Source organism: Vicugna pacos, chromosome 7 (assembly GCF_048564905.1).
Source record: "Vicugna pacos chromosome 7, VicPac4, whole genome shotgun sequence".
In the NCBI taxonomy this organism is placed as follows: Eukaryota; Metazoa; Chordata; class Mammalia; order Artiodactyla; family Camelidae; genus Vicugna; species Vicugna pacos.
Window position 1 is genome coordinate 12,286,116 of NC_132993.1, and position 976,936 is coordinate 13,263,051.

Sequence of the window (976,936 nt, forward strand, 5' to 3'; positions counted from 1 at the left end):
TAACAAATCACAAAAGGATCACAAATTTAAATGTAATGAATCAAACCATAAAATTACTAGGAAAAAAATCACAAATACCTTGGGGTGGGGAAGAGTTTTATAACTATGATAGAAAATCCAGAAACCATAGAAATAGATGGCATTAAAAAAAAAGAGAGAGAGACCCCACTGGCAAAAATCACAAGGGAAAACAGAACAACAAACTGAGAAACATATTTGCAGTTAAACAAAATGCTAAGTTCCCTGGTTCCCTTTACAAAGTGCTAATGCAAACTGATAAGAAGACCAATGTTCTAAAAGAAAAGTGAGCAAAGGATGTGAATAGATAGAAAAAGAAACAAAGTATCTCTTAAACTTATGCGTGAAACAAAGCAGGACCTTGAGGGGTCTTCAAATAAGAATTTGTCGAAAATAAACTTCATCCAGCCTCCTTGACCTTCCCTAAATTCCAGAAAGGCAGATTCAAACAGTGGCTTATCAGGGAAGGGAGGGAACAGAGAAACAAAGGAGGAGCCATCAACAATAGTGCAGCCTTGGGGCAGGGCCCTGGTTCCTCCTTAAGGAATATACATAATAATATCTTCGAGTTCTTCTGCAGGAACTAACCCCCACCCCACCCCGCCCCCGCCCAGGTGGAAGACAATAACTTCCTGCTGAGCGCAAGATTCCCGCACCACCACCCTGTTACCTCACCACCAGCCAATCAGAAGAAAGTCACACACCCTGCAGCCCTCACCCCGAGTTTTGCCTATTAAAAACTTCCTCCTGGAAACCATCTGAGTTCAGGGTTTTAGAGCACGAGCCACCCATTCTCCTTGCTTGGCCCTGCAGTAAACCTTTCTCTGCTCCAAACTGATGTTTTGGTTGACTTGGCCTCACTGTGTGCAATATGAGGGTTAAGAGAAGTGGCAATTGATGGTAAACTATACTTCAATTTAAAAAGGGAGAGAGAGAGAGAAATCACAATTAAAACTACACTGAAATGCTATTTCCCCACCCAGTTGGCAATACCCAAATGTTTGGCGGCTTATTGGACTGGTGAAGCTGTTTGCAAACGGGTCCTTATACACTGCTGGTGGGACTGCAGATTGGAGGATGTATTCATCAAATCCGTGCACACGACTAAAGCTCATACTTACTGGCCCAGCAATGCCAGTTCTAGGAGTTTATCCTGCAGACAAAATCTCACATGTGCAAAATATTATACGTAAATGTTATTAATTGAAGCACTATTTATTATGATAAAAGATCGAAAACAAACCAGTTGTCCATAAGAGGGGACTGGTCATATAAACCGTGGTGCATCCACACAGCAGAGAACTACGCAACTATAGAAAAGAATGAGGATTTCCTTTAGGTTCTGATAGAGAAAGAGCTCCAAAATACAGTGGTTGTTAGGTGGGGGTGGAGGCCAGGTGTATAGTCTGCCGCTAGTTTTATTTAAAAGAGGAAAAAATACATAGACATGTTTGTTTGAATTTGCATAAGAAAGAATACATAAAGTAACAGTAATTAGCTATGGGGAAAGGAGCTGGGTGGCGGGGGTGGGGGGGAAGGAACAGGAGGAAGAATCTTTACTCTATACCCATTAAAGAAAAAATAATATTCTGTTAGAGAAAAAAATATGCAAAGCACAGCAAGACAGACTTTATTTAAGGGGAACCATCGTGGTGGGTGTAGGGGCCACTGAAGTGAGGTCTTGCAGTAAAGGAGAGAGATTGGACCCTACTCTGAATACAGCTTAAGCAAGTAGGAATTTCTGGCCAAGGAGCAGGATTGGGGGTGGGGGTCAGTGGATGGAAAATTCTAAGAGGAAACATAAGGTATGAGGGGGATTCTGGCTAAACTGACCTAACAGGATTCTTGCTGAAGGCAGGCCAGGGTGATCAGACGTCATCTGAGAGATAGTGGATCACCCAATCAGATATGGAGGGTGATCAGATACAGGGGATGGAGAATTCTAGCTAAACCGATTTAACAGGATTCTTGCTAAAATTGGACAATGCAGGGTGAACATGGAAGTCCAAAAATTGAGGCCTTGATGAAAAGTTCAGAGAAGCCTGAGTAGAATTTGGTCAAGGAGAGAAAACTTATCACGCTCTTTTCTACTTGTAAAAAATTTTGGTCTCATGACTGCATTATTATAAAAATGTTTTTATACAAACCAAAAATTAACACAGCATTTAATACAAAATAATTAATAAATTGTGAGAAAGGATACTTAAGGCAGGGAACCACTGACCTATGTGAAGTGGTTTTTTTTCTCTTCTTTTACAAAATTTTTATTGAAGTATAGTTGATTTACAATGTTGTGTTAGTTGCAGATGTGCAACAAGGTGATTCAGTTATACATATACTATATATATGCACATCATTTTCTGGATACTTTTCCATTATAGGTTATTACAAGATATTGAATATAGTTCCCTGTGCTATACAGTAGGTCCTTGTTGTTTATCTATTTTATATATAATAATGTGTATATGCTAACCCCAAACTCCTAATTTATCCCTTCTCCCCAACCTCTTGCCCCTTTGGTAACCATAGTTTGTTTTTTATGTCTGTGAGTCTGTTTCTGGTCTGTAAATAAGTTCATTTGTATCTTTTTTTTTTTTTAGATTCCACAACAAGTTACATTACATGATACTTGTCTTTCTCTGACTTACTTAACTTAATATGATCATCTCTAAGTCTATCCATGTTGCTACAAATGGCATTATTCTTTTTTATGGCTGAGTACTATTCCATTGTCTGTCTATATGTGTATATATATATAAATATCCCACATCCTCTTTAGCCATTCATCTGTCAGTGGACTTTTAGGTTGCTTCTATATCTTGACTATTGTAAATAGTGTTCCTGTGAACACTGAAGTGCATATATCTTTTTGAGTTAGAACTTTCTTTGGATATATGGGCATCCTGTATTTCATTTGCTAAATCTGGCAACCCGGTTTTAATATCATATAACAACATCAACAGAAATAATAGCAAATACTTACCTAGCAGTTACTAAATACAGTGACTGTTCCTTGAGCCTTATATATATTAATTCACATAATAGTTACAAGGAAGGCATACTATTTCACCAGTGAGGAAACTGAGGCAGTAACTTCCCCAATGTCACATGTGCTACTATGTTCAGGCAATAAATTTCCATCCTGACTCCCATTTAACCCAGATTTTCTGCTGAGTCCTAATCTTAGGATTCCTGTTCTCCTGACCAAGTTCACTGAACCCTCCTGTCAAGACACACATTTTTGTTTTAATAAATATGATCATTATTCTTGGGAAAAGACTAGAGCTTTGTGTGAAACTGTGAAGGAGATACCCACTATCCTTTCTTTTTAATCCTTCTCTCCCCTTCCCTTGTCTCTTCCAAGTCTTCCTGAGCTGGCCTTGACCCCGAGTCAGTGGGGGTGAATAAAGCAAGTGCTCCCGAGGGGTCCTCCTCAGCACAGGGGAGTCCCCTCTGGATTTTGGCATCTTAGAAGACATCAGTCATCTGAGAAGGTTCCTGGTGGCCACGCAGGCAGCTGTTATTCCACCTACAATCAAGAACCTGGCTGTTTGGGTAGCACTGGTCCAGCAGAATCACTAATAAATATTTCATGGGTGAAGAAATGCATGGATTTCCCTTGTGCTGAACTTCTCTCCCAGAGAAACAGAGATGGCTCTTACTGATGCAGGAAAACAGATGTGGGCATGAGGAGGGCTGTGTCCCAGGTCTCAGTTGAGCCCCTGGGATGTGCCCTGCCAAGGTGGGTCCTTGGTTTCATGCAGGAAAGAATTCAAGTGTGAGCCCCAGTTGAGTAAGGGTAGACTTAATTAGAGAGATACGTATTGCACAGAGTATAATGCAAGAGAAAGGCAAGAGATGTGGGAATTGGGTGCTCAGGTTAAAGTAAAAGTAGGTACACACTCCATAGACAGAGTGTGGGCCATTTCCAAAGAGGAGGGAGTGAAAAAGGGTGCTAAGTGTGGTGTTGACAGTGTTTATGGGCTCAGTAGCTTCACATGCCTTCAAGTAGGACCATTCCAACTACCCTGGGAAAGGGGCTGGAACTCCCAGGAACTGGGCCACTGCCCATTCTTTGGCCTTTTGCAGTTAGCCTTGGGGCTGTCATGGCACCCATGGGCATGTTATTTATCACGCTGTTACAATGTGTATATAATGAAGCTCAAGGTCTACTAGAAGTCAGCCAACTTAATCCTCAAGGCCAACTGGGAGTTGAATCTTCTACCATTTTGGTGTTAAATTGCTGTCATTCCTTTGGCGGCTGTGCCCTGCCCCCTTCCATCCTGTCTCATTAGTTTATTTTGTTTCTGTATAATACAAAACATCATTATTCTTATTGGTACAGATGATGAGACAAGGCACTGTAACGTTTCTAACATCAGAGAATTCTTTCCTCTGTGGCCCAATTATTGAGCACCTACTATATGCCAGACATTGTTCTAGGGACTTAGGGTACATCTGAACAAAACAGGCAAAAATCTCTGCCCTCAGAGCTTAGATTCTAGCTAGGAGAGACAGACAATTTGAAAAATAATAAAGAAGCAAATTCTATAGTAAGTTAGAAGGTAAGTACTATGCAATAAAGAAAAAATAGAGCAGAGTAAGGGGCTTAGGGGTAGAGGAGTGTGAGGTTGGGGGTAAGGAAACATGTTGCAATATTTTAAAAGGCAGTCAGAGGAGAATTTTTCGTTGAATTTTGGCAAAAGCTTAGAGGAGTTAGCCAAGGAAATGCCTGGGTGATGAGGTTGTAAGAGTGTGACTTGTGTATTTGCATCAGCATGATTCAAAGCAGGACCCTATGCGACCCTCCCAGGTTCAAACCCTTTCTGTGTTCCCTGTTTCTTGTTTGTAGGAAATAGGCTTCATTCAGCCTCCTTGACCTTCCCTGAGTTCCAAAGGGCAGATTCAAACAGTTGCTAATCAGGGAAGGGAGGGAATACAGAAACAAAGGAGGAACAAGTCAAGAAACAATAGTGCAGCCTTGGGGCAGGGTCTTGGTTCCTCCTCAAGGAACATACATAACAATATCTTTGAGTTCTCCTGCAGGAACTAAGGCCCCCACCCAAGTGGAAGATGGTAACTTATGGCTGAGCACAAGATTTCTGGAACATGGCCCTGTTACCTCACCACCAACCAATCAGAAGAAAGTCATACACTCTGCAGCCCTAACCCTAAATTTTGCTTATAAAACTTCTCCCCCCAAACCATCTGAGAGTTCAGGGTTTTAGAGCACAAGCCACTCATTCTCCTTGCTTGGCCTTGCAATAAACCTTTCTCTGCTCAAAAAACTCTGATATTTTGGTTTGTTTGTCCTCACTGTGAGTTGTGGACACGAACTTACATTGGGTAACAAGCATGAGGCCAGAGTCCTGAGAAGGAGCAGGAGAGATGAGGTCTGAGAAGAGGAAGTCACATCAGATGGGGGCCTAGCTTTACCCTGATTGAAACCCTCCTCAGAGGACTTTGAGCAGAGAAAGTCACTCTGGCTACAGGGTTAACAGGAAGATCTGAAAATCAGAGCTCAGGTTGGCTAGATACATGGGGCCTCGGGGACAGCCCTGGGTCCTATCCCCCACTCCATCTTCAAGTTCAGGCTCAGGGCCTTTTCAGGTGTGTCTCTGTGACTCAGTTTTTACCATCTCATGACTGCACGGAAGGCTCTGAGCCAGACACCACTGGTTTCAGGCAAGGGCAGCAGTGGGGAGACAAAAAGAATCCATAATTTACAAGAGGATTTTTCTAAAATAGAAGAATTGTTTTAAAGGACCCTTTTCTTAACATAAAAAAAGTTAAAGAACTTCTTTTCCCACTTTCACGTTTAAAAAACACAATTTATTACTTGACTGTGTTAATAAGGAGACAGAAGGCCCCAAATGGAGTCATTCTTGCTAGACCCCAGGTCACCAAACCAATACTTAATGCCTAACCTAATTGTAGTCTCAACCTGCCCCCCCAGGAATGTAAGCTTAAACTAGTCAACCTGGAGTTACCTAGTCAGCACTGAGTAAGGTAATCTGCCCAATAAGCCCCTTCCATTCCCCTTGAGAGAACAACTCTGCCTGAAACAATGCATTCTTTGCTAATAATTTCCTTTTTCTGCCCCGCTTTTAGCTTTTAAAAACCTTTCCCTTTCTACAGCTCAGTGGAACTCTTTTCTATTTGCTAGATGGGATGCTGCCCAATTCATGAGTCATTCAATAAAGCCTGTTAGATCTTAGATCTTAAAACTTACTTGGCTGAAATTTTGTTATTTAACAACAATAGATAAATACTACTAAGAGCACACCTGTAGTCCAACAAAGATGTATGAACTTGCCGAAGTTGGGGGGCCACACAGGAGAGAATGTGGGCATCCTGGGAAGGGGAGTAGGGGCTTCGTACAGGGTTGAAGCTCTTTTTGGGTAATAACACAAGCAGAAGAGAAGAGCAGTTCTGGGCTGGAGCTGTCATGAAGTGGGGCAGTTTAGGAACTGGGTGTCTCATAAATCTTCGGGAGGTCAGAGGGAGAAATGAAGTGGGGCTGAGGAGTTCATTAGTTAAAAAAAAAAAGCTGCAATTACTCAAAAGTGGATTGTTAGTCATTTTGCAGCCATGGCGTGACCTTGGGAGAAACGTTTTCTGTTGGCTTTGCTACTGTCCTTCTTTGTGTCTGTTGGGTACATTGTGGTCTGATTATCAGTAGGGTGGATCTTCACTTTCTCAACTCAGAGAAACTATAGAAAAGCAAATTTAAGGTCTTATGAAAAACTGCCTATGGAAGCTCAGGACTTAATATGCAGCATCTGAGTGGACAGTGGGCATTAGTGGGGAAACAGGATTATATGCTTTTTAGGTTTCCTAGTGTTAGAAATAACTCTTAGAAGCTAGGATATTTCAGACACTTTTTGTTATTCATTGTCTATTAAGTTAAACCTGTAGCGTAAAGCACAGTGCTAAGGGTTTTACATAGACTAATTTACTTTTTACAGCCACCTCTAGGGTATTGTTATCATTTTAAAATTATTTTACAGATGAGAAAGCAGAAGCATTAAGAGGTAAGTTAACTTACGCAAAAACACATTGCTAGGAATGGGAGAACCTGGAGGTAACAGATACAAGCTAACGCCTGAACCTTTGCTTAGCCACTATATTGTTCTCTTGGGCTAAGGGATCACACCTCTGATTGGAAAAATAAAAGAGACCATTTCTTAAGTGTTTACTCTGTGAATAAGCACTAAGCTCAGTGACTGCCACACATCATATAGCACTCACCGCAACCCTGTGAGGTAGGGCCTACTATCATCCCCACTTGACAGATGAGGAAACTGAAGCTCAGAGAAAACAGCCATATAGCCCAAGTTGGTACAGTTAGTAATTGGTATATTCAGGAAATGGGAAAGTCTGGATTCAAAACTAGGACCGTAACTCCACTTGCCCTCTCCACTGGATCAGCCTCTGCTGGGAAATACTCCTCTGGGTCAATGCCCCTGACATTTGGACTTTGGAGCCTGGGGGCAGTAGGTGGGCGGGGCGGGGCGGGGTGGGGCTCACCTGGGGAAGCCCGCCCCCGCCCCGCCCCCTCAGGCGGAGCTGTCTCGCCCACCAATCAGAGGGTGCTGGAGGCGGGCCGGGGCCGCTCGGGCTCCGGCCCGCAGTTCGAGCCGCGAGAGCGCTCGGAGACGCGGAGCGGGGCCGAGGGGAGAGAGCGGGCGCCTCAGTGTCCTTCCCCTCCCCACCCTTCACCTCACCGCCTTCTCCCCGCAGCCGGGCCGGAACTATGTGATCCCGGAAGTTCCGGTGCCATTGCTGTGTGGGATAAACAGTAATGGCGGAGGCTGCAGCTCCCGGAACAACAGCCACAACATCAGGAGCAGGAGCGGCAGCGGCGGCGGTGGCAGCGGCCTCCCCCACCCCTATCCCCACAGTCACCTCCCCGTCCCCGGGGGCGGGGGGCGGGGGAGGCGGCAGCGACAGTAGCTGCGGCGGCTGGACCAAACAGGTCACCTGCAGGTGAGACGCAGCGCGGCCGGGCGCCGAGCGCGGGGAGGGAGGGGGCCGAGACTGCGGAGGAAGGGGGCGGGCGGAGGTGGGAGGGGAGCCGGCGTTTCGCCGCCGCCGCCGCCGCCGCCGGCGTGGCTGTCCCTGCTGCCGCCGCGGCCTCCCCGCCCGCGCTGCGTCAACCCCCACTGGCCGCTGAGGCCCGGCCGCGCGCAGCCTCGCTGCGGGGCCGCTCGCTGCTCGCCGCGTCCCCGCGCCCGGCTGAGCGGCGCGGCGCGCGCAGGGAGAAGTAGGATGACTCCTCCTTCCTTATTGTCGCCGGATCCCCCACCCCCTGCCTCCAGCTCCGCAGGTTCGGGAAGAGGGTGGGCCGTGTCGCTCGGAGTCCGGTTCCCCAAGACCCTCCAGGTTGGGGAACGCCGTGCGGGCTCCAGGGAGGTGGCCTGTCTGCCGGGGGCCCCCGCCGCCGTGTCATCCATTTGTAACGTCTCCCCGTGGTCTCTCGGCCCCGGTCCCCGCCCCACTCCGAGCAGTAGCTTTTGTTATTTCTTCTTTGTATGTATATCGAGGTTGGCGGTTCTGAGCTTTGTCTTGGAACCGAGTACCGGGCAGAGGTCGTCTCCGCCTTAAATTTTGCGAGCTGCCATTCCCGTCCCCCCGCGAAAGGTATCTCTTTTGAAATCCACGCATCTTAGTTCAGGGTTTCAAGAGCTCGTCTCTCCCCAAGGAGAGAGATTTTTATTTAGGTTTGGCATGTCAGATGAAAATACTTGAAAAAATAAAGTGATTAGTAGAAGACGGTTATACGTATGTGTGTACGCATGTAAAGAAATTATTCAGCTATATGTTTACAAAATTAGGGCGTTTGATTGAATGTCGTATTGGATTTTTTAAAAATGATCAGTGGCGGCTAGAAGCTTTTGTTTTTCTGTCGGTTGAAAAAAATCCATTGAAATGCCGGTTTTCACCAAGGTGGGGTAATTTATATGCAAATACTTAAAATATTCGTAATATACAGAATTCACTGTCCTGGTATTAACAGCGAGAGTGAAGCGTTCCCAGTGCTTAATATACTGTTAAGACATGAATGATAAGCTTAATTAAGTTTACTTTCAATAAGGAGATGGAAAAAGCATAAAAGCTGTTTTAGGTAACTCATCTGTAGATCCTAAGAATACTTGTGCAGTATCCCAATGAATGATAATTTAAAAATTCCTATTTATGGAACTAATTTGAGTCTCTTCTTTTTTCTCTGCAATGCTGCAGTTGATTCACAGGTACTAGTTTTATGAGTTCTTTAAGAAACTCCTACAATGCCTTGCCTATATCCGCCTTCCCAATCTCAGTATAGTCTAATCTTGAATAGCCATCACCGTCTTGACATTACTGTATTTTACTTGTCTCATTATTATCCTGGTGTGCCTGTATTTGAGCTCAGCTTTACATCTCTGCACAGAATTCATTGTCACTTCTACACTTTACTTTCCCCTGTGAGGTACTTTTTTCCCTGGTCTGCTTCCCCTTTTCTAGTTCCTCACCAGTGTCATCAGAATTCGAAACAGCTCACAAGACTAGTTTTTCCTCTTTGCCTACCTTTAGGATCTTTGGCTAATGAAATAGCCTAGATCATTTCTGGACAGTGGGAATTCCTTGCCCATGAACCAGTAGACTTATGTACTTAAAGAGTTTACATAGCGGAGTAATCTAATATTTCAAAGAAACATTAAGAATCAGATACAGGCTTAGATATGCTTCTGTTTTTGTATAGACAGCTTTACAATAAGTACAGATTAGTTAAATCTTGGGTTGAATATTTGACAGTGTTTTCAGTTGTTCTAGGTACTAACATGATATCCTATTTTTAAAAAATCTTCCTCCCTTGAGTATCAAATATATCTTCATTTATTTACTGTAAACTCTGAGCTCTCTGAGAGCAGGAATGCTGTTTTATTTATCATTGTGTCTATAGGGCTTTATTCAGTGCCTAGTATACTCAGTAAATGCTTGAATTGATGTTGGTAGGCCCATACCTAAAATCACCCAGTTTGATATGTGCTTGTTAAGATTTCATTTTTTAAAAAAAGAAGGAAAACCCTTTGTAAATTAACAAAGACAAAAGACTTAACAGAACATGTGTTTATCTTTCTGGGACTAATCAGTTATTCAGTAAATAAGCATTAGTGCCTACACAGAGAGATATAGAGCTAAATGTTAAAGGAAATTCAGAGATGCACTGTATTATAAATTAATGTTTTCATGTGTTTAATAGCAAAATCTCCTTTGAAGAGAACTCAAGATAGTGATGTGTTCTAGTTGCTACCTCTTTCCCCCTCAAATCTAGGCTTTTTTCTTCACTTAGGGTGTAATCCTCTTAGAAGTTTGGATGATGGAAATTTGTGACTGCTCAGAACCATCTGTATTTTCTTGCTGGTTACTATTTCTTAAATATTTCTCTTGAAATTCTCTCTCATTGTGTTTTGTTTTCACAGCTTGAAAACTTAGGTATACCTTTCCCAAGGAACTGTGTTATGCTGCCCCCATCAGGCCATTTTTGATATCTTTTATTAGAGGAATACTGTGAAATAGAAATGCTCTTCCTTTTCTAGTTTCCTTAAGTGTGGGGTTAAAACAAAGTTGTAACTTGCAGGTTGTGATTTGGAATTTGCTTTATTAGAGTGCTTCTACAGTGGGAGACAAATGTATGGACAGTTGAAATAATGCACAAAAACCAAGTGGTTTTTCGTTTTTGATTTTTTAAAAACTTTAAAGTGTAGTTAACATAGCTTAAAATTAAAGGGAATTTTCCCAGAAAGTCTTTATCCAAGTGCTGTAATATCCATAGTAAAATTTATTACTTGCAAACTTTAGTGTTTTTTGAAGGGATGATATTGAAAAAGTTATCCAGCCCAGAGAAAGATTAATTTGCTACTGGCACTGTTTCCCTAAAAAACAAATAGGGAAGTATTTTGTATACAGATACTATAGGAGATAAAAAGCAGTATAAACTGGTTCTTAAACACCAGGAATTTACAATCTAGTTTGAAAAAGGGTACACGCACTCATCAAGAATTAAAGTAACAAAGTAAGAAATGTCGCAGCAGATTAAGTGATTAATAACCACATTAATTAATATTATGTAATTTCTATAAATCCCCAGACAGGCTGTTATGATGCCTAGAAGTATTATGAGGGTATCGTGTGGTTCTCTTGTGCCCTCACAAGCTACTGTTGAGGTTTCTTGTGTGTATCTTGGCCACCATGCTTAGGTTTCCAGGAGGTACAGCAGTAGAGGATTCTAGTCAATTGTATCTGTATTTAGTACTGGACAGTGTCTGCTCGGAATCATAGAATCTTCAAGGTGGAAGGAACCTTAGAAATCATATGGCCCAGCCTTTAACTGAAGGTAGGCTCAGCCTGGGCAGTGGCATCAAGGTGAATTTGAATGGTGGTTTTTGGTGGTGGCATTAAAAAACAAACAAACAAAACCCAACACTTCTCTTGATTGGTTTTGTAGTAGGGAGAAATTTGGGGGAGAGTTGCTTTTTTCCCCCTCTTTCTATTATAAATTGTATTATGTCATAATTTCAGATTTAGAGATGAGTTGGCAAGAAGGGGTTTCACTATGAGGATTGTTTATAATTCTGGAAATACCAATAGTGTTAGTATCACTGAGAGATAAAAGGCAAGTAATACAAACCAGAAACCCAGACCATACATAGCAAACAACCATGTAAAATAATGCTCAGTATTTGGCAGTAGCTACTTAGAGCTTGTATTCTAGTGTTTCTGTTGATTACACAGTATCCGGTGATTTTGTGTCTGCTTGAATTCCTTTAGTGATGCTAGTTCTGGACCTCAGGGACTTACTTCATTGCTGGGTAGTTCTGTTTCTCAGTCCTTATGTTGAGCCAGATTTATGATGTAGCATTCTGCATATATTCACTGTATCAGGAATAGTGCTGGAACAGGTCAAGTTCTTTGTCTTCTGGCTAAACTACTCCAGTTACTTAAAATCTTCTATGTCAGGGTATCTAGATCTCTTGCCTGTTGGTTGCCTTCCTTAACTGATTTGTTCCTGTGTACTTTCTTAAGTACATGTGTGGTCAGAAACAAATGTGGTCAAGGAATGGTCTGACAGGGCAGAGGAAGGATGTGGAAGGAGAGATGTGTGAATGAACGTGAGTACCAGCACAGATGCTGCTACTGCACACATGCTGTTTTTTTTTTTTAAGGTCTCAAGTTCTTTAAATCTAAAGTTCTAAACTTAAATCTTTAGTTCTTAAATCTGAAAGAGTGATGAAAATAAAATGAAATAGCTTACTGAGGATCATACAGCTAGTAAGCAACAAAGCTACAATTTAAACAATCTTCCTAATTCTGAACCTGTGTGCTTTTTATTACTACTTAGAGCCAAACAATCTACTACAGATGCAGCCTGGTGGTGGTGTTAGCTGTTCTGGTAGCTGCATTCACCGCTGGCTTTTGAAACTTGGGATCAACTGAAGTCCCTAGATGTAAATGTAATCAGTTGGCCAACACAGATCACCTGGAAGAAGGCAGTTTTAGTGTTTTTAAATTTTAAATCTAATTCTGACATTTTCTTGTTTCAGATCCTTCAGTGGTTTCTTACTGCTTTAAGATAACTTGGCTTAAAAGGCCCTGCAGGATCAGTTCCCTAGCTCCTAGCCCTTTCTCCCCACAGGTTTGCCCTGTTTCTCTTCACTCTTGGTCATATGCTGTATTATGTTTTGGCCATAATGTGCTAATAGGCCATGCTACACTGTCCTAGGCCAACTAGACTGTTGGTTGACTCTGATTTTCACTCTTGGTTTTTGGATTCTCATGAATAATTTTTACCATCGTGGATGTCAAAAAGGAATAGTGGTGGAGGGGTTGCAGCAGTGCTGAGGAAGAGCACCATGCTGAACCAAAGTGCAGGTGTTAAGGGAGCTAAATCCTTGGAGCAACTGATTGAAGGGAAAGTGTTAAGGTCAGCAGCTGTCAGGTGGTGACATAATGAAGATGTGACACAATGAAGAGCATCATAAAGCTGAGGGCGACAACTGATTGAATGAGAGCATGGCAAAATGAGATTTAAGAACAATCTTAAAATTCCAAGTATTGTGCCTGAGATTAAGGAATTACCTACCGAGCTTGAGATTTCTAGGTAGACAGTTTATCAAGCCTTAAAACTATATCAATATATGCATCTCTATTGAAGGTATTAGACACCTTTGTCTTGTGTTGAGAATTGTGAGAGTGAAAGTTCCCACTGGGGATGGGGTAGGAAGCAACTGTATTCAAATAGTGAAATTGTTTCAAATTAATAACCTATTACCAACTGTGGATACTTTGGAGATACTTTGAAACATGATTATACTAGTTGTGGTTACAGTGAAATGATCATTGGTTTGCTAAGTTGTTGGGTTTTTTTTTTCAGTGTTCTCTTCAATTATGCAGTCAAAAATTTTCTATTGGCACAAGTGGTTTAACTCAAATTTGTGTTATGTGGCACTCAGCTTCAAAGCTTACAGAAAGTTGTCCTGTATTTGAGCAAAAGTTAAAGCCTGAGTTAGATTAAGTTAAACCCTGTAACAGTTGAAAATAGGTTAATTATAGTTAGAATTTGATTTCTGTTTTCTTATTTTTTTATGGACTGAACCCTAGGGCACTTTTAGGATTTTGATAATTATCCACTGTCTTGTAGAAGGCATACTTGCCAGTAATCTCTGAATAGAACCTTTCACATTTCAATTTGAGGCACCCTTCTTCAAGGCTCCTTAGGTAAATGTGAATTTGTTTTCTATATGTCATTCAATTCCTTAGGCCATTGGAGTGTATTTACTGCTACTCTACCTACCATCTGTAGGTAACTGTGACATTCTTGGATACAGTGATGTCCTCTACAAGGCCAGCCTCATTTACACCCAGGAAACAGGCATTTTTTCCTTACTCTGTACCAGCTGTACATAGATGCGTATCTGACAGAGTTATGGCCTGCAAAAATTAAATCTGCATAACTCTGTTCAAGAGAAAGAGACCAATAAGCAACCAATGGGGGGAAAAAAAGGCTGACGGAAGTCAGTGATAGGAGGGAGGATGGGGGTGGTGGTGTTTCTACCCACTGTACAAGATCAGGGTTGTCTACAAAACATAAGACCAGACCCTTGATTATAAATCAATAAAAGATGTTAAAGAAGAACATAAGACCCTTTTCATCATTTCCCTCATCCACCCTAGTTACTTAAAGAATTACAGATTGCTGTGTGGCCCACCCCTGCCCTATTTCCAATTTAGTTGGTCTGAGATAAGGTCTCAAAAGTTGTGTTTCTGGCAAATTCCCAGATGATGCTGATGCTGCCTGCTGGTCCAGGTCCTCTTAGAAACTGAGTCATACTCTGATGCTTGGTTTTTGGAAACTGCTAGTTAGATGCACATGTATGTAATCCCTTAAGGCAGAAGAACAAGAGTCTGCTAAACGAAGGACATAAAATTTCCCTTTGCCACAAGTTTTACTTGTATTTTCGCATGTGGCTTTTAAAGAATTAAAGTGGTTTCTTGAAGAAGTGAAATGTATACGGTAGTCTGACCTGTTCGGGATTACGTTGTTCCTTGCTTCTTTATCTGTGATTTTTTTTTTTTTTTTAGATCTGCCATGATGGCTAAAGTTAGTGGAAAACAAGAAGCTGCCTCTAGGACTATAAAATGAGAGCAGTGGTCAGACTTAACCTGCAGAGACAAGTTCATGACCACCTCAGAGTTTAAATCTAAATTGGTGCCTGAATCTACAGGCAGCCTGTCTTTGGTACCGTAATGGATACTTTTCTGGCCGTGCAGTCTAGTTCTACTTTCTTTGTGTGCACTTCTCATGTTTGTGTAGATAAAATAGAATAGTAGAATATATTACTGATATTTAGGGCTTGTATGTTACTGGTAGCATATGCTGGTCATGAGTTCTTCGAGTACTTACTGGCTTTAGTCATTTGTAACCCAACTTGTGGTTCTTTGTCTCACAGGTATTTCCTGCATGGGGTTTGTAAAGAAGGAGATAACTGTCGCTACTCCCACGACCTCTCTGACAGTCCATATGGTGTAGTGTGCAAGTATTTTCAGCGAGGGTACTGTATTTACGGAGACCATTGCAGGTAAGAATTTGTTTACAAATCAGTTTTGTTCAAGGGTGGATTGGGAGAGGTTGGGAGAAAAAAAATGAGAGTAAAATATATAATTCCAACAGCTTTGTAGATAGTAGATTTAAAATAGTACTTTGAAAATGCTCCTCGGGGATGTTAGCACACTGACAAATCTCTTGCTTGGAGCCAATTACTGAGTTTATAATACAGTCCTGTATTTAATTAGGGGCTGAGGTAAACCTAGGGGGAGGGTGTGGTGAAGGTGTGTCTGCAGACTGAGTTGCATATTTGACCTGGGCTGTTTGCAGCTCTTCGCCGTTAGTATGAATTATGGAGGGAAAATGGGATCGTCAGCGTTTGGAACAGTGTATTAGATTACTAGTTGAGAGGGCTTGTCATTCCAGCTAAACTTCCCTAAACCACCTGAGCTCACAGGGCTAATTCCGAGCTAAGATTTAGGGAAGATGCTTCAGAAGTGTTTCTGGTACGTCTCTCAGAATGTTGGAGAACTGAGAGGGATTAGTAATTAAGTAAGCTCCATCATTGTTCATTGAATTGGTACCGTTACCCAGTTAAAATTGCAGTTCAGCACTAGTGGGTTCTGCTAGAAAGTGAATAGAGCTTTTTCCTCCCAGTTTAGAAAATATCTAGGTGTATTAATTATCTACTGATGTTAAACAGATTACTCGGAAATTTTTAACAGCTTAGAAACAGTAAACATTTATTATGTCAGAATTTTGGGGGGGGTCTGGAATCTGGAAGTGGCTTTGCTCAGAGACTCTCAAGAAGAGATTGCTGCCAGGATTTCAGCCAGGGCTGCCATGGGCTGATATCTGGATGGGAGCTGGAGGATTAGTCCTAGAAGGGTCTGTTGGCGGGAGGCCTTAGTTCCTTGCCTTGTGGACCTTTCCCTGCGGCTGCTTTAGTGTCCTCACACTTGGCAGCTAGCTCTCCCCAGAGTAAGTGATTTAAGAGAGACAGCAAGGATGAAGCCACAATGCCTTTTTGTGATCTAATCTCAGAAGTCACACACTGTCACTTCCACTGTTTTCTGTTTATTACAAGCAAGTCACTAAGACCAGCTCACATTTAAGGGGAAAGAGATTGGGCTCCACCTTTTGGAGGGAGGAGTGTTAGAATTTTGGACATATTTTAAACCATCATACTAGGTAAGATATTTTGGCAGTGTCAGAGCCAATTTTGGCATTCTATTATGAGAAAAGAATTGTGTCAGCTGTTGGGTTCAATGCTTAGAGTTCAAAAGACTAAAATTATTGATGGGGGTGATATTGATGTTTAGTTAGTTATCACATGTCTATTTTACTAGGAAATTAGTCAGGACTGAAAAAGGAAAAGATTCTCTTCACGTGACTGTAGGAAGGAGCCCAGAAATGTAACCTCTTGATACCTGAGTTTAGTGGTCAGTCATTTTGCCCTCTGCTAATTTTTTCACCGCAATATTGCTAGAAAGGAAAAAAAGGACACAATGACATTATCCTCAAAAACAAAAACTAAAAAACTCAGACATGTCTTTTGTAGTCACAATATTAAAGGGAACAAAAGACGTTTGACATCCATCCTACTGTGAGTGAGCAATTCTTTGTAGTAGGTTGGTCTGTGCAGGTTTTTTAGATGCACTTCACTGTAGAGCAGCTGAGTTGCTTGACTAGGCAGTCCTCTGAGAATCCTTGTAAACTATTGGGAGAGAGAAATTGAATGTGGGCGAGAATGGAGATGAGGGTCTAGGTGCCCGGCAGGGAGGAGTGGAGAATACGCTGTGTGACAGACTGTGGGAAAGTGTGGTTGGTTAACAGATGAGCCTCTCATTCGGAAGAGATACTTCGCTGATTGGATCCTGTAGGTGAAATGAATGGGAAATTAGGATAAGTTGAAGAAATCCCAGCTAAGGCCTAGGATCCACGTGTTAATCAGCTTATTTTTCAGGTAGCTTTGCCAGCCCCAAATGGTATTCCGTGTTCTCCTTGGGAGTAAGTATAGAGCCCATCATCAGCATGACCCTGTATTCAGTGGGCTTCCTTGTGGGAGACGGAAGTGGAAGGCCAGGGAGTAAGGTAGGTGCCTTGTTCTGGTGAGGCTCCGATACTTGGGCAGATGTAGGTCACCTAAAGAACTGCTTTTTTCTTTACATTTCCTTTTTAGTTAAGGATATACAGCTCCCTCTTTGGGGGAAAGACCCTGATTTGAGCTGGGTTCAGAGTTCTTACATAAAATGAAAAGAGGTAGGGAAACCTATATCCTGGTAGTCTGCCTGAAAGGAAAGTTTGGTGCTCATTGTTTGGGACAGGCTGGTGTATCAGGTGATGGTTAAGAGCTTGATTATAGACTAGCTAGAGGAGGAATCTTATGGAGGGGCTTGTTCCAAGACTGCTTGTTTCCTTGTTAAAATTGTGCTTGGGGGCTTAAACCTACCTTCGGTCTTACTAAATAGGGATCTTTTTTTATATAACTTGGCCAATGACCAGGGATTTCAAATAATTTAACTCCTAATGAAGGGAATAGTTTATAATGAAAGACGATATCCTAGTTCCAGCAGTTCTGAGAAGCGTAACTGTGTCAGTGTTGCGCAATGGGGGCACTCATATTTAGTGAAGCTGAATCTTTGTTGCTCAGGGCATGCTGCAGGAGATCTAGAATCCCTTATCCCCACTGATAAATGCCGCTGAAAATCCCAGTCACTGTTTCGGAGCACCACTTGGGAAAGGAGCAGTGTTGCCTTGGTGACAACTATTGCTGTGGTAGAACTTGTTTCCTTTGGAGGGGTTTTGCTCTGTAGACTTACTGAATCCCGTAAGTTAAAACCTTTAAGGACAGATACCAGACCTTGAAATGATTAGAGGTGGGGAGTTGTAAGCCAGCCAGAAGGAAAAGGGTCTTTTTTTGCATAGAGGTAGAAGAAAAATTGATTAAACTTCCTTAGATGGAAACTGATACTATATCAAAATATTCTTTACAAGTTATGAAAGAAAAGCACAATATTGGTTTAACTCAGCATTAACTCACCACTTAGCACTTTGACTAAAAGCATCAGTGAGTCTGTGATAATCCGTTAAAGAATTAATTTAGTAACTATAACAAAAGCGCTGTCATAGACTTTGAATCTAGCAGATGTAAGAATCCTCTTTAGCAGGGTTTGGCACACTTTCAGCATGAGGCCAAGACTAAGTATTTTTGCAGCCATAGGTAATATATAAGCTGACAGATGTAGCTGTGATCCAGTGAAACTTTGTTTTGGGACACTGAAATTTTAATTTCATTTAATTTTTGTATCATAAAGTTATCTTTTTTTAACCATGTAAACATGTCAAAATCAACTATACTTCAATAAAAAATAAATAATGCCCCAAACTATTCCTGGCTCTGGTTGGATGTGGTCTGAGGGCCATACCTGGCCAATCCCCACTCTTAAGGATCTCTGTGCTTCACTGAACCATTATGTTTTAGTAAACACCTTTCAAAAAGGGAGTCTTGCTTTTTCTTTAGTCTTTTTCTTGCCTCATTAATTCTTTCTTATTTGTACTCTGGCTTTCCTTGTACTTCCTCACAGATTTTTACCTCGGAAGCATATTTTATGTTGATCTACTCTACACTAAGGGAATAGGCAGATTTGAGAATATAATCCCTTGGAATAAAATTATTTCTTTTTACTTGACATACATTCCTTTTCTAGAGGAACTCTTAATTTAAAAGTTTAATTTTTAAAAATAGATTCTCGTTTGATAGCAGGGACCTTGTTTTTCATATTTGACTCCTCAGGAAGAGGTACAGGTCTTAATGCATGGTAGGTGTTCATTACTGGGTGTTGATTAAAAAAAAAATTAACTGTGAGTATGTTTACCTCGAATTTTAGTCTGTTCTTAAAACAGATTCTTTTATGACCATAGAAAACTGTAGACTATTTGGAAGCAAGAAAATTTCATTTATTTATAGATGTGGAATTTTTTTGCTAATATTCTGTACTTTCAAAATTTTTATTATACCTTGTTGGTTCCTTAATAAATTTACCTTCAAACCAAAATGCACTCCTCTCAAAAACTTCATAGTATTTGCAATTTGATAGATGGTGGTCAGCATTCTAGTCCTGTCTGTTAAGTAGTTTGAGTCATTTACCTTGAAATCCTTAAAATGAATATTGCACAGGAGAAAAAACTGAAACATGAGTGTCATATCTCTTTCTTAGATTCTTTATGCGTCTTGACATTTGGTTTTTATTTACTCCTTTAAAACGTTCCCAAATCCCTGAAGGCCTTCTATATTGGTAAAACTGGCATTTTAAAGTCAAGCCCAGGTTCTTTTCTAACTTAGACTGTGAAAATAATTAAAATATTTTTTCTGAAATTTTCTTCAAATCAGAGAATTACTAAATCTGAAAATTGAGGATCTGGGGCTAGATTTCTAAGGTTCCCCAAGACTCTAAAACAAACTTGAGAGCAATGTTGTTTAATAGAACTTTGTGTGATATAATATATATATATATATTATATTCTCTATCTGCTACCCAAAAAGTAACCGCTAGCTACATGTGGTGCTGAACACGTGGAAGTGTAGCTAGTGCAAGGACCACGGAGGTGAGTTTTAAAGTCTAAGCATACATGGCCCGATACGGCCAGTGGCCGCCCTGTCGTAGGGCGGCTCTAGAGTCAACGGCAGACTTAAGAGCACTTACACATCATCTCTAAAAGGAAAGAATACTTTCTCACAGTTTTTTGACGATGAAATGAGGTGGTACAAGAGCATATTCATGATCTTCAGCAGCTTGAGGGATTCCGGTCTGTGGAATAAAATGCACTGGGTTTTTGTAGCTGATTGCAGGACCCTCCAATTACTTGCACTGCATAGCAAAGTAGGTTACCAAATGCTTGAGTAGGAATATGAAGGTTTAAGATAATATGACATAATGTTAAAGATCAGCTTGGCAAATATTTTAGCCATAAGCTAAAGGACAGCCTTTAGTTAGCTTTTACTTCTTTTTTAGATGTAAACACAGACACCTATCATACAGATGACCCATGGCTAGTATTGCCCAATTAATTGATTAATTGCAAGAACTGCTAGTTACATACTGTACCTTATAATGCAGTTTATGTACTAACATACATCATTAATTTTTTGTTTCTGAATAAATCTCAGCATAAAAAGCTCAAAGAATTGAGGGTTTTCTCAGGCAACAAATTAATTCTTGAAGAGAATTAGCTTTTTTATATGGAGGTATGGATTCAGTGATAGTTTTACATATGAAAAGGAATCAGGAAATGCATAGGGTAAGTAAGCATTTAGAAAAGAAGTAATTGGGTGAATGAATGGATATAGGAAAAGAAGATAGATATTGTATATTTAGCAGATACTTTCCCTCCCTTTTAATATTGGGGACATTTTAATTTATGTGTTGGTAAAATGTTCCACGTTTTCACTCGTTGAGTTGGAGTATCAACCTTGCTTTGGTTTATCAGTTGGTCAGTTTTGGCAGCAGTCTCTAGCAGAGTTGCTCTGGAAACAGTAGATGGTCTGCTATCTGAAACTCCTGATTAGAGTGGAATTTGAAGGATAATAGGTGGTCTGCGCCAGGGCTGGGCAAACCATGGCCTGTAGGGCAAGGCTGACCAAAGGCTGTTTTCGTAAAGTTTTATTGGAACACAGCCAAGCATAGTAACTTAGATAATGCCCGCAGCTGCTTTGGAACTGCCTCTGCAGAGCTGAATAGTTGTGGCATGGCAGTATGGCCTGCGAAGCTGTATGTATTTTACCCTTTAAAGTGAACTGCCCCTGGTCTATGGCCTTGCTACTCATAGTGTGGTCCCTAGACCAGCAGTATTAGCATCGTGCAGGGGCTTGTTAGCCATTTAAAATTAGGGGCTGCATTCCAGGCTTAGAAATTAGGTACCTACCTTTTAGCAATTTCCCACATGATTCATATGCACAGTAGTTTGGAAAGAACCCAAGGACAGGATCGAGGAATGTATATTCCATCTAGGGGCTTCTGATTAGACAGTGACTGCTGACTTTTTTTTTTAACTGTTTTTTTGTTTAAGATATGAACATAGCAAGCCATTGAAACAGGAAGAAGCAACTGCTACAGATCTAACTGCAAAATCATCTCTTGCTGCTTCTTCAAGTCTCTCATCAGTAGTTGGACCGATTGTTGAAATGAATATAGGCGAATCTGAGTCAAGAAATTCAAACTTTGCAACCGTAGGAGCAGGTTCAGAAGACTGGGTGAACGCCATTGAGTTTGTTCCTGGGCAGCCCTACTGTGGCCGTAGTGAGTATTTTGAAGAATAAAAACAAGTTAGAAGGCTAGACGGTAGTCCATCAACTAGCTGAGTTTTTACAACCTTCCTGCTTCTAATCTTCGTATTTATGGCCTAATTTTAATATTCTTACATTGAATTCCCTAAGACTTACAGAGGGAATTAAAGAAACTTTTTGAATCCCAATAGTAATGAGTTTAGAATATTCTGAAGAACTGAAGCCTTTCTCCTTTAATCAGTGCAATTCCTCCGAGAAGTACATAAAAATTCTTTTTTAAAAAACAAAACGAAAACAAGCCTAATCTCGGGAAATGTCAGCATTAGAAAAGATTAATTTCTTTCAAGAGTAAGGGAATTAGTTCAATAGACTATTTTAGACTGTTTTGGAGTTTAATTGAAGGTCTTTTTTTTAAATTTTATTTTATTGAGTTATAGTCAGTGTACAATGTTGTGTCAGTTTCCAGTGTAGAGCACAATTTTTCAGTCATACATGAATGTACATATATTCATTGTCACATTCTTTTTCACCGCGAGCTACCACAAGTTCTTTTTAATTTTTTTCTTTTCAGTTAGGTTCTAAGTTACCCTACAGTACGTATATCTGCCTTAGCCACTTTGGACCTTTACCACCCTCTTAAACATTTTCAGCTGCCCCTTCCTGCACTGAAGCACCCCTGCAGGGCTCAGTGACCAAGGAAGAGTCAGAGAAAGAGCAGACTGCAGTGGAAACGAAGAAACAGCTCTGCCCCTATGCTGCGGTGGGAGAGTGCCGGTACGGGGAGAACTGTGTGTATCTGCACGGAGACTCGTGTGATATGTGTGGGCTGCAGGTCCTCCATCCAGTGGATGCTGCCCAGAGATCACAACATATAAAAGTAAGTCTTAAGGACGTTATTATGTTAAGAAGTGTGAGAACTGTGTTTTCCCTTTCACAACAGTGTCGCTTCATTTCAGAGAAACATTTGATGAATTGAGTGGTTGTCAGTAAGTAGGAGTATGTTCCTCCCTGGGCTTCTTGAATGCTTTACCAAGAAATCCTGCTTGTAGAACCTCAGGCTATAGGCGTTCCTCCCACAGCTTAAAAAATAACAGCTTTTCTGAGATTCACATTCCATACAATTTACTTTTCTAAAACGCATGTTTCATTGTTTTTAATATATTTACAGTGTCGTGCAACCATTACCGCCATTCTAATTTTAGGGCATTTTCATTCCCCCAAAAAAGAAACCTCATACTCATTAGCTCCATTTCTCTCCATACTACCCTTCCTCCGGCTCCTGGCAGTAACTAATTTTCTTTCTGTTTCTATGGACTTGCCTGTTCTGGACATTTCATATGAATAGAATCATATGTGGCCTTTTGTGACTGGCTAAAATATTAGCATATTGTTTTCAGGGTTCATTCATGTTAGTGTATGTCAGTACTTCATTCCTTTTTGTGGCTGAATAATCCACTGTAGCACTTTATCACGTTTTGTTTTTCCATTTAAATCTCACCTTTTGGCTATTGTGAGTAATGCCATGAACATTCATGTATACATTTTTGTAGATTTTTAATTACCTTGGTAGAGTTGGTGGGTCATATGGTAACTCTATGCTTAATATTTTGAATAACTGTCAAACTTTTTCCACAGTGACTGCACCATTTTACATTTTCAACAGCAATGGATGAGGGTTTCAAGCTAAGTTTTTTTTTTGGTGAGAAGGGAGGTAATTAGGTTTGTTTTATTTTTTACTTTGTAAAAATTGAAGTATAGTCAGTTAACAATGTTGTGTCATGTTTATTTTTAATGGGGATACTGGGGATTGAACTCAGGACCTTGTGCATATTAAGCACACACTGTTAACCACTGAGCTCCACCACCCCCCCTCCAGGCTATGATTTTTAAGCTCATTTGCAGCATGAATTTTTTTGTTGAGAAGGCATTGTATTACAAACCTTAATATTTATTGGAGCAAATTTTTCTTCTAATCATCATCTCTGTTTAATAAAAATTAATTTGATCATTGGAGGAGTGAAGCATGGTGTAAGGTGGTTTGAATCCTACCTTCACAGCTAATTGGCTCTGTGAATTTAAGTAGATTAAATCAAGTTTAGGAAGAAGATAGAAATATGTAATATTGTGGTTATGTGAAACCGGGGTGACTTTTCTGTTGCTGTTTTTTTTTTTTACATGTCCTACAATTGGCATTTTCTTATAGATTAAAATACGTGTAATATAATGTTATGTCAACTATACCTCATTTAAAATAAAAAATATGTGATGTCTGCACAAAATCTTGTATATGAATGTTTATGGTATTATTCATAATAGCCGTAAAGTGGAAACAACGGAAATGTCCATCACCTGATGAACGGATAAATAAACTGATCTGTCCATCAGTAGAATATTCCTCAACAATAAAAGGAAATGAAATGCTCGTATCTTCTACAACATAGAGACTTTGAAAATGTCTAAGTGAACAAAACCAGTCACAAAGGACCACGTATTTATATGAAATGTCGGAAATAAGCGTTATCTACAGGCTCGGTGTTGCTTAGGACTTGGGGGCGTCTAGGGGAAAGTGAGTGTCCCCTATGGCTTTGGGGTAATGAAACTGTCCTAACACTGATTGTGGTGATGGTCGCACAGCTCTGCACATTCCAAAAAACATTCACTTGTATACTTTAAATGAATGCATTATATGGTGTGTAAATTATATCTCAATAAAGCTGCTTGGTTTTGAATGTGAAACTTACATGCCTGCCACATAATTGTCACGTAATAAATGTTAGTTTCTTCCACCCTTATTTTCTGACAGGCTGTAAGGATTAGAGCCTTAATCCTAATTACATTTTCCATCTAGAAACCACTAAATCAGCAAACTTAGTATAAGAAACTGTTGTAATGTGGATAACAGCAGGGGATGAGTTGCAGGATAGAGAAAATTGGGTAATTTTTTAGTCCTTGTAGTTTGACTTTGTAGTAACATGAAGTCCCAAAATATCGGTGTACCTGTAATCACCTATGAACAAAGCAAATTTTAATGTCACCTTGGGAACATTGTTTTTTTCAATAGACTTTATTTGATTCTCTGAATGGGAGTCCTTGACTGTCTCGTTGCGGTCTGTCATCATTCCACGACTTGATCGCACTTTTCTCCCCACTTTTTCTAGTCGTGCATTGAGGCCCATGAGAAGGACATGGAGCTCTCATTCGCTGTCCAGCGCAGTAAGGACATGGTGTGCGGGATCTGCATGGAGGTGGTCTACGAGAAAGCCAACCCCAGTGAGCGCCGCTTTGGGATTCTCTCCAACTGCAGTCACACCTACTGTCTCAAGTGTATTCGCAAGTGGAGGAGTGCTAAGCAATTTGAGAGCAAGATCATAAAGTGAGACTCCTCCCCAATCTCCGTTTGTGCTTTCTGTTTTGGGGAAGAATTTAGTATCTTGTGCCAACTTTCAACCAGATGGACCGCATTTAAATGCATGCATTTTATCTTGAAACTGGGGTATTCTTCTAGTTGGGGTTTCTTTGTATTTCAGCCAGCTTCTAGATTAGGTGGTACATCTTTTATTTGAATGAGGAAACCCTATGTATCAGTAGAATCTTCGTGCTTTTTTCTGAGGAGATTGTGTTTAATGGATTAGCCGGTTTAGGCTCAGAGAACAAACTTACCTAGCTCTGAATGTATGTTTCCTGACGTTTTACATTTTCCACTTTCCTATTCCATCCATTAAGCTAGCCAATAATCCACCATCCTTTAAAGATTGTTCTCATTACTGAACAAAAACTACATAATCTAAACAGAGCAAAGTTACAAGAAATAAATTTATTTCAACGAAAGAAAAAGGAGTCTGTGTGAAATGTCTTCTTTTGTTGTTTCTGTTAACGAAGTTACTTTTTTTTAACGACTGGCTAGCCATTGAATTGAACTGATAAAGGAGTTTGCCTTGCCTCAAAAGGAATGGTCAGTTGTGTGACAGTGTGTGGAACCGTTTCAGGAAGTGCCCATTTGCCTTTCAGTTAAGTCTTTAAGTCTGGAGGTGACACACCAGGGTGTGTCCTTGAAGGAGAGTGGGCCTGTAAAGGGAAATTTGCATTGCAGCCTGTTCATTGTTTCCCAGGTCCTGCCCAGAATGCCGGATCACATCTAACTTTGTCATTCCAAGTGAGTACTGGGTGGAGGAGAAAGAAGAGAAGCAGAAACTCATTCAGAAATACAAGGAGGCAATGAGGTATGAGCACTGCAGCCTTTTCTCAAGCTAAGCGCCTACCTAGCTTGGGTTCACTTTGAACAGAACAGTGCTGCGTTACATACTCCTACCTCCTTCCTACCCTTTCTTTGACTTCCTGGTACAGTTTATTCTGTCACCCCTGGTAACACTTACCCAGTGTGTGTCTTGCTAGAACACAGTCCCTGGGGCGCATGCCGAGGGGCTGTGTTATGATGGAGTCTGTGCTCTGCTAGCTGAAGCCCCAGCAGTGGGCTTCTCCCTCACTCCGAGTCCGTGGTACAGTCGTCCTACATTCTTTCTCGAAGGGTGTCTCTGCTGGACCTGCGATGCCAGAGCTGTTAAACAGCTAGGCTCAAACAGCTTGTTTCTGGTCAGAGTTTCACACAGTAGCGCACACACGTGTCAGAACACACCGTGGGGAGGGGCTGTAAACATGCTGGTTTTCTCCCTTCCTGTTAGAAGAAACCCTGGGTGATAGTCAGATTCAGACCTGAAATCCACCGTGAATAAGGGTTGCGATATTTTCCTTTCCAGCAACAAGGCGTGCAGGTATTTTGATGAAGGCCGTGGGAGCTGCCCATTTGGAGGGAACTGTTTTTACAAGCATGCGTACCCTGATGGCCGTAGAGAGGAGCCACAGAGACAGAAAGTGGGAACATCAAGCAGATACCGGGTAACTCTCACTGTTTTTTTAAAGGAGGGGAAATACACGCTCTCAGCCGAGTCCCACACAGACTGGGGTAGGGGCAGGAGAAGACCAACAGTCAGGTCTGGGAGCGAGCAGGACGAGAGTGTTGGAGGAAACCAGCCTCAGCAAACTGGGAGGGAAGTGAGAGGAGAACAGTAGAATGCTTAAAGCCCTAGACTAAGCTGTGCCTCCAGTAACCGGAGGGGAGGAGCTGGTAAAGTCGGAACCCTAAATGAGAAGTCTGGTTCGTCATGCCCTCTGGTGTGCTGGACGTTTTGCCTTAGAAACCACAGAATAGAAGATGCTACTCGGCAGTGCCATCCCTATCATGGCCTTGTTTTTTACAGGCCCAACGAAGGAACCACTTCTGGGAGCTCATTGAGGAAAGAGAGAACGGCAACCCCTTTGACAACGACGAAGAGGAGGTTGTCACCTTTGAGCTGGGCGAGATGTTGCTTATGCTCTTGGCTGCAGGTGGGGACGACGACCTGACAGACTCTGAAGACGAGTGGGACTTGTTTCATGATGAGCTGGAAGATTTTTATGACTTGGACCTATAGCAGCTTAGCGTGGCGTGTGAACTGGCCTGCTGAGCCTCAGACAGCAGCTGTCCCCTGTGGTGGTGTGGCAGTGCCCGGGGTCCTCTCCCAGGCAGGCCTGTCAACTCCAGGTGCTGTCCTAATCATTTTCACCCAGGGCCTGTCTTCTCAACCCCTCACCTTTCCCCAAGGCGTGTGTTTTCTCTGTTTAAAGAAGTTACAAAAATAAATCTTAAAGTTAGTTTTTTTGTAACATGAATTTAACTGTCAGACAGTTAGTGTAGGTTTGTTGCGTCATCTGTTTGCAGCCAGATTCACACGGTTCTAGGGTAGTGTTTCTGGACTTCCCACCCCATTTTGAGGACCCCAGGTTCAAAAGTAACAGCACTGGCCCTGCTTTGGGTCCAGGAATAGGGGTGGTGGGTGAAGGACCTGAACTGTGGCAAGTCACCTTCTGCTGTAGACTTAGGAGGTGGGTCCTTGAGGTTTCTGGTGAAATCTGCACATCTCTGTTTTTATGACTGTTCTCCGCCCTGTAGTCCCCACCCTGTGCACTTGTTCCATGGTTTTGGTCTCTTGTTTAATTGCACACAATACTACTGGGTAACCAGAACCAGGTGCGAATGTGTTGAGATTTTTACCATGTTTAGCATGTTAGGAAAATTGTGAAAGAACGCATATGAAAGATAGAGTGACATAAAATAAATCCAGAATTGGAAGTTGACTCCCAAGGGCTGATAGACTTGAAACGTGTGAGTGTGTAACAAGCTTCTCATCCCTGCATAGATGCAGTGTTTGTAGCCTTAGTGGAAAAACCTGGTTTAGTGACTTCAGCCTTTTGTGACAAGTAGATCTTAAAAGGACAAAGCAGTATGTTGGTAGCTGTTAACAGAGCAGTACTAGCTCTGTCTGTCTGTATAAATATAGAGAAACGGGCTTGGCCGTAGTCATTAAACTACCTGGTTATCCCATATATTAACACAAACTGGGTCTTGGAAACACAGTTGTATTTAACATTTTATGATCTCCTGGCCTTTCCAATCCAGGCACCTTTTGATAAACCTTTGTCCTCATTTGAGGGTTTTGTTGTTGGGTGTTTGTGTTGTCTTTGTGGGTATTTGCCTCATTCCATCCCTGAGCCCTGCAGCTGGACAGATTCAGAACTATGTCCTACGGCGTTTCTTAGAGTCATTGGTTTGTGTAATAAGTCACAGTTTTCCATTTTAGGGGAAGGTGTGGTAATCCACGAGCCAAGCTAAAGTTAAATTATTAGAAGAAATCCCTGATCGGAAATTTTAGCTTTGTGTTTTGTTGCTCTTATTTCCTGAAAATAACCTTGGGGTGCTCCTGGTTGGTCCACCTGCTGCTTTGATTCCTTGGGTCCCACCCATTCTTTCACTTTAAGAAAAAACAAATAATTGTTGCAGAAGTCTCTGTATTTTGCAGCTGCCCTTTTGTAAGAAGCACTTTTCCCAAATAAAACAATTTTTAAAACCCATAAATCGGCTTTCTGTTTTGTGCAATGAACTATTTTGAAATGTGCTGATGTCGAAGCATAGTATTTCTTTCATTGCCTCCTGAATCAGTTCATCAGCTAGTCAAATTTCTGTGCATATAGGTTCACTGAGAAAAGCCAACACCTTCCCAAAGACATCTAGCCTGCTGAGAGATGTTTGAGAGATGAGGGGAAACTTACCAACTGGGATCAGCAAATTATTGTGTATTTTAAAATTTACAAGACTAACCCTTAGGCCTCCTTCACTGGCCCAAGGCACTGCCGGTTTCTGCTGCCACGCGCTTGTATTTGAACCAGATTCCTACCAGCAAATAACAGGTAGGTCACAACATGCTGTGTTTTGAAAGGGTATTTTTCTTCCTAATTATTCTATTACATAAGTTCTTCACTAATAAAATAAAAACCCTTCCATCACCCCTGTGGAACACCTTCAGTAACCTTTTTGCAGTGGTTATTTGTAAAATAATGTCTAAAATTAAGAATTTATAGTTTTAATACCTGAATTAAGAATTGATGCTATTGAAAATGTTTCCTCACCTAGGATTGTGTGTGTTGTGACTGGTTATTGTCATGGCTGAAGGTCCACTGAGGAGTCTGGGAGTTTCTATAAACTCCCCACCAGTGGGTCTTCAGTTGAAGCTGCTCCCTTCCATCAGCACCCAAAGTTCACCTTCAGCTGCTCCAGATCAGGCCATGCTGGGGACCACACGTACCCCCGAAGGATGCTGGGGAGCCTCAGAGGTGAGGAAGAAGTTTTGGGGATCTGAGTGGGGGAGAGAGACTAAAGTCTCTGCTTTTTGGTGTCCAGAGAGCAGGAGGAGGCTCATAGTTGCTGCCAGATTGGCATGTCTGAGTCTGGCGGGGAGAGCGGTCTAGGCATGGCTCCGCTGGTGTAACAGCTTACTTCTGGAGTTTAGGTAGTTTGGTGTTTGGAACAGTTTTCTTTGTGTCCTGGACAAGGCAGTGGAAGCTCATGTATCAGTCCTCGCTTTGTGCAGCTGCCCTGGAACTGCCTGTGTCGAGAGGGAGCTCATTCAGTGTGATTGGGGAACCACCGCGGCAGGTGAACTGCTTTCTGATTTGTGCAAAAACTACAATCTCAACATCTTTCCTGCCACCACACAATATAGTTGATGTTTCCCTCTGTGACTAACTCCTGTGGGCATACACAGATTCTTATTTTCAAAAAAGGTTGGTGGGGAAGGGTAAAGCAAACACTGTGGAAGATTTTGGGGAGGGAGAGGGTATGAGACTGATAAAGGTATCTGTAGCAGCGTTTGAATTTCCAGGTTTGCTTTCTGGGTGTATGGGGGGGGGGGGGGACAGGTGCAAAGCCCATCTAACTTTCGCGGGCCGCTGGAACATGAGCGGAAGTGACATGTATGATTCCCAGGTGAAAGTTTTAAGAGCCAGTCTGTGGTTTTCCTCATTCTCCCTTTTTCTATGGCAATGGATAATTTCTGAGAAGGTGGCTATTCACCAACATGGGTCACAGTGTGAGGAGGGGGTGGGAGCAGAGCCCTCACCCAACCTCCGAGGGGGACACAGTGCGAGTTCTGGGGGGAAAGCCACTGAAATTTTGGTTATTTGTGTTGTTGCAGTGTAGCATCCTGTCCTATGTTGAAATCATCTGTTTAACTGTTATTTTACCTGCCCCCCCCCAAACTCTAAGTTAGACTAAGGAATGGACATTTTAAGTTGCATGCATGATGGTCTGTTGGTCACTAATTTGCCTGACTGCTGGTTATTAAACCTCTGCGATTAACTCCTGTGGACGTACACAGATTCTTATTTTCAAAAAAGGTTGGTGGGGAAGGCTAAAGCAAACACTGCGGAAGATTTCAGGGAGGGTGGGGGTATGACTGATAAAGGTATCTGTAGCAGCATTTGGATTTCCAAGTTTGCTTTCCGGGTGTGAGGTAAAGATGCTTTCTTGTGGTCTTGAAATAAGTTCCAACTGCAAATGAGCATATGAAAGTGTGGACTCTGCATTAAGAAGTAAGGGGATACATCAAGGATACTGTTTAAAGGACCACAAATAAAGCATCTTTACCTCACTAGTGTTTAGTAACCAGCAGTCCGGCAAATTAGTGACCAATAGACCATCATGCGTGCAACTTAAAATGTCCATTCCTTAGTCTAACCTAGACTTTGTGGGGTGGGGGGTGTGCGGTAATTAAGTTTTTTTTTTTTAAGGTAGGTACTAGGGATTGAACCCAGGACCTCATGCATACTAAGCATGTACCATTGAGCTGTACCTTCTCCCCAGGCGAGTCCTTTCAAAGGAGAGTCTTCACTGGCTGGATGGTTGCAGAAGAGGCCCCAGATGCATACCACAGCCCTGCCTGACACCCAGATTTCAGCCCAGTGAGACTCCGAGCAGATACTCCCCTTGAGCTGGACCTGCACTTCTGTCCTACAGAAACGGAGGTCATAAACATGCATTGTTTGAAAGCCACTAAGTTTGTAGTAATTTGTTATGCAGTAATAGAAAACTCATATGTCCAGGAATAGCACTTGGGTTTTTATCTTTTTAGTTACAGCATTTAGTTTCCTTCCTGTGTACACAGATACTTCTGTGTGTGTCATGGAATTGTACTTTTTCTTTAATCTTACTGTGTTGGTGAACATTTTTCACCCTGTTAATTTTACCACACCTTTAAAAGCTGTGCAGAATTTATTTAACAGTCTCCTAATGTTGAAGATTATTCTCAGGTCATTGTTATTAGCAGTACCATCACACAGTCCAAGAATTCCTGAGCCTAAGTACCTAGAAGTAGTCTTCTGGTATTTAAAAAAATCTATGCATATAGTTCCCCTACTGTATAGTACAGGGAACTATGTTCAATATCCTGTAATAACCTATAATGGAAAAGAATCTGAAAGAGAATACATATGTGTATATGTGTATAACTGTGTATAACTGAATCACTTTGCTGTACACCGGAAACTAACACAACCATATAAATCAACTATACTTCAATAAAAAAAGAATTTAAGTTTATGCTCTTAGCTGTGATGCAAAAATACCATAAAGAAGCCACTTCAACCAAAACAACAACAAAAAAACCTTTGCTTGTTTCCAGCTACCAACTAATTCTCCCCTACTTTCTCATCGTGAGAGTTCCTGAACAAGGGATCTCTATGAATGGTTTTAAGATAATCACCATTTATTGAGTGCATGCCCGGCACATTCATTTCTCATTTCATCCTTAGAGCAATCTGCGGTGTCTCTGTTTTACAATGAAAGAAACTGAAACTTAGGTTAAGCCATTTGCCTGTGGTTTCACAGTTGATAAGCTGGGGAGCAGGCTTCAAACTCAAGACCTTCCGATTATGTTCCTGAGTCTCCTGACACCCGGCTGTGGTGAAGGAAAGTGCAGCGTTTATTGCAGGGCGCCGAGCAAGGAGTCCAGGAGCTGGCGCTCGGAAGGCCCGAACTCGCTCTCTGGGCTCAGACCTAGTCTGCGCCGACAGGGCTGAGCGTCCCAAGAAGGTCAGAATTGCCAGTCAGGACGGGCCGTTATGGTGCCTCCCTGAGGAAAGTGGTGAAGAAAATTGAAACCAGCCAGCAGCCAAGTACACTTGCTCCTTCTGGGGCAAAACCAAGATGAAGAGATGAGCCGTGGGCATCTGGCACCTTGGCTTCTGCATGAAAACGGTAGCTGGTGGTTCTGGGACCACTTCTGCAGCCGCAGTGAAGTCTGCCATCAGAGGACGGGAGGTACTGAAGGACCCGTAGAAGTGCCACCATTTGAAACGTTGCTAGCCTCTAATAAATGGGTTGATTTATGTCACAACAACAAAAGGCCTGAGCTCCCCAAGGCTTCTCCCCAAGGCTTTCAGGGAAATATTTTTAAAGACAGGGTGAGGGAGGGGGCCGTGGGGTGCATGATCAGCTTGTGGACATTCTTCTGATTGGTCGGTGGTGAGGTCATCAGGAGTCAACAGCCACCTTCTGGCTGGAACCAGTCTGGGGTCTCCGCGCTTGTGGGCAGCGTTCAGTTAACTTCTTCCACCTGGTGGGGGTTTCACTTCCTGCAAAACAGCTCAAAGGATGTGGCTTAGAATTAAATGTCCATGACTTTGTTTAATGGCTAAACTATTATTTTGCCTTGTTTGATTGTTTTCCTTTCTGTGTTTTCTCACTTAGATTAAAATTACTCTTTGGAACTTTTGGGAAGGCCTAGGAACCTAAGGTTCTTCTCCATACAAGAGGCAGGGGGAGGACGTGGTGGGAGTGTATTCCGGGAAGGCCCCATAGGGTCCTGCTCGGTTATGAGGAGAGGCCAGACTCAAGTGGGTTCTGCCACTCTCAGTGGACTTGCCTCATGATTTTGCTGAAAGTACATTGACGAATGTCACCAGGGACACTCCCGCCGAATTCAGGACTTGCAGGGACCTTTTCTCTGTGCCCTTGGCTTCTCGCGGCGATTGGTGGGGTTGTTCACCATTTCTCCCCATCCTTAATACTTTATGCCAGTGTTTCTCAAATCATTTCTGGTAAAGGACTAGTTGTCTTTTTAAAAAAATTCCAATTCACCATGGACCAGAACTTTTGTGAAAGACAATAAAAATGAATTGTTAGAAAAAATGGGATGAAAAACATCCTTCAAAGTACAGTCTTAAAGCTGTTGTGATTGGTTTCAATAGACATAAAATTGGATGTTACGGCAATGCCAAATTGATAGAAGCGTTTCTGAAGGCTCTGGTTTCTGTACTTCCTTGGCCTCGGACCAGAGATAGTGTGCGGACCACTCCTCAGCGGCCTTGGTTGACGCTGTCTTAGTTCCGATTTTTCCTGACTTGGCACCTTCTTTCTCCTGCCCCTAATTATGGGCATTCCTTAAGGCTGTCCTTTTTCCATCCTCATCCACCCCTACTTAAAACTTGAAGCTGCTTCCATGTATATGTCACAGGGCTTGGCATACAGAGTTCATTATGACACAGCACTTGCCCTGAAGGAAGTTACAGTTGGCGGAGGAGCTCCAGGCAGAAACCCAAATAGCTGCAATGGTGAAAGAAATGGCTTCCACCTTTCTCAGTCCTGGCCTTTCACCATGTACTAGTCCAGTATTTCTGACTATTTGCTGTGTATCTACTCTGGTGCATTTCTCCCCCTTTAACGAAGGCACTGGGGATTGAACCCAGGAACACATGCACACCCAGCACACGCTCTACCACTGAGCTATGCCCTCGACCCTTAAATGGTACATTAAAAATTAAAAAATTTTTTTTGTGTGTGTGTCTACTCTGGGACACCCCATGCTGACCTCCCCTCAGCTTCTAAAATTGAGAACCATTCTTTCCTCAGATCTGACCCACCCCCTTGGCTTCCTGTATTTCAACAGCATCATGTGATTTCCCTTTCTCAGAATCCATGGGGGCTTTCCTGTCTGTAGGAGTAGCATCAACTCCACCAGCCTCTTTATTCTGGGCTCTTCACAATGACTCCCTTGTCCCCATGACGTTCCCTTCTTTCTCATCCCTGAAGCCTCGGCTTGCTTCTGCCTCCTCGCTGTCTCCTACAGCCCCTCTGCCACCCTGTCCAGCCCTTGCCATCACAGGGCTCATTGTGGTCCTGAATCCTCCAAGCTCTCCCCAGTCACTCAGCCAGCCTTGGCACCTTTCCCTCCCCTGAACGGCTGTGTTACTCTCTCACCTGTTCTGGCGACTAATCTTGCAACGTTACCTCACTCTGAATGGGTAAACTTGGTCCCTGCGAAGCATGGGGATCTTTTAGGTCAGGAAAACGAACTCTTCTTGATACTTAACTCCTTTACCTCCTAGGGCAAAGTAGATAGTAATGCTTAAATTGAGCTCATGGTAAACATCCTATATTTGCAAAAACTTCAAGAAAGCAGGGGGCTGCTTTGGCATTTCCACTTCTGCTTTAAATCTCTGTGGTCACTGGCCTTTCAGGCGTTGGGTGCTGGAGCTTGGAGAGCTGCGATACCCAGGTGTCGGTCTGTGGATTGGTTGATGAGAATCTCCTTGTGCTTTGAAGAGATTTCTCACAAGTACAAGCATGGATCCTGGTCCAGACCTACGGAAGCAGAGGTCCAGGGTGGGGACCTGGGAAGCTGTACATCACAGCCAGGATGCAGACACATTCTCTAGTCCAGCCTTCTTCCAGTTGAGAATACTGAAGCCCCTCAAGTGGAAATGACATGCCGGGTTCACACTGAGAATGGCCAGGGCAGGATTTAAGCCCCCTTGAGGGGCTCCCTGAGTAATCACTACATCCTGAGCGTGTCAAAATGTCATGGAAAGGAAATGTAGAGAAAAAAGGCAGAACGTGTACAAGATCGTGTTGGGAGAGTCATTCTGCAGGGGATCCCAAGTGATTTTATTAGTTTCACATTTTCCTGTAATTTAAATTTTTTTTTCAGTGTGCAACACAAGACAACATCTATTAAAAATGCTACAGCAGGGGAGGGTATAGCTCAGTGGTGGAGTGTGGCTTAGCATGCACAAGGTCCTGGGTTCAATCCCCAGAACCGCCATTAAAATCAATAAATAAACCTAATTACCTTCCCTCCCCCCAAAAAAGACAAAAAATATTTTAAAATTTGCATTCTTTTTTATTGAAGTATAGTCAGTTTACAATGTTGTGTCAATTTCTGGTGTTCAGCATAATGTTTCAGGCATACATATATATATTCATTTTCATAGTCTTGTTTATTATAGGTTACTACAAGATATTGAATATAGTTCTCTGCTATACAGTAGAAACTTGTTGAAAAACAAACAAAAATTTTAAATGCTACAGTGGCAAAATACCAGCTTTTCAGAAGTCAGTATTCCTTTTTTTTTTTTTTCCAAATGACAAATTCCTTTCTCAGTTGTTTCTGAGTAATATGTAACCTTAGTAATTCATTTAGGGACTTAAAAAAATTGCTTCAGTGTTTTTGTATGGTATATAATGGATAAAGTTAAAAAGAAATACTATGGCAGATAAATTATTAAAGATTGTATTATAAAATTTATTTAAAAGGCAATTTTTTTCCTCCTTCAGCCCTTTTGAGCCCATTTAAAACCACTTTTTAACAGCTTTAGTGAGATATAATTTACACACCACAGTTTAAAGATACAGTTCAATGGGTTTGGTATAATTACTAATTTTTTTAAAATTGTGGTTATATATAGCATAAAAATTACCATCGCAACCATTTTTAAGTTTAGAATTCAGTGGCGTTAATAGTGATGTTTTTGAAAATGAAAAAGATTAAGCAGGCACTGTTACTGCCCTGGATGATATGAATCTCCAGAACCGCTTCTCAGTCACTTGAAGGTTTGCAAACTACCTGTCGGGAGCAGAGATGTGTGCTGCTTGCTGAGTTCTTCCCCGTGTCTTCTCAATCTTAGCCTTGGGCTGCGATGGTTCAACTTCAGGCTGGTAGAAGCCAGACTGGTCTGCACTGAGCCACCCATGGCTCCCCGTGTAATCTTACATCTGAGGGAACTGCAGTTTCTCCACACCCCTGCTCAAAAGACAATGCATTCAGCCTGGACTGGGCGTATTTCAGGAAGCACAGCTCCATAATTCCCCTGCAGTTAGATCGGACTGGCCCATACGCCCAGCCTGCTACCCTTTCCCCACCCTACCCTTCCCCACTGCCGTCTCTCCCCTTCAGCTACTTTTATAAAGACAACTGCACAACTTTACCTTGAAAGATGTTGAAATCTACGCAGGAAAGTTTATCTTGCAATGATCGTATCTGTGTGAGTGTGTGTAGAGGATGATGGGGGGTTAATATGATGGAGCCCAAATCCTATACATTATCTGAGAGAGTGTAGCATAATTGTTAAGAGTGGGCTCTGGAACTGGATTGTTTGGGTTTAAATGCTAGCTCTGCCACTTCCTGGTTGCGTGACCTTAATCTCTCCATGTCTCATATCCTGATTTTTTTTAAAAGAAATTACAGATAGTACCTATTTCAAAGGATAGCTGATAGGATGCGCTGAGTTAGTTTAAATACAATGCTTGGTACAGAGCCAGGCACATAGTAATCACTATATGTATTCACCATTATTATTGCCATAGTAGTAGAAGTACTGTAGATCTTTTCAGTAATAGAGTGAGGAAGAGATTCAGGAATAATCTCTGAACAATGGAATAGTAACTGAAAGGATTTTCTCATACATGGAAATGTACTTGACACTGGCAGGCGAAACAGAGACAATCATAATCTTTTTATTCTTCCAAAATGTCCCTTTTGGAACTTAATCTCCTACAACTCACTTGTTCACAACTATGCAATTTGGGGGATGGAAGAAAAGTGCCAAAGTCAGTTACCACACAGCCTTCCTGGACCACAGCTGTAAAGCGGAGCCTGCCTGAGCCGGCTGCTCAAGACCTGGTAGGAGCCTGCACTAAGCTTCAGAAAAGCCCGCCTCTTCCCCAAGCCGACCTTTGTGTGCCTGCATCCAGGGAAGCACTCCAGACGCCCTGGCGAGCGTGCTTGAGCGCTTCTGTCCCGGCACAGTCATTTCATTTCAACAGAAGCCCACGCTGGGTAATTACAGGTTCTCACACGTGTAACCTGTTGGTAGGAATCCTTTAGTTCCAGATGATCTCCAGAGGGCCTGAACCTAGAAGCTGATGAGTTATTCGAGTATTGATTGAGATCATGTGCAGATAAAGGAAAATTGCTGTGAACCATTAATCTTACTTACATCATGCTCAGCCTCTTCACACACTCTCCCCTGATCCACTCAGTTTTCCGTCCCCTTCTTCGTGGCTGCCTGCTCACTGCCTCCTCTGAAATTTGCCCAGTGGCTTGGTACCGGTGTATTCTTCATCTGCCTTGTGAACTCCTGCTTCTGGTAACCCTTCCTTTAGAACAATGATATGCATGTGGAAAGGGTTAATCTGCTTTGATGCATTTATTCTTTCTGGCTTAGATTTCCCTCATGTTTCCGAAAGGTAGGTTGTTCATTTCAACAATAAATATGTATTGATGTGAATTAAAATGTCATGAATTCTCTGTGGTCTCACTCCCACCCTCACCTAACCTCTGTATAGCAGTAATTCTCAAGGTTTAGTATGGGGAGGGGCATCTGGCAAGCTCAGATGAAGTGTGGGTTTCTGAAAAGATTCTGATTCAGTCAGCCAGCCGCTGGTGTCGGGACTGTAACAAGCATCCACTGGCCGCTCTCATAGGTGCAGCTGGGGAACTCTACTTTGAGAAGCACTGCTCTATTGTACTGTTCAACGGATATACGGTGTGAGTCACTTACGTCATTTAAAATTTTCTATTTTTCATTTTTTCATGTTAAAAAAGTAAAAAAAACACTTGAAATGCTTAGATATATTTTATTTAACCTAGAATATCTAAAATATCATTTTAACACATAGTCAATATAAAATTATTAGGAAGATATTTTACATTCTTTTTTTTGTAGTAAGTCTTCAAAATCTGGTGTAGTTTACACTTAGAGCTCATCTCAAATTCAAATTAGCCACATTTCAAGTACTCAGTAGTCACATGTGGCTAGTGGCTATTTGGTTTGTGCTGGTCTCAGCCTATGGATAGTGGTGCTAAGGCTAGAAATGCTGAGGGGACACTCACCTGCACCCCAGGTGAGCCTCCACAGACATTTCCCCTTTCAGAACTAATGTTGTGGCTGGACTAGCCCTTGTAGTTCTTTTCTTTACTTTTTATTGAAGCATAGTCAGTTTACAATGTTGTGTAAATTTCTGATGTATATTCATTTTCATAACAGGTTAGTTACTAAAAGATACTGAATATAGTTTCCTGTGCTATACATTATAAACTTGTTGTCCATCTATTTTAATATGTTTAAAAATTTATTTATTTATTTTGGGGGGAGGGAGGTAATTAAATTTATTTACTTGTTTATTTATTTTTAGAGGAGGTACTGGGAATTGAGACCATGACCTCGTTCATGCTAAGCATGTGCTCTATCACTTGAGCCATACCCTCCCCCGGTTGTTTATCTATTTTATATATAGTAGTTAGTATCTGCAAAGTTTATCCCTTCCTACCTCCTTCCCCACCCTGGTAACCATAAGTTTGTTTTCTATGTCTATGAATCTGTTTCTATTTTGTAAATAAGTTCATTTATCTTTCAGATTCCACATATAAGTGATATCATATGGTATTTTTCTTTCTCTTTCTGGCTTACTTTACTTAGAATGACAATCCCCAGATCCATCCATGTTGCTGCAAATGGCATTAATTTATTATTTTTTATGGCTGAGTTGTATTCCATTGTATAAATATACCACAACTTCTTTACCCAGTCATCTGTTGGTGGACATTTAGGTTGTTTCCATGTGTTGGTTATTGTAAACAGAGCTGCTATGAACACTGAAATGCATCTTTTTGAATTATATCTATATCCCCAGGAGTGGGATTGCTGGATCATATGCTAAGGTTATGTTTAGTATTTTGAAGAATCTTCACCTTGTGGTCCTTAATAGGATTGCAAGGCACCCTCAGCAAGAACCATCAGGGAGCTTTGAAAAAACAAGGTTTATTATTCACAGGTTTCACAGGGTACACAGCACGCCCTGGCCACACAGCGAGGTCACTATTGGTTTGCTATTCATCTAGGAGCCAATTTAATTTCAATTCAGAAATGGTGATCCAGCAGATAACTGTTTTAGAAAAAATTGTAGGCATCTCCCACATCCTAGGAGGGTGATCAAAACAGCCCAACTAGGATAAAGTGAAATCCAACTCTCTATTACATGGCTCCTGACCATTTGGCAAGACAGTATTTATGGTCTTTGGGTCAAAAGGCTTTGCTTCCCAAACTAAGAGCTGAGGTGTGAATGTCAGGAAGAAAAAATTAACAGCATCTGGTTCATCACTGCAGGCTTTCTCCCCATCCTCCCGTGCCCACGCTGTCTTAAACTGCTCCGGAATGTTCCAAACATCCTCTCCATCTCTTGATAATCCTCTTTTCTTCTTTCCTTTGCTACCCTCTTTTTCCAGCGAGAAGCAAGGTTCAGCAGAAAACAGCCGAAGGGGTGGGAAGACAGAAAATGGAACGATGAAAAACAGCAAATCTTGCCCTCCTACCCTCGTGCCGCCAAGCCTTAAGAATAGTCAAGGAAAACGGTGGTGTTCCCTGTCCTGAGTCAGCATTAGGACCTCTGGTGTGAATTGAGGCAAAAGTGCGCCCTCTGCAGCCGAGAAGGGGTAGGACTAGCAGCGGGTCTCCAAGGGGGTCTGAGGTCTACTCTGCAGATGGGAGGCCAGCCGCTGCCCGTGGTTTCAGAGGTGGCCTCTGGAGGGTGCGACCAGCCTGGGGAACACATTTAGCAGGTGCACTGGGTCTTCTCCTTCAGAACCTGGGCTGTGAGGACGGGCCTGGAATCCAGGCAGAGGCTACTCCGGGCGCCCTCCCCGTACAAGTGCAGGCTGTTGCGCGCGATTAGCTCCCTGGCCATCAGCACGAAAACTTCATCAATGTTCTTGGACTCCTTGGCAGATGTCTCCACAACAGCCAGGAGGCCGTACTTTTCAGCCAGTGTGCAGGCGTCCTCGAACAGAACGTGCCGTTCTTCCCACATGTCACATTTGTTCCCTGGGAGCGAGAGAGAGAAGCAAATATTCTGGGAAGTTAATCTGTTTGTTTTTATTAAGGTGAACTTTTAATTTATTTATGTTTTTTTTTTTCCGGGAAGGATTAGGTTTATTTATTTATTTAGTGGAGGTACTGGGGATTGAACCCAGGACTTTTTGCATGCTAAGCACATGCTCTACCACTGAGATACACCCTCCCTGCAAAAGGTGAACTTTAAAAAGAACATTTTAGTTCTTTATCCGCACATGCATGCATTCACAAATAGTGATTGAGGGCAGATTTACTGAAAAGGAACCCACAGATGAATGGAGTCACTGTCTTATTCACTTTAAGTGCCAGGAAGAATGGGCTGGAGGGGTATGTTTTAGCAGCCAGGACAGGTGGCGCCCCTGTATTTTGGGTCCCATCATTCCTGTCAAGTGTGACAAGATAAAGACTGCCAAAGTGAGTCTCCATCTTCTCCTTCCTCCACATCTTGTTTCTCTTTTGACTCTTTTTCCCCAAGTGTTGGAGACTGTGAGATGGGGCCTGGCCTAGCTGAGGAGACTGTGATGAGGATTTGCTGGAATGAATAGAGAAGGACCAAGCTATAACTTACATACAATAAAATGCACAGACTTTAAATGGACAGGCCAATGAGTTTTGACAGACGTCTCTGCCCCATAACCACCATCTCCCTTAAGACATAGAACATCTGTGATTCCCCCAGAAAGGTCAATGGGGGACTTCACGAGGCGCGGGATTGGCTGTAAGAGGAAAAGTAGCTCATTTTTTTTTGCTCTTCCTCCTCAGTCCCTACATCCATCCAATCACTGGACTTTGATCTCTCTAGGGCGGGAATCTAAAGGTGAAATTACTTTCTCACCGGGTTGGTTTTACCAGACATCAAGATTTATTACAAAGCTATTGTAATTAAGATAGACCAGACCAGTGTTTCCTTATGGTCCCTAAAAAGAGAGTTTTTAGACCCTTTTTTCCCTCATTCCCCCTTCCCCCAAGAAAAGCATTAAAACTTCTTATTTGGAAACAAATGTAGATTCATAGGACATTGCAAAAAAAAAAAATATATATATATATTCAGGGAGGTCCAGTGTACTTTTCACCCAATTCCCCTCAATGGTAACCTCTTGCATAACTACAAAAGAGTATCAAAACCAGGCAACTGACACTGGTACAACCCACAGAGCTTATCAGATTTCACCAGCTATGTACACACTCCTTTGTGTGTGTGTGGTGTGTGTGTGCAGTCTGATCACATGTGTAGGTTCCTACTACCACCACTGCAGTCAAGATACAGAACAGTTCCATCACCCCAGAGTGCTCCCCTGTGCTACCCTTTCCAACCTCCCACCTGCCCTATTCCCTAACCCTTGGTAAGCACTACTGTGTTCTCCATCTGTCTAATTTTGTCATTTCAAGAATGATATGTAAATGGACTCATCCAGTAGGTAACCTTTTGAGTTGGCTTTTCCCAGTCAGCATAATTCCCTTGAGATCCATCAGAGTGATGTATGTATCCGTAGTTCCTTCTTTTTTATTGCTGAGTAGCTCCATGGTATGGGTGTGCCATAGTTTGTTTAACTATCCACCCATTCGAAGTGAATTGAGTTGGTTCTAGTTTTTGATTATTATGAATAGACCTGCAGTGAACATTTGTATACAGTTCCTACAAAATTTTAATACCACAAATACCCTGCATATCTGGCCCATGGGAGGCCACAAGCCACTGCAATAGCTAAGATATTTCTGCCCCCCCCAAGAGAGCGCATAGAATAGACCAATGACATCGAATAAAAGAACTCAGAAACAAACCCACGAATATGTGTATCCTTCACAGAAAGATGGTACCACTGAGCAGTGGAAAGATTTCCTTTTTAGCAGATGGAACTGCTGCAACTGCATCTTCATGTGAAAAGTTACAAATTTTTGGCCCAAACCTGTCACCATAAAACAAAATCAGTGCTAGGAAGGTTACAGATCTAAATGTAAAAGGCATAATAAATTATAAATACATATATACATACATAAAGCAAGCAAGCTTCGGAAGATAATGTAAGACTATCTTGATGTGTTTCAACTAGGGGAAATTTTCCTAAATAGGACATAGGAAGCAATAATTATTAAGGAAAAGATTGATGGATTGACATATATTAAAATTAGGTGTCTGTTTATCAAATTACACCATCAGGTGAGTAAAAAAGGTAACCTCCAGGGTAAAAGATGTATTTGCACACATACAACTGACAAAGGGCTCACAGCTCCTTCAAGAGAACCAGCTTCAGGGAACACAGGTGACCACAGCCCAGCTGTTACCCCTCCATCTTCCACCAGCTGGTGCAGAGGCCCCAGCACAGCGGGGCACTAATGGAGGCCCCCGCCGCAGAGATCAGGATTCCATTCCTCGGCTGGCAACTTTGGCTCAGGGCTGATTAAGCCTTTCTTAGAACTGTGCTCAGTCTGAGACTCTTCCTACCCCATCCTTTTTCCTCCCCTCTCTCCTTCCCAGGGGCAAGTCTGCATCACACAGGAGACTCTCCCTGCCTCCTTCTGTTCTCTCCTCTTTACCCTCACAGCCTTTTCTCCCCATAAATCTCTTACATGTCTATCCAGTCCTGTCCTGACATCTTCCTGGAGGACCTGAACTGACATAGACTCATTTCCAGAAAAGATCAGGTACTCATAGGAATCAGTAAGAAGAAGATAAACAACAGGTCGAAAAATGGGCACAAGAAAGGAGACCACCCAGATGGCTAACAAGCATGTGAAAAGGTGCTCAACCTCATCAATGAACAGGGAAATGCAAATTAAAACCACCAGCCGTATCATGACTCACTTACCAGGACAGATGAAATGAAAAGGTCTGAAAAGAGCGAGTGCTGGCGGGGGTGTAGAACAACTAGAACTCACAGACCCTGCTGGCAGGAGGATGGAATCCAACAGCCACCTCGGCAAGTGGTCTGAGATGATCTACTAGAGTTGCAAGACCATGCACGTCTGCTCCCAGGTACGTACCCAAGAGAACCGTGTGCCCGCGTGCATCAGTAAACACATACGTGTTATAGACAAACAACAGATAAGGACGCTCAGAACAGCAATTTGCCTCATTGTCCCAAACTGAAAATAACTCAAATGTCCATCACCAGCAGAAAGGAGAAAGACTAGGCTCTGTATTCTTGTGAAGAAAAGTTATACAAATTATGCAAAAGAATAAATTGCAGTTATAGGCGACAATGTGGATGAAACTCATAAACTTGGTGTTGAGGCAAACAAGCTTAGACAGAAAAAAGATATTTGTGTGATTCCTTTTATAGAAAGTTCAAAGACAAGAGCAAAACCAAACTGCAGCATTCAGAGCTGTGGGGTCAGGTGGTCAGATGATAAGGAGAAGGAAGGGAGAGGTCACCATAAAAGGCAAGTTGTATTTGCCTTTGCAGAGGAGAGGGAGTCACTGGAAGGGGTGTGAAGGAGCAGCCTGAAGGGAAGGTGCTGGCAATATTCTCTTTTTCCACCCGAGGAGGGTGGTGTTTACACAGGTGTTTCCTTTGTGACAAATCAATGTTAATGTCTTTCCTCTATATGCGTCCAATAAAAAAGGTGGGGGAAAAATACTTGCTCATAATGACAGTCACCAGCCTGCTCATGGACAACGCGAGACGTAGATCATAATTATCTCCAATGAAGGTTAAATCCAAGGACTTTTTTCAGGGGACATTACCCCTTCTGGGACTGTGGTAGGCTGAAAAATGGTTCCAAAGACACCAGGTTCTAATACCTGGAAACTGTAGCTGTTACCTTATTTGGAAAAATGATCTTTGCAGATGTGATTAAGGATTTTGGATTAGCTGGGTGGGCCCTAAACGTAACCACAGGTATCCTTATGAGAGCAGGGTCGAGGAAGACTTGACTCCGCACACAGAGGATGTGAAGAGGGCCATCGCTGGAGTGGTGTGGCCACAAGCCAAAGAATGCTGGCAGCCACCAGAAGCTGGCAAGGCAAGGGGCAGTCTCTTTCCTAGAGCCTCCAGAGGGAGTGGGGTCCTGCTAACACCTTGATTTTGGCCTGGTGATACTGATTCAGATCTCTGGCATCCAGAACTGAGAGAGACCACATTTCTGTTTTGTTTTGTTTTGTTTTGTTTTGTTTTTTTGAGTCGGGTGATTAGGTTTATTTATTTATTTTTTAGTGGAGGTACTGGGCACTGAACCCAGACTTTGTGCATGCTAAGCACTGCACTCTACCACTGAACTATACCCTTTTCCCCAAACACAGTATATTTAGCTCTTTCTCAGTCCCATAGCAGCAACCTGTGCTCTAGGATCCTGTTAAAATGAAGATTCTGATTCAGTGACTCTGGCATGGGGCCTGAGTTCAGGCACTTTTAACAAACCCCAAAGTGATGCTGATGCCACTGGTCTGCAGACCACACTTTGAGTAGCAAGAGCCTAAACCCACTTGTCGAAATTAAGCAGCCGCCTGGTAGACAGTAGTGTCCTTAGGAGGGAGGCAAAGGCAGCTCTGCTCACAGAACCAACGTTACAGGGAAGTGATGGAAAAGTACACTTTTCTGAATGTACAACAGGACTGCACATATTTCAAGCTGTGAGTTCACTTCGTGTATTTGAAGTTGCTGTTAATTTTGACGTTTGCTTGTTGTTAAGATTTGATTAGGATCTTACCAGGTGGGAGAAGTCATTCGAGAGTGTAGTCTTATTCGTCTGCGTGGCTCCCCCGGGGATTAAGAGCCATCTGGTGCTGTGAACTTCAGACTACAGAGAACTTCCTGTGTGGTCTGCACAGATGTGTGTGTCGAATCAGCCAGGGTGCGCCTTCATCTAGATGTCCGGGCCCCATCCCACGTCTTCCCAGTGAGAAACTCGAGGGTGGGGCCTTGGAATCTGTGTTCTTAACAAGTTCACACCACCCTACTCTCATTCACAAGTGAATCTGATGGGAATTTCTGGCCCAGATGTTTTCTGAGGTCTTGTCCACCACCTGCACTTCTATGATTTCATGTTCCACTGCCATTGGAAACACAGCAAAAGCTGAGCAGCTGTGGGGGTTGGTGGAGGAGGGTAGCGGGCAGAGTTAAGAAAAGTTAAATGCTTTGAAAACTACATACCGATCAGCATGATGACCAAGTTTGCCGCTCCATATTTCTCTATCTCGTGAATCCAGTGGGGAACAGACTCGAACGTGGACCGCCGGGTGAGGTCGTAGGCGATGATGGCCGCGTGGGCGCTGCGGTAGTAGCTCTGGGTGATGGTCCGGAAGCGCTCCTGGCCAGCGGTGTCCCACACCTGCATCTGGAGAAGGGCAGGGGAGGGGGTTGCATCAGGAGCTCCCACGCCCCATGAGGACCTGCTCACCTGAGTTGTTTCCTGGGTCTCACTTCTAGGGCCCAGGAGTCTGCTCCTCCCAAGGTAACCTGGATGTGCTCTCAGGTTGGGAGCCACCACCTAAGGGATGCTTAAGTTGGAGAGGTGGATCCAATGTCCTGGGGTCTGGTGTTCTTTTGTCTTTCCACCACACTCATCCCTTCATCCAGATTTTGGGGTTTATCTTTTGAGCCTGACCACTGATATGAACACTGGCAAAGGTGACAGCATTTGGCTGAACTCTTGATTTTAAAAGATCACTCAGCTGTTCATGGATAGAAGCGTCCTTATAATACTCCCTTCCAAATTACCATCCCAGGCAGTGGCACCAATTTATATTCCTCCACCAACAGTGTGTAAAGGTACTCGTTTCTTCACACTCTCACATTATTTATAAATTATATAGTTATTTTTTGAAGAAAGTTTGCAGACATACACAAAAATAGAATAAAACAGTGACCCCCTCATATATCCATAGTATTATCAAGATTTTGCCCCCCTTGATTCACATAGCCCTTTCCGTTGATTTCGTTGAGGTGTTCTTTTAAAGAGAATCCTAGACTTCATGTCATTTCATCCCTACTCACATCAGTATACATTCTTATAGGGGGCAGGGTATAGCTCAAGTGGTAGAGAGGATGCTTAGTATGCACGAGGTCCCAGTACCTCCACTGAAAAATTAAACCTAATTACCTCACCACTGCAAAAAAAAAACCCCCAAAAACGGACATTTTCTTACATAACCATGACACCATGATCACTACTAATAAACTTTTCAATAGTGCCCCAGTGTCATTTAATACTCAGACCGTATTATTTGACACAGTATTGTAAAATGACTGTAACTCAATTAAAAAATGTCAAAAAATATACTCAGACCATATTAAAATTTTCCTGATTGGCTCCAAAATGTCTTTTTACTATTGTTTCTATTTAGGAAGGATCCCAAACAAGATCCACTTATTACATTATCACCAACACTTTGTGATCTTTTCTAATCAAATGGGTAAAAGATATTATTTCACTGTTATTTTAGTTTCACTTATTTAATTATGAGTGACAATGGGCACCTTTACACCTTTACATTAATGTATGAGCCAGTTCTGATGGAATCTGTGAAGTAGAGGTTTTGACCAATCTGTGAATTGCCCCCTTTTTGTATTGGGTTGGTCTTTTTCTTAGATATTTATCAGAGCTCTTTTCCCACTAAAGAAATTAATCCTCTGTCAGTTTCATATCTGCAAGTGTTTCTTTCCAGTTTGTCATTCAGCTTTTGACTTTGTTTATGGTATTTCTGAGTACATAGAAATTTGACCTTTATACAGCTATATAGAAATGTATAATTTGACCTTTAGATAATTAGATTGAGTAATATTTTCCTTTATGGCTCCTCATCTCTTGTCTTATTTTAAAGCCTGATTTCCCCATTCCATAATTATAAAAATAAATACTTCCATTTTTTCCTGCTACTTTTATGATTTCACATTTTATATTCAGATCTTTTATTCCTCAGACACGTGTTTCAGGTTGGGAACCCTGGCTAAAAAGAGACAGAGCCACCCCTGTGCCCCTCTGACCTTCACTTTCTTGCCGTCGATATCAAGGGCACGCACGGTGAAATCCACCCCAATCGTGTTCTGCTGCCCCTCTGTGTAGACCCCGGATTTGAAATGCTGCACCACACACGTCTTCCCCACATTGGAATCCCCGATGAGGATAATCTTGAACAAATAGTCAAAGTTCTCGTCTGCTGCCCTGGCTGAGCTGGAGAATTGCATGGCTCTTGCCACCTGGAATGGACCAAGGAGGAAAAGGGATTCAGCTTCTCTTTAGTGAACAGCTACCAGGGGCCCGGAAAAATTCTCAGCACTCGGGATTGAAGACAGGACAAGACAGAGGGAGGTCACTGCGTCCATAGCTGTAACATTCCTGTGGGAGAAGGACACTAATGACTGGTCAGGTAAGAGGGAGCTGCCCCTGCAAACCCACACCTGCCCTAGGTGGGCTGACGTTACTTTCGGGGTGTCCTGAGAAGGAGGAGGTTCTACTGCCTTTCTCTACTGGGCACAGTACACAGTCATCAGATGACAGCAGTGCCCGAAATTCTAGCCACAGAGACCATGTGCCCCCTGCTCCAGCAAGTGCGCAGTGAGCAGAGGATGGCCAAGAAGATGCCTGCAGCAGTGTTTCACCTGCCATTCATCAGGCCCAAGACGCGCCTATCTCCGTTTTACGTGGGAGCATGTCTCCCAACTACTGGAAGACTGAGTGGCCGGGCAACCAACAACGAGGACCAACACGACCTGACAGAGAAGTCAGTTTCAGAGAGAGTCGCATAGCCTTTTCCTTCTGGTTGGCACCTATTTTTTTCTTGACCAGGAAATTAGGATTTTGAGAGTATTCAAAAGGAAAACTGTGGTTTGAATGTTTGTGGCACCCTCTACTGTAGGCTGGAAAAGAAAGTTTCTCATGACAGTGTTTCCCAAACTAACTGGTTATCAGAATTATCTAGGGAGACAATTAAAAATATATATTCCTGGGGCCCATCTCAGATCTGCTAAATAGACTTAAAAATATGTACATATGCACACGCTCCCAGGTGATTCTCATGACCAGCCAGGTTTGGGAAGCGTCAACCAACACACTCACCCACCTGAAAATTTATTCCCACCTTCAGCATCTCTGCTTAAATGTCCATCTATGTTTTAGATCTCAGATCACAAGGAGCTCACTACCTCCTGAAAAAATCTATTTTGTGTGCACAGTTTTTTTTTTAACATTTTTATTGATTTATAATCATTTTACACTGTTGTGTCAAATTCCAGTGTTCAGCACAATTTTTCAGTCATTCATGGACATGTACACACTCATTGTCACGTTTTTTGTGTGCACAGTTCTAACTTCCATGGGGTTGAAATCTATCTCCCTGAGGTTTCCATCCGTTGACCCTCATGCTACACCAGGACTCCTACTTTACATGACAGCCCAGCAGAAATTTGGAGCAGGAAACATATCCCCTCAAGGTGAACATCCCTGGCCCTTCAGCTGTTCTTCATCTGATGTTGTGTTGGGTCTCCTGATCAAATGTCTCCTAAAAATACGTGAAACCTTATCCCATTTGATGATTGAATTTGATGTGCTGCAAATTGTTCCTATGACTTCCTTCATTTCCTCTAGTTTTATTCTTTGATTTTCTCAAAGTCATAGAAAAGGACAAGTCTGTATCATCAGACAAATTTAAATCTATATGTAAAAATCGAGAGCTTTAAACAACTGAACAAGGATCCCATACCTCTCCTGGATGCCTCTGAAATCACATGGCTAAAAGATCCGGCAGACAAGAGACACAATCCAAATCACTTTTGTCCCCCTCTGGCTTTTCGAATGGAAGGAAAGCCATTCCACTTCCGGTGTCTTGTCACTGTACTTTGAGCTGAGATCTGACTTCCAGGCTCCCCTACCCCATCTCCCCAAGTAAGTCCTCAGGGTTTCCACAAAAGCCCCCTTGACCTCAGCCTACCCACCCTGCAAGGAGAGCCAAACACTGTCCACCCTCCAGCGTCCTCCATCCCGCATCCTGTACCCTGCACCTTCCTGGATCACCTGTTGCTTACCTGTCTGGCTCTCTCCCCTCTGCCAGCAGGTAATGTTTGCTCTTTCTCCTGGTTTTCCTTTTGGCTCTCTGTGCCCCTTCTTCCTCCTGCCTCGAGGTGTGGTGGGAACTGTAGTTCTGTCCCCCGGTGTCAGGTTTGGTGGAGAAAGTGAAAGGAAAGTGCAAACCCTCCCCGCTCCCGCCCCGGATCCGGAGCAGCTGCCGTTGGGGATGAAGCGTGAGGTGAGGCGCTGGCCAGCACCGGCACACTAAGTCAGCTTTCCCTCCCAGCAGAGTCTCGGTATCCAGCAAAGCCCAAATGAAAAGGACTAGCCAGCTACCTCAGCCAACTTCTTTTGAGCCACCCTGTTCCTTCTTTCTACTCTTCTCTTAGGCAGCCCTCACCCCCAGTTTTTCCTGGTGTCCCCTGTTTGGCGCTGGGGTCGGGACGGCTACTTGAAAGACATCAACTTAAAGGAGGGTACAGCTCTGGATTTTTAGTCCTTTAATTGTTTTGTGGACTTGAATAATTCTGACGAGCCACTGAGAGAAAAGAGGTGAGCCAAAGAGAAGATTAAAAAAAAAGTAAAACAACTTTGAATTTGCAGGGGAAGAAAAAGCTGAAAAAAAATTTGTTTCCTTCTGGCAAAAAAAATCTGCCACAGAACCAAGGTTAACTGGGAAGACCTGGGTTTCATCAGTTCCCCAGTGCTGGCAGATGCTGACAGAAAGCTGAGCTGAATTTTCCTTTAATTTTTTCCCTGTAGAATCTGGAAGAGTCACTGCTTCTGATGGCCTTGGAGACTAGATCTTCCCCACTACACGGAATGTACCTGGTAGGCAGTTAAGCTACAGGCACCCGGTGCAAAGGAGAAACATCCGGATTGATAAAATATTTAAACTGGTGTAGTGTTTTCAAACTGTGGTCTGAGACCCATTACTGAGTCATGAAATCAGTTTTGGTGGGTTGTAACCAATGTTTTTACAGAAGAAATTAGGAAAAAAATTCAGAATGTATTTCACATTGTAAGGTCAAGTATTGAGGTGTTTGGGTCAGTTGTGTGCCTGTATGAATGTTCTGGGGGTGATGTAAGATGTATTTCCTGCCGTGTATTTCCGCTTGAGATCTAGCACGGAAATAACAACAATTTATTCACATTATGGAAGGAAGATTTCTTTCCATGATGCCTCCAGAAAACCTGTAAGTGATGATTTATCTTACCCCAAATTCCATTTACACATCACTTTCAGGAACCTCTCTTTTGGGGAGGATAAACCCAGCTTTGGCAAGACACTGCCAAATACTGCTGCTGTAGACTGCACTTTGAGAGCCACGGTCATGTGTATGCAGCTTGAAAACGAAATGTAGGTCAAGATCCATCACAAACATATGGGAAGGGACAGAAAATAAAACCCGTGAGATGTCAGTGTCAGTGCAGGTAGATATCAAAATGTTTTCTTCTTCTGGTAATGATAACTGTTAAAGAGAAAAAACCAAAACCCCTGCACTTGGAGAGCATCTGGAAGGAGAAATCAAATGGTAAAATGCCCGGAGGGCTATGGAAGTCAAGGAGAGATGCTGCCCCTCCCTACCCCGACCCTCTCCACCAACATGACTCTAAGTGTAAAGAGCATATAGCTTGGGCTCTGGGGAGAAGGCATCCTTGACCTGGGTGGTGGTGATGACACAGGTTATATACTTATTTTATACACACACACACACACACACACGTACATATGCACACATCTGTTTCACAATGTATGTTTAATCATTTTAACCATTTTTAAATGTGTCATCCAATGGTATTAAATTTATTCACACTGTTGTGGAGCCATCACCACCATCTATTTCTAGAACTTCTTCATTATCCCTAACTGAAACTCTATATTCATTAAACAGTAACTGCCATGTCGCCCTCCCCCCAGCCCTGGGTAACCACTATTCTACTTTCTGTCTCAATGAATTTGATTACCCTGGGTACCTCAAACCAATGGAATCATACAGTATCTGTCCTTTTGTGTCTGGCTTGGTTCACTTAACATAATGTTTTCAAGGTTCATCCATGTTGGGAGCATGTGTCAGAATATCATTCCTTTTTAAAGCTGAATAATAGTCTACAATATGTTTTTTGCAGTACATGTGAAACATTTGGCTGGTTTATTGTTGCTCACCATACTATCGCATTTCCTCAGCCACGCCCTCAGATGACTGGAAACAAAACTACCTTTGTGCTGTGTAAAGGCAAATACAAATTAAAAATAAGAGGCTTAATCCTCCCTGTTGAAAATAAGGGAGGATTTTCCTTTCAAAATTTCTGTGTCCTTTTCAAATACATATCTATCTTTATAATGGCTGACTAATCTCTGCCCTTCTCACAACTCTGGAATGTTTCCTCCAGGACCTGGGAGCCATCTTTTAAAATGCAAGCACCAGGAAGATTTTGCCTCTAACTCCCAGTTCCTGTGGGAGGGTGAGAGCCTAACTTTTGGGGGGCCTTGCTCCCAATTTGCAAAACAAAACCAAACAAACAAACAAACAAAACCGATCTCCCGTCCTAAAGATGTGAGAAGTTTGTTTCTTCTCTGGGTAAGCCAACACAGGTGGTCTCCCCAGTGATTGTGATAAAATTAGAAGACCTTGTGTGACAAAAGGTCCTGTCAAGTCCTCTCCCTTGAGGACTAGTGGTTATCTTGAGAACATGCATGGAGTGGATTGTGTCTGCTTGGCTGCATAAATGAGAGGTTCCTTTCTGCCTCTGCATCCTCTCAGGGCATTCATTGCCTGTGAGGTGCATCACATTCTGGCTTAAGGCTTAATCAATAACAAAACTGTTCTCTAATCTGCTAGTTTGTGGACAGGCTTTCTGGCTTGGGAGACTTTTTTTTTATTATTATATTTCCTTAGCAGTTGAAAGAGAGCCCAGGAGGGCAGAGGACGCTCCTTCAGAGTCCTGTGTTGTATGTAAAGCCTTTAATTATAAGGAACTTAGTACTTATTTGTTTGGGTGGGTGGCGTGGTATATAGAACAGTGAATGACACTGCCAGACTAATCCTGTCGGTGTCATTCACTGTCCTTATGGGCAACTGTTTTTATTTCAACAAAAATCTAAAGCTTATGCTCTCATGGCAGGTCAGTAGCACACTTAGCAGCAGGCTTCTTTTTGCAGAACAAAGGTTATTTGAAAAAAAAGATGACCTATACATCATTTCTTCCCAGATTATGTATCTTCTCTCTCTTCCTCACTGCCTTTTCTTAACAGTCCTTGCCGGAGTCTGTCTCCCCTACCCCGCGACCAACCCCGCGTAGCCGCGGGGTCCACCCAGAGATTCGGCGGAGGCGCCTGGAAGCCGTCCCTCCCTCCCCATCCTTTCCCTTCACACTGCCTCCCACCCCTCCCACCTCTGCGGTCCGCCGGGTCGGACTACAACTCCCAGCATGCCGCGGGGACGCCGCGGGTCACGTGAGCTCCCGGAAACCCTGGCCGCGGCGGCGCCGGTGAGGTGGCGGCGGGAGTGGCGGGGTTGCGGGCGAGACGGAGCGAGCGGAGCGGCCGGCCGGAGCGCGGCGACTACTGCGGGTCTCAGGTGTGCGAGCGGCGGCGCGCGGGGCCCTGGCCGAGAAGGGGCTGAGCCCGCTTGGGGCTGGGGGGGGGGGGCGCCGCCGGCGAGGGCAGGTCCGAGGGGCTTCCAGGCGACGCGAGGACGAAGTGGTGATGCAGATGGTGGCGGCTGGTGGGTGTGGCGCCGCGGGCGGAGCCGGCCGGCCACTCGTTCCCTCCACTCTGGGCCGGACTCTTCGGCCACACGGTGCTGCGAAACCTGGCGGGGCCGGCGAGGACCGCAGCGGGAGGAGAGCGGGAGGATCGAGGGCCTCCGGGGAGAGCCGGCGGCCTGGGCCCCCGCCAGCGCGGCGGCGGGGACACTTGTGCCAGAAAAGGGTTCGTAGTCGAGACCAGGTGAACGGATACTTTACAGGTAGGGCGGGGAGGTTTTTGGAAGGGACGTACAGCAAAGGGAGAAGGGTCTCAGTAGAATAACTGAGTTTTGCTGTTTGGTTAAGTACCAAGGTCTCAGGAATTTGATTAGATTGCTTTTTCGTCGGTAACTCAGCCTTCTTATTTGCAGAATGTGGTCTGTTTATTTTCACTTATGACGAGATAATGGGAATGTGTCCACAGGGTTTTTGGTGTTTCTGGAAATTAGGCGATCTCCTGGTAACTTACTGAAATGATTATAGGGAGTTCCTGGGATGAGCAAAATCTGATTCTTAATGGCCAAATTTCCCCTTCAGCGTCTTGATGCTTGAATTCTTTCTTTCCCATGTGTTGAGTGTTTTGCTGTATGCCAAGCTCCATACTTAGAACTCTTTATAATCTTACTTAATCCTTAAGTGAGGAAATTGAGGATCAAAGACGTTAATTAAGGGGAGGGTCTTGGATTCCAACTGGAATATTCATACCTTGGTGTGGGCCACGCATGACTTCAAATGACAGTCTCCTGTTAATCTTTGGCTCTACATCAGAAAATGAGCCCGGAACGATACTTTGATAAGCTGAAAGTCAGTGCAATGTCTTGTTGCTCACTAGCTGTCAGGATCCAGTGTATTAGTCATTGTCTTAGGTTCTGATTTGTCTTGTTCATCAGTGATAAGGAAATGTTCCAGCAGTGACCCCTGAGTATAAGTCATTTGTCTAGGAGAGGGAAAGATTTTTATCTTGAAAATTATTGTCTTTGGAATATGTTCAAAATAGGTAGGAAGAATGTGGTTTGGGGAACCCTGGAACAAGACGAGAAGATTTTACAGAGAAGTATTCTGCATCTGTGGTAATGAAAAAGTTTAAGAAGAGAGAAAAATTAGGAAAAAAAGAAAGACTTGAGTTTTAAATAAAAGGATTTATCTGGTGCAGGGAAATGATTTCAAGTGAGATCACATGGGATAAAAAAGTTACTTGTGTAAGTGTGGAGCTTTGGGACACTAAATCACAACACACACAGTTGTCAAAGTAGGTGGGCTCAGTTATCCATTTAATAGTTTTCCCCCCACCTCTTTATACTGAGTACGCATTATCTTTTTACTTTGTGAACATAAAAACTGCAAGTCTAGGGGGTGAAGTAATTGCCCATATAATGCCCTTCTCATTTATGTGTGCGAGAAGCACTGTAACTAGTATGGTGCTTTTTTCCTGTCTTGGATTTATACCTCTAAGTTTAAGATGTGATGTTTCTAATTACCGTGTTTTACCCAACTTGTGATATTTAAAATTTTAACCTTTCCTCTTACCCAGTGTAACAGGATCTAGGGTCAGGGTTTGAATGCTTATTTCATCTCCTGAGAGATACTATTTTCTAAAATCCGTTTTCTCATCTGTAAGATGTAGAGAGAACTAAATGCAGTGAAGCATGGCAAGTACCTAGCACAGGGCCTGGCACTTTGAAAGCATTCAGTGTTGGCCAGCAGTTAGAGCATTCATTCATTTAGAAAAAATTCACTGATAATTCTAAATGCTCTTCTGGGCGCTGGGGACGTAGCTGTGGATTTAAGACAGATAAAGCCACTGCTTTTATGGAACTTACAGATGAACAATAAACATGTAAACAATTAAAACTTATAATTAGATGGGGAGAAATGCTATGAAGAGAAGAAACAGATGGAGATGGGAGAGGTAGTAACGGAGGAAGACAGTTTTAGACAGGGTGATCAGGGCAGCCACTCTGGAGGATGACATTTGAGGGTGAGCCAAGAAAAGGAAAGAGCGAGCCATTTGCAAAAAAAACAAACAAACCAGGATAAAAGCATTTTAGGCAACAGAACTGCAAACTCAAAGGCCCAAAGCAAGAAGGGGCTAGGTGGGTTCAGGGCCAAGAAAAGGATTAGGGGCTGGGGAGACTAGTGAGTGTGGGCAGTGGTGCTGGTGAAGGGGGAGCAAGGCAGGTGGAGAGTAGAAAGAAAATGTGCCAGCTCCACACTGTGTACACTAGCAACGGATTGGGAACCACGCAGATGTCCAGTAGGAGACTGGACAGTGGCAGCTTGTAGGTGCACCTTCTGCCTCTGGGTGGACCTCCAGCCTCTGACGAGTGAGGGAGAAAAACGGCGTTTTCTGCTCCTGTTTGAGCGTGTGTAAGTTGAGGGGGCTCCGCCTAGAAGCACGCACAGGTACAGATTCTGCAAGGATGCAGAAGAAATGCTGGGAGCCCAAGGTGACTTGAGAGCAGTAAGGGAGATGTTGCTGTGTACCCTTTGAATTTTCTACCATATGTGTATGGTACCTGTTGAAAATTAATAAAATAACAACAGAATCTCCCAACCTCTCCAGCCATTCATCCTTATTCTCCTTCGGCCAGCGCCTGCTGTCAGCTGTACTGCTCACACGCCTTAGCCTCCCTGCCAGGCCACAGAGGTCTGGGCATACGGCTTTTAGAGGCCATGGCATACTCTTATTTTGTGTTTTTATCTGAGTCTTGGGAAACCATCAAGAAAGCATTTTAAGCAGAAGCACAACAGCTGCTTTATGTTTTAAGATATATTTCTAGCTGGTGTGTGAAGAGTGTTGCTGGAGGGGCTGGTTGTGCTTGGCTTGGCGGGAGACATGGATCGTTTACCTTGGTGGTGGCGGTCAGGCTGGGGAGAAGCTGATGGATTTGGGGTGGGTTTTGGAGGTAAAAAGGACTGGATTTCATGCTGGGTTGGATGCGAAAGCTGAGAGAAGAGGAGAAATGAAGCCTGAGTGCCAGCTGCCCTGGTGGTACCGTCTACTGAGGGGAGTCCTGGGGTGGGGGTTGGTTTGGAGGTGGACGTGAAGAATTGTGTTTTAGGTGCAAGGGATCAGGTGGGCCGTACTGCTGGGACACTGGGAAGGTCTGAGTTAGAGCTGTGGATCAGAGAGTCACGGGCAGAAAGCCGCGGTACTAGACAAAGGGGAGAAAGATGTTGGAAGTTTAAAGAGAGAAGTGTGAAGTGGTTAGAGGTTGAGAAAGCACAGCCATTCGGGAAGTGTAGACTTGCTGGCCAGTGTCTCATGGCCTTTGAGGTTTGTGGTTTTGAATCTAACAAGTGACACCAGCCTGCTTGTGTGATTTTACTGTGGCAAAACTGAACTGCTAGGGCACAGGGAAGGAGGCCAGAGGCAAGTGAGAGAAAAATTCCCCTAAGAGCGAGAGTCCAGATTCTCAGATGGTCAAGAAGGAACTGAGGACAAGAGGAGGGCAATGGGTGATGGGAAAAAATGGGAAGGTGATGGAATTGGGAGCTTGCTGAGGTCAAATGACTGCTGGAGTGGGGAATATGAAGTCAGTGGTTTTCTGGAAGAAAAGTGTATTTGAAATTCAGTTCGGGAGGTGATGCAGTTACTGGTAATGACAGGGGCTAGGTTTTGACCATGGAGTGAGTTTTTATCGTGGGATGGAGGAAAAAATTGGTGGGAAAGAGGGCATGGAACTGCTGGGTTCCCCACCTGGGTGTTGACAGGGGACAGAAGTGGGGCTGGGGGTGGTGGAGGAAGAGTGAGACAGGAGCTGACTCTGAGAGGGGCCCCGGAGGGAGCAGGAGGTGGCAGCATGAGGGGCAACGGGCAGGGAGGCCCATGAGTTTCCAGGTCTCATGAAGAGGAAGAGTGGTCGTGAGAGGAAGGATTGCTTCTCTTTGAGAGACCTCAGAGGAAACAACATTATCTGGGTGCAGGCAGAGTCCGCTAAGGCAAGAAAGGCAAGGGCCTCTCGTGATACAGAGAAGTTTATTCACTGCTTCTCTCCATTTCCAGAGAGCATCTCCATCAGCTGGGGGTCAGGTGAGATGTAGGTGGCAGAGTGGGCACGGGATCCTGAGGCTTCACGCCTGTCATCTCCCCTTCTGCCAGTCTCTCCCCTTTCCGCTCTGCAGTCTGTTTCCCTGAGGTGTTCCTAATACAAGACAGCTTTATATCTTACTATATTTGGGTTGGAATGGACTCTAAATATGCATGGAATGTGAAATTTGGTGGTGGTTTCTCATTCCAAGGTGGTGTTTATAAGGGGAAGATAGCCTTCTGCCTGGGCATGTTACATGTGAAGCCATCTCTTATTCAGCATTGATCACACATTCTGGAGTGTTCATTTGGGAAAGCACCTTGTGTGGATGATCCTGTAGGAGCCCAAAAAGCTTCGCTGCAAATCAAATGAGTTAAAAATTACGAACTTGCCTTGAAAAGTAGAACCTGGCTCAGTGCCTTGTTCTGTATTCTTCTTGATGGCAAAAATCTTATTTTTCTTAAGTTTTTTTAAGATCATTTTGTTCTCATATGATAGTTGTATATGTAGTATCCATGGATTAAGAAGATGCTAAATGACAAGCTTCTGTTAATTCAGAAACACTTAAAATGAATTTTGGTTTTATTATAACAGCATGTACACACACTGGGAAAATGTTAGGTATTTGTTTAGTCTGTAATTGGAGCTGGAGAGGAAATGGTCTTCAGGAAGTAGGGTGTGCTGGATGGACTCAGACTTGGCAAAGACTCCATGCTTCTGCAGGCGCCCAGGGCTCACAGGTGATTAGAAGTCACTTCTGTGATGTAGGGGATATAAGTGTGAGGTATTATTATTATTAATGATTGTAATTATATACCACCAGATGTTATCATAGTATTCATTTAAAATGGCATTCTGCCAACAGCAGGTGAATGTTTAAAACTATTTTCTCATTGTATTTATTAAGCATTTTCTTCCCTGCCACTGTAGCTGAGGAAAAGGTGGTTTTTCCAAAACAAAATCCAGATGGTCTCACAAACAGCTTCATAGTCATTTAAAGCCATTAATGTAACTATATAGCCCTGAAACCCACAACCACTGTTGCCAAAGCAGCATAATCCCAACTTTTGGAGCATAGATTTTTGGAATTATTATTTTACTTGATTGATTATAGAATTTCATAACCCACACCCTTTTCTGAAGTATTCGGTGCAGTGTTTTTGAGTTGTGAGTACGTTCAGTTCGAAGAGCTACAGTTTATAAGGAATATTTAAAACGTTGAGTTGTCTCACTTGGGCATGTTTAATCTTGTAAATGGAAGTAAATTTAGCAGTAACAGTAGCTCTCTCTGGTTTGTAACTTCCTGGAATTACAGATAGAAAGTTTATTTACTTTTTGTGAGTGGAATTTTAGTCTTAAATTGGCTCATAATTTTGTTAATGTTTTTCGGGGAGAATGATTATATGAAATTAGTTACATTCTACTGATGTGGGATTAATCCTGGGCAGATCAGTGGCTAAAATAATTACTTTAATATCTTACATACACTGTTTATTTTAGTCTCATAACTCTCAGAAGAGATAGGCCATTTTATGAAGGACCATCTGTGATAGAGAGACTGACTTGCCCAAGGGCTCACAGCCAGTAAGTGAATCAGCTGTAGTGTTTATACAATTTTAATCATCTCAACTTTGTACCTTTTATCCAAAAGTTTTAAGAATGGCCTTTCACCTGGGTCTCTCAGTATTTAAGGTTTGAGTCCATCTATCAAGCTGTAGTATAAACTGTACTATAAACAGCAGTTACAGGGATCGTGGCCTTGTGCAAAGCCCTGTGAGTCACTAGTTTTAGTGTTGAAAGCTCTTGAGTACATCTCCTACCTTTGACTATTGTAGTATGTTTATCATACAAGGTATTTTGTTAATTTATTTTTTCTAATATTCAGATAAATTGTAGGACTTTTCCAGTGCTGTAGATGTTCTCCCTCCTGATTATAAAATAGATACACGTTCAGTGTAGAAGTTTTAGGAAAGTATATAGAAAACTAAAATTACCCATGATCCCACTACCAGAGAGAACTATATATTCTCTGTTTATTTGTAAGTATTATGTAAATGTAGAGTCAAGTTGATTATATTTATAGGTCATATCCTACTTTTTTCACTTGACATTTTTTCATGTTACTAAAAAGCCTTAATTCATCATGTCAAATGAAAAATATTCAACCATATGGCTATACCATAATTTGTTTAAACATTCTCCTCTCATTGCATATTTAGGTTGTTTCTGCAGACTCATAGCTGGTGACATGATGCTTAATTATTCTTGGGTGTCTGTCAGCATGGATGCAGAGAGGTGAGAGGAATTAGGGAGAGAGATGGCATAGGAGTGGCCTGACCTCTGCCTGATTCCCTCATGACCGACACAAAGCTCATCTTTTTTAATGAAAGAAAGCTCTTCTGACTCTTGTGAAAACTACCTTTGTTTAGAGAACTGAATGCATAATTGAATCTTTGTGTCAAAGGCTCTTGATGAACATGACCAGATTGTCTTCCTGTAACATTGTACTAATTTTCACTTCCATCAGCAGCGTATGAGAGTTCAGGGAACATTAGACTTCAAGCTGCATTGAGCACAGTCTTTTTTAACTATGCAAACTTTTTTTTTTTTGGGCCATAATTGGCATTTCTTATGTTGCTAGTGAGATGGGAACTTTTATTTGGTAAGTTTAATAGCCGTTTCATTTCTTTTGAGTTGTCTATTCATTTCCTTTGCTCATTCTCCATTCAATTAGTGATTTTCTTATCAGTTTGTATGAGAGTTCTTTCTATTAGGATGTAATCTTTTGTCATGGATTTCTTTTTAAAGGCCTACCTAGTAGCTGTAAAACATAATTATCAAATCTAGTTTTCTTGTGTCAACTAGTCCATATAATTTTTTTTCAAGGCCTAATTATACGCTGACTGGTTGTAAGTCTAAATAATTCCGTTTTTGGATAATCTGCCTGTTTTGAGTAATGTTAATAATCTGTTTCGTCTTTCTAGGAAGAAGAAATGACGTAAACCGTTCACTCTCCAGACTTTAAAGTCAAGGTGGGAAGGAAGGTCAGGAAGAACATGGCCTGGCCGCATATTTTTCAGAGAGGAACTCTGCTCTCCCGGTTCAGCCATCATCATGTAGTCGTGTTCCTGCTCACCTTCTTCAGGTAAGAGGACTGATGAAGCTCTTCTCTTGTTGTCATTGTTTCCCTTTTGAAGGAGCCGTTTACCGCAAGGCGAGTGTTTAATGCAGAGGTTGGCATGAGCGTAACATGAAACAGACTAGCTAGTCCTTCTGCTGTTCTTTCCGATGGCTCCAGTACAGTGGATCTCAAGGGCTGTCCTGCCCCTGTCTGGCTATGGCTGGAGACATTTTTAGTTGTCATGCCGAGGGAAGGGGTGCTACCTGCATCTAGTAGGTAGAGACCAGGGATGCTGCTAACATCCTGCAGTGCACAGAATAGCCCCCCACAACAGAGAACTTAGGAGTCCCGATATGTCAATACTGCCAGACTGAAAAACCTTAATCCAATATAAAACCCTTTAATTGTTAAAACCAGGAGCTTGAGAACAAAGGATGTGTATATTCAGGGAATGCCTTGTGCCTCTTTGAGCAGTAAAGATGGTATGAGATGGTGAGGAGCTGCCGTAACTCATGTGAGAGCCCTGAGCAGTCAGCATGACTGAAGAATCATCCACGTCTGACTGCGTGGCCCTCTGTGGCTCTCTGTAGATGATGTAAACCAGGCCTGTAGGTGTTACGGGCACGCTGTTCATAACCCTGGGACTCAGCTATTTTGATTATTTACTCTGAATAGATTTTATTATTAATCTTTATTGAAGGCACCAAAATGATGGTTTATTTATTTATTGTTTAAGGCAGAAATGAGGGAAATGGTTTTCTAATTATGTAAGAGTTGATTGGTAATTTTGGATCCTTGTTTAGGGGAAATGCATTTGAGAGGATTTGAGGGAGGCATCAATATGAGGAAAAGACAGGACCAGGAAAAAGCTACTGGATGGCCAGTGTAGTGAGTGGCCAGTGGTTGCTTAAGACTTAAAATCCTTTACGGAACTGCAACCATGATTTCAAGTGCATTGAGATCAGTCCCATCTCCATCTTCTAGGTCCGGGGACACGTGATGAGTGAACATGGGGGCTCATATGGAAGAAGACAAGTTAATCATTTCTTTTGCTTAGCAGAGACTGTTTCAATGGACAGTTCTTACAAAGCAGTACTCACCCTTCCTTCCTTCTCTCTTCTGTAGTTACTCATTGCTCCACGCGTCAAGAAAAACATTTAGCAATGTCAAAGTCAGTATCTCCAAGCAGTGGACCCCAAGCGCTTTCAACAAGTCAATTGAACTGCCTGTAGAGGTAAGCACAACCAACTAATGGGGTGGATTCCAAAGGGAACCATGCCCACGTGTAAATTCTCCTTAAGTTCTCTTTTGTTTCATTCATCCTTAGGATGACTTACTGTTTCCTATGGCGTAAAATCCAAGCTACTCTGCATGATTTCTTAGCTTGCCCTGATTCAGGCCTGCTTTACCATTGCAGCCAACTTATTTCTTGTTGTTTTGAAATCACACCATTCTGGCTAGACTGTTTTTTCATTGAGTTTCACAAGTACCATGCTCATTTCTGCCTTTGAGATTTTGCTTGTATTCTTTTATATGACCTTTCACCTTCTGCACACCCATCTACATTTTGATTTTCCCTTTGTGTTGAGATAAAGTGCCGCTTTTCCTATCAAGTTTTTTTTCCCAGCTTCTGGTTTTTTTCCCTTTCACACTGTGTACACCGTGTATTATGTAGTTTAATGTCTCAGTATTTATGTACTTTCTTCTTGTTTCATTTGTTTGTATCTTGTTTAAGTGGCTTGAAGTCAGGGAGTGTGTATCCATCCAGTTCTTTTATTCATTGTGGACCAAGTAAATTCTTTGATGATCGTTTGGAGTGGAAGTGCTGTTCTTTATAATAACCTGTCTCAGTGCACAAATCCTTACCTCTCAATCTTTACTACATTATTTGAGTTTTATTTATGTGGAATTACAGGTATATATTAATATGCCTAGCATTTTTATTTCTTAAAAATTATTTTCTTTATTTAGACCAATTCACAGTTGATAGGTTTGAAGGTTATATGACTATCCCCTGAAGTGTAAATAAATTATTCAGTCAGTTGCTTATTGAGAGTCTGTCCTACACTGAGGGTACCGCCCCCCCCCCCCTCCAAAAGCCTAGAGGATTAAAAAAAAAAGGGCCTTTCCTTATGGAGCTGACATTCTAGTGGAGATGCTCTCGAACAATTTTTCTCAAATTTAAGTTATCAGGAACTTTTAAAAGGCAAGCTGTTAAGACTAGATGGCTAGATTTCTTGACTGAGTTTTGACAATTGACAAGTACATTTTTATTTAACTCTCATTAATAGGAAGTTCTTTCTTCTGTTGACGTAAGAGTGTTCCATCATGTAATTTTGATCTTGGGTTTTGTCATGAGCCATGCATCCTTAGTTGATTCCTGCTGCAGGACTCCCTGTTGAATATCTGAGGAAAACCTGTTTCCCTAAGTTTCTTCTGTTCAGGCAAAACATCCCTGGCTCCTTTGACTGCAGCTTAGACCAAGCACTAAGTATCGTATTCCAGGTACAGGCTGACCAATGTGTAGAACAATAGGATTTGACTTAGACACTGAATTTCTGGTTACACTGCCCAAGGCTGCCTTTGTTTTTTAGGTAACTGGGTTGGGGATCTCAAAGACTACTCCCCGGTTTGAGGATTCAGTAGGTGGACTCATAGGACTCAGCATATGACTCAAAACTCTGGTTTATTATAGTGAAAAGTTACAGAGAAAGATGAGCAAAGGGAAAAGCATGTAGGGTGAGGTCTAGAGGAAACCAGGCAAAAGTTTCCAAGAGTCCTTTTCCAGTACAGTCATATAGATGTGCTTAATTCTTCTGGCAACAAGTCGTGACAGCTCCGGTGAGATGCTGTCTGCTGGGGAGGCCAATTAGAGACATGGTGCCAGGGTTCTTATTGGGGTTGCTCACGTAGGCACTCTCTACCTGGCACGTATGAAAATTCTGCTTTCCCATTAGGAAGGCAAATATTCAGCATAAACCACATTGTTTGGACAGACAGTTTAGGCACAGGGAGCCACTCTTAGCAGGGAATGGTGGGGACCCCCTCAAGATCCAGCCTTGCAAGCAGGTCTTTTTTAGGATAGCATCTCAGGTCTGCGGTGTTAACTCTTTCCTGCCAGTAGCCACGTCACATTATAAGCTTGTGTTGAACTTGCATTAACTTTTCTGCCAAAATATTTATTTATTTACTTACTTATTCTAATTGGCGCTAAAATAGGTTTCATCAGTCTGTGTTTTCAGAACTATAGATTCACTAGTTTGGATGGATTGGTTATGTAGAAGTCAGGTTCTACTGTATCCTGGAAGCCTTTGTATTTTTGTACCTACCCTCGTGGAGAGCAGTGCCAACTTCCCATTCCTTTCTTTAGACTTGAAGTCCAGGTTTTGCCTTTCCTGAAGCCTGTGGCTGGAGCGGAGTGGCTGGGACGATATGTCCCTTTCACTTCTCCTGTGCTTCAGGGTCTGTAACTGTCTTAACTCTAGCTTTCCTTTGAGACTTTCTGTCTTTTTCAGAGTGGGAAGATTCTTTGAACCAGAAGTGTATATAAACTTAGTCTGAACTCTAAAAAATACTGTGTTTATATGTATTGTTAAACATTTCTTAAGTGCCCTAAGTAGCTTCCTAGGAAAGTACTTATTATAGCTTTCATTTTTATGCATCTCAATTTTAGATGCTTTACAAAAAAAAAAATGAAGCCGACACAGTCTCTGTACCTTGAGACTTCACAGTGGATCCCATGGACGTGGACAGACATTGAAAATAGTAGGAGAACATAACATAAAATCTGTGTTTACAGATAATAAAGAGGAAATGGTTAAATCTGATATTTGAGGACAACTTGACTGAAAATCATACACAAACATTTCTTCTATCAAATTAAAAAAAAAAGCTTTATCTCTCCTGACAGTATAGGCCTTCCAGAGTGTAGAGAACAGTGTGAGAGAATCTAAACTTCTCAGCAGGAGAGGGAGGCAGAGTTCACGGCGCCCTCAGTGGTCCAGTTCGGCCTCAGCGGCAGCTGCTCTGACTCAGCTTCTCACGTCAGCCGGCACCACTCGGGTACCACCCCCGCTAGACCGAGAGCAGACCCCTGAGCGCAGACCAGCTTCAGCTCACCCTCGGCACGCCAGGGCAGGAAGCTCTTGCGTGTTGGAAGTCCCCCACCCCCACGCATAGCTGTAACTCTGTGATAAACGTCCTCACTTAGGAAACCCACACCGTGACCTTTCTTGCTTCCAGGAAATGCCTCAACGTGTAGCAACCCTGGTAGTGTAACACGGTCCCGGCCCCAGCACGCAGCCACATCCTCCAGGCGTGCAGGCCAGCATGTGGGGCTTTAGCATCCTAAAGTCATTTTGTCAATACCTTGGAGGCTCATTTCATCCTCTTTTGAGGAAATACCTGCCAGATACCCAAAGCTGAATAGCTAGAGTTCCTCTGTCTGTCACTCTCTCAAGTGAAGGTGACATCGCAGCTCGCAGCTCGCAGCTCTCCCCTCTCCCCTCTCCCTCAGGACGGCCGCCTCCTGCTAGCGGAGCCGCGGTGATCGGAGCTGTACCACTGATGTAAACTTTCTTCACTAGGCTTTTTTTTCTTTTTTCCTGTTTTCTGAATCTTTCTGTTAGTCCTGCTTTGCTCTCTTAGTTTTTGGTTTTGTTTACACTTACTAAGTAGGCAGTCAAACGTGTATTTCCTCTGAATGCTGGCAGTGGAGCAGAAAAAAGCTGTTTAAAATCGCCCTTCTTGTGACAGCCGCACCTGTGGGGAGTTTTGATGACTGAAACTTTGAGCAGCTGCTGGGAGGCCCCACCTCTGGCTCACGTTGGTGTGTGCCCAGCAGGACTTACTCCTGGGTCCTACTGAGCCTGGACAGCATTGGGGATCAAAGAGTGTGGTTAGAGGGAAAGGAGGCAAAGTAACTGACTGGAGGTACTGAGGGCCCCACGTTGGCTCGCTGACGTGCTGATGCGTCTCCGCCGTGTGAGCTGCTTTCTTACAGCCCGTGAGAGCAGTGTGAGTGTTACAGTAACAAGACCGAGGCCATAAGCCACACAGAAATGAGTCAGTACTTCAGAGTCACACTTAAAATTTGGGGATTTTTACCTTCTGTTAAAGATATGTATTTTTAAAATTACCGATTGTGATTTTTCTGTTTAATATTCTAAAGTCAGATTTTCTTTTCTGTAGTAGCCCACCTCAGAAATCATTGTGTCCAGCTGTTCTCAAAGCTTTAGCCTGCGGACCTCAAAGAGCATCTGGTTATATGAATTTATATTTATAGATACTTACTGTTTTAGAAATTCAAACTGAGAAACTGAAAAAAGACATTGGTTTTAAGTTGTTTTTAAATGAACTAAATAAACCCATCACATGTTAACAGAAATAACATTTTATGGAAAATGCCTTTTTTTAAACAAAAAATAATGAAGGAGAGAGGCATTGATTTACATTTTTCAACTCTCTTAATGTCTGGCTTAATAGAAGACAATGGATTTTCATGTCTCTTCTGAATTCAGTTTCTTGCAACATGATACTTTGCAGAGAGTATATGGAGAGAATTTGGCTTTCACAGATACATAGTGGAAGAGGGAGAAGTCCTTTAATAGCCTTTTCAGTTAATTGTGGAGATTCGTCTTTGACACTACACCCGAATTTGACAAGTGGCAATTTCCTAAAGGTTTTAGTTGCAGTGTGGAATCTGAAACTGTATTCATTAACTTTTTTATGTGCTTACATTAAGATCCATTTGTCTGTCTTGTGCTTTGAATGGATCTTGAAGTGACAGGCTCATTTCCTTCTTTTTTGAGGAAATATCTGCCAGATACCCAAATCTGAATAACTAGAGTTTGCCTGTCAGTCAATCTTTCAAGTAAAAATGACACTTCAGCTCGCCACTCAGTTTTCCTCAAGACAGCCATCTTACTTTGGTGTGCATGGTGCTGTATGTGTGTTTTCTACTTCATCACAGAGGATATTAACAAACGTACTCAGGGGCCAGATTTAATAAAATTATTTTTACTGCTCAACAATTATTTATGGAACATATAGCATATGCCATGGACATTCTGATGTGAAATTGCCTTTTTTTTTTTTTTTAAACTGTGAATGTGGCAATGAAGAATACAGGGTTAACAGTACGTTTGGTGTCACTGCCTTGATTCATGCTAAGGCACAGGAGTTTTACCCACCACTGCCTTTTCACCATCAGTGGAAAAATCAAAGGGAAAAAAACCAAATAGCATTTTAGTATTATGCAAATAGTTTTGGCCTTGTGGACCTTTTTGCATGTTGTTTCCTTATGTACAAAGTGCTGATTTGCTCTCGTCAACATCACTGGGGTTCTGAGTGTGGGTGGAGGTTGTCCCAAGGTGCCCTGTTCCGGCAGGGCTGACTTACTCTTGCTGTGTGACTGCAGATCTGGAGCAGCAACCACTTGTTCCCCAGTGCAGAGGAAGCCACTCTTTTCCTTGGAACACTGGATACCATTTTCCTCTTCTCCTACGCTGTGGTAAGTTTTTGAACTCTAGGGTTTTACGTTGAGGAAAGATGTAAAATGACTCCAAACCTTATGAAGTTGGTAAAGGATTTTGAATATGCCGATTGAAGAGAGTTCAGTATTGCTGTAGTTTATATCCATCCATCCATCCATGTATTCATTCATCCATATGACAAATATTTTTTGGGCACCTAGCATGTGCTGGGTACTTTTCTAGTCAGTGGGAATTGATCAGTGAGCAACACAGGAAAAATCCCTAGCTTTATAAAGTTTCTATTCCTGCATGGGAGCTGAGGGAGACAAACAGCGACAAGATGCTCTAAATAAGTAAATTACCGAGTGTGTTCAAAGGTGGTGTGTGCTGTGAAGAGTCAAGCAGGGAAAGGGGATCGATCATCCTGGGTGGGGTTGTTGTTTAAGTAGGATGGCTGGGAAGGACCTCACAGAGAGCAGAGACTGGAAGTGGGTTAAGTGAGGTCACTGTGTAGCGGTTCAGGCTAGAGGTACAGATTTCAGAGCCCTTCGCAAACAGATGATTTTTTAATCAGCCTTTTTTTGTGGGGGTTGGTAATTAGGTACGTATGTATGTATGTACGTATGTATTTAACGGAGGTACTGAGGATTGAACCCGGGACCTTATGCATGCTAAGCATGCGCTCTGCCACTGAGCTATACCTGCCCCCCTCTGATGATATGTTAACTTATGAGACTAGATGAACGCATCAAGAGAGTTGGTGAGGACAGACAAGAGGTGGGAAGACTGAGCCAGGGGACCTTCTGGTATTTAGAGGTGGGAAGATAAGGGATGGGCCAGGGAGGCTGAGAGGGAGCAGGAGAACCAAGAGACGGTGGCGCCTGGGAGCCAAGCCAGGATGGCTGGGGCTGGCTCCGGCTGAGGTGGTGTCCTGGGGTTGGGCAGTCAGATCCTCTGTCTGGTGGTCTGGTGGTGGGGAACGCCTGTGCTGACTTCTGAAGGGGAGCAGTGGGACCTGTGGAGGTGACAGCGGACCTGTGTGCTGTGGGAGCAGCCTGACCTTTCTCCCCTGCATCTTACTGTCTTTAAAATGTGGCCAGTTATAGAGAAGCCCTTTAGGTACAGATGTGCAGTACTGGGTGAAAGTCCTGAAGCCGTCTCCGAGTGCTTATGTGGGTAATTACTAGAATATTTTTTCTTTGAAGAGGAAACTTACAGACACAGTTGGAACAGATCTTGGGTCGTTTAGCCTAGCTTTGCACCCCAGCATTTTCTGTACAAAATCCCAATGTAGGATCATTCTGCTTTGGCTGGGGCATCCCAGTGATGCTTCTCATCAGGCCTTTCACGAAGTATTTGAAGAAGCCCCGTGGTCTAGTGGAGCGACTAGCTCTACCACCATCCTCGAGCTGGGTTAAACTTGGTATCAAAATGGAATTTAACCTTATTTTTTGATATTTAGTTTCCTTATCTATGGAGTTATGATGAGAACGCATATCTCTAAAATTAAGTAGGTCTGGGAGATAAAAGATAAGAGCCATGAAAAAATCAGTGATCACAGTTCTTCATATTGAGCTGCATTTCCTTCTGTAACTTCCAGACACCTTACATGCCTTTGGAGCAACACAGAATAATGCATTGGTTCCCTAAGCTGAAAGATAATTGACAGCTTTCCTTCAGCCCCGTTATTATATGTAGCATAAGACCATGTGAATTGGAGCTTTAGAACATAGAATCTCCTCTAGTGCTTGCAGGTGCTTCTTTTGAGGTTGTGAAAGCTTGATGATAATGAGGGAGAAACATTTATTATGACATTTATCCCTTAAATTTCTCTAATGTAGATGTATTTATCCATCTATATTATATCCATTATGTAGTCAGTTTATTAGAAACACTCATTTCTGGATTTAGGTATTTAGTCAAGACATTTATCTATTTTACATATTTGTGGAAGAAACTTAAAAGTGTGTTGCCCTTGCTCTTTGGTCTGCCTTGCTGCCGTGACCTCGGCATTTTAGTTCCTGCCACTCAGTGGGAGGAGAGCAGAAGGCAGAACACTTGTACCTGTCTTCAACTAAATACTGTCTCTGCCTCCCTACTCCTTGCCTCATGATGTCATGAAACCCAAGGGTCAGATTAAACAGGCAGCATGTGTGCCCCCAAAGCTTCTGTTCTGACGGACGTGTTAATAACACATCTTTAGGCAGAATGCAAATGCCCGAGCAGAATCCCTTTGGGAAAGCAGGTAACTGATGTTTAAGAGTAAATCTGTTCTAGAAGGTGAAATATATTTATGGGCTTGTTTTATTAGAATGATTCTTGGATTTTCCTTCGTCTCCTTTTAGGCAGTTGGGGATCAAAGAGAACAAAAGTTTGCACTGAATTACATGTCCTGGTGCATGAGGGGTTTACAGGATAGTGTGCAGAAGCCACTGCTATTTCATGAAACATTGGTGAAACTGATACAGACGGCGAGTCTAGGCATGAGAATGAGGTTTAATTTTTGTGTTTTGTTTGCCTCATTTGCTTTGTAGTGCATCTTGCTTTTTCCAGGCTGTGGTGTTATCCAGAGCTGTAAAATAAAATGCTTTGTTTTTAGGGCCTTTTCATCAGCGGTATTGTTGGGGATCGGCTCAATTTGCGATGGGTTCTGTCCTTCGGCATGTGCTCTTCTGCACTGGTGGTAAGTTAGAAGCTGTGATTATTCTTACTACTGTTGCTCTTATCTCGGTCAGGTACTTGAGAATCTGAGCAGTCCCCCTGCTTCTATATGTAGAATGGAATAGTAAAATTAGTCTTCAGTTTTCTGATCCCTTGTGTGCCTTTTCAGTTAGGAAGGTCCTTAAAGTACAATTTCGATCACGCGCCTTCCTTGATTCTTAGTCACCAAGAAAGTCAAAGCGTGACTAGCGTGGCATCCGATGCTGGAGAGGACCTGGTCGCAGCCCGCCATCTCTGCAGTCGGGTCTTTCCCTGTGCCTCACCTCCGTGCTCTCACCCAGCCACACTACCTTCTGGGCCCCAGCACCTCCTGCTCCTTCCTGCAGCTCTGCTGTTGTTCCTGCTGTCGTCCTGCCTTGAATGGCCCTCTGTTCAGCTCTTCACAGTCTCACTCAACATCTCCTTCAGATCATTGGCCAAATGACACTTTCATAATGCCTCCTGTTACCGACCCCACTTCTGCAAGTAATCATTCCCTGTCCTGAGCTCCTGTGCCTGAATTTCCTTGAAGGCGCTCGGCCTGCTTATTTCTGTATCAGTCTTGCTTTCCTGCGGAGTCTGCAGCATAGTCATTAAGATCACAGACTTCTTGAGACCTGCACTGCCTGTGTTTCAGGCCCTCTGCTGCAGTTTCCAGCTCCCGTCTCTCTGTGCTTCAGCCTCCCCATTTGCACACCTCCGCCCAGGGTTGCAGTGAGGCTTCTGTGAGCTACTGTGTGTAGGGCATTTGGTGTGGTGCCTGGTACATTAAGTGCTCTAGATGGCAAGACCCACATTTTATTCATCTTTATTTGCTTACAGGCATCTGGTGATAAATTTTTGTTGATTGAATGAAAGCATGGAGTTTAGTCAGACCCTATTCTTGTTTTTCAGTGTCTGTCATTTGTGTAAGTTTTGTCTTTATATTTTAGAGACTGAAGCACTTTATTCACAAACTGTTCATCCACACATATGTACACAATATTTTTAAACCTATATACATACTTTCTTGGGTTTTTTCACATTTCTTTGAAAAATTGAAGTATGTACGTAAACGCTTCCTTATTAGTGTATAGTTCTGAATTGGTGACAGACAAGTGTAGTTGTGTAACTACACCCCTCCTACCCCCAGCCTCTGGCAATCACTTACCATTTTTCCGTCCTTACAGTTTTGCTTGTTCCAGAATGTCATGTAACTGGGGTCATACGGTATTACACATACCATTTGTAAACCCATGCCAAATATTCCCAAAGGACACTGACTACAGATAAAAGGCCCACTCGAGCACAGTGCCTGGGAAGAAGCAGCCGCTGATGAATGCCACTGAACTGTTGAGCCGATCACAAGTTTCACCGATGCTCTTAGTAGCTGCAGTGATAGCAGCGGGTGCTTCCCTGTCCCCACAACGTGCCTGGCGCTGTTCTGAGTGCATTTACGCACGTGAACTCGGGTAGTCCCCGGAGTGGTCCTCCATCACCAAGAGGAAGTAGGCGAACAGTGCGGTGAACAGTGGGGACTCACCCGTTCAGAGTTGAAAACCAGGTTGGAGGGAAGACCCTCACTGCGTTTTATGCTGTTTGCCGTCTCTACCTCTGTGGTCGGGGCGGTTTGGTGTGCATCTCACTCAGTGCTGCTCTGAGCAGGAGCATCTGAAGACTCAGCTACACGTCCCTTGGGCTCAGATGCTGACTGTGTCCCTCACGTGGGGCTTCGCGCGGGGCGTCGGTGCGGATGTTACATGTGTCTTTTTCTCCCTCCTTCTCTAAGGTGTTTGTCTTTGGCACCCTCACAGAATGGCTGCGTTTCTACAACAAGGGGCTATACTGCTGTCTGTGGATTGTGAACGGCCTGCTGCAGTCCACCGGTTGGCCCTGTGTGGTTGCCGTCATGGGCAACTGGTTTGGGAAAGCTGGGTATGCCACTTCCTCTTTCATTTCCCTATTTAAGTAGTTTTAATATCGGATTGTTCAGACTTGTCAGAGTCAATTAACTCGATCCCTTCGATACCACCCACATCTTCTCTCTGTTTTAGAAAGTTAGAGTTGCAGGGAGAGAGGGCTTCACGTCGAAGTATGTTGGAAATGGTGTGGACCTCAGAGATGGTCTAGCCTGGTGAGACACGTTCACAGCCCTCCCCTGGTCATGGTCAGATTGGAGTGTGGCTGAGGTGTATGTCTCAAAATTTTTAAAAAACCATCCCTTTACAGAACGTAAATAACACAACATAGTAACATAAATCTCATGTGCCATCTCATCAGTGTGTCTTCCTGTAGGTTTGCATTCCCTTTTTTGGAGACTCAGTGATCTAGTTTAACTTTCACTTAAAGATAAGGAAACTGAGGCCAGAAGTTATCTGTGGAACTTGCCTAAGGTCACATCGCGAAGGCTCCAAGGAGATGCAGATGAAGAATGCCAAACGTTGGGGCTTAGTTAGATTGGACATTTTCCTCCTAAAGCTTTGAGTAGTTGTCAGTTGTATGTGAGTTTTTGTGTGTTTTGTGTGCCGTGGCGTGGGCACCTGCTGAAGTGTCTTCTGGGGCACCCAAGAAGGACCATACTTACTTTACGGGATGGAGAGTAAGTTGAGATACTCCAAGACTGGGCTCGATTGTTTATCATTGCATGCATGCCAGAACTCATCGAATTGTACATTTTGAACACGTACAGCTTATTATATACCATTGAGTTTTGGCATGCAGACACCTGTAAAAGTATCTTCCCCATTAAGGTAATGACATAACCATCAGCCCCCAAAGTTTCTTCTTGTCCCGTGATAATACTTCCCCCCTCCCGATTGCCATCTCAGGCAACCATTGATCTGCTTTCTGTCAACTTCAGATTAACCTAAATTTTTCAAAAACTTTATTTGAGATGACTGTAGATTTATTTATACTCTTTACCATTTTCTTGCATTGTCTGTTTTTCACATTGTTGAGTTTTGAGATTTCTTTATATTCCGGCTACAAGTCTTTTATCAGATAAGTGATATGCAGATATTTTCTCCCAATCTGTGGCTTGTCTTCTAAAATTCTCTTAATAATGTCTTTCAGTGAGTCCCAGGTTGAACTTCAGTGTAATAAAATCTTCGAGTTAGAAGAGACCTGATGTTTTGCTATTTGGGTGTACTTAAAAAAAAAATCTTAAAATAGAATGTTGATTCTTTGTAATGTGAGCCTGCACAGTTTTGGCCATTTTGTATTTGAACTGCACACGAAATCCCTTCTGATTCCGTCTTCTCTTTCCCGCTGTTCCCATCTCAGACGAGGAGTTGTTTTTGGTCTCTGGAGTGCCTGTGCTTCAGTGGGCAATATTTTGGGAGCCTGTCTGGCATCTTCTGTTCTGCAGTATGGTTATGAGGTAGGTATTTCTTTCTAGCTTTTTCTTGAATATATAAATAGATTTCTAATGTTTTTGAAATAATCTTGTGACCATTTAAAACTACTTAGAGCTACATCTGGGGCAATTTTTGTATTAAGAGTTGACAAACTTTTGGTAAATTCAAACACATTGAAAAAATTAGTCATGGAAAAACACCCGAGTCTCAAGACATATAATCAATTGGGGAAAAGTATTTGCAACTCATGTTACAGATAAAGAGCTAATATCCCTAATATATAAAGAGTACACACAAATTGATAAGAAAAAGACCAACAACACACTGAAAGAAAGGCAAAGGATTTGAATGTGTAGTTTATGAAAAAGAACTAGAAATGGCTTGTAAATGCACAAGATATTCCACTTCACTCAGAACTTATTCATTCATTCAATATATATTTTTAAGCTCCTCTAAGTGCCCTGAGGCAGTAGAGAATAGAGTCCTGGCCAGAAGAGACAACAGTCTCTGCCTTTATGGAATTTAGGTGTTAGTCGGCAGAGAAATGCAAGTGAAAACTGCACTATTTAAAAAAGAAGAAGAAATCAAAATTGTAGAATGGATAAACAAGATTACACTGTATAGCACAGGGAAATACAGACAAAATGTTATGATAAATCACAGAGAAAAAAATGTGACAATGAGTGTGTATAGGTCCATGAATGACTGAAAAATTGTGCTGAACACTGGAATTTGACACAACATTGTAAAATGATTATAAATCAATAAAAAATGTTAAAAAAATTAAAAAAAATAAAAATAAAAAAATAAAAAAGAAGAAGAAAAACCTATACTGTATTACTTACTAGATGGGTAAAAACCCCAAAGTTTGATAACATGTTGTGCTTGTGAGGATGTGACAAAGCAGGCATTGCGGATGGGAGAGTAAATAACCTGTCTTGGGGTCAATATGGGACTGTTGATCTAAATTCCAGCCACTCTGGCCAAGCAGTCCAACCTCCACAAATTAATCCCACAGGTGAATATATTTCAACATCTACGAAGAGAGATATCTACAAGGTTATTTATTTCTACTTTGTTATAGCAAAGGATTGATAACAAATGTCAATCAAAAGGGAAATAGTTAAACGATGGTACACCTATTCAGTGGAATTCTGTGCAGGTATGACAGAAGTAGGCAGCTCTCCGTGTACTGATGGGGCGAGGGTTCACTGGTGTGTTAAGTGAAGGAAGCAGGGGTGCATGACCTTGTGTATTGAATGCTGCCATTTGTGTGAAATGGAGGAAGAATTAAAGAGCATGTGTATGTATTGACTTGTATGTTTCTAAAACTACCTCTGGAAAGTAAAAATTAATTATTAAATATATGGTTATATGTTGGGAAAATGAGAACCGAATAGATGGGAGAAGGGGTGAGAGGGAAGGGTTTTCCTAACACCTACTGTTGGTCACTTGAATTGTCAATGTATGGCCTGTTAAAAAACCTAGTAATTAAGAGAGTTGCTCTTTTAAAAAGTAGGTAAATTTGTAAACAGCTCACCACCAAGTGTTTGGTGCCTGAAGAATTTCGGTCTGGTTAGGGTCAGTGGGAAGTCCTTCCTGGGCTCCTGTTTCTAGGCTTCTTACCTTCACACCTGGATTGTACTAACAGGGCTCAGATGGGAATTTCGGTTCACCCTACATGCCGTTCCCAAATTTGACTGTTGGAAACACTAATTTCATCACTGACTTGTTAAAAAATGTAGACTGTCTACCCACATCAGGCTCTGTTCTCTCCTAAATAAAATCCAGCGATGCAGCCTGGCTTTTGAGTCTTTCATCTTGATAGCACCTTTCCAAATCAGTTTTCTTCCTTGTTACCCCAGCAGAAGCCCTCAGCTTCCACCATGCAGGAGCCCTTCGTCTCCCACCCACCATTACCTTTTCTTCAGCTGTGCCAGGAGAGATGGTCAATTGCAGTGACTTCCAGCTCTTCCTTAAAGCATTGTGTCCCTGCTTCATCCTCTGTATCTGCTTCCTTCTGTTCCTGTATGTGTTTCCTGTTAGGTCTGGGCCTTCTCATCTGTGGAGCCACATGCTGCCTTATGTTATTGTTTTGTGTATTGTTTAATCCCCTCAACTGGAAAATATCTTTGAGGGCAGATACTATCTCTTATGGGAGGCTGTGATGTAAACAGTGATTTTTTTAGAGCTGGTTCTGATTTCACAATTGTAATGGTACCACTTGGTGTCCGGGGGGTGTTCATTATCCGCTCTGAGCCCCGCAGAGTCATTGGGAAAAACCTGGGAGAAAACACAAAACACCAGCTCAGTGCCTGGCACAGGCCGAGCACTCAGCGCTCATTTCCTTCCCAGTCTCCCTGCCCTCCCTGCTGCACCCCCACCTCCGCACATGTGCCTCTAATGAGTATCCCAGATGTGTAAGGAGCCCTTTCCCTCCCCCTCCAGTATGCCTTCCTGGTGACGGCGGCTGTGCAGTTTGCTGGTGGGATCATCATCTTCTTTGGACTCCTGGTGTCACCGGAAGAAATTGGTGAGAAGAAGCTGTCTCTTCTCTTCTGATCGTCTTACTATTTTGGGCAAAGAGAAACCTGTGGCCAGAACAGCCAGTCTCTTTCTTCCTGGGAGAACTGTGAGCTGCTTTCAGTGAATTAAAGGAGCAGTGTTCCTGTTTGTGTCCGCAGACTCTGTGGCCTCGCCTGGCACAGCTGCAGGTGTTTGAGGGAGTGAGCCTCACTGTTTTATAGACTCAGGGAAAACTCATCATTTGCAAATGGTCTTTATAATTGAGACACTGGCTGGAAATTAGCATGGATGTATTTCCAATTTCACTCCTGGAGACAGATTTCTTTTCCTACATAAAAATGATTTAGGTGATACTTCTCTGTGGTTAAATAGCGAACGTGTGCAAGTGAAAACCACAGAAACAAATAGATGGAGGGCTCTTCTATCCTTTGAGTTTATGAACGAGACACATCATTAACCTTTTTTTGGTACATAAGAGTGTTTGATGTAGTTGAGAAAGCATAGCTTTGAAGCCAGATAAAGTAGAATTGGAGACCTGGGTTTGTTGTTCATTAGCTAGGTAACCTTAATTGACCTTAGTTGACCTTGGACTCTAAACCTTAGTGGCCGCTTCTGTAAAATGGATATAAAAATAACATTGACCCCATAAGTAATCATACATACAAAGCACTTACATGCAGTACCAGGCACCTGGAGGGCACTCTCTAACTGGTGGCTGTCACTGTTGTTCTAGGTCTCCCAGGTATTGAGGCAGAAGAAAATTTTGAAGAAGACTCACACAGGCCATTAATTAATGGTGCTGACAATGAAGATGAATCTGAGCCTAATTATTCAATCCAAGAAGACGACACTGCTTCCCAAGTCAAGGCAATAAGCTTTTATCAAGCGTGCTGCCTTCCCGGAGTTATACCGGTAAGGACTGTTCAGATCTCCTCACCGTAGCCAGTGAGACACAGTGGCCTGGGTGTTAACTCTGCCTGGGATGAAGCATCTTGAAGTATTAGCTTCTCTTTGAGACTTTGTTTTAGGGATATGTGTTCAGAGGAGTAGCGCAGGGTGGCTCTCAGCTTGTTTCTGTGTTGGTACCACTTGAGATTTTATCTGATGTCTAATGCAGGGGTTGGCAAACCTTTTCTTTGAAGAGCCCCCAATGTTGTCAGCTTTAGGGGCACCGTACAGTCTCTTCCACACCAGACAACCCTGTAGAGCGAAAGAATCCGTGGACAGTGTGGGGCAAATGGGCCTGGCCAGGTTTGGCCCGCGAGCCTGAGTTTTCTGACCCTGATCTAGTGTTCGAGTGAGAAGGCAAAATTGATATTTTTAAATATGCCTTTTGGCCTGCTGCAGTATTATGGAATTACAAGTAGACCGAGAGGGATTTGGAATGGTTGGTTAAGTCTGCCTTGTTTGCCTATATTCTTACCATTCTAGTGGGAGAAAAACGTTTGCCCCTCTGCTAAGAGTGCTAGAGCAGAATGCTCCACAGCATTTCTTGGTAATGCATTCCAGTGTTTCCACAACCTTTGCAGTCAGGTTTTTTTTTCTAACGTCTAAACTGAATCCCTTCTGCTGCAGTTTATCTGTCTTGATGTTTCGGGCGCCCTAGCACGGGAGTGGAAGTTAAGAGGCCTAGGTTATGTTTCCAGCTTACCCACTAACTCTCTGTGAGGCCTGGGGTAAGTCACTCAGCCCGTCCTTGTGTCTCAGTCCCCCTTCCTCTGGAACAGAAAGTCTGCCAGCCCGCCCTGGGGTCTGTAACGTTGGGTTATTGTGTTATGAAAAAGCACCTTTTAAATTTTGTGTTTAATGGTGCTTTATAAATGTAATCCCTCCGTTAGATTCAGAGTCTGTGGGTTGTCCTGTTCCCTTCACCTGTGTCCCTAAGCTAAGAGAACTGACATTTGCAAACAGATGGTTTAAGTATGAGTTAAAATTTAACTGTTAAGTCCCCATGGTTCTTTAACCAAAAGATGATGTATAATACAACAGGCTTTGGGCCTGTTCTTATGCTAATCTAATGATTAGCATTTTTTAAACTAGTTATTCAAATTTTCTGCTGGTAATAGTGTAATTTCGGAGACAGAACTTAGATTTGTTGTGACAAACAGGGACCTCTTTTGCTATTCCTTTGTGTTTCACAAGCTATTGTTCCCTGACACGGGCAGGGTGTAAAGGAAACCTAGTTAACTTAATTCCTTTGTCTTTGTGGCAGGCTGTCTGGACAAAATGCAGTCATGACGAGGAGTCGGCTCTCTGGGGGGTGGCTGCTGCCCTGCCAGGGAAGCTGTTTTAAAACAAGTGATACCTAGGGAATAACTGGCAGTTCCAGGGAAAAGAATATACTAGCCAGACACCCTTTGAAGTCAGGCTGTCTGTTCCTCCCCCTTTTTCCTTTGATGCTAAATGTCAGGATTTCCTGGTAATAATGTGTTGAATATAGGAGCCTCAGCCCCAGCCCCACTGCCATCTTAAGGCGGCGGCAACTTTCATTCCTCAACGTAGAGCCACAGGGCCATGACAGTCGTGTTCTTTCATTTTTGATGCCCAAAGATGCTCTCTGCTTTCCCCCCCGATGTGGGACTATAAAGCTTTTGGAAACCATAATGTGAAAATAGTTTTCATGTCGATGCTTTTCTCAGACCTTGAAACGTAGTCCAGTCACATTAACTTCGCAGGAAGCAGAGGAACCAAAACAAAAGCTCGGCTGCTTGCAGTCAAAGCTGTGGTGTTTACTGGAGTCCTTTGCTTGTGGGCAGTGCTGGTTAGTGGCATGAATGCCTTTTATCTCTACCTAAATAAAGAAATATGAGTATGTGTCCTGCCTTACAGGTTCAAAACACTGGTTTGCTTCTACCAGAGAACTGAAAGGGGAAGAAAGTGGGGACAATTACGAAATAGTCCTATGTGATGTGTTTTCTGTCCCAAAGGCCTGCTGTACTGCCTGTCTAGACGCTAATGGGGATGAAGAGACGGGGGAGACTAGGTAAAGTCAGGCCAGTGGGAATCTGTAGGAATGTTTAATTTTAAAATCAGGTGCTGTTCATCCCAAACTCCTCCGATTTGTTTTGCTTTTTAGTTACATTAAATATTGTGGTCTTGCTGTGCTGTTTGTTCTTGCTGAGAGTTAGATGCTTTTCTTGCAGTATTCACTGGCCTACGCCTGCCTGAAGCTAGTGAATTACTCCTTCTTCTTCTGGCTGCCCTTTTATCTGAGTAACAACTTCGGGTGGAAGGAGGCCGAAGCCGACAAGCTGTCCATTTGGTACGATGTCGGAGGGATTATAGGTAATGCCAGAGATGCATCTTTTAATTTCATAGGAGTTAGTCACTAGTCATATTTTACTGGTTATGAAATCAGGCACCATTTAAAGTTTTATTACTTTTTCCACAACCATTTTTCCTAAACTGTCCTACCGGTAAATAGCCAAACCCTTAAAAAAAAAAAAGAAAGGAAAGTTCATAGAAAAGAAGACCCAGCTCACGGCAGCCCTGTGGTTTATAGGGCGCTTTTTTCTCAGTCCTGTGTTGACGGATCAGTTCTTTTGTCTCGGGAAGCACAGGGATGTTTCTCTCTGATCTCTTCAAGTGTAACCCTTTTGTACACTTTCAGTGATACCTTAGCTCTAAAGCTAATTGTACGTCAGAGGTCCAAGTTAGAATGTGAATGTGTTCATTTTATCTACCGCTCACATTTCCTACCATCTACAGCCAAAGAAGAGAAAATATGAGCTCAGTGCATTGTATGTCAGATCATGAAGGTAGGAATAACAGCAAGGGTTAATTTTTTAATTTTGCAGTTGCTTCATTGTACACAGCAGATTTTATTAGTGACTTTTTTGCTATATCTAGAAGTGTAAACAAGGAAGTAGGAGACGATTACATCAGGCAGATGTACAGAGTGCATTTTAGTGGCTGTTACTTATATGGCTGTGGCAAAACCTTAATATCCTTTCTGTGATGTTTACCTTTAGGAGTCAGGTAAGACTAGAGTGCCCCGAACACCTGAAAGCACAGTGTCTCCTTAGGTGATCCACTGTTAGCATTTGAACATGTGCCTTTGTTCTTAGATCCAGAGCCAAAGGTGAGGTTAGACCTGAACATCCTTCTGTGTCCTGCTGTCTGATGAGGACGTGCCAGGTGTCCCACTGCTCCTAGACTACTCCAAACAGGACTGTGTCTAAGTGTGACCTTGTTGCTTGAAGGATCCACATCACCTCTTTTTAAACATCCTGACCTGTTAGTTATTACCAAGCCATAACTGCTGCATTTAATTTTAGTGAATATTTATGTTCACTGTTACTATCAGCCTATGAGGCACAGTCCTCAATTCGTTATCGTTTAAAATAGGAAGCAGAAAAATCAGGAAAAGCCTTCATAGCTGGTTTGAGAAGGGAAAGCAAACAGCAGGGAACAATGGGGTGGCTCGAATGATTTTTCCTTGTTTCGGTGTCTGGTTGGTGGCGTCCTGTCCCCATCAGTCATCATGGCGGTTAACAGGTAATCTTTCTAAAAGGAAATTACGGAGGAAACTTTTTAGAAGAGTCTGCTATCTTTTTGGCTAGACCAGTGTTAGGATCCTGATAGCCGGTAGTGGGTCTGTGGGAAGCAAGGGCCAGGTGGCTGAGCGAAATTTTAAGCGATTTTAATTGGGTTGTGCTCTTTGTGCTTGAAGGTGGAACTTTGCAAGGCTTCATCTCTGACGTGCTACAGAAGAGGGCCCCGGTTTTAGCTCTCAGTCTGCTCCTGGCAGTCGGGTCCCTCGTTGGATATAGTCGTGAGTATTCCCTTGCAGTTTCATCGTTTTCCTGATCCCTTAGGACTAAGGCATTTATTTGCCGTAAGTCAGTGCCAGCCCTGGGGAGATCGTTGAGACCGGCCACCAAGGCATCAGGTGCGACCTCTGTGTTGTCCTGTAGGTGCCTGGTAAGAGTATCGTCACATAGTTTTATTCGTGTTGGGGAGGAAGCTGGCGTCGCCCCTGCTTTGTTGGTTTGTTTAAAGCTTGCCTGGGAGTGTGTACGCTTTGTTCGAGGGTAGGCTCCAGAGGGGCAGCCTTAGAGCCAATAAAACAATAAAAGGGACAAGGTTTCAAAAGAGGAAGGATGGTAATTAGTAGGTTTGGTATATGTTCCTTAAGATGCTGCTGAGATGGAAGTAGCGCTTTTCTGTAGCTTTTAGGAGTCCCGTTAGCTTGAGCACCAGCGAGAGGCGGACATTCCAGATAAACGCCGGAGGAGGCGGTGATGGAGCTGTGTCTTTTGTTGTCTCCGGGAGTGACCTGTGTGTGCTGTTTGGTGGAGGCACGTGTGATGCGCTCTTCACATCATTGTTCTGTGTCTGTCTGACCTCGCAGGTTCTCCAGACGACAAGTCCATCAATGCACTTCTGATGGCTGTTACAGGTATGGTGATGGCTCCTCTATAAACAGAAAGGAAACCAGGAACCTGATTTCTCCCTCAATTTGAGTAATACTAAAACCTTAGTTAGAGAGCACGCAGGTGGTAACAGGAAAGACGCCTCATCCAGACTCTCATTTCTCTGCTGTTACATGACCTCCTCAGTCCTGTTGTTACAGAATCAGTCCCTTTTGACAGAGTTTGTCTAAGGTTTTTGGTTGCTGCCCCACCCTCTTACTATTACTTCTGGAAGTGGCTTAGGAAGACACCACACTGGAAGCCAGGTCACTAGCTTTCAAAAAGTCCAGTATAGCTCCTGTGTGGGAATTGGCCAGTATTTCATTGCTTGAGCCTCAGATGAAGCAATTGAGTTAAGGACCATGTTTTAGAAAAATTCTTATTTTTAAACTTGAGATTGTAAGACAGTGGGAGCTGCTCCTGCTGAATGAGACACATGGACCTGATCCAGCCCCATGAACAGATTCACCTGGGCCACCTCTGCTCAGTTTGGACAGCCGCACTGAGAGCAGTGGCAGGTGGAACCCTCTGCACCGTTTAAATCACTTTTTCTCTTCTCCCTCTTTTTTGCAATGTTTGTTGAATTTGGGTAGTCACATGCTCTACAAGGCACCTCTGCTGTAATGGAATTTGACAAGCTAGTGCAATTAGTTGTTAGTGAATGCACACTTCACAGGATTAGAAAGGTGTGGTCACTGTATTTTCTGTATCTTTACTTTCCATGAAATATACTGGAGGGTCACATAATTCACAGAGGGATTTCAGAAAAGTAGCTGCTAACTAGTTTGAAGATGATACTGTCTGGGGAAGTTTTCCATTTTTTGCTGGTTATTTTTTCCCCTTCTCTTCGTTTTTCTCCAACAAACTGATTAAAATATTGGGACAAGATTGCCTTATTCAGTAGATTCCTGGTGGTGTTACGAATAGTATCTTAACTAAGAACATGTTCTGTTTATGACTTCAGGATTTTTTATTGGTGGACCCTCTAATATGATTAGCTCTGCTATTTCTGCGGACCTGGGCCGTCAGGAGCTGATCCAAGGGAGCAGTGAGGCTTTGGCGACCGTCACAGGGATTGTTGATGGGACGGGGAGCATCGGAGCTGCGGTGGGCCAGGTGAGAGAGCAGGAGAGGGGTTGACGTTGAGTGTTCAGTAGCTGTTCGGCGGTGGAAGGGTTTGTACCAGCCCGCTGGGCCGCGGTAGGTGGCACTCTTGCGCTGTAGTGTGCTGTACAGGAAGCCTTGGGCTGTAGTCTCCTCTGAGGCCCAGCTGATGTGACCTAATATGGAAGGTCCCTCTACATTTTTCAATTCCTTCTTTCCACTTTTACTTCCAGATTCTTCCTGTCTAGAAGTAAGCTAGCACCTCATAAGACAGGTCCTTCAGTCCCTGCCCTTTACCCCCCCTTCCAACCTGAGCTTGGCACTCCAAGGAGGCCATGAGACACATCCTTCTTATTATCCCCCACCTGACACGCAGGCCCTACCTCCTCTCCCCGACCAAACACACACCTGTGCACATGGTCCTCAAATGGATTCCCACCAGAAATTGCCATGGACTCTGCAGCTGCCCTGAGTCACCTTCTCTGCTTCCTACAACTGTGTCTCAAAAGGCAGTTCATAAGGGGAGGGTATAGTTCAAGTGGTAGAGTGCATTCTTAGCATGCACAAGGTCCTGGGTTCAATCCCCAGTACCTCCTCTAAAGATAAAATGAATAAATAGGCCTAATTACCACCCCCTCCAAAAAAATTAAATAAAAGGCAATTCATAAATGTCTAACGGCAGAATCATCTGGGATGCTCATTAAAGTACAGAACACTAAGCTTACTGTAGACTTACTGCATCAGAACCTGGGGAATCTGTATTTCAGCAAGCCTTCCTGGTGGTTCTTATGCACACTGAGGTTTGAGATCTTCCAGGCTAAGCTTGGTCTCCTGTAGGTAGTCAGAACTGTTCAAATCGATCTTTTTTGCTTAAATCCAGCTTCAGAAAGATATCTCTCCTCTGGGATGATCATGAGCCCTGCCTCTCCTGCGGTGCACTACTCCAGGTCATTGAGTGCTAATTTTGCAAAATATCGATTTGAGAATCATCTGCAATGGATAAAATAGTTGAAACTGTGGGAGTGATATGATGTTTAATGGGGAAAGAAAATACGGGCAGAACCTTAGGGGATGCCCTGTGGTCAAAGAAGCAGAAAGCCAGAATTTGAGGAGCTGTGTTGTTACTGAGATAGGTCATAGATGTGGAGAGGTCAGGAGAAAGAATGGAGAAAAAAGGCTTGCAGTTTTGACAGTTAGGTCATTAATGGCCTTAAAGATTGGTACTCGGCCTAAATGGGGTAGATCAGCGGCGTTCGATTGCTGGTGGTTAGCGAGAGAGCAAGTACTGAGGATGATAAACCACTTAATACTGATCTCCACCTAGCCATAGAGTATATATTTATTTGTTAATGTCTGTCTCTCCCACTATAATGTGAGCTTCCTGAGGGCAGCATTCTATTTATTTTGTGTTCTACTGTAGCCCCAATATCGGGAACAGTGCCTGGCACATAGTAGGCCTTCAGATATGTGTTGCATGGTTGTAGAATGAGTGATTGATAGGATCAGTGAGTTCGCATATTTGATCACAACACCGTGGTTTCTTCACCAAACGGTGCTGGGAAAACTATATATACACATTGCAAAATAGTGAATTTGGACCCTTACCGTACACTGTGTACAAAAATTAACTCAAAATGGATCAAATACCTAACTTTAAGAGTTAAAGAAAACATAGGGATAAATCTTCATGACAGATATATACCAGTGGTCAGTAAGCACCTGAAAAGATTCTGTGTCCTTAGTCATTAGGGAAATGCAAATCAAAAAGATGAGCTACCATTTCATACCTAATTAAGATGGCTATAATTAAAACCAAATAACAAGTATTGGTGAGGATGTGGAGAAATTCCCATACATTGCTGGTGGGAATGTAAAATCGCATGGCTGTTGTAGAAAACACTGTGGTGGTTCTTCAACAAGTTAAGCATAAAATTACCATATGACCCAACAGTTCCACTCCAAGGTATGCTGTACCCCCAAATAATTGAAAACAAGGATTCAGATATTTGTATACCAGTGTTTTTTGCAGCATTATTTGTAATAGCTAAAAAGTAGAAACAAATCAAGTGTCCATTGATAGGTGAATGGATAAACAGAATGTGGTATGCCTATGCTATGGCATATTATTCAGCCATAAAAAGGAATGGAGTTCTGATTCCTACAGAATCAGAGTTCTGATTTGCTACAGCATGGTTGAACCTTAACAACATTATGCTAAGTGAAATAAGCCAGATGCAAAAGGACAAATATTGTGTGATTCCACTTAACATGAAATATCTAGAATAGGTAAGTTCATAGAGACAGAAAGCAGATGAGAGGTTATCAGGGGCTGAGGAGAGGGGGATCATGGGCAGTTACTGCAGAGTTAATGATAGTACAGTTTCTGTTTGGGGTGAGGGAAATTTTTGAGAATAGGTAGTGGTGATGATTGTGTAACATCATGAATGTATTTGATGCTGCTGAGTTGTGCACTGAAAGATGGTTATAAATGGCAAGTTTTATGTTAAATGTACTTTACCATAATTTTTAAAAAGAAAATGGGTTAATTGCTATTGGATAGATTTCAGTAATTGAAAATAAAGGAAAAGACTATGCTGTAGAGTGTCAAAGTCATACAGTAATCCTGTGAGCAAAGAGCATTATTGAAAAATGAGTGGTATACTTAAACGACGAACTATTTTTGAAAGCATCAATTGTAGGACCTTTCATTGGAAGAAGGAATGATTAAACGGAAGTGGCTTCAGGCTGTTCATCTTTTTCTCTTAATAGCAAAGTGAGTAAAAATAAACCTCCTGGACTTGAGCCTTTTGTTATGCAATTTTTGTATTTGGACTCTGCCCACTTACCAGACAAAGTTGTCAGTAAAGCTTAAATAGGCACATATATATGAAAGAGTTCCTTAAACTGTGAAACATTGTACGAATCCTAACTCTTCTTATTTTCTAGAAGACCCATGTGTGATCTGCTGTTTAGCTACTTCATTTTGCTGGTTTATAGAGGGTTATATTGTGATTCCTTTTCTCTCTTTTAGTATTTAGTGTCTCTGATCCAGGACAACCTAGGATGGATGTGGGTTTTCTACTTTTTCATTCTTATGGTAAGTGTGTGCTTTTCTTTTTTTCTTTTAACTATCATTTTTAAAAATTAGTTCAAAACATTTACTTAAATCATTTCTTAAACCAGAAAAACTGCTGATTGCTTTTAAAGATTCTTTTGTGAAAAGTAACATGTTGTTATTCTAAAAGACACATTCTTTTTTCAAGGAGGGAAAGGGCTGTTAGTTTGCCCTTGACCTGAGTCTAGTGAGTATTGTCATTTATAATTCTAGAAAAAATGATGAGAGACTTACATATGCCCAGGCATTAGTCAGGGTACTCTTCTGGGGTACTCTTGATCTGCTAAATATAATTTGGAAATTCTGAAGGAAATTACAGTGTACACCAAGCCACAAAGGGTTAAACAAGAAACACTGCTATAATTAACACTGTTGTGAAAGTTCTGAAATGAACCTTGAGTCTCTTGAGAAAATATCTGTTGTGCCTTACACATTCTTGGCTGAAACTCTACTTTCCAGGAAACAGCCAATACAGAATAAAGCCTTTTGCTTTTAAAACATTGCTCTCTGTTGAAAAAACATGTGACGTGCTCTTATCACAGTATAGAGACAGTGCTCGAGACAAGTCCACTACTAGAGAGTCTGGTGATGGCTTCGTTCACCGGGGGATGCATTTAGTATCCTGTTCCTAAATCTAGGGCATCCTAATTGGATGCAGCTTCCATCACCCCACGTCCAGATACTCTCCTCCAGCCTTGTTCAAGGAGCCTTGGGGATAGCTCAGCGCTGGAATTCCCTGGAGCTGCCTTAAGGCTTACATACTCTGCTGTCACAAAGGATGCTTTCTTCTGCCTAGCTGCTGCCTTCTGACTGTTAAAGACTGGTCCATATAATTCTATTTTACTTCTGATATCCATGCTAAGTAGAGGGAAATATTTCCTGATGAACCTGCTGGTATGATCATACTAGAAGTTGTAATAGAAAGAAAACTGAACTATCAGAAGAAATACTGTTTTAAATATGAGCTCCAGTATCAATTTTCTGCTCTACCTATAGCGAATTACGTAATTTGTGTACTTCAGTTCTTTATTTGGAGACTGTAATGTAACATGAAGTATTTTGTAATATTAATTATAACTTTCAAAATCATTTTCTAATTCATTAAAGATTGAGTTATCTTTGTACGAAGTCAAAAATGAATGTAATTGCCCAGATTCATTATTACGTTCAAAACGTGATGTTCTATCAGAATTGATTAAATTGTGGCTGCATATTTAATGCTTTTTTCTCTTCACAGACAAGTTGTACAATTCTATTTATTTCACCACTAATAGTGAGGGAAATAGGCTCTCTTTTGCAAAGACGACAAGCTCGCATATTGAGTGAGTGACGGATGCCCACAAAAGAACAACAGGAGACCCGCCAGGACGGTAATTTCTAATCTGCCCTATTGTGGGGTGGTCTTAGGAGCTCCAGCGTAGCCTCGGATTGTCAAGCCTCTTTCAGCAGTGTCAGCCACCTGAGATGCTGACCGGACTGAAGGCTGGGAGGTTTTTCTACACTACAGCAATTACTGTTAATGATTTTTATCGTTGTTTCACAAACGTACTGAATGGCCTAGGACTCTTCCAGGGTCTTTGCTGGCCTGTGGCGGTGTATCCCTTCAGCGCTGAATGCTGCATTGGGCTTGGACCCTTGTTCTCCAGCCTGGAAAGCTGAGTGACCGCGAGGCAGTCATGCGCGGCTTCTGTCGACGACATATGTGCTCCATGAATAGAAAGGATGGCTGCGTTTTGCTTTGGGAATGAGTTTGCAGAGAGTGGTTCATCTTTGAAGCACCAAATCCTGATCAAGTGCTCCAGCTGGATCCAGCATAAGCCTGCCTGGGACAGAGGATCCCTTAGTTAACTGCGGTGGGAAAAAGCACACTACATGTTGATGGGCTCAGTCACTCTGGATCTCCTCTGAGGTCGTTCAGCTGCAGAAGCAGACGTATCTTCAAATTATTGTCAGCTTCTCCTCTGCCTTCATTCAGAACTATCCCTGACTCCTGGAAGCTCTTAGTCTTCCTTTTAAGGACCATAAGGTACATCAGTTGTGAACATTCCAGTGTGTAACTTATGACCGAAGTACTCGGCCCCAGACTTGTTCTCTGGGACTTCAGGATCCACTAAGAAGCTGCTTGGCTTCCGGTTTTCAGAGGATTGATCTCTGCCACAACCGGGTTCCTTGAATCACCTCAGCAGGAGACTAGAATTAGAATAGAAGGATAGACCTTCAGGCCCTGTAAACGTTAAGCGTGTGACACTGAATCACATTAATGGATAACTGGGCCTGAGGGGTGTCTAGGTGTCCATTCTTTAGAAGTTTGTAGCGTACTTGTCCTCAAGACTGTGAATTCTGTACTAATTATCAATATTTTAAGGTTATTCTGTATATATATATTTTAAATTATATAAATGAACAGGCAAAAAATGTGCAATTTTGAGGGCTGCCTAATTTGCATTAGGTTAGGAAATATTTTTCAACCTCTTGCTTTATACTCTGAAATGTGATGTGTTTATGAACTTGTTAATGTTATTTAATCAAGCAGACTGCCAATCAGTTAATTGCTCATTACTGACAAAAAGGGAAAATGAAACACAAAAAGGGAAAATAAACTGACTTTTATAATAAATATCTGTCCATCTGGTTACTTTGTGTGTGCTCTGAGCGCCGCGATGTAGCACGTGATTCATGCCTCACGATTTCCTGCTGTTGAGCGTTCCCTAGTGACCACTCACTGACGCTGTGGTGTTGCCAGACCACAGGTTCTCCCCTTCTCAGTGCTGGGACGGCCCCGTTTCTGTTGCATTCTGTGGAAGCCTTGCCTTCCCCTTTGTGTAAGATTGTGCTCGGGTTGGATGAGTTGCCTGGTTCTAATTTAAGAATCTTCTGTAGATAAACCCCATTTTGATATTTAGCCTCTTTCTGACATTTGACTGAGAGAGGTTCCTCTCCCGCATCTTTGTATCCCATGGTCACATCTTCGTATCCTGACCCCAACCATTCTTTTCTTGCCCACTTTAAACTTAGCTGGGTGAGTGTCCCCTTGACCTCTCTGTAGACTGTAAGCTATACCTGAAATGAAATTATAAGTAAAATAACTGCTCAGCACTGAATGAAATTATACCTTGCACTGTATCTTGCAGAATAATAGGAAGTATATCTCCTGTTGTGGTCCTAGCAGTCCATGTACAAATTAGCCTTAAAGAACTCCTAAGAGTTAACTTCACTTTTTCCTTTTTTCCCCTGGAAGAAAAGGCCACAGTGAAGGCTAATTTGGAAAAGGATTCTTCTCTGACAGCTCAACCTCTGATACTTTCTGGGTTGAAATACAGTGCTCTGGCCTACCTTTCCTTGTCATACGGTGAGTTTTTTTCCCCTTCCTTCCATATAGTTTCAAAGGAAAAAGGCTTCTCTCCACTTCTACTTATTCTATTCCTCGCTGCTTCCTGGAGGACCAGTGTCCCACAGTCAACACAGACACACGAAAAGGGCCCTCTGTGTGTGTCTTGACGTTCAGCGGGATGGAGGATACAAGAGGCTCCCATCCCCTCCTTCCCTCCCCCTTTAAAACCCCAGAAGTCCTCCCTCCTCCCACACAGATAACTGATAAAGACTTTTCTTGTCCCTGTTAGTTCTTCTGACTTAGGTCCTGTTTTCCTCTTCACATCCAAACCCTCTGAGTTAACAGATGGTGTCTGCTCCCTTCCTGGCAGCGCTACTGACTTCCTCCTCGACTGGGTAACTGTGTCTGTTCGCCCAGGACAGTTCTGGTTTATGCCTGATGTTCTGACATAATTATCATATCATAATTATAGCATATCCCTTTGCTCTCCAGGTGTCCTAGTTTGGATATCTTATCCTTAACCTTTTACATTTTTTGCATCACCTTACAGAAACCGTGCAGCTGAAGGTCCTCGAATTCAGAGATTTTTTTTTTCATCCCTTATCTTTCTTAAACCTTCTCTTACACTTGACACCAGTAACCACTTCATCCTTCCCAGGACTTTTTCTCTTTGGCTTCTGTGGCATTTTAATGGATTGAATCTTCCTAACCACCTGTCTTTTACTGGGGTCTCCTCTCTGTTCACCCTCTGCTAGTTGCCTTCCTACAGTAGGTGTCACCAGCTTTCCCAGACAAGCTGTTCTCATCATCTAATAATAGCTCCGTTAAGTACTTAGTGAATAAGAAGCCACTAAAGAGAGATATGGCATCGATTTATATAATGCTGTCCGGTGTTTAGTTAACAGCAAGTCTCAAGGGAAACAGGCTCAACTTACATAACCTCAGCCCTCCTCCCATCCCCACACAGCCCACTCTGCCAATTACCGACCTGAATGGTTTTCATGTTTTCTAAGTCACAAACCCTTTTGAGTCTTTGAAAGCCATTTACCCTTTCCCTGGATCAAAATGCACATATCTTTTTGTCTTTTTTTTTTCAGGAAGCACCTGTTCTATTTTTAATTAAAAAATGTTTAATTGTGATACAATACACATGATATAAAATGTACCATCTTAGCCATTTTAAGTGTACCATTCAGCAGTGTTGTCAGTGTTTTTTTTCCTACTTACTTACCTTCTTGTCTGTAATACCCCTTTTTTTAGCTCTTTGCTTTTGAATCTTAAGTTTTCTTTCAAGGTTTGGCCCAGCACCGTCTAGTCCAAGGGTCCTTTTCCCAGCCAGCCTTGCTAGCCCTCCACCGTCTCGCCTTTTTTGTTACTTACATCAGTATTACTTATTTGGTGCCTAGCTGTTTCTGTCTTACTTGTTTTTATATATAAGTCCCCAAGGAGATAATTGGTCTTTTTCTCCAATGCATAGTTCCTTGCATGGTTGGTACCGAGTACATGTTGATCGTGTTGGAAAAGGTGGAAGGAAAATGGGAGAGTGGAGGGTGGGCAGGGTGGGGTGTGGCTCCCCGACGCCGCAGGTGGCCCTTCCTCTTCTTTAAGTGCGACACTGCCTCCTGCAGCAAATGGCCAGCTTATGGGGCCAGGCCGCTTGGCAGAGAGCACATTCTCCTCTCCCTGGGCTCTCAGACCTGTCAGCTCTCCGGGTGAGCTCAGCCGGCCACAGGGAACAGTGAACTTACTGCTGCAGAACAAACCCCGTGCTTTTCAGGTTGCTGTCCTTATTCCTGCCACGTGTTTTCGCCTGGACTGCCCTCTTCCTTCCAGTTCTGTCCGTCCCTCTCAGCTCCTGCTGCCTCACTCCACGGAGCTTTTCCTCATCACCCCACAACTAACGCTCTTTCCTTCCTTTGAACTTCAGAGCTGTTAACAGGTAGACCACGCAGTCTGCCCGGGCTGAGTGATTTTACTGCCTTATTTCGTTCTCTGGTTGTTCCTGGTTAAGTTAGCACTTCCTCCATTAAATTGTGAGCGTGAAAGAGTTGGCTCCATGTCCAAGGTCGCAGCAGCCACCGAGTCAAGGCAGCCGGTCTACCTTCCCGCATGACCTCTGTACTTCCAGGCTCAGGCTCATCTTCCTTTCACTTTTCCTTAAATGCCCCAGTCATTTCTGATTACCAGGTTTGTTTCAGCATACATCCAGAATAAATCAGATTTGATATGAGATTTCTGTGTGCAAACATAGATAATACAAATCACTTAAATGGTTATACATGTGTTACAGGTAATTATAGGGGACTGTAAGTATATGTAACTGTTACATTTAACTGTACACACATGTACATACAGAGATATGTACACGTACGTCAACACTAATACTGGAAAGAGAATTCTGTGCTTGAGCCCCCAGTGGTGTCTTCCCATAATCACTAGACTACACTTAATGTGTGCACACGACTTTAAAAAGTGCCCTCCCACCCACTACCCTCTTTTGTCGCCACCGCATCTATGGAGGTAGGAGGGCCCGTGGTTCTATTCCTTAGATTAGAGAACGGAGGCTCAGGGATTTGCCCAGGGTCGCACATCTAATAAATGAGAGCAGGACTAAATCAGGACCCAGGTCTTCTGACTTCACGTCAGTGTTTTTTCTGTGTTGCCACACGGCCTCTTCTCATTTGACTTTAATCTTATCCTAGGCTGACTTCCAAGGTGTACGTTGTGCAAATGCTCCCGTCGTCAGCACCAGCGTCCTGCAGGTGAGCAGGCCCGTCAGGTGCTGTGAAGCTTTGTCGTATGACTGCCTCCAGCCTTGCCCCTGCTGCTGGACCAAGCGCTCCCAGGGCCCCTCTCTGCAGTGCCTTCTGCTCCAGGTTTGCCTTTTTAAAGAACACCTCTTCCCTCTTTCCTGGTCCTTCTGTCTGAGGCTCAGGAGGACCTGACAGACTGTTGTATTGTGAGTCTTCCCTCCTCCAGGGCCCCTGGGAGTCGGTGGAGGTGATCATGTCATGTACCGACCTGAGCCACGTCTCCTCTTCCCTCTTGACCAAGGTCCCTGCTCTTCCCCTTCTGTCTAATGCACGTTTAATTAACTTTGAATGAGAGTCTTGCTTCCCAAATGCCATTAGTCAGCTTTTTACTGCCTGCTGTTGTCCTCTGATGAAAGAAATAACTTATTTTTCCTTTTTGCCCTTTCAGAAATGAGATAAAAAGTAGCAAAATCACTTGAAACCATTTTAAATCCTCTGATACAAAGAAGTTGTCAGCTTATAACTTCATCATAAGGGAAATGCTGATAAAAAGGCTACCTGTTTGATGGGAACATTCTGGGTTTTAATGGGATAATTGTATTTAGGTAAAACCTTTCATCTGAGGACTTCAAAGGTCTTCACCTTGCTTAATAGTTATCATGTCCTAAAGAGTGACACCAGGATACCACAGGCCTAAATGTGTACACAGGCATTTGCTTATTTATTTAGCATTTTGTTTGTTTTCCTAGGCTCACCATAGAAAGTTTCAGGAACCTAACCATTGCTGTGGATTTCCATTAAAAAACAGTGCCTAAGAAACAGTATAGATAACTTGTCTCTGTTGCATGGAATGAAGATGTTAATGGGGTTATAAAATCGAGACCACTCTGGAGCCAAGAGAGTGAGCCTGGGAGGTGAAGGAGCAGTGACTAAAGCAGAGGCAGCAGAGAGACCCTTCCCCAAACAGCCCCATTGTCCTGAGACAGGTTTCATCCTCATTTGTGCTACTAGGTGGGCTCCTGTAAAGATGATTCTGTGAACAAGCTCTTGGGGGGAATATAAGTCATTTAACAGAGCTTTTGAAATTCAAAACAAGCCTGTGTCCTGGCAGAAGGAAAGGCCCCTAATTAAGAGCAGAGCCCCCAGTCTCCACCCCCCTACTCCTGGTCGCTGCAATCACTTCGAGGCTGTTGAAACAGCCTCTGGATAAAGAGATGGGTTACTTAAGAGAAGAGCCTTTTAGAGACAAAGCCAGCAAGAGTGGCCCACGGGGATGCCCCTTGCTGCCCCCTCCAACGTCCGTCTGCTAGCGGGCTTCGGCACAAGCAGCTTGCTTGATTGCTGCAGGATCTAATTTATAAGGCGATTTTTGTATCAACATTTATATTTTCTTCCCTCCACCCTCCCCAAAGAAACAGTTCTTTCCCGTTGGGCTCCTTTCCGCATCTCAGGCCGCTCATACCTCTTGACTCAGCAGGGGGAGACAAAGTTCCAGGGACCCCGCCAGCTGCACTTGTCTGCCCAGAGTGCCACCTGTGCTTTACCTCATTGTTACTTCAGATCAATTTGTTTTGAAACCCTCCCGGCTCTTGGAAGTCCTTGGTGTCCCCCCCGCCCACCCCCCAGCCTCCTGTCACCACTGGTGATGGCCCCACCTGCTTTACTGAAGGATCAGGCCCATCTGGAGTTTCTCCACTTGGGCAATTCAGTCTCGCACAGGAATGGGTGCCTAAGCCTCACTCTAAATCCCACGCCCTTTGATTAGCTTCTCTTCACCTTTCCCCCCTAGTCCTTCAACCCTCAGTTGAGACCCCTAGTCTTCCCTTCCACACCTTGCTGCTCCCATCCCTTCTCTTATGAGTAGTAACCAATTCTCCAGATGTATAGTGTACCCCTGTGAACCCGGGGGACCTACCCATGTGAACTCAGATGGTCTACCCACGCTCTCCCATAAGGCCATTCCATTGTTGGATTGCTCTCATTGTTAGAAAATTTGTTTTACTGGGTAAAAATCTTAGTTTCTCCCATCAGTCTTAATTCTTCCTTCCAAAGCAACACAGATATAGATACATATGTATTTTTTCTCTTGATATATTTGAAGACAACTTCCATCTTCCCCTTTCAGCTTTTTAAGCTTCTAATCTTAAATTTTTATTGAGGCTACCCCCCCACCATTGCTTTCTGATCAAAGCTGGCAGTCTCTGTTCTTTACTTTAGATGTTGTTAACTACCTTCTCATTCTTTGAATTCTGTTTCTCTCCGTTTTGATTTTCCCTTTTCCTCCTAATCCTCAATCCCAGGAAAGCTCTCTAGACAAAACTATTTCATCTGTGTTCCAGACATTTTTGTTCATATTGTTTTTAGTCTTCACCCATCTGGAAAATTCTGGAAAGTCAGGACTACCTTCTAATCATTTTGGAAAATCCTCTCATGTAGTACCTGATAAGTGGGAGGTAGAACTTAGTTAATGTTTAATTTTCTCTGTTCAAGTTCCCAGTAATTTTTTTTACAAAGTTCTATTTTTCATATTTTAAAAAAATCTCCTGATGACTACAAAATTGTTCTCTCTAGCCCCAATTTATTACTCATTTTCCAATCTTAAATTGCCTGGCAATCACTAGGATGTCCTGCCAGCAGCCCAGTGTAATATAGTTCATTTTCTCACCCACCATCCCTGCAATCCCACTTCCCACATAACTTTCCTAGTGGTCTTTGTTTAATAAGCTCCTTGAAACATTTCTGAGTGACCTTGGGCATCAAGGAACACTTTGATTCTTATTCATTAGGCAGCTCTCTCTTACTACTGGGCTGTGAGTCTCCTCTGTGCCCTAATTCTCACATTTTCTGGTTTGTCTTTCACTGTCAATGGCAACACCATCTTCCCCAGGCTCACAGCCTTAAGGATCATTTTGACACATCTTTTCCTCTCTCCATGTCACCAATCTCCAGGCGTTGCTGACTCTGGCTTGCTTTTCTAATCATCTTTTATGGTGATTTCTAAGCCACCTTCCTCTGTCTGAATCATTCTCAGTGGCCTTCCTTTTGGTGTTCCTCCTTCTAGCCTTCCCTGCTCCAGTCGGCACCGTGCTCAACTCTTAGAGTAATCTTGTGAAACAGTATTTTTGTGGTGTTATTCTCCTGCTCAGATATCACAGGGAGCCTCTTGTTTACTGGGTTAATGTTGAGGTCTTGCATGAATCCTCATCTCTAGCTAGAAAATCTGGGAGACTGGAGAGCTGAGAGTAAATGGTAGCAACACTCCTCTTCTACCGATGTCTTGTTTGCGAACATATTAAACACCTCTCTGCCTTTGTATTTTTTTTTTAAATAACAACTTTATTGAGATATAGTTTACACATATACATGTCACCCCTTGAAATGTACGCCGGTTTTAGGGATAGTCATAGCGTTGTACATTTATCACTGTCTAATTTTAGAACATTTTTCATCACCCCTAAATAACCCCATACCTATTGGTGGTTACGCCACATTCTCCTCTCTCCCCAGCTCCTGGCAACTACTGATTTATATTCTGTACCTGTGGATGTCCCTATCCTGGACGTTTCATATAAATGGAATACGTGGTCATTTGTGACCGGCTTCTTTCACTTAGCACGATGTTTTCAAGGCTGCTCTGACTGGGTTTTCTAAGATTCTACATTTGTGTCTTTGGCATCCGTTCATCAGAAGGCCAACTGTATTATCTTATTTTCTGTATTCCTTTTTTTTTTTTTGTGGGGGGAGGTAGTTAGGTTTATTTGTTTATTTGCTTTTTTTAGGGGAGGTACTGGGGAATGAACCCAGGACCTCATGCATGGTAAGCGTGTGCTCTACCACTTTGAGCTGTACCCTCTCCCTGCCTTATTTTCTGTATTCTTGATGCTCTGGCACACGTGGCGTCACTCACTGGGCAGAGGCTGCCCGTCCCAGGACTAGCCAGCTCTTGGAGATAGTGAAGGGCTCGCCCTGCAGCACACTTTTCATATGCAAACGATCTGGTCCAGAGCCCATACTGCAGACCAGCCCCATTCTTTATCAGACTCTCACACATCAAGCCAATATTTTCCCTGCCCTGCGTCACCGGAGGGCCAGGTATCAGACAACTAAGAGACAGCCCTTAGCAAAGCCTGCCGGCATTTTCCAGACTAGTCGGTCCTAAGCTGCTTACTTGTCCTGCCTTGTCTTGCCCGCAGAAAACACGGTCCAGGCCCTGGTGCAGGCTCTCCTGGCTCCTCCTGCCTCCCTCCTGACCCAACCCGGAACTTCCCCGTGTGGCCCTGTGGGTGTGGTGTGCCCTCCTTTCAGGAACTGTGAGTAATAAAAAACTTCTTTCTATGGCATTGACCTCTCCTCGGCGTCACTCAGTCAGCTCCACAAATTAAAATCCCGCAGGTACAACTGAGACCAAGGATCACTTAGGCTACAGCATGTATCAGTACTTCATTCCTTTCTATGACTGAATTGTATGCATACAGCACATTTTGTTTATTTGCAGTTAGTGAGCATTTGGGTTATTCCCACTTTTTGGCTGTTATGAGTAATGCTGCTCAGAGCATTTGTGTATACGTTTTTGTGTGGATGTATGTTTTCAGATCTTTTGGGTGTGTACCTGGGTGTGGGATTGCTGGGTCATATGGTCACTATATTTCACATGTTGAACTGCCAAACTGTTTTTTAAAGTGGCTGCACCATTTTACAATCCCACTGGCAACCTGTGAAAGTTCTAATTTCTCCACATCATCACCAGCCCTTGTTACTGTGTGTCTTTTTAAAGTTCTAGTCATCCCTAACAGATTTGAAGTGGTACCTTACGGTTTTAATTTGCAGTTCTCTAATGACTAATCAGGTCGAGAACCTTTTTGTGTGCATGTTGGCTAGTTGTTTATCTTCTTGGACATGTATCTCCTTTGCCCTTTAAAAAATTGGGTTATTTGTCTTTTTGTCATTGAGTTGTAAGAGTTCTTCGTGTATTCTAGATACACTTACCAGGTATATGATTTAGAACACTTTTCTCCTATTCTGTGCAATGTCTTTTTGCTTTCTTGCTGATATCCTTAGAAGCACAAACTTAAAAAAATTTCTGATAATGTCCAGCGCACCTGTTTTTCCTTCTGTTGCTTTTGATTTTGATGTCATATATATGCTATTTTTGCCTAGTCCAAGGTCATGAAGATCTACTCCCAAGCTTTTTTCTAAGAGTTTTATTATTTTAGCTTTTACAGTTAGGTGTGTAATCCATACTGAGTTAATTTTTGTATGTGGGATTAGATAGAGTCCAGGTTCATTCTTTGCATGTGGATATCTAGTTGTCCCACCATTGTTTGTTGAAAAGATCATTCTTTCCCCATTGAATGGTCTTGGCACCCTTGTCAAAGGTTAGTTGACCATAAATGTAAAAATTTATTTCTGAACTCTCAATTCTGTTCCTTTGATCTGTGTGGCTGTATGATCTATGTAGAGCTGTATGTCTCTCCTTGCACCAGTACCACAATCCTTGGTTACTGCAGCTCTGTAGTAAGTTTTGAAATCAGGAAGTGTGAGCCCTCCAACTTTGTTCCTTTTTTTCAAAACTCATTTGGTGATTCTGGGTCCCTTGCATTTCCACATGATTTTTAGAATTAATTTGTCAGTTTCTGGAAAAAAAAAAAGGCAACTGGAATTTTGAAAGGGACTGTGTTGACTCTATAGATCAATTTAGAGAGTACTGCCTTCTTAATTATATGGCAACATTTATAATATCTTCCAGCCCATGAATGTGGAATGTCTTTCCATTTATTTAGGTCTTCTTTAATTTCTTTCAATAATGTTTTATAGTTTTCACTATACAAGTATTGTACTTCTTTTGTTACATTTAATCCTAAAGTTTTCTTGGATGCTATTGTAAACGGAATTGTTTGCTTCATTTCGTATTTTTCGTTGCTAGTATATAGAGATACAATTGATTACTGCATATATATATTTAAAATTTTTTATTTTTGTTTTTGTTTTGAGGGGACATAATTAGGTTTATTTACTTTTTTATTTTAATGGTGGTACTGGGGATGAACTCAGGACCTCACACATGCTAAGCATGTGCTCTACCACTGAGCTATACCCACTCCCCTCCCCCCGATTTTTGTATATTGATCTTATATCCTGAACTTAGCTGCATTTGTTTTTTGTTCTAATAATTTCTTAGAATTTTTCATAGACAAGATCACATCATCTGGGATTAGAGACAGTCTTACTTCTTCCTCTCCAATCTGGATGTGTTTTCTTTCTTTTTGTTGCCTAATTTCCCTGGTTAGAACATCCAGTACAGTGGTGAACAGAAGCGGTGACAGTGGCCGTCCTTGTCTTGCTTCTCCTCTTAGGAGGAAAGCGTCCAGTAAGTATGATGCTAGCTGTGGGTTTTCCATAGGGAGCTGCTTCCCTTTTTGTCATCCTACACGATCCTGTTTCTCTTTCTATTCTCTGACTTTATAGCATAGTAGAAGGAATGTGAACCTCAGAATCAGACTTGGGTTTGAGTTGATTGTTTTATTAATTTTACCAAAAAATGCTGAGTGTTAGACACCAGTGTATAAAAGCAAAATCCCTGTCCCTGAACTACTGCTAATACAGTGAGGGAGGCTGTCATGTGTGATGAGCGCCGTGATGGGGGTATGGCCAGGGCAGGGGGGAGACAGAAAATGGTTGGGACTCAGTAAACACTTATCCTTTTTGCTTTGCCCCATTTTGTTTTTGTTTCTTCCATTCTCCAAATAGAGGGCTTCCTTTGGTTAGTTCTACCTTCAGAATGCTTTTCTGTGCTGTGTCACGGTTCCTGCTGTCACCCCGTGTGGATGATCCCCCATCTCTCTCTCCACCGTGATCTCCCTCGTAAGGATTTGTGACTGTGTTCTGGGCATCTACATGGCCTCTCAGCCTTCACGAGGGAGAACCAGCCCCCAAATCTCTGCCTTCTCCTCGATCCATAGGCCTTTTCATGGCACTGTCATTTCCATGGTCATTCTGGCTTGAAACCATCTTCTTGAGTTGAAAAAACATGTCTCTCTGGTGGTTCCTCATTCTCCAGAGTCATTTTAATATCCCTCTCTCCGTCTCACTTCCTCACATCCAGTGAAAATTCAGGCTCTGTGTAATTGCATGTTTCCTTTCTCCTCCCCATTGTCACTGCTTCCTCCAGGCCTTCACTACGCCCGCCTGAACTAAAACACTTCTCTGATGTCTCTCCCTTTTGATCCATCCTGCCGACAACTTACAAACTAAGCTTCTGGAGACTGATTTGATCCTGACTCTCACCCTGTTGAGGGTCTGTATGCAGTGAGGTCTGCATACCCACTGGATCAAGTCCAAGCTTGCAAGCATGTCATTAAGCACGTCCAAGCCCAATTTACCTCTCCAGCTTTGTCTCCCTGCATCCTTGTTGAAAAATGGGACAGGTTTCTGCACCTTTGATGTCACCTCTGTGTCCTCCCTTGTGAGAACTCTACGTGTTCTTCAAGACACAGTTCATGAATCCTGCCTGATTTTCATCAAACCAGAGAATTCTCCTTTCTCCTATCCTATAGGACCTTGTGCTTGTTTAAAATGGTTTATGTACATGTCTTATCTCTCCTACCAGATTTAATCTTTCTTAGGATGTCTCCTTCATCTCTGTAACCCCTGCCCCGTGCCCTTCCTCAAACCCAATAAATATTTGTTGATGGAGAGTACTACATTCCTCATCTTCCTGAGGCGTGAACTTTGCTTTCCAAGCGCCCATCCCCAGCGGTCTGTGACACAGTGCGAGGACGAAGGACAGCTGACTTCCCCCGTGGGCCTTCTTATAATTTAATAGAGGAGTATGAGGACAGTACAAAGACTCATTCTTATTGAAATTCCTGGTAACTGAGTCCAGTAGCATTTGGTGAGTCTCTGTAGCACTCAGCTCTTTATATGGCTTGCGTGGATGTGAGTCATCATGGGCTGCGTGGGAGCCGGAAAGATGGAGAAATTAATCCAAGTGCTGTTCAGTTATGCAGAGCTCTAGGTACCAGTCTGATGCTTCCTGGTAGAATTTAGAACTTAAACTTGCATTCTTCTGGGGTACTTTCAATCAAAATAAATAGCCAGATGATTCATTGGGGAAATCCACAAGGTAGGCCTTGCTCTGCCCTCCCCTGCTTCTTAGTAAGGCCACCTCAGCTATGCTTGGATCGAGGCGGCTCTCGGCCCTCGTCTCCTATTAGTGATTTCCAGGAACTGAGAGGGATTGCAGGAAGAATAGAAAGAGTTAGTTTTTGTCTTGGGCTATAAAAATCCAAAAATACTCAGTTCCTACAGCACCCGTCTCCTGGCAGCCAGACAAGGAAGGAGAGAGATTGTGAAGGGTGCCAGGACGCCAGCAAGAGCATCCGTGTCCTTGGCGGCGCTCAGAATAGCACTCGGGCTCCAGTGATTCACCCTGCGCGGGCCTGCCCACCCGAGAACTGAGTGCAGGCTGAGTCAGGCCCCCTGCCGCTGCCTCCCGGGCTGCAGGGCGGGGGCGGCGCCAGCGAGGAGAGGGTCCCCTCCTGGTCTGTTCCTTCCTAAAGGGTTTCCTGCTCCCGTCTGTGCTGAGCCCTCAGGACACTGGGAGAAGAGGAGGAATCCTGACATTTGGAAGACAGGGTGGTTTTGGGGACCTGTCTAAAACCGGGGCCCGCTTAGCCCCGGCCAGCTGGACGGCGCTCCCACGGCGAACCGGCAGCAGCGCTGGTGCTTACATGCTGCCCCTCTCCAAGCCCATGGGCGTTCTTTCAGTTCTCTGGCTTTGTGTCACCCTTTCCTCTTCCATCTTTTCTCTCTCCCCTTGCTCAACAAGAATTATATGTATTTATGAAATCACAGCTGTTGGATTTTTCCTTTTTCAGGAGAGTTTTTCAACTAGGCGAGTCCACATCTCTTGGCAGCGCCTCCCCTATCCTAGCCCTAATGGAGAGGACATCCCCGTGTTCTCAACACCCCCCCCCGCCCCGTGTTCGCAACACTGACCACCCCGCTCCATGTTCTCAACACCACCTCCTGGTGTGGACCCAGGCCTAGAGTTCACCACATTTGTTCCCCTTTGACCTACAGCAGGGTCCCAAGTTGAAAAGTCATCCTGAGGCCATATTATGCTTAAAACTGGATCCTTCTTCATCTTCATCTGGCCGTCCCGAGAAGGCGGGGGTCTCATTGTCTCCTCCAGCCCAGCTCCAGTCCTCCCCTCAGTGCACAGCTCTTGCCCTGTGTCCCACTTCACTTTTGCATCCAGTCATTTTCCTCTTTGCTGCTTTCCCAACACTGATTTTCTTGGATCCACTCAAGTTAAAACTGAAGTGTCCCTGTTCCTCCTTCACAGCGGGAGCCCCTCGCTTCCAGCTCTGCGGGTGTCTCCCACCAGCATTGTTCTGGGACGCTTTGTAGAAACCCAGGCACAGCTGGGTTCGGTGACTTGTCTAGAATGACATAGCCCGGTCTGGGCGAGAATGATCATTTACTGTTTTAGAGGTTTTCTATTTTCCCTTCCTCGTGGCTGCACAGCACACACACTCTGAGGAGAAGGCAGCTTTAGTAACAAAACATCCATGTGTCTATTTCCAGAAAGAGCCAGACAAGGTGAAGCACTGGGGGCCATGTAGATGGTTCCCTGCGTGAGGACAGGAGGCAGCAGGCGGCGGGTATGAACAACACTTCAGTTTTGTGCGGGGACCAACACTTGTAATGCATGTGACCAGGTTTCTGGATCACAGCTAATTCTAAGCCCCAGCAGATGACCCATTTATTTCAAACACATTACACAATATTTTAAAGCACAAGGGATACTGATCTAAAATTCATTGCAATGAGGTGACTTGGGGTGCTTAAATATGAAATGTTTTGAAGTGGCTTTCATTTTTATCATCAGAGCATTACCATGAAATGGGCAGAACAGAGATTTAGGCCCATTGTAAAATGAGGACACTGAGGCACAGCAAGCGAATAAATGAATGAATGAGGTCACTTGGCATTTATTCGGAAGGGCACAGACTTGGTTGGCACAGCTGGGATTAGACCCCTGACTTGCGTTTGATTTCTCTCGTACTGCTCTCTTTTCACGAAACCTCTTTCACAGAACAGATGAGACGGATCTACCCCTAGGAGGACCTGTGCTCTGAGTTGTTTCATTAAAGCGGGGATGGGTTTCCCTGTGTTACCCACATGCTCTTCCCTAGAGCGGTGCGTGTATCAACTGGAATTTATACTAAGTGCTGGGAGCAGCTGTCCCTCTGCGGTCCCTCAGGACCCAGCTCCTCTGGGTCTGCCCGCACCTCCCCAGACCCATTTCTGCTCGCATCCACCCGCCAGTCTCCCGATTGTGCCATTTCCCAGCAGTTGGCTCTGTTTCTTGTCAGCTCCCTGACTTGGGGGCAGGAGGATGGAATGGTGTGCTACTTGCTCCCTAGAGATGCTTCTTTTCATTCCACAAACAATTCTTGAGCACCTGTGTTGGGTTCTCTTACTGTATCACCTGTGGTCGCCAGGTCCATCTACTGACTTCAAGGAAGTACTCCCAGTAGTGTCCCACCCTCTTGACTGCCATCACTGCCAAGGAATTGAACATCCATGATACTGACCATCTGAACATTCCACCCTTCTCGTTTTCCAGACCTCCTTAACTATGGTGTCTCATTTTGCAAGACGCTGCTCTCACCTATGGGGGCTTTAGGCTTACAAGATTTACTAAACATGCAGGACTGTTCCTCCTCCCACCTGTTCAGCTCAGGATCCCCCTGACCACATTTCATAGGATTAACAGGCTGTGATCCTGGCTCTCCTCTCCTTTCCCTTGTCTTTGACAGACATCACCAAACTGATGGCCGGGGCACTGAATCCACCTGAGCCCGCACACAGCTTGAAAGTCCTTCTCCACATGAACCACTAGTGCCACTGCATCTTTGGCCTAAGGGGTTCTGACTTTTCCAGATATTTTGGGACCGCAACCTCTTCCTGTCCTTCCCACTGCCACTCATCATGACCTTCAGTCCCTGGATCTCTTAGTCTCCCCATCACTCTAGGCTGCTTGCAAAGCTCAGAAAACCCCATAGTGGATCATTTCAAAGATATGCCTTCTATGATCCAAGAATGCCTCCCTCTTAAGATTTTTAAAAGTTTTTATTGAAGTGTAGTTGATTTACAATGTGAGTTTCAGGTGTACAGCAAAGGGATTCAGTTATACCTATACAAAGTCCTTGGATTTTTATTACATGAATCCAAAGCATATTTAGAATCCATTCCAGCACCCGCCCCCCAACCCAACACCATCGTTTTCTCCAGTCTCCTCCAGACGCTGATGGCTGGGCCCCAGGGTGGGTTTGCTATACATGTGTGCTCTCCGGCATCACCTGGGCCCCAGTGACACTTGGCAGTCATTTAATTCCTCCTCTGTGGGCTCCTTGTGTCATATTCTGCAGTAGACGTACCATTGTTGAGCCATCAGAGTCACTCCTGGCCCTGTCTCTTGAAGCAGGTGGCTTCATTTCTTAATTTACTGACAAATATGAAACCATCTTCCTTCTTCTCCACTGAAAAATTGTCTCTCTTTACTTTCTTCCTCCCTTTCCCCCTTCACTTCTGCCTGCATCATCCTCACCCTTGGTCCCTCCACTCTGCTCCTTCTTGTATCTTCTTCTGCCCCATCCATCACTCCACTCTTCTTTCTCTCTCCAAACTCCAGTCCCCTCCAGGACACCAATTCTTTCTACTCCTTCAGTCTCTCCTAACCTAAAAAACAGCCAAAACCAGAATGAAAATAATATCAGAAAACCTTTCCCTTCAACACGCACCCCTCTCTCATCTTCACGTTAAATAAGTTGAAAATCAGCTATACCTTATGTAACGTGGCCACCACCCTCTGCCCCATTCTGACCCTCCCTCTCCTTTGCAGCTGTCGGCTTCTCTCTGTTACCCTCCCCAAGGAGCCCTTCCCTGTCCCCACTTGCCCCATCACCCCCATCCCAAGACCACTAATCAAGTCCAGGCCTTCCTTACCTCTCCCCTGGCCGTTCGGGACCCTCTGTCTCCTCTTTTCAATATTTTTTCATACTCTGATGCCTAGCTAATCAGTCTCAGGGACGGCTTTGAGAACTTCTTTCTTCTGCTCAAAATTAAGTGGAAGATTCTTGATTTGGCAGTCGTGGCATCCTAGTCCTGGTCTCCTCCAGCCTCGTCAGCTCCCTCTCTACGTGGACTCTTCTCCAGCCAGACTGGGCTCTGTACTGAGAATTCCCTCTGTCGTTCTTCCTCGAAACCTTGACTCATGCTACAGCTTCTGGGGCAGCCTTGCCTCCTGAACCTGTCCTTCAAAGCTCAGCTCAGTTCCCTCATCTTCATGAAGCCTTTGGAGAGTCCCTCGACCAGGTGTGATCTCCTTTCTGAATCTTCTGAAGCACTTTTTTGGAACCTCCTGAAGCACTGCTGTATTCCTACTCTTAAGTCTATCTCTAGCCTTTAATCTCCTGGAGGATAAGGAATATAGATTTTTAACTTTATCCACCCCCTCAGCCCCCACCCCAGTGTCTAGGGTAGAGGTTTGCATTATTGCTGAGTCCTTGCTTGGTGCACATGATGGGCCCAGCATTAATCATTCTGAGCTTAAAAGCCCAAAGTGGTGCCCACACCTCACACAGTAATCCCAGACGCATTCTCTGTAGCTGTTCTAGAGTTGAGTCTGTGTGTGTGTGTGTGTGTGTTAAAATATATAAAACGTAAAATTTGCCATCTTAGCCATTTTTTATTGATTTATAATCATTTTACAATGTTGTGTCAAATTCCAGTGTTCAGCACAATTTTTCAGTCATTCATGGACCTATGCACACTCATTGTCACATTTTTTCTCTGTGATTTATCATAACATTTTGTGTATATTTCCCTGTGCTATACAGTGTAATCTTGTTTATCTATTCTACAATTTTGAAATCCCAGTCTATCCCTTCCCACCCTCTACCCCCCTGGTAACCACAAGTCTGTATTCTCTGTCCATGAGTCTATTTCTGTCCTGTATTTATGCTTTGTTTTTGTTTGTTTGTTTTTGTTTTTTAGATTCCACATATGAGCGATCTCGTATGGTATTTTTCTTTCTCTTTCTGGCTTACTTCACTTAGAATGACATTCTCCAGGAGCATCCATGTTGCTGCAAATGGCATTATGTTGTCGGTTTTTATGGCTGAGTAGTATTCCATTGTATAAATATACCACCTCTTCTTTATCCAGTCACCTGTTGATGGACATTTAGGCTGTTTCCATGTTTTGGCTATTGTAAATAGTGCTGCTATGAACATTGGAGTGCAGGTGTCATCCTGAAGTAGATTTCCTTCTGGGTACAAGCCCAGATCTTAGCCATTTTTTAAGTGTACAATTCAGCAGCATTAATTATATTCACAATGTTATACAGCTATCGCCACCATCTATTTCTAAAACATTTTCATCACCCAAAACAGAAGCTCTATAGCCATTAAGCAATAGTTCCCCAGCCCCTGGTAACTTCTTATCTGCTTTCTGTTTATGACTTTGCTTCTTCTAGATATTTCATAGAAGTGAGATCACGCAATGTTTGTGCTTTTGTGTCTGGATTAGTTCACTTAGTGTAACGTTTTCAACGTTCATCCATGTGATCATGGATGTATCAACATTTCACTTCTTTTTATGGCTGAATCATAGTCCACGGTGTAGCTATACCACAGTTTATTTATCCATCTATCTGCTGATGGACACTTGAGTTGTTTCCACTTTTTAGCTATTGTGAATAATGCTGCAATAGACATTGGCATAAAAATACCTGTTTGAGTCCCTGTTCTCAGTTTTTCTGGGCATATACCTAGGAGTAGAATTGCTGAGTCATATGGTAATTCCATGTTAAGCTTTTTGAGGAAAGCTGTAAAGTTTTTAAAATACAAATTACTTAACATCTTTTTAAAAAATGAGGGATTACACATAAAATCAGATTTTTCCCCCCCAGCTTCTCTTGAAAAAAATTTGAAAGTCTGGCTCTCCTGGGTCAACCTCTGTAGGGATATGACCTGCTGGGGATGAGTGGGGAACACTCCCTGTAGATGAGATGCCTGGTCTTCAGCTCCACCAGGTCCTTACCCAGTTGACACCAGACATTGGCCCTCCCTGCCTGAGCCCAGTTCTAAGACGTTGCTCTGGTCCCCTCCCTTCACTGTGTCTTCCCAACCCTCCCATATGGATGGACACTGTTTCCATCCTGTGTTCATACTCAGTCCATGTTATTATTTGTGTATGTGCCCTTCCTCTCCCCACCTAGGCTGTAATTGTCTGAGGAAAGAGTACTCATCTTTTTATCTCTGATTTACCAGAAAGGCTGGAACATGGTTTATACCCAAAGTCTTAATTATACTGAATTTTTAAGGTGAATAACTGAGGTTTAGGGCAGAACTTATTTGTACAGTTAGGACTAACAGAGTCAACCAAGTGCTGGACTACATTGTGGAATGTTACAAGAAAAGGGGAAAAGTCTAAAATTGGGGAAATGAATTTATAGATTACAGGCAACGAGGGAAGGGCTAACCACTTCCTCATTTAAAATATTTCTTCATTAGGGTTTTCTTTTTTATCAGTTTAGTCTGATGAAAATCATCTAAAAGATAACTTATGGAAAACTGAGGTACCATTGTCATAGAACAAGCTAATAAGAAATAGGATTAAAATGTAATTCTGTACCCACATGCAAGAGAATAAACTTGTACCCCTACCTCATATCACATACAAAAAATAACTCAAAATAGATTATACCATAAAGTGGCACAGCCACTATGGAAAACAGTATGGAGTTTCCTTAAAAAACTAAAAATAGAGCTACCATATGATCCAGCAATCCCATTCCTGGGCATATATCCAGAAAAGATGAAAGCTGTAACTTGAAAAGATACATGCACCCCAGTGTTCATAGCAGCACTATTTACAGTAGCCAAGACATGGAAACAACCTAAGTGCCTGTGGACAGATGATTAGTTTAAGAAGATGTGGTATACATATGTAAATATAAATATAAAAATGGAATACTACCCAGCCATTAAAAAGGATGAAATATTTTCCATTTGCAGCAACATGGATGGACCTAGAGAATATAATACTAAATGAAGTAAGTTGGAGAAAGACAAATATTATATGCCATCACATGTATGTAGAATCTAAAAAATAATACAAATGAATCTATATACAAGACAGAGACAGACTCACAGACGTAGAAAATAAACTTATGGTTAACAAGAGGAAAGAGAAATGGTGAAGAATACATTAGGAGTATGGGATTAACAGATACAAACTACTACATGTAAAACATAAACAATAAGGATTTACTATGTAGCACAGAGAACTATATTCAATATCTTGTAATAACCCATAATGTAAAATACTCTGACAAAAATATCTATGTAACTGAATCACTTTGCTGTACACCTGAAACTAATACAATATTGTAAGCCAACTGTATTTCAATTTAAAAAAAAAGAAAGATCATCACCTAAATGTAAGAGCTTAAAATTGTAAAAATCTTAGGAGGAAACATAGCAGTAAATCTTTGTGACATTGAGTCAGCAGTGGTTTCTTAGATAAAGCAGACAACAAAAGAAAAAAAATAAATAAATTGGACTTCTTCAAGCTGAAAACTTTTTTGTTTCATAGGACATCATCGATAAAATGAAAAAACCCACAGAACAGGAGAATGTATTTGTGTATCTTATTTCTGATAAGGAAATGGTATCCAGAATATATAAAGAGCTCTTACAACTCAATAGTTAAAAAGACAAATAGCCCAATTAAAAAACAGGCAAAGAATCTGAAGAGATATTTCTTTAAAGAAGCTATACCAAGTACCTGAAAAAGCTTAACACCATTAGTTATTAGGGAAATGCCAATCAAAACCACAATGAGATGCCACTTCATACCTAATAGAATGGCTATAATACATATTTTTTAATGACGGTAATGAGTAACTCTCTTCCATTGCTGGTAGGTTTGTAAATGGTGTAGCCACGTTGGAAAACAGTTAGATGGTTCCTCAAAATGTTAAACATAGAGTTACCCTATGATCCAGCAATTCTACTCTTAGGTAAATCAGCAAGAGAGATGGAAACATATGTCCACACAAAAACGTGTACACAAGTGTTCACTGCAGCATTATTCCTACTAGCCAAAAGCTGGAAGCAACCCAGTTTTCCATCAACTAATGAATGGATAAACAAAATGAAGTCTATCCATGCGATGGACTGCTATTCAGCCAGAGAAAGGGATGGAGTATTTGTACATGTGATAACATAGATGCATCTCATAAATGTTGTGCTGAGTGAAAGAAGTCAGACACAAGGGACTACGTATTGTACGATGGTTCCATTTACATGAAATGTTTACAATCGGCAAATCTATAGAGATAGAAAGTAGGTTAGTAGTTGTCTGGGGCTGGAGGGGAAGGGGGAGTGAGGAGTGACTGCTCATTGGTACAGGATTTCTTTTCTGGGGTGATGAAAAATGTCCTAAAACTAGATGGTAGTGGTGGTTGTACAACTCCGAATTTATTAAAAACCACTGAGCTGTAAAAAAGAAAAGAAAAGCAGATGAGCCAGACATAAAATGTTATTCATTTCTTTTACATAACTAATAAAATGCACAATACTCAAAGATGACCAAAAAAAAAGTGTCTAAAGTAGTTTAGACTAAAGCATTTACACATGACCTGGAATGATGTGCGGAGTTTGCTTTAAAGTGCTCCAGGCATCCTTCTGTACAAAATAAACTTGGGTGGGAGACAGACGAAATAAAATGGGCAAAATGTGGATAATTGTTGAAGTTGGAGGATGGGCACATGGAATTGATTAGACTCCTCTATTTTTGTGAATGTGAAAATTTTTTTCCATAATAAAAGTTAGAAAACAAAAAAGCTAAAACATCTGCAGTTCAGTAGTTATCCACAAAATATGTCTGCGTTTGTCTGGGGAGCTCTGCATGGAGAGCTGTGACTGGGGACTCCATGGGGTTATCCCCAGGCGTGTGCACCTACGTGGCCCGGGAGGAATAAGGGTTTACCTCCAGGAGAGGCCAGAGCACTTTGAGGATGTAGTAGGTTCCTAGGGCTGCTGTACAAAGTTCCGCAAATCAGGGGGCTTAAGACGACAGAAATGAATTCCCTCATGACTCTGAAGGCTTAGAAATGTGAAATTAAGGTGTCAGCAGGGCCAGGCTCTCCCTGAGGCTCTAGGAGAGCCTCCCGTCTCAATCCTTGGAGGTCCTGCCTTGTAGATGCACCACCCCAGTCTCTGCCCGTGGTCGCATGGCCTTCTCCCTGCCTCTCTTTTCGTTGTCTTCCCTCTGTGTGTCTGTCTCCAGCTCCATTTTCTCTACTCGCAAGGACACCCCCTTAAATGAGCACAACCTCATCTTAACCTGATTATTTCTGCAAAGACCCTGTTTCCAAATAAGGTCCCATTCACAGGTAGTTGGGGTTAGGACTTCAGCTTGTTTTGTGGGGGTGGGTTATGTGGACTCTGATGAACCCATGCAAGGGCACCAGGCAGCATAAGAAAGAAGACAGCGCTTCGCAGCACACGTGTCTACGGCTGAGTCTTCAGGCAGGCCATGGTGGGCACAGTGTTTGACATGACTAGACCTGAGCAAAATGCATCCTGGCCAACTTCGTCCCTCCCGATCTGAGACAAGCCTTTTCTGGGACCCACTTCCCACTTGGCAGCCTTGACTGATGAGTGACAGATCTAGACTTCCCGTCCATCAACTCTTTTCCCCGAAATGTTCTTGGGAATAATGCTAACCAGTATTCACTCGAGATATATCTCACAGAAGGTCCGTTTCCTCTTCTTTGACATAGACATGCACATTACTTTTAGAGTTTATCTTTTGAGCCGGCTGCTGAAGTTATTTTAGACGCTACAGTTAGATTGACCCAGAAATCATTCCTCCTTTGAAACTTTCCCTGAAATGTTCTTCACTCTGACTCTCTAGCTCAGGATTACATGGTGCTGTTCCTTGCTCTGTAATCTTACTCTGGCCTTTGACCAAAAGCAATAAAATCAGACTTCCATGTTAAATGTTTCTTAAAATGTATATAATTTTATTCTGGTAGGCCAGATATCTGATAATTGCCGTGTAGTTTCAGATACTTGCGTGGAGAGTTTTGTGGAGGCAGGGCAGGATCCTCCATGCTCATGAGCTGTGTGGGCCATGGACTGTTGGGTACTTTGCAGAGGATGTTGCAGGGAGGAGAGGTCAGAGGACCAAGAGCTGGACTGTGGGCTCATTCACTTCCTCCATAGCCATCTTCAACCCAGATTTCGGCCCCAATCAATAACAAATGATTTTTGACCCATCTGTTTTCATCACGTTGCTCTCAGGAGAGTGAGAAAGGCCTGAGCAGGAAGGAGCTAAAGTTTTGTGGAGGAGAGGGAGGGAGGGATGAGGCTGGCCTGACCCAGGTGCTGGCAGACGATGGCCATGGTGAACTTGGGCACTGGTCTGGGGAACTGAGATGTGAACCACCCTGGGCTCCTGGGCAGAGAAGAGACTGGTGAGCACTAGGTGAGACATTGACCCTTGGTGTCCCCGGCCCCTGTGTACAAGTGGAGGTTAAGCCAACAGCAAGATCCAAATAAGGCCAATAGTGGTGTTCTAAGAGCTGCGGTGTATTGCCCGCGTCCTCACGGCGAGGCCCTGTGCTCACGGCCTTACGTGCATTTGGCACCTGCCAACCGCCCTGCATTTCTGTCCTGTGCATGAGACTAATTCTTTCTTTTACCCTGGGTGGGCTCTTCTATCTTGCATTTTCTAAAATCTGAATTTACAAAAGAGTCTCAATTTTACAGTAAAGCTTGTTTCTCCCTCCTCCTACGATGCAATTAATATAATGTGTACAATTTGTGGAAAGTCTGTTTACAAAGGGCTCTGTAAGAAGATCCTTTTTCTTGAAAGCTTGGAAACATGAATCACAGAAAGGCTGAGTCCATTGATGGTTCACTTATCACAGGCAATATTCAATGTGATAGAATTAATTGTACCACTAGAAAGGCCTGGAACTGAGGTCCTAGAAGCTTTTTATAACTGGATTGAAAGGATCCACGGCCTCACCCCTGACATCCAGTCAGAAGCGCACTAACCCACAATAGAATCAGGGTGGGGGGTGGGGGGCAGAATTTTTTTTTAAACTGCCCATTAAAAAAGATTTTCTGAAGTGAGCCCATTATTTCCTTTGTTAGTTTGGATCAGAGTCTAAAAGCCCCAACAAGTCAAAGTTGCTTTGCGCTCTTGCTATGATTTGAATCTATTCCTTTTATGTCATGTTCTCAGGGGAGATGGAAACGACAGACGCCTTCCAATCGGTGTTAAATTCCTGAGAACCGCTGCTGACTCACACAGTGAAATAATTGCTAACTTCCTTTCTAGAACGTGTTTCTGACCTCTCAGTTATTTATTGTTTTCTATTGGTATTTTTGGTTTCTATTTCTTTTAAAAGGTCGCACCTTGGTGTGTTCACATCGTAATATCTTTGGCTTGTTTTTGCATCTCCCTTATTCTCAAAATACATTCGGAAGAGCGAGTTCTGTAAATTGCTGAACGCTCTGTGGAGACAGAGTAAAGGATGGGTGTGGCGATAACTTACAGGAGATCAGAAATCCCCAGCCCCCTTTAGGCCACACTCCACAGCCTGATGAGGGCTTCTGGTTTATTTCGTGCCCATGCTCTGAGCCCACCTGTGAGGGTCTAGTAAACCTAATGGACCTCGAGTTACCTGGAGTACTGAGTGAATATTTGCTTGTTACTCTATGATCTTTATTCCAAGTTCTTGCCAGTACCCTTAAGAATTTAGCAGGTTCTGGGCGAGAGTATAGCTCAGTGATAGGGTGCATGTCTAGCATGCACAGGGTCCTAGGTTCGATCCCCAGTACCTCCATTAAAATTAAATAAATAAACCTAATTACCTCCCCACCAACAAAAATAAATAAGAAGACAAAATTAATAAAAAAAAAAAAGAAGGGAGTGAGGGGTGGAAAGGGATAGACTGGGATTTCAAAATGTAGAATAGATAAACAAGATTATACTGTACAGCACAGGGAAATATATACAAGATCTTATGGTAGGTCACAGAGAAAAAAATGTGACAATGAATATATATATGTTCATGTGTAACTGAAAAATTGTGCTCTGCACTGGAATTTGACACAATATTGTAAAATGATTATAAAGCAATAAAAAATGTTTAAAAATAAATAAATAAAAAAAAGGAAAAAAAAAGAATTTAGCAGGTTCTAGATAAGTGGCCCTGCAAGTCTGATTGGCTGCATTAGCCTGAAAAAGAGCTATTATTCCATACCTCATGTCCCACAGTACAGTTTACAAACGTGAGAATGTGGACCCAACCCCTTCCATATTGTGTCAGCTCTCAGGGTCCTCCTGTACCACTGGGACAGTCATTCCCCTGGGGCAGGTGTCCCAGGGGTAGCCCCCACATCACCAGAGATCATCTGGTGGGCTTACAAATAACATTTAACAAGATGTTAGTAGCCATGAACCTATTTTAATGTGTATTAGAAAAAAATATAATCAGCACAAAAAATCTTCTCAAAAGTAATCAGAGTTGAAAAGTGAGCCAATTTTTTAAACTATTAAATAGGTACACCTAGGAGGCAGCACGTGACTGGAGAGAAGTGTGAAGGTGGGATCCATAGGCTGCAGGTGCAGAGCCCCCGTGCAGGGAGTGCCGAGAGAGAGAGAGAGAGAGAGAGAGAGACAGACAGACAGACAGACAGACAGACAGAGACACATAGGCCTCACTCTGCCTGCCGTCCCCCACCTCGCCCCTTCCCTCTTTGCTTTTCCTCTTTTTCTTTCTTCTCTCTCCCAGTTTCTTCTCTTCTGGGCTGCTTCTTCCTCCTCTCCCTTCCTTAATGCACCCTGGTGGTCCTCTGGCTTTTCAGGGGGAGAAGGAAGAAGGCTCACGTTTACTGATCATTAATTATTTGCGGTAAGGTCATAGGCATCGTGTAAGTGAGGTGTCGGCTGCTAGTGAGGTTTGGGGTGATTCCTCCGGAGTGCTTCTCAGGTTTTTATATGCCTGTGATTAGGAATCATCTAGAGAGCTGGTTAAAATGCAAGTCTGGTCCAGGAGGCCTGGGGTGGGGTGGAGAAGTCTGCATTTCCCACAAGCTCCCAGGTGAGGCTGACGCTGCCCTTCCGTCTGAGGCCCACACTTCGGGAGCAAGGGTTGAAGGTGGGGCTCTACTTCTTTAGATAACCAAGAGCAGAGAAGGACTTTTGCAGAGGGCAGAAGAGTCCTGAAATCGCCTCTTTCATCCAGTGAAATGCGTACAATTATGAGGAACACTGTTTACAAGGCTAGCATGTCTTGTTCCCTGTAAGGAATACAAGACGGTTCCAGATCCTGACCAAGGCAGTTTGTAATGAAAACTCTGGGCTCAAATTGTTGCCAGGGCACTGCCAGGGGAACCAGCCACACAGAGGGAATGTGTCATCTTATATTATTGTGTGTGGAATTGCGAGCTCTGGCCGGAGAGAGGTGGGAAGGGTTCTGTTTCACCCCCGTGCTCAGGTGACAGGCTCGCCCGGGTCTGGTTAGGCAAACCTGGGTGCGTTTCTCCACGCGGGGCCGCCGCAGAGCCCTTTCACCAGGGGGAGAAAATGGGGTTGTTGAACTGTTCAGAATGGATGGGCATGTTCACATCTATTTGGTGATGAGAGCCAGGCCCGCCAATGATGAGGGTTACAACAGATACAGTGTTTAGGAAACAAGCCAGCTCCACACGAAAGAACCCAGATTGAGGTCATATTAAAAAAAGGGACTCGATTTAAGGCCAGGCTATTTTAAAAGAACTGATCCTTGATGTTATCGCACCCGTAGAGATCAGAGAGAGACGCTATTGTGTGGCCCTGCAATTTTACAGTATCCTTTCTATTAAGGCAGAAAAATCTACAGAAGAGAAAAAGCAAGGCCATCTTTTCTTTTCAAGATACAGCAGGAGCCAGACACGAAGCAAAACTCAAGCCCTTCTGTTGACACAAGGAGCCCCATGATTGCAGGATATTAAGTGCTAAAGTGGTTCTTGGGGGTCACCTGATGTGATGGTGTTTCACTTTTTTGGGGGTGGCGTTTGTTGAACTCTGGGCTCTCTTCCAAAAAACGGACATCCACAACCACGCATGTACTTTCCAGGGATGAAGGGATTCCCTAGCGATTCTGTGGGGTTCAGGTTAAACCCTCTGATGTCATGCACTTCCTTCTTTTTGTAAATGAGGAAACTGAGGACCAGATAGAAGTGACTGGCCGTAGATCCCATAGTGATGCTTACGGTGAACCAAGTCGACAAGAGGATGTAAGTACCGCAGATGTCCTCGGGGAAGCCCGGGGTGAGTATCTACGCATAATTTCCTTCTGAAGGCCTCGAGAAACACAAGCACCAAGACATTTTTGAAAGAGTTAGAGCTTTTAGCTGGGAGAATCCCAATATTTAGCCAAATCACATTCTGACAAAAAGTAGAAATAATCGAGCCAGAAATGAGTGGGACCTCGGTTTTATGATGCGTTCAAAAGACGTGAGAAGCCCCGCTGCTGCTCGGTAGCTGTGTGCTAAACTGAAGCTGAGGATGTTTTTTAGGGCCGGTAATAAATTCCTTTCAAAGTCTGAATTCACATACCAGTGTGAATCTGCCACATCCCCGAAAACTACTTAGGCAAGATGCCTCCTGGAAACAGGTTTCAGTTTGCAACACGCCTCTGGATTCAGCCTCTAACACAATTTCTGGCACAGTCTAGATGCTCAATAAATATTTATTTGAATAAAGGGCTTTATTTAACAATATGACAGTTTTCTGGAGATGAGAGATGGAGGAAACTGGAGAGAGATCAGGACCCAGTGTGTAAGTACACAGCGGAAAGTTGGGGTTCCTAGTGAAGGATTTAGAATCTCACAACGTAATGAACAAAAGAAGCCAGACACCAAAGAACACATACAAGATGATTCCACTTGAATGAACACATATGGACCAAATTAACCTGTGCTGCTAGAAGCTGGAGTTTGGGTGCCCTTTAGTGAGCAGGGGTTCACTATGGAGGGCACGTGGGGGAGGGGGCTTTGAGGGTGCCGGTGATGGTTCTTAACTGGGTGCTGGGTACACCTGTGGATTGACTTTGTGATAATTCATCAAACGATACCGCTGTGACTTAGCACTTTTCTCTATCAGTGTTGCACTTCAGTAAAAATATTAATTTAAAAACCGCACACACAGTGAAGGATCTAGGCCAGTACTTCTCAAAGCTGAACATGCATATCAGTCACCTGGGAATCTTGCTAAGATGCAAAATTCTGATTCTTTTGGTCTTGGGTGGGGCGTGAGGTACTGTATTACTAGAGACAGGTATCTTGGGATCTTAGAGAGATTCAGGGGTCTAAGGGACGTTTCCTGGGCCTAGCCTTACCTGTGGTGAAGGAAACGGTGTGCAGGGTGTTAAACTAGTAGGTTATGAACAGCCAGCATGTGGTTCCCAAGACCTGCTCATGCTTTTGTCTGGGTCTGTGAAATCTGCCTGCTCCCAGAAACTTTGCAGATGATTTTCTGACTGCTGGGTGGTGATCAGAGCCTAAAGTTGTGCCTCTCCAGTGAAGTGACCAGCTGGTGACCTGCCCCTGAAGCCCACATCAGGGCCCCTGGCCTGTCTGCCCCATAGAAGCCACTGCAGCCCCAGAGTCTGTTACCCCAAAGAACACAGTGAGGACGCTGGGAGCCTCACTCTCTCTCTGTCCGCGTGCACAGGCGTAAGTGGACTGTCAGCCGTGACTGTTGCAGGAGTGAACCAGACAGCCCAGCTCCTCTGTGGATCCCTGCATGATAGAGACCCCCAGACACCAAATTTGTAGCAAGAGAAACCACTGTTTTGCATGGAAAAAAGCAAGTCACACGCTGTATGATTCCTTCCACAGAAGTGGTAAAACCAGGCAAAACTTATCAATGCCTTGTTCAGGGGTAGAGACATGGGTCTCTAGGTAAAATATAAAGAAAAGACAGGAAATGATCACTAAATACTACAGGAGATGGCATTTCTCTGGGAGCAGAAGAGGAAGAAGGGGCCTTTTGAGTACTAGGAATATGTTCTGTTTTATACTAGGTGGTAGGAACACGGCTGTGTATTTTATTATCGTTCTTTAAACTGTATCATATATGCATATTTTACGCACTCTTTTCCTTTCATGCAGTGTTTACAATCTAAAAAATGAAAATGCTGTGTAATATCTTAAGGTAACATTTTACGTTGGGATTTCTTTGTTCTTAACTCTTTTTAGGATATTCTGTTATTTAAAAATTTCTGACACAGCAGAGTAAGCTGGCAGCTCTGACTTTCTGGGAAGCCTCTTTATTTTGAGACTCTGCCCCTCTTATTTTTTTTTGGTGTTAAGCTGCCCTTTCCTTTGAAGGCACTTTAATGAAATGTTGTTGAAAGTAATAGGGATTTAAAAAACGAAAACCTCCCTTACAAGTTAAATAACGAATTGACAACTGTAAATTACCCCCAGCCTCTTCTTTTTTAAAAAAGTTAATTTGATCTTGACATTGAAAAGACTGGGAACTGCTGGTTTAGACAACTTTTTTGGGGGAAAAGAAGACATTGCCATCCAGCTCTAAAGAGTTTGAAAATGAAAGAAAGGGAAGGAGGGAGGGAGGAAGAAAGGAAGAAAAAGAAAAGAAAAAGAAAAGGGGGGTGGGGTAGAGGAATAATGCCTGAAAAAGACGAAGAAGTTGGGTAGAATCTTCTCAAGTTTTTTTCAAAGAGCTTTTCACATTCTCAGATAACTTGTGTGTTGTTGGGCAATCTTTCTTGTGGTCTGAAAAATAAGGAAATAGAGTTGGGGAAACAGAACTGCTCTATGTCATATTTAGTAGGAAGCCAGCAAGTGAAACTGTGTTGCAACTTTATTTCCCCAAAAACTGAAGCTGTAAGTATGTTCACCGCCACCAAGTAGCAGTCTTCACAGAATCCAGAGATGGAAGAGAATCTGAAGGGAAAGTAACAATTATTGTAATAACTTGCATTTATTGCCCTTTTAGCTGTGTGCCCTGTGTGAATGCTTCACTGACACCAGCTCACTTAATCCTCTCATCAACCCTAAGGGTAAGTGCTTATCCCATTTTATTTTATGTTAGATGATGAGTTATTAGTTTATATAAATATATACATATTTTGAGAGGGGGTAATTTTAGATATACAGAAAATTTGCAAAGATAGGACAGAGTTCTTCTGTACCGTTCACCCAGCTTCTCCTAATGTTAACGTCTATGTAACCACGGTGGGTTTGTCAAGACTGAAAGGTTAACATTGATCCAATACTGTTAACTCAGCTACAGATTTTATTAGGATTTCACCAGCTTTTTTTCACTAATGTCTTCTTCCTCTTCAAGAAACCAGTCAGGATAGAACTTTGTATTTAGTTTTATGTCTCCTCAGTCCCCTTTGATCTGAGATAGTTCCTTAGTCTTCCCTTGAGATGATATATTCAATTATAAAAAGTTCAAGTCCAAAGGAAATAATCAACAGAGTGAAAAGGCAGCCCATAGAATGGGAGGAAATATTTGCAAACCATATATCTGATTAGGGATTAATTAATATCCAGAATATATAGAGAGCTCCTATAACTCACCACCAAAAAACCCACATAACCTGATTAACAGATAGGCAAAGGGCTTGAATAGGCATTTCTCCAAAGAAGATATGCAAATTGCCAACAAGCACATGAAAAGATGCTCAACATCATTAATCATCAGGGGAATTCGAACCACAATGGGATGTCACCTCACAACCATTAGGATGGCCACAATCGAAACAAAGAAGCTGACCAACCAAACAAAAAACCCTCAAGGGCTGGTGAGGATGCAGAGAAATTGGAAACCTGGTGCACTGTTAGTAGGAATGTAAAATGGTGGAGCTACCATGGAAAACAGTATAGAGTTGACTCAAAAACATTGAAAATAGGATTACCATATGATCCAGAAATACCACTATTGGGCAGATATCCAAAATAATTGAAAACACAGTCTCAAAGAGGCATTTGCACACCCAAGTTTACTGCAGCATTGTTCATGATAGCCAAGAGGTGGAAGCAACCTAAATGTCCATTGATGCATGAATGGATAAAGAAATGTGATTCTCAGTCACACATACACACAGGAATAGTTTCAGCCTTGAAAAGGAAGGAAATCCTGTCATTTGCTACAACATGGATGAACCTTAAGGACATGGTGCTAAACTAAGCGAAGTAAGTCAGCCACAAAAAGACAAATGCCACGTCATTCCACTTAGATGAGGCATCCAAAGTAGTCAAACTGTCAGAAGCAGAAAGCAGAAAGGTGGTTGCCAGCGGAGCGGGGAGAAGGGAGTTGCTGTACAACAATGTGCATAGACACTACTGAACTGTACAGTTGCTAAGGTGGTAATTTTATGTTATGTGTTTTTTTTTTAACCATAATAAAACAAAAGTGCCAAACCTTATAGACAATTATAAAGAAAAACAACAACAAACCAGCCAGAAAGAACAGGGGCTAACATTTGCTGAACTCATTTCTGGACCAGACACTGTTCGCGGTTCATATCCATTCACGGCCCTCCTACCTTCTTTCTTTCCGAGGCCCAGTTATGTTTTTGAATTTGCTCTCCAAGTGGTACGTGCTCAGGGAAGGGGCTCTGCCTCGGGGAAGGTTTTACTTATTCTTCAAAAGAGTTTTACAACAGTGCATTTTATGCCAATGTGCCCCTTATTGGATAAGCCACTCTGAGTCGGATGCTGTGTTCCTTGCAGGCAAGAGCATCCTGACTGATGACCCTACCCACGCGGGATGGCCGGATGCAGCATTACGTCCCACTGTGGGAAGATCCTGGAGGACAGTGACGGAGGGAAATCATTCCAGCAGGCAGAACTTGAGCAGTTCACCAGGTCATCTGTCCTGCCTGGAAGGAGAGATGGCTAGAAGTGTGGGTTTACGTCCGTTCATGGGCTGTGGCTAATGGTTGTTTGGCTGGATGGTCAGGGACTTAGAAGAACCGTGACTGGGAAATTCGTGGCAAGGCGATCTGGGGAACATGTGGACAAATAGATTTCTCTGAATGGAAATAGGGTGTGATCTCAGCACAGGAAGACTTTAATAATCAGGTAGATAGAATGAGTCATTCCATGGTTGTCAGTCAGCCTGCTTCCCCAGCCACTCCAGCCATTGTCCAGTGTCAGTGGCGAAGGCTATGCATAGGTCAGCAACATGGACTTCCACTCACCAAGGCTGATCTGGCTGTAGCCATGGCCGAGTGCCCAGTCTGCCAGCACCAGAGGCCGACACCCTGATACAGCACTATTCCCCAGTGTGGTCAGTTACCCGGTGACAGATCCATAACACTGGGCCCCTTCCACCAAGGAGGGGGCAGAGTATTGTTCTTATGAGAACACTTATTCTCATTATGACTCCGCCCTTCCTGCCCACACTACTTTTGCCAAAACTACCATCTGTGGACTTCCAGAGTGCCTTAGCCGCCGTCAAGGTATTCCACACAGCATCAGGTCTGACCAGAAACTCATTTCACTGCAAATGAAGTGAGACAATTGGCTTGTACTCATGGAACTCACTGGCCTTAGCATAGTCCGCATTACCCAGAAAGAGCTGGCTTGATAGAATTGTGGACTGGCTACTTCACAGTGTGGGTGAGGAGAGTGTGTCTGCAATGGAGGAGATCCCAGGGGCGCCTCTTAGAACTACCATATCCTGTGATAAAAGTTAGTGGAAAATTATAGTGCAATTCAGGCAGGATTAGTAATGTCACAAATACTTCAGAAATGAAGGTTTGGGTCACCCCGTCGGGCAAGAACCAGCTGAGATGCTTGCTGAGGGAAAAGGGGATGTGGAATTTAAGAAAACAGTTATATAAGTACCAGCTACATCGTGTGACAGGTTACACAAATGAGGACCGTGGTAGTTATAAGTATTTCTTCTTACTTTAGTGTGAATGTATTTGTATATACAATTTTTTTTCTTTCTTTTTTCCCCCTTTTTCATTCCCTTACCATCTAAGTGAGATGTGCTAATAAGGCAACTTTATATTTTATATCTGAGTTAAGAGATGTTAATTTCTAAAATAGTCTTCCAAGTTTAAAAAAAGAAAAATTGTAAATGATGATAACCATTAGAGGTTGAATTTACTATAGTTTTTGAAATCAGATTTCAGTTTCAGATAGAATTGATTTACTCCAAACTGTAAGAGATGACGTGAGTACTACTGTTTCACGCCTTCCTTCTCCCCTCTCCTCACTCCCAGTGTTTGTTTATCCTATCTTCCCTTTAGTCCTGTTTCTCTCCTTAAGTGGATTGAATGCCTACCATCTATCACTCTATGTGATGTCCGCATTCTAGAACTCTTTATTTTGGCTTGTTTCCTGGCTAGGTTTCATTGCCAATATTTTTTTTCTCTTTAAAAGACAGGCTCATGGTGACCATAGTCTCAGAATTATTTCGTATTTGAGAGTGTCTGCCTGTTGCTTCTATGTTGGTTTGACTGGATGTAATATTCTTAGGTCATACCTTTTCCCCTCAGATCTTTTTAGATCAACTCTGTCCTCTGGCATTGAATTAGCTGTTAAGGGGTCTGATACCAGCTTGATTTCTTCCCTCCTTTAAAAGTGATCTGTTTTTATCTTTTCCTTCTACCAGAATGTCTGAGCAACTTTTTTCCCTTTAAATCTTGAAGCTCCAAATCTTAAATGGGATATGTCAATGTTGGTTATACTAAAACAACATTTTCCTGGCATATACACAATCTTTTCAATCTTCAGATTGAATTTTTCATTTGAGTCAGGGAAATTTTCCTGTATTCTATCTCTGAATAATCTGAAGTTCCTTTTGTTGAGATCTGTACACCAGGGACATCAATTGTCCTTAAGTTAGAACATCTTTGACTTCTCTGTCTTTCTGTGACCTTCTGTCTAGTTGCCTCAATCTCTGTGTCTTTTCTCTCTACATCTTACCTTAAGTCTCTCCTCTGTGAGGCTAATTTGATTTTTAGCCATGATTATTTTGTTATTTTCTTTTCTCATTTATTTCTCATATCTGTAATCATAGTATTTTGGTTTTAAGTTTATTTCATTAGCTCTGCAACCTCCCTTTTCATCTCATTCTATTACTTTACCATCTCGTTTTGAGCTTTTGTTTTATTAAATTAAAACCATATTACATTGTTCTAAAATCCATAACACTTGCAGAGAGTCTCTCTCTCTTATTTGAGTTCGAGCCTCCAGGACTGTGAGACAATATATTTCTGTTGTCCAAGCCACCCAGAGTGTGGGCTTTGCTGCAGCAGCCCTAGCAAACCCGCGCACCTGGCCGCCTTACTTAACCTTCCCACCAGACCCCAGCTCTCTCTCTTCTGTGCTTTATTTTTCTCCTTTGCCACTTACCCGCTTCTAACACACAGTATCCTTTTCTTATTTGTTTTATTGCCTGTCTCCCCGGCCTAGAATGGGGGCAGGGATTTTTGCTTTAGCTCATGGGTTTCTCTCTAGGGCCCAGCACTCAGCGCGTGGCTGCTGAGTGACTAGACGTAAGTGCATCCGCTGCCCAGCCTCTGCTCAGAACGACCCAGCGTTAGGCTTGTTGAGAACTAATGAAATCACATCGACTGTTGCTGTGTGATTTTTCTGGGAAATATCTTTGGATTCATTCATCTAGAGAATATTTATTGAGAGCCTACTATGTGCCACGCACAGCTCTCAAGTGGTAAGAGCACAGTAGTAAACAAAACCAAGAGGGAGAAAAAGACAAGAAGCAAGTAGCTTATATAATGCCAGGTGGTGCCACGGGGCTGTGAAAACTAACTAAGCAGGGTCAATGCTCCAGATGAGAACTGCTGCAGAAAAAACCACCTCAAAACTCGGTGGCCTGAAACAATCTCACATTATCTCTCATGGTTCTTTAGTGGACTGGGACCATCTGGGTGGTTCTTGCTGGGGTCTCACGTGTGGTGCAGGCAGGTGCTGGCCAGGCCTCGAGCCGTCTGGAAGATCGGCTGGGTTGGATGGACACCTGAGGTGGCTCACTCCTTTGGCTGCCGTGCATGCTGACCACCAGCCGGGAGCTGAGCGGGGCCACTCACCAGCCACCTACTTGTGGCCTCACCACGTGGCCTGGGCTCCTCAGTATGGCAGCTTGGCTCTGGAAGGCTCTCTCCAAGAGTAAGTGTTCCAAGAAGCGGGAAGCAGAGGCTGCCAGGGCAGTTGGGCTGTGCCTGGGGCTGGATCAGCATTACTTCCACCATATTCTGTTGGGTAAAGCAGTGACAGGGACCGCAGATCCAAGGGGCTGGAGAAAGAACACATGGCATAGGAGAGACTGCTGCAGCACCTTTGGAAAACACAGTCCACGTGCTAAGAGGCTAGTGAGTGGTGGGCAAGCGAGAAAGAGAGGTGCTCTTTGTAGGAAAGTCCCCTCTGATAAGGTCCTTTGAGCACAGGCCTGAGGAGAGTGAGGAAAGAGGCCACGTGGCCATCTGGGGAAGAGTGTTCTAGGCCGAGGATGGCAAATACAAGGGTCCTGAGGCAGGAACATGCCTGGTGTGGTGAGGACCAGCTGAGACTAGGTGTGAAGGGAGCCGTGGGACCAGCACTTCTAAGACTCAAGTGATGTCTTACCCTTAGGGTCCAATAGTTCACAGATGCTTAAAGGCTTTTAAATGGGTGGGGCCTTTGCTGCAGCCTTTGCTGGTGACTCCACCCACACCCGCTCTGGGATGCTTGCCCTCTCGCCCTGAATCCACCACTGCTCTTACCAGCAGGTTTGCCTTTTTCCCTTGATCTCCACCAACCCCTGAGTTCTTGTCATCAAGTCACCCTCCTCCACAGAAGCCAGGGGCCAACTAGGTTCCTATGTTGCTGTGTTGGCTGCTATGAGACAGGATCGGGAGCCCCGGGGCAGGTTCTGGGTGTCCACATCACAGCACTGGTGTCACAGGACTTGTGATTTTCCGTCAGCCCATCGGCGCCCCAGCTCAGAAACAAGGCAAGGGCTCAGAGCCAAGGAGGTCCAGGTGCCCTTTGCTGGGACTGCAGCCTGCCCTGTTCCCCACCCAGCTCTAGCCAGGCCCCTTTTGGGGTCGGAACTCTCTCCCAGTGGCCGGCTGAACCCTGCTCTACATTGTCAGATTCTCTGGAGCCATGACTGACCCTAGCCAGACTCTTCTGTCTTCCCCACCAAGGGGCCAGCTAACTGATTTGCCACCCAAAGGCCAGCAGCCGGGAGAGAGGTTGCAGGGTCGATAAGGCTGCCAGTTTGGGAGTCTGCCTGCTGGGGGTAGATCTGGCCCTGCCATGCCCTCACTGCTTATCCTTACCTAGGACAAGTAGTTTAACCTCCCTGTCCTTTTTATCCTTCCGTAGAGGGCCTTTATTTCATCTTTAAAAGAATAGAAATAGGTCTTAAGAATGATCTGCCACCTAGTTATTTCTGTAGCCAGATGACTTAGATCTCCATCAGTCTGCTGAGCTGTTCTTTTTTCAGAGACTTAGAGACCATCCAAAAGTGGCCCGGTACCCTTTTAACTGGTGTGGCTTGCAGAATCAAAGTAACAACCTAAATTTGATACAAGTTCAATGTCTTTTCCTTTAAGAATTAATTCATCTTTCTGGGCTTGAGACACCGAACAAGCAATGCCTGGTTCGAATACATTCAAATGCTGCTGATATATTTCTCACCCAAGAAATTTCAGATTTCAGCAAGAGACCCGTCATCCTGCATGCCAGTGGTGATGGGGGAAGTGAGCACACAGACCTTATCTTGTAACAGAAGCCAGGGTAACATCCTCTGTTATATCCTATATGTGACAACAGACAGTGCAAACCATAGCCAGCTTCTTCCTATTTCCCTACCATTTGTCCACCCAGAGCCTCTTCTTTATCTTTCCAAGGAGACTGAGTCTACACTGATGTGGTTGAAGTCCCTCTGCAGGGTCCTCAGGGGCCCTTCATGACACCTGTGTGTCCCTTCACAGTGATGCCCATATTTTCTGGAATGTTGACTAATTGCTGAGAATGGTTTTCATTTTCACATAGTTGCAGCAAAGAGACACCCCCACTGTGATTTTGTTTCTGCATCTGTACAGTGGGGTGCAGAGCAGCCTTGACCTCACTGGGTCACTTTGAGAATTCCCTGAGTTCATGCACATAGATTAACAGTTTGGAAGGATGCCTGGCACATGGTTGGTGCTGAGTGTTAGCTCTAATTATTTTACCATCTTAGAGTCTGTGACTTCTTGGACAAAGCTCTGCACCTTTCCATGCTGCTCCCCAGAGCCAGGCCCTGTACCTGGACCCCAGCTCGAGGCTCCGTGTCCACTGGCCTTTCAGCTTACTTTCTCCTCCCACTACCCTGATAACCCATCATGGGTTACTCCTCCCACTGCCCTGGTAACCCACTTGGCCTACACAGAGCACCAAGGAGGCAGAGTGTAAAGTCCGTCTTGTGATAAAATTTAGCCAGAGTCCATTTGAATTTCCAGAAGCTGGACCAGGGGACCCAAGTGGGCACTGGCGCCTTTGAAGACAAAGCAGAAGCTCTTGGTGATTGGCAAGCTTCAGTAACGACCACACAAGATGGGGCTTTGGCTGGTTAGCTGGGGAGGCGCTGGGCGGAAGTGGGCAACGTGGTTGGAGGAGGATGCTGTGAGACTTGTCTTCTGGGCTTGAATTTTGACTTCGATGGCTATGTCCCAGCACGCAGCATTGGAAGTGTTCTGGATAAGTGCAGGGAGACAAAGTCATGCTCCAGTGGCGATGAGCAGACACTGGGGCTTTGTCCCCACGTGAGGGATGCTGGTCCGCTGAGTCAGCCTCATCACAAAAGGGTGAAGAATCAAGGAGTGTTTGAAGATTAGAAACCGGCTCTGATTTCTGTGTTACTTTTTTTTTCTTTTAAAATTAGTTTTTGTTGCTGTTAAAAAAAAGTATAACGTAAAATTCGCCATCTCTACCATATCTAAGTGTTCAGTAGTGTTAAGTACATTCACATTGTTGTGCAGCCAATCTCCAGAACTTTTTGCAAAACAGAAAGTCTATACTCATTAAACTCCACTTTCCCCGTCCCCTGGCCCCTGGTAACCAGCATTCGGCTTTCTGTTTCTATGAATTTGACCACTCTAGGTACCTTGTGTAAGTGATCATGCAGGATTGGTTTCTGTGTTACCTTGGAAAATGTGGACGTTTTGAAACATTTATGACGCCTGTTGATACAGCCACCATCCTCCCACCTCTTCTCAGTCTCCCTTGAAGGTCTCTTTCTCGGCCCACAGGTACTCTTCTCCTCCCTACTCGGTACTTGGCCAGTGGGTGGCCCCTTACACTTTTTCTGGGTGGGCTCCTCCAGCCTTGGCTCCAATCAGCCTGACGGCTCCTCCCTCACCTGGAGGCTTTATCCAGGGTTTGCCGTGTGTGCTAAGGTCGTGGCAGGTGTGTGGGGCATGTGTGGGAGGGGACTCTCTGGGGCTTGAACATCGCAGATGATGGGATATGGCAAATGGCAGTGGGCTGTTGGAAGATGCTTGTCTTACATGTGAACAATTCATGTGATCACGGACCAGACACCATCCATGCAGGTGTCATGTCAACAAGAAGATGAGATGTCCCTCCTTCCTAGATGCAGAAGGCTGTGTCCCCTCTGAGGAAGGTCCTGGCCTGGGTAGCTGAAGTGGGGAGGCGTCCCTCAGGAAGCTCTGCAGGGACCTGCTGGCCTGCAGTGCCTGTGTGCGAGGCAGCCCGAGGTCTCCTTCCACTGATGGGGGATTTTTTGGGACTAGCTAAGTGGGAGCCCCAGCCACCTCAACGTGGGCAAGGTCTGAGCAGCCCCACCATCTCTGAGATGCTAATGACGGGCCAGGGCACACTTGGCTTGCTGTTGATGCTCCTGTGAGCTTCCAGGAGGAAGGCCTCATCATGGACCAGAAGGATCAATCGCCTTCAAGAAACTGAAATAGAGAGCCAGCGGTGGGAGAGAGCAGTCCCAGAGTCACGGGACTTCCTCCAATGGGCCTCCTGCAGACCGCTGTTGGCTTCATGACAACTGCCCTCCAGAGTGTCCCTTTTGCCTTTGCTCTGCTCGAGGTATCAGGGCCATGGGAGTTTCTGGTGATTTTTTTTCTTTGCTTGGTTCCCTGTCTTGTAGTTAGAGGGAACTCCAGCCATCCCAGGAATTCTCAGTAAATATATATTATTTTATTATTTTATCCAAGAAAAAAATTATTAAAGGATGAGGAAGTGAATAGTGAACACCTTATAGAGCTGTCCTAAACAAATAGATGCTGGTTCTGAGTGTAAAAGTGCACTTTGAAAAGTGGGTAGAGAAAGTCACTTTATACCTCTCTTAAAACTGTTACGTTCTGTTTAATGGGTATTCTGGGAAAAGGATGTAATTCCTTTCAAAGCTGGGCTCCTCTGCAGCTGAAGCCAAGTTGTAAAGCTGTTTGGGATGTAGAAAGGTTAGTAAAGAGAACAATCCTACGGTCATTTCAAACGGTCGATGGGAGGCGTGTTTGGAATGGTTTAAGTGCTGGCTGCAGAGGAAACCAGTGATGGGAAAAATAACATCACAGGGCCTTTTACATGGCCCACTGGTATCGTGATGCAATGTGATTATTTTCCTGACTTTCTGTTTTTGTCACAGGAAAAGGAAGAAGCCAGGGAATTAGAGGAGTGATCAGATGCCTAATTACCAGTGCTTCTCTCAGATAAATTATAAACAGTCAGTTAAGAAATTCTCCTACCACAGCAAAGAAACAAAGCAGCCTTTAAACACTTTGGATGTCAACATGCCCTAATTTCAAAAACACTAGAGCTATGTATAACCCCAAAGATAATCTCTTTCTCCAAGGAATGATTAAGCAGCATTTAAAAAAAAAACAAAACAAAAACCCAACTCCCCATTCCTGGGCCTGTGACAGACATCATTAATCAATCAAGGCAGATTTTTTTCTTTCTCCCATGGAACCTAAATGCTTCCCTAGAATTCTTTTCAATGTGTGCCTGACAGCTACTATAAATAGATCAGAATTGGCTTGTGCGCTGAGCCAACTGAAGAGGTACCTAATCTGATGGTTAAAAGTATAATCTTTGGAGCCAAATCTCAGCTCCATCACTTAAGCTTTCAGATACATTTCTTTACCTTGGAAACGCAGATAATAATAGTACCTATCTCACTGGATTGTTTTAAGGATTAAATTAATTACCACACCTAAAGAGTTTAGAATAAGACAAATTGTAAATAGTTGAAAAATATTATTTTTATTTTTCCAGAATAAAAAGTTAAAGAAGATTATTTACTATTTAACTCTGGAGGAAGAACTAGATTAAGATTAAGTAGGAATCTATAAATTGAAGGTTTATTCAACAAAGATATATTTAGCAATTATTATATGCCAGACTGTATAAAAAATGTTGAGAATCCTGTGACTAGAAAGACAAGTAAGGCACCAGTTTTACCTAGGTGATATAAAGAAATCTTGCTCAAAGTTGTTGTCTTGGAAATGTAATGATATACTGAGAAGGTATTGGTTTATGTTCAGGTGTTTTACATCAAAATTCTATTTAATAGAAAGAGAATATTTGAGAAACTCAGTGACCAATTAAATATGGAAGCTACTCAACTTCGTTAATAAATAGGGAGACAAATTACTACAATAATGAGAATGGGAGTGAGAAGTATGAGAGATAGACGATCCACTTAGGCATTCAATATCCAAATATAAGGAATTCCAGGAAGAGAGAAAAGAAGCAAGTAAGAGGAGAAAGACCTGGAGGGCAGGTGTCTCTAGATGTAAAGATCACTGAAGTACATGGCAAAATGAATGAAAAAGACGCTCACCACGGCATGTTATTATGACATTTCTGAATCCCACGGATAAAGAAACAAACACCAAAAACAAACAAAATAACAACAACAAAAAGCCCAGAACCGCCCCCAAAAAAACCCAGGATGGAGGGAGAGTGTTGGAAACTAGTACTATGCAAAGAAACAGGAGTCAAAATGGCATTAGATTTCTTACCTATAATTTTATACCCAGCCAATCTATCAAGTGTGAGGATAAAACAAAGATATTTCATACTTCAGTGACTTGAAAAATAGACTCCTAATAAAGGATAATTTTTTTACAAAGGTAAAATCATGGCTCTCACAAATATAAAATGACTGTGAGTTAAATATCTTAGCTCATTATTAATGAGGGAACTAGTTTAGATGGTATAACCAGTTTAAAGAAGTCAAAGAAGCACAAATGTATAGGGAATAAAGGAATTTTGAAATGAATTTATAAACATATGAAATTGCCCTTTGTAGGGAGTCTTGTGTGGGCTGGTGAGAGGGACATGGAGTGTTTATTTGCAGAGCTATAGATAGGAATTATTTTACACTTTTATCAATTATCTACAACCTACAGAGTCGTAAAATAGCTCAAAGGCCATGAAAGGCACAGCACCCCCATAGAATCAAAATCGGAAAACTCAGAAAGGATGTGCTGTAAACAATGCATAGTTTTCACCCAGTCACAAGTTTCCAAGTACACTCTCGAGTGACTTTTATTAGGACAATACTAGAGAAAATATACTTCATCAAAAGGAGGGAGTAAACGTTTTTAAAAAGAGAAGGAGATGGGATCCTCAAAATTGGGACGAGGTCAGCTATCCAGCACTGGAGGCAGGACGGAAGTCCTAAAGCTAACAGCCGAGCCTGACGCAGGACCCCAGCCAGCCCGGAGTAAGGAGGAAGGGGGCCTCCTGAGGGGCTCCCGGAAAGAAGACATGGAATCGATGGCTTGAACATGTGGAAAATATCATGGAAAGGCTTTTGGCAGAGATGTTAAAGCTTTCAGAGAACACTAATGATAAGTAACAGAAAATAAAGTGAATAAAAAAATGAGGCCGTCATTAACTTTAGGAGTAGTGAAATGTTGCACAAGGATGGAGCTAAGTATTGCTCTCTTGGCTCAGCAGCGAATGATACTTGCACAGTCATTAAAATGTAAACACCAACTATTTATTTATCCAAGGGGGTAATAAAGCAATGTTGGGAGGATGGGGGAGTGGAAGTGATGGATGTACATGCGGGAGAGTTAGGTACTCACCTACCAGAGTCAGTGGATAATGCCTACAAGTGATAAATTAAGAAACAGCAGTAGAAGCAGAGTTTTCTTAAGTATGGAGATAAAGACCAGAGGAAAAAGCCAGAAGAGTTGCCAGGGCCTGCCTCAACTAGGTCCCAGTGGTGAGAAAGCTTAGGGCAGGGAACTGCTGATTTTCATTAAAAACTTATGTACATACATACAAATGCACATGCATATATAACTTCACAGTTATTAAAAATAAGTTGAAAAATGATGATACCTAAAAAAGGCATATATTATCACGTGCTGGTCAAGTGTGGGCAAACTCAAGCACCACTAGTGAAGTATAAATTGGCACAGCCTTCTAGAAAGGCCACTTGGAAGAATCTAATGAAATTTTATGTGCATACCCTTCAGTCTCACAGCCATACCTCTCGGCCTTTATCCTCAGAGAAACACTTGCACAGGTGCTCAAGGTAGCATGCCTATGGACGTTCCAGGAGCACTGCTTGTAAGGGAAATGGACGACAATGCTTTATGTGTCCAATAAGAGGGGGGTGAAACATAACAAAAGTCATAGCCTTTAAACATGTAAAAAGATGCTCAATCTAACTTATAAGCCTCAAATGGCAAGGTAAAGTACAGTGAAGTTCTATTTTGTTTGTTTGTTTTGTTGTGCCTCTCAGTTTGGCAAAGCCTGGTCATATTTTATTGGTGTGTTGCTAAAGCTGTGGCAAAACAGATGGTCTCAAACCTCGCTGATGGGAGGGCAAATGGATTCCGTCTCTACAGAGAGCAGTAGCCGTCAGAATGACAAAAGCACATGTTCTTTGACACAGAAATCCCACCTCTAGTCATTGATCTGACAGATAAGTGCATGGACTAAATTACACACACTTACACACACACACACACACACACACACACAAAGATGCTTGTTGCAGCATTGTACATAATAGCGAAAGTTGGGAAACAACCAATAGGGGACTGGCTAAAAAAATTTCTGTTTATTTAACACAACGGTCTGTGTTGCGGAGCTAAAGTGCGGTAGGGGTGGGGGAGGACAGGAGTGGAAGAAATATTTATCTTTATTGCACTGTATGGCGTTTCGTCCTGTGTTCTGATTTAGGACAAGATGCCATACAGTGCAATAACTGTGCTCTGTGCCTCGGTTTCCTTATCTCTGAAAAGGAGATGGTGAGTCTAACCTCCCAGGGTTACTGTGAGGATTATGTGAGCCCATCCACGTAAGATGCGTAGGTCAGAGCCTGGTACAGAGTGAGCAATACGTAAGCTTATTGTGGGGGCCACGTGTAACAGAGTGGGGCTTGCACTTCCCCTCGAGGGATGGGCTCATCAGGCATGGGAGAGGGGCTCTAGCGGTCAAAGTTCAAGCTGCTTGAAGACAGACATTAGGTAATGTCGGAGAAGCCAGATCCAAGGGGAGAATATCAGAGATGGATCTGCGGCCAGGACAACACAGGACCATGGGCAGGGCTGGCAGCCTGCTCCACTCGTGGCCCTCCAAGGAGCCACACGTGCTGGTCTTCACCCCCTTGTGTGGACCTGGGCTACGCCTGTGACTTGCTTTCATCAGTGTGGCAGCAGGAACTCCTTCTTAAGACCTCTACTGACCCTGGCAAGGGTGAACCCTCCCCAACTAGACCAGCTCCTCCACCAAACCCAGAGATGAACAGCCGATGTTTAAGGTGGGCAAAGGAAGAAACGGGAAAGGACAGAAGGGTGTCACATCCATTTAAGGAGCTTTTCTGGGAGTCCCTCACACTTCTGCTCAAGTTCATTTGGCTACGTCCTAGTCAGAAAAAGCCACACCTCGCTGAAAGGGAAGTTGAGGAAGGAAGTCTTGGAGCTGACAGCACTGGCACCTGAATAGAATAAAAAGTCTCTGGGTGATGAAAATGTTCTGGAACTAGATGGTGGTGATGGTTGCACAGCCTTGTGACTGTACTAAATACTGAGCTTGAAAAGTGTGAATCTTGCTATCCTAATTTTACCATGATTTTTAAAAACTGGACTTCTGTGACTAAAGATTACAATGAAAATGAATATCGGGGTAGGCACCCAGCAGGCTTACCATACCTGCTTTTTAACTGCAATTACACTAGGTCTCTCTGGGCAGCGGGGCACCAGGGGCAGGGGAACAGGGTGCTGTGATGGGACAGCCTGGGTCACGTGCTCGCTCTGTGGTTGGGGCTGGGGGGTGTGTCCAGGGGAACCTGGGGCGGGTGCTGGGTGGACATACAACAACCGTTCTGCCATTTGCCATTAGGATTTAACTATATTGAAGTGGGGAGATTGAGCTCTATTGTTCACCTTTCCCATTTCATGACCACTCCCCCATTGTTTTCCCCAACAGTTCAGGCCAAGCCAGGTGTTTGCTTTTGAACTTGACCTGTTCCCTCTTTGTAAGCCACACCCCACACGGCAGGTTGCTGTCTCTGAGAACATCAAGGGAAGTTTTGTCCAGATGGGTAGGCATTTCCTCTGTGTCCCGAAAATGAAGGGGGTGGTTTCCCAACTTTCATGAACCATTACCCAGGAAAGAAAGGGGCCAGCATAATGTGCAGGCCAAAGGGGGTGGCATTAGAAAGTGGCTTAGCCACCTCTCCTGCCTTGTGGGTCCCCTCGGCCTGAGTCCTGCCCGTGTGCCTGTATCAGAAGGAGCCGGGAGGGAGCAGAGGAGAAGGAGGGGGAAAGAGAGGGTTAAGTCTGCCCATCTTTCAGTGTGATGAAACCAGGGCGGAGGGTCTGCCAAGAACAGGTCATGTTCAAAACAGGAAACCCCAGGGTAGTGATAAATGGACACTTCTCTGTAGATTTTACATGGATCTCAAGGGAAAGTGCTGGAACTGATCTCATTCAACTTTTTCTCCCCCCAACAAATCCTGTTGAAGAGGAAGTACACAATGAGCTCTCCAGGTTTGCCAGGGACGCTAATCTCTTCCAGGTGCCGCAGGGCTAAGGTAATGGGGAAAGCAGCGGGAAGCTCCCGCCGCCCTCACCGGGAGGGGCAGGACCCAGGGGCAGGAGCGAAGTGGAGTCTGGAGAGAGAGCAGAGCCAGGCCCTCTGCCCTGGGTTCTCACAAGCTCCACAAATGCTCTTTCAGGGCTCCTGCAGCTCCTAGTGTTGGTGTGAGTGGTGGGGGCGAGGTCAGACAGACGTGCTGGGCTCCCCGAGCCACCTGGGAGCCCCCGTGACAGCGCAGTCCTTCCCGCCCTGCACCGGATGCCTGCCTTCACCGGATTCCTTCCAGAGCTGCTGCCTGTCCCTCTTCACGCACCGCCTGGCTCTGCGGTCACCTCCTCCGGTTCTCTCCTGTTCCTGCCAAGCCCCTCCTACCTGGTGCATGAAGTGTTGACCTTTCTTGGCTTCTGACCTTAGCCCGGCTCTCTGCTTGGATAGAGTGTGGTGTGAGCTCAGCCCGTCCCACACCTGACGCTGCACCCCGTTCCCCACCCCGCATCATTTGGTCTGCCCACTCCGTTCAGCAGACCTGGCTCACCGTACACCTCCTTCGCCCCCAGCCCGCTCTCCTCCAACAAGGACGTGCTGGCAGAACACAGAAGCCCACCTCGAAATAAATTTTCTCTGGAATGAAGGCAGGCGCTCACCATTCCGTGAGTTCTCCGATGGAGGCTCCTGCACCTCGCCTTCCCGGAATCCCTCGTATCTGCCGGGATCTTCAGCTCGGCATCAGGTACCGTCTTCAGCTTATCCTGCTTGTAACTTCAGATGCATTTATTTGGTTTCTTATTTCCCCTTGGCACTTCCCCCGCTACCTCCCACCCCCACAAATGGTTCTGGTTCTTGTTCTCAGGGAACATAACTAAAGATAACAAAATGTTCTCCTGGTGTTTAATTTCCGGGGACCAGGGAACCAACCAGCAGATCTGGTCTCCACAGTCTGAGGAGTCATAGGAAAGAGGAAGGCTTCCTACTACATACGTTAATTACGGGATGTTAAGCTGTAGCTTTTGACGGATAAACTCTCTTAAGTTTAAATTGTTGGGAGAGCAATCCATGAAATAACAGATTGATCAAGGATCATCGCTGAGTACCAAAAGCATTAGGTAAAAGTAGTTGAGAAACAGGATATTTGCATAGTGTTAAAATATCACTTTATAGAAATACTTGCTAATTTTAAGGGGAAAATAGCTTTATAAAAATCTGTGATCAAGCAACCAAATTTAGCACCATTAATAGAGGGACTACAGCACATTATGGGGTTCCTGATGTCACATGATATGAAATGTTCCCTCCCCAAATGGTTAACCTTAATCTATTCACCTTAGTTTCTCAGCCAGGATTCTGGGAAAGAAATAAGCCCCAATGACCTAAGGCATCCGTATTAGAATTCTCCAGGGAAACAGAACCATGGGGGAGAAATTTATTGTCAAGAATGGACTCATGCAGTTATGGAAGATGGCATGTCCCAAGATCTGTAGTTAGCCAACTGAAGAACAGGAGAGCCAGTGGTGTAAGCTCCGGTCGGAAAGCTGGGAGGCCCCAGACCCAAGAACAGCCAGTGTTTCCAGTCTGAAGGCAGGAGAAAAATGATGTCCCAGCTCCAAGACAGTCAGGTAGGAGTGCCCTCGGACTTGCTGAAAGGTCAGGTTTTTGTTCCATTCAGGCCTTCAGTTGATCGGATGAGGCTCCCCAGCATGAGGGAGGACAACCTGCTTTACTCAGTCTGCTGACTCAAATGTTACTCTCATCCAGAAACTCTCTCACAGACACACCTAGAATAATGTTTGGCCCAATATCTGGGCGCTCTGTGACCCGGTCAAGTTGACACATAAAATTAACCATCACAGCATCCTTTGTATGCAATGAATTAATGTCTCCCCTATGAACGTAGAGTGGTTTTAGTATTCAGGATTCAGGATTTCCAGGTTCTGTGGTTCAGTTGAGGGACCCCAGTTGAAAAACCCAGTTTAGAAGAAATAAAGGGCTAGAGAAACAATTTAAATGGCACAACAAGGAAACAATCAGAAAAATCCAGGATAGGAGTTATTCTACAAAACATCTAACCTGGTTTCTTAAAAAAAAAAAATCAATGTTAAAAAAAAAAAGGTGAAGGAGAGAGTCATTTTATTCTGGAATAAAAGAGACATAACAACCAAATAGGTGAACCTTGTTTGGATTCTGGTTTTCTTAAAAAAAAAAAAAACTATAAAATAAATTTTGGAGACAATTGGAGAAATCGAAATCTGAACTAGATATTAGATGACACTAGAAAATCACTGTAAATGGTCTGAGGTGTGATAATGGCACTATATTGATTTTTAGGAGGTGCATACTGAAGTATTTAGGAGGGAGATATAATTTCCAAAACTTATTTTCAAACATTTTAACAAAAAACAAACAAACAAACAAAACACCAAATCAGAGGCAAAGATAAAGAAAACCAGCAAAATGTCAACAGTTTTAAAATCTAGGTGGAGGGTATATGAGTGATCATTGTGCTATTCTTTCAACTTTTCTATATATTTGAACACTTTGGTAATACTGCATTGCTAGGTATGAGGGTAGGGGTAGTAGACACCTGGTGAATCTGGGAACCCTTGAGGATATCACAGTCCCGAGAGGACTTAGTAATGCTAGACTTGGAAAAATCTCTTCTTTCTGTGAGGCTCAAATCGTAATGTTTTGGGGCTGAATTTTGTCCCTCCCAAAATTCATATGTTGAAAGTCTAACTCCCAGGACATCAGAATGTGACTGTCTTTGGAGATGGGGCCTTTACAGAGGTAAACAAGGTTAAATGAGGTCATTAGAGCAGTATCTTTGTAAGGAGAGGAGATTTGGACATAGACTAGCAGAGAGAAAAGATGATGTGCTGTGAACTAAATGTTTGTCCCACTTCCCCCATATTCATATGTTGAAGCCTTAACTCTCCAAGGTCGTGGTATTTGGAGTTGGAGAATTTGGGAGATAATTAGGTTTGGATGAGGTTATGAGGGTGGAGCCCTGTTGGGGACTGAAAGTTCGTGTGCTCCAAAATGCATATGTTGAAACTACATATGCTCAGTGAGATGGTGTTAGGAGGTGGGGCTTCTGTGAGGTAACTAGCATTAGATGAGATCATCAGGGTGGAGTCCTCATGAATGGGATTGGCGCCCTGATAAACGTCACCAGAGAGCCTGCTTCCTCTGCTCTGCTCTGCTCTCTGCTGCATGAGGATGCAAGAAGTCAGCAGTCTGCAGTCTGGAGGAAGGCCCTCACCAGAATGTGACCTCAGATGTCTAGTCTCCAGAAGTGTAACACTCTTGACATTTAAGCCACATCATTAGGGCGTCTCTAGCAGACATGCAAGTATCATTCACCATTGTTTCCACTCCCCTTGAATGAAGCACAGCTCTCATACGGGGAAAAAGAGTTGAAATGGGACAAAGTTCAAACTCCTCTGTGCTTTCCTGCAGTTAGGACAAGACCAGGTGGCAGGTGGGGGCTACCCGCCTGAGAGAGAGCAGAAAGTGGAGTAGGGACCAGACCCAGGGAGTCCCTGGGGGCCACAGTCATCTTAGACTCTGGAATCTTGACCATCAGGATAGAATTTGCTTTTTAATAACTATTTCTTTTTGTTCTCTGATGATATTAATAGAGCTCTATTTTGTAACTAGGGTACAAGGTAAAAAAGTTATATTCAGTCATTGAAAATAAGTTTTCCCTGTGAGGGTCAAGCTAGGAATAATCAACATTTGAGAGACCAGATCAGCCGTCTGTAGTCTGAGGGCATATACATGAGACTTCTAAATGGTTTTGTGGCAGGAGCCCTGGCTTTGGCTTGGACAGACATGAGCACAGCTCCTCCCTCTCCCAATTAAGAACTGTATGAGACTTTAACTGGGGCAATTTGTATAACTTCTCTGGACCACACTTTCCTCATCTGTAAGGTGGGCAGAATATCACCTACCTTGTAGAGGTACTGGGGAGATAGAGGTATTGTACTTAAGCCCTGGGTACTTCCCTGGACACAGCAAATGGTAGCTACTATTACTGCTGCTATTTTGGGGAGGAAATCCAACAAAGGTGATGACAGTGCAGTGAAGGGAAACATAGTAAAGATAAAAGAAAGCTAGGGGGAAGGGTATAGTTCAAGTGATAGAGTACATGCTTAGCATGCACAGGGTCCTGGCTTCAATCTGCAGTACCTCCTCTAAAACCAACAAACAGACAAACAAACCTAATTACCTCCTCCCACCAAAAAAACCCAAAAAAACAAAAAAACAAAAGAAAGCTACCTTATACTTGGTCAAAATCATAGAGACAAAAAGTAGAATGATAGTTGCCAGGGGCTGGAGGAAGGGAGCAATGGGGAGTTATTGTTCAATGGGTTTAATTTCAGCTTTGCAAGATGAAAAGAGTTCTGGTGATGGATGGTGGGTAATGGTTGCATAACAATATGAATGTACTTAATACCACTGAACTATACATTTAAAAATGATTAAGATAGTAAATTGTATGTTCCGTGTATTTTACCACAAGAAAAAAAAAATCGGAAAAAAAGGATTTTACTCCATACTGCAGCACACTTGCTGAAAACACAGGGAAATTGGAAAAACTAATCAGCCATAAAGAAATTAATAAATTTGACTATGTAAAAAATGAAAACTCTGCAGGGCCAAAATCACTCTAAACAAAGTCAAAGGTAAAGAACAAACTAGAAGAAATATTTTCAATTATATCAAACAGAGCTTGTTTCCTTGCTGAAGAAAGAAGTCCATATGTTAGGAGAATGTCCTGCCAGAAGTCCAGAAAAGGGGAGTCCAGAGAACATGGATTCTATGGTTTCTCCAGGGCCTTTCAGAGGCGCCCATGGTGGGGCAGGTTGGTGGGGCAGACAGTTCTTCAGGCTTCATAATGTCCCAGCTCAGATAGTTCTCCACATTCTCCATGTCCTTTTTTTCTGAATTTTACGTTAAAACCCCATGGGATGCATATGAGGTACCAATAAACATTCATTGAATTATTTCACGTATTTTGAGTGTTTTAGTCTCCTGGGGCTGTCACAGCAAAATACACAAACTGGCTTAAAACAGTGGAAAATTTGCAGTTCTAGAGGCTAGAAGTTGGAAATCACTGTGTCAGAAAGGCTGCACTCCCTCTGAAGGCTGTATTGGAGGATACTTCCTTGCCCCTTCTTAGGTCTGGTGGCCCCGGCCATTCCTAGGTCTTCAGCAGCACAACTCCCATCTCTGCCTCCCTCTTCACATGGCTTTCTTCTTTGTGTGTGTCTGTCTTTCTTTGTCCTCTTCTCATCTTATAGATGAGAAGATGGTCATTAGATCTGGAATGTACCCTACAACCAGGATGATTTCACCTTAACATCGTGAATTAATTACTTCTTCAAAGACCCTGTTTTCAAATAAGGTCACATCCTGAAGTTCTGGGTGGATGTGAATTCTGGGAGGGACACTATCCAACCTACTACGCAGAGCTTTTTTGGTTCTGAAAACAGAAAATCCCATCTAACTAGCTTAAATAAATAGAAATAACTATGGAGGCAATTAGCAGAGAAGACTAGGAATGTATGGAACATCAAGAATGGCTTGACCGAGGAGCTCAGTTTTCCTCTTTCATTCTGATCTGTCTTTTGTGGTGTTGGCCTCATTCTTGGGCTCCACGTGTGGCTTTTGGCAACTCCAGGTTCACATCATCCTCACTGGTAGTAATCCTAGCAAAGAAGCATCTAGCCTCTCCTTGAACAGTGTCAGCAAACATCTCACGCATGTCACTGGCTTTGATTAGGTTTCATGCTCATCTCTAAACCGGTCACTGTGGCCAGGCCTGAGCCTGTGCCTCAGCTCTAGAGCCAGGCATTGAAAGCACCCAGACTAAGGATGCAGGAGGGGCTCTCCCCAGAGTGAACTTGGGGTACTATTACCAGGAAAAGCACGAACGGGTGCTAGGTAGTAAAAGATGTGGCCATCCATTAGAATGTTGGTCTTCCTTCATAGTTAAAGAGTTCCTGGAAGACAGCTACTCTGGTTTCTTTTTTCCTTATTCCTGAGCCCCGGAGAACATCAGGCTTTCGTACAAATACTTGATGAGTTGTGTTGAGTTTTTAACATGATTTAGTCTCTGAAGACTTTCTCCTCTAAAAATCTGAGACCCAGTTCCTTAACCTGGGTGGCCACCCCCACCTCATTGAGATACTGCTCTTTGTAAAGCCTTATCTAGGTAGACCAGTTGGCCATCTGTTGTGAAATCATTCTTAAAAAAATCCATGAAAGGAAACTGAGAAAAAAGGCCCATGTTTGGGTCAACATGGCAGGAAAGAAACACAATAGGTGAAACTGAGGGAGAAAGAAATACATCTCTCCTTCCCCACTATGTCCCAGTGCTTGAACATGCATGTCAGTATCTGCAGGGGTGGAGTGTTGTTTCTCTCGCGTACCCTGGAGCCCTGGAGGGGAAGAGAAGATTCTGAGTGTAGGCATGTGTCATACAGGCCTAAAGTGCTGTACCTCACACACCAGCAGAGGGGCCTTGTATCCCAAGCACCCGAAGAGCCAATGCCCAGAGGGTGAAATCAGGCAGCCCTTTAACTAGATGAAGCTGGACTTGCTAACCACACTGTGGAGTTTAATTTGCTGACCTAGATGTAGTTTGCAGCCCACAAAACCTCATACCACAGCAAAGCTTTTCTTGTGCTGAGACAGCTGGCTGAGCAGGGTGTTGCAATGACTCAGTTCTTCATAAAGGGTCTGAAGAAATTAGGGTTAGAGCTATAGTCCTGAGACCACAGTCCCAAGAGACCTTCCTGTTTATTCCCGGGTAAAAGAAGAGGAAGCCTCTGTCTGTGGGCACTGATGTTTCATCAGAAGGGACAAAGTTGGGGCAATGGGTCTGAATTATGTATACACGGTCCACACATGATGGTCAGACAGTTGTCCTCAGACTGATCACTCAGACTTGACCACACAGGCCAAAAGCATTTCTGGAAAGTGGTCTTCAAACTGTGTGAATCAAGTCACATTTCTCCTTGACTTCCATTGTAAAATTAGGACAAGGAAGCCTTCTTCAATAAAACTGGAGTTGAAAACTGTGGGTTCTGAGGACTCCGATTATAACTTGCAGATTGAACACGTGCCTGAGCTTCAGCCTCCTCCCCAAACAAATATGAGTAAAGAGACCTTTGAAAAATGTACATCCATAAGAGACATAAGACCAGAGAGACATCAGAAACCCTAGCTGAAGCCCACTGACGTTCAAGAGAAATAAATTTACTTTGGATATATTTCCCAACTGTGAAATATAAATCTAATAATAAACTGTTAGACATTGTTATATTGATCAGTGTTCACTGAAACAATCACCATCTTTGTGTAAATATATGTGCATGCTGTGTTGGTTGATTTAATTTTATGTAAATTTATGTTCTCAAAAGAATATGCCTTACAACTTTGTGTTAGTTTCAGGTGTACAGCAAAAAGATTAAGTTGTATATACATATATTTATTTTTTAGATTATTGCATAATATTGTAAATCAGCTATACTACAATAAAAAAAAAATACATCTTAGAGTATATTGGCAGAAAGAAGGTGGCAGGTGATTTAAATATGTCCACATGAGTTTATAACATCCAGGAGTGTTTTTCAACCCCGAGCAGTGTATTAAAATCTCCTTTAAGTGCTTATTAAAAATGGGAATCCTTGTTAAAAATACATATTCCTGGACCCTGCCCCAGATATATGAAACAGAACATGATTGTGGATGGGGGAATTGCTAGGAATCTATTTTTCCTTCAACTGTTTAGTTTGAAAATTCAGAAAAGTTGAAAGAATAGAATGCTCACCCCTTTACCGTCGACCTCGATTCTACATTTATTAACACTTCACTCCATTTGTTTTTCCTTGTCTCTCTCTCTCTAGCTATAAATTTTTTGCTGAGACATCTGAAAGTAAATTTCAGCCATCCTGACATTTTATCCTTATTGTGGGTTGAATTATGTTGCCCAAAAATATAGGCTGAAGTCCTAACCCCTGGTACCAGTGAATGTTACCCTATTGTAAGTAGGGTCTTTGCAGATATACTCAAGTTAGGAAGAGAGAATACTGGATTAGGATGGGCCCTAAACCCAATAACTGGTGTCCTTACAAGGAGAGAGAGATTTGAAGTCACGAAGAGACACACAGGAATGGACAAGTGACCATGGAGGCAGAGATGGAGTTAATGCTGTCATAAGCCAGGGGACACCAGGGACTGCCAGCTGCCACCAGAAGCTAGGAAGCAACATGGAAGGATCTTCTCCTAGAGGATCAAGACAGATCACGACCCTGCTGATACCTTGACTTGAGATTTCTCGCCTCCAGAACTGAGAGGAGATACATTTCTGTTGTTGTAAACCACTCAGTTTGGGATAATTTATTACAGCAGTTCTAGAAAACTAACACACCCACTAAATACAGGAGTTACCAAAATACAGGCATCTCACAGGAGTAAGGACATTCTCCTCATGATCAGTATTATTATCACACTTAAGAAAATTAAGCACAATTCTATAGTTTCCAATGCATAATCAAAAGGACCCAATTGCCTTAAAATATTTTTGCAGATTTTTTTTTTTCTTTTATGGTCAGGTCAGGATCCAGCCAAGGTAACTTATATTCATTCGATTGTTATGTCTCTGTAATTTCTTTTATTCTGAAGTAATTCACCTTTTAAGAAATGACATTAGCTTTTTATTTTTAACATTTTTTATTGAGTTATAGTCATTTTACAATGTGTCAAATTCCAGTGTACAGCACAATTTTTCAGTTATACATGAACATACATATATTCATTGTCACATTTTTTTCACTGTGAGCTACTACAAGATCTTGTATATATTTCCCTGTGCTATACAATATAGTCTTGTTTATCTATTCTATATATGCTTGTCAGTATCTACAAATTTTGAAAACCCAATCTGTCCCTCCCCACCCAGTTTTTTGAAGTATCCAGGTGTTAAAGAAAACAGTTTCCCAAACCATAAGGAAGACTTTTTGCAAGATTATTGCAACAAGGGAGAGAGGGAGCTCAGCTCTGAATACAACAAGGACAAATGGGCATTTACAGCCAAAGAGCAGGTGAGGGAGTCAGTGGATGGAGAGGCACTAACAGGAGACGTCAGGCGCAGGGAGAATCTTGCTAAACTGGCCTAACAGGATTCTCACTAAAGAAGGGTCAAGGGTTTAGAAGATGAGGAACTTGATCAGGTATCAAGGGCCATCTGATAGCAAGGGTGGAGACATGAGTTAGCAGGACTCTTTGCAAAGATTGTGCTGGGCAAGCCCAAGACAGGGTCGGGGCTGGGGACCAAGATCAAGGCCTAGTTGAAAGAGGGTTCAAAAGAACCTACTGAAACCTGGTCAAGGAGAGAGCCTTTGTCATAGGACAGTTGTCTTACAGTATGTTCCACGTTGTGAATTTGTCTTTTTGATTTCTCTTGGTGTAATTTAACCATTCCTCTATCCCCATATTTCCTGTAAACTGTCTTGAAGCTTGGTTAGATGCATGTTAATCACTTTTAGCAGGGATGATTCATAGGTGGTATTGTATATTTTGGATTATATCACATCAGAAGGTGCATAGCTGTTGCACTATCACTAAGTCTCAGTTTGATTGCTTCGTTTAGATGGTGGCCAGATCTCTCTACTGTAGAGAGAAAATTTCCCCTTGGTAATTTGTAAGTCTTCTGTGGGTGGTATTTTAACCCAATTTAAATATCTTACTCTCCAATAACGTTTCATCCAGTGGCTCCATTGATAATCTTTGCCTATATCACTTATTTTATTGTGGGCTGCAAAACAGTGATTTCCAATTGTATCATTCCTTCCATTTCTATTAGTTGGTGTTTCCCTTCCTTCCTCTCTTGTTTTGAATAGCACTGTGAACACGTGGATTTTGCTTTATTCATTGTGTTACCAGTTGTAGTCATTATTCATTTTGATGCTCAAATGGTCTCAAATTTGACCAGTAGGAATCCTTTCCAGCTAGCTCCCGTGTCTTTGAATACTTCCTTGTCTTTTGGCACAATTTCATGCCCCAGGCTCACTTCTCTTACCCTAGACTTGGGATCAGCAGTACGTTCAAGGAACAGAAAACATGGCCATCCTTCTCAATTACCCATTAGTAAGGTGTTGCTTTCCTTACCATTTAAAATAAGCTTAATGGCAGCTACTGTTCATCAGGTACTGTGTCAGGCACTCTGCGAGTGTTTTCCATTCATCACCTCATTTAATTCATATACTAATTCTTTGTGGTAAATACTCTTACATGTCCCCATTTTACAGATGAGGAAATCAGAGTGTGAAAGAGTTAAGCAAATTGTGCGGGGCCATTCAGCTAGCAAGTGGAGGAGTGAAAATCAGAGCTCAGGTCATTCCGATTCCAAAATCAAGCTGGGAACCACCATACTATATTGCCAATTTGGCTACAAAAAGAGAAACTACTTTAAAAGAACTGAACTTCATAATATCTGCAATTAAACAACAAAACAAAACAAAAACCTCATGCTTTAAGACAATAGGCATTTAGCAAAATTTAAAGAAAGAAATAGTTGAGAAATCTGGTAACTTTCAAGTTCATTCTAAATTGCCAATAATCACAGTTCACGATAACCTGAGTCAGGCCTGGAATGTGCTTAGCAACTCAACCAGAAGCCATATCATGGAATGAATTGGAGTGGGACTTTGGACCAAGTTAGTGTAAAAGCCTCCTCATGGCTACAGCATTTTTATGGGTTTTTTTGGGGGTGGGGAGGTGTCTATTTAGAGCTTGAGCTGTCCAGGGAGGGATAATGGAAGGGAGAGCCAGGCGCAGGAGGGAGATGCTATGAGTATCTAACTGTGTCCTGGTTCTCGTCCCAGTGTGCCAGGAAAGGTGGGGGGACTTGCAACTCCTAGAGGAAGGGGCCTCTGTTTCTAATGGCACAAAGGTGCCCTGTGGGCTAGTAGAGGCCCCTCCTGAGTAAAGTCCTTCTGACATGAAACTGACTGTTCTGGGTTCAAGGGTGAGTGACTCTATTATCTCTTAAGGAGAAAAAACGTTCTGCTGCCAACAGGAATTTCCAGTTGTAGTTATTAGCTTAGGTGTAACCCGAAATTTAAATGTAATTACATTTCTCTTAGAGCTAGGGTTGCCGCTAGCAACTTGCCAGTTTCCTTCTGAGAAAGAAGGTCTTCGGCCTTTTATTCTTCTCCACCTTGACCTTAGGGTCCAGGTAAGCCTAGGGTGGTGTTTAGTGAGGAGCCTTAACCTGGACACCCAGTCTCTGGTCTTTGCCCGGGGTGGGGAGAGGTACCTGTGTATCCGAGTGGTGGTGTATCCGACGGGGAGGGATAGGTGGGGGGCCCATTAAGATAAAGAGGAAGAATAAACAGAAGCAGATGTGCCTTCAGCCGAGGTCCCCAGCCGACTGATAAGAGCTTGTCTCCAGGGCTGGGTCTGGCCTCCCTGGAGCCAGGAGCTGGGCTGGGCTCCTCCATCCTCATCTCTCCACTGGATCTTGTTTCCCTTCCCTGGGGACAAGCCAGAGAAGCTTGCCTTCCATTGGAATACAAATCAAATACATTCATAGTCTATTACCAATGCCAATGACTCCTCTAGATTTAAAAGCCATTCCCAGACCACCATTCTCCTGTGAACTACAAAGGTGGAGACTGGGCACACGCACCTCACACATCACCCATCATCCATCTAGGCTGAGACTGAAAAGCTCCAAAGTGTCTCCAATCCCCAGAATGGTCCCCCAAAGCTATGAGGGAGGCCATCTGCATAGACTGGATTATCCTAGCTTCACAAAACAGCCCTGGGAATGAGAATAAACAAGAAAGTCTCTGGGAATCCTTCTACCTCTAAAAGCCTCTGGCTCTCAGGGCTGTTTATGGCTGATCACCGCCAGTCTAAAAGGGATCAGAGCAATAGAAACTCTAGCCCTTTAAGGGTGTGGAGGGCTGGCACTGGGGCTGGGCTGAGGATCCTCCAGCCAACCCCCCAACCCCCATATTATACAGCTGTGTTTCCCTTTGAAAAGAAAACTTTACCATGGACCCTGAATATTTTAAAATTTTAATATTACCCAAATATGTGCAAAATTTAACTCTGTGTGCCCATAAGTGGTCTATAATCACAAAATTCAAGCAGGACGGGAGAAGCCAGGGTCCTATCTACACACTCCCACCTTCTGGAGTGTCTCCTGTAGGGGCTTCCATTTCTCCCAGACAGACCTGCTGTGACCCTCCGGCAATCCTGGGCTCAGGTGACACTGCCCCACATCGTGTCCCTCCAGCCTAGAAGGTAGTGGTGACTTCCGGCCCGGCCCGTGTTCCTGCTGGTTGCCTCACCTTCCCCTGTTTGGATTCCTGGTTTTTCCATCCTAGCAAGCTCGAGGTGGGGAGGTCGCCTCTCACAGAGGTGGGGGTGCGGGTGACTTAGGTGGGATGCCCCCAAAGCCAGCTCTAAGAGGGAGACTTGCAGGCACAGCGTTTCCTGGGGAGTGTGCTGTGAACGAGGAGGGAGGTGACGAAATGCAACGCAGCTGCAACAGAAGCCCAGGAAGGCTCTTCAGAGGCATCCCAGACAGACCCGGGCAGTCCCCTCACGGTGACTTGGTCCAGGCTGCCCAGGGGAAGGCGCCCCTTCAGGGAGGGCCAGAGCTGTTAACCGTCCCAAAGGGGAACCTGGGCAGAGGCCACAGCGTCTACTTCAGGTGCAAAGCCCGTCTCTGCAACTTACTAGTTCTGTGACCTTGACCAAATTCCTCATCCTTATTTAGCAAGCAGTTCAGTTTCCTCATCTGTGAAGGGGGAAATTGTGAGAACTAAAGAGACCTTGTTCCTGAGCCTGAGAGAGCCTCCGCCCCTGCTGGCTTCCCTCCAGGGAGCTGCTGTAATCTGTTTGGTCGGGATCCAGGGCACTGGCTCTGCCACACTTAGGAGGGGGTGGGGCTTCCGTGCCATTAAGGGTCGTGTGCCCTGTTTCTCCCACTTCCTGCTCCCAGGGGCTGGTTGACCTTGCTCTCCTCTCTGGCTTTCCCAGCTTGGGGCCAATGAGGAAACTGAAGCACAGTCCTCTGGCAGCCTGGCCTCCTGGCGCTCGCCTGTCTTCCTCCCAGGAGCACTGGCAGTTGGGACTTGTGTGCATGGGGAGCAGAGAGGGAGGGCAGGGGAGTGAGAGCTCGGGATGCTGATGTCCCTGCCCCGAGGTGGTCTCTGTGCTCTTTGCCGTTCTCCCGTGTGTGTGTGTGTGTGTGTGTGTGTGTGTGTGTGTGTGTGTGTGTGTGTGTGTGTGTGTTTGTGTGTGTGTGTGTACCAACCCCCAGGAGCCCCACAGGAAGGGAGGGGTGGATGAACCAGGGCAGAATTCCGGCATTCCTGGGCCCCGCCCAATCCCACCTGTACTCTCACTAGAGGAAGAGATGGAGAGAAAGAAATGGAATAAACTGGGGATGTGTGGACGAGTGCAGCAGCACTCCAAACCTTTTCAGGGTCTTCTTCCTATATATGAGGACTTGATGTGAGTTAGAAAAGGTCTCTCCTCCAGGGGGACACAGCCCCCAGAATGCTCAGTTTAGCTAATAGTGCCTTTGTGCAAATTAGAAAAAGGCCCAGTCCTCCCTGCAAGCTTGAGGTACAGGGGTGACCCTGTAAGAAGTCTCCACTCGATGCCACGGGCTCCTTGCCCTGCCTCTGCCCTGCCAGTTTTCTCAGCCTACACGGTGTAGTCTTGGGTTCTGCGCATTCTGTGTGGTTAATGGGTTTAGGATGGACAATTAGATTATATGCTACAGAGCCTACATCCCCACATATCAAACATCTTTCTCCACCTTAGAGCCTTAGATGTTGCTTTCTGTGATGATATGCTTAGATTCATTGAGTCCTGGATCACTGCTGAATGACAGAGTCACCAAGCCTGCATCCTTGGGGACAGACCCTGGACGGACACAGAAGCACCCAGCCTGGTAGCCTTTGCCCCCTGGGTGTCTTCTATATGCATGTCCTGCCAGTCTCCCCTGATCTGCTCAGAGCCCATGTTCAGTGACTTGTGTCCATGGACATGGACCACAGCATCCTGTTCGTAAGACATGTTTCTGGAGACATGGCATGGGTTGAGCAGAAGTCAGGAGCCGGCTGGCTTCAGGGGGATTTAGCTGGATTTGTTTGATCTAGAACCCAGTGTGGACCCTTGTGACTTTTCTTGAAAAAGTGGATATGGCCACAGTGGGTCTGCATTCCTTCATGGCAGTACCTGACTTGGGCTGAGAGGTGACTCCCCAGCAAAAGTGTAGGAGTGACTTTAACCCCAGTTTAGTGAGCAATTAGTGTTTATGTACTCCAGAGTCAGTCAGCCTGTTTGAATCCTGGATCACTTATTAGCTGTGAGACCTTGGTAAAGTTATTTCCCTGTGCCTCAGTTTTGCCATCTGTCAAATAGGGTGATGACATAATGGTACCCATCTCACCCGGTTCTTATAAGGATTAGGTGATTACGTGCTTATAATGGCACATAGTACATAATATTTGTTAGGTATTGTAATGACAACAGGTGAGTTCCCATTGGGTAGACATTAATGAAGTTCCCACAAACATCATTTTATTGTCTCAGTGACTCTTGAATTCCCAGCAATAGATTGTAGCTGGCCTAAGGAAACCCAAGTGGGGTAAGTCACTCTTTTATCTATGAACCCCCCCTCAGCAAGGCAATCTTCCAGACTGCCCAGGGCATCCAGGGGCAGCCTCAGCTCCTGGTCTTGCCCTGCTCGGATCTCTGCCTCTGCCCAGGGGACGACAGGAAGCACTGTGAAGAGCCAGCCGTGCTCCCTGTCTGCGACCTCCAAGAGCGCATCCCAGGATCCCAAGGCATCCTCATTCCCCTGCCTAAGTCATTATAGTCTGTCAACAGCAGAGTCTTCCGCAGCACACTGGGCATTTTAATTTCCAGCCTGACTCCTGCTTGGGTTAATAAGTTCCATGAGCTTACCACCCACCAAGTGAAGTAGGAGTCTCTTTTATTATTCCTAAACATAATTCTCTTAAGCATTAAGCAGAGCCCGCAGCCCTCCAACCCTCTTCTTGGTTGTAGCTCAGGATCAGGCAGCCGAGTTCATGACCACCCCAACCATAACATTCGTGAGCAAACAGACGGCTTTCCTTCTGAGCCTTTATCTTCCCCAATGGAAGAGCACTCAGCGTCTGACTCCGTGTTTTTATGGCCACTTTCCCATTTCCTTGGCAACTTTGGCTGGTCCCTTTTCTCGTTTCCCACTGTCTTTCATGAGGTGTAGTAAACACAGGACAGAAATCCCTCCCTAACCTCAATTCCCCCTATGCTGCATCCTATTACACTTGGTTGCACTTCCAAGTACCACATGAGAATTTCAGTTCAGTGCATGGAAACTGTAGTCATTTTGTTGAAGAAAAGTGGGAAAAGAGGGAATTGGGAGCTGGTGAAAGACAAGAGAGTAAAAGTAGGCAGAACACAATCAGAGGATTTTTCCATCGAGGTGTGGGAACAATAAAAGCTGAGGTCTTAGAATGCCAACTCAGAACTCCATCCCAGAGTCCTTTTCACAATCATGCAAAATGTGTCTTATCCAAGGATGATCTCCAAGGCAGCAGGTGGGGGCTGGAATCCAGTCCTCACCCACTCATGATGGTCCTGGGTGCTGGGCTGCAGCAGCTAAAAGGGGTTACCTTTTCCTGATTTGTGGGCCAGTAGCAGCCCCGCCCATCCCTGAGTCGATCAGTATTGGGGCAGCTTTGTCCCCTAGATAAGGAGAGCGAAAAAACCCATGTCAGAGCCAGGCACTGGGTCCTGATGTGCTCTGCAATGAAGTTTCCTTTGTCATTCATCCAGTGGGCACTTCCGGAGCATCCACTGTGTGCCCAGCACTATTTTAGGTGTTGAGAAGACTGATGAATAAGACAGACACAGTTCCTGCTCTCACAGAGCTTGTATTATAGTTAGGGAAACAAATTAACAAGATAAATTTAGACACCACAAGCATCATAATCGTCTAGTTCAGGGGTTGGCAAACTATGACCCTTGGGCAAAATCCAGCCCCTAGCCCATTTTTGTAAGGCCCATGAGCTAAGAATGATTTTTATATTTTTCAAAGATTATAAAACAAAACAACCACTTAGGAGGCACACAAAGCCGAATTACCTACTATTTGGCCCTTTACAAAGTTTACCAAGCCCTGGGGTGGTAGGGTGGCTTAGTGGATGTTGCTGGCTTTCTCTCCAGCACCCACCGGCATCTCCCAAATACGCGGCAGCCTTGAGATTTGGCTGGGATGGGGCCTTAACTGCCTAAGCCTAATCAGACTCCTGTCAGCAGTGATTGGTTCAGGGATACGCCAATCAGCACGTGGAATTCTCCTCGGCTAAGTGATGGGTTAAGTGAAGTCCAGTAGTACTTTGAGTTTTGCAGAGCAACTCTTTCTGGGTGAGGACTGCTGCAGCCTCTTTGTAGAGGACACAGGGGACCCATGGAAGAGGGGAGCACCCAGAGGGTCACAGAGACAAGGATCCAGGGCCCTGACTGGAGCCTGATTGGCTTCTGAACTTTTTAGTTCCACAAGTCAATACTCTTCAATGTTTAAGCCAACTTGGGTTTCTTGTTTCTTCTGACCAAAGACATTCTAACAGATATAGATGCTCAAGGAAAAAGGGGTGGTGGTGTTTGAGCTCAGATATGAACGATTATAAAGATCTTCAGGGAAAACCTTTGAAGCAGAGGAAAAGGCAACTGCCAGTGCCCAGAAGTGGGCACGAGCCAGGCACAGGTGAGAAGCAGCATGGCCACTGAGCCCTGGGGAGAGTGATATCCGATGAGTAGAGAAGTGGGCTGGGTCTTGATGGCCAAGGAGAGGGCTTAGATATTGCTCTAAATGCAATAGGAAACCATTGTTCGTTTTTTTTTTTAACTTTTAAAACTGACTTTGATTTATATACAGCAGAACAGTGCACAAAGTTTAGGGCACAGTCTGATGAATTTCAACACCCACCCACATACACATATATCTCCTTCACCCAGATCAAGAATGTTTTCAGCCCCTGTAATCCATACATGTAATTTAAAACTTTCTAGTAGTCACATTAAAACAAGTTAAAAAAAAAAAACCAGGTGAAACTAATTTTAATAATATATTTGATTTAATTCAACAGATCCAAAAAATTGTTTTATTAGGTAATCCACATTAAGGGTGTTATGAGCTATTGCACTTTTTTCCTTACTAAGTCTTTGAAATCTAGTGTACGTTTTGGACTGACAGCACTTCTCAACTTGGACTACCCACATTTCACGTGCCCCACAGCCACATGTGACTGTATTGGACAGCGTCAGTCTAGAGAGTCAGGTATGATGAATGGAAATAACAAGCAGTGTCCACTGATGAGGACAGAAGTTGTGTAAGATGTGTAAGATGTCAGACTGACCTTATCTCTATTTAGAGTAAGTACTGACCTTAAATTTTTATTTTAGTGAAAGTAAGGTACCACTCATTCTTGGTTCCCTAGCCCTATGTTCCTCTAAGGTCTTAGATTACTCAATACAGAATTTTCCTACTATGAGGGGTTTTAGTTCCCTTTTGGGTTCTCTTCTGAATGGAGTTATCCTTCTGCACATTCTTAGGCAGTATGAACATCTGAATGACAGGTTTCTCATTTGACAAATAATCGCCAATTTCACCCTTGAGTTATCTCCTATTTTCAGATGGAAGTCTTTCTACATCTGTGAGTTCCCAACCTGGCTGGACATCTGAATCACTTTGGAGTATTTAAAACAAAACAAAAGAACTAACACACATCCAGGACCTCCTGAATCCCAGTCCAGAGATGTGCTCAGTGATGTGCATTTTAAAAGCTCTCAGCAGATGACTGTGTGGGACATGCACCATCAAGGGTTAGCCACTTTGCTGAACAGGCTTCATCTGGCACTAGGGCAGAGACACAGCCAGTCCCAGAGTGACAAATCCTCTGGGAGCAAAATTCCTTTCAACAATGTCATTGTGGCCAGGGGAAGGGTGGGACTTTTTGTTTCCTCAGGGCTGGGGTGATGGCTGTGGCTGAGGTGGAGGCCTCAGAGGTCCCCTTGGGTGTAGCCTATTTTAGGCAGGCAGAGCCCAGCCCATGGGACAGGAAGCAGTGTCTCTGGCTAGGGACCAATATGAAAGAAGACAGAGAGAGCCCCGGGTCTCCAGCTGGCCTGAGGGGTGTGAGTGAGGAGGAAATCCACAGTTGGTAACCCATCCTCAGTCTACTCATTCTGTTTTTACCTATGGCACTGACTTTCCTAGCAGAAGGTCAATGGAATCCCTTCTACACACATTGGTGTATAATCGCACAGCTAACCCGTGTTTCAAGGGGCAATTTAAGTTAAACAAAATGACTAAGTTAAACAAAAAATTTTAATCCAGTCCTTCTGGATTTCATTTTAATTGCTGGGTGTACCCCTGGCACCAGGATCTGTAAAGCAGGCCTGCTCTCCTTCCTTTAATCAATTTAAAGAGCCCTGGATTTGTAGTCAGGACACCTGAGTTCTAGTCCCAGTTCTATCACCCGGGGAATGTTAACTGTCACTTTGGGTACATGATTTCATTTTTCTGAGCCTCACTTTTCTCATTGGCAAAGTATGAGTAATAATAGGCTTCTTTGAGGTTGTAATGATTACCAAATAAAATCACGCATGTGAAAGCAATTTAGAAACTGTAAAGCACGACACAAATGCAAGATGCTAACGTTTATAGTGGGAGAGTAACGCGGAACACAGAACAGCCGAAGAAACCCTTCTTCAGCTTCCCAGATGCTCGGGACCGGAAGCGCGTTCCCGCCCCTCTGCCGTCCTCCCTTTCTTCCTTTGCCCGGTCACGGGCCACGGCGTGTGCCTTCCAAACAGCAGGCGCTCTAATCCAAAGGAATGAATAGATGAACTCGCTCCCGGTATTTTGGTCCTTGAAATTCTCCTGTCCTGGGCTTCTGGAAAAGCAGCCCCCAAGAGAAAGCGCTTGGCCAGGTCTCCATAAATATTTCCAGTGGCAAGTCCTCCGCAGGAGGCAGGTTTCCATTGGTTCCGGACCCCTCTGCGCCTCTCTCTCATTGGCTGCCTGCTGCTGAGCTGAGGGGAGACAGCTCCGCTGCGTTTCGCCCCGGAGAACCACTTAGAGCTGCTTGCGTCTTTGCCGCCCCCGACCCCTGTCAGTCGCTGGGCGCACCCTTCTCCGCGCGCTCAGTCTGGGCTGCAGTTCTAGTCCTAGGCTCGGAATCCTAGCCTCCGCTCAAATCGCCTCTTTGGGTAAACGTTCCACAGCTAAACCCAGCCATCACCTGTCCCTTAAAGGACGTCTTTATGGTCCTCCACTCAGAGGCGGAGCATCACTCTCAGGGCCACGCGAGCTGTGCCTCCGTCACTTTCTTAGGCCCGCACTCGCTGCGTTAAAATGCGCAAGCTCCTTCTTAACACTTCCAGCCCTCAGTGGCCTGAAGACCGCTGGGATTTAAATGCACTGGGCCCCCGTCAACACCTGAATAAAGTGGAACTTTTATTTTCAACTCTTACATAAAGTATTTCCTTCAGCAGGAACAGCATCTACAGCTCCTGAGAGCTAGCTTATTTTAGCACCACCAAGCTAAAGAATGCAGGTGCTGTTAGGGGCGCTTTCTAGCTTCTTCCCCCTACCCGACTCCTCACTTCCCTCAGGCTGTCATTGTCCCTCGGCCTCCCAGGCGGCGAACCCTGCGGCCCGGCCTGTGCGCCCTAGCAGTCCCCCTCGCTCCAGACCAGCTGCAGCCGCGGGAACTCGGGACGCCCCTGTGCAATCCGGATGGAGAGCTCAGCTGGGGCGCGGGCGCGCGGGCGGGGCCGGCGCTGCCAATCGCCGCGCGGCGCACGTGCGGCACGTCTCCGCATCCAGCCCCCGCCCGGCGCCGGATCGGCCGGAGGTGCGAGGAGGCTGGGGGGTGCGAGGGGAGGAGGGGAGGAGGTGTGACCCTACGGGAATCTGGGATGTGTTCAGGTTCTGGGATGCGAGCTCGCGGGGAGTCGGGGCTGTGGGCCGGGGGTGAGGAGGGTGTGAACGCGTTGGGGTTGGAGAGGTGCGCAGGACCCGGGGAATGTTAACTCGCGAGGTGGGGAGGAGGCAGGAGGATGTGAATGCGCGGGGTTGAGGGGCTGTGAAGGGGTCTGAGGGACGCGAGTCTGCGAGGACGGAAGGTTCTTCAAGGGTCTGGAAGGTGCCAGCAGGCTGGGGGTTGAACAGGGTGTGAAGAGGGTATGAACACGCGAGGATCAAAGGGGATGCTTCAGGGTCTTGCGTTGGATCGCGGGAGTACGAGCGCGCCAAGCGAGTCCACCAGGGGTACCCCGGGCCCACAAGAGGGTCCTCCGCCTCGCTGGCTATCAAAGGGAGCGCTGGGAAACTTTAGCCTGCCTCTCGCTAAAAACTGGCCCACAGACAGGTGGGGATCGGCGTGATGACCCGTGTGTTCACCACCGGTTTAGCCAAGGGCCCACTGCAGGAGGGCAGGGAGGAGGGGCTTCAAATGCTGGGCCCAGGGCACCTGTTCAGGATCGTTCTAGGTGCCTCCTTCACCACCATACCCCTTACACTCTCCCCCACCCCCCATCCCCGGTGAAACAGTGTTTTACTTCTGATTTTTAAACACAGAGGTATCCGATATGCAAGCCAAAGGACGGAAAGCCCGGGAACCAGAGCCGTGGGTATGGACTTGACAGCGGCAGAAAGGAAAACGGGGCAACGCCGCGCGTGGCCAAACGTTACTGATGGTCCGCTCTGTGGTGGGGCTTCCTGGCTGCTCGCTAATGTGCGGGCAAGTTAGGAAGGCGTGGGGCCAGCAGCCTCTACACCGAGCGGCGTCTTCCTTCTCGGGTGTACTGTTTGGGTCCCGGAAAGGTCCGCGTCCCCGCGGGGAAGCCAGTTGGATGCGGCTGCGAGTCCCCTGAGGTGTATTGCTGTTTACCCTCCTTGAAAGGCTCTAACAACTTCCGGAAGAGGAGCTCCCTTTGAAGTGTGGGCAGCATTTCGGCTCCTCTGACTTCACGTTGTCTCCTTTGATGTGGGGTGACGCCAGGCTTAGCAGAGACTGGCTCCCGGGATCAGGAGATCAAACAGCCCTCCAAGTTCACCTCCACCAGGACAGGCTTGTTGAAGGGCCGATGGAAATACTCCAGAAAGGGATCTCAAAATTTTCCATTTCCTGTTGTTGTTTTTTAATTAATACAGCACATATTTTTCAAACGTGTCATTCAGTTCTCTGTATCTGTGAAATTGCCATGGAAAATCTTGGGCTAAAGAGCTCTACCTGCGAGACTTCATTTAATCCTCACAACAGAGCTATTAGATGGGTATTATCCTCACTTTATAGAGAGAACGCAGAGGCCTAGGGTTACTCAGCTTCGGGACTGAGCCCTCCTACCTGAGCACCTCCTTCACTAAAAATTAATTGGGCAAATCACATGAATCAAACCAGGCAAAACACAACAGTGCCTGGATCACAGTCGGCACATGATGAAAGGTTAGCTGTTCTTCTCATCATTGTTGTTACTACAAATAAGAAACGTAAACCTTCCTCCTATTGTGGTGGCAGGTTCCACAAGAATCATACGTAACACACTTTGATGCATTTTTTTAGAAATGTTTAAGGTTTTGCTGTTTTCTGGTTCGTGCCACGTCCAGAGAGTATTGGGAGTGGAATTCCTGACCAAGATGCTCCAAGACAAACTACACAATCTGTCTTCCCACAGAGATTTGCTCCCAGACTTTTCTGTCCTTCCTTCTTAGCTGAAAGAGTTTCTCACAAACACTCTGTCCAGCCCTCAGCTGGATGCTTTGATGCCCGAGTTTAGAGGGGAATGCAATGTGTGTGTGTTTAATGACATGGATAATGTAACTTGACTTTGTCCTACAATTTCACAGAGCACATCAACATTATTGACTGAGTCATTCACTTTTGAAGAAGTATTTTAGAAGTGCTGCTTTTGGGGTGGGGAGTGTTCTCCTGAAGGCCCTAAGTTAAGAGAGGTCCTAGGAATAGGCTGAGGCAGAGAGTGCTGGGGGCTGTCCTACAGAGAGCTTTGCCCCGGGCAGCCCAGGAGCTGAGCTGCGCCCGCCCGTGGGTGATAGCAGGGCAGGCCAGGGAGGAGGCAGGAGTCACAGAGGCAATGCTAAGTAAGGCGCACAGCGGAGCCCCCGTGAGGGCCTCGCATTAATCTAGAGGCTGGTGGGAGGTCGAGCACAGCCGGGCTTCGCTCCTAACTGGATAAGATGGGAGAATGTATAAAGGAGTAACACGTGGAATATTAAAAATATTAACAGATGGCGTTTATTGAATAGGTGCTCTGTTTTAGACCCTCTGCTAAGGGTTCCACATGCTTTATATCATTTAACTCTAGGAAGTAGGTTACTATTATTGTTCCCAATTTGCTGGCAGGGGCGCAGCTGCAGGAAGGTCAAGTCCCTCAGTGTTACCCGACTAGTGAGTGGCCGGGCAGGACTCTTGCTCGTGGCAGGGTAACTCAGCCATGTGGATGGAAGCGTTTTGTTCTTTTGTGCTGATGATTCAGTTTATGAGTTCTTGTCATGGGGTAGTTAGGGACTTCCTGGTCTGAGTCCATGTGAGGACAAAAGAGGGAGAGGGGACTAGGGCAGGATCCGCTGGCTGAGCAGGGATGGGGGAGGGAAATTGGGACAAATGACAGAGTGGGACAACATGGTGATTAGTATCACTGTTGGCAGGAAGCAAGAGTACCCTTTAGAGCCGTGTGTTCAGGGAGAAATGAAGAAGGATGCCTTTGCTGGGTTGAATCGGGAGCAGTGGGTGGGAACATGGAGGTTCCAGAGAAAGGTGTCCATGCTAAGATGTAGCTTGCCTGCCCAGTGGCCAACTTGTGTCAAAGGATAGCAGTTACGCCTCCCAGTTGTAACACACTGTTATGGGCTAAATTGTGCCCCCACCCTCATATGTCAAGGTCCTAACCTCCACTACCTCAGAATGTGACCTTATTTGGAAATAGGTTCATAGCAAGTGTACTTCGCTAAATTAGAATGAGGTCACACTTGAGTAAGGTGGGCCCTAATCCAGTATGACCGGTGTCCTTATGGAAAGGGGAGAGCTGGACACAGATGTGCACACAGGAGTGAACGTGTGCACGTGTGCCTTGTGAACGTGATGGCAGAGATTGTGGTGACATGTCTACAAGCCAAGGGAGGCCACAGATGGCCGGCAAAGCCCCAGAGCGAGGGGAGAGGCCTGGGATGGATTCTCCCTCACAGCCTCGGAAGGAACCAACCCTGCCAACACCTGGATCTCGGCCCCAGGCCTCCAGAATCGTGAGACGACAAACGTCTGCAGGTTAAGCCGCTCAGGTCACAGTACTTTGTTGCAGGAGCCTGGTCAGGAACACACACGGCCACCCATTTGGTGGCTTCCTGGCTGCAGTGGAGCCCCGAGATATTTGAAACCTTGCCGTATAGGAGTTGAGAGGATCGTTTTATATAAAATTAGCTCCTCTCTCTCTTTCTCTAGCAGAATGATACATGTACCTCATTTAAAAAGTGAAATAGGGGTGGGGTGGGTATAGCTCAGTGTCAGAGCGTGTACTTAGCATGCACGAGGTCCTGGGTTCAGTACCTCCATTAGGAAAAGAAAAAAGTGAAATGGAATAAATATATTGAAATGGTGACAAAAAATAGCAATTCACCCTCATCCTCCCCCCAACCCCGCCCCAGGGGGGCTCTCTCCAGGCAGCCACTCTTAACTTTGTAGCCTTTTCTCTGGTGTTTACCTCTACTAAATAACATGCTTATATTACTGTCCCTTGGTTTTTTAGCTTTGGACATGTCAGCTTCCAACCGTGGTAGCTGAGGAGTTACCCACCCCCCGCATGTCCCTAAATCACAACATTTGATGGAATGACTAGTGTTCAGGTTATTAGGACTGGACAAATGCTGTTCACCTCCTAGCCAGGTAGCGCTCTAGGACGGCAGCCCCTTCTACGACTCTTGTCTTCCTCCAGAGTTAATAACGAGTTTGCTTTTTTCGTGGCCTGATTTTCTCTGACCCTGTATGTGCCCCACGCACTCTACTGTCTCTGCCACCTAACTCTCAGCATTACTTCCCAGGCCCTCACCCTTCAGCCCTTCACGTTTTCCTTGGTGGTGCCCCCGGCCTCCTGCTCCAGTGCTGACAGGTGATTTAGGCTGCAGGGCAGCCCAGGTGCTGGGAGGGCGGAAGTGTTGCCTTGTAAAAGTGATTGGCAGTCTCCTGGTTTTTTGAGGTGGATGTTTCAATTCACCTTTGGGGCAAAGTCTCTTTTTATTTCACGAAAGCCACTGGGATGGGCAGGTGTGTCTCGTTGTCCTAGGGGAAGCTGGCAAGCCACTGTTCATGTCACCTGAGTGCAGAAGTTCCCAGTTCTGGTTTGAGCCAGTTCACCATTTGTCAGGCTGAGCCAGGTCTGAATACAGGGGGTGCAGGTGACTGGAGATCCCTAAACTCACTCCTGTGGAAATTGGTGTTTTTGTTTGTTGGGTTTTTTGGAGGGGGGTGGTAGGGTACTTGCAGAAAGCTGCTTGCAGGCGATGCAGCGTGGATGAGCCAAGGGTGCATTTTCTCCACCTGTGCGTAGAACCAACACTGTTGGGTCACTAGGGGGTGAGGCTCCAGGGCATGACACCCACCACCCCCAGCATGCAGCCTGGCAGCCTCCCCATGGGCACTGTGCCATTAGCACTGGGGGCCCCAAGGCTCCCACTGCGGTTTGGGGGCCTGTGGACCTCAGCTGGAGACACCAGGGTCGAAGAAGGACATTCTAATGACATGGGCTAATTGGAGGACCCTTTTGACGACTCCCTGAAAGACCCAGGGAAGATTTTGCAGAGATAGGGCTGAGGGCATGCATTCACCCGAGGCCTCAGAATCACTGTGATTTGGAGTAGCAATCTCAAAGCGATCTGATTTCTACTCCAGGCTACTGAAAACCGGGTGTGTGTGCGTGTTTTCTTGTGAATGATGCAAGGAGATAGGTAGGATATTTTTAATCCCTATTTTGTGGATGGAAAATCAAAGTTTCGAAGAGTCTTATATCCTTAAGTGACAGAATTGGAATTATACCCCAGGTCCGGTGCTTTCCTATTTCCATTAAATATGAAATTCAAGTTACAGGAAGGTTACAGGGGACATAACGGCCCTGTACATGTTACTGGTCCTAGGTGCAGAGTATTTATTACATCACATTTTAAGAGAAACGGGAATAAACTCAAGCACTCCCTAGACTGAAATAAACATCATGCAGACAGATCAAGTCTGTCCTTTTCCATGTTATTTCCCACCACCCAATGAGACCTGGTACATAGTAGGTCTGAGGCTTATTTATTGGATAAATGACTGAATTTGGAGGTGATGAAAGACCTGGAAACGAAGTCATTTAGGACGTAGCTGGAGGAGCTGAAAGTGTTTTGGCAGAAGAGCACTGAAGAAATGTCCTCCAAGTATGCAAAGCGACAGTATGAAATAGGGATCAGGTTGACTTGTGTAACTCCAGAGCGAAGAAGAGACAGTCAGGGGCAGGGCAAGAGCCAGAGGATGAAAGTTAGACTAAGAGCAATTTTGGCTCAAAATAACAAAAAACTTTGCAACAATGAAATGGAGTGCTTTGAACAAAAAGTTTGCAAAAATGACAATGGAGTGCTTTGGGGTGACCATCGGCCCTGGCATTTTGTGAAAGCAAAGGCTCTGCTGTGGGAGGGAGTTTGAGCTGTGGCACTTAGGCCAAAACTACGGAGAAATCAATGCAGCCCCTTGTGCTGGAGAACACAGGCCAGTCTCCCCACTCGCTCCTGGGAGACCAGGTTGCTGTGGGCCCTTCTGTCCGCCCCCAGGCAGAGGGGAGGATCTTTGACCCCCATGACCCTGTCCTTCCTGCAGAGGCGTGAGTGATGAAATATCAGTGTGTAAGTGGTGCCCGATCACAGTACTCAGGGCAGATTAGCTGAAGATTGCGGACCGGTGAACCTGCTGTGCCAGGAATTGAGGGGGAAGTCGCCACAGCCTGGGGCCAGGGAGTGGGAGAAGGAGTGAAGGCATTCAGGATGTCTCTACGGGAACCAGAGGACTTGTTGGCTGACTGTGAGGGAAGGACTGGAGGATGCAAAGAATTCCGAATGTGAAATTCAAGCCTGGTAATTGTACATTCAGAGAAGAAATTGGGAAGGAGAGACATTTCTGGTACAGGCAAGCTGTCAGCGAGATACTGAGGGTGAGATGCCTTGAAATGAGCCCTCCATCCATGGGAGAGGGTGGAGCTGTGAGCCAATGCAGTTTTGGGAACTCCTCAGTATAAACTGGGACAGTGAAGTCTTGTAGACAGAAGAGCTCCAAGGGAAAGAGTTGGAGAAAGAGGATGAAGCCCAAAGAACATGCATGGAAACCACACTAAGAGCCCAGGGTCCCTGGCTTTGAGCTTCAGGACATATTCCCAGTTACTGAATTTCCTCTCAGTATTTTCTCACACACAAGTTATTCCGTTCCAACCTCACAAGGCTGGTCATTTCCAAAGGTGCTGCATCTGTGCTATTTCACGTTATCCTGGCCTGATTCTCCCTGAAAACAGAGCCTAAGAAGAGGACTTGCACGCAGATTTCAGGCAAACCTGGGCGATATTGCGAGTTCAGTTCCAGACCACTGCAGTAAAGCAAATATTGCAATAAGTCACATGAATGTGCTGGTTTCCCAGTGCATATAAAAGTTACACTATACTGTGTTAAGTGTGCAATAGAATTATGTCAAAAAAACCAATGTGCGTACCTTAATTTTAAAATATTTCATTGCTAAAAACTGCTAACCATTATCTGAACCTTCAGTGAGTTGTAATCTTCTTGGAATAGTAACATCAGAGATCACTGATCACAGATCACCACAACAAATATAATAATGAAAAAGTCTGAAATATTGAAAGAATTACCAAAATGTTACACAGAGACACAAAGTGAGCAAATGCTGTTGGAAAAATGGTACGAGTAGACTTGCTGGACGCCAGGTTGCTACAAACCTTCAATCCGTAAATAACACAATATCTGGGAAGCGCAATAAAGCGAAGCACAATAAAACGAGGCATGCCTGTCATTTGTTTTGAAAGGAGATCCCAAGGAACAGGAGAGAGGACTGGGAAAAGGAAAACAGGAAAGGGACAGGACCATCCAGTTGGCTTTGGGTAACTGGGGCTCAATCCCGCTGGGGACTGTGTAGACTGCGCCTAAGAATTGTTCACCCAAGGGAAGAATATTGACTGGTCTTGTTTCCTGATGGTCAGCCTTTGTTCCACAGCGAGTGGGTTCCTGTGTGCTGCCAATTCCACACACAATAGCAGAGAAAACCTGGGCCAGAAAGCAAGAGATGCTGGGCACAGCTGAGGCAAGGTGTGGATGACACCTCTGTGCAGCTGGTTGCTGCACCAGGTGCTGGAGCAGAAAGAGGCTGTGACAGATAGATGGATGTCCCATCCCCGTATTCAACATCACTGGGGGGCTTCCCCCATCAGCACTAACAGTACCAGGAGGCAGAGTTCTCTCTAGATCCTCCACCAGAGGATCCCACCTGCAGGAGCCTCTCACCTGCTTCCGGACCACTTCCAGTGTGGCTCATCTTCCCCACGGGCAGGAACTTCCCTTCTGTTGCAGCTTTTATAATTGAGATGGTTGCAAATGTTATGATTAATTCACCCTTGGTCAGGAAGTTGTCTTCCTTTTGCCTCAGTTTCGTGAATCTGGGGACCGATACAGTCCTCCCTCTCACCCCGTCAGCTTCCCTGACAGCTGCGATAAGACACTAGCCAGCATCTGTGTGTCTTCTTGCTGAGAAGTGCAGTTTCCCCACTTCACTCCCAGCACTAGGGCTAGAGCGTGAATGGTGGTGTAGCGCTCGAACAACTGGGGGACCGCTAAGCTCCCATGGGGGCTGCGTTTCCCAGGATGCTTCTTGTCAGTGGGAAGTAGGTGGAAATTTCCTGCAATCTGGTCTCTCCCGGCAAGGCTGAATTTGTTGCTTTAATGGGAAACTTGACTGAAGTCTCGAGGATCCCATTCTAGCTATTTCTATCACTATTGGATTCTAATCTCTTTATATTTACAGATTTATTTTGCCTCACTTGTGGCTACTAAGTATATTTTTACTGCATGTCTATGGACAAGGTTAAGTAGTTTCTTTTCCAGACATCCTGTGATTTTCCTTGACCCCTGTTTGGATTTCCTAATCCCACAACCTCAGGGGTTTTCTGAGGCTAAGGGAAGACGTCAGCTCCAAGGCTCAGGAAGTGGTTGAGCTTTGGGAGTTCTGGAAATAAAGACCAGACGTAGACTGAGAACAAATTCTTGATGAGCATGTATTGGTGGCTCAGATGACCTGGTCCTCCAAGCACTGAGTAATGCAGCTAGGCTGGCCTCCTGCCTCAGGAAATACAGCACACAGGGGCTTTGAGAGTGAATGGAAAGTTGCTGGTCATACCTTCTCAGGCCCCAGATATGTGCTTGGGCCATGCAGTTGGGAATCGTCCTTAGGGCTTAGGGAAAACGGTTGAACCTGTTCCTGATTTGTATCAGTTTAGAGTCAGCTGCAACAACAGCAATTTAGCCAAGATATATTAAATTGCTTTTCTTCTCATGTACATAGTCCAGTTCTATTTTGTTAGCTTTACCATCTTCAGGGACTTAGGTTCTTTCCAGTGCTGTCTGCCCTCCCTAAACTGTGTTTTTCTTCCTCATGATCCAAATTGACTGCTGGAGCTCTAGCCATCACATCTGACTTCCAAGCAGCGGACAAAGAGACTTCCTGGAAGAACCATACTATAACTTTGCATACAGCTCATTGGCTAGAACTGAATAGCCAAACCAAGGTGAAGGGAGCTTGGGAAATTTAGTCCTTTAGCAGGGTACAGCACAACTCAGAATAAATTTGGGGTTCCATTACCCCAAGGAGGAGAAAGAACATTGCTGTTGGGTTGGGTAGGCAGCTAGCAGTCTCTATCAGAGAAAGGTGGATTTAGAACCTGTGAAATAAATAGCTTATTAGGATTTATAATTTGCTTAACTCTCTGTTTAACCCTAGGCAGATCACTGTATTTCTCTGAGCTTCAGTATCTTCATTAAAAAAAAGTTAGACCTCATGACCAATGGTTGTGTTTGTTCAACTGTGTTCCTGGGGTTTGTTGGAGGTGCCTCAAGTGTGAACGGCAGCTCCCAGAGTTGAGGCAGGAGAGGCACCCATGCCAAGTGAAGTGCTCTCTTATCTGCTTTGTTACGTTTCCACGGGTCTCAGCAGCTCTAAAGCTCCATGGCCAGGGGAGAAACTTAGGAGCAATGGTGCAAGGTTTCTGGGTTTCAAGAGGAGTAAACTGGAAAGGTTATGTAGGCTCAGGTTTCTGGGGTTCAGGAGATGAAGGGATGCTTTTCCATAACTCTGAAAATCCAGGGAGGCCTCAGAAAAAAAGCCTGGTCATACTTTTGTGATTCTGTATGTAATCGGACATAATTTTCCTGATTTAGAGGCTTAGAGTGTATTTCCTAAGGGCTAGAGTGAAAAGAAAGTGAACTTCATAATAAGATCCAGGCTTGTTTCTCTCCTCTGCCTCTTGCTGCTTGTTCTCAAACTCTCCAAACCTCAGGGGAGGGTATAGCTCAGTGGTAATGTGTGTGCTTAGCATGCATGAGGTCCTGGGTTCAATCCCCAGTACCTACAGTAAAAAAAGAAAGAAAGAAACCTAATTACCTTCTCCTCTCTCTCAAAAAAAAAAAAAAAGAAAAAAAGAAAGAAAACAAACTCTACATACCTCAGTTTGCTCATCTATAAAATGGGGTTCCTAATGCCTGCTGTGAAAATTAAACGTAATCAACTATGTAACACTTAGGAGGCTGTGAGATGTCCGTCTGCTGCAATGTCACCCATTCATCAGAGGGTCCCACTACCACCTAAGGGGTTATGGTACAGCAAAAAGATTCTGCCAATTAGTTCCCAAGGCTCAAGGATTATGTTGGAATGCTGGACCATCACCCTGAGCAGTGTCTGGGCTGAGCCCCCATCCCATCAGTTATGGGGTTCCTTCCGAAGCACAGCGTCCTAGATCCAACCAATTCCCACTGCTGGTGTTTATTTTCTCCCCTAAATCTTCCATTTTTCCTTCTCTACTGGTTTTCCCCCTCACCATCAATTAAATATTCTGAAGTCATTCCCATCTAAAAACAAACCAAAATCCTTACCACCTCTGTGCAGACGACTTCCACTACTTATGTCTTTCCTCCTTTTTCAGCCAAGAACCTTGAAAAGCTGTCTACACCGGCTGCCTCCCCCTTCTCCCCACCTATGCTCTCCCGGCTCCCTGTGAGCTAGTTTGTGCCACATCTCCAGACTGAATCTGCTCTTGTCAAGGTCACAGACAACCCCAATAACCAATTTCAGTTCTTCAGTGGCCTGAGTGTCCCTAGTTCCTTTGGCTCCCTGAGTTTACCCTTTAATAAAGAAAGTTCTGCATGTAGGTATAAGTAACACGTATGAGTACAGTGTGATCCCCAGTGTTTCTGAGGATCACCCCACCTCCGAGGGGCTATGGTACATGTCTGTTTTTAAACTCTTGCAATTTTATCTCTAAATTATCCCATCCCGAGGGCAGCCTGAGCTCTCTTAGATTTGCATCATTCCCAGAAATGAACATATACCCTTGTCTTCACTCCCAAGGACACCACTCAGCCAGCGCCACTGGGTGAGAGACATTGATTCAAGTCTACAGATGCTTCCAGGGAGCACAGAAGTGGAAGAGGAGAACACGGGCATCTGCCCTCATGCTCCTGAGACCCTCCCCACTAGCCCCATGGAATCTCTTTCCAGCAGCCTCTGTCCTTGGCCACTCTCTCCCGCTTTGTTGCTGGAGCCTCCTTGCTCCCTGCCTGAATTTCCTCCCATAGTTTAGCTTCTTTTAGTTGCAAGGCCCATCCCAAAGTTCTACCTCTGAAGTCACCAAAGGCCCATGAAAATAACTTATTCTCAACACCGGGCAATTTTTACTCAATGTTCTCTTTCCAGTGATGGGGAGATGGGTGCCTGGGGGTGAGCCCCTCTGTACTTACCCACCGGGCCCTCGAGACACCTTCCAGACCCAAACACAGTCTACCCCTGGGTCTCCCCCATCAGTCACACAAAACACTGGCAGAAATCCCAAAGCCATCTTTTCTTTCATGGAGCCACTGGTTTCAGAGACTATTCTAGGCTTCCCATCGCAGCAGCAGCATCTGTGGAAGGAGGGTGGAGATCTTTTCTAGAGCACACTCATGGGGTGTGGTGTGTCTGCCTTGTCTCCCCCTTACATTTATGTGACCTTTCTGCAGAGGTGACGCCTCAGGCCACAGACTCTTGCTGGACCATCTCCTCCCAGGCTGTCCTCACTTCAGTCTCCTATTTTCCTCCAACCTCCGTGCCTGGTCTTCCTGCCTCCTCCTAGGGCTCCTCTTCTTCTGACTTTTTCTTTCCTTTCCTTCCTTTCTTTTTAAAAAGCTTTTATTTAAAAATAATTTCAGACTTACAGAAAGCTGTTGTATAACAATGTAAATATACTTAACACTGCTGAACTGTGCACTTTAAAAATGGCAAAGCTGGTATATTTAACGTTATATATTTCTCTACCACAATTTTTAAAAAAGGAATGCTATTTGAAGGCAGAGTTATATTGCAAAAGAGGGAAGGGGCAGAGATGGGAACTGAAATTTTTAGAGGAACAACTCACAAGTCAGTTTTAACTCTAGCATTTAACACACATCTCAAAATAATTTCAGACTTACAGAAAAGTTGAAAACAATGCCACAAAGAATTGCAGGATACCTGTGCCCAGACTCCCCAAATGTTAACAATTAACATTTTATCACATTTACTTTATCTTTATCTGCCTGTCTGGCTATCTATCTATCTATATTATTTTTTTCCTGAACCATAGAGAGTAAGTTGTAGACATAATTCTCCTTTACCTCTAAATACTTCTCTTGTTATATCCTAAAAAGAGCATTCTCTTACACAGTTCAGTGATAAGTCAGATCAACATTACAGAAACACTGATATAGTACAGCCTATGGTAATGTCTATGTTGACTATAAGCTTTATTTCAAGTTTTGCTAATTGTCACAAAGCAATTGTAGCAAAAGGAAAGAAAAACTTTTTTTTTTTCCTGCTGTAGGGTCTAATCTAGGATCATACATTGAATCTTTTAGTCATTATGTTCGTTCCTCAGTCTCCTTTAACCCAGAACAGTTCCTTAGCCATTCTTTGTCCTTTATGACCTTGACATTTTTGAAGAGCACAGGACAGTTATTTTGTAGAATGACCTTCAGTATGGATTTGGCTGATGTTCCCTCAGGATTAGACTCAGATTATGCATTTTGGGCAGGAATATTGCAGAAGTGATGTTGTGTCTTTCTCAGTGCATCCTGTCAGGAGGGACATGATGTCTGTTTGCCTCATTCCTGGTGATGTTAATTTCGATCATTGGTTCAAAGTGCTGTCTGGTAGGTTTCTCCATTATCAAGTTACTTTTCTGTCATGATAAAAAGTATCATGTCTGGAAGACACTTTGAAACTATGTAAATTCCTGCCTGTTAATTCTCCATCGTCAGCCTTCTGCTCTTCTCACTCAGCCATGTGCATGTCTTCCACTAAGCAGCGTGCTGATCTCTGAGACCTCTGTCCTTGGCCAAGATGGCTCTTGGAGACACAGCTCCCTCACAGCATGTCCTATGGCCACTTTAAACTCAGCACTACTCTTCCCGTTCAGGACTTGGTCCCCCATTCCTCCTTTATCCTCTGGTGACAGCTCGTGGCCCTGCCGCACTCTCATAGTCCATCATCCTGGCCTCCTGGGCATCGTTCTAGGCTCTCCCTCCCCCTCACACTTGATGCACAGTCAACCACTCGGTCCCACTGATCTCACATTCCCAATACTTCTTGCTGCCCTCTTGGTGCCGGCTGTTATCACATGCTTGGAATCCTGCCGCAGTCGCCTATTTTGCCCAGTACCTTGCCTTCCCACTGACTTATTCTCCATCAGATGGCAGAGCAAGCATCCCAAAGTGTAGCTCTGGTCATGAAGAGTAGAGCAGATGGGGTAGGTACCACTTACAATCCCTCAGTGGTTTCCAATTGCCTTAAGGATACCAACTAACTCCTTCTTTATGGTCAGGCCTGGTATCCCTCTCCAGCTGCCTCAGTCATGCTGACATTTTCCGTTTCCCATTTTGTGTTGCTCTCTCCGTGGGTTTTTACACGTGAGATCTGGAATGCTGTCGCCACTCAAGCCCCTTCACTAGCTCTTACTGCCATTCACGATTCAGCTTAGACTCCATGTCACTCATGGAGGAAGACAGTCCCTGCACCCATGGATGTGAGTTAGACACCATTCCCAGGTGCTCCCCTGGTACCTTGAACTTGCCTCAACCTACTGTGACATTGTTCACATTGTTGAAATGGTTTAGATCTATTTTGATGCTTTCTGCTGGTCTGTGAGCTCCTCTGGTCCAGGAATCATGTCTTGCCTCTCCTTGTTGGGCAACTAGCACGTTACCTGGCTCCAAAGCACATGCTCTGTAAACACTGGTTGACTGGATAAGTGGATGAATGTGTGGCAGGGCAAGAGGAAGAGGACTCTGACACAACTGCAGGGTTCTGTTGATGGAGGAGAGAAACCAAGACTCTGGCGACTCAGAGACTTGGTTTCTAGGGACAGGGTGGCCGGTTCTTGGAGTCCGGTTCTCACAGGCCTAGGACGCCGGGGAGCAACACCAGGAATAGGGTGAACTCTTTCAGAGTCCAAAAGACTTAATTAAGGCAAGGCGCTCAGCAGATAACCAAGGTGCCTGTGATCCAGAGGGACGAGGTTTCCAAATTGTAAATGACTCCAAAGGAACAGGTTTCCCAGGCCCAAGTGACTCAGATAGGGTTGGGCTCCAGAGCTCAGGAAGGGGAAGTGCCAGGTAAGAAAGCAATCAGCAAGGCCTCTGCCCAGGTGGCCAACCACATGGCTGAAACCCTCCATTGACTTGGCAGCCAGTTCACCCTGCAGTTTCCTAGGGAACCCAGGGCCAGTCTGCAGGGCAGCTTGGCACAGAGCTGGGGACAGTTTCTGAGGGCCAGATGGCTGGACTCCGGGCGTTGTCAGCACTTTGAGGTGGGTGGCCACGGATCTTTGGAGTAGAACTCAGCACTAGGCTGGGAGGGTCTGAGAAAGGCTGGAAACTCACAAGGGCCATGCAGGTGAGGAGCATGGGAACAGGTGAGATCTGGAGATGCCCTTCGCAGTTGACAGTTAGGAGCGGGCAGAACCAGAGCCTGGTGGGCAGTCTGGAGACAGGGGGCCACTGGTCCTGAAAGTCCAGATAATAAGAGAGTGAGTTCAGTAGAGACTGGGAGTGACCACATGGTTGGAATCTGGGTCAAAAATATTGTTTACCCCATGAAAGAGGGAATCTTGTCTCTCTTTTTCTCTGTTGTAATTTACACCGCCTGAAACACGACTAGGAACAAAAGAGTCACACAGATCAGACTGAGAGCCAGTCAGGACTGCTGAAGGACAGGGCTGACTGTGGCTCTTTCAGTCCTGGGAGACAGAGTGTTCCAGTGAGAGAACTGACCGGACCTTTCCTTAGTTTATTTACTAGAATTCATAACTACATGACGCACTGATGATGAACATCATAAGGAGTAAACATGTAAACAGTCACAGTCCAAGGCAGAAGGTCCTCTTTGCTGAGGGCTGTGTCCCCAGCACCCCAGACACCTAGCCCAGGTGTGGAAAGGTGAGACTGCCCATCAGGGATGCCCGATTGCTAAGCAGACCTGGAGGAGGGAGGCGGCTTCAGTGGGAGGCTGAGGGGCCAGGAGCAAAACTCTAGACCTGACTTGTCCTGAGAAGGCAGGAAATGACTAAAACCGAACCTAATCATCAGATAGTTTCTGTCTGGATCTTACTCAGTAGATGCGTAGATTAAAGGAGTGCAGGGCATGCGCACTGGCCGGCTGAGTTAGGCAGAGTTACATAACAGAGAAGGGAAACCATTTGTCATGTGTAGTTGGTGATGGGTCCAAAATGCTCCGTCTGTTGGATTTTTTCCCTGATGGCAGCAAGAACTGGGATGTAGGCACATCTGGACAGAGAATCGAGGGGCCAATAGACAAGGGGAAAGGCCCGCCCTGCTTGCAATCGGGAACATGAGCTAGAAGGGTAGGCACTGAACCCCTGCCCCCAGCAGAGCCTGCCCGTGGTTTTTCATCAATGACTCCTCTTTTTGGGTTTCAAGGCTCATCACCACCACCGCCATCATTATCTTCATCCTCCTCCTCCTCATTGAAACATCATTTTTTGAGCACTTCTCTTTCCTTCAATTAATTACCTCACTTCATTCTCGCAAAACGCTGTGAGGCAGGAACTGTTTGAGGAAATTGAGGCTCAGAGAGGCTAAATGACTTGCTAGAGATCATCGTTACTAGTTGTTACCCAGTAAGTGGCAGAGCCAGGCTTTGAATCAAGGTCTGATGAACTCCAAACTCTGTAAAGTAGCCTAGAAGTTAGGAAAACAGATGGTGGAAACAGACTTGCTAGTTGTGTGGCCGAGGGCAGCTCTGTGACTCAGTCTTCTTGTCTGTAAAATGAAAATGATGGACCACCTCATAAGGTCCTCCTGAGGAGCAAGCAAAGAACTATAAAATAAAATGTAAACAAGGAAGAATATTTTCAAATGAAAAGTCTTGCAATATTTTGGACATACTTATGCTAAAAATTATTCTTTGTTTATTTGAAATTCAGATAGAACCGAACATCCTGTACTTTATCTGGCAACCCTGGGGAGGAGGCTCCCCGGGCTGGCTTGACCTCTCGCCCAGCTCATTTTGCAGGACTCTCTGTTCTTGTGGGGCTGGCTTCCTCCCTGGCCTCCCTGTGGTCCTGCACTTTCATGCCCCCAACCTTTTCCTCTCCTCTCCTCCTGGCCTCCAGGCCTTCCTTCCTTCCAGCCTCCTCTGTGGCATCTCCCGTGCGTCCCTCCTACTAATGCAGGCCAGTCCCTCTGCTGCTGTCTCTTAACTGGGTTCCATGAACCTGTCAGACAGAGCTCTATCTTCTGCATCCAGAACATGGACAGGTTTCAGCAAATTCTCGCTTGGTGGGCAGCTACAGAAATGGAACCAGCTTCCTGAGGGAGCCACTTCTGTTTTCCTAGAATGGCCGGGGTGGTGCTGTCAGAGTAAACCAGAAAGTCTCGGTGTCTCCAGAGTCCCCCCCCACCAGCCTCCTTCCTCCGGGCTGCAGCCCTGTTTTCACTTCTCCTTCCCACAGAGGGGAGTGGCTTGGGCAGAGGTTTGTTTTTTCTCAGCCAAGGAAGTAAGCACCCAGGGGACCTCCCTTCAGCAGCCGGCCCTGAGACCCCAGCACACAGCAGGAGGTGGGACGCGCGCAAAGACGCTCGCCCACCTTTGTCACCTCAACTCAGGCGGCATCAGGGCTGCCTGGCTTCCTCCCCTGTTCCCTGGGCCAGGGGGAGCCCTTGGACGGACACCCTGACCTTGATCCTCTGTGCTCCCTGTGCTTGTCCTTGTCTTCCCCGGCCAGCTGTGGGCCCTTGTGGAGGCTTGATTTACAGACCACGTAGGTCAAGCCATGCTTTCAGATATGGGCCTGAGTCCCTGGAGGGCTTGTCAGGACACTTGTTGCCAGCCCCACCCCTGGAATTTCAGATCTAAAAGTCTGGGGTGGGCCGAGATTGTGCATTTCTATCAAGTCTGCAGGTGGTGCCGAACACCTCACGACCCGCTGTACTGAGGAGCAGGAGGCTGAGCTGCTGAGAGGCACGCTTGATCCCCCAGCTTCCTGATAGGAAGACGAGGGATTCTGAGCAGAGTGACAGTCCTCTGCATGCCTGGGTATTGTGGCTGGCATCCCTGTAGCATGGAGGATTGAGGTAGGGTCATTGCAGGCCCGCTCGGTAATCCTGTCTGGGGAGACCTTCAGGAGGCCTGGCGTGGTGAGGGCTACAGAGCTGGAAGGACAAGTCTTCCCCATCATGTGTTTATTTATCATCTAGTGTAGACACAAAACGAGAAGTACAGGTGAAGATGGGTCACTTATTTTGTAATTCTGCCCCTCAGTAGTGGATTCTGCGGGTCTGATGGGAGCAGATGGCTGATGGCTCTTGAGTTGAGTCTCTTTCCAGGAATTGCCCTCTTTGTTCAAGGTCACTTCCTTCCCCTGGGGCAGCCCACATCCACTGACTGGTCAGTGCTGAGGGACGGCCCTCTTGCCCCAGTTCTGGACACTCTGAAAGGCCATCCCAGCTCCAGAGCTCCCTGTGGGGGAGCTGAGGCCTTTCTCATGACCCCATCACCGCTCAGCTCCTCCCTCTGCCCAAGCCGGCTTCCTTCACTCCCCGCCCACCACTGAACCTGACGGCCTTCCCGGTAAACCTCCTGGGTGCCAGGGTTGGTCCCAGAGTTTACATGCCTGGGAATCTGAGACATCTACTTGTCCCCAGATCTGGGGAAGGTCGTCCAGAGGATAAATGCTTCTGGAAGTCAGAGGAAGGTGCTATCATCAAGACCTGGTGTTCACATGGAGTGAGAAGCAGATGGCTAGTGAAGGGGTCTGGTGGCCTTTCCCCACCCTCTCTGCACTGGCTTCTCACTCCTGAGACTCTAGGAGCCGCCCTGAGGTTTGGAGCTTGCTGCCACCTGGGACTGTGACCCACCCCGTCTGCTCACCCCACTTCCACCAGGACTAATGTTCCCTTCACACCCTTCCTGATACTAACTCCTAAGATACTACTGCTGAGAAGATAGTCATCTCTCAGCCACAACCGTTTGTCATCCTCGTAAAAGCCTCTAGGGTAGATACCATCTTCAAGAAGAGATAAAAAGAATTTCTGGAAGAAAAACATCACGAACTCTGCAGGGAATCTTGGAAGGGGTCCCCTGTTAAGATGCTGTAAGCATTTATAAAAACAAAGAAGCTCTTTTAAGCCAAATGTGAGGTGCCCAAAGGACTTCTAGATATCAGGGTCACTGTCCTTGATAAGAACGGTGTCTGGGTTCAATGGGGGAGCTCCCCGGAGGGAATCGGGAGAGCGAGCCTCCGGGTGCACAGTAGGCTTTTAACAAACACTGACTGAGGGAGGAAACCACAGGCTAGGCTGAGCTCGCTAGCGAGTAACCCTGGTGATGTCAGCTAATTTTGGAACTCTTAATAACATTCCCACCACGCTTTCAGGAGGCCTTTGCGAATAGTGGGCCCTGACGACACCAGAGACCCCAAGTCCTACAGAATATGAAAGAGGAAGTCCATTTGGAAAGAGTGTCTGAAAAGGGGTCCTCAAGTGTATCCTCCCAAAGCTTTCCTAACCCTCCCTGCAATGGGCAGACTCAGCCCCTCTCCCTCTGGACGAGCACAATCCCCCAGGGCCCCCTCTGAATGTCAGGGGGTGCTCCGGGATCTCTGCAGGGCACTGACTTCTGGACAAGCCTCTCTCCTGCCCAGCCTGTGAGCTCCTGCGGGCAGGGCCATGTGCATCTTTACACCCATTACCACAGTGCCTGGCACACTGGGGAGGGGGTGTCTAGATCTGTATTTATGGAGTGAACAAACGCATTTCATCCATTTGTTTCAGAAATAATCTAGTGTGGGAAAGATAGGACAATTAATTTTACTTTGGATGAGACTTTATTCTTCTGAAATCCTTGAAAGTGATAGAAAGGAAACAAAGAAAAAGCAGAAATGTTTGTTAGTGGCAGCACACAAAACAAGACTGATTAGAGAACACTGGGGAGGGAAAATACGTTCTCTGCGAATCTCGGTTCTTTTTATTCTCATCTCCTTTTCTAGAAACCAGAGCTTTCTGTATCTTTTTGACACAGTGGAGGACACTGAGTGCTGAGAACATAATGACTTTCTTTGTTTTACTGTAAGGATGACCCCGCCCCCCGAGTTCTTAGATTTTGTCTGATTCTCATAAATAGGCAAAAACTGACAAGTCAGTTTCCTTTGACATCTTACCGCTTCATTCACAACAAGAATTAAAAACCTATAACATTTAAAGTCAACTGATAAATGTACAGTTACTGCTTAGGTAAGTTATGCTCTTACAGTTTTTTTATATAAAGCATTCTGTAAGAAAGTTATACATAGCATATTTTAATGTTCCCGAATAGCAAAGTGATTTCTATCTTTAAGAGGGCATTTGTGTATGTTATCCATTTAGTATATTCACTATCCCCACGTTTCCCTATTCCCTCCCCCCGCCCCACCAGAATATTTGTTTCATCATGTCTTCGACTTTTTGTAACAATCTACCCTCTAATTTCTCTAACTCTACCCCCATAATTTCTTTAAATAAAACCAAATAATTAAAGGAACATGAAGGAGAAAGTTCTGGAACAGAAAATAATAATAGTTCAGATTTACTGAGATTTGCTAAGTCCCAGGGACATTCTAACACCTGACTCCTACCTCATGGTATCTCATGAGGCAGGTGCTGTTACACTCAGCCCCACCGTGCACATGGGGGTCTTGCCCAAGGTCACACTGGTGCAGGTTGGTGGTGTTGGGGTGCAAAATCTGGTGCCAGTGATGTCAGTTACCATAACATCCTGCCTGCCCTTCGTAACCGAGATAAGAAAGAGGGGAAATGGGCGCTCTTGTCAAACCCTGTGAGAGCTGGGAGATGATTACCATGTAAGATGTTTTCTGGGTGTGACTGAGCTTATTTGGTTTGAGGCTGCTTGATGTCTCGAGCCTCAGGGTCATCTGTGTTTCACATAGAAAAAGGGATCGGATTCTCTCACTCTTTCCCTGTATTCTGTTGCTATATATTTCAAGGCTTTCTACTGGATTCTCATCAAAACAGAATTTCTTCTAGTTATGCTTGGTAGTCACTTGAACTTCCTCCCATCCTCCCCCACTGCTCCCAGACTGAGAGCCACCAAAAGCAATCGAAAGGTCAGAGGTCAATGGCAAGTCTAAGGATGCCTGCCTATCCCCTTTACAATGGTTGAGGGTCAGACAGTTGAAAACTGAAGGGTGATTAAAAAAAAAAAATTCTGTGTCTGTGAGCCAATTAATTGGACCCCCTGTCCCTGTGGAATGGGTCAGGACACCTCAGATCGGGTGTAGGCGGAGTTAATGTCATACTCTGCTAAGGTAAAGCCATCATGGAGAGATTGAGCTTTCCAGGGAAAGGCTTGGCTTCTTAGAGTCCTTCTCTTATCTCATTCATAAATTCCATTCAGGACTGTAACAAATATTGGTGGTCTGCCTGCCGTGAGCAGGACACAAAGAGGAGGGAATGAGGGCATTTTATCTGTGAAGTCAGGGAACTTGGGGTGACTCTTTCTCTACCGGGGTGTAGCAGACGTTGCCTCAGCAGCGCTGAGCACCTGAGATCTCTCAGATTTATTGTGCCCTCCTTCTGTCCGCCGTCCTCTGCCGTTTCAGACTAGACTCCTTGGCACACCACAAGGCACCCTCTGCACTTTCCTTTCCTGAATGGAAAGTGTTGTTCTGGGGGCCTGCCGACTTAGGGCAACTCAAAAAGCTGGTGGGGTTTGGGCTCTATATTCAGACTATTGTCCAAACTCTGTAAGTAACCCCTGGAAGGAGGGACTTCCTCGTTCAGCAGCTCCATCCACCTGCTTGCAGAGAATTGTTTCCCACCGAGGAGTCAGGGGGATTCTCTAAGAATTCGTGTGTGTGTTTGTGTGTGTGTGTTTGTGGTCCCTAATCCTTTAGCACCAATTCACTGGTTTCATTCACAAGTGTTTACCAAGTTAGTAATAATGAGAACAGTAATATTCATAAATGTATTCATAAAGAGAGGAGGATCCTACAGCAAAAGGTGGGAGGTTATGTGTGAACTGTGTTTTTCTTTGTATTCTTCTGTAGTTAAAAAGTCTTCTGTGAGAAACAGACTAATTTTGAAATCAGAAAACAAAAATGCTATTTTAGATTAGTACTGATCATTTAGTTGAACAAAGTACTCTTCATAGTATGATGTGGAGATAGACTTCTGCTTCTAGACATAATGGAGCAACAGGGACCAGATTTACCCGCCCACTTAAAGCAATTTACAAACCAGCTGACATATATGAAAGAATAGTTTTCAGATATCATACAACAGGCAATGCAAGACACTGATATCCAAAATAATAGAAACAAACGAAGAGCACCACAAAATCCCCCAGATCTATCTGGAGAGTCTCCATCTGTTGTAGAGGGAGACAGACCCTAATGGAGCCCAGTGTGTCTTGAGTTGAGAGGAAGCCAACCTCAGAGTTTGGAGAAGTTATGATGGTTCATTTTCTGTGTCCACTTGGCGAGGCCACAATACTCAGATATTTCTAGATGTTTCTGTGAAGCATTTCCTATGCACTGAATGTTTGTGTCCCCCTAAATTCATATGTGGAAGCTCCAATCCCCAGTGTGATGGCATCTGGAGGTGGGGCCTTTGGGAGGTAATTAAGTCATGAAGGTGGAGCCCTCATGATGGGATTAGTGTCCTTATAAGAAGAGACATGAGAGAGAGAATTTCTCTCTCTCTCTCTACCATGTGAGGATATAGCAATAAGGGCATCCATCTGCAAACCAGAAAGTGGACTTTCACCAGGAACTGAAATGGCCAGAACCCGATCTTGGACTTTCTAGTCTCCAGAACTGTGAGAAGTGAATATCTGCAGTTTAAGCTGCCCCCTCCCCCAGCTTATGGTATTTGATATATAGCTGCACAAGCTGACCAATGGAGCATTTTTTGGGTGGTATGAATGTTTAATTGGGTGGAATTCAAGAAAGCAGATTGCCTTCCATAATGTGGGTGGGCCTGACACAATTAGTTGAAGGCCTTAAGAAAAAGACAAATATCTCCTAAGGAAGAGGGAACTCTGCCAGCCGACTGCTTTTGGGCCCGAGCTCAAACATCAACTCTTCCCTGGGTCACCAGCCTGCCAGCCTACCTTGCAGATTTTTGGCTTTATCGAAACAAAAAATATATATTTATTCAGGGGGTGATAGAGATCTATTAACGTTTCATGAGCTGGCCAGTGTGGGTCAGTGAGATGCTTTAGGAAGATGTCTTGAGCTGAACTGGAGGAGTGAGAGGCTAAAGCTTTGGAGAAATTCTGGGGCTGGGGACTGCAAGAATCCATGCGTGTGGTAGGAAGGAAGGAGGAGATGGGAGAGAGGGGGGTCAATGAGAAAAACAATTGTAAAGAAAGAATTCATAGGGCTTGGTAAAGACTCTTTCTTATTCATCTGACTTGGGGGGAAGGAGGCATTTCAGTAAAGTCCTAGTGGTGAAAACCAAATTCCAGCAATTGGAGAGTGATGGATAATGAGGAAATGGAGGTACCCAGGTTCCTGGTGGGAGAAGGAGACAGATAGATCAGTTCCTAGGGCAGTGACAGGCTCGGGGGCAGCTTGTTTAGAATTCCTTCTGGCTTTGTTATTTTCTCCAAGTCAGACACTTCTTGAACAGTTACTGCCATCAGACCCTCTGCTAGTCAGTGTGCAGGGAAACCCGGACTTGTGGGAAGAGAGAGAAAAGGGTTCATGGGAGCAGGAGAGGAAAGATGCATAAGCAAGGAAGGGGATAAGGCACAGAAAAGGCTCAGCAAGAGGGAGGGCAGGGGTTCTATAATCATGGGTGGAGGGCTAGGCTGCTGCTTCTGAGTCTAGGAAAAGATAAAGAGGGTCTGGGAGGTGAAGGGAGCTCAGAGGGTGGACGAGGTGTGGCCTCCATCTGCTGTGTGGCTCCTGAGGGTCTCTGGCAAGCCTTTCACACCCTTCATCTAGGACGCGTGACCTTCTCCCCTGGGGACTGTTTCTGAGTCCTAATCACCGATCGCTCGCTGCACTCTCTGCCATGCTCTGCCTGGATCAGCAGGTCCTCTTTGTTATTCTCTTGGCAGAGGGCAATCTGTGGCCCTCAGGTATCCCAGGGTGCCAGGAAAAGGTGTGTTTGGGGTTGGAAAGAATTCCTCACTGCCAAGTTTTCCTTGGGACACGGAATTTAAACTTTTGTCCCTGATGGGACTTCGCTCCTCATTTTCCTGAATGACTCAAATGTTTGCTTCAGACAATGACAGAGTGTATCTTGCTTGAATCATTGGATTTCTGTTATTTTTATAAGCTGTGGGTGGGCAGTATGACTCAGTAGTTTTCCAAGAGATGTGAAAATTATATTGCCTATTTTGGGTCATTTCATGCTGAGATCTGGAACATTTTTCTTGAATTTCGAATCTTGGAGCTTGGGAAGTTTTTGTTTTTTGTTTTGCTTTTCAGTCATTTCAGATCTTTTCCAGATAAAATGTTAACAGAAAATGACTTAAAATTACTTAGCAATAGCTCTAAATCATGAGGTATATTTTGAATTATAACCCATTCTACATATTTTAAAATAAAAGTGTTTCTAAATCTAGTAGTGTGTTTGCCCTTTTGGTTGTGAAAAAATTGGGTAATGTGGGGTTAGTAGAAGGTTGAAGGGCATCCAGTTTGAAGACTTATCTGGTGTGTGAATGCCCTCAGACTTGTTTTCCAGCATCTGCTTGGGCATGTCTCTCTGACAACTGAGTTCTCTTTGAATGCGTCAGGTGATGGAGGGCTCTTTGGGTACCAGACAGTACCACTTTCATGCAACAATTTCACACAAAACTGAAACCTGCCTCCCTGTAGCTTCCAAACGTGGGTCTTACTTCTAATCTCTATTCTCTGCAGATCTCTACTGAATAATTCTATAACAGAGTGATAGTTTTTGAAATACTGCTATGTTATCCTTTTTATAAACCAGGTCCTTTCTCAGCACTTTTTACGATTAATGCTGGAGTGAGAATCTGACGCTTAATGTCCCCAGGGAGGATCATGTCATGGGATGAATTGTGTCCCCCTCAAATTTAGGTGTTGAAGTCCTAACCCCAGTACCTCAGATGGGACTGTATTTGAAAATAAGGTCTTCAAAGAGATGATTAAGTTAAAAGGAGGTGGTTTTTTTTTTTTTTAGGGTGGGCTGTAATCCAATCTTACTGGCGTCCTTTTAAGAAGAGGAAGTTTTGGACACACAGAGAGACGCCAGGAGCATGAGAGCATGGGGGGACCCGCGTGCGCAGGGGCGGCAAGGGGACAGTTATCTATTCAAGTCAAGGAAAGAGTCCTCAGAAGAAAGCAATCCTGCCAACACCTTGATCTTGGACTTCTAGACTCCAGAACCATGATGAATGGGTTTCTTTTGTTTAAAATTCCCAGTCTATGGCATTCTGTTGTAGCAAATTAGGATAGATTTAGCAACAAAGGCTAAGAAAGATATGCCACAAGGGCAGCTGCTATCAGGTAGGAAGATTGAAGGAGACACGCCAAGTCCTTCCAGTGCGTGTGCATGAGAGCCATCAGGCAGCACTGGAGAAGAGCACAGACAGTGTGTCTGGTGCCAGGGTCCTCGCTGTCCCTGCACCCCACTTGCCCCCAGCCCTGGAGTCAACCCTGGGTAGGAGCCACTAAGGAGCAGTAGAAACACCTAGAAAGTTCTGGAACAGAGGCAGATTTACCACGACGCTAATGAAGCTTGTGTTTCAGGGCCCCAAACTTGCTGAAGCTTCTTCAACATCTGAGGAGGTGCACAAGCAAAGTGTTTACATAATCTTGTTTTTTGAAAATTTGCAAAAGATATTTTAACTGCAACTGGTTAAAACTCCTGCCTCTTTCTACTCCGACTTCCTCTCCTTCACACTTAGCCTTCTGTTGAATGATGGGAGCGTGGCCACAGATAAGGGGAATGTGAGTCAGGGGTTCATTTTGTTCGTTTTTGTGGAACATATTTACGTAGGTCGTAGTCAGATCTGTGTACAGCCATGCTATGGCTAGCTGTCCTGGGATAGAAATGGCTACTGGGTGGTGGCATTCCAGTAAATGTTTAGCAACTGGATTTGTAGTGTTTGCCAATATCTATGGTGTAAATACTCCCACTGTGGCCCATTTCAAGCTGTCAGTATGACATCACCGTTAGCTGAGTTGGGAAGCATATACACCGTTACATAGTAATCAGCATAAGGACTCAGTAGATGTAAATAACCTCAAGAGCATAGCAATGGTAAAATGTAGTGAAATTTTTGGGAAATGATGAGTTTTGAGTATTTATTATCTTTGTTTTTAGTATTATTTATGTAATCATAAGTTTATTTAATTTTTAATAATGTCTATGTTTAACAAGTGACTCCTCAAATGCATGAAAACTTAACAGTGGACTCCTATGAGCCAGAGTGAGCCAGCCTCGTCGCACGGCCATCACCAGGAACACTCCTTCTGCCCACTGTGTTGATTCACCCTGGTTTATGTCATGAAGGTATAGGGCTAGAATTAGTAATTTGATATGAAGCATGTGAAAAAGGGAGGAGAAACTAGGTTTTTAAATGTATGGAGCCAGAAGCTAGTCTGGAAAATTCTTTCAATCATCAGGTATATAGATTTGTACACAGATGATTTGGTTCTCATCAATGCCTATTTGAAATGGAAGTTCTTGACCGTCAAGGTTTGCTCAAAAGTGCAGAATTATAAATGCTTATAGTTGAAAGGACATTTCATATACTTGAAAGGAAATTTTGGTCCCCATCCCCTTACCTCTCTCATATTCTCCCCAATGACATTCCCTGTTGCTTTCTTCACTCCAGGTGTTCTTGGACCTTACAGGGTACATTCCTGTCCCAGGGCCTTTGCACTGGCTATTCTGGCTGGAATACTTTCCCTAGGTAGCCAGATAACCAGTCCCTCCTCACTTTCATGTCTTAGTCACTTCTCATGAGTCTTTGCCTCAATCTAAAACTACCACACATCATCTCTCATGCCCAGTTATCCCCTGGACCATTCCTTAACTGAAGTTTTTTTAGATCTTATCACTTAGGATGTCAACTTCCTACACTAGGATGCAAGTTCACGAGGACAGTTATTTGTCTTATTTTACTTTTTAAAGTTCTTGCTGCACCTCTGGCTCCTAGAAGAGGGTCTGGGACATAGTTGTACTCTGATTGTTTCCTTTCTCTTACAACTTTTGTTTGTCCTAAAGTTTAAAGTCAACTTATTTTTTATTTGCTTATTTTTCCAACTGCTTATTTATTAATTTTTCCCCTATACGCCAATACAACTGTCATTAGTTTTTTTTTTTTCTCTAATGTTAAAAAGATCCTTTTGAGCAAAGATCAGTTCCTTATCTTTCAGTCCCTGGAGACCTGCCTCTTTCTTCTGCCCTCCTGTCCTCTCTCATCTGACAGATAACCCTCCAGCCTTCTCTTTTAGGCTGTTGATTTTCCTCATATGCCTTTTTGTCCCTTCATATTTATAATATACATTTCTGTTTATTAGTGTGCAGATAGTTTGGGCTTTTTCTGCAGTTTATCTACATGGTTCTTCCCTGAATGGGAGCCCTGACTGTAGGTTTAAGGTAGGTGGGCGAGGAGTGTTTATAGGCATTCTCCTGGTCAGGTATGTGAGCAGCAGCCCGGCAGGTTGGGGAACTTCTCAGTTATCAAAGGAAGAAGGGCTTTATTCTGGGAAAATAGCAGCTGAGTATATTTCTATCCTGATCTTTTACTCCTCCTCCTTCTCTTCCTTCTTCTTTCTGGCCTCTGTTGTAAGACCGTGTGACCTTCCGCCCTGCTGCTTTTCTAACTCCTCACCCTCAGTTCCCTTATCAGGAGCCCTCCTTTGGCATGCTGCCCACTTTCTATGGAGGGCAGTTCTAGCTTCTGTCTAGATCAGTGGTTCTCCGTGCGGTTCCAGGCCTGCGGCAGCCTTAGCATCACCTGGGACCTTGTGAGATACACAGATTCTTTGCCCCACCCTAGACCTACTGGAACTCCGAGGGTGGGGCTAAGCAATCTGAGTTTTAACAAGCCCAGTAGTCTGACAACTGTTGGCCTAGGGCAAAGCCACTGCTGCCAGCTACTCTGTTTCTGAGGCAAAGAAGGGAGTGTACACCTGTTCCAGGTGGTTCAAAGTTTCTTTAATGAGTTACCCTGGTGACTGTCCCGTGGCTCACTCCTTTTCTTTAAATGTATCGACAGGAGCTTGATGCTTCTCTGAAGCTTTCTTGGGAAGATCCACAATTACTTTTGGTGTGGTTTCCCCTTTTTCTTTTACAATCAATCCAATCCCATCCGCTTTTAAAAAGTTAGCAATTTATCATCATAATACAAGGATGTAAGTCATAAGCCAAACAGTACAAATTACTTACAATGAGAAAAGCAGTCCTCTGGCTGTCATCACTACGCCTTTGCTCCCTCACCCCATGCCACCCAGACCCATTCTCCACACTTTCAGCTGCTTTTCTGTTATTTAACTCTCTATTTCCAAATGAAAATACTTATATGGCTATTTCTCTATTATGGACATTACCTACTGACTTTCTGTTATTGCTATTGAGGATTTTTCTCTTTCTCACCATCCATCCCCTCTTCTACTCTTTCCATCATCTAAATACAGTTATATTACAATTTAAAAAAAACTCAGTAGCCAGAGTTTAAATGGGATTCACTATAGAAAATCATAGTGTACATCAACTAATTTTTTTGCTTACTTTAAACTGCTGATTTATTAATTCCCGCCCCCTCCATACTTCAGGATAACTGTCATCAGTTTTTTTTCCTAATGTTAAAAAGATCATTTCAAGCAATCTATACATTTCCTTATTTTTTAACTCCTGGAGACCTTCCTCCTGTCCTCCCACCCTCCTGTCCTCCTCTCTCATCTGACAGATTGCTCTCCAGGCCTTCTTTTCAGTTACAGTCCTGGGATTTCCCTTCACCATTCTCACCTGGCATGAATCTTAGCAGGAAGTACTTAAACAGCTCAGCATCAAGTCACCCTTCCTTGAATTGTGCTTCTAATTCCTGGCCTCTGTCCTAGTCCCTGCGACAAGTCATTCTTTTGCTATATCCACGACAGGGTAGGCCTAGTACCTAACTTTGTTCTTGCCAGTCTGTTTGCCGTGGGAACGTCACCCAGTCCCTAAACTCCTGTCTCAAGACGGGAGCCCGCCGTTACTCACAGACTTCCTTGATGCCGATAGGTGACTCTGATTCTTGAGTTTATTATCCTTTGGGTTCCATATTACTGGGCCATCTTCAGCATATAGAGGAAAGAGACTGTGAAGTCATATGCAGCTGGGGTCACATCTTACCTGCTCCTCTTGCTAGGTGCATAACCTTAGCAAGTTAAATCTTATTTTCCACATTGGATAAGTCCAAGGATCAAAATGCTACTTTCATTAAGGTTGTTACAGGGATTAAATGAGATAAAGTATACTAAGCATCTAGGGTAGTTCCTGCACGTAGATACTATCTCTATTTTCCGTTCGCTACTCCCCTGTCTCTGGTCCTAACACCAATAGCTTCCTTAGCATTGTCACCTGGTCTCACTTTTCCTTTGTATAAGCTGATCCTTCATGCATCTGCACCTGGATCTGTCTCTGTAGTACCACCTGCCTCTGCCTCTCCCATACCTTGAAACTTCCCTTTGGCCCCCTCAGAAAGCTAAGTCTAGTTTCAAGTAAAGAACCTTTCCAGGCTTCCCAATGCTGCTACAAATAAGTGGATCAAATCCACACTTAGTCTCATGTACCATTTTTTTTTTTTGGCAGAGAGTGTTTTCTAGTTCAAAAGATATCTTCTGATACAAGATGAAAATTAAATAGAAGTTGAGAATTTTGCTTTATCATCTGTCAGTATTACAACATCTGCCCCAGCCATCATGCCTACACCTTCCTTGTTCTTTTTCTCACTCTAAATATAGATTAAAGAGTCCTTTTAGTTCTCCCTAATTTATTTTGGCAAGACCTAGCTCATCCTAGGCTTTGGTCTTCCTCATACCTTTTATACAAATCTACGCTGCAATTCTGTATTTGTTCTTAATTGAGTGTTCTCTGCTCCAAGTCCTTTGAAAATCAGGATTTTCAGGGCTCCCTGTGTACCACATGACTAACTCTTTGCTCACTATTTTTTCACTCCTGTAAATTATAAGCTTCTTAAAAGCAGGAACCAGTCATATATTTCTTTCATTAATCCCGTGGCATTGAACATAGTGCCTTACATGAAACAGACCTCAGTAAAATCTTATTAACCCAACTTATTTTTGTTACTACATGCTAACGTAATTCTTCTTGGTGTATTTGTTAAAATCACATTTAAAGCTATTTTTCTCTCAGACATATTAGAATACAAACTTCTTTCCCATAACTGGACCTGAATACTAAGGTTAGCTATACATTAATTCCTATTTTAAAGTATTTAAGCAAAAGATAGCTGGCAATTCTAAACCCTATTTCCAATACTATGAAGAAAGATATTCACTGGTATTTTATAGTTTTTGTGCAACCAGAAAACAAAACTAAAACTTCGAACCCCTTTTGGTTTTAATGTTAATTTCTTAATTAAGACCTATAAAGGAATAAATCTGTGAGGCAATACAATTAAGAAGTAGGACTCACGATTTAATGAAATCTATAGACTTAATAGGTTGTAAATTAGTTATCTATAGGCAAAAGGCTTATAAGTCATATATGAGGAATTTAAAGACAATGAACAATATCCAAACTTATAACATACATATTAAATGCTGCAATTTTCAGGTCACAAAAGAATTCCTTGTCATTTGTGTTGAATGTGAAAGAGATTCTTTGAGTTTTAAAAACATTTGTTTATTGATCATTAGGAGTGACTGCTGATTGCCATCAATCAGAAACAGGGAAGTATCACCCCTGATATAAAAATGGAAACAAAATTTATTAAGAACTTGTCCATAATTTTCTATTACAGTGTTTATCAATTTTTTCTTTATATCAGCAGTATTGCTAAACACACCTTGAGTGCTTGATAGATGTGTGTTGTTGTTGATACACAAGAGATTTGGCACAGCCTCTCATTTGGTCCCCTTTAAAGATACACACCTCAGCCCCATTACTAGGAAGTACTACCTTGGTTATTGGGTTTGCTTCTTATAACCAGAAAAATCAAAAACCAATATATATATATCCCCACCTCTACCTAAGGTGGGAGCAAAACTTCCTTTTACTGCCTGAAAAGTAGAATTTTTAGTATTTTACAAATAGGGATGGTGAAGGACATAGGATTTCTTTCAATGTTGTCTGTCCTTTAGGACTACACATTCTCTGATCCACCCCAGTCTGGATTAGATGTCCTTCCCATGTGCTGCCAAAGCTCTTTGTGTTTCTCCCCATCACAACACTTAGAATATTGTGTTAAAATCTTATATTTACTTGCTTATCTCTTTTATGGTGAGAGTTCAGTGAGGAAAGCGAATGCGTCTCACCCTTGTGTTCTTAGCAACTACCAGATATATGGAGCAGATGCTGAATAATGATGAATGGATGAATAGATGGATGGATGAATAAGTACTTTACTTTTCAATTTTGCCAATCCTCTCAGGCTAATAACATGGACACATACATACAGACAGATATGCACACTTTTCCAGACTTAATCTTTATCAGTAACATTGTGTCACCCCACCAGTTGTACCTTCTCCAATTGTACCAAAGTACCATAGAACTCAGAAGCGGAAGCTATAATCTAGTGTCCTGCATGGCGGTTTTTTAATAAATGGGTTGGTATTTGAAACATGGAGAATTTGTAGGTAATGTACACAAGAGGTTTTTGATAGACCAAAGTAATATACAAATTCAAAGCATTTGTGATGATGGGATAGCTCTAAGATCTAGGCCCCTGAAAGAACAGTTTCAAATTTACGGAAAATTTGAGAAGACAGTATGGAGTTCCCATATGCCGGTACCAAGTTTCCCCTGTTATTAATATCCTCCATTTGTCTGATACATTTGCTATAATTAACAAACTGATACTGATGCATTATAATTAACTAAAGCTTATGGTTTATTCATATTTCCTTAGTTTTAACCTAAGGTCCTTTTTCTTTTCCAGGATCCTGTCTAGGACACCACATTACAATTAATTGCCATGTTTCCTTAGGCTCCTCTTGGTTCTGATAGTTTCTCAGGCTTTCCTTGTTTTTCATGACCTTGACAGTTTTGGGGAGTACTGGTACTTGGTAGAATGCCCCTCTACTGGAATTTGTCTGAAGTTTTTCTCATGGTTAGACTAGGGCACATGTGGAGTTATTTGTAAGGAGACATAGACTAACACAGTGGTTATCAACTGTTTTCTGCTTCCACATTGTCCACATGTGTGGCCCACACCCATAAGTAACATCTCTCATTAATTAGATAAGGGATGGAGGGGTGGCGGCACAGCACTAAGAGCATTTAGAACACTTTCTCTTTTCTGAAAAAGTGCCCCTCCCTATTTCTGTTTAGAAGGCTCAAATTTTACCTCCTTCTTCCATAACCCTTTGGGTTATGAAGCTTAAACAAAATAACAGTCCCATAGCACTTTGATCTCTGAAAGAGAGGTGTTGTCCACTACATAAATATCATTTACTTAACTTCTGAACAAACTCAGGAAAGGCTCTATTTTTAAATTTTATTTATTTATTTATTTATTTGTTTGTTTCTTTGTTTGTTTGTCTGTTTAATGGAGGTACTGGGGATTGAACCCAGGACCTTGTGCACGCTAAGTGTGCGCTCTACTACTGAGCTATACCCTCATCCCCTTTTAAAATTTTTAAAAATTTACTTTTAAACTTATGAAAAATGACAAAAATACAGAAAAGTTGGAAGACTAGTACAAAGAACACAAGATCAGATGACTTTGGGAGATGTTGAGTCAAAATTGCACGGACTCCAGATTTGTTTTTGTTTTTGAACAGCAGAAGGCACAGTATGTAACGTTGCCTAAACTTACTTGACTATGGAAACCCTTCAGTCCCCAGAATATTTCTTAGTGTAAGTTGTTCCACAGAAAAAAGTGTACCACCAGTGGGCTACCTCTCATGCTTGGTGTATCCGTATCTGCTCAGGAGCCTTCGGAGGACAGAGGACCCTACCTACGCAGTCTTGAAGGGATGACTTTATAAATGGGAATGTTATGCACCCTGGTAGGCTGATGAAGAGAAGCACTTGGCATGGGTGGTTTTTTTCAGCACCCCCAAATCACTTTGCGTAGGACAAATAGTCTATGGTCTTCTTCACCAGAAAGTGTCCAGAGCTCCTGGTAAATATTCCTCCATTTTCCCTTCTTTTGTTAAAATTTTTTCTAACCATTGTGTTTTTTCCTCAAGTATGGATAGTCTTTCGGAAACAAGCTCCTTCGGTTTCTGAATCTGTAGGAAGAAAAATAAATATCTTCTAAAGAAAGAATGTACGGGCACTGACTGAAAACTTGAGGAGCACACAATAATAAGCAAATTAAATTTTATGTATAGAAAGAACACAGTAGAGTCAGAGGACTGGGAAGGTAGGTTTTGAACAGCGTTTTGAAGAAAAGGGAAGGAGAAGGGATACTAAAGAAGGGACCAGCAGACATGGTCATGGAGACAGACCAGTCTTGGTGGTAGTAGGAAGCAGAGTCGTTAGGTTGGAGCAAACAATTCTTTTTAGAGAAATGAAGGTTTATGGACAAGTGGAGTGTTTAAAACAATCCACAGAGTAACTGAGATTTGATATGAAAATTAGGTAAGACGCATAGTAGGTACAAGAGTACCGGCAAAGGGGAAAGGCACAGGGATCCTCACGGTCATTGCCAACCAATGCTGGTGTGGAGCTGGGCGCTTTTCCTCAAAATATTTTCTTTCTGAAATTCTCTTTCCCCCCTTGTTTTTGGGATGATACACTCCTAGTCTTCCCTCGTAACCTTCCAGGTGCTCTTCTGTCCTATTATTATTAAGAAGTAAAATAATTTTTCATAATTATAGCTAACAGCTATACGGGTTATTACATACAGAGAATTGTGGCCTGTATTTTGTTCTCTCATTTAATGCAACTAACTGTGTGAGGTAGATATTCTTATCATCCCTTAAAATGAGAAAACTAAAACCCAATAGTTAGTAAGCTGTCACAGATAGTAGGTTGTGGAATTCAAGCGCATGCTCTTAATTACTATGTATGGAGCTTGTCACTAAAATTTTGACATTACCTAGAGTTCCGGCCTTCATCCCTTTCTTCTCAAGGTCAAATCTTTGTGTTTACAGTTTCTTTAACCTTTCCTCACAGGTTTGTGTGCCTTATAGTGTTTTTATTCTTATTGATTTTTTTTGACATACCTTTGGAATTAGTTTCATTTCCAAACTGGAGATTCAACTAAGTAGACCAGGCGAAAATACACAGAAGTGATGCTGATATTCTCATTTGATCCTATTAGCTGGTGGAGGATTTTGATTTGTCCCATTACTGATGGCACTTGACCGCTTGATTGACTTCTCCACTGTAATGCTACTTTAATTTCCTTTAATTGTGGGCATATACTTTGAAACTATGTATATTTTTCAAACCTTTTCAAACTTTGTTTATGTTTATTTATATCTGTGTGGTTTCCTATGGTATTCTACAGGTTTTAATACATTATTATCATTTTTTATTTTGTCCCAGGTTTGGCCAGAGGGACACAGGTTGGCTTGTGTCCTTTTGATATGAACATGTCCTTTTTTTTCTGGCACAACTAGCAGCTTCATTCTCATACTGTATTTCTCTTCTCCAGGTCTGGAATCTGCCATTTTACCAAGAAGTAAAATGAAGAGGAGAATGGTATTGAGAAGCCAAGACCTGGGCTAGATGTACTAATTATTTTGTTGTGTTGCAGAACCTCTCAGTGGACAGAGTATGTACGGGCTTATACACCCATGTCTATTTCTATAAATAGAAAGAGGTTGACACCACCATTACCAGCTCACTACTAAAAGGTTCATTCAAGTTTCTTTCCATATTTGTGACTCTCTTCCTCAACAGTGAAAAATTGGCTCCCATTTTCCTTAATATATTCACTTATTGGATCAATCCTCTTATACATAACCAACTTCCCATCACCGCTGCTGTCCCCTCCTCTGCTTGGCTACCCTCTTCTCTTCACCTACGCTGACATCCAAAGGCCAGGTGGCCCCTCCAGCACCGGGAACACCCATACCAGGTCCCTTCCTCGTGTGGATGCCCTCCTCACCCTGACTCCAACATGATAGCTTAGGCTGCCTTTCTGTCCCTGACAACACACATCCTTTACGATGTACTTTTAAAAATACGTGATCTCTTTTGCTTGTTACAAAACCTCTGTGAGGTAGTTAAGGAAGATATTATTCATAATTTTTCTTTGAACAGATCTTTAAGGTGTTAATTCAAGAGAGATGCCTCTAAACATATGCTAAAGTTACAGTAACTCTTCTCTTTTCTTCAAGATACATGTTTAGAACTCATTCACTTTGTGGTCAACTCTGATTTCCAGGTGTTTCTTTTCCTGCAAGTCTTTTTGTGACAAGCCATGGTGTGGTAGAGAAAGGACTGGATGCAGAGTGGAGAAACTAGCTCAAGCTCAGATCTGAGACTTTAGGCAAGTTAATTACTTTTCTCAAAGATAAAAAGATTAGAACAGATCAGTGATTCTCTGCCTGGGGCTGGGTGAGATGGGAACTCTAGGGAGTTTACCAGAGATAGAAATGCCTGCGAAATTCAGCTACAACTATCTGATCCCGTAATTCTTAATATCCCTTCCAATTAACGTCGTTATGAGTCCAAGGCAATCTTTCTCTATTGGATATATTAGCTGCTTTTACTCCTATCAATCTCATCCTTCCTTTAAAAATATTTATTAGTGGCCTATTATGTGCCAAGTACCTTATTATCTGGCTTTATCTGGATATCTGTAGTATCCCCTTTCCGAGGTGTCACAGTCATTTAGAATTTTATCTCGTATCTTCCAAACTCGGAAGTCGAACGCATTCGCATCTAAGTCGTGTTTTTTATAAACTCGCAGGGTTCCTCTCCGGTCCTTTCTCCAAGCACCGCATTTCAAGTTTCTCTTGACTTACAGACATTAAACGAATTCCTCTTGGGAACAGCCTCCCTTCACCTATCGGTGGCTCCATCAATACATTTCCTAGCTGGTCGGTGGGAATTCGGGTGGGACGTTTTGGAAGTTTGAATGACTCGCTAGCACACTCTTGCCCCTCAGCAGGGCACAACTGTTTCGCCGTGCTGTTAACACTCGGCTCGGACCCATGGAGGTCGCGAGGAGGCTGCTAATCGATTTAAGATTGTCCCCCGGTCCAGAGGTGGCCCTGACGGGGCTCTAATTTCCTCGTTCCCTGACTCAGAGCACAGACGCAGCGTGCACCGCCTTTCACTGCGCAGGAACTTCCCCAGCCTCTGCGATCACTCAGAAATGCCGGAGCCGGCTCTTCGCACGCGCCCGCCGTGCTCCTCCTGGGGCCGCGCTCGCCGCGCCACCGCGCGTGTCCTCAGGGGGCCTCTGCCTCCCTCCGCCTCCCCCGCCCCGCGTGCCCTTCAGCCCGTCCCTCCGCCCGGCCGACGCGATGGGGAGCGAGGCGCGCGCGCGCGGGCGCGCGGGCGGCAGGACGACGTGCGCGAGACGCACGACCCCGCGCGGAGCGCCGGAAGGAGCCCGGCCGGGACCTCGCTCGTCGAGCGCGCGCCGCCGCCCGCCGCCCGCCTCCCCCGCCCGGCCGCGACCTGGCGCGCGCGCACTGAGGCGCCTCCGCCGCCGCCGCCGCCGCCGCCGCCGCGGCTGCTGCTCCGGCTGCTGCAGGAGGCGGCGCTGGCTGGCGGCTGCGCTCGCTCCAGTCGGCGAGCGGAGCAGCGAGCGAGCGTGTGTGTGTTTTTTAAAGATGGCCGGAGCGGCGGCGGCGGTGGCCGCGGGAGCAGCAGCTGGAGCCGCCGCGGCAGCCGTGTCGGTGGCGGCTCCGGGTCGGGCCTCGGCGCCCCCGCCGCCTCCGCCGGTGTACTGTGTGTGCCGGCAGCCGTACGACGTGAACCGCTTCATGATCGAGTGCGATATCTGCAAGGACTGGTTCCACGGCAGGTAAATAAACCCCTTCCAGCCCCGCCGCTGCCGCCGGCCACCGGCCAACCGCCACCGTCGCCGCGCCGGCCGCCCTTGCCGGCCTTCGCCCGGTCGCCGCGCCGCGCCCGCCGAGCGCGGAGGAGCTCCGGCGCCGAGTCCCCAGCCCGGGCAGCGGGGCGCGCGGGGCCCCGGGCTCGCCGGGCGCCGGGCGGGCTGAGGGGGGCTGGTGGGATCGCCCAGCCGGGCGAAGAGTCACCACAACAAACGGGAACAAAGGGGACCGGCCGAGAAGTTGGCAGGGGGAGACCGGGGCTAGGGGACGCGGCCGGGGCAGGCGCCGGCTGAGGCTGCGGGCGGAGTGCCGGCCCGGCCCGCCGCCCCTCGCCGCGCCCGCAGCCCGGCCGCCGCCCCGCCCGCCCGGGGCTCCCGGCCCGGAGTCGCCGCCCCGCCGGCCGCTCGCCCTGCCCGGCTGGCCGCCGCGCCTTCCTTCCGGGCTGCCATCGGCTAGCCGGCACGGGGTCTCTAGAAATTGCCCTCCTTACCCCCGCCTCCGCCCGCGGGTCTCGGTCGCGCCCCCTTCCCCGGTCTTTATCAAACTTCCTCGGCTGCCGGGCGCTGAGACGGGGGCGTCGGTAGCGCCAGCCCGGCGGGGCTCCGCGGAGTAAACAGAGCAACAGATGAGGCACTCTCGGGGACTTGAAAGATGCCAGCCTGAAGTTTGGGCCGGGGGTCCCGGGCGGGGTAGCAGGTCGGCTCAGGTTGTATCCGCTACCCCGGCACAGGCCGTCCTGGCGGGGGTGGAGCGGATGGTGTGGGCAGCGGGGCCCGAAGGGACAGCCTGTCTTCCCCAACCCCCCGCGTCGCCCCCGCGCCGTGGCTCAAACTTTACAAAGAGTGAAATTTCCCATCGCCCGAGGGGCCGGCGACACCCGGGCGGCCCGGGGCAGCGCCCGGGGGCCCGGTGCGGGCGAACTTTCGCCGGCCGGTGGGGACTTGGGGTCGGGTGGCGGGGGCGGCGAGCGTCGCCGTCTGCCTCGGCCGCCGCCTGTGTTTCGGGTTTGACGTTTGTGAGAGCTCGGGCCGTCTCCGCCGCCGAGCCGCCAACTCGTGTGTTTTGTAATCAAAGTGTGAGGCTAATAAAGGGCGGCGCCACAGCCTCTTGACTCCGGCGTGGGAGGGATTCGCAGGCATTTAAACAAAGAAACTAGTTGAGGTTGGGCTCCCAAAGTCCTTATTTGGGCGTTGTGGCAAAGCCTGCGGTCACCTTTAGGTGAAGCAGGTTTCCCGAGCACCGTTTGGTGTTTATCTCGGCGAGAGTACGCTCCCGGGTAATAGCAGATATGGTGACTGTGATTGTAGGAAGTGTCCTTTGATTGACAGCAGGACATTTAAATACAGCCTCCGCTCCCCCCCCTCCCCAATTTTGCAGAAACACTACACGACCAGGCCAGATGTCTTAGTCTCCCTCTACTGGCCCTGGGAGAGAAAACCATTTAAATTAGACCGTTCCTGTCAGTGTACAGTTAGTTTTACTTAATTTTCAGGTATAGTTAGTTTCCTTAATGAATTTTCAGGTGGCGCAATTTCGACAGCAAAACAACAGAGGGGAAAACCCCAACAAACTGTCACTGTAAAAGGACAGGGGTCCTTATTTTGTATATCAGATAATCTTTTAATAGTCTGGTATATGCTGGCAATATTGTTAAAACCATGCCGCTTGTAACTAAGAATAACTTATCCAAAGTTCTTTCTTATTACTCCAGACCAATGTTTTCCCTATATTTTGATTGTATACAAAACTGAAATACGAAGATACCAAATCTTACCAATTCTATTTCTGCACCCTCTTTTCCCGTCATAGGCGACCAGAATAGAGATTATCCAAAAATCTAGGTTAAATATAGAATAAAACCCAATCCCTTGTGATTATGTAAATACTTAGGTTTTCAAGGAACTATTTTAGCTGCTTAAGAAATTTGTCCCATTGTCCAGTGTAGAGATTTGATAGGTGAATAAATTTGAGATTAGAATTTTATGTATCTTAAAGTAACACTGTAACCATGAAAAGCTACAGGTAGTTTATGGAGCATTTTGTAATTCATTTAAGTATAAATTGGTTAACAGGAGAAATCTAAGGGGAAAATAAGAGGGCATGTGTGAAGGAGGGAGAGCAAGGCTAAAACAAGTATGCTCTGTTCTGTCACATAAATTTGTGTGACTTTGTATCTGTGGGCATGATTCTGAAAAAGATTTTTTGAACCCAGGGGTTTTTTGACCATCAATCCTTGAGAAGTCAATGTAATTCAGATGTCAAAAGTTAGTTAGAAAATTTAATGATAATGCCCTGCCATGCAAAAGCAATTATCTTATTAGCAAGTTTAATTTTTAATGAAGTATTGGTAATTTGGGGTCCGTATGTTTTCCTTGTAATCAATATTTACTCATGTTTATTGTACCATGAAATGAGTGATTGGTTTTTTGAACACAGCAAAATGTTCCCTATGTATTAATTATTAAACAAGTATCATTGGCTTCTGTGAGAATTGGCCCCCAAAGTACCAAGGTATATTTTTAGTCTCTGTGCACAGCTTTCCTTTGGTTTCCAGGCCTGGTCCATCTACAGTAGTGAAAGAGATGGTAGGAGGGCGGATACAGACAATTGTCTTTACCTGGATAACTCCTTTGTACTTTTGTTTTTTCAAGTAGAAGAATTAAACTCAAGGAGTCAGTGAATTTTGGTATAAATTTGGGTTTACTCTGCCTGGAGTTTCTGACATCTGGAAATCTGAAAAGTTTTTGTCCTAATTTATGCTGATTGGGAAGGCAGACTCTTCCTTGATGCTTTTCAGCCAGGCATGAGGGCACATAGAACCAACTTTCTCCAGATTTGAAGCTTTTGGATTTTGACTGCATCCTTGATGTTCAGGAATTCCAGTCCCTCTGTCTGCCTACGCCTTTTCCGTAAGTGAGAAGGGAAAAGATCACTTGCCAGGGTACAATGTATAATTGATACCCTAAGGGCAGTGAGCTGAGGAATTAAGAGGATTTTCCTGGGAAGGTTTCTTCCAGCCTAAAGATGGTGTTTCTCCTCTGTGAGTTCTTGGTGGAAGTAAGACAATAGGGATCTTTCTTGATGATGCCCTTCCCCATAATCTCTAGGCTAGACATCTTTCCAAAGAGCTCTTACAGCATTCTGTGCAAAACTACATTATTGCCCTAATTCAGCTGTGTTATAATGTCTTTTATCTCCCCATTATAATGCAAACACTTTTATTCGTTAGTCTTTTTAGTTACATACTCATTTTAATTGGCAGAAGTAATGTAGAAAAATTGGGACATACAGAAGAGTATTAAGAATATGAAAGTACTCATGTCTTCCAGAGATTACCACTATTTTATAACATTTAAGGTATATGTATGTGTTTTTAAAAATAAAACAAAACTGGAATTCATTTTATGCATTCTGCTGTTACCTGTCATATCTACCTATTCGTTAATGTATACTTTTTCCTGTATCTTTAATGTTCTTTGAAAAACATTTTCAGTGGCTGCATAGACTTTAATTTCATGGAAGTATAATATATTTCAAAAATCATTCCCCTCTTGTTAGTTTTTTACTTTGTTTACTACTTTTTATTGTATTTCCTAATGATGGATGGTTGACATCTTTCTAAACAAACCATTGTGAACATCTCTAATCATTTCCTTAGAATAAATCAAATGAGTTAATACATGTAAAATACGTTGAAGATCTGCCACATGTAAATACTCAATAAGAAATTTCCTTGAAGTTAAATTATTAGTCCTACAATACAGATATTTTTAGACTTCTTGTGCCTATTGCCAGATTGTCCTTCAAAAAGATTGTTTCAATTTTATACTCTCACCCACTGCCCACTTCTCTTTCCCTAGATTCTCACGAAGGTATTATTAACCACACCCCCTCCCAAACAAACAAACAAAAATGTTGTCAATCTGCAGATAAATGAGTATTTTCACCAAAAGACGTACCCAAGACCGTTCATGGCAGCACTATTCATGTTATTCCCAAACTGAAACAACCTAGATTGTATAAATTGTGGTATAGTCATAAAATGGAATGCTGCTTAGTCATCAGGAGGGACTGCATTACTGATATATGCAACGACGTGGGTGAATCTCACAGAAAGTTGAACAAAAGACGACAGACTTGAAAGCTGTTTAATTCTTCTTATACGAAGTTCAAGTATAGGCATAGCTGGGTGATAGAAGTCAGGCTAGTGCTTACCTCTGTGAGAGTATTTACTGAGAGGAGGCCCAGGGGAGCTTCTGAGGTGCAGGAAATGTTCTGCAGCTTGGTCTTGGGTTGTTGTTACATGAGTGCATGCAGATGTAAGAATTCACTGAGCTGCGTGTACACTGAAGATTTTTTTAAACTCTTTAGTGTACTTCAATCATTAAAATAAAAAAGTTTGAAAGTTAAAAATTTGCCGCTTTGGTAGCTGACACATAGTATTTTGTAATTATATTTTGTTTCTTGTTCCTGACACGGGAAATTGCCTCTTGTGTTTTATTAAGTATGATGTTGGCTTTGGCCGGTTTGCAGTGTGCCTGGCGCTGTTCTTGGTGCTAGGAATATAGTAATGAACAAAGCAAGGTCCTTGCTTTCTTATAACTTATACTCTATGGTGGTGAGGCAGGGAGACGGACGGACAAATATTCATGACAAAAGAATGCTACGGGCTGTGAAGAAAAATTGAGTTAGAAGAAAAGAGAGGATTGAGGGGGTGGTGTAAGGCTACTTTTGTATAGTGTGATTATGGAAGGCTTTGAGAAGGAGACATTTGAACACAAGAATGTTTTAGATTTTACTCAGAGCAAATAGTCAAATATTTTGAGTGGAGGAATAAACGATTTGACTTAACCTTTAAAAGGTTCCATCTGGCTGCTCCATGGAGAAAAGACTAGAGGGGGAGGCAAAGGTGACGGGCAGACCAGCAAGAAGTCTGTTGTAACAATCTAGGTGAGAGATGATTTTAAATGATTGAGTCAGTTTAGGTAAGTAACAAATGTTGTGTATTAATTTTTATTCCTGAAGCTTGAGTGAATGAAGGGCTTGGTTTAGGGAGATAGAAGTATTTATCTAGAATAATGCTTTTGGGTAGGAGTTTCTCTGCTACTGTTCCAGGAACTGACTCAAACACCTGTTGAATGCTTTACCAAGTCCTATGCACTATTCTCATTGCGTTAGCTATATTAATTAGCTCATCTAATTCTCACAGTAACCTTGCTGGATAAGTATTATTATCTCCATTTTACAGATGAGGAATCTGAGAGTTGAGAGGTCAGTAACTTTCCCAGGGTTACAAAGCTGGAAGGTCGTAGAACTAGCGTCTGAACTCTTGTCTCTTTCTTGAGGGGAGAGAGGGGAATAGATGACATAGATGTGACAGGGTTCCAGAAAAATACATCTTTAAACATCTTACTTTTTTTCCCCTTAATTAAAATTATTTTCTCTAGTGTAAACATGTTTAAAATGATCATAACTGCCTTAGGAACAGAGTATAAAATAGTTATTTGAAAAGTTTTATAATTAACTCTGCCTCATCCTTAGGCAGAAATCCCAGTAAATTTCTTATTGGATTATAGTTTGATTCTTTTTTAATTTTAAGGATGGGAATTTAAAAAAAATTTATATTATATACATTTCCACTTAACGATCAAGTCTTAAAAGTATTATACTAAAGTGTTACTAGAGTATTATAAACTTACTAGGTGAACATGTATCTCCCTGTAAGAGAACAAAAAGCCCATTTATTGAGTTTCTCAATATCTTTTTTTGATGTGACAGTTTGTCATAGGAGAATATATGAGTATTTTCTTCATATATTTCACTTGTAATAGTATTATACATATATACTCAGTTTTGCTATTTGAACAAAGTATGTCGTGAAATGGAGTCTTATCTCAGACTGCCCAGCAGTGCTAACATCTAGTTCTCTCACCAAGACTTTTAAATTTTTAAACCATCCAGTTTGGGGCAAATTTCTGCTTGGAAGGCTTTCATATCCTGTGCCCTTAGGTATGAAATTGAGCTTGCTGATCACCCAAGGGAAAGAATGCCTTTCTATTTGATAATCTGACGTGGAGGGCTCAAGAAGACTAGTAGAACAGGTGTACGGGAATTTGATTATAAAGCAAGCTTTGGTTGGTTTGAGCAGTTGAAACTTCACGATAATTTGGATAGCTTTTGAACAGTTGGCCAGTGTTGATCTTGCAGCTGCTTCCAAGTTTTCTAATTCTTTTTGAAAGTTACATTTTATTATTGTAATTGTCATTTACTTACTTTTCTATAAACATTAATATTATGCTTTTCCCATTAATTTTAGTGTGAATTAATGGTAACTTGTATGATTTTTCTATGTATTTGTGTGAGTCCTCGTTCCTTTTATTGGAGAATGGTTGTTAGAAACCAAGGTCTGTCAGCAGGTGGGCTCTTTGCTTCTAGGCCTTCTGAGTGGACAGAGCTAGGAAATACACTAATCACATATGCTCACATATCTGTGTTTGTGTTTGTGTCTGTCTGTATTAAAAACTGTAAGTTTTTGTAACGGTACCTTTGATTCTTCTCTAACACCACAGGGTTCTTTTTAACCTTCCCGCTTTCCTTATTTATAACTTTTTTGCCTAACAGTTAGAAACCCAGCTCTCATTATCTACAATATGTATATTTATTTGTTCAATCCTCATGTATACATAAAGTTGTTCTCAAATTGCTAACCTATATATACCCTTCTGAGAAACTCAGTTTGTTAAGTAGATTGCACTATTTGTGTGTAGTTCTTTTTGTCTTTAACCTTATAATATCTAGGCAGAACACTTTCTGAAGCTAACTTAGTTCTTTTCCACTTTAGTATGTTATGTCATTTATTTGTAATATTGGTAGGTTTATTTGTTACTGTTTATAATGCATTTCGGATTCCTCTTCTGTCCTGGCTGGTTTTAATTGTTGGTTTGTATTTTGAGTATGTGAAACATGACTGTGGTTCTAAGAAGCCAGAAATTACTTGAAAAGGTATACCCAGAAGTGTCCTGCCTTCTTGGTTCCTCCTCCCCTCCCCTCCCCCACCCCCCATGAATAATCTCTTTAGTTTCTGATTTATCCTTTCTCTGTGGAGTTTTTTGTTTTCCCACAGTGAGCAGATACATATGTATTTTCTTACATCTACTTTTTTTATACGAAGTGTAGCATCTCTTCACTTTGCTTTTTTTTTTTTAAACTTGATGTGTACTGGAAATAGTTCATAGAGCTCTTTATTCTTTTTAACAGCTGTATAGTATGCCTTTGTGTGCATGTACCCTTTTTTATTTATCCATCCTCTTTTGTGTGGGCATTTAGGTTGTTTACAGTATTTTATAATTATAGATAACACTGTAATGAATAACCTTGTGCATATGTATTTTCATGTTGATGGAGGTGTATCTTCTGTTTCTAGAAATCAGATTGGATTTCTAGAAGTGGGATTACTTGGTCAGGAAATAAATGCATTGCTTTGTCGGGATTACCAGATTTCCCTCCAGAATGGTTGGACTAGTTGTCATTCCCACCAGCAGTATAGGAGAGTGCCTCTTTCTCCTCATTCTTCCATCAGGATGTTGCCATATTTTTAATCTTTGCCAGTCTGATAGGTGAAAAATGGTGTCCATATTTTATTCTACACATCTCTCAAGTGTGTTTGAACAATTTTTTATGGGGCTGAAGACCATTTTCTTTCTTCTTCTCTCTTTTTTTTTTTGAGAATTATCTATCAGGTTTTTGGGCTTTTGTCTCTCAATTTTTAAGACCTATTTTCATATTAGGGAGATTAGCCTTTTGTGGCATATATAAGTACACTTTCCCAGTTTATAGTTCGTTTTTTGGTTTTGTCTATGGTGACTTTTTTTTTTTTGCCTCACAAAAATTTTAAAAATATTTGTGTAATCATATTTATCAATCTTTTATTAGCTCTGGATTTTGAGTCATAATTAGCAAGCCTTTCTCTACCTGAAGGCTAAAGAGGATTTTACCTGTATTTTCTTTTAGTAGTTATATGGTTTTATTTTTTCCATGTAGATCCTTAATCCATTTGGGGTTTATTCTTGTATATGGTATGAAATAGGAATATAATTGTATTTATTTTTCCTAAATGGCTACCCAGTTGTCCTAGCACTATTTATTAAAAAACCTATATTTGCCTCAGTGATTTCAGATGCCACCTTTATAAATATTCTGAAATTATTCATGTACTTGGGTCTGTTGCTGCACTTTTTCTTCTCTTCCACTCATCTGCTTGTCCTTTCATACACCAGCACCATACTGTATTAATAATGGAGGTTTTTATAGTACGTTTTTACATCTGGTAAGGCTAGTCTTAACCTTGCAGTTACTTGTTTTAAGTGTTTTTCTGGCTGTTCTTGTAGGTTAAATTTACCATATGAAATTTACCATCAGCTTGGCTAATTTCACTAAAAAGCTTGTTGATGTTACATTAAATTTATAAATTAACTTAGAACTGATATTTTTATAATATTTAGTCATTCTCTCCAACAAGGGTGTCTATTTAAGTCTACTTTTGCGTTTCAGATGATTAAAATTTTTCTTTATATTGATTTTGCACATTATTTGTTAAGTTTATTCCTAAATAATTTTCTTTGTTACTATTATAAATGAGATTTTCTATACTATTTGCTTGCTAATTGTTTATTGGTTCTATATATGACTTGATTTTTGAATGTTATTTTATGTCTTACTGAAATAATATTTTGAGTTAGTTATGTCATCAGTTCACTAGAAGTTCATGTCATTTGCGCATAGAGATAGTTTTACTAATTCTTTACCTATTCATATGCCTCTAAATGATTTCTCTTAATGGTTTCTTTTATCTAATTGCACAGGCTTATACCACTAGTACAGTGTTGAATAGTGATAGAGATAGTGGATGTCCTTGCTTTGTTCCTGATTTTAGTGGAAATGCTTCTAGTGTTTCCTCATTAAATATACTAGCTTTTGGCCTAATTTATAATATTAAGAAAGTATCCCTCAATTCCTTTTTTTTTTTTTTAGTGTTTTTATCATGAATCTATGTTGAATTTTATCAGACTTCTTCAGCATCTGTGGAGAATCAGACACCTTTCTCCTAGATCTGTTAATAGGCATATAACCTTTTTTGTTTGTTTTTCCTTCATATATATATATTTTTTTAATTGAAGTACAGTCATCTACAGTATATAAATTTCTAATGTAGCGCATAATGTCCCAGTCATGCATATACGTACATATATTCATTTTCATGTTCTTTTTCATTAAAGGTATTACAAGATACTGAATATAGTTCTCTGTGCTATACAGAAGAAACTTTTTTTTAAATCAGTTTTTATATATAGTAGCTAACATTTGCAAATCTCAGACTTCCAAATTTGTTCTTTCCCACCAACTTTCTGCTGGTAACCATAAGATTGTTTACTATGCCTGCAAGTCTGTTTCTGTTTTGTAGATGAATAGGCCTCTAACATACTTTTAAGTATACCTAATCATTAGCTGCTGAAGAGCAGCCTCATGGAAGAGTATTCTTCACTATGTGATTCACTGTTAGATACTTAAGTTGCTTTCTGGTGATGCTTTGTACCTAAATTTTAAAACAATATTCTGTACCTGAATTTAAAAATACCACTGCCTTTGGTAGTTTTTAGTAAAAACAAAGTTGACAAATACAAGTGACATAGAGGGAAAATAAACACTGAGCAAGTAAGTAAATACAATAGGAATCTCTAAAGCATTAATGACCCAGGAATTTCTCTAAAGCAGCATTTTCTAACCTGTGTTTTGTGAACTCCAGAGGTTTAAGGTATCTTGGGAGTTTACTTCTTTTAAGTTGTCCTTTAAACTGATCATTTTCCTTTTAAAATGGATTAGTTTGAGAGCCTCTGAGTGTGTTTGAGCAAGCTGGTTACATGGGGAACCAGTGAATGTTCTTAGGATTCACTTACTGCATTTGCTTATCATTCACCTGAGTGTTGCTAACCACCATGATGGTCTTGACTTTAATTTTATTTTTTGTCTTTTTTTTTTTTTGAGAAAATTTCAAACATACACAGAAGTAAACAGAATAGTATAAGAGGCTCCCAGAAAACCATCACTCCACTTCCAGTGATTATCAGTCATTTCATGACCAGTTTTGCTTCATTTAACCCTGCCCCCATTTCCCTTGCACTTGGTATTACTCTGAAGCAAATTTGTGATGTGTCATTATATCTATGAATATTTTAGCATGTATGTCTATTAAGATAAGGCCTCTTTTAAGGAAAACTACAACACCTCTTAAATAACTGAAAATAATTAAAAATTCTTTAATATCAATAGTCAGTCTTCAAATTTTCAATTATCTCATAAATGTCCTAACATTTTTTATTATTTTAGTACTATAGTAAATGGTAAACACAGTAAATTTTGGTACTGTAGTTTCAATCAAGGTCCAAGTATGGTCCACACATGGTGTTTAGTTGACGTATGTCTTAATCTGTAGCAGTGGTTCTTAACTGGATGAGGGTTTGTCCCCCAGGAAACTCTTGGCAGTGTCTAGAGACATTTTTTATTTTGGCAGGAGGCTGAGGGTGGTGTTGCTCCTGGCATGTAGAAGGTAGAGGGCAGGGATGCTGCTCAACATCCTGCACCAAGTAGCCCCTAAAGGAAAGAATTATCCAATCCTAAATGTCAGTAGTCCTGCTGTTGGAAAACCCTGATCCGTAGGTTTTCCTTATGTCTCTCTTTTTAACTTTGCAATTTATTTGTTGCAGAAAGTGGTGGTTTATCCTATAAAGTTTTCCACTTCCTGGATTTTGCTTATTACATCCCTCCAGTATCTTTCAACATGTTCTTCTCTTTCCTGTATATTAGTAGTTAGAGCTAGGCAAGATTGGTCAGATTCAGGATTTCCCCCCCAGGAATTTTTTTTTTTAATTAAAAAAATCTTGGGGGATGAGTGGAAAGAGGTAATTCGGTTTATCTGTCTATCTATTTTTAATGGAGGTACTGAGGATTGAACCTAGGACCTCATGTGTGCTAAGCACATAATTTACCACTGAGCTATACCCTCCCCCTTCCCCAGGAATATTTTATAAGTGGGTGGTATAGTCTTCTACAGGGAGGCATAAAATGTCTGGTGGTTTTTCTTTTTTTCATGTTTCCTGACATTTTCAATGCCAGTATCCATTCATTAGCAGTTGCAAAATGATATTTTAGTTATAAAGTTTCTTCTTCATTTATTAGCTGGAATACTTCTATAAGGAGAAAAGTTCCCTTCATCTACTCCTTTGGTTATGTATGGTACAGTTTGTATAGGAGAGGCAGAGTTAAATGCTTGATTCTTTCTCTTAGTCACTAGTTTTGAAGTTAATTGGCTCATTAACATCCTCTGTTGGTTATTAGTTAAAGGTAAATTTTAATGTATAATATTTGTTAGCTGTAAGCAATATAAAGTAAAATGATGAAGTTTTAAAAAGATCCATGTCTCCTTTGACCACATAATTTGTAACTGAAAAACAAAAACAAAACCCCAAAATCTGGTGAGAAATTCAAGCAATATAGAAAGATTAAAAAAATGAAAAGTGAAAGGCTCTCATCTCCTTCCTACATTTCCCTTTCCCCAGTGGTAAACACCATTAACAGTTTTGAATTTCCATCCAGATGGAAGGGGTCATACGGTGTACGTGGTTTTGTACCTTGCTCTTTTTCATTTATTAAAATATTCTGGAGGTTGAGGAGAGCTTTTCACATCAGCATATACAGATATCTCATTCATTTTAATGTCTGTGTAGAATTCCACTCTGTGTATTTACCATAATTTACCTGGTTCTCTGTAGTTGAATTCTTCAGTTGGTTTCTCTCTCTCTCTTTCTCTCTCAGTACTTAATAGCGCTGCACTGTACATATATTCGTGTGTTTATCTTTTTTCTTCATGAGCATTTAGGTATTTGTCAGGTAAGTTTCTAGCGTTATACATTTTGAAATTGTTTTTTAGCCGTAGTCCTATTTAAAATTTATATTCTAAAGGGATTGTTGATCAAAGAAAGGAAGTGTGCAGAACACTAATACAGAAATACAAATTTGATGAGCTTAAACATACTAACTATGCGAATTTAAGATACTTCTTTACAGAGCTGTAAGTTCCATTCATCTGATAATTCTAATACATCAGGAGATCAATGTTAGAGAAAATACAATGACATATCCAATTAGTATTTTATTATGGGGAGGTGGGGATAAAACTCTTTCAAAATGCTTTCTGGAGAAGTGCTAAACATCCTTTGTAATTTGGAAGTGTTTTCCTTGAGCACAAAACACAGAATTTCAAACATAATATTGACTCCTATTTATCAGTTAGTAATCATAACAGTCTGACATCATGTGTAGTAAATTATGAAACTGCAGAAGTGGAGGGAATTATAGCATTGTAGATAATTTGGTGTTTCTTATGCACAAAAGCTATTGTCAGATGAGTGGTTCTATTTGACAAAGATATTGGAATGTGGTCCACTGTAGTCCTTTTGATTTATATAGTGTTCTATCGATACTTTAATATTAATATATATAAAAGAAGATGTAATGGTCCTGGATGTCTGTCTGGAAGTCCTGGAGAAATTCACACTGCCCAGGAACCCCATAGACTATTGAAAAAACAAACAAGCACATGAACACAAGTCAGAACAGTGAAGCAGTCTGGATAGCATCCTGACTGATCCAGTAAGTGACAAAGTATGGGGCAAAAGGCACCCTATAAGCAGAGGCTTTCTGGCCACTTCCCATCAATGACTAAAGAAAGTTTCCATGGTGACCCCAAGTGTGGGGGCGTTCTCCCCCAGGCCCTGGGTTTGTGGGTTCCTGGGGGTTTCCTCTTCTCTGTGACCTACTGCAGTGCCTCACTTGTCACACACGCTACACTGTAGACATGTGGTCAGTCTTTTTTTTTTTTTTTTTTACTTCACTACTCTATGAAGGAACCTTGGAATATACACTGTCTGCAGATTAGAGGAATTATAGTCTTTTTACTTAATTTGTCACAGGTGTGACTCGTATTCCTCTCTTACATTCTTCCTATTTTAAGGCTGTCTTTCTGTGTGCCTGGTTCTTGAAGTCACTTTCCTTTTTTTGCTGGCTTGTTTTTATTTTCCATGTATTAGAGCATCAACATTTCCTCAGATGCCATGGTTACTGGGAGAGCGGAGGCCCTTCTGTTTAATTCAGAGACTTCTTTCCTCAGGCCTGCTCTTCCAACCATCTAAATGCCAAGTAGTCAGCGCTGGACTCAGCCTCCCTTATTTTCCTGTTCTTGCCCCTCTCTTTGTGGGAAGGGAGATCACATACACTGATGTGAACTTTTTTTCTCTTTCCTTGAACCCCTTGTTGGAAATGATTATCCTCTGAAAGATCCAAGGGCTTTCACACGCCTCTTTCCCTCAGGACCACCTCCTTGGGACTGCCTCTCCTTTTAGGCGTGTTACCCAGGAATCTGTCCACCTACCCCCTGCCAATTGCAGGGTTGTTTTTAGCCTTGTTCTGGCCCCAGGCCTGCTGCGTGATTCATTGACCAGTTCTGACACTCTTGAGAGGTTCTTTCATTTCTTTGGACAGGACAGAGGAAGATGGTGGTGCAGACTTCTTAGGACTTTAAGATCAAGAGATGTTAAGATATGCGTGACTTCTCTTCCCTCTTCACCACGTCTGTGATTTTTAGTTTCATTACCACTCACATTTCGAGGTTTCACTGACCACCATCATGGTTTCTGCCATATCTGTGTAACACTTGTATTTATTTAATATTTTTCTTTAAAACAACTTTAAATGGATTTTGGTATTTTAAATTTAATTTTGTCCCAAACAGTGGTATCTGTTAAATCATATGTTTGTGATACTCACTACATATTTTAATATTTGTGAGGAGAGATATATTTTTTGAGATAAATACTCTCTATCATCTGAAACATATATGTGTAAGACTGTTAGAAGGGTGATGGCAATTAATGACAGGACAAAAACAGGTACAGGGAAAGGATACAGGTTTCTTTAAAGGAGGGAAAGGATTGAAGAACTTAACCAAATGAGAATGGCTCCATAAAACAGGAGGCCCCAAAGAATTTGTCCCATTGGCAGGACAAGCTTCCCCTGGCCTTCAGTTCTCATATAGATGCCCCGTTGCCAGTGATGTGCCATCTGGGAACTGGATCCCATCAGGTTCAGCCATTCTCACAGTGTTGATGGTGTTGGGGTCCTCTGGGTTCCTCCCTCTTTTAATGGTGACCTTGCCTGGCCACCAGGTGTGAGTAACTACTCTCAACCTCAGCACATTCCTCAATATTGGTGGCAAGGTTGGGTGACTTGAGATCAGCTTCCAGATGTGCCATCTTCCTAGCAAGTCTATTCCTCCAGGTATGCATAACTCTCCGCTTCGGTAGACCTTGAGCTAGATCAGTAAAAAGTAACTAGAAGGTTTCTACACCCCCACAGGAAGAAGGGATCCTTGAGTGATGAAGTGTAGCTTATCTATTATGTCAAAATAGCATATATTCTTCAAATAAATGACATTTTTTCCCCTTAGACATCATTTATTCTGGTCATTGTTTTTGAAATGTCAGTGTTACACTCTTGTATTCAACCATTTGTTTGTGAGCCAAAGTTTGCTTTAGTATGGAGAGATCTATTTTCAGAAGTAGGAAATTTCTGGAAATGTAATTTCAGAAAGAAAAGGAAACTGCTAAGTCACTGGAAATTATCTTTAAATATATTAGATATATCAGATCCCATCCTCTTTTCCCTCTCCAAGGACATAACTTTAACAGTTAACCCTTCCCCCACAATACCATTTTTTCTCATTAGTGTGAAGATAGTGTATAACCTTCATTTAAAAAAACAAAACAAAACAAAACAAAACAGCTTCCTTGACCTGGCATTCCTCCTTCAGCTGCAACCCCCCTTTTTTTTCTCCCTTTCTAGCAAAATTCATCAGAAGAATTGTCCATATTTGCTGCCTTCAGTTGTTGTTTTTCTTCCCTTCTATCAAACTGAGGTTCCATTTTGTCTAAATCCAGTCCAGGGGGGCTTTCGTCTCTACACGCCATTGGAATAGTTCTTATCAGTTACCAGTTTCACTTTACCTGGCTTCTAGGAAATGCCTGTTGCTGATATTCCTCCTGCTTCACTCTTCCTTCCCCCTCCTCTGTCCTTCTTGCAGTTCCCTCTTATCTCCCTGATCTTTTATCACTGGAGTACCCCGGGGTTCGTTCCTCAGTAGTTCTCTTTTTCTAGCATTTATCTGGTCTCACTACTTCAGCCTTCATCTGTATGTGGATGACCCCTACATTTTTATCTCCTTTGAGTTGTAGTCATAAGTATGTAATTGCCAACTTAATGTCTCCACTTGGAGGAAGAGCAGGCATCCCATCCCTTCCCCGGGCAGCCACTCCTCCGTACTCTCTCTATCTCGGTCAATGGCTACTCCTTCAGGCCAGAATCATTGGAGTCATCCTTCCTTGCTGCTTCTCTCATAATCTGCATTAAATTCTTCAGCAAATCCTGTTGGCTTATCTTCAGAATCTCACCACTTCTCATCACTTTCACCATCCCTCTCCTGTATAAACTGAGGTTATTAACTTCCCAACTAGACCTCCTCCTTCTGCTGGGACAGAAACCAGAGTGGTGCTTTTAAGATGCAGATCACATCATGTGACCCTTCTGCTTGAAACCCTGTAAAAAATCTCACTTGGAGCAGAAGCCTTCCTTGTGGCCTCTAAGACCCTGCAGATAGTCCCCACACTGTCTGGCATCATCCCCTGCCACTGCTCCTTTGGGCTGCACTAGCCTCCTTTCCGTCTCCCTCAAATAAAATGTAAGCCTCAAGAGTGTAGACATTTAAACAACGAGTTTCTTTTATAAAGCACAGGGAACTATATTCAGTATCTTATAGGAATCTATAATGAAAAGGAATATGAAAAGGAGTATATGTATACGTATGACTGAAACATTATGCTGTGGACCAGAAATTGACACCTTGTAAACTGACTATACTTCAGTAAAAAAAATAAAATAAAAGACCTTTAAGTTAATTTTTAAAAATGTGTAGACACTTGATTTGTTGATTTTGTCATTGCTGTGCCTCCAGTGTCCTGATAGTGCTTTGAATGAGTGAATGGTTGAGCCTTGGAAGGCATTTTGGGTTCATTTTACAGTGTGATGTTCATCTCTTGTTGAAGGAAAGCAGGTAATGTCAAGTACGTATTTTACCCGTGTACAGTATTGTGGTATACTAAACTAAAAAACAAGTTTATGGCCTGCACCTTCCACCTGCTAATATTCCTTTCCCCCGCTTTTAACTCCCATGTTTTACGTTGGCTTCTAGCTGTCTCTTTGTTACCTAATCTCTTCTGTCTAATCCTAGCCGCTCTTGTTTTCCTCCCTCATTCTTGGTCACCCTCCTTTCTCAGAGTTTACTCTCCCACTAATCCCTCCACGATCCCCTCCCCATCACAGATACATAAATATAATTTAGCGTAACACTTTCCTCTTGAGCAAAAAAAAAATTTCTCTGGAAATTCCCTGGTCATCACCATGATTTCTTTCTTCATTAAAAATAGTTCCTGAAAAAAAAAGTTCCTGAAGTGCTACTTTCACAGTGAAACTTCTCTTACAACGGCTAGAATGTTTTAATCTTTTTTGTCTAAAAGACTGTTGCCCTCTATCTGCTCCACGTTTCATTCTTCTACACGATGGTCCAGCCTCACAAGAGATTCATGATAGCTGAGCCCAGAACTGAGGCTGCTCTCAGAGGTGGGGCAAAATTTATTTTTAAAACCCATCAGTTTTACGTCTGTCTCTGGAACTGATACATAGTAAGTTGCTAGGAATGATTATTTCTCCCACCAAAGAGTTGCTGAGTTCCAGTGATCGTTTCCCACATACATAAATCAATTGCGGACTTCCTCATCAGGTTGGACAATTTTGTCTTTAATCTTTGTTTAGGAATTAAAGTATTAAATATTACTTATTAGTTAGGAATATTATTAGCATTTGCTTAACCTATACCTATTTACCTGTAATAACTTTAGGTATTTATGTATTTTATGTGTATTTATTATTCATCACAGAGAGGATGGAGGAATAGTGGGAAGAACACACTGAGTGTTAAGATGAGCATATGTGTACAAAGAATGAACTAGTTGAGTATGTATGCATATTAGTTTGGCTGGACTTGAATTTTACATACGCAGCAGGCTCTGAGAAGCCCCACCATCTCCCCTGGCTTTCTGTGTTTCCATTTCTGTCTCTATCTCTGCAGTACTTCACGATGAACGCACTTGAGACTCGGCCTGAGGGCTTTTTCCAGCTACAGGCCCTCAGCAGCTTATACCTGAAACTGGCAGGAAATACTGGGGAGTGAATACTCTGGGTAGCCCTCAACCATTACTGATTGGGAGACCTTGAATAAACACCTACGTCCTCTTCCATTGGGTGGGACCACACTGAGGCTCCTGTGTCATCTTCCAGATATCCCCAAAGGGGTAAATGTTCATTAAGTTACCCTCTATGCCTTCTCCCCTTCCCTTTCCCCCCTTTCCTCTCTCCTACCAGTGCTTCCAGGGGTCTTGTGCCATACAAACACTCCCCTCAGCTCATGGTCAGGATCTGTCTCTGGGACACTCCAGCCTAAACCAGTAGAAAGCTGTTAATGTGAAGACTGGTCCTAAGTGAATGGTCATGAGAGATAACTGGATTTGAAAGTAGAATTTGGATTTCAGTTATTAAATAGCAGAGGGCTTTTACATGATGGTCATGTTCATGTATTAATGCCTGTATGATAAGTGTTTTCATTTACTCATATTTGTGTGCAGGTACCTTGGGACCATGACTATCAAAGTTGAATATGAAAGCTGCTAACTTATTTCTTTGAATAGTTTTCTGGTCCTGCTTCCTTGAAAAGATGCCTTGATTTGGAGGTTTTGTGTGATATAATTTTACTTTGAAGCTATTTGATTTCTCCCCTCCTTTATTCCTTTCTCTTTTTTTTCTAGAGTTTTATTATTATTATTATTTTTAATAGGGGTCCTGGGGAATCGAACACAGGACCTCGTGGGTACTAGACATGTACTCTACCACTGAGCTACACTCGCCCCACCCCTTTATTCCTTCTGAATCTTCTCTTTTCAAAATGCTAGAAACAACCCATAGTAGTAAGTAACCTTTAGCCTGGGAATAATTGCAATGAAGTGTCAACATTTTACAGATTAATTAACATGTAAAAACCTAGCAACCACATTGCTGTCTTTGGGGAATAATATAGTCTATATAAAAGAGATTTTCCTATAACTGAAAGGTTCTACACGTGAAATGTGGCTGAATATCCTCAGGAAGTTAATCAGGAGATAAAAAATTCTTTATATGTCAACTATTTTTAGAAGGATTTTTAACAATATGCTATGCTCTTCTTGATAGAATACTGCACTACTTAATTTTAATGACGAAACATCATGGACCTTAATTACTCTGTATGCTGTGTGAGCTGTTGGCATGTGTTGGACTGTTTGTGCACTGAATTGCCTCAGACCAGTGGGTACTTACTGATAGGGTTTCATCTCCTTCCTTTCTGTATCTTTCTCCTGCTGGCTCTTACTTACTTTGACCAGCCCCCACTGCTGCTTCTATTTTTCTGTGTTTTCTTAACTAGAGGAAAACAAGATTTTGATGGGTAATCAGATAAGAGGGCTTCTTAAATTGCCCACTCTGTCATTCTGATACATTGGTGACAGAAGGATGGGCCTAGGCAAGAGTGGAGTCGAGCTATGCAGAAGGGATTTGGCAAGTATCGTTTAAGTGGGTTTGACAGGCAAGTTATAGTTTTTGAAGTCAGCTCATAATGCTAGATAATACGTTTGAATTCTCACCCTAGGACAGAAGCTCTGCAGGTAAGGGTAGTCCTGGCTCATAGGTAGTTTTGCCCAGAAGAAAATCAGATGGCTGGCGTAGAGATATGATGTATCTTGCTTCTTCTGGAGATTTTGTATTTTTGACAAAATTGTCAGCTCTTTAAGGAAAGGGTACTCTGTCTTTAGGCTTGAGCCTAGAAAGTTTATTTATGATAAAAGAAATTATATTGTGATAAGGGAAATCTGAGACAAACATCTTGATAAATTTCTCTTAAGGTTAAAAAGGTAGTTTTATAAAGTTTTAATGTATTATCACTTACTCAGTTTTATGTGTGTGCTCATTTGCTCTCCAGTAATGTGTGCTGTAAATGCTTAGTAATGCTACCACTAATTTGGTATCTTCTGTTGTTAAGGGAGTGGTTTCACAAAATGCTTAATATACTGGTGCTTTGTACTAATTGTAAAATTGTAAATTAAAAAAATTTGTAGATTAAATCGTAAAATTGTAACACTTGTAATTATAAAAACATTAAATTTGTAGTTAATTCTTCACAGCTGGTGAGTCTGAAAATTAACTTCTAAAATACATTCCTAAGGTAGAAAATAGTAACCCCATCTAGATCCCCATCTGGGAAATGCAAAGTGCACATCAACTTGAATTCTCCAGGAAGTCTTGCTGGTAACTAAAGTGATTTGATCCTAGCAAGGGCTCATTCCAACAAATCTGCCCCACTGTTTGCAAACAGTGGATTCCTGGGTTACACCAATTGCAGATAGTGGCCTGGGTTACATAAATTTCTGTCCGACTGGGCTACAAATTGGGGGTATCCATGACCCCCTCTTTAGGTTTGATCATTTGTTCTAACGGCTCACAGAACCCAAGGAAGCACTTTACTTGCTATTACCAGTTTATTATAAAGGGTGCTATAAAGGTTACAAATGAAGAGATACATAGGGCAAGGTCCTGAAGGGTCCCACTTGCTTCTATCCCTTTGGAATTTGGAATGTGCCACCCTCTGGCAAGTGAATGCATTCACCAACCCCAAAGCCTTCCAAACCCCTTTGGTTAGGGTTTTACGGAGGCCCCACTATGCAGTCATGATTGATTAAATCATTGACCATTGGTGATTAACTCGATTCCCAGCTTTTCTCCCCTCCTTGGAACTTGGGGGGATGGAGCTGAAAGTTGTAATCCTCTAATCACATGGTTGGTTCCTCTGGCAACCTGACCCCATCCTGAAGCTTATCCAGGGGCCCACCCAGAGTCACCTCATTAGCATAAACTCAGGTGTGGTTGAAAGGAACTTGTTACGAATAACAAAAGACATTCTTTTTGCCTGTACTACTTGGGAACTTAGAAGGGTGCTCTTGAACCAGCAATCAGGGATGAAGACCAAATATATGTATTTCTGACTCTATCACAGTATCACCAAGGTTTAGTTAAATAATACTAGTCCCCCAATAACATGATTCAAATTTTAGTCACCATAATATATTAAATATGCAAATAAAGTACAGATTTTGCTGCCAGCTCTTCAATATGCAGGTCACGAGTCAGTGTGTGAATGACAGGTTCACATCAGTTCTTCAGTTCACACAGACAGGAGAGGGTGTTGTGCTGCTTCCCTGTTTCCCAGTCATAGTCATGACATATTACGAAGCTGGTAATCGAAAGAGGGAAGTGGTAATAAAGATAAAAGTCCAGCAAAGAAACAAATAGTAAATTTCTGGAAGTGAAATTTAAGTTGAGCATAAATGAAATAATAAAATTAATAACTGATGGTAGGATTGTTGACACTGCTGCCATTTGAGAGACTCTTGTTAGCACTCAGAAGGATTTAGTGAAGGCAAATTTAACAGCATAATGTTTTAAATTACAGCACACTAAATAAATGTTTTACTAATTTTTTGTTTCTTCGTACATTATAATTAATAGTAAGAGATTTTTTTAATGTTTTAACAAACACTTCTGAAGGTTAGGGAACAATTGTAACTTCTCCCCTTGATTCCAAGATAGTTTTGCATGATTTCAACCTGGATGATTATTTTTATGGTCCCACACTAACCATGGAAAGTGTGGACTGCCTGTATTTTTCTTGTATTTGCCAACAGTCTATCATCTGACCTCTAGTGGAAATAGAGAAGAATTACAAAATAAACTTCGAAGAACTTTTAATGATAAATTATCTTTTGAATGACTCTAACATATAAATAGGTTAAAAAGTCCTACATATTACACACTTTACATATTGCCCTTACTGTATGTTTTGAAATGGGGTGGTCCAATGTTTGCTGTTGACCCTTTCTGGACAGCTCAGCACTAACCATTTTGCTTTTGTGGGTTCTTCTGGTTTGTATTTTTATTGAAGTTCTTTGAAATTTTCATGTAGAGAGATTTGTTATTATGTCAAGAGTTTCCTGATCTAAAACCTCTACTCTAACTCATCCTTCATGGAGAGTGAAGAAGCCTGCAAAGAATGTTAAGTAGTCCCCATTAGAAACCTTAGTTTCTGTCCCAACAGAAAGGTCTCTAAGATGAATTCTTTCTCTTGACTTTGCTTGGAATGTGGTCTCTTCTTTAGAGTCGGGCACTGAAGAGTGTTCACAGGAGGAGAAAGGTTATTAGGGAACTAGATCTGCCTGAGTTGACGCCTATCCTTTATAGCTGACTCATCACTAAGTGTCCTCAATGTAAAAGTTTATGACTTGCTGTTATTTTTTATCCCAGGGTGTGATCTCTTAGCTCTGCATATATTAAATCTTCTGTAGGTGTCATTAGACCTAGAAAATACAGCTTTCCTCCCCATGCTCACAATGAGAAATAAAACTGTCAGCTCGGTTGAAATGAAAATACATGATGGCTATTGGTTCATCTTTAAAAAATCTGTTTCTATTTATAATCTATTTAATCTATGTATTCTTTTAATAGATACCCTACTTGGAAAATCAAGTTAAGATAGGGGCACTTAGAAGCTATAAGAAAGGAGAACAAAATAAATGGGCATTATATATAAATCTATAATGAGTAGAGATTCTTTCTGTACAATAAAATTATTTTTCATTGACAAAAATACGGACATTTCAAAAATAAGATCATGAAAGAAAAATTCATCAGTTATTTATTTTTCCCCCCTTGCATCCATTTTCTACCCCTTTATATGTGCAAAATTCATATTTAAACTGGTTCCAGGATGGAAGCCCAAACTAATGCCTCCCCAGTGTGCTTGGAATTTCTGCTTTGTGTCAGTCTGTAGATGTTTTGTGAGCATCTGCTATGTAGTCAGCGTTAGGTAGATCTGTGGGGAAGAGGAAATTCTGAATTATTAAATTTTACTCATGTCTTTAAGAAGCTTAAAGTCTAATTGGAGTAGCAGGTTTCCATAGGAGGCAGTGGTGAATGAAGTATGGCGCTTGCCCAAATGCTGCTTGTCTGCTAGGCTGTCTGCAAAAGAGTTACCTGGGGAACCTCTTAAAAATGAAGATTATTGAGCCCCACCCATTAACTTTTCCCTGTAGATCTAACATGAAGCTCAAGAACATGTATTTTTTTCTTTTAAAAAATAAACAATGCATGGTAAAAAGATGTAGAAAGTTATATGGTGAAAGAAATTCTCTCTCCTCCATTCTGCATCCATTCAGTTTTCCTTTCCAGAGGCAACCACTCTTACAAATTTTTTGCGTATTGTTCCGGACATATACTCTGTATTTACAAACACGTATGTATGGGGAGGTGGGGCATGCTGTTCTGCACCTGGCTTTTGTTGCTTTACAGCATCTCTTGAATATCTTTTGATATCCCTTCTTGAAGAGCTGCCTCATTCTTATGAAAGGCTGCCTTGCACAGCTTGTAAAAGCACTACAGGAGATTCTAATGCATGGCCAGGTTTGGAGCCACAGATAGACTGAGTGTTAAATGGGTTTAGAAAAGCTTTTCTTGGAATGTTAATTCCTTGTCTTGTGTTTCTCAGCAAGGAACTGGACCCGGCAAACATTTCATGTACTTCTCGATTCAAGTTGCTTTAGGACAAATTTTTGCATGCTTCTTTTTTGCTATAGTTATTAGGTAGAATTTGTCAGTTGAAATATATGAAGGCAGTGGTGTACATAGTCATAGCATAGTTTTTAATTACTTCCTTTATTAATTTAAGGACATTGCCAAGCAAATCTTTATGTAATTCTTACTGTTTATCCTTTATCATCATGGCAAGTTTTTTCTCCCCAATTTACAGAGTTCTTATTAAATGCCATCCCCAAGTGAATATTACTTGAGAATGTATTTGCTTTTTCACTGGTTGTAAATAGAAGTATAGTCTGTCTCCCTGAAATGGCAGATCCATTGGGTACCATTTGCAATATAGCTTTCCTTTGTTTCTGTAGGTGTACCCCGTACAACGCCGGACAGGCAGAAAGTAAATTGCTAAAGAGAAGTAAGAAAGTATTAGCTTGAGAGACTGAATGGCTAGTGAAATGACCACAGGATGGTGAAAGCAAATATATTTAGCTTTTTGAATATTTCAGAAGTTTAAAATGCCTTTTATTTCTTCAAGGCATTCTAATAGAAATTATTGCCTTCCTGAGATAACATTTTATTTATGCTTATGTGTAAAGATTTTTTAATCCGTTTACCGTTTACATTGCTTACTCTGTATGCAGGTGTCACATAGACAGTGACAAGCAGAACAAGCATGTTTTCTGTGCTCTAGAAGTAATGTATCAGCATGTAAATTATATTTGATGTGTATATTTCACAATTAATCTTGGAACAGATTTTATTAGAAGCTAGTCAACAGAATTCAGCTTTTTAAGGCATGCATTTTGTATCAGTGAGCTCACCTATTGGTTCTTCAGTCCCTCTTATTTTTCCTTTTATGTTCTTTGTTCAGTTCCTTTTTGTATTGTCTACCTCCCTCATCCTTATTAACATAGATGTTCTTAGGCAGCTGGTTAGAAATAACTCAGGAAGCCCTAGGGCAGTTGGAAACATGAGCTAGCTCTTAGAAGTAGGAAAATTGTCTAATTTTCTGAGATTATTATGAACTGAAGGAATTTAGTCCAGAGTATACCCTTCATTCAAAATTCTTGTTAAATATAGTTAAGCACATAATATGCCAGTAAATAGCTTTAATGTGTCAAAAATAAAATCTTGAAATATGCCATACTCAACTTGTAAAGAAAAGCACTTAATTTTATGAAAGTAATGCTGTATGTCAGCAAGAAAATAACAGAAGTTGGGTTATTCTGAACCACAAATCTAATTATAAATTACTAGTTTGAGTTCCACTGAAAATATTTCATATGTGCAAATTATAAATTTTTACTTTAGCTAATATCTGATAATAAAGTATCTTAGGGTTAAAACTGCTTACAACGTAATTTAACGATGAAAATGCCTATTGACATTCTAGTACTTTTAGTAAGAATGTCAACCTGTTAAGCCAATACTGGTTAGGAGAGTAAGATTTTTGGACCAGCAAAACCATTGTTCTACAGTTTCATTTTAAGCATTGTATGTTTATTAACAAGTAATTTTCTTAACTCTTTTGAGGGAAATACTGTCTTTATCTCTATTTTTACAGATGAGACAAAAAAATACAGACAGACAATGAAAGTTACGCAAAGTTACACAGCTACTAAGTGGAGTAGCCCACTGACATAGGCAGACTGACTCCAGAGAACTCAACCATCAAAAAGTAATTAAAAATTGAAAACGAATTATCCTCTTCTTCTCTTAAAGAATGGCCATGTGAGTGTCTAATGTGTGGTCTGAGGAGACATCACTGAAGAAAAAAATAGTAAGCCTAATTGTAAAGCCAAGTTTCCTGCTTAGACTCAGACCTTACAGGTAATAAGCCCAGAGCCGTATGAGCTGTGACTGGTACCTAAGAGAAACACAGTAGGATTAATGGCTACTATTTAGTGCTGAGTATGTTCACTGTCCCGTTGCTTACTGTATGCTAAGCCATGTGCTTTGCATGCTTACATACAGTGTCCTATTTAATCCTAGGGGAATTCCTGCTCAGAGGGATTAAGGAATTTGCTCAAAGTCAAAACTAGTGGAGCTAGAAATCAAACCAGGCTTTTCTAATTCCAAAATCTATGCATACCACTGAAGCCGGTAGACATCTGTTTTTTTCTGGTGGCATGGAACTAGACTGGATAGGCCTTGCTGGCTTATAGCTGTCCCAAGGCCTCAGCTGACCTCAGGGTTATGATATGAAAGGACATATGAAGAGCTGGTTATAAATTATCCTCTATATTCCAGGTGTTAATTCACCTCAAAGGCCACTGCCCCTCCCCCTTGCTGATATTTGTGTGGGGCGTTGAGGGTTGCACAATGGGTAACTCAGTCCTCTACAAAGAAGCCGTAAAAATCACCTTTGGATAAGAAGGTGAACTTTTGCAACACAGGTGAAAACTTGCACTGAAGCAAAATTTAGAATGAATGAATTTCATTACTACATTTTTCTACCATCTAAGGAAAGGTAAAAAATCTACTAATTCATACATTCAAAGATCTTTCCCTTTTTTACCAACTCTCTTGTCTTTAGTTCTTACACTAAATTCTTAAAAAATTCAAGCACAACAGACTTAAAAAAAAAAAAAAGCTGCTTGTAACTTTACCATAACGTATCAGTTTTCAAATAAGCTTTCAGCACAGTTAATAAGGGAAATTTACTGGGATCATCCTGTTGAGAGGGCCCTATATTTGGTATTGAGAGAAGTCCTGAGCTCAACTCAGGAAATAGGGTGTATAAAATAGCCCAGTATTAGACAGAAATGAGGGAAAATGTGTGTCCGTAAAATGTTGAGGGACTTTCTGTGAGGTGAGCTGGTGAAGTTTCACTAAGGAGGAGGAATTTGAGTTGGGCTTTGAAGACTAGATAATGTAATAGGATTGCTTGGTGAGGAATGGAGAGAGCATTTGAAGCAAGAGGAATATCTAATGAAGTCCACTGACAGGAAGATCTTAAGGAATGTGGCCACCCACTCCTCTAACACCGAGAGTAGAGAATATAAATGGGAGCATTATCCAAGAGGAAAAAAGAGAATGTTTGGCAGATTCTAGGGAATTCTGGTTAGTCATTAATTCAATTCTGTTCTCGTCAAGTGTCAAAAAAAAAATGCCAGCTAAGCAACAATTTCAGAAGATTAAGACAATAGAAAGTGCTAAAGTTGTCACTGTCCCACTCACCAAATGGCAATGAGGCTGTTCTTCTATAGATGGAAGCTATTCAGCAAAGGGCAGATTGTCACCCCTATAAGAAAACAACCCCCCCCCCCACTCACAGTGGTCTAATAAACGTTGAATACTTTGCCATTAGGAAAACACGGAGCGATTTGTATATGAAGGCAAGTTTTATAAGAGAAATAAATAGAGTGAGAGACTAAAGGAGGGTTGAAAGTGACTCTTAGAAAATTTGCTTTCAGAGTTCTGCGTTTTATGTGTCCTACTGTGTTTGCTCTTAATATATCTGTTAATGCTATACTGGGTTAGAATTCTTTTAATGGAGGTGAGGGGTGGAGGAAATTATCCCTCCCTCTGAGAGAGAAACTGAAGTAACCTTCTAGGTTTAGGGACATTTAATTTTTATGTTTAATTTGATTTTTAAATTACATTTTATGTGATTAATATAAAAGATTATTGTTCAGATCCACTGATTTATCAGTTACTGTTTTTACTAATTTACCATATTTATTATTAAGTTCTGAAATTTTTTAAATAAAAGCTATAAATGTTTTGCCAGTTGGCTAGAATTGGTCACAGCCTGAAGATATCACTGACATTTTAGTAAAAGAGAATATATAGGGTGAGTGTGGCAGTGAAGAGTAGACGCTGGAGAGAGGAACCGTGGATCTTTGAGGATCATTAGTCAAGTTTTGCCCAAAGTGTCCTTAATTACTTGGAATGTCCCTACCATCTCTTTTCTTCCCTAAGCTTTATGGGAATCACCCTTACATAAGTATTGTAAATATAAATAGACATGTTTATGATACATGCTGGTTTAGGTTTTCCAGGACATATCTAACAGCTTTTTCTCACTTACTTCTTTTGGTGTAAGCATCACTTTTTTAAGAAGAAAGAATATGGCCACAGTCAAGGTACAACAAGACAAACTAAGTTTCTGGAAGTGTCAAGTCGGCTCCTGGGGTCTGAGTTTCTTGTCGCAGTGCAACACCTGTTACTGACGACAAATGAGCCTCACTTTCAGCATCCGGGAAGTCTGGTTTTGAATTCTGTTTCATTGCGTGTGGAGGTACCTCGCACTCGTCTTCTCACGTAGGTGCCGTGACTGTTTTCCTTGCTTCATTTCAGCCGCCTGCTGTTAGTACACTCTTTTCCTTGTCACTATAATGGACGGTCCTACTTCAGAAACCTCAGATCCTGAACATTCCACTCTTAGAGCATAATCTCTGCCCATTACAGGTCACTTGTTCAAGGCCCTCCACTGAGTCAGTGCTGAGAGCACACTGAGACCCCTCAGACCATCTCACCGTCTCTCACTACCTTCTTCTGTCTTCACATCCCTTTTGTCCAGCTTAGATTTCACTATTCATTATTATATTATCTCCCTTGAAAATATCCTCACTCCCTTTCTTAGTCTTTGCTTACAAAACCCCAACTCTGGATAGACCCAGCTTCTTCCTCTGGGCCTGCACCACATGGACGAGCATTGCTGAAGAAGCAGTCACACAACTGTGCCGAGATGGTTTCACTCGGAATTCGTTGCCACGGACCTCAAGTGGAGTCTCAGCACTGCCTAGCTGTGTTACTGTTTTCTGGTCTTTCATTTTTCGGATCAGCTGTTTTGTACTTTCCTTCCTCACACCACTCTGCTGCTTCCCAGACTCACTGATTATCTCACACCAACCTAAGCTGAGAAAACAGAAGCCTTCAGACTATAGTGTGATGTCCAGTTTATCTATTTTTTTGGGGTCCCTCATGCTTTTGGTGCTGGGTCTAAGAGATCACTTTCTGATTCAAGGCTATGAAGATTTATTCCTATACTTTATTCGAGGAGTTTTATCATTTTAGTTCTTACTATGGTATATGGTATATGTTCTTACTATGGTGTATGTGCTAGGTATATGACCCATTTGAGTCATATATTGTGTGTGGTGGATATCCAACTGCATTCTTTTGCATGTATTTGTCTCAGTACCATTTGGTGAAAAGACTGTTCTTTCCCCATTGGATGGTCATGGCACTCTTGTGGAAAATCAGTTGTTCCTAAATGGTAGGGTTTATTTCTGGACTCTCAATTCTGTTCCACTGGTCTGTATGTCAGTACCACACTGTCTTGATTATTGTCACTTTGTAAGAAAGTTTTGAAATTAGGAAGTCTGACTTCTCTATCCATTGATTCTTAACTTTCTTTAGGTTACAGAAGCCCTGCTGGATATCTTATAGAAAACTGTGGACCCAGTATGTTGTACATAAATATGTAGAAAGTTTTGCATAAGGTTTATTTTGTTGGATTGGAAATTGATAGTTTTTCAGATAAAATGTACTTTTTGAACAATTAGTGTATTCACCTTTGCTTTCTGTGGAAGTAAATGAAGTATATCTAAGTTGGAGAAATAAAACCAAAGAAATTTCAGTTCTACTAAAACTAAATTGCAAGTACTTGATTCAGTTACATACATGATTGAATATTCAAATGGTAATATATTATTTTTGACAACTGGTTTTGACTTTTTTTGGGTCTTTGATTGCATCAAACTCTATTCAGACTCAAAGACCTTATGGAAGCAGTTGTACTGGAGTCCTCAGATGAGAGTAGGTTTTTTTGGGGGTATCCACAATCTCTGAGATTCATTGCTTTCGGTATTTTGTTGTAGTTGCTGGATGAATACATTACAAGGTTTTTGTTTGCTTAATCTTTTTATATAATGGTAGATAGAATTCTATCCTTTAAAGTATTTTAATTGTGAAATAACATGGGAAAGTGTCTAAAACATAAACGTATAATTTCACGAGTGATTACAAAACGAACACCCTTGTAATAACAACCCAGGTTGCCTCCCCTCAGTCCTCTCCAGATCACAACTCCCTAGAGGAAACCACGTTCCTACTGTTATGAGCCATCTCTTCCCTGCTTTTCTTTATAGTTTAATCCCTACACACTGTACTTCAGCTTTGTCTGGTTTTGAACTTTATGAATGAATTGAACACACTGTGTATATTCTTGTCTTTTTTTTTTTAACATAATGTTGACATGCATAGAATTCATTCAGTTATCGCATGAGTCTATAGTTCTTTCATTTTTGTTGTATAGAATTCCATTGTGAGCGATACTGCAGTTTATGCATTTTACTGTGATGGGCTATTAGAAATAACGATTCTAGTCTTTCCTGTAGTGTCCTTGTGCTCATGTGCATGAGTTTCTCTGAGACATATGGATGTACCTAAAATATGTCTTGATACCTGGTAGAGCATTTGCTTCCTTCCCCAGGAATGCCTTGCATATTCTTGGCCCTTTACATTTTCATATCAGTTTTTAGAATCAGCTTGTCAGGTTCCACAGATTTTGGTTAAATTTAATCTATAAACCACTTTGAGGAAAATTAATATCTTTACATATTGAACTTCAAATCGATGAGCATGATTTATATCTCCATTTATTTAATAAGATCTTTAAAGTCTCTTAATAATATGTTATGCTTTTCCTTAATGTGGTCTTGTGTAGTTTTTGTTAAATTTCAGCATACTTGACGTTTTTTTTTCTGCAGTTGTGCATGGTGTTTTATTTCACTTTTTAGGTTTATGTTGGTATATGGAAATATGATTACTTTTTATGTGCTGATATTGTATCTAGCAACTTTTCTTTTGATTGATTCTTGTAATTTATCTATAGATTGTTTTGCATTTTTTGCCTGTATAACCATAATATTTGCAATGACATCTTTGTTTTTTCTTTCCCAATCTGTATACCTTTTAATTCTTTTTCTTATTTTACTGCACCAGCTTGACTTTCCAGGATAACATTTTCTAGAAGTGGTAACATCGGGCATTCTTGTCTTGCTCTTATCTCAAAGAGACCACTTTCATGTTATTTGCATAGAAGTTTTTAGAAGCACTCTTTATCAGATTTTGAAGGTATCCGTGTACTTTTAATTTTCTAAGGGGTTTTGTTTGCTTTTTTAATCATAAGCAAATTTTGAATTTTATCAGATACTTGTCTTGCTTCTTTTTAAATGATCATGTGGTTTTTCTTCTTTTAATCTATTAATGTGGCAAATTTCACAAATTAAATTTTTTACTGTTAAAACAAATACCTTGCATTCCTGAGATAGACCAAACTTGGTGTTTGCGTCTTTGTTCATAAATGAATGTCTTGTAATTTTCTTCCCTTGTATCATCCTTTCCAAGTTTTAATAGCAAGTTTATGCTATCGTAAAGTGAGTTAGGAAGGAAATGTTTTCTTTTTTTTCTTACTCTCTGGTGCAAATTTTATATAATATTGGAATTATCTCTTTCTTGAATATTTTATAGAAGTTTCCTGTGAGGTCATTTTGGGCCTGGGATTTTTTTTGTGGGGGGACAATTTTTAAAATTATAAGTAACAGTTATAGGATTATTCAAATATCCTGTTGTCTTTGATTTAGGTTTGCCTGTTTTGTCTATGATTTCAAATTGTTTAGCATAAAATTGTCCATAATACCCTCTTTTATATTTAATGTCTACAGAACTTAAAATTTTCTCCCTCTTTTCATTCCTAATATTGGTTATTTAAGTTTTATCTCATTTTACTAAAGCTTCCTGGAGGTGTGCCAATTTTATAAGTCTTTTCAAAGAATCAATTTTTGGCTTCAGTGTTCTGTTGTATCTTCATTTTCTGTGTCATCAGTTCTGCTCTTTTAGTTTGCCTTCTGCCTGTATTTTTAAGGTTTATTTTGCTATTCTTTTTGTAACTTCTTGAGGTAGAGCTTATTGGCTTATTAATTTTAACCTCTTTTTTTCCCCAGTACATACATTTCAAGCTATACATTTCTGTTTATAAGTTCTACATCTGGCAGGTTGGGTTATGTAGTATTTTCATTATTGTCCAGCTCCAAATAATTTTTAGAGTTTTATTATGATTTATCTTTTGACTCGGGTTATTTAGAAGTTTATTTCTTAATTTCTGAACAGTGAAGATTTTCTAGTTAACTTTTTGTCATTGGTTTCTATCTTAATTGAACTGTGGCCAGAGAATTTCTAATTTCAGATCTTCAGATTTGGCTGTGGCCCAGTGTATGGTCACTTGCTGTGAATGGTTCGTGTGTGCTTGAAAGGAAATTTGTGTTCTGTGGATGCTGGGTGTAGGATTTAAGTGTTCATTAGGCCATGTTTTTTAATACTACAATTCGAATCTTGTGTATTTCACAGATCTTTGTTTTGCCTGCTTATCCTATCAGATACTGAATTGTCAAAATCTCACTAGTGTTATGTCCTCCTAGTGAATTTAAATTTTTATTATTACAAGGTGAACATGTTTTTCTCGTTACATTTTTTGCTTTAGATTCTATGTTGCTCAATATAGCTGTCCTTTCTTTTGATTACTGTTGTTGTGGTGTTTGTTTGCTCATCCTGTTACTTTCAGTCTTTCTGTGTCCTTGTTTTATATGTCTCCTATAACCAGCAAATTGTTTCAGTCCAGCCATATACTCTGCCTCTTAACTTGAACATTTAGTGCATTTGCATTGCATTGCAATTACTGATATATTTGAATTTATACTCCCATCTTATTTTGGTCATTCTGTCTCTTTTCCTCTGTTTTCTCCCTTTTTTTTAAAACTCACACTAGTGGCAGGGGAATCTGCCTGGAATTTTGGAGCTATGCTCTGTGTTTCTGTTCTTGTAGTTGTCTTGTACTTTCAAGATGTCACTATATAGTTTTTTCAGTCCTTAGTTGGTTCCCTTAAGCTTTATTTTTATTTAAGTTCCACTGCTGCATACTCCATGAAATGGAGTACTATTTCAGATACAGTGCCTCGAACTAATTTAAGTGGTTAATTAGGAATATGAGACCTAAAGCAGAACTGTTAGGACTCAGTGCTCTCACCATGTCTGTGACATTACCCAAACTTACTAATCACCTCTAGCTGATGGCAGGCATATTTTACAGTTAGGTGGTGTTTTATTCTGCTCAGGGAGGGAAGAAAGAGTGGAGGAGAGAAGAGACAGGAGAGAGAGAGAGTGTCTGTGAGCTAGCTCTCTGGTGTCTCCTCTTAAAGGGACACTAATCCTATTGGATTAAGGCCCCCGCCCTTGTGACCTCATTTAACCTTAATTATTTCCGTAGAGGCCCTGTCTCCAAATACATTCACACTGGAGGTTACAGCTTCAGCATATGAATTTTGGAGGGACACAAACATTGAGCCCATAACAGGTGGCATTTACTTAATGGTTGAGGGTCCTGCTTCCAATGTCTCTACTGCTGCTAATAGTGAATTACTTTCCATGTATTTGGGTGTATTCTCCTCTGCAGTTATTCAGCAAGTATGTAGGGAAGAGAGTAAAATTTGTTCTTGCGTATGCTTCTGTACTCTACAAAATGTGTTGGTGAGGTGGTTGTACATTTCTCAGCAGTTAGTTAATTAAAGATTTTCACCTTATTTACATATTGGCTTAATTTTTTTTTTATTTTAGCTGTGTTGGGGTAGAAGAACATCATGCTGTTGACATTGACCTGTATCACTGTCCCAACTGTGCAGTTCTTCATGGCTCCTCCTTGAGTAAGTACTAGAAGCATAAATAAAAATTGATGTTTCAAACTTAGTATGTATATGACAATACTTTAATGATATTCTGACTAGTTATATTACACCTACCAAGAACTATAAGGAAGAGTTTTTCTGAAGATATTGAGAAAACAATTATTGTTTGAATTTTTAAATAACTTTAAGTGAAAAAAAATGCTATCATTCTTAATTGCCAGTGCAAAGCCTGCAAACTCAAATATGTATTTTCAAAGCTTTCAATTTAAGTGCAATAAAGTAAAATTTTTCTGATTTTGAAAACTGATTTCGTCTGTTTTTATCTCTTTATACATAAAAAAAAGAATGATAGCTAGACTTATCATGGTGATTGTTTTGAAATGTAGAGAAATATCGCATCACTGTGTTGTGTACTAGGGACTAACATAGTGTTGTTGGTCAATTATGCTTCAAAGACAAATGGACAAATTCATAGAAAAAGAGAAGAGATATGTGGTTACCAGAGGCAGGGGGTGAAGTGAGAGGAAATTTGATGAAGATAGTCAAAAGGTACAGACTTCCAGTTATAAGATAAATAGGTACTAAGGATGTACAACATGATAAATACAATTAACACTGCTGTATGTTATATATGAAAGTTGTTAAGAAAGTGGATCCTAAGAGTTCTAATCACAGGAAAAAATTTTTTTTCTATTTTATTTTGTATCTGCATGAGAAGATGGAAATTCTCTAAACTTATTGTGGTAATCATCATGATGTAAATAAGTCAGATTTATGCTCTGCGACTTAAACTTATACAGTGCTGTATGTTAATTTTATTGATAAAACTGGAAGAAGAAGAAAAAAATTTTCAGTAACATGTAGAACATTGTATAGGCTAAGGCTATGGCACCCACATGCATTATATTTTTAGTAGAAAATTAGGGCATTGATATGCTAAAAGTGCTACTTCAGTTCTCCAAATTTGGTCATAATGTTGAGTATGGTCCAGAGTCCTGCCCAGCAATCCTCTGTGATTGAAACAACCTCCCTACAGTCTTCTTCCCAAGAAGACAGAGGCCAGACGGAGTCTCTGTCCGCACTCTTCTTGAGGGGCAAGGGCACAAGCAGGGGAGCTCTCGCGTCCTCTGCACCAGCAACACATATGAATGATTTTTATTGTTAGCCTTTTACAAAGGCTTCAGAAGAATAGATTGGAATATTAATTGTTGTTGCATAAATATGAGAGTATAGAAAAAATTTTAAGGGCTTTGGATTATTTCTTTTCTTAAAAATTTAGACTGTATGCTATTGTTTTTGTGTTCATAAAACTAGAGAAAAACTGTAGACTTAGTCACTTTAGAACTGAAAGGAACCTTTTTCTTTTTTTTAATTTTATTTTTTATTGAAGTATAGTTGATTTATAGTGTTAGTTTCAGGTGTACAGCAAAGTGATTCAGTTACACATATACATACATATTTTTTCAGATTCTTTTTCATTGTAGCTTATTACAAGAAATTGAATATAGTTCCTTGTACTTTACAGTAGGTTGAAAGGAACCTTTTTCTGACGAATATACCTTGATACACACTTGGGTCAGATGAGGGTAACCTATTAACCTTTTTATTTTGAATGCAGCTTTTTTCTTAGTAGTTTTTTAAAGTGGAAATTTTGTTCTGAGGTTATGGGCAAGTAATTTTTCAAAAGACACAGCAGCAACTGACTGCTTATCTGTTTTACTAGAAATATTAATAATTTACCTCATTTCTTTGTAAGAGATTTAACAATTTAAGCTATATGAATACATTAAAATACTTCCTTATAAAATAGAGATTATCCTTTTTGTTAGTTCTGCAGTATAAAATTTGAGGTTAGCAAATTGGTAGAATTGTTACATGTGTAGTAGACTATTTACTGTCATAATTGTCTTAAATGTTCTTATTTTGTGTGGTACTGAAGTATATAAAATATAACTTGAAGTAATTACTGACCAAGTGTAATTCTTGGAGGAAATAAATAATACTGGGTTTTATGTCAAGAAGGGAAATGGAACTAAAATGTAAGTTTCAATTTAGAATTTAAGTAAATAACCCCAAAATGAAGTAATTGGACTATAATTTCTGTGAAATGTTAAATGGGTTGCTGTGAGGCAGAATAATGTAGTGTTTAAAACACTGCTACATGTAATGCACTCTGTTTCCTTTTTTTCTATATGATTTAATTTTTTTAAAAGCTTGTTGTGCTCACTAAATTGATATCACAATCCATAATGGATCTTGACCTGCACTTTGAATAACAATGCTTCAGAGAGAAGCTTGACTATTACCTGCCCCTTCATGTGCTTCTCATCCTTAAATAACAGCAAATCAGGCATGGCTGTCTTCTGGGCAAAAGTCCAACTTTCTAAGTACCCATAAGGAAAATGCCCAGGATCCAGTAATCCGTTTTATCTTTTTTTTTCTTTTAATATATTTTTATTGAAGTATAGTCAGTTTATTTAAGGCTCAACTGCCCCACCCCTCACCCCTAATTGAGTAATCCCTTTTGGTCCCTTTCTCTCTGCTCTTAAGCCTCTCTTGCTTGCCACCAAGGGTTTCCCATTTTGTTGAGTTCCCCAGGAATCCTTTACTACAGATCACATTGAGCTAGTATAATGTCCATTAATATGGTGAATTTAGACTTCAGCCTTTTATTGGGAATTAAGAACTCTAATAGAGGGCCAGTATCAGAACTTGCCCAATACTTAAACACGTGTTCTCAGTGGCCCTCAGGCACATGCAGTCCAAACTCAGTTTCCTCTCCTTTCCCTCTGACCACTACTAACATATTCTTTCACTGACCTCCTTCCTTTAAGAAATTCGGTCAGCTCTTGCAGTAGCTGATTTTACGTGTTAAGCATGTTGGCCCAACAGGACAATTTTTCTGTTAACATCCTGCAAGTCAGCACATTTAAAAGGAAAGAAAAGTGACTGACAGCTTATTGGTTGCCCCAGGCACTGTGCTAAGAGGTACTAGACTTGTGTTATCTCCTTTGATATCTGTAACACCTTGATGTGAGAAAAATTACCTTACTAGCCCTTTCATGCAGCTGTTCGGCAGAGCTGAAATTTGAACTTGTAGCTGTCCAATCCCAAATCTGTTTTAATTCTAATCTTTTCTGCCAAAATGAAAATTAAAACAATGTAACATAGTTTACTTATCAAATGGGCAGTTTGTTTTTTTCTCTTTGTCTTTTTCTCTCTCTCTGTCCCCATCTCCTCCCTGCTTCTCTCCCTCCCCCCTTCCCCCCTTCCCCCCACTTCCTTCCATGATGATGCTTACTGTAGGCCTCGGGCTTTCATATAGGCTACTAATATATAAGAGTATGAGTTACCTACCACTTTCCTGGAGACGGTTTTGCAATATGTAGCAAGTATTGTAAAAATTACCCTGAGGAATTAACGGGGGAAACAGATTTATGTATATAAATATTAATCTCAACTTTGTTTGACGAAAGATTCAGAATGAACTAAGTGCTTAAGAATCAAAAAAGGATTATAACATAATGCATCTACATTTACGTCTTAAAATTCTAGGCTGCCTTTAAATTGTTTTTTAATATTTAATAAGGAGAAAATGCCAATGATAAGAAAGGCAAGTAAGATAAACATTATGATTCCAGTTGAAAATAAAATGGAGTTATGTATCTGTATATATGTAGAGTAAAAGCCTGGTCATACCCTTGAATTTTTATTTTTCTAATTTTTTTAGTGGAGGTACCAGGGATTCAAACCAGGACCTCATGCATGCTAAGCACGTGCTCTACCACTGAGCCATATCCTCCCTGCTAACACTTGAATTTTAAAAGTGATTTTAAGTGAGAAATAATGCACGAAGGATAACTTAGTGGTATTTTCTAGGAAGGTTGCTTAATGATTGTCAGTTTTTTCCATGAGTTTTTTTTTTTTTAAATGAGATTTATTCTCTTCCATATTGAGGGTCTGACTGCCATAATTTACTTGGGAATCTTGTTGTAGGCTCTTAGATATGAATAAGCCTGATTTCCGCTCCAATTGATTATTTAGTGTAACTTCTTCTTATCCTTATGAGGATTGTTGACTGAAAAAAAAATGCACAACCTGAAAGTTGAGACTTACGTTTTATTGGCAGACATTTCTGAGGACCTAAGCTGGGGATGCAGCCTCTTAGGTAGCTCTGAGAGACCGCTCCAAAGACTCAGGGGGGTGGCCAGAATATACAGGAGTTTTCTTTACAACAAAGACCAGGTAGTTTGAACATCAAAAGATTACTATTAATTAAGGAAAATGAGTTATCACAAGTTAAGGAATTTAGTGCTTTTCTATGTATGAGAAGGTGCAAAAGTCTGGGCTCATTGAAATCAATCCTTTGGTATGTATCTGCTCTCTAGGGCCAGTATCCTGTTCTTTCTCATCCTGAGTCTCCTTAGGGTACAGCTTTGGGGATGGTGGTAGAGGCCAGGCTTCCTGCATCCTGAGTTCACTCCGCTCACCATGGGGGCAGTGGCTGATGGCTGCAGTGCCCTTTTGTTTACTGATATGACGGATAATAATTTTCATTGACAGGATCCGGCATTATTTTATTATTACTATCTTTGTAAGATGAAGGATTGAAATAACTTAGACTCATATAGACATCAATACATTTCCCAGAATCATAGAGGTTTTAGGCTTAAAAGTAATTTTTCAAACTTAAAAAAGATTTAAAACTGAAATCTTTCACTGATAAAGGTATGTAGGTGGTGCCACTCTAGTGGAAAGAGGAACGAGACCCAGAGGCCCTACTTCGGCCTTTTCTCCATCTTCCCTTTTATTGAAGGTTCCTCAACACAGTCTGAAAAACAGCACTCATCCCCTTCATTTCCACATTGAGGAAACTGGACCCTGACACGTTAAGTGATTTGCCCAAGGGTGCAGAGTAAGTTACAGCTAAACTAAGAGTCAAAACCAAGTCTCCTGACTTTGGTTGCTGTGCCTGTTCAAGATTGTAGCCTCCTAGAGCTGCAGCATCACAGGACCCTTGCTTTAGAATCAGCCGTAAGTTACTTATTTTGTCGTCTCCCTTGCCTTCCTTTCATTATGCTGCAGACACCTGCTATTCCTTGTGTCAGTGTAACCATGCTCATTTGGGAATAAATCTTGACATAAACAAGAAGGGAACTGTGTTGTTAAAATAGATTTTCGATGTGGGATCAAAGGCCTTATCCTGAGAGGATGATTTGGATGGTCCATGAAAATCATATTATGACCTAATATTCTAGGAAAAACCATGGTTTTAAATAATTGTGAGATTTTATAGTATGTGTAAATGTGGATATTATATCAGGTTCAGCCTGCTAATTTGAATTCCTTGATTTAATTTTAAAATCATTTTGAAATACAAAGATTTAAAGAAACCCACAGTTAATTGCCTTTAATTGCAGCATTACGTAAGGTAAATTTTACTTCTTCAGCCTTAGAAATGCGTTTAAAAATGTATTATTCTTGACAGTTGTTATTTCTGATTATATAGACAACAATGATTAGAAAGTGCATAGTACCACTAATTATAAAAATGTTTTCTTTTTTTAATCTTCCAAAAATCTAGTGAAAAAGAGGAGGAACTGGCACAGGCATGACTACACAGAAATTGATGATGGTTCCAAACCAGTACAGGCTGGAACTAGAACTTTTGTGAAGGAATTACGTTCTCGAGTCTTCCCAAGGTATGGAAACCTGTTCTGACCAAAGAAAATTTAAGAATGTTACCTAATAAAGCAACGGTATCTAAAGCAGCGTTTTCAGTCTTCAGGATGCAAGCCATTGTTGTCTCAGCCAGCTGTTTACTTTTTTGAAAATGAAATAGAAAATATTGGTACATTGCAAGTAACAGGAGTAAGCAAGCATAGTTTAATGGAACTTTTGTTATATGTGTGTGTACTGGATCACTGTGTAAATACGTATTTCTGAACTGTGGGTCTCAGTCCAAAAAGTCTGAAACACACTAATCTGAGGCAGTGTCTCCCAGCACTTGGTTCCTTACGTTGCGCGGCTGCTGCTTCTCTTTCTTTGTCACCTCACCTACTCCTACTTTCATGCTGTATTTCTTCCTTATGTTGTTTTGCTGTCTTCACCCTCAGTCTACCAGAAGTACCCTCGACCATTGCTCACCCTCTGGTGGCAGCAAGACTGGGCTTTTTGATTTTTTTTTTTAAATAAGGGAAAGTATTTGAGTTATCTGTGACTCAAAGAGTGTCAGAAGCATTACACAGCATTTAATCATGCTAACTTAGATCATTTCCTACTCACTGCCTGACATCTATTTAAAGTGATAATGCTTAATAGGCTTCTTACACACGATCATATCCAGGCTTATTAAAAAGAGGAAGCACAATTTAAATTTCAATCACAATATCACAGTCTAGGGGGAGGTGCCAAGATGGCGTAGACAGACTCACAGCTAACCCTCTCCCACAAATACCAAGAATTACATCTACAAGCCCCTGAATCGCACAGAACACCTACTGAACTGGCAGAGTGTCTCTTGCTTCGAAATACAGGATTCTCACAAAATCCGGTAAGAAAAAAAAGAAAAAAGAAAAAAAAATCAGTGCAGGACCTGTCCTGAAGGGAGGGAGCGGCGTAGGAAGAAAGGCACCCTCGTGCTGGGATGCCCCCTCTCTAGCTGGGAGGTCAGCAGGGACGGAAGCAGAGTTTCTGAGGCTCAGAGAAGAAAGTGGCAGCAGCCTGGCAAACAGAACTAAGAGAAGCTGGCATGGAGGGTCTCTGTGATCCCCAGCGCTAGACACAAGCCAGCAGAGACAAGCTGGGACTGGCCACTGGAGATCGGTGATGAGCCCGGGGAGAGGGCTGGGGCCCATTGCACAGAGGCAGACTCAGGGGACAGGAGGAGGATGTAAGCCCTGGCCGGGGGTGTGTGCAGAACAGAACAGCCTGGGATCTCCCCATAAAAGAGCACCACAGCTGGTGTGTGTTGGCGGGGAGGGGCGCAGTGCAGCCAGGCCATAACCGCTGCCTCCATTTGGCTCCATTGCTGGTGCGTTCTCATGAGAAGAGAGGTGGGGCTGGGTCATAGCCATCGCCACCTCCCAGAGGCAGGGCTGAAAGCTGAGTCCATACCCAGAGGCCCTGCAGTCTCATAGACGGGACTGAGATTTGTTTACAGCCCCAAGCAGAGAGAGTGGATTTGCTCTGCTGGTGCCTTTGTGAACCCGTACCTCTGGGACAAGCAGGCGGTGATTGGGAGTTGTGGCGCACAGCAGGGGCGAGTACAGGTATTTATAACAGGCCAATATTCACCTGCGAAGGCGGGGCCGGGGTCTGCAGTGACCCTATGGTGCCCCACAGGTTCAGCCATGTGACTGCACGCTCGCCATGGCGGGTCCTGGTGCCTGACATTGACTGATCTGCGCTGGTGGTTCCGGGGGCCCAGAACCTGGGAGACACCAGAGCGGGTGGCTGCATTCCTGCAGCTAAGGTGGGGACAAAGCAGCTTCAACAAACAGTCCTTTGTAAGCCTGTATAACAAATGACAGACACGGAGAGCACATCCCAGTGGACATCTCCTGCGACCCTTCTTCCCAACTGAAGTGCTCCAGCCGTGCCTGCCACACACCACGGCTCAGAAATGGGTCTAGAAGCCTCTATCCTCGCAACAGGAGAACAGACCCGGACCCTGTCAAGACTGTGACAACCGCAGAATAAGAATGGAGGCCCGAACAACAACAACAATCAGGGCAGGCTCTGATCACAACACCAACCACACCTGCAAGGAGGTAACAGCCAACACACACAGAAGAAACGTCGCAACCGTCCACAGTGAGAACAGCCCTCACAACGCAACTGCTAGACGCGCGTGCCTACGGAGGAACGCTCCGCCTTTAAATAACAACAAACCAAAAACAGCCCTTCAACCACAGTAGATAATGGTTACTCCCAAATCCACAGAGCCAGAGAAATACAAGTAAAATGAAGAACCACTCCCAATTAAGAGAACGAGAGAAGTCCCCTGCAAGAACGATCAATGAGACCTTGAAGTCTACTAGATCATGACTTCAAAAAGGGGGTGATAAAAGCACTGAAGGAAATGAGAGAGACTATGAACAGAGACAGAGGATACTATACGAAGGAGACAAACTATAAAGAGGAGCCAATTAAAAACAACCTCACAGCCTGTTACGGAATTATTTCAGGTCCTGTAACTGTAAAATCCTTGCTGCTTCTTCAGTCTTTAGGATTCCTGGCTATTCCCCTCCCTTAAACAGAAGCATGAATTATAAGCAGCTTCTGTGGGCTCCCTCATGTACTGAGGGGAAAAAACGTATATGAAACACAGTGGTTTCCGCGTGAGTTTTGTGATACTAAAGGCCCTAATCTCAGATATTCTCCTTTATCAGTTTCAAAGTTGTAGGAGATACATCTCCATGTGTTTTCACTGATTGACTTGGAGCCTAGGGCCAGAGTTCTCAGCTCGGGTCTATGGGCTGGCCTCAGAGAGGCTTGTGAGTTTCCCAAAACTGTATAAACAATTTAGTGTTGACGTGGGAATGTGAATTTTTCAGTGAGAGGAGTCATAGCTTTCATTTTTTTCAAATAAGTTTGTAACCCAGAAGAGAAGTATTAAAAATCCTGGCCCAGTGATTCCTGTGGATCCTCTGCCAAAAGTATAAAACACAAATGAGAGCAGGTTACAGAGATGGTCACAGATGTCCACACTCTGAGTACCGTTAATTATAGGTCTTTGGTTTTAACTCCATAAACCTCCACGTTATTTAAAAACATGGTAGAGTGACAATAATGAACTAAGTTACATGTGCTTAATGGGATTAACATAGAAGTGTATAAAATAAAATGAATTTTAAAACTTAAAGTCTTTTGAGACCCTTTTTTACATAAATGATGACTTTTAAAAAAACATTTATGTATATAAGTGTATGAATGTATATATGCATCTAATTTTTAAAAAGTAAAATGGGGTTTTATGCATTTGTTCTACTTTTTTTTTACAGTTATATTTAATAGATATCCTTCCATATGTTACACAAATTTACCTCACTCCTTAACTGCTGTGCAGTGTGCACTAGTGTATATATATATACACCATAACCATCTCACTATGGTGTGTTTAGTTTGTGTCCAGTTTTTTTCTCTTATAAGTAATGATGTACCTGTATTTTTAGCACTTGTACGTATATATTTTTGATCAACAGGGGAAGTAAAACACCAAGCATTTTAGATGATGGAGTGCAAGTGATCTAGGATTCTCCCTTAGAAAGGAGTTTAAGGAATTGTTAAATGTTCAGAGGTTGGGGAAGGAACGCTTGTGGATGCTTATGAGGAAATTAAAAGGCAGTACAGAACTCAGTCACACACAGGAGATTCTAAGCCCTCCACTTACAAGACTATCCAAGAAAAGTCTGTCTTGATTTTTTTAGGCCTCAAACTGACCTTCCCTTATTTAGAAGATGGGAAGATCAGAGCTCAGTAATTCAGAGGCCCAGTTTCTCCTGTCTTCTCCTTGATACCTAGGCTACAGATGGCATCGAGACAGTTAACATGATTGTATAAATGGAAACGGTTGTGTTTAACCTGTGACACAAGTGTTGCACTTAACTTTGAATGTACAAAGAGAAAGAAAAATACCATATGAGATCGCTCCCATGAGGAATCTAAAAAAAAACAAAACAGAAATATAAAACAGAAACAGACTCATAGACATAGAATACAAACTTGTGGTTGCCAAGGGGGTGGGGGGTAGGAAGGGACAGACTGGGATTTTAAAATGCAGAATAGATAAACTAGATTATACTGTATAGCACAGGGAAATATATACAAGATCTTGTGATATAACAAAAAAAGTGACAACGAATATATATATGTTCATGTATAACTGAAAAATTGTTCTCTACACTAGAATTTGACACAACATTGTAAAATGACTATTACTCAATAAAAAATGTAAAAAAAAACTTTGAATGTACAGAGCTGCGTTCTGTGAGCAATTGGGGGATAAAATCTAGAACATCCACATTTAAAGAGATCTTTGATTTACAGTTAGATACAGGACAGCGAAAAGGGACAAACCACACTTAAGTGTAATGCCTGTAATGTGTTAATCATCAGAGGGCAGCTGGAGGTTCAGCAACCCTTTTTAGTGGCTTAAGGTGTCAACTTATTAATACTTATTAAAAATGCTGGCTATAAAAGATCGTTTAAATCAGGAGTTCTCATTCTCAGGGACCACGAATGCTAGTCATCCTCCAGTGTGCAGGACAACATGAATTGTTCCGTGTCCCGTGAGACTTTGTAATGTCTAACAAACATTTGTGTAGAATTTTATACCCTACACAGCTTGTGTTGAGTGGCTTCTGATCTTGTTAACTTCTTTTAAATCCAGTCATTCACTACAACTAATTGTAAGCACCTTGTTATTCTATTGTCTTTTCAAGTATAGTTTACCTGAACATTTATGTATTAAAATACATATTTTGCTATAAACTAATCTGTTTTTTCCTCTTGTTATAGTTAAGGCATTTTATGTAATACATATATATTTTTTCCAAGTATATACATTGAAGTAATTTTTCGGATATTAAAGGGGTTTTATAAGACATTTGTTATAAAAAGGAGAATTAGGTATGATAGGTTGAGAACCACTGATATAGATATAATATAGTATGTGAATTAACCCATTACCAGAGTGTTTGTTATTTTTTTTGACTGAACTTATCGGCAAAGATGACATTTTACTCTTATGCTCTCCTTAGTGCCGACGAAGTCATTGTAAAGATGCATGGCAGCCAGCTGACACAGAGATACCTGGAGAAACATGGATTTGAAGTCCCTATTATGGTCCCCAAATTAGATGATCTAGGACTCAGGCTCCCTCCACCCACTTTTTCTGTTATGGATGTGGAACGTTATGTAGGTACGAACTTGATTCCTTTAAGTACTTGGGAAAACATGGTAAAAGTAAAATTGGTATTATCCTAAAAAATATTAAAAGTTGAATGAAGAGATTTTAATTTAGTCCAGTTTCTAGGTCAGAAAAAGTGAAATTCAATATCACCTACATCAAAAACTATTTTTTCTCAGCAGACCGACATTCAGAAAACCGGAAAGAAGCATTTTGTGTGTTTTTATTTACTCGGCCTCATCCTGTTGCTTTTTTTGTTGTCATCAAAATTTCTGACACTTGCTTAGGAAAACTATTACTGAGGGGTAGCTAGAAATATGAGGAAGAAAATGTTGGGAAACTGGATTGGTTCTAGGCCTCTGCAACAGCGTTCAGGTGCAGGATTTCTAGATCCTGCTTTAGTGACCTCCTGCTTCCTAGAGAAAAGCCAGGAAAAAGAGAAGTTCATTTTCAAACCTGTTTTTATATTAATGAGTTGGTGATATTGCCATTTAATGATGTCTGGACTTAATTTGATATATCGAAGTCCAGAAAGGCATGAGAAACAAGGTGGAAAACGCTTTGTGGCAATATTGTTGACATTTTCAGTCACTTCTGTGATTCTCATCAGGATATTTAGAGATAAAGCTGACTCTATGTAGGTCTCATTCCTTGTTAGCAATAGGTAGAGACTGTTTGAGGATTAGATCTCAAATCTATCTTGACTCAAATTGTATGTCCTTTACAATATGTTATCTCCTGACCATGGAATTTCTGAGAACATGTCCCTTCACTGATCCTTTGGTTGACATTGATAATCCTTTCACTGAGGAAGTCCAATTAAATGTTGTGACTTCACATTCAGCTGGTTTTGAATTATTTGATAAATTAGAGGATGAGGCTGAGGTTTACCCTAAACCTGTTTGCATAGATAGCACTGTAAAATAAATAGCTAGTGTAATCTAAGTGTAGGAAAAATGTTCAAACTACTTGATAGCTAACTTTTTAGTACTGCAAAGCACTTCAGTTAACAGAATTATTTTGCCTCCAAAGTGTAAAAGTCTATTTGGCAATTCTTTCTTAACTTACATAAAATTACATTAAAGTAAGAAAATGGCATGTATTTGTTTTCTGTTGCAGATTGATTAAGTATTGCCATATTTTGAATTTCACCTTATCCTATAGGACTTTGTAAAACTGCTTATGCTTTTTAGAGTGACGCACTGTAGTGTAAGCAATACCTCATGGTTTTATGGGAAGGTTGTAGATCAATCCCATTTCAGAACTCCTTTCACAGACACTGATATGAACTGAAGTTTGCTTCCTAACCACTCGTTTTTTCTTGAAGCAGAATGTTAGAGGAGAAGACATTACTAGGCAAGAAGAAATTGTTTGCTCTGGTTAATTTGTTCACTGATTCCCCAGTGACAGATTGGTCCTTCAAAATGATGGGCTTAGAATCTTAAGTGTTAAAGAAGTGAAAGGGAATTCAGTCTCTTATTTTATGCACGAGGACCTAAGACCGAGAGCTTATGGTGCAGTTTCCACCTACCAATATAATGCATTTTTGTCACGCTCTGCACGAGAAATCATTAGTATATAGAAAGCTTTGTAAACATACAAGGTTTTACACTTAGTGCTAATTATTCAGCTCTGTCTTAATTGCATTAACTCTTTCCTTCAAAAATTGTCCCTTTGTTCAAAAGTTCCAGTTTGACTTAAAAAGTAAGGATATAGGAAGACTCTTTGTCTGAGCTATGTAGGTTTCATGGATGGCTTAATTATCATATGAAGTAAATACGGTCTTTAAAATAGTTTTGTTCAGGGCGTCTATTGATGAAACGCTTCAGCCCAATAATAAGACTATAATTTTTCTCTGCAGGTGGTGACAAAGTGATAGATGTCATTGATGTGGCAAGGCAGGCAGACAGCAAAATGACACTTCACAATTATGTTAACTACTTCATGAACCCTAACAGACCAAAAGTGCTAAATGTGATCAGCCTTGAATTTTCAGATACAAAGTGAGTAGTTCTGGGTGTTTTGGTTTAGTCTTCTCAGTTAGCTATATGTAGTTAAAGGATGAATTTATGTTAGTACGAAACACAGTTGTAACTTTCAAAGTGGTCCAGTGATATAGCTACATTGTAAATTTTGCTTTGGCACACTCAAACTTTAAGTATTGCTGTTAGCCTTGAGTTCCACTTAATTTCTTGGTTTGGGTTGAGATGGGAGATGCAATTTTAAGAAGTTTTAATTTGCATGATCTGGGTGTGTGTGTATACGTGTGTTTGTTTTTTTGAAGGATGTCTGAACTGGTGGAGGTTCCTGATATAGCCAGAAAACTTTCCTGGGTGGAAAATTATTGGCCAGATGATTCAGTCTTTCCCAAGCCATTTGTTCAGAAATACTGCTTAATGGGAGTGCAAGACAGCTACACAGATTTCCACATTGACTTTGGTGGAACTTCAGTTTGGTACCATGTTCTCTGGGTAAGCTTGGGGTATTTCTTTGTTCTCTTATTGACAGAAACATAGAGTCTTATTTTTCCATGAGTGCATTCATTTGCTATAATTACATTTGTAAAGAGGAAAGCTTTTGTACTTTTCCAGGAGGATCTATCATTTTAAATGCTTAAAGAAGCATTATGATTTTTAAAAAAATTCCAAGTGATGGAAGAGCCATGAGTTCTTAATTTATATTTAAATTCTCTTTTTTTGCCCCCATCTTACAAATTAATCTCTTTTAGCTCTTTGTCTCTTTTTGTTTCATCTTCCCCCCAGTCACATTAATTAATCCCTGATTCAAATACCTGAGAAGGAGCAAAATTACAGTAATAATTATTTCTGACCTAAAGGTCAGGCTAAGACAGCTAGTTGAATAAGTCAGGAATGCCCATAAAAATACTAATTCTCCTAGGCAGCTTATAGTCACCTTGCTTCATCTGGGACTGCAATTCTGTACAGTAGCCACTAAGCACCTGTGGCTAAATTTAAATAATTAAATGTAATTTAAAATTCATTTGCAATACCCACATTTGAAGTGCTTAGTAACCATACAGGGCTTATAACTACTATATTGGATAGCACAGACATAAAACTTTTCCATCATCACAGAAAGTTCTTTCGGACAGTGCTGATCTAGAATCATATCTTCGTCTGTATCAAACGCCTGTGCATCAGCGATGCTCTGGACTGTATTTGATGCTGTGCCCTTGAGCTCCTCTTCTTTTTCTCCTTGAGAAAGCAAAGGGTTAGTTCATTGAAGTTTACTTACAGGCCTTTAAAAATAATCATAATCTTATAAGTCTTAGGAGAAAGGGCAAAGTTTGCAGAGATGCCTCTCTGAAACCTGGGGCCTATGAACATATATTTACTTCTATACGTTGAAAATGAGATCAATAGGATGTTTGTGATTCTTTACCCTCCTCTCTTGTAACTATCTCTCCATCACTGCTTTATTGACTCCTTGCCATATTTCAGAGGGGGCGCTTTAGCTGCTGCATAGATGCTTATTAAGGGCAATAGCTATTGATCAGGTATGTGAAATATGTCTTTTTGAGCCTAAAAAAACTGATCGTTATCTAATTTAATTTAGATCACTGTATTGGGAAATTGCACCAATATAGGCCATCCTAAGAATGGCATTTCTTTTTTCAAAAATAGCGTGATTACTTCCTTCTAGGGCGAGAAGATTTTTTATTTGATAAAGCCAACAGATGACAATTTGGCACTCTATGAATCTTGGAGTTCATCTGTGACCCAGAGTGAGGTGTTCTTTGGAGATAAGGTGGATAAATGCTACAAATGTGTGGTAAAGCAGGGACATACCTTATTTGTTCCTACAGGTAAGGTTTTAATCCCATCCCCGCTCCGCATAGTGGATACTCATCATATGGAGTCAACTTTTAATTAGAACCCTGACTTTAACATGTTTGGAAAGTAGCTTTATATAGCCTGAGAGATTATTCTGATCTTGGACTTTCCATTTCTGTGCTCCTTAGAGGAACTTCTCTTGTAGTTAGGACTTGTTTCAGTATTGTGTTTGATATCATTTGCCTTCATTTTAATTTTTATTCACAAAAATTCACATACCATAATGCTTACCCTTTCAAAGTAGTACAATTCAGTGATTTTTTAGTAGATTAACAGGGCTGTACAACCATACCCCTCTCTAATTCCAGAACATTTCATCACCTCAAAGAGAAACCCCATACCAATTAGCAGTCACACCCCACATCCCCTCCTCTGAGCCCCTAAGCAACCACTAGCGTACTTTCGGTGTCTGTGGATTTGCCTCTTTCAGGCATTTCATATGTAACACGTGGAATATGTGGCTTTTCATACCTCGCTTCTTTTAGTTTGCATCATGTTTACTAGGCTCATTCGTGTGTAGCACTTATCAGTACTTCATTACTTTTCATGACCAAGTAATCTGTTTTACAGATATACCACATTTCATTCGTCCCTTCATTGGTTGATGGACATTTGGGTTGTTTCCAATTTTGGGTTTTTATAAATAGTGCTGCTTTGAATATTTGTGTAAAAGTTTTTGGGTGGAGGTTTGTTTTAATTTCTCTTGGTTATATACCTAGTAGTGGAATTGCTGGGTCATATGGTATATCTTCTTTGGAGAAATGTCTGTTTAAATCCTTTGCCCATTTTTAAGTTGGGTTGTCTTTTTATTGCTGAGTTGTAAACATTCTTTGTATATTCTGTATACTAGACCTTTATCCAGATATATGATTTGCAAATATTTTCTCACATTCTGTGGGTTGTCTTTTCACTTTCTTGATAATATCCTTTGCACAAAATGTTTAAATTTTGATGAAATTCTCTTCAGTTTTGACTGGTCAGCTCTACATTGATGTCACAGGCAAAGCCTGCTATAAGAATCTAGGCTGCTGTCCTGGGACAGTTAGGAGGCAACAGTATGTTTTGAGGGACCTTAGGAAGGAACTGCCTACCAGCGTTAGCTATAGCCTCAGGTATAGGTATCAGTTGTGTCATTTTGAGACGTGACTGAATGCAGGGTATGGACTCCCCTGGCCAGTGGTTTTGAGAACTGCATTTTTCTGATTTGGGTGACCTTAGTGGCTGCAGAGTTCACAGGGTTCTGTCACAGGCCTTGCTTTCTTACCTTGCCTCTGGAGTATACAATAATAAGTATGCATTGAATAATGAATGAATAAATGCATAGAACTACCAAAATTTATAAATCTAGGTACATATCAATATTTTCATTGTGAATGGGCCAACCTCCTCCCTTAAAAACCTTTCCCCGATGCTCCCATTCATAACAGATATTTTGTTATGCCCGCTTCACATTCATCAATAATATAATTTCTTACACCAATTATTCCCCCCCAAATTGATGTAATGACCTAATTAGATTATAAAGAAGCAATTAAAAGTAATTTGTAATACAATTTTATTTTAAAATGTGCCTGCTTGGGCATAGCAGCATTAAAAGACAAAATGAAGTCTATAGCATTGGTGCAGATTAATGGTTCTCAAACTTCATTGACCATCAGAATCACATGGAGGACTTATTAAAACACCCCAGTGGTTCTGATTTAGTAGATCTGGGGTGGGCCTGAGAATTTACATTTCTTTTTTTAAACACCTTTATTGTGATGTAATTCCTGTACAATAAACTACACATATTTCAGATGTACAATTTGATGAATTTTGATAGATGTACACACCTGTGAAACCACCACCACAATAAAGATAGCTAACATTTCCATCACTCCACAAGAGAGAATGGGCATTTCTGATAAGTTCCCAGCTGAGGCTGTAGCTGCTGGTCTGGGGACTATTTGTGAGTAACCACTGCTAGAGATACTGTGATTTTTTCCCCCCCAGGTAGTTGGTAACTGACAAATTTCCTTCAGTTTACAGGCTACCCAGTTGTATTCCTCGAAAATTGTGCCAAAATCATGTGAAAGTACTTTGTTTATGTATTAATGGAGTTATAGCTTGTAGGCTCAGACAGTAAATGACAGATTTTGTACTTAAATGAATGCAGAAATTGAAAGTCCTGACTAATGCAGGGCAATTTCTTACTATAAGGAACTGTCCTGCATGGTGTGTCCCTGGCTCCTGCTCACAAAATGCCTCCTGATCATTGTACAAAAAAGGCCCCCAAACATTCCAAATCACACTCTACAGGCAGTACTGCCTCTTTTGAGAACCACTGATCTACAGAATTTGCAGCCGACATAGACTTCAAATTTGTGATTTCAGAGTCAAGCTCAAGACTTTATGCCTTTGAGCACAGAAATGGGCCCCACTAGAAAACCAGTCTTGTGGGGAGTTTTCTGATACTGTGTCAGAGCACAATGAGGGATCAAAGTATGAAAAAAATTAAAAATAAAATATGAAAATGGGATCTATTTTAAAGCTAATTTTTACATGCAAAAGTATACATATATATTTATTTATATTAATATAAAGTCTTTCTGCTCAGTCTATAAACCTTTCTTTCAAAAATTAGGCATCCTCTCTTAGAAACGAGCCTCACTTTGAAAACATTTTTATGGGAGAATATGATTTTTACTGCCAACATTTATGTTTATAGGGCCATAACCTTGCATAATGAAATTTGAGTGACCTACCTTTTCGTTTTTAGAGGCAAGTCCCCACTTGAGTTCCACTGATCCTCCTCTGCTTGGTCCATAAGGGCACTTGATTCAGGATGACACTAGGGAGGCCAAGTGCTCAGCCAATCCCAATATTCATTGAATGAAAATACTCTTACCTCATTCTAACCAGATTTGACTTGTCTCAGAGTAAAATCTTTAATAAAAAGTTAGATTGTGTTTTTAAACTAAAAAACTAAAGCAGCAACAGCCGCAGAAACGTTCACCTATCTGGTACCATGATTTTGTCTGATTGGGTCAGTGCATTTGTTTCCTTAAACTCAGCACAGAGCCTGGCATATAATACTCATTTAATAAATTTTTCAGTCAGTGAATCTCAAGATCATAATAGACATTAACTTCTCCAGCACTGAAGTATGACATAAACTGATTTTGATATCTTGTGTTCCTTAAAACAGGTAGATGTCACATTTGTGTGGTTTAAATATTGGAAAATCACTGATTTATATACTTTGGACCATTTCAGGGTGGATTCATGCTGTGCTCACTTCTCAGGACTGTATGGCTTTTGGGGGGAACTTCCTGCACAACCTTAACATTGGCATGCAGCTCAGGTTTGTGTCATCAGTATGTAAAGGATCTTTTGTCCTTTTTTATATAGGACTTTATCTAAAAGTTAAAAAAAAATCAACAACATATTTAATTGAGATCTCATGGAGACAGGCCCTGAGAAATTATTAAGAACTTTTAACAAAAGTATTGTCTTAAAATTTTGACAGGAGAACACCTTGATGCTTTTCTGATCTAAAAGAAAAAGAATAATTTACTCAATTTGAGATTCGATACCACCTCACAGCTCAGCATTTTGTAAAAGTGGATAGGCTCCCCTATGGCCGTTTTTACAGTGGGTCTCGCGTGGTGGGGAAGAGTACCCCTGAGTAAGACTGCTGTCAAAGCACCTGCTTTAATTTAGCTGTGGGTAAAGGATTAACAGTTCTTTCCCCTTCTGCATGAGAATTTGACTTTTGAGTCATAACTGTTTCCCTGGTAGCTTAATTGAGAGAAGAATGTAACGAGGCAACATTGCTTATGGTAGAGTGTTTCCTGATTGATAAACTGCCTTGGGGCTGGGAGAACTGGAAATACCTAGTAGGAAGCCATATCTTTGGGCTTTCCTGAATGTGACTCTTGTCACTTGGCATGCCCACGAGCAGCCCCGGAAGCCACGTGCCTATGAAGAGCTGGTTTCCAGACATGTCGTCATGTTGATTGTAGTGGAACCCTTGTAAAATTCCTTCTGGGATACAGATCCCAAGGTGCGATCTTTTTGAAGGCCAGTGTAAGTTCTTCAGTTTCCTGTCCACTTTGTTAAGATCAGACCCGAATGAGTTCACAGTTCAGCCTTATCCAAATGTGGTGTTGTTAGGCAATATGTAGACTTGACGGGTCTTATCTGTCGTGGCTGATTTTATTTGCCTTAAGTTGGTTGCCTCCATTTAAGTTTGAAATGCTAATATTAATATTACATTTCTTTAAATTTTATTTATTTAGGTGTTACGAGATGGAAAAAAGGCTAAAAACACCAGATCTTTTCAAATTCCCTTTCTTTGAAGCCATATGTTGGTTTGTAGCCAAAAACTTGCTGGAAACCCTGAAAGGTAATTAATAATCCGTACATTTTATTGTTTCGTACGGTGCATATTTGTAAATTCACTCAAAGCCACTGATACAAAGAGAGGCTGTTTTTTTAATATGGTGCAGCTGTTGTCCCTATTTTATTTTTTTAAGTGTGTAATTTCTCTCCTGTCAAGAACCTGTTTAGCAAATTAGCAGATCTCTAGTTCATAGTCTTAAAAATCAGATATATGAGGAGCTGTGTCGGAACAACACAGGTAATAGTGAAAAATGTTCATTTCCCCCGGGCCTCTGGTAGCCTGCACTGTCAGTCACGTCAAAGCGCCTCACTGGCAAGAATGCAGTTGAAGCCAAGGGACTGTTACCTAAAATGTGTTCCTAAACATTTGCTTTCAGAAGTAGAGGGAGTAATTTTCACGTCCTGAGAGAATCAGGTAGTGCCTGTGCCGTTACCATATCCTAGATCTCTGACTTGTTCGGTGTTTTCAGGTATTTTTCTTGGCCTTGGGAATGTCACAGTCGACCCACAGAGTCGCCATATATGGTTTTCAGTAGAATACTGAACAGTAAAGTTCATCATTTCCTATTCAGATAAAAGCCTAGGAAAACAGGAACACTTATAAAAACACATAAATGTCCTTGTTTTCTGGAAATAAAACCCAATTACTGAATCCACCAGATAAGAGATTGGCAATTCAGTCCTCAAAGTTCAGAGCACCTTTTCCATCTTTCTCTTCTCTTTCTCACGCGCGCACACACACACACACATGCATACACACACCTAGGGTAATGCTTCTTCCCTAATGTCTAAGAGGGGCTCATCAGTCAACTTTTTAGAACAAATTAAGAATTTATCTGAAAGACGAAATCTTGGTGTTCCTTTTGCAGCCACAAGCAGCAAATTGTTTAGTCTTACCTTCACGATTTAGCCTTTGTTTTGGGCCATTGAGAGTTCAGAAATATTGAGGTCTGATTGAAAACATGACCTGTACATTAAAAACCTAAAAAAAAAGATTGCTGTAAAAGGATATTTGTAGATCAGATTTTAAAATGTTCTCATCAGCCAGGTCAGTACAGGATACCTGGCAGTACTGGTAAGTTAATCCAGTCTGTTTGGCTAGAGCCACATGACCGTTATACCAGTTCCTATCATCCTAGGATTCATCCTGGAGCAGGAATGGTGGTCTTGTTACCCCGTATTGTATTATTCTTTTATCCCTGACCTTTTAATTTTCTACTGTGGCCTGTTATTTGCCATGTCAGACTGTTGCAAGGCTTATGTGATGGGTTAAATGAGTGTGGATTATATAAAACTTAACTGTGTTAAGTGTCAGTATTATTAAAACAGTGAATCAATTCTGGATTTATGTAAGTAAATTAACCACTCGGCAGAAATTAAATTTCTTGCTTTTGCTTCAACTTACCTGAATTTTAGGCCGCATCTAATATATTTTGTGTGTTTTAGACAATCAGTTTGATTTTAAAACCCAGGAAAGACATTTGTGTGTGTATGTGTATTTGCCTTTATAATAATGTAATATGTCATGCCTGTAGCCAGTTGTATGGATCACACACTGCATACACACACACTCTCATACAGTTTAAAGAATTACAAGGCTGTCAGTCAGGTCAGCTCTACCGAAGGTAAAGCAAAACTGGCAAGGTCCCTTAGAGACAGAGAGGCTCAGTTATTTTCCCCATTGCATCCTTCTGCTTCCCTGCTAGAGAGAGAACCATCCTGACTTCCGTGAACATCCTCTTCTTCAGTTTTATCACCATGTCACTAACTAAAATAGTTCAGTTTGTCCATTTTTAGACTTCATATGGGTAGGTTCCTGTTGACACTTTTATGACCTATCTTTTACTCGGAGTCAAGTTTGTGAGCTTTCCTTCAACTGGAGCATTTGGTACCACTACATTTAATATAATTCTGTTTCTTTCTGGCCTTTTCAACTGATTGGGGTTTTTTTCCCTTTTTTTTTCCCCCTTTCTGTTACCCTGGCAGTTCCACGATTTGATGTTTGGTGGTTACTCAGTACCTAAAGTTAGTCCCTTCACTGCAGAACGCTGACCCCTTTCTTTCCACTTCACTCCCACAGAACTGAGAGAAGACGGTTTCCAGCCTCAAACTTACTTAGTACAGGGAGTGAAAGCGCTGCATACTGCTTTGAAGTTATGGATGAAAAAAGAAGTAAGTGGTTTTCTTTGGTGAAATAATTGTTAATTTTTACATGGCAAGGTTAGGAAAACAGAGTCCATATGCTGTTGTGGCAGCACTTGTGAGTGGGAGTAGTAGAAGGAAGGGAAATCATACTTCAAGCACAGCCTGCATTTTATTAGACACTGTGCACAGATGTGCTGGCGTGTGTTTATGAGAATGAAGTACCTAGGCATTTCATCTCAGAAAGAAAGTAAATTCGAGTATATCTAGGATACTGACTAAGAAATGAACATGTAGGTATAGAATAATAGTAACTAACTGTGAGCTCTCAGAGCGTGCTAACCACTGTGCATAATCCTTAAACCACATAATCTTCAAAGCAACTATACGAGGTGGGTGTGCTGTTGTTATTCTCATTTAACCTACAAAGAAGCTGAGGTTCAAGAGTTTCAAGTACTTGCCCAAGATAACTGGTGGAGCTAGGCCTTAAAGCTAGGTCTCTGTGTTTGTAAAACCTATGCCCTTTTCCCTCTGCTAGACTTAGGTAAGAATGAAAAGAGAGGCCACGGTTCAAGAAGGAGCTTTCCATTTTCACTAAATGTGATCTGGTTTGTATTTGAATCCCGCTGCCTCTAACAGGTCATCCCAGATCTCCGTTTGGAATTAGTGTGTCCTTTGCTCGTGCTTCTATAGCGTGTTTCTTATGCCAGTGGACACAAAGTAAAGTGTCCATGTCCTCTTCCCTAGGTTTATCCGCTCTTGAAGAACAGGGACTCTCTCTTCTTTATTTCCTTCCTGGACCTTTACACACAATGCTTTAATAAGGGATAAATACTTGAGCCGTTGGAAATACATTTCCATACTAATTTCTTGAATGTCCACTTGAAATAAAAATCCTTCTCTTAAGAGACATTGAAAGACAGTAATTAATAGGTTACGTACCCAATAATTTTATGCTCCCTTTCACTTACTCATCATTGCTGCATACCACTGTGTAAGCATTCAGGAAAAGCAAAATCATGTCTTTCAGTGTTGAAGATGTCATCATCTAAATGACGAGTAAAGGCAGAAACAGATTACCAAAGTATATAGTATGTAACAAGGTGAAAACAGAATAAAGACTGTTGCAAAAATTGTGTAATTCCTTTCCTACTGAAGGCTTTAGGCAAGTTGTTTTCAAGTTTGTGTGTTTATCAGAATTGTATTTAGAGCTTTTTAAAGATAAACTTCTTGCATCTTTCCCGAGAGATTCTGATTTAATAGAGTTGGGGTAGGATCTGAACTTCTGTCTTTAACTTTGTTGGTGATTTTGATGCACAGTAAAATTCACCAACAATAGATGCTGTTAATTCATTACATTTGAAGTGCGCTTTTAAAAGCATGACGTTTGCATTTTAACTGTTGCGTTTAACCTTGCTCTGAGATGAGAGGCAGCTCAGCATTGTGGTTAAGGGCATGGACTCTGGAGTCAGATGCTTCGATTCAAGTCTTAGCTACACTCCCAATAAACCGCTGACATCTGTGCTTATATTCCCTCGATTATAACATGAGAATAATAGTTGTATCTCGGTCATAGTGCTGTTGAAAGGATTTGTGAGTTAACACTGGTAAAGTACTCAGCTGTATCTTGCCTAGCACAGAGTTACCACTTAATGTTCTTAGTTGGTTTTAAAAAATTATGCTAGAACCAAGGAGAAGGATGTAAAGCAAAAATAACAACTAGTATATTAAGTGTGTCTAAAAAATCAAAATGTTCTTAGGTATAGAGATTAATATTTGGAAATAGACATAATAAATAATGACAGCAATTGGCAGTTCAATAAATATGATAACTCACCAATTTCTCTTTCCTATTGATGGAAGCTTTTCCCTATTTTGCTTTTGATATTAAAACAAAAAAAAAAACTTCACAAATTAGACTTCTGTTGAGAAACTAGTGTTATTTTAGTGCCTATATTCCCCTTACAAATCCTTACATATTAGGAATTAATTGTGAGGCTTAGTTAGATACCTTACTAATTACAGTAGTATTTAGAGTTACAGTAAGCTTTGAGGTGTAGAGTACAAGGTTACCACTCCGTATAGAGCAAAATTCATAGTCAGACAAATTCATCTTTAACTCTGTGTAAGAGGATTATATAAATTAATAAGGATCTCCTTAGAAGATATTAAACCAACCACATGAGCTGTTAAGACCTGGCTTGTTGGTATTTATCTTTGTCTATGAAATCTAGAGAATCCAAAATTGATTTAGTAAATTAGTTTTTACATATTAAAAATAAAATGTAAATAACTTTTGTTGTCTTCTCTTTGTTAATCCAAATACAGCTTGTATCTGAACATGCCTTTGAAATTCCAGACAACGTTAGACCTGGACATCTTATTAAAGAACTTTCTAAAGTAATTCGGGCAATAGAGGTAAGAGTAGAAACTATCATCTAGATGCTTGGTTACTGTCTGCTTGAGAAGCCGTTGGACTTCCCACCATACTACAAGCATTTAAAAGCCCTTATACTCTTAGAAGAAATAGAATGAGCTGTGTCTTGGAAGGAGTCTCAGGTTTTCAGGCTTCCAGAGTCCTACAGAGATATCCAGAGTATTGTGTCATTATGAGGTAAAAAGGAAGCAGCTACCAGGCTCCTTCAGATTCTTCAGGTTACCTTGGTCATAAACACAGAATAAACAAAGGTTTCAGATCCCATTCATTTCTGCAATGCAGAGATGAATACATTTTAGAAATTAGAGAAAGAGAAAATGGAAGGTGAGTAAGAGCTGGGGGAAGCTGGATTGAAAAGAGGGATGACGTAAGTGAGGTGCAGCGAGGAGGTCCTCTTGGCTGAAAGTATTACAGCAACTCGGTTACGTAAATGCCCTTTGATAAAAGCCCGTAAAATCTGAGATTAGGTGTTTTAATGTATGTGATAGGTCTGTTCTAGGTACTAACGAAAGGGGGTTTTTAAAGGAGTTCTTTAGGGAGGTAATTCTGTTAGTATCTATCTTGAACGGAAAAGAAATTAAGTGTAAGAATGGAGGCTAACTGATAATTTAGCAACTTAATCTAATCTAGATTACGGCTGTGTTTGGGGAACAGAAAGAGGTATACATCTAAAAGAGAGTAAATTGTTGAGTTTAATATCCTTTGATAGAATATTTCATATAATTTTCAGTATGTTCAGTTATGGTAGGAAGTTATTTTCTGTTTTTCAAGAATTGTGTATAAATGGATTTTTAAAATCAAAAGTCACATATTTAATCTTAAATATATATGTAAATGTATGAATATATAAATATCATACACAGTAACAACCAAAGCAAAGAATAAACTCAGCAAGAAAGGTGTAGGTCTGTATGAAAAAAACTGTAAGTCTTTACTAAGAGGAATAAAACTATAGTTGAATAAATGAGAGTGTCATTTCTGAAATGTGTCAATTCCAAATTAGTATTACAAATTGAAAATGGTAAAATATATGTGGAAAAGTAATTGGACAAAAATAGCCAATAACCTTTTTTTTTTTTTCTATCTGGGGGATAGAGAGTACAGAAGGCAGGAGAAATGGCAGTAGAAAAATGTACAAAGAAAATAGAAACAAGTATTTCACTAAACAAGAGATAGAAATGGCCAATCCAGTAAAAATACGAAAAATATTCTCAGTATGTGAAAAAATATTCAGCCACATTTTGCTAAATAATTTATGATTTTAAATGATCATTTATGAAATTGGCAAAAATGAAATTCCATATTTTTGCTGTTTTGATAGGAAGTATAGAATAGTTTATGCTTTCTAACTGGCATATCCCATGATCTAGCATTACTTTAATAAAGTAAATAAGAGGATTCCAGTTAAACTTTAGATTGACCATACCTATTACCACTGTCACCTCTTGGAACCAAAATGAGAGTAAAAGAATAGAGATGACACCCCCAGAGACAAAGAGAATAACAGAGATGAAGACGCCAACAAAATTTTGGAAGCTGAAAACAAACGTACAGGTGGTAACTGATTCTGCAGACCAGAGGAAGCTGAAACCTGTGTGGGCAATGGGAGAAGACCAGAAGCAGATCGTCCCAGTATAGTAGAACCTTCAAAAAGTCAGCAGTCAGGGACACTAGGACCCTCTGTATATGAGAGTGGAGGTGGGATTGAAAACAGAATTAGTTAAAGGTCTATTTAAGAAATAAATTGATTTCCAAAGCCTTGCCTTGACCCATGTCGAAACCTAGAGGTTTAATTTTTTTGAGAGTTTGAACTCGAAACTGGACTTTGGGACACTGAACCCAGCTGAGAAAGAGGGATACTATACTGAAAACAGGAGGATTAAGTGACAGTCTGTATAGTGAATGATTCTTCTTCCACTTAGCTCCCCAGACACAGGCAGTCTGGCTTATACTTCCCAGGCCAAGAGCAAGATCCACTGACAATTTGAAACTTTTAATTACAACAACCCAGATTCCTGTAGTGAAGCCTATCAGCTGACAAAGCCCCACTCGCTCAGAGCTCCCAATTAGCTTTTTCGTCTTTACCTGCAGTGAGATGTACAGATCATAAAAGATCCTCCAGAGAGAAAAAAAGTAAATAATGCCTCCATGAAAAAAGAACAGGAGCCTATGCCAGAGGAACATTCAAAGAAGAAAAGGGGCTCTTGGAAGTAAGAAATATAATATTAAAAAAATGTAGTGGAATGGTTGGAAGATAAAGTTGGAAATATCTTCCCTGAAGTTAAAAACAAAAGACAGAAATAGAACAGAAAAATTAGATTTTTACACAGTCACTATCAAAATAAGAGCTCCAGAAAGAGATAACAGAGGAAACAAGGTTATCAGAAGAATAATCAAAGAAAGTGTTTTAGAATTCAAGGACACATCTTCCCAAATTGAGAGCTCTACAGAATGCCTAGTACAGTGGGTGAAAGAGACCTATTCCAAGGCACATTTGGTCACATTTAGAAGCCATGTAACAAAGTTTATCCTTAAAAAGCATTAAAGAAGGAAGTATGGGTCAAAAACAAAGAATTGGGACTCAGAATAATACCAGATTTCTCAGCAATAGCATTGCGAACTAGAAGGTGATGAAGCAAACTCTTTAACATTCTGAGTGGCAGGAGGATGCCAGCCTACAAGTCTGTGTTCAGCCAAGCTCTGAATCAAATATGTAGTAAAGTAAAAATTGGTCAGAGAGGCAAGATCTCAAAAAATTTACCTCCCGTGTTGTCTTTATCAGGAAACTCCTATTAGAGGGTGTACCGAGAGGGAATTAACTAACTGAGAAGCCCTGCAATTCATTCTTCTAACAGTTACTGAATACTACTGTGTGCCGTCAGGAATGGGCTTAGAGCACTGAACAAAACAAAGGCCCTGCCCTTCGGGCTTAGTAGGAAGAGGCTGGCCATAAAAATCTTATCTCAAGAATCGACAAGTGCCATGAATAAAAATAAAGAAGGGGAAAAGGATAGGGAGTGACAGCCAGAGATGGTGGTGGGCATTGCAGTTCCATGTGGTGGACTGGGGACAGGTCGGGAAAGGTCTTTGATGACATGCACGGCCCGGAGAGCAGCTAGTCCAGGTCGGATCAGGAGAGTGAAAGGCTCCACATTGGTTGCTCATCTGAAATTCAGATTTAACTAGACATCTAGTATTTTATCTGGCATTTCTGTCTAGGATGTCTGTCTCCAAAGAAAGATACAAAAATTGATAGATTATTTAATGTGTTTGAATATTTGCTTTCTTCTAGTGGGGAATTTTGGGATCAATTAAGATAAATACACAGAAAACAAAGCAGATGGAGATGAGGCAACTCAAAACTCAAGGGAAAGTCAAAGGATGGAAGAGAAAGGCGTAATAGTAGTATGTTATGTGGCAGCGGGTTAGAAATAATTTTCATTGAGTCCAGTATAAGTATTGAATATTGAAGGGAGAGAGTGTGTGTGCTTTTAGGTGAGGTATGCAAGGATTGAGACTTCATCCCACAGAGGAGGAGTTGAGTAATACCTGAACTGAAAAGCCAGGAAATAACAGTTTAAACATGTTGTTTAGAAATTTAGAGGCAAATAACTGAAACAACAACAAAAAACCCGAGCTACTAGAGTTGGCAGTGCTGGGTGGTATATACACAAAAGAACTGAAGACAAGAACTTGAACGGATAGATACACACACACATTCACAGCAGCTGTATTCACGGCAGCCAAATGGTAGAAGCAACCCAAGTGTCCATCACAGAGGAGTGGATAAACAAAGTGTGGTCCATACATCAATAGAATATTATTTCAGCAATAAAATGGAATAAAATTTTGATACACACTACAAAATGAGTGAGCCTAGAAAATATTATGCTAAGTGAAATATGCTAGAAACAAGGGGACAAATGTATGATTCCACTTACGTATAGTTCCTGGAATGGTCAGATCCCTAGAGAAGATAGAATGGTGGTTGCCTGGGGCTGGGGCTGAGAAGGGATGGGAGTTACTGTTTAACAGTTTACATTTGAGAAGATTCAGAAGTGGAGATGGATTGTGGTGATGGTTAGACAACAATGTGAAATGTACTTAATGCCACTGAACTGTATGCTTTAAAATGGTAAATTACATAATTGTTACCACATATTATGTGGTACAAAATTATGTATATGTTACTACAATTTCTAAAAACTTGCAAGTTGTTATCTCTGAGGAAAGAGAATCAGATGGGGAAGAGTAGACTGCACTTTTCATAATATGCTTATAGAATTTTAACTTTTAAAACTACACAGATGTGTGACTTTGGTTTAAAAAGTACTTATTGATTTATGCAAATCTGTATATGAAAGAAGGTTCATCATAGGTAAGAACTGAAGGCAGCCTAAATAACTACCACTGAGTATTAGATCAATAAATTATGCTGTATCTGTATAGTGCAATACTACACAGCCTTTAAAATAAGAAAATCAAGGAAATATGTTCACAGTGTATTACGTGGGGGAGTGGAGGGGAAAAGGTCTCGGCAAAGCTCTTCAAGTTTTAAGATTTGGTCTTTTTTGCTTATACAATTAAACTGAATGTTTTCTGTTTTCTAAAATATTTTTATGACTGATTAGTTAGTCACGTATGTATGTGGCCTGGTCATAAAAATACTCTGAATTTAATTCTTAAAGGAGGAAAACGGCAAACCAGTTAAATCTCAGGGAATTCCTACTGTATGTCCAGTTTCACGATCCTCAAATGAAGCGACTTCCCCATACCACTCCCGGCGAAGGATGAGGAAACTTCGGGATCATCATGTCCGAACTCCTTCCAACCTAGACATCCTGGAACTCCACACGAGGGAGGTCCTCCGGAGACTGGAGATGTGTCCGTGGGAAGAGGCAAGCTTACATCTCATGGTTACACAATAGACTTGGTCGTTTCTGAAAGATCTTTAGAAGGATGATAAAAAGAGAACCGTCTGGCCATTCTTGTCATCTCATATCTGCTTAGCGTTGTGGGGTCAGCAGTGCTTCTGCTCTGCCGGGGACGTGCTTCAGCCTGCTGGGCATCAATGTAGAAGCGGACAGGTCGTGTCTATTTGCTGACATGTTTATTGAGTGTTTACCAAGTGCCATGTGCCCTTCTAGGCTCTGGAGAAGATACCAGAGTGAGCAAAACTTGAGTCCCCGCCCTTGTGTAGCTTCCATCCTAGCTCAAGTTGGAGGGCTGGAAGTCAGAGACATATATTGCTGTAATATGGTTTGATAACAAATGTTATGAAGGAAGCCAGAACAATAGAGCAAGAGAAGAAAGGGGCTGGGGTGGCTGCTGCTTTAGCTGAGGCGGTCGGAGAGCCTCTCAGGTGGGGGCGTTTGGACTACACTTAACTAGTCAGATGGATCCACAGATGGGAGGACAAGCGCTGCGGGCGGAGGGAGGAGCAAGTGCAGAAAGCCTTTCTCGGACCCAGCAGCATCCGCTTGGGTGGCTGTTAGACTGGGAGGCTATTAGAATAAACCCACTGAAGTTGTGAGAAACGCTGGCCTGATGGGCAGAGGGGAGAAGGGTGGGGCGGTGATGAGCTGGTTGTGGGGCCTTTGTGAAGCATGCTGATGAGCATGTGGGGAGATCAGTATCATCCGAAGTTTCACATCTAAGTAGAAGATAATTTAAAATGAATAAGGTACTGGTTTCTCTGAATTAACATAATTAGAGAAGTTACATAGAAATTAAAACTTCCTTAAATGTTTGAAATTTTGTGTAATTATTTTTTTACTGTTTTAACAAGCTCTTGTTCTAAACCTCCTTAAACTCATAGCCATCTGGGAGAAGATTTACCTAATTATGAAAGGCTCTGTTTATTGTTAAAGAAAAATACTACCACTAAAAGGAAAGATTCTTTTTGTATTAAAAACCAGCAACTGTTGGGCCTTTATGTCACACAGTGGCCTTTGTTCCTGGTAATAGCAGGGTGGTGACCTGTAAGTTGCTGACAGTGCCTGGTGCAGAGATTAGAGATTGGGTCAAGGGTAGGGTGACTGGAAAGGACCCAGTGACTAGGACTTCAGCCAGAGGAAATGAGGGAAAGAGAATTAAAATCCATGAAGGCAGTCCTTCTCCAGCTTTGCAGTTTTTCAGCTTTCTGCAAGAGTGAAATAAATGTCTTTGAAGTCACTTTATACAAACATTGTATTTGGCTTTATAGAATGTGTTTTATTGTTACTGGCTGTACAGGAAGATGAGCCATATTTGTGCTTTGGTTTTAGGAGCCGTTCAGTTTTAGTGCCACGCCGCGGCGGATGCCCTCGCCGGGTGCCGCCCGGTGCTCTTCAGGGTGCAGGGCTGCGGGGGGAGCTGGTGGCACACTGTGTCCTTTACTCGTCAGGCAGGTGTATTTTGAGGGCAGAGGTTAAGTAAGTTCTGTTTTTATTCTTCAAGGACATCTTGAGCTCTAAACTGAATGGAAAATTCAACAAACATCTCCAGCCATCTTCCACAGTACCTGAATGGAGAGCGAAAGATAACGATTTACGATTACTGCTGACAAATGGAAGGATAATTAAGTAGGTGAAGTAGATGAGAGTATCGCACCCATTTGTTTCAGTGGATTCCCTCTGTTCATTTAACCCCTAGTCCAGACCATTGCACACCTGCCTGAAATGTGGGGAAAGGGTCTCAGTTCTCTCTGTAAATTAAGGGGGCTTAATACTGTTTGGCTATATAGTTGCTGTTTTCTGACTTGATTACTTTTCCCTCTATACACAGAGATGAGAGACAGCCCTTTGCAGATCAAAGTCTTTATACAGTAGACAGTGAAAATGAAGAGGATAAAAGAAGAACAAAAAAGGCAAAAGTGAAGATAGAAGAGAGTTCAGGAATAGAAGGTGTGGAGAGTGAAGAGTCTCAAAAACCACTGAACAGTATGTTTGTTTTAATGGTCATTTTAAATGTCTGTTCATGACTAGTGTACTAATAATACGTAAAGTAGCTTGCTCATGTTAAAGTTCTTAAACTTGTAGTAGGATTAAAATTTGTGTGTCACTAATAGTCTTTTGAGAAGTCTGAAGTATTTTTGAGCAGTATCTTCATCAGGGAAATGCTGAATGTGACTGCCAGGTGACGTGTGGCATCCAGGGCAGGTGTCACTAATGACAGGGATGTCACCAGTCAGTGACACCCTCGTCCAGTGACAGTTTTTACAAGAGTCACATGAAAGCTCATGCATTTTATGGACCTCTACTCCAAATAATAAAGCATTTGCAAGTTTAATGCAGTTTCAGAGATAATTTTAGCTGACATGCATATGGTTTTCAGAATTAGGAGACATATATAACTGGTAGGTCTGAAGCTGTTAGTAATCCAAGTACTGTAGTATTTGACTGCCTAATTGCCTGACAAGAAGGCTTCTACTTGGTTATTAACTGGTTCTCATCAGTGTGACGAATAGTAACACCCCCTCTTCCTTGAGATTTTTCTTCTTTGAATGAAGTCTTAATTTTCTCAACATTTTGCAGGGTCTCCATATACCTTTCTGTCTTAAAAGTAGTTAAATATTTTAGTACTTGATAAATAATGTTCATTATCTGCAACATTTGCTTAATGCATGTTGACTACTTCAATTCCTGCAAATTCCCGATAAGTTTAGTATTGCTGTGGTTGGTGATTCTGCATTTGTTCACATGCCAGAGGAGAGGCAGCAAATCAATGGGACTGATCAGGCTGCGGGGAAGAGAGAGGCGTGCTGAAGCCTGGTTTACAAGCTTGTTGAATTCACAGTCCACTTGAATGTGTCTTAGGTTTAGGAGAGTTTATTTTGTTTTACTTTCTGTTGACAAATAATTCACTAGGGAAAGAACAAAGCATCTTATAGCTAATTTTAGTGTTAGAGGTTTTTTTCTGGAAGGAAATGTAAAATAGTCAACCCACCCAAATAAGGAATATATAACCATATTCAGTAAATACCACAGATGTTTTAAGAATACACTTCAGTCTGTATCTTGATCAGTTAGGGAGAAATTCCTTGTGGGAAGAAAGGAATGAAGATGATGAAAGCAGGCAGAAAGGATAGAGCATGTGTGATTGAGATGCCTCACGATGTTGGACAGGCTTCGGATGCATAAAGTTCTGATGATTTTTTTTTCCCTCTCATCATTTCCTTCTCAGGGTTTTTAACAAGTGTGAAATCAGAACTCAGGAATCGATCATCAGAATATTCTGATATTTCTGATTCAGAAGACTCTGGACCTGATTGCACTGCACTGGTATGCCTGAAACTCTGTGACTTACACATTATTTGATGATGTACAGTTTGATTATTTGATGATGATGATGTGGTGAAAGGTGAACACCCGCTACAAGGAAAGTGAGTGACAGCTTTCCCAAAGCCTGTCTCTCTGCCCTTCGTGGCACAGGGCCTTCTCTGCGGTGGTAATTATACACACACACCCCATCATGTGACTGTTTACATCTGATAAACATAGCTTTTGTCTGATTTTGGAAAGGGTGGAGGGAGATACTGGTCTCATGTTTCTCGTGTTTCTCGTTGGTTATATTTCATTTTGCCTTAAAGAAAACGTGTACTGTGTGTTTTTTACTAAGGAATTATGTTACTGTAGTTACTAGAGTTTTTCACTTTGTCATATGAAAAACAGAAATAGTTCCATGATAATTAAGATTCTCACTTTCCCTAGATGGATAAAGTGTTTTTGATTAGTTTTTACAGACTTGTGCAGATTTCTTATATAGATTTACTTCCATTTAATTACCTCAGAAAAATAATTTTACCACTGAAGAATCTGAAAGTTCAGGTGACGAAAAGAAACAAGAAATAACATCAAACTTTAAGGAGGACTCTAATGTGATGAGGAACTTCCTTCAAAAGAGCCAGAAGCCATCTAGAAGTGAAATTCCAATTAAAAGGTAGGCACACTGGTGGTAGGGGTCTTATTACGTTGTGGTGTAAATGGTAGGAAAATGTTTGGGTTTTGGTTTTGGTTTTAAATTTTACCAAAACTTTCACTAGAATAAAAAGGCTCTTGTCTTTTTTGCTGATCTGCCCTTTAGGGAATGTCCTACCTCGACGAGCACAGAGGAAGAAGCTATTCAGGGCATGCTGTCTATGGCAGGGTTGCACTATTCCACATGTTTACAAAGGCAGATACAAAGCACAGACTGCGATGGTGAAAGATACTCTCTCCAGGATCCCAGCAGCTGCCACAGTAGTAACCATGAGGTCAGGCAGTTGTATCGCTATGACAAGCCAGTGGAATGTGGTAAGAAACGTAAATTATCAGTCTCCGAAAAATAATATAAAACCCCCAAGTTAATAGCTCTGTAATCGTAGTTGAGGTTAGAGATTATTAATAAGAACTGTTTATTGCACATCTTTAGTTGGAAATGGGATTTGCGTATTTGCAAACAAAATACGTAATGTTGACAAATAAGATGCAAATATAAGAACTTAAAGTGCAAATGAACAGATTGAGAGTTGTATGCACTGGCACAGTTCTACCATTGCTTTTGCAGGGCAGTATTATTTCCCTTTTAGAAGTTGATCAGAGTGTGCTAAGGCTTGAACAATATATTCTTACTCTTATGGGAAGGAAGCCAAGTTTTGAACTATTTCTGCCTGAGGATGTTCTCTCTCTCTCTCTCTTGAAAGGAAGTCTTAGGAGAGAGAGAAGACTCTGGCAAAATCAGTGATGCCACATAGTGTTTTCTTCTCACTGCCTTTAGGGGAAATTTTTGTTTCCCTAAAAGTCAGCGGGACTGGGGAGAAGATGGTAATCCATTAAAACTGAAGCCTGTTGTGGAAGCTGTGTTCATTCCCACCTGGCTGTGTCAGCTAAGTACCAGGGGCTTGACATTCATTTCCCTTAATTCTTGAAACGTTTTGGTATATATAATATAACTTTAACAAGTAAAGGAAGAAAGACTTAGTGGAATTATTTTAACTTGCTGATACTTACATAGCTATTCAGTGGTGTTGGAATTTGAACCCAGGACCAGACCATCTGATCTCAAAATCTTTGCTTATTGTAGAACAAGAAAGTGAGGTTTAAAGAGGTTAAGTAGCTTGCCTGAAGATGCATTGGTAATAGAAGAACTTAAATTCAAATCTGAGTTTGTCTTTCCACTCTACTGTTCTGTCTCCCTTTAATCTCTTTGGTCCCATGAGAAGAAAGCTTTCTATGGAAATACTGCAAAATTCAGGCAAATATATGCCTTCATTCTGTGTGGGAAAATATACCATTTTTAGGGAAAGTGTGTTGCACTTGATTTTTACATCTACAGCAGATGGCCATAGAATTTGACTCTAGGTCTTCCAGCATCTGGTGCAAAAACCTGTTGTATAAGGAGAGTCTTTGGGAGAATTGAAAGAATTAACATGTTCGACTGTGAGCTGGTGACTGTTTTGTTTTTGAGAGGGAAAAGGATGGTGAAAGTAATATGAATAAATATTTAAACAGTTACATATTCATTTTTTAATAAAATGTAAACATAAATTTGCTTTGAATTTTAAGCATTTGGCTACCTTTGTTCCTTATGCGGAGATAATTTTATTAAAACTTCTCTTTAGGCTATCATGTCAAGACTGAAGATCAAGACTTGAGGAGTTCTTTCTGGAGTAAACAACTTGATACAACTTCCAGATTTAATCTTCAGGTATATTCAAGGTTTGAAACATTAAAATAAGAGTGTCATTAACTCTTTTTTCTTTCTTTTTAAAAACTCCAACCACTAGTCAACCACCAGATCTGGAAAGCTAAAAAATTACAATTAAATGCACATTTGAACAGCTGTCTGTTTTTAGGGATTCTGATATAATGACTTATATGAGGTTTATGGATAGAACGTGATCTGGAAAAGAACAATTTATTTAAGTAAGCAGTTAAAAACTCCTGGCTGCTAACACCTTTAGGTTATGTCTAGCTAGACTGAAACGTGAAAGGGGAAAAATAGTACCATGAAGATCCCTTTTAATCTCTGACATTGTTTGTTGAACATTTTTAGATACTAAATTTCTTTGAGAATTTGATGACAGTTACGGAGTCTCTTTCCAGAAAAATGTTCATCATAAATATGACTTTTGCTGGCGTTTTCTCATGGTTTGTGCCCACCCTTACCCCAGACCATTCACTGACTCCAGATTAAGAGCCCTGCTCTAAGACAAAACACTTGATGTCTTGGGAGCCCAGTGTATGAATGCTTCTACCATACAAAATGAACCCAAAATACCTTTTCACAAAACCGAAACTTTTACCAGTTTCACCACATAGGGAAGGCAGTATGACGTTTTGCTGCAAACCTTGCAAAATGACAGCCAAAGAAAGAACCTAAATTCTCATGTGGCAGAGTGGAGTCTCGAAGCCTCCCCAACCTCAAACATACTCTTGAGTAGCAGAGTTATGGGTGGTTTTTATTTTCTTCACTTGGCTTATTTAAATACTTACGTCAATTAATTTTACAATAAGAAAAAGAGCCAAGTAATTTTTTTAAGGTAAAGTTTTATGAATACATGTTCTTCTAGTGGAAGGATTTGCTCCCAAATCAAAGGCCAGGTAGGAATCCCTTGACTGAAGAATTCACTAATTCATTATATGATTCCATAGTGCCTCACTGATCATAAAATTTATGACTCATTAGCATTATTGGATTTAGTATTAAAAGTCAGCAATTATGAAATCTGCTGTTTTTTTATAATTCAGATATTCTCTTTAGTACACACACACCCAAACACACACTTAAAACCAGTTTTATGAAACATCACAGCTGCAGTATGCTCCTTTCAAGTTTATCCCTTCTTTTCTCTTTTTAATTCTGGTCATGACTGTCTCTGTTTTGATTTCAAGACCCACAATCACTAGCATTGTTTGTTTGTTTCCTGACGGTTTGCTCAATTGTCTTGAGACTGAAGGAAGAATTTTCAGAGAAAAACCAGACTTGGAGATCAGGATCTGGGGGTTTTTAGCAAACAACTTAAATACAGTGGAGATGAACTTTACAGAAGTTAGGTTATGAGAAAAATAGTACATTACCCCATGAGAGATAAGGGAACTGTGATGTGCTGAGCAAATGTCTCCCACCACAGTCCACGAGTTCCTCACCGCCCCGCACAGGCTGAGTTCCGGATGGCTGAAGTGGGTCATTCCCTCTATCCATCTATGATGTTTTCTTCTCGACCTAAGTTATGCGGCATCTTCAAGACTTGAGTCCTTCAGAGTTGTTAGGTTTGGAATGAGATGACCATCAGGAAGGGCTGGTCTTCTGTGGCTGCTACATGCTCAGTCATCTGTTTCTTCTCTCTCTTGACTTGTTAATGCATAGAGAGCTTAAAATACCTTACTTACCTTAAAGGAACCCTAAAATTCAACCCTATTCCCTTCCTTCTTTTTTTAGGATCTAGTTAGAGGTCAGAAATGCACCAAAAAGGAAGTTTCATCGGAAATCAGTCAGAAGGTACAAAGTAAGAATTCTGTGGACAGCAGTGGCTCAGGCCCGCAGAATGGAAAGTGTGTGCAGAGTTCAAGCTTGATGTCGGGGGTGTGCCAGATAAGTAATGGCAGTGTGAGCCCAGAAAGGCCTGTTGGTGAAACTTCCTTTTCAGTGCCCCTTCACCCGACCAAGAGACCTGCATCAAATCCACCACCGATCAGCAACCAGGCAACAAAAGGTAACTTCTGCACGTGTGCTGGTTGAGTATGTTTCTCACTGTATATGTTGGTGAGTGTGGCAGTTTAGCTAGACATCATCTCCGCACCCATGTTGCTCACAGCTGCTGCATTATGGACACACAGTGACAGCACTGTGCACAGGTTACTATGGGGACAGAGAAGAAGGACACCTAAGTCAACCCTGAGGACAGGAGGGGCTTTCTGGAGGAAGGGTGGATGCTGGAAAGGGTGCTAATAGGTTAGTCAAGCTGAGCTGGTAGAAGGGACTGGGAGACAGCACTGACGGCAAAGGAGACAGTGTGACCCACAGGACAGAGGTGAGAAACAGCACTGGGTTATATCTGAACTGGCAGTCAGTTTTGTTGGTGAAACCAGTTTGAGGCCAGATAGGGTAAGAGCTCGTGCTGAAGAGCTAGGCCGGGGTTAGACTGTGGGGGGCCTTTAAGTCTTGTAAGGAGGTTGGCTGCCTCCACGCAAATGAGATGGAAGAGCTTTAAACAGCGCAATTCCAGCAGCGTGACTGTGCCTACTCGGAACGCCTGAAAGCCTCGGCCTCCCGTTCAGCTTTCTTTTACGTCTTCCAGGTGCTGTCAAGTGTGTTTCATTGTCATTTACACTGTTGTTGGTGTTCTGTGTTTTGTAGGTAAACGTCCAAAAAAAGGAATGGCAACAGCCAAACAACGCCTTGGGAAGATCCTTAAGTTGAACAGAAATGGCCACGCACGTTTCTTTGTGTGACGGAGCCGCGGTTGTGGCCGCCCTTCCCTTTGGAGACCAGTCTCGGGGCGCGGGAGCCTGGTGCTTCCACCGCGCCCCTGCTGAAGCAGTTTGCATGTACAGTAGAGAACACTGCCCGGAGAACAAAATGAACCAGATGCTGCATTTTCACTGTGCCACACCCACTCAGCAATAACCATTTTGGACCTGGTGGGGAGAGGAAGAAAGAGGGTAGAACCTTAAAAAGAGACCTTGAACTGGAAAGGGTCTCTTGTCAGGGCTTGAATTTCATTTTGTTGTTGGTAGTGTCTTGATTTATTTTCAGTGGTAGGGTAAAGAATTATCAATAATTTATTTAACAGATTTTTTTTAAAGTTAACAGCTTTTAAATTTTCTTTTTTAAAGCTATTTATTTGGAAGATTTCTGGAGAAATATCTCACTAATTTAGATTTAAGAATGTGAAGGTTTTTAAATTATTTTTGATAGTGCGTGTGTTACATGTGGGGAAAAGCCACAGTAACAGTAACTGGTCTGGACTCTTAGATATTCAGGTTAAAGTCTTAAACAGGGATTTGATGCATTAATTATTTTAAATTAAGATGTATATGAAAATCGTTTTATTTTATATATTTCATGTGTTTTTTATAAGCTATTAGCTTCGCTTTTGCTAACATCCAAGGTGCATACTGTTATCCAGGTCGATTACCTATATCCCACCTTCCCTCTGCACTCCCCATCATTTTGTGTCGACAAAACAAGACTCTTCTCTTTGCAGGGAAACACCTTCATAGCCAATGGGTAAGAACTACATAAAAGATCCCACATTTTCTCTTATCATTTGACATTGCGATTTTCTTCTAAATAGAAAAATAGGCTTCTTGCATTTTCATTTTTTTGCTGATAATATCTGGGTCCCAAAGAGTACAGCTTTAATATCTTTTTCCTACTTGTGGAAAAAGTAGTATAAGTTTGGTTAAATTGTCATATTTGTAGCTTTTCAAATACATTTGTAACTACAGAGGGCCTTCTTCATACTGCTGATGTTGGAGGGCAGGACCAGCACCTGCCACAGAGGTTATATTTTATGACGCTTTTATTCTGTATACCTAATTTGTTGGAAAATATGAAATATGGTTTGACTTAGTATATTCAAATCTGCATAATAAGCCGTAATATAATAGGACTATGCTATATTAAGTTGTACAGAAGCAAGCATGTTGGAGTAGATGATTTGTGTGTGTGAGTGTGTGTGTGTGTGTGTGTGTGTGTAGTTTTTTTATTTCTTAACCTTCTAAAGAATTATTTAAGATACAGATTTGGAGTAAAATGGGTGCTTTTTGCAGTTTCTTCCATCTGTCCTAACTTAACCAGTGCGTAGTGAGGTTAAGTATCTGGTTGGGCTTTAAGGAATCATTTATTTCCTTTGTGCACAATTTTTACTAAATGCCAGTTTTCAGTTGCTCATAATAGCTTGTATTCCCTGCCCCTCCAACCCCAAGGCATATAAACAAGTGATTTCTTGGATTGGAGATACTCTCAATTCTGACAGTAGAGCATTTTACAGGTTCCTACAAAGAAAATACAGGCAAAGTGGATAAAATTTATTTTTATGGAGAAGAAGTATGACCATATTATGGATTTGTCTTTTTTTCACTCAGCAAAGTAGCAGGACTTTCCCTTCTGTATTATATATCACTTGAAGAGTTAAGGAAAAAAAAAGTCTATATACCATTATCTTTCATGGTTGCATTCAAATGCATTATTTTCAAAGAAATATTTCTTACTGTCTCCATTTTAATATTTCATTGAATATATATGAAATGTCTGGTGAATTAGCCTTTTTTGGTCCAGGTGACTGGACCACTGTCTGGATCTTTTCTGGGTGTCAGGAAGAAGAATTTTTATGGAAGTACTAAATATCTTTAATAGACCTACTTAAATTCTAGCTACACCATGCCGAAACTAGGTAAGAGATAGGTACGGTTAGTCATTTGATTGGTCACCAGATCTCCAGATATCAAAGATGTGTGTTTGCCCAATTCTCCCACCTTCCCCACACAATATACTACTGTGATATTTTGGTTTTCTGTAGTCACCATTTTAGTGTTACAGTACACGTGTTTTTGCTTTGCTTTAAGAAGTAAGAATTAATAATTTCTTTTTCCAGCTCTATTATGATCTGGGTCCTTTTGTTGTCTTTACATTTTTCACAGCTCTAAATATTTTTAATTACCTGACTTTTTTTTTCTTTAGCTATAAAAGTGAAAATAAAATAATTTACTTTTATGAATTAAAATTGTGGCCAGTATCCACCCTATATACTTAGGCTGGTAAATAGCCAGTATGTGGAATTTTTAAGTGAAGGTACTGTGGATTCATTTTTGGCAAATGTTAGACCATTAACTGGCTAAGTTCAAAAGACTTTCAGTAAGGTAATATAACCACTAAAACAAAATATGCGTAATTTTCTGTGAATTGGTAAAAATTCAGCCACTGATTCAGTGACTTTCCCAGTCAAACCTCTGGTAAAATCACTGGTTGTGACGCATCCCTTTATCTCATGGAAATGGCTGAGCTTTGAGGTAACTGCAGCCAGTATCTGGACTCAACTGTAATAGACAACCCTTCACCTTTCCCTCAGTCTCCTTTATAAACAATACGACCATACAGACACTGCAGCTGAGGTAGGAAGGCGGCAGTGGTGGCAGTTAGCTAGTTATAAGCAAATACAAATATGTAAAACAATTATGATTTAACATACGCAGTTTTCATTGTAGTAGTAAGTAATGATTTTCCTGTATTGATTCAGATAAGAGACTTCTGTTAACCTGAGATCCACTGTACTGAAATTCATAATGTCATATAATATTATGCTTTTTAGTATTGATTGATGATACAAACTGTAAAAAGCTGTTTATAATAGCTCAGTATCTTAGAAATACTTTGAGCTTCATAAGCATCAGTTAATTTTTACAGCATACAAAATTGAAAATTCTGACCAAAACCATCTTATAAACTCAGAAGATAAGCCCATCTTTATCACTACTTAAATACTTAGCATTGAATACTGCTCTATTTTTTAATAATCCTAATTATTGCCTTTTTAATGAACTCTACTGTATTTATTCATATGAGATCAACAGGTGTTTATCAAACATTTACTATGTGCCCAGCACTACTTAGTACTTTGTGGGGATGTAAAGTTGAAGCTGTGGTCTCTGCTCTTGAAGGTATCTTCTCTAGGAAATAAGCAGTATTATTTTCATTTCTAAGCAGACTTAAGCAAAAGAGGGCCCATTCATAAAAAAACAAAACAAAGCAGAACTTTTATCAGTTGCAGTGGAGATATACTATATAACTGTTGAAGTGGAAGTTGAATTTTTTTTTTAATTTTCAAAATTTTAAAAAGATTTCAAAAGTTAATAATTTAATGTCGGAAATCATAGATAGGGGCATGGTATAGCATGAAAGGCAGCAGGCGACTTGGGTGTTTATCCCAGTTCTGCCCTTTATGTTTCAGCTGTGTGACCCTGAGTAAGTCACTTACTCTTCCTTAGTTTTCTCATGTGTAAATTTGGATCAAAATGCAGTTAAGAAAAACATAGAAGAGCATTTCTTAATCTATTAGAAATAGATTCATACTTGCAGGGAACTTGTCATTATTTAAGTTACAACTGACAATGAATGCATATTTATATGCATTTTTAAATGAAAATTGCTACAACTCCTAAATTTTGCTTCATGTATCAAAATATATGCCCAGAGCATGCTACATAAAAAATCTGAACAATCTCTAACAAGGTGCTGAATTAAACTCAGAATCAGTGTGTGAAGTGAAAGAAAAAGGAATGAGATAGTTTGAGTAAGAATGAGAATGTATCCTCAAGTAATCATTAAGATGATATAAAGTAATTAAAAGATAGGTTTTTCTCAAAGAGTACCACTCTACAGATTCTGCGTACTCTTCAGGCACTAGAATAAGGTAAAATAGATCATGGAATTAAAATGATTTAGCAACTACCCACGGTACTAGGGCAGAAAAATGAGGTGGTTAAAGGCTGGGGCTCAGCAAAGACAGCTCTGAGTTGGTCAGCAGCAGCTCGTTGGGTGGAGAGAGAAAGCACTGTAGTGGTGGAGGAAGGGAGACTCGACTGGATGGCTTCAACTTTAGGAAAGAGACTTCCTGCTGTTTTCAAGAGATGCTCTCTGCAGTGATAATACTACTCTCCAAAGAGCTGATGAATGCTTACATGGCCCAGTAAACTACTGCCAGAAGTAACTGTTGCAGTATATAAGCATTTTATGATTTCATATGAAGAGACGAGGGTTTAATGTAAATTTGAAATTTTCCCCAAAACTTCATTTTTCTCATTAGATATTAGCCCAATTTCTCCCTCCAAAAAAGGGAAGCTCAAGATCACCAGTCATTTTCTGATGCCCTAGACCTTCATCGAAAGCAGTTTTGAGAAGGTTGAGCATCAGGTCTTTAGCTTAGGAAAAGAGACCAATGAAATCCAGCGAGGGCAGTGACTTGCCGGGGGTCACGGTGGCTCCTTGACCTCTGGTAAACAGTCCCCGCTCTGTGACACTGTGCAGCCTCCATTCATCCTGTGGTGGCTGGTGTTGACATGCTTGCTAGAAGCCAGGTGGAAAGAAAAGGGAAGAGGTAGTACACTCACTGCATTGCTGTTGAACATAATGTAATTTTAATACTGTAGCCTTACTAAAAACCCGTCCCTTAAAATTTTTGATTTGTTTTTCAGTGAACGTCATGCTGTAAGTCAAATACTTGATATCCCTTACATAAGATTTTTTCAGTTCAGGACATTAAGAAGTAAATGCCTATTTCCAAAGCAATTAGCTTATTGTGACTGACTGTGGTTTTATTCTGTTATAGTCATTTTTCCCTCTTAAATGAGGAGGGGAAAATAATACTTTTACCTGCATTCTACCCCTAGTTTCCTTCTCACCCTTCGTGTCCTTTCTAGTGTCCTAAAGCTTTGTCTTAACAAGTGCAACATTAAATTTTTTTGTTAAAGCCTTTTTGAAACTGTATTCAGTGATTCTTCCAACACATTTATCTGCTCTGCACTATTTCGCTACTAAACCCTGGCTACCACGTAGCCCATGACCTCCAAGTAGTTTACCTATGCAAGACCTGTGACAGTCTGAACTCACTTTTCTTTATTTCACAAAGCAGTCCTTAATGGAACTCAATCATAAAGATAAACCTTTCCTCCACCCAGTTTTATTTTGGCCATTTCCTTTTCATAATGTCAACAATCTTCCCCCAAGATTTTTCACCAAAACAATGATCATAAGTGCTGGAATATATAATATTTTGCAGGAATACTCATATTTCTTTGGTGGATTTTGGTTGGTAACAGTTACCAGCATTAAATGTAATATATAATGAAGAGTTGATTCCTTGCCTAGAATCATTTCTTCCCTCTAAGATTCAGAGGATTCATCGTTTATTTTTACAAAGCCTACATATAACTTCTACATTATAGTCAGGGACCTGAGGTGTAACTTGCTAAGTGAACCCCAAGGTTGTTTTCTCTTACAAAATAAACCTAAACCAAACTAAGGGCCTTACATTTATGGTTAGACTGAATCAAAAGCTATAACCTCAGTTTTTCCAAAAACAGCTTCTGACTGCAAAGCAAGTCACGCAGTTGTTAGGTATGAAATAGCACTGATCAGGAAATGCGTGTGCATCTTGGCAGACTGCATTTCCTTCCGAGAAGACTTTTCTACTTTTAATATAAATTAAGCCATAACAGTTTCATGCTGTGGAAAGAGGGTGAAAAGGTTCATTTTAAGAGATTATATAATATGAATTTTCACATTTACTGTGAAATGTCTAACTTTGCCAGTGCTTCAGCAGGTTTGTTTGGGTTTTTTTTTTTTCCTGTGGGGGAGGGAGGGTAGAGGGTGGTGTCAGGGATGGATAGTACTGGTTTTAGGGGTTTTAAATCTGTGAAATTTGAAAAGGGACAGTTGTTGGCTATGGTATTTACTAGTTTTGTAGTAACGTTTTGCTAGCCTGACTGACTTTTCCTGAGCTGATTTTCATGCCCGTGGTCCCAGGTGACTGTTAGCCTTTCCTGTTCAGGGTGTCTGCGGAGTAGTGTCTTGTCTGTGTGTATAGGCAGTCGCCGTGTGTGCACATGTGTGTCCTTTGAATACAGAAGCACACTGTGACAACGGAGTGGGGTGTGGCTGGGAAATGGGATGCTGAAGCTTTAAGAGCATTTTTTTTTCCGATTCATAACAGTATTTCCCATCTTTTGCCTGCAGGCAGGGAAAGTGTACAGTATTTATTTTGTTTCTGTTTTAAATTTGTAAGTTTTTAAGTAGCTTACATTGGTTATTATAGGGGAGGACAAGTGACTTGTTTAAAGTTGTATTTGGTATTCCTACTTTCCAAGTTCTGTATTTTAAAATATTGAAATTAAAGTTGTATTACTTCTGTTTTGATTTTTTTTTTTAGCACTCGGTGTATTTTTTGCTCATTTTGTTTGAAAGTATAAATGTTGAAAGTTGTATAAAATGTGTCTTTGAAAGAAAAAAATCTGAATTCTATATCCCATTCTGACTTTCTGCTCCCTTTTTCTGCTTTTTGAGGCTGGGGAGAATTATTTGAGAATGTGAAAGACTGTGTCAAACCTGTGCTTCTCACTATTCTGAAGATTTCCATGTGAAAAGTAACGGGTCTTAGCGCTTTATTGGACGTATTGCTGGGGAAGCAGTTGCTTAAAGAGAGGGAGGAACACAAAGGGATGATGGGCAAGAAGAGGCCGTGCTGTGGCCCTGGACACGGGTGCCTCCTGTACCAGGTGCAGGGCAGTGAACGGCACCTGTCCGGTTGCCTAGTTAAGGTGGGCGTGGAAGTGCAAGTTCCCTGAGGAGGACGAGTTCCGTCCTGGACACCGTGCTCTTGGTGTCTGAGTGTGGTGAGGCCTTGCGTGGGCGAGTGAGAGAAGACTCAGGAAGGAGTGTTTCTGGGTAGAAGAGGGGCCTGGGAAGGGGACAGGAAGTGGGCAGAGTCACTGTGGAGGAGGAACCCAAGTGCAGGTTCATGAAACTAAGGCAACAGACGGGCCAGAGGCCTCTGCTCTTCCCCTGCCCAACATCTGCAAGAGGGTAGGTCATCCAGAGGGCAGAGAGCTCTGCGCACCTCCGCAGCCGCTCCAGGAGTGTCACCCAAGGCACGTTCACACTTCCTCTTTCTACTTACTGCCTGCTTTCATCCAACGGATTGAAACCTAGAGCTCAACAAATCTGCTGTTTTGTAAAAATCCACCTCCTCTGTAAGCCTGTGGGCTGCTTACCCTTCCATCAAGCTCATCTGTTTGAAAATTGACTGTGAGGACCTACTCTCCTGAGACTGAATCTGATTTCTGTGTTTGCATCAAGCAGTGAGACTGCGATATACCACTGTGGGCACTGGGGTGTTACCCGCCCCTTGGTGGTGGAGTGGGGAGGAACAGGAAATAAGTCCTACATGGCAGGTGGGTTTGTTTTTTAGGCTTTGTTTTTGGAGGGGGGGGTAATTACATTTTTTAATTTATTTTTATTTTAATAGAGGTACTGGGGATTGAACCCAGGACCTTCTGCATGCTGAGCTTGTGCTCTACCACTGAGCTATACCCTTTTTTTTTTTTGAAATATTTTTTGCAGAGAGAGTTAATTAGGTTCACTTATTTATCTGTTTTATTGATGAAGGTACTGGGGATTGAAACCCGGACCTTGTACATGCTAAGCATGAGCTCTACCACTGAGCTATGCCCTCCCTCCAGGGTTTTGAGTAGAAGCCCTCATTATCTTCATTCCATTTGAGTACTTCCTGTGTACAAAGCATATTTTCATTTCTTCCTCAGAATAACCCAATAAGCAAGGGTCTATACTCCCCATCCTACAAGTGGAACCTGGGCCAGAGAGGGTAAATAACGTGTCCCCGTTCACACTGCTGACGAGCCGACCTGGGATTGTAATCAAAGTCCAACTCTAACGGCCATGTTATTTAATTGTTATATACTTTCCACTATTAAAAAGGAATAGATGCTCTCTAGGGATAGTTTTGTTCTAAAAATTTCTTTGTAGGCACCCATTTTGGATCAAAAATACATTTTCTTACAGAAGCTTTCTGTCACGCAACTGAAGTGTGAAGTCTACTTTCCCAGAGGCTGGGCGCACATGACAGAACGCTGTTATCTTCTAGGACCCCACCTTCTGATGAAGAACAGGCTGTACACAAGGGACAGTGATAGTGTCACAGTACGTGAACCGAGCACGACTTCCCACAGCGGCAGACCCTGGGGTCTGAGTCGGGGAGGCGCCTGTGCACTGTCCACTGGCCTTGAGGGTCCCCGCAGCCGCCAGGCTGCTTCTGCCACTGCCCGCCCCACGCACGCGCCCCTCCCGCCAGCCCTTCCTGGCCCTCAGCTCGGGGAGTGGGTCCTCCAGGTGAGGGAGGTGGCCCAGAAGACCCGCCTCTGCTGCGCCCGCTCTGGCTGCGGAGGGGGGGGGGGCGCTCCTCCCCCAACCTGCGCCCCTCCGCGCCTTCACCCTCCCTCTTCCTTGCCTGGGCGCTTCCCACCCTCCATCCCAGCAGTACCCTTTAAACGTTTTGAAGTGCCAGTTCGGAATTCTGTAAATTCACATTCCTTCTATGCTAGAGTCGTGGGGAAAAAAAAAAAATGAAGGCCCTAAAAGTAGAAAGTAATACGTGTATATTTCTTAAGTTCTCTTTAAAGGCAAATATAACCTGGGACAAAAGATTCTCAACAGCAGTAGAGAAATAGTATTTGACCTTCTTCTAAGCATTTACTCTACAAGCTGCCCTACCGAGGGAACTTGATATATTTGTTTCTGGATTAATGCAGACCAAGTTAGCAGCAGCCTCTGGAGAAGGGGAGTAGGGACAGGAGATCACTGAGGCTGGGAACTTGCACGCACTCTGGTTTTATGATTTTTTTTTTCTTTTTTTCCCCCTAACTCAAATAACATGCCGATTTTGTAATTTACAAAGATGGATGTGTTCTACCAGGGGGTATGGGTTAGCTGCCCCAGGACACTAATTACATGGTCCTTCCTATTCACACCCATCAAAACCAGGCCCTTCTGCTCCCGCAGTGCTGAGCTGGCAGCCTCGCAGGGCTGGGGTGGGTCAGGGACCCTGAATGGGACACAGAGCAGGCCACCCGGGGTTCTTGCTATGAAACCCTCTCTTCTTCCCTGCTCTCTGCTCATCTGTGCTTCCCGTTGCTACACCTCTCACTCTGCTGTGTGCTTGTCCCTTATCTGTCTGAACTACTAGCCTGCATTCCCCTGTCATCCGCACCTTCCAGAATTTGGCACAAATCTCACTAAAAGTACAGTGAGTAAACACATGAACAAACATGGATAGTCCTCATTAGCATGCTTCCCTCCCTCCCTTAGAACCTAAACCTTAAAATTTTACTCTAATGCTTTGCTGACTTTACTATACATACATAGATGTGATTTGCTTTGAAAATACAGAATATAGTCATTGTTAATGTGGATAACTGTTACAGAATCAAACTTGGGTCTGCTTGCCCATGCTCAGTAAAGCCAATCTGCTGACACCAAGTTGTGGTGGAGGAACGTGCAGTGTCTCTTGCAGGGCGCTGAGCAGAGTCCAGGTAGCTGGTGCTTAAAAGACCTGAACTCCTTGATGACTTTCAGGGTAAGGTTTTTTAAAGACAGGGTGAGGGAGAGAGCTGTGGGGTGCATGATCAGCTCGTGGACATTCTTCTGATTGGTTGGTGGTGAGGTAATTAAGAGTCAACTTCATCCTCCTTCTGGTTGGAATCAGCCTGGGATCTCCCTGCTTGTGGGCAGCGTTCAGTTAACTTCTTCCACCTGGTGGGGGTTTCAGTTTCTGCAAATAGCTCAAAGGATATGGCTCAGAATATTATCGATAGCCCTTGGGGAGGAACTAAAGGTACTTCAGTTTGATTAATGGCTTAACAGTTATTATTTTGTCTTGCTTGACTGTTTTCCTTTGCGTTTGCATTTTCTCACTTCTCTGATTAAATGTATTCTTTGGAACTGAGGGAAAGCCTAGGAGGCTAAAGTTTTTCTACAAACAAGAGGCAGGCGAAGGACATGGGTGGGTCTGTCCTGCAAAGGCCCCATAATCCTGCTCGGTTACAGAACTACAAAATAGACTAATTAGGATATGAAATGGTTTTTTTTTTTTTTTCCTCCTGAAAGGAAAGGAAAGGGTGCTTCCTGAAGGAGTTACTGGAGTCCCCAGAGCAGTATTTTCAGAGATTTGAGGCAGGATCCTCCTTGGGCACTGCTTGCTCTGCCTTAATTCCTGGCAGGGTGATGCTTAGGGAGGGAGTTGCCCAGGGCTTCAGCCGGGCTCACCATGGAAGACAACCCTTAGCTGGCCGGTCGTGGATAAGGATGTAAGTATGCTGAGCAGGTAGAGTCTCTGGCCTGTAAGATTCCAGGTCAGGGAGCAGAGCCTGGCCGCGAGCAGGGTGAGCAGAACACGAGTTTCAGGCTTGGTTCCTCAACTCCACATCAACTCCACCTGGTGGAGACACCTTACACTTCCGTATCCCAAACCCAAAGCCCCACATTCTGTCCCAAATGTGCTCTTTGGTGAACAGCCTCAATAATCTTCCATTACCCAACTCAGATTCCTGGGTGCTTTTCGCGAATTGTCCCTGCCCCCACCCAAACAATGGTTCACCACGGCCTGTCAATTCATCCTAATGGGCCTTTAGTCCACCTGCTCACGATTGCCACCACCAACCTCCTCCTCAGCTCTCACTGGAGCTCTTAGGGTCAAGACCAAAATCCTTAACGTGGTATACCAGTCAGAGGTACATTCAGCTGTAAGGGAGAGAAAACCCAAACCACAAATGGCTTACACAAGATAGAAGGCTGGAGAGAGGCATTTGGGACAGGGGTCTACTTCACAAAGTTGTCAGGGGCTCAGCTCCGTTCTATCCTGCCGTTTTTAGTGTATGGCTCCCACTTCACGATCCAAGGTGGCTGCTTAGATCTTCCAGCCAGCAGAGGGGAGGAAGGGTGAACCTATAATCACCTTATTGTATAATTTCTTTATTCTTGAGTGGTCTAAAACCTGGGCTTTGGAGGCCACAAGAACTAAGCCACCTAATGTCTGGGTGACCTTGGACAAGTTACTTAATCCCTCTCAACTGAGTCTCAATTTTTTCAGCTCTGAAATGGGTTTAGTAGTAGCTTCTACTTCATTTGCTTATTATGAACAGTAGATGAGATAATCCATGTGAACCACTGGGCACTGTCCCTGGCACAGAGGTGCTGAGTAAATGGTGGTAGTAGTAATGGTTGTTATTCTTTTGTTCCCCAAGTCTGTTAATCTCTTATTATATCAGAATAACCTTGAGGACAGGAACCAAACATGACTTTTGGACCTTCCACATCTGCGCACCGTGCCAATCACTGACTAAGGTTGTGCTACTTTTAATATTTGTCACTGCAGATTCCATCTTCTCCCCTGGGCTGTGTCTGAGCTGAAGTAAAAACGTCTGCCTCACGTCTGCTACTTGGTTTGCCCCTCGGCTGCTGCTTCCTGTTTCTCCCGTGGGTCACCGCACGCTTTACATCCGCTCTCTACCTGGATCTCCAGGACACCGCTCTGCTCTGTAAATAGTCCCACCAGTCGGTGCTGCTCAGCAGACGGGGAAGTGAGATGGGAGGGACCGCTCTGTCCTTTACAGTCCTTCCCTTGGCTTCCCACAGGACCCCCCCTGGAGACAAGCACACTAACACACACCAAAGGGTGTGGGTAGTTGAAAGGAACTGGGAGAAAACTTCTCATTTGTCCATTAAATATGGTTATCCCTTACAGCCTGAGGGAAAATGAACCATTTTCTGGGACACCCCACTCCCTGGCCTTGTATCTATTTTAAGACCCTGTTTTTCCACTTTTCCTAAAAGGGAGATCTCTTTAATTAGTTCTCTGTTGGGGTTCCCTGGAAGTTGCTGATAGTACCCTCAAACTGTGTCACTGGAAAGTTTAATAAGAGGACCGTTTACAAATGAGCATGCAGGGACGAGGGAAAGCATGGACAGACAGTGAGGTCTACAGGGGCTACTTCAGAAGGCAGGAGCCATCACTAGTCCTGAAGGGTGGAGCGGGGGGAGTTACTGGAACACAGAGGAAGAACCCGGTGGAGAGGGCCTCCCATGGGAGCTGTGGCCTCTGGCACAAGAATACAGCTGACCACTCAGGAGGAGAGCTGGGGGTGTAGGCAAGTACCCTAGACTCTCTCCCACCTCCTGCCAGGGCCTCCCTCATGGGTAGGACCTGCCGGAAGCTGGACAGTCAGGAAGCCCCCTGACCATGTCTGTAGAGGTCAGTATCCAGGAGCACAGAGCAGGGTGGAGGAGACCTGTAGGGATAAACAGAAACTCTCCAACATACATCCTCTACTCTTGGAAATTTCCATACCACCTCTTAAGAAAACCAACTCTTTCTAAAAAAAAAAAAAAGACTGATTTCACCCCAGGATACAGCCTTCAGCAGTCTGCAATAACCACCAGCAGGGATTTCCCCAAGGTCTGTTTTATTCAGTCAAGAATCATAATGTCGAGGGAGGGGGCGGAGGGCATGAAGGTGAACTTGGGAGGCTGGGGAGGACTGCAACACTCCAAAGATTGGCTGCCTCAGAGATTTTCTTGCCAATAGGGGGTGAAGGAGTGCCTATTCTCATTGGTTTGGGGCCTAAACTACTTGTATGAATTTGCTAGGGCTGCTGTAACCAGGTACTGCAGACTGGCTCACACAAAAGAGCTGTATTTTCTGAGTTCTTGAGGCTCGTAGTCCGAGATTAAGGTATTGGCGGATTGGTTCCTTCTGAGGGCCAGGAAGGAAGGATCTCTTCCAGGCCGCTCTCTTTGACTTGTAGATGGCTGTCTTGTCCCCACGTCTCGTCGCATCATCTTCCCTCTGTATGTGTCTGTCCAAATCTCCTCTTCTTATAAACTCACCAGACATACTGGATTTAGGTCTAGCCTAATGAACTCATTTCAATTTACTTAAAGACCCTATCTCCAAAATATGATTATATTCTGATGTATGGGGGAGTTAGGATTTCAACATGTACATTTAGGGGGGACACGACTCAACCCACAACAGTACTGGATCCAGTTACACATAAACAATAACCCTCAGAGAGTAAAGTTTGTAATCCCTGTTTAAAAAAAGAAGAAACATTTTTCTTCCTACCATATTGTCTGCTGAGAGTCCCCTGACCACAGTAGTGGTGGCCAGTGCATTAGAAATGGGGCTGTTTACAGGGTCATTGGCCTGCTTATCATCCTTGAGATGGCCCCTTTACCTGGGCCAGAGGAAGTGCGGGGGCAGGGCTTCTCGCCCCACAGGTATCCAGAGCAAATCCCCAGGGATGAATGCAGTTCCACCTGGGTGGTGTGATTATGGGGGATGTTTGCTATCTTTATCCCTTCCTCTAATATTTAATGAATATTGGGTACTGGCTGGGCCCTGAGGCCCTTGTTCAATGGGAATAAGACAGGGCTGCTTCTGTCAGAACAGGGGTCATAGCCAAGGAAACAAACAACGTGCTAGTCATGGGGACAGTAATGCCGCCTGGTCAGGGGTCACTTGCTGTCCTGGGCCTGGTGTTAAGCCTGGTCAGCGGTGCAGATTTCCTCTTCCTCCGTGGGGAATCTCTCTGCTTGTCAGTGATGTTCTCATGATCCAAACTGTAGAGCGCACCGTGGACACTGTCTGCTCCACCCAGATGCCTTGGTTCCTTGACTCTATCTGTGTGTCCATCTGCAAGCTTTGTCCATGTGCAGATGCAGAGAGTCAGAAGGGCCTGGGGCTCCACTTCCACCCCGCCCCCACTCCCCTGCAGGCCTTAGCCAGTGAGGGATGGATGCTGGTGCGGGAGTGTGATGGCCCAGAGGAAGGCAAACTCACAGTTGATCCTGTTATGCACAGATTCTGTGTCTGCAAATGTGCCTACACACCAAAATTTATTTGTAACCACCAAATCGTGTGTGTGGTGCTTTCACGTCTTCGTGGACACACACAGAATGAGATACTCTGCCTCTTGTTTCAACTCTCATACTGGAAACAAGTGTCCATTTTGTGGTCTATTTAGTGCCATGTTTTTTGCACTTCACTGCTTTTTGTTGGTGATTTGGCTGCTTAAAATGACCCCGAGACCTAGTGCTGAAGGTCTGTCCAGTATTCCTAAGTGCAAGAAGGCTGTGATGAGAAAATGTGTTACAGAAGCTTTGTTCAGGCATGAGTTACAGTGCTGTTGGCTATGAGTTCAGTGTTAATGAATCAACAGTATGTATTAAAATGAGGTGTCTTTAAACAGAGACATAAAAAACAAAGTTGTGCATTGATTGGTTGCCAAAAATGTGACCAGAGGCTCTTAGGAACCTAACCCTGTATTTCCCCTAGGAGCAATGATTTGGTATCCATTAATTCAGTGTTCCTGGTGACTTTATAGAACATAACCACCATGAGTAATGAGAATCCACTATACTTTCCAGACTCCCTTGTGTGTTCAGGCTGAAGCTGGCTTCTGCTTATGAACTCTAGCATCTCCCATTTTTTTTAAAAAAACAGTTTCTCCTGGGAGCACTTCCTTAATAAATTACTTGCACAAGAATCAAGGTCTCTACTTCAATAAATAAATTTTGTAAAAACTTAAAAACCAAACCAAACCAAAACAAAACAAAAAAACAAAACAAAACAAAAACAAGGGTCTCAAGTTCTGCTTCTGTCCTGAAAGAGAAGGGCAGCACTCTCATCTCTTTGCTCCCAGGCAGTTCCTTAGCCCCTGGGGAAAGTTCATTATATAGGTACTCAGACAATGAGACGTCCACATTTCCCATAATACACGCTAAAGAGGGGCCATGCAGTGACTGTTCCCAGAGCAAATGAGGTCTGCCCAAGGTGACTGCTACTTCCTATGAACAGCAGAGGGACATTTTAAAATAGGTTCACTCCCTGTATCAGGATTTAATTCCCTCATAAGCAAGTCTTAAGTACGTTTCAAGTCATCAATTTCTGATCACCATCTTCTGTCCTCTGGACTTATTTTCTATGTCTTCATTGTTACTTATATAATTTGTCTATTGTCTTTATTTATTTATAGTCTTTATTTATCTATTATATGTCATGTTTTCATCCCTGCAATGGTTTTCTTGTCTAACCTGGATGGCCAATTCCTGACTTTTCATACTATCTCTTATACTCTCTTCGCCTCCGCTTTCCTTCCAACCCAGATAGGTTTTCATGATCTATTAAGACAATTTCTCCTTTGTGAAGGCCCCCCAAACCTGTCCTGAACGCCCTCCCTCGTACTCAAAAGGCAGAACCCCAGACCAGGTTGAAATGAACTTCCCTGCAACTCAGAAGCAACTGATCTCTGCTGGAAAAAAAAAGCAATCACATAGTCAGGCTGACTGGTTTAAGTTTAGATTTATGATCCTCATACTTACATGGGACTTAATATTGTCTGGCACCCCCGTGTTTTTGTGGTAAACTCGCTCTTCCATTCTCTGAAACAAGATATGAACCCTGGGTCCTGTTGTCTCCCTCCCTAGCCCCAACTCTAGCCCCCCTCACAGCTGATAATCCTTTTTCACATCTCACCAGAAAAATGGAAGCTTGAAGTAGTTTCCTGGGCTGTAATAACAAATTACCACAAACTGAGTTTAACATGACAGCAATCTATTCTCTTACAGTTCTGGGGGCTAGAAATCTGAAATCAAGATGTCAGCAGGGCTGTGCTTCCTCTGAAGGCTTCTCAGACTCCTTCCTGGGCCCGTCCTAGCTTCTGGTGATTGATAGCAATCCTTAGCATTCCTGGATTCGTCAGCATCATTACCATCTCTGCTTCCATTGTCATATTGTAAGCAGATAAGGTAGGGGGTCCCCAGAGCAAGAAAACCAGGCATGGCTTTCTTGACATAAGAGAAGTCATTTTAGACCCAAGATACTTTGGGATCTAGGCCTGGCCACAATGCATGCCCTTAAACAGGTTTCAGCAATAATGATCTTAAGGGAACAAGAGAACAAACTGATCGGGCAAGAGAAGTTAACAATAGCAAACATAACAGATCAGTTGTAACGACTCTCAGTTCTGTTTCAATGGTAAAGACTAGCCTTCTTGAGCTGTTTTGAAGAATTCAAACCCCGGTCAGGTGCTCAACCACCAGATCAACCAGAACTTAAGGGATGTTGACCTTTCCTGACCCTCATGACTTCAATCAGCTAAAGCTTGGACTCTGTCAATCTTTGCCCGGATTCTATGCTGACTCTCCTGCTTCAGCCCCTTCATGAATATGCATATACCCTTAGCTTAAAACTTCCCCAATTTTGCTCTTCCGGGAGAAGCTGCTTTGAGAAAGATCTCTGGTGTTCTTATCTGCTGCAGGTAATAAATCCTTCCTTCTCCCTGTCTTTGACTTGGTTGTGGCTTTTGGCTCCACACCCACCAAAAGGGGAACCCAATTTTGGGATAACAACATCACCCTTCCTTCTAAAACAATGTTACTTTACTGCTAAAACAATACTAGAGCCACAATTAAAATTAAAACACTTAAATTAAAATATTGTTAAAAAATTAAATTTTTACACAATTAAACATTTTTTTAGAAACAATTAAAATCCAAGAAAAAAATTGCCCCATCTGAATTCTTAATTCATTTTCATTTATCCATGTTACTATCTACTCTTTATCTACACTTAATAGATTTTTTGTATTCATATTATTAGTAGAATTTCATGTTCACTTTAAGTTAATATACCGTATTTTTCCCCACAACCTTTCCTCCCCTCATCCCTCCCTTAAGGCTTTCCCAGTACTTCCGGCTTTGTACTCCCTCCAACCAGTGTTAGTGCGGATGGCAACGTGTGTCCTTAACTTTCTCTGCCCATTCAGAAATATCCCGCCACCTTCACAAATGGGATTCTCTTCTTGCTATTGATTTAGACATTTGTATACAGCTTTCTTTTTTCACTTAACAGCACATCATGGATGTCCTTCTAGGTCAACAGGCAGAGATTTAATGCATGCTTGTTAGAGCTGTTAATAGTCTGGGTAACCGTCCACCCCGTAGCTCCCGGTACCCTACATCCTCCACACAAATACTTTTTTTTTCCCAGGTTTAACTTTTCCATCTTTTATTACTACACAAAATAAGTAAAAACAAAAACAAAAACCAACAGCAACAAAAACTCCCTAACTGAATTAAATCTTGACCTTTATAAGAAAATCTCCTATACATATTCTACTAGCTTTCTTGCCTGCTTGCTTTCTTTCTTTGAGTTATAGTCAGTTTACAATGTTGTGTCAATTTCTGGTGTACAGCAGTTTTTCAGTCACACACACTTTTGTACATAACTTATTATTTACTGTTCCTTTTACTTCTAGAAGATTCCCAGAAGATGGCTGGGTCAAAGGTCACCCACATTAAAATTTTTAATAGCCATTCCCAGATTACTGCCCCAAGCTCTAACACTTCACATTTCTCTCAGTAACGGTTGTGAGCGTCCCTCTGCCCCCAGTGGTCTTTAATAGTCAATCTTTAGCTGGGCTGCGGAGAAAACGGATTTTCTCTTTCACGTGTAAAATAAGGGATTCACTGCCGGCACTGGAAATAAAGTAACAGTGAAGCCCGTTTTGCAATTCGGAATGACTGCTTTCACCTGGGATGGGACCCAGGCTCCTCGCCCCCGATTTCCGTGAGCATCCAGGAAGCGGAGTCCGGCCTCTGGGCCGTTTCCCCGCCGTTCGCAGGTGGGCGTCCCAGGCTGCTCCGCCCCAGCGCCGGGCGCAAAAGGTGCCGGTCCGCCGGCCGCGCTATTTCCAAACGCCCGGGACTCGGCGGAGGGGGCGGCGCCCCTCCCCCACCGCCCGTCGCGCGTGGTCCGGGCGAACGCGCTTCGAGAATCGCAAAGCGCGACCTGAAGGAAGCGGTGACTCTTACTCTTTCATCGCTTTGAGGAACCCGGCGACGAATCCCTGAGAGGCCGAAGAAGGCCCTCCGAACTTCCGACGGGACGGCGTGGCGCGTACAGCCGAGGGCCGTGAGGCCGGAAGGCGCCGAGCTGGGCTCAGCAGCGGGCCCGGGGGCGTGGCAAGGCCTCCCGGGTTCTGTTTTCCCTGGGCCCGGGGGAGCTTTCAGTTTCGTTTCCAGCTGGCGTCTCTACCCGGCGGGAGCCGCCCGCACCCCTCCAGTCCCCGGCCCGACGGCCATGGCGCCCGCCGCCCTCCTCCGCGAGGTGACCCAGGTGCTGTGCGCGGCCGGGGGCTCCATGGAGCTGGAGGAGCTGCGGCGCCGCTTGCGGAGGGAGGTCGTCGCCGAGGTGCTGGATCGGCTGCTGAGGGAGCGCGGGCGCTTTGTGGTGGCGCGGCGGGCGGCCGAGGCCGGCGCGGCGGCCGTCGAGCGCGTGGTGCTGGCCGTCTCGCCGCTGCGCCTTTGCAGCTCCCATCAGGGCCCGAAGCCGGGCTGCGTGGGGCTCTGCGCGCAGCTGCATCTCTGCAAGTTCTTCTTCTACGGCAAGTGCAAGTTCCTGAGGGACGGGTAAGGCGCCGCGCCCGGAGCCCGACGGCGGGGGTGGGGTGGGGGGGGAGGGGCGGGGCGGGCGAGGGAGAGGGCCCTTCACTCCCAGCCCGTTCTTGGCCGTCTCAAATTCGGGGAGAGAGTGAGTTGGCTGTTACCTGGCTTCTCCTTCTTAATTCCCCTCAGCGAACATTTATTGAGCACCTACTGAATACCTGGCACTGTGCGCGAGACTCCTGCGGTCTCAGAGTGACTTAGAGCCCAGTACCGGGTGGGACACCCTGGGGGTGGTAGTGCTAGGGTGGGGTGGGGGAACCCTGGCCAGGGGAGCGGGGAGGGATCTTTAGAAGAAAAGGGGCTGCGACTGGCTTCCGCTCAGAGCCCGACAACGCCGCGGTCTCCAGAGCTTGCTTTGAGCGCCCCACACAGGAGCGCTTTCTCTGCCCGGCAGACAAGGAATCTTTTAAAACTTCTGTCAGTTCTTGTTCCGCTGTTTACAAGCCGTCTTTGGCTTCAGTTGGATTTGGAATAAAGTGAAAGCTCCCTACTGTGGCCCACAGTGTCTCTGGGGAACTGGTCCCTGCCGGCGCTCCATCCTGGGCCCCTCCCGGATGCCCTTCGGTTCCTGCAACACCCCCAGCCTTTGCTTATCTGGTGGCCTCTGTTTAATTCTCTCATCATGGCCCCCAACTGCCCCTAGTAAAATACAAACTATGGCGGCAGAGGCCCCTCTGTCTTGGCCCTGGCTGGCCTCTTCTGGTCCTCAGTTCTGTGCTCTGCACCTAGCAGGTGCTCAGTGAGATTTGTGGAATAGATTAATGAGGTTGATGGTAAAGAATTTAGATCTCACCCTGAAGGTGATGGGGTGTCAGTCAAATGGCAGGAGAGACCAGCTATCAGATGTGTATTTTAGGAAGATACCTTAGATAGTGGTGTGAGTACTGATTTAGAGGAGGATGTGATGGGGACCTGTTGGGAAGCTAGTCCAATTATCTGGAAGAATGAGTTTCTTCCTTTTCTGTTTTTCCTGCCTTAACACAGTAGACATTATTTCTTACTCACATCAGGTCTTAGAGTGAGGCTTAATAGTCAGCATAGGGTAGGGGCCTTGATCCATGCAGTCATTTAGGAACCCCGACTGGCAGACCTAAACTCTGTCTTCCTCAACCCATGGCTCTTAAGGCCGTCTGGGCATCAGGTTCCAAGGAGCAAGCAGGTGGAGAAGACAGACAGTAGAGGGCTGGTGGGAGGTTTTTAATGGGCTAGAACTGGGGGTGGTAGATATCTTTCTGTCCACATCTCCTGCACCACAAGATGTCTCATGACTGCCTAGATGCAAGGAGGGCTGGGAAATGTGGTCCCCGGGAAGCAGCTGCCCAGAAATACTTAGATTAGAATATTCCAAGGCCCAGACAAGACCTTAAGAGGAAGGGCTGTATGTGTGAGAAATGTGGGAGAGATGGGGAGTAGGTGAAAGTTCAGTGACAGGATACGAGAGAGGTAATGACTCATTTTTCTTTGTTATTGTTGACTCAAAGATGGCTTCTTTCTTACTGTTGACAGAGAGCAGCAGAGGTTTTTGTTTTGAAGCATGCCCGGAGGGTAGCTCTCCAGGTCTGACGCTTGGGAGGACAGCTGGGGCCCCAGATGCTGGTTCCTGGGAGTTGTTGGGCTATCTGTGCCATGGCTGCAGCACCAGGAGTGACTGATCCGAGGTGGAGGCTAAGGGTGGAACCCTGGGGCAGCTGGGCCTTCAGGGACTGGTGGAGAAGTGGCACCTGAGAGAGGAAGGAGGGGCAGCACCTGGAGAGGAGGGTGGACACAATAAATGGCGGGTGGAGAGATCTAACGATGGGGACAACTGGCAGATCTTGTTAATGTCCATTTTTGGTAAAATAAAGATGACAGTCCTATTAGGCTAATTCTCAAATTTTGGGGTCAGCTTTTACTGGTCTTGAAAATCTGGACATCTTGTATTTGTTGGCCTGGATGATTTGAGTTGTCTTGTTTTTTCCACCTTCCTTGTGGTTTACACAGGGTAGCTTCTTGAACCTTCCTTCCATGTTTCTGGGCTGCATAAGGAAGAGTGGGTGTGGTTATGCTTTCCCTTTGAAGCTACTTGTCTTCTCAACCACACAGTCAGCTGTCTCAGAAATAGATCATCATTGCTGCTTTTATTCATTGGTGACAGCTGGAAAGGGTCCCAGGTCCCTGGTTCCATCCTGTGCTTAGGGGGCAGTAAGCAAGGTGGTCAAGAGTATGACCCTTAGGCAAGCCTGCCTTGTTTCAGCCTTGGCTCTCCTTCTTGCTAGCTAAATTATCTTGGGCTAGTTATTTCTTATCTGAGCCTCAGGTCTCTTATCTGCAAAATGGGACAATATTACCCCATAGGCTTGTTGAGGACAGTATGAATTAACTTACAAGACATCTAGGCAATCCCTAGTGTGCAGTAAGTACCCAACGAGTTTTAGTTGCCACCATCATCATCATTATAATTACCAGGCCCCTCTGCGTAGAATATTCTGCCCTGCTCTTCTTGCCTGGTTCCTCAACCCTAAGTATTTAGCTCAGGCTTTATATCTTCCAGGCACCCTCCCTTGATAGCTTCCCCACTTCTGTCAGGCTCAGGTGCCCCTCTCTGTGCTGATGTATCCTGAGCACAGATGATCTTGCACTTCCCACAACGTTTTAGAATCATCTATGTCTACATCTCCACTAGAGAGGAGGAGAGAGATTGGATGACTCCAAGGTCTTTGGCCTGTGCAATGGAAGAGGGAAGTTGCCCTTTACTGAGACAGGGGAGCCTATGGGATGTGCAGGTTTGGGGAAACAGATCAGTGGTTCTGTTTTCTTTTGAGATGGTTATCGTAAGCATGGCAGTGTCTGCTATTTACCTGACTTTTGTGGGTCCTTTTGACCTAGGTGATCGTTTGAAGGCTTGTCTTTGGATTACTGGGGCATAGTGCCAGTGCTCGACTCACAATGAGTGTTTGAGAGGGACTTGGTGATCAAAAGAATTGGGGAGGGAAGCAGAAGAAAGGGCTGGGCCTCAGTGGTGCGTGTGTGTGTGTGTGTGTGTTTGTGTGTGTACACACCTGTAACCATATGCTGTCCACATTCATTCATGCAGCCAATGTTAAATGGCAGTAAGTGCCCAGTGACTGGCGTGCTATGACTGTGGGGAATGGCCCTGTCCTCATCAAATACCTGCTGAGAGGTGCCTCCTAGACCTCGCAAGGCACCATCTCTTCCTTTATAAATAAGCTTTTTCCTTTGTAAATAAGCACTACATTTTTCCCTTCAAATGACTTTTTTTTTTTTAATGGAGGTACTGGGGATTGAACCCAGGACCTTGTGCATGATAAGCACTCACTCTGCCACTGTGCTATACCTGCTAACCCCAGCAGTATATTTTTTCATCACATAGACATGCTGATTTTCTCTGGTGCTTCAAAACAATGTCAAGGACTATTCCTGAAAAGTTACCTTAAAGACTGATGTTACCAGCTGTGTTAGTTTGCTTGGGCTGCCGTAACAGGGTACCATGGACTAGGTGGCTTAAACAACAGAAACCTACTTTCTCACAATCCTGGAGGCTAGAAGTCTGAGGGCAGGGTGTCAGCAGGGTTGGTTTCTCCTAAGGCCTCTCTCCTTGGCTTGCAGATGGCCGTCTTCGCCCTGTGTCCTCACATAGTCTTCCCTCTGTGTCCTGATCCTCGTTTCTTCTAAGGACACCAGTCAGCTTGGATTAGTTTCCCCAGTGATCTCGTTTAACCTAATCATCTTTTGAAAGACTCCAAATACAGTCACTTCTGAGGAACTGGAGGGTAGGACATCAACATGAGGATTTGGGGGAGACATTTCAGCTGTGACACCAGTTCTGCTTCTTTGCAGGAAGGACTGTAGGAATGGTCACAACTTGATGTCCAGTCACAACATGAGCGTGCTGAAAACTCACGGTGTGGACCACCTCAGCTTCAGAGAGCTCTCTGTGCTCTTATTTCAGAACGACCCCTTGCTCTTGCCAGAGGTGAGTGCCAGGAGGAGGGTGGGTCTGTGTTTAAGTGATCGGGGAGAGGCCAAAAGGTTGAAAGACAGGAAAATATGGCAGAAGACAGGCCAAGGATCCCATTTTGACCTGTGGGATCTGGCTGGAAGGAGACCTGGACTGAGTTCCTGGCTCTGCTGACTTTTAGATCTGCAACCTTGGGTCAGCCTTGCCCCTTCTTGAAGCCTCCTTTCCTTCTATGTCAGTTGGGCTGGTACCTTCTTTGCAGGGCTACTGTGAGTGTGGGGGAGCCTGTTTGGCCAGTGGCTGCAGCAAATTGTTACCCAGAGCTGAGGGGATGGAGAGATTCTAGCCGCCCCTCCCCGTCTAGCAGGACTTGGAAACATGCAGGTATCGCCGGACCCAGGAGGTCTGCGGGGACATTTTCTAATTTGGGTTGATGTGACTTCTCATACTGCATTTCAGGCATTAACCACTTGTTTTGAAGCTTGCTGCAGAGGTCATGTAGGAGTTGGAGTCCTCTGAGGAGCAGACACCAAGATGGGTTAGGAGTGTGAGAGAGTTACTGAGGGGAGGAGAAAAGCTGGGTGAGCCTCCAGGTGTTGATGGTTTCTGACGTCTGTGGCAGGAGAGGGGGAAGGAAAGGGACTGGGTTGAAAGAGACTCTGACTGAAGCTTCTGCCCAGCCTATGAGAGTTCTGAGCTAGAGTCACAGTTGGAGGTGTCCTAGGTCTGGATTCTTTAGCCTTCTGGTGCATTTTTACCTCTCGTTCAATGTAATGCCTGTGAATTGAGTGGGTTGGCCCTTGGTGGTCTCTGGCTTGGTTCCCATCTGTAGCAATGTGGAATGTAGAAGACCAGGAGTAGTTGATTCAAGTTCAAGTCCCAGGTTTACCAGCAGCCCAGTTCAGCAGACAGTGTATATGCCAGGTGAGGTAGATAGCTGTGTGACCTAGGGCAAGCCCCTTAAGCTCTCTGAGTCTCAGTCTGTGCTTGAGAAATGGCTGTATTTGGCCTTTTTGAAGATGCTTTAAACCCTCAGAACAACCTCTTTGGCCCTGAATTGGAGGAAAAAGAGTTGGGAGAGACTGGGACAGGGACAGTCGGCGAGTCAGTGGGGGAAGGGTGTGGGCAAAGTGTGAGGGTTGTTTGGTTGCTACTCGGTGAGTCACGTTAAAATGTCTTACGTGAAGGGAGCTTCTCTGATCAGTTGGAAGTTCTTTGGATTTTCTTGGTGGAGGGGCTTGTCCTGAGAAGTCTGCTGCCCACCCACATCCCATTTAGCCAAGGGCATGTGCTAGCGTCTGTCCATCTACTGCTGTGAGGGATGGTCTCATAGCTGTGTGGTCCATGTGAAGGACGGAATCACAGCCTTGGCTAGGTCTCCAGAGGAACCTCTTCTAACCAGTAGCCTCATCAGTAAGGGGGTGGTGTTGTGTGAGGTCTGTAAGCTACTGTCTTTTTTCCTTCTGTGTTAACAGATCTGCCTTCATTACAACAAAGGAGATGGACCCTACGGCTCTTGTTCCTTTAGAAAGCAATGTATCAAACTCCACGTCTGCCAGTATTTTTCACAGGGTGATTGCAAGTTTGGCACTGGCTGTAAGAGATGCCATGATTTCTCTCATTCTGAGAATCTGGAAAAACTGGAGAAACTGGGCATGAGGTCAGAGCTGGTGAGCTGGCTGCCTTCCATTTACAGAAATGCTCATGACATCAAGAATAAGGGCTCTGCCTCCATCAGAGTACCACCTCCTCCCTCTAGACCACAGGGGACTGCCGGTAAGGCTCTGAGCTGGGGCTCCTGGATGCCAGCTGGCCACTGAATGGAATGTGTATGACTTCGGGCAGCAAGTCTGTGCTGCTTTTAAAATGTAGTCGGTGATCCCTTCCTAGCTAGTGGGGTTTGTGAGCATGAGTTGAGTTGAAATCACAGTTGTGAACAAGCAAGACGTTCTGAATAAATTCCAAGACATTGATGTTGACAGTGGGTGAATTCCCTCTGGGCCTGATCTGCACAGAGACGGAAGATGCTGCTTCTGCCGTCTTTGTTTTCTGGTGAGGAACCCCAAAGTTAAGAGTGCTGTGCTGTACAGCTCTAGGGCCATCCTTTGCACGGCATTCTGGGTTTTTTTTGTTTTTTTTTTAATGAGTGAATGAAGCATATTTTAATTTCAGCTGGCTTCTTGACATGAATAAATGGAATTTTTTTCATCACTGTAATTTTATTTGTTCACTGCTTCTGTCTAGATGACACTTGGGCTGTAGGCACTCAGACGTTTGTTGAATGAATGAACCTGCCAGGATACTTTTTTTTTTTTCCTTGAGTGATATCAGGCTTAGGGACAGGCAAATGGGAGAAATTTGAGCAGAGATTGTTTATTTAATAAGCATTTCTTGAGTCTCTGATGTGTGGGAAATGAATACCGTGGTCCCTCAGGGAGGATACAATACCTTGATGACCTTTGGATTTCACAGTATCTGCTGTTACCCGGCCATTCTGATGATCCATTTTTTTTTAAAAAGCTTAACGTAATTTTTTTTGTAATAATGCTTTTTTTTTTTTTGCAGAGGGGGGGAATTAGGTTTGTTTGTTTTTTTGTTTGTTTGTTTACTTTAACGGAGGTACTGGGGATTGAAGCCAGACCTCATGCATGCTAAGCATGCGCTCTACCACTGAGCTATACCCACCCCCTTGATCCATGTTTTCATTCAACAAATTGGAGTCCTTGCCACTTGCTGGCCACTGCCCAGGCCCTCAGGTGACTGAGACATGGCTCCCCCGACTTGTTAGCTGTAGTGATAATCCAGAATTTTTAAGAGCCCACTTTCTAAAACATCAGATGACCAGCAAACAAACTTATCATTCTAATTTATTTATTTTATTTTTTGGTGGGGAAGGAGGTAATTAGGTTTATTTATTTAGTTAGTTATTTTTAGAGGAGCTACTGGGGATCGAACCCAGGACCTCCTACATGCTAAGCATGCACTCTACCATTTGAGCTATACCTTCCCCCAAACTTATCATTCTAATCTTACCTGATTTTCATATTTGAAAATTGTCCTTGCCATATGTTTTTTCTTTATGTTAGTTTTTGGTTAATTTCTTTCAACAGTAGGAAGCCTAGAAGTCAACAGGTTTTGCTTTCAGTAGATCTTCTAAGAGTGTTAGTTGGATTATGGCCTTGTTAGAAAGATAGGGGGAGGATCCCTGCTCCTGCGGAGAAAGGGAGGGGACCTCTAAGGCCCCTCGGGTGTGGGTTTTGAGGACTAGCATGTAGATGTCTAAGGGGCCTATAAAATGGAAAGGGAAGGTTAATAACAAAATGACAGGTGACCAAATAGGGAGGTTTGCTAATAAGTTTTATATGCTTTTACAGTGAAGGTTGAGGCTGGCCTAAATGTAACTATTAGGTAAGAGTGCATTGGAGTACTTCTAGTAAAGATAAACTGAAAGCACTTTGATGCCCTTATTATATTAAAATTCTTATTGTTTACCAAAGTTAGGTTTCATTTTGTGTAGTAGGCTTTCCATTTATTGTTATTTTTTTCTTGGTATTAGTACCCAATTCTAACAGTTCATTGACAAGTGTTTGCTGTTGGAATCAAATCTAGTTTAAAAATGCAGCTTTCACTTGCTCTCTGGGGTCATCACAGCCATAGATACAGAAGGAATCTTAAGCTGCCTCAGTGTGTGCGTTAGTATTAAAAAAGGGTCCTGGGTTCCACTGCTGGAGGGTCCTGATTAAGTCAGTCTGAGGTAGAGCCGGGGACTTCTGTTTTTAAACAGGTCTCTTAGTGAATGGGCTGCACAGCCAGAGCTGAGAAAACACTCCCCTCAGGACCCCAACCATGATGTCCTGGTTTTGGCAGGCAGCTGTGTGGCCTTGGGCTCCCTGGTTCCTCCCTAAAAAGCAGAGAGCCCACCTGTATGTCTGAGGGTGCTTTCATCCAGAACGTTGTAAGATCTTGCGAGGTTGCCTTGCCCACTTTTGCCTCGAGCAGAGGGATGAATGAATTCTTTTCTCTCCTTTGTGCCTTCAACTACTACAGCCCCATATCAGAAGCTTTGATGGAACCTGATACATATTTGTGGTGTTTCTTTGTAGAAAGAAGAGACACAGGTTCTGTGTCCCCAAACACTACTAATCAAGAGGAGAGTGATCAGATCTGCTTGTACCATATCTGGAAAAGCTGTAGCTTTCAAGGTAAGTCGGGGGAAACCCTTCATCCACTTGCAGGTGGGATAACTGCTTCTGGTTTCCAGAGCTCTGCTCTGAGGCCACCCCTCGAGGTCCTCTGTTCCATCCAGAGAGGCTGGGGCTTCTTGTGAACTGGCGAACTGGGTGATTTTGTTGGGGAACGGAGGGTGGTAGGAATTGCTTGAGTTTCTAAAAATCAGACTGTAGATGAGTTTTGGGGAACATGAGCTGTTTGGTTCATGCAGCACATGAGAGTCAAGTGTTACTCCTTGGTCAGCTTAGCATGAGGTCACAGACCTACAGGGACACACAGATGTCCAGTATAGTGTGAGCAAAGATAAGTGTCCCTCCTAGAGGGTGGTTGTAGTGTTAGATGTCTTAGAACCTAGGAACGCCCTCCCCACGGAGAAGACACCTGAATTTGCTCTTGGAGAATGAATGTTTAAGTTGGGAGTTTCCCTCCACACTCCCTCTTTTATCAGAAGAAGCAAATCTTGCATGTAAATGTGTGACTGTATTTTCACTAAACCTTTGTTTTCTTCTTACTGCTGTCTTTGACTGAAGGAAGCCCTTATTGGGCTTTGACTGAAGAAAGTCAGAGTTGGTGACAACTCTTAAAATCAACCACCAAAACTTCTTGTTTCGTTTTCAGTTTTTAAAAACTCTCCAAGCAGATCATGAATACTTTCACTTTGTGAAAGAGTCAAAACAGAGTCAAATAATACAGAGTAAAGTCTGAAGTCCTCCTTCAGCCTTTCCAAAGGTAAACAACGTGATGTGTGGTTGTATTTGTTTTACATATTTTTCAACAGATGGGAACATGTGATACTCGTTCTTTGACCTGCTTCTTTTACTTTATGGTGTGTTGCGGAGATTTTTTCCACATTAGTACCTACTAACGGATTTTAAAAACAACTGTGTAGTATTTGCTTAGAGTGATATTTCCATTGAGCATTTGAGTACACATTTGCATTTCCCTAGATAGATTCCTGGAAATTGAATACTAGGTCAAAAAATATGTGCTCTATATACATATTTATGTGTATGTTTGTAAAATCAGCATTATTAGATATAATTTATACACAATAAAATGCACCCATTTTAAGTGTACCCTTTGAGTTTTGGTAAATACGTATGTCCATGTAACTATCACTGTAATCGAGATACAGAACAGTTCTCTCATTCCAAAAATCTCCCTTATGCACCTATACAGTTGATTCTCACCCCCTCCAGTTTCTTGACCCAAGACAATCCCTGATCTACCTTTTGTTGATGTAGACTAGTTCCTTTTTCTAGAATTTTCTACAGCATGTGGTCTCCTTACTGCCCTTTCTGACTTGGTCATGCCATAATTTGTTCCTTTTAATTGCTGGGTAGTGTTCCGTTGCATTGATTAACTACAATTTGTTTATCCATTTATATGTTGATGAACATTTGTGTTGTTTCCCGTTTTTGGCTTTTACAAACAAAGCCTCTCTAATAAACATTCAGGTACAAGTTTTCGTGTGGATTTATGTTTTCACTTCTCTTGGGTAAAGACCTAGAAGTGGAATGTCTGATCATATGGTAAATGTTTGTTAAACATTATAAGAGACTGCCAAACTGTCTTCCAAAGTGGACATATTTCACCTTCCCACCAGCAGCATGTGAGTTCTGGTTGCTCTGCATCCTTGGTGACACTTGGTATTATCAGTCTTTTCAATTTTAGCCATCCTAGTAAATGAGTAGTGATATCTCATTGTGGCTTTCACTTGCATTTCCCTTTTTAACTGTTATTTTCCTGTGCTTTTTAGCCATTTGTATATCTTCTATGAAATATCTGTTTAAATCTTGCCTATTTTACAGGCAAATAACAGCTTTAAGATATTAAGTATATTTCACATAGTATACAATTCATTTAATCGTTTTAATAGAGTCACGGGGTTGTGCAGCCATCATCACAGTCAATATTAGAACATTTTCATCACCCCAAAGAAACCCCATACACATTAGCAGTCACTAACCATTCTCCCCTCCCCCCAGCTCCTGGCAACAACCGATTTACATTATGTCTCTTTGGGTTTGCCTGGATATTTCATATAAATGGAATCCTACAACGTGTGGTCTTTGGTGACTCTTTTGCCCATTTTTTTCTTGGGTTGTTTGATTGCTCATCATTGAGTTGTAATAGTTCTGAGTATTCTTTATTCACGCTTTTGTCAGATACAGGCATTGAAAGTATTTTCTCCCAGTCTGTGTCTTTCATGTTTGTTTTCTTTACAATATCTTTGGAAGAATAGAGTAGAAGTTTAGTACTGATGTCCATTTTAATATATTTTTTAATGGTTTGTGGTTTTTTTGTGTCCTAAAATTCTTTGCCTATTCCAGGCCCACGAAAATGTTTCTCCCATGGTTTTTTCCCTAGAAGTTTTAGAGGTTTAGCCTTTATGTTCAGGTCTAGTTGTTACACTTGCTCTGTTTTCTCTAATAATTATTTTCTTAGGGGTTGATTCTTCTGTGTGAGTTAGCAGCCTGTGTTACTTTTCCTCGTGTGTTGGGTGACTCTTGCTTGTCTACTCATGTTAACACTCAAATCCCTGTGCCTGCTGGTGACGGTGATTCTGATTCCAGTCTTAATGGGGAAGAGGCGGTACGTCTTGCGTAGGTATGTATGTGTGTGTGTGTCTGGGGGTGGGGGCCGCTAGTGTTTGTTCTAGGATCGGGGTGGGGTCTTCAATGGCTCTTCTCTCCAGCCCTTGTAGCCACACTCACGTGTCCCGTGGGACAAAGAGCGAGCAAGGCCCTGAGGGGACACCTCGTGGTTCTCGGTGCTATTGTCTGGGTGTCTTTCTTACTCCTCTTACATCTGACTCTGAGTTGTGAAGCCCAGATCTTTCCCACTTCTGGGGTGGCTTTCTTCTGCGTATTTCGTATGAGTTTTTCTCTCTGTCTCTGTTGGTTTGATTCTCACTGCTTCATCTTTTTGGGAATCCTTCAGTTATTCTGGCCTTTTGATGGTACTTCTGTGTTCCAGTGCTTTTGGACTTACACTTCTCTGTGGTCTGTCATTTCAAGGGAAGTAGGGAGAAAAGGGGATGTGGGTACTTGGCCAAATTGATTTGGTTTCTGTGAGTCACCTTCTAGAGAGCCTAGACTCTGGAATTCCACAGTGAGGTGGCGAGCATTGGAAGGAGGGAAGGAAACTGAGGAAGGGGACAGGAGGACCAGGAAAGATGTGGCAGAGAAGGGGCCTCAAGCCTCTGTTGCTGAGCTGGGACTCCGCTTTCACCAGCCCCGTGGCTGCGGGGGCCTGTGTGGCATCCTCCTCCTCCGGGCACCTTCTGACTTGTGAGCAGCGTGGGCTCCATGCTCAGGTCGGAGTCAGAGCCGGAAGCCCCAGGCCTGCCGCCTGATGACAGTGCCTTCCCTTGGCCCTTATGCCCTTCCCGAGGAGATGTCGGCTTGGGAAGGGCTGGATGTCCACCTTCCCTGACAGGTGCCTTCCTGAGGGGAGAGCCTCTGTTCAGGTTGTCCAGGACTCACCTGTGCTGGACTGTATAGACGAGTGACTGAACACTCCTCCCTGACCATTTTCCTTTGGTGGGAAACAGGAAATCTTACTTGGTTGTGACCTCTGGGCCACAGCTGTGGCCTTTTTTATCCATCCAGGTGGAGCCCTTGGTCATCACTTTATTGTCCACACCCATGATCAGGGGTCTAAGAGGTCCCTTTGCCTGGTGTGAGCTGTCTGTGCCGTAACTCTGGACAAGGCAGGACATCCTAAGTCCCCAGTGTGGCTGTTGCCAGCCTTGTTGAACTCAGAGGAGCTTCCCTTGGTCGGGGTCTCTCCTCTTGTTCCCTGAGTCCTCTGTTTTGTGCTCTCCTGCCCCGTCAGCCTGGCCCCAGCCCTGGTCTTTGACAAATCCAGGCGGCCTCTCCACTTACTCTCTGATCCTCCCCACTACCCTGTACCCTGGCAGAGTCTCTGGGAAAGAAGTGACATCAAGACTTGGCCTGAAAGAGTGCAGAAGATCTTAGAAACTTTAAATTTTTTTCAGGTGTCAAATTAGCCAAGCTTCATTGTTACTATTTTGAAAAATGAATTAAAAGTGTACAAAAGACAATAGGAAATGTCTCCCTCACACCCCTTTTTCCCAGCACCCAGGTTCCCTCCAGAAGCAATCATTACTACTAGTTCCCTGAATATCCTTCCATAAAGATTTTATGCAAGCACAGGTGTATATGTCTAGTCTCTTTCTTTTCACACAGGTGCACTATGCACACTGTTTTTTCTTTTTTTCTCTTAACTAGATGTTTAGTTTTTTGGACTATGTAATATAGTTTTGTGATTGAAAATTCAAAACAGAAATCTTTCCGTATAACTTTATGCCCAGACACCCGGTTCCCCCTGCAAGGAATAATAGTGTGCATGTGTGTGTATTTAGTCAGAGTATCTCTAATCTTTTTCTGTTTTTTTTTTTTACCCAAATAGGGACATTGTACACCTTGTGCACAACACCTGATAGTATATATCTTGCAGGTGTCAGTGTGAAGAGCTTTCCATCACTCTTCTTTCCTGTTTCTCTTTCGTCTCACAGCATCCCTCTGTAGGGATGTTCCAGAACCTCATAGGCTATTGAAAGGTGGAGGATGTGGGCAGCGTTCCAGGCTGGTTTGGGCCAAGGCAAGTCAGGCCAAAAGTGCTAGGAGTGACAGAGGCCCGGGGAGCGCTGGGAAGGTGCAGGGGAGCAGTTGGCTGGAAATTGTAGATCTGGGCCATTGTGTGTATATGGATGGGGAAAGAGCAGTGAGTGTAATTCCTTCAGGGAGTGGGGTGTGTTGAGGGGTGAGTTAGTAGCCAGAAAGATCAAGGTGGGCTGGAACCACGCTGCTGACCCACATGTGGTAGGACCTACTGGGGTTGGGATGGTTCTAGTAGAGATGAATGGGGCCCTGTCTTTGGTGTGACTGCTGCCCTTCCACGTGCCACATAAACAGCACCAATGCACAGGCAGACTGCCCCTGCAGGGGTGGAGCTTCTGACAGTCTGGTGATCAGCTTCTTTGCTATCATGAGGTGAAGGTCATGCATAATGTAACCTACCAACATACATATTTAAAAAAATCAGTTTAATGTCCTGAAAAACGAGAGACATAAAAGGAAAATCTATATAATAAAATACATAGTGTTTCAATACCTAAATGCTCAGGTATGACTGCACTAAAAAAAGTCTCCTTCCCAGATTTCCAAAATGTTTCCAGGTCAGCAGGTAGCACCACACCCACTGAGAACTACAGGGCCAGGCCATGCTAATTATTGCCAGCGTGCTTACTTCTTTATGTCTTTATTTCAGATAAGTGCAGTAGAGTCCATTTCCATTTGCCATATCGATGGCAAGTCTTGGATGGAGGCAAATGGAAGGATTTGCACAAAATGGAGCTCATTGAAGAGGCATATAGTGATCCCAGAAGAGACGGGTATGAAATCCATCACTTGTGTCTGCTTTGTGCGGTGTGTGTGGTGTGGAAATTGACACAGCAGGGTTCAGTTTTGATGGGCCTTGTTCACGTGCACACACACATACACACGTGCACACACATACACACACACACAGAGTAAGCGGCCTAGTCTGGAGGTGTGAACTCTGGGCTTGGAAGTTAGAAGTTGACGTTCATGCTGGTGGTTGGTGCCTCTGTTTGCCCATCTTCCTCTCCTTTCAGGGAGGAGCAGTAGGGAGTGGAGAGGGTGGTACCAAGTGAGTTCTGAGTTATTTACAGCTGGGATGGATCATGTAAACATCTCCTCACTGATTAGTCCAGAGAAGCCAGAGGCAATCATTTGTGAAGTTTTAGCCTCTGCCTGTGAAGTTGTACAGCTGAACTGCTGTTGATGATTGTTCAGCCTTATTTATTTTTCTAAGTATGGCCTAGTATTTTCACTTAGTCAGTTCTGAGTAAATGGGAAAGTCCTGGGTAGCCTTATTTTCGAATACTTGTATCTTGGATTGAACTTGCTAAAATATGTTGCCAAGACAACAATTTGAGCCTGTTTTTTGAGAAGATAAAATAAATTTGCGTTTGGAATACAATTATGCGTAAATTGCTGCTGGTAAAGTATGTGAAACAAATTATCCCCCTTCGGAAGATTAAATGGCTCACATAGCCACCCCTTACCGGTCTCCCCCCTTCTCTTTCTCTTCCTTTTTCTGAGGCCTTAGAAGTTAAAATTGATATTCAGTGACTGTGCACAGATACTAAGTGTAGAGTTCAGTGGGTTTTAAGAAAGGCCTGCACTCACATAGCCAACACTCTGATCCAGATGTGGATCATTTTCATCCCCCTCCCGCCCCCTTTCCGGTCAGATACGCCTTGTAAACCACCACGGTTCCCACGTATGTCCACACAGGTGGTCTTGCTTGTCCTTGAACCTTGTCTGAATGGAACTACACGGAGGCTTCTCTGAGGGCTGACAGCCCCCTAGTGCAGGTGTGCACGGGCTTCTATTGGTTAGATGCTCAGGGGTGAACCTGCTGGGAGGTAGCTGGTCCCTCCTCAACTCCGCTCCACCAGGTGATGTCACATTGTTTTCCAAAGTGACACTGCTTTCCACCCTGTTAGTGGCCTGCAGTGACAGCTCCCTCACCTTGGTGTTGTCTGACGTCTGCGCTTTTCCAGCCTGCAGTGTCAAATGGGGTCTCCGTTTGCACGTCCCTGCATCCAAGTGAGGGAGAGGGTCTCTTCACATGGTCAGTGGCTGTTTGTGCTTCCTCTGCTGTGAAACGTCTGTCCTTGTAAGTTGCCCATTTTGTTGAGCAGGAAGGCTGTGTTTTTAGTTATTTAGTTTTAGGAATTCTTCTGGTTTCTGGATATTAAATGTGTGTTGAAAATAAATACATTCTTCCTGTCAGCTTATGGTACCCGTTAATGAAGAGAAATATTTATCCATATTTTCTTTTATAGTTTTATACTATGTGTCCTAAGGAATCTTTTTTATTCCAAGACCATAAGGAAATCTCCCTGAATTTTCTTTGAAAGTCTTAAATGTTTTAAAGACCATTTTAATCTCTCTTGGTGTGTGGTGAAGTATCCCATCAGTTTCATTCTTACCTAGCTGAATTACCAGTTTTTCCAAAGACCACTTTTAAAAAATTGATTTAATAAAAAATTAAAAAATTTTGTGTAGAGATCTCCACTGTTCATTTCCAGAAGTTAATTTATTTTTAAATCCACCAAAACTGAGCCAAATTTGGCAAAATGTTAACACACTTTATAACTTAATTTTGGACTCAGGTACCAGATACTCCTTTTGTAAGCAGGCCGTCTTTTCTGCACCTGTTTTCGGTGCTGCCTGTGTCGGGTGTTGAGTTAGCAAATACACACTTGTCTGTTTCCGGCCTCTTCTGTTTCTGTGCTCTGTGTTTCTCTGTGTCGTTACCACACTGTATCATCTGTAAGAGCTGTAAAGTAAGTTTGGTATCTGGTGAGGCAAATCCCCACCTTATTTTTCTTCATATTTTCTTGGCTCTTGGTCACTTGTTCCTCTTTAGAAATTTTAAAATCTGCTCACTGATTTTCACAAAAAACCCTGCTATTATTTTTTAAAAAATCTAAATTGGGGAGACTTGACATCATAATGATGCCGAAATTTTCTATTCATACATGTAATAGCATCTCATTTAAATCTTTAATATCTTTCACTAGTTCTGGAATTTTCTCCATTAAGATCTTGGATGTCTTTTGTTAGATTTTTTTTCTTTAGGGATCTATTAGCTTGTTCACTTCCTTTTTCAAAATAATTTTTTTCCGGTTTTATTGAGATATAATTGACACTGTAGAAGTTTACGGTGTATAGATGATGACTTGACATATGTGTATATTGCAAAGTGATTACCACAATAATATTTAACATCCATCACCTCACATAGTTCCCAAAAAATTACTTATCTTGTGATGGAGGTGGTGATAGCTGGAAGATTATTCTTTCTTCTTTTTTCCCTAGTTTCAAAAGGAGTAAGTTTTGAATGTTTCTCCTTAAGCACAAGTGAATGTTCAGAACCATTGGTGTTACTAATAAATCCTAATTTTATTCCTAGTATGCCAGTTTTTCAGAAATTGTGTATAGAAATTGAATTTTATTGAATGCTATTTCTGTGTTAATTAAGAGCCCATGTTTTTTTCTCCTTTATGTGTTAATGTAGTAAATTATATTAATTTTCTAATGTTAAGTCTGCTGTGTTCCCAAGCCTGTCATAAATGTGTACATACACCAAACATACACATACACACACAGTGCTGAATTTGGATTGCCAACATTTGATTTAAAATTCTTGCGTTTATGTTTAAATAAGATTGGTCTACAATTACTTTATTTTACCTTTGCCTGGTTTTTATCTTACAAAGTTCCTAACCTCATAAAAATAAGATTGGGATGGCTTCTTTTTCTATTCTCAAAAAGTTTATGTAAAATTAGAATTATTTTTTCCTGAATGATCATGTGTCTATAAAAAAATTCTAGGCCTGATGTTTGATTCCTGGAAAGATTTTGAACTACTGACCCAATTTCTTGTAATTATTAAAGGGCCCATCAAGTTTTCTGTTTTCCCTTGAGTCAGTTTTAGTAAGTTGCTATTTTTTCTAAAAGTTTGTTTATTTTATTTTTTTCAAACTCACTGTCATAAAGTTGCTTATAATACCACTTTTAGTGTCTATGCCATCTTTAATTTTGTCCCTTTTTGCCATTCTATTTTTTCTCCCTCTTTTTTTCTTAATCAGTCTTTCAGAGATGCACTAATTTTACTAATATTTTTTCTTTTTTAGAAGAACAAAGTTTTATCCTTTGATCCATAGATTATATAACCCATGGTTTATTTCTAAGTGTATTTTTAAATTAATTAAAAAATTTAATTTCAAGTGAATTGCATTGTGGTCAGACTATATAATAATAGAGCCTTTGAATTTTGTTGAGACTTGCTTTATGGGTGTGGTACATGGCTGGTTTTGGTAAAGGTTCTATGTACATAAGACTTTTGGCGTGGTTTTAGATGAAGTATGTTGATTGTGTGGTTCTAATCTGCTACATCCTTAATGATTTCTTTGTCTGTTTCTAGTATTAGTTACCCAGAAAGGTATGTTAAACTTCACTATGAATTTGTCAGTTTCTCCTTGTAATTCGGTCAATTTTTATTTTACATATTTTAAAACTGTTAAGAAGTATACACAAGTATAACATTTTTACATTTCTAGTAAATTGAACCGGTTAGTAATATAAAGTGAATGCTTTTTATTTCTAGTAGTGCTTTTTGGCCATAAGTCTACTTCATTTGATATTAATAAACCTATGTCAGCATTCTTTTAGCTACTGTTCACTACTCTTTTACTTTCAAGCAATTTTGTTTCTATTTTAGGTGTATTTCCTGTAAACATCATAGAACTGGATATTTTTTCAGCTTGACAATTTTTGTCTTTTAATTGAAAATTATTTATTACGATTTATTCATTTATTGTGATTACCTGTACATTTTGAATTTGTTTCTACTGTTTAACTTGGTTTTTGCTATTTGACTTGCTTTTTCTGTATTTCTTTCTCTTTGGGATCTTTTCTTTGGTGTTTTTTCCCTTATTTGATTTTCTCCCCCTCATCTACTAATTTGAAAGTTGTGTTGGTGAATTTCTGGTCTTTTTAGTGGTTACCTTGAAAAACAGACCCTTTAACTTAATAAACTTTAGGTTAACAACTTAAGCTAATCACAATTTTTATCATTCTCTCAAACAATAGAAGAATCTTTAATAATTAAATTTTGACTAGGTCCATTTAAACTTGTTTACTCCATGTGTGGATTTGGATAAATTACTTAGCCTTCCTGTGCCTCAGTTTCCTTATATATCAAGTAGATAAAATAATGGTTTCTACATCAAAGGGTTATTGTGAGAATTAAAAGAATTAATATGTATAGAACACTCAGAACAATGCCAGGCATGTAAGATGTACTATATAAATATTGCTTCTATTATTTTCTTAATCCCAGAAGTTAGAAATTAGCATTGTTCTATACAGTCAATAATTGTTTAAATTTAGACATTTACCATTTTGTTTTTTGCACACAGTTCCTTTGTTCTTATGTTTCCTGGGGTCGTTTTCCTTTAAGTTCATCTCCTAGAAGTTAGTTCAGTGAGAGTCTAGTGACAGATATGTTTTCTGTTTGTCTGAAAGTTTCTTTATTTCATCCTCATTCTTGAAAGATAGCTTTATTGGGTATTTCTCTCAGTTCTTCAAAGATTACTCCACTGTTTTTTCTGGCTTCCATTGCTCCTGTTTAGAAGTTAGCTGTTAATATAAATGTAGGTGTATTAGTTTTTTGGGCTGCCATAACAGAGTGCCACTTGGTGACTTGGTGACTTAAGAAAACAAGAATTTATCCCCCTCACAGTTCTGGAGGCTAGAAGTCCAAAGTCAAGGTTCAGCAGGGCCACCTTCTGTCTGAAGACTCAACGGGAAGATACTTCCTTGCTTCTTCCTAGTTTCTGGTGCTGTTGGCAATCCTTAGTGTTCCTTGGCATTCCTTGGTTTATAGCTGCATTACTCTGATCTCTACCTTTGTTGTCTCATGGCTTTCTCCTTGTGTGTCTCTGTCTGTGTCCAGAATTGCCTTTTCTTATAAGGACACCAGTCATTGGATTAGGACCCACCCTGACTGAGTATGACCTCATCTTAACTTGATTACACCTGCAAAGACCTTATTTCCAAATGAGGTCACATGTTACAGGTACCAAGGGTTAGGACTTGAATATATATTTTTTGCGAGGACACAGTTCAACCCATTATGGTAGGTAATCTCTTCTTTTTCTCTGACTGCTTTAAATATCTTTTTTTTAAACTTTATTTTATTATTTTTAAAATTTATTATTATTTTTTACAACCAAGGATGCTTTAAATATCTTGGCATTTTTGGTGCTACAGTTTCAGTAAGATCTGTTCATGTGTAGATTTATTTTTATTTAATCTACTTATAATTGGCTGTGCTTTCTGAGTGGGAGGCTGTATGTTTAATCAATTCTGGAAGCTCCTCAGCCATGATCTCTTCAATCTCTTCTAATTAGACATATGTTAAGATCTTATTTATCTTTTCTGCTTTTTAGCTTCTCTCTCACTCTCTGCTGTATGTAGGGAAATTTCTTCACTTGGTCACCCAGTTCACCAGGTCAGCCTTGTCTGAGATGCAGTGTGTCCTATCTACTATGATTGAAAATTTTCAATTATTGTATTATTTACTTCTAAAGTTTCTGTTGGTTTTTTTCTTCAAATTTACCTGGTTAATTCTTATAGTTTCTTAATCCTTACTCATACTTTGATACTCAGTTTAACTTTAAAAAACACTTTATACATATTATATATCTGTATCCGAGAACACTGATGTTTGTTGTCTTTGGTGGACTGATTAGTTTTTGCTGATTTTTGCCTATGTGTCTTATTTCCACCTCTGTTTTCTGATTTATTTGTGACCTCATGTTTGCTGAAACTTGATCTGTGGAAGTTCTTTTGAGGTCTAGGTTGAAGGTGAATTCCTCCAGAGAGGATCTGTTTGCTTTTCTGGGAACTGAACCGTGGGTCTTTAAAGTTAATTCTCACACAGGAAGTGTGAATCAGCTTAACTTGTGATGCCTGAGTGGTTTTTGAGTTCTCAGTGGAGGTTCTCGTCCGTTCCACCCAGAGCCAGTGCTGTCACAGGCAGATTTCCTAGCTGACTCCCTTTGAAAGGCAGATTCCTTTCCCAGCCTCCCTTCACTAAGGGTGTGTAGTCTTTCGGATCATAGTTTTATGCAGACTTGTCTCTTTGGGGGTTTTACCCCTGACCCTGTTCAGACCCCGCATTTGTTTCCTGTTTCCTCCTTACTGCTGAAAACAGGGCTCTTTGTCATTACTCATTGACATTGCCCTGGGACAGCCCACTGGCTTTGGTACTCACTCACCTCTCTGGCTCCAGACCTTCCTTCCCTTTGCTCTTGGCGGTGCAGTATTTAGAAAGGGAGAGATCCTGGTGGCTCAGAGTGCAGCCTGTTCTGCCAGACTGCTTGACTTTAAACCCCCACTCTACCAACTTTAGCTTTTTGACCTTGGACAGGTTTCTTAACCTTCCTGGGCTTCTGTTTTCCCATCTGTGAAATGGAGATAAGTCTCAGCCTTGGCGTCAGGAAGACTTAATCCCTTAATATGTATAAAACACTTAGTACAAGGGCTGGCTTGCCCCACATACATTCAATATATGTTAACTATTTTTGGCTTCTTGGGATTTCTGTTTCTTGCCAGCTCAGCAGTGCATTGTAAAAAAATTTTTTGGGTGGTGGTAATTAGGTTCTTATTCATTCATTTATGTATTTACTTAAATGGAGGTACTGGGGATTGAACCCCGGACGTCGTGCATACTAAGCATGCTCTCTACCACTGAGCTATATCCTCCCCACCAAGCAATGCATTTTAAAAAAGAATATTTTAACCAACATTTTCTGTGTAGTGAAATGAGTGTCATGATAACGAATTTCCCATATTATCATGATTATATTATTTTTGCACAGCAAAACTAATCTTAAAAAGCAGGTGTCCCCTCCTCCCACCACATTTTTTTTTAATGTGCAGGTCACACGCATGTTCACATCTTCCAGCCAGGTGTCTAGAAGAGCATGGTGGAAGCTGAGGGGCCTGAGTTCATTTGGCTGGTGGAATTTTCAGTTGACATCTCATGTTCTTTTGCAGGGTCACATGCACTGAGTCAGCCAGCAGCTTTCTCATTGGTTTTCTGAACTTTGACTCCATGACATTCGGTGCCTCCCGGGCTCGCCGCCTTTCCACAGCCTCCTCGGTCACCAAACCTCCACATTTTATCCTCACCACTGACTGGGTTTGGTACTGGACCGATGAGTTTGGTTCTTGGCAGGAATATGGAAGACAAGTAAGTGTCATGGAAAGAGGGTGAGTGTTTCCTCCTCTGTGGTCTGTGATGGAGGAGCCTTTCCAAACACGGGCACAAGGATTGCTCTGGGGAGTCCCTGACAGAGTGAAAGTTCTCCAGATCCCCTTGTGACTTGCTTGCTTTGGGGGAATTACAACAAAACTGGATAGTTTGGAGTATATTTGTTTGAGGTTCCATCTTTGAAAAAACAACAATCTGTTGGTTCATGAAAACTGAATGGCCTAAGTTGTAGTGAGGTCATGTTTGGTTAAATAGGGTAGAAAGATGCTTCTCTAACTGTTGAACAGATAATCCAGGGCAGGTGCCTGTGTGTGAAGCAATGTTGGTGTAGCTGTGGAATCAAGTTTAAGGCTTTTTGGAGCTGGCTTTCTGCAGCTTTACAGAAGGTAGGTAGGTAGGTGTATGAAAATTGACTTAATTCAGGTATTAATTTGTTATCTGGACTGAATAACTGCTGCTGTCAATTATTTGAAGATGTTCTTGGATGAGTCAGATTAAGGGGAGCCGCCTGGTCACTTGCAGAGGTACAAGTATAAGGAGGTCACCATTTCTATACTGGCAACTTCTCCAGAATGTGGTCTAGTAGACATGTGTATTCTTCTGGGTTGTAAGAGGCTCTGTTAAAGCTTCAGTTTCTTGTTCTTAACTGCACTTAGAATATCTTTCTCTCTGGGAACTCAGTAATGTGAGCTTCATGAGGGCAAGGATCTTTGTCTCTCTTTTGTCACCAGTGTACCCCTATGCTGAGGACAGTGCTTGCACCTAGCAGGTCCTCAGGACACAGACCTTGGCCAGTTGAAGGACAGAGTATTGTTGTACCCTGCCAGCTGGTCAGTTGGACATGGTCACTCTCAGCAGGTGACTTGAGCCTTCATTCTTCATCTCTGTTTCTTCCAGTGGTAGCCTTTCTGTGTTGACTGCTTCATCTGCCCTATTTCCTGCCCGTCTCCCTCTTTAGAGCATCCTGGGATTCCTTCCGTCTTTCCTTGATGTGTTCAGAGAGGCTCTCTAGCATCGCTCTCGGTTTGTCAGGAGCCGAGGGCGGGGCAGGGGGAGATCAAGCCTGGCGTTGAGGGGGGAGATGAGGATGAGCTTGTCACACTCCATGGTTGGAGCTTACCTGGGGTCATCATGGGGAAACATGGAGCAGGCAAGAAGCCCCTAGCAGGTGTGATGCCACTCACATTTTGTTTGGTGATTTGCCCTCCTTTTAGGGGCCGAGCAGGATGACACAGGACCCTGGGGACAACCCATGTGAAAGTAACATTTTCCTAGGTGACTTCAAAAGCTATGATGTCACAGCTTTGGGGACAGGGGCCCTTCTTCAACAACTCAACGTAGATTTTTCCCTTTTTCTTTTCTAGGCTACCACTCCTTTATTGCAGTGTAGTCGGAGTGCATCATTTAGAACACTGAGACTTCAGAACAGTGAGAATGTCTGGGAATGACCTGTATGTGGGTATTACCAACATACCACATGCTGGTGCATTCAGATGTGCGTGTGTGGACTCGGTGACTTCCGGCTGCGTGGTCTCATTTAGTACCAATGACTGGGCCCCCTCATAGGGTGACCTGCCCATCCCTTCCTTCCCCACACACTTCTGGTGTCACCCCATATTTGGATTTCTGTCTTAGTTTTCTGCTAATTGTCAGTTCAAGGCAGTTTTCCCTTGATTATCAGAAAAGCTAGGTTCTTCTCTGCCCGAGCTCAGGATGGACACCCGAATTTCAGATCCAAATTGCCTCCACCCTGTGTTAATTGCATGGATGGCCATAACAAAGTGTCACAAGCTAGGCGGCTCAGGACAGGACTAGTATGTTGTCTCACAGCTCTGCAGGCTGGAAACTGAAATCCATGCATCAGCAGGGCCGTGTTGTCTCTGAAACCTGTAGTGACCCCTTCCTTGTGTTTTCCTCGATTCTGGTAGTCCGCTGGTGACCTTTGGTGTTCCTTGGTTGCATTTGCATCCCTCCAGTCTCTGCCTCCTCATCACACAGCATTCTTCACTTGGCTGTCCTCTTATAAGGATACTGGTCATATTGGTGAAAGGCCCACCCTACTCCTATATTTAGCTCATGGTAACTCATTGCACCTGCAGTGACCCTGTTTCTAAATAAGGTCATGTTCTGAGGTACTGGGGGTTAAGACTTCAACATAGGTTTGAGGGGGTCACAGTTTAACCCATAACCTAATCTTGTGTGTGAATATGTTACTTTTCTTGGCCCACTGAATTTTCCTACATTGAACCTGACATCCCTGAGATGGTGGGCTCCAGGATATATTGCCCCGATCTGTATCCTTTCTGGATTATTCTTAACAGGCTTCTAGTATCGGCAGACCTTTTGCCTTGCCCTCTTTCCTGTGATGTCTTTTGTGTTGATCTAAAAGCTCTGCCATTACCCCTACCCTGCTTTTGTACCGGAACAACCCAACCATCTCTGCTTTAAATGGGAAACCTCCACTGATTCCTTCACTTGCCAGAATCCAACTTCTGTTCCCATTGCTTGTTCATCTGGTCCCTGTTCCCAGAACGCCTGCAGGAGTGGGGACCTGGCCAGGCACAACCCTTGTCCTGCTGGAGATGCTGGCCAAGGGCGCAGGTGCCAAATCACATGGTGTTCCCATCCTCCACCCAGGTGTGCCCACTCCCTCCTTCCTTTCTTTTCTTTCTTCAATTATTCATTTATTGGTTTTATAACATGCAAGTTTCATGTGTGCAACATTATATTTTGACTTCTGTCTGTATCACAGCATGCTCACCACCAAAGGCTTAGTTTCTATCTGTCATGACTTACCCATTTCATCCCCCCTCCACCTCCTTTCCCCTTTGGTAACCACCACTCTGTTCTCTGTATCTCTGTGTTTTTGTTTTGTTTGATTGCTTGACTTTATTTTTTTTAAGTTTTTGTTTATTTTATTTAAAAATTTTTTATTATGTCCCATGGGAGCCTCAGTCTCCTTTCTTGCTCCTCCTCTATCTCCTTCATGATCTTTTTTCTACTTCCCCTGTGAAGGTTTGGGTTTCCCAGGATCTAGTCTATACCCCCTTTCTTCTGACATTGGTGGCCACCTTGAGTGATGTCAGTACCTCTGTCTCCACCAGATTCCTGTCTGAACTTCAGATGTGTGTGTCCGGGGATCCGCCCTGTATTTCTGTGGCACCTTGGCTTTTTGTTCCAGGCACTGTGCTATGTGCTCTCCTTGCCTTATTTTAATGATTTTTCCAGCTCTTTGAGGACAGTGACTGTACAACAACATGGATATGATTTAAGCTCTGTGATTATTCCTTTTAGAGAGTGGAGGTCATAGAGGCTCAGAGAGGTTCATTCCCTTGCCAAGGTTGCAGAAGTAACAGGTTTAGGAGCCAGGATTCAAACTGAGTCCATTCCAAAATTTTTGATATCGTGTAGATAATTGGAGAGAGGACAGGGGATCAAAATGGATAACTGAAAAAAATAGCAGAGCTCTCCAAAAAGACAGCAGCAGGGAGGACTGAACTCTGATGAAAGGGTGGTGGGAACATAGGCTGGAAGAGGCAGCACTGCTTAGGCCTTCAATGAAGCCACATTTGCGAACTCCCTGTTGACATTTCACCTTCATCCGAAGGGTGATGCCCACCATTACAAGTAATTTGCACATCCCCCCTTCACTGCTCCCATGGCGGTTATCTGGGTAGCAGGGCCCATGTTTACTGCCCTCTGTTTTCCCTGCAACTTTTAGGAGGCAGTCGTGTCAGCTCTTACCCTGTGCCTCCCTCTCCTGCCACAGCCCGGGTCCTTGGTCCTCTCCCCTCTGCCTCCCCCAGGGCACAAATATCCACCAGGGCATGTCTGCAGGGTGACATGGATGGTCCCCAGCATCTGTCTTCTTCTCGCCATCACCAAGTGTCTGGCTGTCCCTCCGCAGGACATGGAGCACCCCACGACCAGCGTCAGCAGCAGCGATTTGGAGAAGGCCTACCTGGCGTACTGTACCCCGGGGGCTGCCTCCCAGGCAGCCACTATGATATTCCAGGCCGGGAAGCACACATACGAGATAGACTTCAAAGGTACTTCCTTACCTGCAGCCCCTACCCAGCAGGGCCTGGTCATCCGCGGGCTCTGCCTTTTCCACTTTAACGCTGGAGGAGCTCCATGCACATTGAGGGCCAGGAAAGAGAGGGACAGGGTGGTCCCTGCTCCTGAAGTGCTGAGTCTGGAAGGGGAGGTAGAAGACCTGTCAACAGATGAGGCCGGCCAGTGAGATGCAGGAAAGGCGGCCTGAGGGAGTGAGGTGGGGACAGGAGCCCAGGTGTAGGGACAAGCAGCATTAGCAGGGGTGGTTGTCCCGTAGGCCATGGATGAGTCCCTCTGTGTCTGAGGGTTAACCTCAGTCCCTGTTCCCTGTATGGCAAAGTCATTATCATCTTTTCTGTAGGTGCCTCACCATAGCCTGGTGGCCAGCTAAACACGTGGGAGACACACTTCAATTAAAAATTGCTGGGAAGCAGACTTTCATGTGCTCTGCTTGTGGTGTCCTGAATCTGGGCCTTAAATGGCTTATTCTGGTTGCCTTGACAGACAGACAGAGGCAGACCAAACACCCTTTGGTTAGGTTCTTCCAATGGCTGATTTATGAGGAATTTTTTTTTTTTAAGTTTCAGATTTTTGTGGCTTCTCTCATGCCATTTCCACATGGATTTATCAGTTCATCCCTGTTCAGTTCAGTTTTGCATTTAAATTCATATTTTACACACTGAATCCTTCCGAATTTTCAGCACTTTTTAAGGAAATTTAGTGGACCTTCCTTTAAGCAGTTTAATGTTGACTCTCTTTTTGTGGACCTTCTTCTATGTGGAAGGCAGCTAAGTGCCTTTGATGAGTTACCTTAAATTCATTTCATCTGCCTGCTGTTAGCCAGTTGGTTTTGGTTGTGGTTTTGTAGCACTTGTGGTTTTGCTCTGAGTAGAATCGCTGCCCCCTCCATGTGCCTGTACAGAGAGCCTAAAATTTCCTCTGCTCTACAGCAAGGACTGCTCACCTGTCTTCAGTGTCTGCTGGGAGCGCCAGTCATCTGTGAGGTGGTTTGCAATCCACAGTCTGATAAACACAAGTGCACCAGAGGAGACAGTGAGAAATGCATGAAACAATAAGTCAGGACTGGCCTGAAGGGCAGCTCTATCTAGCTAGCGCACGTCTGACTGCTCCCGACCACAGAGATATTTCTTTAAAGTATCTGGACGATATCAAAACAAATAAATCAGAAATGTCAGATACGTCCTTTATCATTCTCAGCCTAGGCAGCCACTGCCAGAGGGCAGAACCCCAAGGAGCTGGTGGGGAAGAGCACACGCAGCAGGTGACTGCAGCCTGGCTCCAGCTCACTCGGGCGGGCACGATTCTTTTGGATGTTTGTTCGTAGTTAACAGTAGCCACAGGAGAAGTTCTGAGGTGGGTTAACTTCCCCCTTCATCACTACCCTGCTAGATACAGTGAAAGCAAATCTTACACGCCAATCTGCCACTCACATTTATCAACTAAATACTTGTTGGGAAGCAAGTACGTTCTTAGAAACACACACAACAGGCCAAATGACTTGTTCTGTAGCATGAGGGAAGACTTGGCTCTGTCCTTTTAGGGACTCCTGTCACAAAACAGCCACTCAAGACAAACGCCAAGATTCCAGAGGAAGAATTCCGAGACCTGCTAGCTGGTGTCAGTTGGGCGGAGTCCGCAAGGCTAGGGTGTGTTTAGGGACTTAGCCTAGTATATCCCTGTAAGGGTAAGTTAGGAGGGAGGCCTCATGTTTACCCCACCCGTGGGGTGGTTGGGAATGGGTCTCAGACATATTTCGCCAGTCAACATATGTTGAATAACTTAATTTCACCACTAAAAAGCTCATTTGAAATTCATCACAGTGTTAATCCCCAGACCAATAAGAAAAACCTTGTTTAAGTAAGCTAATTAGCAGGGTATTGATGGGAGATTGAGTGATGGGTAACTGAAGGGGTTATGGTAGCCGTGTCTGGATTTTGGGCTCCCAGTTAGAATGTGGGGACCTCTCCTCAGGTGTGCCCATTTTTGATGACTACCTGGGCTGTGGTGTGAGGTACACCTAGGTGATCACAGGGTGTGTGCTCAAATACAGTAAGGTAAGTTCAGACATCTACAAATTAATACTAAAATATTTTTCAAGTGAAAGAAAATTGTTTATACTGTAAGTGCAGAAACTGATGCTTGACAGAGTTTTCCTGGTGAGCTGGGACATGTAATCTAACATGTAAGTATTGTGATTTGTCAACCCCCCACCCTCAGAATGAATCTGAGAATCTTTCAGGTGGACGTGGGGCAAGAATTTCATTTATTAAAGATAGAACAGGTTTTAAAAGGTTGAGAAATACTGCTACAGGGTAAGTTTAGTCAAATTTTAAAAAGTCTTATAAAAGTAAAATTATTATATTAGCTATAAATCCCACTGGCTCAAGATGTGGTAATTCGATCTCAGGCTGGGCTGAAGCTTTTTATATCCAAGCTGGGAAAAACTGCTAAGCAAAATAATAATTTAAACAAGATTGGAAGGAACAGTTTAAAAGCAGTCATGTATAATTGATATGTCAATTACTAATCATTCATCCATTCATTAAACCCAGTCTCCTACAGATACCTGTTTTCTTTATGAATATTTGAAATGTGTAAAGCTGCCTTATTTTAACAGACTGATTGTGGGTTCTGACATTTGGATTAGCTTTCCAACCCATTTAATTTGTGTTTATAAAACATTGCCGTCCTATACGTGTCTGTGGGTATTTTTGTTCGTTTTTCAGCCTTCATTCAGAAAAACCTGGTCTATGGCACAGTCCGAAAAGTTTGCCGGAGACCCAAATACGTGTCTCCCCAGGATGTGAAGATAAAGCAAACGTGGTAGGTAGCTTTGGGGAACTTGTTACATAGTGTGTATGTCCGTTGGCTTGTGCTCTGCTGCAGGAACAGGAAACCTTCTCAGATTGGCTACAGCGTTAAGAGGGTGAGTTAATTTGCAAACTGATGCCCTGGTACTCTCTGCTTCTGTTTCCTGTGCCCTGTCCCCCTCTGTGTGTACTTGTGCTTTCCTTCACTTACTACCAAAGTGCTGCTGTTTATATGAGTGATCTGTAAAAGGCTTGAGGATTCATGAAATGGGAAAGTCAGTGTCTACTACCCCATTTCAAATAGAAAAGTATTAGCATGTATTATAAAGCTATAAAATGTAACGTAAATTTATAAAAAGGTAAATGTTAATCGTTCTAATGATGATGCAGATGCAATCAGTAAAGCATTAAATGATAAGCCAAACACAACATAGAGGAAAAAGATACCAAAAAAATCACTTCATTAGATGTTTTGTCTTTAAGTTGGCAAGTGGTGTTATTGAGACATGAAGGTATTCTTGTGCAAATTTTTCCGGAAGCTAAAAAGTTCTTTCTGAGTTTAGACTAATTTAGAGAATGATGAGGCAAAAGTAATAACTTAACTCCTAATATTTTTCTTTGTTTCCTTCTTCAAGTGATTACATCTTTTGTTTTATAACTTGGAGGAGATCTTCTTGAACAGCTCTTTGGGTTTTTCTATTTTTTTTTTTTGTATATTTGTTTTTAGAGTCAGGTTTTTTCCAGTGGTAGCAAACTGTGGTTTTTGTTTCTAACAAAGTATTTTAGGTTCCCCTCTGTCCTCTGGTTGTGTCACGTATGAGTGACAGTTTCAGCGCAGGGTCAGCTGTAGCCATTTGACTGCTGTCATGCATACTCCACTAGTTGGAAAGGTCTTGAACCAGAGAGAGAATTATCCTTGTGGGTAGAGACTTTATGATATGTAACTATAGGGTTGCTTGTTGTGATCTACAAGCCAGTCTAAACTTGAAGCCAGTTCAACAGCTTATCTTTTCAAGTGAATAATTGAGTCACAGACCTGAATTTTTGTAAATGGTGAAATAATGGAATACACCAAAAGTTATACAAATAAAGCCCCACTATTTTAGTACTTGAATATCATGGAATACCCAAAACACCAAACACAGGTGCTGCAGGTGCTCATGGGACAGCTTCATCCCCAGAGTGGGGTCCTTTATGTCACAAACTACCAGAAGCCACTAGGGTAATTCCTGGCCTCGTAAGCATTTAGGAGCAGGGAGGCCCTCCTGTAGCTAATGGGGGCAAATGTGTGAACTTTTCACTGATCAGACCCCTCTGGGGCAGTAATTTTAAGCTTGAGGCAAGTGTGCTGGATTGGAGCTGGGGGAGGGGTCAGTTCTCTCCAAACCACACGGCCACTTACTGGGGGAGGGTGGCCTGGATGGTGGATGAGAGGTACCATAGTGCCCATTAGTTTGGGTGTGGCACAGCCCAAGCTGGGACTGTAACCGGCGTGCTGTTAGTGGGCTGCCCCTTCCATTAGCTGGAGACGTTTGGCTCATTTCTGTTTCACGGAGAACCGAGAGTGTTTCTGTTGGTCCTTTTAAGATTCACAGATAGACTTCAGTGGTTGTGTTTGTGGGGCATGGCAAGGTCATTTAAAGGAGCTAGAGGGAAAAGGTGTTATCAGTCCAAGAAAAGAGAGCGCCTGTGAGTCTAAAAAAGTAACCTCCTGGGGTTCCCCTCCCTGTACCCTTGTAGCCAGTGTGCCTCCCTTTCTCCCTATTAAAATTCATTTTTGACCATGTATAAAACATGACTTAAAAATCAAAACTATATGAAAAGGTATAGTCGGTAGTCAGTATCCTCCTCACTGTTACATCCACAGTGATTCCATGATGGGTAACCATTTTCATCAATTTCTGGTTTACCTTTGCTATGTTTCTTTTTCTAAAAATGAGCAAATGCGTATACATAAAAAAGTATTTTCTTTTTTTCCTCTTCTTGCATAAAATATAACCTTCAATATATTCTTTTCTGTACCTTTTGTTGTTCACTTAAAAGTAGATCATTACTAGATTTAGCATGGTGATCATTTCACAGTATATACAAATTGGAAAAAAATAGATAATTACTCTCTTTCAGTTCATTGAAGTCTTCTGAATTCTGTTTCTGTCTTCATGGTTCTCTGTCATGTGTATGTACCATAGTTTATTTAATCTGTCCCCTTTCAAGGGATTTGTTTGCATTTTTTTCAATCTTTTGCTATTATAACACCATTAAGGATGTCTGGTGTCTGTGCTATTTCATATTTGTGGGGGTGAGTCATCAGGTTAGAGTCCTACGAAGTAAATGCAGGTTCCTCTTAATGAGGTTGAACTGCTATGCACTCACCCCACAATGTGTGGGGTGCTTGTTTCCCTCAGCCTTGCCAACATAGCAAGTCATCGAGCTCTTGGATTTTTGCTATTCTCATGAGTGAGGTTTAATATTTTTTCCTAACATGAAGGGCCAGTTTCCTTTATTTTTCTGTGGACTGTTTGTCTTTTCATCTGTTCTTCATTAACCTTTTGGTAGTTTTCTTACATATTAAGAGTCTTAACTATTGGGGAGATAAGCCCTCGGTTTGTTAAATAAATTGCAGTTTTTTTCTTTGTTTGTGTTTTGACTTTGTGAAGTATCTTGCCATGCAGAATTATTTCTTGTTTATTTAGTTAAATGTATCAGCCTCTTCTACGGATTGCTTGTGGATTTAGAGTTTTGGTTAAATGTGAATAACCGCACTCCTGGACAACATTTTTGATTCTTTCCCTATCCAGAGCCTGCCTGAGGCATGGTTTGGAAAAATCCGTCTCCTTTCTGAGACTGGACTTCTTTTGTTGTCACTCTACTTACTTTTCTGGGGGCCACAGCAGACACCACATATCAGAAATAAGAGTGGTTATTTTGGTTAAATTCAGACTAAGATATGAGTGATTCAGGATCTCCCCTCTCTGTTGCCCAGCAAAGTGCATGGTACTTCCTCCTAACCCGTGTGACGGTTGCTGGGGTTTGTAACTCGAGCAAGCAAGTCTGCTTGGGCGTCCGTGGCCACTGGCACTCTTAGGGTGGGTCGCTTCCAGAAACAAATCCTATGTTGACACAATTAGTAGGGTCACAGATCTCCATATTCAGAATTTTAGTGTAAGGTTTGGAACAGCATTTACACATCAGGTATCTGGTTTAGTTGCTTACTGTCCTTCCATCCTCCATGAAGCTTTTTTTCATATGATTGTGTCTTATTTTTTTCTTACCTTTTTGATATATTTTGTCATTTAATTATTTCCCCCCTCTGCTGGTTTGGAAGTTACACACTGTATTACTTTTTTTTTTTAAAGGCCACTCTAGAAATTACAACATGTAATACACTTAGGTGTAAGTCAGTATCGTTGCCCTCCTATCACCTAATGTAAGAGCCTTCATATACTTTATTCCACTTACCTTTCTCTGGGCTTGCTATTTTTTAACTTCACGAGATGCTGCTTTTTTATACTATGTTTGTTGCGTTAAATTTACTCCCCTTTTTACCATTTCCTTTGGCTTTCCAAATTTCCTTAGATGACCATCTGGTGGAAAAAAAGTCTGTGCTTTTGCTTGCCTGAATATGTCTTTATTTTGCCCTCAGTCTTAAAGATATTTTCACTAGGTGTAGACTTAGTGCTTGTAGTTATTTCTCTTAAAACATTGAAGATACCACTCCACTGTCCTTTGGTTTCCACTGCTGCTTTTGAGAAATCAGCTGTTGGTCTAACGGATGCTTCTTTTCCAGAATCACTTCTCCCCCGTCTCTGGATGCTTTTAAGATTTCCTGCTTGTCTTGTATTATGCACTCTCATGGTGGTGTGTCTGGGTATGTGCTTCTGTTTGTCCTGTTTGAAATCCTTTGTGCTTCTTAAACCTGTGGCTGGTGTGTCTCATTTATTCTTTGACGATGGGCTCCACCCTGTTCTCGCTACCCTCTTTTTGGAGCTTCAGTCGGGCTCTGACCAGACTCCAGCCTTCCCACTCTGTTCTGTACATCTCCACCTCTTCCCCACCTTGGTCACCTCCTTCCTGCTCTGTGCCACACTCTGGATAACGTCATTGCCAGTACCTTTCAGCTCGCTCACCCACACTTCAGATCATCTAGTCTGCTAACAAGCCTGTCCTCTGAATTTCTACTTTCAGGATTATATTTTTCATTTCTGCAAGTTTTGTTTGGTGGTTTTTCAGCTCCTCAGGTCTTTTTATAGTTTTCTGTTCCTCACTCATGTTTCTAAAGTTTGTCTTTTAATTTCTTTAAACATAGGAAGAATAGTTGTTGTTTTACAATCTGCCTGGTAATTTCAGCATCCTCAGTCTTTCTGGGTCTGTTTCTGGCTGATTCTTGTTTGTGAGAACTTGTTTAGTTATTTTTAAACTGTGCCATTTTCCTAGGAAAGTTATTTGTAGGAGTTCTTTGAGGCTTAGGATGAAGGTACATGTCTCATGCCAGCAGAAACAGAAGGTAGATCTATTGTAGGAAGAACACAGCATTCTGAAACTGAGCAGGAGTGAATTGGAGTTAGTTTCACAGCCCTTGTTTCTAAACCCTTTGGGCCACAGGTGTTTTAGAACTCAGCTTTTATTATTTTATTTTTCGAAAGATTGTGAGCTGCTTGTATTATGTGGCACCCTGTAATTAAACATGCTAATATTTCTGCAGTAAAAATATGCATAGTCACAACACGGGCCTACTCTATAGCACAGGGAACTATATTCAGTTTTTCGTAATGACATATAATGGAAAATAATCTGAAGAAAACATGTATGTATGTGTATGTATAACTGAGTCGCTTTGCTGTATACCTGAAACTTAACACTGTGGATCAACTACGCCTCAATTAAAAAAAAAATGCAGTCACTTTAAGAAGAAAATATAAATAGACCACAAGTAGCCTCTTAGCAGTTCATCAAATTGCTACTGCCAGATGACTTTCAACACCAATTTTATGTTTTTAAAACATATGTGCTACCTATACATCATTGAGGCTGTTTTTAATAAAAGTGTCAAGGCTCTTTGAATTTCGGAATCATGGATGAGGGTTTATGTTGCTGCTTCAGTCAGGGAGGCGTTGGGGTGCAGGTGAGAAATGGATCCCTCGTGCCTGATGGTTTTGGTTTTGGGCGCATAGGCAAGGATGGAAGTGCTCTCATGGGTGGAGGGTGGGATATGTGCTTCCCCGCCTCCTCCCTGCTCTCACAAGATGATGTCCTGAGACTCAAGACTGGTGGCCTCGGCTGGCGGAGGCACCACCAAGAGATCCACTTATGTCTAAGAACAAACTGAGTGCTTTTCTTTCCATTTTTTGTAGCGGTGTCAATTTTCAAGGCCCAAAGAACATTCCTGACCATTGGGACCGCTCAGCCCTGCTGGACACTGGCTTTAAGGTATGGGACTCTTGCTGCCTCCAGCTGGGGATGGGGGTGTCCTCAGACACGGGAGAGTGTGAGCAGACTGGGCCGTGTCCTCCACCACTGACGAGGTGTGTCAGGGTTTTGGTTTCTTTCAGATCATGGGCATTTTAAGGCTAGACGACTGCAGGAGATGGTTTGGCCTGAGGGGAGAGGATGTGTTGTGGAGGGAGGATGATGAACTGGAAATTTTCTAGAAAGGGCATAAATTAGAAGCCTAAGAGCGGCTTTGCAAGTATTTTGTTTTACTAAGCACGAAAAGGGAAAGAAGCCAGCAGAGGATTTGACTGTGATGAGGGACATCTAGCAGAGGGTTGTGGTCGGTAGGTGCTCAGTACTTACTGGAAGACAAGAGAAGGCACGGGCGATTCAGCAGCTCCTTTGGGGCCTGCCAGCCGGCGGGGGTCATGCTAACTTGGTTAGAGAACTTAGGCTGGCGCCTGACGCCCTGCGTACGTGGAGCGATTGGCCTGGCCTCTGCCACTGCCTTCCTGGCAAGCACTGTGCATACTGGCTTTTCCAGTATACCAGCTTCTGCCCTAGGGGGACTCACTTTGTGTGTGTGGAGCTGCACAAAGCACACTCGGACACCAGCAGCCTAGGCGGGACTTGAGGAGGGCTGGGCATCAGAGGACGAGGCAGCTGTATTTCAGGGATCACGGAAGGCGTCACTGGGTCCACTGGGCTGGCACTTATGCTGGCTGAGGGCGGGGAGAACTAACAACTTGCTGAAAACTGGGCGGGGAAGGATCCCAAGTCAGGACCCGCAGTGTCTCGGTGGGAGGGCACGCGTAGATGGGGCAGCGAGCAGGAGAGAGGGGTCAGGGTGGTGCTGTGGAGCACCTTGGTCAGGGGGCCGAACTGCAGGCCATGTCAGGGGCAGGCGTCCCTGAGGGTCTCTGGTCTGAGAGGGGCAGGACTTGAGGGAGAGGGGTTGGGTGGCCTCCAGTGAGATGGGAGTGGGGAGACCAAAGTCAGAATTTGGATTGCAGAGACCCATGGATGCACGCAGAGCCCTGATCATTTAGGATCTTTGGGAGGTGAGGTGGTTATTAGAAGGCTGCATTCAGGGTGGGGGGAAAGGAAGGTGTAGAGGGGCCCCCAGAGATCCCCAAATGGGCTGTCATTGGACCAAGCCTCGTGGCGCTGGGAACAGGGAAGCTGGTTGGAGTCCAGGCTACAGGTGCAGGGATTTGTGGGTTGTCACTCTGTGCAATGCACCCTCCCCCAGCCAGCTCATCAGAAGGGCTTTTTCCCAGAGCCAGATGCCGAGGGAGAGGCAGGCTTAGCCAGGAGGACGGGGTGCCCATGGGTCTGTGAGCCTTGTGAGCTCCTGAGCTGCTGTGTGCTGTCGACAGCTTGGCCTCTCCCTCGGTGCTCACCGTGGCTGGGGCTCACACAGCATTGCTGCCAGACAGGGCTTGTCCCTTCTCTGCCAAATGTGTGTGTTCCACACCCAGCTGTGGGGCCTTGTAAACTCTAATTGGCCCTGTGTGGGGTCAGAAGAAGAGCAGGGGCGTGCTGGGGACACCCAGGATGTCCTTCAGGCTGGATTCACAGTGGAGAAAAAGGAGGTGACCATAACTGCATACACCCTGAGCCTGGGTGACCGCCCCATGGGGTAAAGGGGAGCGTGGTAAATGCTGTCTGGGCATTTGTGTAGTTCGAGTATTTTAGGAGCAGCCTTGGGAAGAGATTGATGCATATTCTGCATTTTGACAATAACAGAGCAAAAATATTCGTCCCTTACAGAGGATCACCCTCCATTCTTCCTCGGAAGAGTTTAAGAAGGTCTGGGGCCTCTTTACCCGAACAATGTCTTTCTGCTGTGTTCAGAGGATTGAGCGGGTCCAGAACGTGGCCCTCTGGGAAGTCTACCAGTGGTGCGTTGGGGCTCACTCTTGGTGGGCTAGTGACGATCCCCCTAGACAGTCCATTACCAAACGTGCCCCGGGCTGCTGGGACAGTCCGGGATAGCAGCTGCCATCAGGAGCTGGGTCCTTCTTCTGTGCACCTCATCTCCGATGCAACTTAGTGCTGGCTGTTCCTTTAGAGAGATGGGGGCTGAGGCTCCCCTAGTGACAGAGCCAGCTCTTGCACTTGTATGTCGTGCCTCCCTGAAGATCAACAGGGGATGGGTCAGTATAAGCCAGCCACACCCTGGGGAACATAAAGCTACTGTCTCGGCAGCCAGAGAGCAGGGGCCTCATTTTTGTGCCTGAGGACTGGCGTGTTCTTGGACACTTGTCCATGTGGCGGGGGCAGGGCGGTCCACAGCAGGTCACCATGGTGGGCCTGAGGTCCTGCTGACCTTTTCCAACGAGAGGTTGGAGCAGTGTCATCTGTACTCTGGGCCTGGTGATGAAATTAAAGTAACTTAGGGGAGGGGGGAGGTGGCCCCCCACCAGCCAGCATCCTCCAGCCCCCCGGCTCAGCCCCTGCGGAAGCATGAGAGTGAGAAGAAGCACACTTGCTTTCCAGGGGCTGGTCTGTCTGCTTGGGGAGTTCAGGGAGTCACTGGGGGCCTGCAGCCATGGAGGGAAGGATTCCCTCAGCTTTTGCCCAGGTCCTGCTCTCTACCTTTCCTGGTCCCTGGCCGGTGGCTGCAGTCTCGGGGACTTGAGTCTCCTGTTCTCATGACACTTGTGATAAAATGTGTTTTCTTGGGTTGGGCGGCCCATGTTGGGTGGCAAGCGCCCCCTGCCTCCAGCACATATTCATGTCCGTGATTCTAGGCAAAAGGGGCAGATGCAGAAGAGAAACGGAGGGAAGGCGGTGGATGAGAGGCAGCTCTTCCATGGCACCAGCACCAGTTACGTTGATGCCATCTGCCAGCAGAACTTTGACTGGAGGGTCAGCGGTCTGCACGGTACTTCCTACGGCAAGGGTAAGGGCGAGCAGCCTCCACTGGCATGACCCTCCCTGCTTTGCTGTCCAGGGCCTGGGAACTGTTGGGAAGCCAATTGTTGGAGGGCATGAGGGAAGCCGACGTGAGCTGAACCAGCACTTGAGGCTGGCTGGGGACTGGCCTCCCGGCCGACTGTGGGCAGCACCTCACTCTCACGCTCCCAGATGCAGCCAGGAGCCCCACCAAGGTTGGAGCAGAGGCAGCACTGCTTAGGCTGGGGGTTTGCTTCCCTGAGAGCCTGCGTCCCTGTGGGAGTGCGGAGAGGAAAGGGGCTGCCTTCCCAGCCCTGAGGCAGGTCCTCGACTCTGCCTATGCTGTTTCCTGAGAATAGAAACCTGACCGCTCGGATATGCTTGTATAAATAGGTCATTCTCGCAGTAATGGGAGTTACCTGTTTCTCTGTCTCTTAGTTATTTTTAAATTTTATTTGAAATAATTTCAAGCTGACATGAAAGGTGCAAAAATAAGAACTCGCATGTAAATTTTACCTGGCTCACCCGCTGTAACACTTTCACACTGGCTTATCACCCCTTCTCTATTTTTTGGAACCATGTGGAAGGAGGTGGCATCTATCATCCCCCTCTCTCCTTGAACACCTCCTGAGAACAAGGACCTTGTCTTCTATGACCACGACGTGGCTACTAAATTGAAAGACTCTGGTAATGATGTGACTTGTAACCAGCGGTCCCTATGCCACATCTATCAGTTAGTGTCAGTCCCACATGCTGGTGGCTGTGGGGTCAAGGTGGGCGAGAGCCAGTGGTAGGCTATAAATATGAATGTATACGTGGCAGCTTCCAACTCAGGTTCCCATTTGACAAGGTTCATAAATCTATACAGTGGGCGGCCAGTGTCTGCTGAGTGTCCTGTGTGTGGGGTCTCAGCCACTCTTCACACTAGCCTGTGAGGCTGGGCATGACAGCCCCCTTTTTACAGCTGAGGAGACTGAGGTTTGGGGGTGTGCTTTGGAGGGATTCACTAGAGAGATGGCCAGACACCTTGAGGAGTTGAGTGACTGATCCTAACTTGAAAGGAGTTTTCCCTCTGCGTTTGTGTCCTCTCTGATGCCCTCTACGAGGGAAAGGCTGGAAAAATGGGAGGTGGGGGCAGAGGCCACTGGCCTTGCCCAGTTTGCAGGGTGCCAGTGCCGCCTCTTGGGGCTGCGGGTGGTCCCCTGGTGCCCAGCTGAGCCCGTGTGTCCTTGCAGGAAGCTACTTTGCCCGGGACGCCGCGTATTCCCACCACTACAGCAAATCCAACACGACTTCCCACACCATGTTCCTGGCCCGGGTGCTGGTGGGCGAGTTCGTCCGAGGCAACCCCTCCTTTGTCCGCCCCCCGGCCAAGGAGGGCCAGGGCAACATCTTGTACGACAGCTGCGTGAACAGTATGTCCGACCCCTCCATCTTCGTGGTCTTTGAGAAGCACCAGGTCTACCCGGAGTACGTCATCCAGTACACCACCTCCACCAAGCCCGTGGCCTCGGCCTCCAGCCTCCTCTCCTTCGCGTCTTTCTTCGGCGGCCGGCAGTGAGCACCCCGCTGTTTTATGCCTGTCAGGCTTATCTTACTTGAAATGACCATTTGGGAGAGTTGGGGTTTTTGTTCTTTTAATTTTTTTGTTTTTTTTAAGGAAAAAACTTTTAATGAACTGTTCCTTTAATATTGACTTCTTGATGAAGTTACATTCTTAATCTCTGGTTGATAATGTTTGCACTTTTAAGTCACTTTTGGGCTCGCTGGTGGGTTCACTGGTAGTGACTGTAGGCGAACCCATTACTGCTTTTTACTGGGGTGTTAAAATTTTAGTTTTTACTCTCTGTTGACTTTGCTGCAGAGTGGCATCAGCCACAGAGTTTCCAGATGCTGTTTGATGGATTGGTTTTAAATTTCAAGACTTTGTCTCTTCAGTGATTTGGCTTTTCAGGGTCTTGTTTTAGTTTTGTCAGGATGACACAGCAGCCACTGGTGCAGGAAGTCCTGTGTTGTGGGCCGGGGGTGGGGGGCACAGCCGTCATGTCTGTTGCTGTTTCTCCAGCCTAGGCAGCTCTCCCACTTCTCCTGGGCTTCTGGCCTTGGAGTTGCCCATATGTCATGTCGTTAAAACAAATGGCTACTGTGTGGTGTCACTGAGTCCCTGTCGGTTTCCCTCAGTCCTGGCAGGGGTCAGCCTCACTCAGGAAGCACATTCCCCCAACAGGTGACATGGATGAGTGGCTTCCTTCCCCCGTGCACCCGGGCTAAGCCCTTGAATGCCTGTCCCTTCATCTGCACTGAACACCCCCTGAGTTAGGGCTTTATGTCCCATGAGATCTCAGTACCTGTGCTGCAAATGTCACAACAGAGTATGGGAATAAAAGAGTATTTATCTGACGTGGGTGTCCTTGGAATTCTTCAGGGTCTGTTTACGGAGCACCTGCTGGGTACAGGCATTTTCCTGGGTGTCGAGATATAACAGAGCTCCCATTACTGGCCTCGAGGAGGCTGTGTGTGGATTTATGGTGAAGCCCACTAGTTGCTGGGGCCCCTTGCCTGGTCCTCAGGGGGACCCCTGCTGTATGGCTAAGTAATCATACACATTGATTAAATTGGCAAAAGTTATATATTTGTATTTTTTTCTTTCCTTTAACTCAGATTTCAAGCCCTGCAAAACTCAGATCCATTATTGAGCAGAGTGTGTTGTGGACACAGAGGGGGTGGATGTGTTCTGTGTGTCCTCCACACACAGTGGTCGGTGGGGGTCTCTGTGTGGCATTGGCTGCCTCTGGCCTCAAGGGTAAAGGGGCTGGCAGGGTAGCTCCCCCTTATGAGGCTGTCTGTCCCCTGCTGGGTGCCTGAACCTGTTGGCCCCTGGGTTCAGCCCTCAGCACCGTGTTCTCTCCTCCCCTGCACCCTTTGTGTCTGCCTCCCAGCCTCTTGATCCTGGGTGTCCACCCTCCATGAGCTGCCTCTGCTTCAGGTTTGTCCTGTAGTTCTTAGATCCAAAGCTGTTTAGTTTTTTCATCTTTGGAACAGTGGGAGGGGGTGATCTGAAATCTTGCAGAGCCTAGCTCATCAAGATGGGGAACTGAGTTTAGTGACCAGAAAAATGAAGCATCAGCAATGCTACTTTACCCCCAGCGGGGCTCTTCATCCAGTTGTATGCATGCTCTGTGTATGCATGGTTTTCAGAGCCCCCACATATTTCCCCCACACCCTAAAGTTTCATTTATTGCTTTAAGTTGTTAGACCTACACCTACATGTAGGCGGGGGGCAGAGGGGTGTCAGAGAACCACTGTCAGGTGCTTGCCTGCTAAGTCTTAACTGTAAATGAGCTGAGCCCTTGCTTTTTAACCATCTAGCTGCTCGGAGCTGAGTAGTGAGAAGCAGCAGGAATGATCCACTGGGGAATGTGGGTGGGGAGAATGGCAAGAGGAACTCGGGATGGGAGGTGACCAGATGCTCCAGAAAAGTCAAGTGAGCTGTGAAGACTGTAGAGGCCTCTGGACTTGCTGACCTTTGAGAAAGCACGTTGGGAAGAGCAACTCCCTGGGCTGGAAATTTGAGAAAGGAACGGGGTCCATGTGGCTAGGTCGTGGGTGGGAGTGGAGCGTAGCTGTTCCTATGGGCACAGGAGTAGGGGGTGGGCATGGTGACAGGAAGACGTCAAGATGACCTCAGAATTTTCATGCAAAGAGGTAGTGGGATCCAGAGTGTGTGTGTGTGTGTGTGTGTGTGTGTGTGTGTGTGTGTGACTGAAAAGAAATAGCCTTGAGGACCCCTTTGGGATACAGCTCAAGGATTTCGTGGAGGCCCAGTCAGTGCCATTTCCTGCCCCATGTTAGTTGGCGTTGGGCGTGAATGGTGGGACTTCAGCAGAGCTAGAGATTGTAGGTTAGGACGGGGCAAGGACTGGGGTCCAGCAGCTCTGGTACATCAGGAAGCTTCAGCTCTGTGTCTGAAGATGGTGACCACCTGGATGGAGAAGGTGAGGGAAGCCAGTGGAGCTGATGGGCTTGGGGTGCAGGAGAGCAGAGCTGCTCTCTGAGCAGGGAGCCAGGTGCTCAGCTGGGCCCTTCTGCAGGGTGAGGTTCTGTGATGGCCATGGGGGAGAGGCAGGGGTTAGGGATGATGGATGGGGCAGTCAGGAGTGGGAATGCGTGGTTGCCTCCTGTGAGTCTGAGCCTAGGGCTGAGCATCTCGAGCAGCTGGGCCACGAAAATGAGCAGGTGGTGACACCAAGGGTGTGGAGGGGGCTGTGATGGGCTGGTGGGACCTGTCAGAGGATGGGCAGCTCCTAGCGCTGGGGCACTGCTGGGGAACAAGGGTGCCTTCTTACTTTACAAGAGGCCAGAGAGAGATGGGGGCTCTCCATGGAAACAAACATGGAGTGCTCTGGGCTGGAGGCAGGGAAGACAAACAGCAGAAGCAGCATTCACAGCACTGGATATGGGGACACCGGTTTCGCCAGCTCTCCTGGAACAGCCTCCACTTTCTAAAGGTGGGTCAGCCTCTGGGCATCGCATCCATGGTCACAGATTCCTGCTCTGTTATTTATTTGTACAACATTCAGCTCCTTAGCGCTGCTCAGTCGTTAAAAGAGGAAGGGGCTAGACCTTGATCAGCCTCCTTGTTTTACAGGTGAGGAAACTGAGGCACAGAGGCGGAAAGACCAGCAACCAGGACCCCACAGCTGCTGGCAGCAGATCTGGGATTCAGTTTGCAGGTTCTTTGTTGAATTTTGAACTTCTCAGCAACACAATAATTACCTTTACTAAAAGTCACCTTTCTATTTTGATTCTTTGTTCAAAATTAAGAAAAGATACAATGCTTTTTCCAAGAAAAAGCGCATCTCATTGATCACTTTTCTGTGCACTGAAATGTATAAAGTTGGTAATACCCTAGCTAGGAAAGTCAAAGCACAATGAAGCGTTTAAACCACTTTTGAGGTTGAGCTTCTGATGAACGTCAGTCTCTAAGTCAAACACCACAACGCACCAAGGGCTGAAAAGCCCCCCGAGCTGGGGACACCAGGACCACTTGCCCAACTGTCCCTGTGTGCCCTGCCCTATAGATTCATTCCATCCTGAAGCCAGAACTTCTTCCAAATCCCCAAGTTCTCAGTTGTTTTGTTGAAACTACGTTTTCACTTACTTATCAGCAATACTTTATTGAGAGTGGTGGTCTGGTTCAGCCACAATTGGCAAAGTCAAAACTAAGTGCAACAAACAAACGTTTATTAAGCATTTAGGAAATGTCACATAAATGGACTCTTTTTTACTCACATACCAGGCACCCTTTCAATTGCTGTTTTGTTTTTCCAGAAATCCGAATTTCCACATGAGGGTTGGGTCATCTTTGTATTAGGGGTGGTGATGCTAACACCTGACTGTGTCAGCGGGAGATGATCTTGACGTAGACGCCGTTTTTGGGACCGAGGGCAGATTTGGATTCTAGCTGCAGTGGTATCTAAAATAGAGGAAGTTAAAACATTTGTTACAGGTAACGTTATCTACAGGAAAACTTCCCTCTGAACAGGGCGTGAAGCAGGGTTGTGGGAATTCAGCTGAGGGAGAGCAGGGCTGGGAGCGAGCAAAGGGCCTGGGGAGCAACCTCGCCAGCAGGGCCTGGAGAAGCAGCGGAGCCTCGTCTCGGGGCGGGAGTTGGACTGGGGCTCCCCCTGCCCTGTGTTAATAAGACACTGCAGGGGAGGAGTCCCACAGTCATCCTTCTAACAAGCCTTTGTAGGAGGTGGGAGCAGCGCACTTTGCAAATGAAGAAATGGAGGTCCAGAGAGGCCAGGCGACTTGCCCAAGGGCACGTGACTGTACAGTGGTGAGCAAAGCCTCAGGCCTTCCTCTTCTCCCCCATCGCCCACCCTGGTGCCCAGCCAGTAACTGGCAGCCCCTCTTTCTGAGTGGCTTGGCGAGAGGGCTTCTTGTGGCCATTCAGGGAGAGCTTTCCTTCCGTCCAGCTTAGAGGCAGGTCAATGGTGGACTGAAGGCTTGGACAAAAAGCTACAGAATTACACAAGAAGCAGGGTGTCCTCGTGAGCTGCATGTGAAAGGACTGTTCGGTGGCTACCATGAGCCCTTTAGAAGGAAGAAGAGTCACCGGGCCTTAGTGCTGGGGCTGGTGGCCTGTCAGATGTCGTCAGAGTTCAGACACCCAGGAAACGGTGTGGTCTAGACCTGCCCCATCCTGCACAGGGGGCTGCAGGGAAGTGGGGTGGGCGTGCCCGGTGCCTGGAGCAGTGGGCTTACCTGAGTCTCGGGACAGGCTTCAAACCGGAACTTGCGCAGGACATGGAACAGCGTCAACTTGACCTCTAGGAGCCCCAGCCGCACCCCCAGGCAGCTCCGGGGACCCGCCCCAAACGGCAGGTATGTGAAGGGCCGCCGGCTCCGCTGGGCCTCGGCCGTGAACCTGCAGGGCAGGGCTGTCAGGGTGGGCCCAGGACATCGCCTCCCTTCCCGGGGCTTCAGCCACTTGTTTGGACTGAGAGACCCTGTCATCTGAGGCCACGTTCCTACATGTAAGGCTGAAATCCCACCGAGGTCTGCAGGATCCTGTTTCCTCGGCCCTGTTAGCCCCTACCAGCTGGTGACCGCTAATCCACGTGCTTCAGCCCGCTCCCCTCCTCCTGTCCTGGAGGACCCTAAAGGCACTGCTGAATTAAAAGAATCACTGGAATGTGAACATCAACGCTGCCCTCTCTACCTCTCCTTGGAATTCACTGTGTTGTCAGTGAGGCTGCAGGCTCACTACAACCCAGGATGAAAGTCTCAAAGAAACCACAGCCCTCGCTTCACCCATGGCTCCAACTTCATCGCGGCCAGAGGGTGACCCATCCAGCCAGCCATCATCCACTTCGCAAGCAGAGTCCCTAAGCCCCAGCCCTCTCTGGAGGCCACGTCCTGCCAGTTTGCCTCTTGATGCTGTGCTGGGCAGCTGCCTCCCTGCCCAAACTCGCTTTTCTGGTTCAAGCAGTGAAACTTGAACCCCTAGGGGTGGCATTATTTGACTCACCGGAAGCCCTTCAGATTCAATTGCTGTTATCTGCTGCCAAAATGACAGCATTTGCCACATGTGTTCTGGGACAGTAACGCTAAGTGACAACCCCTATTTTGTGATAGGCAGCTCACTTATTGCTCCCTCTGGACTTTAATGGGTCCAAGAAGCCCTCAACCCACCTTTCAACATCACATTAATGCACTTTTTGTTTTCAAAGGTGATGCTGTAAGCCCTGTAGGTGCTACTTATGTCCCTTGATCTTTACCATAATTCAGGAGCTGTGTGCAGTAAGAGTTATTTATCTAGGTCCCACCGCCCACGGTTTCCCATTGACTGGGTTGTAGAGATGGAGCCGCATTAACAGGAAGTTGGAGCCACTAACACAGCTGGAAACACAGCTGCTGCCTGGCCAGCCCCCACCTGCCAGATCACACCAGGAAGGGATGTCCACCAGCTCTGGAAAGGAGGAGCTGTAGATGCTCAGACATTTTAAATTGAGTCTAGAAATGAAATTTAGACAATGAATCAGATCCATGCAGGGGACAGGAAGGGGATCCGGGTCTACCATGATAGCATCACTGGATCTCACGAATTCCTGGAGGAACTTGGTACTCTTGTTTTGGGACAGGCATCTATTTTTTAAAAAGGAAATGATGTTCTGCTACTTCTCAGTGCGTTCCTGAAATGTGTCCTGTTTCTTGGCTTGAACGAATAGTGGACACCCATTTGAAATTGCCTTGTTACTTGCATGCAGTGCTGGGGAAATGCTAAATCTCTGGATTATGTTTGGGGTTTTTAAAAATGGTACAATTATTTCCTTTGGAAATTATGTCTTGAAAATATCTCTCATTGCCATGATTTTTGACTGTTTGGGGACAACAGTCTAAACAGTCTACTAAATCTGTGTCTCCTGGCAGCTGCCTCCAATCCACCCTCATGTCTCTTCAGGGCCTGTTTGAAGGAGCAGTACTCACCTCTCAGGGTCGAAGGTCTCAGGGCTCGGCCAGTACTTGGGGTCATGGTGCAGGGCGCCCACAGCCGTCTCCACCACGGTGCCGGCGGGGATGTGCTGCCCCAGCACTTCGCAGTCCTGCAGCGCCTCCCGTGTGAACCTGTGGGGACACATGGGTCACCCCCACTGCGAGGCAGAGCAGAGACAAGTTGGAGAGCTCGAGGGTGTGGGCAAAGGGGGTCTGAGTCTGCAGTGTGGAATGAGGCTGGGGACCAGGAGGTCCAGTCTTCTTCTCAGGGTGACCCGGAAGGCAACCGACACCCCACCCCACCTGCCCCCACCATCAACCCTCCGCTGCCCAGGACGCTGCAGTCTCTGGGTTCATCCATCCCTTCCTTTTGCTGCCCATCAGGTCTGAAGAGCCTGCCCTATGCCAGGTGTTGGGGTGCACAGGTGCCTCGGAAGGGCTTACTTCCAGTGAGGGCATTGCAGGTCACTCCCCCAGCCACACTTTCCTTCACCTTCATTCCCACTGGAGCCTCTCCAGATTGCCCTCGGCCATCCCTTCCCTTTCCCTACAGGAAATTTGGGTTTGAAAATCTGTTCCCCTTCATTGTCTGTGTCAGATTGTTTATTTTACCAAATGGCAATGACATAATCCCACTTCTGTTTTATTTTAAAAGGCTAGACTATATATGTTTGTATATAAACATAAAGTTTATGGGAGAATGCCTAAACTTCTATTAGCTCCTCTAAGGGATGGGGCCGGGGTGAAGAGCGGTAGGGGACCAGGGTGCCAAATTTTTCTTTGAAAACTGCTTTTCTTAGGTTTTTTTTTTTTAAGTAAAAGTATATTATTCTGGTAATATAAATAATTATTTAAAAGTTAAAAATAATCTGTGCTGGCTTTACTTCAGGTTACACAGCTGGGTTTTCCTAAATATCTCAGAGGAGATAGTTATTACACTAATTACTGTTACACCCTGGTTCTACTTATAAAAGAAATTAAGAGTAAACCGTGGCTCCTTGCAGCATTCATCACTCTGTTATGAGCCTTTAATACATCAGGAACGTGAAAGGCCAGACCCGTGGGACCCCCATTCAGATCCTAAGCTTCTAATGCAATTATTATGTGCTTGGAACTGGTCGCAAAACAGCCTCGCTCAAATCAGTGCAGGTGGGGTCTCCAATGTGGGCAACTTCAGTTTTGTGGGATCAAATAAGGCGATAACCTGACTTCCTCCTTTTTCGTCTTTATCAAAAATAGCTGGACCTGGATGCAAACCCTGCTGAAAGCCAGAAAACAGGGCTTTCCCTTCTATACGTGGTTGGGCCTCCTGTCTGACCAGACTAGGTTGCATGCAGGGTCAGAATTATATTGCATAGATTCCTGGATTCACATTAACAACACCTTAACAAGAATTGTTATGTTTTCCACAAAGTCCATTTCAAGTTTTTTTATCGATAAGAGTCAAGTGTGTCCATGCTTGGAAAAAGCCAACACACTTTTCTGAGATTAAAATAATAAAATAAAGTCAAATAAAAAAGATAAAGTTCTCACCCTCCCTGCATTCAACCCCAAATCCTAAGCCTGGGCCAAAGCAAATCAGGCTCTTATCTGGGTGAGAATGATGACGACTTGCCTCTCCCACTTCTGTCGTTTGTTAACAGAAGCCAGCGGAGTAATACGATTAAAAACATCAGTGGAGCAGGTGTGGTGGAAGGCCAGGCCAGAGAGCATGGCTGGAGCCAGATGGGAGCAGGCAGTGCACCTCCAAGCCCAGCGTTTCTGGCTCTTCACTTCAGACCTTACACAGCATGCCGCCTGCAGGAACACTGAGTGTCCACATCAGCTCTCCCACTGACCCTCCCAGCACGTCCAGGGTAGACGGAGCAGGTGTTGCGTGCCCACTGAACACGTAGGAAACAGAAGCCCAGAGCAGTACATAACTTACCCAACATCACACAGTAAACTAAGGGCAGGACTGAAATTGTCCTGACTTTCTGTCTAGACTCGTTCTGTCATCACGAGGCACAGGCTCTATATATCTCTATAGTGGGAATTTTAACAAATTCATCCAGATGTTCTGGTTTCTGTCCTGCCCTCAGGTGAGATCACCAGCATCCTGGCCCCCACCAGAGCAAAGCCTTCCCTGACTTCCTTTTACACTTTGCTGTTTATAGAGGGTCAGGAGAACTGGCCGCAGAAGTTTGGTGTTGAAGACTGTCCACTTGGTCGACTCAACACGTCATTTATACAAGGTCTCATGTGATGAAGTCTTGATTGAGTTTACTTCTAGGAAATGATGTGTCTTTGATCAGTTTATATACTTTCCTCCCACTAGAGAACGTGCCTGTTCAGCTCAGCTGGCTTCCCTCTCTGCCAGGAGCCTCAGCATCCAAGCCTGACCCCAGCTATCGCCACCTCCGGGGTCCCGTAAAGGCTTCTTTCCTTTACACAGCCTTTGTTCTGTTTTATCGCTGAATGTCTTACTTTGAACTTCACGTGTAGAGCAGCTGCCCACAGTTCCCTAGGAAGGAAGCTGGATATAAATCATTAAAAAACAAAGATTGGATGACAGTTTGCTCTGAGGCTCTCAAGGAAGTCAGCGCGGGCCTGTGGAATCAGGTCTTAACGCTGGCATCAGGAGAGCAATGAGGCGAGCCCTGGCGTTTCTGTCTGCTCCCGGACCAGGAGACTGAAACCATGTGTGCGTGAGGATGATGTGATTTGACTCGCACCCCTGGAATGTTCTATATTTGCTCTGAGCCTGGACGTTTTGGACAATATCTACAATTGCACTCTCTATATTTTTGGTTTGGAATATAATTTTGAGATACCTTCAAATCATCCACGTTTTCTCTTTTTAAAATGGCAAAAGGCACCTCCATATGGTTTATGTGGTACATTAATCCATAGAGATGCAGGGTGGAATTTATGAGATACAGTTTAATGCTTTGTGTTGCTTTTGTGTCTAGAACCTGAAAACTGGCAACTCTCTCAGGGATTGGGGACCCAAGTTAAGACCCTGTGCTCATGGGATGCCTCTGAAACCGAGGGTAACCACCAGTCAGATCCATGAAACTTGCCTTCACCGATCAAGCGCGCTTTAATTGTTGCCACGAAAACCCCTGCGTGTCCCCCAAGCGTCAGGTAGCCTAATCAATGAGGTGTTTGCCCGAGTCGTTTTCCAGGAGTCAGCTGGGTCCAGTTGTACCAGTTAAGACCACCGAGCCTCCAACGGGGCATGCGCGAGTGTCCGCTCGGTGACCTTCTGACGTCAGAGGGCCCCGAACTCCACCCTGAGAGCGCGCTGACCCCGCCATTCCCGCGGCCTGCAGCCTGGGGAGGCGCCCGCGGCCCAGCTGCGCCTGCGCAGAGCTACGGTTGCCTCACTTTTCTGCTGTCTCCGGTCACTACCTTTCCCCACGCCCCCCACACCTCGGCACAGACCCCACAGGACCCCGAACCCCTTGCCGCAGGGAAGGCAGGTTTGAGATTTGTCCTCTCGTCTCCTCGCCCGTGAATAAATCTTTTCTCCGCTGCAAACCTCAGCGTCTCAGCGCTTGGCCTGCCGTGCGTGGGGCAAACGAGCCTGGCTCGGTAACACCTCGTTTAGGGGCGGAGTTCAAAAGAAGCAGAAGACCTGATGCCTGTTATCTGCAGGTTGGTGTGACTGGATGCACATTGGTGAAACGTTGCAGGGCGCTTGAGAAGTGTCCAAAAATATGATATGAAGTCTAGTTAGCGTGAAAAGTGCCGGGGAGGAGAGGCAGGGAGGAACAGGCGAGGCCTGGCTGAGTCAGACTTCGTAGCGTGGTGAGTCTTGGGTTGGAGCTCCGAGGACGGGACAGGTGTGGATCGTTGGAGAGTCAGAAGGTGCATCCCAGGCCTCGGATGGGCCCCCCACCCCCGGAATGTCAACTCCAAGGGCAGGCATTTTAAGTGTCTTGGCTGATTTCCCAGTACTTGGCACAGCGTAGATCCTCAATAAATAGTTACTGAATGAATGAATGAACAAGGCAGGGGGTAGCAAAAGCTATCTAAGGCTAGGAGGCCAAAAAGATTGGCTTGGGCTGGGAAGGAAGGTCACATTAAGACCAGTGATGCTTTAAAAGGATAGCTAACATAGGAATATGGGCTGGACATTTATCGCTGTGGTTACCACATGGAAGGCATGAGGTCTGGTGTCCCAGGGGATATAAAAACCCAAGACTCAGACCTTGCTCTCCAGGAACTTGAGCCCAGCATTCTTCATAACGCAGGTGGCAACAGACTGAGGGCTAACAAGGACCCCAAACAGTGAAGCTGAAGGGGCCCTGGGGCGCGAGGCAGTGGGAGGGGGGGGCGTGGGGCACTGCAGGCTTACCTGAAGGCTGGTGGGTACATCCTCAAGGTCTCTGCAATCACCATGTCCAGGTAGGGCAGGCCTTCCTGGAGGCTGCGGTACTCAGGGGTCGGCTGATGGAGGGGTGGTGACCAAAGAAGGATGATGTGTTAGATCAAGTCACACAGCATTCTGCCTTTTCCAACTTTTGCAAACGCTTAAGTGGAAACCCCCCACAGAATGAAAAGTGGTATCACCCAAATTGCACTGGACCAGCACTCGCATGCTCTGCTGTGCAGAATATTCTGTATATTCTGTTGTGCTTGTTTCATGGTGCTGTCCATTATCAGACAAGTAGGCTGGGCCCGGGACTTGGGGTCTTTGAGTGTTGGAGAGAGAAGTCTGTCATAAAACAGTGGGAGCTGCTGCATCGCTAACATTTATTGAGAGTTGATGGTGCTGCAGGCTGTGTATCGTACACACTCCCTTATTTAACCCTCCAGCAAACCAAGGGGAAAGTTATTCTCCCATCTCTTAGATGACAAAACTGAGGCTCAAGAAGGTTGTCACATGGCAGTCATTGGCACATCATAAAGTTAAAAGACAAAGAAATAGCAACAACAACAACAAAGCCACGTCTATAAAGGATCAATAGTAACAAAAAACCAGAGCTATGATAAATTAGTAAGGAAAGAAACTCACCAGAAAAAAGGTCAAAGGATATGAAGAGGCACAAGACAGAAGAACAAATACGAGTTACTGTGATGGAAAAATACAAATTAAAACCATGAGTTTTCCATTGTCACCCATTAGATTAGAGAAAGCTGGAAAAAGGCAATGAGATGGTAGGGGTGAAGGTGTGCAGAAGCACATCTCCATGACCCGGTGTTGGGGACCCCGGCCCCGCCTAGACAACTCCCACTGGGGCGACACTGCCCTTCTCTGGCCCTCGCCCCACGGCCTGAGGAGGAGACGGTGAGTGGGGAAGCTGGATGCGGGCCCACCTGTAGTTCGGGGAGGGTTATGGACGCTTATTAGCTGCTCTGCTGGTTTCTGAGGAAGGATTTTCCCCCAAATCCTCCAGTCCTCTCTCCCTACTCTCTGGAGAGCTGGAGGGAGTTCCCTGCTTGATAGGTGACAGCCTCGCTGGTTTTTTCAGATAGTTAACGCTAATCAAAGAGGAGGCGTCAAACTGGGAGGCTTGCTTTTTCCTGTCCTCCCCCTCCCAGGACAGCAGGGGGCAGCACCTGTGGCAAGTCCATTCTGCAGGCCCCGTCCACCCAGAGAGAGCCATTCACAAGCCTGCAGCAGCTGAACATAAGGCTGCCCCTTGTGGGAGCTAAACCAGTGGTTGTAAGAGAGAGCCCTCTGGATGGGAGCATCAAGGTCACCCGAGAAATGCACATCCTTGGGCCACATCACACGCCAGAACAGAACAGAAACTCTGGAGTGGGGCCAAAAAGCCGTCCCCATGAGAGAGGGCTGGCAGGAGCAAGGGCACAGGGCCTGGGGGCACGAGGTCTGTGCTCTAGGGGAAGACAAGGAGGCCGGCTGGCTGGAGCAGAGCGGGGACAGAAAGGGCAGAGGGGAGAGTGATGGGACAGGACATGTGGAGTCTTGACGTCCATGGTAAATGTCTTAGCTCATCTATCAGAGTAGAGCCATTCAGTATGATGCAGCCTAAGTCAGGCTGCAGAAAACGTGCAGTCTAATGTTCATTAATTTGAAGTACAAGGGAAGTATTTCTACTCTGTAATAAAAAAATGAAGACGGTGGGGAGGGTATAGCTCAGTGATAGAGCATGTGCTAAGCATGCACAGGGTCCTGGGTTTGATCCCCAGTACCTCCATTAGAAAATAATTAAATCAATCTAATTACCACCCAACCCCCCCCCCCCCACTAAAAAGAAAATGACTGGTTTTTCCAGAGCTCTCTGTCTTCATTTCTGGGAACTGTCCCTTCAGAAGGTTATCTCTTGACCCCACACTTCCACCTCCATCCCAGGCCACCAGGACCGGCTTGGTAAACATGCAACTAATGAGAGGGACCCTGTGCTTGGGGTTCAGTGCTCTGTGGTTGCCATCTGGAGATTCTTAATCGTCGTATCTTTGAATCTGTGTTTGGGGAATGGAATCTGATGGGGCAGTGGAGCGTGCACTGGGAGCTTGGAGCCTTGCCCACGAGTGGTCCCACCTTGGCTGCCTCCCGAGGCCGTGTTCTCGGCTGCCTGCTCTTCTGCCTCTGGTGCCCTGGGCGCAGCGCGGCCGTCCCTCTCTGCCTTGTCCTTTGACAACTGTTGTCCTCCTCCCCTGGCCGGGGTCTGGGCTCAGGCACAGGGAGGGGAGGGATGGGATGCTTTCACCCTGAGGCATCTCGGGGCAGGCACGGTGTCGTCGGTTCCTGCCCCAGGCTGGCAGCACTGTGGCTGTGTGTTGGCCCAGGCAAGCCTCTGCCCACCCCTGGCCCAGGTACCACATGTGTCCTGGCAAAGGTTTAAATAACTTTGGGGGTCGCAGCCTACTGTGGGTTTGGGGGATGGGCCTGTGGGAAGGGGAGATGCCTGGCGCAACTTCCCTAGACCCTGCTGCAGCTGCGCCGTGTGCACGGGCCTGGTGGCTGGCAGGAGGGGGACAGAGCCCCTGGGTACCAGCGAGGGCCTGGCTCAGCCCACCCAGTGCTCCCACGCCCCAGGGGAGCCTGGTGCACTCTCTCTTCCCGCTTGTCTTCAAGTTTGGTTTGCGTTTGTCTCTTCTGGCTCATGAGTCTCAAAATACAAATTACATAATTTCAGTGATTCTGCATGTGAGTTAAATGCTCTGATATTAACATTTAAAACTGGCATTTCATGATACAGAGACGAGTGTTAAAATTCATGCTAAATTAATTAAAAAGTTCAGTTTTCTTTACTTATAGTAACATTAAATAGAAGATTTAAAACACCATAATAATTTACGAGATGGCAGAAGAAAGGAAGAACCTTTACATGTACCGTTAATGGCACCTTCCCCTGCTTTTTTCATTTTGCATCAGGTCCAGCAGATTATATAGTCAGCCCTGCAGGCCACATTTGATTGGTCCGAGAAGGGGCCCCTGATGCGAGGGCATCGGTCTGGAAATTTGGATCAGAGGCAGAGGAAAATGGCATTTTTCTCCAGCAGGTGGAAGCTGAGCACAGGTGAGTCATGATCTGTTGGTGACCACATTCTGCCTTGTGGATTAATGAGCAGAAAACACCCATTGGCCATGAGAAAGAAGCCATGAATGAGATGTGCAGAGAGCAGAGGCAGAGGGCAGAGACCGTTTCCTGGTGTCCTGTTAGCTGTCTGCTCCTGGCAAGTAGCCCTGTAGGTGGTGGCATCTCAGTCCCCTTCCAGCAAGTTCTCATCTTTGGCTTAAGTTAGTGACAGCTGAATTCTGTTATTTGCAACCGGAGGGGTCTTAACAAATGCAGAAATGTAAAAAAAAAAAAAAATCTAAAAAAGGAAACTACCAAAATTTAGAACTATGTCTCAAAAAGAGAAAGAAACCAGATCTGGAAGTACTGTCCCTAACGAGTCAATGCTGTTGGTTCCTCAGACAAAATGGTCTGGCTGGGAAGCTGTCAACATCTGAAAGAGAACTTTTAAAGACAGGCCAAGGGAAATCTGTATTACAAAGTCGAGTTGTCCTCTATGTTTCCCCTCATGAGTTTTTCATGGTGCTTCTAAGCTTTGGGCTCAAGATACACATGGATGAGGTTGGGGGAGGCTCAGGCCTCCACGTTTGAACCAGACCCAGGCAAGGCAATGCAATTAAAGCCCCTACCCACTTGTACTCCAGTCCACCCCTCTGGACCTTGTTTTGCTGGCCTGCAGGAAAACTGGGGACAGAGGAATCCTGAGCCAGTCCTGCCAGCAGAGGGCAGCAAGTGTATGGCAAATGGGGACACCCCACAAGGCCGGGCTCCTACTCAGCATCACAAACTAAGCCCCTGGAATCATGAATCCAAACACTTCATTAGAGAGACAAGAGAAGTGAGACCCAGAGAGGAAAGACTGTGAACCCAGAGTCATACAGATAGAACTTGGAGTAGAAAATCCAACCCCTCCCGGTGTCAGGTGCTGGGCTAGCCGTCCGGGATCCCCAGATGAAGTCTCTACTCTCTGGGGAAACAGACTTCCGAGCAAGTCACTGTACTGAACGTGGAGCATGTTACAGAATGGGCCTGGGGGGACCAGGAGAACCAGTCCTGCTTGGGAGCTCACTCGTTAATATTCGTTCAACACAGAGTTGGCGCCTACTGTTCCCCGGGCGCTGCGCGAGGCACCGGACGTGTTCTTGGGTAATTTACAGTCTGTCTCAGGATGCAAACCAGGGATGCAGGTTACCGAGTGGTGGCACAAGTGCCACGGGTGAGCAGATGAGGGGCACAAACCCAGCATTTGGGATTGGGGAAGCTGTCAAGAGGAAATGGTATCTAAACTGAGATTAGGATGAATAAGAAAAGGCTGGTGGGTGGGCTGGTTTGGGTGCTGGTTCAAACAGACTGATCTAAAAGCAAAATTATGACTCAATCATGGGACCTTGGACCCTGAGTGGATATTTGATGTGCTTAGGAAATAATGGTTCATTTGGCTTTTAATGTGATGATGGTATGGCAGTCATGCTTTAGGAAAGAGCTCTTTTCTTTTAGAGATATACACGGACATGCCTACAGATGACATGACAGGATGTCTGGGACTTTTTTAAAAAATTGGCAGTGGGGGAGGGCAGGGAAACAAGAGTGGCCATAAGCTGGTGCTTGTTGAAGCTGAGTGATGGGTGCATGGGGTTCACTCAGGTGCTCTTTCCGTTTGGGCAGGTTAAAGTTTTCCTCCATAAGAAGTTAAAGGACTAAGTAGAAATTTAAATAACAATAGTGTGTCTAGAATCTCAGATGTGTTAAACAATTAAAAACAGCTGAGTGGAGAGGAGCTGTTCTGATGGGCGTCTTGGAAGACGGAGGGCAATATTCCAGGCACAGAAGACCGAGGGCTCCACTCAGGGCAACCTGGACCACGACGGGAGTGAGAGGCGGGGTGGGCCTGGCACGTGCGGGTGGGGTGCTGTGAGGATAGGAAAGGGAAGAGGGAGTTACGCTCCGTGGGTGCTGTGTACTCTTCTTTGCCAGCTAGAAAAAAACTAACCAAAAAATGTTGCAGAGGGAGAATTGAAAGGAAAGGAGGCTTCATCAAGAAAGTGCTTTTCCTTGGAAGAAAAGGCTGGCGAGCTCACCACGGATGCTTGGAGAGAAGCAGTGTCCTTGCAGGCCAGGTGGCTGGAAGCCCTGGCTGAGCTTTGTGGTCCAGCCCCCACTGCGCTGTCACCCTTGGCATCCTCAGGCCTCTGTCTGCGCTGGGAAGGGCCGGAGAGGGGCTGCTTAGCCTTGGGGAACCTGGGGGGCCTGAGACTTTCAGCTTCTAGGTTTCCAAAAGATGATGTTAAAAATGGATCCCCAGGGGTCTTCCCTGACTTCTGTTGCTCAGACCAAGTTACCCAGAATTAGAACTGGCAGGACCTTAAAACCAACATGTCCTGCGTCTCACCCAACGAGGCTGCCTCCCTCAGCTGCCCCTCTCCCTGACCTGGGCCCTGCCTCGGGGTGGTCACCAGGTCCTGCCAGGGATTCCGTCCTGAATCTGTTGCCCAGCAGCCCTGGCCTTGGGCCAGTGGCTGAGACAACGTCCACAGGTCACCTGGTCTGTAAACTGGGGTCATGATGTTTCTCCACCCATCTCTCAGGGCTGGGCCATTGAGACGGTAAAGGTGAAAAGTCTCGAGAAACTCAGGTACCAGACAAGCAGACAGTGCGTCTGTTTGAGCGTTTGGTGGCAGGGAGCGTGTTCCATCGCGAGGCACTGTGATGTTCGTAGTAAACTGCCCTGTAAGGCTGTGTCAGGGAGGAAGGCCATTCCACAGTCCTGCAGAGTTCACTGCGGCTGGGACTGATTCCTTAAAACACGTCTTTGTGTTCTTAGACGGTTGAAAATAAATATTCAATGTGTAATAGTATCTAAAATTGGGAACTATCAAACCTTAAATACTGGGGAAAAATGGAAATAAAAAAGTAAACGGCGTTTTTGCCTCGTGGTTTACGTTCTCAATCCAGAGTTCTTTAATTTTCAGGGAGACATTTTCATCTGTATTTGATTTTCTCTGGACAGTATCTGCTAATTTGACTTCTAAGTTCCTTCGTCTCTTTGTCTCTCATTTAGTTTGGGATCTGTAAACCAACATTTACATGCAGCGGATAAACCTGACAGTTGAGGGAACTCTATGGAAAATCTATTGCTAAACCCGTTCAAGTAGGAAATACTGCCGCCTTCTCATCTTGCTGCGTTCAGTTTCGTGTCCCATTCTCTCTGAAAGCTGCTCCACCCACACCCCGAGTCACTCCCACCTACACATACTGGGTGTGTGCTGATGTGATGTGGGGTATAAATGAGGAGAAGAAAATAAAAATGTCAATGCTTTCAAAAAAACTTCCTGGAGGTTCAGGGGCCTAATAGAAAAATGACTGTTTTCCTATTTTCCTAAAGGGAATAGAAGTGGGGGTGGCCTCAGTTTTGTTTTCCTCAAGAAGCAGCAGCAGCAGCAGCAGCAGACAGTACTGCTCAGTGCTCACCGCCATGGCACTGGCCCCCGAGTGTGTAAGTGGACGGGAGCTCGCCAGCCCTCGCCCTGTGGAAGCTGGAACGTGCAGGCCCGTGAAGCACGTGCTCTAGCCTCGGGACCCCAGGGGCAGACAGCCCTCATTCTCCAGGGCACAGAGACTGTAAGATGAAACCCAGTCATGGAAAATGTGGCTTTGCCCTTCTGCCCACCAACCCGGAAGAAAAGTCCACTGTCCCCTGGCGGCTGGTCTCCAGGCTGAGCACTGAGTCCTGGGGTGAGGCTGAGCCCGGCCTGGCTTCTCTGAGAACCACTTCTTAAGGAGCTGGGGTCCTTTCCAGCTCTGACTCTTCAGCTTTGACATCCATAGATGATCTAAGTGAGCTATTTCAGGCCTGGAGTGAGAAGCGATAGGGACGGGGGTTGGGGGGGGTTCTTCCTTTCTACCTCACTGGCTTGCGTAGCCAGTTCCCAGAAGGTCCAGCGTGCTAGTCTAAGGAACTTGGCAGATTTAGATGTAGACTTGCATCCCTACCTTAGGAAAGGTAATTAGGAGAGTGTGTACAGCATCTATTTATACTCGCCTTAAAAGGAAGGAGACAGAACCCATCTCACATTAACACAGGGATTATTCCAGGTGCGCTTGTACTCTGAGGCCCAGGCCATTAAGGGATTAGGTGAGGACATGTAATAAAAGGACATTCACCAGCTGGCCTGGGCCCTCACACACACACACACACACACACCTCGCAGTGTCGGCCCTTCCGTCCGATGGCCGAGTTGGGCTTTATCGACCATGCCGCCCCCTCCAGGGATTCCTGTCTTCAGACATCTGTGATTGTAACAGTGCTTCCCCTCCTGCAGTACTTGACTGCCTTCTAAGGACTTTTACATCCCTTGTATCATTTGGGCCTCCCGACTGCACAGTGAAGTAGGCAGGGCAGTTTTTGTTGCCTGTTTTATAGATGGAAAGAGCACAGATTCAGAGAGGTTGGTGGCTTGTCCAAGGTCGCACAGCTAGTACGTGGCAGAGTCAGAACTCAGTCCGGCTCTTCAAAGTCCAAGGAGTCCCCATCGTGCACTGCTGCCTCCACTGTCCTCCTCCTCTCCCCCTCTCCTCCCTCAGCCCTCCCTCCCTTCCTTCCCCCCTTCTTCTCCTTTTGTACATTTTCTGGAAGAATACCATGCATGCCAGAAAATGGAACACACACAGAAGTGTAGCGCTCCGTGAATTCTCACAAAGTAAGCCTATATGTGTAACCAGCACCGGGACGAAGACACAGACCGTTCCCAGCACTCTCAAGGGCCCCCCAACCCCTCCCCATCACAGCCCCCGGCAGAGTAAGCGTTATCCTGACTTCCAGCACGAGGGGTGACTTCTGCCTTCTGAAAGACTTTGTATAATTGGCACATCCAGAGTGTAGGCTTTTGCACCTGCCTTCTCGTGCTCACTGTTGTGTCTCTGAGACCTGGCCGTGGTGTGGTGTGGAGTTGTAGTGTGTCCATTCCCACCGTTGTGGGGCGCTCCACCTCTCTTCATCCTTAGTGGTGGGTGGACACTTGAGTTGTCCCTACTTTGGGGGCCATGATGAGTAAAGCCGGACATTCTTATAAGTGGCTTTTGGTGAACAGAAGTCCTGTTTCTGGTGGGTATATACCTAGGAGTGGGATTGCTGGGTCGGAAGGGATGTGTGTGGTCAGCTTTAGTAGATACTGCAAATAGTTTTACCAACTGGTTGTATGTCCTGCCTAAAATTTAACGGTGAATCAGTTGAAAGGCAGCTCATTGACCCCCGTACCCTCTATTTACTCTCACCGTGGGTTCCACCCATCTCTCTACCTGCCCTGTCCAGTGTGCTGAGCCTAACCACTGTCTCTATTTCAGGAAAGGGTTGAGAGAAAAAATAGTGCATTATTTTGGGAGCTGAGCTATTTAGTCCTATAGTGTGGATGGGGGAAGGAGGGAGTAGGAACAAACACGGCATCTAATTACCTGATTTTAAAGAACTGTCTCAATTATCAGACACAAGCACTCATAAGCATAGAACAGATTTGAGTTGTTGATTTACCTACTGCTTTGCAATATTTAGGATTTGGTTGTCTCTATTGGCATGGGTCATTCATATTTGATTGTATGTGATGTTTAAAGAAATAAGCCCTTAAGTAAACAATAGTTAAGTCACCCTCCCAGCTACTTTCTCTGCACTGGGGAGACAGCGTATAGAGTTATTTGCCAAGAAATTTTTTGTTGTTGTTCATTCTCTCCCCAGATAGATATTGAGTCCCTAACATGAGCTTAGCAGAGTATTGGGTTGGGGGGAAGGGGGGAAGAGGAGATATGATGCAGTCCCATACCATACAATTTAGTATGTATTTGGGAAACCATCTACTTGTTCCTTCAAAGATTTGTTATTTTGGTAATAGGGAGCTACTGAAGGTTTTTGATGAGTAGAGGTAACATACTAAAAATGGTCTTTTGTGATCCGATAATGACACGTCGGATGGATAGTTGGAAAAATTGGGAGAAATAGGGCAATAAAACAGGAGACTGTTGAAACAGTCCAGGCAAAAGTGACGAGCTCTGATGACCGTGTCAGCTGTCAGAATGGGAAAAGGGAAGCAGTACAAGCCGTGATTCTCCCCCTCGACACTGGGCCCCACCCTGAAATAATCCATTTTAATCGCTCTGGACTGGGCACAGGAATTAGTACGGTTTTAAAAGCTCCCAAGGGGATTCTCCTGTGCAGCTGGTACAGTCATTGGCATAAAGGAAGACTTGCCGGGGAGGCCAGTCTCCAGATATAAGGGGTCGGGGAGTGAAGAGAGAAAGGCATTCCCAGGTTGCATTCCTGGGTGGCTGGAAGGAAGATGGAAACAGGACCGACCTGGGCGGGGCTGCCTCCTGCAGGAGGAGCGTGGCTTTGGCAGGGCTGTGTTGGGGGTCCCAGCAGGGGACAGTGTTCAGTTTAGCTCACAGAGGAGGATGGATCCTCTGGGATGGAGGTGGGAGAGAAAAGCTCAGTGCTGAGGACTGAACCGCAAGGCCTGCCCAGGGGAAGGTGGCAGAGGGACTGGAAAGGCCATTGCATCGGTCAGCTGGGGGAGGGAGGTGAGGATACAGCCGGCATCCAGTGGTGTTAAAAGGACAGGCAGGGAGCAAGGGATGGAGCCAGAGGGAGTGAGGTGGGAATGACACACTTTTGTGCGGCTCACTGAGAGAACAGGAGAACAGAGCAAGCCGAGGGGAGAAATGAGGGCATTGTCACCTGTCTGAGTGGCAGGTGTGTGACAAAGGAGAAGGTTGTGCTGCTCCTGAAGTTGCCGAGGGCGGAATCAGGCCCAACGGTCAGTCCAGAGAGAGGGGTTTTGACTCAGTGTAGGGAAGGATTTTCAAATGACTGGAACTGGACAGCAAAGCAGGCAAGCCCCCTGCCCACTGGAGACTTTCAGTCTGTTAAGAAGCATCTGAAAAGGTCACTGTGGGATATTCATGGATCCCTCACAGGTAGGAGGTGGACGACCCCAGGGTGCCTGTCACCTCTGCGATGGTCTAATGCATCATGACCACGCCTCCATCCACCCAGGGATGGCCTGTGACATCAGATCCTGGGTCACTCTGCTAGGCAGAGGAAGTGTCATGGGAAGGTGGGGAGTGGTCAGCTTGCTCCGTTTATGCCCCTGACCCAGCCCCCAGCATCTCCATTCTTCATTCCTGTGTGCATCTTGGTTGATAATTCAGTCTAAAAGCCAGAGCCCAGGTCACTGACTGTTTGGGGAAATGGTAAACAAAGATAAGAGCTTTAAGCACTGGAATTTATTTTTCATCCACTTGGCCTAAAAGCAACTGTGTGTTAAATTTAGAAAGCTGCTTCCAGACCCCTCCCTGCCCTCTTGTTTCCTGCCTCTTCTTTACTGCCCGTGCTCAGAACACAGTCTCACTGACCATGGAATCTGAAATGTGTTTGTAAAGCCCAGGAGTCTTTGGAGGCTGCCTGCCTGGATGTTTATAAAATGTATCATCGGAGAGGGCCTGGGAGAGAGGGGCCATTTCCTCGGGTAGCAGGCTCCGCTCACCAGCGTCAGCAGCCAACTCAACCCAGATGTTTACCCGAACGCCCTCCCCGGGCAGGGCCTGGTGCCTCTGCCTCACAGTCGGGAGGTGAGATGCTCCCCAGGGGCAAGCCCCATTTTCAGCAGACCACCTTACCATTTATTTGCAAAGGTCTCCCTCACGCCTGGGAATCCATAATTGAACAGCTCTCTTTTCTATGTAGGTTAAATCCCTTTGCAACCAACTCCAAGGACCTGTAGAAATCCTTTTGTTGGCCTGGAATTCTATGGTATTGAATATTGTCGGAAATAAATGAGCCATTGTCTGGGCTGAGAATTTTCTGGTTAGATAGAGATCGCCACTGTGATGCGATTTATTGTTGCAGGATTTTTTTTTTTCCTCCAGCTCATTTAAAATTCTCTGTTGCCTGCTCCGTCCATTTTCACAGCTCAGGATGTAAGCGGGGAGGGCTAGGCCTGAGCTAAAAGGAAAAAAAAAAAGAAAGAAAAAGAAAAAAAAAAATCTCCTTTTACAAGAATGATGTCCAGAGGCTTCAGTGGAGTCTGGTACCAGATAGTAACCAATGCCAGGAAGGCAGGAAAATCTGTTGGCCAGTTTAGGGGAAAGGAGAGTCGCCCAGTGCTCTCAGTGGGCACATGACTGGGAGACCCGTCACAAGGCGATACAGAGAAAAGAGCAGAGGCCCAGAAGTTACACGAGTTCCCTGTTGTTTGGATGAGTGACTACAGCCCAGAAAAAATCCCACTTACTCCTCTTTAAAAAAAAAAAAAGAAGGAAAAGAAAAATTTATAAAACCAGCTAAGCTTTAAAATAAACCCAACCCTAGTTAAGAGTAAGCTTTGAAGTTATACAGAGGTCTAAAGAGCAATTCACCTGTTTGTTTTAAAACAATTAACTCCTGAGATTTTGGATTTCATGACCAGCAGGCAGAATGGTAAACAGGAAGAGTGGAGATGTGGAGTTACTCAGATCCAGCTGGAAGACAGAGGCAGGTTACTAAGCCACTCTGACCTTGTTTGCTCATCTGTAAAATGGGGAGGAACCATACCTTGAAAGGTTGTAGGGAGGATTCCTCGTCAGTGCCATCTAGCAGTTTTCTTGGGAAGCTCGGTTTATAACTCTTCTACTTTGACATATGTGTGACCCGCTGAGTGGTAGCTGCAAGCATGGGGTCATCTCAGGAGAGATGGAAATGGCCGTGTCAGTGAGAATTAAGACTTCAGTTGGGGCCGCCTTGGGGGAGATGCCGGTGAGAAGCCCCTATCCCTGTCTTCAGAGGAGGGTGGGAGAAACTAGAAGATGAACCCTGGAGGATGCAGCGGGGGCTGACGCCGAGCCGCGGCTGGTCCTTGGAGACCTGCCTCAACTCTTCCGTCCGCCAAGAACCAGGCAGAGCGCCTCCCCATCGTCTTCTCTGATCCTCACAAGATCCCACTTTGCATGGGAGGAGACAGGTTTCTGGAGCTCGGGTAGCTTGCCCAAGGCCACACAGCCAGACACTGGGAGAGCTGGGGTTGGTCTGGGGGCCGCCTCCTACTCTCCACCGCGACCTCTTCCTCACCTCTTCCACCTGGTGCGATTGTAGCCCTGCCCCCTTTTCTGCAGCTGGTGGCTTTTAGTGACCAGGCTTCCTTGCCAAGAATGGCCTCCACAGTGGCAAAGCTAAGAAAAATGGGCCCTTGAGAAATAGCTAATATATGTTTCCCCACTGTTGTGGGCCTGGGTACACAAAACAGCGTCCCTCCCTTTTTCTGGGAGCCGGGGGAGTGTTTTAGACAAATAAGAAAGATAGATAAATAAGAAAGAGGTTTGTGAGAAGGAAAGGTGTTTTTTTTTGTTTTTAATTAAATTGAGGGTGGGAGGGGACTTAGTAAATCACAGATGGCACATGCCTCAGAGCCTGGATAGCCGGTTGCTGTTCAAAGTGGCTGAGACGCTGCACTGATGCCACAGCCTCTGATCTGCTGTGTGCAGGCTGGGGCCACCAAGGCCGGACAGTCAGGCTCCAGACGGCCTGCAGGTGGTCCCCACCAGGCCTCCCAGGAGGGGCTTGGCAGATCCTTCCCCTCTTACCGTATTACAGAATGGGGGGGCTCACCTCTCTGGGGCGGGCGTGGGGGAGATAACTAGCTACTCCATGCCATCCTCTTTCCCTCACGTGCCTGGCAGGGAGGGGAGAGGAGGTCACAGGGAGGCTTTCCTGAAACAAGACTCACACGCTCCACCTCTCATGGAATGGGGAGGGTCTCATGGACTGGGAGGCTGAAAGGCTCCCCTCCCCTCCTTTTCCCCCATCTACTGGGCCAGCTGATGTGGACCCCAGGCATCCAGCAAAGGCTTCCGCTGGGAGTGCCCCCTGTGGCCCGCCGCTGCTCACCAGGACCGAGCTGCCAACACCTCAGGGGTTTCAATCCCGTCCCACCTGGGCCCAACTTTTGGTTTTCTTACCTCTGCTATTGGGCTGTTCTTTTCGTGTGGAAGAAACCCCAAAGGGGTGACTGTGACCACAGGAGGGCAAGTCACCCCTCCCTCCCCTCCCTCCATGAAAAAAAGATCCTGTTCAATGTGTTCCTATCTTTATGCTTTTTTTTTACGGATGTTATTTATGTTCAGCATCTTCCTGACAAGATCCTTTCTAATAAGAATTTCTTCTGTCCTACAAGGGTCCCCTTGATGTTACAACCCACCCCTTCCATGCCCTGTCAATCATTCTACTGGGCCATGCGTCCCCTCGTGCCTGCTGTGAACCTGGTGTGGTCCTAGGGGTGGTGGAGATGGTCAGTGCTCGGTCCCTGGAGGCAGAGTTGCCCCGGGGACACCCTGGTGCCGAGGCTTTGATGGAGGGAAGCATGGGCGTGGGAACACGGAGGAGCCATCCTGGGGGCCATGGGACCTGCCTGGGGTGGAGGTTTGGGGGATCGGAAAGACTTTCCAGGGAAAGTGAGGCTTATGCTGAAGCAATTTTCAAAAAGCATTTGTGTTCTTTCACATAGAAACAATAAAAGCACTTAAACAAGGTTTTGGAACAAAATTGAAACAAGTTCCATCACAGCCGCACCATTTATTGCCGTTTTATTGGAGTGCGTGCTCTCTGCAGCTTGTGCCTCTGCCTCACGCCAGCCGCGTCTCAGCCCATAGATCGCTGCAGTGGCACGTGTTAATTACGGCAATTTGTTTTGGCCGTGGATCTTAAGGAATCGTTTGTTTCTTTTGTCTTCCGTGTCTGCTGCTTCGTGTCAGACGGCCTTCATCAGCCTCACCGCCTGGTTGCATTTCCCCCTGCTCAGTAGTAAGGCTTCTCCAAGGGACTTAACCTTAGGTGGGGACAGACTGGCGTCCTTCCAGGTGCCAGAGGGTATAGTGTCACACCAGGAGACCCTGAGTGGGACCAGCTGGCTGGAGGGGTTTCTGCAGGATCATAGGTGCAGAGAGTCTGGGGCCAAGTCTATTGCCACAGAGCAGGTGGGGGCACTTGGGGGGGGCAGGGAGGGAATCTCAGGCACCTGGGGCAGAGAAGCAGCCCTGAGGGGGTGGGCGTGGCTGAGCTTAGCAGGACCTGTTTGCGGGCCCTGTTTCCTGCTTGTGATGGGGTGATGGCAGCTGGGCCCGCAGGAGCTCATGGGCTGGGAGCCTCGTAGCCCTGCAGAGTCCAGGACCAGAAGTGGTGGGATGAACTCCCAGCAGACAAGGGAGGCTGGGCTCCCTGAAGCTGCCACGCAGGAAATAGGTCTGGGAGGCCAGCTGCCACCTCCAGCTCCAGCTCTCAAGGCTTCCACTGCCACTAGGAGGCACAGGCTGCTGGCGGCTTTCATGCTGGAGCTGGTGTATCTGCCCATAAATGCCGGACCCACGTGTGCATTTATGACAGAGGAGACTCGTGCTGGGACAAAGCGCCCCCCCTCCGCATCCCCCGGATGCCAGCTGATGCTCATGCAGCTGGTCTCTGTCTCCCCCAGAGCCAAGGCCCTGAGTGAGGGGTGGGAAGCGGGGATGGGGAGATGTGCGTACAAGGTCGGAGGGGGAAAGCGAGCCCAGCCTGGTGGCGGGAGCAGAGAAAACCAGCACTGTCCTTGTGGGAAGGGAAAGTTCTGTAGCTCCACTGTGTATTACTGACCCAGCCCTGTAGGGGCAGGCGCAGGGTGGGCTTCAGTGCCTCATCTCACTGAGTTTTTATTTCAAAGGTGAGAAAACTGAGGCCCAGAGGGGTTTGTGGGCAAGGTCAGTAGGCAGAGAGAGGAAGGAGCCTGGCAGAAACAGAGGCTCACAGGGTCAGAAGGAAAACCCATCTGCCCCATTCCAGAGGCTGTGACAAGGCCAAGCAAAGATGAGCAGGAAAGGAAGGTTTTTCTCTTCCTCAGTGTTCTAGATGCGGAGACTCTCCGCCTTCTCATCTTCCTTGGCCTTGACCTTCAACCCTTCTGAGCATCTGGGGAGGCTCGGGCCCACAGGCAGCCACTGCTCTGCACTGTGGTCTTTGCGGTTGAGTTTAGGATGGTGGCTCCCTGGCCCAGGCTGCCTATCCCCCTACCCACCTTCTCTCGCTGACCCCAGCCGCCTCTGGATTCTTCTCAAAGAACGATTGCTCTGAGACCGTCCCTGGGCCAATGGGTGCTACCTCTGAGGTCCTGGTGAGACCAATGAGTGTATCTGCAAAGTTTGCTGAAAATGTCATGGTGCCCAAGTGTTCTTAATTTCTGCTGAGGACTGGGCAGGAGGAAATGGACTTAAACTCCAGCAAAAACAGGGGCACCATTGGGGTCTTTTCAAGTCTCCTAACCCCATGACGAGTCGTCACCTTTCACAGAAATGGTACTGATGCCGTCTCACTTTGGCTCAGCCCACAGAGTGCACTGAGCGTTTCCCCAGTGATCTAAGAACAGAGAGTCCTTTCCAAAAACTTATGCTAATGGTAGGTAGGGTTGGATTTCTAGTTTGGGAGTTGAATTTTTGTAAAACTGAGATAATCTGCCTGATGAAAAAACACCAATCCTCTATGGCAGTGCCACTGCCCTGTAAGTTCCCACAGGACCTTTCAGGTCAAGGCAAGGGTGGCCTGGTCAACCTGCTCCAGTCTTTAGACCCCTAGATTTCTTATTTTCCTAGTGGCTTTTTTTAAAAAGATACATTAAAAATTGGGCAACAATAATATGGATTTAAAGCAAAAAACGTCTGGAACTCATTTCAGAAAGCTCTTAATACCCCTGTGCATTTCCTTTCTGATGAGTAGTCTTAGTGGAAGGATCGTGTTATAATCAAGCATATGTTTTATAATTAGGTGACTGTTCTAGGCTCAGAGGCCCTAAAACTTATTTATGGCCAGGGAAGCCAGGAAACAGGGTGAGGCTTTCTGTGTGTGTAGCCAAGGAAGGAGCCTTCGGTCCTGAGGGTTCTTGTAAGAGCAATGGCCTGACAAGTTGAAAAGAGTGAAACAGAGTCAAAGAAAACGCCACATCCAGTCCCTGGCCTGTGTCATCAGAACTGTTGGTCAGCCTCCTGGACTGGTCCACCCTGGCCTCTCGCTCAGTGTGTGTGGATTTGAAACTCTAGTCTCTGATGGCGGGTGGAAGTGAGACCGTAGTTCTGGGCTCCCCCAGCCTGTGGGCTCTGCTGAGGAGAGCGCGTTGGGGTGGGGTGGCGGGGAGCAGCTTCCTCTTGCCTCTTGTTTTCCTGTGGTTCACCCTGGGATCACTGGGGACCCTGCGATGTCCCTGAGGGAGGCCCTGCGAGACGCAGGCTGAATGTCAGCTCGTGGCTGTATGTTTAACCTTCCAGGACCCAGCCTAAGGCCATGGCTTCTGGAACGTTGTCTAAAGTCTAGCTCTGTACAGAAAGCCTGGGGAATTTTTCCTGGGATCTTCCCCCTGCTTGCCACTTCAAACTTCCACCTTGGGAGCACACTGGAGTCGCACTGCCCAGTCTGAATTTGTCTGTTACCACTGACCAGCTATGCAACCAAGGCCGACTTAACCGTCAGCCTCAGTTTCTCACCCAGCAATCAGTGGGGATGGTACTAATCCTCCTCCATAGGGTTGCAGTGGGCACAGAGTCTGGTTCAGGGACACGCTTAGCAACGCCTGGACTGCCCAGACCTCGGAGAGTGCTTGTCGCTGCTGCGGCCGTAGCCTCGGATGGCTTCTCAGGTCCATCCTATTGGCTGGTGCACCAGGGTCCTCCCCTCTGGCCAGCCTGTTTGGACTGACCACTTCTCTGGTGGGCCTGACCAACTCTTTGACTTGGTTTCTCCCTGAAGATGCTCCTAGAATGCCCGCTCGGCCTCTCATGCTGTACCTGGAGACCGGGCCCTGCCGTGAGACCTCGCTGGGAACAGGGTTGGCCCCTGGGTGCTGCCCCAGCCTGGGACTTCAGGTCTAGGATTCCTAATTGTCAGACACACAGCAGGGAAGGAGATGGAGTCGGACCAGAGGAGGGGGATCAGTCTGTAGGAGTGGTCCCTTCATTCATTCCTCAGGGTCCCTAGGAGCCCCCAGGCCCGGTGTGGGGCATCGGGGCTGCTCTCGTGGGTCTCTCTCTACACAGAGCTTCCAGCCCAGTGGGGGAGACCTCAGTCCCATCAATAAAGGTAAGCACACAACAGAGCGGGGGGTTTTGAAGAAGAGGTTTGAGGAGGGTAAAATCTGAAATTGTTTGCCATGCTCCAGAGTACTTGGAGGAGTTAATTTTTTGGATCAAATAAAAGGAATTCCCTTTTTCATCCAGTATATTTTAAACTTATGAGACTTACTACTCTATAGGGTTATAAGAATTGAGACAGATTTTGGTAAATTCAAGGGGAATAATTGGATAATGGGTTATTAATGGCACCACTTGCCCTGGGAAGCAACTCTCATGGAAGCAGATGCATGCAGGAGTGGGCTCAGCCTGCCACTCCAGGTGTGTTACCCCAGAGAGGGACCCAGTTAGTCTGACTGAAAGGGGCCTCGGATGGGCCAGGGACTTGAAACCCTGCTACATGGGAAATGTTGCAGAAGCTGGAGGGTTGTAGCCTCCAGCTTTTTAAAAAAGTTACTCTATGTGGCTCCAGAGCCTGAAGTCCTGGGTGGAAGCTATAGGAAAATGGATCAATGGATTGGCAGTCTGGCCCAGCCAAGTGAAACGGAAGAGGTGAGCTGGCGTTCCTGGAGCGATGGGCTGGATGATGGATCTCCAGCAGGGCCTGGGAGCGGGCGGGCGGGCCGGCCTTGGGTGCTAGGGTTCAACTACCCATCTCTGAAAGCCTTCCAGATCCTCAGATTTGGCAATTCCATCATTTTTGTTGGTCCCTAGCAGAAAATAGTGTCTTGGCAACTGGGATGTCAAAAGAGGGAGCTTTGTTGGAAGGGAAAGAAGGCAGGAAAGTTCTGAGCTGAAAGGGAGGGGTCTCGGAGGAACCACATGGCAAGGAACTCAGGAGTGACAGGGCAGGGGCCCTGTTTGCTGAGGGGAGCAGGGGCTGACACCCTGGCTGGAGTAGAGGCCTGGAGGCAGGGTGAGGAGGAACACTTGGAGGGGCCATGTGTCTGTTGAGGGTTTCTGAAATGATCTGTAAGATGAGGAAAATAGGAAAATTTGAGACAACAGCAAAATAAAAATGAATGTTCCTGGAGAGCCCCTATGTGCAGGGCTCTGGGCTGAGCACCTCCATGTTATCTCACTTAAGCAGCCCCAACCTAACAGAGCAAATATGATTATTATCCCCTTTTAACAGTTGAGGAAACTGAGGCTTTGGGTCACGTGGCTGGTTCAGGGGCTCAGCCTGGCTTTGGGGTGGGGATTCTGACCCTGAGCCTGTGCTCTTAGCTGTCAGCCTGGCTCCACCCAGGGTGGGTGAAGATAAATTGGTGAAAGGACCACAGGACCTGCAAAATGCTGTCTGTGCATCTTGCTACAGACATCGCTGCTTCGAGCCTCCTGGAAGGCTTGGCCACAGCTTCCCTGTGCCCAGCCCTATGGAGCTGCCCGGAACCACTGCCTCACGGGCAGCCCAAGCAGTGGCCGCTGGGACAGGAGGAACCAGACGGCAAGCTCAGTCCGTGGGATGGAGGGAGAGCACCAAACCAACTTCCCTGTGTAAATTGACTGAACAGTGAGCGAATAAAAATGTTGGAAGGAGCCCCTGAATTTGGATTCCACAGGCCAAGATGTCTTCCTGCAGAACCACAAGAGGAGGTTGTGGGGAAGGTGCTTCAGAGATCATGCATTTCTCTGAAATTTGTCTGTCACGACTAGGGGAAAAAAAATATGTGTGAGTGGGTGGCCATGGAGAGGATCTAGAGGATAATAAACTGAATGATAAGATTCTAGAAACTTCGATATGTGCTTTGAAAATCTAGACTGCATATGTGAGAAAAATATCCAATGTGCATGGATAGCTCTTGGATTGATGTCTTTTTCCTGCCAGTTTGCAGGTATCTCAGTTTAGCAGACCTCCATGTCTGGTGATAGAGCATAAGAGTTAGAACAAGGAGACTTTGAGTTCTGTATTTGCTGTGTGACTCTGAGAAAGACACTTAACCTCTCTGAGCCAACGTTGTCTCCACTCTGTAAAAGGGAATATTCATAATAGATACTCTATCAACTTCATAGATTAGGGAGAACAAATGGCAAGTAATAGTTACTGTTCTTGTGTTTTTATTGCATCTCTGACAGTGTCAATCCCAGAGGTGGGCACAGGGAATGCACTGGAAAGATCTCCTGAGGCACTTGTCTCACAAGAGAAGGTTGGGGGGGGCAGTAAGACGCTAAAGGGCAAGTGCCAAGATGAGGTTGTTTAAATGTTGATATAAGTCAAATAGATGTCATAAGCAATGAGATAGTCAGTTTAGATCAGAAACAATATAGATCTTGGAAATTTTAGAAGAATACGAGGTGATAACAAAATGGTATAGAAGTATTATCATTAGATAAGATAAAACACGAAAAAACGTGGCTCTCCAAATGCGTATTATAACTTGGAGATGAAGACAATGGATGCTAGGAAGTGTGGAAGATTGAAACCAAAACACGGGCTTGGGAGGTTGGGAGAGATAAGTTTCATTCCTAACTTGGTCACAGATTAGTGAAATGGACTTGGAAAGTCTCTTAACTGATCTGACATGTTTCCTCATTTGCAAAGTGCATTTTTAAAAATCTCCTCATTCACTTTCCTGAGCTGTCACCATCTAACACAGCTTTTTTCAAAATGTGGGCTATGATCCTTTGGAGAATTGTGAATTCGATTTAGGGGATTAAGACCAGCATTTCAAAAATTGAAATAGAATAGAAGACAGAGTATGTCACACGTAGAAGACTACATATTGTTTCAGAGAACTTTTGTTTCAGTGGTGTAGGTATGTGTGCACTGGGTTGCAGTATCAGTTACATTTCTTATGATGGGTTGTGGTCAAAAAAGTTTGAAAAACAAAGCTCTAATACTCCCAGTGCTGTCAGGAAAGTGCCGGTATCTGTCTGCCTCAGTTTCTCCTTTGCACTGGCTCTTCTATAATCTGATCCCTTTGACTCAGCATAAAGACATCAAGGTCCCAGAGGTCAGTCCCCTTTCCTGCACAACAGCCCCTCTCGCCCTGCCAGCAAAGAGCTCTTAGAGGTTAAGGTGTTCATGAAGTGAGAATAGAGTTGCCAGATTTATCAAATAAAAATAAAAACATCCAATTAAATGTGAATTTCAGATCTACAGTGAATCATATTTTAATATAAGTATGTCCCCAGTACTGCATGAGACATACTAATACTAAAGAAAATGATTCATTGTTTATTAGAAATTTAAATTTAACCAGACACCTGTATTTTATCCAGCAACCCTAAGGAAGTAATAAATAAACAGCAAACAGGAGGGAAAGTTTCAAAAGAGTAAGGCTTTTAAGTGCCCCAAACTAGAAAACTTTGTGCTTTAATATGATCATAAATTAACAGCTGTATTGTATTATGCAAATTTATGTTAAGTTATTCACTATCTGTCATCACGCTCCAATAAAAATTGTATATATGACATTTAGAGAAAAATGACATCTTCTGATAAGAGTTTTGCACTGCATTTCGGGTGGCGCTGATTACCTTTGGCTCGCCCAAATGCCGCAGCCACAAACACGCAGAGCCGGGGTCTTTGTGGGTGACTCACTGAATTACTTACGGTCTATCTAGAGTCCTTAAGAACAATCCCAGTGAGTGGCTAGTGGTTGTTTTCCTTCCTGTTTAATGCCTTTCAGAAGAAACACAGCTTGGTGGTAAAATAACAGCAGAGAACACCCCTGCCTTTCATCTAGAAGTTGGCAGGTTCCCACCGATAAACACTGTGCATTATGAAGGTGAGCTTGACCAGACAGGCAAGAAAGGAAAAAATTTGATTTTTAATCTCTGCCTTCATGTTTCTTGGTGATTATACACAAAAGGGAAGAAAGGAATGTCTGTGGTTTCCTTTCTATAGCACCATTGTGGAAATGGCCACCAGTTGGCTAATTTAATATTCAGAGCATAATAGATCTGCCTTATCTTTAGGCTGATTTGCTTAAGTTTTCAGCTGATCACCATCATTCTCTTGGAGGCTTTTGGTACACCACCAGTTTGTTTTTTGTCTTTTGTTTTTAAGCATTCATAATTAAAAAAAAATGTGGACTGCTGTTTGTGGAAGAAATGCCCATGTCTGTTCTAGAAAGGGGGGGCAAAGTCTTGCTAAGGGTACATTACATCCCCAAAGGGGTCCGGCAGAAGCTTAGCAGAGGACAGGGGCCAGATGCCTTAAGGAATCTTTGAAGATTGCCAGGCCAGGCTCGGAAGGCGGGCTGTTTGCAGCAGAAATTACAGGAGGAAGGCAGGTGAGGCCTATACAATTTAAAAAGGACTCTCTGCTCATCCAGAAGAGAAAATACAGACACTGAGGAAGGACTCAGAGAGGTGTGCTGGGGTTGTACAGTGCTTGCTGCAAATGCAAATCCACTGCAGATGTAAACCCTCCCTGCCCCGGTGGTTGGTGGGGAGCAGCGGCGAGGGCACGCTGTCCACCCTCCATCTGAGGAGAGAGGACAGGCTGTTAGAAAACACGGAATAGAGCTTGGGCCTGGGAGTCAGGAGGCCACAGCCAAAGGGCATGGTCTTGGGTGGTCTCCTAACATACATCCTTTGCCTCAGTTTCCTCATCTGCAAAATATGGGGATTAGGTTGAATGATCTCTAAGTTTGTTTCGATGTTCGCTCTCATTCATTGATTCATTCAAGTGACATTCAGCACCTACTGTGCATCTGGATGTAATGACCAAGAGGACCCTGCACTCTGGGGTCAAAAGCTGAGCTTGTCTAGATGCCAGCAAGCAGAAGCGTGTCATCCAGCGCAAGAGAAGGAGGAGGAGGAGGAAGGAGAAGGGGGGGGGAGAGGAGGAGGGGGGAGGAGAGCATATGATATGAAATTCCCTCTGAGGCTGCTGACTCCTGCCTTTCTGCAAATGACCAAGGAAGACAAATTCTAAGGGGGAAATCTGTTGTTGTTTGGGTCACCGGCTTTCCCAGCTGAGGAGGGAGAGCCCTCTCATGACCTAGCATGAACGCTGAGGAGGTGATGATTCCTGGAAATGTCTGTGCAAGATGGAGCACCGGCAGGGATGGATTCAACCCCTGGGCCACTTGTTACTTCAGCTGACTCACGTGGACATGAATGAGCTCATCAGAAGAAGCCCACGTTGCATCTCCAAGGCTTTCAGGTTCATTGTAGGAAATAAGGTTCGGAAGCGTGGGCGATTTTTCCATCCTTATTCCAGTTGTAGAAAAGGAAAGCAAGTATGGACATTTGACAGGATGCTGTTTCGATGCCAGCCAGGGACAGGGTTTTTTTTGCTGTTGTTTGTTTGTTTATTTTACTAGATTATGACCTATCTCACCAGAAATCTCATGGAGCCCAAGAAGAATGTTTGTCAGGAGAGTCACAGACCTTATTAAGTGGGCTTTAAGCTAAAATTTCAGGGACAGGGAGAAAAATTCTACTAGACACAGTGTAAATGACAGGTTTGACATATGAATTATTCCCAAAGGAGGAAACTGTCTCTCTGAAACCCAAGGGACAGAATGAATAGAGGAATTCCTGCTATGGTAGATTTTACATGGAAAAAAATTTTTTTACATGGAAATATCAATAGAATTTTATTTTAAGACACCCAAGGGCAGATGAGGAGAATGTAAATTTGTCAAATGTTAAGTAAAAAGAAACTGTATTTCTTGGCTTAGGGTTTTTTCCTTTCTACTGCTGTGGATTTTTATGTTGTTTGATCAGTTTATTGGTTGTTGAAGGCAATTAATTAATTTGTTGTTTTTATGGTAAAGACTGACACATCTTGACTCACTAGGATTTCTTAGTTTCTCAAAGTCTAAGATCCAAGTGAAAAATGCTGTTTATTCTGATAATGTCCTTAGGTACTTGTTGGCAGAGGACAGAGAGGGGACACCCAGGAGAGGAGGACTTTGGGGACTTCATGACACCCTGACAGAAACCTGGCTGTCACAGCGCTAACAAAATGGTCATAAATGCACCCCGAGTGTGCGCTGAACCACTCTGGCCAACCATCTGCTGTCCCAGAACCATCTACTGCAGACCTGGTGGTCATTCCCAGGACAGCACCCGGGAACTCTGAGCCAGCAGATCTGAGTTCACATCTAGGCTCTGCTCCGCCTCGAGCTAGTCACTTACTCTGAGTTTCAATTTCCTGATCTTTAAAATGGGAAAGATTTTCTCTATGTCGCTGTTTGTTAGAATTGCTTGGCCTGGTGTTTAATGAATAGTAATTCTTCTTTGTCCTTCAGTCATAATTATTATCACTATTAGTTGACAGTGAATACTTCAGCCCTAAGGATCACTCCTTGATAAAGACAAGCTGTTCCTACAGCAGACCTTTACGTAGTTCACGTGAGCAGCAGAGGGTTACAACTGGCCACAGGCCACAGACTGAGACCCGGAGGACGGATGACACCCCGATACTGTCCAAGGGACTCACAGTGAGTCAAGCCCAGAAACAAAACCGCTGAATGGCAGGACGTGTGCCCGGAACCTGAGACACTTCCATTAGACGCTTCTGGGCGAGTTCTAATTTACGTGATGTTCTTGGTCAGCAAGGGCCTATTTCTTTATAGAGTTCAGATTTATTTAACACATAACATTTATTATGAATAATTACGGCACTCCATAAATGTTTACTGTCACGGTGATGGTGGTGGTGGCCACCATCATTAGCATCTTTCAGGTCTACAAATCACTAATTCGCAGGCCGGCTGGGGAATCATTAAACAAGCGTTTCAGGGAAAGGTGAGAGGATGGAGGAGGGGGAAGGCTCAGGGTGGCCAGAAACACACTTCCTTAATTCAGAGGTAACATGGGGCTCAGTTGTCTGCTATGTAAGATGGAGAGACAGCCCGTCCCACTCCTGGAGGTGAGGCGCAGACCAGACGACCTCTTGGCTTTGGTATTCTTCCAGGTCTAAGGACCATAATTCTAAGAGGTGCTTTCAAACAGGCTGCCTGCTGCATGTTCCAGAGCAACCACCTCGTGGGTCTTGCCAGGCAGGGCCCCTTTGTTTCTTAGCTCTCTGGATGGGCTGGTTCTGAACCACAACACAGTCACAGAAAAGCTCACTGCCTCCTGGTGACCCACTGAGTGACCTGACTAAAAAGCAGCTCGAGTAATTATGCAACGTATTTATAGTTAGTTTTATCTTTAATAATGCAACCCAAGGTCACTATTAAAGTTAAGTTTGCATATATACCTCATGGAAACATGGTATGAACTGTTCCCTTGGCTGCATCTAAAGTCACCTGGGGATGTTTAAAGAAGGGCAATGCCTGGGCCTCACTGCTGGCCAGCGACATCAGAACCTCGGGTGGATCCCAGCGACTGTATTTTAGTACATTTTCGGGCACATGGGAATCACCCTGGCTGCTCCTGCGCTTTGATTTGCATGTGGGCCCTTGGTCTGAGCTGTCATGTGGATAAGGGAAGGAACTGTGAGGATGTGTCTAGTAGCCTGGAGTCAGATTCTGCCGAGAGGTGGGCTGGGGTCTGCTCTGTAACCCCAGGTCTCGGCCCACTTGAGTCAGAGGCTGGGAATTTGGGGAGGGTGGGTGGTTCTGCTCACATGGCCTCAGAGAGGAGCGGCACAGGCGGCAGTGTTATCAGGGAGGGGTCATGGAGGAAGAGCCTCCTTCTGCAGGGAGAGCGGGCAGCACTTCCTCAGTCTCAGGACGCAGGATTGTTCCCTGGCTCCCAGCCATTTCCCAGGGACTTTTCTAAACTGAGATGAAAATGGCCTCAGCAGCAGTTGAGGGCTGGCTCCGGACTGGAGAGCATCATGTCTGGTGTCCAGTAGGGACCCAGGGAGAGGGAGGGCGGTGCTCGCTCACCACCCCCGTACCAGTGATGGATGGACGGGGTTGGGTAGGCAGTGGGGGAGCAGGCTGGCAATGAGGCTGCAAGACGAATGTCTCAGATGCACATTTCATGCTCTTTACCATGAAAATGAACTACAAGGAAATGCAACCAGTGAAAAACTCCAGGGGCACAGAACCCAAAGAGAAAGCCTGGGATGGCTGGAGAATTTTCTACAATGAACGAGACAAGATCAGCTTCACAGAAAAGTGAGAAAAACACCAAGAAGGGTGTCTGCAGAGGTGGAAGGCAGGCCAGGGGTTCGATGTCCCCGTTTCAGGAACGTTCCTGCCTCATGGGGTAAGCGTTCAGGGATGCGGGGGAAGAAGCTGTGCCTGTGCTCTTCATCTTGACTCTGTGGGCCACGAAGAAAGAGAACTCATAAACTCAGAGAACGGACCCTGAGAAAGACACAACAAACCCAAGACCTTCCAGGAAAACTCACTCTCTTGAAGGCCAAGAGCTGGATGACAGGTCAAAGATGGTGCCGGCCAAGGTGGGTGACGAGGTTCTGTGCCCTCATCCGCCTGGGCAGTTGGCACGTTCTCAATGCCACGAAAGTGTGGTGCAGACACAGCTGCAAACCCCCGACCTCAGAAGGCAGCCCGGAAGCCCCTCTTTAGAGAAATGCTGCAGCTGCCATGGACCCACCCGACCAGGCGGGGCGCACAGCCCTGAGGAGGAGCTGCGGTCTCCCGAACACTGGAGGCGATGCTGGGAAGAAGAGGGACTAAGTGGCTGGAGATGTGAGTTCCATTCCAAGCTAGGCCGCTTCCTAGTGGATGACCTTTGACAAGTTACTTGTCTTCTTGATGCTTCTGTGATGGTTAGTCTTTTGTGCCAACCTGGTTAGGCCCTAGTCCCCAGTTATTTAACCAGACGCCAATCTCCGTGTTGCTGTGAAGGCATTCTGCAGATGAGGTTGACATCTGCGATCAATTGCCTTTAAGCCAAGAGGATTACCTTTGATAATGTAAATGAGCCTCATCCAATCGGCTGAAGACCTTGAGAGCAAAAACAGGTTTCCTGGAGAAGAAATTCTGCCTCAAAATAGTAGCACTGAATTCTGAGAATTCTAGCCTGCTGGCCTGCCCTACAGATGTTGGACTTGTCAGCCCCCGCAACAGAATGATTCAGTTCCTTAAACTCTCTCTCTCCCCCTCTTTCTCTCCTACTGGTTCTGGTCCTCTGGAGAGCCCTGACTGGTACAGCCTCTCTTTCCCCATCCATTAAGTGGGGATGGTGGTAGTGCGTACTTCGTAGAGTTATTGTGAGGATCAAGTTAACCTTTGTATGTCAAGTACTCAGGGCTAGGCATATACACAGATACACAGTCATCACCATCATCATCATCACTACCAGCAGAGGAGGTCCAGCCCTTTCACAGTCAGGGAAACTGAGGCTCAGAGAGGGGATGCCAGTAGAGGGGACATACGTGTGCAGGCACTGTGCCCAGAATTGTACAGGGATTCACTCACTTGAGCCTCATGACAGCCTTTGAGTTACAGACAATTGCTATCCTCATTTTACAGACAGGAAAGTGGAGGAACAATTGCCAGTCATCCGTGTCACACTGCCAGGGAGGGGCAGCTCTGTGTCCCTGTGTGTGCCCTTGGCAGGGCTGGGCCTCGCTCTCTGGGCAGCCGTGCTCCTCGGTCAGAGAAAATTCCGGGTTTGGTCTGAGTGTGATTGGGAGCCCCTCCCTCAGTTACCTGCCAGGTGTCACAGCAAGAGGCAAAGATGATACCCGGGGTACCCAGCTAGGCTGTTTCCATGAAAAAGTCTGTCCTTTGTCAAGAACCACCCTCCCCTCCCCAGGCCTCCCTCCTTCTCAGCCCCTTGACCATGTTTCTTATGGAGCTGAAATCCTTGCCTATTGCTAAGTAGGTGAGAACTTTATCCTCTTCCTTCCAATCTGTTCTTTTTTGGGGCAGTGGTAATTAAGTTTATTTATTTATTTTAATGGAGGTACTGGGGATTGAACCCAGGACCTTGTGCATGCTAAGCATGTGCTCTACCACTGAGCTATACACCCTCCCCCATCTTCCTTCCAGTCTTAAATTACGAATGAAAATGTCTCAGAGATGAAGCCCATTGCAAAAAGAGCCTGGGTGGCTTTCTAAAGCTTCTTGTTCATAACCAGAGGGAAGTTGAGGCTCTTCTCATCTTTATAATGAGGATTCTTTTCGCAGGGTATCTGTTTGTGCTTCCACAGCTCTGGCCCCAGTTTGATCCCAGCAGGGGGAGGCCAGTGGAGTTTAATTACATCCTCCTATAGGGAACACTCAAGGAATGAGGCTTTGAAAAACAACTTGTGCTACCAAAAGGAAGAAAAAAATATCAAATTAAATGAGCGAACAAGAGGCATTGCCTTTTGTATCCCAGAGACCCAATCTAAATATTTAAATTTTAAAGACAGAATTCTAAGTGCTTAACTTTATAAACCATAGACATTGCAATTCATAGGGGAGTCAAACATCCCTTCTAATCTGGAATATTCATACGCCTGGACTAACAGTCTCATGTGGTTGATACTCTCACATATACCTTATTCAGCTATAAAACATAATGCTGAAAAAACAAACAAACAAACAGGACACACAGCAAAATGAAACATAATGCTGCCCACAGCCCTGGGGCAAAACAGACTTAGCAGAAAACTTAGAGTAAATTGAATGTCTGGGCCACAAGCAAACATTCTAGAAAGGTCTCTTTATTCTCCACTGATTTCCCAATTTTCCTTCCTCTGTCTCTGAGATGCCCAATGCCTGGCTATTAGTGAGTGTGGACGTGACCCCCCAGACAGAGGCTATTAACTTGCTGACTGCTAGTGGGCAAATGCCAGGAACTGAGAGAGAAATAGAACAGGGGCAGGTAGGTGGGCAATTAGTAGAGGCTGATTTCAACCCTGTGGAAGGAAGAACTTTATCAAGGCCAATGTGGGGCTGATAGGTAGTGAGTTCCCTGTTCCTGGGAGCATTCAAGCAGAGCAGCATGATCTTCACTCAAATATTGGTTCTAGGTGGGAGGCTACCCTCGGTGGTCCCTAAGATCCCCTTGGAGCCTGGGGGCCCCGGTTCCCTCCCTTCCTTGGCATGACAGGTTCTGGGCCCCATGGGGCCCTGTGGGAGCATAACTGTAGGTCCTGCGTGTGCTGCTCTGGCCTGCCCTCCTCTCCCTTGGCAGTGCCTTCTCTCTGACTGCACTTGGCTTCCTTCCTTCCAGGCTGCAGTAACCTCACTATGCTTCCCTACCTCAAATTTGCTTTCAGTTAGTCTCCAGTTAGAAAAGAAGTGAATAGTCATTCATTCAGCACCTATTTATCACAAGCCCCCTGTGTGCCAGGCCCTGGGATACACTGGAGTGCCAGGCAGAGTCCCTGCTCTCACTGGGCTGACGTCCTAGTGGGGACTAGATTATATCACCCCGACCCTCACCCCCAGAGCAGTGGCATTTAATAAGGAATGTGTGTTGAAAGAAAGACAGCACGTCCTAATAGCGAAATTGTATGCCTAGTGGTGGGGAAATCGAAAAAGTCTTTATGTTTGTCACGATGTTACCATTACTGTGGTTCTGGCTCCACCATGGGTCAACAGAGTCCAGTGAAGTTTGAAAAAATAAGTGCATGTGGTTATTTTTTTTATTCCAAAAGCTAATTGTTGGGAATAAAACCCACACTTTTGATGTCTTAAGAGCCTGTAATGTGAGCAATAGTTAAATGAGCCATTCAGTTGAGAATGTAGCTCCACGCCAAGTGGACCCACGGAACGCCGAGCTTCACCTGTAGAGTTCACTTCCCCACGTTTATTTTTAATCCTTGCTTTTCTGGAATAAGCTGGAACCAACCCCACCAGCTTATTTGCTTAGCAAAGCTTGGCGCCTCTAGAGGCCCAGATATTGAATATAAAATACTCTGAGTCGCCACATGAAAGACATCAAATCTGTGCTGATTGGTGTGGCCCGTCCCCGGGGGAACGTCTCTTTGCAGGTCACCTCTCTGCCGAGACAGAACTGCTCTGCAGGGACTCACGGGGGTGGCGGGAGCTGGTGCATTAATTGCTAAAAACTCAAAGCGCTGAAGTGCTACACTTGGTTAAGCCAGGCGGCCCAGAAAACACACTGGCAAGTCCTTCCTGCTCTTCAACAGCTTCCCACTTGGCCACCCCTAGTGCATGCGTGTAGGACATCACTGTGTGAAGCTGCTGGCTCTGGGATGGCCAGGGTCTCCCACACAGGCCGTGGTTCAGGGGGTGGAGCTGGGAAGTGTCTGTGTCTCTCTGGATCTGGGGAATAGAGCCAGAATAAGAATAAGGGAAAGAGAGCGCGCCAGGAGGCTGAATGGTACTTGCGAACACTGAAGAGAGAAAGAAGGAAAATGGAGAAATGAGGCAGGATGAGAAGGGAGAGGGAAGGAAGCGGCCAGGGAGCCGCCCGGATCTCTGAATTCTGGACACACAAGGCCTGGGGATGTGGCTGCCTCTCCTGAAGCCCCTGGGAGCAGTTCAGAGTCAGGGCGGGCCCGTCTTCCCAGGGGTCACTGTGGGCGTGGGCTTTGGACGCCCCCGGCCGATATGGAGGAGTTTGAGCCCTGGTTGGTACGTGTGTCTAGGAAGTCAAAAACTGGGGCCTCTGTCACCCCATCTGGGTTGGCTATTCACCTGGCTCTGGGGACTCTAGAGTTGTCTGATGATGGGGCACAGAGGTGCCTCCCATCCTGTCTTCCTCCTTTCTTCCCAGAACTGGGGCTTTGGAAGCAGTAGCCACAAATCCTAACTTTCAAGATGGAGTTTCAGGTGCACACCAGAGAGGCCCCTCTTGTAGGCTGTCAGGACTTCTCTGCTCTGACACTGGTTGCTGGGATGCCAGGGAGGGGTCAGAAAGAGTCTGCTTCTCTGGGTTAGACACTTCCAGAAAGGACAGGAAGTGAGCAAGTTGGACACATTCCAAGGTTCTCTCACTGCAGCTCCTGCTCCTGCAGTGAGAATAATACAGATTTTGCTCTGGCCCCCAGGGAAATGGCATCAGGGAAGTCCCCTCTGACCACGGTACTCTGACACTGCCTCTTAATTGATGCACAGAGCTACTGTACACGCCAAGGGGTGCTTATGATCTAGACAGAGCTCCCTGCCTGAAAGTCCAGCCTGGGGGGTGCTGTTGGATGTGATAGGTCCCCAGTCTTCACCACGTGCATCCTGAGCGAAGGTTCTGGCTGCCACCCCCATCTACCTCGAAAACAACTTTGAATCAACCCAAAAGTTCCCCTGAACTTCTTTCCCCTCTGGAGAAAATGACAATTAACCCTTGAACAACACGAGTTGGTACTGCACAGGTCCACTTATAGGCAGATTCTTCTTTCAAGAAATATTTTGGAAAACTTTTTGAAGATTTGTGACAATTTGAAAAAACTCACAGGCAAACTGCATAGCCTAAAAATACTGAAAATTAAGAAAAACTTAGTTATGTCACAAATGCAGAAAATATCTGTAGGTACTTGCCTATTCTTACATAGGCATAAAGTAATATTTAATATAAAATTAATAATGTGTTAGTTTTCTTACTGTTTTATAACTTGGCTTCTAAAGAATTACAGTCATTGACGATGCTTCTCTTGTAATTGAAGATACTGCCTATCAGCCTGTCATCTCAGGTCAGCGGTTTTTTAAAAGCTGTAACAACGTTTCCAGTATTGCATTATGAATGTGACTGTAACACTGTATGCCATAAGATGTTTATAATGATTAGCACATAGGCTAGGCTGCTGTGAAGCCATCATACCAATTACACTGGGCGACCATAAAGCGAGCACATCGCTGCTGCTTCGTTGTCAGAGCACGAATCATTGTACTTGTCAATAAACGTGAATTTCCTTTTCACACTATCTTTTCATTTTTGATGTCTCGTAGTAACACTTGTAACACCTACAGTGTTTTGTATCATGTAAGACAACATTGACATAGTTATGGACAGACGACTCATCTTGTAAACAGGTGAAGTACACTTATGGTGTTGATAAATACAGTACCATAAATACATCTCTTCCTTATGATTTTCTTAATATTGGCTTCTTTCTGGCTTACTTGATTATGAGAATACAATATATAATATAGTATAGAAAATACGTTTGACTGTTTATGTTACCAGTAAGGCTCCTGGTTAACGGCGGGCTATTTTGGGGTGTCATAATTTATATGCAGATTTTTGACTGTGGGAGGTCAGTGCCTCTAACCTCCATGTTGTTCAAGGGTCAACTGTGTTTAAGGAGGCAAGGTGATTTCAGGATTATGGGTAATACTCTTCTAAGGACACATCCAGGATTGGGTCATTCCTGTGTCACTTTCTATTTCACTTAGTCAGGTGAGAGTGGCACCATTATTCTTGGAATAGTTTTGAAACTGTTTTACTTTATTAACAAAAGGTGAATCGCTGGCAAAGCGTCAGTACTTGAACTAGCATCAGGAGTAGGTACTTGCTCCGTGCATCGTAACAGGGGAGAGGCAATATTTAGGGTTTAGAACCTGGCTGCTCACAGGACCATGGAATGGCAGCGTCACCATCACCCGGGAACTTGTTGGAAATGCAGAGGGTCAGGCCCTACCCAGACCTACTGTGTCAGACCTGCATCTAGCAAGATCCCCAGGGAGTTTGTAGGCACATTCAGCTTTGAGACGCTGCACTCTGAGGCTGGTACGGCCATGGACCTCACCCTGCTGGAGTCCCAGCTCTCGTCTTTGTTTTGCAGCTTGACTTTAGGGCCGTGTGTTGTTCTTTGTTCCTGTCTCTTTCCTTGTACCTTGTTGCTTTGTGTCCTTTTGTACTGTTATGGGATCTACAGGGAAGGGTCACTTTCAGGGGAACAACTTTAAGATTGCCCTGCTCCCTATGTAATTGACCCAGGATGGGATCCAAACTGGGAGGATATTTTTTTTCCATAGTGAGGATGATTTGCATTAAGATATTCACATTTTTTTCACTCAACCCTCCCCCTGTGACAAAGGATGTGTATTTATGAAACAGCTGGTTGGGGCAAAATGGCTTTGTGTGTGTGTGTGCGTGTGTGTGTGTGTGTAGCCACAGAATATGCTTTTTTCTTTTGAGATCCTCTGTTTAAGGAACAAATCTTCAACCTTGCTCACATTAGCAGTGTGAGCTAATCAGTGGAAACACCCAGCATGGGACGCTCTTTTATCCTTAAGAGAGAAAGAGTAAGTTGTATTTTAATTAGGTATTTATAATGGTTACAAAGCAGCTCTTCAAGAGAAGTTTTAAGAATCTGGCCTTCCTTCCAAGGCATAACTGTGTTCAAATTATCCTAAAGAGAGGCTGTATATCAATCTAGTCCAATTTGTGATAAATTTACAACTGAGATCTGCACAGCAGATTTATAACAACAATTAAGCAGAAGGAAAATGGGTCATAAATTTTGGCTGGCACAGTCCGGCACCAAAGAGAAGAAAAGAGAATGGTTGGTTTTAGCCAGATCAAAAGTCAATAATCTCAACATAAAGTGATAAAGCTATAGCAAAAACAATTTATATGGAAAGAAGTCCCCCCCCATCCTTTTCAAAATTAGATATTAGAGAACACAGTGAAGCATCCGTATTACAGAGGTCTTATTAAACAATTGCTGTACTTTCTCAATTTTACAAGGGGTCCAAATGGTATAAGGTTTTCCCTGTTCCTCCACAATGGACTGTAATGAAAGTCTTTCCCCTTTAAGAGGGTTAAGGACACATGTAGAAAAGGGTTCTCCAAGAGATTGGTGACTGGAGAAAGAAGGTTTTGAGCTGAATTTTGATGGTGGGATGAAAGGAGGGGAGGCCAGACACAATTCCAGAGCCAGATGATTTGGAAGAAAACATGTATGTCCTGGAAAGAAGCAGCCCGGAGGCATGCACCGTAGGGTAGGTTATAGTTGTGTTAGACACTGGGACAGAGGTCTCTGCCCCAGAAGGAGAAAGGCAATCAAGGCCACTTGGGTCAAAAAGGGTGATAAGAGATGGGCTATTACCAGACAGAACGTGTGGCTTGTAAAACGTGTATCAAGATAATCCCCGATAGTGAAGGATGGCATTCAAGTATCCCCGTGTGCGCCAGAAGTTTAGTTCTGTTCAAGGAGAGCCCCTGAGTTACCGACCTCACCACGGACAATGTCCCGTCTTCACTGTGAAAGGATGCAATAAGGCCGACCGCCAACCCCCGCATCATTCTAACCAATAAAGCAGCACTGGCTGGCCCTGTAGACATCACCAGACACTTGGGAGGAAGTGGCCGCGTCATTTACGAGGAGTACGCATCATTTGGAAGTACAAAAGAGCAGGCGGCACTAAGCACTTTTGGACTCATACCTTTGACTTTGGAAAGCTGGTTTTTAAAATTTCAGAGGAAAGGTGAGTGTGACTGCAGAATACAGAATTTCAAAGTAGGAGCTTCTAATCTGGAGACCATGGATTCTATGCACATGGTGGATACACTATTTTCTGGCCACCAGCAGCCATTCACCCAACTTCTAGTAACAAGGGCTTGGGGATCCACTTCTCCATTTGAGTTCTGACTGGCTCAGGTGAGGCCCCATCTAGATACCAGCTCCAGGGATTGTGTGAGTGACCCAGGTCTAAGCCAATCAGAACGTCATATTCCCCTCAGCCCCGGTGATTGGCTGGGAGGCGCGCGTAGGACCCAGTCTCTATCAGTGAGATGCCGTTTGACTGTCACTGAGACTCCCTGGAAAGAGACTCTTGCTTCTTCAAGCTGGACCTGAACCAGCTCTCTTCTCCACTCCCCCTATCCCCAGCCTAGGAAAAGATTAGAGGGGTTTAAGGAAAACGTGTCAGAGCAGGGAGTCATCAGCCTAGAGAAGCGTTCTCCTGTCCAGAGCCAAGGAAGGAGGGTGCCCATAGAGCCCTTCCTGGAAAGTGGGGGCAGCTGCCTGAGCTGGCATTTCATTCTCCACGTGGCCACCTGCTGATGCAGCACAACTGTCCCCTTGCCCTCTCTGCCTATTTGAGCAGAAGAACAGTAGCTGGAGACAGATACCAGGGCAGAACAGAGAAGGGACAGGAGAGGGAGCAATCACTGTTGGTGTGTGAGATGTGTGATTCCTGTGGGCCGCTCAGATACTGCACAAAGCGTTGCTGGTCAGCATGAGCCTTCTTGCCAGTGCCCTGCTCACGAGGGCTGACTGGCAGCAGGAGACCCCGGCACCCAGAAGCTGTGAGGCAGGAGTCCCTTCCCTGCCAGGGAACTATCTGTGACAGGTGGAGGGTCCCAAGAGCCAGTCCTCTGAATAATTCCTACTCCTACTCCATGCCAGAGGCCACCGCAGGGGAGGGGCTGAGAGACGCCCCGTTAGGCAGGATCTGGGGATCTGTTAGTAGCCCCGCCCCTGGGAGGAGAAGGGGTGCAGGAGTCACAGGAGGAGGAGAGGAAGGAGAGTGAAAGAACAGATCCCCTCACCCCTGACAGTTTCCTCAGGTCACAGGTCAGCCTGAACTAAGGGGATGGAAGGGCATGAAATTGGACTGGAGACAGACTTTTAATTGAACCAGACTGTTCTGAACTTTTTAATGCCTAAAGAGGACCAGAAACCTTTGAGATCTGTCTGAGGTATCATCAAGGAAAGGGAGAAGAGATTTGTCAGAGCATATTTAAAAGAAATAAATGGAAAAAATGGAAAAGGAGTCCATGCTCATACTTCACTTAGTTCAGACTGTTCAACATGCTGGTTACACAGCTGTCTTGAGACCACTAGGGGAGATCCTGTCCAAGAACAGAGTGTGCCCAGTGTGACTGTTGCTGAGAGAGGGGAGAGATGACAACCTGGGTCTTAGTGACAGAGTTTGAGCCCCTGCATCAAGCCATACCTGAAGGCAGCCCTACTCTCTAGAGTTTTCAGTTATGTGGGTCAGTAAACTCCCTAAGCCAACCTGGACTGACTTTTCTATCACTGTCAGGAGAAGGACTCCTGATACAGCAAACACATATGCTCTTTCTCTTGGGGAGAAGACGTAGCTTTCACCAGATTCTCAGAGGGCATCACTGAAAAAGGATACAGCTCAGGGAAAGGAAACTCCAGAGCTCAGATCCAGTGACCTCACTGACAAATGCAAGGGAAGGCCATCTAATGAGATGCGTGGGGCTCTATAGGGATATCATGGCAGGACTAGGTCAGAACATCCTTGGGTGTAGGGTCTGGAGCCCAACTCTGGCAGTAACTGGCACTCAAAACATATCTGTTGAATGGAAACCAGCAGGAAAATTATCACAAGTCATACTTTACATGCAAATTTTTAGGAATATTTTCAGGAAAATATCTAATGTGTGAACGTCTCATCTGCATTTCCATGTTCTGACAGATGGCCCGTATTAACAGAACTCTGATTGTAGTAAAAGAAAAAAGGGGGGGAAAAGGAAATAGAAGAAAAAAAGAGAACCTGTAAGTATTTACTGAGCGTGTACCATGTGCAAGGCTATACAAATGTTAACACTATTGTAACTACCAGACTTATTTTTTAAAAAGACAAGTTCTATGAATCTCCATTTCTCAGAGACAGTCCCAACTGTTACTTTGAGAAAGGAAGCGACTGAGGGGCTGGCAGGGCGGACTCTGAGAGTCCAAGGCTATATTCTCAAAGTGGAACCGGGGACCACCTGCAATATGTATTTAAAATGCAGACCCTGGCCCAGACAGAATGAGAACCTCTGTGGGGAGGGCCCTGGAATCTGTGTCTTTAAAATCTTCCTAGGTGATTTTATGCACACTAAAGTTTGGAAAACTTTACTTCCTAAAATCTGTTTATTTGCTCAGGAGGTCTCAGTGCCTGACAACATTCTGCACAGCCCCATGGAAGGCGGTTCTCTGGGGAAAGAAGCCCCCATCCTAGGCTAGGGGGATTTGAAGGAGGCCAGGGTTTGGTGAGACAGTGCCGCCCTCCTCGAGGCCGTGTCTGTTTAGGCCACGTCAGAGGTAAGGGGCTGTGTGAGCGAGGGCCTCCGGATGGAGGTCTATGGGAGCCCTCCCTGTGTCCTGGTAGATGGACACGACCACATATCACTGCAGTGTAGCTGGTGGGACAGACTCCCAGGGCCCCGCAGCTCTCTGAATGATACCACTCGTTCTAGACTTGATTACTTACTGCTGTCTCTTGCCCTGGAGAATTTCATTTGGAAGGGAAGTATTGTTTTAATAGACATAACTTACTGTTTTCAATTGGCAATTATATTCCCTGAAGATAAGGACCATGACTTCTATCTCTCAGAGCTGCTTCCCCATCTCCAACCCACTGCCATGTCCACCACACTGCTGACCACTCTCTAAGTGCTTAAAAGTCTTAGGTTGACATACCTCCTGGTTTATTTGAGAGCAGGGGGCTGGACCCCCTCTCCCGCCTTGCCAGCCTTCCTGGGGTAGCTGCCGGGCTTCCGTGGGAGCTCACTCTCCCGAGTGGTCAGTCTTGTGATGTGGGTATGGCTGACTCCAGGAGCAGGACTGACTGACTTAAGCCCACCCATGCCCCCATGCCCCCAGCTACAACTGCCAGTTCAAGAATGGGCAGTGACCTAAGCATTCGACCAGAGTGAACCTGATGACTCTTGCTGAGAATCTGGGGTCACTGACTCTTTCCTCCATTGGTTATGAGCAAGAAAGCCTATAGTCCCAGATGCTCTGGGCAGGCTGCTTGGGGCTTGAAAGGAGGGCACAGCCAAGAGTGGGACCAGTAGGAAGAAAGCACAGCCAAGAAGTGGGGAGAAACGAGGACCTGAGCACATCTCTGAGCCTACATAAAGATTTGCTTGAAGCCACATCTATTCCTAAGATGCTCAATAATCTGTATTAATAAGTACCTCTCTCCATTTTTGCGGGGATGCTTAAATCAATTTGGGCTGGGGTTTTGTTACCTGCCCCTAACTGCACCCTAATAGATATACCCTTCAGCTCCCCTTATAGTAATGTACCCCAATCGTCTTTGGTTCCCCCTCCTTCCCCTCCTCAACTAAAAAATAATCCACGGGTATGTATGAAACAGGAGGAGATGGGTGGTGGGAGTGGGTAGTAGGGTTATTTGGATTCACAGCTTGTTGAGACTCCATGCCCAAAGAATATTGATTAATGGATCAATGTCAACCTGGAGGGAAGCCCTGTCCTGTTCAACATTTTAATCGATGACTTGGATGAAATAGAAGACATGCTTAGCAAGCTTCAGATGACACAAAGCTGGAGGAATTGCTAATATGACAGATGGCAGAATCAAGATTCAAAATTATTTTGACTGACTGGAGCAATAATAAGGATAAATATAAACTCTTGCATCTAGGCTCAAAAAAATCAATGGTACAAACAGCGGACTGGGGAGACTCGGCTTGGCAGATGCCAGAACGTCACAGAACTTTAAGTTGATCATAAAGCTTGTGATGAGCCAAAAGTTAAGACAATTAGTAACACGGTTAATGCAGTTCCTAAAAGAATGGCTAACCCTGCATCTACTTTCCCCAGGGGGATAAAGAAGTGAAATTTTCTGGGAAGCAGTTTTCAGCTCAGTATATGAAAGAAATTTCTAATGGTTCCAATAACAGAACAGACCTCTTCCCCAAATCGTGAATTACATCAGAATGTAATAGAAAGGAATCCATGATGGTGGTCTTCCTTTTAAAGTACAGATTTTTAACAACTCATAAGTCAAAGCAGTACACACATCAGCGTCCAGAAAAAATGATGTGAAAAAGTAGCCAAGTTCAGCACCCTTGAAAGTTTGTTTCCAGTCCAGCCAAGAGGGGTCCCACCAAGAAGGAATATCCAGAATTTGGACCTGGAGTTGACTGGCCCCCTCTCACGTTGCTCCATTTACAGACCTCATCCTCCGTGCTCGACCAGTATTCATTCCTGCTTTGCCGGGGCCCATCCTTCTGCCTGCCTCTGCCTTCCACTTTGGCTCCATTTTCTGGCTCACACTCACCTCCCTGGGCTTGGAGACTCCACAGTCAGAGCACTGGGAACCACGCCTCCTTCCCCATCCATGAAGACCCCGGCTTCTCCGAGCCAAGCCTGGTTTCATGGACTGCCCCAGATAGTGAAGGCGTGTGACAGTTTTTTTTTTTTTATCTTTTTTTTTTTTCTGAGTATTCTACTTTACTTGCTAACCCAGAGAGATGGAAAAGGTGGACCACAGTACCCAGGCGGAGCTTAGAATGTGATATTAGCTAAGTGGTTATCAAAAATAAATTTTACTTCTATGAGCACAAAATCACCCGGACAACTGTACTCACGTGTTTCGTGTTGAAACCGTCCACCTCTCTCAGAAGCTTCTCTTGGCAGTTGGGGTGGGTGGCCAGGAGGTAGGTGGCAAAAGAGAGAGTGTTGGTGATGATCTCGTAGCCGGCGATGAGGAAGATGAAGGCCTGGCCCACGACCTCATCCACAGTCAGAGGCTTGGACAGGGTTCTGGGCTGGTGTGGCTGGGAAGGACTTGTGGTGCATCTGGTGGAGGATAAGGCTTTCCTGACGATGTCAAAGTCCTCCACGCCCACAGAGGTGGCAGAATGTGAGGCATTCAGGACCATTTGGAGGAAATCTTTCCGCCTCTAAAGGAACAAAGAAAAATGTACATTGTGGCCTTAGAGTCACATAAGAGAGCCTTCTTGGGGCACAAAAGACGATGTGCACGTGCAGCTTTTAAATAGCTCGATGGGAGTGAGGACTTCCGTTGTGGGGTTGTCTGAGATGGCAAGAACCTGGAAGCCCCGTCTGTCGCTCAGTGGGGCGCTGGTTCGGAGGCTAGCGCAGCAGGCAGCACACTGTGCCCCTGCCGTTCAAGAGGCTGAGCCCGTTTGTTAAGCCAGATCGGTAAATAACAAGAACCAGCTGCAGCAGAGAATGCACGATAGAATCTCATTTCTGTAAAAACAGTACCTGGACAAGATATGTAATTATGTACATCCATGCATAGAAAGTGTTCAGCAACATTCAGGCCCAGTGGGTCACAGGGAGCTGGAGGAGGTGGGACAGCCAGGCGGGCTTTCCCTTTTCACTTTGTCCCTGTTGGTGGTGTTGGTTGGTTGGTTTCCCAACAATAAAGCAGAGGAAGCGTCATACAGATTTAAACGGAAGCTTCTGCTCCATTGTACACTTCCGCACAACCCAGGGCCTACTTTGCGCCCGTTTTTCTCGCAGCAGGAAGTTATCGGAGCCTGGGGGCGGGGGGGGGGGGGGGTGTGGGGCGGGGCGGGGACCGAGCCTTGGTGCAGCTTGCCTGCCACGGCTCTGCTTTGCATTTTGCATCCCTTGGCCTAGCCTCCTCGTGTCGGGCCCCCTTTTTCCCTCAGGAGTCCCGTACCCCACTTAAGTGGTTTGAGCTCTCTGACCACTTCCCCTGCCTCCCCTTATCGGCCATTTGCACGGTCTTTCTTACTACCACTAACTGTCACCGTGGGAGCGTTTACATGTTGCTTTAGCCTTGACAGAGTGTATCCCTGGTGCACCCCATCTTTGAAAGCTCTTTAATGTGATGAGTGACAACCAATACGTCACTCTTTGCTGAAGTTTAAGGGACTCAACAGCAAAAGGGAGAGTATTAGAACCACCAACAGAAAAAATTGTAATTACAAAGTTGCATTATTTTCTCAGTCCGCTGGCTTCTGAACTTCTATTGCGTTCACAGTCTTTGTGGCACACATTTAGCATTTCGTTCCATCTTTTAAGGTGGCTGTTACTTCACATGGGGTTGCTTGCATCTCCAGGGCAGGACCCTGCACCCAACCCCATGCCTGTACTGAGCTGAACACACATTAGGTGTGCAGTAAATAGCTCCACAAATGCAATGAGATAAGTACATTTTGAGGAAGCCTGTGTTGGACTTGCTTGCAACTGCTTGCGACTTCGAGCGAGAAACTTGCATCACAAGACCTTTGCAGCTCTAGTGCCTCCCAGCTCTGTGACCTTGGAAGGTGTCTGCTGAGATTCCAGCAAGGCTCTCAGCTAAGCCTGTGGGTGGCAAGAACCTTGAGACTAAGGGTGCGAGACCTCCGTGTCCTGCCAGCCTGCTCAGGTTGGAACAGCTGAGAGCACGACACAGGTCAGCCGTAGTTGGCTGCCTCTTTCCACCCTGGCCCTGCTCATTCTGTTTTCCAAATGGCGTCTGCCAGGACTGGCTTTCCCCCGGCTTCCTTCCTGTTGCCTGGTCAACTCCTAGGACTGCCAGCCCTGGTCCCAGGGCAGGGCATGATGGCATGTGTGGGAGGTGAGCATTCTCAGCTACCTCGACTCCTGGATGCCAGCTGAGGACCCCGGAGTATCCCCAGTGAGACCCCAGGCTCTCTCTTGACTTGAAACTCCTCAGGTGTGATACAATTGTGGTCCTTGAGGCGGGCTTGTGGCTTTGCTGGAGGTGGGGGGAGGGGGAGGATGGGAGGGAGGGCACAGTCACATCCACACAGTTGGATTTTTCCCATGGCAGAGCTGCAGCTGGCATCCTTTCTTCTCAGCCTGGCTCGGACAGGCTGCTACAGGGCCATCGAGCCTTACAGAAATCTATCTTAACCTCTGGCTCAGAGGCCAGAGGAGAGGGCTGCTCTCTGGGGCCCGTGCGCTGGAGAGAAGCATTAGTGTAGATGGGTTTCTTTTATTTGCACTGCATCACCGAGGCTATTTGAACACTGCCCATTTAGGGCTGAAACAGTGCTGGTTTATGATTATACCCAAGAAAAATACGCACCCTGATAGATGTAGGTGTCTAATCCACCCATCGGCTAGAGCTTAGAAAAATATTTACCTTTTAACATCTGTGCTGCATTTTCCACTGCGCACACACACATCTGTTTGATGGAATGTCTACAGAGTTTAGATGGGTTTAAAGCAAGTTTTCTTAGTAACCATATAGCTCTGTCTTGACACGGGCAGTCCTGGATTTGTGGTTGGGAGGTTTTTCTCAGATCAACTCATTGTTTGAAACAAATAGCTTTTGAGTTTATAAAAGGAAAAAGCTCGAGGCAATCCCAGTAATTGGATCTATAATAACCCCTCACCTCTGAGTAAGCTATTTGGTGCAACACTTTTAGAATTGTCAGCCTGATTCCACAACCAGTGGGTTTCAGGCTGGGGGTGGGATGGGGTGGGGTTGTGTGATGAACCGTCGGAGGGAAGACCTTCTTAGGAATATTAAGGTTTGAAAATGGGACTTTGCTCCTCTCTTCTCCCTGAGCCTCCATCCCCGCTCCGGAGAAGCATAAACCTGGATAAAAATGTTCTGTCCTTTCAGATGGTGGAGCTGGGCCAGGGATACCACTGAGCTGATTGTTCTCACACCTCCAAAGACATGAGGTTGAGTTCTTGGTGGTCTGGGCCAAAGGGCTGTGAGCTGCTCTCCACCTTCCCCAACTTCTGGACCAGGACACCTTTGCTGCACATTCTCCAGAGGGTGAGGCTGGGCAGTATGAGGCTCTGCCTGAGGCTGGCCCGTGCCTCTGGTCACTACCTGACCCCTGGTCTCATCCTCGGCCAACGCCAGACCTCGCGTCCTTTCTTTGGTAATCCCCCTGAGCTGCCCAGTCTTTGAGAAAACTCTCTGAAAGCCACGTCTTACACAAGTCAATTCAGGAAGAGACATTTCAGCCCTGTGTTTTTCCTTGGAAGCTATTTTCTTGACTGCAATGAGGCTGGTAAAGAACAGCATTATACATGCACAAGTATATCCAGTATTGACATTGTTTTCCTCAACACTGAAAATTCCTATTTCTATTCTCAGCCAAGCTCAATCAGGGAAAATTTACTCGATTCCTACTGTGTGCCGAGCACAGGGCAAGTGTGTAAGGAGGCAAGAATCTCTAGGTCTCAGATGAGAGGGCCCTTGACCAGGACTTTCCTAGCCACGCCCTCCACCCTCCGCGCTGAGAGGGAGTGTGTGAGGTGGGTGACAGCTGCCTGAACTCCCCTCTGCTGCTGCTGCTGCTGCTGCTGCTGCTCGTGCTGTAAAGCTCCATCTTGCCGTTGTTCCATATAAAGAATACACTGATGAAAAGCACATGTGGGCCAATTTACCTAGAAAATTTTCTGAGGCTGTGGTATACTGTGCTGGGGGTGATGCTGGAAACAGGGAGGCCCGTGAGCTTGGAGGCGGGGGCAGCTTTTAATTCTGCTCCCCCACGTCAGAGTGTGGACAGAGTGTGGCTTTTCCCCACCACCCTTCCCTCCTGCCTTCACCACTCGCTCACTGTTTGCCCCTCTGCATGGCTGGGTGTGCAGGGCTGGGAGGGGAGGGAGAGGAAAGAGACAGCAATGCCAAATTAGCTTCCATTCCATTTCCACGCTGTGTCCTATTAAAATACGTTACCTTTTCTGCAGCTTGCTGGTCCCGCAAGGCAATCTCATTCCTAATGAGTTTGTTAAAAAAGCCATTCAGTTCATCTCGGTTCTTATTGGGCAAAATCCGGGCCAGTGGGACCATTATGGATGGAAATGATACTTGAAAGAGAAAAACAAAAGTGGCATTGAAAAGGGGGTGAGAATAAACCAGGGCTATTAGGTGCCTGTTGCCAGGAAGCAAACCCTGGCTTTGAATTAGTCATTTGAAGGCCTGTCTTCCCTTCTGAATTGCTGCTGCTCAGAGCTGGGATGATGTCCTTTTCCACCTCTGGGCTCCTCACCGTTCCTTGCATGTAGTAAGCACTCGATTAATGGTTGTACAATTGAATCCCTACTTCCATCTGGCCCTCAAGAAGTCGATCTCATGCTTGTAAGTTAATTTCCCAGGTCCTAGACAGGAGGGCCCAAGGTCTCTGTATTTCATCAGGGAAGAACAGATTGCAAGCCATGTTTCAAGTCTTAGCAAGTGATGTAAGTTGATCCACTTTCTTAATTTTCTGGTCATTTGCATTTTTTTTCCTTTAACTTTCTGGTCATTTGCATTTTTTTCCTTTGGATCGTTTTCCCCAGAGCTAACACCTGAATTGTTCCTAAGAGCTGCCACTGCAGCTGCTGACAAGGATGCTGGCCTCGTCCCCTGCGGGCACCTCCCTTGCTGTGCTGTGGGCAGCTTGCATCCCTGTTGCCATGCCCTTGGGACAAGGCCTCCTGGGTCTGGGACACTTATCCCCTCCTGGACCGTGGCCTGTGCCAAGGGGCCAAGCCTGTCGCTGGGGAACTTGGCTCAGTTCAGCTTCTCAGAATTCCTGCTTGCACAGGCACCATGCGGGAGCCGGGGGACAGGGTCATTCTCAATCCATGGAGGCCTCAGGAGGCTCTGCCCATTTTCAAGAGTGGGAGCCAGAACCAAAATGACACAGCAGGGAGGCGGGCTCAGTGTGGCCGAGAGAGGAGTGGCAGCAGCCATGGGACAAAGGACCCGTCTGCTTGGCAGGACACTCCATGGTTGATGACAAGGGTAGCCAACCCCCCTGGGGTGCAGGGGGTGAGGGGCAAAGGAGGACACTGCTTTGACCCTCATAGTGACTCTTCCTGCAGTTTCAGTGCAGAGCAGATGAAGGTGCCCGGGGCTTCCACGGAAATTGGCTCAGAAATAGGAATGAAACTGACCAAGGAATGAACAGAATTTACCAGCCCAGCAGAATGGTTAGGAATTATGGCGATAATCAGTAACAATAATAACACTTCAGTGCTTCCATAAAAGCAAGAAGATACCAGAATTGGCCAGAGGGTAAGACTCACTTCTAAAATAGAAATAAGATAAATGGACTGGTCTCCACAGCGTTCGGTAATCTGCTCGTCACCCATGTGTGGTGGAGCAGCAGTGGCACCTACACTGCCGTCGGGAGCTGGGCCGCATGCTCGGGGCTGAGTGCCCGCCTGCACTGCCGCAGTTACTGCTTGTCTGCATCCCATGGGAAAGGCATTCTCCCCCCACCCCACTTTACAGATGAGAAAACTGAGGCTTAAAAAGGCGGAGCCAAGGCAGGAACCCAAAGCCTTTTATTTTCATGGGCACATTTATCCCCTCCAGCAAAATCCTCTTCAGAAGACATCTCTGCTTGAAGCCCGATGCACAGTGAACTAGAGCTCATAGGTGATGGGTTCCCGGCCCTGCGGCCATTTTCCTGACGGCAGTGGGGAGCCAGGCCGGGGTGACCTGTGATGGTAATAAGTGGCCCCAGGCTGGTGGCCAGAGGAGCCTGGACGGTCCCAGGAAGATGAAGCCTCCTCAGGGAGGAGGGCTTCACAGGGCAATGTCAGAGACCCCCCAATGGACCTTTCCTGGCGGTAAGGGCTGAGCCCTGAAGCTGCCCGCCCCCACCCCCAACTGGCTGTAGCCCACTGACCACCCTGGGCAGGCACCGTACTTACAGATTAAAACCAGGATAGGTCTGGGGATGGAGAACTCAAAGAAGCGCCTGCAGTGCGTCACAAAGGGGTGCTCGGGAGCCTTCCGGGAGTCCACCGGGGTGCCGAAGGCCACGCTGGCAACCACGTCTGTGGTGTAGCAGCAGTAGCACCTGCAGGAGGGGGACCATTTGTGTCTGGGAAGGACCAGGCCATTGGCCTCCCCATCACATGCACTCCTAGAGAGGCACGACTCCATCGTCTGCCTCTTCCGAAGCAGAGCTTCCAGCAGATCTGAAGAGAGGTGGAGGGAGAGGAGCTGCTGGGATTCCATCCTGGCAGCGTGACTGCAGGACTGAAGAGGAGACGTAAACACAACAGAGAGGTGATCTAGACAGAGGTGGGGGAGGGGAGGAGAACCTCACGTACTCAACTTTGAGACTTCCGGCAGCTTCAAACCAGATGCCATGAAATACCAAGAAGTACACTTTACATTTTCCTCCCCATGAAGGAGGGAGAACACTTGACCCAAAGCCTATGTGCTTTACCCCAAAGCTGTGCAGAGCACATCCGAGGTCCGGGTCTGACGACTGACTGACCCACAGCAAATTGTGATGGATGAGGTAACCACCTGATTATCTGGCTTTATTCGCTCTGTCCCCCTCTTCCTCCTGATGATTTTACAGCTTTCATAAGAGCAACAAACAAAAAACCAGGGCCCTTCACACTCAGATAAATAAAAGACAAGCTTTGGGACCAGCTTCGTGAACATATGTATATTATTACAGAAAACGCACATTGCACTTGAGAAACAAACAGAAGGGAAAGTGTGTGGCAGTAGCTCCAGTAAAATTCACCTCTTAGGCTCTAGGAAATCTGCCCCTCAAATGGCCATTTTAAGCTAGGATAATCCTTTTTTGTTGTCTTATAGCGGTAGCCTGTTTACTTCTAAAAAGGCTAGCAACTGGGTATTCATATCCTTTTATAATTAAAAGTTCTATCTTTGTGGCTTGATGTAGACACACACTTAGTTCCTCTTCTTCATAAATTCTATAACCAACGACTTATCCTTGAGGAATACGTGACATCTCTAGATGACTTCTTTTATTTTGACTGCTTTTATTGAAAACATTTCTACAATTGATGACACATTTCCCCGTGACAGCAGAAACCACAATTTGATTTCACTGAGTGTGATTTCATCTGATCCTAATGGCTGAAGATGTCAAGGTTTTAAGAGTTGGTTACTTTGCTTTTATGGCTGCTGGGCCCATCTTATCTTAATTCATGCACCTTAGGACCAGCGAGAATGTATGGGAGAGAATTTTGTAAACAATACGGTAGAATGTAAATGCTGGTGATGATTATGTTATTATTTCATTAACAATGATAATAAGGGTGCATTGGCTTCAGGCTGATCTGCTGTGCGACTCCTAATCTGCAGTAATCCGTAATTTAACACAGGACAACTAGGCAAAAAGCCAATCAGTTGTTTAAATTCAGTGTCCACCAGTAAGTCATGGCTTCTAGGTGAAGGTGTGCCACAGCGTTTCTTGAGTTAAAAATGCACAGACTTTCTCCCAGGACCCTGTCCTCTCTGTCCTGGCATATCCTGCCCACTCCTGGGTCTACAGAAGTTGGAGGGCAAGTCTACAAAATACAGCCCTCTTCGGGCTCCCTGAACATGCCACACCCTCTTGTGTTTGTTTGCATTTGGGTGACATTTTCTGTGAGTTTCATGTCTTCTTTGTCCACCCATGCTCTTATGAGCTTTTCTAACATTTCCATAGTTTGCTGGTACCAAGGTGATTGTCCAGCAATTATGTAGAGTTATAAGAAGGAGCAATTCAAAAATGCGATCTCTCATCTGTAACGTAGCCAGGCAGCAGCCTTACCTCTGGATGTCGAAAGCGTCCCCAGATTCTGCATAGTGCTTTAAGTCGGCCAAGAGCAGGTCACAGGCTTGGCTGATGAGAGGAATCATCTGAGAGCGAATCAGAAAGGTGTGATTAGGACCCCATGCAGGGAGCACACCTAAATTAGCTGCAGATGAAGAGGGGATGGGTGGTGCTTCCTGGGAAAATGGCCATTGTTATGAATGTAACTTCGGTGCACCCAAGATTGAAGAGGAAGATCTAAAATTCACCAGTATTGTAAAACACAATAGCTGTAAACATCTGTTTTAGCTTAAGCAATCTGGTTATTTTGGAAGTAAAAATAAGAGAAGATTTAGAGTAAATACCATGAAATAATTATGAAAATGATCATTAAATGCTTAGAAATGAGAATCAGTACTCATTTTGTGACATTTGGTTAGCATTAGAGTGTAAATAGACCACAGTCCATATGTACTAATGCTGGAATTAGCCCAAATCCGTGTTTGCTTGGTTCCAATTGTATTCTAGATCTTCCGCTAGAATATAGAGTCTCAGTATCAAAAGCAACCCAAGGTCATCCATTTCAACTTCTTATTCAGTACGAAAACCATTGGATGGATGGTTATTCCTTTCTGCTTAAGTTGCTTTAATCTTCCAATATAGGGAACCCTTGACTTTCAGAGGCCTTCAATGCCCATGCAGAACAACTGTGGAATTTCCTTTTTTAATATTAAGATATCTTTATTATGGAAAATTTCTAACATGGACACAGAAAGAGACAATGGTGTCATGATCATTCACGTAGTTATGACCCAGCTTCAACAAATTTGGGTCTCATTTTGGCTGCCCACCATGCTGACCCCAAGAGTCTGGCTTACGTGGGTGGAGTTCTCCTTGGAGCCGGATGGGCACCCACGTGACCTTTTATCCTCTCCTGGGTGTTTGAAAAGCCAGGTTGGAAACGCTGAGGGGAATCCTTCCAAATGCTGCACTTTCTGGACTAACCCCATAGCTAAAGCAACATGCCATGATACATCGTTCTGTGTTTCTTATGGAAAACATATTTTGAAATGTTACTTATGTTTAGATTTTACTTTTTTGACAGTAAAGTATAAGTTCCTAGGATAGGAGGAGATTCTGGTCTGTCCATTTCTGTATCCTCAGCACTTAGAACAGCGCCTGGTATGTGGTAATTTATTGAAAGAATAAATTAGTGAATGAATGAATTTTAACAATTACATAAAACTCACTCTTTGCTCGTAAAGTCCTAAGGCATTAGGAAAAGTTATAAAATGTGAGTCTTCTTGTTAGAAGATATGTTGTTTTATTGAGGCATCTGACTCCCTCTGATAACCCTTGGCTGGTTTCATTTCTTTCTTTTTCCACGTGAAGGTGTTCCAAACGCTCGGACAGCAAGTGCTGCCCCAGATCCGCCGTCATCAACTAGACGGTCGTTCCCTATCCCTTCAACTACTCCGGGCACCACGTGGTTTGCCTACACTGTCCCTTCTTATTTGTCTCTCTCTCCCTCCCTCCCCGCCCCACCCCATCAGCCTCTCTCCTATAAGGCAGCTCCATAAATGGAAAAGCATTTCAGGTGCAATCCCATAATCATAAATGGATCATTTCCCTGCACATCAGTCGCAAAGCAAGGTACATGTTGACTTTTCGAGAAGACACGTAACACAGGCAAATATTGAGGTTCAGGTCAATGGAAACCACACGGTTCTTTTCCCCGTGAATCATCACTGTGTACAGCTGATTCTTGGACCATTTAGGACCCATTCTTGGAAGGGCTTTCCATTTACCTAACATGTATTGCTGTAAAAAGCTGCCCTGCCTTCTATTCTGAGTGGAACAATCTCTTAACTGCCCTGAAACATTCAGGCGCTTGGAGAAGCCCAGCAGGGTGGGCAGGCTGGGTTGCTGTTGGCCAGTATTGGAGCGGTGCATGGCTTTGTTGGACTTCCCCGCATGAGCTCCATTCAAGCCAACCCCGTATGCTCTGGGGGATAAGGGAAGTGCAGTGTCCCCAGCGGCCCCAGTGTGGGAGTTGGTCTTGAGAAGCAGTAGGGCAGTTCTGTGAGTGAAAGAGAGTGAGCTCTGGGCTGAGCTCAGGGCTATGGGAGCATCTGAGAGCCTCCCCTTGTTCCTTGTTGCCAAGACTCTTGGAGGGAGGATCAGGAGAGGGAAATCCAGGGAAAAAGAACTTTCTACTCAACAACACGTAAGGGCTTAGAGCACCGGGGTGATTGTTCTCAGTGTGGATGGGCCGAGGATATACCCATGCACTCAAATCTCATTTCCTGTCACCTTGGCCATTCCTTCTTTGTTTCACTTGAAATTTGGTCAGTGTGTCTTCTAAGCCTTCAGCTGGTTAGCACCATGTGCCAGGACCGGACACAGAGCTGTGGTCCTCCGCTGGACTGCTGCTCAGGCAGCCACAGGATTCGTCAGTATCACTGTTCCCAGCTCTTTGGCCAGTTGGGCGTGAACTTAGGTAAATATTCCACCAGGAAGCACACTTTGCCACATGATTTGCGAAAACAGAAATGTAACTTACCTATCTACCTATCCTGAAGGCCACTTGAAAAAAGAAAAAAAAAAAGGCAAAGAAATGAGGATGACTACCCTGAATTATTAGCGTGATAATTCTGGGTGGACTTTTCATGACTACTGCATTCTATCCTAAATTCTCACAAACCATCAGTTTAATAATCCATCAGTACGAAAGTGCATGTAAATGGGTCACTTCTAACAGCCTCTAGGCTGTTACTTTCAATAAAGCTCAAATTACCTTAATGTTTGGAGAACTCGGGACTATCCAAGCTGCATTTCTATGCCTGGCTTCATGGGCTACATTCCTTCCCTTATTTTAATAAACTTAGTGGTGTAAGTGAACTATATACTTTAATAAAATCTCATATACCAAAATAGCTTTTAGATTTATTTCAGAGGAATCGTAACATGGTAAAAAGAAACATACTGCTTGAAAGGAAGTCTCTTTAGATATCAAGCTTGAAGCTTCCTTAATGTAACAAACACAGGACGCAACACAAAACTTGATTTGCACACAACTCTTCAGAAGCGGGCGCTGTATATGAAGAGGGGGCTCCCTATACTGAATCCGATCGCGTGCCTGGACAGTGCAAAATGGGGTGGACCAGCTGCCCACCGTCGGCTCTTCTACCGGCTTGTGATTAGGATGCTTTGTTGTCAGCTGGCGTGATTGCAATTTCTACCACACTCTGCCGGCTGTCTGTCGAACTGAATGGATAATGACGTTTTTATTTAGGTTAATGTGATATGAGATGGGGCATGTAATATGAAAAATGTTTTAAAAAGCAATGCAGAGAAAATATTATAAGACAGTGGAGCATGATCTGTATGCTGGCCAGTAGCCGTCATTTCAGTTTTTCTTCCTTGCATTATGCTCAAGTGGTTATGGAGTATTTACTCTTACATGAGTTGCATGCAAACAAAAGCCCTCTTTGATGGGCTTGCAAGCATCTTTATACAATCCACAAACCCCACAGTTATTCCACTATATTCGCAGACGAGCGGGCATAGGTGGCTTGTACAAACACACATGCACAGATGAACACACGATGCTCTCATCAAGCAGCTCTTAATAAAAAGACTCTCATTCGGTGGTTCTGTTTCATTTTCTTTGTAGGATAACGAATGATTTGTTTTTGGGTTTTTTCCCACGTTTTTCATAATGCACATATGTTACACTTATAATCAGATAAAATATTAATGTTATTAGGTTTTTAAAGAATTACTTTTTTGGAGAGGGAGATTTACAGTCCACAGCCAAGCTTGGGGGAAACGTTTCCCATTTTGTTTCTCTCACTGCTCACTTTGGTTATAGATGATGCTGCATGTACGGCTGGTCAGCTTTTTGGTAATTAGCGGTAACCATCAAGGGTAAAGCACCATCCTCTGCCTGGGAAGGAAATTTCCAAAGGAAGGAAGTCTTTACTTGTCTGGAGTTTACTGTGTAATTAAATTGCCCAGTGGGAAAAAAGGAGAATCTTTACCAACTATGTCTGAGGAATTATGAGTCAAGATGTAGAAAGAGGGCAAAAGAATTAATTCCAGGAAGAAGAGAGAGGTCTTTTAGAGACCAAGATTCTGGCGTTGTTAAATGTACTTTGCCTGGGGAGAGCAAACACTCAAAGCCAATGATTAGCTTTTTTCTCCTTGGCACTTTCTAGTCTGCTTGACCTTAGGCAAATTGCTTAACTTCAACAGGTCTATTTCTTCATCTGCAAAATGGGAATAGTAGTACTTCCCTTGAAGAGTTGTGACAAAGATTAGGAACAAAATGTGTGAAATGTTTAGAAGGCAGTGACTAATCCAAGCCTGGTGGCCATTCTCTGGAAGAGTCCCATGCTCCCAAACTAGTGTGGGTGCCTGCCATCCTTCTCTGCTCCCTCTTCCTCACAGACCTGTTCTTGTCTCATCATGTTAACATCTCTTCCTCTCTTGCATCTGTCCCTTCATTCTTCTCTCCCCAGAGACCACTCTAAATCAGGCTTTGCCACCTGTCACCTGGTACATGGCTGTCATCTGTTTCTTGAAAGCAAAGACCATATCTTAAGCATCTTTGTCATCTTAGTAACTTGTATAGTGCCTGGCATATAGGTACTGTAAAAAAAGCAGCTTTTGAAAGTACCTCCTGGCCTCCTGTCTTTTCATTTTCCAGTCCATCCCCTACTCAGTCACCAGACTGGTCTTCTGACAACACTTGTTATCTGAGCAATGTTTTGCTAAAATTCTTTGGAGATCCCTACTGGGTGAAGGACATAGGGCAAGCTTCTTTTCCTGTCTTCAAAAGCCCGTTAGGAGCTGAATCCTACCAATAACCATGTGAGTAAGCTCAGAAGCAGATCTCCCCGCACCACTCCCCCCAACCCCCATCAAGACTTCAGATGAGATCACTGCCAAAGTCAACAGTCTGACTAGTTGACCTTGAGACAGAGGCACCCAGCTAAGCCATGCACAGACTAATTCCTGACCCACAGAAGCAATGAGCTAATAAAGGGGTTGTTGTTTTAAGCTGCTAAGTTTTTTGGGGGGGGTAATTTGTTACACAGCAATAGATAACTAATACACTTTCAGTGTCACTCTTGTGGCAACTCTTGTATGCTGTCATGTATTATTGAAGTTTTCAGTATTTGTCCTGTCAGGAATGAGCACAGTGCCACACATTCAGTTGATTCTCTAGCAATATCTATGGGATGGTTGAATGTTCCTTGAAGGCCTTGACATAGAAGGTATGCAAAAAACATTAATAGATTGAGATGCTCTTCCTATCGTAACATGAATGCAGTGCAGTTTGCTGGGAGCTGGGTCTGAATGAAAGACCTGAGATCCATGATGACCTACCTCTTACTTTGGACAAGTCCTTCGAATCTCTCTGAACTTGAGTCTTCACCCCCAGATGAAGGGCTGACTGCAAAGAGCATTAAAGTCCCTTTCCATGGACATCCTACGATTCCAAGATCACTAAGCACCAGTTGAGACAGTTGCCTGCAGACCATGGAAAGAATGGGCAACTTCCTAGTTGGGGGCAGCAAAGCCTGTAATTACGCCATCCCCAAGATACCTTTTGGCATCTCTCTGATGCATTGGCTGCAGAATTACATAAAGATCTAAATGGCAGAATCTGGTTATATTTACGTTCACATGATCTCATAAAAGTAAGAGTCAGAACTCCAGATCCGCTGACTTCTGGCTTGTTTTTTTCCTCCAAAATCAGCATCCACATTCCTTTTACTCTTCAATTAATTAACGTCTAGGTTATAATTTCACTCGGTGTAGCTCTGATGTCATAAACTTGAAAAACAAACAAACACCATTAAGCCTCTAGCACTCCAGCAGTTTGGAGAATGGAGTTGGCCTGAGTGGTGGGGAAGACAGATTTCCTGAGCAGGAGGAGGGAAGGAGAGCATCTCTCCTGTGTTAACTTAGACCTCTAAGCTGAGATGCCCCCCACACATGGATGGGGTGTAGACTGGGTGACACATCTGCCCACACATGAAGAGGGATTCAGAGAAGAGCCCTAGGAGAGGCCGCTGCTCTGAGATCAAACACGGCCCCAGGGAGCTGCCCACCTTGGGGCCACGGCGGAGCGGAGACTCCAGAGAGACAACTTGCAGTTCCCCTCATCCCCTCCAGAAGTGTTTGCCCCATGGGGCAGGGAAACGTCTAGCATCTTGGAGGCTAAATAGCTGAAATGGAACCCCTCTTCCTCACTCCCCCACTTTCAAGTATTTAATAGCTCCTCGGTCTCCAGTGAAGTTTGCACCAAGCATCCCCCTGGCACAGAACAGCGGGCTCCATGCCTCTACCGAGTCTTCCAGTTTTCTCTCACTAATCCCTTACATGTACTCCGTGTTCCAGCCAATTTGTACTCCTTGAGTCCCTGAACGCAGCCTGTACTTTCTGTCCAGATGCCTTTGTTCCTGCAGCTCATTCCACCCACAACGCACCTTCTCCCTCTGTCAGAACTCAGCAAGATCATCAGGGCTCAGTTCCAGTGCTGCTCACTCCCTGCCCCCGAAAGTGGTTTCTGATGCTCAAGAGAAGATGTGAACTCTGTCACCGTCCTGGTGATAATGTAGGAATTTAGGCACTTTGTTGCCCTTCTACAATATAAACCCCTTAAAGACAGGAGCTAATAAATACTGGCTGAATTTTATGAATTTAACATTTCATTCTGTCTGGCATTCTTCGACTTGTGGGCAACACTGTTTGGGAACTGATATCAAAGGGGATTTTCTGAATAAATAAGGGTCAGCTAGTGGGGACGGGAGACGGTATTTAAACATGCTGTTCGATTAAAAAAATAGAAAAAGTAATTCCTGAGAGTGCTCTAAACTGGTGACAAACGGAAAATCAGCACCAGTGAATGGAACTCGTAACCTCCTTCGGCCATCCAGATATTAAAAACATCCATGACTTATTTTATGCAAAATGTCCTGCTGATAAGTATCAGCTCTAGCCATCTAGGTGAGTAATCAAGTATCATTTCTAGTAAGTCAGGGGCTCCTGTCAGGAGCTGTGACCAATTAGAACTCAGCCCGAGGAGGCGGTGTCTGCCCGTGTTGCTAAGCAACAGCCAAGCCGGGAGGCACATTGAGATGCTCTTTCAGGTTTAACCAGCAGCAAGTCGGAGTGACAGGATGATGCTGGCAAAGGAAGACCAAATTATAACCCAGGATGGGGTGCCTGTGATGAGGAGTGTGTTTTCTTTCGAATGGGAACGGAGAAGGAGCATTTTAACCAGAATTTAAACAGTTCATCATTTCACCAATTTTAATTGGGAGATTAGGTGTCAGTGGAATACAACTACATCGCAGGATAATGGTCTCTTGCTGCTAGCTAAGTACCTAGACATTCTGGAAAATGGGCAGCTGAGCAGGAAGGGACAGTGTATTTTTGGACTCTGAAGTATTTATTACCTCAGTCACACTTGGTTATAATGACTCTCATTTTTATTGTCTGGAAGGATTAAGAAACAAAAGCAAATATTAAAAATAGGTGTCTGGAGGCCGATGCAGCCCAGAGAAAGCTCCTTGCTCCAACATTACAGAAAGACTGCGTTCTGTTTTAGAAGCCCTTTTGTGTGATTGTCTGAGGAGTTTACAGTGAAATTTTAAAGGCCAAACTAAGCTATGGTGATGACTGTAATTCTGCAAAGACTTTTGCTCTGAAATGGTCGTAGCTATGCATTTACTCATAAGTCTGCTGTATCAACTTAAATTTTTTTAAAAAAAATTGTAGTCATTCTCGAGTAATATGTCTTCTCCACGGCAAGAAAGGCCTAGAGGGGATAATAACCACATCTGTCTCCGCCTTTAAGATTCATACATTATTGACTGTGCCTTCCTGACAGGAAACATCTGGATGAAAGTGAAAAATTAGGCATTGGGCTGGATGCACAGCAACCGTGAGGGATACCAGCTTTCCCTGTGGGTCTGACTTTTCGTTAACTGAATCCCCATGCCCAGAGCTGATTGGCTCTTACTGTTGAGTGACACACACACCCAGCTCCAGGCTCTCATGTAGGAAGCTATCAGGTCTCTTCCATCTACTCAGTGGGTCACCATCAGCTTAGTCATCTGGGTGAAATGTCTATCACTTCTCTTGGGCTTTGAGGACTGAGAAGATTCAAGCTGCCATATTGGGTTGGATCTGTTGTCCATCCAATTAGGAGCCTGGTCTCTGTCAGAGGTACCTAATAACAGAATTCCCCGTGAAATCTACCTCCAAAGGCATAGTGCCCAATAGCCCCATTTCCCTCAGCAGGTGAATGTGATGTTAACTCCCCATGTTTTCACTTAATGAAAACTTATTTGAATCCAGAATAAACAAAATTAAACAGATTTCTTTCCTGGACTTTCCCCCTACCTCCAAGCCTTTAAGATGCATAGTGAATAGAAGAAGCTGGTCTGCAATATTTCACTGAATTAGATGACCATGGGGCCTCTTCAGTCCTCAATGATTTCAAATCTGTTTTCTTGGTAGTAATGCAGAGCTTGAAGTTCATTATCATATAAGTACAGTTTAAATGCTTTTCTCCTAAATGCATTATTTTATTCTTGCTTACACTGAAGGGTACCTGCCACTTTTGTGCAGACTTATACAATCTTAGAAGAGTCTTAGAAACTTATTCCAATTGATTTAATATTTTTCAGATCAGATGAGCTTAGAGAAATATACAAATGCATAAATTTCATGGTGTTCTCCTTCTTTCAGATAAGTTATAAAATTTAAAAATAAAATGAGTGCTAGCCTGGGTCCCTAGAGAATCCTGTTTTTTATAATCCTGTTTCTGAGGGAAACCCAGAGAAGGATTAATTTTGTTTTGTTTCTTGAAATTAAATTGATTTACTCCCTGACCATTCATAAAGTTTTACACAATCCCAGGGTTACATATTAATAGTCTTTGGTAAAGAACATAGCAAAAAAGTTGGTAAAAAAAAAAAAAAGAAAAATCTAAATAAATCTACCAGTTGCCCCTTTTGAAAAATTAATCTTTTAGGAGATGGGGTGAAAATTCTGGCAGATTAATCAGACAAAATTTTCCCTAATAAATCTGTCAGTTGTTTTCCTAGCAATGCTCAGCCATCCTTTAATATAAATCCCAATAACTTGTCTGTCACTAGACTATGATTTTGATGGTCTCTTCCAGAATCAGGGATGTGTCAATCAAATGTTCACTAGTTCTTTCTCTGTATATATTATTTCCTGGTAAGGTGTAAACCAAAAACCAATTTTATTTTAAACAACAGTATGGATTCATGATCAAATGCTGATTTTTAAACTAACTTTCACGCATTGGTGGCCAGAGTAGCCTAATATCCACACAAATAAAGACAGTGCCGTCCAGAGCTTTTGAGTGTTAATGACACAGACGCAGAGAGTAAAGGACTTAGGCTGCCAGGGGCTGAAGGGAAAACTCTCAGAATTCCAAAAGAAAACAAATCTTTATTTCAAGAATAAACTCTGAAGTTTGATAATAAATGTCCAGGAGCTACTTACGAATTCAGAAAGGCTAGGGTGTTGGTATTTCAAAGCTATACCCTCGGGAAAACTGACTCAGGTACCGCGTCCCAGTGAAGTGTGAGCTCCTGTGGGTTCCCTGGGCTTCTCTTGTGTCTGTCTCCTCCGCCCCAGGCCCTCTGTGAGCCTCATTCTCCTCTTTGTCTTTGTGACCTGCTTTCCCTGTTTCTTCACGCATATACTTGTGACCCTCTAAAGAGGAAGTCAACAATTTTTCTTTGATGAAATTATTTCCCGTTTATTCCTCTTTATCTCAGTCCTTAGAAAGCTTCCTGGTTCTTTGATTCCTCATCCATCTATCCATCCATCCATCCATCCATCCAGCAAATCATTATTGAGTACCCATTCTGTGCTTTGTGCTACAGACAACAACAAAGAAAAAACAAGTAAAATAAACGGAATGTCAGCCAGTGAGCTAGTCCTACAGAGAAAAATAAAGCAGGAAAGGGAGTTGGGGGTTCTGGGCCCAGTTCGTGCAAGCCTGGGGAGGCTGTGGGTCTGAGATGGTCAGACGAGGGATCAAGAAGACTCATCACAAGTGCTTTCACCTCAGGCTCTAATCGGAATCATGCAGGGAACTTGTGAAATGTACAGATTCTCAGCCACCCTAGAAATTCTCCTTCTGCAGGTCCTGGGGTGGCTGGAATTACATATTTTAGTTTAAGGGTTGTAGGTGTTGTTGGTGCAACCCTTGGTTACACAGAGTTTGAGAACCAGTGACCTGAAAATCAAAGGCCACTGTGAGGTTAAATTCCAAGGAACCATCCAGAAACCTGGAGGGTCACAAACGCTAGGGAAGGAGACAGTCAGGAGGACCCTGATGTCTGGCAGCCAGCCCTCCCTCCCTCCTCCCCTCCATCCCTCTTCCGTAGGCTAGGAACCCTTCCCTTGTCAGATCCTCCATCATGGCAACACCTCCATGTAGAGGAGGCTCCATGCTCAGAGCCCAAAACCATGCTCTTCATATGCAAAGGGACCTGTTTGGGAATTAGGAAAGACTTTTCACTCCCAACACAGCATGGCTTCAGTAGGGCTCAAGAAAACCTAACGTGCAAAATTGAGCTGCCATCTCCTTGTTCTGGATGGCACTTGCTGCCTCCTTCTGAAGCAAGGATTCAGTGGAGGACAGAAAATCACAGGAGACACAATTCATGGAGCATGAAACACATAGACATTGGCTCAACGTTAGAAAACTATTATCTTTGTCACGTACTTTTTAGTCCTCGTGCTCCTTTCTGTTTAACCAGCACTTAACACCTTTGGCTGCCCCTCCTTTCTTGGCTCCTCCTTCCACATTCTCCTGTGCTTCAAGCTGTTCTTTCTGAGTGGTCTGTCGGTCTCCCCTCTGCCCCTCACCCTCTTACTCTAAACACATTCCTATAGTGACCTCAACCATACGTTTTTTTCTTTTTTTAAAAACATTTCTTCTTCTTTTAATTAGAATATAGTTGATGTACAATATTATGTTAGTTTCAGGTGTACTATGTAGTGATTTGATATTTGCATGCATTATGAAATGATCACCACGTGAGTCTAGTAACCATCTGTCCCCATACAAAGTTATTGATCATGTTCCTTATGCTGTATATCACATGCCTGTGTTTTTGATGACCATCTTTCCTACCCTTCTCTCCCAAGTGCCAGATCTGCAGCCAGCTTTCTGCCTGATGCATCTACTTAGATGCCTCCCAGAAACTTTAAACTCACCAGGTCTAACCTCTCCAGAGGGAGGGAGAAAGCTGATTCACTACCTCTGCTCCTTTCAAATGAAACCCGAGAACCTAAATTGAACTACATTGAGTAGAAAGATGATTTCCAATGGAGCTTTAAGTTTCCTGGTAGAATATGTTATACAATGAGCTAGAACTGAAGCAAAATCCAAGGAGTCTATGAAATTTCTTTCCCTCCCTCTTCCCTCTAATTTATGACCACCCTCTTTCTCCAAGGCATATTAGTATTATGAACAACTTAAAGGAACTCTATTTTCTGCAACTAATTCAGGCACTAGGAATTTAATTCCTGAGCCAGAAGGAGAAAATGCTTTGGATCCCAGGAGCACTGAATTTGTTTGGGCAATGACACTATCTGTTTCTGGCATATACCCTGTAATATGCTAAAGAAATCTAGACCCTGATAATATCCTTTCCCCCCTCCGAAAGAAACAGGGTTCAAGACAGTCAAAAAAAAACCCCCTTTCCTCCCTCCCTCCCTTCCTTCCTTCCTTCCTTCCTTCCTTCCTTCCTTCCTTCCTTTCTTTCTTTCTCTCTTTCTTTCTCTTTCTTTCTTTTTCTTTCTCTCTCTCTCTCTTTCTGTCTCTCTGTCTCTCTCTTAAAAAATCAGTTACCCTTCATCAATTTCTTTTTTAACAAACAACGAAATTCTTTCTGCATCTATTGGGCTGTCAAGCCATTGTTTACTCACGAATCCGGAAGTATGATGCAACATGTTTGAGCTAGTAATGTCAACCCATGGTTTATCTACCTCTCCTGCCCACCCTCTCTTTTGGGTAACTCAACATTTTTAGCGACTAGATGTAATAAAGGCGACCAAAATATGCTTAACACCTTTTTAAAGGAGCAGCCCTTCCTTTGAACAAATTCTCCCGTGAAACCTCAGTATATTAACACAGCTAAATGTGGAACAGGGCTTCTGGCTCCGGCTGAAGCAGGATGCCCCCCTCCTTCAGTTTCTTTGTGGGGAACTTTGACTTGTGGTGGTTGCCGGCTCTGGCTTCACGGTGGAATCGCCTGGGGAGCTGTAACACCCCCTCAGACCCAGGCTGCATTCCAAACCAAACCAATTTAATCTCAACTTCTAGATGTGCAACCCAGACAGGAGTGGTCTTCAAGGCTCCCCAGGTGACTCCAGCGTGCACCTGCAGCCGAGGAGGGCTGAGCCCTGCGCAGCACCCCCACCCTTAGCAGGCTGGGGCATGGGAAGAAGGAACTGAGCACGCATGGGCAAGCTGGGTGGGATCTGGGGTCCACACTGGCGTGTGCTCTCTGCCGCACTGCTGTCGGGGAGGCTGTAGTTGTCCCATTCCGGGAAAAGTGTTAGCAAGCCCCCCACCACCAGAGCGCAGGGCTCCATTTCTCAAACAGTTTTGCCAGTGAGAAAGGAGGTTTCTGTCTGAAACCTGTTTCCACACCTCAGCTGGTTCCAAACTTAGGCAGAAAATAGAGGGGTGTTGCTTCTGATCCTGCTAAGTTTCCACAGAGGTACCATTTGCTCCACCCTTCTAACAACCCCTGGGACAGTCCTAGGGAGCTTCAGGACATGGCAAATCACAGGGAGATAAGAGAAGCAATCAAGCAGAGAGGTTAAGAGACTTCTGGAGCTGGGGTCTAACCTTGGCTTTGCCACACTTACTAGCTGTGTGACATGACGCATGTTACTTAATCTCTTTGTGCCTCAGCTGCCTCATCTGTAAAATGGGTGTGATAATAGTATTTGCCTCACCAGGATGTGCTGAGGATTAAGTGTGCTGATACACACTTAATAATGCTGTGTGTATTAGCTGGTGCTATAAACTGAGACTCATGTATTCAACCAAGCCCAGGCATTCTGGAACAGCTAGATGTGGTGGATGGCTGTGGAAGGGCAGTTGCTTTGGAGTTACCAGTGCACCTGGGACTCAGACTGAGGCAGCCCCTTAGCCACTTCACATCAGAGGGTGCTCAAGGACTCAGTCCTGAACTGTTGCTGTTGCAGAATTCAGAGGAGATATCAAAGCCAGACCAGCAATTGAGGGGCCATCAGTGAGGATCAAGTGTGAGAGAACTTGGCCAGGAAGCAGGACACACAGTATGTTCTGTTTGTGCACCAGGTAGGGAAGGTGGGCCCCTGGGTGGGGAAGGAGGGAACCCCGGGTTTAAGAGCATCTTGTAAATGAGGCTCTTCTCTCTGACTTGGCCGCGAAGGTTATCCTGGGCACACCTGCCATCCAGAGTCCTGCAAAGGACAGCCTCATACTCCTCCCCGATAATCCGTGGCTGTCTCTTTCCTATTTCAGACTTGACTCAAAGCTCAGCTTTGTTTCACGATGTTCTCGAGTGCCTTGCTGTATAAAGTGTGGTTCACTGTTCAGAAGGATCCGCATCACCTGGGGGCTTGTTAGACATGCAGAATCTCAGGTCCCACCCCAGACCTGCTGAATCTGAATCTGCATTTTGACAAGATCCCCAGGTGATCCATTACACATGAAAGGATGAGGAGACCCCTCCAGCTTGCTCCTGGCTGCCCCCCAGGTGCCGGGTAGGGGCAGAGCCTTGGGACTTAGCAGGCACACAGCAAATGCTTGCTGATTCATAATAGATTCGTGGCAGCTGGGGATGTGGAAGGCTGGAGAAGTGAAAGATACTCCAGGATCCTGGCTTTTTGGATCATAGGGAGGTTTGAAGGCTGCAACAACAACAGGCAGGGCATTTTGATATGCCACCCGGGCAGGTGACACAACGTGAAGCAGCTGCCTGTCACAATTTGAAGAGAAGAAACCTGTTCCTACGGAAGAGCCTGTGTTTCCCGTGTCTTACCTCATTCAGCTTTTCAGGAGTGAAAGCAGTCGTCAGGACACTTCTGACCTCTTTCCATCTTTTGTCGCGTAAAAACAGGACACTGTTGGCTACTTGTTTGGACTCCAAACCCGACGCCTGATGGAAAGGAACAAGCAGAGTTAGGACACAAGGGAGCCACAGTCACCTCAGTGGCAATACAGTCCATGATAAACCTTCTGGTGAGACTCACCCGTGACCAACAACTAGGAGATTTCTCCTGCAAGGACATAAAGAAGAATATAAATTTGACACAACACTGTAAAATGATTATGAATCAATAAAAATGTAAAAAAAAAAAAAAAAAAAAAAAAAAAGAAGAATATAAAGGCTCATGGACAAAAGAGCCGTGGCTGAGGGCCCACCGGGAGCAGATGGGGATGCTCTGCTGGCCCAGATCTACCTTGCTCCTCTGTGGGCATCACTGTAAATAACTCAGCGGCTTCTGTGTGTTCTGAGGTCCCCCTGCTGAGCGAGGGTTCCCTGGGGACCCAACAGCAGGCTTCGTGGAGATGGGCTAGTCTTTCCTGGGACAGAGTCTCCTGTCTGAGCGATGTGGGAGGGGTTTTCTGGCTGGATTGGTTAGGTTGGGCCAGGCGTTGGCAGACTCACGTTTGGGTCCTTGGTATGTGTGTGTGTGTGGTGGGAGGGGAGCGGTGGGGAGTGCTGGGGAAAACAGAGCCCTTCAGAAGCATGTCCTGACAGAGCTGCTTCCAGAACTGCTGTCGGGATGCTTCTGTGTTCTCTGATTCATTCATTCATTTTTCTAATTCAACAAACTTATATCGAATGTCTAACACATGTTAAGAAGTTGGCTATATGGTGCTGAATAAAGAAGACGTTACATTGGCCCATTGGTCCTCTTGGAGTTGATGGTCTAGTGGGGAAGCCGACAGCTTCTCAACTAACAAATGGATGTCATTACAGTTCATGAGACAGTGAGTGTTATAAAGGGGGAGGGAGGGCAAGGTGAGAAAATGATAGGGGGTTAAAGGGCCAGGAAGCTTCTCTGAGGAAGAGACAGTCCAACTGAGTCTGGACATACGCAAAGAATGAGGCGTCCTCATCCCTTCCTCCCAGGCCGTTCTTGTCCTTTCTAAAACCAGCTGCTCCTACCAAGTGGTCAAACTGGGGGTCACCACTGCTGTTCAGAGCACCTGGGGTCACAGGGCGTGGCAAAGTTGGGGGGATTAGAGGACCAAGCATTCTTTAGAACCACATGTGATATGCGGTTTTGCTATTTCTTTTCACTGTTTTCCTTGTAGTTGAAACATGAAGCCAGCCATCATAACTCAAAAGCCTTGTAAAAACTCATGTTTAGAGGAAAATTATAATTTTCTGATAAAATGTGAACACTCAAAATAAGCTATAAAACATAACTGCAAAGTATCTGGGTGGATTTAATTATATAGTAGAACCAAGTTGCTGGGATATTCTTCTGCAGAGAAATACCTCTCTATATTTAGAATGAAATTCTTTAGGACTGCCGTGGTCACTGTACAGGATTGTGGATTTTGGGGAACATAACCCATCTGTTTAGATTCCAGAGTCAAAGGAGGAAATTGTACATTATGGATATTTGTACATTAGTAAAATCCAGTCTCATCCCATGCTTCGTGTAATGAAGTGTTTCAACCTAAGGAAAGATGGGTGGTGGTTTATGGGGTTCTGAGAAAGGGAGAGAGACAGAGACAGAGACAGAGAGAGTATATATTTTTGTCCTGATGTGAAATATATTTATTACTGGAGGCCACAGTCAAAAATGTTTGAAAACCCTATCCTAACCCAAACTCCAAGCCTGGAGTCTTCCTCTCCCTCAGCTGGAATCTTGTCAGTCGTAGGACCATCAAGCTCTGAACACTTATTGAGCACCTACTGTGTGCCCGGGTGCTATGGTGGCTCTGAAACTATCCAGTCCAAGAGTGGAATCCTTGCCCTCAAGGAGCTCACAGTTGACTCGGAGATGGGAATGGGGTGGTTTATAACAAATACTTGTTGCTCTTGTAAGTAACAAAGTGCTTTTCACATGATTTCATTAGTTTGGGGTTAATTCTCCAATAATTAGGAAACACTGGCCTGCTAAGCAGCGATGGTTCAGTTGAGGACTCTTGGCTCCCCTGCTAAGTTTCCCTTGGACAGTTGAATGTGCTTGTCTTTTCAATTAAGATCTCTTAAAATAGGGTCTAACTTGTTAGACCAACTAACCATAAACTTTAAACATTGAAGAATCACATAACCCTGAGAAGCAAGTTACTAAAACCAACACCGCCGCATCCTGTGCTCACGTGGAGAGAACAACCATGCTTATCATGGGCCAGCCCAGTGATTCTCCAGTGGCCCAGCAGAGTCACATAAGAACCACCAGCCTGTTCCCAGAGTGTTGCAAAATGCATGCAGGGCATTTTCACCATAACTGGGTGTGCATGTTACTATGAAGAAGGCTTAATAGGATATGAAGCCATCGCCAAATTAGTTGTCCTGTGTCCTGGAACATGCTAGAACATTGGCTCAAGGCCCATATAATCTCCGTGATGCCTTGGTGGGGCAGTCAACAGGTAAACAGAGCGAGGTGCTTTTAAAGACTCCAAGAGACACTGTTTTACCTCAGTGGTGATGGAGTGAGCATTGCTAATTTGTTTGGTGTTCTGTATGTCAAGGAGGATGCAAAAATATTACTGTCAGAAAGCATGCCATGATCACAAAAAGGCCAGGTCCGCTGTTATGAGCTTCCTCACACAACCGTGCACAGACGAGGAAGTTCCATGGCACCACCCGTGTCCCTCCTCGCCGGGTGTGAGAAACACCTTGCACTGCCCCTCCCTGTGTTACAGTCCATGAGAACTCTAGGCTTCTATCATTTGCCACTTGGATAACCTCAAATTCTATACCTGAGACCATGTGCTATTTTCAACCTATGACTACTGCTCTCTGGCTGTACAAAGATTTCAGCCAAGCAGGGCTTATATTTTGGTGGTTTGAAATATTTAAAGTGTCCATCTTCACTGGACAATTTTTGTCCATTCAGTCTTTGCTGGTAGAAGATGGTCATAAATATCACACCATCTTCCCTGTCTCTGCTTTAGACGGTGACTAGACTGAGAGCGCGGCCTCCAGTTACACTATGCGGCGTGTCCAGGGCTCAAGGGGACACAGTAAATTTTATTTAAGGCCCTGGGGGCATGTGGGGCTGAACCAAACTTGGGGTCTGTCTGCCAACTTAGCATCAGCAGGTGGAAAAAGGGGGCCTCTTCATGTTTGTTCAAAAACAAGAAACGGGCTATGGCAGCCCTGCCTGAGACAGTTCAGAAACACAGCCATCGAGAGACCAGAACTGCTCCTATGCTTATTTATTGTCCTCTCCCCAGAATTCTAGATGTTACTCTCCTGGTTTACACATTTATTTTCACTTCTGCCCCCACAAAAGTCAAGAAAGAAGGTAGAAATATAAGAATGAGATTTTTAACTTATTTCTCTCTGAAAAATATAAAGAAGGCCTTCTGCTGCAACAAGGGTCTGGTAAGACACACAAAAAATATGAAACCATTTTCAACAAGATTTTGAAGTTCTGCCAGGCACTGATGGAACATTTGGGCATTCAAATCAGTACCTCTCAGTACTGTTACTACACTGCTGGGGATCCACGAAACCCTCCGTGCCTTCCAAGATGTCAGAGTTCATACGAATGCAGTTTCCTGGACCTGGTTTTTTTCAGGACCAGCCATGTCCAGACGTGGTGAAAGGAGAGGACTGCAGCGGGCAGGCATCCCATGTGGCTGTCACCCGGGACTTCCCTTGTCTCATCCCGGGATCAGAAACAGCCTGCAGGGCTTCCCGTGCACAGCACAATGTTGCATGTAAACCAAGAGACCTGCCTCAAAATAGACAGGGGTTCAGGCAAATGAGGTTGCACACCTGTGTTTTCCGGTTCCCTGGGTCTGTCTGAGCTCTAGGTAAGAACTACTGCCTCTCTCGGAGCTGTGAACCTGTCATGTGAGCAGACCCTTCTCAAGAAATGCAAAGCTGAAAAAAGTAATCAAGATTTGACCGGAATGATGAGTGCTTCCCTAAGTCATGGACCAAAACCATTTTCACAGTTCAAACCTTGCTACTCCCATTGGAAAACTAGAATGTTTTAATTTATTCAACGTTTTATTTAAGAGAAAAGGGATCAGAAACTCTCAATAAGTAAGTTTTCCAAAGCTGTCAGTGGAGAGGTACTAGTTGCAGGTGGAGGGGGGCAAGTTTACGGCTAACTGGCCAAGGACCCCTCTCTCCTCAGTGGGTGCTGGCAGGCAGGCCCCTGTGGCCCCAGCACAGGTGGCCTGATCCCCTGGAGCACTGAATGGAGTTGGCCTTGTTGGTGAGCTGTGTGACGGGTCAGCGTGCTCCTGACCCCATGATGGGGTCCTGCTGCAGATGCAGAGGGCAACGAGGTTACCAGTGACTTATTTGCCTCAGAACTTGAGTAATCTTTATCAGTGCCAAGGGCTCTGTGGTTTCACAGGAACTCGTCCCATGATCCCCATATTGCTGTGGTGAGAAGGGGAAAGCAGTCCTGGAGAGGCTGCACCTGGGGCAGCCAGGCCCCAGGTTTTTAATGTCTCTTAATAAACCACTCACCAAATCCATCACTTGGCTTTAGATGTGACTCTTGCGAGTGGATGGTGTGGCTGGACATGTGCCTGGAGAGGTGACCCCTGTGTTGCCAGTGAGGACCTGAGGACTGGCACCCCTACCGTCTTATGGCCACACCACCTTCCACCTCTGCTCCATAAACAATCATGGAATCTGGGAACAAGCATGCCTGCAGCCTGATCTGCTCTCTCTGCTATCATTTTGGACCAGAACTCGGAGCTCCTGGCAGCAGGTTTAGTGATGAAATACATCCTCTCCGTGCCCTCACTCCACTCGGCCAACCTAACATGGGCCAAAGACCCCTATCTCTTCCCACCCTCCCCACAGCTTCCCCAGCTCACAGTCTTGATAACAGGCCAGGAATAAAACCTTCTACCGCTAGTGATGACCATTTCTGCTGAGTCCTGTGGCCCAGCTCCAGTTTCCACAGATATTAAAAGAGCTTCCTTGAGTACCTGATAGCAAAGAGGAGCTAATTAAAGGTATCTAAACAAAAATAACCAAGTCCAGAGGTGCTGGGACAACTGAGGTTCTATAAATGCTAAGAAGATTGATTGAGGTTTAACGATAAACTGTGGTTGCAGCACCGGAAGCAAATTCTGGAAGTGCTGGGGGAAGTGGTAAGGCCCCCAGGAGTCCATTTGGAAAATGGGCAGGACCGAGCAAGACGTTCCACAGAACGGAGTGGCCTCAAAAATGTAAATGGGAAAGCGAGATAGAGGAACTGCCACCCTGGTCTGACCCATAGACTGGTCAGCCCAGTGTTCTTGAGTTGGAAAAAAATACATCATTCAACAGTTTTTGAATTCAAATATTTGCTCAGTACTGACTCACGTCGGGGAGTTCCCCGTGGTGTCACCCCACCGTCTGCCAAGGTGCTCTCTCAGTCCCTCATGGGATGCCTGCAACTCACATCAATTTCGGAGCTAAACCAGCCTCTCACATCACAGTCACTCTCCACCAGGGGCACATGGAAGTCACACCTGGATTTATGAGCAGGGGTGGGTTCTCACAGTTGGAGAATGAAGCCATGCGTTATTTAAGTTCCTTTTCACTTAATGTATCAAACTAATATGCTAAGATATTTTCTGTATCACAAGAGACCATTTGGTAGAAGCTTGCATGAAGTAAGCATTTAATGTTTACTGAATGAACGTATAATAAAGCTGAGTGGCTGAATACTTAAGTAAACATGGCTTATTAGAGGGAAGGCAGCATGGTGTCAGTAAGAGGAAATCATGCCTCACTAATCTCCTTGAGTTCTTTGAGCAGATAAATAAGCATATGGATAAGAGGGAACCACAGTGCCCAATTTAATTTGACTTTCAAAACCTGTGAGAAAATCCCACTCTAAAGACAGTTTTTAAAAAAATTGAGTCACTAAGGGTTGTTTTATCATGAATGTGGAATTGGCTTAAAGGCCATAAACAACGCGGAAGATAAGTGGCTACGTTCCCAGATGGAAAATTATAAACATTGGGGTTTCCTAGAGATCTCATCTTTGATGGATCTTTTTACATGTTTGTGAATGGCCCACAAAAGGAAGTGTATATTGAATCTCCAGGTAACACCTAGTTAATCTGGGGAGAATGTCAAGTTGACGGAGATTTGATTCAGTTGGAACAAGAATATATTGGATACTGAGTAGTCGTTATGTGTTTGGGCCCTGGGGTGTAAAAATGAGGGACAAGCCTTAAAGTTAATCAAGTTAGGGTGAAAGCCATACCTTCATTTACTGTAAATAGTCGAAGGCACAGTGGGAGCAGTTGTGAAAATGAGTGATGCAGATATAAATACTGTCCAAGTTCAGAGAAAGAAAAAAGTGAATGTGGATTGAGAAAGGGACAGCTTCGTGGGAGAGGCAGGATTTGAGGACAGCCTGAAACAACACTTAGGGTTTGATGGGTGTGGAAGAGTTGGAGGATCTTCATGTTAATAGCAGCTGATGCACAGTGAGAAATTGTCTTGCATGCATGTAAAAGAGGACTTATATGCATGACTTTATTTAGCCTTCTAACAGCTCAGTAGGATAGAGCACATCCCCATTTTCCAAAGGAGGAGTGAGAGCCTTAAAGAAGTTAAGTAATTTGCTCAGGCTTACATTGCTAGTAAATGCATGACCCACTGTTGTGCCGCCTCCAGTTCTAGAGGGAGTGTCAGCATGAGCAAAGGCACTGAGGCAGGGATTTCCAGAGCAGGTTATAGACAGAATGGAGAGACCAGTCCAGCAGGAGTGACAGCTTACACTGGGGAGCAGTGAGAGGGGAGGTTGGAGCATATGCAATGGCTCTAAATTATGGGTGCCCTTAAATCTCATCTGGAGAACTTGACTTTGTCTTGAGGGCACTGTGTTGAGTGAAGAAGGAAACTGGCACTATATTCTGGAGGTTGAAGCCTGGAAATCTGAATCAGGGGGTGGGAAAAAAATAGGAAGGAAAGACAAATAGTTTGGAAGAGAAATGGACTGAAGTTAGGTAACTTGATGTTGTCCCCTCTGCCTGAACGTGTATTTTGACTGTACGTCTGCCCCGAATGCCTTGATCGGAGAGCAGCCTCTTCCAGGTCAGCTTGCGGTGTTCTGTGCCTTGGTCACCTCTTGGATGTCACATGAAGCAATGTGCAGACACATGGCTGACACGTCCCATCTCACTGCTCAGGGGCTCACCCTTGCTCAAGACAGTGGCAGGCTCTTGGAGTGCCTTTGCTGCACTCACTGGCTTCCCCTGTTTCTTTCATCAACGTTCCTTACTGAGTCCGGAGGCACAACAATCCCTGAGTGCACTTGACCATCCGATCAGTCTCTAAGATGCCAAGGCCACAAAAACTCTTCAGGGGACTTTGGACAGGGAAATAACAACACAGTGTTTGGGGAGAGAATCAAGTGGAGGCAGAGAAGTAGTTAAGCTTCTGCAATTCCTCCTCTCATTCCGAGGTGATGGAGTTAGCAGGCCAGGCAGTCACCTCCTAACCTCCAGTGGCCATGAGGTGTCTGGAATTGGGCACGATGCTCTGGGGCTGTAAGATGTGTATGTTTTGGTGAATAACCAATTACTCGGTGAAAACTGGACAATGCAGAAATGTCCTCCGAGGCAGCTGTTACTGTAGTGGCAGTAAAAAGAGCCCCGGGCTTGAGTTGGGAGATGCACGTGAATCCCTGCTGTTCCTCCTGTGAGTCGTATGGTCAGGGGTGTCACTTAACCTCTCTGAGCCTCAGTTTCTTTGTCCATAAAATACAGATGATAATTGTACCAGTTTCATATGTTCCTGTGAAATTTGATGAGAAAAAAACACTCGAGCTGTTCAACTAGGACAGAACACAGGAGGGGTGGGGTACTGCTAATTTCTTCAAGACTTAGTCCCAGGCACCTCACATCTAATAAGCCTTTTCCTGTCCCCATCCTGGGGGAGGGCAGCGGTGCTCACCACACTGTAGTGAACTGGTCTCTTAACCTCTCTGCCTCTGTCACTAGACTATGAGCTCCTTGAGGACAAGACTGTTTTCTGTCCCTTTCTAACCAGTATCTAGACAGTGCCTGGCATGTATGGCAGGTTTGTAAAAGTTTGTCAAATATCCAACAAGAGTGAATACATTGCTTACTATTCCTATAAGAATGGAAGATGAGTTTAACAAAAGAAAAAAGAAAAAAAAAGGTAGGCACACAGAGCGATTCTCTGAATTCTCACAAACAACTATTTGTTAATTCACTTTAGACTTTTTCCAAGAATCAACATGGTTATTGGTCATCTCTGCTAGAATTCTTATCTCCTCATTTTTGGAAAATGTGGACAACACTGACCTTTGCTATTTTCTGTCCCCTCTTCCATCCTTTGGAATTTCTCATCAAAAATTAAAAAGTAGGGTATGTACTTTCCAGAAAAGATGGAGTATGTACATCCTTTCGTGGGTTGGAGACTTGCTACTTGGAGACAAATTCCCCTTGAAACATTGCTTGTCTTCCTTTTCCAGCCTTAAGACGTTTATTCTCTCTGGGAAAGATGTGAGCATAAGAGGCTTGAAATTTTGCTTTCCCTCTGATATTTATTAACCTTGGTGGTCTTCCTCAGTCATTTGAGCTGTGCCCCCTGGATTCCTCTACCTTTGAACACAGCTTTAAAAACTCTCCTGGTTTTAGCGTTTTTATCAGCCACAACTTCTCCTGAGCTTTAGCTTTCTTGAGGCATTTCTTAAGTGTAAATGTCATTCTTTAGTAGCAGTCCTGTACATCTCTTTTGAAAACCTGAATTCACTGGGGAGCTCGGTTTTGAGTTGAACTGATCTAAACCCTATAAGAGGCCCAGTCACATCCCTATTAGATGCGCCGTGCAGTCCTTGCATCTTAGAACGATTCCCCATCCATCCATGTGCGGAGAGACAATTACATACCATTCTGTTGGTAAAGTTGCTGAACTTCTCAACCAACACCTGCTTGATCATGCCTGGCTCTGAGATAACAATAAACATCCGACGACCGAGATAGTACCTGGGAGGAATAAGAAAATTACTTTAAAATGTGTTGTATTTCTGGTGATGAAGAAAAAAAATGTGTTGTATTTATCTGCCCACTTCTCCTTTCTAAAAAGAATACAGAGTGGCTTAGAATGAAGATTAAAAGATAAAGGTGCGGAGAAGGAAAGGAAATGCATGTGCTAATCATGAGGAACAGTAGAGCTTCATTCCACCTTGTACTAGTCCCTGGAGACTCTGGGATGAATGAGATACAACCTTAACCCCTAAGGAGCTCATACTTTGATAGGAAAGACAGATCTGCAAATTTAAACATGATAATAAGGAATTTATAAGATCCAGTAGTAACACCAAGAAGGAAAATGGCAGAGATCAGTGTTCTCCATATTTTCCAAAACTGGGGAGATAGGCATTCTAGCAAGAAAAGACCAATAATTTTTCTGTTGATTCTTGGAAAAAGTCTAAAATGAATTAATAAATGCTTGTGAGAATTCAGGAGAGATTAAACCTACTGGGGAAGGGCTGAACATCTGGTTGCCATACCTACATCTAAAGGAGCTCAGCAGATACTTAGGACACTAACAAAGGAATGGAAGAAAAGCTCAGCCAGTCGGCGATGGTGGTGAGCTCTAACAGGAGGTGGTGCCCAAGGACATGTCTTGTTATATTTATTAAAGTGCTGGAGGCACAAAAGCAACCAAAACCCAGTCACAGCCTTTAAGGGCCTCACAGTCTGGTGGAATTTACAAGCGGGTAATGAGCATGCACTGTGACATCTGGCAGGGGTGTCACTGGAGGCACACCCAACTCAACACTTGGAGAAGAGAACAAAGTCTTCCTGAGGTGGTGCTTCCCAAAGTGAGTTCTAAAAGATGAGCAGGAGTTACTCCAGGGAGGTGGGTGGCATAGGGGGATGAGGAGGTACCAGCGAGAGGAATCAGTTGTGCAACTGTCCGGGGACAAGCCTGCCTGGAGGAACTGTAAGTGCTTGGGCACCAACTGTGTCAAGCAAATCAGAGTGATGACAAGTGGGCCCACTGCAGATGCCATGTGTTTAGTATACGGAATTATATTTTCAGGATACCATTTGACTGCTGGTATATCCAGCTCAGAGCAGTAAGAGACAAAGTCACAAGACATGAAAGCAGCAAAGTTTACTCTGATTTCTGAGTTACTAAGAACTTTTTATAAGCTAAAATCGTCTTTAATGTTTTAATGCTTCCCCTTCTTACTAATGAGGGGAAAAAGATTGTCTGGCACTTGTTAGGCACTCAGAAATATTCATCTGAGTGATCACATTTCCCCAAACTGTTGGGGAAATCTTTGAGACACAGGGCTTCAACAGATGTGGTAGAGGAAAGAATCCTAACTAGTTTTTAATTGGTTTTAGCTGGGAAGATGAAAAATAACACAGTAAGACCATAAACCAAGGCTTTTATAAACTTTATGGGGCATGTCATGGAATTTTTTGAGAATCTAGTGAAAGCTGTGAACATTCTCCTAAGAAAAATGGACAGTCACAGCACTTAAAAGTAAAATTTGAGGGGTTCTTGGACCTCTGGAGCCCAAGGAAAATGATAACAGAAGGAATTTTGGAACTTCAGAAAGGAAAGAAGAGCAATGGAGCAGGTGAACAATTATGAATTTCTTTAGTCATATTTGATGATTGAAGCAAAATTCTAACATCATCTGACATGGTGTTCAATATATTTGGAGAAAATACTTAAGATAATTATATTTTAAAAGTAAGGAGGATAAAGGGATCAAAATTGAAGTAAGTTTTCCTCGCTTTACTCAGAATAGTGAAGCATTGATACCAGTAGATGGTGATAAATTAAGTATGTATATTTATGCAACTGCTCAGAAAATTATACTATAAAAGGTAATATAAAAACATTTTTTGGAAAACCTCACAATAGAATTTAAAGAAACATTCAAGTAATCCACAAGAAGGCAAGAAAAATGAAATAAAAGAGCTATAAAGAAAACAGACACATTGCTATATTATAATTATATATAATTTAATAATTAGATAACAACACATCAAAATTTGTGGTTGCCGCTAAAGCAGTGCTGAGAGAGAAATTTAAACTGCTACCTTAAAAAAGAGAAAAGATCTTAAATAGAAAACCCAAGTTCCTACTTCAAGAAACTAGAAAATGAACAAAAAACTTAAACAGAAGGAAGGAAATAACAAAAGAGAAGAAATAAATGAAACTGAAAACAGAAAAACAGTAGAAAAATTAGTAAAACAAAAACCTGGTTCTTTGGGAAAATCAATAAAATGAATACACATCTAGTAGGACTGATAAAGATAAAAGAGAGACTACACAAATCACCAACATCAGGAGTGAAACCATCTATCGGCACAGGTCCTGCAGCTGTTAAAAGGATAAGGGACTAAGACAAATAACAGTACACTAAGAAATTTGGCAACTTGGAAGAAACGGACCAATTCCTTCCTACAACCACAACCTACTAAAATTCGGTTAAGAGGAAATAAACAATTTGAATAATCCTATAGCCATCAAAGGTATTGAATCTATACTTCAAAATTTCCTGGAAAAGACATCTCCCAGCTCAGATGGTTTCAGTGGAGAATTCTAACAAACATTTGAAGAATTTACAATAATTTTACACAGAGAATAAAAAAGAAAGGAATAACTGAACTTCCCAATTCAATTTATGTAGCCAGTATTACCCTAATACCAAAACCAGAAAAAGATAGTACAAAAAGAACTATAAACCAATTTTCTTCACGAACTTAGACACAAAAATCTTCAACAAAATATCAAATCAAATCCTGCAATGTATAAAAAGAATTACAGACCACAGCCAAGTGGTGTTTATTCTAAGTATACATGGCTGGCTCAATATTTTTAAGCCATCATATAAACTCTGTAAAAAAGAAAAAATATGTGATTATATCAAGTGATATAGAAAAAGCATTTGACAAAATCTAGCACTCATTTATGATACAGCTTCTCAGGAATAGAGGAACTTCCTCAACTTTATAAAGAGTATCTAGAAGAAACCTACAAAAAACAGCTAACATCACACTCAGTGGTGAAAGATTGAGTGCTTTCTCCTAAGATTTGGAACAAGGCAAGGTTATCCAGTCTCACTACTTTTATTCAACATACTATTGGAAGTTCTAGCCAGTGTCATAAGGCAAGAAAAATAAATAAAAACCATATAGATTGGAAAGGAATAAAAACAATTGTCCTGACTTTCAGATGACCTGATTGTCCACATATGAAATCCTAAGGACTATTCCTGAACTAATAAGTCAGTTCAGCAAGGCTGTACAATTCAAAATCAATACACACACACACACAAATCAGTAGCATAATATATACCAACAATGAACATGTGGAAACCAAAATTAAGGCCCAGTGCCATTTATAATGCTGATGAAATAAAGAAGACCTAAATAAATGGAGAGAGAGACCACATCCATGGATTAGAATACTCCACAGTATAAAGTGTCAGTTCTCTCAAAACCATCCTAGAAAAGTCACATATTATATGATTCCACTTAGATAACATTTTTGCAACAAAATTATAGAGATGCAGAAGAAGTGGTTGCCAGAGGTTAGGGATGGGAGTGGTGATGGAGTGGTGTTGACTATACAGGGTAGCACTAAAGAGCTTTGAAGTGATGGTACAGTTTTGTATCTTGGCTGTGTGGTAGTGGTAACACAATCCTATACATGTGATAAAACTGCAAAGAATTCTACACACACACACACACACACACACAAGTGTGTGTAAACCTGATAAAATCTGAATAAGTACTACAGATTGTATTAGTGTCAATTTCTCTGTTTTGTAATGTAATATAGTTATGCAAAGGGTTACTATTGGGGGAAACTGAGTAAAGGGTACACAAGATCCCTTTGTACATTTTTTGCAACTTCCTTAAATCCATAATTATCTCAAAAATTTTAAATGTTTAACTCTAATTCAAAAATATACATGCCTCTGACTGTCCATAGCAGCACTATTTACAACAGCCATGATGTGGAAGCAACCTAAATGTCCATCAACAAATGATAAAGAAGGTGTGGTTTATATATACAATGGAATATTACTCAGCCACGAAAAAGAATGAAATAATTCCATTTGCAGCAACATGGATGGACCTGGAGATTGTCGTTCTAAGCCAGAAAGAGAAGGAAAAATACCGTATGATATCACTTATATGTGGAATCCAAAAAAAAATATGACACAAATGAACTTACTTACAGAAAAGAAACAGACTCACAGACATAGAAAATAAACTTACAGTTACCGGGGGGGAAAGAAAGGGTAGAGGGATAAATTGACAGTTCAGGATTTGCGGATACTAGCTACTACATTTATAAAATAGATGAACAACAAGGTTCTACTGTATAGCACAGGAAACTATATTTAGTATCTTATAATAGCCTATAATGAAAAAGAATACGAAAAGGAATATATATATATGTGTGTGTGTGTGTGTAACTGAAACAATATGCTGTACACCAGAAATTAACATTATAAACCGACTATACTTCAATAAAAAATTAAAAATAAAAGAAAATCCTAAAAAGAAAACTCACCTGGGGTCTTAGTAAACTAGAGTCCTAGCTCTGCTCCTCACTGGAGCAGATCTAGTAGGCCTGGGTGGGGCCCAGGAACCTGCATTTTAACAGACCCTCCTGATTCTGATGCCAGATGCTACTCCTACACTTCAAGAAATGCTATCGTTGGGCAGTGGCTTTCACCCTCAACGGCTGGTCTAAAACACCTGCCAAGTATTCAGAAAACAATGATACCTGACCCAAACCTACCTGACCAGGGTCTCTTGAGGGGGACCCAGTCTCCTCTAATTTTAATAAGCTCTCCAGAGGATCCTGACTGATTGACAATAACCAGGTTGGTGACCCACAGACCCCAAATTAAAAACCCTGCTCTATATCTAACTAAAGTTCACGCCCATTCTCACTTCTCTAAATTCTTAGATCTAAAAGGAAAGCATTTACACTGGGGTGCAGACATATTTTGGTAATATATTTGTATTGATTTAGTTGTTACCAAAATTACACATAATCTGGATTTAAAAAAAAAAACCAAAATAATACTTCTACACTCAAATCAAAGTTGTCCTTCCAAGTGGGCACCTTGGGAGTCTTTGTGCTTTTTTCTAGTAATATTGCTAATGCTAAAAGCAATTTTGTCACAATTCCTTTAGAATTGCTTCAGAGCTGGTTTATGAACCTCACGAGAAAACTGGCCCCATTTTACATGTAAATTGTATAATCTTGTGAATTTATATTTACACAGACACTCATCTGTAGTTTGAGAAGCTCCTGGAAAGATTTTGAACAGAGAAACGTGTAAATGAAGCTTGTTTTTCCTTTTGGGCGCCTGGGATGGCTCCAGTCTTTGTCTGCCCAGCCCTTCTTGAGGAAGCATTTTCCCCCTTCCATGCAGTTCTGGATGAGCTGTCGATGATAGCACCCTGCCCCTCTGGTCATGGGGATGGACTCACCATCCAGGCATGGCTGATCATAGTATCTCATCTCCTGGGCAACAGTGACTGGTCCACAGGATGGACACATGACTGAGTCAGGGCCAGTCAGAATTCTTCATTGGACATGTATACAGGCATAAACATCGAAGCTGCGTGGGGAAAGCTCTGTTTTTCTTCTGGAGATGTTAAACTGGAAATATGTGAAACCAGAGCTTTTGGTAGCCATCTTTCTACCACATGGTGAGAACTGTCTGCAGAGGGATCTAGCAGAGATTTAAGACAAGCAAGGAGAATGTCGAGGACGTACACATTCCTTGCATCCTCTAAGCTTCAGTTAGTTTTGCTTTCAAGTTCATTTGAGTTGGGTTTCTATCATTTGTAATTCCAAAGTCTTAATTAATAGGGTACCCCTTTTCCTTCTCAACCCTGTGAATATCTCATGCCATTCTACCTCTCAAAATGTACTTCTCCAAAAGGGTCTGATCTCAGTTTTGCACGTTGGTGTCAGTGTGTGGTGATGTCTTACTGCCTCCTGACTTGGGGTGGGTGGTGCACTGCAAAGCAGCGTGCACTAGGGCCCAGGAGTCAGGGTCCAGGATCAGCCGCTCAGCTACTCACCCTGACAACCATCACAAGCTCCCTAGATGCCCTGCATTTCTGCTTCCTCGCCTCTGAAAGGTGGGAATAAAACTAGGCAATCTCTGCAGTTTGCTCTAGCTTTAAATCCTACCATTCTCACGAGTTAAAAAGGAAACTGAATTATGGTCTTTGAATTTTCAGTCTCCTTTCTCTACAGGGCATGAAAGAACATCTTGTACCAGTGCAGTCAGTCAGTGAAGCATCTGAATGACCTGGGTGTCGTGGGACACAACTGGCTGATCAGTGATGGGCTGGTGACGCATGTTGGTAAAAGAATTGACCTGAGATAAAGGAGGAGAATGGTAAAGGAGATTATTAGGGGTATGTTGCTACAGACAACAGTGGGCCACATAGGCGAGGGGTGTCTGCGTGAGCACCGAGGCCCGGAAGTTGGGGTCTTTTATAAGGTCGGGTCACCAGGTGCCCGATGGGCTTGTGCACAAGTCTCTAGCTGGTTGTAGGTGAGGTAAGAAGTTTAGGGTCTGTGAAATTATGACTCTGATAAGGTGGTCTGAAACAAGCCAGCCTGCGTTATTGTGAGATTAGGCACTGACTAGGGCTATTAGTCCATTAGGGCAAACATGCCCAGTAAAGAATGTACTTTATCTGTTGAGGGACCACAGGCCGACATCTGAGAGCCCAGGAATGGGGGCTGTTGGACTTGGAAGGACATCAGTTACCCCCACACTGAGGACCATTCTCAGAACTTTGAAGGTAACCACAATCGTTACTGTTTATTGAGAGCTTCCTACCTGCCAGGCTTTGTTCTAAGTGCACTGCCTTTGTGATCTCCTTCAATCCTCAGAAAACGGATGGGGTAGTGATTACATCCACTTATCAGACTAGGAGACTGAGACTTAGAGAGGTGAAGAAGTTGCCCAAGATAAGGACCTGATCCCAGTCTGACAGCTGCCAAAGCCTGCGCTCCTGGCCACCGACTGTGCACCCGTCTACCCCAGTGGATACGTTCTTGTCTGAGTGGCCGGCCTCGCCTGGGGAACAGGTCCAGGGCCGAGCAGGTGTGTGAGGGCAAACAGCCAGGCTTCCAGCTGTGCAGACTGTGTCCTTTAAAGGTGGAAACTCAGAGCAGCTTCGTGTTTAACGGACCAAAAACACACCCTACTCCCACCCCCAGCCCAATCATGAAGGTAACCTCTTGCTTCCCTCTAATTTAAATGTATGTATCGTCACTTTGAGGGGTCAAAATTTCTTAGTCAGTTATTCATTTATACTTAGACACAGAAGAGTGTTCTTACTCAGCTTCAAAGCACCTGGTTGAAGAGAAAATTTAGGCAAATCAGTGAGGTATTGTGCAGACAAAAATAACACTTGTTTAACTTGTATAACTAGCTCTTTTTTTTTTTCTTTTCTTTTCTTTTTTAACTGACCAGTCAGTTCAACCAAAATAGCTCACTGTTGCCTTCTGGGAATTGAGGCAGGGTAGACTGCTGCTAGTGGCCTGTGGGCTGCCTGGCCCTGTTCCGGAAGGCCTGCCCCCATCAGAGGTGACCAAGCTGTAAAGGCCTCTGATGGGGAGGGACCTACAGACACCAGCCTGAAAGGATGTCCACGGTACACAGCTGACAGGAAAAGCACAGTGTGAAATAGTACATACAGTTGTGTAAATAAACAATAGCCGATTTGACTATTTATTAGTTCATTCAACAAGCATTTATTGAGCACGTACTCTGTGTCAGGCACTACGCTCAGGCGTGTTCGTGATAGCCCTGGAAAGACTCTGGAGGAAGATATATTAGCAAACAGTGCATTTATCTGGAGCAGGAAATTCTGCAGGGCTTTTATTTTTCACATTGCGTATCTCTGTAATGTTCCAGTGGTTTACAATGAGCGCATGTGCTTTTGTAATAAGAGAAAAAAAAAAAAAGGTTTGTCATTGGATTGGCCTCGCCGCATCTTTCAAGAGTCAAGGTGGGGGTTGGCAGGGGTGTCGCTGCTGGGACTTGGGTTCAAGGCCCTGCCCTGTGATTTAACAGCTGTGTCGCCTTGAGCAAACCACAACTTTCCAGAGTCAATTTCTTTGATAAAAGAGGCTGTTAGGAGGGTCAGATGAGAAACATGAGAATGCTTTGTCCACAGTAAGGTTTTAGGCAAATGCTGGTCACAGTAACCTCCCATCAGAAGTGAAGGCCCCTGCTCACCCGGGGGTGGGGGGTGCACCCTCCTGGCACCGCTCTGTAGGGAATGAAGAGGCTGGGTGAGCAGCGCCCCCCGGGAGATCACGTGACACGCCACTCCCTTTCCCACCTTTAGCAGAAGGAATCTGAATGTGCTTCCAGAGACTTCTGGTTTCCAGACTGAAGAATTGATGAGGCCCTCCAGCAACCCTGAGAGCGGCTGAGCAGCGAGCACCTGACAAATCCTTGCCTGGGTGGCAGGGCTTTGTCCCAGCGTCTGAGGATGCTAACAGGGTGACTGCTGTCCTGGCCTGAAGTCTGACCTCTGGCCTGGCCTGTGGACGTGGAAGTCGGGGAGAGTGGGCACTGACTGCTGGAGATCCCACGGTGATTGTTGGTGACTCGCTGCCTCCAAAACGTTCAGAGGGAGCTAAGCAGGCGTCCCGTGCTGCAAGCGAGGGGACATTCGGCTATCACAGGAGCTGGCTCTCGTTGGGCGGCAGGCAGAGAAAGATGCCCCCAGCAGTCCTGGGGTCTGTTCCCGCTGGGCTCAGGTGAGCATCCTGCCCTCTCTTGTTAGCCATCCAATCTGTCGTTAGAGCAAGGCAGGCTTGCGTTAGCTGGGAGGCGGAGCCCACTCAAGCTGCCAGGGACACTCTTCTTGAGGAGCCAGTGATGGTCATAGTCCTTGGAGCCCAAAGCTACTTCCTTCCAACTCCCATCTGTCACTCAGATCGGGGTGTGCATTACCTGCACAGGGGAGCCTCAGGGCACTCATGCGTAGGGGCTGACCCTGAACTCACAGACCCCTCCAGAGCCTCGTGGCCTGAGTGAGCCTTCTATCAGCTTTCCTTCTCTGCCATGCCTCGTCAGCTCCTTTCTCCTGCCCTCAGATACTGGTGGAGTCTCTGATCCTTCACTCCCTGGCTAGCCTTTGGACCTTCCACTCAGATTTATGCCTTCCTCACTCTGGCCTGTCCTCCTGACCTGCTGCTTGTCTATACGTGGGCCCTGGCTCAGTGTATCCACGCAGGACTTTGTAGAATGTGAATCTGATCGCACCACTCCTCACTTAACACCCCTCATTGGTTTGTCTCCATCAAGGCCTTTGGGAGTCTTTAGCACGTCCTACAATGTCCTTCATAGCTGGGCCCCTGCCTTGCTTTTTGGCCACATCCCTCCCTTTTCCCCACCACCCAAGAGCCAGTATTGATGATCAAGCTGCTTTACTGAAACTCTCCATCACCTCCCATCTTCACGTGGGCCTTTGCACGTGCTGTTCCCCCTGCTTTCCTGGAACAGCCTTTCTTTTTTTCTTGCCTGGTTAACTCCTGGCAGTTCTCCACTAATTCTAATTGTTTCCTTGGCTGCCTTTTTATTTGATTGTGAGTGCTTTAAACAGAGGGATCTCGTCTTTTTTTAACTTTGATGTCTAACAGGTGCCACAGCGTTGGGCACACAGCAGGAGCTCTATAATGTTAATGGAGCATGCTGTATTCCAGGCCCAACCTCTGACACCCCGGGCCCCGACCCCACCTCTCTCAGCAGAACTACTGCGCTAGCTCCCAGTAGAGCTCTCTGCTTCCAAACCAACACCCCCATCAAGGCCGAATCTACTTTCATAAAACAAAAGCTGACCACGTTGTCCCACTACCAGTCAACCTCTAATGGCTTTCCACTGTTTGCAGCAAAAAGCCCTGTAACAAGGAGCCTGCAGGACCTCTCTCCCCGTCCCGCTCTTCTTCCACCCAGGTTCCCAGACTTTCTCAATTCATGGCACTTAGTGACTCAGGAATCTTTCATGGCCCCCTAAGGCCAAAAGAAGTACCCGGCAGTGTCATTTTTAAGCAGGTATGTCCAAACAACTTAGTAAGTATTCACGTTCTAACAACTGAGTAGACATTTGAGAAAATACACACAAATTGAAAGTAGTTCTCTCTGTGACCAACAGATGTCGCTGTGTTCCCCGTGAATAGTTAAAATATCCCAGGAACCCCTGTGAATTCACCGTGGCACCTTCGGGTGCCTTAGCACACAGTTTGGGAACTACAGCCGTACACTGTTGCTATAAAAAAAGTTATTTGTGGTTTCCCAAGTTTGCATGATTTCTCTGTGGTTCCATTCCTTTGCACATGGTTTTCCCTCTGACGTCCTAGTCTCCATCTTATCAGTCTGGAAAAGCTTTTTGACAGTTGGGTCACCTGTCCCTTCCTCTGTGGGGTCTTCTTGGACCCTTCACTTTACGCAGTTTCCATAGCACTATGTCCATTGCTCTCTTGATTTGCAGCTCACTGTTTTATTTCTTGACAGGCTCCTTACTACTCTGAATTCTCTGAGGACAAAGCCGCGTCTTATGTTTCCTTTCACCCCCAAGAAGCTAGCAGAGCACCTCATACATAAGAGTAAATGGAAAGATGGTTTTGAGTCTGTCTTTCTAGTTCTGAGAAATCACTGCTCATCCTCTCCCTTCCCAGTTCCTGCTACCGGCAGACCAGAAACCCCAGACTCGAAGCTTGAATCTCTTTGCTCACCTTTGTCTTGCATTCCAAAAGTCCCTTGGTCCCCGTCCCTCCTAAACCCGTGGCCCACCATTCCCACTCCAGTGTCTTCTTTCTCTCCTGTTCCTGCTGGGCAGACGGTTCTCTCTTCCTCCTCATCTCCTCATTATTTAAGACTGTGTCAACTCCTGCCTCTTCCTAGAAGCCTCCTCTGCCTTCACGGGCCCATGATTCTGCCCAACTCGTGGCTTCAGGTTGTCTGGTCAACGTGTAATATTCAGCCACTCATTCCCTGGCATTCTTGTGCAACTTGACCCGCATTTGTGTTTTTCTTCTAAACTAGACACCAAATTTCTTTAGGAAAAGAGACATGAGTGATACTTTTGAGGGGAGGGAGAGGCGGTGTCTCCCGCTGCCATCAGCTCAGTGCTGTACTGACGGCGAAGCCTGAAAGGTCTGTTGAGTGGACAGTGTCTGGAGTGGGGCCAGCAGTGAGTCCTTCCAGACGTGGGGGAAACCGTCTCGTCCGTCTCTGGGCGACGGGACGACATAGACACAGGCTCCGCAGTGAGTGTGGGAAAGGTCACAGAGAGGGGAGGGGCAGACAGTCCTTCCAGAATGAGCCAGGAACTGATGGTAGACAGAGGACTGTATTTGGAGTTAGAACTTGGTGACAGTGGGCCGGTCCCTTGAGTCCTGGGGTCACGGTCTCTACACCTTGCAGACTTCTGAAGTATTGGGTGGAGAAGCAGGTCTCTTCTTTAGGGGCCTTCTTGGCTACTGCTGGGAATATGCATTATTGCTCCCTGGGTGGGTTTCTCAGTGGTGAGAACAGGGGGTTAATGAGGATGTGGGTCTGAGTTCACATTAGCCAACCTAAGAGCTGCTTCATCTGTAAGACAAAGTGGTCCTTCCAGTCCAGGTGAATTATGGTTATGCCAAGCTACAGTCAAGCTTTCTCCAGAACAGAGCTATAGCTGAAGGAGGGAATTGGGCAGCAAGGGGGAAAATTATCTTTTCAAACAAACCTATAACGATAAACCTCTCTACTCTATTGGATATACCCGCCCATTTAATTTATTCAGTTAATAAAACTTATTCCCCAGAGGGGAACAGCAGAGGTAAGCTACAAACCAATCTGCCTGTGTGAGCATGGATATATATGTATATCTCATAACAATAAAAAAAAAAGAGTAATTAAGAGATGTATTGAAGTGTATAGAAATCCTGAAGGACACCGAAGATTCCAATTCAAGTTACTGTCCTTGGCACAAATTTAATTCAATAGGGACTAGATAAATAAAAAGAAAGGAAAAACAAATTCAGAACAGATGTTAGGCAAGCAATTTTTTTTCACAGTAAAAATCATAAACATGAAGAACAGCCTATAAGGCAAAGTTGTTGATGCAAACAGCATCGAGCTACTAAATAAATAGTTAGATGGCACCGCAGGGACAAAGAAACATTAAAATAGGCATTTGGATGTCCCAGAATATTTGCACCTACACAGTTATGCCCAGGCATGTAGATTCTTAAGCACTGGAGGGAGCTGTGTGTGTCTGTGTGTGTGTGCATGTGTGTTCTATGATGCAGAACATATATTTGTGTGAGAGTATACAGCAAAATCTCCCTCCTCCCAATGATATGTGGACCCAGAATATGAATTGAGGGGCTTGGCAAAAGCTAGAATCAGTTCTGAAAAGACACTGTGGCTGGGGGACACACCCCGTGCAGTCGGGGGAGTGTGTGGTCCTCGGCCAGGGATGATTAGAAAGCCCAGGTGTTTGACTCTCAAGAAAGGAGAATTTAATGGCAAAAGGATTTTAGATGCAGTTGGGGAGAAACAAGAGGCAAGGGAAAAAAAATTAAAGCACAGATCGTAGTATTTCAGAGATAGAAGGAAGCTTCGAGGTGATCATTCTAGCCCAACGCCCTCATTTCATAGACAGGAAAACAGAGGTCCAGAGAGATGAGATGACTGGATGGGGAGTGCCCAGACACAGGTCATTGCCCTGGAGCAGCCCCTTAGCCAGGAGGAGGCATTAAAGGCCAGAGAGATTCCTCCCCAGCTTTTCTGAGGACCCACGTGCAGGAACCGTGGAAGTTCACCCCAGCGCTGGCTTAGAACGGGCTCCCAAGGTGGGAGCTCCCCTGGGATGGTGGGTGGTTGCAAGAAGCCCTTTCAAAGCCCACCCTGGGGGGTGGAGGAGGCACAGTTATCATCCCTACTTGTTGGGTGGGCTCTGCTGACAGAGAGCACTGATCATTCCTTTGAGTCTCACATTAGACGTGGGAGGCAGGCAGGTGCTCCGGTATTTTTTTGAAGGCGAGGATGATGGTTAAGTCACTAATTCTAGTCCCATGGCTGAGAGCAGCTGAGCTCAGTCCAGACCCAGATCTGGCTGCCAACCCTGTGCTCTTCCTGGCACCCTCGGTGGACCCCTAGGAGTTAGGCTACAGGAGAGAGCAGCCCCTGGGGAGGGAGACCAATGTGGGGAGTGAGCCGAGCCCAGCCAGTGGGCCATGAGAGTGTGCCCATCCTGCAGGTCCTGAGATGGCCTGACATGGTAATAAATCAGTTTTGTACATTAGGGGCTATCTGCTGAATTGATGGAACATAGGTCACTGATTTGGGAAAGATTACAGACCTGTCCACCCAAAGCCTTGATTTTAGGGTGAGAGATTTCCCCCAAGTCCTTTCATTATGTCCCAGGAAAATAATACTAATGACCCAAACCATCAATATAATCAGACTTTCCTGTTTGAAGTTTCCTTGGGGACAAATTTGTCCTAAAAGGCACGTGCTCAGAGTCAACTCCTTTGGCCATTCAGCAAACATTCCTGGGCACTTTTTGTGTGTCAGACTCTGTTCTAGGCACTGGGAACATCCAAGCAAATTAGAGACAGAGCTCCTGTCCTCCTGGAGTTTGTGCTCTAGCAGGACAGCAGGACAACAGGACAGCGGGACACGAGACAAACAATGACACAACCTAGTAGGGCTGATGTGCCTAGTAAGGGAGGAGTGCTGGGCGTGTCCAAGAAACAATAAGGGACAGTAGAACAAAAGAGGCTTTCTATTTATAAGGAGAATCCGCGCAGACAAGTCCTCACCTCTTACTAACCATGGGTCTTAAAGTCACTTATGTTTCTGTATAAACTGAGGACAATGCAGTGAGCGGGGCAAAACTCACAAACCATCGTTGGGACGATCACATGAGATACTATATTGAAAGGACAAGACCCAGACAGGGGGCTGGAAAACTGTTAGGGATTAATAACATTTACTATCTAAGTGGCCCCAGGGAACAAAGATGTCTCTCTCTTACAGTCTTAAAAGCAAGATCCTATCCCCTAGGATGCATGCACAGGTGCAGAAAGGGCCTGTAAAAGGGTGTCCACTGCAGCACTGTTTGCTGGAGGCCACTGGGTGTGCCCCTCTGGGGGAGTGGACGGTAGGATGGGTGGAGGCGCGTTGCAGAGTGAGAGGCAGTAGTCAGAGTCAGTGGGAGCACAGAGCCGAGACGGATCTTCAAAACAGAGTGCTATGAGAAAAAACCTAAAGACTGGAATGAGATATAGGGCACTACGATTGGCATAAGTTAAAGGGAATATGCACAAAATGATAATACACAGTTTGCAAGAACTTGCACCAAATACACACACACACGCACGCACACACACACACACACACTCCTTAAGCACAATGGAATGGTTGTCGGTTGGGGATAGGAAGGATAAAGAGAGAAAGGCACCAGGAAAAGAGGGAATAGATAACCATGCAAAACATGGGGCAGTGTGTCCCCAGTTCTCCGTGACTCTGCAGAATAAACACCACCCCCGCCCCCGCACACACACTTACAACCTTGAAATAGAGGTAATGAATAGTTACTGGTGACAGTGTTGATAATTCACAGTGGTGAAGTCAACTATTTTTTTATCAATGGCTGTGTTTTTATGTGTAAAATGCTGCTGCTTATTAGATCAGTGTCTTCTCTCAAAGCCTGTTCTCCATATTCTAGTCCCAAGAGATGTTCCAGACAGCAAAAAAATAAATAACTAAATAAAAAGTTCTGAGGTCAAATAAATACTGCATTCTAAATCTCTCACTTGGAGATTTTCTAAGCGCATTGGTACCTGAATGGTTCTGAGAAGCCGTATAATAAGGAGGCGTGTGTGCCTTTGACTAACCCAGCATTTCCAGCATTTGACCAAGGGGAGCTCCTCGCTTTCCCTCCAGGTAACACTTATTGTTGTCAGTGGAAGTGGTCCAAAGGACGCACTGTGGGAAATGCCACTGCAGGATGAGAAGCAGGAGATTCCGGATTCCGAGCGTGGCCTGGGACTCACACCCTTCCCGCGCCTCCCCAGTGCAGCCGGTTAACCTCAGGGGGCCTTGTTCCCAAGTCACCCGGGACCCAGGGTCTCAGTCGTAGCTACAACTGATGGTGCTGAGGATGCAGCTATCTTTCCCTTTGCCGTGTCCCATCTCCTTATTATGGTGAAACTGACCATTTTGCCTCTGGGATTCAAAGCCAAGTGAGTGATTAACGCTGACTAGTCCTTATTCCTTATAATCGGTGAATTGTTCAGTTCTGCTGCTACAGCACATTTCCTTTATAAAAGTCTCCCTCTCCTTATGCTTCTGATGAGCCAAATCACTGTGATCACTCACCTGGGCTGTTAGAATGGTTGTTTGTTGGTTGGTTGGTTGGTTGGTTTGTCTTTTATAAATTCCATCCTCCTCTTCATCCCTTGCCTTGCCTTTCTCTATTCTGAGCATCTGCACAGCTGCCTTCGAAAAACCCACTTCCTTAGCACCATTCCATAGGTTTATCTCCTCTCCTGCCACTGCTGACGTTGTCCCCTGTATCGATGTTGCAGATCATCCCATTTTCCTAGCACGGCCTCAGCCTCTACTCTCCCTTCCAATATCTCAGCCCAAACCTGTAAACTTTCTCTCCAGCCTCTGTGCCCTGGCCCGCTGGCCATCTGCCACCTCTCTTGTATTTGGAGAGTGATGGAGCTATTCACCTCTCAGTGAGTGCACACTCTGTGTGCTGTGGGAACAGGCGGGGATGCAGTCTGTCTCCTCCAGCAAATGGCCACAAAGTTGGAATGCATGCCTACAAACTAGCAAAAAAAACTGTGTGAGAAGAACACAGAAGGAAAACTCATAAGCCACAAATTTGCAAGGACATGATCTTGACAAATTGCTTCAGGTAGGAAGGCCAGAGACTGAAGGGCTGGTGCCAGGGAGAGAAGCCACGTAGGCCCTGTGAACAAGAAAAAGTCCCAGACAGAGAAGACTAAATTTATATGAGACACAAAGGCCGCTGTGACCTGGTGGGAAAGAGGAAACTTGGAATGGGGCTGAAAGCAGAATCGAAAAGCAAACACATAAATTGCAAAGGGCTTGGCAGAGAGGCGTGAGATAAGGGGGCCAGGGGCTCTGGGGGAGGACAACTGGGAATTTATTAAGACGAACTGGATTTATGGGACAGGACAAGCATTTGCTGATAACGAGGGTCATCCAGTAGAGAATGTGCTCACGGGCTTGCAGTCAACAGGAAGTTGGGGCAAGATCACCAGGGGCCAAGTATTCTGATCAGAAACGTGTCATTCACACTGACCAGCTAGGTTCCAGAGCACAAGGAGAAGTTTAAATTTCTTCTGGAGTTTCCCTGTAAGGTTGGAAGCTAAGAAATAACAACCATCCTACTCAGTCGTGGTCAAAAGGAACAGTAAAGCATTGCAGGAAGATGTTCTCCAAATGCAGTTGCTACAGAAAACAGTATTTTTGAGACGGTTCCTCAAAAAATTAAAAATAGGATTAACATATGATCTAGCAATTTCACTTCTGGATATATACCTAAAAAAATTGGAAGTGAGGTATTGAAGAGCGTTTTGTATACTGGTGTTCATAGCAGCATTGTTTGCAACAACCAAAGATGGAAGCAACCCAAGTGTCCATCAGCAGATGAACGGATAAACAAAATGTGGTAAGTGCATGCAATAGAATATTAATCAAACCTAAAAAGGAAGAAAATTCTGATACATTCTACATGGATGAGCCCTGAAGGTATTATAACCAGTGAAATAAGCCAGTCACAAAAGGACAAATACTGTATGATTCCACTCACATGAGGTACCTGCAGTCAGATTCACAGAGACAGAAAGCAGAATGGAGGTTGCCTGGGGCGAGGGGGAGTTACTGTTTAATGGGCATAGAGTTTCCATTTTTCAAGATGAAAGGGGTTCTGGAGATGAATGGTAGTAATGTTTGCACAACAATGTGAATGAATGTACTTAATGCCACTGAGCTGCACGTTTAAATACGGTTCGGATGATAAATGTGATCTTATTTGTCCTGAACCACAATTTTAAAATTGTCCTCCAGCCAAAAGTTCTCCATGCCAGCCTCAACATCTGGATCTGGCTGGGAAGCAGGGGACCCGTCAGTCCCACCGCCAGGGCTCAGAGTTCCTCTTGCTGACCGTGTTGGGGAAGCATGTAGACGCGTTCCAGTGACTCTGATGGAATCTTTATCCTGTGGGTTCTCAGGCCCCGAGCCTGGTACTCATTCACAAGTATGGGTTGGAGGAGGGAGAATGTTAAGTGTCCATTCGGGGTGGGAGGTAAAGCAAAAATGGGCCCCCCACGCTAAAGAGGATGAACAAGTTCCTCTTTTGGAAGGACCCGGGGCCAGGTCAGCCGTAAGGCACAACCCGGGGTCTGGCAGTGAGACACAGAGGAGAACCTCAAGAGTTACCGACAACTTTCGAAGGAAAATGGAGCCTACATTCAACAGTGACCTCTCTGGTGGTTGATGTGCCCCGGGCACTGTGTTAGCAGTGGAGACGGAGGAGGATAAACCAGGGAGGACTTGGGTTTCCTTCCCCTGGGGTCCTGTTGTGAAGGGCGACAGTCTCAGGGTGATACCTGGATGCCCGCTCCCGCTGTGGTCTGAGTAGTATCAAGAGGTGCTTGTAACACAAAAGACCACACTTACCATGTCCACCTAACCTGCGGTGACAGACCAGCCACCAGCCGTGCGCTCAGGGCAAAAGCTGGCGAGTTCTTTAAGGAGAGGCCGAAACAGCGTTGTGTGCTAACCGCGCCTGCTTAATGGTTCCTGCAGGGAGCCTGGGGAGTGCGTCAGAGAGCCAGGCCTTTTAAAACAGGCCAGTAAACCGAGAACCTCACCCAGAGTGGAAAAGCTGATTCAGGGGGTTGCAAAATTCTTGCAGTTTTGGGGGCGAGATGGGGGAGGAGCTGTTAGGAGCGTGGCCTTGAGAGGCAAAAAATAATCAAGGAACTTATTTGGGTAGTTAAGTTTCTATGATCTGCCCCAGGCAGGTAGGCATCATAAAACCTGGCAGTGCCTGGCTGGGAACGGCTTCGTGTGCACAGCTGCAGAAATGTTACACATAAGACTGACCTGGAATAGTTGGAATGCAGAGTAAACAACCCCAAACTCTAAAAGATTTAAGGGTCCTGAGGAAGAAAGGAGACTGTGTTCCATTTGAAAGATAAACTTTGATGATTTGAACTTTACTAGAATTTAGTAGAACAGGTGTGTGGGGGGGTTGTGTTGGGGGGGTGTGTGTGTGGTGGTGTATGACTTTTTTGTGTTGCTTGAAAATTTACACGGTATTCCTAGAGTTAATCTGGTTTAGACATGCATATGCCTTCGCCTCTTGCCCTATGTCAGTAGCACAATTTAAAACTTTTTTAATCATTCAAGGGTTCTGAGAACTTGGAGAAAATTTCTCTGCTCACAAAACAGTGATCAAAGAGGAACTTTAAGCTCTATGTGAATTGGGAATTAGTTACTTCTTTGAATATAGCAATGATTTTTTAAAAATTATGAAATAAAAAATGGTTGTCATTCTTCTTTTTGCACACAATAGGAAAGCTGTTTACATTCTCAGTTAATGGGGGTTAGGCGCCCTAAGAATTGGGTAAATGTGTGCAGTTTTTGAGATTATCTGGGCAAAAGGGTTCTTGACAGAAGATATATGCGTAGGGCTGTGTGTTCCCTGGACCTGCTTCCAGATGGGAGAATACCTTGGCAGAAGCCACAGTGATTCATGACTCTGTTACATAACTCTATTTTGCATTTTGGGTTGAATGGCTTGGATTTGTTGCAGGTACAATACAATTAAATATGGAATATTTCAATTGAAAGTATTCGCTAGAAACAGTTTTTATGCAATTTTAATTTGAGATGTTCTATTGTTTGGGAACACATCTGTGCAAGACTGTTGTTTGTGGGGGTAAAGAGGTTATTGATGCCATGTTTGATTGTCACTGATAGTGAATGAGCTCCCTTCCACCTGATACGCTGGTGGATTTTGGAAACACAGATCAAGGAATGCAAGTCTGAAAATCCTATGGCTGACTTTCCAGCCTTTGCGGCCTTGCACTCTTCCCAGCAGGGTGCTTATCCCCCCACTCCGCCAAAGTCCCGACTGCCACCCTCCCCCAACACCCACCACACCCCCCGGAGGTGGAGAAACCCCCAGCATCCTCAGCCTCACTCTGTTCCGGCCAGGATGGACCTTTTGTCCCCAGTTGATAATGGGGATTGGGTCTGGTTTCTGAGTCGTGGGCTCTCAGTCTTAGGACAGAGTGCCAGCGTGTGGTTTGTTCCCCAGGCCCCACCCCGACCCCTGCTTGTGCTCCTGCTGACACCCTTCTCAGGGCCTGGAACACCCCCGCATTGGGCAGTAATGTCCACGGAGAGGCCTTCTTGCTTCCTGCTTTACTGGGCTCCTGACTGTCGTCCAGCCGACACTTTCTCAGCGGGTGGTTTTCTCCTGGACTCTCCATGATGGCTGGTGTTCACCAGAATGGGGAGTTGTCCATTTCTTCCCCTTTAAATGCTCTGCTTCCGCCAGAGCTTGCTTCTGTCAACACCCACGGCCTGGTGGGGTTTCCACACCCAGACACCCCAATGAGTGGGGCTACTCCCAGTTTCTAAGCCACTCCTTCCTGCTGCCCCATCTCCTGAAAGTGAGCAATCCACTGGCCGCACCTAGCTAAGAGAGGATGTCCACATGAATTCCTTGCTTAGGTATTTACAATGAGTGCAAAAATCTTACAGAGAGACATTTTAAATTGTCAGCTAATACGTCTTGGTCAGCTTTTTAGCTTGAACAATTCTGAGTTAAGTCTAGGAAATAATATGAATAATGCTTGAACTGATGACCTTAAAGAAAAAGGAAGAAGCTATTAGTCAGCAAGGGCCAGTCCCCAGTCCACTGCCATGAAGAAGCCCCTCCCTGGAGGAACAGTGTTTCATCTCAGGTGCCACTTCAACTGACAAAATCGCTCCTGTCAGAAATTTCTCAGAATCTTAAATGACCATGGGGTAAAACCAGGGGCTTATAAAATTTTCCTAATGTAGACTGTTAGAGTTGAGTCATCTGTTGGTAGTCACCTAGTTTAAAACTGGAAAGGACTTCAGATATCGTCTGGCCCTTTGCTTTCAAATTGCTCATCTTGACTTACTAGCGGTTATGAAACCAATTTGGCGGGTCGTGACCAGCTTGTATTTGTTCTGTTTTGTTTTATTTTTCATAAAATAGAATAAAACAGAACACTAGACTAGATCAAAGTGGATCTTCTACAGCGAAAGACATTTAGTAAAACATCTATTTCAGGTGTGTGGATGTCTGTAGGTGTACTGGGTGATCAGGTAGAATATATTATTTACTGAGACTTCTGTTTACTTTTAATTAAACAAAGTGTGAAAGTGACCAAGTAAGTCCAAATCCCCTCATTTTACATCTGAGGAAACTGAGGCTCCAAGAGGGGAAGTGATTGGCTAACAAGCTGACAGGTGGTAAGTAGAAAGTGGAGGAGGGTGGGTACAGCTCAAGTGGTAGAGCGCAAGCTCAGCATGCACGAGGTCCTGGGATCGACCCCCAGTACCTCCTCCAAATATAAATAAGTAAATAAACCCAATTACCTCCCCCTCATAAAACAAGAGGGAAAAAAAAGTAAATAGAAAGGGTGTTGGTGCTGAAATTTGATCCCCAATTTTCTATTGCAAGTTGGCACGTTCTAGTTGATGTGTTTCTACCCAGACAAGAGGAATTCACATAGGCTCTCGGTCTTTAGGAGCGTGGGTCACAAACACTTGGACAGCAGTAGTCACTAAAATTTGCTGCAAGCGTCACCTCTAGCTTTGTCGCAGAATGAAGATGGAGGGCAAAAAAGTGGTGTGAACTAAGAAGTAAAAGAAGAGGTCAGAAGTCCAGGAAAATGGGGAAACTTCAGGAGGGTCTTTGGATGAAGACTAGGAAGAAAGGAAGTCTTAAACCATAAGGAAGAATGGAAGCTTTGTCGTAATTCACCATTTGGGAAAACAAGAGACCACGATAGAGACGGGTGGGATGCCGAGGAAACTATTAAAGCATCCTTCAAGAAAAGTGGGGCGCTAATACAATTCGTCTGTCTCTTTCTGGTCGAAATCTCCTATTTATCTGAGCACAGTTGTTCTTTCCATAATTCTGCCTGTTGGGCTAGGCATTTGAATTGGTGATAGCTGTCAGATATGTTCCTGCTGACAACTTTCTTCCCATTCTCAATGGCCTTCTAAAAAAAAAAAATCAGCCCGTTACATCAGGGTATTCACTTTTATAAAATAATACTGTAACACTTCAATGAACACTCATTTACAAAATGTGTCCTGAAAGGCTGAGTGTTAGGAATTGATCTGTTTTGACCCGCGAGAATGTTGATATTTAATGCATTGAATGGTTCTCAATAATTATTGCATATATACTATCAGGTCTTACATTAGTTTTGGTTTCAGACTCAAATCACTTGAAACTAGTGATTCTCAGCTTTGCTTTCAACACTTTCATGAAAGACTCAACTTTTACCAAGCTTGGGGACCAAATTTTGCCCCTAGTCTGGCCTCGTGGATTTCTGTACTTAACTTCATAATTTCAAGGATACTATGTTTTCTCAATGATCAGAGTGTGTTTTCATTTTCATCAACTCCTCTTAAAATTGAATCGCATTTTTAGCTCACTTAGTAAGTGAGTCTCATTCTGCAGAATGCATTTCATAGCAGCAGCAGAAACTTAGACAGTTTGACTCCCGGGCATTGTCTGTTAGGCTCTTCTGCAGCTGTGGCTCATTTCTACCTAAGAATTCTGCCATTCTTCACCATCTATTATGATTTTATTGCACTCAGTCCAGTTTAAAAATGAGAGCAATCTCCCCATATCAGCTGCCCAGTGTGAGTCTGAATACCTGGATTTTCTCGAAGAAATTGGCAAGAGTTTCCGCCCCAACCCACCCTCTCCCTTATTTTCAAGTGCAAGGGATTCACATGTCTCAGTGTCCTCTAAAGCGAGCATGATCACGTGACACAGGGGTGTAACAGGCTGAGTCCTCAGGAGCCTTTTAATTCCCAGAGTCCTTGATCGAGGGAAGTGGGCCAGCAAACCTCCCACACGTGGATGACACAGCCATCTGCCTGCATTCAAGTAAACCATCTCAACGCTGCTCTTCAACCTCATGTAAATAGGACATAAGCAGACGGTGAAGCGCACTTACATGAGACGTTTCCTCACCCTAGTCTCTTCCGGAGCGCACCCTCTCCTGATGGATGGCGCAATGGAATCTAAACTTAAACAAAAATGTTGGGACGACCCTGTTGTTTTCATGGCTGATGCCACATGCTTTCCCACATGTATCCCAAAGTTCTCAGCTTCCTCACTGCCTGGTGACAAGGTGCTGTTAGTTCATGCCTGCTGGCTAATAGAATGTTAAAAAAACGGTCGTAAAAAACCTCCAAGTTGGAGACATCTTAGGCACCTCTAGCTTCTGTGGGCGTGAACTGTGGGTCTAAGTGCCAGGTCACTGAAGTCTTATTTATTTGATAAATTGATTTTTTTTCAGTTCAGGGATCCAAGGTTCCCCGGGAGCTAGATTATCTCAGATTCCAATATTTACAAAAATGTTCTTAGAACACTGTACTGCTGCTAGGTACAGGAAGGTGCCACACGTACCAAACGTGGGTATTCAGTGTGGCAGCAGCATGTGATCAGACGGAGGAATGGAACAGAGAAGTTAGAAATACATATAAAAATAAATGATAAAAGTGACATTTCAAATCAGTTGGAAAAGGATGAATTTCCAGATGGAATACCACCATCTGGAAACAATAAGGGTGTATTCCTACTTCCATCCTTACCCTCAAATTCCTGATGGATCAAATACCTAAATTTTTAAATAAAATTAAAAAACACTTGAAAAAGTGGAAATTTAAAAAAATATATCCTTGGTGGAGAAAGCCTTACTGAGGAAGATACACAAAACGTAGACACCATTAAAAGAGATTAACTTCAACAACACAAAAACAAATGTGTTCTGATGGGAACAAATACACAATAAACAAAGCCAAAGAGAAATGATTAAAAGGAGAAAATATTTGAAGCATATATTAAATACAAAGAGCTATTTTCTTTAATAAATAGTTCCTACAAATAAACTGGGGAAAGATCAATAACCCAATCAAATAAGTAGCAAAGGATTCTTCAGAAAACAAAATGCAATAGATTTTATACCTATGAAAAGATGCTCGGCTTTGCTCATAACTAGAGAATTCGAGAAATGCAAGGTAAAACTACCATCAAATAGTAAAGATTTAAAATTGCGACCACACATTTTTAGTGTGTGAGGGAACACGCGAAGGAACCAGGTGCGCTCATTTGCTTATTTGTGAGAGTGTAAATTGATGTAACCCCAAGAGAGGGCAACTTAGTTTTATTTGTCAAAATAAACATGTAGGTAATCTTTGACCTAATAATTCAATTTCTAGGACTTTACCTGACAGACATACTTACACACGACAGCAATGACGTGTATACAAGAATATTCACTGCGGTATTGTTTATAAAAGCAAAAGGTGTTCATCAACTGAGAACTTATTTGTAAAATTAGGATACAACCATGCAATGAATCTTTAAAAAACAGAATAGCATTTAAGAATAATGAATGTATTGAAATGGGACAGTTCCCCAAATATCATTACTGAAAGCGAGGTAAAGAACTGCATCTGTTGTCTGTTACCTATCTGAGTATTCAGAAATTGATAGCAGTCTTCTGAGGAAGACTGGCTACGGGTCCAAGGTGGAGTCAGCTTCACTTTTTTCTGTGTACTTATTTGTACTTTATGAATTATGTACTGTGCGTATGTTTACCTACTTACACCCTAATGTTCTAATGAGAGCACAGAAGGTCATTCAACAAATCTGGCTTGTTGAAGGGATACAGGAATCAAATGGGGGTAGGGCATAGGTGCTGGATGCCCAGAAGCATGGGAGTTAAATTCAACAAGAGTGAGCTGAGAGTATCCTAGAAATCAAGACGAAAAGTGATGGGGGAGCAAGAAGAAATGGGGATGAGGCTGAATAAAAGAATAGCTGCAGAGCTGTCACTTACAAGAGAGATGAGAGAAGGGGAAGAGAAGCTTTGGGGGCTTCATCAGTTGCACACAAGGCGAACTTGGGCTGCTGTGTATGTATTTATAAGTAATTAGTAGCAATAGTATAATAAATGCTTGTCATCCACTGGATTACAAAGTCAGTTACAAATTGGAGGGGCCGTCATCTCTATCCTGTTTATAGTCAATCACAAAGGTATGATGATCATGTTGATGCTGTGATTTTAGGGTTCGGGAAGGAACATAAATCCAACCTGGGGCTCATTCTCAGACTGAAGGAGATAACCAGTAATGATTAACTGAAGGTTATTTAAAACAATAAAGCGTTGCTTTCTTCATTTTATGTTGCCAAGGGTACATTAGCCCCCATTTTCCTGCAGTTTTGCTTTCCTTGGTTTCAGTTTCCTGCAGTCAACCGTTATTGGAAAATATTAAACGGAAAATTCCAGAAATAAACAATTCATAAGTGTTAAATTGTTAAGTGTTCTCAGTAGTGTGATGAAATCTCATGCCCTCTAACTCCATCCTGCCCCGGACATGAATCATCCCTTTCTCCAGCTTATCCCGGTCACCGTTGGTCACTTAGTAGCCAAATCAGTTTTCAGATTGCGTGTCACAGTATCTCAGTGTTTGGGTTCGAGTAGTTCTTATTTTACTTAATAATGGCCTCAAAGTGCAAGAGTCATGATGCTGGCAATGCAGCTATAAAGTGTCTCCTGCAAGTAGAAAGTTGGAAGTTCTCCACTTAATAAGGAAAGAAAAAAATCATATGGGGAGATTGCTAAGATCTACAGTAAGAGAGATCTTCTATCCATGAAATTGTGAAGAAGGGAAAAGAAATTTCTGCGAATTTTGCTGTCCCACCTCAAACTATAAAAGTTATAATAGCCACAGTGCATGATGAGTGCTTAGCTGAGATGGAAAAGGCATTGAATTTGTACAGTAAGATATTTTGAGAGCTAGAGACCACATTCATAGAAATTTTATTACAGTATATTTTTACAATTGTTTATTTTATTGTTGTTGTTAATCTCTTCCTTGCCTAATTTATAAATTAAACTTTCTCATTGCTATATATGTATAGGAAAAACCATGATTTCTATAGGGTTCAGTACATTCTGTGGTTTCAGGCATTCACTGTGGGTCTTGGGACATATCGCTCAAAGATAAGGGGGGCTACTATACTAATACGCAATCAAAAGAGTTCTAGTCAAGTATTGGGAATAAAAGTTGTATAGGTGTTCATACCAGCCCACCTTCTTTACATTCAAGTTCAAAGAAGCCGGGTTCAAAGTGCCTAGTTTCATCTGCACGTGGCCTAGCAGAGACGGCTATGTAATTAGACACTTGGGAAGACATTTTCTTCTCAATGGTGGTGGTGGTGGTAATAAACATCGATACTGTCAACCCCTCTTGGCAGAAGGCTTCTGCAGCAATAGCTGCCTCATAGCAAGAAAGGGAAAAGGGTAAGAAGCCAATTTCCAGTTTGGGGACCCACACTCTGACTGAGTTGCTGTGATGACAACAGATAATACGCATAAATGACCATCGTATTTGGCTTTTAGGTACAAAGTAGAGAGAAGATCCTCTCTGCTCACGTTTCTCCCATCATACAGTACTGCCCTGTCATCTAAGGACACGTGCATCTCTGAATGGCATCAACAGTGTGGGGCTTAACTTGTTTAATAGTGGATCAGTCTATTATTTCAATTTTAAGAGAACCTATCTGGGATCGATAATATTTCCTAATGACAGAAGGAGTCTAAAAGTTAAGACAATTTAAAACAAATCATTTCTTCAAAGAAGGGTCTTTCATTGAACATAGTCTACCTTTGCCATTCTCAATCAGTGAAACCATTTTTAAAAAAATTTAAGCAGTAACAAAATAATTTTTAGGGCTGGAAAGGACCCTCTATATAGACTAGTTTAACCCTTTCATCTGAAAAGGTGAGCATACTGAGTCTCACCCAGTTTCCAGAGCTCAAACAGGACATTAATCCATCACCACATTGCCTCTAAATCCAGGCGTGGACACAGTTAAAAAGAAGTCAGCATATTACAGCTCATCATTTTCCAAGCAGAAAAAAGCCGGTAGATTTGTTTGAAGAAATTATGCTATCACCTTACTTTTTTCCCCTGTTTACCAGAAAGATGAGAACAAAGAGTGGAGATGATACTGCAATTTCTATCTCTATAACCTCATTTGAAATCATTCTCTATGATTAAGTTTTCTTGAAATGGAAAGGATAAATTGTGTTAACTTAGTTAAAGTTGGGGAGAAAATTTAATTGGACATCCTGTTGTCAAGGAAATCAATTGTTTTTCTCTCTCTCTCCACCTCCCCACCGCCAACACATGTGCACGCACAAGCATACCACACCACCCACCAGTTAATACAGTGCCCTTTAAACTCTTCATCTGATATTTTAAAGTTATTTTGAAATACCCAAGGGCTCTACTCTGAATATCTGTACAGACGTATTCCAGGGAACTGATTCCTAGAATTCAACTCAGGGAGGCCTTTTTCTAACCACCAGCAATCTGAGTCAGTGCTGTCTCAGAAATGCATGGAACAGTCTCCAAGGTCAATGTCAAGTCAAGTGCAAAATGAGACTGTTGGAAAGATAAGTTCTTGAGTACCTATTATGCTTCAAGCAAGAAGCTACGCGCGCGCGCACACACACACACACACAAAGGAGAAGTAAGTGAGGATGAGATCCAGCTAAAAGTGATCTTAGAGAGTGAGATGGAGTTGCCTCTTATTGAAAGATACACACCATTTCTCCACTCTTCTTTCAGAGTAATTCCAGCTCAGCTCCCTGCTCCACCAGTGTTGAGCTTGGCCAAGTAACTTGCTTTGGCCTCACTGCATGCAGAGTGTGCTCTCTGCCCTGACTTTGAGTTCAGCCATATAACTTGGTTTGGCCAATAGGACGTTAGCAGACATGCTGTAGCAGAAACTTAGAATGTTCTTGTACAATTGGGCTTGCTCTCTTGATCCTTTGCCTTCACCATGAGAAGAGCCTGCCCTGGCCTGCCTGCCATTCCGAGGAGGAACAGAGCTGCGCCCACTGAGCTGGCCAAGATGAGCCACCTGCCCCGCTGAACCTGCACACACACCATGTTCCCAGCCGGGCTAGCTTAGATCAGTCAGTTCCAGCCAATCCTTAGGCACATGACACACAGTAACTTCTTGTTTAAGTCACTACAGTAGTTTGCTATTGCTGGATAACTAATTAGAGAGCATTTAGTAGAAAATCTTAATGCACTACCTTTGCAGGGTTACATAGCAAACTAAAAGAGTGGTTAGAAGATCTTTGCCAAAACTGTGGGTCTCCCAGCATTTCCACAAAGGGTACAAGTCAATGCCTTTTGAAAATCATCACTGGGAAAGCAAGCATCCCATATCTTATGGGTAGAAGGGCTCACGAACCACTGGACCTCATTAGGCTGTACAGTAGGAACACCACAGAACTTCACTGCACCTAAAAAATGTTATCATGGACTTGGAAGTCTAGGAAAGAGCTACTAACAGTCACCCAGTGGCTGAGGCGAAGCTGTGTGAGAACAGGCTGAAATGACTAGCACTCTAGTGTGGCAAGACACATCCTGAGAATCAAGAGGATCCAAATCTGTTACATCTTGACTAGGGTACATGGTCTGCTCATGGGTCTGTGTGTCAGATCCTGGAATTTCTGGAATTCTAGGATGTTAGATTCTGGATTTTTTTTTAAAGGAACACACTCCGAAGCATAAAAAAGGGAAAATACGGGGAAGGCATATAGTTTTTCACTTGGCTGAGAATTAGGGTAACTGTGTGTGTGTGTGTGTGTGTGTGTGTGTGTGTGAGACTGCTGGGTACTGTATGTCCCAGGACATCCTGGTCAGTCTTAGTTACTGCCGTTGTCCTGGGGTAATTGTTCACAGCACCCCCTCTAACTTTCAGACGTGTACTGGATTCGTGGTAGATTATATGGCCACACAGAGGACAGCATATTTTACTCATAGGGTTGAGCAAAACAGATCCGAATAAGGTTTAGACACGTTCACGGGGAAAGCCCTGGCATGGGTTGTCAAGGCAGATTGGACTGGGGCATGGGGGGGCCGCTGCATCCATTGCAGCACACCTTTGGCACTGTGGTGAGAGGTGGTCAAGGTACCCAGGGCTGGGAAGGCTGGGAAGTGGTGCTCTTCAGGCTAACGCTGTGCACCCTTGGGCAGCCCTGGGGTTTGCTCTGGGAGCCTCGCCTGTACTGCCAGGCACTCTCTTTGTGGCTCCTCAAAAGTCATAAAGACCTGCGACATTCTCATTCTTGTCATTACTTCCGCATCAATTCAGCACACACAAGCAAAATACATGAAAGGAGAATGGAGCTTCCCGCTCACCCACTCAGAGGTCCATACTGCTTTCTGAGCTCCATGTGGCTTTCCCAGAAACCCTGCAGAAAACACAGCACTATGGTAAGAATCAGATGAAACAAAATTTCAAATAGTCAGACAAATTCAGAAAAAAATACTGGAGTGGTGAGAACACAATCACATAAACAATAAAAAATAATTGAAGTTATAGTGCTTTCATACACTTTGGACTATTAGAATAAACTAGTAGCTTGGGGGAAAAATATTGCTAAGAAAAATGTCTCAGTCAGCTCTGCTTTAAGGGACAGAAGAGCTCATCTGTACTTATACTATTTGTGTGTAATTGCTGCTAAAATATTTGGAAACTGTTTGCTTTCTTGACTAAGTTAACATTCCCCTCTGCAGTTTGGTTTATATTATTATTATTTTTGGCAAAGCCTCTTTTCACAGCCACTGTAAATGTAAATGTGTATATGTCTGCTGAGTGCACCCAAATTATCACAAATTCTGAGTTATGATCCAAGTTAAATTTTAACTAAAATCAACATATTCAAAACGTAAGAACCTTAGAGTGACTTTATATATTAGATGCGCATTGCAGTGGGAAAGGAGTATTCCTGGTGGAGTCCGAGTCGGGGTAGAGGGTCAAGAAGTGCTAGATCCGTTGCATTGTAGGGATGGAGTTGTGTAGAGGGGATGGCGTGTGTGCAGATATACACAGGGGGTTGCCCGGGGTGAAGGGTTGGCAATGGCTGGGTCCATTGTATTGTGGGAGAGAAACATACATGAGAATGCACAGGGTTGGGATGGAGGTGGAGGAGAGGAAAATGCGAGACTTGTGCTATGGGAACGGAGTATATGGGCAGGGATATAAGGGGTGGGTGAGAGTGGAGGGTTGGGGGTAGAAGAGCTGGACGTTCTCGATGGGAATATATCCCAGGTCATCAAATCTGGCGTCACCATCTAAGTTTGCCGTATATCAATGAAAGCTTATATGAATATAAAAACAGTCAATGAAATGACTATGTTCTAGTAAGAACTTAGCGGGTTTGCACACATGAGGTTGGTGAGCAGAAAAGGAGCACCTGTGGAAATTATCCAGAGGAGCACCATGTTTTCGTCACATTGGCAGTGATACAGTTTTCCTCAACGTGTTAATACTAACTTAATTACTCAACCGCGTGCAACTGATCATTTCCCCCAAGAAAAATGTGAAATTTATTCACTTTAATTTCCTATCTAGTTTGTTGTTCTGTTTTGACATGAGAAACGTCTTCGCACTGGCTTCAAGGAGCTAGTGGGAAGCCTTGATGAGATGCAGTTTATAGGCTGAGAGTTGTGGCCTGGGCACCCCTGAACTAGAGATGAGAGAAGAAAGTGTTGTTTAAAAATAAACAGCGGAGTGAGAGAAACAACAATAAAGGGTGGGAAAGGGTGTTGGACAGAGCAAGGGCCAGAAAAGAAAAGAACAGAAACTGAGATGAGAAGGAAAAAGGACAAAAATAGCCGATATGATTTTCCATCTAATGCCGAGGGCCAGACTTTCCGGGGGCAGGGGTGGGGAAATCCTAAAAAGAGCTTAAAGGGATATTATCAGGACTGGCCCAAGTTTAGTCCTTCCTGCCTTTGTTTGGCTTTGTGGCTCTTCGCATGCGGGGTCTGCAGGCTCCTGATGGTGGGTCTGGTGGCAGCACCCCATGAGTCAGCAGAATAAATCACCTGACTTCTGAGAAAACCCAGCGTGAGAAGCAAAGGAAAAAAAACCTTAGAAGATAGAGTCCTGGGCCTAGATCTCCAAGAGCCCATGGGACATTTCTACTTTCTTGTCACTCTGGCAAATCAAAGGCACCTCCCTAAACCAGCTGACCGCCCAACCTTTTATTTCTGCCAGCTTGCAGCCATTCTCCCTGTTACGCTGGCTGAACACTTAAAGACATGTTTGACTCATTTTGCCTTGAATTCTTCACACCGAATTAGCCACAAGAGTTACTAATTTTGCCCCTCCCGTTCTTCTCTTTCACAGTTATCTCTTCCCCTCTTGCTCACAAATAGTTCTTCACTTGCCTTTCCAGACTGTCTGTGATCTGGCCTGCCTCTCTGTCTCTCTGTCTCACAGCAGCATTCCCTGGAGCTACCCAATCTCCACTTTCTGGTCCAGAGTGCTCCTCAAGCAATGTAATCACACATATCATTGCCCCCCACCTGGTGTGTGTGTCCTTGTCTTTGTGTCTACCACTCCTGCAGGATCCCCTTCTCCAGGAAGTCCTCCAGGATGACTCTAGCCCTGACGGATCTCCCTCTCCTCTGAAGGGCAACCCCAGCTAGCGTCTATACCATCCACTCTAGCACTAGGGTATGGATGGCTTTTACTTCTTCCATATTCCAGGGCCTGGCACACTTAGACCCGCAATAAATGGGTTTTTGGGTGAATGACTGGATGACAGGACTCAATACGTATTAATGAGTGATCAGTGAGGGATCATTCTCATCACATAAGAATTCATGCAAGTATAGCACAGGGAACTATATTCAATATCTTATAATGGCCTATAATGAAAAAGAGTATGAAAATGAATATATATGTAGATGTGTAACTGAATCACTATTCTGTAAACCAGAAATTAACACCACATTGTAAACCAACCATACTTTAATAATAATATAAAAAATTCACACAAGTAGGGAAAGGTTCATCATAGCACCTTCACACAGAGACCTCCCCAGGTGCAGCCACAGAGAAGGCGACTGTGCTTCGTGGATAAAGCCACACGGGGCTCAGCACACCTGATGCCGAAGACAGTGGAGGACAGCCCTTACCTGGTGGAGAAATGGCAAGTTTCCAATAAAAGGAGAAGGCTTGGGATGTCTGATGCCCAACTTCTCTAGTCTTGAAAACGCTGACATGGAATACCTGAGGGGAAAAAGCACATTTTAAAAACCAAGACACAGGTTTGCATCGTAGCCTACTAGGAGTTAGAATTCTTGAGTTCTCTGGAGGTAAGGGTAGAAGCAGTTTCCACGACAACATCTAGGGACTGGAAGAGGGGGAGCCCTAGAGGTGAGTGGGTTGAGTGGCTAGAACTCAGTAAATTCTTCCTGAGTGAGTAACAGAGATCAAAGCATCCAAAAATCTCTTGGTTGGACGTCCCCTTAGAGAGGATGTAGTTCAAATCCTCCTTCACAGTCTACAGTTTCCATCAACAAATTGTTTTTAAAACTACACCTCTCCCCAGTTCAGCTCTTCTGCCTTTAAATCTACCACGAAGAATTGCCTCAGAGGCAAGGCCAAAACAGTAACAATGGCAAAAGTAAGTTCCCTCTGCACATTTGTGGCTTTCCTTGGTTCAAACTGACCCCAGCACCTAATTTGTCCTTCATCACATACCATGGCCTAATAGAGAAAAGTGAAAAAAATAGGGATGGAGGGGACACACCATGGAGATAAGACCTCTTACAACTTCTTTAGGTCTTTGTTTTCACGGCCTGAAACCATATGGGGAACATATTTTCCTAACCCAAAATCAGGAAACATGGCCCGACACATTTCTGTGCCACTTTCCAGGAGAAAGCAGCAGGCTGAGAAGTGCAGTGTGGCTGTCAAAACATTGGAGTTACTAGGATATTTCAACAGTTTACGGGAATAGAGGGATAACAGAGTTAAAGTCAGAACTAGCTTAGAAAAACCTGGACATATGGCTGTAATCCCTAATCAGCCAGCCAATTAGGTCAAAAGTTCAGTTAGTTCAGAAAAATTAATGAGTCAAACTGGGTATTTAGCATCGTGCAGAGATCAGCCAAATCTCAATTTAGGAGTAAGGAAAAATATGGAGAATCTCACTGCAGCCAGACTTCACAGGAGTGCTGGAACTTCAAAAAAAATACCCACTGCTCTAAGATTTACTTGACTCATCGTCAGAAAGATGGAATGTTTGCTGTAGTCTCTGACCTTCCCCTGTTCTGCCTGCAGTCCAATAAGGAGCACTTAAAATAAGAACATTTCAATGAATACTCAAATATGCAGAGAAAGGACAACAGGTCAATGGTTGATTTGTGTTATTCTAAGCAATACATCTACTTTTAAAGTGGCCACAGGGAGAACTGAGCCAGGGCAGAAGGGGAAAGTGTGTTCTCCTCCCAATTCTCCTGACCAAGGTTTCCACTGTATGGCTGCATTATGGGTTTAAATGAATCCCCAGGATCTCACACTTAAATCCACGTTCAAGGGTAATTACAAACCACACTCAGGAGCCACGTGTGAATTACATGGATTAGTCATGCCAACATTCCTCTTCATTAGTGACTATGCCAAAGGTTGACAGCAGAGTGTGTAAAAGTTATTCCTTCAAGTAGACTATGATGTTTTAAATAAGTCCCTTCACACCTAAGAGGAAAAACCAAAGGAGACTTACCAGTCCACTTAACACTTCCCTCAACATCCTCAGCTCTGGTTTCTAGTTCATTTTTTCATCAGTCTTTGTGAATTATTTTCTACATGTAATCTCTAATGGGTAGAAAGAAATATGCCGATCTTGGGCCACGTAATTACATCTTAATTTTGTAATTAGATGTCTTGATTGTCTAATTAAAGGACAAGAAGTCTGTGCCTAATTACACATGCTAATTATCATGCAAGTCCATGCCCTAATTATGTAACTCCACTTAACAAAAATACCGCTTGTGTGTCTCTGCACAAAATTCAGACATTTTTCAAACATATGGCATCAGCAGAGAGTGTTCTGGACACAACCATAAACTTCACTTTGCAAGCTGGACTCAAGTATAGAACTTAAGCATCTCAGCTAGGAATTGGCCAAATGTTGCCACGAGTAACCAGAGTCCTTGAGCTAAAATCAGCAGGGAGAGATCACTGCCTCCAGACTTCCAGGCAAAATTGCATAGTGGGTTCCATTTGCCTTGCTCCCACTTCTTTCTCTGAATCCAGAAGGTCCCCTCTGTCTGTCTCAATAGGCTTTTGACCCAGAATCCATGGACCGCGGGAGTTAGGGGTTGAATTGTGTCACCCCCCAAAATAAGTTGAAGTCCTAACCCTCAGTATCTCGGATTGTTACCTTATTTGGAGATAGGGTGATTGCAAAAATGCAGTTAAAGATGAGGGCAGGCAGAAGCAGAGTGGACCCCTAATCCATTAGAACTGATGCCCTTCTAAGAGGATGGCCACGCGAAGACATGGAGACATGGGGAGAATGCCATGTGATGTCAAAGAAGTCCTGCAGTGGAGTTCTGCAGCTGCAAGTCAGGGACACCAAAGATTGGCAGCAAACTGCTAGAAGCAAGGAGGAGGCAAGGAAGGATTTTCCCCTACAGGTTTCAGAGAGCGCATGGCCTGGCACAGACCTTGGTTTCAGACTTCGGGCTTCCAGAACTGTGAGACAACAAATTCTGGTGTTTGAAGCCCAGTTTGTGTTACTTTGTTAGAGCAGCACTAGGAAAAGTGTACACCAGGAATACCCGTGAAAGGGTTTTAGAGAGTCAATGAAAAAAGATTTTTTAAAAAATGTCTCCTGTTCCTTAAAAAATTGTCATGGTGAAAGAAATCCCTTTTTTATGTTAAATTGTGCCATTAATTACTAAGCCATGAAAAAAGTGCTGATGGCCTGGGGTGCTAGTGTAAATCAGGTAATATGTAGCCATCATGTGGCCACTATCTTGCAATATTTAGAACAGCTTCTCTTTGATGGGGATTAACACAAGCATATTCCACAATTATGATTATGAACATCTATCATTGTGTACATAATAGAATCTTAAGTTGGAAAATGACAATGGAAAGCTTATGTAGTCGCTTTAGAGAGCATCCTTTGGTTTTACTTTCACAGCTAAAGTAGTTGTTTATTGCTATAGGACACAAACATTGCAGTGCCAGTGGTGGACCTTCCACTGTCTGGTCTCAAAATTAAAGGAGCCACATGGGATCATGTTCAAAACAAGATTTGAAATTTCAAGCCTAGAAATTCCCCAGTATTTCATTTTCCCCAAGACACAGCCCTTCCTTGATGCATTCAACAGGAGTATGGTCAGCCCATCATTTAGCCAAAGAAGCCACTCACTATGAGTTGGAGAAACTGGCTTCAATCCAATGTACTTCTGGCAACAGTCAGCTCCTCCACCCCTTCAGGATGTCTTCACCCTCCCTATCAAAGAATTTCTACTAGGTGAGCTGCTTTTGGAAATTTCAGAGGCTACTGCTGTTTTTGAGATGGCGAAAGATTCCTGCAGCAAATAGCAGTTTTCCTGGGATTAAAAACTGTGGTCCTTCAGGAAGAGGTGAAGCCCAGGGGTGCCAGATAACCCACCTGTCCCGCTGCTGGAGGAGAGAAGAGCTTTATCATGTCATTCACCACCGTTCAAGGCTTTGCCAGCAATTTCATAGAAGGCTGTGGTCACATTGGAAGTTTTGTTAGAGACAAGCTCTTAGATTTTTTGCCTTTTCAAAAGGTTTTAAGACATGGAAGCAGAAGATGAGGTTTGCTAGCTAGCATTCCAGAAAACAAATCTTGAGATGCTTGACAGAAATTTTTGTTGAAAAACTAGGACTATTGAGGAGAAAGCCTGCTCTCATTTTATTGTAATTGTAGCTTTTTCTGAATATATTTTTTATATAATTGGGATCCTATGCTCTATAATTTTTTCTATTTCTCTATAATTCTACTTTTCCCATTTAACATAAAAAGTCTCCATGTTATTAATACTTTATGAATATTATTTTTATGGCTGTATATTCCCCTTGTGAACATACAATGTACTAAACTATTATTGTTATTAAATATTTAGGGTGTTTTCAATTTTTTAGCTAAAGTAAGTCATGCTGCTACAATGAACATCTTTATGCACCGAGCTTTTCCAAATTTATGCATGAAGCTTTTCCAGACCAGAAACCCACGAGTCACTGATTTTAAACATTTGGCACGCAACCCCAAATTGCTTTCCAGAAAGTTTGTCCCAGTTAGTCTCACTGTCAGTGTATCCATTTCACCAAACACTCTCATAACATTTTTCCAAATTTTGTTGACACATCAATGTATTTCGATGTCTGTATTTTTTTTTTATTTCTAGAGAAAGAGAACATTTTTTTGCCATCCCTTTTCCTCCAATTTCAAAAATATTTCCCAACTTTGAAATTACTTTTTCCTCCCCACCTTCTCAACCGTTCCCACCACAGCTCATCTAGGTGGCAGGCAAAATTGTGCTACACCAATTGGTTAAAGAATCAGTTGGGAAATGAGCAGTTATTGACAGGTGACTGCAGGCTGATTCCAAGCACACATCTGGGCGGGGAGAGGAGAATAAGCAGACGAAATCTGAAGTTTTCTTTTTTGTATACACGATATATATTTTTTAATTGAAGTATAGTCAGTTCACAGTGTTGTGTCAATTTCTGGTGTACAGCACAATCATTCAGTCACACATGAACATACACATATTCATTTTCATATTGAACAGTTTTTATTTAGAAAATAACAAGCCACTGCCTTGTTAGTTGACTTTCAATTCTATTTCCTTCTCCTTCCTCGCCCCATTCCTCCCTTATGACCACAATTGAGAAACTGTAAGTATACAAATGACTTCAATCATGCCTCAAGGCAAGAGTTCCCTGGAAACAGAGTTTTTATATGAGGTCTTCTCTGTTCCCCTTTTAGCACCTCATCTCTGTTTTCACATCCTCATCTTCACGTTCAGTGCCTTTTCTTGTGACTTGTCCCCTCAAGACCTCGCTCTCAGGGCTGGAAACCATCCAGTGTACATTCACTCCTGTCAGTTAGTAGCAGTTAGGTTATCTCCTAAGGTGTAACCTTAAGCAAAGTTAGACCTAAGTTAGACCTAAAGTATAATTCCTACGGTATAACCTCAGGCAAACCAGAAAGTTCCTTAACTAATTTATAAGGGTAGGTGCCCTTTTCCAGGAACAAGAACCTGACATATCTGCTCAGAGCACCTCCTTTTGGGATACTTGAGAAGGCAAGTCAATCATCAGAGGGTGGTGTGTTAAGCTAGGAGCTATAATAAGAGGTGGTTCATCAGAACAGATATGTCACCAGGACCCTGGTAAAAATAACCCTGCCCAGCTGAGTGCCCCTCTGTAAAGGGCTGGCAGAGAGACAGTGTGTTTGCTGCCTCACCCCTCTTTCCCCGCTGGTTTATATTGCTGCCCCTGCCCTACACCTTAGCAATACAGGTGCTTGGATCTGTTCTGATCCATTTGTCTGACTTATGCCCATGCCTGACCATTTTAACTAGTATAACTCTATAACACCTTTTAATATTTTACTTTCTCATTTTAATTTTAGAGTTAATTAGTCTAGCCTGGTGAAAAATCCTGTTGGAGTTTTTATCTGAATTGCATTAAATTTATAAATTAGAGAGTAGCAATATTATTACAACACTGAGTCTTCTCATCTGTGTGTGTGTTATGTCTCCCCATTGATTCCATTCTCTGTCCTTGGTAACATTTTGTAATTTTATGCACAGAAAGTATCTTTTTGCTGTTTACATGTATCAGTTAGTCATTGCTCATGTGTAGGAATACAATTTGTTGGGTGTTTTTTGTTTTGGTTTGGTTTGGGTTGTTTTGCCAATCCTGTAACCATGATCCTTCTAAATTTTCTTACTAGTTCTAGTGGTTTGCATGTGAGCTCTCTTTGATTTTTAACACTGAAATTTAACACTGAAAAATATTTTATGCAAATAATATCAATTCTCTTTTTTCTAATCTTTTTGTCTCACTTTTCATTTTCTTTTCTTATCACATCACATTGGCTGAGACCTTTAGTACAATGTTTAAAGGATGCAGTGAGAGAGACCTTATTCCTGACTCTATGAGAATGCATCTAATGTTTCAAAATTACGTGTAAGATTTTGTTGTAGGTTTTTAATAGATATTCTTTATTGGGTAAAGGACATTCCTTCTATTCCTAGTTCACTTGGAAAGTTTTTCCTTGATTAGTCTTGCTATAAGTTTGTCTGTTTAATCTTTTCAAAGCCCTGACGTTTACTTTTGTTGATCATTGCAATTTTTTTTTTTTTGCTGTTTTCCATTTCATTATTTTATGCTCATTTTTTATTATGGTCTTCCTATTATTTTCTTTGGGTTTACTCTTTGTTCTGTTTCCTTTTTCTTTTCTTTTCTTTTTTTTTTCTTTTAGCGTCTTACATTAACAATGTGGCTCACTTATTTTCAATATTATTTTATTTATGAGCAATGCACTTAAGGATATAAATCTCCCTCTTAGTACTTCTTTAGCTGCATCCCACACATTTTGAACTGTAGAGCTTTCATTCATGGTTGCATTCTAACAGGAAATTTCTGAACATAAAATGTGCTGCAAGATGCATATGAGCAAAATTCAGAGGGCCGGATATTTTGGAGTTCAAAGACCTTCCCATTGTTTTTTAACTCTGTCCAGCTCTATCCATGAAATTTAGTAAGTAACAGTCATTTAGTTTTGTTCCCAAAGACCGAGAAAAGGAGACTGCTTATAATTTTCACTGCTCTGGGAAAAAAATTGAGGACTACTGAACAAATACATAAATATTTGACTGATGTGCAGTTCTTTCCCCAATAATGTAAGAACCACAGAAACATAGTCATTGTAGTTATTAGTCTGACAACAACTTTGTCATAGCACAAGAAAAATACATTTATATAGACATACAAAGAGAAGTATACAATTACTATTATTGTAATTTATAATAATTTTGACTGTTTCCTATGTACCAGGCACTGTGCCAAGAACGTTTAATACACCTCCTTGCATGAGTCTCCCAATGATTATATAAAGATAAAAATAAATACTATTCTCGTATTACTGATTAGGAAATTAAAGCTTGCAGAGATTGATTAGTGTACCCAAGGTGGTGGCGCTGATAAGTGATTGAGTCAGAGTTGAAACCAGGTCTGCCACTTTTCAAACAGATGTTGTTTGCGCTCCACTAACCTGCTTCTTCCTGTCCTCTAAGCCAGGATGTCGTGGATAAACCATTGCATGAGAACAGGCAGAGAATATACTGAGAACAAAGACAGGTTTCTTAGATACCAAAGGTATAATAATGACAGATCCTAATTAACTGATGACCATGATATGGTGAGAGAGTCTTTGCCCACCTAAAGCTAATGTTTTCACTTCTGCTCTTACTCAGAATACTCCACTATTTCTTCTTTCTGTTGCCTTGATTTCTCCCTTTCTAATCACTGTTATCACATACTAACATAATCTAGGGTCTTCTATCTTAAAGGAAAAAAGCAAATTTCTTTGATTCCTGTCATTGCCTTATTTTTCTTCTCTCCCTTTCAGTAAAATCACTTAAAAGCATTATCTAGACATGTTCCCTTCCCTTCAACACCCGTAGTGTCTTCTCCATCTTTCCAACTACACTTCTGCACCCACTGTGTCACTGGAACTGCCCTTCTCAAGATTCTGATCTTGTCAATCCAGTAATTTCTTGTCAGTTTTTTTTTTTAACTTGCCTCTCAGCAGCATTTTGCCCCAGATGAACACTTCCTTCTTCCCGAAACATTTTCTTCTCTTGGTTTCTATGACATAATTCTCACGTCAGGGGCTGGTCCTCGGTGTCTTTGCTGGCTCCTTTTCTTCTGTTGGTCCCATCACTTTAACCACCATCTGTATGTCAATAACTTCTGTATTTCTATCTAGCTCCATTCTCTCCACTGAGCTCATCTTTATCCAGACACCAACTTGGCTGCACCCTTTTAACATCTATTAGGCATTTTAAACTTAACATACCTACATCTAAATTCAGTTTTCCCCCTAAATCTCTTACTCCCAAGTCATCTTTGTATCACTGTTACAACCACAATCCACCAGTTGCTCAAGCCAGAAACATTGGAGGCATAGTAGAGTGTGTAATTGTCTAAAATAATGACATTCCCTCTCAATTAGAGGATCGTACATCTCCACCCCATTTACACAAGGCTTGATCACATGACTTTCTTTGGCCCACTGAGCATGAGAGATGCACGGTGTGCCACCCCCAAGCAAAAGCCTTGAGGGCAGCATGTAATGAACCATTCGTCCTTTTCCCTCTGCCATGAGACCTGTAGTCTCCCAGCTGCAAGCTGTTCCTAAAGCCTAGGTCCTACAATGAAGGGGATGAGGAATAGAGCTGAAGGTGGTCCTTTTAGCATGACCTTTAGCATGACCACGAAATAAATATCTGTCAATGTAAATCACTGAGACTTGTTGAGGGTGTGTGGGGGGGGTCAGTTATTACCCAGGCAGAACTTATCTGAAGCTGACTAATATTAGACATGCTTAATTCTTCTCTTTTATTTATCATACTTTACGTGTGATCTATCAGCAGACACTTTTAGCTCCGTCTTCAGATTGGCTCCATCTCCCTATCTGCCCATTTCTCTCCATCTCTTCTACTTCTACACTGGTCCAAGCCCACAAGGCGGGGTTATTTGCTAGTATCTAGCAAGTGCATTTAGCTACTGACCCTTCTATTCACTTCTAGCAATTTATTCTACACATATACTTGAACATAAATATATACAGGAGTATTGATTGCAGCATTTTTACAAGAGCAAAAGATTGGAATGCCCATTGGTTTGGGACTGTTTAAATAAATTATGATGCATCCATTCAATAATAGACTATGTAACAAAGATGAAAAGTCATCAAGATGCAGTGTTACATGAAAATAGTAAGAGGCAGAAAATTGAGTTCAGTGTGCTTCCATTTGTGTTAAAAATGGGGAGAGAAAATAACAATATTTGCATTAGCTTGTACATTTATTAGAAATATCTCTGTAAGACTAAATATGAAGTTAATTCCAGAGGTTACCTATTGCACCGATGAAACTGTGGGGATAAGGATGGGGCAGGAAGGACATGTTTAGTTTGATGTTTTAGTATGGAAAATGCAAAAGTAGACAAAATAGTTAATTGAATTCCCAATATACCTGCCACTCATGGGGGAGGTAACTAGGTTCATTTATTTATAGAGGAGGTGTGGGGGATTGAACCCAGGGCCTCATACATGCTAAGCATGTACTCTACCCCTTGAGCTATACCCACCCCTACCCTTACCACTCATCTTTAACAATTATCAACTTGTGACCAAGCTTGTCTCAGTTTTATACCCCCACCCACCTCACACCGATTATTTTGAAGCAAATCCATGACATCATATCATTCCAACTGTAACAATTTCTGTACCCTTTTCTAAAATACAAGGACTCTTTCAAAAAATAACCACAGTATCACTATCACAATTAAAAATAACAATAGTTCCTTAGTATCCTCAAATATTTAATCATTGTTTAAAGTTCCCCAATTATCTCACGATTTTTCTTTTACAGTGTGTTTGTTGAGGATCTAAATAAGGTCATCCATGTGTTGTAATTGGGTCAGATGCCTCTTAAGTATCTTTGAGTCTCTAAGCTCTTCTTCCAACTTCACCCCCTCCGCATTTTTCCCCTTTCATTTTTAAACAACAAAGCCAGGGGGCATATTATAGGGTTTCCCACAGTCTGAATTCTGCTGGTTGCCTCCCGTGGTGTAGTTAAGCTGATCTTCAGCTTATTTTATTCACCAAATTGTCCCATCTCTGGATAGTGGGAGTTCATATAAGCCTGTTCCTCAGCACTTTTCACAGAACAGCTTCCTCACTTTCTGAAATGACAAGATGTTCCAGGTGCATCATGTACATTTCTTGCCCCAGATCTGAATCAGTCGTTTTACCAAAAAGCCCTAGGTTTTTTGGTTTTTTTGTTTGTTTGCTTTTTGGGTTTTTTTAAGTGGAAAATGGTATCTAGGAACTGTAACAGGAAGAAGAGTTTTCACTGTGTTTCTTGGTAATAGTTCATGATACCATGTTTGAGAGTTCAACCGTGTGGACACCTATCCAAAAATTTATATAGATTTTGAAACTTGCCAATGGAATCCTTTGTAATCAGAATGATTTTAAATGTATAATGGTGACTTCCGTAAAAGATCAATATGGTGAATTCTATCAGAAACTTAAGGAATTTTTTTTAAGTAAATGAATCATTCCCAGCTCCCTTAGTTTCCTATTGTGGATCTAACAGATAACCCCAAACTTAGTGGTTTAAGATAACATAATTTACTATCTGACAGTACTGGAGGCCAAAAGTCCAAAGTTACTCTCACTAGTCTAAAGTCGAGGTGTCAGCAGGGCTGGTTCTTTCTGGAGCCTCCAGCAGATTGTTCGGTCTTTGCCTTCTTGGCTTATGGCCACGTCTCTTCCATCTCTGCTTCTAGTCATCACATCCGCTCCTCTGACTCCTCCTGTATCCCCCTTACAAGGACCCTTATGACAGCATGTAAGGTCCACCCAGATGATTCAGGATAGTCTCCCGAATCTCAAGACCCTTAACTTAATCACTCCCTCAGAGTCCCTTTCGCCATATAAAGTGGCATTCACAGAGTCCAAAGACTAGTATGTGGGCATCTTTAGGGGTCATGATTCAGCTACCACACCAACGTATATCACGTATAGATGCTGATTGTATTTTGGAGTGCGTTTGAAAAGAAGTGTCTGGGGTGGAGATTGAGATTACCAGGGCTTCCTGTTAAGAGAGAACTGGGGGCATAGCTGCTGAGGGGTCGGGAGGAGGCCAGCCCGGAGCTTGCAAGACACCCAGCCTCTGCCTTGGGCACCACTAAACCAGGCTTCAGTGGCCCAACCACATAAACAGCCACCAGATAAATATTTCAAAGAAAAGACTACAATTTAATAACAGTAATGTCATCCTGCTGATGGTTATTATAATGCATAGAGTTAACCAACTTTTCCATTTTTATCCTAACTTTTCAGGGCAGAAGAGTCAGTTGAGTTAATAAATCTCAATTGGTAGTAAGGGGTTTCTTCTAAGTTCAGTCACTTGTACAACATCTTTATAATTTTTGCCATGTCTGCAAATCCCCGAGGTTACCACTTGCTTCCCAACTTCCTTTGAATAAATTTAAATAAGAGGAAACTTTATGTCATGACCATAAATGAAAACTATTACCACTTCCAAAAATTAAAAACTAATGGTAAAAATAAACACTTTACAATGGAAAATTTTAAAGCCCTAAAATGGTCTCACTTGCCACGGATGGTCCACATGGCACTGTCAGGAGCACGTGGCTCGCAAGGCTGGTCCGAGTGCGTCACATTTTAAAATGTGTTCTGTCTAGGTTGCCCCGGTTCAGCGGATATTTTACCACCACAGGCAGAGAATGATGAAGGAATCTCAGTCCTTTCTCAGAGTACATGTCGGGAATTAGATCAAATGAATCTTGTTGTCTTGTGTTTCTTTTCTCAGGACTGGAGAGTACTGGTCTGTGTTTGACGCTGCATTTGTACCAAACTGTGATAGCAGTTTACCCCCATGTAGGGGAGTAGTCCAGTCAGTGACATCCTCCATCACTGTTGGGGCTAATGTTAATCAACACGTTACAAGTGAAGGGACTCATCAGATGGAAACACATGTCTCCTACGAGCCAGGCATGCGCTGGGCACCAGGGAAGCTGCAGGAACTTGGCACTTACAGCCTAGTGGACCCAACAGACATTTGATGACTAATGGCAAGCAGTCAATGTAGTATTTATATCATAATCCTTGCAGCAAAGAAGCATCACATGTTGAAATGTGTTTTGATCACTGAAGAGCACTTCTTCTGTCCAACTATTGGATGGTACATCTTTGTTGAACCAAAAAAAGAAATGGCAAATGGTTTTTATGCTTATTATTTTCCCCCAAGGCTAGTTTTCAAAAAAACAGGGCTCTCCAAAGCAGACCAATTTCCAAAAAGCATTAAACTGAGGACAGAGGTGTTACAGCTGGCGCGAGAAACAAGAGCTGTGTCACCCTTGGCAGATGAAGGCGCTTGAAGAGGGTGCTGCTTTGTCCAGGAGGCCCCAGGGAAGAGTGAGAGCTGGGGGTTCATGTGGAGGGAGCGCTGGGTACCTGCCCTAACACTAGGTGTGTTCTGCTTTCTCAGGTGTGCCTTCCAACGCCTGGCCCGACTCCAGAAAACCAGCTGGCACCTTCCAGGACTGAAGGCAGCAAGTGGCACAGCATTGGAGCTGGTGGTGAAGAATGGAGGGAGACCTCAGCCCGGCTCTGCCTTTGTACCCCAGTTGTCTGTCACATGTTGGTCATGGAAGAATTCTGGGAGCTGCCTCGCCCTTCTGTGTCAGAGGGGATTAAAGGAGAAGAATAATGAAGGCCCCGCAAAGAACACTTTCACAGCATGAATACACATGTGGCTTATCTTCCTATTTTAAAAACAGAACAGAACCATTAACTGAAATATGTCATAAATCAGGTAAGTGGCTGGATTTTATGAAACACTTCTGGATTTTTTTCTATACTTATTTTTTTAATTGACGTATATTCAGTTTACAATGTTGTGTCAATTTATGGTGCACAGCATAGTGATTCAGTCATACACGAGCATACATATATTGGTTTTCATATTCTTTTTCGCCAAAAGTTACTATAAGATATTGTGCTATACAGTATGTACTTGTTGTTTATCTGTTTTATGTATATCAGTATCTGCAAGTCTCAGACTCCCAATTTATCACATCTCACTCCTTCCCTCACTGGTAACCACCAGTTTTTTTCTATGTCTGTGAGTCTTTCTGTTTTGTAAATAAGTTCATTTGTCTTTTTTTTTTAGATTCCACGTATAAGTGATATCATATGGCATTTTTCTTTCTCTTTCTGGCTTACTTTACTTAGAATGACAATCTCCAGGTCCATCCATGTTGCTGCAAATGGCATTATTGTATTCTTTTTTATGGCTGAGTAGTATTGCATTGTATTAATATACCACAACTTCTTTATCCAGTCATCTGTCAATGAACATGTATGTGGTTTCCATGTCTTGGCTTTGTAAATAGTGCTGCTATGAACATTGGGATGCATCTTTTTGAATTAAGGTTCCCTCTAGATATATGCCCAGGAGTGGGATTGCTGGGTCGTATGGTAAGTCTATTTTAGTCTTTTGAGGAATCTCCATGCTGTTTTCCATAATGGTTGCACCAAACTACATTCCCCCCAACCGTGTAGGAGGGTTCCCTTTTCTTCATACCCTCTCCAGCATTTATTTTTTGTGGACTTTTGAATGATGGCCATTTTCTGACAGGTATGAAATGATACCTCATTGTAGTTTTGATTTGCATTTCTCTGATAATTAGCAATATTGAGCATTTTTTCATGTGCCTATTGGCCATTTGTATGTCTTCATTGGAGAATTGCTTGTTTAGGTCTTCTGCCCATTTTTGGATTGGGCTGTTTGTTTTTTTCTTATTAAGTTGTATAAGCTATTTATATATTCTGGAAATTAAGCCCTTGTCAGTCTCATCTTCAAATATTTTCTCTCATTCTATAAGTTGTCTTTTTGTTTTGCTATGGTTTCCTTTGCTGTGCAAAAGCTAATAAGTTTAATTAGGTCCCATTTGTTTATTTTTGCTTTAATTTCTATTGCCTAGGTAGACTGCCCTAAGAGAACATTGTTAAGATTTATGTTAGAAAATGTTTTGCCTATGTTTTCTTCTAAGAGGTTTATAGTGTCTCGTCTTATGTTTAAGTCTTTAAGCCATTTTGAGTTTATTTTTGTGTATGATGTGAGGGAGTGTTCTAACTTCACTGATTTAAATACAGCTACCCAGTTATCCCAACACCATTTGCTGAAGAGACTGTCTTTACTCCATTGTATGTTCCTGGATTTTTTTAAGTGTTGGTTATTTGACTGAATTTAACTAGACTGAGCTTCCTCCTCCTCACCAGAAAAACCAATGACATATAAATGCAGCATAAAACTGTCCTCCCAAACCTGTCTTCTAGTGGGGAGAGGGGGGAAAAATAATGGCTTAGGGCATTGGAAAATACATTTATAATAAATGTTTTTAAAATAAAATAAAATTGAATTTATTATAATATATTTATGTTTATAAATTTCAAGTTAATTTTTTAGGTTCCTATATTTTAAAACAAAAAGCTGCCTCTTCATTTAGGCCTTGAATTCCTTTTGCATCAGGGAACTATAAGCCCAGACGTAGCATCCTACAAAAGTCCCCGCCTCATCCTGCTAGTCCCAGGAGCTGGAGAATATAGCTCTTGAGTGGGAAAAAGCAAGCCAAAGACTTTCTTACCAACTTCCGTTAAGAATTTTGCTTCTGTGACCTCTTCTGTGCTTCCCCAATGCTGAGTTCTACATCCTTGCCCAGGGGAGGAAGTTTCTCATCAGAGAGCCATATGCAGCTTCTGGGTTCTAGAGAAACGAGTCGCCCAAGATGCATTTTTGCAGGGGTGGGAAAATAACTAGGTCGTTCCAGATCAGCAATAGCAGCGCCACAAGACAACTGAGAGGACTCTCACTGTTCCTGGACAGGTAAGGGTCTAGGCCAGAGCCAAGAGTTCATTTCTATCTCTTCATTTGCCAATTAGTAGACTGGCCTCACTGATAATTGTGCTCTTACGGTATTGGCTTGTTTAAGTAATTGATGATGTTTGCCCTCACTGGAGAATCTTAGCACATCAAAAGATGTTGAGAAAGCCAAAATTCACCTGGCGTCTGAATTAATCACTTTGTCAAGCACAACAAAGGCTGTCTTGCTTTGCTAATAATCCCAAATGAGGTAGCAACCCTCAGTTAAATAAGGAAACTACGGTGTCTTTAATTAATGTTTCAAAGAGCTCAAACTTGCTTTTTTACTCCCTTTATTTTTCTGAGAATGTCGGGAAATGCAAGCAGAGCTGCTATTTTCTGAACTTGTCAAGTGCAGGAAGTGTGAGACCCGGCTTCCCTGAGGTTCATAGAAAAGGATCTGAGGGCTTTCGCTGACCACCAGCTCAGTGTGTGCAGCTGTGCCTGGGTCAGAGGAAGCTCCTCCCAGTACCTGCCTCCACTTGCAGCCTGCAGCCTTCACAATTCCCCCTGCCCCAGACTGGGCTACTGGGAGGCCACTGGACACCACCCTCCTCCAGCTCTGCTGCCTCAGCCTTTCTGGGCCGTAGCTCAGAACCCAGTGCCCTCCAGCTGCCTTTCTGGTCCAAATTGTCTCTCATAAGGCTCTTCACAGGCAGCTGAAGTGTCCCCAGCCTCCGGACAGGCCCTCACAACCGCTCTACCTCCTCCTCCCCCTACCTCCCAGAGCCCCAGGCCAGGTCACATGCGCAGATCAGAGCCCTGGGGTTCTGCATCCAGAACGGGAGGTTGGCCATGTTGGTGTGTTAGTCTGATCCCAGCTCACAGTTGTCTTTCAAAGGACTTTGACAACCTTAAGGTCACTTGGAGGCCAATGAGCAGGTTGAAGGAATAGAGTCTGGATGTCACTCAACTCAGGTTGGTGATACTTATATAGAGTATGGGTACCATACTAAGGGTAAGACACATCCCAACCCCCAGAGGATGTATCCTATGGAAATCAAATTGGAGGTTGGTTCCCTTGGACTTGGGGAAGCCCTGATAAGTGCCTATGGTGTACTTCTTATCTTACCTAGTAACTCCCCATGGCTTCTGAACTATGCCATCTTTGGCTCCTCCTCTCAACCCTCATCTCCAATCAATCACCAGGTCCTCTCAATTCTCCCTTCAAAGCATCTCTCCAGTGAGTTCTTCTTACTTCTAACTGGCACTGCCCTGTTTCAGGCCATCACTGTCTCTCCCTAGTGCATAGACTCTTCAACAGAGCCCTAAATTGGCCTCCCAACCTCGTTTCTTCCCTCATCCAACAATTTGCCATCCATACTAGTACCGGAAGAATCTTTCCAACATGCAGATATGATCATGCTGTAGCCCAGATCAGAATTCTTCATTGGCTAACTGTTACTTTAGACCAACACTGAGCTCCTTTATTTGTTCTTTGATGATCCGACCCCAGCCTGATTCCTCAGCCTCACTCCCAGTGATCTCTGTCCCCCGACCTTTAGACTCAGGCAAGCTTTCATGACTTGGACATTTCTAGTTATACCAGCTTGTACCCTTCCAGGCTCTTACCTGTGCTCTTTTCCAGGGCGAAGGCTACAGTGAGGCAAGTGAGGCAGCTGGGCACTCACTCCTAGGGATGTGCAGGTGCTGACTCTGCTCTTCTAGCTCCTTAAATCTTGCACCCCAGGTGCCTGCTAAATCTCACTCTGGTTCTAGCACACTCCTCTCTGCCTGATGTACCTGCCCTCTTTCTCCACCTGACAAGTCCTGATTATTCGTCAAGTTTCTGCTTTGGGCTACCTCCTCCAGGAGCCCACCCAGACTATCCTGGATACATGGAGACATTTTCCTTGGCCACTGGCTCCGTACTGATGGAAGGATTGCAAACAAAGAGCAGGAGAACTCAGTGTATTGTTTGTAAGAATATAATCCTGCCTAAGTTCATTATTTACTGTACCTGGTTCTGTTTCCATCATGTGGGCTTAGTCATCTGTAGTTAATCCTTTTGTTTTTATGAAGTCCTTAAAGAACCCTTTAGTTGTTGTGAAAGAGAGACATCTGCCCTGGGTGAACCTCCTACAGACAATTAAATTTGAGCCCAGAGAGGGCAGAGGAGGCTGCTCTTGCCTCTGTATCCTGCAGAATAATAGTGAACAGTTTCAGAATGTTTCAGAACATTTGGGTGGCCAGGAGCTGTTGTCAGAGCTTCACACACTACTCAGTAATTCCTCTTCACACTCTGGGAGGTGCTCTTATGATCATCTTCATTTTGCAGATGGGAAAACCGAGGATCAGAGAGATTAAGCCTGCACAGCTAGTAAGTAGTGGAGCTGACATTTGAACCCAAGCTGTGTGGGTTCTAAGAGTCTGTGCTCTTAGCAAGCAGCCTCCATGTCTCTCACTTTAAATTTGTAGAGAAGCAAATTGTCCAGAACGCAACCTGTTTATGAGGCATGAGGTGTGGGAGGCCCTCTCTGCTCACTTCTGTGGAGTAAGGGCTCTGAAGCTCCTATGAAAAGGCAGACACCGTTCACAGGACTCTATTATCCCCTGGGATTGAATAATTGAGCAGATTAGCCACTGAGTCAGCAGAACCCCAAGACCTGAAACAAGGACAGGTCAATCTAACGAAGACCGGGCCTGTACAAAGAGTAGAGGGGCTGTTTCTTTGGCCAGTTGAGTTTCAGTATCTCTGAGTAGCCATAGGTAGTATCCGGGCGTTGGGTGCTTATACTATGTGTACAGAATGACTCTGAGTACATCTAGCCTAGTAGGCATTCAGAAAATATTTGCCGGTTGAATTTGAGATATGTCTTCATAATTCCAGCCAGTATTTCCACCATTCTATTGCACTATGACCTGCCTAATAGCCTGGATCAGGCCTAGGAAACCCAATTCTGCCTTCCAGCTTGTTGGATGACTTAAAGAGCTTAGGCAATCCAAATAACAAAAGCATACTGTGAGTGTTTCAGAAATGTTTATAATCCCCTTGCATTTTGTTTGTTACTGTAACCCCCAAATCTTTGAACTTACTTCTTGGCAAGTACACTCATGGGCCTTTGATCACCTCGTAGCTGCAGTGATCAACTGAAGGTCCAACTGAAAATTTCATAAAATAATGTCAAAAGGCAAGACTCTGGTCTAAGAAGATTGCCAAGGTCTCAGTGCTCTTTGCTCAATGACATGGTTGTTTCTGGCTCTCACCCTCTTGGGCTCTGGACCAGATGCACAGACCCACAGAACCTGTCTGCCCTTCCCCATAGCTGACCTATCTGGGTTTGGCCTCTTGCCTGCCTCCTGTGTTTTCTAATGCCTGCCAGTACAGTCCTCTCTCAGTCCCAGTCCTGGCCATTCCTGTCTCATCACCTGGACTGGTTATCTGCTGCTGAGGAACACCTTACCCCCAGCGCCTAAGTGGCTTAAAACAACAAGCATTTATCATCCCACACAGTTTCCAAGGATCAGGAATCTGGGAGAAGTCTTCCTGGGTGTTTTGGGGTCAGAGTGTTTTTGTGAAGTTACAGTCCCGCTGTCAGCTGGGCTAAGGCTTGCCTGGGCCCGGAGAGTCCCTCTCCTGCCCACTTAGGGTAGCTGTTGGCAGGCTTCACCCTGTGGGCCTCTCCAGAGGGCTGCTCGACATGGCAGCTGGCTTCCCCCAGACAAGCAATCCTAGGGAGAGAGTGAGGGCCCTGGATGGAAGCCTTAGACGTTATCACCTAGTCTTTAAAGAGATGTACTGTCATCTCTGCTACATGCTGTTGGTCACCCGACTGACCCTCGCACAGTCTGTGCAGCGGTGTGAGTGCTAGGGGGCAGGGATCATGAGGGACCATCTTGGAGGCTGGCTACCACGTCACCTATACCCCCGTGTGAACAAATTTAATCAAAGTAATCCTCCCAAAGTTTCTCTGTGGGTTTTTCAAGCTGGGTACTAAAGCTTACCAAGTCTGTAAGCTGCTTCCTCCTATGATGAGATACTGAAACAAGAGGTCAGTTTTTTCATTCTTCACTCCATAAAGATGTTTTTAGTGCCTACTCTGTGCCAGGTGCCATGACACATCCCCAAGAGAATCGATATCTACTTGACTTTTACTGGAAAAGTAAAATCGGAGAAATTTCAGAGTGAGGTGGAAACCATACAGCTAACAATAGCTAACATTTACCAAGCACTTGCTCTGTACCAAACACTTTACAAACACTGTGGCCTTTAATCTCCTCCAGCATCCCTGTTATGTCTGTTATACAGATGGGGAAACAGAGGCTTAGAGACCCGACCCAGGTCAGTGATCAGACTGCAGGCCAGGCCTGGTCAGTCTGACTAATGGGCCCAAGCCTCCGGCCAGGCCCCTGACTGCTCTGTTTGGGCTCAGCAAGGCCAGTGAGGGAAAGAGACTGGAGTCAGTTCCCGGGGCGGCTGTAACAAAGTACCGCAAACTGTGGGCCTCCAACAACAGAAATTTATTCTCTCACAATTCTGGAGGCCGGAAGTCTGAAATCAAGATGTCGGTGGGCCCAGGCTCACTCTGCGGCTCCGAGGGAAGAGCCTCCCGTGGTCCAGCCAGCTTCTCATGGTTGCCAGTGATTCTTGGAGCTCCTGTGCAGATGCATCACCCCAGTCTCTGCCTCCATCCGCACATAGTGTTCTTGAGTATCTTTGTCTTCATATCATCCTTACTCTCCATGTCTCTGGGTCCAAAATTCCCTCTTAGAAGGATATCAGTCATGGGTTAGGGCTCACTTTAATTCAGCATGAACTCATCTTGGTTGCCTCTGCAAAGACCCTGTGTTCACATTCTGAGGTGCCAAGTGGACATGAAGTGGCGGGGTGCACTACTCAACCCAGTGCAGAGACCATCAGAGCTGTCAGCAGCCATGGAGAAAGCCAACAACAGCACAGGTCTTCCTGTCCACCCTAGGGCCAGAAGAGGCAACATGGAAAGAAGCAGACTCTAATGAAAGAAAATACGAATTCAGAAACATTGTTTCCCTGGCTCACTTTGAATGTTGTGCTGTGGGGTGTGTTCATTTGGTGTTGTTTGGTGTTTTTTTTCCCTTTGGTCTATTAGGGTGTGGATTTTTTGGTATTTGTTATTAGTATGTGAACGAACCTATGTTTAGATTGTTTGAGTCAGCATATCAGCATATCCTTTTTATAGGGAAAAAGGAAGTGAAACTTTGTGCCTGGTTTTGGATTGCAAGAGCATCTCCCTGTTGAAATTCACCAGCAACTTCCTAGAGAATGAACGAAAGCATAGGGCAGGGAGGAGCATAGGAGTGAGATACAAATCTCTTTTTATCTTTAAGCGCCCAAGTTGAGTTCGCCTTGTCTAACAGGCCTTGTGATGCTGGGATACACCCTTGCTTTTTTCAGCCACTAGCCAGCACCAGTGGTTAGTTTCTGGAATGTCAAGGGATAAGCCTAAAACATATTTTTTCTTTAATAACCCAGTAGGGCCCTAACATCCATGAGAATATTTAAAATAATTCTGGAGCTATTTATGTTTTCAGCCATAGCCATTCCTTCACATAACAGCATATATAAATTTATTGCCAAGTGTAGAACAATGAATTTGTCTCAAACAAAACAGCTCACAGTCTACAAGGGTGTCCCCTGGTTGTTGTATTTCAGGAAGTGGTGCACACACTAGGCTGTCTGCATTCAGGCTTCCTCTGCTTTTCTGGATTTCAGAAATGCCTCCCCTCAATCCTGCTTTTCCAGACTGGACTTGGGTCCTTTATGTGGCAGCTGCTCTCTTCCCCTCTCCATCTCCTGAATCAATATTTGCTCCTCTCAGGGTTGTTCTGAGAAGGATGCTGTAGTTCAGTTGTCAGTCAGTTCCTGACCTCTGGCACTTACTCAGCTCGAAGTTCTTGGGTACATCCCCAGGCTCAGCCCGGATCCAAGCTAAGCCCCTACACTGAGCTCACCACCCTACTCTAGCCCTCTTGGTGCAAGATCATGACTCCACAGCAAAGACCCACCCGTGACTCATTGTCTCAGTGTCTCAGCTGGCAAATTTCCCATCAATGTCTGTTCTTTTCTCAGAAATCACTGTTGTTATTTACAATAAAAATCCAAACTTCCATTAGCTTTAGGTTTTTGTTTTATTTCTTCCTTGTTTTTATTTTTGTTTCGTCTAGTTGCTCATGGCCTCTTTCTGCTTTGTCAGAGCTCAGAACCCAGATGAGTGATCTTCAAGCATGTGGTAGATTGAATCATCACTCCCAATTCTTCATGTATTAGAATTCTACATCATCACCCTTGGTCCTATGGCTTTAAAGTAACTCCCACTACAGTGGAGTCTTCTGATTAATGTTAGGCTTGGGCATGTGACTTGCTGTAACCAAAGGAATATGGGCTGAAGTGATATTAAGCCAGTTTAGGCTGAGCCACTTAAGATATATGGCTTATTTCCTCTTGCATTTCTTGCATTTCTATGATCTATCTGGAGTAAAACTTTCCTGAAGTATCCTCTTCAGCCTGCACTCCATTACAAATCCATGTGGAGTAGATCTGAACCCCACCCACATCCTGGAACAGAACTACTCCAGCAAACCCACAGACCATGAGAAAAAATAAATTAGCAAAAAATAAATGGTTTGCTAATGTGTTTGGGGTGGTTTGTTACACGGCATCAGCATGGCAATAGCTGACCAATACAGGTCAATTCACTGAACATCTCCAGACCTTCATTTCCTCATCTATAAAATGAGGCCAGTGAATTATATTCAAGGTATTCAGCCTTTTCTCTACTCCTACACAACTGAGGGCTCTGCCATACACCCAACAGTAAGAGGCTAAACATACCACAGTCAAATATTGCAAAGCACTAAAGAAAAGGAAGGATTGGAAACTGTGAATTCTGTCTAGGAGCCAGGAATTATTGGTGGCCTTGGAGAGAGTTGTTTCAGTAAATAGTGAAGCAGAGGCCCCATTGCAGGGCTGAAAGGTAAATGAGAACTGAGAAAATGAGGAAGCATGGGGACTTGGCTGGGAAGGGAAGGGTGGGAGGGAGTGGTGGCTGGGGTGGACACACAGTCAAAGACAAGGTGGTTGGTTGCTTGGTTGGCTGGCTCACTTGTATGTTTTAAGATGAGTGAGAATTGAACCTGCAAATAAACACTTCCAATGTCATAATGAAGAAATAATGAAGGCAGCAGCTTGGACAAGAGTGTGCAGGAAACCAGAGGTCTGGTCTATAAGAGAGAGTGGAGTAAGAACTTACCAGGACTTATTCACTGATTTGCTATGCATCATTTACGCTTCAAGTTCTCAAAGCCTAGGGCGAGGCAAGTGTCAATCCATGAAACAAAGACCAAACGAAAAATGCCCCAGAGATTACATGTGAGAATTCCAAATGGTGTTAAAAAGTAAGTAGAATAAAATAAAATAAAAACTACCATCTACCTACCTAGCGCCTATCTGATTATTGTTGAGCAGAAGCCTGACGTTACCAGTGGGGTAACAATAGCTAACACTCATCGCCAGCCATGCCCAGCCCTGCTCCAAGTCTACCCATTTAATCCTCCCAACATGCTGTGAAGTAAGCACTATTATTATCCCTATTTTACAGATGAGGGGACTGAGGCACAGAGACCTTACAAACTTGCTGAAGTTCACAAAGTGAGCCAGGATTTGAACCTAGGCAGTCCAGTTCCAAAGTCCAAGCTCTGGACCATTATACAAGTGGGAAAATGCAGCCAAGAATGAAGTGTTTTTAGTATGTTTTTGAAGGTGGTGTTGATGAACCGACGTTGGCTAAAGTGCTGGAGACTAGTTTATCTTCCCAAATGGGTTCAACAGTCACCTTTGCACTAAGATTTTGTTTAGCAATCCTTCCCTCATAAATCTTGCAGAAACAAACTTCAGCCCACAACCAGTTCAGTCTTGCTTGAATGATAAAGACAAAATCTTTTATTAAGATCCAGAGTTCAAGTCAGTGAAATTTTGTTGCGTAATAGGTGGGGGTGGTAGCTGGTTGCAGTGGAATGTAGCCAGGAATGAATGGAAATTCTCTATGATGATATTTATAGCAGCAAAGAACAACTAACAAGTATTTGTGTCTGTATATGCCAAAGCATGTGCCACACGAAATCCTATATACTGTCTGTCTCTTTTTTTTAAATTGAAGTCTACTCAGTTTACAATGTTGCGTCAATTTCTGGCGTACAGCATAACGTTTCAGTCATACAGGCACATACATTTATTTGTTTTCATATTCTTTTTCATTATAGATTACTACAAGATATTGAATATAGTTCCCTCTACTATACAGAAGAAATTTGCTGTACATCTATTTTATATGTAACAGTTTGTATCTGCAAATCCCAAACTCCCAATTTATCCCTTCCCATCCCCTTTCCCACTAGTAACCATAAGTTTGTCACTGTGTCTGTGTTTCTGTTTTGTAAATAAGTTCACTTGTGTCTTGTTTTAAAGATTCCATATATAAGTGGTATCATATAGTATTTTTCTTTCTCTTTCTGGCTTACTTCACTTAGAATGGTAATCTCCATCCATGTTGCTGCAAATGGCATTATGCTATTCTTTTGTATGGCTGAGTATGTACTGTCTCTATTAATTCAGCCTTGTTCAACAAATAATTAAGTGCCTATTACCCAAGAGAAATGTACTGAGTGCCCTGGCCACAGTGCTGGGCACATAAGGGGAAAGCTGAGTGAGACCCAGTCCTGCTCATCTTCTGATGGAGGAGCTGGGGAAGTGGGAAGAGAGAGAAGGTACCAGGTGTGGTGGGGATGGGAGAACAGGGGATGCAGAAGCTCTCACCTGAATGAAAGGGCCAAGAGCATCCCCATAGAGAGAAGGAAATTGATGGCAAACAGCGTGGTGTGTGGAAGGAACTGAGAACACCCAAGAGCAGAGTGCGAGGTGGGGGGGTGAACATGCAGAAGTGAATGGGACCAGGACAGAGAGGGCCTGCTGTGCCAGCCGGGGAGACTTCATTCTCTAGGCGGGTAAAGCGGCAGAAGCGCTTTATGCAGCAATGGTAAGATTCTGGTATATTACTCTGGCTGCAGAGTTGAAGAACAAATTTGAGGTGCACAAGACAGGAGGCAAGGAAACCAGTGGGTGTCTATTTCCAGCCAAGGGATGCTCTTGAAGTCCTGAACTACAGTACAAGAAGGACAGATAGAAAGAATGATTCAAGGAGCATTCAGGAAATGAAACTTGGTTGACTGTCGGGGGTGAGGGAGAGCTGGCCTGGGGGACTAGGCGGAAAGATGCCATTTGCTGAAAGACAGGGACTGTCAGCCATCTCTTATCAGTGAAAACACTAGCAAGAATGGAGTGACTTGCCCAAGGTCATCCAGTGGAAAAAGTGTATCAGCCCTCAACTATAAAGGCTCTTCTGATGTCCACGATGCCACATTTCTCCTGAGAACTTCCTAGTTGCCTCCCTTTCTCACCCCTTGCATCATGAGATGATGCTACCAGTTTTGGTCGCTCTCTGTGGACAGGTAGAGTTCAAACCATTAAATGTGTAACTGACTATACTTTCCAGTGCTTGCAGCCTTGGGTTCCCAGATGCCTATCGATTTGCAAAGATAGAAAGGGGGTACATGAGATATTTTCAAAGAGCCTAAATGTAAATTGTGCCTTTATTGACAGTAAGATAGCGCAGGTTAACTAAAGTGTCAAGTTTCTTTGCTTTGGAGTAGAATTATAACTTGGTACCCTAGTGCTGGTTCTCTCATTGATCACTCTTCTCATTGGCAGAGCTTCCATCAGCTTGTCTTTGAATAATTAAAATGGGAAAATCAATCCATCAATCCTTAAATATACATTGTTGTTTGGACAATAGAACGTGGGACCTATGGGGAAATAATATAAACAATAGTTGTTGGTAAAGAGTTTAGATAGCGTTGCTTTAAACTCTGGGGATTAGCATGTAATAAAACAGTGAGGGAGGAAGTCTTTGTCCTTTGATGACACCTCTCTGCTGGGGCTGGACGCCTCCCATCCCCCACCCCGTGGTCAGAAGACCCGCACACACACTGGGTGCTCTGTGCTCCGCACACACCACATCTTCTAAATGGCTGTGTCCTGCATTCTCTCCCGCCCTCTGGTTTTGCATCCAAGCCTTGCTTTTCAATTCCAAATGTAACAATTACATTATCTATGAATTCATGGGACTGTGAGCCACAGCACATCAGTAAGGTAGAACCAGTCAGAAAGCCTTCAGCATTCGATGAGGCAGTATGAACTGAGAAGAATGATTTACTCTTTCAAAGGAGCCACGTGCAAGGCATTCTGCCAGGTGTTGAGAACCCGGTGTCACTAGTGTGCAAGTCAGAGGGAGATTGCTCCTCCCACCCCACCCCAGTGCTTGCACACACAGGTAGCAGCGGTTGTCTGGAAGCACCGCCCTCTCGGTTACCTGGGGTGGGACTGTGACCATTCACCTGTCCTGAGCAGCTGCAATGCACAAGGCACTCACTGGCTTAAGATTGAGCCCCCTTCCTCAGAGCCCAATCATCAGGCTAGGAAGATAGGACGCAGGCAGAAACCATAAAAGAACGTAGGGACTGCCAAGACAGCGGGAGAGACAGCAAGCCCTGCGGGCAGTCCAGGGAGGCCGGGCTCGCTGAGGGCTGGCCGGGTTGAGCAGACCTTAGGAAGAGCAACGTTTGGACAAGGTTTTGAGGGATGGGTAGGGTTCAGTTGGAACAGAGAGGGTAGGGAGGGCGTTCAGGCAGCAGGGACTGTGATGTGCGAAGTGTCAGGAAAAGGGGCGTTTATGCCAGGTAGGAAGAGAACTCAGGGAAGGATTTGGGGGCACCTTTTAGCTGAGAAGGCGGGGACAGCTGCTGGTTTTGGTGCATGGCGCTGGCTCTCCCCAGAGTCTGGGCGGTGCTTGGGAAACAGGGTTTGGGGTGAAGCTACAACTGGTAGGGGCTGGCCTTCTTTCTTGCCATCTCTGACACCACTTCCCAGGAAACCTTTGAGCCAGAAAAGGGCTGTCCTCTTTCTGGGACCATGTTCAGGAATTGCTGTCTGCTGAGGCGAAACCCAAGAAGCACACCTTTGTAAGGTCACCTGGAGGTTTAGGATGGCCCTGCAGGGTGGCCCAGTGCCAGGGGGCCAAGGACACCTGAGAGAGCAGGGCCTCTGGGGGGGGTCTCCCCATTCAGCTGATGCTCCCCCACCCCCAGCCCCCAGGATGTTGTGCAGCATCACGAATTTCTGGTAAAACAAGAAAAAGGTGGCTCTTAATCATTGAAGCACCAATCCGCTGCAGAGTGAGCCCCTGCCCCCGTCCTTCTCTCCCCAAAGTCTCACCCTCTTGCCCAGATGTACATTATTTTTGGAAGCAGAAACAAGCCCTTGCCACACTACCCAGGTTCCCTTAATGGCAAATGACAGCCTATTTAGTATGGTGTTCAGGGGTGGAAGGGAGGGTGCATTCAGTAGCTTTATTTCTGGGAGAGCCCCTGTCCTCCCAGGGAAGGCAGCACCAAGCATTTACTCAAACAGCTCAGTAAGGCACCAACATAAAGCTGATGGTTTGCTTTGTTTATGGAATGAATGAGATTCTTCTTTCATCTCTACCCAAAGAGTAGACGCCACCAACTCCAGAAGCCTGAATTCCTTACAAGATAAGAGACAGTAGGGCCATAAGCATTAAGATTATTGCTGTTGCTCCCTTTAAAACTAGACTAAACTAAGAGCAGCTCATCTCCCCAATGAGTCTGACCCAGTGGAATCCCCAGGCTTCTAGAACCAGCTCATAAACTTCTCAATAAAGAACAACAAACCTTATTGTTTTATAATCACATTTGGTTTTGGATTAAAAATAATATTATCCAGTCTGATCACCCATTTGCCAAAATTTGGGCTGTCTTTAAAAAAATCAATCCATTCTCAACGAAGATGATTTGTTGCCTTGAGGGCAGTCGGAAGACTGCATCCACACACCAAGGACCGTTCCCAGAGCAAAGTGCTAAGAATGTGTTTTCTGATAAGGCATATCTGCAGTAAAGACTTAGCCTATCAGGGAAATGCTTTTGAAGGTCATAAAATTCATTTGGCTGTATAAGTTCTGGTGTGTATGCTAAAATAATCAGTCACGTTACTTTATAGTCACACCTCGTACTCTCATTCTGGAAAATCAATACAGCGAGAAGAAGGCTAGGGATATTGTGCATAACTATTTAAAAGAGAGGAAACAAAAAATAATATTCTCTGAAAATGGTCCTCAAGGAAACACAGACCTAGTTTTCATAAGTGAGCTCAATTTTATCTCCAAGCTCATCACTGAATTATTAAACCAAAGTATCCATCGCATCCTACACAAAAGTACAAAAAATAAAAAAGGGAAACAGTGTGCATCCTTCTCTAGATGCTCTGGGGCACTGGAAATTATCCACAGCCTTTCAAATGTGTTTCTAAAATGTGTCCATTATTCATTCACACTCTTAATGGCTTGTTCCACCAAATGTTACAAACACGGATGTTGCCTTCACCTGTGATGCTTCCCCATCGGACATTTCTACCCTCTGCTAGTTCTTCCCTGCATTTCAAGACCCAGCCCAAGAACTTCCTGCTTTCCAAAGCCACCTCTGACTGGCTGGCCACCCAGAAAGGCTGAGGGACTGGGGCTGGGAGGTGAGAAGCAAGGATCATGCACGAAGCTACCGTGAAGCCCCCAAAAGCTGCTTCCTGAGAGTGTATCCTGGCTCCTGGGACAATCAGCACCACAGGAACTGAGGCTGAGGAAGAGTAGGGTGTCCAGGTAAGAGAAGGCGCAGTCACCAGCAGATCCTTTGTGTTTCACTTGACTTGTTTCCTACCAGCAGCAGCTGGGGTCAGCCCAGACCTCCCTGAGCAAGATCGTCAACAGATGAAGCAGTCACGGAGTTTAGATCTAGAAGGCACTCGGTGGCCTTTCAATCCATTCATTGTTACTTCCTTTGCTGTGCACAGGATTTTAGTTTGCTGTACTCCCACTTATCGATTTTTGCTTTTGTTGCTTTTTTTTTTTTTGGTGTCACATCCAAAAAATCATTGCCAAGACTGATGTCAAAGTACTTTTTCCTATGTTTTCTTCTAGGAGTTTTATTGTTTCAGGTCTTATATTTAAGTTGTTAATCCAATTTGAGTTTGTTTTTGTTTTTAGTATTAGGGTCCAGTTTCATTCTTTGGCATATGATTATCCAGTTTTCCCAACATCACCTAGTGAAGAGACTATCCCTTCCCCTTGTGTATTTTTGGCTCCATTGTCAAAAATTGATTGACCATATATGCCTGGGTTTGTTTCTGAAATTTTTATTCTGTTCCATTAGTCTGTGTGTCTGTTTTTATTCCAGAACCATCCTGTTTTGACTCCTAAAGCTTTGTAATGTAGTTTGAAATCAAGAAGTGTGATGCCTCCAAATTTGTTCTTTCTCAAGATTGCTTTGACTATTAAGAGTCTTTTGTGAATCCATACAGATTTTAGGATTTTTTTCCCTACTTCTGTGGAAAATGCCATTGGAATTTTGATAGGGATTGCATCAAATCTGGAGGTCACTTTGGGTAGTATGGACATTTTAACAATATTAATTCTTCCTGTGAAAACACAGGATATCTTTCCATGTATTTTGTGTCTTCTCCCATTTCTTTCATCAATGTCTTATAAATTTCAGTGTAGAGATTTTTTACCTCCTTGGTTAAATTTAGCCCTAAGTGTTTTACTCTTTTTGATGCTATTGTGAATGGGATTGATTTCTTTATTTCTTTTTCAGATAGTTTGTTGTTAGCATGTAGAAATGCTACTGAGCTGTGTGTGTTGATTTTATATTGTGCAATTTTAATGAATTCACTAATTAGTTCAGTTTTTTGTGGAGGGTTTAGGATTTTGCTCACGTGATCTGCAGAGAGTTTCACTTCTTCCTTTCCAATTTGGATAAACATTATTTCCTTTTCTTGCCTCATTTCTCTGGCTAGAACTGCCAGCATTTTATTGAATAAAAGTGGCAAGAGTGGGCATCCTTGTCTTGTTCGTGATCTTAGAGCAAAACCTGTCAGCTTTTCACTGTTGAATATGAGATTAGCTGTGAGTTTTTCATCTACCATGGCCTTTATTATGTTGAAGTACATTCCTTCCATACTCCATTTGTTGAGAGTTTCTATCATGCAAGAAAGTTGAATTTTGTCGAATGCTTTTTCTGCATCTATTGAGATAATCACAGGATTTTCATTCTTCATTCTGTTAATGTGGTGTATCACGTTTATTGATTAACATATGTTGAACCATCTTGCATCCCAGGGTGCAATGGTTTCTTTTAAATATGGTCTGGGATTAGATGTAGGTCTAGAAGTAGGATCCAGTTTTTCCACATGTAAAGAAAACTCTCTGAGAAAGAAAATTCCAGGTACAGGGATGGACTTTTTCATTGTAGTCTTGAATCTTAATAATCACTAATCACAATTTAATTTAACCTGATCTTAGAATGAGACTTGATCAGAACATTAACTCATCCTGATTCCTATTTTTTTAATTTTGTTTATTGAAATACAGTCAGTTTACAATATTGTGTTAGTTTCTGATATATAGCATAGTGTTTCAGTTATATATATATATACACACATATATATATATATTCCTTTTTATATTCTTTTTCATTATAGGCTATTACAAAGCATTGAATATAGTTCCCTGTGCTATACAGTAAGACCTTGTTTATCTATTTTATATATAGTAGTGTGTATCTGCAAATCCTGAACTCTCACTTTATGCTTCCATTTCCCTTTTGCCCCCCTGGAAACCATAAGTTTGTTTTCTATGTCTATGAGTCTGTTTCTGTTTTGTAAATAAGTTCAATTCTGTCATATTTTTAGATTCCATATGTAAGTGATATCATACAGTATTTTTGTTTCTCTTTCTGGCTTACTTCACTTAGTATGACAATCTTCAGGTCGATCTACGTTGCTACAAATGGCATTATTTCAGTCTTTTATGGCTACATAATATTCCATTGTATATATGCCACAACTTCTTTAACCAGTCATCTGTTGATGGACATTTATGTTGTTTCCATGTCTTGGTTATTGTAAATAGTGCTGCTATGAACATTGGGTGCACGTATCTTTTTGAATTAGAGTTTCCTCTGGATATATGCCCAGGAGTGGGATTGCTGGACTGATTCCTACTTTAATGTCCATTTGATTCATACCTCTGGGTCTAGGGCTTCTGAGACTTAAATGCAGCTTGGCATTAAAAGCCCATCTACCTTCCCAGGACAGCCCTTCTCGGTTTCCACCATATTATATGTTTAACTGCTTTAACTGATTAGCTACTTACTGCAACAAACACGGTTTGCCTTTCTCACTGCTTAATCAGCCAAGAAGCTCCCCCATTGGTCCAAATCCCCCTGTATGTTCTACTGTGCCGTGGGAATAGTGAGACCCCAGTCCCCATACCTCCAAACCCAAAGTATAAAACTGCTTTCCTCTTCACCACTGAAGAGGACCAATTCTCTACTCTTCTTAGTAAAATTTCTCTTCTTTTGCTTAGTAATTCATATTCATTAAATATGGAAATATGGAAGATGCAGAAAGACTAAAGGAAGAAAAAGAAATCACCCATAATCCTACCATTGAAAGAAAACCACTACTAATATTTGGGCTATGTCTTTACACTTTTTCTTTTTCTTTTTCCTTTCTTTTCTTTCTTTTTTCTGCTGGGTAGATGGATTTTTTAAAAATTGAGATACAATTCATGTGTCGTAAAATTCATCCTTTTAAAGTGTGTGATTCAGTGGTTTTAGTACATTCAGTGTTGTGCAATCATTAACATTATCTAATTTCAGAATATTTTCATCATCCGTAAAAGAAAGACCATACCTTTCAGCAGTCATTCCCTTCGCCCCTCCTCCAGCCCCTGGTGACCACGAATCATCTTTCTGTCTATATGAATTGGGCAGATGGATTTGTACATAATTAAATAGGTAGTCCTTACACTCTTTCTTAAAGAATAAAGAAATCCTCATCTTACCAAGAGCTGCCAGTTCACAGGTGTGCTTGAAAGTTTAAATACACTGGTGCTTAAGGTTGCCTCTAGCAATATTCAACTTGTACAACTTACTTCATCAAAGCTTTTCCAGAAGTAAGAATTTCAAACAACTTTATACAGAAAAATGAGTTTTAAAAATGTTTTATCACGTGTTTTGAGCACTTTCACACGTGTTCCATGTCCTAGGTAACATACCCAGCTGTATACCCAGCTCCAGCTCCAACCCTGGTGGAGCAGACCTGGTCTCCTGTTTCATGCTGCTCAGCCCCATAGCTGTCAATTTCAATGACTGTCATCGAAAAATTGTATCAAGTGTGGTTTTGGGAAAACTATCAGAATATACTATGCCTTTTTTTTTTTTTACAACAGTCTCTTTTTAAATGAAATTGACTCTTTTGTCTTCTTCTTTCCCAATTCATACATACACTTTATAATTAAGAAGTGTTTATTGGGTATACACCATGGTCTTGCTCTACAAAGTGAGTGGAGATCCAAAAACAGTACACCGGCAACAGCTAGAAAAGTGGACACCACATTGGTCCAAACTGAAAACACAGTAGGCTTTCCGGAAAAGGGTTATTCACGTGGGCGAAAGAATTGAGATTCGTGCTGCGCTGTGAAGCCTAAGAGAAGAACCAGCAAGAAAGATGCCAGCAGAGATTAGAGCCAGCATTTATCAGGAACCAACTGCATGCATGCACTGTGAGCGAGAGAGGGGCGGAAATGAGAGATGTGATGCAAACAGCAGTGAGCAGGGGCTCGGAAGTGCCTTGGGCAAACCGGAAAAGCTGCTTTGAGGAGGTGCCCTGAGCTCCTGGAGAGCACTGAAGGAAAGAGAGGAGGAAGGGAATTCCAAGCACGGAGATTATCAAGGGCAAATGCACAGATGTGTGCAGCGCCGTGACCATTCATGGAACTGCCAGCCCCACAGGGTGGGGGTGGGATGGAGCTGCTGAAGCCGAGTCCTGGGTGCTGGGCTGATGCCTGTGTACTTCTTCACTTTACCCGCATTAAACCATATGCTAGGAGAACATCTGTGCCTTGGGCAGAAGTTTCCCAAATTGCAGTGAGATATGGAACCTCCCCCCTGCCTTGAAAGAACTCACAGGCTGGTTGAGTAGACAAGAGGCAGTCCTCCTCGTGTTACCTTCCCAGCGTCTAGGCTCTCACTGCAATCTTACCTGGCCCAATGGCAGCTGTAACTCTTACAGGAAGGACTAAGGAGTTTGAATATTTGGGACACACCACCCTTCTGAAGTTCTCCTTAGGGGCACGATAGCTGTGAGGGTGTCTCCACCTCCAGCTCTCCCTGAGCACCCCTCTCTCACTATGTCAAGAAAATGAAGCAGGAGGGAGACCCTGACTGATTCAAGCTGATACCTATTGCTCACAGGCTACCTGGAGTCCTGCCTGGAAGAGGAGGACTGAGAGCCCAAGGATGGTGACCTTGAGCTGATCAAGGGATAGACCCAGGAGCACCACAGCCACTGCCAGTCCCTCCTGCTGCCCCCTTCTCTTCAGCAATATCCTCTCCATACATCGAGCTCACCCCTGAACCTCCATGTCTCCCCCGCCTTGGGCATCTGATCCAGACCTCCTGTTTCCTGACCTTGTACCAGAGCCTCACTCCACGCCTGGCACACATTAACAGATCAATAAATATTTTCGCTGGAACAAATAGAAGGCAGCTCTCGCTTCCTATTCACCACCTCTGCTTCATGCCTGTCTCTAATCTCTGTGTCTTTGACCCAGGTTATTAGCATGGCCCCAGAACAGATTACAAATGCACAACTGCCTTGCTGAACGGTACGGCGCTATTGTCCTTGACTCTCTGATCTACACTGATTATAAACACCCAGCTTATCAGTCAGGACACCTGCCCCTTTCCATGACCAGAGCAACATTAACGTATGCAATTCACTCATTCATTCGTCAAACGTTTATCGAGGCCGTCCTATACACCAGGCAGTGAGCTGGAAGTTAAGAATATGGAAATTAAAAACACTCAGTAAGAGAGAAACAAAAGTGTAATAAAGTCTACAATAGAAACATTAATGCTATGAGACCACCTGGAGGCCTCAGGTGGGACCAGCTTTGAGAATCACAGTCAGAGCATAATCGTTGATGAGAAATTAATAAGCATATTAATGAGAAATTTAAAATACACCTGAAGCACTAAAGACTTATTTTCCTCTGCGTTTAGGTTATGAAAACGGTGGTTAGTGACAGTGGCTGCCAACTACTAAGCACCCACTATGTGTCCAGCACCGTGCTGAGCACACCACTGAGCAGAAACACATTGAGATGGATGGAGTGGGGTGGGGGAGGGGCTCGCATTTGCTCCTGGGTTTGCATGTGGCCGGTTTCAAGGCAAGATAAGCTCTACTGAGATAGAAAAGTTCAAAAGATAATTAAACCAGTTAGAAAGCAAGACAGCACTGGGACTGACGCTGGGTTTCAGAGCCAATTTCCAAGAAGTAATTTCATCATCATAGAACATCAAACGTGAATTCCATTTTCAGCTATGCAAATTCCAAAAGAATAATACCTCACATTTGCATAATGCTTGATGCTTTTCAAAGTGCTTTCCCAGTTATTAATCTAGAGGAGGCTTTATTACCACCGGAAACACAAATGGAAATTCTGTTCAAACTCAAGTTCTCCATTATTTTTCCCACTTTCCCCTCAAAAATCAGAGCCACCTAAATTCAGGTGCTTTGGATGGCGTGGATAACTTTAATAAGTTTAACCGACAGGGTGAATATGCATAAATGTACCATATTGTGGGGCCTTCCATCTATAGACACGGGGCTTCGATTGATCCAGACTTTGGAACCTTCTGTTGAATTAACAAAATCACAGGGAGCTACTCTCAGTTTAAATTTGAGATCCTTCCAAGATCTCAGAATTTGTGGCACTGCACATATGACATTCGTCAGAATCCATTCCCTTCTATCAAATATGAGAAAACTAGGAAATTAGTTCCACCACTTCGTCCTTAAACCAGCAGAAATCCTTGCCAATGACTTTCTGCAAAGTCACCCACATTGCCAGACAGCTCCTATGCCTTTTTGTTTGTTTGTTTTTAATATAATCAGAACCAAGAGGCCGAATCGATTGTAAATCCAAACTGGAGAGAGGATCTTAGAAAAATGAGGTGAGAAGATATGACGGGGAGCAAGGAAATACATCTCCCCAAACCTTTCCAATTTGTTTCTTTTTCCATCTCCTTCAAACTTAATTATGTGTAGCGTTCTCAGCCACTGAATCACCAGCCTTTCCTGACACCTCAATCTCATGCATTTGAGCGAAAGATTAACCTGGCTGTTTGCTTTTAATTCTGAAGCTGTGTTAATACTCAACTCCCTCTAGATTAGAGGGGAAGGAAAACACACTCCCACATACCCCACCCTGGCTCCGGCAAGCCTCCTATTTCTGACAATGTCACAGACATTGGAACAATCGGGCTTCACTTACCACTTCAGGAGGGCCAAGAGGACCACTAACAGGGCCACCGTCACCATGGAGCCATTCACTTCCAGTCTGAGGAACCCCCAGACTTCCATTGCTTCTCAGAGACCCTCCAGGGGTGGTCCTCCAGAGGAAAGAGAGAGGCTGATCCCCCTGCCGTTACAGGAAGCACGGTCCACAGCTAGAAGAAATAGGCAACCAAGAAAACATCCCATCAAGTGGGTCCCCGAAATGTGCTCTTTCTCAGAAGTGTCTCCTTATAAAGAGGAAGGAAGAGGAGGGAAAAACACAGGGTTTCGGTATAAGGCAATGAATCAGCAACTTTATTTTCCTGATGACTGTACTCCCGATAAACATTTGTGTGAACTTCCCTGGGAAGCAGGAGCAGAACTGGCCCCATGTTGAGAAAAAATTGTTGCAACCATAGATTTCTAGTGTGGGAAAGTTGTCCTAAAAGGAAGACTCCTCTTAAAAAAATTAATTTATAATCAAATGATTATACAGGTCAGGAGACTGAATGTCCCAGCAAACTCTGAGGCCTGACATCAGCCTGACGAAAATGCTGGCTGCATGGCAGACATCCATCCCACTAAGTTCATCGGTTCCTGGGGTTTAACGACCCCTGTGAGGGGTCCTTAGTGACTGCCTGTCGGAACAGACTGCAGGTCTCACCTCGGATCAGCCCTCTCATGATGAGCTGGAGGATTTTCTACATGTCTAACAGTACATCCATAGGCTCATGTGTGGGTCCTTTGTTCTGGCTCTGAGCTTATCTGAGTAAAGCAGACTGCATTATTTTTTGCTTATGAGTCAACATGTTCTGCCTTTAGAAACGGGAAAGGTGTATCATACAGGGACTCTCACTCACTATGACATTCGTCTGTTCATTTAGCACCTATGGGGGCCAGGCTCTGTGCTGAGTTTACAAACAGCAGTTGACACACAGAAGAAGTACCAGACTCTGGAGAATTTTCTCTGGGGAGACACAGACAATAAACAGGTAGACAAATACACAAGTAATTGCAAGTTGAGACCAGTGCTGTGAAGGTGACGACCACGGGGCTGGGCTGGGAGCAACTGGTTAGAGAGTGGCAGGGGACACCTGTCGGAGGGGGAAAGTTTGAGCTGAGAGTTCAGGTGAGGAGGAGACGAGAGAGCCGTGGGTGAAGACTTCAGGCCGAAAAGGGTGACAGGATAAAAGGCTGTAAGGTGGGGAAGAACTTCCCGTGATGTGGGAACTGGAAAGAGGCCAGAGCGGCTGGGGACCAGCTGGAGGAGCGGCTGGGAGGAGGTGGTGACATACACAGAAGCCAGACAGCGCAGAGGCACGGTGAGAAGCTTGGGCCTCATTTTATGTGCCACTTAGTGGTTGACTACTTCCGTATTCTGTTTGCTTGTTCTGGCTGCTCGTGAACGGGAGGGAAAGCAGGGAGGCCACTTAGAAGACTAGTGCGTTCATCCTGGGAGGAGGCTTCTCAGACTACAGTAGCGATGGGAGGCAGAAAGAAGTGGATGGTTTGAAATCTATTCTGGGGTAGGCTCGGCAGAATTTCTTGGTGGCTTGGATGTGAAAGGGAGGAGAAGGAGGAGGGACATCTGACTCCCAGGTTCCTGACTTGACAGAGTGCTGTTCATTGAGATGAGGAAGGCTGGAGGAAGATAGGGTATTGCTGGGAAAATCAAAAGTTGGGTTTTAATCCTGTTAATTTGGAGATGCCTGGGAGACATCTGAGTGGAGCCATCGAGTCAGAGTGGAATCTCGGCTGAAACTATAAATAATAATGATGATAATGGCAGTACCATTTATGGAGCTCTTACTCTGTGCTAGTTATCACTCTACGAGCATCCGCACACGTTAGCTCATTCAATCCTCATAAACCAGTCTTTGAGTTAAAGCTAATTATTAACCCCATTTTATAGAAGTAGAATCTGAGGCTTGGGATGTATGACTTCAAAGCCCATACTGTTACTCAAAAGGTTATATTCAAACATGAAAGGCACCAATACGCAAATGGTAGTTAAATCCAAAGGCAGAGATGAGCTATAGCCCCAAAGAAGAGGAAACCACCCAAGCACCAAGTACCTTCTAAGCACCTTCCCCTTTCTCTAGCCGTTTGCCCTGCCACCCTGTTTGGCTTTCCTACTTAGGTGTCCCCCAGCAGCTGCATCCCATCTGGACCTGGTGCCCTGTGCCCCAGCCCAGCCCTTCAGGATTTCCTAGCCTCTCTCATAGTCCATGTCTCCTTTGTCCCAACTGATCAGTACCATACTGACATGTCAACAGATCCGTGTCTCCTCCTCACGAACCAGAGCTATGCTTCGACAAGTTTCCTCTGAAATAAACAGTGCTTTCAGGCACAGGAGCCACTGTGGGGGGTGTGAGAGGGTAGCAAGCAAGTTCACCATGGCCAGGGATTCAGAGTTGGAAGAACCTCAGATATTACTTAGACCAATGTATGTATCAGGAAGATGCTCAAGGAAAAAAAATAAGATTCTAAGATGAGATGAATGTGAAAAATGCTGGTATGAGCATCAGTACTTAAGTATATTTACTCAAGACCCCTCAGAGGCTTGAACCTACTGATGTTCGTGGTGAATCTCCAAGAGGAGGGTTCAGAGAGCAGCATTTTCCAAGTGCATTTGACCCTAGACCCTTCTTTTTTTTTTTCTATCTTATTTATTTCTGTTCTCTTTTTTTTTTAATTGAAATATAGTCAGTTTACAATGTAGAGTTAGTTTCTGGTATATAGCACAGTGATTCAGGTATATATATATATTCATTTTCACATTATTTTCATTACAGGCTATTGTAAGGTGTTGAATATACCCTGTGTTATATAGTAGGAATTTGCTGTTTATCTATTTTATATATAGTAGTTAGTATATGCAAGTCCCAAACTCCCAAAATATCCCTCTACCCTACCCCCTTCCCCGCTGGTAACCACAAGTTTGTTTTCTATGTCTGTGAATCTGTTTCTGTTTTGTAAGTAAATTAATTTATCTTATTTTTTTAGATTCCACATATAAGTGATATCATATGGTATTTTTCTTTCTCTTTCTGGCTTACTTTACTTAGTATGACAATCTCCAGGTCCACCCATGTAGCTGTGAATAGCATTATTTTACCCTTTTTGTGGCTGAGTAGTATTCCATTAAATATACACCACAACTTCTTTATCCAATCATCTGTTGATGGACATTTATATTGCGTCCATGTCTTGGCTATTGTAAATAGTGCTGCTATGAACATTGGGGTACATGTATCTTTCCTAATAAGGGTTTCATTTGGATATATGCCCAGGAGTGGGATTGCTGGATCATAGGGTAAGCCTATTTTAACTTTTTAAGGAATCTCCGTACTGTTTTCCATAATGACTACCAATTTACATTCCTACCAACAGTGTAGGAGGGTTCTCTTTTCTCCCCACCCTCTCCGGTATTTATTGTTTGTGGACTTTTGAATGATGGCCATTCTGACTGGTGTGTGGTGACGTTCTACTGTAGTTTTGACTGCATTTGTCTGATAGTTAGCGATACTGAGCATTTTTCACGTGCCTATTGGCCATTTGCATGTCTTCATTGGAGAAATGTTTGTTTAGGTCTTTTGCCCATTTTTTGATTGGGTTACCTTTATTTGTTGTTGTCATTGAGTTATATGAGTTGTTTGTATACTCTGGAAGTTAAGCCCTTTTCAGTCACATCATTTGCAAATATTTTCTCCCATTCCGTAGGTTGTCTTTTCGTTTTGTTTATAGTTTCCCTTGCTGTGCAAAAGTGTATACGTTTAATTAGGCCCAATTTGTTGATTTTTGCTTTTATTTCTATTGCCCGGGCAGACTGCCCTTGGAGAACTTGCTAAGATTTATGCTGGAGAATGTTTTGCCTATGTTTTCTTCTAAGAGGTTTATAGTGTCTTGTCTTACGTTTAAGTCTTTAAGCCATTTTGAGTTTATTTTTGTGAATGGTCTGAGGAAGTGTTCTAACTTCATTGGTTTACATGTACCTGTCCGGCTTTCCCAGCACCATTTGCTGAAGAGGCTGTCTTTTCTCCGTTGTAATGGCAAGATGAATTGACCATAGTCATGTGATTTTATTTCTGGGCTCTCTATTCTGATCCATTGATCCATATGCCTGTCTTTGTGCCAATACCATGCTGTTTTGATTACTGAAGCTCTGTAGTATTGTCTGAAATCTGGGAGAGTTATTCCTCCAGCTTCATCCTTTTTCTTCAGCACTGCTTTGGTGATTCAGAGTCTTTTGTTATTCCATATAAATTTTAGGATTATTTGTTCTAGTTCTGTGAAAAATAGTCCTGGGAAATTTGATAGGGATTGCATTAAATCTGTAGATTGCTTTGCATAGTATGGCCATTTTAACAATATTAATTCTTCCAATCCAAGAGCATGGGAACCACAGAATCCTTCTTAAGGGACATTTATTAATACATCCTGGACGTAGTGTTCTTAGGAACGCGCTTGAAGAAATGTTGACCAAGCCCAGCTCTTATTGACAGAGGAATAAACAGAAACCCAGAAAGAGAAAGCGACTGGTACAAAGTCCCTTAGCTGCCTGGTAATAGAACCCAGGTCCTTTATCTCTCTTTTCAGGCTTTGCATCTAGAATATTGTCCTCCTGTCCCACCGTGGACATATGGGCCTGCCACAGGCCCTGCCTGGTTCACGGAGATGGCTTTGAATGTTGGTAACCAGCTCAGAGATGTCCTGAGGGGTTGCCACCTCCCCTGGTGACATCGAGTTCACTCATTTATTCCTCTGAATAATCTTTCTGGAGCCCTTCCTATGTGACTTGTGATTTGTGGAAGCTGTAAATGCCATGGAGAGATTCTAACCCCACCCCCTTTCTACACTCGCCTCACAGCAGAGATAATACTCAGTGAATTGTAGACAGTAAATTAACCAGGTTGGAGCAGAAGGGTCAAATATGAGCAATATTAAGGCTTTTCATCGGGAGAGTAACGTGATTAAGGATGCATTACAATTTCTATGTCTCGGACGCAGTGCAGGGACCTGCTGGTGGGGATTTTTCCAGGATGAGGAGCAGACTGCTGCCATGATAGTTACCATAATTAAGTATTAGGCCTTTAAGTATTCTCTAGTTATTTTCTTTTTAATAGATATCTAATAAAAACAACCAACTCTACAGAACTGTATAGAAGATAGCCCATAATTCCAACTCCCAGAGACAAACTCTGTTAACCAATTAGCATAAATCCTCCCCTATCTTTTTCTGCACACATGCAAACACAGGTATAGTTTTAGTTTTTATGAAAACAAGATCATGGTATCCATGCCATTCTGCAGCCGGCCTTTTTCATTCACTGGATCATGAATGTCTCTCCACATTCAGACCCAGAGATACACATCATCCGCTTCTTGGGATCCCCTTGGATGGATGTGTCATTGATTCCGCCCATCCTCCTTTGAATGGCATTCAAGCTGTTTTCAACTTTTCCCAGCTACAAACGAGGCTGCAGTGAACATCCTTACACGTATCAGTACGGCCTCTCATGAGAAGATCCCAGGCAGCATTCTGAGAAGCAGAATTTCAGAAATGCTAGTAGGTGCTGCCTGCTGTAAAGGCCATCAGTTTCCCTCCCCCGAGCTGTGTATGGAGGTGCCTGTTCGCCCCGGTTGGGTGGGACACCCCGCAGAGCTTTCCCCTTCTGTCCCAGCCCACTCCAAGTCTCTCTTTTTTTTTTCTTTACATCCAGGCAGATGCCTCCTCCAGAGCTGAGTCAACTGTTTTGACTTAAGTCGTGTGTTTCTTTTTAAATCTTTCACTCCATAAATTCCGTGGTATTTCCTCCATGTTCCCTGTGTTTAAAAACTGCCTGTGCAGAAGCCTTCCTCCTCCGCCGAAGCTTCCCAGCTGGCCTGCACTAAGCCCGATGTCTCTGACGGGGTTTGAGGCATCAGAGCGGTTCCCTCCACCCCGCAGGACCCCAAGTGAAAGGATAGAGGGGATTTCTCAGCACCACAGACATTCAATGACCGTTGACCTGTAACCTCATCTCAGCTTCATAGCAATCCTGGGAGAGAGGCGAGCAGGACTTTTCATTCCTGGGTTCCAAGTGCGAAAAACTGGAGCTCAGAGGTGTTATAAGCTTGTCTGAAATCATACATTTCATCCATTCTAGAGGCCAGGCTCAAACCTCAGTCTTCTGGCTTTAAACCTAGTGTTTCATCCACTGAATCTAAAGCCACATCTTGGTTTAAGTATTCGTAGTTCACACAGCCAGCGCACGGCTGTGAAGTAGTTTATTCCACGTTTCCCCCCCCGGGGTGCAGAGTTGCTGCATTAAGAAGATAGAGGGTCGGAGTGTGCCTGTGGGCAGCTTTATCTCCTTGCAGAAGATTCTACGGCCCCTTTGGGAAGGCTGGAAACCTCAGCTAGCCCCAATTCAGCCCAGCCTCCTCTGCATCACCAAGGGCCCAAGGGACGCCCTGTCCAGGCTCCGAGGACATGGGGTCAGGCTAGGAGGCTTGTCCACTCTTCATTCCTTCAGTCAACACACACATATTGGGCCATTGCTAGGCACCATGTACCAGGAATGGAATCTCAGTGTCTAAGACCCTGGTCTTGCCACCAAGGAGCTCAGGGTAGGGAAGCAGACACATAAACACCTATGTGTCATCAGCGTTATAGGCACTGTGATGTGAATACGTACAGGGCACAGAGAGGGCAGAAATAGGAGGAAGGAGATTGGTAAAGGGCTTGAACAAACGACACTTGAGCTTGGACTGGACAGACGACCTCCCCAAGCAGACCGGAGCAGGACAGGTGTGCTTGGCAGAGCGAGCACAACTGAGGCTTGCCCGAAGGCAGCGGAAGCTGGGGTGAGTGGCGGGGACAGATGCTCGGAGGCCAGGTCATGCAAGGCAGCGTGGACCGTGCCAAGGGGTTTGCACTTTATCCCAGGGTCAGTGGGAAGCCAGAGGAGGACCGAAAATTAAGCAGCAGCATGATCAGATTTCTTAGAAATACCCCTCAGAAGTACAATTGGATGGGTTGTACCTGACATGGGGGGACCAGGGACGAGGCTACTGGTCATCTAGGTAAGAGAGCATGGCCTGAATATCTCCAACTGGAAATGGGGAAGAGAGGACTGGGTTTTTAGATTACTGGGAGGGCGGAATTAACAGTATTTGGTCACTGATTGAGTGTGGTGCTGACGAGAGGGGGTTGTTGAAGATAATGCCCCAGTTTCTGGCTCCGTTGATCGAGCCCTCAGTGGTGTCGTACAACGCAGTGAGGACTTGGGGGAAGGAATAAGTGGAGGGAAGTCACCATGGCTGCAGCTGTGAGCAAGCTGGTGGCCACCTGTGTAAGGATGCTCAGGAGGCCGCCACTCCTGGAGAGGTCAGGCGAAGAATCTGAAATCGAGAAGGAGTTTTATTTTTGAGAGCCGTCTATCTGCATAGAAAAGGGGCAAAGCCGTAAGGATAAAATTGCCTACAGAGAACAGGTGGATTGCTGAGAAGAGGGCCACGGACAAAACACTAAGGAGACCAGCCCTGCACCCAAAGAGGAGAGAGGATCCAGAAAAGAGGAGGAAGGATGATCGGAGAGAGCGCGGCAAAGCTGAGCAGCAACGCCAGCCAAGAGACCCAATGTTAGGGCTGAAGGACGTAGCTTTTTGTTTCCAAAACTCCTGGGTTCAAATCCAAGCTCTCCAGCTTGGAAGCTGTTGGGAAGCTATTTAACCTCTTGGAGCCTCAGTTTCTCATCTGTAAAGTGGGGATAACTGTACACACTTCCCAGGACTGTTATGAGAAAAGTGAGGTGCCCGTGTAGCGTGCTCGGCAGAGCCCAGGCACATGGGAGCCCTTGGACACGTAGTCTGCGATCGTTTCCACCAGAGCCACAGGGGGCAGTTGCAAGAAGCAGGAAGTGACAAAGGATGTGAATGGTACAGAAAGGCCAAGTGAGGTGGTTACCGAAGCGTCTTTGGATTTGGCAATTTCGTCCTTACTGCCATCCTAGAATGGCTTTGATGGGGTGCTGGGTGTAGGGAAACTGAACTAGAGAAAAGGAAATTCTGAAAGGACAGATTCAAACTTCTCTGTCCATCTCTCTGGCCCCGTGGCTGACACATGGGGGAAGACATAGGTGTGGACCGGCTAGCGTAGACTTTCCAGGTGCCACTCCTTGAAGGGCCTACGTGAAATGAGAGCATCTCCTACTTCAGGAGACCTGTGGGACACGGTAGCCATCTGTGTGTGTTTCCCTCCTGAGATAAGGACAGAACGGTCTCTTCGCTTCAAGGTTGCTATGGAGACATGGATGGGTTTGTAAACAGTTTAAAGGTCTGGGTCACATCTTGATTTTTGTATTGGTTATGGGGGTGGGGACCAGATTTTATACATCATTGTATAGCCACGCTGCCTGTCACGCTACAGTCTTACACACTGGCTTGGTTTTAATTAACTTCCACAGGCTGATCGCTCTTAAATCTATTCTCTCCAGTTCTTATTCCTGAGTTTCGGACTAATATAGCCAGCTGCCCACTGGACCTCTTCTCGCAGATATCCTACAGATGCTACAGACTCGAAATGTCTAGAACTAGACTCATTGTTGCAGCCTCCTTCCCCCGTTAACCTCGTCCTCACCCCGTGTTCCTCATCTCAATGAATCAGTCATGCCTCCCTCCACTCTGCTCCCAAATCAGGAATTTGGGCTCATCCTTGACTCCTCCTTCTCTCCCAGCCCCCACCTCCCACGTCTGATTAATTACCAAGCCCTAATGGTTCTGCCTACTAAGTCTTCCCCATTCTGGCCACTGCTCCCTTCATCCGTTCATTCTTTCATTCATTCCACTTCATCTCATTTGCTGGGTAAAGACATCGGCGCCTACCTGGCGTTAGGTACTGTTCCAGGCAATGGGAAATACACTGGGGCAGCAAACAAGCCAGGCTTCTGAGCTCAGAGAGCTTGTATCTGGAGGGATCCACTCAAGTCACGGCACTGTGACCTCTCACTAGATTGTCGCTGTCTCCTAACCACCTCCCCGACTCTTGTTCATTCGTCAGCTTTTACTTGTTGACTTTGTGCTCGTGCCTGGCACTGGGCTGGGCGTGCCTGATGAATACAGAGAAGATCAGCATGCCTGGAGACCTTGAGCAAGGGAGCCGTGAGCCTGGATGGTGTAGAAAGCCAGGTAGGGGTTGGAACACCTGAGACCTGGTGGGCCATGTGGAAAGGATACTACTTCCTTCCAAAAGGCGGGGAGTCATTGGAGGAGGGGCTTTACGCAGGGGAGTGACGTGATGCTGAGTAGGCCACTGGGTCTCATCTGGCTTCATTATTAAAATGAGCGTGGCGCTCATCCCATAATAGCCTAAGCTCCCCCTGTCAACACCGTCCAGGTCCCCGGTCCCACGCGGGGGCGCCGAAGCAGCGCTACCATCCAGACCTTGGCTGTCAGCGTCATTCGAAGTCAGGTTACAGGCTTGTCGACTACAGGCTGCCCTTGATATTGCTAATCAGACCTGGCCCGTCCCGTTTCCTTCACATTTCAGCCTCTCTGTCAATTTGTGTCACCCATGATCGCAGCTTGTCAGATGTTAGCGCTGTCTAAATTGTCATCGAATCTCTCCTGGCACTCCTCACGGCTGAGTGTGGCTACGTGTTGATGATCAGGATAGTTCTGCTCGTGCAGTGGAGCGTCGGCAGATGGCTTGGCTGCCTTAAGGCAAGTCTTGGAGCTTTCAGGCAAGCTAGTGTCTGGAACAGCCATTTTTCACCTCTTAGACACTGGGGGGTGGGGAGGGCATTGTGGTGACAGACTACAGGCCCAGAAAGCAGATTCTGGAATCTGCAGTTTGACGGCATACTGCAGTTCTATTCTTGGCTAGTGGCGGCGCCACGAAGTCCCAGCACAGAGGGGAAAGGGCGCTGTGGCATACCTACCAGACCCCAAAGAGAGGAATCCCCGAACAGAAGATAATCAGAAGTTTTGGCAGGAGCTGCCTTCAAGGATGTCCATCCTTGGGTAGCAGGACCCCCAGTCCCCAAAACAGCAATATAGAAATAAGAATTGGTTCCTGGGGGAGAGAATGGATAGAATAAGTGTCGTAGTAAGGAGCCCCCAGATCCCAGAGGCTTGACACTGTAACAGTCTGTTGCTCCCTCAACTAACAGTCCAGAAGTGGGCACTCACTCCGCGGGCAGCCTTCCGTACAGGGATTCCGGGATGCAGGCCCCTTTGATCTTGTGACCCTACTCCACCCCCCATATCCTAACCCGCAGATGCTGGATCACCTTCTGGCAAATGAGAGAAAGAAGAAAGGACAAAGATGGGAGGAAGATTTTCACAAGTCAGGCCCGGAAGGGGTGTCAACACTCCCACATTTATTTCCTCAGACAGGATTCAGACACGGGCCACACCTGCCTGCAGAGGAGGCTGGAAAATGCAGTGGGCTCAGGGGGAGAAAGAAATAAGGTTGGCGAACACATGGCATTCCTGCCACGGATAGGTCCCGTCCTGGGTGTGCGCTCAACCTGACGACTCCCACGTAGGTAACAAGCTGCTAGAACAGGATGAAGGGAGGCAACTGAAGCCCCCAAAAGCCAGAGTCTTATAGTCAGTTCAGGGATCAGGGAGAAAGAAGAACTAGACTTCACCATGATGGAGTGCTGACATCTGACCAACCTTTCCTAACTCTCCAGGAGGTTGCCTATTTCCCGTAGCCTCTAGCTGGGGTTCTGCTCTAAGTTCACTTCCAGGAGCCTCCTGAAGCTCCATGAAGCCACTGGTGCCATGCACCCACGTGCGATGCTCGTCTAGACCCAACTGCACGAGACTAGTCCACACAACTAGACCTGCTTAGACTGCAGTGCTATGTGAATCAAGCCTCAATTCTCCACACCCCAGTGAACCATGTGAATCAAAAATATTTGCTCTGCCTGAAGAAGTCACCTTACACCCGAAACATTTTGTCAAGCCCCTGTCTTTACTGGTCTAGCTCCCTCCCTGGCTGCGCTGGTCTGTGTATGGAGGTCCCAGCCCACCTTTTACCTGTGCCCACCTGAGTTGTGACAAGCCCTGTGTCATCCTATATCCTCCCTCTCCTTTAACAGGCCACACTCCTTCCTGTGCATTTTCAGGACTCAGATTAAATGCCACCCCCTCAAGGAAGTCCTCCGGGATCACCCATGGTGATAAGTCGTACTTCTCTTTCCTGCCATAGCACCCCAAGCTTTCTCCATTGAAGTTGCCTGACTAATTGTATGTCTACCCTCTAGATGTAAAAGTTTTGGGAACAGAGACCTTTTCTGATTCAAAAATGTATCCTAAGCGGTGAGGAGAAAGCCTGTCTGTCACTCAGTAGGTGTTCATGGAATGTTTGTTGAATGAATAAAGACACTTCTGCCTGTGTTTCAGGTAGCAGCCACCAGATGGCAATAGTGTTCTTTGGGTCATAAAGGTAGGTGGTAATGCTCTTTCTGCAAGGACCCCCGAAATCGACTGAGATTTGTTCCCATAATCCAAGCGCTTGGTTAATTTTCTATAAAATGCATCAGTTTATTGAAACAACCACAAAATAATTTCTCAAGCTAGACTTTCTAATAAAGAGATAACAAAAAGAAAAAAAAAGGAAGAGGTAAAGAGAAAGCACCACTGAGCCCTGGGGTCCTTGGTACTGTTCCCCACTTGATCTAAGCGTGGGGCTCTTTAACTCAAAGACCCAAGAGTATCCTTGTGGACTCCTAAGCATTTGAAGTTTCTGCAGCTGCCCCAGCCTGACACCCTTGTGTCTGCCTGTACCTGTTCCGGGTTCACTGGCTCTAATTTTATTTTCTTATCTTATCAGGGCTTTACCAGTAGACCAGTTTGGCTGGAGCAGAGAGTTCATGAAGAAGGCTATGAGAGATAAGGTTGGAGCAGTCAGGAGGGGCTGGCGGGAGGAGGCCTCTGGGTACCAGGATGAGGGTGAACTTTACCCCACACGTAACAGAATAACTGGCAGGGATTCTTGTGGCAGGTGTGTGTGCATGTGTGGACGGCATGAGTGCACGTGTGTGCAGGAGTGAAAGGGCAGTGGACTAGGGAGGGAGGGACATGTACCAGATGGTGTTGAGAAGGACAAACGGGGGCCTAGGAGAAGCCAGAAGCAAGGGAGACCTGCTGGGAGATGACTGTGGTCCCTAGGAAGTAGGGCTGAGGCACAAGACACGTGGAGAACAGGGCTGGTGGATGTCTGTGTGGATTCGGGAGATGCTCTGTAGGTAGAAGAACTGGAGGATTTGACTGGGAAGGGGAGCTAGAGAAGAGAGCCTAGGAAGGAGCCCCACTGCCGGGCTACACCCTGACTTTGTGCAAATTAGAAAAAGGCACACCTTCTCCAGGACACTTTGCTTCTGCCTGCTGGAAAATTGTCTTGTCTACCAAGCTCCCAGGTGACTGGCGCCCCAGGATTGTTGGTCCATACCCACCCAGCTCCACAAAGGCCTGCGAGGCAGACTCCAAGGCCCCAACAGGGAAACAGGGCAGGTGTTTCTGGGAGAAATGGGGATGTTGGGGCAGAGCTGTTTTTAAGGGAAGGAGCATCTCGAGTTTCATGCCTTTCGAGGAGCAGTTTTCAAACCTGAGCGGACATCAGACCCTACTCAAACCCCTTGAATCTTATCCGGTTGAAAGAACTCTCCCAGAGGGATTCTCTCCACCTACAGGGTAGATTCAAAGGCAGCACCTCTGGGGACACCACAGGCCTGAAGATGCTGCTGTATTTGGGCGGCAGTGTATTAGCAAATTCTTTGGTTTCTGGTTATGAGTTTACCCCATTTTGTCTCTAATGCACTCCTCCTTTCCCCAGGAAAGGCCTCAGCTTCCTCTCTTTCCCTCACAGGGGTACCATACTGGCCAGAATCATCCAATTCTCCAGTAGGATCAATGTGAACTCTTTCAAACTTGGTTCTTTCACAACAAGTGCTTGTCACTTGGCTTTTTCTGACTCTTACTCCAGAAACCTCTGTTCTGCATTTCCTTGCGGGTGGGAGATGCCTGCTCAGCAGGTGCCCCCTCTTCCCCTGCCTCCCTGCTCCAACGTGACCTCCTCCTCGCAGCCCTGGTTTCACCCCACTCTTTGGATGATGTCTGTCTTACGTCCCAATAGTATTGGAGGTTCTGCAGAAGCCGAGAGGAGATGTGTGTCCCTTCTCTCAATACGGTAGTGGGAAGATGAAGTAACAGAAGGCATGTGTGGGATCGAAGTAAATATGGGTCTGAAATTCCACATAATTACATAATAGAGAGGTGTTGCCAAGGTAAATTAATATGAAAACAGTTGGGTGATGTTTACCAACAAAATCCGCTTGGGGTGTGTCATTCTCTGCTTTTGCTTTGTCGAATGAGCCACGAATTAGAGTATTACACCTCAGGAGAGGCACCCTCTTCAGAGAAGTGACCGACTCATTCTGCCTGCTTGGTCAGCCTACCTAGAAACTGGGAAAGCTGCCAAAGTAAGCCTGGGAGCGGCCTGCGAACCCTCTGCCCACGGGCTGGTTTGCTGACCATCTTCCCATCTGTCTGTCTGTCTCTTTTTCATGTCTGTCCTATCTTTTCATCTGTCCTGCTCCCTGTGCTACTTTTACAGCCTGGGAACAGCAAGGCCAGGTTCTCATCTCAAACTCACAATCCTCATGTCGGCCTTAAATTCACCCTCCCTTACATCAAAACACCTGGATGGCAACATTGAGATTCAAATCACATTCACTGTCAGTATCCCACAGATGCCTCTCCTCTCAACAAATTCTCTCAACTGGCCAAGCCAGCCTGAAGCTGAGACAGGACACAGGCTCCTAGCTGAGGTCAGGGGAGCCACGTATACCACTGTCCATTAGGAAACACTCCGGAACACCTACGAGGTGAGCGGCTCAGGGACAGGGGCTGAGAGAGGAGGATGGATGAGAAAAGTGCCCAGGCAGCTCTCTGCTCAGGGACCCAGGACACCAGGCCCCAGTCAAGACCACAGGATGCAGAGTCTGTGTGAGGACTCCAGGTCAGTCGTCTTTTGATCAAGGATCACCATCTTTGGAAAAGTCTGGAAAATCACAATCTTTGGAAAACCCAGCAGAGACTCCAGGCACCTAGTCTAGCCTTCTCCCTTCATAGCGTCCCTGGAGCCTAGTCCATTGGTTTCGGCTTGAATTCCTCCAGTTCTGGGGTGCTCACCTCCGGTTAAGTGGCCCTTCTCTTGTTCACAGCCCCGGAACCAGCATCTCATTCTCCCCTGCACCAGGACTCCCACATCCGTTCTTTTATCTGATAGTGACCACCACCCTGGGATTTACACAGGGCCAGCATGCTTGCCTGACCAAGCAGTTACCCTCCGGCTCCGTCAGGTCCGGTGAACCACGGCAAAGACAAGACCAGGACTCGAACCCCTCGACTCCTGGCCCACTAGTGTTTCCACCATGCAGCTCTGCCGTTGTGTTGAGAGCAGCCCGGAGTCCAGCCTTCTGAATCTGAAATGGACCCACTGCTGACCTTCCAAGCAAACCTGAGTGAGAGTGTGAGGGCTGGAACCCAGTGCTACGGACTTTTCATCTTTGTGGAGAACAGGCTGACTGCCTGGGCTGCAGCCTGAGTCCCTTCGTTGGGAGGTGAGCTGAGGGTCGACGAGCAGCCTGCTCTTCACAAGGCCAGCTAGAGAGATGGACTCTTAGACAGTTTTTCTGCAGTGAAGGACGGCACCATCCTGACGTAATGCTTCATCCAGGGCAGAGAGGGAGCAAGGGTGGTGCTGGGGGAGCGTGGCATTCAAGCCCCATGAATAGTCCAACACCAGCACCTACCCAGAGGGCCTGGGCAGAGAGGTGAAACCCTGACCCACACCTGTGACAGCCCGGCAGTAAAGACTTTGCTCGTGTAGAGTCCAGAGGGGGTAGGACCCTGAGGCCCCCATTTTTCCCTTGCCTCATTGGCTAATTTGGAGACTGAGTCCTAAATGTCAGAACTCCAATTTACACCTGCTTTGGGCAGAAGAAGGTATACACATTATATCTGTCATCATTGAACCTAGTGTTTGCTACCATTTAACACGGTTATAAAGAAGATCTGTAAAATCCAGAGTACTTGTGTTCTAGAATTCCTGACCCAGATTGGATGGGTTCAATTACATACTTAGAGAAAAGCAGTCATGGCATTTGGGGACCCAATCCACGGTCGGGGGACTGTTGGGGTGGCTATAGTTCATAAGTCCATAATGTGTGTGATTATTCAAAAGAAGAAAGGTATGAAATAACTGAACATTTGGACAAACCTAGGGAACCCTGACTTATTCTTCCATCTCAAACATTTTTCTGGAAGCTATAAGCAGTCCACTGGGCAGTAAGTTTTTCTCGGCCCCTTCACCAAGAAGTTTTTTTCTCGGCCAGTGTGCAGCCAGTCCCTCTGTGGTGGTGTGGAATGACCTACACAAGAGGGGAATGAGGAGGTGCCTCCAAGGTGGGTGGTCAAAAATACCCCAAAAGGACATCGTTGGCCCCCAGCTGGGAGGTGTCTGGAAGACCACATATTGGAAGGACTGGCAATGAAAAGCACAAGATGTTCTTTCCCATTCGTCCTCCAGCAAAATGGCACCTCCTCAGAAGGTCAACCAAGTGACCCATCAGGTTCTTTGCAGGCATTCAGATCACTTTGGCTGAAGTAGAAAGGACTTTTTTTCTTTTTTTTTTTTTCAAATGAATTCTTTTTGTTGCCAGCTAATGTCTGAATTTCTCCACCCACTTTCTTCAGAAATCAGCAGGCTAAGGAAGTACCCATTCAAGAACTGATATGATTAAAAATTAAGATACAAATAGGTGACTCACAATTTCACTAGCTTACAAAGATGGGGGAGTTAACTGCTACAAACATACTAGTTATATGGTCCTTTGTGGGAGAAGGGCATACAGATGTCGCCGACTTCATATAGATCCCAACAGACAACTGGAAAGTTGCCACATTAATCATGTAGGAACCCTGGGGATCTCCATCCTTTTCCCCCAAAAAGGGAATGTACAGAAATGTTATATTCTACCTCCACTGCTCCTTTCATGTCCCTCCTACTCATTTTGAAACCCATCTCTAAGAAAAGTACTGTCTTTATTGAGCCCCAATTCACAAAACACAATACAGGGCAGAAGGCATGTTTTTGCCTGTACTCATGGAGAAAGCAGAAGAAATGTTCTTCCTTATGTTTGTCTGAAGCTCTTAAAAATTGAGATTGAATATGTATTACTTTTGTAATGGAAAAAAATTTGGGAGAAACTTTTGATTTGGGCTGCAAGCATCTGAGAGGGGGAGAACTTCATGGAAAGTGTTTGTTCTCTCCATCTGAGTCTCTCTGAGAAGCTCACCCCAATGTTGTGGGGTCAAACTCATTTCCCCGGTGAGCATGCGTATTTGCTCAGTAAGAATTCAGCCTTGGTCACAAAATGTAGAACATTTCAACCTAATTATCTTTGCTTTGGAAAGAGCTTCCATTCAGCCTTTTATGGTGTGATGGTAAAAAGGAGTTCATGTAACAGTCTGATATACTGTTGCTTTTTCAAGGATGGCAATTAGAAATAAACATAAGATACAAAATTTCCACCTGTGGAAGACTAGTCTATTGCAGGAATTCCAGTTTTGCCAAGGCCAGACCTTGAGAGCCTTGACTTTGGGGGCTAGAAGCCACTGAGCCCCAGATTTATGACTGTTCCCTTGTCTCAACCACCTGCTCTAGGCACGTTCCTGTAATTTATGAAATGCAACTGCTCTAAAGGGTACAGGCCAGGAAGTGCAGGATTGAAATATTCCACCTGGCCAGACACGGTCGTGAGGACTAATTTAAGGCTTTGCTCATTTTAAAGGGGATATTTCTCATTCATGATAGAGAAATTTCCATGCTGCCAGAAGTATTATAAAGCAGTCAGTCCTGCCTGAAATGCTCAGAAAATACCCCTCACCAAAGGTCATCCCATCTTTAGGGTTAGCTACTCTCGTGGTTCTTTTCAGAGTGAAAAAGTCTCTTTCATTTTTTCTTCTTTCCTTTATATTTTTCTTCTAACAACTAGTTGTTAAGCCTGTAGACCATGTCTAGACATTTCCTTAGACATAAATCGCACGGTGCCCCTTTCCACGAGCCTCAGTCATGCCATGGCATCATTTCTAGTCCAGCATCATCAAGAACAGATTCAGTCCTCCTAAGACGTAGATCTTTTCAAAGACAGGCAGAAAGATCCTGCTCACGCCATTCTGTCCTCCTCCAATGGCGATCATTTGGCTGTCAGACTAACTGTGGGGCACAGCTGTCTTTTGAAACATCCGCTGAGGACAAGCACCACTGTCACCCACAACACACCTTTGCTCGTGACTCTTAGGCTCTTAGGAAACTATTCACCACAGACGTGACCCATTATCTGAGGTGACAAAGAGTGACTGTATGTGTAGAGTAATATATATAAATTTGTGCCTCTCATAGGCAAGAAATAAGGTTTCCCTGTAAAAGATGTTAAGAAATCTCAATATTCTTTAGGTGGGGTCCAGTCAAAAAGGAAGTTCTTTCAAATTCTACTAACTTGAATTAGAATTAAGTCTGAGTGAACTCAGATCTTTTGTTTTTGCTTTTCAGACTGATGTGTGTGTGTGTGTGTGTGTGTGTGTAGGTAAAATCTTAAAGACACCAAACTTTTCACTGGGGAGACAGTGAAATTGACATAGGTTTCAGAAACACATAATTCCCATCAGAAGTGGACCCAGACTAACCGGCGTGGTGTGGGTAGATGTGACCGTGTTGGTTTTTCTCTCTGTTATGATTTGCTTTTAAATATTTATTTGCAAAATATAAATCTCACAAAGATTGAACTCTGTGAGGGAGAAATGGCTACTGCTTTTGCTGCTGCTTAATGGAACTGTTGAAACTTCTTGGAAAACAAAAAGATTCCTTTATATAAACAAGGCATCTGAGTGAAGCATGAAATAACAACTCTAGAAAATGCCCTGCCAGCCCTTCTCAGTTGGGCTGGAACTAACTTCTACGGGTGTGCGGTGCATTAGACAGTCTAAAATTACAGTCTGTGTGGATAATTGGCTACCAAAAATATGAGTGACTCTAAAAATGCAGAGAAATTAGAGTTTATGTCATTAAAATGACAAGCATTCAGTTGAAACACTGAAAAAAATATCATCAGTACATTTACAGATTCCTTTTCCATTGATCCATCCCCATGGCTAATATAGTACCTGTTACATAAAAATGCTCAATCACTGTTCTGTTCAGTCTTCCCGGTGGACTCTTCTGATTTTCTGTCAGTCAGAATGACATTTTAGGATGTTAATTTTCATTCAGTAAAGAAGGACTAGGTCTGAGCATTGAAGGCTGCAGGACATCAAATGTGTACACTTGCTTTGAATGACCTCTTCCCTACGAGTGACGAATCTGCATCCTATAGACTTGAGCTGTGATGGTCACGGACTTGGGGGCCCCACGTCTGGGGACTTGTTGGGAGAGCATCCCCCTTCCTGCATCAAATGTCTGTGGGCAAACTATTCTTACCTGCAGATGCTCTAGTCTACTGGACCAGTTAATCCAATCAGCAGGCACGGTTTCATTGAGATGTGCAGCATTGTTCCATCATGCAGCCAAAGGTCCTTCCCGCAGTGAATGGGAAGGGATGTGGATGAGGAGAGGATGGTACCAATAGGAAAGGCATCGCCAGTTCCTTAAGCAACAGTTTACTGAGTGTCTATTATGTACTAGGCGCTCTGCTGGGGTTACAGCCTCTGCCTTCAAGAAGCTCATGGAATAGGAGGGGAGACAGATCTATAAATAGACCCAGTGTGGTAAGAACAATGATGGAGACCAAAGAGAGGCACATTCTTGGCATGAGCAGAACTGACTCTTAAAGGAAAAATAAGCATTGACCAGATGTCAGTGGGGAGGAGGGATCTCAGGGAAAGGGGTCAGTGGTGCCCCAGAGCTGGCCTGAACCAGCTCACGAAGACCAGTAGTTGAATGTCCAGGAATCTTGCAAGCTGACTGTGAAACATAGCCATCATTAACAATTAAATTATAGCCATTTACAATTAAATAAATCATATTAAAAACAAAGATAACAAATACTAAAAATATATTACTCCTTAGTTATTTACATGCTACAGATCAGGGATTATTTCCTCCCCAGAAGGCCACTCACCAGGAGGCAGGGACAAGGCCACGCAAGATAAAGGCAGGGGCCTCCCGGCTGGGAGCAGAATGCAGCAGGGAACAGGGGGAGAGAGGAGGCCAAATCTCACATGACCTTTCTGGCCACGTTGAGGAGCTGGGGCTGGAGGGTCAGAGGACTTTAAGGGCAGGCGATTATCCTCACAGAAGTGGGGAGCGTCATCTGGCTGGAGAGTGGCTGAACTAGAGACAGGAGTCAAGGATGCCTTCCGGGTTAGATGGAATCACTCACCGTGCAGGAGGCGCATTCTGTGAGGGGAGGTGACAAGTGCGGCATCTGATGAGTTGAGTTTGCGGTCTCTGGTCTATGAGAACCTGGGAGAGATCCAGCAGACAACTGGCTGTTCAAAGGAAGCTTCCGAGGCATCCGGGCTGGGGCCCTGGACTGGACACAGTCAGCGTGGGGATGGTAGTGAGACCTTTGGGGCATGTGAAGTCACCAAGGAGAGTGTCCAGAGTGGAAAGAACAGTGAACTGAGGATGGAGCTAAGGGGAAAAGCAAGCGCAGATGGAAAAGGAATGTAGGAAGAGGCTCATTCAGAGAATCTCTTAGGAAAATGAAATATAATGGGAGGCAAAGGAGAAGAGTGTTTCAAGAAGCAGGAGAGAGAGAGAGAAAAGGGAGAAGGCAGGGGGAGAGACCTGGCAAGAGGGGAGCAGAGCACAGGTTTCCAGCCCCCAACCCCTAGAAACCACTGAAAGGACCCTCAAATTAAATAAAAATAGGGGAAATCCTGCTCATGGCAGAGAAGTACTAAAATCTTTCATGTAATTGTCCAAAAAATCTTGATATAGAGGCAAGGAGGGAAGCAAAATACAAAGACGTAAAACTAGACTCACCAGAAAGTGATGTGTGTCAGTAGATGGCAGGGGACAGACCCTCCTGGTTCTGGAGCTGAGTGACAGTGTCAGGGAGAAGCTGCTGGACAAGGAAGCATCTTTCCACCCCCGTGACCAGCGGTGTTGGAGTCCCAGGCCCAGAAGAGAGGTGTGGCCACCCCAAAAGGGAAGCCCTTAGGCAGCTGGGCTCCTCCCAGACATGGCAGGGATCTTCCCTAAATCCATCTAAGAAAGTGGACCTGGTGATTTCAACCAACACTGCTGGAGGATGTGACCACAGGTTGACCCAGGAGCCGGACTGGGGCAATGGAAGACTCCTCACCTAGTCCTCTGTCCTTGGGATGCACGTTCTGCCTACTGTTTCCACACTAGGAGCTGTTTCAAGGATGCAGCCTTGAGAGAGTAAGGTGCTGTTGAGACCATCTGGACTGAAAATGTGGATGAACACTCTTAAGGGCGCTATATAAACTTTTGAGATTCTGGCATTGGGTGCAAAGATCTACTCATCTTGCAGAGCCCAAAACAAGCCTTGCAGGTAAGTTCCCTTGTTTATTCAGCCTGCCACCTGCCAATCTGCTTCTTTCTTCAGTCTCTCCTTGCCCAGGAACAACAGACACAGAAAAGACACAGGCATCAGTGAAGAAGATACACAGAAGTGAGGCGATAGGAACATGGATTCCCAAAACAAACTCTTTGGGTTTGAGTCCTGGTTCTACTGATTATTTGCTTGGATACTTTACTTAACTGAGCCTCAGTTTCCTCATCTATAAAATGGGGATGATGATAAAATATACCTCATAGAGTTATTGTGAGGATTAAGTAAAGAAATACAGGTGAGTGTTCAGAATAAGGCCTGGTATACAGTTGGAGCTGCTAGTTATGATTGTGTTAGGACATCCCACAGCCCTAGCTGCTCCACACTCATCAGGCTAGTAGATCATTGGCCTGGTCTCAATCCATCCACCAGTTTAAGATCTTAAAAGATGATTCTGCTAGAGCTCAGGGAAACAGTGAAAAATCTATCCACATTCATTTCTGATGAATTAATTTTTGTGAATTTTGGCAAATAATCTATCCACATAAATTTTGGTGAATTTTGGCTTAGTCAACATAGCTCTTTCCTCTTTCCAAAGTAAATTAAGAGGCAAATAAAAAACACATGGCCTACAAAATAATTCTGTAACATGAGTGACAGACGTTTTAGCAATCAAGAAACATTAAAATTATATATTTCAAAGAAAAAAATTGCTATAGAAAACAGAAGTAAATTGAAACTACATTTGATGGAGGAAAAGACAAAAATCATAGACTCCATGAAATAAAAGGTAAAAATGAGATAAGAAAATACATGATATGAGAGAGTTGTCAGAGTTGAGAAAATAATGGGGGAGGGTATAGCTAAAGTGATACAGTGCGTGCTTAGCATGCATGAGGTCCTGGGTTCAACCCCCAGTCTTCCTCTAAAATAAATAAATAAATAACCTCCCCCCCCCCCTAAAAAAAAGAAAAGAATGGAAGAAAACATCTAATGACCTGGTGGAATTTTGAATGAATTTAGCGTAAACTATGGTTAGAACTGACACAAAGAAGATTCAATCAGTGAAAAAAAAAGACAAGCTTGGGATTTTATTTCATGATACAGAAAAGGACAAACAGATTAGAATGATCAGAAACAAGGTCCAGATGTAGAAGATGAACAATGGTGGGGAGGAGGGAGCAGAAGAAATACTCTTCTCCTAATAATCATCATGTAAGAATAGTATATGATAATATAAAAATATTAGAAAAGAAAACCTTTTTAAGTTGAGGCTAGACCTGCATCCATAGGTCAAAGCTCCTCAGGTGTCAGGGAAAGTCACTAAAGACTCCAGGACTTAGACATATTCTATTGAAACTGTTGAATATTGAGGGGAGATTGAACAATAATGGCAAAGGACCAATGCAAGGAAAACATTTTATTTAAAAATGCATGAATGGAAAAATGCGTTGCAACCTTAAGAGGAATTCCATATTGCAAAGATATAGATCCCCCTCAAACTAATGGAACTAAGTAGCTGAAGCTGATGTAATCCTGGGTAAAATACCAGTGGGATTATTTTGGAAACTTACTAAAAACTGCTTCTGAAATTAATTTGGAGTAACAAAAAGCACTTGATAGGAAGAAGTTGAATACAGGGAAGAAATGAATGAGAGTGAGGAAATACAGTTAGGTATAGACCATTCCTGTGTCAGGTTTGTATTAAAAAAAAGAAGAAAGATGGTATTGAGTCATATGGGAGTTTTTTAAAGTAAAAGAAAAAATTAAACAGTTGATGGGAAAAGACGGAAAATTTAGGATAGGCAGGATCCCACTGGAGAGAGTACCAGAAGACACAAGGGGAGGTGAGAAAAGACAGACATCTTTAGCTGGAAGTGAGGATATTCTATCCACAAAGTCTGGAGTCATCAAGAAACATAAATAATAGTTTAACAATAATATATACTAATATAATAATAATTCATAATAACATAATAAGTCATAAGATAGTCATTATAACAGCTAACATATATTGAGCATTATTTTGAAGCTGGGGAAGTGATCGTCCATAAGATAGACATGGAACTTAGAGCCCAGAGGGCAGACAGACCAAACACAAGTAAACAAAATAACTGCAAATTACAATGAAAAGTTTGTAAGAAATACACATGGTCATAAGAATGATGGTGGGAAGTGGGATGATGGTACTTAGGAAGGTCCAGAAGGTCTTCCCTGAAGATGTGATAGACGTGATATTGAAGCCAAGAGCTGAGAGCTGAAAAGGAGCCTGCCATTCCAGTAGAGAGGAGGTGGTCCCTACGGGCTGTGGGCAGAGAGCCTGGGCAAGGGGGGGAAGCATGGTGAGGCCAGTGTGGTCAGGTGACGTGAGGTCTAGGGGAACGGGGCAGGGAGCAAGTCATGCAAGACCTTGGAGGCGACAGTAGGGGGTTACATTTTTATCCTAATTGCAGTGAGAAGCCACTGGTGAGATAGCATGACCTGATTTGCATCTTCAAAGATTGCTTCCAGGCCACTGCATGGAGAATGGATTGGGGGTCAAAGGGGAGCAGGGGGAAGAGTGAGGAGGTTTTCTTAGGAGTCTCAACAAGAGGTGGCATTGCCTGAACTAGGGTGGTGACCATGGAGATAAGAAGGGGGAGTTGGGTAAACTCACTGGGGTGAAATCTGCAAGGATTGATGATGGAGGGTTTAAAGGAGAAGAGGGAATACAGGATGATCCACAAGTTTCTGGCGTGGAGCCTAGCTCCCCACTGGAGAAGGAGATGTGGTTAGAGGGTGGCCAAAAATGAGCAGGTAAGACTTGGTAATAAATTGGGCAGGGCAGGCTAGGCAGGCTCCCAGGGGAACGGGGAGACCTGGGCTCTGAGACCAGACCCAGATGAAGGCAATGTTGAGAAAGTTGTTCCAGGATGTGCGTGCTGGTGAATAAGGGAGTGGAGAGGGGGGCCAGTATATAAGAACCTGGGTTTAATCCAGGGCAGTGAGAATGATGAGGGAGGGACTGAGGTATTTTGAAGAAATATTGGGCAGCCAGTGGAGATACAAGAGAATCAAAGGTGAGATGAATGGTGCCAATGGTCCAGAAAAGGATGTGTGGAAAGATGAGGCTATTTCTGATAATGTCTTAAAATGATGACAGGGCTCTCAGATGAAAAGGTCCACTAGACAATAAATATGGTTACCCCATCAGAACAAAGATCTAAGGTCCAGACTGGTTGCCAAATGGGCCACATGCTAGATAATTGAGGGTGATTCCATCTTTCACGTGTGGATTCACAATCTTCCAAAAATGAGGAGACAGCAACATACACGTAACACTCATACTGCATTCACTAGTCAAACCACAGTCAACTTAACTCATCTTTGAAAATTCGGAAGTTTCCTTTAGGTTCTTGCCACGCTTCAGGGTCACTATTAGGAACATGAATTATGGCTGGTTTGAAGCAACTTCATTTGAAACCGTGGTTTGGGGAAAACGTCCTCTTTGAGCCTTGGTATATGAAATGTACAAAGACATTGATCTCCCGCCTAGAGGGTTTCTAGTCCCACACTTCTCAAAATTTACACAGACTTTTTTTCCAGTGTTAGCACAACCGACTAAGGTTTTATTTTCTGCCTTTGCTTTCCCCACATATCTCAGAAGCCATATGGTAGGCAGCTAATAATGTGGTTTGCAGAACAATATACCTGGCTGCCCCTGTGCAGAGCACAATGAAAAAAGCTTGGCTCCACCCACTCCGTCTCCCTGTTCTCTCTCCCGTTTTCCATCCCTGCAGACAGTGCCCTTCTCCCCCTCCGTTGGCTCCCATTTCTTGTTTTCCTCCCCTTTAATGCCTTTTTCTCTTCCTGCTTCACCGACTTCTTTCTTTCCCTCTGGCTTGCTTGTCTTCTGTCTCCGTTTGCCTGCTCATCCATCTTCTCCCCTACGGAGCTCATAGATTCAGAACAGCACTTGCTGGAATCTCATTGTCTGAGCAATGACTGCCCTCCCTGACTTCTGTCTGTTAAAAGAAAAAAAAATCCTTGTCATCTAAGCTTCAAGACTGCCTGGATTCCAGATAAACTAAGATTTATTGTGTGTACACAATGGCGACCCCCGGGCTATGCACTCTGAATGCATATCATGAATGTTCAAGGAGAAGGGCTGAAGCCAGCAGGCTCTTGGTTTTATCTGGAAAACATTATTTTTTATAATTATTGAAGAAGATAATAAAGAGAATCAAATTAATGCTTTGCGTGACCAGAGAGTGGTTGAGGTCAGGGGTCATTGGGAGGGCAGTGTGGTCCTTCTTGAGAAGCTTAAGTACGGGGTCCACTGTATCCTCAGTTGTGAGTGGATGCAGGGGACCTCAGAGTGACACTCAGATCACCAGGGAGCCTTCATTCGCTGACCCTTTACTTAACTCTTCTCTCTCTCTCCGTCTTTCCCCCAAAGCTGAAGTGCAGACAAGAAGGTAAAGAGTTGGGAGATGTATTTGGGATAGGAGAGGCTGGCAGAGTAAGGGGGAATAACTTTCCTTTCCCCCCAGTGTCCTCAAAACTTTCCTTTTTCTCCGTCTCATAACAGATCACTTCCTACCCAACCAGCTGGATCACTACATGCTTAACTTTGTTAAGATGGACAGAATAGCAGGACTTTCGAATGATTCAGTCCATCAATTTAACCTTTTAAAAAAAACAAACAAGATGATATTATGTAAGAATCAATGGGTCAAATGGCTAATACCATGGCCAAAATCCTTGGCTGACCTCAGAATAATCAATTTGGGCATAACCTCGGGGGAGAAGTTTCCTGGGTCAGTTACCCCTGTGTTCTTTCAAAGTTGAGAACAAGACACTGAATTTGGCCCTTTACTCACCAAACTGATGTTTTGTGGCTTCAAATATTCGTTTTGTTCCAGGTAGACATGGCTTTTCCTCAAAGCTTCTGTTAGGAATATAGAGACAGACCAAGAAAAAAAAATGTCTTTTCAATGACAACCACGTCTTGGTGGCTCTTCCTTCCATTTACATCTAAGACTCACTAATTATACTTTCATGAATTGTATTTTCATGTTGAAATCTGTGTGTTAAACGTTGAATCTTTCACTGACATCAGGACTGGACTGAGTCTATATCATGAGAACATAGCTTACTAATTTGGTTAGTTCATTTAAAAATTCTGGATAGTGTGTCGACATGATGACAAGCAGCAAGTTTAACTGATTTAACACCAGTAGCTACAACCTTCGAAAACCTAAATTCCATGCATGGCATTAGGAGTTGTGTATTCTTTATCCCAATGGTCATTAGAGGCTATAGTCAAAATCTGAAACTCTTCTTTTAAAAAAAAAGTTAGTAGACTTCATTTTTGAAACAGTTTTAGAAATTTAGAAATTTTACAGGAAAATAAGCAGAAGTTTCAGAGTTCCCATATCACCCCCTCTCCAGTTTCCTCTCTTGCTAACTTCTTACCTTAGTGTAGTATATTTGTTGCAACTGACAAGCCAATACTGATACATTATTAACTAAAGTCCATAGTTTATACTACGTTTTGCTCTTTGTGTTGTACATTTTAAAGGTTTTGACAAATGTATAATGACCTGTATCCACCATTACAGTGTCAGACAGAATAGTTTCACTGCCCTGGAAGTCCCCTGTGGTTTACCTATTTATCTATCCCTTCCCTTGCATCCCTGGAAACCACAGATCTTTTAAATATCCCCCTAGGCTTGCTCTTCCAGCGTGTCATATCATTGGAATTACACAGCATTTAGCCTTTTCAGACTGGCTTCTTTCATTTATCAATATGTATCTAAGGTTCCATCTAAGGTTGTGGCTTGATAGCTCATTTGTTTTCATCACTGAATAATAATATTCCATTGCATGGATGTACCACCATTTGTTTATCCATTTTTTAAGTTATTAGTATATATCTCCCATGTGCTCCACATTCTACGTAGTTCTAAGAGGGCTACTAGAAGATTCTAAAATAGCTTTATGTTCAAGTTTAGTCTAATTATGACAATAAGACTTATGTTAGACAAAATAATATAAAAGTATATATTAAGCACTGAAGTCTATGGTTTGCACCAAACAAATGTGTTCTGGAAAAGCAATATTCTCAGGAGAACATGAGTCTCCTTGAAATTGCACATATTTGTGCATGTGTGTATATATGTGTCCACGGTCCAAAGCATTCATCAAAATCTCAAAGGGATATGTTACACCTCCTCCCAAGAGTAAGAACCATTTCAGAGATGAGGAGTAGTGCCAATGATCACCTCTTGCACGTATAGATGCAGAAGAGCTAGTAAGGGGGTAGGGCTTGATCTGAAACCTGAAGGGTGGTGGTAGGACCTGGTCTGGTTGAACAAGGAGCCTACAGCAAGAGTAGGCGGAGGAATGCTAGATGGGGCTGATAGAGAGGGAGGAAGAACAGATCTACTTTGAACTAGACAGGGATGAGAAGTAAGGCTGGCTAAGAAAGGGAGGTCCTTCAAAGTCCAGGAGTTGTTTAATTTGGGGTAACGTCTTGTTCATCCCAATAGAAAGTGTCCCATGCCAACTGTTAGTTGGCACATGTGCGAGTGTATGTGCGCACACACTCTGAAAGAATACACCTTCCCAGTTCCCTTTGCCTCTTCTCTGTGGAGAAACTTCCCTATGGAAGGGCTTTAGATTAGCAAGTCCGTGTGAAACCATGGGCCCTGATCAAGAAAGAGAAGGAAGGTGGAGGGGCAGGAGGAATGGTTCCCTTCTGCTAAGTCAGCTTGATCTCAGCACTTGGCTCTGGAAACCTTTGCTCACTTCCACCTCTTCAACATGGATGCAAAAATGCTCTGCAAGCTGTGAAGCGCTTTGTAAATGTCCCTGCTATTATGCTGTCCCATCTCCTATGAAATACGTTTCCTTTCCTTCTCTGCTTTCTTAAACCAGATCCATCCTTAAATGTCTGGCTCAAAATTTAAGCCTTTCTTGACTCTTTCAGCAGACTGTGATCTTTCCATCTCCTAAAAGTCAATAGAATTTATAATATGAACTTTCATTTGGCCCGTATCACATACTGCCTTGATATTATTTGCTTGTTCATTTCTTCTGAGTCTCTGTTTGGTCTTTTACTACAAGATTGTGAGACCAAGCTGTTCACTGATGTATGCCATGCACTAAAACAGTGTCTGGCACATAGCAGGTGGTCAAGAAATGCTTTTTAAGTGTACCATTGTCTATGAGGATACCAGCAGGGATGTTTTATGCCATTTTTCTTCCTCACAAAGTTTTAGTTTATGCTATTCACCCCGTAGTTAACCATTTGATTACACATGTAGAAACTGGTGATCTGATCTGAACATCTTGCCCATTAGCCATGAATTAGGCAGACTGCAGACCAATAACCCACATGATCTTCTTGGTGTAGATCAGATAGAGTTGCATCTTTCTTTTACCATTTTGCCTTATTTCCTATTGATGGCCTCCTACCTGGGCCTCAAATAATACCAAATGATGCTCATTACTTAAAAAGTGCATTTTCCAAGACATATGTTTTGGAAGAGGGGAGTGACAATTGTTCATCTTTTGCAACAGAGTTGACCCAGTAGCCAAAGTCCTGGCTCAGAGCAAACTTGTCGCCTCTGACTGTCTAAGTAGACGAGTTGCCTGACCTCACTCACTGCCTCACCTCCCTGGGGCTGAAGGGGGCCATTCACCCAACTTTGCTTCGTGGAACTCCTGAAGGATAGCCACCCACATGGCTATTACTGTTTAAATTTGTCTGTTTGTTTTTATTGTCAATACACTCTATGTACATGCTGGGCCAAGTTCTATAGTAAATCGGCCTAACAGACAGTGTCTTCAGCCTCTGGGAACCGCAGAGAGAATAAAGACAAGAGAGTGGGTGATAACACAGGCTGGAAACTAACCACCAGACAGATCATGAGTGAGGCTGGTAGGCTCTTCGGCCTCCTAGAGATTGTATCTCTACAGAATCTTGTGGAGCCGGGGTCCAGTTCTCAGCCTTGTGGTTTTGATAACTCTATTTTTTCAGTTTAACCAAGAGTCATTAGGAGCTGATGAGTTTATCCATTCTAACCAAACCACAGACTAGCTTTGTTTTTTCCCCAAATCACAGCACTAGTGAATTAATTTAGAGTGAGTGAGCTACAGTCCAAATATTTAGGTCCAGGGCACTTACCTTCTGGTATACACAAAGCTGATAAATTACATTTCTAATGAGGGGCTAGCTTGCTAGGCATGGAATCAGTCTCAGGGTGCATTTTCCATGGGGAATAACATAGCCTGATACACGCAAAAGTCCCAAGTCCTGCTCTGCTTTGGAAATTGCTTTCCCAGGGGAGAGAATATTATGGGATGGAGACCCACAGACACAATCTTCCTCTTCACTTACTTTTTCTAAATTTCATGAAAACTACCACTCATTTATATATGTCATTATAAAATCCATCTTTGTTTAATATTTTAAAGTCATACTTGAAATTCTTTTAATTCCAAAGTATGTGATCATGGCAAGAAATGGGGGAAAAACCCCGCTCCAAAAATGTGTGAACAAAGTGAATAATCTCACATCTCTGCCACAGTCTCCACTCCCCGCCCTTGTCATAGTAGACTTGGCAAGACTAGGGTGAGCAGCCTTCTGCACGTTTCACCAGGATGCTGTGAAGACACGCAACACAGTTAGGGATCTTCAATTTCTTTTTGTAAATGTGTACCCTGAAACCTACTCTTCTCACTTCATATGCCGTGGACACTCCCCCTCGGTCAGTGAATATAACTCAGACTCGTTGGTAGCTGCGTCATGTCCCATGGAGGGGTAGATGTGCCCAGGGTCCTGCTTCAGGTCGAGTCTAGTCTTTGGCCACTGCGATAACAATAAAGTATTAAACCATAAGGTATTAAACACTTCTGTGCCTATCTTGTTAGATGGTGACATTTTTGCTTCTGTAAACTGGATTCCCCACAGCGGGGGGGCCTTTGTGAAAGAAATGGTGGTTCTAGTTCTGTGAGCTGTTTCTCATGAATTACAGTGAGTTGTCTTGACCATTTCTTCATGACACAAAGATAAGGACCTTCTTCTTCTTTTTCTTTTTTCAGAAAAATCTGTCTCCTCATTACACGAAGAGGCTGTTGAACAAACCCATGGGATGCAGAGTCATATGAGACTTTTGCACTGTGGGAGAAAGTCCCCGATTTAAGCATTTTGCTCTTTGCATAGCATTTGAGAATGCTGGAGCTGGTCTAGCCTGGTGGGCACTTAATACAAACTCGTTGAGCATTGAATACATGAAGGTCATTTGGATCAAGTGTCTCATTCCACAGATGGGGAAATTGAAGCCCAGAGGGTTAAGTGAGGCACGATTAAGGTGAAAGGGAGGAAAGAGTCCAAGTGATCCAAGTTGCAAAGAGATTCGGGAGCTTGGAGTAGCAGGAGAGATTTGGGGGAGGTAGCAACCACATGTATAGGATATACACATGCAAAGATTGAGACATTAGAATGTGTGCATTAAGAATATAATTCTTGGAGGGAGGGTATAGCTCAGTGGTAGAACTGCATGCTTAGCATCATGAGGTCCTGGGTTCAATCCCCAGTCCCTCCATCAAAATAAATAAATAATTAAAAACCTAATTCTACCCCCAACCAAAAAAAAAAAAAAAAAAAGGAATATAATTCTTCTTTAAAGCTTTCTTGAACGACAGCAGCTAGAGTTTAAATTTAACTTTTTTATTTTGGCTATTTCTTGTGGCTGAACCTGTTTCTTTGAATGTGACCCCATGTGGAAACTGGACCCTGGGCAGTTCAGAGACTGTGAGATGTTCTCTGTAACCTGCTCTTCTTCTCTTGGACACTCACATAGACCCATTTCTCAGCCCCTTTGTGGTTAGATGTAGCCACGTGACTGAGTCATCGCCCTTGGAGTGAGGACAGAAGATAGGGACATGACTGCTAGGCTGGCTCATAGAAACCTCTCTTTGGGACCCTCCATTCCCTCCTCCTGACTGACAGCTGGAAGCAAAAGACTCTGAGATCCCACATACCAGTGGGGTAAGCCTGGGTCCCTGCATCCCCGCGTGGAAGGCTGCATGCTAAACACCCACTCTGGACCGTTGTAAATCAGCTTCCACTGTGTCAGACCATTGTCAGCTTTTATCTGTTACAGCAGCTGGGATACTTAAGGAGGCAATGGCTTCCACTATATGTATTTGTGCTTTTATTTATTGGGTTTTATTTTTTTAAATGAATAACCAGATATAAAATCTAGAACCTGTATCAATCAGTGATACAATAATTGTTCCACATTCTCTTAACATCCACTAATTCATGCAGATTTAATAAGGAGACCTGAACCACCCACCTGATCCATGAGAATGAATACCCAGGAGCAAGGGGAAAAAGGATCTGACTTTAAAATTTTTCCTTACTACCGCGGAACTTAATTTAGTTTGATCACAGTGCAAACTTGATTTCTTTTCTCCAAGAGTTTAAGAAATCATTTCTCTTTTTGAGCATTGTCTTTTTGTCAGTGGCTCTGGCCTGATCACACACTCTACACAGGTTTTGTTGTCTTGACAGGAGGGGAGATTTTCTAAATAATTATTTCATTTGTGCTTGCTTGAAAGGTAGAATAAAAGATGAAGAGAAGCCAGTTAGGGAAGTAAAAGAAAGGAGGATGAAAGGAAATTAACAGGACTTGAATTGTTCCCATTTTCAAAAATCATCACCATACTGTTAATAGTAGTAGTAGATGTAGTGGAAGTTTGAATATTTCATTCAAGCAGGAAACCCAGAGGACCCTCCTGGTCCCTCCTTGCATTTTAAACTAAATCTGCATTGACTCTCTAGCTAAGACAAATTATTCGGTAAGCCTAAAATCTTGTTGCAGCCGTTTGGGATAGACCGATGGCCATGTGGTCGCAGGTATGTGGGATAAAGAGAAGATATTGTAGAGAGATTTGTACATTTTATGATGAGGAGGAGATGATGGAACATATAAACAGATGCCTTTGGCATTGCACCCAGGGGTCTGACTAACCATATGACTCAGATGACAAAGCAGAGGTTAAGTCTGAGTGTGGGGAGAAGGAGGAATTGATCTAGAACTACATGCACAAACCTCAAACTACTCTAGAAAAGAAATACTCTTACAGGAAACAGTGATTTGAGACCATAGTAAAAGATCATCAAATTCTAGTCACTGTGTTGGACATTTTTTTTAAGATCTTTTTAAAAAAATTGCATTCTCTTTTATTGAAGTATGGTCAGTTTACAATGTTGTATCAATCTCTCGTGTACAGCATAATAGTTCAGTCATACATAGACATACATATATTCGCTTTCATATTCTTTTTCATTATAAGCTATTATAAGATATTGAATATAGTTCGCTGTGCTATAGAGTATAAACTTATTTCTCAGTTTTATATATAGTAGTTGGTATCTGCAAATCTCGAACTCCCAATTTATCCCTTTAACACCCACTTTCCCCACTGGTAACCATAAGTTTGTTTTCTATGTCTGTGAGCCTGTTTCTATTTTGTAAATAAGTTCATTTATGCGTTTTTTTTTGGTTTATTTTTAGATTCCACATATAAGTGATATCATATGGTATTTTTCTTTCTCTTCCTGGCTTACTTTACTTAGAATGATAATCTCCAGGTCCATCCATGTTGCTACACATAGCAATATTTTATTGTTTTTTATGACTGAGTTACTATATATCCATTGTATATATATATATACCACATCTTCTTTATCCATTCTTCTGTCGATGGACATTTAGGTTGTTTCCACGTCCTGGCTATTGTAAATAGTGCCTCTGTGAACATTGATGTGTATATCTTTTCAAATCATATTTTTCTCTGGATATATGCCCAGGAGTGGGATTTCTGGATCATATGGTAAGTCTATTTTAGTTTTTTAAGGACCCTCCATACTGGACATTTCATTAATAAAAAAGATACTAAAAGTATAGGCGTTTTCTATAATTTCTCAGACTATTACATAACATACCAAAAGGTGAATATGTTTGTCAGGGGAGGGGGTGCTAAACCAGGTTGGAATGACACACCACCACGATAAGGACACTCATCTGCAAATAGGTAGGTGTGATGTGTGCAGAACTAGGAGAGGGGTTATGGCTTCTTTTGATAACAGTTTATAAGGTGATACTTGTCCAGACTCAAAGCCTTATAGCTTTTGTTCCCCAACTTTTCCATTTTTCACTCACTACCAACTTGGACTCCTGCTCAAAAATATTCAGTGCTTCTCCATTGCTTACAGAAACAGAGTCAAATATCTCTGCTCGGCACTCAAGGCCCTCCCCAATACAGGCCCAGCTGAACTGTCTAAACCTGTCTAAACTCACTCTTGCCTGACCTCTGTCCCTTTTGGGCAGGACACTCTCCATTCAGTGCACCACGTTCATGCCCCCATTCCCAGCCCTAAGCCTTTCCTCCTCTCCTCTCCTCTTCCCTTCGGTTCAATCCCATGGTGCTCTGGGTGCAGCTCAGCCTTCTAAGGCCACCACGTGGGTTTGGCTCTGGCTCCCAAGTGCAGGTGCACAGGGCTGTGTGCTTGGCTGGATGTTCTGCTGACACTGTCCTGAAGTTCTGAGTAACTTCTGGACAAGGGAACCTATATTTTCTACTTGCACTGGGCTCCACAAATTGTGTCATCAGGCCTGTGGGTGGGAACTGTCTGTGTGGACAACTCCAACACATGGCCTTGTGTTTTTATTTAACTAACATGAACACAAGCTTGAACATACTCAGAGCACTTTCTGTGTACAAAGCAATTGCACAGGTATCACCTCATCTAAACCACCCAGCAGAGCCAGGGAGTGAGGAGGCTGAGTTCCAGCAGCAGCTGTGGGGCATTTCTGAATCGATCTGAAGCACTTTGGAGTTTTCCTTTTAATCTGTGTTCACATTTTCCCGCTCCTCTTGTCCTGTAATGTTTATACTAATGAAAGTTCAGAGTAATCTAAATGTCCACCACTCTGGTGTGGCTTGACCGCCTCCCGTATTAGTTTCCTTGAGCTGCTGTAACAAAATACCACAAACTTCATGACTTAAGCACTAGCAGTGCACCGTCTCACAGTTCCAGAGGCAAGAAGTCTGACGTCAAGGTGTCTACAGGGCCACATGCCCTCTGAACCCTGGAGGGGAATCCTTCCTTGAACTTCTCGTGGTTCTCTGGCAATCTTTAGTGTTCCTTGGCCTGAGGATGTACCCCTCCAGTTTGCTGTCTTCACATGGCCATCTTCTTATAAGGACATCACTTACATTGAAGTAGTGGAGTGGACATCATGCCACTGCAGGATGACCTCATCTTAATTTAATCTGTAATGGTTCCATTTCCAAATAAGGTCACATTCTAAGGTATTGAGGGTTAGGACTTCAAGCAATCTTTTTTTTTTTTTTTTTTTTTTTTTGGTGGAGAGCGTAATTTCACCCATCACACTTCCTCTGCTGCCCATACTACTAGCCTTGTAGACCCCAACTCTGGAATGTCTCTTGAAACCAGTCATTTCTCCTAACGCCATCACTATGGTCCAGGTCTTTCTCATCCTTTGCCTCCTAATCTTATGGCCTGTGATCTGTTCCCACTCTGCAGCCAATTAGGGCTTTTAAAAACCCTGATCTTGTCACTCCCTAACTTCCCATTATCTCTGGACATGTCCCAACACTGTAATGAGGTTTTCAAGGCCTTGCATAGCTTGGCCCCACTACCCCTCTGATCTCCCTCCATCTCACCTTCCCCATTACTCTTTCTCTTGCAAGCCTCTGACTCATCCCTTATGCTCCAGGTAGACTGAATTCTCCCAGTTAAGGGCCATGATCTCTCCTCCTCCAGACCTCCATGCTGCCAGGAGCACTCCCCTGCCCTCCTCAACCTTCAGTGTTTGGCTTACAAATCACGTCCTTGGATGTCTGGGCAAAACCAGCTCTAAGGGGGCATCCACAGCCCTCTCTTTTTCAGTATCTACCAGAGAGAACCCTGAAATTGTTAGCTATGAAGTCTCTGCCCTGCCCCCTTCCTTCAACCCCAAAAGGAAAGCAAGAGTTTAAGTCAGTCCACACAACAAAATCCTGGGAGAAGAAAATAAAATCTAAGGGTAGAATAAAAGGCGATTTAATTATTCTTGTCATACACTTTGAACACCCCACCCCTCTTAGTGTTCTTCTAGAAATGCAAAAAAAAAAATCATTTGAATTTACTTGGAGCTGATGGACTGTCCTTGACGACGGCTTTAAGATCGAATTTCATGGGGCTCAGAATTTCATGCGTTACCCTCCTACAGCACTTGCCCTCTGTCCACGAGAGAATCCATCACACCGCACTGCTGTGGTTTTGCTCGTCTCCCTCCCCACTAGACTGCAGGTACCCAGCCCAGCACCGGCACACAGTAAGCCCTTTCATGATTGACTTATCAATGAATCAATGATGTAAAAGAAAACAAGTCACAGAGAAGTTAAGAGGTTTGCCCAAGGTCACACCACACATTCTATGTAGACGCAGACACTAAACTTGGGCTTGGCCTAAAGGTCACATCCTCAGCCACTGCCCAGTGGGTGATGAACTCTCAGGGCCCGAGGCCTGGGTCTGCCTTGTCACAATCGTATTGTCAGTACCATCGGTCTCCATGGGGGACTGGTTTCAGGACCCACTAAGGATACCAAAGTCAGCAGAGGCTCAAGTCCCTGCTGTAGAGTGGCACAGGTCAGTCGGCGCTCCCTGTAAGTAGACATTGCTACTGCGGTTGGTGAACTCGGAGGATGCGGAACCCGTGGGTCCGGAAGGCGGCTGCACAAACTTGTCGCATGAGAGAGAAAAGAGGATCGTGAAAGAGAAAGGGAAGGAGAGAGAGATTGTGAAGATAAAAGGAAGAAGTTAGAGAACACAGAAGGAAGAGAGGAGGAAGGGAAATAAGAGAGAAGACGCGAGAACTCGCGCCCCTGCCTCGGCTCAGAGCCGCAGCCCGCGGGCCTCGTCCCCGCCACCAGTGTTCACGGGGCCTCGAGAAAGTGCCGGACACGCTTCCGGATTCGTGGGATACATCAGCAAACAAAACAGACTCCTGACTTTGCGGAACTTACGTTTTAGCAAAGAGGATCAGACAATTTAAAAAATGAACTTAAAAAATAAGTGAGTAATACATGATGTTAGGAAACAATAAATATCATGCAGAAAGCTAGCACAACAGGATAAGGGCAGGAATTCTTACCTTGGGGTCCCATATCCGCAAGGAGTCCATGGACAGAATTCATGGGATCTGTGAACTTGGATGGGGAAAAATAACTTCTTCAATTTCATTAACCTGAAATCTTTAAGTCTGACTTAGGCAACCAGCCACAGGAGTGAGTGCAGTTCCTGTGACTTTGTTACCAGTGGAAGTCACAGATATTTTTTGTATCACAGTTGGTAGAGGTATCTTGAACTAATTTACTCTCATCACTACTTTGTAACTATTGGCCCTGCAGTTAGATCACATTGTTTAATGTATCAACAAACATATATTTGGTAACTGTATCTCAATATAGTTTCTTTGGTAACCTGATTTTCTAAAAATGCTTCAAAAAGCATCACTCAGAGAAGTGGTTCCTAGGCTCCACCAGACTGTCCAAGGGGTTCATGCAACACAAAGGTTAAGAACAGTGGGTACGGGAAATGGTGGAGGACGACAGGGGTAGGGGGACAGCGTGGGCAGTGTCGGTCTCACACCGGACGCCCTGTTGAACCCCTTGTAGCACCCTGGTCCGTCCCCAGTCACAGCCCTGGCTTTGCCCAAAGTTCGGACTGAGGTGCCCAGTGATAGCGTGTTTTTGTTATTCATCAGCCTGTTTTCCTGATGAGAGAACTCTGACCCCTCCCTGCTGTTCACCACCTGCCCCTCTCAGAGGTTATTTAACACAGGCTTGAACATCCAGGAGTTTAGAATCAACAAAACAGTGTCCAAAGAACATGAGGAGATTCGAGAACACTAAAAAGAGATGTTACTTTTTGTTGTTGTTCTGCCTTCTATCAAAACATCCTACTTAACCAGACAGACTAGCTCAGATCAGCCAGGCAGTCTGTGTCTCCTCAAGAAAAGATAAGCAGGTCAGCAGGTTCCGAATGTTGATTAAGTGTAGCACCTGGAGCAAATGGAAAGGGAGCTGAAGATACTGCTGTGTTTCAGAAGAAATTCTTTAAAAATTCAAATTCATCTCACATATATAGTGAAAATCCTCAGAATTCCATGACAAAAGAACCTTTGATTTTTCAAAAATTACACTTTGAGGCTGCTGAAATATTTTCTTAAAACCTACATGTAGACTATAATAAAACACTATCTGGAAATGACACAATTAAATTCTTTCTTATACGAATTAAGATGCTGTTAGCTGTAAGTTATGGGATGCCCAGCTGGAGGTGGATTAATAAAGACCTCACTCCTCTCACTTAACAAGAAGCCTGGAAATTAGTGGTTCCAAGTCATTTCATCTCCAAGACGTCAGGACTCTGGGTTGGCACCCAACCCTAGAGGAAACCACGCAGCCTCTTAAATAATTAGGTCTCTCCCCTTCTGAGTTACATCCTAAAACCTCTTAGCTTCTCATATCAGTGGCTGCTTCATACTGGTGGCTGGTGAACTTCCGTGTTATAACTGTAACCCCTAGGGAGTGAATTTAAAATGCAGATTCCCAGGCACCACCCCCAGAGATTCCTGAGTTTTGGGTTCCATCTGCATCTTTAGAAAGCCTCTGTGGAGTTTTGCTGCAGGTGGCCCAAGGACCACACTTTGAGAAACACCACCATGTGTAACCTCTCCCTGTGTGATCTCCCCACTCCTGTGGATTAGTCCCCCCATAATTTATTGATGACTCAAACATTTTTTTGATCCCTCAGCCCCTGACATTCACTTGGCCACTGAGCATCCCTATCTGAATATCTCATAGGAAACTTAAACTCAACAGGTTCAAAAGTGAACTCAGTTTCTCCTCACACCTGGCACATATAGAATAAGCACAAATTCCTGAACTTGGCATTCAGGACTCTACCTCTCTCTTCAGCCTCATCCCTGACCAGTGCCTGGGCCTTGCTCTTTGTGTTTAGCAATATTCTGACTTCTTACAGAGCCTGGACACACGTGCCTTTCTACTTCCTGTCCCCCTGCCAGAATTCATGCTGCTGGACACAGACGCCCTCTCCTCCCGTCCCATAAACACGCTCCTTGCCATTTGTCCCTCTGTGCCAGGTTTTGACGCTGTGCATCCTGTAATTGCCAGGCTTATGATACTGTATTGTACTTTTCCCTGGTGGTTTTGAACGTGAGCTCCTTGAAAGCGGGGGCTGTGGCTGACTCCCTTTTGACTCCCAGTTCCTGCTGTAGACTCTAAGACATACTAGTCAGTTGCTGAACATTTGATGAATTGAATTTCTTGGTTAAAAAAAGAAGAAAGCAAGAAAGAGAGAGAGAAGGAATGACCGGGAAAGTTGAAGGGAAATTTCAAAAGTGCATGGTTATGAAAAGGAAGGGGACTGATTCCAGAAGGAAGAAGGGATTAACAGCGTCTCACGAATGTTTGTCCAGAGAGCAAGCAGGGAGGGGTTGAAAAAGGGCACTGGATTTGGCGTGGAAGAGTTCACGGCAACGTCAGAGCAAAGAGCCCTCTGCTCTAAGAGAGCCCTAACAGCCCTCTCAGATTATGGTCAATCTCACTCCAGGGATTGCCACACCGGGACAAGCTCCTTCACGCCAGTGGGAGGAGACTTTATGACACAAACTTTGCACAGCACAGAAATGCACAGGCCCACTGAGTAATCACTGAGCTCAGTTTAACTTGGCTTAACAGGGTCCTCTTAAAAGAGCTCGCCTGGGTCTACCCTCCTTTCTACATCCACTCTTGAGCTAGAGGCTTCTCTCTACACCACAACTTCCTGGTGTGCCCCAGTTTAGCCTGGACCGCATGTCAGGCCAACCAAGCTATCACCCTTCTTCCCTCATCACAGACGTTTCTCTGCGGGGCTGGATTGCTTCTCTGAGCTGCTTCTCATGTGCATATTCATCCTAGTCTGCTGTTCCTGACACCTCCAACAAAACTGCCCTATTGTCTGTGTCTATATCACATTATATTCGTAAGCTGATTGTGTTTTTTGGTTTTGGGTTCTTTTCCCCCCATAACTCTTTTCTGCTGAATGCCTTTCCCACCTCTCTTTGCCTTTCCTGTATTCCTGTTCAGGTGTCTGATCATTTTTCTTCTAGAAGAAGAAGCAGAAAATGAACTATGTTTCCCTATTCCCCTGATTTTGCCAGTGTAATTCCCCCAAGGCTGCCATTTCCACAATCAGATTCTCTTCTCCCTGCCAAGCCTTGCTCTGCCCTTTGCCCTTAAAGCCACAGTTCCTGTTGCTCCTAATTTGAATGCAATGTCTGCCCTTTCATATCCTCTGCTGGTGCAATGTCCTGCCACTGAAGCTCTGGTTTAAGGAATCCTATAGTCATTAAACCCCAGTTCCTTACAAAATGTATCATTTAAGGCAATCAAAGGTTTAAAATAGAAATATAAAGCAAGTTCTTAAGAATAACTAAAACAAATATAGGCCTGTATTATGACTTGTTAAGAAACAGAATCACAAAAAGAGAGGAAAGGAGGAAGAGAAGAAATAATATGTGGAAGAGCTAGAAGGATACAGAGAAACATAAAAGGAGACAAATACATTGTCAGAGACAGGAAAACACAGGCAGGGAGCAAGAGACCTAAAGAGAGGCATGACTGCCAAAGACGAATCCTGAAAAGTATACCAGAAAGTGATACATTCTAACTGAGCGTATATCAATTAAAAAAAAATGGCAAACAGCCTCCCACTAGGCACATCCTGGAAGACAAAACCACAGGCTCTGATACAGAAATAAGGACCAGGAAGGAAAATGAGGGCAACACACACCAAGTCTGAATAAGGCAGAACCTGGACAGACATCATACTGTAAACACCCTGAGAGTAAGAACCAGGGACGCACACCTGAATGTGTGCACCAAAAAGAGGTGAGGATAGCGTGATGATGTGCATTTTCACAACCTCAGGCATAAATGAAGAAAAGACCCTTTGTCACTTGTCCTGCAGGCAAAATGAACTTGAAACGAGGTCCAAGCCCCCCCCCCATGTTTACTCTGCTAACCCCTGAGAAAGCTGTTACTTGCACCATTTTGTAGAAAGACAAATTAGGAAGAGGTAACTGACGTAGATGGTTGCTAAATCCTTTCTAGTTCTCTTGCCTTTATTATGTCTCTCATAGGGTACTGAAGTTAAATGGTCTTTGGCCACCTAGAGTTCTATATGGTGTAAAATACTGGATTTGTTAAATGAGCTAATACTTGGAAACTTCTTAGAACACTAAGCACTAACGTGTTTATTAAATAAATAAAATACGATGCATACTATCTTTAAGCCAGACGTGCTGGCTCCTGGAACCGGTTCATGGTCTCATCCCTGGACTTTGGTCACGCTGTCCACCCGGAATGCTCTCTAGTGCCCTCTTCTGGTGCCTCCCTAGTCCTCCACCTCTCCTCCCATCTCCCCGCCTCCATCAAACATCACACGTTCTTTTCAGACTGAATTTAAGAACCCTACATTTGCCCCATAATTAGTCTTATTAAAGGCACTAATGTAACTCCTGTTGCCCAGTCCTGTGGATGCTTCCCGCTTGTATCGTGGGTGAACTCTCACTAGCACTCAGCACCGCTGACCTCACCTCCCTTTGCAATGATCTTCCTAGGGAGGAAGTCGAGGCACCAGCCCATCCAGGTGGTCCTCCTCCTTCCTTGCCCTCCCCTGTCCTTTTCCCTCTTCCCACCTTTCAAACACCGGTGTTCCGCGGGGCTCTGTCTCAGACTCCCTTCTGCTCTCAGGCTCTCCCTCAGGGACAGGGTTTTTACTCCCTCTCTCACCTGCCTGCAGTTACTGGAGGAAAGGGAGACAGGTAGGTGGACCCAATCTGCCAATTCATGAAGACATATCTCAGTCTATTTAAATAACTTGTCCCATCTATATGATGCCAAGTGTATCAGCTGAGCTGTATGTTTTCTACTGAAGCTGTGCATCACATGGGTTCAGCTTCAGTCACGGTGGTCTGTGTTGGGGATCGGGGCGGGCTCCATCATGTTCTCCTTTCACTGGACTCCATTTCTACACCCAGGACGGTTCCCTTTCTGTGGGGAGGAGGCCAACCTCAAGATGTTTTCCGTTGACACGAGCGCACTTTTTTCATCTTAATGCACCTTCTGTGGGGGTATATTGGTTTGCTTGGGCTGTCACACTGAAGGACCTCAGACCATGTGGCTTTAGCAACCAAAATGTATTTTCTCCTAGTTCTGGATGCTCTGAGATCAAAGTGTCGACAGGGTTGGTTTCTTCTAAGACCTCTCTCCCTGGCTTGCAGATAGCCACCTTCTCCCTCTGTCTTCAAGAGGCCCTTCCTCTGTGTGTCTCTGTTCTAATTCTTTTCTTACAAGGATACCAGTCATATTGGCTTGGTGTCCACCTGAATGACCCGCTTTTAACTCAGTTACCTCTTTAAAGACCCCATCTCCAAACACAGTCACATTCTCAGGTACTGGGGGTTAGGATTTCAACATACGAATTTGGGGAGGACAGAGGAGGTATTCCAGAGTGAGAGACTGCCTAGAGTCCCTCACAGCTAGACAGCAGCTGAGACGGAGTTAGAGGCAACTACTAGACACTAATCAGTGCAAGCTCTGAGCCGAGGGACTTCCACACAAATATGCCACGGCTCCTGCCCCAAGATGCTGCCCACCCACTTGTGGGGACAGGGCACTGAGACAGAAGAGGAGAGTCAGTCCTCTAGGCTGGGGTATGCATAGGACAACAGCGTGTGACAGGCAGGAACTGTCCTGTAAGCCTAGAGGAAGAAGAGATAAAAATCAGTTGGATTGGTCGCAGAGAGGTTTGCATGATAACGATAAGCACCTTTTATTGAACTGTATTATCCACCAGCCCTCTTTACAAACTCTAACCTAATCCCACCTCAGGGGCTGTGGCAAAGACTGTATGAAATAAGTTACACCACACTCCTGTGTTGTGCTTGGCACAAGTGAGTGTGTAATAAATGGGAGCTATTATTCATCCAACAAATGTTTGTACCTTCCATGTGCCAGGCAATGTGTTCATTGCTGGGAATATACCGTGGAGCAAGATGGTTTCTGTCCCCACTGAGCTTACAGTTTAGAGATGCGTTATCCAATATGGTGGCCACTAGCCATCTGTTGGCTATCAAAATGAATTAAAATGAAAAATTCAGTTCCTCAGTCACACCAGCCACGTTTCATGTGCTCTACAGCCACAAATGGTTCCACTTCCATCATCACAGAAAGTTCTATTGAGCAGCACTGAAAAGGGGAAGAGAGATAATACCTGTATTGGTAAAGGTCACACAATACAGGCTTACAGGTACAAGGGAAGAACATTATTATTAGTCTTATTATAATCAAGATGCAGAAACGGAAGCTCTGAGAGATTAAAGAATTTGCCCAAGTTCACACAGCTACTAAGTGGAAGAGCTGGGATCTGAACCCAGATCTGTCTTCATGTCGTGCTGCCTCAGACTGTTTTGTGGAGGAAATGAGTCAGGCACAGGTAGAATCTGGTTAAAGAGAGAAGACAGAGGAGGCATCCTCGCTGGGAAAGTAGCAGCATGGACAAAGGCACAAAGGCACAGATGGGCAAGGCTGGCAGAGGACCACGAGTAAACCATTCTGGCTGGAGAGGCAGTGACTTGCTGAACTCAAGTGCCTGGCAAGGTAAGCAGAGCCTGCCTGCCTTGATTAAGAGCCAAGGAGCTAGGAATCTCAGCCCTATGTGCAGATTGAGTTCTTGAAGGATGTTAGCAGGAGCATGGCATGGTCAGAACTGTGTGTTATGAAGGTGGAAGTGCTTAAGTGCTTAGGGTAAACTGGGCTGGGATCAGTTACAGATGGCATAGGGAGAAAAGGAAGGGATGAACAGTACGAACTGAAAAAACACCAGAGTGGGAGCCTAGAGCCTGACCCTAAGATTTAATATTATGTAATACTGGGCAATACACTATTTCCCTGGGCTTCATCTTTTCAATTCTAAAAGGGCAGGGCTGGCCCAGACGATCTCTGAGGCCCCTTCTAGTAACGGTAGTCTAGGATTCTGCAAATGTGTGTGACATTAGGCAAAAAGAAGCAGTGGGAAGTGTAGCACTGAGTATGGGGGCAAGAAAGATGGCAGAGGAAAAGGTCATCCTGAGACAAAGGGGGGCTGATGTGCTACTAGCACATCTAGGTGTGTGAAAGTCTTGTCTTTGAGGTTTTGGGTTTTTTTTTTTTTTTCTTTTGTAGGGGGTGTTGCAGGGTATGGAGGTCGGGAAGGATCAGAGGTAGTGGGAAAATGATGGGTTTGTTCATTATTTTCCACACCCAAAATACAGATTTTAAACTTTTTTGATCCATGGCCCACAGCAAGAAATACAACTTACATCATAGTCCGGTACAGTTGTCCAGTATATACAACTGAAATGAAAGGTTTATGAAACAAATTGTGACTCTTCTTAATATTTTCTATTCTAGTATGTTTCATTATTTTAAAGAGCTGGTTGCCTTCCACTGAATTTCTCTTATCAATTAATGTGTCACGACCCACAGTTTTAAAAACACTGCCTAAGAAGAGACTCAAGTCTTCTTAAGTTGGGGGCGATGGCAGGGAATCCTATCAAAGAGTCCAAGAAGCTGCAGGAGTGAACCTGCGAGGCTCCGGGCTGGGCAGTCTGGAGAATGTTTCGTTGAAGCCCTGTTCGGATAGAGTGTTGAGGAAGGCAGAGGCCTGGGAACAAGTCAAGGGGAATTACCCGTCCAGGTGATGGAGAGGATGGGGTGCCCTCAGGGCACCGTAGACGCGAGGACCGGGTGGAAACCAGATTCCCGCAGGAATCCAGCGACCACCCGGGAGCTGCATTTCTTAAGCGTTGAATGGCTTCTGCATCCCTGACCTCCTTTGGATTTCAAAAGCTCCTCCACGCACTCATTCGCCCTCCGAGGACAGCGTGCGCCCACTCCTCCATTCATTCGTCCCACACCTATCTCAGGGAGCGCCAACCAGGTGAGATTTGGGCGAGACCCTGCCGGCCGGGGCTCCCTTTCCAGCCTCTTCCCCCTCCCGCCCAGCACGCGCGCACACAAAGTTCTGGTTGCTGCCTCTGCGGACCGGCTCTCCTTTGCCAATCAGAATCGAAGTGTGTGCACACCAGCGCTGCCGAGCCTCCCTCGCTCGCTTCCTTTCATCCGCGCCCCCCCCACCCCGCCCCCTCGGCCGGCTCCTGCCCTCCGCTCGGCCTTCCCCGCCTCGCATCCGTGCCATCGGCGCTCGATTGCGCGCGGACTCCGCTCTCCGCGGCTCGCTCGTTCGCTCGCGCTCGGCCGCCGCTCCCGCCCCCGGCCCCCGCCCCCCGCCCCTCCTCCGGCTCCTCCCGCCCCTCCCGCCCCTCCCGCCCCTCCTCCGCCTCCCGTGCAACTTTTGCCGAAGCCCCCACACACAGCCATGCTGAGCTGAGCTCCGGCCGGGCACTGGCCGCGCGCTGCCCGCCCCGGCTCCCGCCCCACCGCGGACCCGCTCGGGGGCCGCGGCCGCTCGGCCCTCGGCCTCGGCCGCTGCGCCCGCCCGCCCGGCCGCCCCGGAGCCCCGCGCAGGGCCCGGGCCGCGGCGGCGGCGGCGGCGGCGCCCGGCCCCCTCCCCCGGCGCCGGCCAAGTGAGGCGGTGATGCGGGCGCTGGCGGCCCCGGCTGCGCCGAGAGCGGAGACACAGGCTCAAGATGGCAGATTCCGACTGAGGCTGGGGGGGCCGAGCTCGCGCGCCGCGTTCCCTTCTCCGTTGCCATGAATCGCGGACACCCCGGCCCCGATGGCCCCCGTGTACGAAGGTAAGGGGCGCCGGCCCGCCGACCCCGCTTGCCCCGCGCCGCCCGGCCGCCGCGGCCCCCGCAGCTTTGTTCTGCCCGCGGCCCCTCGCCGGGCAGCCCCCGGCCCGCAGCCCCCGGGCGCCCGGCCTCCGCGCCCCACCCCCGGGGCTCGAACCTGCTGCCCGCCCCTCCCCGCCACCCCCTCCCTCGCCCGGCCAACGACCGGGATCCGGAATCGAACAGATCTTATTTCCAGGGTGGAGAAAGAGGCGGGGGGGGGTGCGAGGGTGGGCTCCTGACCGAAGAAAAGAAATTGGGAGGGGGCGCCAGGGAAAAGACAGATCCATGACGGTGCTTTTTATTTATTGTCGTAATAAATTAAGGTGATGCGATGGAGTTTTTATTCCCACCCCCTCCCCCCAAGAAAATTACCTTTAGGATGATCTGCTTTGCACTCTGTCCTCACAGCTCCCCTTCCGATTTCTCTCCACTCCCACCCCACGCGCCTTTATTCTTCGAGAGCCTTGGATTTTGGGGGGTCGAATTGGAATGTATGGGGCTAGGTGGTGAGACAGGGTTTGGGGGAGAGGAAAAGTCCATTAGAGACCCAGGCAGAACAATGAAATAGGCTAAAATCTCCCCGCATTAGCGTGTGTAAGGGAAAATGTAGTTTAGGTTTTCAAGTCGGGGAGGCAGCCAAGACGTTTGTCTCGATCGGTCTGGGTAGACCTTCGTGGTGCACCTTCACCTGGCGTTGGGTCCTTCTTCTGATCTGATCTGTCTTTAGGAAGAAAGAAAAGAACGGAAGGCACAAGCACTATGTTCTCCTTGCTCTCTCTTTCGTTTCTCTTCAGTCAGTTCTGTCAGCTTCCAGCCAGAAATCAAACCGGAATCAACTAAGTTTTTACACTTCGGTGTGTTTTGTGTGCTTGTAGGAGGAGGAATTTTGAACAAAAATGTGCTTAATTTTCCAGTCATTTTCATCGTGAAAATGTTTTTCACATGAAATCATTGAAATAGCAGCCTTTACATACTTTGAGCGTCAGTCCGTCTGGCTTTTCTTTCGGTTTTGTTCAGATATTCTGTGGATGAAATAGCAAATGCGACCGGCAAGGGTTTGTGTGGAACGGAGAGGAGGGGTGAGCAGAGGAGATTTTAATCCTCCTATAAATCCGGAGAACAGTCCTGGCGAGTGAGACAGGGAACGCATTAATAGTTTTATCTCTGTTATAAAGGCAGATTAAAAAAACTTATCTGAAAAGAAAATCTGTTATTAGTTCCAGGGCTCCAAATGAATTAGGTTTCTGGATGGAATAAAGTTACCAGTCAGGCCCTGTGTAACGAGGCTGTAAATAACCTATGGACTGTAAATATTTTTTTTCAGACTCTCTTAGAAACAAAGGGGCCTGTTTAGAAGGCAACAGAGAGATGTTATTCCAGGGGCTTTCCTCTTTGATTCTGAAGAACACAAGGTCCATTTACCCATTCGACAAAACAAAACGAAATTTCTGATCACTCCACCACGCAGCATAGAGCGAGCCGGTGGCTCTGTGAACATGCTAGCAGGACCCAGTCGGGCATTCATTGTTCCTGTGTCTATGGGAGGGGGCTATAGTCAATGCTCCCACTGTCTATGGAGTGTTAAAATGAAACAATTTTCTCTTTATTAAGTACCTCTTTGAGACTCCCTCTGCTGGACACTCCGGGTGAGCATTAGAGAAGGAACTTGGCATTGAATTCAGAACTATAGTACAACGGCTGCTTTCCCTTTCGCCAGGGGCGGGGAATGTGGGTTGGGATGTATTTTGTCAACTTTGTGGAAAGCCATCTTGGGAACTGGGCTGTTCTCCTCTTGTTCCTTTCATTCTAAATCCATGTGGAATGTAGGCCAGACCCCCGAGGCTAAGACTTGGCACTCCAGTTCTCACTACGGTGTTCTTTTAGTGCAGGACACCAGATAAAGGGCTGTGTGTGTGTAATATGTTGTGGTTCAAGAATAATCACAGATCTCAAAGGTCTCAGGAGCTCGCTCCCTTTATTTGCAAGCCTGCCTTCTGTGACCCAGGTGACCTACCTGGTCCCTGCATCAACCCTAGGTTTCTGTCAGTCTTGTGTGTGTGTGTTCTCTTAATTATTCCTGTGCTTTGCACCCTTTGATTCTGCAAGAGTTTCTGCCCATCTTTATAATTCTTTTCTTAGTCTTCCTCCCCACCCCTCCTGAACCAGTCCAGCATCACTCAGCACAAGCCTAGACCTAGGTCTTTTTTGAAAGAGACTACTGGTTATTCTCTGAAACAGACAGGTGACCCCCATAATCAAGCACGGCATTGCTGGAACCCACAGTCACTTCCCATGATGAGTGCCTCTAAGACTCCAGTGACCACCGTTTTCCCTCCTTGGTGACATCCACTGGATTTAGTGAACCTGATTTTTACCATATCCTTATTACAGCATATGGACTCCTGTGGGGATCCTGGAGGAGCAGAGCTTTTTCTGTGGAATTCTGCAAGAGGAATTGATTTCTAATAGTTTTCAAGTTACTAAGAGTGATCATGGGGTTCTTAGGAGAAGAATAATGACAGGTGAGGCATTTCAGTTGGAATTCAGGGGTGTACTCATTTGTTTAAATGGGGTGCAGTTGCCCCAAGTTGAGATTGGCATAAAGGCTGGAGTGCATTCACGGAGCATCCTCCACTGCCAGGTATTTAGAGGGAAATGCTCTCTTTGAAACTGTGTATGTTTGGTAATATGGATTAATGGGTAGGAAAGTGTAATCAGTCTTTTACGACTTGCTTTTAAGGATCGGTTTATAAATAGCACATTTGTTTTCAATGGGTTGGTACTGATCAAGTCAAACTTCTTTAAAAAGGTTTATTTTCTTTAGAAAGTTAAACATTCGCCTTGCAATGGTGTTTATTCCATCAACTTGCTTAGCAAAGCTTTTTTCAATATGTAGTGCAAAGGCCAACCACAAAGGTTTATAGTGCCATGGGTTCTGGGCTGGAGGACCCTAAATTCCACAATTGTTCCACTGCACACAGCTGAGCTGTGCTGTGTCCACTAGTGTTGGCTCATAACAGTCAGACTTTCCCAAACTGTGATGCTGAAGCCCGTCATCAGATGGGCCCGAAGACACCAACCAAGAAATGGATTCTGAATCATCTTCCATTAAAAGAATTTGATGACACACGTTCAAAAATATCTTTTCCTGTGTTTATGTTTTTTATTTTTAAAATGAGTAAATATAAATATTGTTTTCCTTCCACCCCATTTCAGGGGTGAATCAAGGCTCGTTAATTAATTTTATCCCCGAGACTGGACACTGTGGTACTTGAATCATAGAAACCTGGGGTTGAATCTAACTACATGGCTTTGGGCATGTTACTTAACTTGTCTGAGCTTCGTTGTTGTTGTTGTTGTTGTTTTAAAAGCCTTATTAGAGTGTGCCAGGGCTCCATTAGAAGCGAGTCTATGTAAAGCGTCTGGCTGTAGTAGGCATTTTCTCAGTGCGTGTTTAATCTCTATCTTTTGAGCTGCTTACAGGCATGATGACTCCAGGGAAAGAATAACCCACAAATAGTTTAGAAAGCCAATAATAGCAACATTTCAATTATTAATCTCCTGCTATTCCTTTTCCAGTTTGGGCACCAGCAACAATAAACCCCCTATGGCCACAGAAGAAAGAGCCTTTTTTGACCCCCTCCGTGACCTTTCCAGATTCTTTATTCCCACTGAGCCTCTGCGGGTTTCAGGTAGAGAATTTCTCTTCTGTAGCGGCACATTCTATGCCATTTTAAAAATGAGGCAACAAACCATTAGAACAGAGTTTCAGGGGCTGCAGCTGTGCCTCTGGGAAAGTATCCCAAAGTCTGAAAGATAATCTTTGCCCTTAATCAGGATCCATTCGTAACCCAGGCAGCAGGCCAGGAAAGGGAGCGCCCAGAGGTGGCTTCCTTACCGAGGGCCTCCGCAGAGGGGAGGCACCACCCGGCCACCAGCCGGGGTCTGGATCAATGCATTAAACATAATTTTCCTGCGAAAGAAAGTGTGGTGTTTTATGCAAATTACAGCTGCTCATAGTCTTCATATTTCATTTTTTGTTTCTTTATTTCTCTCTTCCTTCCTCCCATGGAGACCAGTCTTAAAGGAACCACCTTTGAGGTTTCTGTGGAACAAAAGTAGTGATGATCAAGAGGATGTGATACGTGAACACTGTTTATTGCTCTCTGAACATGTCATGTGCCAGTGCTTTCTCGTAGTCTTAGGGTGACAGTTCAAGGTCTTCAGGTTGCTGTCAAAGGCAAGGTTCAGAGTAATGCCAGCAGACTTTGTATCACCTCACAGAGGTGAGGGTGAAAGGCCCCCGAACCTGTGATAGTTCCATTTCTTAATGACAAGACCCTGTTGGGGGTCGGGGAGGGGTACGGAGGGAAAGAAAGTGGAAAACCTGGAGTATAGGAAGGTCTTTATTTTTCCTCTGAAAGAAAGCAAGATGCCTGAAGTTCATGGCAGTAACTGCAACTCAGACCCCACTTAGTTTGTGCCGCACCCTCTCCCCTTGTCCTAAGAGACCCTCAAAGTAGGTCCCATCACCCCCACTTTACAGGCAGGGCACATCTTTAAAGCAGTTATTTAACAGATGTTTATGTGGGGTCCCTGTCCTCGAGTTCAGAGGGCATGGGAAGTGAAAGTCCACACTAAACACAAGCTCGATGGACCGCGATCTGACTCGGGGTGGAATGCGCGCGCGCGTGTGTGTGTGCATGCGCGTGCCAGCTCTTAATTCTTACATACTCATGTTTCTTAAGGTATAAAAGGAAGACCCCATTTCCCTATTTTTCTCTTGAAATATTTTCTTTATGTGGAATCAAGAAAAGTATTTCTGCATGGAGAAAATACCTATCACAAACTTCCTTGGAAATCACCATCTCTAATTTGCAGAAGACCCCATCTTCCTCTTTGATTACTAACGTTTTATAGCCTTGTAAACATGTTACATTTCTAGCTTGCGCATGCTGCTTGGAGAGTTCTTGGTTTTGGTATCTGGCATTGCAGGCTCCATTGCCAGTGAACGCATTCATCTTACTTGGCTGTTGGAGAATTAATTCCTAGCTATGCTGCCTGGCTGAGGTCCTTAATTCCAGGTAGTTTTATGGTAGTTATTGTGGGATGCAGATCGGGTGGTCCCTCAGCACAACCCTCCGGGAAGGAAGTTGTGGAAGAAGAAGTCCCAGCTTCGGGAGCGTGGCGCCCAGAACAAGAGAGGACCTTGGGAGAAATTCGTTCACCCTCTTGCCTTCAGAAGGGTGAATGGCCATGACTTGGAACTGTCAGTTCATCCAAAACATTTTTTTCCAGGAAAAGGTCACCCTGGGAACTCCCTCAGTGACCAGTTCAAGTATTCTGTTAATCTGATTGTCAGGGAATTCCGGGGCCAGCCTGAGATCTCACTCGCTGCCACTCAGACCTGTTCTCTTTCACTTGATTCCTTTCTCTAAAGCCTTTCATGTACTTGAAGATCATAGCTGGGTCTCTATAGCTTTTTTCTCAGAGCCTGTTTTAGGTCTTCTCCCTCCTCTGAAATCTCTAGTTCCTCCACATTGGAAAGAAAATGGTGGTGATCAAAACTGAAGACAGTCCCTTAATAATGGTCCCGTTAGTACCACATATACAAGAGAAATGATTTCAGGAGTCTTCCCTCCCTGCGAGTCCCTGGAGGGCAGGAACCAAATCTGAGTCATCTTTGTATCCTCCATAGTCGCTGTGCAGCTGCTTAAACCAGTAGGTGCTTCATAAATGCTTACTGAATTGACTCTTCCTTTTAACATATCTAAGTAGTAACTTATGTCACACCAGCCCTGGATTGGTGACTCCTAGTTAGCTTGCTTTCCCCCACCCCGTCCTGAGTCTTTATGTCCCTTGCAGGTACTTGGGTCTCACCGCTCCTCACCCCAACAATGCCATCTTCTGCTTAACCCTGTGAATTTCACCCCTCTACTTGCAGGTCTTTAGAACCTACTTAGTTGTCTTACTTAACTGATCCGATAAACAGAATGCAGCTGACATAAGTCATAAAAAAAAAAAGTTGAACTACTCTTGAAAGAAGAGGAGAGAGTGCACTGAAGGATCTTGATGATTCAGTGTAATATCGGTTCCTCCAGGATTAGAAAGGACGGTTCGACAAATTCTTCAGAAGTTCTGAGTCAGCGAAAGCCATACCTGTTTTTCCAGGTTCTCTACGACAAGTGAGTGAGGTGAGGTGTCGTGAGAGTGGCTACAAGTCAGACTTGCAGCCCGAATTCCTCCCTGTTTTTGGTCTAAAGCCAACAGAAAAGGCAAAAGATATGAGGGGCAAAGCCATTCAACTTGTGATTTTGTGATGGGTGACTTTGCCATTAGAGAGCAAGCTGGCAAAATAGTTGCCTATTAAAAAAAAGCAGAAAACCTTTAAAACTGCAAAATAATTTTGTGGTTTTGCAGCCACTTATTTCTAAACACAGCACTGAAGAGATTTGTAGTGTTTCTGAAAGTGGTCTGTTTTAGCAATTCTTGCCTAACTTCTTTTGCTCGGTAGGTTCTGATTAATTAAATGCCACTGTGTTAAAGCAGAATTAAGATTGATTGACTCTTGCATGTGCTAATGCTGTAGACTTTATAAAACCTTCATTGTCACGGAAAGCATGCAGTTTCATATGTGAGTGGATAAGGGCATTTCTCCCCAGGTTGTGCTGTCTGTCCTCAAAGAAGGATCACTGTAGAACCTGCTATAACATTGGGGAGAAAAACACTTTTGATTCATGTAGTTACAGATGGCATCCTGGTGAAATAGGGTTTTTTCCCTGTATTTTTACCATTTTCCACTGTATCAGAATTATCTTTTTGATTCCACCTATGAAATTGTCATTCACAGTATAAAATGACTTTCCAAGGGCTTATCATAACAACAGTGATCTATCATGCCAGTTCTGTATAGAACTTCTAGGTTCACAGCATTAAAAAAGCAAATTGTAATGGTATGTGTGTCTGGAATCCTGTTAAGAGTCACATGGTAAGGGGATTTGGAAAACTGGTTTGTTGCTGGTTGTGGAAGTTTGATCTTTGTTTTTTCTCTAATGAAGAATTTATAGAGTTCTGACAAAAAGCAGCATGCGAGTTCTTGAAATTGTGCAGAAGGACAGCCAGTTTCACCCTCCTGAGTTCTGGGGAGCTGCACCTCCTCACCGGAGTCCAGGCTGATAGCAGGAGTTCCTGCGGGAAAGTACATTTCGGGAGAATGCGTGATAGGCGGTGGGGGAGGGGAAGGGCGCACGCCCCCCCCCCCAGCACGTACACTTGCAGCTCAAGCACACTCCGATCACTGTTATTCATTAAGTATGACCTGCACCATCAGGAAAAGATTAATCGATATTCATTATGTTCTGTTAACTGAGTCGGGGAGTTTTCTCAAATGCATTACAGAAACGTTTCCATTAGAAAATGTTTAAAATAAAGAAACTCTTTCATTTAGTTATACCGTGACTTTCTCCAAAAAAGGATTTAAGGCTTCTTAAAGGGTGAAGTTACTGGAAGAGGGGACATTAATTTATATAGAGCAATTTCATGGATCAGCCTGTTTCCAAAGATGTCGGATAAGTGAGGTATTTGTATCTGGAGAGACAACAGAAAAAACAGAGCATTTGTGCTGCCTTAACAAGGTGAACAAGCAGAGTACATAATGGAATTCATTTGCAGAGTCATTTTTGCTTGGCTGGAGTGGTAAACACAAAATAGACCAGCAGACGAGAATGGTAAGTGTTTGGGATCAGTTGTCGAAAGGCTTAAAACGGGTTCTAATTCAAGAGACATTTTATGGTGTGAAGAAGGGGACCCATATAATCAGAACGATACTTGAACAAGGTAATTATTCCTGCCCTGGGTATAACAGAGGGAGTGAGGCAGCCAGAGGGTAAGCCCAGCTGGGAGGCCACATGGTGTCAGGAAAGGTGTGGGCACCACGGTGTGGAACGGGGCTGTGGCTGGGGTCACGCAGGAGAGTCCGGCAGAGCACTTACCAGCATGCCCGACCCCGGGGGTTCAGTAAATATTTGTTCCTTTCCACCTTCCTCCCCACCCTTAATGGCAGTGGTCTAGGACCAGGGAAACTTGCTGGGGTTCACAACACTGTGATATTTACAGTCTGCCCTCTATATCCATAGGTTGCACATTCCTGGATTCAGCCAACGGTGGATTGAAAATATTTTGGAAAAAACCCCAGAAAGTTCCAAAAAAACAAAGCTTAAGTTTGCCATGCCCCCGGCAACGATCTACTTAGCATTTCCATTGTATTAGATGTTATAAGTGATCCAGAGATGATTTAAAGCATGCAGGAGCATGTGCATAGGTTATGTGCAAATTCTCTGCCCTTTCTTACGAGGGACTTGGGTCTGCAGATTTTGGTTCTGCAGGGGTCCTGGAACCAGTACTCCTGCTACCCAGAGACAACTGTATTCTGTTTTTGTAAAGAATCTCTTCTTTTTATAGGCTCTCTCACATTCTACACTGGGATCACAGTATCTCAGGATCTTACTGGGTCACAGTATAACCCAAGGGACATCTTCACACATTCATGTCGACCTTTGACACAGGAGGAAACCAAGGCCCAGAGTGGTGAAGAGGCTGCCTCGACATCGCCTTGAGAGTTGAAGGGAGGCAGGGCGAGGTGTCCCCACCCCTGCCCCAGCCATGGTCCAGAAGCCCCAGGACACTGACCGCTGAGTGGGGCTTCACGGGGTCTCCACGATTATGGTTCCCACAAGGCTGTCAGAGTCACTAACCTTCTTCCCAGACTTGGAGAGAGGTCCCAGGCTCTGGTTCCCTGGTGCCCTGCTGCCCACAGTGCCTCCCTCAGCCCATCCGCCAGGAGCTATTTCCCTCGGTCCCGAAGAAAGTAAGGCCATGTGCCCTCAGCTCTAGTGTTTAAAGGGTCATCTGTTAGGGAGTTGTTCCTCCTGTTTCCCTGAGAAAGTCTACAGCTTGTCACCATGAGCTGCTTATCAACAAAAACAAGCAAACAAAATCATAGAAGAGAAACCAGTACAATTGGGATGAGTTTCATAGACCCTCAGAGCACTTTTCAGTCATTGAGAGGGTTTTGTTTTTTTTTTAAATATTGACTTCCCCAGGTACAGTTTAGAGTCATTCTTTCCCGTTGGCATGACCAAAACTTGAGACCCACCCCTGTTTTCAGACATGCCATTCTGACCCCGGCAGGATCCTGTCTTGTGTTGCTCCTGACCTCCCTCAGAAGCACTTCCATCCTGATGAGTAACCCTTCGTACTACTGAACACACATACTCCCATGCTAAGGGGTGGTTGGGCTTGACGTTGGTGTGTCTGGGGCGACGGTGCAGGACAGCCTCCAGCCCACTGACTCCTGGTTTGTGTGTCAACCTACGTCCTCCCTTCCTCCCCTGGGACCTGGGGTCCCTCTCTGCCACCTGCCCGGCCCTTGTGTGCACCCACAGGTCCTGCCTGGGGAAGGCCTGGAAGCAGGTGCAAGGCCTTCTGGATAGGGATTCCCAGGGACCCAGAGCACGGATGGGAAGAGGACAGGTGCCCCACCTGTGAGTGGACACGCCTTGTGACCCCCGGGGAGTCCGCTCCCCTTGGGGAGGGGTGTGGCCAGGGCCGTGAAAGTATGGGGTTTGGGGCTGGAGCGCCGCTGCCCCGTTCTCAGGGCAGTGCTGATAAGGGGACTCCTTGCTGTAAAAACTTGGGCATCAAAGGCAACGTGAAATGTTTCCTGTTTATACAAGCCCTGGCTGGTGATTGCTTCACTGGGTATTCTGCTCCTTTCTTTCCCTCCTCAGCCTGGATCTGGTTCTTATGGTTGCTCCATAAAGCTTAGTTGATGAAACTGACCCATTTCCTGTTGCTTGCTAAGGAAAGCTCAGTAACCAGTTTGTTCCTCCCACAGTGAAACTTGACAGAGAGCCTAGTAAATCCGACAGCTTTTCTGTTTTGTCTGTTTCAGCCACTGACACACAGCCGCTCCTCCTGCCGTCCTGCCTTGATGTCATCTCGCCTCTCTGCTTCCACCTACTTATTATTTCCCACTCGTCCTCCCGCAGCCAGTGAGGCTCCTCACCTGCCTGTTCATTGTTCAACTTTGTGTACCTTGGCTCTGTCTCTGCCTTGTTATACTTGTAGGTGTCCGGGTCCAAGTGGAGGTACACAGGGAACTCTCTTTTGGGTGTTTTTGTGTTGAGAGCCTTTTTGGAAAAGCGCTTCTCCAACTTTGGAAACCGTCAGTCACCTGGAGGGCTTGTTAAAACAAATCACTGGGCCCCACCCTCAGAGTTTCTGTTTCAGTAGGGCTGGGGCGGACCTTGAGAATTTGCATTTCTAATTGAGAACCCCTATTTGAGAGGGATGCCTTCAGAATGAGAACTCAGGACCTGTTTAAAATCAGATAGTAGTCATTTGGTGAAAACTTTCCTCTGGCGGGTAGGAGGCAGAGACCTGGCAGTGGCGTTATTTGTAGCTGCGCTGCCTTCCGTGGTTGGGACTTCCTGAGGCCATAGGATGTGGTGCAGATCCAGCCTCCCTCCAGCCTTCCTGCCTCTGCTCCGGAAGGGACAAGGCCCCATCTTCCCCAGGCTCCTCAGTAAATGCAGGGGCTACTATCTTCTGTTCTCCAGAGCCAGACAGTCTGTAGTTCGTCCAGTTTGGCCCTGGGCCCCAGAATAGAATGGGCAGATACCATTCTCACAATAATAACATACGATTATTAACCAACCTAAAGAGCTCTGTGATTGTCTCCGTTTACGGAAGAGGAAATTGAGACTTCGAGATGTTAAATAACACGTCCAAGGTCTCGTAAGCCAGGGCTTGAACTCTCCTGACGCCAGAGCACGCCCTTGTCTTGACCGGCAGGCCATCTGGCTCCTCGCGGGGCGGTGGGAGTGGTCTGGGCAACATACAGCAAGGAGAGACACGATTAACCCCATGTGGAAGGGTCTGGGGTCCTTCTCGGAGCAGGGACAGCCACAGCGGGGCTGACAGTGCTAGAGCCTTCATGTCGCAAACACGTTTCCCCAACGGAGGCTCTGCTATCTCGTTCACCTCTGCTCCATCATAAAGGGCAGCCCTTTTGAGCAGCAAAAACAGATATCTGAGAATAATCTTACTGAGACCTCTAAGAAAAAAGTTATGAAAAGATGATAACAGCTAATACTTATCGAGCCCCAGGTATTGCCAGTTCTGTTGTAGGGTTTCACATCTCTTAAGTCATGGGGTCCTTGTAGTAATGCTGCGAGGTGAGTTCTGCCACCGTTGTTTTACATACGTTATGTTATGGACACACTGGAAGGTTCAGCAGCTCACAGGTGGCTGAGCTGAGGCTGGCCTCGTCCGCCTGGATCCAGAGCTCCTGCCCCCACCTGCTAGGCTGTAGCTGCAAAGTGGAAGGTCTTCCCAACCCCTTCCTTGATGGAAGAGTGAAATTTATAAATAGGCCTCTTCTTCCCAAATATGAATGTTCTTTGTTTCAATCAAAATCTGAATAAGTGTTTTCAAATTTAAGGAACTGATTTCTGTTGGTCTTCTTGAAAGCTAAGGTGAGGGGCGTAGGAGAGTCAGGCTTGAGAGGTAAAAGCAGAGGAAGGGCCAACTCGGCCGTGTGTTAAACCAAACCAGAAAGCTTCAAATCCGGCACAAAACCGGGCAGGAGAGGCCGCCAGATTTCAGGCCCTGCTGTCCCTGAGCATCTCACAGGTGATGAAGGAGTGGGGAGAGGAAACCCGCTGAGCAAATGGGAATGGGACCGTGTGAGAGCAGTTTGAAAAACCTCAATGGATATTATCACTTTGCGTCATTAGACCAACATAAATTCTACACAATTAAAATGTTAAATTCAACAAAATACTGAGCACATTCAGTACGGCAGGGAATGTTCTAGATGCTAAGTGTGCGGCAACGAACACAACATGAAAAATAAAAAACAGAAACAAACCAAAACAGATGAAAACCTCTACCCTGGAGCAACCTGCATTTTAGTTGATGAAGGTAAATTTATCAGTGGATTTAAAAAAAATCCACTTTGAGTAAAAGCGTGAAGGAAATAGAAGAGGATATTTATTAAACCTCTAGAGGGGCTGGAATGTCTAAGCTTAGAATCTGCGGAAGAAAGAAAGTCATCGGTGGTTTTATCAGTATAACGTCTCCCAGATGTTATGGTTCCTGGTTTTACTCTCATGAATTATTTTTCAGTATTTTTTAATGGAACATTAAGGGGTGTCTGAATTTTACAGTCAGTTCTTGCTAGTAGCATTATGAGGTCGGGGGCATGAACATTTATCAGGTTCTAGATTTATGCCACCAGATGAATTTCCTCCCCTAAGTATTTTTACATTAAACAAACCAAACCACCTAGATAAAGATTTTAAATCACCTGCCCATTCATTCAGGAAGGAACAGGGTTCCTCCGGCTCTGGGGGGACATACCATTCCCAAGGGCTTTCAAACAGCATCTCTGTATGTGAGCGACTCCCAGAGTTGTATCTTTACCTAGGCTTCTTTTTTGAGCTTCAGAGTCATAAAGCCAGCAATCTGCACATCTCCCTTTGGATGTCTCAGAAGCATCTCAAACTTAACACGTGCAAAGAAGTCTTGGGCAACCATCTGAAACAGGTGTTCCTCCTTATTTCCACGAAAGGCATCATCTCCCACCCAGTAGTTCACATCAGGAACCTGAGAGTCATCCTCGACTTCGTTTTCCTTCGTATTTAATCCGTCACCAAGTTATATTGATTTTGCCTCCCAAACAGAGCCGTTCTTGTTTTTCTCCATAAGTGTGTTCCGTAAAGTCACCATGCACTCTGGATGAGGGGACAGTGAACCACTGCTACCAGGGTTATTAGCTTCTTGATTTTCGTCAGCTGATCAGCTCGTAACCTTGTCTTGTGTGTGTTTTCATTTAAAGACACTTTATTTAATGTGTATTGTTGATTCATTCGCATTGAACCCTCAGCACTCAACTCGTGCCTGAATGAAGCTTACCTAACACGTGTGTTCTGTAAGTTACGTCACAGCTCCCTGAGCTTAGGAACACTAGACAGCCTTTCATCACTGTACTTGAGGGTCATTTAAAAAACCCCAACAAAAACCGATCAGAATGTGAAAAACATGGTACTAAGTAGACCACGGAAAGTATACTTGCTTACAGTATAGGAGTCAAAACAAGAAGGCAGAGTGACCTCATTTGACCTCAACTGGGAACAGAGGCTTCAGGCATCACACAGCCCGGAGTCTTCCTGACAGTGAGCCTGGGAATGACCGTGAAAGCACCCCCTGGAAATTAATTTTGAGGTTACAAATACATTTTTAGCGAGGTGGTGAATTCGCAGACACGGAATCCGCAAATGGAGATCAGCTGTACATGGTGAATTCATTTTACTCTCCATTGCCATCACCTAGCCCACTAGTCAGCAGACTTTCTGTAAGGGGCCCAAGAAAAGGTATTTTAGGTTTTGCAGGCCTAAGTGGTCTGCCACAGCTGCTCAGCTCTGCTGAGGTGGTGAGAGCAGCTGCAGACCATACAGAAATGAGCAGGTGGGGGTGTGTTCCAGGAAAACTTTATTTGCAAAAACAGGCTCTGGTCTGAATTCAGCCTTCAGGCTGTAGTTTGGACCCTTGTTGCCTGGTCTCACCCACCAGTGTCACTGGCGCTGCCTTCCTGACCTGTCCCCCACACCCGTGCTCCAGCGTCCAGCTGTTTTCCACATTAATTTTCAGTGTAACGGAGATCTGATCACTCTCCCACTTCAGAGGTCCAACCACTCCCCATCACACTTGGAGTAAAATCCCAAATCCTGAATAATGTGGCTGCCACATGGTCCCTGTGTATTTTCCCAGTCTCACTATAGATCAGTCTTCCCCTTGCCCCACCCCGACCTCTTCCGGTTCTGTGACTGCACCCTGCTGTTTCCTGCCTCAGCACCTTTACCTGCGGTCTCCCTGCAGGGAATGCTGCCCTCTGCCTGGCCAGCTCTGACCCAAATGTCATTTCCCCCTGGGTAAATTAGATGTCCCTCTCCCGACCTCAGGGACCCCATTCTTTGCCTTTATGACCCTTAGAGTGTTCAGATGCCCATGTTTTCGAATGTGTTTGTTTTCCACCTGCCTCCCCCGCCAGACTGCAGGCTCTGTGAAGATATGGACGCCTCCGTTGTTGTCTGTCTGCTCTGCTCGTGGCGCCTTCACACACATTGTAGACACTTCCTGAAACTTGTTAAATCAGCAAATGATTGTACCACCTAGTTTTGTTCTTACAGCTCTGTGAATCTACAGTATAGAAACCTGGAAAAGTCATCCTTTTAGAGCTCATAGTGTATCTTCTAAATTTGACAGTGATGATTAAAGAGAAAAGTCATCCTGGTAAGTGGGTCTGTAAATGGGTGTGAATTGTGTCTTTGTTTTCAGAGGCTGATTTGCTGTCAGGTACATCCAGTCCAGTGCTTTCTCCCTGGAGCTTGAGTGCTGTGTTCAGTCCTGGTCTCCCTTATCTCCTGGAGAGTTTTTGAACTTGTCTGGTAACATTGTCACACAGGGAACTGGAAGCAAAGTGTGCTGGAGGAGGTGTTTTGGCACCCCCTTTAAAAACTGACTTTAACTTCTTCTCTCAGACCATCACTCTTCCCTCTGAGACCTTAGCTAGTAGTGTTAAATGTTTTTCAACAGTATTGCCATAGTCTGGGAAAGAAATCTTTGATTTATCAGAGAATCATCTGAGCAACAAAGTTTCAAATTAGAGAGCATTCCCAAGTCATTCCAAGAATCAGGCATGGTACAGATGGACAGACCACGTCACTTACTTTAGAGAGATAATACATCGTTTCTTAGATGGGCTCTTGTAGATTAGCAGTGATAGAATTTAAAGCCTTATTTAACTTCTTTTTTTCCAAAAGACATACTATTATAGAAACACTTCTGCATTATAAAATGTTAGAAAATAAAGGCAAGCAGGACCTGCCACTCCTTTCTTTTTCCTCTCTCCAGAGATTATCACTGCTACCCTTGTAAGTCTTTTTCTGTGCATATCTGTGTACATATACTTTTGGGTTTTTTTCCACCCAAAAGATGTAGTACTGTTTTGTAATCTGCTTTTTTTTTCAATGAACAGTTTTCAACCTTTATTTCAGTAACTTTCAGTTCCTTAATTCCTTCTTCATATTCGTATTTCCATTATTGGCTCCCAAATGTACTTTACTGAAGCCGCTTTGTTGAAATCAGTATCAGGCCCAGGACTGTGCACTGTGTCTGGTTGTAACTTTCTTTTCATCTCCCAACTTGGCACAGTCTCTCTCTGAAGAAACAGGCCAGCTGCCCACAAAAGCTCTCACCTTCTGGATGTGTGGGGCTGCTTCCTGGGGGCCATGCTGAACTTGAGTCATTATCTCCTGGATTTCCTGTATCTCAGGGCTTGATGGGTTCCAGTTCGTCATTTTGGGCTAGAGTACCCCAGAGGTGATTCTGGGCACTTCCTTCACGTTACAGTGACCCACGATTAGTGAAGCTAAGATTGACCCCTGGATGAAGGTTTCAGCAGCCTGGACCCTGCACCGTCCAGTTCTGGTTTCCCTCTTGAGACCAAAAAGTGGTCTGTGAGGTATAACCTTGCTGTACAGACCATTTACAGAATGATTTTAGCACTGAATGATAATTCTTGCCTGAACTCATACCTTCTAATTTGTAAAATGATGTTTTTCTAATTCTTTCATTTTTTTTTATATATAAAGTAGAGCCTTTTCAGTTGGGGCTGGTAGTTACCCTGAAATAATAGTACCCACTGGAAAGTCAGGATCTTTGCTAATACTTACCCTTTAATCATTAATTTTCAAAGTTAGGAGTTGTATAATAGCCACTTCAAATAGTGAGAAGTGAGTTTTTTCTGCTTTTAAGAAAAATCATTGTGTAGTCATGGATTTTTATTCTGTTGTTTTGATATGTTTTAATCAGTCTTTGTTACAACGTTAGGCAGTGAGACCCCTTCAGCCAGCTCCTGTGACCTCTTGACAGGGTCACCTCCACAATCTTGAGAAGCTTTCTTGCTAAATGACATGCATGCCCCAGGCTCATCTTGGAGTATTGATCAATGGTATTAGAGACCACAATCTGGGCATTAGGGGTGGTTACTGCTACAGTGGTGACTTTCTCCTAGAGAATTTCCGTGGACTGAGCTAGAAAATACATGTTGTTAAAAATTAGAGTTTAGACTCATATTTGGTTTTAATTTCCCAGTGCTTTCACTTACATTCCTCAGTTCTGTTATTGAAACTCCTTTCTCTTCTATAAAAAAAATCTTTTGTTTCTTCTATAGCCTGTAAATATGAGAATCTTCAAAATGCCAATATTCATATTATTACAAATGCTGAAACTACAAAGGAAAGCTTAATTAATACATCTTTGTAATTTTTTCTTCTCCTTAGCATGCATCCAACTAAGAATATATAGTTGACCCTTGAACAATGCAGGGTTTGGGGGCACCAACCCCCCCCCGGCCCAATGCAGTAAAAAATTCCTGTATAACTTTTGACTTCTCCAGACCTTAACTACCAATAGCCTGCTGTTGACTGGAAGCCTTACCAATAGCATAAACAGTTGATTTACACATATTTTGTATGTTACATGTATATCTACATATATTTTATGCATTCAGGACGTACCTCACTTTTTCATTTTTTTTTTTTTAGGGCAACACAGTTCATCTGTGAGTTTTTTTTTTTTTTAGCAGATCTCCAAAAAATTTTCCAGTATGTTAAAAAAAAAGAAATCAGTGTAGAAGTGCTCAAACCTGTGTTGTTCAAGGGTCAACTGTGTAATTAAAAACTGTGTTCTATAATTTCTGAAAATAAATTTTTCTTCCTCAGGGTGACAGTGTCACCAGTTTGACTTATGGTTAGGTTCATATCTTTCAACTTCTTTTCAGTTTAAGAAATTTAAAAATTTTGCTTTTTTGAGAGACGTGATGCATTTACACAGCTGGTCGAAACTAAACAAATGTTAAATCTATATGACAGGTATATAGAAATTTGTTAAGTTATTCTCTCTACATTTCTTTTTGTTTGAAAGTTAAAATAATTAAATTTAAACTGTATAGAAAGATATACACAATGAAGTCTTCCCTTTGTTCCTTCACAGTTGGCCATTTTTATTAGTGTCTTACTTGACCCTGAGTCCTTTGTTTTGCAGATTGAAATTGTGTGTGTGTGTACAGTCTTATTCTCATTTACTTATACAAAAGGTAACATACCATATATATTGTTCTACATCTTAACTTTTTCTCTTAACAATGTATGCTGGAGCTCTCTCCATATTATACATAGAGATTATCCTCAGTCTTTTTTTTTATGACCACAAAGTACCTATTTTGTTGACATACCACGTTTATGGAACACTAACATAACCTTGGATTGTATCCAGTCCTCTGCTATTTACACACCATCTGTAATGTGTAACCTTCAAACATGTCATTTCATTCTCATGAAAATGCCTCTATAGGTTAGAATCCTATGAGTGGGATTGTATGGTCAAAGAGTAAGTACATCTGTAACTTTTAAAAAATAGTGACACAAATTCCTTCAGTTAGGATTTGTACCATGTTTCAAACAAGTAGTATATGAACTTGCCTGTTTCCCTGGAGCACTGCCCACAGAATCTGTTGTCAAACTTTTGGATTTTTGCTGGTAGGTGAGAAGTGGTATTTCAGTGTAGTTTTAATTTATATTTCTTTTATTTTTCAGTGAGGTTGAGCATCTTTTCACTTGTTTAAATGTCATTTGATATTTATATTTAAGTGACTGTGTTTTGAACTATATACACTGTCCTACTATGTTCCTGGCCTTTTTCTTCTTTATTTCTAAGAGCACTTTGTATACTGTCTGTGAGGAGATGCAAATATTTTTTCCCAGTTGATCGTGTATGTTTTGAGTTCACTGATGGTGGTGTCTTTTGCTCTTTAAAGGTCTTTTTTAAGTTTATCTGATCACTTTTATCTTTTTGTTTCTGGCTTCTATATTTTGAGTCAGAGTTAGAAAGACATTTCCTACTTCAGGTGTTTAAGTTCCCTCTGGTACTTCTGTAACTTTATTTTTTTATTTACATCTTGGTTCATTTGGTGTTTGTACTCGGGTATGTTCTGAGGTTTGGTGGCGAATTTATATTTTTGCAATATCCAATTGGGGTGGTCTAAACACCATTTACTGAACAAGTTTATATTTTTTCCATGGTATCATTGTGTCTACTTTATCATATATTAACTTCCTATAGCCTCAGGAGTCTACTTCCAGACTCTATATTTTTCCTGTGGTCGATCTGTTGCTAATTATTGAGATTTATATTGTCTTTTGATATCTAAAAGGACTAGTTCTCCCTCAATGCTCTTTCTTTTCAGAATTTTTCTGGCTATTCTCCTTGTTTGTTTTTCCATATGAACTTCAGAATCAATGTGTCTTGATTTCAGAAGAAATCTGTTGGTATTTCCATTGGAATGACATTAAGTTTATAAATTGCTCAGGGGGAATTACCATCTTTACAAGGTGAAGAGTCGTAGCCAAGATCATGTTTTCTTTCCGTGTTTTCTTTTTTGTGCACCTTAGTCATGTTAAAAGTTTACTGTACATGGTTTATATATGTCTCCTAAGTTTGTGCTTGTAAATGGTCTTTCATTGTCTTCTGATTGGTTGTTTCCATGTATGAAGACTGTTGATTTCCATATGTATTTTTAACAGCCTTATTGAGAAGTAATTCACCCATTTAAAGTGTACAGTTCAGTCGTTTTTAGGATGTTCACAGAATCTAATTTTATAACATTTTCTTCACCCCAAAGAGAAACTCTGTGACCATTAGTAGTTACTCCCCAGTCCCAGCCTCCCCTCATTGCCTGGAGGCCACTAATCTTTCTGTTATGGAATTTCATATAAATGAAGTCATTCAAGACATAGTCTTTAAAAAAAAACAACATAGTCTTTTGCAACTGGCTTCTTTAACTTAGTGTAATGTTTTCAAGTTCTTCCGTGTTGTAGCCTGTGTCTGTCTTTTTTTTTTTCATCACAGCCATCCTTGTGGGTGTGAAGTGGTGTCTCACTGTGGCTTTGATTTGCTGATTTCTGTGTGTATTTAGTTTCTTTTTGCCACCCACTCTAGTGAGACTTCATGAGGGCAGGGAGTGAGCTTTCAGTTCTAAATCCCCAGTGTCTACCAGAGTGCCTGGCCGACATTATTAACTGCTTATTTAATGAATGGTTGGATTGACTGTATTTCTAGACCACCTCTACTTTTTAAAATTGCAGTGTGGTTTAGCACACATAAATTAATTATTTTACCCTAGGCAAAGCATAATTAGAGGGTGAGGTTTTTTTTTTTTTCCTTCCCTCTAGGAAAGTCGCATGTTACATCCAACAGCCCTGTAAAAACAATTTTGTATGATATATGATTTGTGATGACCAATGTTACCTTCTCTTACATTAGAATGAATGATTGAGAACTGCTGGAACATATGTCTAGGAGACTCATTATCTTTGAAGGAGGATGATTTTAAGCCCTAGATTCTATTGTTGTTGGAGACTACTTGGTAAAATACATAAGGCAGACATGAGAAGTTAGGTAAAGGTGTTCTGAGCCTGGGAACAGGGAGTCTTGAACGAGACTGATCAGCTCATGTATATTCAGGAAGTCCGAAGTTTACCAGGGACTGTGTTCCAGAATTTCTTTTTTAAGGTGGTTGTGTGGGCACAGATCACATTTAACAATAGACAAAAGTGGTACTAATTAAGATGAGGGTCTCAAGCTAGCCTTAAAGCACGTGGCTGTGCATGTGTAAGGGCAGGGGGTATATGGGAAATCTCTGCCTTCTGCTCAGTTTTGGTGTGAACCTAAAACTGCTGTAAAAAAAAATAAAGTCTAATAAAAATGTTGAAAAAATAGCATACCTGAAATACACATATTTTATAAGAAATGGGAAATAATTAAATGTCAGGAAAATAGTGTTGAATAAGTAGTTATTACTCTTTAATGTCAGTGTATAAAGAAAGATATTTTAATTATAGAACTAGGTGAGATTGTGTGTGTGTGTGTGTTTGCAGGAGACTTTTGATCACTGTCTAAGGATTTACAGGCTGACAATAGTGGATTTTTATATTGCCCCAATTTTGTTCATAAGATGTGACTTTTAATAAGATTATTAACCTTATATTATTAGGCATGTTAAGGAGGTAGGAGATGGAGAGATTGATTAATTCACTGATTCCTTCATTTAGATAGATTTCCCTGAAGTATCTGAACCTGAAAGACAGGGCAGGTAGAATAGGTTCCACAGGATCTGCATTTGCTTTAAGAAAACATTCGTCTGAAAGGCACTAACTGGGGATTGAACTGTCTGAGATGGAAGTGGTATTTGAAGGGCAGGTGGATACACAAGGTAGCTGTGGACCCAACTGGAACCAATGATTTGAAAGCCACAGAGCAGATTTAATCAGACTTTCAGGGAGAACATTTTCATGCTGAAATCTCTGCAAATGGGCAGTCCTGGGGAACAGTGACTCCTTTGGGACTGGAGGTACCAGGACCAGCACCTCCTGATGGACTGCTGGAGAGTGGGACCCAGCGTGAAATAGGTGGTTGGGCTGGATGCCCTTTAAAGTTTCTTCTGAGAGGGAATGTAATGGTCTGGACAGGGCAGAATGTGTCTGGAGTACATGGTTCCAGCTCTTCTCGTGACGTCCACCAAAAGGTCCTGATGTACCCACTTCTGTTCAGCACCAGCACAAAGTGAAGCTTCACTTGGGTGTTTCCTTGACCCAAAGCCAGGTGACAGCATCTAGTATCTCCCATCCTTGTTCCTTCTATCGTGAGAGACTTAGGTAAAGCCACTCCTATTCTTCAAATGGTTCTGAAATTAAAGGACAGGGCCTGGTGTGCCATGTCCTCTTTTCAGCCCTGTGGTTCAAGCCCTGACTTGCAGCGTCCCCCTCCTTTCTTGGGGTGTTTCTCGGGGGGCACAGACACGGTGTAACCAGGACGCGGTCCTGACCTGGAGCAGATGGCAGCCGCCCGGGCCTTGAGCATTTCCCCGTCTTCAGTCTATGTCGCTCCCTTGGGTTCCAGTGCAGTGCCCGCCTCTGAAGTCAGAGGGAAGCCCATCAGCCCGGGCAGTGGCCCTCCTGCTCCCTGGTCATCCAGTGCAACCTTTACTCTAGGAGAAGTGCCAGTCTTCGTTTCCAAGAATTATGTCTCCCTAAATGGGGCAATCTGCTTTAAATGCCTTCCCGCCTGGCGCCTTCCCCATCTCCCGATTGGCACAATTAAAGGAACAGTTTCACTTTTTAACTGCCTGTTCTGTGCGAGGTTGGGGTGGTGGCTGGGGGCCGTGTGTGTGTATGTGTGTGTGTGTGTGTGTGTGTGTTCGCTCGTGCCCATGTTCACCAACACGCCATCCTTCAACCCTTAAAGTGGTTGTTTTCAGAACTGTTAAGAGTCATAAATAAGCTTTACTTTTGCGTTTTCCCTGTGGTGCTCAACCTAAAAACATTTTTTAAAAGCAGCCTGGCTGCTACGAGTGATGCACGAGGCTTTTTGTAACTCGCTAGAAACACTGCATGCTGAGCCTGCCTGGTCCCAAGGCGGAGTTTGCTCCATCACTCATGACATCGGGTGTCTTTGTCCAGTAATCTCTCCCCTTCCTCCTCCTGCACCCCCCCCCCCGTCTGCATCTGAGAGAGTCGGGGCTGCTCTCTGCGTGACGTGGAGGAGCCTCCCGTGGTCGCATTCCCTCTTGGATTTCTAGTTCAGCTGACAAGCCAGCCCCTTCGACTGAGCTCCTTTGGAACCTGGGTTTTTATTACCTGCCACTCGACTTAACCCAGAGGCTTCTCTCAGGGCTTGCCTGTGACCGCTCAGCTGCCCTCTGTGCCACGAAGGCAGCTGCTGTTTGCAGAGCGCTTCACTTGCAGAAGTCAGCCTTTCAGCAACACTTGAGGCCCATTGGGAGTAGAGCCCTGTGTTAAGTGGTTTCAGCCGGAAACAGAGTAGGACATGCCAGCATGCCTCCTGGATCACCTAAAGAGCGACAGGAACCTCGGGACAGACGCCCACCTGTGCACTCTCGGTGTAGATGAAACGCCCTCTCTGGGACATGGACTTGGAGATGATTTCCTGGTCATGGGGACAAACCTGTGCTCACTTCTGCTTTGTTTGTCACCGAGGTCCCTTTGTGATTAAATCAGATGTGCAGGCGTCGACCCATAGTGGTGGCTTTGGACTAATGTTGTAAGTTAAGGAATTTTCAGCCTGGAAAGTCTGGTGAAGTAAAGCCCCTTGCATTTCAGTGGAGCAGATATGGCCAGTACCCCACGTGCTTCGGCAGAGTTTATTGTTTTGTTTTGTTTTGTTTTTTTCCTGCTGTGAGGAAATACAGGTTAGTGCGAAGTAGGATTTACTTCACAGGAGGTGACTTTGGAGAATCATTTCCTCCAAAGCAAAAGCTAAATATATGGCTATGAGGGGCTATTGAGTGTAGCGGTCCTGACCCTAAGGCGTTAGCTCTGGGTGCTTTCAGGAGGATTTCGGCTTTTCAGCGGTTCAGAAGGGAGGGTGACATGGTTTGGTGCAGAAGGGAGAGAGGTGAGTGTGGAGGTGAGAAAATCTCTTGCAGATGCCTTGAGTTATGGGAGGCGTGAGACAGACTTCACACCGGGGGAGGGCAGGGAGCGTCTTGCCAGGGGCGGGGGTTTACTGGGATGTACAGTAATGTTATTTGGTTTTGCTGTGCGCGGGACTCTTTGGGGAGGGGAGAAGAGCTCCGTGATGCCCTGCACCACAGGTGTCTCCAGGACATCGTCGTGTGTCCTAGAGGGGAAGGACCGCAAGGGGAGGGCAGACTCAGGGCGGGAAGCAACTGACACGGGGTGGGCAGAGGATGCTGAGGGTGGCGAGGAAGGGGACATGGTCCCTGCCCAATCAGAGGAAGCCGTGTCCATGTGTGGGGGGTGGGGGGGTGGGTGAGCTGGAGAACATTTAAAATTTGAAAACATTTCTGAGCACGTGCACGTGTGCCCATGCATGTCTGGTGTGGAAAAGAGGACAGCCGACATTGTTGGCGACCCAAGAGCATGAACACGCAAACATGGAGGGAGTTTTACGTAGGCCAGAGGGCGCACAGCATACACTTCCAAGGGAGGTGGTAAGCTTCCCTGGCCTCCCCCCGCCCCCCACCTTTCCTCCATATTCTTTTGTGGAAGAGCGAGAGCCATTCATATTTGGTGGTGGGAAATTCAGTGCTTACGTAGTAGTTTCTGAGAGCGTTGATCAGAGATGACCTCTTAGGCCGCCCGCGGTCCCGGGGCTCTTGAGAGCAGCACTTGGAGCAGGGTTCTCAGGAGGGTGGCAGTTCTGACGGCGTCTGCCTCCTCCAGCCCTTCGTCATTTCTCATTTATCCCCGTATCTCCCCCCGTGTGCGGTTTAGTGTCCAGTGCTTGGTGATGTAGAAGTTAGTGTATGTGGTTGGCCCAGCAGAAATCCACATTTGTTCATCCATCTGCCCATCTGTCCATCCATCTGTGATTCCATCCTTTCCTCAGACAGGGGCCTTCCCCTGTGGCCCCCAGCTCTTCTCTCCCTTTTAATAGGTGGAATCAGGGACTCTCAGGCACAGGAAGTGATCAGCTTAGGCTAATCAGGATTGGCTTCTGAGTCATGAGGGCAGAGGGGCGAAGGTGGGAGGTGGTGGGGGAAGGTGGCATCTCAGCCATTGGGGGTTCTGCTAGGGGAGGAAGTGGAAATGGCTGTTAGGAAGGCAGCTTAAAGTATCTGCTTCAACATGTTAACTTTTTTTAATGTTTTGTTCTGATTGTGTCACATTTTTAACCAAAATATTCTCTAAATTAGACTATATTTACTATGATAATTATTTTGAATTCTGTTCAATTAATTATTTATACTTCACCGTGTTCCTCCAGTTATGATCAGTTTTATAGTATGAACACATATACTATAATAACTAATGCAACACAAAAAGGAATTTAAGAACAGGACCAGGAAAAATGAAGATCACTATGGAAGTTCAAAGCCAGGAGGAAAAAGAATGACAGATACACAGACAGTGAGACCCCCACATTGCTTTAGCTGGACCGCACATTGTCTAAAAGCTTCAGAGGATCAAAGAGAAGTGGTCACTTCAGTGATTCTTGCTGCCAGAGAAGGAGGACTTCACCACGTCCGCAAGAGAAGCAAAGAGTTTTTTGTTCTTTCAAAATACATTTTGCACGTGGACTTCTATCTCGGAAGAACCGAGTGGTATTGCGCACGGGATGTTCAGCGTCCCCACGGCAAACGAACAGCTGGGCTCATACGGCTCTTTCTCACGTCAGTCCTTACCAGAAGCGCAAGGTGTAACATCAAAATGCAACTCAGCGAGTGAAATTCTAGCCTTCTGGTGTGGTGTGGTCAACACTGGAACGCATACACCCGGCGAAATGCTGGTCACGTGTCCATGAGACTGTCTTTATAACCTTGACTGCTTTTAACTGGTGTGTGTGTGTGTGTGTGTGTGTATGAGGAGATAGTTTGAGGTTATATTCCATTGCCTCCCATGTTGTATTCTGTCTCACTGATTGAGGCTTTAGGAACGACCTGGTAAGGTTGACGTCTTCTGTAGAAATTAAGGACTCTATTTGAAACACTCACAGAGGAGAGTTCTATTTTTGTAAATAGGATAATTGGGTGGAAACCTGTGCTAGTATCTGTCTTTATTTAACCACTCCCAAGGACGAAGCCTAACAGTTAAAACCATGCGGTGATAACCAAGAAGCTACCATTTACCCAGGGACCGTGTCATCTGGGCAAGTACCTAAAACAGAGTGGGGACGTCAAAAGCCGGGCCATTCGGTCTCATCTTGTCGTCTCGAGTGTGTGAACAGAGGGTGGCAACGAGCAGGCAGACTGAGGTGGGACGGTGCGGAGGAGCGAGGAGGAGGCTGCGACGCCACCGCTAACTGCCGGGAATGTTAGGTAGTAAGAGTTATGGAGAAGGGCTTGGGGAAGTGTCAGATGAGATCAGGATTGTGTCCCGACAGAGGCGAGTTTTATTCTAAATGACGGTTGAGGGTCTTTCAGCCTTTGCTGGTCGAGGAGCGGCGGAGGGCTGCACAGCAGGGATTGCTACGCAGTGTGTACACCGCCACAGGGGAGAGTAGGGGCGGGAAGCGGGGGAGACGAGCATTTACAGAGCTCCTCCCACTGTGTACCAGGCATAGCATGAGTTGGTTAGGCATGGCTTTGCAATCAGAGACCTGAGGCTCTCAGCCTAGGTTTGCTCATTCAAAATACGGGGCTGATGACAGCACCTGACCCTGCAGACTGGTTGGGAGGCCTCATGAGTGCACCATCAGCACTCAGTAGATGCTGGTTATTAGAATGATGGCCGTCAGGAGGTCTTCCTTAACATAATGTGAGGTGGGTCTCATGCTCCCCATTTTACAGGTGGGTAAACTGAGGCTTGAGGAGGTTAATTACCTTGTCTAAGATCTTTCTTCTACTAAGTGTCGAAGTTGGGATTCAAACCAGGTTTCCTAGCACTGGAGCCTGTGGTTTTTCTCTGGTCCCTGCTGTCTGGATTTATAGATAACTCTCTTACACCCTGCAACTCAGCTGTGTGGGCGGTGAACCAAAGCACCTTCCTGGGTACTGACTTTCTGTTCTTCAGAATCACACTCGACAAGCTCGGGCAGTGATCTGTGTGAGGATTGTGAAAAGAAGCACCATGTTAAGCAGCCTGGGCGAGGAGAGATTCTTTTCCGTCTGTTTGTCGTACTACCTGGAGAACGTCCCCGAACGGTGAGACGGCTTGATTGGATGAACACGGAGCAGCTTCCCAGCACTGCTTTTGTGACTGTGACAGCTGTGACAGCTTTCTTTTTGCACTTCTGTCAAAGTCCTGGTTTTGGTTTTTGGTCTTGGGCCTTGTTAAATCTAGCATCGTGGACTTGAATTGACTCGGTGGATAATGGAAACAGCCTTATGTAGTATCAGCATCTGCCGGGGTCACCACCTGCTCCCGCAAAGCTGAGTGGCCAGTAGCTTCTTACAGATCTTTTCATATTAATAGAATAATGGAAAACAGATGGTGTGCCAGGAGGAGTGCTTTTTCTTGGAGGCTTGAGGGCCCATTATGGGTTGGATTATGTCCCCCTCCAAATTCATTTGTTGACATCTTAGCCCCCAGTACCTCAGAACGTGACTTTATTTGGATATAGGGTCACTGCAGATGTAATGAGTTAAGATGAGTTCATACTGGAATTGCGGGGAACCCTAATCTTATATGACTGGTGTCCTTGTGAAAAAGGGGAAATTTGGACACAGACGTGCACACAGGTAGGACGTCATGTGAGCACAAAGGCAGAGATCAGGGTGCTGCATCTACAATCCAAGGAAAGACAAAGATTTACGGGAACCATCAGAAGCTTGGAGAGAGGCCGGGAACCGGATTCTTCCTCACAGCTGTGGGAGGAACCAGGCCTGCTGACACCTTGGTCTTGAACTTCTAGTCTAGACGATGAATTTCTGTTGTTTTAAGCCACCCAGTTTCTGGCACTGTGTCACAGCAGCTCTAGCAAGCTAACACAGGGTCCGTGGAGAAAGAGTGACGTATACACTCCGGGAGAGAAATAAGAGTCACTCGTACGCTTTGGTTCAAGTTTCCACTGGAGCGTGGGAGTTGGCTGGAAGGCCGAGAGTTCAGAAGGAGACAGAAGAGAAACGGCACAGACAGGCAGACCAGCCTCTGAAGAGTGTGCGTGTTTGTTGTGTGAGGGACACTGCTCTGAGGTGGCCTTTGCCTCATTGGGCGTTTTAAGGAAAGCAGTTTGTCCATTAGGGTAGGAAATATATTTTCTTCATGACTATAAGGTGTCTGTTTAAAAAAAAAAAATAAAGACTGCCTCCAAGTTTAAATTTCACTGTGGAGAGCTGCTTGGTCTAATAGAACTTTCTGTACCGATTATGACATTCCAGATCCACGCTCCCCAGCATGCAAGCCGCTTGCTTTACGCGGCTGTTAAGCCCTTGAAATGTGGCTAGTGAAACCGAGGAACTCAATTTTTAATTTTGAAAATTTTGATTTAAATTTCCCCTTGTGGCTCGTGGCGCCATGTTGGGCAGTGTGGATCCAGAACATAAGGAAGGCAAAGGGAGAGCCCCAAGGAGAGAACCAAGGTGACCTGATCTTTTGTGAGATTCATGGGGAGGTTGAGTTAACTGGTCACCCTGCGTTTGCTAGTGCCCTCGAGGGTGGCCTTGTCCTCAGCTAAGGGGGCTCTGGTGGGAGTAAAAGTGGAGTAACGCAAGCAGACGGGTCTACGTCTCAGAGCCCCCCTTACCTTAGACTGTTCAGTACTCAGTAGAGAGATGGGGCAAATCAGCAAATGGGAGAGGGGGAGGAGGTGGGGAGGCTGGGTCTCTGGGTCCCCGTGGACCAAGGCTGTGTGTGCTGGTCCCTGACATACCCCAAGAAACCCGTAGTCCCGACATTAGGAAGTCGAGGAGTTCCGGGTTAGACCAGCTTCTCTGAAGGCAGGAACGTTGCCCTTGGAGTATTTTGCACTAGATTTGTTGTGGGCGGATGCCCAGTTAAAGCTTCTGGGGCTCAGCCCCCTGCCCCACCCTCTGCATTGACAGCTGCTGCATGGAACGTGTGACTGAGGGGTGCTGATGTGGAGAGTGCACGTGGGATGTTTCAGAATCTCAAAGGGAACCACAGCCGGGCGTTCTTAGATGCAGTTTCACACCGAAGAAGAAAGGGTCCCCGTGACTGTGCTGGCCAGCCCTGGACAAATGACCGTTGTCATTGTATCACCACTGGCTTTGGCTCAGTGCCCCATATAATTTAAAAATTGCTCCTTTTTCCGACTCTACTTAGCCATCATTCTGATTTCACAGAGAAGCAAATGGTTCATCAAGTCTTGTGATTTTTCTAAACCCTGAGACAAAGGAGGGGTGTCACGCGGAGATGCTTTATGCCAGGATGGTGCCTACTTTTCCCCTGCCCCCCTTCACCCTGGCAGATGGGACTCTAAACAGAGTAGGGGGTATCGTGGAAGGAAGGGGCAGATTTGCCTGATTGAGTGGTGAGCCAGTGATGTTCAGCCAGAACATCTGGGCCTTGTAGGGTGAGGTTTTAGTTGGAGAAGAGGTTAGAGAGAGAAACGAGGTTGAGGGAAATTGGGTAGCTGCTACCATGTGCATGGCCTTGTGCTTGGGGACTTGGGGGACATCGGTAAGTAGTGATAGCTCATCGTAACTCATTCTCATACGGATAGTATGACAGTGTATTAGCACACCAAAGCGCATGCTCACTCTTCTCCAAGAGCTCGTAGACTCACTGCAGACGAGATTAAACAAAGCAACAAAAGAGATCAGGAGATGCAAGGTATTATGTGATGAGCCCCATCAGAGAGACACAAAGAAAAAAACGTCATGGTCCCAAATGACCAGAGGAGCTTTATTTGATCTGGTCTTTGAAAGATGGCCTTGATTTGGATGGGCAGCCGGGGAGCCTGAGGTTGCTCCAGGCAGTGGTGCACGAGGCTCGGCTGGGAACAGTGGGTGTTTAACTTGGTATGACCAGCACGAGTTACAGGTCACAGGTTTTTCGATTTGAATGTAATTATTTGACTGTAGTAGCCATCAGCAGATGGAGGGTTCAGAGGGACTACGCTGAAATAATTAATAATTTGCAGATGCAGTCGGTAGCCCCGGTGTCTCGGTGTGCCTTTCCGTTCCAGCAGAATACACGCGAAGAGGGCTCACAGCCCCATCTGCTCTGCTCTTCCTGGCTCTGTCTTTTGTTTAATAACCTCTCTGTGACCTATTCATGTGAGGTCACCCATCTCCTCTTTTGCTCTTTTTCTGTGTTTAAATAGTCTTGGCTGCGACTTGCTGTGAAGGACTTACCTAGTTGTGAGTGGGACTGACCTCTCGATTCAGTAGACATTTCCTGGGTGTAGGACAGTGCTTGCGGTGGATGGGGAGCTAGAGCCGGCCGGCCCCCGCCACTGCCTGGTGGGTGCGTGAAAGGCAGGCCGGGTATTTTGAGACGACTGCTGGGAGAATGGTGCGGATAGTGTAGTCATGGGAGAAAGGGAAAACCAGAGGAGAAGTAGGTTTGTGGGATGGAGAACAAGGTCATGAGCTTGATTTGGGACATGTTAAGTTTGAGACAGAACATCCCTATGGTGACAAGAAAAAGACCCCCACCTTAGCGGATTCAAGACAGCAGTGGCAGCGGGAATTCCTTTGGCTTCAGCTTTCCTTGCCTTCCCTTCTCAAGTGGTTCCCCATGGAGTCACTTCAGATTAGTGGGGAGGGAATTTCTTAAGTCTCCCTAGCCTTTATCCTCACACTTGAATACTAAATTCAGAACTCCCTGCTCCTGCTAAGTAGCTGGAGCTGTTCAAAAGCTCTGAGGGATCCTTGGAACAGTCGCACCCTGGTGGGACTTTTCAGAGCACTCCTGGGGTTGGGAGAGAAATTTCAGGGTAACTGCCGAATAATGTGAGCTATAACCGGCCTGAGTGATCCAGCAGCTGGGATGCGGATGTGAGGCTAGCATGTTTGAAGGTTGCTGAATACCTGTTGACCTGTGTGCCCCACTGGGTGAACTCCGTCCTGCCTTTTCATTCCTAACTAATTGCAGTGAACAATACGCCAGCTTGTCGTCTGTAAAAGGAGAGGGGGGACCCTTCCCATCAGCCTTGCCGCCTTGGCTGGGCAGGTCAGTTGACTGCCTTGAAGCTCTACTTATTCATCTGTAAAATGAAGGGATTTGGCGAGATGCCCTGTACCGTGACTTCCAACACTAGCATTTTATGTCGGTCAGTGATTCTTTGTCCAGGGAGTGCTATTTTTTCCCATCAGAACCGTCCTGCAGTTGCCAGTTAGCTTTATCATCTTGGCCAGAAGCAGCATGATGAGGTGGCCAGAACGTGGCCTTTGGAGTCAGTGACCTGAGTTTAAATCCTCACCGCATCACATGGCCAGCTGTGCTGCTCTCCGCGCTTAGCTGTCCTCGCCAGTCCTCAAGGTTCCTCGCCTGTGAAAAGGGGATGATAATACGCATTTCAGGTTCGCTGGGTGACAACGTGCATCGAGCATTTGCCCTTGAGCCTATTTTTTTAAACATTTTTGTTGAGATATAATTCACCTACCATAGGGTTTATCCTTTTGAAATACGACTCATTGATTTTTAGTATATTCACAGAGTCGCGCGTTGATCCCTACTGTCGGATCCCAGAACATTTTCCTCACCCCAGAAAGAAACCCCACACCCATTAGCAATCACTCCGCACTCTCCCCTCCCCCTGGTCCTTGGCAACCACTGATCTTTCTGTCTCTGTGGATTTGTCTCTCCTGGACGTTTACTATAAACGGAATTCTACCACATGTGGGCTTTTGTCTGGCTTCTTTTGCTTAGTGTAATGTTTTCACATTTCCTTCACATCGTGGCACATAGGGGAACTTCATTCCTTTTTATTACCAAGCAGTATTCCATTGTATGGAAGAACCATGTTTTGTTTATCCATTGATCACTTGGTGGACATTTGGGTTTTTTCCCCTTTCTGGCTGTTAGGAATAATGCCGTGAACATTTGTGTACGAGTTTTTGTGTGGACACGTGTTTCCCCTTCTCTTGGCATCTCATTGTGGTTTTGATTTGCATTTCTCTAGTTGTTAATGGTGATGAGCATTGTTCATGAGCTTACTGGCCATTTGTGTGTCTCCTTTAGAAAAATGTCTACTCAAATTCGTTGCTCATTTAAAAAATTAGGCTCTTTGTCTCTTTATGGTTGAGTTGTAAGAGTTCTTAATATATTCTGGATACAGTGCCTAGCTTTTAAATAGGCATGCAGTCAATGTCAGTTCCTCTTACCAGGTTTCTCACAGAACTCTGTCACCTTTTAGGTGACCTCTAGAACTAACTGCCCAGATCCTGAATGCCCAGGATCCTTCGTCTGGCCCAGACTAGCGTTATGTCTTGTCCAGAGCTCTTCTTAGCACAGAGCCCTCCACCTTTTTGACCCTAGAACCCAAATTTGGAATCTGAAACAGCCAGAGTAGTGAGGGTCTGGAAAAGAACTCTGCCAGAATTCATGGGCAGTGGCTATTTCTAGAGACGGAGGACTTTGGGGGTAATTGCACAGCTTTTTTTTTGCTGCTGCTGCCCCAGGGTTCCCTTCATCCTGTGCTGTGGGCATCTGGATGTTGGGGCTGAAGTCCGAATGGAGGTGTATCTGAGAACGTTGTCTTCTTTCCGCAGTGCTTCTGCCACGATGAGCAACATATTTTCCAAGAGTGATCTGGCAATTGTAAGTCATATATAAAAACGTCCCAAGGAAAATCATGGGTCTTTTTTAAAGAGAAGGGAGTTTTATGGGAAACGCTTGAAGGCACTGAGAGGACCTGGAAATTGTTCTCTGTTCTGAGAACTGTACTCCGCATTCCAAGACGTGTTCTCTGCTTGCTGCCCCTTTGCCTTTGCAGCCATCAGCCTCTCTTTCCATCCCTCCAACGTTTGTACATGTAACCGTCCCCTTTCTGTGATTCAAATCCAGATCATTCCTCAAGGTCCAGCAGGGTCTCCTGCCGCACCCAGGAGCCCCTTGGGTCTCTGTAATTAGGGCCCCTTCTCTCCACACACTAGGGGGCAAGGTACCTCCAGAGAAGTGGAGGCCTTGGCACTCTGCCTGGACCATCCCCCAGAGAGCCAGTGCCACCAATATGTGAAACTTCCAAGCCACAGATCTGCCCTAAAGACTTGGCCTTTCCTTAGAGAGAATTTGAAGGGTCATGAACAGACATTGATTCTTCCTCTTAAATCAGTCGGGACAGTTAAAAATCTTTTTAATGCCTAGGAAATTTGCTTTGGAGGACAAAGCCAGTTCAATTGCATTTGGATGATGGTTATTTATTTTCAAAGGGTAGGAGGTGCCTCTAGATACGCAAGTCCGTTATAGTGCAGCCATCTCTGCCTGCTTTTGCTTCTCTGAACTTTTGGAGCTGCCCCTGCCTGGCTGTCCTCTTCTTGATTTCACAGAAAAGCACATTCAACTCTCAGAAAGTGTGCCATCTATTTGAAGGATGAGATAAATCAGAAAGTTGTTCAGTATTAGAGCTAGAAGATTCCTTGGGGTTTATCCAATCCAATATTTTCCAGTCTCCCTTCCTGACCAAAAACCATTAAATGCTTTATGTGGAAAAAAAAACAAAGTTTTCCTTTGACAAGTAATTGTGGGCTATGGAGCATATTGTGTGGCCGTCCTGGAGATTTGTGGTGTGTGCTTGTATATTAAAGACTCTGAGAAGTCCTGCAATAAAGACAACAGCTTAATTTGATTTCACCCAGCCTTTCTTAAGCTCTTTTATCTCAAATTTTGTTCTTCTTTTTCCATAATAGATATTAACAGCTCCCAGGTCAGTAAGCATACTTTGCGAACCATTGCCTCATTTATAGACGAGGAAACCTGTGTTCAGAAATATTTGGGGTGTTTCCAAATTGTTCTCCATTGTTCTTTCTACAAATAACAACCATATCATGCTTGAAAGAGGGTGTGTGATTTTTAAACTGTTGTCATTTATGTTGTTAGTGACAAACACAGAAGCTTTAGGGTCGGACTGACATACACGTGAACCCTGGTTCTGTCATTTTTTTTTAGCTTATGACCTTGGCCAGTTGAGCTTGTTTGTCTCTGAGTCTCTTTCTTCTTCTGTAAAGTTGAGGATGACAGTAACGGCCTCCCGGGTTGTTGTAAGGATGAGCTGAGACAGCATATGCAAAGCTCGAGTCTGTGTTTGTATATTTGTTTCCTCAGACTTTTCTCCTTAGACCAGGTGCTGGGCCCGGTTACCTATGATTTTGAAAGTCTAAGCATATTACAGACAGCAAAAAATTAGCAGTGGTGGTCATAATACATGTTTGTTGAATGATGACTTAAAGAATGAAGGCACATGGGCTAGGAGTAGCTACCTATGGAAATTTGGAGCTATATTGAACTGCTAAATATTTGGTGAATATTCGGGGAACTGATGGAGAGCCAGGCTAGAAAGTGTAGGTGGTCTGGAGCCAGATGGAAGACTCTGTCCAAGGAGGGACCGCTCAGGATGCCAAGCCCCCTTCCTCCATCCCCACAACCCAAAAGTGCTGTTGAGGTTTCTTTGCAAATAGATACTCGTTTGCCTTTGGAGAACAATTTATTTTAAAATGCTTGGCAACAGAGTTTGTCCCGAGGTGGGAAGGTGGAGGGGAAAGGAGACGCGGCAGGAGAATAGGAGGATGCAAGGCGTAGTGGGGGACTGGGGCTCCCCGGGGCTGTGATGGAGCACAGGGTCCCCAGTGCAGAAGTCCTCCCACCTCACCAGTCCACCACTCCACCCTCAAAACGTGCTGTTGGAGCTTCGGAATTTGCACTTGCCTAGAATTTAGTCCAGTGCCGGAACGTGAAGCCCGGGCATTTGTTTACCGCCAGCTTGGAGGGGCCACCGGCCTGATACTGAATCACCAGTTGCATCGCTGGGGGGCCTGGCTGCTTTCCTGGGCTCCAGTCCGTGGGTACCGCTCTTAGCCTGACAGGCGACAGCCCCCTCACCTCCCAGGCCCCGCCTCCTCGTCGAATTGCTCTCGGAATTTCTCGTGGCCCTCCCCCTCTGCGGTTTTCTCCGCCAGTTTCTCGGCAGGAGCGCAGTCTGCGGGCGATGGTAGTAGCTCTCCCCAGGCTTGGAGCAGAAGCACAGACAGCTTCGCCGCGAGGGGACCGCGGGAGCGCGGGCCGGCCTGCATCCTGCCGCAGCTGCGCCGGGCACAGAGAGCCCCTTCATCTGGCACCGGCGCGCGGCGTGCCAGCCCTCGTCTGCCACGCCAGGTGCTGGCTCGCTCTCCGGGACGGTGCGGGAGAAGTAGGCTGCTGGCACGAGCGAGTCACAGCTTCTCTAATTTATTTACCTCGAATCAAACAAACCCTGACTCCTGCTTTGAATGCAGACTGTGGTATTTCGCAGGATGACAGAAGGGCAGCTGTGTCCCTAGAATTGCCTTCTGTGGGCTTTCACCAGGACCGCTGTCTGGCGTGGCTCTTGGGGACTTCGGAGGCCACTTTGGAAAACAGTGTGGCAGTTCTTCAAAAGGTTAAACCCAGAGTTACCCCACGACCCAGCAGTTCCACTCCTGGGGGAACATTCGTCCACACAGACACCAGATCTCATAGCAGCGTTGTTCATAAATACAGCCAGGAAGTAGAGACACTCCAAATGTCCATCAGCTGATGATGGGTCAACAGACGGGCTGTATCCATTCAATGAAATATTTGATGATAAAAAGGAATGAAATGTTGATATATACAACATGGATGAACTTTAAAAAATTATGTTGAGTGAAAGAAACCAGACAAAAAGGCCACATATTGTATGAAAGTATTTATATGGATTGTCCAGAATCAGTAAATCCATGGAGACAGAAAGTAGATGAGTGGTTGCCAGGGGCTGGTGGGGGGCGGAGGTGGGAATGGGGAGTGACTGCTAAGGAGTGTGGGATCTCTGTTGAGAGCAGGGAAGTGTTTGGGAATTAAATAGTGATGATGATTGCCCAGCTCTGAATATCCTCAAAACCCCTGAACTGTACCTTTTAAAAAGGATGACTCTTATAGAATGTGAATTATAGGTCAGTAAAGTAGTTGTTTAAAAAACTGCTCTGAACTTGCCATTGCAGTCAAATCCTTCATGGACACAGACGTATAGGCTAGGAATCAAGAGAAAGGAGGGGGAGGCCATGGTGGGAGAGAAGAAGCATCGATGATCCTGCCGCTGGAGAGAAGCACCAGGTGGTGGGTTTGGACGAGCAATGCTTTGGGGCACGTCAAGTGTGCTCTGGGATCTACGATGTCTGTTCAAAGTTTTGGAAGGCCCTAAACCTCCTAGTTCCCACTCTCTACCTGCAAATAAGTTCTAGTTGGAGCTGGGTAGATTTCAGTGATTAATGAATAAAATATTCACCCTCATTTATTGAAAAAAACACTTTATTTGGAAATAACATTAAACTTACTAAAAATTTGCAAAAATAAGAATAATGCAAAGAGTAGCCCTGTACCTTTACCCAGATTTACAGGTTATTGTTTTATGTCATTTGCTGTATTATTTACATTTCACTTGCCTGCTTCCTCTCCACTCTGTTGTCACACACACGTGTGCAGGGGTATATGTGTATACACACATGAATACTACTTTTTCTGAATGACTTGAGGGTAAGTTATAAATGTCGTGGCCCTTGACTTTCGCACCGTCCAGTACAGTAGCCACTAGCCACAGAGGGCTATTTAAATCAGAATTAACTGAAATGTAAAGGTCAGTTCCTAGGTCACACCAGCCACACGTTCTGGTGTTCAGTAGCTACCTGTAGTGGGTTAGTGGCTACTGTGTGGGACAGAAGAGGTTCCAGAGCGTTTCCAGCATCACACGAGCATTGGAGTGGACAGAGCTGCCTTCCCCCTCACGCTTCCCTGTGTGTGTCCTGAGGGAAGGGGACCGCCTGCCCAGCACAGTGCAGGTGTCACCTTGAGAGAACTGAGCCCTGACACCGAGCTTCGGTCTAACCCATGGCTTGAGCTCCAGTTTTGTCAGTTGACCCGGTGATGTTCTCATTCCTTTTGGAATGAGGTCTTCAGTCTTGTTTGTGGCCCAGATCTGCTTGGTTTGTGCTCAGGGGAGGCACATGGACTATATATAGACTGTTAAGTTTTGGGTTTGAGGTTCCTTTACTATGACCCTCCTTTCACAAACCTGAATCCCTTCTCTAACTCACATGCTGGGGCCAGCTTGGGTTTCCTTAGCTCAAAAGTGACTTGATGTCTTTGTCACTGGTTGAATAACTCAAGGTGCAGCTCCTCACCCCCTCCCCGTCCCCCCTTCTCTGCACTGACGTGTGGTTGTTGAGCAGGTGTGGCTCTGCCCTTAAAGCAGCAGGAAAGAGGTCCTGTGAGAGAAAGGAGACCAGCCTCCCCAGCAGCTGTGCTGTTCTGCTTTGTTCTGGTAACTTTCCCCCAGCTTTAGCCTGCCACCAAAGGCAGGCTCGCCTCGTTCCCGTTTGTTTTCTGCTTTATGGGTGAGTCGTGATCCCGTAGCTCTGAATGGCTTTGTGGGGCCCAGGACCCATGGGGCATGCGGAGCGGAGGCCGGCTGGGCATGGCCCTGGCTGCCCATCCCACATTTGCCAGCAGTAGCAACCCTGCCCGCTGTCAGCTCACTTCCTCCCGTCCAGGGGAAAGTGGACCTCGGTGATTTTCAGCCGTACTTTGGATGAAACGCAGGGGAAATGAGTAAATTGCAGAGTGGTTTCTACTTTTGAGCTAACTGGGGTCAGAGCTTATCCTCTAGGGGACTTGCGGTGACTTAGTGGGATTTTACGGTCGGAGTAAGTATGGAAAACAGATTCGTGGGTTGCTGACTTCCCTTCCTTAGAGCATCGTCCCCATAATTCTTAGTATTTGGAGCAAGAGCTGAGAAACAAGAAACCAACAGGTTTATTCTTTTACCTTTCGTGCATTTCTCTTTGCCCCTTAGAATGTATTCCTGTACCTTTTCCCACCTTTTATTTTGATTCAACGTTTCTCAGAAGAGAAAAACATTTAGCAAGGTAAGAGTAACTGAAGAACTCGGTGGGACTCTTACATGAGCTATGTAGTTTGAGCCAGGAAAGAAAAGAGAAATGGATTCCTGCAGAGAGAGTGGAAATGGAGCTGATCACTTCATTTTCTGCTCAACTTAAAAAGAATGCAAAGGGCTTGGCCGGCAGGGTCAGGACCACAAGGCGAGCAGCTGAGAGCCGTGCGGTGCAGCAGGAGCAGTGAAGCTCCGGCCCTTCCCCGCCCTTGGAGGGCGATGTAGAAAGGACTTTGAGCACCGGTCCCCTCGCCTGTTCAGAGGAATGAATTGAGTGTACTTGATGCTGGTGGAAGAACCAGACCACTTCCGCTGCATCCAGCCATCAGGAGGAAGATGTAAACCTAGACGTCTTCCCTTCGTATCTCCTGTGCAACAAGAGGTACCGTAATTGGCTAAAGTGTCTTGGTTGATCCACATGCTTCTGTCAGGGTTTCTGTGTGTTTTCACTCGCGGCTGCAGGTCGCTGTCCCCCTGCACCCGAGCCAGGTTTTCTGTTATCTGCGTGTCTTCCAGCTTCAGCTGAGGGCATCGGCACAAGACACTAACTCACAGGCCCAGCCTGAGCGCTGATTTAATTGCACACCACCTCTGGCCTTGGCACACCACCTCTGGCACGTGCAGGCTGGGGTGGGGGTCTTTGCCAGCCTGTGGCCTCTGCATTCTGCTGTCTGGGCCCCTCGGGGAGGCAGTACAGCCAGCTGGTCCCCAGTGTGTCCCAGCTCTTCCTGACAACAGTCGCTGTGCCCCTTGAGCCCCCTTGTTCCCAGGGCCCACCGCCCAGCCGGCCTGGCCTTGCTCACCCTCTGCCATGCCAAGAAAGGGACCAGCCTCCTCCTGGATCTGTCGCTGTGACCTCCCCATTAGTTGTCAAGGTCTTCTTTTTTTTTTTTTTTTTTTTTACATTTTTATTGATTCATAATCATTTTACAGTGTTGTGTCAAATTCCAGTGTTCAGTACAATTTTTTAGTCATACATGGACATATACACACTCATTGTCACATTTTTTTCTCTGTGATTTATCATAACATTTTGTGTATATTTCCCTGTGCTATACAGTGTAATCTTGTTTATCTGTTCTACAGTTTTGAAATCCCAGTCTATCCCTTCCCACCCTCTACCCCGCCCCCCCCCCCCCGGTAACCACAAGTCTGTATTCTCTGTCCATGAGTCCATTTCTGTCCTGTATTTATGCTTTGTTTTTGTTTGTTTGTTTGTTTTTGTTTTTTAGATTCCACATATGAGCGATCTCATATGGTATTTTTCTTTCTCTTTCTGGCTTACTTCACTTAGAATGACATTCTCTAGGAGCATCCATGTTGCTGCAAATGGCATTATGTTGTCGGTTTTTATGGCTGAGTAGTATTCCATTGTATAAATATACCACATCTTCTTTATCCAGTCACCTGTTGATGGACATTTAGGTTGTTTCCATGTTTTGGCTATTGTAAATAGTGCTGCTATGAACATTGGGGTGCAGGTGTCATCCTGAAGTAGATTTCCTTCTGGGTACAAGCCCAGGAGTGGGATTCCTGGGTCATATGGTAAGTCTATTCCTAGTCTTTTGAGGAATCGCCACACTGTTTTCCATAGTGGCTGCACCAAACTGCATTCCCACCAGCAGTGTAGGAGGGTTCCCCTTTCTCCACAGCCTCTCCAGCATTTGTCATTTTTGGATTTTTGAATGACAGCCATTCTGACTGGTGTGAGGTGATACCTCATTGTAGTTTTGATTTGCATTTCTCTGATAATTAGTGATATTGAACATTTTTTCATGTGTTTTTTGATCATTTGTATGTCTTCCTTGGCGAATTGCTTGTTTAGGTCTTCTGCCCATTTTTGGATTGGGTTGTTTATTTTTTTCTTATTGAGTCGTATGAGCTGCTTATATATTTTGGAGATCAAGCCTTTGTCAGTTTCACTTGCAAAAATTTTCTCCCATTCCGTAGGTTTTCTTCTTGTTTTATCTCTGGTTTCCTTTGCTCTGCAGAAGCTTGTAAGTTTCATTAGGTCCCATTTGTTTATTCTTGCTTTTATTTCTTCTAGGAGAAAATTTTTGAAATGTATGTCAGATAATGTTTTGCCTATGTTTTCCTCTAGGAGGTTTATTGTATCTTGTCTTATGTTTAAGTCTTTAATCCATTTTGAGTTGATTTTTGTATATGGTGTAAGGGTGTGTTCTAGCTTCATTGTTTTACATGCTGCTGTCCAGTTTTCCCAACACCATTTGCTGAAGAGACTGTCTTTATTCCATTGTATATTCTTGCCTCCTTTGTCGAAGATGAGTTGACCAAAAGTTTGTGGGTTCATTTCTGTGCTCTCTATTCTGTTCCATTGGTCTATATGTCTGTTTTGGTACCAATACCATGCTGTCTTGATGACTGTAGCTCTATAGTATTGTCTGAAGTCTGGGAGAGTTATTCCTCCAGCCTCTTTCTTTCTCTTCAGTAATGCTTTAGCAATTCTAGGTCTTTGATGGTTCCATATGAATTTTATTATGATTTGTTCTAGTTCTGTGAAATATGTCCTGGGTAATTGGATAGGGATTGCATTATGTCAAGGTCTTTAATTGCTCCTGTGGCCTTGCTTTAGTTCCCACTGGTGCCACATTTCTTCCAGGATCTTACCTCCTAGACGCACCTCCGGGTGAGCAGGTAGCCTCCAGGCTTCTGCACGAGTCCGTTTTCCATCCAGAAGCCCTCCTGATTCCCACCCCACCCCCGCCCCAAACACCTCTGCATTTCCTCACCACCTCCAGGATGCAGGCGCAGCCAGGAGCTGGAGACCCTCCGCATCTGACTGCAGTGTCTCCCCACAGGAGCCCTCACTGCAGTCAGACCTTTTCTTCTTCCCTGTGTTCCCTTTAGTTGGCTTCTGTCCTGTTCTATCTTAACTTAACTCATTTTTATATTGTACCTACAAACTACCCCAGGTCCTGTGGGAAGCAGATGGCTTATCAAACTTAAATAAAACCAGGTCTCCTCTCACCCCTTAACCCTAAGTGTGTCCCCTGGCCTCTGCGCCTCACCTGCCGCCTTCTTCCTCCGGGAGTGCACTCCTGTGCTCCGTCCTCCCTCTCACCCCAGCAGCATTCAGGAGGTAACGGTTGCACCTGCCCTATGCAGTCAGCTGTCTTTTCTCATATCACCCGCCTCGTCCTTTTGGTCTCTTGAAAAGCAGTAGTACTGTTTTTATTTTATTTTATTATCTTTTTTATTTGTACTGTTTTTCATGATGCCCGCAGCCTCCCTACCTGGGGCGGTGCTTGGACCTAGCAGGCACTCAGCCGATGCTTCTGGATGCCCACCATGGCCTCTAGAAACCTTGGCTGGGGAGATTTGGAAATCTGACTTCATAAATTCATCAGGGATTATGAGGTTCAGAAGGACTGATTCCCACTAACCAGTCGTACAGAAGACTGATTAATCTGAATCTTTTGAAGAGAGGGAGAATCCTAGGCATGTATGTACAAGGACAGAATCCCAGTTAGAGATGAGCGATTGCTCACTGAGCACAGAATTTGAGCAAAAGGCATTATGTGTTTCTAAGGTATCTATAAATTATGAAAACATTCTCTGTCCTAGGCATATTTCTTGGGTTTCTAAAGAACCTGTATCAGGCATCTAGATTCAGATGCCTCCTTTCCCCTCTTAGCAATGAAAAATCTCTGACTCTCATTTATAGATGTCACTGGGGTGAGTATCACTTACCATTGTGACATCAGCCCTCTTTATTTTGATGTGTGCAGCATGTTACAGTTCTCAAGTTTATAGATACTCTGGTTAATTACATTTTAGGTTCATCATTTTTGAGCCACAAATAAGATGGCATCTTAAACCCTGGTCTGTAAGTTTTGAGGATTTCTTCTTTTAGGATCTGCAGATCCCTATTTATAAAATAGTACAATGCAACACCCCTATAAGGGGAATGACAGATGCTGTGTCTCAATTCTAGGCATCTCAATCCAAAATCCCATATAAGTAAGGAGTCCAGAATAGTGTTTGTTCAGCCACTAATGAATCAGTGGTGCCCTGGGTGTGTGAGCAATGCTATTTTTAAACCCATTGCTGACTTCAGTGATAAAGAGGGTACAGACTGTGCCTTGCCAGGCTTGTGAGCTTACCATGAGTAATATCCATGGTTATTATGATGTCAGAACTTGAATATTCTTTACCAAGAACATAACCATTGCATCACGCAACTGTGGGCAGGATGTGAAATGTCCATTTTTCCCAAGGAGCGCAGCAGCACGGGGCACACGCTGGTCCTCCCACGAGGGCGGGCAAGCCTCAGTTCTGCAGTGCCAAACTCCTGTTTGGGTTTGGAGAGCAGCTTCCCATTTTAGTCACCAGTAAGTCATTTGCCTCGAAGCTTCCAAATCAAATGAGAGGTGTTTGTGACGGGTGATCCTGTACCTTTCACTCGTCCAGGAAAGTTATTGGGTGGGGATTAGTGTGTGCACACCTGAAGTCACTAAGAGCCGTGAGGATCAGCACTGTGCCATCATTCGACACTTTGCTCTTGGGAAGCATTTCTACAAAGCACAGAAATGATGCTAAAATATGGAAGATAGGAACTGAACTATTTAGAATTTTTTAAGTTGTCTCTAAAACTGTGTGCTTTGGTTTTGATGGGTGAAGATGCTGAGCATCACAGTGTAATTACATTCAACCTCATTAATTCAGACTCATTAGGGATGGCAGCGTTGAGGAACATGACAGTGCTGGTTAGGATGAGCTAAGTTGTACTGTAGCAGCAAACACCTGCCCACATCTCAAGGACTTAAAATAACAAAAGTCTGTTCCACCATCCTGCTGCCTGTCCACTTTGTGTCAGCTGGGGTCTCTGCTCCTTGTCATCCTCTTTCATGCCTACTCCCATCCCTAGATCATCGGATCATCACTGGTTACCTTGGCAAAGGAGAGAGGGATCAAACAGGCAGATGGCACCCTGGCTGTAAAAAGCTTCTGCCCAGAAATGACACTCCTCACTCACTTTTTGTTGGCCAGGTTTCATCATATGGCCAAGACTAATTCTGAGTTACGTGGCTTTGGCTACCCGAGTTGTAACAGGAGTTTTCAAAGTGAAGGGCTCAGGACAGTTTGTTGGGGTATGGAAGAAAACATAAGAATATGCAGATTTTGTCTCATCCTTTAAAATTTTCTATTTTGTGTTTTTAATAAACGTAGTAGTAAAGAAGAACATATATAATTTATTTTTTTAAAAAAAGATCAAATGTATTAGGAGTGTTAAGTTTTTTCCTGATGAAGTGCTCACTCAGAAACGCTTAGGTCATAGTTTATACAATAGGTACAAATGTACAGCGAGTATGTTGTCCGTAGAAACTGGGCCCCATTTGTGACTGGGAGTAGTGCTTTTGATTAAAATGTTACACGGAAAAGAAATGCATACTTTTTAAGGTAAAGTAGGTGAAATGCAGAGTCTGTATCTGACTCTTAAGTTTCCACGGTACCCTCTTCAGAATGGTTGGGAGCAGCTTTCTTCCTGACCAAACCTGCCCTTTCCTTGAGGAACAGCGTCTGAGATAAGTAACAGGTAAGCTCTTGTTCCATTTCATTGTCTTTCTGATTCTCTGGTCCAGTCATTCAGCAGTAGCATCCGGAGGCCCTCGTCCGGCAGGAGTGATGCTCAGCGAACTCGTGGTACCGCGAGAACTCGTTTCATCACGAGCCGCCGGCCTGTTGGCCTCGCCGCGTGTGGGTGGGCCGGGGGGCCTCCCTCTGCTCCCTGTCCCCGGACACTCGTGTAGAGCTTACTCTGGGCCAGGCACCGCTCTAAGCGCATGAGAGACACTAGCCCACCTACTTCACAGCCGGGCCGTGTGCGATCCTGTCCCCAGTCCATAGGTGAAGGACTTGAGGTGCAGAGAGGCTGCACCACGTGCTGGGACCTTGCGGCCAGCGAGGGGCGGAGCCCGCATCCAACACAGTTGCTGGAAACTCAGAAACAAGCTGAAACGAGCTCTTGGAACACAAACCACTGTTAAGAGGGAGCCTGCCTATGTCACCAGCTGCCATCATATGTGCCCCAGAGCAGGACACATGAGACCTCCCTGCCATCTTCGCTGTGCTCCAGGGGCAGGGAGCAAGACCCGGTATAATTGCAGTGGGCACCTCCCCTCAGGCCGTGTGCCGGTGGCCAGCGCTGTGAGCTTGCCGGGTCACAGCAACACCAGGACTGGTTTGATGACAGTGACTCACAGCATAAAAATGTCCTTGCAGCAGACCAAAGAACCCACTTTCATTTACACAGCTTAGAACGGGCTACTGGCTGCCCTGCCAAGGGAGCCCTGTGCCAGCTGACTTTTACATCCACAATATCTACGCACAAATACCTACTTAAATATTGTAAATAACACCGCGGAGCATTTTTGTGCTTTACAGTTTACAAGACACATCACAGTGTTACTTTATCATTCTGAGTGTGCTCGCAGTACAGTTTTGCTTGCATTCTGTTTTCTCACTTTCCCCCTGTCTTTCTTTCTCCTTTCCCTTATCCGTGGCCTTACTCCCTCCCAGCGTCCCTGCTTGCTTCCCCCCTTCCTCTGGCTTTTCTCCCTTTGTGTCTTCCCACTCCTCTTTCTTTCCTTTACACCGTCGAGTTGAGGTGGCACTTCCTCTCCGTTCCCCAAAGCGATCGCTGATTGACTTTTGTCAGATGTCAGTTAAAGGCAACTGAGAGTAATGAAAAATTCTCCAAGAAGCCAAGGGGCTGTAGTGTAGAGTTACCGTCATAAATAGCAGTCACCATTTAAATCAAGTAAGAAGGATGTATTACTGTGCTTTTAAGGGGAGGAAGGGAGAAATTTTTGTCTCTGGAGAGAAGCCAGGGGAAGGAGTTCCATGCATCTGGCTTCATGGGCATCGCTGGGTCTGTATGACATCTTCACAAAAAGTTTTCTTGGCAGGTAGCCTATGAGAGAAATGTTAGAAGAAATACATAAACATGAGGACAAGAGGCAGCGACAGGTGTTGCACTGAGAGTGGGATGCAGATGGTGGCCCTTTGTCCCGGTTTCTCTGGACAACAGCAAGAAGCTAAGTTTAGAAAGGGCAGGTCTGAGGAAGTACTGTCCCGGGTCTCCTTAACCATTGCTCTGGCTAGTGAGAACAGACTGAACTTTTCTATGCCTTCTGGAGAAATTGGGTTGTTTTGAAGTCACGTGTGGATCACAAAGAGCAAATATATTTGCATGAGAGAGGAGGTGTTCAGCATCCCCCTGGGACTTGGACCAGAGATGGGGGAGTAAAGCTGAGGATGCTCCTACTGTCTTCCAACCAAGAGGTGGCAGAGCCAGGCTGAAAGGGCAGTTTGCCATTTGGCCGCGTGACTCTGCAGTGGTTATAAATACTTGATCATAGCTGGAGTACAGGCATGTTTTTTCCATGAAATCCATCCTGAATTATATTGCAGAGTGAATTAGTTTCCTAGGACTGCTGTCACAAAGTGCTACAAACCAGGTGACTTAGAACGACAGAGACTTATTCTCTCACAGTTCTGGAGCCTTCGGGTCTGAAACCAAAGTGTCAGCAGGGCCATGCCCCTGCTGAGACTCCAAGTAAATGCCTTCTGGCCTCCTCCTGGCTCTGGTGGCCCCCAGCAGTCCTCAGCATCACTTGGCTTGCCGCTGCACCACTCCACGCTCTGCCCCGTCCTTACGTGGAGTTCTCTGTGTGTCTGTGTCTTCTCTCCTTTTCTTGTAATGACACCAGTCATATTGGATTAGAATTCACCTTAACAGCCTCATCTTGACTTGATTACACCTGCAAAGATCTTATTTCCAAATAAGGTCACATTCGGGGGAGGGGGGATAGCTCAGTAGTAGAGTGCATGCCTAGCATGTATGAGGTCCTGGGTTCAATCCCCAGTACCTCCATTAAAAAGAAAGAAAGAAAACCAAATAAGGTCACATTCACAGGTACTGGGGGTTAGTACTCCAGCATATCCTTGGAGGGGACACATAGTAACAGAATTTGCCCAGAGTAATACAGTAACCTAGAGTATTCAAATTTTCATAATTTGTTGGTATAAAAGAGTTGGCAGTGGTCTAGTAATATTCACCAAAATGGAAAAGAGTAAAGTAGGATTTTAGTTCTGATTCTGAGGATGCCAAACATTTCTGAAGGAGAAGCTGAGTTCAAAAGACACATTAGTTGTGGGCTGGGCATGGGATGGGTGAGGTTTAAGTAAAACACATAATTTGGTAAGAGGCGTTTAAGGATAACCACTTCTTTTTTTGCCTAAAAGAGAGAAAAAAAAGCCCATCTGATTTTTTAGTCTTGATTTGGACTTTATAAGCCATTTCTGAAGGACAGACAGATTCCATCTGAGGGTTATCCTAGCATCGCTAGACGCGTGCCTCAGCCCTCAGTAGCTGCTCCTGCTCACTGCTTCCTTGAGGTGCTGGGTCGTGATTTGGAAACCACGTTGAATGGAGGGGTAGGGAGTGCGGGAAGATTCGGGGACAAGGCTTTTGTAAGGCTTTGTTGTGACTCAAACACTTGAAAATTAATACCATTGGAACTTTAACCACCTCACTTAGAACATTTCAGGGACGGGGTGAGCAGCCTTCTAGATCTTTGCAAAAATACGTATTTAAATGACATTCTGGATTGCTTGAAACCAGAAGTATAGCCGATTTTGTTTTTATGGTTTGTGGCTGTTTGTCCCTTTCATCCCACCAAGTGTTTAAAAGGTTATCTCCTTGAGATCCTGAGTTGGAAAGGATAAGCAAAGTTGAAAAATGTAAGCCTGTACCAGTTTGGGACTAAAAGGTCTACGTGGGGAGAGGAAGAGAAGTAGAGTGTGTCTGGGAAAAGCCCGACCCGAGGCGCATTGTTAACGCCCAGGTGGCCCTGAAGAAGAAAAGGTCCTAATTCTCAGCCAGCGCCTGCCCGGCCCACAACTGACTTGTCTCTGGAGTGTCCGCACGTTCTCCTTCCGAAATGTTTGGCGCACGCAGAATCAGAACGAGAAACGTAGTGCACTTTCTCGTTTTGTTGTTACTAATATGTCACTTCTAATTCTCTCTTATACCCAAAGGACGACAGTTACTCCTCGATGCATGTCACAGACACGTTCCTGCATGACCTCCTCCAGAAGCACCGCATCTGTAACATAGACTTATGCAGAATTTTATTGAAAATAATCACTTTGCTTGTGCTTGTTTCCGTATATAATATTTAACTAATTGAAATCCCTGCCTGGGTCCTTTGAGGCAAAATATAGGGAAACCACAACATGAAACGTCTTATCTCCAAGGAGGGGAAGACAGAGAGTGCGTTGAGAAAGTCATGACTCTGTATCCTGCAAAAGTTACACTTTGGTAAAATGCTTTTGGTTTCCTGAAGCTTACCTTTAAGGGTTGACTTGTCCCCGCACCCCTGCCCGCCCCCACTCCACCTGCAAAAACTCATATATTTAATTCCTAACCCTAGGACCTCAGACTGTGACCTTATTTGAGGTCACGTCTTTACAGAAGCGGTCACGTTACAGATTGTTAGGGTGGACCCTGATCCAAAATGATTGGTGTCCTTATAAAAGGGGGAAATGTGGACAGAGAGACCTGCACAGAGGGAAGACAGCCACCCACCACCCTCAGGGAGGCCTAGAACCGATCCTCTCCGCACAGGCCTCACAAGGAACCAACCCTGCCTCCACCTTGATTTTGGACTTCCAGCCTCCAGAACTGCAAGACAATACATTTCTGTTGTTTGAGTCCCCCAGTCTGTGTACGGCCACCCTAGCAGACAAATTCACCTATGTTGAGAAGTTGTTTTCGCTTTTTTTTTTTTAAATAATTTAGGTTCTTAATTAATGCAATGAGTGTTTAAAAAAAGAGTTTTTGAGCTGTCTTTTTTTTTTTTACACGCTTGCTTTCCTTTCATTGATTCTACCAGTTTCCCAGAGAGACTGAAAAACACATGTCTTATCAGCATCACCTTTTTCTTCCCCAGAGCTATTTTGGATTGGTAATCTGCAGATTGCTTGGAACACTTGGTAACATAGACTCTAGATAACCAATTTCTAGGCTCCGTGTACTTACCCACTGCAGCAAAAGCCTGGTTCATCCATAGCGGCTTATGGCTTAGTCCAAGGCATTGTGGCAGAGTCCCAGGAAGTGAATTTGAGAGAGGCTTAAAACTGTTACAGATTTTTATTTATTTTCATGGAGGTGCTGGGAATTGAACCTAGGGCCTTCTGCATGCCAGGCACACACTATACCACTGAGCCTTACCCTCTCCCTGAAGCTGTTACAGGAGAAGTTTGCAATTTTCAGAATGAGAAAGTGACTCTGAACAAGGGGAGGGACTGATTTGGATGGATAATGAGCCAGTAGGTAGACAGATGTGTGGGGAATTTGTAAATGGTAGTGAAAGGATGTTTTCTCCGTTGATAAAATAAAGCTTATGGTAGAATTTGCCAATTCAAGGAAGATGATGTAAAAGATTTTGAAAGTCCTTAAGAGAATCGTATGTCTTGGGAAAGTAGGGGGCATAATAACATGGTGCGTTCGGTTCTCTTCCCAAAGGAGCACCCCTTCTTTCCCTCCTCCTGACCCTGTGGGACAAGAAGGCTGGTGCCTTTTGCCAGCCAGGCCAGCAGCACTTGCGTTATTTTCATTTTCCCAGATCAGTCCCTTAATTGCTCCCCCCCCATCATTTTATCCTTGACTTCTCCCTGTGACCCATACTGTCTTCCCCATCCTGTTTGACAATGTCTGTGCCCCCAGGGATTACCTGACTTGCCATCTGCTCTGCTTTCTACATCAGTTCTCCTGGGGAACAACCTTACCCACGTGACTCCGTGTTCATCTGGGTGTGGATGCCAGCCTGCAGGTCGGCATCTCCTGCCACGACCTCTCACCCGTTCTCCTGGCCAGCTTTTTCTCTTGGTCGATGTAGAACGTTTCCTCTGTGTTGTTCCTAATGCCTACAGTGAAATCCAAGACAGAGCTCTTCCAACTGGACTCAGCCCTTGTCGTTGGCAACATCGTCCCTTTCTCAGTCTCTTTGGGATGCCACTCTTCAATTTTATAGTCTTTTTCCCTTCCTATGTTTTTGTCACTCTGTCCTACTGATCTCTGTTTGACAATATTTTGGGCTCCACCCCTTTACCTTTGGCCTCATGCGTGGACTGGTTCAGGGTCACCTTGCCCTCTTCCCCCTCCAATTCATCCTGTGCAAGCTTAGCCCATACGATTGCTCTCCATTCTCTTTTCAAAATAATTTGTCTTAATTCGGGGTCAACTCAGCAAATGGGAACTAAATGCTGAATGTCAGTGACCAGCGGCTCCTGACACTGTTAAGTTTGGTAAATGAAGCACTTCCTTGCTTCAGTTTCAGTATGAATAGTTGAACACTGACTATTTCAACTTGGATCCTCTGTCAGTGCTTGTAACTCAACTTGTTGCAAACCCATTCCATTCCCCCCTCTCCAAGATAAACAGCACTTTAAAACTACCTCCCGTCTTTGGTATCACCAGCGTCCATGGAACCCCACTCCTTTCAGGCCCCAGATGTACTAGATTCCTCTCTCTCTCCTTTGTCCTCAAGTCCCATCTGTCAGTGTGTCTTGCCTTTTCTTCTCTGCAAAGCCTGATGTTTCTGCTACTTCCTTCTGTTTTCTCAGGCAGTTCCTTAGTCCAGATCCTCATTAACCTCATCCCTGGACTGCCGTGGCAGCCCAGATCACCACAGTCAAGACCAGAGCTCTGTCCACTCTGCCACTGAGCATCAGATAAGTGGAGTTTACCTCTTTCAGGAGGTAAATTTGTTTCATTTGAACAGTTCCTAGTGGTTATATTTCTCAAATGTCGTCATAACCAGAGGACAGAGAAGTGTGAGCTGGCCTGGGATCACTGACGAGGGTGTCCTCTGTCTTACCGGGTGGTGCGCGGTTGGTGTGCCCCATACTTTAGATCTGTCTCCTCTCACATGCCAGCTTTCATTTGTCCTCAGCTGTGATGGTCCCCGTCTCCTTATTTGGTGCTGTAAGTTCAAGAACCTAAAGCATGAAGAAGAATGGTTAACAGCATGAATTTGGGAGTCAGGCAGACCTCAGTTCAAACCCCAGTGCTGCTGGTGGAAGCAAAGTGAACTTGGACAACTGCGTCATCTCCCTCCACTCCAGTTACCCATCTGTAAAACAGAGGAGGGCACCTGCCCTTACAGCTGGGGGGTATGAGCACTTGGAGTCTGACACGGAGAACAAACCAGTAGAGACAGTCCCTCTGCAACTTGTTAATCATGTGTTAGGTGACAGTCAGTAAAGTGAGTGGCTCACACCAGCTTTTTCAGTATTTAAAAATTACTTATAGAAGACTGAAGCTATCAGAAGGTGACAATTCTAGATAAGTAGGCTGTTGGTTCGCACAGTGTAGACTGACAGTTATGCAGGGGGTAGCACCTGTTCATGTATGACTACTATTAAATGCTCCTAAGTTGTCTCCAAGCAGAGGCTCAGCTTCCTGAGGGTAGAGACCGTAGTACCAGCTGCACCCACCCCCAACACCCCGATTTGCTTACACTCAGTTAGAAAGAGCTGGAACACTGTCCTTCTGCCCTTCAAAAGGTACAACATCTTTCTAATTGCAGCTCTGTAAACCCTTGTCTAACCACAGCCCATAGTGACTCCTGCGTCTGAATGCCAATCGCATTTACTTTGGTGAGTTGCTTATGTCGTGCTGAACTTGGCAACTGCATGAGATTTTCAGCTCCTTTAGCGCAGTGCTGACATCTTAGACGTCTTTGTGAGTCTTTTTGTCCCCAACTGCAGTTCTTTAATATAGAGGACTCCCTAATGGACTCAGTAGCAGTTTGTCATTATTGATAAAGAATTCTGTAGAGCTTGTGGTTGATCCTGAACTGTGCTTTGGTATGGTATATACTATGTTTTTAACATTACACACCTAGTGGATCAACAGACTTTGATGGAAATATAGGTCCCACAGACAGTATACACTATTTTAGAAATATATCCTTTAGGAATGGGCTAACTTGAAATTATCTTTGCACTACTTGATAATATAATCTTGATAAGCAGGATGAGTGTCATTGAAATTTTATGAACATTGTTTCATATGTCAATGAAGAAATTTTTTCTATTATTTTCAACTCCCTAAGACATCAAATTGTGGTATTATACAGGGTAATCAAGAATTATACAGATTAACACTTTTCTAGGTGTTTAAAAATGTCCATTTAGATGCATATTTCCAACATTCATGTATTTTTGACATTTTTGACATATCCTATGATTTTATTGTATCATATGTTCATAATGTGATCTGTAAGAGATACGTACCTAGCATTCAGCTAGGTATAGGAATTAATCCTTCCTTTGGGTTCTGGATTACCCCCCCCCCCAAAAATCTGTAGCTTCTAAGAAAACTTACTGTTTGGTAGAAGTGTGTGTCAAAAGGACCTTAGGAAGTGGGGAAGTTGGCACTTTTTAAACTAAGGTGTTCGTGATTCTGTTCTCTTTAATAATGTGACTAGATTCTGAGTGGTAATCTATTTCACATCTGCAACACCAAAATTAAACGTTATATGCTGATAGAAAGTGCCCCTGTTTAACTTATAATTTCTTCTCTTGAGCTTTGATAGAATTCAGTGAAATTGAATTCAGTTTAGTTTTTTTAAATCATGATTGAACCCTCACTCATCCCTGTAGTTTCACCAGAGTCTGATCTTCCAGTAGATAATTTTGGGGTGGTGAAATGGAAAGGAAATGTACTCAGATGTGAAGCAACTTTTCAGTTCATCTAATTGTGAAATATAAAATCATGAAGAAACTAAGCAAATAAGTGGAAAAAAAAGAAATAAATGAGCCAGTCCTTTAACAAATGACCTTTTAAAAATTCTCATGAGTTAAGAGTTCTGGAAGATCATGAAGATCTTTAACTATTCTTTTTTTTTTAAGTGGAAAAAATTATTCTTAACCCTAGAAAAATTAATTTCTCATTAAACTATTAAGATAAAGAGGCGCATAGAATTATCCAGGTTCAAACTTTTGGGGTCAGGATTTGGTTTTTCCACTTATAGGAATCTAAACCCATCCCTTGACATCCTAGTTTTCAAACTAAGACCCTTCTAAGAACGAAAGTGAGGGTGCTCTTGTTAATTGAATTGGCATCACAAGGGTAATTCTGGATTGTCCCAGACAAATTCAGACGTGTGTTTGCCCTGTGCATCAAATGTCCAGCCTAGAGCCTGGTATGTACTAGGTGCTCAAGGTTTTAAAGTCTGGAGAATCCTGCGAATCCTGATAATAGGGTTTGAAGTCAAGTGTGATAGCCTTTTACGGATGTAAATGGCATCTATAATAAAGAGTAGAAGGCAAATGTTTTAAAACTAGTATTCTGAAATGTAGACTCACGTGCATGTTTTTTTTTAATGCAAAATGAACATTTGAATAAAGTGGCCAGAGGAGGGCCTAGCACATTTATTGCCTTTAGCATGCAGGCTGTCAGAAATGCACTCCAAGTAGCCGGGAACCTGGATTTGTTTGTGGCATGAAAGGGGCAATGTTTTGTCTTTACAATAATAAGAAATGACTTCTTAGAATTATGGACTTTACTTCTGCTAATTATGAGATGTACCTTAATGCCCACTTTATAGGAGCTGTTTTTCACTTGCCATATACAAAGACTTATATTATATACAGTTGTGTGATATTAGTTGACTTAAATTTTAATAAATTTGTTTTTAAATGCTTTTTACTGGTCACTTTTATAACATCCATATAACGTTAAAAAGCATGTAAGGCCCTGAGGTGTATCTAATATTCAGTGTTTATGACTTTGACCTGCTCATGAGACAGAGTGGCGTGATAATGGGGATGTGCCTTTTAGAAACTGCAGTTCTAAACTGTGACTTGCTGTGCTTTCATATAAATGACAATGTGGCCGTCATGTTGCTGTTCTCTTGGGAGGCCACCCAGGCTCTCGTGGACCGGTCTGGGTCTGGTGGCCCCTCTAGGGAGCAGGTGTGATTATTGCAGTGGTTTCCAGGGCCCCTCACTCCTCATGGGCTCAAAACCCACCCTCACACCCATATAGTCATAGCCTCCCAGTCTTCCAAGGAAGGCGAAAACTTCACTTTCTCTCCTAAGAGCCAAATAGGAAGAGCAGAGATGACTTTAAAAGCAATTCCTGTGTTGTAGGATCAAACCAGAAATGTTCACTGCGCCCTTGCCTTTTCTGAAAAGAACACTGACAGATAAGGAGGGCAGCAGGCCCTGGCGAGTACAAAGGTCAGCACAGAAAGAAATGAGAGGAAACAGCTCTTCCCAGAGTGGAAAACTTAAAGGCCCTCCCCTTCCTCGCCCCCAGCCTTGGGGACCTGAATAAATAGAATGCAAAAGTGTGGGCTGGACTCATTGCGAGCTCCACTCATCAGGAGGATTTGTTCCAGAAAAATACTCTCAAGGAGAAATGTTTGAAAATAAGTGTGGTCATTCCTGCAGGATTATGGCTAAGCTACGCAGCTACCAGCAGCAGTTTATCCCCTTATAAGATAATTTAGAGATTTAAAAATAAATAATAGTAGTAGTAGTAATTATTATTTTTATTTAAGACTTTCTTTTGCTACATCTTCTTTGAGCAGTTTGCTTGACAGAGCAAAATGGCCTGTGCTGCAGAATAAAGGTAATAAGACTGTGTTGGCAAACTTCCAGTTCTAAAATAAAGAAGTTCTGGGGTGTAATGCACAGCACGGTGACTGCAGTTAACAGTGCTGTACTGTATACTCGGAAGTTGCTAAGAGAGTAAATCTTAAATGTTCTCACCACACAGAAAAGAAAAGGTAATTATTAAGGTGATGGAGGTAGTAACTGACCTCATTATGGTCATCATTTTGCAATATATATGCATATCAGATCATCATGTTGTACACCTTAAATTTAGACGATGTTATATGAGGGAGGGGAAGTGAGGCTGTATTGGGAGTTGTGTCTGCCTCTTAGAAAAGTGGCTGCTGACCTTATAAAGGAGCAGCAGTGACCACACCAGGCCAGGCCAGGGTCTGGGCAGCCGGATTCTAGCCATGCAAATCTCCTCTCTGATCCTGGGAATCTGTCACCAGAGGTAGCCAGCGACAATTTCCACAATTTTATGACCCTTGGCTGTCATCCCAATAGCAAATAAGTCATAAACCATCCTTTTCCCCTCTGTAAAATTCCACTTCTACACCCTGGCCTTTCCACTGAGATTTTTTGAAACAGTCAAAATAGAAGAGACCTGCATCTCCTTCATGTAACAGCACCATATTTCTCCTGCCACCTCTGACCCCTGGCCGCCGCCCCCCACCCTCCGCCCGGTCCTGCCACGAAGTACTTGAGGGTGGTGGAGTAAGGGGCAAGCTGGATCCCCCCAAATAAGGGAAATGCTCATTTTGCTTTGCCTGCTCAGTGGATAAGTTACTAAAAGCCAAGAGATTGCATAAAATATCTAGACAGTATGGTTATTTAATACTGATAAATATGGAAAAGCCTTTCTCTATGTTATTACAGAATTAAGGAGAGATTGACCTCAGCAGAAAGTACAGTAGGAAGAAACAGGTGACGTGTGAATTCTAAATAATCAAGCCAAAATTGTCCTGTTAGGCAGAAGACTACCTACAGAAGTCAGTCCTATTGCACAGGTAGATACTGGAATTCAGGAACCAGACAAGAAAGGAAGCTTCTGTCAGATCTAGGGATCACGGTCAAAGGGAGTTCAGGGCAGGCATTGGGTGTTAGACAGGCTGAGGTTGCCCCTGGGAAGTCAGAGCACAGCCAGGATGAATTAGGACAAATGTGACTGCTGACCCCAGGACAGGAGCTGCCTGGATTCTGCCTTGGTTTGGGTACAAAAATATTGGCAAGTTTTTCTTTATGCTCCAGAGTAAGGCCAGGTTCCATAGCTTGTGACTAGTAATTGCTCTGTAGCTGGAGAACTAAGGTCTCTCGGAGTCCTGGCCAGTTAAAAGGCTTTATTCCATCAGCTGAGTGCCTACCATGGATAATAAACTCAGCCTAATGTTAGAGGGGAAAAAAGAAGTATGAAGTATAAACTGTTGCTTGTGCCCTCAGAATATAGCCTGGTTATGGAAACATGACTTAAATGCGTAGAAAGTTATATAGCACAAAAGATAAGTAATTCAATTCAAGATGAGACTTTGTAAGACGGAGATGCGGCTTGTGGCCAGATGGGCAGTATGAACGGTAAGCGCCTTAGGAATGGAGAGCTGGGGCACCGTCGGGGGCTGGCGCCTGGGAAGAGGAAGTGTCGAATTCTTGCCTTTGGATAAGTTGAGAGAAATGGTGAAGGCGTGCCAAACGGGGGAACGGTGTAAGAGCATGGAGGTGAGAAATATAGAGACATTCTAGAAACAGTGAATAGAACAGCTTAATTAAAACTGAGGATTCAGGAAGGTTAATAGTTGGAAGTGAAGCCAACAAAGCAGTTGAAATCAAAATGTGAAGGCGTTAAGATTACTCAGATTTATCTTCTAGACACTAAGGAATCATTGGAAGTTTTTGGACAGAGGAGTGACATGCTTAAAAATGCTCTAGGAAGATAGTCTGGTGGCTAAAGATGGACAAACTGGAGGAGGAACAAGTGCGCAGGTCGACCAGATGTCTCTGTTTGTTTTAGTCTATTAGAGAGTGATAAATGCTTTAATTATGGAAGTGGCAGCAAGAACAGAAACAAAGAGATGGATTCAAAGGACATTTTGAAGGAAGAAATTTTGAAGGAAGGAACTCCACATCATCTTGTGCATAGAGGCAAAAAAGAATCACCAAAGGTAAATCCACAGTTTTGGATCCAGGTGACTAGAATAGAGTATTTTATGAATAGACGTGGGGACATTATCATGGAGTGTGAGATGGCTAGATTTTTAGGGAAGGATAAGGAGTTAGTCTCTGGAAGATGATCTTTGATGTTGTAGCAGGAGGCAGCAATCATTACTGGAAGGTGCGAGGGAGAACTTGGCCTGTGATGAACACGTGGGGGTTGTCTGCATAGATATGACAACGTGACAGCTTAAATCCAGAGAGAACAGAGTCCAAATGTTGGAAATGCCAACATTTTAAAGGAGGAAGAGGAACCAGCCAAGCACACAGTGTGTAATCAGACAGGATGGGGAGGTTACAGATTCACACAGCACAGATAAGAGCATCAAGGGGGAAGTCGTGGTCAGCAGATCAGAGGTTGCCAAGAAGTCAAAGAGAATAGGGGCTGGACAAGGGCCATTGGGTTAGGCAATTAGGAAGTCATTTACCTTTAAGAGCACAGTGTGGGTGTGTGTGTCAGGGAGATGGATTAAAGAGCGAGCCTTGAAGAAAAGGGAGCATAAACCATTGATTACAGGTGAGAAGAAGGAAAGGATTGAAAGGGAGGATACACTGTTACTCTTGCCTTCCACGTTGGGAGTCTCCTTGTGCACCTGTGTATATGTGAAGGCAGAAGAGATTGTCACTGATTCTTTAGGCAACACTTTGTTAAGTACCTACCAAGGACTTGGATCCAGTTAACAGTGAGAACTTGAAAGCCGTTAGAGAGTGGACAGTGGAGGGCATGTAGAATTCAAGAGAGAGTGGGAGAGGGTGAATTGTGAAAACAGGGGGAGCTTTTAATGTCAGAATGGAGAGAGACCTCTTCCTCAGAGACTGGAAAGATGGAAGGGAGCACGGACGGCGGGTGTAAATTCAGGAGTGTTTTGAAATGAAGAGAATAAAGCTGGACAGCAAGGCTGCTGGCCTTGGGCTTCTGGACAAAGTGGAAGGTGGGTTGTTGCTGAGGGAGAGGGTGGACTAGGGTGACTGATGGGTGAGAAGGTGAAAAGGAAAATGGTAAAGAACCACCCTGGGTCGTGCTAGGGGGTCAGAGAGACAGACCGCAGGACGGCTACACACCGAGGTGCTTGGTAGAAACCCCACTTTCCTTGTGCTTTTATAGATGTTTCTCAGCTGCAGCTTAGAAGATGGGCAGTGTTTGTTTCTGTTTTTCCCTTTAAGGCCTTATCCTTCCTCGTCGCCTTATTACTTTTCCCTCATACGTTGTGAGTTTTTGTTTGTTTCCAGTATCACCATAATTATACATTGTCCAGCTATTCCGGAGTTATGGTCTTATTGATGTCTGAGGTTATCTAAATTGTGGATGAGATTTTGACATGAAATAACAGTACTTTCTAGATAAATTGACTGATAGACGAACGTAGAAGGAAAAGTGAGTGACTAGAACCCATGAGTTGTGCTACCCACTCCCCCCTCAAAAAAGCTGATAAAATGTTTCAGACTATCTGAATCCAAACATCAGGACATCAGACCGACTGCTAGTCGATTCAACCCTGCAGAATTATTTAAGGTGACTAAGATGCCAGGGGGTAATTATGGTTCATCTGAAAGCTAGCAGATCCCGAGTGGCTCCGTGATTGGACCTACATGGGAGGATGTTTCCTCGAATGAGTAAACCTGACAGCTTTAGGGTCTGTGACAAGGAGTAGCTGACCATGTGGGACAGCTAGGTATGTAACAGTTAGCTGGGCCACCTAATACAGGATTGCAACCCAGTGAGAATTGAGGAAGAATTTGTGTCTATCGCAAACAATATTTTTTTAAAAAGTAGGTAATGAACCAGGTCCTGGGATTCAAATTCTGTCTCTGAGTCTGCACTGTATCCCCGCTTCAAGTCTCCTACCCTCCTTATGGTGGCAGGTGCACCACTGGAACTCCTGGGGCCCCCAAACCGAGTGCCCAGACCGTGCTTCTGGGTGGAATAGATTCACTTTTCTGGCCTCGTTCTGCAGTGGGAGGAAAACACTCTCTAGGGCCCACACTGCCGGTCACAACTCAAGTGACTTTGCTGAGTTTGCTCGTGCAACGGCGACTAAAATGTTCATTCTCCCCACCCTTGTTCTCGCAGGTATGGCCTCACATGTGCAAGTTTTCTCCCCTCACACCCTTCAATCAAGTGCCTTCTGTAGCGTGAAGAAACTGAAAGTAGAGCCGAGTTCCAACTGGGACATGACTGGGTACGGCTCCCACAGCAAAGTGTACGGCCAGAGCAAGAACGTGCCGCCTCCTCAGCCAGCCACAACCGTCAGCACCTCCCTGCCGATCCCAAACCCCAGCCTACCTTACGAGCAGACCATCATCTTCCCAGGAAGCACCGGGCACATAGTCGTCACATCAGCAAGTAGCACTTCTGTCACCGGGCAGGTCCTCGGCGGACCGCACAACCTAATGCGTCGAAGCACTGTGAGCCTCCTTGACACCTACCAGAAATGCGGACTCAAGCGGAAGAGTGAGGAGATCGAGAACACGAGCAGCGTGCAGATCATCGAGGAGCACCCACCCATGATTCAGAACAATGCGAGTGGGGCCACTGTCGCCACTGCCACCACATCGACTGCCACCTCCAAAAACAGCGGCTCCAACAGCGAGGGTGACTACCAGCTGGTCCAGCATGAGGTGCTGTGCTCCATGACCAACACGTACGAAGTGCTCGAGTTCTTGGGCCGAGGGACATTCGGGCAAGTGGTGAAGTGCTGGAAACGGGGCACCAATGAAATCGTGGCCATCAAGATCCTGAAGAACCACCCGTCCTACGCCCGGCAAGGTCAGATCGAGGTGAGCATCCTAGCCCGCCTGAGCACGGAGAGCGCTGACGACTACAACTTCGTCCGCGCCTACGAGTGCTTCCAGCACAAGAACCACACGTGCTTGGTCTTTGAGATGTTAGAGCAGAACCTCTATGACTTTCTGAAGCAGAACAAGTTTAGCCCCTTGCCCCTCAAATACATTCGCCCAGTCCTCCAGCAGGTTGCCACAGCCCTGATGAAACTAAAAAGCCTAGGACTTATCCATGCTGACCTCAAGCCAGAAAACATCATGCTGGTAGATCCATCCAGACAGCCGTACAGAGTGAAGGTCATTGACTTTGGTTCAGCCAGTCACGTGTCCAAGGCTGTGTGTTCCACCTACTTGCAGTCGAGATATTACAGGTAAGGCCGTCTGCACCGGGACAGGAGATGCGGAGTGCCCAGCGGCATTCACAGAGCGTGTGCGGTGTTGGTCGCTGCCGGCGAGATCAGATTGCTGCTCTCAAGTGATCATAATTGAGTTGGGAAATTAGGACTTGTGCACATTGAAATGATGAGTAGAAACCCTGTAGGAATGAAGCCAAGTAAGATTCTTGGTATAGATGTTCAGAGTTGGGAGGGATTCCTTGTGGCTGGGCAAAGAGCAAAGGCATGGCAGGGCTGTCTACACATCCCACGGGTGTGGATGTGGGAGAGAGAGGGACATGCATTATGAAGCCACTTGTACAAGAATGCACAGGGCTCACAGAGAATCTGGAGCAGGGAGGGTGGAAGATCTGATTGAAAGGAGAGGTTGGGACCAGGATGTTGAGGTCTTAGATACCAGACTCAGGGGTGCAGCTGTATCAGTGAACCCAGAGCAAGCGCCAAAGCATGTGGACAACAGAGGGTAACGGGATGAAAGTGATGCTCTGAGATGTTTACGTCCCTGTGGAAAAGGGTGGGAGAAGGGAGTGTCTGTACCTGAGGACCCGTCAGCCGTCTCCTGTGGTGGGAGAACTCCAGATTTGGGGTCAGGAAGGTGAAGGATGGTAGTACCCTTAGTGGGAAAGTGCGAAGCCCTCATTCCTCACTCATCCAACAAGGGTTTACTTCACTTCTGACATGAGCCAGCCACGACACTGGGCCCAGGACAGCAGAGGCAAGGACCTCGCCATCCTGCAGTCTAGCGTCTGGCTCCCACCCCTGGCTCCACGTTAAAATCCAATCCAATCCACGGGGGAGTGGAGGGGGTTTAAAAAAATAACCACAAACTGACTCGACATCTCTGGGGGTAGGGTCCTGCACGGGTGTTGGTCGCAGCTCCTCCAGGGCTCCCAGCCAGGGTTGAGAAGGTCCCTCTGGTGCCAGCCAGATGAGCTCTGGCTCTGGAGTCAGGAAGACCTAGGGCTGAGCCTCATCCCTCCACTTGCTAAGCGGTGCGCCTGGGCTGATAGCTCGCTTCTCTGCCCCTTCATTCCTGACCCAGAAGCTGGGAAAGTCCAGTCACCAGCTGGCGGGGCTGTTGGATGATGGGGCAGGAACACGGCCTGGGATCTCCGCCCGGTATCTGGCCCGCAGTCAGCGCGCCGGGCCCGGACGGGAATGGGATGCTCGTGAGTCCGCTCTGGGGAGACGGGATGGGCTGTGTCGGAGCGGATGTTGAACAGGTGAAAGTGGAAGTTGATAAGAAACGAAGCTCAGACTGCCCGAGAAGAAGGCTGACAACACATTTAAGAGGTGGATGTGTAGGCACTAAAGCTGGAATCCCAGGACTGATCCATATCAGAGCCACGCTGGCCCGCACATGCTTCCCCACACTTCCTTCCGGGCCGCAGAGAAAAGGCTGGAAATATGCTCCCGCACAGCCCGCTCCCCGAGCTGAGGCTGCCCCGCCCGCGCCCCTTGTTTGCCGATGTGCTCCCCCACAACCCGGCCAGGCTGCTGCAGGCACCCCCACCCCAGGGCTCCGCCCCCCCGCACCCCCAGCCTGCAGGTCTCAGTACGCCCCCTTCCCACACGACACATGTCCGAGCTGCCTCCTCACCTCCCTCAACCCTGACTCAGACAGCTTTCCAGGCCCCTCCACCTGCGCTGCCCTCCCACTTTCCGGGTCATTTTCTGAATGACGGCAGCTCATTTCTAGGCTCTTTCTTCCACCCTTCACCAGCCGTTCCTTTGGCACCCGGTTCAGGTGTGCTGCACACATCTGCTTCCCCGCTGGGCTCCGGGAGGGAGGATCTGCTCTCGCTCACCTGCTCCCTGTGCACTCACTCGCTCCGTAGACCTCTGTGCTCTGCTGTCGCCCCTCAGCTCCAGAGCCCTGTGTTTCTCACCAGAGCTGCACAGAGAGGGAAGCTGTGAGCCCAGTGCTGTGGCTACTGAGGACAGGAAGCCTGGGCTTGAAAGTGAAGGGAGTGGACCCTGAGGACCCCAGGAGAAGAGGGGAAGGAGGAGGCTGGGCTGGGGCTGGGACAGCAGACGTTCTCTCTAGGAAGCGCCTTTCTCTGAGCACGAACTCTGGGTGGCATCATCGAGGGTCACCAGGCTGCCCGAGGGACAGCAGTGCCGAGGCCAGCTCCCTGCTGCCATTGTCACTTTACATTTAGGGGTGCCGGTTCAGCATGCCAGAGGCTGCTCTTCCTAGGTCTTGGCCTGAATTTAGGGTGAACCGCAGTGAAGTTGGGCTACTCAAGCATTTATTGCTTGGTTATCTTGGTATCATTGAGTGAGCAATACTGGCTTTACTCATGTTTACTGAAAATTGAGCACAGTAACTTGCAAGAAGTCTTAGAAACTCTGACGGGGGAGAGTATAGCTCAAGTGGTGAAGCACATGCCTAGCTAGCATGCACAGGGTCCTGGGTTCAATCCCCAGTACCTTTAAAAATACCTAATTACCTCTTCCCCCCACAAAAAGAAAAAAAAAAGACTTAAAATCGCTATTTAAAAAGTAGTTCATAAATTGCCTCAGTTGACTTTGGGCTCTCGTGTTCGCACCGTCCGGTGCCCACGTGACATTGGCACCCGTCTCCCAACAGACAGACTCTCCAGGCTCACTGGGCGGCAGGCGAAACCGCTGCTGTGACGGGTGTGGAAGGCTCATTTGCCGAGAGTCACGGGCTCTCACTAACTCTGCTCTTGGTCTTCCACCTTCAGAAGGCCCCCCTCTGGGTGTGGTGTTACCCCCTTTCTTTAGCCCTATGTGACCACTGCCTGAAATTCTGAGCAGGATAACCTCTTCCTCCTGTGGCCACTTTGGCCCTCCCACAGTGCCCAGCCCTGGTCTCAAGGGCACAGTCACCGTGGAAGCCAGCCAGCTCTTCATTCTGCCTCAAGTGGTGCTTCGTCTCTCAATTGGTTGCAACATCCTCCTCTTCCCCCTGGTCCTGTCTGAACCCCGGAGTAGTTTGCTGCCACGCATGGTGGTCTGAGGGTGTGAGGACAAGTCTTGAGCTCTGTCTGCGTGAGTCCCAGGCGTGTGGGACAGCCCACTTCCGGCCACATTCATCGAGTTGCTTTTCCTGATTGCTTTGCCTCTTGTCAGGAAGAGGAAGGCGGTCGGGAAGTCTCTCCAGTTGTCCGTTGTTAATCTGAGAAGGGAGATATTTTCAGCTGCATCTTCAGAGAATGTCTCTGTGTTTGAGCAGCCTGAGGAGGGGGATCACCACGCTGTGATTCCAGCCTCGAGCACCTGTGTCTGAGCTGGGCGGTCGTCCCTGGGGGACCGCTCACTTTCAAGGGGGAGGATGCTGACACGTCCCTCCCTGTTTGAAATGGACAGTGTTAGTCTCAGCTCACCTTCGTCCCCACCTAGTAACGTGAAAACGGTATGATGCAAGGAGATGTTCCTGTCCTAGTGTGCGGTACATGGAAAAGCAGGCATGTTGCAGGGAGCAGTTTCCCCAACTGTTAGGCACTTACTTGGCCAAAATTGGGCATAGGGTGTAGGTATCCTGTGAGACAAACATTCTGACTGTGTGTTTTTCAGGAAACAAAGGCTGCTTCTTTCATTTTTTAAGACTGATGTGTGGGTAGCCCCTGCCAGCTTGACCCTCCAACTTGAAGGCCAGTTGCATCGTTAACCATCAGACCATGCTGGCTCTCAGGCTTTATGGTGTGTAAGAATCACCTGGAGAGCTTGTTAAGCACACGCTTTTGCCAAGGTCCTGCCCGAGACCCACTGCACCAAAGTCTCCAGAGAGGTGTCCCCAGAGAAGGTCCTCCCACTGCACACGCGTGCGCGCGCAAACGCCCCCAAGACTCGCCACGGGGAATCGGAGGTGCGCTCGTGCAGGTGGGCTGGGGCCACTCAGGGAGAAAGGGACTTCCTCGGTGGCGTCACCTTTCAAGTGTTCACACCCTAAGGGGTCGAGTTGTAGGTAATCCTGTTCACTTCTGTTAACACACCTTGGAAATCCCTGCCTCTTCCCGATAGCAGCCCTGCCTTATCCTCGGGGATTACATTCCAAAACCCCCAGTGGGTGCCTGAAACTGAGGATAGCACTGAACCCGGTATATACTGTGTTTTTTCCCACGCATACATGCCTAAGTAAAGTGTAATTTATAAATTAGGCTCAGTAAGAGACTAGCAACAATAGCTAATAATAAAATAGAACAATTATAACAGTACACTGTAATAAAAGTTATGTGAACGTGGTCTCTCTCTTTCTCTCTTGGAATACCTTATTGTACATATTTAATGCCTTTTCCGTCTTAAGTAAGCACTGTCATGCAGTGGCCGTAACTTGCAATTTGAGGCATGACAGCAAAACTAGCACGAATTTTTTTTTCCTTCTTCATGATTTAACGAACAGAAGATTCATCCTTAGCATCGATCTTAGCAAGCTCAGCATACTTCCTTCTTTCCTTCAATAAGAAAAGTGGAGACCTTTCACCTTTTCACTTAAAGGAAGCACTTCACAGCTTCTCTTTGGCATCTCTGAATTGCCAGCCTCACTGTTCTGGCCGTTGGGGGCCATTATTTAAGTAAAATAAGGGCTACTTGAACACAAACCCCGAGACCCCACAGTCAATCTGATCACCAGGCCAGCAGCTAAGAGACGCTGTAGGAGACTCGTGGACAGGATGTGATGGACGAAAGGAAGATTCACGTCCTGGTTGGGACAGAACAGGATGGTGTGAGGTTTTATCACGCTACTCAGAACAGCAGGCGATTTAAAACTTACAAATTGTTCATTTCTGGAATTTTCCACTTAGTATTTTTGGATCACAGCTGACTGTGGATAAGGGGGGACTACTGCTCTGCCTCTGCACTGGTGCCAGTTATTTTTTTGGAGCAAGCAGTGAATTGATGCTGGAGAATTTCCACTATCAGCGTGACCAGTAAACTAAAAACAAGGCCAAATATTAAGCTCTACTCAGGAAAAACAAACAAAAAGACATGCCACTCAGGCAGGGGATAGTCAGAGATTAAAAACCGTGGCTTTATTGTTGCTGCTCCAGGCTGTTTAAAATACTCTTGTCTAGACTTAATTTGAAACACTTGAGACTATTACGAGGCCCAAAAAAAAGGAGCAGGGGGAGCTTAAAAATTTAGGACGTAAAAAATAGCCAATGATCTACTTTTTCAGAATATCTGACCTTTTTTGTCTGGTTCATTTGATTGCAAACTATCTTCGAGTTGATTCCATGTTTGTTTTAGGTGAGGGTGGAGATATATTTTAATTCAGTTCAACTCATCAAACATTCCGTGAGGACCTACTGTGTGTCCTGTGGTCCGTGGGCTGAAGGTTAGAAGATAAAACCTGATCTCTAATCTGGAGGCGTTTTTGGTTTTTCTGAGATTAAAAGACACAAATTGCCTAGAGTGTAATTCTGATGCTTTGATATTGCAAATGTTTGATCACTCAGCAGATATTCATTGAGATTCTAGGGAACCAGTGGTGAGAAAAAAAAACTGTTAAATAAATTGAAAATCAATGAAAGATTTTGCAAGGTGGGTTAATAGGGAAGTTTTATAGAGCAAGACCAATACTGAAGGAATCTTGAGGTTGACCTTAAAGGAAATGTGAGATGGGGGTTTGGGGTAGCCTGAAAGCCTCAGAGAGTGGAATAAACAAGGGAAGCAGTGGAGAGGGGACGACAGTGACACCTGCAAGGAGCTGAATGCCTGGGTTGGAAAGGAAGTGTCTGGTAGGGGGGGTCTGACAGTGGGGGGTTCTGATGGAGGCTTGAGCGGCTTTGGCTGAACAAAGTAGTATCAATGTCATTAAATATGTAAAACCAATCAATTGGAATGGGGGGGTGTGTGCGTTGGGTGGAACCTGGAGGGTAGGAGACAGTAGTAATTACTGACAAATACAGGGAAGAGACCCTAGATTATAATGGCGACCCCCCCCCCCATTATAAGTATGAACACTTTTAGTGCTTTTAAATTCTGGTGCTGTGATTGCAGAGTTGGCTTAGAGGGAATCCTTGTTTGTTTTGCTGCTATTTGTTAATGAGCTTTGCTTTCCTTAAGGCGCAGTTGTGACGCTCTGGTCTCCAGAACCTGATTTCAGGTCCCACCACTGCTATGGAGTCATAGGCTCTGGAAGGTGCATTGAGAGACTTTAGCTCCAGTCCTGGCCCTGTCCGTCCCCAGCCAACTGTGTTCCCCTGAGTCATTATATCGGTAGATGTCAACTCTGAGCCATCCGCACTTGGGCATCTGGATCCCATTACAACCAGGGCCTGGGCTTATGAGACAGGTGGCCAGAGAGGATGGTTCAGTCCTTGGTCAAGAGACAGTCTTCTCTCCTGTGGGCTGAACTTGGCCTCATTAGCTCACACGGGAAGCCCTCCCTGATCTCTTCCCTGGCAGCGGGGAACATGGCATATTCCAAAATGCCTTCTCTAAGTCACTTCAGGAAAGGGGCGTGGCTTAATAAAGCCATAAAAATAGTTTCAGAAATTGCACGCTTGTGCAGATTATGAAGTATAAAAGATTTCCACCTAGAAGTTAGGTTTGATTGAAAAGAAGAGCACTGAAAGCAATTGCATTGCGGGCGTTAGCTTTTTAAATTAATTTGTCTTTTTTACTAGCAGGTTCAACAGGAAAAAGTGCTAGTTTACACCGGAGAATATTGAGTGAAATAGTCAACCCACTGGTAATCTCATTCACCTGGACAAAGGAGCTGGTTATGAATATGTAAAAGCTCTTAGAGCTGCAGTTTCTTTTCTGAAGAGAAGTAATCAATAAGTCATCTGTGCTGTAAGGTTATCTTCAGTTTTCCCTGACTTGTCTTTAGGACCTTGAGTTGTGTGGTGAAATAACTGGACGGACATTAAATTTTTCTTTAGTATGAAATAACTAAAGTGAGAGCCTTCCTGTGTATTTGAGTGTATCTCTGCCCGGGTGTTCCAGTCCCTCCTACACACACACACACACACACACACACACACACACACACGCATGCACGCATGCACTCACAGTCACACAAATAAATTCAGATGACACAGTTTAAGCCCACACATAACATAGGCAGACATCGGTGTGCTTGTGAACCCCTTGGTGACAGACGCTCATGCTCAGCTCCAGCAAAGATGCTGATGGACACAGATGCCCACCATGTGCAGGGAGACGCGCAGACACATGCAACTAACATGCACGTACACGCAAGGACACACACACAACCTCAAAGACACTGGAAAACCATGCCCCTTCACAGGTCACCTGAGCAGCCCCAGAGGCCGAGGGCCCAGATGCAGAAGTGATGTTGATGCCCTGGAAACTTGGCCCAATTTTGTCAGCCTTGCGGCAGAGCTGCCACCTACATGTTCCCAGATCTGAGGACAGTAGGGCTGGAACCATCTCAGGCTCAAGGTATAAACCAGTTGTTTTCCAAGTGTGATCCAAGGACCCTTCTGCCCCTGTAGCACTCAGGAGCTTGTCAGAAATGGAGGTTCCTGGGTTGCAAAACAAATCTTAACGAACAGGCTTTCCAGGGGTGGAGCCAGGTGACGTACATTTAAACAAGCTCTGCTGCTAATTCTTTTTTTAAAGCCATTTTATTGATGCATCATTGACACACAAAGACCGGTTTGTATTTAATGTGTACAACGTGATGAGTTTCGAGATAAGTCTGTACCTGTGAACCCATCACCGCATTTATGCCTTAAACAGATCCACTGCCTCCAGAAGTTCCCTCCCTCTTTCTTTCCTCCTTCCTCCCTCCCTCCCCCCCTTTCTTTCTTTTTGATTATATTATTTTGTCCTTTGAGAACTGTTGCTCTAAATGGCTTAGACCCCAGAGCCTGTCATCCCACAGAGGGGGTGACTACGTGCCCGGTCAAAATGCGAGAAGTGGGGCTGCTGGTGACAACCTGGCATGGAGCTGTCGACCTTTTGTCTGACTGGGTGATTTCCCCTGCGTGGCACCCAGTTGTTGATTCCTTGTGGTCAAACCCTTTATGCCTCAATGGTGGTGACAGTGATGATCCAAAAATAGTTGGCACCTGTGATAGGAGAGGTTATGTGGGTTGGTGAACTGGCACGTGGGTGGTTGGGAGGGGGATGGTTGGGGGGATAGGGAAGCAGATGGACAGCGGAGACACTCATGGACACCAACTTTTGCATAATTTGCAGTCGACGTAGCACGCACTGCTAAGTAGCTACTGAACTCTCCCTGTAGCTGGATTTGGGGCTATCGGCCTCATTTATGCGTCAAACAAGTAATTTTTTGAATTCTGAAGATGTGCCAGACACTGTGCTTTGTGCTGAGGTTTCAAGAAATGAGCAGGAGTGCCCTGTGCTGTGCAGCTCTGCCCCCAAATCTGTCATGGAATGAGCTGTCCCTGGGGAGCCAGCCATGGACGTGCCAGGCTCCGCTGTCTTCGTCCACCCTGGTGTAGACATCCCATTAAACTGAGAAGGCAGAGTGTGTTGCCCTTGAATCGCTTTGCCCCATCTCCCTGGGCTGCTTGCATGTTCTGAGTCCTGGACACGCACCCCAGTGAATGGACCCCCTCCCTCCTGCTCTTGGCCTCCCAGGGCAGTGGGTCTCTGCATCACAGCTGGTACAGGTTGGGCCATCCTTTCCTCACCTGCTTCACCAGGCTTCCCAGAGGAGGAGGTGTGCGCAAGCACCCAGCCACAGCCTTGCCGGGACAGCTCGAGCCTGGAGTTCCCTTTCTCCCTCGGTCCCACCAGCTGCTGGCTCAGAGTCTTAAAGCTGGATGGAGGAGAAAGGCTCTTGGTGCTGGGTACTGGGCTATGGCCCTTGTTCCTGGGCAGAGATGGAGACGGTGACATTGTAGAAGCAGATGTCATCAGTTAAGTGTCCCCAAAGCAGAACCTGAGACGGGGCTTGGGTGCAGGGAGTCTATCTGGGGGAAGATCTCAGGAGGCAGGAGGAAGGGAATGGAGGTTAATACCGGGAAGAATTAGGGGGCTGCTCCATTCGACCTCTGAGGGGCCTGCCCAGGGCTTCCAGGATCGTGCCTGGAAAAAGGGAGGCAGGGCTCTGGACCCCCAAGACTGAGGCCCCCAAGGGTGTTGACTGCCCTGTGCCTTGGTTTGGGCCAAGCTTGTGTGAGGATTCAGTGGGCTGGGGCAGGCTTAGGGGAGTCTGTGAGCCAGAAGAGCAGGGTGACGTGGAGCCCAGAACAAGCCCTGCGCCTGTGGCCGAGATCAGAGGGAACACGCGCCCCAGCCCCAGGGGATCCGCTTCGTCCCCCACCCCAGGTGCACCTGCCGCATTTCTAAATGGAAAGGGAGCAAAGGGCCAGTGGCTTTTTAGGCAGATTTAAGGACCATAGGCTAAGAATTCTGAGTTGAACTGCAAACTTTGGTTTGGGGAGAGTTGGGGGATCTGACTTAAAATCTAAAAATAATGACTCTTGCCTCTCTCCCCACTCTCCTTCTTCATCTGGCCAGCCTGCCTGCTGGAGGTGGGGGATGAGCCAGGCTCTGTCTGAGGGAGGAAATCCTTGCAAGGAGAGGGGCCTGAAACAGGTGTTTGTCAGAAGCAGCGGCCAGAGGTGGAGGTGCGCGCTCAGCAGATGCTGTGGGGGCCGTTCCCCACGGCTCCGGTGTTGAATGAGTGACTAACTGGCCCATTGAACAGATGGATGGATGGATGGTGTCGGGAGCCTCATATGTTCCTTCACAGCTCAGCTCACACTGCCGCACACACCTTCACGTGCCCAGTTTTTTGTAGTATTTCCTACAAGTCCTTTTGCTATTGCCCTAAAGCTTGGGTCCGTGGCCTCCAGCATCTCCAAACCCTGGATCATCCGGGCCCCAAGATCAGCCTTTTGCGGCACAGACACATCTCACCAAAAATGTCTGGTCCCATCTTGCCTGTCTACCTGTGAGATTTCAGTTTCAAACCCGAAGACAGCTGACTTGGCTTTTAACAGATTAGTTCCCTGAAATCAGCCAACATCTGTCATGTCCCATGTCACCTTTACAGAAAATTAGAAATGACTTCCCAGCATGAAGAAGGGGCCGAGCGCAGCAAGACCAACTAGGAAACCTTGCACACATGGGGACAGCACCATCCCCTGGGCCTCTGACCCCTTATCTGCTTCTCTGTCTCTGAGCCCTTACGGACATGCTAGTCGTGTGCCCCTAACTGTGTCTTCATACTTACGAGCCGCCTGAACAAAGACCTCCCTCCGAGTGTGAGGCCCCGCGTGTGCCTGGCACGTGGCAAGCACTCATCCCGTGTCAGCTGCTCTTACTGCTTTGCTGCTGCTGCTGTTGGCAGCGGCAGCATCATTTTTGTCATCGTCACAGCATTGGCACAGACCTGGGTTTGAATTCCAGATCTGCCACTCGATAGCTATGTGACTTCAGGCAAGTTCCCAAACCTCTCTGAGGCTCATCGTTCTTTTCTCTTACGAGGGAAATACAACAGCAGTTTCTGAGGTTGTTCTAAGGACTAAAGGAGCCAGCCGCAGGCGTGTGGCTCACCCGCGTGCACCTCGCTCCGTGTCATTAATACCCATCACGCTCTCCCCGGCTCCCCTCCCGGTTTGTGTGCCTCTGGTTTAGCACTTATTTTGTTTGGCCAGGTATCAGGGTTAGCGGTCAGCATCCCCAGCATTCCCAAGTTTCTTGGGCTCATGCGTCGTTTCCTTTTCATCTCTGTGGACCCTGGCTCTTACTTCACATTCCGTAGGCACTGAGGAGTGTGTTTGGAGGGTTTCCTCTGGTGTCAGGAAGGGACAGTGCCCGGTGTGACAGTGAAGAGGTTCGCATTTGAGGAGAGGGGCAACACCTCTTCCTCTGGGCTGGGAGGGAAACCCGGGTATATCATTCTTGACTAGAGGGCACGGGCATGTCACCACCCTGCTGCTGCTCGGGTCCCTGCAGTAAAGCCGCAAGTCCTGCCCTCGTTGGGCTGGGCACAGACCCTCTGGAGCGGGGAGAGGGGAGCAGGCGCTGGAAGCCTCGTGAGGCTGTACTGCCTTTGCCACCTGCTGCACTCCCTGCGTCCGCTCCCCATCTCTGCCGGCATCACAAGGGTAAAGCCAAGGCTGGAGTGATGGACAAGACTCTTCAGGACTTTCTGAAGGGACGTGTGTGTGCGTGTGCGCGCGTGCATGCACGTGCCCCGTGTGCATGTTGGATGTGTAAGTGTGTGTCGGTGTGGGTGTGTTGGGTATACGAGTTCAGTGGCAGCAGGTAGACTGGTCCACAGGGATCCCCATGTTTGGAGTCCCCTCTGATCCTGATTCGTGTGACTCGGGATGTCTGCTCTCCAGTCACAACCTCATTCATATAGTTATTGACCATAAAATCAAAGGTTTTTTTGGCCAGAACATGAGGCACAAACTGTTGGTGTCACTTCTTTGTCATCCACTGACCTCCAGTGAAGGATTTCTAGTCCTGTTCTTTTTGTAAATTAGAACTTATATTAGCAAATAAAAAGGCGCTAAGTGTGAACCCCCAGAATGTAAATAGAGCTGGCCCTGAGAGTCAGATGTTCTCACTGTGAAAGTCAAATAGTCCCCCTGAGAAGCAGCAGGGAGAGCTTAGGGAGCGGGCTGCTCCGGGTCCTGGCGGCCCTGGTGGTGGTGGGCTAAACCCAGAGACCTTACGTCAAAAACTTAAGTTGAAAAGATTCTAAATAAAAACTGGAAACCTAAATTTACCTCTAAAGACCGCTTAGGAAATTGTTGATAATATTAAACCCTTAAACTTTATGTTGCCTAGTTTTTCTTCCTGTTTTTGTTTTGCTGTGTTGTGTTTGGGCAAAAGAGATATCTTTGTTCATCCTGTAACAGGATGGCCAGCAGGGCAACAGTCAGTTCTGGAAACGGCTGGACAGGGGAACTATGCAAACCACTCTGGGGAATGAACAGCCGCCGGTGATGGGAGCATTTCTGTCATGCAGTTTCTTTATTATGTGCTGTTTTATGTAGAGGCCATGGGCTTGCCCCCTAAAAGTGAGGGACGGTGACCTCTAGGAACAGAGAAGTGAGGAACTGTGACCTCTGAAATGCCAGGGCCCAGGGAGAAGGCTCCGGCTTTGTGGAATTCGGTCATCCAGACTTGTTGTGCCTACAGAGTCCTTGGCTTTTACACTACCATGGCCACGGCCAGCACACCCAGGGGTGAAACAACATTGTTTCCGTTAACAGAGTTTTCCTAGAACCAGCTTTTCCCTACAGCAGGCCTCCCATCTGTGGGGACATTTGTGCTGACTACAGAGAAGTAGCTGGTTTTGCAAGAAAGGTCTTTTCTCCCCCTGGAGAGAGGGCGCCTGTGTGCCATCTTGGATCCAGTGGGTTCTGATGTCTGCGTTTGAGTGATGGGCCTGGGAGAGGGGCCCCTGTCCCCAGCGGTGATTCCAGGCATGATGAGTTCAGTTCCCAGCAGCATGACCTGGGCCATGCACCCCAATAACTGGGCCATGGCCCAAGGCCGCACGCTGGGCACAGAGCCATGTTCCTTCCGTTCCCTCCCCACTGACAGGAACTTTTCACTTGTTTCCTTGGAAGAAATAAGAGAGTCAACAGCATGTCAGTGTCATTTCACAGTGTCCCCTGCAGCTCAGTGGCCGGTTGAAGACACAGACTTTCCTGGCAGTGAGAGGTCCATTTGTTTGCAGATCTGAGCTCACGGCTACCGCACCCCTGTTTGCCTGGCACCCTGGTGCCACCCAGCCTGCTCTCTGCAATAGTCCCAAGCAGCACTGGGGTATCCTTCCTTGCTCTTCAATGCGCCATTTTCTTCCCAGAAAACACTCCCTGCAGCTCCTTCCTTGATTCTGTATTCCCTCCTCTGTTCCCTGCTCTAGCTCCCACATCCCAGTTCCCAGCCTGGAATTTGGAGTCCTGTTCCAAGGCCCCAGCCTCCCCATCACCACCACCCTGCCCCTGCCCCACTGCCTTCAGTGCCTACGTGAGCACACACTGCTCCTTCGGCCTAGGATGCCTCCTCTGCTCCCCACCCGACCCACACCCCCAAATCCAGCCCTGCCCCACCCTCTCCGTGAAACCCAAGTGCCAGATTCGCCACAAGCAGAAGTGGTTTCTTCCTCTGGAAACACTGGGACGTTGTGTAATCTGACTTGTTATTCACTCGTCCATTTGGTCTCCAAGAAAATGATAAACTTTCTGGAACCAGAGTCTGGCTCTTAGACCCTGTGAAAGAACCAGGGCTGATGTTGTCAGCCCAGTTTACAGTGAGCTGAGATGACCAGCCACCACTGGCTTGATCCAGGGAGGTGACGTGGAGACAGAGACACAGGTCTCAGAGTCCCGCCAGCCGTGGGACTCGGGTGGGTCTCCTTACCTCCCCAACACGCCATCTCCTTAGCTGGTGATGTTCCGCAAGAGGGCCATGGGAACCTCAGAGGTCTATGTGAGTTTGCCCCGTTGCGCTCAGCCTCACGCAGCCCCTCCATGCCTTTGGCATAGCAGAGACTGTAAATACATTACTGTTTCTGACCATGACTTGCCTTTCTATCCCCGGCTTTTCCTTTTTCTTCCCTTCCTCTACCAGTGGTCCCAAGGTTCTCCACGCTGATCCAGGTGGACACATCAGCAGCGGTGGAAAGTCCCCAGGCACCACCATACATAGATGCCAGGGACACAGCTAAGGGAGAGCTCGGCTTTCAGAATGTTGCCAGTTAATTGCTTTGTTGCCCCTGCAAGAAATGTGTTCATGTTTGACTCTCAGTTTGGGGCCATGCAGACCCAAATGAGGTTTCTGCTGGTGCTGACAGAAACAGTAAGACTGAAGATAGATTTTCTCGGAGAAATATGCCTTTAACATTTTTGTCCAACTTTTCTTGTCCATATTCAGTCATGGTTTGTATAGAAAGACCCGTATCTTCATCTCACTGCTTGGGTTTACAAGCTCCACTCAGCGAGTGATGTCACATACCTCCTGCACGTGTGACACTGCAGATGCCGTGGGGACACGACCCTGACTTTTGGGAACGTGCTGTCGCTTCTCCGGAAAGAACATCTCTTAACACACCCGTTTGGACGCAAACCTCAGGAACATGAAGCCACCAAAGAAATTAGCAGAAGTGCTGAGGGGGTGAGACTCTCTCTGAGGGGAAATTAACAGTGTGTATTTGCCTGGGCCTTTGGTGAGGATAACTCACAATTTCTGAGTGTTCTCTGAATGTGGCTTTATGTAACCATCATTGTAACTGAGGGTAGCTGGGGCAGCATTGTTGTCCCAAGCTCACTGTGTGCTCATTGTCTTGCCTGAGGTCACCCACGTGTTAGTGACCAGCCCCAGGAGTGCAGCCTGCGTGTCCCACTCTGTCCAGGCGATTCCTGGCTGATTGGGGGCCCCGGGCCAAGGCATCCTAGAATAACCACGAATGCAGAGGGCCAGCCTCTAGCTCCTCTACACAGGCCCGGGCCGCACGCAGGCGCAGGGATGCGTCTGATCTGAGCAGGCTCTTGTCTGTCCTGCCCTCCCCACCCTCATACAGACGGACGACCTGTCCTCTGGAGAGCGCGGTGGAGCGATGATTCGCTTTCCGGTCACGGTGGGAGTCATGTGCTTGGTTCCGCACGGACACTTGGATTTGCATACAGCTTGCTTTTGTTTGCTGCTCCCTCCCTGTCCTGGTGGTAGTGAAACGCAGTGTCCTTGACGCACACACGGTGGGGCGGCGTCTTCATGGGCTCAGAAATGAACGAGTCGTGGAGGGGGAGCCCGCGGCGTGGGTGCGTAGCCACAGTGCGCACGCGCGTCCTTCGGCGTGTGCCGCACGCCCCCGCCCATCCAGGCGCGGGTCAGCAGTGGCCCCAAGGGCTTACTCCTAGAAGTGGACGCGGGATGGATGCAGGCCACGGTAGTGCCAGGCAAACAGCGGTGGATCCGTAAGCTCGCTGAAGTTCATGTCCTGCGCTGGGGAGGACCGCCTTGGGCTTAGGGCACAGGGACCTGCATTCCCGCCCGCCAGCCCTGCCCTTCCATCCGACAGCGGGGTGTGCCCGAGGGTCACACTGACCTGCGCTTTGGTAAAGCGTCCCTCCGCACAGAAACCTAAGTTCTTCCTGTGGAAGGAAGGCACACACAGCCTAAGCCGGGTGGTGTCTCCAGGAGCTGCGGAGGAAGCGGGAGGGACCTTGTACATACCCATGTTATCCCTGTTTCCATCTAGCAAGCAAGACTCACCACACTTACGTACTTTCAATTTTACCTGCACAGCATGAGAATTGCTGGGTTTGTTTTGCCGCAGAAATTGAACACTTGTAACGAAACATGACAATGTCGCCTGTCTTAGCTGGGGTGGGGGTGGGGCGGGGGCTGTTCTGCAGGACGTGCTCCCTGCCGCCCTTGGGAAGTGAGATAGTGCTCTGTGCGGGCGAGGAAGCGTCTCCTTCTCAGGATTCTTGCTGCCCAGGTTACCCTCCATTAACAGAGACCGGCATTGCCATCCACAAGGCAGGCCATTGGATGGAGGCCAGGGCTTCTTGTTGTTCTTATTTATTATCCCCATCCTTCAAGGTCTTATTCAGGTTTCATTTCTCTACTCATCTTTCTTTGGCTGCTCTGCTCTCCATGCATCTCTCCCTTGTCCGTTGTAAATTCTTACTGCATTTAAAAATCTGTATTTTATGCCTCCTTGCATTTGATGGAACTTTTGAGCTTACATTTATTTTGTAATTGTGTCCTGGGTGTTAGTCATGGGCAACTAGCTAGACTGTAAATGTCCCGAGTGTCTGTTTTGGTGATTAACATATTCTCCATACTTGATGGGTGGCTGAGGATTAGAGATTTCACAAGGCCTCTTAAAGGAAAGCTGTTACACAAATCCCCTAAGCCTTTCATGAGCTACAAAGGTCAGCATTAATAAAAATCATTTCAGGATTTTTTTTTCATAAGTTAGATATGTTTAAAGAACTTTTTCAAGAACCTTCATACAAGGTGATAATATAAAATGGTACAGCCACTGTGGAAAACAGTTCAGCAGTTCCTCAAAATTTTAAACCTAGAATTATTATACAATCTCTGCAATTCCACTCCTAGGTATATGCCCAAAAGAACTGAAAACAGGTACTCAGACAAATACTTGTGCATTCATAGCAGCATTATTCACAATAGCCCGAAGGTGGAAACAGCCCAAATGTCCAGCGGTGGATGAATGTTTAAACAAATTGTGATGTATCCACACAGAGGAATATTAGTCATCCCTCAAGAGGAAGGGCCTACTGACATGCACCACAATGTGAGCGTGCAAAACCCTGGGCCAAGTGAAAGAAGCCAGACACGGAGGTCACGTATTGTATGATTCTCTTTATGTGACCAGAACAGATAAATCCATAAAGACAGAATGCAGGCTGTTGGTTGACAAGGGCAGGAAGGAGGGAGGAATGGGTGAGACAGCTGAATGGGGAAGAAGTTTTTCTTTGGAGAGATGGCAATGTTTTGGAACTAAATAGAAGTTCCACAACATGGCAAGTATACTAAATGCTACCGAATAGTTCACAGAATGGTAAATTTTATGTTATATGAATTTCACCTCAATAAATTACTTTTTAAAAAGAAAAAAAAAACTTTTTCATGCTGAGAAGTTGGAGTGGGGTGAGATTTTCCTGGGAACTGAGATTTACACCCTTCCTAGTTTATTTGTACTTGGGACCTAGAGGTGTTAAAAATGCCAGCTTGAACAGGGACGGCTTTGAGAGCTGTGTTTGTGTGGTAGCTATGGGAGCTGATTAAAAAATCCTTGCAGAAGCAGGGTTTTGAGGATGATTTATCCTTTTCAGGTGCTGGACTAAAACACTAAAGTAAATTTTGTTTTTGTTTTTTTCCCCTTTGACTTGGGAAGAAAAGGAACAGCTTTATCTTCGCTCTCTTTGAGGTAGCTGGGCCCCCCAGTGTGTAAAAGAGGGGGCTGGTGCTGCTCCGATGAACGTGGCACCACCTGTAGAACAGGTGCGGTGTGGACAGGGAGCCAGGAGCTCCCCAAGCCTACCTAGCCGGCCGCCTCTGTGGCTGGCGCTCTCTCTCTCTCTCTCTCTCTCTCTCTCTCTCTCTCTCTCTCTCTCATTAAGGGAGACTAATCTTTGTCTAGAAAAAAAAAAAGGCCTTCATTTATGACATTTTAGTATTGCTGAAGTATATGGTATAGCTGGTTGTAGACTTGGCAAACCTGAAATAAAATTCTGGTTCTGCAACTTACGGACTGCGTCCTTGGGCAGGTCATGTAACCTTCCTAGTCCCTACATCAGGGACAACAGCACCATCTTATGAAAGTGTGAGGATTGAATGAAATCCACACAGGCAGGGCCTGGCCCGTGGAAAAGCACAGAAACATCAGCCTCGCCGAAGGGGAGGATGCTGAGAGAGGCACCTGTAGGGCTGCCCTCAAGGACATGCAAGTACTTTCCTTTTGTGTTTGCCCCCCACCCCTCGCCCTTTGCACCTCTCCTTACACCGGTGCCCTTTCTGGGCCACATCTTTTCTTGGCACTGACGTTTAGAGGAAGTACAGAGGCCCTGGGTTTTGTTTGTTTTTTCATCAACTGTCTTCCCTAATCAGTATAGACTGTGTTTCACCATCCCCACTCCTCCCCTGGATTGCCATATAGATAATTAGATTTTATTCTCATGGGCCTTTAGATGGAAAAGAAATTTGCATATTACCACATGTATATTTACATATTTGCTGCCCCCATCCACAAAGTTCCACCAAAATTATATTACATTACATGACAAACATTACATTATCAATGGCTTTCCAGGTCCCTGCTCTTGGCCTTGGTGTCTGCTAGTTTCCCCTTCTGGACACTTCTCCCATGTCATAACCATTGATAATACGTCTGCTCTCCTCCAAATCTTTACTTACAGCTTTTCTTTCCCCCTGCATTCGGGAAATGTTTATTGGATACCTGTTACACACCAGGCAGTGCGTCATGACGAATCGGAAGCAGACCCCTCCCTCAAGGAGAAGGCAGTAAGGAAAACCAGAAATCACCACGATCGGAGTTAAGCTGTCTGAAGTGGGATTTCATTAAACTCTGTCTTTATAGCTACCTTACTCCCCATGCATGCTTGCCCAGGATTTGGGGTAATTTGTCCAAACCACCTTTTGTGGGGTATGTTCAGTGACTGTTTGTAAACCTCCCTTTGGTACAGTTTTCTCTTGAGTGCATGTTCTTTCTCCTCCTGAAAGTCTGTATCGGTTGTAACAGACGGTTCATCCTGTAAATGGCTCAGTAGAACAGCTCTGATTTGTTCTGGTCCTTCACTTTCCTCTGGCCTCCCAGCTGGCTGGTGACAAGAGGTGGCTCTGACCTCCCGACGGCCGGGCAGTTATATTTAGGCCTCACCTTCTGCTCCGAAGCCACCCGCCGTGATGGTCACTTTGATGACAAGGACCGCTGCTCCCTGAGCCCCGGGCCCCCTTCCCCTCCTCTAGTGCTAGAGCACGTGGCTGCAGGCAGTGGGAGGAAGTGTGAATATTAATAAACTGTATTTCACTTTTATTACTTTTTCATTAGGTTTTCATGGAGATGGTGTTAGTGAGTGAAGCCCATGCACTGAGCTGTAGGCAGGCGTTTTGTTTTCTTGACAAAATGGTGAAGTCGCAGCCAGAGCAGCAGCCAGCTGGGAGAGGCGCCGGCCAGTGTGGTGGGCCATGTAAGATGGGGTAAACTGTGAATTTTTATATGGTAACTGTCATCTGAGGCCGATAAGTACCGTCATTCAGCAGTGTTGCAGGGGATTTCTAATGTGTCTGCGGCAGCATCTCGTCCCATAAGTGACTCCCAGTCCCTTCCCTCGGGTTGGCATGGGAGCATCGTTCTCCACCCCGTTCACCGCACCTCCCAGCCCCCCTCCCCCATCTTCCTCTGCTCATCAGCATCCTTCCATCAACCCAGCATAGACACTGCCTCCCCCATCCCCCACATTTAACACTCTATCTCTGTTCTTGTGTGGCCGTGGACAGCACCGGGATGTACAAGAGTGACTGGGCCAGCAGGTAATAGAGACTCATCCAGACCACAGAACCTGGGCATGTGGCCCTTTGAGACCCTGGCAGACCACAGCGGAGTTCCCACGTGTCTCCAGAGACAGGAGGTGGTCCCGTGCTGGGGCAGGAATGCCCTGGGGGAGGACACCCCATGGAGCTCTGAGCTGAGTCACTCAGGCTGGGATGTCACTGTCAGTCCACATTATCTTTGTGCTGGAGCGGGGGTGTTCCCCACTAGGCTGGGTGACAGAACCTCACTCTTGCCCCAGGTCCGGTGTCTGCTGGCACCGTGAGTGCACGTGTGTCTGGGAGAGGGGCATGATTGTGTGAAGGTTGGTGGAAGGAGGCGGATTTTACTGAATTATATCTGTTTCATGAGTCAGGAAGATCAAGTGAATGTCTGCTCACTCAAAATTAAGTAGTCTATTTCACCCAAGTCAAAAGAGAAACCCGAGAAACCCAGAGTCCTGAGCGATGCAGAACCCTTACTTAGCCATTCTTGATTATTTATTGAATAGGGGAAAAAAGTACGTGTCTCCTTTTTCAATTCCAGATTTGTTTTCTCAGTTTAGAATTCATGGCTTCAAGGGAAGACTGCACTCTTTATGCACATAGAAGTTGCTTGTTTTCAGGTTGGATTATCACTCCTTGCATGTATTCAGTTTGCGGCCTGTATTCATTGAGTGCCTACTGCATGCTGTGTACCGTATTTTAGTACTCTGATGAATGCAGGTTTTTTAGAAATACTTCCATGGGTCACACGATGCTGGAGACTAAAGAATATCTCCTATGTGTATAAATTTTCCAGGTGACTGAGACTTACCCATTTCAACACCATACTTAAAAATGTTTTCATTTTTCTGGACAGAAATCTAACAAGAAGACACCAGACACCCACTGCCTTCCAATACGGAGTTAAGGACAGAGGGGGATTGGCTCTGACATTTAAAGGCCAAAGGGCCTATATTTAATCTTTGTGATGACTGTTACTGTTACTGTCCCCACTTAGTAGATGAGAACTCAGTCTCAGGAAACCAGTTGCTACTTTCATAAGGTTAGTAAGTAGTGCTGCGGGGATTGGAACCAGAGGCATCGGACTCCCAGATGCATGTTCCTTCCACCAAAGGGTGCTCTCCCCCAGCTGAGCCTTTTCTGAATCCCTCATGGTTATCACTAGGATGTGATGAAATGTGTCCAACTACAGGGAGGCACTCGTGTATTCTATGTAGACCTTTCATTCTCTTTGTTCTAAAGTGAAAAGGCTTCTATTATCTATATTCATTGAATTCTAAAAATAAATACTAGAGTTGCCATTTATTAAGTGCCTATTGTGTATTTTCTCTCTTTTCTGCACAACTCTTACAGCTAGGTATCAGCCCTGTTTTGTAGACGAGGAGCAGGCTCAGAGAGGTTAGGAAAACTACCTGAGATCAGAGAACCAACCGCTAAGCGGCAGAGCCTGGTCCTTCTGCCTCCAGAGTGTTCACGTTTCACCCCAGGGTTGTCCCCGGGTCCTCCCAGGGTTCGGCCATCTCCTCTCATTGCTGTCAGAGCAATGCTGTTCTAATCCCTTCATGGCTGCGGAGTCAAGTAACCAAACTTGTTAAATGTAATGAAAAAATATTGGCACAGGAGCCAAGGGACCTGGATTCTGGCCTCAAGGCTGCACATGTGACCTTGAGCAAGTCATTAACTCCTGGAATTTGAGAACCAGAGGCCTGGGCCTTGGTCACAAATGTAGGAGAACCCTCTATGCTCCCCTGGCGTAGTGTGGGTAGGCTAAATTGTATTTGGTACAGATGCATGCAACTTTTACTTTTTCTGATGCATAGAGATGTTTTTGTGATTAATATATTGAAAGACATTACTGGGCTGCCATAGCTTTTTAGCATTTTGTATTTTCTCTGTTGGAAGATAGTAATAAAAGTACAGTTACTATCATATGGCTCTTGCTGCTCCCCCTGCTTTACAGAACAGGACAGAATTCCTTTTAATGTCCAGGGAGAACGCCCGCCCTGCTCACCTTAAGAGGATTGCTGTGCGTGTCCAGGTGTGGGAACGCTCTGCGGCGGGTACCGAGCCAGTGTGCAGGCTCGGTCCTTGCTCAGTGGGGTCTCGTGAAGCAGGCTGTTGGGGAGGGCCTGACACCCCCTCTGTGGCAGCATGCACGAGCCTTGTGCGTCAAACCTGGGACATCTGTCTGTCTGTCTGTGGTGGTGGTGCTCAAAGGCCTTTTGGAGTTTACTTGCAGGTGATGGATTATGCTCTAGGTTGTTGTTGATGTCAAATAAATGAGCTCCAAATGTTCCTAAATTTATAAATCTCTGCCAAAAAGAAAATACTGTTTCAGATACTTTATAATTAGAAATTGCGCCTGACTGGTATTTTTCTGAACACTGGTTTATTTAAAAAAACAAGCAAAACATGTAGACATGCATGTTGCTACATTAAATACTTTTCACCTTTCTTAACTCTGATTTTTGAATAAAGAATTTTCTTAAAACTTCTTTTCTTCATACAACCTGGTTGTGATAGACTCAGTACCTTCCCTGAAAGGAGAGACAAGCGGAACACTTAAGTGTGTTTCTGTTCCAGAGACTGCCTGGATTTGTTTCATAGGGCACAGTTCTTCATTTATTGTTGGTTTTTAATATGTAAATATAATTTTACACTCTGCAGAGCACGATCCTGTATACGGTTTCATTTAATCATCAGAACAGCTCCATTTCGTCCCCACCCACACATGTGGAAGCTGAGAGCCAGCCTTCTTGCCCCAGGACACAGAGCCAGGAAGGAGGTGAGCCAGCCAGTCCCCAGCCCCAGCCAGCTCCCCAACACCTGGACTTTCATTTCAGTCCAGTTTCTCTTGCATTAATTGCATTCCATACAGTGGTGCCAGGTCAGAGTCTTAATGATTCCAAGCAACATATTACTACCGAAGGCAAAAAAAAAACAAAAAAAAAAAAACCAAACTCAAAAGCTCAAAAGAGCAAGGCTCCCTTAAGCTGGGTATCTACATGGTCTTCCTGTATGGAAAGAGAACGTGAGGTCCGCCGGCACTCCCTCGGCAGACCCGACCGCTGGTGTTGGTCAGTGACGGCAGGAAGGAGCTGATACGAGTGCTGAATTACCAGCAGCTGCCGTGTTGTTGGAGGCTCAGTTCATCAGCAGCGGGCAGAACAGAAACCACAGAACTCTGCGGACGTGTGAACCAGACTCTGCGGCCAGCCCCGTGTGCAGCCAGTACTGGACAGTGATAACAAGGGGGCAGTTTTCCTTTTGTCTAACGAGAACCTCTCCGATGAATTCCCAGCACTGTGGCACCCAAAGCCACCTTGACAGTTACCTAATCCCGCCTCCTCCGGTGCAGGTCCCACTCAGTACATTTATGTCGAACACACACTAGGTTTAGGGTTGGGGCCCTCGGCCAGGGGCTGGAGAGGAGGGGCTCGAAGGCCTGCGTGGCCGAGATTGGCGGGTTCAGACACCTGGTTGGGAGGGGATCCAGCATCCATCGAGGGGCTGCCGTGTGTGTGCGGGACCAGATGGAGGACTGAGGCCCGGCTCCCAGACTCCACCTGCAGTGATAAGACACCAAACACAGGCAGACGTTCTTGTGTTGATGTGACCCCTGTTCCTTTAACTGGCTAGCAGGTGTTCTGTGATGCTCGGAGGCTCCTTCCCAAGCCCTGGCCCTGCTGCCCCTTTAAAATCTGTTGTCTCTGCTGCTGCTTGTCCTTGGGTCCCTGTTATTGGTTCCCCATGTGCTCCTGTGCCCCGTGCCGCCTCTGTCTCTGTCCTCATCAGGGAAGCTGTATGTCTCTCGGGGTTACTGACTCATTTCTCCTGACTCTTACCTCCTCCTCCTCCTTTTCTGATTTCGAGTTAGGGATCTCTAGACCCCAGTTGGTCTCTAGCGACGTTTCAGTCATAACTGTGGAGTCCTGAGCCAGATGACTAAATGTGAGGCCAGGCATCGCCCTTGGACCAGCAGGAAGATGGTGACAGGCAGGTTTGTGTGGGGAGAATTCGGTCTGGGGCCATTAGGTGGGAGACATTTCTGAACAGCTCCCCAGTAGCAGGCGGAGTACTGGGCACCTGCAACAATTCAGCTAGTATGTATAAATGACCTTGTATGAAAATAATTTGGGGCTATTTTATAGGAAATATGGATTTTCATTCCAAATTGGGTAGCAACTTGATTCTTTCTCATTAGAGAATACATAATAAATAACTTCAGGGTGATGCATTTGTACCGGCTAAACCTTAGCCACGGGAACTTCAGGGTTCCATTTTGTGCATGGACTTCGTTATGATGATTGAATTAGGCAGCCCCATTAACACCAGCAAAACGTGACCACTTCTCCCTGATTGCACGTGCCCAACTGGGTAAGCTTTTCCCCCTGTAGCAGAGCAGGCCTCCCTGTCAGATGTCCATTATTTCCCCAGCTTTGGGGGAGGAGACCACAGGGTGCATGGCTGCATTTACACCCCAGGCAAATCTGGCACGCAACAGGCACCTGCAGGCTGTAACAAGATTAATCTTTAGCTATTGCGCTGGGTTGCTGACTGGCAATTATGGTTTCAATTTGAGACTTTCTCTTCACATGCCTTGTGAATACTGGGGTCTGACTTGCAGTGATACTTGCAGACATGAACTCTTAATAAAATGGGAAATAAAATTGTCTATTTTAATACACAAAAGCTCCTGAAAGTACCCCAAAGTCTTGTGAGTTAATGGTGCTTTTCACCAACCTTTTTTTCTGGCTCTATACTGATAACATTAAAGATGCACATAGGCAGAATTCCCCTTGTATGAACATTGGTATTTTTAAGTTTGCTGTCTGGATGTTGGTTGGGTGAGAGATAGGAAGAGGGAAAGTGATTTTATGTGGGATTTCATCTCTGATGTTAAAAATAGTCAACGGAGATTCACAATTGATAAACAAATCTCTCATACCATGTTATTCAGGGAACATTTGATGCTAAAATTGTAGGCTGTAGTTGAAAATAAGGACACCAGCCCTCGGAAATCTACACCTGTATCCGGATCAGACCCTCCAGCACAGCCCTTGGAAGAGGATCAGACAGCAGCCATCAGCTCCCATCTTCTGGCCCTGGAATTGTGGCCTGGATGGACTCAGGTGGGAGAGTCAGAAGCCAGCTCTTCCAGACCTTCCTGTGTCTTCCAGTCACTGGCTGCCCTCAGCTGATTCTGACATTCAGGGGTCAGGTTATCATTTACCTGACAGTCACCAGCGAGCGGGAGCCGCAGGAGAGGAGCTGGAAAGGAAGAGTGTGGCGAAACTCTGGGAGCCTGCAGAGCAAGGAGTGGGAGCCCCTGGAGCCTGAGAGACTAGAAGAGAGGATACCTCTTTATAGACCAGCTCCATCTTCCGTGGACTGGCCCCAGCGCTTTGGATGGTCTGGCTTTGGAAGCTCTCTCAGGCAGCGTCTCTTCCCTCATCATTTGCATGTGGCCCTGTTTCAGCTGGTGATGGGCACCCGCGGTAGCCTCTTACTAAAGAAGTCACTTCATAGGCCAGATGGCTGCGGTTTGCCCTCCTACTGGAGAGAAGTGAAGAACTTGTTTCTTCATATATTTTTTGAAATTTTTATTTTAAACTTCCCACCCCAACTGTTCAGAATTATAACCTGAGTTTTATAAGAGCCAAAGTTTGGTTATAATTATTTCCTACAGAAGCTCTAACTCAGGATCTGCTGTAAACTTGTCTCAGTAGAGCTGTTTGTTTGGGTTTTGGAAGAACACATATATTTTACTATAGAACGTTATCTTTTAAAGTTTTAACCAAAATGTCACATTTTTAGTAGAGTTAACCCTGAGTTTCTTTATAGTCATTATTGACGCTCACCAGGTTGCCACACCCCAACCTGAACCAGGTGGAGAATAGCCCAGTCCAGGGAGGTCCAGAGAACATTTACCTTCATTCCTTAAAATTTCCCACCTTCCAACCTTGGCATTAATTCAAAAGCAAGAATATTGCCTACTAAGATCTTGAAATGATACTATATCAGTGACATGAATTATTTTAAACGTTTGAAACATGTTCAAAATGTTTACTGTGTGACTAAAAATAATTCTGTACACCCACATTCGTAGCAGCATGATTCACAATAGCCAAAAGACAGAAGTAACCCAAGTGTCCATCAACGGATGAGTAGAGAAACAAAATTTGATATTTGCATACAATGGAATATTATTCAGCCTTAAAAAGACAAGAAATTTTGACACATGCTACAACATGGATGAATTTTGAGGACATTACACTAAGTGTAATAAGCCACTAACAAAAGGACAGATATTATATGATTCCTCTTTTATGGGGTATCTAGAATCATCAGATTCATAGAGACAGAAAGAATGATGGTTGCCAGGGACAGGGAAGAGGGGAGAACGGGATGTTAGTCTCTAAAATAGGTACAGAGATCCAAAAAGAGTTCTGGAAATGGATGGTGGTGGTGATTGCACAACAATGTGAATGTACTTAGTGTCACTTACTAAAATGTGTATGTGTGTGTGTGTGTGTGTGTGTGTGTGTATCCCTTCTCAAATTCTGAGCCTATTTTATGGTTCACAACCATCTCTAAAGCATCTACAGCCTTTAAAACCACAGGAGGGAAAAAAAGCTTATCTGTCAAGATAGGATTATAAAACATGTTGTAACTTCTGTCTCGATGTCTGTTTGTCTGTCTATGTCTGTCTCTGTCTTTCTCTCTTTCTTGGGTCATGTGCTCTGGCTGCCATGCTTGGGAGCAGCCCAGTCAAGGCCTACGTGGAAAGGAACTGAGGCCTCCAGCCAACAGCCAGAGAGGAACTGAGGCTTCGTGCCGATAGCCATCCATGTAGGTGAGCTTAGGAGCAGATCAACTGCCTCATGAGAGACCCTGAACCAGACCACACAGCTAAGCTGCTGCTGTATCCCTGACCTACAGAAACTGTGAGATAATGACTGTTACTTTAAGCCACTGAGTTCTCTGGTGATTTGTCACCCTGCGACAGATCACTCATGCAACGTCTTACAGTATTTTTATCTTGATATGTGTAGCATATGTGTGTGTGTGAAACACATGAGCGTGATGTGGTCTTAGTCCAGTCTCTGAGTTTGAAAGGCAGCCCCCCGCCCCCTATAAAGCTCAACGTTGCACAAACAGCAGGGTTTTGTTCATTAAATAGCAGGTGTCCTTATTGAAGGGATGGTGTGTGAGTGGTGACCATGCCTCGTGTCTAAGGGGGAGACAGGTTCTCCTTTGTCCACCACCAGGCAGTCTCGTGCTGCTCCTGTGTCACTCCTCTGAGGACGGGACCTCTCCTCCCATCACCTCCCCATCTGAGGCCCTCCAGCACCCTAGCAGCCCCGGACAGGGGCCTCTCCTGCCCAGCAGACACAGAGGGGGGACAAGGGCTGGAGGGATGGGGAGAGTCTTCGGAAAGCTCGGAGTGGAGGGCTGGGGCAGCAGTCAGACTCCTGCCTGGAGCTGTCCAGCCCACGTCTGCCCACTCCATCGGGAGAAGGAGGAACGTCGGTTCTTAGGGAAGGCTGCTGTTGACCCTGATCCTCAGATTTACCATTAGGTACAGTCGAGTCAGCGATGGACACGCACAGAGCATCTTAAGTGCCAGGATGCCAGGTGCGGCGGAGAGGAGCGGCGCCTTGTTCCTGCTCTTGTTCCTCTGGGGGCTGCGGTTGAGCACATCATTACTGCCCTGCCCACTGGAAGGACCCAGAGGAGGGTGGGTTTTGAGGGAAAGCTTCCCATCAGAGGAAGCTTCCCAGCTGGGCCTTGAGGAACAGAGAAGCGCCGTCACCCGCCTTGGCGCCCCGATAGAACCCTTCATTCTGACCCTTTATGCACATACATGCTTATAGTCTGGCTACTGCTACTTAAGTATGAGTTTCTTGAGGAAACTCATCTAGAGATGGGTGTCACTTGGTGTCTCTGGCGCCAAGCACAGTGCTTAACTCACTGTAGGCTGCAGCGGATGCTCTACGAATGAATCAATGTACACGGTGGTGACTGATGAGACTAGAGAGATGAACTCGGACTGAATTATAAGGGCCTGGGGTGCCGTGACTACTGAGCTAATAATCATCAGTAAAGGGTGTTCTCCTTCTGGGGGGAGCAGCGTGGCCTGCAGTCTGCACCAGGGAGAGGCGGAAGCTGGTGCAGTGGCCACGTCGGTGTGTTCACGTGAGCCTCCGCATCACCCAGTGTCTGTACCCAAGGTGGCACAAGCTGTGTGCCAGTAACAGAGGTGGCAAATTGAGGGAAGGAACCAGACCTGAAGGTTGCAGTTGTGATTCCTGGAGTAGAAAGAGCTGGACTTGCTCAGGCCAAGCCCTTGTGGTCTGGGGCAACTTCAAGTCCAGGGAGAGGCTGTCCTGCGGGCAAAGCCCTGGGTGACTGGACCAAGAAATATGGGAAGATTCCAGGTCAGAGAACTTGAGGCCTTGAGCTCCCAGGAGCAGTGTGTGCTGCAGTGGACTCATGGGGCATCTAGGCTGTGTTCTGAGACGTTCCTTAAAGAGAACCTTTTGTCTCTCGCTGGAGTACCAGGACTTGCCATGCGAGGATCTTTAAGTGTGCTTCCTAATGTAGCACCCCTAAATTTCATGTAGAGCAAACGAAGCTTAACTTGGATTCACAGAAAATGAGACTTTTTTCTTACATGGCGTTTAGTAACCATTGGAGATCATTTTTCCTGGTCACCTCTTGATTGTCCACGCTGACCGCGTGGAGGAGCTGGGAGGATGGGTGGAGCACTGGGGCTCAGTTTGTAAAATGGCAGGTAATTCGCAAGTCTTCAGGCAGTGGACGTGGATTGGTGGACGTGGATTGGTGCTTCTGTTTGTATGTAGAGGTGCCTGGTATTCTGAAAATTCACACAATTTCGAAACCACCTTTTAATGAGGACAACTCAGAAGGACCTGAGAAGCAGGATTTCTTCCCTCTTCCCCCCCATTCACCCCCACCCTGTCCCCAGTCCTCATGTGGTAGGACAGAGGGCTTCCATTATCAAAGCAAGGCAAGGAAGAGGATTGAAAGCCAAAGCGAGAGGAAACTTTGCAAGTTGGTTATGTTTTCAAATTGGTTATGTGATGTGTCAGTGAAGACACTGACCCAATTAAAATTTCAGAGAGCTGCGTTTAATGGCCTCTCCTGTTCGTTTATATTAGGAAAGGTGTGTTACCAGCTCCCCCGAAGTGCAAAGTCTGCCCAAAATAGAGATTGAAGAGTGGTTTTATCATATAGTGAGTCAACATCAGCCAAGAGGAAGGATGAATATAGCATCACGACGTTCTCCACAGGAAATTCACAGGCAGGCACACGGGCGGGGGGTGCTGTGGCCCTGTGATCTAACCAGGGTCCTTGTGGTCCTTGTGACAGACCGGGTGCACAGCCTGTGGAAGCAGCCTTAAAAGGATATGCAGAGCCACCATCGGGCTGTCCTCTGAGCTTTATCAGGTGCCGTTTTCTGAATCGGGAGGGCTATGCCCTTCCGCCCCGGCTGGGACGCTCAGAGTGCATATTTAAACACACACATGCCCACAAACGTGGAAAAGGTTCAATCTGCTGAAGACTCTTGGCCGCTCTTACCATGAAGTTAAAAATGATTTGCCACATTCGAGGCATTCTTCCAGCCAGTTTGGGATACAGTCCCTGGACTTTCAATGCCCATGTCTGTCACGGTCTATACTTTTCCAAACATCCCTGCCCCCACAAAAGCCCTCCTAAAGCAGTGCCCTACCAACACCCAAGGCACCCTGTGGGGCAGGATTTTAAGTCGGCAACGTGAGCTTAATATTAGGTACCTAAGCCATAGACTTCTCCCTACAAGTGCTCCTGCCCAAGGCAGAGCTTTCCTAACGAGGGCCCCACCCCCGTGGGAGCTGTCAGGGCACCAGCTAAGAGGGGTGCAAGTCAGGCTTCCGGTGGGGAGGTCTTGTGGAGGCGGATCCTGGGGAAGCAGGCTGGACCGAATAATACCTGGGGCAGAGAGGACCTTCCCTGGGACCTATGTCCCAGAGAGGTTTGAAAATGCTAACCTCAGGCTCAATTCTGCTTAGAGTCTTGCGGGGGGAGGGGGTTGCATTTTTTCAGAAATCCATTAACCTAGAAAATTCCGTGTTCCCCCCTGCTTTCCAGCCTTCGTCCCCCATCCATACTCTCCCTCCACATCATCTGCAGAAAGCTTTGAGCCCCCAGGGTCCTGGCTTTGGGGACCGAGGGAGACTAACGTCCATGTCAAAATAATTCTTGATAAAGGCATCCTGGGTGTTAAATATTTATTTTAGGCGGAATGTTCTACTTCTCAGAGGTTAAAGAACAAATGTAATTTCATGCAGAGCCTTTTACCAGTCCGGGTATGAGTGTCTTTCAGGCTTTTTTTAATTCAGCTCTGCAGCAGCCAACGAACAAAGTGCGTTCCCGAGATGAGCTGACAAGGGTGCAGAAATGAAGAAATAAACAAAAAGCCATGTTAATTTCAAGCTTCAGTAGGAATACAAAAAGAAACATTAACATTCGCTGAATGACAAATAATGAAACGGCCAGGAATTTTTAATGCTTCTAGCAAGGTTTTGTGGGCTCTCATGGAACTTTCTCCCCGTCGAGGATAGCGCGTCAATAACCGGCAGCGCCCCGTGAAGGTGTTTTGGTAGGAGGTTTAATTTAAAGATGGGCCTCCAAGCACGTGGCATTCCTAATACGATTCCGTAGCCCCATTTACACGTCTCTGATCTACTCAAAGTGGCTGCATCCCCTTAGTGTAATCTTCACAGCTGCCAGTCCCCTGAGTAAGAGCCACTTCACCCAGCTCGAAGGCTCGTCGCCAAGCTGCTGTTTCGTTGTTGTTGTTTGATGTGTGTGTGTATATACATATATATGTATGTATGTATGTATGTAAAAAATCACATATGTCAGCCTCCAGCTCCTACTTATTTCCAATTTCTTTTATGGTCATGTTCTCTTTTTTTTTGATATTATGTATTTTTTTAATTGAAGTATGGTCGATTTACAATGTTGTGTTAATATCTGATCTACAGCATAGTGATTCAGTTGTATGTGTGTATATTCCTTTCCATATTCTTTGTCATTACAGGCTATTACAAAGTATTGAATATAGTTCCCTGTGCTGTACAGTAGGACTTGTTTATCATATGGTCATGTACTTTAGAAGTCTGTCTTCTCTTAATTTAAATTTCCTTTAATTCACTTTAGTAACTGTTTTCTGAGTACCCACTGTGTGCAAGGAACTGTGTGGCGTGTCTTCTCAGGAGAGGCCTTTGCTCCAGGGTGTAGGTGCAGAAGCATGAGGTGTTTCGTTGTAGAGAGCAGGTGCTGTGGCAGGTCAGAGGCAGGGGCACTTCATCCGCTCCTTCCCTCTGTTGAAATTATCTTCACCTGTCTGTCACCCTACTAGACGCTCACACACAGGACCAGCCTTTCGCTTTGTAGACCCAGCTCTTAGCAAGTGCTTGGCACATGGTGGACGGCCGCCAGGCATCTGCTGAAGGGGCTGGTTGGGAGGGCAGGAAGGTGTGATGGTGGAGGGGCCTGTGGGGTGAGCAGAGGGAAGTGCAGGGCACTGGCAGTGAGTGTGAAGGTACTCCGGGGAGGGAGGCCAGTCTCCCCGCTGGAAGGCCTGGAGGGGGCCAGCCAAGGGCTCGGCACGGTCAGACTCAGCCTTGCGATGTCTGCAGAAGGGTCAGCAAACCGTGGCCCGTGGGCATCCACGCCCACTCACTGCCAGGTGTCTGTGTCTCCTTTTGTGCCGTGTCCGCCGAGGTGAGTTGTTGCACTGAGTGGCCCAAAAGCCGAAAAAAGTATTTATTATCTGTCCCTTTACAGAAGGGGGTTGCTGACCCCTACTCACAAGGATGAACAAGACTGAGGTCAGTTATTTTAAGGCCGTTTTGTATGGTGACAGTCTGTACTTGGTGCTCCTGAGCAAGGGACTGGTGTGGCGGGAGGCGTGGTTTAGGAACATTAGGAGTGGAATGACTCGTCCGGGGAAGGAGCCGGGTGTGGCGAAGGCATGGGGAGCACAGCAGAGCCACCTGTGGAGGCGTCCTCGAGGGAAGCACATCATTTTGAGTCTCATCTGAGAGCTGGCTTGGCACGCTTTGTCCGCAGACAAGACACCCTGGCCCTTCTCCCAGTTCTCATCACTGGTGCGGGGTCCACCTCAAAGCTCCTTCCCAAACCGCATGCCAGCCCCCTCACTGGCCGTGCCCTGACTTCCAGGGTTGTCTGTAGGTATACGTGTGTCCTCTCCACAGCCTGTCCATACCCTGAGGCCAGGGACTTAGCCGGCCACACCTCTCTCAGTGGTTAGCTAATATTTTTAACATCACGAGTCATTTCTATATGTTTGGTAGTGGTGCAGTCACTGAGCAGGATGTGTTGTTGGAGAAAACATACCCTATCTCGTTCCACAAATGAGTCAGAATACATCAGGCTAATAATTGTAAGAGCACGCATCTGTCTGTCTGATGAACCAACATCCATCAGATAAAGCAGTTAAACCCACGTCAGTCATTTTGGTGCAATAAAACTAAAATTAGACACAGTGTAAATACAGAAAAGATGAGAGTTTTTATCCCAGTGTTAGTTTTAAGACTGATAGAGGCAGATGCTAAGGCATCTGGACTCCAAGGACAGTTCCGTTAGATGGCGCTTACAGAGGAGAGCCAGGATGGACGCAGGGAAGGTGCCCGCGGGGCTGGAGCCCCGAGTTCACGTCTAGCTCCTGTTTCTCGTCTTGACCCTAAGCCCTATCGAGGGTATGAAAATCAAAAGTTTTAGAACTACAAATCAGGTTTTACTTAGTAATATTCATTAATGACTTCAATCAAGGGAAAATCTCCTACTTAATGAAGTAATTAATTCGCCCTGGGAATTGACGTGGAAAACAGAAGTCTAATTGATTAATACGATTACTGTGTTCATTTTACTTCCTTTCGTGGAAGAGAGCCCGTATTTGGTCCAGGCCAGGGTTGGCACTTGGGGCTAGACTAGATCTTTCTGCCTGGAGTCCGATTCCCGTCTCTGTGTGTTCTATCCACAGACGAAGGCCCTCTGCTTAATACGCTCCCTCAAAAACCTCACCTGCTCAGGCTCAGCTCACACCTCGTCCCCTGGATGGGTTTGGGCTGTCTTGGCTCTTACTGGGTCTCCCCTTTCTTTAAAGTCATCACTTTACCTAATCAATACCAAGCAGTTTCTCATTTAATTTTTCTTCTTGCTTTATGTGTGGGATGATGGAAAAGGCTTGAAAGATTAAAAACAAAAATCTCCCTTCACTTTGCGTAGTGTGAAACCTCTCCTCCCTGAGCTGAGAAGCTGCCTTCGGCACAGCTCTGAGGGACAGGCGAGACGGTGTAGGGAGGACCCCTTGTAAACTGTGAAGTGCCGCACGAGTTTTGGTTATCGGCATCATCACCATTTTCGGCTGTTTGTATAGTCGCTTCTCTGAGCTGTTTATACTTGAGATCGCCCAACCAACAGCCAGCAAGTTCCAGAACACCCTTTATGGATGGGCTTTCCCCTGAGCCGGACGGTGTGCTGGAAATGAACCGACTTCCTCAGGGCCCTGCCGCCCTTGCAGGTGGAAGGGCAGAGAAGACCCACTTGAAACGGTTGGAGAGAATTCAAGCGTGAATACCTGGGGCCAGCCCAGCCTGCCTCGCTCCTCCCCCAGGGAGCCCCAGGAGCCCTCACACAGGCGGACAGACAGACCTCAGTCCCCGGGGACTTCCCCACACTCACCTTCCCTCCTCTAAATCTCACGAAGAGGAGATGCGGGGCTGCTCCTGAGAGAGGGGATTTGGCAGTGTGCTCAGAAGCACGGGTGGCTGCCTGACTCGTCCTATGAGGGAGAGAGAGGACGGACGGAACGTGAATGAGAACGTGGTGCGTCACTGTCAAGGTCAGGAGCCTGCCACTGCTCTCTTCACCTGCTGCCACTGACGTGCTCCTTCTGTTTCTGTCCTGCTGACCATCTTTCAGTCTCCGCGTTCTCAGCTCATCTTCCGCCCGCTCTTCACCTCTTCCCGGGCCCCAGCGCCGGTGGGGTAACTCCATAGGTCTCTGATATAATTTACTGGCCATCCTCTCCCCTACCTTTTTTCATTAAAAATGTTCTAACCACTGCTTTTCTAATCAGCACTGTTCTGACCACTGGGACTTTCTGTTCAAGACAGATTTATTGCTGTTAAAATATTTGTCTTAATTGTTGCAGGTGGTAATTTTGCCTTGTTGGCTTTGTTCCAACTGGCATTATTTTTTTGCAAGGAGCATACTACGTTATAAAATATTAAATCATACCACAGCAGAATAGTAAAAGTGTAAATTCTTTATAAATATAGGAAGAGTTAAAGATGAGATAGTTATGTAGAGGACAACCCACAAATGATTAAATAAATTATGATGATCTTAATTAAACCCCAGAATTAATAAAAATAGTACTTTTAATTTTTTTTTTTGAAGTCCTTATGTTCTGAAGTCAGGACTTGAACTGACCTTTTTACAGTAGTGAATGGTTAGTTGACGTGACATATTCAACACTGCCCCAGTTATTCTTATAAACTTGACTAGTCTCTCATATGAAAGATATTTTATAATTTCATGCCAACTTAAATAAATGTAACACATCATTTTCAAATCACTAAGTCAGTAGCTAATCAATTCCTTAACATTCCAAGTATTGTATGAAGTAGAATGTAAATTCCATGAGGACACGGATGTTTGCAGGGGGCATGTCTACTCTATTCACTGTATCATCTCTAGGATCTAAAACAACACTTGGCACACATTGCAGTCACTAGATAAATGCTAATAAGTAAATGAATTAACCATAGACATAAACTGTAAGAAATTAATAAAAATACTTTTATAAAAATCCAGAAGAATATATTATAATGTTAAAACACAAATGTGTCATTTTAAACCAAAATTGTAAATACAAGCATACCTTGATTTATTGCACTTCACAGATAAATTGCATTTTTTACAAACTGAAGGTTTGTGGAAACCCTGCACAGTCAGAGAATGGTTAGCATTTTTCAGCAATAAAGTATTTCTTAATTATATTATGTACTCTTTTTTTTTAGACACTTGATAGACCGCAGTATAATGTAAAAATAACTTTATATGCACTGGGAAACCAGAAAATTCGTGTGACTCATTTTATTGCGATATTAACTTTATTGTGGTGTTCTGGAACTGAACCTGCGCTATCTCTGAGGTCCTTGAATAGTGAACAAATGGGGATGATTAAAATTCTCTACGTTGCTCATCTGAACTACAGCGCTCAATGCCTAGAGTTAGGTAATGCCCATTTCTAATAAAAGCCTCGAAGTCACGTCATTAAAACTTGACTCTCAGCTGAAGGTGCTGTAAGGGAGTCCAATCCATTCTGGCACGCAGATCACATAAATAGTTCTTAATCGGCTTGGATTTTCTGATTTGCATTCAGCACTGTTTATGGAGACCAGCATAAAGATAGGTGGGGAACAATCACAATATTAAAATGTCACGTCTGCAATTCTTTTCAAGTAAGTCTCTAAGTACAAAGTTAACCAGTGTTGTTGTCTGTAAACCTGTCTTTGGTATAATTGCCATTTCTTTTAATTATTCTACCTTTTACGTTTATAATCATCTATTATGTTTGATGTCCCAGTTTCACTTCACTGAATTCCAATTGTAACACTTTGTTTTCAAGTATTATAAGAAGTATCTTAATGTTCTTTCTGTCACAAATTACTCCTTTGGTTCACCGTTTCAAATTGTGGGTTTTAAGAGTGTTATTTTTATACTTGTAATCAAAACTAGAAGATATTTAAACCTGGCTGAAAATAATCTGAGTTGAGTATCGGGAACAAGAGGCGAAGCCCAGCCTCTTCTTCGCTGCCAGCCACGGGCATGATCAGTAATCACATACTGTCCTCTTGCCACGTGGAGTCCAGACTTCATGGGGGTGCAGACTTGGGGGGACCCTTTGACTGCACCCCTCCACCAGTTGTGCGGGGAAAGGTGTCCACTTACGGAAGAACACCTTCTTAGACGACTTCTGAACCTTGTCAGGCCGGCCTCAAACCAGTAATGAGAGTTGAAAACGCTTTTATTGTATCAGTTCTCACTTGCCAAATGTCTGAAAGCAATTTGAAAGTAATTTAAACCAAACTGTTTGGTAGATCTAGTGAAAAGTAAATTTAACCTGTTAATTGTGCCACGTTTTGCTTGGTCTTGAAACCTCCATAATTAAAAGAGGAAAATGATGGGCAGAGCAAGAAGTAAATAAAGCTTAATTATCCCAGATTAAAATTCAGCCTTGGGTCCACCGGTGCCTGGCTGCTGTGCTGACCTCATTGCCATATGACCGCCATCAATAGCTCTTTATGTGGAAACTGTTTCCTCCAAAATCCACACGAACACATTTATAATGTTTGCAGGCTGCCCCCCACCATCATAGTTGATGTAGTTTCGCAGTATTGATGTCTTTTGTGAGATACAACCTATCTGATTATTCTAGGCTTTAGTCTTTACTTCATCACCTAGTATTTCTGTGACTGTGGTAGTGTTGTTGCTCATGAAACAAAGCAGTGAGACCGGGGAATTTCCCATTGCGTTTCTGTGGTTTCACATCATCCCTCCAATCTGCCAAATTTCATCTGTGTGGGACTCATACTCAACAGGTAATCTGGGGAGAACTTTTTATATTCTTGTCTTCTCGTTCACAAATGAGTCTTGAAAAGCTGAATTTAGGAAGACACTTTCTAAGATCTTTCAGTCTACAGAAGAAAAATGGGCTTTTAAAAAAAATTTATTGATGTAAGGTTGATTTACAATGTTTCAGGTGTACAGCAAAGTGACTCAGTTATACATACGTACATGTATATATATTCTTTTTCAGATTCTTTCCCATTTTAGTTTATTATAAGATATTAAATATAGTTCCCTATGCTCTACAGTGGGTCCTTGTTTATCTGTTTTATATATAGTGGTGTGTATCTGTTAATCCCAAATTTCTAATTTATCCCCTCCCTTTCCTCTTTAGTAACTATGTTTGTTTTCTATGTTGGTGAGTCTATTTCTGTTTTGTAAATAAGTTCATTTGCGTCATATGATATGTCTTTCTCTGACCTACTTCACTTAGTATGATAATGTCTAGGTCCATCCATGTTGCTACAAATTGCATTATTTCATTCTTTTTTATGACTGAGTAGTATTCCATTGTATATACATACACCACGTCATCTTATCCATTCATCTGTCAGTGGACATTTAGGTTGCTTCCATGTCTTGGCTATTGTAAATAGTGCTGCTGTGGACACTGGGGTGCATGGATCTTTTTGAATCAGAGTTTTCATCTTTTCCAGATATATGCCCAGGAGTAGGATTGTTGGATCATATGATAACTCTATTTTTAGTTTTTTAGGGAACCTCTGTACTGTTTGCTATAGTGGCTGCAAAAATGGGCTTCATAATATCTTTTAATTATGTGATGTGAGTATAGTTATCTCCTCTGCCAGATCACTAACTCCTCCCAGTTGGAGATCACAGCTTCTGTTTATGGTTCACCCTTTTACATGACTCAAGAGCAGGCTGAGTACACAATGACCCACTGGCCTAAGGGATAAATGGTGGCCTCCTACATGGAAGGAGGGCTCTGAGATTCTTCCAGAAACGTCACTTCCTACCCGGAATGATAAACCCTCCATTTTTTAAAGTAGCTGTTAGTTTAAAGGGATTAACCCAAAGGAAGGGGTTTTAAGGCCATGTTCTTGGTTTTGTTTTTGATAAAAAAGTTGAGTTGGCCCGTCTATAAAATTCTATACCTCACATTAGAAGGCACAGGTTAAGTTGATCCTGCCACTTGAATTCTTCCATGGTTATTTGATTATTTTCAAAATATCTTGACATCTGAAATGCATATAGATAAATGTCAATCAATGTAAATAGTTTAGAGGAATAAAAGATAGTCATCAGCCCATTTTTACTTCACCATTTTTAACCACCATGATTCAAAGCTGGATTTTGTCTCAATTAAATAGAACAGCTAATACCCAATCTAATGTGCAATTTTAACATTAGCCCAGAAAATCTGAACAACATTCATAATTTTAATCACAAAATTAATGGCATTAAACTCTAACAGAATTGATTTCATTTGTTTCTTCTAGTCGATCTAGAAGAAATAAATGTGATAAAGCACATTTATCACTGTTTCATGTGAGGCATGTCTCATCAGTCACCCAGTTAAATAAAAAGTAAATCGTGTCTGTTTCCTACATGTAACATTAATCAGTTAATTAATTTGGTTAATAGTGGGGTTATCTGACTATTGTTGCAAATTATTGAGTTTAGTTGAGGTATATCATATGTAAATAAATGCTCTCTTCCCTCTTGCCTAAAAGATAACCCAAAATAAAATAGAACATGTTCACTACTTACTACGTATGAATCCAGATTGTTCTAATGTGTAGAGGAAATTAACCAATGAGTTTTGTATATTATACAAATGTACAAATTTTTTCCAGGGAATATGGCAACTTTTTTTAAAAGACCTTACCCTTTGTTGTTGTTCTCTTACTATAAAAGCCAACAAGTCAATGCCATTTCTGAAATGGCAGTCACTATTTTAGGATCCTGCAATGGTGACTCAGCACAAGAGGTAGATCAAAAATTATAAAATTGAGTTTAAAACTATATATTTGTACAGTTCTACTAGATGTCAGCTTAGCAAGTTATACCAGCAGCTATAAATATTTTATACCCTTTCACCTGACAACCTCATTCCTTAAAATTACAAGTAATTAATTTTTAAAGAGCTGTATGCATATATGTATATTATCTGACTGTTGTTTCTAAAAATTGAATATTAGAGATAACAAAGTCAGCAAATGAGCAATGAAGAATAATAGTTTGAAAAAGTGAAATATTAATAGTTGGGTGGACTCTGGATTTTAAGTATCAAGACCAAAAGTATATAAGAATAATTATAAATTATCAAGTGACAAAAGATTATAAAATTGTACGTGGACTATGATGACAACTATATAAAATTTTTAAATGAAAAGCTATTGTGTTAGAGTAGGAATCCAGATTTTTTTAATTTAGTTTTTGTGCATTATTGCAAAGTTGTTGAATACATTTTCTAACCTGTCTTTGTTTAGCACTTTAAGGAGAAATTGAAAGGATCAGTCAATGATTGTAGGTCCTATCACCAAAAATAAGGTATCTGATGGCGCCATTTAATGAAAGACCACGTCTATCTGTGGCATCCTAAAAGAGTGGCTGCACTTTCTAAGAGTCCCTTACCAGCTCCCAGAAAGCAATGTACACAGCAGGACAGTTCGTTCTGTAGTGTCTTATCTGTCCAGTTAAAACCTCAAGGAAGAAGATGATGTTTGCCAGTCCATAAACTGACATTTGGCCACCTGACCTTTGACTTTTGAGAAGTGCTGGAGGGTCTGTAATGGCTCCAGTGAGCCTTGGATTTTCTGTGTCATCGGAGTGACATAGTGACAGGCCCTGTCACAGGGTACGCCTTGGCCGAGCCCCTTCTCGAGTCTCAGAAAGCCCGAACTCAGGGTCGCCGCATTGCTGGTGGGAACAGCTTGACATTCCCACCCTGTTTAAAACTCTGATTTAACTCGTATTCTTCTTGACCTTTTTTTTTTTTTTAAAAAAAAAAGGACTGAAGGCCCAAACAGAACACTATGTGCTCCTCACATATACCAATAAATTATTTTGAAAAATTGCAGTCTCCAGAAGCTCTCCAGAGACGAAGTCACCTCTGTCCTTTTCTTGATGTACTTTGGGGTGTGTGTTATCCCCAGCCCTTACAGAAACTGGCTTCTCGCTGCTAACAGTCATTGCCCATCAGTAGGGTCAACTGAGTACTTGCTATATTGAAAGCACCATCTGGGCATCTCAGTGTTTTTAAAAAAGAAAAGAACAGAAGAAAAAGATCTGCTTACTGACTTACAGATTTTAAGAGCTTATGGTCTAATTGGAAACAGAGCAATGGAAGAACGTTCTTAAAGCTCAAGATGACCAGGTCACAGCATAAGCATTTGCACTGAACCCAGTCCTGGCTGATCCTCAGATGACCAGCAGAGTCAGATCAACTGAGCAGGTGGCACTGGGTGTCCCAGCTGGAGTGACTATGTACACATAAGAGAAAGTTAAGTCCCAGATACTAACTTAAAGGGGGTGAGTTTGGTAGTGTGATGAGAGTAAAGAGCAGCTGTAGATTTCCGGAAAGTGGGTAACGGAATAAAGATCGTGACTGAGGGATGGATTTAATGATGAATGTGGCCAGGAGGCTGCAGACAGGAATCCAGCCAGGAGAGCCGGGTCAGTTCCTGCATAGCAAGGGCATCTGCAGAGAAAACGAGGAAGACCCAGCAAAGTCAGATCTCTTACAGGAAAGGAATCTGCTAGGTGCCATAAAGTATTGAATGTGAGATAAGGAGGAGGAAGGGCCACCAAGGGAAAGATGAAAGGAATTTTAGGCATTTGGAAACCTGTTGGTGCTAATGACAAGCTGGGGACAGAGTACCTATAGCAAGGCAGTGGGGGGACTCTGAGCTGCTGGTTCGGTGGGTTTGTAGATACCCCCTATGAGTAGGATGTTCATGTGGACAATTACGGTATAGAAGCAGTTAGGACCAGAGATTAGATGTGTCCATCTTGTGTGCTTTGGATGCAGAAGGAAAAAGCAATTGAAAATCAAGGGGAGGAGTACGTCAATGGTGGAGAGGGAGAGGGGTCAGCAGAGAAACCTTGGGCCGCGGTGTGACGCTCGGGCCCTCCAAAAGGAACATTCTAACATTCCTCAGCAGTGAGGACAGAAGCCACGGTGTCGGGATGAGGGAGAGAGATTTCAGGGGAAAATACTTACGGGAGAAGTTGAGAAAGGAGGACAAGAAGAAAGAGATGACGGGAAAACGGCGGAAGATGAAAGGAGGGTGGTGACGGTGAGGGTTTCTTCAGTTACAAGTCTGGTGTTCAGGCACGTAGGAGGGGTGGCAGTGAGGCTGGTGACCAAGTGTGAGGAGAGAGGGTCCTCGTGGGAACAGCCGCTTGGAGGGAGGCCCAGGCACCACTTCAGGCTGCTTGACACACTTGCTGGATGGGGGATTGCATAGAGGAAAAGCTCCCAGCGCTCCTGAAACAAAGGTGGGCTTGAGAGAAACCTGGCGATAGGATGTAGGAGGTTTCTGGGCTACTTGCTTCTTAACAGTTACTTTGTCTCGAGGCATCACAGGTTGGAATGTGGAAGATACTAATCTCTCAAGGTTAAATTTTACCCCCGAATCTAACTGAATTTAGCCTTTACATGGTTTTTATTTGTCTCTTTCTTTGTTTCTAATGTCTCCTGAGCCCAGTTTTACCTGAAGCTGTAAACAGTTTCCTGGGTTCTTAGTGCATATAAATAGCATGAAGACCAGCCCCACCTGAAGCCCCTCTCCACGCACAGTTCACTCTAAGGGTGACACCCTTTAGGGATCCTAGCAACGATACCAGAGGCCAACTGCGGTCTGGCTCTTTCTGGAGAGCTCGCAATGTAGTCTCCTGTCGGGACCTCAGGCGGGTGAGGGGCCCGCGGGCAGGTCAGCCAGCTCCTCAGTGGCAGGGCTGTCACTCAGCCCAGGGTCCCGGGCTCTTCAGCGCTGTGTGCCTTGGTGGGTGTTAAATCCCTTCCGACCTACAAGGACAGCTCAGCATGGTGGTCTCCAGCCCAGTCCCCCAGGTGGCGAAGGCCATTGTCCTATAACTATGAAGCTGTAAACATTCAAGGAACATGGTAGGAGGAAGGCAAAGATCAGTGAGGACCAGAACTGAGAGGAGATGCTTCATGGAAGAGAGGGCTCGAGATGCACCCTGGAGCTTAGGTAGGAATGAGCAAGGCAGAAAGTGGGGAGAGTCTACAGGCTGAGGGAGGGAGATGGAAGCAGGAATTCATGTAGCCAGCAGTGGACAGAAAAGAGGCTGCTAGAAATAGAGCTGAAAGGGTGTGATGGCCAGTGGGGCGAATGGTGGGGCCAGATGATGGAAGGCCCCCGGAAGTCACAGTGAAGACAAGCTAGGATGCAACACAAAGAAGGCAGCGTTTTAGGAAACTTGATTTGGTGGTAAGGTCCAGGAGAGGGAGCTAGAGACGTTCTTGCAGGAACCCAGGTGAGGACCTGAGTGGTAAACCTGTTGATTCCCGAGAAACTTCTAATAGGGCCTCACTGGCACACAGTCTCTAAGCAGTGGTGGAACCATCATAAGGTTCCAGTTATTTTCTTCGTAACATTTTTGGAGGGATAGGTCTGCGGGGGGAGGGGTGGATAATAGGCAAATCCTTACCTTTATATAGTGCTTTACTGCTGAAAGGACATTCTAAATTTCAGCTTAGCATTTGACAGGTGTTTGAAACTATGAGCAAGTGGGAGAAGTATGGACTGGACAGTGATCAAGTTGGGTGGATTCTAGCCGATGGGAGGAACACACTCAAAGATCATGGATTAAAGACTTGTTCAGTGTACAGGGAGGTCTCTCCTAGCATGCTGCAGAACTCTGTCAAAGTGAGTGGACTGGATGAAGACACAAAAGGCTGGTGTATCAGGTTTGTGAGGAACAGACTTTGAAAGAATAACTACATTCCTGGATAATAGAATCAAACTTGAAAAAGATCTCAATAGGACAGAAGCATAAGCCAAGGTAACAGTATAACATTTAGTACAAATAATAGTCTTAGCATGGTGTTTTTAAAAATCAATTAATGGGAGAAATCTGACTTGGTTTAGAGCATATTAAAAGGCTTTGGGTGGTGGGGGGAGCTTTGTGGGAGACAGTGAGGATGAGTGGTGGGTATAGGATGGCTGTCAAAAGGGTTATTGAGGTCTTAGGACAGAGTGAAAAAAAAAGTGTTTAGAACAAGGGAGGGTCTCATTGAGTCATGTCTGGGTTACGTTACACATGGAACATTTTTTGTTCATTTTACTGTGAGGGGCCAGTTTTACTTTTGATGTGAAGGGTGGTGGTGGAAGAATCTGGGGCAAGGGGATTTAGCAAGGAGAAGATACACCTCTTGGTTCATGGAAACTATAAAATATGTAGACGGTTGCCATGGTGAAGACACCACGGACAGGTAGACTGACCCTGCACTCCTCTAGTGGACACACTTAGAGAATTTCAGGGGAAGCAGATTTGAACTCAGCAAGCAGCTCATCCGTGGAGGATTAAACAGAGCTTTGATGAACAGTCGTTGGAGATTCTGTCGAAGAGACTTAAGTTGGGTCTAGGGTTGTGCTTCACGTGTCATCCAGCGGGGTGCTGGACTCGCTTGTACCCACTGCAGGAGCTGATGGTTAAATAATCAGGAGTTCTGCCAGCCAGGAGTAAAACTGTTGGTGGCTTGAAATCGGCCACAGGCTATTTATACCACAGAGGTCCGCAAATAGTACAGACCATCCCTCTCCACCCCGACCCTGTGTCAGCAGAGCAGTTCCCCACCGGTATCATCTGCAGTAGAGAGTGTCTGTTAAAAGCAGTGACCCTCTGGAATATGAGAGAGCTGAGGGAGGCGGGAACATCCATGTTCACATTCTTGGGCTTTTCAGATTCTGTTTCCCTTCGTTGTACGCAGCTCATCTGGTTGATGCTCAAAGCACTTCCTATCTTGTGCCAAGATCTGAGGTCTGTGAGTCTCTCTGTCACTGGATCTGCCAGGGAAACTCAGATATCATCTGTTTCTTGGAATAATTCTTTCCTTGTTAAGTATCTAGACTGTCCAGCCCTGGGCGAGGGGTAGCCCCCACTCCATGCTCAGCACTAGAACTGAGTTCAGTGATCGAAACAGGATTTGGAAACACCTGGGCTCCAGAGAACAAGTGATGACAGGTGCGAGGTCCAAGTCACAGGATAACAAAGGCTGGCACACCATATGGCAGCAGCAGCCCAAATGCTGGAGGGGGCTGCGTCGGGTGACCTCAGATCGGCCTCGGTCCCCATGCCTCGTGGGCAGAGAGCAAACAATGATTTTAATTCTATTGTTTCTCTCTCTCTCGTTTCTTTTTACAGAGAGGATTTGAATAAAGTCTGAATCATGATGTGTAAGGGAAAAGCAAATGTCCTGTGGTAGACATGACAGCAGATTCAGCTGTGGGCATGCAGATTGTTGGCGTTTGTTCTGAGGTTCTAAGTCCAAAAATTGATTTTTTTTACTTTTGTGATATGTCCACTATGTCCCACTTGAAACTCCACCCACTTTTCTGTTTTCCCCAGTTCTGCCTGCTCCTCATTCCCTCCCCTGATTGGTTTCCTGGGAGACAGACAATGGCACCCACGAATGGTTCAGCTATTCACCCAAGGAGGCCCTTCCAGTGAAGTTCATATTGCCAGGCAGTGAACGATCTGTTTTTGATAAAAAGTTTTCTTGCCAACTTAGCCTATCCAAAGGGTGATTTCTGAGCTGTGGAGCGAGCTACTGTGAATCTCAACATCCAGATTATAAATAAGGGAGGTGAAGTGCAGGGCTTGCTTTCAGCGCGCAGCACTGCATTGTGGAGCTGTAAAGAGGGCTGTTGTAGAAGCGGCCAAACCAAGTGAAGATGAGTTACGTCCCCATATGATGATGATGGAATATGAAGAGGGGTCAGAGAGAACCGAATACAGGGATGAAGGCAAGGCAGGAAGAAGGGGCAGAAAAGAGACAGAACGCAGCGCTGATCACAGGCTAGGAACGCAGCCTGAGGAAGAAAGTCTGCAGTACAGGACAAGGGCAGAGAACCAGGGGGAGATGGGATTCCTACGGCCGAAGCTCTGGGAGGGCCGGAGGTGGTGACGTGCCGACGGTTCTAACCGCAGGCTGGCTGGGGCCCTAGGAGCCCCGGGAAGAACCTCACTCTGGACGTGGAAAAGCTGCAGCCGCAGCCTGGGATCGGCGCTCCGTCGAGCCCTGGGCTCGGGGCCTGGAGAACCTCGCAAAAGGAGGGACTTGAAAAAGATGTTAAGAGTTAAAATGAGCACAGAAAGAATTGAAGGCTGTTAAATTGTGCCTGTTCAATTCTTCAGTGGCATGAAACACATCCCTGAGCTGAGGGAAGTGAGTTTGGTTAGAATGGCCTGATTGGATGCACGACAGGGAAAGGGCGAGGAAAAGGGGTGCGCCCAGGGGAGAAGCGGGGCAGCGAGGGAGACGTGGGCGCAGGGGGCATAGAGAAGCGACTGGGCTCAGTAAGGTAGGGCCCTTCAGTAAAGAAGGTCCCTCCTGCCCCCTTTCCCTGGGTGGGCAGCAAAGAAACAGGGGCCCTGTTGTTTTTGGATGGCCGCATACTGTTGGCCTCACTGAGGAATGTGTCCACCGGTCAGCATCTTGCCTTCCCCAGCCAGGGTTTCAAGAGAGAATTAAGCCCTCCTGCCCTAGACATCACTGTGTGTAACGAGTCAGCGTCTCTCCTGGATACCTGGGAGGCTGTAGAGGAAGGCAGTGGTGACTCAGATCATTCTCTCTGTCCCGTGGTTCAGGTTGAGAACGCTCTCGGAGAAACTGGCAGTGCCTGGCCCTCCAGTATAAAATCATCTAGTATTTTACCAACCTCCTGGGCTTCTGCCTGCACAAAGCAGCTGTCACAGTGGGCCCTGGGGATGAGGAGTGTACAAGATCTCAGCCACCTTTGAAGCATCTCCCCACTCTGCTGTACCCATCAGAACTCTAACTGTCCCCTGTCCTCACCTAGAACGAAATCCTTAAATCGTAAACCGAATCTGTGCTTCCAAAGGCTCTCCCCGATCAGAGCTTCTAGTATTGGTTCCCGTAGTGCTGGCATTAAGTTAGTTTCTACGAAGAAAGTTTTGTTTCTGCTTTCCCATTTCTCATGGAAATTAATCCCTGAAAATGATTCAGTGGAGGTGAACACTCTTGGTTTATCATCACTTCATAGCTTGGACATTTCTAGAGTGTACATTGAATAATTCAGTGAGAGAGTGAATTAAGCTCATGATTGACAGTCTTTTGCATGTGTTGACACTCCGCTGATCTTTACCCCACTGCATAAGGTGACCAGGTAGCAGTTGCTCTTCCCACCTTACAGTTGAGAAAACTTGGGCTCATAACAATTAAGAGACTCAACCAGAAACACAAAGTAGGTGCATGGCAAAGTCGGGTGTAGAACCCAGGTTTCCTGATCCCTGACGCAGAAATTTTAAAGGGAATCTAGAATAATGCTGGCTAGGCGTGCGGGGTGAGAAAGACTCAGTCACCCAGTTGTGTTTTGGTGAGCACCCAGTATGTAGCACCGGGCCCAGTGACGTTGGTGTTCAGGGGAAGAACATGCCACGGTTTGTCATCAGTAAGCTTGCAGCTTAGTTGGACAGCTCAGACTGCTTCCCCTAGGAACAATTAGGTTTAATAGAACATGAGTGAAGGAAAAGAAAGAGACTTCTGGAATGCACCCAAAAAGTTCCCGAGGGAAGAACTGAAACGGAATCTTGGGCTGAGAAAGGACTGCATAGCCAGAGACCAGCAAGAGTGAGGGCCTCGCAAGCAAGGCGAGACCTTCTGGCCAGGGGTCATTTGGTTGCAGGCAGAATGTGCAGGTCCTGTCATATCTAGAGATGAGGAGGTAAAGGCGAGGTCCCGAAAGCTCAGCATAGGTGGGGCCCGAGGGTGTGGACCAGTAAAGTGAAAAATTGAGTAGATGCCGTCTGAAGGGACATCTGGGCCAACCCGAGCCACTGTAAACAGCATGACTGTGACCTGTGATGCCAAAGCAAACACTGTCTGACAGAAGACTCTGGGCTGGTGTCCTGCCTCGGGTGGGAGGCAGTGGGCTAGGTGGGCGAGGAGCAGCGTGGGGGGCCTGCTAATCAAAGGCATAGGACTGAACTCTGAGGACGTTTCGGATCTGAATAGGACATGGAGAAGGCATTTCAGGTGGAGAAAGTAGCACACACGGAAGTACAGAGTAAGAAATGAAGGCTGTGGCCTGGAGGAAGAGGTTATGAGTTGAACAGACAGAAAAAGGTTGGGATAAAGAGATGGGAATGACTGCGGAGGGGCTGGGAAGCGATTAGAATTTGGATTTCATGTGATAAGCAAATTGGTTCTGGAAGAAGGAAGCGGTATTAATGAAAGTAGTTCTGGGAAAACAAGTCTGGCAGCATCTGTAGGTGGGATTGGAAAGAGGGGAAGATTCAAGAGGGGAGAAACCAGCCTGGAGACTGTCAGAAATCTGGGCAAAGCCCTGGGAGTCATGGCATGAGGACAGAAGAGGAAAGAAAAGGTGACTCTGAGGAACATTCCAGAGAGAGCAGACACTTGAGAGATAAGGGAAGATGCCACAGGCAGAAATGACTTGAAGGTCCTAGTTTTGGAGATGAAAAAATAATGGTTCTGCTGAGATAAATGGGATGACCTGGAAAGAACCCCATTTTGGAAGGGCACGGGTGATGGTTCACGTTGAGGCATCCAAATAGAGGTCCTTGAGTCTTTGAGAATATGGATCTAGAAGCCAAGGAGAGGGTGGGGCCAGGCGTGCAGTGGGCTGACAGCCAATGCCCGACAGTGAACGAGCCCCACAGGAGGGGACTGGGGTCCCGAGTAAGGAAGAGAGAGGAGGAAGAGGAGGCAGAGGAGGAGGGAGGAGAGCGATGGGAGAAATCAGTGGAGAGCTGGCAAAACACATTATGAACCTAAAGGGATTTTGGAAGTGAGTTGGCGATCACCAGGGTCTGTTATGAAAGAGCGGGGAGGCTAAGGATGGGGACTGAGGAAGAGGCCAGTGGCTCAGCCACCGAGGAGGAGGTCAGTGGCACTGCGAGATCGGTCTCTCTGGCTTCCTGCCCGGGAGCCTCCCCATCCCACCTGCAGTTGCTGCTGCGCTTCTGGCTGCCAGCTCCTGAGCCTCCTCAGCTGTGCCTGGTTCTCGGGGGGCTCGTCAGGAGCATCCCCTTTCTTTAAAATCCTAATCGTAATCAATTAATAGTTACGTTTCTAAAATACAGTTCTAGTCGTACGTTTTAAATTGGGTCGGTGATGGAGGAAGGTCGCGCAGGCTCTGCGTCAGTGGGGAGAAGTGGAGAGTGCTGGCGGCAGGAGCGGCGCAGGCAAGGTGGCTCATCAAGGAAGAAGGAGAGAAAGGGAAGGAGGAAAGAAAGAGGACGGGAGCAAAAAGCAGAGACCTCGCGGCGTGGGGTGAGGTGCAGCGACTACAGAGGGAGACAGACCGCCCTGTGGGTCACTCTTCCCTGCAGCTTCAGCATCCTGGGGACCGCGGGCCGCCACCTCCTTGTCCAGCAGGCCTGTCACACTGCGTCTCCCCACACAGTTCTGCTAACCTCCCCTGCACCGCAGCCTGCAGCCTAACTGATGATACATCTTTCCTTTGTTCCAAGGGGAAGATTGATACTTGCTTATTTATCACAAATTGCTCTTTTTGCTCTTGATTTGTTTTCCTTCTCAGTACTTCCCTCCTCTGCTTCCCTGGTTTGCATTTCTTGTGACTTTGCTCCCTCAGCTACGCGTGGTCATTGCTGTTAACCCTGCACCTCGCGGGCGCTTGGAATGCCGGCGCTTGCCCACAGTACCGCAGCTCCAGGCTTAGGACCCTCACTCCCAGAGACACTTTCTTACCCTAGTGAATTCATAACAGCCCTTCATGCGAATGAAAGCCCTCCCGTTGGTCTCTGTTGCCTGTGAATATGTAATTGCTCGTGATCAGGAAGACAGCATAATGGGATCTAGAATCACGGTGTTGGCGAGGACCTGAGAAATCACCCTCTCCATCCTCCCACGCATGAGGAATCCCTTCAACAGCTTTTGTTTAACTTATTAAATAAATAGCTTTTCCCTTGATTTAAACTGTTCCCAGAATACATATTGGGTGGGTGATCCAAAGAGTTGATGTTACCAGGAATAGCAAGATGAGCCAGCTTTTTGAAGAATCAGAACTTCACTGGATTTGTAAGCAGGCACGCCAACCTTGTCCTCCCTCCCGGCCGAGTTCTCTCTCTCTTGCCAGTCACTGCCCCTGCATGGAGACAACACCAGCTGCTTTCTCAGGGGACCGGGGGGAACAGATGACAGGCTCAGTGAAGCCCCAGTCCCTAACAGAGCCACTCCCTCTGAAATGCATTAAGCAGCTCCAAAGATGTGTTTTTAACGATGTTTACCTTGAAGAGCCTCATTCACGGAGCAGCCACCTTTCTGTGTGTCCTGCACCATTAAACCTGCGTGAATGTGGGCCTGTCGGGTCTCCGTGCTGCTGGGATCTTGTCTTGCTTCCTTGTCATCCAACACGCTGGGCTGCATGTACATAAAACTGTCTCGGCCTTATTAAAGTCACAGTCTTTGGGTGTGTGGGGGGTGTGGCTTGCTTCCCCTCTCCTTTGGGAGGCAAGAAACGTTGCCCACATGGAAAAGCTTTGCTAAGGCAACATCAGACTTGGAGATGCCCATCCCGCCAGGCTGGGGGTCCTGGGCTGTGCTCCCTGAAGCTGTGTGGCTCACTTCCTTTGCTCACTTCTCACCTCTCTGTGGCCTCTCCAAGAGGAGGCAGAGGCCTCCTTCCATAGGTCTGGGTGTCAGACCTTTACAGGATGTGGTAGTGGTGTGGGAAGTGTGGTTTGTCCCATAAAATCTCTGAGTTTCCCACCATCCATCTTACAGCATTTAATAATCCTCAGTACCATCTTTTCCAGTTACTTGTGTTTGGAGACAGATGCCCTTGTGTCAGTACTTCCTGAATAAAGGAATCAAAGAATAGTTTATTGTTTCACCTCACATTTGGGGCACCAGAAATGCAAGGTCGGTGTGTGCTGCCCTGGTGTCACTTGCCCCTTCCTTGTACCTGCCTGCCCACTGTGTCCCTTCCTTGCTCTCTGGAACATTCCTTGTGTTCTCTTGCTTCTACACCTTCACTTCTGCTCTTTTCCAACTTGCAGGCCCTCTGTCTTCTCTGGACTCTCTAAAGGCAGCCTGAAGTCTGCCCATCCGGAGCGGCCATGCTAAATCCTACATCCTTTAATTCCCCCCATTCTCCCCAACCTGGATTGAGTCCTCTGAAGTCCACTGAAGTGTAAGCCTCATGAGGGTAGACTGTGTTTTTTTGTTCATTGCCAAATACTCGGTGCCCAGGACTGAGTAGATGCTCAGTAAATGTCTATGAAATGAAAGGCAGTGATCGCTCTCTGTACACCTAGCTGCCATCTGACATAGATCACGTCCGTCCGTGCCCATCCTTCTGTACACGTACACCAGTTGCTGCACCTCTTGAGAACAGAAACCACAACTTTGTATTACCCTCTAGCAGAGTCTGGAACACACTAGGAGCTCAGTAAATAGTGGTGATTGCATTTAGTACAGAACCACTCAGAAATGTTCCCTCAGTGCAGGGCTGGAGGCCGTGGGGGGAGGCAGGCCAAGTGTCCTTCTCTTGCTCTTGTATCAAACCTTGAGCAGCTTTTGAAGCAGGCCCAGGGGCCCCTCTCCTCCCACCAGCACTCGACTACTCGGAAGGATATTCTTAAGAGCACAGTGCTGTTAACATTGCATTCCTCGTCTATAAATTTGCAAAGGGCTGTACAGAATTGTTCAAAAATCAGTTATCCAGGGGGTGGTGAGTTAATTCCTGAGTAAGCCACTCTGAAAACTGGTTCTAATCCTGTTTCAAATGAAGGGTTGGGAGAAAGCCAAAAAAGGGTATATTATTGTGTCTTGTAGGAGGAAGAACTGGGCAGATATTCACTGAGTTATGGCGCCAGAGCCTTCCTTTCTTCTGTTATTGTGAATTATTGTTATAGTAGAAAGCCAGTCAGCAAAGCCAGACTCAGCATCACGCTTCCTCCCGGCTGAGGTCTTATATGATGGAGACCTTCGTAAACAAACATCACATGAACTGAATGTGGGGTCCTTTTCAATGCCGTGCTGTTTAATGTGAAGTGTAATCATTGGTTTATATCCCTTATAAGTTCTAAAGTGTCCCTTGCTTCTGGGGTAGCTGTTGCCTAAACCCTTTTTTGTTTAATAAAAGAATACTAGTTTTATGCCACTCAAAAGTCCCCAATATACAGCTAAAAACAGTCATTTGCTTAACTACTCCATTTGTCTTCCGGCCTCTCACCTCTTGCCTAAGGGTTGCAAACTCGGCTGCCTATAGGGCCAGGCAGGGAAAGGCAGTCAGCTGTGAGGACAGGTGTGTGCCACTGAAGTGGGCAGCACTGTTCAGCCCACACTCATTCCTGCCAAGCACAAACGTGTAGCCCAGAGTTGCCAGAGCTTTGGATTTTCCAAGAGATGCTGGAAATCCAAACTTTTAGGAAACATCGCCAGATTTCTAAATGTTAATAACTAATTCAGAAATTTCTGTAATTCTTTGCAAGCCAGTTTGTGTGTCTGTGTTGGATGCTTCCTGTGGGATAGCAGTCTGCAACCTTTGTTCTGTTAGACCTTCCTGCCTCTGGGCACTTGAAAGTCCTCCCTGGGCATCATTTTCACTGGGCCACCTACCTTTTTAAGAGTGTCATAACTGATTGCCATTCAGAGTGTCTGTCCCTGTGGGGAAAGGACCAGATGGAGTGTCTAGTACAGAGCTGGGCACCATGAAGATGCTCAGTTAAGCCTCGAACTTCCTTTGCACATCCCTCCTCTCTTAGAGATATGACCACATGTGGGTACTAGTTATCTATCACTGCGTAACATCTGACCTCAAAACTCAGTGGCTTAAAACAATAATAAGCATGTATTATCTCACAGTTTCTATGGGCCAGGAATTGGGGAACAACTTGGCTGGCCAGTTCTGCTCAAGTTCTCTCGTGGGGGTGCACTCAAGTTCTCAGCCAGGGCTGTGGTCCTCTGAGGACTTGCCTGGGCTGGAGGGTCTTCCAGGGTGGCTGGCAAGCTGGTGCTAGTCGCTGGCAGGAGGCAGGAGGCAGGAGGCCACAGTTCCTTGCCAGGTGGGCCTCCCCATAGGGCTGCTTGAGCATCCTCACAACATGGCCACTGGCCTCTCCCAGAGTGAGTGATCCAAGAGAGAGCAAGGTGGTAGCCACAATGTCTTTTATGACCTAATCTCAGAAGTCACATGTCATCATTTCTGCAGAGCCCTGTTGGTTACATACATTTGCCCTGTTTAGTGTGGGAGGGGATTCACTGTTGAACACCAGGAGGCGAGGCTCTTGAGGGGCCGTCTTGGAGGCTACCTGTCACAGCTGTGCTCACAACAATCCTTTCAAAACAAATGATCAAACACTGAGAGCGGTTTTCATAAAAACCTTAGGGAATAACTTTTATGTCTTAGTGATTCGTACCTAATTCATTTCATTTACTGTTGTGTTCTCGAGATCAACCTCAGAAATTAAATATCCCATTTTTATAGCCCATCTTAGAACTGTCTTCTCTGAGTGTATCTAAAATCACATTTTAAAAGCAGATTTAAAAATTCTACCTGTATCACCTCTTAGAGTGATAGACTCAGGTGTACCATTTGCTTTTCAAGGAAGCTCTTTCAATCACTGCTTATTACCTCTCCCTGCTTGGTGGGGCATCCTTGCTCTCATAGCCTCTCGGTTTCCTGAGATGACACTTCTTGGCTGAACCTAATGTTTTTTGAAGACTTGAAAGGAAAATCCCTAAGAAGTAGTGTCCTGAACCAAGAATAGTGCCCTCTTTGAGATATTAATAGCATACGTGAAGGCAAATAGCCCCCAGAGATTCCCTGGAGCCTCTGAATTAGTAGGAGAGGGGTGCGCGTTATCAGAGGCGGCAGGCGGGGGGAGGGGTTACTCCAGTTCCTGCCACTGTGTCTATTTCGGGTACCCCTTTGCAGCTCCCCACCGCAACTCAACCAGCAGGGCTGAGTGGGCACTGCTGATGCTCATACACACACACACAGGCTGCACCTTGCCTTTGCCCCTTTTAAGACCGCCCTTAATAGTCCTTTAAAGCACATTTCGCCTGAATAAAAGTGTGAAGGGGAGGAAAGGTGCCCCACCGTGATTTCCCCTAGGAAAATCCCCGCTGGTGGCTAGGGCTTGTTTGTTCAATAAACAAAACCTTAGGCTGGGAATTGAAGGTCAACACAAGCCGAACGCAGGCGTGTGCGCGGTGCGCGGTGCTCTGGGCCCCTGGCGTTTGCGTGCGCACCTGGGGGAGGGGGCCGCCCCGCCCCAGCCTGGCCCTGCCCCAGCCTGTCCTCGCCGCCTTAGCCCTGGTCACCCAGTTGGCTGTCGGTAAATGGAAATGAAATGCATAATTCATAAAGCCGTGGTGGCGTGCGATCTGTGGAAGGGGGTGGGAATTACAGGATTGAGAAATGAGGCTGCAGGCGTGGAAGTAACCTTTCTAGGTTAGAGGCTGCTGTGTTAGATGGCCTGCATTGTTCTTTTTCTGACCTGTTTCTGAACTTCCCCTTAGAAGCACAGAGGAAATACAGTTCTGCCTTTTCCCATATTGTTTTTGAATAATGCCTTCAGATGCCAGCTTTTAGCGTTTGTAGTCTTCGGTTTGGGGTTTGGCTTTCCCTGCCACCCCCTCCCCCACGCTGCTATGCTACTTCCCAGAGTAAAATCTAGTTGCTAATTACTTCATCCCAGTATTAATGGCGAATACAGAGGCTACACAAATATTTGTCCATATTGAACACAGCACGTACAGGGAGAGGAAATACCCTTGCAGCATCCACTCCCCATCTCTGCCCACTGCCTCTCCCGTGCAGAACTCACTCCCCCAGCCAAGCAAGACCCGCCTGAGAATGGTCCTCGGAGGTGATGCAGATGGGCCTGTGAGAAATGTGTGGGATGTGGCCTCTCAGTAGGAGGAATGACGGAACCAGTGATGGATCTTAAGCCCTGGCTTGCAGAACAGAGTCATTTTAACCAGATGTTAAGGTGTACACAGGAATGATACATTTAAACTACTGATGTAATCGCAGAGGAAAAAAGAAAAAACAAGGCTGAGGTGTGCCACATTTCTTTCATCAACCTCTCCTCTGTGCAACCTGAAATGCTCAGTGTTGTTCACTCCACACTTCCCTCCACCGGTATTGATTTTCTGGTCTGAACTGTGAGTCCCTGGTGATGGCCCGTAACTTTGGGCTCTGTGATCATCTGAGGTCTCTCAGCCTCTGTAAAGTCGGGGGACCCCAGAAGAGGGAAGAAGGAAGACATGTGTTTGATTTTGACACAAGTAAGCATCACTAAAGAGTCAGACAAAATTGTGCCTAACTTGTCCTTAAAGATGAATCTAGAGTTGACTCTCTGGGGTATTTGGGGTTGTTTTGTTTCTTGGAAAACAAACCTTTTCTGAGGCTGAATGAAAAGGAGCTAGACAGTTCTGTGTCAGAGGCTTTCAAACAGGGGACGGAATTTGGTTAGTTCCATTTAGGTGGGTAGTGCTGATTGAACACCTGCTGCATGCAGAGCGACCCCCGGGCTGCTGAGCCCTTCCTTAGGAAGCAAACGTAGGCGGTCTCTTCTCAAGGAACTTTGGATCTCATGGGCAAATCCAAGGCAAGCCTAAATGCACACATACAAAGACCTGCTTAGAGAGCTGACACTCTACAGTGTCACGCAGCCTCGTGGTCACGTTAGATGATTTTTTTCCAAAACTTTTATTCTTTGTCAAAAAAGAAACTGAGCTCTTCACACCAACTGCCGTTCTTTCAAACACCCATTTAATTGCTTGTGGGGTTTTTTAATTGTATTTTTTTAAATCTCCGTGGACGCCCCCTCTCTTCCCATATTTCTTTCCTCACTTCCTGGTAGTTTCCCCTTTTCACCTGCCATTCCACTGCATATATGTCTTTTAAAGATACAAACTTCCTATGTCAAGCTTCTCCAATTGAAAATATGTAAAGCCTTATGAGTTTCCGTTCAGATTTCTCCATGGAAATCTCCATCACCAGAGAAGTTCTAGAAAGAGCCTGCTAGCTTCTCCTGAGCTTGCTTTTCTCTTTCCTTAAAAATAAATGCATACAGACATAAATACATAAACAACGTATAGTAAGAAATCCCTCTGTTTACTTCTTCCTCAGATAATCACTTCTGTTCAGCAAACATCTGTGTATTGAGCATTTACTTTGTTCTTGCGCAGTGCTTGTGATAGGAAAAAAGCTTATGAAACCCTGGCCTCCCCCCGCCATGGGTGTGAAGGGTGACAGCCGACATCGATGGGGGATCCGCCCCCGCACAGCACCTGCACCAGGTGTACAGAGATGAGTCATGGACAGCCCCACCCCACCCCACAGGATGTTAACGGTCTAGCTAAGAAGCTGCCTGTAGATTTTTCTCATTTTCAGAAATCATTCCCAGGACAGGGATGAATTCCCAGGGCAGGAGATGTGGGAGCAGAACAGGAGAGAGCCTCAGTCAGGGGAGAGCTCTGCAGGAGGTGGGTCCTAGGAGAGCCAGGAGAGTGCTTTCCAAAAAGGCAGATGGGGGAGGCGTGGAGGGGACCTCTGGGGGTCCGGGGGCCTCGTCAGACTGCTCTGATGGGTCTGGAGGGTTCTGCCCTGTTTCCTTTCCGCCCCACCCCCCCATCAGCCCCACCCTCCCTCCCAAGTCCTGTCTTCCCTTCCTTTCCCTCTGCCTGTCCAGCCCCAGCTGACTGATGCATGGCAGCTCCCCGATTCCACATGCTGGTTAGCTCACTTGGCTAGAGCAGTGTCCTCAAGAGAACAAAATGAACATTTTAATCTCTTTTCTGAGGGCTGCTCCATTCCAGAGGCAAGATCCAGGAGCCCCAGCTCTCAGATCACAAAGCCCCATTGTGAGAATGAGGAAAACAGTTTATGGGAAGATGGAGCAGTGGTGTCCTCATCGTGCGGGACAACTGACTCGCCTTCCACTGACAGAAATATCTTCCCGGCTCTAATCTGCAGTTTGCTGTGGATTCCTCACAGTGAGATCCCTGGCTGTCCCCAGTCGGCTTCTTGCATCTATCCCGTGGGAGTTGAAGGTTCAGGTGCCTTTCGGAGGGTGCCTCCACTGCCCTCCACAGCCCCTCGTGTGAGCCGCAAAGAGCCAGCTTAGTGTTTCCTCCAGGATCCAGGCACAGGGAAGCAAACTTGAGTTTTGCTTTGTTTTGTTTTGTTTCCAGTTCCTTTAGGAAAAGTTGAAGTTGGAAGGTTCTCCCTAAATAAGCTTCCCTTGGCGAGAGACCTGGAATTTATACCCAGTTTGTTTTGGCAAAACTCTCCTGCTTTTAACTCCCACCGGAACAAGCGGCCACCACGGGGACTGCCTCCTTGCCTTGACCACAGCAGGTCCTACAGGACCGTGGTTAAGTCCACGCTGCAGCGTTTCCTGCTGTAGAATGCTGTAGAAGGTTGTGTCCTCGGTCCCCTTCTGGCCAAAGCCAGAACAGTGTTCACTTCCCCAGCGAGAAACGCCAGCCGCGTCCACCCGGCTCCTCCTACCGGCCTGCCTGCCCCCTTGGAGGCAGGAGGCATCCTGTACCTCATGCGCCAGAGCGGACGACTCCGTTGGCCAGGATGGCCCTGGCTTTACTTAAGAACTTGCTTAGGTTGCGATTAGCTGGCTGTGGCCCTTCTTTCTCTGTGATTCTCCACCAACAGCGCCATGTGGGGAGGAGGCCTCTGAGCATCTGGGAGCACCCCTGTGGCTGCAGTGGGAATTCGCCCTCCAACATGTGTTTGGCATCCTTACTCAGCAGATTCTTTGTCATGTCTCAGGTTTCGGCTCCTGCTCGCTCAACTGGTTCGTCTCCAGTTGGTGACACCAAATGCATCTCCCTTTCAAAGAAGGAGCAGGTTTCTGTCTTCAAGCCCTGTCTCTCCTACCCCCATCCATCAGCCGTAAAGAATGCCTCAGGATTTTAGCCCCACAAGCCACGTGATCAGATGGCGCTGTAGGGAAAGGAAGTAACCCGAGGGTGAGCCTTGTCTTTGTTCCCGTTCACTTTCTGAGAGCTGGGTGCTCGGGGGCCTCGCAGGGCAGGCCTGGGGACCCCAGGCAGGACAGCAGCCTGATTCCTCAGCCGAGGGCTGGCTCAGTCCTTACCCCACGAACATTTCTGAGTACTCACTACGAGCCAAAGCTAAATATTAACCAATGGGAAGCTTTACGTTTAAATCAACGATCGGTACATAAGTAAATAATATTACCTTCTCAGTGTGCTTTCATCTGGGGTGGAGGGTGAGCCTTGAATTAACTGACTCAAAGGTGAAAGAGCCCTGCCCTGCTCCCCCGGCCTGACCTCCCGCTTCCGCACATCCCCACTCAGAATAAAGTGGGGGTGCTAGCTCTGCGGCTGGGCCTCAGAAATTGAAATTCCACATTCGCTCCCAGAGCAGGGAAAAGAGGAGTAGCATCAGGAAGCCTAAGGGTGACAGCAGGTGACAGTGCCACTTGGGTTAGGCCCCCGCCGTATCAGCAGGCTTCCCAGGGAAGCTCTAAATGCACGGTTTCCACACTAATAACAAGCAGAAGAAACAGTCAGTGAAAGGAGCTAAAAAGAACGTCTGAGGGTTGGTGTCCTGTCTCCCTTGGCCAGCTGTATGGTTCGCCCAGCCCACCAGTTCGGGAGCCTGATCCAGGGAAGGCAGAGCCCAGCCGAGGCACAGGGTCCCCACCGCCGACGCGCACGCCCTGCACAGGCTGCACGTCGCCCCCGCAGGTGCAGAGGGGACAGTGTGTAGGCGGGGCTTTATCGTGCTGACCACGTCTCTGCTTATCTTCCTGGTCAGTCACTGAGCTGTATGATTTTGTTTTATGCACTTCTTTGTATGTGTTACTTTCACAATCAATCAATTAATCAAGGTTTTTTTTTTAACTTTATGAAAGAACCTGGAGCTGTACACATGTGAAAAGAACCTCTATATGTAGATACGTGCAGAAACCTGAGATTCCGTTTCCCTGGCTGCCAAGTGCTTCCGCAGATGCTTACTGAGCACATACTTCAGCAAAACTGGTAATATAGTCGTCCTGTGGGATGTCAGGCTTTCTCCAGTAGCCCTTGGCTTCGTGGTAAAAGCACCGGAGACTGGACCGGGAGATTCAGGGCCACCGGGCTTGGGATGGGCCAAGTAGACAGTGCAACTGTGCATGTCAAGAGAATAAGGAATTACAGGACAGTGTGCGTATCTTTAAAACGACCCACGGTTGGGTGCAGGTCATTCTTCCTAGGAACATTTCTTACTGCGATTTACAAAGAATTACAGGCTAGCATCAGAATATCCCCCAGAGACCTGAGAACTGGTTTCCCATTTACACCAACATCACTAGAAGGTTTTGGAGGCTATAGTCATTTGAGTTGCAGATCCAACCTTTTCTTCTGGTATATTAACAAGAAAGTTAGATTTTTTTTTTTGGTGCTGCACTTTGAAGCAGAGTTGAAGCAGTGCTGGAAACTAAGGATCAGCATGCGGGAGGAGGTGGGGCAGGGGTGAATATATATATATATATATATACACATTTAGTGCACACCAGGAAAGTCTTATTCAGAACCAAGATGTTCATTGCCAACATAAATCCAAAAAAAAAAAAAACTGCCACTCTGATTCTAGCATTATACTGAAAATGGTCAGTTGAATCAAGGAAGCTCGCATCCTCTGGGAAACTGTCCAAGTGTGGCAACACTGCAAGCAAACCCTGATTATATATAATCAACTTCCCATATGGATGTGATGCTTTGTTCCGATGTCTTAAGTATTTCTACTGGTGATAGCTGGAGATACTCAATTATGACAGAACCACCACTGAGCGTCTTAAATCGTCATCAGCACACAGTTTTATTGACATCAGCTGTGGCCTGAAGGTAGCACTTCTAGAACCTCCCTGCAAGGATTTTGCTACACGTGTAAGATCCAGCTGGAACGACCACAGGCAGAGTGGGGTTTCTTCCCCGGCTTTCCTTCAGGAGTCAGAGCCTTGCTCCTTTGTAGCCACTCTCCACTAGTGTCCTCTCCAGCTCAGTACAGGGCAGAAATACTCTCCTGTGGAGTGTGTCTGCAGATCTCAGGGTGCATAGTGTTTGGTCAAGCCGTCCCAGGACAGTCTCCTGATCACCTTGGCTCAGTGCAAGCCAACACAACGAGTGGACCCCTGGTCAACCTCACCTGTGTTTTGTTCCTGGAGCTCCATCTCAGAGACCCTTTGTCTTGCCCCTCATCTCCCTAGCACCCCAGAGATAGAGCCATTTCTTTCATATCTCCTGTTGGCTGAGGAAGCAGTGTCTTTTTCAAAAGCAAATCCCAGTTTCACCTTGGATTAGGCAGGTCTCGATCACTATGCAGATCTCCACTTGGACCTTCCTGGTCCCCCAGACATAGTCTGAAACCATCTTTTAGGGATGCTGCCCCAAGGTGCTCTCCACCACTCACCCTTCGGGCTGTCTTCTCTGCAGATCCTTCAGGCTTTGGGGTCAAATTTCTCTAAAACAGCCTCCTCCTAGTCCTCAGATTTCTGCCATTTCTAAGGTCCTGTGTTGCTTTAATGTAATTAATCCTTTGCCTCCCACTCTGGGTCGCCAGCTCAAGTAGTGGCTCTGAGCTCATGTCAGCATTTCCAAGTCTCCTTATTTTTGTGGTGGAAACATAAGATTTAACAACCCATCTGAAATACCATTTTACATTTTGATTGCTTCTGCCCCAGCCATCCCGAGGTTACTTTCAATCTACATATATTTGTGGGAACGGGCTTTTTCACTGCAGTTCAATTCAAGTACACCTTATAATATCAGTGATTATAAAATACCATGGACTAACAGTGTCTTGCTTCCAAGGAGTTCAAACTGCTTTATAATTCTACTGACCATAAATTATCTTCATAAGCTGCTGTGGAGGCGAGAAAAAAAAAGGCGAGATTAATAATCACATTTTATAGATGGTGAAGTAAAAACTCCGGAGAAATTGAGTAACATTTTTCCAGAAATGCAGTGCTTCCTGTGCTCTCTGATTAGTGCTGCAGATTTATCGCCCAGGCTGGGAGTGGCTGTGAACCTTGCGCTTGTTTTATTCGTGTGCCGTGTAGATGGTGGAGAGTTGGCCGGGGAGGCTGGCTGAGGAAGAGATGGCACCGTGAAAGGGAGGGCAGAGTCAGGGCCCTGCTTCTCAGGAGGAGGGGTGGGGTTGTGGATGGGCTGTTGTCTTTCTAAAGCTCTTAGTTGTTGGTTATATTAGTCTTTGTACCTCCTTTAAACAAATAAATGAAACGAAAATGTTTAATGTGTATGCTTTAAGATATTTAAACAGCTTTCCTAGTGTTGCAACTTACAAGGAAGTCAACGGGCTTTCAAAATGAGGGAAAGGGACGCTCTTTGTTTAACTGCTGTCACGTGGACTTAGACCTGTTCTGCGTAAGTGGTTTACTAGCTCTCGACTGCCTGTCCTGTGCGAGGCGCTGCCTGTGATGCTGTGGTGAATTCCGTCCTCCCACCAGCATCAGGAAGTAGGTGAACAGCCGCAGCCTGACGACGCTGGATTCTGCCTGTGAAAACAGTGCTCCCACGCGTTTCCACTCTCCTCGGGTGGTGTCCGTACCTCTACTGGGGTCGTTCCCCCACAGGGTCGCAGGATCTGGACGGGATCTGGGAGGACCCCACCAGCGATGCGCTCCGTCAGGAGAGCCAGTGGAGCGAAATCACAAACTTCAATCACTGATGTGCTGAGAATGCTAACTGTTTAATTCTGTTTCTAGAGAAAAATAGAATTTTCAGTGTCTTGCTCTGGGAGTGTTGGAAAGGAACAATCTCTCCCTTTTTCTGAGGTGCCAATTTTGTCTGACGCTTCATGTATGTTTGAAGTATTTTTGACGTCCCAAAATAGCACTGAAGAGCCTCTGGAAGATGACTCCCTGGGTGGCGGGCGAAGCATGCGTCACTGGCAGGACCCGGGTGCTGCTGAGCCCAGAGAGAAAGGCCGTCTCCCCGGTCGGTGGGCCTACCTGCTGTGGGGCCGAGCTGAGAACAGAAACAGGCTCCATGCAAGAAACTTGAATGTGACTTTTTCCTTTAAAACATGTCAACTTTGAAACAGGCCACGCAGTCTTCCCCTTGTCATAGAAGGTGTGATGCCAAGGGGATGGTGCCAGCGTCAGAGAAACTGGCACCTGCTGAGGGTGTGGGGTTGAAGCAGAGAGATTCATTCCTTCTGCACATCTGTGTGAGCGCCTGCTTCGCCCAGGCGCTGTGCAACGTGCTGGAGAGACACCACCTTGGGGGCAGGGGGTGACATGCACTCATCACCCAGCGCCTCGAGGCCACCCCATCTGTCCACTTCCCAGGACTCAGCTCAGGCATCTGGGGAGCCCTCCCTGCTCTGCGTCTCCTCCCTGCAGTCATCCCCTCCTCCGCGTGCTGGGCACACGGCCGGCGTGTTGTGTGTCAGCTGTGGGCTCGCTGCGGCCTCCGAGGTGCTGAGCTCCGGGAGGAGCCAGAGGGTCTGCCTTTCCTTTCGATCTTCGGCACCCAGCCCGGTGCCTGGCGCATAGTAGACACTTAGGAAGATGGCAGTTGAATTGTTCCAGTAAGTAAGTGAATAAGTGGCACTTGAACCAAATTCTGGCTTAGAATAGCCTTTGGTGAGAATGGTTTCTTCTTCACTGAAGAGTAAACGTGGCTCGGCCACCGCTGAAGGTGCTTCAGGTGCGCTGAACAAAAAGAAGCGGATCTGAGACTGACTTTGAACTTCCAGGAGCTCAGAGCCTTAGGAACCAGCGGGACAGGAGAGGAGCCTCTGCAGACCAGAGCAGAAGGGTCTTCAGTCCCCTAGGGATGACTGAGGGGCCAGAGAAGTGCCTTCTTTACCTGAGGACTCGTGGCCTGGGTGGTGAGCAGATTTTTATGGGGTGTTTGCTGTGTGCGGGACTGAGGATCAAAACCCGTGGGACACAGACCCCGCCCTTGGGAAGGCCTAGTAGAGGGTGGACACCCGAGTGTGTGTATGTCAGTAATAGGTGATCGATGAATATTCGTTGGACCACTCAGGTGACTGGTGTCTGTGTCTTCATCACCTGGCACAGAGAAAGCGGGCAGGAAGGAGGGAGGGGAGGGGGCAGGCTGTATCAGAAATGTGATCAACATGGCATGCGTGCAGAGCACAGGACACGTCCCTTGGATGAAGGTGAGTTTCAGGGGAGATTGGAAAAGATTGAAACCAAAGGCAGGAGAGTAGTTGGGGGTTCCGAGAGAAGCCTGGGTTGAAGAGGGCTCTGCCAGGCTGGTAGCAGGGGGAGCTCAGGGGGAATGGCTTCAAGAGAGAGTAAGCGGAGATGCGGTCAACCCCGCGGTCCTGACCCTGCAAAGCCCTGGTGCCACTGCAGCCCCCCTGCTACCTTTGCTGCCTTTTTGCTGTAATTCTTCCGTGAGCCAGCTACAGGTCGGTGTCCTCCGCTCCTCGGCACTGGCCTTGCTGCGGCTGCCGCGCACCCCGGCCGGTCCCTGGGCCTCCACTCCTGCAGTTCCCACCCGCATGGAGGCCTGCTCTTCCCCTGGCAGAAGCCTGCCCACCCCCCCCACCCCCGTTCTTGGCCCAGGCTTCCATTCCTTCATGAAGATTTGCCCCTTCCACTCTCTTTTGTTTGCGCTGCCTTAGAGCTTTTTGTATGAATCACGTATTTTAGTGCTTTCTTATGTTTAATAAAGGGTTATTCAATCAACAAACCTTTACTGAGTGGCTCCTGGATGAAGGGCACCGTGCTGCCCCCGTGGACTTAGCAGGGGAGACAGACAGTAAGCAGGTTCTTGGGAAAGTGCTGTGAAGTGACATTTATGGCAGCCTAGATAGAGACTAACTGGTGTCAGGGGAACCCTGTCTATGGCGGTGACAATTAAGCTGAGGCTGGAAGGATGAGGAGGAGGCAGCCGTCTGAGAGCCCGGGGAGAGCATCTGAGGCAGAAGCAGCAACACCGTACAAAGGCGCTGGGTCCGGAGACTGAGAGGAAGCTAATTAGGCTGGTGCTCACTGAACTAGGACAGTGGGTTGGAATGACCGTGCTGAGCTGGGCAGGGCCCGGCCCTGGAGGTCCCCGTGGGTCAGGGGAGGGGTTTAGATTTCATGCCAAGTGTGGTAGGGAACCTCTGAAGGGCTTCAAGCAAAGGGATGTGTGGCCTGTTGACTCTGGCAGCTGGTAGAGAGTAGATTGGAGGAAGGGATGACGAAGTGGAAAGACTGGATAGGAAGCTCCAGGTGAGACAGGTTGCTGCTGGAGCGGTGGCAGTGGAAGCAGAGAATCGGGGTTGCTTGACTTTGGAACTGCCTTATTGATGGGTTGGGTGGTGAGGATGGAGGGGAGAGAGGAATCGGAGATCATTCCCAGATTTCCAGCTTAAGTAAGGGGGTGGGGGTGGGAGTGGTAATTCCATTTACTGAAACAAAGACGAAGGGAGGAATTATTGGGGTGGGGGAGGAGCAGGGGAGAAGAGTTTCCTTTTTTGTTGTCCTTTCCATATTTTTTAAAATTGAAGTATGGTTGATTTACAATATTGTGTTAGTTTCTGGTGTACGGCAAAGTGGTTCAGTTATATATGTGTGTGTGTGTATATATATATATATATATATATATATATATATATTCTTTTTCATTATGGATATTGAATGTGGTTCCCTGTGCTATGCAGTAGGAGCTTGTTGTTTATCTATTTTATATATAGTAGTTTGTATCTGCTAATCCCAAACTCCTAATTTATCCTTCTCCCCAACTTCCTTTCTCCTTTGGTAACCATAAGTTTGTTTTCTAGGTCTGTGAGTCTCTTTCTATTTTGTAAGTAAGTTCATTTTTATCATTTTTTTAGATTCCACACGTAAGTGATACCATATGATGTTTCTTTCTCTGTCTGACTTACTTTACTTAGTATGATAATCTTTAGGTCCATCCATGTTGTTGCAAATGGCATTATTTCATCCTTTTTATGGCTGAGTAGTATTCCATTGTGTATATATACCACATCTTCTTTATCCATTGTCTGCTGATAGACATTTAGGTTGCTTCCATGTCTTTTTTTTTTTTTTTATGCTCCTCTTTTCTTTCTTTTTTTTTTTTAACATTTTTTATTGATTTATAATCATTTTACAATGTTGTGTCAAATTCCAGTGTTCAGCACAATTTTTCAGTCATTCATGGACATATACACACTCATTGTCACATTTTTTTCTCTGTGATTTATCATAACATTTTGTGTATATTTCCCTGTGCTATACAGTGTAATCTTGTTTATCTATTCTACAATTTTGAAATCCCAGTCTATCCCTTCCCACCCTCTACCCCCCTGGTAACCACAAGTCTGTATTCTCTGTCCATGAGTCTTTAGATTCCACATATGAGCGATCTCATATGGTATTTTTCTTTCTCTTTCTGGCTTACTTCACTTAGAATGACATTCTCTAGGAGCATCCATGTTGCTGCAAATGGCATTATGTTGTCGGTTTTTATGGCTGAGTAGTATTCCGTTGTATAAATATACCACATCTTCTTTATCCAGTCACCTATTGATGGACATTTAGGCTGTTCCCATGTTTTGGTTATTGTAAATAGTGCTGCTATGAACATTGGAGTGCAGGTGTCATCCTGAAGTAGATTTCCTTCTGGATACAAGCCCAGGAGTGGGATTTCTGGGTCATATGGTAAGTCTATTCCTAGTCTTTTGAGGAATCTCCACACTGTTTTCCATAGTGGCTGCACCAAACTGCATTCCCACCAGCAGTGTAGGAGGGTTCCCCTTTCTCCACAGCCTCTCCAGCATTTGTCATTTTTGGATTTTTGAATGACGGCCATTCTGACTGGTGTGAGGTGATACCTCATTGTAGTTTGGATTTGCATTTCTCTGATAATTAGTGATATTGAGCATTTTTTCATGTGCTTATTGATCATTTGTATGTCTTCCTTGAAGAATTGCTTGTTTAGGTCTTCTGCCCATTTTTGGATTGGGTTGTTTATTTTTTTCTTATTGAGTCATATGAGCTGCTTATATATTTTGGAGATCAAGCCTTTGTCGGTTTCACTTGCAAAAATTTTCTCCCATTCCGTAGGTTTTCTTCTTGTTTTATTTCCGGTTTCCTTTGCTCTGCAGAAGCTTGTAAGTTTCATTAGGTCCCATTTGTTTATTCTTGCTTTTATTTCTTCTAGGAGAAAATTTTTGAAATGTATGTCAGATAATGTTTTGCCTATGTTTTCCTCTAGGAGGTTTATTGTATCTTGTCTTATGTTTAAGTCTTTAATCCATTTTGAGTTGATTTTTGTATATGGTCTAAGGGTGTGTTCTAGCTTCATTGTTTTACATGCTGCTGTCCAGTTTTCCCAACACCATTTGCTGAAGAGACTGTCTTTATTCCATTGTATATTCTTGCCTCCTTTGTCGAAGATGAGTTGACCAAAAGTTTGTGGGTTCATTTCTGGGCTCTCTATTCTGTTCCATTGGTCCATATGTCTGTTTTGGTACCAATACCATGCTGTCTTGATGACTGTAGCTCTATAGTATTGTCTGAAGTCTGGGAGAGTTATTCCTCCAGCCTCTTTCTTTCTCTTCAGTAATGCTTTAGCAATTCTAGGTCTTTGATGGTTCCATATAAATTTTATTATGATTTGTTCTAGTTCTGTGAAATATGTCCTGGGTAATTGGATAGGGATTGCATTAAATCTGTAGATTGCCTTGGGCAGTGTGACCATTTTAACAATATTGATTCTTCCAATCCAAGAGCATGGAATATCTTTCCATTTTTTAAAGTCTTCTTTAATTTCCTTCATCAATGGTTTATAGTTTTCTGTGTATAATTCTTTCACCTCCTTGGTTAGATTTATTCCCAGATATTTTATTACTTTGGGTGCTATTTTAAAGGGGATTGTTTCTTTACTTTCTTTTTCTGTTGATTTATCGTTAGTGTAAAGAAATGCAACTGATTTTTGAACATTAATTTTGTAACCTGCTACCTTGCTGAATTCTTCGATCAGCTCTAGTAGCTTTTGTGTGGACCTTTTAGGGTTTTCTATATATAGTAACATGTCATCAGCATATAATGACACTTTTACCTCTTCTTTTCCAATTTGGATCCCTTTTATTTCTTTCTCTTGCCTGACTGCTGTGGCTAGGACTTCCAGGACTATGTTGAATAGGAGTGGTGATAGTGGGCATCCTTGTCTTGTCCCAGATTTTAGTGGGAAGCTTTTGAGTTTTTCACCGTTGAGAACTATGCTGGCTGTAGGTTTGTCATATATAGCTTTTATTATGTTGAGATATGTTCCCTCTATACCCACTTTGGCAAGAGTTTTTATCATAAATGGGTGTTGAATTTTATCAAATGCTTTTTCTGCATCGATTGAGATGATCATGTGGTTTTTGTCCTTTCTCTTGTTGATGTGATGTATTACATTGATTGATGTGCGTATGTTGAACCAGCCTTGTGTCCCTGGGATGAACCCCACTTGGTCATGATGTATAATCTTTTTTATGTGTTGTTGGATTCTATTTGCTAAAATTTTGGTGAGGATTTTGGCGTCTATGTTCATCAGTGATACTGGCCTATAATTCTCTTTTTTTGTAGTGTCTTTGCCTGGTTTTGGTATCAGGGTGATGGTGGCTTCGTAGAATGAGTTTGGGAGTATTCCCTCCTTTTCAATCGTCTGGAAGAGTTTGAGAAGGACTGGTATGAGTTCTTCTTTGTATGTTTGGTAGAATTCCCCGGTGAAGCCGTCCGGTCCTGGACTTTTATTTGTAGGGAGGTTTTTAATTGCTATTTCTATTTCCTTTCTAGTGATCGGATTGTTCAAGTGTTCAGTTTCTTCTTGATTCAGTTTTGGTGGACAGTATGTTTCCAGAAACTTGTCCATCTCCTCTAGGTTATCCAGTTTGGTTCCATATAGTTTTTCATAATATTCTCATATGATATTCTGTATTTCTATTTTGTTTGTTGTAATTTCTCCATTTTCCTTTCTTATTTTGCTAATTTGTGCTCTCTCTTTTTTCTTCTTTGTGAGTTTGGCCAGAGGTTTGTCGATTTTATTTACTTTTTCAAAAAACCAGCTTTTGGTTCGGTTGATTTTTTCTATGGTCTTGTTAATCTCTATTGTATTTAATTCCTCTCTGATCTTTATTATTTCCTTCCTTCTGCTGCTTTTTGGGGCTTTTTGTTCTTCTTTTTCTAATTCATTCAGGTGGTGGGTTAACTTGTTTATTTGAGATTGTTCTTCTTTTTTGAGGAAGGCCTGTATCGCTATAAACTTCCCTCTTAGCACTGCCTTTGCTGTGTCCCATAGGTTTTGAGTGGTTGTGCTTTCATTATCATTTGTCTCAAGGTATTTTTTAATTTCAGCTTTGATTTCCTCATTGATCCATTGTTTTTTCAATAACATATTGTTTAATCTCCATGCTTTCCTTTTTTTCTCCTTTGTTTCTCTGTTGTTGATTTCCAGTTTCATGGCATTGTGGTCGGTATAGATGCTTGAGATAATTTCTATCTTCTTAAATTTGTTGAGGTTTCTTTTGTGTCCAAGTACATGATCGATCCTGGAAAATGTTCCATGTGCACTTGAAAAGAATGTATATTCTATTTTTGGGGGGTGTAATGCTCTGAAAATATCCACCAAATCTAGTTTTTCTATTGTAGTATTTAATTTCTCTGTTGCCTTTGCTTCCATGTCTTGATAAGAGTTCCCTTTTAAACATACTAAGATTGAGATGATTTGAGATATTCCAGTGGAAATGTCAGGCCAACAGAATGTAAAGCTGGCACTGAGAAAAGTCCAAGTTGGGGATAGACATTTGGAAATACACAAAGTGGGATTTAAACCTGTAAGCATGCATACGATGACTGTATCAGCTTCCGGCCCTGCAGAAACAAGGACCACAAATCACATGACTTCACAACAGAGATTTATTTTCTCACGGTTCTGGAGGCTGAAAGTCCAAAATCAAGTTGTCAGCAGGGACGTGCTCCCTCAGGAGCCCCTCAGGGAGGACTTTCCCTTGCCTTTTCTGGCTCCTGATGGCTCCAGGCATTCTTTGACTTCTAACAACATCACTCCAACCTCTGCCTCCATCCTCACGTGGCCATCTTCCCTCTGTGTCCGTGGCTGGATTTCCCTCTTCTTATTGGGACATTAAGGATCTGCTCTACTCCAGGATGACATCATCTTAACTAATTACATCTGCAGTGACCCCATTTCCAAGTAAGGGTACATTTTGAGGTGCTGAGGATTAGGACTTCGACGTGTCTTTTGGGGGACACAGCTCAACCCATAGCAGTTACCTAGAAAAACAATGAAAAGAGAGAAGAGAGGGGTCCCAGGGCTTTGCCATCGTTTGGCAGTTGGATAGAGGAGGACACACCCGCAAAGGAACAGACAAACCATGAGCAGAGGCAGGACAAACATGGGGGGCGTGGTGTCGGGAAAACCCAGACTGCGTGTTTCAAAACGGGAGGGAAGAGTCACCTGCGTGGAAGAAATGTGGCCCGCGGCTCCCAGAGCTGAGAAGCTGACCAGTGGATGTGACATGGTCCCTGGTGACCTTGACAAGCGAGGCACTTAATGGGAGCGGAGGGTGGAGGTCCGGTTAGAGGAGGGAGACGAGCGGTGGAAACTGCAGGAGATGGGTCTTGAGAGAGTTGGCTTTGGAAGGAGAACAGAGAACTAGGACGACAGCTGCAGGGAGCGGAAGGGACTAGGGAAGGTTGGGTTTGGGTTTTGGTGTGTTTTGTTCTTGTGTTCTGCTTTATTTTTTTAAACGGGAGACGCCGGAGCACGTCTGTGTGCTTGGATTAGCTCTGTCGTCATATCTGTGTGCGTGGGCACCATGCACATGTTGTGTTCGACTCCAGTTGTCACCTGTGCTTCAGTGATGTCCTCCCAGCACCACGGTCCCTCGGGGATGGGTCTGCGCCTTCTCTTTCCTTTGTCTCCCACTGTCCTGCCTGACACGTAAGCATTTGTTCGCCGTGATCACGGCAAAAAAAAAAAAAAAATACCCTGCTGCCCACATCGCGGTACCGTGAATCACTGCCATGTCACTTTCTGACCGAAAATGGATGAAGAGCTATTTTCACAGACCCTGTTCATGTAACGTTAGGCAATAAAATCTATATCTGGTGTTTCTTGCCAGAGAACGTCACTGAAGTGCCCTCTGCATGACAGTCTTACTTGTTGGATTCTGCTGTGCAGATCATCAGGGAACAGGATCTGGGAAATGGGTTTCCAGAGATTGCCAGTGGCCTGATAGGGGCCCGAGAACCAGTTGATTAGCCTGTTAGAAAGGGCATTCCCGTGGTCCAGTCCAGAGATATCCCCACAAAACCAGACCAGCCTGTGCTGAGACCCGGCCTAGAGACTGGAGTGTCCAGGCTGCAGAGGGCAAAGGGACAGGTCATAGGAACGGGGGACAGAGGTGCGGAGATGCTCGATCCTGAGCCAGCAGCAGCCTGCAGAGAGAGGGGTTCTCGGGACCAGACCAGAAGTACTTCTCCTGGGATGAGGCCTGAGTCTGCGTGTGAGAGGAGGCAGGTACACACGCCTGACTCTAAAACAGGGAGGGCAGAAAGAAAAGCAAGTTCTGACACATGTGTAATAAAAGCATGTTGTTTTCTTTATAATGTTCTTTTCCCATATTCCCTTCTTTTCTAAAAGATGTGGTTTTAAAATAAACCAAAACCACTTCTGAAGAGATTGCATTGCTGGAGGCAACCATAATCTTGTCAGTTACACACAATGATCAGGTGACTCTGGGGGCCCTGGTGTGTGGGGGCGACGCTGGACACGGCGACCTGGGCCAGCTGTGGGACTGAGGCCCCATGATATGTCGTAAAACCACCACCAGCATCCCCAGGGCATCAGGGCCAGAGAGCAAGGGCAGCCTCCTGTGTTTACAGGACATAGGTTTGGAGGAGACAGAGACCAAAGAGGAGGCAAAGTGCCAGGCAGAATGCCAGCCGCTGATGTTGCCCAGCAGCCAGGGGACGGGGACAGGAAGAGCCATTAAGTAGCTCCGGGGCAACTCGCTCCGCCGCCCTCCACAGCAGCCCCTCCTCCCAAGCCTGGGCAGACCCAGCCCTGGGTTTTAGGACAGACCCAGCCCTGGGTTTTAGGACAAGTTCTCTTGCTGCCCAGACCATGCTGGGGGCGCTCTAGAAGCACCTGGCAGTGTGCTGACTCTCCAACCCCAAGGAAGTGAGGAAACTCCTTGGTGGGAGGGTAGAGCTCAGTGGTAGAGTGTGTGCTTAGCATGCGCGAGGTCCTGGGTTCAATCCCCAGAACCACAAACAAACAAACCTAAGCTCCCCCCAAGAAAACAAGTGATAAATTAAAAGACTTTTGTGACAAGACATTTTGGTTCTTATTTGTTTCATTTTTTCAATACCATTATGTAGAGAAGAAAAAGGAGCAATGAGAGCAGGTTTAAAACCAGAAGCAGGTCGGGGGATACTTGCTAAGTGGGGAGAAATTCATCTAGAAGTTCGGAGACACTGGAGGTGTTTCTGACACCACCCCCAGCCCCCACTCTCGGGCCAGGCGGGCGGAGGTAACCTAGACCCAGAGAAGCCCCCGGCACCCTGCACTCCCTCTCCAGGCTGCTGAAAGGGTGGGAGAGCAGCAGCTTCTTGCCTCGCTTAAGCAAGTGGGAAGTTTACGGAGAAAACAGCAGTTGGGCTGGTGCATTTCCGTCTCGGCAGAGTGCCTGGAGCCGTGTTTCTTAAAAACATAAACTGGGTTGGTATCTCATACTTTGAACGTGGTTCTCTCCAAAGTGTACCCTACCTAATCATGACCAGTTCCTGGAAAAGAAGAGGCACTCTGTGGTCTTTGGTTTTTGATTACCAATCAAATGTGAAATTTTCTCTTTGAGTTTAGGTGATTTCCTTCAGAAGCTCCAGCATGTAACCTTGTTTATCATGTGAAGGAACATAACTTCTACAGTTAGGAAAGGGTTGGTAATGGAATTCTGATTGATACCCAAACTAGGGGTCATGAACAAGGTTCCGTATTTGTAATAGTAGAGAACTTTTCAGATTACCTTTTTAGAAGCTAACGGAGAAAAAAAGTGGTGTTTCCTTGGGAAAGTGTGATACAGACTCCTAAAAGGGGATTGTTGGCATAAACAGATATTGGACTTAATCCCATTCTGGGTGGAGGCAACTTGTTCTATATATTACTGCAAATAGAATACTTGTACTTCAGAATTCCTTTGTAAAAACTGGGCACTCTCTAAAGGTTGGTTTCCTGGGTTTTCAGCTACAGAAAGTAACTCCTGAGCATCTCGAAAGTGGTCATTAGGTCTATGGCCACACCACCCTGAACGTGTCCAGTCTCATCTGAAGTGGTTATTAGGTCATCTGGCTGGAACGTAATGGTAATGAAGTCAATAGATGTGGTTCCTTGTGGGTCTGTTCCAGAACCACAGACTTCCCTTCATCTCAGCCAACCATCCAGCCAGGCTCTCTGCTGAGGGGGAGGACCAAGCCAAAAGATGGAGAGATCATTGCAGCCTTGTGAGGGAATGACAGGCCCTTGAGGGGGTCAGTCGTGGTACCAGGTCTGAGAGATGGGGTTTTATGTAGAATTCATAGACACAGCTGCCTGCATTTCCAAATTGCTAATGATTTTTTCCATTCTTCCCTTTCAGGGCCCCTGAGATCATCCTTGGTTTACCGTTTTGTGAAGCAATTGATATGTGGTCCCTGGGCTGTGTGATTGCAGAACTGTTCCTAGGCTGGCCGCTGTATCCAGGGGCTTCTGAGTACGATCAGGTGGGTCCAGAGAGCTCGGGTATTCACGGCAAGTCCCCCTTCTTTGTCTGCTTTAGCTCTTCAATTACTGCATGATGTGCAGATAGGGTTACAAGCTATTCCGCTGTCTCCTGAGCCTTGCTTCCCCTCGCCTCACTTTTCTTGCTTTATTCCTCTTTCTTTTCCCTTCTCCTTTGATTACTTCCTTCTCTCCCTATAAAATTGTCGTTTCTCTCGGAGACACTAGCGCCATTAGTATACCACAGGTACAGTGACAGGAAAAGCCCTGACCTCATCCCCATCTTTTCTTGCAGATTCGGTATATTTCACAAACACAGGGTTTGCCGGCAGAATACTTATTAAGCGCGGGGACAAAGACAACTAGGTTTTTCAACCGTGACACAGACTCGCCGTATCCTTTGTGGAGGCTGAAGGTAGGAAGAGCATCCCCTCCATTCCTCTCCAGCGCCCAGACCAGGGGAGAAGGGCCCAGTCCAGTTCGTGGGGAGCCTTAGACATCGGCACGCTGGCCCGGGATCTCCCTTTGATCTGGCCAGCAACACGGGGGAGGCGTGACTGTTGTCCATGCGTGGCGTGGATGAACTCGAGTGTTCAAAAGCACCGCTTCGTCGTCGGCCTGCTGAATCCCAGGCTCTGACTGCTAAACTCCCGAGATTTAATCCAGTAAACCTTGATGGCCTGTCTGGTTGGTACCAGAGACAGAAGTGAAGCACCCCTTGCCTTCAAGGAGCTCGCAGTCCAGAGGGAGGCAGAACCTGTGTGGCAAGCTCCAGCCCCCAATCCCTGCAACAGGCACCCTATTCCCGGCAGGAACGGAGTGTGGGACCAGGAGGAAGGGAGCCTTTAATCCTGCTGTGGAGCAGGGAGGGCAGAGCTCAGTGGTAGAGTGCGTGCCCATCGTGCATGAGGTCCTGGGTTCAGTTCCCTGTACCTCTGTTAAAAATAAATAAACCTAAATTACCTCCTCCCCCCTATTAAAAAAAGAAAAAAGAATTTTTAAATCCTGCTGTGACAGAGGGTCGGGGAGGAGCATTTGAGTTGAGCCCTGAAAGATGAGGCGGGTCTTCCAGGCAAAGGGTACAGTCTGAGCAGCCTCGCCTCCCCGGGCTCCAGGGAGGGGGCTCTCCGTCTCAGCCAGCAGCGGGTGCAACACACCATATATTCAGGTGGTTTTACTTTAACGGAAACATATTTTGCTTTCACTTTGATCTGTGCCTAGTAATTAAAATTAACTTTTTTTTCCTGGGAAGGAGGAAATAATATGTCTTAAGTGTGTTTTATGTTCATTTTAGGTGTTTCTCCTTTTTTTGCACCAGTGTGGGTGGATTTTTTTTTTTTTGGATAGAAACCACAGCCAAATTGTAATACATTTAAAGATAATATGTGGCCAGTGGTCACAAAAGGTTTAGAAAAGAGATTGGGATGTGAAGCAAGCATCTTGGGCTATTGACGGGAGGCCGGCACTGGGCAGCTGTGATGGGGAGTGGCTCAAGGTCAGGTCCAGGGAAAGAGAGTCCTGGGGAGAGGAGGCTGAGGCCGGGCAGAGTCAGGGTTCACTTCTGCATCTTAGTGAAGAGCCTCAGACCTACTTGCCCAGTCATTCCTAGATCTTAGCAGCTCCAGGTGTGCTGTCGGAGAGTGATTTGAAGGATTAATTACCTGTGATCCATGGATGAGACGGAAAACCCATAGTAATTGGAAACAGCTGTTTCCTGGACCGAGGCCAGTGCAGGAACTGGGTGTGTGTGCCCCGGGCCCGGGTGGAGGGGGCCCACGGAACAGACTCCAGAGCCGGCTGTCACTCCCTGGCCATGTGACCTTGGCAAGCCCCTCTAGCTTTCTGTTCCTGTCTGTCCCTCTGAAAAATGAGCTGGTAGCCATCCCACCTAGGATGATTGTGAAGGGTGTTACATGCATTCACGTGCTTTAGAACAGTGCCTGGCACATAGTGAGAGCTCTGTGTATAAGAGCTTGATAAATAGGATTAAATTAAAATTTTTAAATGTGTGGGAAAGGCCTGCTTTTCCACATATGGAAGCTGGTCTTAGCCCTTAACTTGGGGAAGCATGGAGAGTGATGGGGGGGGTGGCCTATGTTGCTCAGCTGGGAGTCCTCCAGACCCGACTCAGAGCAGGCCCCCGACAGGTGTTCGTGGGAAGCACGGAAGGAGGAGGGATGAGTCAGTATGGAGGGTGAAACGCGCAAGTGAGTAGTGTGCAGGTCACTTTAAGAAGAACCCTAGTCTCCTCTGAGAGATGGGAAAGAGACCCTCTGCGAGAAGCAGAAGCTGGAGGGTTTGAGTCACAGTGACGAGGAAGTAATTCACAGTAACCAACGGGCTGTTGCCTCTCCTGACCAGACACCAGATGACCATGAAGCAGAGACGGGGATTAAGTCGAAGGAAGCAAGGAAGTACATTTTCAACTGTTTAGATGATATGGCCCAGGTAAGCTCCATGGGTGAGTATGCAGTGTTAGCCCTATGAAAACCACGCACGGCAAGACTTCTGCAGGAGTCATAGAGGATGCGGGTAGAAATCCACATTACTCAGCTGTGGAGGTTGACCTTGACCTTAAACAATCATATACCAGCCTTAGTAAGAATGCCAGTGGGTTTGTAGAACCTTTTTAAAACCTTACACCAGCTGTTTAAAAATAGCTCCAATTTATTGGTTCCTAATTATAAAATAGAACCGGCCAGTCTTACTGATTCTTCAGGAGAAGAATTCAAGCCCATTAGTACATTTCAGTTTCCTGCCAGTGATTAGTTGCCTCGGGCTGGCTGACTTAAGACAACAGACATTTATCCTCTCACAATTCTAGAGGCTGGAAGTTTGAAATAGAAGTACCACCAGGGCCGTGTTCCTTCTGAAGGCTCTAGAAAGACCTGTCCCATACCTTCCTCCTAGCCTCTGGTGGCCCCTGGCAATCCTCAGGGTCCCTTGACTTGTAGCTGCATCCTCCCCATCTCTGCCCCGTGTTCCTCTTGTCTCTGTGTCCAAATCTCCCTTCTTTCTCTTATAAGGACAGCAGTCATTGGCTTTAGGGCCCACTCAGCTCCAGTGTGACCTTCACTTGACTACATCTGCAAAGACCCTTTTTCCAAATAAGGTCACATTCAGGGACCAGGGATTAGGACTCACATCTTTTGTGAGAACACAGTTCAACCTACTGCAGTCGGTCCTCTCAGTTCACTGGAGGGACCGCAACCCTCACGTTTGTGCTAGAGAAAATCCTAGAACTTCAGCTATTTTCAGGGCAAAAGCTGGTGTAAAATCAGAGCAACCCAAAGTGGGTTTTTCTTCAAAGCAACAAGAAATAAAGCTACAGACCAATAAACACTTAGCATACCTCTTACTGAAGAGAAGTGTAACAAAAATTCATGATTCTGAATAAAGTGTACTTGTCAGTTGATAAGAAGCTTAGATTGTCTGCAAAAACTGAAATTGGCTTCTAGCACATGTCTTGGAAGATACAGCAAGCACCACAGAACAAGTTACTAAAGGCCATCCTTGTGTAGACTTGCTCTTGGAAGAAAAATCCTGTGTTCAGATCTCCTGCTTGCTCTGGGCACAAGTCATCCCAGCGAACACAGGGACGTCAATAATGCTGGCCCTAATCCAGGGCGCAGCGAGAGGGCAGATAAGACCGTAGGGGTGGGAAGACGGCACCGAGGCCCTGACATCTCCCTCTGAAGGTTCAGTAAATAAATCTTTTTGCATCTTACTTTTTACTGCTTCGTTGTCATTGCTTTTAGCCGTGGTAAAACACACATAGCATAAAATGTATCATTTAAACCATCTTTACATATACAGTTCTAGTATTAAGTACCTTCCCGTTGTCATGCAGTCTCCAGAACTCACTTCATCTTGTGGTTATTTTCAATGAGGTGTGATGTGAGGTGCATCTCAGCGGGACTGATGAAAGCAGGAGCAGGTACTCCCGTCACTCACGTGTGCTTGTGGGCACCAGCAGTGGCCCTCAGCCTCCCCTGCACAGAGAACAGCCACATCCTGTGGGCAGTAATAGCACATGGCAGTGCCTCCCGCAGGGCAGACACGGCCTTGTGGGAACTGGGAAGCGGTGACTGAGAGATGAGGATGGAGCGGCAGGCGGAGGGGAAGGACGTCGGGGAGAGTAACCTGTCCCCGCTTACTTCCAGGTGAACATGACAACGGATTTGGAAGGGAGCGACATGTTGGTAGAAAAGGCGGACCGGCGGGAGTTCATCGACCTGTTGAAGAAAATGCTGACCATAGATGCGGACAAGAGAATCACTCCGATCGAAACCCTGAACCACCCCTTTGTCACCATGACGCACTTGCTCGATTTTCCCCATAGTACACAGTAGGTGTCCCCCTCGGTGCTTTATACCCGGGGTCAGCAAACTTTTTCTTTAAAGCCCCAGACAGTACATATTTTAGGCTTTATAGCCATACAGTCTGTCACAACTCGGCTCTGCTGTTCTCGCTGAAAGCACTGTAGACAATGCAGAAACCCGGGAGCCAGGCTGTGTTCCAACAAAACAGTATTTATCAAAGCAGGTGGCGGCCAGATCGGGACCCTGGGCCGAAGTTTTCCTGACACCAAACAGGAGGGAACAGAGGAACCAGGAGAGGGCACAAGGCTGCGGGGACTAGCCCCCAGGGTCTGCGTGAAGGGAGGGGCGCAGAATGGCAGCGTCTGGGAAGCAAAGCCACTTTCAGTGCGGAGGTCGCTCCCAGATCCGTGCTGGAGTGGACTCGGTCTCGTTTGGATCCGGGTCTGTTCATTCATTCGTTCACTGTGCTGTGTGCAACGCCAGGTGCCAGGGTAAAGCAGGGGATAGAGCAGATGGGCCCTGCCCACGGAGCTTTCAGTCTATAGGAGAGAGAAAGGACTAAACCGGCGACATCCAAATAACCAGGCTGTTGTCCCGGGGCACAGAGGGCGAGGAGAGCAGGTAACAAGGGCCCTCGTGTAGGGCAGGGCAGGGAAAACCTGAGGAAGTGATGAAGGAGAGTGAGGGGCACCTGGTGGAAAGGCTGGCAGAGCGGAAGGGGCATTGCCATGTGGAGACCCCAACACGGGCAGGTCCGAGCACGAGAGCCTGGGACAGCGAGAGAGATGAGGCCCCAGAAGCCGGGAGCAAGGCTTCCACCTTAGGGATTTCGTCTTTCTCCTAAGAGCCGTGAGAAGTCAGGAAAGGGTTCTTGTGCAGGGGAATGGCTGGTGAGAGTTGTGTTTAACAAAGATCTGTCTGCCGTTGCTTGATCAAGTCAAATGATGCTGGAAAAAATGCCCATCAGATTTGGCAACTTGGAAGTTGGTAACTTAGGGAGAGCTGTCTCGGTGGATGGTAGAAGCAGAAACCAGTTTAGCAGGTTGCAAGACTGAGTGAGAGGTGAAGAAACAGAGAGCACCCTTTCAAGAAGGAAGCCTGTGAAAGAGGAGGGAAGAAACAGAGGGGTGACTAGGGAAGGCCCAAGGGGGATTTTCTTTTAATGTGGAAGAGACCTGAGCAATTTAAGATGCTGATGGGAAGTGTGTGGTAGCAACTGAGACAACAAAGATAAAGGATGCTCAGAAGGTGTTTCCCAAGGTAGTGGGAGGAGCTGGGATTCAGAATGCAGCTAGAGAAACAGGCCAACATCACAGGAAGGGTGGCTGGAAGGGCGTGTGGCTGTCACGGATGTGCGGATGACGTCAGTGGGGGAGGGTTGAGGGAGTAATTCAGACAGCTGCTGTCTCCTCCTTGGGATCAAGGTGTTGCTGGTTTAAGGAGGGTAGAAAAGTTTACACAGCAGAAGGTAGCAGAACAAATTGAACAGAGAAATACAGCAGACTTGTTGAGCATGGAGGTTGGACATGAATAGCGTGGGGTGTAACTGAACTCCCCAGGTGAGGCATGGAGAACACGGAGAGTTGGGTCCACCCAGGTTGGAGTTTTGCTGGGCTGCTAAGAGAAAAAGACTGACACAGATTTATGATGCTGGCATTGGAGCAATCGTAGCCCAGAATGATGGCTGTGGGAGGCTTAGCTAACAAAGAAAGGAAGTGAAGATGGGAGGGTCCAGAGAGACGGAGTGGTCTGATCAGCTCCAAGAATGGTATTATTATAGTAATAGTCGAATAAGCCACAAGGGTGGGAAATGTGACCAGGGGACGGGATGCTTGAATTTGTGGTTGGGGGTAGTTGGACAGCCCAAGGAATCGGTGGCTGAAAATTGACATCTGGTCCCTGGAGGTGAGAAGGAACCAAGAAACCAGGATGTCTGACGGGTAATCAGTGTGACAGCTGCAGTGCCAGGTGGGCAGGGAGTGGGTTGGAGAGGAGCACTGAGCTAGTGGCCCAGGCCTCGGTGAGGGAGGGAGAGAGGAAAGAAGTGAGGCTGTCGGCCGGGAGATTAGTGGGGAGTGTTCGTCGGCCCAGGCCGCCGTGAAAGTGCTGCTGAGTGACTGAGTGTCTTAAACAACAGAGATTAATTTTCTATAATTCTAGAAGCCTGAGATCTGGCTGTTTGGCAGAGCAGGTGTCTTCTGTGGCCTCTCTCTGACTTACACATGGCTGTCTTCTCCTGTGTCTTCGCATGGTCTTCCTTCTCGTCTGTGTCCTCATCCCCCCTCCTTCTCAGGAACCGGGTTAAGGCCCACCCTAGTGACTTCATTTTACCTCTTTAAAGCTCCCATTTCTAAATTCAGTCACATTCCTAAGTCCTGAGGGGTTAGAACTCTAACATATGAACTTGGGGGGCACAGTTCAGCCCATAACAGAGGGTCACGGGAGAGAATCGCTTCAGCCTCTCAACCCTGAGGCACTTGGGATATGAAAGAATAAACTATCACATCGCTGGGTGTCTGCAGGAAGAAGTGGTGTGCTCAGGACAGCAGCAGGTTTCAGACAGAGGTCAGGAGGGGAAGGGAATACACAAGAAGAGGCTGGGGGTCCGAAACACCTGCAGATCACCGGTGGCCCTGCGATGACCAGAATCAAGTTGGGCCCAGTCTCAAGGCTGGATTTGACCTTAACATATGAGAAATGAGGGCGTGGCACCCACCACGGATGGGGCTTCCTCTATTTTAGGTCTGTTCCCTATTAGCTGTCGTTGAGCAAGTCAAATCGTATTGCAACAAGCAAACATTGCTTCTTTACTTAGAAGAGGCATGTTGAAACAGCTGAACTCCAGTACAGGGAAGGATCTTGGACCCATCCCTTGCAAACTCTCGTTAGAGGATTTGTCCTGTTTCTGGGTGTGGTAGAGGTAAGTCAAGGGGCATCAGTCTGTACCACAGAAGAAAGGCAGATGTGGTGACTTACTGGATGGGGCTCCCGTAAGATCAGACTTTGTATATTCAAGGGTGCAGTGGGATGACTTAGAAGCGGCTCTGGAGGGGAGATGGGGGGTGCCACCTAGAGGGCTCTCGTTTGCCGTCTGCACTACATCAGTGAGATGGTCACCTGCATGAAGTCGGGGCCTTGGCTGAATGACCTCAGGGTGCTGCCTGTCTCTGCATCCGGCCAGGAAGCAGTGATAGGGTGCTCCACTGTGCGTGGTGAAGACCGAGCACAGAAACTGAGCGTCAGCTTCCAGTTCACAGCTTGGTGTGGGACCCCAGAGAAGCACTGACAATTCAGAACTCAGAAAACGGGCCCCTGAAGGGAAGAGGGGTCTTTGAGCACACCCGGGCTTACCCGAGAGTGGGCCTAATCCCCAAGGGATCCTAGAACTGGCAGACCATGGAGAACTCTGGGGTAGGAAGAAACCTCGAGGCCCAGCCCCTGCTGTAGACCCCACTCTTAGGGCTGGGCCAGAGCTGCCCCAACATCTACGTTATCAGGTAGAAGAGACTGCACTTACTTCTCCACACCGGGATGCTCGTACATGAATTCCTTAGAAGCCGTTCTCAGAATCAACCCAACATGAAGGTGCTCTCCTTTAACTGAAACTAGAAACTCAGACCATTTCAGTTAGAAAATTCTGAGTCTAAAAGCTTTGTGTTGAACTGTCAGAAAACCACTGATGCATTAAACACAGTCCGAAAAGAACACAAAATCCATTGTTTTATTCCTTCAGCCTCCTGGTGAAGGCACTTAGCAGTGGGCTTGGGCCTCAGTGGATGCTCAAAACATGTCGGCATTACCAGCATCAGTGACAGTATTTTAGCCATTGGTTACCGTAGAACACGTTTCCCTCTGCCTCCAGGGTCACCAGTCAGTAAATGCTTATTCAGTGTGCGCTGTGTGGCCAGTGTAAATAGACTGAGTAAGATTAACTCAGAAAAAATGTCTAAGTCAGTTCAAAACATGTTTCATGGAGAGGATGCTTGGGGACAGCCCACGAGCACCTGCTTGCCCCGAATATAGCTGACCTATAAGATACAGAAATAGTATACAACTGTAATCTTAAAATAGTAGAATTTTGTATTCGATTATTACATTATGTGTAATTAAAATAAGTATTTTAAATTGAAATGTAATTGGGGTCTTATTATCTTCAATATTAGCATTTGAGGAAAAATAAGTTTAATTAGAAGACACAGAAGTGAATGAGGAATAAGGTATAAATCCTGAAGAACACCATAGGGTGGATTTTCAAGAACTTGGTCAAGGCCACGGACCACTTTCCTTTTCCTTCATGCTGGTGTCAGCAACATTCTTATACTTTACTTTCATAATTAGGGTTTGTTTTGATTCGTAAGAGAAAAAGAGGAAGAAAAAGAGGGAGATCATTTTTATTTTGTGTAACTGGGCAAGGATTAGAAAGGAGAAAGGAAGGATGAAGGAGGTTAAAGGGAATGTACACGCACACGTGAAGACAGCTGACAGGTAGCTAGCTGTCCACCTTGGCAAATTACCCAGCCTCTCTCTGCTTCATCCTTACTCGTAACATAGGGGCAACAATCGTCTGTCTTCCTCTCGTGGTTATTGTAGGACTGAGTGAAAGAGTGCTCGCAAACAACTACCACGCAATCAATAAAGTTAGCCACTATTATGAATTATTAATAGTATTGTTTGTTAATATTACTGTCTTCATTCCATGCACAAATCAGTGAGGTTGCAGTAGGTCAGGATGATGGCTTGACTAGTTCTCTGGCTGACCCCTAGATGGCGCTGGTGCTCCAGGGGAGCCGGAAAGGGCGAGCGCCAGGGGTTGTCTTTGGGGAAAGCAGGCAGGTCATAAACTGCTGTTTAATGTTCCCAATCAGAAAACTTACACGTTTGTTTATGGGCCAAGAAACCACTTTGAAAGCTGAGAATGAGCACTGAAGTTGGAGGCAGAGCAGCAACACGAGGAAATGCAGTGAGAGCCAAGAGGTCTGTTGTGCTATGGAGAAACTTTACCCACGCAGGATGGGGAGAAGAGGCAGTAAGACAGTGAGGGGGACCCATCTAAATGCCGCCCACTCTCACAAATGCACACCTTGCATGAGAAATCCAGGAAATTGAGACCTAAAGTTAAGTCTCCCGGTTGTCTTGTTTGCTAGATTAACTGTTCTCACCTTTTCTCTCTCCATTTTCATGTTACCCTCTTCTCTTCCCTGATGCCTCCTCTCTTTCTCTGCCTTTTGCATGAACAGCGTCAAATCATGTTTCCAGAACATGGAGATTTGCAAGCGCCGGGTGAACATGTATGACACAGTGAACCAGAGCAAGACCCCCTTCATCACACACGTGGCCCCCAGCACATCCACCAACCTGACCATGACCTTCAACAACCAGCTGAACACTGTCCACAACCAGGTGAGTGGGCAGCAGAGGGCAAGGCAGGTGGGGCTGACGGTGTGAGCATCAGGAATTGTATTTTCCCACCAGAGCTAGTCAGGAGACAAAATTCCTCCAGTACCATATACAACAGAGAAAAACCCCTCTGCTGTCGTAGTCAACTCTAGTGTTCACCTCCAAAGTCATTTCCTTTGAGAGGCCCAGGCCCTCGCTGTATTGACTCCTGGCCCCGTTGAAAGGTCCCAGAAATGACTCACTAAGGGAGGTCTTTCTGAGGTGGCACCTCTCACTGCTGTCCTCTGTCCCAATGTGGGACTAGGCTACAGGAGACGCTGTGGTCCTTTTACGTCCGACATCTGCCTGGTAAAGAATCCTAGAACTGGTAGGGATGCTGGCGGTCCCCCAGCTCAGGCCTCTGCTGGCCTCATCACCGCTGGGTCCACATGATCTCCTTTCAAGACAGATAAAACCTCCTTTTCCAAGTCTTAGGGACATTCAGTTCATCCGTCTTGTCACCAGAATCTCAGAAGTTAGAACTAAAAGGGACCACGAAACAGGTTTTCTTGCCACAGTTTTCCAACCTTTGAAAGAAAATTAGCAGAACCCAGCCCCTGACACACTCCTTTAAATACGGACACTGCACCCAGGGAGTATTTACTGAGGGGATAATCTCCCAGTCCTCGCTCCAGGCCGCCTCTGTACCCAAGAGACTCGGACTTCTACTCCGACCTTCCAGTCTTACCAGTTCCCGTAAGGAAATGTCCCTAGGTTTTTTCAGTTTTAATAGCAATCTGTAATGACAGCTCTGTGTGTGTGTGTGTGTGTACATACCATACACCTCCTAGGAGAGGAACATGTATGTTCTAATTCTAAAGTGTGACTACTCTGCCTAGCCAGCTCCTCTTTTTCGACAGGCCCCCGACTCCCACTGAAGAGTCATTGACCCCGTTTTTCTAGATCATTCCTGCAGCACATTGGGTTGCTAAGGCCCAGCTCACCTTCCCAGCCTGTCCTCTCCCTCTGCTGAAGCTCTAGGAAAGGCCGTCTGGAATCTGCTGCCCCCTGGGGGCCATCGTTGTCCTTACAGCTCTCTTTAGCTGGAAGAGCTAACATGGCCTCCAGTCCAAAAAAAGCAGCATTCCCACCCAGTGCTAGCTCAGTCCTCAGGCGAAGGCAGCCACAGCATGTGAACTCTTTGACAGCGTGTTTCTGTGGTTTTGTTCTTCATCCCCAGCACCCTGTCACAGTGAGTGGACCACCTGGCGGGTGCCGTGAGCACAGAGTAGAAGATACACGGAGGTGGGAAGGCTGGCCTAACTGGAGGAAGGAGGGCTGGACCAAGATGCATATATAGTGCTCCTTAGGCAGTAACTGGAGATTTCTGAGCGGGGAGGGGGGGCGGGGGGGATGTGTGTGACATGCACAAAGTAGTGTTTTGGAAAGAATGTTCTAGCCTCTGTGCCCAGGAAGAACTGGATGAGAAGTGGAGGCCAGAACATCACTAATCAGGGCCTTACAGGTCCCAGGCACCAGGAGAGAAGGCCTTGGCTAAGGAAGTAGCAATTGAAAAGAGGGTTCCAAGGACATGTGGAAGGAAGGAGCAGCAAGACCAGTGACTGACCAGGAGGGGGAGTAGTTGAGTACCAGCGTGGGAACCTGGAGGATTTGATGCCAGTGCCCAAAAGAGGGAAGCCCAGGGCAGTGAGATGTGAGGAGGGTCTGGACTTTGGCGTGGAGAGTCCAGGCAGGTAGTGGGAAGTTTGTTTGTGGGGAAGCCTCCAGGAGGGGTGAGGCTGTGGAGAGAACAAAGAGGAAATAAAGTCACGCCATCAGTAACAGGAAAGACACTGGCCCACACATGTCACACGTGCATTCCCGGTCACACCACCTGGAGTCCGACTGTGTGGTGCTGCAGAAACAGACACTTGTTTTTACAATATAGACATTAAAATCCAAACATGTGCACCACATAAATTAGTCATTACTTCCAAATTCTTTTGCTTTGCGCTGAAATTCAGCATAAAAGTTTTTTAAAAAAATCTAAAATGAGACTTTATCCTTTTTATCAAATCTGACACACATGCATACCCTCCTTGAAGCTCTAATTTTGTATGTGTCCCAGATACCCTGTGGCTCTTCTCCTCCTTGCTTTTTTAGTCCTAGGAACCTCTAGTGGCAAAACCTCGTGTAAACAATGTTGAATCTGAAGCCGTGGTAACCTCCACCTATCTTGCTAAAGGATCAGTGTGAAGAAGAGTAAGATGGAGTGAAGCTGGAGAATTCCCAATTTAGAATTTCTTTTCCTTCCATGGTCTTGCTTCACCCGGAAGTTCAATCTCAAATGATGTCTTTTTCTAAAAGAGAAAGGAGAGAGGACATAATTTCAATATTCATCTAACTCATCTCCATTTAAATTCTCTTGACCCACTAGCATCTTTTCTTCCTGGCTTCCAGCCTTAGTAGCTGAACACCAACATGAGAATGCACTGGACTCCAACAAGTAACCCCAGTCTCAGCGTGTCCCTCCCCGTCTGTTTTTCTGTAGCATGTTTCTTTGCAGCCATCTAAGGGCATCTGTAAACAGTCCCGCCCTTAGACCTGAGCCAGAGGGCCCCCTTCCCAAGCCTGACTCAGGTACACGTGCTTCCATGCTTTGGGCATCTGGGACCCTGGTTTCGTCTCCCCCAGTGTGGACTGTACCACCAAGTCCAAATACATGTACCCAAAGGCCCTCAAAATGTGGGACGGAGCTGGGGCAGGGAATGAAGGAAGGCAGGGCTCAGCTCCTTGTTCTAGTGCAGAAGCCAAGGAATCCAAGAATCCTAAACTCAAACCTGGCCTTCCTTATCCAAGTGGAAGGGCAAAATACACATCATTTCTAGGCCAGTTTTTAACTTTGCATTATTTAGACATGATACCTGGGCATCCACTAACACTTTTGTCCGGGCCCCACAAATGTCAGGAACGGGCCTGGATGTAAGCGTTTCATGTGCCTGCAGGTGCCTGCTCTCCCCTGAGACTCTTCAACTGTATTTCCACTCCCCTCCATTTTTTGCATTTTTGCTCTTGGTCTTTGTTTGTTTGTTTGTTTGTTCTTCTTTGAGTTCATTTATTTGATTTAGATTCGTGTCTCCCAACATGCCACCTCCCTCATTTTTTATTTTTGTTTATTTTTGTTTAATCCCCATCATTCCTTTAGGCTCCCACCTCCACCAGTGCCACTATTTCCTTAGCCAATCCCGAAGTCTCCATACTAAACTACCAATCTGCACTCTACCAGCCCTCAGCGGCGTCCATGGCCGCAGTGGCCCAGCGGAGCATGCCCCTGCAGACGGGAACAGCCCAGATTTGCGCCCGGCCTGACCCCTTCCAGCAAGCGCTCATCGTCTGTCCGCCTGGCTTCCAAGGTAAGGGTGAGCAGACGCGGCCGCTCACCGGCTTCAGATGGGACAGCCTCTGGGGCACCAGCCCCCGCACTTTTCTCTCCTGACGGCTTCCCTGGGATAAAGCCCTCTCCATTTCTTTCCGGGAGAGCACCGGCATCACTGAACTTGAGGGCCCCATCCTGCGGAAGCCAGCCTAGGAAAGGTGGGCTTTAGGCTTCAGCACCGAGTCAGTTCCTTGTCATTCTCACCACCTGCCTGCGGTTCTGTCCTGGGCCTGCTGTTTGTAAATCAGCCATTGTCTGTGCGCCCATTGTGATGCCGATGCCAGAGCTTCATTTCCTCATGGGAAGCACCCTCTGTGTGGATTATCTGTAGAAATTTGCCAGTCTCTGCCAGCCAGTGACACCCCAGCTCTCATGGAGAATACGAATCTGTCTGAAAAGTCCCTCCCAGCCGCCCTCTCCCCACCCAGTGATTCTTTGGCCCTGCACCCCGGCACTCCTGAAAACTCTAAGCTAGACTTGGTTACAGTTTACACAGAAAGCTCACGAACTTGTTTCAGAACACCCCGTGGTGGAAGTCTGTGTGGTGGTTCGGTCTGAATCAGTGCAATTCCAGCCGCTTCGCTCGCTCTCCCCGAGACCCCAGGCTTTGCCGTTTACAAATCCATCTTCACAGCAGAAGCAGCAGTGTTCCTGCTGAAGCTGGGCAGCGTAACTGTTCCACTTTTGGCTTTACAGAGTCCTTAATTTGACCTTCTAGTCTTTGAAAACATTCAAGGTGGTTTTTTGTGTTTTTTTTTTTAATTTTAAGTTAGAAACTAAGAGGGAGGCTTCCAAAGGCCCAGACACTGGTGGGTGTGGTGGGAAGGGAAGCTGGGAGCGGGCACGGCTGGTGGGGAGGGTTGATTCCAGCCTCTCAACCCTCTCTCCCTTGCCTGCTGTCTGGACTAGGGTTGCAGGCCTCGCCCTCTAAGCATGCTGGCTATTCTGTGCGAATGGAAAATGCAGTCCCCATCGTCACTCAAGCCCCAGGAGCTCAGCCTCTTCAGATCCAACCAGGTCTGCTGGCCCAGGTAATTCTTTATTGTTACTAGTATCACTGTTACCCACATTAATGTTGTTCACAAACAAGATCTCTCTCTGCTAATTCCCTCCCTGGCAATAAGTTAGATGCTTCAAGTCATTAGGACATGTCAGTAATACTCTGAATGATCCCCAGGTGAATTACCTCCCTAAGTATCTAGTTTACAATTCCAAAAAGAAATTTAGACGCAGGGAGAGTCTGGGGAAATTATCACCATTGTATCTTTGTAATGCAAATTAATATGGGAGACCTAGGTTTTAATCCTAACTCTGCTAGTAACTCTGTGACCGAAGGCAAATCAGTTAGCATTTTTGCCTGAAATTTCTTTCTTGTGAAATAGAAATTATTTTTTTTTAAGCCAAAAAGAGCCTTGGAGATTATCTCTTTATTTTATAGCTGAAAACCAGGATCACAGAAACTTTGGGCTGGAACCTTCCTCATCTGTTCCCATAGGTACCCTGGTGGATTCTTGGAATGAGATCACAGAGGTGAAAGTGGCTGAAAATTTGTAAAGTGTTGTGGGAATTTTAGGTCGCATAGTAATGTAATGATAATAGTCATCAATCCTTAAGGTCACTGGCACCTTAATAACAAACACACGAACATGCCGGGCACTTTAGAGTTGTTATTGATTTAATCCCCACAGCATAGTGAGGTATTTGTCTCCTTTTGACAAATAGGGGAAATGAGACACAATCATTGGCTCAAAGTCACACAGCAATTAGGTGACAGAACCAGAACACAAACCCAAGAAGTCTGACACCTGCCCCTGTGTTTTAACCACCATGTTATACTGTTTCTTTATAATCAGGTCTTCTGTTGGGCATCAAGGACAGCTTGACCTAATGTTGTTAGTTCAGAAGCACCTTTGTTTTTAAGTAAAGTTGGTTCCCAAAGGCTTTTCTCTAAGTGTTCCCGAAGACGCTTTATTGATGGTGTCTTTTGTTGAACAGAAGTTTAGGGTTTTCATTTTAATGTAGTCAAGTTGCATATATCTGTTTGGGACACTCTCTATTCTATTTAATTGGCTTCACTAATATCCTTTTGTCTTAAGTAGTATCATTTTAATGTATATTTTGGTATCTGGAAAAGCCTTGCTCCTATATTGTCCTTAAAGTTTCCCAGTCTGTTCTTGTCCCTTCATTCTTCCACGTGAATTTTAACATCACTCTTAATAAGAATTTTGCTTCCAAAACAAGCCAAAAACCCCCCAAAACCTTGGTTTGTATTTATTGGACTTGCATTGGATTTACATTAACTTTGGGAAAATTGACGCCTTTATAATGTTAAGTCATTTCATCCCTGAAAATGATTTAACTGTGTATAAATTCCTTTTATTCCTTTCACTAAAGTTTTCCTTTGTTAGAATCATTCCTAAATATTTTACAGTTTTGTTATTAATAATTTTATTAACTATATTTTCTAATTATTTGTCTTCAGTTTATAGAAATATAACCAATTTTGCTCTATTGAGTTTGTAATCTAGAAATCCTTCCAAACTCAGATGAGTTCTGTTCCTGTGAATTCCCTTGGATTTTCTATGTGGACTATCTTTTTTATTTACAAATGATACAGTTTTGTTTCTTCCTTTCCAATCTTTGTAACTTTTATCTACTATTCTTATATCATTGTGCTGACCTCCAAAACAGTGTCTAATAACAGTGTTGATATTGGGCATCCTTAACTTGAACCTAACTTTAAAGGAAATTCTTCTAGCTGCTTGCTGTTAGGTATTTTATGTACTATAAATAGTTGATAGAGATAGTTTATCAAATTTGCTGATTTTTAAGTGAATATTAAATTGTATCAAATATTCTTTCAGCATCTGTTGAAATATTCATGTGTTTTTGTTCCTTAGTCTGTTAATACAGCAAGTTACTGAATAGATTTTGAAATGTTAAACTATCCTTGTGTTTCCAAGGCAAACTGTGATTATGTTGTGCTTGATGTGTTTGCATGCTTTTCAGTTCTCGATTGTTTGTGAATACCATAGTTAGTATTTTTGCATACATTCATAAGTGAGAAATGGCATGAATTTCTCTTTCTTATAGAATCTTTATCTGCTTTGTGCATCAAGATCATCCTAGTCTCATAAGACATGCTGGATATTGTTGTCTTCTGTTTTCTGGAACAGCTTGTTTGAGACTGATATTAATGATTCTTCATCTCTTTGTTCTTACATCCAAATTGAGACTGTAAGTGACGACTCATGCCAGGTCCTGGTGGCACACAAAGTTCTGTATTGCTGACAGTTTGCAGAGAGCCTCCTGGATGTAGAGCAGGCCTTCTACTCCTCACTCTCTTGCTGGTTCTCATAGCTCCCTTTTGTCTGCACCGTTGGACAGTGGGGAGTTCAGAAAAGGCCCTAGTAGATCAAGAGAACCACAGCTCAGCGCAGGGTCAAAGCAGCTTGTTCATGCTTTATCTGACTGGCAGAAATCCAGGCCAGTCTCCCAGTGCTTCTCCTCCGCGAGCCAAACCTCTAGAATCCATATGTACTTTAAAGGGTACTTACACAGCCTTTTTTGCAGCTGCACACTTAACCCTCGTTAAGTTAGGGACCATCTCTGAAAGAAATCATAATTAGCATCTCTTCCTAGCTAAAACTGACATTCTTCATTGTTCAGTTTGGAAACCAACAGGCTCAGCATTTCTGAATTTGTTTCAGCCCTTTCATCATAGCAGGGAAGGGCTTCACCTATCGTGTACTTGAAAAGGAGTTCCTAGACTGCTGTAAATCTCCAAGTGGATTTAACTTGAAACTCTAAGTGAGAAAGTGAGCAAAAAATTCACGTGCACCGGATTTTAATTGCTCCAGTGTTTATAACAGGGAACTGCTTGAAGCAATTTGAATGTTCATCAGTAGGGGATTTGTTAAATAAATTGATATGTGCATAAAACAGAGCACCATGTAGCCATTAAAAAGACATGGTAGGCCAAAAATGCCTTGACATGCAGAGATCCCTAAGAGATATTAAATTTAAATAAAAAAAAAAACCTGTCCTGTCCTTTCTGGTATCACTGTATCTTTTAGTTTGTCAGATGCTTTGATTTTTCTGTTTGTCACTTAATCCACGCCAATATGTTAGTCTCTTAAGGTGGAGTTCTTGCCTAGATATTTTGTTAACCATCCCTTCAAAGGATAAAAATAAGCTAACTTATAAAACTAGCTTGGCAGCTATTTAAAAAAAAAAGGCAGTAACTAAACATTGAAACTGATGCCTTCATTTTTCTTGGGGTAAATTTCTAGGTACCAGGCAGAGGCACTCCAAATATTATTACTTTAAATGTATCCCAAAAGTCAACATATTTCTTTTGATCCAAATAGTTAAACCTTATCAAGGAGTTCATTCGTGCAAATTTAGAGATGGAGTCTTTTGAATCCATCCCTCATGTTAGCTTTGTTTGCTCTGCACCTTTCCTCCCCACCTCCCAGCAGCATCATGTCCCTCAAAGGGAAACAGTCTCTCTGGGGCACCCTGAAGATGAGTCTGTGGAAGAAGAGGGGGTAATGACACCTTCTCATTCAGGGACACGAGGGTGATCTGACGGATTGCCTTACCAGTAACACTTTTTTGGTACTGCCCAAAAGGAGCTGTCGCCTCTGTCCAGAGCCCCAGCCCAGAGCTAGCATCTTGACCACCGTCAGACAGGAAGTACATTTCTTTATTGATACACTATTGAATTTATCTCACTTTCCAAATGGCAGGATCCAAAACCTCCTTTGACCATTCAGAGCCCCCTAGAATATGGAGATTTCTGTTTGCCAGATCCTTATAGACTCTGCCCTGCCATAAAGAAGTTTTTGGCGTTTTTCTAGCCAATCAACTCGTATCACCTGAACCCCCTTTAATGTTTACTTCAGAATAAACCAGTGGCTTGAACTCTTTAAACTGTCCAACATATAAAACTTCAATGCTTCTCAAAAACTTCTCTGGTAATTTTCAGCAACCAGTCTTTCCAGCCATTCTGTCTTGCTGTCCTCTTCAGTCCCGATTCTGTTAATGAGTAAGGAAGACTTTTTCATACCACATTTATGCAGTTACCACCAACACCTGATCCTGAATAGGGCCATTATTTTTGTACCTCGTCTCCGTAAAGAGAGGTAGGTGGTATACTGGCAGAGAGCATGGGCCCTGGAATTCCATCGCCCATGTTCAGATGCCAGCCCCACCACTTATTGGCTGTATGACCTTGGGGAAGTTATTTTTTAATTTAAATTTAATTCTTCAAAGTAGTACATGCATTTAATTTTTACAGTTAAATGCCACCACAAATTTCTAAGAAAACAGTAGTCTCCTGCTCTGTCCCACTCCCAATTTCTACTCCCCCAAAACAGTAATTTTTACCTGTTTCATTTTGTTATTTAACTTCATGTTTCTAAAGAACATGCTTAAACTGCTTGTTGCTGACGATGTTAGGTATCAGTTGACCTCCTGCTGTGAAGGATGAAGGCTTAGCCCTCTAATGCCTCCGTCCCCGAAGCACACAAGCACACTCACGTGCTCACTCTGTTCCTCTCTCACTTACTCTTCCTTTCTCCCTTCCCTCCTGTGTATTTTTTTTTGATTCAACCACTTTGTATTGTTTACATAATTATTATCATCAATATTGTATCATAGGATTCCCAGCTGAGCCTCATAATATACTATGATTCTATTTCCTTTCCTGTACAACTTGTTTTTCTTGAAATTAATGGTTGTCTCATTTTTCCATTGGGTTAGTTTCCTCTGTATCTCTTATGATGCAGCCCCAAACTCTTCCAGAGCCCTAAAAGGTATACGTGTTTGATGTGTTGATGTGTTTGAGCATCTTGCAAAGTTCAGGGGCTGTTATTTTTCTTTCTTTCTGAAAGCTTTTTAGACTCTCCTTGTCCACGGTGGTCTGAGATTTCACGACTACCTGCTTTCTTGTCTTTCAGAGTGCATTGTCCTGGACACCCAATTTGCCCTTTTTATCTGAAATTTTTTCTTTTGTTTTTTTCCTTTGTGAATTTCTTCCACCTCCATTTTCTGTGCTCCTTCTCTGTGGAATTCTTATTAATTGGGTGCTGGTACTTCTGAATTGATCTACTGATTTCGTATCTTCCCCCTCCCCCATCCTCTCTCTATTTATTCTTTGCTACATTCTAAGATTTTCTCAACTTTATGTAATTGTTAATTTCTGTTGTCATAGTTCTCATTTCCAAGAGTTCTTTCTTGTTCTCTGAATATAGACATACAGTCTTACATATGACCTTGTTTCATGGATATAGATATATATTTTAACTCTCTGACATTAATTACAAATTTTTGGAAAATTTTCTTCTGATTCCTACACTGTTGTTGTTTCCTCTGAATTTCATTTGTTTTAGTCTCTTTCGTGTTAGATGCTTCCTTTAAAATCTGGCGATCCTTGGCTGTTCATTCATATTTAGACTGAAGCACTGAAAAACTAATTGGAAAGCTTCAGAGTGGGAGACAGGATTGTTGAATGTGGGCTTCTCTGTAGGCTGATAAGGAGTAAGCTCAGCATTTTCACAGGCAAATCCCCTCTCCTCAAACGTGTCTGTCGCTTTTTCTCTTGGAATAGTTGGTTTCTCTAGAGAGAATCCTCCAGGCTCCTGCTCTGAGATGGAGGGGCAGAGGTGGGGAGAGTATAATCCTGCGTACCAGGAATCTGGGAAGAGGGAGGTGAAGGACTCTCACTGTTTAACATGCAGACTTGACCTCAGATTCCTTCATTCTGCTAACTCAGTAATTGCCCTTCTGTTTTCCAGCTTCTAAAATTGGGTTAACTGTTACTGTCACTCCCTGTTCTCTCTTTCTGTCCTAATGGATCTGTATATTTTTTCATTCCTTCACTGTCATTTTAGCTGGGCTTAAAGAGAGCAAGCAGTAAATGTATATGTTTAATTTACCGTATTTCTGAAGTCATTTAACTTCTCTGTGTTTCAGTTTGTTCCTTTGAGAAATGGGAGGGGGAAATAGTCTCTGCTTCACAGGATTGATGTTAAGATGAAGTCAGAAAGTCTATTTGTGGTCTTAGCTCTATGGTTGGCGCACAGTATGCATCCAGAAATATTAGCTCTAATTTTATAAATTATAAAGTAGTAATAATCTACAGAAGTATCTGATGAAGTGTTGTCTCAAATGAGTTAAACATATAAATCAGTGATAGAGGTCCAAACATACCCTTTGACCCCGCCTGTCTAAGGTAAAATGTTAATATCTGTTTTAGGGAAATAGGAGAAAAACAATGTTTTTAGCGTCATATCAAGATTTATTGTTTTTAAATGACTTTAGTCAAAACACATGATTTTCATGAGACCTGAAGTAAGTTCCAGACAAAATCAGTAAAAATCTTACTGCCAATAAAATTGTTATTCATTTAAACTTTTGGGCTCATAACTGTTTTAATCAATTATTTTTCTGCTTACTGTTGAATTCAGCAAACCTTAAATACACTTAAGTAGAGTTAATTGCCTTGGTAGAACTGCCTCTTTCATTTTACCAACAAACATTTATTTAGTAAGCACTTACTGTATAACCTGTGGCCCCTGAGCTTTCTACCTATATCAAAAAAGACCAATAAGCAAACAGGCAATATCCAAAAAGTATGAGGTCTCACTGGCCCTCATCTGCAACACGAGAAGGATGGAGCAGGTGTGCCGTCCACTCAGAGCTACACATGGCTCACTCGTGTTTATACGTATCATTGTTTATTAAGCCTCGACTCAAATTTGTTATCCATTTCCAGAAGCGCTTGTTTGTACGTATGATTCAAAACACGTATATTAAACATGTGCACAGTTGGTGGAGTACCGTGTTGTATAAATTACCCAGTGTCAGTCATATCCAGCCTGATGGAAAGAGAGCGGTAACTAAGATCCCAAACCTTTAAATCCTTGACCTGCCCAGGAGGTATCTTGTCTTAGTGGGGTCCCTTTAAGTGTCCAACTTTGGACAACTGTGTTCAGTGTGAATCATTTGATAATCAAAGACAAGCAGAGTAGTGACTGAAGGCACAGAGCTGAGAACACAACACGTGCGTGCAGGCATGCACACCTGTAAGTCTTTATGTCTACTCAAGGAGGAATCTGGCAAGATTTTTCTAGACTTCTTAGAAAAAGCTTAGTATTTATGAAGAATCCAGCTGTGACTTCCTAACTGTCTGGTTTTTGCTTTGAGGGGTCGAGGTAATTCCCAATTAAGCTTAAGGTCCCAGCTAAGAATTTGACTTCACACTTGCTTCCCCTCAGATACAGGCAAGTATCAGATATTTGGTAGTCTCGGGATTATGTTTATTTAGATTCAGAAGATAACACAGGTTGGACCTCTAGATTCTAACTGATAAACAAAAGGTAAAAAATTGAATAAGGGGTGCTAGACAGGAAAGTTCTTGAGGGCAAGGAGTTGCCCTTGTACAGCCCAATTCAACTGCCTCAATCTCTTGCACAAAACTGTGTGACAGAGTAAGTCAGTAAATGAACTTTTGGAAACTTTGAGCATTATTCATTAGAGCATATTTATAAAGAAATCATGCTTCAGTGTGAATGAACCCCTTCCATACAGTTCTCTGCCCATGTACGTATTACCTTCTGTTTACTTCATATGTCAGTTTTATCCCCCCTGGTTTTTGAGGTCAAAGGGCAGGTCTCCGCTTTCTCACCTAGCACAGGATCTAGCACAACCCTGGGCGCAGAATGAGTGCTTGACTCGTACAGGTTGATTAGATGATGAACAGACATGATGAGAGCAAATGTCCTCTGTTCTACAGCAGGCCTGGCCAAGTGGGACCCAGCAGATCCTGCTCCCCCCAGCGTGGCAGCAGCTGACTGGAGTGGCCACCCACACGTCGGTGCAGCACGCAACTGTGATTCCCGAGACCATGGCAAGCACCCAGCAGCTGGCCGACTGGAGGTAAGTGAGGCAACTGGCGTGTCTGGGACGGGAGATGTGTCCACTGCCGACCCAGAGAGCTGTCCCGCTGGCCTGTACCTGAGTCCCCAGCTTTGCAGAGGGCTTTTTCAATTACAAAGAGTATTATGTGGACTAAGACTACAGTGTCATCAGAGGTGACTTTTAAATAAATGTACCAGGACATAAGAAAATCAGCTTTATTACTCTATGGTCAGGTGTCATTTTCCACCAAAAATTCAGTCACATTATTTGATCAGTTAATTCACCAGACTTGGCTTGGGATGATTTTTGGTTATTTCTCAGAATTAAATTCCACTCCCAGAAAGTCAGCAGTGAAAGGATGCAGAAGAGCGTCCCTGAGGCCCCTAAGCAAGTCTAGAAAGTGTTCTCAAGGTGTTTGGAGACACAGGCACACTGGAGTCATGTCAGACCTCCCAGGGGAAGGCCTGACAGAAAGGGGTTTACTTGGAATAGTAAACTCTGGGATGTTTGTTGAGTGTGTCTCTTCAGTTGACAGTCAGTTCTCGGAGAGCAAAGGCTACCTTTCACAGACCTCAGAGGCACCCAGTTGACAGCCACCAGCACGCCACCCCCACTCCACATCTGTTTCCAGAACCCCCACCCCATCCCACTCACCAGCTTCCTCACCGGCACGCTGCTCTGTTGTTTTTATGGCCACTTTCCCCTTTTCCTTGTAGCTCCCACCCACCCCATCCGAACACCACCACAGTGCCCCGTTTCACCAGTGCAAGAGCCGAATGGCAGCCCCCCAAGTTGTCCCCAACTTCCCACGCCTCCCTGGGCTGTTTCTCTTTCAGCCCAAACACTGGGGCAGGTCACAGCCCTCACTTCTCACAGTATCTAGACCAACCACGGAGCCTCCCTACGGCCCCTTTTTTGACCCGAAAGGCTGTTGGGAGTGAAGAGCTCTCCAAAAAAGGTAGAGGGGGAGAGAAAGGCCCCCAGTCAAGTCTCAACTGCAGCGTCCTCTGCTCTGCCATTTCATTTTCTGACCAGTAAAAAGAAAAGAGGAACACAGGCTGCTTCCCACAGCCCCACTCACTTCCCACCGGCAACACCCTCTTCCCCCACCCACCCCCACCCATTGGAGGCACCTTCACACCAGGTGAAGCTGGGTTCCATCCTTGCCTGACCTGGGGCAGCATACCTGACCTGTATGAACCTCGGTTCTTCTTCAGTACAGTGGGGATGACAGTGGCCAGTCATAGATTGCTGGGAGGGTTAAACTAAGAGGAAGGACAAAGCAGCTGGACCGTATTTAACATGTACCATTCTTGCACCTGGTACCTGACAGGCAGTAAATAAATCTGCTCCCTTCCCTTCCCCCAGTTCGCACTGGTCGTGCTCAGCAATATCACCTTCCGTCTCCCGCTCATTAGGAACAGCAACCAAGTGGAAAGCTGTTTGACCAGCTGGGGTTTTTTTCTCACCGCTTTTTCTCCTAAAAGACCACAGATATGCTGTACTTCTTTCTCTCAGCATTTATAGCTCATTTAATTCCAGCAGTACTCACGCATTCATGCCTCTTTTCTTCTTCCTCATCCCTCCTCATCTCTTCCCTGGTAACCACAGAAGATACCTAAAGCCAGCACACTTTTTTTCCAGTCTCTCCTCCATCTCGTGTGTAGCCCAAAGGATATCCATAGTCATGGCTAATACACAAAAGAGAAGTACCAGTGCTAGACCTGTATCAAAAGAAAAAGAATGCCATGTCTGTAGAAGAAATAGCAACAAAGAAGCCATAACATCAGTTTCTAAAGTCCATGTAAATATCCAAAAGACTATCAAAATCTCTACAAAAGTCTCCCCCTCCTTCTTTTTACTCTATTCATCCTTTTCTCTAAGCTATAAAGATAAACTTCATAACATTTAAAAAATTCAGACAAATTCTCCTATAGCTTTTCATTTTATTCTGTAGCAAATGAGCTTTCATGAGCAATTCTCTTAATTAATCCCCACTTGTAGTATTTCTGTGGGAAAACAAGCCTTTGAGCGCCATCTAACCCAGATCCCATAGAACCCATTTTCAGGATAATGGTTGCCAGTGTTTCTATCAACGTACGTCTGACTTAATTAATTTTAATTTAATACCCAACTCTATACATGTCTAGTCAACCTTCAGTTCATCTGATTGTTCATTCAGGAAGCATGTAATTCACTGATCAGCTGCTACATGCCTGAGCATTCTGCTGGCCTGCGAGAGAATTCTAAAAAATGTTAACACTTCCTAATGCCAGAAACATAATGACTCTCAGTCTTCAAAGTTTGTTATTCACATAAACTACAATATCCTTACTTATAAAATGGCATTATTAAGATATCCTGCCTACCTCACAGAGTGGAAGAGCCCACTGAAGGCACTTTGTAAATTCTAAAATAAAATGCACAGCACAGTCACCTGTTTAGGGACTTTAAAAGCTGGAGGGAGTATGTATTTCCTCTTCCCCGGAACATAAGCTGAGCCTGCCTTGTTGGTATTCTCCCACCTGAAATGCCCTCTTTCTCACTCCCCAACAAATCGTGTCCCTGCCACCCCTTCAGAACAGCGCTTAAGCGTCACTGCATCTGGGAAACTCACCTGAGGAAGCCGCCTGCGGAGGCTTCTCTCTTCAACAACTCCCCGGGTAGTGAGACAACCACCTTTTGGGTTTAATTTGGCTTTTACTTGGGGAGGGAACTTTATCTGATAAAGAAGCTCTGTTTCTATAAAACCGGTAAAGAGGCCGTTTTCCCATCTCCCTTTCAGGAACACGCATGCTCACGGCAGCCATTACAATCCCATCATGCAGCAGCCGGCGCTATTGACTGGTCATGTGACCCTTCCAGCAGCTCAGCCCTTAAATGTGGGCGTGGCCCACGTGATGCGGCAGCAACCAACCAGCACCACCTCCTCCCGGAAGAGTAAGCAGCACCAGTCCTCTGCCAGGTAGGTGGTCAAGGTGGCTTCAGAGGTGAGAAACCTCAGGGGATGGGAAGTAGAAGAAACCTCCTAGCATTAGGGAGCATCAGGTTGCAGATAGCACCAGGCTTTGAAGGAGGCACCCATTCTGAGGTCTGTGTGAGTGGGTGCCCGCTCTGCCAGCACCGCCAGTGCCCTAAGGGTAGGGGCCTGGGATCACAGTGCTCAGTGCCTGGGCCTTGAGCCGTTCTGTCCCCTTACGCTTCTCTAGACTTAAACACTCAGACTGACCTCTGAAGTTGCTTTTTCAAAACCATAACTTTAAAAAAAAAAAAAAAAAAAAAACAGTAGAGAAATGTGCTGTCTTTGAAATCTAAGTTCAGAAATTTAGCTGCTTGATATAAGCAATACTTTTGGTTAATCCCAGACCCTAACCAGCAGAACAATAATCTTTCCCATTCTCTTTAAATACAGTTTCATCTCCATGAATTCTTGAAAATTAAGATTGACAAAAGGCCATGTGCTGTATGATTCCATTTATATGGTATTCTGGAAAAGGCAAAGCTGTAGGGACAGATCAGATCAGGAGCTGCCAGGGCTTAGGGTGGAGAGGAGGAGATTGGCAAGGAAAGAGCATAAGGGAATTTTTCAAGGTGATGAACAAGTTCTCGATCTGGGGGTTACATGACTGTATGTTTGTTGAAACTCATCAAACATTTCAAAAGGGTGACTTAACACTGTATGTAAATTATACCTTAATAAACCTGACTTCAAAAACAGAGATTTCCAAACAAACAAAATGCAGATCGAGATTGTGTGGCTACAGAATTGTTCCTACATCTCTCTCCAGTGGCTCTGGCTTGGAGGAACCTAATTGCTTATTTGGAATAGACTCATCAAGAGAAGTCTAGTATTTCATATAGTGTAGTGAATTTTGGGTTTCTCCTTCCTCAGATAACAAGATGCCAGAAACTAGGCCTGCCTTTTTCATTCTTTTTCATTTGAAAACTGGTCCAAGAGCTGGCTTCCCTAAGTTGTCATCCTTCTTAAACAAGATTCTTATTTATGTGTTTCTGACAACTTAGGGAAATTCATGTCAATCAGTGGTGTCCTTCCAGAGTCTGTCTGGAGGCCCTACGACAGCGCACCCATGTCATTGTTACACTGAGTGACAATAGAGGCCACTGTCATGTGCTGTCATGCTCAGCCTGGTGGGTGGTCACAAGGAACCCTGGTCTGGCCCAGGAGGCTGAGCTTAGCCTCCTTGTGGCTCATCTTGGCCAAGTAGGGACAGGAAGAACCCTTAGCCTCCAACCTATTGGCAGGTTCCTCTTTGTTGCCTCCTCACCACCCAGCTGGCTTTAGTAGAAGGCTTACTGCCAGTGCATTTCAGATGAGTATGACTAAAGTGAAAGTTGTGTGTTTGTCTATTTTTAAGACCAATGCCTTAGGCAAAACAGTTGGAAAAACCAGAAGGCTCTCCCCTGTCAGGTAGTGCCTTCAGGCATACTTTTCTTCAACAGTGCCAAGTGGAGGTATTTTAACTGCTGCAGTAATGAAAACGTAATCTTAAAATTTTGACAATTAAACATAGTTCTATGGTAAATTCAATGGAAGAACCTTATCAGTAAAACTTCTTATTCCAAACCCCCAAAAAGGAACAAGCAACGTATTTGATACCAACTAAATAGAAAGTTAAATAAATCCACCATTACAGAATTATTTTCATCTGACTGCCATCCTTTTAGCTAGAAGGTGCTAGAAACTCTAAGGACATATCATAGTCTTAAATTTCACTACAGGCTGGCTTTAGTCTCACTGTGTAGATATGACTAAGGTGAGCAAGGGTTGATGGGGAGGGGAAAAGGTAAGGTGTTTTTTTCCCTCCAAAGTTATCCAAAACTACACTGGCTAATTTGATGTGAATTTCAAGTCAATCAAAATCAAGATTGAAAGATCCCTTTTTAAGCACCTCTTTTCCTCTTGTATTTTTTCCTGATTTTCTCTTTTCTGTTGAAACAGACTGGTAAGCTTCTTGTGAGGCTCATATGTCAAAATCCAGGGAAAAAAAATTTTTTTAAATTGTACCCACATAGATACTTTTATGGGCATGTCCCTTTCCCAGAGGAAGAAGGAGAGAAAGCTAAACTTTAAGATCACCAACGTTAAAACGTTTAGATCGAAGAGCTCTTAAGCAATGAGTGTTTTAGTTTAATAAATGGTAAACCAGCCATTAGCAAGGACACTTAAGCTTTATGTGCAAATACCTTTTCCTCCACTTCCCTCCAAAACAAGATCTAAGTGTATTTGGGAGGATGACAGATTGAACTCAGGAAGTTGGGCCTTGACCCTGAAGACAGGGGACTGCACTGGAGCAGACACCCCTGAAGTCCCAGGCGTTCTCTCTGCCCCCGCACGAGCAGCCCATCCTCAGGCTCAGCCCTCCGCCCTCTCCTTGGAGCCCAGGCTTGTCCTCAGTCCTGCTAGGGGCAGGCCCAGGGAGCCAGACCAGAGCCCAGAGAAGGTCAGGCCGCTGCCCTCCCGCCCCATCTGTGTAGAGATAACAGAAGGAAAGAGCTCCCTGGGCGGCCACTTTTGCAGTCACACATCAAGTCTGAGTGCCCTGGCCCCCCTCTTTTTTGTGTGGAGACATGGCAAAGCTGGTGTTTCTAGACAGTTGGGCTCCTTGGAAGGAGCTGCTGGGCCCAGTCTTCTCTGTGAGTGCACGTGGCTTTGTCGTTCCAGAAACGTCTCCACCTGCGAGGTGTCCTCCTCTCAGGCCGTCAGCTCCCCTCAGCGGTCCAAGCGCGTCAAGGAGAACACGCCTCCGCGCTGCGCCCTGGTGCACAGCAGCCCGGCCTGCAGCTCCTCCGTCACGTGCGGCTGGGGCGACGGGGCCTCCAGCACCACCAGGGAGCGGCAGCGGCAGACCATCGTCATTCCCGACACCCCCAGCCCCACGGTCAGCGTCATCACCATCAGCAGCGACACGGACGAGGAGGAGGAGCAGAAGCACGCCCCCACCAGGTGAGGCTGTGCCACCTTCGGACTCCAGGAAGGAGCAGAGTGGGGGTGCGCCGTGTGTTTCCGGCTCACACAGAGACCGGTATCTGTGGATCTGGACCACTTTCCATCATCAAGCGTGATCACCCCTCTCTCCTGGCCCCTGAGTTCTGGCTTTGCCGTGTCCTGGAGTCCTAAAGTGATTTCAAGGGAATGCCAGATATTCCATAATCGTTGAAAGCCACAGTGATTTTGAGTCACTTTGGTCTTAAAAAATAGTTACAGGCCCTTGGAAGACTTGAGGCCATAAAAATAAGGCACACGGTGCCAGTGTATTTCTGCCCCCATATGCTTAAAAATCTCTGCCTCGGGCTATTGAATTTATTCCCAGTTGGTCAAGATTTTTTTTTAACATTGCCTTGGCTCTTTCAGAATTTGAAGTAATTATCCAATTAATCAGAAATTTCCCTTTGTCTGATTAACACAATCTTTCTAACTGCCAGTTGGCTCTTCACCAAGAGAGCATTACATTTATTCCAAAGTGGTAAGAACTTGTTTTACTCTCTGTGTGCTTCCTAGGGAAGGGGGAAGAAGTGTTTATTCTACCTGTGAGGCTGTTAACCCTGGCACCAGAGCAGGTGTGCTGTGGCCTGGGCTGTCTGATGGTCCCCTGGAACTTGCCCCTCCAGATCAGTCGGTCCCATAGTCTTTGGTATCCCCTGGTCTCGGGACCCTGTAGACCCAAAGTCTCACCACCCCAACCTGCTGGCTCTTCTCTGGGACTGAGGACCCGGAAAGGGAGGCCTGCCACCCCCAAGCCCCGCACTGCCAGTCAGCGCACATCCCATGACCGGATCCAAAGCTTAACATTAGCAATTAGGCCTGAATTATTAATTCCTGATTGGATACAGTGTCAGTAATTATAATCACATATCCTTTTGATTAGATAATAAATTCCTGCACTTGAAATCATTGCAAGATGTGCAGATAGACTGATTAACATTCTCACTACAGCTACTTCTGCATGGGGTACCCCCTTCCCGCCGTTACAGTGAACTCAGTGTTTTGGTTGTTTTTTTGTGTGATAGGGCTAGTGTATTTCTTATTCCAGTATTCTCTCTAATGGCTCAGCCCGGTCTTGAGTGTGTCTCAGAGAAGAATGTAATGGAGGACTTCTGGTCCTGGCCTTGGGCCGGGTGCCAGAGGAGCCACGGGGCTCGGGAGATCGGGTCCTGAACTGGCCTCAGTTTCCTTTTGGATCACACCTCCCAGTGGAGTCACTACCCTGTCCCTTCCAGTGCCTCATGCCTCCCCGTCCCTTCACAAAGAGAAAGGCTCCTCCCAGCCCACCCCCTGGCCTGGAACATCTTGTCCACACATTTGTAGCATCAGGACATAAGGACATACAACCTCCCACAGCCGTTTGCCACAACTGGAAGAAAGCAAAAGTGATTTTACAATCTGACAGTTGACTAGACAGGGCTGTCATTTTTGACATTTGAATCGACACAGAATCTCAACATAAGTGCTCAGGAGAGAACTGAAGAGAGCAGATCTGAGGAGAAGCAGGGAGAGAGCCATCTCCCCAGCAGCTGAGCCGCCGCCAGGGCTGAGAGCACAGGGCCGGTGCGCAGGCTGCTTCCCCGGTGGCCCCAGGGCCCAGGAAGAGGAGAACTCAAGTACTTGGCAGCGTGTGAGGACCTTGGCATAAGTGAGCCAAGACTTAGGGGAGGCAGGGCAGGAGCCTGTGTGAGCAACAGCCTCAAGTAGTGACAGTGGGCTCCCGAGGACCAGAGCTTCGTAAGATGGAAAACGCAGGGCCTGCCTGCCTGCCTGTCCGCCTGCCCATGATGATGAAGCGTCCCAGAGGCGGTCTGCCGCCTGGGGAAAGCTGCAGACGGAGGCCAGAGCGTAACCGAGGAGGCTGTCAGCTGTCCACGGCTCCAGTGGGAATCTCACAGGATGTGATAGTAGTGTTTTCTGGAGAAGTCAAATGACTGGGGCCTGAAAAAAATGTTTTAGGACCTAAGAAGCCAGGAAAGTGTATCTGAGTCTGAGTAGGATAAAGCAGAAACCAGTTTTATTTATTTATTTATAGAGAAACCACTGTGTAATGTGATCACATTATCGTGACTACATTTTGTAATGAGAAAAAAGACAGGGCAGGGGAAGCGATGTGATTACGCGTTCTTAGAAATCAGAATTATCATAAAATTTAACGCAGTAAATATTTATTGGCCCCATTGGTAAGATACTATGCTCGGAACTGCAGGTCCTACATAAATAAAGCCGACAGTCTGTGTCCTCGGGAGGTGTGTAGGGTAATAAGCAAAATAAGTCACATACAAATCATTACAACACAAAACAGAACATCAGTCCCCTAAAAACTGGCAGAGTCCTGTGGGGACTCCAAGGGAAAACAAGCTGTAGGAAATAGCAAGGGAGAGGGGGATTTTTAAGGGCAGAGTTCCCTCTGGGTGTGGACAACGGGTAGAGACAGGAAGACTGCAGAGTGCAGAGAGACAGGTGGTGGGGCCGAGCCTCAGAGGTGGGCAGATAGGGTCAGGAGCAGGGGGCGCGGCTGATCACAGAGAAGTGAGAGGCAAGGAAGACAGGGATTGCAGAGCGGAAAGGGGGATTTGAGCGTCTCCCCTTCTATGGGTGTGGTCAGCTTTGCTAAGAGATGCCGAGGAGCTCACAGGAAAGCTTCAGTCCCAGGAAAACAAGGACGCACCCCGGAGTGCAGCCCACTGTGGAGCCGCCCGGCCACCCTCCTGCCGGAAGCTTCCCGAGCCATCAGTGCTCCGGTCTGAACCCTGGAGACTTCCCTCCTTGTCCCTGATCATTCTTGTTCCCAGACCTGATGCTCTTCCTGCACTGTGAGCAAGTTGATTCTGACCTCCTGTGCTCCTGACCTCCTTTCCGATCTGCGGCTCACCCCCAGCGCTAGCCCTGCACCCCTGCCTGAAACACTGATAACGTCCCCTAACGGCACTCGGCCTCAGCACAGCAGCTGGAGAGTCGGGGCCGACCATGCTCACAGGACCAGTGAGCGTGTGGTCACTGGCAGTGCCTCCACCACCCGTGTCTTTTAGAGCTGACGTGAGACAAATAATGGTAAGCCCACATTTTTAGGCCTAATTAAGCATTACTAGAGCTCCAGGACCAGGAAACATTGCTTAGAGGTTTCAGAGAAATGCCAAAGCCAAATTATTATTCCTGACCCCCAATATGCGGCACTGTTCCTCGCCAGAGCAGATGGACGGTCAGCCGCTCCTCCTTGTAAGGAGCGTGACGGGCAGGCTGGAAGCCAGTGACTTAGAGAGGAAGGGAATCGTAATGAACGCTCCCCAGGCATTTTTACCTGCACTATCTTGGGCTCCATTTGATGGGGTGTATGGGGCCTGTCGTTCTAGTCCCATTTGATAGATGAGTAAACTGAGGCCAAGAAAGGTAAGTTACTCACCCAAATTGGCAAAAACAATTGATTTCTCTTCAGTCATTCATTTAACAAATGTAAATTCCACCCTCTGCCTCCTCTGGCCACCACCATCCCACACCCACGGTGACACCCAGTGTGTGCAGGGCACCCAGCCAGAGCAGCAGGATGTCCAGAGTGTGTTCCCGGAACCCTGACCGGGAGCAGACATCGGTCAGGGTGCTGGAGCTCCAGCAGCAGGAAGGGCAGCGGTCAGCTCTTCTCATCCTGTGATAAGATTTGAAAAAGTGAGGAGGCCAAGAAAGATGCTGGACTAGGAGGCTCTGTGGTTATGACTAGAGTTGGCCTAAAGATGGGGAAAAAATGATATTTTTCTGGGTCCCCCAGGATTAAGTAGTAGGACCAGCCTTATTTTAAATATATGTAAATGACTTTGATTAGAGGAGCATTTGACTGTCTACACATGCTGAATAAGCCATCTTTTCTCCCTTGAAATTCCTTGGAGGAAGTTTATGGGTGCACGTCTTTTTATCCAGACCCTTCTGCCAGCCTTGCCTTGTGCTGAAACAGTCTTTCGGAGGCTATGGGACGACATCAGATGGTCTTCTAAAGTGTGCATCCAGAGTTTCTCATGTCAGCTGATCAGCTAGAAATCATTTTGTCCAGTCTCCATTATTCATTCATTCGTTTGTTCATCCAGTTATCTGACTAATTCTGGTAGACAGGGTTTACTTGACTGAGGTCGTCAGGGCCCTGCTCTGTTCTGTGTCACTGTGCAAGTGCCAGCAGCTGCTCGGAGTGTCACAGCTGATGTTACCAAGATGTGAACTTCCACAGACGACTGAGTCATCAGCATCACTCGGTGTTTTAGACAGCCATCACTCTGAAAATGTATATGTAGAAAAATTGACCCCAAGAGTTCTTCTTTATCCTAAGTTGAAAATGTAGAGAAATTACCGTAGAAAAGGCGCAGTCAGGAAGCTGGTGGACTGCTGCTCAAAAGACTTTGGCTGGAAAAATTAACATCATTGAACAGAGGGGAAGTGCACACACCCGCTGAGGCCAGCATCGCGCTGTGCTGGTGGCATCAGAGTCATCCTGGAGGGAAGGAGTGAAGGAGCCCAACAGGCCGTGTCACTTGGAGGGCGTGTTGCTTTGGGGTGTTGCTGCAACGCACCCCACGGATGAACCGACTTCAGTCACACGACTCCTCTCAGGAGGTGGGAGGATGTGTTGCTGAGAGGGCTCCACCGCATCCTCTCTCCAGGGCTTCATTCAAAATCCTCAGTGTTTAAGAGGCTGCATTTTATGAAAAGGCTGCATTTGGAAGAAGAGACTGCACCTGCTGTCCCCAGCAGCCCGTCCTAACCCTTCAGCACATTACAGAGCCTTCGCTGATGCGTAGCCACTTCCTGGTGTCCTCCCTGCCTTCCTCCCAGCAGAGAGAGGGGGGCGGGAGTGGGCTGGAAAGCACGGGGCTGAGCGGAGCCCTGCGGACGGACCTAACGTGATGAGCAGAGGCTTGCGGCTGGAGTGCAGAGGAGGGCGCAGGGACAGCGAACGCCTGCTGCCGTGTGTGGTGGGTGAGGAGCTGGGACCACCCGTGGTGCCTTCCAGCCCTGTTTCAGATTTCTACAGAAGGTAGTCATGTAAAAAGGTGACCTTAATGGTGACCTGCGCGTATGTGTGTGTACATTGAGAGAGAGACGTACACACAGATATAAACGTGTGAATATATGCTTTGAATGGAATCTATCACCCAATTTAAAATGTAGATCTTTTTGGTTCTCACCAATGACTTTCACCTGGGAGCCCCATAAGAACATCGGAAGGAGCGCACTGGTCTGGTGGTGTCAGCTTCCAGTCCCTCTCTTCACATGAAGGGCTGGTTAAAGCCGTTGGCCTTGTAGTTCTAGCTGGGTGGAGAGGGTGTGGGAACAGCACAGTGGGCAGTACACACGCCCGAGCAGGTGGCCGAGCATGCAGCTGTCACCTCCATCAGCTGGGACAGCTGTCCATGCGAACAGCCCTACGTCCTGTGCTTGGAGAAGACCGCTGCCACCGACTGGCGGAACCAGAAGTGGGGGTTTCAGTTGGCTCACATTCTCAGTGCTCGTGAGGAGGAGGGGGCTGTGGTACACAGGACAGCATGGCATAGTGATTGAGAGGAAGTGCAGGCTCTGGACAACCCATGAGCATTAAAAAAAGAGAACAAAACTAATAACCTAATTTTAGAATGGGCTAAGGACTTGAACAGACTTTCTTTTGGGGGGGGCGTAATTAGGTTTGTTTATTTATTTATTTTAGTGGAGGTACTGGGGGTTGAACCCAGGACCTCATGCATGTTAAGCACAGCACTCTACCACTTAGCTATACCCTCCCCTTCTAGACATTTCTTAAAAGAAGACATACATAGCCAATAGCTACATGGAAAAAAAAGCTTAATGTCACTAATGATCAGGGAAATCAAAACCACAATGAGAAATCACCTCCCATGTGTCAGGATGACTGTGATCAAAAAGACAAAAGATAACAAGCATTGATGAGGACGATGTGGAGAAATTGCAATTCTTGTCCACTATCAGTGAGAATATAAATTGGTGCAGCCAATATGGAAAACAATATCGAGGTTCCTCCAAAAAAAATTAAAAATAGAGCTATCATATAATCCAGCAGTCCACTTCTGAGTATTTATCCAAAAGAATTGAAATCAGGACCTCAAAGAGGTAACTCACTCCCAAGTTGATTGCAGCATTATTCACAATAGCCATGATGTAGAAACAACCTAAGTGTCCATCAGGTGAATAGGTAAAGAAAATGGGGCATGTACATACAGTGGAATACTGTTCAGCCTTAAAAAGAAGGAAATTCTCCAGTATGCAAACAACCTCTTCCATCAGCTATTTAAAATAGTCCAATTGATAGAGTCAAAGGATGGAAACTTGGTCGCAATGGGCTGCAGTAGGGGGAAATTGGGAGTCCCTAATTAATAGGCATGTATTTGAGCTAAGATGAAGGAGTTCTAGAGACCTGCTGTACGGCGTCTTATCTGTAGTCACCAACACTGTCTCATATACCTAAAGTTTTGTTAAGAAGGTAGATCTCATGTTACATATTCTCACCACAATAAAATTAAAAAGTGTTAAATAAATAAGCTAAGACCACGCTGAGCCACAGAAGAAGGATGGTAGCTCTTGGTTCAAATCTGACTCTGCCCCTAACTAGCCGGGTGCCCTTGAACAACTGAGTGACCTCAGCTATCCGCATCTGAAGTTCATTGTTCCTAAAATGAAAGTTGTAATATTCTTCACCTCGTAGTCTCGCTGTGAGAATTAGAGGGGATAAAACATGCGAAGCACTTTGAACAGGAGTTGGGCCTCCAATAAATGTTACCTATACTTAGTAATCAGTGTCACAGAAATAGAAGAGTAATATTTTTCACATACAACATTGATTATAGAAGCAGAAGTGTGATATAAGGCATGGATAGATTATTGGTGGAGATGAGTTTTGACTCTGGTCTTGAAGGATGGAATTGACTGAAATTGGCAACTCAGAATCAAAAACACATTCCAGATAGGGCCCTACAGGGAAGGGGTCACAGATTTGTGTCTGATTCTCTGGCAGCGTTTTCTCCATTGGGGCTGATTTCTTTACTTCTTAGCTCCTTATTTCTTTCTGATTTTGAAATGATGAAAATCATATATTGCCATGACAACACAATGCAATCGTGAACCCTGGCAGCTTTGTTCTTTTTTCAGAAGTGATGTTCTGTCGAGGCCTTTTAAGCAGATATTTCTCATTCTATTCCTATCACTGTCTCTCTCACTTCCATTACCCAATTCATCATGGATTGATAAGCTATCAATAATAATTAGACGCTATAATGAGATGAATCCCGGTAGAATTGACACGTCGGAGCCTAAGGAATCCGTAGTAGTGATGTCGAATGTGTGCTTATTTTTTTAGCGATTCATTTAACAGTTTCCCATTTGTTCTGTAATCTGCACAGTACACTTGGTAGAGCACAGAGATTTCTAACAATAGAAGAGATTAAAAACAGAGCTATCAGATTAATTCACCTTTTCCAAACCTGTCACATGTAAATCCAAAAAGGTAGGTGAATCAGTGTACCTAGGCGTTCACTAGGCATAGGGACTTCCAGCTCGGAAAACAGAGATGAGTCCCAGGAAGACTTTAGAGAGGTTTTAGCCCACGCTTCTTGATAGATACCGAGATACTGACGTGCAGAATTCCTCAGCCTCTTCGGTGGAAAGCCTCACTACCTGTTGGGTTTCCATCAGGAGATGGCCCTAAATTCTCAGGGGCCGTCTCGACGAGGCTGTCAGCTGTTATAAGACTCTTGCCAAAAAGCCATCCTCCAGTGACAAGAAGCTCACTGATTCATGAAGTGGCCCATTGTATGTTCAGATAATTTCAATTGTGAGAAAATTCTTACTCCTATTGAGCTGAAGCTTCTCCACAATTTCCAAATTTGAGTGAAGCATTCCAAATATGTCCAATTGGCATTTTATTACAGCTTGGCCAAAATTAGTGAGGGGTGTCTGTGTGTATGTGTGTGTGTGTATGTGTGTGTGTGTGTGTTTAATTTGCTCATTTTCTAAATTACTCAGAACCTAAGGAAGATACATAGTCAGCAGGAATCACCTGGGTCTGGGTGTACATGTAATGTATACTTCCTGAAGGGATTTATTTTCTCTCCAAATTAGGAGTAAAGCAAATCCTATTTTAAATAGATCCCTCTAAGGGATCCTTTAATGCCACTCTCCCTATCGGATTTCATAGCAGGTTAGAGCTGGAGGGACATCTAGGGTCACCCTAGTATCCAGGCCACTGTCCAGGTTCACACCAATAAACGGACAGCAGAGCCAGGACTGCAACACCAGCTCCCAGGACACATCTGGGAGCCAGCCTCTGTTCTTCATAGGGGGGAGTCCACCACCCACAGGCCATACACAGCAACAGAACACATTTGCGTTTTGTGCAATGACCAGCTGAGTCACTGTGCGTGCGTGTTATTCAATCAGGCAGAACTGGCGGTGACCGAAGTTAAGAGTGAAGGACAGGGCCCTGGCAGCTGCGTGCTCAGGGCCTCCCAGCTCATATCCTGGTCCTGGGAGTGCTTTGTAATGGGTGGGGGAGGGGTTGTTCCTTTAATAACATCTTATCACACGACAGACTCCTCGCATGCAGGCCAGCCCCTCCCACCACAGAAAACAGTTGCAGGGTTCGCTTGTTTGTGATTCTTGAAGGTGGCCCTCCTTCCTCCGATGCTCCCTCCTCCTCATTCCACAGCTTCCCACAGCTCCTGCTGCCCTCGGAGTCCATGTCCCTGCTTCCCAGGCATGAGGACCTCTCCCTGGCGCCCCACTTTCTAATTCTTGTGCCAGATCTCAATGCTGCCCCACCCCCACCCCCACCCCCTGCTCATCCCATTTGCTTTCTTGTTTCTGAATAAGAATATGGACTTCTAAAAAGTTGAGATATAATTTGCGTATCATACAATACACACATTTAAAGTGTATAGTTAAATGATTTTTGGCATATTCCATTAATTGTTTAAATTATGGTACAGTGTATATAATAAAATTTGCCATTTTAACCATTTTTAAGTGTACAGTTGAGTGACACTAAATACATTCACAGCGTGTGCAACCGTCACCACTATTTCCAAAACTTTTCCATCACCTCGAACAGAAACTCTGTACCCATTAAGTAGTAACCCCAACCCCCCCTCCCCCCAGCCTCTGGTAACCTCTAATCTACTTTCTGTCTCTGAATTTGCCTCTTCTGGGTACCTCATGTAAGTGGAGTCACACAGTACCTGTCTTTCGTGTCTGGCTTATTTCACTTAGCATAATGTTTTCAAGGTTCATCCATATTGTAGCATATATCAGAACCTTATTCATTCTTACGGCTGAATAATATTCCATTGTGTGGATATATCATATTTTGTTTCTCCATTCATCTGTTAATGGACACAGGTTATTTCCACCTGTTGGCTATTGTGAATAATGCTGCAATGAACGTTCGTATTCAAATGTCTGAGTTTCTGCTTTCAGTTCCTTCTTGTATATACCTAGAGTGGAATTGCTGGGTCATATGGTAACTGTGTTTACCTCCAACTGTCTTTGAGGAACAAGCATATGGGCCTTTTACATTTAAACTGTCGTAAGGAGGAAGTGTAGTTCTTGATTAATTAAGACATATCTGTTTTATCAAAGTCAGCGTGAAGAGCTTTAAGTATGTGCAGGCAATTCATTCCTCACCTTCTTTTGAGTTCTTATCAATTATCCTCAGCACAGCTCATTTGACAGTTCATCGTGGAAGGCTTTGTGACATCTCTTCTCTTTAACTGATCATTTTAAAGCTTTCACTGTTTAACTTGTCATGTTTTTACACAGTCCCCCACTGAGATTTTAATCTCCTTAAAGGGTGGAGACGTGTATTAAATTTCTTTGTACAGAAATTCCCTGTCGCATGGATCTCCAGAATATCTGACTGAGGCGTGCTGACTTCTTTCATATCAATCGTCTGGTTTATTCGTAGACTAGAAACTTTTCCAGCAACTCCATACCTTCATAGAATTCGTCTTGCCTAAATATGTTTTTGGCAAACCTGTTTTTACGTGTCAGATGAGGTAACACAACTAATAATAATAATAGTAATTATAGAAGCTTAATTTTATAGAATGTTTACGTGTTGTTCACCATTCAAAGCACTTTCCGTGTATTTTCTCTCTTCTCAAAACAAGCCTGTGATGTAGGTACTATTATTATCCACATTTTACTGATAAGGAGACTGAATCTCTCAGAGGCTGAATAGCTCCCCAAGGCCACACCATCAGCACATGCTGAAGTTAGACATCTCTCTGCCGGGCCTGTGTCCCTACCCACAGACCCAGTTAGCGAGGGACCCCTCTTCCCTGAACCAGGGAAGGCAGACTGTGCCGCCCCAGAAGAATTATGCGGCCCAGGTGTCAGTAGCGCAGCCTCAGGGCGCTCAGACCTCCTGCGGGCTCACTCCCAGCTCCTCAGCCCTTTGATAGGCTAGCATCCCTTCCACCGCCAGGGACTCGAGTTCGTCCACTTCTCTGCTGCCCTTAGCCGCCTAGGAATCGATCTTGGAATCTGGCCCATGACTGGCTATGTGACCTTGGGCAAGACACCTGCAGGGGGCAGTGTTGTGGCTCCACCAGGTGCTCTATAAATACCAGCTTCTTCTCTTAGCAAATGAGTTGGCAACTGACCATCTTACCTAGGCAATCGATATTTCTTAAAAATAGGTGATCAACATACAGAAATAGATGAAAATCCATTTTTGAAACCTGCACAATAAGCAACAAATTCCATATCCATCATCCCACCAGCCTCTCACTGGGCTTGGAGGCAGACAGAATTGGTTCCCCAAGTAACCACACAAATATCTCAGGAAAAAAATGCGCTGGCGGAGAGCCAGCCAAAGCCAGTTCCTCCATGTCAGTGTAGGAAGTTTCAGCTAGAGGATGAAGACCAGGGATTGGGAGCCACGCCCTCACAGGCATCTTCAGACAGTGCAGGCCCCCTGCCCTGTCCTCGGCCAGGCAGTGGGGGAGCTGCAGGAGCAGGAGGCTGAGCCCCACTTAAGAAGGGGACTCAGTGATCTTGGGTGGCCAGTCATCCCACCTACCGCCCTCACCACAAAGAGATGGCCGAGGTGTCTGGCCCAGCTCCCATTGCTTTTTCTCAGTGAGCCTCAGCTGTGGGCTGTGGGATCAGCCTCTTCAGAACCTTGCTTTCTTCCCTCCCGCTGCATCCTGCTTCCTCTAGGATCCTATTCCCTCCTGCCTAAACCAGCTGCATCTCCCAGGCCCCAAGCCCGATACACTTAGGCTGCTCCCTTCCCAGCAGTTTTTTTCTTCCACACCAGGGACGCAGGTTGCCTGGGTCTGGTTGGGTTCTCTCTTTGCTTTTCTGTCCCCTTCTGGTGGCTCAGAGGGCGCTGCCACGCAGCTCTGGGCTACAGGTGCCTCCCCTGCAGTTCTGAGCCTGGCTGCACGGGAAAGCTCAGGCCCGCCTGGAATCTTTTTGCCCCAATTTCCAGAAGCTCCTGTGGGCCCCGCTCCAGCCCCTTTCTCATGTCCTCACATGCCCCACCCCCACTGGTTAGACAGGTGACACTTGTGTGCCAGCCTCCCCATCAGGATTCTGGAGAGAAGTCACATTCCTCCCTTCTCTCCTGCTCTGCCTGCCCCCTGCCCCGGAGCGCAGAGAGGCTTTTCCCAGCTGGTCCTGAACTGCTGGTTTGGTTTCTCACTTCACAGCCCCTCACCGTCCTGGTTTCTCCCTTTACATTTTCAGCACTGTCTCCAAGCAGAGAAAAAACGTCATCAGCTGTGTCACGGTCCACGACTCTCCCTACTCCGACTCCTCCAGCAACACCAGCCCCTACTCCGTACAGCACCGCGCCGGGCACAATGCCACCACCTTTGACACCAAGGGGAGCCTGGAGACGCACTGCACTGGGAACCCCCGGACTATCATCGTGCCCCCGCTGAAGACCCAGGCCAGCGAGGTGCTGGTGGAGTGTGATAGCCTGGGGCCAGGTAATGTGGGGCCAGGGTGGGCCAGGAACAGCTCCTGGAGACGAGTTTTCTGGTTACTTGCTGCTCGCAGTCTTGTTATGTGAGCACTCTAAGCCCCAGGTTGTTGGCCCTCACTCGGGGATCTGGTCCAAAAAGCCAGGGTAGGATTCTGCTCAGCATCACGTTGTATAAGCAGCAGTTTCATTTCTTAACTCTGTGATTAATACCTTGCTGTCTTCGCCATGGCTCTGCCTCTGACTAGGTTGGTAACTACAGAATCAAAGCCACCCCGTTGCTTTTCCACTGTCTGGAATGACACCCGGTTTGGGGAGTTCCTGACCGACTTCTAGCATCACTCCCTCCCAGGGAGCCCTGGCAGTCGGGGGCTCCGTGTGTGGCAAGGCCCTTCCCCGGGCCTTGGTCAGCAAGGGCGGCCTCTCCCAAGAGCTCACTGTTGGGAGGAGAGGTGGTAGCGAGCGTGCTTCTTCCTCACTCACTGCTTGATTAAAAGGACTCCTTGCATCTTGTGAAGGCTTGTCCTGAAAACTGGGCCCGAGAATAAAAGCTAAGCACTTAACCTTCTGCATAAACTTAGCAGCTCACCCAGATTTCGCAGTAGCTGTTCAGTGTCTCCCTTGCTCCTGCTCATCAGGGGAAGAATTTGAGAATAAACCCAAAGAAATCTCCTTCTTCTGCATTGTTGCCACAAATTGTCCCAGCCCACCCGGGCCAGCCAGCACCTCCTCTATAGCTCTCTTCAGAAGCACAGGGATACACACCACAGGGGAGGTTTTGTTTCAAGGCAAGAAGCCACTGTTCTTGAGGAAGGACCTCCTGTCCGTGTCCCCTGAGGTGGCTGCTGGAGACCATGGAAACTTCTTGGGGTGGTTGCCCCATGTAAGGCACACCAGGCCTGGGCAATTCAGGTGCTGCCCCCGCCAGTGACCTGGGGTGAAGGGTGGCGTTCAGGATGGAGCCTTCAGGGGCTTTTCCCGCCCAGGGCCATAGGCCAGCCTGCAGAGTGTGGGGCCGGAGGACCCTCCCTCCGGAACCCTCTTTCTCCACCCAGGCACAGGTTTTCAAGGAAACCCTGGCAGGAAGGAACACTGTCTAGGACCCAAGAACCTGTAGGCAAACAGAACCGCTCACCTCGGGGGCGGGACTCCTCAGAGCAGTCGTCCTCACCTTTTTCTGCTCCTGTCACGCCTTCCAAGTTCCGGTGCCCGTTTCCAGCATCGGCCATGCGGGTGGCGACTCTCAGCGCTCAGCAACCACATTTCCACAAGGACTCTTACAGCCAAAGTCAGAGAATTAATTACCTGCAGGACTGAGAATCCCTCGGGAATACTTCTCAACAACAGAGAAAAAGGAAGGTTTTTCTCAGTAAGGCCGTGGGTTCTAATACCCCTAGTGCCTCTGTCTCTGGGGAGCGCCATGGTATATTTTCCCCACGTAAAAGATTTAGTTTCCCCTGTGAGGACAGGCTGCACAGTCTTTCTAGTGACAGGTGAGAGGCTAAAAGAACTTCATTTGGGTGTCTGTCCGTCCCCAGACTGTGGTGTTTCTCTACACTGACACCTCCGTTAGTGCACAGTCTTCCAGGCTCAGAAGAATCTGGAAAGCATCCTCCCTTGGCTTCCTGGGGCCCAGGTTGGCCCACCCCGGCCAACGTGCACACCAGTTTCAGCCCCCTCAGCTGGGGTCCTCGGGTCCCCTGAGCCTCTCAAGGACGAAAGCTGTGCAGGTGACAGTCCATCTTCTCTCAGTGGCTCTCAGCTCAGGAAGGATCCTTGAGGAATTCCCACAACCTTCTCAGGTCCCTTGGCTTAGTTAGGCCCTTTTGGAAGGCAACAGAAGGTCCTCTGCACCGCCTTAGGATCAATAAGGAATGTACTGGAAGGATGCAGGGCTAAGTCCCAGGCAGGGCAGGAGCCAGAGCTCCCTGATCTGAGCCACTGGTGGCCCGATGCCTGCTTTCTGGACACCCTGACCCAGCGACCCCCAGGCTCCTAGTTTTCCATTTCTGACCCAGCTTGGGGCAGACAGTTGTTCCTTGAGCGTCAGCTTTAACCAGGGGACATGGCTCAAAAATAAAGACATCAGCCATAGCGCACACAGCTCATACCTTTAAGAGCTGAACACCTGCCGGGCACTAAGCATTGCATGTACATTAGCTCATGTAACCCTCACTATGACCCTCCATGAAGTAAGTTATTATTTTCCCAGTTTTCCAGATAAGAAAACAGAAGCACAGAGAGGTTAACTAACCCCACCACACCATGCAGAGGGACCTCCCAAGGGTCTGGCTCCAGGGCGCACCCATGATCGGAAGCAGTCTTCCACCCACCTCGTGTAGACAGGGCCTCCCAGGGGGCCACCCCGTGAACCCAGGGCTGTTCCCGGGCAGCAGATCTTTGAGAGCAGTGAGGCAAGACTTGAGCAGGCAGCTCCATGGTGTTCCTCCCAGCTCCAAAATACACCTCAGGAACTTGACCTTCAGCACTTGCCCTGTCCACTCCATGGTCACTTTATTCCTCTCTGCATTACTGTTTTAATCTCTTGATCCCTTTCAGGACCCACTCCCTGATTCAGGGGTCCCCTGCTCTGGTGGTTGACAAGCTCTGACCCAGCCCCTGTCTCCTGATGCTGGTGGCCTGGCTCTGTCACACCCATTTCATCTAAAGCTCTCCAACCTGTTCACTTGGAGACTCACACTATGGATACCCTGCACTCAGAGTTTCTCCCTCAAATGTAATTACCACAAAGTTCCCAGAGAGTTGAAATCAGAGCAGAGAGATGACATCCACAGTGGGGCCCAGGCAGCAGGCGCAGCTTACAATCTGCTGCGGGGCACGGAGGAGCTGGAGGCCAACGTGGTGGCACCGTGGCTGATGGAGGGAGAGACATTGAAGTTCTGCTGACAGCCAGCATTTGCAGCTTTCCATCCTTCACCCTACAGTGGGTCCCCCAAACCCCTCCCTCCATCTCCCAGGCTTCGGAGATTCTTTGAGTCTAACCGAGTTTGACTTGAGCACAAGACCCTGATTCCCAAATGCAGGTCACCTCTGTCCACCAGGGCAGGCTCCTGCTTTCCTGGGTAGCTTGTTAAGAATACGAATTCCTGGGCGTTTCCCACAGGGGTGTGATTCAGGGGGTGGGATGGGAGAGCCACTGGGTGCCGATATGCAGTTGGATTTGGGGTCTCTGTTAGGACCTGCTGCCTCCCTGCCAGTGAGGCAGCTCTCTCTTACTCGAGGGGGGCTGTTGCCTGGATGGGGGGAGGCCCCTCTCGACTTGAGTGTGCTCCCTGATCTGTCCCCAGGTTTCGTTTGCCTTCACTCTTCACATTTCTCTCCATCAACAATTAATCAGCAGTCTGTCTTGCCGGCGCCAGCCTCAGGCATCTCGTTTGACTCTGATCTCGTCACCCTGAGATCTGTAATAGACCTGATCCTGCCCAGTGACGTCAAGGGTCTGATCCATGTGATGCGTGCTCCGTTAATTGTTAGCATCCTCCGCCCCAAGAATGACCAGCTCACCCATTTCACACTTGCGACCCTGGGGTACCCAGCTGAGACCATATTAGGCTTTCGTGTTTCCCAAAGATGCTCAGCATCAGTAAATCTGAATTCTTGCTGCTGAGCAGCACAAGGGATAGAGCTGCCTTCTGACGTCCTTTGTATGTCTTTCCAGTTCTCCCTTAACCATCTGGGTCTTCTCTTAAACACCCTACTCTGGGCAGCTTCCTCAAACGTGGACAGCTTTAGAGTTGAGGAGTCTGCGGAGGGCAATACAGGTTTGGGCAGATGTCTGGATTCCTTGTGCCAAAGGCCTCCTTGGTATTCACTGTGGATTACTTCCTCTTGATCTAGACAAAGCTTCAGAACAGAAATGTTTGGCATCAAGAGCGACACTGAGAGACAGGCGGACAGTAGCACTCGATTCCACATGTCCCGTGTCCGTGCGTGTGTCCTCTGACTTCGCCCCCTGGAGACTCGAGTCCCACTCTTCTGGGAGTTGGTATTCACAGGTCACTCAACACCGAAACTGACTAAAGTGGTTTCTTTAACATAAACCTCCTTGCCCTATTCATTTTATTCCAGCTGTTTTCCCCTGGGACATATGCAGTCCCTTTTCTGAGACTCAGGTATCTGCATCCTGCAGCATCTGTCACTGTGTCTCTGCATCTCGGCAGAGAACACCCAGCTGGGACACTGGAGCTGCAGAGAGCTCCCCTTCCCTCTGTTAGACTTTCTTGATGCTTCTCAGTGTCAGCAAACAGTAGTTCTAAAGCCCAGCAATGTTTGCTCCCAACCAGTGGAACAAGCCACAGCCCTGGTGCCAAAATCATCACTAGGTCTGGGGGAGATGTGGCTCATGGGTGATCGACCACCATTGTCTCCTGGGGGGTAGGGTCTTCTGGGCACCCCAGGACCTGTGACTGATCCGTGACCTCTTCCTCTTCCCGGCACAGTTAACACCAGTCACCACTCGTCCTCCTACAAGTCCAAGTCCTCCAGCAACGTGACCTCCACCAGCGGTCACTCTTCAGGGAGCTCGTCCGGAGCCATCACCTACCGGCAGCAGCGGCCAGGGCCGCCCTTCCAGCAGCAGCAGCCTCTCAATCTCAGCCAGGTAAGCCCCGCCTGATGGGCCCTGGGGTGCAGCTCATCCCCGCAACTCTTAGCTTCAGAGCAGGGCACTGTGGTGGCCCCTTGCCCGCCTCCCAGACTGGTAGCCCCTCCAGTGATGGCAGGCGGTGCTCCAAGTGACCTCTAATGTTCCCTTTCTGCTGTAGGTTGCCGTGGGGAAGGTGGGATCCCCGATTCACAGGCCCAAGGCAGAATGACTCGTCTGATGATAGGAAGCTCTCAGGGACGTGGTGCCAGAGCTTAAAAACAGGCTGGCCCACACCTTGCTTTTTCAGCCCAACAAAGGGTAAAACACTGTCCCGACCCAGGCAGGCCAGGACACGAGGGCAGACCTGCAGTCCAACCAAGCCAGGCCTGCTGAACTGTCACAGTGAGGGAGGCTGCACACTCAGGACCCCAAACCCAGAGAAAGAGGCGGAGGGTGTGGAGGAGGTGGGTGGCGTTCAGCTGGAGTGTAACCGAGACAGAGTCTGCAGCCAGCACTTGGCCCCTTGTGCAGAGGGTCACTCCTGCCTGAACTGCAAAGTGGACTCGGGGGCCTGTTTCCTTAGACGTGCAGAGGTGAGGTAAGGGCGAGTTTTGAGTGTTGAGAAGCCTCTCGTCTGAAGCAGTGCTCCTGGGCTGGCTCCTGAGGCCTCATCATGACTTAGGTTCTCGGGGTGAAAGAGGACGGGGTCATTTGTGCACATGACTTCCAACAGCAGAGCTCTGGGGGCCTGCGATTCAGGGAACAGGACTATGCGGTGAGAGAGAACGCAGGCGTCACTCAAAGAGGGGCTCCCTTTTGACATTTCACAGCTGCAGGACGTCCTTGTGAGACATACTGTCTGCTGGCCCTTTCCCAGCTGGCTTTGTCTGTGTGTCACCAGCCCGGGGGACGGCAGGACACAGCATTCCTTCTCAGCCCAGGCTCATTTGTACTTTCTGAGCACCCAAGGGAGGCATCTTCTAGTACTCCTGCTGCTTCTGGCCTCCTCCCCTCCTCCACCCCTCCTCCCCTCCTCCCCATCTCCTCTCTCCCTCCTCCTCCTCCTCCCCTCCTCCCCTCTCTCATCCTCCCTTCCTCCCCTCCTCCCCATCTCCTCTCTCCCTCCTCCTCCTCCCCTTTCATGCGTCCAGCCCCCCATGCAGCCCTCTCCTGGTGCTTCTCCTTCTCCAGGCTCAGCAGCACATGACCGCAGACCGCACCGGGAGCCACCGACGGCAGCAGGCCTACATCACTCCCACGATGGCGCAGGCTCCGTACTCCTTCCCGCACAACAGCCCCAGCCACGGCACGGTGCACCCCCACCTGGCCGCCGCCGCCGCCGCCGCCGCCCACCTCCCCACCCAGCCCCACCTCTACACCTACACGGCGCCCGCGGCCCTGGGCTCCACTGGCACCGTGGCCCACCTGGTGGCCTCCCAAGGCTCAGCGCGTCACACCGTGCAGCACACTGCCTACCCGGCCAGCATCGTCCACCAGGTCCCCGTGAGCATGGGCCCCCGGGTCCTGCCCTCGCCCACCATCCACCCGAGTCAGTATCCAGCCCAGTTTGCCCACCAGACCTACATCAGCGCCTCTCCAGCTTCCACCGTCTACACTGGATACCCACTGAGCCCCGCCAAGGTCAACCAGTACCCTTACATATAAACACTGGAAGGGGAGGGGAGGGGAGGGAGGATGGCCAGAGGGGAGGAAGGAGAGGAGGAGGGACGAGGTGGGAGCTGGGCTTTTTATGCCGCACATAAACAATGCAAACGGGGCAGGGGAGGGGCAGGGGGCAGGGGTGGGACACAAACGAAACTTGAACTAGGAAGTAGGAGGACTGAGAGCAGAGAAGAGAACATTTTAGGAAGGAAGGGGTTTAAGGAGGGGGGAAATCTATGCTTTTTATTTTAAAAAAAGAAAAAGGACAAAAAAGAAAACGTCAGTAACAGAAAACACAGCTCACGAACCCATTCTGCACCAAACTGGAAAGGAGAAGGAAAGAGTGACAGAAGATTCCAGAAGTAGGGGGGCCTCGGTTTTTGAAGAACTTTATCTATGAACTTTTCAAAGATTATTTTCATTATGGCAGCAAGTGACATTTAAGAATTTGCTGTCGGGGACACCTGCTACGGAAATCCAATAGATTTTTAATGATTGAACGTAAGAATTAGGGATTTTTCCAGAACTCTAAAGAGTCAGCAGCCCTGTAGAAAGGTCAGGCCATGGCCTGAGGAGGCTGATACCAGGGGTGGGTCTGGGGTCGGCAAAACCGGGTTCTGACTCGCTTGCCAGGACCGATGGGGGTGCTGAAGGAGGACCGCGCGAGAAGGAGGAGCCCAGGAGAGGGTGCACTTTCTCTTTCTGAGCACTCTGGATGAATCCCTAAGCAATGATAGTCCTCAGATGTCATTAATAATGTGTGTTGCAAACTTTAGCTTCTTTTCTTTTCTGAAGATTTCTCTTCTCTTTGGATCAGTCCCTCGTGACGTAGCGTAGGGCTCACGGCTGTCGCCAACACCCCGTAGACGTAGTCACCTGCACCTGATTGTTCTGCTTCGTGTTCTACCCTAAGAATACCAATAGACTATTCCTCAACGTACTTGCACAAACAAAAAGTGATCTAATGTAGGCATGTAACCCACGCGGTGGTCCAGGTGTGTGCACGTGGGTGTGAGTGGGTGCTGCCCTCCTGCCCCCCGGCACCCACCGCCCCCGGCTCTGCAATCTCGGTTTTACATCGTTCCCTCCTAGTGCCTTACCGACCGACGGACGCGGTGTGAGGGTTTACTTCCACGGTACTCCAAGAAGCCGGCTGAGGCGAGTCACGTCTTCTCAGCCCTTCTTCTGTGCTGTTGTAACATTTTACTCTGGTCTTTCCTTTTTTTTTTTTTAATTTCTATTTTATTTCAATACCTGTTGTCTTTCCTGGGCTGTTTGCTAGCAGAGGGGGCCAGGGAGCTGGCAGGGGCTAGGAGAGCCCATGGACCTGAGATGTGGGAGATGGATGGTGGTGGGTAGATCTGACGATGGTGATGACTTCAGTTGACTGTGACTTTGGAGACAGAGCAAGAGAGACTCCCCACCCTTCACCCTCACCTATTTCTTCCCGGGGGGCCAGCTCTGCCATTTGTGGGACCAGAGGTCCCATCCGTGTCTTAGGAGTGTTGGCCTCTCGCCAGGCAGCTGCCTCCTTCCTGATGTGGGAGGGGCCAAGGAGAGCCACCTCCCGCCTCCAGGCCTGGCACAACCTTCCTGTGGTTGTCCGCGGGGTGGAGGGGAGGCTTGGCGCCTGGCCCCCTGTTCTCAGACCCCCACTGCCCTCTAGTCTCGCAGCCCTGCCCTGCTCTCCTCCGGCTGCGCCGGCTGGGTTTTGCTGTCACAGCTCCTCCCTCTTAGACAACCACCACCCGTGGTTTGCTGCTGAATCCTTCCTCGCATTACCCAGGCCTACCCGAGGCACGCCTCTGCTTTTGATTTTAGAGGGGTCTTGTGGGCAGAAAGCTGGAGGGAGGGACATGTGTGAGGGTAACCAGGTGGTGTTACACTGCACTTTGGAAAACACTCCCACGGGCAGTTAAGTTTCCAAGGAAATTTGCCCTTTGCCTTCTTTGCCCCTTTGATACATTCTGGAAATTTTCTCAGGCTTTAAACACTGGTTGGGGTCGGGGTGGAGGGGTTTCTCTGTCGATAGCAAATTACTCCTGAAGGCATGAATGTTGGGAGACCCTTAACTGGTCATAGGTGGCGCTTTAAAGCGTGGTCCTAATCGTTTGATTCTTGATGCTGTGTCCTTAACAGACCCCAAAGCCAAGTTTCCAAAGTGCAAAGAGATGGCTCCCAGTTTTGGACAGCAGTCCATCCCCCCCCTCCCCCACTGTCCTTCCTCACTCTGTGGTCTCCTTTAACGATCTACTGTGAAAGGTGTTTTTATCATAATATCCAACCTAATTCAGTAACGAAGCCAAACCCTTACCTTAGCTCTTAGCTGTGAAATGTGAAATAACGCTGGAAATTTCCCCTCTCCAACCATAAATTCTACTTACCCTACAAAGAAACCAGTCCCCAGGTTGGAACCAGCTTAGTCCAGGCCTTAGGCTGGAAGGAAGGAAGGACACCATGAACACTGGAAGCAGGGCACCCTCGCGCAGACCCGCAGGTACCCAGCCGGGGAGCTGTTTGTGGCAGGACAGGTTGCTGCCCTCGTGGCGTCACGATCAGTACATCTTCATCCGGAGATGGGGAAGTGCCGTCGATCTGAGACAACACGAAAATGGCCCGTCCAGAGAGGGTGGGGGGTGTATAGTCTTTAGAGGACACATGAGCCAGGGTGCTCCCAGAGCCGCGCCAGCCTGGAGAATCATCTCTGTGCTGGCCTTTCGGCGTCCAGAGGGCAGCAGTGCCCAGTTACAGATGTCTCGGCTGCAGACGAGCCAGCATTTTTGCCTTATTGGGTAGCATCCTGGAACCCTTGTACAGTTCACTTCCAGCCCTTTCTAGATCTGAGCTTTTACAGGAAAAGACAACATAGCCTTCCAGTTTAAAGAAAATTATTTTGTCTCCTTAAGTTGGAAGTTACTCTTTCACCTGACATTTTCTTTCCTTTTCTTCCAGATCAGGAATGAAAGTTCCATGCTGCTCATAAAGATAATATTATTGTACTAATTATTTTGGTTATTACTGTTGTAATTACTATCATAATCATCATTTTGATACTTTAGTTGGGGTTTTAAGTGCACATTTATTCCAAGTATCTTTATGTTTTCTCTTTAATATTTAAATTTATTTTATTGTATCTGTGAGTATCTGAGTAGACAGGAGGGACATACAGATGTCCAGTTTTGTCAGACCAAAAAAAAAAAAAAAGGAAAGGAAAGATCCAGGAATTAGAAAAAAGCTATTGAGAAAGATCCATCACAGAACAAAAGTTTGAAGAAGAATCAAAGCCTTTATCTCTATACAGGCCAAATTGGGCTCTGGACAACGTGGTCTCACCAACAGTACTGTATTTTTGTAGATTCTCGGTGGCTGGAGGAAATCTGAGGAGGCATCTCATGGGTTGAACTTTTAAGCTGTGGTCCTCTCCCATCTGCCCTGCACTTGTGAAATCTGCTGACTAGATCCTGGGCCTCCCTTGCATCTGATATTTACTTGTCAATTGAAAAAAGCCCTTCTGGTCAGAGCTGACCCAGCCCTTTTCCCAGTGTCCCCTCTTCCCAGTGTCCCTTCTTTTCCCATCAGCACACCAGGAGTTTGACTTATATCCTTCAGTGAAGAGATAATTGTCCCCTTCTGGAAGCCACTGGAAATAGTGAGCTGATGGAAGGTGCCAGGCAGGTGGTACCTTCCCCTGGGAAATGATAGCCTCCTGTCCCCTCACTAACCACACTGCCCACTTCTTCAGTCCCCCCTTTCCCTCCCCCTGCGAACATCTTCTCAGCACACGATTCTAGAGACAAACCATCAAGTCAGAAAAAAAAGGTGGAGGGATGGTAGGCGACTAGAAGAACACTGACAAAGTCCAGCAGCCCCTCAGACGTGGGCCACTGCCCCCCTGAAATTGTTGGCCAGCAGAGGGGTCCAGTGGGGCCTCCCAGCCATGCCCACTGGGCTCTGACTGTGCCCGTCAGGCACGGTGCTGCGTGATGGCTTTTTTAATCAGCTTGAGGGGCTCACACGCTACCCACCAAACCCAGAAACTGCCATGCCCCAGATGAAGGAAGGGTCAGAATGATGGGCTTCACTGAAGCCAACCGAGGGAGACATCAGGCAGTGCCCAGCCCACAGGAGCTCGGCAAACATGGGCGCCCTCCCTGAATCCCCACCTGCCTTCCACTTCCAGCCCAAGCACACAACTGTGGGCTCAGAGCCCCAGGAAGAGACCCCAGTGCAAGAGGCCAGCCTCTGCGTGTGCTCCGCAGTGCTTGCCCGAACTCCCACCCTATCCTGCAATCGGAGTCTCAATAAAATGTCTGTCCCTAGGATCCAGCTCTCAAGTAGAGGAATGCTAACCTAGTCCTGATTTAGACCACAAATAACCTAGATCATCTGCTCTGAAATTGGCTCCATCTTTCTTTACTGAAGAAGCAGTGTGAAGGCTAAGAAGGGAAGCTTTAAAAGAACAGGTCAAGGAGAACTCGTAATTGGAGCCTTAGGAACCATAGGTCGATTTGCTTCCGCTCGGTGGGGTCTTACTGATCCATCTGGATGTTTACACCCGTGTCTCTGCGTGTAGTGCCTCTTTCATGATGTTTTGGCTGTTTCCAAGGGAAGGGGTGAGCAGGCTGATGGGTGGGAGAGTCTGAGGCTTGATGCCAATTAATACTGTGAAGTGGAGCATGTGGTTGAGCGAATTCAGTGGGAAGAGAAGGGTTGGGGCAAACCGATGGTTGTCTCCTGGACTGTGTGTGCGTTCTGGCCTTACTGGCGGCGAGTGGTTGGCGGGCTGTGGGAGCCAGCTGGCCTTGTTCCCTTCACCCTGGAAGACTCAACCCGCCCAAACACCAGATTGTTGGATGTAAGGAAGGGAAGGTGAGATTAGCCCAGCTGCCAACAGGCGGATTTCCCCTGACCAGATCTTTGGAATTGCAAACACTCATTTTTGAACAAGCTTGCGCTGGAGGATTTGGGTTGTGTGAGTGTGTGTGAGTGAGTGGAGCAGACTTTCTTGGAAACTAGAGGGAGGAGATGAGGAGGCTTAAGGAACTCTTGCTGATGGGCCGTGGTTGATGAAACGAGGTGCGTCGACGGGCTCGCCCCAGCTCTCATCCCGAGGCCTCTGGCGCTGCAGGCGGGGTAGGGCACGGGGCTCTTGCTGACCTGGTCAGTAGCTGCTAGGATAGAAAACAAACAGAAGAGACTGGCTGGGTGCCCTCAAGCAGCAGGGAGGACTCAACAGAAAGGCCAGGCTTCTTCCACAGGCCTGGCCCTGGACTTCTCAGCGCCAGCACGAGCCGTTCTGCCACGAAACATTCCCGCCCCAAGGACCGTGCGTGCTTCTCTCCCAGTCTCTGTCTTCTCTTCCTGGTGTGTCTTACAGATTTTAGATGGGGAAGCCTCAGAATTGAGCAGGCCAGAGCTGTCCTCACCAAATTGGGAAGGAAAGTGAAAGTGTTCCTTTCTTTAGCCAAAGAACCCTTCTCAAAGACACCCCAGCTATGGACAGAATGGCGTTCCTTTCTTTCTTCTCCGGGCAATAATGACTTCATCAGTGACGCGATCCCATCTGTCTTTCTCTTTTCTCTCTATCCTTACCTGTATTTTTTTATTGCATTTATTTCAAAACGGCTCATCTTGTAAGAAGAGTGGAGGTTAGTAACCCTAAATGCTGCTGCTGCTGTTGGGAACCTGGAGGCACTGCCCGGAGCTGTGGGCTTAACTAATCTCATGTTACCTCGGGTATGGACCGGAGCAGACCTGCCAGGAAGTGCGGCTGCGTCGGGGTTTAGGTGCGCGCGGGGGCCGGGCGCAGGGTGTCCGTATTTTTCTGCTCTGATCCCTGGGACTCTCACTTCTCATCTCCACAGACTAGACTCAGTAGAGAATTGGAGATGGCAAAATGACACTTAAATGCAGTAGAAACCTTTCCAAGGCTTCTGGCACCCTTTCCCACTCCAGTGACCCAACCTGGGAGAGGTTTCCCGCATCATTCTTGAAGCTTCCAGAAGTTCCAGAGAGCCAGCTCCCAGCCAGTGCTTCTCCCGAGACTCCAAGAGAGTTTCCAGGGCAGTGACCCTCCTGCAGGGCACCCCTGCTCAGGGTACCTGTACCAGAAGGGAGCTGCCCGATGCCCCAGCTTGCCTCCCACCAGCCTTTGAGAGCCCCTAATCTCAGACCCTTGCAGCAGAACATTATGTTGTCTCTCTTATTGGCTAAAACTTGCCGTGTCCCTCAGGTGGGTCACAGCCAACATTTGCTGAACGCTTTCAATACCCCAGGCTCAGACTCAGCCTTCTGCAAGCGTGACCTCGCGGAGCCCTCACAGCCACCCCGTTAACAACACCCCCCCTTACAACACCCCCATTTACAGAGGAGGGCGCTGATGAGAAAGCTGACACTCTAAGAAAGCTTGTGTTAAAGGAGAGAACATTCAATGGTGGCCCGAGATCCCCACGTTTCTACTGAAATTTTTTGTCAGTCAGACCTTTACGGAGATATGCTTTTGTTTCAACCATTTTAATAATTCTCAGTGAGTGGCCTCGTATTTCTAATGAACTATTTAATGATGCTCCCATTTTCTGTGTGCCAGACACTGTGCTGAAAATCACTCATGTTTATCCTGTTTCATTTAATCTTCACAACAACCCTATGAAATCTGCATTAGTGGTCCCTTTACAGATGGGGCAGCTGGCTTGGGGAGCTGGTGACCTGCCCAGGGTCACACAGCTAGTAGGGGAGCCGGGCCTTGAACCTGCATCTGCCCAGCTCCAGAATGGAGCTCAAAGGTTCCAGCCTCGGCTGTCTCCTGGGTGTCTGTGTGCAGAAAAGCCTTGAAGGAACATGGCCCCGTGCCACCCCTGCCCTGTGCGTGGAACTCAGCAGAAGGTCTGTGTGAAGAGGGATTCCCGAATTGGATCCAAGCAGCAGGGGCAGAATCAGTTTGACGTTTAGAGAAAGTCTTAGGGGAGTTTCTTTTGAGTCATAGTGGAGTTCATTTTCGATTCCTTTCCAGTGTACCAACTAGCTTTCGTAGTGCTGCTGCTACAACAAACTCTTATCAGAGTGAAGGGGAAAAAAAAAAGTGGTGTTTTTTTCCTTCTTTTAAAAAAAATAATTTTTTTCTTGCTTATAGTTAATTCTAGAAAAGGCAATACTAAAGGTATATATTTTTTTCAAAATGCTATTTTTTACTGCACTGATAAATATCATGATGACTCTGGTCTCTGTAAGCGATCCACTCTTCAGCTCTGGGTAGACCCAGATGCCGGATTCACACCAAATTTGTAAATACCGTGTGTGGGTCTAGTGTCCAGAAACTGTTTTCTTTGTGTAAAAAAAAAAGAAAAGAAAAAAAAAAAGGAGAAAGACAAGATGGCTTTTAGAAAGAAGAACAAAAAGTTTTCTTTTGGGATAGATTTCTCAAAGAAATGGAGAGCAACTATTGTTTCAACTGAGAAAAACCAGCCAACTTTGAGGTTATAAGGAAGGAGAGTCTCTTGCCAAGGTATGAGATAAACAGTAATACAGAAGCATTTTTATTTTGGTCGAAAGGGGGCAAGAATTTAGAAATGCTTTAGGATTAGATTTTTAATCTTTTAGAAAACAATTACCATTTGTCACGAAGCAGCTCCTCGGTTGTTTGGGGTGGGGTTTCATTTCTTTTTTATTTTAAAAACTTCTTTACTGACTGGCTCTGGGCTTGTTTGCCTCAATTCTTAGGTAGTTTACACAAGTTCTAGAATCTTCTAGAACTTTAATTCCAATGAAAGCAAACCCAACTAATCAGATTCGGAGATCCTGGTTGGTTTCCATAGGTCTTCTGGAATTCTGACAGAACACCTGAAGGTTTTTTTAAAAGAAGGTTTTAGATACATTATCTTACACAAACTGTGACCTGATGGCAATAATTACCTCAAACGTGGGCATTCATCCTGGTTTTAGCCTTTTTTGAAATCATGTAGCCAGCTTGATCTTGGGATTTAAAAGACTATGAATTCTGTGTGGGTTGAAAATAATGATTAATGCATACCCTGGTCCTTGTTGCTTAGGTGAACTCTGAAAATAGCTAATCTTCACAACAAAAATTAAACCAAGGAAGAGATTATTCTTTGTGTTTTGTAATCAAATGTGATTTTCAAGTGCATATGTTAAATATATATGTTTTTAGCCACTGTAAAATGCTGTTAGCCTTCTAAGATATCGAGAGAGTCACATTTTAAAATTCATAAACTAAATAATTGACTGGGATACTTAAGCATATTTCTGGCTACGTTTTATAGTTAAAATGTTTTATAGTTTACATTTCAACTGGTACTTTTAAAAGAAAGTTTCTGTTTATAACTGACATCTTCAAACCCCAGCAATCACCTCTTCAGTAGGAGGCCATGTTCCCCCATGGCAGGTGTGTTCCACCCATCCTGTTGTGTAGCCTAACATGAGCATTTCCCTCTGCATTACTGGTTTCCATGTGAACGCGAGAGAATGTGAAAGGATTTCCAGGTCTAATGGGACAGGGTGAACCCACAGCCCAGGCCAGATTCAGAGATCTCATGCCATGTTGTATCCACACTGGTCTTCAAGGCCTTCTCTTTGACATCTTGGAAGAGGCAGAGAGAACAGATCCCTGGTTCGCCGATCTTTGTCTTGATGTGAACGTTTACCTTATTCACTGGTCCACTGACTTCCAGTCACCAGGCAGTGGGAGACACTGGGATGCAGGTGGCCCCAACGGTGCAGCTGCTAGTTCTGGGCCCCCAGCGATATGTTGATGGGTGTTTTGCAGGGAAAGTCACACACCCCTGTGCCCGTATTTATTGGTCAGCTTTCCCAAATACCTGCTGTCATTTATTGCTTTTTCCCTTTAAAACAAAGTAAGTGTAAAAGGATGGGCTTACTTTTTACTCTTTGTCAAACTTCAGTTTGAAGCCTAGGTCACCAGGAGGCGGGACCTAGATTGTTTCCTAGAGATTCTTAGTGCTGGTGAGCCGGAACAGGGGGCTGGGGACTGAGGGGCACGGGGGAGGGGCAGACCCATCCAAGTAGAGATGATGATTGAGAGTGGGCCCATCGTCCTGCAGGAACAGCCTGGAAGGTGCCAGTGTCCCTAAGAGTTTTGGTTAATCTCTTTTCTCTTGTGCCACAGCCTTAGTGCAGAGGACCTGCTGTGAGCTAAAGGGCATCCCTTTAGCAGATAACACCTCGAAAACTGCAAAACACCTGGAACCAGGCAGGGAACTGGTGGTTGTTCTCAATGCACTTGCTTTTTCCCTGTGAACTCTGTTGATAGTATGTTCTTATTACAGTTTTGTTGTTAGAATCATCATTGTAAAATCTTTTGCCTCTTGCCCCTCCTAATTCTACTCCTACTTTCTTCTGTTTGTTTGGTTTCTTTTCTCCTGTGTTTTAATTAACCAAATGAATTTTATGTCCTTGTCTTTGGGGCTTAATCATAAAAATAGAAGCATAGAAATTGGCTTTATTTTTTTTTTTTTTAGTAAATAGAAAAGGGCTCTGCCTTCACTCTCTAGTTCCATTTAGCCAGTCTCCACACGAGCCTCCTAGTGCTGCCACCCCTTTCCTGTGCTGGGTCACTGTCTCCGTGGCCACCTTGGCTTCCACCTTGCTGTCACCACCGCCCCACACCCAGGCACCCAGGACCCCTAGGAAGCTCTCAAGAACCAGAAAGAAGGACCCATTTATCCCTGTGAGTGGTGGTCTTGCCTCCCTGTTCAATATTGGTTGAAGGGGTGATGGATTTATTGTGATTGTGATTATGATTATTTCAATAGTTTGGCTCAGGTTATAAGGAAGAACTTGGGGATTGGAACGTGACTTGACCATGCCCATCCTTTGTAGCTTTCTGTGACTTCTAAATGGAACCTAAAGCGGCCCCACCCCACCCCCGACCCCCGCCTCCCTTCCTGCAGGTACTCCTGTTGGCCGCCTCCACGCCGCCTGGTTTCTCCCCACCGTCTCACTCTCCCTTTCACGTCTCACCCTTCCGCTGTTGTGTTACCGCTCCCTGAAAACTTCCTTCCGTGGCTTTTCCAGGGCACAATCATTTCCGGTCTCCAAAGCATCTCCTCATCCTGTTTGTGTGCGTTTTTTTAACCAAATGAAGCAGGCCAGGAACTCATACTTTGGGGCAGCAGAATTTCTAGTCTAGTAGAATCACTGTATAGATGTAGCTGTTGATATATATGTTTGTGTATATATATATCAAACCAAATTTCTGATAGGAGAAGTATAGCTTTACGGATGAGGGGGAAGAGGAACTTGCAGAAGTCGGAGTCAGCGTGGGCGTCTCAGACGGGCCCAGGATGGCCCGGGCTGCACCTTCGCTCCTGCACAGCGGAGGCAGGTGGCCCCGAAGGGTGCCGCTGCTCTCTCTGGGTCCCCAGCATAGATGAGTGAGAGGGGCAACACATCAGAATGACTGGAATTTTCCATCCCGTTTTGCTTTGACCACATGTATTGAGCTGCAGCCTCTGATATATCACATTTCCAAATATGGTATCCATTAGGATGGGAAGAGAATGGATCTGTTGAAATGTTTACCTTTCAACAGCCCATGAATTCAGGACACTCTGGACAGAAAGACTCACTCCCCAGAACGAGAACAGGGAACAGGAGACCCGGTGAGACTCGGTCACCGGTCTGAGGAACGTGGCCCCTCCCCGGGTCATCTCGCCCAGATCTTTCTCTGCCAGGTCATCTCAGCTCAACTACCCTATGGAAGCCCTGGTCTGTTGTGTTCCTTCACTGTATGGTTTCTGTAATAAAAAGTGTTAATCCATGTTAATCTTTGTGAAAATTATTGCGTGCAACAGTATTTTCTCGTGTACCTCTTTTTCCTATGTGAATTGTCCCTCTTTTCTTTTTTTATTTATAAATGTCTACTTTTTTTTTTAAAGACAAACCAATGTGTTGTAGGCCTATATGTAACCTATTCCTTAGTCTCATATTATAGGTATGTTATAAGAATGGATATTTTACTTGGCTTTAGAATGTTTTACAAGAAAAATAATTCTTAACTGATCAAGTCCTTGCTACTAAAATGCTTGTGTTTTTCATCATGACGTCGTGTGCTTCTAAATTAATGATCATTTTCGTTGTAGAAAAATGGAGTGAATTTATATTAGTCTTGGAAACTAATAATAGCATTGTAAATTTATGAGATGATTTTAACAGAAAAAAATTATAGAAGAATATAGTTATTTTAATTGTAATATTACTAACTGTAGGGTGAGAAAGGGGGGGTCCCATTGTGGTGAACTATGTTATAGCTTGTTACTCACAGTTTCTTTTTGATCATTTTTTCGGTCTCTGAGGTGAAACGACTTATTAATTAAAATTTGTAAACTCACATATGCATATTGTATATGTGTAGAAATGTAATCACACTTTGTCTTGGAATTACATTAAACTGTTTGGAATCACTGTACACTCGGCCTGGCACACTTATTTATTCTAGAACCAGACCAGTTCTAAGACTGAAGAGGTTATTGTTACAAGCAACCTCTTTTGTAAGTCATTTATGTACAGCGACATCTGAGGCCTAAGGTTTTGCTGTTGTCTGCTGTCCTGAGAGTTTCCCGACGCGCATCCGGATGTGGGCTTGGGGCGAGGCCACCCTCTGCACCCAGGCCCTGCCCTCTCACCAGACTTCAGCTCCTAGCTCACTGGCCTCATCACCAGGGCCTCCCCAGGACTGCCCCCTGGAGCTCTCCCACCATGCCCTGGCCCTCACCATGAGAAACTCCTATCCTCCTTCCTTCCAGCACTTAAAAAAAATTTTTCTGTGTGTGGTAAAATGCACATGACGTAAAATTGACCATTCTAACCTCTTTAAACTGTACATTTAGTTGCATTAATTACATTCACAGTGTTGTGCAAACATCACCACTAGCTATTTCTAGAACTTTCATCATCCCCTACAGAAGGTCTGTACCCATGAAACAAAAACTCGCACCTACACCCCACCCCCACCCCTCGCTTGGCAACCATCCTTCTATTTTCTCTGAATTTGCCTTTTCTAGCTACCTCACGTGAGTGGAATCATACAATATTTGCCCTTCTAATGATCTGGCTTAATTCACTCAATGTTTGCAAGGTTCATCTATGTTCTAGCATGTGTCAGAACCCCCTTCCTTTTGAAGACTGAGTTAACATTCTACACCACATTTCGTTTATCCATTCATCTGTTGGATAAGTGAGTTGTTTCCATCTTTTGGCTCTTGCAAACGATGCCGCTGTGGACATTGGTGTGTAACTATCTGAGTCCCGGCTTGCAGTTCTTTGGGATGTATACCTAGAAGTAAACTCGCTGAATTATACAGTTTATTCTTAACCTTTTTGAGGAACCGCCAACATTTCACACAGTGGCTGCACCATTTTACACTCCCAGCAACTCCAGTTTCCTCACCTGTGCTCTCTCAGCCTGGCTTCCGCGGCCTCAGGACTGTGCAGGCTCCTGGGCCTCCATTTTCTCTGCCCCCTGCTCTCAGCAGCTCCCCAGTGCCGCAACTCCACCCACTTTCTCCCCTGTACCCGCAGCTCCCTGCTACACCCACTCCCTGGGGATCGATTCGCCTGTCTGGAACCCCGGACCGCAGGCAGCCTTCTGCGCATGCCCAGCCGGAAGGCCTTGTGTGGCTGATTGGAGACTTCACCGCGCTCTCCATCCCCTACCCCTTGCTCCCCGGAATAACCCAGAGAAATCAGGCCCCTGCCAGCTCCCTCAGTCCCACCTCCTCCCACAAGCCTGTCTGCCTCCCTTGTCTTTCTCCCTCAGCCTCAGGGGAAGAAGGGCCCTGCGCCCACCCGGTTCCTTCATCTCTCCAGAGCTCGCTCGTGTCAAGCATCCGCTCCCGACTCCAGATCTTCCTGTTTTCCTCACACCTCTGCCCTTGGAGAACCAGTCTGGGTCACCTCTCCGGTAGGCTCGCCCTCACTCCCCGCTCGAGGTGGGTGCCCTCTGTCGAGGTTCCCGACTCCTTGTGCGTAATTCTCATCAGGCCATACTGTCAACGTTTCTTTCCTGACTCTCCTTCCCCACAAAACCCTTGCAGGTAAAGATGTGGTTTTCATCTCTATTTCTACGGCATCTATTGCTCTACCAGGCACAGAATAGAGCCAAAAATGTTTGGCTAGATGAACAGACTATTCAGCCCATTTTCCTTGTCCAATCAACCCACCTTCCCACCCTCCAAATTCCATGTCTCCCAGAATCCAGTAATACCAACAAAACCTTAAATGCAGCCAAGATTAAATCCAACTCAACCAAAGTTCAAGTTCCATAAAAATCCATGCAAAAGATTTTGACAGAACTTCAGAACTCTTCCAACATACTTTTTTTTTTTTATTAGAAATTCACTGCCAGGGATCACAGCCCATGGATATGGGACGAGACCCATACACCAATGGGATAAGAGCGTGCCGACAGGGGAAAGCAGTGTAGCTGGGTTTAAGGATCTCAGCACCAGTGTCTCTGGAAAATTACTGAAATTTGAAGTGAAAAGACAGACTTACTGATGTCAATACGTTACTCCAAGCTTTTCCAATACTGCAGAAATTTAAAAAACAAGTTCTTTGATTGAACTGATAAATAAGCAGGAAGCAGAATTCTAGACACCGGTAACAAGTACTATTTCCCAGCAAGGAGCACCTAGAGGAGGGCCAGGCTGACAGGTGGATGGTGCCCTCACCCAGCAGCCAGCTGGGGACTCTGTCCACTGGGGTTTCAACGGTTGAGGGAGATGTTCCCATATCACCAAGCTCTCCTTGCTTTGGGGGTGCATTGCTGGTAGGTGGAGGTCATGCCCAAAAGCGTTTTAAACAGCCAGGTGTACTACATTTTTCTTTTTTTTGCAAGTCTGACTTACATGTTTTCTAACTCCTCCCTGGAACAGCTAGGCTTAAGCAAATATCAAATAAGTGTAAAAGCAGAGCATAACTTAAGAGCAAAGTGTAACCATAGCACTGATGGGGTGGGTGTCCTTGTGACCTCTTCCTGTTCAGTCCCTCCTTTCTGCCGGTACTCAGTAAAGGAGACTTGGACACTCCCTCCCCACCTGGTACATGTTATGTCTAACTTGGACCGCGCAAACTTATTCTAACAGATCTTCCTTATAAGATCTATTTTCCTTACACCGACTGCCCTTGCTTGAGGACGGAAAAAAACCCACTGTTCAGCAACAACCCTAATCCTCACTCTACAGGGAAGAAACAAGCAGGAGCCAGATCGTTCTCCAGTTTTGTGAGACTGAAACTGTGTGATGATTAGTCAAATGCATTCCACCGGCCTCCATTAGTCAAGGTCGTTTTCACACTTGCGTGTACTCCAAGCAGCACGGAGCCTGAACGGTAAGATGTTGGCCTGAGATGTTTTCTAGGAACTTGGAGTCTCAGCTGTGTCTAGCTCAGGGGAGCGGGTTAAGGCTGGATAGGACCGCCCACCCTCCAGCTGAGCATGCGCAGGGCTGGTAGCTTAGTGACGCCTGCGCAGACTTTCCTCACCTCCTTCCAATCACCTTTCCTCACGTGCCCCACGCTTCACACCTCCCTGCTGCTTTATTTCTCATCCCATAAATACCCTGAGCTCCTTGCCTTCGGGGAAGCGGGCTTGAGATTTGAGGTTTGTTCTCTGAGCCTCTCAGCTGCCTCAGGAAGAAACCCTCTTTGCCGGAAACTTCGGCGTCTCAGCGGTTTGGCTCGCTGTGTGCAAAACCGGTTCGGTAACAAGACCGTCTAATTCTCATTTTTTACGTGCTTGCTTTACACGTGCTGATCTACAGAGGTACCCCCTTCTACTGAGACCCTGCATTTGACAGCTTGTACAACAACACTGGAGTGCAGGTACGCTTGTAGAGAACCACTTGATACGTGCTTCTGTGTCGTTTTGTGTTCTGTTTAGATGTCTTCTCACGTCTTATTGCAGTGGCTCTCTCAGACTCCGTTGCAAACTAAGTCCATGGACCGGGCTGCTTGTAAGAGAACAAATTAGCCATTGGTGGATAAAAGGCCAGAACCAGAAGGAAAAAGTGGATGCTTGGAGGATGTTCTAAGGGGGAAAAGAGTGCCATAGGTCTTGAGACAGCACAAGCCAGTGAGGTGGTAGGAGAGAAGAGAGTATCCCTAGGAGGGTGATTCAGAGCATGGCATTGGGCTCAGCCGTATTAGGGTTCAATTCCAGGCTCTGTTGTTGATGATTATAAAAGCTGGGAAAGCACTTCACCTCTCAAACCTCAGTTTTCCTATCTGTAAAATGGGGAGAACACCACATGTGGAAAAGACTGCTTGGGTATTCCCCAAAGCCATTTCCCCTTCTCTCTGGGCGCATAGCTAGATTATATTTCCTAGCTTTCTTTGGAGATAAATATGGCCAGACCTGATCCCTAAAAATACTCAAACTTCTATCCACACTCTCCCTTCAATTTCTGGCCAGATGTGGAAGGGCTGATGAAGGACTCTGAGGGCTTAGAACACAGTGGGGCCCCCAAATGGAAGGAGCCCAAGTCACTGACTGATTTCATGGCCTCCTAATGAAACCATACTGTATGAAACCACAAAGAGTAAGAAAGAAATCTGTTTATTGTATTTAAGCCACTGAATTTTTAGGGTCATTTGTTATAGCAATTAGCCCATCCTGATTAATGTAGACGTTGATGTCTGAAAGTGAAGTAGTGCTGTAGCAAACATCCCAAATAAAATACATTGGCTTAGCAGCTGGACAGAGAAGGAAATTGATTTCAGGAGCTGGAAAGATGGTGGCCCATGTTACACTTGAATAAAACATTGGCTACACATGCAATGAAAAACCCTGACCGGTCTACCAAAAACTCCAGAGCTAACAAGTCAGCCTGGTAAGATTACAGGATAAAAGGTCAATGTACAAAAATCGATTCCATTTCTTTTTTACATGTACACAATTTTTAAAGGTTACATTCCATTTACAGTTATTACAAAATATTGGCTCCATTCCTTATGTTGTACAATACATCCATGCAGCCTGTCTCACACCCAGTAGTTTGTAGCTCCCACTCGCCCACCACTATACTGCCCCTCCCCTCCTCTTCCCACTGGCAACCACTAGTTTGATCTCTGTATCTGTGAGTCTGCTTCTTTTTTGTTATATTCACTGGTTTGTTGCATCTTTTCAATTCCACATATAAATGAGATCATACAGTATTTGTCTTTCTCTGTGTGTTTTTCACTTAGCATGATACCCTTCAAGTCCATTCACGTTGCTGCAAATGGAAAAAGTTCATTTTTTATAGATGAGTAGTATTTCGCTGTATTTACATACAGCGTCTCTATTCAGTCTTCTGTTGATGGACACTTAGGTTGCAAACTTGGCAGTTGTAAATAATGCTGCTATGAACATTGGGGTGCACGTATCTTTTCGAATTAGTGTTTTTGGTTTTTGGGGATCTATACCCAGGAAAGGAATTGCTGGGTCATGGTAGTTCTATTTTTAGTTTCTTGAGAAACCTCCATACTGTTTTCCACAGTGGCTGCACTAATTTACATTCCCACCAACAGTGTACGAGGGTTCCTTTTCTCTGCATTTTCACCGACGTTTGTTATTTGTGTTCTTTTTGATGATGGCCATTCTGACAGGTGTGAGGTTATATCTCATTGTGGGTTTGACTTGCATTTCCACGATGATGAGCCATGTTGAGCATCTTTTCATGTGCCTGTTGTCTGTCTGCATTTCCTCTTTAGAGAAATATCTATTCAGTTCTTCTTGTTTTTTTAATCAGGTTGTTTGGTTTTTCTTTTTTAACATTGAGCTGTATGAGCTGTTAGGTGTTAATCCTTTATTGGTCATATCACTTGCAAATATTTTTCTCCCATTCATAGGTTGTCTTTTGGTTGTTGATGGTTTTCTTTGCTGTGCAAAAGCTTTTGAGTTTAATTAGATCCCATTTGTTTATTTTTGCTTTTATTTCCTTTCCTTTAGGAGATGGATCCAAAAAAAATACAGCTGAGATTTGTGTCAAAGACTGTTCTGCTCCTTTGGCGTTTTTCCTCTAGGAATTTTTTAGTATCCCGTCTTACATGTAGGTTTTTAATTGACCGTAAGTGGCTGGGTTTATTTCTGGGCTCTCTATCCTGTTCCATTGATCTATGTGTCTGTTTTTGTGCTAGTACCAAACTCTTTTGATTACTGTAGCTTTGTAGTATAGTCTGAGGTCAGGGAGCATGATTTCTCTGGCTCTGTTCTTATTTCTCAAGATTGTTTTGGCTATCTGAGTTCTTTTGTGTTTCCATACAAATTTATAAATTATTTGTTCTAGTTCTGTGAAAAATACTGTTGGTATTTTGATAGGGATTGCACTGAATCTGTAGATTGCCTTGGGTAGTGTGGTGATTTTAAGAATATTGATTCTTTATACTAGCAACAAGTGGAATATGACATTTTAAAAAATTATATTAGCATGAAAAAGAAAAATATTTAAGAATATACTTAACAAAATATATACAAAAACTCTACCCTTAAAGCTTGTAAAGTGTTACTGAAATTTTTAAAAACTTATGACAAGATCTACCTACCCTTAGTCATTGATTAGAATAGTCAAATTGTTAAAAAGACAGTTCATTAAATTGATTTATAGATTCAATGCAATCAGAATCCCAACATATTTTTTGTGCATAAAATTGACCAAAAAAACAGAAAAACTTGAGCATTAGAGACCTGTGTGACAATCTCAAACAGCCTTAATTGAAGTGCTAGAAGGAGAGAAAAAAAGAATCAGGCAGGAGAAATATTTAAAGAGACAAAGGTGAGGAATATTCCAAAACTACTGAAAGACCTCAACTTGCAGAAGCAGGAATCTCATGCATCCAGGCATACAGCTAGAAGATATTCCTCACCTTCCATGATTGTCCTGCCCAGTGGACTGTGGACAGAATGTGTGCTGCCTCCAGGTTTGGCCCCTGTATAGCCTAGAGTAAGATGTACTGTGATCACAACAAACCCCAGGTCGCAGAGGCTTTGTCCCTCACTTACAGTCCTCTGTGGATTCAGACGCTCCCCAGGAAACCTGTCCCTCACATACTGACTTAGCATTCCAGGATGCTTTAGTCTTATGAAATCTCCAAATTGAAAAATCATGATTAGTGGGGAGGGAGAATATGGAAAAGTGTGCACTGGTTCTTGGATCTTTCCACCTGGAAATGACACATGTCCCTTTTCCTTGAAAAACTCTGGTGTCACCAGGTACCTACCTTCAAAGACACCAGGAAGTACAATCCTTCCACATACCTAGAAGGATAGTAAAAATTCTTGGTGCATGGCAGCCACATCTACCACATCCCCTAAAACCCATCCTGTGTGAACCTCTGCATTCAGAAGCTCTAGATGACACTCAGCGGGCAGGGGAGATACCATGATCATGAAGGTGGTTTCCCAGGGCGAGGCTTATCCATTGCACTCTGGATGTGCTGACTCCTGTGATTTCCCCAAATGTGGGGAACTCGACTGCATAATTTGTGGTAGTATGGGGCTGCATTCATGCTCTCCACTGATTAAATTAAAAAAAAAAAAAGCCCTGGATGGAGCAAGGCTTCTCCTTGTCACTGATCTGCATTAGTCTGTGATGTGAGTCAGAAAGAGATCTTTGGTAAGCCTGTGAAATGTGTGTTTTATAGAAGCTTGCATACTTTAGCCTACTCAACTTACATCGTAGTTAAACAAGACAATGGTAATAGTTTTTAATTAAGCACTTACTATGGGTTGGGCACTTTTTTTTTAAATTGAAATATAGTCTGTTTACAATGTTGTGTTAATTGCTGGTGTACAGCATAGTGATTCAGTTATACACATATGTATATTCCTTTTCATGTTCTTTTTCATTATAGGCTATTACAAACTATTGAATATGGTTCCCTGTGCTATACAGTGGGATCTTGTTGTTTATCAGTTTTATATATAGTAGTTAGTATCTGCAAATCCCAAACTCCCAATTTATCCCTCCACTGCCCGTCTTTACTACCTAGTAACCATAAGTTTGTTTTCTATTTGTAAGTCTGTTTCTGCTTTATAAATAAGCTTATTTGTGCCATTTTTTAAAAGATTACACATAAAAGTGATATCATATCGTATTTTTCCTTCTTTTTCTGGCTTACTTCACTTAGTATGATGATCTCCATGTCCATCCATATTGCTGCAAGTGGCATTATTTCATTCTTTTTTATGGCTGAGTAGTATTCCATTGTGTAAATGTACCACAACTTCTTCTTTATCCAATCATTTGCCATTGGACATTTCGGTTGTTTCCATGTCTTGGCTATTGTAAGTAGTGCTGCTATAAATATTGGGGTGCACATGTCTTTTTGAATTAGAGTTCCCTCAGGATATATGCCCAGGAATAGGATTGCTGGTGACTCTATTTTTAGTTTTTTGCAGAATCTCCACACTGTTTTCCATAGTGGCTACACGAAACTACATTCCCACCAACAGTATAGGAGGGTTTTCTTTTCTCCACACCCTCTCCAACATTTATTGCTTGTGGACTTTTTAATGATGGCCATTCTGACCTGTGTGAAGTGGTACCTCATTGTCATTTTAATTTGCATTTCTCTGGTTGTTAGTGATATTGAGCATTTCTTCGTGTGCCTATTGTGGACCAGGCACTTTGTGTGTGAAATTGTTTAGCCCAATGCCTGACTCTAATAAGTTCTGAATTAATGTTCATTATTATTATCATTCCAGTTTTGTCTTAGATGTATATGCCTTGCTCAGATGGACTCTGTGCTCTAGACTACCGGACCCTAATGGCCATTGCAAGGTGGTTGAGCATCTTATCTTTTTCTCTAAAACATCTGCAAGTTGTCATACTTTGTGGGCAGCTGGACTGGCAGTGCAGATTTCCAAGATCAGAGACAGCATGGCGTTGAGGAAGGAGCCCTTGAACTAGGAGTCAAGATCAGTTTAGTTCAGTGTACATTTATTGAGCACCTTCAGTATGTACCAGGCGCTAGAGAAACAAAGGAGCATTGAGAGTAGATCCCTGCCCTCTAGGGGCTTACACTTCTGTATGGATGGTGGACAAGTAAACAAATAAACAGAGCATGACATGTGCAGTAATGACTATAAACAAGGAATAGGGGAGCCACAAGACCTGAGTTCTGGCTCTGCCACTGGATGTGTGACCTTGACTCGTTATTCAACCTCTCTGGGCTCATGGACAGTGAGAATGGGGTAATTTCTAATCCCTCAAGTTCTAGCATCTACAATGCTCAAAACCCTGTGAGGTAGGCAGGGCAGACACGAGTTCTACTTCATGGAGGTGAAGCCTGGGGTGAGAGAGGTTTCACACAGCAGCCTGAGCTACAGAACTGCTCGTTGGTAGAAGAGCCAGCCCCAGACTAGACTCGGGCAGGTCTTCGGGGGCAGGCCTACGGAGTGTCCACTTCAGGCTGAGAGGTGGTATCTCTGATGGGCGGGGCAGGCTTTCTGGGTGCCCCCTGTTTGAATGCCAGACTTGCTCCCAGTTTGGAGCTCTTTACCCGCCTCCACCTCCACCCACTCCTGGTGTAAGCCCTCAGCAGACAGTGGGCATCTCTGAAAACCAGGTCGTCTTTCACAGACAGCACAGTGACATTCACATGGTTATCCTGGTGTCTCCGCACAGGACTGTTCCTTAGCCAATCCCAGGCATGATGGAAACGCTCCCTGGGCCTGGCTTCCCCTCACAGCTGGGCTCTGTGTATGATGCAAAGGATGTTTTGCAGACTGAGGCAGCTCTCCCTCAGGCCCCTGTGCTCTGGGCCACACCCACTCAGCCCTCCCAGTATGGGCATGCTTAGCGAATGTGAGTGAGCTCACTTAATTGAAGCAAAACAAATTAAAGAGTTCATCTTTACTGTGCCCCTAAAATCACGCCATGCCCACCAAAGCCAAAAAGACAAGGGCCAACCACTGCTGTCTCCCACCATGGCAAAGAGTTAAGAGATGACACTTGGCGGCAATCTTACTGTCATACACAACGGTTTTTTAGCACATGCCATGTGTGCTACAGAGAGGCTGACAACACACATTCCCTGCTATCCAGGGGCTTGTAATCGGATGGCAAGAGCAATCAGATGATGTGAAAGGATGAGTCACAGATGAAAAGTTTCAACAGACTGGGCCGTGTGAGAGACTCAGTCTTAAGTGCTGGAGGTGTTGGGGAGAGGGAGCGGTCACTGAGGGCTGCCACTGTCCTGGAAGGAGTCCCAGGGAGCCTCAAGCTGGGCCTTGAAGGGAGAGAAGGACAGAAGTCAGTGTCTGCGTTACCCACTCTGGGAAATTCACATGAAAACCATATGAAGAAGGTAAATGTGCCCAGAAAAGTAAATCGCCTGTGGGCACCCCAGTCCTTTCCCAAGGTGACTCCTTCCCTGCCAGGGACACACACAGACACCCTCCCCACCTCCCTCCTCAGAGCTGGCCTCAGTGCCTGGCTGGGCAGGGGACGTGCCTGCCACACAAGTGGCTTCCCATGGGCCCTGTGGGGATGAGCCTGGGTTCAGATCTTGCCTCCACGACCTCCTGGGTACGTGATGTGGAGCCAGACCCTAGACCTCCTGGAGCCTGTTTCCTCAACCCTAAGAATGGACCCATGCTGCCGACCTTGCGGGGTTATGGGAGGATTAGCACACTAGCGAACCCACCAGCACACGAACAAACATTGCCACCCGGGGGGGGGGCCTCCTTAGAAAATCCTCCCTGTCCCTCCGTCTTCACAAGGGACGTCTGCCGGTGGCCTGGGCTGCGCTCTCCCTCCTTCTGCCCACTCCCTGCCAGCTCCAAGGGCCACACCGAGGACAGGGCTGCGGTGTGGGTTCAAAACAACCCAGGGAGCGGCCTCCCGGGCTCCGAGCTAAGCACTCTCAACTCCAGGAGAGTCGCCTCAGAAAGGAAAAATCTCCCAAAGAGGCTGAGGAGTGGGACCGGCCGAGGGGTAGGGGGTCCCTTGGACCCACCTCCCCAACCCCGCCGGCGGCTCAGGAACCAGCGGGAAGCCCCGTCTCAGTGCTGCCGCGTGCGGCCGCCGGGAGCAACTGCACCGGGCGCCACGGCTCCGCCCGCCCACCCTGGCTCCGCCCAAGTGCGAGTGCGCGGGTAGCTGGCTGCTTTATAAACTTTGGCAGGATTTTCAAAGTTTCAGAAGTTTGGAGTGCCAGTGCTTTGTTTTGTTTGGATCTTGTGTTTTCTTCCTCGGTAGGAACCAGATTAAAAAAAAAAAAAAAAAAAACCTCTTAAAACGTTGGTGACCCAGGGTCAGAATTCCTTTAGCTTTGCAGAACCGATTGAGAATTGTCACGCGGTCCCAGGGCAAACCCAGGTTAGGAGAGCTTATCCGCCAGTGTGCTTTGAGATCCTCAGACAGCAGGCTGTGGAAACTCGAATAAGAAGATTCCAACGGCACGGGTTCCCGGCCCCAGCCTGCCCCGTGATGCCCTTCCTCCTACCTGAACCCCCAGGGCTACCTCCTCACGGTCTGGGGACCCTGCCGAGGCACACTTCTGTCACCTGTGGCAGCACTACCTCTCTCGGGGCATTTCTGGGAGATTTAATGAGGTGCCACGGGTAAGCAGTAAGCTAAGGCTTTTGAGACTCCTCATCTTTGAGGGGAAGATGCTGCTGAGAACCACAGGCCTGTATGTGACTGAGAACAGGTGTGGGTGAGAGACTCCCGCTCTCCCCACCCTCACCCAACCCAAGTAGCAGCAGCTGACCACTTGCTCAATCCCCACCCCTCAACACACTTCTGCACAGGGGCTGGAAGGCAGTGGGCTTCTTCCACCCGCCCCCCACAAGCCACCACCACCACCACCACCACACTGAGTCCCCCTTAACTTCTTTACTGCACACCCAGCTTCCCTGCTAGCTTCCCCATAAAGACAAAATATGAAACCACAAAATACCCATGTTTTACTAAGAATCTGCAAAGCATGCAGAACGGTCAACAAAACTATGTTGTCAGTTTTGTCTGCAAACTGACAGTAAAGGGACAGGGCAGAGCAAAGCAGGACCTGCTTTCCCTCTGAGCTATTTCCTGAAAATAGGCCAGGACCCAAATTCACACACGACGCTCCCGGCCAGGCTACCCGTATCTCAATGGGCCGGGGGCTTGCTCTGGGGCTCCACGCCTGTGTGTTGGGGAGGGTGGCACTTGCGGTCCCCACTTCCTCCCCAGGCAGACCGAGGGGGACAGGAAGGGGCCCTAGGACCTGCACAGACTCTTAGCTGACCCATCCTCTTTTCTGTAGCTCATCTGCCTGCTTTCTTCACCCCATCCTCCCTTAAGGCAGAGTAAGCATCCCTCGCCTGTGTTCCAGAACATTCGCATGCTTTCCGAGCTGTTTCCTCTGCTCCCTGTGTGCTCCTTGGGGAATAAAGCTGTTGATCCCCATGCCTGGTGTGGTGTCTGGCACGTGGTAGGTGTGAATAAATGTTTGTCATATTGAGTTGAATAGCAATGAAGGAGCCAGATGGAGCGCACCCCTGAGACATCTAAGAATAACTCAGTGGCCCAGCAACATTCGATGGTGCCCTGAGGCCACAGAACGTGGTTTTGGCCTTGTTTACTACACACCCTGCCTGCCACACGCCTCCACAGCTGGGTATCCACTGTGGCCCCACTAAGACGGGCCCCACTGCCCCTCCCCCAAGCCATGACCCTGGAACAAATGGTAGCCGACTTCTCTGGACACCTGTCATTTCTTTATTCCATCAGTGACCAACCAGCACAGCCGTACCACCACCAGGAGCCTGCCTGAGCCCCCAGGCGAGGCAAGGAGGTGGCTGCAGGGCCCAGGGGAGAGGAGGCTTCTCTGCCTGCCTCCCAGCATCCAGGAGACAAATGACTGGGGAGGGGTCGCGTCTGTGCGGAGATAGCACGGTCTGTGTCAGTCCCCACCCTTCCTCAAAGCACCACGGCCTGATGAGGAAGGAATGTTCCACTGTGGGGCCAGGGAGGGACATGTTGAGGTGACTGAGGGTGGACTCTGAGAGGGGACGTGTGCACACATAAGTGTCTGGGGGACAGGTGCCTACTGTGCTACTGAGCATGTGGGACTTCACTGCTGAGCCACAGGACCTGCCTGGGGCCAAGGAGACTGGGAACCAGGGCTCCAGGGCCTGGAAGAGGGCTCACTGGCAGAGGTCACCCTCCTCATGGCTTCGCCTTGGAGAGGAGCCTGAGGCTGGCAGGTCTCGGAGCCTGGCTAGAGGGCTACCTCTGGCCTGACCCACCTCACGTGTAGGCCATCTTGCTGCACACCCAGGGTCGGGTCATCAGACACTCCGTCGACACCAACCTGGTGGGCTCCACGAAGACACACTCCCCCGGGCCCGCAATGGGGAATCTGTGGCAGGAGAGAAGAGAACAGGCACTCGTGACCTGGCAGACACAGCCCGTCACTGGGCAGCCCCAGGGGCCCTGGAACTTGTCCCTCCCCCTGGAGCTGCCTTCCAGGACAGTTGGCCCCTCCTTTCTAGTGTGCCATCCTGTTGTCTCCTTCCTCTGTGTATCACTCCAGCCACCCTGGACATTCCTGGACGCAGTCTGCCCATCCCCATCATGCTTCCACATCCCGCCAGGCTCAGCCCTAGGAGCCTGGGCCCTGTCCCGGACCACCCTCCACTCACTTCCCTCCCCTCCCCCTCCCCACAGCGCCCTGCCTGCGCCCTCTGTGTCTAGCACAGGAGGAGCTTAGCAGAGATGAGCTGAGTGAAAGTATCCCACAGGTTAGGGGCGGACTTGGCTAACCCCGACGTGTAGCTCCTGGGCTGTGTTGCCCAGGAATCCACTGACATCATTCGTGGACCTGGGTTTGTATGTTGGGGGAGGGAGGTTCTCCCTGCCTAAAATCATCCCTTTGGAATGTCTAGATTTCTTCCTAACCTCAGCTGATCACCTTGACCTGAGCCCCCTGCCTAGTCAGGAGCTGGGCATCAGAGGACTTCAAGAGGCCAGGACCACCTTGGTGTCAGGAAGTGTGGCCCCAAGGCTATGCGTCTCCCTAAGCCTAAACCACACCCCCACACATACCAATACCACCCCCACTGCCATACCTCCTCCCCCACCCCCATGACTGCATGCCGTCACCCCACAAACCAGTCCCCGGCATCGCACACACGCTCACTTCCACACCACTTGCGCCACACAAATAATATCACCACCGCACATGCCACCAACACCCTCAAGAGGGGTTTTCTCTAAAGAGAATGCTCCTGGTGCCCAGGGTCCAGATCCCATTTCCCCCAGAGTCACAATGTTTAGGTGGCACATGGCTGGCCAGAACAGAGGCCCCCTCTCCCACCCTCCCTTGCAGCCAGGTGTGGCCGTGTGGCTAAGTTCTGGCCAACACAGAGGAATGTCCAGCACATCCTTCCCTTTCTCTGAGCCACCCTGAGCTGTGCAGACAGGCTGCTGCATGGACTGGGGAGTCACAAGATGAAAAGAGCCCGGGCCCTTGCCAGCAGCCGGAAGCCCTGATGACTACATGGAGCAAAGCCACCAATCCAGGCTGGACTTGATGGAGGAGAGAGAGTAGTCAAGCCATTGTCGTGAGTGGGTCTCGGTCACACAGCCCTGAACCCGGCGGGGAGAAGCTCTAGCTGGCACCAAACCAAGCTCTCCCTCGGGAGCTGTGTCTGGGAGGCCGCGCCTTCCCCAGTCTATGCTCAGTGGCCAGAAGACGAAGCCTCAGCTCACGTGTCCGGGTCAAACGGGTCCCCATTGACCCAGTGGAACTCGTCCCCAACTCTGCGCAGACCAATCCAGGGCTCCCTCCGTGTGAACTTGAACATGAACTCCTGCACCAGGGAAGGAGAGAAACCTCAGAGTCAGTGCAGTCTCCTGACTGTTCACCCAGCCCCAGACGAACTTCTGCTTGGAAGACTCGCTCCCAAGATGGGTAGACACCAAGAAGGCGATGCCTCAGTGCATCCCAGCAGTGAGGAGCTGGGTTCCAGCTGCCCTGCTCTCAGACTCAGCTGCCTGCGATGGCCTCTAAGGGACCCGGGCTCGGGAGCCTGCCCACTGGGCCTGGAAGCCTGGAACAGGGTTCGTCCTCCCAGCTCAGCGGCCCGGCACGCCAGCATTCCTGACTTTCAGGGATCTGGTACTGCCCGCCTGATGGTTTATCTAGGACACATGTCAGCGCTCAGGCTGGTGGTCCTACCCGCTTACTCCTGGGCCTTTCTCTGCAGAAGAGGGTATCACACCATGTAACAGAGACAGACAGCAGCGACTTTTAGATTATCAGCTATTTTGGATTGCATGAATTGTTACCCTCCAAATCCAAAATGGCCAAGAGACCCATTAATTGTGTTTCTTTCACATTTCTAGTGACATTACTGTTTAGGGTATTAGCTGAGTGATCAGGCCGATTTGGGTGAATAGAGGATGCCAGTGTGATTTCATTTCACAGGTGTGTTCAGAATTTGCAGTGCTCACACTTTACCACACTGGGTTGAGTTCAGCAAACTAGCTGTGGATTGTAGTAGCTGGCCTGGACAATAGCAGTGGAAACAAGAGACCCCTGTGGACCTGCTCAGTTCCTGTGGGGCCTGCCTGTGCACCCCGCCCCAGGCTGGGTTCTGGAAACCTGTCATGGGGGACACCATGTCCCTGGGGCATGGCTCTCCTGAAGGTCCCTGTACCCGCACACTCACCAGCTCCTTCTGGCTCTGGATCACAGCCAGCGCGGCCTCGTGGGTGTGGCAATACTGCCTGCCCGTGTTCCAGTCTCTTGGTTCCTCAGAAAAGAAGTAGCATTTCCGTCCGTAGAGCAGCCAGTCCTCCGGGCAGGGTGCCTCACACTTGATGCAGCCCTTGGAAGCTGCAGGGAAGGCACGGGGCTCAGCATCGCCAGCACAGCGGCCCCCCAAGACTCGCACTACTCCCTCCCCTCGACTTTGGCCAGCCACAGGCTCGGGGGAGCGCCTGTCACAGTTCCTGGCAGGGAAAAGGCTGGTGGCTAAATGAGTAAGGAAGAGGAATTTGGGAGGCTGGCAGGGACACCATCACGAGGGGAAGTGACAGCAGGTGAGCCCATGGGTTAAGCTCTCCTCTCTCTCTCTGAAGTCCTCGAGGCATGGAACCCAAGAAATTCAGCGTGGGAAGGACCTGGAGGCCACGCAGCCTCCCTCCAGCCAGGGTGGGAACCATCCGCCGGCCCGATGGGCCCGCTCTCGTTGGCCACATCCTCATTAGCTAACACCACGACTGCTGGAAAGTTCCTTTTCACTTTTGAGTTCCAACCTGCCTTCCTGTGGCCCAGACCTGTGGGTCCAGCATCTGCCTCTGGAGCTACCTGGATGGAGCAAACCTAGTCTGTCGGCTTGCCCTCCAGATGCTTCTCCATCCTGCCTGGCCCCCTGAGCTGAGCCCACATTACCACTACAACGCTGCCACTAGAACACGCTGGGCCATCAGCTGTGGCCGCCACCAGCTGCGGCCATCCCCAAGCTCCTCCTGGCTGCTGTGAGCTTCCCAGCCTGCAGATCCTCCAATGGGAAGAATCTATGGGTGTGGGCATACATGCCCCTTTTTGGGAAGGAAGCCCAGAACTTCCATCAGATTCTCAAAGGGCCTCCTTGCCAAAAGGAATTCAGCCACAGTCTTCAACTGTTTCCCATAATCTCTTTGCAAGCCAGGTCCCTCCCGTCCAGAACATGTGTAAGTCAGGTTTAAATCCAAATGTAGAATCTTCTATTTATTTCTTCCACAGTCTTCATTCACATTGGCTCATCTGAGTTTTTAAAGATAAATTTTTTTTAGAATAAATTTTAATCTTGAGTTCTTTTCCATCTGTCATATTAAGCACCCCTCTTTGGATTGTACCACCTACAAACCCCATACGCATATTTTTTTGTTTTCATATGAGGGATTGATTAAAATGGAGACTGGGACAGAGCCAAGAACAGGCCCATGGTACTCAAGCCCCCAAGAGACCTGCAGCCACACTGATGCCAGTTAATCAGTGGGGACTCTGGTGTCTCTGCTCACTGAGCTGCAGGTCCACCTGGGAGCACCCACCATGCTTTTCCATGAGGATCTCCGAAAAGACTCGAGCTTTACTGAAATCACCATATGCTATGTTCGCCCGCTGCCCTGTCCTCCCAACCTAGCAAGAGGACAAAGGAAACTGGTTTAATTTGTAATAATTAGTCTAGGTGAATCCAAACTTGCCCCTGTGGTCACCACATTCTTTTCTAAGCGCTTCCAACTCCCTGCTTAGCCTGCACGCCCTGCGGTACAAGTGAGGGTTTGGTGGGAATTGATCTTATCAGTGGATTTTCTTCCCACTTTGAGGTTTTATGGTGCTTCTCAGAGATTAAAGACAGAAGCCCTGAAATCACTTTGCAAACCCCTCAGAACCCATGACACACTTTGACTTGAATTCATTACAAGGAGCCAAAATCTCTGGTCATAGAGCCTCACCTGCCCTAGTAGCAGTTTCGTCCTTTTTCATTCTTCCTTCAACCATGTCAGTCCCATTTGCCACTCTGTGTCTCAGGCCTCTCCCCCTTGGAATGTCCTGTTCTCACTACCTCCTGGTCTCCGGGAAACTATTCATTCTTCACACGTGTTCCCCCTTCTGGGGAGCCCCCAGGCAGTAGCACCTCTATCACTGGACAGGGAGTTGATGTCATATTAAACTTTGAAAGAAATCCCCAGCACTTAGCCCAGGGCCTATCACACAGCTGGACTCAAAAAATGTTTGTTGAATATGATCTTTAAGGCCCTTATCCCCCAAATCATTTCTGGCAAGAAGCGTTGCCTGCCTGACCCACGCCAGGTTTGTTCTAAGTTCTCGAAGCATTTTTGTAATCATACCTAACAGCTCCACTTCTGTTGCATGGCTTAGTAAAAGGGACAGGAATAGTTGATGTGCAACTATATTATTTTAAGCTAAAATCTTATCTAGAACCAACGCCATTTTGTATTTACTTTGTCCCCCCCAGAACTGGTGGTACATCTGGAACCTTTCTTTACCTAGTTAGGCATGCTTTTGACAAGGTGTGGGGAAACTGAATTGCACACATGCTCTGACATCCATGCTCACCCAAGATGCTCATCACCACCAGGATGGCGAACAGAAGCACGGCGATGGCCCCCAGCAGGAGACGCGTGGTGGTGTCTGAGGAGAGAGAAAGGGGCTGAGTACCCGTCCACTCACCCTACCACCAGCCCCAGGTCCTCATAGCGAGGCTATGAGGTTAAAGCACTCTGTGTTTTAACAAGCCGTCCAGGCAGTTCTGACGCTGAGGGCTAAGTTGGGTCGCCATTCTAGAGTACAGGTCTGATTCTGCGATTCCCCTGCTTCAAAACCCTCCCTCCAGGGCTATGCACTTGAACTCCTTCTGTGGCTACTAGAGCTTTCCAACCTTGAATCTCCTGCTGCTTTTCATCCCCATCCCTGGTTTCAGCCAGACAGCCTCCTTCAAGTGACCTGTCCACCCTCACAACCCTGCAGCTGGGTCTTTGCTCCCAAAGTTCTCCTGCTGCACTGGTGCCCTACCCATCCACCCTTTCACGAACGCTTTCCTGACCCTCGCGTCTCCCTTTTACATTTGTATTTAGTTATCATTCTCATTTAAAATTTTAATTTAATAGTTAACAAAGGAACCCTTTTAGACGTCAGATGTAGGGTCTTTGAAAGGTTTTTTTAATTGTAATAAGATATACATAACATAAAAATTGCCATTTTAACCACTTTAAGTGTACAATCAGTGGCATTACTTATATTCACAATGTTGTGCAACCATCCCCACTGTCCACCTGCAAAGCTTTCTCATTACCCCAAAAAGAAATTCTGTACCAATTAAGCATGAACGCCTCATTCCCATCTCCCTCCAGACCGTGGTAACCTCTAATCTACTTAATGTCTGTAAATTTACCTCTTTTAGGTACCTCATGTAAGTGGAATCATACAATACCAGTCCTCTGTGTCTGACTTATTTCACTTTCCATTATGTTCTCAAGGTTCATCCATGTTGGAGCACATGGCAGAATTTCATCCCTTTTTATGGCTGAATAATATTCCATTGTATGGGGTTTGTTTGTTTGTTTGTTTGTTTAAATATATATTTTGTTTATCCATCCATCTGTTTATGGACAGTTGGGCTGTTTCCATTTTTAGGCTCTTGTGAATAATGTCGCTATGAATGTTGACAAACAAATTCCTGTTTTCGATTCTTTTGAGTATATACCTAGGAGTGGAATTGCTGGGCCATATGGTAATTCTATATTTAACTTTTTGAGGAGCCACCAAACTTTTCCACAGCTGCTGCACCATTTTGTATCCTGCCAGCAATGCCAACACACAAGAGTTCTGATTTCTCCATTCAACACTCGTTAGCCTCCATGTTGTTGTTGTTGTTATAGCCATCCTAGTAGGTGAGAATTCCCTTTTTAAAACCAAAGTTACATATGTGCACGGATGAAAGCAGCACCTCCACAGCCCAGTGCTGGTCTGTCCACCGTCACTGACCCACGATAAGTACCAACACTGCGAGGAAGTATCTAGAAACTTTTATAGCAATTCAGCATTGCTGTGACATCCAAGTGCAAGATACTCCTCCTAGTAATTCACCTGTAGTGTACTTCACAACAGACTGGGGAAAAGAAACCTGGTCCTTTATCAAGGATCTGAAAAGCAACAGATCTAAAGTCAAGAAATTCAACCCGACTTCATTAAACAAACCAAAACTGAACAACGAACACTGCCCCTTCCACAGAGGCAACCACTTTCAACTCTTTTAGCTAATTCTCTTGGTATTTGCCTCCAAAGCTTGAAATGCCATGTGTATGTCAGTACTCCTTGGCTTTTCTATTTAAGATGTTCTCTCTTGACTCCCCACAATAATATTGAAGATTTAATTCTCTGCATTCTCCTCCCACCCTGACCACTCACACACTTCCTGCTCTCTCACCATCATGGGTTTGGGTTAGACTGGTAATTTGGTGTTACCGTCCTATGGCAATACGGATGCTGCTCCCAGCACAGCCATGTAGATTATTACAATCTTTATTTCTACACGGCTTCCGGTTTCCCTGTAATTGATCATGGTCTTCTTTTCCCTTTGCTTACACTTCTGTGTACTCATCATTATGTCATCTCCAAAACTCCTTTCAGATGATGAGACAAAGTCAGGATTCTCCTTCACCTCTGTCTCAGTCTGCACAGGCTGCTATGACAAAATACCACAGACTGGGTGGCTTGAACAATAGACAGTTATTCCTCACAGTTTTGGAGGCTGAAAAGCCCACAGTCAAGGTACCAGCAGATTCCCGTCTTGGTGAGGGCCCCCATGACGCGACTGGTGCCCTTAGAAGATAAAGAGACACCAGAGCAGACAGAGGAAGCTCTCTATCCACTATTCTTTGCTTTTATGTTCTATTTTCTGAAGATTTTTTTCCCAACCCTATCCTCCCACTCTCTCTACTGAATCTTTTATTTCTACAATTATTTTTAACTTCTGAGGTTTTTTGGGGTTTGATGCTGCTGTTCTCTGAATACTCCCACTTAAAGCATCCTGTTCTTATTTTACTGATGCAAATTTTTCTCTTCTTCCTCTGAGGGTATTACTGATAGTTTTTAGTTTAGTTTTCTTTTTTGGGGGGGGGCAGGGAATGGGGGGAGAGGCAGACAGAAAGATTAGTCTGTATAGTTTCTCTTTCCTCCAAATTGCTTTTGTTTTTTTTCCTGTTCATTTGTTTTGGTCTCTAGCTCCCATGTCAGACTTTCCTCAGATGTCTGGAGATCCTTGGTCATTAGTACATGATGAAGGCAAAAGGAACAAGAGGGCATTGGCACCTCTGGGACCACAGAGGGGCTTGTTAACTGTGGGGGTCATGGCAGAGTGATCTGGCTGGGCTGGGCTGGTCAAGGCTTTGGGTATGTTGACCTCCTGGGGTCTTTCCTCTTGGGTCAGAGTCCCTGGATATTGCTCTTCTGTTTCCCTCCTGGAGGGTGTAGGCTTGGCCAAGAGAAGAGGCTGGGAGGCCATCCTCCGCATTCAGTACATAAACGTTGCCTTAATTGCTTGCTAGCAAATGTGTTGGTGTCTGGACGCCCTCTCCCTCGAGGGGAGCAGACAGGGGAGAGGCTCACAGGATGGGAAGGGGATCTGGGGTGCTGAAGTCTTCCTAAATAAGTGTTCATCCAGCCCTCGCGATTTCAGCTCCCTCTTCACTCACAGCCATGTGCTGACCAGTGCCCCATCTCTGTGCCGTGGGGGTGCTGTGTGTGACTCAGGCTCTCCTCTGCTTCCAGAACTTTCTCAAGCCAGTGGAGTCAGTGTGGTCATTGACCTCCAGCTCCCAATTTTGTTGCCGGTGTTTTCTCTCCCATTCTTCTTCTCCTTGTGGCCTTTAAAAAAAAATCCCTTTCCTGTTGTATCAGTGAGCTTCAGAAGGCTGCCTGTGGCAAGCACTATGAACCTTCCTTCCCCTTCGTCAAACACCTCTCAGTCCCCTTCTGTAACACTGGCACCGGAACCTCCTGTGCACTGAGGATGAGAACATAGCGTCGTAACCATTTCACCTGGTTCAGACCCCAGCGCTGCCACTTCCGACTGGCAAAGTTACTTATTTCATTTTCCTCATCTTGAAAATGAAGTCATAATCGTATCTGTCTCTTGGAAATTTATGAGAATTCAGCATATGGTGCTTAGAACAGTGCCTGGCATGGTCAGTGCTACTTCAGTGTTAGCAATGACCATTATGGTGGTTGTCAGCCGACAGGCTCCTTTAGGGTAAGGGCTGTGCTTTACTTACCTTAGGGTTCCGTATAACAGGGCTCAGTCACTGCCTTGCCTGTTACAGAGCACCCACTGGTACTGAAAACACAAAGGGAATTTAGCTACACTGAATCACAGTGCCCTTGGCCATGTGGATATCCACCTGCTCCCCAGGAAAGGGGAATCTGGTCATGCATCTCCAGCATCACCAGGACCAAGGACTCTTCACTTTTCTCACAGAGATAACTGCTCTGGACGCTGCCTTCTGGGCAGAGAGAGGACACATAACAGAGCCTGACTCATTGTTCACCATCTGCCCTCCCAGAGGACGGCTGTGGGGCCAGACAACCCAAAACAATGTTGTATTAGTTTCAAAGGTTGATGTAACAAAGCACCAAAAACGAGGTGGCTTAAAACACCAGAAATGTATTGTCTCACAGTTCTGGAGACCAGAAGTCCGCAGTCAAGCTGTCAGCAGCTCTGTGCTCCCTCTGAGACCTGTAGGGGACTCCTTTTCTGCTTTGTCCTCACTCCTCGTGGTGTGCTGGTGATCTGTGGAGTTCCTTGGCTTGCAACTACATCACCCCAGAGACTGCCTTCATCGTCACATCCTTATCCCTGTAACTGTCTTTTCATAAGGACACCAGTCATATTGGATGAGGAGCCTTCCCTACTCCACTAAGCTTCCATCTGAACTAATGACATCAGCAGTGACCATATTTCCAAATAAGGTCACATTCTGAGGTTCCGGAGGGTTGGGACTTCAACATATCTCTTTGCAGGGATACAGTGCAAGCCATAAGAGATGTCTAGCTCAGCGATCCTTCCTTCTATGCAACGGCCCTTATTGGATGGAGTTTGAGGGCCAGTTTATTTATGTTTATAAATGTATGTGCTTTAGTCTAATGTTAGAAGGAACAACTAAAAAAAAGAAATCTGACTCCCAAGTCCAGCCAGCTCTCCCATCACCCTCACACCCACAGCCCAAAAGAGACTCACAGCTGACGTCTCTAAGTCACCAGGGCCAGAACCTGGCAAGCATCCTCTGGACAGTTCAAAACTATCAAATGTAGAGTTTGGTAATTTTAAAATTTTTAACAGGCTTTGCTAAATGCGTGTGTGTGGTTTTGGTCAGGAAGTTGTGGGTTTATGCCCAATCAAGAAACTTTCAACATTAAAAATTCAGAATTGGTGAGCACTGGAAAACCTATATAGCCTGAGGTCTGCAGAATCACTCTGTCCCCTCTGCCGAACCCCCAGGCTGCTTCTCCTCACCTCACCCCCAATGCCAGAAATATACCCATCTAGAATCACCTCCAGTCTTTCCAGAACCCAGGCAGGAACTTGGGTCAGTTTTCCAGCATTCTCCCCCAAAGCCAGGGGTAGAAGGAAAGGTTAGTATTCACAGGGAGAAGCTTGATCAGGAGAACTGTTTGGCTTTCTATTTATAAAGCTAACTGTTCGTTGAAGGAAAGTCTTAAAGACCTGGGCTCAGATCCCAGATTTAGATTTAAAAACTTTTCCACGTCACTTAACCTGCGAAGAGGAAAAACTATCTGCTAGAGGTGGCAGGGCTGTCTGAGGCACGGGGGGAGGAGGGCTCGTGCGTCAGAAGCACAATGTGATGCTCTCCAATTAGCCTCCCCAAGTCCTTGGTCAGCTCAGGACAGAGTGAGAGCGCTCCCGTCACAGGTCTGCGGTGAACCCGATGGGGTTCTACGTGTGAGAAACCAACGTGCGTCCTTGGGCAAGAGCACTTAGCCTCTGAGTCTCAGTTTCCTCGTGTGTAAAACAGATACAAAACAACAAGGTCCTACTGTCTAGCACAGGGAACTATATTCAATATTTTTTAATAACTTATAATGAAAAAAAGACTATGCAAAGGAATATATATATATATATGTATAACTGAAACACTATGCTATACACCAGAAATTAACACAATGTTGTAAACCAACTATACTTCAATAAAAAAGTAATAATAATAAAACAGATACAAAACTCACCAAGCCCCTGCAAGGGTAGACGTGAGGGTTAAAGGAGACAGTGTGCACATAGTAAGTGCTTGATAAACATTCAGCATGTGGTAATAAAGGAGCACAGGCCCCCTGAGGGTTCAGGCTGGCCGAGTCAAGAAGTCTACCATTTCTCTCTAGACAGGTGCTTGGCTAAGCAGGATCTGTAAAACCCCTTGGTCACCAGACCTGACAGACCCCTCATCCCATCATGGGTGTTTCTCAGGGTCTGTGGACTGGGCTTATTATGTGGTCTTCAGCTTGGGGTGGGGAGTGGACTCACAGTAGGCAGACCAGCAGTCAAAGGATTTCAACTGAGCAGTCAGGCACACATGTTTCCCTGGGCACTCCCACGGGGGATGCAGGGCTCTAGGTACTGGGGAAAGGGATCACCTGCATACAGCCCACCCCCGCACCTTTGTGTAACCCTGAGAGGCAGAAATCCTGATATAGCTTAGCAGGTGAGGAAACTGAGGCTCAGACAAGTTCAAAAACCTGCCAGTCCACTTGTAGTGGAAGGATCTTGTTCAGGCTTATCCGACCCCAGATTCTGTGCTCTTTGCAGCTCACCAGGATACCTCAGCCCCTGTTCTATGATTTCTGAAAGAGCAGGGATGTTCCCAGTGCCTAGAGCTGCTCCAGGACAGTGGGCACTCCAGGAATGTTTGTGGAAGGAAAGGAAGAGTGAGAAAATGTGGGAGACCAGCATACGGCAGGACCCTGGAGAGCACCACCCCCTGGTCCAAAAGCTCCCTTCTCCCAAAAGGAGATGTGGCACCCAGGGAACACGCAGGAGACGCTCAGTAGACCTGCGGAGCAGAGGTTCCTGGCAGGGACACAGAGTCCAGATCTTAAAACTCCTGTGGGAAAAGCCCACAGGCCCCAGATACTGAGCCCCTAAGGCATCAAGGGTGGGGCTGCTCCTGGTGGACCCTGGGAATGAGGGTGGGGGCCAGACATGCCCTGAGACACAGAGCCAGGCCCGGACAGGCGAGACAAGGCTGGGCTGCAGGTGGGTGCTAAGCTTAGAGCAGGCTAGTCTCAGCAGGGCCTGGAAGACCCAGTGTCCCGAGAGACCCCCCCCCCCCGGGCCATTTCCTGCCCAGTGTTCGGCTTCTTCTTCAGCCTAGCTCTGCAGGTGGTCAGCCCAGTCATGACTGGGAGTAGGAGGCAGAAGAGGCCAAGGTCGGGGTGGGGGGAAGTAAAACAGGAGCCAGCAAGCCAGAAGGCATTGCAAGAGGCCATACCACTCCTGAAGCACCCTAACTCAGGGGTTAGAGATAGGTTAGGGCAGACCCTGGAGAAATGCTGATGAATGAATGAATGAATGGAGAAATAGGCAAGAGGAGTGAGCAACTTCAAGAAATAATGTGGGCAGGAGGGAAGCAGGCAGTCACAGGCAAGTAGAAGAATGAGCCCAGAGGTGCAGGTGAAAGACAGGGGTTTGTCCACCTTTACTCAGCTCAGCTCTTCCCAGCCCGAAGCTCCTCTGCAACATCTCTTCTACTCTGAGCTCCAACAGCTTCGCCTCCCTCGTCCCATATCACCATCCAGGTGTCCCACTTCCTCTCCAGCATCTGCACAGCCCCTCCTCGGGCCATCCACATCCCCTGAGCCACCAGCCTTGGGGCCAAATGCTGACATGACTGTCCCCACCTCTCCCTCCTCAGCAAGGCACCTGCCCTGGCTGGCATGGGTTACGTCCCTCCCCTGACCACTGCCCCACCTTCCTCACTGACCTGGCCTTGGTCTGACCCCTTTGGGACACCACTACTTTTCCAAGGGCAAACCCACTGTCTCATTCTTTGCTTCAAATCTCTTAACAGCTGCTTCAGACAAAGTCCAAACTCTTTGGCAAGGCCTGGGTGGCCATTCACCATCTGGGTCCTCCAGACTCACCTCACCCCTCCCCCATCCTGGTATTCTGGAGGTCACTTCCCCACAAGAGACAGGCTAGCTCTTGTTCCCTGAACATGTCACTCCTCAAGCCTGATGCAGCCTTCCTTCTCTTTCACACCTCCTAGGAGGTCACCTGCTCCAGGAAGCCCTCCTTTTCTGACATTCCTTCCCAAATGGTGGGGTGATCCAGGTTCTGGGCTTCCTTAGTTAATGCTGTCCAGGTCCTCAGCCCTTGGACACGGGTATCAAGAGTAACAAGAAACCTCCAGAGGACCAGACCTCTCTCTTGATAACTCCAGCACCTTCCACACCACACACCACCAGTGGCCACACAAGTTTAATGAAAGAACTCATGAACTTGAAATCTATTTTCCACCTTGGTTACTGCTCCCTCAGCTAGCCAGGGGTCACTCCCTGAGCCCGTCTGACTAGAAGGGGTAGGTGGGACCCATTACTTGCCAGGAAGAACCTCCAGCAGATTCTCCCTCCCATCACCACCGGGCACCCAACCCCCCACTTCTCACAGGGCACTAGCCCCGCTGCCGGGGACTACAGCTTTTGTCACTTTGCCCAAAGCATTTTCACTGCTACAGATTCAAACCACTATCTCAATGTGCCTATCAGGTGAGTGCCAGACGGTAACTATGCCCCTTCACTCAAGAGGAACCTGAGGCTCAGAGCATGAAACCTGCTCCCAAGGTCAAAGAGTGAGTTAGCTGCAGAGGTAGGGTCGAGGCTGTACAATAAGTGGTCCCTAGTTACATCTTCACCACCCCACAATGGGGCATCGGATTGCCATGACATCAGTCCTCCAGGTTCCAGAGTCGCACTCCCCGCCCTCCCCTCCGGGAGGCCAGCCAAGGTGACTCTGTCCCGCCTCCGGGTCCCCGGGATGGAGGGCCCCTCGGCGCTTACCCTCCAAGGCCGCCTTCCAGCTGGTGCTGCCCTCGTAGCCCGACCCCGATCGCCGCAGCAGCCCCTCGGGACCGCGGCCCTCCGCCTCAGCGGGCGAGCGCGGCCTGGGAGCGGCGGGCGCGGGGCGGGCGGCGGGGGGCGGCGGCGGCCGGGTCCGCGCGGGGGGCTCCCGGGCCGGCTCCATGCCGGGCGCTCCGCCGCGCCGCGCCCGCGCTCCTGTGCCGGGGTGCGGGGCCCAGCCCGACGCGCACTCGGCGCTCCGCGCGCCCTGCGGAGCCCCCAGGCCGGCCTCGGGTGGGCGAGGGCTGCGGCTCGCGCAGGCCGGGGCTGAGCCCGGCTCTCCGCGCCGGACCCGCTGCGCCCGGTGGCCGCCGCCGCCGCCGCCTGGCTCCTTGCGCGCCGCTCCTGCCCCGGCGGAGCTGCAGCCTCCGCGCAGAGCCGGGCTGCGGGGGAGGAGCGCCGGGAGTGCGCGGGAGCCGGGGCAGGGCGGGGGCAGGAGGGAGGAGGCGCCGGGAGCGGGGACGGCCCCGCAGCCCCGGCCCCGCCGGCTTCCCGCCCCCTCGGCAGGAAGCCAGATGCTGCGGAGCGGGGTGCCTGGATCCTGGAGCGGGGGTGGGGGGAGGTGGCGGGGACGGGCCGGGGGGTAGGACCTGTCTTCTAATCCACCTCCACCTGCCAGCCTCCTGCTTGTCCTCTGTTAAAATCGGAATAAAGTTCGTTCAGACCACGCAGTGGGTCTCATGGAAGATGCGGGGCTTTCCTCTGGGCTGCGCTGGAGCCATAGCAGAGGGCTGAGGGCAGTGATTTGGCCCTGACTCTTAACAGAAGTGGAAATGACAGAAGCAGAGAGCACATGAGAGTAAAAGACCAAGGCGACGCGTGGATTCAGTTACCGTTGATTGAGCATCTAATAAGTGCCAGTAGCTTTTACATACATTAACTGACAACATCCCCAGTTCAGGTTGAGTCGGAATGAGAGAGGTCAAAGGCACTGCTGAAGGCGGCACCAGGCAAGCGCCTGGTGGCTGCTCTTCTGGCTTCCAGGCCAGGGCTCCCTCGACGGTCTTCACTCACAGGCAGGTTCGCTGGCTGACCCACGGTCACCTCAGGCTCCACGCCCAGGCCTGCATCTTCCTTCTTCAGTCCCAATCCCATGTCTGTTTCCTATTTCAGTCCATGATTCCTCATCCTCAACCTTCCTGCTCTCTCCCCCAACCAAATCGAGTCAGGTACCAACTCCCATGATTTCTCACTTTCCAAGTCTCAGTGTGCCCATTCCTCTCCCTTCCTACAGCCACGCACCAAGTACAAGTCAATTTCCTCTCTTGAGGGACCACAGCCCCAGCCTGTTAATGGTCTCCCTCAACTCTTGTTCCCTCCAGTCCAGCCTGTCCCAGCACCAGAGGGATCTTCTGAAAATACAAATCTCACCAGTCCTTTAGGGCCCCCTCTATCCATGGGTTAGGTCCAACTTTTTACAAGGCTACAAGGTCCCTCATGGTCTCAGCCCTGCTCACATTTCAGGCTTCATCCCCTTCTACCCCTTCGCTGCTGGCCCCAGACACACCCAGCGATGTTCTGTCTTTCCTCCAGGCCAGCAAACATCCTCTCCCCTCTGCTTGGAATACGTTTCCTCTTGGTCCTTCTAATCCCAACTTGTAGCCCCCGTGCACACCAATTTGCCTGCCTAACTTCTGCTAATGCTTCAGATCATGCATTCTCTAGGACACTGCATTCCTTTGGACTCGGTTCATCAGACTATAAGGGAAAACCCCAGTAATAGTGACAAACTAGAAAGAGTTTTTCTCCCATAAAGGAAGTCGGGAGCTGGTCAGCCCAGGACTGGACTGAGAGCTCCGAGGTCATCAGGGACCCAGTTTTGTTCCCCTGGGCAATGTTTTTCTTTCTAACACATTCCATGTCCCTATCTCTAGAGCTCCTTCCCCGGGAAACACAGGTTCTGCTGTATCTCAGGATATTGATTCAGACTCCTTTTCTTAGGTTAGATACTAGATATGAATCCTGGCCCACAAGCTCAGAGGTTAGGGGAAAAAAAACCAAACATTTCCTTTTCTATTAAATCAACTTAATTTTAACTTCAGGTCACCATCCACCAGGGTGGTAGAAAATTCTCATTCATTTAATTGAGATAAAATTTACATAACATAAAATTCACCATTTAAACCATTTTAAAGTCTGTAATTAGTGTCTTTTAGTATATTCACAACATTGTGCAACCATCATCACTATCTAATTCCAGAACATTTTTGTCCCCCCCAAAAGAAACCTGGTACTCACCAAGCGGTAACTCCCCATGCCCCTCTCCCCCACCCCCTGTCAGCCACTAATCTGCTTTCTACCTCTGTAGATTTGCCTATTCTGGATTTTTTGTCCATGTTGTCGGTCCTTCGTTCTTTTTCACTGAAGTCTGTTTTGAGGGCTGTTTTGAATCCCCAAGGCTTATGAGGGAAGTACTGACTGACACCTGCCCTCCGTGCCCAGGAGACCCTACTTCCTGGCATTCATGGGATGTGAGGTCTTTGCTGGTGCTGGGCTCTGGGGCCACAGCTGCCTCCCCTGGCCATCCTGCCATGTGGCCACCTCCAGCAGGCTTTCATGGAGTGGTGGTGGCCCTGCTACCCTCAAGGGGCCCCCAGACCTCTCTGCCCTTGCTGGGCAGGAGCTTGCCCTCCTCATCTCACCATTTCTCCAAGGCCCTCCCCGCCTATTCTCCAGGACATCCCATCATCTCTTCAGTGGCCTTTGGTTTTTAGTACAGATCGACTTCTTTTCAGGCTTTTAGTCTCTGCCTCATCAGAATTCTTAAGGCAAGGACATACAACACCTGGCGAGTTGCTTACAATTAAGAAATATGTAGAGAGGGGGAAGTGTATAGCTCAAGTGGAGAGCACTTGCTCAGCACCCACGAGGTCCTGGGTTCAATCCCCAGCACCTCCTCCAAGCAGAAATCAATGAAGAAACCTAATAACCTCCCCCTCAGAAAGAAATATAGAGAGAGCCCAACAAAAATATTATTAGATTATCCTGCCACCTGCCACCTGCCACAGTGTGATGGTTGGACCTGGACCCCTACACACACTGAGTAGTTCTGGAATGTTGGTGTTTATAGACTAGGAAGGGAGACTTTTTTTGTTTTCTGTCCTTCTGAATGTTGAACTGAGTATATGTGGGCATTTTCACTAAACATCAACCTACCAGGCCCCACCTTGGTTAGCAGGGCCCCAGGATCCTGGGCCAGGAGCTAGGCAAAGCAGAGCCACCTGCCATGTGTTCTCTGTCGGGGTGGAGGCTGGGGAGAACTTCACAGGGAAAAGGGGAGCTTGGGGCTCAGCTCTGAGAGCTCACAGCTGGGGACTGTCTTCCTTTTTCAGAAATAGAGAGCTAGTATCTGGGTGGGCCTGGATTTGGAGTCCACAGCATATCTGGAAGGATCTCAGAGCAGGAGCAAGTCCACTTAGAGGCCTGTCTTTGGCACCCTGGCCCCAAAGATGCCCCAGAAGTGCTTGATTTTGCTATGGCCATGAACCCCACTTACCATTACTTATAGAAGGCTGTTACCATTTACATCTAGTTATTGTGTAGCAGAAACATTCTGCACACTGCTGAAACATGTCAAATCCGCAGTATTATTTCTGAGTCCAGGAATTGGCGTCTGCTCCTGTATGTTAAGATTTCATCAGGTGCTGCTCAGGAGGCCAGGCCACGGGCTTAACAACTTTACAAAATGAGGAGCCCAGGAGACAACCTGGGACTCGTGACCCAGGAACTGCCAGACATCGTCACAGACACCCCATTTCTCCAAGACATGAAAATCAAGCCAACGGGGATCAAAAACTCTTCCTTCAAGACATTGTTTCAACAATTACTGAGCAGTAGCAACACACCGGGCCCAGCGCTAGGTTCAGGGGATACAGAGACCAACAACATGCCCAGTCCCAGCCCTCAGAGCTTCACAGCAAGGGCCCCACCGGTGGATGGAAGCTAGGCCTCTTGGTGAGTGCCCTGGGTGCCAGCTCCAAGACTGAGAGGGCAGCTGTGCCGAGTGTTTCCTGGTAGAACCTAACTCTGCAGTCACGGAAAGCTGGTCTTGGCCAAAACATTGACTGTGGGGTGAGAATGATGTCTTCAGTAATAATTCTGTCCCAAACCTTTCCCTGAAGGGTAACAGGGACCAGCAAGTGACAGAAGACTCAGCTTACACCAGCTGAGGATAAAAACCAGACCTGATTTTGTACTTTCTTTTTTCTAAAATGACAAAAATAAACACTTTTTTTAAATTATAAAATGAATACATAGGCTGTTTTCATGCAAACAACATATAAATTTTAAAAACAATCTTCCTCTAGAGTTTGGTATACTGTATGTGCGTCTAAACACTTTTTAGTATACGTAAGATAAATATTTATGATTTTTTTTAACAAAAGCGAAGGTACTTAATACATTCTGCAGCTTGCTTCTTGTGACTTGATGTAGCTCATTGCATTCCATCTTAACACTTACATGGAATTCCAGAGTATAGAGATACCATAGTTATTGTTACTTCATTATTCTCTTATGGATGGACATTTAAATGTTTCCTAATTTTTTAAATAGTACAAGCAGCGCTGCAATGGATGTTCTAACACATATACTTTTGTGCCCTTGTACAAGTGTTTCTAAGGAAGAAATTTCTAGAAGTGGTATTACTGGGTCAAAAGTTCTCTGAAATGGTTCAACTTGGTTTGAGGTGAAAATACTGTGTAAGTAAACATTCAGCAGAGCAGAGAGTGATGCACATCGATTAATTATTCAGAGTGAGATTTAAAGTGCACCCAGGGGTATACTTTGCGCTTTACGCTGCCTGGTCAGAAATGTTCCAGTTTCCTGATGAGGACCGGAAGTCAGCCGAGCAGGATTCCTGAGCCGGGGTCTCCCCAGTCTCACTGACAGAAACGGGTGAAGGGTTTTGATGGCAGAATCAGAATTATTCATGGACTAAACACATCAGTTGATCGATCACACATGAGGATGGATCTCAGGTCAGCATGAGGAGCCCTGATTCCTAAGTGCTGTTCTGAAGAAGGAACAGCGCCCCCAAGAGGCGTTTAGGTGTCAGCACCTGTCCTCACACAACCGGACTGATTCTGGCCTGTTAAGACAGTAAGTCCCGGGTCAGTTTCTCACTTACTATTTTTTTCCCTCTCTTTCTGCAGAGTTTCTTTCTTTTTCTTTTTCATTCTTTCTTTCTTTTTTTTCATTTTATTTTATTTTATTTTTTAAATTGAAGTACAGTTACAACGTGTCAATTTCTGGTGTACAGCATAATGTCCCAGTCATGCATATATGTACTCACTCAGTAAATAATTGCTGTCGAGACTTCTTCTTAAAGGAAATTGGCACAATATAACACAATAAAACTCTAGGTAAGTTGTAGAGAGTCTGAGTAGGTCTTGGTGTCCTCATTTTGTGTGACCAAAGGCCCACGATATGTAGTCATGTGTAGTTTTTCAGACAACAACATGAATCAGTCATCTGGTGAGTGGACCTCCCCGGCTAACCAGCATACACCTCTCACTGCAGTTTTGCTGCTGTCCCTACGTGACTGAACATTCAGTGATGCTCCAAAACTGATAGGAACTGGCACAATTGTTTGAAAAAAAAGGTGACGAGGTAAGAAAGAAATCAATACCAGTGAACAAGTTAACAAACTTGTAGTGTGAGAAAAAGCACAAGAACAATCTGGATTGAGATTTTTTTAGTTACATAGTTGATCTACAGTATTGTGTTAGTTTCAGGTGTACAGCAAAGTGATTCACTTATTTTTTTTCAGATTATTTTCCATTATAGGTTATTATAAGATATTGAATATTGTTCCCTGTGTTATACAATAAATCCTTGTACTTCACCTATTTTATACATAGTAGTGTGCAGCTGTTAATCCCATACTCCTAATTTATCACTACCTGCTTCCTCCTTTGGTAACCATACGTATGTTTTCTACGTCTGTGTCTGTTTCTGTTTCTGTTTTGTAAATAGATTCATTTGTATTATTTTTTAGATTCCACATAAAAGTGATGTCAAATAATGATCTTTATCTGACTTACTGCACTTAGTATGATGATCTTTAGGTCCATCCATGTTGCTGCAAATGGCAGTATTTGATTTTTATGGCTGAGTAATATTCCATTACATATAAATGCATAATGGAATGTATATATACTACATCTTCTTTTGGATTGAGGTCTTTTTTTTAAGGAGCAACTCAGGAACCAAATAAACCTAAAGAGCCATATGCCAGGGTTTCTCAACTTCTGACATTTTGGTCTGGATGATTCTTTGTTATGGGCAGCTGTCTTGTGCATTGTAGGATTTTGACAGCACCACTGGTGTCTATCAGCTAGATGCCACTAGCAGACCCACCCCCTCACACATACACCCAATCATGACAACCATTCATATCTCTAGAACCATTGCCACGTCTGAGCATTTCAACATTCAAGAAGACCTTGGGAAACAGTGCTCTTGAAGACCAAGCACCTGCTGTGGACTCTTCCCCCAACCACAGGAACCACTTTGGACTTTTGGTAGTTACTATGCAATGTTTTCCCTCATCCAGACCAGAAGCCTGAATTTGGCCACCACAGAGCACAGTGAGTACCCAACAAGGAAGGGGAGTGTCCTCTGGGGGCCAGAAGCCCCCCCCCCAAACAAGAAACCCGTAGCTTGGTTTCTGGAGCAGCAGCATGTGGTGATGGAACACTTCTTGAAGACTGGGAGCTCTGGGGCTGCACTGCCCAGAGAGAATGTGAGCGAGAAAGCCCAGATGAAGGGGCAGGTTAGAGAAGTGCGGGCATCTTCCTTCGCTCACCAAGTGTTAATTGAGCACCCACTCCTGGAGTGGATGTTGGGGGTGGGGAGGAAAGGTGAAGGGGGAGGAGGCAGATAGACAATAAACCTATCAGGTGGGGATGTTTGCTCTGAGGAGCCAAAAGAAGAGAGGGTAATGGCTGGGTGGGGCTGTTTAGATGGGGTGGTCAGGGCCCATTATCTTTCTGATTGCATAACTTTCAACCTGAAAGAAGTGAGGGACCTCTTATTTAGCTCTGAATTCCATGAATCTTACACACAAGCAGTCTTGGCAGATGCTTCTTGCAATACAGCACAGGCTAAGTTCAGCCCTAGTTGGGTTGTTAATTTACCACTGAGCTTGGGCAAAATCACCTCCCTGCTGTAAGCCTCTGTTCCCCGTCTTCCTGCTGGAGTTGTTTCAGGACTGAAATGAAACATATATATAACATATATTGTGAATTAATGCAAAGGGTGAAGATTAGGAAGGGACCTCCAGTTGTTACTTTTCAAATATGCCCAGACATTAACGAACATTTAAGGGGCTAAAAAGCAGGATAGATTATTTTCCCCTCACAAACATTTGATGATCCAGTCAGGTAGACATTCAAAGTGGTAAGAATAAGTACTGTTCCCTGTATGTAGTACTGTTTCCATTTTGAATGGGGTAAAAATATAGCCCTTTAAGCATTTTTATGTTCCCTGGTTTGGCTTTGGGGACGGTTGGTGGGTTTCTCTGAAGCCCCGTCCCACTCCCTCCTTCTTTCCTGTTTATAACCCACAGGTGACACCGATGGCCCCGCGGAGCCTCAACTCTTAAGTCCCCGGCAGGCATCTTTTAGGACCCTTGAGTCTGGCATTTTCACAGAACAGAGTGAATTCACATCAAGCGTAGGTCTGATCCCGCCACAGAAAGTTCGCTCCCAACAGCCGCTTCTTCTAAGGTAACAACTCATCAATACTCAGACCCTTTGATTTTGGTATCGTGGTATATGCGTGAGCGTGGAGCAATTCCACAAGTTTCCAAACACGTTGCAGAGCTTGCATTATTGCTCTTGTTACTGTTGTTATTTAAATTGTACAAGCTGTGAGCGCTGGTTTTTCAAGGAAACGGTTCCGCTGTCTGAGCTTGCTGCTTACGCGCTGCTCCCGGCGCGCGGGCACCACCTTGGCCGTGGCCTTGAGTTGGGGGGTCTGTGCCTCGGAGGCCCCTGCTTGGCCTGCGAGTTCTCTCCCCTGCCCCAGGGCTTACGTCCTTGCCCTGAGATAGTGTTTCACCTAAAAACAGCATTTGGGGAGTAAAACAGGTCTCAACCCGGTAACGAGGTGCCACTTCACGTCTGCGCACAGCTCCCGGAGCTCCGGGGAGCTAGGCTGGCCCCCGGGTCCCGTGCCCGGGCCGAGGGCGCTGGGGAAGGACCCCGGGGCAGGGGGAGGGATCAGCCTCAAGAGCCTCCTCCTGAACCCCTGGGCGGACCGCAAAGCCAGCACCGTCAGCATCCAGCCTCGCGCTGTCTTGATTCCCTCCTGGGACGCCGCCTCGGGGGAAGGGGGTCGGCGTTCCCCTCCCCGCCTCGGCAGCCTGGCGGTGAGCGGCATCCGGCGGCATTTTGCTTTCCCATTACACAAGGTCTCCATCTAGTGACAACACGGATATACAACCACGCTCTAACTTCGGATGGCTAATGCTACAACTCCGGAACGTTCTGGTGAGTGCGGGAACGCTCTATGGTGGGGAAGTGGACCCAATTCCGGGCCCTGTTGCGGAGGCGGAGGAGGGGTGGCCCTGCCCTGACCTGCAACAGACGGCCTGGGGCCATCTCCCCAGGGGATGGCCGGTCTGGCCCAAACATTAAGTGCCGCATATTGACAGTGTACTTGTTCTTCAAAAGGGGAGGTCCGTGGCCCCCCTGAGGCTGGCTGAGAGCCATACTCTGCGTGAGACCTGTCTGGAAGAGTTCTGGCTGAGGATACACCACTGTTTGTCGGGATTGGGAAAGATGTTCAGGGAGACAAGGTTGCCAGAGGGAGCACCACCTGTGAGAGCTCAGAGGAGCCTGCCTCCTACCGTCCCTGGGTACACCTCCAGTTAGAGGCTCTAATGTCAGGGGGAAGGAAGAGGGCAGAACTCCTAAGTTCCTGAAACAGTCTCACGGTGAGGTACCTCACTCCCACCATCCCTCCTTCCTCCAGGACAGACCCAAGAGGCAAGTGCATTCTGCAGCTCAGCAAACTTTCCAGTGGAAAGAGACTCCAGTCTCCTTATTTTTAGACACACCCTTATCTTTACTAGGGATTTTCTTGAAGCCCCTAGCTTTGCTTCATGGAGGGAAAGCACGCACCCCCTTTAAGGGAATACCCCTCTCTATAAGCACTATGCTCCCAAAGGCTGCTGACCTCCTTCCCGGCCTGTGGTCTTATATTGAGGGGGTTGAAGGGAGGGAAAAGGGAAAATTCTCAATAGGCACCACGCAGTAAGCCCTGTGGATAGGCTTGGCCTGACTGCTAGGGTTCCTTGGACTTAGAATGTGGACCACTTAGCACCTTTTATCCACAGTTTGGGCCTTCACCGCCTTTCTGGGACAACAGGCTAAATCCCCTGCCCATATGGGATAAGTGCATTGATGGAAGTAGATGCAAACTGAGAACAAGAAAGCAAGCAGAGCTGCCATGTACATTTGTGCAAGTTGCTCACTGCACAGGGGCACCTGGCCTAGGGGGCCATTACAATCTGGAATTTAGCTTTTACCAGATCACAAAGCCGTACCGCCTGGCAAGGGGCTACATCTGTCCAGAGGAAGGGGAGCACTTTTCAAATTCACCTGCTCTCACTGAGCCTGCCCACAGGGGCCCCCTTTTCCTAATTCTAAAGGCACAGATGGGGACCAGCTGCAGCCCCTGGGGAGTTAGATGACTCTCCTTGGAGAAAAGGCTCCTGCATGGAGCCCCAGCCCAGGAATCCTTGGCTTCTGTGTGTCCCGACTCACCTCTGTTGTCCCACAGGTAGAACTTCCCTCCCATGTGCTCAGTGTTATCAGCTGGAGCTGCAAGTCTTTTCCGGTGTTTGTGGTCTCCATCGGGGGCCGCTGCTGGGGAATAATGGCAATACTCTTAACAGAAGCTTGGTATTTGATTATAAGGTTTTCAGGCAGAAAACATATGTTTGCACCATTATCTCCAAATAAAATCACATTCTGAGGTACTTGGGGTTAGGACTTGAACAAATGAATTAGAGAGGACACAAGCCAACAGGTAGCATTAAGATCCCCAAGCAAGTTAACACTAAAACCCTCATCTTGTACCCATTGCCATGGTGATGGGAGGAGGGGAGGCCGGAGGGACAGGGAAGTTTAGCTCATAAAAGCTACAAGAAAGCTTTCCTTTCTGTGTCACATTGGGATCAAGATCCTGTCTGATCCCCAGATAACTGATAAAATCTCTTAAGACAGACAAATAAGCCAGACTGTCCCGTATTGATGTGTCTTCAGACCACAAAGGAGAGGGAGGTTTCAGTAGCCCAAACAGACCCTGAGCTAGCTCAGCAGCCAGAGAAACACAGGTCCGTGGAAGGGCAGAGTACCCGGTCAGCAGAGCCCTCTTCGTCCTTGCAGAACATTATCCCTTAGACTTTTGAAATGATAAATTGTCTTAATCAGCATTGTGAAGGTCTCTTCAAAATTCACAATAGCTTAAATGCCCATTTTGGTCAGTGTATTTTGCTTGCAGAAATGTCACAGTTCTGGCTCAAAATCAGTGTCTCATCCTCAAGCACCGTGGCCAGACTGGTTCTCATGTTCCGTGAGTCATAGTATTTAAATCTGCTGCATATAAAAGTCACATAATCCCAGTTTGGGGCTCTGATGAGACAGGTGAGAAACAGCCTTCCAGTGGCCTGTAAAAACTTCACGGGCAAAAATACAGTGGAATCAATAAGCCAACTGGTTCAAGCTTCGGCCCATAGATTAGGGGTCCTCACATTGCTACTCTTGAGTGGGTTTGGTTTCCAGGAATCTGTGGCCCCCTCAGACTGAAAATGACCAAATGTGTATGTTCACATATAACTGAAAAATTGTGCTCTACACTGGAATTTGGCACATTATAAAATGACTATAACTCAATTCAAAAAGTTTTTTAAAAATTTCCACTAGAAAAAAAAAAGAAAAAGAAAATGACAAAACGTACGTATTTTCAGAGGCAGAGGGTTCCCAGCATTCACTGGAGACTTAAAGGAATTTTTACAAATCAATTAAGAAATACTGCCCTAAAAACTCGCATCCCCTCACACATCAGTATGGTAAAACAGTAAATCCAATTGTCTTCTAAAGCATAGAAACACATCATCAAATTTGAAATTGTTAGCGATGAGAGCAAGACCTTTAACTTTGACAATGGTTAATCTCCCAGTCTGGACCTTGAAGTTCCTGTCAAGGTTATGTATGTGGATGTATAATTTGGAATGTGCAGGCTAGGTTTTGTGGTCACAGAATGGCATGTAGTGTGGTCCCCTGTGGCTTGGGGTCTCTGATGGGTCCCCAGTAATAGAAATGTCTATTCCTTTATGGAGAAGGGTGGACCTTGGTAGAGTCCGTGGACTTGGTCCCAAGATTGTTAGAGATGTAAGACCCTTCCCTTAGAAGTTTGCCTTTAGAGAGGGTTTGCCTCTAGAAAGAAGCCTGTTTCTCTGCTTGTTTGCATTTTTGCTTTGATGTCTTCTAGAAAGCTGGGGTGCTTTGATGCACACGTACGCACCTGGGAACATCTCCACCTCGCTGTGTGCTGTGAGCATCTATCTCTGGCCATCCCTCTCTTTGTAACTGACAGGCTGGCAATCATGTTACACTCATTACCATGCAGGACTGGGTAGCATCTGCACAAACGTGCTTGCTGTTTGGAAAGCATCACAACATCACTGAGAATGAGGCCTAACAACGTCCCCCTCCCCAGCCCAGCCTCATGCACGGGTGTTAGTGTCAGCGTGTCCCATTGTCATGTGCTCCCAGTCTCCCTTAAAGGCCATGATCATCACCGGGGTTATTAACCTGGGCCAAGGAAGAGCCTCCCACCTCCTGCTTTTGTGGCTGTGAAGTGTGCTGCTAGCAGACTGGCAGGGAGGAGGCACGGCTAGGACTTGCGGGCAGCACAGGAGAATCCCTGGATCCTGGGGCTGCTCCCTCATGCGGGGGCAGGTATCCCTGGGGAGTCACAGTGTCCATGTGAGACCCCTCCTCTTTCTCACATGGAACGTCCTTGAGAGCTTGGGGCCCTTCCAATACCTGAGACAGGTCTCAGGAAGCAGGCCCACCTGTCTTGAGACAGGTGGCAGAGGGACTCAAGGGACAGGTGGAGGCTAGTGAGAGGAAGCCATCACGGAGAACAGAACTGAGATGGACCAGGCCTAGGCGGGTGGGTGACTCCATACCTCACTCAGGTGACCCGACGCTTCTGACAGGCAGAGGAAGCCAGGTCAGTTCAGTCCAGACAGAGCCAAGTCCAGGGCCCAAAAAATAGTCAGGGCATCCCAGGTGGGCTGTGGGGTTACTGAGACCTGCGTCTGACCTTTTGTCCTGAGCAGCTTTGGACTGCGTGCTGGCTCCAGTACCACATGCAGCCTAGCATCTGGCCACATTGGAGCGGCCCAACTTCCTGGTAGAACCAGAATCTGATGAGTTTGAAATTAACTCAGGCTCCTTGTCCTCTCTGAGGTCTGCACGGCTGAGCTTACTGTAGGTAGTTGGGGTCTTCCCAGGAGACCCCCACATCTTCCTCTATAGTCAGTCACCCGCTGGGGCCTGGACACAGGTCCAGCAGAGGGTCTCTTGACCAGAGTGTGCATTCAACAGCGCAGGCTGTGAACTGCTTAGCCCAGGGCTCCCCGTCCCTGGACTGTGATGTGAGTCGGGGTGGAACCTCCCTGGAGTTGAGCAGCTCATCACCTCTGCTCCTGACAGCAGTGGAGAAACAAAGCTGATGTATAGGAAGAGTCTGATTTGAACTTAGCCATCTTACTTTCTTATAGGCTCATTACCAAAAAAAGAGAGGTATCTGAGGGCAGTTGAACTTTTTGTCCTGGAAATTGAAGTTTCCTAGCCCCAGGGGAGAGATGAGTGTGTTCGTTTTTAAAAGCCTAGACTCATAAAATAATCATAACTCAGGAGGTGTAGGATAGAGGAAGACTCCATGGACTGAGTCCAAAGAGCAGCCCAAGGATGGAAGAGACTGGGCAGGGACAGGTGTTCCCATGATGTCAGAGACCTGCCGCCAGAGGAGCCAGGGAGGGACAGGACCTCAGGCTGGGGAGGGCACCAGTAGATGGGGTGGAGGCTGCCTCTGAGGTGTGCTAGGGAGGAGGCTGGATTAGTCAGGGCTCTTTAGAGAAAGAACCAATGGGATATGTATGTGCATATACATTTCCTATATATATTAGATATATTTCATATATATATATAATGAGGAACCAGCTCATCACATTATAGAGGCTGAGCAATCCCAAGATCTGCAGTCGGCAGGCTGGAGACTCACTAAAGCTGATGGTGAAGTTCCAGTCCGAGAGCAGGAGGAGCCCTACGTCCCCACTGCCTGCACCCACGAGTGTAGAGTGAGGGGGTGAGGGGGTTAAGCCCAATAAATCCCAACACCTGGAGACCACATCAGCGTTAGAAGCCACAGCAAACTCAGGACCCAAGACTCAAGAATGAGCCTCCACTTTCCAGGCACCCATAAATCCTGGGGTCCTTGTTTAATCTGCTTGAGAGAGCGGGCCCTAGATACTGACCCACAGTGAAGTTCTCATGTATTTTCGTAAGGGAGGCTTGAATTGGATGTAACATAACTTAGGAAAATAAAGAAAGGTGATATTTCTTGTACTCGAATGTTGAGAGGCGCATTACTACCCATTATGAACTTGTAGGAGCCCTGTCCTGAGGGACAACAGTGGTGCAGACATAAGAAAGGAAGCTGATAGGATTCAACTAACACGTAGTTTATCTCTGAAGCTGTTATCTAAGGCGAGGGGTTGAATTTTATAGAACATGAGACAGAGGTCAAGGATGGTAATGAGTCCAGTTATCAATTCCAATATGGGAGGGTTTTCCCACACTACCAAGCAATTCTGACACCAGCTGGGTGTACTACAGTTCAGCTCAATTCTGACACTGTCTACCTGGATAGTGTCAGGTCCCACATGTTAAGGACTCGGTTCCACAAGACTGCCCCCACTTCAGATTTCAATTCAAAATCCAGGTTATCACCTGTACTTCCGACCAAATGGCTATAAGTCACAGGTTCCCATGGGTTGGATTCATTTGATAGAGCAGCTCACAGGACTCAGGGAACCTAGTTTACTTACTAGGTAACTGGTTTATTATAAAAGGAGATAACTCAGCAAGAGCCAGGAGGGAGAGATGCATAAGACAAGGTTTGTGGGGAGGGGCACAGAGCTTTTGTGACCCCTGTCTCCGAGGGCACCACTCTCCCTGCATCTCCACGTGTTCACCAGTCCAGAAGTTCTCCAGACCCCATCCTTTTCAGTTCTTATGGAGGCTTCATTACATAGGCATAGTTGATTAAATTACATCCCATTGGTGATCCATTCAATCTCCAGCTTCTTTCCCATCCCTGGAGGTCAGGGAGATAGGACTGAAGGTTCCAGCCTTCTAATCACATGATTTGTTCTCCTGGCAACCAGACCTTTGGTGTGGCCCAAAAGTCATCTTATGATCAAAACAAAAGACACCTCTATCATTCTAATCACTTAGGAAATTCAAAGGGTTTTAGAAACTATGTGCCAGAAACAGGAACAGAGACCAAATATACATTCCTCGTTGTAAATTGCAGTCTCAGAGATGGTATTTCCCAAGACACGGTGGTTGAACCTGAAGATCTCTGAGCTTTCATCTGACAAAGCAGGCAGACGGTCACCAAATCACACATATGCCAGAATTCAAGACTATTCACACACGGTGGAGGAGGTATTGTGGACATGGCTTCCCCTTTCTACCTGCAGGGAGCTCCTTGAAGGGAAGAAGCCAAGCTTAGGCAGAACAGTAGCTGGAGCCGTCAGGTTACAGGATGGCGCCCTGGTGAAGGGACTGCTCAGACCACAGGAGAAGAGTACACTCTAGACCAGGCAGGACCCAGTGTAAGCGGGAAGGAGATGGTTTACAAAGGCAGGTAGCACCACGGGCTAAAGGGCACAGATGTCTGAATCCATAAGAAAGGGAAGGGGCGGGGTGGCCAGGAGCCAAGGAGGCACTGACAGCTGGGCCAGGCTTGAGAGTGAGGCTGATGACCGCAGGGAGATCAGGGAGGCAGAGCAGCGTGTATGTTGGGTTGGACAGGGAGGCTGATGAGGGATGAGAGCTATGCCCCAGACTTACCAGCCACCTGCGCAAGAGTGTAAGGACCTGTCTCCTTCCCAGCCCTCCCCCCTTTGGTTCAGGGCCTGGGTTTAGGGGGTGGGTGCTGGCAGTGAAGGGTTCTTGCCACCAGCAGGGGGTGGTGTGGGGCAGGCAGGGATCCCCACATCTCAGGGGACTGGAGGGTCCCGTGTCTCTATATTGAGCAGTGCTGGAAAAACTTGCCACATTCTTGTATTTGGGAGACATTTTCTTTTATTCCACTTTTCCCTCATTCTCCCTTTTCTCTGAAAATGGTGTTTTTTCCTGATTGTATGCATAGTTACCACCTTTGTCTTGGAAGACACCTTCAGCTGTTAATATCTTTGATTAGACTACGGTTTTCCACATTTAGTCACGGCTTCCTGGCGATGCACTCTGGGCCTTTATTTAGGTTTCACAAGGCCTGCTCTGACTTGGGCAACACCCTGTACCTGAGGGCTCAGTAGCAAATCTCCTTTGCAGTGAGCTGGTCGGGCTCAGAGGGGAAGAGGGGAACGTTACCCCCCACATTTGGGTCCTCCTCACGGGGTGCTCCTGGGCCCTTGTGTCTTCTTTTGCTGCTCTCAGACTGTGGCCATGGGGGTCCCGCCCGGCCTGATGAAGGGTCTGTGATGTGAGGCGGTGGGGGCTGCTTCTGGTCTCATGTCCCCCTGCCTGCCTTGTCCATTCCTGCCCCTGGTCTCTTGTTCTCTCATCCAGGTCTGTCCAGGTGTTGGGTCCCAGGCCCAGAGAGATCAGCTCAGGGGGGACATTGATCCATAGGCGAGCGCGGTCTGCCCTCCACGTTACGGTCTGTTCTCCCGGGCTGTCTACTCACACAGGCTAGTTACTCACAGCCCCCAGGGCGCTGCCTTCACTGCGAGGGGAACGGATTCTAGCAGTGGAGCTCCCAGCAAGGGCAGCTCTTTGTTCTGACTTGCAGGGAGCAAGCAGCTGATGATTCAGGGAGCTGCTTTCCTGCCCGTTACGGCCCTTCTGAGTCTCCCTGGATGAGCACACACGTGTCCGGGTGGAATGTTTTCTCATCCCCCACGCAGCCTTACCTTCACCTGCACACCTGACTGAAAGCCGCCGTGCGTTCCCGCACTGCAGCCATGTCTGTCTCCTCCACTAAACGACCCTGGCGAAAACAGGATGCCTCGTCACTCCCAGCTGGTGGCTGATGTCTCAGAGAACAACAGAGTAGGATCGAGGCGAGGAGGTGGCCGGAGGGACTTCAAAGCAAGGGCCTGGCTGCTGAGTCACTGGGCCAACTCCTCCACCCCGGCGCCAGCCCCGGTCTTGCATGTACCAGAGCCCTCTGGAGACTGAGAAAGAAACCTTGAGGAACCAAGACGACTTAGGGGAGCAAGATGCAGAAAAGATGTGTTTGGAATGGATAAACAAGTTTATACTGTATTGCATAGAGAACTATATTCAATATCTTGTAGTAGCTTACAGTGAAAGAGAATATGAAAAACGAATATATGTATGTTCATATATGACTGAAGCATTGTGCTGTACACCAGAAATTGATACAACATTGTAAACTGGCTACACTTCAATTAAAAAAAAAAGAAGTGTTTGGGAGTTGGAGATGCATGACGGCTTTGTGACTCTCCCACTTAGGAGTCGTGTGATTCTGGCAAGTTCCTCAACCTCCCTCTCTCTTTTTCCTCACCTGTAAAGTAGGAATTTCAGTGCCTTCCTTGCACAGTTATCATGAAGAGTAAATAGACATTAACACTCAGATGCACTGCATGCAACTTGATTGGAATCTGATTTGAAAAAGATCAAGGGAGTCTAAATATGGTTTCTGTAACATCATCTAGTATGGAGTACTGGTTGACCTCTTGGTGTGAGAATGGTATGTATTTAATAGGATACTGCAGTCATCAGAGACACATGCTGGAATATTTAAGATGCCAGTTTTGCAAGGTCTGAAGCGCACGCAGATGGTTCAACAACAACAAAAAGTACATTTGCTTGGAAAGAAAGACAAAGCAAATCCGGTGAACTGCCAACTGCTGAATCTAGATGGAGACTCTTCAAGTGTTTGCTGTGTATGCTTTCCATTTTTCTCAATGTTTAAAATTTATCAAATAAAAACTGGAGGAGAAGAAGAATAAACGAGACAACGTATATCAAGCACACTGCACAGCACCCTGTTTGGCAATGTTTATTTCATGAATAGTCATAGTATGTCACTGGAGCGACATCAGCCAAGAACCAGGGACAGGCCTGCCAGCTACTGTTCTGGGGACACAGTGATGATTGCTAGAGGACTGGAGACAAATAGTAAACAACGAGACAAGTATGTGAACACGTTGGCTGAAAACACTGCTGAGTGCTACGAAGGCAGTCACAGGTGAGGCACCTGGGACCCGCGGTGGGAGTGCCACACGTGTGCCTCTGAGCAGGTGGAATGTCAGCTGGGGATGGACCGTGCCAGGGAGCTGGCCATGCAGAACCTCCCACCCTGCCCCACCTGTGCATCCAGGGGGCTAGAAGAGCTCAGGATGCCACAGTGGGTGACATCAGCCTAGAGGCAGGGCTGGGCGTGTCTGCTTCCCTTTTAGGTGCAAGCAGCTGAGGTGCAGTTAATGCTGTTACAACCCTCCAGTCTGTTCACACAGGCCTGATACCATCAGCCTCCTGGAGCCATGAGCTCCCTGGTGCGGGGGCAGGAGGGGGTGACGAGAGTGCCCGCTGAGCCACTTCCTGGAAACAACCCATGATCTGGAACTGGCCTTAGAGGGAATCTCCAGGGCCCTCTTCACAGGCCCTGGGGCTGGCAAAGGCACTCCTCAGTAACACAATTAACAAATGAAAGCGTGTTCAACCTCATTCATAACTCAGGAAATGCCAAGTTGAAATTTCATCCATCAGATCAGTAAGGAGTAAGGAGACTGAAAAATAGTAAGTCCTGATGAGGCTGTGGGAACAACCCTCTCTCATCCGTTGTTTGTTCAGCCTTTGTGGGTAATCTGGGTAAGTAATCTGGGCACTGTCCACCAAATTTAAAGTTGTGATCGCCCTTTGGCTCAGCAGTTCCATTTTAATGAATCTCTTCTGAAGACATCATCAAAGAAGTGATTTTTCACAACAATGTAGGAGGATGGTCTACAATGATATATATATGAATTGTAACTGCAGCATTTGCAGCACTGCAGGAATTATGTCACCGAAAAGGGAAACCCCCCAGATGTCCAGCAGGAGAAGACTGCTTACATAAATTATATATAGGTATGCATTTAATATGAGTGAAGTTTTGGAAATAAAATATCTGTACTTACAATAACAGTATAGGTTAATGTATGCATAGAAAAATAACCAGAGGACTCAATATTAAAAAGTAACAGGTCTCTGGAGCATGAAATCCTGGGGACGTTCACTTTCTACAGTATGTTTTTCTGTGATATTTAAATTTTGTAGCATAAGCGTGAATTACTGTTGTAAGCAGAAAAAGGATTTTAAAGAGAGAGAAGTGAGAGGACGGAAGAACTGCAGTGGATATTTGTTCTTCTGTTTGGCCAGCCAGGATCTGAGCCCTCCTTGAAACGTCTGGGTAACTCACCTGCCTGAGGGTCTCCCGTCGTAGCTGTTGTAAGTGGCCTTCTGAGGCTAGGGCCATGGAAGGTGTGATGGAGACTGTGCCAAGTCCTAGTCCTCACCCACCCCCTCCACTGCCCAGGGAGCCTCAGGGAGCCCCAGGAGGCCAGTGGTTGGAGTTGCGTTTTCTCCCACCTGCAGTCAGAGTGGTAAATGATGTGCTGACTTCAGGCAGAAAAGGCAGGTAGGGGAATGCTACTCCAGGGCCGCCTGAAATCCACAGAATTTGAACGAGCAAGCTTTAGGAAGGACTAAAGTCAGAGAAACTCCAGGGACCTGAGGAAGGATCTATGGGTCTTCTTTCTAGAGAGCTGCCCCACTGGGAGTTGTGACAACTCCCAGCTCTGGGTCTCTCAGATCAGCTGCCAAGTTCCTGTAAGGGAGAATCTGATTGGCCCCACTGAGTCAGCAGCAGGGAAGGGTCAGGGTAAGCTGTCCCCAGGGCAGGCAGCCACCTGGCCCGCTGACTTGTATTGGTTTACTAGGGATGCTGTGACAAAGTACCACAAACCAAGTGTTTTAAACAACAGAAATGTATTGTCTCATGGTTCTGGAGGCTGGAAGTCCAAGATCATGGCATCATCAGGGGTGGATCTTTCTGAGGCTTTGAGAGAGAATCTGTTCCAGGCCGCTCCCCCTGCTCTGGGGGTTTGCCAGCCATCTGTGGCCTCTCTTGGCTTGTAGACACATCACCCTGATCTCTGCCTTCATGTTCACAAGGCATTCTCCCTGTGTGCGTGTCTGTGCCCAAATCTCCCTTTTTAATAAGGACACCAGTCATACTGGATTAGGGGCCCACCCTACTACAGTGTGACTTCATCTTAACTAATTACCTAATTCCAGATAAGGCCACATTCTGAGGCTCCAGAGGTTAGGAATTCAACCTGTGAATTTGGGGCCCAGGCAGGGTGAGGGGAAAAAACTCAACCCATCACATAACTGTTATGGGCAAGGTCAGGTTCAAATTCAAGATGGAATTTAGATGCCCCTGGGTGCATCTGAGTCCAGCACCCAGCCCAGGTTGGTGGCTGTGGCCAGGGGAGCCAGCCCTTGGCATGCCCCTCTTAGCATCAAGGATGCATGTCTGAGAGTGAGTGACGCACACTGTGTTTTCTCTCGCTGACGCTTTCTGAGCCAAAACACCTGGAAGATAAGTGTTTGCTTTTATAAACTACGCATGTGATGATCATCATCTCAGGAGAAGATATTTAAGCAGGAAACTCCTCTCTCAGCTCCTGCCCACAGGGAAAACAGACAAGCAGCCCATCCCAACAGGGACAGCAGCTCCCTCTAAGAGGTGAAACAGAGACGGAAGAGACCTTCCCTTTATATTTTACATACTTTTTGAACAATTTTCATTTTTACAGTAATCTTTATTAGTCCTAAAAAATAACTTACAATATGCTATCTTTTTAAAAACTGAATTTTCATGTAAGAATATACATACATACCTTCTCTTTCAAGAAAGTGGAAACATTGAAGAAAAGGGTAAAGTTTCCTAGACTCGCCTCTCTGTGCACCATCCCCCCCACAAAAAAATCTATAGCCGAATCCACTAGTGTTATCACTTTGGTGTGTATCTTTCCACATTTCTTTAAACACACTTCCAGGCATATATATGTCCCCACATTAAATATGTAGTCTGGGTTTGGAAGAAATTAAACATAAAATGTTTCCATATGGTGCTGAACTTTTTCTCTCAATTAAGTTTCCTCAGGGAGCATCCTTTCCAGTAGTTTAACTCACATCCTAAGATCCTTCTCCTCCACATCCTCCTTCCTTCCTCTCCCCCAGGAGTAACAGGTCTGTGGTTTTCCCAAATGCTGCTCCCAAGACCATCCAGCAAGTCTCTGGGGTAGAGTTGCCTGATGTGGCAAACGAAAATATAGGAGGTAGGTTAAATTTTAATTTCAGGTAACAAATTTTCAAATATAAGTGTATCCCACAGAGCACTTGAGATGTACTTACACTAAAAAACAAAACAAACAAACAAAAAATCTTTCCTTTATCTGAAATTCAGATTTCACTGAGTGGTCTGTATTTGATCTGCCAATCCTACCTCAAGGCACTTGTTAAAAATCAGCGTTATCCCATCTTGAGATTCAGTAGGTCTGGGCGGAGCTCATCAGGAATCTGTATTTTTTAAATGATACTCAGTTTGTAGCTGACAAGAGAGAATTTAATGTAACCTTACTGTGTGGTGGATAATGTATAGCATATTAAACAAAGCATTATACAAAAGTAGTTCCATATGACTATTATGTGAGAGTTTTGTTTGGTAAGATTTTAAATCATGGTACTGTAATGTATGTGTTTGTTTACCAGTGAAAGAAAGTGAACTATATAAAGAGTGAAAGAATATGTCAGTTACTATGGGTTTATACATAACTTTCGCAAAACAGTTTCTACCTCTTCAATGTAATTCCTATGTTTGGCAGCACCATCTACCTAAGTTCTGGTATATGTTTGAAAGTAAAAGTTTTATTTTCTTTTAAATATTAAAAAAAATGATATTCAGATTACTGGCCACGCCTGGGAACCCTGTACTCCACGACACCAGGCTGGCGGGGGTCCAGGCTTTTCTCCCCATGAAACTACACATTTTCAAGCTTATCCATTCCTCAGTCTTTATTATGTTAGCCCAGTAGGAGTGAGGCCTCTAAAACAGACGTCCCTGGACTTCTGCCTCGGGAGAGTGCTCTCAGGTGTGGCGCCCCTTCCTCCAGTACATTGTCAGAACAACCGGCTCTGCTACTTTTCCTCCAGCCGCCCTATTTTCTTTGGATCCGCAGAATTTTCAGGTCCCAGGATTTCTGCAGGCTTGGCCAACCGCTCTCTGACCAAGTAACTCTCAAACTCAGCACAATGGCAAAGGGCTGGAGGGGAAATGGATGGGGCCAGGGACAAAAAAGAGAGAAGATTCTAGGCTCTGCGTTCCCCCTGACGCAGCTGCTCCCAGCTTCGTCTTTCTGGGTAACCCCTCGGCCAGACCCGTGGGCCCCAGTCTTTTCCCAGAGCCACGCTAGCGTGAGGCTGGGCCCCTGAAGGGGCGTGGCCAACAGAACCGAGCTACAGCCAATCCCAGCGGGGTCTTTGGTTGGGAGGTGGAAGGGGGTGTGGTGACGGAGAGGGGCGTGGCTCGACAACTTCAGCAACCCAGCTGGACCAATCCCGGGAGGCGAAGCTGACTCCCGACCTGGGCCCAGGTGCGCCCCGCTCTCGGCTGCTCTACGCGCCTGATGGAGGGCTCCCGGGCGGCGTCGGAGGGAGACCAAGCCCGGGCTGAGTTCCCAATGGAGCCCCTGGGAAGCGAGGACCCGGAGCTGAATCAGCCGCAAGTCCCCGCAGAGGAGCGACGGCCTGAGAGTTGCGAGAGCAGCTCGAGTCTGGCTCCGGTCGCGAAGGAGGTGGCGGACGAGCGCCAGGACCTGTCGGGCGAGAAGAAGCTGCCCTCGCCTCGCCCCGCACCCTTGCGGCCACCCAGCCTGGGCTACGGCGCCTTTCGCCGCCAGGCGTCAGTCGGCCCGGAGCCGCCGTCGCCGAGCCTCACCGCGGCCGAGCAGTCCCGGGACGGTGAGGCGCCGGGGTCCGAGCTGGTGCCCAAGGCCGCGTCAGGTGAGCCGGCGCCGGGCTCCTGGACTCCCGTGGAACTGCAGGTGGACGTGCGCGTGAAGCCCGTGGGCGCGGCCGGCGGCAGCCGCGCGCCCTCGCCGGCGCCCTCCACGCGCTTCCTCACGGTGCCGGTGCCCGAGTCCCCGGCCTTCTCCCGCCACACCTCTCCCGCGCTCCCGTTCCCGCGGCTGACCCCGTCCCCGGGCAGCACGTGGAGCCGTGGCGTGCCGCTGGCCGCAGCTGGGGCGGAGCGCGGCCTCGACGCCGAGGGGCGCGCCGAGTCTCCGGGCTCCCCGACGTGCCGCTGCCGCTGCAAGGAGGACGCCGCGCTGCTGCCCCGCGCCGAGATGGATCGCGACAAGAAGCTGCCCCGGGTCGTAAGACTCGTAGGTAAGCTGGGAGCCGCGCTGCTGGGTGTAGGTTGGCGCGACTGAGCCCCTCACTCCTTCACCCAGCGGTGGCCACTGCGGCGGGGCTAGGGGACCCAGACTACCATCCTGATGCCCGGTTTACGTAATTGTAATTCAAACTGTTGGCAGTAGACGAATAAAACGACTATTCTCCCTCTTCGACCCTCCAAGTACTTTCACATTCCCTCTTAGTGTACGCAGCATCTTTAAGAAACAGAAGTGGAAAAAATTCCGGGCGATCTTTCAGGATCACTTGACCGTGGCAGCGGCTCAGGCTGGAGCGCCACCTCCCGACTCCTGGCTTCGGTTAGCCGACGTCTCAGGCCTACACTCCCCCTTTCCATCCACCATCTGTCGAGGACCGCTTGCCCCACTCATCCATTTCAGCAACTACTTCCTGGGGGCCATGTGCTAGGTTGCATGGGGGGCGGGGTTGTTGGTGGGGGGGTGGCAGTTGGCAGGGAAGAAGAAAGAGCCTGAAAAAGATATAAACAAGCCTGGACAGGGAGCCAGAAGAGAGTGGTTGGTGAACTTGGGGGCATGGGAAAGCTTCCTGCAGCTAAACCTTGGAAGCTGAGTAGGAGCTGGGGTGGTAGCACCCCTTATAGCTGGAGAACTGTTGGGAACAGCGACCAGGAGGGGCTAGAGTTCTGCCCAACAGACAAACTACCGAAAGTTTGGTCAGTTGAGAGGTTGGGCAGGCCAGCTAGACAGACCCCAGATTCCCATGGCCTCTATGCCAGGGGTCCTTAGACAAGGGTTCAAGGACTCAGATCATCAGGAACTTTTGCAGAGTTTTGTGTGAGCACATTTCCTGCATGACAGGTATATTTGCTTTCTGGTGCTGCTATAACAAATTGATATTAAGTTAGAGGCTTAAAATGACACTAATTTATTATCTTGCAGTTTTGTAAGTCTGAATTCTGATTTGGTCTCAGTGGTCTAAAGTCCAGTTGTCAGGAGGGCCGTAATCCTCTCTGGGGACTCTGGGAAAGATTGTTTCCTTACATTTTCTAGCTTCTAAGCACTAAGGATTTCCTTAGCTCATGGCCCTTTCTATATTCAAAGCCAGCCAATGTTAGTCTGAATCCGCCCACTGCCATCTCTGTGACTCTTCAGTCCTACCTCCCTCTTCCATTTATAAGGACCCTTGTGATTACGTTGGACCCTCCTATAAATCCAGGATAGTCTCCCCAGCTGAGGAGCAGAGGCCATCAGCAGAAGCAGGTTTCCGTGAAGGCGAGGACATAAGCAGGGCTCTCAGTGGCAGGAGGGCTGAGTCCTGGTGCCCAACTTTGTATTTGGAAGTTTGTATTCTATTTTTTAAGATGCCCCCCTCCCCAACCCCCTACAATTGAATAAATTGTGAGTCTCGAAAAACCTGGCTACACCCCTGCAGTGGAATCTGACTAGGAGGAAGCAGGTGCTGTTTCAGTTGTGGGGTGGGAGAGGCGGTCCAGGTGTAGAAACTGCAATGGGATGGGATGAGTGGTGGGCAAGCAAAGGATGTGACATCAGAGATGTCAGTCCCAGATAAGAGGAGAAAATTGGGCTGATGCTAGAGAATGGGGCAGAAGGGAAGACGCTGAGGAGGAGGGAGTGTCTGTTACCAGTGTCATGTCACCAGTCTCTTGTGGAGGTGAAGCCCCTTAGGAGCTGGACCTGGGTGAGTTTGCCGGCACTGAAAGAAATTAGATTAAAGAGGAGAAGGTCCAGGACTGGGGGCAGGGAGCAGACGGGGGTTGAAAGAGGATTTTAACTTCATCTGTACGTTCATTTCTTAACCACAAGAATATGTTTGTGTTACTAGTGTAATTAGGAATTGCATTTGAAAGGAATGGGTGGGACTTCTTTATGCCTAGAAGTTTTGGGAGGACAGATGACTGCCGGGGCCCATTTCCAAGGTCATCCTTGCAGCCCTCAGTGCCACAGGTGTACAAGACTTTTTTTTTTTAATTTTTAAAAATGTATTCATGTATTTATTTTACAATATCACTTTTTAAATTGAAGTATAGTTGATGCACAGTTATATATACATACATATATACATATATATTCTTTCTCAGATTCTTTTCCATTAAAGGTTATTACAAGATATTGAATATAGCTCCCTGTGCTATATAGTAGGTCCCTGTTGTTTATCTATTTTATATGTAGTAGTGTATATATGTTAATCCCAAACTCCTAATTTATGTCTCCCCTCACCCCCGCTTTCCCCTTGGTAACCATAAATTTGTTTTCTATATTTGTGAGTATATTTCTGTTTTGTAAATAAGTTCATTTGAATCATGTTTTTTTAGATTTCACTGTACATGGTTTTTTAAATGGAATTAGTCTTTTCAAAATAATAGAATTACCTCTGCTGTTTCAGGCTTTGGCAAATACGATAATTGAGTTCTTAGGACCCTTACATTGATTATGTGCGTTCCTGGTCCTCATCCCCAAGATTTGGGTGGATCTTGGGCCCTGGAGGCAAGTTGTTGGCTCTGAGTGATTTCACACTCTGGGTCGTGGCAGAGATCAAATCCTGAGTGCTTGGTTACTTCAGATGGGTATGTCTTTCTGGGTGGAAAGGTTCTTATAACTGTTGATAGCTGTGATTAAGCATTCACTATGTTTTTCTCCAAGTTTTCTCCTCTGGCCTCCCCAGTTACTCCATCAACAAGGCAGGATGTGGCATCTGAATGTGCTCTATCTCTGAGCCTTTGCGCCTCTCTTTCCACCTGGAGATCCTCCTGTGTCCCTTTGCCCTCTGTAGCCTCACTCCAGCCATCTGGTCCCCTGGGTCCTTGAGCAGCTAACAGCTCACATCTGTCTAGTGCTCTACAGCCTGCAAAGCACTCTCTGCACGATGCTTCATTAGTGGCTTCCAGTGACCGAGAGAGACAGAAGAGGCAGGTGTGATTCCAATGTGAAAATGGGAAAACACCAGGAACACTTGAGGGGTCCATGGAGTCAGGACTTGAACTTGAATTTGGGGGTCTGTCGAACTCCAGATCTGGTCCTTGTTCCTGTCTTGTGGGAATGTGACCTCTTGGCACCTTGGCTTGTCCCATTAGCTCCCCGGGTGCAGGGCCCTTGCTCCATCCTTGGTGCTGTTTGTGCCCTGCGTCTCATGCACATCAGGTGTTCGGTAAGTGGTTGTTAGTCAATTATTCTCTTTCTTGAAGAGAGTCTTATATCTTCTAGTTTATTTAAGAAGTAGAATATCTTCTAGCATTTTTCTCCCAAACTGACCTTCTGACCTAAATTGAGTGGTTTATCCTGGTATTTTGGGCTGAGGGAGTGGGTGCAATGTTGGTGTAGGAGTCAGCATGGTCCTGAGTTGGGATGGTCTCCTAACCTGTGTCTCCTGGTTGTCCCCTCCCCTCCCGCAGGGTTGCCCATGTACCTGAGGTCCCTGCGCTGGGCCCTGGCAGTCATGGCCATGTTCCTGGCGGTGTCCACCATGGCTGTCGTGGTCCTGGCCTCGAAAGTAGGTATGGCCCCTCCCCCTGGTCCCCTCTCCTCCCTGCTCCTGCAGCACAATGTCTAGTTCTTCCAGCACCTTTGTGAGAATTAGAAAAAGACATCCCCACTGGGCAGATGCAGCAGGAAGACACGGGCTCATTGAGCAAAGGTGAGAGAGAAGAGCCTCTTCTGACAGGGGACAGCTGCCCTGCCCATGGTCTTGTGCACAAGCTGTCCAGCCCTCCCTGGGCCGCCTTCCCTGCTTGCCCCACCAGTTCCAGGTCTCCAGATTTGCTCCCTCAGCCAAGGCGGCAGGCAGATTTCAACTTTTTAACATGCGTACCTTCAGCTCTGTCCAGTTTACCCTATGGCTCACTGGTGGTCTCTGTTCTAGCAGGGGCCAGGTGCCGGCCATGCCCCCAGGGCTGGTTGTGGTCCGAGGGGCACTGCTACTACGTCTCCACCGAAGCTGAGGCCTGGGAGGCCAGCCGGGCCTTCTGCTCAGCCCACCATGCCACCCTCCCTCTGCTGAACCACATCCAGGTGAGGAGGGGGACAGGTGGGCAGGAGCGGGGCGTGGCTATCATTACACATTGCAGAGTCCTAGCCCTGCAAGGAATCTCAAAGATCTAGTCCAACTCTACAGTACAGAAAAAGGCACCAAGGCCTCGAGAAATAAAGTGACTTTCAGGAGGAACAAAGTCAGGTCTCTAAGGTCTTCAGTTTACTCTGCATTCCAAGAACTGGAGGTAGAGCTGAGAAGGATGGAGCAGGGACGCTACTGTCCAGCCTGGTGGCCAACCAGTGAACAGTGAGCTCAGGAACCTGCCCGTGCTGGCTGGTCAATGGGGGAGACACCTGTGTCATCTCTGGGAGGAAATTTATGTGGACTATATGGAAAAGATATTACATTTAGTAGGTATACTAGTCAGGTATTGCCATAATAATGCTGGGTAACAGATCACTCCAAAAGTCAGTGGCTTAAGACATTAAGCATGTTTCTTGATTGTTGATGGGTTTGGCGGCACAGCTTAGCTTCTGGATGCAGACTGGCTAGGTTTAGCTTGAGCCTGCTGGTTGGGTCTGTGTTTGCTCCATGAGTCTCGTTCTTCCTGAGAGAAACTCTTCATAAGCTGCCCGTGGCATGTCTGCTAACATTCCATTGGCCAAAGCAAAGAACATGGCCAAGCCCAACATCAAAGGGACAGGGTAGTATACTCTGTCCTCAGGGGTGTGACAATTTGCTGTGATAATCCAGTCAATGGGTTTGAAAGTGGCTACAAAAAAGGACTTGTAAACCAGATCCAGAGGATCGGGGGTATAGCTCAGTGGTAGAGTGCATGCTTGGCGTACATGGGGTCCTGGGTTTAATCCCCAGTGACTTCATTAAGAAAAAAAAAAAAAGCAGTTCTAGCCCTTGCTTTAATTTTATTTAACTTAGGGAAGTTGCCAAGAATTTATATTAGCTGCCTGATAGGCATGAAAATGCAGCATTCCTTTGGTCATTGCTTTTGTAAAAATTTTTTAGACACCTGCAGTTGGCACTGGGGATACAATGAAGCCCCAGAACAGAACAGCTTCCACCTTCACATGACTAAGAGCAGTGAGTGAGGCAGACATTAATCAAGAAACCACAGAAATAGATGTTTAATCACCATACTGATCTGTGCTTTGAAGGGAGGGTGCACAATGCTTTGAGTGTACATGACAAGAAGATGTGATCAAAAGTCAAGGTGGACGAGGCAGCATGGACCAGGAGGAAAAAAACCAGAAACCTAAAGTAAAGTGAAGAAGCTCAGGGAGTTGGCCAGACCGCCTCTTGGAGTCCTCTTTTTTCTGCCCCTCTCTGGACTGGTAGCAGCCAGTCCGCAACACAGCTATTGTCCTGGAATTTCTTTTGCCTTCATTCTCCGTATGCCTTTGCCTCTTTCCGGTGTGAGATCCCTTGTGTCATAGAGACCATGTCTTTTCCTGGTGAAGCACATCCTCCGTAAATTTCCTAGAAAAAAAATTCTTGAGATCTTTCGTGTCTAAAGATACTTTTACTCTGACCTCTCATTCGATTGATAACTTGGCTTGGATAGAATTCTAAGAAATAGTTGTCCCCCAGAGTTGTGCCGGTTTTGCTCCATTGCCTTCAGACTTTTAGTCTTGCCATTAATAAGTCTCAGTCACTCTGATTCCCAATCCTCTGTATGTCCCTCCACCCCTACTCTGGAGAATTTCAGCATCTTCACCTTTGTTCTTATTCAGTGTTCAGAAATTTAACAATGATATTCCTTTGTGGATCTTTTTCTTCATTTTTACTTCTGCTGCCCTATATGTAATTTTAAGAACATTTTTTGGTTCTTCAAGTGTTCCTTTTTTATGGTGTCCTCTTCCTTGTTTCAAGGATGAAACATCTTCTCTTATCTCATTGTGAATATTAATTATAGTATTTTGGAAATTTTCTTCTGCTCCCTGCATTATCTCTATTTTTCTGCAAGTACTGTGCATTATTCTGTGCTTTTTCTTTTTGTTTTTCTTTTTTTGGTCTTTGTCATATCTAAAAATGTCCTTATATGTCTGGTGATCCTTAGCTGTGGTAATTAGGAGTAAGGCACTAGATAGCAGGCTGGAAGCTCTGTCGGGGGGTTGGGGTGAGTAGATGCATTGGGTCTTATTAGAGGCAGGCTTTGCAATAGGAAAATCAGGCAGGGACTCATCCAATTCCTTAGTGAACTAAACTATCAGCCTTGCAGGGGCAGTGGGGGAAGGAAGCAGAGGTTTCACCTGTAAGAATGTGATGCTTGATCTCTTCCTTTTAGTGTAAGTACCCTCAACCTCCAGTCAAACCTGGAGCTCTGAATCCCCAAGTCCCGTGTGCTTTATCTCCCCAAAGAGTTCTGCTACCTGGCTGCACAGAGATGTGGATGATCTTAAAGGATGGGAAAGAGGTCCAACTGCTCCTTTTATATACTTTCAACCAGTCCTTTTTCCAGGCCCCTTTTCCTGTACCTTGGCCTTCAAAGAGACCTGTTGCCTCTAATATTTGAGCATTTGGGGGCTTCTCAATACAAACTAGCACATTTCTCAGCTTCCTCCCACTCTTCCCTTTCCTTGAAAAATCACTAAGCTTTCTGGGGTCTGGAAGCCAATTAAAGTTGTCTAGCTTCCAAAATTTTGCTAACATTATCTCCTTCTATTCTTATCAATCTTTTCTGTTATCAGTTAAGGAAGTTCCCTTCTATTCTTATCTTACTTAGAGTTTTAAACATGAATGAGTCTAATTTCATTGGATACCTTTCTGGATACATTAAGATAGTAACATCTTTTTTTGTTTCTTCCTTTAATCTTGAGGTGAATCAAACTGATTTTTTAAAATTCTTGTCCTCTTGTGATAAGGCTTATTTAGCCATGATTTTTCCCTTCCCGAAATGCTTCTGTATTTGACTTGATAATATTTTACTTAAGATTTTCACATGCGTGAAGGTTTATTTCCTACCCAGTCCTGAAATCAAAAGTATTCCACTTGACAAGACAGGGAAGGCAGTTTCTGTCTTTTTCCTTTCTCTGGGAGAGTCTTCTGGAAGAGGATATAAAAATTTGCTGGAGAAAGTGTTTTACTGTGAACGTGGATTGCTTTATTTCCAAGGATAACATATATTTTTCAGAAAGCTTAGGGAAATGAAAAGGATGCAATGCAGATTGAAAAAAAAAAATCAGTATCAGTGATCCCAATATGGTAGATATATATGCAAAGAAAAGATACTGAAAGGAAATAGATTAAGAGTGGTTACCCCTGGAGGCAGGATTATGAATGATTTTTTTCCTTCTGCTTCTTGAAAGCTTTTTTAAATCTTCTAAATGTTCTACAAAAAGTGTGTGCTAGGACTACAGGGAAATGCTAGCGGAATCGTAGCCCATTAAAGCAAGAGATCAGTATGTAACAGTTTCTGCCTGGCCCAACCTGGTTGCATCTGCAAAATGAAGGCCAGCGGGAACCTGACGGGTCCCTAGAGAGTGTCTGGAACTGGGGAGGGGACCAAGCCAGATAGGAACTTAACAGCCCCTTTCCTAAGATAGACCCACTGAGCACAGCAAGTGTCATCAGAAGACTGGTGAAATAAAAGGTCCCTGCCCTCATTTGACAGGTCTAGGCCACAATGACCTCATACCTTGGCTGAACAAATGGCCTCCCCGTGGCTGAGGGTCCTTCAAGGAGAGAGATGGCCTGACTACCCAAACTGCAAATAAGCTTATGATAAAGATTACTTTTAAAACTAAGCATACAGGATCAATCATTTATAACAAGTATATATTCAGAAAATATGTCACAAAATTTAGATATGCTTTTTCCAAGAAGGACCTTCCAAAAAGCCCCTTGCAGAAAGACCAAAGTGGAGATGCGGGGTCTCAGGCAATTAAAATCTGGAAAATGATGACTGTGGAGCCAGAAGTTCCTGGGGGCTCTGAGGTAGCGGTGGGGAAGAGCAGCAAAGGTCAGGCTGGAGGCTGATAAGGGGGCTGGGCCTGCTGGCAAAGGCCAGGCTCCAAACCCCGGGGGCTTGCTGGGGAGCCAGTACACGCATCTCATCCTCCCCAAGATGGTTTTGCTCATGGTTAGAGAAAAAGAGAGTTTCAGCTCCTCTGGTGCCATCAGGCATTAGATTCAAGCACCACTGGTTTAAGAACAGCTTTGTTTTGCAGGGTTGGGGGAGGAAGAAGCTTCCTGCAATGTACATATTGACTGTAAGCACATCCTGAGTGTACAAAGATGAAAATACAAATAAATATATATCAGAAGACTCAAATTTATAGTTTAAAACATTTAAATATTAAAGCAGAAATGTATGGAGAAAGTAGAATGGTGGTTGCGGAGCGTGGGAGGGGAAGTGGGAGCTGTTTAATGGGGACAGAGTTTCAGTCGGGGAGGATGAAAAAGCTCTGGAGAGGAATGAGGGTGATGGTCACACAACAGTGCGAATGAACATAACGCCACTGAATTATACAGTTAAAAATGGCTGAAATGGTAAATTTTCTGATACGTATATTTTACTATGATTTTTTAAAAAAAAAAGAAATGTATGAAAGCATAGAAAATAATTTACTTTAATTTTAAGATGTAAAATACGAGATTTCAAGTCAATTCTGCTCAGGATCTCATTCCCCACCTCCCGTAGCAGAAGCAAAATTGGAGAAGCACCAGCCGAAGGCAGCAGAGGCCCCAGATGTAGAAGTTTCTGAAAGTTACTTATTTCTCTAGACAATGATTTTCCCACACCATAATTTTTGCTAACAATGAGAATGGGTTAATGGAGTCTGAGTTGCAAGGGAAAAAAGGGACAGACTGGAGTGGGTGGGGCTGGGCAGGGACAGGCCATGGCTCAGGTCACCAGGAGGCCCCAGGTTAGTGGAGGGGGCCCAGGTGGCCTGAGGCTAGGACAGAGAGAAGGGCAGGGTCACCTTGGCAATGCCAAGCATCACATGAGGTCCCGTGTGTTGGGGGTAGGCACAAAGCTTTGCACACCACCCAGCAGACTGGAGATTACACGCCCCTGGCTTTATCCGCATTATCTCAGGCCTCATTACAAACATCCCCCACCCCATTTTACAGAGGACCACACAGAAACTCTGAAAGGTTGGTGACTTGCTTGGGGTCCCTGAGCGTACAAGTCACAGTACTAGAATTTTAATATGGAGTGGGGGGGCCTGTCCCCAAAGCTCTACTTTCCACAGTGATAACCCCCTTCTCAGCCTGGGGAGAAGCTTTGAGCTCTGGTGTGCCTTCCTGAACAGGCGGCTGATGGCTCCCAGGAAGATAGTGCTGGCCAGCAGGAGCCCCAGGTCTGCTGCAGCCACGGCAGCGAGATGCTTGGGTCTGCTCTGCCCGCTGACTCTCAGCTCCGAGCTAGCCCAGGTTCCTTCTCATCCCCTCCAGAGCTGCTGCTCAGCCTTGCCTGCAGGCCCCAGCCCATGGAGCCCAGCCAGAAAGGAAATAACCAGCCCAGGCGAGGCCACCTGTGCCTTAGCTGTCCTCACTGGCCCTTTCCACTTTCACATGCCGTCTGCACTGTGGGATTTCAGAAGGGGTAGACTGGTGCCCTTCAGCCTGGAAGCTCCTTCTGGCGTCTTTTCCTAGTGGTTGACCAGCTGGTGCTCCCTTGAGGGGAGGATGGACCTGCACTGATACTTCTGGGCACAAGGTTGGCCTGACAGCCCGTGTGTTCCCTGTGGCCCTTGCTGGTGATTGGCAGTGACACTGGGGAGCAGTTTTGTTCAGCTGGCCTACTATGTGCTGGATTCTAATGGTCATTGGTGAGTAAGTCAGGCCCCCGCTCCTCACCATATTCACTGTCTGATTCAGGAAATTGACAAGGAAGCAAGCTAGTCAAATGCCACATCCCATGTTCTAAACGATGAAGGTTGTGGCAGCACAGGGGAGGGGGTCGGTGTGACGTCCCTACAGGAAGTGACCGTTCAACTGAGACCTGAAGGCTGAATCGAGGTGGCCCCAAGGGGACGGGCAACACTCTGGAGCTTGCTTTCTTTCTAATCCCCAGGGTTAAATATCAAGCTTTCGTCTCTGTCGACGGAAACACTTATCTAGGGAAGAACTGAACATACGTCACATTCATTTGTGCCAGGCCACCTCTCACCGTCACCAAAGTGAATGTATGCTTCTTGGTGTTGTGAGCGCTGTGTGCTTGTTGGCGCAGTCTGCATTTTTCCACTTGGCATGATTGCGTGTTTTATGTTCTCTTGCATAAGGACATCTTCTGTGTGCTTAATCCTTAACAGCACTGTAATTTTCCATGATGTTGACATCTCATCATTTGCCTAGTTATTTCCTGGTGCTGAGTATTTGGGCAGTTTCCATTTTTTCTTTATAAATAGCACTGTGGTAATTTTGGGAAAGTTTATTTTCTCCCCTTTGTGTTCTTGGATTTCTTGCCCAAAGTGGAATCACCCATCCGAGCGACAGGAATGATGTGGCCGCTCTTGTGATGAAGCACAGCTTATGCTCCGGAGGCTGGGCTGGTGTGGACTGCGCCAGCCCCACTGCCCTACCTGGGCCAAGTCCCCGCACGAGGACTTGCAATATTGAAACATCTCTTTCCAGGTTGAAACTTTTCAAATACAGGTTTGGGGTTTTTTTGTCTTTAATTTGTTGCTAAAACAACATGACATTGAGGACAAATATTTAAAAGAGAAGAGTGTCTCTGATAGCTCTCTAACACACTAGTTTTGGTTTTTGCTGTTCCTTGTGCGTTTCTGTCCATGTGCGCACACGCTTTTTCATTCTTACAGTCACGCCACAGCTTTTCCACTTCCTGGCACCCTTCATGTGCTAGAACTTTGCCCCCACGTTGCTCTGTGGACTTCATACTCGCCCTTGTTTTCAGTGGTCTTTAATGGGTGCGATCTAGTTTATGCTCTCGCTGGCTGTTGTGCTGTTGACCATCTGCTCCCCGACCACCTCTGCAGCCTAATCGGCCCTCACGCTCGACCCCTGCCCCCGAGGCTATTTGCTGTGGGTCACGCGGATGATGGGCTTTGTAGCTGCCTAGCTTTGCTCGGGTCCTTCACCCTCTTCCCCGGGCTTCCTCGCTTCTCTGTCCACTCAGTACCCACAGTGCGTTGCTCCTGGGGGTTGGCGATCTCATTCTCTCTCCCCGTGAAGGCTGAGATGGGGTCGCCCGCGTTTCTGGTTCCCAGTCCTGAGCACGGTGCCTGGCAACCAGCAAGTATCAAATACAGCTTCCCAGTTCCTGGTGTTTGGGAGAGTTGGGCTGAATCGAGTTCTTCTCTGGCTGGGGAGCTGGAAACATGCAGAAGCCTGGGGCATGGGCCGTGGGTAGGGGGGATGGAAGCCCCAGGTGAGCTGTACCAGTGTCCAGAGATGAATGACCAGCTACTTTTTGCCCTCAGGACTTCCTGAGCAGATACCCAGTCACCAACTACTCCTGGGTGGGGGCCCGACGAGGCCCCCAGGGCTGGCACTGGATCGATGGGAGCCCCCTGCCTCCCCAGCTGTGAGTGACTGTGGGCCTGGGGGGTGGCCTCCTCTGTCCCCAACACACTACCATGGGCTCCCCAGTGTGACCAGAGTGACATTATAGCACCAAAGAGGGCTGGAGGCCTTCCCTGCCACCTGTCCTAAGGTTCAGCCCCTATCACCTTGCTTGGGTCCCCCACGGCATTTACCGAAGCAGGATGGTCACCCTGTTCTACAGGTAAGGGCTGTGCTGATTAGAGAGGTTTGGCAGTTCACCAGTCACCACACAACTGACAGCTTGGGGCGCATCCTCATGATTCCTACCCCAGGGCTCTTTCCAGGCCCCCGGGCTCCATGCAACAATCCCAGGGGTACCCAGGCAGCAGGCACACAGGCTGGGGGGCCCTGTCATTCTGAGCACCGCCCCTTCCTCTTGCCTTCCCCAGACTCCCGGAGAAAGACCAGGATGAGCCGGATCTCGACTGCGGGGGCCTGGAGAAAGGCAAGCTTGTGGCTTTGGACTGTTCCTCCCCCAGACCCTGGGTCTGTGCCAAGGGGACCAAGTGACCTGGGTTCCGCCCATCCTGAGCCTACTGGGGGCACACAGCCCCTGGGGGAGCCCAGGTTGAGAGCTGGAGCAGCCTCTTTCCTGGACCCAGGCCTCCAAGTCTCCCTGCTCTGCTCAGTGGCCCTGCCTCAGTGAACCAGGGACGGACTTCTGGCACAGGAAGAGCGCATCCGAGGAAAAGGGGACCTTCCACGCCCATTTCTTTCTCCAGCTGCTGAAGTGGATTTGTTTCGTGATCTTGAGTTTCCTTTTTGTTTTTAGCATCCTGAGCCTCAATTTCTTCCACATTAAAAGGTCATTTCCCATCCCCTATCTTACCTGCTTAGTCCCGTGTCCACACCCTTTCAGTCATAGAGGAACAGAAAGGATAACAGTCACAGGTGATTCCAACCCGGGTTCTCACTGACCCACGAAGACTGATGAAATGGGTCTCCCATCTTGTGGCAAAAGGATTTGGCAGTGATAACATCGTTGCTATAAATTCCACTTCCAGGCGGCTGGGCGCACTGACGTCTGTGGAGGGCAGCACAGGAGGAGTGGCCGGCCCAGGGGGAGAGAGGAAGGGGTTCCCGTCCCTGCCCTGGGAGCTGGCAGAGCCTAAGTTCTTTGCAGAGACTGGCACGTGGGGCTGGCGGGGCCTCCGACCAACTGATGCCCAAGGCTGGGAAGATGCAGAGAGGACAGAGCCATCTGGGTGAAGCCTCCACAGACCTTGGGGTCCGAGTGAGGAAGGAAATCAGAAATGTGGGCAGCTCTTCCAACCACAACCATGGGGATGCCAGCCTGACGACGTCTATGTTCAGGTTCAGTGAAGGGCCTTCAGGCGAGAGGGAGTGGCTGCAAGGTGGGGGGGAGGGTTTGTTTAGTCTCCAGCCGGGAAAGACTTCTTCGAACTCAGTAGACTGCCTCTGGCTGATCCTGGTGCTGAGCAGCCATCTTGGGCAAACCCAGCTGCTCTTTCAAGGCAGACTGGGCATCCAGACTCCTCTCAAACAGAGAAACCTTTACTGGTCCATTTAAACTAAGATCTTGCACAGGATGTGTGGCTGCCTGGACGGGGCGGAGAGTCCTAAGAAAGCACTTGATGAGCAACAAAAATCCTAGAAACACTTTGGTGTTTCTCATGGCTTACTCCTTATTCCAGCTACAAATCAGCCCCAGAGTCTGATGACATGTTCCGTTTCAATTCACTTCAAAGCCTTTCTTGGTGAACATCTGAGTCTGGCTTATCGGGTTGCTTTAACATCAGCTTCAGGGCCAAGTACCACTGGCTTGGGGACCTCTGGGCAGGGTGCCAGTTAGAATCACCTGTGGAGCTTAAAAGATCCGGGTGCCCAGGGTGGGTGGTGTGGTGCTGGGGCCCGGAAATCTGATTGTTTTTCAGCTTCTCTTGGTGAGGAAGGAGAGTAAGAGAGTGAACCTCGATCTATCACACTAGGAAGGAAGCTCCTAATTACTGTCCAAAGTTGGCAAACCAAGGGATAGTGGTGTCCACTTATTACTGAGAAATACGGAGACAAATACTAGAAGAAACAACAATAATTTAAAGTGGTTACCTTGAAACTAATTGATGGTGACGGAAGTCTGGATAGTGGTTTTGGGAGGGGGGAAATATTAACTGGGCAGGGGTACTGGGGAATATTCAAAGGTGCTGGAAATGGTCTAGATCTTGATCTGGGAGGGGTTGGGTGGATACAGATGTAAAACGTCATCAAACTGTACATTTCAGGTTTAAAAACTTAAATGTTTGTCTCCAAGGAACAGGAATGAAGGACTGATGTTTTTCTTTTTAAAAGTATACATCCTTTAGTACTATTAACTTAAAATCATATTCACTTAAAAAAAAGTTTCCATGTACTACTTTGATAAAAAGATAAATTAGATTTCTTTAAAGGTCCACAAGATCCTGCTGTGCAGCCTGGCTTGAGTACTAGCCTCAGAAAATATTCCTGTGTCTGCCCTGCCTGCAATTAGTCCTTTCGCTGAGGTACTTTTTCACAAGTTTCATCCTCACCTCACCTTCACAGCATGTCTTTCCCTTTCGACTAAATGGAAGCTGAAAAAGTTACACGGCAGGTTGGTCTGCATGGAATTCCTCTGAGTAATTTTCCAAGTCTCTTTTCCCACCAGGCACTGCCAACCGCTATTGTTTGAAATCCACACTAATAATGTTGCCACCAGCACTGGCTTGTTTCACGGAGCTTTGGAGACCAGCCTCTGCCCTAGGTCAGAGCTGCTCATAGCAGCCTCCAGGGTGCAGCGACAGACACCCCACTTGTGGAAGAGTCGCCTACGTTGAGCACACACAACGCATCCTCCCCCACGCCCTGAGATTCAGGTTCAGTGGGTCGAGGGTAGGGTAGCAGCCCCCGAGTCAAGTTTTTACCAGCTCTCCTGGTGATACTGATGCACAAGGTCCAGAAACCACATTCTGAGAAACACTAGCTAAAGAGTCCATACTGCCACACAGAGAAAAAAAAAGTGTCTATTTTAAATCAACTTTATTAAGATATAATTTGCGCAGAAGAAATTCACCCATCTCAAGAGTACCTTTTGACACCTGTGTAACTACTGCCCATCAAGATGTAGAGAAGTTCCTACACTCCAGAAATTTCCCTCTTGTCCCTCTGTGGTCAATGCTCTCTCCTCCCTGACCTCCAGCCCCAGGCAAATCTGCGTTCTGTGCCTATAGATTAAGCGTAGCTTGTTCTAGGATTTCACATAAAGGAACAGTCCATTACATCCTCTATTGTGTCTGCTGCTTTAGCTCAGCACAAGGTTTTAAAGGCTTGTTCAGGTTGCTGCACGTATCGGTAGCTCCTCTCTTTGTAGGGACTGATCACAGTCTGTTTCTCTTCTCTCCAGGTGTGATAGTATCGTTGTCTCCAGTTTTTTGCTATTACGAATACAAAGCTATGGACACCCCAATACAAGTCTGTGTGGACACAGGTTTTCAATTCTCTTTGGTGCCTGGGTGGTACGGTACGGGCATGTTCAATTTGTAAGAAAGGGCCAGACTGTTTTCCAAAGTGGCATCCCACTTTATGATCCCATCAGCAACATACCAGACTTCCAGTTGCCGAACATCTTCACCAACGCTTGGTGTCGCCAGCCTTTCACGCTTAGCCATTCTAGTGGGTGTGCCATGGCATCCTAGTGTGCTTTTTATTTGCACTTTCTTGACTGATGCTGACTTCTTTTCATGTGCTCATTGGCCATTTGTATATGTTATTTCGTGATTCTCATACTGATGGTCCAGAGACTGTATTTGGAAAACCCTAAAAGACCCAAATGCCCACCGGGACAGGGCATTTTTAAAGTGATGATATAAATGGAAAATCAAAGATATCCCCTAACTTTGTGAGAATTTTCAAAATACACAGTTGAAGAAAATGACATGATGAACACCCATATATGCTCTCTACCTAGATCTAACAACTGTTAACATTTTGCCACATTTGCTCTCCTTATTTATGTGTGTATATAAAACTGTCAAACCATTAGAAAATGAGTTGCGGACACCAAGACACCTCACCCCTAAATACTTCAGCACACGTCTCCTAAAAATGAGAGGATATTCTTCTACATAATTGTAGTTCCACCGTTACACCTAACAAAGCTAAGTTCGTAGTCAATCCGTGTTCCAGTTTCATTACTTACTCCACTAATGTATTATTGGGGGGGGGGGGTGGCGCAGATTAAGGTTTTTTTTAATTTTATTTTTTATTTTAATGGAGGTGCTGGGGATTGAACCCAGGACCTCATGCATGCTAAGCACCTGCTCTACCTCTGAGCTGTACCCTCCCCCACTCTACTAATGTATTTTAAACAAGGATCCAGTCAGGGTTGAAGGGTTATCTCTTGAGTCTCTTTTAACCTAGAACTTTTTTTCTGTAAACACTGACTTTTCAAAAAGACCAGGCCAGCTGTCTTGTAAAGTGACAAATTCCTGTTTGTGTCTCATTTCCTATAAACCGAAGTTAGGCTTAGATTCAATATAAACATTTTTGATAGGAGTACTTGGTGGTTCCCTGTTTCGTCACCTGATAGATTTTAACATTGATTTCAAGTAATTCATACCAAATTTTCTCAAAAAGAAATTCAGGGAGCTAAAACATGTAACTCATGGTTACCAGAGCGGGGAAGAGGGTAAAAGTGATAAATTTGAGAGTTCGAGATTTGCAAATATTAACTACTATATATAAAAATAGATGAAGACAAATTTTTGTATAGCACAGGGAACTATATTCAATATCTTGTAATAAACTTTAATGAAAAAAATACGAAAATGAATATATGTGTATATATGTATGATTGGGACATTATGCTGTACACCAGAAATTGACACACTGTAACTGACTATACTTGAACTAAAAAAAACCATGGAACTCATATATGCCAATTTGTATAAAAATGCGGGCTTTGCATCTGTTACTCTCAGCTTTAGAGATAGTATCAAAGTGAAATGAGCCTATATAACAAGGTTTTAGAAATGGCACAATTCATTTGGGTCTTTTTTGTGCCCTCTTGGGACACTTCTGTTGGTCCCTTGCCTCTCCCGGCTCAGGACATACCTGTCACAGTGTTATGCCAGGAAGAGCCTCAGGCTCAGGTGCAAAAAGATGTTGGCTGACTTTGTCGTGATCTTGATTAGCTGCTTGGCTTTGCTCAGTTTTCTCTGTAAAATGGGTGTGATGGGATAGCGCTCCTGCCAGTACCAGTGATGTACAAATCAAATGAGATCATGAGGGTTAACATACGTTTTAAAGGAGGCTGCACTTTAATAATTCACTCAACACTTACTGAACATCAGTTGTGTTTCTGTGCCAGGTTCATGGGAGGATGCAGAAAACAAGGTCCACTCCCAGCACTTGGTCTGGCTGCTAGCACTAGGGTGTGTGTTCAGGCAAAGGAATCATTGGAGGCATTGGGATTCCTGGCCCTCTCTGCTCCAACCTCCTACCCCCACCATGGAGCAGCCATGTGGTCTGCATGGGGGTGGGGGTTAGCAGGGATAATTTGGGAGGCACTTGACACATCTAAGCCAATCCTGGACACCTTGCAGCCCCAGCCCCGGCCAGTGTTTGCTTCAGGGGCCCAGGCCTAGGCCAGTTTGGGATGTCACTAACTCTGCCCACTTTGGTTGGTTCCCAAATGGGAATATGACCCAGTTGGGTCACAGACGTGGAAAAGGTTGCTTTGCTCTTTACAGACACGAGAGGCAATGGTTTTGAAATCGTGCGTGATAATTAGTCAAATCCATTTCACCTGCCTTCACTAATGGAGGCTATTTTAACACGTGCGTGTCCTCCAAGCAGCAGGAAGCCTGAATAAGATGTTGGCCCCAGTTATTTTCTAGGGACCTGGAGTCTCAGCGGCGTGTAGTTCAGCTGAGGGCGTTGAGACTAGATAGGACCACCCACCACCCTCCAGCTGGGCATGCGCGGGTGTCGGCCAGCCGCGTGACCTTTCCAACCTGCAGGGGCCGGGAGCTTAGTGACGCCTGCGCAGAACGGCATTCCGCACCTTTGCCCAATCACCTTTTCCCACAAGCCCCACACCTCACACCACCCTGCTTCTTTATTCCTCATCCCATAAATACCCCGAGCCCCTCATCTTTCAGGAGGCAGGTTTGAGATGTGTTCTCCCGTCTCTTCTCTTGGCTGGGATAAACTCTCGCTTCCTGCAAACCTCGGAGACTCAGCGTTTGGCTCACTGCGCGTTGGGTAAGACAACCTGGTTGGGTAACAAGTTTGGTGATCGAGCCAGGCAGGAGAGATGTCCAAACGCATCTTTCGCCTGGGGCTCGTGGGCCCCTTGCCGGTACTGAGAACCTGTGGGCGAGTCCCAGCAGCTGCCTGGTCCGTGCGTTCCAGGACTGTGCCCAGATTTCCCCCACCAGGCGCCGCTGACCCTCGGGCCTTAATTTTGCAGCAGAGGTTTGGGGTTCGGGGCTTGGAAGACGTCTTGTGGGTGAGTAACTTCGTTAAAGAAAATGCATCAGTGCGTAACACTGTCTGATATTCTGACCGGATCATGGGTTGGTGGCCTGCCTACCTGGCGGGATTGTGGCAGAAAATGTAAGAGGTTACAGTTGCTGGGACACTCTGTACGTGGGTTAGAGGCCGGGGGCTTTGGTTTCTGGTCTTCTTTGTTTTGGTTTTGTTTGTCCATGTCGGTCTACGTCTGATGGTTTTAACTGTTAAGAATCAGATATTGAGTATTGAGCTTCTTGGTGATGTTTAGGTCAAGGATCCTTAGGAAGTCTTAATTGTTGCTCCACCTGGGAGTAAAGCCCCCTTCAAAATGGGGAACGTTAATTCAGTTCCTCCTCACAGCCCTCTAGGCTGTTTTTTCCAAAATCAGGAGACTTTCAGTTACGAATCCATGGAAAAGAAAGTGATGGCATTTTTCCTGTCACACTGCATTGCATGGCCACAGTATCCTTTAGACTCCTGAGCAAAATGGCCTGTCAGTGGATCCTGAAATTACAGTATTATTCTGCCACTAGATTTATTGTAAACGGGAAGAAAAATGGGTTGAAGTAACTTTATGTACAATTATTGTATCAGAATAAACCTGTACAAAGATGTAAGGTTATGGTCCAACAGGAAGGGAAGGGAAAGAAACTGGCTTTGCTTGATCCTGATGAAAAGGAGGACTTGTTGATTCAGACACTTGGACTGCTCCTGCCCTGCCCCGACCCGCTGCAGCTGCTGCTCTTTCATTGTTGCCACCGTCTGAACTACAGCCTCAGGCTTAGACCTCCTGCTCCCTGAGGGTCGAGAATTAGGGATGGTCTCCCCCTCTCATACCTGCCACTCTGGCTGGGGGATCTACCCAAACACAGGTAGGGCAACATCCGTCAGGGAAAGTCCCCACTGGGGGTGTGAATGCTGACACTGGGCAGCCAGTGGGACTGACCTGGGTTCACTCCCCCTTTTCAACTTCCAGTTTATTTAACTGCAAGAACAATCGGCCAACTCACAGAGATGACCCAAAGAGAATGGAAAATCTTTTTTCATCAATTTTTTTAAACTTGAATATTATTGAGATTGAATTCTTATGGGATTTCAAAGAGGGATGCCCAAACAAAGATGCTTTAATAAAGTACAAGAGGTAAAACAGAAACCAAATGATGATCATTCAGAATTTCTAGAGAAGGTCTTTAAAGCTCAGAAGGCGTTATATAGATACAGACCCTAAAGCCCCAGAGAATTTAAAGATGGTTAATATGACTTATGGGTCTGAGCACCCCCCATGTACAGGAGAAACAGGAGCTTTTTGAAATGCCTGCATCTCAGCTTGTATTGGATTTGAAGGATGCCTTTTTGGTGTCCCTTTGAGTTGTGAATCCGAACAATTGTTTGCTTTCAAATGGGAAGATCTAGATAGAAAAGTTAAACAACAGTACTGCTGGACAGTACTAACTCAGGGACTTAAAAATTCCCCAACAATATTTGGAGAAATCCTGGCAAAAGATCTGAGGGACCCTCAACTAAATGAAGGAGCCCTGCTTCAGTATGTGAATGATCTGACTGCTAGTAAGATAAAGGATATCTGAGACCAAAATAATTTTGGCTTTGAACTTGTTGGTTGAATAAGGCTATAAAGTGTCCAAGAAAAGGCAGAGTTCTCAGCCCTCTGTTAAACATTTGTGTTTTGAACTTTCACAAGGACAGAGGGACTTGCTCCCTAACGGGAGGGAAGCTGTAGCCAGGGCTGCAGCTCCCGTTACCAGGGAACAATCACAGCAAAACCGTAGCAAACTTGTAGCAAAACCCCTTTAGGGAGTTCTTAAAGGAGGTGATGATTAACGTCTAGACTGAAATCTTGGAAGAATTTCAAGGAACAAAAGATCAGTTCCACCCTCGATGGACTGGAACTTAAGAGGAATATGGCGGGAAACAGAAACGATGCTGCAGGTGGGAACCCACAACCGAGATCATCCAAACCTCGGCTGGTCCCAGGTTCGAGACACTGACTTCTCTGAGTGACTTCTCCCTAGCTGATCTTAAGTTGCTTTTCTGAAAGAAGCTGTGAGAAAGAAATTAAGGTGAACAGGATTGTTGCAGTGGTGGCTTTGGTAAAGTAAAATTCTTCAGAAGGCTAGTTATTTAAGTAACTTGTTCCGTTACCTGAATGATGGTTCTTTTGTTTTCTCCTGGTTTCTAACCTTCCAGGCTTGAAAGGGCAATTCAATTAGGATTTCTCTGACTTTGGCAAAAGCAGGTAATCTCTCTAGCTGTTGGATTCATCACTTAAAACTTTTCTGTATTTTATCGTGCTGACCCTTTGGTTATGCCTGTCATCAGTTTTTTTTTTTTTTTAATTGAAGTATAGTCAGTTACAGTGATTCAATTTCTGGTGTACAGCACAATGTCCCAGTCATGCATATACATACATATATTTGTTTTCATATTATTTTTCATTAAAGGTTATTACAAGATATTGAATACAGTTCCCTGTGCTATACAGAAGAAATTTGTTTTTGTAATCTATTTTTATAAATAGTGGCTAACATTTGCAAATCTCAAACTCACAAATTTATCCCTTCCCACCCTTTCCCCAGTAACCATAAGATTGTTTACTATGTCTGCGAGTCTGTTTTTGTTTTGTAGATGAGTTCATTAGTGTCCTCTTTTTTTTCTTTTTTTTAAGATTCCACATATGGTACTTTTCTTTCTCTTTCTGGCTTACTTTACTTGGAATGACAGGCTCTAGGTCCATCCGTGTTGCTGTGAATGGCATTGTTTTATTCTTTTTTTTTTTTTTTTAAAGAATTCTTTATTCTGTTCAAGTGGTTCTTGATTCAGTCTTGGTGGACTGTATGTTTCCAGAAACTCGTCCCTTCTAGGTTGTCCAGTTTGTTTCCATATAATTGTTCATAGTATTCTCTTATGGTTTTTATATTTCTGTGGTATTGGTTATAATTTTTCCATTTTCCTTTCTTATTTTATTTGTGTTCTATATCTTTTCTTGGTGAGCTTGGCCAGAGGTTTGTCAATTTGGTTTACTCTTTCAAAAAAACAAACTTTTGTTTTTTAAATCTCTATTTTATTTATTTCCTCTCTGATCTTTATTATTTCCTTCCTTCTGCTGGCTTTAGGTTTTGTTTGCTCTTCTTTTTCTAATTCTTTTAGGTGATAGGTTAGGTTGTTCACTTGAGATTGTTCCTTTTTTTTTATTTTTTGAGGAAGGCCTGAATCGCTATCAACTTCCCTCTTGGGACTGCTTTGCTGTATCCCATAGATTTTGTGTGGTTGTGTTTTCATTGTCATTTGTCTCAAAGTATTTTTTAATTTCTTCTTTGATTTCATCATTGACCCATTAGTTTTTTAGTAGCATGTTCAATCTCTATGCTGTCATTTTTTTCTCCTTTGTGTTTCTGTGGTTGATTTCTGTTTCATGGCATTATGTTCAGAAAAGATGATTGAAATAATTTCTATCTTAAATTTGTTGAGGCTTCTTTTGTGCCCAAGTATATAATCCATCCTAGAGAATGTTCCATGTGCACTTGAAAATAATGTATATTCCGTTTTTGGGGGGATGTAATGTCCTAAAAATATCAACTAAGGCTAACTGTTCCATTGTGTCATTTAGTATGTTGCCTTATTGATTTTCTGTTGGAAGAGCTGTCCAGTGATGTTAATGGTGTGTTAGTCTCCTACTATGATTGTATTCCCATCAATTTCCCCCTTTATGTCTGTCAGTATTTGCTTTGTGTATTTAGGTGCTTCTATTTTGGGTGCATATATGTAAACAGGTTTAATATCCTCATCTTGTATTGCTCATTTAACCATTATATAGTGTTCTTCTTTGTTTATGGCCTTTGTTTTAAAGTCTGTTTTGTCTGAAAGGAGTATTGCTACTCCTGCTTTCTTGTCGTTTTCCGTTTGCATGAAACATCTTTTTCCATCCACTTTCAAATCTGTATGTGTCATTCATCCTAAAGTGGGTCTCTTGTAGGCAGCATATTGTAGGTTCCTGTTTTATTATCCAATCTACCATTCTGTGTCTTTTGATCGGAGCATTCAGTCCATTGACATTTACAGTAATTACTGATAGATGTATGTTTATTGCCACTTTGAACTTAGTTTTCCAGTTACTTTGTTATTTCCTTTTTGTTCCTTTTTCTTTTCATGGTTTGATAATTTTCTCTTGTTTATCTTGGTTTCTTTTTGTTTTTTGTGACTCTGTTGTATGCTTTTGATTTATGGTTACCATTTTTCAAGTATATTAACCCATTACTAATACTATGTCTGTTTGCTTTAAACTGATAATCCTTTAAGCTCAAACACATCCTATAAAGAGCAACTAAAAAAGAAGTAAAAACTGTATTTTATTGCTCCCTTCTCCCACCTTTAATGATTTTGATATCCTCTTTTACATCTTTGTGTTTATTCTGTTGCAACTCATCATACTTACTGCATTTTCAATTATGGTTTTCTTCTTTCTATAGCATCCTGCTTCTTTTCTATTTAGAGTAGAACTTTCAATATTTCTTTTGGCATACATTTAGTATTGCTGAATTCTTTTAGTGTTTGCTTGTCTGTGAAATCTTTCTCTCCCCTTCTATTCTAAAGGATAGTCTGGCTGGATAGAGTATCCTAGGTTGCAGCTTCTTCTCATTCAGGACTCTGAATGTATCTTGCCACTCCCCTCTGGTCTGCAATGTTTTGTGTTAAGAAAGCAGCTGAAAGCCTTATGGAGGTTCCCTTATAACTGTTTTTCTCTCACTGCTTTTAGAATCATTTCTTTATCTTTTAACCTTGGCCGTCATAATTATGTCTTGGTCTAGGTCTATTTGCGTTCTTGTTTGGGACCCTCTGTGCCTCCTGTACTTGGATATCTGATTCCTTCTTTAGGTTTGGGAAGTTTTCAGTCGTGACTTCTTCAAATACCTTTTCAATCCCCTTTTCTCTTTCTTTTCCTTCTGGGACCCATATTGTGTGTAGACTGGCATGCTTTATATCATCCCATATGTCCCTTATGTTGCTTTCATTAGGTTTCACTTGCTTTTCTATTTGCTGTTCTGCTTGGGTGACTTCTGTTATTCTGTCTTCTAAGCCACTTATTCGTCCCTCTGCATTATCTAATTTGCTTTTGACTGCCTTTAGCTTGGCTCTTATCTCAGCCATTGTGTTTTCTATTTTTAATTGGCTCCTCTTTATATTTCCGATTTCTTTTTTGTAATATTCTAAATATTTAGTCATAGTCTCTCATTTCCTTCAGCGCTTTTATCATCCCCTTTTTGAAGTCATGATCTAGTAGACTACTGAGGTCTGTTTCATTGATCGTCCTTTCAGGGGACTTGTTCTTTTCACTGGGAGTAGTTCCTCTGCTTCTTCATTTTACTTATCTCTCTGGCACTATGGATTATGCAGTATCAATTATCTCCTGTGGTCTTGAAGGGCTGTTTTGTTTTTTTAAAAAGAGGATGCATTCCTGCGTAGACTGTGTCCTTCTAATAGTTTTGTTGCAAAGTCTGTTTTTAGCTTGGATGGTTGCCAAGTCTTTCTTCCTTGTGTATTGGCTTTGACTGGGGCTGTGACCAGTGTTACGGTGATCAGAGCCTACCCTGGTTGTTGGGCAGGGCCTCCTTTTTGTTCTGTGGGTGTCACAGCCCTTACAGGGACCAGGCCTGTTCCCCTTTTGTTGGAATGGAGGCTTCCAGACCTGTTTCTGTGCTGCGGTGCGTGGTAGGTGGGGTTGGAGTGCTTCAAGTACTCTTTGTTGACACTGACCCTGTCCCCACTTTAGCTGTGGGAATGGCAGTACTCTGCTCTGGTGTTCCCAGGTCTTCTGCCTTCAGAGCTACCAGTGCAGATCCGTTGACATCTGAGTCACACACCTAGATTGTGGTGTGCTGTGGGGCTAGCACCGTCCACAGCACCACGTCCACATATGGTAAGCAGGTCCACTGAAAATGCTGCTCCCGCACCGCCCCGCAGCCACTGTGTGCCGGAACTCTGCTCCTTGCTCATTGGTCTGAGGCATGGGTCCACAAAGTACCTGCAGAGCAAACTGGTTCCCTCTTCCTGGGGCTGTAAACAAATCTCAGTCCCGCCTATGAATTTGTGGACCCCCAGGTATGGATTCAGGCTTCAGCCCCACCTCCGCTCATGAGCCATGCACCAGCGAACACGGTGGCTGTGGCTGAGCCTCGCCTCTCTTCTCATGAGAATGAGCCAGCAATGGTGCCGCAGGCCTGCAGAGAAGGTGGCTACGGCCCAGCTGCATCGCACCCCTCTTGCCTATGTGCACCAGCAGTGTTGCTTGTTCTATGGGGGACTCAGGCTATTCTGTTCTGTATACACTCCCAGCCACGGCACACAGCACACTCCCGCCCAGCGGCTGCCTCTGGGCAGTCATCCCCAGCCCTCTGCCTGGTTCGGGCAGCCAGTCCCAGCCCAGCCCTGCCAGCTCGAGTGTAGGGCTGGGGATCACAGGGACCCTATGTGCCGGTTTCTCTCAGTTCTGTGAGCAGTTGCTATGTACTCTTCAACCTCAGAGGCTCCGCCTTGGTCCCCACTGACCTCTCTGTTGGAGGGGGCATCCCAGTGTAACAGTGCTATTCCTCCTTTGCCACTCCCTCCCCATGGGACAAGTCTGCACTAATTTCCTTTTTTCCTTTTTTTTTCTCCTACCAGATTTTGTGAGGAATTTTGTCTTATGAAGTAGGCGCAAAGTTCAGCAGGTGTTCTGAGTGAATGAGTGGGTCCATGGATGTCTCTTTTGGTGCGTTCATGGGAGATGAGCTAAGAGCGTCCTTCTACTTCGCCAGCTTGGCATCCCCCTTCCTCCTGAATTTTTCAACCACTGCTAACTTCACTGTGACTTAGGATAAAAAGCCCTCAGATGTTAACATCGAGTTACGCTAATCAACAGAATTTCCTGTCCCCTGTTGTTTTGACTAAACTTAGTGACTACCCCATCAAGGGTTTACTTGGTCAGTATATTGTATAAACCGCATTTATTTTTCCCAGCCTGTGTCCCTTCTGTATTTAATATCTAAGTGTTTCGGCCAAACTGGTTACAGCTGAGACACTCTAAGATGTATAGGTGAGATGCTGATCCCCAACTTGACGTGTGAATTTTATCAATACATCTGGCATGCAGTGTGCTCCCTCAAGGTACATCCCTGGTTTCGATGATCAACAGTGGGCCTATGAATGCTGTGACAGCTGGCACATAGGTGCTACTTGTTTGTTGGGATCAAAATGTTAACTTGAAATCAGGAACAAGAGAGTATTTTCAAATGAATGCTAAACAGTTTCATTACTCTGGTCCTTGTTGGGTCTATGCCCCTTATCAGCAGGAAGTACCCAGAGTGGGCATCGCCCTCCTCCCTCGAGATTGAGGAATGATCAAAAGATGCAGAGGAGTGAAACTATGTGGTGATCAGTCAAATCCATTTCACCCACCTTCACTGAGCAAGGCTATCTCAACACTTGCACGTCCTCTAAGGAGCACAAAGCTTGAACGGTAAGATGTTGGACCAAGTTATGTCCCAGGAACTTGGAGTCTCAGGTGCATCGAGTTCAGCTGAGTGGGTTAAGGCCGGATGGGGCCACCCACCCTCCAGCTAGGCATGCCTGGGTGTCTGCTGGCTCGGTGGCCTTTCCAACACGCAGAGGACAGTAGCTTAGTTATACCTGCGCAGATGTGCCCCCCCCCAATCTTACACCACCCTGCTTTTTTATTCACCATCCCATAAATATCCCAAGCCCCTCACCTTTGAGGAAGCAGGTTTGAGATTTGTTCTCCTGTCTCCTTGCTTGGCTCCCTTGTGACAAAGCCCTCTTTGCCTCAAATCTTGGAGTCTCAGCAATTTGGTATGCTGTGCATCAGGCAAGACAAACCTGGTTTGGTATCTTCATCTGGATATCTGGTTCAGTGCTGAGAATGGAGCTGTCACGTGGAACTGAATCATGCGAACCAACAGACCCTGGAGTTGGAGCTTCTGTTACAGGCAGCCAACATTACCTAGCTAGTGGTGTGCATTGCATTTGGGACCCTAGGAGCCTCTCCAAAAGCAGTATTAGAACAGGTTCTGGTGCTGGCTTTTCCCCCTTGCTGGATCCTTGACTGAGAGCCCAGTTCTGAGTTGGAATGCCTTGCTTTCAGCCTAAATGTTACTCTGGAGCCATGAGTTTGGTCTGACCCTAGGTGTGCTTGTAGACCCAGAACCTCAGACATCCTAGTTTTTGCTGGTACTTGGAGAACATGCAGGCATATGTCACAGTCCAGAAACACCTGCTGGCCCCAGTACCCCACACAAAGCCCTGCTCACCTGGGGCCCCAGCCCCACTCTTCTGGTAGTCCCATGCCTGGTCCCCCTGGTCAGCTTTGTGCCGTCAAGATCCTGTTCTCAGCCCTCTCCTGTGTTTCTTAACTCTGATGAAGCTGGGACTCCCCCTCACCCCAAATGCAACAGGTAATGGAAAGAGAGAACTTTGTATTGCCTTATTTATACCCTGGGAAAATCTAAATACCAGTAGTCAGGGTATAACAAAATCATGGACATAAACAGCTTTTTTCCAGGTAGGAAAAATAGACAAGGATTTTTTTCAAAATACTTATCAGTATAGCATGTTTATGGTGGATCAAGTTTCTGAAGATTCTCAGTTGTGCCAGACCTCAGTGTTGAGAGATGAGAGGATGGTTTTCGGGGGAAGGCACTTAAGGTAGCAGCTAGTTACTAACTGATGGAGATGTTTCAATGGTTTAACAATCTGTAAGCAATACTAGTACTTAGCAGCTGACTATCCACCTTAAATGTGTATACTGTGTATACTTTTTTAAGCTATGTGATACTTACTTGGGTATTTTTTGTTAAGTCCTATATTTGATTTTTAAACTGTCATCAACATTTATCTATAAAAACCTGCATAATGAAGATGGGCCATTACCTAAAACAATACTCTTTTGAAAGGTACCACATAGAAGGACAAATTAACACGTTTACCACAATGAGTGACAAATTCCTACACTGAATGACAACTCTAATGCATGCTGGGCTGGCTCAAAGGGCTGCTGTTGAAAGCAGACTCAAATGCACCTGAGGCAAGGCGATCCACCATCGTGCCCAGCCCTGGACGATGGCGACATCCTTCACTGGCTGTTGCTGACCGGTTTGTTAGTGGCCAGGCAGCCTGTACTGCCAACATATCATAGCTGTAGTAACGCCCAGTGATACTTGTTCTCTCCCTAATCGTATGAATGTTAAGTTCCAATTATACAAACGTAATCCCATAACATTTTTCAATCATGTTGTGGCATCTGGTATTTAACTCCACATTTATCATTGTAACAGGTCAGGTTCCAGACAGTCTGCCTTCCTTTCTGATCTCACGCTACACCTTAAGATACTAAGTCTAAAGTAAGGATTTAAGAGAACAGTGCAGAACACCAGAAACAAAGTAGGTACAAAACAATTTCTGAGAAGGGAATGGGCCAGTGATGCAGATGGGTCTCAAACTCTGTATGAACTGAAGGTGCAGAACCAAACATGGCAGAAAAGCTTCATTTAATGAGTCACAACTTGGTAAGCTGGGAACTTGAGGAGTGTCCCTTTTAGCCATAAATCTCATGTCACTTAGCATAAGTTTCCCTTTCTGAGGCCCACATTCCTGTTACATCAGATTTTTCATACTTAGGGCACCAAAGACAGAAATAGTTCTTGAAAGGATCTTGGTTAGCTATACTCACATTTGTTGCTTTTCTAGAATCACAAGAAACTACTATTTAAATCTTTTCAATGCAGAAATTGTTAGTCTCATTACATTGGTTACACCATGTTTTTATTTGTTTGCTGAATGAGAAGAAAAACAAAACAAATGAATACCCAGTTTCTTCTGCAGGTCTGGTCCTTCTCTACGGCAGGTGTTACAGACAGACCTGGAGAAGCTGGAATATAGTTCAGCAAGAGCCCAGGTGGCATGACAGTTCATCTTGAATCTTTGCAAGTGTATGTTTCTTTCCTTTGGTGCCTTGCACAGTAAGGCACTATTAATGATACAACAGAATAGAAATGGCCACAGCAAATAGTTCTAGAGACAACTTACTAGACAAGTTACAGTCTAATGATGGTGGTGATTCTTTCATTTTATTACTTTTTACAATAAGGGTGTAGTCTTTATATTTCACACACACAAAATAAAACAAGAAGTGCTTATGAAAGTCCCTGCCCCCACCCCCTTCTCAAAACCTGAACATAGCAATTCAATAGAACAGAAAAATCAAGACGTTTGATTTCAAAATTTCAATAAAAAAGCAAATATGTAATGCAACAGCTGTTCAACTCCCCACTCTAAAATAGGCACCATTAGACAAACAAAACTCCTAGTATTTTAAATTTCTCCAGCATACATTCCAGTATAAATGTTCTGAACTGTAATCAGCTAGTAATAATGGGAACAGAACCTTAGAACAGAAGTTATATTGCTTCCCTGCACCCCTTTCTCTTATAATTAATTAGAGGGTAGAGGCATCAGGAGGATACAGAGTCAGAGAAAGGATTAAAAAGAAATTCCCAATGTTGCTGTTGTTTGGACTAGAAAGGAAGCATTTTACAAATATTCAAAAAAATCCCAAGGCAAGTAACACAATTCATTTCACTATCAACTCCTACTAGAAAGAATAAAGACATCGGTGTCTTATTGTATAAAACTGTACTTTTTAGAATTGCAGGTTCACCAGAAACTATGGATGTAGCTTTAGGCTTCACCAAAGAAAACAAGCTCAGATCAAGTTAGATACTGTACACCTAGCCTAGCTGGATCGGTGTCTGGAACTGCTCACTGTGTCAACCCCGAACAGCTGTAAACTAAACAATAGTATGTAACTCCAGAGGAAGCTTAAGGACTGAGGATATGTACACAACTAATTATATCTCCCCTGCTTCGCGCTCTTCAGAGCTCCTCCTGTCTTCTGATCTGCCATTAGCGCTCTCATAGGACCGCTTCTTATCTTTTCGATCTCTGTCACGAGGTGATCTGTCTCTTGAATTCCTGTCTCTGTCACGTGATGCTAAGTCTTGGTCTCTGAATCTTTCTTTTGAGGATCTGAAAAATATTAATTTGAGGAGCAAAATGTGTTGGGAAACCCAAAATCCAAATGAATCGGATAAATATTAAGGTACTGATTAGCTGAAGATATACAGAATACATCCAAGAAAGACCGAGGAGTCAGTTTTCTGACAGAAAAAGAGGACTACTGTATCTGCTAAGGGTACTGACTTATAGGTCATTCTCATTATCTCAGAGGCAATCCTAAAGCTTCTCTAGTTCATAGCAAATATATTTAATGTAAAAATAATACCTTTAAGAAGATGTTATCTGGTTTTTAAAAAATATGTAATAGAATGGATGGCAATCAATGGCCTAGGATGCTACAGGAACCATTTTTTCTTTGCTGTCTGGCCAGAGACCTAAATGTTGTAGGTGTTGCAAAGTCTGGTATATTCTTCTTTTTCATCAACCCCTTAGTAATGTAAAAACCATCATCCATAGCTCACTGGATATATCCAAAAAAAGACTATGGGGCCAGATCTGGCTTGCAGGCAACAGTTTGCCAACACTTAGGTAAGAGAACTAGTCAATGATATGGCTTTAAGTAACCGTTTATTACTATAAAACATTACTTTATGCCTCCTGAGTTAGCTCATTCAACCAAGAGAAAAAAACCAGAATAGTAGACAGAATGGTGATCACACTATAATAAATCTTGACTAACCACAACTTGATTCTTAATACTGCCTCTCCATTCTCATACCCAACTCAACAAGAAAGGTAAATAATAGCAAGCTTATACCAGAGATTCAATCAGAAGGAAAATCAAAGCACATTGGGGGATCAGAATTCCTTCAACATCTAGAATGAATCAGTAACATATTACATTTATTTGGTTCTTTACACATACATGATACTTGTACAAAATTATCTCACTTTAACCCATGTTCAGAATTAGGATCTGAGGCCTGATTAAATAATACTTCCAACTTCTAAGTCAGGAAAAAAATACTACTATACTACCCAGTTTTAGAAATATAGTTAAGGAAGATTAAACCAAAAAGACTGAGCATTCTACTTAAGGTTTTAAATAAGCTTAACTTAAAACTGTGTTGAATCACACAGTGCACATCCTGCTCCACAGTCTTTGCAGGAATGGAATACGAAGAGAGATGATTGAGACGATGCCTAAGATTAAGGACACGCGTTGGTGGTAAGTCCCAGGATTGGTAGTAACAAAAACCATGAGATGAGTATCAACTGTTTTGCCAGAGATTATAATGACCTAGACAGAAGCTGTTTTCACTCAATATTTCACTCAAACTACCAATAATCCTGATAAAGCAGGCACTCTTTTACTAAGTAGATAAGGAAAGACAAGAGGGGTAATTAGATCATTTGGCCAAGGCCACTTTAATCCAAGCAGTCTGACTCTAGTCTGCATTGTATGTATCTGAACAGAGCAGGCCAGCAAAAAATGCAAACAATCCTTATTTACCAAGGGTAACTGTTGGCAGGAAAGGGCACAGACTATTGTATCAGAGACCAGCTGGAGCAGGAGAAGAGCAAATTTATAAAAGCCCTTTAACTGGAACTTTTACCTTGAAATTTAAACTCAAATACTATGTAGCAGTAACTTGATGTCCTCGTTTATGTAGTAACATGATAGATTTTAATAGCAACTGTCTGCTAATTTTTGGCAAAAAATAAAGTTGCTTTGAAAGAATAATTTGAGTATCAAGATTAGAAGTGCTCTTGAGAAAAGCAAAACTTTAAGTTTTGCAAAAATAATCTTTATGAACATGCTGAAAATATTAGATTAGGGGTGTCAGGTAGTATGATGGAAATTTTCCTGTACAACTTCATAAATGGAGGAAGCACCAGGGACTAGGCTAACACAGTCCCAGATGAGACTCCATTCTCACCACCAGAAACAACTGACAGGTGGGCAAGTAGACAAGAGAAACTGTCTTCTATCAACCAGCAAGCTGATTCTCAAAATTTACAGTACAGGTAAGATTCATGAGAACTTTTAAAAATGTATATTTCTGGGCACTGGACTGTGTGCCTGCAGTTTTAAGAATGTGAGATAACTGGCCTAAAATCACACTACAAGGAACCCTGTCCCTTATAAATTCCCTGCTCATTCTCTGCATTTGCCTAGAATATTTTTCCTATCTGACTTAACCTACTCAGATTATACCCACTTTATTTAGGTTTTATCTACTCCCCTGAAGCCATTTTTTTAAATTACTCTATTTCCCTCATCTAAGCTCCTACATTATTTAGTCTGTGCCATATATACAGGTTAGCTCTTTGTAGGTCAGTCTGATTACTGTCAAAGATGTTAGTCCTATGTCTTAACTCGAATAAAGTTGCTCAACTACATTATATTTATTTTTTTTAACTAAGCCTAGTACAGTAGAAAATATATAATTATTAATGACTTAAAGTCACCTTAAGAACTACTTGGTTTGCTTAGAGAGCAGAACTTAAATGTTCTCACCAAAAAATACATGTGAGGTAATGGATATGTTAACTAACTAGATGTGTGGAATCCTTTCACAATGTATATGTGTATCAAATCATGATGAACACTTGAAATGTCTTATAGTTTTATAAATTATACCTCACTATGCTACTTGGATCAAGGCAAGAATACAACAAAGAGCCTATTACATCCAACTCAGTTTTTGAGTGGTTTCAGGGAATGGCTAGTTGAGGGTCAAAAAAAAAAAAATCTGCAGAAAGCTGTTAAAAATCTATCATGGGCTTCATGTGGAATATACCCATAGAAAATTTAAGATTACTAGGTACTAGGGACTCAAAAAATGTTTTATGTTCCATAGAAATGACCTGGCTCCTAAGGGCCATTGTGTGACCTGAGAAGTTTGGGAGCTTGGTCTATACAGACTGAGAGTGCCAAGGCTCCGTGCCACATTCTAGTCCTCTGCCCTTAATTCAAGTCCTTAAACATGCTTCACCCTGGGTCTGCCCTCCTTGCACCTTTTCCATGCTAATGAAGTCTAACTTCCTTATAATTCTGAATCTGCACTGCCAAGCTAACTGTATATAACATGCACACCTATAGTGCAGATTAAACAAGAATATACTAGAATGTGTCTGCTTTGAAAAATTAAGTTTGGAAAACAAAAAGTCAAACAAAGGTAAACCAGTTTTACTGAAGGGACTTCTCAGAGCCCTTAATTTGCCAATACATACTGAAAAAGCTCTAACAAATACTGGTACCTAAAATTATTTGCCCATAAAGTACTTTTTTCCCAAGACACACTAAGTGTAGAAAAGCAATAACCTCTGAACATATTGGTTCCAATTTCTTACTCTGGCTCATAAGCATATTCTTTCTGAACTACCCATATAATCAGGGGAAAAAAGTTATACACACATAAATGTGTACAAGTTACCAGATGCAAGTTCAAACCACTAGTATTCCAAGTCTAAACCACAAAGGTAGTTCCACATCCTCCTATGGACCTCAGTACCTCCTCCTGGATCGCTCTCTGCTCCTGTCTCTAGAACTGTGCCCACTTCTTTGGTGGCTGCGGCTGCGACTACGGCTGCTGGAGCGGGATCTGTGGCGATGGCGTTTCTCCCGAGATTTGGATCGAGTTCTCCTTTTCCGTTCCCGTGACATGGAGCGAGACCGATGTCTGCGATGCTCTCTGGACCGAGATCTACAAAAAATATTTCATTTAGTTCTTAGCTTTGTTGGCACTACATTTCTCATTGACTGAAGCCTCTTCTTTAAGAGAAGCCATCCCTCAGGAGTTTTACTTAAAATGCTGATTCTATTTCAAATCAGCTAAATCTATATTAAAATAAATCGCTAGTATATTAAATAAATACTAGAAATTCAAAACAAAAATAAAATACTAGTTCTCAGAGGTCAATCAGTATTGTATAAATTTACATCAGGAATATTTTTAGACGTGAGAGACATAATCTATACCACTACTACATGCCAGGGATAGGATTATCTAGTTGCTTCATGAACTTAATTTCATTTAAATTTCTAAGATTCTTAGTACACTTTAGAAACAAAGTGTTGTACCTGATGAACATGGACAGGAGGGAGGAGACGCATGAGAAGAATATTATTTAGCGTAAGTTACTCTCTGAATTAGAAAGCTTATATGACCACCAAAATAAGTTTAAACACCCACAATATGCCTAGTCACAGTGTAATCAAAACACAGTTAAGACAGTTCCCTATTCAAGTAGTATATAATTTATTTGGGAGAAAAAAATTTAACATGTATGAGTCATTTTAGAGAACTTAAATTACCAAAAAAAAGTATTTACAAGTACACAGGAGTACAGAGAAGGAAAAACACTTCTGTAGCCTTCACTGTGTCACAAAACTAACTAGTGTGTGTGGCGAGGGTGGGGGTGGCATATGCGGAGGAGAGAAACAGTGGGGAAGAAAGCTATGAACTTTGTTAAGGGCCTCTTTAAGAGCGATGAGAACATTCTAAACTGGATTTTGTCAATTGTGCAACTTTGAACTTACTGAAAAGCATTGACTTACACAGTTAAAATAGGTGAACTTAGGGTATATAAATCTCAGTAAGGCTCTTAAAAATTTTTAATTCTCTTTGTCAAATTATGAGAAAACATCTCATTTTTTAAAGTTTAAAAGCACATTAATTCAGGTGATATAATTTATAAATTGAGTTTATTTTCAAAAGATTATTTTGTTAAATGAAGTTTAAGAACAGTCAGCTTATATCAACAATGCTTCAAAGAAAAGCATATTGTGGACCTAGGATCAACCACAGTTAAACAGAGTATTTCCACAATTTAAAATATTTCTGAAAAGAAATAGGAAAAAGAGAGTATCAATTCATTCAATACAAGATTTATCAAATGGTAACTTATCACTCATTTTGACCTATTACAATCAATCTATTTCTTCCAATGCATAATTTCATTCCTAGACTATTCATTAATTCAAAAACATTTACTGGGTACCTACTGTACTGTTCGAGGTACTAGGGAGACTGAGCAGCAAATAAAGCAAAGTCCTTAACTTCATGGAGCTTATACTCCAGAAAGAGGTCTATACAGGTATGTAGGCAATAAATAAATACAGGTCAGGCAGTAAAGAAATGATGTATTAGGAAAGGTAAAAATGGAAAGAGAAATGAAGTGGTCATTTTTTATACAGAATAGGCAGGAAAGGCTTTTCTTCTCTTTTCTTTTTTTTGGCTTTTCTTTAAAAACAGCATTTAAGCAAAGACAAAATGAAGTAAGGAAATGAGCTAATCAGCCAACTGAGAAGACTGCTTCAGGTAAAGGAAATAAAGATGCAAAGGCCCTGAGGTGGGAAAAAGTTCAGCCTGTCAAAGGAATAGAAGAGACCTGTCTGGCTGTAATAAAACAAGGACGACAGGTAACATCAGGAGTCTATCAAGCAGGATGGCCAAGTACTTTGTCATTCAAACCAAGATGTTCTTAACACTGAAATATTCAGAGGGAAAGGGGGAGCTATTAATAAATATGCTGAGACAAAAAATAAACTGTAACTAAGTATCCGAGGGCAGACGGATCACTCTACTTAAAAGCCATGGGGAGGATTTCAACTCCTGTGACTGAACAGAGTACCTCTGGAGGGTTTGAGGAGAGGGCAGATACAACTTATTTCACTTTTTAAAGAAATCATTCTGGCTGATGTGTACAAAACAGACTGAGGTGAAGAAGGGAAGTAGGCAAAAACAATTAAGAGACTGGTTAAGAGGCTACTGGAATAGTGAGGTGATAAGCGGCTTGGCCCAGAGTAGCAGAAATGAAATTTCTGGCATGAGTATCTAAAGATGTTCTACGTACAAATGGGTTAAATATGTCTTCAACAAAGGGACCAGCTTGCATGAATCAACCAGTAAAAAAGAACAGTATCATCATGTAATGTTTCCACTTCTCATCCTGGATTGAGAAACAACAATATAAATTAGTTTACACAATTGATCCTGTTTATTAATGTCTTAGTCTTTAGTGTTTTAAGCAGAAATACCACTGAAAGACTCTAAAAAGTATTAAGGGACATGTAACAGAACATAAAGTTTTTCCTTCGTAACAACAAATGCTCTAGTTTACAGGGAAAAAGTTCTTGGGAAATAGTTACTTTTTAGAGTCAAGGGTACTCAGAAGGTTTCAAAAAGATGATGTGATCTGAAAAACAGGAATGGCAGGATCTGAAAACAGTGAGAAAGGGCATTCTGGGGAGGAATGGATCCATGAGAAAGGCTCAAGGACAGAAATGAGAATGGCACACGAATTAAGAATGATAAAGAATACCACGTCTTACCACCTCAGGAAAAAATTACTAAAAACTAGTAAAAAGGGAGAAGCAGTAAAGTCAAAGTCAGTATCAGGTACAAACTAAACATTTTAGTTTCCCTCAATAACTCATCATGAATTCCTCACTCAGAATGTATCCAACTATTTAAACTAGTTATATTTTCAACCTCTTAGAATGTGTTTCTTACGCATCATCCAAATTGATTTAAAAAAAAATAAATCCTGTCACATATTTACTCTTAGCTTCTAAGGAAGATTTTAATGAAATATTCTGAAATATTTTTAGCTTTCTCTGTAACTCCAGGGCACTGCATATGATTTTACTCTGATAAAACGAAATTGTAGCCCATAAGTATCTGCAGACCAATTTCTTCTCAAATGATGTTGTGCAAGTGTGAACTACAAAAGAATTCAGAGTACTAGTCTGTTAATTCTCATTCACTTTTAAAAGACATTTAATCTATAAAAACTACCTTTGAAAAATACAGCTTCACCACTTAAACTTATTGTGTATAATACCTACCTTTTGGGATTCTTGCTATGTGATCGAGACCTAAAAAAAGAATATCTATTTTTAGAAAAGTAACTATAAATAAGGAAGAAGTACAATGTGCTAATTACATTCTTCCTCATTTCTAATTTTGTATTAATTTTATAAATATAAGGTGTGTATGTGCACACACGAATTTTTCCAAAAGGTACCACAAACTCTGCAGACTTCCCGACCTGGGCGTACCTGTTTAGGATACCGGGCTCTTAAAAAAGAATACGCTCCTAGAAGACTAACACTCCTATACAGCACAACTCCCTAGTTCTCCAAAAACCACTTCCCAATCCGGAAAAAAATCTTCTGTTATTTGTATCTTTGTCATTTCTTCTTTTTCTCCGGGAACAGAGTAAAATTTCTAAGCTGAGACGCTAATACTTTGGAATTAACCACTTCGTACTGTAATCCCTAGAACACGACTCAATTGTACAATGTTTCTTATTATGACACGTGATACTCTTATATAAAAAGCAATCTTTACACTTACTAGCACACAATTAAAGCTCAATAAATAGTAACAGCTAATATTATGGTTACTAGGAAGTCACAGGATTGGTTTTGTATGTGTGTGTGGAGAATATGTAGCATGGTTGAAGCACAGCTTTGGATTCAGCCTGATTCAAGCTGTAACCATTTCCACCACTATCTGTGTGGCCTGGGCAGATTATGTATCTTCCTTCAGTTTGTCATTTGCAAAAGAGGGACAGTAACAGAAATTTCACAGGGGGGTTCTAAGTATTAGATGAATTAATATAGGTAAATTCTTAGCACAATGGGCACATAAGCAGCATCCAGTAAGTGACAGTAATTTGTATCATTGTTCATTACCATAGTTGGAATCCCATTTGTGTGTAATTCTGTACTCACTTGTAATTTCCTCATCTTCCATACTTAGGCACAGTATCTCCTCAAGTTCATAAACTAAAAAAATGTTTTAAATGTTGCTGAAGCAGTGTTAACATTTTATAATAATCAATGTTAGAAGAAATCTGCCACTTGGCATTAAAGAGTAAGATAAGATGTACTTTCTCATCATCTACAGATGTGAAAATGCAGTCCTGCAAAGAATTTTTTCTCTCATTTGACTATTACCTCAGTTGAATCATTTATATTAGTGGCACTATATTCTGCTGAATTTTAACTTAAACTGAGATTTCTAATGTCATTCATATTGTCTAACACATTACAATACTGGGCAATATTCCCACAGAAACTTAGTATACACAAAAGAGATAAAGCTCTGAAGTAAAATATAGCACTTCCTCTAAACAGGAACATGTCCAATATGTAACTTTGTTTTGTTTTTGTCATTACAATGCAAAATGATTACAAGCCATGTAACAAATGAAGTCAGTTTAAACATCTTCAAATAGACTGAGTATATGTAACATGCTCAAAGCTTAGAGGAAGTCGACATGACCTAGTCACATTATTATCCAGGGTTTTAATTAACTGAAGCACAACACTGGCTGAAGAGAAAGTATTTAAATTTCAGAGATGTGTAATACAATTAAGGGAACACTGTAAGTTAGAACTGCAGGTAAATCTTTTATGGCAAACTCATCCATCTGAAAATTGTTGAAGTTATAAATATAATGCTTTACGTAATATTTTGCTGCAAAAGGGTAAAAGTGACTCAACACGTAGACATTCTAAATTAGAATCGTATGATTTTATCAACTAATCGATGTAAAAAGAATTGTTCACATTTAGCGATTAACTTAATAAAATTTAATAGTTTATAGCTCCTAAATTGAAGAAATATAGAATCAAAGTACAATGTAAAATAATCAATGAAACAAACAAATAACCACCCAAACCTTTTATCAACAAGTACACAATATATCAATAAAACAGTTCTACACACCCTGGTACAAAGCTAGCCCATTGTGAAAATCAGAGGGCCAGACAGGGGCCTTATTATAAATCTTACTAAACACATAGATACGACACACTCTTTACTCCCTCTTCCACACATTCTGAAGGAAATCTTCTTAACTTGACTTAAATGGCCATAAGTTAACATACTTGAATAAACATTATTTCATGTGTCAGTATTTTAAAGAAATTTCCCATGTCCAGATTTATTAACATCTAAAATCTTGTATCAATCACATCTCTTTTCAGAACTGGGGATATTCAACCTCAGATACTTGGACTACTCAGTTAATTACTCCATACCTCCTCAGCTTCTCCCTTTCTTCTCTCTCCCTTTCTTCTCTTCTTTTCAGGCGTTCTTGGTTTCTTTTCTCCTGCTTCTCAGCTACAACTCTCTTAAAAAACAATGACAGTTCAAATAATAATAAATGAGGAGAAGTACGAGCCCATTCTTAATGAGCACTATCCTAAACTTTACCATATCTAATATCAAAAGCTTTTTAATAACAATTAAATTTGAAGTTTTGCCAGGTATAATCATTAAGCTTACAAGACTAGTTTCCAAAATCTCCCCTTCTTTTTATGTACAATTTCATATTTCTCCATGACTTCTTAGTATTTCAAAATCACTCTTATAAGACTTTTCTCCTCTTAAGGTCTTCTAAATTCTATAAAAATGAATTTTTTTAAAAAACCATCAATCATTATAAATCCCTACAAGTTTCCAAGCTCTCTGATTTCCAATATGGAAATGTCTTCTGTCAATTTCTACTTACAATCCTGATGCTGCTGCTTTTAAAGATACCGGTGAAATGCTAAACAGTTCTGTTGCTAGGTCTGTATTTGCAAAGGTTTCCAATTACCATTTTTTTGAGTTTTAAATTAGAGCTCAATAACCATTCACTATAGTGAAACTCAACTTGTCATTTCAAAAAACTTACCCAAGATCACCCTAGGTACTCAGAATACTGAGAAGAGCTCACGGTTAACTACAAACACGGAGATGTCCCTAAGTGATTTTGATTCCACATTATTTTAAGTATCAAACTATGGTCTTGGGTTAATTTCAGTGGTAACTACACAAAAAGTCACTACCCAATGTTTGCCATCTTTGAGCAAGTCCTCCATTCATGACAAAATACTACAGTCCCACAACTTTTTAAAAAACTAGCCACATCAGACTGTTGAAAAGTAAACTGGTCATATCCACTGTCTACTTATGTTTACCTCCTTAGAAATACCCTCCCTCTTTTTTGTTTGCTCATCTTCTCAAAGGAAATCAGCAGACGAGTAAGAGTTGTGTTGCCTTTTTCACAACAGCCTACATACTTAAGTGACAGTGACTGTCCTTTTTAAAAAAATAAACCCTTTCTGAAATGGGGCAGAAGAAAAAGTTAGAGGTACCACAAGTACGCTGTTTAGTGAACTGCAAAATACTCCAAATAAATGCTGGAGCTTTTAAAAAATCTCCCTTAAAAGTAAATGTTATTACATCAATGTTACTGATTTTATTAAAAAGAAAACATCATCGGAAATTTTAGGGGACTTGTATGAATTATTTTGGAACCCAGTTAGCAAGACTCCTAATTCAACATCATATCTAAGACAAAATTACTACCTTCCAGAATAAGAGAAATAAGTACTTTAAAGTCTGTTTCCCAGATATCATCCATTAAACAAGCTGGTATTTCTGGTTATAATCCTACACTATTCAATATTAACTATTAACAGAATCACAGTTAAGAACAGTCTGAATCACAATTAAGAACACTATACAAATAACCCCCAACTATACAAAAAGACAACCTACACATATCAAAAGAATGAGTGGCTAAACTGGACAAAGGGGGAGGCCTTAATTTGCCAATGTACCTTTAATTCTTCAAGCTTCTCTCTTATTTCAATAAATCCCAGGTGCAGTTTACCCCCAAAATGATCAGCCAGCCGCCTGTCATTATCATGAAGCCCTAAATAGGCAGAGCAGACTTCACAGACTCGAAGTTTCTGCTGCTGGAAACTGGAAGCTGGCATAGAATTCCGATAAACTTCCTAAACGAAGGTGAGAAAAATAATGTTCACATAAACCACATTAAAATCATACAATTAAACAAAATACACTATGTTTATACCAAAAATGTTTCTAATCAACACACAAAAAGCATGGTGATTTTGTCATGAAAATCACAGACTCCTCATTCCCCCTATTCTCTGTTCTCAGGACCTCTCTATTAGAAATGAATGATCAGAGCCTTAAATACCTTTTGCCAGGAACCCCCATAACAATTCTAACATGATATGGAACACGACTTTCTGAAAAAGTTTTCTCAGTGTTCTACGACGTTGTTTTCTATAATTCTTGTTAAAAATGCAGCAACCCCAAAACTACACATCAGTCAAAGATCAAGGAAGCAGAATCGCCCGTGACTGCAGAAACAGAATGTATGTCTTTCATACTCTTACAGCTTCCTTTCACTGCCTTCTTCCCTACAGATCATTCCCCACCCTCTGGAACTGTGGACAGGGCATACAAAGACTTCCTGTTAAAAGGAGTAGCTCTGTAAGACAAAAGATGGAAGGTGCCTTACTGAGATTAAGATGCCTCATACTCATTTTATTTATATTAAGTTCATTAGTGAAATAATAAATATTAGTGGCTTTGTGTATCCACTGCACCCTGTCTTTTGTATGAAGCAGCAGCACACCCAATCAAAAACATGACATTTCCAAGCTTCCAGGCAGCTTTCGTTAAGGAGACACATGCAGACATTACTGGATAGAATCTATAAAAAAGTTCTGTAAAAGGGAGTCAGTAGATTCAGATGAAGATCATCAATGGCTGCTATAACACGTCGATCAAAAAGCAATGGGAAATAGACACTTACAGTGTCAATACCAAGATATTAATTATAAAAGGGAAACACAGTAACTTCACAGTAGGAAAACAGGCAACATTACCAGAAGTGGACAAGCTACTAACAGCCTTCTGACAGGATTTAACATCACTTCAGTGGTATTCCTCTCAAATATATAACCAGGAAGAAGTATTAGACAAACCCAAAGTGAAGGACATTTTACAGATAACTGATCTATACTTTTCAAAACTGTCAAGATCACGTCAGACAGACTGAGGTACCAGATTAAAGGAGACTAGAGAGACATACAACTAAATGCAACACGTGATCCTGGACTGGATGTTAAACAAAAAAAATTTCCTTTCTTTTTTGAAAAAGAACATTATTAGGACAAATGGCAAAATCTGAACAGTCTTCAGATTAACTATTAGTATTGGATCAGTGTTACTTCTTGATTCAGATAATTCTACTGTGGTTATATAATAAAATATTGTTTTTAAAAAATACACATTGAAGTATTCAGGGATAAAAAGGCATCATATCTATAGCTGATTGTTAAACAGTTCAAATACACACATACAGGAGGAGAATGATAATAGCAAATGTGGTAAAATGTTAACATTTGAGGAATCTGGGTGGAGGATATAGGGAAATTTTTCATATAATGTTTTAACTTTTCTTAAAATATTTCAAAATTAAAAATTTTTAAAAAGGAAACCCCAAAGCATGACACACAAGGCAAGTCAACTCAATTTTTATGCCTTGTTATTCCTCCTCTTTCTACTTGTGCACAAAGGAAAGGCTTTAGGCTTAGTGGACACATGACTAACACAAAGAGATAAGCATAAAGACAAAGTCACATAGTAAGGATGGCTTTTTTTTTTTTTAAATATGCCACAATTTTTATTGCAATGTCGCCATTTTTGTGAGGTTAGGGAGTTTGATCTCAAAAACAAAGCTAGAAGCAGGCTGTGTGCTAGATGGCATCATGAAGCTGCTGGGCCAGCCCCAGACTTTCTAAACTCAAGTATTTATTAAATGAGAAAAATAAAACCTTTCTTTGGTTAAGTCATTATAAGTTAAATTTTCTATTATGTACAGTTGAACACAATCTAGAATAGGCAAGTACATTTTTTAATGCACTGTCCCAAGTAGAAGTCAATGGATGATAAAACATAACAGGCTAATGATGTCAAGCTACAGGGTAATACCAGTAAAACTCCAAGTATATATACATGAAGTTTTTATGAAAACTGCAATATATGGAAGGAAAATAATGTTCGCTGGGTTCATTACCCAAGAGTTTTCTGGGGAAATAAACTAGCTATAAAATACTTTGCACTTTAAAATTCATAGTATTCATTTTCTGGATTGGTATTAACTAAATTTAAAGAATCATAATATTAAGACATTAAAACGATCAAGAATAGCTTCTTGATAATATCTTTCCCCAGTCTAGAACCTGTAATCTGTGTCTTCATACTTCCAGAGTGGGTTTCTTATAGCTAGCATATAGCTAAGTCTTGTCTAAAAAAAAAAAAAATCCAGTCTCACAATCTCTTTTTAATTGGATTGCTGAGACTATTTACATTTAATATAATTATTGGTACACTGGGTTTAGATCTACCACCCTATTTATTTTCTGTTTGTTCCCTTTCTTCTGCCTTTCTTTTGGATTAAGTATTCTTTTTAGGATTCCATTTTATTTCTACTATTAGTTACACCTCTTTCCCCCCTCCAGTGGTTTCACTTATGAAAAAAGCTAGAGAAGCTTTTATTACTAGCAGACGAAGGAGATTTCAAAACAAGGGACATCACTAGGGACAAAGAAGGACATTTCAAAGTAATAAAGGGTTAAATTAATCAAAAGATAATAACAATCCTAAATATATACTAACCTAATAACAGAGCTTCAAAATATATGATCAAAAACTGACAAGATGGAAAGCATAAACAAACAAATCCACAATTCTAGTTAGAGACTTCAACACTCCTCTCAGTGAACAGTAGAACAAGGAGGCAGAAAATCATTAGGATATATAAGACTCGAACAAATCTATCAACTATCTTGACTCAACTGACATTTTATTTATAGAACACTCCATTTAACAAGGCAGAGTATCATTCTTTTTAAATGCAGATGGAACATTCACCAAGGCAGACCTTATGCACGGACACAAAACAAGTACTGACATATTTAAGAGAACTGAAATCACACACACGTTCTCTGACCACAACAGAAATAAATTAATATCAGTAAAAGAAAAATATCTGGAAAAACCCCAAATATAGAAAAACTAAACACATGCCTAAATAACCCACAGGTCAAAAAAAAAAATCACAAGCAATATTAGTAAATATTTAGAAATGAAGAATGAAAATAAAAACACATATGAAAATCTGTGAGAAGCAGCTATAGTCATGCTTAGAAGAAAACTTACAGCATTTAATGGTCTAAAATCAATGATCTAAGCTTCTGCCTTAAGAGGCTAGAGAATAACAAATCAAACCCAAGTGTGATACAGTTAGGCTCAATGGAGATAATGGCAAAAGGGGAGAGTACAATCTCATCTGAAGGCATTCGATTTTCTAATAAACACTGGTGGAGGGGGACAAAATGTAACTTTGTCTGCAGGTACCAGATTTTGACCTGTACTGTGGAGAAAGAACGAGAGTGAGTTCCCAGGGTGTTAGCAGACTATGCTAAGGTGGGAAGACAAGGGAGAACACTGCAGCTGCGTGGGGATGGAGTAGGGATGGGATCACAGTGACCACGTGTATGAAGACTGCACTGGGTCTACTTACGTGTGTGACTGTTGTATATGACTTGCTTAGTTTATTTCATTTACCGTTATAAATTTCAACAGATCAATGACTCTAAATTCCAAAAAATCCCACTAATTTTGATATACAACCCATCAGTATGACACAGACTAATATTTTAAATTGGTTTAAATAGTAATAACTTTTCAGTAATTTCCAGTCAAATATGCACTCTTTAGGAGTATAGATGCTAAAAGTAAGTTACCTCTGCTTCTCTTTTTTTTGCCCGTGCTTTCTCTACTTCATCCATTACTTTCTGGGATTCCTCCACATTCCCTTCAGCTCCTAGCTGTTCTACCTTAGCCAACAATTTACCAATTTCTTCATTTAATTCATGAACACGTTCTGCCTAGAAAGAAACAGAAAAGATCATGAATAAAAAGCAGAATGTACCAAAGTTTAAAAAATTTCATAAATGCTAGAAAAGACAGTTATCTAAGGCAACATGAGTTAAATAATGCTTTCTGAGCACATCGTAAGTGAACTGGTGGGACATAAGGATGTTTTGAGTCTGCCTGCCTTTACTTCAGTAAGGTCAAGGACGTAACTGATCTCAATATAACTATTACTCTTCAACCTCTGCTTTGACAGTGTATTCCAAGTATAAAATACATTTTCTTCCACAATCTGGCACTCTGTACCTTTCCAAACCATCTCTTTCTGTTCTCCGACTTCACAACAAATCTACAGCTACAGTTTCCCAAACTTACCCTGTTTTCTGCCTCTGTGACTTTGCACACACTGCTCCCTCTTCCTGGAATGTCATCCGTTACCTCCCTCACCTGCCTCGTGTATGTCTATCCATTCAGTAAGATCCAACTGAAGAGTCTATTCTGTGAAGCATTCTTAAACAATCAATCACCACATCTGACCCTCACTTAAGACACTTAAGCAGAGAGAGCCACCTCTCCTTTGTGCCACCTTTGTATTTTTATGACAGTTATTTTATATGTATCACACCACTTTAAAGACTTCCCATTCTTGTATTTCCAATGTCCAAGAAATAGCATAGGCTCAAATATAAGTAAAAGGAATGAACTGGTGGATACCCTTTAAAGCAAATAGATAGCTTTAGAGTCCCTCTAGCTTACTGTCAATTACTAGCTGTGGAACTGTAACCAGATTACATAACCTGAATCTACTTCCTCATCTGAGAAGTAGGGGTGATACCTATCTCACAAAGTTGTGAGAGTGAGAAAATACACCTTGTACATGCACTGTGCAGCACACGACTGATTTTCAGTAGTCTAACATGGCACCCCTTCCCCCTCAGTCCATGTCTTTCCATTGGGACTAATTCTTGCCTTAGGATTTGATATGTCTCCTCACCACCATCACCCTGGGAATCTAGTTCATTCCTATTGTTTTAATGGCACATTAACATATACTGTCTTTTTTTTTTTGGTATTTATATTATATTTTTATTGATGTATAGTCAGTTTACAACGTTGTATCCATTTCTGGTGTACTACACAGTCTTTATTTTGGCTACAAAATAAGTATTCAGCCTGTGTAGCCAATTATATTAGCAAAGAATGTTTTAATTTGATACGGACATCCAGTCCCGACAAAGTAGTGTGCCAATAATCTTTACTTCTTAAATTTTCTTCAATCTGAGATAAATTTGTCCCTCAAATAAATTCCCAACTCTATTATCATTATCCTAACTCTTTAATAAAATTCTTCTACTACTACCACAGACTGATTGCATTAATGCTCAAAGCTCTTCACCCTTTCTATATCCATGCCCTTTGCTATGTAACTGAGAACCATATGCACTGACTGAACTTGCCATGTAATTGGCTTGGCTTTGGTTAACAGGACAGTAGCAAGTATGACATATGGAAAGGCTTAAAAAGTGCTTGCATGGCTGGGCTTGATGCTTCAGCACCTCTGATACCACCATGAGAACCTGGCCAGGCTAGCCTTCTGGGCACAGTTCAGCAGCCTCCAGCTGACTAGAAGATATGTACGAGTCCAGCTGAGACAGGAATAACTACCTAGTCAAGGTCAGCTTAAATCACTGACTACAGACTCATAGGCTAAATAAATAATATTTTAAGTTTGAGGAAGCCTATTAAACAGCACTTTTGTAGTTATGGATAACCAATACAATGCTGTGTAAACCACAACAGCTGGGGTCTAGCCAGCACCTGTGGATCTCTTTCAACCATGAGATATGAGATCCCTTGTATATTAGAATGCTCATCTTTATAGTCTTAAGAGAACTTTCCAAAAAAAGTTGGTTAAAAGTAACCCTCTCCTCAAACAAGGGAATTCACTTCCCTTTGTACACACATATCTGAGCACTATATTTAATGCTGTCACCTAAACTCTATTGGGTTAACTCTTCATCTCCATTCTGCATTTTCATAAAATGTGCTGGACTATATTGAATGGTATAAAATATTATAAAGTAGTAAGTTATCAAATCAATAAGTCAATGTATGGACTTTTGAATTCTGATTAGAGCAAACCAACTCTACATAGGAAAAAGAAACACATTCTGGATATTACATAATCATTGTTACTTTTAGGAATATGATTTTGTGGTTATGTTTTAAAGGTGAAATGATTATGACATCTAAAATCTACTTTTAAAATAATGAAACAGGAGAAAACTGACGGCTTTGAATCCACTGGAGTTCACTGTACTTTTTGCATTTAAATTCACAATAAAACATTTTAAAATAGCAGTGAGTAAGCGAGGAGGGTATAGCTTAGTGGTAGAGTCCCTACCCAGCATGCACAAGGTCCTAGGTTCAATCCCCAGCACCTCCACTAAAAAAATAAATTAATAACTTAATAATCCTCCCCCCACCCCAAAGAAGTGAGTAAAGCAGAACACTTAAAACACAACATTAAAAAAAATAAGTAATCCACTTGGAAAATGGGCATAAGACATACACAGACATTTCACTGAAGAGGTTATACAGATGGCAAATAAGTATGTGAAAAAAATGTTCAGCATCATTAGTCATTAGAGAAATGCAAATTGACACTGCAATGAGGTATCACCATGCACCTTGCAGAATGATTAAAATGAAACATAAACATAGTGACACCATCAAATGTTGGCATGGATGTGAAACTGGATCACTGACTGACCACTGCTGGCAGGAATATAAAAATGGTATAGCCACTCTCTGGAAAATAGTTTGGCACTTGCTTTCAAAATTAAAAATAGACTTTCTAAGTGACCCAGCAACTGCATTCTTGGGCATTTACCCCAGAGAAATAAAAATTCATGTCCATACAAAAATCAGTACACAAATGTTTATTGCAGCTTTACTGGTATTAGCTAATAACAGAAATGTTCTTCAATGTGTAGATGGTTTAATTGTGGTATAGACATACAATGAAATACTACTTAGAAATAAAAAGGAATTATTGATACAGACAATTTGTACGATCTCAAGAAAGTTGTGCTGAGTGAAAAAAGCCAATCTCAAAAGGATACATACTGCATGATTCTATTTATATAATATTCAATGAAATAACATGATTATAGAGATGAAAAACAGATTAGTGGCAGCCAGGGGCTTGGAAAAAGGGGGAACTGGTGTGGCTATAAAGGCGTAACATGAAGGAGTACTGTGGTGATGCTACAGTTAGGTAACTAAATTACAGTGGTAGTTACTCAAGTTACACGTGTGATAAAACTGCATAGAGCCACACACACACACGCATAACTGGTGAAATCTGAATGAAATGTAAGGATTAGTCCAATATCAATTTCTTGGCTTTAATACTATACTAAAGTTGTCTAAGAAGTTAACATAAGGGAGGCTAGAGTTAAAAGTACATAAAATTTCCCTATATATGTCTTTGCAACCGCCTATGAATGTAATTATTTCAAAATAAAAAGTTAAAATAGAAGTAGTGAAGTAAAACTATTCTTTGTACTAATGAAATGATTGAAAATCTTACCTTTGCTGCCACTTCAGCACTAATCTCTTCTTGAGTTTCTGCTAACCTTTTCTTAGCCACTTCTGTTCTTCGATCACAGTCTGCAATGAATGACTGCAGATGATCCATAGCCTACAAAGTTTGATTAAATGACAATTACTGCAGGAAAAATCAACTTTATTAAAAAAAATCTTTACTCAAAAATTATGCTTATGAGTAAAAAAGATAACAAAAGTAGGTTCAATGATAAATTGACTCATTATTCATAATCTATCAAACTGACAATAAACAAATAATAAACACAAACATATGTAATTCCCAGGAATGGTAAGGAAACTGCCACTCTCATACTCTGCTGAATGAAGCACAAACCAGTATAACCTTAATAAAAAGACAACATGGTAACTCTGTTATCGAAAGCCTTAAAACTGTCCCCAAACTTAGTAACTTTACTCCTAGAAATCTATTAGGAAAGTAATCATAGATGTATGAAAGAATATTCAAAGCTATCCTTCACATTGTCATCTTTAATGGTGAAAAGTTGTTAACAGCCTAAATATCCAAGTAACACATAGAAAGTTTGATCTTCAGCTATTTAAAGAAGGTGTTAGTACAACACTTAAAGACATGATTCATTTGTAGATAAAAAGTTAGACTGTTGTATGTAATAAGACCCCAATTTATAAAATAAAGCATAGGAAAAAATGGAAGAGCATACGCAAAGTGTTAATTATTTCTAAATATACAGATAACTTTTAATTGTTTTACTGTTTTTCAAATTTTTTAAAGAAAATGTCATAATCAGGGAAACTTGCCCTTTTCTCAAACCAACGAGAATCTTAGTAGTATCTACATTGCAAAAATCCAGTTCAATATTTATATAAATGACATTTATCAGGCATATATTAATACATCTGTAATAATAGTTCATTTAAAAGTAAACTTCTAAGATTTATTCCCAAACTAAGCAACTTAGACTTCTATATTTTAATTAAAGCTAAATTTAAAACACAAATGTTCAATGGTAGAGTGAGTGCCGAGCATACATGAGGTCCTGGGTTCAATCCTCAGTACCTCCATTAAAAGATAAACTTTAAAAACCTAATTACCTCCCCCACAAAATAAAACAAACAAAAGAATTATTTAAAAATTATTTTAAAAAACCACAAATGTTAAAGCTTTTATCTGTAATGGCAAAGAAATAGCTATTTAACTCTTTCATAATTTAAATTTTATCTTTAAACATCACAAGAGAAATCTATTGAAACTTCCTTTTGGGAAAAGATGAACTAATTCAATAAATAGTATTGGGTCAACTAAGTAGTCTTCTGGAAAAAGAAAGAGAGATCCTTAGACCAGAATAAATTTAAGTTGAATCATATATTTAAATGTGTAAAACGAAGCCACAGAAATACCAGAAGAAACCATGGGAGAAAACTTTGATCACATCAGAAAAGGAAAGTCTTTTGAATTAATCCAACAGATTTTTAAAAGATTAATACACAAGACAACTATAAAAATATTTTGCAAGGCTCACAACTACCAAAAGAGAAACAGAAAAAAAATTGCAATGTATTAGCTGAAAAAAGGGACTAATTTTCATAATATGTAGAGTCAGTACAAATCAATTAGAAAAATACAGACATCCAAGATAGGCAAATAGCAAATGTACACTGACACTTATATTCCACATTTCATCTATCAAAGCTGCAAAGAAATCTTGACAACAAACTATGTGGCATATGGGAAAGAGATCATTTCATACATACTAGTGGGAATATAAATTGATAATTCTCACTGAAAGCAACCTGGCAAAATTGCTCTTTGACTGAGTTATTCTATTTGTAGAAACTTACTTCGTGGACACTCAATATATAAAAACAAAGCATTATTATACCGTGACAGAAAAAGACTGAAAACAACATGAAGACCCATATGCCTACATCTAGGTGGTGATAAATTTCCACTGTATTTTATGCTCAGTATATATTAAATCACAACCCAATTACTTCAGAGTCTTTCCTCAAATGCTCCAGTGCCATGTTAAACTCTGTTTACATGGATAACTGCATTTGCATTAGCAGAAATTCTTGGAAGTTCAGGGAAGTAGGTGGGGGAGGGGCCTATTTACCACTTTACCTCCGAAACCAAATAAAGTGTCTATTATCTTATTGAAAAAAACTTATCATAAGATTTGTGCTCATTAGTATGTTTTATCTAATGCTGACTGGTATGTCTTCTATAAATAAAGTTTCCTTATTTCCATACCAACAATTCTCATGTTTGTATAAACAATATAAAGTCAAGAGTTTGAGCCCTTTAGATACGTAAGTGGTATCTTCTATTTCCTCTAATCTCTCTTCTACTAGTTTTACATAAAAAACAACATTGCCGTTAATATTCTCCCCCTCTATATATGTATTTACAAATATAAAAATAAATATTAATGTAAAAATCCAGTAGATTATTAAAGGGCTTTATATACACTAGAAATTAGTTGTTTACATTTGCTTACATTGGTATTTCCTTAAGCACCACTAACTTATTGGGAAGAATACGCTTAATTTTCAGAAGAACATATGAATTACATGACTCTCACATATTTTCTTAAAATACTCATTTTAAGATTTTTAAAAAAATACTGTTGGTCAAGAAAGCACATAATCTCACTTAATTTAGTATTACCCTTCATATAACCACAAAAAAGATCATCTGCTAACAGCCTTTTCTCATTATGAGACATTAATCCATATTCAAAATGTTTTACAGATAATCGAACCCATTAAAGCAAAATCACATACATCAAGTTCAAAGAAAAAATCCTGTTCTTTGGATGCAATTTCATAATCTGCTCTTAAAGCCAGGTCATGAACTTTCAGACATTCTCCAAGATCCATTCTCTGGGGGGGGAAAAAAAACATATTATTAAAACAGAAAATACATTTTTCAAAAACTCATTAACAGCCATAGTTCTCTTTAAAATAAGTCATTCAGATGATTCTTTATTTCTGGACTTTCAAATTACAAAATTTCGTAGACAAGTATAAAACCTGGTGCCAGAAAAAACGCGCATGAATTCTGTCTACTAACAGATGGGAACCATGACCACCTTTGCACTAAAGAACAAATGGACAAAGAAAAAGACTGTCAGAATCTGAAAAAAGCTTCCAGCTTCTATCTCAAAACATATTTCACTTGGCCCTTTAATACAGAAAAGATAAAGTTAACAGTTATTTAAAATAAAACTAAGAATGTGTAAATCACACTACTGATTTATACAGTTAGTATTCTCTGAACATTCTAATTTTCAAATAAAGCTGGAGTCCTTAAACAAGACTGGTAATCTTATATGGATTCCAGACAAGACTCCAAATGAACTTGCAAAGAGATAGTTTATTAAAACCCAATATGATGTCACAAAAGTAAGTGTCTAACCCCACTTATGATAAGCATGTGTCAGGGAAATAAAATAAATACATAGTAGGTATTTATTTCAATAAGGAATGTGGTAGGATCCTTCTACTTGGAATTCCAATTAGATATTATTTACCCAACTAGAGGTTTTTCTCCTGAGACAAAAATTTCTAAAACTCTGTCCATTTTTACATGTATCTGGGCAACTGATGAGATCTTTCACAAAATCCATTTGGAAGCATACTGAATACAAAAAAATGGGCTAGATGTAAAGTTAATTACAGATGTCATTAAAAATGATCAAAGTAAAGCAGAGATTTTCCAATTGGAGGCATGCTAGCCCATCACTGGAATGTCTCAGAATCTCTGAAGGTTGGTGAAAGGAAATACAGTAATTCAAAAAAGTATCATAAACATTCCTTTTGTTTTTGTTACAGAAACTATACATAAAATAAAACTACAGAACACTGCAGCAGTAAAGTCAGCTGATAACTGAGTATCTAATTTGTGCCAGGCACCATACTAGGGACATGGCACTAACTGGCAAAGAAATGGTCTCTGACCTTATGGAGCTGACACTCTAGAAGAGGGGGAACAAATAATAAAGCAAAATTGTGTCTCTGAACAAAGTGATCTAATAAAATAGTAACACTTCCATTACTATGGGAGGCTACTTGGGATGAAGCAGTCAGAGAAGACCCTTCTGAAGAAGGTATGTTTAAACCGAATCTAAAAAGTGAGAAGCAGCACACTAATCTTGGGAAAAGTCAAGAAAAAAGTGCTCTGGTTTTATAGAAGATTTAGAAAGCAGATCTTCAAAAAAAAAAAAGTCAGCATTACTCAATCAGAGGGAAGTTTCTAGCAGGAAGGAAGAGGACTAGCGTATATCTACAGCACATAGATCTGGGCCTTAGCTTTGTATATACTATCTAGAAATGACTTTGCCTATTTAACGTCTTTGCTAACCACTTAGACATGTATAACAACAAAGCACATGACCATCAGTTCTATACAATATCCCAAGCTAAAAAGGATAGTGAATTCACTGGATTAAGGTTCAAAAATATTGACAGAGTAGTAAAAATTTAATGTAAAGAAATAAATGTGAAGTCCTATAATTATATTTAGAAAGTGAAATTTACAAATAACTAGGTATGAGTTAAAAAATCAAACAAACTGAAAAACTAGTCAAGGGTAAGGGTTACAGTGTGGAATGACTGAGATCAATTTATGTGATGTAAAACTAACTTACAGAATACAGTATGAGCAAAATGGTAAAACTTACTGAAAGCCGGTTTCAAAAGCAAATCCCTTTCCAAACAAAAAAACCCCCACATTCTGTGTGCTAACACATTTCAAAAGGATATGAATAAATTAGACAAAATGTCTCGAAACAAAACTATACAAAAAAGCTACAGAACAGATGTAATTAGCTGGAGAAGAATCAAGACGTGAAAAGTCATCAATCAACTGAAGAACTTTTTAATATGAAGCAGAAATAGATTTTATTATGGCCCCAAAGAACTCCAGCGAGTCAGAATTTAGCCCTTTCAATATAAGAAAATACTTTCTAATGATCAGCTTTCCACAGATGGAATAAGCTTCCTCAGGAGTGAGTGAGTTTCTAGGTAACTGAGAGTTTCAAATACAGTTTCAACAACCATTTTTCCAGAGTACTGAGGAAACAATTTGACCATCAGGTAGCTTTTATTCTTTTTTCTGAGATTTTATGACTATCTAAAGAAAAAAAAAAGTTTCTCAGTAAAACTGTATTACCTCAGTTCTTAATTACATAAAGTAACCAATGGGCAAATATAAATACACAAATGTTCTCCAAGATACCTTCTGGGAAACAATAAGGTATAGACGTCACCATTATAAAATTCCTCATCACACTGATGGCCTGAAGTGCCACTGAATTGCTGAGGATGCTGAGATTTTTCCAGGTAGGCCCCACTGCTTACTCTCACTCATTAGTCTATGGATTAACAAACCAAGGAGTTTTCCAGTGGTAAGAAACAGCACACCTGAAACTTTCAATAGACATGTGGAAATTTAAAGCTGCTCATTAAGCAACATTTATCAAGAAAAAGCTGTAGAAAAATATTTACTACTCTTTAATAGAAAACATGCAGGAAAACAAGATAGAAATCAAAGACGTTAACGGCAAAAGAATGTTGTTACCCCCTTTACCACATCAGCCAGTCGATTTCTTAATATTTTAACATTAATCACTCCAACAGTCCTATTAGCATGTTTCCACAGCTGTGGTTTTTCATGCTATGCTTATTTCATAAAATGTTAAGACGTCATAGTTGGAAATGCCTTTCATTCAGTGCAGTTTTCAATCTGAACCTGGGGAGCTTTTAAATAATACTGATGGAAGCTTCTGTAAATAGGCCCAAACCCTACCCTCCAAAAACTGAACTGTAAAAGCTCCCAGAAGTTTTTAATGTACACTGTTGTGAACCACCCACTGGTCTAGTTTTATTCCCATTCCACAGAGGAACTGAAGCCCAGAAAGACTGATTTCTTCAGGGTACTTACTAGAAAATCTGTTTAGACTAGTCTTAACACCCGTCCCACTCTATCATGCTAGTTTTGATTATTTCAGTACTAACTTATCTTTTAACATTTTTAGTTGGCAGTCATCCCCGATAACATCTAAAAAAGCTCTGCACGCAGCAGATACTCAAAGCAGCTGTCTACTGCCTTTCTTTCAGTTATCTCCCTTATTTTTATCCTCAAACCTTGCCTGTGTTTAAACCTAAACATCTCGTCCACCCATACTATTCTTTGGCAGGAATTCCAGGCTTTCCCCTACTCTATCTTTAAATTTACACCACACAACCAACTAAAAGAAGAAAATCAACTATGTGGGTCAAGAACAAAATGAACACCAAAAAAGACCCAATTATATCATTGCAGTTGGGGTGGAGTTCTGGTGAGAAGAGCTGGGGGAATACATGGCTTGAGGCAGATTTGTAGAAGGGGAATTGTGAGCTCCACAAGGACAAGGATTTCTTTGTTTTATCTACTATGTACCTGTGCCTGTATATAACTATACAGGAGTATTTAATAAATTTTGTTTAATGACCCAAACCAGGAAAAGAGGGCACAGAAGAACATCTGGCATGGAGGCCCCGGGCTTAACAAGCAAGGGTGGTCAAGATGCACCCCAAGACAAAACTGGGCTGAGCTCTGGAGGGGGACGTTTTAGCCTCTCCTTGGATTATCTCCTTTGCTTGAACTCTTTTCCTTCGTAAGTGTATTGAACTATTCTCTGTCTTTCCTCTTCTTCAAAAGGTAGACTAACTTGGGCTTTCACTGTTCTGGGCTGTCAGCTCCTGCAGCATTACAGTCTTGCACAGTTCACCAACATAGATTTGGGGGCCAAAGACATAGGAGGAAGACCCCACCCCCACCCCTGCCACCACAGCCTCAGTGCTTATTTCTATCAGGACAGTAGGTGTGGCAAGGCTAGATTTTCAGAATTCTCAACACTAGTCATCTATTTTCTTGTCCATAACATCATGACTAAGCACTTATTCTGGCATCGGGTCATGCACAGGAGGTGTATTTAAAATAAAAAATAAACAGCCCAAAATAAACCAATTACCTGTCACTGTAAAAGTGAGTGAAGGGAAAGTACACTCATATTAATGCTGTGACCCTAGTCATCTAGTTAAAAAGCTACCAGAGGGAACCACACCTTGACCAAGCACGAACCAACCCTCAAAAGCCAAATCAAACCTGACTTCATCACTGATGGTGCAATAGTGCTTTGAAAACTAAGCACACAGATATTTGCTGCTGCTGCTTCTCTTCTGAAATAACTGAGCTTCAAACTGAACAAAGTAAAATGTATGGTTATTTAACTTAAAGAAACTATTTGTGATGAAAGCCACTGGCAGAGTTTTCAATTTTTAAATTTAACAAGTAATTTACTTCACAATTAAATTCTTTCTATAAATTTTAATTTAACAGATATCTAAATTCTTAGACTGAAAATGGAAAAAAATGCTTATTTTTAATTCAATAAACTCAGTTCTACATTTTGTCCTCTCCATCCTAAATCCAGTTCCTCTGTGAAGTCTTGACCAAATAACTGTATCTGATCTTGGTAACAGAATTCTTTTATAATCTCACAGCATTTTATATTGTTTTACCCATTTAACAAATGTACATACAAGGATCTCACTGCCACACTGTACACCCAAAACAAAAACTACTAACATATTAATAGTCACTGGATAAAAAATTTAGGGAACAGTCATATTGTGAAATATTACACAGGCATTTAAAAAATGTAGACAATATGGAAACTTCTTCAAAACAAGCGAGAAAAATTCAAATACACCATTTGTTAAAACAGACACACAGGTATGCACACAAACTTGAAAATGCACAGAAAGGAGGGTAAAAGATGTACATTCAATTGTTAACAGGGTTTAGTTCTGGGAATGAAGATGATGAACTATGGGAAATATTCATGTTTTGTGCTTTTTCCTCTTATATTTGAAGATAATATTGCCTAATATAAAGTAAGACAGACTGAACACTAACCAACTCAGAAAACAGCCCTTTACCTCTTATTACCATTTAACACAGAAATTCACTGAATGTCTCGGAACTTCTCATTTCTCAAGTACTTCATGGATTAAATTACAGACTGACTAGATTGTGGAAGATTGTGGATATGAGTCAACGCATGCAGAATCTACCCTGAAGGCAGAGAAGAATGCTCCACTACTTGGACAGAAATACATGACAAAATCTGTTTTAGAAGCATTAACACCACACTACTGGATGCACTGACATTCTTGCCAGACAGCAAGGAATGTAAGAATAGATAGCAATACTGGTAAAGTACTAAAAGGAATATATACCAGCTGGAGAAAAAGTGAAACAAAACCATGACAGCGGGGCAGAGAACACAGGAAATACAAACCCCTAGCCCAGCATTTGAACTGTTCCATATACTATTCCCATGCCAATGCTATTCTCCAAAATACAAATCACCTACACTTTGATCTTCATTTCTTACATCTTCACCTTCTTCCTCCTCACATTTGTAACATCTCTTTTTGTCATCCATTGTCAATGCTTGCTTCAAGATCCAGCTCAAGAACAAGAGAAAATCTACGATATTATTGAAAAAGCCTTGAAATAACAAAATGAGGATATAAATTTCAGTTATGCCACTACTGTCTTACAATAAAACTTAAGGTTTTTCTTTCCTAATTCCAGTCCTGACACTCAAAACTAACAAGCCAAACATGAGTGGTGGGTGAAGAGGAATGGGGCATACTGTGCATGCAGAAAGTAGTTCTTGCTTTTCTGTCACTTTCCAACTTTTAACTGCTCATTGTCACTTGTGGAATGTCCTACCCTCCAGTTCACTTTTTCCTGAGTTGATAAAGATAAATAAAGCTCTTTACCTTTTATTTTTGAAGAATATAGCAGGAAATACCTTCTTATCCATTTCTCATCCTAGATACACAAAGACATCTAGACAAAACTAAAACAAAAGGCCTTGCCCCATAAAGACTATGCTATCTAACTGAGGGAAGAAAGGACATATATAAACAAGACAAAACAAGTACATATTCGGCAGTATGGACAGCAGGTGATACACTAGGGTTCAGAACAATTGTGTATGGTAAGCCAGTCAGGATTTAAATTTGTAGAGAAAGGGTATTCCAGGCAGAGAAAAGGAGACAGGCAAAAATAAGAAGCATGCTGGGTAAGGAAAGTAGTGAGACAATAATGAATATTTCAATCTGGTCAAAACAAATGGACCAAACTGATTTATTCATTCATTCATTAAAGGAAGAGATAGACTAGGCTAAGGATTTTAAATTTTTGACCATATGTATAACAGGGAAACACCAAGTTTCTGTGTGGAGGCAATTTCACACAAGAATGACTGGCTTCTTTTCTTTACATTTAGATCTCTCCAAATGTCATTTCATCAAAAGTTTTTTCCAATCACTCTGTTAGAGTAGCCCCTTGCCCCTGTCTCAGACCTAACCATGAATTTCTGTCATAGCACTTAAATCATTCTGGAAATCACATTCTTTCTTCTCATATTTGATTTTGAAAGAACATTAGGATGTAAGCTCCCATTACTAAAACAGAAACCCCTGTCCACTTCTGTATTTCCAGCACTGCGCACAGCACAGAGTAGGTCCTCAATAAGTATTTGTCAAGTGACTAGATGAATGAATGCTGATCTTAGCAATCAGCAGCACACCCAGAGACATGAAAACATAAATCACTTCCTGAAAGGGAATTTTTTGTTAACTTTTACTGTGAATTCTCTTTACTTTTTCCACTTAGCCCTCATTAATCTGATACCTCTTCCTTGCCATTTTCTATTTCTTCCTCTGCTTAATTCCAATATTACCTAAATTTCACTACTCTAAATACTATAATAAAGCCAAAGGTGGGGGGAACACACAAAAATCTATCTGATTATAGCTTACATTATCCAAGTACATCAATATATGCCTATATTTTTTTGGCCCTGTAGACCAAAAAACTCTAAGGGATAATATGTATTCAAGATATTTTATTCAATACAGGTCAGAATAAAACACCAAATGTTATTAAAAGTTCCCTTAATGAGTAACTATCATCAAATTAGAAAAGATTATACTAAGCCATTTGGTCTTGACACTTGCACATCAAGATAGAATTCATCACATTACAAAAGAAATTTCCTGTGGTAATACATGACTTTGCTTGATGTTTGTGGTTAATCAATCACCTATACAATAAAAATACTTATTTCAAGTTTTCATTTATTACCATGTGTTTGCTCTGTGTTCATTGTCCACCTCTTTCAAACGATGCATTTATAACTCCATCCTCACTTTTTCAATGAATAAACTCAGAGACCACACTAGTTTCTTCAGACTTGTTAAAATGCAGTTTATAAAACTGCATTATCTCTAAAAAAAAAGATCTAAAGAGTTCAGGGAATGCTAAGAGGATGATTCCTGGTTCACAGGTAATAAGCATTTAACAAATGTGACAGTGAAATATGCTGACCAAGTACCAGGCTATGAAAAACAATCTGTTTCAACAATAACTTCCAGACCTCATTCTGTTTTGCTTGGGAATAACCGGTCTTTGCTACTTTAAAGTGTTTCAAGATTTGCTTCAAAAAACAAACAAAAGGATAGAGAGGACGTAATTAATTATACATGAAACAAGTGGAAAGTACATACTGAAGTTGGCGTATGGGTAAATGAAGTTCATTACACAATTCTCCATTTTTATTTATAGTTGAAATTTTCTATTAAAGAAGTTTAAAAAGATCTTTCTGCAAATTGATTCAATAATATTGTAGAATAAAAAAATCAGTTTGTATTCGACATACAAGGACTGGACATTAGCACAACAATTCATCATATTTACATGCATGTACACTTATATTTAACCATTTCACCAAGTCATAGACAAATAAAATATCTGACCAACCTCAACTAGTAACAGACTACACTAGAACAAGATTCTCTAGGTCACATTAGTCTTCGGGTCACCTTAAAAAAAAAATCACTTCCATAAGCCTGAAGTATATTAAGTTATTTTTAAGTATATAAAACGAATGCATGATTATTCAGAATAACAGAAAAAGGTTATTTCCCAAGGGCATAAGTACCCCAAGTTGAATAGCTCAGGGTATTCATGTGCCAATCTGCCAACAATGCTCCAAATTATATTCAGGATTGGGTTTTTAAAGTTTAACCATAGAACTCTAACTATTCACTGGGAAGCTTTTAGTGTGCCTCTGTTCTCCTATACACCAAGTGTGTTTCTGATTTAGGCATTCTCTAGAATGGCTTCTTAAAGGAATGCATATTTCTATAAGAAACTGAGAATAAAATACAAACAGCAAATCTGACATAATACACTTCAAAAGCCAGATCTGGTAAAATTTGGGTTATCTGACATTTGGCAAATTGAGAAGCTCTAGAAATTGGCTGTCATTGAAATAAAAAAAAAAATCCAAGCCAATAATCTGGACTAATGTTAAAACACTTGTTAAAAAATGCCTAGGTAGTGGGGAAAGGGGAATAGCTCAGTGGTAGAGCGCGTGCTTAGCATGCACGAAGTCCTGGATTCAATCCCCAGTACCTCCATTAAAAATAATAAATTTTTAAAAAATGCCTAAGTAGCCCAAAACATACCCTTTCTGGATATGAGATTATGGGTTTAAAGTATCTAAAGTATCTACAGACTAATTTTTTCACATCTGCATGTGAAACCACTTTTGTCATGTTTTGATAAGTAACTCAAAATCAAGATTCTCTCCAGCTCCTTATTTCTTAAAAGGTAACATTTTCCCCACAGTCATTAATTTCTGAAACTCAAAGTTAGTTTTTGAAACATTTATTTCGCATGGATCAAATTTTAACACAATGGAGGGACACTGTTCTAGATGCTGAGGACAATGTCCCTGCCCTCACTATGAAACTTACATTAAGTGAGTGGTTGAGAAAATTTTGTACAGATTTAGTTCTTATCACTTATTCTGCTTCTCTAAACTTTCATGGCTCCTTTGAATATAAACTGTCAAAGAGACTTTAAAGTTCAGGTTTGTATGTATCCAAGGAAGTGATTTTAACCAGGCCTTAAAAGAGAGAAGCAATAAAGGAGTTTCAATTAATAAAAACTGCATTTTGGATAAAACACAGAACCTATTGGGACCACCATAAAACAACTAAGTCAGAATTTCATTTCAAAAAGGCAGATAAAAATTTTACTTTATCCTTGTCCCTAAGTATTTCTCAAGATCAGCTCTTCTTAAATTCTATTTCTGAGCAGCAGAATTTCTTTTTAAGACTGGCCTGTACCCAAGTTCTCAGTGCATGAGATGTCTCTAAGGACATTTCAGAAACATCTGAAAGTCACTGCACTAGGTAACTGTGTTATCTAAAAAACTAACAACACAATAAAAAACAGTTAAAAAAGCATTCAGATGTAAGTAACTCTAAGATTCCTGGGTGGTAAAATATACTGTGATTCTTGTGAGACATCTGACAAGAACAATTTCTGAGCCTTAATTTTTCCATATATATAAAATGATGATCTTATGCTAGAAGACATGATGGCCTGTCAACACTAAAATTACACTATGATGAAGACTATAATAAAATTAGTAGTGGCCATTTCTGAATTTAGGATAGACACATTATGAGAGTATACATTTACATGTCTACAGAGCTTAATTTCAAGCTTATGTAACCATGTGCTTTAGATTTAATGCCATCTTTAAATTATTACTATCACATACCTTTTCCCCAGATCACTAGGAACTAGATGGAAAGTGTTTTTTAATGCACTTCAATACTTATGAAGTATTGAGTGTGTGTGTGTGTGTGTGTCGGGAGTGGGCATGTTGACAACTCTGCTTAGGCTTTTTTTTTTTCATAGTAGCATTTATTCCTTTCCAACAAAAGCTGTACCTACCACTGATGAATTCTCAATCCACATTATGTCAACAAGAATATCTTGGTGTCCTTGACCATGACTCAGGAAATGATTATTTAAGGTTATTAAAATCAATGTTTGATTTATTAAAGTTACAAATTTAAAAAGTTGTTTCTTCCTAAGCTTTTAACTTCACTGTAACTCAAACTATTAATTTATAAATCTGATAAAATTTAATAATTACTTTTAAGAGGTTTTTGATTACTATTTAGTCTCATTTATAATTTTAGTTAAATATTTCAATTGTCTGGTTGGCAAAACTTCCTAAGTATCCACATAACTCCTGGATCTAGAAAATTAAGTATGTCCATATATTTATATTGAATCTCAGGTTATTTTAAAAGTAAAAATGCTTTTTATAACCTTAACTTTGTCTTATGCCTTTCAGCTTAAAATTGCAAACATAAATCAATGAAACTTTTTATATAATCATAAGAATCATTTGTAAAATATTAAACATGCCAAACTTCTTAAAGCAGTAAAACATAAAACAGTAAAATAAACCAATGACAAACAGCTTATTCCCTAACCTACCATGAAAATATTAACATTGTAATTTTGGTTTGCTTCATCATCTTAAGATGTTTTTTTTTTTAAATTGATATATAGTTGATTGACAATGTTGTGTTAGTTTCAGGTAAACAGCAAACTGATTCAGTTATATATACATATATATTTATTCTTTTTCAGATTCTTTTTCATTACAGGTTACTATAAGATACTGAGTATAGTTTCCTGTGCTACACAGTAGGCCCTTGTTGATTACCTATTTTATATATAGTAGTGTGTATATGAAAATCCCAACCAAGCGTAGGCTTTTTGTTTTGCCTAAATCTGAAAGGGGATGCTGTCTATTGTCTGCATGGTGAATAGAAGATGGAAAAAACTAAATGTACCAAAGGAGGAAAAGAGCGGGACTAAAACAAAAAATTCTCAATGACTAGGAAAATAATCCAAGCCTTTGAAATACAGTAATTTCCTAATTATAAAAATATTCATGCTTCTTATAAAAATCATAATTCAAAGATATATATACACATACATACAATTATCTCGATTCTCTGTTCTACATTTTACCTCCTCTAATTGATTAGTTTAAGTTAGTTATACCAGAATACCAGACTAATGAAAGGTAAAATGTTACAGAGGCAATTTTATCAAACTGAATTCCAAAAATATTCCATACTAATTGTAAGTTATGAGTATATTTTTAGAAATCATACTTTTCATCTCCAAGTGCTTGTTATAAAGTTTAACCTCTTTATAATTAAAAAAAAAAAAGCCAGAGAATATATTTCTGTGTATTCTTCTGCTAAATAATCTAGATGATGAGTCATATTCTGCTGGAAGTGGCAGCCCTGAGGAACAAGGTCTGGAAAATTAAAGGGCAACCTTTAGTTATATGATGAAGAAAAAGCATTATAAAATCAGCAATTCAGTTCTTTTCATCCTTGATCTCTCACACACACAAAAAGCACCTTCAACATAAAGAGGTGTGAACTATTAGATTCTGCACCAGAAAAGCATTTGTTTTACAGAGACTGGTGCTAAAGAAGTCAGAGTTCTGTAATTACAAACCACTTGTACATAACGATAAACTGTTAAGTCTTTTTTAGTAATAAGGGTCATAAGAAAATCACACTATGGTTAAAAAAAAGAAAAAGAAAAAAGAAAATAACACTATGGATGACTTCAAGTGCTCAAGGATTCCACTCCATGACATTCCTAAATTCTGAAGGAGGTTCACATTTAACCCCGTTCTTACATACGACAAGTCTCCTGCCTACCTGGCTGACAAAAATGAGATATTTCTCATCCACGGTTTCCCTAGCAAGTGCCTTTAGAAAGGCTTTCCTTAACTGTTTTTCACATAACCCAAGACATTATCAATTTTAAGCCTCATCATTAAATTCTGTACCTTAAGAATGTTACAAATTAAAATAGTATTTTTCTATCACTAATTTTAGGATGTGTATTTCAGAGATGTTAAGATCTGTAAAAATGTGCTTCTTATAAATCCACTAGCAAGAATTTTACAAGGAGAGTCCAAAACCAACCACTTATCCTTTTTATTTAACATGATGAAGGATTAAGTATCACTTAAAGAGTAGAAAACATGGTGAATAAAACTACAGCTCAGAAAATTGGAGTTTAGCCCCAGTTTTGCTTTTTTTTATTATTATTATTTTTTAAAGTCTTTATTTCATTTGTTTTTGAAGATATTTTAACTTGATATAAAATTCTAGGTTGACAACTTTTTTTGTTTGTTTTTGTTTATTTTGGCGGGGAGGGAATTAGGTTTATTTATTTATGTTTAGAGGAGGTACTGGGGATTGAACCCAGGACCTCATGCATGCTAAGCATTCACTCTACCACTTGAGCTATAACCTCCCCTCCGGTTTTGCTTTAAATCAATAGAAGTGAATGATTTTGAGTAAGTCACTTAAATACAGTAATATCACTAAGGCTAACTCTGGAACATACAGCCAAGAGAATCGTTTTAGAAATAAATGAGCATTAACTGCATTGTGTGCATACAAAATATAAAAGCACAATTGTGATGTCAGACTTTTTTTTTTAACTATTAATGCCAAACCTGAAGAATATAATAATATGTCGAAGTCCTGCTATGATTGGTTTTAAAGTATTGAAAAATTAAAAATTTAAATTCTGCCACTTATTAACTAATCTTGTTCTCAAAATTTATTTGAAGTGATAATTTAGCCATTAAATATCTTTAACTGTGAAATTTAACAGTAAATGTGTAGAATCAAAGTATACTACAAATAATTACATATTTTATAGAGTTAAATCATACAACACCATAGAAAATACTTTAAGTACAGAAACTCTGAAGAATAGATGTAAGTGTTAATCACCTGTCATAGTCCTAGGCTGCCTCTCTTGCTCCCTCATCTTCAGAGACGGCCTGCACTCTGTCTATGAAGTGTGTATCTACTTTTACCTTAACCTGAGCACCCAACCCCTACGACGGACGCTCTTTCACGTTCTGAAACAGCCTACGCTCTATGCAGTATGTATCTCTCTAGATGAACCTACCTTTACTTAAAAAAAAAATTACCTGTCATAGTCCTAAATCATGTGCTCAGAAACTAGATTTCTTGCCTTGTAATATTAAACTCTAAAAAAATGCAGGTATTATATATTTTTTAAATGTTGGCTCTTTTATTCCTTTTAATATAATACAGTTCTAACAGCCTTTCCTACTGGAGAAAGACAGAGGTGTTTCCCATTGTAAATGCCTTGATATCTATTTATTTGGGGTATTTAACTCTTCCTATCAAGAAGAAACCACCTATCAAGACATCTTTAACTAAGGGAACTCACCGCATCTGCAAATAGAAGTTCTAAATCTTTTCTTCATTTCAATCATTTCTGACAAATGACAAAGTCAGCTATATGTTTAGGCCCTACCAGCCCTCCTCTGCCATCCCTGTGAAAGAAAGCTCTTGCAGTGAGTAATCATTTCAATTAAATCCAAAAGTCAAGGAATCAAATCCTTTGTCCCATTTAAATAGGTCCATCATCTTGTGATTTATCTACAAAATTAAAGTGATCATACTCCAAGATTAATCAACATCACTACATGTAGAATCTAAATAAGTGAGCTTTACATCAGGAGTAAGCAATATAAATGAACTTTAACTGACAACACTACTCACAAATTAAACTGTGAATTTAAGTATTTACCAATATATTTTCCCCACAATGATTTCTATAATATAAAGGTGCACAAATCTCAGTAAAAATGCATACTGTTTGGGATAATAGTCTACTCTGCTCAAAAGTAAACAATTTAAAAAATCATTCAAATTATTTCTGAGCTAAAAGTGCAACCACTGTTTAACTGCGTCTATGTTCCAAATAAGAAGTGCTTTTTAAAAACTTGCTCTGAAGAATGGAAAAAATTACAAAGTAAAACACAACAATTATTTTTGTGAGAAATCCCATTATTGCAGACCTAAATTATCAATCTAAATATAAGGGATGCAAATTAGTCTGCTAACAAGTATTTAAAAACATCACTGCCTAATAATCCGACAAGAAATTAAGTCTTTATCAAATAGTTCATTTTTGTAGTATGCCAATAATCAAACAATTGATTTAATAAATACGTACAGTTCCAGACAGGACATCATGGGGGCAACAGTTGAGAAGGTGACTCTTGCACACTCTGTCATCACTGAATTTTATTCGCTGACGAGTGGTGTCTCCTGTAATATAGGAAAGTTAATAACATTCACGGTTAGACAACTAGAAAATATTTATCTTCTGAGAACCCTACTAACACTAGCTTTTTATGTGTGGCTATACACACAGATTTATAAATCAGCTCAAGAGGGATTAGTTTTTTATATATCCTACAGAAAAACTATTTTAGACAACATGCAGTTGCAGGATGTGTACTGCACATGTAATTCAAATAGTCAAAGTGGGAAAGCAAAGCATTCTGTTAAACAGAGTACTTCAGAAAAGCATAGGATTTAGAGTAGGAATGGACCTTAAAGATTATTGAGTCCAACTCCTTCATCCTGCAGATGAGGAAACTGAGGCCCCGAGAGGTTAAGCGACTTGCAGCAGACCCACTAGGAGAGTTTCTATTGGTATACAACGTTCCCTACTTGACACTAAACATTGATTTATTTTGTAACTATTTACATTAATTGAAAAACATAAAAAGTAATCTTGCAAACATTGCATACACACTGCGAATTCCCCACTGAACCCCAGACGCCATTTCTTCCACTATTTTGTTCCAGCTGAAGTGTCTCCCTTTTGCTGCTGGGAGGAGTTAGAGAGGGTAGAATAACGTGTTTAAGAGCGTACAAACCTGGAAGAAGGACTTACACACCAGTCAGACAAAGGCAAAATGCCTAAATGCAACGTTAACTTTAATGACTCCGAAGGTCCCATACCTCCAAGTTTTATGTAGTCCAAACTGGGTACATTTAAATTCATTGTCTTCATTTAACACAATACACCTCCTAAGCAACAGAAGCATCCACCCTGCTCATTAAATATGCCTATCTACACAAAACGTTAAAGAAGCTAAGAAAAAGAAGAGTAGCTATCTCTAATAACAAAATACAGCTGTTAGTTACAGTGTTTTTTTTTGTTTTTTTGTTTTGCTTAGCATCTTGTTGGGGGAAAAAAAATGCTTAAGGATGTTTCCTCTATGTATAATGACAAGCCCTAGGAAATGAAGGTGTTTTATTTTAGCCTTAAATTGGTATCATCATTGATAAATGAAAACCTACTGGTGAATTACTGAAGCGAGAACTGTTGGTACCAAAATAGTTTGTAAATACCACCGTACTTCACATTGATGCCTGGAGCACTCCAAAAACTTTCATCTAGGAAGTAATTCATTTAAATTAATTTGTTTTTCACATGTCACTAACAAAAAAGGTTATTAAACTTTACCCCTTCCACATAGTCTTATTTTTAAGAGCTTAACTCAAAGTCAACTAAATACTGTCAATTTTAGGTGGGGTAAGATTTTGTTCAGATTGTTTTAACTTGGCTAAAAAGACTTAAAGAACATATTAATTTGCAATCAGGGTTTATAAAATTTTAAGAACAGTAATTCATAGCTAAAATGATAGCTTCAGAGTAGTTCAACAATAGGTTTTCTAGAGGCTACTCTCAGGTTATTTTTGATACCACAATTTGGAATAATTCACTTAGTGTTCACGCCTGCTACTATAATAAAGGTTATTTTGATGGTTCTTTTTTCCTTTTAAACACAACTGCTTTTCTTCCACATTCATTAACACATCTGAAAAGTTAGTGATAACTCACGGCTCGGCGAATGCGGGGCCTTTCTGACACTCCCTTGCAGATTGAAGTAGGCAGGCATAGATACATTGAACCTTTACAAATAAAACAAGGGGCCAGATTGTTCAGTTTGTATAGAATAGACTCTGCCAGCAATTTCAATACAGCATCTAGAAGTACATGTTGACTGTAAAGATTCTTGTATATGAAAACAAAAGTGAACAAAATCAGGGTTTTTAAAAAAAAAAACAAAAAACATCGATTTAAGTGTAATCCTAGAGAAGAATACGACTGATCAAGGTAAAACTCCGAGGTCTGAGCTCTGTATAGTGGTCCTTGGACCAACTGGGGCTTAAAAAAATGTTTTTTAATAAACTATATTTCATCAAGACTTTGGTGGGGGCCTTAAGCTCATGTTAGAATGGTACTTATGATGAGCTCATACCAGAATGCTAATGATATACAGAGAGGCTTTTTGCTTCCTCGCATGTAAGAAAAAATGTTTTACTCTAAATCTGTACCCAAATTATGCTAAGAAATTTAAAAGTAATGTAATTTTTGAAGAAGACACAACCTTACATATCTAGGAGTCTCCCTGACACAAGTATCTAAGCTTCTCAGTAATGCAACAGCAGTACTGGTTTTACTGTTTCAACAAACCAATGGCTCAAGAATATTATAAGCTAGGCCTCAGAATAAAATCAAGATTCATAGAAGTTTTACTAGTCAAACATTTTACCAAGTAGGGCAACTGTTTTTGCTTCAGAAATCACAATTGTAAATCTATTATTCATTTTTGTTTGTATTTTTGGGGGGGGTAGTAATAGTTTATTTATTTATTTTTTTATTTTTAATGGAGGTACTGGGGATTGAACCCAGGACCTCGTGCATGCTAAGCACACACTCTACCACTGAGCTATTACACTCCCCCACACAACTGTAAATCTAATACTAAGACATATGTGCCTTGAAGACACTGCTATCACATAAAATATGAGTAACTCCAAATATGAACTTAACAAAATTATTCCTGATAAGCTTTAAAAAAATTATCAGCTTCTATAAATGTCAAAAAATATTTTTAAATAACTCACTGCATATGAATGGTTGCTCTGCAAACATTTGATAACTGCAGCAAATACAACAAATACAGCTATCAAATATCAGCTGTACAGTATAGAAATCTTTATAACAATGAAATAATAAAACCCTAATAATTTGAGATGCAGAAATACCCTGAGAGGGACTAGCAACTGAGTATCTGTTTATTGATACTTTTTAAGTCTTCCTTACTAGACCTTAAGGTTAACATTTTAAAATAACTTGGCTATACATGCAGTATTTAATAATTTGGGCTTATGCCATGAAAATATAATTTGGCTAAATCAACAAAATTTAAAATAAAAATACTGGTAATTTTGGTTTCTGTCAAGATATCTGGCCCAAACCATGTTTTTTAAAAAGAACTAGGGTAAAATAGCACCCACTAAAAAAGGGAGAGGAGGGGTGGAACCACAACTAATAAGGAACAAATATAAATCAAATCTCCTTATAATACAAGGATTTTTTTTATTAATTCAATGTACTTTTTCTTTGGGTTCTGCGGGTATATATTCATTATGAAAATAACCTAAGTAAAGAAATTACCCTGTTACACTAACACTGGATCCAAATCCTAGAATTAAGCCTATTAGTGAACATATTCTCTGTGCTTGGCAATGAGGTTACAAAGAGACATTTTAGACAAGCTCTCTACCCTCAAGGGGCCCATCATTTTGCTAGAGAAATAGGACATTTAAATGAGGTTAACAAGTAATAACAAAAGGTAGCATGATCCAAGTGTCAAATGGATGTTTGTAATGGATGAAATACTACCGAATAGCAGTACTTCAGGAATTCTAAGACTAGAATGACCACCAAGGACTGGAGAGGTTAGAGAAGGCTTCACGCAATAAGTAGAAGCCATTATTTGAAGGAAAGATAGCACTTAGACCAAAGGAAAGGAGATAGAAGAGCATTCCAAACTGGAATATCTTTGACAAAGCTTACAGAAGCAAGAAGGTTTGGGAAACAGTAAGTAAATCACATTTGGCTTTGGCAAATGGCTTCATGTAGAGGAATAGGAAAGTTGGGGCAAGAATAATATTTGGAGATAAAATCTGATTTTTTTTCTTCAATTAGGTTTTTTTTAAAGGTATAAACAAAGGAAAAAAAAAAGTGTAAAAATAATGGGGCAGAGATTAGACCAAGTTGAGTTAACAACAAAATGGCCAAACCATAAAACATGGAAGTCTCTCTTCTCTATAACTTCCATAATACTAATTAATTAGGCTTTGTACATAATTACAATGACAAGTTTTGGGATTAAAAATGATTTAGAACTTTGGAAGAAGTGTTCTTCATTTGAATAAAAGCATCAAAATTTCTATTAATATTTTCTACCAAACTACTTACTTCAGAGGAACAACTCTATTAGCCTCTTTTTGTTGTTCAATCTCTTCATGAATTATAACCTATATTTGGGAACACCTGAGTCACAGGTGTACAGTAGAAACTGGAATGCATTATTATTCCTCTCAAGGTCTTCCAGTAACGTAACAGACAGAGCCTGAGATGGTACTGAGGCAGTTTCACCTAGTGAATACAGACAGGCTACTCTATAAAGGAGGCTTCTGTCCAAACTGTACGCAAATACTTTGATTCTCAAAATTCCCTTCAATCCATGGGGAGGCAAGAAAAAGCCTACTGTAAATTCCAACACTGCCATTTTACGGTCCTGCCTTTTCTGAAATAGCCTTACACTTCAGTTAGTAACACTTAAAATCTTGGCCTAGATGGTATCTGACATCATTTTACATAGTGCATGCTATTTACCCAATATCCACCCCCTCCCTTCCAGTGCCAACCACCCTCTCCCTCCCATACAAACAATAAATCAAATCAACTTTCATAGATTTAGGTGCTATTTTAAAAACATCAAAATTTTACTTTACCCATTCTCTCCGATGCTCCCTGTATTTTTTTAAGCTGTGAGTGGATGACCATGCTATGTGATCAACAACTGTGAAGGCTAAGCAAAAGTGAACTGAGTTTAGTATTGTAATTTCAAAAGAACCTTAAAGTTTGTAATATTTGACATATATAATTATATGCAGAATCCTTATTTTACTGCATATTATCAGGCATTAATGGCAAGCAATTTATAAAAACAACTAATTAGTATTTCTTCTGTACAGAATTAGCTTAGAGCTTAGCTTAGAGAAAACAGAGAGGAGAAAACTCAACAGCACACAAAGCAAATGGAAGTATCCCCTAGTTTATAAATGGAGCCAGGAGAGGGAAAGCTCTCCCACATTCTCCAGTGTGACAAAGCAAGCCCTCCCCACAGGTATACTTGTTAGGGGCCACGTGTCATTGTTGGCTTGGGACAGGGTAGGCACATTCCCTCTGAAATAAATTCCATACCCTTTCAGTGAAAGGAAAGCCAGAGCTAAAAAAAAGGTGTGTAAGTATAAAGCTTCTCATTTCCCTGTGCCCTCAAGTCCTCAAATGTGCCATCTTCTTACTACCATTTCCCACATTATAAGCGACGAGTCCACATAATAATGTGGGAACCATATAAAGACCAATTTCTACTCTAGTACAGAGAAGGAAGAGACCTGCCCTGTACTAGTGAACATGTTATGCCTTCATGTGGAACCAAAGTAAAAGCTACTGCTGTACACTATTATAGTGAAGAGGTTAATTTGATCACTTTTACATCCTCCTCCAATAGTCTTACCAACTCCACTAACTTCTCCCACCTACCTTTGTTGTTCCTTCAGAATTTAGCCTAAAGCTCACCTATAAGAACCCTTTTGAAATTAACCTAAAAAGAAAACCTCTTATTACTGTGTTACCTTGTTAATAATAATAAATACAGTTTAATTCATTTTATATTTATACAGTTCAAAGTATAGGGTTTGTCTTATGAAAGAATTCACTACCATGTCTTAAATATGATTATTGATGCTTTGAAAACATTTAATATGACTTGATACATGTCAAATTTTCCAGGAATATATTACATAAGGAAAGGAAAGAAAAAATACTCAGCCAAAGATGGCAGTGGGAAAAACTAATTTAAGGCATTTTCCTTCCAAATGTAGTATCAAGTCACTTTTCTAATAGAACTGATAAAATTATACTGAGTAGCAGTAGAGGCTTTCCTTTCCCCCAGAAAATCCAAAAATAAGGGTACTGAAAGGCTATCCTTCTTAATTCTTTCATATGGTCCTATAGGTTTATCATTACGAACAGGTAGTAATATCACCCCACCATCATCCCCTTGACAAGCCCGACATTTTAAAAATGCAATGCCCATTGCAGAAGAAATTTCCAGAACAAGCTCATTCTTGCTGAGTATGATCAAAGATTAACAATGCTAAAATAATTTTTTTAATCTACCAGCCTACTAGTCTATGAAAATCCATATAACAAAATTATAAGGAATGAGACTGGAAAACAGCCTTGGTAGTAGGTGGAAAAGCTTACACGGTCTTTAAGAGCTAACAGAATGGTGAAGGAAATGTGTGAACTGAAATGAGACTACAGCAGCTACATTCTGAGGGCTCTATTCCACCCCCTGCCACAACCCTGTCTCCTCTCATTATACAAGCACAGTTTTGGCCACTGGCAGGGGTCAGTGCTGTCACATTTCTGCCAGGGGGATACATGCTTTAGGAAGTCAATCATATTTCTCCTCTCAGATTTAAGACATACATTAGAAAGGCTTGAATAGTTACCTATAAATCAAACCCTAAAAGGATTATATAGAATCTGTTTTTAGTATATGTCATAAAGGAAAGTTAGTCATTAAAAAGTTGCAGCCTGCTACATTTTGTATTTTGATACTTGCAGAGCTGCAATTCTGATACAAGAACACTCACACTCTGGATATCTGGAGCCTTCTACCATCCAGAACTTTCTATACCCAAAATGGGAAGTAATGAAAGCTATCTTTGGCTACGAATAGCTGAAAAGAATCAAAGAAAAGTAACTGTCTATTTTAAAACAAATTAAGACTAATTTGTCATTAAAGAGACAAGTGCTCATTGGTTGGTGATTGCTATAAAAGCTAAGCAGAGCCTCCCCAAATCTAAAACCAACGAAGGAAAGAAATAAAGAGAAAAGAAATGAGAATATCAAAGGACAGAGGTGACAGACAACTCAATGATAAAGGAAGTTAAAATGAAAAACAGATTTACCATGAAGGAGACTGAGCCTTACAACTACTTAAACAACACAGCAAAAATACTGTGACAAATTCACAAGAATTGCCTTTGGGGAAAGGACTGAGACTGTGAAGAAGGCCATAAAGGACTTCATTTGTAATACTTTTTTTTTTTTAATTTGCGGGAAACATACAAAATAACATTTGTTCATTCTTATAGGTGTCTGATGGCCTTTTATATTTTTTAAACACTTTTTTCCAAAATTAGACACCTACATGCAATCGGTATCACAAAATTTATTAAAAATAAACATAACTGTTCATGTGTACATCTTCACTCCCCTCTAGACTTTCAGTCCCTCTAGAACTGGAGTCCTATGTTACTACTTCATTGCAGTCAAACGAGAATAGAAGCAAATTTGTCCATCATCTCTAAGAAAAGGAAAGGGAGAAATAACTGAAGCAACTCAGTAACCTAGGGATATTCAGGAAAGTAAGATTCTAGCCCCACTGATAATTACTACACTCTGAAACACATCAGCCAATATCAGAACACCATGTCTTGGGAAGTATTCCCTCTAATACTATCAGGCAAATTAAATAACTTATTTTCATGCTAGAATTTTTCATAATACAAATACATGGTTTCTAAAATCTGAGGTGAATCAACTGTTTTCCTAGTAAGCATGCCCTGCTAGTTTTCTGTCCATAACGTAGAATCACAGCACTTCCCCACAGTTTCTAGTCCAATTTTCTCTGATAAGCAGCTTTTCCCACAGCCAGCACTTTTTCATACTTCCACAGTGGAACAGGTTGGTGAAATCCTGCAGAACTGCTGACCACTATGGAATAAAGCATTAATGGAGAGGTAAAATCAAGCTAACTGAGGTAACTTCATCCTAGAAGTCTAGATGGGCCTCTCTAGGGACTTCTAGATCTCTCTCTCTCTCTCTCTATCCCACAGGTGTGTACTTCTGTCTATTTCTAAGGAAAAGTCATTTCTACTCAGGGGCTTAGGTATAACAGTTCAAACAGTTTTCCTCTCACTGAGAAACTAGAATAGTATTTCTTGAAGAATGGGATTTGTACAGAAAGTGATTTTAGGTGTTATACGATTTCACCAACATGACATTTTAAACACCACTCAATCACTTAGTGGTGATTATCATGATCGAGAAAAAAATTTCCCTTTGGCACTTAGTATTTAGTTAACATATCTAAGGAGTTCTCATTTTTAGTATAGGTTAAGTGACAAAAGAGTCTAGTTATCTCTTGTAACACTGTGTTTTCACCATATTTATTTTTCTGATGACATACTTTCATTTTAAAATTAGCTTAGATTTTTAGAAAAGTGAGTTGACATAAAGAAAAATATTAAACAAAAAGAAAACAGAGTAAAAAGAAAAAAGTAAAGATGATATATGTGACTATCATTTGGGAAACATTTATTCAGAACAGGGTTTCTCAAAATTTAATGTGCATTAGTCACGTGGAAGGCTTCTTAAAACACAGACTACTGGCCCCCAATCCCAAAACCTCTGATTTGGTAGGCCAGGGGTGGGTCCAAGAATGTGTGTTGTGTTTCTAACAAGTTCCCAGTCGGAACTTGTTAGAGAGGCCCATCTAGACTTCTAGGATGAAGTTACCTCAGTCAGCCTGTGATGCCAGGCTGCTGATCTGGGCATCACACTTTTGAGAAACACTGATCTAGAACAATGGTCAAAAAAGCTTTTCCTTAAAGGGCCAGACAGCAAATATTCTGAGTTTGCCAGCTATACGTCTCTGTTGCAATTACCCAACTATGCTGTTGTAAGACAAAGCAGCCACAGACAATATGTACACAAATGAGCATGACTGTGTTCCAATAAAACTTTATTTAAAAAAACAGGTAGGCCATACTGCCAACTCTGATCTAAAAAATACCCTCCTCAAGTAACTGAACAGGGTATGTTGTATAACATAATAGTAGGACAGAATATAAAAGCAGCTGAGCAACTAGGTATAGATACTATAGATACTATCCAATAAATATCCAACATATCTTATTGAAAGGTAAAGCTTTGCGAAGTTTAACTCTGAAAGAAAAAACTGATGTCTGCCGAAAACCAAGGTCTCAAAAAGACAAAAACAAAACAATTTACCATGTAATCAGGAGACATGACAAAAGACTCAGCAAGGGCAGCTGGTTAAACGCTTTTCACGTTGAATCACAGAGGTCAAACATCATTGCACATGGTTCACAACTAAATTAGAACATAAGGATCAGTATCTAGTGAGTGTTTTTTAAGAAAAAAGTTTTGAAGACTCCTTCCTCTAGGCCATGTTACACATATATATGTATATGGCCATGTTGCTATAAACAGCAAAATATAACATTTACTCAGTTGACTGAGCTACATGTTACTTTCTGATGGCTTTGACTTTTCAAAGTCGTAAGTTATTCAGTTATAACAAACACCCGAAGCTGTAGCCAATTTCAGAGTTTTTACAAAGTACTTTTCTCTACATTCTCAATTTTACAAAACTGCTTAACTGATCTATTTTGGCCTCACCGTCTAATTCTATTCCAGCAGCTGCTAGTGTTTGAGAATTTAAACTGAAGAGGAACAGAATGACATTTCTGCAGGTGCTGAATCCATAAGATCCGTGTCAAGTATAAACTTATCCTATCCCTCACTCCCTCGTTCTTTCTCCAGCAAATGTTTCAACTTTCATCTTCTTAGTCTACAATTTCTTAGTAGACTGATTATTAAGTTGGGTAGTAGAATCACTTATGTGTCCTCAATGAATATATTAACACCCTGGGGTTTTAGGATTCAATCCATTTCAAGCACCTTTCTAAAATTCCATTTTTGGGGAGCACCTGCCTAATCTACCTTGTCTTACCCACATTTACTATTTGGAGCCATCTGCATATCTCTGCAACTTTTAACACCTGCCTGAACCCTTACCAACCTGAAGCTTTAATGTGTATGAATCACCTGGTACTGAATACTCTGACCCACTGAACCTCACCCTCATCCATGACAGTTACTTGTTCTTGACTTCCTGCTACCCATCTTGAACAGGTAGCTCACTACCATTTATCCTTACATGACATCTTATCCAACCAAATCAAAGCATTTACTTATTGCTTATAGAACTTACGCAGTGATAGAGAATATGATTTTTCTTTGGTTTCAATTTATTTTTTTACCCGAAGCAAAAGTGTGTCTCAGAAGCACAGGTTTCCTTGAGGAGAGCTAAACTGTAGAGAATCCAAAAACAATGCAGAGTTGTGGAAGGCGATACTATTATTGTTTTCTGGGTTGTTCTGTAGATAGAAATATTATTCAGAGTTCAAAATGAGTTAAAGTATTTTAAAACGGATTCACTATGTGGGTGTTAACAGAGCTTTCAGCATTTTGATATGCCTTAATCGCTGATAAAATCAAACATTTACTAAAACTCTGTTTAACCTTAACGTTTAACTACTGTTCAACCATATGTTTGCTAAAATTTCTTATAAAGAATTTAAAGAATTTACAAGCTCTTGAATTAGATACATCCCATTATTATTCAAAAAATGTGCGCTTGTACATTAAAGGCTACGCCTCCTTCACTTAAAATGAACAAGCCAAGTGGAATAGAAGAATGACTTACAACTGACCAAGAAATAAATATGGTTCATACGTTGAGAGAAAATGAAAAGAAAATGCTCTCAATGTTGATGACAAGCAAGGAACAGAGATTACAGCAAAGATGATTTTATGAAGAAAATCCACTAAAGAAAACACTACTTCAACCTTTGATTCAGTAATTTATTTTGCAGAAAGGCAGCAATGTCATACCGTCCTATAGGTTCAACAGTCACGTATCCCTAGTATTAGAAAGAAGCAAATGATTTTCTGAACTGTATTTTCCTGAGTATCTCCTAGCATGCATTATCCTTTTAACTTTATATCCTGTAAACTGCAACTACTATACAATGTAAGTGAGCGGAAAAAATATCAAGTTATGATTAATGTATTCTATTAACTGAGGAAGAACATCGTATGTTTAGAAAGATCATCATCAAAAATAGATAAAATTATCTGAAAGCTTTAACTTGCCCTAAACATTCCCTAACCAAAATGGACAACTAATAATGCTATAAAATTCTATTCTATATTCTACATTCTATTAGTCTACTGGTTGTTTTTAAGGGCAGACTGTCATTTCTGGCCTGTTTAACCTTTCAGAGATGGTCTCTGCTCCCATTTAAAGGTTACAGGCAATTAAGAGATATGGAATCCTCAAAACTACCTTCTGTAACTTCCCTAGTTTCTAAACTTAGGATCTAATTTAAATTCACATCCTCAATTGTGTTTAATTTCTATCCCTCAAAACTTGCAAGGCCTTTCTGGGATCAGGACCAGAGACTTCTCATAACCAAACTGTATCTGTTGGCAAATGGGCTTTAGCTAAGGGATATCCTTGTAATTAAACCAACTCAACAAAAATGACTACAGTCTATGGGAGGATACTGAGTTCCTCCAACCACCACACAGACAATTCAGCTAAATTGATGCTTGAATTTTTCCAGGGTTGTTCCTCCCTGCTGTCAAATGGACTATGTCTGGGAAAACAAATGATCCCTCTCCCTTCTATTAATGCTAACAACTAAAACAAAGGTATTTAGAAAATTTAATGTATCTTAAACTTCAGATAAAATAAGATACTAATTTATATCTACTTATGGTTCCTCTCTTCTAAAAAACTTAAAATATATTTATTTTTCAACATTTCTGAGGATAACATAGGAAATTATTTGGCTTCTCATTTAACGAATTATAGATTTAACTTCAGGCAAAAAAGGTTAATTGACTTACCCAAGGTTACAATTAGAGGTACAGCTGGGGCTAGAAACCAGGTCTCCTGAGTCTCAGCCCAGTGCTCTTTTCCTTAGCCCATGATGCCTTATCAGAAAAATCCAAATACAGTCAGACCCCCAGTTACATGGGTATGAGTTACACTGATTCACATATACAAACTTTATATAGTGTGACCAATGTTTCAACTCACGCGGTACCCTGCTTCCATTTATGCAGTATGCCAGGCATCGGCACGATTTTCAGTGGCACACAGGCGGTTGCCACCACCAGGGCCCTAGGCAAAATTGCAAAGAAGGCAAAGTTTGTCTTTGGCCCTCCCACTTCCCTTATGCATTCCTCTCCCACCTCCTGGTCATCCCCCTGCCCAGCCTCCCAGTGCCATCATGCTGCCCTCTGGTTGTTCAAAGCCTCCCACTTTCACCGCTCACCCAGCACTGGCCTTCCTGGAAGTGCCCAATGATCCAAAATTACCTCTCCATTTCCCTACTACTAAAATTCCTATTTCTGAGAATTTCAGTAAAGTTTAGGTAATCTCCATAATTAACTGATTTAAGTAATTCAAAATAAGTTATATTTAACAGAATTATATCTCCAAGGAGTTTAAAAGGAACTAACTAAAAACTCTAATTTGGGGGAGGAAAAGAGGAAATAAATCTTTCATTAGGGGGTGGGGGAGGTGAAAGCAAAAGTGCCCTTGGCCTCCTTTGCTGCTTCAGTTTCCCTCACAGACAGGACACTAGGAGTTGAGGGGGTGGTTACTGCCACCCTGAGTCACACTATCCAAAGACAGTGATTGTTTTATAGTTAGTCTCTGGGAATAAGAAAAACATGTATATATATATATATATTTATATATTGGACAGAGCTGCCTTAAATACCCTCCTACCTACCTTTTCCATGTCTCTCCTACCTCTTGGATCCCCATTTCCACATCTTAGTGCCAAAGATACCCAACAGAATTCCCTGTAAGCTGTTCCCGTGTCCAATACAAAACTTCCCATTATATGGTTTCAAATTACATGGTGTTATTCAGAAAGGTATCCATGTTTCCCTATCCCTGGATAACTTGAAGTTGATTGTACAATAAAAAAAAATCCTAATTATTTAAAGGTCCTGAATCATAACATAAAATATGTAAACTCATTTACTATCTGGTAAGAAGGAAAAGAATACTGATTCTTATCTTATTTACATAAAAGAACTAATTTGAAAATCTAAAAAAACATTCAATTCTTTTCCTTGAAAGTAGTATGTTTCTTTCTTCTGGCCCAACACAGCAGTGAAAATCCAGTCATTTCAGTTAAATAATACTGTGGACTTGTAAACATGAGTTCACTGGTAAATCCTCTTAGTCTGAAGACAAAAAAAAATCCAGTAACAGACACAGAAAAATATAAATTTATTTGTAATACAAAGCACAGTGGATTTTAAGAAATCCAAGTTTCTGCTGATTACACACACAGGAAAAAATATATATACGTATGTATACACATATTTTAATTTAGCTTTGCAATACTAGATTGTGCCTAGTTTGGAAATTTATCAGGTGATCATAGTTACTTTGATCCAACTACCCTCCCAGTAAAATTAGGAAATTCAATCCACGTAGAAGGTACCAAAAATGGCATCCATCTAGGAATAAAAGGATCATCTAAAGTAAGTCTTGAATGATTTCTATAATTTTACTACAAAGATTATTCTGTCAGCTAAAAACCTGGATTAAGCCCCTTCTCAATATCATCTTCATAATGGAAAAGGAGCAATATTAAGACAAGCTGCAGTTATAAAAAACCATTCTTACCTAACAGAGAAAAATGATAATTGGTAGAAGTTTCTCCAGTGGCATTTTTAATTGATGTTAACTTTCAAGGGTTTACTACACAAATAAAATTCATTTCCTTCCCAAACTTCCCCTCCTCTCTATGCAACCACAAGTAGGTTTACGATCTTTACCTATTTTTCTATACATTCTATAAAGAAAAGTTCCAAATATGAGTTTTATTAAAACTGAACTATGAACACTGAAAAACCAAAGTATGCACTGCTAAAAACATGTGAATTCAATAAAATGTTTTTAATCTACTCGCATATTTTGCTGCAGAGCACTCAAGAAAATTATTATACCAATTGTTAAAAAGTGTCCCTTTTCTCTTAGGTCAAGCAATTAAAATAACTTGTCGAGAAAAAAGCATTTCTTTATTGGCTAAGAAACCATTCGCCTGAACAAGCAACATACAAAAATGAGCAAGTGTTTGGCTTTTTTAAGAGAGAAAGTACTGGACTAGATCTTTCCTCCCTATTAGCATGGATTTGAGTCGAATTTCAAAGAGTACATTACTAATCATCACCAAAAAGCAACAGCATCTATCTCATCTTTTTGTTTAGAAATTCTCTTTATGACAAAAAGATATCGAGTAATTAGTGGTTTTCTATACAAATTCTAACCTAAGCGCCTGAAAGGATCGTTGTTTCCCTCAATTCTACTTCACTGGGCACCACATTTTCAAAATGGTTCTATTTGGGGCACATGCAAGGTTTGTCAATATTTACTGAACAAAGCCTCTATTAAATTGTCTAACAAAATGGAGGTCTCTAGGAAAAAAACAGGCCGTTAACAATTTTCTTTTCACAAAATGGGCCAAACACACCCACTTCAAGAACCATGGTTTGGGTCAGATTTTCCCTTAAGGATGGTTGTTTCCGTGAGGGGATCAAGAGTGCATCTCTAGGACTGGATTCCTAGCAAAGGTTTCCTCGGACCCAGGTAAGGGCTGGGTTGGGGGTGGGAACCACTTCTCTCTGGACACTCTGGAGGGCGGCGGCGAGGGATGATCTCAAAGCTCTGGGTTAAGGAATTAGTTCTGGGGGCGGATGCTTTAGCGGTCCGCAGGTACCTGATCAGCGACAAAACAGGCCGCCGACTACGCAAGAGAGACGTGGGCTCTCCCGTCCCAGCCAAGTCAACACTGAATGCTCAAACTCTCCCTTCTGCCTCCAGGCCCCGCCTGACCCCATTGGCAGCGGTTCCCGCCAATCCGCTCGGTCGCCGCCCCCCAAGCCCGCCTGCCCAGCCTTGATTGGATGGGACGGGAGCCGGGACCTCGTGTTACCAATCTGGGAGCCCCTTACTCAGCCACACACATAAGCCCAGGTGCGCCCACGGAGCCCCTTCCCCTTGCCTTCCCAGTCCCTTCCCCCACCCCCAGGGCACTGGCAGACACTTACCGTCCCGGGAGGTGCCCATCAACTGGTCCAGCATCGCGCGCATCTGGGCCTGCGCCGACATGGCGGCGGCGTAGCGGGCGGACGGGCGGGGGTGGGGCGCAGACCGGGCCCTTTCGGGCGGGGGGGACAAGGGGAAGGGGTGGGGGAGGTGAGACGCTGTCTCAGTTGCCGCCGCTGCCTCGAGGCGTGCGGAAAAGGAGCCGGAGGGGTTGTAGGAGAGTCCGGGCTGCGCTCCTCACGACGACGCGTACGCGGAAGGCGGCAGCCCCCGAAAGCGACCCTCGTTCCCTCACTCTCCGTCGGGTTCCTGCGACAGAAGCGATACCGGCTAAGCAAGCTCTCGTCTCCTACACCACCACCCGCCAGCAGACGTCAGCCCCCCCTCCAAGCTCTGACGCCGCTCGCCGCCACCGTCGCCGCGACGTGAGCGCGCACGCTCCTCGCGCTTAGTCGTTTCCCGCGGGGCTCCACCAACTGGCGTCCAACTGTATTTGCTCCGCCCGCCCCGCCCCACCCCACCCCCCCGAGACGGGTTCCACCCTAACGGCTCTCAGGCGCGTGCACGCGGGCCTCTCCCGCCCCTACCCGCTAGATCTCGCGAGACTCAGCGAACGCCCGAACCCGATCCGCCCCGGGTGCCAAACCTCAAGCTCCAGGCTGCAGGTCTCCTAGGGCCGCGCCGCACTGTGCTGGCGAACCAGACCCAAGTTAGCCAATGTGCCAGAGGTTAGCCCGAGTCGAAAGTAAGTAGAGACCCTGCCCGTCGTTTCCACTGAGGTTAGCAGTCTTAGGAGCTAATCTGGCGTATTCCTGACGAATACTTACTGACCAACGAAGTCGTTTTCAGGGGCCCGCCTGAAAATCGTGTAGACTCAACCTTTTTCTCACTGCTGCCCCACCCTCTGCAGAAGGAGTCCGGGGATCTGGCAGCTGGGTCGTTCTCCTTAATCTACGCAGGGAGGCTTTAAGCCCCCCGAACTGGGGATAGGTCAGGTTCAGGAAGCAACGCCTGAAATTAATACACTAGGAAACAGGCCAAGGCCATCTAACCCATTCGGATTTATCATCGTTACTTATGTAGCAAGAATCTGTTAGTCTAAATTGGAAACTAAAAATTAAGCAGTATTTTGAGAAAGGAAAGGAGGTAGTCTTGTGGAGAATTTTGTTTCCTGCTTGAGAGCTAAATTTGAAGGATAAGGCCTTTTCAGTATATTGACAACGAAAACGACAGCGTGTGGGTTCTTAGCTTGCCATCACCCTGCATTCAAAACGTAGGTCGACCGATTACTAACTGTGGGACCTTCAGCAATTTATTTCTTAATCGCACGTCTAATGGAGATAAGCATACAAACCTTATAGCACTGTTGTGAGGGCTAAAGGAGCTAACAGAAAATGCCTAGCGCAGAGTCTTGTCCTGGTGGTTTAACTTTTTTAATGTAAACTTAATCCTTAAGATGAGATATACTTTGAAAGGAAATAATGGTTAAGTTTTATTTCATTAGGATTTTATATACATCACCTTGAAACTTACAACTTATTAGGAAGATCAATAAAAAAATGAACATGAAATAGTAATTGTTGTCCCCAGATCCCTTTGAATGCATATCTGGCCGATAAAAATCTTGGAATCACAGCAGTGTTTAGTAACTGACAAAAGAGCTTCCCTCCAGTTATTCAGAGAACTGAAAACTCACCTCCAAATACATGGAATATCATCCTTTGAAAACTATTTACAGTAAAAGAAAAATTACAAATTAATATGTCCTAGAGGAGTGCAATGTTATATATACAATATCCTTAGGAGGAAAATACACTAAAATGTTGAATATGTGTTAGTGAGGAGATTTTTTTTCTCTCTTCCTTTCTGGTTGCTTGCATTTTAGATGCATCTTATTTAAAAGAACATACAGTTGTGTTTTTTTAATAACATTCTTAATAAGACTCACTCTTTTAATTGAGGCATTTAATCATTTATATGTAATTATGTAAATAGGCTTAAAGCTCTTATTTTGTCTATTTGTTTCACCTGTTTTATGTTTAATTTTTTTTCTTGCCTGCCTTTTAATAATTCCGTTGTTTCCCCTTCTAGTAGTTTGTAAATTTTAGTCTGTTTTTATTATTTTAGCAGTTACCCTGTAACAGGCATTTTTAACAGATCAAAGGCTATAATTTAATCAGTACCTTTATTCTTTCCCCAGGGAGATAATACAGAAAACCTAAAAACTTTAACTCCATTTAAGCTCTTCCCAAGTTATGTGCTCTTGTCATCATGTGTTTTAGCTCATGTTTTTTACACTTCCTTTGCTCTTCTTTCCTTCTCCCTTTCCAGTTGGGATCATTTCCCTTTTGTCTGTTGTATAAACTTTAGGCCAGGAGTCAGCAATCTACAATCCACTCATCAAATCCAGGCCATTGCCTATTTTTGTGAGTAGTTTCATTGGAATACCGCCAGGCTCATTCATTTGCTATTGTTTATGGCTTCTTTTGCACTACAACAGCAGAGTTCAGTGGTTGTGGCAGATACCACACCCTGTGGCCTGCAAGACTGAAATATTTACTTTCTGGCTTTTTAGGGAAGTTTCAACGTTTGCATTTGTGTTGGTCTGCTAGTAAGGAAGTCTTCTATTTTTGTTGGTTTGAAAAGATCTTTATTTTGCCTTTCCTAATTCTAGATGAGTATTTCCCTTGGGCATAGAATTCTAAGTTGTAAGTTACTTTCTTTCGGCACATAGATTCTGTCATTCATTAACAGAATTAGAAGTTTGTTTTCTTTGTAAATTTTTTTAACTTTTAAAATTTAGTAACACTTACCTGAAAAAACAAAAACCTCTGTGAATATGTGTAAGTGTACATTCTAGCAATGATATCCATTCCTTAAGGGATAAGGTCTCATAAGGAAACAGGAACTCACATAAAAGTAGGGTTAAATCTATACATGCGAGAAACTAGATAATTAAAAATTAGAATAGGTACAAGTAACATAACATTTTGTAGTCATCCAGAGCAGACAACTATTCATCTTACTGTAATTAATAAACTAAATATAGTAAATAATTAAAGACTATCCAGTAAAGTTTTGTATTACAGTTATTCTTGGGGCATCAGTGCATACCTACTATCAAATTTTATAAACAGGATTCCTGTTAATTTAAATGTAGATCAAAAAATTCAAATTCTGTGTAAATTATCTTTTAGTTAGGTGAATTAAAAATTTACGTTACAAACAGAATGTGCCTTGGATTAGCCTGCCTTTTTTCACAACCTCGCAGCCTTCTTCCTCCCACCACACACATTATCTTATATGTGAACCTTTTGTTCTTATCATTATGTTCATATTTGTATCTATAACAGTTACCCAGACAGGGGACAAGCAAAGTACTAATAACTCAATACCTTAGAGCCAGAAACAATTCTAGTTAAAATGCATAAACATTTGAAGTTTATGGAGAAGAGAAATAGCAAGAGCCAAACCTGAACTGAGTGAACTAGTTGACTGGTCTTTAAAACAGGGGAATTAAAAGCAATAAGCATCTATAAACCAAGCCAAGAGAAAAGGAAGGAACGGTTAATAGTGTCAGAAACGCTCCCTAGAGATCAGCAAGATAAGGAATAAACCATTGGGTTTAGTGCCCTGAAGATCACTTGTAAACTTGCAAGGCAGTTCTAGTAAAGAGGGAGAAACCAGACTGCAGAGGATTGAGAATGAGTGGCAGTGAAAAATGCAGTAGATGTATACGTGAAACAAAATGGATTATGACCTCAAAATCACTATGCTGAGCAAAAGAAACCAACTCAAAAGAGTACATACTGTATGACTGCATTTGGATGAAATACTTGAACAGGCCAAACTAATCTATGGTGACAGCAAGCAGGTCAGTGATTGCTGGGGACCAGGTGTGGGAAAGGGAAGTTGTCTGCAAAGGATCACAAGGGGACTTTGTGGGGCAATGAAAATGTTCTGTAGCTTTATTGGGGTGGTTATTACACAGGTGCATTCATTTGTCATTATTCATTGACTTGTATAATTATATATAAATTATACCTCAATACAACTTATTTTAAGTTCAAAAAATGTAGAAAATGAAAACAATTCATTGAATACATTTATTCAGTTTGTTTGTGAAGAGGAACAAGAGAAGATAGTAGCTGAAAAGGTACATGAATTAAAGCCGAGTACAGCTGACCCTGAACAGTGTGTGCACTGCACTGGTCCACTTACAACGGGATCTTTTCAATAGTAAAACACTGCAGTGCTACCCTACCCGCAGTTGGTTGAATCCGCAGATGCAGAACCATGGAGGGAGGGCCAACTGTAAATTATACTCGGGAGTTTTGACTGTGCAGAGGATCAGTGTCCCTAATCCCCTGAATTGTTCAAGGTCAACTATAGTTGTTTTTAAGTGGGAGACCCTTGAGCACATTTAAATGCTGATAAAATTCAGTGAGAGCAATCAGCTGAAGTTAAAAGGACAGCAGGTCAGAGACAGCAAGTGAAGGAATGTGATAAAGCATGTACCACATCAAAAACCTGGAGTAGTGAGTCAACACAGGGCCAAAACCTCAGGATCGCCTAGTTCTAGGACATTCCCAGTACAGAAAGTTTATTGCTAGTACAGTTCATGTTCCAGAATCAGTTCCTTCTATTCCTAACATTGAGTTCTGGATGGTAAGACCATTGATAAGAGGTAAAGGTTGATTATATATGGACAGAAATGGCCTGAGTGAATGACTTAAACTAGGAAATAACTTGTCTATATTTCAGAAGACTGGTGACAGCAGGCCTTAGAGAAGGATTCGTGATAACACATGTGTGACTTAAAATGAAAACAAGATTTGCCTTTTGTCAGGCACTTACTATGTACTGTGCAACTCTTTTATGTGAACATTATTCTCATTTATTACAGCCACCTTGTTGGCATTCTTAACCTGTGGAAGCGGGAAAAGGTCAGGTCACCTAACCTGCCTAAGAACACACAGGTGGAAAATTGTAAAGGTGGGATTAAAGCCTAGGCCTAGATGACTTCAAACCCGTAATAAATATTTCTTACCCTGTTAGGCAATTCTGCCTCAAATCTCTTTCTTTAAAAAATGTTACTTATTGATAAACAAGTTTATACTGTATAGCACAGGTAACTATATTCAGTATCTTGTAGTAACTTACAGTGTAAAAGAATATGAAAACAAATATATGTATATGTTTCATGTATGACTGAAGCATTGTGCTGGACGCCAGAAATTGACACAATATTGTAAACTGACTATACTTCAATAAAAATATATGCACCAAAAAGTTATTCACTGTATATACAATATTTTAACAAAAGTAATAAAAACGTCAGTCTATCCTAATTCTTTTGCTTTCTTCATCTTAGCAGAGTAAAACATTTTTGGATAATAAACCTATGACCATGAAATAAAGCAGGGGGAAAATCTTAAACATTACTGTTTTTATTAATCTGTTCAGTTGAAATGCTTGGTTTGACTTATTAATACTATTATTTTAATGTTAATCTCTTAGAAGAAACAGATGTTTTGATATGCTTTATGAATATTTCTGTTCAGGTTGTATTCCTCCTAGTGAGTAGAACTGAACCTTGCATTCAAAACACTGATTGAGGAGGACGGTATAGCTCAGTGGTAGAGTGCGTGCCTAGCATGCACGAAGCCCTAGGCTCAATCCCCAGTACCTCCATTAATAAATAAGTAAACCTAATTAATGCTCCTCTTAAAAAAAAAAAACACTGATTGAGTAACTGTCTGTGTAAGTCACTGTAGAAGGTGCCTTGTAAACAAAAATGAATGAGACATGGTCCTTACTCTAAAGGAGCTACAGTCCAAGGAAAAAGAGAGATGTCTATAGTTATAATACCTGGAGAAACTAACATATAATATACTACCACAGATAAAGAACTACTGGTAGTTCACAGAGAATTTTCATTTGAGGAATTCAAGACATTAGAGGCAAGGGGACCATTTAGGAGTCTAGATTATGAATGCAGCCAAAACACTACCGGCGCTTAAACTAGGACAGATGCAGTGATGCTAACAGTTCTTGCAGAAGCAGAACTTACTGACTGGATGTGGAGGGTGAGGAGGAGAAATACAGAATGAAGCCCAAGTTCTTGACATGGGCAGCCAAATGCATGGTGGAGCCCTTCACCCTGATAGAGAATTTAAGAGGAAGAGCAATTTGACAAGGAGGGTAGAAGGCAGAAGTCAGTGTGCTCATTCCATCTTCCCTCCTGGGCTTCCTGCAGCCTGTAGTTGACAGTGGCCATGACCTAAGGGTCCGCTCTGTCTGGCCAAAGGGAGATAACAGCGCCCACTGTTGCTAGCCCATCTTGCCGACCTTAATTCAACCCACATCTTTATATATCCCTTCACTAACTCAGTCTCCTCAGTAACCCTAGTTGAGCGTGCCATCTGTTTTCTACCAGGACCATAACATCATATTTGTGTATTTTTTAATAAAAGTCTATCTGTATAATTGTTTATGCATAGGAAACATCTGGAAAGATGCCCACCTAATAGTTAGTAATTGTTACCACCTGATAATGGGGTTGGGAGGGGCAAGGGAAAAGATAAGAGGGCTTTACGTTATGTACCTATATACCATGTGAATTCGTTACGAATAGGCTGTTATTACTTTTAAAATAAAAACTAATAGGGTTTTTTTTTAACTAAATCAAGAACATCAGCCTAGTGTAAGAACGTCAGTAAATTCACTGAGTAAAGATGAAACATCCCTAAGAAACAGTCAACAAAATTACAAAGAAAACCCCTAAACTTTAAAAAAGAATTTAATGATAAATACATATCGATAGAAATGATTAAATTCTTGTACGAAGGCAGCATCCAAGGAATCTCTCCATTTTCATGGCTCCCAGCCCTTCCCTCCAGGCTGCTGGGGCAACTTGAGACCCACTAAGCCAGCCGACTCCTCCACTGAGCGCTCACCCTTGCCATGAAATTCCTGATGAAGGGCCACGTGTGCTCGGATGCTCCGGAGGAGGCAGAGATAGGTGGCAGCTTGGAAATGAAGTTCATGCTGGGCTCTGCACAACTTCTCACTGGTGACCTAGAGAAGTAGCAAGATCAGATGTTATACAGGCACTCTGTAATTGCTGATTAGGAAAGCTGGCCTCCAGTTAGTTGAAGAGGAATTTTACAAGGAGTGTCACTAAAGCATTTCATTGGGTGTCCTCCAATTTTAATACTGGAAAAAGTTCTCTCTTCTTTCAACACCCTTATTTAATGAATGAGGAAACTAAAGCGCAGAGAGAGGCTCCATGGTTGGTTAACGGCAGAGATGGGGAACTAGAATCAGGTCACTGATCATTAATGTTGCCTAAGGAATAAAATATAGAACTTTCTCCTCTTCAAACAAATGAAGGGCAGCTTTATTTTATGAGACTGTGGACTTAATGTGGCATATGCCTTTTATTTCAATGAAAATTAAAAACTTTATCTGAAAAATAGCTTTGTCCTCAGCAGTAACAAAATAAAAGTTTTATATATAAAGTAAAATGCGTATGTTGATATTACTTAATTTTCCTTGCTCTCACAATTCACTTATTCATCTTAAAAATCTGTATTCTGATGACCTTAAGAAGCTGGAAACTCCATATCCATTCTGAAGTCCCTGGTGACTCCAAACCCTGTTTTTTTCCTTCATCATAATTAACTTCCAGATTAAGTAAACTAGTATACAGACTTAACTTGACAAGTTTTATGTTCTGAGGTTGTGAGAAAGGGACAGGAAAGGTGAGACAGATATGTGTGCATAGCCTCAAGAAACTTAAGGAGACTTATCCAAGTATGGATTAATCTCAGGGCACCAATGCCTACATATGTCTTTCTTTGCCCTGTCTTTACTTGACTGTCTAGGTTTGGACTCTGAAAACCAGAAAGTGTGGTTTAAGATTTGCAGGTCATAAAAGTGAAAATGGCACTTACAAGCTGCTCAAAAATAGAATTCATCTGCTTTAATCAATTTAACTTTTTATAATTAAAAATTTGAGAGCACAACACTAATGTCAAACAACAAAGGGTAACATTTCTATTATATAAGTCTAAATTGATAGGAATTCTGTTAGTGCAGAACAGGAGATAACTTATCTTGACCCAGCTGAGCCTGAATCATGAGGACTCCGGAGAGCAAGGTCATCAACATAACATAGTAAGTGAACCGCAATAGACCAAAAGAGATCTAACGAATTAGAAAACTGTATTTTCCCTAAGGAGAAAGGGGAGACTACTCTCTAACGACTCCCTTCGGTTTAGGGAAAGGAGAGAGGAAATGGGCATAGGTGACTAGCAAGTTAGCTCTGAGCCAGCAAGAAATAAACACCATTCCCCACATCCTCATATGCATTCCACAGACTGGTGTTCCTGGAATTTGTACCGTGAATTTCAGATGTTATTTCCAAGGAATTTCAGAGCCATTACCAAGCTTCTCTCAAAAGCAATCATGTTGCTTTCATAAGGTACAGCTATAATCACTTGACCTGTAAAAACCTTATAGTGATCTCCCATTATAGTTACAATAAAGTAGAAATTCCTGCCTATCGAGTACCCCATGTTCCTCCACTTCACCCACCACACCCCCAGCCTTAACTGTTCTCAACTGGCAGCTCCTCTCAGCTCTGGGCTTTCAGTTGTGCAGCTTCTTCACCTTGACCTCATCTTCCCCTCCCCCTATTTACTTGCTAAGTCAATTCATTCTTCAAGTCCCTACTTATCGAACGGCTACCCCTTCTGTATACCAGGACCCTTGCAGTCTGTTTACTTCTTTTGCACTTGTTTAACTGCTTGGTTAGTGTCCTCAGGTGGATTGTAATCTTCTTAAGACAGGACCCATTTGGATCTTATTCGTCATTTTTAGCCAAGTTCCTAGAAGTCCCTAATATTGTGGCCCTTTACAAGTTAGTTCAATTTTAGTTCTAACATTTTGCACTCTAACTTCCATGGCTTAGAAAATCAACAGTTAGGATGACGGTTCTCCCCTTTCCCACAATGCTCAAAGGACGGTAAATTTCCTTCCCTAAAGCCCAAGCTGACTCTCCAATTTATTATTTCTGAGATAGCCCACAACGTCTTTCCAAGCCAGATCCGTATCTCTAAAGGCAGCAATTAAATGGAAGACTTATTTGGAACCAAGTAACCTAGATTCTATTCACATACTTGTACAGATCTACTGTCCCCGAGCCTCAGTTGCCCCATTTGAAAAATGAAACTATCTTCCATCCGATCTTGTATAATTGGGGTATGGAGTGTGGATTTCACAAAGGAATTTTCCAAGGGTGGCCTACCATATGTTCATATTTATCCACTACAGACGGTAAAACTATGTGGTCATATATCACGTTAATGTAAATGACAGTACAACCTCATTAGACGTTTCTAGTTCTGCTCTACAAGGCACCATTTTCTGAAGTGGCATAGAGGGTACAAAAGTAAACACAGTCCTACTCTTCAAGAAGCTCCTAGTATTCCTCTCTACATCAAAAATTGCTTCTCAGAATACCTCTACTAGGAGAAGGAGGGTGGTGGATAGATGCTGTGGCTAGTGACCCTACACTCTCCACCAAAACATCTTTTTTCTTGTCCCTTTCTATCTTCTCCATTTTACTTTCCTCCGACTTTCCCTTCAGCACAGGGCCGAAGACAGCCAATGAAATCTTCAGACACGGTTCTGCTCTCCCGCCGGTCCTCGGTTACTTCCCGGGCTTAGGCGGTAGACCAGCGCCTGCTTGGCCAGAGCGGGGCCGGGTGGGAGGGTCGGCCTCAGAAACGAGCAGGAGGCCAGCGCACTCTCCCGCCGCCCAGACCCCACTCTCCCTCCCTCCCCGGGAAAGGGACGCTAGAACGTCCCGACACGGGCTTCGTACCCGATGTGCACGGAAAGCCTTCACGAGGTACTGATAGGCCGCAGTGTCGCGATAGGGTCGGCCAGTGGCCGCGTTCAAGTAGCGCAACTCCCGTAGAAGGCCTCGCCAGGTGCGCGCCGGCGACCCCAACGCCGCCATTTCCCCGTCCTCCAAGCCTGGTGCGGGCCTGCGCCCTACGCCTCTCACTCCCTCACCCCCACCCCCCACCCACCCGCTCCATAGTACGGTGGGAACCAGACTACCGGTTCCACCTATCAGCTGCAGGACAGTGGGAGGTCTCACTTCCCTTCTCTGCGGAGCGTTGTTAATCGAACGCCGAGAGACGCCCTAAGGAGTTAAGGGAAAAGCAAACGAAAGCCAAGTGTAACCAAATTGCCTGGAGAACGGGCCCGGGGGAGGGAAAAGGAGGTCCTTTTCTGACTGCGTCACTTCAGACGCCATTAGCTGACTTGCCGCTGAGTCGCGAGAAAATTAAGGGCGTGTCAGAAGTTGATGTCGATTTGAAACAGAAAGCTTTGAGGGTTGTTTTTTCTTTTTTTTAGGGGGAATATGAAAATCGACTTCCCAGAAATCTTAACAAGACCACGACTCAGAGGAAGTATTCTGACTCGCACACTGTAGCCCCACGTATAGAAAAACTACACATACACTTCCAATCTTTGAAGAGGAAAATTAAGTTAGCCTATTTTGCTATAAATACTTAAGGAAAAAGGCAAACGTTCTATTTAAAGGTTTATTTAAACCTATTAAAAGGCAAAAGATCAACCACCCCAGATGGGACTCGAACCCACAATCCCTGGCTTAGGAGGCCAATGCCTTATCCATTAGGCCACTGGGGCTGCTGTGAACAACCTCCTCAAACAACGTATTCAATGTTTTTCCTGTTCCATACGTCATCGTCATCCCAATATCCTTTCAACCTATCCTAGGAAACCACAACTAACAGCATTATGAGGGGCGAGGCATGCTGGGAGTTGTAGTTCAAGTAACAAAAACCCGCGTTACAGCTACAAAGATTTTACCCTCGGAACAGCACCGATGCGCCGGACTGAAAACGGGAGCGCGCACGGTTTTGCGTATGCGTTTGCCTAAGCGGTAGCCCCCGCGCCTGCGCAAAAGCGCGCATGAGACGTCGCGGAGCTGAGAGGGCTGTGTGCGTTGGTCAAATCTCGGAGATTCGTCCTCTGAGCTTCTGCTCCGTGGGGTTTTTACCGGAAACAGCCGGCCGCTTCCGGTGTTTCGGCTTTCCGGGCTTCGCGTGACTCCAGCCTGCCGTTAGGTGGCGTTCCTAGCGGTTATTTTTTTGTTTCCGGTTGAAACACTGAGGCCATTTCCGCAGAGCCAGTAGCCAGTTAGAAACGTTTACCTTGTCTTCTGAATTGGCAGGTCAGTGGTAAATATGGGACAGCAGGGAATTAATTAGGAGTTAATTAATTAGGAGTTAGTTGTCTTAATTGAATAACTTGGACAAGTCATTTCGAAGTCTCAACGACTTTACGCCTTGCTTAAAATCTCGCAGTGGCTCTCCGTTGCCATTAAGATCAATTTTCAGACCACTGGACCCTTCGTAAATTGACCCTTGCCTGTATCTTAACCGTGCTCTCTCATTCATTTCCTCTCATCCTCTGAATTTCTCTTAATGTCTTCCTCTACATCTTGTGTTATTCCCTTTGCCCGATCTTAACCATTTGCGTTAACGTTCCTGTTTCCCTTCTGGACTTCAAGTTTCTTCTGGAAATCTAGATCAGACACTTCTCCAGGCCCTTATGGTCAGTATGGCAAGTTTAAAATGATTCAGTTCACCTCTTCTGGGCTTGTCTAGATTCTCTAGGTTACTTGTGTAATCTTACCTCTTCCAAGTTAGATCACCTGTGTCTCAGTTTCATCATCTTCCACACGAGCCAAGGTGTAACTGCTCAAACTCAGGATTCCCACTCTAACAGGTCTCCCCTCCTAGGTCCCTGTCAGGGTTCACCAGCTCCAGCTATGGCCACCTCCGATCACTCTTCCATAGCTCTGGCTGAAATCTTGACACTTTGAGAATCAACACAGTAAACCAGTATGACTTAATGTGAATGAATTCATCTTTCCCAGTCACACTCATATTCATTTTATCAACCTGCAATTCACAAGTATCTGGCTTCTAAAAGGCAGATATTCAGGAGGGGTTTGGAAGAATGCTGTCATTTTATCTCCTCTTAACAGAAATTTAACCTGCTTCCTAAGATGTAGCAAATTGAAGCCAGCTCTGAGGAAGCAGGAGAATTTATTGGAAGTATGATATGTTATGATAAGGGGCAATAGAAAGTAATTCTGAAGTCCTTTTTACTGAACTGCCAACAGACTCATTTCTTCCACTGTAAGCCATTCTTCCACTAAAGCAAATAGATAATCATAAAATGTTAGCTCTGTGTAGCCACTAGTCACCAAAGATGGCCCCTCAACAATCTTCCCCTTTCACGCATGTTGCTTCTTAACATTAAGAGGTGAAACTTATTTCCCATCCAACCCACTCCTCCCACTCTTGAATCTAAGCTGGTTTTGTGACTAGCTTTAATCAATAAATAGAATGTTCTGGGACTTCTAAGGAACCCCAGGCCTTAAAACTGGCAACTTTCACTATCTCCTTCTTACCCAGCTACCATGCTGTGGAAAGCCCAAGGCATATGGAAGAGTCCTGGCACAGGCCCGGCTGAGCTCTCAGCTGACAGCACTGATACCAACCACGTGAATGAGCCATCTTGAATGTCCCGATCCAGTGGCACCCCCAAGTGATCTGTCTCAGCCAATGTCATTTGGAGCAAAGAACTGCCCAGCGAAACCCAGTCAATCCGAAGAAACATTAAAGATAATAAAAGGGCTGTTTGGGAATAATTTCACTATGTTTTTGATTACTGTGTGTCAACAGAAAACCAAGTCAGTCTAAAAGTTCTCAGAGCCAATTAAGCCAAACTTTATAATTTTGCAGCTTTGGAAAGTCTTTATATTCCTAGTGCAGGGCTGCAAACCCAAAGCCCTACAGGAGGGACCAGGTAACAGCAGGTGACACCAGAGTGTATCAGGCCAGGCGAGTTCCTACCTCCTCCACTGGAGCTAGAGTTCTCAGCTCAATCTCATTGTTGCAAAATAGGAATGTGGTCCCAGTGTTGCCAGAGCTTATGATTTTTCAAGAGAAGTTGTAAATCCAGAATTTTTATGAAATGCCCTAACTTCTAAGTGCTAGTGGTCAGTTAAAAACAGTAGTTTGTCAAACAAAACACTTCTATTTTCCTTATACAACCTAGGGTTGCAAGTGTGCAACTATGCCCTGGGGCACCTCACAGGCGATGTCTCATTTGACCTTCACCACAGTCTTATAAAGTAGTACTCTGATTTTACCTGCTTAGAAATGTGGGAACAAACTCAGTGCAGTTTCATGGTTTAGCCAACTTTACTAACTAATCGCCAGTAAAGCCAGTATTTGACCCCAGGCAATCTAACCCCAGAGCCTACTTCTTAAACTTTTTAAAGAAGCTTTAGGGGTGGTGAGTATAGCTCAGTGGTAGCCTGCGTGCTTAGCATGTGTGAGGTCCTGGTTTCAATCCCCAGTGCCTCCATTAAAAAAAAAAAAAAGTTTTGTAGCAGGAAAGGAATTTGTATTTAAAAGGTGCTGGTGATTCTCAGAATTTCCTGGTAAGGCTAGAGACCAGGTTTGGAAGCTACACAGCCAAGAACCTTACTCGAAAGCTTGGCCCAGATCTGGTCCAGTGAAAACTCCAGCAGGCACTGTTGCTACAGCTTGCAGTGCCAACACAGTGACACTGGGCAGGGACTGGACACTGGCACCAAGACTGTTGCTCCCAAACACTGGCTGTTGCTGGCTTCTCTGCTTCCACTTGTGCCAGAATGGATTAAGTCATTACCTAATCCTGGATCATGTTCTCTTGTTGGTCAGGGGAGGCTGGGAAAGAAATACTCTTATTCAGTGAATTTTGATTGAGCATCTGCTATGAGCCAGGCACTCTTCTAGATGCTAGGAAAACAGAAGCACAAGTAGAACAGGTACAACTTTCTTATACTCATGAAGCTTCTGTTCTAGAAAGGGACGGACAGACAATAATCAAACAAGCAAAACAAAATCTGTCAAATGGTGATGGGTGCCATGACATAAAATAAAGCCGGGGTAGAGGATTTAGTCCTGCTGATGTGTTCAGGGAGGTTCTTACTGATAAGGCGACATTTGAGCAGAGACCCAGATGACATGCAGAATCTGCATCTTCAGCCTGTGTGTGCATGTGCATCTTGCGGTGGGTTAGTGTCCATACTTTAAGTAGAGAGACCTCACCTCCATTCCCTAACCATTGTGAGGCCATTATTCTGTCCTTCAAGCTGTGTGAGGGTAAAGGAGGAGTTCTGGGACAAGTTTTCTATGCCCAGTGAAACTGTAGGAGCAGACCCCAAGAGTCCAGTCTTTACTCTGAACTACAGCAGTGACTGGCTGCCTGACCATATACATGGGAATCTGGGGGAAATTTTGGTGGGAAAGAGCCAGGATGCATGAAAGAGGGGTATCTGAGAGTAGATAGGTGTAGGCACTCACTTCCATCATTTGTGATTCTAGAAATGTGTGTCCTAAGGCAGTGATTTCTACACTTTTTTGATTGTGTATCCACAGTGGTAAAAATCTTGTGCCTCCCCCATAAGCCTTTGTATTTATTTTTAAATTATATACATGTACTATTGATTGAATGTGGTAAATACATTTAAAACATGCACAAAATAGAAATGAAAAAGTGTGTTTTAAAAATGAATAACAGTAATTTGAAAATATTTTTATTAACAGTAAAAAAAAGTCCTAATGTCTCTTGGTAAAGAAAGATGATTATTGTTTATTTTATTGAAAACGCAATGTAATTCAGTATGTTTTATTATTTTGAAAATCTTGGTTTAACACATTGTTTTGGGCAACAAAATCACATAGTGATAAACATTTCTAAACATCCATTTTCAAATTTCTCTCTTCATAGCATGGGTTTCTTTTTTAAAAAAAAATGCCTCACTCCCAACTTTAAAAAAAAATCACTTTTAACTTAAAGGGACCCATTAAGTATGTTCAGAATATCAGCTAGGCAGATGTATCCATCAGGCCTCAGGCAGAAAAAGAGAAACTACTGCAGGCTTTACAAGCAGAAAGGAATTGAGTGCAGGGCACTGAGATGCTTTATGGCACCAATTAAAGAGCTGCAGGAGTTAGGGAAAGTCGCCACTAACATTCAGCAGTTCAGGGTATTGTGAGGGTCCTGCTGTCACCTAGGTCAGAAAAATGCAGGAAACCCCCACTGCTGATCAGAGCTGCCCCCAGGTAAAGAGATAGTGGCTGATGGAGACCCCTTGGAGGCTCTGGGAGAACTTTAAGTCTACCATGGCCCGCCCATTTTGCTAAGTGCTGCCAGAGGAAAAACATACTACCACTTTTTCTTCCCATCCTACAAAATCTCACAGGAATACATTCGGCAGAAAGAAATCACATCCAGAACCTTGAAGGCAAAGGAGTCTGGGAAAAGTTTCCATAATTCTAGTCCCTGTAATACATAGAAGGCTGTGGGAGTGGACACTGGCTCCCAGGAAACAGACCAAAGAGCACACAGCAGCACACTCCTGACAGCCTCGTCATCACAGAAGAGGACAGCAAATGAGAAACACTTGCCTCTTTCGTAAAAGAAAAATTGGTAATTTTTAAGTTTGACAAGTCTTGTAAATACTTTTCAGCAAGATAATCACTCCATCTGTGTAGTTTACGGGATCTTTGTGGCTACTACCCATCACACGGTAGTTTCTGCTATTTAAAGGTCTTACTTTTAAGCAAATGAACCTTATTGATAACATCCTGTAGTGTACAGACTTGCAGTACATTATAATACTCAGAAGTAAATGTGACTATTAACAAGCAAGCTGGACTTGCTAGATGCAAGCAGAGAGTGATTTATTCCTCTCATCACTGCTGCTTCAGAACGTGTTCCTCTCCAGCATGAAATCGCGGCTGCTTCCCACACAGCTTTCCCGGGAAATAACAGGACTATTAGCTTGTTTTCTTTGGTTTAAAAAAAAAAAAAGTCCAGTCTGTTTAACATTAAAATTCCAAAATTTGTTCCATAAAACTTCTCCCTGTTGTCAGCGGAGGTGGCCACAGGCTGAGAGAGGGGCAGTGAGGGCTGCAGGACATGGGACACCTCTCCACCACCCAGATCTTCTCTCCTGCTCTTCAAATGCAATCTGTTCCTGGAACAAGCTAGACTTAATTGACAGCAACTTTGTTTTCTCACAAGTGCCCGACGAACGTGCTGTAATGATTTGTTCTTACCGCTAGGTGCTGCCAGAGGAAAAAATAATGAAATTTATAGCTTTTCCAGTCTCTTTTAGGTGATGAACAGATTAAAGAGTTACCATCACTATTTTAAAAACATTCTCTTTTTCTCTAGGTGTGAACAAGTCTCATCCAGGGTCATATCAAAACTTCAAATGTCAGTTAATTTGAAACTTCTCCTCCAGCCTGGAAACGTGAAGGAAAATGGAAGTTAAGATCAGTGTCATTTCTATTTCTCACCTACCACCACCTGCCCACCTGCTGGCTGCGATCTGGACCTGCCAGCCTGCTGTAGCAAGGAAAGGAGGAGGAGGTAAGGTCTTCCTTCATTGGTGGAGATATAAACTGGTGTCACTGTCGCCTGGGAGTAGCAGATTCTAGTGTTGCTTCTTTTCTTGTAGGTTCTCAATAGTTTCTCCATCTCTGGGCATCTCTGCCCTGCAGTTCCCTTGTAGGCCATGCCTTTCGTAGTTATTTAGGGTTCTTGCCCTGGCCCCTTAGTTTCTAGGAGCCTCCCCTCCACTGAGGTCCTTTCATCCTCCAGGTGTTCCCTTTGCCTGGGTTCCTTCTTAAAATGACCAAATCTGGCTCCCTTTCTTGAGAACCATATCAGGCTCAGAGGAACTCAGGAACTTTGAGATTGTAAGCCATTCTGAGTGCAGGCTTCTCTCCTCTTCTGTCTTGTCAAGGAGCTAGCCACCTACTCCTAATTTGTCTTTAGACTTCAGGGGTGAGTCAGACACAATTCCTGTGTCCTGCAAACTCCACAGGATGTGTCAAGCTCTCCAAATGGTGGCCCCTTCGGTTGGCACAAGGTGAAGAGGAAGCACCCCCACCCCCTCCTGCCTGGGGAGAAGAAGGGAGATGTCCAGCATACTGATAAGTGCCTCTAGAGGAATCCGCTCACGTTCTCTTCCAGGACCTGGAGGTGGGTGCTGAGCTAATCCTTCCCCGTATCCGCTTCACAGTCTCTCAGCATGTGGTGCACAGGTGATCTAGTTCCTTGTCCCTTTAGAATGTGGATGGACTTGGCACCTACTGTTTTGTTCTCAGCCTTTGGGGTTTCTGGTGAAACTGACACAGAAAGAGTCCCACTTTAGTAAATGAAGTTACCACTGTCAAACCCTCCTTATGGAATGTCTGTCCTTTCACCAGGACACACCTGTTGAACTGTAGGCAACATGGGACAGTCTGGCTTGTGAACTAGACTGTGTGAAGGTACCGTTAACTTAATTATTAAATACTTATATGTTAATTATTAAGTATGATCTTATATTAAGTATTATTTATGTATAGATATAACTTTTTACATAAACTATGCATAAGACTTTTGTTTTTCACATTATAGAAGATTAGATGTGTGGAGAAATCTCTCCCAATATAAAATTCCTTAAAGTGCTGGGTGAAACTTTAACAAACACATACAAATACTTTTTCAAAGTGTGACTGAGCTGACAGTAAAGGAAGCCAAAATAACCAGAGGTCAGATAGGAGGAGGTAAGTGAGCAATAAAAACAGCATTTGCCCTGAGGGTATCTGCTGATCCCTGGTGGCCTAGAGTCCAGATTTCAATTGGCCTTAGGCAGCCCAAAGGGAAGAAGGCCTCAGACTATGGTGGGAGGTCAGGGTCTGCAAAATGATGGAACCCCCAACAATTGACCTTATTGGTGGGAATGAAAACAATATCCCTGACCTCACCACGAAAAGACTTTTCTGTCTCAACATCAGCTAATGGTTGGGTGGCAGGGTTGGGGAACCTTCTGTAAGAATTCTTAACTGCCAGCAATAACCACTCACATACATTTGTGGCTGTAAGTCATTCTATCTCTGTGGCCTTAAAATCCTTAAGCTGAACAATTAGTCTGAAGTGGTCCTGTGTTGGTAATGTTCCTAGGAGTCTAGAAGAAGCAAACTCAAATAGTCTTTAGAGGAATACATCTAGGCTTCAAAGAATGTCCAAGGCCAAAGTGCAGAGACATATAATAAAAAACAGCACACACATGCAGAAAAAGCCTGTGTGCACATTAGTAGAAAACAAATAAACTGTAGGATTGGCCCCACGGTGTTTTTCAGGGTCTTACTCTGGTGCCTGGGACTTTGTGGAAAATGTTCTTTGATGCTCCCAGCCCACAAAGCACGTGCTAGGTCCCTGACCTTGGCCTCTCTCCTTAGTGTACATCACTAGCTAAGAAAGCTGATAAACCCAGAAAAAACAAGCTCACACATGAAAATAATGAGATACTTGAGACATATAATCACAACAAAGAGACAATAAATAGAATTAACTGTACTAGACAAACCAGAATGGAACAACACAGATCAAGAACTTAAAATAAGCATGTGAAGATCCTCACACAGATAAGAGGATAATAAGGAACAAGCAGTGATATAGAACCAAATGGAAGAATACATATGAAATATGTGATAGTTGAACAGACCCAACAGATTGGATAAAAACAATAGCCACCTAGCTGAAAAATGAGTAATAATCTAGATCAGCCCTGGGAATTTTCCTAGAAGACACTAGAAAGAGAAAATACGAAAGAACATATAAGAGATAATAATAGTACGTCAGTATCCATACAATATAAATCCCAGAAAGAGAGAAAATGGATTCAGGGAAGAGAGAGTTAAAGAACTCATAAGTAAGAACTTGCAAAAATTAAAGATAAAAATGATTCCAATTTATAGGTCTCATGGAGCACCCCACAGAATAAATATGGAAAAACCAAAACTTTGACATATTACAGTGAAATTTAAGAACTTTAAAGACAAAAACAAAATTCTAAAAGCTTCTAGAGAGAAGAAGCAGACAGTCCACAAAAGAGTAAGAACTAAATTGAAATTAGTCTTCCTAGTCGACACTGGAGACAAAAAACAATGAAGTTATGTTTTCTAAGTGATGAAGAAAAATAATTTCGAATATTATATCCAGCTAAACTATTATTGAAATGTAAGGATGGAAAGATGATACAGTCAGACATACAAGGCCTTAGAAAGTTTATTGCAAAAGACTCTCTTTGAAAACTCTTCTGCTAAGTGAAATAAGTCAGAGAAAGACAAATACTGTATGATATCACTTATATGTGGAATCCAAAACATACAACAAACTAGTGAATACAACCAAAAAGAAGCAGACACACAGATATATAGAGTGCGAACTACTGGTTACCAGGGGGGAGCAGGAAGTGGGCAGGGGTAAATAGGCATGAGGGTTTAAAGGTACAAACTATTAGCTGTAAGATAAGCTACAAGGATATATTGTATAACATGGGGAACATAGTCAATATTTTATAATAACAATAATAATAAATGGAGTATAACCTTTAAAAATTGTGAACCATAACATTGTACACTGTAACTTATATAATACTGTATATATATCAGCTGTACTTCAATTAAAAATAATTTTTAAATTTTTTAAAAAGAGAAAGAAAACTCTCCTGGAAGAAGTACTTTTATATTTGAGATAGTAATACAAGTAAATTATACTTAATATACTAAGTACTTAATAAGCATATGAAAAGATGCTCAACAGCATTAGTTATTGGAGAAATGAAAATCAAAAGGATGAGATGTCACTTTACATCTACCAAGATAACTATAATTAAAAAATGGAAAATCATAAGTGCTAGTGAAGATGTAGAGAATTTAAACTCTCCTACATTGCTGGTGGTAATGTAAAATGGTCCAACTACTATGAGAAATAGTTTGGTGTTTCCTCAAAAACATTAAACATAGAGTTACCATATGCCCCAGCAATTCCACTCCTAGATAGATACCAAGAGAACTGAAGATACACATCTCACAAAAACTTGTACACAAATGTTCAAAGTAGCATTATTTATAATATTCAAAAAGTGGAAACAGCCCAAGGGTCTTCACTAATGAATGGGTAAATAAAGATGTAATATATCCATACAATGGATTGTTCAGGATATAGATAGCTGGGATATTAAATTTAATTTTAGGGCAAAAACACATCATAAAGAATAATGAGGGACATTATATATTGGTAAAAAGAACAATAGATCAAAAAGATTTAACCATAATGAACACATATGCACTCAGTAAAATTCATGGTGCCTTGAAAAACTAGCAAGAACAAACCTCTGGCAAGAATGAACAAGAAAAAGGGAGGGGATGCAAATAACACAGAGAATGAGAACAGGAGAACAAATACAGATACAACAGAGATAAGAATAAAAAAATATTATGAATACATTTCTAAGAAATTTTCTGCAAGTGGGTTGATACATATTTGTTATGCACTTGATATAATTCAACTCATGATCAACATTCCTAGAAAACTGGGAATAGAACTTTCTTAACTTCATAAAAACTGTATACCAAAAATATAGAATAATTACTATACTTAGTGGGGAAAATTGAGATATTTTCCCATTAAAATAAGAAACAAAGATGCCACTTTCACAACTATTGTCTAGTATAGTATTTAGTAAAGGATCAGTCTAATGCTCCAAGACAAGACATAAAAAGTGAAAGAACTGGGGGAGGAGATTAAACTCTCATTATTTGTAGATTATATGATCAACTGTTGAAAAGCTAATAATATAATCAGACAAGGTATTAGAATAAGAGTTTAGCAAAGTTGCTGGATACAAACTCAGCTTTCAAAAGTCAATAGCATTCCGCGATACTAGCAAAAACCACCAGAAAATACGAGAGAAAAACATACCATTTGTGAAAGCAACAACTATAAAGTACCTGGAAATCAACACATAAGCAGTACCTTCACAGAGATAATTTGAAAGCTTTATTGTGAGATATAAAAAGAGGACTTGAATAAATAGGAGATACATAGTGAATGAGGTGTTTAACATTAAAAGATTCTATTCCTCATAAACTATGAATTAAATTATAATAAATATTTCAGCTGGATTTTTTATATAGAAGAGTAACAATCCTTGATTAGTTGAATGAACTTAGAAAAGCCAAGAGGAAGACTTCTTACTAGATATGAAGTCATACTGTAAGTCTGTAGTAATAAAAAAAGACCCAGTAGACATTGGTACGGAAATTTTTTTTAATGGAATGCAATTGAGCTCAGAATAGACCTCTGCATATATGAGTACTTGATATATGATAAAAATGGTACCAAATATTAATGGGAGAAGTACTGATTTACTAAATGGTGCTGGGAAAATCTTCACTAAATGAAAAATAAAGCTGGACCCCTATATATTATACAACAAAGGGGAAAAACGGATTCTAAATGAAAAACTGAAAGGTGAAACTAGAAAGCTAATTAAAAAGAACGCAGGAGGATATCTTTATGACCTAGGGGTAGGGAAATATTTCATAACAAACCCCTCAAAACATAAAGTCAACAAAATTGACTATTAAAAAAGTTTTTCAGCTCAATAAAGGATGGCACAAAGTTAAAAAAAACAGGTAACAGACTGTAACATCTGACATGTCTGAAACTGTTAAGAGATTATTATCACAACAAAAAGATGAAAATGCAATTGAATAATGAGAGGAGATGAATAGGCAACTCACAGAAGACTACCTATCGCCCTTCTTGTGGTCAAAAGGAATTGGAGGCGACCTAGTGTCCACCTTTACGAGGACGGATATGTAAAAGGCTGTGGATGCCTCATATGGAAGACTATGCAGTGAAAAGAAGCAACACATAGGATGCACATAGAGCAATGTGGAGAAATCTCAGAAAAGTGAGAAAAGTAGAGAACAGCAAAATTCATACATAGCACAGGACCATTTGTATAAAGTAAATTGCATACACACGAAATAACACTACAAGTTTTTAGAAGGATGCATCCAAAACAAGGGGCACACATCAAAAAAGTCAGGGTGGGTACCTATAGGACAGAGGAAGAAAGGAGAAACCTAACTTATAACAGAATGAGGGAATGAGATCTTGTACTAAGTGATGAAGACCATGTGCTATGGATTGAAGCACATGATCAATGTAGTGCTTTGCATCTGAGGCACAATAAGGCAGAAGTAAACTATATCCAACACATATATAAAGGCTGGAGGTGTGGCAGGCATTTGGCAATGAAGGGAGTCAGTAGCTGTCAGAGGGCCACCTGCCACCTGTTAAACCTGACACTTGGAATGCCAGAGCAGACAGAGGGCTGGATCTTGCTGACACTGAATCACTGGACAAAGCTTGACCTAAAATAGGTTTACCTCTAGACCACTCACTTATATGAACCAAAGATTCCCTTAACTATTTTATTTAAACAGCTTTTTATTTTTAGGGTAGTTCCCCTTTACTTTTTTAAGCTAGCAGTTTGACACCTAGGATCAAAGAATTTTACCTATTTATCCACTCCTGTACTTTTAAATATTTTTTTAAAGATTTTTTTTGAACACTGGCTTCACTTCTCTATTTTGTGAAATTAGGAGAGCAAGAGGAAGCATGAATTCAAGGAAAAAGGCAGAAAAGAAAGTAACAGCAGCCACCGTGTATTAGCTCTTATGTGCTAGGCACTATGCTAGGTGCTTTCCAGACCTTGTCAAGTTCAACAGCAAGCCCCACCCTTGGGTGTTATCCCTGCAGCAAGGAGGAAACAGGCTGAAAGGAGATCCACATCTTGTCTAAGCTTCATAATTGGGACCTGAGTGAGAACCCAAGTCTGTCATGTCACGCCATGCCACTCTACTAGGAAAAAAACAGTGGGGAAATAGTGAAGGGACAGACACAGGAACACAGAAGAGGTAAATATACACAGAGACAGAAAAAAACAAGCCATGTCAAGGCACATATTGATGAGGAAGAGCGATCACACTAGATTATGCCTGCATCAGAGGGGGCTGTCACTGAAAAGATTGAAAAGATTATGATCTCACTTGCAATGTAATTCAACCCTTGGTGCACCCAGAATCAGCTCTTCTGCTTTTACTTCCAATTTTCAAAACTCTGTTTAAATAAAGGTTTATTTTCTCAAAGCTTTACATGGATATGAAGCAATGTCAGATTCCAGACACTGACTCTCACCTCTGGAATGTTAGCCATTATTATTCACTAGAAAACAAATCTTTGACTGTCAGTTTGACATGCAGACACAGATTGCAAATACCTGAAGGGTATCACAGTTTGACCTGTGATTGTTATCTAACTGCCCATCAATAACTATGGAATACTATGAGCTATCAAAAAGTATAAGACAGACCCTGTGTACTGATGTGGAATAACCTCCAAGATAATTGAAAAAAAATTGCTAGGTACGGTACAGCAGATATGTATGCTAATTATGTTAAAAAGTCAGATACGTATTTATACTTTTAACTGGAGAAATGGGTAGCAGTGGTTGGTCTGGGGAAGGAAAATGGGGACCACGGATAGGAAAGATGCTTTGCATTCACTGTACGGTTATACTTGGTATTTTTTCTTTTTCAACCAAGCCCAAGGATAGTCTTCCCTCCGCCAAAATCTTTATTTTAAATCAACCACTTCATTGTGTCTTCCTTTTAAACCAGATCCAATTTTGTGATCTTAGCAGGGTCTGAGTGGAAAGAATAAATTATTTTCTTTTCCCTTCTCCCAGTGATGAGATGGGAGAGACTCCTTCCCATTTCTTTCTCCCTTTCAACTAAGTCCACCTATGTGTTTCTTAGGGGAAAAAAACCCCAAAACAAAAAACTTAACTCATATTATCCATGTTCATTGAAAATAAATTTAAGCAAAAGGCTAAAACACTCGTGTCACCACTCTTTATATTCTGGAGTGTGTGTCCTTCCATATATTTTTTCCTATGCCTACCCATGTGCATGAACACTTACAACTGCTCTTTAATACATGGGCATCTTAGTCATTTCTTATTTTAAAACAATTTTATTTAGTAGTAGTACTTTTATTTCCTTAACCAACCCCCCTCAAACACAGCATTAGATTGTTTCAAACTTTTACTGTTATGAGCAACACTGAGATGAACATCCTTGTACAGAAACTTCTGTATAAATTCATTTTCCCCTTAGAATAAATTTGTAAAAGCAGAACAGCTGTCACCAATTTGCTAACTTCTGCCTTCGGGCTCCATCTATAGTTGTTGCTTTTCCTAACCAGCCACAGACACTCTCCTGTGCCAAAGCTGAGGTCTGAGGCCATTTCTTGACTACATGGCCAAGGGGACTAAAACATACTTCCTGCTTCATAGAGTTGTCTACACTCCTTTGAACCACTCCACCATCCGGACACCTGTCCCTCATTTGGCTCTAGAGAACTGATTGCATTTCTCTATCTGCTTGTTTCTTGGCTGTCTAAACTGAAAGAGAAAGATTATTCTCTCTTGGTTATTCTGAAATCCTTAACACCATGGGCCATGTTTTTCCTTCTTAAACACTTCTCTTTTTTTAAATACACAGTACAATAAATAACAAAATTAGTATGAATGATAATAAAAGCTAACATTTACCTAGTATTATGTGTCACTGTGCTAAGTGCTTTACATGCCTCATATAATTTTGTTAATAGAAGTTACATGACAAAAAGCATTCCGTGGTCAAATAAGCTTGAAGAAGTATGTGTTTACAAAAAAATCCTGTTTAGCAGTGGTACCTTTAATATGTTAATTCACATGTGCAAGATAGTGACAACATAGTTAAGTGTAGTCCAATTATTTAACCACAGATTTTTTGAGAGACTATTACTCCCAAGAACACACTTTGCAAAACTGTCCTTAAATGTTACTAGTTCTTAATAAAAGCACTTGCAGCCACACTCCCCCCATGCATAAGGACCATGCCTTTTAGTAATTCTTCACTTTAATGACAATGCACTGAAAATACACTTAAGTAAAAGTACCACCACTCTTTGTATTTTGGGGCATGTATCCTTTCATATATTTTCTATGCATACATACATGTAAGTGACAAACTGGTCAATCTGACAAGTTGCTCTCTTTTCATCCTTTTCCCACTCCCTCCTTAGATTTCTAAAGCTGAATTCTTTTTCTCCTTTTTTCCCTTAATACTTTTCCTAAAGAAGTCCTCTACAAGTAAGACTTTAAAAGATGCTCACTTTTACAACTAGTTCCCATATCTACATTGCCAGCCTTGACCCTGGAGGAATCTTCACACACACACACACACACACACACACACACACACACACACACACACACACGCATGCATGCATGCACACGCACACCATCTATAACCTGAAGGCAGAACCTAGTAAACCAGCATTCCAGGACTCCCACAATCTGGCTGCTTCTCACCGGGGCCTGGCCTACCTTCTGCTGCTTCCTGAATCTACTCAGGATGTTCCCTTCTCCCTTTTCCTAGCCAGCTCCCACCCATCTGCCAGTTCACAGGCCATCAACTTGACAAAGTCTTCCCAGATCTTTCCAGTCTACTTTCTCCCTTGCTCTGAACTTAAATGTCAGGTGGCCATAGACCACACCCTGGTGACAGATTTTAAACTGTTATCTTTTAACTTGTCATGTGATTGCAGACTGTGAACACAGTGAGGGTGGGGGACTGTGCCCTTACTTCTGTGTCCCACAGCGCCCATTGCAGTGTGATACAGACAACAGATATTCAGCCACTACAGAAAAGAATGAGGTGTTAAAATCCAAGTTAGCCCAATAATAACACAGACACAAGAATAATATGTACATTCCTCTTTATTTAATACAACAAACACATAACACATACAAAAAGAAAAAACACTCATGTAAAAGGCCCTGTCACAAAGGATAGACAGGAAAACATCTACACTGAATCAAATAAGGCTCCTGCTTTAAAACAGGGGTTTGCTTAGCTAAACCTGGAATATGAGCAAGGCTGTTGCAAGAAAAAAAAAAATCCCTGCACTGAAGGAGTATATCTATAGGGTTAATTCACTAAATTTACAGGTCCACATTTAGGAATGTTTAAGCCCTCTCACATGTCCAGACTCATCAGGGTTTTATGAATTGTAACTTTCCTTTTTTTTTGGTTAAAAAAATTTACACGTCCTTCTTTCTTCTTAGAAAATAGTGACAAGAGCTCTCTAAAAACTAGAGATCAGCAAACCACCCGAAGTTCGGAAAGCTTTACCATTAAAATTCAAAAGGTATGTCGAACTGAGAATGCAAAGGCAAGATGGCAGTGGGAAGAAGAACTTAACCTCTTAGCCATTTCCCCGATCGCGTGTATTTAATCAATCACTAGGAAACACGATGGAAACGCCTAGGCTCAGTGCAGGGTTCAGTAGCAGCAGTTTGTCCATATTCCTGCTCTAATGATTAGAGCCGGAAATTAAACAAGCACCAGTTCATCTCAAAAGAGCCTTATACAAACACACACACATACACACCCACACCCATTCACATGTCATCACCACCCCCTTTTATTTAAATTTATTATTTTTTTTTTACTAAAATAATACAAAAAAGGGAGACAGGTATATTTACAAAAATCCATGGCTGGTACAGTACATAATTTTTAAGACACACTAAATGCTACAATCTTTCAGGTCCTGAGATTATTACAAATATCAACTCAAAGCTGTATTCAGGTCCAGTTTTAAAGGAGGAAAAAAAATCCCCAAATATTAAGTCACATACTTATTTAAAATACAGTATATCCCTTCAAGTTAGCAAAAACACACCTCCCTATAAACAAACACTATGCAGTTACCAGGGCCTTTCACCCAGAGGAGCAGAATTACTTAGGCTCCTTCAAGACTGGCTGTAAAACATGTTGGCTTCTACATCGAGTGTGGAGGTGGCTAAAGTAAGATGATGTGTAACCAGAGGGAAGTTCCTCTATAGAGTGAACATTCACTGTATAAATAAGTCCTGTTTTTCCTTCTGTTACCAAACAAAAGTCTTTCCCTTATCAAAATTCATACAGCAAGGGCTGGAAATATGTGCTTACCCAGACTAAAAATCAGAATCCTTATTTCCAATCAGTTATACAAATAAGTCTGCAGTCCCACGATAAGTTTTACAACTGCAAATAAACTTTCTGGCTTGTAATGAAAGAGAAAACATTCATCACTTGGTTACCTTGATAGACTTTGATTAACATATTATTTGGGGCACAAAATTTTCACCAGCCAGAGATTTCCTTTCCTCTTCTTTTAAGCTTAACAATGTTTAGCAAGCAACACATATGGGCAAGCTCCAGATTTACATACTCTTAAGAACAATCAGGTATTTCTGATACATTCTATAATATAATTTTTCAGTGACAGCTCACAAAAGGTCAGTACAAAGCTTGAATCTTTTCTCTGGAGGCTGCCATGGATTAGAGGAAATTATTTGTAGGTTGGGAACCTATCTCTACAGGTGAAAGGGCTCTTTGCTTATCTGAAGGTCTCAGAAGGTCTATGTAATTAAATTATGTAACCATAGCCAGGATTTGAAAAGTTGGCCAAATTTGGTCAACTTTCCAACTAACTATATAAAATAGTAATTAATACCTTTGTCAACTGAGAATAACTTCTCTTTTAATGCCTCTGGCCATAACTGGGGTAATTCTTGGTAATTTTGCAGGTATGGGAAAGAAAACCCAATATGCTGGCACAGGGCACAGTACCCCTGCAAACAGAAGAGATAAGCACAAAATGAGGAAAATGTGTGGCTGCAAGGACAGAAAATAAAAGATAGCTAAGATCTAACAAATTAAGGGCAGGTTGTCATATATAGAAAAACATGCCAACTGGCTGGTCTTGGTTACTGCTGACTCCTAAATGTGCGTAAAGGACAGGTGGAGCTGTTAACTTAAAAAAAAAAAAAAGTTATCTTGGGTAATAATCATCTTGTTTGTTTTTCTATTAGGTTTCCATTAGTGCTTTATTACAAAATATGTTATAACTAGATTTAAGATAAAATAGAATTATATTATTATCAGCAAAATGGGAGCAAATAATGTATAGTGTTCTGAGGAACATAAAATTGGTATTAAGGATTCATATGGCCAGTCTGACTCAGACCTTTGCAGAAGAGGCTGAATCCAGGGGAGGTATGAAAATAAGCAAGGCAAAGTATTATGAGAAATAAGAGGCCAAAGGTCTGCATCTCTTTTGAACAGCCTTGAAAAGTATCAAGGAGAATCCATGAAATGCAGCTACTATCGCATTATATAGTAGATAAACCTATTTTTAATACAAAGGAGAGGAGAAAAAAATTTCAGGTCACCAGTGATGATTCTAAGTCCTGGACATACAGACCTCCTTAATTATACTACTGAGATTTTTTAAAGTATTCTTGACCTGTTTGGGTAACAGTTCGGAAAAGTGTCCAAAATTAAGTACTAACTCACTCTAAAATGGAAATATGTAAAAAAGACTGGAAAGGAGAAGCATTACAGTATGAGGAAATTAAATAAAGATCACAAATAGCTACTTTCAAGCAAACGGTACTTTGGGAGTATCTGAGAAACATGTAATTTAATATTGTTATTCAAAAGCAGTCTGATTAAATCCTCCCAGGCCTGGTCTGAGTCTGTGCTGGGATATAAACAGTCTCCTAGAATATGCCTGTAGTCATTACTTCTGAATTCAGTGGGGGACACAGGATAGATGGCCAATGTGAGTGAGAAAAGGAGGTGAAAGACAGTTTAACGTTTCCTCCGCGGACTCCTGGCAGATTATACTCTAGTGTAGCAACTGGTTGATGAAACGGTTAAGAGCTCAGACAAGAGGAAAGAAGAATGAAGACTAACAAAAATGAAGAATAAGAATTCAACATTAATATTCAAAGCTATTTTTTAATTAGAGTCTGACCATCTGTTCAGCTCCACAAACCTGATCACTGCCACAGAATCTAAAACTTTCTCAGAATTGAACACTGGGATGGTTTTATCTTAACAACCCAAAGACATTCCATGATTCTAACTATAGTTTTGCACCAGTAAAAGAATCTGTACTTAGTTTTTGAATATAAAGTTCACATTTTAGGACAGATGAACACACAAAATATCTCTATTTTCATGTTTCCATTAATTTTCCCTACAGGAACAAACACACATGCAACAAAACCCTTATGCCTTATTTCTTTGGGTAGAAGTTTTAATTAATACCTGTTATTTAAAGAATGGAAAAAGAGGAGAAAATGTGGAAAATTTGTATGTTTATCTGCATAGTTGATATTTAGAGGCGACTAACTAAGGCTTTATCTGGAAAAAGCAACAAAGAACCAAACAGTGATATTTAAGAAAAAATGTCCTATCACTAGAGATTAAATGGGCCTTGGCCAGTTCTGGGAATTAACCCAGAGGCTTTGTCTGCTTGGGCCTGGTGCGTTCTCCTCACTCACTTCAGCTGGATAATCTGTTCCTCATCCCACTACATTCTTCTTCCTGACCTTGAATATGTGCTACAGTTTAAATACACACACCCTCTAACAACCGTTGCTCAGCATTTAGCTCTAACTAGAAAGGTGGCATCCATTCTTTCCTGTTGTTGAAAGTGATAAGAGGAAAATTCTGTGTATTACTGTTTAATATACTAGGATGGAAGGTGGGATAAGATAACCTTCATTTCCTCCTCGGAGTTGAGCAAAACACATTTCCCTCCCCCAGCCGCCCCAGCGAGGAAGAGAATCCTGCCTCCCGTCTCCCATTTCATACAACCTGAGCAGTTCATGGCTCCAACTCTTTCATGGGTTGAAGAAGCATAAATTACAAAGGTAGACTGGCTAAAAGTCTACCCAACTGACTGTGTGTAGTGCTTGCCCCTTCAGTGCAAAGTTGGATAAACCTATGATTAAAGGAATAATAAACAATCTCTGATTTATAGGAATGAGGAGACGCCCTTTCATTCTTAAAAGGTTAAAAGCTTAGCTATCCATCACCAAATAAGTAATATAAGGAAATTAGATTGAGAAGATGGCAAAGTGAGGCAGATAAAACTTTCGGGACCATTTATCAACTCCAATAACCAATCATCCAAGCTTTACCTAGCTTCAGCTCCACAACCCTGGCAAAAATCACACATGTAATTACACCATAAAGGCTAAAAAAAAATCTACTTATAATTAAGAAACTTAGTGTTATTTACCCCCTCCCCACTTATTAACCTGACACTAACTACTTTATCCCACCACAAATATAGTATGTTTAAATAACAAATATGCATCTAAATTAGAATTCCAGTGATTCTTTTAAACTTAAAAATCATAGGGTGCTTTTTAAACCCATCATAGGGAAAATTTTTTTAGCCTTTGCAGGAAGATGATAATACTTTTAAAATTATATAGGACATTTCAGAAAAACTCAAAATATTTTTGAAAAAGTCTGTGATATCCCTGGGAGGTAGGTGAATATTATACCCAATTTTCTAATGGGTAATCTGAGGCACAAAGGTTAAATGATATTCCCCCTAAACACAGTAATACAAGAGTAACACAGCCGAAACGAGGCTGCCTGATAACAGCTATCAGTTACCCTACCGGAAGTCTCTGCTTTGTCCTTTTTGGCCACCGGTCTTCTCTGCTCAGTTAAAATGTATTTAAAAGGGGGCATTTATTAGATATATTTGTACTGGGTTCTGAGGATTGATTCAGCTTAGTCTCCCATAACATGTCACATCTGTTTTCCACCAGAGACAGATGAATCTTAGATACTGAATATTATGTTATTTCGCTCAAGGGAGAAACCTAAATAGCCATCAAATCATAATAAGCCAAATGCAATTATCTCGCAAGTAAGAAAACTCTCAAGAATGCTATAGGTTATATGAGTGTTCTGCGCAGTGTCTGAACTCTTTCTACTTCTAAGTTTCTTAACCCTTTGATGGATATGCAGCTATAGGAATCCTTCAAAAATCATTTCCCAGAAGAACATATGACGTATTTTTAATGTTGACAAAGTTGCTAACTTCCTTCAAAACTGAGATACACCACCATGGTTCTAACTCTAGTTCTCGCGTGTCCTTAGTCTTGCCTGCCATAGTGTACCTTGTCAACCTGACCCAGAAAGACTCTTGTTATTCCAATGCTTTCTTCAATATTACTTGCGACAAGTTTGAAGGGCACAAAGCAATGGGTTACATCCAGGAATGGTCAATGAATCCACTAAATTTATTTTACTTGTAATAACTGACTTATTATATATATATATATATAATATATATATATATTTGTTGTTGTTAACTTCTACAGATATTCAAAGGGGGAAGAAAGTATCTTGTGAAAAGACAACTTCCCAATCCACCCATTTGAATTGACTAAAGCAGTGGAATAAACAAGGCAGAAATCTTGCAAACATTAAAAGGGGAGTGCTTAGCAAGGATGCAATGGTATAGCAGCTACTAGTTTTATATATATATTACATACGTATACATATATATACACATATATATGTATGCATGTACGTTATGTATCTTAGTATGTATCTTACACATATATCCATATACATATAAGGAAAAGGAAGAATATTACAGCATGACGTGATCTTGGCAAGTTTGAGATTCTTCCTCCTGAATCCCCTGACTTATTAGCCTCTACTTTAGGACATCTGAGAACAGTTTCAAAAGAGGGGAAAAAAGAAAGAAAAAAAGGCACTTAACAAAGACAAAGGCCTGAATTGAGCATGTTTTAGAGGAGTAATATAAGCCATTTTACCAGGGCTAAGAAATGATTTACAGAGTTAAACCTTTCCCCTTAAATTTTATAAAATAAAATTGCATAACATGTTTGTAATCAGTCATTTACCCACTACTGCATTTTCCCTCTGCTTCATTATTATAAAAACAAAAGTCCCCCCAAAGCGTAAAGCAAAACAAAACAAAACAGAAAACAACCATACATGCACAATAGATAAAAGTGCCCTTCTGAGAACATAAGGTCAGCAGAAACTATGGTGCTGAAGCACAGGGAAAAGTTCTCAAGTTTGGCCTGATTATACATTTCACTCACTCTTCTATTTCTAACTTAAAACAAGACAAGTATCAACAAACAAAAAAAGCAAACACAAATTCAAAACCTAAATGATGATAAAAAGAATACAGGGACCAGTGTGCTTTTATGTTACACTCCTAAAATAAAGTATGCTAATTCTATACATGGGTCAAATTATATGACAAAACCTCCTAGAAATAAAGAACTGTAAATTAGATTAAAGTTGACCAATACAGGCAAAGTTCACTTTACAAATGTAGCAGCAAATCTGATAGATAACTGGAGTTCTAAGAGATGATCCCAAGGGACATAGCATTCTCATAATCAATGGCAGTTTGAGTAACAGTAGAATTTCCATTTCAGAAAATGTCTTGAACCAAGTAGAGGTGGAAAGGGGTATGGCAGAGGGCAACCAGAAGAGAAAGACTAGAGGTGTCTGCCCTTTCCAACCCTGGGTAGTAAACAATTTAGATCTGCTTTGGGAAAAAAAAATCCTGGGTTAAAAATCTTTTCATGTAAGTTGTTTTCAAACAGGTGTCAAACCCACAGCATTCAAACGTGTGTGTGCCCGGTTCTTCCTCCTACCTTGATGATACAATAAACACTATTCAGCCTCTATGATATAAAAAAAGTAATTTGGGCTAACAACATCCATCAAAGGGGTGTGGTAGGCATGAAAGAATGGACTAACACAATCCTCCGATTCCCTCAGAATACCAGGATTTTGTGACTTCAGATTAACCTCACTTTTCCCAAAACCTAATTTCTTCAGCCTGTTTTAAAATCATGATTTCTTTTACCCTCTGATCTCAGAAGCATATGAGAAAGAATTATAATGGACTTACATTGACTTATTATTGCTTACATCTATTTTGGAGGCTCTGAATGAGCTTGACACTTTGCTCTCAGTCTCCAACCGAGGCTCAGCACTGCTGTCTCTGAAGACAACTCTGCTGACCATTCATTATTGCTTGTGAATACTGAGGATTAACTTGTATGTACAGTAACAGCTTATACATCAGTGAAGGCAATTTAAAATACAAGACAGTTGAAAACAAACAGCTTACTTTTCCTGAATCAAGAATCCCGCTGAATGGGACATAATTAAGTGTGCTGATTACTTTTGCATTGGGATGTTGCTAATGCTCTTCAGAAATACACATTGCTCTATATCCTCTCCAATTACTCACCATTTTAAAAAATAACATAATTTGACTTTCAAGTGCAAAAATAGAGTATGAGTCACAAGTCTCTGTGCTAAAAAATAACCAATTTGTATGTTTTTAGTAAGAAAAACTGTAAAGATACATGACTATACAGTATGGACACCATTTTCAATGTTATGACCTAGAAAAGAAATACATATTTACATGTAGTAACCCTCTGATCATACTTATTAAGAAATATAAGGATGTTTGTTTCATTTGTACAACATAAAAGGGTAGTCTTGAGTGAAACGGACTAAGGAGTGGAACTGTGATGGGGGTGAGGTGAGGATCTGGCAGCAGTCCTCATGGAATCAGGACTAAGAGACTAGAACAGAATCTCCACGTAGGAGGATTTCTTGGGGCCAAGGGCCTGCAGGTGTTATTACTGGTTACTTATAAAATGATACTTGGGGGCGGGGGGAATGGAGTCCTGTTCTTCTCTAACAAAGAGTCATCAGGGATCTTCACATGGCTTGATTCAGATGGATTTAAGAAATTAAAGCTATTCCTTGACTTAAACTACTAAAATATATAGATAAATACATGTGTATAGATATACACACACACAGATGAATACATGCACAATTATCAGCAGGAAGAGAGATTAATGTGCACTCTGACTTCTCTCTGGTATGGGAAGTAAAACAAAGGAAAATTCCTATATGTTAGCAAAGACTTTTTTTCTAAAGTAGATAAAAGTAAGAGGTATGCTACATTGGAATAACTCAAGTAATGGGTAAGCTTCCCTAATTAAAAAATAATCTTTAATCAAACGTAGTCAAGTCAAACCTATCTGCCACATCCCAATATCCTCCCAAAATCCACCAGGGTTGATACAACATTCTTATTTGCTTTACTGGTAAACTAAACTCTCAGAGACAAGTAATTGCATCAGTATTTCCTTTGAAATAACCCTCTCCCCTTACTGTAACAAGTTCTTAGAACTGAAGTTTTCAGTTATTAACTACTTTGCTATGAAGTAAGCCAATGTGACTTTGAGGTCAAAATACAGGTTTACAATTCTGAAGAAGTCTGTGGTAATTTATTCACAGTCCTAGAGGCTGTGTGGGGCTTTTGCTTATGAAAGGAAAAAAGGGACTAGTTAATACCCTTATCTGAACAAATGTAAGAGTACAGGATGATTTTTAATGAAAACATGCAAGACATCTTGCTACTACCAGTCTGATGCCGTTTTTAAGTTTAGTATGTCATTCTTAATGGACCAAGCCTACACCACTTTGGGGTACAGTCTGAAATAGGAATAGGAAGAAAATAGGAATAGGAAGAAAAAGGAAGAAAAGAGAGAGGGAGAGACCAGAACAACAATGAGGTGAAAAAAATCAAATAAAATGTATCTAAACATAACCATAAATTTCTCCCTTAACATCCTTTGCTGAATATGCTATTTGCACAAGGAAGCTATATTAACGGAGACTTATTATCTGCAGGTTTACTCATGTATCAATACTGAGTAAATATTAGTAAAGCTTTAAGATCCCAAATGCTCCAAATCACTTTCACTACACTGGACATAGGGAGTAAAAATACACTGTGATTGTTATAAAAATAATCCCTTGTACACATAATGATCCTAATTTAATTCCTCCCTTTAAAATACCATCTTCAAAATTCCAAAAATACATATATGCCATTTGAATGACCAATGAAGAAGTGCTGTAATACACACTTACTCCTGTTTATATCAACAGTTAATAATCACCTGAAATACCACTAGCTAAAAGAACAGACGTCCTGAAGTGAGGTGATGCTGGGGGAATTTACAGTTGATACTGGCAGGCCTGCGAGGGCTCCGTGCACCAAAGCTGCAGCCCTACAGCAACAATCCCCACTTCTCAAGAGGAAAATGTGAACACAGTCACATTTTATCATCAAGAATGGAAATAAGAATTAACCAGTGAATTCCAGATGCACAAATCACCTGAAGAAGAGAGTTAAGTACCTGCTTCTGAATGAAAGATGTAATTGACCCTTTTACAAAAAGGGGACATCTAAGTTTCATCTGTTAAGAGCAATAGGCTCAATTTTTTTGACTTTTAAAAATGTAATAATATATATCACTGTGCTAAAATAACTTTCCTGAAGCATCTTTAGTCCACTGATTTACATGGGGAGTTGCTACACACTGGAAGATTCAAGTTTGTTCAGGATTTTTGAGGGTACATGATTTATACTTAGCTAATGTCTGTATCAGACATAGGGTCATTAACTTTTTTTGTGGCAAATTTGCTGCACAGTCCACTCAAATAGACATGATTATTCTGACAAACTGGCCTAATTTCAGATATGCTGCCTTTTATTATGCAATTATGTCTACAAGTGTTCAGATCCAACCCCTAGGATGGATGGAGTTTACCCAAATCCTCAATTTCCTTCTTCCGCCCCCGGGAAAAATCAAATTTGTACTTCTGTGGGTTTGACAACTGAGTCTCTTTCAAGTCAGTTAATATGGTAACTTTGTCTTTCTTTAGAAGAGACCAAAGGTCACTAACTTTGTACGAAAGCATTTCTTCCTCCTGCACCTGGCTTTACTCAAGTAATGTTTCCTTTTCTTTTTCCTCCTCACCACAGTGCTTGGGACGAGAGAATGTAAACATCGACAGAACAGCAGCCCTATAACCACATGAGTACTTTCCCATCAGGTAGATTCCGTCAGCCAGCCGAGTGTGTCATTTCCTTTGCTTGCTGGGAAGTCACTGAGTTTTCCGTGGTAATTTAGTGTCCCCTTTACTTTGGCCTCCATCTGAGAAAAGAGATGTTTAATTGGTATGGGTTGGCATGTAATAAAAAATAAAAACAAACAAAGCAAAAAGAACAATTAACTCTGAACTTAAAGGAGATAAAAACTCAACAAGAATGATCCTCGTATCTCAAGTGACTATGGTTCAATTGGTTTTCAGTGTCATACAAATACTGTTTCAACAAGTATTTATCATCTGTCTCACGGCCAACTGTGTCAAATGCTGTGAGGATTTATAAAGGAACACAGAAGACATAACCTCCTCCACCAAAGGACCTAACACATCTTTTGGTTCCTTTAGAAGACAAAGTCAGTTTCACTTTCTTGCAAGTGAACTTAGATTTCTTGCCATGACATAGCATTTGATAATTCTCAATTATTTATGTAAGTGAATGGGGCACACTAGTAGTGAAAATTCCAGCCGAGTGTTTGTTTTGGTCCTAACCTGGCAAAACTTGTAAGTGGTAGGAAAGTCTGGTACTGGGAACTATGGTTTCTAGTTTTACCTACGGTTATCTAACTTTTATTGGGAAAATACTGATCACTATTTCAACTGGACAAGAATAGGGCCCAGTGACCTTGACAGTCAATAAAACACAGAGAAAATCTCTGATAGGTCATTCACTGCCTTAGTAAGGAAAATTAACACCCCGCACCCCACCCCAGGCCTGAGAGAGAAAGATGGGGCATGAATGGTAGAAATACACTGGTGTAAAGGAACAAATTATGGCCTTATAGTAAGAATTTTAAGGTTGGAAGAGACCACAGAAGTCACATGCTAGGTCTACTCATGTGGTATCGAAATTACTCTGGTAAAACATAAGCAAAACAGAATACCTGCCTCTATTGAAGAAAAGATACAGCAATGAAACAAGACAACTACTTCAAAAGCTGTACGAACAGAATACTATTAAAATTAACTTTAGTGACAACATCTAAGGAATTGGCTTTTCCATTTATAATGAGATATTATACACTTGCTTTTGTAGAGAGAAATGATTTGACTTGCGGCATAAATTCATAAAATGGCACGGTGGGACTTTGCTCAAAGCAGCCTGGTTGGTTAATTAGCAAAATACTCATATCAACTGGATTGTGAGATTCTTTAGACCTGAGTTTGGCAAACTATGGCCCTTGGGCCAATTGTGGTCTGCCACTTCTTTTTAAAAATAAAGTTTTACTGGAACCCAGTCACACTCATTTTACGTGTTGTCTATGGCTATTTTCCTATTGCAATGGCAGAGTTGAGTAGTTATGCAGATTATGTGGCCTGAAAAGCCAGAAATATTTATGATTTGCACCTTAAGAAAGTTTACTGACCCCAGTCTTTAGACTAGAGAAGGTCAGAGAATTAACATTTATTGAGCTCTTACTATGTATCAGGTACCATGCTAGAAGCTTTAAATTATTTTTATTAAATTCTCCTAAGACACCTATTAAAAACATCTTGTCCCCAGTTTACATGCAAGTGAAGTGATGGTTAAACTTGCTCAAAGTGGTAGTCCTAAAATTCAAAACTCCCAGCCTGATTCTCAAATTTAATGCCTTATACTTTAAAATGTTTTTAAAATGAAAAATTATTTACTTTTTCATTTCAATTACTTGGAAAATACTGACTGTCACATTTCCTTTTCCCTCTGAAACAGTGGTGCTGCTCAGACAAGAAGATAATGCATTTAAAGCTGGAATACTGGGGTCATGTTGAACCACAAGAATCATAATTCCTTGCAGGTTTCTACCAGTCTGCCCCACGAGCTTACAGCTCTAAGCTGGACTCATCACACCAAGCAGCTGTCAATACCCAGGGTGGAACTGCTTTAGTCACAGGGCAATTTTCCTTAAATGCTTTCCTTAAGCATTTAAACCTACTCAAAAAGTCCAGGAAGATCAGGATTATTGATATTTGTGCCTACTTTGTGTTCCCCATTTGCACAACTTTGCTTTCTATTTGTTCTCTCAAGGGGTGAGTCTGGGGCAGCTTACCACTTAACTGTTTTTGAGGATTAATTACAACTTATTGCCTTAAGATTGCCCCATTGCTCCCATTTCCACATTGTGGTCAATTGTAAACTTGTTCAAAGATAATTTTAAATGCAGTGGCCAAAAATAACAGTAAGGCCCCAGTCAACTTCTACAGTTAAGAGAGAGAGCAGCAGAGCTGCTCAGAAATCCTGAAAATGGCCTTCAGAACAGTATCAGCATTCTACTGGGGTCAACTGCTGGTGACAGCAAGAACGTGGAGGCCAGTGTTATGTCCAGTGCCCCCTATCCAGTTTCAGATTTCAGAGTAATCTAGTTGGGCTGCAAGTATACAATGCATACATTCTGAATCTTAATTTAATCACCGCTATAAGGCAGAAAAGTTTAACGGTTAAGAATAAAGGCTGTGGAGTCAGACTTCCTGGGTTTGTATCTCAGATCAGTGACTAGTGCATCACCCTGGGCAAGTTGCCTACCTCTGACTCAGTTTCCTGATCTGTAAAATGGGGATTGTTACCTCACTCACAGGTTTGTTGTAAGGACTGAATTAGCTAATACATGTAAGTAGTCACAAGACTATGTGGCCCCTAGTAAGCTTTCAATAAATGTGAACTGTGACTGTTCCTGGACGTGACTTTTATCCACTGTCTTATGAATCCTCTTTTTTGTTATCACTTCCATATAACAAACACTTCTCTGCACGTGTAACAGAAGATCTCCTTTACCTATTTCCTTTCTCTTAAAAGGTGTTGGTTGTCAACGAGGATTCAGTCATATGAAAATTAGTTTTTCCTATCTGTATCATTCCATTCACATTGTTTTCAGAAAAGATTTATAATACATATTTGTAAATCTGTATAAATAATAAAGAGAGGAAGAAATAGGTGGCTCTCTTACCATTAAATGTTTGCTGCAAGTGTGTAGGCAGAGGTGAGTGGGAAAGTGTTGCTGCGTGCTGAGCTCCTGGCTGTAAACCCTTTAGTAAATCTGAGAGGAAAACAGACTTGTCAGTGATCTTCTTAAAACTAAGATTTGAGCTCTCTTAGATAAAAGTGAAAATAGTTTTAATTTATCTAATACAAGCACAGACTTTGACTTCAAAGGCTTTCTTAAACTAGAGCACATACATTCAAAACTATTTACATGTATAAATATATGTATATGCAAATAACCCAGCAAATTTGACTTCCTCTTATTATAAATTTCATTAAGATAGAAACGTGGAATAGACAGTTCACTCAGAGAATTGTAAATAAAATTCCAGAGTCCAGTAATCTTATTTTATATATAGGTGAAATAAACTGCATTTCTTTAAAAAAAAAATCTATAATCTCCACTAATTCCAAGTGGACTTCTCTCAGTAAGTAAAAATTTGTGTGGTTTCCTGTTCTGTCAAACTAGGTAGTCAAGTAAACAAAAGCGCCCCACTTACTCTGAGTTAGGCTATGGTGGAAAGCGGCTGAGGTAGATCCCGAGGTGGTTGTCACTCCAGCTGTGTCCGTTCCAAAGCCAAGTAGCTCCAAGGGAAACTGGAAGGGCATGGTCACTGGAACAAGGCCACCCAGCATCCCAAAAGGAGTCACATTTTGATTTGTTACAGACAAAGGTGATGTCATGAGAGTCAGAGGTGAGGCATTAGCCAATAATGATGCTCCTGCTGTGGACTGCAGAAACCAGGGGTCAAAATACATAAGAAATCAAGTCTTTAACCTGAATAGATTTATTTCACTTAATATCCTCATGGACGCAAGACTATGTCCTTATATCTGCTCTAACAGAAACTTTGGGAGGCAGAAATGAAGTCGGATGTGTAAACTACACTTCAAAGAATGACTAATATTGGTTCTGGAAATACATCTATACTCAGCTCACCATCACCAGTTTAGATTCCTTCTTAACTGTTACTGCAATGCCTGCATTAACACTGACTCACTCTCTTAATCCACTCATCTCTAACCTTAGATTTCCACTTTTGCTCCTGGCCCCTAGATCTGACACAGGTAATTAATTCCATATAATCTCAATGTGGTCTCTGAAAGTGCTCTGTAATTTCACCATCTGTCTTACAATCTTTCCTGGCACAATCCCTGTAAAAGTTGCTGATCTAGACTATTATTATGCTCTCAGATCCCCCAACTCGATATCCTGTACTTTCACAGTAACACCTTAAAGAGATGAGGCCATCCTGGATGCTCTTCCTCATCCTTAGCCTTACTTGCCCCTTCCTCAAAAGCTATCTACTGGACCTTTGCCATGAATCCCACCTATGCAGAACTTTCAGGGACAAAAGTTCTTTTTCCACGTTTTCTCTGCCTTCGCATATACAGACATCTCATCTCTTTACAACCACGTGGTTATTCCACCTCTGTCTCAACCCCTGGCAACAACCTGACTTATGTGTGTTCATTTTATTATCAAACATACTGAATGGCAGACTCCATTTTCCACATTATCTAGTCCCTCCTTAACCCCCTGAAAGCGAGTTTCCAATTCCATTACTTTTTGGAACTTAGACTCCTAAGGCAAAAGGTAAATTAGAAAGTGTTTTGGCACTCCCCTACCTGGGCTTTATAAATGTTTATAAAGAAAAACACTTAGAAATATGCTAGCACTGATGAGCTTTCATTGAAAAATTACTTAAATATATTCCATTAAGCTAATTTAATTCCTTGAATAATTTTCTACAAAGCAAACAATTTTCCCCATTTTGACTTTTCTATGTGGACTTGTCAACAAAGATTATTATCAGAATTTCTCAGTATCAGATATTATCCACTATAGTTTCTGCAACTGTGTGTTTTCTTTTGTAGCCTTATTTCATCAACTCAATTTCTGTGGTCAAACATTTTACAGTCGAGAAAATGGAATTCTTTTGAGTATCTGTTAATCAATAATAAACATTAGCTACTGTCAGTTTTATTTTGTGTATTTATGACTTCTACCAGTAAACATTATTAAGGGCTGATCATTTTACTTAATGTATGAGAAAAATGAGGTGATTTTCCCATGCAAAAATGCCACATTACATCATACAGTTACACACTTAATGGTCCACCCCACTGCTAAACAAAAAGTGAAGAACATCCTCAAAAAGCTTTCTAATCTAGTTTTTCCACTAGCTCTCCAATGGCTTCCCCTATGTCCTTTATTTCTCTCTCAAATTTATACCCTTAGTTCTGACCTCTCATCTGTTTCAAAATCCTGTATGGCTAATGATTTAGTGAAGAATCCCACTTGGATATCTAACACCCCCCAACTTGGCATGTCCAAAATTTAACTCATCATCTGCTGCAATCATTTCCTTTCTACATATGTTAACTGCTACCATCAATAGTCTCATTCTTTCCCACTATTCAGGCTTGAAACCTTAGTTTTTAAGCATCATAAAATAGGAGACAAGATGAGCTCATAGTCAGCATATCCATGTTTTCTTTTTTCAACCACAATTTCCTCCCACACTTAAGCACAAATCTTCCTCACTTTACACTTTCCTTATTTGCCAGTTTTTTCCCTCTACTGTGCCAACCATGATATACAAAATGGGTGATTTAGGAAAGAATTACTAAGTTAGAAAGAAGAATGCTTTGAAGCAACAAAGGACCCTGCATCAATTTAAGAATTAACAAGGGTTCTTTCTTCTTTTAAATCATAATTCTACCATAGTCTCAGGATAATACGGGGAACACACTCCAAGGCCATGCACCCCAAGGGGAGCCCCCGAATGAGGAACATTAAACAGTGCTAATGAGGAGAACTCATATGCTCTTCTGGAGGAGGCTAATGGAAGCATCAAAACTGATAGAAAATGTAAATTAGGGCGACTTCCAAAATTAAGTAACTGAGTATCATTAATAAAAAATGGCACCATGCCATTCCTGTCTAACATTTTGTACTTTCAAATACCTTCCATATCCTCTTTTGTTTATAAAACTAAAATGAAACACTAGATTATCTAAACGTTATAGGGGCATTTATAAAATTCTCTCTCCTGGAAGATGCAGACCTTTCAGAAGTGGTGGGTATCCCACTGTTGATACCATTTAGAAGCATCCAGGAAAAGGTGTCACCATGAACTAGGCAAATAATTCAAGATAATGCCTTATATTCAAAAATATTTTCCATGACCTCCACATTTCATTCCCACGGGGAAATATGAAGGGAAACCTCTCTTTTCCTGTGGTGGGCATACATTATTTTTAAACTACATTTCATTTTGTAAGTAAATCTGCCCCCCATTCTCTACAACATCCAGAGTGATCTTTTGAAATACAAATCAGACTCTACTACTCCCCTGCTGAAGACCCTCCAGTAGCTTCCCACTGAATACAAAATAAAACCCCAAGTCCTCATCATGGCCCTCAAAATCCTCCATCACATGTTTCTGACTTGATCTCTGCCTTCATCACCACCCCATCTTTCCCTACACGTCTAAACCTACGCGTTGTCAGGATTGTTCTATCTCAGTGTCTTCACACCTGCCATCCTTCTTGCCTGGACTACTCACTCTTCTATCCAAATGGCTGGCTCCTGCTCATTCAATTGTCAGCTCAAATGTTGCATCTCAAAAAGCAATCTTCATCTCCCCTATCTATGTTAGCAGCAATCACATTACCTTATCATTCTGCTTTATTTTTTCATAGCACTTAAAATATTTGTAAATATTTGTCTTTTGCTTATCTTCCTACCTAGAATATATGCTCCATGAGAGGAGGAAATCTTGATTCACCCTATTTCCCCAGCACCTAGAGGAGTGCCTGGCACATATTAAACACTTAACAAACATTTGCTTAGTGAATTAATTATTTTAGCAATTAGAGTGGCAGAGATGGAATTCAGAGAAAATCAGTAAGTTGAAGGGCAAGAAAGAAAAGGAAGCCTTGAGTGGAAAGTTATTAAATAAAAAGCAAGCAGAGATAACAATCTGAATCCAGAAAGACTAACTTCTCTTAAACTCAGAACTGACATTTTCACTCTGCAAATGAGTAGACAGCTGAAGCTGTCCTTCGGACAGGAGTGGATTATTTTACAGGCATAGATAGGAAATTTGTTTTTAGTGTTGGCAAGCTAGAGAGACAGGATCTAGAGGCCACGAGGTAGCTGATAAGACTTCAATGAGATGCGATGTTTAAAAACAAGAAACTTAGGTTCACCAAAAGTTAGAAATAACCTTATTCAATTATTTATCTTTTCTTCAGTCAAAGTAGTAAGAAAGAACAAAAAGGATCAGATGTGAAGGCAGGAACACTAAGGAACTTATTAAGCCATTTTGGAGAGGAAGAAAACCAGGAGAGAGTAGTTACACTTTAGAAAACGCAAATTTTGCCATGTAGGTTCCTTGCTAACAAACCAATAGGTAAACAACTGGTATGCCAAGTTGTTCTTTTGAAATAAATGACCAACACAGGAAGATTTCCAGAACAACAACAACAACAAAAAAAACAGAACAGATAGATTCTAGAGATGACAAAGGATAGAGAAAGATTTAATTTAAATTCAAAGAAAACAAAGCAAGTTAAGAAAAAAAAAAAAACCCACAATTTTTAACTCCAGGAAAAAAGCCAAAAATTTATAATAAAAAGCAAATGAAACCACAGTTTATAATATTTAGCTCAACAGAGACAATATTTTACATAGTCACAGATTTAACCAAAAGTTGTAATTTTATTCTTTTAGGAGAACAGGAAAGGTATAAGAGAGCTAAAAGCCTTATTTATTTATCATAATGAGACGTCAAAAGATAGTATTAAAATAAATAGTCTTCCATTCATTTTTATTTTTTAAAAACACAGAGAAAAAGCCAAGAGTTAAAAGTAGTTGACACGAGGAAAGAGGATATGAGGCGTGAAACTGCCATTTCTAGTCTAATACTTCCACATATTCCTGTGATCAAATTAAAGATTAATTTAAAAAAGGTCAACATTTTAATAAAGATAATACAAACAGGAATGTGGACTAACTCCCAGATCATAGTTACAACTTAAATTTTAACATACAATTCCTAATCAGTTTTTTGGTTATTTTTCTTATTTCTTCTGATAAAAGTAAAATTAGACAGATAAAACATCTATTAATCCTAGATTTCAAATAATGAATTATTGGTTAATTGAATTCTTTTCTCTGTTAGAATTCTAGAATTCATTCATTTCTAAGCCTACAGTAAAGGCAGAGTGATGCTTTGGATTTTAAGTGTATATTGAATACAACACTTTGCTTACACTGAATAGCAGAGAACCTCTACAAACACCAAGGGGAAAAGTATTTCATTAGATGTTCCTATCCCACATAAACAAGAGGCAGTACAAAATTAGAGCACTTTCTCAGACAAAAGAATTCTGCAAACTGATAAAAGTCATGTTTTCAAAGAATAAATGAGAATCTAAGAAATAATATATCATAAAATGTTACTTTTTAAAGCTTCTTATGAAACAGAATATTATGTAAAACCCACTTTCTTGAAGAGTCTAAAAAAGTATCGGGAAAATATTAACAATGGTGAGATGACAGTTGACTTAAAAAAAAAAAAATTAAAGAAACCAAATCAGTAAAGTGAAGGACAAATCTGAGAAAGTCTCCTAATACAAAGAAGTGGCAGGTAGAGGAACACAATCAACAATTAACTGAAAAAAATTAACAATTAACAGAGAAGACGATATGAAAAGTAGAGAGATGAAATATGTGAGTAATGAAGAGTTCTCAAAAAACCTAGACAATGAATCAGAAATAATAATCAGATCCATAACAGAATTAAATATTCTTGAGCTGAAAAAACAGGCAGGGCTGAGACTCAAAGATGTTACCACTTTCTAGGTACAAAATTAATGGAAACTAGATAAGCCTAGCCATTATTTGGGAACACTTGATTTTCAAGGAAAATGAGAAAATGTGATTAGCAACTAGGCAGAGAAAACACAATAGTTACAAGTAACAAAAAGTCAGAATGGCCTCAGACTTCTCTATAACCTTAAATACTAACTAAGGGTCAGTGGAGCTGTATTTACAAAATGTGGAGTGAGACAGCTAGTGACCCAAGAAATCTGTATCAACCCAAGTGTGACAGCACATACATTATCAGGTATACAAGAGCTAAAGGGAAACAGCTCTCATGTTAGCCTTCTTGAAAAGATTCTGTGAGTCAGGTATTTCTGCTAACTGAGAGAGAAATTTAAATTAAAAACTCATGAATGGGGAAAATGTGATATAAATTTATTACTGACACTAACTTGACAGAGAATTATATAAGAATAAATGTAAAATTCATGCAAAATAAAATTTTTATTCAAAAAGACAAATGGTTAAAGCAAAAAAGATAATATGAATGTATAAATTTGATTAAATAAAAACAAAGTTGGCAGGAGAAAGGGGTAAAAAGGATGGGGAAAACAGGAGGTAAGTGAAGGTATGTTAAAATCATAAGTTACTATTTTGTTCTGGACTTTGATAAGATACAGTTTTAAATATGTATTTTAGTTGTGTTTCTCAGAATTTTTGAAAGTAAGCATGTGATACTTTACCAGAAAACCCCCCCCACATCTTAAGAAAAATTTTGTCCCCAAGTATCTCCATCACTGTGATGTCAACATCAGGAAGGTTCCTTGGCCATAAGCTGTAAGTTATTACAAACAATCTATATATTATAATAAGGTTATTAAACTGGTAAGAAAAACTACACAGTCTTACACTTTATTACCTAAATGTATCTAACATACATACCTGCACACTGGCTGTTACCACTGAAGACCCTGAGGCAGAGGATGGTCTATGTGGAGTAGACAACGGTTTAGTAGCACCCTGTGTTCCACTTCCTGTTCCCCCAGATAGACTAGTCCTATTGGCTCCGCTTGAGTTAAGGTTGCTACCTCTGCTGGCAGGTACATTCACTGCAATTGCACTCAAGCTGTTCTTCCCAACAGTTCCAGTGGATGATGAGTTTGTCAGCTTTGAAGGGGCTTGAAGATTTTTTGTAGACGGAAGGCCTGAAGTGCGACTGGAGGGCAATAAATTCAAGGTGGGAGACTGTCTGCTGATGTTGATTCCACTGGGCTGTTTATGGACTGCGTTGTTACCACTGGAGTGGCTACTCTGGGCCACTAGTGCATTTGGACTGGAAGAACTTGGGGATACAGTAGGCTTGGGAGTTGGGTTGGACTTAGGAATAAGTTTAGTTGATACTGAAGGCTTAGCTGACAGAGAGGGCTTGGGTGAGGCAGAAGGCTTAGGTGAGGGCAAGGGTTTAGGAGATGTGGCAGGTTTTGGAGATGCGGCAAGTTTGGGGGATGCAGCCATTGAGAAGGGAGATTTGAAACCCTGCGTGGAGATTTGTGACACCATAGCCTTGGCTAAATAGTTACTGGAGGTAGTGGTGCTAGGTACTGTCCTAGAAACCAGGGAGTGGGACCCGTGAGAACCATTTCCAGGTTGGGGAGTAGATATGGGAAGGCGGTACATGAGTGGCTTATCTGAAGTCTTAATAAGTGGGGATGAACAGGAAAGCTGGGGATTATTACTTAATTTCACCACTGGATTGGTCTGTGATTTACTAATAGTTGCTTGTAATGGGGACACATAGTTCTGCTGGACAGCTGAATGCTGGTGCACCTTTGCTACTTGTGTTAACGAAGAAGCATCTTGGGCCTCTGATGTTCCCAGAGCATGAGAGGAGGCAGCAACTTGGGCTTGGGAAGAAGAGGAGACATGGGTCTGTGAAGAGGAAGAAGCATGGATCTGGCTTGACCTCTGGAGTCCTTGTTGAAGTAGCCTGGCCGGCAAAGGTTCTAAGGAAACTTTAGGGTTCTGAATTGAAGAACCAGCAATAAGGCCTGAAGAGATGCCAGTATGAGCTAAATCCTGGGGTTTCTTTGGTACTGGCCCTGTGTGACCAGCAATAAGACTTGATGAATGTGCAGTTGGAGTAGAATCTAGTTTTTTGGGAGCAGCCAGTGGCAGTTTGCTCATGATACTTGCTAATTTTTCTTCTCTCAGTCCTGGATGAGGTTTCGCAGTTGGCAGACTTATCCTTGAGCCAGCTGGAGGGCCCTTGTTCCCATTGTTGATAACAGCTAAAGCTTCCGAAACAAGATCCAGTGCAGGTGGATGAAAAGAAAGTTCTTCATCTAGTGAGTCATCAAGGCAAATCGTCTCCTGGGCTGGTGTAGAGCTAGAGCTGGTGGAGGCCACAGCCGATGTGCTAGAGCTCGTCGAAGGACCACCAACTGAAGCCACCAAGGGTGCAGACGTTTTCTGGTCCTTTTTTGGACTACACTCCTGCATAAACAGCATTATATTGGAAAAAAATTAAATAATTAGTAAACACTTACAAAGTATTAGTTTTCAAAGGATTAAGAAACTCTGATAATTAAAATTCTACTAGAAATCTTCTTTAGCGACCATAAAAACCAAAATAATTTTCCAGAGGGTAGAGCTCCTAACTGCACTACCTGATATACTGCACACGGCTGCCACACCTTAGTAAGCCACTCTGAGAAAGCTTAAAGCCAAGCCAAAGGAACATTCCTATTCTAGTTATATGACTGATGAAACCGCCTCTCCCCTCACCCACCTGTGTCAGATCTTCAGACGCTATTCCAAGTCCATCTGTTCAGACAATTCTTTCTGTACCTAGGAGAAATCCTGCCTTTATCTTAGGACTCTACCCTTCTCATGTGGTATGGTTTGCTAGACTGATCCTCACTTGTGCTTCCCTGCAGTTCTGCCTCTTTGTATGCCCCGTCCTACAGCTACCCACAGCCAGTGCATAGAGAAGGTGTACATCAAACTGGCAGATGATTCAATTCAGGCATAATTAAATTATGTTTTCTATTCATTAAGGCAGAAATTATTTGCAGCTAATACAACATATATTCACTATGAGCAAGGCACTATGCTAAGAAAACAAGAGCATGAGGAATTTAAACTCTGAATATCTAATATTTTCTGTTTCATCCAGAAAAAAAATCAACTTTCTTAAAATTCAAGGACGAGATACAAGAATTGGAGCACAGTTTAAAATATGCAAAGAGCGAAAGAATTATAGAGTATTTTTCTCTTAAAATATAAAGTACTTGACTCATTTCATTTTTAAGATTAAGAATAAAAGTACATAAAAATCATTTCAAAGTTTCTTCAATTAATTTCCTAAAAATAAACAAACAAATCCAAATAAATCCAAACCCAAAGCCTGATATTATATATTAATTTATACCACCACAGCACTTACCTTAACCACAGTGGGGAAAGAATGGAGAGGAAGGGTCTTTACCATCACCTTCTAAGGTATTACAGTAAATAAGAATAATAAATTCTTCTTTCTGCTAAGAATGCCATTACACTCTTTCTTAGCAATTTTTCTAAAGATTTTTTTTAAGAAAAAACTTCTATTCTAAAAAGGCCTGACTGAAAACCTCAATGCCTTTCAGAAGTCTATAGTGTAACTTCATTAAAGGCAAAACTGTCTGCTAAGATGAACAGGTAATGCCCATGAGACACGACTGCACTGACATGCCATCCACTACACAGTAAGTGAAAACTGCACTGCTACACAAAGTACAGAAACGAGGGCGAGGGAGTGTATCAAAATAATATTGGCAGTGTTACCAGTATAAAATGGCCATTTAAAATATTTTTCTTTATAAAAATAACCTTAAATCCACCCAAGAAGCGTACTGTGTAGATTTACAGCAGCAGAGAAAACTATTCAGGATATACATTTGAGACAAAAAAGGAGGTTATTCCATTCACATAAAATACTAATTCCATCTGAATAAATGAATCATTGTATGGATGGCTGGATAGCTGGATGGATGGCTGGAAAGAGGAAAGAGGGGAGGCAGGGACAGAGATCCAGAAGAAGAGAGGGCAGATGTACACCAGAAAGTTAGTTTTTTTTTTTCTCTGTGTGAGCAGAAATTTCTGGACACTTTTACTATCCTCCTTCTTACTTTTCTGTTTTGTTTGCATTTTCTACTGTAAGCATTTCCTTGCATTACCTTTATAAACGAAATTGGTATTTAAGGGGTTGCTGGGCAAGAAAAAAAGCAAATCAGCAATACAGTTTTTCCATTTTGGGAAAAGGAAAAAGTTACTAATCACAAAGAACCAAACAAAACGGGTTAGTTAAAAAAAAAAAAAGGGTTAATTCCTCTATACCATCCTAACTCACCAATTATTAGAATTCTGGTAAATTATTCATATGTGTGAATAGATGTATCAAAATTTAAACAACCTTTTTTGAAGGTATTAGGAATTTAAAAATAAAGTCAAATGTCAAAACAAAGCATGAACTCAACAGATTTAACAAAATACTGGCTCAATATTAACTGGATCAGAAGACAAAGTAGGTTACTAAGAAAAAGACTATTTAATCCGTATTCAACAAGCCCCTACCACTAAAAGCTAAGAAGACCACAGGGTAGCAAATATTGACCTTCTGGCCATAACCTCACATGCAAAAAAATTCTCTATTCAAGCAGCTGAAGGCTGTGGGAAAAGTCTAAAACCTAAAAGGTGTGGGCTTTCGTTACAATTTTAATTTCAAATGATTAGAGTTTTCCCTTCTAGGGGTTATACTTGGTACAGTTCTACCTTGTCTATTTTGATAGGATATTTTTTGTCCCCTTTTCTTCTTCAAATATTAAAAAACTTAAATTACTTTATGTTCTAAATCCAATAAATCCATCACTTGCCCTTCTTAGGGATCTAATTCTGTTGGTTGTTTCTGCTGACTCTCACTCATAGTGACTGACTTCCTCGTGTATTCTGTATTTTCAGATTGTAAATTCATGTTTGATACTGTACATATGTGGTAAACCTCGGAAGCCAGGGATGAAGGTGCATTATTCCAGAGAGAATGTGACTTGCCAGTGCCGTGGGTTAATACTAGTCTAATGACTTTTAAGTTATTTTCTTAGCTTGAGGTTTTCCCAGATCATGCAGGTAGTGTAAAGTCCTAAATCAGGGAAAATTTTCAGAGAGGACTTTCTTCCTCTAATCCAGAACCCAGGCCAAGACACACAAATTTCTTGATCTTTCTGCTGGTGAGTGGATTTCTTTTCTATTTCTTTCTTTTACTAAAATGTTACCCTTTAAGAGTCCCAGGTTTATGCAATTCATTCCCAACCTATGTAAATCTAAGAAAATCTTATCTGCTGTGTTCTGAGAAGGTTATGGATGGAAGTCAGCAAACACCCCTAGGGGCCACTAGTCTCAGGGACAGATTAACACTCTGGCAGCTTCTTCTTTGTCTGAGGCCTTAGGGATTTCTCTTATATATTCACAATTTCAGCTATACTTTTAAAAGATACTCATATTTTATCCAGCATTTCTAAGTAGTACTAAGTTAAGCCTTACAACTCAACTAATATAAATTTCCCACTGCCACACAGTCATCTACTCTCCCTTAATACAATGGTTCTAGGATTTTTATAATGTTTGAAAACACTCATCTTAAGAGTAGGGTACCTATCAATCTATGCTAAATACCATATATCATTTTCATCTTAAGAATGTATTTCAATAGTCACCAATTATGACTAATTAAAGATTTGGTTCAATACTTACCTTCACTTTGGGTTTAGGTGCAGAAATCACCTTTTTCTTTGCCCTAATACAAAAGATTAAAAAGGAGACCATTTCAGCAGCAGTTAAGTCACTCATGAGGAAATTATAATACAAAATCTTGTAATTATATGGGTAAATAATTTCTTCTGCTGTTTGGGAAGCTCTCTGAAGAAACGATATATAAGTTATACAGGTGCTCAGTTTTTATGTGAATATACAGCAACATTTCTCCCAATTTCAATTAACCAGAATAAAAGCCAAACCACTAGTAAAATGTGGAATGTAGACGATAAAGCTTTAAAAAAACTTAAACGCAAATAGTCCAAACTAAAATAACTCAAAACAGGCTAACAAAACTGTCTAAGGAGACTCATTTCAAAGAACTAGTTAGGTTTTGCAATTATTTATAGAAAAAAGAGCTTCAAGGTAACTTCAAGCTCAAATTAAACCAAGTTGTAAAAGATACTGTTTAAAAAAAAAAGCAAAACAAAATCCTCAAGTTTTTAAAGAAAATTATTTTTAATATAATAATTCAAATATAAATTTCAGAATGACAGAAAAAAGGCAATAAAAAAAATACCATGGAAACTTGGAACCTTTGGGAACCAGTGAGGAAAAGTCTGAAAATGAAAAAAACCTTACAGGTTCCACAGCACAAGAAAGTACTCAAATGTCTGTTGAATAATTAAAGGGTTGAAAAGCTAAAATACCTCACATTGTCTGTATATTTCTACTTCATGAAATTAAAATGCCAACAATTAAGTCAACAAGTAATTTGATTAAAATTTTACTGCCAATCTATAACATTATTAAGGCCACAGTAATATTCATGACTTCTAGGCCTGTATCATCATGCAGATTCCTACTTTCTGATATAAAACAAAACACAAGTTGGCTATACTAATGAAGCTACTGGAAAAAACAAAAACAAAAAACAAAAACCCAAGGGAGAGGATCTATGTAAATATCTGCTTTAGAATTAAAGGAATGAATTATTAATACTTGAATTGTAGCATATACATGATTTTAGGTCTATAGGGAAATAAAAGGCCAGAAATATTATTAACACAAATAAATATAAATGCATTAAATATATATAATTATATGTTATGTATTATATATATGTTAAAAAAACTCCCCACCCCAGGATAGCTAAACTACCTGCAACAAAGTAAACTTACAAACGTATAAAACCAAACTACTCCAGATTTACACCCCAAAAATAAACACAGCAAGATCTGAAAACCACAACCAATTCAATGTATCTCTGATGGCATACTAACAAAGTGTCCTTCCTAAAAGCAGTACAAAATTCCATCGACTGTAACTGTATACAAGGAGAGGGGGAACTATGTAACATTACCAAGATGTTAATCAGACCTCTTGGCAGAATACTGAACTAGAGTGCTCAGTAAATTCAGTGACTTGCTAATTTTACACCTTATTAAGCATTAATACTATACTTCAAGTCTCCAGAGAAGTAGCCTTAAGTTGTAGGTGAAAATAAAATCCTTGTCAAGTTAACTGGTATTCACCCAAAAATATAGCCACAGAATAAACTTGCCTTCACACTACTGCCTGTCAGGAGGATAAGAGACCTTTCTCTAGGAATTACACCACAAACGAAACACCCAGTTTTGAACACAAGGAAGGACATGAAAGGTAGGTTAATTTTGTGGAATAAAACACTCTGCAAGGCAAGGTTGAGTAGGTATACGTACAGAGCTGTCCTAGAAAGCACAAAGATAGATTACCTATGTATACCTATGTAGTGGTCATTTAGACGGAGAGGAAAAAAAGACACAAAAGAACCGGTGGGCAGAAGGCCCAGGAACAAAGGAAACCACCGGAGTCTTCCTGTTTACATGGCTTCTCACTCCCAGATCTCAGGCCAGTATGCTACATTATGGATTCAAGTTTTCAGAGACTAGCCTGAGAAGTATTTAACAGACAAATGTGTTCTAAGGTCTACAGAATCAACAGTAAAAATGATTTCTTTTAAAAAGGTAGTGGTAAAACAGAGATTGTCTAAATGTATGTTTAAGTTCTTTTTAATGTAGCATTTAATAAATATTTTTATTTACTAAAATAAAGCACACAATGTGAGTAAAAATAAAGGAAGAAATCTAAAGTCTGCATTTACTCACGGAGCAGAAGTAAGATGATTATGTACACTCCGACTTTCCTTAAAAAGCATTCTGGAAAAATTAAAAGCACACAATTATTTTTCTACAGCAGATAAGAACATGATAATCACTTTGTCATTTTAACCATTTGATTTTCAATAGGCTATTATTTGCTTATTTATCAAGTAAAGATTTATAATGGTATATAGTAAATTCAATAATCCATTTCATGGGAATAGATTATATTACCTCTTTATTTAAATTTTTTTTACAGAGCAACAGATGTTTTCTGCTGATTTAAGAACAATTCAGGAAGACTGGTTGAGACAGCCAAGTCTATTAATTTTAACGTTCTTTACTTAACTCTTTAAATTGGGCTGCTCGTAGTTTTTGAGATACCACTCTACACTATTTTCAGTAGAACAAAGGCTGTGCTTCTTTTTCTACACTCTAAATCTTCTATCCAGTTACTTATCTTCATGATACCCATATGAAGTTCCCCTCCCAAAATTCATAAATTTCTTACCCCCTCCCTTTTTCTCTACTAGCAAATTCAGGCACACACACAAAAAAGTGGTTGGTTAAAAAAAAAGATCACCTCTATGTGTATCTCTTTATCTCTATGTCCATATTACTGTTTTGTCTTTTAAATGCGTGAAGTTTTCAAAGCAGAGACCATCTGAGATGACTGTACAGAATGTTAAACATACTAGGTCCTTAGGAAAATGAATGTCATATGTGTGTGTATGTGTGTTTTTAATAACAGCAATAAGAAAGTAAAATAAAATCTGTGATGTCATATTTCTTACCTTGCCTGCATCCAGCCCTTAGGCCACAATGGTTTCACCTCTGTCTCCATAAAGGATTTAAGATAATCCTCAGCAGACTGGCTTTTATTTGGCTCTAACTCATAGCATCCCAATTTGATCTCAACAAGGTTACATAACAAAGTTCTAAACAGATTAAAAATATATATTTATATATAAATCTGACTGCAAAATTGCAGAAAATTAAGCTTGAAACAGGTTTTTTAAAAAGCACACAAATCTGACAGCAATAATAAAGAATATTATCTGAAGAATTCCGAAGATGACATGAAGATTAATAATGTCTAACATACATCATTCAGTGCACTACAGCCAAATCCCCAATATGAAATAATTTCCTTTGATACCTTTAATCTAGGCACCAAAGATTGAAAGGGACAGTCCTACAACTCAACCCTCTACTTGGAGTACAGAAATACTGGTAAGAAAGATGACCAATTACACAAGTATACTGAGTACTTCACCTCTAAAACCAGTATGACTTACTCAGTAATAAGATTAGCTTATAAAAAGTATTACATGAAAATAAAAGTGATAGAATTCTAAGGGTATTAGAACCAAATTCATCTTCTCTTAAATTTTTCTTACACATTAATTTTTGGTTGCTTCCAATCTAGCTTCCATTTACTACAGAGTCTTTTTATGAGAAACCTTACTTCACATCCTCTATTTGGTTAAAAGTGAAGGTTCTAGTTAAATCTTACCTAATGGTGTCATCCCAGTGGAATTTCTTCCTTGGTCCTATGACACGTTTCCCTGGTTTCTCATCATCATCTTCCTCGGATCCATTTTTCTCTCGTTCTTCATCTGTTTGAAACCTGAAAGTAAAAAACATTTTATGAAGCAAAGTTTTAACCCAACATTGCCTATGATGTGCTCCATAGATACTTGCTGAATTGCTTAACTGAATGTTAACTCAAAAGACAGGGTAAAGAAGGAATCCACCTTTCCACGTAATACTTTGAATTCGAAGTGCTTTTATAAAGTGCTCTGGTGAATAAGGTCTTCAAACTCTAACAGAAAAGCATGAACACTTATCTTTTAGTTCAAAAAATATTCGTATCCAACTTCAACCAGTCGAGCTGGTCAACGTGTGGAATGTCTGACCAGTGTCAGTTCTTGCTTTGATCAGAGCATACACTGTATCAGCAGATCTGTTGCCTTTTACACCAAAGCAACTGAGTGGAAAGTGACTTGTCATTTAGAAAATATTCAATTATACCACATCAATGGTGTATGTGGATTTCTACTTGGTGATGAAGTCCACTTAAGACCAATTCCTAATAGCTACAATTATTACTCAAATGCAAAAGGCAGCCCAAATAGAAGAAGTACATACTTGGCACACTTAGCTTGATTACGAGCCTGGCAGTCCTCCTGGTACTTAAACAGCTGTTCGGGCATGACATTGCTAACAGCCAGTTTCAGTTTTTGCAGGGGTTCTCTTAAACGATCATCCTGAGAAAAAAAAAATACTAAAAGTTTCTTCAAACATATTTATAAAGCTTACTTTGCGAGCAGATCTTCAAAAGATGAAAATTAGGGTTTAGATTCGGATTTGAAATGTTAGCATATTTAAATACGGACATGTCTTGTACAATGCTGACCTTTCATGATACACCCTGGATATAAAATTAGGATAACCATACTTTCCAGGCAGCCAAGGAGAGTCTCAGTTTTTGCCTGTTGCGTCAGCATATTTATTAATAGTGCTCAATCACTTAAAACTTAAAAATGCCCATGGCTGACCAGTAAATTATATGGACACCTAAACTATAATACAAATGATTAAATAAAAGACAAAATCTACATTGTGCAGACTACTATCAGCTAGTCCCCATTATGATGGGGAACCAGTACCACAAGAAGAGATTCTGCTTTGGAAGACTGGAAATCACAATTTGGTTTGGTGACTACCAACAGGATGTTGGCATCCTGTTTTCTTATTTATTGTTAGTAATTGTGACTTATGTTGTAAGCAAAAATGCCAGGTCAAAGCCAAATTGAAAGAGGAAACTGGAAGACTCTTATTCATGTGTGTTCAGGGCAAAAAGAAAAGCAAGTAGGTCTGGATCCGACAGCTTCAATCAATCGATTTATTATTTTCATCTTGCAAGTAACAAGATGAAATTATATGTTCATATAATTATTTAGAACATATTTTTATTACTGTCACAGGTGCAGAAATATTATAAGACTTTGCTCTCTTCACTGACACAGCTGTGTTTAAAATGTGATTTTTGGTAAGGAGAGGAATCTTAGGAATGCAATTATCATGTTATGGCAGGTATGTTTTACAAAGTAAAACATTTTATTTTCTTAACACTAATTTTAATAATAAAAATACAAATATTATTACTAATATTTCATGCATACCAATTAATAAATATTACTGCACAAATGTCAGTGTCTGCTACAAAACCGCATTTAAAAAAATGCAAACAGCCAGTACCATGGTTACTGGGTGATCATGTCTTAAGAATTATATAGCTAAGACTATCTGCCCGGCAACAACCCAAATATCCATCAACAGTAAAATGAATAAATTAACTGAGATATATTCATACACTGGAACACTGTACACACAGCAGTAAAATCAAGAGTCCCACCACTTGTAAACACAGATAAATCTGAGGTACATAACACTGAGTGGAAAAAACCAAACTGCAGAAGAAAACAGACAGTATTACTCCATTTAGATGAAGCTCAAAAACATGTAAAACCAAGCAATATAATGTTTAGGGATACAAACGTACATGATTATACCATATTAAAAAAGTAAGAGTTAGATAAATGTCTTTCTTCCATAGCCAACTGTCAAGGCCTGAAGGAGCCAGGCACAGGCACAAAATCTGAGACCTCAAGTAAATTTCATTTGTTCATTAGCCTGCTTTGAACTGAGAAAGAACTATAGTTTCTCAGTTCAAAAGAACTATTTTATTAACAGAAGTGTAGCACCCATAATAAGGAATTGTATGCCTGTCAGATCTCACCCACTGCAGTGGTGCAGGGCGCCACACTCATTCCCGTACGCACACCATGCTGGGCCTTTGAGAGCCATGCTGTGCTGCGTGACTCTCTCTCCCCATGACCAGAAAAGTTTAGGTGGACTCAAGACAATACGATTAGATTTTTCACCCCAAGAATATGGATTGGGATGAGAAAGCTGGGCAAATCTCTGTGTGTGGCTTTTCTGAAATATAAAACCTTGGAAATAAAGTAGTCTTGTCTGCAGATACACATAGAAGGATAATAGGAAAGAAGAGAGAGGTAAAGAGAAAAAGAGTTAATCCAGATTATCAGTTCCCATCCCCTCCTTGCCCTTAATTCAAGGAAATATCTTTATTCATAGAAAAAAGGTTTCTTTTTTTGGTCTTAAACTGCATTTAGTTATTTTCTATAACTTGCAAATTATAAATACTTTAAAAATATATACTCAAAGAAATCATTAGAGGAAGAGTAATCAAGACAGTGAAGATCCTGAAACCTATTTCATGTGACATAAAAAGGGGACATAATAAATGCTTTCAAAAATATGAAAGCCACAAAGTGGATAAATGATTAGACTGTGAATAAACTCAAAGGCAGAATTAGGACCAACAGGATGGAAAGCATTTAGATTTGGCTCAATGCATGGAAGAATTTTCTGATACTATAATGAAATAAGTTTCTTATCACTGGAAGCATGCAAGCTTGGACAATCACTTCGAGGAGTCATGGTCAAGGAGAATCTAGCAAAACACAGATGATTACACTAAATGATCTTCCAGATTACATGCAACCTTGTGATTCTTTCCACTGGTCTTCATAACGTCACTGTGAGCATATCAGTACAGGTCCACTTCAGGAATAAGAAAATAAAGTTTTACGTGTGTCAGACTATTTGTTGAGGGCAAAGCTGTGTCAGCTGTGCAACTGAGATTAATTTACCCATCCAAGAAACACTAGAAAATACTGTTTCTTATCTAAAGCTATCAATTGATGAAAAGCAATTTTTTTCCCAGGAGATCCAACATCCCTTTAAGAACATCCTATGGTTACTCAATACACACAATAAGACTATAAAGCAATTAATATGCAAAAGCAACAAACATAAATGAGTCTCTTTATAGGTTATAAACCCCCAGATGCAGATGTTATCTTACCTGGACGTTGAGGTGCAACTTCTTTAGACGTTTGACCAGTGTTTCTTTATTGCATGGCACAAAAGCTTCAAGATGGGAGTAGACACTGCTGCGAATGACAGGGCCTAGTTCCTGTAGCTGTAACTCAATGCTGACCAAAAACAAACAAGCAAGTAGTACAGAATTTCTTTTACATAGTAATACACAAGCAAGGAGGCAGAGACAGTGACTCTTTTCTCAGTTTATCTTTCCATGATTTCCTGGACAGTATTTTTCAAGGGAAAAAAAACCCATCAATAAATAGTAATGCTATAAAAAATTTCTATGAGTCTAGTTTAAGAGTAGAATTTATAACCCTAAACATGATGGCAAATAATTTTTTGATGACAGAGGCAAAGTCTACCCTTTCTGGGTAAAGCACAGGAACTTCTTTATTAACTAAAAGCTCATTTCCACACAGAAATATCACACTTCTCCTCACTGCCCTGCAATTTGCTCTACTACAGAGTCGCACAGTTTCAATGAGTTCTTAGAGTATTCTTCCCTTAAGGGTTGAAAAAATGATATTCAGAAGAGGTAAGGCCCTTCTGGCTATACAGACTGTTCTATCCATCTTTGTTTCCCTCACTGTGTCTGCACTGCACAAACTAGATATTTAATAGTTTGTTCAACTTATTCCAATTATCCAATTTTAAGGGTATTTAGCCTTAAAAAAAAAAAAAAAGGAAGAGTCTGTAACAGCCATCATGCTCACAGCAGGACAAGCTATTGAGGTTTCTTCCAAGATGGAAGACATTTTATTTGGCAGCTGCTACTGTGAAAAATGAGAACAGATGTTAATTTGAAGGCCAAGACCAAACTGGAGCCCATGGCAACAAACTATGTCCAAATCATCACATTTTATTATAGTAGAAGGTGCAGATAGACTTAAATACTTCTCACAAATATAAGGTTCATCCAAAGATTCAGTTAACAGCTTTCGCCAGATCAAATGTATCCATCACTTATAAGACATATTGCAATTTCAGAAACAGTGAAATGTGGAAAACTATACTCCTCAGAATTGACAACAGAAAATTCTTGATATAAGAGAAACTAAACACACACACAAAATATACATATATAAAAAGAAGTTTAAGGACCACTAGAGCCAGGGGGCCAAATGCAGTAGTCTATATGGAAGATAATTACTATGGTTATGAGTTCTGTGAATAAACATTTGGTTAAGTAACGTTATGAGGTTAGACTTTTATTAAAAGTCTAGACTCTGGGTAGGAGGCATTCAGCTTGACCCATTATTAAAGGTTGGTTAAAGCTGAAAATAAAATAGAAATTCCAAGCAGTTAAGAGATACTGAGTAAGAACAGATTGACTCAATGACCTACTTATAAAAATCAGTGGTTTCCAAAGAGGGGTAACTCAGAAACAGGAAGAGCTGACTTTCTGCCCCTAAGCCAATAATATTAGGTAGAAATCAGAGAAATGTATTAACCCGGAGGTCACTGACAGTATTGGTCTGTCACAAATACATAAAATTCCTAAGAATCTATTATATTAAATTATTATATTTATTATATTACAGGCAGTATATTTTAAGCATATATCTCTCACACATCTACTTTAATTTTTTTCTTCTAAGAATTCTGATCTTTTGGTGTAAGGGGACAACTGAAAACACACGTCAATCAAAGTCTGAATTTCAGATATCATCACATTTATTTCACAGAGAAATAAAGCTTCTCCTGAAGTGGAGAGAGTCTTGCCCCCTTCTCTCCACCAGCCTCCTTTTCCTTCTTTAAGTGAAATCTATCTCCAAAGCAGATACCCATATGCAAAAATTACTGTGAATGGGCCCCAAACCTCCGATAATGAATTGTGAGCATGAGATCAGTACAGGTTCAAAATGGATGAAAATACCCTGGAAGCACCGGCTGTTAACGCACTGGGAAACAAACACTGGGTTTTGTGGGTAAATAGGCTGGAAAACCATCTTTATATACCTATCTATATAAGGCCCTCATTTGCCTCTGGAGAAGCCTCAAAGAAATGCCATACAGGAACCCATAGCTGAAGCAATAGCTACCTTTGTAAACAAGATTCGTCTGCTCAGAAATACTCAGTGACACCTACTATGGTATTCTCACACAGGATTCTACAAGGATAGTCATTCCCTCATATTATGTATCTTCCCCCTCCATCAACTCCCTCTTTTTAAAAAAGAGAATATATTTCCTACCCAATCAGTTTTAAACACTAGTAAAAGAAAAGTTCTCACTAATTAAGTCCAAATGAATTCTGAGATCTCCTGAATTTCCTGGATTTTTCCTCAAATATTCCAGATATCCTACCAATGTTGTCCAAATAACACAACCATCAGAAACTACTAACTCAAAAAAGACTTAGGGAGCAATAATTCAAACTCAAAATTCAAAATAGCTCACACCTTAGAGCAAGAATTCAAAAGCCTTTTGATGTGTCAACTGATAACAGAAAAGAGGGGCACTGGTCCCACTTGTCCCTGAAGAACTACTTTATTCAGGTGGGCTGGTTCAAGTGTGACCTAAAGGAGACCTGATGTGGTTAGGTGAGAGATGTTGAACCATGGTTTGGAATTTTTCCAACTATAAAGGAGCCCCTCAAGAGAGTGAGGAAAAGCTGTGGCATAGAATCAACCCTTTCACCTTGGTAAGTTTCCTTTATTTCATAGAAAGAGAAAGACAGACCAACTGATAAGTCCATTCACACTGAGATTCAAAAGTCACTACTCATTCATGAGCTCCTTAAAGGAGCCTCTTAACAATCAGATGACAGATCTCATTGCAAGTGTCCAGTAGTATTGGTAGTACCTGCCTAGAGCATCTGTTAAGCACCACTGTCAGCCTGAATTGGGGTCCTAAGTAGGGAGTGTTGAGATTTCAGTAGCAATGTCTTCTTGAGGTAAAGGAGGACATAGGAGAGATCAACTGAGCATTTGTTGATTCAGCTCAAATTCAACTAGGTAAAAAGGAAAAAGGGTTCCTTATTTCAACAATCTCTTTCCACTTCTAGCATAAGGAAAAATAGTGAAGTAGAGCCAATACACCTGAATAAATTCATGGGAATTACTACCCTAAATAATCAGGTACCACAAGCCCTTAGAAGATCAACTTGGTCCAGAGAAAAAAGGGATGTTTGGGAAAGAAGAAAAAGAAGACGGGGGCATAATTAAACTACTAAAAGGTAAAAAATTCAACTCTGAACATTAGGACACACTCTCTGTGAAATAAAAAGTAGATAGGCTCCAAAAAACTAGAGGATTTAAGACAGAGATGGGAGGAATTAACAGAGAAGCCTGTTAACGGAATAGTGATATTCTGCTTATTTGAGGTGTTAAATTCCAAGGATGATCTCTTAACTCACTCAGGAGAGAAAGAGTTGTTCACTTACAGAAGGGCAAAATAAAAAAAAGATTGTCTCAGTCACAGGAAAAGGACCTGATCTCATACACTTAGAGCTCTTAAGTGAAAAGAAAAAGAAGAGCAAGTTATATCCCTGATTTTGAAATCTGGGACAGCTCTGAAGAGAAATGGTTACACTGATAACCGAATCTGGCGTTTAAAAGGGAGCTGGGTAAAAGGAGATGGTGCGGACAAGAAGCATTTGCCTGATTCCAGGCAGTAAGAATCAATCCAAAACCCCTGGCTAAAATAAAGAATAGGTACAAGATAAACAACAAGGTCCTACTGTATAGCACAGGGAACTACATTCAACAGCTTGTAATAACCTGTAATGAAAAAAGAAAATGAAAAAGTATATATATATGTATATACATACACACACACACACACATACATATATATGTATGCTGTACCCCGGAAACTAACACAGACTGTAAACCAACTAGACTTCAATTAAGAAAAAAATAGGTACAAGAAATTTCTGCCTTCATACTAGTAGCATATTAGGTTATGTGTTTCATGAGATGTCTTAAGTACTCCAGGAGAATGAGAGATTGCATTAATTAAAAGTTATCAAAATGAACAAGCTAATCCATCCTTTCTATTTCATGAGAAACTACCTCCATTATATATTTAAAAGACAGGAACCATAGTATTGAAAACATTGCTTTGTTTCTTTGTATTTTGATGCTACTGAACCACCAGGCACACATTATGTTCATCAGAGATGAATTAAAATTAGCTGCTTTCCCCGACCGCTTCTCTTCTGCCCAGTTCTAACTGCAGCCAATTATATACGCAATCTCTGGAATCAAGGTCAAAATTTGTAAGCCAATAGATTTATAAACACAGCTTATTTGACCACAATCTTCGAGCCTGCAACTCATTAATATCAAATTCTACCTAAGGGTGAAAATTATCACTAATTTGAATAAAATTTATATTGTATAGCAGCCTTCACCCTTTCCTCTCCAATCTAACATCTGTCTTCTCCACACTGCCTCCATCCTACCCCAAAATGATTCTTCATTAAAGCATATCCTCCATTTGACTATAAATGTTGGTATGAATTACAATTAACCTCACTAGATACCAATAAAATTAATTTTTCCTAAATCAGAATCAAAGTAGAAGGAAAGTTACACCAAATTTAATATAAACATTCAGAGCTGTCCAAGAAAGATATTTTCATTTAAGGTAACAAAAAATACATTTAAATCTAGGATAATATTCAACCTGCACAGTGGTCACTCGCTCTGGCAGCTATGATACTGGAACCTTTGATTCTCATAAGTGGCCCTGGAGAACCAACATATGATACACGCAGAAGCATAATTTTGCTAAGAAACGAAAATTAATCACATATGCTGTGACGCCAAAAGGGAAGAGATAATGCATGAGACTAGCCAACCACTCAGCATCTATATTTCAAAGGCCTACTGTGTTTTTTAATGAATTCTTGAGGTTTAAATAATTTTTAAGGTTTTTTTAATCAAAGAAGAAAATTACTTACTCCAGAAGAATATTATTCATATCCTGTGTAAAGAATTTTTTCCTTCCTTCTTCATCAAAAAGTTTGGCAGCCTAAAGAAACATAAGGTTGTTAATATAATGCTTAATAAACACATTACTTGTTTCCATATCTAATTAGGAGAGAAAAAGCTCTGAGGGTGGGGCTATGATTTGTTCCACTTTGCATCCCAGCTTAGTACCTGGCAAGAGCAGGTAATCAAAGAATATTGAAACAAAATTTACCATACGTAACATTCTTTCCTGTCATGTCTGTATTTAATTTTTCTGAATCTCCCTTAATTCAAAAAATTACACATACAAGACTTTTTAGTGCTATGGGTGTCTTGTATGTTCTGAGTATCTGTAAGGTCTGTTTATTAATTCTTGCTGTGATCTCCAAAATAAGAGAGAGCAGATGTCTCATTTTCTGCAGACATTATTGTCTAACATGTTTGATACTCTACATATTATACTCATTACCATGTTTAACCCTCATAACAGCCAATGATATCGGTATTATAGCCTCCATTTTACAAACAAAGAACCTAAATCTTACAGAATTTACATGATACACTTCCAAATCACACAGCTAGTAAGCGGTGGATCCAGGACTTAAGACCAGAAGCTTCCTGACTTCAACAGGGCAACATGTCACCCTGTACAGATACTGCTTACTGCAGCCAGTCTGGGTTCTACCTAATTACTAACAATGAAAAAACTGGCCAAGGTTATTGTCAATGGATAAACAACAATTAGTACAATGAGGTTAAGAATGATATTTTTATCACCTTAACCAGTTGACCAAAAACAATGAGTATGCAAACCAAGACACTGTACCATATGCCAAATTTACTGGGAAAATCACAAAAGATCAAAAGATACAGTTTATGTCGAGATCCACAAGATGTAAAACATCCAGAGGCCTGATCCAATAATCTGAGCAAGCCATAGGTTGCCTCTGTCAACGAGTAGTAACAATTTTATGTTGTTTGACAATTTCACATGCTGTAAATAGAAGAGGAAAATTTCAGAGATGTGCCTCAGAGCTTCTTAGAAGGATCAAGGCTGGGTGTGAGTAGTGGGCAGAAATATAGGAAGAAAGCCAGAATGAAAACTAAACTTCAAGAAAGAGAATCCAAAGAGGCTGAACAGTAGAAGAAGGTTACAAAGTGAGAAAAGAGCAACAAGAACAAAGTCCTTATCAGACAGACATGAGCATTTTAGGCAAGGATGAATTCTCATCTTGTGAAGAAAAAAATACCATCTCAAATTTCAAAGAGAAAATAAGGAGAATGCACAGATACTAGTAAGTGAAATGAATATTCTTATTGATCATTTCCTACTAAGAGGTTAGGAAGTAGCTGTTTTAATCCTGGCACGGCTACTACAGAGATGAGTTTGTAGTATATGAGACATGACAGCACGTTACAAGACAAACACACTCACTCCTGATCCCTTTTCTTTATTAAGTGAGAATGAATGGCAAGTAACACAGCAGACAGAGTGCGAGCTATAGAGCTTGACGTTCCTGCCTTTAAATCCTGACTTTGCATCAAGGCTCAGCCACTGAAAACTTCTGTGGCCTTCGGCAATTCCCTCAACCTCTCTGAACCTTAGTTTCCTCATCTATTAAATGGAAGAACACTACCTCTCTCACATGAGGATTAGACTGCTGGAGGATTAGACTACACAGTACACACAGTATACTGAGCCCAATCAGGGTGCTGTCTCCTGAATGGTAAATTCTGTCTTGTGAAATTGTGGGTCACAGGAGCATTGCAGTCAATACACAGTATAGGTTTTTGCTAAACATACAATGGCTATTATTATTAATTACATCATTAGTTTCTGGTGTACAGCATGGATGGACTTGGAGGGCATTACACTAAGTGAAATAAGTCAGACAGAGGAAGACAAATACTGTAAGATATCACTTACATGTGGAATCTGAAAAAATACAACTAGTGAATACGACAGAAAAGAAACAGACTCACAGATGTAGAGAAGGAACTAGTGGTTCCCAGTGGGGAGAGCGAAGGAGAGGGGCAAGATGGAAGTGGAGGATTAAAAGGCACAAACTATCAGGTATAAAATAAGCTACAAGGATGTATTGTACAACACAGGGAATAAAGCCAATATTTTATAATAACTATAAATGGAGTATATAACCTTCAAAAATTGTGAATTACTATATTACATACCTATAACATATAATATTGCACATCAACTATATTTCAATTTTTAAAATATGATATAAAATAAATACACCTAAATAAAGTTTTAAAAAAGAAACTTATGGGCAAACAAACAACACAGCATGGAAATCAAGTGAAAACTATGGTAAACACAAGTTATAACCTAAGAAACACTGGCAGCGAGATACTGGGACACATTTCCCTAAGTCCTGAAATGATGAAGTACTTTAAAATAAGCAAAACTGTAAGAGAATAAGCCACGACCTCAGAAAAAACAATGAAGAACAAAAATTTTTTAAGTAAGTTTGATAAATAAAATCCATAAATCAATTGTTAGAAAAATTAGATAAATCTCTCACTCCTCTAAGCAGATATTTAAAATTTATACAGAGCTGAGAGAAATAAATACAATGTAGAGATCATTATTAAATTTAAAATGTGATGTAAATGGATTACTATAACCCTAGGAGAAAAAAGCAAGTTGTAGAATAATCCACTCATCACACTTCTATTAACAATTACTTTTAATAATAACATAGCATTTGCAAATGCATGGATTAAAATTCATGAAATAAGTACATTAATAGTAGTTACTTCTGCTGGGGGTGGGGAATGGCTGATTATGGGAGATATTTCCCTAAATATAAAAATGTATGACTTTTATCATCGGGGGGAAAAAAGAGGACTAAAATACGGCATGAGTTCAGACAAAAATGGTAAAGTAATTAAAATGGCATTTTAAGCTAGGTTTGGAACATTTTAAGACAAAATAGTATCTCCCAGAGATTAAAGGGAGAAGTATAATGACAAACCTGGATCTGCAGCTAAACAAAGATTATGAATCCAAGTCAACTGAGAGAGGAATCTATTGTGACATGCTAAAAACTCAACTCTTAAAAGTTTGTCTTAGAAGGAACATAATGTATGCTTACTAAAACTGCTAATTAGCTGGAAAGGACTAGTTGGTAAAATGAATTGTAGAATGACTAGTTGTCAACATAGTTTGGACAAAGTTTAGGCACACTTCTGCAATGTTACTATTTGTTCCTGCCATCCCTCTATTTTCTTTACATGACATGGGTTACATAGTCATGTAAAGCAATAAAAATTGTATTTATGAAACCTATGCAGAAAGATATTCATAAAATGAAGTGAGATAATAAAAGAATCAACTGTATCTATGTCCTAACTATAGTAATATATGTGTGTATATATATAATTTCTATTTAAAAGAAAAAGCCTATGCATATAGCCAATGCTTAAAAAGATACAAAGCAAGTAAGTTATAAGGCTGTTAGGATTATATGTGATTATTTTTGTTTTAAAATAAGCATTTATCGTTACATTTGTGCAGCAAATAACAAGAGAATTATCACACTTACTACACGGAGGTCTTCGATACGTTTTTCAAGAAGGACAGGTAGACCCTCTGGGAGTGTAGGCACCACCTTGGGCATAACCTGAGCGGCATAGGTTGGCTGGGTGGCATTTCCATTCTCTCCCCCTGACTCAGAGAGGGGGCTACCATTAGAAGCAGCATCCAATAATCTGTCAAAGTCAAAATCGTCTAGCATCTCTAGGGCATTTTCAGCTTCCTGAAATAGTTCATGTTCATTTGTGCTAACAAAAATGGGGAGGTCTGGATCAGCACTGTTCAGATTTAGGTCTGAGACATCATTTCCCAATGCTACAGCAGCAGAGGGGGGTTTATGCAGAGAGGAGGTTGGTAAGTTCACCGGGACTTTAGGGTTAGACTCCTTCTTTAATGCATCCTTCTCTTTTTGAAATTTTCGTATCATGGCAGCTAGAGAAAGAGAATCTTTATAACGTTTCTTCTTTTTTTCAGATTTGTGTGAATTTAGAGCCACAACTCTGTGAAGAAAAAGGTGATCAGTTAGGTTATGTGTGATTTTAAAGGTTAAAAACTCCATGTAAATTAGGCAAAGAATTAAAATACTCATTTGATAGATGAGAAAGTAAGCTTGTTACTAAGTTATACTTTTACAACAGCATCTTCATCATCACCTAGATTGTTACCTACGAAAGGCAGATAGGTGATTGGCCATTAGGGTGAAGAAAACAAAATGAATAAAACCAACAGAAACAGAACTGATTAGGGGCCTGGTTTATTAAAGTATACGAAGTTCAACTTACTATTCTTTTTAGAACGTTCATTCCTTATCACATCTATAAAGTATTCACCTAAAGAATTAACGAAGTAAAGAAATGCACTTTTGCTGAAAACAGTTGATTACAACCAAAGAAGCCTACACAGTATACCTTCAAAGTGGTATTCCAGGTGGTCTGTGCTACATACAAACTGCCGAAGAAATGCAAAACCCTCTGTATCAACCTATGAGCCTTCATTCATCACCATGTCATCTATCCAGATCCTATTGTATCTGCTACCACCTTCTGATTATTTTTCACTTTCCATTCTAGGAACAGCCTTGTGAGGCTGTAGGATAGATATGTGCAATTTTCAATGACAACTTTCTCCCTATGCAGACTATGAGGAGAGGGTGCTCTCAGTTTAGCTATCACTTTCTCTAAAGAATCTTTTCTAAACTCCATGGTTTATATGCTTCTATGTGCACTACAGAACCTAAAAGATTATTAGGACCTTGAAGGTAGGCCAACGTGGCATTTACTGTTATACATCCAAAACCCAGGTAGTGTCTGGTATACTTAGTAACTATTTGCTGAATAAGTTATAAATTTGAGAAAATGATAAATTCAATAAAAGGCATTATTTACAGTTTTTATTCCTAAATACGGGTGTACTTATAAATAATGAACATTTAAAACTGTTAGTAATATTTTCTTTTCTTGATAATTTCTTAGTAATTCAGAGGTCACTATAATCTCCTGCTTAGGAGGGAATAAATACCTCCCTACATCAACTTTCTGGACATTGATAGCCCAAAATTCAGATGCACCTCCCCTGCTAAGGAGGGGAGGAAAACCCAGCCTCTCACAAGTGTTTGTTCCTTAGTTCTACAAAAAAAGCCATAGAGAACTTGGGGCATTTGATAGTTTTATGACTGCAAGGTACAAACATTTTATTCTTATGACTTAATGAGGTTTTTGAGAAATTCTATTTGGTTTTTAGAGGCTACATCATTACCTAAAGTCACAAGCATTCAGAATAGCTAAATAAAATCAATGAATTTTTTTAATATTAAAACCACCATAAATCATTCATACAAAGACTATAGCCAATTCTCAATCCCCAGGCATCTAAGCTCAGTTTTAATACAAAAAGATTAGAACAACGTGTTCAATGTTTAAACTAACTTTTCAAACTAGTTCTTATTGGTACAATGTTGTAATGAGCAAAATACTTAATGAACAAATCTGTAAACCTAATCTAAAACACCCTGAGTCTCTAAGATGACTTCTACTTGTTAATAAACATAGTATTATTCAAATATAAATTAACAGGTCACTGACATTTATAAATACTATATTACATTAGAGGCAGCTAAGCTGAATTAATTAATGCTGAACATATCTTTCTAATAGGAGAGCTTGTCATGCTATGACACTCATCCCCTTATTCTGTTTAATTTCACATACCCCAGTTGTTTGGGTACTTTTTTCCTTGGCTTCTTCTCCTTTTCCCCTTCCTCTTTCCGTTTCCGCTTCTTCATCTCAATGTCATCTTCTTTTATTTTGGGAATCTACAAAATAATAAAAGAAAGCATCACTTACCTAAGCATTACTGCTTTATTCTCTGATGTTGTCAATCCAGCATCCAGGGCAAGCGGTTTTTCTCAAATTTCAGGATGTGTAAGAATTGCTTATTTTTAATAGGCAGATTCTTTGGGTCTATGAGAACTCCCACCCTTGGTTTTGATTCAGTTATTTGGGTTAGAGCCTTTTAATCTGAATTTTTAACAAACATTTTGGTGACTCTGGTACAAGTATGTCTTCGGTTCACAATTCAAGACACATTTATCTAGGGGGGAGGGTATAGTTCAAGTGTCGTAGAGTGCTTGCTTAGCATGCACAAGGTCCTGGATTCAATCCCCAGTCTTCCTCTAAAAATAAATAAACCTAATTACCTCTTCCCCGCTTCCCACTGCTGAAAAAAAGGAACACTTATCCAAGGACATTCTATTTATTTCCTAAATATAATATAGATATTCTATAAAATTTGCCTTCCATCTTAGGAAAAGTCACGGCTATACCAAAGTCTTAACCTATACTAGAACCCCAGCCTTGTCCAGAAACAGTAGATTATGGAGAGAGAAGTTTTAAAAGAAAATATTCTATTATGATATAAACAAATTTCCCCATAGCTACATGACTTACCTTAAAGCATGTAATTAACTATAAATTCATTAAACAATGGTTAGCATTTTACTTTTCCTTATATTCACAGCTATAATGCACAAGTAAAGTTCAAAAAATATATCCTTTTAATTGAATGCTCTCATTACTGTTGCAATGTTGGATAAACTCACTTTGGGTGGCTTGTGCTTTTGGTTGTCTGTAATGTCTTCCTCTTCAGTATCTGAAGCTTGGCGAAACTGGAGAGTGCCAGTATTGATATAAAAGCCTCCATATTTTGTTGTTAGAGAAGCAGGAACTAATTCATCATACTAGATTAAAAAAAAGGTTTCAGATATATCCTATTATCTTTAATTTTATAAATATATCAAAGAAATTCAATCACCATAGCAGCATCTTCCTTAAATCCTAACTGCAAAACTGCAATGAGGATGACTGTGAATAAATTTAGAAAAAGCTAGTATCTGGAATAGAAATGAGCCCTGATCATTCAGTATTTATTAAGAAAGGAACTTCTGGAATACTGAACAAATTCTAAATATATCATCTGCTGAGAAAAATTTAAGGATCACTGCTATTTTTAACAACAAATGATTCTGAGGAGAAACTAAAACAAGTTAAAACAAATGACTGAATGTCCAGACAATGAATAAATTTCATTTCTTATGATATTGGTATATAATTTTATTCATAAAGAGATTATAAAAAATAAAAAGTTATTTCTTCTACCTTAATTCTAAGCTTTAAAGTGGGGAATATTTTTTAAATGTATAAATATTTTTTAAATGTATAAAAGAAAAATAGCACATATCTGTTTTAAAGGGAAGTAGAAAAAGAACTGCCCAGTTGATAGAACAGAGAAACAAGATTATACTGTATAGCACAAGGAAATATATACAAGATTCTGTGGTAGCTCACAGTGAAAAAAAATGTGACAATGAATATATGTATGTTCATGTATAACTGAACAATTGTGCTCTAAACTGGAATTTGATACAACATTGTAAAATGACTATAACTCAATAAAAAAAGTTAGAAAAAAAAAAAAAAAAAGAACTGCCCGGTTGAGTAAGCATACACGGAGAGCCCAAAATGAGCCACGTACTTTGCTTCAAATAAGAGACTCAAATTATCTAATAAAACTGAAGATCTGGGGTGTCCTCATTTTATAAGTGAAAACCAAATTCACAGGGGTTAAGAACCTTGCCAGAGTGCTGTCTCCCAACCCATCCACTATACCAAGCAGCTTCTCACACAGGAAACACTCACTCATCACCAGGTTACCAGACAGTGTGGATGTGCTCAACGCCTGTCCTCTTCTGCAGTATTCTGCTGAACTTCCCCTATCAGAACACTTTTCAGGAGAACAAACTCTTTACGCATATTTAATTTAGCCTTTTAATTACAATGTATTAAGAGGCAATGCGGCACTGAACTTGAGAATCAGAAGGCCTGGATTTATTAGATTCTTTGCCAACAACTAGCTATTGTGACCCAGAGCAAATCACTAAACATCAAAAGTTTGGGGTTGTAAAACAGGAACAATATTCCTTACTTCACAAAGTTCTAGTGAAATTTAAGAGATAACTTAATAAAAGTGTTACTCATGCCTGGTATTATGACTTCTTAATAACAAAGAAAACCATTTTCTTTCAGGCTTCTAAAACTTGGCAGCATTAAGTGTTAGACTAAAAATAATCTTCAAAAGCATTTATTTTCAGGTGTTTACAGTAATAAGTAGTACACAACTCTGAAAATTAATTAGAACCGGATTTTTTTTACTCTCTATCAAATAATATACCAACAGTGAAAACCTACTGGCAGTGCAATCAATTAAAAACAACAACAACAAAAACAGAACATTTGGTTGGCTCATAAGTGTTTTATGTCTGAGGGGAGGGTACAGCTCAGTGGTAGAATGTGTGCCTAGCATGCATGACGTCCTGGGTTCAAACACTAGTATTGCCACTAAAAAATTAAATAAATAAATAAACCTAAATACCCCCCCACCAAAAACAAAACAAAAATAATAATAAATAAAATAAAATAAAAATAAAGTCATGTTATTAAAAAAAGGAAGAAAAAGAAGACATAAAATAAATAAATTAATTAAATTTTTAAAAAGAAAACTTTAAAAAATTACATGTATTAGGTCTGATTTATCTCTCATAAGAATCAAATAATTTGTTAAGGACAATGATACAAAATTATTTGGCAAGTCAATAAACAACCTATGTTTTAATTCAATTTCTTCTTATAAAGCAGGGGCCTACCTTATCCTATGTCAGTAATTAATTGTATAACATACACAACAATTTATACCTTCAAAACTTATCCTTATTTATTAAATTAGTGGCTTCCAAATTTTCTTCACCACAACCCAAATGGAAAATACGTATCAAAATCCAGCGCATGCACGCACGCACACACACACACAATAAAAGTTGCATAATGTGCCAGAGGTTTACTGCAACAGCTCCTATTCTATTCTATTTCATTTTCTTTAGAAGTGCTGGCCACAGTCTCTAAAGTGATACACAATCCAATTATGGGTTGCAAAAGTCAGTTTGAAAAACACTTCATTCATATATTCTGAATGCTGCAAAGGAAAATAATAGAAATGCTATTTATGAAAGGCTACATACTACATGATTCCAACTATATGACATTCTGGAAAAGGCCAAACTATGGAGACAATAAAAAGATTAGTGGTTGCTAGGTGTTAGGGATGGATGAACAGGCAGAGCACAGATTATTTTAGGGCAGTAAAACCATTCTGCATGATCGTATAATGGTGGTGACATATCATTACACATTTGTCAAAACCCACGGAATGAATGTACAACACACCAAAAGTGAACCCCAAGGTAAACTATGGACTTTGGGTGATGTGTCAATGTAGGTTCTTCAACTGTAACCAGTAAACTACTCTGGTGGGAGAATGCTGCAAATAGGGGAAGATGAGCATGTTGTGAGGGCAGGGAGGACATGGGAATCTGTACCTTCCACTCAATTTTGCTGTGAACCTAAAACTGCTCTAAAAAAATTAAGTTTATTAATTTTTCAACAAATGCTATTTGTGTAAGCCTGAGTACATGCAATGTCCATTTATACATGGCTGAGTTCCCTCTTGGGTTATTTAGAATTCAGTCTACTTTACATACAATGTTAACACTAGTACTAATGCTTTATGCTTGAGTCTCAGACTACATAATTCTGCTGGGCAAGCCAGTCATAACAGACACAACTTGGTGATGCTAAAATAAAAGACTTGCTCCTAGTCCACAGCAAATCAGAAACCAAGTGCAGTCTAGAATTGAGGACTCTGGACTTGAGTTCCAAATCAAGGTCAAGACTCTTGAAAACATTCCACTCTCTAATCTACAAAAAGGCTGACAACCTTTTTGGTAACAGGAAGTCCTCTCTACTGCAAAGGGCACTGTCAACATTTTCCTTCTTTAGGCTACCTGGTATGGTAAAGCAGTTTATGTCAGGACACACCAAAATAATACAAGAGTATGACAGGGTATCCAGTACGCCTCATACTGGAAGTCCTTCCTCTCATTCTCTGCCCACTGTATGCCTTGTCATCACCTACACAACCAAGCAGTGTAGTAGCAGGAAAAAGATGTTACTGATTTGTGGGTAGTGTAACAGCCACCTCAGTGTCACTTTCTGTGTATCTTAATTACTTAACACTGCAGAGGATATCATAATCCCAGGGTTTAGATTACTCTAGCACACTGTGAAGAATGTAAGAACGTATACCTTACCTATCCCCAAACATGACACGCCCTCATTTATTTGCTATGTGATCAATGGACTGCTGTATTTCTCAAATGCTCTCCCGAATTCCTCCTCCTCTTATAAGAGAAAGAGGATTCCAGAGGAAAAGTTGCAGAGCTTGATCAAAACAGACTGTGATAAAAGCTGGCATTCAATTACCACCACTACAGTAAATCTTGGCAGCAATAAAAAAAATTAAGTACATTGTCAAGTCATGTGCCAGATTAACTTCAACCCAGTAGCTCTAATCTTCAAGATCACATGGTTCTCATCTAGAAGTCATTTCAAAATACACCTGCCCAAATTTGGGAATATCAACAAAAATTCAAGATGTAAATACCCTTTAATGAATAAATCCCACTCCTAGAAATTTATCCTACTCATGTATTTGCACTCGATAATTACCTTACATCCACATTCACTCTAGTACACAGAGATGAATGTCTGCAGATGCTCAATTATTTTTAAGCACATAAAACTGGAAACAATTTAGACATGTATCAATAGGGCATTAGTAAAAAACATTTACTGCAGTATTTAATTACTTTATCCTTGAATTCTACTAGCCAAATAAACAAAGAATTGCTGCTATATTAAAGATACATTACTCACAGCCTCTGAGTTATCAATAAATGGATCTGTCTCATCATAGCCAAAGCCTATATCAATTAAATCTTGTAGCCGATCTTTCCGGTGTTTACGGGGTTTCCCACCCTGCAAAGAACAGATATGTTAGACTGATTCAGTACTTGTGCTGTCTCCATAAAATTAAAAAATACCTGTCAGAAGAATTTCCAAGTAATTTCTGTAGATAATTCCCCTCAGGAGGTTGCATTTAAGCCCCCTTACACCTTGAATGTAAGAGTACAGTATGTCAAGGAGGAGACAAAGAAACTTTACAGAGAAAAACCTGGCCAACATTACCCAGCCAGGTGATCAAGGTCAACATCAACAGCCATAAGTCATCTTGAGAGCATGCACCACTGACACGATGTGACACAGATGACACTTTACCTTTGTGTGGTCTCCCTTTCAAAGCCTGTAACCTCAGTTACAGGTCAATCGTGAGAAAAACATCATGACCAACTAAACCACGAGAAAAACATCAGACAAACTAAATTGAGGGACGTCCTACAAATAACTGACCAGTATTCCCCAAAGCTGTTAAGATGATCAAAAACAAGAAAAATCTGAAAAACTGTTACAGTCTAGACGAGCCTAAGGAGACATAATAACTAAATGTGTTGTGGTTTCCCAGATGGGACCCAGGAACTGAAAAAGGACATTAGGGGGAAACTAGCAAAATGTGAATAAAATGTGGAGTTTAATTAATAGTAATGTACCAACGTTGATTCGTTAGTTGTAACAAATCTACTACACAAACATAAGATGTTACAGGAGAGAGTAAGACTAGATTGAAGCTCTTTGTATTATCTTTGCAACTTTTCTGTAAGTCAACATTCTTAAAATTATTTTTTTAATGTCATAGAATTATTTATACACATAGACATACAGGAAAATAAAAATGAATGCATGCAAAAACTGGTAAAATCTGATTAAAGTCTGCAGTCTAGCTGACTGTATTGTGCCAATGTCAATTTCCCAGTATGGATAACTGTAGTTAAATAAGCTATCACCACTGAGAGAAACCAGGTGATTTGGTACAAGGGGCCTCTCTATACTTGCAACTTCTTGAGTCTATAATTCTTTTGAAATTAAAAAAAAAATTTCTTTAAGTAAAACTACACCGAAACAAACAAACAAAAGAACCATTAGTATGGATTCCATTATTCATGTCATACTTTATGGAGCCTTTCAACGCTGACTGATTACAGTATAAAGAACTCATCCTATTTCAGGTATAAAATATTACACGTATTCTAAAGGTTATATACAAGCTTGTTATAAGCAGTCTAAGTGAGAAGGAGGGTCAATATTACTGCGGCACTACTAAAACAAGTACTTAGTTCAGTCTCCAGAACTCATTTCAGACATCCAAATTTAATCACGCAAATCAACTCTCCTTTCTAAGCATCTTTCTAATACCTTCTCCATCTCTGACTTTTGTGTTGCAGGAATGGTACAGGAGTTGGGGAAAAGGATGCTCAGAAAGAGGAAAGAAAACAACCAGTTCTAGGATCCTGCCTGCCCGCATACTACCACTGAGCTAGAGTGAGTCCTACAGAAAGTACGAGCTGCAAGACACGACGCTCTCCGTCTGTTCAATTCCCACCGTGCATGCCTCTCAATGCAAAGTGTGACTGGTTCTAAGCAGTGAAAGACGGCTGAGTTTTGTGCAACATGGCCCTTAAACGAAAGCAAATTGCTTCATCTTTATTTCCACGTAAAGAAACAATGATCTTTTCCAGTGTTCAAGGGAAAAAACAATTATGCTGGACTTCCTAAGAAATGTCTTCAACATGGTACCATCCCTTTCTAAGTAATCTGTAAAGGGAATTCTGACTAAATTCTATTTGTATTACATATTGATGTTAAAAAACCTAACCCCCATAACTATGACTCCACTGTATGCTTTTCAGAAACAAAACTATTACAATATCATCACCACCGAGAGAGTCATTTTGGTGTGAGATAAAGTAGTGGCTCATAATTATTTTAAGTATAAAAATGTATTGCCTTTCCACCCAGTTGAGCAGTATTTACTGTGAAGAAGCAAATTTCATAGGCAATTATATAGTTATTCCAAGATATTGCCATTCTTGGGGGAAGGTATAGCTCAAGTGGCAGAATGCACAGTGAGCATATCCAAGGTCCTGGGTTCAATTCCCAGTACCTCCTCTATGAATGAATGAATGAATAAATACACAAATAAATAAACACCTAATTACCTCTATCCCCCCCCAAATAAAAACAAAAAAAGAAAAAAATGCTCCCTCAATTAAAAGAAAAAAGATACTGCCATTCTTTAAAACATAAGTAGACAAAATCAGTTTTAAAAGTCATACCAAAAGAAAATCAAGACATTTTATAAATATACTTTGGTTTTTGATTAAAAACAGTGCTAACTTCATCAAATATCTTATTTATAAGACCGCTCAGAATGACTTTCATATCATCAAATCTAGTCTTATCCTTCCTTTTAAAATAACTATGAACCTACTAGGGCTCTAAGAGTCCAAAATCACATTGAATTAAGCATCAAAGGTGGTATCCGAAGTCTATTTGGTATAGTAAGGAGATTTTACAGTCACAATGTAATTTTACATATTAATACTAATAAATGCCTAGCAGAATACATGTCCTTCCTGTTTAGAGAGTCATTCAGGTTCAAACAGCCTTAACTGCTAGGTATCAGTACCATGCTAAGCACTTTCTTTTAGATTATTGAATTTATATCCAATTCTAGGATAGCATGATCTTTCAAGGTGGCTGGGATAACAGAACTCTTTCAACTGTATCCTGCTTCCTTTACTATAGGAATCAACAACACAAATTTCTAATGTCAGGACTTGGACTGAACTATTTATTGAGATTTATGCACAACAACTAACTTAGTATACTCCAGGTAAAAGTTAAGTGCTGAATACTTATACTGCCCTTTCCTCCCCACCCAAAAAAAAAAATATATATATATATATAGCAATTGATGCTGAATATACACTGAGACATCACCTGAAGAGTAACAGAACAGAAAATATGACACGGACAATAAAAATAGGACAGAATAGGGGAAAAAACACAAATCATTCAATACAGGGTTTTATACTCCCTACAATTTCTGTTATCACTGCTTTTTAACCACCAAAGCTGTCTGAATTCTTCTTCGAACAACTGCTGCAAGATAAGGCACATCCTGTACTCCCTTCTCCCTCAGGCGGCTGCCTGCTTCACTTTACTCAGCTCCTCTCCAGCACAAGCAACAGCTAGATATGCTAAAGACCACAAAAAGCCCATAAACTTGCCTCTCAGGCCTCACAACAAACCTCAGAATTTCTCATGAACATCACTCTTAGACCCAGCCACATCTCAACGTATCTGATTTTTTCTCCGTATCTGGAAATCCCTAATTGAGTTTAACTTGCTCAGTTCTCTGAAACTTCCTATAAATGCACGCTCCTCCACAATGGAAATGGTACATGCTCCCACCTGTACCATCAACCACTCTGCCTGCGGAAGAGAAAGGGCAAAATGTAAAAGTAGATAAACTGATGAGTTAAATATACCAGGAGAAAAAAAATAGTGAAGCAAGCACACAAGGGTCTCAAAGGCTTGAGAGTGGAATCTGGCCCCACACGTGTCTAAGTTAGAGGCCAACATTTAAAAGAAAGAGATAATAGAGGAAAATCCAGTTTTCAGCCTTCTTTTAAGAAATGGAAAGATCTGGTATCCCTGAGCTCAAACTCCTGCAAAGTAACAAAGGCTGGACTGAGTAGCAGTGTCCCCTCTAGCAGGGCAGCTGCTGTCCCATTGGGAAGAATCCCTCCACCTTTACCATCCACCTGGCCTGCTTCACCGATTGATCATCGGGCATCTGGGGACATCTCAGTTTGCTACTCCTGAATTACAGGACATTAAAGTAACTACAGGACAGTAAACTATAGGTCAATGAATATTTTTGTCTTTGTTGTTTAAAAGTGATCTTTTCTGAGAGCCTAGGATTGGACAAGGTATCTTCTCCCAGGTCACTTGGGCTGATGATTTTCTTAAAGGGCTCCAAATAAATCTGTTCCGCTTTTTAAGAAGACCACAATAGTTAAGAAGAATATGTAAGAAGTTATTGGAGGACCAAAGATACAGATTCTATTTGGAATAGAATGCCTGAACTAAAAGATCAAAATCAGTGATCCCACTGATAGTCAACAGAAGTTAAAACCACACAGATGTTTATGTTAAAAAGAATTTATGACATGTACAGAATAACACAGAGTAATTCTCTGTAAGAGTGAGATGTTTAAGTGACTAAACAGCATTTCACATTAGAGGGCACAAGTTGGCTAAGCAGACCTTACTTTCCCCTCACACATACCAAACCCATAAAAAAGCCAAGAGCCTTCCGTAAGGTCAGCCAGCTAGTTAATATAGCAGAGATAAGGTCAGAATCCAGCTGTATTAACTCAGAATCCGGTGCTCCTTCCACTACAATATACTGCTGCTACTCTCTCTCATCTACCGACATCCTACAAAGGATAGAAAGGAGATTCAAAGTATCCATTCAATGGCTCTGCACCAAAGTCTCCAAAATTCCTTCCAATTTCAAGAATGGGACTGGTCCTTCCGCTCACTTTCAGGTCCCCAAGGGAGAATCATTCATTTTCACAGGCACAGCTTTGCAATGCATTTGTGTCATATATATTTTGTCTTCCCAATTATTTTGAACGTTTCTCCAGGAGATGACAAATACCATGTCCCTTTGTGTGCCCAACACAAATGCTCAAATATTTTATTATTTATATACAAAATTTAAGAAATAATTGCATCTCTTGTTCCAAGAAACAAAGGGCTAGAAGTAACCTTAGCAGTTTTCAGAAATAATGACAAAGACATCTAAGTTAAATTATGAAGGGGAAAAAAGTAAGAAGGAAAGGTAGCTAGGGATGTAAGTTTTATTTGTGTTTTATAAACCTCAAAGAATTAAGCCATCTTTTTGTCACCCCCCAAAAAAAACCAGAAAAACGAAATCTAACTTGGGTTGGTTAACATCTTATAAAATTTTACACATAATATTTAAAAGATTTTTTTTACTTAAAATATAAATATATATAGTATATTTATAAGTATATATGTCACATATGTATAAATATAGACAGACAGACAGACAGACATCTGCATGTACTATCCCTGAACACCAGTAAAAATCTTTGTTGTTTAAGAATGATCTTTCGTGAAGCTTAGAGGCTAAAGCTGTACAAGATTATCTTCTACCAGGGTGGGAGATACGGCTCAGTCATAGCGCACATGCTTAGCGTGCATGAGGTCCTGGATTCAATCCCCAGTACCTCCGTTAACAACGACGACAAAAAAGATATTTTCTCCCAGGTCACTTTTAGCCTGATGATCTTCTTAAAAGTTTCCAAATAATCTGTTATAATATATACATTTAATACTTATAGATATAATACTCATGGCATGATTTTAGGTTTATGCACATGCAGCCCTCATTTTAAATCTCTACTTAGAATGGAAGTAAGAGAGTCAGTAGCCAAAATAAAAATCTAGGGAAGAAATACAGCCCATTAATTTGGATATAAGAAGAGTAACAGTTTAGTCCTGCACAATGACAGTGCTTGGATACATCCCAGTTACTTGAAACAATTGCATACATCAACTTTTTCAGAACATTTGCTTTCCATGCCAAGAACTAACCAAAAGCTCCCCAATAAGATTTAGTGCTAACTCTCAGGTACATTACTTACAGGATATGCTAAGAATTTTCCATTTTCAAAGGGCAATTCTAATCCTTGGTTTTACAACCCATGGGGAAGAAAAGGCACTCTAATACAGTGTTGGAGGGAGTGGAAACTGGTAATTTGATAACACTGTACAAGCTATAAATGCATAAATATTTTGCCACCAAAATTCCACTTCTAGGAATCTGTCCTACAGATAAACTTGAATATGTGTGAAATGCCATGTTACTAAGTAATTTACTGCAGCACTATTGTAAGAGCCAATTTTTGGAAACAACTGAAATCATGTAGGGGCTAGTTAAATAAACTCTGGTATGTCCATACAACGGAATACCATATAGCCTTAAAAAGAGCAAGAAAGCCCACTGTCCTGATTTGAAACAATCTCCAAGACACAGTAAATGAAAAAAGCAAAGAGCAGTACCATGTAATGTATTCTGTAACATGTGCAAAAAGTAATGTGAGGTTGGGGGAGGAATACATGTATACAGAGAGATACATATAAAATGACTCTGCAAGGACACCCAAAAACAACACTTGCCTCTACAAAGTGAGACTAGGTGGGTGGACAACAAAATGAAAGGGAGATTTTTCATTCTATACTTTTAATTTTTGAATTTGAACCATGTAAATACATTACTTGGTTAAAACATTAAATTTAACCAATGTATTAATGTGTATTAAAAGTACAGAGAGTATTTCAGGATTTATTATCTGATAACACTGTATTGTACTAAACACTACAAATTAGTGTATTCCTTCTATCAAAACACTCACCAGCCCACTGCTAAGGATATTATTATACAATCACAGAACAGAGCCAGAAGGGGCTTTGAAAAATCTGAACTTTTCAATTTACAGATAAGAAAACTGTGGCCCAAAGAGATTAAATAACCTCAACAAAGGACACAATTAGTAAGAGGCAAAGTATGGCCTAGAACCTGACTCACATTTCAAAATACTCTCATGTATTTCCCCACCCCCAAACTGTTTCTTCATTACCACAAGGAGCCAACAAGTGTCATCCAAGGCCCAAGCTGCATTTTGAAGATAATATGAATGACGGAGCTAGTGTGAGCTGACATCCTATCTCTGTGAGATACTTTTCAATATTCAAAAGGGAACCACAAGGGATAAGGTCCTGCTTCTCATAGGTTATGTTTTAGCAAAGAGCCATGGGGTAGCTAAAGTCACAGGAGAAGCATAGGGATGTGTGTGTGTGGGGTCTTCCAACAAAGCCAATTAATATGAGAAAAATTAAGAAAAATGTTAAGCAACTTCACAATCAGGTATTTAAATTTATTTTTGTATTAAAACAAACACCAATCTATTGTGGCACAGAATATAAAAGATACATGAATTTTTAAGATAAGACACACAGAAATTTCGTGCTGCTTCTGACTGATCCTGATCTCAACAGCCTAGAAGTACACACACTCATTTCTCTTAAACTCTTAAGAGGCAGGAAGGCTTGAGAACTACTACACCAAAGGAATTAAAGCAGTGTTCTCAATGGCAGTGGAAAGAGCAAACGATTAGAGCAAAGCAGACTTGGATATGCAGACTTGTTCTTGCCACTGTGTGACCTTAGATCAGTTATTTAACCTTAAGCTCAGAGCCTCAGTTTCTTCATCTGTAAAAACAGTCAGTATTACTTACCATGCAGTGTTGTTATAAGGATTGGAGATAATTACGATAAGCAAACGGCCTGAACTGTAGGAGTACAATAAATGATGGCCACTATTACAGCCATCACAAACCTAAAAGAATTTTTATTTGACCATCTAATCATTTATTTGGATTCAATTTGTTAGAACAAGATAATGTGGGCAATAGATATTATCAGCATCCCCAACCAGTCACAGGAAAAAAAACCAAATAGGCCAAGAGAATAAAATGACCTAAGTGAAGAGTTTATTATACTCACATATTTCATTTCAAACTTCTTAGCCAACATTTCCACTTCTTGTCTCTCTTGATGATCATCATTAAACGGGTCTTCCATGTAAATGGGCTTCTTCTGTTTCAAAGTGAATGGGAAAAGAAATAGAATTATCAGCACTACTTCAACCAGAGTTAAATATATCTTTAAATTTAATAATGAGTCACTTTTTCCAAATAGTAACAAATAAGTTGGAAGCATTAAAATGTAACTAGAAAGGAAACTAATATAACATTGTAACTCAACTATATTCAAAGTTTTTAAAAATTAAAAAATTCAAAATTCAGAAGTTTAAAAAAAAAGTAACTAGAAAGAAACATTAATTTGTAACAAAAATATTTGCAGTTTTAATAAACCATTACACATTCTAAAGTTTTTTGGTGCTTAAGAACTCAACAATTCAAACTATCTTCACCCGCTAAATGATCTATGGTCACCCCATCCAAAATAAAAAGGCCAAAGACACCTAAGAAAATTAAGTAAAAATGAAAATCCCACTTATAACTCTAGTTTGAGATCATCCCAACAAAGATTAACCACTTTGGTCAGAAAAAGCTTCTAAAAGGATCTCTAGGTTATTAATAGAGTCAACATTTAATCGCCTGCCCTGAGTTATCACTGGAGTATCTGTAGCTTCCACAGCTTTTTATGAGACCCGGCACTGACAATCTCTGTATCATCTACATCCTGTCAATGGGTATCCATTCAGGGAATACATACTGCTTTAAAACAAAGCAGAAAAGTTAAATAGCTGCAAAGAGATTACATTATCATGGCTTCCTTCTAGCAGGGAAGAGTGGAAATCTATCATAATACATGGTTTAAAACACACACACACACACACACACACACACAGCTAGGATCCCACATTAATCATCTATTGACCAAAACAAAAAAGATAAATCACATCCTTTACTCAAGTTTACTATTTTAGCAGACATAATTCATATATATTTTGTCAATATACAAAAAAGCCCAAACAAGGAGCAACATATGGATAAGAATGCTATTTTTATCCAATTATGAACTGACTAGTTAATTTTTTTTAAAAAGGCTTTGTTTTTACTGCTGTAGCATCTTCAAGCAGTAAAAATCAAAGTATATTACAGCTGAAATATTGGATACAGATCTGTCCTGAAAGGCAAGAAAAAAATGCATGCAGGAAGGATGATTTGCACACTTTGGAACTGAGATATTTCATCCTGGATATAAAGGCTGAGATGTGATTAATCTAAAAATGTGACAGAAAAATATGGACAGAATGAATATAAAACAATTTATCATACCTAGGGCATTAGAATAAAAGGATATTTCTTAAACCTTAAAGGAATTAATTTGTAATCCATTTTTTAAAAATTGTCTATTGTAATAAGTAATATATTAATAGACTCCTTTATCCCAATAGCTACCAAAGGAAAATACAAATATGATCTGAAAGGAAAGAAACTAGCAGAAATAGACTTATAATGAAATTAAGAAATACTAGGCATGTTCAGGATATAGCCTTAATTTGAGACTAAAGTTAAGGACAATAAACAACCACCGTATCTTGCCATCATTAACTGTTCCCTCATGTCATTGTGAAGTCCAAATTCTAGGTTTTACTATCAGTCTGACTCATTTTATATGTGTAAATATAAACACATGGACACATATTTTTAATAAGAATCACCTAATATGCCATTCTAAAATATTTTATGTAGACTTTATATAGGCATCAAAAGTAAGATCTCTTATTTACTCTTGATAGTGTATAACAATAAATTTAAGAAAATGGACTCACTTTTCTTTCACAGTTAAGAAATAACAGCTACCCACAATCATGGCTATAAACTTTACATTTTTCAGGTGAAAAACAAAGGTCTGACAATTAGTATATATTAAGACTACCAACTACCCACAGGCAAAACTGAAGCAATATTTTGTCCTTTGATGTTAACTCTATCACCGCCATTTTCAGGAAATCTTTTATTTATATTATACAAAATATGCAATATAACAAGCATTGGAATACCACAGAATTCTGTGGAAACAGTATAATCACATTAACACTATAATCATTTTTCTTTTTATACTAAATGTTTGATTAATCATGTTCACAAGATGTTTTCTGGTTAACTGATCTTCTGGTTTACTAAGAGTTAAAAAAGAATTTCTTATGTATCCATTCCCCTTAGCCAGAAATGGTGAACAAATTAATCTCTGAGTCTAGAGATGACTGCAATGCCTCAATCTCAATCAGGGATCAATACTCTACAGAAATAACAATGTTAAAGGTTTACTTAACCTGTGTCCTGACAACCTAGGAGGGGTTTTGTTTTCCACATTTTGTCAACATACGCTCATTTAATTGTGTTTCTCCTTATTAATAAAAAGCACGTTTAGAAAAATTTCTGATTGCGTTTGGTTAATTGGGGTTTTAATGTTCACTCTGTATTTATGAGGGGGATGATTTAAATTCACCCCAATATAGATGGTATTCACATGTAACACAGATGTTTTTATACCTACACCTATCAACTAAAATCTTATTGGGTGACAGATGGCTATTTTAAAATTTTAAAACCTTTTTCCTTTTACAAGATCTCTTTTCCTCCCTTTTTACTCTTATATATTGTTGTCCAATTACAATAACTCAAAATGAAAACTATTTTGAAAACATTACGTCACTAAAAATAAACTGGACTCTTCACGAAGGGAAGAAAAAACAAATTTGGGAATCACCACTGTGCAGATCAATTCTATTGGACGTATTTTGCTTTTTGATGGTTTCTCTTGCTAGGATTTCCTTTCATGCAAATGTGACAACTTCATTTATAAAGGTGTTTTCTACATTTTCTTATGTAATATATATGTTCACTGGGAGTAATCACAGGAAAATCCGGCAAATCTTTGTTGCAGAGGTACATTGTATAAACAATGGATTTTTTTGGTTCAGTAGAATATGACAAATGATATACAGATAAATATACAAGAAAACTGGACTAATATACTCTAAATTGATAGTATAAACAGAAAAATTAAACAAAATTATTCATCTCTCTCCCATTACATAAAAATTATTAGTTCTGACATTATCAAGTTAATAAGGTAGGGTGTCAAAATCAGTTTTATATTTATACTTAAAAGATACATATTTATTATTAATTTAACACGGCATGAATATTACAGCATAAAGAGGATCATAAGAGAGGTCTATGTACTTCTATAATTCTCATTTCAGTTCATCTTGGCAGGACCTTCTAAAGTTAAACTATGAGTTAATTGTAAGAAATTAAGTTTTACTAAGAATTGGTACTAGTATAGGAAGAAGTACTAATAAAATTATACATGGCCACTCTGTGTATCAGCTTCCTTATTTGTAAAGGGGGGATAATGGTTCCTGTCTGATGGAGCTCTGCTGGACTAAACTCCGTAAGCCATGCACCATACTTAGAACTGTGTCTAGCACATAGTAAGAACTCAGTAAATGTTAGCCATGATTATGTTTTTCCCAAATATAATCACCTGTAATTTATCAAGTAGATTAGGGAGTAAAACTGCAAACCTACTTAGATTACAAGGTCAAATACAGTACAATTTATTTGAAAACTGCTCTAATTCAATATTTTCAAAATTCTTTTGGGGGAAAAATGGCATCACTTTACAAATAAAAAGGACACTAAAAGTGAGTCCAAAGGGCAAAATGCTTTGTGGATATGACCAGAATGATCTCTGTCCTTAACAATTCATTTTGGTTGCAAACATTTAGTAATGATTGGACCACGCAACAATATTTGTAAATAATCATCAAAAGATTAGCTGGCCTTAAAATCTAGAGATATTGTTTAACATGATATTTTCAAACTAAGTCATTCATTCAACTATAAAGATAACTGAAGATGAAAATAAAACAACTGACTTCTGGAGCCCATTAGACCTGTGCTAAAGCAAAACCTAATAAAGAGCATAATCTCTAAACAACAGAGGAAACTGTTCTCCTTTTACTGTTATTCTATCATTTCCCTTTCTAGTTGACTTCTGAAGATCACCAATAACAATAAAAATTACAATTACCAACAAACCTCTCTCCTATCCCCATTGTTCACCAGTTCCACCAAAAGCATACCTATAAATTTTCAACAGTTTCTAAAAATTCAAAGCAAAGATTTTTTTCATGATTCTCCAAAAATTACAATGCCCAAGTGCAATATCCTGTAACTGGGACCTATAAACTAACGATATACACTCAAATAAGAATACGATGGTGGGCGCCAAATAAAACAAGAGAGACACCCTTCCATTCCATGAACAAATTCTAGAGAAAACAAAGCTAAAGAGGTTTACCAATATCAACACGAGACAGAAGAATAAGGAACCAGATAACTGACCCACTTAACCTTCATTCCTGAAGTGGAATCCTTGGTCTGAAACATTTTACATTACTTTCAAATCTCCTTCAATTAAGAAAAATACCCCACGCTTGGAAGCATATCTCAGCGCGGAGCAGAATAAATAGCGATGAAGGTGAGGATGATACTGGAGGGGGTTACACAATCTCTCTCCTTCAGACTGGGGGGCGTGTCCCCCAAGGTTTTCTCTTCCTTTCTACTGTAACGACTCCTGGAGCTCCACAAGCAAAACCCAACAACGCAACTTGCAGGGCCCCCAGATTTTGTGTGGGAAGCAGAGAGAAAAGGAGGAAATCTGAGGCTTCGAAAGGTGCAGAGGAAAGCCGGCTCGGAAAGGCGTTTGGAACGGGCGCACAAGGGGGTCGGTGAGCCGGCTAGGAGCCTCGGCCAACCCTGGGGCGCAGAGGGAAGCAGGACCAACCGCCCGTCCACCCACTCGGCCTCTGCTCCCTCCAGCCACCCTCCGAGGCGACCCGCGACGCGCAAAGTGGGCGTCGGAAGGTGCAAACCACTGGGGGGGGGGGGGTCCTGAGGCTCCCCGGGTCTGGGGGATGAAGGAGGAATCTTCTATACCCGTTGTTCTCCGCACAGCAGCAGCTCCGGATAACTGAACTCCACGCAGCTCTCGTCGGTGGGATCCTTGAGCACCAGCTCCAGGCGCACTGTCTCCCTCGGCGGCCTCTGCGGCGGCTCGGCCCGGGAAGCCGACTCCCGCTGCGGGGGCGGCTGCAAGTGCAGCTGCGGGAGCGGCGGCGGCGGCGGCGGCGGCTCGGGCCGCGGGGGCTCGCGCTGCAGCGACATGGGCGGCTCGGCGCGGCTGACCTCGCGCTGGGGGAGCGGCTTCTCCCGCGGCGGGGGCTGCGCGTCCGACCGGGGGGCAGCCTCCCGCGGGGCCGGCTGCTCCGTCCGGGCTGGCTCGCGGTACGGCTGCGGCTCCAGCCGGGGGGGCTCGCGAGGGTACTCGGGCTCGCGTTCGGCCCCCGGGTACTCGGCCTCGCGCCGCCTCACCGGTGACAGGCTAATAAACGCTACTCTGCGTGGCTCCGCCATCCCCACTGTTCTGGCCCTCTGCCTTCGCTCGAGCCGGCGCTCGGTTCTACGCCGAGTTGTTTGCCTGCCTGCCCTTCCTTTTGCGCTCCGTCGCTTTTCTTCCCTCCACCACCCTCAGCCGTCTCCGCCGACGCCACCGTGAGTGCGGACCGTGCCCCCTTCCCCGCCACTATGTTCTGATGGGCTCCACCACCATCGCCAGGGTCGCCGCAGCCGCCATGTTGGATCCCCCACATAAATAGAAGCAGGCCGCTGAGCGGGCGCATGCGCAGACCGGAGACGCTCGCATCCACCGTCGTGGCTGTGGCTCAGTTTTCCTCTTTTCCTCCCAACAGTCTGGAGTCCAGACAGGTCAGCGGAAGTGACGTCATTGAAGGGCCGGTTTCCTTGGAAACAGAGACGCCGAGTGCGTCCTTCCTAAAGGGGAGGGGTCTGGGGTTTCGCGAAAAGCTTCCTATTCGCACCCGGAAACTGGAGGCGTGCGTGGGGCTCGCCCAAGGGCGAGCGTTGGGATGTGCCTGGGACTGACCTAGCCATGGCGCCGGGTGGCGCCTGGCACATGCCTCCCGCCCTCAGCTTCAGGGAGTTGGAATTGTCAGCTGGTTAGTCAAGGCGGATGCGAGAAAAGGGTAGAGGGACGCAAGGACTAGCCTCTGCGTTTGCCCGCCCAGTGCCCCAGCAGCCCGAAGTATCGAGGGAAGAAAGGAAATGGTTAACTCCAGCCCGACTCGCCCTGCGGCTTCCCTGCGTAAAGCGCAGCACTGGCTTCCACAGGCCTCCCTTTCCTAAATCGACTTCTGTTTTTCTCTCCCGGCTGCGGCGGCGATTGTGTGCCACGGTCGTAAAATGCTGAGTACCTTTTGCAGTTGGGAAATTGAACAAGCAAATGAACAGTTCTGGGTTCGTTCATAAAGTCTAAGCTGTTTAATTGAAAAAAGAAAAGAAAAGAAAAGAAACTTCCCAGCAGAGTTTGTTGGTGTTTTAGGGGACGTACTCTAGAAAGTAGAATGTTAAAAGACCCATTTTGGGGTAGGGGAGGAGCCTTAACTGGGAACGCCTTGTAGGCACACCTGTAATAAACGAATTGGAATTCATATTTAAAAGAATGGGAATCACTGACCGTTTTAATCCATTTACTGGAAAACAAGTTTAAGGGCTTGCCCTCCAGCCTCTGTTAATCCCATTAACCGGAGTAACTTAATTTAACACCTATTGATGAGTCTCATATCGAGTTAATATGATGTCACAGACAAATTTTGAGTAGGTTCCGGGTTTTACCCTCTCATTACTTATTTGTATGAGGATAGTGTTGGAGTCAGTGGTTCAAGGGGTCCATCCCAGCTCTCAATTGCTAATATGAAAATAAGAAATACTTCTGTTGAATAGTGAGTCTGGCTTTTGAAGAGGCTGGGTAGAGGTCAAAGTCAATTCCTATCCAAAGTGAAGTCAGAATATCTTTGTCTAAGATACTGGATTATCTAAGACGTATAAGATAGTCATGTTATTATCTAACTGTAGTGCTGTAAGATTAGGCATTCTGTTCTTGTTATACATAAAATATCCTGTGAGATCAAACTACTCATACCTTTTACAGGAATAATTACTATCTAAACCATCTTCATATCAATCTTGATAATTTTACAGACTTTTAAATCTCCTGTTGAAGATTGATGTCCAATCCAGGGTGTGAAAATCTTGCATTTACAGAAGTATACTTAGGAAGAAGGGTAAATCAGTGAGACTCTTTAATGCCTATCTGTTACTGTTATATCCTAGAGGCAGAGCAGCAGAACTGTCCCCAGATCGCTGTCTCCCATCTTCCCCAAAATGAATTTAGTAGTAAGCGTAAGATGGCTGCCTTGTGGAGTTAAACAATAGGAAAAACTTAACTGGCAATAGCAGAGACAAAGAGACTCAACATAAATAGGCAGAAGGGACTGCAGTTCAATGTCAGGTTAGTCTTTTTTATGTTAGTCCTCTCTGAGGAAGACACGTTTAAGACTAGAGTGTCTTGGGAAGATCCAAAGGAAGAGTATCACAGAGGAAGAAAAGCGAGTCCAAAGTCTGTGTAGGGAGTGAGCTTGGTGCGTTGGAAGAAAGGTCAGAGTGGCTGGAGCACAGCAAGATGGGGAGAGATGCAGGAGACAGATCTACGAGGGAGGCAGGGGCCAGCTCATGGAATGGCATAAGGAATTTGAATTTTATTACAAATGAAACCAGAGCCAATGGACAGTTTTAAGTAGACGAGTGACATGATCTTAGGAAAAAAGCATTTCAAGAAAGTGGGAGTAGTCAACTGTGTAGAATCCTACTAAGTCTAGGAAGATGCAGACAGGGAGATGATTCCTGCAACTGGCAAAAAGAGCATTATTGGTGACTTTGAGCTGCTTTTTTTTTTTTTTTAATTTTCAGTTCAGGCAAAGAAAGTTGAATTAATCATACTCCAGTTTGTGACACTATCATCATTGGTCTATGCAAGGCCCTTCTTTATCTCTGTCTCTTTCTCTCTGAAACATTTTTCTCTATTATCATTCTTATCTCCAATGATAAAAATTATAAAATTTAACTTTGTGTTTGTATGTGGCCTTGTAAATACACATATTATTTTATATGCATGTATATAAAATTTGTAAATTTATCATGTTACTATCCAGTTTGGTTTCTTTTTCACTCAACACCATATTTTTAAGATCCACCCCCATGTTGCTATGTATAATACACCCAGTTTATAACTTTTGAGTATAATCTGCAGTAGCACATCTTGCCTATTCTCTTGGTGATGGACACTTAAATTGCCTCCTGCTCCCCTACCACCATCACCACAGTGTGGTATGAGCACACTCGTTCACGAGCCCTTTAGATCTGTGTGAACATGTATTTGGGACATATACTCATAAGAACCGTTGGGTCCTGCAATACACATACACATTAAGGGACTGCTCTCCAGAATGACTGAATCAGTGTGGGAGAGTTCCTGCGTCACCACTGCCCTCCACCCACCACCACCAACAAATTCAGTTTAACTTTTGCCAGTCATCATTATTTTAATTTGCATTTCACTGATGACTAAGGAATTTGGTAATCTCTTCACATACCTTTTTGCCTCTTAAATTCCTTCTTCTGTAAATAGCCAGTTTATAATCATTGTCCATTTTTCCATTTATCCATGTCCTGTCTTCCTCTTGTTGAATATGTAATAATTTCAAATCAGTGAGGAAGAATGGGTTATTCAATAAATAGTCTGAGACAACTACATCGCCATCTGGACAGGAATAAAAATTGTATCTCACACCTTTCAGAAGGATAAATATCTGGTGAATAAAGTTTTAAATGTGAAAGATGAAATCATAAGAACTGTAGAAGAAATCAGCTGAGGTGAAAAAATAATCTCACACTAAAGAAGGCCTTTCCAAGTATGACTGATAATTCCAAGTAATTAAAATAAATTCCTGCATAAACGAAAAATAACATTGGTCAACAGACAAATGACAAACTGGAAAAAAAGACTGCATCACATTTCACAAAGGGTGAATTTCCCTAATCTATAAAGAATCCTACAGATCAAGGAGAAACAACACTAATAACCTAATAGGAAAATGAGGAAAGACATGAACAGATAGTTCACAGGAAAGGAAATACAAACAGCTCTTGAGTAAATGAAATATGTTCAACGACTCAATTGCTGAATCAAGGAACATGTGCATTTCTGCTTCGATACATTCATTGCCCTCCATAGACAGTATCAACTAATAGTCCACCAGCAATGTATGACGATCTTTATTTCCCAGTATCCTTGACAATATATTATGTCATATTATATGCCTTTTTGATCTTTGCCAAGCTGATATATTTGTTTAAATGATTTTGGTGTACATTTCTCTTATGATAAGTCAATGCATACAATGGAATTCTATGCAGTCTTTTAAAAATCTCATCATTAAGGTCTGTACTTAAGTGAAAAAAGCAATATGCAGAACAGTAGTATGCCACTATTTATGCAGAAAGAGAAAGAACGTTGTGTTAAAGGGGGAGAAACAATGTGTTACTTATATACACACAAAATATCTGGCTGTAGATACACACAACTGAAAAGTGATCTGGGGAGGGACACCATGTGGCTTGAAGCAGAAGAGGTTTAACTATCAGTTGGAGACAGCGTAGCTGTGCTTGTTTTGATCTGAAGCCAACTCTGGCAGCTGAACATGGGCGTCTTTATTAATTTTTAAATTAAGGAATTCTTAACATACAGGAAAATGCATACAACTTTGTGAATTTTGCTATTAGTATACACGCCTTTAACCACTACCCACTTTAAGATACATGAGATTTCCCTTAGGCCAGAAAGGTGCTTTAATGTCCCTTTCCACTCAGTACCCTCCCAGGAGTAACCCCCATTCTGACTGCTTTCACCATAGGTTAGTTTTGCCTGTTCTTGAACATTACATACATAAAATGATGTGGTATATACTACTACGTATCATGACTGGCTTCTTTCAGTCAACATGGGGTTTTTTTGTTTGGTGTATGTGTTTACTTTTTAAAAATTTTTTATTCTTGGTAAAATAGACATAACATGAAATTTACCATCTTAACCATTTAAAAATGTACAGATTAGCATTAGGTATGTTCACATTGTTGTGCAACCACCATCACCAGCATCTCTCCAGAATTCTAATTTTTTTCTTCCAGTTTTATTGTGGTGTAATTGGCATACAGCACAGTCTGAGTTTAAGGTGTTCAGCATACTGATTTGCTGATGCACATACATCATGAAATGATTACCACAATAAGTTTAGTGAACATCCATTATCTCATATAGATACAAAATTAAAGAACTAGAGCAAAATTTTTTCTTGGTGATAAGAACTCAGGACTCACTTTTAACAACTTTCGTATATAACATATCTATCATGTTGTACATTACATCCCTAGTATTTATCTTATAACTGGAAATTTGTACCTTTTGACTAATTTCATGCAATTCCCTCTTTTCCACCCCCTCCCGCACCTCTGGTAACCACAAATCTGATCTTTTTCTATGAGTTTGTTTTTGAACTATAATTGACCTACGACATTATGTTAGTTCCTGATACTCAACATAGTGATTTGATATTTCTGAACATTTAATCAGCATTATGGTTTTGAAATTCATCCATATTTTGCACATTATCAGTAGTTTATTCTTTTTTCTTGTTGTGTAGTATTCCATTTATGAATATTCCACAATTTGTTTATACAGTGAACTTATTAATGGACACTCGATACTATTCAGCTTTTATACTGATAAAGGATAATACTTTCCTATTTTCCGATTTTAAGGGATATGTCGTGGAATTCATGTTGAATATTTCCCTTGAGCAAAACCTGTTTTGATCCAAATTGTGTTATAAATAATGAAATACTAAACTAATAGTAGATTTAGTCTTGGACAGTTTCATGAGATTGTAACCATGGGGCATGGCTATGGGAATTTCATACAGCAGAAGCTAGAAGACTAAAAGATTTTGTGTGAAAGTCAGATGCTTGAGATGGAAAAAACTTTCAGTGTTATTGGCATAGGTGGGCAAACATTTTTCAGCTCTTCTCCTAATATACAAAAGTTACATGGATAATTGGAACAGAGTAGGGAGAAATCAAAGAGGTATGAAATAGTTGGGAAAACTTTATGGGGGAAAGAGGGACCACTTACTTCTTAAGGATGAGGATACGGATAAATAGAACAAGGGAAGGCATGACCATAGAGTTAGAGGTGGAGGATGGTGACCCGGCAGGTTAGAATGAACTGCCATGCCCCAGCAGGGCTGAAGGAAGGGTAGTGGCATTAGAACTGAACAATACTATAACTTTTGCTTCAGATTTCTTAAAAGAAATCGACAGAAGCTAGTTGTATACACAGAGAAGTTTATAAAGCCAGTGCAAGAGTATTTCCCAGAGCCCATGAGAAGGAATGTCATCAGGCCCCAAGAAGATAAACCAGAATTAGGGACTAGAAAAGCTTCATGGACTCCAGGCAATATTCTGTCTCATTTCTGCTTCTCTCTCAGATCTGTTTTATTCTGCTCCCTCCCCTCACTCTGTGAACTAGCTTTCTTGGCTCCCAGATTAAAAATTAGCCTTATTTTACTTTTCCAAAAATTCTTTTTTTAAAAACACCTTTGTTGGAGAGACCAGCCCAGACTAAGGCAGGAAACTTTTACATCCAATTCCAAAGTCACAGAAAAGTCTTTCTGATCAGCCTAGTTTGGGTCAGGTGCTCACCCCCAGATCAAACAACTGTGATGAAGGTACGGCCACCAGGAGCTTGTGATGAGGTTGTTGAGGTTGGGGATGGAGGGAAGGGTGCTGCTCCAAGAAGGGCAAGGGGACTGTCAGGCCCTCCACAAGATGTCCACTGCATGAGATGGATAAGATGGCAGAGCAAAAGAATGGGTGATGCTTTGTGGTAAAATCACCGTGAATCACAGTGATGGCTTATCCTTGAAAAAAACAAAGCAAGCGTAACAGAACTGATTCCAGAAACAATAGAAAATGCAGACCAATTACTACTGAAGAAATCAATAACATTTACCAAAGAGCTAACCCCAACTCCAAAAAAAAAAAAAATGTCTAGAACCAGTTTCAGAGGGCAATTCTACCAAGCATTTATAGGACAGTAGGTTTAATATTATTTAAAGTGGTTCATTATATATAATAGGAGAAAAGCTTCCAATTTCTTTTCATAACTCAGACAAAACACTGATTCCAGGGGGAGAGTATAGCTTAGTGGTAGAGCACATTTTTAGTCCACACGAGGTCCTGGGATCAATCCCCAGTACCTCCACTATAATAATTAAGTAAATAAACCTAATTACCTACTCCCCAAAACAAAGAAACAAACACAAAATAATAAAATATTAAAAAAAACCCGCACTGATTCCATTTCTAGCAAAGACTGCACCCACAAAAGTATAGACACTGAAAACCTATATAGACATATTTTTTGTCTATCAGATAGACAGATATTTTTAAAAGTTGAGAGTACTATGCTGCTGAGAGTACTGGGGAAAAAATCACTTTCATTCGTTGTTGAGGGAGGCAGGAATTGGAATAACCTCTGTACATGGCAATTCAGCGACACCTGTCAAAATACAAATGTACATACTATTTAGCTCAGTATTTCCAGCTCTGAATTTATCCAAGAGCCATAATATTTTGCATGTACTTGCTCTCTCTTCCCCCTCTCATCTTGACTTGGTAAAGTTTCATCTATTTTTTTTTAAAGAAACAACTTCACTTATTAGTTGTACCATTTTTCTAGTTTTAAATTCATTAACTTCAGAGTTTATTAATTTTTCTTTGTAGAGTGCTTTTCCCCCCAATGTTCCTTTTTTGGGACGGCAGGTAATTAGGTTTATTTATCTATTTACCTTAATGGGGGTACTGGGGATTGAACCCAGGACCTTGTACATGCTAAGTGCACACTCTACCACTGAACTATACCCTCCTCCCTCAGTGTTCTTTTTATTACTTCTTGATAAGATGGTTAAGTTACTCATTTTTATTTTTTTCTGCTTATTAATGTAAGGATTCAAGACCATAACTTGTCCTCTCAGTTTTTTCTCTAACCCAGTTTGGAAATCATTTAAATTTTCTTTTACCCAAAAGTTAAAGGGTGTTTTTTTGTCGAGGTTTTTGTTTTGTTATTTGGGTTTCTTGGTTGGTCGGTTAATTTAAAAATTCTTCCTTTTCAGTGTTTGGGTGGCGGGGTTCTTAGTTTTCTGGTTTAATTATTAACTTCTACTTATGACATTGTGATGAGAAAATACCTACACTGGCTTTGCTTTTGACACTCTTGCTGACTAACCCTGTGACTTTGGCACAAGCTACTTCAGCGTCCCATGCCTTAGTCTGCAAATGGCAAGGGATAACAAATACACTTTTTCAAGTTGTTGGGATTTAGTGAGTTAATGTGTGTGTGAAGTGCTGTGATGAGTGGCTGGTGCCGCATAAGTACTCATATTAAGTGTTTGATGTTATTTTCTTTGTGGCCTAAAATGCAATCGACTTTATTGAATGTTCTATGGGTTCTTGAAAAGGAAATCTGTCCTCTGTTTTCAAGGTATGAGCTGTATTAACAATATATTCATTATTAGTTGTGATATTTAAGTCACCTACATGGTTTACTTACATTTTTTCATTTCAACTGCCATGAACCACAATCTCCTACTACTGCTGTCCTTGTTGTAACTCTGCTTTTTGAAGATCGATGCTATTTTCTTTGTTGTCTATTCTTGTTACATTTTCATTGAGAAATGGAACCTTTGTCATTCAAAGTGTGTTTCTTTGACTTGCTTAATGATTTTGACCTAAATTCAGGCCTATTTTGTTGTTACACCTGTTCTCTTTTTATTTGCACTTGCCTAATTGTCCTGTTGCCATCTTTGTATTGTCAACATTTATGTGTAAACACCACAGTTAGATTTTGCTTTATGATACAATGTGCCGATCTTTTTTCTTTTAATAGGTGAGTTAGGCCCATTTACACTTTGACATGAAAGGTATGTTTGAGCATAATCTTGTCACATTATTTTATACCAGGCTTTCTCCTTTAAACCTTTTTTAAAAATCCTCCATGAATGGATCTATTTGTTTTGTGTATGTTACTTTTGATAACTTGGGAGGTTTGTATTTTTGTTCAAACGGGATAATTTTATAATGCACTTAATCCTCCATTTCTTTAGATGTTGTCTGAAATTCCATACTATGATCAATGATGAAATCTATTTTTCTCTTTTTCCATATTTTATGTTTAGCCTGGTATTGTAAAATACACTTACATACTTACTGCTCGTCTTGTTTCCCTTAATGATATCTTAGAGATGAAATATCAATGAACTACGATTTGCTACTTTTCTGTCAGAGGAGAGTACTTAGTTACAGCTTTCCTATACACATCACCAATATTCTAGTCATTTTGTTTGGTCCAGCATTTGACTTTCTCTTTTCCTTCCTTCCTCCCTTGTCTCCCACTCTTTTTCTTCCCTCCTTCCTTCGTTCTTTCTCACTTATATTGATTTTCTATAGATCCTTAGCTGTGTTGTCTGAGTTACTAATCTTCGAAGAAGATGAGTTTTCCTAGACTAGCTATTGTGTCGGACATGCATGTTGGGGGACTTTGGGGCCACGCGCCCACTGGCCGGTGTTTACCTAAGACTGGGGGTTTTGCATTTACTCTTTCCCACCTCCTCTGATAAGCAACTGTGGCGCTGTTCCCAACGACAGCTTCTCTGCTACAGGGCAAAGTGCTTCCTGCAAATATGGCTGGTCTGATCCTTTGGTTTGCTCAGCCTCTTCTGCCTCTCAGAACTAAACTGTAGACTTTCCCCCTCTTCATTTATTATAGTGCAATGAAATATGAAGATATAGCTTTTTCTCACACACATCTGCCACACAGGGATACTTGCCACCCACCACCCACCCCAATACTATTGGATAAATTTTTGGTTGAATCAGTGTTCAGTGCTTACAGTTTTATGACCATATAAACACTTCTTACAACTGAGCCATGAGAGAGTTATACTCACCTTTCGTGTCCTGCACACTTTGTCTTCTCATTTGCTCCATTTTCTGTACAGCCTATCTCCAAACTCTCTCCCAGACTCTCCTCTATATGTTAACAAGTGAGATATTCAGTTTGGTCTTGAATGAGCTGAACTTGGAGCCTTCTGACCTGTTCCTGTCTGTGCTGGCTGATCTGTGGGACTGTTGCACATCTGTCTTGAAATGTCTCCACCCTTACTGCAGGCATTCTCTTCACCCCGACCTCTCTTAATTTGGAGTCCCCACGTCTTCTCTTTTCCTTAGTTTGTTCCCATATTTTTGGTGGAGCACAAAATTCAGGAGCTAATTTTATGTTACGTACATGTCTGGAAAGATATTTGTTCTACTACATACTTGAATGACAGTTTCTAGTTGGAAATAATTTTCCCTCAGAATTCTTAAGGCATTACAGCATTGTTTTAAAGCTTCCAGAGTTGCTCTTTTGAAGTCCAAGGTCGTTTATCAATCTGAGTTTTGCATGTTTGTCTGCAACTTGTGCCTGCCTCCCCCACGAGAAGGTTTAGTTCTCTTTGTCACAATGTTCCTGTAATTTTCTTTTTTGAGTTCCACTGACATGCTGGATGGATGCCCAGGTCTAATCCTGGTCTCCAAATAGTGGTTGCAATCACAGAGAGTGAGCATGAACTTAAACCTGGGTTTCTTTTTTAAAAATAAGTTTTTTATACAAAAAAATCATATATATATATGTATATATATATATTTAACAGACCTACATATATATAACATATATGTGTTGTTACATGACCTTATACATTTGCAAAAACTCATAGAACTGTACAAAACATAAGTATATATTTCATGATTTCCCCAGTTCTTGCCCAAAATCTGGACCTATGGCTGTTTTCTCAGGTGTCAGCACACTAAGGAATACCCAGCTCTTTTGAGGACTGGGAGACTTAGGGTCTTGGTTGACCCTCATACACAGAGACCCAGAATGTATCATGGGCTCACTGTTGAGGGGGGGGTGATGCTGGGCACCGGGTAATAAGTGCAGTCCTGGCCCAGGTCCACTGGTCGGCAGACCCACCTGGTAGTCATTTCCCTTTCCGTCAACATATAATCAGGATCTACACACTTGATATATCATTAGTATCATTAGAGGAACCCCAACAATGCGTCCTCACCCTGTGGTATTAGAGCCTTTAAGGCACAGTGGAGTATGAATGATTTTGTGACAAATTACATGTCAAAGCATCATGCTTATTATGTAATGATACTGTAACAGGTGCTAGAAGAACTCAATACATGTCACATTACCAGATTAAGCAGTCATCACAACACTTCCAGCTCACAGGAAGGCAAAGTTCAAAAGAATGAGAAAAATTTAAATCACAGCAGAATTTATTCACAAAAATAAAAAATGAAAATGAGGCTGCAACCAAAGTTTCTGGGTGGTTCACTTGTTAGCCAAGCAAGGAAAGCTGTTTACCAATGATGAGCTAATTAAATTGTGCTTGATTGTAGCAGCCGATGAAAAATATATCCAAACAAAAGAAACTAGCCTTTTGGTAAGAACAGTTGTTCCAAGAGTTGAGGATATTGGGAGCAACATTAATAATTCAAAAACAAGGCAAATGATTCGAGTGGTTTCCCTGGGCTCTTTACTCTGAAGTCTACTTCGTCTGCTTATTAATATAGCCACTTCAACTTTCTTTTCATTAGTATTTGTATGGTATATCTTTTTAAATCCCTTTACCTTTTTTTATAATGGTAAAAAAAAACATAGCATAACATTTTCCATCTTAATCAAATCATTTTAAAATGTACAGTTCATTAGTAAATATCTTCATGTTGATGTGCAACACATCTGCAGAACTTATTCTTTTTTTGTTTCATTTTATTTTTTTCCAGTTTTATGAGATATAATTAACATACAGTACTAAGTTTCAAGGTGTACAGCGTAATGATTTCACTTTATCATGAGTTGATTACAACTTTAGTGAATATCCATCATCTCATATAGATACAAAATTAAAGAACTAGGGAAAAAAAAAAGCCCTTTTCCTTGTGATGAGAACTCTTCGGATTTACTCTTTTAACAACTTTTATGTGTAACGTACACTCCAGAACTTTTCTATCTTGGAGAATTAAAACTCTATACCCACTAAACAATTCTTTCTCCCCCTCCCTCTAGCCTCTGGTAACCACCATTCTACTTCCTGCTTCTGTGAATCTGACTGATTTAGATACCTCATACAAGTGGAATCAGACAGTACAGAAGTTCAGAGAAGTCCCAACAATTTTCCCATTAAGTGTTCCAAAAATACATTGCATGAAAGTTTCACTCGAGGCAGATAAAGCAGTATTCTAGAGTAAGAGTCACAGACTTTTTCTGTAAAGAGCCAGCTTAGTAAATGTTTTAGGCTTTGCAGGTCAAGAGGCAAGATTGAGAATATTATGTAGCTACTTAAATGACAAGAGAGAAAACAATTTCCCCAAATTTCTTATTGATGAAATTAAAAATATAATGATAACTGACTACAATCTTTTAGTAATATAAGTCTACTAATGAGAAGAGCAGAATTCTTCTAAAATGGGAGAGCCATGCACCACGAGTCTCCTGGCATGAGACAGAAGGAAGTACATGGTACCACCTACAAAGCATAAAATAACTACATTTGAATCTACTCAGTCTTTAGATCTACTATCTGTTTTAAGGCAGTTTGATTGATATAGGAACAAGGTAACCAATGTTTGAGGAAGCATCAGCCAAATTCAGAATGTGAGACATTTCACAACATATATGACCCAAGTTCCTCCCATCAATGGCTTAGGAAAAAGTGGGGAGGGATGTCTATTTAAAAAACTAAGGGTTGGGGGTATAACAGCTACATGCAATGCTCAACTTAGTTTGGATCCTAATTCTAGTAAGCCACTTTGGGGACAATTGGGGAAATTTGAATAAGGACTGGGTATTAGGTGATATGAAGGAATTACTTGTTCTATTACGTGTAAACATAAGATCGCTTTTTTGGTTTTAAAAATATTTTAAAATTGTTTTAGTCGTCTTTTTCTGTTAAACAAGTAACATATGCTCATTGTGGAAAAACTAGAAAATAAGGAAAATAAAGATATGAAGTACAGTTCACTAACTACACTATTTGAAGGCAATCATTGTTTACCTTTAGCAGTATTTCCTTGTGGTTATATATTTATCTTTTGCTTTACCTCAGCTACACAGGATACTGGGTTGGTCATAATTTTTCATTCAAGACATATACTCATCACGGTTCCCCTTTTATTTAACTATTTATTTTTAAAAGCATTTTAATTTATAGTTTCTTTTTATTAAGGCATAAACTCCTGTGGCTCACCAGCAACATGAAAACAGAACCTTGATGATAGCATGCCTCTCTGTGTGGTCTCCTGGGCCCCAGCCCGCCTCCTGGTCACACCACCACCCTGACTCCCTTGTTCTGCCTCTCTTTTGACTGTATCTTTATATGTGAGTTGTCTTTACCTTATTAAAAGGTATTGCTGTAAGCAATATATTGCTAAGATTCATTTGTGTTGTTGCAAGAGACTGTGGTTCATTTATTTTGTATAATATTCCACCGTGACTTGACCAGAGTTTGTTTATCCACTCTCCTGTCAATGGGTATCTGGGCTGTTTTCTAGCTTTTTCTTGGGGACAGTGCTGCAAGGATCATTCTTGTATGTGGTGTACATGGACAGGAGGATTCCTCTTTTTTTTGTATACTTTTATTCTTATTGAAACATAGTTGGCTTATAACGTTGTGTCTATTTCTGGTCTATAGCTACAGAAGTGTTTCTTGAACACATACCGAAGAGTGGAATTGCTGGGTCGTGGCACAAAACTGCAAGTTTACAAACAAAGGCCATACTGTTTTTCAAAGAACAAATGACCTCTCTATGAAAGTCGGTAAATAGGAACAATAAAAGTTAAGAGTAAACATCTTAGATATTACTCATGGCTTCATTTATGCTGTCTTCATCTGACGTAGCTGTTCACTTATTCTCAAGTATTTAAATGCTATATTTCAAGTTTCATCCTAAGAGTCACTTCCCCCATGTAGCCTTTTTAATTCGACCTATTCTGCGATGTTTTTCCCTGTTGAATATTCTCAGTGAATGTGTAAGCTGTTCTATCCCCGCACTTCACTGCTTTCACAGTACCTTGCAATTACTCGCTAGGTCGCTGTTACCCTCACTTTCATCCTAACATACACTTGTAATTAAAAAAAATTTGAATAACATGTCTCAGCTTCACATATTAATAACCATTCCTCAGTCAAAAACTGGGAGAGTATAATTATATGTCTAGAGGAAATTAAAAATAGAAGGGCATGTGTAATTATTTAACTGTGCATAGTAGGAAAGACCTGTACATATTTAGAGATGCAATAATTCCCCTGAAATTTTTTCAAGCATATAGTTATGTCTAAGTTATTGTGCAAAAAACCTAATTCAAACCCCATCGGCAATTAGAGATCCCTGAGAATTCAGTTTTTTCTTCCTTGTAGGGAGTTCATTCACACAGATGGACCTAATTTTTCTATCTGGTTGTGTTTCCCCCTTTGCTTTGGTTGGTGGGAAGCTTGAAGGTGAATTCTGGCCCATCTTGTGGTAATTCTTTGTGTATGAACTGTACTCTTGGTTCCCTTTACTCTTAGATGCCTTCTATCTATTATTGTTTTGTATATTTTGGTAGCTTATCTCAAATCGTTTCTGGAACACGGGGATATAAGTAACTGACCAAATAAATACATGAACAAATGTCAGTATATAAAAAATGATTATTTGAATTAGATCCAACGCATCTGTAGTTTATGCAATGGGTGCCCACACCTGTGCCTCCCACCGTCCTCGCCCCCGAGGTGCGCCTATCCAGGAACTTCTTCCCTATATCTGAGGTTTGCAAACTGTGTTGCCCTGAGGGGCAGCCTGAGTGGTAGACATGCTGTGTCTGCCTCCTTTCCTCCCTTTGCCCTGGCTACGGGGCAGTGTCTATTGTATTTGATATCAGGCTTTATTTAAAGAGAGGGCTTTGATGCAAAAAAAAGGTACAAACTTGTCTATATACATTCAACATGCACACATCAGCTGATTATTTACATTCAATACGCACACATCAGCTGACAGTAGTCACCTACCATTTTATTGTGTGCTGTCTGATACCTTCACACATGCCTGCAGTCCAGAGCTGAGGGAGGTTACGGGCACTTCATCAGATCTCTAGCTCTGCTTCTCTGAGAGCATCTCTAAATAGGCAGAATACTGTTTGAATGTTAGCAGAAAACACATAAAAATCTTAGAAGTATTTACAGGATGAAGAAGAGAGATGACTATCCCACGAAGGGAGTCATAAATTCAGAACTAGTAAATAGCTAATTCATTTTTGCCATTAGAAAGTAGATATAACTATTTGTAATTTAAGCTCACTAGCTTGCAACTTTTTAAGTGTAGCAAGCCACAGAGGAGGAAAGCAGGCCTTCGGCTTCTGTGTGCTTGGATGTATGTTGCACGTGCTACACACAAGGCAGAAGCCTGGGCGTCTTGCCAGCTGCTGAGTTGCACAATCCATTTTGATCGCTTCTCCCAAATGAGGTAGGTGTCCCATTGACATAGATCCAAACATTCCCATTGTCTTATTCTATCTCTCAATAGTTTGTTCCTCTCGATGACAATAATCACACGCTATTGTGTTTAGTTGTGTATACTTCTGTTAGACTGAGCTCCTTAAGGATCGGGACTGTGCATTATTTATCTTTGCATCCCTAGCACCTGGTATATGCTTGGCACACCATGAAACAATAATTAGATGGGAACCAGAATATATGAGGTCATGTCTCCCAAGGCCCCTGCTCTACCAGATACTATATATATATAGTTTCTTTTAATTGAAATATAGTCAATTTACAATGCTGTGTTAGTTTCTGGTATACAGCATAGTGATTCATTTATACACACACACACACACACACACACACACATATATATATATATATATATATATATATATATATATATATATATATCTTTTTCATTATAGGCCATTACAAGGTATTGAATATAGTTCCCTGTGCTGTACAGTAGGACCTTGTTGTTTATCTATTTTATATATAGTAGTATCTGCCAATTCCAAACTCCCAATTTATCCCTTTCCATCCCCTTCCCCTCCCAGTAACCATAAGTTTGTTTTCTATGTCTGTGAATCTGTCTCTGTTTTGTACATAACAGTGTCCTTTTTTTTTTTTCAGATTCCACATATAAATGATATCATATGGTATTTTTCTTTCTCTTTCTTACTTCACTTAGTATGATGATCTCTAGGTCCATCCATGTTGCTGAAAATGGCATTATTTTATTTTTTTGTGGCTAATTAGTATTCCATTTTGTGTGTGTGTGCGTGTGTGTATACACCACAACTTCTTTATCCAGTTGTCCGTTGATGGACATTTAAGTTGCTTCCATGTCTTGGCTACAGTTACTATAAATTTAATTATTCAGTCATCAAGTATTTGGGAGCTTTCTATGTGTGAAGCATTATACTATGCACCGGTCAAACAACTTCTGGAATGGGCTGTAACTCAGTAAAGAGTCAAACCTGATATGACTGAGCAGGAACCACAAGCCTTGGTGGATGAGGCTTCTTATTTTCCTCTCATAAAGAATAAATTGTGGAGCCTAAACCTTTGTGTTTCCTCCTTCATTCTGAGATCAGGAAAGACAGGAGAGAAGGCACGTGACATACTCAGAAGCTGCACTCACCACAATCAACAGAATATTGTAAATAAGAACCAAACAATAAACTTTAATTGGAATGTTACAGTGGAATATAATAATTCTTTTGAAGTACAAAAATAATTAAAAATTTTTCCATTTGCCAGTAGTATCTGCTACAGATTATACAGTGTACACTGATGCTATGAACCATGCACCCTGCACTACATTCCTAGGCTTGGACCTTCCCCTCTCTGTGCAGCACTACCCTGAAATCCTGAGACCCTGCTAAGATGTTTCAGAAGGAGCTGTCCTTAACAGAATTGGATGGTATCTCTCTTTAACTAGTCCTTATGGTTTGGTTTTTTTTTTGGCTCAATTCTATAGATTAAAAACTTTTCAAAAGGTTAATCTAAAATTCTGAGAATTGCTCTTTTGGGAATATCTGGGTTTTTTCCTCAAAAGATAGGAAAATGGCAGGAAGAAGCTAGAGTGTTAAGTTCAACAAAAGCTCATTTAAAAGTAAATCACCATCAATGGAAAAGCTTTCCAAGTATAGGAAATTTGAAAATAATAGCAATTGACTGGAAGACAAAATTCATTGCCAAGTACCTCTGAAAAGTTCTATGTGTCTTTATCTACTATGATGTTTCCTAATATTTTAAGTGAAGCAAGTTAGAATCACCAGGATTCTAAAGATTACAGCAGGTTCTGTCATGATCTCACCCACCTGGTACCTTAGATGCTGAGAACCAATTATTGAAAAAATAGAAACAACATAATGAGGATACACAAGCTTTGGCATGTTAAAAATGATACAACTGTGTTCTCTAAAATTCAGTTATTCAGGCCAGTTTATTTTGATTTGTGCTCTGAATTGATTAGATCTGAGTCTAAATAAACGACTGGAAAACTGGCCATCTTCTTGAGCAGAGCCAAGAGAACCTCTTGCAACTGTCTGAAGGCAAAGGCTCTCTGCGGTCACTGACCCTCTCCCCTCAGCTGCTCGGACCCTGCCATGTTCCCGCCTCCATTCTGTACAACTTCTTCATCCACAGTGGATGTTGGGGGTATAGGTGGAAAAACTGACATGGTGCTTATAGGAATTCTTGTCTTTGGTGTTCAAGGAATTATGACTTTCGGTTCTCATGCTAGATAGGAATGGCTCTGCACTCACTACACCTGTAATACTGGAACCTTACTAATAGAAAAAAAATGGTATAATGGAGAAACAAAGGTAATGTGGTACATAAAAAACACGTAGGTCTATTTTCTGAAAATAGGTTGTAAGCCTAAAAATTCTTTTTTATAATAGGTTTACGCTGTGAGAGCTCAGAAAACACTGGGCTGGAATACAACTTAGGACAAAGAGTCCAGCCATTAGGAGATCCCTCAAAGGGCTCTACACGATCCATGTATTATCACTATTATATGTATTATTACCATTACATTAATAAATAATCTTTGTAGCCCTACTTTCAAAATTGATGTTTATTCAGCAAGATACATGAAGGAAAAAACCTAACCTGCTATGTTACCTAAAATATAATGGAGAAGTGACTGATGAGATTTTCATACTTCGTTTCCTGAATACCTTTAAATGTCCCACACACATTTTTTTCATTGTACTCACCTTTTTAAAAAACTGCAGTACTCATGTTACTCCACTGTAATGTCATCAAGAATTCAACCACTGCAACAGTCACCCTGTCGGCCTCTTATCCATTAATGACTGACCAGTTTGATAAAGGATACTGCTGCCATTCTTAGAATGATATAAGTATTTATAACCTCTCCTCGACCAAGATTCAAAGATACAATACAAAACCTTTTATGGAACTCCCCAGTAAACAGAATAACGTACATAGATGGCTAAAATTAAGATAGAATAATGGTGACCCTTGAGCATCAAAGGCATTGTTATTGCAGCTTGGAGAAAATGCCATGGAATGCTAATATATATTTTAAAAATTATGCCATTCTCTTTAAAGTCAGGAAAGTACGTAAGAGTATTTTTGGAAGAAAGGCACCAGACAAGTCCAAAGTCTTATTGCTCGTCGGATCTTTCAGGAGCCACAGCACAGACCAAGCACTGCGCTCGGCCAGGCCAAGAGGCTAGGCCTAAGCAAGCCGCGACCTTCAGGCTCAAAGAGCGAGGAAGGAAATGTGACTCAAACAGCCCCGCACCTTACGCTGCCGTGAGGAAAGTGACTCCAAGTTTCTGCCAAAGTGCTGACTGGTTGGTTCCTCAGGACTCGGGAGCCGCGTCAGACAGGCACTCTGTTCTCTTTGGCCCATTTCTTCATGATCCGGATGATGTACTCTACCTGCGTGTTACCCGTGCTCCTCAGTAAGTGGAGCACTTCTCGTAGGGTCTCTCTGTGGAAAGCATTGGGCAGGACGCAGGGTTTCAATAAAGAATGCAAACTGACAAGTGAAAGAAACAGGTCACTAGGTCCTTCCCATCCTTCTTGTGGGGCATTTTTGCCTCTCTCTCACTGTGCACTCATAAAGCAATTACAGACTTCCTAGTCTTTATCTTACGTTGTCACCTATTCCTAGGGTGACAGAGTAAAATGGAAATTCTATGAAGTCCTCACCAACCCAAGCTTCCCTTGTTTACTTATATATATGATATATATCATATATATAATATCTTTTTGTCCTACTGTAACGTCAGTATTTCCATTTCTACGCTTATTCTGCACGACAGAGTAGAAAGTGTATATTAAGGAGCTAGGGTCAAAGAGTTGGGTTCAAATTCTAGCTCCACACTAACAAGTCACTTCTGTTTGAGTCTCAGATTTCTCCTTTGGTTAAGGTGATAATTACGTTACGCTGGGTGTCACTGCCATATCTGTAAAATTTTACAAAGCCAGGGGTAGGTGATTTATTCAAGAAAAATAATATATTAATAAATATGGAAGAGAGGAAAGTTAAGGACCAAGATTTGGCAAATACCCAGTATTTATATTTTAAATAATTAAAATGAAAACTCATGTTTTAAGGAATGCATCCTAAAACTTCCCTACTACCTTATTAAGTCTATAGGTGACTGCCTAGTGACCCTCTTCCCTCAGGGTTCTCTCATATTTTCTATTTTTTTCCCTCAAGCATCTTCTTTCACCTACCCAAATTCTTTAAACTTTTATTTAGGACTGGAAGTAGATATAAGCAGGAAGTAATTTTTGATAGATTGTTTACTTATAAAATAGTCACATCATACTATTCACATACCAGTACAAATACATTCCATGAAATTATTTTTAGAAAACTGAATTTAATTTTAAGTATTTTAACTTTTACTACAAATGGAGCTATAAGCCACTTAATTTTATGTAGTCTAATGTCTCATTATTTCCTGGAACATAAGAAGGCAAAAGAAAAAAAAATTATTAACTACACCTACTCCATTCCTAATTTTTTGAGGTCTAAACTAAGAGACACAAGAGAAAAGCCAATAGGCAAAGAAAAGAGTGGAAGAGATTGAAAAGACATTGTTTATGAAAATGGAAAGTCATTTGAAGCCAAATATGTATTACTTTTATATTTGAGAGCTGTAGTATACTTAATGTCCCCAATACACATAGTTTAGAATGATGTGATTCTATAAAATAACATTCTGGAAGAAAAAGATCAGATAGAAATAGAAAACTTAAACTTTCATTCATCATTCTAAAACATCATTATAATTTGTAGTTTTCAGAAGATATCATCCAAAAAAACCACTTCCCATCCCTCAGGAACTAGCAAATGCACAAGGTAGTGTCTCCTGTCTGTCTACTTACTTGGGTTCTCTCCCGGCCAAGATCATCTGGAATATGCCTACGCAGGCACCTCTCTTGCCTTCCCAATATTCAGGGTTGGGATCCAGCCTCTCTAAGACATCAAATGCCTTGGCGGAATAGTAAAACTGGCCCATCTGAATAAAAGAAAATATTGTGGTATATTTGCAGTCAAGGGATTGCAAACAATGAAACTAAATGTAAAGACACCATGAAACAGAACCACATCATGAAACAAGTAAATGGATAATGACATTTTCAGTTAGCAAATTAGATACATTTCAATACCTTATTAAAGCAAGAAGAAACCAATGTTATGTTTATGGGTTCAATTTAAATCCCCTTACCTTCATTAATTTTCAAAAATATAACATTTTTTCCTATGTATAGTCTAACTATGCTGTAATCAATGCATTTTTCATTTCTTCTATTTATATTTTAATCTTGAGGATAAACTCTGATGACTGTGATTTGAACTGGCTATCTTTCAAATTTCTTCAATACATTTTGTAGATGACTACTATCATTCATTTTAGGCTAATTTGATCATGTTCAACCCCAAGAGGATGGTCTTTCCCTTGTCCCAAAAGTCTCAGAATGCCTAGATGTATACTGACTCCTACTCTAAACAGGAAATCTTTTAAACATTTTGTTCATTTTGATAAACACCTTTCCCAAATATACAACACATTTCCCTGGGCTTGTAGAGTATGCTGAATATCATTAAACTTTGCTTAGATGAGTTTTCTTGATAGACAATCATAAATCTATAGTGTTACCAATTTTATTGAAGTCTTAAATCTTTTTATTTTGAAAAAATTATAAATTTACAGGAAGTTACAAAGACAGTACAGAGAGATCCAATGTACCTTTTAACCAACTTCCCCCATTACAGCTTACACAACCACAGTACAATATCACAATATCAAAACCAGGAAACCGACATCACTACGTGTGTATACAGTTCTGTCATTTAATCAAACATGTAGATTCATGTAACCACCACCGCTGTCAAGATCTGGAACTAATCCATCACCACAGAGCTGTACTACCCTTTACGGTCACATGTGCTCTCCTCTCAGCTTACCATCCCTAACCTCCGGCAATCACTAATTTGTTCTACATCTCTGTAATTCTGTCATTTCAAGAATGTTATGTATGTGAAATCAAGCAGTATGGGACCCTTTGAGATTGGCTTTTTTTCACTCAGCATAATGTTCTTGTTATTCTTTGTTAATCCAACTTATTGCATGTATCAATAGTTTATTCTTACTATGTGACTCTGAAAAGGCAGGAGATACCTCCACCCAAAGTTTGGTTTGGATGTCAAGAAGGATGATGCCACACAAGTACCAAGAGGACATGAAAAGTTTTCTTACTTACACAATTGAGGTCTCTGGGGGAGCAGGGCAGGCCTCTCAAACAGGCCCAAAACGGCCTGGGAGAGCGAGGTAAGGAGACTGGCCTGGGCTGTCCTGTGGTTAGGGCACAGGGCTGGGGTGAGGCTTCCTGAGAACAGGCAGGGCTTTTGTCGTTTGGTCACCCAATGGTGCCAGAGAAGGAAGTACCCAGGCCTTCTTATCGTTGTGTCCAGATATGCGGCACAAGGGGAAGAGGGAGGGTGAAGCTTAAAAGCTGTCAGCAGTCAAATGTCAAGAATGGAGTCAGGCTCATGATCACAGTTCCCTTTTCCTACTGAGTAGCATCCCACGCTAAACCGCAGTTTAACTATCCACCTACTGAAGGACTGTTCCCAGCTTTTGGATATTACAAATAAAGCTGCTATTGACATTTGTGAATAGGTTATTTGTGTGGATATAGATTTTCATTTCTCTGGGATAAATGCCCAGGAGTGTGACTGCTGGGTCATATGGTAAGTGTATGTTTGTTTGTTAAAGAAACTGCATAACTATTTCATGGTCTATCTTTTGCCATCCTTTTACTTTCAACCTACCTATATCATTAGATTTAAGTGAGTTTCTTATAGAGAGCATATAGTTGGGTGATCTTTTTTATCCATTCTGTCGATATCTGTCTTTTAATTGGTATATTTAGACCACTTACATTTAATGCAATTATTGATATGTCAGAACTTAGTTCTGCCATTTCTATTCTATTTGTCCCTTCTGTTTTTCCTGGACAAGGATGTCCTGTACACATCTCTGCTGTTTGCAGCTGGAGAAAATTGTGACTGTGCAATCTGCATAGAGGGAAGATAAGAAAGCCTGTGCTTGACTTTGCTAGTCTTCACCTGTATGTATCTTTTCCCTGCTTCTTCTGTATTGTAATAAATCTTAGCTGTGAGTATAAGTTTATGTTGAGTCATATGAGTCCTTCCAGGGAATCACTGAACTACTGGGTGGTCATGGGACCACCGAAACACTAGGTAATGTCAAGTTGTTTTTCAAGCCTGTTACCTTCCTTGGATCTTAAGCCCACCCTCCTTTCACCTCCTCTAGGGCCTCACTCCATCAAAAATGCTCCCACTCTCTTGAATATTTAATGTCTCTGTTCAATGGCTCCTTATCCTCTGCCTAAACATATACTCTTACTCACTATTTTAAAAGAAAAAGAACTCTCTCTCAACTTGTAAAAATAAATCCCCCCCAAAATTCCTAACCCTGTTTTCCCTTTTAAGTTAGCACCCCATTTTCCTCCTTATCCTCAGCATCAGTTTTTTAAAAGACTGTAGTCCACGTTATTCTCACTGAATCTGCTTCCTAATCGGATTCTCTTTTCTACCTAGCAGTGTTTTCTCCTGCATCATGCAATTTCATCTAGCTGCAGATCTGACATTCTCCTTCCTTGGCAGTTGGTAAAATAGGAAAAAGAAAAAAAGTGATGAAAAGCACTTTTTTTCCTCTCTCCTGGCTCTTTTATTTCCTTTCTGTTGATCTTCATCCTTTGTCTCTTTCACTGACTCTTCTTTCTATTTTTATCCCTTAAACACTGGTGTTCCACGTGGTTCCTCCCCATTCACTGGTTAATGTCCTTGTCTCCTATACTCTGCTGCCACCACTGCTGCTGCTCTTACCACCGCCACTGCCACCGCCACCATGAACTACTGTTAACTTCTAAAGCTATATCTCTAATCCAGACCTCTCACATGAACACCGGAGCTCCAGGTTCACTTGATAATTTCCCACATGTAACATCTTTACCTGGGAGCCCCAAACACACTTCAGACTTAATACATCTAAAATTGAACGGAATTCCTGTCTTTAGTGTTTTCTTTCCCTCTGCCTTCCCTAACCCACTTAATGTCATTGCCATCTACCAAGTCCTATTAAACATTTTCAAGTTTCTTATGTTTGAAAACCTTTTCTATTGATGGTGATTCACTTTATGTTTGTAATGATTCACTTTGAAATGAGCTATTATTGATTAATTTGATACTAGACTCTCTTTACCTTATGTTTCCTGTCTTTTGGACAGGAAGAAATACTCAAAAAATTGGAGTTTACAGAATTTGAGGCTTATTTTTTAAAAAGCTTTTAATCTATAGGTTAGGGCCCTGAACTCCTCCCTCCTCCCTGCCTTTCCAACTACACACACACACACACACACACACACACACACAGAGCTAGTCCTTTACTACCTCTGACTGCTTTCTTATTCTCTTTTTCTGGCTCCTTTGTCTTTCTTGTCTACCACTCGCACCGTGGTTTTCCCGAAGGTTTGGTCTGCAACTCTCTATTCTTCTCATTTTACTTCCTACCTGGGTAGTCTCACCGTTTATCAGAGCTTCAATGACTATGGAAATGGTGATGATTTCTCCAAATTGGTTTCAATGCCAGAGAATATCTTTCTTGAGTTTCAGAATCAAACTTCCAACTACCAGATGAATATCTCTACTTGCATGGTACCTAAAGATTCACAGCCTTTAGAAATCTAAAACCTCCTCTCTAAATCACTATTTCATATATATTACTTCATATTTCATTTATACATATAAAACCCTGAGATCCTGTCTGCCTCTGAGTTCAGTTCATTCATAAAAGGGATGACATTTCTGATATCACTATGCGATTCCCCTCACCTATGGCCGTTTAATCTGTATGACAGGTTCCCTCATGTCTAGTCAGTGCAGCAATGTGATACTGATCTTCAGTCTCCCCTTAGGTCTCACTCAGACTCACCTTGTAGCAGTCATTAGCAATCAGCTGTAAGAGGCTAAAGGACTCGCCAGAGGTTTCCATCTTGAGATAAAGTTCCCAGGCTAGTCTTGGTTTCTTATTCATAATGTCTACAAAGAGAAGCAAAGATTTATACTTCTTAAACGTACAAAAAATACACTGCTGCATCTTGCTATTCTATGGATTTTGTTCTATGTTACAAATACACGAAGTAATGGTAAACAGCTCTTAAATGGAAAGCTTGCAATTTTGGTATTGATAAAGCTGGTTTCCCATTAGAACTCTATTATACTTAAAATACTTAAGTTGGGATTCGCATTATTATATCTTTTTAGGTTGGGTTGATTTCTAGTAGTTCCCACTTTGCTGATCTGCTTAAAACTCACCTATCACTCGTTCAATCCCACTCATATAGTTTCAGCCTCATTTAGAATATCTAATTGTTGAAATTTTCCCATGATGTCAAAATCTCAGAGAACATTTTAAATCCAAGTGGAAAAAAAGGAGCAAGAAAAGATAGTGGAGAGAGACAGAGAGAGAGAATAGGTTATATAATAAACAAAAATTATGTTTTTGACATTTTACCACTTTTCAGGCCTGCACCACAGTGAAAAAGTAAAAGTAGCAGAACAGTATCATTTAACAAAACAAAACAAAAAAATGGAGACTCTGTAAGTTTTAACGGGACTAAGGAAGAACTTGGCATCATTTAGGCCTGTTCATGCTAGGTCAATGTCATATGCTAGAACTAAACTAATAAAATATGTGCGTGGCACCTGGACTGAGTAGCACTAACAACACTTAATTTCAGTGGTTATGCATTCTTCAAAACAAAATTAGAAGACACTTAATGTAATCTCCATCCATAAGATTATGCAACAGAGAAGAGAAAGAGGATTTCTCTGTAACATTTAAAAGAAGACTCACAGCACCGAGCTAGCCAACTGAGGTAAATGTAGTCATTTTTCATCTTCTCACTTTGGATTAAAAGGAAAATCTGCAGGAGGAAAAAGGGTGAAAAGATAAACATGAAGATGCTTCTGCAGTAAAAATATCCATATCATGCCTTACGTTAATGATTAACAAGCACTGTCAATGACCAAATTCTATATAGGCTGCTAAGAAAAGTGAAGGACAAATTGTGGTGACTTTAACACACTTCTCTCAGTTACTGATATCACAAAGTGACATTAGGCTGGCAAGGATATAGGAGATTTGAATAGAATAATCAACGACTGCACATGCTACTGGGCAATAAAGGAAATCTCAACAGATCTTAAAGGGTCGGTGTTATACAGACTACACTCTGACCACAATAACAATTCAGTTAGAAATCAAAATAAAATAACCTGGAAAGGATAACACACATACTAGAAAATCATGAGACATGTTTTAGAATAACTCACAGCCAAAGATGATGAAAAGATCATTTCTAAACGTAACAGAAATTGGAAAATAATTAGAATTTGAATAAGTTGAATAATCTGTTGAGTAATAAAATTGAATCAAATAATTCAGTTGAATTATTCTGGATCATTCAGATCATCATCTTAGAGTTAGAAGTCAAGACAGTGGTTAGCCTTGGGGGAAAGGAACTGACTCAAAACGGATATGAGAGGGTTTCTAGGGTTATGATAATAGCCCAAGGAGGGAAGACATAGCTCTAGTGGTAGAGCGCACGCTTAGCACACACCAGGCCCTGGGTTCAATCCCCAGTACCTCCATAATTAATAAATAAAATAAATAAACCTAATTACCTCCTTCCAAACAACAAAGAACTGATCTGCCTTTAAAATAATAATAACAATAATAATATTCTATTTCATGCTATTTGGTATGTTTGGGAATATTCACTTTAAAAATTCATCAAGCTGTGTACTTTGATTTGTATACTTTTCTCCATGTATGTTACTTTTTTATTAACTTTTTTTATTGAGTTACAGTCATTTTACAATGTTGTGTCAAATTCCAGTGTAAAGCACAATTTTTAAGTTATACATGAACATACATATATTCATTGTCACCTTTTTTTTTTTGGCTGTGAGCTACTTTTTATACAATTTCTCCAAAAAAGAGAAACATTAATGTGGTTATAAAATCTGTATGTCTATTTATACTGTAGTTTTTAATGTAACCTAAGAACAAAGGAACTTTTAATACTCCTTTACCCTTAAATGTTTAATTTCAGTAAGAAAAACATAATAACGTTTTTAGACAGAATCATTCAAATGCCTTCAAAAGCAGGTACCCACCTCTTCACCCTCACTGGTATTGCCAGTTGCAGCTTTGGCTTGGGCATAATTAAAGTTAAAGATGTCATCATTATAGAAGTAACTCTGAAAAACATCCCAAGAACAGATCACATCGTGGGGTATAGCTGAGGGGTAGAGCATTTGACTGCAGATCACATTGAACATTAACAAATAAAATATAAAAACATCAGTTTTACCAGATAAACACAAAAATAATCTTAAGCAATTAGCTGATGCCACTACTAACACCATAGTAAAAGGGTCATCTCTAAAAGAATCTTATCTCTGGCATATTATGTGTACAAAGTCACCCAGGAAATTCTATACTGACCTTAAATGAGTTGAGGTAAATTAAAACATCATCAAACTGCTTAAGCAGGAAGAAACATGAAGCCATGCACTGCCTCCCTGGTATTGTATCTGAAATGGAATGAGAAAAGAAACCAGGTGTATTCATGAAACTGAAAGTTCTTTTTAGCTGAGATTTGAGTTATTTTATAATTTAGAGATACGAATGTATTTCAAGATATCTTTCTAGACTCTGAAATGATAGACTCTGTTCAGTGGACAAAACTTCAGCATGATGGAGGCCACAGTACTTGAGACTAATAATCTCCCTTGCAGTTAACTCAGAATCCAAAATGAACACATGTCCTGCAGGCTACAGCATTCCCCGGATCTTCTCCAGGGCTTTGATTCTCTCACCCAACACCTGCACACTCGGCTAATGTGGCTTAGTCTCCATCATTACTCGTCTAAGACAACCTACACTTCCAGTCTCAAATGGAGGAATTATTTGCTGCAGAACCATCTGTTCTTGATCCTGACCAACTTTTTGTCTGATAACAGATTGCTCTTTGAGGTAGCAGAGGATTAGTATAAAATCCCACCATGGCCACTCTCACTTCCAATCCTCCTTACTCTGTTCAATTTTTTCCCCCATAACACTTATCACAGTTAGATATACTATATAATCTATTTATTATGTTTATAGTCTGTCCCACTAGACTGTACATGGCAAAAGGGTAGGGGGATTGGTTAGTTTTGTTTCCTGTTGTATCCCCAACACCTTAATAAATTTTTATTATATTAATACATTGAAATGGGGAAAGAAGATATTTTTCAATAAATGGTTTTGGTGAAATATTTGAAAGAAAATGAATATCCAGAGGTGATTAAAGTATTTAATAGCCAGTTCAGCATGAACACTGTTCATCACAATAGATGGTGGCCATTGGTAACTGGTACAGACAGCTATATTGGTTCATACTGGCTAACTAGGAGCCCTGTCCCAAATCTTACGCTGAATCTTGACTGATGAGATCAATACTTTAATAATAAAAATGAACCCATAAAACTACTGGTGGAAAACATAGGTGAATATTACAATAACTCAAGGGTAAGAAAGCATTTTCTAAGGTTGATACCAATGTAAGAAATCATTATAGAAGAGATAAACTTAAGATTTAAATATTTTTATGTGGGAAAAAAATACCATACACAAAGTTAAAAGCAAATGACCCACTGGAAAAAATATCTACAACACAGCAAAAGTTTTATACCTTAAGAGCTCTTGAAAAATCAATAAAAGTTACCATTTCAAAGCAAAAACAGAATCAAATTTTTAAAACTCTTATGAACCAAAGAATGTATTTATTCTCCTCTATTTTTATATCTTCTTATCCCATTTTAGCTGAAATGCTAAGAAGGGCTAATCCAATACTCTCTCCTATGTCTGAGTTCCTACTTCATAATGGGAAGCCTAACAGATGTACCCCTGGACAGAGAATGAACTTCACCAGTCATTATATGACCAAGCCCAATTATGAATCATGCTCCTAAGTACAGATTTCAGACATACCACATTCACTAGCTGATCCTCCCACCAACTGGAAGAATTGCTGGGCAATTTTCATATGATCCCTCTGAAAAACAAAGCAGAGCTGATACAGAGGAAAATATACAAAAGCTGAAAATATATAATTTGTAAAAGCAGAAAATATATAATTTGAATTATACCTATGGTTTTAACATATTTGGTAGGATTTAACATATACCCTTGTTTTAAATCCTCCTCAAAATAATAGTACTAATTTGTGTTAGCATAAGCAACCAGAAAATGATCATCTGCAATTGAATTAAACCTACTCAGAGTCAGATAGAAAAGAGAAAAAAAAATCCAATCTCCAATGCTGGTCCTAAAATTACCTTCATTAAATGAACTCACTCATTCATTCATTCATTTAAGAAATAGAGCAAAATATTTATTGCTCTTTTATCATATATCTGACATTGTGGTAGGAACTATGGCTATAACAAAAAGTATTTATTAACTGAAATAATTGATTTATTCAATAGCTCTTTATTACCTATCTCCTAGATGAGGCACTTTGGAGTGAGCTGGAGGTAAAAAGATTTATTTGTATCCCACTTTGTTCCAAAAAGAACTTACTATGCCATATTCAGACGAATAAGAGCTTAATTTTAGTCAGTGTTTTAGTATTTATAAAAAGCTTTCCCTGAGAAACAATTATTCCCATTTTACAGATGCCAAAATTATAGCTCAGGGGTATGCAAGGTTAAAAAAAGAGTCAGTGAAAAAAGGGTGGGGGATATGGAGAAATAAAAGGAAGAGCCTATTTGAAGGCATACTGCTGGCTGAACTTCGACACTCATTTTGATCTTTTCCATACACGGTAACTTTGCAAACTATAGATTACTAGTGGTTTTAGACTCACCGAACCCATTTCCTGGCCAAGGGCTGCATTGACCACTCCTTTGAGGATATACTCCTGGAAATGTGGAATATCACTAGTTAATTTAAAAGAAATGTGAAGCTATGAGATATTGTCCAAATTCATTCTTTGCGTCAACTCAATGCTTTATATATATTATCAAAAGTTCTCCCAAATCACTTTTCTCTGTTCTATCCCTGGTTTGAATAAAAGAATCAGGAGACTTTCATTTGGTTTCCAGGAAAGTGTCCACATGACAGAATTCAACATATCTGTAAATTCTCAATCGTAAGCAGAAAAACTCAGTGGAAACTCTCAGTAGTTAAATCTTGCTTTTATTTCAATTCAGTGGTAAAAATTAACAATAAAATGTTTATGCAATAATTTTTATACCTTATCAGCCACTACCATTCTCTGTGACCATGTCATATATATCATTTTCCCTTTCCAATGATATAATAACCTTCCTTTGCCAGTGATCCTTTTCTTCAAAAAAAGAGAAAATATCCTCTGATTTCCATTTGCAAGGTATTCTCTCTTTTGGAGTCCTGCTGCCTCCCTGTATGCCCTTTGGACTTGATTCTGTACTTTTAAGATACCCTCCTTGGCAGGTTTATCAATTTTTACATGGGTGCTATTTTTATTTAAGAAGGCTCGTAAAAATAACAGTACCAAAGATGCTGAAGCTTTTAATTCGCTTGAGAAATATGCCTGTTTAGATTTCATGAGGTCTGGAAATATTTTTCAGTCATTCTTTCACTCAGTGAGTGTAATGCCCGTTATGTACACACTAGCATGCACAGCACTGGAGATACAATACAGACACAGTCCCTGACTGCAAGGAGCCAACAACCCAGCAGGGGACAAAGATACGGTACAGACAATTAATTATACTAGCGAGGTGAGTTTCTATACCTAGTTTTATCAGAATTCTAGATTTCAGTATTTTCAAACCTCAACCCTTTTGAGGAAATGACCACATACGTGGGAATTTAAAAGTATCAAAAAGCCCAGAATATTCATTCTCCTATCAGAAGTCTCAAATAACATCCCTAGATCAATAATATGACCTTTCCTGAGACTCCACAAGTAGGAACCTTCTCTAATATGCCTTCCAGCTATCTTTCTGAAATTCCACCTTCAGCAGAACTTGGTTAGTAAAAATATAACACATTCTCAATTACCTGAGGAGTAGTGGGTTCCAGATCCTTAATTAAGTTATAAGCTTCTTGTACATCATCTGAAACACAAGAAATAAGTAGCTACACTAGTCTGTATTCTAGCAAACTCTTTTGAAACAGTCCCCAAAAGATAAGATCCTTCAGACATTCATGGGAAGTATGATTTGTTTTTTTCATCCCCTAACTCTCTATCAAGTTCAATGTTGAGAATTTACCCTAAAGATAACCAGATATCCTCAGGGAACCCATACGAAGCCATGAAGCCTCTAAAAGTTCAAGCTGAATACACGGAGGGGGTAGTATGTCAAGGGCATTGTAAATATATAAGAAAAACAACTAATTTTAAATATATATATAAATATAGTATTTAAGAATGAAGTAACATGAAGTCTGGGATTTGCTTTAAAATATTTCAGCAACAAAAAAGGGGAAGGTAGAATAAATGAAAAGCGACTGGCAATCTCTTGAAGAGTATTGAATCTGGGATGAACATCTGGGTGTTCATTTTGGGTGTTTGTGCTATTTACTTTTGTTTATGTTTGAAAATTTTTATAATAAAAATTAATTTATAATATATATAAGGTGTTTCTTTAGATCTTGTCCAAAAGCATATTTCTCTGTGCTTATATATCAAATAGAGAGAACTATTTGCAAGTTCATGTTCTTATTTTAATAAACACTTACATTTTCCTCGAAGAGGAATATGTTGTCTGGTTGGTTTCTATCATGCACCTAAGAAGGCCCACACTGTTAGTCCAAGGTCTGTGACAGAGTGCCAGCACCGATGCATGGCAGCTCCTACCCTGTACTCATAACTGTTAGATAAAAGACTGCTTTAGGTATGTGTCTAACAATTTTATCCCTACTTAGGGGCAACAAATACCACATTCTGTTTGAATCATAATATTTCTCACAAGAAGCTGGGGGTACAAAGAAACAGAAAGGCAGACAACTAGAACAAATAAAAAACAGTTAATGATTAAAAAGACTCAAGAAAAAGTAGATGTACCTTGTACAGAGGGGGACACAAGGAAAAGAAGGAACAAGGAGGGAGAAGGGAAAATAACAGAAAAACTGAAATGGAATGAATAGAGAACAAAAGGCAGAAAAATAAGAGGAAAAGAGAAAAACAGAAAGAGGGAGAAGGTTAGAAGCAACAGAAGAGGAAAGCAAGGACAAAGAGAAAAGGCACAACAAATAAATACCAGTGAGTGTGTTCTGTCCTATGAACCTGCTGCAAACACTTTTTGGAAGTATTATGGAATTTAAAAGTTAAGCAAGTAGTTCAGTTAGAAACTAAATGTTCTAAAATATCTCATTATAGGCAAGACCAAGACAAATTTCTGTTACCTTGACGAAGGTAGTAAATCACTAAGTTTAGCCTAGCTTCAGGAATGACATCAACTAGGGGAGGCAAAACCTGCAAAGCCCCTTCACCTCCTCGGAAAACAACCTAAGGACAGAGAAACTCTGTTATTATGGCGATAAGTGTGAGTATATTTACTGGTGGAAATATTCAACGAGCTGTCACTTACAACAGTTATTATTCTTTGAAAGGATGAATATATTACTGAAAGAAGATCATGTGTATATAGAGAGAGCTTCAAAAATATATTTATCTAAACTATAAGAAATAGAATAAAGGCATAACCCTGTTGCATACATTTCCTTTTCTCTTCAAAAGAACTGCAGATGGGAACTTTAGTCAATATCTTGTAGTAACTTATGGTAAAAAGAATATGAAAACGAATATATGTATGTTCATGTATGACTGAAGTATTATGCTGTAGACCAAAAATTGACACAACATTGTAAACTGAGTATACTTCAATTTAAAAATATATAGTTAAAAATATATATATATACATATATAAAGAAAGACAGAAAATTCTTAAAGTACCCAAGAATTAAATGAAACTTCTCTAGACAGATATTCTACGTTAAAAACTCCACGAAGGAATTTATAAACACTTACTCCATCTAGATCTTGTTTCTGAATTAATCATTCTATTTCATTAGTCCTGGTCCTACTAGGACAAAGGGTTTAAACCTGCACAAAGGTTTCTGCGCTTTTGAAGTCGTCCACTTGGTGCCACTGTTCCCTCTGGATAGCACCCTATTTTTCTCCTTTCTTTCAATGCCACACTTCATAAGTATGTGGCTCACTGTTTCAACGTTCTTCTCATCCTCTCACTACTTAACCTCCCAGGAAACCGGCTTCCGCTTTCTGCACACTAGTAAATTTACTCTACAAGTCACAAATTAACCTCTTTAACGAAATTCAATGGACTTCTCTGTTCTCTTGCTCTGTGACGTACCTGCAGTTTGACACTGATGGCCACAGCATGACAACAGCACTATTTAGTGAATGTTTGCTATATGCTGGATGCTGTTTCCAAGCACCTTATACACATTACCTCATTTCATCTTCACAAGGATTAAGGGAGGTACTGTGATTTCCCTTATTCTACATCTGAGAACATGGAGACTCACCAATGTTTAGTAACTTGCCCAAGTTACAAAGCAAGTATATCATGTAGCTTGCTTTTGACCTCAGGTCTGACTGTAAAAGTTGATGCTAATAACAAAAATTTACATTGCTTAATATTTTTCAGGTTTTGTTTAAACTATAAAAGTAATCTGTATTCATTGGAAAAAAAACTTACATATAGTATTATAAAAGGAAAAAGGAAAATTTCCATATTCTCACTTTTCTCTTTAATCCCACCCTCCAGGGATAATTCCTGTCACTAGCTAATATGCATCTTCCAGGCATATGTATATATAAAGGTTCTTTACTCTGGCTGTATATTATAGCCACTTGGGAAACTTTTAAGAAAAGTACTGTTAGCTGAACCATAGTCCAACCATTCAATAAAAATCTCTGCGGGCTGCAGTCCATCCATCATTATTTTTATAAGTCTATTTAAAATGTGTAGTTGTAAATGACATTACATTTGGAAGCAATCTAAGTGGCCATCAACAGATGAACGGATAAAGAAGATGCAGTATATCTATACAATGGAATACTACTCAGCTCTAAAAAAAGAACAAATTTTGCCATTTGCAGGAACATGGATGGACTTGGAGGGCATTATGCTAAGTGAAATAAGTCAGACAGAGAAAGACAAATACTGTATTATATCACTTATATGTGTAATCTAAAAAATACAATAAACTAGTGAATATAACAAAAAAGAAGCAGACTCACAGATACAGAGAACAAACTTGTGGTTACCAGTGGGAAGGCGGAAGAGGGGCAATACAGGGGTGGAGGAATGGGAGGCACAAAGTATTGGGTGTAAGATAGGCTACAAGGATGTACTATACAACACAAAGAATATATAGTTATTATTTTGTAATAACTGTAAACAGAGTATAATTTAAAATTAAACTAAAAATTAAAAAAAATTTTAATGACATTACAGTTGACCCTTGAACAACAGTGGGGGATATTTAGGGGGCTGTCTCTCCACGCAGTCAAAATCTGAGTATGATTTATAGTTTGGTCAGCCACATCTGTGGTTCCTCTGCATCCCAGGATTCAACCAACCTCAGATTGTGCAGTGTTTACTATTGAAAAAAATCCATGTATAAGTGGACTCATGCAGTTCAAATCTGAAGTGTTTAAGGGTCAACTGTACATTATCAGGGTGCTTTTTCTTGCCTGCCCTTTCTTGTGTTATTTGTTAATTTTTCCTCCAGCCCCTTAAAGACAAATGCTCTCTTGAAACCATACTTTTCTGTTTTTAACCCTTTCTTCAGCAATCACTTCTCTTATGAAAACTCCTAAACCCATCTTAATCTCTTTTCAAGTTTAATTTCCAGACTACTCTCTCTAACACATCATTCTCCACAAAAATTAATCTGGCTTTAATTTATAAATCCGATTAGAAGTGAAAAGATTAGAGGCAGAAGCTCATAATAAAAAATAACCACAGAAAACTTTATCTGTGGTAGAGGCCTGAGTTAGAGGAGGAATGGAATAAATATAAGACATTGCCAACAAAGAATGAATAGGATTAAGTGATGGAGTAGATATCAGAGATACAAGGGAGGAGAGAATCTAAAACAGCCATGGTTTTCAGCAGGCATAATAGGAGACTTGGTGCTAAAGAACGATGTAGAGGAATCAGAAGGAAAAGGTGTAGTTATTTTTATTATTGTCAGCTTTAGATGAGGAATCTGAAACTCAGCAATACTAAATAATTTGCTCAATGTCCCCAGGTGTCTCAGTTGAACACAGCCGCTCGGCACCCACTATACTGTGAGATCAATAGAATCAAACTTCAAACTTAATCTGAATCTCTCTCTCTCTCTCTCTCTTTTTTTTTTTGGTTTTGTTTAGTAATGGCCATCATAATCCAGCCCTAAACTTAACCGCCCCTTTACTTTCTCACGAAGTGAAACTTTATTTTTCACTATAGCCCAGTGCAAACTTTGTTCTAGTAAATTCAGTCTGCTCACAACCTTTCACATAAGTCTCCCTCACTCTAACTCTGTCTTTGTCTCAAATGAAGCCTCTAAATCCCAGCTCAAGTTTTGCTTTCACCAGGATGTCCTTCACATTTATTCTAACCCAAAAGAATGTGCTCCTTTGTCTTTGCTGAAATGAACACTTGGATCTACGCTGCCTTACACTTCTTTCTAAACGTTAAGTGTGCATTCCTGCCCTCCGTATAAGGATTTGCTTGAGGGGAGGATCTGATATCTTAAGCTCATTCTCTCTCCTCCACAGCAAGGAGTTCACCTGGAGTTGAGAAAGACTTGTTGAGACATCCCCTACATTCATCTTTCTAACTGCTGTGATGTATCAAAGTAGGGTAGGACTTAAGTCAGTCAAGACAGGAAACTATTATTCACCAGATTATGCCTGATGAGTTCTTTAGCAAATTCAAAGGAAGAAGAAGCGTTGTCCATCAAGCTTTTGAGTTCTGCCTGAAATTAAAAAAGGAAAGGCTTATGAAAATGACAAGTGTATAGTTCTTCCATCACATACAAAACATTACAATGACTTATAGTTCACAAAGAATTTGACATGCTATTTCATTTGTTCTGCAGGACTCTAAAAAATAGTCAGTGTAACTACTACTATCCTCATTTAACAGATGAGAACATTGGGGCTTATAAATATTAAGTGATTGAACCTTATACTAAGCAGCAAGTTGAAACCTGAACCCAAGTCTGAAGACTACGAGAGTTAGTTTTTTTCTTTCAGGGTCAAATGTGCTAAAGGAGCTAAACTTTTAACAACTAAGGTTGATTCTTTGATCTGACCATTCCACCTATTTCCTAAATTTTCATAGCATCGGGTTATCCTGCTCCTTTAACACCCCTTAGAACAAATGGTCAGCCATTACCACAGTGTCTTCACCGACAACCCTAGGCTCACTAAGCCCCTTCCCCAGCTTCCTGCCATTCCCATCTTGCCAACCTATAATTTTGAGTAATCCTCCTCACCTCCTTCTTTGACTTCCATCAGTGGGTGGCTAAGCTTCTCTGGATAAAATAATTAAATTCTTGATTGTTCTCACTAAGCACTACAAACTTGTTCTACCTGATGTCACAAGGGAGTGCATGCCTGTTCAGCAATCTTCTTACTAAACTCTTCTCTTGTTCACAGAAGCAATTCCTACATCCTGGTAACATTAGGCTAGATCAGCAGTTTTCAAGCTTTCTCATCTCAAGATCTCTTTTATAATCTTCAGAAGTATAAGGACCCAAAGAAATTTTGTTTATGTGGGTTATAGCCATCAATAGTTATTGTATTAGAAATTAAAACAGAAATTTTAAGTATTCAATTAATCAAAAGTAATAGTAAACCCATCACACATTAACACAAATAATACATTTTCATTTAAAAAAAACCCTGTGTTTACCAAAACAAAAATTATGTAAGAAGAGTGGTACTGTTTCACATTTTTGTGAATCTCTTTACTGTCTGGCTTAACAGATGACAGCTAGATCAGCGTATCTGTACCTGCAATCGATCTATTTTGAAATCACGTTGTCTCTGGAAAACTTCACTGCACACTTAAGCGAATAAAAGTGAAAAGACAAAACCTTTTAATATTATGAGGATAGCTTTGATCTCAGGTTGGGCCTGCCAGGACTAAGGGTGAGGCAAGTGAGATGCCCAGGGCACAGAATGTAAGCAGCACTCACTACACATGAAAAGATTATCAACATCGTTAGCCACCAGGGAAATATAAATCGATATTATGAGATTCCACTTCATATCCACTGGGATGGCTAGAATACAAAAATCAGAGAATAACAACCATTGACGAGGATGTAAAGAAACTGAAACTCATACATTGCTAGTAGGAATGTAAACTAGTACAGTTACTTCGGAAGACAATCTGGCGGTTCCTCAACTAAATATAGAGTTATTATATGACCCAGCAATTCCACTCCTAAGTATATACCCAAGAGAAATGAAAAAATGTCCAAAAACATGTATACAAATGTATATAGCAGTATTATTCATAAGAAGAAGAAGGTGGAAACAACCCAAATATCCATCAGCTTGACAACTAGAAAAAGAAATGTAGTGTACTCATAAAAATAAATGAAGTTCTAAAACATGCTATAACATGATGAACCTTGTAAACATTATGCCAAGTAAATGAAGCCAGTCATAAAAGATCACATATTATATGCTTCCTTTTATATGAAATACATAAAATAGGCACGTTTATAGAGACAGAAAGTAGATTACAGTTGCTTGGGGCTGGGAGAAGAGGGGAATAAGGGTTGACAGCTTAAGGGCAAGGAGTTTCTTTTTGAGATAACAAATGTTCTAAAATTGACTGTGGTAAAGATCGCACATAGCTGTGAATATGCAAAAAACCATCGAATTACATACTTTAAAAGGATGAACTGTATGGTATGTTAGTTATATCAATAAAGCTGTTAAAACATAAAACTATAAATAGAAGCTGTAGGTCATCTTAACTATGTTAGAGAGAAAATGACCTTTCTAAAAGCATGACAACATGATAGAAACCATGTAGGAAATATTCCTCATCAAACAAATGCTTTTATGTTCAAATTTTCTGTGTCCTATCTTTAAAATATATATTAGGATTTTTGTCTGTTCAATCTAATTTACCTTTGTCTTTTAATTGAGAAATTAAACTTTTTAATTCTAATATAACCACAGATAATTTGGATTTGAAAAAGGCAAAACAATAAGGCTTTTGAAAGATGTCAGAGAATGTGATTTGGGCTAGGAAATCATTTCTTAAAATACAGAAGGCACTAAACATAAAGAAAAAGACAAATTTAACTGTTTTGGCCTACAAAATCTTTGATAATTGCTAATATTTACTGAGAATTCACTGTGTGTATCAAAGACTTTATATACATCACAGAAACCTACAATAATTCAGTATCATTATTATTTCGCGTATTTTGCAGATGATGCTTCAGGAGGTTAAGCAGTTCACCAAAAGCCACATAGCTAGTAAGCTAGCACTGGAATTTGGGTCTACCTGATTTCACAGCTCCTGCTCTTAGTCACTACCTGGAGGCCTTCCCACTTTGAGAGGATAAGGTTTCTTTACCCTCTAAAACCAGTGTTCTCTTTTCCTTTCCCCAGCATCCCACATTCATGACTTCTGTTTCTTCATCATCTACTTGTCAAACCTCCACCATGTCCTTTAGGGCAATTTCCAGTCCAAGTGATTACTCATTCGCTCTGTATCTCCCTGGCATCTAGCTTCAACACCCAATAATAATGATTCCCTAACCAAAGTAGGAAATGCCAGTTATGAAATCCAATGTTTTTTTTCTCAGTCTTCATCTTTATTGACCTCTTTTGAATCTCCTCCTTTAAATGTGTTTCTCCCTTAACTTGTTAGTTATATTTTAAATTCTCATTCAACCATTACTTAGTTGGCATCAACTTCACGTGTGCCTGGTCCTAGGATACAAATGTCAAAAAGACATTCTCAACCCTGAGTGAGCTTATCTAGATTAAAGATAATTAAAGCAGGTAAGTGAGGCCCTGTGACACATAGGATCTGACGCCATCTGGACCCTCAGGGCCCCAGTGCAGTCAGGACCAAGGCTCTATGCTACCCAACAGCCGTGAGTCTCAACAAGGTGACCAAGAATGTGAGCAAGTCCAGGCACAGCCATTGTAGCCAGTGCCTCATCAAGTAATCAAGTGCAGCGGGACGTGATCTGAGAGGCGTGCAGTTTCGCCTCTTATGAGTGACTTACTATGGAGCTGCTCAAGGTCTCCAAGGACAAGCAGGCCCTCAAGTTCATCAAGAAAAGGGTGGGGACACACATCCACGCCAAAAAGGAGATAGAGGAGCTGACCAATGTCCTAGCAGCCATGAGGAAAGCAGCAGCCAAGAAGGACAGAGCCCCTCCCCTCTGTGTAAAATAAAACTTCTTCAGAAAAAAAAAGGATAATTAGACAACTACAAAATAATTAGCATGATTTCATATATATATATATATATAATCGTACATAATAGCTATATTATTACCAACTATCTATTGGTAAGATATAATAACCATATTATTAAAACCATATCATGGTCATATACAAATATCATCATGCTTATTATTCAGTAGCTATAGCATTATGTGTACGTATGAATTAAGAACAAAGAGGAATGTACATCTAAATTTGCAGTCAGTTTTAGTGGTTAAGTCTATGGGCTTTAGAGTCAGGGTCTGAGACCTGAATTTCTCACCTGTTAGTTGTATAACTTTGGGCAAGTTATTCAAAGTACTGTCGGATTAAGTGAATCACTACAGATTATTACTTTCATGCTTACTATAGAAGAGTAGAATGCTTTGGTGTTTGAGGAAAGAATGAACCATATAATATAGAGCTCATCACAAAAGTTACTAGAGGAATGCCTGCTTTTAAATGGTTTAATAAAATCGTAAGTAAACACAAACTATATCCTATTGCTATCCCACCAAAAAGCTTCTCAGGTTACGTCTGACATAGTCATCTACTGCAGGAGAAGATTATAAAATCAATATGTGAACTGCATGGACACAATTTCAAATGAAAAAGCATGCCTTTGGGGGTGGAAAGTGCAGTCTGATGTCCTGACTTGGACAGCGCTAGACCTACAGCATATTGGTTTGCCATGCCACCCATACCAGACTATGGAAAGAACACGTCAGACGAAATGCAAACATTTAATAGGTTGGACCTTATAACTCAATTGGCAAAGTCCTCAAGAATGACTCAAGGTAGAAAGGAAAGAATACATTTCTTTTCTTTGTTCTAACCAAAAGGTGAAGACTCTTAATGAGATCAAATTACAAATCCAGTTTATATTGAACTGCTGATGCTGGGAACTAGCCAATTAGGCAGACTCAAGGGACTCTAGTTGAAATAAGTATTTCCAAGAATGTATTTTATATAACACATAAAGGGACTGCTCCATTGCTTACTAAGAAATTTAACTGACAGGCATTTCTTTATCGACATAAGCCATGAAAAGTGAATCTGGGCATGCGCTCTCCATCCCATCCTCTCCCCTACCAACTGCTAAACACTGTTTCACTCAGCAGCTGAATCTCCTGTTATTGTGAAGCATGGTAACAGTGTTCCCTGCTATTACACAATATATTTTGCTTTGATAAAGTAGCTAATTTTTTGGTTTCAGTTTCTTTCCTTCCTCTGCCTACTCTAGGGTGGTATGATGCCACTTAAACTGCTTTTTGGGCAAGGTGAGATTTTAGAACTTTGACACAAGCAGACATTTTACATTTAAATTTTGGCGGCTTCTAATATCAACTGAAATAATAATCAAGGAAGTAACTTCCAAGCATGGCTCCCTCATAGGGTTAACCTAAAACTATCTGTATATAAACTATATTATAGATACATATACCTGAATCTGTATATAGACAAAGTATAGAACATGCTACCTATATATCTATTTATAGCTCTACTTATATCTATATCTATATGTATGTATATGTGTGTGTATAGTTAATAACGTACGGCCTCCTGTACCCTAAGAGTTTCTTATAAAAAGAGAGCCATAACAGAATTTATCCACAGAATTGTCAGGGAAACTAAATCATGGATACAAAGCACTTAGCACAGTACTTACAAGGTAACAAGTTTCTGAGTATTTATTAATGTCTGCCACTATAGCCTCTCGGGGTAACCTGAAAGGAGACACTGCAGCATGCCAAGCAGAGAAAGATATTCCAGGAAATGAGAATGTTGTGCAAAGCTATGGTAGGAGAAGATGGGTGTATGAACAAACTCATTGGCTGGCCTAGAGAGAAAAAGACTAGAGGCAGAGAAATTATTTACAGAACTAAAATAAGAGATGAGGAATGCCTGAACTAGAGCAGTGGCAAAGGAGAAGAGGGGACAGATAAAAGAGACATCTAGGACACAGGACTGATAGGAACTGGTGGATGATGAGGCGGAAGATGAAAGAGAAGAGAATGATGGACATCCTAGGTTTCTGATTACATGTTGATGACTTTGAGCCACAAACATATTTTAGGGAAAAAAAGTAGAAGTGTTTGGTTTTGACATATTTAAGTTAATGTAAGGCATAGATCATCTACAGTATATTAGACACACATAGAACATTCAGAAGTCAACATTGTTTTCAGAATATCTGTTAAATATAAATATACAATTAGGTTCTTACAGAATCACACTGGCAATAACAAAGGGATATTAATCAAGAGTAACAGACAACAGAGTTTTGTGAATAATCTGTGAAGTGTGCGGTAACTCAAGTTGGAATGAAGTAAGTTAAAAACAAATTTCATCACTACCTCAGCTGCTTTGCCGTTGTAAAGGCGAAAGTGATTACAGGCCTTGAGATTGAGTGCGATGGTACTATCAGGGATTTGCTGAAGATAAACAGCCAGAACTTCTTGAGACACATCATAGTAATCCAACTTGTAGTAGCAAAGGGCCACGTAAACATTGAGGGCAAGGTATTCCCTATTAGATGAAAGAATTAAGGGTTAACAATTTAAGTCTACTTCATAGAAATGTTGTCAAACTACAGTCTTTCTTAATGACTCAAATGAATAGCAAGGCAAAAAGGACATTTCTTCTTTTCAAGAAAGAAGGCAATACAATCAGTGTAGTATTTTTCTTTTTGTATTATAGTATTTGGGTGTTTTGATACAAGCAGGATGAAAGATGACAACTAGAGGAGAAAGGGAAAAGTTTAACTCCTACCTGTTCATGCAAAAAAAAAAAAAACTAACATCATCTGTAATTAAGCATAAATGCAAATAAGCAGACACCATACAGAGGACGGACACACAAGGCAAGGAGAGCTGATGACTGAGAATGGGAATGAGTGGGAGACTGAGAGGGTAAAGCACAAGAAGGGACAAGGGAGTCGCTGAGATATTCCGGGGATGCAGGAGAGAGGCCCAGTGGGCAGAGATAAAGTGGAATATTCATTCTTCAGAATGGTTTGTTTCTAATTTTGTCAGCAAGTTACCTACAGTGTAACTACAACATGAAAATGATACGACTAGACCATGCATTTTCAATAGGTGTGATATGACCCCCAAAGGGGCAAACATTGGTTCTTATGGAGAAGTAGAAAATTGTGCTCATTTTATGTATAAAGCATAGATACATGTACAGTACGTAAACAGATATACCGCACATTTATAGTAGTAAAATTCCATGGGAGGGCAATTAGTCAGGAGAAAAGTCTAAGATGGCTTCTTGGAAGGGCGATAATGAAATAAAGGTGGAGAAATCCTGATCTAGATTATAAGGAGTTCTTAATCTCACCAGATTATTAGCTAAACAGATTTGAACACATGGTGACACTAGCTTCAAAGGACACCGGGTCCTCAGCCAAACTAGGTACAGAAGAAGCTAACAAAATGAGATTTCAAGGAGGCATAAAGGACACAGACCTGTTATCTAGAAGTATTCGCTTATAAATATCAATAGCTTCTTGGTAGTGAGATCGCATATAGTGGATTGAAGCCAAACTGAGTTGATCTTCTGTGACATCCTGAAGATTCTGATGAAAGTTCATCAACTTCTTCTCATCTTTAAACTAAAGTTGTAAGAGAGGAAAAAAAATTGTAAGAAAGAAAAAGAAAAAAAGATGCAAAATTGTAAGAGAGAAAAAGTGTGAAGATTCCCATCAGAGAACTCAACACAGAGATGCTAGCTCCTCCTTTTCCTCCAGCCATGTGTCTCTGTGTTCTCCCTCTTCCCCTTCTACTCCCTGTCTGCTTTCTCCCTCCTTCAGAGAAAGAATGAAAATCGCCTTATGAATGAAAATAGCTGAGCCTTAGCAACAGAAAGCCTGCAAGCTACCCCTAATATTAATTACTTGACCCCCATCTTCCTCTTACCTTCTTTTTCTTTTCTCTGTCTTTGTATTTTCTCCCTTTCCTTGTTTTGCATGTCCCTTTATTTTTTTTACATGCTGTTTATAAGAGAGAGATTTAAAATAGAAGGACAGAGAAAGGTAGAAAGTAAAAGGCTATAAAAAGATATAATAGGCAAACACTAACCAAAAGAGAGCTGGCATAACTACACAAATATGACAAACTAGTCTTTACATGAAGAGAGATTTTTAGAGATAAAGAGATATTTCATGAAGCTAAACGTTTTAATTCACTAAATGGACATAACAATTCTAAATGTGTATGCAAATGTGTATGCAAAAACTGAGAGTCTACAAAAACTGAAAGAACTAAACAGAGAGAGAGAATTATAATGTGAAAATTTTAAATGCACCAAAAATAATTATTTTCAAATATTGCTTGTGGATGATTAGATAAACTTTCTGCAAAATAATTTAGAAATATTAATTTAAAGTTTTAAGTTTTTATTGTTCATACTCAAAACTCAAAAGTCTATTTCTAGGATGTCAGAATTACATTTTTATTTTATTTATTTATTTATTTAAATTTTTTTTTTGAGGTATAGTCAGTTTACAATGCTGTGTCAATTTCTGGTGTACAGCACACTGCTTCAGTCATACATGAATATACATATATTCATTTTCATATTCTTTTTCACCATAAGCTACTACAAGATATTGAATACATTTCCCTGTGCTATACAGTATAAACTTGTTTATCTATTTTATATATACCAGTCAGTATCTGCAAATCTCAAACTCCCAGGTTATTCCTTCCCACCCTCCTCCCCACTGGCAACCACAAGTCTGTACAGAATTACATTTTTATGATTAAAATTTAAAAAAAATCTAGAAGTCGAACAACTAGGAAACGCTGAATAAGTTATGGCACATGCACGTGATGCACTGCTATAAAAATTTATAGTTTTGAAGACTAGTGACTCAGAGATATGCTCATAGAATAAAGATAAGTTAAAAAAAGCAGAATACAAAAATACATTCTCAGCATGAATCCCATTCTGGAAAACAAACAAAAATATAAATATGCAAAACCCCCACAATTATCCCAATAGGAGATATACCTAAAGGTTAAAACGCAGTTAGCTTTAAATATAGTAGATGTTATATTCTCTTTTTTTTTGCTTATTTATATCTTGTTTAATAGAATTAATGTATCATTTTATAATATGAAGTATTATTTTAAAAATAATTTTATGATGCTTATCAAAAGTATTGCTATAAAGCAATTCTGAAAAGTGTGTATTTATTTCCAGGAGTCAGGACTAGGTGTCTTTGGGTCTGTTTCCTAAGTGACAACAGGACTGTGGAAACAAACTAATCCTAAATGACTACTGCTTAAGAAGAACTGAAACCTAACATCTCTGAATAAATTAAGAGGGTAAAAAACACTGATGGGGGAGAAAATCCTATAAAATTAACACCTATATCCTACTTGTTCCAGAAATATCATTAACAAGTATTTCTACGTGTTAGTAACAAGAAGAAAGAAAAAGAAAAACATTTTAAAAACAAAAAGGATAAAGTCAATTATACTTTAGTTTAAAAAAAGAAATACTTAAAAGTTTTACTTAAAAAAATAAACACAGAAAGTGTGAAATGAGAATATAAATACCTTGTGAGCCAAGTGGAAGAGGAGGCGGTTTTGAAGTCGGCTTTTTGGAGCTGAGAAAAAAAAAATCCAAGTTGCTTATTTAAGGACTCAATTATCTATGGCACTTAGTCCCTTGCAGGAATGGCATGAGACTCAGATAAATCTTCCCAAATCCTGACCCATCCTGACATATCTCTGCAATAATACATATTATTTCAGCTAGTCCTACTGCAGGAGCAGCAACATCTCTAAGGTTCTGCTCTTGCCCACCACTTGTTCTTCCTGATTCCATCGTGGTAAAGCTCAGCGCTCCTCAGGTTCAAGAAGCAGCCCACCTCTGTGGCGTTCACATACTGGACCTGGAAGTAAACAGCACGGTCGCCTCATCCACGTGGGAATCTACTCTCATTCAGCTATTCTCCCACTGTTTTTTGTCAATTCCTTCTGAAATCTCCTTTTCACAATTCTACTGCCATATTTTCCTAAATATTATCCCAGTCCCTATTTCAGAGATCTTCTGGCATGATAATCTGCCGCCTGAAACAGGTGGCCAAGCAGAAAGGTTAACACCTTTCAAGTTCCAGATCCCCTTTGTACTCTTGCAAAATTGTCCTAATTCTGGACACTTGATCCTGTACTTCTTAACACCAAAAAGTCATACTTTCATGTATAAAAAAGGAAAAAAAATATGGAAAGAGAGATGGCTACCTTGATCGCCTTACAAATGTCTAACACTGTTCTAGGCACAGATAAAGCTAGAAACATGAGATGAAGTAAATAACTCAAAGGTCTTTATAACTATGTTAGGAAAAACTGCATTAGTAAATTGAAACAATGTGGGTACGAATCAAGAGACTTCAATGTCCACATTTTCCATGAATTTGAACTGAAATTCTTTCTAAATATGCATATACCAGTTAATTCTCTAAGAATTCTACCCTGGAATACATTCTTCCCTAACAAATCTAACAAAAATTCCTTTGCCACTTTCTCAACATTTCTTTGAATTTAATTTGATTCATACTCTAATTATCCTTTTCAAAAAAAATTTTTTGCAGGAGTAGGTAATCGGGTTTATTTGGTTTTTCAACGGAAGTACTGGGGATTGAACCCAGGACCTCGTGCATACTAGGCATGTGCTCTACCACTTGAGCTATACCCTTCCCCCTCATACTCTAATTATCCTTAATCTTTCCTCCCATATTTCTCTTTTGCCCTACTCTTATTTGCAAATTTGAATCCAGTTCTCCTAAGATGACTGTCATGGCAAGTAAAGCAAAAGGGAAGAAATCTGTTCTTCAAGCTGGAATTAGTTGGCTTCTCACTCAAAAGCAGGAAAGGAAGCTATAAAATCCACATTCATGAGAGCTTTAACAACTAAACCCAACTCCTACCAACAGCATGAACTTCCTACCACGGTGGGGCCTAAGAAAGACACTGTGACCTTTTCCTTCTCTCATCCTTCTGCTCTTTGGCTGCAGCTCCTTCTGCTTTTGAGGGAGGTGGAGTGGGGAGGGTCAGCAGCACAGAGATTAACACTCTCTTCAAACATAAAGTTGCTAGGATCCAATACTCTTTGAAGAGTAGAGCTTTTTTTTTTTTTTTTAAGCTTTCTAATGTCACTTGGTTTCGACTTAATAGAAACAAGAATCAAATATTTAAGTCTTAAAATCTCCAAACTGACTCTTATTCTTAGTGATAAATATCAGATATTAAAAGGGCCCATTTTACCTTTAAATCCAGCTGCTTCAGCTTGCTTATACATTCCAAGAAAAAAGTAGGTACAGGCTAGGTTCACCCAGACTTCAGGATTGCAATTTTCCTCTTTTGTTGCATTTTCATATTCCTGAAATATACCCCAAGCAGTGATCTCATTTTGGCAGTAAAACAGTCAATGGGCCATTCCTTTATGTATAGTGAAATAGGAGTTCTTACTGCGATTGGGCAACTTCAAATTTAGGGAATTCTATGTGCTCCTCAACTATTCTATACCTGTAATATTAAATATGGAAGCTAAGCTCAATCTGCCCAGGCAGGGCTGTTGTCCATATAACCTTACACTTGTTTTTTCCCCTTTTTAATACTGATAAGGGCTAACAGCTGAAGAAATGAAACTTAACTAAGATATTTTCTTTTTGCTAACTTAAAAACACATACAAAAGATATCTTATTTAAAATGCATAGGTTCAATTAACTTAAAATCTGATAACCTTAATACCCTCCAAATTTAATTTCATTCTAATTGATTTCTGGCTTTGTTTACTTGGCTTTACATTTTAAAATTCTGTGGGGGTTTTTGTTGTTTTGTTTTGTTTTTATTTTTTGTTCCTGCTAAGGACGCTTTCTAAGGTTCACTTTGTCAACTATATTTTCCAAACACTCTTTTACTATTTATCAGTCTTCACCAGATGCCTTTTTCCTTTCGCACTCCATTTGGGCTACTCTCTTTTCTCTCCTGCCTCTTTCACAAATACTATCAGCTTCTATTCTGCCCTTTTCACATTTTCACTTTTCCTTCACCAGTTTTGCTGCTTTTGTTCATATCACTTCCTCATTACTTAATCTTGGATACTTTCATTTTAGTATTGTAGATTCTTTAAATATCTTTAGATTACATTTTAAGAGTAAGAATATATGGGAAATATTTAAACAATTTCATTTATGAATTAAAAACTGCTTGACATAAGGCATCTATAATTTTATGTAGATGCATAATTTCATAGATTGATCATTATATTGTTGGATTTCCAATGACCATGACAAACAACCCTCCAAACTACACTTAAAAAACATAAAGAGAATAGAATCTTTCCTATGTCTAAAGTTAACTAAGTAAAATAACAATGAACTTTTTTTGAGAAAAGAATCATGAAATTTTTATCAAAAGGGCTTATTTTTCTTCTCCTGAAGATTTCCTTAAGAAAGTACTAATGTTAATATATTGAATAATCTCATTAGTATATATCTAAAAGCAAGAAGTAAACAGACACACAAACATATACTTGGACATATATAGAAGATTTCTGAAACAGTACATCAAAAATGAGCCAATGGTTACTTCCATTAACTTAAGAAATAGAATTGAGGAAGGCAGACAGGGTTGCTTTTTTCCCTTCTTACTTTGTTTCCTTCTATATTGTTTGAATTTTACCATGAGCACGTATTACTATAATACAAAGCTTAATGACATTTTCAAAACTCTCCTTCCATAAAAAAAAATTTTTAACTAACCTCCAAAGCTCTCTTGTAGTCACCCAGGTGAAAAGCACAGTATCCAATCCACAAATTAGTATCCTCTTCTTGTTCCCCAACATGACGTTTGAACTTCATGTTAAAATTTCATGAAAAAAAATCATTAATACTTCGAATCGTAAACCCTCTGTTTAAAAAAACTGCTATGTTAAGTTTTTTTAAACATTTTTTATTGAGTTATAGTCATACTATGTTAAGTTATTAATGAATGATAGGAAATCACAAGTTATGAAAACAAGACAATCCCAGTTTAATTAAACCTATACCTACAGAACTCTGCACAATTACCTTTTAATTGTCACTGGAATTCACATTTTCAAATATTTCACATTTGTTTTCCTGTATTTATTGACACCTTACTCCAGAAAGTATTGAAAGGTTTTCCTCCTAACAATTCTGGGTGATATATAAGGAACATAAGACTTATGTGAAATATTTAATGCCAAATAACTGAAGTTTAAAGAAATTAAGCAATGAATTCAAGACCACACACAGCCAGTCAGTGTGGTGGCAGGGACCACCAGAGCCCACTGACTCCAAAGGCCATGTTCTCGCCCATGCTCCACTGCATTCAGTGTCATACTTCCAACCTGTCCCATTAGCACACCCATATAAATTTTTCATAGGTTATAATCTTTCACTGAGGACAAACCATTAAATCATTCTATTCCCTTGAACAGGCTTACCAGGGTCTACATGAATTAAGGATGTTTAGAAGAATGGCCTAATCATTTCTGTCCATTGTGAAAAAACACTCATGAATTCATCAGCCAACAAAAGAAAAGTCCGGTTTTGGAGGAAAGGACAGAGCCCTTGAAGGAGGAGTTTGAACTACCATGGTAAGGTGAGAATTCTTTTCACTCCATATGGTGATAAGTAAAAACCTTGGGTAAAAAATTAAAAATTAAACAGACCATTGTTACAAAACTTCAGACGCCCTGAACATTATAAGATGAACACATCTGTTGATAGTTTGTCTGGAAGAAGAAGTTAATCCTGTAGCTAAGTTCATAGCACTAGAAATTCTCCTCTCAGCAAATACTGTGAATTTGAGTACAGTGCCTTAAGTGTGAAGAGACTCCTATTTCAGGTCTCCCTGAATTTGCTCTAGGAACCCCCTCGAGCCACAGAAGAGTTCATGAGTATTCCTCATCCCAAACTATGGCAGTTTCCATTCCCACTCATCATGGCATTCTGGCTACCTAAGGATGTAAACATAGAGCAGAGCCTCCCTGACAACTTAAAGGCAGCACTGGATTACACAATAAGGAAAATGTGGTCACTGACTCAAAGAAAAGAGAGAAGAGAAAAAGAGATGGACAAAAATTAGACATGTATCTACCACTCAGTCCACTGATTTACAGAGCTAGATAGTTCTTCAAAGTCAACTTGCCCACTTGAAAGAAGAGAAAGCTGACATCAAAAAAATTAAACAATGTGCTCAATACCAAGGCACTAGTGAGAAACAGGACTATATATGAAAGACCGAGAAAGATACAGAAAACTAGTTAAAACAGTTACTGTTGATAGAGTAACATGCCTGGAGTAGTGCATTAGAGAAATGACAGTGGCACAACACGGCCAGGCTGCGCTGTCAAAACTCTTCATTGCTTCATTCTTTGGTGCATCCCTTCATTTTCCTATGACATGTGCTTCCCACAAAGCAGTTTCTCCAAGTGCAGTATTCTTGGATCATCTGTGTTAGAAGCACTTAGGCCACTTGCCAAAAAATACAGATTCCTGAGCACCACTGTAGACCAATTCTGTAAAGAATCAGAATTCCCTAGGGTAGGAGTCCAGGAATGTACACTTTAATAAGTACCCTAAGTGATACTGCTACATATTAAAAATTGAGAACTACTGCCATATTTGAAATATCTTTTGAAGATACGATATTTTAGACAATAAGCATGAAACATGGTAGAATTATTAAATCTGATCAAAATGTTATAGCATATAATAGGAATAAATCTTAAATAAGTCAGAGAATGAAATAAACAATGTGTGAACTGACACTGTATTAAATGTCCCTTTACATTTTTAGGTTGGATTCACCATCAGTGGGACTAGACATAATTAAAAGTGCTTCACAAGAAAGAAGCCTATCTTTTTAGTTCATTTTTAATCAGGTTTATACTTAACTTGGAATCTGGAATCTGTGCCTGACTAGATTTATAGAAAGCCCCAGAATGCAACCACCTGTTCCAACAGCATAGCAACCAGCATTCATCTTATATCCTTGTTATTCACCTCCTAAGATGCAACCTTCTTTGGACATTACCTCCAACAGGGTAATAGCTCCAGTGAAATCTCTTTGTGAAAGTAGCTCCTCTAGTTTTGGAATCTTCCTACCTTTCTTCTTTCTTTTGTCAGTATGCGGTAGGTCCCCGCCTACAGCAGGTTTGGCCCTTGAAAGCATCTGTGAAAGAAGTAACAAAGGCAGCTGCAGGATCCAATTCCAACGGTCAATTTTAAACTTAGAGCTCCTGGATTTATAAGTCAAATCCTTAACAACGAACCCTAGATAAGCCTATTCAAACTCTTTCCGTAACACCTATTTTACTAAAAGTACCATCACCCTGTGCTTGAGCTGGACTCCTACTCTCTACTTCTTTATCTCCTCCAATTAGAGTGAGATAAGAGATGTTTTCGCGCAGCTTCTGTCATCTCAGTCTTCCCTTGGTCTGCTTTCCACCCCACGCGCAGCTCAGGAAATGGAGAAGCAGGAGGGAAGAAAGCAACGAGACATTTACAGTCGCATCCCGGTCCCCCAAGGGAACATCCGGAGGGCACGGAGATCATCCTCTGCTGACACTCCTCGACTAAACCCAGAAGTGTGCTGGGAACCTCTAATCTCCAGTTCCAGGACCTACTCAAACTTCTTCCTCACTATTCAAAGCCACTAACCATCTTGGCGTCGGTCCTGTGGGTCCCCTCCGCAGACGGGCAGCAGAAGGCCGGGCCTCAGCGCGCCAGGGCATCCACAAAGCTCGCTCGGTCTCCACGGCAACCCCGCCGGGGGACTGGTCCCTCCGGGAGAAGCTCTCGTCGGAGAACCGGTGCCCTCGCGCCTTGGTTCCCTTCCTCTTTCGCTTCTGCAGGAATGGATGTTCCTCTCTCCGGAGGAGAGCGTCCTTCTCTGTGCTGAGAGCGGGAGTTTGACTGAGTTTCCTTTCGGAAAAAGCGAGTTAAAATGGCATGGTTTTCAAATACAAGTTTCCTGGGAAAGTAATTTTCAAGGACCACTTCCGATTTGGACCGCGTTGGGCTCCATAGCAACCCTGGGCGTTGACTGGCACGTGATCTCGGTATCCTGTGCAGTTCAGGGAAAGCGTACCAAAAAAATTCCTGCCAAACGAGGGAAGCTGATGTTTGGAGGTGGGAGTTCACCAGAATACAGTTTCTTATTTCCGTAGATAAACTTACTTTTGTAACCTGACATTATATTGTGATTCCTGCTCATAAAATTTAGAATAGAACGTTTGATTTATTAGAAATAGAGAAAAACAAGATGGAGTCACAGTGGCCAATGTGGCATCCATCTTGATTGTTCTTAAAGGTCTGATGTTAAGACTTTGAGTATGTAAGTTACGATAACTGGAGTGTGAAGTTAGGTAAGTAAATTGTTTTTAAAGGTTTGCAGAAACTCTTAAATATAAGAGTTGTGAGTTTAAGCTTTATTTAGAATTTTTCAGAGGATTAATGCGGGGGAAATAGCCAGTCAACTCTGAGGCAACTGCTCAGAAGAGGTAGGGGAGAAGCCTGTATATATATATATATATATATATACATATATATATATATATATACATATACATATATATATATATACACACACACACACACACACACACATACAAAATTTGCTGGGGAATACCTACAGTTAAGCATGTATCTTCGTAAAAGATTACTGCTAATCACAAAGAACAAGTGTCTCCAGTTAATCTTTTTAGCTTTTCTATGCATGGGAAGATGTAAGGATCTGGGGTCATCAAAATTCTTCCTGAAATATATGTCTAACTATTGGAGGGACCTGCCTATTAATGTGTGTCCAAAGCGTGGATACCTCATCCTGTTTTCATCTTAAATTCTTCTAAGAGTGCTACCGTTGGTCAGCAACTGCCTTGCGTTACAACCACCTGTGGAAATAGCTATTTTTCTTAGTGTTGCAGGCAAATGGGGTGCGAGAGAGTGGTCACGTCCCAGGTCTTAGGTGAGCCCATGCCACAGGCCACCAAGTGAGGGTTCTTGGCTTTGCACAGGAAAGAATTCAAGATCAAGCCATAGTAAAGTGAAAGCGAGTTTATTTAGAGAGATACACACTTCCATAGACAGAATGTGTCTGTCTTAGAAGGGAGAGTGGCCCAAAGGTATGGGGTTGGTTAGTTTTTATGGGCTAGGTAATTTCATATGCTAACAAGTGGGAGGATTATTCCAACTGTTTTGGGGAAAAGACAGGGGTTTCCAGGAATTGGGCCACTGCTCACTTTTTGGCCTTTTATGGTCAGCCTGAGAACTGTCATGGCATCTGCAGGTGTGTCATTTAGCATGCTACTCTATTACAATGAGTGTATAATGAAGCTTAATCTCTACTGGAAATCAAATCTCCTGCCATCTTGGGCCTGATTGGTTCTAACCAGTATATGTACTATCCTCAATGGCTTTGTCATTCTTTTAATAATTGTGCCCAGCTCCTTTCCCTCCTGTCACACTAGTAATCCTAATTTTTCAGAATCCACACCCATGTGTTGACTTGAAAAAGTACACAACCTAAAAGTTGAGAGTTATGTTTTATTTGGGGAACTTACTAAGACAATAGCCTGGCTATCAGCCTCTCAGGTATCTCTGAGGAGCTGTTCCAAAGAGGTAAGAAAGGAGCCTGGATGTATAGGAGTTTTTACTGGGGAAAAAAATGTAGTTGAACATCAAAAGATTACTGCTAATTACAAAAAACAGACATCTTAAGTTAAGGATTTTAGAGATTTTCTATGTATGGGAAGATGCAAAAGTCTGGGCTCACTGAAATTATTCCTTTGATATGCATCTTTTAACCACCTAGGACCAGTATCTTGCTTTTCTCCATCCTGAATTCCCTTCCGGGCACACCATCAGGGGCAGCTGCAGTGTCTGCTGGCTTGTTGGAGGGCAGCATTCATTGTTTACTGAATGGCAGACAACATTTTTTTGTCCACAGATAAGGCTTCTTGCTCCTGGGGTTGTAACTGGTGGACCCCAGGGACTATACTTCACAAAACACAGGGTCTGAGTGCAGTTTCTGGAGAGGGATCTCAGTGGAGTGTACACAGTACGCTGGAGACTGCCCAGGTCAGAAGCTTCTGGAGGCTGTGCCTGAGGAGAAGGTGATTGCTGAGAAAAGCCAGCGCCACACTGGTTGCTGATGCCTACATCTGGAGCCGTGCCTGCCCTCTTCAGTGAGGATGCCTCCCTTCCTGGATCTCTCTTCACAGTGGTTCCTTAAACCCTTTATTTTCTTTAATATTGGGTGTGACTAATTTGATTGTATTGAGTACAAAAAACTGAGTGATTCGACCATCTTATACAATTGACTCATGACATGTTTTATGACTTCTCAATCTCATGATTCTTACCTGGTCTTTTTGCTTTGGCTTATGACATTACAGACAATAAGGAGCTATAATAAATATGTGTTGATTGGATGACTTATCTATCTCACTCCCAAACCCAGTGAACACAGCTGCAAGGGTAGTCTAAAATCACCAAATCATGGAATATTAGAGCCGCAAGGGACCTTTAAAGGACATCTAGTCCAACCCTCGCAATTAACAGACTAAGGAAACAACATCTGGAGAAGTGAAGTAATTCTCCCGAATGTAGAGGTAGTTGCGTTATAGTTGAATTACATTACATAGCCCTCTGAATAACTAGCCCTAGAGAGACTCAGGTGTACCATAAGCTCATAGAAGGCAGGTATGATTTCTCAGATTCTTTTTCATCCTCCTTGCACTCCAGCTCCTGTCCCCATCCCCATCCTCACCCCCAATCACTTAGAGAGTAAATGAATGACTACATATCTTAATTCCCTGATATATACACTTTTGTATACCCACAAAGATGGATAAATACTTGCAGACAGGCACAACCATAGACTTTAAAGATGCACAAATTCCTCAACACTATACTTATAATTCTTTTGGTTCCACATATCAGAAATATCCCTACCTTTGGTTAAATGTAAAACAAAATTATTTTTGGCTCCTCTTTATATAACAATCTTTATATTTTTTGTAATTTCTTTATTGTGATGTCATTCAACTAATATAAAACTCACCCTTTTAAAGTGTACAATTCAGTGTTGTGGATCCATCACCACTGTCGAATTCCAGAACATTATCATCACCCCATGTCCATCAGCAGCCATTCATCCTTCTCCCCCTTCTCCCAGCCTCTGGCAATCACTAACCCATTTTCTGCCTCTGGATTTGCCTATTCTGGACGTTTCATGTAAATGAAACCATACAAACAGAGGTCCACATACCATATGTCTAAATTCTGAAAAAGTTAAAATCAGCCTAGCAAACTATTAAAATGTTTTTTCCTCCTACCTTGACAAATGCAGCCCCATGAAGAAAGTCATGGTCCAATTTAGACTTCTCAGAATTCCTTTGGGGGAGGCGGCAGTGTGGTGAGAGCTAGCCCCCGCCCTCAGTCCCTGCCCTTCTCTTTTCAGCCTAGGTTCCATCCCGCACCATGGGGGGGCCCTGTGCATATCGTGGAGGCCCATCCCACAAGTGCAAGTTGTCGTCACTCACTCTCCTGTGAGCAGTCACCCCCTGACACACCTAAAAGGAGGACAGACACAGGGAAGAGACCCACTCAGGTAGGGAAACAGGCTGGAAGTGGTGTGGGCAGGGAATTTACCATAGTGTGGTAAGGGGGAGCCGCAAGAACCCCTCAGCTCCATGGCTTCTTCACACCTGGTGTGAGGTGCAGTCAGAGTACAGAGCCCAGGGCAGGGTCCCCTCTCAAAGTCTAAGGGCAGTGTTGCTGATTATGCTGTAAATAACCCTGTTGATCTTGCTAAATCCGTTGAAGTGATCTCTGATTTCCAGCAGTTTAGACTGCTGTTTTAAGCTCTAAATCCCTGTTAGAGGCTGTTTGAATGGTGGCTGTAATTATGAAGGGCAGAATATGGCACTGAGTATCCTTGAGAAGACGCTGCTACTCCCAATGCTAGCTCTAAGAGTCTAAGGTGTTATGAAACACATAATAACAGACACACAAAAGCTGGTTGCATAGTTAAGAAGCAAATTTGGAACTTGCAACTTTATTGCAGTTGCAATAGAATGGCAGTTTCTGAAGTATTATTTTAAAAAAAAAATCCAGATTGTGATGATGGTTGCATGATGATGTAAATTTACTGAAAAACATTGAACCGTACCCTTAAAACAGGTGAATTTTATGATATGTAAATTGCATCTTGCCAAATCTGTGTTTTGGGGGATTTTTGTTCTGTTTTATTTTTATGATAATCCAGGTCTGAGCTCAGAGTGATGTTCTGGAGTCTGTTACACCACTCTAGCTATGATGCAGTGATACTGACTCCTGGTCCTTGGAAATCACCTGTCAATCACCAGGGCTATGAGTTGCTGAGGGAATGTGGAAGACAGTAAGAAGTTTTGGCATTTCTTGCTAGGGTGGACTTTCCTTAAGGAAAAAGTCTCATGAAAATAAGATCCCTCAACATTTCTGCTGTGGAACACAGTAACTCCATTCATCAGCTCTATTGAGCGCTATTAGGTTTTTTTCTTCTTTTGTTCATTAGTTTCACAAAGATTCTACCTTACCATCAAAAAGCATGTTTAAAAAAGCAAATTTTATCCCACTTCCTACTAGTGAGTTATATGACTGTTCTAAGAAAGAGCAAGAAATACTGTGGGATAAAGCATTCGAAAAAAATGCTCCTTAAAGAAATACATTTTTCAATTATTTAAATAAGTTATTTTTCTTATTACTACATATTCACCATGGAAATTTTGGAAGATACCAAGAATCAAAATGAAGAAAATATAAGTTATTTATAAATTTATTTTATTTTATTTTTATTGATATGTATTTGTTTCACAATGTTAGTTTCAGATGAATTATCTATACATTTATAATCAAGAAATGACACCTATGAAAATTTTGCTTTTAAAAAATGATTTAACCAATGCTAAAGGATAACATAGTCATGGCTGAACTATTAATAAATTGGAGAACTAGATAATAAGAAATTTACAGGTGATCATTGTTGAAGCTAGGTGATGGGTACATGAGTGTTTATTATACCATCTATTTTTATATAGAAATTTTCCATAATCTAAAAATAAAAAAGAGATATCTATTTGAAAACTCCCAAATTTTTCTAGACAACCAAATTTTTAACTGAAACTAAAGACATGAGTCAATATTTATTTCCGAATAAAAGGTAACTTGATTTATACCAGTTAAAACTAAGTGGCTTTGTCTGTGTGAAGCTACTGAGCAAACTAATTTTCAATTTTTTTTTTGATGTTTTAATTCATTAAAAAAATTTTTTTTGTGAGGGAGGTAATTAGGTTTATTTATTTATTTTTAACAAAGTCACTGAGGATTGAACCCAGGAACTCATGCATGCTAAGTGTGCATTCTACTACTGAGCTCCCCTGTAATTTTCAACTTCTGTTTGCTAATGGAATTGTTTATTTAGGGAAAAGATAAATGGAGAAACCTGAAAGCAATGTAAACATCATAACATGTAAACTGGAAAAATACCAGGTGTTGCAATCCCATGATCATTAAAAGGAGCTCCCTGTGTCAGTTGGCTGCTGAGGTGCAGGATCCTGGGAAGGTCCATTTCAGTTCACCCTCTGCTGCTGAAGGCAGCTGCCAGCAAGAGCTGAAAGTGACATAGAGTTGTGTCTTTTGAAATCAGCAAGACCTGGATTTGAATCCTGCTAGCTGTGTGATCTTGAGCAGTTACTTAACCACTCTGAGTTTTAGTTTTTCCCTCTGTAAATAGAGGTACTAAAATCCACCTCGCTGATTTGCTTAAGACTCACCTGAGATCATGGATAAGTAAAAGGTGATATAACAGAGTGATTAAGCCTGTAGCTTCAGGGGATAGACTTCCTGGGTTCAGTTCTTGGCTCTGGCACTTGCTTTAGCTGTGTGACCTGGGCAAGTCACTTAACCTCTCTGGGCTTCAGTTTTCTCACCTGTAAAAAGAAAATGATAATAACAGTGCTCACTTCCTAGGCCTACTGGTTGTGAAAGTTAGATGAATTATATACAGAAAGCATTTAGCATAGTGCTGGGTACACTCTCAGTGCTATTACATGCACTTCAGTCTTCATATTCTATTTTTTATTGGGATATAGTTTGCATGCCATAAAATTCACCATATTAAAGTATACAATTTAGTGGGTTCACAAGTTTGTGCATCACCATTATCTAATCTTAGAACATTTTCATGACCCCCAAAAGAAACCTGTATCCGCTGGTAGCCACTTCCCATTCATTCTTTTCCTGAGACCCTGGCAACCATTAGTCTATTTTCTGTCTCTATGGATTTGCCCATTTTGGACATTTCATATAAATGGAATCATACTGTATGTGGCCCTTTAAATTTGGCTTCTTTCACTTAGCATAATGTTTTTAAGACTCATTCATGTTATAGCATGTACAAGGAGTTCATTCCTTTCCATGGCTGAATAATATTCCATGGTATGAATGTGCCACATTTGTTTAAGTTTTCATATTTTTTAAAGCATTTACACACAGTAGATGCTTTGGGCCTGGTGGTCTTGTCACCTGGGGGCTCAGGGTACAGCCCCAGTCCTATTCTATCCCAGGGGGAATAGTACTGAAGGAGGAAGCCCAAGGCATGAAAGGCCACCCGGATGCAGCCTGCTGGGGCCCCTCTCTGCCTGCCATGCCCAGTCCCGCCTTGACCTTCCATACAGCGGTCTCAGAGATCCTAAGCCCCTGGTCGACTCTTCCCAGCCACATGCAACCTGATAACCTGTTGTAACTCCCACTCCCTCTCATCTGCTCTTTTCACTTCGTCTGTCCTTTCATCCCTCCTCTGGACCAGATTACCTACCCAGTTTCCTCACACTGTCCACATTACTCTGTGTTTTGGATCTTTGTTACTCTGCGTGTTTGGGTATATGGTATTCATTATCCACTGCTGCAGAACAATTTGCTCCCAAGCTGAATAGCTTAAAGCAATCAATATTCTTATCTACCATAGTTACTGAGTAGCTCACATACTGCTGAGTAGCTTAGCTGGGTGGTTCTGGCTCAGAGTCTCTTCTAAGGTTGAAGTTAAGCTGTCAGCTGGGGGCTCTAGTCACGGGACCTGGCTGGAGCTGAAGGATCCCATTCCAAGTGGCTTGCCCACATGCCTGGCTTTCGCTACCTGCCATACGGACCTCTCCATAGGACTGCTTTAGGGTCCGCACAACACGGCAACTGGCTTCCCCAGAGTGAGTGATAAAGGAGTGAACAGAGAGGACAAGTTCATACTGTAGAGCACAGGAAACTATGTTAATATCCTGTTGCAACTTATGGTGAAGAAGATTATGAAAATGAATATATGTATATTCATATATGACTGAAGCATTACGCTGTACAACAGAAATTGACACAAAGTTGTAAACTGACTGTACTTCAGTAAAATATATATATACAAAAAAAAGTGAAAAGGGAGGAAGTCACAGTGTTTTTTCTGATGTAGGTTTGGAATTCATGCTGTCATTTCTGTAATATCATACTGATTACACATATCAGTCCTCTGCAGTGTGGGAGGGGACTACACAAGGGTGCAAATATCAGGAGGCAAGACTCGTGGAGAACCAGCTAACTGCCACATCGGGTCATTGTCACCAAGTCAGCCCATCTCTGGACTACTACGTGCCTGTTGCTGTGCTTTCAGACGAGTATTATCAGGAAGTTTGCAGCCGATGTTCCTCATTTTAAAACCACCAAAGCAAAGTCTATAAATTCATCCTCAAAGAGGGAAATGGTCCTTCTCACTCTAACGTTAGCCCCTCCACTTGTATACTCTAGCTTCATCCCTTCCCAATTCACTTCCTCCCAGAGAGCCCGGCTGCTACGCAGATTCAATCTAGGGAAATCCCCTGCCTGCTCCCCACGTCTGCCCTCCCCTGTCTGGCTGACTAACGTCTCCTTTGACTCCTGTATCTCCTGGAGAACATTTGTTTGCCATGGACTTTGGACATTCCCTCTGACTCAATCCTCTGATGTTTATGTACTTTAAATTTCTAGGACCTGGCAGAGCTGACTCATCGCTGCCTTGTGTATGTTTTACTTCCCTCCTTGATTGGTGGTTCAACAGATTCACGAAGCTTGGTATCACATGAATGTGTCTGAGCGACAGCTTTGCATTCTTCTGAGACTTATTTCTTTGAAATTTTCTCAAATGCTTAGATATTCCAGTAAAACAATAGCAATAAACAATCAAACAAACGAACAACAAAAAAACCTCTCTAACTACCCAAATAGTTCCCCTCCTCTCTTCTCATTTCCTTGTCAATCCTTTAAAATAAGTGATATATTTTGACTTTCAACCTTATCATTCTAAGAAAACGCCTCTATTAAGTGAGCTGGAATATAAGACTGTATACAGACGTTATTGACAAAGGAGCACTCTCTCAGGATACAGGATTTAACATCCTGACAAGGACAGGGAATGGTGCAAAATTTCTGCCAGGTGGCTTCTAGAAGCCTGGGAAAGTAATGGCCCATGAAGAGAGAGGATGAAATGCCTAAATTTCTCTGACAGAGAGTACAGGAAAGGAGTAAAAGACTCAGGAAGGTAGACGTGCTAGAAGAGTTATATTATGGCAGGCCAAAAGGTCCACCAGAAAATTAAGTGCTATAGGATGGCTCAGAGGCATCACTTCCACCAAGGTTAACAGCAAAACCCTGGTGAAAGGGGCATCAAAGTCACTAAGAAGTTCAGCGGTGCATTCCCACAGGGTGTAACTGACGGAAGGAGGGGCTGTCCTAGAACTTGACTCAGTGACAGCAGTGGGGATGATAGGGCCCTGATGCAATAGACCCCAGGTGATGGCCTGTAACTCCAGAAGCCAGGGGTTTGTTACAACAAATTCAGAATGACAGCCACGGTTGGGGGCTGACCTGTAGAGAGCTTCAGAGGTTGTGAATAGAACAGTTTCCCTCGGAGGAGAATAGATGGGTAGCCGACAAAACACTGCTTTACATGCACAATTGAAAGAAAAACAAGAATCAATAAGCAGGACAATGAGGAAGACAGTCACCCCAATAAAAGGTCACAATTTTTTGCCTGGTTTCCATACCTGAACCAGTGTTCAGACATCATACTCAGTTCTGAAGAGGTGGCCAGGTCCCCAGAGGAAGGACCTGCAATGCTGTGGCAAGGATGGACTGTAATAGTTCCTCTAATGCTTCCCCAGAGAGAACTACAACATCTCCTGGGATGGCAAAACACTGGGAAGAGGGCTTACCCAGGCATTTGGATGACTGTTGAACACAAGGTCAGAGGTTAACTGATACTCTGACAGCTGAAGCACTTTGATGGCCCCCCCGTTAGACTGGGAGCAAATGGATTTCTGAAAAGGTGAGTCCCCTTGGGTCCAGAGGTCCATTAGTTGTCATTCCCTTAATCCCAAATGTATATTGAGAAGGACATTCTTGGAAGCTGGACTAATCCTCACGTCGCCTCCTTGTCCTCTGGGGTGAGAGCCATGGTAGTAGGGAAGGCCAAGTGGAAGTAGCTGAAACTGCACCCTCACCCCTGGGCATTGCATTGCATTGCAACCCAGGGTAGGAAGATGGCCAAGATCAATAGCACTCTTAAATATCAAATGATGACATGTCATCCCTATCATATCTCTGTTTAATTTGCCAGTGTCAGCCCTACAGTAACTGGCTGGAGAAAGACTGCAGACTACAGCAGGGAGGTAGTCACCTGGTCTGACCTGCCGTGCCAGGCATAGAGGATTTGCAGAGTTATGCGGCCTCAGGTACCTGGTTTGTGGCTGTTGATTTGGCAAATACATTCTTTTCTATCCCAGTCAGGAAAAAGGATCAGAAAGAGTTCATATTCGCACAAAATGAATATCAGCAAGCATTTGCAGTTTTGCAGGGCTATGCTCACTCTTCAACCCCCCGTCATAACACAGTCTGAAGAGGACTGGAGCACGTGGACAGCCTACGTAACCACACATTGACCCATTACGTCAACGATATGCTGCTCAGGCAGGATGAGGAAGTGGTGAAGCGCACGCTAGAAGCTCCAGGCAGTGGCAGAGAAATCCTATGAAGATTCAGTGACCTGCCACTTCTCTAAGGATTCTGAAAGTCTGATGGCCAGCAGCGTGCTGGGACATGTCCTCCTAATTAAAGACAACTTTCTGCACCTGGCATCCCTTACTGGAAGAAAGGAAGCACAAAGCCCATTAGGCTTCTTTAAGTTCTTGAAGAAACACATTCTACACCAAAGAAAACTACCCCCACATACTGGGCTGCAGGGAAGTCTGCCAGCTTTGCGTGGACCCGGAGAGGGAAAAATAACGCTGCAGTATGTCCAGCCTGTGATATCAACAGCACTGCTGCCTGGACCTCACAATCTGGCAGGTCCTATAGTGTTGGAGTGTCAGCGATGGAACAATATGTCGTGTGGCATTTATGGCAAGTCTCAATAAAAGAATCACAAAGAAGACCCCTGGGATTATGGAACAAGGTAATGCCAACTGCTGGGAAGAATTACTCCTTTTGAAAAACAGCTCCTAGCTTGCTACTGGGCCTTGGTAGAGATACTAAGTGACCTTGGGCTCAGATTGGCCATCACGAGCTAGGTCCTACTGGACAGATCAGTTTATACAGGCAGACCCAGCATCAGAGTCATCATAGGATAAAACAGGTGCATCTGGGACTAAGCATAAGCAGGACCAGGAGGTACAAGAAGCTGTAAGAGCATGTAGCCCAGATCTCCATGTCACTCATTACGGTTGCACTGGCCCCCCTCCCCCAGCCTAGACCTGTGGCTGTGTGAGGGGGATCCCACATAACCAGCAAAAGGAAGAAGAAGAAGAATACACTGGGCTCATTGGTGGGTCACTTCAGTATGTGGGTACAAGCTGAAAACGGGTGGTGGCTGTATTACAGTCTCGCTCAGAGGAGGCCTTGAAAAACAGTGATGAAGGAAAATCTCACCAACAGGAGGAGCTTTGAGGTGTGCACCTGGTCATCCACTTGGTGCGGAAGGAGAATGGACCAAGGTTACAACAAATGTGGACTCATGCACAGTGATGAGTGGCCTGGCTGGTGGGCGGAGGACCTGAAGAAAAAGACTGTAAAATCAGAAACAAGAAGATTTGAAGTAGAGGCATGTGGATGAACATAGGGGAGTGGACACAAAGTGGGAAGTTGGTTGTCTCACATGTTAAGGCCCACAAGTAAGCATCTATCATGAAAGGTGTGCCAACTAGACAAAATAATATGGCTGGTTAATGCAGCCAGCCTTGGTCAGAGCCCCTCTCTCACCACTGCTGCATGCTGGGAACCTGAACAAAGAGGCTAGGGTGGCAGAGATGGAGGCAATAAAAAAACCTAACAGCTTGGACTGTCATTTACCAAAATGAATACAGCTACTGCCACCTCTAAATGTCCAGTCTGCCCGCCATAAAGGCAAATGCTAAGCTCTATTCCTTAATAGGATACTCGGTGACCAGTTGACTACATTGGGCCTTGTTTTTTTTTTTCCTGGAAGAGCCAGAGGTATGCTCTTTCAGGAACTGACACTGATTCCAGGTACAGGATTGCTTTTCCTGCCTGCAGGACCTCAGTAGCCCCAGTCTCTGGGGACTTACAGATTGCCTGATCCACAGACATGGAATCCCACATAATACAGCATCTGACCAGAAGCCTCTCTCCTTCACAGGAAATAGGGGAGTGAGCCCACGAACATGGGATCTGCTGGTCTTATCACACACCCAGTGACCTTGAAGTTACTGGATAGACAAAATATTGGAATGACTAGTTAAAGATGCAGCTGAAGCTCCAGCAGGAGGCAACACATTGCAATGATGACACTTCCTCCAGGACATCATGGTATATTCTTTCAATCAGATAGATTAGTATGGTGCTGTGTCTGCAACAGAATCTTAAGTTTTTAAAATATTTATTATTATTATTTTTAATGAAGGTACTGGGGATTGAATCCAGGGCCTTGTGCATGCTAAATATGTGCTCTTCCACTGAGCTACTTCACTCACCCCCTCCATCCCAACCAATAGAAAGAATACATGTGTCTTCCACAATGAGTGGGAGTATGAGTGGCTCCAGTTAGCATCATTCCAATGACCTATTGGGGAGGGAGAAATTTTCCTCTACCCTCCTGGCTGGTCTAAGAATTAAATTGACATGAGACAGATTAACAGGAGAAAAATCAAAGTTTAATAACATATATACTTGGGAGAGACCCAGGAAAACTGAGTAACTCCTCAAAATGGCTGAAACCCTCACTTTGAATAACATCCTCAGCTAAGGACAAAAGAGGGTGTTGGGAGTAGTGGTTTGGGACTTCGAGGGGGAGGAAGGCAATCCACATACAGGTGGAAAAGCAAATATTTGGTAAATAAATGTTTGCTGGGTCATGCAGAGACAATGGGATGTGGAGTGGACTCTAATCTCTAGACCCTGTTTAGAGTTTGCCCCACCATAGCGAGCCCACGTTCTTTGCAGGTGTCTCTGGTGATAGCTCTATTCTGGGAACAGGCCCTCTATCTAAATTTTTTTTAGGCAATTAGGGGGAAGGTCATGTTACAGAAATGACAGGCCAGCCAAGAGACAAGCACCACTCGGAGGGCTGGAGTACTCAGGTTTATTATGCCGGCGGGCTCAGTGGGGCTATTGCTCTGGGGCTCTGAGCACTTCTAACACGTGTGCATGAGGTTTTATAGGGTAGATTACAAGCTTGGGGTATATTGGACAATAAGGTGCAAAGAGCTTAGCAACATCACAAAAGGGAAGCAGGGAATCAGTAAACTAGAACTTATCTAATAAGAACAGATCAGTTACCGACACTAATTAAACTTAGATTTACGAGTTAGCCCAGCAGAACTCAGGTCAGTAATCCGACACGTCTTAAACTCAGATTTACGAGTAGGCCCAGCCCGGCTTTTCCTTCTCAGTCAAAGTTTCTTCCTGAGTCTTTTGGGCTTTGATTATTTTCAGCTCAAAATGATCTGCACAACAAAGAGACATTTTAGGGTGGCAAGTTTTGCTCCCCTACAAACCCACTGGCCTTCCCTGTCCCCAAAAGTCTCAGCTCTGCAAAATTAGGGGTCTTAGTCCCGGAAAGGGGCACTTTCTTGCCTGGGGACACAGAAAGATCCCACTGGACTACAAGCTATGGCTGCCACCAATCACTTTGGCCTCCTAATGGTGAGAGACCAGCAGGTAAGACAGGGAATCATTGTCTTACACAAGGTGATTGACCTGTTCAGCAGGAGGAGGTAGGACTGCTGTTAGAGGGGATGGGGAGGAATATGTGTGAACTCCAGTGAGATTGGAGAGTCAGTTGGTATTCCTTTGCCCCGCCATGTCTGTGAACGGACAAGACAAGAGCAGCAGCCATGCTCTGAGAAGGTTCTCAGACCTCTAAGGAATGAGGATTTGGGGTACCCACCCAGGTGAGCTACCAAGACCCCCTTAGGGTGAGGGGAATTAGAAATGGTTTGGGGGATTGAGCCAAGATGGTGGAGTAGAGAAACTCACAGCTCACCCTCTCCCACAAATACACCAAGAATTACATCTACAAACCCAATGAGTCGCACACAACACCTACTGAATTCTGGCAGAGTGTCTCTTATTTCAAAATACAGGATTATCACAAAATCAAGTGAGAAAAAAAAAAGAAAAAAATCGGTGCAGGACTGGTCCTACGGGGAGGGACGGCATAGGAAGAAAGGCGCCCTCATGCTGGGATGTCCCCTCTCCAGCTGGGAGGTCAGCAGGGACCGAACAGGAGCTTCCAAGGCTCAGAGGAGAAAGTGGCAACTGATTGGCAGACAGAACTAAGGGAAACAGACACTGAGGGTCCCTGTGAGCCCCAGCCCTAGACATGAGCCAGCAGGGACTGGCTGCTGGAGATCAGTGATGAGCCGGGGAGAGGCTGGGGCCTACTGCGTGGAGGCAGCCTCAGAGGACTGGAGGGCGGTGTGAGCACTGGCTGGGGGTGTGCGCAGAACAGAACAGCCTGGGATCCTCCCATAAAAGAGCACCACTGCTGGTGTGTGTTGGCGGGGAGGGGCGCAGAGCAGCCAGGCCATAACTGCTGTCTCCACTTGGCTCCATTGCTGGTGTGTTCTCATGAGAAGAAAGGTGGGGCTGGGTCATAGCCATCGCTGCTGAGAGGAAGCGGGGCTGAAAGCTGAGTCCATCCCCAGGGGCCCTGCAAATTCACCAGGCGGAACTGAGATTTGTTTACAGCCTAAGGCAGAGCAAGTGGATTTGCTCTCTTTGGACCCTTTGTGAACCTGCACCCCTAGGATGAAGAGGCAGTGAGCAGAGTTCTAACGCAGGGTGGAGGTTTACGGATATTTACAACAAGCCAGTGTACCTTATGTACGTGGAGGCAGGGCTGGGGTCTGCACTGAACCTGTGGTGCACCACAGATTCAGATGTGTGACTGCATGCTTGCTATGGTGGGTTCTAGTGCCGGACATTGGTGGATCTGCACTGGTGGTTCCTGGGATTCAGAACCTACGGGACACCAGAGCAGGTGGCTGACATTACCACAGCTTAGGCAAGAACAAAGGCAGTGTCAACAAATAATACTTTGTAAGCCTGCATAACAATGACAGACAACACCACAGAGGGCACATCTCAGTGGACATCTGCCTACTCTTCTTCTCAGCTGAAGCCTGCATACTACACACCACAGCTCAGAAACAGGTTTAGAAGCCTCTGTTCCAGGGGAGCAGATGAGGACCCTGTCAAGGCTGTGACAACCACAGCACAAAAAAGGAGGCCTCACCCAATAATAACAATCAGGGAAGGCTCTGATCACAACAACACCAACCACATTCCCAGTCAAAGGGATAACAGCCAATACACATGGAGGAAAGAAGAGGCAACCATCCATACTAAGAGCAGCCATTGCAACAAAACCATTAGATGGACACAGTTTACACAAGAATGCTCCCACTTTAAATAAAAACAAACAAACAAAAAATAAAAAAGCCCTTCAAGACCACAGTAGATAATTGATACTCCTAAATTCATAGAGCCAGAGAAATATAAGTAAAATGAAGAAGCAGAAGAACCACTCCCAATTAAAAGAACAAGAGAAGTCCCTTGAAAGACTGAACAATGAGATATCTACTAGCTCATGACTTCAAAAGGGAATGATAAAAGCACTGAAGGAACTAAGAGAGATTATGAATAGAAACAAAGAATACTATGAAAAGGAAATTGAAACTATAAAGAAGAGCCAATTAAAAACAGAAAACTCAATTTTTTAGATAAGAGCCAAGCTAAAGGCAGTGAAAAGCAGACTAGATAATGCAGAGGAATGAATAAGTGACTTAGAAGACAGAATAACAGAAGTCATCCAATCAGAACGGCAGACAGAAAAGCAAGTAAAAATCTATGAAAGCAATATAAAGGACCTATGGGATAATATAAAGCATGCCAATCTACACACAATAGGGGTCCAGAAGGAGAAGAAAGAGAAAAGGAGATTGAAAAGGGATTCGAGGAAATCATGACTGAAAACTTTCCAGACCTAAAGAAGGAATTAGATATCTAAGTACAGGAGGCACAGAGCATTCCAAACAAGAACTCAAACAGATCTACACCAAGACATATTATAATTAAGATGGCCAAAGTTAAAGGAATAATTCTAAAGACAGCAGGAGAAAAGCAAAGAGGTAGTTACAAGGGAACCCCCATAAGACTTTTGGCTGATTTCTCTGCCCAAACACTGCTGGCCACAAGGGAGTGGCAAGATATAGGTTCAAAGTCCTGAATGAGAAAAGGCTGCAACCTAGGATACTTTATCCAGCAAGGTTATCCTTTAGAATAGAAGGAGAGATGAAGAATTTCACAGACAAGCAAAAACTAAAAGAATTCAACAATACTAAACCTATACTAAAAGAAATATTGAAAGGTCTACTGTAAATAGAAAAGCAGTAGGAAGCTATAGAAATGAGAAAACCATAATTGGAAATGTGATAACTACAATGAGTTGCAAGAGAATAAACACAAGGATGTGAAAAAATAAATAAAAATAAAGAATATCAAAATCATAGCAGGTGGGAGAGGGGAGCAAGAAAATATAGACTGTTTTTTTCCCCCTCTCTCTTTTTTTTCTTCATTCTTTTTAGGATGCGTTTGAGCCTACATGACTACCAGTCTAAAGCAAACAGTTATAGTAAGGGGTAAATATACTTAAAAAACAGGGTAACCACAAATCAAAAGCATACAATAGAGTCACAAAAACCAAAAAGAAACCAAGCTAACACAAAAGAAAATTATGAAACCACAAAAAGGAATAGGAAGAAACGAAGAAGAAATATCAAATCAACTGGAAAACAAAGTTCAAAATGGCAATAAATACACATCTATCAATAATTGCTATACTCCACAGCCTCTCCAGCATTTGTTATTTGTGGACTTTTGAATGATGGCCATTCTGACTGGTGTGAGGTGACACCTCATTGTGGTTTTGATTTGCATTTCTCTGATAAATAGTGATATTGAGCATTTTTTTTCATGTGCTTATTGATCATTTGTATTTTTTCCTTGGAGAATTGCTTGTTTAGGTCTTCTGCCCATTTTTGGATTGGGTTTTTTGTTTCTTATTATGTCATATGATCTGCTTATATATTCTGGAGATCAAGCCTTTATCAGTTTCATTGTTTGCAAAAATTTTCTCCCATTCCGCAGGCTGTCGTTTTGTTTTACTTATGGTTTCCTTTGCTGTGCAGAAGCTTGTAAGTTTAATTAGGTCCCATTTGTTTATTATTGCTTTTATTTCTATTGCTTGGGTAGACTGCCCTAGGAGAACATTTTTGAGATCTATGTGAGATAATGTTTTGCTTATATCTTCTTCTAGGAGGTTTATTGTATCTTGTCTATGTTTAAGGCTTTGATCCATTTTGAGTTGATTTTTGTATATGGTGTAAGGGTGTGTTCTAGCTTCACTGATTTACATGCTGCTGTCCAGTTTTCCCAACACCTTTTGCTGAAGAGACTGTCTTTATTCCATTGTATATTCTTGCCTCCTTTATCAAAGATTAGTTAACCAAAAGTTTGTGGGTTCATTTCTGGGCTCTCTATTCTGTTCCATTGGTCCATATGTCTGTTTTGGTACCAATACCATGCTGTCTTGATTACTGTAGCTTTATAGTATTGTCTGAAGTCTGGGAGAGTTATTCCTCCAGCCTCTTTCTTTTTCTTCAGTAATGCTTTGGCAATTCTAGATCTTTTGTGGGTCCATATAAATTTTATTATGATTTGTTCTAGTTCTGTGAAATATGTCCTGGGTAATTTGATAGGGATTGCATTAAATCTACAGATTGCCTTGGGCATTTTAACAATATTGATTCTTCCAATCCAGGAGCATGGGATATCTTTCCATTTCTTTTTAAGTCTTCTTTAATTTCCTTCTTTAGTGTTGGTGGGAATGCAGTTTGGTGCAGCCACTGTGGAAAACAGTATGGAGATTCCTCAAAAACTAGGAATAGACTTACCATATGACCCAGGAGTCCCACTCTAGGGCATATACCCAGAAGTAACCCTACTTCAAAAAGACACCTGCACCCCAATGTTCATAGCAGCACTATTTACAATAGCCAAGACATGGAAACAGCCTAAATGTCCATCAACAGATGACTGGATAAAGAAGAGGTGGTATATTTATACAATGGGATACTACTCAGCCATAAAAACCGACAGCATAATGCCATTTGCAGCAACATGGACGCTCCTGGAGAATGTCATTCTAAGTGAAGTAAGCCAGAAAGAGAAAGAAAAATACCATATGAGATCGCTCATATGTGGAATCTAAAAAAGAAAAAAGAAAAAAAGAAAAGAGAACATAAATACAAAACAGAAACAGACTCATAGATGTAGAATATAAACTTGTGGTTGCCAAGGGGGCGGTGGGGTGGGAAGGGACAGACTGGGATTTCAAAATTTGTAGATACTGACAGGCATATGCAGAATAGATAAACAAGATTATACTGTATAGCAGAGGGAAATATATACAAGATCTTGTGGTAGCTCACAGTGAAAAAAAAATGTGACAATGAATATATGTATTTTCATGTATAACTGAAAAATTGTGTTCTACACTGGAATTTGATACATTGTAAAATGACTATAATGCAATAAAAAAAGTTAAAAAATAATTACTATAAATGTCAATGGACTAAATGCTCCAATCAAAAGACATACAGTGGCAGATTAGATAATAAAACAAAAGCCTACAATATGTTGCCTATAAGAGACCCATTTTAAAGTGAAGGACACACATAGATTGAAAGTGAGAGGACAGAAAAAGATATTTCATGCAAATGGAAATGCACCTCAATGTTCACAGCAGCACTATTTACAATAGCAACCTAAATGTCCATTGACAGATGACTGGATAAAGAAGCTGTGATATATTTATACAATGGAATACTACTCAACCATAAAAATACAAGATAATGTCATTTGCAGCAACATGGACCTGGATAATGTCATTCTAAGTGAAGTAAGCCAGAAAGAGAAAGAAAAATACCATATGATATCACTCATATATGGAATCTAAAAAAAAAAAAAAAGGACAAACTTATTTACAAAAGAGAAACAGATTTACATACATAGAAAACAAACTTATGGTTACCAGTGGTCATTGGGAAGAGGTGGGATGGGATAAATTGGGAGTTCAAGATTTGCAGATACTAACTACTATATATAAAATTGATAAACAAATTTATACTGTATAGCATAGGGAACTATATTCAATACCTTATAGTAACTTACGTTGAAAAAGAATATGAAAATGAATATATGTATGCCCATGTATGACTGAAGCATTGTGCTATGCACCAGAGATTGACACAACATTATAAACTGACTATACTTCAATAAAATATATATATTAAAAAGTAGATAATGGTATCATCATCAAGAAGTCTACAAAAAATATGATGGAGAGGGTGTGGAGAAAAGGAAGCCCTCCTACACTGAGACTGTAAATTGGTGCAGCCACTATGGAAAACAGTATGGAGGTTTTAAAAAACTAAAAATAGACTTACCATATGATCCAGCAATCCCACTCCTGGGCATATATCCAAAAAAGATGAAATTTTTAATTCAAAAAGACACATGTACCCTAATGTTCATACCAGCACTATTTACGATAGCTAAGACATGGAAGCAATCTGTGTGTCCATTGACAGATGACTGGATAAAGAAGATATGGCATTATATAGTATTCCATTATATATGTGTGTATATATATATATACACACATGCTACTCAGCCATAAAAAAGAATGAAATAATGCCATTTGCAGCAAAATGGATGAACCTAGAGATTATCATACTAAGTGAAGTAAGTCAAAGAAAGACAGTATTATGTATCATTTATATGTGGAATCTAAAAAAGTAGTATAAATGAACTTATTTACAAAAACAGAAAAAAACTCACAGACATACACAACAAACTTACCATTAGCAAAAGGGAAGGGAGGGGAGGGATAAATTGGGAGTATGGGATTAACAGATGCACACGACCATATGTAAAATAGATAAACAACAAGGATTTACTCTATAGCACAGGGAGCTATATTTGACATCTTGCAATAAACTATGATAGAAAAGAACTGAAAAAAAAGACTATAGATATGTACATATATATGTATAATGGAATCCCTTTGCTGTACGATTTGTAAATCAATTATACTTCAAAAAAAAAAAAAGAGAGAGAAAGAAATGGACAGTTGTGGAAGGAAATGTGAAGACCGGGTGTGGTCCTTCAACCAACTTCCGTGACAAGGGTTATACTTCATTTCATTAATTTCCCTCTTATAAGTTTCCTTTCAGGAAGAGGGACTTATCAAAGTCCTGAAAAAGTTGTTTCCTGAGTACAGATGGAGAAACAGATCCACGTGGCACAAAGGATAGACTAGAATGAATACAGGGTGTCATTCAGATTTCCCTTCAAGCCAGGGCTTGCTGTCCAGCTGCAAGGAGTGTGTTTAGTGATAGCCTCCAGCTCCTTCAGGATTCGCCCCAGTGACTGAGCTGAAGTCATGCTCTTTTCCAGTGGCCCCTGCCAATGACCTACCAAGGCAGTGGTACAAGGGCCTAGGCTTTTCTGCCCAAGGCTAGACTCCTGCTCCCACTAGGCACAGAGACTCTGTCAGGTCTGCATTGCAGTCAGAGAGCTCCTACACACCACTCCTGCTTTCTCCCTGGACTTTCTCTGGTGTTACACTCCAGGAAATCTTCTGTACTCTTAACTCCATATCAGTGCTTCCAGGAGAACCCAACCTGTGACAACACAAATTTCTTAAACGTCTGCTTTTCCTCCTTTCCACAACTCCTTACATTGTTTCTCAGGACCTTAAATGGAGGGGAATTTTGCATGTCTATTCCTAATCACTCTAGCCCATCCAGGCTCCTATGCAGCATTCTACCTGTTGCAGCATTTAACCACAGATTCCCTTCTGTTTTACTGTCTTTTCATGTCTTCCCAAACATAAGCTCCTTGAATGCAGGGACTATTTCTTAAATTTCTGTATGTTCGGAGTGACTAGCTAATGTAAGAAGATCCTATGGTGAATTTAATTGATTTGTTATTGAAAGCCCAGTCCCTGGGAACCTGTAAGACCACAAATCAGGCCAAGTGGATTAACAGCAACTGTAAAGTAATACCTAGAGGGAACAAGAAGTCGGATGATCTGACCTGGATGGGACCCAGCTTTGGCTGGTTTTCATACCGAAGTACTCTATTCCCGAGAGACAGTTGATCAACCATGAATTACCAATCTAAGGAGAATTCCCATTAATCATTTTGAAGACTTTCTGGTTTGACAACTGATCAATGACCCATTTATTTCTCTTGGGAGTATTAGGAGGAAAACCTTTTCCTCTTTCAACTTGTGTCCAGTGATTGGGGCCTGCAAATTAACTGACGATAGGCCTACCAACAGGAGAAAAGACAGATTTATTTGCCATTGGAATGAGGGAAATTTTCAATCATGGAACCCTCCTGGAACAGCCAGAGGTAACTTTATGTATTTCAATTTAACAAAAGGAGTTTTGTTTTTTTTTTTAAAAGGACTTCAGTGGGAGGGTATGGAAGGTTCTATTGGTTTTTTTTTTTATTTTTTGATGCTAATGGCAATGGGTATCCTGTCTCCAGGGCAACTGAATAAGCAGGAAACTCCCTTGGAAGGGGGTTAAAGGTAGCTATATTTTCTGGAGGCTCTGCTTTAGTCAGATTAAGAGAAACTGAGATAAAATTTCTTTTTGCATCTCCAGCAGATCAAACGTATTCACTATAAAATAATCTTTATACCAGCCCTGGGGGTCCACGTGGGTACCCACAGGAGGAACAGATCTTGTCCAGGTGTCCAAAGGGAGAAACCTGTCTGAAGTCTCAGGATATGTCCAAGTATGCCCCACTGTGACTGATGGCTATCAGGGATTAAGCGGTGTCGGGGCACCTCTGTCAGCGATTGTAGACAGGCAAGAATGTGTCAAGAAGTGGTTCTTCAATAAGCTCATGAGAAAGCAAAGAAGACGGAGAGCGATAATTCTTATTCTTTGAGAAGGCAGGGTGGTGTGGGAGAAAGTGCACATTGATCCTGGCCAGGCGGACCACTATCTGGAGCCTGGGGGCCAGGTCTGGGGAATCTCGGGTAGCATGCCAGCTCCAGCTTGACGGCTATGTTTGCTCAAGTTACTTCCCCAAGTAGAGTGAGGATAACAATATCTAACTCGTGGAATTGTTGCGAAGATTCACTAA

At 43.4% G+C, this 976,936-nt stretch overlaps 13 protein-coding genes, 8 long non-coding RNA genes, 3 other non-coding genes and 1 pseudogene across 66 annotated transcripts; 11 read left to right on the forward strand and 14 right to left on the reverse strand.

Moving 5' to 3' along the window:
• Positions 1 to 7,614: 7,614 nt before the first annotated feature.
• MKRN1 (makorin ring finger protein 1) lies at positions 7,615 to 28,341 on the forward strand. Of its 6 annotated transcripts, none has more exons than XM_072964338.1 (8): positions 7,615 to 8,007; positions 15,012 to 15,140; positions 21,176 to 21,405; positions 22,043 to 22,269; positions 24,551 to 24,765; positions 25,502 to 25,612; positions 26,147 to 26,285; positions 26,648 to 28,341. In XM_072964338.1, the coding sequence occupies exons 1-8, from the start codon at positions 7,823 to 7,825 to the stop codon at positions 26,858 to 26,860; spliced, it is 1,449 nt and encodes a 482-aa protein (XP_072820439.1). In that variant the 5' UTR covers positions 7,615 to 7,822; the 3' UTR covers positions 26,861 to 28,341. The 6 variants fall into 6 exon arrangements, with proteins under 6 accessions (XP_072820439.1, XP_072820441.1, XP_072820440.1 ...); XM_072964340.1 differs by lacking the exon at positions 7,615 to 8,007 and adding an exon at positions 8,216 to 8,347; XM_072964339.1 differs by lacking the exon at positions 7,615 to 8,007 and adding an exon at positions 8,258 to 8,403.
• A 5,140-nt stretch (positions 28,342 to 33,481) lies between these two features.
• TRNAT-GGU (transfer RNA threonine (anticodon GGU)) lies at positions 33,482 to 33,553 on the reverse strand. Its single transcript has one exon. It is a non-coding gene; the product is annotated as a tRNA-Thr (tRNA).
• Positions 33,554 to 38,823: 5,270 nt separating this feature from the next.
• On the reverse strand, positions 38,824 to 52,656 carry RAB19 (RAB19, member RAS oncogene family). 2 transcript variants are annotated; one of them, XM_072964345.1, is made up of 4 exons: positions 52,287 to 52,656; positions 46,871 to 47,083; positions 45,038 to 45,221; positions 38,824 to 39,917 (listed from the first exon to the last, which is right to left on the reverse strand). In XM_072964345.1, exons 2-4 carry the CDS (start codon positions 47,069 to 47,071, stop codon positions 39,649 to 39,651), a joined length of 654 nt encoding a protein of 217 aa, XP_072820446.1. In that variant the 5' UTR covers positions 47,072 to 47,083; positions 52,287 to 52,656; the 3' UTR covers positions 38,824 to 39,648. The 2 variants fall into 2 exon arrangements, with proteins under 2 accessions (XP_072820446.1, XP_015099726.1); XM_015244240.3 differs by lacking the exon at positions 52,287 to 52,656 and adding an exon at positions 48,908 to 49,054.
• SLC37A3 (solute carrier family 37 member 3) lies at positions 52,348 to 87,076 on the forward strand. Of its 3 annotated transcripts, none has more exons than XM_072964343.1 (15): positions 52,348 to 52,471; positions 59,656 to 59,816; positions 60,918 to 61,026; positions 66,211 to 66,303; positions 68,865 to 68,948; positions 70,734 to 70,879; positions 72,227 to 72,323; positions 74,749 to 74,833; positions 75,560 to 75,738; positions 77,970 to 78,111; positions 79,499 to 79,600; positions 80,180 to 80,227; positions 81,205 to 81,356; positions 84,376 to 84,441; positions 85,697 to 87,076. In XM_072964343.1, the coding sequence occupies exons 2-15, from the start codon at positions 59,728 to 59,730 to the stop codon at positions 85,787 to 85,789; spliced, it is 1,485 nt and encodes a 494-aa protein (XP_072820444.1). In that variant the 5' UTR covers positions 52,348 to 52,471; positions 59,656 to 59,727; the 3' UTR covers positions 85,790 to 87,076. The 3 variants fall into 3 exon arrangements, with proteins under 3 accessions (XP_072820444.1, XP_072820445.1, XP_031530484.1); XM_072964344.1 differs by lacking the exon at positions 85,697 to 87,076 and adding an exon at positions 85,098 to 85,680; XM_031674624.2 differs by lacking the exon at positions 52,348 to 52,471 and adding an exon at positions 52,723 to 52,861.
• A 99,329-nt stretch (positions 87,077 to 186,405) lies between these two features.
• On the forward strand, positions 186,406 to 262,934 carry KDM7A (lysine demethylase 7A). The gene is made up of 20 exons (XM_072964346.1): positions 186,406 to 186,721; positions 219,264 to 219,349; positions 224,916 to 225,033; positions 230,095 to 230,255; positions 232,105 to 232,246; positions 232,528 to 232,714; positions 233,907 to 234,069; positions 237,353 to 237,440; positions 238,378 to 238,484; positions 240,561 to 240,652; positions 242,951 to 243,040; positions 247,748 to 247,957; positions 249,498 to 249,622; positions 249,825 to 249,979; positions 251,223 to 251,320; positions 251,830 to 251,978; positions 252,123 to 252,331; positions 253,639 to 253,724; positions 255,459 to 255,732; positions 256,377 to 262,934. Exons 1-20 carry the CDS (start codon positions 186,528 to 186,530, stop codon positions 256,469 to 256,471), a joined length of 2,829 nt encoding a protein of 942 aa, XP_072820447.1. The 5' UTR covers positions 186,406 to 186,527; the 3' UTR covers positions 256,472 to 262,934.
• Positions 249,245 to 255,464, reverse strand: LOC140697303 (uncharacterized). Its single transcript, XR_012074206.1, has 2 exons — positions 255,098 to 255,464; positions 249,245 to 249,561 (listed from the first exon to the last, which is right to left on the reverse strand). It is a non-coding gene; the product is annotated as an uncharacterized lncRNA (long non-coding RNA).
• Positions 262,935 to 274,059: 11,125 nt separating the features above from the next.
• Positions 274,060 to 313,811, forward strand: PARP12 (poly(ADP-ribose) polymerase family member 12). The gene is made up of 12 exons (XM_015244238.3): positions 274,060 to 275,060; positions 278,934 to 279,069; positions 280,530 to 280,830; positions 283,158 to 283,256; positions 288,583 to 288,706; positions 295,977 to 296,172; positions 300,101 to 300,242; positions 302,997 to 303,093; positions 308,432 to 308,507; positions 310,284 to 310,414; positions 311,267 to 311,418; positions 312,647 to 313,811. Exons 1-12 carry the CDS (start codon positions 274,732 to 274,734, stop codon positions 312,970 to 312,972), a joined length of 2,109 nt encoding a protein of 702 aa, XP_015099724.2. The 5' UTR covers positions 274,060 to 274,731; the 3' UTR covers positions 312,973 to 313,811.
• A 2,823-nt stretch (positions 313,812 to 316,634) lies between these two features.
• On the reverse strand, positions 316,635 to 458,931 carry TBXAS1 (thromboxane A synthase 1). The gene is made up of 13 exons (XM_006210031.4): positions 458,689 to 458,931; positions 424,586 to 424,679; positions 421,796 to 421,848; positions 393,092 to 393,188; positions 384,055 to 384,171; positions 369,965 to 370,053; positions 368,094 to 368,242; positions 366,127 to 366,257; positions 362,069 to 362,383; positions 323,755 to 323,846; positions 319,407 to 319,544; positions 317,682 to 317,844; positions 316,635 to 316,887 (listed from the first exon to the last, which is right to left on the reverse strand). Exons 1-13 carry the CDS (start codon positions 458,775 to 458,777, stop codon positions 316,813 to 316,815), a joined length of 1,602 nt encoding a protein of 533 aa, XP_006210093.2. The 5' UTR covers positions 458,778 to 458,931; the 3' UTR covers positions 316,635 to 316,812.
• HIPK2 (homeodomain interacting protein kinase 2) lies at positions 436,799 to 689,349 on the forward strand. 7 transcript variants are annotated; one of them, XM_072964349.1, is made up of 15 exons: positions 436,799 to 437,083; positions 559,840 to 560,920; positions 631,483 to 631,606; positions 631,900 to 632,019; positions 633,966 to 634,052; positions 635,768 to 635,952; positions 641,164 to 641,326; positions 644,589 to 644,715; positions 645,648 to 645,769; positions 653,539 to 653,681; positions 656,449 to 656,628; positions 659,347 to 659,628; positions 671,404 to 671,648; positions 676,102 to 676,262; positions 677,439 to 689,349. In XM_072964349.1, the coding sequence occupies exons 1-15, from the start codon at positions 436,978 to 436,980 to the stop codon at positions 677,910 to 677,912; spliced, it is 3,600 nt and encodes a 1,199-aa protein (XP_072820450.1). In that variant the 5' UTR covers positions 436,799 to 436,977; the 3' UTR covers positions 677,913 to 689,349. The 7 variants fall into 7 exon arrangements, with proteins under 7 accessions (XP_072820450.1, XP_072820449.1, XP_072820451.1 ...); XM_072964348.1 differs by having other exon boundaries at positions 644,508 to 644,715; positions 653,542 to 653,681; positions 677,439 to 677,996; XM_072964350.1 differs by having other exon boundaries at positions 653,542 to 653,681; positions 677,439 to 677,996.
• Positions 545,521 to 560,411, reverse strand: LOC140697307 (uncharacterized). Its single transcript, XR_012074211.1, has 3 exons — positions 560,053 to 560,411; positions 551,816 to 551,936; positions 545,521 to 546,843 (listed from the first exon to the last, which is right to left on the reverse strand). It is a non-coding gene; the product is annotated as an uncharacterized lncRNA (long non-coding RNA).
• Positions 590,209 to 601,139, reverse strand: LOC140697530 (uncharacterized). The gene is made up of 3 exons (XR_012074665.1): positions 600,834 to 601,139; positions 597,763 to 597,847; positions 590,209 to 590,360 (listed from the first exon to the last, which is right to left on the reverse strand). It is a non-coding gene; the product is annotated as an uncharacterized lncRNA (long non-coding RNA).
• LOC140697529 (uncharacterized) lies at positions 608,750 to 611,906 on the reverse strand. The gene is made up of 3 exons (XR_012074664.1): positions 611,787 to 611,906; positions 609,095 to 609,663; positions 608,750 to 608,952 (listed from the first exon to the last, which is right to left on the reverse strand). It is a non-coding gene; the product is annotated as an uncharacterized lncRNA (long non-coding RNA).
• On the reverse strand, positions 643,394 to 656,493 carry LOC140697306 (uncharacterized). The gene is made up of 3 exons (XR_012074210.1): positions 656,281 to 656,493; positions 655,216 to 655,387; positions 643,394 to 643,662 (listed from the first exon to the last, which is right to left on the reverse strand). It is a non-coding gene; the product is annotated as an uncharacterized lncRNA (long non-coding RNA).
• Positions 689,350 to 696,273: 6,924 nt separating the features above from the next.
• Positions 696,274 to 696,435, forward strand: LOC116278985 (U1 spliceosomal RNA). The gene has a single exon (XR_004188329.1). It is a non-coding gene; the product is annotated as a U1 spliceosomal RNA (small nuclear RNA).
• A 1,745-nt stretch (positions 696,436 to 698,180) lies between these two features.
• Positions 698,181 to 715,910, reverse strand: CLEC2L (C-type lectin domain family 2 member L). 2 transcript variants are annotated; one of them, XM_072965396.1, is made up of 6 exons: positions 715,485 to 715,910; positions 706,977 to 707,051; positions 704,581 to 704,747; positions 703,619 to 703,719; positions 702,154 to 702,266; positions 698,181 to 699,149 (listed from the first exon to the last, which is right to left on the reverse strand). In XM_072965396.1, the coding sequence occupies exons 1-5, from the start codon at positions 715,666 to 715,668 to the stop codon at positions 702,155 to 702,157; spliced, it is 639 nt and encodes a 212-aa protein (XP_072821497.1). In that variant the 5' UTR covers positions 715,669 to 715,910; the 3' UTR covers positions 698,181 to 699,149; position 702,154. The 2 variants fall into 2 exon arrangements, with proteins under 2 accessions (XP_072821497.1, XP_072821496.1); XM_072965395.1 differs by lacking the exon at positions 698,181 to 699,149 and having other exon boundaries at positions 701,610 to 702,266.
• Positions 715,911 to 737,494: 21,584 nt separating this feature from the next.
• On the forward strand, positions 737,495 to 769,484 carry KLRG2 (killer cell lectin like receptor G2). 16 transcript variants are annotated; one of them, XR_012074216.1, is made up of 8 exons: positions 737,495 to 738,319; positions 741,717 to 741,818; positions 742,184 to 742,332; positions 747,911 to 748,086; positions 748,332 to 748,443; positions 748,730 to 748,912; positions 749,701 to 749,804; positions 750,214 to 750,241. XR_012074216.1 is itself a non-coding variant. In XM_072964357.1 (6 exons), the coding sequence occupies exons 1-6, from the start codon at positions 737,557 to 737,559 to the stop codon at positions 750,468 to 750,470; spliced, it is 1,218 nt and encodes a 405-aa protein (XP_072820458.1). In that variant the 5' UTR covers positions 737,495 to 737,556; the 3' UTR covers positions 750,471 to 754,620. The 16 variants fall into 16 exon arrangements, 6 of the variants coding, with proteins under 6 accessions (XP_072820458.1, XP_072820459.1, XP_072820456.1 ...); XR_012074215.1 differs by having other exon boundaries at positions 747,911 to 748,443; XR_012074214.1 differs by having other exon boundaries at positions 748,332 to 748,912.
• On the reverse strand, positions 766,125 to 818,116 carry LUC7L2 (LUC7 like 2, pre-mRNA splicing factor). 8 transcript variants are annotated; one of them, XM_072964363.1, is made up of 12 exons: positions 814,647 to 814,731; positions 812,800 to 812,916; positions 807,385 to 807,461; positions 802,733 to 802,827; positions 788,479 to 788,577; positions 785,699 to 785,809; positions 781,974 to 782,117; positions 777,966 to 778,142; positions 776,397 to 776,488; positions 774,192 to 774,221; positions 770,854 to 771,045; positions 766,125 to 767,404 (listed from the first exon to the last, which is right to left on the reverse strand). In XM_072964363.1, the coding sequence occupies exons 3-12, from the start codon at positions 807,434 to 807,436 to the stop codon at positions 767,227 to 767,229; spliced, it is 1,170 nt and encodes a 389-aa protein (XP_072820464.1). In that variant the 5' UTR covers positions 807,437 to 807,461; positions 812,800 to 812,916; positions 814,647 to 814,731; the 3' UTR covers positions 766,125 to 767,226. The 8 variants fall into 8 exon arrangements, with proteins under 8 accessions (XP_072820464.1, XP_072820463.1, XP_006210087.1 ...); XM_072964362.1 differs by having other exon boundaries at positions 812,751 to 812,916; XM_006210025.3 differs by lacking the exons at positions 807,385 to 807,461; positions 812,800 to 812,916; positions 814,647 to 814,731 and adding exons at positions 804,416 to 804,486; positions 817,682 to 818,114.
• Positions 818,117 to 824,463: 6,347 nt separating this feature from the next.
• On the reverse strand, positions 824,464 to 827,768 carry FMC1 (formation of mitochondrial complex V assembly factor 1 homolog). The gene is made up of 2 exons (XM_006210028.4): positions 827,572 to 827,768; positions 824,464 to 824,759 (listed from the first exon to the last, which is right to left on the reverse strand). Exons 1-2 carry the CDS (start codon positions 827,707 to 827,709, stop codon positions 824,556 to 824,558), a joined length of 342 nt encoding a protein of 113 aa, XP_006210090.1. The 5' UTR covers positions 827,710 to 827,768; the 3' UTR covers positions 824,464 to 824,555.
• A 569-nt stretch (positions 827,769 to 828,337) lies between these two features.
• TRNAR-CCU (transfer RNA arginine (anticodon CCU)) lies at positions 828,338 to 828,410 on the reverse strand. Its single transcript has one exon. It is a non-coding gene; the product is annotated as a tRNA-Arg (tRNA).
• Positions 828,411 to 828,564: 154 nt separating this feature from the next.
• On the forward strand, positions 828,565 to 856,315 carry LOC116278966 (uncharacterized). Of its 4 annotated transcripts, none has more exons than XR_012074225.1 (4): positions 828,565 to 828,957; positions 834,030 to 834,232; positions 834,636 to 834,842; positions 853,533 to 856,315. It is a non-coding gene; the product is annotated as an uncharacterized lncRNA (long non-coding RNA). The 4 variants fall into 4 exon arrangements; XR_012074223.1 differs by having other exon boundaries at positions 828,566 to 828,957; positions 834,030 to 834,227; XR_012074224.1 differs by having other exon boundaries at positions 828,570 to 828,957; positions 834,685 to 834,842.
• On the reverse strand, positions 843,514 to 904,294 carry UBN2 (ubinuclein 2). Of its 2 annotated transcripts, XM_031674565.2 has the most exons (17): positions 903,811 to 904,294; positions 898,832 to 898,924; positions 891,149 to 891,250; positions 886,924 to 887,061; positions 886,034 to 886,137; positions 883,837 to 884,326; positions 880,261 to 880,331; positions 875,332 to 875,461; positions 872,526 to 872,644; positions 871,891 to 872,004; positions 871,169 to 871,312; positions 870,381 to 870,431; positions 868,234 to 868,276; positions 863,392 to 864,942; positions 857,114 to 857,345; positions 856,579 to 856,668; positions 843,514 to 853,704 (listed from the first exon to the last, which is right to left on the reverse strand). In XM_031674565.2, exons 1-17 carry the CDS (start codon positions 904,285 to 904,287, stop codon positions 853,655 to 853,657), a joined length of 3,999 nt encoding a protein of 1,332 aa, XP_031530425.1. In that variant the 5' UTR covers positions 904,288 to 904,294; the 3' UTR covers positions 843,514 to 853,654. The 2 variants fall into 2 exon arrangements, with proteins under 2 accessions (XP_031530425.1, XP_072820455.1); XM_072964354.1 differs by lacking the exon at positions 856,579 to 856,668.
• Positions 904,295 to 904,548: 254 nt separating this feature from the next.
• LOC140697309 (uncharacterized) lies at positions 904,549 to 917,376 on the forward strand. The gene is made up of 2 exons (XR_012074226.1): positions 904,549 to 904,638; positions 917,181 to 917,376. It is a non-coding gene; the product is annotated as an uncharacterized lncRNA (long non-coding RNA).
• A 3,257-nt stretch (positions 917,377 to 920,633) lies between these two features.
• IFT56 (intraflagellar transport 56) lies at positions 920,634 to 954,907 on the reverse strand. 2 transcript variants are annotated; one of them, XM_006210023.4, is made up of 18 exons: positions 954,800 to 954,907; positions 954,174 to 954,311; positions 951,872 to 951,964; positions 950,372 to 950,486; positions 948,662 to 948,711; positions 946,565 to 946,710; positions 945,449 to 945,620; positions 939,524 to 939,598; positions 936,011 to 936,113; positions 934,664 to 934,719; positions 933,483 to 933,536; positions 932,606 to 932,669; positions 931,076 to 931,164; positions 930,745 to 930,828; positions 929,420 to 929,489; positions 928,496 to 928,602; positions 924,360 to 924,493; positions 920,634 to 922,950 (listed from the first exon to the last, which is right to left on the reverse strand). In XM_006210023.4, the coding sequence occupies exons 1-18, from the start codon at positions 954,800 to 954,802 to the stop codon at positions 922,839 to 922,841; spliced, it is 1,665 nt and encodes a 554-aa protein (XP_006210085.2). In that variant the 5' UTR covers positions 954,803 to 954,907; the 3' UTR covers positions 920,634 to 922,838. The 2 variants fall into 2 exon arrangements, with proteins under 2 accessions (XP_006210085.2, XP_031530507.1); XM_031674647.2 differs by having other exon boundaries at positions 954,245 to 954,311; positions 954,800 to 954,902.
• LOC107034131 (large ribosomal subunit protein eL36 pseudogene) lies at positions 941,538 to 943,061 on the forward strand (annotated as a pseudogene).
• LOC140697304 (uncharacterized) lies at positions 954,169 to 957,450 on the forward strand. Its single transcript, XR_012074208.1, has 2 exons — positions 954,169 to 955,270; positions 957,087 to 957,450. It is a non-coding gene; the product is annotated as an uncharacterized lncRNA (long non-coding RNA).
• The last annotated feature ends 19,486 nt before the right edge of the window (positions 957,451 to 976,936 follow it).

Excerpts from the sequence above, each read along its gene's own strand:
- TBXAS1 (XM_006210031.4), bottom strand. The coding sequence starts at position 458,777 with ATGGAAGTCTGGGGGTTCCTCAGACTGGAAGTGAATGGCTCCATGGTG. Across the intron at positions 370,054-384,054 it reads CTCCTGAAAAGCTGAATGAG|ATGATTCCTCTCATCAGCCA; the intron begins GTAAGACACGGG and ends ATTCGCTCTCAG. Across the intron at positions 366,258-368,093 it reads ACCTATCCTGGTTTTAATCT|TATCATTTCCATCCATAATG; the intron begins GTAAGTACGGTG and ends TTCTCTTTCAAG.
- CLEC2L (XM_072965396.1), bottom strand. The coding sequence starts at position 715,668 with ATGGAGCCGGCCCGGGAGCCCCCCGCGCGGACCCGGCCGCCGCCGCCC. Across the intron at positions 704,748-706,976 it reads GGTGGTGATGAGCATCTTGG|CTTCCAAGGGCTGCATCAAG; the intron begins GTGAGCATGGAT and ends CCTTCCCTGCAG. Across the intron at positions 703,720-704,580 it reads TCCAGAGCCAGAAGGAGCTG|GAGTTCATGTTCAAGTTCAC; the intron begins GTGAGTGTGCGG and ends TCCCTGGTGCAG.
- HIPK2 (XM_072964347.1), top strand. The coding sequence starts at position 436,978 with ATGAAGGCCCCGCAAAGAACACTTTCACAGCATGAATACACATGTGGC. Across the intron at positions 645,770-653,538 it reads AACCAGGTCTGCTGGCCCAG|CAGGCCTGGCCAAGTGGGAC; the intron begins GTAATTCTTTAT and ends TCTGTTCTACAG. Across the intron at positions 671,649-676,101 it reads GTGTGATAGCCTGGGGCCAG|TTAACACCAGTCACCACTCG; the intron begins GTAATGTGGGGC and ends TTCCCGGCACAG.
- LUC7L2 (XM_006210024.3), bottom strand. The coding sequence starts at position 817,742 with ATGTCGGCGCAGGCCCAGATGCGCGCGATGCTGGACCAGTTGATGGGC. Across the intron at positions 782,118-785,698 it reads GTGCTGAAGTGGCAGCAAAG|GCAGAACGTGTTCATGAATT; the intron begins GTAAGATTTTCA and ends GTTTCTTTCTAG. Across the intron at positions 778,143-781,973 it reads CAAAAAAAAGAGAAGCAGAG|GAAGTTTATCGGAATTCTAT; the intron begins GTAACTTACTTT and ends ACCTTCGTTTAG.
- MKRN1 (XM_072964338.1), top strand. The coding sequence starts at position 7,823 with ATGGCGGAGGCTGCAGCTCCCGGAACAACAGCCACAACATCAGGAGCA. Across the intron at positions 15,141-21,175 it reads ATTTACGGAGACCATTGCAG|ATATGAACATAGCAAGCCAT; the intron begins GTAAGAATTTGT and ends TTTTTGTTTAAG. Across the intron at positions 22,270-24,550 it reads AGAGATCACAACATATAAAA|TCGTGCATTGAGGCCCATGA; the intron begins GTAAGTCTTAAG and ends CACTTTTTCTAG.
- KDM7A (XM_072964346.1), top strand. The coding sequence starts at position 186,528 with ATGGCCGGAGCGGCGGCGGCGGTGGCCGCGGGAGCAGCAGCTGGAGCC. Across the intron at positions 219,350-224,915 it reads TCTTCATGGCTCCTCCTTGA|TGAAAAAGAGGAGGAACTGG; the intron begins GTAAGTACTAGA and ends CCAAAAATCTAG. Across the intron at positions 225,034-230,094 it reads CGTTCTCGAGTCTTCCCAAG|TGCCGACGAAGTCATTGTAA; the intron begins GTATGGAAACCT and ends TGCTCTCCTTAG.
- SLC37A3 (XM_072964343.1), top strand. The coding sequence starts at position 59,728 with ATGGCCTGGCCGCATATTTTTCAGAGAGGAACTCTGCTCTCCCGGTTC. Across the intron at positions 59,817-60,917 it reads TTCCTGCTCACCTTCTTCAG|TTACTCATTGCTCCACGCGT; the intron begins GTAAGAGGACTG and ends TCTCTTCTGTAG. Across the intron at positions 61,027-66,210 it reads CAATTGAACTGCCTGTAGAG|ATCTGGAGCAGCAACCACTT; the intron begins GTAAGCACAACC and ends GTGTGACTGCAG.
- FMC1 (XM_006210028.4), bottom strand. The coding sequence starts at position 827,709 with ATGGCGGCGTTGGGGTCGCCGGCGCGCACCTGGCGAGGCCTTCTACGG. Across the intron at positions 824,760-827,571 it reads AGGCTTTCCGTGCACATCGG|GTCACCAGTGAGAAGTTGTG; the intron begins GTACGAAGCCCG and ends CTACTTCTCTAG.
- RAB19 (XM_072964345.1), bottom strand. The coding sequence starts at position 47,071 with ATGCAATTCTCCAGCTCAGCCAGGGCAGCAGACGAGAACTTTGACTAT. Across the intron at positions 45,222-46,870 it reads TCGACGGCAAGAAAGTGAAG|ATGCAGGTGTGGGACACCGC; the intron begins GTCAGAGGGGCA and ends GCCCTTCTCCAG. Across the intron at positions 39,918-45,037 it reads CTTGGTCATCATGCTGATCG|GGAACAAATGTGACATGTGG; the intron begins GTATGTAGTTTT and ends TCTCGCTCCCAG.
- PARP12 (XM_015244238.3), top strand. The coding sequence starts at position 274,732 with ATGGCGCCCGCCGCCCTCCTCCGCGAGGTGACCCAGGTGCTGTGCGCG. Across the intron at positions 303,094-308,431 it reads GTGAAGATAAAGCAAACGTG|CGGTGTCAATTTTCAAGGCC; the intron begins GTAGGTAGCTTT and ends CATTTTTTGTAG. Across the intron at positions 308,508-310,283 it reads TGCTGGACACTGGCTTTAAG|AGGATCACCCTCCATTCTTC; the intron begins GTATGGGACTCT and ends CGTCCCTTACAG.
- KLRG2 (XM_072964355.1), top strand. The coding sequence starts at position 737,557 with ATGGAGGGCTCCCGGGCGGCGTCGGAGGGAGACCAAGCCCGGGCTGAG. Across the intron at positions 738,320-741,716 it reads CCGGGTCGTAAGACTCGTAG|GGTTGCCCATGTACCTGAGG; the intron begins GTAAGCTGGGAG and ends CCCCTCCCGCAG. Across the intron at positions 742,333-749,700 it reads CTCTGCTGAACCACATCCAG|GACTTCCTGAGCAGATACCC; the intron begins GTGAGGAGGGGG and ends TTTTGCCCTCAG.
- IFT56 (XM_006210023.4), bottom strand. Across the intron at positions 951,965-954,173 it reads GAGCTATTACCCTGTTGGAG|TTCAAACGTCATGTTGGGGA; the intron begins GTAATGTCCAAA and ends TTTAACATGAAG. Across the intron at positions 928,603-929,419 it reads CAGTTGGCTAGCTCGGTGCT|ACATTATGAATAAGAAACCA; the intron begins GTGAGTCTTCTT and ends TTCTCTTTGTAG.
- UBN2 (XM_031674565.2), bottom strand. The coding sequence starts at position 904,287 with ATGGCGGAGCCACGCAGAGTAGCGTTTATTAGCCTGTCACCGGTGAGG. Across the intron at positions 891,251-898,831 it reads AGAAGTTTGAAATGAAATAT|GGTGGGAAACCCCGTAAACA; the intron begins GTGAGTATAATA and ends TGTTCTTTGCAG. Across the intron at positions 871,313-871,890 it reads CACTGGGATGACACCATTAG|AACTTTGTTATGTAACCTTG; the intron begins GTAAGATTTAAC and ends TAATCTGTTTAG.